Source organism: Synchiropus splendidus, chromosome 8 (assembly GCF_027744825.2).
Source record: "Synchiropus splendidus isolate RoL2022-P1 chromosome 8, RoL_Sspl_1.0, whole genome shotgun sequence".
Classification (NCBI taxonomy): domain Eukaryota; kingdom Metazoa; phylum Chordata; class Actinopteri; order Syngnathiformes; family Callionymidae; genus Synchiropus; species Synchiropus splendidus.
Genome location: NC_071341.1, coordinates 15,697,013 through 16,789,277, shown reverse-complemented (window position 1 = coordinate 16,789,277; position 1,092,265 = coordinate 15,697,013). Strand labels below are relative to the sequence as shown.

At 46.0% G+C, this 1,092,265-nt stretch overlaps 71 protein-coding genes and 24 non-coding genes across 156 annotated transcripts; 45 read left to right on the top strand and 50 right to left on the bottom strand.

Moving 5' to 3' along the window:
- Positions 1–39,222: 39,222 nt before the first annotated feature.
- On the bottom strand, positions 39,223–42,400 carry foxa3 (forkhead box A3). The gene is made up of 2 exons (XM_053873039.1): positions 42,121–42,400; positions 39,223–41,424 (listed from the first exon to the last, which is right to left on the bottom strand). The coding sequence occupies exons 1-2, from the start codon at positions 42,190–42,192 to the stop codon at positions 40,141–40,143; spliced, it is 1,356 nt and encodes a 451-aa protein (XP_053729014.1). The 5' UTR covers positions 42,193–42,400; the 3' UTR covers positions 39,223–40,140.
- A 4,871-nt stretch (positions 42,401–47,271) lies between these two features.
- Positions 47,272–52,810, bottom strand: irf2bp1 (interferon regulatory factor 2 binding protein 1). 2 transcript variants are annotated; one of them, XM_053873669.1, is made up of 4 exons: positions 52,734–52,810; positions 51,538–52,637; positions 50,922–51,249; positions 47,272–49,228 (listed from the first exon to the last, which is right to left on the bottom strand). In XM_053873669.1, the coding sequence occupies exons 2-3, from the start codon at positions 52,539–52,541 to the stop codon at positions 50,952–50,954; spliced, it is 1,302 nt and encodes a 433-aa protein (XP_053729644.1). In that variant the 5' UTR covers positions 52,542–52,637; positions 52,734–52,810; the 3' UTR covers positions 47,272–49,228; positions 50,922–50,951. The 2 variants fall into 2 exon arrangements, with proteins under 2 accessions (XP_053729644.1, XP_053729645.1); XM_053873670.1 differs by having other exon boundaries at positions 52,730–52,801.
- Positions 52,811–52,990: 180 nt separating this feature from the next.
- On the top strand, positions 52,991–54,983 carry polr1g (RNA polymerase I subunit G). 2 transcript variants are annotated; one of them, XM_053873262.1, is made up of 3 exons: positions 52,991–53,519; positions 54,030–54,171; positions 54,269–54,983. In XM_053873262.1, the coding sequence occupies exons 1-3, from the start codon at positions 53,465–53,467 to the stop codon at positions 54,897–54,899; spliced, it is 828 nt and encodes a 275-aa protein (XP_053729237.1). In that variant the 5' UTR covers positions 52,991–53,464; the 3' UTR covers positions 54,900–54,983. The 2 variants fall into 2 exon arrangements, with proteins under 2 accessions (XP_053729237.1, XP_053729236.1); XM_053873261.1 differs by having other exon boundaries at positions 52,995–53,519; positions 54,027–54,171.
- Positions 54,984–72,151: 17,168 nt separating this feature from the next.
- On the bottom strand, positions 72,152–127,218 carry nova2 (NOVA alternative splicing regulator 2). Of its 2 annotated transcripts, XM_053873799.1 has the most exons (5): positions 126,607–127,218; positions 121,551–121,619; positions 108,347–108,490; positions 88,378–88,544; positions 72,152–82,450 (listed from the first exon to the last, which is right to left on the bottom strand). In XM_053873799.1, exons 1-5 carry the CDS (start codon positions 126,761–126,763, stop codon positions 81,428–81,430), a joined length of 1,560 nt encoding a protein of 519 aa, XP_053729774.1. In that variant the 5' UTR covers positions 126,764–127,218; the 3' UTR covers positions 72,152–81,427. The 2 variants fall into 2 exon arrangements, with proteins under 2 accessions (XP_053729774.1, XP_053729775.1); XM_053873800.1 differs by lacking the exon at positions 121,551–121,619.
- A 6,488-nt stretch (positions 127,219–133,706) lies between these two features.
- Positions 133,707–147,990, bottom strand: gpr4 (G protein-coupled receptor 4). Of its 2 annotated transcripts, none has more exons than XM_053873801.1 (4): positions 147,879–147,990; positions 136,276–136,732; positions 135,127–135,391; positions 133,707–135,007 (listed from the first exon to the last, which is right to left on the bottom strand). In XM_053873801.1, the coding sequence occupies exons 2-4, from the start codon at positions 136,402–136,404 to the stop codon at positions 134,289–134,291; spliced, it is 1,113 nt and encodes a 370-aa protein (XP_053729776.1). In that variant the 5' UTR covers positions 136,405–136,732; positions 147,879–147,990; the 3' UTR covers positions 133,707–134,288. The 2 variants fall into 2 exon arrangements, with proteins under 2 accessions (XP_053729776.1, XP_053729777.1); XM_053873802.1 differs by lacking the exon at positions 147,879–147,990 and adding an exon at positions 139,598–139,666.
- A 1,558-nt stretch (positions 147,991–149,548) lies between these two features.
- On the bottom strand, positions 149,549–168,752 carry eml2 (EMAP like 2). 2 transcript variants are annotated; one of them, XM_053873291.1, is made up of 22 exons: positions 168,130–168,752; positions 163,815–164,045; positions 162,912–163,029; positions 162,436–162,537; positions 155,119–155,147; positions 154,844–154,973; positions 154,612–154,761; positions 154,464–154,533; positions 154,050–154,160; positions 153,501–153,596; positions 153,302–153,436; positions 152,850–152,949; positions 152,523–152,677; positions 152,202–152,327; positions 152,009–152,140; positions 151,872–151,939; positions 151,712–151,800; positions 151,547–151,644; positions 151,379–151,466; positions 151,214–151,309; positions 150,348–150,478; positions 149,549–150,278 (listed from the first exon to the last, which is right to left on the bottom strand). In XM_053873291.1, exons 1-22 carry the CDS (start codon positions 168,200–168,202, stop codon positions 150,153–150,155), a joined length of 2,454 nt encoding a protein of 817 aa, XP_053729266.1. In that variant the 5' UTR covers positions 168,203–168,752; the 3' UTR covers positions 149,549–150,152. The 2 variants fall into 2 exon arrangements, with proteins under 2 accessions (XP_053729266.1, XP_053729267.1); XM_053873292.1 differs by lacking the exons at positions 162,436–162,537; positions 162,912–163,029; positions 163,815–164,045; positions 168,130–168,752 and adding an exon at positions 160,883–160,972.
- A 775-nt stretch (positions 168,753–169,527) lies between these two features.
- exosc5 (exosome component 5) lies at positions 169,528–173,130 on the top strand. The gene is made up of 6 exons (XM_053873410.1): positions 169,528–169,670; positions 170,275–170,388; positions 170,700–170,821; positions 170,896–171,036; positions 171,207–171,296; positions 171,364–173,130. The coding sequence occupies exons 1-6, from the start codon at positions 169,580–169,582 to the stop codon at positions 171,457–171,459; spliced, it is 654 nt and encodes a 217-aa protein (XP_053729385.1). The 5' UTR covers positions 169,528–169,579; the 3' UTR covers positions 171,460–173,130.
- On the bottom strand, positions 171,527–186,723 carry tmem91 (transmembrane protein 91). The gene is made up of 4 exons (XM_053873409.1): positions 186,189–186,723; positions 178,408–179,570; positions 175,666–175,812; positions 171,527–174,576 (listed from the first exon to the last, which is right to left on the bottom strand). Exons 2-4 carry the CDS (start codon positions 178,834–178,836, stop codon positions 174,421–174,423), a joined length of 732 nt encoding a protein of 243 aa, XP_053729384.1. The 5' UTR covers positions 178,837–179,570; positions 186,189–186,723; the 3' UTR covers positions 171,527–174,420.
- Positions 186,724–191,940: 5,217 nt separating this feature from the next.
- ppp1r13l (protein phosphatase 1, regulatory subunit 13 like) lies at positions 191,941–210,108 on the bottom strand. The gene is made up of 13 exons (XM_053873271.1): positions 209,932–210,108; positions 200,582–200,621; positions 200,395–200,507; positions 199,237–199,717; positions 198,480–198,578; positions 197,715–197,803; positions 197,009–197,324; positions 196,174–196,622; positions 195,787–195,924; positions 195,511–195,644; positions 195,212–195,378; positions 194,144–194,337; positions 191,941–194,066 (listed from the first exon to the last, which is right to left on the bottom strand). Exons 2-13 carry the CDS (start codon positions 200,601–200,603, stop codon positions 194,031–194,033), a joined length of 2,238 nt encoding a protein of 745 aa, XP_053729246.1. The 5' UTR covers positions 200,604–200,621; positions 209,932–210,108; the 3' UTR covers positions 191,941–194,030.
- Positions 210,109–210,734: 626 nt separating this feature from the next.
- Positions 210,735–212,501, top strand: opa3 (outer mitochondrial membrane lipid metabolism regulator OPA3). Its single transcript, XM_053873250.1, has 2 exons — positions 210,735–210,877; positions 211,834–212,501. The coding sequence occupies exons 1-2, from the start codon at positions 210,736–210,738 to the stop codon at positions 212,160–212,162; spliced, it is 471 nt and encodes a 156-aa protein (XP_053729225.1). The 5' UTR covers position 210,735; the 3' UTR covers positions 212,163–212,501.
- A 743-nt stretch (positions 212,502–213,244) lies between these two features.
- Positions 213,245–221,618, top strand: hnrnpul1 (heterogeneous nuclear ribonucleoprotein U-like 1). The gene is made up of 16 exons (XM_053873416.1): positions 213,245–213,439; positions 213,881–214,167; positions 214,674–214,982; positions 215,056–215,245; positions 215,328–215,401; positions 215,611–215,750; positions 215,829–215,928; positions 216,007–216,119; positions 216,244–216,510; positions 216,699–216,821; positions 216,895–217,023; positions 218,822–218,990; positions 219,630–219,893; positions 219,980–220,125; positions 220,203–220,448; positions 220,814–221,618. The coding sequence occupies exons 1-16, from the start codon at positions 213,342–213,344 to the stop codon at positions 220,925–220,927; spliced, it is 2,769 nt and encodes a 922-aa protein (XP_053729391.1). The 5' UTR covers positions 213,245–213,341; the 3' UTR covers positions 220,928–221,618.
- Positions 221,619–222,416: 798 nt separating this feature from the next.
- rhbdd1 (rhomboid domain containing 1) lies at positions 222,417–224,717 on the top strand. 2 transcript variants are annotated; one of them, XM_053873272.1, is made up of 8 exons: positions 222,417–222,565; positions 222,849–223,003; positions 223,075–223,354; positions 223,437–223,569; positions 223,761–223,849; positions 223,980–224,036; positions 224,117–224,227; positions 224,395–224,717. In XM_053873272.1, exons 2-8 carry the CDS (start codon positions 222,851–222,853, stop codon positions 224,499–224,501), a joined length of 930 nt encoding a protein of 309 aa, XP_053729247.1. In that variant the 5' UTR covers positions 222,417–222,565; positions 222,849–222,850; the 3' UTR covers positions 224,502–224,717. The 2 variants fall into 2 exon arrangements, with proteins under 2 accessions (XP_053729247.1, XP_053729248.1); XM_053873273.1 differs by having other exon boundaries at positions 222,424–222,581.
- A 1,426-nt stretch (positions 224,718–226,143) lies between these two features.
- Positions 226,144–226,229, bottom strand: trnar-ucu (transfer RNA arginine (anticodon UCU)). The gene is given in 2 exon segments: positions 226,144–226,179; positions 226,193–226,229. It is a non-coding gene; the product is annotated as a tRNA-Arg (tRNA).
- Positions 226,230–227,168: 939 nt separating this feature from the next.
- galnt17 (polypeptide N-acetylgalactosaminyltransferase 17) lies at positions 227,169–237,743 on the top strand. Its single transcript, XM_053873594.1, has 11 exons — positions 227,169–227,791; positions 228,409–228,592; positions 228,861–229,027; positions 231,124–231,298; positions 232,408–232,605; positions 235,153–235,270; positions 235,518–235,703; positions 235,885–236,022; positions 236,553–236,648; positions 236,716–236,877; positions 236,957–237,743. Exons 1-11 carry the CDS (start codon positions 227,548–227,550, stop codon positions 237,089–237,091), a joined length of 1,803 nt encoding a protein of 600 aa, XP_053729569.1. The 5' UTR covers positions 227,169–227,547; the 3' UTR covers positions 237,092–237,743.
- trnat-cgu (transfer RNA threonine (anticodon CGU)) lies at positions 230,184–230,257 on the top strand. Its single transcript has one exon. It is a non-coding gene; the product is annotated as a tRNA-Thr (tRNA).
- On the top strand, positions 230,491–230,564 carry trnat-cgu (transfer RNA threonine (anticodon CGU)). Its single transcript has one exon. It is a non-coding gene; the product is annotated as a tRNA-Thr (tRNA).
- On the bottom strand, positions 231,442–231,513 carry trnaw-cca (transfer RNA tryptophan (anticodon CCA)). The gene has a single exon. It is a non-coding gene; the product is annotated as a tRNA-Trp (tRNA).
- Positions 231,756–231,827, bottom strand: trnaw-cca (transfer RNA tryptophan (anticodon CCA)). The gene has a single exon. It is a non-coding gene; the product is annotated as a tRNA-Trp (tRNA).
- Positions 234,541–234,612, bottom strand: trnaw-cca (transfer RNA tryptophan (anticodon CCA)). Its single transcript has one exon. It is a non-coding gene; the product is annotated as a tRNA-Trp (tRNA).
- Positions 237,744–238,288: 545 nt separating the features above from the next.
- trnaw-cca (transfer RNA tryptophan (anticodon CCA)) lies at positions 238,289–238,360 on the bottom strand. The gene has a single exon. It is a non-coding gene; the product is annotated as a tRNA-Trp (tRNA).
- Positions 238,361–239,808: 1,448 nt separating this feature from the next.
- On the bottom strand, positions 239,809–272,206 carry caln1 (calneuron 1). Of its 7 annotated transcripts, none has more exons than XM_053873364.1 (7): positions 271,982–272,206; positions 263,022–263,143; positions 257,590–257,733; positions 253,303–253,415; positions 250,913–250,972; positions 243,997–244,153; positions 239,809–242,397 (listed from the first exon to the last, which is right to left on the bottom strand). In XM_053873364.1, the coding sequence occupies exons 2-7, from the start codon at positions 263,134–263,136 to the stop codon at positions 242,270–242,272; spliced, it is 717 nt and encodes a 238-aa protein (XP_053729339.1). In that variant the 5' UTR covers positions 263,137–263,143; positions 271,982–272,206; the 3' UTR covers positions 239,809–242,269. The 7 variants fall into 7 exon arrangements, with proteins under 7 accessions (XP_053729339.1, XP_053729340.1, XP_053729335.1 ...); XM_053873365.1 differs by lacking the exon at positions 271,982–272,206 and adding an exon at positions 271,648–271,703; XM_053873360.1 differs by lacking the exon at positions 271,982–272,206 and adding an exon at positions 269,729–271,624.
- Positions 272,207–276,675: 4,469 nt separating this feature from the next.
- On the bottom strand, positions 276,676–298,583 carry tyw1 (tRNA-yW synthesizing protein 1 homolog (S. cerevisiae)). Of its 3 annotated transcripts, none has more exons than XM_053872503.1 (16): positions 298,368–298,583; positions 298,055–298,185; positions 297,228–297,338; positions 297,005–297,106; positions 296,579–296,773; positions 296,249–296,506; positions 293,506–293,625; positions 290,669–290,795; positions 289,214–289,266; positions 289,028–289,146; positions 288,843–288,952; positions 287,824–288,001; positions 286,771–286,906; positions 285,443–285,553; positions 280,007–280,174; positions 276,676–277,257 (listed from the first exon to the last, which is right to left on the bottom strand). In XM_053872503.1, the coding sequence occupies exons 1-16, from the start codon at positions 298,513–298,515 to the stop codon at positions 277,051–277,053; spliced, it is 2,274 nt and encodes a 757-aa protein (XP_053728478.1). In that variant the 5' UTR covers positions 298,516–298,583; the 3' UTR covers positions 276,676–277,050. The 3 variants fall into 3 exon arrangements, with proteins under 3 accessions (XP_053728478.1, XP_053728479.1, XP_053728480.1); XM_053872504.1 differs by having other exon boundaries at positions 298,055–298,182; XM_053872505.1 differs by lacking the exon at positions 298,055–298,185.
- A 543-nt stretch (positions 298,584–299,126) lies between these two features.
- On the top strand, positions 299,127–302,656 carry sbds (SBDS ribosome maturation factor). Of its 2 annotated transcripts, none has more exons than XM_053872506.1 (5): positions 299,127–299,695; positions 301,156–301,285; positions 301,383–301,583; positions 301,659–301,823; positions 302,373–302,656. In XM_053872506.1, exons 1-5 carry the CDS (start codon positions 299,310–299,312, stop codon positions 302,496–302,498), a joined length of 1,008 nt encoding a protein of 335 aa, XP_053728481.1. In that variant the 5' UTR covers positions 299,127–299,309; the 3' UTR covers positions 302,499–302,656. The 2 variants fall into 2 exon arrangements, with proteins under 2 accessions (XP_053728481.1, XP_053728482.1); XM_053872507.1 differs by lacking the exon at positions 299,127–299,695 and adding an exon at positions 299,709–300,005.
- A 282-nt stretch (positions 302,657–302,938) lies between these two features.
- On the bottom strand, positions 302,939–303,834 carry LOC128763450 (claudin-9-like). The gene is made up of 2 exons (XM_053872230.1): positions 303,227–303,834; positions 302,939–302,948 (listed from the first exon to the last, which is right to left on the bottom strand). Exons 1-2 carry the CDS (start codon positions 303,793–303,795, stop codon positions 302,939–302,941), a joined length of 579 nt encoding a protein of 192 aa, XP_053728205.1. The 5' UTR covers positions 303,796–303,834.
- Positions 303,835–304,667: 833 nt separating this feature from the next.
- On the bottom strand, positions 304,668–305,303 carry cldnj (claudin j). Its single transcript, XM_053872508.1, has one exon. It carries the CDS (start codon positions 305,301–305,303, stop codon positions 304,668–304,670), a length of 636 nt encoding a protein of 211 aa, XP_053728483.1.
- Positions 305,304–305,882: 579 nt separating this feature from the next.
- On the bottom strand, positions 305,883–309,801 carry LOC128763573 (claudin-4-like). The gene is made up of 2 exons (XM_053872512.1): positions 309,262–309,801; positions 305,883–307,105 (listed from the first exon to the last, which is right to left on the bottom strand). Exons 1-2 carry the CDS (start codon positions 309,742–309,744, stop codon positions 306,443–306,445), a joined length of 1,146 nt encoding a protein of 381 aa, XP_053728487.1. The 5' UTR covers positions 309,745–309,801; the 3' UTR covers positions 305,883–306,442.
- A 2,400-nt stretch (positions 309,802–312,201) lies between these two features.
- On the bottom strand, positions 312,202–315,216 carry LOC128763449 (uncharacterized). The gene is made up of 2 exons (XM_053872229.1): positions 314,551–315,216; positions 312,202–313,132 (listed from the first exon to the last, which is right to left on the bottom strand). Exons 1-2 carry the CDS (start codon positions 315,191–315,193, stop codon positions 312,372–312,374), a joined length of 1,404 nt encoding a protein of 467 aa, XP_053728204.1. The 5' UTR covers positions 315,194–315,216; the 3' UTR covers positions 312,202–312,371.
- Positions 315,217–316,431: 1,215 nt separating this feature from the next.
- LOC128763572 (claudin-4-like) lies at positions 316,432–317,279 on the bottom strand. Its single transcript, XM_053872511.1, has one exon. The coding sequence runs from the start codon at positions 317,240–317,242 to the stop codon at positions 316,619–316,621; it is 624 nt and encodes a 207-aa protein (XP_053728486.1). The 5' UTR covers positions 317,243–317,279; the 3' UTR covers positions 316,432–316,618.
- Positions 317,280–321,699: 4,420 nt separating this feature from the next.
- LOC128763393 (claudin-4-like) lies at positions 321,700–322,359 on the top strand. Its single transcript, XM_053872150.1, has one exon. The coding sequence runs from the start codon at positions 321,700–321,702 to the stop codon at positions 322,357–322,359; it is 660 nt and encodes a 219-aa protein (XP_053728125.1).
- A 2,734-nt stretch (positions 322,360–325,093) lies between these two features.
- Positions 325,094–328,278, top strand: LOC128763390 (claudin-3-like). The gene is made up of 2 exons (XM_053872148.1): positions 325,094–325,575; positions 327,609–328,278. Exons 1-2 carry the CDS (start codon positions 325,103–325,105, stop codon positions 328,276–328,278), a joined length of 1,143 nt encoding a protein of 380 aa, XP_053728123.1. The 5' UTR covers positions 325,094–325,102.
- A 4,297-nt stretch (positions 328,279–332,575) lies between these two features.
- Positions 332,576–336,011, bottom strand: LOC128763392 (uncharacterized). Its single transcript, XM_053872149.1, has 5 exons — positions 335,876–336,011; positions 334,653–334,836; positions 333,931–334,430; positions 333,594–333,735; positions 332,576–333,190 (listed from the first exon to the last, which is right to left on the bottom strand). Exons 1-5 carry the CDS (start codon positions 335,956–335,958, stop codon positions 333,068–333,070), a joined length of 1,032 nt encoding a protein of 343 aa, XP_053728124.1. The 5' UTR covers positions 335,959–336,011; the 3' UTR covers positions 332,576–333,067.
- Positions 336,012–336,852: 841 nt separating this feature from the next.
- On the bottom strand, positions 336,853–350,562 carry LOC128763872 (calpain-5-like). Its single transcript, XM_053873118.1, has 13 exons — positions 350,427–350,562; positions 348,623–348,782; positions 345,506–345,637; positions 339,619–339,827; positions 339,363–339,555; positions 339,108–339,301; positions 338,879–338,956; positions 338,614–338,809; positions 338,425–338,547; positions 338,175–338,371; positions 337,957–338,078; positions 337,360–337,496; positions 336,853–337,295 (listed from the first exon to the last, which is right to left on the bottom strand). Exons 2-13 carry the CDS (start codon positions 348,776–348,778, stop codon positions 337,119–337,121), a joined length of 1,914 nt encoding a protein of 637 aa, XP_053729093.1. The 5' UTR covers positions 348,779–348,782; positions 350,427–350,562; the 3' UTR covers positions 336,853–337,118.
- On the bottom strand, positions 336,875–336,966 carry trnar-ucu (transfer RNA arginine (anticodon UCU)). Its single transcript is given in 2 exon segments — positions 336,875–336,910; positions 336,930–336,966. It is a non-coding gene; the product is annotated as a tRNA-Arg (tRNA).
- ompa (olfactory marker protein a) lies at positions 341,365–343,392 on the top strand. Of its 2 annotated transcripts, none has more exons than XM_053873119.1 (2): positions 341,365–341,494; positions 342,611–343,382. In XM_053873119.1, exons 1-2 carry the CDS (start codon positions 341,426–341,428, stop codon positions 343,040–343,042), a joined length of 501 nt encoding a protein of 166 aa, XP_053729094.1. In that variant the 5' UTR covers positions 341,365–341,425; the 3' UTR covers positions 343,043–343,382. The 2 variants fall into 2 exon arrangements, with proteins under 2 accessions (XP_053729094.1, XP_053729096.1); XM_053873121.1 differs by having other exon boundaries at positions 341,429–341,568; positions 342,611–343,392.
- On the top strand, positions 350,089–354,456 carry LOC128763871 (retinitis pigmentosa 1-like 1 protein). Its single transcript, XM_053873117.1, has 4 exons — positions 350,089–351,215; positions 351,488–351,639; positions 351,696–352,065; positions 352,641–354,456. The coding sequence occupies exons 2-4, from the start codon at positions 351,495–351,497 to the stop codon at positions 354,394–354,396; spliced, it is 2,271 nt and encodes a 756-aa protein (XP_053729092.1). The 5' UTR covers positions 350,089–351,215; positions 351,488–351,494; the 3' UTR covers positions 354,397–354,456.
- Positions 354,457–354,834: 378 nt separating this feature from the next.
- On the top strand, positions 354,835–358,107 carry LOC128763447 (solute carrier family 35 member F2-like). The gene is made up of 8 exons (XM_053872228.1): positions 354,835–354,939; positions 355,992–356,167; positions 356,343–356,470; positions 356,539–356,698; positions 356,823–356,979; positions 357,305–357,357; positions 357,433–357,587; positions 357,838–358,107. Exons 1-8 carry the CDS (start codon positions 354,896–354,898, stop codon positions 358,105–358,107), a joined length of 1,143 nt encoding a protein of 380 aa, XP_053728203.1. The 5' UTR covers positions 354,835–354,895.
- On the bottom strand, positions 355,440–355,526 carry trnar-ucu (transfer RNA arginine (anticodon UCU)). The gene is given in 2 exon segments: positions 355,440–355,475; positions 355,490–355,526. It is a non-coding gene; the product is annotated as a tRNA-Arg (tRNA).
- A 1,052-nt stretch (positions 358,108–359,159) lies between the features above and the next one.
- Positions 359,160–366,308, top strand: LOC128763641 (flotillin-2). The gene is made up of 11 exons (XM_053872657.1): positions 359,160–359,337; positions 360,494–360,575; positions 360,681–360,771; positions 361,315–361,438; positions 361,640–361,758; positions 363,198–363,311; positions 363,374–363,493; positions 364,040–364,254; positions 364,323–364,506; positions 364,709–364,858; positions 365,040–366,308. The coding sequence occupies exons 1-11, from the start codon at positions 359,289–359,291 to the stop codon at positions 365,073–365,075; spliced, it is 1,284 nt and encodes a 427-aa protein (XP_053728632.1). The 5' UTR covers positions 359,160–359,288; the 3' UTR covers positions 365,076–366,308.
- Positions 366,309–366,894: 586 nt separating this feature from the next.
- LOC128764053 (protein FAM222B-like) lies at positions 366,895–375,617 on the top strand. Of its 4 annotated transcripts, XM_053873457.1 has the most exons (5): positions 366,896–367,017; positions 369,664–369,753; positions 369,891–369,945; positions 370,624–370,754; positions 370,870–375,617. In XM_053873457.1, the coding sequence occupies exons 4-5, from the start codon at positions 370,670–370,672 to the stop codon at positions 372,840–372,842; spliced, it is 2,058 nt and encodes a 685-aa protein (XP_053729432.1). In that variant the 5' UTR covers positions 366,896–367,017; positions 369,664–369,753; positions 369,891–369,945; positions 370,624–370,669; the 3' UTR covers positions 372,843–375,617. The 4 variants fall into 4 exon arrangements, with proteins under 4 accessions (XP_053729429.1, XP_053729432.1, XP_053729431.1 ...); XM_053873456.1 differs by having other exon boundaries at positions 369,664–369,945; XM_053873454.1 differs by lacking the exons at positions 369,664–369,753; positions 369,891–369,945 and having other exon boundaries at positions 366,895–367,017; positions 370,870–375,616.
- Positions 375,490–382,115, bottom strand: LOC128764052 (transient receptor potential cation channel subfamily V member 1-like). Its single transcript, XM_053873453.1, has 15 exons — positions 381,975–382,115; positions 380,680–380,825; positions 380,459–380,611; positions 380,264–380,401; positions 379,905–380,203; positions 379,605–379,781; positions 379,248–379,403; positions 379,097–379,189; positions 378,963–379,033; positions 378,536–378,701; positions 377,564–377,630; positions 377,195–377,499; positions 377,020–377,135; positions 376,477–376,580; positions 375,490–376,404 (listed from the first exon to the last, which is right to left on the bottom strand). Exons 1-15 carry the CDS (start codon positions 382,097–382,099, stop codon positions 376,328–376,330), a joined length of 2,193 nt encoding a protein of 730 aa, XP_053729428.1. The 5' UTR covers positions 382,100–382,115; the 3' UTR covers positions 375,490–376,327.
- A 2,154-nt stretch (positions 382,116–384,269) lies between these two features.
- Positions 384,270–426,459, top strand: LOC128764051 (alpha-actinin-4-like). Of its 6 annotated transcripts, none has more exons than XM_053873447.1 (23): positions 384,270–384,638; positions 413,269–413,383; positions 414,052–414,171; positions 414,530–414,616; positions 414,826–414,913; positions 415,502–415,580; positions 416,172–416,253; positions 417,378–417,463; positions 419,426–419,518; positions 419,598–419,723; positions 419,820–419,924; positions 419,990–420,137; positions 420,311–420,458; positions 420,778–420,886; positions 420,961–421,101; positions 421,171–421,353; positions 421,421–421,555; positions 421,638–421,817; positions 422,036–422,182; positions 423,485–423,565; positions 424,423–424,488; positions 424,907–425,065; positions 425,282–426,459. In XM_053873447.1, the coding sequence occupies exons 1-23, from the start codon at positions 384,513–384,515 to the stop codon at positions 425,438–425,440; spliced, it is 2,763 nt and encodes a 920-aa protein (XP_053729422.1). In that variant the 5' UTR covers positions 384,270–384,512; the 3' UTR covers positions 425,441–426,459. The 6 variants fall into 6 exon arrangements, with proteins under 6 accessions (XP_053729422.1, XP_053729421.1, XP_053729426.1 ...); XM_053873446.1 differs by lacking the exon at positions 417,378–417,463 and adding an exon at positions 416,928–417,013; XM_053873451.1 differs by lacking the exon at positions 423,485–423,565.
- Positions 414,243–414,315, top strand: LOC128764394 (small nucleolar RNA SNORA17). The gene has a single exon (XR_008415760.1). It is a non-coding gene; the product is annotated as a small nucleolar RNA SNORA17 (small nucleolar RNA).
- Positions 426,460–428,463: 2,004 nt separating the features above from the next.
- On the top strand, positions 428,464–500,861 carry LOC128763398 (sodium/calcium exchanger 2-like). 2 transcript variants are annotated; one of them, XM_053872162.1, is made up of 17 exons: positions 428,464–428,577; positions 461,465–461,502; positions 478,692–478,854; positions 489,525–489,969; positions 490,210–490,347; positions 490,413–490,640; positions 491,192–491,581; positions 491,764–491,889; positions 491,995–492,190; positions 492,298–492,428; positions 493,530–493,903; positions 493,982–494,085; positions 494,204–494,221; positions 494,613–494,737; positions 495,334–495,433; positions 496,578–496,853; positions 497,162–500,861. In XM_053872162.1, exons 4-17 carry the CDS (start codon positions 489,580–489,582, stop codon positions 497,536–497,538), a joined length of 2,973 nt encoding a protein of 990 aa, XP_053728137.1. In that variant the 5' UTR covers positions 428,464–428,577; positions 461,465–461,502; positions 478,692–478,854; positions 489,525–489,579; the 3' UTR covers positions 497,539–500,861. The 2 variants fall into 2 exon arrangements, with proteins under 2 accessions (XP_053728137.1, XP_053728136.1); XM_053872161.1 differs by having other exon boundaries at positions 428,480–428,577; positions 478,805–478,854.
- A 632-nt stretch (positions 500,862–501,493) lies between these two features.
- srsf7a (serine and arginine rich splicing factor 7a) lies at positions 501,494–507,668 on the top strand. Of its 3 annotated transcripts, none has more exons than XM_053872083.1 (9): positions 501,494–501,685; positions 502,987–503,226; positions 503,296–503,475; positions 503,571–503,675; positions 503,746–503,787; positions 504,087–504,131; positions 504,860–504,964; positions 505,576–505,644; positions 507,086–507,668. In XM_053872083.1, the coding sequence occupies exons 2-9, from the start codon at positions 503,003–503,005 to the stop codon at positions 507,138–507,140; spliced, it is 825 nt and encodes a 274-aa protein (XP_053728058.1). In that variant the 5' UTR covers positions 501,494–501,685; positions 502,987–503,002; the 3' UTR covers positions 507,141–507,668. The 3 variants fall into 3 exon arrangements, with proteins under 3 accessions (XP_053728058.1, XP_053728057.1, XP_053728059.1); XM_053872082.1 differs by having other exon boundaries at positions 502,984–503,226; XM_053872084.1 differs by lacking the exon at positions 505,576–505,644 and having other exon boundaries at positions 502,984–503,226.
- Positions 507,669–508,259: 591 nt separating this feature from the next.
- On the top strand, positions 508,260–515,834 carry LOC128763357 (heterogeneous nuclear ribonucleoprotein L-like). Of its 3 annotated transcripts, none has more exons than XM_053872078.1 (14): positions 508,260–508,424; positions 509,306–509,421; positions 509,501–509,738; positions 509,831–509,916; positions 510,122–510,218; positions 510,797–510,869; positions 513,977–514,009; positions 514,261–514,329; positions 514,416–514,660; positions 514,728–514,849; positions 514,922–515,123; positions 515,188–515,245; positions 515,325–515,435; positions 515,513–515,834. In XM_053872078.1, the coding sequence occupies exons 1-14, from the start codon at positions 508,347–508,349 to the stop codon at positions 515,569–515,571; spliced, it is 1,587 nt and encodes a 528-aa protein (XP_053728053.1). In that variant the 5' UTR covers positions 508,260–508,346; the 3' UTR covers positions 515,572–515,834. The 3 variants fall into 3 exon arrangements, with proteins under 3 accessions (XP_053728053.1, XP_053728052.1, XP_053728055.1); XM_053872077.1 differs by having other exon boundaries at positions 514,258–514,329; positions 515,513–515,833; XM_053872080.1 differs by lacking the exon at positions 513,977–514,009 and having other exon boundaries at positions 514,258–514,329; positions 515,513–515,833.
- A 254-nt stretch (positions 515,835–516,088) lies between these two features.
- Positions 516,089–518,254, top strand: ech1 (enoyl CoA hydratase 1, peroxisomal). Its single transcript, XM_053872081.1, has 10 exons — positions 516,089–516,274; positions 516,543–516,687; positions 517,008–517,096; positions 517,162–517,286; positions 517,368–517,416; positions 517,484–517,548; positions 517,613–517,683; positions 517,740–517,811; positions 517,876–518,026; positions 518,089–518,254. Exons 1-10 carry the CDS (start codon positions 516,238–516,240, stop codon positions 518,191–518,193), a joined length of 909 nt encoding a protein of 302 aa, XP_053728056.1. The 5' UTR covers positions 516,089–516,237; the 3' UTR covers positions 518,194–518,254.
- Positions 518,099–528,885, bottom strand: cep295 (centrosomal protein 295). Of its 3 annotated transcripts, none has more exons than XM_053872073.1 (29): positions 528,580–528,885; positions 527,624–527,824; positions 527,420–527,544; positions 526,996–527,086; positions 526,814–526,933; positions 526,604–526,744; positions 526,364–526,544; positions 526,093–526,281; positions 525,568–525,792; positions 525,404–525,489; positions 525,092–525,328; positions 524,853–524,929; positions 523,402–524,758; positions 523,119–523,320; positions 522,934–523,053; positions 522,664–522,867; positions 522,475–522,605; positions 521,493–521,565; positions 521,078–521,290; positions 520,865–521,007; positions 520,385–520,787; positions 520,192–520,308; positions 519,745–520,100; positions 519,386–519,577; positions 519,258–519,321; positions 518,918–519,160; positions 518,749–518,851; positions 518,433–518,532; positions 518,099–518,368 (listed from the first exon to the last, which is right to left on the bottom strand). In XM_053872073.1, exons 1-29 carry the CDS (start codon positions 528,679–528,681, stop codon positions 518,324–518,326), a joined length of 5,841 nt encoding a protein of 1,946 aa, XP_053728048.1. In that variant the 5' UTR covers positions 528,682–528,885; the 3' UTR covers positions 518,099–518,323. The 3 variants fall into 3 exon arrangements, with proteins under 3 accessions (XP_053728048.1, XP_053728050.1, XP_053728049.1); XM_053872075.1 differs by having other exon boundaries at positions 519,386–519,526; XM_053872074.1 differs by having other exon boundaries at positions 526,093–526,260.
- Positions 528,450–533,701, top strand: med17 (mediator complex subunit 17). Its single transcript, XM_053872076.1, has 13 exons — positions 528,450–529,270; positions 529,593–529,829; positions 529,907–530,070; positions 530,419–530,638; positions 530,704–530,840; positions 531,092–531,173; positions 531,242–531,394; positions 531,471–531,601; positions 531,681–531,865; positions 531,930–532,067; positions 532,134–532,251; positions 532,323–532,482; positions 532,550–533,701. Exons 2-13 carry the CDS (start codon positions 529,595–529,597, stop codon positions 532,756–532,758), a joined length of 1,932 nt encoding a protein of 643 aa, XP_053728051.1. The 5' UTR covers positions 528,450–529,270; positions 529,593–529,594; the 3' UTR covers positions 532,759–533,701.
- On the bottom strand, positions 533,446–540,236 carry LOC128763360 (V-set and transmembrane domain-containing protein 5). Its single transcript, XM_053872085.1, has 4 exons — positions 539,753–540,236; positions 538,248–538,574; positions 535,688–535,831; positions 533,446–533,890 (listed from the first exon to the last, which is right to left on the bottom strand). Exons 1-4 carry the CDS (start codon positions 539,826–539,828, stop codon positions 533,859–533,861), a joined length of 579 nt encoding a protein of 192 aa, XP_053728060.1. The 5' UTR covers positions 539,829–540,236; the 3' UTR covers positions 533,446–533,858.
- A 1,201-nt stretch (positions 540,237–541,437) lies between these two features.
- On the bottom strand, positions 541,438–553,100 carry zgc:85932 (uncharacterized protein LOC405875 homolog). 2 transcript variants are annotated; one of them, XM_053873851.1, is made up of 20 exons: positions 552,859–553,100; positions 550,713–550,782; positions 550,524–550,642; positions 550,112–550,245; positions 548,782–548,953; positions 548,637–548,708; positions 548,255–548,346; positions 547,675–547,749; positions 547,368–547,522; positions 546,586–546,728; positions 546,312–546,520; positions 545,987–546,038; positions 545,838–545,912; positions 544,469–544,529; positions 543,882–543,946; positions 543,465–543,533; positions 543,187–543,265; positions 542,615–542,731; positions 542,457–542,515; positions 541,438–542,094 (listed from the first exon to the last, which is right to left on the bottom strand). In XM_053873851.1, the coding sequence occupies exons 1-20, from the start codon at positions 553,072–553,074 to the stop codon at positions 542,068–542,070; spliced, it is 2,061 nt and encodes a 686-aa protein (XP_053729826.1). In that variant the 5' UTR covers positions 553,075–553,100; the 3' UTR covers positions 541,438–542,067. The 2 variants fall into 2 exon arrangements, with proteins under 2 accessions (XP_053729826.1, XP_053729827.1); XM_053873852.1 differs by having other exon boundaries at positions 552,191–552,992.
- A 1,152-nt stretch (positions 553,101–554,252) lies between these two features.
- On the top strand, positions 554,253–560,345 carry dhx34 (DEAH (Asp-Glu-Ala-His) box polypeptide 34). Its single transcript, XM_053872907.1, has 16 exons — positions 554,253–555,087; positions 555,152–555,463; positions 555,531–555,785; positions 555,854–555,956; positions 556,102–556,319; positions 556,383–556,557; positions 556,623–556,816; positions 556,890–556,991; positions 557,054–557,317; positions 557,390–557,557; positions 557,614–557,719; positions 557,901–558,007; positions 558,443–558,703; positions 558,771–558,950; positions 559,008–559,152; positions 559,214–560,345. Exons 1-16 carry the CDS (start codon positions 554,416–554,418, stop codon positions 559,348–559,350), a joined length of 3,399 nt encoding a protein of 1,132 aa, XP_053728882.1. The 5' UTR covers positions 554,253–554,415; the 3' UTR covers positions 559,351–560,345.
- Positions 560,346–560,839: 494 nt separating this feature from the next.
- On the bottom strand, positions 560,840–568,891 carry spred3 (sprouty related EVH1 domain containing 3). Its single transcript, XM_053873858.1, has 6 exons — positions 568,534–568,891; positions 567,369–567,534; positions 567,139–567,307; positions 567,002–567,063; positions 566,780–566,938; positions 560,840–565,003 (listed from the first exon to the last, which is right to left on the bottom strand). The coding sequence occupies exons 1-6, from the start codon at positions 568,542–568,544 to the stop codon at positions 563,999–564,001; spliced, it is 1,572 nt and encodes a 523-aa protein (XP_053729833.1). The 5' UTR covers positions 568,545–568,891; the 3' UTR covers positions 560,840–563,998.
- Positions 568,892–570,360: 1,469 nt separating this feature from the next.
- Positions 570,361–570,432, top strand: trnap-agg (transfer RNA proline (anticodon AGG)). Its single transcript has one exon. It is a non-coding gene; the product is annotated as a tRNA-Pro (tRNA).
- Positions 570,433–570,556: 124 nt separating this feature from the next.
- On the bottom strand, positions 570,557–573,345 carry psmd8 (proteasome 26S subunit, non-ATPase 8). The gene is made up of 7 exons (XM_053873035.1): positions 573,121–573,345; positions 572,588–572,660; positions 572,405–572,507; positions 572,035–572,200; positions 571,453–571,553; positions 571,270–571,381; positions 570,557–570,952 (listed from the first exon to the last, which is right to left on the bottom strand). Exons 1-7 carry the CDS (start codon positions 573,223–573,225, stop codon positions 570,815–570,817), a joined length of 798 nt encoding a protein of 265 aa, XP_053729010.1. The 5' UTR covers positions 573,226–573,345; the 3' UTR covers positions 570,557–570,814.
- A 215-nt stretch (positions 573,346–573,560) lies between these two features.
- nup88 (nucleoporin 88) lies at positions 573,561–576,277 on the top strand. Its single transcript, XM_053873032.1, has one exon. It carries the CDS (start codon positions 573,777–573,779, stop codon positions 575,922–575,924), a length of 2,148 nt encoding a protein of 715 aa, XP_053729007.1. The 5' UTR covers positions 573,561–573,776; the 3' UTR covers positions 575,925–576,277.
- A 2,020-nt stretch (positions 576,278–578,297) lies between these two features.
- ehd2b (EH-domain containing 2b) lies at positions 578,298–584,343 on the bottom strand. 2 transcript variants are annotated; one of them, XM_053873033.1, is made up of 7 exons: positions 584,061–584,343; positions 583,328–583,607; positions 583,037–583,213; positions 582,064–582,179; positions 580,434–580,846; positions 580,208–580,372; positions 578,298–579,963 (listed from the first exon to the last, which is right to left on the bottom strand). In XM_053873033.1, exons 2-7 carry the CDS (start codon positions 583,546–583,548, stop codon positions 579,415–579,417), a joined length of 1,641 nt encoding a protein of 546 aa, XP_053729008.1. In that variant the 5' UTR covers positions 583,549–583,607; positions 584,061–584,343; the 3' UTR covers positions 578,298–579,414. The 2 variants fall into 2 exon arrangements, with proteins under 2 accessions (XP_053729008.1, XP_053729009.1); XM_053873034.1 differs by having other exon boundaries at positions 582,082–582,179.
- Positions 584,344–585,662: 1,319 nt separating this feature from the next.
- bicra (BRD4 interacting chromatin remodeling complex associated protein) lies at positions 585,663–599,724 on the bottom strand. 3 transcript variants are annotated; one of them, XM_053873307.1, is made up of 15 exons: positions 599,692–599,724; positions 597,164–597,209; positions 596,903–596,948; positions 596,468–596,533; positions 594,239–596,281; positions 593,875–594,063; positions 590,591–591,178; positions 590,316–590,496; positions 590,141–590,238; positions 589,941–590,075; positions 589,782–589,828; positions 589,543–589,691; positions 588,277–588,371; positions 588,098–588,203; positions 585,663–587,994 (listed from the first exon to the last, which is right to left on the bottom strand). In XM_053873307.1, the coding sequence occupies exons 2-15, from the start codon at positions 597,202–597,204 to the stop codon at positions 586,253–586,255; spliced, it is 5,526 nt and encodes a 1,841-aa protein (XP_053729282.1). In that variant the 5' UTR covers positions 597,205–597,209; positions 599,692–599,724; the 3' UTR covers positions 585,663–586,252. The 3 variants fall into 3 exon arrangements, with proteins under 3 accessions (XP_053729282.1, XP_053729284.1, XP_053729283.1); XM_053873309.1 differs by lacking the exon at positions 593,875–594,063; XM_053873308.1 differs by lacking the exon at positions 596,468–596,533 and having other exon boundaries at positions 599,692–599,723.
- A 1,065-nt stretch (positions 599,725–600,789) lies between these two features.
- On the top strand, positions 600,790–606,310 carry napab (N-ethylmaleimide-sensitive factor attachment protein, alpha b). The gene is made up of 11 exons (XM_053872559.1): positions 600,790–601,001; positions 602,110–602,189; positions 602,863–602,979; positions 603,279–603,325; positions 603,394–603,471; positions 603,546–603,601; positions 603,718–603,802; positions 603,882–603,986; positions 604,050–604,118; positions 604,183–604,233; positions 605,510–606,310. Exons 1-11 carry the CDS (start codon positions 600,904–600,906, stop codon positions 605,609–605,611), a joined length of 888 nt encoding a protein of 295 aa, XP_053728534.1. The 5' UTR covers positions 600,790–600,903; the 3' UTR covers positions 605,612–606,310.
- A 2,460-nt stretch (positions 606,311–608,770) lies between these two features.
- Positions 608,771–613,390, top strand: b3gnt2l (UDP-GlcNAc:betaGal beta-1,3-N-acetylglucosaminyltransferase 2, like). The gene is made up of 2 exons (XM_053872558.1): positions 608,771–608,897; positions 610,015–613,390. Exon 2 carries the CDS (start codon positions 610,090–610,092, stop codon positions 611,323–611,325), a length of 1,236 nt encoding a protein of 411 aa, XP_053728533.1. The 5' UTR covers positions 608,771–608,897; positions 610,015–610,089; the 3' UTR covers positions 611,326–613,390.
- Positions 612,331–626,027, bottom strand: rasgrp4 (RAS guanyl releasing protein 4). Of its 2 annotated transcripts, XM_053872556.1 has the most exons (17): positions 625,720–626,027; positions 619,378–619,541; positions 618,463–618,574; positions 618,262–618,324; positions 618,077–618,208; positions 617,871–618,012; positions 616,578–616,751; positions 616,388–616,504; positions 616,036–616,311; positions 615,850–615,930; positions 615,279–615,383; positions 615,078–615,187; positions 614,753–614,897; positions 614,641–614,677; positions 614,294–614,413; positions 614,047–614,222; positions 612,333–613,872 (listed from the first exon to the last, which is right to left on the bottom strand). In XM_053872556.1, the coding sequence occupies exons 1-17, from the start codon at positions 625,734–625,736 to the stop codon at positions 613,783–613,785; spliced, it is 2,061 nt and encodes a 686-aa protein (XP_053728531.1). In that variant the 5' UTR covers positions 625,737–626,027; the 3' UTR covers positions 612,333–613,782. The 2 variants fall into 2 exon arrangements, with proteins under 2 accessions (XP_053728532.1, XP_053728531.1); XM_053872557.1 differs by lacking the exons at positions 619,378–619,541; positions 625,720–626,027 and having other exon boundaries at positions 612,331–613,872; positions 618,077–618,204; positions 618,463–619,371.
- A 3,938-nt stretch (positions 626,028–629,965) lies between these two features.
- On the top strand, positions 629,966–688,785 carry LOC128764251 (ryanodine receptor 1-like). 8 transcript variants are annotated; one of them, XM_053873864.1, is made up of 109 exons: positions 629,966–630,508; positions 633,010–633,083; positions 643,725–643,847; positions 643,955–644,056; positions 644,560–644,580; positions 645,563–645,637; positions 645,704–645,782; positions 645,914–646,026; positions 646,166–646,265; positions 646,383–646,479; positions 646,553–646,627; positions 646,811–646,967; positions 647,040–647,204; positions 647,267–647,388; positions 647,553–647,739; positions 647,805–647,940; positions 648,018–648,113; positions 648,201–648,319; positions 648,481–648,614; positions 648,685–648,926; positions 649,315–649,507; positions 649,584–649,800; positions 649,870–649,974; positions 650,473–650,576; positions 650,640–650,723; positions 650,797–650,956; positions 651,021–651,168; positions 651,242–651,447; positions 651,737–651,911; positions 651,988–652,196; positions 652,265–652,611; positions 652,752–652,884; positions 652,960–653,120; positions 653,187–653,349; positions 653,417–653,503; positions 653,853–654,079; positions 654,148–654,592; positions 654,903–655,427; positions 655,625–655,825; positions 655,948–656,059; positions 656,148–656,291; positions 656,361–656,634; positions 656,885–657,002; positions 657,062–657,194; positions 657,590–657,684; positions 657,759–657,894; positions 657,957–658,140; positions 658,318–658,429; positions 658,498–658,618; positions 658,715–658,884; positions 658,946–659,166; positions 659,313–659,403; positions 659,474–659,614; positions 659,671–659,834; positions 660,630–660,708; positions 660,783–660,872; positions 660,941–661,096; positions 661,192–661,269; positions 661,461–661,536; positions 661,866–661,989; positions 662,056–662,171; positions 662,240–662,307; positions 663,205–663,326; positions 663,486–663,535; positions 664,139–664,199; positions 664,773–664,899; positions 664,977–665,085; positions 665,158–665,239; positions 665,664–665,794; positions 665,862–666,182; positions 666,266–666,506; positions 666,974–667,061; positions 667,165–667,257; positions 668,823–668,993; positions 669,300–669,359; positions 669,429–669,563; positions 670,890–671,002; positions 671,081–671,177; positions 671,242–671,348; positions 671,410–671,461; positions 672,348–672,410; positions 674,374–674,473; positions 674,808–674,887; positions 676,002–676,078; positions 676,146–676,219; positions 676,500–676,517; positions 677,876–677,956; positions 678,292–678,380; positions 678,463–678,591; positions 678,744–678,848; positions 679,910–679,936; positions 681,191–681,220; positions 681,341–681,422; positions 681,600–682,909; positions 683,023–683,114; positions 683,194–683,368; positions 683,471–683,557; positions 683,623–683,877; positions 683,938–684,068; positions 684,145–684,187; positions 684,246–684,379; positions 684,442–684,502; positions 684,572–684,718; positions 685,438–685,572; positions 685,710–685,866; positions 686,049–686,113; positions 686,189–686,289; positions 686,987–687,038; positions 687,109–688,785. In XM_053873864.1, exons 2-109 carry the CDS (start codon positions 633,036–633,038, stop codon positions 687,202–687,204), a joined length of 15,240 nt encoding a protein of 5,079 aa, XP_053729839.1. In that variant the 5' UTR covers positions 629,966–630,508; positions 633,010–633,035; the 3' UTR covers positions 687,205–688,785. The 8 variants fall into 8 exon arrangements, with proteins under 8 accessions (XP_053729839.1, XP_053729838.1, XP_053729835.1 ...); XM_053873863.1 differs by having other exon boundaries at positions 672,348–672,428; XM_053873860.1 differs by having other exon boundaries at positions 663,205–663,535.
- An 895-nt stretch (positions 688,786–689,680) lies between these two features.
- Positions 689,681–694,373, top strand: LOC128763746 (galectin-4-like). 4 transcript variants are annotated; one of them, XM_053872886.1, is made up of 16 exons: positions 689,681–689,826; positions 689,979–690,067; positions 690,722–690,926; positions 690,985–691,098; positions 691,206–691,241; positions 691,316–691,342; positions 691,410–691,445; positions 691,746–691,772; positions 691,864–691,899; positions 692,896–692,922; positions 693,074–693,112; positions 693,183–693,209; positions 693,283–693,312; positions 693,543–693,631; positions 693,703–693,868; positions 693,935–694,373. In XM_053872886.1, exons 1-16 carry the CDS (start codon positions 689,785–689,787, stop codon positions 694,079–694,081), a joined length of 1,137 nt encoding a protein of 378 aa, XP_053728861.1. In that variant the 5' UTR covers positions 689,681–689,784; the 3' UTR covers positions 694,082–694,373. The 4 variants fall into 4 exon arrangements, with proteins under 4 accessions (XP_053728861.1, XP_053728862.1, XP_053728864.1 ...); XM_053872887.1 differs by lacking the exon at positions 692,896–692,922; XM_053872889.1 differs by lacking the exons at positions 691,206–691,241; positions 691,316–691,342; positions 691,410–691,445; positions 692,896–692,922.
- Positions 694,374–695,344: 971 nt separating this feature from the next.
- On the top strand, positions 695,345–696,440 carry LOC128763747 (galectin-4-like). The gene is made up of 6 exons (XM_053872891.1): positions 695,345–695,555; positions 695,626–695,652; positions 695,726–695,755; positions 695,849–695,937; positions 696,009–696,174; positions 696,241–696,440. The coding sequence occupies exons 1-6, from the start codon at positions 695,469–695,471 to the stop codon at positions 696,385–696,387; spliced, it is 546 nt and encodes a 181-aa protein (XP_053728866.1). The 5' UTR covers positions 695,345–695,468; the 3' UTR covers positions 696,388–696,440.
- Positions 696,441–697,347: 907 nt separating this feature from the next.
- Positions 697,348–704,625, bottom strand: LOC128763702 (uncharacterized). The gene is made up of 8 exons (XM_053872798.1): positions 704,439–704,625; positions 701,066–701,533; positions 700,588–700,884; positions 699,050–699,117; positions 698,854–698,916; positions 698,190–698,306; positions 698,073–698,128; positions 697,348–697,611 (listed from the first exon to the last, which is right to left on the bottom strand). The coding sequence occupies exons 1-8, from the start codon at positions 704,506–704,508 to the stop codon at positions 697,533–697,535; spliced, it is 1,218 nt and encodes a 405-aa protein (XP_053728773.1). The 5' UTR covers positions 704,509–704,625; the 3' UTR covers positions 697,348–697,532.
- LOC128763704 (transcription elongation factor SPT4) lies at positions 699,391–706,858 on the top strand. 3 transcript variants are annotated; one of them, XM_053872802.1, is made up of 8 exons: positions 700,242–700,416; positions 700,744–701,506; positions 703,239–703,365; positions 705,406–705,615; positions 705,799–705,905; positions 705,987–706,042; positions 706,171–706,224; positions 706,294–706,858. In XM_053872802.1, exons 4-8 carry the CDS (start codon positions 705,547–705,549, stop codon positions 706,359–706,361), a joined length of 354 nt encoding a protein of 117 aa, XP_053728777.1. In that variant the 5' UTR covers positions 700,242–700,416; positions 700,744–701,506; positions 703,239–703,365; positions 705,406–705,546; the 3' UTR covers positions 706,362–706,858. The 3 variants fall into 3 exon arrangements, with proteins under 3 accessions (XP_053728775.1, XP_053728776.1, XP_053728777.1); XM_053872801.1 differs by lacking the exons at positions 700,242–700,416; positions 700,744–701,506; positions 703,239–703,365; positions 705,406–705,615 and adding exons at positions 699,400–699,526; positions 699,611–699,677; positions 699,768–699,874; XM_053872800.1 differs by lacking the exons at positions 700,242–700,416; positions 700,744–701,506; positions 703,239–703,365; positions 705,406–705,615 and adding exons at positions 699,391–699,677; positions 699,768–699,874.
- A 132-nt stretch (positions 706,859–706,990) lies between these two features.
- LOC128763703 (uncharacterized) lies at positions 706,991–713,919 on the top strand. Its single transcript, XM_053872799.1, has 7 exons — positions 706,991–707,201; positions 710,050–710,517; positions 710,698–710,994; positions 712,444–712,511; positions 712,645–712,707; positions 713,256–713,372; positions 713,434–713,919. The coding sequence occupies exons 1-7, from the start codon at positions 707,132–707,134 to the stop codon at positions 713,512–713,514; spliced, it is 1,164 nt and encodes a 387-aa protein (XP_053728774.1). The 5' UTR covers positions 706,991–707,131; the 3' UTR covers positions 713,515–713,919.
- Positions 713,920–715,039: 1,120 nt separating this feature from the next.
- LOC128764021 (tyrosine-protein kinase receptor UFO) lies at positions 715,040–736,402 on the bottom strand. Its single transcript, XM_053873385.1, has 20 exons — positions 736,064–736,402; positions 730,447–730,657; positions 730,095–730,195; positions 729,849–730,031; positions 728,115–728,195; positions 727,935–728,050; positions 724,463–724,658; positions 720,948–721,087; positions 720,737–720,881; positions 720,314–720,331; positions 719,249–719,378; positions 719,083–719,174; positions 717,941–718,036; positions 717,664–717,741; positions 717,507–717,599; positions 717,312–717,433; positions 716,807–716,916; positions 716,569–716,728; positions 716,272–716,408; positions 715,040–716,201 (listed from the first exon to the last, which is right to left on the bottom strand). The coding sequence occupies exons 1-20, from the start codon at positions 736,140–736,142 to the stop codon at positions 715,748–715,750; spliced, it is 2,742 nt and encodes a 913-aa protein (XP_053729360.1). The 5' UTR covers positions 736,143–736,402; the 3' UTR covers positions 715,040–715,747.
- Positions 736,403–739,420: 3,018 nt separating this feature from the next.
- Positions 739,421–746,991, bottom strand: LOC128763446 (uncharacterized). The gene is made up of 18 exons (XM_053872227.1): positions 746,827–746,991; positions 746,603–746,765; positions 746,395–746,544; positions 746,130–746,290; positions 745,894–746,070; positions 744,971–745,112; positions 744,719–744,906; positions 744,374–744,515; positions 744,137–744,313; positions 742,340–742,635; positions 742,114–742,276; positions 741,906–742,055; positions 741,279–741,439; positions 741,035–741,211; positions 740,626–740,767; positions 740,379–740,563; positions 740,173–740,311; positions 739,421–740,098 (listed from the first exon to the last, which is right to left on the bottom strand). The coding sequence occupies exons 1-18, from the start codon at positions 746,989–746,991 to the stop codon at positions 739,911–739,913; spliced, it is 3,066 nt and encodes a 1,021-aa protein (XP_053728202.1). The 3' UTR covers positions 739,421–739,910.
- Positions 746,992–748,489: 1,498 nt separating this feature from the next.
- Positions 748,490–754,852, bottom strand: si:ch1073-83n3.2 (uncharacterized). 3 transcript variants are annotated; one of them, XM_053872420.1, is made up of 6 exons: positions 753,942–754,852; positions 753,736–753,837; positions 751,992–752,250; positions 751,262–751,295; positions 749,962–750,148; positions 748,490–749,449 (listed from the first exon to the last, which is right to left on the bottom strand). In XM_053872420.1, exons 2-6 carry the CDS (start codon positions 753,791–753,793, stop codon positions 749,094–749,096), a joined length of 894 nt encoding a protein of 297 aa, XP_053728395.1. In that variant the 5' UTR covers positions 753,794–753,837; positions 753,942–754,852; the 3' UTR covers positions 748,490–749,093. The 3 variants fall into 3 exon arrangements, with proteins under 3 accessions (XP_053728395.1, XP_053728394.1, XP_053728396.1); XM_053872419.1 differs by having other exon boundaries at positions 753,736–754,852; XM_053872421.1 differs by lacking the exon at positions 753,736–753,837 and having other exon boundaries at positions 753,942–754,440.
- On the top strand, positions 754,735–758,938 carry LOC128763536 (cytochrome P450 2F5-like). 2 transcript variants are annotated; one of them, XM_053872409.1, is made up of 9 exons: positions 754,736–754,985; positions 755,938–756,100; positions 756,195–756,344; positions 756,479–756,639; positions 756,703–756,879; positions 757,025–757,166; positions 757,222–757,409; positions 757,470–757,611; positions 758,053–758,935. In XM_053872409.1, exons 1-9 carry the CDS (start codon positions 754,815–754,817, stop codon positions 758,235–758,237), a joined length of 1,479 nt encoding a protein of 492 aa, XP_053728384.1. In that variant the 5' UTR covers positions 754,736–754,814; the 3' UTR covers positions 758,238–758,935. The 2 variants fall into 2 exon arrangements, with proteins under 2 accessions (XP_053728383.1, XP_053728384.1); XM_053872408.1 differs by having other exon boundaries at positions 754,735–754,985; positions 757,222–757,611; positions 758,053–758,938.
- LOC128763445 (cytochrome P450 2G1-like) lies at positions 758,659–760,670 on the top strand. The gene is made up of 5 exons (XM_053872226.1): positions 758,659–758,902; positions 760,086–760,211; positions 760,250–760,425; positions 760,486–760,597; positions 760,648–760,670. Exons 1-5 carry the CDS (start codon positions 758,659–758,661, stop codon positions 760,668–760,670), a joined length of 681 nt encoding a protein of 226 aa, XP_053728201.1.
- Positions 760,671–761,137: 467 nt separating this feature from the next.
- On the top strand, positions 761,138–764,462 carry LOC128763537 (cytochrome P450 2F5-like). Its single transcript, XM_053872410.1, has 9 exons — positions 761,138–761,371; positions 761,714–761,876; positions 762,140–762,289; positions 762,676–762,836; positions 763,184–763,360; positions 763,447–763,588; positions 763,644–763,831; positions 763,892–764,003; positions 764,142–764,462. The coding sequence occupies exons 1-9, from the start codon at positions 761,201–761,203 to the stop codon at positions 764,324–764,326; spliced, it is 1,449 nt and encodes a 482-aa protein (XP_053728385.1). The 5' UTR covers positions 761,138–761,200; the 3' UTR covers positions 764,327–764,462.
- On the bottom strand, positions 764,411–772,655 carry cdkl1 (cyclin-dependent kinase-like 1 (CDC2-related kinase)). Of its 5 annotated transcripts, none has more exons than XM_053872412.1 (12): positions 772,452–772,654; positions 770,835–770,998; positions 770,716–770,770; positions 770,292–770,481; positions 769,434–769,555; positions 768,974–769,046; positions 767,770–767,860; positions 766,435–766,635; positions 766,281–766,363; positions 766,160–766,216; positions 765,940–766,092; positions 764,411–765,859 (listed from the first exon to the last, which is right to left on the bottom strand). In XM_053872412.1, exons 4-12 carry the CDS (start codon positions 770,457–770,459, stop codon positions 765,764–765,766), a joined length of 1,044 nt encoding a protein of 347 aa, XP_053728387.1. In that variant the 5' UTR covers positions 770,460–770,481; positions 770,716–770,770; positions 770,835–770,998; positions 772,452–772,654; the 3' UTR covers positions 764,411–765,763. The 5 variants fall into 5 exon arrangements, with proteins under 5 accessions (XP_053728387.1, XP_053728388.1, XP_053728392.1 ...); XM_053872413.1 differs by lacking the exon at positions 772,452–772,654 and adding an exon at positions 771,246–771,462; XM_053872417.1 differs by lacking the exon at positions 770,835–770,998 and having other exon boundaries at positions 772,452–772,655.
- On the top strand, positions 772,382–785,989 carry tgfb1a (transforming growth factor, beta 1a). The gene is made up of 6 exons (XM_053872411.1): positions 772,382–773,514; positions 781,479–781,763; positions 781,836–782,073; positions 782,167–782,317; positions 784,168–784,278; positions 784,839–785,989. The coding sequence occupies exons 1-6, from the start codon at positions 773,184–773,186 to the stop codon at positions 784,884–784,886; spliced, it is 1,164 nt and encodes a 387-aa protein (XP_053728386.1). The 5' UTR covers positions 772,382–773,183; the 3' UTR covers positions 784,887–785,989.
- Positions 785,990–807,791: 21,802 nt separating this feature from the next.
- On the top strand, positions 807,792–813,749 carry ppp5c (protein phosphatase 5, catalytic subunit). Its single transcript, XM_053872771.1, has 13 exons — positions 807,792–807,926; positions 809,404–809,645; positions 809,988–810,135; positions 810,219–810,340; positions 810,448–810,513; positions 810,596–810,694; positions 810,830–810,935; positions 811,000–811,142; positions 811,973–812,060; positions 812,133–812,173; positions 812,238–812,416; positions 812,504–812,585; positions 812,669–813,749. Exons 1-13 carry the CDS (start codon positions 807,824–807,826, stop codon positions 812,729–812,731), a joined length of 1,482 nt encoding a protein of 493 aa, XP_053728746.1. The 5' UTR covers positions 807,792–807,823; the 3' UTR covers positions 812,732–813,749.
- A 283-nt stretch (positions 813,750–814,032) lies between these two features.
- On the bottom strand, positions 814,033–824,272 carry rsf1a (remodeling and spacing factor 1a). The gene is made up of 18 exons (XM_053872770.1): positions 824,102–824,272; positions 821,542–821,633; positions 821,360–821,452; positions 821,081–821,286; positions 820,879–821,006; positions 820,732–820,818; positions 819,230–820,355; positions 818,932–819,100; positions 818,677–818,862; positions 818,511–818,615; positions 818,166–818,245; positions 817,416–817,467; positions 817,239–817,345; positions 817,103–817,161; positions 816,865–817,027; positions 816,597–816,805; positions 816,327–816,527; positions 814,033–816,254 (listed from the first exon to the last, which is right to left on the bottom strand). Exons 1-18 carry the CDS (start codon positions 824,253–824,255, stop codon positions 815,611–815,613), a joined length of 3,861 nt encoding a protein of 1,286 aa, XP_053728745.1. The 5' UTR covers positions 824,256–824,272; the 3' UTR covers positions 814,033–815,610.
- A 1,316-nt stretch (positions 824,273–825,588) lies between these two features.
- On the top strand, positions 825,589–832,322 carry LOC128763798 (pannexin-1-like). 2 transcript variants are annotated; one of them, XM_053872983.1, is made up of 8 exons: positions 825,589–825,732; positions 826,731–826,933; positions 827,958–828,073; positions 829,001–829,173; positions 829,277–829,558; positions 829,630–829,852; positions 830,425–830,614; positions 830,712–832,322. In XM_053872983.1, the coding sequence occupies exons 2-8, from the start codon at positions 826,753–826,755 to the stop codon at positions 830,786–830,788; spliced, it is 1,242 nt and encodes a 413-aa protein (XP_053728958.1). In that variant the 5' UTR covers positions 825,589–825,732; positions 826,731–826,752; the 3' UTR covers positions 830,789–832,322. The 2 variants fall into 2 exon arrangements, with proteins under 2 accessions (XP_053728958.1, XP_053728957.1); XM_053872982.1 differs by having other exon boundaries at positions 830,416–830,614.
- A 417-nt stretch (positions 832,323–832,739) lies between these two features.
- On the top strand, positions 832,740–832,813 carry trnak-uuu (transfer RNA lysine (anticodon UUU)). The gene has a single exon. It is a non-coding gene; the product is annotated as a tRNA-Lys (tRNA).
- Positions 832,814–833,135: 322 nt separating this feature from the next.
- Positions 833,136–833,231, top strand: trnar-ucu (transfer RNA arginine (anticodon UCU)). Its single transcript has 2 exons — positions 833,136–833,172; positions 833,196–833,231. It is a non-coding gene; the product is annotated as a tRNA-Arg (tRNA).
- A 1,056-nt stretch (positions 833,232–834,287) lies between these two features.
- trnak-uuu (transfer RNA lysine (anticodon UUU)) lies at positions 834,288–834,360 on the top strand. Its single transcript has one exon. It is a non-coding gene; the product is annotated as a tRNA-Lys (tRNA).
- A 322-nt stretch (positions 834,361–834,682) lies between these two features.
- Positions 834,683–834,778, top strand: trnar-ucu (transfer RNA arginine (anticodon UCU)). The gene is made up of 2 exons: positions 834,683–834,719; positions 834,743–834,778. It is a non-coding gene; the product is annotated as a tRNA-Arg (tRNA).
- A 1,057-nt stretch (positions 834,779–835,835) lies between these two features.
- Positions 835,836–835,908, top strand: trnak-uuu (transfer RNA lysine (anticodon UUU)). The gene has a single exon. It is a non-coding gene; the product is annotated as a tRNA-Lys (tRNA).
- A 325-nt stretch (positions 835,909–836,233) lies between these two features.
- On the top strand, positions 836,234–836,329 carry trnar-ucu (transfer RNA arginine (anticodon UCU)). Its single transcript has 2 exons — positions 836,234–836,270; positions 836,294–836,329. It is a non-coding gene; the product is annotated as a tRNA-Arg (tRNA).
- Positions 836,330–837,321: 992 nt separating this feature from the next.
- Positions 837,322–879,753, bottom strand: LOC128763564 (rho guanine nucleotide exchange factor TIAM1-like). 5 transcript variants are annotated; one of them, XM_053872484.1, is made up of 28 exons: positions 879,610–879,753; positions 856,657–856,747; positions 855,700–856,585; positions 854,314–854,773; positions 853,731–853,903; positions 853,441–853,665; positions 852,037–852,222; positions 851,051–851,197; positions 850,897–850,971; positions 849,868–850,038; positions 849,671–849,775; positions 849,508–849,589; positions 849,349–849,435; positions 848,271–848,483; positions 848,101–848,186; positions 846,473–846,517; positions 842,093–842,278; positions 840,761–840,829; positions 840,556–840,681; positions 840,149–840,257; positions 839,799–839,978; positions 839,620–839,738; positions 839,439–839,547; positions 839,320–839,375; positions 839,147–839,252; positions 838,984–839,071; positions 838,736–838,908; positions 837,322–838,518 (listed from the first exon to the last, which is right to left on the bottom strand). In XM_053872484.1, exons 3-28 carry the CDS (start codon positions 856,573–856,575, stop codon positions 838,052–838,054), a joined length of 4,719 nt encoding a protein of 1,572 aa, XP_053728459.1. In that variant the 5' UTR covers positions 856,576–856,585; positions 856,657–856,747; positions 879,610–879,753; the 3' UTR covers positions 837,322–838,051. The 5 variants fall into 5 exon arrangements, with proteins under 5 accessions (XP_053728459.1, XP_053728454.1, XP_053728455.1 ...); XM_053872479.1 differs by lacking the exon at positions 846,473–846,517; XM_053872480.1 differs by lacking the exons at positions 846,473–846,517; positions 879,610–879,753 and adding an exon at positions 868,492–868,626.
- A 1,359-nt stretch (positions 879,754–881,112) lies between these two features.
- Positions 881,113–902,459, bottom strand: LOC128763970 (SR-related and CTD-associated factor 4-like). The gene is made up of 18 exons (XM_053873284.1): positions 902,277–902,459; positions 900,375–900,458; positions 899,944–899,988; positions 899,702–899,863; positions 899,513–899,630; positions 899,012–899,139; positions 898,795–898,935; positions 898,639–898,709; positions 898,266–898,356; positions 898,063–898,143; positions 897,851–897,930; positions 896,538–896,728; positions 896,141–896,241; positions 895,959–896,072; positions 894,490–894,646; positions 894,309–894,403; positions 881,932–882,073; positions 881,113–881,671 (listed from the first exon to the last, which is right to left on the bottom strand). Exons 1-18 carry the CDS (start codon positions 902,304–902,306, stop codon positions 881,304–881,306), a joined length of 2,199 nt encoding a protein of 732 aa, XP_053729259.1. The 5' UTR covers positions 902,307–902,459; the 3' UTR covers positions 881,113–881,303.
- A 233-nt stretch (positions 902,460–902,692) lies between these two features.
- Positions 902,693–916,709, bottom strand: urb1 (URB1 ribosome biogenesis homolog). Its single transcript, XM_053873630.1, has 38 exons — positions 916,509–916,709; positions 916,309–916,448; positions 916,091–916,242; positions 915,855–915,984; positions 915,680–915,776; positions 915,536–915,621; positions 915,332–915,457; positions 915,138–915,259; positions 914,800–914,995; positions 914,566–914,703; positions 914,330–914,503; positions 914,122–914,254; positions 913,920–914,045; positions 913,000–913,112; positions 912,804–912,923; positions 912,611–912,727; positions 911,859–911,997; positions 911,629–911,787; positions 911,133–911,566; positions 910,900–911,064; positions 910,005–910,824; positions 909,387–909,591; positions 909,132–909,312; positions 908,306–908,364; positions 908,057–908,238; positions 907,882–907,992; positions 907,743–907,806; positions 907,500–907,668; positions 907,339–907,435; positions 907,112–907,272; positions 906,943–907,054; positions 906,769–906,875; positions 905,562–905,705; positions 905,339–905,448; positions 905,098–905,271; positions 904,716–904,957; positions 904,083–904,628; positions 902,693–903,766 (listed from the first exon to the last, which is right to left on the bottom strand). Exons 1-38 carry the CDS (start codon positions 916,630–916,632, stop codon positions 903,585–903,587), a joined length of 6,657 nt encoding a protein of 2,218 aa, XP_053729605.1. The 5' UTR covers positions 916,633–916,709; the 3' UTR covers positions 902,693–903,584.
- Positions 916,710–917,291: 582 nt separating this feature from the next.
- Positions 917,292–926,784, bottom strand: LOC128763708 (arfaptin-2-like). 2 transcript variants are annotated; one of them, XM_053872806.1, is made up of 9 exons: positions 926,615–926,784; positions 926,372–926,480; positions 925,632–925,740; positions 922,887–922,961; positions 922,679–922,782; positions 921,724–921,945; positions 920,495–920,652; positions 920,254–920,428; positions 917,292–918,172 (listed from the first exon to the last, which is right to left on the bottom strand). In XM_053872806.1, exons 2-9 carry the CDS (start codon positions 926,468–926,470, stop codon positions 918,017–918,019), a joined length of 1,098 nt encoding a protein of 365 aa, XP_053728781.1. In that variant the 5' UTR covers positions 926,471–926,480; positions 926,615–926,784; the 3' UTR covers positions 917,292–918,016. The 2 variants fall into 2 exon arrangements, with proteins under 2 accessions (XP_053728781.1, XP_053728782.1); XM_053872807.1 differs by lacking the exon at positions 922,887–922,961.
- trnad-guc (transfer RNA aspartic acid (anticodon GUC)) lies at positions 919,062–919,133 on the bottom strand. Its single transcript has one exon. It is a non-coding gene; the product is annotated as a tRNA-Asp (tRNA).
- trnad-guc (transfer RNA aspartic acid (anticodon GUC)) lies at positions 919,353–919,424 on the bottom strand. Its single transcript has one exon. It is a non-coding gene; the product is annotated as a tRNA-Asp (tRNA).
- On the bottom strand, positions 921,026–921,097 carry trnad-guc (transfer RNA aspartic acid (anticodon GUC)). The gene has a single exon. It is a non-coding gene; the product is annotated as a tRNA-Asp (tRNA).
- On the bottom strand, positions 922,104–922,175 carry trnad-guc (transfer RNA aspartic acid (anticodon GUC)). Its single transcript has one exon. It is a non-coding gene; the product is annotated as a tRNA-Asp (tRNA).
- On the bottom strand, positions 923,966–924,037 carry trnad-guc (transfer RNA aspartic acid (anticodon GUC)). The gene has a single exon. It is a non-coding gene; the product is annotated as a tRNA-Asp (tRNA).
- Positions 924,231–924,302, bottom strand: trnad-guc (transfer RNA aspartic acid (anticodon GUC)). Its single transcript has one exon. It is a non-coding gene; the product is annotated as a tRNA-Asp (tRNA).
- trnad-guc (transfer RNA aspartic acid (anticodon GUC)) lies at positions 925,131–925,202 on the bottom strand. Its single transcript has one exon. It is a non-coding gene; the product is annotated as a tRNA-Asp (tRNA).
- Positions 926,785–968,634: 41,850 nt separating the features above from the next.
- LOC128763399 (protocadherin-16-like) lies at positions 968,635–1,089,929 on the bottom strand. The gene is made up of 21 exons (XM_053872163.1): positions 1,089,695–1,089,929; positions 1,075,664–1,077,473; positions 991,899–992,087; positions 991,200–991,431; positions 990,770–991,006; positions 989,008–990,030; positions 988,183–988,370; positions 988,024–988,120; positions 987,214–987,371; positions 983,884–984,730; positions 980,151–980,390; positions 979,500–979,625; positions 978,415–978,624; positions 977,471–978,337; positions 975,945–976,058; positions 975,655–975,866; positions 975,268–975,419; positions 974,675–974,805; positions 974,207–974,493; positions 973,989–974,130; positions 968,635–973,722 (listed from the first exon to the last, which is right to left on the bottom strand). Exons 2-21 carry the CDS (start codon positions 1,077,452–1,077,454, stop codon positions 971,141–971,143), a joined length of 9,825 nt encoding a protein of 3,274 aa, XP_053728138.1. The 5' UTR covers positions 1,077,455–1,077,473; positions 1,089,695–1,089,929; the 3' UTR covers positions 968,635–971,140.
- Between the last annotated feature and the right edge of the window lie 2,336 nt (positions 1,089,930–1,092,265).

The window sequence follows — 1,092,265 nt, the reverse complement described above, 5'->3', positions numbered from 1 at the left end:
CCGTTGATTGATCGATGACGCTGAAGGAGATCGTGAACTTCGCGTTCTGTTCCCAGCATCACTGAGATCTTATTAATGATCAACTGTTGGCTGTATGGTTTGGATTTAATTTGGTGTAGGTGTGTTCGTGAGTCACTTTTGAGTCACAAACATCCCGGTGAAGAGCTTTTAAGGGTTGTTATAAAACTACATCACATAATGAAACACTCGGGTTCTGGAGAAAAACAGACCACAACAAAGCCAAATAACAAAGATGGTTAACAGTTTAAAACAAAAAAATTAGTTAAAATCAAAACAACAAATTAACAATGAGAAATATTGCTCTCCATTTATGCTTTTCCACTTGTTCGGTTTCTAAGAAATTTCTCCTGATGAAGAGCAGTTCTGTTTCGAGTCTCTCCTGGAAGACTGAGCTCCTCACTGACAGTCCCTGCAGAGAAACCTGTCTCTGTGATCCTGTTCTCTGGGTCGCAGACCAAGAAGGAAAAACTCGAGCAATCTTGTTATGAAATCCATAGCCATCCCATGATGTCATGTGACCGTGTGAGTTTCAAATATTTCATGTTGAGTGAATGTGATGATAGGGATCGAACCACACGCGACCTCGTCATGTTCTGTTGTCCTATTTGTCATGGCCCAAAGACACAAAACCGCTGTGTCCTCACCATGCGGTTCAAGGCTTCGTCTGTCCAGCGCTCCGGGCCGTGGGTGGCTGGATCCAATCCCAGACTCTCAAGGGGTGAAAGTTCTGAGTCTGTCACAGCGTGTTCAGAGACTCACTCACACACACACACGGAGCACCCAAAAAAGATCAGTGTGGTTTTGACCATGGGAGGAAACCAGAGTGTTAACACAAGCAGTTGGAGAACATACTAACTCAGTGATGTCTCCGACGTTAGGTTTGAAGGGTTATATTGTAAACCCACACGTTTCTATCTCTATTGTTGTGGTGACCTCTCATTGCCATCACCCTTTCCCCAGCTTCTGACCCTAAACCTAACCATCCAAACCTAACCTTAAGCAGGACTGAAACCCAGTTATAATGACCCAGTTATTTTGAAGTTTTAATCCTGAAATTGAGACATGGATTTGTGGGGTTCAGATGAAATGCTCCCCACAAAGGCAGGGTCCTCACAGGGAGGTGTTTTGTTCCCCACAAGTGAGGGTAAACCAGGTGTACACAGACACACAGACACAGCCAGGATGCAGGAGGAAGCGGCTGGAGAGGCTCCTCCTGGTTGAGGGATTTATGACCGGACTAACGTTCCACCTGACGACCTGCAGACATCACCTGTTTGAGTTGGAGATGAGCTGAACATGACAGCTGGTTAGGAAACACTCTGAAGTCCTCTGAAGAGTCTTAATCTCAACTGTTAAAAGACTAGCAGACCTCAGTGACAACAGTTTAGAAAATAAAACACAAACCCTTCACTTATACATTTATACTGTATAAGTCACAGGGAGTTGTGTTGTGTGACATTAAAGACAAAACATGCTCAAATCATTTCATTTGTACCAAAGATGATACCGAGAAGACCATGATAAGGTCATAAATCTAATAACCGGCAGCAAAACACATTTAAGACCAACAAAGGGTGTTATTAAGTGCAAAAACAAAGGACAGAAGCTGAAGTGAAATTGATTTTGACGAGGAGCCAGTTGTTTCTGATCTACCCACAGTGAGCTGGACTCTGTCACCGGGGAGCCAGGGGGACGGGTCGTGTGTGGGAGGTTCCACGGTCACAGCGCTGAGACTTGTGCGGGACTGGTCGTCGGGCGAACGAACAGGCGGTTCAGCTGCAGGTGAAGGCTGATTGATAACCTGGAAAGTGTGCCGGGGGTCAAAGACTGAGGAGGGGAGGGGGGTCGCGCTGATGAGTCACAGCCAAGATGTCAGGGACCAGCAGCTCTGGTGCGTGAGTTTGGGAAGGTTTACAAGAGGATGAATATGTGGAGGCTTCTGTCAAGATAAAAATGATAAGTCATGTTTCAGCATTACGACCTCTGTTAGAACAGAGGCTCCGGCAGGGTCGAGGGGGCAACACTCATCCTAACCGCAGAACCCTGGAGGAGTATCGATGCTTCAGTTGAACTGGAGTAATAAACTCTCCTGGGTCTGTCCCAGTGCCTCCTCTGAAACTGCTCACTTCAGTCACAGACCCGCAAGAACACATAGCAGTAGGGACCAAAGAACTCCAAATCTAAAGAGTTTTTTTTGTGTTCAAAATAATAAAAAAGTAAATAAAGATGTGAAAAAAAGAAAAAAATCCATCCAAAAGGAAGTTAAAAAATGCAGAAGCTCAGCTTACTTTTAAACATCTTATTCACTAAAAATAAATAACATATAAATAAATAATAAATAAAAGATTGACTCTGACTTCACTCTTGCAGTTTTAAACATGTTGGACTTTTTACAGTCTCCACCCCGTCAGACGTTTTATAAAAGTCATCTTCCCCTCACATTTTCTCAAAAAAATTCTGAAAGAATTGGCCGTTCCCCTGAAAATATATTTTATCCAGCTTTTATAACTAGCTTAATTGCAAACTCATATTTCCTCCTTTTGTTTCCTTCAATCTAGGAAAGTTTGTCCCGTTTTCCAGCAGGTCAAAGTCTGAGTGGCCCTCAGAGGTGAGAATCATGGGCTAGAAATGTAAATAAAAATGAAAAATTCTATAACAAAAAGACAATAAATCTTAAAATCGGCTGTTAAATTATTAAATCAAATAAATGAATTTATATTCAACATTGTTGAGAAACAACATAGAATAAAATTGATGTGTCCAGTCCAAAACAAGTGAGTGTGTTGTTGAATAAAAAGGTAATAATAAAATGTATTGTGTATTTTGGTGCATGAAACAAACAAAGGCAGGCCTCCACGCTGAAACATGACTCCTGGCTTGCGTGACCCGTTTGGCCCCAGGCTAGAAGTGACTGGTGGGCCAGTCGTTAACCATTTAAGATCAATTAGCCAACTCTTCCAACAGAAAGCCAGGGCCGAAGTCGTCTGTCGACTTTTCACTCGCTTTGGGCCATCGGCTGCTGTGACAGTTGGGAGGCGGAGTCTGGAGAGGGAGCTGTCACGGTCGAAGACCATTTTCATCCCGACTGGAACTTTTCCACTGAAGCTGCGTCTGTTCTGGGCCTCGACCCAGGAGGGCCGGGGCTGAAGCTGCCACTCCAATCCTGAAGGCAGGCGAGTGACGCTCACCTCAGCAAGAGTCTTGCTGAAGGAATGGAGATGAAAAATAGAGAAGGTCTGCTGAGGGCCCATAACACCATAAAGATAAAGTCTAGACACACTCCGTCTGTAAATTCCTTCTGAGATAACTTTTGTTGTGAATTGCTGCTGTGGATATGAAAGATGATAACAAGCTTTTATGAGTCTCCGGATTCCGAATCAGGTGGTTCTGGGTCTCTGCAGGTTCACGTCAGGATTCCTCTTCACGAAACGTTCTTCTTTAAATGAAGTGTGCCGCAGCTGACGATTCTTCCTGCAGTCCTCCCTCGCATACGGCCGACATGTTTGAGTGGAGAGAGACAGCGAGCTCCCTCTGGCACTCCGGATTCTTCCCTCTGTAGCTGAGTCATACTCCACTCACAAAATAAATGAACAAGTTAAATTTGTCAAACACAAATTAAAACTTGATTTGAAATACTACTTTACATGCATCAAACCTGAAGCCCGAGGGCCTGGAGCCAGCCGTCATCTTGTTCTACATGGTCGACAAGAGCTTGACAAACCACTGAAAACACATAGACTGCCAGATCAATGAAAGAGGGACAGCGGATGAAAATGAACACGCTTTCTTTTGCGCTAAAGACTGAAAAATGACCATAACGCTCGGACTACTGAGTGCACATGATTGACTGCAGTTCCATGCAGAGCATAGCCAGACTAAGCGTCATGTTCTCCTGGTTTACATGCAGTGGAGATAAGTCCAATTACTGAGTAATGTACCTCTGTGTGTGGGGTGGCGCCATGGGCTCTTCAGTCCTTACGGTTTCTATGACCGTAGTGCAGTCCTTCTCAAATTTTATTTATTTCAGGCAAATTGATGCACTTTAAGTCTTTTCTGTTGTGTTTATAAAGCATTGTTTTATTGTAAGTTGCTTTATATTCATTTCTTTTTTCTTTTCTTTAATGTTAACAAGGATACAATGTTATGCAGAGGTGTACTTATAATAATTTTGTAGACAAACGATACTATTTACGGAGGCGGTGGAGAGCTGGGGGGGGGCACGAAACGTTTACTTCTCCTTGAAGGGTGCAACAGAAGGAAGAGCAATGAAAGCTGACAGGTAGCGAGGAGCCGTTTCAGACTGTTATACTGAACTCTGTAGACAGCTGACTGATTAAGCAGTTTAACTTGAGAGGTCCAGAATCAGCGCGTCTTAGTGTCAGCTGTCATCATCGCCTAGCCCGCTCAAACTACTCGGCTACGTGCTAGCTTAGTTGCGCTATTAACCACATTATCCAAGTCGTGTAGCCTGACTTAGAGACATTAAAATTTCTCTCCAGCAGTCGGATTAAGCTGTTATAAACAGCCTAAAAGTCCGATTTTAGTCGGACTGGGTCCAGAAAACGACCAGAACTGGTCGTTTTCTGGACCCAGCCAGTATAAGCTGCACCCACTAAATTGGGAAGAAAATAGATTTTGTGTGCATGTAGGTTTGGTTCTGGTTAAGGTTAGCTATGTGTTTTGTATAGGTTTAGGGTGAGAGGCTGGGGAAAGGGTTGTGGCAATGACCCCACAAAGATAGGAATACAGAGGTGTGTGTGCGCGTGTGTGCAGGTCAGCTCAGGCTGGTAACTGATTACCCAATGTGGTGGAACCAGGTCTGCGTGTTGCTGAAAGGGCTGGAGAGGAGCGGGCTTGTCCCCCGCCGACTCTCCAGCTTCAGGAGTTCAGCCTTTAATCTCTAATAACCTCAAACCTTACACCGACCAAGAGTGCTCAGGATTTCCGCCGCATTGTCGCGCTCAAACCGCGCTTTTGTCTCGCTAAGACACTAGAAAAACAGAGCTGGGCAGCCCGGCTCTCCAAGAATCTTCTCTTTGGACAAACAAGAGTTGTCAGAAGGTTTTGGGTTTCACACTGAAGGATTCGTTCTGAAGTGAAATTTGGGATTTATCCAACATTCATGCTAGTTTATCACTGCGACCCGAAGAGGCAACATAAAATTAGACTTCTCTGGGGCAAACAAAACACTAGGAAAAATAAGCAAAAATCAACAATATTTAAAAATAAACTGTTTACATTTAAATGCTCAAAATAAAATGGGACACCACAAAATAATATAATTATCTAGCATTTATGTAAATAAAAGTTAGTTCCTGAGAAATAAAAGTGGAAATTGCACAACTTTTTTTTTTTTCTCGAGAATCATTGATGATATGAAAAAAATATATACATAGTTTGATTGATGATTCTCGAGGAAAAAAAAATCATACATTGTCCCTTATTTCAAAACAAAAAGTTGTGCCATTTATATATATATATATATATATATATATATATATATGTATATATATATATATATATATATGTCTACATCAGTATTGCTATGGCACTTTTTAGGACGAGGAAGTGAAGCCAAAGTGCTGAGGTCAAAGGTGAGAGTGGCTGCCATGGCAACAAGCCCTTTCAGGTCAGTATCAGGATCTTATCTGCAAACGTGTCTCTGTCAGCGTCCAGATCGATGACCATTCCATTCCTCAAAATGAAGTCAAAAGTAGAAAACAATCTGTTTCTCTGCTGTGTTTTGGTTTGTTTGTGCGTGAGTCGGTGGGTCTTGCAGGTGAGCGGCCCACAGGTACGGGCGTGTTGCATCACTCTGAGTTTTGGGAGCGTTTTATCTGCTGGAGGAATTTCCCACACGCGGGTCAATAACACCCAGTTTCTGCCCATTTTTGTTAATCATTATTCCGCATGAGGAGATGCAGCTGCAGATCTGGAGCTGTAACGTCTGCAGCTGCATGAACCACTTTTCCGTCGCTGGAGCTTTAAATCTTTTATTACAGTTGATAACACACAGCCTTCCAGGTTTACTATGACAGAACACATATAACAATATTTATGCGGTGAAACAAAAGTACACAGAGCTGCAGGAGAACTTTGAGGTGTCTGGTTATATTTATTAAACTCTAGAAACATTTTTGACTGTGCATCCATTTCTGGAGGCTTCACAATTGATTTGTGATCTGAACTTACTGGAACTGATGTAGCCAAAGTGTGGCTTGGGGGCCACTTGTGTCTATTTGCCTGTATTTATGCGGCCCTCGAGAGAAACAGATCATCTAAAAAAAAATCATGAATTCACATTTAAATTTCTTGAATTTCTCATGACCCTTTGTTGGTCTTAAATGTCTTACACCAGATTTTATCTCTATTTTCTTCATATAATATCATACTATAGATTTATATTATAATAATATAATAAAATGTTCATTTCCATTTTCACGCCCCTCAAGGTACAGTATCTTTCAATATTTGTGATTAATATGCATAGTCTTTGAATAAAATAAAATATCCATAATAATAAAATTAAAAAATATATATTGGTCCAACTAATTACACGCTTTACTATTTTCTTGAATATTTTAGCGACAGAATTGAAATTAAATTTTACATTTTTCATTTTGATTCAAGACTTTTTCTTCTGTCCTGCTGTCTTGACTACCACAAGGCCCCTTTCAACAATCACAGTATCTAATGTGGCCTTTTAATTTAATATTCAATTGCCCACCACCAGAACGTTGGATGCAGACGCTGCAACGTTCTTTGTCGGTCACAACATCAAGACAGTAAACATCTCGCATAAAATGACCTGGTGGCCTGGATTTGGTCCCCGAACCTTGGGCTTGACACCTGATAAACACTCAAGTGCCTGCCTCCTTCCTGGTGGTTGATATTGCAATGGTGGCGTTTCGGTCCAGGGAAAAGCAGGGGGCGCTCCTGAGCACCTGTCTGGTGGCATCAGACAAAATAGGTCAGATGATAAAGGTTCTTCTTCTGTCCTGGATGCACCACAGTTGAGGTGGTCGGTGGCAATAGGGTGTTTTGTCAAAGCTCTCGTCCATGTGGAAGGACCGGTCTCACCCTCGAGGTGTGACATCACTGAGCACGGACAGACTGATGTACAATAGCATGTTGTCCATCAACCCCCCAACATCAACCGAATATTATCTAATAATAAAACCCAAACGTTTCAATAGAAACTTGGTGTTTAACAGCAGTTTTCACTTCCAATACTAGCGTGCTACATTCCATTCATTCCTCTGCCTGTTGAATCATCTGCCATCTCTGTAATAACCTTTGCATATATAGATAATATTTGTCATCATGTGACATCATAAGGTTAGAGTTGCTGTCTTCTTCCTGCTGCTGACGTCACCGCTCGACACAAGCGCCATCAAGATGTTGCCTTTAACCACCTTCCTGAAACCCAATCTGTCTCCCCTCTTATCAGTGTGGCCCCCCCACCGCCCCCACCGCACCGGCCCACCTGTAGCGCCGGGCCACATCGCTGCTGTCACTCATTAACCAGGACTTCCTTTTATCAGAGCCCAGACGGCCCCAGGTCAGTGCCCGGCCCACGGTTCTGATGCGGCTCTTTAACTGTATTTCTGATAACCATGAAGATCAGGAAGCACTTTACTTGTGAACAGTCATGTTGTGTTTTCCTGCTCGGGAGCGCGGTGCCGTGAGCCCTCACGGCGCCCAGGTGACATCCGGCTCTGACGCAGGCGACATGACTCACTTGGTTCTGTGGAGTTGGAAACCGATCGATGGTTTTCTCAGAATCCTGTCAGGGAAGTCTCGGAATATTGACCTGCGCCATTATTCCGTACCGTCAAGCTGTCAGTCAAATAGTGGAGGAAAGCTGCCTTCATGTTCAGCATAAACAATGAATGGTGTGTTCCTGTCTGCTGCAGGTGGGATACACTGGTGTTAAAACCATGTTGGAAGAGACACCCGCTCCAGGTGGAGTGACCTTGCTGGCCTCTTCGATCAATAAAAAGTCGTGTGGGTGTCTGAACTGGACCTGGACCTGGAGATGAGTTCTGTTTCGCGTGAGACAGAACATGACTGTGGCATCGCGTCATCGTAAACTATTGCTCCTCAACCCTAAAACCATGCCATGCGAGGAGCACAGTATGGGCTACCTCACCTTATCATAAGTTACAACATTCATGGCATCTTCTATGGAGCCGGATAAATTCTTGTTTGATCTCTGGACCTCGTCTCTGGGTCGTCTTAGGTGGTCTTGACTACAACACTAGTAAAGGATGAAGCAGAAGAAGAGTCTTGTTACACGTAGCCTTCTGAAGCTCATTGACTAGGACTGAAATGTCGGTGTGTCTTCTCGTCTTCTAATGCAGCCCCATGGAACTCTTCCAGAGAGCAGTGGGAGAAGGTTCTTCAAGCTCACCAATTTGTGTGGAGGAGCATGCAGAGCAACTGAAGTCCAGTCAGACCCTGACTTGGTCACCTACGAGAAGGCCCGGAACCACCTCTGAAGGTGTGTCCCAGAGCTGATGTTAGCTGCAGTCTGAAGCTACGAAGCTCTGACCATTGGTTCAAGCTCCACGAACAAGGTGTCTCATACCAACCTGAGTGAGACGTCATCACTTCCTGTCCAACAGGAAGTTCTCCATATGACCCAGGTGGGCCGCCTGCTGGTGGTCCTCCGTGTGGTGGAGTGCAGCGCCCTGTGAACTGATGCCACAGTAGATAGAGACCTCCATGCCGAGAGTGTTTGATGTTGACACACACTTCACGTCAGTTTTGGTGCCACCTGAGAGCTGAACCTTTCCAGGATCCAATGTCCCATATTGGCGTTCTCATTTGTGCTGTGAGTGAGTTTCTCCCGGAGACTCGTGTCACTGAGGCGGAGGACAGAAGGTGAGCTGTCCAATCATTAATGAGGCAGGTATGCCCGTGTTGTTATCAGCCGGCCGAGAGCCGAGCCCTGAGCTGGAGAACAACAAAAATACCTTATCAGCGGAGGTGGGCCGCGAGACCTGCAGGTGAACCAGCGAGCGGGGCTGCAGGAAGAAAGGGGAACAAACACTGATAAAAGCTGAAGCACAACTCGGGCCAAGTGTTGAGACTCTGCACTTTGAAGTTGAAAGATGTTGAGAATTAATGGATATTTATGGGAATAATGGATGAATAAGAATGAGTCCAGGTGACTGACAAGTGTTAGCGGCGCACGCAGTCACAAAAGATCTCAACACAAGAGCGTCTTTGATGTGAGAGGATGGAGGTAGTTCCAGGGTCGCCCAGTGTCGTGAGTGTCGAGTTCCTGTATTTTTGGGTGATGTTTTGGAGCGTACGATGGACAGATGAGAGTGCTATAGCACCCCCAGGCCTGAGCTCTTGGTATCGGTCTGTTGTGGTGAAGAAAGAGCTGAGCCAGGAGACAAGCTGAAGCTCCTCTGATTCCTCCTCTCACCTGTGGTTACCAGTTTTGTAGAGTTTTCTCTGTCGTCCTCTGCATCAAGAGAGGTCTGTCCAGGGTGCCCGCTGCATCTCACCCGGTGCAGCTGGGACAGGCCATTGGGGAACATGGGGCTGAGCAAAGGATGGATGTGAGGGCTATTGTTTTCATCAGTCACCTGCAAACACACACACACACACACACACCTCACAGTTGGCGATTAAACAAGGGTGGAGTTTGGGGCAGGGTCACATTTAGGATTTTAACTGATCCCATCAAACCTATCAACTGTGCTTGTGTGTGTGAGTGCATGTGTTTGCACAGTAGTAAAAACCTGAAAGGACCCTCCACCTCCTCCGCTACATCATTCTCTCTTCATAAGCCGTCCCACCAAACCTCCTGGAACACCCAGGTGTGACCTCACGCACACACACACACGCACACACACACACACACACACACACACACACACACACACACACACACACACACACACACACGCACACACACACTCACACACACTCACACGCACACGCACACACACACACACACACACACACACACACACACACACATTCCCTATTTTTGTGAGGACCTCTCATTGCCATAACCCTTCACCCGGCCTCACAACTGAAACAACCAAAACACATGGCTAACCTTAACCAGGACTCTGAACCCAACTGAAACCCAATTACAATAAACTGCTTTTACTGAGGTTGTAACCCTCCAAACCCTATGAGGACAGGCTGAAATGTCCTCACAAGAAGGTGGCTTGTCAAGATTTGGTACTCACATGTAAGGCATGCCCACCCACACCTTCAGAAAGACATGCACATAAACAGGCAGGGACACACAGCAGTGCAAAGAGCGGCACGACAAACGCACACTAATATGCAGCCATTAACACAAGTGACCAACACTAACAAACACAAATGGGACACACACACGTGCATTGTGTGGGAGGGAGAGAGAGAGAGTGTCTGTGGGTTCCCTGCTCTGATAGATAGAGCTGGTGCTATTAGCTCAGTGCCAGGTGAGTCTGTAGGTAAACACAGCAGACAATAGCTCTGGCCCATCTCCTCCTGCAGCCTGGTTTTGTCAAAGCCAGTCATTGTCCTGCCACGTGTGCGTGTGTGTGTGTGTGTGTGTTGGGGGTGAGACTCCAGCCTTCTTTCTGGAGCGTTGTCTAGAGACAGTTATGTTTCCAGAATCATCGGAAAGCAAACCAGGAGAAGCACAGGTGACGCCACACACCTGGAGTTTGGATTATCATGGACGTGTCACGGTGTGATGAAGTGTCATTCTGTTAGAAAGTAGGGGACTGGTACTCTGTCTGACAGCAAGCAGCAAGCAATCCCTTTCATATGAGTTATTAGCTCAGTAATTTGACTCTGCATCCCTCTTATAGACTAGATTTCACATTCAGTAATCTGGATTAGCAAAACCATTGTCTCATTATTGTGACTAAACCTGAATTTATTTCACTCAGAATTTCGTTCCAATGACTGAGGCTGTCACTTTGAGTGTGAAATAAAGAATACTCTGATCTATCATCTTATCTAGTGCATGGCGTGGCAGCACCAGATCGGGGGTCGACTTTGAGATGAGACGCCTCTGGAGAAGATGAGAGAGAGATGTTTCATGTGTTTGAGGGTCGGGTCTGACTCGTGAGTGATGAGCAGCTCCGTGTCCTGCTGGGCAGTGACGAGAACATCCCAGAGCGGAGAGCATCCAGCACCTCCCTCCTCTTCCTAGCCACCATATTGTGCAAACACACCGTGTCAACAGCTGGGGTGAGAGTGTGTGTGCGCGTCGCGCTGTCTGCCACATGCAGGTCGACCTATCGTACAGAGAGATACACAATCCCAGACAAATCTGAAATTGTGTTTTTGAGATGCTAAGCCATAAAAGTCGACGTCCCTCATTTTAACCCTGTGACTTCTTCACCTCTCATACCCCAGTTCCCCCCCTCCCCTCCACCCCGTTTCTCCTCCTTCCACACCCGTCCCTATTCATCCCAGTGCAAACACTTGTCAGTGGTGCGGGAACAAAGCACAGATGAATAATGGCAGTAAAATGTCAGCGTTTCATCATGACCACCGCCTCCTCCTCTCTCCGCCGGCCTCGGCCGAGCCCGTAGTCAAACATTAACCAGCCGCCATGGCACCTGAGCCGGGAACAATGGACAGAAACTGGGAGGAGGAACCTGAGCTGGAGGTGGGTACGAAGGACGGGTTACGAAAGACGGAAAAGGCCCCGTCATGCAGAAGGAAGAATTATTCCAGCCAGATGTTCCTCAGGACGATCATCAGAACCAGCCCACTTCCTCCATCACTCATTGAAGCACTACCTTACTGATGAGTTATTCAAGTACTAATAATACTACCACTGCGTCCTCAATAATTTTAACTATTAACTATTTAATAGTTAATATTTCTATTTATTATTAACTCATTTAGCAAAATGTACCTAGCACTACTTCGCCAACTTCTACTGCTATTTCTACAACGACTACAGCAATTTCTACAACAAATACTACTACTTCTACTACTAGTATGATTTCCACGACTAAAACTACTCTATTTCCACTACAATTACTGCGACTACTAGAAAGACCTTAATACATTTGGCAGTGAGACGTTGGAACAAATTGAAAATCAAAGTATACATTTGTATTTAGTATTTCATAAGAGAAAATGGTTCCAAGACTCATGCAAGGACACAGTACTATGTACGCATTACCATGTGTTGGTATTGCAACTACAGCCCTCACTACGACTGCAACTAATATTATTAAGAGGGCTGTTGTTTATACCAACAGTGCTGGTGCTGAGACTGCAAGCACTGTGAGTGTAACCAGTGTCTCTGCTACAATTGCACTTCCTATTGAAGTAGACACTTTTTTTTACCATTACTGCAACTGCTAATTATACTCCAAATTTGTATTGCTTCTAATCCCTTATTGTGGGTAGTGCAACTACTTCAACCACAATAGCTAGTGCTCATTCAAACACAAATACTACAAATACCACTAACGTTACCAGTACTATTACACTGAAGAGGTAGATACTGTTGCTTCTCTTTAGTTTGACTACTACTTCCACTGCTGTTGGAACAGCAAATACTACTAAAACAGCGTCTATCACTGCTATTGCTACTGTTGGTTTTTGTTCCTCTTCTAATACTAGTAATACAATTTTTATTGCCAGTGATGTAAAACTAAACAAAAACTTAATCTAAATTAATTGTTTAGTGTTGCTCGGTACTGATAGAAAGTAAACATATGCTGAAGTGAAAAAGTGAAGTTGCTAGATAGAAAATGAGTCAGTACAAAACTATACTTTCTACCGCAAATACTGCTCCTACTAATACAAATAAGATTACAGAAACTAGTACTCCTACTGCAACACTAATCATATAAACAGTTTTTACTATGGCTGCTATTTAGAGTACTGCCAGTACTAGCAGGCTCTACTACGGCTGATGACAATAACAACAATGTTAAAAATGAAATAACAAACTCTTCTTCTTTGAAGGGTTATAGGTGTCAACACATTTTTGAACTCTTTTCATGTCGACTATTCAAGATGGCGGCTGCTGGAAGTCAGGTGTCTGAAATAACCCTGTGGAGCTCAGCGCAGCCGTTACTGGATCTTCAGAGTCTGTGTGCAGGTCTCTGTCCAGGTCTGGGACCAGGTCTGTGTCCAGACCCAGGTATAAATAGCCTGGTGTTCTATCTCTCTGGCGGGCCCCTCGCTCACACTGACACCTTTGTACCTGCGACCTGCCAGATGAGACCAAAATTAAACTGGCACTAATCGCGGCTGAGGAGGAGATGTTTTGCAGCGGGAGAGAGACGAGCAGGGCCGCCTGGAGCGCTCCGAAATCTGAGGTCAGTCCCAGCTGCAGATCTGGACTCTGCTGGATGGAAGCTGTCTCTGAGAAGATGTGAGAGGAACATGTGGAGAGGCGAAGATAGGGAGGTCCAGTTTGGACACGTGGAGTTAGACCAGGAATGTTGGAGATGAAGAGGAGGAGGAAGGCAACAAACAAGGTTCATGATGGAAGAGGACAGAGGAGATGAAAATGACGATGAAATCATCGACTCATACTCAAAATAAAATCAGGACAAACTATTAAACACAACAACAAATGACTGGACCACTTCCAGCGCTCAGACTTCACCATCCGAGGGCTCTTGAGGAAGAAGAAAATTAAAATACAACTTGTTTTAATGACACATCAGGTGATAATTTATTGCTTCCTTTCTTTATTTTTCTCTCTCTCTTTCTTCATAAAGGTTTCATCTTTTAGCTTTATTTTTCTTACTTGCTTCTCCTCTTCCTTTTCTATTTGTTCTTTTTTCTATCCTCCATACTTTCTTTCCTTCATTCTTGCTTTCTTTCTTGTCACATAATTTTTCTTTTTCTTGATCTTTTTTGTTCTCATTGTTTTCCTTTTTTCTTACTCTGTCTAGCTTTCTTTCTTTCTTCACAAACATTTCATGTCATTTTTCTTTTCTTGTATCTTAATTTTTCTCCCATTCTTCTCCTCTTTCTTTCCTTTTTGTCTTATTTTTTCTTCCCCGTCCTTTTTTCCTTCGGTTCAATAGTTTCAGGTTGTTTTTCTTTTCTTTTATCTTTCTTTTCCTTTCACCTTTCTTTCTTTCCTCAGTTTATTTTTCATGAAAGGTCCTTTTTTTGTGCTTTTACTTTTTGTTTTCTTCTTTCTTTCTTTCAATTTTCCCCAATAGTTTTCCCATGAAAGCATCACTTCTTCTTTCCCATTAAATGAGTGCTTATTCTTCTCTTGATCGTTGGTTCGTGCAGACTTCTCTTTACCCATTTGAGGTTCACGTCTTCAGGAGACGGTGGCCCATAACTGTTACTCAGCATAAGGCCGTCTCAGAGAGGGAAACCCGAAGCCCGTTCAGCTTCACACTGACTCCATTTCATCAGACCTGTCGTGGCCTGCAAGGAAAACAAACCTCTCGAATGTTCAAAGTTTCATTTTTAATCGTCCCATCTTGAAAAAAAACACTGGTTTTGGTGCACCAGGTGAAATCTAAGAGCCGAGGAACTAAATTTAGCTGCTGCAGTCGTTTATTTATCCTGATGTGTCATTTTTCTTTCCTGAGAAGAGAATCACTGGGCTCTTTCACTCCCCAAGTTTTTATAGAGAACCACCATGGCAACCAGAAGCCTTCAAAGACCCGTCCGCTTTCTGGGCGTGTAGGACGAGTCCGGGGGGGGTGAGTCGGCTGAGACGGGTGGGGTGATCCTGTTAAGCCAGATGAGGAGGAGGTGGTGGGGGTGGGCTCGGCTGCGTAAATAAGATGTCTATTTCATGGAGCGGATGTTTTGAAGGAAATAGACGGAGGATGTAGCAGCACTGACTGGACTCTCTGACTCGGCTGGAACTGGAGCGGCTCTGTTCTGCTGCTCACCTGTACCTGTGAGGGGAACTTTCTGTGACAGCCTCGCTCTCTCCCCCCCTTCTCCTCACACGCTGGTCCGATAGCAAGAGAGAATGTGTGTAAACTTCACTGCATTCCATTATGTCAGGAACCTTGTTGAGATGTTCCTCAGTCAGAGTGGACATGAGTTTTCTTCAAATGAAGAGAAGCTTTGGTTCAACTGTGAATGACAGCAGCGAGGATCAGTCAAACTGTCTGAGTCAGTGGCTCTGGTCCATCAAGACTTGAAAATATTGACACATGATTTGAATATTATTTTATGCTTATTCAGCTCATTATTTGGAAGAATTTTGGAGGAAACCGGATCATCTCTTGTGATCAAAAACTTGTAATATTGCCTCAAAATCGTTGGTCGTACATTCGTCATCATTAGCTGACACAGCCTCCGGACTCCGCCACAGGACTCCTCATCACTGCGACTCATCTCCGAGGCAGGACGTCCACATACCTTCCTGTCACAGGTCACTGCTACAGGGTGTCTCCCACTGGCCCGGAACATCTCAAGCCAGCCTGGCTGTCAAACTGCGTCCCCCTCAACCCTCCCGCGATCCACGCTGTTCCCACGCTCACGTTCCCTGGTGTTGAGAGTGAATATTGGAGATTCCAAATTCTGGAGGTAAAGGCTTGGGATGCGACCCCAACCCTCCACATGTTGTTGCTCAAAATTGGTTTTGTTATGTTGTGTGCCCCTAGTGTTTCCTATACGTATGACGCAAGTTCCAGGTTAGGAATTATCATTGGGTGGGCAGCACATGGTCTGCGGGCCACAGGCTTGATGCCCCTTTCCTAGACCTAGGTTGCGTCCCACTTCTCACCCTAACACTCATTTTTGACCCCAACACTTGGTTTTGCATGTTCACGTCTAAGTGTTGTGTGTCCCAATACTCCTAAGACCGAGGGCACTCGCCACTTGAAATGATCCGTTCAAACCGAGCTCCCGATCTGACTTGAAACAAAGTGAGAATATGAAGTGTGGATAGATTTCCAGGATACCGAAGTACTTTATTTAAAAACAATGTTAGCTAGGACAACAGGGACATTTTAGTAACAAGGACTACTCTTCCGTTTGTTTACATTAGCGAGCCAAATGGTCTCCCGTGTCCGACAACATGAACAATACAACATGTATGTACAACAGTATGTTTTTATTTCTTCTCAACAAACAACAGTCAGCTAGCATCCAGGCTGACGTGAACATCATCATACCTCCAACAGATCTATCACCGCAACATAGCGCCCATTTCTTCTCCGTTGGTTCACCAAACCAAGTGAGATGATCAGCGCCGATGCAAGAGGTTGCAAAAACGCTGGAGTTGGCATTTCCAAAACGTCTCCAACACTGGATATGCAGGAAACAAAACACAGCGTGGCATTCAAAGACACATAGTCTTTACGCGTGATGTCATGAAGTGTTACCCCAATTCTTAGGGAAGTCAGTTCACTTCACTTCGTCGTTGGAGGGCACTTCATAGTGGAGGCCACTCCAAACCAAGGGCTAGTGTTAGGGGGAGAAATGGGACACAGCCCTAATCTTATCCCGAGCCCATAAACTGATGAACTGATTTTCATGAGCCATGTGAACCCACATGGTCCGAGACACTGTTGGTCCAGATGCATCAGTGGACAGGGATGAATGATGGGACTTGGGGGTCACCCACCTGTCTGAAATTGCCAGCTACATTTGGAATCCTGAGTGATCTGATCTCAGTGTGACACATGGGAAATGAAAGTGGATTAAAAAGAACTGATGATTAATCACAGACTTTCATCTCTTGAACCTCTGGTGCTCCTTCACTAAAGGGGCGCTACACAAGTCCAGCTCAGGTCTGACAACAGTCTTTCGATTGGTAAAGTTGCTAAAAAGTGGCTTTGAATGAGACCAACTCACATGGATCCATCTGTGAGTCCTATTATTCAAGACTTCCCCACGTTGAGCTGTTTTACAGCCCCGAGTTGGTCTCAGCACGTCTGCGGTTTGGGCAAATACCAGCAGCAGCACAATAGTCAGAAACGAAAGGATTTATTAGGTCAATTGAGTGGTGTTTTCTTCTCCGGCGAGAACTGGTCTGACCTTTTTGACTTGAACCGGGTCCTTTGAAAAAGCCTCTCACCTCACTGTTTATCCTGCTATTTATGTCCTCGTGTGGGGAAGCGGTGTGTGTGTTTTCGCAGGATGTGTGCACAGTGTGTGTGTGTTCGCATCTCGCCTTGGCAATATTTGAGCGTGCGAGAGTCCACACTCGTCATCTCACCGACGTTACATCCACATGTCGATGTTCTCCTCCCAAGAAACACGCGCTTTCAGAGCGGCTAGCGTAGCTGCCGTGACTCGATCGTGCAGATGACATCATTTGTGCCATAAAGAATGCGGCCTTTTAGTCTGATGTTCGTGAGTCACACACTGATGAGTGACATCATCACTTACTCTTACTGAGATGTTGGTCCCCACGTGCTCCTTGACCTACCTCCCAGCTTTGTTCAGGAGTAAAGCTGGGTCTCCTCCTTCAGTCTCACCTCCATCTCTGTCTGAAATTTTACCTGTTAATCTGAGTCGACTGGTCCTGGGTCCCTGCTGTCTCTCACCCTGGGTGGCTGGGATCGCCCCCCAGCCCAGCACCCTCACTTCTCAGACTCACATAGACTCACGCCTGCAGGCTGAAAATGAACCGCAGCACGGCCCACAACTCCACCACGCTACCCTGCACTTGACATTGAATAATGTTTCTTTGTCGTCAAATAATGTGGCTGCTTTTGATTCTCAGCGCAAACTTTACATTTGGAATCTAAAAGAAGGTGGAGTGAAACTGCTGGAGCAGAAAACGTGCAGCAAGGGAGCTGTCGGTCCTGAGCAAACATGGCAGCACCAGGACAGGACCGGTTCAACCGGTCACTTCAGTACTCCGCCGGCAATTAAAGGCAGGTTGAAGGGAAAATTCGGAGCAGCTCCAATTGATCCACGATATTTCATCCAGCTCTTTCTCTGCCTCTCGGCGGATGTCGGAGCATAAGCAAATATTGACTCGTCCAATTTCCGTTCCTGGTTTGATAACTCAAGGAGAAAATGAAGATCAAGACTCCTTGCAAGGAGGACGACACACGTGTGAATCCACCTCACATACATGACCGAGACAGAGACGGGGACAGAAGTCTGAAACAAAACATGGATCACCTGACACACCTGCTGCTCCTCTGCCGCGTCGGCTCTTTGTTTGAAGCTGAATGAGAGCGAGAGGAACGTCTGTTTGCTTGAGAAGACAATGAAATATTATTGTCTATTTAGAGAAACAGATGAGGAGGAGAGAACCAGACGAAGACGCTGCATCAGCCATGAAGTGAGTTCAGAGCATTTGTTCGCAGTGAACCGCTTTGTGTGTCATTCATGTTCCATTATAAAGTATAAAGCAGAAACCAGCAAAGGAACAACACATTGCTGTTTACCTTTATTTTGTTGGCTTTAACTCCCACAGATGTTCCTCTTGCTACATCTGTGTTTCATTCCTCCAGGGTGAAGCCCGGCGGCTAAAGAACAAACACGTCATCACGCGAAACAACCAACAAACTGTTTGTTTTACATTGGAAATGCAAATCTTTATGTTGATGTAAGTGTCTTTCTGTTTCACATGGCTGTCTTTCGAATATTTAAACAGTGCGACTGTAAGTCAGGTTTGTGTGATGTGAGAGTTGAATCTACACCCGTTTTCTTTTCCATCGCAACGAAGCAACAGCTGAATGCTAGCTTACGTTGCTATACTTGGACTACTGTGAAGACATCAAAGAAGTTTTTAAGCACAGGTTTAAGACTCAGGTGCTGTTTACACAGAGACAGAAACTGCCACCACTTTACGTCAGATGCGGACCACTTTTACAAATGGGGTTTAGAGAGGTGACAATGTCGGCTTTGTTGCCGTGTAAACCCTCCACTGGAAACGCTGCCACTTCAGTTGTGCATGTCACCCACTCATATGGGTCAATAGGCTCCTACCACCTCTGTAAAGGGGACCACATGCATATGATGCACACATATCTGATGCACTTCCATGTTAGGTGTTGCGTTTCCATTTAGACTCGCTTGGTCTCCTTCATCTTTCCCTCTATTCCACTTCAGGTCAAGTCACCGTGTAGTTAAGTTCCCTCTCGTGTGGTCACCATCAAGTCACTGTCGAGTCGTCATCCCACCATGTCAAATTTAGTCAAGTCTTGTCTCGTCAAGTCATTGCCCAGTCATCGTCTTGTCAAGTCTCCCATCGGGTCACGTAACCATCTAGTCAAATCCTGTCTCGTCTAGTTACCGTCAAGTAGTCATTGCATTTTGTCAAGTTAAGTCAAGTCTTATCACATCATTTCTCGTCTCGTCAAGTCATCGTCATCATCCAGTCATTGTCTCGTCTTGTGAAGTCTCCATATCGTGTCAAGTAATCGTCGAGTTCCGTCAAGTCATCTCCCCATGTCAAATTAAGTCAAATCCTGTCTCGTCAAGTCCTCGCCCAGTCATCGTCTTGTCAAGTCTCCACATCAGGTCAAGTAACCATCTAGTCAAGTCTAGTTACCATCAAGTCGTCATCTCAGTTCGTCAAGATAAATCAAGTCTTGTCTCATCAGGTCTCGTCACGCCAAGTCATCCCGTCATTGTCTTGTCAAGTTAAGTCAAGTCTTTTCTCGCCTTGTCAGGTTTTGTCCTCACCCTCTTGTGGTGGTTTTTGTTTGGGATTAATCTGTCCCAACTATATCCCATCATCATCATATTGAAATCAGATTGAAACATGAAGATATGGCCTCATAACTTGGGTCTCCTCTCATAGTCACGTCAGATAGTGTGACGTTTGGCGTGTGGGAACGTAGTAGTGGGAACCAACTGGTCCTCATGAATGAGTGACATCTATTCATTATATCATTTTCAGTCAGTCGAACCACAACTCCAGCCTCTTCAAGCAAACTTCTGGAACACCATGATGTCATGGTCCAGCTGATGTTCAAGTACGTGGTCCAACAGGATTTGATAAACCAAAGTTCAAAACTTAAAGTGCAAATATCTGACTGGTTTTGACAAATACAAATCTGAAAGCCCTCGAGTCTGAGCATTCAAGAATTAGGGTCACTGTTCTGAACTTTCACAAAGCTTTAGGCTCTCTGGGCGACAAGGATTAGCTCTGAAAATGGCCCTGAAACCAGACTTTGAACGCGTCTGATCCAGACAATACTGTGTTTAAGGAACAAAAGATCATCTCTCTCCAGGAAGTGAAAAATCCAGAATATCTCAGCACTGCTAGTCGTCCACCATCTCACCAACAAAAGAACGTCACGCGACAGAAGTCATTTTTATAGTTCTAATCTGCAATTCAAATTGATCTTTAGGCTCACTTGTTTGACTTGCACACAGTTATTGCAAACAGATGACAGAAAAAACTGCCCTTGAAAGAAGTAAACAAACACAGATGACAAGTCTTTACTTCATCTCCGATGATGCTCGATTTGTTCCCCGTCCTGCTTGTCGGCTTTGCCGTGTCAAACACTGTTGTGGAGCCCCGACCCGCCACTGAGGTCCTCGATAATGTGTGAATATTGACGACTCAGCACGCGTCGGCATGCGCGTCTCTGTGTGTCTTCAGGAGTCTGCGCCGCTGCCACGCGATACTTAAATAAACGAGAGGAGCCCACATTTGTTTAAGCATCTGGAGCTGGAGGAGAGAAACCCGTCCGTCAATGTTGAGTCAGGAAACCACTTTACATTTTCGTCCAACTTCTGCCTCTGTGGTCGACTTCGCCTGATCAGGTGTCAAAACCACTTTACATTTTCGTCCAACTTCTGCCTCTGTGGTCGACTTCGCCTGATCAGGTGTCAAAATCTAGCCTCAGAGTGTCGCCCAGAAGGTGTGTCACTGCAGCACGTGACGTGGAGACACTTGTCACGCTACTCGCTCACATGTAGTCACTGGTTTCCAGCGACAAAAGTGAATTTCAAGTTGCGTTTAAAAAGTAAATCAAGTGGCAAGAGTCGGGACTTCAGTAAGTGGAAAGCCAAATTGGAGGCAGAATTGCTTTTACTGACTTTATCAACTAAGGCTTGGATTCCACTGTCTCCAGGTCCATCAGATCATTAAGAAGAGCTACAGCAGCAGGTCTCATAACAGCTGGCTGCTTATCACCTGATACTGACTGCGACTAAGCTAGCATGTAGCCAAGTAGCTCAACTATGACCGGACTGTGTGATGTGTGGCTGCGTGAGCTTCAGCTACGTAGCAGAAGTAAACAAACGTATTCACTCCTCACTGATGTTTGTGGTGAACATAAACCTGATATCAGCTGTGTTGATCGGTCAATCTGAAATGGCTCCTCGCTACCTGTCAACTTTGCCTGTTCTTCTTCTACGGACAGCTGAACTGGAAGGACTGAACAGTGCCCCACCCCTCGTCACTGAAGGGATTCCAGGCTGCGGCCCAGTTATCAGAATCTTTGGCCAAGAGGCTTTGAAAGTGACAAGCGCCCTCTGACCTCCAGAATCAACGTTTGTTCGACCTTGTTCGACACTGGTTTGACTCCAGAGAGGTTCTTGAATGTATCCATGGGAGTGAGAATGATATCCAACTTGTTGGATTCCTCAGGTTTTGCCACGCATAATGATTATACAAGTAACATCCGGCTTACGACCTGCTCGACTTACGTTCACCCGTACTTACGACCACAGCCAGCGGATGCATTTTTCTTTTTTATGTCTGGCACCGCAGCACGTAGCAGCCTGACATCGCGTGCAACAGTTACGGCAGCGCAGTATCCCAGCATCTCACTCACACAGCGATCTACCACTACAGTAGCACCTATAACCATCGCATCGGCTATTTTGAATGGCATTCGACTTATGTCCAATCTGACTTACGGCCGGTTGGTCGGAACCGATCCCGGTGGTAAGTCAGATTAGAACAGTCAGAAGGGAACAAACACAGTCCTGGCTATCGATCATGCTCATCAGAGCGATCAATGAGATGAGTCATGGTTGTTTATGGTGCCGTCAGAGCTCCCTGGGACACTGGGTGGTTTGAAGAGCCTGTAGATACAAAGATTAGGCTAGATGGACCTTTGTGAGAGAATTATCGTGAGCAGGGATATGAGGAGCGACGTCTCGCTGCTCAGTCTGGACCAAGCTGCAGCTACAGGTGGAGGACTCAGGTGTCAGCAGGAGACGGGTCAGGTGGAGGGAGGGAAGACGATGCTCTGAGTCATGCATCTGTACACACTGTTAGCTCGGCGATCACCCTCACAGTTCCTGGAAGAAAGCACGCTGACGCGACTCCAGGATGTAGCAGGCTTGCCCTGAACATGTGCGTGTGTAGGTGTGTGTGTTACACTCCCATTTAAGCTGTCAGATACATACACAAATAACTGAGAAACTCTACCATCTTGACTAGTTTTGAGGTTTCGCCCAAAGAAAAAGTCTTTCTTCATTTCTTCGACGTCCGAAATTCCACTGTGTTTCACTGAGTGAGTCTGGGACAGTTACCAATTGCGCCACAGTTCCAGGATCAGTTTTGAGCTTTACTAAGGACAGTGCTTCACAGACACCAACATTGTCTCGGGGGCTTTGTCTCCTCAGATGCTGGAACATGGCCAGGAGACGTTGTGTGACAATTCCAAACAAACATTGCATGGTAGACCAGACAGCAACAAGATGTTCTGGTGGTTGAGTGTAACTTCTTGTCCCTCTCTGCCGGGCCGTGGATCCGGTCCAACTCGTCCGTCGTATCAGCATCGTGTTCAGTTCCATTTGTTCAACAGTGACGAACTTTGAGTGAAGTTTGCTTTGTTTTTCAACTACTGTTTTGTTGTTTGTGCTCCCGGCTTGGTGTTTTCATTGTGTGATGATAAATTGTTTGTGTTTGTCTGCAAATGTGTGACCATTTCCAACGTCTTCTTTTTCCACACCCACTAGCTGGCGGGACTCCAGCTCCGAGTTCTGACATGACTTCTGGGGTCACTGAGGGATGAGTGATGGAGAAAGACCTGGAGAAGAGGCACGTTGATGGAGGTGGTCAGAGTTGAGTTACTGGGCAGAAAGACTTGGCTGCAGACAAGCAAGACGAGCAGGACGCCAAAATGACCCAAGAGAAACGACCATCCGTCCCTCATGACCTCCACAATGTTCTTGTTGTCTTCATTCTTAGACACCCACCATTCAACCTGCTCTAACAAAAGCGGCTGACTGAATCAACACTGCAGTAAAAGCACAATTTTGAGACTGGATAAAAAGCTGTCATACGTGCTAAAGAAAGTTGACACGCAGCCGACTTCACAGAGCAAACAACCTTCCAGCCTCCAGGTGGTTCGTGCTCCCATTAGAAAATCAAACAGTCTGAAGGACAGGAGCGATCACAGAGCCTGTCGTGGCTCCTTTAGCTCAGACGGTTCTCAAAGTTATAACTCGAGAATAATTCATGAGAACTGCAGGGTGAAGACTCAAAGGTGAAGTTGTCTGATGGAGAAACATTGACATTCTTAAAGGGTGAATTCAGGAACCTGAAATGGTACTTCCTCTCTGGTTGGCCTTGAAACCTTGAGTTATGTTCTTCATCGATGTAACTGAGCAAAGACGTTCTGTTTATGTTTTAATGTGAGAGAATGGAGACTGTGGGAGGAAGGTGTAAGGTCTCAGAAGTCCCTCAACAAAAATCAAACGAGCGTGGAGGTTCTTCTTGAGCCTTCTTGGAAGGATGAGAATCATCTTCCTGTGGAGGTCCAGCAGTCTGGTGATGACCTGGTGAGAATATCAGAGGACATGTGGAGAGATTCGGAGACAAAGTGATGTCCCAATGGTTTGGTCACGTGAAGAGGAAGACAGTGAAAATGTTGAAGGTGAAGAAGAGGAGGTCATGATGGATGAGGACATGACGAGAATAGTCTATGAGTCACTCACTGGCTTGAACCGCCTCGACCAGACATTCTGTCACGAAGCTGAGGGGAAGCGCGGCATCACAAACCGAACCTTCCGAAACCCGACATTTCCAAATAAAAAAAGAGCTTGAAGAAAGTCAGTGAAAATCTTGAGTTGTGGCTGACGAGATTCTAAATATAAACCTGTCAAAAGGTTGCTTTGTAAACCCCCACGGAGAGGGAGGAGGGAGGAAGGGAGCGGGGGGGGTTGGAATGGAGACTGAGCTGTTTTAATTGTGATGATTTACACACGCTATTCTAAAGGACATCGCACGTTCACATCGCTGGCTCAGACTGAGGTTGCCGTTGTTTCACTCTGGGAGATTTCATTCCTGACCAGAGAGCAACATTTCAACATTTCAGAGCAACATTGTTCACATCCTCTTGCATCAAGACCTGCTGGCAAACTGCTTGTTCCCGAGATGATTCTGTCATTTTCGCCCTTTAAAAACTTTATTTACATTTGCTGACCTTGCTAATTTGACTTCTTCTTCCACTGTGTGTCTCCCTGACCCAGGAAAAACACGGCTAAAACCCAAGCCAGAACTTGATGCTCAATGCCGCTCTTTCACTCGGACCATTGGATCAGCAGCATGAGCTCAGGTGTTCAGTCATACCAGACCAAACTTGGGAAACATTTGTGGCCGAGATTTGGGTGAAGTGGAGAAAGCCTTGTCGGTCAATGGTGTTTCCGAATGTCGGAATTAATATATTCACTTTCACCAGCCAAACATGTTTTTATCCATCATTTCTGTGAACTAACTTACTTAATTTTTTTCATTTTTTTTTTAATTTAGACTCATATTATTATTATTATTATTATTATTATTATTATTATTATTATTATTATTATTATTATTGTGTGTGTTTCTCTGTAAATACTTATTATTCTATTTCCTACTTGAAAATCTCGGTGAGTCACCATCGGCCGGAAACAAATTCCCTATATGTTAAAACATACTTGGCAATACAGCTGATCCTGATTCCTGATTCAAGTTAATAGAAGATTAAAAAAGAAAAATTCTATGGAATGACAGGCAATGAATTAGTGGATAAAAACAGAAATAAATGAGGAGATAAAAGTGGGAAAAGGCTTAATTGATGATTTAAGTGATCAATATTTACAGGAATGTAAATGTAAATAAAAGAATACTGCCTCCTTTGTCATCTTCAACAAGTCTATTTCAGGCTACTAGGTCACTAGGGACCTATCCCACTCATGCATGGAAAGGCATGATGCTAACTTGCTAACAGCTGCTCATGAAGACCAGGGAATCTGGAGGAGTTGGGGCAGAGGTGGGTTGTAAGACTGAATAGAGAAACCCGAGTGTCATGCTCAGGACATGAACTTAAAACGCCACTCCAGATTCCTGGTCGTCCTGGTGCCCATTGTTGTTTACTGGCTTCTTTACAACAAATGTTTGTTGTTTGTGGTGCTGCTGAGATAAATACCAAAAACCCAAATACTCGCGAGAGGAAGAGGGTAGCAGAGATGGTCCGTGTCGAGGGAGAAATTCCCGTCATGAGCTGCAGGACAGGCGCTGCTCTCTCCGACCCATGAAAGGTGCGATTGTCCGGCGGCTTCCCTGAGCCAGGAAAGTTCCCCCCCGGCGGCGGTCGCGGCCCCCTCTATCTGCCAGGAACGCAGAGAGAAACGCAGCACTGGTTATGTTAGATACCGCGACCGGGAGGAGGGGGTGAGGGTGGGGGGGTGTTAAAAACAGCTGCTTTTCTATGTGTGTTATAAATACCTGAGAGAAACACACATTTAGGGGACACAGGACACACACATGTGGGAGGACAGCGGGGCCCTAAACCAGGCCATCGGCTCACAGCGCCTGAATGCAAAGAGGGGCAACTCAAGAGTGTTTATTTTGACAGGGGGGAGCTAGAGTGAGGGAGGGGCCGTCAATGAGATGACGGCAATAGGTGGAGAAGTCTTGAGAGACAAGTCTCGTCTTCTGACCTCAGCCTGAGTCTCTCCGGTCTGATGCACAGACCGACTGCAGGTCTGCCCTGTGGCCTCCACCCAGGTGGACACGTCTGTAAAACCTTCTCGATAAGTTTCTTTCTGAAGACAGATGGATTGGTCTGGTGGAGCCACACATGAGTGGGTCATGAACACACAGACACGTGTTGAACTCAAGGCCTCGGGGCCCATTCAGCTGGTTAATACGGCTCTAAAGATCCAAAAACTCTGCATGTCGAGTGTTCAGTCTTTGCCCTTCGACATGGAAACAAGAGAAGATTATAGATGTTGAGTATTAATCTGGAAAGTTCTGTAGAAGTACTGACGACCCGCACTGTCCCTTGTGAGTCGGAGAGGGTGAGTGATCCGGGAGTCATGGAGCCTGAGGAGAAGAAGAAGTTTGTTTCGACCCCACATCAAACTTACAGCTCTGCTTTTTCCACGTGGTGTCAGAGTTTGAGCGAGGAGAAGAATGCTAGGCCTTATGCTAATGTTAGCCTCCAACAATTAGACTGTTAAATACATTTTATTGACATGTGGCCGTTGGTGTGATGACTTTGACACCTCTCTTCTGAGGAACAGTCATAAATGGAAGAAAAATAGTAAATGATCTCTGAGAAAAAAATAGCAGGAGAGAAGTGCAAAGTCCGGCAGCAACTCTGAAGGAAACGCTCCTGACTTCAGTCTGATCACTTCCGCTCTTTATTTTTCATGAATTCCATCGCAAAGTGCTCGGCTGCAGGTGACGTTTCCTTGGAACGATTCGCTGCACAAAAACATGTGGCAGGAAGTGTCAGTGGGCAAACAGAGAAACGTCCAACAAGTTTTGTGGCTGGAGGCGCCGTCACCTTGTTGGGACTGCTGACTGACTCCTGCCCCCGAGCAGCTCCACTGAACTGACACAAGCACACAACCTCAAGACAAACTTCAAATGTGCGCGCAGGAAGAGCTGCTGGGAACAGACGGAAGGAAGGTTGACCGCATCACTGGCCGATACTGTCAAAGTGACATCCATGTACCGAAAATATTTCACCTGATCCTGGCAGTCAAAATGTAACAGGTGATTTTTAACAAGATCTTTTGGCCAAACTTCCAAACATACCTGACTTACTTCAATATGGTCCTCATGAGGTCGGCGCAAAACCCCAACACGAATTACCATCTTCTTCTAATCCACATTTATTTCATCATTCATGAGCATCTGAATTGTAAATATAGCTCATCAGGTATTTTGTTGCTCTATACTTTCCTTCCTCCTCTGCGTGTCTGGTTTTCTTTCTCCAAAGATAGTCACAACACAATATGAAACAAAATTCTTTGATTGAGTGATGTTCATTTTAAAAGGATTTCAATTCAATATTTATATTTATCTTGATAATCTTTACCTGAGGTGTATATGAAACGAACAAAATAATAATATTAGATAATAAAAAATAGGAGGATAGAATAGCCTTCTCAGACCCTGAGGTCCCCTGGTCAGCATCAAAAACTCATGGAGAAGCCTCTCTTAGTGATGATCACCTTGTCGTGCAGCTTTTTATGCACATGCTGTTTTATCTCACCTCTGGCCACTTTTGATCTTTCATGTCTTCGATTTTTATTGACAGTTTTTCATCTCAGCACTAATAATTTCATACATGTTATAAAGATATGATTTCTTGATGGTGTTTTTTATTCAAAACTCATCTGAACTAACTGACAGTTATTGGATTTGACTGTTAAAAGCACAGTGGTAATTTAAGTGTTTTTGACCGTTTTTTTTTGTGGTGTTTGTGGAGGGAGGTGAAACTGAGCCAGTGATGGTCATTGATCAAGTCATGTCTTAGTAGGACACAGACAAACACAATGTTGCAAACACAACAGCTGTTTTTTTTTTAAAACAAATACTGCTGAGAGTCAACAGCAGTTTGTTTGAACCAAAGTGTGGAGAGTCGTTATTGTTGGGGGCTCCACTTGCTCCACATTCATTATATCTCTGTAAAAAGCAGTTAAGCAATTTTAACATCATGTCAAAGTTGAAATAAGTCCTCTCTCTTTTGACCAGCGAGGTGTCGACGCGAAATTCAGAACTATTTACAACAGCGTCTTTACGATAAAGAGTTGGTAAGGAATAAATGGGTGTGCGAAAGGTCTCGACCTTTGACCTTGAAGATGAATCTGATTGAGAACTTTGAATATCAAATTTGGGAAGCTCTGTAGAAAGAAAAAAAGGGGGAGGGGTCGATTGGGTATGCAAATATGTAAATGCTGTAGCCGGGGGGCGAGAGTGAGTCAGAGTTTGCTTCTCTGTGACTGCGTCATGAGGAGATCTGAGGGGGCGGGCGGGTGCTGCTGGTGGAGGGGAGGGGGGTGTGAAGCTGGAGGCTAGTGACTGTATTCAAATACACGGTGGGGCGACCCCGGGGGGCTAACTGATCCTGCCCCACCAGCACATCAGCTATGTTTGCTCTTCAGTGGGAGAAGTGACTTCGGAGTGTCGGCGACGTCGACAGGCCGGGCGGAATGAAGAGCGGCGTTGAATCACTCCGCCAAAGTGAGAGTGACCTCGGCTCTCATCAAGGAGAATCTGACGTTTGTGTTGTTGAGCGTGACTGTTGGAGTCATGTGAAGAAGACGCGTGTCTTCCTGGTTTAACACTGGAGCACAATTCACCCAGAGTTCTGAGTTCTCATGACTGAAATGCTTCCAAACGGCGTGTGGAAACATTCAAAATGTTAATGTCATTTAGGAAGTCACAATAATAATAATAATGAAAGAATTTCATTCTGATATTTGAGGAAAATTGTTTATCCTCAATGTTTCCCTCATTTTTATTTATTTGTTTATTTATGTCACTGTTTTCATTTGATTTGTTTTTTTGTCATGTCAGACTGCAGTGGGAGTCACATGGTCTCATGTTACAGTTTCTGCAGTGGGCTCACAGTCACACTTGCACAAGTGCACACAGTTACACACGCAAGAACACACACATGCACTCATTCATGTTGGTATTTCTATCTTTGTGGGGACATTCCCCAGCCTCTCCCCCTAAACCTAACCATTCAAAAACACATGGCGAACCTGAACCAGGACTCTGAACCAAACTGAAACCCAGTTGTTACGACCCAGTTATTTTGAAGTCTTCATCCATGAATTTGTTGTTACGACCCAGTTATTTTGAAGTCTTCATCCATGAATTTAGGCTTGGACTTGTGAGGTCCAACCAAATGGTTCCCACAAAGGCATAAGGGCGCCGCAAGGAGGTGGTTTGTCAACAATTGGTCCCCACAAGTGAGGATAAACCAGGTACAGAAACGCTCACGAAGAGCAAAGATGCTCTCATAGAACCGGAGCAGGTGTTTTCCAAAGTCGCTCGGCAGGAACACGTCAGTGAGTGTGTTCTGTTGTGTATCAATGGTTCACAGTTGGGTTTTGGGTCGAACTGGGTCATCAAAACCCGAGGAATCTACCTGAGGAGCAGGTGAGGTGGCGACAAAGTGCTCGTGAGCTGCCCCAGTCAGCTTGTTCAGGTGGCACATGGCTCTCTGAGGGTGGGGGGGCAGGGTCGGGGGGTGGGGAGCAGTAATCTGGCCCAGCTGCATCTGAGCTGCAGCTGCTAATTGGTGCTAACCAGGGGGGCTCTGATGGAGGTGGAGGAAAAACAAATCGATGACAGTAGCAGGTTGGTGAAAGTGAGCGGGAGCTCAGAATTCCTCTGGAGGATGTTGATGAGGGGGCGGTGGAGGTCGTCCTCGGGGGGTGTTGGGGGGTTTTGGGGGGTGTGGACCTCCACTATCAGGGTGATGGAAAGTACAGTCACAGATAGTAAACCAGCATGAGTGGGAGCACCTGTGTGCGAGCTGTGGATAGATGTGGTGGCCACACGCTGATGCTTGTGCTCCATGTCGAACACATACAACTCGTGTCAGAAACCCGTTAGAGGTGAGGCCGAGCGAAGTCAAACAGCCGGTCGAGTCCTGGATTGATGCCCACAAGTCGAAATAATGATTTGTTTTCTAAACAAAGTGCTTCAGAGATGAAACACAGTGGCGGAGATTAACACACAACAAAGGAACGAGTGAAGATAAAAATCTCCACGCTGGGATTTCCATTGCCTCGGGGCCCGAGCTGAGAGGGACCCAACCGGAGATGGACCCCAGTGAGCGGTTGGGAGCCACTTCGCAGTGTTGAGACCAAAGCTCTGGAAACAAGCCTTCATTCCTCAGACACAGGTGCCTCTCTTTCCCACATGAGAGGCCACTGACCACTGCAGAGTTTTGCCCACAGGTGACGCCAACTTCTTCCCTGTTCAGTGGGGGGGAAACTGCTCTACGGTAAAAGGTCTCGTGGATGAAACATCTCACATCTGTCTGCTCCAACATCCTGCCTCCTCCTGCAGTGTGTGTGTTTATGCATCCAGCTGTACACACACACAGTTAATGAACTCTAAGTGCCTGGCTGCAGTTGTCATGGTGGTGCGACCGTCTTCAGTCAAAGGCCACATAACAGACTGATCTGGGCTCAGTCGGGAACTTGGAGGAGGAGGAGGATGGTGAAGAGCATCTCACGTTCTCGTCATCACTTCCACTTCTGTGACTTGGAAAACATTCAGTGTGATTACACACTAACAATTTCAATAATAATGATAATTTATTGAATAATTTGATTTATATGTCATGTACTTACTCAAAGAACACAATAAGTTACTCACTAGCTCACTAAATGAATACGTAATTTATTCCATTTAGACACTGAATTATTTAACCTTATCTAAGAAACTTAATTATGAGAGAAAATATAAAATAATGTCTAAATTATCATTTCAATTTAAAACAGAAATTCACTGATACAAGTTCCACAGTATTGAGTACTGAGGTGAGTCGCCTTCCCAAATTCCCATCCTTCTTTGTCCGTTTTTTTAGGAGTTCCCAGGTGAATTTTGGAAGTGAATTTAGACACAGAGGGTAACGATATGAATATATTTCATGTGACTGGGTGGGTTGGGTTTGGAACCGGGGCCTCGAGTTGGATACCCGTCCAAAAAAGACGGCAATTTCCGAAGGTGTGAGGATGAAACACAGAGTCGACTGTTCTGTGAACAATGACATGTTTCATGCGTCTCATGTAACTGAAAATGAGCCAAGCATACTGACGCATGAGCGTGCACGCTCTCTCACGCACAGACACACACACGCACACCTAACAGGAAACCGGTAATAGGTGGAGTCTCTTACACACCTGTGATGACTGATAAGATAACTGCAGGAGTGGGTGTGCGACCAGCTCGTCTGCCTCGCCGCATAATAGCTCATAACCTTGAGCTTATCGACCAATCACAAGCCACCGGAAACACTCACTTTCTTATTTATCATTTATAGAGGGCGACACTGCAGCATCACAGGGGAGACTCGCTCTCATTTCATTTTTGGTTGGACTCCCAGTGTGTCAAAGTCAGGGGCCTGGGGCCTAGAACTCTCAAGTGCCGGGGCCCCTGAGGACTCCATATGGACGTGGCGGTGTCAAAATTAAATTCAAGATATATTTAAGGTGCATTATCGTGGTTTCAGCAAGAAAGAGAAATGAGAGCCTGTCAGGGAGGGACTTGCATGCAGGACCGGACCGGTCATGGGAGAAGAGATTGGTCATCATCGTGGTGGTTATCTGCTTGGGTTTAGGATCTTAAAAAGGCCCAAAACTGAGACCTCTGTCTGATGTTTTCAGGGGTTGTACTTTTGATCATCTCCAGTCGGGGTCTGAGACTTCAGGGTCGCTCACAGGTTTGGAGGAGACCAGTGTTGAGAGTCTACATAGACCAAAGCCAAGACTGACATCAGGCTGAATCGAGAAGCTCAAGTCTATCTGTTGCATCAAGAATCACGTTTATTTCCGACTGCAAGAGTAGCAGCAGCTGTTCTTTCATGATAAATCAACAACTGAAATGCTCAAATGGAAGAAACTAGAGTTTGTTCTGCACTCAGTTTGGTCTCTGTATTGCCTGGTCTCGACAAGGTCTTGACCTCAACACCAGTTGTCACGATGCTAAGATTGCTAACTTGATATCGACACTAGCATAGCTTTCACTAGCATGAATAGCAGAGGAACCATGGATAAATAATAAATTCACTAAAATAATAAATAGCTGCGTCATTCTTCATCATCAACAGAATAAAACACATTTGACTCACAATACGGTGCTAATGGCTGATAGCTGCAGCGAATGGAGAATAGCAAAAGCACATTCATTGAGCAGCGAGTTTACTGCAGCTAGTGTTAGCCACAGCTGATGCAGTAGCTAAATAGATGTTCAGAGAATAGGTCTCATAGGTCCCAGGTTCCAGTTCAGGCAGCCAGGTAACTGATGAGCGGGAGCTTTGCAAACCTGTCGGGACTCGTGATGATGGCCAGGATGCTGGTGGGCGCCAGTGGTATCGGTGCTATGCCGATACTTTTGGGATGATATATGTTTTTGGCTGCAGGTGTGTGAAGTCGGAGCGAGAAGTTTCTGCCTTGTGGTCAAACCGATGCCACCCAGGAAGCTTCAGAGAAACCCTCAGCTCTGCCTCATCTTGAGAGGCCGGCGTGCGTCCTTGCACTTTGACTCCTCACCAAGCACAGCGCACCTGAACTCTGGAGAGATTCCTTCAGTTTTCTCTTCGCGTCAAACACAAACATGAGATGGTGACGATCGCTGCTGTGTGAGGACGGATTGCGAGGAAGACAGCTGTGACTTGGCAAACATGCTCCCGACCGTGATTACCTGCCGCAAATATTTGCTGCAAATCTGATATTTTGTGTTTACAGCTGATACAACCTGGGATGGTGGCGCATCACAGTGGCACCTTCCCAACACCCTGAGTGGCCCGGCGGTGGCCCAGCGGTGGCCTGGGGACGGACGGCTTCCTGTCAGACGAAGCAGGAAGTCGTCCTGCTCACATGAGCCGAGACTGGACTGCATCTCAGATGGTTCCACCTGATTGAGCTTTTCCAAAGAACGGAGATGTCGGTCAGATTGTATCACTGTCTGAACTGCTGTTTCTCACGGATGACTGGAGGCCATGGACGGGTACTCAGCACACACACTACTGCTTGATTTGAGTTTTCAAGGAAGAGGCGACAACATCATTGATGTTCCTGTGAGCCCCAAGATTCCTACGATAGAACATAACAGAATACACGAAACACGTCCTCGTAGAGGTCCAAAAGCTTCCATAATACCCGAGCTGTGAAAGCTCCAACCCTGTGGCGCAGGAGCTCTATGAGGTCTCTGATGAACCTATGCAGGATCACTGCAATGTTTGTGTTGGAAGACATCACACTGGTAACAAACTGATGGACGGGGAAATATCTTCTCACCCATCATCCATCTCTCCAGTCGAAACATGAAAATAAACCAAGGTCAAATTGAGAAGAATGTTCGGGCATCCTGCTGAGAAGCTGGTTCTCCAAGCCTGGACTTCCCCGGCTCTTCTCTCCGCTTGTGTTTCTTTGTCTCTGATTCACACGTCAGTGGACAGCGGTGGCTGATGGACCCACACGCTGACCCGACACATGCAGCCCACATGTTGGAGAACATTCCTGAGGGTCTCGTCACAACCAGGGAGCTTTTGTGTGTCTTCACACTATCCTGTCACCCTGTCCCGCTTCACAGGTGCTGTTGTTCTGGAGACACCACCACTGAAACATGGAGGCACTTCATCTAGACGATTCCCAGCTTCTCTTTCTGGACATCTCACCACAGCGGATGGTCTAAGTGGACCATCATGGAGCAGATTTGAGGGACAGAGAGCAGCAGATGGAGGGAGACTTGAGGAACGTAGACATGAAACTAGCAAAAACAGCTGAGAACTTCTGGGAAATAGTCAAATGAATCATGGAACCATAAAATCTTCAGCATGGAGCATCTTCTGGCCACACCTTCATGTCCTCTCTCTCCACCTCCAACCTTTGTGGAACCTTCTTGACCAGTGAAGAGGGCAGATGGAACCGAACTCCTGAGAATGTTCTCCTCCTCAGTCCAGTTCAGATGTTTACCTGTGAGCGTCAGAGCGCTTTGACACTTCTTATGAAATCCGTCGGCGCCGCGCGTCATCAAAACACAGACGCCGGAGCTTGTAAAGTTGCAGCGAGATAACTAACTTATCAGTTGAAGATGGAAATGGGTCAACACCTACACTCACTGGGTCGAGTCCCGCGATGGCGGTACACAACGTGGCACTTCCAATTCCCCCACCTAAGACGTCGCACCCAGGCTGCTGGTGAACAGGCCGAGGTGTCGATAAACAGCCACAAGACGACTTTGTCACCGCAGCATTTTTACAAAGGAGGCAGACGTTGTGTCAGACCGGTTTGTTGTGCTGCTCTTTTAAATAAAGTTGACATTGCTGTCAGCTGCTTTGTACTTTTTGCATGCTCCAAAATACTTCATAATGCTTCAACTTCTTTTGTCATAAAAGTGGCAGCAGAGTGAACCTTCGCAACCCAGTATAAAAAAGCTTTCTCGGATTCACATGGCTGCTCCGATCGATAGTGTCCTCTCTGTCACACACTCACACACACACACACACACACTCTCTTTATCTCTGGCTCTTTGCAACACGGGCGACTGAAAGAGCAAAGTCCACTCACTTATCTGGACGCTGCTGACCAGTGGAGCGCACGCTGCCTGGCCGGCCGTCTGTCTAACAAAAGCATTTCCTCTAATAAAAGTTATAATTATCAACCGCACTTCGTGTGGCGCCGGTGATTTGCATTGCAAAACTTCATTAGCATGGGCAGCTAATGAACAGAGAAACACACAGGGTGTGAATACTGGTGCTGGGGGGGGGGAGAAGACCTCGCCAGTCGTACGTGTCACCACCTCTGCTCTTCAAACGGCCGTGGTCTCACCTGACCCCTCACCTGTCGCTGGCTCAATCACCCACGACCTTCTCAATTATGAGATTAGCATCAGCAGTTATGAAAGAATATACATATTTAATGGTGTTCATTTTGAGCCATTTGCGTGCGGCGGCGCTCCAACAGTCCCTCCTCTGTCTGTCATCTCCGCTCATCTATTTACCAGGAAAAAAGGGAGAGTATAGCCTGAGGTTAGAACTGTTAGTGCATCTTTCCTCCGCTGCCTGTCGTCCTCTCCCTCCTGTCTCGCTGCGTCGACTCCCTTTCCTCAGGCAATAACAAGTGTAAACACAAGATCCAGCGAACAGGATCCAGGATGCTGGGCTCCATTTGCACATCTTGAAAACACGCACCACCCTTCTTTTAAAATTCACTCGCTTTTCTCTGGGTTTTAATCTCACCCGGGTTTTAATCTTTATATCTTTATTACTACGGCTTCATATAGTAAAAATAACTGAGCAAACAGCAGACTACAGTACAAATAAATACGGACATGTTTGCCTGAAGAAAATGTTGAACGAGAAGAGATTAAAATAAATAATGTTAAAATGCGGCAATGAAAACAAGGCAAGAAAAGATAAATAAAAAGAGGCCATGATTATTTTAGAGCAGAGGATACAAAGGAAAGTATAAAACAAAGAATACTTTTTTAGCACTTTGTAGCGGTCGTCTTCTACGCATGTAGTTAAATTAAAGTTAAAATTCAATGAAAATGAATTAATAAGTAAGTTTTCACAAGAAGATAGTTGTCAACATGAAATGTCATATATATAAATAATATATATAAAATATATAGTATAGTAATATATATAAAATATTTTTCGTTCTACTCTGCACTCTGGTTTCCTCCCACAGTCCAGCTTGTATGAAGCTTGTATTTGTAACTGAGAGGTGGGCAAAGCGCGGCCCTGGGGCCACATGTGTGAAACTACAAAATAAATAGACGAATATTGAAAAATCATCTTGTAATAAAGTGCTTTTATGTCCTATATTTATATTTCAATTATTCAAGTTGTTCACCACTTAAAAAGATCTTCCAGTATTTATGATTTATATATATATTTATAAATATTTGAATGAAATGTATATACATTTAAATAACATTTAATGACGCAACATATTTTAAGCAAGTAATCACAAGATATCAAAATTGATGTTACATTTAAGACTTCTATTCTTCTGGTGTCTTGAGGGCCCCTCGCAGCAGTCACTTTCGTTAACGTGGACCCCGTAACTGCGTGGCCCTGCTCTGAATGGCCTGGTGACCCGTGCCTCCCTGGCTAGCCAGGTCAGGAAGGCAGGTGTCCAGTGATGCATCACTCTGAGTACGTATCTCAGCGTCCATGTTTCTCCAGCAGGTGTGTTCATCCGAACCCGCCGCCACCTCCAGCGCCGCCTGAGGACGACACCCGGACGAGCCGCCAGACTGCTGCACCGCAGGAGACAAATATCATTAACCCCTGCGCTGCCGCCACCACTTGGACTTCGCAAACTTTTCCAGACCAAAGTTGTCATGCAAAATCACTATGCAAATACAACGCACTTCCGTGTCGAGTTCCGCAGCATCACTGCAAGTCCATCCGACTCAGTCGACCACTCCGATGCTTCTGCTGCACGTCCAGTTCTAGTGGAGGAAAAGCAACTTCAGACCTGGTTCCTTTATTCCTGGTCTGAGCCTAGCTGCTTCAGGATCAACATCCAGAGTTAAAGCAGAACTGCACAACAGCAGAAGTGAAATAGCTGAATTGATAAGCAATAAAAACATTTGAAGTAGTAGTTCCTGAAGACACCATAGATGTACACACATGACCGTAGTCACAGATGTATTTGTTGAAGTAATAATACACATATTTGTTGCTTCACGTGTTGCATTCGCAGCAGTAGTAAAAGAAATGCAAGTAATGTTCAAAGTTGTGTTGCAGCTGAAGGAGAGGAACTAAGCGTGGAGAAAATACAGTAGAAGAAGACAACTACTACTACAACTACTACAACTACTACTGGCAGTACTGATGTAAAATGGAAGTGGTGATTGTACTGTACTACTATCAGGAGAACAGAAAGTAGAAGCAGTGTTGTAGTAAAACTTGTGATAATAGTTGAAGAGGTAGTTTGAGTGGTATTAATAGTAGTTTGTATTGTAGCTGTGAATAAGTGGGAGGAATATACAACACAGGTAGTTTATATATTATATAAACTACCTGTTTATAGTAGTTTATATAAACAGGTAGTTTATATAATTATTATATAATATATATATATATTATATATTATGTATATAATATATAATATATAAACTACGCATGCAGGTAGTTTATATAGTATATATTATATATTATATAAACTAAAAAACAAAAGTAGAACGTCAAGTTGGAGGTACAATGGGGGAAGAATTAATTGGAGTAGATGCAGAATAGATACAATGGTAGTATTAGTCATTGAAATACACATTTATTAAGTTGTAGTTTTAACTGCTGGAGAGAAAGCGGTTGTAGAATAGTACAAGAAGTAGAAGTATGACTCAACAAAGCCACTTAAAGCCACAAGTCAGTACGTTTCAGGTGTTGGTGTAGTACTGCGTTAGAGGTGAAGTAGTGTTGTGGAAGCAGGTGTATTACTTTGTAATACTGGTGGAAAAAGACAGTGCTATATTAAAAACAAGGCAGATGCTGAGAGGCTCCTCAGCAGATGCAGTGGAACTCAGAGTTGGTCTCACAGCGGTCGTCACGGCAACAAGCACATTAGCGTTTCGACTTCAAGAACTGGAAGAGCAGCAGGGGAACGTATTTATTTACTCTTGATCAAACTCACCTGCTGTGTGTGGAGCTCATGATTCATCGTGCCGCGGCGCTCGTCGGCGTGATGGCGTCAGGAAGGAGGTGCCGGCGCTGTCGCTCACATTTCACTCAGCACCGAGCTTTGTGACAACAAGTTCATAAAACCTCATGACCGAGATGTTTGTGTTGTCAGCGGTGTTCCATCTCAGAGCGCCTCAGCGGCATCAGTCAGAGACTCACGGTAGAGCAACCGTTTTGCCTTTTAAAAATGGGTCAACTATGAAGTACTATGACTGTACTGTTGCAGTGGGAGTAGCTGTTGAGGTACACACAGTTGTAGACTAGTAAACTAGTAGTGGTGGGAGCTGTTGTATGAGTGATTGTAGTAGTTGTGTTTGGTCGTATCAAGGTAGTACAAGTACTAGTAACATGTTTCACTTGATAGTTCATGCGAGCAGCTGTCCCCCAGTGGACCTGGAAGTGGAGCGACCATCACCTGGTGTTCTGTGTGTATTTTTAGACCCACATTTATTGATGCGCTGTCGTAAACCAGGCGAGAGCTTCAGAGTCTCTGCAGCAACCAGACACCCAGGGATCATGAATGAGCTGGACACCAGGAGGATGGAAGAGCTGAAGGTCACGTCGCGACATGCCAAGGTTGAGGCATGAGGATGTGAAGACATACAGGCGCTAGTGCAGGACAATGTGGGGACACAGAAACACAGAGATGAAGAAGCAGCGGAGGCAAGAAGACACGTTACAGTGGTCCAGGTGCTGCAGATATTCATCGATGCTTCCTCTTATTGGCTTGTAATCATTAACTTCACCACCAGAGCACTTCTCCTGCTGCCGATATGCCACTGACACGACTACACACAGCAGGAGCACCTCAGGAGAGAGAATGGTGGTGACAGTAGTGAGGAGCAGCAGGGAGAACGTGGAGTAGAAGTCAATGTCCACTGGTTACAGCAGTCGAGGATGAGAGTCATGAGACTCTGACCTCAGAATAAATCATAAATCACAATGAATATATCTTTTTAAAAAGTAGATCTGTTGATCTGTTGTGTTTTTCCTCTTGATCCCGCTCCAAGAGAGCAGTAAACAGATGTGAGTTTTAAATCATACAATGAAATAGTCTCAGAATAAACGGGTCAATTATACTGACATCTATTGTTTAATATTTCACTTGTGGGGATTTTTCATTCTTATTGCCATTTGAAAATTATTAAGTAATATTCTTGATATTTATTGTGGAATTCAAATGTTTTTTTCAGTTGGACGTTTACTATTTTGTATGATCATTTTTAAAAGATAGTTTTTCTTTATTATTTGTTGTCCAATTTTTGCATTGAACTCCAAGTGAATGAGTTTAACAGGATACAAAATTTAGATGACCAATTTATTATAGCTTCTGATGTGTGAAGATTGTTTTGTCAATGCAATGCATCAATTTTTTTTTAAGTTGGGAAATAAGTAAATATTTCAAATGCATCATATATGTAAATATATAAATGTAATTCGAAAAAATATTTTTTATATCATTTTAATAGCAGTCAACCACAATTTCAATAACATTGTGTCTTTTCTGGATTATTTTTAAAATAAAATATAATTTTCTGTTTGAATTGTATTTATTTTTTGAATTACTAATATACTTTACTGTAACATTTAATTTGACCCTTTTTTCCCCTGAGTTCCACCCCATTCCATACGACATGCAAACCAAACACTTGAAGGGAAAAGAAACAACACAGGCACAGTTTTCTCCCCATTTTTGCCTTTTTTAATAAGAAAGAGGAAAAGGAACGAATCACAGTTAAAACCAGCAGAACAACAAAAGAATATATTATATCGACACACTCGGGAACGAAGCCACGTAGCTTAAATAAGACTTTTTTTTTCCTTTCCGAAAGCTAGAAAAATACGCAGGGGGTCATGTGACCTGCTCCTTCACTCGGCGATTGATCTGCGATCAGGCTGAAGAGGGGGCCTTTATTTTGACAGTGATGGAGGTGTGATACAGCGTGACAGGAGAGAGGGAGGGGGTCTTCAGCATTGTTGTAACTCGCACACACTCGCTCGCACACACTCACTCACTCACTCACACACACTATCAGCCCACCAGGAGCTCCAGAGTGCAAAGGTCTGTATGTAAATCCTCCCGTCTCTCCTCCCTCCACTGTCTCAGTAACCCGCCATTTTCTCCCAAAGCGTTGGTCACTTCAGGTCGAAGGTAACAGCAGCTTCCTCCGACGCGCTTCTACCACAGTTTCCTTCCATAGCTGCGAGGACAAAATGGCTTTTTCTTCATATCGACCAAAAACAACAAACGCAGGCTGAGAAACGCTGTAACACGACTGCAGTAACCGGAAACTCCTTCTCTTCCGTTTCACAAAAGAACCTCGTGTTCGGGTCGTAACTGATAAACAGAAGATATATTAAAATTTATTCCTTTCATAAATAGATGCAAATACCCCCCTCCCCCCGCGCGGCCCCTCCGCAGCCGCTATTTTACACTTTGTACATCAGCGGTGGTGCGGACACAGATCCTGACTTCTGCGTCCACTCGCGGTCAGACGGGTCTCACCGCCGTCCCGCCTCAGTCCTCTTAAAGTCACAAGTCCAGCAAAGGTGGCGGCTGAAGCTTCAGAAGACGAAGGGGGTCCGTCAGCACCTCGGCCCACTAGGAGGCGTTGAGCACCGAGCGGCTGTACAGAGTTTGGTAGTAGGCCCCAGAGTCCATGCTGGCCGGACCCGGACTGTCGTAGATCTGCTTGGCCGCCACCGGAGAGCCGCCGGTGTAGCCGTTGTAGGCCATCACCTGGTCCTGGTAGGACTTGAGGTCCATCTTCTGCTCGTTCGACATGAGGTTGGTGATGGAGAAGGGGTGGTTGAAGTTGTAGTGGGGGTCCAGGGACTTAAGGTCGCTCTGGAGGTCGAGGTGCTGCATGGAGCTGGGGAGGAGGTGGGTGCTGCCCCCTAAAGACTGGGAGTGGAGCAGCGGGTTGATGGGGGAGGATGTGGAGGAGAGGGACATGGAGGATGGAGGGAGGGATGGGGTGGAGGAAGAGGAGGGCAGGGACACCGGCGGGCTGTGGAGGTGCGAGGACGACAGTGGCGGGCAGTCCAGCGACACCAGCGAGTTCCGGGAGAGCGGCTGGTCGTCGGAGGACCCGGGGTGGGAGTTGTCAGAGTGGGCCGAGTCGGCGCCCTCCGAGCCGCCGCCCGGACTGCGGTCCTCCATGTGGTCTGCGCTGTGGCCCCCCTTGGCGGCGGCCTCCTTTGCCGCCTTCTTGGCCATCTTGTCCTCAATCTTGAAGCGCTTCTGGCGCCGCAGGTAGCAGCCGTTCTCGAACATGTTGCCCGACTGCGGGTGCAGAGTCCAGTAGGAACCCTTGCCCGGTTTGTCAGGTGAGCGGGCCACCTTCACGAAGCAGTCGTTGAAGGACAGCGAGTGCCGGATGGAGTTCTGCCAGCGCTGCTGGTTCTCGCGGTAGTACGGGAACAGGTCCATGATCCACTGGTAGATCTCGTTGAGGGTCAGCATCTTGCTGTTGCTCTGCTGGATCGCCATGGTGATGAGCGAGATGTAGGAGTAGGGCGGCTTGGCGTGGGTCAGGGAGCGGCGGTAGGGCTTGGGCGGCATCTCCTTCGGTCCTGCTCGGTTCAGGGTGGCAGTGGACGGATACCCAAGCTGGCTCATGGGTTGGCCCATGTTCTGGTAGTGGGACAGCGAGCTCAGAGACCCAGGACCGGCTGGACCCAACTGCGTCAGGGAACTGGAGGTGAGGGAGGAGGTCACCGGGGAGAGGGGCATGTGGGTCGGACCGGAACTCATGGAGGCCAGAGGGGAGCTGCTGAGGCCTGAGGTGGAGTAGGCCATGTTCATGCCCGCAGGAGACGCCGTGGCTGGGTTCAGGTTGATGTAGCCCAAACTCGAGTTCATAGTGCTGGGAGAGGAATACATCTGTAGAGAGGAGCAGAAAGTCAGTCTCAGTCGCGATCCAAAATAACACACACATGGGTTCTGGGTTCGGCTCAGAAGGTGATTTCGGGGGGAAGCGGCTGCTGATCAATGAACAATGAAGTTCTCAGTGCGCGGAGTTTTCACACGCACACGCTAAGCTGCAAGTGCGTAAAAAGCGCGTCACGGAGACTCGCGGCCTTCAGCGCGTGGAAAAAACGGCAAGATATTTAAAAAAAAAACTTGAAATCTCATCTCAATTGGATTGTAATAAAAACGGAGAAAAGGATTCCAAGAATCGACCAGGAGCCGATGAGATTAAAAGCCCGCGTCACTAGTTAACGATTGTCAGACTTGTTAATTTCATCAGCCGCTTCTTTCTCACCTCCGCTGATCCGATTAAAGAAAACTTGAATATTTAACGGCCTCGCACCTTTTCTTCAGACGAACAAACGGGAGAAACAGCCCGGTTTTTAATCTTCTAATAGCAGCCCAAACTTTTAAATTGTGGACTCAGATGGTGCGTTCACGTGTGGACAAATGTTCAAAACTAACGGGGTTTGACATGGAATTTATAGACTTTAACATCTCGGACACTTTTCATTGTATTTTTTAGCGTTAAATGATTTGAATTTGATGACGATGTTCAGCGTTTTAACGGTGTGACTGAACTGTAAAAGCGGAGAAGGAAGCGCTCACCTCGCTGGCCTCGCTGTAGAAAGTATTCCACTCAGGTAGATCGTGGGTTTCCATCTTCACTGAGCTCAACATCCCCAACTAAAGTTCTGCAGGAGAAGTCTGGTCGATCCGCGACGACTTTTCTTCAAAACGGAAGGCGGAGAATAAATATAAAATCCGTGGGCGCAGCTCTCCGGGTGATTCTACAGGGGCCCCCCGTCACTCCTCCATAGTTTCACGACTTTTCTCTGAACAGATGTTTCTCAGGACAGTTGGGAGACCGCGGCGACGTGTGTCTGACAGGAGCAGCAGCGCAAACACGACCCAGGACTGGCCCGGCCCGCGCTTATAAAGAGTAGGGTCCCGCCCCGATCCTGACATTTGAATGTCTGGATCCAGGAAGAGGCCCCGGGCCGATGTGGCCCCCTGGCGTGCTGTATATTGGCCCGGCGGCCACCCGGACAACCCTGCCAGGACCTCGGAGTGTGTTCAACCGACAACCCTGACGTCACTTTCTCATCGGCCCACATGCGTATTAATCCGCATTTATTGCGGGATGGAAGCGACGCGCCCGCGTGGTAGTCGTTAATTGTCTCGGGGGCAGCGAGGCTTTTTTAACACTTCACAGGTGAATTTGGTTGCGGTGATAACCGACCACAGATGGTGGTTGTTGATAATCAAATTATTTGTAATAGTCCCGCTGAACCACAAAAGCGAGCCGCGGCGACGCGCCGGTGCATTATGTCGCAGTTTGAAATATTTGAATATTCATGTGAGAAGATTTGTGTTGCAGTTGTGGCCAAATGTGGGATGAAAACACGCTTGTTGTGTGGCTCAACTAATCTTTAACAGGCGGGACGCGTATCAGAATTCTTCCACGCGTTCTTTCAACTGTTTTCAACAGAAAATCGTCTCAATTTTAAAAATAAAAAATACTAATATTTATTGTCGTTGTTTTGACAAGTTTTGCGCTCCAGAAAGGAAACTACTTTACTGAAACTTAAGCAGCATTTTTGCGTTGTTATAAATAGATTTTTTAAAAATTGTTGTTTGTTAAAAAGTAGAAAACAGACATATTCTGGTTACCATAAAAATAACTCCATCACCAACTACTACAACTGCATCTGACTGCATCTACAAAATTGTTATTCCCATTACTACTACTATTACTACTATTATTATTAGCCCTGCTGTATCTTTCACCTGCTCTACTTTAATAATACTGCGACAGTTACTACCTCCTCTGTCATCTGTGAGAGACTCATATTAGCGGCTCAGATCCCAGACCTGTCCAGCAAGGTGGAACACTCTGGCAGGGGAACATCTTGGCAGTGAGAACTGAAGCGGTGGAGAATATTGAATTACTTTAATCCTCAGAATCATGAAGCGACACCATGAAGACCAGCGAACGTTAGAGCGGCACTTTTAACTCCACTGTGACGTCATCGGGCGTCACAGGTGTAAACATAAATGTTGACTAAGTTGGGAGTAAACAGGTCCGAAATGGAGCCCACAGGTGTCTGACATGAGCGGAGATAAAGAAGGGATCAGTCGTTCAAACTGAAGCACTTGAATTTGACATGATTCTTCTCAGACTAGCTTCCGGCTCGTCTCTGAGACGGTCTGGTGGAAGCATGTCGGGAAGATCCGGTGGATCTGAGGGTCTCAGAAGCTGGAGATAGCTCCGTGGACCTGAAACATAGCCCTTGTGGGAGGAACTCAGGTATCACCAGCTGGATTAGGATGTCGAACCCCTGAAATCGCAGGGGGTGACTGACTTGGACAGTGTTCTGGGTTGGACTCGCCATGGACCTGAGAGTCGCCCACTCAGGTTGGAGGGGTCATGACCTCTGCTAGTTACAGAAGTTTGTCTTGTAGGTGTGGACTTCAGTTGCCATGTATTTCTCACAGTCAAGGTACCACTATTTCTAGCATAGTTACTGTCATCCCAGTACTTCTACAAGTACTATATACACAGCCACTTATTACAACCATTACCACTGTCACTAGTAGCACTGCTACTACACACTACTGCTGCAATTACTACACAGAAGATCTTTGTACTGCAGATCCTACGACTTGTAGTAATTCTGCGGTGAAAACACTTTCTTCTACCCCAGTAAGCACTGCCAATACTCTGGCTACTTCAAGTACAACTTAATCTGCTGCCACTCATACTTTAACTACTTTAGTACTTTTATTTTTGCTTACTGATCTGACAATCCTCCACCCCTAAGCAATAGTACTAAGACCCCTGTAGCTGCACCTCATATGTACGAGTACTACTACAGTATAATAATAATAATAATAATAATAATAATAATAAGGGGGATTCGGCGCAGTTAGAGAGCATGCGTGGGTTCGACTGCTCCCACGCACACGACGTGGTGAGACGGCGTGGAATACACATCAGGCCACGACAGACGGAACAGTGAATGTCAATGGTTCCGCTAATGGCGAGTGAATGGAGATGTAATTGATGCGCAGGCAGGAGGTCGGCGGGATTAGTGGACAGGAAGGAACCAGCGGCACCAACAGCTGCTCCGATCACTCGCTCCGATCCCCGATCATTGCCACGGTGCTGCTGTTGCGTTCACGGCCAAATATGAAATTCCGCTGCACCTCCAGACAGAACTACCTTTTTTATCCAGGCCGCTCGGCGGTTGATCACGTGGTCGGCAGAAAAGTAGACGAGGATCTGTTTGCAAGAGTCGATTAAGTCGCAGATTGACGTGACACCACAGTGTTTGTCGTGATGTAATTAAGGTGAGCAGAACCGGTTCTGACTCTGCAGAGGAGCAGCTTGTAATCTCAACTCCAGGATCCGAAGTGTGACCGTTAATTCCAGAATAAGGATCTTTCTCCAATAAACCCTTCAAACGGAGCGCACCGATCCGCTTTCATTGATCATCAACATTTACCTTTAAACGACACCAATTCGATGCTTCATAACTCACCAAAAACAGTTTTGTTTTAACTGTTTTAAAATGCAGAACTGGACAAAATTTAAATCCAAGCTAAATAATCTGTCTCTCTACAAACTTTATTAGTTGTTAGTTATTTATTATTTATTTGTTGAAAAAAATATTCACGGACCCAAGTGTGATTTTTATTGATCATTCTTTGCATTCTTAAATAATATTTGGAGATTTTTTTCAAGTGAAACTGTTAAAAGAATCCAAAAAACGCTATGATGCGTTCAAAGACGATTTTTCAGCCACAAAATGCTCATCGTAAAATGGAAACTCTGACCCGATTAAACGTGAGAAACAGGTTGATCGCGAAGCAACTGTGACCATAAAACAACAGCATGTGTCACCTTGCTAAAATAAACATGATTATGGGAGCCGAGCCTGTGACGTCACGCTATTACCATTCATTGAATTATGACTTTCTTCCCCCAACTCGCACTCGGTCTCTGCGGGCCGTTGTTTCAATGCCAATAGGCCTCCGCCGTCCATTAACACCTCTATAATTGGTTTAACAAAAGATTTAATGAGGCGGCGCTGTAATGGAGGAAGTGACAGATCGGGCGGCCGCTCATCTTCCTCCTCCTCCTCCTCTTCTTCATCATAGCCGCACATCCTCCTCAGCAGGATCAGGTCTAACTGTAGGACTAACGTGACGATTTATTAAAAAAAAAAAAAAGTTCAGCTGTTCTCGGGCGCGTCAGCATCGCGACACCTGGTGGCCAAACAAGCTGAACTATAGCTGGGTGAATACCGCCCTCTACCGGAGTGAGAAGCAATGGCGAAGTGAAATTATATGGACTTCCTAATGTATTTAACAGTGTTTTTATTATTACATTTAGATAACTGTATGTCATAAAATATAATTCAATTCTCTATTTTAATTCTCCCCCATCTATTAAGGAACACTTAAGGGGGTTGTTTTCAATTTGAATAACTTCCCTCATGACGTTTCACTGGGGTTTATTCAAAGCGTCAGCGTATAAAGAGGTCGACTCAGGTCAGACGGGTTTCCACTTTTTTTATTCCTGCTTTCTATTTTGTACAGGAAGCTGCGATAGGATGACAAAAAGAAGAGACAGAGGAGCGTAAAGATACAAACGTGACGAACACGAGGACGGACAAAAACCTCCTGAGGTTCTCGCACTCACACGCGCTTCGAAAAGGCACTTGACGAGTGATTGCATGACGGATCAGTGCAGGTAGAACCCAAGTCCTCCAGTCAGTGTTCCATGTCTGAGTCGCAGTGAGATGAAGCCGAATTCAGAAAACATTTACAGCCAGAAATCGGCGTTAGGGTCGGAACTTTGGATCAGGCTCGCCAACCGGCCCTTTGAGAATCCACCCAAAAACTCGACCGCCAGTTTCATTTGTGCCGACAACCATGTCCGCAGGAGGGAGCGACGTGACGCACTCAGATTACTTTTTTTTTTTTTTTTTTTCATTCAACAGGACATGAAAGTTGGGTCAGTTGAGGAGTCCAAATTTAAGATCAAATCTTCACCAACTTAACACTGTGGTTACATGAGTATAACACACTGCAAGTTATTATTGTGGAATACAAAGCAACAAGTCTGAGTTGAGCTGAAATCCTGGATCTTTATCTGAATCACTTAAACTCAAGGTTAAAATGTTGAGTTCAGGATTGAGGGAACAAGCATCTAATTCTAGATAAAACTCAGCATGGAAAGTCAGGTTTAAGTCACTCAAAGTTTTGAGATAGAAGGAAGTCCAGATTGCAGTTCCAAAATATTTCAGTCTAAATATTAGGGGGGATGTTACAATGTTGAGGAGCTCTGCCAGAAAACAGCAAAATTAGGTCAGAATTTTCAGAGGCTGTCAGTCAACAGTGGAGTCACCAAACACCAGTTTCAGTTTAAGGATACTGCATCCCAAATATGACACCAACAAACATTGAGTCTTCAGACTTCAGGGATGGAGACATTTTGCTCTTTCAAGTCAGACTTGTGGGACAGCACAGGTGCTTCAGGGGTCATAGGTGGCAACCTCACACACAACCACCGGGGGCATTGTCTTTACGGGAGAAGTACTGAGAGGAAACCCTCAGCAGCACACCCACCCTCCTCCCACTCAGACTCCATGGGGAGCGACCGCAGCGCACGAGCCGAGAACACTGTCCTGTTCGGACCAGGAAAACATTTCCCACAAGTTAATATGGAAAAAAAAAGACAGTTGAAAAATATGGAACAACCAAAGTGCCATCCATTTATTTGGAAAGAAAAAGAACATTTCAAACACTTGCAGAAGAAAGCGCTCAGGAAGTGACAGCGGCCGCAGATTTGGGGCTCCATCACTTGCGATGGTAGTTAAGGCGGGAACTATCACGGCGCTGCAACGTCATGACAAAAACCTTATGACATTATGACCACCTGCCAATCTGCGTGGGAGCTGATAGAGTGGCATTGTAAACCACTGACCACTGCGGAGTGGGAGTGGCCAGCTTTAGCGTTACTTTCTGCGATAGACAGGGGGCCATGGGGTCACTGAAGGTCATCCAGGGGTCGAACAAATGGTACGCGAGTCGTGAGTGACGCTTGTATTCCTGAGCGACTGATCACTTGTTACCATAACAACACTATAAACAGAAAACAGAGTGGGAAAACAAGTTTGCGCGAATAAACAACAGGATGCTCAACGGTGGATTATTCAGGATATTTTTTTTGGGATATTACTCGACATATTTGTCGTCAACGCTTCGCTTTCAGGTGGATTCTCACTTTGTTATGAAACAGAAGACACAGAAGGATACGCGAGCGTCCATCTGCGGCGTATAAACGGCGACTAAAGATTGCACATACACACTATCATATTTCTTTACAGAAGTTACAACAAGGAACATTCTAGTAGAAAATATACTTATAGGCTTATTTTAGATTTGTGTGTCTTTCTACATTCAGGGTGTGGCGCGGGCTGGACCCTGCAGCGCCAGTCGGGTTCAATGCTGCAAGATTCTGACGCCGGCCGCTGGAGGCCACGGCCCCCCACAACACCATTAGAAACTTGTGGAGCTGAGACTTGCAGAGCAAAAATACCATTTGGACTAAAACTGTGGATCATTTCCTTACATGGACAGAAAAACCTATACTCTTACTGATGCAGGTTTACGGCGACACTCTCAATGTGTTTGGATGAAATTTGAGTGCAACTTCACTGGCACTGCGCAGTTCAGAGCGGTCTTCAGATGATGACGCTTTCATGTACGTACTCCAAACTGCTGTCACCAGATGCAAAAATAATTGGACAAGAGCGCCATCTGCTGGTTAATGACGTCGCCAATTTGCCCTCGGACTCTCCCAGCTCACTCTCCTGTCATTCAAAATGAAAAAAACACTCGAGTCTTATCACTGAACAGCTGGACTACAACTTAAAAGGAGATATATGGTGGGTTTGCTGGTTTATTATTCATCTACCAACTCGCTCATTTACAGTATAACTGTGCAAGAGAGCCACCCAGTGGACGACAAAGCCCAGCGCAAATTAGATTCAAATTCAAGTTAAATGTTTTAAGGGAGGTTTTAACCTAACGAGAACTGATTTAACGTATTGCACAACAGCGCCACCTTATGGATAATCGACGAAACAACACCGAACGGTGACGTAAACATCCGAATAAATGTTAAAATCACGGCTCACACATTTTCATCTATGCTAAAACCAGGTCCATATTTTCTGTCCATGTAAACAAAGACCTCTGCTTGGACCTCATAGCTGAGAAATGGTGCGAGATCATCTTCACTGTGCTTTTCTTCCGATTGGTTTAGCGCCTGCAACATTCGTCCTCAGGAAGCGACACAGAAAAACTCTGGCACGTACATTCTACTTCAAATTCTTCCGGTCAGATTGAAGAGTCCACATCAGTCGGCCAATTAAATGGGTTTGCCGTGGTGGTACTGAACCAAGTGCCGCAGTGTGACCTGAACACTTCAACCCCGCCGGCCGTAAGGTCCGGGTGTGACCGCAGGACTTCAGTGGCGGATGTTTCAAGACAACCGAATTAAACAAGGCGAGACTGAAGGATGGTGTCGGGCTGAGAGGTGTTTTAACCTGGTGAGTTTCTGTAAATCTGTCAATCACTGAGTTGCTTCTTTCAGGATCTCAAAGTGGTCCAGTGCAAATATCTGCTCCGGGCGTCTGATAGTCTGAAAAGGGAACAATGATAGGATTACCAGACTGAAGAGCCCAACTGACACAAGACTCAGTGATAAACTCAGCACCATCTGTTTCTCTTCCTCAGCCGCCGACCTCCAGTGATCGAAAAACACTTCCACCCTCAGAAACATTTGGTCCCTTCTTCCGACTCTGTTGAGACCCTTGTGTATTTTGCCCCATTAACCTCCACATAGAACACAGGTTTTGGCCATCAAATGTGTGTGTTTTTAGTTCAAATATTTCTGCAACAGAGGCATTTTTTTTGTGAGAGTTCAATAACTTATTGGACCTCGATTGATATCCAATACATGTTAGAATTCATTTTGCTATCTGGATCCAGGAACCTTTCCAAGTACCTCATTTAGTGTGTGTGTGTGTGTGTAGTGAGTGTGTGTGTGCGTTCTTGTACTTCTATCATTGTGAGAAACTGTATACGTTTTTAATCATAGAGTGAGGACATTTTCGCAAAGTGAGGACATTTTGGCCGGTCCTCACTTTGTCAAGTCTGATTCTGAGGGTTAAAACTGCAAAATACTGAGGTTATTATAATTGGGTTTTAGTTTGGTTAAGAGTAAATGTTAAGTTTAGCCATTTATTTTAGATAGTTAGGTTTAGGGTGAGAGGCTGGGGAAAGCATTATATCAATGTATGTCAATGACAGTCCTCACTAAGATAGGGAGACAAGTGTGTGTGTGTGTGTGTGTGTGTGTGTGTGTGCGTGTGACATGCAAGTTCAACAACATTTCAAATGGTAAAAAAGACATTGAAATATAGATAAAAAATGTAATTAATGTAGGGCAACACTGAGTAAAAAAAAATTGAAATATGAATAAAATATTTGGGCTGTTGTCATAAGGATTTTCAAAATCTTAGGTGTTTTTTTTTGCTGTTTTTAATCAGTCACGGACCTGTGTTACCTTACTGGAAAAAATCCAGCGAGAAACATTATAACTAAATGTCCCCCACACACAAACATTCTGAACCCGTTTAACATTCCCGATTGTAGGCCCCAACCATTTTTCCAGACGATTATCGGGATGAATTCCCTCTGAACACACCCCAGACATGAGCATTGTCTTGCATGCAGCCACTGCGTTCTGGTTTTTCAGTCACTAGAACGTTACTTGTGACCCCGCAAGATTTCAGGCTTGGAGTACAAGCTTCAAGATCTGTGGCCGGAAAGTATCTTGATATGTGGAGTGTCGAGATTGTTGAGGCCCACTCCAGACACTGCAATAATCGCAGATTTTGATGGATTTAAAAAAAAATCTCTAAAGATTATTTAAATTCTTCTGCATAGCATGTCTTTAGTGCTTTTCTAATTCTACATTAAAGCTCCTTCCACAGGTGCAAGTGCCTGCACGTGAAGGACCAATTTCACCAGATTTATGAAGCCATTGACATGAATCACAAATTGTTTCATCCCCATTCCTATGAGAAACATATACAAAATGCTTTCACAGAGAATGGAAATGAGTGTGATGGTTTTGGAGCTTCAAAGGATTTCTATTCTATTTCATAAAACTCCTCAGAAATAAACCTGAAGATCCAGTTTCAAACTCTAAATCTGCTGCCATGTCAAATAAGTGGGTGAGTGAACTGCTTCGAGTGGTATGCGACACCACCACAGTACTAAGCGTGATGATCCAAGCGCTCACAGAGAGGTACCATCATCAGAATTACCTGAAGCTGTCCTGGGTTCCACTCCAGTCATCACGTCTCTCTCTCCTTCTTGACCGTGACGTCTCCACTTCCTGCTCCATTGGCAGCGCTGGTCCCTGCTCCAGCTCCAGGCCCGGGTCCAGGACCTCCTCCTGCGCCCGGGGGAGCGGCAGGTGGCGCTCCTCCCGGCGCGCTGGTACCCAGAATAGTGGAGACTTCTCCCTGCATGAAGGCCCATGGGGGGCTGTTGGGGGAGTTGTCTAGTGGACAGCGCTCGCCGCTGGGACAGTAGACTTCCCCATCGCCCCGCTTGCTCTGAATGTAGACTCTGGTGCACGGGAAGCAGAACCTGGAGAGGCGAATGAGAGAATATCATTCACTCGTTCAGTTAGACAGGAAAATTGAAGTGATTTTTCCTTATTCAAAGTATACTAATTGGTCTTAATGCTTTCATACAGGCAGTATTTTCTACTATCTTCCGAGCTCCACTTCCTCTTTTTATCAAACATTGACTTTGATTTGACATCTGTGACTCACAAAAAAGTAATGAACAATAAATGACATCGTAGACAATCAACAACTGCTCTACCTGATAAACACAACACAATTCTCAGCCTAATTGTGTTGCAACACAAACCTGTGTCCTGGCACTGATGGGCACTGAACAAAGTGTGTGTCCTCCAACCTCTCATGGCACAGCGTGCAAGAGAGTGTGTTCCCTGCAGAGAGGGCGTTACTGGCAGATGATGACCCCAGCTCAGAGGCACCGCTGTGGGGCAAAGCTGCAGCGGCTGTGGCTGCCTCTGCAGAGCTGCTGGACCCCAGTGGCTCCCCTCCTGACCGGGCGGCGAGGGGTCGTGGTTGCCTGGCGGGAGACGAGGCCGGCTTGGGGCTCGTCTGGCTCACGCCGCCGGCCATGGCAGAGGATGATGGCAAGCCTGTGGATTTGCTGGAGCTACTGCCTGCCACAGTGTGAGTCTGGCTCTGCGTTTTGGGCTGGGAAGAACTCAGCTCCCGTTCCAGCTCTGGAGTGATGAAGGGGGCGATCCCCATCCCGATGCCCAGCTGCCTGCGGCTCATCTCGGCCAGCACCGGAGCAGGGAAGATCATGGGGCTGCTCATGGGGGCGGTCCTGGCTGTCAGCCCTGCTGGCATCCCCGCAAGCAGCCCAGGTGGAATTCCTGCGATGCTCTGAGTCACCAGGCTTGGAGGGATGGCAGCTCCGTGGACGGGTCTACTCCTGCCGCTGGGACTCTGCCGGTTCACCTCCGGGGTCGGCTGGCCGTCACGATGCAGCCCGTTGGGCGGCACACGAACCGTAGCCCCGGCGCCTTCGCCTCTTCCTGCTCTCTCGAAGCGCTCGCTGTGCGCTCTGCCTCCGTCCGAAGCTGCAGGGTCGAGCCGGGAGTGCTTGTTTGGGGACGGACCCGGGGACCGGACGTTCCCGTCCTGCATCCCGTGGGTTCGCTTCAACTGCCGCGCACTCCCGATGAGAAACTCGATCTGGTTGGCCCCTTCGTAGTTCACGCAGCCGCGACACACCACTTCGCTGAAGTCCCACACCACGGTCCAGGGCATCTTCGGTAGGTCGCACAGGTAGCACCACTGGCGCCTGGAGGAGGCAGACGAGGGGGACGACATGGCCGGCCAGCTAGCACACGTTAGCCGCGCTTCAATCTGGCAGGTGCACGCCCTCTTTTTACACACGACTCGCTTCTTCAACCAACTTTAAACGACCTAAAAACAATATAAGGCATCTTATAGACATAACACAATCCAACCTTTGGCGTATTTTAACGTGTTTTGATGATAATTCTGGTTCTGTTTACCCACTTCGGCCTGTTTTCCCTGCTGTCAAACGCTTTCCCAACGGACGCTGGAACGTCACGCTCTCCTTCTTCTTGTTCTGTTTACTGGCGCGACTCAAGCGTGTTGAGACAAACACCGCCATCTGCTGGTCGCGCTCAGGAGCGGTCGAAAGAACAGCATGAGCTATATAAAGCCGATTGCAACCGACCGAATCTGAATCTGAATATTAAAAGACCGAATCTGAATCTGAATATTAAAAGAGGACAGCACGACCGAATGGATAAAGAAGTGGAGTTGCCTACGCTAGTGAAAAGAATTGCTATATTCACATAAGGAGAATGTAAGTTGAGAAATAAATTAAGATTAAAAAGTATTTTGGGATTTCTTAAACTTTTTAATTATAAGCGCGAGCGATTAACAGAGACCTTGCTTCTGTGAATTATTTTTAAATATTAAACAGTGGTTTACAACATTTTGTTTTCGACGTGTTTTTCTTATCATTCAGTTATTAAAAAGTATATTAATTAGAAAACAAACCTAAAACTAATATATGCGCGCTAAAACGCAATGCATTTTGGGGTTGTAGTTCTTAAATTTATGTAAAACTACAATACATCGTATAGCGGAAGTGACGTCTTTGGATCAGGGTTCAGAGTGGGAGGGCACACGCGTGTCTGGGAGAGACATGTGTTCAGAGTTATAATTCCTAATGTTTAGATACATCGCGACGCCTTCACTTACCTAAACATTTAGAAATGCCTGGAGACGTATCGTCGTCCTGCGAGGACGAAGTGGAGCCGAATCAAAACGGTGAGTTCAGCCACTATCGACAGAAACTGTGAAAGCAGTTGCACACTAAGAAATAGTGCTAGTTGCTAAAGATAAGGAAACTGTTGCGTTTTTATTCACATCTAACCTGCAAACGAATGTACTGTTCATGTGTTAGCTCCTCAAAATTCACCTCTTTTACATGTTCGTATAAACTGATTATATCATATGTATTTACTTAATGGTTACTTCTTTTATCGCTGTTTTTTATATGTTTGTGCCAATTTGTGCCATAAAAATGTGGCTATTCCTCTTAGCAATCCATATGCTCACTGTTGTCTTCATTTCTTAATAACGTTCTTGTGCGAAAATAGAACCAGAGCATGATAACATGCACTATTAGTTGATTTATCGTTGTCATTATTGTGTATATGACAAGTCCCCAACTGCTCGGCAACTGTTCACGATCTCAGTGCTCTGAGTGTTTTAAGAGAAAGTCGGTGACTGAGTTTGTGTGGTCTAACTCATGGAAATCTCTCCACTCCACAGCAGAGAGGAGCAGTAAGTACGAGTGTCCCGCAGACTTTGTGTCGCTGAGCTACAAATCTTGCGGCAGCATGCTGACTGAACATCTGAAGAAGCGCAAGAGCGAGCTGTGGCTCGTCAAAGCTCCTGTCAACTTCGACCCAGAATGGTTGGTTCAAGATTCTGATGGAGCTTGTGATCTTCATTCTGGAGCTGCTGGACTCTCAGCAATCCTCGGCTGTGATTAATGCCTTTCTTGTTTTTAGTGTGAAGGACATGAAGTTGAGCCTCTCGGGTCTGCAGAGCGTGAAGGTCCCTGGAAAGGCCAGCAGCCAGCAGATCTTCAACATCCTGGCCTCACCTCAGTGCTCGCCTGACATGCACCTCCTCACCAGCAGCACATCGTCAGACCAGATGCTCGTTGCACCGCCGTTCTCAGGTCTGTTGGACATCAGCGAGAGCTACGGATGCAGCGAGGCCAACGGGCCTCCTCTGGCTCTCCCTGCTGCTCCTGCCCCCACCATCCCGCCCGGACTCAAACTGAGGTTCCACCCCTTCGGCAGCAAGACCCCCACGCAGGTTAAGACTGAAGTTGATGGACTTTTAGGAGCTGATGACAAAGAAGGGCGGAAGAAGAAGAAGAAGAAGAAAAAGAAGCAAATTAAGACAGAGCCAGTGGAGGAGCAGGTCATCGTGAAGCAGGAACCTGTAGACGAAGTCCAGAGTGAGTCAACGACAGAGGTTCTCTCTGGGGAGAAGAAAAAGAAGAAGAAAAAGAGAGACAGGCAGGAGGAAGTGGAAGTGAAGCAGGAGAGTGAAGCCATGCCAACAGACTGCTTTATGGACCCGGGAGAGCCTCACGTGAAGAAGAAAAAGAAGAAAAACAAATCAGACTAGTTTATGCTGATAACAGTCTATTCAGGCCACATCAGCATTGCCATCTTGTTTTTAACCCGTCGATTAACATGTTGCAAAAAAGTACCACTGTTGTGTTTGTGTTGTACTTTAATCTGAGGATTCCTATGAAGGTGTGACTAGCTGAGGCGACACATGAACACAACTAAGATCGAGTGAAGTTAACTAGACATAAAACTGAAGTTTATTTAAAATCCCTGATATCATGGGTCACTATTTTCTAATCGGTGTTAAAATTATTGAGCAGAATTCTACTGTTATCGTGAGATTCTTTGGCCAATAGGTGTGTTTTTGGAATTTCAGTGCAACACATTATAGGCTTTGTTGTCATGCGAGTGACTATTGACGACTTGCGCTGCAATGTCTTTTGTGTGTAAAATGTGATTATATTTTCGCGCTCTATTATGACAGACAAGCCGTCTGGTCCTCTCAGAGTTCTGGCTCAACATAAAGACTTGACATGTGGCAGGGAGAGCCATTGCCACCGGCTACAGAGCTTGATGCTCCTTGTGTGCTCCAGAACAAGAGCAAGGATCAGCGCCACCACTTTTATGATGTTGGGTCGGCTCCCCCAGAGCTGCTGCAGCATCTTCCTCCGTAATGTCACAGAGAACGGCTCCCAGATGTTGTGCAACATCTGTCGGTGGGCTTCATCGAGGGAGGTTACGTCATCTGGGAAAGTTTGTGAGCGAGATTTGCTTGAGTTTGAGTCAACACTGGTTTTAATTTGAGTGGTTTATTTATGTTGGCCGAATTCAAACCGGAGGAGCATTATAATCCAGAGAGAGTGTAGCGGTGGAGCTGTGAGGTCATCGTGACATATTGTTGCAGCAACATCTGCTTCACTAAGAAAGAAACACTGATGCTTGGAGGGAGTCCCAGCGACTCAGGGTGACGGACTGGTCACCAGTCCATCACTGGGCTTATCAACACAACCACACTGAAATACAATGCTTGTGCACTGTGGGAAGAAATTGGAGTGCCCGGAGGAGATGAAGCAGGACATCGTTGGAGTGTTGTAGAGTACAAATCTTTACCAGCAGGTGGCTCTAAACTCCACGTTGTCTCTGCTCCGAGCGGACCCCATGACTGCGCGTCGTTCTAGATCATAAGATAATTTGTTGTTCACATTGAAGACCACTCACGGATTTGTAGATTTTGACTAGCTTTCAGTCCATTTCAGGCGAAAGACATGTGGGTCCGTGTCCCTCCTCCCTCTACTGTCTCCTCGCTGCTCTGCACTGGAGTGTGGTCCTGATTCCTAATGAGCACCTCTGGCTCCCTCACAAGTCTGCGACTTCTGCAGATTTGAGAACACAGGCAGCATGGATCTGGACTTCCACCCAGAGCTGGGGTTCTGTTTGTCCACACTGAGGTGTTGAATGTCAGTAGGCTGCAGGTAAAAGCTGCTCTACCGACCTATTTGACATGAAACCCTCAGATCTGTTGGACAGAGAAGTCGCAGTCGTCTCAGTTCAAACAGGGAAACAGCAGACATTTAGAGAAACCGTAACGGCAGGCATCACTGTGCAACTGTGGGTTCAGACATTACAGATGTGAAGAATATGCTGAGCAACTTTGCTGCTGGCACGCACACAAAGGTCATGTAAGTTTTTGTGTTGTCCTTTGACAAATCCTCCTCCGTGAGGAAGTTTTCTCCTCCTGTCAGAACCCTGCATCCAAATCATCCGACACTGTAAACAAAAGGTCCAATACCATAAAGTTCCTCCAGACTTGAGCATCCAAATCACTTCCTTAAATCTCTTTTTTCAAAAAAACAAAACAGAGTCTGACACAAGGGAGACGCCAGGGCATCATTTCCAGGTCCGGGTCCAAGACTTGTCTCTGTGGCTTGTGGAAAGTTGGCAGTAGTGAAACAATCGTGATGAATCTGCTCAGACAAAAGTGACTTATTGGGCTCTGATTATGCCCGGAGAACAGGAATGTGAGCTCTGTTTTCATCCTCTTGAACATCTGAAGTCACTCAAATGCTTGTCCTGTCCCAAGACCCACACTGCACAACAACGTGTTACAGCAGCTGAGAGAAAGACCAGACTTACCGATGAAACAACCTATCTTCCTACCTACCTACCAACCTACATGCCTTCCTACCCACCTACCTACCTTTCTACCTACCTACCTATCTACCAACCTGCCTACCCACCTACTAACCTACCTACATTTCTACCTACCTACCCACCTACTAACCTACCTACCTTCCTACCAACCTACCGTCCTACCTACCTACCCACCTACCTGCCTTTGTACCTACCTACCAACCTAATCCACCAAAAATTCAAGGTCACACTGATTTGACCAACCTACCTACCCACCTGCTAACCTACCTACCTTCCTACCAACCTACCGTCCTACCTACCTGCCTTTGTACCTACCTACCAACCTAATCCACCAAAAATTCAAGGTCACACTGATTTGACCAACCTACCTACCCACCTACTAACCTACCTTCCTTCCTACATACCCACCTACTAACCTACCTACATACCAACCTACCCACCTTCTAACCTACCTTCTTTCCTACCTACCTACCTACATACCCACCTACTCACTTACCTACCTACATACCAACCTACCCACCTTCTTACCTACCCACCTACTAACCTACCTTCCTTCCGTCCTACTTCCCTAGCTACCTACCTACCTACCTACTGTACTAACCTACCTACATACCAACCAAACTACCGACCAACCTACGTACCTCCCCACGTACCAACTGACCTACCTACTGTACATACTGACCGAACGACTGACCAACTGAGCTCCCTATCTTGTTAATTAAATATGTTGTCAGGTGTGGTCTTGAACTTCTGGTTTGTTATATGAGGTCTTGTACTTGTGACATCCAAGGTCTCCACAGTAAACCGAGTGGCTCCGCTGGATATTAATTCAGTCTGAAATGCTTCCCAGACAAACAGCAATCCCAAACTGAGGTGCTCTGATCCCAAAACTATGTTCTCATCCATCCACAGACTGACCAAACAGGACATGAGGTGGGACACTAATCCACCACCAAGTCAAGGTCACACTGATTTGAAAATGGCAAAGCGATCTCACCCAGAACAGAAGAGAGGACACAATCGTCTGATTCTCCACTTCCCATCACCATTTTTATTGAAAATGAGGGCCAGAGGAGAATATCTTGTTGAGTCTCAAGGACAAACACAAGCGTCTAAATGGGCCTCGCGATGGATTCAACATGAGACCTGGTCAGGCGTACCGTATCCTAGCAACCCTCCTGGCTGCGCTTCACTCTCCTTGAATGCACCACGGCTGCACAGCGGAGAGACGGAGAGGGTCAGGGGTCGCAGCTGAGGCTGGGCAGGCATGCAGGTTTATGTTTGCGACTCTCAGAGTGACATTTGATAGACACGAATGTCCACGCACTCTGAATACAAGTGACTTGTAACGACTCCCTGGAGCAAAACCTTTAAGGTCAGGAAACTCAACTCTGTACAGCAGAAAACAAATATTACTCTTGACTTCAGTATCCAATCTTTTGGAGCTCACAACCGATTGATGATCCACCTGTCAGTCTCACCCTCTACTTCCCTCACTCATGAGAAAGACCCCATGATACCTGAAAATATCATTAACATGGAGGAGTTGTTGAGACATCAGTCACATACTTAAGCTATTACACAAAAATCCAAGAGACTATCTGTCAACAACTGGTCAAAGTTAAAAAAAAGTAAAATGATATCAGTCGTGTCACTTTGTAATTGTGTAATGGTTCATGTGCATTTGTGTCAATCATTTAAGGACTACCAGGAGCAGTTTCTTAAGCTTGGCATGTTACATTTAATAACAACATGGCTGCATTTCTGAACTTGCCAAACATGTATTTCTGCCATTCCGTTCAATAGTGAATGAAGGATGCAGTGCGAGTGCCGTTGTTTGTTCGAGCTCTGCGTTGCTGAGGAGGAGGAGGATGAATAATAAATGCCAGTTGAAGTTGGGATCCAACGTGTCCAGACTACTGAGCAACGTGGCGGTTTTCCGGCAGACCAGCTAATGCTAATGGTAAGACATGAGGAGGGGGGTGTTAAGGGGCGCATTGGTGGGTATTGGGGGAGGTGTCGGGGTGTCGTTGGGGTAATGAATCGGACGACCAATTCTCACCTCCTCTCCCTCTACAGTGGGTTTCGCTTCCTCTGCTTTATTTTTCAACCAGCGCGCTTCGCTCCAGCCAGCCTGCGGCAACGGGCCCGTTGCTATGGAAACATGGACCTGCCGAAGAACAGGGAGATGGAGGGAGAGAGAAACCTACAGGGAGGAGGGGTGCTAGCCATCTATGCCTGTCTGTCGGTCTGTCTGTCGGTCTCGGATGTATTTCATCCATCCATCACCCCTCCATCCGTTCAACCCTCTAAAAGTATCTCTCATCCATCTGTTGAACCATCCTTTCATCCATTCGTCTTGTAATCCATCATCCCATTCATCCAACCCTGACTCAACCACCCCCGTGTGTGTGTGTGTGTGTGTGTGTGTGTCCATCTCACTAACAAGGTCCTCTGCTGATTGTTAATTGTGATGTGGTTCAATAACTGAATACATAAAGTGGCTGGCTGGCCTGAGCTGTTTTATTCCTAGTAGACTTTTGCGACGTGTATGTGTGTGGGCATGTTTTACTGTACTTGTCTTGATAAGCCACCTTCTTGTGAGGACATTTTGGCCTGTCCTCACGAGGTTTAGAGGGTTAAAATGTCAGTGACAGTAGTTCACTATAACTGTGTTTCAGTTTGGTTCAGAGTCCCGGTTAAGGTTAGCCATGTGTTTTGGATGGTTTAGTTAAGGATGAGAGGGAGGGGAAAGCATTATGTCAATGACAGGTCCTCGCAAAAATTGCAGAACAAACATGCGCGTGTGCGTGCCACTGCAGTGTGAGGTGGTAAGACTGCGGCAGACGTCGCACAGACTGCACCAGCAACTTGATTGCATACTAATGTTTTGGTATGATGCGTCTCCCTCCTCCTTTCCAATCAGCCCTCCCCCCCCTCCCTCCCTCCCTCTCCATCCTCTGATTCCCTCTACCCTCCTCACCCCTCCGCACCCGCTCTCTCATCTATTTTCGTGTGTCTCCTTTCCTCCGTGCCTCCCTCCCACTCTCCTGTTCACTTTGTGTGACAGCGATATGGCACAAAGCCGCCACTGGCATCGCCACCCACCACCTCTGCAGCGACAAACAGAACCACGTGGGAGAAAAAGGAATCATGTTTGTGTGACACGTTCGACTGGGACGCAGAAGTCTTGTCGACTAGAAATAATGGGTGTCACTTTCTGTGAAATTCCTGAGGTGAAATAAAAGAATTAATTCATTTTCTTCAGCTCTAATAGAGAGTCTATCTCAGCGACAGACACCTGGAAAACCATTCAATCACGCACTCTACTGAGGTTTATGTTCTCTCTCTCTCTCTCTCTGTATATATATATATATATATATATATATATATATATATATATATATATATAGATAGATAGATAGATAGATGGATAGATATTGAGATACGAGTTGAACCTCCGGGTCGTAGTCATGACCTGGCAGTGACAAAGAGAAATCAGATCCAGGACCTGGGTCAGTGTTGACAAGCATCACAGTTGACGCTGTGATGTACATCAAATGGAGTTCAGAAAGTGAGTTTAACCCGGGGGTCACGTGTTCAATTGCTAGTGAGGTAAATCTATCTCTCTCCTTCTTAAGGTCCTTATTTCTTTCTGGTGGTTTTGCTTGTTTTAGCTTTCATCCATCTCCCCTGTAATGCCTCTGATGCTGCTGCTGTGTGCTGATGCCACAAACCTGGACAGCTGTGGAAGGGTCTCAAAACAACTAGCTGGACTTCCTGATGGTAAAGATTCAAGAGAACTCCCTGCAGTTACGTCCAGACAGTAAGAAGCATCAGTGTCTGTTCCAGCTCCACGGCTCAGTCCTCGTTGCTGTGATGTCTCTTCCTAACCTTTTGAAACGACTGTGCATCCAATAATGTACAACCGTTTCAACAACTCAAGGTGAATTAATCTGGAGGCGGTCACATGTTGCAAACTTGCTGAGGTGTCTCAGTTAATGTTAACGTTTTCTGCTGGTGGATTTGGGTTGGTGGTCTTGGGCTGTGGTTGAGGGACTGACTGATTTCAAATCCACAGGGAGCAAGTGATGGATGGGCCGTATCTGTAGGTGAATAATCTCCGAGATGAGGTTGCAGGCGGCGCCTCTCTGTACAACAAAACATCAAATTGGACCTTTAAATTCACGTCTCGATGGTCTGAAAGTTTATTTCTTTATTGCTAAACTTGTCTCTACCTTTTTTCGGTTTGAAATCTGGGATATTTTGGTGCGTAATCATGGTCGACTCTGACAGAGGAAGGCTGAGCGTTGTGCGAGACAGTGTGATAGGCTGCATGCAGAATCTGTTGCTAGGCTCACTGTGAACAGACCAGTCAAGTCTGACATATGTTTTCAAAGCAGCCCTCTTAGCAGCTTGCTGCTGTTGCCATGGAAACTCCAGTGCCATTTCCCCCATTGTTTGGAAGCGCTCGATATCCCTAAAGCTTCTCGGTCTAAGTCTTGGTTTATTAAAGCTGGAGGATCGACAAACAGAGCGGTTTTGTGTGTTTGCAGCCCATTAGTGCGGGTGCGAGTGAGGATGCACACAAAAAGTGAAATGGAAAATCACATTTGAGACTATAAATATAAAAATAAAATGTTGGTTTTACAAATGTAGGTTAAATAAAACGTATAATAACCAGGAACAAGTGACTTCATATTTTGGCAAGCTTCAATAACCTTCAGAAATGTATCCTTATTTAATAAAATTCAAATAGTAGCAATTCTATATTAGCATTGATTTTAAAATAGTGAATTTCATTCATTATTTTGTATAAATTAGATTTTTTAAATGCATTTATCTCTAATACATTGATGTACACATTTGCTCAGACTATTCCATTTTTTTGTAACAAAATGAATGAGTTTATAGGAGGAAAACGGAAAAATAATGTAAAAAACATATCCAAATATGACAACTTCAGTTTTGTTGTCATTCAGTTTTAACCAGTTAAGTGACATCCACTTTCTTTGTGGCACTCCATAAGGACATACACAGATTTGTCTGATTTTAAAGGCAGATACATTTGGAGACCATCTTCAAAGCAGCGGAATGACACACAGGTAACATCCGACTTACAACCGGGATCGGTTCCGACCAACTGGTCGTAAGTTGGATTGGACATAAATCCAATGCCATTCAAAATGCCAGACACGAGGGTGATAGGTAGTGCTGTATAGGATACACAATATCAATCTGTTGCTTTTTTAAGTTTAACTTTTTCTTTTGCATACTATTGAATACCATACCAAGCTGTTTACAGCTATAATTGTCGCATGTGTTGCTACGTGCTGCGGTGCCAGGCATTGAATAAAAAACAAAAAAGCATCTTCTGGCCGTGGTCGTAAGTATGTGTGGACGTACGTCAAGCAGGTCGTAAGTGGGATGTTACTTGTGCTTTGCCAATATTGAGCCTGAGGGAAAAGAGAATAGGTCCCAAGATAGAGCCTTGGGGAACACCACAGCTAAGTGGGATGGTTCCCAAGCACAAACCATACGGACAAGGGCCAAATGGAGTACTACCACCGGAAACTGTAGGGGGCAGTGTTGCTGTTACCACCCGATACGTAGCTTTAATGAGACACGAAGAAGACATAACAATTGTGGAAATTCTCTGTTCTCCAGCGGCCTGACAGCCGCACTGATCGCCGCCTCCTGCCTTGGTTTCCCCCTTTTGTGTAAGAGGTAGATGATCAAATACCTCTTCTCGTCACCATGTTGGTTTCAGAGTTTGTTGTTGTCAAAAACTTTTGACCCTGGGCTGCACCCCCTGGTGGATATGTTGGTGAAAAGCAATAGCAATGTAAAGAATAACTTGAAAAGGACGGGTCCATTTTCATACCTAAATAAGCATAAATGAACCTCAACTGTAATAGAATGCGTCTACCCCTGATTTGTATTCTGAATATGTCACTGTGGTACATGTATTCCGTTAGTTCCCAACACTAGTCGTCTTATGGAGCTTGTCTCCAATGAACTGTGACATTTACCTGAGAGAAACCATCAGAGGGACCGCTGAAACGTCGCGTCCATATTTGGTGGTGACCTGTGTGTCGGTTGTGATTAAAAATTCATCAGGAATGTCTCACAGCCAGCAGCTGTTCCACAGTCTGATCGACCAGCTGAGCTCCTGATGTTTGGACACGCGACAAGACGAGAAAAGCTTTCCAAAGCTCTCCAAACTAAGATGTTGATACCAGTAAACATGAAAAAGTGAATTTCCACAACAATCGTTGTTGTATGCTACTTTCTAAGAACCATGTAGATATTTAAATGGCCATGTTCAGAGCATCATTTTTATCCTTCTTTCTTATCAACGCAGTAATCCAAAAGCAAGTGGATCCCTTATGTAACATGGGAAATGGGTCAGCACGAAATCACTTCTTTAAAAAAAATCTCAAAATACACTCTGGTTTTCAGAGGAATAAAATGAAATTCTGCGCATCATGTGGATGTAGAATGTCGAAATCGTGTTTTCACACTCTATTTTTACTCCTCCTTCATGTATCTGTGAACCCTGGTGACTAAACCGTGTGTTTGGAGAATTTCTGTCGCTGGATAAGCTGATTTATGTAAAGGGGGATTAACCGACACTGAGCATGTTGCATAAACTGTCTCTTTGTATTCCAACCTGGGTCTAGAAGCTCCCTCAGGACTCTCCAGAATACATCTGTTTGACCCCAGACTGCAAAAACCAAATGTCTGCTTCGACTTGGCACCATTTCCACCTCTAGCTGTGATTGTTGCTCTGAGAGGCAGCGGAAGATGGTGGGCTGCATTTGATGGAATAGATTTGAAAGTCAGCGTGTCACGGTGGCGGGGTTGGCTCAGTGAGTGCAGAAAAACCTACTGCCCCTCAAAGTTATTCTAGATCAGTGATGCTTAACCATAGGGCCCATGGTTGGGCTGTGAGGGCATCCTAGAGTGCTGCTAAAAGTTTTTTTGTTTTACACTTTTGGGCCATGAGGACTGTGAGACAGAACTGTGAGGCTCAGTTTTAATACATTAGCCACGTATGGTGGCAGTAGTGTATCACTGAATTGACTTGACATCTGTGATAGTTAACAACTATGCAGAAGTTCTTGAAAAGAAAAAATGATAAAGAAAGTGATGGGACTAAATATTTTATGGCGATACTTTCATTTACACTTTACTTATATCCTCTGCGGAGTTTAAATAATATATATATTTCTGTTTATTTTATGATATTTAGACATGGTTTTACTATATTTATTTCATTCAGAATTTCATTTAAGTTTTTTTTTCAATTTTCTCAACAGTTTGCATCAAGGGTTTTATTGAAACTTGATGAACATGAATTGCACCTAGTTCTGCTGCTGGTTGGACTTTTCGATGACAAATAAATATCTTTCCGATGATCACATGATTTCATGCCATTTCATGACGTGGTTTGGTTTGTTTACGTGTAAGTACAGGGGTTGGACAAAATAACGGAAGCACCTTTAAAGCTATTATTAGCTTTAAGGTGCTTCCATTATTTTGTCCAACCCCTGTAGATTAAATATGATTATTGATCACACATGAAACCAAGAGTAATGAATCAGTTCTATTACTTAAATGGGCCCTGGGCCCATTTGTTCGGGGAAAGGTGGGGCCCCAAGATCAAAAAGGTTACGATTATGGACTGAATTGTTTTTGTTTGTGTAAGACAGAACAGAAAATGACGATTTTGCTTCTGAAGCAGGCCAGAGTGTGTTGGGCGGGGCATCTGACTGAGGCCTTGATACAGCTGGAGAGAGATACATTTTGCGAATCAGAACATCATAAATTAGAAGAAAATTTTGAAAACATCTGAAACCAGTCTGCACGAGTCATGACGAAATCTAGTTTGGTCACAGTGTTGCGGTGACTCTGCATGCATGATGTTACTCACTATACATTTACTGAAGGTGTTAATAATTAATTTAAGTGTAATTGATAATGTGGGAAATCAGAGGGCAAAATGTTCTTCTGACTGAAGCTTTGTCTACTTCCTGTGGAGCGTTGTGTCACGGTGGGTCAGCGTGTGGCGCTGTTGTTGTGATGTGCAGGATGTGAAAGCAAAATGACTTGACATGTCCAAAACGCCTGTGGACGGTAGCGTGCTGTTACTCACCCTTCGCTTCCTCTGTTCACTGCAGGTACAGGTTGCATGACAAAGACTGGACCCAGCCTGACTTAACATTTCCAATTTGGGTCACAGTCCGACGACCTCACTGTGTGTGTGTTCGGCCCGGTCAGACTCTCACACAATGCCGAAGCACTTCACTTAGCTCAAACACGCTCGCTCGCTCGCCTGCTATTTGTTTTCTTCCCAATTATTCTAAAAGTACAAAAATCAATACGCAAGTGTTGTGCTGTGGAGAGTAGCGGCCGCAGGCGCTCCTGCAGTCTCTCTGGCTCGCTGCCATTCCTCAGCCAGAGTCTAATACTTCCCGAAAGGGTTTGTCTGTGGTTTGCGTATCTCTGGGAGACAGGTGCAGGAACCAGCCTGCAGAGCCAAACCTGCTACCCAGTGGCTACACGTGTTTGTGCGCTTGCTGTGTGTCAGACATCCTATAGCCCCTGGTTCTTCATCAGATGTTGCCATTGAGGGTTTTACAAGTTAAGTAGCTTAGTTCGGTTGTGCTGAAATGGTCTGTTAATGGCCCGTAATTACTCCCAAGATATGATAACAGAGATAACAGACCAACTAGTTAGGCAGCAGAATTCATTTGTAATCCTAATCCAGATTAAGACTCCACAGGGCTCCACAATAGGTGTTGGGGAAGTTGAAAACAACTGCAGTATCAACATGACTTGTTTTATTTATTTACTTATTTTACAAATCGCTGCAGAACACACTGAAAAAAACAAAACTTGAATATTGAGCGTTGAAAGCTGCTGCTGGAGCCTACTGGGCGCCGACTTGTCGACATTGGATGTGTAGAGGTTGACAAACGTGCCAACTCTTCTGATTATAGTGTCTTAAATAGTCATTAAAAAGAGAAAACATGATGTGTAAATTGTTGTAAACACTAGTGCTGTAGTCAAGAGTGTGTTGAGACCAGAGCATGCAGAGACCAAGACAGTACTAGTTTGTTCCAACGATGTTTCAGTTCTTTATTTTGGAAAAAAAAGAACAGAAAAATACAAATAAATAAATACCTGTCTCTATACGACTAACAGACTTATGATTTGTATTCTGAATTTAGTTTGGCCTCGGGCCTTGGTCTCGCCCACCTCAATGCTGTGGTCTCGACGTGTTCGTGACTACAACACTAGTCAAGAACACTAGTCAAGAACTACAACACAAGACTTAGTGTTCAATGTGGTTTTGAAAATGCGTATTGAGAGACACGCTTGGCAGGTGTCTTACTCGAGTTGTTGGGGTGTCCCTGTATTTTCAATGTTTTGAGTCCTGATGGTTCAGGAGACAACCAATTGATCTGCATGTGGTGTTAAATCACACATGAATGGAACAGAGAGCAATGACTAAGGGTGAAAGAAAATATTGATGCAGTCAAATATCACGATTGTGCAATATGATTTTGTTGATTTTTTAAATCAACTATATCAATATTTAATCCTTAGATACCTGGATATGCTTTTGTGACATGTTTAATACTAACCTTTTCTTTTTTGTACGCTGTCGTTATTTTGTTGATCACAGGAGCGATTCATTCCTTTGTAGGAGCGTGAAATTCAGCTGAAAGTCTGACAACAATAAACTCATTTTCTGGCACATCATATTGTATACTTCATTATCTGATTTTCCCCCTTAAAATGATGGTTCTTATTACAATATTTTGCTGAACTACAGCATCGCAATATATTGCAGTGTTTGGTATCGCCACTCCTGTATCAGGATAAGCAAGACACCTGCGATACACAGCCTTAGTGATGACATCACTTCTCAACAACGTCGATGAGTCATGTCATCTGCGACTACTTTAAATGATAGTTGGCTAGTTGTTGCAGCCCTTATTGAAACCCAAGTGTAGTTGGACGTATATTCAGAAGTAATACGGTAAGTGAGATTCACTTACTTTGGTACAGTGTTTGCAGTTCCCTTCCGTCGCATTTTAATGATAAGCAAATTTCTCCAGATGAGATAAAGATTGCACTGAGGTCTTGAAGAACCCGAACATGCAAATGGTCTTCTACACAGACGAGATTATTGTACTGACCTTTCGGCTCCCCCACCGTGATTACGACCACTTATAACAAGCACTTATGGCAGTTAACAGAATGCTGTCAAGTGACCTATTTCAGTTGAAGTGAAGAGACATGCCCCGAGGGACTAAGAGTGGGCTTGTGAAGGTGAAGGAAATCCACAATGCAGACGTCTTTCGTTGTATTTGGGGTTAAAAGTGGGAGCTCAGCGTCCCCTCGAGAGAAGCCACTTGAGGAGGCCTGGTTTGTGGGGTTGGCTTGTCATTCACGTCCCTGGTGAGATGTTCCGTTCCGGCGCACCCAGGACTTTTTATCGACAAGATTGATCTTTACAATGAATCGTTGCGACGGCCTTATGTGTTTATAGGTCTTCAATGCTGCTGTTATAAATCTAAATAAGCACTTTCAACCTGGGGGACTGAAGAGTCGGTCAACTCGACAACGCTCCGACATCAATCCTCCGAGCCTGGCCACTTGAAGCCCGTCGGGAAACGTTGAAGCCACGCACAAGTGATTTTTCAGGTCCAGTGACTTTACTGCACCTTATACTCCACGTTTGTTGCATCCCTGCAAGCACTGGGCGGCCCATAATTCTTCATTCATTCTTCTGCTAGACCTCCCATAGACAACAGGGAATTCCTCGGATCGCCACCTTTGGGTATTCTATTCCTGGCCTGTAAATAATGAACTAACCAGGCAAGCATGGAGGGAAATCAATATGCAGCCTCTGAGAGAAGGTCCTTCATTAGCGCTGACAGAGATGGATCATCTGCACCAGCCAGGGTTCCCAAACATGGACCTTGATTTTTCCTTATGAGGTGGCTTTTGAAATACATACAGGCCAAACATTTTGATAGCTCGAGGGCCAATTTGACGTTCGCGTATCTTGTTTTAAGACAAGGCTCCTTAGTCGGTGTCAAGCCTCCAGGTGCTCTGCTACTTCATCATGGTTGTCAGAAGTGTTCCCGAGGCTCAGACTTGAGAGACGCAGCCAGGCTTTTCACATAAAACCAGGCATGTGACAGAACATAGAGGCTAACAGCAGAAATGATTTGTTGAAAGGATATTTGGTCAAGAACAATTAATGAGCAACACTAAGGGCAACGTAAACATACTGTATTGGACAGTAAGCATATTTGGAGTCCTCAATGTCTTGAGGGCCAGACAGACGCATAACCTCAGACAAGTCTATAAAGAGACACGTCCTGTCTGGCCTAAGAAAGAAGTACGCTGAAAAGGTAAAATCTCAATGCCCTGACTCGTGGTCCTCAGCGGTGTGGAGTGGCGAAGGCTCTAGATCAGGCAGTTGGAATAAGTATTCTTCACAAGGTGCCAGTCACAGTCCACATTGGCAGTAGTTTGTTAAGGCCATATTGGGGTGATCTCATGTCACCCCTAGCCTGGGAACCCCAGTAACTCCTCGGTGTTTGTCCATTGTTCTAGCTAACTGATTTTCTGTGGTGTCTATCTGGCAACACTGATCATGAGTTTTTCAACTGGTTTTATGCGACAACAAATTCATTCTTGATATCAAACCCACCAGTGCCAAATTCACAACTAACAGTACTAATATTCTCTTTTCAAGCGTAGTTGTATTAGTAACGCATTAGTGCAGGAGGGATTTATTTCTCACATTTCCAGGTTGATATGACTTTTTAAAGCATCCCCTCCCTATATCAGGTAACAGTGATATAATCGAACACCTGAAATTATAGTAGAGTTTTTCTTATTAAACAGACAAGCTGTTAATTTTTCCACAAGCGAGGATTCTTGGCCTGTACGATGAGTGAGCCAAAACTACGTTTGTACTGTTTGTCGTGTGTTTTCTTCTGACATCATTTGTGTTTATGTCTGCCGAGCTATGACTTGGGACCGAGTTCTGACATTATTCTCTTTTTCTTCTTAAGACTGTCTGCATTGCTGCACCATTTAACTTCAGTATACTCTAAATATTGGGATCCTCAGTTAGTCATGTGACACATCAGCGAGCAGGTCCCCTCAGCCACGTCAACTTTGAATACCGTCGTTCCAAATCTAACCAACTCCCACTCAACATTGAAGCATCATAACCATTAAAGGCAGCTCCATGGTCAATGTAACTTACCTGTGTCCTCGCACACGCCCCACTCAAAAAGCACATTTTGCAGTGACCGTAAACATTTTAATTCAGAATACAATCTGGAAAAGCCAGAAAGTTAGAAATTGTCCAAATAAAAACACACAGAGACAAGTTTTTATTAAAAACATTTCTTAGAGGCAGAAAAATAATCTCACTGGTTGAACTGACAGTAAAAGCTACAGAAAAGTGACGTGAACGTTGGTGTGAGGCAGCATTTTGGCTAGGTTAGCATGGCAGACATGTAAACACAACTTAAAAGCTGGTTCTGGAGAGGCCAAAGAAACATTTTTAGAAAAAACGTCTTCTGTTTGAGGCAGCACCGTGAAGTGTCTTAGAATTTCGTGAATCAGCTGTTTATCAAAAGGCACTTTTCGCTGGAGAGTAAATGCTAGACTCCGGTGTTTCAACGCTTGCGCGTTTAAGGTTGTTTAGTTCATATATGTTTGATTGTCCCAGTCTTGTTGTTTTGCCAGTTTCAGAAGACTTGAGGCTGTGTAGAGGAGAATCAAAGTAGTCGAGACACACGGATGCCACATGAACAACGACTTCATTTTATGAATTGGATATAATTTCTCAGAGTTGTGCAGTGCACTTGCCACAAAGGAAACTTGCATAGCTTTGCTCACACACCCCTGAGGCTTGCTGTCGACCTGATTGTAGCGATGTTTTGACACGCCTTGTTAAGTTGTTCTCCCAATATTTTCCTTGTCGGGCATGCTTGATTTTTTTGTTTCAGAAAACAGTGGCCAACTCCTGGATCCACATTTGCGTTTCAGTGATCAACGGTTGTCATCAAAAGCTTTTTCTTAAGATACTGAACCAGTAGTTTTTTCAAGGCTACTGAGCCATACAAGTATACAGTGTTTGCCACAATTTTAAACCGATTTTGGCTTTATTTGAGGCCGTCTGTTTCAGTTTCTTAACCTGTTTTTACCAATTTAACCGATCAACTTTACTACCGGGCCACATTACTTCCTGTGATATAACGTGAGGTGCAGTCAAGCCGAAAGATGAAAAGTCATCTTACATGAAACTTGCATTTTTTGTTTTAAATATTAAATATTAATATAAATATTATAAAATGGGGAGAAAGCATCATTACATCATGACATTATATAGTTACATATTTTATTATGTATACATATTAAATATGTTTTAAAGTGGTGAATATCTTTTTAAAATGTACTTTGTATTCATCTTGACTTTGAGGGACAAAAATACTGTTAAAATGAGAAATGCTCATTAAAGCATTCTAAGAATGGAAGCTAGTAAACTTCAAAAATAGTTTCAATGACAATACAATTTTTAGTTGTAGTTTTGCTCTGACCTCACGAGTGTCACAAAAATACAGACAAAGGGCTGTAAGTGGCCCCTCGGCCACACTTTGCCCACCTCTGTTCTTGACACTTTCTTTTCATAACTGGGGTTTTATTTTGTGACCAAAGTGAGAGAGAACTACAGAATCCAGTTGCAGAGGCTTTGTTCTGAATTCATATAATTGAATCTCTTTAGCACCACTGCGCTTCAGCTCCACAATAACAGCCTCCAGCATTCTTATTTCCTCGGTCAGGTTTTGTCATGTACAACTCAAGCTCCACCAGCCATAGACAAGCAACCATATATCCCCATGTTTTCCGTGCCTAACACGCGAACCAACTTCTGGATTTGCTGGTGTATAGCTAGCTACGATAATGCAGAACTCAAGATTTTGTAAATTAGCCTGTGATTCTTCAGTCTGGTGATGGAATATTGCTAAATATTTAGGTATTACAGAATACATGGAGAAGAAGTATCTTCTCTGTCTCAGTCATGTTGGGAACAGCTGGTTGACTGATACTTCGACCTACATTTATAGATCAGATTTTATTGTAGTAACGTGGGCTTACTATAATCCCACAGGTGTTGTAAACAAAGGCTTGTAAAAAATATGCGCACAGTTTGGCTGACACCTACAATATAGATCTCAGGTTAAGGAAGCGATAAGCTAATGTACCTGTAACTTAGTTAATGGAAAGATAATGTTGTGTGTACTCTTCAATAACAACAAGCCGGTGCAAATGTTTTAAGTCACAGTCACCAGGAATCAGAGGTTCTTTGGCTCAGCAATAGAGGTTTGAATTAACCAATGAAATTATTTTTTCTGCTGCGTCACACATACAAAATGTACCTTTGCATAAACATCCATATAGATAACATCACAGTTTAAAGTACAAGAGTGTCCTTCCGTTGATAAATAACTGTAAACAGGTCGTTTCATTAAAAAAAAAAGTAGAGTACATTCAGCTGCCATTAAGATTTCAGTCGACCTCATCCAGAGCGTGTCGTATTGCACCCAAACTCAAAAGAGAAAAGAAAAGACCCCACCATGCTGTGACCTTCTTGCTGGAAGCTGGAGGAACTTCTTTAGTTGGCAGATGGAGAGAGGTGTGTGGAAGGAGAGTGACAAGAGGTTGGTCGGACCATGCTGTGAATGGTGACTTCATTTCCCAGGAGGCTTTGCAACAACAGCTAGCATTAAGCCACTCAGCTGATGGCATGAAGAGACGATTTGGCCAGCGGTCACAGGAGTTGATTGCCTGGTTTGTGGAGTCATGGTAGATGCAGGGGTGCGGGTGTTTGTTGATCAAATGGCTCTGGTGCACAGAAGGATTGTGGGTGAATGGATATGTCAGAGTTGAACTCACCCCCCGTATCGAGTGTGATTGTTGGGAAAGTGGGTCTACAGTACTCCTGATTTGATCGTGGACCATCAGACCTCAAACTTACCTCCTCTACATCCCAGAATTCTAACTCCTAAGTAGAAGTGTGAGGACTTACTCCCCAAGACTAAAGATGGGTACTTTGCTTCAATGGTTTATTTTACCCATAACCATGTACAAATAAACAAAACTTTACAGCTTTGTATGGTCACACATGTAGCATTCATTGGTCCATAAGCACTCCTCACGTCGACATGAAAACACGGATAAAAAAGACACCGACATTGAATTCGAGCATCGGCATCTCAACGTTGCACTGACGTCACAAATGTACCATCCATTCTAACAAGTTTCATTGCAAATCAAAAATAGTCACATGCAATGATTGAAAGAAATTACATTACCTCATGTCACAGAGAAAGTAAGCGAAAAGTTCCATCACTTTTAGAAATAAGTACTCTTTTTTCTTTTTTTTCTTTGTCCTGGACATTCTTTCAACAGCGTTGTTGGTCTCGTTTGGGTTGTAAACATTAGTACCTAGCTTTATTCACCTGGCTGGCTCTGTAGCGTCTCGAGAGAATTGGTCAATCAATAGTGTCAATAAAGTGATCGAGATGAATTGGTCGTAAGCCAATCGACCGGACAAGGATTTGTCTCTTCAATTCCAGGAAGGATATGATCGTCTTTGGGCTCAGTTTTTCGGGGGGCGACAGGACACCAGACTGGAGAACAGACCTAACAATTCTAAATAAGACACCCTGAGAATCAAAACTATGCTCCTCTCATCTTTCATTTCTTCTTCCTATCCTCCCTCCATCCTCTACCTTTGTCTTCTATTGAAACAACCAGGTGGGCGTGGCCTTGGCAGCTGAGGAAGATGATTGGTTGGTAGGTTGTTGTGGCGGAAGCTGGTTGCCATGCAACTGGCTCCTCTGTGGTTGGCATGGAGACAGGTTAAGGTGGATTTTGACCTGGTAGTATGCAGCACGTACAGTAGTATGAACAGTAAAATGTCATATGCAGCTCTGGGGACTAATACGCTGGGTTCAAACACGAGGATTCAAACGTGGAGCCTGTGTCCCGTCTGAGAGGAAGTTTTGTTTAAAATGTTGGGCTCGCACACTAGTCATCTACATGCTTGCAACCGGAATAACAGGTTATATGACTCAAAAGATGCATTAACTACAAGGAATTCAATCTGGATTATCGCTTGTTTTTTTCCATCATCCGCAAAGATTTTATTAATGCTACACCAGATTTCTGCTCTAGTTTCTTCCCGTAACTCGGACCTACTCTTACATGACAATTGAATCCTTTTAAAACAGCCGACAAGGAATGTGAGTTTTGCATCTTCATGGAATTATAATGAGCTACAGCCGTACCAGTTTCATATTATTATTCCTAAATATATTTCAGTATTGGTCCCCAGATCTGCCGGCATGTAATTGTAGATTGTGACAGTAAAATGTTATCGATGGAGAACATCACATGGGGCTGACGTGGTGTGCAGCAGAAGATGGCGCAGGGGAGGCGGTAGTGGTGGACAGTGATTGGTTGACTTGACTGGTCAGGTGACTGGAGGGGTTATGGACAAGTTGAGTTGAGTCAGCTCACATGATGGAGGTTTGCAGCTATAACGTCAGGGGGTTCCATCTGAGAAGCATGGAAGCCCGACAGGTTTTAGCTTTTGGTGGACACTGGACAGAACACCCACCCCCCCGACCCTCTCTTTCTCTCGCTCTCTCTCTCGCACACACACACAGAACATACAAATCCTCACACACGTTTAATTTACTCACACACACACGTGCGCTCGCCCACCCCCAGACTTGTTGATGTGTTACTGTGATGATGCAGAGTGTGGTGGAAGGTGAAGAATAAGACAACAGAAGACAGGTGATGCTAAAATGAACATTTATAATGACTGCTGTTGCTGTTGCAAAATAAGAATCCTTAAAAAAGACCTCATATATATATTAGCACTAGATTGCCCACTTCACTGGTAATCCACAAGTCAAGAAACACAACTCACTAGTTTTTTTTTATCTTTACAAACACAATGCTACAGTTACATTAAATATTCAATACTCTTGAGATCAGTTAATGAATGTTGTTAAAAGCAACCACTAAAATACTAAAAAAGAAAATCAAAACAATAATATTAATTCACCTTTTTTCCAGTCGTTCCCTTTTTTTCCGCGTTATTTTCTAATAGTATCATCATCATAATAGTCTGAGAAATAAATAGATCATGTGGTGTTCCTAAGGGAAATGGGGCGGGCAGCATAAACGAAAAGTGGATGAAAATTTGTCTTTTTTTTCTTTTCTTTTTTCATCATTCAATACATTTTCAAGGTGTCTGATGTTGAGGGGTGTATGGAGACAGGTGACAGGATGCGCTAAAACTCCACGTAAACTAGGACTGTATTGCACAAAAGTTAGCAGCTCAGCTTCCTCCTTCAGTCGGGGTCGAGCCAGTTTCAATGATATGTTTCTAACATGGCTTGATGATGAAAGCTACGAGCGCCACTACAACTGTTAGGAAATACAATCAATGTACAAAAGAACACACACGAGAATGGCTCGAGGAATTTGATCTAAAGCTGGAAGCTAAACAGCGAGTACAGCAGGTAAATCAACACCAACGACAGCACAGGTTAATACAGTAGATCTAGCCGAGCACACAGGCAAGCGCCAACTATCAAAGGGTGAGATGATGCCTCCACTATTTTTTTTTTTTTTTTATGCTGCCGGCCCCATTCTGCTCAACACTCATGCTTGATACAGCTCGGCAAAATTAGAAAAAAAGATATCGGACAAGAATATTTACAATGAGTGAAAAAAACAAAAATAAACCGTGAGGAAACATTTTTTTCTTTTTTGTTTGTCTGCAATTCACTTTTTTAATATTTTATTCTTAAATCCCTTTCATAAGTTTTTTTTTCTTTCTTTTTTAATATTTCAGAGAATTGTCCCCCCAAAGATGAGCAACAAACAAACAAACAAAAAGAAAAATCCAATCATATCAGCGAGCATTGCACAGTCTCAGAGGTTTTTTTTTTTTTTTTTGAGGGGATGGAATGGAGAGTTATCGTCCAAACAGTTGGATGAACACAGACGAAGTGGGAGGAGGAGGAAGGTCAATAAAGTTCATGAGGGGAGGTGAAAGTTCAAAAAAGTTCAAGAGGACAGAGGATGGCTGCGCAGCTGACGGTGCGTCAACACTCTCCACACCGCGGTGTGGGCGTGCGTGGTTTGGATGTTAAACGACAAAAAAAGAACCAAAATCATCATTAGAAAATGGAGTTTTTGAATCTTTCCCATCAAGATAAATCAAATGGCGTAAGAGAAAGAGAGGCGGGGTAGATAGAGACATAATAAAGACAAGGAGAGAGACGGGGGATGTGCGGAGAGTGAAAGGTGCCCCCAACACTATGGCACACGATCAATGACGTTCCACAGGCTGAAGAGATGACAGAATTAGAAAAAGCAGCTGGCATGAGCGGTGGGGCTTTTTTTTGTTTTTTTGTTTAAAGGCGGGACAGTAGGTAGGTAGCCAACCTGCAGAAGGTTAATCCTGGTCGGGGTGGTGAGGAGGAGGAGGAGGAGGAAGAGGAGGTGGTGGTAGAGGGCAAGGTGCTGTTCATTGGAGGCATCATGACATCATGTTATGAGGGCGGAGCATGCTGGCTTCATGGGTGCTTCCAGGATGAATGTCCGACACACAAACGCAAAGAAAGGCTTGGAATGGTTGTTTTTGTTGTTGTTGTTCTTGTTTGTTTCCCCCTCTGTCCTATTTTGGCACTCGAGAGAAGAGGTTTTTCGGAGGTGTATATGTGTTTAGGCGAGGAGCAGGAGTGGGCAGTGGAAAGTGCAAAAAAGAGGTCATGGAAGTGTGTGTGTGTGTGGAGGCGGGGAGCGGTAAACAGGCTACACACACAAATGGCATTTAGTTTAAACTCTAGGTTAGACAGAGAGTACAGTACAAATAATAAAAAAAAAAAACAGGAGGAAGAGGGAGCGGAGGAACAGTGATATGACAGATGCAGTAGGCTTGCTGGTGCTTCGATGGGGCCCCGAGTTCAGGGGAGTGTGAAACAAGGATATCCCGTTGGACTTCTTAGACAGATATAAGTCAGGGATGTGGGGTGGAAGGGAGGACAGGAAATAGCAAAACACCCACTGTTGCTCCATCCACACTACAACGTAAACAAGACTCAGTCTAGAATAAATGGAGGGGAGTATTTTCAGCTCGGCAGAGATCGTAAACCCACCATTGCCAGGTGAGCACTCATTCGTGAATTAATACTACACAGATGTTTTCTCTGAAAGGATAAAAATAAATCAGAATTGAGTTTGGTCTTACACGTGTCTAACAGTAGCCGCCAAGTGTGGATGTAGCAAAGAGAAGCAAATCAATATCAAATCATGTTTGCGTCATGAAAATATCGTCATACGGAAGCCGGCTATGTCGCGACACCACGCTACGGAGAGACACAGAGGAAGAGGCATGCACATTGAGATTCACTGCCGTGAAGAAACACCTACATTATTAATATTTACAGTGGTCTCACACACGGACCCCCGCCCCAGCGCGGCCTGTCCTGCAGCTGGATTTGAGCTGGAGAACCAACTCTCTGGAAAATGTATCGGTATATTGATGGTCAAGTCCGAATGCTCAACCACTGTGAATGAATTGACTATGTGCAGCCTTTCAAGAGACTGTCTGGCCACTTCTGGAAGTCCCACTAGCCCCAGCTGAGAGCAATCGAAGAGTGTCTGCAGACACAATCAGGACAAGCCGGGCTGAGGATGCGGGGGGACAGGGGCGGTGCTAGAAGGAGACAGATATTCTACCAAGAGCTGAACACAGCACCAGGGTTAGTAATGTTAGAAAACAAGCCTCCAGAGGGGGAATCCAATGAGCAGAGGTTGTGATATGATGCATGTGAGTACATTCATGGACAATCTCCGTATTTGTTTTTGAAGCCTTTTTTTTCCTTTTTTTTTCGCTAGTAGCAAAATAGTTTTGTTCAAGAAGTTTGTTCAAATCCCACAGAGGGCTTATAACTCGTGGTTAGTTCAAAATAAGAAACAATGTGCGATAAACAATATAAAAATGCTCGACCTCCGATAGCATGCGAAGATTTGTCTTTTTGAAAATGAACGACACATATATTTGTTTTTTTTTGTCCGTGATTCACTTTATCATGCAATAGATACGTGCAAAAAAAGATAACATCTAGTTCCACAAAATACATTTTATCGTTACTATAAAAGGCTGTATTTATGAACGCTATCTAGTCACATTTTTGTTGCATTATAATGCTAATGCTATCGCTATGTTAAATCAGTCTAGCGCCCTGGAGTGGTAGTGCATTCTGGGAGGCGTAGTTCCAGAGCTAACACTAACATGGCGGTTCCTTCCGACAGGAACATGAACAGACGGTTACACTGAGGTGCTGTAACTGCTCTCGTAAAGTCTCGACGGGACCATTTAAATCATAAATATGGTTCATTTGGCACTTTTCACATTTTTTTTTTGAAATATAAAAGTAGGTATGCTCTCGGCTATTGTTGACTCAACACATTTACAGCATGAAAGACCTATTTTGGCACAAACTTGTTCAGGTTACAACCGAGCGAGTATTAAACTGCCGCTGGCCTCTTCAGCTAAAGGACAGATTCGATATGTTTTTACTTATTTTAATACATCAGTTGTAATTTATTAGCAGCATTTCCTCACATTAAAAACAAATTAAATCCTCCGCCAAACCTTATTTCTACGACTACAATCTAAGAGCGTCTACGGCCAACAGGATCAAGGGCAAAACCACGTGCCACTAAGTGTATTGCTTCCAATACTTTGTCACATTTATAGAACACAACAGATGAGATCAGCCTCCGAGTAGAAGAAAATGCCAGAAGTTTAAAATGATGAGATGAAAATCAAACCTGCGTTTCGACCGAACTGACAGCTGAAAGAGTCTGCTCGCTGCGACCACGACAAAGCTGCGGTTTACAATTTGGCTGCACCACACCAAAGTGTGTCGGCGCCAGTGACATCTAGTGGTTGGGTGTTTCTTTGACTGTTTGGAGCCTCAGATTTCCCAGAGCAGCGATCAAACTACAAGATTTAGCACTTCTGCTGCCATGGTTTTCTCCAAAAACTGTCTTCAGCAAACGTTTTAACTGATCAGACTTGGACAAAGTTAGTAGTGACTCGGTCAAACAATTCATCATCAGTAACTATTGAAAACTTTAGATTTATTTTTTCATCTAAAACAACTTGATTGAATTCATTTTTAATGTGTGACTTGTGACCTGAAAGTGTCACAACGCTGGCCAAAGCCACCATAAACGCAGTACTGCCGTGTTCTTCAGCGAAGCATGCTCCATGTGAAATCAAGAAAATGGACAGAGATCCAGTCAAAACCCAGCTCAGTGACAAAGCCTGCCCTCTAGATATGCAGATATTCTCCTTTGAAAATGACATAAACTCACTTCAAGTCAAGAGCGTTTGTTCACTACGCCCTGCCGGCCTCAACTACGACTTCCTCGGTCCTGGAGGACACAAAACCTTCAGGGGTGACCCATCAGGACTTCCCTGAGCCAGCCAAGAGAAACCGGCCGGTGCAAGCAGCAGACATGCATTGATCGTAACACCAGACATAGTCACCCATGGAGCGATGTGGTTGGAGGAGAGGCGGTGTCGGGATGGGAGTGCACTGGCGGACTGAGGACGGGTGGGAGGGGAGGTTGAGGAGAGTGTGGATGGTGTTAGATGGGAGTAAAGAAGCCTCCTTACCAAGCTCTGGAGATAAACCCTCACTGGCGCTCCAACAGAGAGTGACACATAGTATAGCACACTGGAGGACTTTGGGGTCGGATTGGTTTCAAAAGAGCACTGGAGGAGTTGTGCTCCCCGCACCAGGCTGCTTAGAGCTACAAATCAAATGCACCCCTCCTCATTTTAGGCATTTTGTTTAACATTCTGTCATGACATGTTCGTGTTGTCGACAAAACCGCAGTTGCAATTTGGAATTTGGTCCAGACAAATTCACTGAGGACTGGACACCTGACGCTCCCCAACATCCCGCCCTCCAATATCTAGACATCAGGAATCCCTGTTGACGTGACATGATTGATCTAGTCTCTTTCTCTTTCCATATTTAGATATGCATCTCCGGTCAAGTTCTTCATATGCATTCTACATATATTTCATATATGTTTGAAGTTTTGAGTCCCTGCCATACAAAACCCCCTCCAATCACAATCGATGGCCCCCGACCTCTCAGGCCAGGAGAGCAACTCCCTCCCTTCACAGTGCATTAAGACAAAATAAAGTTCAGTGTACTCCGATTATATATATAAAAAAAAAATCATAATAGCACGACACAAAGAAATTACAATAAAAGGAACATTTTCAGCAGCCTTGTCGATCTACAGTGGGCAGTGAACCTGCAGCTAATGGGTTTCGGACACCACCTCCCTGGACCGGTATTCATATATATATATATATCACCTGCGCTTTCGCAGTCGGACGGTTCGATATGGGTCTTGAAGAGGTCAGTCATTATGATATGCTAACTATCAAGAGGCGACCCTCCTCCTGCGGCTTCCGGTTTCTCAGTAGTATTTAGCTTGTGGCTAATTCAAAGCTGCATCCGAGCGCTTGAACGCATCCAATTGCAGTCTAATTTTTCCTACAGCAAAGTGTGTTCATGGGGCTCCCCGTACACTGCACAAGCTTTTTAACAACACTGTAGTTATAGCTAACACAAATGCCCAACCCTAGTCAAAGTTTTTCTTGGATTTGAAGTGGCCAATACCAAAGTGTCCGACGCCTCCCACTGGATTGAAAGCTCTGTCTTTGGGATAAGCTCTCTTTTGGTTACATCGGTGCTGTTAAGATAGCAAAATACTTTCCTAATTTCAAAAAGAAATTGCATATCAAATCTGTCCACCTAGCCAGTGCTCTCACCCTAACATGCTGGTTTTGAGGTCACAGTCATCATACCCCCAAAAAAGCCATCTCAGTACCATAGTAGCAACAATGCGAATGTGTTCATACTTATTGGCTTATTCCCATGAAAAAACTCTCCCTGACCTCCTCTAGTGAATGAAACCTGTGCTTTCATGACAACAAGGTTTCAATGTGACCCACAGGACTGAAAGTCGTGCAGTGTACGGTTGACATGAACACGCTTGCTCTAACGCTGATTCCAACCTAAAGTACTTTAAATTTGATATGAGAATATTAGTTTAGATGGATGATGTGTGTAGCTGTTTTCGAACTGGACTTAAATAAGACATATATTACATTATGTGACATATACTATTCAACTTCAATTCATTTAAATTAAATCAGAAAATAGTCATTTACATTCATGTCAACCTGAAATTACAAAAAAAAAAGAAAACAGAAACAAATAGACAAAGATTTTCAAGGTTGACCTCATTAATAAATAATGATTCCTGTTGTCGCGATCATGAGTGGAAATATCACGACAGAGCATTTACTGCAACTTTTAGTCATTCTAGTTCACGCTTAGTGAGGTTACGGCTCGGCTATCGAACGCAAAAACTAGAGACACTTTAAGGGCAGAGCCCCGGTGGCGCTGCTAGTGGTCGATGTGTAGTGTGTGAGTGAGGAAATGCCCTCAGATGCACGTAAAACATCCTTTTTGCTTTCTCATATCTGCTGCAGAAAGCGGATGTGATGTCATAGGCAGATGAAGGGCAATTCCTCCCTCAGTTTGCAGCCCATCATAAGACCCGTGTAAAAGGTGGTTGGGCAGAAAGAGTGGGGCGATTTTAGGGCAGATGCATAATACAGATTTAAAAAACCTTATTCAAGGGTGTGGGCGCAGGGGAAGGGAGGGGCTAGAGTTGTTTTCATATCCCAAATTTTGAGGATGGGCAAGTGGTGGGTTCTACCCTGCAAATGGCGCCACCAACCCCTGACCCTCCCCTCCCTTTCCCGAATTTCCTGTAGCCTATCAGGCCATCGGCCAGTCAATGCCGCATTCAGCTTTGTCCACACGACACGAGAAACAAACAGACATCTTAATTTACCAAACAAAACAACAAAATCGAGCAAAACAAAACAAAGAATAAAAAATTCTGAAAGATTGAGACATTAAGTAATAAAACCTTATTTACATTTTACACGTTTTTCTTGGTTTTTCAGCGTGATAACTCCTCTTCCTCCTCTTCACCTCAGCACAAATTTGCTTCGCGTCAAAAACATTTTTTTAATACTGAAAACACGCAGAAGAAAAATGCTGCTGACGATTCTCCAGAACATTCTTGCTCTCCTCTCCATTCTCCATTTGTGAATTTTACACTCCTCCCCCAAGCTCCCACACATATTTTTCCCTCTTTTCCTCCTCTTTTTTTCATCCGCTGTCAGCCTTAGCCCACCTTCTGTGGGTTGGTGGCACGAACGCCCTGCTCGTACGTGATTCGCTGGCTGATCAGGTACTGTGCTGCCTGCGTTGCAGCCTGTGAGCCTGTGATGGTAACCTTCCTGTTCCGAGTTCCAGGGATGAACTCGCCTTTCTTGGAGATCTGGATCCGGGCACCAGTCAGCTCCTGGTACTCCACTAGCGTCTTGCCTCCCTTTCCTAGGATGGCTCCCACAAGGTTCTCCGGCACGGCAATCTCCACCACTTCCTTGGCTCCTTCCGCAAGCTTCTCAGTGGCCAGCAGTGAGGATGCCACCAGCGGTGAGGCTGTACTCAAGTAGCCATTGCTGGCTCCTGTAGCTGCTGCAAGGGATCCCAGGGAGAAGCCTCCGAGCCCGGCCGCGGGATGAGCTGCACTTGTGGAAGCATCACTGGCGTAGGAAGCCAATAGGTTGGCAGCAGCAGCTGCTGCAGGGTTAGCATTAGCTGCTACTGCTGCTAATACTCCTGAGGCAGCAGCAGGGTTTAGGCCAAGGCCAAGGGAATTGGTGTTGTAACCATAGCTGGCCAGTGTGTTGAGGGCAGAAGTGATGGCAAGAAGGTCATTGCCAGACAAGCTGGACATCGTAGTGGGGAAGGCGCCCACTCCGGCGAGACCAGCCTGGCCTAGGAGGGAAGAAGCTGTGGCGGCTGCAGCGGCTGCGGCAGCTGGCATGACCTCGGTCGAGTTGGCGTAGGGCGAGCCGGTAGGGTTAGAGTTGGCCACAGGGCCTGTGATATTTGAGTAGGAGATGTTGAGGCAGGAAGAGCTCTGTGGATCCTCCTGGATCTTTTGGACGATGATCTCCACAGCTTTGCGGTTCTGCTCCGGTTCCCCACTGATGGTGACGACCCGTTCTTGCAGGTTAATGCCTTCTGGCTTTTGGGAGAGCTGGACCCAGGCTCCGGATTGCTCCATTACGGCCTTCACTGTCGCGCCAGCTTTGCCGATGATAAGTCCAGCTGTGCTGTTTGGGACGATCAGCTTAGCCTGTAACAGAGACAAGGGCCGGTTAGAGAATGGTGTTCCCATTGGTTCCCATCAAAGTTCAGCTCATAGGGGATGCTCCATTCTCTCTACAGCAGAGTTGCTTTTTTGAAATGATTTATTTGTTGGGGGTTCTCATTTTCCTCAACTTGAACGCACTGAACTGAACTACCTTTTTTGGTTCATAATAGTGAGACTGGAGAAGACTGCTGATGAGTTGGTTAGAGGAATGTGAGAAGAAGGTTAAGAGGTACACAGAGTGGGAGGAATGGAGCCAGAGAGAATTTCTAAAGAGTCAACTCTCAGGAGTCCGTGTTGCCTTGGCAACACAGCTCCATTCTTTAGTTTTGATGGGAAGAGGGAGCGAGGTAAAGACACAGCATACGTTAGCCTAATGCCAAAAAATCAATCACAGATGCACAGCTCAGTTTAATACAAAAACCATCAATAAAAAAAATAAATGTATATTTCCGTGATGCATTGGGAGACTCATGCCATGATTCTCTTGTCCATCACGTCTCTTCTGCTCTGGACAAAGTGTGTGGTGTGACTTTTCCAGTGGGTAAGTGTCACGACTTTTTCTGACGTCAATGGCGAATGACGATTTAAGCCTGACTGGATGTTATTCCAAAATATTTTCACTCCATTTATCATTTGAATTGAAAAAAAAAAAACGGTTCAGTTTTGTAGCAATATCTTGTCTATTCATTCTGAAAGATATAGAAGCGGTCGCTCCCAAAGAAGCTCAGCCAAAACCGTTGATTAGAATTCTCACCTCTACCACTCAGTAAGACCTGAGAAAAGTCGTGAAAACCTTTCGCTATCAAAATAAACACGCTGCCTTTAAACACTTTGATGTGATGTGGCAATGTGATTATGAAAACGAAGGAGATATGGGAATGATGAATCTTCTAGTGGAGGCGGAAACGAGAAGCGTCCTCGAAAAGATGATGAAAAGGAGGATGAGTCAACCAACAGGATAAAGATTGTGAATAAATGGAAGCGGACAGAACGATCAATTCGATGTATAAAAGAAGGCCAGGGCTGCTCTCGCTGGCGTCCCACTCCCTGCCTGCTCCTCCCTGCAGTTAGAAGCAAAACAACCATACAGCAGCAGCTCCAGTCTGGAGGGTCGTTGTCACGCCGCAGTCCAGTGCTACTGAAATGGTGAATAGTTGAGTGCGATCTCTGAATGAAGTGGGAGGACGGCGAAGGTTCGAGGGCGGTAGTTGTCAACACTTCTTTGTATTATGGAAAAATATTTGTTTTTTCATTGCTCATTTCTTGCCGTTTCTTTTTTTGCACTTCTCTTTTTTTTTCTACATTTCTCTGTGATAATTTTTTTTTAAATATATCAAATTTGTTATGGTCTTTTTTTAAACATTTTAAAATAAATTTTCCATCATTATTTAATGAAAAAAACCTCCCAACCATAATTTCACCATCATAATTTTTTACACATTCAGTCAATGTAGTTTGGATGTCTTTACCATTTAATTACGATGAAAGTAAATGAGTATTGTTTGGATTTTGCAGCCAAACACCAGGGAGGGTGATTGAGACCCTCCCGATACTTCTCTGTTTGGGTGTGGTTTCCTGAAATGGTGTCATTGTTTGTCCGAAACGACCACGCGCGCCAGGCTTAAACACTTCATACTCCCATTTGATGTTGTTTTGGGAGTTTTAGTTGCAGCCGAAGCATTTTCAAGACGGTTGTTTGCAGCAGCCGGAGACGGCGAGTGGCGGGGGGTAAACTCTGGGACGAGGCATGAAAGTATAAAAGTGTGACAGGCAGCGAGTGAGGCAGGAAGGAGAAAAGATTTTTCCCATGAGCTCTTTCATCCTCAGCACACACACACACACGCTGGCTCACAGACATAAGGATTGTTGGTGCAGAAGTGGGAGGATAAACAGCGGCGTCTGATCGCTCCCGCTGCTAATGATCACATCTACCATCTTTGTATCCCAGAGATTCTCCGCTAATGAGCGTCTTCCTTCATCTCTTCTCTCGTCTTCCACCGGCCCTGCCGTCTGCCGTTCACGCCTCTTGCTGTTTTTCCGCACTTTTATCAGATTCTTATCTCATAAAAGATCTATAACTTGGCTTTTGCAGTGGCTTCTTTTTCCACATGACATTTTGAGCTGTTCTCTAATGTATACATGGAGCTGGAACTGCTGTGCTATTGTTTAGTTTTACTGCGTCTACAACTAGCGCCTGGCTCTTGCTGCTACTGTGGGTGGAGCATGTATGCACAACCATCGCGGGAAGTGGATTCTTGGCTATGAAAAATGGCGCCACAAGTAGGATGGTCTTCATAAAGCCGGTGTGTTTATCACAGACACCCAGGAATAGTTGAGCCCCTTGACAACTATCGCGGCCACGCCCCCTCCAAAATTAACGTTAAAGTTGTAAAGACCAGGGTGTGAAGGAGACAGCAGCGGCTTCAACCTCAGTCTGCCAAATCGCAGTTCACCCACAATCCTCTGCTGCCGGAGGAGCTTTTATTTTGCAGTTGATTAGACAGCACTCAGGGCTTCTCCTCTACCCTCTCTTTCATGTTAGCTTTTTATAAGCTTTCCTCCTCTTTTTTTGTTTGGAGAAACTTTTAAACAAGAAGCTGGGAGGAGGAGGAGGAGGAGGATGGTGATCTGGCCTCCGTCCAGCGACTGACTAAAATATCCTGTGGCTGCCAGGCGAAGGTGAAAGGTCAGAGCCGATCTCCTGCTCATGAATACAATCACGTAAAGTGTATGAAGCCGGTTCCGACCTGCAGAGAAGCTGCTGGCGAGGCAGGAAAGCACAGGTCAATGTCAACAAGAAGTGTTAGGACTCGGAGAACATTGGGACGGGATTTTAATTCAAACAGTATACTGACACTAAACAGTGGGTTGTTTTTGAGTTTCAACTTCAATCCAAAGTTGAAGTACCAGTGTAATCCATATATTTACATAATTTATCTTTAAAAATGTGACCCTCTGCCTACAGACAGAAGAGATTTTTACATTTTTATTTCTGGAGTGAAACTTTGGTTAAATGAGAAATATGGAAATAAGCTCAGACAACTATTAAGGAACAAGAACAGTTGAGCGAGACGCCGGAGAATTTTGCCATTTTACTTGGATTGTTTTAGGACTCTTGGACTCATGTTGTTTGAGTGTTGTTTCATTCACTACTGTTTCCTTGCCTGTGCAAAGCAACATGACAATGCCTCTGTACTCTAGTGCAAGTCCACAACTGTTACACTCATAATTGTCAAAAAAAGCTGTGATTTTTTTTTTTTGTCGTCCTGGCAATAGTTCTCTGGAGTCTCTTCGGGTCAAGAAGTGCGGGTCAAGAAGTGCGTGTCAACGTGCCGATATTGAAACCGACATGAAGATCCGTTAGATTAACTGTGTAGACCCAACGCATGTGAATGATGTCCACACACACACAATACAGGCAGCAGTCGACTGAGTTTGAACTTTGAAGTCTTAAGCAGGCGACTTAATCTGCCTGGTTCTGATCCGAAGGCTTAGTCACCTCTCTCGACCCATCCCTCATCGGTTTCTCTGTTCTTCTTCGGCTCGTGCTCTTCCTGAATCTCCCTCCACAAGTTATAAATATCGGCAGGATTTTCTAATGTCAAAGTGTGTCCCAATGTGTGAACCATGGCCCCAGACATATATATATATATATATATATATATATATATATATATATATATATATATATATATATATATATATATATATATATATATATTAGGGGTGGGATTTGAAACATTATGCCATATTTGATTAAACATTACAACAGAAATACATTTTTTTAAACGGAAATGAAAAAGACGTGATGAAGGGAAAGTCGCTTTAAAATGTGAGCAGAAATATTTTGTCTGTGGCGTCATGGGTGAAAACTAAATCAGCTTCACTTTGACCTCATGAGGGCTGGATAAAGGATGCACAAGGACGATCCACTGATGACAAACACGTGTCGAATGCACGGTCACAGGTACGCAGCCCCTCTAGAGGAGCTGAAGGAAAAGAGTTGGCCTGTTCGCCTGGAATATAGGAGCCAACATCTTAAACGTGCTCCAGTCTTTTCCTGCCATTTACTCTGAACTTCCTGTGTGGGACAACAATAACAGGAAGAAGGAAACAGGTGTTCCAACCAAAGTTGAAAGGTCACTGGAAACAGCCACAGCAGGCGTCCAGAAGAGGATTTAAAAAAGTGGGCTCCAGCTTCAAGTGTGTGTCTGTGTGTGTGTGAGCCAGCGCAGCAGAACAATATCAAAGTCCAGGGAGCAACGTGTCGAAAATAACCTTCAGAATAAAACCACAACAAAACCGCAGGCGGCTCCCACAGCGCCGACTCAGCACTTCACTTCCGAACGGCATAATGTAACTAAAAGACTGGCAGGAGCGGCTTTTACTGTCGGGATGAAACCATATCGATGCTCTGCTCAGACACAAACGGCGAGTGAGGAGTCTCTCGGGGGCTGGCGTGGACCGGCGTGTTTACGTGCTATTGAAAATAAACTTGTTGTTGCTGGAGTGTTATGTGTTTCTATTACTGGAAATTCTGTAAAACTGGAGACACATTTTATTCATACCACGAGCCGGACAAACACCTGATTCGGCTCTGGCTTTTCTGGTCTTGATCCAGAACGTTCCTCCAAACACCTGACCGTGCAGGAGGAATCCAGACAAGCTGTTTCAGCCCCCCTCACTGGTCTTGATGCAGAGGACCTGTGGATCCACTCTGAGCCTCTGCTGGATGATCAAGCGTCTACTGTATCTCCAACAAGAGTCCTGACAAGGTGTCTGCATTTTGAGTGCTGTCCCTTCCCTCACTAAAGCCACCTGACACCACTTTTAAAGGCAGAAATGTTGGTCAAAATGAGAGGTACTCCCTGGGTCTTTCTACACTATGACACATTAGCAGTTATCGCTGCATAAAAACCTACTACAAAAATGAGGAACCTGGACATGAGTCAAGGTTTATTGCAGGACATGTTGACAAGAAAACTCCAGTCAACTTTGACTCTGCTGCGGGAACAGAAGAACTGTCCCCCACAGGGTCCACGACTCGGCCCTCAAGCTGCCCACAAACCCGGTCGGCCGGAAACCTCCATAACACCATGACCTGATGATGTCACATGAATATTTAATGGGGCTATTTAAGAAGGTGCCTTGGCGCAACCGTGACCAAACAATATAATCCTTCTGTAAATTCACGCCAGTCGTGTCAGACCTTGTTATGTAGCGTGAGAATTTTTTCAGCTCGTAAATCACCTCGTCTTTCAGCGTGTCGCATCGTACGACAGTTTTTTTTTCTCTCCCTCCTCCGAGCAGCTGAACCTCCGCAGCTGTCGACATTCCTGCGCGTTCAGCTGCACCGTGGCAGAGTTTTGTTTTATACTGGTGATGGAAGAGCGGCTCACGGTTCCACAGGGCGCTTTGTGTTTGAACGTTTTTTTCACATTGCCAAGTGAAGCAAGCGCAGGATGAAACAGTGGTCACATCTTCTACCATTCCTGGGGACTTATGTTAGTCCCCGTATCACTGAGAGACGTGTGCATGTGTGTAGCTGCCTGGCACTGGATAGATAGCAGCATTTCCAGACCGGGCCAATCGATAGTCAGCTGAAGAAGAGGGGGGCGGGGGAGGGTAAGTGGGGCGATCTCTGTAACTGATTGGAACCACGATCAACCGAGACACTAATGGTCCTCAATTACACAGAAGCCATTTAGTCCCACATTAGTCTCTCCAGATAAATCCAAGTTGAACGTAAAGTTCTGCTGACTCAGCGACAATCTCTTAACTTGCTCTGCTTGTACCTCACCACACCAGCCTCAAACTAGAAAGGAACATTACATGAGACGGCGAGTTGGAAGCCAGTGCTCGCTGGTTCTGAAGCGCGGGTGGTGTCGTGGGTCGCTCATCCGACTGACCTGTTTGACGCGGTCTGGGTTGACGGTGGTCTGCGGCTGCAGGATGCTCACTGGCTCTGTCTTCTGGCTGCTCTGTGGCATCTCCCTCACCTTCTCAGCGATGAAGTCGTGGACGCCGTTCAAAGCTTCCACCGTGCCCTGGACCAGACACACACGCTCTGTCGTTCCTGCACACACAGAGAAGCAAAGATTTAGCATCACACGCACATCCTGAAACATCCTGTGTCCATGCAGTCATGCTCATGCTGACACCTGATATTAAGCCATCAGTATTTGCTTTTGGAAGTGCTTGACTTCAATAAAGTTTCTCTGCCGCTGCAGAACTTTCTCCTCTCTTCATTTGAAAACTTTTCTTTGCTCTCTGACAGAAGACTCGCCTCCACAGAGTCAGTTTCACATGAAGTTTGCTACCATTGTTTCTGCCTGTTTGAAGCAGCAGGTTTCTCTGACCCAGATCTTGTTGCTCTCATCATTCACCTGCTGCTCAACACGAGCGGGTGTGAAGTAAGAAACACTAACAGCATCCGCAGGGAAATTACGCTCATGCTAGCAAATGTTAAAATGTTGAAACTTTACTGACGGGTTTTTGCTGATGGCAGAAGAAGAATGTTTTATGCATCGTTGTGACAGCTTTAGTTGGAAGACAGCATCAGCAAGTAAAACCGGCAGGGACGTCTTGAATTCTCCTCAGGAATAAATCATATTTTGTAGAGATGTTTCAACGTCCAGGGTTCTGGTTTGAGTGCGACAGAGCTTTGGTCATCCACCTCTGAAGAAGTGTCATGAACTGCTGGGGCTCCAAAACCATCACTTGAAAAATGCCAAAAGCAGCCAATGCATCAAAGTTTCAGCGCCCTGAATCAGATTTTTATTACCACTCTTAACACTGCGGGATTTTCCAGACCCAGTGCCGGACTCTCTCTCCCTCCTCTTCTGGTTGCCTGACTCTCTCCACTCTGCTACATGTCTCCCTCCCTGAAGTCTCATATTTAGCGGATCTGCTCTTATCTCACTCTGACAGATCCTCTGCCGTCACTTCTGCTTTCTTCCCTCCAATTTCTGTTCTTTTGGACTGACCCGCTCGGCTTTGGTGCTGCGTGATGAAGGAAGTGAGCTGGTGACTTTGTGTGGTCCAGACTCTTCACTTTGAGATTGGACATTACTAGCATTTGTTTATTGGCCACTCTCTTTTTAAACTCGACCTCAAAGAACTGTCCTCATTTCAAGGAATATAGGGTTAAAATAAATATAAAATAAAGGGCTACAGAACAGTGACATTGTGCAGTTTGACCCAGGTCAATTGGATCCCTCTCACTCCAATGGAATTAGGATTTATTCCTATTTTTGTATGGTAGAGACAAAACAATGCCACCACAATGACAGACGTGATAACAAGCTCCATAATCACCCTGACCACTGGGATGTTAGCATGATAGCTTATGCTATGTCTATGTGTGTGTGAGAGAGAGAGAGAGAGAAAGCTAGTGAAGAGAAAACTGGGCCTCCTCTCTCTCTCGACAGCTGGTGCCCTCTGGGTAATCTGGACTCCTCCAATCAGAGAAGAGGATTAACAGGCCATTGTCCTGGCAAGAGTGTGTGAGAGTGTGTGTGTGTGTGTGTGTCTGTGTGTGTATCATCACCCAAGCAAGTGTGCAGACATTATGATCACTGTGAAGTTTCTGTCTGGTGAAGTTTCCATGTTGACAAGCAGCAAACACTGTGACTGTGTAAAAAGTGTAAAAGGCTATTTCTATAAGTTGTCAATCGTTGAAGCGTCCTGAAACTAGCTCAAGAAATATGTCCCATAAAGCCGGAGCACTGTGACCCTGTCGCCCCGGACATTTTGTTGCTTTGCTCTCGCCCTTATTGTAGCGCAACCGCTTGTCTCACATAGTCACGCCTTGACTCTTGACCACAGGAAGAACATAAGGACAGGTTTTCCGAGGGGCCAAAACATAGTGAAACAGTAACAACGGGGAGCCTGAATCGATACACAAGGATGCAGCACAGTCATGTAAATCCTTCAATGACAGACCCATTCAGTGGGAAGACCCAGTACTGGACCCAACTTCTTCTACACTTTGATCCTCCCCAATCTGCTTCACCTGCTAAAGTGATACTTCAGGTTCGTGTTCCACTTGAACATGAACATCGGAATTATAAAGCACGAAATCTGGAGAGGAAACGATGAGGCCAGATGAGCGCTGTCCCGGGTGGCTCCACCTGGTTTTCTAATCCATTCCTGGAACAAGAACTTTCACTCTGGCCAGGAGCAGAGCGAGCGCCTTCTTCTCCTCCTCATCAGCATCAGTGAATGGAACCTGTTGTTTTCATTAGACTAACAAGGGTGACTCACTCCTTCCTCCCTGGGGAGCTGAGATCCACGTAGCCCCGGACTGTGATCGTCAGTTGACTCACTGCTTTTGTGTGAAAGTCCGATAGATGAGTTCAGCCAAGGCAGCTGCAGTGCAGCCTGTAATTAACCGAACCAGCTGGTGCTTACATTTGCAATTAACTGACCATCAACAGAAACATCTTCAAAATCACTGCATGATTCTGTTACCTTGGTTTCAGAGGCGGGGCTTTCTAAGAGGAAAAAGTCAGTTTACTAAGGTAAACACTGTTCATGAAAGTACCTGTTGGAGCAGTTTTTGAAATGAATTACAAAATTTGATAGCGATACTTTCATTTACACTTATATCTTCTTTATTTTTTATTTTTAAAATATATATATATCATTCTTATTTCACAATTGTTTTAGTATATTTATTTTACTCAAAATTTTATTCATGACGTACAGTTTTGCAAGTGTATTTTTTTTTCTTTTTTTCTTTAGTAAATTGGATGAATATAACAATAAATCTTTGTGCTGATCACATGGTTTCACATCAAGAAGATTAAATATGGTTATTGATCACAAATGAACTCAAGAGTAATGAATCTGTTGTATTATTTGAGTGGGCCCATTTGCTGTGGAAATGTTGGGCCCCGAGACGAAAGGTTAAGAACCCCCCTGCCATAGAGTCTGTCTCTCAGAGTCAAAGAGAAACTTTGAATTGAACAAAGTCAACCCTGGGGTTTCGGAGGACCAGGGACGTTTCATCAGCAGCAGCTTATAAACAATGACCCGTCACTGACCGCCGTGATGATGTGATTACCGCACCGCTTCACTGAGTAGCGACAGCTAAGAGCCGGGTGCTGTGAGTCACGGCTGCGGCCTCCACATCAGTGGGAGGACAGAGCTGGATGCTTCATGCCGGCGGGTGCTGGAGCACCGACTTTTACTGGGTGTGATAAATGCCAGTCATGATGAAGATTGCAAACACACGGCGGTAAAACACAAGAGCATCTGCTTCAGTACCTCTCATCTACTTGCGATGGGATGGAAAATAATGTGTTTCTCCGATGCCAGGAAAGCTTCTTGAACAGTTTTAGGGCGACAATCTGGTGGAGGAGGAGAAGAGGCTCCATGGTTGTTCACCCAAACTGAGAGTTGTTCAGGGGGCTCTTTATTTGTTCATTGTGCGTAACAAGCATTCATCTATGATCAGAAGACGATATGGTCAAGAGAACATATGGAAATACTGAAAACTGAGATCAACCAGGATGAAGGCAAACTCTGCCGGCGGAGAAAACCAGACATCTAATCTCATTAGACTGGATAATCTGTGGTTAACTAGCTACCTTTGATTAGATGAGCTGGATTAGCCGGCAGTTATCTGAGTAATGCAACACCTCGTTGGAGTGTGTTTGTGTCCTGGGTGGTTTTTGGGTCTCCCAAATCTCTGCACTCCAGTTCCCGCTGTTCTTGAATCCACAGCCTCGTAAATTTTTTTCCCTGAATGTTCCCCATAAAGTGGCGGATTAATGTGGTTCTCATCTCAGTAAGGTATCAGAGCAACAAGTCGTCTTGTAATCTTGGCTGTCGCCGTCTCAGTCGAGTGACTCAGCAACGTTTACTGAGGAACCAGTTTAGCAGATCCAAAGATCATCTTAACAACCAGCAGGTTTTCACGGTCAGAAATATTCTACTGCGTTCAGAATCGTTTCCTTGGAATACAGACTATATATATGTCAGACAAACGAATGCCTAGTAAAAACCTGACTCACGGCTGTTTCCGATCAAACAATATCACTTCACGGTTAAATTGATTAGAGTTGACTGACCACACAGCTTTAGGTTTTTAATGACTATTCAGCACTATAATTAATCTATTAAACCTCCGAGTAAACTTTTAAGGAATTTATGATCTGGTTGAATTTTATTTTGACTTTATTTTCTTATGTTCCCAATTCAAAACTTGTTTGCTTAAGTTTTAAAGCCTCAATTTAGAGGTCAGTTTTGACACTAAATGAACCCACGTGTTTCTGACATCAGACTCCTCTGAATGGATCTCTTTTCCATTGCAATTTCGTATTTAATTCTTAATTTAAATAAAGTCTTCAATGGCTTTGTAGTGTGACATGTCATTACATGAGTGACCCCTAACTATCATGTGACTCACACAGACTCAGGGCGTACGTTTTGGGGGGAAAATTTGTCCCGTAGATTTTACAGGCTGAGAGAGGAAGGGCTGAGCGCAGTGGCTTTAAAGAGTGAACGGATGATGGAGTGGATGAGAGGAATTTTATGGATGGATGTTACATAACTGTACAAAAGTTTAGGCCAAGCACATGTAAACAGTGGAGGAAGGCGTCACTCTTCCCCTCTTAAAAACGATTCTGTTGTTGCCACGGCAACAGAAAGGCTTGGCCTCTGAAAGCTGTTGGAACAACTCATGACATCACCTACAACAGCCCAGCGGCACGAAAACATTCAGGAGCGTGCAAGTGTGAGCCGCGGAGCGGGTCCATGCGCTGATGTAATCAGGAGCAGTAGGGAAAGTTGTTCTCCGGCCCAGTCTGATCCGAGCCAGAACACCAGAGATAGCAGGAAGCAAACAGCGCTGACATGATTTTAATGAGGTAAAGAAACAGAGGGAGCTGTTGGCCTGCGGAGACCTGCCACCGTCGCAAGCTAGCTGGGATGCACCCTGGCGACACTCACACGGAGAAATCACCGGCAATTAGGAAAAAACTTATTAAAGCCTGCAGTGAATATTTGGCCGGTGCTGAGGGCGAAGCTTTACTGCCCCACACTCGCTTTTACTGACTTATACAGAAACTGCTGAGTCAGCAAAATGCCTTCCCCAGAACCGCTCAGCATATTTTCACATTTTTATAAAAAAAAAAAACTGGCATTTTACAAACCAACAAAAACTGAAACCATCAATTGCAAATAGTAAAAGTTGTCATTAAAGTGCTCATAAATATTTATAACCGCTTTATCACTTCATCACTTTTTCACGCACGACTCCTAACACACTTTCACATAAGATGATTTCTCACATTTAATTTTTTGTTATATTGAATATATTGAAGATGGTTTGAAAGTGTGTGTGAGGACTGGAGCGATGGTGCATGTGACCATGTGATTGTCTTGGACGTGACATGCAGCTGGCGTTTGCCGAGGTGCCCTTGAGCAAGCTTCAGCAGCTCCTGGCAGCATCTGTGAGCCAGCGCGTGCTTGGACGACACCCCAGATGATCGCCAGCTCCAAGAGTAACTTGATCGTTCCCGTCATGCTTTGCTTCTCCAAACACTTTTTATCATCATTTTGAGAGCAGCGGGGAAACTTGTTCAAGTCCCCCCACACACACACACACACACAACCTCCTCACCCCGTTCACTCTTTAGCTGTCTTTAGACCATGTAGGGATGCAACTCTCTCTCTGGCAGAGGAATTAAAGAATAAAAACTGGTGTCTCTCAAGAAAAACAAGAACGAAAAGCAGGAATTCCTTCTCTCTGATGTAACAAGTTTCTCCCTCTCCCTCACTTCCTCTTCCCCTCCTATTTTTCTTCTTCTTCACCTCCACCAACTCTTTTCCTTCGCTTCCTCCTCTTCTTTAACTCCTTTCCTCCACTCTCTCCTTTCTTTCCTCATTCCCTCCTTCTCCTCTCCCGACTCCTCTCCACCTGCCGGTCTTCCCTGCCACCTCCTCCTCTTCATGTGCACCAGACAACGTGCAATGCTCTCCCCACTCTTGCTCCCTGACCTGCCCCCCCGCCTTGAATTCATTGAGAAAATAACTTCCCAGAATTTCATTGCGCCAGAGCTGTCTCTGCCGCCGCTGCACCCCCGCCGCTCCTCCGCGCCCGGACGTCCACGACGCAGGTCACATGACCTCTCATATTGTACAAATTAGAAGTCACACACACGGAAAGAATGCATAACTCACACACTCTCCTAGTTTAGCTGCCTACAAAGTCCTCTAGCTCCATTTGTAACCACACACTCACTAAATATACACACCTAATCACCCGCATACCCGTCTGTCCACACACACACACGGTGATGGCTGTTTTGGTAACTGGAACTCCTGCGAATTCCTGGTCAAACCAATTGAGTTCAACTCCATCTAATACACACACACACACAGAAGATAACATGGTGACCTTCCGAGCAACCCCCCTGCAAATGTGTGTGTCGCCTCGTGTGACATCATATACATTGTTAGACACACATGCACCCACACACACACACACACTGTCTTCGACTTGTTGAGCGTTACGTCCCCTGTCGGTATCCGGTGTCACACAACTGCCTTGATGAAGCGACACCTGTCTTCCTCCTAACACACACACACACACACACACTGTTCTTCTCCCTTCACAAAGTTAACATGATGTATGGGTCGTATGTGTGAAAAATCAGATCATTTCAGTCTGTGTGTGTGTGTGTGTGTGTGTGCGAGCCAGTTGTCATTCTCAAGGTTCCTGCCAAGCAGAGTGTGTGTGCTTTGATTTCCCATGATTTATGTGTCTTTGTCTAGCGCCGCGGCCGGTGGGTGCACGTGTGCGCTTCTCTGCATGTGTGTGTTGTAGACAGTGTCAGCTGGTCTAAGCCCCCCGTCTCCACCCTCAAATCCACCCCAAATCCATCTCTGCCCCCCGTCCTCTCGTATGCCCCTTTTACCCCGTCAGCTGCCCCGACCCTGCTGTCAGCCTCACACACACACACACACACACCTCAGTCAGGAGATGATTCACAGACTAAAACGAGACACAAATCACACTTTAGATGATGAGTTTTCCACAAAACAGCTGGTTGTTATAAATATAGGTCGAACACTGAACTACTAATGGCACAGTGCAGCATCTCACCATCATCATCTCTCTCACCTTCCACTAAACATGAGTCGAGTTTTATTCATTATTTCATTTCCCTGAACTCTCAATTAACAGATAGCATCGCCACCTTGTGCTCAGGAGTGTAACTGGAGGAAACCTCTCCGCCCCACCAGTTGACAACCACCTTGTTAAGTTACGGCCAGAATTTGCAGCAAATCTTTTTAAAAAATCGTTTCAGTATTTCAATTGCAAAGACTAAACCACACACTAACCTAAATAAATAAATGTAGATGCTAAGTAAAAACTGATGGTAAAACAAGTGCATCTTGTTAAAGATGATGTTCTGCGAGAAGTTTCCTTGTTTTGTTCTGGAGCTCCTCACAAGGGCGGAGACTGACAGAGGTTTGGATGGGCGGAGTCTGAGAGGTAAAGGTGGGGAATGTTGTTGTTCATTAATGCAGCCAATTAAAACAGTAACTGCTGATATGTTCCACAGGGTCAGAAATAGTGAGGAGAGAGATGGATCTCGCGGTCAGCCATGTTTGTTTACGTCCGCCCCACATAGTGTTCGGGTGACGGTGCGCTCCACTAGTGAGTTCTGCTTTTTAGTTCTGTCTATTCTACATATCAGACAATTTGGACATTTATGAACGGATTCAGAATCGTTCACGTCTGAAACGTGACCCTTTGTGTTTAATATTTTGGCACCGCACAAGACTTCTCAACAAGGACGGAATATAATGCCGCAGATGCTGCGAAGATGGGTGGGCAAAAGCAGACTAAAGTGATCGGTGGAATTGGCGGGAAAGTCGCTGTGTTTGGACAAAATTGCGGCGCCTCTCCGAACTTACGGAATCTGGTTGGAATTGTGTGAATAGTTGTGATTACACCATCGCCATCTCCTGGAGGGGCTGTAGAGTAAGCACTTAAAATAGAATCACGTTTTGCTCCTACGCCTCTCAAGAGTTCAACTCCCAGTTTAATTTAGTACTGTTGTACTTCTACGTGTTTGATTCCAGACGCTTCACATGTTGCGGCGGTCAACGTGATCTACAGCTTCATGTTCAAAGATCAAAGGTGCAACTGCTGCTTCACGCTCGCTTCTTAAAAAAAAAAAGTCTTCGCGCAGGAACGGAAGATTCTCGCTTCACGTCTGGTCCTGGTGAATTCGACAGAGCAGCAGAGCGGTCTGTTTAATGGCCGGTGGCACATGGGCCACGGTTGGTCCCCTCCGGACCCTCACACACAGACACACACGCACACAACATTTACTCAACAAAGCTCGTCAGCCATGGAGACCAGCATGCCTGCTCTTTTACATCATCATACACAATCTGGAGTCCATTTGTTACATCTGGGACTGTGTGCGTCCACGTGTGTGTGCGCGCATGTGTGTGTCTCTCACACACTGCGATATATTCAACTGTATCTGACCTCTTGACTCGTTCCTGCCTGTGCCGCTTGTAAACTCTGGAAGTCAAAACTTCAAACAAAGTACAGCAGCAACAATAAAAAAAAGTTTCTTATGTTTCCACACCAGCTCTGATTTTTTTTTCTCAGAAAAAAAGTCCAGTTGTTGGTTGTGAGTAGAGGCTGGAACAGCAGTGATGAACCGGGGTTCGTGACTTGAGTCCAATATTCGATCGGAGCCAAACGGAGCTGAGTGTGTTTATCGGAAACATCTGTTCATCCGAGCGATGAGAAGAATCATAAAAGCGATTTTCCTCACAATTCCATTTTCTCCAAAACGTCAGCGAAAATACAGAATGATGATGTAAAACAAATGAGACTTCTGTTCCCTCTCATTACACCGATGCCACGCTTTCTCATGACAAGTCATTGCAACAAGTTTGTTCCTTCAGAAAAAGGAAAGTTGGTTTTGATATTGTGTAACACAAGTTTGTCATCTGTTGTGTCCAGACCTGACAGTCACCAGAGACGAACTCAGCCACTCAGTGTGTGATGTCAGTGTTGTGTTGAACTGAAGCCTTTAGTTATGTAAAGGTTGAACTTTTGTTGTACAATCTCAGTTGTGTTGTTGTGAGCGGTGACAGTTTGCCCTGGTGCACAACAACTTTAATTTAACAGTTCCTCCAGGATTCTGCTGTCGATTGTTGCTACCAAAAATACCTGATTTTTTGTCACATTTCTTATAAAAATTGTGGCAAAAGTTGTGATCAATTATGTTTCTGGAATAACATGACATTAAATGAGGACCTTTGCATATGAGCTTTTACAAAACTAGTGCCAATTTTTAATCCTAAGCAAAGCAATGAGTATTTCAAGTGCACACTGTCCCACACCCGCCAAAAAACAATAGAAAAAATGTATGCACATGCTAAATAGAAAATGATGATAAAATCTTAAGTCTATCTTTTTCAGGATGGTGTTCTGTGAGTAGTTTCCAGGCTGACAGCGTGTAGCGAGCGCCCGTTGTTCAGCCATGTTTGTTTACATCCGTCCACGTATGGTGTTCGGGTGACGGCGCGCTGCACAAGTGAGTTCTGCTTTTTAGTTCTGTCTATTCTACATTTCAGTCATGAGAATTTGGACATTTATATATAGATTCAGAATCGTTCACGTCCAAATTGTGGCCCTTGGCTGCAATATTTGTGGGCAAATGTGAGCGTTAGGCATCGCACATGACTTTATCTCTTGATAGTTTAACAATGAAAAATGTTTCTGAGGAATTGATCGTGCTTGAGTACTGTTACTGTATCACTTTACAAACATATATTATCATGAAGAGATCGGAACTTTATCTGGCCCCACTGTTAAAAAGAAAGTCCTCTAAAAATTATTTATTGAAGTTAAAAAGTATGTTTCTCGAACATACTTTCATATTAAAATCATATCTTTAATATTTAGCAAACATTTCAAACATTTTCTGAACTTAAAAATGAAAGTATTTCCAGTAGGACTAGGACTTTATGAAGTAATTGCAGACAAAAACATGGCACTCCAACAAACACTGATTAACAAGTTAATAAACTTCCTTTCACAGGGAACATTTTTCAGCCACCAGTTTCAGGTGTGCCACATGATACAACATGATGTCATCAGCGAAACATCCTTGATAGTGGATAAACTTGAAGTTTAAAAACCTTCGTCACTGTAGCACTTCCACTCAGATGCTGGTACCGATTCATCTTCTATTTGATCCTTCTGGTGTCACGTATTGAAATGTGATTAATCACGATAAATTCATTGTAAAACCTCAGACGAGTCCCACGGCTAATTTCATTCTAAACTAAACTTTCAGCAGTAAAACCACCTGATCATCTTCGGCAGCATTCATCAGTGCCACCACAACCATCGGCCAGTGGACAGGTCAACATTTTTGACAGACAATTGAGTTTCCTTGCGAAAACAAACAGCAGTTAAAAGACTCGCAGAAGTTCAGCAGACATGAACTGAGAGTAGCAATTAGCAATCAGCTAAAACACCAATTAGATCTTCCTTTGCTCGGTGTGTGTCTGTGTGTGGGAGCAGGGTTAGAAGCAACAGCCATTAAAAAGACTCTAAAAATATCCAGCAACAATAACAACTGTGAACCTCACTGCGGGGTCAAAGTTCACCGACTCGTGAACCAATCAGCTGCATCCCTCGTGAGAATCCATCACCTCAGGTTGTCAATATTTAATACTCACTCACACACACACACACACGCACACACACACAATTAAAGCGAGCGTACAGCCGGCGTGTCAGAGAGACGATATGACAGCTGACGGCTTTGTAGGGTCTCCAACTGGAAGAAAAAGGGAGGGGGACTTAATCATGAGGGGGCTGAAGGGGGCGCCGGTGGTATTTGGGGGGGCGTACAGGACTGTGTGTGTGTAAAGAGGGGGTACACGGGAGAGGGAGCTTTCACTGTGGGATTAAAAATAATGGAAATGGGGGTGTGGGGGAGGTGGGGCAGCTGTGGAACCAGCTCCTTTGTGCAGGAGGTGTGTGTGTGTGTGAGACAGAAGGGGTTAAGGGGTCTCATGGGGGCTACCTTTGTGCCACAATTTGAGGGGGGGGGCAGTTATACAGATGAAAAAAGGCAATTTCACAACTGTCCCTCTCTCTTGGCTCAGTGAGGCTCTTTTGTGTGCCAGATTCACCTTCTCCTCTTAAAGGGGAAGCAGGCAAGACACAAAGCAGCGGAGGAACTTGCCCCTTTAAGAACACACACACACACACACACACACACACACACACACACACACACACACTTCTATGTGACAGATAAAGAGAGAAAGGAAGGTGTTCTCAGACATTAGTGGATTTAGCCCTTTTAGCTCTGACCTCTTTGTGCTACCAGATAGCCGTCACCATGACAACCATCAACGCCAAGTGTCATTCTCCTGAAGGGCCAATCAGAAGGCAGCAGTGTGTGTGTGTGTGGGTGTATCTGATCAGCTCCAAGTGTCTCTTCAGCTGATCAAAACGTATTTAAACAATTTGAGGAGTGATTATTCCCGTTTGAGCTGACGATGACCACAATTAAGACCACCAGCTGGAGAGAGAGGGAAGGAGGGGCCCAGAGAAGGAAATGTTTTAGTGGTGTTGATGTGGGCATCTGGAGGTTGGTAGCATCCAAAACTGCAGTGAAAAGCCACAAAGATTCTCTGCACTTCACCGACATCAGCACCTCACTTGACTGTTCATCAGATAAACATCTTATTTCAGCAGCATAAGGGGCCCCTAAGCTCAGCTTTACATCCCCCATGTTGCTGAGTTTCTCCCAGCATAAGCAGTTTTCTATTGTTTTTATTAGTCCTCATGATCTTGTTGTTGATTCGGTTGAGTCACACATCACACATCATTCACTTTGTCATTTCATTCTTATCAGTTGAATCTTCAAAGGGGTGGACGTACAGTCTGAAAGACCATGTCTCTGGACCTGCATCAGAGGGAATCAAAGCTGCCACCTTGTATTCCGTGACACTGCACATGAGAAATATCTGAGCACCTTTTGATTCTCAGCTCTTTTCTTGGTGTGACTTCACAAACGTGCACAGGCCGATAGCACAGCTCTGCTTTGTTCCGCACTCTGATTGACTCTCAAACACGTTAGACGTGATTCAGCGTGTCCTGCTGATTTCAGCGACTCTCAAGGTCGGAAGAGGCGCCGCGAGCAGGAAGTGGACGAGCGAGAGAAGAAAGACATCTTTCTGTCTCGCTCGCTTTTCTACACCTGCTCGGAAGGCAGCGGGGGAGGGGGGACCGGGCGAGCTGTCACTTTGATTCCCATCACCACGGCAACCGGGGTGCACGGACCCACAATCCTCAGCTTTGTCTGACGGATAGCAGTGTGTGTGATGGTCTGCGAAGCCGTGAGGTCATGTCGTCGGGCAACTTGGGAAAACAGCAAGTCTCCACGGCAACGGAATCTGCTGTTGAGGTGGAGGAAGAACCAAGTGTGTGTGATAGAGATGTCGCACGACACACGTCTCCTCACTGCGAGCAGGTTCCACATCAGACCTGCCGGACGCGAGCGCCCTCCCTCACCATGCTTGACTTCGACTGAGGCCTGATTTTTGAGGGGTCGTAATAGAACCCCATGACTCGCCTGCTTGCATCAACCTCCCGCCGCCGCAGCAATCTGCAGACTCTTTAATTAAAGTGCCTCATTTCCTCCATGCTGTGAAGCGACAACTAATTCTGCTCAGTCACTTGCCCCTGAGCCCTCACGGGTTGCTGGTATGAATCTCACAGGGGTCCTTGGATTGTTGTTTTTTCCCTGCCAAGACCAAAACGCTCTCTTTCTCATGTAGAGCTTCACACTGACGCACAGTTAGGCATTAGAGAATAGAGCTAGATTTTTGCGCGATAAACATGGAGGAGCACGTGAAGTGCCAGTGCGAGCTCTCCTTCCTGGTTCATTCAGTGAAATGAACTCTCTCTCATTTGAAGTCTTTCAGATGTAGAAACTTGTGCTCTGGCAGATGGGCCCCCCTCCCCGGACTCCCCTGCTCTAGATTGACCCGGGTCACAGACTATTGTCATGCTGACCCCCTCCTCCTCCTTCTATTGTCGCTGACAGTTGGACACCATACAAACCTCTGCACATTCTCACTCCTCCTCTCTCCTTTCTCCTCTTTATTTCACTCTCTCTTTCACTCTCTTCTTGCTCCTCCCCCTCTTTTCTAAACAGTGCTGACTGGTCTTTTCACTCAGATGGACCAATCACTGCATCCAGTTTTAGTCTCAAGTAAACTAGGGGGTCTGTTACAGTTGTATGCCCCACACATGCCCTGGCTTTTTTTTTAAATTGTCACTACTTTGTTGGGTGTATTTGGACAGTTGATATTTGCTTACATTCTTGCTTAGTCATGATCTGTTCAGAATGTAGTCATCAGCGCTGCAACTTACTTTGACTTCGGTGCTGGATTTTGTGAAGGTGTTTTGCTGACTCCTCTTTCAATCTGTTTTTGAAGACTAGTCAAGTAAAAGGTCGGAAAACAGTTTAGGAAGCTGCACTGCTTTTCCCGTGGAAAATGACCACCATATTCCGCCATATTCCGTAGGTCTCAGCGGTGGAACTGGTGTTGATGCTACTGGCCACAATGCTTCTCCACAAACATGATGGCAATAGCTCAGTGATCCCGATATTTGGAGTGAAAGCTTGATTTATTTCCCAGCAGATTTGCGCCCGCTCACTGATTTGCTTCTCTTTCTTCTTCTCTCATCCATCATGGTGTCGCGGCCCGCAGGCTGCGAGTGATGAATGGGTCTACACATCTGTCCGGCTTTAGCTCCACACACACAAGCGTGCACCTTGTTTCCAGGTTTTTATTTTTGGTTATTAAAGCACACGCTCGGCTCATCAGAGCGAGGTGACCGGAGTTGCATTTTTCTTTTGCGTGGAAAGCAAATGTCGGCTGACGGCCATGTCAGGCGACAAACATCCCAGAAACAAACAACGACATCGCAGCAAATGTTGTGCGGCACCCTCAGGTTTCTTTGTTTTTCTGATTGACGTGTCTGTGTGTTTCCACCTGCACATCACAGCATCATGGCGACAAGACTGCAGCGTCATGGCTCCAGCTCAACAGAGGTTCTGGTTTGCAGAAACAAATAAATACAGATAGAAAGGTAGACGGGAAAGAAAGATGAGGAAGAAAGAATGTAAGGAACCAAGTACTAAATGGAAAAAGGAAGGTAGAAAGAAAGCAAGAGGGAAGGTGGGGAGAAAGAATGCAAGAACAAAAGAGAAGAGAGAGAGAACAAAAGACATGTAGGAAGGAAGGGGTTATGGTGAAAGAATAGGAGGGAATGAGGTGAGAAAGGCAGAGAACCATGGAGGCAAAGAAGTGAGAAAAAAGAAGTGAAGGGAAAGAAGTCTGGGTTGCAGTTGGTGTGAACATTATGTGCAGGTTTCTGTACACACACTGTGCACTGCATTTTGCTATTTTTGCGAGGACCTCCCCTTGCCATAACCCTTTCCCCAGCCTCTCACTCTAACCAAGACTCTGAACCAAACTTAAACCCAATTATATTAAACTATTTTTATTGAGCTTCTAACCCTCTGAACCTTGTGAGGATAGGCCCAAATGTCTTTACGAAGCAAAATGTCCTCACAAGAAGGTGGGTTGTCAAGACTTAGTGCTCACAAATATGGCACGCACACACACATGTGCACACACACACAGCAGAGGTCATCAACTGCGATTGTATCCAGTGTGTGTGAAATGGGGCGACAGATGATGCTGTGAAAGTGTTGATGACAGTCGTATATCAGCTCGCGATGGCAGTGGTGACACCGAGCTACCACAGTGTAGTGCCCCAAAAAATGGTGTAGCTCAAGGGAGAAGGTGGTGACTTTTGTTTACAGCTTCTCATGTGCTGCAGTAAACCTCATGTCGCATGACTGTGTTTGAGGAGAAATGTAAAGGACAAAGAGCTTCCGATGAACCTGTGAAGATCATCTGTGTAACATCTGTCAGAGGCAGATGTGGACCTCAGATTGATTCGCCGCGCCTGTCGGTGGCCTGCAGGGGGCATCACATGCGCCGGACGGTCGGGGTCAGCGGTCGAGCTGCACGACACCGAACCTGTCCCGTCATATTCAGGCCGTGAAATCGATTTGTCTGCCAGACGCTGGAGGCCCAGAGAAGGGGCACTGAAGTTCGTCTCAGTTTGGAGTGCGGGAAAACTTCAACTCAAGTATCGGTTTAATTTGTGGAGTACACGGTTTTTCACAGTTTGAGTTTTTCATTGGGCTGAATTCTGTGAGGATGATGTCACTTTCTACGCGACCAGTGATCGACTTGAAACTTCACTGGCGCGGTGTGCTTGGGATGAAGCGGTGAATCGGTGTGCATGAATAACCAACAGCAGCCAGAGTTGAGGGTTCAAATCCCGGCGGAGCGCAAGGAACACAAGAACACACTCAGCCTGGCACTTAACGACCTTCTGCTTCGACCTTTTCCAGCCGGGAACCCGACACATGTCGGCACCTTTTGATCGCACTGATGGAGACGCAAATCCAATACATGGCCAGAAAACAGGAACACACACAGGTCTGTGGCATGTGTGTGTGTTCACTGTGACCTCTTCAACTTGCAGCTGTGGTACTCTAAATAATGTCTGTGGAAGATGAGCTGTGGTGGCGATGGAGGCGACAAAGCTGCAGGAGTGTCTGGGCCAGGGGCACCGACTGGTACCGAGGCTCCGCCCCTATCGTGACATCATTCACTAAACAGTAGAGTGCTCAGTGAGACCGCTGCGAGGGGAGTGAACGACAAAAAGCCGGTCATGGTGTGTGACGTATAGCATTGCACTTTTCCATCTCTGTCTCCTGAATAAGAGGCTTAGAAGGCAGTAATGGTGATAACGTGTGTGTGTGTGTGTGCATGTGAGTCAGGTGGGGGCGTCTGTGAGGCGTCTCAGGATGATGGATCAAGTCGTTGTGTGCGACAGATGTGTGCTAGTTTCAACTGCGTGTGTGTGTGTGTGTGTTTGCACAGACGGGATAATAAATACTCAAAACTGCAATCACGCTGGGATTAGGGAGCAAAGCTCTGAAATGGTGGCTGACGGTGAAAGGAGGAACGTTGGAGTCGGAAAACCTGGCTAAAAAGAAGCCACCTCAGACACCAGTTTTGAAAAGGGAAGCTCAGTTAACTGGCAACGATGCCTCAGTTTTCGAAAGCACAAGATGTTGAGAAGTCCACACTAATGTGATGTGACACTCCAACTTTGTATCGCCAGGTTAAAAAAATCTGAGCATCTTTGGTCATGTGATGCAACAAATATGAACCAAAAACAGAAGATTTACAAGAATGAAAGTCCACATTCTGTTTCTCATGTTGATGTTAATTGTTCGCATCTCAGCCACAACTTTCTTTACCAACTTTTTCTCTAGCTTGATGACTGAATGTATCAGGCAGCATGAGTTTCAGGCTAATAAAAATAAATCACAAATGAAGTTAGTCACATGACCATCATCATCAAATGAAGGCGTGAGGAGGAACTTTCTTCTTTTACGGCTCTTACTTTGTTTATGACTTTGTGTCCGAGCATGGGTCGATATATCAGCAGGGGAGAGGAGGACCGCTCGATTCTAATTATAAAACAGGTGTCATCAATGAATATTTGATGTGGAGCCTGTTTAATCGTTCACCGTTTAAAGTGATGAGTCGACAGCAGCGGACGGCAGATGCTTCCTGAAACTATTGACCTCAAGTGACCCACAACCTCCATATTATTACATGTAAATTGCCAGCATTTTTCAGATGTTTTTATGAGACTTGTATGTCGTATATATATATATATATATATATATATATATATATATATATATATATATATATATAGTTTATATATGATATATATATATTAATATATATTTACATTTTTGCTTTTACTTCTCAGTAACTTATAATTATTTTCCTTCGACAAACCATTTTCCATGAAAACCTTTATCTTTTGCATTTGTAATTTATATAGACGTACAAGTATTTATCAGATATTTATTCATTTTTGGACATACAGTTTTTTTGTTTTTGGAAACCGGAGGCCTCAGAACGAAATTTCGTTGCCATAATATAGTGATTTGTTTTTGTGCAATGACAATAAAGAAAGTCTATTATAGTTGATTAACAGTCTGCCTATTTTCTAAATACTTTTTCCCCCAAATAATCTGTCCCGTAATCCGTATTTAATTGCCTTTTTTTACTTGTGCTTTGTTAATGTTTTCATCTAAAGAAAAGAAATAAATACAAAAAACATAACTTTATGCGAAAAGAAGATTTCACTCTGTATTCATTGCTGCAGTCTCTTCATGCTAAGCTGGTCCACAGCTCCTGTCAAGGCCAAGACACAGTTGTGTGCGTGATTTACTGGCTGCTCCTATTTCCTGCTCAAATATATACCCACAGGACCAATCCTCTCTGAGAGTGGTAGACTCACGTAGCTCACACTTCACACCTCTTAGAGACCGAGCGGTTCATATTCCAGTAAACCTACGACTGACTACTGTTCTGTTGAGCATTGAGTCTAACAAGACGGAATCATCCTGCGACACGCGGAAACAAAGCAGCCGTCCTGGGGCCTTAGACTGTACAAGTGTGTAGTAAATGGACCGCAGCAGTGAAGAGTGTGTCCTCCAAGTGTGTGTGAGCGGTGGCCCCACTCGTCCCCTCGGCGCTGCTTCTTGCTAATTGGCTGTCGGCTTAAGTGCTGCTGCTGCTGCACTATTCTGCAGATAGACGTGGTGAGGGGAGGAGAGCAGGAGGTACTGGGTGGGTGTGCGTCGGTGACAGAGAGGGATTGAAGGACACATAGGTAGAAAAAGTGTGAGAGGGAGGACGGAGCTTTATGGGCGACAGGGCGCAGGGTTTAGGGAGGAAGGGTGAGTGTGGCGCCGCGTCAGTCTTCTCCTCTCACACTGTCAGAGGCAGGAGGGCCTCGCCTGGTCTTCAGGGTCTGAGGATGGTCTCGAAGTACGAGGCAAGTGTTGGTGTGAGAACTGGTCTTTAGAAGGCCTTTACTCGGAGCGCAGAATTAAAGGGTGAACTGATGATGTCACCTCCCAAAGCTCCAGTCTGAACGACCGAGCGGAAGTACGTGACCTCTGTGAGGTTCAAGCGGAGGAGTTTGGGCGAGTGAGGGGTGGGGTGCTAGCAGAGGGGGGACAGTGAGAGAACAGGGGGGGAGGGGACTAATGTCTTCCGAAGAGCAACAGAAGACGAATGAGAGGCTCTGGCCAAGACACAGCAGCAAGTCTCTAGTTCTGTTCATTAGGCATAGACACACTCGCTCTCACACACATACACGTACAGGGGTCTCTGCAGCAGGTGGGCCTTTAGATTTGTCACCCAGGAAGAACTGTGTCTCATTTACATACAGATGCCTCCTTCACTGCAAAGTAAGGCTACACACACATACACACAGACATTTGTTGTAACACGCTGGTGTAGTAACACACTAGAGACACACAGGTCCTTCAGTCCTTTGCTCAACTGCGCTCTGTCTTGTGACTTCTTTCAAACCAGCGTCTGTGTGTGTGTGTGTGTGTGTGTGTGTGCAACCGTTCCTTCTGACTTGCTCTGCAGATTATTCCCGTTTCCCATTCAACCATGATTTAGTATTCACATGTACAGATAGAGCGATGTGTGTGCAGTTACATGTGTGTCTGCAGTAGCGTTTGTGTGTGTCGGTGCATTTGTGTGTCTCTTGCTGCATCTGTTGTCGCTGGCACAGATTTGGAGCGTCTCATGTGTGCGTCAAACAACGGCAGCTTGTTTACGGACCCCCCCTCAATAGGAGCAACACAAACAAACAGCACAAAGACCAAATCCCCTTCTTTAACGTCTCAGGACCGAGCGAGTTGCCATGGCAACCGTTGCTGCCAAGATGATGTCTTGGATTGAATCCAATGAAATAAAAGGGAGATGGACGGAAAAGGCTTTTTCAAATTGAAGTTTCAGATTTATTTGGTAGGTGTTTTGGCTGCGTGGTCCAGCTCTAGTCTACACTTCGTCCGTAATGAGCCGGAGTCGGCAGTGTGACGCACCACTGTCTTTACCACTGTCACTCGACGAAGAGGCTCTTCTCTTCGCTCTAGTCTCTCGGAACGCCTCAGTCAGAGTGAAAGACGATCTAAAATGAAAAAACGCTGCCACAACACTCGACCCAGTGACCGTCTTGGTCTATTATATTATCTAATAATTCAGTTTACGATCAAACGTCATCTTCTTGACAATAACACCAGCTGACTGCTGAAATTTCCAACTTGGAAACTCCATGATTCACTTTGCAGGTCTTGGCTGAACTATGTTTCGGAAATACCCGAGTGTGTCGCCAAGTTCTGCGCCACGATTGGCCCCGACGACGGGATGACCTCACAGAGCCTGTGGGCGCTATGACAACACGTCGCGGGGACTTACTGTAAGAGGAGGTGGAAACAGTCAATCAAGAAAATGAGGACTTGTTAGAGGGACTGTGAGGGAACGTCTCACAGGAAGTTCGAAGGTAATAAAAACCCATTCACAGTTTTGAACATCTGGAAACTGGATCTATAACAGCACACGGAAACAGCAGCTAGAGCGTTGAGTTTCAGATTAGCGGTGTTGGCGTGTGTTCGTCTCCACTTGTTCACTTCAAATGTGTTGCAAGTTAATATGACAACACGTGGTCCAGATCTACATATCTGAAGGGGGAGCTCTTGAGCAAATACAAGTAGCAGTGTAAGTCAGCCAGGGTCATTTCCACCCAACATGTTCCAGCATGGACCCGTAAACAGAGCTGCAAACCACATCTAGCATGGCTTCATTCATCCACACGCAGACGTGGTCTCCTACCAGGATAGAAGTCTTTGGATTTGGACAGTTTGATGGTGGCGCCGGTCTCCTTCTGCAGCTGGACGATGGTCTGACCTCCTTTCCCGATGATGGATCCGGCCGCATAGCTGGGAATCAAAACCTTCAGGAAGTACTCGCCTTCCTCTGCAGCAGGGAACAGGAAGCAGGAAGTTAGACGGGTCCAAGTCCACACACATGTACAGACCAAACTGCTCACTGACACTTTGTACCTCATGCCCACCATTTTTGTTTGTTTCACTCACTCACCTGCTGAGTTTATGTCCCTAACATCAGAACATGTTTAGGTCATGTGACCCGGAAAAACAGAAGTTGATGTCATTCATTTGATCTGAGAGTGAAGTATCTGGGACCAGCGTGGGCAGCACAACCTCATGCACAACTTTTGACAGACACACAAACACAAGTCCTGAATATCTTGTTTGTTTCACACCTGGAGAAGTTGTCACTTTTGGAGTCAAACTCCCATCGATAAACACAAAAGGTTGCTCAAACAAGCAGAAGATGAAGTTCACCTCAGGAACACTGGAAGAGATGACCATCATTCTTTCATGAAATTTATCACCTTAAAATGATCTCTTTACTGAGCAGTGAAACATAGTAACAAGGTGGTCATAATGTTACGGCCTGCACCAACTCGGCTTGACATGACAGTTAAAAGCTGTCCAACTCAGTGACTGACAGCTGATTCTTTCCAAAAAGCCTCAAATCCGCCCGCCGACATGCTGATCGACAATTCATCTCTGAAACTCGATGAAGTCCCGCCGCCGTTATCTCCCCTCCATTCTGCAGGCGTCCACTTGCGCCGAAGCCTCTAAACGCTCTCCAGATTGCCCTGATCTAATTTCACGGTCGGACCCGAGGAATCTGGTCCTCGTCACGGCCAGAGAGCAACGCAGGAATCGGCAGCAGGAGCCGACGACGCATTCAAACCAGGCAATTAATGTGCAAGCGATTTTCAGGCAGCGCAGCGGACACGCAGGCGAGGGCGAGGAAGAAATGCCTCATGATTTCTGGCAGAAGAAAATGTATCCAATAACTTATGTCAAAAAGGAAAAACAAGGTGTTTGAAAGAGGAATTCCACAGCCTCCAGAAGTGGACATGCTGGATGAGTCGTGCACACGTGTGAATGTCATGCATATTTCACTGCACACTGTCTGAGCCCAAGTCTTCCTCCGCAGACGAAACGTCTCTCCACCTCATATTTAATAATCCAGGACAGGAAACCCCAGGAGGCAGATTAAAATAGGATTACTGTTACAGAACAGCGCGAGGCCGACGACCTCGGAGCGCCGCGCATCCCTGACTGCAACCAATTAAGCGACCCACCAATTTGACGGCAAATCTTAATTAGAGTGGAAGAGAGGAGGAAGAAGCGGGAACGCCGCGGCGTGCTGGAGCCCTCTCCGGAATGTGGCGCTCGGTGGGTGAACTGCTTTTAGTTCATCATTCAAGTTGGTCAAATGTGTCTTTTATTTTCATGAATTCAAGGTTAGGGCTTTTGTACCATATGTGAGATTATTCTTTTGGGTTCTGGTTCTGGACCGGTGGACTGACATCCACATTCTTCCTGAGAGCAGGAGAAAAGACGGCTTCACAATGAACTCCTCCCAAATCCATACTTGCTTTTGATTAGTTTTCACCGTCTTCCGGGATTTGATCGAAATCATGACGTCCGTGTGTGTGTGTGTGTGTGTGTGTGTGATGGATACGAACACCTCCCTACAATTAAAAAGAAGGCCAGCCATTGTTGCCATGGTGACCACATCAACATGCTACAACTTTTCGTGTTTCTGCTTCTACTTCAAAGTCTTCTGACGCAAATACCTGCAGATCCGAGTGTTACAGTTTCAACAAGACACTCTCGGCTTCCGAGCGCACACCAGTGTGAAAGCTCCCTGGTCCAGCTGGTGCACCTGTGCTGCCACGCTGAGCAGAGCAGGGTGACAGGGTTGTTGCTTCAGTATCTGTTGTGTTGCATTCTGCGTTACTCCTGTTGTTTCTTTACTGTAGTAAGATGAGTAGTAATTGCAGTCCCATGGTCATTTCTTTGATGATAGTATTTGTCATTATCAGTCAAAAATGTATGCAAGTATACTTAAAGCAGTACTGCTGTCAAGGTTTTGAAGTACTTTCTGCAGCTACAGATCTACATGTTTGCTGTGACTGTGTAAACTTGTTGGTGTGCAAATATTCATGTTGCTTTGCAGTATTGCTGCGAAAGTATTCACATTGTGAAGGTACATTTGCAGTCAGTCTACACTATTTTACACATAACATAGTATGAGCCTTAATAGTATTCTCAACAGTAGTATATGTTATCTGTAGTGCAACATAGTATAAATAAGGAAATGTTACGCTCATGTAGCTTTTGTTTTCATTGTTTTCATGGTACTAACAACGGGTCAATATTGCCAAGTATTGGCATTTGTTTCATTATTTGTAGTAGTCATTGTTATGGAAAGGTAGTATTTTGGTTATAATAGTATCTCACTCCCAGTGTGCCAGGGTTGAGGGGAGCAGAGATCAACTACAACATGAAGTCCTGAAAGCTGTGGTTCTTACACTACTGTAGTACTCAAGTTTTATGAATAGGTTGAGGTTTTTTGAAGAGCTTGTTCAATAGAAGTAGTTTGTGATGTAGCGACTGTTGTATCCTTGTAGTTGTTGTAGTAGTGCACGTAGCATTCTTTGAGTCAAGTACTTTTGTTGTAATATTCTGGTACTTCCAGAGGAGACATTGATGCAGTATCAACAGAAGTAAAACTTGACTCAAGCATTGGTAGCATCTGGAGTTGGGAGAGAAACACCTGCCGCGACTGAAGCAGATCCAGACGACAAACTCTTCCCAAACATGAGTCGACTCTGGGAGCAAGCGATCGCGGCCCACCCAAACTCCCCAAACTCTCTTTCTGTTCCAACCTCAGGAGTGATGTCATGATCTGCTTCTGATTACATGGATGTTTGCTCAATGTTGGACGAGATTATTCTCTGGGAGAGCAGCTTCTCCAGTGGCTTCCTCTCTCATTTTCACTCTTTATGCTTGCTCCTTTATGGATCTCTGATGTGTCCACGTTTACTTGCGACCCAGATTTGAGAGTCAATAATTCCCTGAGCTTCACTGCTTCACCAGAGTGAAATAAAGAATATGCCAGATGGAAAAGAAAGAAAAAGAAGCATTTGTGAAGTGTATCTTTTATAATAATGTTTTTTTTTTTAATTCAGTCAAAGATCCCACTTCTTTTTCACTTCTTCACCTCATAATGTTTTTTCCTAATATAGTGCATAGTTTATTTTATTATCTTGTTAGACTTTAACTGGCTTATTTTTTTACCCTTCATTTAGATTTTTATAATAACTGATTTCCGTGTTTTGTCTCTAACATTTCAATGTTGCTTGAGCCGTTCTCTCCACTGGAGAACGTCTGAAGTCGGAGGCTGTAACCTCCAGTGGGGATGTGAGATGAGACCCGTCAAACCGACCCGAGTGCTCTTGGGTTCGGTCGACCTCAGGCCCCCTCGTCTTTGCACGTGTTGCCTCATCTCCCGCTGTCCTCTCCCTCATCCTTTGTTCTTCCTCCCCTGCCCCATCTCCTCTTCCTCCTTCTTTCCTCTTCCTTCATCACTTCTACCGCAGTGACCCAGTTTCCACGCGGAGCCTTGGACTGACCTGCTTTAGATGAAGGCTACGGCTAATTATAGCCAGCCTCAATTAATAAGGCGGGAGAATGGTAAAAACAGACACACACCTCCTACACAAACATTGTTCCCGCCCCTGTCGCGTCTTGCCCTCTGACCTTGACGACACGATTCATCACATATTTAAGAGGATGAAATGAGCAACGCTTTGCAAACTAGAGTCTGTTGTGCATGCTGGTTGAATATTTCTGCAAACTCTTGCATCGCAGCCATGCGACATGAACCTACAAACCCAAGGAGTCTGTCTGTCTCTGTAACCTGTTCACACAAGGTTTCAGTTATTCCTGCACTGACTGCCCCACTTCTGACACCACTTGTTACCAAGCGTGGAGAACATCTGTCCCCAGTGGAACCTCGAGGCTGTGCTGAGGAACATTTGCTTCTGCGATACACCAAGCTGCCCATATAAATCTGCAGAACTTCGAAGCCTCTTGCAGTACTCTATTGTCATACTTTATTTGAGCTTTACTTCATGGTGTTTTCAATGCTGCGTTGGAGGCAATGTTCTTTAAGTGTGTTGCCACAATTAGCAGTGTGCAGCGCGGTGCTGCGCTGCTTGGTGAGCACACACACACACCTCGTGCCGTAAAAGCGTCTCGGGGGTGTTGATCAGGACCCACGTGGTCACGCTGGTTGAAGATGCGAGCGAGCGAGGGACCCGACCTAAAACTGCACTGGCTGCGTTAGTTCTTTTCCATGTCGGTGCACACGAGGGGCCTGCACGCAGTAATGTGTCACAGTCATCTCCGCATATGCTCCGGCGCCGTTGCATAACAGTCCAACTCTGGAAACAAGTGAGTCTGATAACTGCCATGACTCACTCAGTGAGCTCACTTCTGTCAAATCCATCCCACACTTCCACACAGCTGAAGGACCTTTGCTTCAGAGCCATCGCCTGCAGTCCAAACTCCACTTTTCAATTGGCCTCATTAGCATGTTGAGTCTTTAATGGGACTTTGAAGTGTCAATGACAAGACAGGAATGTTGTAAATGTGTGAGAAAACATCGCACCAGAATCCACCTCGAGTCGACGCTTCATGGCTCAAACTCCAACCTAAACATCTTCTGTTTAGCTGTAGCTTGGGTCCAAAATGACCTGAAGCACTTGAGTTTCACTAACGCACGTCGTCAACGACAGTGTCGATCATGTGACCAACAAGCCGAGGGAAGCGCATTTATCTTTCTGCCACGGTTGCACAATCTAATTATGGGTGATTACACGCCTTGCTCTCTCTGGCGTGTCGTCCCACGTCCCAAAGGCGCAGGTGAGACCGTCGCCGACGGGCAACAAAATGAATCAGCGCTATCACCGTTATCTCCCACCCGACAGCGGCGGCGTGTCAGCATCACAGTCCGACACCAGCTCAAGTCAACTCTCCGCTCCGGGGCAGGCAGCATCATGGGAGAGAATCGGCTCGTGAGCCGACGGCGTTTCAACACATACCTCACACACACGCGACCACAACCTACACTGTCGATACAATGCCACTCATGCTGACACCTGCATATTGTGCTATACATATTTGCACAGACTTGCCTTGTAGTGACTTCCTGAGTGTGTTTTTCTAATGCAGTGCGGCCCTTTGATTGTATTGTATTGTATTTGATTGTATTGTATTGTATTATAATATATATATATATATATATATATATATATATATATATATATATATATATATATATATATATATATATATATATATATAAAACATTTTTTTTTTTTTCTGGAACCTTAAAATAGAACATAATTGAAGATATTTGTATGTAAATTGTATGAGGCACATCCAGAGTCTTTAACTGGAATGTGTTTTAAATGAAATAAGACACAACCGATCCACAGTTTTCCCAATATTTCCTCTTTCTCTCACTGCTTCCTTTCTTTGGGCTTGACAGCGTCTCACAGCAGTCACTGGCCCTGAAGGAAATTGAATTGCACTCCACTGTTCTAATGGAACGCACATTTGTTGCATCTTATTCTTATTTTGAATGGCACTTTTTTATTGTGATGTCATGTGAAAAAAAGAACAACGCAGTGTTGCGATGTGTTCTGTTGCGGTGTGTTGTGTTAAATGGTTTCCTTCTGCACCAGTTTGTGGGATCTGGCTGATGGACAGGAGTCCGCTGACTCAATGCTGGTTGTGTGTGTGTAACTGTTGCAGTCCAATCAGGACCACTGGCAACTCTCTCTCTCTCTCACACACACACTCTTTCACATAGAATCCCAGCAGGAAGTCGATGCATTTCCTTCCAATTCTGAGCGAGTCCAACAAAAGGTCCAGAACACAGCTCTTTGTGTTCTTAAGTTTTGACTTTGTTTTTGCTGAGTTGCTTTCAGTCTCTCTGTGTAGCCCACTGAAGGGGGACAGAGGGGCGGTTCTCTGGGAAAACTCTTTTGGATTCGAGGTCGCCCAAGATAAATAATAAATCATATTCCACCACAACAGATCTGGACATGTAAACACTCCAATCTGTTGCTAAGGAGCCGGCGGACCCGCCGGGCCCAGAATAGGCTCTACATGCTGCAGGATTGGAGGCTCAAATCCCGGGATCTGGTGTCCACGGGCCTGTCGGACCGGAGGATCATCATATATCCCTGGGGATCCACAGCAGCACCGCACCCTGACATGCTCCCGTCAAAAAGCTCAAACTAATTGTGCTATCAAATCACTTATCAACACAAATGTCCCTCATATTTGCAAAGACACACACGGAAATACGGCTGAACTTCTTCGAATTAGTCATCCATTTGTTGTGAGTGAGTCTGCGCTGCGTTATATGTGCACTTACATCGCGTGTTACACCTCTTGGTCAACACTTGGCGCACTAATGCAGTTTTGGTTCAACGCGTATTTTGCCTTAAAATTCCCTATGTTGTGCAAACTCTCCTCTCAGTTGTGTAATGTTTTGTTAGCGGTTTGCCTTGTAGTAAAATTGTTTCATTTAAAAATGTCTTGATACAACTATGTAAACATAAGCACTGGAAGTGTGTTCCGTTATGAGTCAAATTTTGGTGTGTTATGATCTCATGCAGAGGCAGGCAAAGTGTGACCCTGTAACCAGATCTACGTGGTCCTCATGAGGTCAACGCAAAAGAAGAAGAAATTGTACTTTTTTATAATCATTTGTTTCCTTTCAATTTTAAAATTCAATTTCTTATTTTGGCACTTAATGACAAGATTATTTTTCCCTTCAGTGTATTTTCTTCATCTATTTTGAGGGGGAAGAAATACTGCTAAAAAACAGGACATTAAAGGATGGCAATTTTATTGCCCACCTCTGATCAAACATGTCGCACTGCTCAGTAGGAATCCAGGTGGCAGAATACATGTGGGAAAAATGCAACAGGCACCACAGGCTAACACTGCCTAACAACAGCGGTTCAACACAAGTGGAAATGATACTGACTTCCTGATCCATGTATCACAGTATATCACCTCTTCATTTTTGTTGACCATGGTGTCACGTGTGAAGCGCGATTGGCACCGACCATTGTCATGGCGACGCTTCGGTGGAAAGTGTGATTCAAAGTCTGCATGCCGTGTTGAAGTTTTGGGATATTTGAAAGTGTTGGAGAGGGAGAATAGAATTGCAGTTTGCAATGTGTGTTCAACCAAAGTACCAAACTATCTGGAGCCTTCTGTTTACATTATTAGCCTGCTCACTGTGGCTAAGCTAACTTGTACCAAAAGGATTAATTTGCTGTGGTTTTATCTACTTTATACATGTTTTGTTTGGACTAATGAAAAACTTTTTGAAACTTTTCTTAATGTCAAATGCCATTCATTGCTGTATGACATGACTTGTGTGGTGTGGTGACAGTGTGCGGTGTGTGTTGCGCCGTACATTAGATGATGCTAATGTCGTCTTACATTGCTGCATGCTGCTAAAACACTGAACTAGACTGGATCGTCTTACAGTGCACTATTTACTGTAGCAGTGTGCGACCTGCTGTTAATGCCTGCACGAAAGTCGGTCTCAAGCTGCTCATTAAAAGTCCACCTTGTTTGGTTCTAAGCCGTCATGATGGACATTTGATCAAGTGCAACTGCGGAATCCATTGGGCCGAAATGACCAGCTCAAGCAGCAGGTCGAGTGAGCTAGCAGATCCATCATCGGCTGTGTTTCCTCTATGAATTCGGATCACCCGAAGGATCAAATTCTGAAGGGATTTATCAAGCCAACTTGAGCTGGCAACATTTAAGCGAGTTCAAATTGAAGAAAGTAAACAAGGCAGTGAAGAGATTTCCTGCCTCCTCTCATCTTTGTCTCGTCTTTCAGATGATGACAGCTGCTCCGAGCCGCACTGCTGGAGAGCTTTACGTGTTTGTGTGCGAGTGGTACCTCCATACAAAAGACTGGAGGGGGTGTGTAAGACAATGCCCCCCGTTTCCCAACCCCCTTTAATGCTCCCTGCTTAGAGGAGATGAATATTTTCCAAGTCCCTGGAGCTCAGAACCTCCGCCCGCAGCCCCCCTCCTCTCCTCCCCTCAGTTCTGGAGACCTCGTGGGACGAGTGTGTCCCCTCTAAACAGGACACAACTTAGCTAAGGGACCACGTGGCTGTGATTTCGCTTAGACGAGTGATTTGTGGGTTTGGGAACGGAAACAAATGCTGACGTTCCACTGAATGTGACTCTGAATTTGTGCTCCTCCCTATATTTAGCCCATCAACTGGCGTCTAAATCTAGTGCGTAAATATAGAGCAATATTTTACAGCGTCACATTTATCGGTCATAATGTGGCTCTCAGACCTCCAGCTACCCCCATTCAGAACCAAAGTTCCATCAAAGAAATTAACGCTGTCTCTCGTTTCATTTCACTTCCAGCTTTTCTTCTCCCTTTATGTCTTATCCGTTCACATTGGGTCCCAGTACGTAGAGCCCTGTTCGGTAGTGTAGCAAAAAGTGCCGCCACACAGTGTCTCATTTCAAAAAGTGTCGTTAAGTATGGTTTGGCTACCTAGAGCCCCGTTACCCGGTGTCCTGTTGCCTAGTGTCCCATAGTGGCCAATTACACGGTGTCCAGTTACGTTTTGTCCAGTTACAGGGTGTCCCAGCCGATAGGGTCCTGTTACGCAGTGACCCATTATACGGTGTCCTGCTAAACTGTGTCCCATTATGTTGTGTCCCGCGACAGGGTGTCCCATTACGTGGTGCCCCGTAACAGGGTGTCCCATTACGTGGTGCCCCGTAACAAGTTGTCCCATTACGTGGTGTCCCATTACGTGGTGTCCCATTACATGGTGTCCCGTTACAGGGTGTCCCACTACGTGGTGTCCCGTGACAGTGTGTCCCATTACATGGTGTCCAGTTACAGGATGTCCCATTATGTGGCATGCCACGACAGGTTGTCCCATTACGTGGTGTCTCCTAACAGGTTGTCCGAGTTGACCGGGTTCTGTTACAGGGTGTCCCATTACGTGGTGTCCCCTAACAGGGTGTCCCATTACATGGTGTCCTGTTACAAAGTGTCCCATGATGTTGCGTCCCACTACAGGGTGTCCAGTAACAGGGTGTCCCAGTGGACCGAGTTCTGTTACATGGTATTCCATTACGTGGTACCCATTTAACAGTGTACCGCTACAGGGTGTCCCATTACATGGTGTCCCATTAAATGGTGTCCCGTTACAGGGTGTCCCATTAAATGGTGTCTCATTACAGGGTGTCCCACTATGTTGCGTCCCATGACAGGCTGTCCCATTATGTTGTGTCCCGCTACAGGGTGTCCCATTGCGTGGCATGAACGTTACGGGGTGCCCGAGTCGATAAGGTTCTGTTACACGGTGTTACATTATGCTGCGTCAACTCCACATAGCTTTACCCATATTTCCTCATGTTTTATAGGGGTGCTGCACTGGTTGTGATGTGAGACAGTTGTGCGTATCACTGTGAAATAGTTGTGCGGTGCTGTCCAAACCCAGCCGACACCCCCCCGATTAATCTGACTACATTCTGAAGTCATGACGACGGCGGAGGCTTTTTCATTTCACTGCACGAGTCAGCGGTGACGACTCTCGAATGGCACGCCAGGTTTTCACATCATTATCAGTCGATGTACAACAGCAGAATTCGGCTCATGATAAAGAAATAACCTTTTTCTCAAGAGGCGAAGAAACGCATTGTCAGCGTTTGCCGTCATCGGCCCTGCTGCATGGGAATGGGAGCGGACACGCTGGCTAATCTGACAAAGTGCAGCAGGCAGCTTCTTTCTTCTTCTTTTGTGAGAAAACTAGTGCTTATTGTTCCCCAGCAGTTTCAGATCAGGGGGCTTCTTCCAGTCGTCCTCGCTGCATCGGCCCTTTCATCGCTACCTCATCCATATTCATCGCGATTTGCTCTCTCTGCCAATTAGCGTCCAGCTAGCTGCAACCAGTGACTCACTCCACCAATCACACTGCTTCCTTTGTGCGAATGAGCCCTCCTTTTGGTTCCTACACCCCACCCTGTACATAGGCTCCTTTTTTTACTTTGACGCAGTGGCTTACAAAAAAACGGGGAAAGGGGAGGAGGAGGGGGAGAAAGAAGGTCGCAGCGACGGCTCGCAGCGTTCTGACAATGGCGGCTGGTAAAATCGATCGGAAACGGTCGCCGGGCGAACCTTGTCAATCGCGATTGATGGAGAAGGAGAGGCAGCAGTGGGATGGAGGACGAAGCGAGGGGAGATGGAGAGTGAGGGGGGAGGGGGGAGCCGCCGTGATGGTCTGAAGGGGAACATGATTAGTATGGATGAGGAGGAGAGGAAGATGGAGAGCAAGGTTGGGAGGAGAGCAAGAGAGCGGCCAAGAAAATGTCAACAACAATCGGGGAACGCAATGTTCTCAGGGTTCAGGGATGACGACTCGCACCACGATACAGGAGCTTCAACCTCACATTCATCTCAACGCTGTCTTCATAGACGCGCAGAGAGGGGCAAGTCTGGGTGGGAGTGGATCTGACGGAACCCTTCGGGTTCATTGTTTGTTGTCTGATAGAACATGCTGGAGGTCAGTCCTGATTTTAAAGGTCTTTAAAGCATGAAATAGCTGCAGCTAGCTCCAGTTTCTGATACATATCCGAGCAGTTACGCTACACGTCATCTGATGAACGGAACAGAGCTCCTCCCAAAACACTACATGGGTCTGCCTTATGTTTTTCGCCCTAAAAAAAGACATTTTAAAAGAGTAAAATCTCATTTTCTATCTTATAAAACCTCTTGGTTTAAACATCATCCAACTATAGCTACCTGTATACTGAGCCTTTTCAAATGTTTATTGACGTCTGTCTTTCCCTGAACACAGTTCTCCCCAGCACTTCAGGAACATTCTGGGGCCCTACACTGCTGGAGCACCAAAGCAACTTCAGCTGCTTTTGCCAACATGTAGTCGAGTGCGACTCGCAGTTCAAGTGCTCCCTCACCAACTGAAATCCTTGGAGACACCCCCTACGCTGGGGCAAAATCACCCGGAGAACGCTGGTTAATGGTTACCACAGAAAATACTATAATACAGTTGAGCTGGTCCGCACTCACTGATGAGTGACTTGCTACGTTAGAGGCTATTTTTAGCTCAATAACTTGTCTGGGTTTTAGGGACCTCTAGCCTCACTGAAGAGAATGTTGTTTGTGTGTCCGTGTTCTGGGTTAAGTCAGTACTGCGAGCACGTCTCACACCCCTAACAGCGCCATAGAAACCCAACACAAACAAGTCCTCAGCAACATTAAATCTTAAATCACTAAAAGCTCGTTTCAATGGCTCTTGCCTTCCGTGGCTCTGATGCGACGACTCGGGAGGCCCTAGACCCTCCCTCAGACTCACGTTCCGCAGTCCCGTCATTGAAGGGGACAACCAAGCGGCTCCACTCTTCCCTCTCAGATTCAGCCTGGCTAAATGAAAACGCTGCGACATGTTGCCGCGGCGGTGATGTCATTTGGCAAGGAAGTCCCTGCTCATCCTCTGTCCAAAAAGCAGCCGGCCAAAATGTCCATTTGCTAAATGAAGGTATTTTATCAAGCCGGACAGGAAAGGAGAGCGAGTCTAGAGGAGAATGAAGAAGCTGTCTGGCAAACTTTTCTCTGACTGCTGATCAACACGTAGAGATGGCGTCAGGACGGCCTCGCGACGTGGGGTCCAGGAAAGTGGCCAGAATAGTCTTGCCCGATGTGTATACCAGTCTCTGGAACAGGACGCTCAAGCGCTTCAGTGTACGAGTGTAGCGAGTGTAAACGCGAGGGCTGGTGCTGCTGGTGAGCTGTGCTACGGGACAGTCGCGACCCAAAATTTCACTCTGCATTTCAGACAGTACAACTGTTTACTTGTTACCACAGTATAGTCAGACCAGTTACTGTGTGCGTCAACCCTCACCTCGAATGGCATCAAAAAGTCGCCAGTTGAAGCGAATGTAGCGGCAGCACTCTATTGAGCTCAAATGCTAACCTAGTGGAATCGCCACTATTACAAAGAAATAATATTGATTTTGTCCATTTTCATATTTTATTATGACTGTTTCTGACAGGATAACAGTTTGTATCTTTACGCTAGCACAGCTGGCATGCTACGCTATAATGCTAAAGTGGCTTGGAAGCCAACTCTACTGGTCATGAATGTTTTTCTCAAATATTTCTCAGGTTCTTTCATGTGGCCCTCATGAGGTCAGAGCAAGGCTAAAGCTCCAATTTGAATTCTGAATAAAGCCAAAAAATAATGTTGTTTTTTAGAAGTTAATATTCGTCTTCATTTTTTTTCTTTCTGAGTTAGATTCTTTGAATGAGTAATGCTCATTTTAAAAGCATTTTTGTCCCTCAAAATAAATATGGAAGAGATACTGGAGAAAGACATTTCTAAGTGATTAACCATTTCAAAATAACACCTGTTATTCATGTTATACACCGAGAATATATAAATATGCATATAATGTTATTGTATAATTGTACGCTTCTCCATTTAAAATTATTTAAGTCTCAAAAGGTAAGTCTTTACTTGTCCTGAGATTTGATCATGTTAGAAACAGGAAAGAATCACCCAGATGAACACATCACACTGAATCAGCAACATTTTGGATATACATTCACAATATTCCACAACACTGCTAACACCAAGAGAAACATGTTTCAACCCAACGGAGAGCAGCCCCAAAAGCAAATGAACATTTGAACCTCAGCATCAAACATCAGCAGGTTGTTGAAAATAATAAAAAATAAATAAAAGTCCCAAATGCTTGGATGACATGGTGGCATGAGGTCAAAGGTCATCTCTGCAGTTTTTCTCAGCGTGATAGGATTCTGGTCAAAGAAAGCGTGGAAATGGATGTCATGAGTTGGGTCAAGTGTGTGAGCATGCTGTTACTTGATCATGGCATCATGAGGCTGAAGGTGTTAATTTCATTTCTGCTCACTGGCGCAGCAGCGAATTAAATGTGGCCTGAAGTTTTGATTTTGGAGGCGTGACACTGCTGCGTTGAAGGATCATTAGTCAGACAGAAATAGAAAGAGAAGTTAAAAATCAAACTCTTACCATGAGTCTCAGTTTCTTGCTGTGGGAAAACAATGCCTTCAGTTTCATAAAGGGGCTGCAGGAAGGCCACTACAGAGAGAGGAAGCACAGGGGGGGGGCGGTGGCGGGTCAACTCCTCATTCACAGAAACAACCATGAAACTCTACCACTTTAAAAGTCCAGCCGGGCGCAGCTGTGGCTCGCATTCACTTGAGAGAGAAATCACAGTTCTGTTTTCCTGCGTCAACCAGCTCACTCCAGCGAAGGAAAAAAACCTGTGGTGGTGCGTTCACGTGCGGCTGGAGTAAGCCACGCCCAGACACCTGCACTGGCCGTCAGGTATCAGGTCCGTGGGGCTCTGTCTGTGCTCAGAGCTTCTATATACCGGGGGACCAGGAAAGCCAGAGCAAATTCACTCAATATTTTTCATAAATAAACACACTAGAAGAAATGTACAAGAAACTATAACCACAAATAATTTTTGTCTGCGCTCAATATGTCTATCGTATATATATATATATATATATATATATATATATATATGAACTCGATTTTACAGTTAAAATAAATAAGGCTTTGGTATAAAGAGGTTAATCTATAATGCATTATTACTACATTCATATTACATGTATGAGGCTTCATAGATGATGTCATGATAGTTTGTAATCATGTATGACAACTTCTAACAAAGTTTATTAAGTATTATAAGGTGCAAAAATTGATCTTATTTGTAATAATACTCCATGGTGTGGTCAACTTAAAGGTTTGGGTTCAGGGCTCTTCGTAACTAGTTTCAGTCGAATCCACAGCTTATAATATTTAATAAAAGAAATCTTGTCATTTGTTACCCTATATGATTTTGAGCATTCATAACATCTTCTATAAATCCTTATAAATGCATTATAATGGCTTATGAGTGCACGAATAATGCATTATAGACAAGCCTTTAGGCAAGCGCACAGAATAAATGTTTTGAGAGCTCAACAAAAAACCAACACCATTTTAGAATTTGAGCTCAACAACACCTGATCGTGGGAAATCACTTTAATAAGGAAATGTAATTTTTAAAAACTGATTGTGCGAGACCTCTGAACCCGGAAGGCAGAGTGAAACTGTCTCATGAACGCACCACCAGGAGGCTGCCACAGCTGTAGAGGAAACTGGAATTGGCTTCTAGCTGATCCAGAAAAACAGACAGACAGAGAGAGTTTTGATTTGAACTCAAATCATCTGCCTCAAATGAATGCAGCACACTTCAGCAACCTCCAGGCTGAAGAGGAAAAGGACATTTCTGCATCAAACGTGCGCCTCTGCCGACCAAACGTCACATGACTTTGAAAATAAAAAATAAAATATCACTTCAACCTGAAACAGTAAGCTCAATAAGACATGTTTACCTAAAACATCTTCAGTCAAGTGTCGCATCATGTAGGCTCCAGTGTGTAACTCTGCAGCGCCTCTACAGACTGAAAACCAAATAACTTGTTTTCGTTCAGCGGTTTGAGGGTGACGATGTTCATTTATCGTTAATAAAACGTGACCAGCTGAGTCATCCCTCTGTGAAAGCTACGTCCAGAGTTGAAGCGCTCAGCTAGGATATCACAATGCTAACTGCCTTCTTTCCACCTGAGCCAGCTCACAAGGAAAAGGGATGTTGGTGACGTATCACATGTATTCAACTAGCTAGCAAAGCTAGGCCCTGTCTCTCAAACACTAGCTTTGAAGGTGGTCTCATGCCTTTTTGTGTCTGATTCTCAAAGGAAAGACGGTTTTAGAAATTAGCTGCGGAACAATAAAAACAGTAGCAGAAGCAAAGGAGCTACGATATTGGCTGGGTTTTAAGAGGTGCTGAGTCATCGCTACACCTGCTAGGTATCACACCGTGCGAGGATGAAATCACGTTACGAAACAATCGGCAGTGCAAAAGCTCAAAGTCATGTGGCGTGAGGTCGGCAGCGCTTGGCTGAGTTTAAACTGCAGGCTCCCCAGGCTGTGAAAAGATTATATCATTGTAACAAACCACAAAACAAGAGGTTATCTCTGACTGGTCTGCGTCTCCGGGGACGGAGCAAAGTGGGGCGTTTATTTCCATCCCGGTGTCATGTGACCGTCAGTCTGAGCGAAAGTCTGGCAGCTCATCACCATCATCATTCCAAGCTTTTCATTTGTCTAAGTGGACGAGCTGCTGACTGCTAGGGGATGATACTCCTGGGGATGGGGGGGTGGGAGGGGGTCGAAGTTTTAACATCGACCCGCCGTTAACTGCTAACCCGGCGCTAACCTCGTCTCAGAGCGCTCGCTAGCGTTGAGGAGCGGCGCCGAGGGTCCAGGTGTCGGCCCAGAAAGGACGGGATTGGTGTTTCATAAAAGGCTACTTTAACATTTAGATGGGCAACATTGGACTCCGGACCCAGTCATTTTGATTTCACGAAACTCTTTCGGTTTTGAAGCAGTTTTGTTAAAATTTTATATTTTAAAAGTGGCATTAAATACTTAAATTATATGAGTACATTAATATATCAGAGTAATGACATTTATTTTGCACACACTTTATTAGAAGAGTTTCTGAAGATTCAAACCTCATGTTTATCAGCATTTCGGTGTCTTTTAATGCCATTTTCATCAATAAATACTTGAATTTGAAGTTTATTTATTAAACACAAATGCTGTTCTCTTTGAGGCAATACTTTGTTATACCTGTACAGTGGTGGAAAAATCTCAAATATCATCATGAAAAATATGTTTTTTCAGGTTTCAAACGGTGGGGCTGCATTATGACAACAGAATATAATGACAAATATAAATGATATTTGTTTATTGTTGAAAAACTAACAAACTGAATTACTGACAGTTTCAACATGTCAGTTATCGACACTCAATCACACAATCAAAGTAAACAACGAAGAGAGAATGAGTTTGAAACTGAGCATCAAATAAATCAATAAAGTATCTTATCTTATCTTATGCAATATATTATTATAGTTTCACGTCTAAGTTTAGCTGGAAATTATTGTTTTGTGTAGAAATGGTTTTACTAATCTGTGTACTGATGTCATCTAAAGTAAAATATATTAGTAATTTTGATACTTTTACTGTAACACATCAGCACAAGGAAAACACTGATTCAGATGTGTGTTGTTTTACTAATGCACCTTCATCACTCAATTTTGTTCTTTTATTACAGTGTAGTACAGTGTAGTAGTTTTTCCCAAGTGTCGTGAGGTACAGTATATTGCTATTATGTAGAATTCATGTCTCTACTACAGTGTAATGTAGTATTTTTCTAGTATGTTCAAAGTAGCCTGATGTGTAATGATGTTGTTTAGTGTTTCATAGAGCATAGTATTATGGTGTAGTTAATTTAGAGGAGAGCAGTGTGTGTATATAGTAGAGGATAGTTTTGTGTTACTTAATGAAGCATGGGTGTTAAACCCAGTCACATTTTCGACTGAAATTGTATTTCAGTTGGTAACTGATGCTCCTTAACTCCCGTCCATCAGCAGAGAGTTGAAATAAATAAACTGTCCCCTTTACTATTGTGAGTCACAGTTTTTGGTAAATTAGCGTCAGATTTTGTAATATTTTAAGTTGCCACAGGCCATGTGAAATGACTTGGCTGGCCAGATTTGGACCCTGCGCCTCGAGTTTGACACAGCTTCAACACTTGGCCAGTGTCAGTACAGAGTTGTGTAGTCATATGGTTTACTCAGCGTTAATACAGGACACTGCATCTTGCTTGTCAGTCCGGTGCTGTTTAGCATAGTATCCCATAGTACAGTACACTACTGCATGGTGTATTTCAGGATTGCATCATGGAGTGTCCAGTAGTATTTCATTATGATATGGCGTGTTGAGGTGTTTGATACTCTACAGTACTTAAATTAGAGCTTATTGTTTTTAGCTTGAGTGTAGTGTTGTATCATTAAGTGCAGAAATGTGTAGTTTTATACGAGTATCAAAGTACACACAAGAGTAGTTTGCTAGTAGATGTTGTGTGGTGGGGTTGGGAGAATAGTGTTAAGCTGCAACTCACTTTCACTTTTATTTCTGAAGGGGCCTTTCTTGATCAATGAATTTTCTTTTCATATTTTCAGTGTCAGTGTGTTGTGAAGGAACTGTTGGTGAGACACATATTGTTCGTCTGGTTTTCTGTTTGAACAACTATTAAAAAACACTGACAATATTCCCAAAAAACAATACAGTTGGACTGTTTTTAAAAAGCATTTGTTTTTTTACAGTTTGACATTTAAACTGCTGCAGAATCACAGGGTACTGAGTAACATTTCAAAACCAGAGATATTTTTCATATTTAATCCAATAATCTTAATTTCACTTTTGCCTCTACTTTTGTTTGAGATCAAAGAATCTGCTAATTCATAGAGTAAAACATTCTGCCTTCATGTTGAACTGTAGGAAAAGTGGTTCTGGACTCGGCCCGAGTGTTTTGTTGGCCCATCTAAATGAGCGTTTCACGTCGCTACACGGTGGACCTTTTTTTTTTTTTTTTTTTTTCCGATCTGGCCGAGCCGCCTCTGGTGTCAGAGCATGAGTCTGGTTGGGGTGCTGGCTCCGGGGTGATGGGGTGCATGTGGCCGCTGATGGTGATGGCTGCATGATGACAGCATGTAAACAAAACCAAAACAACAAATATGGTGATCGCCATGGTGACAGATCCACCCCGATACATGAAGAAACATGATTTTTGGGAAACATCAGAACACACATTGTGCCATCTTCCAGAACCCCCCCTCCCCTCCAGCCCACCACGTCCCAGCCCCACCCCCCACCCCCCTCTCTCGCTCTTCTCTCCGGCCCTGTTAATTCGCTTGTTTATCCGCTTGTGTAATTGTACACAAAAGCGACGATGGCGCCTGATGTGAGATTATCACAAGGTCATCCAGCTGCTTGACGCTCCGGCCTGATCTGCCTGCCTCTTGTTTACATCCTCGCGGTGTCTCCAGCATATGGCCGCCGGAGCAGGACCACCGCTCCGGACCTGAGTGAACCTGCCGCTTCCCTTCGCTCTCTTTTATCAGGACACAATGAAGCGCGTCAACATGGACGGCGTGGCTCTTACCTCCTGTGTTTGTGCGCTTGGTGCTGCTGGCCTCCGTCGGCGTCTCCAGGGGTCTTTTGCGCGAGTCCGGCGGGTCGGACTCCATGTGCGGCTGCTGATTGTGATGGTGAGGGTTGGAGAAGATCCCGTTTTGCTGTACAGCTCCGCCGGCCATCATTTTCGAGCTCGGATTCTGGTCTTGGCTTTTGCGCGAAAATCCCCCCCTTTTAGCGTAATCTGTTTACGCAGCGTCGCCGTTACGTGCTTCGGTGATTGCGCGTTGAATCGCGACGTGCGCCTGTTTTTGTTTTTCTGAAGAAGATGCTGCGCAGGAGAAGATATGTCGGACTAGGATATGTGTGTCATCGCGCTGTCAAGCTCGCAGGATGGTGGCGCTCCTCAAGATTCAAGACAAAAACCGAAGGACAAAAGGGAAACGTTGATATAAAATGATACAAAAAAAAACCCGAAGGAAAATCCGTGATGGTTGGTATTCGTGGTGTTTATCCGGTCCTGGAGGATGAGACGGAGGGTTCCGAAACACGGAGAGCGGGAGGTGCAGGCGGAGAAAGAGTCGCTTCTGCTGCTGGTTCTCCGGGTGAAGATGCTGCAGTCCTGCGATCAGAGCATCACTTCTCTGTGACTGGCTGCTGCAGGAGCGCAGGGGAGCGGCTGACGTCACAGCGCGCCGAGGTGCCTTCACGGGCTTCCTGAAAGCTCGGGTTTTTCAGTGGAGCGCGTCTTTGTCGACGAGCGAAAGCGACCGGTCAAAATAATAGTTGTCGTAGACAAACAATTAGTAACACCAGGACTTCTATTTAATTCAGGAGTTTGCAAGCGATATGTTGCAATAACGTGTTTGCATTAAACCCAACCGTGAAAGAAAGAAAATCTCCATGAAAGTACAGTGCGGCATTGTAAGTGATCAATGTTTTGTTGCACACAAAAAACAGTCAATGCCCATATGACAACTAGCACACAATTATACCCACACACATACACATTAAAGCTCCACAGCAAACGTACTTTCATCCATCACAACCAGCCTAAAATACTCACACTCATCACACACATTCACACTGGAAGACTTATTGAACACAGCAACTATTTTGCTCAACAAACTAAACAAACACTCACAATTCCATGCAAAAACACTCTACCGACATCTGTCACTCACACACACTAAAATCACGTCCACTACAAAACACGTGCTTAATACACACCAGTTACACGTTTTTAAACACACACTTTTAAACGCAGTGTCATATTAAGTATTCGGACGTCTGTTGCAACAAAGCCACACGGTCTGATACTGATATATACACATCCTCTGGCCCTCACTACAACACACATGCTTCTGCATTGAATTGACTAAGAAATAATATAACTTCTGATTTCAATCTCTAATTACTCCAACGGATATTCTTTGATAGCGACTTTTGTCTGAACTATTTTCTGTCTTTCCAGCGGAGCAACAAGCCCAGATAATAACGTGACCTCGATGTTACAAACGGCCGACGGGCCTTGAACGCATCGCGGGAGAGAAAGCGGTGAAAGAGGGAGAGAGAAAGTCGCGTGTGATTGGTGGAGCTGCTCCTGACTGGTGAAGGAAAACAACGCACTTTGATTTCTCCGTGAGGAGCCACAATGACGCACTGCTCACGTGTGGTTTGGACACACGCGCAAAAACATATATTTTTTAATCCGTTACCATAATGTTCGAGTCACTAATTCTGCTGCAGCAGCCTGAGGTGAGAGCTTAGGCCTCACTGTGACGTCATAACTAGTTCCTGACAAACCTGTCATCGGGTGGGAGACACAGGACTCACCTGTGAGAGCCGACATCCCTGCAGCGTCCAGGATCTGGTGAGGCTTCCTCCGCTGCTGTGAGCCGTCTGACAGAGCGGGACCTTCCTCTCTGTCGCTCTCTCGCTCACACACACACACTCACACACACAGGCCTGAAAGAATCTCACACACACAAACACCTTCACACGCCAGAGTCGCTGGCGCTTCCTCACACCTTCACGTACTGTGTAGCTACACAACCCCAGCAGTCGGAGCTCACACACACATACTCACCTCAGACACACACTCAGTCACTGTGACCCACACACGCACTGCACACTGAAACTTTCACACAAACCTACACACACGCATTATGCTGAAGACACACTCCTGCTCACGTCTATCAGTTTCAACTCAAAATTATCCACAGTAAAGATCAACACATCCAGATCCACAATTGTTACTAAACACACCAAAACACCCAAGTAATGTGGTAAAAAACAAATCAATGAATATGTTTAAAAATGAAAACAGCATTCTGAACAATGCATCCGTACTTTGTTCTATTCTTCAGTGAGTAGTATCAGTGACAGGGCACTGAAATCTTTATGTCGCACCCAGAAGAGTTATTTTGACAAAATAACTCATTTTCTTCTAATACACGACGAACCATAGTGTCTGACTGATATTTGACTGTTAGCATTGCCTGAATTTTCAACACATTTCATTTATTCTTCATTAATAACTGGAGATTTTATTGTTCCAAACCCTCATTATAACATAAATCCAGAGTAAAATAAAGCTGTGTCAGAATGATGAAGTACTTCTTAGCTGTTGCATGTGTTGTTGTTGGCAAGCTGTCCCCAATCTGCCGCTTAATGTTTTGAAAAATATTTCTGGGTTACACACACATATGTCTTACCTTGTGGGGACGTTGTGAGGTTTCTCTTTGCTATAACCCTTTCCCCAGCCTCTTCCCTTAAACCTAACCATCCAAAACACATGGCTAACCTGAACCAGGACTCTGAACCAAACTGAAACAATTATAATGACCGAGTTATTTTGAAGTCTTCATCCTCAAATTGAGGCTTAACCTTGTGGGGGCCGGCCAAATGTCCTCACAAGGATAGTGTTCTATCAGGTTTTGGTCCCCATAATGTAGGGTAAACAAGCGCACACACAGTGCATTTCTCATCTGCATGAGAGCTTGCGGTGGGTCAGGAGAAGACGTGGCTGGTCTCTGAGGCCTCCTGTTCTCGGCCCGCTCACACCAGAGAACCATCAGAGCCATGTTGCCGCTGCAGATGGAAAAAGAGCAGTAGCCAGCTCGCCGTAAAGCGCACGGTGCAGCATTCTTCCGTTTTATTAGGCAGTTGCTGCAGATGTGAGCGAGACTCTTTCTCTGCCCAGGACAGTGACCCCTAAACGGCTTCCACACATGCTGCAGCCAGAACTTTCCCCTCGTAAGGACGTTGGAGCAGGAGCCTTCCATCCTTCCATGAGGGAACAGGTAGAATCCAGATGTTGGGTTTGTCACTCAGCTGTGGACGGCAGTCTTGGATATCAGTGTGGCAACCAAACCATCTCCGGTGTCCAACATCTGCTGGCTGATAACAGACAGGACACACACACCTGTCTCCCTGCAGACGGATAAATCATCACTCCAGCACAGATCTCAGACTGCAGCTGGAAAGATTCAGGACTTCTGCTGCTGGAGTTGAAACAGATGTTGATACTCTGCTGCCATCTGCTGGTTAGAACTGCTCCACACCGGCCGTCACTAGAGGACTGTCACCCACGCATCTATAGAGCAGGCAGAGACCTCGGGCGTGTCCTTGTTGGCGTAGAACTTTGCGTAAGAATGAGCTGCAGAAGGCTTAGATTTGATCTGCAGTGATCTCCGTCTCCGTCTCTTGCACGTCTCATTGTCCTGGAGAGGTTCAGGACCTGGAGGCTGCAGAGCCTCACACCTGTTGCTGGCTGTTCCAGACAGTTGCAGCAGAATGCCACACGGTGATGGAAGAGGGGATGATTGAAGGCACCTCAAACTGATCCAGAGCAGCTGCTGGAGTTCTCAATGAAGAACTGAAACTGAAGTTTCAGAACCAGCTCACCCACTGCGCTGTGATCGCATGGGTCGAACTGAAGCTTGTCTGATGACCTGGGTCTTGGTTACAGTTGCTGGTGTCCAGGGTCGCTGCCGGACTCCTCAGTGTTGAGTGCACAAACTGGAAATGTGTGTGAGGGTCTCAAGAGGCTGGATTTCTACTTGAGACAGGATTGATATTGAGCCTCCTTGTGGGGACATTTTGCTTTGCTACCAGTCCCCAAAGTTAGGCCTCAATTTGAGGGTTTAAATAACTGGGTTTCAGTTCACCCATTTGTTTTGGATGGGTAGGTTTAGGGGGAGAGGGTGGGGAAAGGGTTATGGCAATGAGAGGTCCCCGTGTGTGTGTGTGTGTGCGTGTGTGTGTCTGTCGCTCAGGCTGCTCAGGTACATAGAAGTCGGTAGAAACTAATGTTATAGAAACGGAGAATATATTGCAATAAGGGGTAGTGGCCAGCAGGTGGCGCCACGTTAAAGCTAGTGCGGTAAGTGGTTCTGGCTACGTCATGCAGGTGTGCTGAGGTCCTCTTTGTACTGTCCCCAAATCTGTTTGTGATAAATTAATGGCGAACTGATCGGTTTATACCTTAATGTTGCAAATATATAATGTGTTTGTGATATTATCTTTTTATTATGCTCTTATTGTATTAATTGATTTCTAGTTATGATGTCACACTCGGCTTGCTCTTGAAATGAAAAGCCATTGTTGGATAACTTAGCATGTTTTTCCAATGACATTGTTCAAAATCTTTGAAGTGGAAGACACAACACGATGGTGATGGACGTTGGTGTTGTGTGTGTGTGTCATTCACTGAAAACAATCAACCTATATGACAATGAACTTCCTGTCTAGACAGGAAACAGAAACCAGGAGGGAAGAGGAAGGGAGCTTTCCGATCCCAAACAGGTCTCCGAGCCCCACCGTCATGCTCATACTGTGGCTCACTTAGTTTATTTCCCCGTCGTCCATCACTGGTTCAGACTCCAGCGTCCCTGTTCTGAGACACTGCAGCAGGAGAAGGCTGTTGCTTCTCAGCTGTTAAAATGTTTTGCACGAATCAAGACAAAAACATGGTGTTTGTGTCACCAGGTAATGACCAGGTGTGTAGCTGGTAATAACCGTGTGGCCTCAGCAGCTATATATAGAGATAATATCGGTGGAGCGTGGAGGACAGTGGGGGCGGGGGGCTGTCCTTTCTCATGCTCGGTTAAAACCCCAAGTGGTGAATATTAGATTTCCGTCCCAGCCATGGTGAGGACACATAAATGAGCGGACAACTCTATCTCTCTCACAAACACACACACACAGTGTGTCGCTTTCGTCCTTGGGCAGCTGCCGCGCCTGCAGCGGTGAAGAAGGTGGCGAGTGAAGAAGGTGACTTTGTGCCGCCTGCACTGGAAAAAGTGAAACTTGCTCAGCAATTGTGTGTCAGTGCTTGTTGTCGCTGAACAGAGGCTCTGAGTGTTGGAAGCGGTCTGGAGCTCTGTGGAACTTCAGCTGTCAGTTTCAGTGACCCTTCTTGTGGGACAGTTTTCCGTCTGAATCCCAACAGGTCTCCGGTCGACTGGCACCTGGGACTGACTGCGTGGCGACTTGTTGCCAGGCTGATATTAAAGCCTAAAGCCTTGTTGGGCAGGAAACGTTGCGGCCCGTCCATTGGCTGGTTTGTTCACTAGGACACAAACAAGTCACTGACATGATGAATTTCTGCTCTCCCCACCGACCTCTGGAGCAAACAGTGTGATGCTGGATCCCAGAAAAGACGTTGTGGTCCTTCACTGTCACAACATGTAACTAGATACATTGATGGGAGACAACAGTGACATCATCCGCCGCAGCAGCGGGAGCATGTCATTGGAACAAATCTGAACATGGAGTCATGTGACTTGTTGTTCAGCGACTGAGCCTCTGGATTCACAACAGTGTCGAGTCGAGTCGTAGCTCATCATTCAGAGACAGACGTCGAGTGGTGGCACTGTCTCACGAAACAAATAAATTAATAAAAGTAGACAAGAACGGCAAGAGGAACAAGGAGAGCAAGACAGGAGAGATTGAAGATCTCAGACCTTGGAAGGGTCTTGACTAAGGTGACATCACCGTTTTCAGGAAGTTCCCTGGTGGAATTGAAATGCATCCACTCTGGGAAACATCTGTGTTGACTAATAGCCTCTCAGACTCAGAACCAAATAAGATGGACTCCATGTTCGTGTGGACAGAACCTGACAGTTGAGACTCAAAGTAGAACCTCAGTGCTTCCAAGAGAACCTTACTGAGGTGGCTGTGGGCGTCTGTTTCCTGGACGTCTTTGTTGTGAGACAACTCTCGATGAGATAACATCAAAGGGGCATCCAGTTTAAAATGAAGCTGATACAAATTGCAAGCTTCTGCAAAGTTTCTGCTTATACTTCACTCTGTATGACCTTCAGACGGAGAAGAAGGTGCCATTTTGGACCTCCTGAAGAGTCTCACTCAGAAGATAAAGAGCAGCAGGCTGAAATGTTTTTGATATCCAGAAGAGAATCGGAGATCTGTGTGACTGAAAGCCCCGTCTGGCCATCCAGTGTTAAATGAAGGATTTAAACTTGAACTTTTGGCGACCAGAGCTCAAACAAAACTTGATTTCTGCTCGCTGTTCAGACGGCCCTTGTGCGCGTCATCCTCCATTAGTACGGGCGACGCACCTTTGTGAAGCGAGTGCAGGAGCTGAAGTGAGCTGCGGTGATTTTAAAGAGCAAAAACTGGTGATTCACGACGTCTTCTGTGAGCACCGAAGGCTTTGGCCGGACGTCAACTTCAGTTACAAACTCTTGCTTCAGCCACATTGCATCAACTTCCTTTATTGACCTTGAATGTTTTACTTAGGGCAGGAAGAGGACGTACTCAGTAAGATGGTTTCAGAATTCACTTCAATCCGAGCCCAAAGAAAGGCACAACAGTTTGTGCAGGAAGATGCAGAAATAGCCTGAAGCCGCAGTGATGGTATGTCAGAGCTCCTGGGGGAAGTCCGAGGCTCCCAGATGAGATGTTCGGCAATAAATGAGCCGGAGACAGTATCGAATGTCAGCAGCATCTCCAGAGTTAAGCATGTGGCGGGAAATAAAGTCAGTCTCCTGGAACATTTTGTGGATTTGAAAGTTTGATTCACTGTGACAAGGAAGTCAGGTGAGAGGAGCTCGGGACAAGTGAGACCTTGGGTTCGGTCACCACGGGGGCTTGAACCACGGCTACTGGCGTTTCTCCACTTCTTCTCTAGTCCTGTTCTGCTGTGCCCGTCACCAGGGACGTACACAGATGGACCCCCGGTGGTGCGAGAGAAAAGTGCCCCATCTGGAGCCCACTTTTTCCTTCATTCTGAAGTTCTAATGTTGCTTTCTCATCAGTTCTCCCAAACGTATTGTGGTATCTGACTTGGGATTTAATTTGTTGTGAGAACTACAAGCATCATGACTGTGTTTGCTGCCTGGGCCTGACATTTTGGTTTCCAGAAGGTGTTACAGCTTCAGGACAGTGGACAGAAGAACGGCAGCTTTTTTGTCCTCAGATTTATTTTCAGACAAACAATACGAGAGACAGATACCATCAAAGGTCTGCACAGAAGACTCCATGTTTGTTATGTTGCAGAAGCAGGACGTTACTTTTTTTACATCCATTTTCAACTTGATTTTTAGGGAAATTGATCCACGCGTGCAGCTAAAGTTAGAACCTAAACTTGCAATATGTCATCCATTAAACACATTTCTACGAGGCAAATCAATCGATTTCTCTTCTGCGTGGGGTTTGGTTTTCTGACTTTCAAAAGTGAGGTCACTACCTTCCGCCCAGGATGCTCATCTGGAGACACTCCTCTTTCAAAGCTACCAGCTCTGTTTTGTAGATATTTGCTTTGCTTGCTTCCGTGTAAACACATGGCTGCTTCTTCGCAGATAAGGGCGTTTCCACAGTGACTGAACCTGCGTTAAGTATGTCTGCGTGGGACGGCGATGACAAGGAGCGCCGCTGGCACGCTAATGCTAGCATCGCTGACAAGGCTCGGCTCACGTCTTGCCGCGCCCCTTCGTTGACAAAACAGTACAAAATAGGGTCTGCAACACAGTTGAGGCTGGTCAGCGCTAGTGAAATGTGGTACGCTGCGAACAGGCTCTCCTCTGCGCCACAGTCGCATGGCTTTCGCAGGAAGATCACGCTCCTCACCAGCAGTAGGACGTGGTACGGCCCGAAGCAGAACAGCACGATCAGAATCAGACTCAGGGCAAGTCGCTGGATTTTGGCTTTCTCCTGCTCTTCTGTCGAGACGTTGCAACGCACCGCCGCCAGGATACCCCGGTACGCAACCAACATGGCCGTCCAAGGAGCCAGGAAACCCAGAAACGTCCTGTAGAGGTTCATCCCTGCCACCCAGTCCTGCATGGGGTACTTCTCAAAGCAGAAGGTGTGGTTGAACCTATCTTGGAAGAGCTCGTCGTGGAACAGCGGCGCAGAGTTGGCGATGATCTCGATGATCCATACCACCACGCTAACAAGGATGGCTGAAGGGAGGAAGAGCGCAGAGAGAGGGACACGTGACTCGGAAACTCCATTAATAAACAATAAAACAAAGGCACCGTCCAGGGGACCCTGCTCTCTGGAGTCGTTGTGAGCCACATACCTGTTTTTATCCGCCGAACTTTGGCGAATCGCAGCGGGTAGGCCACAGCCAGGTATCTGTCCAGCGAGATGCAGCAGAGGAAGGCGATGCTGACGTAGATGTTGGTGTAGAAGATGAAGCCGAAGAGTTTGCAGCTCTCCTGACCGTGAATCCAGTTGTCGTGATGCAGGAAGTAGTCGATCCAGAGCGGAAGAGTGGTGATGTAGAGCAGGTCGGCCACTGACAGGTTGATCAGGTAGACGCCCAGCTCGTTCCGTTGCCGTACCTGGAGAGGAAAGCGTTTCGGAGGAGCGTCAGAGATGTTTTAGAGCCCCGCTCTCTCATGACTCATGCATTTAGAAGCCCAATATGGCTGTCCATGTCTTGGTGACCTTTGAATCCAGAATTTTAATAAAAGTCTCAGAGAACAAGATTTAATTCGCCAAAGTAAAAAGCTAATCACGGAGCTTCTGCTGGCGCCAAACTAAACTGAGCCTCTGTGGGAAACTTTTGATGTTTCCTCAGAAATAAATCCTCAGAGATCTTGTTCCTGGACATCACTAAAAGTAAAATTCTTTTTTATCCTCTTCATCTTGACTGCTGTTCTCTTTTTTCACATATCTGCTTGATGGTCCAGACAAAGGAACCAGGCTTCCAGTAGGACCCCGTCCCCCATGAATATTGCAGAGAGAGTATGGACACGTCCAGGGAGATCAGACTAGCAAACCAGTTCAGACGCACTCGTGGGCCTCTTCTTGGCTTCCAACTCCCAAAGTGGAAAGTCCACAGTGACTCGATGAAAGCATAATGCCGCCTGACATTACCCTCATGTAGGAGTCACCTCTTAGGTCATGAGATTAACCACTATGACCAGTGCAACCTTCACATCCTAGCCCTGCATGTTCCAGCTCCAGCTCCCAGGCATATTTCTTACATTTCTGCCTCTGCTGGCTGCTGGTGAACCTTCTACCTGACTGTGCAGAAGCCAGAGGTTCCAAGACAGCACTGTCTTCACCTGCACAGCAGCATTGAGCAGATAACCACTGTCGGTTCGGTTCTGAGGCCATTAAACTGGGCCGTCACTTAGGAGACAGACGTTTGCTGCTTGTGTCTGGGAGATGAGATTTTTGCAGCGAACACTGAGTGAGCGCTTGTGCGTCACCTCCTCACCTGCATGTAAGCCGCCCACAGAGCCATGCAGTTGGTGGGCAGCCCGAGGACGATGACGATGATGTAGAGCGTGGGCTGGAAGAACTCGTCCACTTTACTGTTCACCGCACAGAAGGAGATGTTGCACATTTCGCCTCCTCCTGCGAGCCTCAGCTCCGAGCGTCCGTCTGCAGCTCCTCTACGTTTCTGCGGTTTGACCGACACATGGCCACTCCGGTCGCCATCTGGACCAGCACGCCGTCGACCCACGAGGAGCGGCTACAGAAGCATCTCATGGTTTTGGCTCACAACTCGGCCTGTTTGTCCCAGAGGAGTCGCCGAGCCATGGTTCCGCCTCACAAGTTCCTGTGGTGACCTCAAAGCTATCGACGCTTCATTGGGTCTGAACCGGGCCTCATGGGTGCTGAACGGATGAGCTGCTGTCAGGAGGGAGCCGACTCGTCCAGACGTCCAGACGCTGCAAGACAGAAACCAAAGGAAAGATTATTCACCAGGAGAAACAAGCCTGGAAGGTTTGTGACTTGTCGACACAAGAATCTAAGTCAGAGTGATGACATCACTTCCTGTCAACCCAGAGACTTCTAGTCAGACGTTAAGGCCCAGTCCCAGCAGGAGAACTCTCTCTGAGGTCGAGTCACAGGGACTCGGTCAGATGTGTGAGAATGACTGGGACTCACTCAGTCATCTAGTCTGCACCAAAGCGCCTGGTCTGCTCTGGCTGACTTGCAAGTGCAGCAGGAAATGTCGGTCTGATGACTGAACGCAGCAATATTGACAAGTGTCTAATGAAGAAGAACTGTAGCATCGGAATGAAACCAGAGAAGCTGAGTTTGTTTTCTTGTTCTGAAGTGGATGTCAGAATAGAAGCTTGTTTGGTGGCATTGGATTTCATGTTGCAGGGGGAAGTTCATTTTTTACTTTCAGACATCACAAAATAGCATTTTAACATCCATGCAACACACCAGACAGGACTCTACACTCTCACATATAAACGCACAACACTTGACTCGAGCGCGTCTGCGCGCACGCTTGTCTCTGTGGCTGTTTGCCAACCGATCTTGCTGACAGTTGAAGACTACAATCAGTAGAACACAATGCCTCTTCGCCAAAACCTGTCAACAACTCCGCTACGCTCCAAAAAACTGGGTCAATTCCAGGACACACACACAAACAGACACTTACAAATGAAATACTCTTATACAGGTCAGGCACACAGAAACAGATATGTTTTCGACAGCCAGATGATGAATAAAGAAACACAAAAGCTGTCGCACAGACTAACATAAACACCCATAAAAACACATGAAACAAACAATATATACACACTGGCTTGGCCAAACCCACACCTGAGAAGCAGACGCACATTTAATAAAACAAATATATGATACACAAATATCAACAACCATAACAAGCACTATTGTCAAGGACAAACACACACTTGTATTTCCTATCCTTGTGGGGACATTTCTCATTGCCATAACCCCATTCCCCATCCAAAACACATGGCTGACCTTAACCAGAACCAAACTGAAACCCAGTTATAATGACCCAGTTATTTTGAAGTCTTCATCCTCAAGTTGCGGCTTAACCTTGTGCCAAATATCCCCACGAAGTTATTAGGTCCTCACAACACACAAAGTGTGGCGAGTGCATTTCATCTGCAATGTTCGGCGGAAACTTGTTTTGTTGGTCGGCTTCAACAAACGTGTGGGGCCGGTCTGAGCTGGTTCTGGAGTCTGATGCGAGCAGCTGTCACGACAAACCTCCTGCGGTCGACTCCTGTTTTCTTTTCACTCACCCGAAACCAGAACCACGACTTCTTCAGCTGCGTAAGCAACTTTTTTTTCCCTCATTTCTGATGGACTCGCTGGCGTGAAAGAACATGAAGACATTGCATTGCCTCACGAGAACTCTGTCTGAGAAGACCCACTCCAGACACCACTTCTGAAGGTCCTCAGTCGCTCACTGTGTGGAGGAGAGGAGAGGCCTGCAGGCTGTGGAGACCAACAGGCTGCTGAAGAAGGAACTGAGGTGATGGTGGAGAGCAGGACGTCGCCAAGACAGGACACCCCCCGACCCTCTGTGTCCTGAAGGGTTGGACCCTCAGCCCGAGACACATCACCTCCAGGATCACTACTGATGACACTTCTTTTTGTAAACAGCTTTTTCGACACTGAAACACAAAGTGTTTCAGCCAATATTTCAATTCCTATATTCTTTTTTCCAGCCAAATTTTTTTTCAATACCAATGTTCCTCTTTTGAGTTCTCTTCAAGGTGGCACTGTTTTAGCATGGAGGGCAGGGAGGGGGCAGAATGGATGATCGGGGAGTGGGAAGGGGCGGGGTTTATGCTGTGTCTGCATGTTATTTGTATATGGATGGCTGAAACATTTTTGTATTGAGGTTGAAAACTAGAATGGCATTTAAATTAAAAATAAAAATACGTTTCTATATTTATCTTTTCAGCCAATATTATTTTTTCAATGCCTATATTCTGTTTTTCAGCCATTGTTTTTCAGCTAAAACAGTGCCACCTTGAAGAGAACTCGAAAGACGAACATTGGCACTGAAAAAAATATACATATATTGGCTGAAAAAAAGAATATAGGAATTAAAAGAAAAAACAGAATATTGGCTGAAACATTTTGTACTGAGGTTGAAAACCAGAATGGTATTAAAATTAAAAATATAATATATTTCAATACTTATATCTTTTTTCAATGCCAATGTAAGCTGTCCCTGTTCCCAGCTTTAAGACTCCATAAAAACAAAAGACTATCAACTCCTTAAGACTTGATAACAGGTTGTTTCTCCAAGAAGATTAACTCCAAGACTCTATAGCACTTGAAAATTCAGACTCTAAAACAGACTCCATAACGTCTCTCAAGACTCGAGACTCGATAGCAGCTATGAAAGACTCCACATAAGCTAGACTCAAGATTCTCTGTACGACTCCATAGTATCTCCTAGACTCTTCACGTTACTTAGACTCTTTAGCAGCTGAAGACTATGAAAGCCTGCAACTGGTCTGAGACTCTTAAACAGTCCGAGCCACTGAGACAGCATCTCATTGTGTCATAAAAATGAAAAGAAAAAATGATGACAATCTTTCACTCCTGTTCTGTCTTTCAGTGCTGCGTCACACCAGTGGGTTGCGCTGCAGTGGACCTGGTGTCTGATGAACTTTAACAACACTGTTCGCCACCAAGAGGACGGGTGTGAGAGCGGACGACTCAGGACATGAGTTCACACGAGTCACAGCCGTCCAGACGTGTCATTACTGGAGTCACATCTCTGGTGCGTCTTCATGATCTCTGCTCACCTATGCAGACAGTGATCTTCTCATCGCCCGCGTCGTGTTGAGAGTGGTGACTGGTCGCTTCCCTTCCTCTCAGCTGCAATCAAGAGCCACATCCTGTTGTTCTTCAGCGGAAATGTGACCACACTTGTGTGAGCGGTGGGCACCTGCTGCGCGTGAGAAGATGTTTCAGGAGAGTCTGTGGTGCGAGAACACACGCGCCTGCAGCCCAGCGCACACGTGTGAGCACCTTCCTCGCATCACTCTGCTTCACAAACAGCAGCGAGCAAGTCCCACGACACCATGACTCGCCTGTCCACCGAGTCTTAACAAACATCTGCCGACAGGTATGTGAGACACGACGCACAGCGTCTCACTAAAGCAGTGCAATTTGAAGAACAGGGAGTGAGGTGTCTTGGACTCACTGGTGCTAGCAGCTGCATGAGTCAGCACTTCCTGTTGTGTCTTAAGATGCTCCACGCTAGTGTTGCAGTGAAGCGCAGTGATAGTGACGTTAAACCCGGCCGACAGTCGGAGCAACACGTTTAGTTTCACAAACCCCACTTCCTGTTCTGATGCTTGATCCGGTTACAAGGTGTTTGCCACACCCGATCCAGGCCAAATGGATATCCGGTGTAATTTGTCATAGTTCACCCGTATATTAAATTGATTTTGCCTCTCCGGGTTGGATCTGTCTCAGATCCGCTGAACAGAACTGCGGCGGATGTGGCCCATTGTTCAAATGGCACGTGGCCTGGATCCAGAACCCAGAGATAGATCTTGCTATCAGGGGAGCCACCACTGGGAGGTGTAGGAATTGACCGTGAGCCCAACCAGGGTCAAAAAAATACCTCTTTGTGAGGGAGCCCCCTAGTGGATGTTTGCATCGTCCCGTGGTATAAAGACACGCAACACAGATTGTCACTGCATTACATGACACTTTCATTCAAATCCATGAATGTAGCACCAGGGATTGGAGCCCAGGGCTGCCGACCTGCTTCGTCTCTGTTCCAGATCTTCATGGAGGAACGTCAGATTCTGTTCAGGCTCTTCTGATGCTGTTTTATTGAAATTAATTTCCTGTTAATTAAGTGGTCGCTGACCTGGACAGACCAGAGCAGAGTTCACATCTGGACAGCAGAGAACCGGGGGGTTCCCACCAGAGAGGACACTGTGTTCCGCTCCACGTCACCGCCACATCTGCAGAAACAAACCAGCAACAAAGCCACAGCAGAGGCTTCTAGCACGCAAATCTGGGGTGCAGCGAGCGTGCAGGCGGAGGAGGATGGCCTCTGAATATTCAGGCCCAAACAGGGGTTCTGGCTGACCCACCCCAGCAGCTCACTTCACTCACCACGACCCAAGTCAGAGGAAGACACGAGAATGAAGCCGACCTCCACGACAACAAACACCCGACCAGAGCGCTGACTTGTCGGTGTCAGGGAGTGCAGACGCAGAGTCGGGGTCAGCCCCAACTTTCAAGAGACGAAAATACACAAGTTTCCTCGGGAGGATTCCGGTCCTTGTGTGGAGTGAGACGGAGTCGGTTGGTGATAAAGCGACTGTCTCATCTGCCTCATCTCTTCACTCTCAGTTCAGCGAGCCAATGCTCAGTTTAGCTCCTTCACTAGCAAACTTGGAGACACCAGAGGCTGCTGAGGTGTGAGTTCAGGTGCTGGCAGACTCATGAATATCATGTTGGATCGTTGTCTTAGAGGAGGATGAGGACAAAGAGAAGAAGAGGGGGAGACTGAGGAGGGGGAGAGGAGGTCAAAGAGGAAGTGATTTACAAGGAGAAGGAGGTCCAGGGAGAAGATTTCCCAGAGGAGATGCTGAGGAGCATGAAGGTGAGGAGAGGAGAAGGAGAGGATGAGGAGGAGAACTTGGGATGATTCATCAGAAGCAGACTGTCAATCACAGGCCTTGTTTGTGGTCTGGTTCATGTGAAAATAAACCAGAACATGAGAATAATAAACAGAAGAAGCCATAAATATCTGCTCGGCAGTTGCCTCCAAACTTCCTGGTGCAACGACAGCCGGCGGAGCCCAGCGCTCCTCTCCAGCTCTCACCACCAGCATCCCACTCATGTTTCGAGGAGGGGATCCCATTAAGTCTCGGAGCTGTTGAGGAACATCTCAGCGGAACCGCCTGCGAGCGGATCTTCTCCTCGAAGCTTGGCTCAATATCACAGTGCTGTGCTGTTGAAACCTGCTTGACTCGCCAGGCATCCAACGGAGCAGCCCACCTTCAGCAGGAGCGTGTCTCAGCCTCGGAATGTTGGGCCAGATTTGGGGTCCCTCAGTCTTGGTACACTCATCCACATGAGTATAACATTTCCCTCCACAGGCCCGTGTCTCTGGTGAGCCACTGGAAAGTGAAGTTGTAAGGCGGATGACTGGCTCCACACCGTGATGTCACGGCCTCAGCCGGGAGGAGGAAGTGCTGACGGACGCCTGCAGCTTCAGCTCAGGGTCATATTTATTACAACCATCTTTCAAAGAGATAATCCCGTTACAGGTGAGTCACGGCCGACCTGAGATTAGATTACAGTGCAGATGATCGCAGCCCACTGCCAGACTGTATCATTAGCTCGTCTGCAGCGGCGTAATCACTTTTGGGCATTTCTCCGCTAAAGCGCTCGCCGCTGCCTCCAGAGTCCGGCAGACGCAGTCGATCGAAGCCACACCGGAGAGTCGAGGGGATCAGAAGGAAGGTGTCGACTCGACGCCTCCGATTTCAGAATCTCACAAAGCAGCGAAGCTCCTCCCTCCACTGCCAACACAACATTTCGAATCTGCTAGAGGTCATCAGGTTTTTTCTTCTTCTCTATGAAGAACTCTGATCATTTCTGACGAATCAATGAGGTAAATTTTTATTAGCAACTCCATTCTGAATTTTCCTATGTTCTTGTTTGAAAAAAACAAAATAAAATATTATCTCTACTTCACTTAATTTATTTTATGGGAGCTGTTTCACGCTGCTTTAGTTTTCTTTTTTTCTATGGTTGAGATAATTTTTTTAATTCAGTTTTTATTTTTTCATATATGTATTTTTTCGTTGATTTTTTTAAGTATTTTAATTTATTTAAATTATTGAAATTGAATGTTTTTGGGGGTTTCTTTTTATGCTTTTTTCCTTTCCATCTGTTCCATTATTGTCAATTGTTATGGGAAACCCAATGAAAAACGTTTTAACTGACAATAATCCAATTGATTTCAAAAGGTCAGGATCCTGGCTCTGACTCCGTTCGAGAAACACTAGTCTGTTTAACCTGTAATAGCGGTGACGGCTGTTGCCATGGAAACACAACATCATCATCACCATGTCGTCAGTTCTGCTGAACATGTGACTTCATCCTTATTTTCATGTTTGGCACTGTACACTGAGATGTGTGTGTGTCACAGAGAGAAAGTTTCTGTGTGAGTCGGCGCATGTGTATGATGTCTGTGTGTACATGAGTCTTTGTGGGTCCTGTGTGTTGTGGTCGAGGATGAGTGAGCACGAGTTCAGCATGTGTTTGTGTGTGTTTCGAGGAACTCTGATATCAACGATGGTTAAAACCAAGGTCAGATTATAATCTCAGATTTGCTAAATTTACTCGACCCAGTTCACGACAACATTCCACCGTCCTTCCTTCCTCCGCCGCTCCGATCATTCCGGAATACATGAGGAATTCCAGGTGGCCGAGGCGCGACCTGTGTGTGTCAGCTGGAGGGCGTTTCTCATGAGGCCACTTCCTGTTTCTAAAAGCAACCACAGGAAGTTTCAACTCAATCAAGCGGGTCGGTCATGTGACCACTCTGATGAGGCGTGGAACAAAGAGAAGTTCTGTCGTGTTCGGAGGAGAGCGAGCAGCTCTGATGCCTCGAGTCAACTTTCATGTTGAGTTCACGACTCCTTGTTTTGAGGAGACCATTTCGAACAGACCATTTCTTTCCTCCAGTGTAAAGCTTCCTGACTGATCCTCATCACACCTTCTGCAAGCACTGAAGGTCTTGGTCTGACACAGAAAAGTTCTGAGACAGAAGACTAAAGCCACGGCACCCTGGGTGCGAGGGCTGGGTCCCGCCGCCCGGGAGACTTAGTCAAACACCTTCCTGGTCATGTGAGCTGAGACAGAGAGCGAGGACTTGTTTTAAACACAGCTCTTCATGACGTATTCCATCAAATAACTGACTCTGCAAATGTTCCTGCTCATGACGCTTTGAATCGGCGAGTGAAACGGGAGGAGGCTGAGCTGCAGTGAAGTTGCTGGCCGTTAATTCCAGCTGATGATTTCATGCTCGGCTGCCTGACTCCGAGGTTCGATCCTGAGCCCGTAAGGGAAAATTAACAGCTCTAATAAAAGTGTCCGATGCTCCCGCTGCCCATCTTTTATTGGACTGTTTTCAATTTAACCTCAAGGAACGTCCCGGAGTGTAGCTGAACCCCTCCACTGAGAAGATCTATTGTTCTGCAGACGCTCATTTCAAATGTTTCAGAAACATGAAACACTGGAAGATGACCTTGAGTTCACCTCTTGAGAGGTGTGAAAGTAAAGCTTCAATGTGGAGAAGAGCAGCGTCTAAAATTAGAGAGCAAATGTGCTGAGATGTTGTGGAGGCTCTGATGCTCCTCACAGGTGCGTGAGGCTGGTGAGAGAGACGGAACTGTCTTCAGCACTATCCAGACGTGAAGTCTGATGGGCTCAGCTCGGGAGTCTCAGCCCCGGTAATCCAACACCGCGACAGAGGCTTTTAAGTGCTTCTATCAGATCCTCTCTGCGGCACCAGTGGACTCCTCAAGTCTCTCTGGACCATTTTATCTGCTCATCTGTCCACCAGTCTGGTGGTGACTCCTCCTGTCCTCAGACCTGAAACCGTCTAAACGTCATGGTCCCTCGAGGCCCCGTGAGCTCCAGTCAAACCAGTGAAGAGGTCAGCAGGAGAATCTTCAGGATACGAGGTGAGATGGTCACCTTGCAAAGTGACCCTCGCCCTTCAGCTTCACAGCTCTTCCTTGCTGTGATCATCATCCGAGAATATGACAGCGACTCCAGTTCGGGCCCCAGGCTGTTTACGGCCTTCACTTCACCAGCGGAGGAATCGATAGCAGCGAACATCAATGCATCATCTGCAAATCATGTTTCCGCCGTGGCAGAAAGCAATTTCACTTGATCAATGGGGAGCCAGCGGAGGAGAAGGCGGAGAGGAGGATGAAGGAGAGGAGGACGTGAGTCTGTCACGCTCGACGACAGCATCATTTATCATTTATTTTAGAGGGAGAGCTCCTCCTGGGGTGGCGCTGGAGCTGGAACTAGGACGGATGGATGGAAACCTTCTGCAACAGAACAGACACTTGTCCTGAGGGCCACTCCACAGGTGAGAGGAGAGCTTTGTCTTCTGGCTCAGCTCTTTCTTCCCTCACACTAATCTTGTGCTATGTGACTGAGGAAGAGCTTCATTCTTATTTGCAGGGAAAAGAAACGACGTGAAGTTCAAACCCAGACAGCAAGAGAAACCCCAGCTCGTGCTCTTCAGCGTCAGGGCTGAGTGTTTCTTCCTATAAAGCAACAATGAATCTTCTGCGACAACGTCTTTCGGGTTCAACGTTCAAATCACAGGAAAACCAAGACAAAAGCAGCCAGACAGACTCGCGGAGCTGTCCATCCAGGAGGAGCCGTTCTAGTGAACCAGTTGGGACTTGCTGTCACGGGGGGATGATGTATGACGAGATAACTCTCCACGATCAACACCCGAGAACAAAGCGACGCCATCAATCACGAGAGATGTTCAGCAGCCACATTAAACAGCTGAGTGAGTCCCGCCCTTCTCCAGTGCCGAAGACAACCAAAAAAAGCCAAACACCCATCGACATGGCTGAAAACATCAGCGTCGCAGTTGGACAGCTCCTCGCTTTCATTGGCTCCATTGCAGGTTGCGTTTGCTCCGGGTGGCCTCGGCAGAACGTCACTCCCCCGCTGCATCCTGACACCCACTCGATCCCAAATCTGTCCCGGGGGGGATGCAAGGGCTTTCACATGACGAACTGTCTCGGGTCCAAGTCGCATAAAAAAATCCAAGTTGCGAACACAGACACTTGCTTTTCAACAGCGTAACTGATTGTTTCCCCCAGGCATGTCGCCCCCTGCTGGTCAGAGTGAGTATGGAAATAATGGGCACCCGCTGAGAAGGAAGAGGTGAAGAGGCAGTCAGCGGGGGTAAATCAGAGTTGGGCCAAAGTCCGGCCTGTGTCGGTCCTGCTATCTTATTATGAAGTTATTTCGAGTCTGCAGCGCACTGTCTTACTGAACTCATCAGAGATTGGAGATGATGCGTTCAAGTGCCGTCAGAGTCGAGGGAAAACAGACAAGGAACAGAAACCCTCGACTGAGATGGCTTCCATTTTCAGAGGTGCAAAACCTTCATAAGCTCAAGAATAAATGGAAACTGAAATTAACAAAACATTATCATAAAATTTATGGCAATTGCTTAGATTTTTGGAGCATCTTTTAGTGTTAAAAAAATGAAGACTAATCTGTGAAATAAATGATAAATTAACATTAGCAAAAAAAAAAAGAGAATAAAATCATGCTCCTTACTTTCATTTATTTTTTTTACTGTCCATCAAATTTGACAAAAAGAGTTGTACATATTTATACCTATAAAGAAGCATTTGATTATTCTGTCCATCTTTGTTTATCCTTGACAGCTTCCACCCTGAAGAGACTGGTCAGATGCTCCTTTCTCTTTTCTCCTCGAACTTCGGTTCAACATCTTAGATCCGGTGCATCACTTCAGTTTTCAGTACAATATCTGTGTGTGTTTACCATGGAACCGTCTGTCCAGTCTGAAGGGTGGGCGGCACGAGAGCCCGGGTTTCCTGGTTCAGACTGGGGTTGGGCTCTGGGCTGGTAAATATACACTGATGTTGTTTTCCGGTCTCATGATTTATTTACTGTCAGCATTGTAGGTCCCCAGAGCGAGGGCCCATACACAATCCCCTTCTATATATTCCACCGTCTCTCTCTCTCTGTCTCTCTCTCTCAGGAGCAGCGGCGTCCGTCTGCGTATTGTTCAAAGGCACGTGGAGCTGATGTGACAAGGATGAATCTTATCTGATGAACAATGAGTTGTAACGTTTATTTTAATGGAACATGAGGATCAAGTTCCCAAGTCAAGCCTTGCTGACAGCAGTCCAGAACCAGCTCACTCCTGCCGGACTAGAACCAAGCTGTCCGGCCAGAGGTAGGGGGCGCAGCACAGCTTAATCATGGACCATGCTCAAGAAAGAACCAGCATTCCTGGCTCCCACAAGCCTTTGCTCCAACGATGACTCAACATCCAGCACTAGCTAGCACTCCGTAGACCTTCACTGTGGAGGGGTGTCACTCTCTTCTGTCAAGGTCAGGGACCAAACACCAGAGAAGTGAATGTGAGAGTCGAGTCGATTCAAACTAATATTGCTCCATGGATTCCATTTGTGCAACAGGTTGTTTCACACTAGCGGCTCTCGCATGATGCTAGTGCTAACTCATGCTAACTGTCACCGAGCTGTTTGGAAAGATTTTAGCACCACGGCACCGGCGTCATTCCCGCTGGTGGTGAACATTCCTGCTCAGTCTAGTTCAACCCCGCCACTTTGATGGGAATTGAAATCTGATGAGTCATGAAAACAATTCACTCTTCTGGGGTATGTGTCAGCAGTTCACAAGTGTATGACTGATTTGAGAGGAAGAACGGAAACAATGTCACACGTTTCGGCTGATAGCGCCCCCTGTCTTTCTCGTGAAGAACTGTGTCTATATAATCACAACCGTCCGCATGCAAGCGTCCCAGCGACACAGCAGCCAGTAACCAGACCCAAAGATCTATCATGGTCATGAGTCTGAACCTGACTTGGACCAACCTCCACACTCTCCTGGCGAATGTTCGTGAAACCTCAGCAGAAAAGGTTGCTGTGGGCCGGATGAAACCAGCTCAAGTGCTGAGGTCGGCCCGCGGGCCGTACCCTGGACACAGCTCGATTTAAACGGACCAAAGCGACGGACACAATCATGTCCAAGAGGAAAGAAATGAGACATAATTCCTGACAGTCCAAAGATCAACAACAGAAACTGAGCCACTTCAGATGAAATCGGTGTTGCTCATGGGTTTCACAGACGTCTGTAACCACAGGGAACGTCTGGTCAGTCAACTTGACTCAATGACCTGGTGGTCCAGCTGTGACACCATCCTACAGAACATGTTCCCGGACCCTCTGAGCAGGAAGAGCTGCCTCACGCTTCCTGTCAGCGCAGCAACCTTGAACAATCCAAGAAACTTACTTTGATGCTCCAGAGTTCAGTTGTGGTTTAATCCTCGGAAACAGAGATGCTGAGTGAAGAAGGAAGTCCAGAGAGGAGCAGCGTGTGAGCCGAGCGGCAGCAGGCAGAAGACTGAAAGAGAGGAGGAGGAGAGAGAGGGAGGGAGGGAGGGAGGGGTGAGAGAGAGAGAGTGCAGGAGGAGGAGGGATCGAGTCACGCTCCAGAAGCCTCACTCTTATCACCAACCTGGTTATCTGTGTCACAGAAACGCCCTCAGAAAAACGGATGAAGAGGACCTCAGTCGGAGAGGGGACCAGGACGTCCAGAGATGGAGGTCACAAACGAGAAGAAGTGAGGGAGTTTCCTTTCCTCCTCATGACTAGATCACATGGACCACTCAGGTCAGGAACGGTTGAGGAGCACAACCCTCCCTCTGATCTCCTCCAAGAAAAGTTCTTGTTTGTGTGTCTATGCTGGGTGTTGCACCAAGCGTTGGAGCCACCCTTCACAGCTCCACCTCATCTTTGTTGTCACAGGTGGAGACTCTGATTGAGTCCTGGCCAAGACAAAGAACCAGAGGCGCTGAGAGGCAAACCTTTCCAGGAAACCCTCAACGGACGCGATACAACTTCCATTTATGTTGAGGTTTAACCCATGGGATGCCAGGTGGAAGAGTGAACGCACTGGTGCCCCCTTGTGGCACAGCTCTGTCTGGAAGACTTCTAGAGTAGCTGCTCTCATTGTTCAGAACAGTGAACCAGTGTTTTCCACGAGGGAACTTTGGTCCCAGCAGGATGCCTCATAAATCAACTTGTTGCTCAACAGGTCACGGGCAGCAGCCTGAGCTCCCTGTGGCTACCAAAGAAACGGACTCCCACAGTCTGATCTGATCCTCCACAGTTTTATGATGTTGGGAACTGTTTTATGAGTTTGTTGTGCGTCAAACTTTCGGTCTAGCGAACGCTGAAGTCTCCACAGAGAGAGGCCAGAAGTCATTGCCTCGTCTGGAGTCGCATGTTTATCAGCATAGGAGGCTCTTCCTTCAGCTGCAAGAGTGGAGGACAAATGACCTTCTCATTACCATGAAGCTCCTGCCAGGTGATCACGTGACTCCACTTTCAACTTCCCCTGAAATCATGTGGATTAAGGACAGAGGTCCACCTGAGAGAAACCTTCTTATATTCCAAGTCACCCAGCTAAAGCCCCCCTCTCCTCGTGTCCCCTCTCAAACCCTGGTGGTCCTTGTTTATTGTGGCAAGCTTCAGATGTCACATGTCCCAGGACCTTCACTGGACTTGTTATGGTCATGTAATCTTCATGTTCGGCCGGCGCCGACCAGGCCGGCGTAGCGCAGAAACAGACCTCGGATCAGGACCGTTGTGGACTTCGTCCTTCTCGGCTCGACCTCCGTTGTTGACACACAACACGACCCTCCTCAAGTCGGGGCCGGTGAACCCAAAACACAAATAGTTTTACAGAAAGAAAAGAGTGTCGTCGCTCAGCAAGATTCCTCCAGCTGCAACTCACCTTTCTCATTCCATCCATTCACTCCCCTCAGCAACATAGGGTGGGAGGAGGGCAGGGCACAGTTTTGAGTCATTGACTTGTTAACTTAATGTGTTTTCCGACTATGTGTGTGAGTTATGAGATACTGACAAAGCAACTCTTCATCAGGAATCGTCCATCTTGAGTGGTTTGGAAAAACTTTATTGACAAACCCAACGACGAAGCACATTCACTACATCTCCAGCCACTTCACCAGTTATATTAAGATTCTGATAATTACATTCCATGGTAGTTAAATAGTAAAATAGCACAGCCACTCGGATATATGTGTTCACTGCATATCTAGGTTCTCTCACGGACCTTCTACATGCCTGCTCTCTGGCGCCACCCGGTGCCACCTCAGCGGAATTACAATCGAAAAGCGGCAGGGTTTTCACGTTAAAGGGGAAAAACATTTTCATTTGTTGTTTTACCAGCCGGAAACACCATCGCAGCTTTAGTGAGGAAGCTTACATTCGTATGAGTGACGGCTGAGACAGTGACTGACAGACGGTCAAGTACATTCACTGATATCAGCTTCGTACCTAAGCAATGAAGCGCCTCGCTGACGACTCACGCGTCTGTCTATTGTGACTCTCCAACTTGTTAAACCAGTGTGGATGATCCGACGTGATAAAAGTGTTCTGCTCTAAAAGATTAAAGGGTGGAGTCCAGTCGAGGCACAGCGTAAACTAGCGGGTCAGAACCGAAGCTGCTGAACTGGCGCGGGCAGCCAGACGCCGCCGTTACCTAGACGACCTGCCACTGCAGGATGCTGGTGTCTTTCCCGCCGGTGGAGATGAGCTGCGAGTCGTCATGCAAGAAGGCAACGTTGGTCACGTGACTGCTGTGGCCGCCGTACTCGTGGCTGGCGGCCTGCGAGGAAACAAGAGTGGGTTAGAGACCAGGCAGCGGGAGTGGACACGCGGTGGCGCTGTCACGCACCCTCGGTTGACTGCAGGGGAATGTGAACAAGCGCACTTTGCCGAAGTCATCGGCAGACGCCAGCAGGGAGCCGTCATGTGACCGGCACGAGGCGTTGATGTCGGTGCCGTCGGCACCGTCCGGCCAGATCCCTGCGTAAGAGAGAGAGTGTGCCACACTACAAGTGAGGATGCCAGCAAATAAACATGGAGTGGAGAAAGTGGAGAAAAAAAGTGGAGAATCTGAACCAGAAAAGAAGAAATTACAAGCCAAATACGAGCAAAGAAATAAAAATGAGTAGCTACGAAGTTCGCAACTGAGGCAAGAACTGGAGAATTTATGAGGTAAAAAAGCAGAAAGATTGTTGCATAAAAAAGTGGAGGAATTGACATATCTATATATCGACCTAAACTACTTCACTGTATCACTGAATTGTTCAGTAGTTTTATGCAACAAAAAGCTAAACATGCAGTTACATTAGCAATATATGCAATACTGTAATGCAAACAAATTGAGATCTAAAATGGCTCAAAATTTCAACTACAACTTTTAATACTGAATAAAATTGGTTGGAATCATTAAAATAACAGTCAAATACAAGACAAATAAAGCTAAAGTGAACATTTAACATATAAAAAAAAGCTTGGTGAAAAAATATGAAATATACAATAGGCTCATTCCCATGGTCAGGTGCTGTCCCAGCTACCTAGGGTGGGAGGTGGGGATACCACCCGAGGTACACACACAATTTCAAGTCATGAACAACTCTGACCTATTGTGGATGGAAGGAGGAAACCAGAGTGTAATTGGAATGACTATCGATTGAGAACAAATCAAACTGAACAAAGCCGGTACTAAAAAGAGCTCGAAGGCCCTGCCGTGGTTACCGAAGGTGGTGAAGCCCAGCGTGCAGGTGGAGGTAGCCCACTCCAAGTTCCTCAGCAGGTCCATGTTGGTCACATGTTTGGCGGTCGCCGCCTCCCCTGGAGGGAGAGAGGGAGAGGGATGAGGCGGGTGAAACTCCTCCCACTCCCAGGAGCTACAGCACTCACAGAAGAGAATCTCGTAGTCTCCTGAGTTGGTGACCAGATACTGGCCGTCTGTGGACCAGTCCAAGTGCGTGACGAAGCTCGAGTGTCCCTGCGGACGAGACGGCGGGTCATGTGACCACTCAGCGTGTGAGCTCCGCGACCCTCGTTCATCAGCTGGAAGAAACTCACGCTGCACTTTCCCACGCGGCTGTACTTCCTGCCGCTCTCCGACACCGCGTAGATGTAAACAAAGTTGTCATGTGACGCCACAGCCAGGAAGTTCCCATCTGATGGAGAGGGAGAGAGAAGAGTCACAGCAACGTCAGGAGCCTCCGGCGGACGAGCCGGACCCACCTGGAGAGTACTTGACGTTGGAGATGATCTCATTCCCATCCGTGTGCATGGAAACCAGGTCGTGTGTGTCGGTGTCCAGCACCAGCCACCTGCGGAGCAGTGGGTGGAGTTAAAGCAGCGAGTGAGCAGAAGCAGACTGCAACCTGTGAGCGTCCCTCACCTCGCTGACATGGTGCCCACGGCCAGGACCGAGCCGCTGGGGTGGAAGCCGGCACACCGGCCCTGATCCTGGAGCAGACAGGAAGTGGCATGGTTAGCACAGCAGCGAGAGGAAGAGAGCGGGGTTCATACTCTCACCTCTAGGGTCTTGCTCCAGAGCGGCTGATGAGAAGTGGTGTCCCACAGGTGGACCTGCTTGTCCTGAGCGCAGGTGACAAACTGCTCCATGGTGGGGTGAACATCCAGACCCCAGAGCTCATCTGTGTGACCCTGAGGTAGGGGGGACGGGGGACGTCTATAGGAGCTAGTGAGCAAGCGAGCGAGCGGGTACCTGCACGATGGGGGTCATGGTGTCAGGGAAGGCGGCTCGGATGATGGCGTTCTTGGTGGTTCCAATGAAGAGCTCGCCTGGTTTGCCTTCAGTCAGCGCTCGGATTGGGCCAAACGACTCGCCCACCTGCACACACACACACACATGACCTCTGACCTCTGGGTCCAAACCGAGCTGTTCAACTTCCAAGACGACTGAGTTTGACTCGGAGGACGTCGCTTTGGCAACAAAGACTTGCTGGAGAAGAAACTCCCTCACTCATCTTTGGGTCAGAACCCTGCAGAATCTTGGAATGGAATGAGAGCATTCGTTCCTCCTCACCTCCATCTCGGCCTGCTTCCTGAAGTCATGGTCCCACAGCACCACCTTGCGGTCCTTCCCTCCGCCAGACACCAGAGTCCCGTCCTTCAGCACGCACACGGAGAAGATCCCGCCCTCATGGGCCCCGGACACCACCTGACTGATGCGGTTACTTCCTGGTGAGCAGAGGGGAGGGGTGTGATTCCAGCGACTCAGGAAACAGTCAGCTGTGTCGATCACTGTGTGTCTCAGTGAGGACTTCAGCTTCAAAAGTAAGTCACGACCTGACGTCAGAGTCGCTTCTCACGAGCGTTGTCATCACGGTGGTACCGCGCGAGAGTCGCCTACCTTTGGCCCACACGTAGATGTTCCCGCTCGAGTCTCCAGTGATGGCGTCCCCGTTCTCAGTGAATGACACGCACAACACGTACTTCGGCTTGTCGTGTTTCTGGAGTGAGGAGATGAAAGGGACGGAGGGAGAGTGAAAAAGAGCGAGAGAGAACAATGTGGTGAGTGAATGAATGGGTGAGCGAGCAAAGAGAGAATGAATGAATGTGAGCGAGTTAGTCATAATGGCAAAGGTGTTATTTTCTTCTCTCCAATGACAATCCTGGCGAGAGCTAGCATGCTAATGTCACATCTGAAGTAGTGACTTGAATCTGGTGTGTTTGCTGTGCAAGTGCAGGCGATGAAGTGATTGTCGTGGTGTTGACTGCAAGGTGCGAACACGTAGTACATATTTAAGGTTTGAATCAACGCAAGCAAAGATCATGGTTGATCCGCTGGGGTGTGAGCCTCACCTCGAACAGGCCCTGCCTCTTGGTCAGCGTGTTTCCGTCCATGCTCCAGAAGTTGATATGCGACTTGCCACACGTGACGATCAGGTTAGTGTCGGTGGGGTGAAACACGGCGGCGAAGACCGAGTCATTGGAGCACTGCGGGAACAGAGGGGGAGGATAAAGGTCACGCGGCTGGGATGGAAGCCCTTGGTCCTGCTACCTTCACTTCAGCCAGCTGCTTCTCCTTCTGCCAGTTCCACACCGACAGGATGTGGTCATTGGCATCATCCACGGCGCAGAGGAACGTGCCGCCGTTCTGCAGAGGCAGGAAGTAGAATAAGACTCTGGATAAGAACAGCAAGGAGAAAGTCAGCAGCAGAGAGGAGCTGGTCTGGAGACTCACGCAGGGAGCCTGAAGGGTTCATCTGACCCAAGAGTTTGGTTTATGTGTTGTGCTAAAGCAATTGTTGGCTAGCATTATCTTGCTAACGGCTACAAAAACAACTAAATATCTGATCCAGTCTTGGAAAACCAAGGATAGACATCAGCATTTCACAGCAGGACAGCACATACTCTCTGATAGGTCCAGATAGGACCAATCCAGGGTTTCGCTACATGTAACCTATCGTGGCGAACCGCCAGGTGATTAAACAAAGTGGAAGCATTGAAACAAGCAGAAAACAAGATGAATCACAGAGGTGGACATGACTAGTTTCAAAGTTTTCCAGCGAAAACCCCGGAATCCTCACAAAAGCACGCAGCTGCTCACCGACTTGGAGAAGGCCACGCAGGTGACGGCGCGGTCGAACACTCCCATCCCGATCACGTGCAGAGTGTTGAGGCTCACGGAGTCCCATACCCGAACATGAGGCGCCAACAGCTGGAGAAGCACACGCACAGCTCTGACTCACATTCAACAACTGAAATAAGAACAAAGAATTGACCTTCTCCCTTGACACTTCTTACCCCCCCCTTAAACTGATACTTTAGTTTCACTTCATTCCACAGCAGCTCCATTATTCCGAGATTGTTGGGCAGCAATGAATATTGTTTGTGTGAGACTGGTGTTTCATTTCTCATGAAGGTAATCTCCCTCGCTCACTAGTCTTTCTGAAGTTACATCCAAGTAACTATCCTCTTCTTCTTAGATCGAACAGAAACTACTTCAGCTCCTCAATGTTACCTTCCCGTCTTTAGAGTTGCCAGCCACTTGTCCCGTTGCTATGGTAACCATGTCAGGATGGACACTTAAGCTGGAGAAGACAGAACACAGAGTTCAGATCTCCATCCAGAGTAGCGGGCCGGCTCCAGCGGATGTCCTGCCGCCTCACCACTTGACATCATCGTTGTGGCCCAGGTAGTGCCTCTGCTGCTGCTCGTCCGTGTTGTACAGGACGACCACCGAGGCGTTGAAGTAGACGATCTCCCCGGTGGGCAGCAGGTAGAGGTTAGAGCGACAGTCGCGGCCACGGTAGCCGTACCTGGGGCGAGTCAAGGCACAGCTCCGTCCCAACCTCAGCGGCTGATTTCACAGCAACACCAGCTTCACTCATGCAAGGATACACCCATTGCAGCTTCAGCTTGCGGTCAGGCAGCGCCACCTTCTGGTCGAGACTGTAGCTCTCCCTCTTACTGTCAGGGATGTGCATGGTGACGGGACGACCACGCAGGAACATCCTCACGTAGCCGTCCTCTGCAGGGAGAACAGGTTACATATTATCACAGAGATGTAAGAAAGTCACACAGATGCCAGGGATTTTTGAACTGATGTCCTCTCAGTGGAGAGGAACTCCACACTCTGCCTCCAGTAAATCAGAAAAATGTCTGCGATGTCTTACCTGCATTGAAGGTGCATTCTTTGGATTTGCTGCAACAAAAACGAAAACTTTAATCCAATTGCAGTGTGAAAACCTGAGTGACATTCTACCCAAGTCCATCCTGGCTTGGGTGACACAGGCCTCCAGAATTTTATTTGTGAAGCCAGATGGGAAGTTTGTAAACTCATGATTAGAGCACCAAGGACACGTGACGATGGATGTTTTTTTTCCTAACTGCCGTGTTCGACTTCCTGTTTTGAATTTTCACAGCAGAAACGAAACCTTCTTCTCATTTTGTCAATGTTATTTCTTACATTCTGTAATGCATTTTTCTTTTATTTATTTTTAATTAATTATTGCACATGTTTTGACAAGTTTTTTTGGACTGAAAAGTTACTTATAAAGCAACCATGGCTCAAGCAAATCCTCATTAGAGGACGTGCTCCTACATAAATATTAGCATTAAATAGTCACAAATATTTCTATATCTTTCTCATAGTCTAAAAGCTTTTCTCATGCACTTAAAATTCTTTAGCTTTTTCAGAAAAAAGGTTTGCCTATTATTTAATTCCACTTTCTTGGGTCCCATAAAAAAAAATCCAAGGTTCAGGTTGTTTTATACTCTTTGTAGTGATATGGCAGATGAAAACCCATTTCCCTGCAATGAGGGTTCCTGAACAAACAGCACAAAAAGCAAACAGGAACATCCTCTTGTGTGCGCTCACGGGTGGCGACGCTGACACTACGGCAAACAGGGCGAATAAAAGCGAACAACAGGTGACAGAAACAGACATAGCTCTGGACCCTGAAGGCAACACAGGCTGCTGGTCTAAGAGAGAGAAGAGTCCACACTTGCCCCTGCATTGTCACGCAGACGTCCAACTCCAGAAATGCTCCGACAGTGAGATCACAAGTGTTCAACTGACCGCTCCATGTCGCCACGGCAACATTTGTACACAAAAAAGACGGGATCAAGTGACTTGCAGGACAAAAGGTGTTAAAGTTGTCGCTATGGAAACAAACGCAGAGGAAGTGGGCCAAGAAAAGGAACCAACTCCTTCAGATACAAACCAGTATTCCAAGTACACAAAAAATCTATAAAATTTGGCTTCCATTAGTTACAGTATGTTGGGTGGGTCAAACAGCGGCGCCGTCTTTTGATGCAACAAGGGAAAACGAAGATGCAAACAAGCATAGCTGAGTACGTGAGGAAGAAGAAAGCAGTGATGAAGGAGAGAGGCCGGTGGCCATGTTTATTTGAACTTGATGGTTCAGGAAGCAACAATGACTAGCGCATTTCAGAGGCTGACGGGTTCAACGGTGAGGGTTTAGAGGGGGCGTCAGTCGCCTCCAGAACACTGGACATACAAATATGTACCTGCAGCTTAACATCATGCACAGGCAGAGATTTTGTGCAGGTAACGTCACACCCTGACTTGTCTATCTGATGGGTTTCTAGGCCAGCTTTGACTCTGTTGCTTCTCTGCGCTCTGTGCCAAGTGAGCTGTTGGTTATAGTTTGAAAGCTGTCTATAGTCAGTTTCCTGTCCGTGAACGAACTTCTTGTCTCAAGTACAGCAGGCGACTGACTGTTAGACTGTTCAGAGAACTTGCTTCACCAGTTGATACCAAGGTCAGGATCTTTTGGGAACAAGAACAAGTTCACAATTTCACCACCTCGCAACGTTTCAGCATTTTGTCACTCACATGGAAATTTAGTTTGTTAACATATAGACCACCGACAGGAAGCATCCTGATGACATCATAAAGGCGTGTCTCAGTATCTCACGTCTTGCAACACTGTGTTGAGTTTGCATTCACTGACGCATTTCAGTTCAGCATCATCAACTCACAATTACACGTAACGCCAGCATCTCGACACTGATCCTTGAGACAAGTGAACCGTGGTCTCAGATGCAACAATCCTCATGGTGGCTGTTCAACAGTCGAGGGGTCTGACACCTGATGAAGACAACACCAACTTAAGAGCGCCAGACTCACATGAAAGGACACACGCTGAGGATGTTTTTCAGTGTTTCATGATCTTCGCTCACACGTGGTAGCGCTAATGTAATAACATGCATGCTAATGATGGGCTTGTTTGAAGCTGTCACCCAAATTATTGTTGACACGAGTTAATTCAGAGCGCGTGAGCATTCAGGAAAGTTACAGAAACAAACTCTGTGACAACATTTAACCAAACTCCCACAAGAAATATGGTAATCCTTCAACTTTCTTCCTGACAGAGTCTCTTAAAATGTTACTGTGCATGATATGGACATGATTTCAGGCATCTTGAAATCCTCCAACCTCATCGATAAATCAAGAACTCTACCGTGTGATCTCAACTGTGAATGTCAGCGCTCCTCCAGAAGTCATGTGTCGACTTGTCCTGACATTTGCTTAACTGGGAGTTTACTGGAGAAACTTCAACAGCTGCTTCCTCACGTTAGACAGAAGCACACAGGACTCGAGGAAGATCAGAGGAGTGCTTCTGGGCGGCCCAGCTCCCCCACACAACGCTACGATTGTCTCTCTGCCAGCCTGGCAGAGGAGGAGGGCCTGGACCTCACCAATGAAAACCCTGATCCAAAGACAGTAATTAGTGCAGGGCATGCTAGGAAAGTGCCAGCTGGACCGAGAGGGTCCAGAAACGGCCTGCACTCAGTTGCTGGGTTCCCAAAGCTTGTCGCCCACTTGAGGAGAGAATGAGTGTCGATGATTTTCAGGCTTATAAAGACATGTTGTTGAGCATCTCTCTGCAAAAAAAAGTGCAGCTAAAACAACAACCTCTATAGGAGAGACTCATCTACCACCAGCAGCAGCAGATCGTGGAAGGAGCCTCAGCCAACTCAACACCAGGAACTCATTCTGAGGGAGATCACTTAAACATGGTCAGCGGCACTCAGTTTTGAGACAAAAAGACAAATAAAAGGAGCAACTCGTCTCCACCAGCTTCCACAGTGGTCACACCAGGACCTGCTGGCTTTGATGTTGCAGCATTGTGTGGTTGATGCTTGATCATCTCAGAGCCAGAGGAGTCAAGTTTCAGGTCACAGACAGAGTCACGACACACGAGTCCAGAGTGTTGATTCAACCAAACGTTTTCCCCGCAGTCTTGTGCTTCTCCCTTGTCCGGCCAGCTTCCCAACACTCCAGGTGTGGAAGAGTCAGAGTACTTGGAGTGTCAACCTCAAGGCCTGGGGGCCAAATCTGGTCAATCAATTCATTACCTGGCCCACTAGCGCTTTAATTACCAGTTGTTGTTGAAGAGGAAATTAAATTGTGCACTAAAACCAGACCAGCTCCAACCACAATGCATCTGAGGAGTCGGTGCTTCATGCTGAAATTTGAGTCCAATGATTTAAAGATGGTCAAATTTGAGACTCGACACTTACAACCCCATACGAGTTTTGTTTTCCGCCAGGATCTTCAACTATGTGCAGCATTTAATAGGCACCTACACTTGCACCAATTTAAAACACCTACAACTAAATGGCAATGTCTCTGATGTAGTGTTAAAATGACAAGAAATTTCCCCCCCAAAAATGCCTGAATATCCAACAAGAGATTAAACCTTTCAGCAGCGATATTGTGAAAGCAGATGGAGAATAATGGGTTTTTATTGGACTCACTTGCTCCCGATTAGTTTGAGTGATGGACGGACGGGGTATGAAGTCTCATCAATGGTGATACCCTGCTATGTTAAATTCATCTGACCTAAAGACCGTTATTACTAGATCTGACAGACCAGACTCTTCAGCTTGTCTCTCCACTCGAAAACCTCACTGTTCCCAGCTCTGAACTTCTTAACTTAAACACAGTTATACAAATATATTCTCATTCTTCTTAGGAGCCCAAGTAGTCAAAGTGCTGAGCGTCTGCTGGCATCGGTTTCTATCAGCGCTGCGGACTAATGGATTCTGGGAAACAGGGTTGTGGGTCACAGCCGGAGCTGCGGTCAGGTCAGCGCCCATTTGGTGGTCCATTAGAGGCGGAGTGGTTTAAGACAATGCACTTAGCAACATTTGCCCATTAGATGAACAGTGTGGAAAGCAACCCGCAGACTCCGGCGCCAAGTCACCCGAGCTTTGATGACGTGAAGGTGCAGTCAGTAGTTTTCAAGCTGAAGGAGTCTTGACGGATTGACAATTATTGGTCTAAAAACCTCAATGTCAGATGAGATTTCACATCATTTGTTCTAGCTGAGTGGCATGTGGCTCAGAAGAGCAAAGTCAGGTCTCCCTCAATGGTTCAGTGATCATCAACAAGCATGACTATCAGCTGATGATTTACAAATAAATCTAAGAAAACTTACTTAACTTAATGTTAATGTTGACATATCATACATTACGCTCACAACAGGCTTGTTTACAAGCTTATGTATGTTCTAAAAGATATTTAATTTCAAATCGTAACATCATTATGACTTATATTTAAGGTTTTATCATCTATTAAGAAACCTGTCGATGCCCCAATCGAGGAGAGGCGCAGCCTAAAGGGACTGCATGGAGCTTTTCAAGAGGAAACGTTAAAGAGAATAATAAAAAGGAAGACATGACAGAGTTAATAATATCGCTGCATTGTATGGGATGAGTAAAGTTCATCAACAAAAGGTTGCAGCACAGCTGTTAACACGAGCTAACTAGATAATAATTTATAAAAAATTAATATATATGTAAATGGACACCGATTTAAATAATTAATCTTCACACCTTTCACCATGATGTCAGAAGTGAATTGTGAAATGAGCTGGCTTCTCCTCCCATCAGGCGGTGGCCCAGTCAGTCACCTCCATCCTCCATCCTAACCTGCGCATCCTCCCTGTTCAGAGTGACCACCGCATGTATCAACAACCAACTGTCTTCAACCATGAACATGAGATTCACTGCCGTGGGCTGTTAGCAGGCAATCAAAGACAGTGTCCAAACGTTCATTACAAGGTAAGCAGCTCAGATCGATGCTTGTGTTTGTGCTGAGACAGCGTTATCGGAAATCGTAACGTCAGCCTCAGGGGGTCTTTCTTCAGTGTAGCCCGGCCTGCACCAACAATCCTGCAGAGGCAGTCTTCTGCAGGAGAACCAACACCCTAATAGTTTGAACGTGTGCACTGATGTCCTGTCAAATTTAGAGAGCAGCATCTCTGGAGTCTGTGCAGGAGCAGCACCATCAGCAGCAGACCCTCACCTCAGACCCCTGTCACTCCCAATCAAATTCATTTGTGTTTCATAACTAATGGCCATGTCCTGCAGACAACAAGGGCCATTCATGCCTCCTGAAAAGCTACACTAATTGATTCAACAGTGATTTGGACCTCTCCACTTTGAAAGCTACAGTGAACACACAGTATTGCCTTGATAAATCCGGGGAAAATGCGACAGTCGTATTCAGAACAAACATCCGTGTTGGTCCCTGAGCAGCCCGCAGAAATGGCACGATTGCGTGAGAAGAGCGTCAGAAAACAGCTTCACTTCCTCCGGCGACATTAGTAGCAGAGTTAAACGGACAATTACGTGTTTTACAGGGAAGACACTAGTTAAAAACAGATGTTGAAAGAACTTAAGCCAGAGCAACAACAACATACACAATTGAGCTGTAACTGTAAAAGCAGTAAAACAACAAGTATCATGTCAAAGTCTGCCATTTAGATTTTATCTTCACCCCAAAAAAAAATCTATAAAAAAATCTATAAAGCGAAATCTATTATTTTAACAGCTACGGCGTCGTTGTCAAGGTTCTCTACTCGCATGGTGTATGGTGTAGAAATACGTGACGTTTCTCTTTACCTGGAAGCTCTCTTCATGTTTGCCATGAATCCGTTACCACAGTAGAAGCGGTTTGAGCAGCGACTCCAAACTTCCTGCTCGGTGCAAACTCTTAAGTGCGAGCCTTGCAGCCAATCAGAAGCTAGAAAAGCCAGCCAATCAGAGTGTAGCATCTCACCGCGTCAGCACGCCTGCTCACGTGCTGACCGCGCCCCCTTCAATCAAACCGCACAGTGAAGTCTAATAAAGTGATGTGATAGATGTGCACTCAATAATTAACGAGTACCGTCTTTATAACTACTATCATCCGATCATTTTTTCGCATTGAAATGAGCGCGTAACGAAAATTTTTAACAGAAAATAGTCCTTGAACTTAGCTGGGATACATTTCAAACGTATACTTTTTTTTTCAAATGAACGCATTTTGAGAAAAAGAAAAATAAGCAAGAACAAACTATCACAACCATAAATAATTCAAATTCAGCACAAAGTATAAGAAAATAAGACTGAGACTATTTCACCATGCCAATAACGACGGCAATTAATGGTTTGAAAAATATATTTTCTTTTATTGTATGCAGAAGTGTAACTAGTATAGCGTCAAATTATGATGTGATAAACATTATTAATGATTATTTATCCTTTCTTACACTGTCGACCACTTTATTCGTGTTTAATTAAATCTCATGGGAACTTCAAACTTGGACTCCTGGATTCCTGAAGCACGAATGACCGCCAGGTTTGGACGCAAATAACGGCAAGTGAAATGAGGCGAGAATTCTGAAGTCAGCTTCCTGCACGTTTACTTTTGGACACTAGATGGAGTTCTGAGGTCAAAGATGAGGAGCGTTGTCGGCTTTGTGTTGTGCTGACACAGCTGACACAACAGCCTCACCAAGCTTTACAAACACGTTAAGGACTGAGATCCAAAGCCGATTCGTGGATCTCTGGAGCATGTGATGATGGATGGAGACTCATCAAAAAATAGTTAGGTCGTTTTAAAGATAGAAAAAGAAGAAGAAAAAGTGAGTGGAAACAGCGAAAGTGCAGTTGGTACCAAGCCGGTGGTCTCAAGAATTTTGTGTGCCAGGAGTCACAGATAGTACTACTAAAGTACTGATCAGTAAAAGAGTTCATGGCGGATATGATGAAGCAATGCTGAGGATAGTCCTGGTCTAAGTTTGTGTCTTGAAGTCCAGCCTTGAAGGCTGCACTGTCCATGCTACTAGGCTTGGCTTTTGGTCATTGCCTTGTGGTGTTCTCTCATGCAGTCTGGCTTGGAGCACCACATCCTCCACAGTGACAGGAGATCTGTACGAGTCCCTGATTCCAGACTCATACCCGTAAGTTTCCTCTCACTTCAACGGTTAGGAGACATGGACTTAAATGCCAGACCTTGAAATTTAAAGACTAAAAAGTGTAATCGTGTCATACGCGCATGAGTGATGTTCATCATTCAGAGGATAACATTCATCTGTGAAATATCTTATGAGCTTTTATTGTGTGTTACTTAACAATTGTTTTTAGGTCATCCTATTGTGTCACATGATCACAGATGTGTGCTTCTGCGATACCTCTTGCCGCCAGAAGAGCTGCTGGATGAGGTGGTCCAACTCCGACTCTCGGCTGCGATCTCCCTCCTCACCATGGTCAGACGCTCCGTGGACATGCTCTTCCTGGAGGCAGTGAGCAGAGGACAACACATCCTGAGCAGTGTGCTCTTCATATTGAAGCAGAGAGAGATCCCAGGCCTGGCACCAGGGCTCCAGGATACAGACAGTTGAGGGAGACAGGAGGACCAACAGATGCATGGAAATTAAGAAATGACCACTTATTTTTACACGTCTTTCACGCTACTGAGAACAAAGCTTATTTTGGAAGTATTTGTCACCAAGAAAAAAACAACTAATAAAGCAAGTTTGTTGCAGAGGAATGAGTTCAGAAATTTGCAACTTCCTGGTTTACCAAGTGTTGTATGGACAACACACACGACGGTTGTTCTGTTGGACTCACTCATGTAGCTCTGCATCAATCTAAAGCCTGTGCTTACCTCTTGATGGACTGCAGCACCTCTTTCTTGGGTGAGGACGGCGAGGACAGCATGCGCTTCTGCTGGATGTATCCGTTACCGAGTGGCCTGGAGGGGAGAGCCTGCAGGAGTTGCCGCACTGGAGAGCAGGAAGGGAAAGAGGTTCAGCAACATGTGTCCTGGTCAGTGTGTCTTTTGGTCAGAGCAATTTCACCGTAAAAGCAGATATTAAAAAAAACAATGAGAGGTTATTAAACTTTTGGATCAAAAACATATACATTCCAAAAGGAATAACTGGGATTTTTTTTAAATGGGTTGATTTGTGTTGTCCACTATGAATAAAATATGAAATACTAAAACCATTTTTTTGGATTCGAGGTGAGGATTTGAGGATTTTCAATTTCAGTCTTCGTAATTTCCCTTTTATTTATTGTTGTTTTCAACCGATTTTAAAAATAGAATTATTTTGAAAAATAAACATTTTGTTTTTGAGTTTTAGGTTCAATATAACCTGAGTCTCGAGGTTTAATACCTGCTCCTGGGGTGACATTCCAATGACCCAAAGATACATAGACTAATGACTCCATTTTCATCCCCTGAGGTCGAACCCAGAACTCATCATGGCCACCCCAACATATGAGTCTGGCTAGATGAGACAGGACATTTTTAAGTTGCCTTCACAGTAGAACCTAAGCAGAACTATCTGACTCCAGCTTTTCCTGAGTGATTAGCAGAAACAGACGCAGCTAAGACACTGTAAATGAATTAAACACAGGGATGTTACACAGAGAGAGCCACAGATCTCATGACTGCAGACAGTGATGTAAACATTAGAAGTACAGGGATGGATGATCGTAACCATGGAATCAACCACTGGATCTCTCTGGTTTTGTCATGGACAGAGGACCTCAAACCTTTCCGCACCTTTGGTGGGGTGAGCCGGGGCGGAGGAGGCCAGCGACTTCCTCCCAGCGGCTGGGCCTCGTCCTGGCTGCAGCGCCAGAGTCTGCTCCTCGCAGTAGCCCAGTCTGCGTAAGGCGTCCGCCAGCGCCGCCTTCAGCAGCTGGATCTCATCCTCCTGCAGCTGCAGCCTCTGCTCCAGATGTGAGACACGGTCCTCCATGTCCAGGGTGCTGCCGGCCGACACCGTGTCATCTGAGGGAGGCAAAGAGTTGAAATCATCTCGGACACCATCTTTGATGGGTGGTTTCATCGCCTTACATTCATTAATTGATGATCAATTTTTCAACCTGTCAGTGACCTGTGGACACAGTCATGATCTTATATTGTGCTTAAGTTAACTGTGAAGCTACCAGGAGTACATCAGCCTCTTGAAATCCCAGGCTGTTCTTAGTTGGAAACAGGTCGACAGATTGGTTCTGTGAGGCCATGTTCACGAGTGATAGAAGGATGAACAGATCTTCAGTTATGGAGTTAAGGAGTCCTCCTTGGTGAAGAAAGAGCTGAGCCTGTAGTTACCAGCTTTGGAGTGACCCAAAGGACAAGAATCTCTCTGTCTGGACTCAGAGAGAGAGTATGAGAAGCTCGTCCATCCAGGACAGACTCAGAGTAACACCAATGGGCCAACTGAGGCTCAGAAATCTTGTAAGAAACTTCTGGACACCGAACTGAGAAGGTATGTTCACCATGAAGGAACACACACTAGGAAGTATCAAGAAGCTACAAGGACAGTTGTATTGTAGTTGTCTGAATCCAGTGAAGAAACCATTCAAAAATAGCTGTAGATATGAAGCTTCATCGTCTTCAGATGTTTCTCAATGAACTTTGAGTGCTTCCAGTGACAAGGTCCTGCCACAACTCATCACAGTGTGGGGTTGTTCATGATGCTCTCCATTTTGACCTGCTATCAATGAAAGTTGCAGCTCTGTGACTTCAAATAACTTCAAGAAAATAGCAACACAACATCCAACTGGTGAAACATCTGAAGGTGATCAATACTGCTGCGACAGTATACAGACGAGGAGCAGGCATGGAGGTCGACAGCTCCGACACCTTCACCAGAGAGATGCCCTTCACACACTTCCACAAACCTTCTCTTTGTCTCACTCACAGGCCACAACTGTCCAGCATTCAGCTACACCGGCATGCAACTTCCCTGTCCGTCGCACACATGAGTCGTGTAGCACATGACCCAGAGGTGAAACAAAAGCCGTGGAGTTGATGGAATGATGTATGATGGCAGAGGTCGATGTGGGCCACGGTGGAGGCTGATGTTGCACTGAAATGGAGGTGAAGGTGGATGTAGTCTCTCCTACCTGCCATCGTGCCACAGCGACTCAGAAACCCGCTGGCCCACCGAGCAACAGTCTCCTCACGATGGCGTCCCGGACTCCCGCCCCTCCCAGAGAGCGTCCCGGCACCTGATCCACTCACTCAGGCATAAATCACCCCTCCTCTTATCCTCTGATTGAGCCCTCCCTCCTCCACTGGTCCTCGCTGCTTGGACCACTCCCCGCTTTCTCCTCCTCCTCCTCTTCTGTGAATTACGGCGAGCTAAAGGGGGAGGAGCTTGGCTGAGGGCCACACACAAACTGCAGCGCTGCAGAGCTAAAGCCAAGAATCAATGACACACACACTCATCTGTACTAGCTCTGAGAGGACCTTCCCTGACATCACCCTGACCAACACAGACACACAAAAACAGGCTTGGACTGAACCCAGGTGACCATAGGATAAAAACTAGAGAACAAAATCTCCATCAATTAATTCTATATTTAAGTGAAAAGCCACTCAAGAGCTGCCAAGCAGCACATTTCTACCCACGTTGCTATTATTAAATCAATGATCAGCGTTCTCGCCCGCGCTTTAGCAGCTTAGATGTCAATCTCCTTCACTGAATTCTGTTGTTTTTCTTGATATGTAGTCAAGTGTATGACTAGCAATCACAGCGCTTCCCCGGTTATCCTAACCTATGTCTCTATTTCCATGTTTGGGTTGTAAAGCTAATCTAAACGTCTCAATGTGTTTGGGCTACCTGTGTGATGTGAAGGGTTTTATCATTCTGTCTTTAATTGTTGTCGTCTCAAATAAAGTTGACCTTGACCATAATCTTAAATCATAATGTAACTGGAGCAAAAAAAACCTCAGCTATTTGGAATGTCATTGTGCATGATGAGCTCCATCAAACAGGAGATTGCAGAAGTCAGGGAAATCCTTCAACACCCGTACAGGAGGCGAGAAGAAGAGTGGTGGAGGAATCTTCTCATTGGTCGCAACAGACTTCAAACAGTGAGGGCACATGTAAGCATGTCAACCATCTTAGCCAGAATCCTGAATATTTCCTCCAGAATACCGTCTTGGATGCATTCAGGGTCACACACACACACACACACACACACACACACACACACACACACACACACACACACACACACACACACACACACACACACACACACACACACACACACACACACACACACACACACACACACACACACACACACACACACACACACACACACACACACACACACACACACACACACGATCTTCTGAAGTGGTGTGGTTCTGTTAACAAATAAAAAGGCACAGAATTCTGAATGGCGGAATCAATAAAGAGGGTCGAGTTTCAAGCGTTATCGCTGGAGAGAGAAAGTCAGAGGGAGCACTAGTCTCTGGTTACTCAGAGGCGGCAGATGGGAGAAGAGTTAAACAAGGAAAAGATGGTGGGCCCTATCTTAGCTTTATGTAATCAGATTTTTTAACAAAACCACATCTGCATCTCATCTTCTCCCCTCACAATGTGTCTGGTGGCTGCAGATCTAGTCTTGAGCAAGTGTGGGGCTCGAGCCACTAACCTTTCCATGTATCAACCAACAGCCCTTCATTCGGACCAACTGAATTCTGGAATCTTCTCCCTGTGCGGAGCTCAACAATCCAACTCCACAAGTGACTCTCATATGGTGCCATCTAATGTAAATCAGCACATATATAGACTTCATTACAAAAAAACACCTGACTGCCCTCTACTGGCAAGAACAGAAACACAATAGACAGACCACAATGTACAATACAATGATGAAGAAAAGATGCACGCGGGAAACATACAATTCAACTGACACATCCAAAGTGAGGGCGTCGACAGGGAGAAGAGGCCCACCTCCCCACAGAATCCTCTGGCTGCCTTTTTGGGGAATTACCAGGATGTTCCCAACTAGGAGATCCTATCTCTGTCGAGTGTCTGGGGTCTCACCACAGAAATGACCAGAATACATCATAACGCACAAAAACAACAGAGCCAAAATGACACTTGACCATCGACATTGGGACATTGCAGGCAAAAACTCCAACTGACACGCGACCACAGGACCAGCTGTCGTCCTGGCAACCACAAGTGCTTTACTTATTCTTTTACTCTTGTTTAATCACACACTCCGATCGAAGCGTTGACGGTCTGCAACAACATATACTTTCAGGTCTAATGATTGGACAACTGTTATTCCCTTGTGCTGGTTAACTGCATCCCAAATTCCAGCTGTTCTCCAGGCTTCAGCATCTCTTCCTCGTCCATAGTCAAAACTGGTTAGGCTGCTGGGGTTTTACTCTCCAAGCCTCGCTCTTCCCCCTCTTCCTCATTTACTACAGCAAGTCACCCAACGCTTCCGCAGGCTGTCTTGCTCACCATCACAGAGTCTCACCTATTCCCTTCCTCCATTAATGTCATTGGTAGTTCTCCTCTTCTTTATTTCCAACGTTCCTGGTCCAAACCAGACTCTCTCCTGTCCCACCTGATCTTGTAACATTGTCTCAAAACTGCTTTTTTTGAAACCAACCGCTGGCATTTGGTCAACAACTGTTTGAAATTTCTGTCAGAAAATCATTAAACAGACATGTTCCGACACAGTCATCAAAACAGAACTGAGGACCAGCAGCTGCCAGTAGATTTTGGACACGCTTTCTTTCATTTGACAGAAAATAATGACAATGTAAAGAAAATAAAATAATTCTTACAAAAGCCTAGATATTGTCTTGGATTTTGGTTAAGTAACAACACGATTAATATCTTCTCTTTGAAGAATTTACACGATCTTATTTGTTGGTGCGGCTAACTAGTCAAGCTAGTATGTGGCTCAGTTTCAGCGTATTGTCCGATGTCACAGCTGGATATGACTGAAACTGACATTGTACTTTGAAGTGCATCAACTTTCTAGCGTTCTAAATGGCGTGGTGAGAGTCATGTCAGGATTGTCTGGCGACTTAGACAAGAGCAGCTCACCGTTGTTGCAGTACTGTAGCAGCAGGTTGGTGCTGTCATACAAGCTGCCGCACGAAGAGAACCTCTCCGCCATCCTCCCCTCCTTCTTCGCTCTCTTCTCCCCGTCTCTTTCCTCCTCTGTCGTCTCCTCAGCCGCCCTTCTCTCCTCCGTCTCTTCTTGTCCTCCTTCGGTTCCTCCTCACAAACACACAAACATCCACCTGCCTCCTGCTCCCGCGTCCCCCATCCACTACATGTAGTGTGAAGATCACAATTTCCGCTCGTCGCCTTCAAAGTAAGATAGAAAGGCGGATTGAACGCGGCAGACATGACGGCCGAATGGATTTAAAACACGGGTAATTCGTTAACAACAATGCCCTGCACGCTTCTTCTTTATGTCTCACTGGGAGTTGCCTGAAATCCCTCATCTTCTGCCATGTTCCTGCCTCGCTCTCATTCTTCCACCTTTTATTCCTCTTCTCTCACCTCTCCACGATTCTCACGACAAACCAATAAATCTTCATGCACACTAATGTACTCACACGGGCGCACTGTCTTATTTTATTGTTAAGGAGCAACAATGCATTTCCGGTTAGCGAAGCCGGTGAGAGTAACTTAATGACTGCCTGCCTCGCACTCACTGTTACTATGGTAACAGCCTCTTCGCCGGCGTCTGCCGCTGTTGAGACAAAGATTCTAATTGAAATAAAGTGGATTTTTTTTTTAATCTTATAACGCCTTGATGGTAGACTCACTTTTTTACACGACAAGGGAGGAAAAACCTTTGAATTATAGATGAGAGGACGCTACACCTGAGGCAGCGTTTATAATTCATGAATCATTTGACCGCCAGCCTCACAAAACCAACAGTGATGGTGAGAACAGTTCATTCGGTACTGTGTATCTAGGCTCAATAAATAAATGTATTTTCTCTTTTTCCTTTTACTTAGGTTATAATAATAATAATAATAATAATTATTATTATTATTATTATTATTATTATACAAGAAAAAACATTAACTAATAATTAATAAAAACATGTCTAAATAATGAGAGCGCTCAGAACAAAATAATAACACATTTGAGTAGATTGCGCCATCGTGTGGACAAGACAATATTTGTGGCAGATAAATATTAATACAAAAATACATTTCGCGTCCATTTTAGGACCCACGGCAAGTTGTTAAGTGCAACATTAGTTCAAAACAACGAGGAATCAACTTATATTCTAAACCACTTCAGATGGGGTCAGTTTTTGGACTGACTAATATACTTCAGTTAATTAAAAAATGTGTATTTAAACAGAATCAGCACAATAGTTTAATCCATGAGGGTTGTGAGAAAACTAATTTAAATGTTCTGTGGTGTGTTTTTACGTTTAAAAAAAATAATCTACGTCATCAGTATGCGCCACGATCATGAAAACACATGGCGTCATTCTTCCGCGGCACCTCACTGCTTCGACAACACGATGGAGGATGCTTGTTCAGTTGCTCTGCGGGAGTTTGGATGTGAACAAAATCTTCTTTCTCGTCCCGATGGGTCCGCGTCATTCATACAGGGTAATAAACTTAAAACATAAATGTTTCTGTTGTTCCACCTTTCTTGTTTATGCACTCATGAGAAAAACGCCTGAAGTCGTGTTCGCTACATCGCTGTCATTCTCAGTAAATACTATTCTTTTGTACAGAAGTCACAATGAGGCGATTCAAAAGCAACTAAGAAGAGTTTTGACACTCGTTAGTTTGAATTGGGTAGACGTGCTGCCACACACTATGTATTACATTGGTATTACGATAATTTTGTTGTTAAATCTCATCCCTAAGAGTTAAGTTTTTTTAGTTAAGTTTTTGGTTTCATACAGGAACAGGTATAATTATGAATTCATTATTTCAGAATGCATTTTCGTTGTTTCTTAATGATATTTAATTACTATTGAAAATTGAGCTTTTTTTGTCTTTTGAAAATGTCTAAGGTCAATAAATAATATGTAATGTACACCAGTTATATTGCATTTTCAATAGTGTATTTAAATATCAACAGTATTATTATTAAGGAGATGATATAGTGAAATGCTGTTTGTAATTCCTCTTGCAATACTCTGTTAGTCATTCATTTTCTGAGGTTGTATGTCCAACAACGTGAACTCATGATGATTGTCTGTAGGAGACACCAGCGTGATGGCTGGAGTCTATGGACCGGCAGAAGTTAAAGTCAGCAAGGAGATCTATGACCGGGCCACGATGGAGGTTCTGATCCAGCCCAAAGTGGGTCTGCCCTGTGAGTTCACATCCACGTTACACTCTCGGTTAATAGGTCTGGATCCACATGATATACTTTTTTTATTGAAAGCTTCTTTACGTCCCTGATTGAAGAGACAGCTGGGAAAACTATTTTGTGTAGAAGATGTTAAAGTTGAAAAATAACTATTGCAAGGACCTCTCCAAAAACGTCTATCGGCCAGTAATTCTCAAGACACTTTTATCTGTGCTTAAGCTCAGAAAAAAAATCTGACGTTATTGTTAATATTACGTTCCGTGATATGAAGTGGTGCCACAAGAGGGCAACAGTGACGTGAGTTTTCCCTGCAGCCGTTCGTGAGCGCTCTCAGGAGGAGTGTGTGCGAGAAACCTGCGAGGCCGCCCTGCTGTTGGAGCTGCACCCGCGCTCTTCCATCACTCTGATCCTGCAGGTTCTGCACAACGACGGCTCTGTATCCTTCTGGCTGTCGTCCCTGATGATGTCAGCGCTGTCAGCGCAAGCTCTCCGTCCTTATCTGCTCCTCAGCTTCTGTCCTGCTGCCTGAATGCTGCCTGCATGGCTCTGATGGACGCTGGTCTGCCCATGAGCCACCTCTTCTGTGGGGTGACTTGTGCCATCGCCACCGACGGACACATCATCACCGATCCCACTGCAGCTCAGGAAGCGGTAAATCCGACTTTTTATTCAGTCTGAGTTCAGTGAGGGACTTGCCATTATGATTCATTCCCCTGTCAATCACATAAACACTGGTGAACACGAACACAGTTAGTTGGTAGACCGCTACGGGTCCCCATTTATACATATTTACCTGAATCCCTAAACTTCTGTTTCAACAGGAGAGTCGAGCGTTGATGACGTTTGCCATGGATAGTCGCGACAGCAACGTGATGATGTCATCGACAAAAGGAGCCTTTTCTGTCGAGGAGGTTTGTGCGACCACCGCTGCATTTGTCCTTGTTTGCCACACTCCTCACTGGATTCTGTCCTCCTCAGCTGCAGCGCTGCATCGCCATCAGCCAGAAGGCTTCAGAGAAAATCTTCGCCTTCTACAGAGACTCCGTCAGTCGACGATATTCCAAAACCCTCTGATGTTTTTCTGATTCATTGTTTTGCACATAAATAAACCCCAAAAACACTGCTGAATCCAGACGTGGTAGAAAGTCAAACAAGTGCATTTATTGAGGTTCTCTTCGTCTTTACATTTAATATACAGCAAAGTCCCCTTGTACAAGCAGTGACCTCTAATAACCCTGATGACGCTCAAAGTTTGACTTGAAGGATTTCTGTCAGAAAGGTTTTTAATGGTCAAGAAGATCTAATTTAATGGCACTTTTTGTGAGACTTTTTTGCTTATTCTTGAAAAACAATTGATTAAAAGAAAAATATTCATTATTCAATTAAATATAAGGCTAAGTGGGATATAAATATTCGTTATGAATCTGTGAATTCAAGATCACAATTTCTAAATAATGTTTGAACTGTACTATTTTAAATAATGTTGAAATATTAATTTTAATGGAGAGAAAAATCAGGTTCATTATTTTTATTATTATTATCATGTTACATAGTACTATATTCCATCAAATACCTAAAGATAGCATGACACCAATGCTCAGCAAGGTGTCATATGGACAAAATATATAAATACAAATTTAAAAAATGCATGGATAAGTATGAACATGTTTTTATTTGAGTTAAAACTAATTATTTTATGTGCACAAACAGTAAAATGCATTTTGTTTTTTTACATTTAAGTGCATGGATGACAATATATGAAGACATTATTTCACCACATCACTTTCACAGTCACTCTCCTGAGTGCAGAAGTTATTATCTCCCTCAGCAGTGATGCAAGACAGTGGAGTAAATAGCTCTTTTCGAAATCCTCCGACAGAATTCTTCCAAACAAACTTTGAGCCTGAAACTTCCCTCCAGGCAAAGTAGCTTCTGATAGACACGCGACTGAGAAACGTTGGGTGTCCAGTGATGGGGGGTCAGAGTCTGGACGACGTGACGAGGATTCACACGAACAACTTGTCTATGTTACAACAAAGCAGCTATAAAACTGTACATCTTTCTTGAGAAACAAAACCCTCGGTCGCTGCCTCGCCGATGGCACGTTTAAGGACTCTCAATCAGCTTCTGTATCATGAGCTCTGCACGCATGCGGTCGTGACCCCAACAGCTGACTCATGCATCACGTGGCTCACATCTGTTTTGACTAATTTGAAGCACCATTCTAGTTTTTACGAGACAAAAATAGCAGAATCTAAATTTGTAATCACAATCCAGCAGCAGCTATTTTTGGATTCCGTGAATAGCATTTTGATATTTTGTTGTTGGCACTTGCAGAATCACTGTATTTATAGATCAGACTAGAAAGAATCATGCTCTTTTCGAGGTCACGCTGTTGCGTCTGGTGTGCAGGAGTCTGGTAACGTTTGGCCTCACTGAAGCAGAATGATGCAGCATAGTTCCCATGGAGGTTGTTCTGAACGCTGGCTGCCCCTTTTTCTTATTAAAAAATACAGTTTTCCTGGATTCAGATAAGATGATATCTACAGTGGTGATTCAAAATGATGATCTAAACATGGGTTTTTTTGACAAAGCTTCACTCACCTCTGACCAAAACAGGTGCATGAAACCTCCTTATTTTATCATTATCATTTCACCTTCACAATCGGTCAGTTAAAACTCTTTATAAAATGGTAGCTTAATGTTTACGGAATAAAGATCATTTACAAAAACACTGTATGTAGCGAGTGCAGTTGTTTTTCTTGTTTCTTTAAATACTTGCACGGCCCACACTAAACAGCTCAGATTAGCATTTTCCCTCCGGAAATCAGATTTGCTTTAATTTAATTTAGCTAATATTATGGCAGTTTTTGTGAGCCTTTTTTTTGCTATGGGGGATAAAAACCAAAAAATGAATAATTTTCTGAGCATATTAACAGTAAAATGCATTTTCTTTTAAACAATTAAGTGCATGGGTGACACACTACACCGCTCAGATTAGCGTTTCCCTTCACTAAATCAGATTCCACTTTAATTAAATTGCAATTTATTATATGATTTCCGTTTATTCACGGCTTATTCAACCGAACGGTAGACTGTTTCCTGCCGTGCCCTTCAAGATTAAACCGATTACACCGCTCTTGTATGTCTAGTTTTCTGGGTAATGTGTAAATTTAGCCTCAAATTAATTAAATAAACACGAAATAACAGCAAACCAATCCGTCCCCATTCTGGTAAATAGCCCGTTTCTCTTTTACACACAGTTTCCCCACCGAATGTCAGACACTAACAAAGCAATTGAGAAGGTTCTGTGTAAAACGTAAAGTCAACATCCGATGTAAGGAGCTATTGATGGAAAGTGATTTTTAAAAAATCTCACCTTCAAAATAAAACGCCCACGCATAGAGGAATGACAATTGAAAATATACGTCAATATTTTTCATGTCCTTTTTTTCTTCTGCAAAATTGTTCCACAAGATGGCAAGTTCCCTTTAAATAGCTCCTTCATTGCTCCTTAATTTCTATATTAGGCTCAGAATTTTAATTCCCTGACAGCGAAAGAAGCTAAAGGCTAACATGCTAAGCGGCTCTGACCTTATTCCTGTTCGTTTTTTAGTAATATTATCTAACTTTGGAAGGTGAGTCACAGTAAAGTCGCTGTACATGCAGGTAACACCAAGTGTCGTTAGGGGAGAATACTTCCACAATACTCTGAAATTTGTGTTGTCGCAACAGTGTTAAATCACATTACTTTTTTTTTTATAAACTCAGTTCTCAGGTAACAAAATTATCAAAGAAGGGAAAGCCATATTTACTCTGCTGAGTTTATTTTAAACTCCCTAAACAAGTACAGATTGGATTTTAGGGTTGTACGAAAACTCCTGACTTAAGAGTGACAAGAAACGTAAATGCCATTTCTAGCTACAAAAGCGATGAACTGATGACGCTGTCCGGTAAAACAAATTCACAAACACTGTGAGGATTGCACAGGTGACAGGTGTTGTGGTGACGTCTGGTGTGTGTTCAGTGTCGCTCTTATGGTGGTTTTCCCGACAGGTAGGATATGAGTGCGGCGATGGCACAGATGTAGGTGATGATTCCAAACACGATGGAGAGGACGGAGAGCCACAGAGCCTGGCGGGACGCCGCGTTCGCCCCCTGGAAATCCCCCTGAGCCGACGCCTTGTTTGTCTGGGAAGGACACAGAAGCAGATTAGAGCGAGGAGGGACATTCATCATGGTGTGTCAGCATTCTCGTCCTCCTGCACTCATTCCAATCACACGTAAGCCCAGAGACCATGTTTCATCTCCTCTCCCTCATGCTCCTCCATCCTTGTCTTTGACCCTTGTCTCAGATAGCACTCAACAATATTGGAAATCTATCACCTTGGAGCTTCTTGTTATGACTCTAATTAAACCTTTAATGGGATTTCATGCTTTAGACTGAAGCCTCAGACATTTGTGCTTGACACATCTGTGTGTTTCCTCTACTTCCACTTGTGAAACAACAACTTTACTGAGGAGAGAATCCCAACATGTATAAAAATGATGCGACAGAGAACGTGATGCGACTCTTCAGAACCCCTCAAACAACAGAAATATAAAGATTCACTTGGTGTTTGTTGGAGAATGTGTGCAAATCACTATCATGTATTCTGGAGTTGTCCTGAATTAGAAGGATGTTAGAAAAGGGTACATGACTCTTCAGTAAAGGGTTTTAAAATGCATGTTTTTTGTCTCTATATTTAGGCAGAATTAACAAAAGGATTGATATAAAATAGATGCAGATCTTATTGGCAGCCAGTAAAAAGTCACTCACAAGAAAGTGGCTAAAAGAAAGTGGCTAAAGCCAGAACCCCCTACATTAATAAATTGGCACTCAACTGTCAAAATATTTAAAACGGAGAAAATACTTACCGTTAGAATGCAATTTTATTACAAAAAAAAATGGTGTGACAGCAGCCTGGTGTTCCAGGTGTCAACCAGGTGGAGCTTAGCGGCACAATTAGACAGAAGTGCTAAAGCTGCACACAGACACTCAACAAAACCTGTCTACCAACAGCTTTAGAGCGTTCATCTCGGAAAATGAATTATAATTGCAGAGGTGCTGGTAGATTTAAGAGGTCAAGGACGGTCGATGGAAAACACTGTGGTACCATGTGTACGATATGCTTCACAGGAACAGTGTGGTGGTCTCAAGTACAGAGCTCCAGTGACTGGTTCATCGTCGAGACAAGACTCGACTCCAGCCTGCCGCTTGTGTGTGACTGTGTTGTGTACCTTCTGTGACAGGTAGAAAGCAGCGATGCCGAGGGGCCAGAAGCAGCAGAGCATAGAGAAGAAGGCCAAGCCCAGGTAGTCCTGAGGGATCATCAGAGGGAAGTTGGTGTCGCTGTCCGTGTCGCTGAAGTCTTCGATGGACGAGTCCTACAGGTCCAGGAGCACAAAGCTGAGGTGAGTCATTCAACATGGAGTCACAGTTTTTAGTCAGGAACGTTTACACTTCAGAGTGATGGGAAGAGATCAGAGATAAATCATATTCAATGTTTCCGTTGTTCTAATTCACATTTCAAATGGGTCCAGCGACACTCCTAAAACTGGGTTCTCTGAAGTGCACTTAATTAAAAGCACAATCTGACATTTCTCTCAGCGTTTGTCCTCCTTTCTCTTCCTCTGCATCAGTGAAAGAGAAATTCTCCCGGCTGCTCCGACTGTATATGTGAGTCTAGAAAGGACAGATCAATCTTCGCCTCGAGGTATTTTTCAAAGAGCGAGCGAGCGAGCGGAGAGCGACACCAGAAAAAAAAGGAAAGGCTTCGAAAAAGGCGCACGGTGACGCATGCGGATGATCTTTGAAAAGCTATTTACCCGGAGAGTGTTTCAGGTGCATCTTTTGGCGTCACACCACGACTTCACGCATGAAGGGGAGGGGATGTGAGAGGAAGTCAGATTTCATATGCAGCTGTTTCAAAAAGCTGCGTGAGTCATGAACCGCCGCCGGCCGCCACAGCGATTCACATCCAAACTAACCCCATTCAGTCACTACTTTTTAGAGGCACCAGTGAAAGCTCTCCACTTGTGCTGTAGGACCTGAGCACTAGGCACTCCAACATTGAAGTGGCTCACTAATAATGAGATCAAGTTTGGATTCAGCTGCTGACATCAATATACACAAGTCACCAGCCAAGTCCTGGTCCCATGTACTGGGAAGTTAAGGTCATGAGGTCAGTCACAGACCTCTCAATAGTTGAGTCCAGAGGAACTAAAATGGAAGGAGAGTACTAGTCTTAACAGCTAAAGCAGAGCCAACGCAAGCCAACCACCTGTCAAAAACGCTCAAGTCACTAGTCTCTCCGCTCCTTCCAGTCCCTCCAGGATCTCGCTTTGATATTGTTTTTCTATAGATTGCTTCGGCCAAAAAATCCTGCTTTTGCAGGAGATTTCTTTTTTTATTGCGGTGAAAGAAACATGGTGGGAAATAAGGGCCTTTGTAAATGACCTTGTAAAAAACTAGCGTCAGTTTTTTGCCTACAAAAGCTCCCGGCTGCAATGATTTTGACAAAATATGATTTATTTCCAAAAAGCAGTTAGTAAAGTGCAAAGGTTAAATACACAATAAATAAGTAAATATACACAGTAAATAAAAAAATGCGTGTAGTGAGTGCTCCTTTTGTTACCAAGCTTCTCACAAGGGCGGAGACTGATAGGTAAAGGTGGGGAATGTTTGTGTGTGTTACAGTTGTTCAGCAGCTCATGAATACAGCCAATTAAAACAGTAGCTGCCGATATGTTCCACAGGGTCGGAATGTAGAGTGTCAGAAATAACATGGAGAGAGATGGATCTTGCAGTCAGCCATGTTTGTTTACATCTGCCCCGTATAGTGTTCGGGTGACGCCGCATTGCACTAGTGGGTTCTGCTTTTTAGTTCTGTCTAGAAGGGAGGGAATATGATGCCGCACATGCCGCGTAGAGGGGTGGGCCCTGATTCATAGAATTATTTTTGTTAGGTGAAAGTCAAACAGAAATATTGTCGGAATATGGTGATATTTCTTTGGGCCAAGAAAAAAAAGTTGAGGAGCTCGGACACACAGTGAGCCTCTGTATGTTGTGTTGTATGGAACTTGCGTTGGCACACTGCGGGTAGTTGATATAATTTTGCAGCTAGTAAAACCAACAGGCACTTGATGACATCTTCAGCATGCTGTCTGTGTGCGTTTTGTTTGTGTCTCACCTTGGCCTGTTCTACACAACTGCAACAGTCTCGCAGCGCTGTTACTATTCAGAAGCAGCAACATCTGAGCTTCGTATAAACTGTTAGATGGACGCCCACGCAGACATACTGAGTCTATTTTTAGCTTCTGCGGCAACACACGTGTCTTTATCTTGCTTTTTAATGTGTCCTTGCAACTTCTCCTGACATTCAAAATGTTGTCAACAAAAAAAATGTCTTTTTATGTAGTGAGATCAAGATACTGTAGCTGATAGAATGTGTTCCATGTGTTCTCTGTTGTGAGAAATTGCTCTATAGCAACAAAGAGAAGGAGCCTACTCCTTACAGTCAGTTTAGACCTTTCACACTGAGGTGAGGGGTCACACTGGGCCACCACAGTGACTCAGGCATGTCCAGCGACTGTGAAGGGTTTAAGGGTTTTCTTGGAACATTGGGGGCTAAACCAGTCACCTGAGAGGCGGGGGCACACTGGACACGGGTTTGCAATTCGTAGGATGGTAGGGGAAGGCACCGCCTAAAGCTGGATTCGAGCCTGCAGGTTCCTGCGGTGGGGCTGCAGCACTACCACTGCTCCACCAAGCTGACCTCTCTTTCAGAAGCTAAAAAACAAAGTCCTTTTTCAAACTTTCCACATGATGGAAGACATCATCTGCTCTTAAAAGGAAAGCCTTCTTTATTCTTTTGTCCCAGTGGATGTTACTCTCTTGTTCGAATATCTTTAGAGTGAGGCACAATAATACCTGGGCCGTGGGGAGAAAGGCATACACGAAGCTTTTGTGGAAACACTTACGTCAGAGTCTGGAAGCAGGTCATCTTCATCGTCTATGCTGTAGGAGGCGCTGTGTAGATCCTGCATCTCGGCAAGCAGTTTCCTCTCCAGCGTGGAGCCGGGCCGAATGTCGACGAACGTGGTCTCTAGGTAGTCCTTGCTGAGCAGAGAGTCTGTGTGGCCCCAGATGGGGGCTGAGGGGTAAAAGGACTCAAGTGTGCAGGGTAAGGAACACGGGTCCAGAACTTGCTGCGGCTGCAGCTCCGGCGCGTGATGTCCACAATAGCCTCTCCACGCTAACGGGGGATAAGCGCTGTCCTCTTCACACTTGACCAGTATTCCCTTGAAGTGGCCCCCAGGAGCCTGACCCGTGGTCAGCACTGGTTTATTCGTGCTGTTGTGTGGGGTTTCTCCCAGAAGAGGGTGCTCCAGTTCATCTCGATTTTCCATCCCTGTCTCTTATTGCCAACCGGGCAGCATTCCACCTCATCCACAAGTAAACGTACTCAGCAGCGTGTCCCAGATGATCGTATGGCGGTTTTAGCAATGGCCTCAGTGATAAACCATCCTTAATTCAATTCCTTCATATTCTTTTCTCAAATGCCTGAATCTGCTAAAATCTTCTCCCTGGCGCGGGTCGAAGGATCTTTTTCGGGACGTTTAGGACTCCAGCTCTCACGTGTCGTGCAGTGGAACCCCACGGTCCTTCACATCTCAGATGAATGAGAGCGCCTTCGCTCATGAATATGTTAATGTCAACGGCTTTCTCTCACATGCAAGATGGAATTGTCAACTCCAGTGATGGAGGAGGGAGATTAGCAGCGGATGGAATAATGAAAACAGGGATTTTTGGTGCCCTCAGGATCCGTCGGTGGCAATGAAATATGAAGTTTGTACGAGGATCCTCTGGAATCAACCAGGAGGAATCCAAACCTGATACTAGAAGTCACAGAAGAAGTGTCGGAAGACGCAGGATTGTCTCAGGTGAGAGGAGGCACGGTCAAGTGAGTCACACCTCCAGTCAGACGCAGCATGAATGGATTGAGGACCTGCGTGAAGGCGGTTGATCTGTGAAAGCAACTGCAGCTACAGTTGGTCGAGCTGTTGCTTCCAGAGAAAACCAAAGTCCTTTGCTCCTGATTTGTGATGGCTTTCACTCTGAGCTTGCAGGAAACTGTGGGGACCTGAAAGATGAAGGGGACAGGATTAGATCTGTCTGAGAGAAAATAGGAAGGAAATTGGAGATACAATGTTCTTGAGTTGGAGAAGGGAAACCACAAGTCTTCAGCAGCAGTGAAACAAACACAATCCAGAAAAACGTCTAGCTTCTCGTCAGACTCAGAGAGTCATGTTTTGGTGCAGAGAGCAATAACAAGGACTAAGAAACAAGATACAATCAATAGAGGAGGAGTCACCCACAGTTTCCCTCCAAACTGGAACTAAAGGATCTAAAAATAATTCTTCAAATTCAGCCAAACTTCACTTTGATTCAGGCTGTAATTCCCAAAAGTCCCATCGTGGAGCAGGAACCCAGAGCTTAATGTGAAGTGACTGCCCTCAATCCCAGCGGACCCATGTCACAGCAGATGTTCTCCAAACCAAGTGAGTCTATCCAGCAAAGTGAAAGCATCAGAGGTCAGAGCTCCCAAAATGACAGACGGCCGGCTGAATCGGCCGGAACAGAATTAGCTCACCTATTGTAAACATGTAGAACCAATGTGCAAACATCCAAACGGATGACAGGACTGAGCTAGTGTTTCAGGATCAGTGGATTTGGGAGATTAAATATATGTGCTTGTGCGGCTTTAGGGTGGGTTTAATTGTGTTTATCAAAACTGCTCATGTTTTTGTTTCCTCCACCCGTGAATCGATCCAGTTAATAATGCTTCTGACTTCTGCTATCGGATGTAAATGCCATGGAAAGTGCTGAAGTCGTTGTTTCGCCTCCATGGGATTTTAACATAATCAATCTCATGTTTGCTCCTCCATGAATCTCATTGAAGACTGCAAGTTCACCTTCTTGCTCTTGCATTAAAGTTTAACTGCAAATAGGAGAGAATATTTTTACGATACCAGACGGAGGATTGGACGCCAGCTGAGGGGAATTTACACACCAGCCACATTACACAGGCTAGGTCTTGTTCGCACGAGCTGTTGTTCACCTCAGGGCTTCCATTTTCAGCAGCTACTTCAATACTGGAGTCTCCAATGTGTGAAGACTGCTCCATCTCCTCTGCCTGATGTTTCTGTGCCTTTCTTTCAGTTGCATTTGGCACCGAAGGCAGAAGCACTTCAACCTTCATCGTGCCAGAGGTTCAGAACCAACACCAGGAAGCTATAGTTGGACAACCTGGTAGCCAGGACAGGAGAGTCATCACTGAGGCCTTCAGCTTTGACCAAAACAGAACCCCTACAACTCAATACTGGTGAAACCAAGGAGCGGGAGGTGAACAGAATCTGTGACCTCCCAAAAGAGCTAGGTGTTCACCTCACCTGCTTCACATGCCAGCACCAGGAAAAGAGGGTTTACCATGATCTACCATTCTGTAGTCGCTCATCTACGAAGCTGGTGGAAAGGACCAGGACTGTGGGGTGTGTGTGATGAAGTGTGATGAAAACTCAACACGTCTCTGAGGTTCAGGCTCTTCACCAGATCATGAAAGAACAAGTCCAATGTTCCTTGTGCCAACAGCTGCAAGACCACCACAGCACATGACCTTCACAGTATGAGCTCATTGTTTACCGATAAGCTTCTCCTGGAACATGAAGCTTCATCCATGACGCCTCATTTTATTACAGAGTCTGGGATTTTTTTTTTATAAAAAAGGGAAATACGTCCTTCAGTATTTTACTACATTAGGAAAGCTGTAAAGTTAAAAGAGCTTATATAACCAGGAAGTGACACCGGCCTCCTGATTTGGCAGTGACTCAACAACAGAGACTTGGTTCCATGATCACACCACAGTGAAGATGGTCATAATGATTTGTCAGATACCACCGCATGAAATTAAAACAATGAAGAATGTTCCATCGTTCAAGTGATCCTCTCACGAATGCTAAAATGTGAACTTGCATTGTCAGACGGAGAAGACGTCCAAGAACAGAGGAGCGATTCGCTGCGCCGGCGTGAGACGGTGCGTCACGTGTGCGCTCTCTTCTCCCGCTATATTAAGAACGCCTTCAGACTACATCACATCTCATCAGCAAGGATTCTTTCTGCCTCGCCGAGCTTCTCGGCAGACTTGGTATCAGTTCCCGCCACACGCTTCACTGGCTGCCAGGGAGCCTCGTACCACCCCCCACTCCCCACCCTTACCCACACCCCAGAGCCGCAGCCCCATTAAAGAACCTGGTACCTCTTTTACTCAACATGCTGAGTGAAAGTTCAACAACCTGACATCAGCAGGAGCAGAAACATCCTGACAGCGCTGGTGTTGCCGCTCGTTCTGGCCCGCAGCTTAGTTCCTGCACTCAGCTTTATTGTCCCCCCCACCCACCCTTCACCCGCCACATACCCTTACAAAACAACTTCAGTCAGCGGTATTACCACCCCGCCAGAATCTGCAATAAAGTATCCAGTCGGGTACACAGGGATGTTTGCAAGGACGACGGCGCAAATCACCACTGACACTTTTATAAGGTGTCCTGGTCTGCCGGTGCCCCCTCCCCACTCTGAGCACTGTGCGAGTCATAACGCTGCCAACAGCAGGGGAACTTGAGGTTCTTGGTGGCACCGGTGTGACAATATTATGTTCCTCAAAAGTCCAGGAGTGATGCATTAAGATTCACAGTCAGCTTCATCCTGCTGCCACACTGACTCCCAAATACAGTATGTCAACAACACTTTTCCGAAAAGCTGTTATCTGTTATCTGTTCCTACTCGGCTTTAAATCCAAATTCCCATCACAACTGAAACATTATGTTATATTCCCACCTGAAGTTGAATTCTAGGAACAAACTTGTTTGCGAACAAGAATACAGAATACACATGGAACGCTGAGTTGGGGTCTGTCAGCAGAAATATGGCTCCTTTTCATATTTGTTTTTTGATGTGAGTCTCTTCAATTCGACTCCAAGAAAGTGACAAGTGCTGCTAAGATGCCATGTTGAAATGATGACTCACTTAATGAGTACGGTACTTGAGCTGAGGCTCTCAATTTGGTATGGAGAAATCGACCATATTTAGGTCTATTTTTAGGTCATTTCTAACCTCTAAACCTCAAAAAGAAACACAAACAATTTTTCCAACATCTGGTCTTTTGACATTTGTTTAAATGGAGAAGTCGATTCGCGTAAGAGTCATAAACTGAGGTTTGTATAGCAGAGAATAAACACGTGAACTAAAAATCTCTACGCTCACGTTTAAGGCAACAGCAGGTGAAAGATATTGATCATTGTGGTGCTTCCTCTCTGTCTAAACAGCTGATGGACCTCACAGCTCCATGCGAGCACCAGCGTTTGTTTAAAGCCATTTCTGACGAGAGTTTATCGTGAAAACTCTGAAGCAGCAGAGAGACTGGTAACACCACCGGTGATTAAATATTGAAGAAGACTGTGAAACATAACTGCTGATAATGGACACACACACAAACACAGTTTGTGAGGACCTCTCATTTCCATAACCCTTTCCCCAGCCTCTCCCCCTAAACCTAACCATCCAAAACACATGGCTAACCTTAACCAGGACTCTGAACCAAACTGAAACCCAGTTATAATGACACAGTTATTTTCTTTTATTGTCTTCATCCTCAAACTGAACCATAACCAGCAAAAAAATGTCCCCATAAGAATTGACTCATTACTAGGTACACACACACACAGGAGGCTGAGGTATTTGTGATGTCAAAGAGCAGCGTATGCAGAAATGTTAAAATGGATACTGATAAAAAGAGCAGCTGAGTATGAGACGGCGCAGCTACAACACAGTAGTGCCAAGAGAATGACAGTATTGATTTCCAAGCGCTGCTGCGCCTCCTCGATCGGGAGGAGAGCCGAGCGGCTCGTGGCAACATCATGTTGCCATGGAAACCGTGCAGAGTGTCGCCGCAGGTTGGACTAGGTGGAGGCTAATTTGGCGACCCAGCTCTGCTACGCTGTCGGCCTCATGAGGATGGTTCCGGAGTTTATAACGTGTGTGTGTGTGTGTGCATGTGGTCCTTGCATAGCTACACTTGTGGGGATAAATTCTAGGAAGCACACCTACTTGTAAGGGGACCTTTTGCCGAACAGAGTCCTGGTTAAGGTTGTTGTGTTGGATGTTTAGGTTTAGTGGGAGAGCATGGGGAAAGGGTTATGGCGCTGATATGTCCCCACAAAACATAAAAACAGGACTTTGTGTGTGTGGGTATGTTTTGCCATACATGTGACTACCAAGTCTTGACAAGCCACCTTCTGGTAAGGACCTTTTGGACGGTCCTCACAAGGTTTAAGGGGTTAAAACGCCAGTGTAAATGGTGTATTATAACTGGGTTTCAGTTTGGGTCAGAATCCTGGTTAAGGTCAGACATGTGTTTTGGGTGGTTAGGTTTAGGGGGAGAGGGTTATGGCAATAAGAGGTCCTCATGAAAATAGTAAAACAATTGTGTGTGTGTGTGTGTGTGTGTGTGTGTGTTTGTTATTGTGAAAGTAAGGAGACACGTGTGTGAATTGTGTTTGAATTACGCAGAGACAGAACCCCGCTCTGGGACGTGCTCCACTGAAGCTCGAAACACTGATGTTCCCATCTGTGTCCCGCCGACGTGGGACACTTGCTGAAGCGGCTCGCGCTCCTACAGCTGCTTCAGAGGATTGATGTTGTGCGGTCGAACGGTCCGAGCGCACAGATGTGCTGTCACAACATGAGCCGGGTCAGCTGCTACGATCTGATCAGCCTGAGACCTCTCAGGGGTTTTGGTTCAAGGTGTGTCATTGGTCACAGGAGCCAGTCTGTCACTGGAATGATCAGGAATTAGACTGATTTTTTAAAATATATTTTGGGTATTGGATTGTAAGCGAGCTCAGTGGCTGACCTAGGAAGAGGGACTTGACTCATTTCAAGTTCCTGAGATGACATGGATGTAAAGTTGCTGATGTATTTGTAAATAGCTGTTTGATACTTGAGAAACAAGTGGTGTAGTTTAATAAGGTCATGTTTATTTTGAGAGGGTCTTGAACATCAACATGCATAGCATTGCTTAGCTCGAGTGTCTGCTGGCCAAATCACTCACTGACTGCAGCAAAGCACTGGTTCAGCTTCTCTTCGAGAGTCAATGGTTCGTCACTCTGACCCAGGAGGATATATTAAAGGAGGGTTCAGTTCTGGATGCAGAGTCGCCGGTCGGACAGACTCCTCCCACATGAACAACTAGTCCACTTGACTTCTGCAGCATGGCTCCCCAGTTCATCTTCTCCACATGTTCTCCTAACATCAGGAGGTTACTGCAGTAGCTCTTCATCACAGCTGCGACTCGAGTGTGTCTTTGCTCACAATAGCGGTCAGCAGGGATGTTGAGGAGCAAGACTTTGGTAACACAGACGATTCTCCTCACAGCGGCTCTCTGAGGAGCTCCAATCCACGAGCTGTAAATATCACCCCGGTGAATATGACAGGAGTCCAATTACAGCCGTGTTTACGATCGATCTTCATCCGTGATTCAGGGTCATTATAACAGAGAAACCTTCACCAGAGGAGCTTTATTACGCCATATACTTTCATTTAATGAGAGAGTGTGAAATATAAAATAACTGCAATCACCAACTTTGGTTGTTTACATTGTTCAAGGACGATTATCTTTCACCTGTATAGATAGTGATGGGGTCAAGAGAAGACCACACTCAATTGTTCTGAAACCCAGCGATCAATACATTCTATTCCCTCACAGGGTGGTGTGAGTTGAGCTGCTGTCCTCAGGTGTGAGTGGTTGTCTGTCTATATGTGACCCGTGATGGATCCACTGGACCGAGGTATACAGCTGTCACACGCCTTTTGGCTCCTTCCCGAGTACGATTTATGAAACACTATGAATTCAGTTATTTATTTTTGTTACTTAGGAAGCTTTTTTATTTATAATTGAGTGATTCATATATTTTTCAACAAATGTTTCATACAAATAAAACAACATACACAAAATAATCAATTGCTTATTTAAGTAGAAAAATATTTTCAAAACATTTCCAACATTGAGTCATTTCTTTAATATGTATTTTACCATTGCTCCATTATTAATATCAAATGCACGTTTAAATGTTGCTTTAAACAATAAATCATTTTCCAACAGAACAAAAATACTGAATTTTAAGACATTAATTGTATTTATTATGATTCACCAAAAAGGCAACATTTGAACTTAATAATCAATTGAAATGTTCGTTTATATATTTACATTTATTTAATTGTGTTTTATAGGTAACTGCTCTAATATAAAGAGAATCTATTTTAATACATTTTGGAAAATACATGAAGTCAAAATTATCTAAAATAATGCAATATAGTACAACAGAATCTGTAGAAATTGTAAAAACCCACATGTATTATTCATTTATTTGTTTTTTATAACGGTAAATTTGAATAACTAGCAAAATATATGAATGTGCTGGATATATATGAGAAATATATATGACTCGCATATTTTATGTGTTATTCACATGTTTTATATATTTTTAAAAAATGCGTCCAATGAAAATGAATCCTGGGTAATAAACGTTCATTAATCACCACTTGATTTCATTGAAACATTTCTGTCACGACAGATTTCACAAAGACACGGAAAGCTTGATCCAAATGTAGAGATAGAAACCCAGAAGGTCTTCTGAGGCACTCTTACCTTTCGCTCGCTGAGTGGAGGTTCGGGGGTCCTGCTTCAGTTCCAGCTCTCCTCCAGGACGCACGGGCCAAATCCAGACTCCGTGTGGGAATGTCGATGACTCGGCAGCTCGGCTCCTCGCTAGTCCTCCTCCGCTCCCATCCCGCTCCTCTTCTCCTCCTCCTCACGCGGAGAACGTGACCTCCTCCACGATGAACTTTCCTCTGCGCGTCTCTCCGCAGATGCTGCAGCTCTCCTCCCCGTACTCCTCCTTCCTCTCCGCAGCTTCATCACCGCTGGGTCCTAAAGCCCGCCGCGTGTGCGCCGCCTCTGAAAAGGCGCCTGCGGAGATAAGACGGACATTTTGCCTTTTCTTACCAATTTAAAGCGGATTAGCGGGGTCGAGGCTTGATTTGGGGGCTGGAATTGGGATTGGGGCTAGAAGCAGGTTGAGGTTTAAGGTTAACGCGGTGATCCTGTGTGTGCGCGCGTGTGTTTTCTCCGCCTCTGGATTCACTGCTGCACTAATATCCTGCAAGGTGAGAAGAAAATCCTCCTGATGCTGCAGCAGCAGACGCAAAAACCCGGCCACAGAGAGGGGGGGTGGGGGGGACAAAGAGGAGGGAGGTGGTTGTTTTCCAGCCGTTTAGTGCGCCCCGAGCCCCCCAGCAAGGATGACTTCACTCTCCTCGGTCCTTTTTCATGCCCGCTTCACCCCTTGTGACCCACTTTAGCTGCTCCCATTTAGTCCGGAATAGACTAAAGAAACAACTGCACACACACACACACACGCAGACACGCGGGGAGATAAAGCTCAGGCGGACACCAGCAATCAATGACGATCCAGAGCTTACGCCGAGTATTTTAATAAGAGTCACAGACACACAGCCGCTTTAACCTCTGTGTTCTTTTGTGTTGTTGTTGGAGGATGTTTCTCTGTCAGAGTGAGCAGCAACCTGCTGTTTCAACAGCTGATGACATGGATGAGCGGCCAAGCACGCTCCCGTCTTCCCTCAATTCCAAAGCCAGGATTAAATGAGGAGCGCTTGTTTGACTTTAGAGTTTTAGGACCAGTGCGACCCCTAGCATTGGGGGAGTTTTCAGCCCAACATGTAGTGAAATATCAATATATTATCCTCCGAGAGTCTGTGAAGGATGTGCAATGCCCTCTGCTTTTGTCTTCCCTGGCCTTAAAAACGTAAAACTACACCCCTGATGCTGGGTTTTTCTGTTCAATTCATTCATGGCCTGGTGTTTTTCATAGCAGGCGGAGCTTGAGCGTCAGAGTTTGGAGCACATCTACCTGGTCTAGGCCCCAGAGTCTATGGGAACGTGTCTCTGGGTTAGACTTCACCAGCCCCGAGCACATCTGGAGCTTCAGCCTTTTGCCAGGGACTGATGGTCCAAGCTCATCTTTCCCGTGGCACAATATAGTGATAAAGAAGCTCTGTCTTCAGTCAGAGACCTGGAGTAGAGCCGCTGCTTCATTAGGAAGCGCAGTTGGTTGTTGATCCAGGTCCAGATATGGTAGAGGAACGTGGGGTGGCTCCCTAAACTGTGTCCATATGGCCGGGCAATGGATCGAGGGTGGAAAACGCTGGGATAGTGGTTGCTCTTGAGCGAGGGTCGACACATGCATATGCAGAAGGAGGCAAAGCTGAGAATAATCCTTTAACCTCTGACCTGTCAATCATTACCTGTAAGCCAATTTGGGAATAACTAGGGATTGAGACGACCTGGACTGAGGAGGAGGAGACCCTGTGACTCACCTGCTGAGAGACCAGGCTGCGAGGTTACATCGGTGTGATGACAGTGGTTCCCAGTGGGGGGGAGGGTGAGGGGGGACCACCGGGAGAGGAGGGGGAGCTAAAGCCTGAGGTGGTCACAAGCTCATTAGGGGAAACACAGATAATCCAATACTGACCCGGGCAAACAAACGACTGTGGAGCCCTGGAGCCATCGCGACGTGATAAACAGTTTGGAGGAAGCTGACTAGCAACATTTCGCTAACAACGTATCCCTGCGCACATCACCATGTCCTGATGCTGTGATTTATAGACTAGACTGCCTCTCTCCTTCCCACAATGGCAAAGTTTTTAGTCCCATGGACTTTTCATCTGTAAACTGAACGTTCCATCTGGCTGCTGTCGCTTTTTATTTATTTATTCTTAGTTTAATTTTGTTTTGTTGTTATTTTGGTTTGGGCCTGGTGCTCTTTGTATGTTTGTTGAAGATAAAAATGCTTAAATAAAATATATTTTAAAAAGAAAATTGATTGATCAATTTCAATTAACCATTCAAATTGAAATATGAAAAATCAATAAGCTACAGCAAAAAATAAAGTTACATGTAAATGACATTATTAAAATTATATATATATATTTAAAATTATATATAATATATATATATTGATTGATTGAGAACTTAAAAAATTGGAAATGTTCAGATTCATTACGTTAATGTATAAAAAAATACGAATATATACATATATAGAATATATATAATAGTATATACAGACATTTTGAAAAACAATACATCCATAAAAAATATGACATTACTAATGGAAAAAAATTATTTCCCTGTGAGTTTACCCCCTCAGTCTCTCCCTCTCCATACATTAATTGTAGTTGCTCCGCCGTCCTCAGGTAAGAATCTGGTGGCTTGTTTGTCTCCAGTGATGGAGAGGTCGCCTGCAGGTGAAGTTGCCTCCTACACTATTTAGCAGCGTGTGTGTGTGCGTGTGTCTGTGTTGTCGCTCATGACTCTTTCATTTATTTTCCCACCAACATTCAGGAATTTGAATAATTCATGTTAGGCCACATAAAAGAAATGACACGCAGCTTCGTGTGACACACACCCAGGCTAAGGTGCTGTACCATTCATGAGTGTCTTGCTGTGTGTGTGTTCTCCTGTGAGACTCTCCCAGAGGACTGAACTTCACCCAAGCACTGTCCAATCTTGCACCTACAATCGGGATCACAGAGGGAAGTGAGAACGTAGACAATGATGGTCAGCCTTGTCCTTAAGCTCAGCTCTGTCCACACCAGAGCAGTACTCTTCGCTTTCGGTTTCTCTTCAGGAGCCGAAAATATCTTTCAATTTGTTGTACGTTTCATGTATGTTTGTCAATGATTCCCGACTAGCATGATGCTTGTGTCCAGTCATCAAGTTGCTTTTGTGGTTGTAGAATGTTGGGGCCGAACCCAGAGGCTGAACCTTCCGATCACCATTTGTCTGACCATGAATTAGTGCTGAGACTCGTCACTGATATCGATCGACCTCCGTTTCTGAGCTGAGACACCAGCCACAGTTTCACGTTTCCTCTCGTCTGGACATGCCTTTATTTCTACTCTTATAAAGTGAGATCTCTACTGGATTACATGTTCATTTTACCAAAATGAGAGTTTTCAGTGAGTGACTCTCCTGGAGATGGTTGCAATTTAACATAATTTACTCTCCACTGATGCGACTTTCTTTCCCACTGTTGTCCTTTGTGTCTCACACACACATTTGTATCTCTATCTTTATGGGGACCTCTCATTGCTATCACCCTTTCCCCAGCCTCTCCCCCTAAACCTAACCATCCAAAACACATGGCTTAACCTTAACCAGGACTCTGAACCAAACTGAAACCCAATTATAATGACCCAGTTATTTTGAAGTCTTCATCCTCAAAAAGAGGCTTAGCCTTGAAGGGACCGGCATCAGGGCCCCACAAGGACAGATAAGCAAACACACACACACACACACACACACACACACACAAACACACACACAAACAGAGGTCACGACAAGCAACAATATTATAACACAACCCCATTAGCCTCCACTCGATTTATGTCTTTCTTCAAATGCCCCCCATTTTTATAAATCAAGCACTTTTTAATTTATTAACCACACACACTTGTTCTTGCACACAAGCGCACGCACACACACTTGACTAATGAAATAAATGCCTAAGTGGCAGTTTAAGAAGATTAGATGAGGGAGAAAGAAGGGGAGAGAGGGAGGAAAAACATTGGACAGGAACATGAGATGGTGGTCTCTGGCTTTTTGACATTTGGGTGATTAATGTCAGGCAGTAGAGGAGGGAGGGGAGTGGGGGGGTAATGGATGGAATGGAGAAGATGAAAAGAAGAAAGGAGGTGGATATCATGGGATGATAGTAGGGGAGGAGTTATGTGAGGATGAATGTCGTATCGCAGGAATGGATTGGTCACTTGGTTAGACGTGTTGGTGGATATATCGACAGGAGGATGAATGGGATGGAGGGTGAACACATGAATGGTTGAACTTGGAGGGAAGGATGGGTGAGAGGGTGAAGGGTTGGATGCAGAGAGGGATGGCTGGCTGATGAAGGAGGGCACAGCTGGATGAAACTGTGAGGGATGGGTAGATGATGACTGAAAAAGGACAGAATCTTCCATGTGAAATGAGAAGCCGTGGCCCCGGCTTCCACGTGTGTGTGTCCTCCTGAAACTCACAACATTAATGAGTATTGTATCTGACATTCTGCAAACTGCCTGGGAGGGAGAGGCGGTTGTGTGCCGCTGCTACCAGACGCTGAGGGGAGCGGACAGATCCTGGACTCTGCCGCTGCAGCGAGCCCGGCTGGGCCCGAACCAAGGGCACGCTGAGGGGCGACTAAAACTAAATACCTGCAAACATGTCCCGTCCACTCTGCCGGTTGGTCTCAGTGGATGGATGAATAATGAAGGAGTGCTTGTCCTCCCTTGCTCCTCCACTTAATCAGCCCCTCCCCACTTTAATAAATCATCCTGGCCGTCAGCGTGACAAGCCCATCAGCGCCGGCTAAGTAACGTGGTCGGAACGCTCGTCCCACAACAACCTCAGCTCGCCCTGCTTCTCCTCTGCACGCCCTCCCTCCATCTCCTGCTCCTCCACCAAGTCTCCTGAGGAACCTTTTCACTTAAGCTCTTGCTGAAGATGGAACTCCTGCCAGGTATGACGTCATGGCCAAGAAATCAACCGGAAGACGAACAAAACAAGTTTGTCTTCTGCACAGCTAATTCCTTCTGACATTGGGAGGCTGAGGGAGGACACCCTGGAAAGGTCGCGCCCTCTGATGAAAGCAAATGTCGGTTGATTTGAAGAGTTCAAAGACTGTTCTGTGGCACATTGATCTGGTTAATACAGCGGTGGTTTTGTACTTTGGCGTGTGGCCTTTGTTCTCTGTTATAATGTTATCAGTCCTTTGGTTGCTTCACAGTTGGCTCCACTTCAGACTGCTATTTCTTTTATGTTTACAGTTCTACTTTCCCATGACATCTTCTTGCCTTGTGCCGCGGCCATGGTCTGTATTTATTTGTTTTTACTGAAGCAGCTCCTCATGGGGTCGGTCCGATCAAGTGACAGAATACAACGATCCTCGGAGAGCGGCCAAGATAATGTCTGCAATTTCTGGGCGTGGTGTGGTGGATGCAGCGCGGCGGCAGTGAGGGGAATACGAATGAGAGAGACATAAAAACAAGCAGTGGAAAGGTAACAGTGCAGACGGTGTGGATTTCACTCGCACGTTCCGACGGCCTGGATCAAATGGGCCGCCGAAGATATCGCAAATAAGTTCTGAAAAATAGCTCTGAGTGGTGACCTACTCAGCCTGACCGACGGATCAACACAAAGCTGAGATGTTTGGGGTACAACAGAGCATTTCCCGTCGCTAAGAAGAGAAAAGATTGAGTGAGTGACCAACAACACTGATGGAGAGTTGATGAACGATCTGCTGAATTTGAACTTAAACAGCCCCATCTGCTGGAGAAAAGTGGACACTTCACAGTTTATTACACAACTTCCAAAAAGTGAGCAGTGGAACATAAGACAACACAGGTCACTACATTCAGAGACTCACAGCAATGCTATTTGACCGACTTACAATATTTACACATCAAAAACCTTCTCTGTCTGGTCAGGAAGTTTCAACTTAAATATTCACATCTGTCTGAGCAGGCATGGCGGTGGGCTGCTGACGGAATGGTTTGGTTGGTAACCAAGGGTTAGTGTTTTGAGTTAGATCTGGGTTGGGAGAGTCTAAACACAGGGTTGACAAGCTTGACTGGCTGACACATAATCTAATCTGGAAGGGGTTTCTACTTGGTGGGAAGTAGACAGACTGTCACGCGTCACCAGCTATGTATTGTTCATTGGGTTGTTTACTTGTTTTAGTTTGGTGGGGTTGGACCTACTGTCTTGCCTTGTTTCACCTTGATCTGCCTCACTGTTCCTGTGTTGGTGCATTTTCATTTCTCGGTACGTCTGTCACGTTCCGTCAAGTCTTAGACAAGCCACTGTCTTCTTGTACAGTTAAGTCAAGTCGTCACGTCAAGTCAAGTAGCAGTCTTGTTGAGTCCTGACTCGTCCAGTCAAGTCATTGTCCCGTCCTGCCCTGTCAACTCAAGAAACTGTTTGGTCGAGTCCCGTCTCATCAAGTCTGTCTTCTTTGTCAAGTTAGTCGAGTCTCCAAGTCATGTCAAGTAACAGTCTTGTTGAGCCCTAACTAGTCTAGTCAAGTCATTGTCCCGTCCTGCCATGTCAACTCAAGAAACTGTTTGGTCGAGTCCCGTCTCATCAAGTCTGTCTTCTGGTCAAGTTAGTCGAGTCTCCAAGTCATGTCAAGTAACAGTCTTGTTGAGTCCAAACTAGTCTAGTCAAGTCATTGTCCCGTCCTGCCCTGTCAAGTCAAGAATCTGTTTGGTCGAGTCCCGTCTCATCAAGTCTGTCTTCTTGTCAAGTTAGTCGAGTCTCCAAGTCATGTCAAGTAACAGTCTTGTTGAGTCCTAACTAGTCTAGTCAAGTCATTGTCCCGTCCTGCCCTGTCAAGTCAAGAATCTGTTTGGTCGAGTCCCGTCTCATCAAGTCTGTCTTCTTGTCAAGTTAGTCGAGTCTCCAAGTCATGTCAAGTAACAGTCTTGTTGAGTCCTAACTAGTCTAGTCTGGTCAAGTCCCATCATGTTAAGCAACCCAAGTCTCTTGTCAAGGTCAAGGTCAAGTCTTTTCTATGTCCAGGTCTGTTCCGATTGTGGCCTCGCCCTCCTTTCGTGTCACCCCTCAAGGTTTAGATTAAACACCATGGTTAAACTCTGATCCTGCTCCTGTGAGTGTTACAGTTGGTGAGATAAGTTGTTGGTTGAAGGGCATGAAAGTGGGTAGGTCTGTTGGTGGGTTAGGATTTCCTATTGAATGGTACGTGTTTAGGGCTGAAGGGGTTCTAGATATAGATTTTATTTGTCAGTCGCTTTAGAAGAGGTTTCCAGCTGTGCGTAGGTGGGCTGGTATGTACGATAGACTTGTTGGGTTTGTCGTCGAATAAGGGGGTAGTTGATGGGACGTGGGGAGGTTAATCTGCTATCGTCGATAGTCGTTTGGTACCAAAAGATTTGGCTCGTGAGGTTTACATTCATACTACAGGGACAAAGGTGAGGTTATTATGTGACTCGATGACTTTGTTGTATATCGTAGATGTAGGTTGGTAAAGTAGAATGATTACTGGCCAGTACGGACATAAACGCAACGCAAAGATCTAATTTCATTAAATGTTAATTTTTTTTGGCTAATGTATGTATATATATATATATATATTTTCTGCTGACTCTGCTGCTACAATATCCGGGTGGACTTGTCTTCAGTCAACTATTTTCCAGACTATTTCCAATAAAAGCATCTACCCACACAGTTGGTCACACTCTCTCCACTCCCCAATTTCAACACCAGGGGCGCTAAAAACGCCCACAGGATACTGAGTCAGATTGCTTTCAGGGCAAAGTTAAGTGAAACAAGCAGAGGAAATACTGATGTCCAACGATGAATAATCCATCAAGCACTTTCGGAGACGGTGCCCTGAGTTGCTCAGCTCAGGGTCTTGGGTCGGACCTTGGGGAAGAGCTGCAGATCAGAAACAAGACATGAACATCAGCTTGTACTGGTCGTTGATCTGCATAGATAATATTTCATGGATTTACCCCGAAGTAGTTGTTTGGCACGAATCCCTCCCGGCCACAGAGTGACGCCCACCACCAGTCAGAGCCCTCAGGCTTCTGCAGGATGGTCAGCATGTCTCCATCTTTGAAGCTCAGCTCGTCAGGAGCTTGAGCCGGGTAACTCCAGAGTGCGTAGAGCACGCCGCTGTTCTCCAAGCCCATGGCCTCCTCCATACCTGAAAAGACAGGAGGAAGTGGACACTTGAGCATCACTTCAGCTAGTCACAGTTCAGGCCGAGTACTGCAGGTTGGTGTTGCGTGGCTTTCAGCGAGGTTCTTGTAACAGTCCATGGTCAGTTGATGGATCCAAACACTCCTTTCTTGATGTTTTTGTGGTGACTTTTCTGGCATCATCACAATCTCACTCAGTCAAAATGAAGCACCATCTCACCGCAAACTGCTCAATGGACTTTAGGGGTGCGGGCTGATTTGTTCAGCCACAACCACACTGAGGAAAAACCTGAGCAACATCTAAATCTGCGCTACAGTTGGTTTGGAGATCAATTCTCTTCAAGGTTTTGATAGAACTGACAGGATCCTGTCAAACATAGTGGATATGAGGTTTGAGACACTTGTAGCATGCAGGGAACCGTATCTAGAGGAACCAGACTTTTACATTTTTTTCTCTACTGTAGTTTAAGTATTGTGGTTTGTTTTGGGTGACAGCTTCAATACAGACCATAATTCATGTGAGCTGAAGAATGCTTGTTTCACAGACACGAACTTCCAGTTATGTCACCTGGTGATTGAGTTCACAGTGGAGACAGCCAACCTGAGTTCTTTCAGCACGTAACAAATCTGTCACTGCAGGTCTCAGCGGCTTCAGGAACATTTTGTACCAATGAAAACTTAGGACTGGGGGACAGAAAGTCTTGTGTCGCGCTTCTCACGCACTCACTCACTTCACACATTCACTCACTCACACATTCACTCATACACTCACTCAGCCACTCACTCACTCACTCTGATTCCTCATTGCTGCTATATTAGCAACCTAAAAATATTCTGGTGAGGTTGGATATCAAGGTCATTGCTTTGTGCACGTCTCACCTTGGAGGAACGTCTCGCACTCCTCAAACCCAATGGCGTAAGGATCACACTTCTGGGCGGCGGTGGCCCCGTCGCTCTCTGTCATCGCCATCACAGCGGCGCCGCTTCTCACCAGAAACTCGCACAGCGGACGGTCGTTGCATGAGGCGGCGCAGTGGAGCGGCGTCCTGCAGGCCGAGAACCAGTTTAATAAAATATAAAGACGAGGTGATGAGGTCAGATAAAATGTGTCACTAGTCTCAGTCACGTTCTAATCCTGGTCCTTCCTGCTCAAAAGTCACAATCTGAGACATCATTACCATCCGTGGCTGTCCGGCGCACTGACGTTCGCTCCGGCCCGGACCAGGAAGTCCACCACATTGTAATGGCCGCCACAAATGGCGTTGTGCAGCGCAGTGATGCCTTCATCATTGGGTTGACTCGGGTCTTGCATCTGTGTGCAGGAGATGGTTTCATTATCGCAGTGACATCATCATCCAGCTCCAACATCAGCACGGCTCCTGGGAGTCTCAGCGGGGGGCGACATTCGGGTGAAAGAGCAACAAAAAACTGTGATAAAAGTGTCACTATTTTACCTCCTGCACAGCTCTCTGCACCGTCTCCAGTTCTCCCACCAGAGCTCCGTCCAGCACCAGAACCAACGGGCTGAGTCGAGCTCTGCGACCTGAACTCTTGTGTTCCTTGCTGGAGCGCCGGAGGATGGAGTGGTAGTTCTGGAAGAGGCAACAAGGAGTCAGTTATCTTGGAGCGAGACAGATAGAACCACCCAGCGACATCTTCATCTGAAGGTTCTTATGGTTGAAACTCGATCCATGAGGCCAGGGGTGTCCAAGCCGGTCCTCACGGGTTCGGGGCGGGGCAGGTTTTTGTTGCTTGTGTCACCTTGTTGGTTAACCTGCGCCATCCTGGCCCTGTGGGGGCCGGTCTGAACACCCCTGTATTAGGCCTGGAAGGCATCTTACCCGATCATGTGGCACTGTGGTCGGGGTCCTGGTTGCTGCCACAGGAGGCGGCAGTGCTGGGTCCTCATCTGAAGAGCTACTGGTCTCACTCCCTGGCTCCCCCTTGTGGCGATACTCCTTTCTGTGGAAGAGCTTGTTGATGAGGTTCTTGTACTGGTTGGGTTCGTAGTGCGACGCCGGTTTCAGCGGCAGCGAGTGATCCACCGAGCCGCGTCTCTTCAGGGCTCGAGGAATCTCTGCCCGGATGCGGAGGACCTCTTCGATGTTCGGGATCTCCTCCGCCTGGGCCTCTGGTGCCACGACTGGCTGCAGCCTGGTGGGGCTGAGGGGCCGTGGGGCCACTGGGGCTCCGCCACCCTCCGGGATGCTCCGCTTCTCAGAAATAGCTGGCAAGTGAGCAGTGTAGTCAATCCGCTCCAGCTCTGCGTCAATGTCTCCTGGGTTCAGAGCTGCAACACAGCAATAATCAATTGATCACCATTGTTTTATTATATTTTATTTATTATTATTTATATCTTTTTTTTTTACCATTTAACTTTAACTACAGTAAAAACTATATTATGTTTATGTTTAACTTTCGAGTTTCTTTACCTATCAATGAATGTTTTAGTTATTTGGACGTTTAAACATTCATTATTATTCATTATGTTGATTCATTAGTTTAACTGATAGTTTCCTATCCTTTTAAATGTGGTTTAACTGTTACAGTCCTTACCTACAACTACAATTTTATTACATTTTAAATTTATTTTTTATTAAATTAATTTTTTTTTCTTTCACCTCTATTTTGTGCTCAACTGTACTTAATTTAATTTAATTTAATTTATAGTCTTACCATCGATGTAAACTGCCGGCTGTCGAAGCTCAGCTGGGTGGTGGGGAGGATGGAAGTATTCTCGATGGATGGAGGCAGCCGGTTGATACTTTTGGGGCGACATCGCCCCCCAGTGGGGGTTCTGGAGGCGCATGATGACGGAGAGGGGGATGGGCCGGCGCTGGCGAGTCTGGCTGTTGGCGGGAGGGATGGAGATGCGCGAGATGATGGGCTGTGCGAGGTACGGGGAGTGAGAGGGAGAGGAGACGTCTGGAGGAACTGATATACGAGCGTTGCGGGGGAGAGAGGACCGCGGGAACTGAGGGGAGCGGGGGACCTGCAAGGAGAGGCAGTCGACTTTTCAGAATTCTCGAATTATTGAACATCAATAATTCAGCTGAGCCGCTTCACACAACAGATAAACCTCATTTGAGTGATTGTCACCGCTAACAGTTCGTGGTTCTGCGGCCAGTGGCAAGACTCCCTCTAGGGACTCACGAGTCGTGCCACATAAACCACCAAGAGCTTTGAACAAGTGAAGTTTGGGTTCAGGGATGAGTCTTCATGATGGACGCTCTTTGAAACTTAAGCCACTCCCCTTTCATAACACCAGCACCATGAGTGAATAATGGGTCGGGAATGGTACATGGAGTGTAGGAATTGTGGTTTCCTGTCACCTTGTGGAGGATCATCTCGCAAACATCAGCAATGAAAAGAGTCCACTCACCTTCTTGGGGCTGGGGGCCGGAGGAGGGCCATCCAGGTTGGACTCTTTCCAGTTGCTGTTTGATACTGTAGCTCTCATCCATGTCTTCTCTGAAGTACAAGAAAAAATCATTGTCTAGAAAGTTTATTTGACAGAATATCGAAAAGCTTTACTTCACAGTAAAACCTAAGGCTATGTATTGGCCGGTATCTTGCGATACGATACATATCCCGATACAGGAGTGGTGATACGATACATAGCGATATATTGCAATACTGTAAGTTCGACAATATATTGGAATGACAACCATCATTTTAAGGGAGACATCAGACAATGCAGTCATGTGCATGACAACAAGTATATTTTTGAACTGATTGAAAAACAATTTGAAAAAAAGTCTTTAAAAAAGCAATGTATCATATCAGTTACGCAAGTGTATTTTGTACGAATGACTTATCAATGACAGGTTTCCTTAAAAAAGTCCACAACTTTTACGTCCACAACATATGTTTGTATCTCTATCCTTGTGAGGACCCCTCATTGCCATAACCCTTTCCCCAGCCTCTCCCCCTAAACCTAACCACCCCCATGGCTAACCTTAACCAGGACTCTGAACCCAACTGAAACCCAGTAATGATGACCCAGTTATTTTGTAGTCTTCATCTTCAAATTGAGGTTTAACCTTGTGGGGTGCAGCCAAGTGGTCCCCACAAAGGCATAAGGTCCTTGCAAGGATAGTGTTTTGTCGAGTGAGGATCAACCAGGTACACACACACACAGACTCACTGTCGTAGGTGTGGTGCGGCTTCCTCTCGTATGACATGTCCAGATCTGTCTCATTCCACTTGCTGGGAGGCTTCCTCGGCTGCTGCTGCGCGCCTTCATCTGCGGGTCAGAGGGACCACGTAAACCACGTTTGCTGAGTCATCCCAGTAATGCGATGGTGATTAAATTCTTCCAACTCAGTTGACCGGTTTCAGGCAGCGGGTCTTGTTACCCTGTCAGATCGGTGGTGATGTTTAGTCGGTGAGGACGGGGAGCTGTGGGGTCACCAGAAGAGGGGGCACTCGCGACCTGTGTTACAACTCACTGACTTTTTCTTAGCTGAAAAATGTTATTGCTGCTAACTGTTAGCTTCCCAGCACATGTGGCGAAGTGTCCGGGTCGGAGGCTTTGTGGCACGTCAGACGCCAGATGAACCGGAGAGAGGGAGCACGGTGGCTCGGCTCAGCTCAGACCGGAATGTGACCCAGTAGCTTTGCGCAACAATTATGGTCATACAGTTAATTACACAGCACAAAGACGAGGGATCTGCGTCGATGATCCCGTGTCTGCCGGAGTCTGTCCGGACACGTTCATTTATTCCAGCTCTGGTGCCTCAGCTGGGCTGATGATATTCAGTCAAACAGATGGCCATGCTCCAGAAGGTTTCTCAGACTGAAGAAACTCAGTGGAATGTTTCAGCAAGTTTATAGCTTCCATCAACAGACTGTCATTTCCTATCGGTCTTATCTGTGTAATAAAAGAATTCAGTCGCACTGACCTTGTTGCCTGAAACCGGAGAAGTTCCGGGGAACGGTGCTGGAGTTGAAGGACAGAGGAGACGGACTCCTGTCTCGCCGGGGTGAGCGCCGTCCCATGGTGCTGCTGTCATACGGGCTCAACAAGTTAGGGGCGCCGTGGTAAGACCCCGAGCGAGAGGGCAAATCAAAAGTGGGTGTTGTGGGACTCCGGGTAGGACTCCTGTCCATGTAGCTGAGAGAGCCGCGAGGACTTCGGTTGTACCGGGTCGGGGAGTTCCGACGAGGACTGACCGGCGACTGGTTGGGACTCAGCTGGTGGGGAGAGTGGCTTCCAGACCCGGTTCGGACGATGTTAGGAAGCTTAGGGGACGGACTGCGGGTGGAGTCTGAGGAGTGGGAGCTGGAGCTGGGTGAGAAGGGCACTGAGCTGGTTGGGGTTTTACACAGCTCGGCGGAGCTGGGCGAGTCGGACCGCTGCCTCTCTCTAACAGGGAAGAATTGCTGTGAACAGATGTGGAGTTCAACATCAAATCTCGCTGCACTTTCATCAGGTCAGAGTGTTTCTGACCTGCAACTGGTCAGGTCTTTCATAGACACGACAATTAAATAAACATAAATTAATCAATTAATAAATTACATTTTTAAATACCAACAAAATCCTAGGAATTATTGAGAGTTAATTATTATTTATTAAATTTGTATATTCAATTAAGTGGTGAATTGTTTCATCAAATAAATTGTTGTTTTTATTATTTACTTATAGAAAACAAAATATAAAGAAAGAAACATTACTCTGTTTGACAAGGATTTAAAAAAATGAAATCTGAGAAAAAAATACAATATGATATGCAATAGTTCATAACAATTTTAATTCGTGTTTCAGTAGAAAGTACAAAGTGACAAAGAAAAATATTTTGTCAAAAATTCTTACTGATTAAGGATTTTTTGGTAAAAAAAAAAAGGTGAATAGGTAAAATTACTATTTTAAGGGGAAAAAAACTTGAAATTAAAATAATTTCATCTAAATCTGCATTATTATTCCATATTTATAGTGTAAATTTACTGAAATACTGAACACAGAAATCCACCCTGATCTCATTTGCTGCTGATGATTTAGAGAGCAAATGTCAGCTGATAACAGAGATAAACATCGAAACCGGCACACAGCCTCTCTTTACCTCTGTGTTGTCCGGTGTGCTCGGCGTGGCCTCGATCCGGAGTGAGTCGAACTCTTTGGACACCTCGTCGGCCATTGCCAGCGACGCGTTCAGGTCGTCGTTCAAGGCCTGGACTGAAGAGAGACCAAAGAGTGAGTCGGAGCAGGAAGTGACATCACAGCCATAAACTGTAGATGTTTAAACTCACACATGCTGCTGCCAAAACTCATGGTGGCGATGTTCAGGTGCTGGAAGAGAAAGGAAGCTTAGCTGACTGGATATTCTTGTGTAATAAAAACAACTTTTAAAGCACTAGTTTCACATGTTTAACCATGAAAAAGTCTAAGAAGCTTCAGAAAGAGGCAGCCTTGACACACACTGCTTGAACACTACAGCAGAAAGAGTACAGAAGTAACTTTGACCTTTGAACTTAGCCAGTCGGGATCATCGGTGCTGTCCTGCTGGTGCACTTTGTCTTACACACGGCTATGACTGAGAGAACCACCCGGTGAGTGACGGGCTACGTGGCTCTGCCACCCACTCGATAGTCAGAGTACAACAGTAACTTCAGCAGCAATCCTTTCATAAGGACGGCGTGACATCATCACCACGAGTCTCCACCGCCCTCGGTGATCTGACAGAGAGCCAACGTCTGCGGGTGAATCACTCACGTGTCCGTCATGCTTCAGGCGGTGAAACTCACAGAGGGATCACGCCATCAACCGACTTCAGAGTCTGTCGGTTTGGGACAAACGTCTGCTGACTCAGCGACACGGCAGGCGCCGCAGAAAGGGACACTCCAGATCGTTCAAGTCTAGCTGACTTTCTGAACTCAAGTCCAGTTTGAACTAATATGAATAGAGAAAGCTACTTATCTTTATGTCAGCCTGGATGAGTCATGAGGAGTAAGTGTGAACTCTTCTTCAAAGTTGAACACGTAGAGAACTGTCGAGGGCTGTCAGAGACAATGGTGCCGGGGAAGATGTTTGTTCAGTGCCAAAAGTTCTTAAATCATGCAACATGTGCATCTGAGGGGTTAAAATAAGACCTGTCCAAGGTGGGAAAAGTGGCTGGGGTCACGTGAGGTCATGAGGGAAAGTAAAAGCTTTCTGTGTTTTTATGTGTTTACCCGTCCAGCCGTGCCGTTAAACTGTCAGGGCCAAGAGAACATTCCTCTCTGAAGCTGTAGAACATCAGCCAGCGGGGATAAATAAAAGCCACCCAGCTGACGTGCGCGGGCAGATAAGAGCCGGCGGTCACCCCGACGGCCCGACCGCAGGCCCGGCCACTTGCATTCCTGAGCCCCTCGCGCTGAGAGTCCTTCACTTCCATCAGCTCACACAAATGCTGAGGAGGACTCGCTGCACCCCTAGCTTCCTGACAGGGAATTCAACAATCCTTCTCCCCCCCTTCCTCTTCTCCTCCTTCCTGGAATCGCTTCTTTGTTTTTGTATTAAACTTGTTCTCACAAGACCATGAGGAAGGACCACTCGGGTCCATTGATTCACTTTTGATCGGTTGGAGTTTTTCTTTTTTTTAAAGCGAAATACACCTGAAACTTAGCTGTTTCATTATGACCCCCAGTAGCTGGAGGGACTGTCCATCTTGGAACCCCCTGTGATATATGAGAGTGAGTTGCAGACCATTTAGCTCTTCTTGCTCAAACACCAACAACATTGCTCACACAACTCCAGTTCCAGAGACAGCGTCACGCAACACAACCGGCAGCGAACCGTGGGATCACTCTCGGATGTAATCTATAATTTGGTTGCAGGACAGCAGCAGGGTGTGTCCCGACTCGCGCTGCAGGCCGTCACTCCCTGTTTCATTCTTTCCTCGTCTCTCACTGAACACACCAAACTCTCCAGCTTCACCGTCAACTCACCAAACCAGTTCTACTGTTGTTGCTGAGGAGTTTAATGATTTAGAAATCGAGCCGGCGACTTCTATAAAGCACAATTACCTGCAGAATCTAATCCTCGCTAAGTAGATGATAAAATAAAACGGCTGAAGCTTTCAGTTTCTTCTCCATGGAGGATGACATTCTAAATCAGAACTCTGAAAAGACTGACAAGCTTCAGCCACATCACAGGCCTCTAAATAAACTGGCACAGTTTGGGATCTTGTATCAATCATGATACAAAATGTCAGAACAGAACACAGCAATTCACTATTATTTAAGATCATCTTTAGACCAGATTTAATCAGAACACAATTACTAAACCGCGAATGCTTGGTAGCCGTTCTCCAGTAGGAGCTCACGAATTTCATCTTATTTTATGTCAGGTGTTTCTGTGTTTCTGTCAAATCAAATATAATGTTTTTCATGGTTTTCATTTTGAAAGAGTTCTTGCAAGGTATCTCCACTTCAGTCTCATGAAAGAAAGTCTTTGAACATGGTCTGGCTAATTCGAGCTCCAACAAATCCGCGCTGCAGTAACATAATGACCTCTACCTTCATCCAAATACTCCAGTGGTTTGAGGGTCTGCCATCATGACAGTCAGGGGACACCCTGGAAAGGTCCTGGATCTATCTATAAGCCGGTGCTCTGGGACTCACAGGACACGAGATCTGAACAGGACCTGGTATTTAGTGACGTCACTTTGTTCAGACACTCCAACCAGGCCGGGACGAGGCATGATCTCCTCAAGGAGGATGTATTGTTCAGGCTACCCTTACAATGACCGAGATTTGCTCCCTGTTGAGTCTGAGGTCGTGACCACCTCTATATCAAAGTTCCATTCAGTAATCTCACATTTAGTTCGCTCCAGCAGGGGGAGCTCGCTCTAGCATTGGTATGCAGACTAGCCTCTCTCCCGCTACAGGCTGGCCAGGACGGGAAATGCCTGAAGACAAAGCTTTGCCCTTCTGATGTGTTTTTTCCTTTTATCGTATTCATGACAAACCTTGTTTGTACTGGAGTCCTGGTAAGAAGTTGGACTCTTCCGTCTCTAAGGCACTGGACTTCACAGTGGTACCCCGTCGTCGCCTTCCTCAGACATCCACCCTGTTTTCTACCGACTCAAACAGACGTAACGATGAGCTGCTGCACACCCTTTCAGTTAAACATGGTCACCTTCCACAGTAACAAGTCATTTCAAAGTTTACACAACCAGCCGCCATGATGAAAGCTTTGTTACAGTGTCTCTCCTTCCTTGGAGCACGTAAAAACCTACCCACGCCCTACAAAGACCATCAGTCATATAAAACTGTCAGTCTTAATCCACGCTGCAGTGGGAACCTTGCTTTTCTAAACCACTGGATTGCACCATCTTCGATGGGGGTCAGACTCCATCGATGTCTCCCTTGATAATACTGTATATGATAACAAATATCTTCTTGCTTAAGAGTCGTTGTTGAGGTTAGTGCAACAGTTGCACAACTTCAAGTCCTTAGAACAGGGGTGGCCAACCAGTCAGAGGCCAAGAGCCACATTGTTTTACTGTGTTGCTGACAAGAGCCACATCCTACAAATATGTAAGGCTGTCAGGGCCACCTGAACAGCTGATCATGTGACTTAGCGGCAGTATAGCGGTTAAAGTGGTTGAAGTCCGGCATATGTGTGCATGTAGTTTTAAAATTAAAACATTTTACTGTGATCCTCCTCGAAATATCATGTGGTGTAGATAGAAATGTGTAAGCCATTTATTTTACCAATATATTTTTACAAGGCTCACGGCAGGTGAGCGATGCTGCACACTGGAGCGCCTCATCTTCACTTCACTGAATTAAACGGACTTCACCACGATGAAATACAACAATGAGTAATAGGTGAAACACATGCCATACGTTTCGTTTAGGGAATGACAAAGTGAAACATGGATACTAAGTCATGTAAATAGCGTTGACTGTGGATCTGATGACGCTCAAAGTCTTAGGACTCACATCAGCATTGGACGTGCTCCAAGCCGGTTTATTGTTTAACGCAAGTCAAAGTCTTTGAACAATATTTTGACATTTCTCCGGAATAACTCTTACTTTATCTTCTTATTTCCTGTATAAACAATCATCTCAACAGCAACTTGACCAAAATCGCAGCCAGTTCGGCGGCTCATTTGGTTTGAGGAACCAATCCTGTAGAAGCAGATGAATCTCCATCTCCTGAACATGTGTTGAGTGTGAAGCCAAGACACCTCCAACGGGAATCTAATTGAGATACTCACTGCGGTCTCTGCTCAGAGTATTTTACAGCCTGATTTAAATCATGCGTCAATAAAACGCTGACATGTTAGCAGCTGTCTTCTGAACTGGTTTGGCTTCCGGCGGAATGTGGCAGGATTGACGTACTGAGCAAACATAGGTGGGAGTCAGTGTGTAATAACAAGATCAGAACACCAAACCAAGACTTGACTGATAGCGACTGTCTTCTGTAAATTTGGATTCCTCCCCTGTGTATTTTGGATGACGTGATGTTGCTGCCCTCCTGGCACAGAAGTGTGTGGATGTGTACTGTGAGATTGTTGTCGGTCCTCTGCCTCACTCTTGGCAAGAGTTTGGTTTTGAAGTGAGGGTGGAGTCTGGTGCATTCTCTCATGGCTTGCAGGTGGAAATTAGGCCAACATGAAACTGCATGTTTGCGCACCTTGTTTGGTTCAGATTCAGAAGTTCTGCTCTTTCCCTGAGGGGCTGACCCAGGGCACAGAACAGAACTTCTTATGCTAAGCTTAAATGGCACAACTCCAGGGTGATCATTCGTAAGCAATCCCTCCCGTTGTCAGACAACCCTCTCAACCACCCTGGCTGCCAGAATAGATGGCTCTGATAGCAGGGCTCTGAGAACCATGGAAAACATCAGGTGGCCAGAGTGGATCTCCAAAGAGGTGCTTCAGATGGGTCTGTATCCCGGGGAAAATGTAAATGTTCTTTTTTATTTTTATTGAATTAATATAATTACTCTGTATCAATTCAAAGATATTAATGAACTACAAATGAAAATATACGGTATTATCTTTGCCAAGACTTGTATACGCGCCCCTCCATGCCTTGAAACGTGGTATCTCCCTCCCCACCTGAAGAGACGATGCAGGTCAGAAATGGGTCATTGTTGTTATTAGTGTGATTTGCTTAACTGAGCTTATTAACATAAAACTAAAAGGAAACCGCTGAGAACTTGGGCCCAGAGTTGCCCCAGCAGCGGAGAGAGGAGGAGCAGGTATTGAAGGCAGGATTCAGGGTGTTGACGATGTTAACAGCACGATAACAGCATGATTGGTTGTTAAAAAACACAGTTAATGGCCTTGATATTTAGTTTGATTTTTCCAGCGGTAAAATGCGTCAATCCTAGTTAAACAATCACGCATACAGGAAGGCTCCCGGATGTGAACTGGCAACCTTGAGAGCCCCGGGGATGAACACTAGCCACCGTGCTACAGCAAAGGCGCATGAGCTTCCGGCAGCCCAACCTTCCATACCTTAGTCCTAGTTTACTGTATATCGAGTGTAGGAGACATTTTGGAAATGCCAGTTCCAGTGTTCTTGCAACCACTTGCATTGTGTTGATGAACGAATGGAGAAGAAATGGGCGGAGGCAAAGCCGGCTTAGGGCCAAAAACAAGTGTTGGGGTGAGAATTGGGACGACATCAAAGCTCATAGTCCTTTTTTCTCAGCCAACTCACTTCCTGGTTGGCTACAGTCTGTTCCTGTTCAAATCGGGAGCGATCGCATTCCACATTTACAGAGCTGACTATTGGGACAGATCTGAACACACATGAGACCCCAGATGCACTTTAAAGGACAACCTCATATAAGAGAGGATCATCTGGCATTTACCATTCTAATTCAGGAGGAGGCATCATTACCCATTGCTACCTCTTTCAGGGACTCTTGAGGACCACTTTCTGCATAGCAGAGCAGACTTCAGTCACTCAGGCTGTTGACCAGGTTTAACTTCCTGAACAGCAGCACTAGCTCAGCAGGAATTTACATCTCTTCAGATTCAGGAGGAACTTCAGGACTGGACTACTCTTTGCATAGGCTCATCTAAAGCTCCTGCAGCAGGAGCAGGAAGTGACATCAGCCGTTGTGTGACTTGATTATTAAATATCATCAGAGATGATATGCAATCATTAATAATTTACCTGTAATACTTTCTGATTATGTTATTGTAGTGATTACTACTACGCTGACTCAATGGATTTGTGTGACTCATCAATACAGTCACGTGACCGTGGGCACGGTCCCAGCCAACAGACGAGGGTCCGATATGAGATGTTTCGTTTGATGGACGTTAAGATGCATGTGCTGTACATAATGTGACTCTGGCTGAGTCACCGGTGGTGAAATGTGAAATAGTCTGTTGAACAAATATTTGGCCTTGAACGTGAATGTTGCAACACCGATTCAAGACACAACAGTCACAGAGCTATTTAACCAATTAAGTCAAACTGAAGCGGCGTCTTTGCACGGAGTATAAATACCACGAACTGCCAGACTTGACACAGAAACTCCACCCAGTAGTTTCAATGCACCGCACCTTTTCCTCAGTTAGTCATTGAAATTCCTAACCTTTCTACTGACCTAAATACACAATTGAGAGTGCAAACACACACATGCACATACACACACATACACACACACACTATTCACTGCAGCAACTGTCGCTGCCAAAGAAAACAATCCTGCACAAAGCTCGTCCCAGCCGACCTCACAGGTACATAAACTGCGATTAAACCCACCAGGATCTTCGCAAGTGAACCCAGGAGGTTTTCAGCAGCTGATGCTGAATGTCTCAGCGCTGCATGACATTCTTGTTGTGTGTGTGCAGCGAGGCTCGTCTGACAGCAGGAAGCTTTTCATACAAGTTCAGGCAGAAGCCAGTCCAGCTGGCTTGGGGTCAAAGTTCCTGGTCTTCTGCAGGAATGAGGGGAATTTTATTTGAGCTGATGAAAAATGGATCACCCTGGGTTTATTTATGCTCTTCATCACTCTTCATTTTAACATCAAAAATCTTTTACCAGATCATATGTAGACCTTTTTTTTTTTTAAACTGAGTCTAAAAACTGAGTTTAAAACTGTCCTCTTAACATGTGAGCTGTGGATTTTGTTGTCTTCTTCTTTGGAATTTTCCTGTCACAGGAAGACCTACACCTCAACCAACAGCAGACCTGATCAAAGTGGGGGCCAAATGCGGCCCTTTGACTGTGTTTATGTGGCCCTCCTGGAGTCAGAGTAAAACTAAAAAACTGACATTCTTGTTGTAGACATTTTCGTCTTGTGCATTCTTTTTTGTTCATTATGATGCAACTGAAATATAACCTTTTTATTATTGTACGTCTTTTCCCTTGGCTATTTTAGGACTATTTCTTGTCCCTTAAAATACATCAGAATTAAAAGTAGATTTTGAAATGTATGAGACACATCAAGAATTTTTCAATTAAATGTGGTTTAACATTTTCTGTGTATTTTTAAAGTGTTAATTTCCTCTTCCCCTCCTTTCTTTGGGTTTGAAGGCCCCTGAGGAAATTGAATTGCCCACCTGTGATCTACAGTATCTACATCCATCAAGTCACACCTTCAGCATGAACCTCATTGTCTTCATCTTCATCTCCAACATTCCACAAACCATCTGTCCTCCCTAACTTTGTCACCAAACTTCTCCACATGTCCCTCTGATAGACTCATCAAGATGGCTGCAACTAAACTAAAGCTGACCATCTAGGAGATTAATGCCCCTCATGACGTGGTCTGGCCAACTCTGGGGCCGATATCGGACATGCCAGAGCACCTCTCAGCTTTACCATAGGAATAGAAGGAAGGAAAATCCGGGCCTGATTGCTCGGACTCTGTCAACTCAACCTTGAGACGTTGAAGACCATGAATCAGGTTGAGCAGGACTCAGGAGGTATCAGGCGCAGATTAACTAACTTGAGCTATCCAACCCTAACTTGGATTTTCAGATAAGGCTGTAACAATGTGCGACAAAAGCTGTGACATAGCAAGATTCCTCACTCTGAGGTCTTATCTTTGCTGAAGTTAATGTTCCTGTTTTACCACAAAAAATACCAGGAGGCATTGTGTTTGACAGCAACTCGATTCTAAAGCCACGTTATTTGTGGTCAAATTAATGAAAAACAGAGCACCCTTGACCAGCAAAACAACCTGTCTATGGTTTCCGTTTTTTAATTCCGTTTGTCGCATCTGAGCTCCAAAAATGGCAGTTTATTATGGGCCTGTCTTTAGAGGGATTCTAAATTCCGTGGGATGCAATATATACTTTTCTATTGATCTATAAATGTCATTCAAGAGAAAGCCTGGGTTCAATAGCTCAAAATCCACTGAAGCCTGATGGGAATCCGAAGGCACTCTGCATCAGTGAATGTGAAGTCACACACATTTACGACGTTCCTAGAGGACTGAGGCTTGACTTTTACTGACCAGAATCACTGCTGGTTCACATTGGGTCACAGGTGCCAGGTGACCAGACTTCTCGCGCCACAGAACTTCCATTTATCCCTGAGTTCTTTTGGGAAAGTCCAAAAGCATTCCCGGGATATTTGTCCAATGGAATTTCTGCTGCATCCTGGGTCTGGCCTGAGGGCTTCTCCCAATGCAGCGTGCCCGAAAAACCTCACCAGGGAGGCATCCAGGAAGAAATCTGACAGCATTCCTGAGTCACCTCAGTGCAGACAGGGGTGTTTTTTCCTAATCTGTTGTGGGAACTGCACCTTTTCCTCACGGAGCTCTGGAGATTGAGCTTCACTCTGAGTCGCAAACCGCGGCAGTGAGAGTTGGAGGTCTCAGCTTGAGAAATCCTGTCCAAGAAGGTTCGGAATAGCTTCATTCTGGAATCATCAATGCCATTATGACTTGCTTGGCCAGTTCCTGGTGAAGCTGTAGATGCACAAAATGAATTCCTGTACTCACTGCATCTTCTACCATCTTGGGGGTTTAAAACTCTGCCTGGCCTTCAGAGGGCGCTGTACCTTCCCCAAAGGTGAGTGGGCGTTGCTGGATTTAATAAATCAGAATTTCTGGTCAGTAACTTTTGACTGCTGAACTTCGCTGGTGCGCGTCTCTTGCAACACAGAGTCACATGCGCCATGACGTCATCAGAACTGAAACTTCAATATGCATGAACTCATCTCAGGGTTTGGGGTAGTTTTTGAGTTTGGATTGAGCTCTGTTTGAGTGTGTTCTCGGAGGAAAACAAGGCAACGAGAATTCAACTTCCAAAACTGACGAGGTCGTTTGCAATAAAAAAGACTGACGAGATGCAAACCAAAGAAAGTCTACACTTCTTCTCTTGGGATCTTTTCATTGCAGATATGGTGAATCGCTCTCTCAACCAATCCGAAATGAGTGCCGTTGTTGATCTCTGGTACTGTGAGTCCTGCAAGACGTCCGGTCATGTCCACTCCTGTGGTTGCGGACTGGAATAGTAACATCTGATTTTCATTACGAGTTACCCCTCCATTCTCTCTGCTCACGCTGCACTCAAGTTTTACACCCGCGAATATGTTTAAGTCTCATGTTTACTTGACACTAAAACGCAGCCAAGATCGTAAAAGCGACATCTCACTCCAAGTCACACTTGAAAACAGACGGTCTAGCGTCTTACCTCCTCACGACGGAGCTCGGTCGAACTCGGAACCGGAGGTTTTGGACTCCCTGGGTTAATCTAACGGTTCACCAGAGTGACTTTAATCTCGTCCTGTCTCCTGAAAATGCGCTCATTTATGGGACAGAGGAGTTTTGTGAAAGTCCAGCCCCCTCTCCTCCACCTCCACCCCCTCTGTCTGCCACTCTGTCTGGCAGTCTGTCTGCACCGCTGTAACCCGAGACAGGTGTTCTCACAGCTGCCCGCGTGACACATCTGTCAACATGTACTCATGCTTTTTACTGCGCACCGATGAGTCGCATCAACGCCCGTCACCTCTGACGTGTACATACTGCAGGTATTTGGCAGCGCTGTTATGTCTTGGCACATCAAACAACAGTGTGAAAGTTGTTTTCGGTTGAAGGGTGAGATTGTCTTCATCATTTAGGGAGAAAAATAAGATGATAAGATTTAATTTTAACTCGGTAGTTTTGTTATTAGTATCTGTGATTTGGTTCACGACTTAAAAAAGATTATTAAATGCATAATTTTTTAAACATTGAAACGCGTCTACAAGATTTATTTATGAAAGAAAAATGTTCAAAGGAATAAAATCTGTTCACGTTCACTTGATGAAGTAAATGTGATGTCATTTTTAATCAAACGTTTTCGAGTGGTAAACATGAATGTACTTAATATATACATTTCACACAAAAGATGTTGCAAAAAAATCTGATAATATTGTTCAAAATCAAGATAAAATACGCTTCAACGTCGTCACGTGATCTGTACGTGCTCCGCCCGACGCACAACGCTTCCGCCAAGATGGTTGTCGGTGCGTTTCCGATCGCCAAGCTCCTCTATCTGGGAGTGAGGCAAATGAGCAAGCCCGTCGCTAACAGGATAAAAGCTGGAGCCCGGCGGAGCGAGTTTTTCAAGAATTATATCTGTCTGCCACCAGCGCAGTGTAAGTCGCCGAGTTAACGGATCCCAGTGACCCCTACATCTCCGTGTCGGACAGTAGCACAGAAGCTACAGCGGTGGAGCCTCGACATCCAATAGGATTGCAGAGGTCGAAGGGTTCAGCCAATCAATGTCCGAGATCTGTTTGTTTAGCCAATGCGAGTGCTCCATGGGCGGGTCTTAAATGTCATTGATCGTGTGGTACGGTCTCTGCTAATGTTGCTGCAAATACTGGTTTTGAATGAACCCAAAAGATGTAAATATAGAATCGGCGACTTATTTTGTTTGCCAAAAAGTGCTTTTTTTATTCAATGGCAACAAACGAAACAAACGGTCCAATAAATCATAAAAATGACGTGTTTAAAATATTTCTTAAACAGTTTAAATATGAAAAGTGATATTTCAATATATGATTAGGGACGGGAATAGGAATAAGAAGTGTATTAATTTTCCAATTACATTTGCAACAGTTGTATGAATATGCATTTTATTAATTGAACTATTAATATCATTCTGTTGTACTGTAAACTGTTGCTCCGCTGAGACATTTAGCTGCGAATATAGTTGTCTAATGACAAAAGTAAAATATTCATTCGTCTTTATAGCCGTTAATTGAATGGTTTTAACGGTCCCATTATCAGTTATTGATAAGATGAGATTGTATTTTTTTCCACGTGTTTGGATGAACAAGCGACAAACACCTTTACCTCTTTACACTGCCACCTAGTGTCATGAGCGTTTTTTGTTTAAGCGGGGGTCATTTCAGTATTACAGATCGGTTGCGATGTTTTTGTGAATTTTTTTATTTGTAAAATTTTTAGTTTTAGAGGTTGTAATAAGCAAACGTGTTACACAAGACGTGTTGACATTTTAGTGTGAAATTGTGGTGCTACTTCCTCTGTGCAGCTACAGTTGTTGTTGTTTGTCCTAGTTTGATATGATCTCCCACACTCTTCACAGTCTACCACTGGATCGAGATGAGGACAAAGATGCGCATCATGGGATTTCGGGGTGCCACTATCAAGCCACTGAACGAGGACGCTGCGGCAGAGCTGGGCGCTGAGCTGTTAGGAGAGGCAATCATCTTCCTTGTAGGCGGTGGCTGCATGGTGCTGGAGTACAGCCGACAGGCGGCAAACTCCCGACGTAAAGAGGAAGAGCTGAACGAAACCCTCCACAGCTTACAGACTCAACTGGCCGAGCTTGAACTCACCACAGAGACACTCAGCGCTCAGCTCAGAGAAGTCAATAGACAGCTGGTGTCGTTCCCTGTGCCGGCCAAAAAGTGACCCCTGAATAATCTTGGTACAACAGTCTACCAACCAACCGCTGCTTCCTGTGATGTCACTGGGAAGAAATGGGCAGAGCATCTCATGGGACATGAGAGTTAATGATCAGCTCATGTTTTGGAGCAACTAGCTATGATATTCATAGTTTTCCAGGTTGCTCTTGCATGTGCCATGTAAAAAGGTTTTCAATAAAAGTGATGGTGATTACACTATTAATATATCTGATCACAACTCCAGGATGTGATTTTTTTCCTGATATGCTTGAATGTGGCAGTGGACTTTTTGTGTGAATATCTTCTTGACTTGACTGGTTGACAATAAATACATACTGATCCAGGATTTTTTTATCACTGAGTTTGCATGACAAACTTTTTTCAGCCCTGTTTTTGCTCTCAGAGTTTCTTCCACAAATTCATCTTGTATTTTGAATATATTTCCTGGAATCATGGTACTTTCTTTATGCATATTGAAAGTCATTTATGTTAATTTTGTTGTGGTGTTCATATCTTCTTGTAATGTCTTAGTTTTATACAGTTTGTACTCTTAGTTTGTTACATCAGTCCCATGCTGCACTGTCCTCATGCATGTCCTGCACCACCCTCACTGACTTCTCACAAACCCCTGACTTCCTCATACAGTTCCTCGCTCACTCTCAAGCTACTCTATCATCGACATTCTCCACATCAACATCGACACACAGCAGTGCTCCTTTTGGCCACTGTACTACTGGGTCATTGTGTTGTAGATGGGTTCAAATCGGCCGTGGCAGTTCCCCATCCTAACAGAGGACATAAAAAATACATGTGGAAATGGCTACACCAACATCAGAAACACGCTCCACTAATGTAAAACTACTTTTCATTACCATTCGGATGTTTTTTTATAGCAATTTAGATATTCGGTTATCTGCCCACGCAAATTATAAACATTTTTTAATAATGCAAGCGAATGTGATTTTGCCTTTGAAGTTGGTATACTTACTTGATAAAAGACTGCAACAGAAGGCCTTATATATTCACGTCACTTCCGTAAACGGACCGTACCAAAAACGAACTATATCAACTTAAACGACTGATCGAACAAGCGCCGTTTTATTTGGCGTAAATGTATACTTAAAAAAAGTTTACAAAGGTTTAAATGTTTTAGGGAGGATTTGGGTTAAAATGAGTGTTTTTCGTAATGCACTGTTCCGGGTCAGGCCAAGTGTTGGTCGCTAGGGGGCGGAAGTGTCTCTTCCGAGCTACAACCGTTGACCCGCGCGACTCGCGTAAGAACAGGTAGGCCTCGAGCTCTGTATTTTGTCTGAAAATGGCTAAAACCATGTTATCAAAAGGCACTGAGTGATGCGGAAAGTGTGTAATATGCACAGTTGGTTTGTGTAATGTCCATATGTTTTGCTTGTGAATACTGTAGCGCCTTTGCAGTCGTTGTTTGTGTTTTTGCTAAGTGCTAACATGCTACAAGCGTTAGCCACGAAACGACAACTTTAATCGATTACGTAAGTAAACATGAGTTTTGTTTCGCAACAGACGGCTATTTTATTTAAGCATATTTGAGCACATATGCGAGCTGTCGTTCATGTCGTTTTCAGGGTAGAGGTTGAAGTACGGTGTTGAGTTTACAAGCAAATGTTGGCTAGTTGGTTGGAACCGCGCTGCAGTCATCCATTCATAAGTTGGACGCCGAACTGAGCGTCACTGTTCTGTTTGTTTCCCAAGTTGGACACGAAGACGCGGCAACACCACAAACAACATGAGTGTCGACGTGAAGAAACTGAAAGTCAACGAATTGAAAGAGGAGCTCCAGCGCCGCGGCCTGGAAACCAAAGGCCTGAAGGCGGACCTGGTGGAGAGGCTGCGAGCCGCGCTGGAGGCTGAAGCTGATGCTGACCCCGAGGAACAGGCGGAGCAATGGGACGCTGGCGAGGAGTTGCAGGAGGAGGAGGAAGAGGAGGATGAGTTTGGGCAGGACGATCAAGAAGCAGAAGATGCTGAAGAGCCACAGGGTTAGTTTTGTTTGTTATTCGATCAGTTTGTACCACATCCCAGGATCTCGTGGAGGTCACTAGTTGTTTACATGCCAGTACCTCCACTCTAACACCAGGGACCTGCAAGTGTCATTTTCGATAGATTCCCCTTACACAACATCGTGTTTTTTTCGCGGATGGACATCAGCCATATGTTGCATGTCATGTTTTGATTTCTTCTAAACTGCATAAATAGGTGTTAATTCGATTTACTTGTTCAAACCAAGCACCTATCTGGTCAATATTTATCAGTTTTCCTTTCACTGAAAGTTATAAAGTAAATTGTAATGACTGTGTGAGTTATGCAGAGAGTTGACAATTTTAGAAAATCTTTCATGCTGACTGTTGTACTAAAGACGTTTAGCAAAGTTACCTCTGATTTGATTTAAGTGACCATGGTGCACTTCACTTTATCTCTTATACTCATAATTACAAAACCTATGATAAGATTTCACTGAAAGTTCTTCTTTCATTTAACATAATAGACGATGATGGCGAAAGTGAGGCTCTTCTTGAAGATGAAGATGAAGATGAGGGAAGAGACTCAGGCGGGGACTTTGAGGAAGAGGAGGCTGTGGCTGAACCGGAAGAAAGTCAGCAAACCTCGGACTCCGGTGTTCCTGACTTCACTACGGATGTAGAGATGCCCAAGTTAGAGCAGAAAGAAGAAGAGGAAGAGGACGAACTACAACAACAAGAGCAAGAACAAGTGCCAGAGCGAGAACTAGAGCAAGAGCTAGAGCAAGAAAAAGAAGAACCATTGCCACTTCTGAAAACAGAGGAGGACACACCAGGTTTGTTTTGAATTAGTCTCCCAATTACTGTGTTGTTGATTTGTCAGTCTTGTTTCTTGTGCTCTTGCACCAGAGGTCAAAGTGGAGATCAAAAAGGAAGACCCTGAGCCTGAGCAGAGGGAACATGGAGAGCAGGATTTGCCTCAACAGCAACGTGGAGCAGATCAAGTCAAGGTCGAAGGAGACCGAGGAGGCCACAGTCGCAAACGTCCCCATGAAGAGAACAGAGGCTACAACTACTATGAACACAGAGAAGAGAAGCGGTACGCTAGTTGTTAATGGATTTTCAACTGTCTTTGCCCTTTGTGCCTAATTGTGTCGTGATAATGCATCTCTGGTATTCAGGTCCCGCACACCACAGCCTCCTGCTGAAGACGAGGAAGAAGATATAGATGACACCCTAGTGACTATTGACACATGTGAGTTTTCAGTCAAAACTCTCATTTTGAGGGCCTTGAAGATTTAACCTGTATATGCTGACCTTCTAAGCTTCTTGGAAACGCCTGCATATACAGAGCTATTGACGGTAACCCGTGTTGGCCTGCCTTTTACTCTTTTTAGGTGGAAGTATGCGCTACTTTTTCTGAGTTGAAAACTCGCACTTAAATGTATTGTTTCTTTCCTCAAGACAACTGCGATCTACACTTCAAAGTGTCTCGAAACCGCTACAGTGGCTATCCACTCACCATCGAAGGGTTTGCGTACCTGTGGGCTGGAGCACGGGCTTCTCATGGGGTCACCAAAGGTCGAGTGTGTTACGAGATGAAGGTAATTTCAGCTACTGTTAACTGGCTGCTACTGCAGGCTTCTCGCAGTGTACTAGTAGCTTATGCTCTTGTTCTACAGATCAACGAGGAGATCAACGTGAAGCACTTGCCCACCCACGAGGTGGATCCTCATGTGGTCAGAATTGGATGGTCACTCAACTACTGTAGCACTCAGCTTGGTGAGCACACAGACTCAGGACTGGTACACGTTTTCTTTCAATCAGTTGGAAGCTTGAATGAGACGTGTCCTTCTGTAGGGGAGGAGCCCTTCTCTTATGGATACGGTGGAACTGGGAAGAAGTCAGAAAACAGTAAATTTGCCGACTTTGGGGAGAGATTTGGAGAAAATGACGTCATTGGGTGTTACATTGTAAGTAGACTGTACCAATATTATAACATCTATAGACCACCAATATTGAAATACGCTGGACAACTCACTGGTTTTGTTTGTCACACGGCTGTATTGTTAATTCATTTATCCTGTTCTGTGTAAGGACTTTGACACCGGAGACGAGGTGGAGATGTCCTATTCCAAGAACGGCGTGTCACTGGGTGTAGCTTTCCGTGTGACCAAGGAAGCTCTGGCGGGCCGCGCCCTCTTCCCGCACGTTCTGGTGAAGAACTGTGCTGTCGAGTTCAACTTCGGGCAGAAGCGTGAGCCGTTTTTTGAGCCTCCAGAGGGATACACTTACATCCACAATGTCGCTCTTGAAGACAAGATCAGAGGCACGAAAGGGCCCAGCTCCAAATCTGAGTGCGAGGTACAGAAAGAATGTTGAGATTTGCTCATATATGTGAAGGAGGACGTGAACTTTATAAACTGGTGTTCATTTTTGTTGAAACTGTTGACGTGCGCCACTGAAAAGATTTTGTCCGGAGCTCCCTCATCCATCAGATTCTGACATGAATTCAGAAAGTTGTCAGTTTCATGGGTGTTAATGTGCCGCAGATCTTGATGATGGTTGGTCTGCCCGCCTGTGGAAAGACCACCTGGGCCATCAAACATGCCGAGGCCAACCCTGAAAAGAAATACAACATCCTGGGCACCAACGCCATCATGGACAAGATGAAGGTGGGTTTTGCTCATCAACGGCGGCTGCATCAGGATCAGCTTGATCATTCCTTTGCTTTTGTTCGCGCTGCAGGTGATGGGTCTTCGGCGGCAGAAGAACTATGCTGGACGCTGGGATGTTCTTATCCAGCAGGCCACCCAGTGTCTGAACAGACTCATCGAGATCGCAGCACGCAAGAGGCGCAACTACATCCTGGACCAGGTATCTGTGCCTCACCCTCACTCTGCTCCGTCACTCACCACAGTCGATGTTCGCTGATGTTCACTCTCTCTAATGGACTATTTATTTATCTTTCAGGGGGGCTGTGTGTATTATTTAGTACAAGAAGCATTGGTCTCCCTCTTGTCACTTTTTGTGTATTGTAATTATGAAAAGGAAAGTTGGCTAATGGCTCTCATACGTGACAGAATGTGTTCATCCCTCCGTATATCTGCTACCTCTTGTCATAATTGAGTACTGTATGTGTTGTGAACGATGTACAAGTAAACCATGACTATGTAAAGATGTTGAGAAACAAGTAAGCTCTGGCTGGTGAGTAAGAAAAACACCTTCTGTTGCTAAGTTAAAAGGAAAGCTGATGGCTTTTTTAGAAGCTGTTTTATTTGAGATACATGGAGCTTTTAAGTGTGTTTATTTTTTTGATAAGTTAATTGACCTCCAAGGTAAGTGCTCATTAACCCACAAGTTTTCAGAGCCGGTGTTCAGCTAACGAGCTCAAAGGTAAGTGGGTCAACAGAGGGTCTTACTCGAAGGATCTGTGAGTATTGGCAGGTTGGTTATATTTCTGTGTGTCTGTCTTGAATGGGACTTGATGGAACAAACGGCAGGTGAGTCGAGGTGAGTGTGGGGAACCCAGTACATGCGTTTGTAGCTGCTTCTGATATCGCTATTGCAAATGATAGGTGTTGTCCCTATGATTCCGCCCCGTTGATTCCATGTGGTGACGGCAGTTGATTCACGAACAGCTCTGAGGTAGTTCATAGTTCATTGTGCTGAAATTTCTGAGACACTGTAGCGTCTTTGGCCATGAGTTGTTCAGCTATCAAGCGGCGTGATTCCGTGAGTCAAGAAAAACACTGTGGAATCATGCACAGCCTCCCTCCAATTGCCTCACGTTCACTTGTGTCCGTAGCGCTGGGATGTTTTTTTTACCATGTGGTGAACAGGAACAAGGTTATGCTGCTGTGAAATTGCAACTGGCGTTTACTTTTGAGATTCATGCAGTCGTGAATCAGGAGTAGAAGCGACAAGCCTCCTGTCCGATATTCAGTGGTGGGATACTCACCTTAAAAAAGCCATGTTCGTGTTCACGTGGTTCTAAAAGTTCCCCGGGAGTTTTGATCCAGAGATGCTCCTACCTTTTGATCAGTGTTATTTTCCATGATGGGAAATCTGTTTTCTGAGTCGATCAAACATGTCGCGCATCTGCATTGTTGCCTGCAGTCATTCCATATAGTTTCACTGGAGTCAAGATTCTGACCCGCCTGTTGGTCCTGAGCTAGATCTGGCATCTTCTGTTGCAGTGTAAGAGTTGATTATAAACTGTTGCATAGGTGTAAAAAGTGTGGCTAATAGTAGAGAGTCGAGTTGTCTTACTTTCGGTATTATCCCGAGTGTGCTTGTGACCTCTGTTCAGTCTGAACTTCCACCAACAATAAAAGAAGGGGGAGGCTGTCGGTGCGTCAATCTGGGTCGGATCAAAGCAGCCGTGTTTTGGGTCGACATTCCGTAGTCAACTTTGGGTTTCCCCTTACGTATCAGTCATTAACCTTCAGCAGCAGTCGGTGGGTCGCCGCACAGAGCACGGACGCCAACAGGTAGGTCTGTGAAGTGACGAGAGGCCATTAGCTGCAGAGAACCGCAAAACAGGAGCGCTAGAGTGACATCCGCGACAAACCTCTCTCGCTTGATGATTGCAGGGTTCCAGCCTCCAGTGAAAAGCCATTACAAGTAAACAATAACAAACAAGCTTCTACTTCTTTCTTGTCGCCATTGCTAGACAAATGTATATGGATCAGCAAGGAGACGAAAAATGCGTCCTTTTGAAGGTTTTCAACGCAAGGCTATTGTAATTTTTCCCACGGACGAGGATTTTAAAGAACGAACATTAAAGCAAACCAATGAGCAGGGGAAGGATGTGCCCGATCATGCTGTTTTAGAAATGAAAGGTAGGAACGCTGTGGACATGACTAAACACCAGATCTACTTGATTTTATTTTTCTGTATGTTGTCTTTACAAATCAAACTTGGAAGATGCCCCTCCCCCCTACCTCCCATCATAGCCTTTGGCCAGATATGAGACTTGGAACAGTTTTTTTTTTTTTAAGCAGTCCACATGAATTTTGATTGTTCCTCATTCTGCCCTTTTACCTGGCACATTCCATACTGCTTATTTCAGGCGCACTGCAAACCAAGACTGTTTGTTTAAAAACACAAGTGCTTGGTTTGCAGTGTGCGCTCCTCTTCTCACCAACCTTCTAGTTGTCCAACATGTGTTCCCCCTCCCCTCCTTCACATCTACTGAAGACTCCCACTCTTGTCCGATCCAACAAACGTTTCCTCCAAGTTTCCCTGGAGGTGACCTTTGTTTCTCTGTTCTCTGCCATCTCCTTCCATCAGTCTGCTTTTACTTAGTGCTTTTTTGCACCTCTGTATGACACTAACTACTGTCCTTGTTGTCTCCTGGTGGTGTCGCCTCTGGTCTTCGCCACGTCCCCTCCCTCCTCTCCTTCTGTCTGTCCGTCCGTCTCCCCCTGGATGGACCGCTTCTCTCTCTCTCTCGTGGTCACCTATTCCTCCCCCACAAGCCAACTTTTCTCTGCCCGAGCCTTGCGACTTCCTGGAGGACGTGACGTTCGTGGAGTTGCCGAAGGATGAGGCGGAAAAGTTGCTGAAGCAGTACAACGAGGAGGGCCGCAAAGCCGGGCCGCCACCTGACAAGCGCTTTGACAACAGGCAGGGCGGGTTCCGCGGTCGAGGCGGGGGCGGCAGCTTCCAGCGGTACGACAACCGGGACAATTCCCGAGGCGGCTACCCGGGCCGCAGTGGAGATGGCGGTAACGGATACAGAGGTAGGAAAGTTCTCGGTTGCCGCCCATCGTCTGAGTTGCGAATTGGATTTTTGCTGCAGTTAGTATCAATTCTTCTGTCTTGTCAGCTTACAATCGCGGAGGCTACAACCAAAACCGCTGGGGCAACAATGACCGCTATGGCAACTCTGACTCTCGTGCTGGATACAACCGCAGCCAGCCGCCATCACAGAGCTACAACCGGCCTGCTCCTTACAAAGGAGGCTACAGCCAGGTAGGAGAGTGGCCACCTGCTCCTTCAGACCGTGTTCCAAGCCGTGCCCCTTGACCTCTTGACCGTCTCACCTGCAGGGCTATAGCCAGAGCTACCATCAGCCGTACAACCAGGGCAGCTACAACCAGAACTACTACAGCGGCTACAGCCAGTACCCGGGCTACAGCCAGAGCTACAGCCAGCCGGCAGCCTCGGCACAGTCGTACAGCCACCAGCAGCAGCAGCCGCCGCCGCAACAGCCGCCTCCACCGCAGCCTCAGACGCAGCCTCAAACTCAGACGGCGCAGCAGCAGAGCTACAACCAGCAGTATCAGTATCAACAGGTCAGTGGCCTTCTCGTTTCAAAAATGTAATGGTGGTGTTAAACCGTTAAACGTAAACTGTCAGAGCAGACATGAAAGTTCATTGAGCTTGTGATGGAGCCCTTGTTTCAGTTCGGTAGGTTCTCCTGGGGTTTGGATGGGGAAAAAAATGAACCGCATATTGTTGAGCTTAAATGTTTCTCTACACAGTGGAAAAACCTTGTTGACACTGAAACACACGTTGCGAATCACAGTGTACTGCGATTGTATCACGTTGGTCCCCCGGATCGTGTGTTGGTCTGAGCTTCTCCTACAACAAGGAAATGTCCCGTCATTTTAGCAGATGCGCTTCTGCCAGTCTAACGTGTGTGGCCTGTCTCCCGCAGTACGCTCAGCAGTGGCAGCAGTACTACCAGAACCAGAACCAGTGGAACCAGTATTACAGCCAGTATGGCGGGTACCCCGGACAGGGCAGCCAAGGTTCCTCAGGATCCCAGTAGCCTGACAGCCGCACCACCGCTCCCCTGACCTCCCACTGACCTCTGCAGCAAATCAAATTTGTACATTTCCAGTCGCCCACGTCACGTCTCTGTCAGCCTTCGTCTCTCGGCGTCGAACACAGAACCTGTGTAAATTTTGATGTCCCGATTTTATTGTATTTTTTTTTTTTACAGAAGTCTTAGAGGGGTGAGGTGATAGATGGGTGTGTAAACAAATCATGAATGTTATCTATTATGCATCAGATGTGGACGAGTCCTGCCGTAGTGACTATAGGAGGTTCATGGAGAACGTGTGTCTGAGACCGGGCAGATGGCACCGCAGAACCTGAATAAACCTGCTTGTTTTCAGAATATGAAATGTGCATGCTTTTACTTTGTTTCCCCATTTTTGTTTTACAGTGAGCGCGTTTCAATTGCTCCCGCTAGAATTCCAAGACCAGGGAGGATTTTATAGATGTCAATATTAGTATTTAAACGTCGATTGACCACGGTATTTTACCACTATTGTCGAGTAGTTTTTTTTTCTTTTTCTTTTTCTTTTTTTTTTTTTAAATCCCTGTGTGATTGCTGTTCAGTTGAGTCCAGTAGACGATTCCTGATCTGTCAAACCCATTTTTTTTCTACTTCAAAATTCTAATTATTAACCTGGCTTTCTTGTCTTTATACAATAAATGCAATTGTATACTCTGAACTCACGACGTGACTCTTCTTTCATCGTGCCAGTGCAAGCAGACCATAAACCTCATTGATTTCATCCTGAGGAGCCCCATCCTGCGTGGGCAACCATCCATCTTGTTGTATACACATTTACACATTTTACACGTTTTTTGTCCACATGATGGGGTTAGTGTTTTTTAAGTTAATTTACTGAGATGAGCGGAACGATACCCATTAAAAGTTCTTAAATTTGAGTAATTATTCATATTTTAGGTGACAAACGCTAATGTGGATTGGCACGAAACACTTTTAAATGCAATAAACGTTTAATTTTAGCGCTGTAGTAGCTTTTTTTACGAATTGAACGAAATGCACATGCGTCGATGACGTATTTGTGTCACGTGGTCTACTGCTGCCAGGCGCCCGGGAACGTTGACGTGATGAAAAGCAGAAATATCTATCGCGGAAGTGCGAGTTATAACAAGATTGCGACTCATAATCATTGTCGTCATAACTGAGGGTAGCTGCACGTGTTCATGCGTGTGTTAATCTCGCAATTTCCAATGTCCAAACATCTTGATTTCGATTTGACTTAGTTCTGCACTGCGGCGCTGGTACGTTCAAGATATCTATGAGAAATAACTTCAGTACATTTTCAGTTAAATGTATGACTCCCTCTCGGCTTTCAATAAAGCTAAACTATAGGTACAGCATGTTTATGTTTTGTTTTTCCGGGAAAGGGCCACATGACTTGCTCTAGCCAATCACGGTTGAAAACGTCACGCTTCGCACCCAATCAGATGTGAGCTACGGGATTGCGTCATTCTCCAGGGTTTCTTATAGTTTACGATGACCATGCAAACAGCCTTTTGTCAAAAGACAGTCTTAAAACACTCCCAACTTTATATTAATAGCATTTATTCTAACTTGTTTTGAGAAGTTGGAAAGAAGTGAACGCAACTTATAACTTTTGACTTAGCGGTGAGTTTATTTGCAGGTCAGTTGGTGGAAACGTTTGTCTTCGTGCTATTTTCAGTTTTTATTTCAGTTTCTATTTGCTTCTTATCGACTTTTTAACCTCGTAATTTCTTTCCCTTAAGTAAATGACGCATTTGTTCCTATATGTTTGTTAAAGAGAATGCTTTTGTAATTTCATATTTGTGTGTGTCACAGTCATCATTAATAAGGCAGTGAATTCCAGGTTGAGCACAAACTTCAATCTGGATCAGAGAACTGTCTTCACTGTTGAATCTTGTCATTATAGAAATGGCGAACCGCCCGCAAGGCTCCCGGCTGGGTTTGCTTCTGCTGGCCAGCCTGATCTACCGGGTCGGAGTGGACAACATCCCGCCTGTCTGCCTGGCAGTTTTAGGACTCAACGTCTTCCTTTTCCTTTCGCCTGTCGCCCCGCTGATGCAGGTCTGAGCGCCACAGGAAGCGTCGCAGCTTTTTCCACCCTCTCCTCTCACCGGCGTGTGTTTCCTCACCAGACCTGCGTGAGCGTCCAGCAGGCGTACTGGTACGGCGACTGGAACCGCCTGCTGCTCTCTCCGGTGCACCACGCTGACGACCTGCACCTGTACTTCAACATGGCCTCCTTCATCGTGAAAGGATTTGCGCTGGAGCGGCGTCTGGGCGGACCGTGGTTCCTCTACCTGCTGGCCGTCTTCTCCCTGCTCACCGGGTGTGTTTACCTGCTGCTGGAGGCCGTCCTGACTGAGTTGACTGATGACCCCACCTACAACCTGCAGTGTGCCGTGGGCTTCTCTGGTGAAGACGCGACCGCAGTGATGCCTGGAGTTTGATCTCACAGCGTTTCATTTAGCATGTTGTGCTTCTAACTTGAATCCAGGTGTCCTGTTTGCCCTGAAGGTGGTGAATAACCACTACCACCCCGGCGGCGTGACCCGCCTCATGGGTTTACACGTCCCCAACCGCTACGCCAGCTGGGTGGAGCTGGTGCTGATCCACATCATGACGCCAGGGTGAGAGTATTTCACTGCCTGAGTGAGTGTCACCACAGTGACGGTGTATGTTTTTCAAGCTTGCCTGTCATGTTCCGATTCAGCTGTATCAAACCGCATTTCCCCCTTGGTTCAACTCAAAAGGATGAGAGTGCGGTGTTTGTCCAGCCGGTGGCGGTGTTTCGTCACTGAAACTGTGCTCCTCTCGCCAGAACCTCCTTCGTTGGTCACCTGGCCGGCATCATCGTGGGTCTGCTGTACACCTCCGGACCACTGCTGACCATCATGAAGACCTGTGCCAGTGCGTGTATATCCACTGACCAGTTTAAAAAACATTATGACCACCTGGAGGTCCAGACTCGCCGAATCCCAGTGGTCATAATTGCTCCTGAACTCATGGCTCGACACATACACTGGTAAATGTCTTCCAGATTTGGTGACCTTCGGCGGTTTTCCCTCGGGACCGGGACGACACTTCAGCTCCTCAGGTACCACCGTCACAGAGCGGTTGGATTCTGTCTGAATTCTGTTGATGACTCAGATCCAACTTGTGTGTTTAATCCTGCAGGTCAGGGCGGCTTCCACGGACCCGACCCTGACACCGGCACCCGCACTCACCCTGACAACCTTGAGGAGGAGCAGCTGCAGGCGGCGATCAGGAACAGCCTGATGGATCAAGGTAGAGAGACGATGAGGAGTTATTCTACTAACTAATTGTCCAGGAGTTGGACTGAAGCTCTAGACTTGTGAGGTTTCCTGGTTGCTACAGCTCTACCTATTGGCCAAACAACTGAAGTGCATTCACAAACAGAACTGTGATAGTTTTGGTCCGCTCTGGTTTTTCAGGAGGTCCTGGCCACAGAGAACCTCCTTCTTATGGTTTCCATTTGCCTGAAGAGCGGGCGGTGCCCAAGGAGCCCCGGTGGAGGAGATTCATGAGGTCTGAACGCTGACCCTGGAGAACTGGAACCCAGCTGGGTGGGTGAGGACGGGTGAGGAGGGAGATGTGCCACTGGAAGATCTGGTCCTTCCAACCGAGCGCTCTCCTTCAGCGAGACGTTTGTAGAGAACTGGAGACACTCCTGATCACATGACCTCGGAGTTGGTTTCAGATGTGTCAAATTGTATTTTATTTTTTAAATAAATGTGCTCAGACTTCCTGTCACACACTGATGTGTGTGTGTGTGTGTGTCCGAGTGGGATGGTGCTGGAACCATGGGAGCGATGACACGGAGCCTCCAAACTGGAATAGAGAGTGACACAGTGTGAAAGTGGAGTCGTGACTGGGATCCCCTGAGGCATGATGGGAAGTAGGACAGTCCCATTTGGAGCCAGCGTCCCTCCTGGGTTCACATCAGGGCAGTGTGTGTGTGTGTGTGTGTGAGACGGAGCGTTAGAGCTGTCCGGGTCAGAAACATGGGCCAAGACCAGACACGACCCACAACTACCCATTGGTTTCGCTCCCCTCTGCTCTTCGTCCTCAGTGGTTCGAACTGTGAAACAGGTGGCGCCATCTAGTGCCATTTTATTATTATTATATATTTTTTTTTTTTCATTTGGACCCTCATCACACCCATACTCAAGACCCCGACCCACCAACTCAGAGGTTTGAATGTATGGAGGGCACCAGAGGGGCCCTTGTGTTTGGAGTGCCAAGTTATTGCTGAAAAACCACAGGAAAAAATCTGTGTAAAAATATTCAGCAGCAGAAACTGAACCTCTTTCCAAGTACTACCTGTGGAGAGTTTTTCAGAGAGTATCACTTGAACTAGCCTCACCTGAAGCTCTGTATTTTCGGTGACCTTGAGTGGACCCGGGTCTGCTCTGACAGCACGAAGCAGGTTCTTCTCACTCGCCCAACTTCAGTCGAGGGAGCGTGAAGGTCGATTCTCCATCACAAAGGAACATGGGCGGATTACAGTGACTCATCATGGTGTTTCTGTTCACGACGGAGTTTGGATCCGTCCCAGCGGAGAAGCGATTAACTTCCTGCTCGGAGTGAAGAATAGTTTCAAAGTGGGTTTCAGCCTGCGGCGCGTTTCTGCCGCGCTTTTATCAGCCGAGCGGCAGAGTCGCACTCTGGCGGCGTCGACCAAAAGAAACGCTATTTATAGAATAATCTCGTCAAATCCCACTCATCACCCCCCAACACCTCCCCAGTTATCATCTGCGACTTCCTGTTGCTCAGCTCACTTCTCCTTGTGGGGACCTCCCATTGCCATCACCCTTTCCTCACCTAAACCTGACCCTCCAACACACATGGCTCACCTTCACCAGGACTCTGTTATTGTGAAGTCTCCTAACCTTGCGGGGACCATTTGGCTGGCCATGAAGTCCCCACAAGGAAGGATGAACAGAAACAAAACACACATATTTGTGACTTCCTAACAGTGTCACATGATGCTGAACAATATACTTTCAGACTGCACGACACAACAATGGCCACCTTAGTTGGAGTAGCAGTTGAAGTACTGTTGTACCACAACAGTTTGAAAATCGCACTTTGATCAAGAACATAAGTGTTACATAGAGTTACAGCTGGAACAATTCAGACAGTGAGTAGCCCAGGTATGTTGGATGTGCTGGGCATAATATCGACTCTGGTGGGACTCAAACCCACAACCTTTGAATGACTTGTCCTGCCTAGAAGTCCAACGCGCTGTCCATTGCGCCACAGAGCCACATGGCAGTACTGTGGCTGTACTAGTCTCAAGTGGTCTGAAGTACGAGCTGCAGGACTCAGTAGTTTTCTCAGGATGTTGAAGTACCTTAGGTAGTTGTGGATGTAGTTGTAGCGTAACATTATTATTGTACTGCTTGTGCCAATCAAAGTATTCATATTTGTAGTAACTTCAAAAGTTGTACAAACAGTGGGAGTTGATGTAGTATTACTTGGAAAGAATGGGGTTTTCTGGCATTGTAGTCATGCTTGTAGTGAAGGTGGAGAGGTTGCAATGTTGACGGCTGTATGACTGGTAGTTAGTGGTTGTACTTGTAGACGCCTCAGTAATGAAGTAGCAGTAGTTACTGCAACATGAATCGCAGTTGTTGTAGTAAGGGAAGTAAATGTGAGTACTAGTTACAGTAGTGTTGCTACATTAGCAGCAGATGTAATAATAGTTGCTGCATCAGAACTTGTAGTGTAGTTAGTAGAATGGGGTGCAGTGGTCGTTGTTGTTGAAGTATTTGAGGGAGCTTCTGTATCAGATAGTAGTCAAGTTAGAGGCTGTAGTAGTGTATGTATCTTGCATGTGTGGCAGTGGTGATCATGGTCGGACTCCAGATGCTGCGCTTCTATCCACATCACAGCGCCACCTGCTGGCCCGAGGCACTACTGCTTCACCTTACTTCACATAGGAGGATAGGAGTGTCACAAATGGAAACACGGAAATAATATTGAAGTCAAAGATATTTGTTGTTTCCTTCTTCACTCGCACATTTATTTCCGAACTATGGCAGCCCGGTCGTTCAGACCAAGGAACAAAGTACACCGCAGGAAATCAGTCGAGGAGAGTGAAAGTGAGCCTGTAGCGAGATCTTCTCCGTTTCCCAGTGAGGTCTGGATTCAACAGTTAGTGTGTTCTGAAGACATCCACTGCACGTGAAGGGTTAACCAGCCCTGGCGGAGGGATGATAATCCGGCTCCAACACAGCTGCACTCGCCTGCCTCGATTTCTCCTTGCGCTGCTCTTAGGCGCGTTACGGCTTTTTAAGTAAAGCAGAAGGGCGTGAGGACAGCGGCGGAGTGTCGGAATGCGGAGCGGCCGCCGGGGTCGAGGATGCTGAGTGCGGACTGTGGAGGAGCCGAGGCGCGTCTGCAGCTCTGCTCTCCGTCGCATCTGCACCGGGTCGCGGTTTGAGAATTGGGAGCATCTTCCGAGTCTTTGTGCGCCTCCCCGCGCGCGCTCGGACATGAGACCCGGGGAGGCTGCGGATGCGTGACCGGAACCGTCCGTGAATCTGTGGCACCGAGCCGAGCCCGGGACTTTTTTTTTTTACATGGCTTTCGTGTTCCGAAGATGGAGGCTTCTGCTGGTGCTGAACGTGATGGCGGTGGCGGGGTTCGTCACCTTTTGGGCCAAATGCAACTCACGCAGCGTCCAAGCGGTCGGTCCGCTTCTGGTTCCGCTGGACCGCAGGAGGCCTCCGAGCAACGGGACGGTACCGGGGTCCAACATTAGTCACGAGCTGCTGCTGAAGAGGCTCAGCTCGCTGGAGGACGTGGTGTACCGGCAGCTCAACGGTACCGAACCTGGTTCTCTTCTGTGATCTGAAGTTAGAACCTGCGAGAGTCGCTTTAAAGTTCAACGTCTGAACGCAAATTTATGTATTGAAGCCACTTTACCAGAAAAGTAGACAAATATATTAAAACGTAAAAAACATTATTATTCAAAATATTAGATTTATTTTTTTAAGAACGATTTTTAAAGATGTAAATAATTTGTAGTTTTAATACAGTTAATTTTACATGTATTTATATGCATATATATTTTTTAAGTTTATTTTTTAAAGTTATACTGCTTTGAAACTATATTAATAAGGAAGAATATATATATATATATATATATATATTCAAGCAGATAATTTTGAAAAAAAAATTAAACTTAAATTTTTTTTTCATATTTAGAGAAAATGTGTAAAAATTGTGACATGGTAAGCAAAATATGTATCTTTTTTATAGATCTGTTTTGTCAAAATAAATTTGTTGTCAATAATTTACTATTATTCATAAAATAATTCATAAGTAAATATAAAAATAACCATGTACAATAAGAAAATGTAAAAATAATAGCTGTGTACAATATTTATCAGCCATAGAAATGTGCAATATTACATTTTGTTTTGTGACCGGTGGTCCAGGCCTGTCCAAGTCTCTGGGTCTGATCGAAGGGTTCGGGGGTCGTGGTAAAGGGGGCACGGCTGCCACGCTGTCGCCGGCCGAGGAGAGCAACGCCAAATACTTGCGGGAGAAATACGGCTACAACGCCTTCCTCAGCGACCGGATCTCTCTGGACAGAACCATCCCGGACCACAGACCCAGCAAGTGAGTGCGCACCAGAGCCTGCCAGTCCGACACCCTCATGCTTGACAGCTCGTTTCCCATCATCCCACACTGAGAACCAGGCACCCACACACTGATCTGACCCGACCCCTCCTGGGATCCAACAGCGCTCACCACACCTCTGCACACACACACCCCCACAGTGAGGCTCAGACTGGCAGCACAGATGGAGACGCACGTCATCATCATGCTTTTGCATCAGCTTTATTCACTCGCGACTAAAATGTGAATTGTGTGTGTGTGTACACAGGTGCATAAAGGTCAACTTCCCCCGTGACCTTCCTCAAATATCCCTCATCTTCATCTTCGTCAACGAGGCTCTGTCGGTGATCCTACGCTCGGTGCACTCGGCTGTCAATCACACGCCGGCTCACCTGCTGAAGGAGATCATCCTGGTGGACGACCACAGCGACGACGGTCAGCCTCACCTCCCTCCCCCTCACCATCAACCGTAACATTATGACCACCCCAGCTGCTCTCATGTCTGTCTGCGGGGGATTGTTGTCACCGCTCGAGGGCTCTTTCTCGAACCCTTTCTTGGGCTGAGGGTTGCGGGCTCAAGTCCGGGACAACGTTTTCGCGAGCTCTCTTCCATCCTGTGGTGTTGAAAATGAGCTTTGGCCTTCTTTTGTGGTGTAGCTTCTCACTGATTTGAGTCAGACAATTTTCAAGTCCAGTAGTTTTCATCTATTTCATTCTTGGTTTGAATCCCAGGTCCATGTTCCTTTCAGGTGAGGTTCATGTCCTTCACCATCATCATCAGAAAGTTCCAGCTCGACTTCATACATTCCACATACTGAAGCAACGACATTGCTCTCTCTAGCTTTGAAGGTTGTCTTGGAAAGGGAAAGACCTTGGGTTCAAAGTAGTCCGTGAGCTGCAAGGCTGGTTTCCAGAAATGACACAGTGGCTTCTTTAGCTCTCACTGGGTTTCAGAGTCAGTGGCTTCTCCAGGCTCTGAGAGATGAGGTGTTTCATTTTGGGCCTGGAAGCAGGCAATGTTGCACAGAGTTCTGGTGGAGCGGGGAGAAGTAGGACCATTAGTGAGAGTGGCGGAGAGAGGAAGACTCTGAAGTAAATGAGGTCAGACGAGAAGGAGAGCGCAAGGTGAAGACGTGGAGAGAAGGAGCGGAACAAAAGGAGGGGCTCACTCGCTGGTGGGGGAACATCACCCCTCAGTAACAAGGATATTTTAGAAACTCCAGCAGCGGAGGATCGTGGCAGCGGTTTCTCTTCTCAACCGTTGCTATGGAGATTTTCACGTCTGTCGAGTGATGAGAATACCCTGAGTTCGAGTCCGTCCTCCTCCGCTTGGCTCTTTGGAACCAAGTCATCCGTGTCTATTCTTTCTTCAAGTTTGATCCAACAAGAAAATATCTTGTTAAAATTGTGACTTTAAGTGTCGGCAGACTCACCTGTCTGCACTTTAACTCCCTATGTTTGACCTAAGCCATGACATGTACTCATGGAACATGAAGGGGCTGGGTTCATTTTCCTCCTCTGGGCTCCGGTGGGCGCTGTCGCTTAGACGGTTACAGCATCTGTCACATCGTTTTTTCCTCTCCGGCCACAAGGCGCTGTGGCTCAGATGGTTAGAGCGTCTGTCTCGTAAACAGAAGACCCTGGGTTCGACTCCCAGCAGTGCCTTGCTTTCTTTAGGTTCTCGTGCTCTCTTACTGGCTTCACACAGTGAGGACAGATCTTCATGCGTCCTGGAAGTGTTTCAGGCTCCTGGGTTCAACTCCCAGATTTCTTTGGTCGCTTAGGTTTGAGTCGGAAGAGCTGCAGACCACATGCAGCCATTTTGAACGATGTTTTGCAGATCAGTTGTTTTCGGTTTGACTTTGGAAGTCCTCTGGTGACGTGCCTCACCATAATGCGGCGCTGTGGCTTAGTTGGCTAAAGCGTCTGTCTCGTAAACAGAAGACCCTGGGTTCGACTCCCAGCAGTGCCTCTGATCATTTTGCTGCCCTTGGAAACACGCTAACATGCACATAGCTTCCAGCTAACTTGCTTGATGGCAGTTTTGGCCGATGGCCATGTTTCCATCACCGTGAGGACGACGGCAGAGGTCACACACGATAACAAGCACAGTGAGTTGCAGGCACCAGCCGTCGCCGGATGTGTGAGCGAGAACCGGAGCAACAAAGATGGAGTCATGCCTCAGTTTCGGTGCAATATCAAGATGACAAGAATCTTAACTGAAAGATGCCGGCACAGTTCTTAGTGTCCGAGGAAGTATCTTCCTTTGTTTTGTAAACTTTCTGATGTTATTTTTGTCCAGGACGATGAATAGTTTCGAGGAGGAGTGTAGTGAATAAACGCCTGTAAATTAGTACTTGAGGTAAGAGGTAGTAGCTAAAGTAGCCGAGCACCCAGATGAGTAACCTTAGCGTGATGTCTCATCTGATGAAGCTGTGGATGACGACAGGAGGCTGTGAGGGCTGTGGCGCCACCTGGTGGAGCCTTGCTGCCCTCACCAAGCTCACAGAAATTCTCCTTCTGGTTTCCAGAGCAGCTGAAAGGTCCACTCGAGGAGTATGTCAACAAGCGCTACCCAGGCCTGGTGAAGATCGTTCGGAACCAGAAGAGAGAAGGACTGATCCGGGCCAGAATCGAAGGTTGGAAGGCAGCCACGGCTGAGGTCACGGGCTTTTTCGATGCCCATGTCGAATTCACGCCGTCCTGGTGAGCGAGACTGTGAGGCACTTGCATCACCTTTTCTTCCACTCAAGATGACATAGCTCCTTGATGTGATTTGAACATGCAACCGTCTGATCTCCAGTGAAAAAGTCGACTGAAAGACACAACTCCACACTTGACCACAGAATTGACCCTGACGTGATTTGAACACGCAACCTTCTGATCTGGAGTCAGACGCGCTACCATTGCGCCACAGGGTCCTCTTGTCTAATGTTTAAAAAAAAAACAAAAAAAAAAAAAACAAGCTGGCCAAGGTCAAAAGTTATAGTGGCAATATAAAACCGCAATGGGATTTGAACATAGAACCTTCTGATCCTCAGCAAAGAAAGATTCTAAATCACATAAGTCAAACTAACAGTAATCCTTGATGTGACCTTACAACTTTCTGATCTTCAGTGAAAAATGCTGGCGAAGGACACATCTCCATAATTGACCACTGAACTGACCCTGACGTGAATTGAACACGCAACCTTCTGATCTGGAGTCAGACGCGCTACCATTGCGCCACAGGGTCCGTGGCCACATGGGAGGGTTAAAAGAAATAAACAAATAAAGAGCTACAACAAGACGGTCAAAGAGGGAATTAAGAAGTCATGAAGCTTCATGAAGCACTTAAAACATTTTTTTAAAGTAGCATTGACGGCAACCCAAAGCCACTGTGGGGTTTTGGGGGTGGGATGTAGTAAATGAAAAGGAGAAGGGAGTTTTCATTAATTTTTTGCAAAACATTTAGTCTATTTCTATTCATTAACTATGAGGCACATTCCATCCCCTCAGCATTATTATAACATTGTTACCCCTGAACTTGACATGACTTGAACACACAACCTTCTGATCTGGAGTCAGACAAGACCTTGCGTCAGTGAACTGTGCTGAACGAAGGCAGCGTGAGACAAACTCATTTCACACCTCCGGAACCTCAGAGGGAGGAGATGGAGCCATCACAGGCTTCTGTCATGAAAACCTGGCCTCTGATGTCCGCCCTGTCACACACTCCCCGAACAGAACCACTGATGAACTGAACACTGAGCTCGGTTCTACTGAAGCGTCTGTACGGTGGTCCTGTGTTTGACTCCGCATGTCTGTTGGTCCAGGGCCGAGCCGGTTCTGGCCAGACTCAAGGAGGACCACAAGAGGATCATCCTGCCCTCCATCGACAACATCAAGCACGACACCTTTGAAGTGGAGCGCTACGAGAACTCGGGTCACGGATACAACTGGGAGCTGTGGTGCATGTACATCAACCCCCCCAAGCAGTGGTGGGAGGAGGGGGACATGACTGCCCCCATCAGGTGAGCCCCCCGCAGGCTGCATTTGAGAATGATCCCCACTGTATTTTCCCCCACAAGGCTTGAAGCAATGTGCAGCCAAGAGCCCTGTACCTTGATGTGATGTGAACACAGAGCCTTCTGATGTGGTGTCAGACTGTTGTTTCACAAGATCATGCGATAGAATAAAGAGAAAACAAACAAAGAAATGTTTGGTGCAAGCATCTTCCGACTTTACTAGCCATGTACAAAGCCGAATGAACATAGAAAAGAAAGATTCTACAGCACAAAAGTCGAACCATGATTCGATTCAAACAAGCAACCTTCTGATCATCAGTGAAAAATTCTACTGAAAGACACAACACCACATGTTACCAATGAATTTGCCCTAATGTGATTCAAATGCGCGACCTTCTGATCGGGAGTCAGATGCACAAGGATTGCGCCACAGGGTTCACGTGTCTGCAGTTTTATAACACAACCAAAAAGAATTCACACAAACTGACCAAGGTCAAAAAGTCGGCATGTAATAGCCCAATGAACGTATGATTTGAACGTACAACCATAAGATATTCAGTGATAAACGCTACAGGAGAACATACATCAAAGGCTTAACACTGAACTGACCCTAACGGGATTCGAACACGCAACCTTCCGATCGGGAGTCAGATGCGCTACCATTGCGCCACAGTGACCTAATGTCTATTTATTCTATAAATAAACAAAAGTAATTCACAGCAACTGGCAGAAGTCAAAGTTCTAGTGGCAATATAAAGCACAACGGGATTTGAACATAGAAGATTCTGTCCCTCAGCAAAGAAAGATTCTAAAGCACAAAAGTCTTACAGTGATCCCTGGTGTGATATGAACATGCACCTTTGTGAACTTCAGCGAAAAATTCTAGTTAAGGACACAACTCCACACTTTACCACTGAAATGACCCTGATGTGACTCGAACACACAACCTTCTGATCTGGAGTCAGACCAGCCACCATTGCGCCACAAGGTCTGTGACTGCAGGAAAGTGTTAAAAAAAAAAAACATAAATAAAGAGCCACAAAAACTGCAGAAGGTCAAAGAGGGAATTAAGAGGTCATGAAGCTTCATGAAGCACTGTCCTCCTTTTCAGAGCTGACTAGGTGGTGCACTCAGGTTAAAAATGAAGTATCATTAGAACAATAATCAGCAGAGAGTGCCATCCAGTGGGCGCAGACGATCACAGCACTGCTTCATGAAGCTTCAATTCGTGTCTCACTCTGGCCTCGACCTGAGCGGAACTCACGACTGTCTCACGGCCATTCTTGTTCATGCAGAGAACCTGTGCAGTGCTTGTTCCCGGGATGATAAAAGTGCCCCTTTTACAGCCCATTTTCTAAAATTCTTGAAAAGTTATCTTACTCTCCCTCGTTCATTCCACCCAGATCTATTTTGGTCATTTCATTTGGACTTTCGCAGCCCATTTTCAGCACAAAAGTCTAACCATGATTCGATTCCAACAAGCACCCTTCTGGTCATCAGTGAAAAATGCTACTGAAGGACACAACACCATGTCACCAATGAATTGACCCTGATGTGATTCAAATGCGTGACCTTCTGATCTGGTGTCAGATGGAGTCAGACGCACTAGGATTGCACCTCTCCTGTTTTAAAATACAAGCAAAAATAATTCACAGAAACTGACCAAGGTCAAAAAGTGGGCATGTAAAAGCGCTACCGTTGTTTCCTAGAGTTTCAATAAATAAACAAAAACAATTCACAGCAACTGGCCGAAGTCAATGTTCTAGTGGCAATATAAAAGACCCATGTTATTTGAACATAGAAGATTCTGATCCTCAGCAAAGAAACATTCTATAGCATGAAAGTCTAACAGTGATCCCTGATGTGATATGAAAATGCAAACATCTGTTATTCAGTGAAATATGCTACTGCAGGACGGAACTTGAAGCATTGCCACTGAAATGACCCTGACGTGATTTGAACACTCAACCTTCGGATCTGGAGTCAGACGCGCTACCATTGCGCCACAAAGTCCTATTGTTTAAAGATTTAATAAATATATGAGAATAATTTACAGCAACTGGCCGAAGTCAAATTAATGGCAATAAAAAATCCGGGATAAAAAAAAACCTTATGCTCTTCAGCAAAGAAAGATTCTAACACTAATTCTTGATGTGCTCACGCAGTCTTCAGTCCCACAGAAGGCTACATCAGCACACACACTACTACAACTTAATTGACCCCAACGTGATTCGAACATGCAACCTTCTGATCTGGTGTGGGACGCGCTAACATTGGGCCACAGGGTCTACAGATGGATGAGAGGGTTTAGAAAAATACACAAATAAATCCGCAACAACTGAGTACGGTCAGAAAAGGAATTGCAGTCTAACAGTCCAGTGGGATTTGAACTTACAACCTGCTGTTGTTCCATGAAGCAAGCACAAAATTTTTGTGTTAATAAAGACGAACTTTTGGCGAGCCCGTCCTTCAGAGACCCCTAAAATTTGACAGGAGTTAAACGTGTAACCTTCTTATCAGACATAGAACAAAAGTCACACGTTTTTGTTCCAGAACTCCCGCCATGATCGGCTGCTCCTTCGTGGCCAACAGAGCCTACTTCGGGGAGCTGGGCTTGCTGGACTCTGGCATGGACGTGTACGGAGGCGAGAATATCGAGCTGGGCATCAGGGTTGGTTCTCCTTCCTTTCTCTGCAGTTTTCTTCGGCCACAGCAGGGGGCGCCACTGAAGGCTCCATTAGGAGTTCTCCTCAAGTCACTTTAGATAAACGGATGAGTCAGTGACACCTGTGGGCTGGTACCACCTTCGCTGGTTAGCTCCAGTGGACTCAGCCCAGAGGAGGTCTCTGAGAGCCGCCTGATGGGAGCGCTAGCTCGGCTCATACATACGAAGGTCAAAGCAGTCCATGCACTTCCAGGTGTGGCTGTGTGGGGGCAGTATGGAGGTGCTGCCTTGCTCCAGGGTCGCACACATCGCCCGCATGAAGAAGCCCTACCACAGCAACATCGCCTTCCACATGCGGCGCAACGCCCTGCGGGTGGCCGAGGTCTGGATGGACGAGTACAAGTCCAACGTCTACCTGGCGTGGAACATCCCGATGGAGGTGAGGAGACCGTCGTCATGGCGACAGCTTGCAGCATCACCGGGTTCCACATTAGAAGTTCATGAACGAGCGGATGAAACAAGAGGCTAATGGGGAAGTGTAGCTCATCATCATCATCATCATCACTACCATCATCATCACAGGACCACAAACTTCCTGGAATGACTCCATGTGATTCCAGAACCACAGTATCGATTTCGGAGACGTCTCCCAGCGGGTGGCGCTGAGGAAGAGTCTGCAGTGTAAGAGCTTCCAGTGGTACCTGGACAACGTCTACCCCGAGATGAGGAGATACAACAACACGCTGTACTACGGGGAGGTGAGTCAGCAACTCCTCCATCTATGTATCTATGGGAAGTCCAATCAGTTATGAGTCAGCAAAACAAGAAGACTGTCTTCTTCCTAATGTGAGTCAGCAGAAACTATGGTGATGTCAAATCTTAAGGTGAGTCAGCTGAAAGTTACTATTTTACTCCAATGTCAGTCATCAAAAGTAAGAATGATGACGATGAAGGTGACAGCAATAGGAGTCAGCAATAAAAATAAAAAATAAGTACCAACATGTGTCAGCAAAAAGAACCCAAACTCAACATGAGACCCAGCAAAAGTTCTTCAGTGAGGTGAGTCTGCAGTCCCACAGGAAAGCAGCAGAGCAATGATCCTGTTAGGTAAAAGTGAGTCAGCAACTTGTTGTTTTTCACTAAGTCTCAGTCAAGTCCATAACATCTGGATGGTTGTTCACGACTCCTTCAGTGAGGAGCTCTGTCGTCCCCCTGTGACCTGAGCAGAGATCTGATTGGCTCCACATGATCGCGGTGGGCGTGTTTGACGTGTGGTTTGTGGTTCCAGATCCGTAACTCCAAAGCGAGCCACTTGTGCATGGACCAGGGAGTGAAGGAGAACCACACGGCCACCCTGCACCCGTGTCACGGCTGGGGCCCACAGGTACTGAACACGCTCTCTAACGCCACCTGTGACGCGATAAGTGAAGCATATCTGCGTGTCCATCCAGCTGGGCCGCTTCACCTCGGAGGGTCAGCTGTACCTGGGACCTCTGGGCAGCACCGGGGACGACACTCGCTGCGTGGTGGACGACCAGAGCGGCAGCTTCCCTCAGATGGTCAACTGTGACAAGGTGACTGACGAAAAGCAGAAGAGCTGGACGTTCTCTCAGGTGAGACGCTGCTGCATCTGCTCACTACTGCTGGAAGCCGGTGCTTGACTGGTTCTGTTGGACCTCGTGTGTTCTGCAGGGCCACTCGTTCATCAACCGGGCCTCAGGTCGGTGTCTGGAGGTGATCCCGGCCAACGTTTACTTCGGCTACCTGCTGGTGCTGCAGTCATGTTCGGGTCAGAGGTGGACCATCAAGAACACTATGAGGCACTAGGTCCGGCCCGCCACAGATCCAGGAACTCGATGATGCAACATCCGAATCAGGTCACATGACCTATCAGAGTCTTACCCGCCATGGATGATGTCATCGCGTGCGATTGACGGCTCCAGCGCATCTTCACGTCCATTCTCCTCAACTGTCAGTGACCTCCCGTGACCTCTCATGACCCGGTGTGACATCATCAAAGGGCCGCCATGTTTTGTAAGACTCGTGTCGATGTCCCCCTCGCTGTAGATGCATGATTGTACTGGGATCACAGGGAGGAAGTGTTTCTGTGCTGACCATGATGTCATTTTTTATTCTGCATCAGCTCCATTCTGAGTCTTCCGATTAAAGAAACAGCTGGTTGATGTTCAGCGTCCCACTTTGATGTAAAGAAGAAGAACACTGGGGTGGAAGGGAAGCTCCAGAGAGGCGCTTTTATCCTCCACTCGATGACGCACTCAGATCGCTTCTCTCTGCTGCTGGGGTCTGATCCGCCACTCCACATTAAAATAAAATAAAATAAAATAAAATAACAAAAGCTTACCACAATTCCAACAGTCTGACGGCCGAGGGGAAGACGCTGTTCCTGTGACGGGAGGTTCTGGTCTGGATGGACCGCAGCCTCCAGCCAGAGGGAAGAGGAACAAACAGTCCATGTCCAGGGTGAGAAGGGTCGGCTCTGATCTGACCTTGTCTAATGTTTCAATAAATAAACAAAAATAATTCACAGCAACTGGCGAAAGTCAAAGTTATAGTGGCAATATAAAAGCCCATTGGGATTTGAAAATAGAACCTCCTGATCCTCAGCATTAAAGATCCTACTGCACCAAAGACTAACAGTGATCACGCAATCATCTGATCTTCAGAGTGAAGTCCCACAGAAGGATACAAAACCACACATTATCACTTCATTGACTCCGACATGATTCGAACACGCAACCTTCTGATGTGGAGTGAGACGCGCCACAGGACCCTTCAGTCTGCACTGTAAATATATAACCAAAAATAATTTGTAAGAGCTCGTGGGCGTGTAAAATCTCAATGAGATTTGAACGTTCAACCAAATTTATAGTGGCTATAGAAAGCGCAATGAAATTTGAACATAGAAACTTTAGTAAAGAAAGATTCTAAAGCACAAAAATCAACAGTGATCTTGCAACTTTCTGATATTAGTGAAGGACATTACTGAAAAACGTACTACTGAAGTGACCCTGACGTGATTTCAACACGCAACCTTCTGATCTGGAGTCAGACGCGCTACCGTTGCGCCACAGGGTCTGGGGTTGTATGATGAGTAACGCCTAACTGGTGTAGAACATCCCGATGGAGGCGAGGAGACCGTCGTCATGGGAACAGCTTGCAGCATCATCGAAAACTGAATAATGCAGAATATCCAATGCGGTTAAGTTTTTTTTTGCTATTTCTTAAAAATGTTGTATAAATAGTCCAGATGACTGAATATATTTGACATTCTTTTTTTATATTTTAGACTTGATTGATAGACTGATTTGTAAAGTAAAGACTAGAATATATAAAAAATTAAATATATCTAACATCGTCTATAATTTAAGCAAAAATTTAAAAAACAGCAAAAAACAAAACAGACAACCACATAACCCAGAGACGACTCACCGGCCTCACGTCATTTTAAAGTAAACCAGGTCCTCAGATCCTGTGTGTAAAATAAAGTCATAAATAAAAAAGGGCCAAGAGAGTGAGAATATGATGGGATTTGAACAGGCAACATTGAGGGAAGCGGCTGCCCATGAATCGGACCTGACAAAACTCGAACAGCTGCCTCGAATGCAGTCCAACCGTTTTTTATAAAACCTCGAAGTGGCGCTAAACTTGACCAATGTATTTCAACCTTTCATAAGCCACGTCTCACTTGATTCATTGAAGGAATCCTGAGGCACAGCACCAAAGGAACCTCGGCCGAAGAGCATCGAAAGTCCTGTAGAAAATCCCTTTTAATTGGTGAAAGTTATAGCTACCAACGCAACGATGTTATTATTTGCAGAAAAAAATGCAGAAGATGTAATTGTTTAGAAATATGTCTCAAATATTTACTTATTTTAAATAACAATATCTTTTGGATTATGTTATTATAGTAAGGAGAATTTCCGGATAAATCTTTTGCACTCAGCTTGATAGTTTCGTTAGTTTTTAGTCCACTTTTAAACTTTTTAACCATGAACTAAACTTACTTAAAATCATTACGTGATTAAAGTCGTAATATAATCTCGTAATATTACGGATTTAAAGCGTGGCCCTAATCCTCCGTCGTAGATAGTGTACGAGTGTCAATGAAGTTTTCAAGTGAGACGTCACGTTAGCCGTTAGCTCAGTTAGCCGTTAGCTCAGTTAGCACTGCGGTGCGAGACAGTCTTTAGCGCCGCCGGTCAAGGAGCACTGCATGCACACAGTGTCGTGAAGGTGTGTGGTCAAGTTCATGATTTAATGCCAATGTGTTTAATATCACCCACCTCTATCTCTGAGTAACTTGATTCCTGAAAAATATCATTTACACAAGTACCTTTCTACTACTACCTTTCTGCTCCTCGCGCCACCTCTTCGAGTACAGTACTCTTCTATATGTTTAAGCATCTACAACTAGTCTTCTTCCCTCTATTATGACCATTTCTAATCCAGTGCATTGGAGAGTACTGCGATAGTTCTACTCTGAGCAGTTTAGAGAAGGAGTGCAGACGAATATAAACCACCGTTTATTGCATTGTATGTATGTACACACGTGATTACTGATCCTCTAATAGTTTAAGATGCTGCACATGCAGACGAGGGTGTGCTTGTGTGTCACCACAGAGTATGTACACGTGACCTCTGACCTCACACGACACACACGTGCAGGAATGAAGACTAGAATGACGGATAACAGGAGCAGGATTTTAAAACAGAGAATGGTCACAAAGGTGACAAGTAGTACTTACGATTATTGTTAGTAAAAAATGAAAATAAAGACTAAAAAGAAGTAAACAACCAAACAAGCGCAGTTTATAATAATAAGGAAGATTACTAGAGTTGAAGAAAATTAAATAAACCCATCAATAAATAAAAAAGGACATGGAATATACATGAAGAAAGTAATAATGTTACAAAATAATTTGAATTACACTGGAATCATTCAAAGAAGAGTTGAGAGAAAATAAATTAAATTAATTTAGACACAAAATCAACCTATCGTATACATAAAATAATTATCTTAATAAAGATCGTTGACAGTACTAATAATATAAATAAGTAAAATAAAATGTAAAAATTAAGTTGATCCCAACTGAAGACAATAAGATGCAATGAGCAAAACAAAAGTGAATGAAGCACAACGTAAAAAAAAAATGAAGGAATAAGTATGAAACTACAAGAACTGACAAACACAGAAGAAAAGTGAAAGGCAAATAATACAAATGCAATAATACCAAAAACATAAAATCCTGAGTTGAAGAGAAAACATGTTGATTACAATAGGAAGTGAAAAACAGAGAATCGAATGACATGAATGTGATCGATATTAACAGTGCATGTTCACGACACACAGCAAACTCTAACACAGATGTTGGAGAAGGGACGTGCTGCAGTGACACCTAGAGGTAGAATATAAAAGCAGCAGACGACTATTGATGGGAGGAAACATGACGGATGTAAACATCAGAGGAATAAATACCAAACATTTCTGCTCAAAAGTAAAAACAGTTGAAGACCAACAGGAATTTTCAGGCCAATCAGATCTGGACTATCTGAGGAGCAGGTGACAGGGTGAATTGGTGACAGGGTGAGGAGGTGACATGGCAAAGGAGGCGACAAGATGAGGAGGAGAAAGGATGAAAAGGTGACAGTGTGAGGAGATGACAGGGTGAGGAGGTGACAGAGTCAACGGGTGAGAGTGGTGACAGGATGAGGAGGTGAAAGGATGAAAAGGTGACAGTGTGAAGTGGTGACAGGGTGAGGTGTTCAGTGACGGTGAAAGTCCTGAAGCTGACCAGTTCTATCATCACTGCTGGTGTTGAGAGTGGATCCACTTCTGCATCACCAGAACCTCCAACCAGATCTGGAACCCAATTCATCATGAAAGTGACCACGCTTGAACTATTCAGCCCGGGAAGCCACACAGCTGAGGCGTCAGTCTGAGAACGTATCAGAGCCCATCATGAAGACTGCTCAGGTGTGAGTCAGTTGCTCACCCGGAGGTCCAGTTTGGGTCGATACTAACCACTGCAGAGAAGATCCTCCATTCCGGCAGCAACAAGAAGAGAACATTCTTCTGGTGGCCAGGATGTTATGGCTGAGCTGTTCCGATGGCATGAACCTACGAGCAATATCGTGCTTCACCACGGTGTGTCACTGTTGCCCCTCAACACTGGAGCTGGTGTGTGTGTTCAGAAATGCTTCTGTTTTTCATTATGATTTATCTTGTAAACTCTTTCATAGAGATCAGCAGTAACATTATGACCACCACCTCACATCATCAGGCCTCTCAGCCTCCACTGCTCATCTGCCCATCAGGGGGGTTTGACACGGTCTAGTTCCATCAGGCAAAGCAGCTTCAAAGGAGCCCGGATGAGAAGATGGAGCCACACAGGCGACAACTCCCCACCAGTCATGTGACACACAGTGATGTCACAGCTCCACGGCAAGCACCAAGTTAGTACATCACTTTTTTGTTTTGAAGAAACTGGAGCAGTGTCAGGAGGACTCGCTGAGTTTGATCATGTGGGTGTGTTGGACCACAGCGAGGGGTGAAACCCCATATACACACACACACACTATATACAGACACAGACAGGGACATGCACTGACGATGGTGGTCTCGGACCTCGGCCCGGTCGGGGAGCCAGAACCAGCTCAGGTAACGTCAGTATCATTTAGTGTCTCAACATTTTGTTAGTCGTCGTCTGAGCGTCTCAAAGTTCTCCTTGGGTCGGTCCTCCTGGGGTCCGAGCTCCAGCACAGTTCTTATTGCATCGAGGGACGAGATGTTGATGTCAGCCCTTGGATGTCCCTGTCAGAGTAAAGGGAGTGAGGCAGCGCCGCTGACCTGCCTGCTGGCTTCACGGTTGGTTCGGACTGAACCGGTAAAAACTGTGGACGTTAGTTCTGGTCCAGGTTCTTGAGTAGGGGGAAGGAGGCCACCTACTCGCATGCACATGCAGGCGGCTGCCCCCCCACAGGGGGCTACTCCATGCCGTTCCTCAGCATCTGGTTGGCTGCGATGAGCATCACGCTGATGATGAACGCCATGGCGAAGGCGCAGATGAGACTCTTCCTCACGCATGTCTGACGGTTCTTCTTGGACGGATGAACTGGAAGAGAGAAAGGGTTGTGATCAGTCGGACATTATCACCGACCCTCCTGAAGACCACTGATGAGGAATGCTAGGATTGTCCATCTCACTCTGGAGCTCCTTGGTTTGGTTCAACAGACGGTGGTGGCTTCACTACTCCTGAAGGTCCAGCACCTCAGGAGCTTTACTGATGTTCAACCTGCACACTTCTCCTCGACATATGGAAACTGTGGTCCACTCCCACTCACAGATCAGGTCCTCCTGCTTTGGCCACCTGGCATTCCATGGTTTATACCTCCATAATGGTTCAACGGTTGGTGACTCAGGATGCAGAAGATCATGAGTCAAACCCAAGGTCAACCAATTCCAACAAGTCGCCACAAGAGTTTGAAGTGTCAATCACTGCATATTCAATGGTAAATTTCAGTGCATCATAAACAAGATGGTCTGGACTCTCAGGTGGACAGGCGTTGGGGAGAGACTCATAGTAGTACAACAGCTTCTCAGAAGCTAGTCAGGCTGTTGCTGGATGTGGCGAGATTTTCCAGAGAACTGAGGGGAACCAGCACATACATGAGAAAAAGCAGTGTTCCTCAGGTTTCAGGGGAGCGTCGCAGGAGAAGCCCTTTCAAACCAATAGAGAGGTTTTGGATCCTTAAATAAAGTGCTGAGCAGCAGGTTTTTTTTTAAAAGAAGACTCTTCAGGTGCATTTCCACTTCAGGGAGCGAGAGTGCAAACCCAAAGTGACATTGGCACTCGTGAGACACTTCAGAGGAATAATGAGCCTCCGCTGCCGAGTGCTCGTCCTCCCAGCAGAGCGGCGCCGGCGAGCGGTGGCAGGTAATGAGGGGGAACCGCCAGTGACCCGCCATTGCTCCTGCTATTTTTAGCTCAACGGTTTGCTACTTTGCTACACCTGAGTCTGGAGTGAGGAGAGTTGTCAGCTGACGGAATACTACAGTGATGAAGACGAGGATGAGGATGGCACAGATGGTACAAGAGCACGACAAAAAATATTATCCATGGAAGAAACGTTTCAGTCTGCAACTGGATTTGGAAGATCATTAACACTGATCGATCGGGTCCCAGTCAGGGATCAGTTCAGTTCAGTCCAGCGCCAGCCTCCAGTCTCTCTGGAGACACCGGCCAGATGCTCCTCCGGAAGACTGCAGAGGGAAGCAGATCCCATTTTGACTGCAGCGCAGGGTCAACTTCCACTCACTTCGGATCGAGGAGCCTCTCGGGCAGATGCTGAGGGCTTCACCTGTCCACTCGGGCCCAAACTTTCCTCTCCTTGGTACCTGCTCCTGGTCTCCATGAACACCTCACTAGTCTCTCTCCTGGACTGCAGAGCTTCTCTGAAATGTTTCTGGATTTGAGTCGAGTGCGAGTCAACCGTCCTGAGTTGCCCTCGGTTCTGATCCGCATGAATCTTGGATGGAGAGTTTTTGCAGAGCGAGTGGCTGAATATTTCATGCGTGTCACTTCCGAACAGGTGACCAGTGACGTACGCTGCGAATCAATAAAACAGCGAGTGCGGCAGCCGCACGTCCCGACGGGGACTCAAGACTCGGCGCTTCTCTCTCTAACATCAAGTGCTGCCCGTCTGGGACTCACCACCTTCAAACTCTGTCTGACAGTTGCCGGAGTTCTCCTTCAGGCTCTCCTCCTCGTTGGTGATGATGTTCTCAATGTCCTTCATGGTCAGGTGGTCTCTGAAGGCGCAGAACAGGATGTGTTTGAGCTCCTCCAGCGTGATCCGCTGCATGTCGAACTGCAGGAGAGCAGAAGAGACACATTATTTATAGAGCCAGCCATCACCTCCCCTCCACTCAAACCAAGAGAGCGGGACCAACTCAAGGCCCGGGGGCCGAATCCAGCCCACCAAGAAAAAGCGCTTTTATAACCTGTAGTTAGGTCATTTAAAATTGGGACCCATGAAGAGCACAAAGTTTAAGCCTCCAACAAGTGGATGTGTCTGAGCATCAGGTGTCTCTTGCGTTCATTTTTCTGTCTGTTTACACAGTTAGACAGTTATAAGTTTGGCCCACAGTGACTGAGTTTCACAGCTCTGATTTAAATGTATAAGAAAATAAATAAAGAAAAATGCGTCGTGAGAGAAGCCAGATATTATTTCCGCTAACCAAACATTAGCAGTGTTCAATTTGCCTATGTTTGTGGAGAAGTAGGGGGCGCTATCAGCACCATGGTTTGAGAATCGCCAGTCAGCACTTCTCTTGTGAATTCATTGAGAAGCAGGAAAGCTTCAGTGTGTAGCAACACTGAAAGATGAACTTCCACTGGGGAGAACTTCCTCTGCAGAAAATTACATAAATCAGAGTCCAGCATAAATCGCGGGACCATCGACAGCAAGGCGCCAAGTCGCCGACCAACTGCGCCGCGAATGCTAATCAGCCAGGATAAAAGCTGGGCGAGCTAATTAAAAGTTGCATGAGTCGACATTTCTCTTTTTATGTGTCAGGCTGTTCATCTGGACGGCAGCAGTGGGGGGTTTTGGAGGAACGTGAGCTGTTTCTCTGAGGATGGTGAGCCCCCTGGTGGACGACTGTGTCACCGTGGGTACAGACATGAGGCGTGATTCAACCTGCTTCTGTGAGTCACAGTGCACTCGAACATCCATCTTTTTTCCTTTCAGCTTTTAAGAGCTGTTCAGTCTTCATCCACCTGGATCAGAACTGACAGGTCCACCTGCAGTGTCCTCAGATTTGTTCCCCCCTGAGATCCAAGTGGTTCGATGGCCTCACAGCACGACAAGGCGACCTCCCTGATCCATTTGTCGCTCAGGACTGGCTGAGAGTGCAGAAAAGGAAAAAGCCATCTCCACCTCACGTCGCCCAGACTTGGCAGTGTGTTTCCGAAAACGAAGTGACCTTTAAGAGTGAATTAAGATGTAAAAAAAAAAAGAAGCAGAGTGACGGCTCCCTGGAGTGACTCTGACAGAAGAGATCTTTGGCAGGATGTGTGCTGATGTTGTGACGGCCACTCTTCACCACTGACCTGGCGGCACTCCTGAGCTTCAGGAGGGACGGGGATCAGCACCCCTGGTCTTCTCAGCAGATGGTTTGGGCTACACCAGTGACCAGTGATGATATCTCTGTCTGTGGGCTGCTCTTCGGCACCACCATCCTGAAGGTCCAGGACAAGGGACTGGGATTGAACTGGCAACTTCTCAGTCACAGGCCGACCACTCCACTGAGCAAGGAGAAACTGGGTGTGACTGACTCTCTCTGACTCCCATAACAACACGCTAATGCAGGTCCTGGTCCTCCGAGGTGTCAGAAGTTCTGGTCCTGGCTGTTGGTGAACTAGTCCGCGATGTACAAGACCATAGCCGGACACATTTCCCCTTGACCAGGACTGAAGCACGAAGAGCCAGGTGCCTCAGTCAAGTGCTCATTGCGTGACGTAACCAGGTCTTAACTGAAGTCCTTACTCAATCATTCGAGGATCTGCTTTGTCATCAGCAGAACGTGCGGCTGGTCTGCCTCCAGCGCTACCTCCCTGGACACGCCAGCATCACCGCCACTCGCCCGTCCTCCCCGTCGACCGGTGACCCGCTCGATTTCCACCATCAGTCCGTGAAGTAGATTTGAAGAGCAGAGCCGACGAAATGTCAAATGTCTGTTCCCGTCAGCTCCTCAAACACTCCGGAGGTGCCGGGAGCCGACGTCCCTCCATCTGCTGACTCCAGACTTTCGCGGCGATGCCAAATTATTCAGCAGTGAGAGATAATTCTCCTCAACGCTGCAGAATCCAATTACACGCCTTCGCTAATCTCGCTTCCAGAGCGCCGTGTTTGTTTCCACTGGTGTGTTTGAACTTCCACCGCTGGAGACCAGAGGGGTCATGTGACCGGTCAAACATCACCTGTCCTTCACTGACCTCCACAAGCCCTCACAGGAGCAGAAACATTACGACCACCTGCCTAATTTTGAGGAGCCACAGTTGCTTATTAACAACAAATATGACAGACCTGCCCAATAGAGGGTGCTAATTCAATTTTAAAAAAAGTCTCCAACAGCAACATGAACAGACTAAAACGGTTGTGGCAGCCATCTTGAATCCCACTTGTGACACCACTTGTCACTCAGTCGCGACTTAGAAACCCTGAACAATCCAGAATGGGTGGAAGAAAGGACAAGATCTGTCGACAGGCAGAGAAGTCTGATACGACCGTCCACGTAATTTCAACTTTCACTGAAGCTCAGTTGAGACTAAGCATCTGTCATGGCTTCCACACCCCTCCGCTCTCAAAAGGCTGCAGGAGAAATTGATGTCTCCATTACAGCGCCGCGCTCGCACGTCAAGCACCGCAAGAGTGATGGCGAGAAGAAAAGGCAGCTCACCACAGCCACTACAGGCAGGAAAATAAATGGCAGCTCGGACGGCGGGTAGCGTGCTGAAGGCAACGCCAGCGCCTCGGACGTTGATTCATGGGGACGGGAACTTCATGAATTAGTGACGAAGTCGATGTTTCCTACAGACGCGTTCGAAAAAAAGACAATGTTTGTTTCAGATTGGAGTTTTAGCTTTTTCTCTGCGTCAGGAGCAGAACTGTGCACTTCTCTTTTGTAAGATTTTCCTATATATATATATATATACATATTTGGCATTTGAATTCAAAACCTGAACTTTTTTATAGTAAAAAAATGGCTCTGACTTAAATGTTAATGAACATCTTGATGAACATCTCTTCCCCAAAATAATATTACAGAATATTTATCATCCTTTTTTTAACTTCATTTCCTTTTTTCCCCTTTTATCTTTTTTGTATATCATACACCATTCATTTTATTTCCCCATATTTAAACGGTTCTTGTTCAAACAAACTCTCCTGGTTATTCAATGTCCCTTGCAAAACAATTTCTACTGCTTACTGACTCAGTACAGGCGAGAGTACATCCAGTCTTCAGTCCAGGATGGTGGGAGGAAACCAGAGTTGTCAGAGGAAACCCACACAAACTCCACACAGAAAGCAGCAGGTTTACTCCAAGAACCTCAAACAAAACCGCAAGAGAACCTGCTGAATAAGAGCTACTTCCACGGGGCAACGCGTCTCTGTGAAGTCAGCAGAGTGTTTTTGGACGATAACAAAGAGAAACTTTGTGTTTGTCTCCTGTAATGAGCCGTGGATCTTCTTTTTCATTAAGCCCTGCTCTCCTTTTGCCACTGTTGAAGGAGGAAGTGCCGCTCCGTGTGACAGTGGCGTTCAGCCGCCTCAGCTGCGTGGCATGTCTGCAGGCGGAGCTTTGAAAGGCTGCTCTCCTCTGTGCTGATGAAAGAGCAGCCTGAGAGGAGCTGCAGGACGAACCAGCGTTGACAGGCCTTTCTTTGGTGGTTGGTGTGAAGTCTGTTGCTCACCACCACCACCGCCCCCCGACCTGCCGAGCCAGCACTTTAGACTGAGTGTAATTAAACAGTTCATTTCATGATCAGGCTTTAATTAAAGCTTAATTACACCTGGAACCACTCCTGCTGTAACAAACAAGATTCATGTTTGAGCCAGCTACAGCTTCCCTTGTGAGGACCACACCCAATTGTGAGGACCCAGAAGAGAAGAAGAGAAAAAATAGCTGGGTCATTATAACTGGGTTTCAGTTTGGTCCTGGTTAGAGTTAGTCATGTGTTTTGGATGGTTAGGTTTAAGGGGAGAGGCTGGGGAAAGGGTTACGGCAATGAGAAACCTCGCAATGTCCCCACAAGGATAGAAAAAGGTAATGCGTGAGTCTGAAAGTGTGTACCTGGTTGATCCGATGAATATGTACCTGGTTGATCTGCACTTGTGGGGACCAATTCTTGACAACACACTATACTTGTGGGGACCGTATGACTTTGTGGGGACATTTGGCTGGAGAGTCCTCAATTTGAGGATGAAGACATCAAAATAACTGTTTCAGTTGGGTTGAGAGTTCTGGTTCAGGTTAGGGTTAGGGTAAAAGGGAGAGGCTGGGGAAAGCGTGATGGCAATGAGAGGTCTCCACAAAGATGGTGGGGCAAACCAGTGCGTTAGGGTCTTGTCATCTCCAATCATTTCCCATCAGGCCCAGCTGGCCCTTCAGCCTCGCGCCTCTTCATCATCTAGTCTCAAGTCTGACCTTCATCATCCATCAAGAACCTCACTTGTTCATCTCCAACACTGGTCCAACACAGTCTCTCCCCTCCTTGTGTCCAAACCATCTCACTTTGGTACCAAACTTCTCCACAGAATAGACTCATTTCAGATCTTGTCCTTTCTTCCAAAGACACTGTCAGTAACTTCATCTCTGACTCTTTTGACTCTAACTCTGAGTCACTGAACCTTACAGCAGTGAGACATTGAGCCTTTGATTTCACTCTTGCTGCACCTGTGTTCCACCCAGCCTGCACTCTCTTCTTCACCTCGATCGGTCTGTCACTGTCTCCACTCTCCTCACGTTCACTATACCATCATCAAACATCATTGTCCAGCTCTAAAACACAACATTGTCTTTTCATATTGATATCAATAGTATCGCTGATTTAGAAGGATGTAAAACTCCACCACAACCACCTTCAGACAGTGGCCAGAAGCCAGCCGAGAGGACAAACTTTCATCTCCACTTCTGCAGCAGCTAAAATTCTGCAGGTGAAGAAAAAAGGGAAAAACACGGCGTAGGACGAAGAAGGTGTCAAATTTAAAGACCAGAGCAATTAATATCAAACGAGGCAGGGATAATTTGATGTCTGACACGTTTCCTCCCACGGTGTAAATTACAGAGCTGAGACTCCTGCAGTCAAAGGTGCAGGGCCTGAAAGCTCGCCCAAGACTGCAGTCAAAGCCGTCGCCATGGAAACGTCTCAAACCAACTGGTAAAGTAGTAAACAGTGTTAGTGCCAACAATTGTTGCGAGTAAAAGCAAATGTCAGATTTAAAAGCAGCTTCATTAGAATCTCAGGAGAGAAAAGTGGAGACATTTCTGCTGGTTTCACCAAGCCACGCGCAGAACTCAGCGCACTGAAGCCGTCGGTAAAAAAAACAAGCGCATTTCAAAGGTCACAAAAACCTTCCTTGTCTGAAGTGGGAGAGGTCTGAGGTTCACTTCTCCAGCTGTGCAGCTGGTGTGGAGCAGCAGGGTCTGAAGCAAGTGGACCAGCTGCTGATTTGCATTTCTCATTAAAACAACCAACGTGGAAATGTCGCATCGCTTAGAGTTGATTGAGAGAACTTTGAAGGTGGTAAACAAGTGAAGGCAGCGCAGCTGAGAACGGAGGCCTGCGATGTCTCTGAGGTGATGCTAGCATCAACTCCAACCCTGGAACGGTCAAACTGTTGCACAAGACTTTGACAGGTGGAGAACATGATGGGATTTGAACCCAGAACTTTCAGTCAGTTTGTTCCATTGGGAAGTTGGACCAAACTGACTGGTGTGCAGGTGTGTGAAAGTGTGCGCTATATCTCTCACACAACACACACACACATAGTATGGTTATATTTATGAAGGCTAATTCTTGAAAACACACCTACTTGTGAGGACATTTTTGCTGGTCCCCACAAGGTTAAGCCTGAATATGAGGATGAAGACTTCAAAATAACTGGGACATTATAATTGGGTTTCAGTTGGGTTCAGAGTCCTGGTTAAAGTTAGCCATGTGTTTTGGATGGTTACATTATGGGGGAGAGGCTGGGGAAAGGGTTTTGACAACGAAAAACCTCATAAAGTCCCCAAAAGGACAGCAATACAAACATGTATGTGTGCAAACCTCACGTATTTTCACATCAAAGTTGAAACCTCACAAGAAATTCTGGCCCAGTTTCTAAACAGACTTTGGTTGCGACAGAAAATGGAGACAAGATGGAGACGGATGTTGCCATTCTCTCCGAGGATGGCTGATCACTCTGCTGCTCTGCACGAACACTGAACTGCCTTCAGTTAGAAGCTCATTCTGGCCCGACACTTAGGCTGAACCGTGCTCTTATCAATTACTCTTCTGTCGCCATTCGGAGTCTTCAAGCTGAAATATGGGCTCCAGAAGAACTTTCAGAGTCACATGACCTGGCATCAACCGAGCAGTACGTGCTTAGCCATTTCCTAAAAGCCCTCTGTGACCACTGAACGATCGGAAACAGCGGCACACAAAACCATCTGGACTCTAGAAGGCAGAGTTGACGCCCTGACTAGTTAAATGAATATTTCCATGGAGTCAGGGAGGTGAGCAGAAGCAACGCGTTTATCAGTCGACATCTGCAGGCTAAAGGTCAACGACCTCCAACCATACGGAGCTGCTGATCGAGATCTGTGGACTGTAGGATGCTGATAAAAGATGAATTGCTCTTTGAGATCAGAGTGGAGGACGATTTGTTCCACCCCACACTCATCGCCGATGACAGCGTGTGCACCGCCCTTGTGTTCAAGGTGCCGCCACACAGACTGAGCTACGTGATATAGAGCAAAACAAATCTACTTCAAAACACAGATAATGAGCATCGACGTTCTTGAAGAGGCGCGTGTGTGTGTGTGTGTGTGCGTGTGTATGTGTGTGTGTGTGTCAGTGCCTGAATCATGATCCTGTCACTCCAGCCGGCGAGGATGTGACACTTCAATTTCAGCTCAGCCTGGAACAGAGACACCCGAAAGTGAAGTTCATACACGTGAGAGGAACTGCTTTAGTTCTCGCCCAATTTGTCCGGAACAAACTGGTGAGTTGAGTTGCAGAAAATAAAATATTCATCACACACACACACACAAAAAAACATCATCAGACGGACGAAAACAAAATAAAAGAAACGCTGATCTGGAGAAACTCCTCCTCCTTCATGAAGTATGTGAAATCGTCTGAAGAGCAAGAGTCTTGTATAGCCAGTGGCCTCCACAGACTCTGGCTCCTCTTTCCATTCTACTATTGAGAAACCAGTAAAAGCCATCAAATTTTCAGTGTGGTTAACATGCACATGGACACGTGCCGAAAAATGCATTTGAGAGCGAGGCGAGACCAAGGCCCTAAAAAAGTGGTCTTGAGATCAGTCTGGAGACCAAGACCCATCTTGAGTCCTACAATATTAGTTACTAGTCTAAGACTAGTTTGGTTGAGTTGTTTTACCCTTTTAGCTCAAGTCTCATTCACAACCATGCTGCGATATCACTGAAGGAGAGGGAAACCACCAGGCTGCTCACGCCGGAATGTTGCTCTCATCAACCAGCATAAAACCTGAATAAGAAAAGTCCAGCAGTGAAAGTTTGTAGTTGTAGATATGCAGAAAAGTGAGGAGTTTGGATTTGTAGTTTGCTTTTGCCTGCCATTTTAGCAAAGCTGAACAATTCAGTTGAGTTTTGTTCCATTTCAACTGTTACTAACAGGTCAAAAGCACAAAGTGAAAAAGTAATATTGCACGTGTGGATACACATTGTGCAATATAGTCACTGCTAGAAGAAAAATGACTGATGGAGTGAAACTGCATTTACTCTCCCTCCAGCAGCACAACACCCTTGCACTCCATTAGCCAAGAGGAGGTCAGATTTGTGTGTTGTGGTTCTGAGTATTGCAGTGAACAACCTTGTCGACTGGGTCTCTGCCGAGTTGTGGTCCTTTCAGCCTTGTGTTTGAGAGCCCCTGATCCAGACGGCCTCCCAGAACACCACAAAACTGTAATGTTCCTATTCCCTGAAAATGTAGTCCAAATCTTTTCCAGTTATTTCCTGTTGCTAATTGAGCTAGCAATGCAGGAGGCCACATGTTGGCATCAGAACTTGTTCTACATGATTCTACAGGCGTTCAACAAATGCCATGGAGGAAAATCTCACGTAACAAGGGACGTCTTACACGGCATTAACGGCTGCAGCGGCGCTCTCACATCGATTCATCTGAAGGTGTCAGAGAAACAAATGCCAGAGCTGGTGCGGCCCGAGGCACAATCAAAACTCTGCAGGGGTAAACCGAGATCGGCTGTGAGCTCTGGTCGAAGAGCAACACACTGAGAGCTCTCCTTCTGCTGTACAGCACAAGCCGCTGTCCAGAGGAGGACGGCGGGGTCAATACAATGATTACATCAAGACGAGCCGCCTGCCAAGTCTCGCACTCGGAGCCAAATGTCACCCGCTTCAAGCGTCATCACTCATTTCTCCCTCACTTTCTATTGTCTGTGCATTAATCACTCCGTCTCAGGCGGTTTGTTTCACTCCGTCTCTGACATCTCCCTCCCAGTCCCGACCCGCTCTCATCACCGTCCCTGCCGAGGCCTCGCTGGCACGCCGTCTGTCAGATAATATCATCGGTCACAACAGCCCTGCAAGGAGGTCTTTGTTGTCTCCCGAGTCAGACGAGTCAGCGTTGAAGATATTACAGCTACAGATGGTTAGAGGGGAGACAAGTGCCAGGACGTGACTCTCCTGGAGGACGCAGCACGGGTGGAACTGGGTGCAGTTTAATTTACTCAGAGGTGAGGGAAGAAAGCAAAGAGGTAAACAGCAGACAAGTCTACTCAGGAGAAAACCCCACCTGCTGGTTTTCTGTGGAGAGGAGCAAGCAGCAACTGAGGCTTCACTCTTAAGTTCTAGGCTCCCCACAACATGCAGGCAAACACAAACAAATTCTAAACAAATTCCCCATCTTAAACCCAGAGGAAGCCATTCATCATCAGGCTCCCTGATGTCCTGCTCCTTCAAGACAAATCTCCACTCACCAGGGAGACCTCCACCAGCGACAACTGAGGACTGTCTCACCCAGTTTCTTCACACACGACTGACCCTACAGCAGGGGTGGGTAAACCATGCCTCAAAGGGCTGGGGTGGTGCAGGTTTGTTGGAAGAAAAACCTGAACCCCCTTTGTGGAACAGTTTGCCCACCTCTGCCCTATAGTCATCTCATAAACCACTCACAGTTGTTGTTTGTGACACAGTGGTCAGGAACTGCTGACCTTCACATGTGGGCCAAGGATGAAGGTCTTACCTGCCAGAAGATGGTATCTATCGTGCTCCCCAAGAAGCCTTCTCTCGTTTCGGAGGACAAGAGTTTGGGTCCGAGGATCGTCATGAACTCGTCGAAGTCCACCTGCCCGTCACCTGACAGCGAAGAGTGTTGCGAAGTGATCAGAGCTTTTTAAACATTTTCATGACTCAAGGTCAGTGACAGGTCATATGTGGAAGTGTGTGGTGGATTGTGCGGTTGGACAGTGGGATGTGCAGCTACTGAGAGAGATATAGATGTCACTCATCAACACCTCCTATAACATCCTAAACTCAAGTCAACAGGCAATTATTGCATGTCAAAGTGACATTAGAAAGCATTGTTTATGTTTAAAAGAATCTCTGCAGCCCTCAGGCAGTCTGTCTGATATGGGGCAAAATAGCCAAAAGGAGTCTTGAAATTTAAGCTGGGAACAATTGAGACAAGGATAGGTCTAGGACGAAGATCCTAAGAAGAGATTTGTAGATTTTTGTTCGGTTTAGCGGGAGGGTGCCCTGTGACATGGTGGAGTCTGCAGGAGAATGGTGCAAATCAGCTGGACCACTGGAGGGTGTGGATGTGAGGTTCATTTATTGTCTGTACACCACTGAAGGCTTAGAGCATGGAGAACAAGGAACTTGTCCTAAAAACATTCCGCTTGAGACGAATCCATTTCTGCTGGGAGTCATCGTCCCAATATTCTCATGATTCGTTTCACTTTTCCACTTGTGTTTTTCTGGAAGCTAAAGGCAGCACAGAGAGAACCCACCTGATACTCCTCTAATGTTATTCTGAGAACATGAGCTGCACCAATTCTCGTTGGTGGGTCTTTATTGGATTCCAGTGAGAGGCAGAAGACAGCGGATGACAAACGATGTTGCTGTCCTGAATAGTGATTGCTGATGTGCCCCTGAGCAGCGTACTCACCAGCTAACAGCCGCACCATAAACTCATGAAAGTTAATAAGGTGATGGCAGAAGAGGACACGAGCCCGACGCTAGAGTGCTGTCTCTCTGGTTAGTCCAGACCTGTGAGGTCCAGCGTGGTTGGTCTGGTCAAGTGTGGCCAACATGGTTTCCACACACCCTTGTCTCCTTACATCCTTGTCCCCGTCAAGCCTCATCTCATCCCTTGAGTCTCCTTAGATCCTTATCTCACCAGTGAGCTGAGCCAAAAGGCAAAGCTCTCCATCTACTGATCACATGAGCTTCGAGAGATGGAAAGGATGGAAAGATGGAGAGCTCAGACATGAGCGGCTGAAATGGGTTTTCTGCGACGGGTGGCGGGCGTCTCCCTTGGAGATAGGGTGAGGAGTTCAGTCACTTGGGAGAGACTCGGAGTAGAGCCGCAGCTTCTCCATGTTGAGACAGTTGAGGTGCTTCAAGTATCTCATGAGGATGCCCCATGGATGCATCCCTTTGGTGGTGTTTCAGGCACGGCCAGCAAGGAGGGGTCGACCCAGGACCAGGTGGAGGGATTCTATCTCTTCACTGGCCTGGGAGCGTCTCGGGATCCCCCAGTCAGTGCTGGCAGATGCTTCCCGGGACGTTCCAACTAGAAATGTCTGGACCCTCCTCCGCTTCGATCATGTGCCAAACTCAAGGCCTTGGGCCCAAACATCCTCACCACTCATTTCATGTGGTCTTCCTTCAAAAACTGGCTAAATTCAGTCCTACTTCAAAGTGAACAAAAAACAGACCACCTCCAGTTCAAGTCTGTGCAGTGACCTACACAGAGCACAAGGTCCCATCTCACACAGCTGGTGGAGTGTCGTGCGTCCTCAGATAACTCCACTACATTTAAATATTCATCTCACATCCAACCATCATTTCACATCCCGCTGAACCTGGAAAAGCACGACGTAGCTTAGCAAATTCCTGCTCTTTATCCCGACAACTTTACCGACACGTTCGATCGATGATAGGTCACAGGGTTGCCTTCGTGGCTCCGAGATGTTCGACAGGTCCGTGCAGGAAAAGGCCATGAATTATTAAAGAGATTAAAAAGTGCTGCTTCCTTTAAGCTCAGATCACAGGCGAGCGGAGAATAAATACACGCGGGTGTTTATATCCAGATCATATCAGCAGCCAGAAATAGAGCGAAGCCCGTGTGATCTACCGGGAAGTCGGCTGCTGTAGTGATTTAGAGCAGGACGCACTTGTCCTTGAAGGACACACCAAGCCTGCTGACTTTCTTATAGATTGCTTGGGAAGGCGGGATAAGCAGAGCTGATAACGTCTCAGCATCTTTGAGGCTTCGGCACAGTTGTGAGGAGGAAGGATTGATCTGGGAGAGGCAACTGTGATCTTCACAGGACAAAGAGCCACAGTCGGCTTTGGTCCAACAACCGCTGGCGTCCTCGCTCAGTCTCTCTCTGTTTGGCTCATCTGACTTGGAACCCGCTGCAGCTCTTCCACCATACTAAAGAAAACCACACATTTTTAATTAAACATGACACACAGCTCAGTTCTGCTGAATATTTACTCCCTTGTTCTGGTAATCCATGGAGACAGAAATGACTCCTTACATCCTTGTCTCCTTACATTACTGCCTCTCCCCATCCATGTCTACCCATGTTCAGTGTCTCCCCGTGTCCTTGTCTTCCAAGCATTATCATTTTTGATTGTTACGGCCAAAAATGCCAGATTTTGCTCCAGATTATTTTTAAAAATGCCTAAAAAAACTTCTCAGCTTCAATGATTTCCATAAAATCTGAAAATGGATCCATCTTCTGGTCCATATTTTTCATGATAACTGACCGTCTGTAGTGACCGGGTCAGTCGCAAGGGCGGAGACTGATGGATGTTTGGATGTTGTTCATTAATGCAGCCACAGGGTCGAGATGTGGAGCTCGTGGTCAGCCATGTTTGTTTACATCCGCCCAGTAAAGTGTACAGGTGATGCAGCGCTACACTAGTAAGTTCTGCATTTTAGTTCCGTCTATTCTACATTTCATTCAGCGGAATTTGGACATTTATTAAAGAATTTCGAATCGTGGCAATACTTGTGGGCAAATAAGGAGGGAGGCATATGATGCCGCATATGCCGCTTAGAGGGGTGGGCGAAAGCCGACTGAAGTGATTGGTGGAATTGGCGGGAAAGTCGCAGTGATTGGACAACATTGTAGCGCCTTGCAGAACTCACAGGGATTGGTTGTGTTCACAGTTGCGATCATGACATCTACTTCATCCTTGACTAGTGGCCCTTTAGATTTGTGCTTCTCTCCTAACATCCATTGTCTCTTCACCTTAGTTTCTCTTCATCCTGGTCCCCAAAACTATTCCCTCACCCAAATCTCTCTCTCTCATAACATCATCCCTTTTAATCCATGACACCATTCTTCTCTACAAGCAGCACAATCTCATTGTCCATTTATAATCTCTCACTGCGCCTCTGTCTCACTGTCTCCTACAAAACATCTAACATCCTCATCTCCTTCAACCTTCCATCCTCCTGCTACATCCTCTCACTTCAAAATAGGATCCCTGTTTCCTTGTGTCCTAATCTTCTGACATCCTTCGCTCCTAACATCCAATCTCAACCCTGCGTGTTTGTAAATTCTCTTGCTCCACTTTCCGCGAACCCTGTACACATTCCTCAAAAAGTCCCAAGTGTTGTTGCCTCCTCCATCCCTAAACAAAAAGGGCAGATTATCGTTCTTCTGTTTTCAAAAAACATCAAGTAGAAAACATCAAGAGCTCCTCTGCTCGAGAATGAACATGTCGCTTTGGTGAATTAGAACCATTCACACAAGTTTCATCCCCACATTCTCAACAAATCCTCTTGGCAAAGTCCGATGATCTGTTCTCTCGGGTCACTCGCTGGTGCAAAAGAGACGCATGAATGTTGGAGAAGTGAACACACTGCAGAGAAGCAGTGAACATCACCAACTGTCAGATTCCATGCAACCCTCAGCGTTTCGACTGTCACTCATGAAATAGCTTATTATTGAAGAGCAACATGGGGAATTTGAATATTTCCCTCTGTGTCCTCTAATCCCTGGATTATACAATTACCAGCTGCCAATCGTGGACGGGATGCAAACGAAGAGAGGGATTATGCTTGTGTGAGTCAGGTGACGACCTGGGTGGGTTTACTTCGCAGATATTCTTTCACATTTGACTCATTTCAGCAACCTGTGATTTAAACATCGCCTGTCGGGTCAGGTGAGCTACTAGCTCGATCACTGCCGTTGCAGACCACAGAGCATCTCTGGCTGTTGGAGCGTGATGGTGAGAGGACAGTGAGCTGAAAAATGTGTGTGTGTGTGTGAGAGAGAGAGAGACTCACCGTCCATGTCTAGTCTCTGCATGATGATGGCCAGCTCCACCTCACTGGGCATGTACCCCAAAGACCTCATGGCCATGCCCAGCTCCTGCTTGGAAATGAACCCGTTGCCATCTCGATCCAGAACCTTGAACGCCTCACGGATTTCTGCCAACAAAAACAGTAAATCAACTCAGCAGGTTTTTGCCCCCCCCCCCTTTACTTCATCTCCCTGTCGGCCTTCCAACTCGGCCTTTACGATTGGTCTCGCACCAGCACCTTCAGCTAACAAGATCAGTTCCACCACCCATGAATTCACGCTGGTCCACAGACTGTTTCTGAAATTCTTTAATATTTCGAAAAGGACGACTGCTGAGACCCCAAAACAAAGCACCAGCAGCTGGATTTGATTTCAAAGCCACAAATCAAATCTAAACTCCACAGGTGAGTGGGACGGACTCTTCTGCGATGTTCCATATGTCCAGCGCTGGCGAGGCCAACAAACCGGTTATCTCTAATCTGTCCATCCATCATCCGGTTCTCTGCTGCCGACCTGAACCACCGCCAGATGAAACGGAGCGTGAATTATGAATCGCCGCATCAGGACGTTAAGTGGAGCTGTCAATAGCACGCAGGTATTTAAACAAACACGCATCCGTCCTGGCGATTCCCCGCTCATGAATACATGCATGAGAGGCGCTCACTGCCGGCCGCTCTCGTGTCTGAGCCATGTTGCTACATAGTCACAACACTGCGGGTTATACATATTCAAATGACTCACGTAGCTCGGAGCACAGATACTCAGAGAATAAAAACCGAAACCTGCTGAAGCATGGCGGCCATAGAAAGTTACTCGTTTAGAATGCAAGTGATATTAAAAGTTTTTAATAGTTAATGAAGTCGTCTGAGCGGAGGCTGAACGACAAAGCTGTGTTGCAGCTTTCTAATGGTCTAATTAAGACCTTAGTTACATTAGATTGGAAGATTACTTCTTCAGCTTTGGATCGTTTCTTTTCACAGCAGAAGAGTGCAGTGTGCTGGGGTGGGCGGACATGAGAGGAAGTGGCACATAGGGGTGGTTCAGAGGACGATATGATATGATTTATGATATATATAGTAGAATTATAATTTCCGGACAATAAGACGCTACTTTTTTCTCACCGTCTGGGTTAGGGTTAGGGTTAGGGTTAGCGCGGCTAATATATGGATTTTTACAGGCTGAAATCTGATTAAATCAGAGGCAATGAAATCAATGAAATCATAGGCTTTTTATTCACCCTTAAAGCACTCAAAATGTTTTCACCCTCGTGTCCACAGCTCTGTCAAACAGAGTCAATCTCCTGGAGGTCTGGAATCAAGAAGCAGCCACTGAGACCAGCAGTTGTGTCGGAACTTCGGGCACTGGGCGAAAACAGCGAATAAAAGATGTGAGATGCTGTCTCAAGACAAAGTGCGTTTGGCTCAAAAATCCGACGTGAACACTAGCAAGTCGAGTTTTGGCCACAGACTTGATCCCTGCTGGAGAGCTGCACCTTGTCTCAGGAAACTGTCCACAGGGAGGGAGCTTCTCGCCTCCGGCGACTCGACGCTAGATGCCGGAAACTACCGTAACAGCGCGACTCCACACAAACATGATAGATGCTGGGCCGCAAAATCGTTCCAAAACAGCTTTGCAAACTCCCTGAACACTGAGGTGCGTGCGGGAGCTGCAGGAGACTGGTGCTGTGGAGGAGCACAGTGCAGCGGTCCAGGACTTGAAGATCACCAGACTATTCATTGATCATTTCTGATGTCTGGATCTGTATTTCATTGATTAAAACCTTCTTGATCGTTTTTAGTGGCTAATATTCTGGTGCGCTCTATATTCCCGAAATTATGGTAGATTAGATTAGATTAGAGATGGCCTTTATAAATCCCACAGTGGGGAAATTCAACATGTCAAAGAATGAGGCAACGAAGAGGTCCACAGTGAAGGGCAGACAGTAGAGACAGTAGAGTTTTCCACAGTAAAACCTCTCAGTAGAGCGCCCCCTGTACCTGGGTGCTTGATGTGGCACATTAAATGTATTTATATCACACACATCATCTGTGTGTGAGTGAGTTCTGTGAACCTGCAGAAACACAAGGATTTGGTGGAGAGGTTTCTGGCCTCAACAAACAAACAGTTTCCTGGTCACTGCAGGAAGTTTCTCGGGCGGTGAGTCAGGTTGTGGCACTTAAATGTTACTATCTTTCGTTGTCGTCGCAAACTTCAAGTCTTAGATTGTAAGTCTTACACAAAAAAAATGGACGTCAGTGGCACGCGGGTGAAAGAAGGGAATAATGTAGCTCCCATCTGAGCCAGCTTAAAGCATTTACAGCACTGATTCACAGGCTAGCTGCTGATATGGAAGGATATTATCACACATCATCTGATAGCTCAGCGCCGCGGCAGCGTCTTCTGTTTTCTGCAGCGGATTACGGGAATGTAGATCTGAGTATCAGTTCACATAAAAGGTTGTATCTCCATCAGGAGCCGCTCGGTTTGTGGAACTAATTATCCAGCAGAGGCCATATGGCATTGGTCATCATGTTCACATTTGCAGCGATAAATGGCGGCTATTACGGTGGCGACGGCCGCTGCAGTTTGAAGGTTGGGATCATTAATTTTAGAGATTGTCGTCGTTGTTAATCACAGGACGCCACATAGCAGGAACCAGCGACTGGATGTAAAGGCTCCAGAAGGAGGCTGGCGCGAGGCTCGAACACATGACGCCGTCGCTTGAAGCCCCATTTCCTTTCCCATCAAAGTCAGCCAAGGCCTTGATTGTCGGATGACGTCAGGTCATCGAAAACTTCCCTCACATAGTGATGCTTAGACGAGGTTGTATACTGAGTGACGCACCTACTCTGTCACTGCTGTCGGTGCAGTCAGGACTGCTGTTCTCAAACAGCGCCACCAGGAGGATGATCATGGGACGGAATGAGTGACCCTTCAGTAGGACTAACGGGGGAAAATACCCCTGTGTGAGGGTCCAAGGGCTCAATTCCTGGAGCTGGTGTCTTCAGTCATTCTGCAGGGGTCACGCTCCCCCGGAGATGGAACCAAAGTCTGTGAAAGTTGGTTCCACGAACCTTCACCAAGACTGCACACTCAGACTAAATAAGACATTGAAAAATGGGGGGAGCTCAAGCGCAGTGCAACACGTCTCACCTGAACAGAAACAAACATGGACGCCAGGCGCAGCTGTCTGCTGTACAGTACAGTTCCACTGTCTGAATGTGATGCATGTGCAAGTGTGTTGCGGACGACCTGATAAAAACCACATTAACCAGAGCTGGAACTGCAGCGAGGAACTAATGCCCTGCATAATAACACCGTCGGGCTATCAGGAAATGACCCGCGCAGTGTCCAGCCAATTTTCAAGGTGGCAGCTTAACGCAGTGCCGAGGGACTGGAGACGCTGTACGCGTGTGTGTATGTGTTGACTCTCCGGCTGTTATTGATCAGTCTGATGTCGAGCAGAGGCGCATGATTACCCGCAGGCGGAGAACAAAAGTGTTGATCAAGTCAACCTCGCGGGGAAGAGACTCGCGGAGAGACTCCACTGAGTTGGCTCTGAGAAGTGGTGTTTTTGGGAGAGCCAAGCCAGGTCAGAGGGACCAGCTACTTGGCTTAATAAAAGTCTGCATAGTCAGTGATGATGATGAATGAATCCTAACCTAACCACCCAGAAAGGCAGCATGTAAGAGCTCACTGAGGAGTGCACTGACTCAGTGATGGATCTCCACAGCCAGTCACGCGCCTGCAAGAATTATAAATTGTACCTCAGTTTATGACCTTCACTGGCTCTGGGACTTGCTTGAGAACTGAATTTGTTACCTTTGACAAGCAGGTCATGTGATCATCAACAAAGATCGCTGACCTTTTCAGTTGATAATGGAGCGGATGATTAAAGTTTGGTGGTGTTACCATCCCGATTCATGAATCTGATGTGGAAAGAGAGCTGCAGGGTGAGATCGCTGCCACTATGTGTGTTGTACGAGCAAGTTCCGACGCAGTGCTGCCACCTGCTGAGCTCAATGGCTGGAAAAAAGTTATCGACTGTAACACTAAATTGAATGTACTGAGCGACGATGTTGGGCAAAAAAAAACTGTTGCAATAAAAAGTGACATGGTCTCCAAGTTTTAAGCTAGTTTTTATGGTTAGTTCAAAGTAAAGGAGATCAGAAGTTTAACATATATTATTATTATGTGACACACGCAGAAACCCATACTTTCGTTTGAGGTTTATGCAGCGACAAAGTGAAGTACAAAAATTAAAAGAGCGATGTTCATATCCATACTGGAGGCCCGACATGATGTTGGTGCCCACCAGAAGCCACGCGAGACCCAAGAGTAGTACTGCACCGCAAGCGACTCCTGAATCACTGCGGAGGAACTGTTTGAAACGGGAAATGAACCAGGCAACCCAGGTTGTCACACTCACACAGCAACACAGGAAACATGCCAGACTCACTGAAGCATTGTCATACACATCCATGTGAGTCCATCCCAGACCTCCGACCAGGTTTAACTACACACAGAAATACAGTACCAGAAAAACACCAGAGATGAATGAACGAAACTTGTTCATGCTGCAGTTACAAGAAGTACTGTCGGCTGAACTCGTCTGTCTCTTGAGACTCCATGCAGCAACGCATTGCAGCAACAAAGTGGAGAGCGTTGAGAAGCAATACATAAATTTTGGGGGGAGGAAATCAGAGTGCACACAAGCACTGTGTACCAGGAGTTGCCTCCAGCAGTGTTTGAGCCTCCTCTAACATGGAGGCCACTGTACCACCATGCTGTTAGGTGACAGAGTTCAGCAAAGACATGAGTAAAGGTGAGCTGTCGTCACAGGTGAAGGCGGAACATTGGTGTGGGGGGAAAAACAAATTTGCTGCAGTCGCCTCTGCTGCAGCGTGAAGCAGAACGAACCTGGAGCTGCAGGTCATCAGCATGCAACTCCACCTCTCTGTTTGTCTTGTTGTCCTGAAGTCTCCCAGATTGCTCCCAAAGATCTGAGCTGCGATGAACCAAGCTGAGTCTGCTCACCACCGCGTTCAGTCGCCATCCGGTCGATGATGTCACCATCACAACCACTTTAAAACCGCTGTCACAACCCCGGAGTTTGCTCATGATGGGCAGTCTTCATCATCATCACCATCGTCTTCATCATCATGAGCAACAAACACGATCAATCTTCTCCTGAACTTCAGCATTATTTTCAGAATCAGTTAAATCTTTACAGTCATCATTCCACATCTCCTCCTGCACCTAAACATTACGACCACAATGGCAGCTCCCTCTGGAACCCGTCACCTTCCACATCCATCTTCAGGAGAACATTCCTAAACATTCTGGGGTCGGGCTTTGCAGCAATAAAACATCACTTGAACTGGGTCCTAAAACAAGAAGTGGGGCTCGCACTCACCGTCGAGTTCCTCCACAGAGATGCTGGCCAGAACATCACTGTCACTGTCCGACAGCGAGCGGCTCAGGTAGCTGCCCTTGTAGAGCAGACCCGCCGTGACATGGTGGAACGGCATCTTCTCCCTGTGAGGCGAGGGACAGGAGACTTTCAGTGACCACGCTTGGTACTCTCACAGAACACAGAACCAGGGAGCACACGATCAGTGCTGTCAGAGGAAGGATAGAACATGAGGTTAATGCAGAACACCATCACAAGGTCGGGTCACACTGACAGATGAGTCAAAGTCCGTCCAGGGGTTCTCTGCTGTCTTTGCAGGTGACTCTGTGAAGGAAACAGATGGAGGCAGCAGGTCTCCTCACACTGTTGTGACCCAGGAGAATCCAGAAAATGGACAGAAATTATTTAAATAAATGAAGAGCAGAGGGTTGTCTTGAGTCAGACGTGATTCATATTTAATGAGTCTTAAACAGTAGAAGTTTTCAATTCAACAGCTGAAGAGCCACCTCGAGAGTCTCTCTGAAGGCTTGAGTATTTTCTCAAGAGCATGCTACCTCGAGTTCAGAGATGAAGTTTGCAACTCAACAACATAACTAACCTGAGAAGTCTTCTGTCTGAAATTCCAAAATGGACCACAACAGTTGCCACTGAGTAAATGCAAGAGATCAGTCCACACTTGTTGAAACTAGGGCTGTCAGACGCAGAGTTAACTCGCGATTAATGGCAAATGAATCGCACATGTTGTATCTGTTCTAAATGTAACTGAAAGAAAGATGTGATGTTTACAATGTGCTGCTGTTAGCGTGTCGCCGAGCCGCTTCATGATATTCTGAAGAACGTTCTTGACATCTGTTCTGTTTGCCACTCGGGTGCTGATAACATTTCCTTTCGGATACATTTAGAACATATGCAAACTGTGTGACTCATTGGCCATTCATCATGAGTTAACTCACCTTAGTGCGATTAATTGATATAAAAAATTTGAATCAATTGACAGCAGTATTTGAAACCTCTGAGCCATCTTAACCTGAGGTATGATCCGCTGCCTGTGGTGAGTCCATCGACCTCCAAAAAGCTTCCTGCGTCAGCAGCACGCAAGACCGAGTCGCATCTTTAAACCTGAAAGTGTTGTTGAGACTGAAGAGTAAGCTGAACCACAAGGTTCTAGCCAGTCAGTCTGAAAGACCTGCCTGAGGGGAAATGCTCCCCAGCAAACCGTCCCGGTCAGAGACGGTCAGGAGTGTGGCGGCTTCAGGAACGTGACTCCAGCACCGTCACAGTCTTGGTGTTTAACTCTCCTCACAGCGTTCATCTACATGAGCGACCTGGTTCACCCGTCAGTGAAGCTGAAACAATTTACCGTCCAACCACAGAACCAGAAGCCGTAAACGAGAGCCATAAATGAGGCAGAACTCATTCATTAAATGGAAAGTTTCACTGCGTGCTCAGACTCAGAGAGTTGGAACTGTGAGTGTGTCGGGGCACGCGTGTGTGGGACGTGCAAAATGTGAGAGATTAATTATTCAATGAATTGGTGCCCAAGGGCACAGGATAGACGTAAGAGCACAAAGAGTGGAGAGATTTGGACAACTGCTTCCTGCTCCTTAATTGGATTTTGACTCACAAGCACTCGGAGACGCTTCAGAGGAGACGCGGGAAGAACGACCTGTTTTTGATGTAAAAGACTGTTTTAGGTTGATGGTTTGTGTTGCTGTTCGGAGAGGAGGAAAACGCTATATAATACAAAAAAAAAGAAAAAAACACAAAAGTCACAACCAACTCGACAAAAAACTGTATAATAATCATCTTAAAAAACTCTACAAAACACAAACACCACATCAAAAAAACAATAAATAAATAAAGAATCACTTCCTGCCTCAACTTTAGAAGTTTAAGTATCTTGGGGTCTTGTTCTTGACTGGGAGGTTAAGGGATTTGGAGATTGGTCGGCGAATCGGCACAGCAGGGACGCTATTGCAGTCAGTTGACCACACTGTTGTGTGTAAGAGAGAGCTGAGCCAAAAGGCAGAGATCTTTATTTACCGATCAATCTTCATCCTGACCTTCACCTAAGGTCATGAGCAGCGGGTCATGACCAAAAGAACAAGATCCCTCATCAAATCACAAATAGCTTGTAAACAAAAAACTTAAAAATACACATGAAACAAACCTGGGAAGAAGTTACTCTTAACATCACAGTAAATAGCATTATAAATAATAATTCAACATCACAAAAAGAAAAAAAATCCATGAAAAATAAAACACGGCTCACCTTAACCAGGACTGTGAATAACCCAGATATTTAGAAGCTTTAATCCTTAAATGGAGGCTTTACAAAATGTCCCCACAAGTACAGCTAAACCAGGGACACAAATGAAGCACAAAAAAACAGAAACCAAACTGGAGTGGACAGGAAAAGGCACGGCATCGTATTAAAACTGGACATCAACATCCTGCACAACGATCAAACGCACTTCCTGTGATGTCGCCATCCTCAGTGTATGCACCGCAACACTATTCTCTGAGCAGGATTGGTTCCGACCCGGCGTCAGGTCGGTTCTGACGGGATAATCAGATTAGAGAAGAGGAAGAGGAACGTGAAGGAACTGCTGATGCAGCGGCGCCACAGCAACACTTGCTCTGTCTTCACCTTCTGTTAACAAACACTAAAGACTCACGTTTCCCCAACTCATTGATTTGTGTGACCCGGCTGCTCGGGTCGGTCCAGAACAAAGAGCAGTAATGAAATATATGTAAATCTCCCGCTTGAGCAGTAAATCCGCCCCATCGATCGCGGCTCAAATTCACACTCAGAACACGGTGGACTCCGCCGGCTGCTAACAGTGCATTGTTCTTCAACACAGCTGAGACACGAAGGAGGACGGAGAGCAAGGTGACATATACAAGCATCTCAGCTACAGTCATGTCCGGGACTGAGGCGGGAAGGACAGGCTGTTCAGAAGGTCATGGGTTCAAACGGTCAGAGGGGAAATGAACTGGCGAGGAAGTAATTACCTGCAATGACTCGTGTGTGTCGGCAGAATCAGACTCAGGGGTCAAAAGGGAGGATCAACTGGATGGTAGCAGAGAGACAATTACAAGTCATGACCTGGTCTCGAATCCCAAACTTCCCCTCCAGCTGACATCACTTCCTGTTCCTGCCGCAGGTACTGTGTGTGTGTGTGCAGGAAGGTAAACCTGGTCAGGAGCATGAGCAAGGCATGTCTGTCCACTGCCGAGGGCTTAGCTGGACTCTTCATGGCATCACAGAAAACGCCCCCTGCTGGGCACCAGCACCCCTAGACAATTCTAATTCATAAACCTGCTGAGATCAGTTAAGATCTGAGTTCAACCAAGGAGTTTTCAGTTTCTCATTTTGTTTCCTCGGTTCTCTTGCAGCGTTTATCATCCGACTGAAGGCAGTTCTCTGATCAACAGGCTGATGATAAAAAGTGAAATAGAGAAATGACTTGAGGGATCAGACGGAGGCGTCGCGGTACTTTATCTGATGTAGAGCTTCAGTTTGACTTTAATAGAATTCAGGAAATATACGTGTCGCCAGGAACAGTTCGGCCAACTTTTAACAACCAGTCATTGAGGACCGTGACCATCGAGACCCAAGGTCCTGGGACTGCCCCAGTGTCTCCTCCCAGAGGAGCAGAAGTTCTCCTCCGGGTCTCTCCTGGATGACTGAGCTTCTCTCTCTTAGAGAGCCCAGACAGAGAAACTCTCTGGGTCACTGCAAAGCTGGTGACCACAGGTGCTCACTCCACTTCTACCACAAATCACAGTCCAGCACCTCAGCTCAGCAGAAACACCTGCTTGCTCCTACTGATGACAACATGAATACATAACTGATGACAACATGAATAAGTAACTGATGACAACATGAATGCCTAACTGATGACAACATAGATACCTAACTGATGACAACATGAATAAGTAACTGATGACAACATGAATACCTAACTGATGACAACATGAATAAGTAACTAATGACAACATGAATACCTAACTGATGACAACATAGATACCTAACTGATGACAACATGAATAAGTAACTGATGACAACATGAATACCTAACTGATGACAACATAGATACCCAAGTGATGACAACAGTAAAAAATTGACAACAATGGCAATAAAAATGCAGATGATGACATGAGTAAACAGCCGATGACTACATGAATAAATTCCTGATGAAGACAGGAGTCAACAACTGCAACAACTGATGACTACATGAATAAATTACGGATGATGACACACGTAAACCGCCAACCAATGTCGTCATGAATGAACAACTGATGAAGACATGGATAAAACAACAAATGACGACATGAATAAACAACTGATGACAACATAAATAACCAAGAGATGATGACATGAATACACAACAGGTCTCTCAACCTCTCACATCTCTTTGCTGAACCGCTGTGTTTGACTGCGAGCATGTTTTCACACGTTACCAATGACCATCGCCACCCGCCAACCAGCTCCTAAATAATTGCTAAACACACACACACACTAATTCATGAACAGCGACAAGCTGCTCAGCAAGGACATCAACAAGCCAACACCGAGCGAAGTATGATCACTGAACAACACTGACTAACACTACACACAGCGTACATTAGCCACACACTAAACACACTAGAATAAAAAAGCTCCGACCCTCAGAGGAGGAAACAGACAATCGAACCACTCTTGTCCTCGAAGAGCCGCAGACGAGAGTCGACCCAAGTACTTCTGTGAACAAGTGGCATCCTGAGCAGCATCTTAAAAGAGTTGTGCATTCAATCCCCACCTCGGATACTTGTTTAGCTTTTCACGAGCGCTGTGAGTGAGTCATGAGACTCTGGCTGGACTAGACCCAACTGTTACAAGCCTGAGCTCATGTAGGGGGCCACAAAACACCGTCCTGTGGGCCTCACTTGGCCCCTGAACTACGAGTTTGGGACCTATGTTTCATAATCCTCCAGTGAGGACTGGATGCGTGGGTCACCAGATTAGAGGTTTTACGTACTTTATATACATCTTTATATAATTGGTTGAGAGCAGTGAGCAACTAGTCATTTCATGAAAGTAACTTAATACACTTCATCAAGGGCCACATTCGGCGCCTGAACACACCAGCTCTGAGCTGTTTCAAGCTTAGAATCACATGTTGACGTGAGACTGAGCGGCGAACACGGGGCCAGATGGCGGTTCTTCTCATCAGACCCGGCTGCAGAGCACTGGCCACAGACTGGTACCAGTGAAGCACCAGACTTGCCGTGTCTCATAACACCAAGTCAGATCCTCAGAAAAGAAATGGTGTTTCTTTTTGCCTCGACGTTGTTAGCGGCAGAGCTAAATGAGGCGACGCGGTGACGGCTCTGACGGAGGAAACAATCAGCCGTGAACAGGAAGTGATGAATGTGCTGAGACGACCACGTTCAGGAGCATAACCACCGTTCATCATCATTACTCACCTTCACACGTTCAACAACAACTCTGAGCAAACAAGAACAACAGAAACCTGACATCTGAAAAGCACAACATGTTCGCTGCCTCTCCCAACAGTAATAGCTGCAGTAAAGGCAGCAGTTGGAGCAGAAGTAGTAGTATTGGGAGAATGAAGTTATATGTCTATCTAATAGCAGTTGTTGTGGCCAAATTCGTGATAGTACTGGAGACAATGTCGTCTGTTTTGGTAGTACTAGAAGTCATAATAGCAGTAGTTTAGAGCAAAAGTTGAAGTAATTTTGGTAGAGGTTGTGGTAGGAGTACATTTAATGGGAGTCATGGTGTATCATAGTCGTGGTAGATACTCATGTAAGACAGTAGTTTGTAAGTACTGGTAGTCATGAAAGGTAGTAGCGGTGGTACTGGTAAAAACTGAAAATTTTGAAGGAGTCGTTATTGTAGTAATACCATAGTAATAGATACTTGAAAAATTCGCACATAGAAAACTAGTTGTAGATGAAATAATACATGGCGTAGCCATAAAAGAAACAGTGGCATTATCAGTGGAGGAGAAGAGTAGTGGTAGAAATCACTGTTCTATTTAGCAAAATTGATAGTATTTGTAGCAGTAGTTGAACTGCAATCACATCAGGGAGAAGTGACTATAGCTGCTGACATGTTGACTTCTGAATTTAAGGGGTGATGATGACTCTGCTGGAGAAGTCGGCTTTAGTACGAGTCTCAGATGACAGAGCTCATCATCCCGCGCATCACTGCGACTGAATGGGTGTGAGCTTCTGGCTCAGCTCGTTTCCACAGGCTGCACACTGCTGACGTGGCGTTTCTATCACCATGGTGTTCGACGCTTCGTGCGACTCTTGAGTTCCAGTCTCACCAGTGCACAAGCTTCTTCTACACGAGATCCGATTAGACCCGAACAGGCAGAATCATCAGAAAATTCATCATTTGAGAGGCTCGTTCGCGCCAGTGTCAAGTGATTCTAGAGTAGGAGGAGCTGATCCTCATCGCTGTCATGATGAAGACAACAGAACCACATTGTCGTCAAAAAGCTGCTCAGGTGAGCGAAAACTAGATCTGGAGCTCAACCTCCACAGCAGGACTGGACTGCTCCCACCAGAGATGCTCTCCAGGAACAGACCCACAACTTGAGGAACCAGGAGGTGAGATTCCCTCCCAGATGCAGACTGGTCACGTGACCCGTGTGGTCCCACAGAAGTGGCGGCAAACATCTGCAGCACCTTACCCACACTGGTGGTCCGCTTCCTCCGGACACTGCAGCACCTCCCGCTCCAGCACGTCCACCACCAGGTACGGGTTTCCAGGCAGGTCTCCATTCACCTCAGAGTGTTTCCCCGCTGGACCGTGAGGATCCGGCTCCGGGACCTCCTCCTCCATCCGCCTGGCTTCAGACGCAGCGTCTCCCCCAGACAGCAGCAGCAGCAGCGGCGGCGGCTTCAGCGGGACTCTCTCTCCGTCAGGACCGCTGGGTCCGGCTGCAGCCAGCGTCTGGGCTGGTCCCACAGCAGCAGCATCAGTGCTCACAAAGAGCTGGTTAATATTTGAGCAGAGGGAGCAGCAGGTACCACGGCTGCTCTCACGCTCCCTCACTCTCGTCTGCTCTCCGCTCAGAGCCTGTGTGTGAGTCCAGTGCTCCTCGCTCCTTCATCCTCACCATCATCATCATCACGATTATGAACACTCATCATCATTGTTTACCACATTTTCATCTCCCACTGCTCCACTCTGTTTTTCCCTCCTTTCCATCCGTCCTTTTCCATCACAGACACAGTGCGTTTTTCATTTACTACCTTTTGTTAACTCGTGTTTTCAATAACTATCTTTTTTCCAACTTTTAATCAGGATTATTAAAAAAGAAAAAAATACATTATGACTAGTTCCCATGCTCTTATTATTATCACAGTGAAATCTCATTTATCTTCTGAATCCTGAGCTTCCCTTCAATTAATGTATCTGATTTATTTGAATTGCTTCATTTAATTCCAATTTTTATTGGAATAATTTATGATTACTGTATTAAAAATTCAGACAGAATATAAACAAAATAAAATGAACATCTCAATTCCATTTTAAATTACAATTAGTACTTTAATTTATAGCACTCGGTAACCTTAAGAGTAGAGGTACTGATCGTTGCATTATGGTAGTACTAGCGGTGTAATAGCAGTATAAGGTACAGAGGTGGAAGCAGTAAGAACACATGAAAGGATGATACCTGTAGATGTGGTAGTCCAGAGATTACTAAATGTGTAGAATCAGTAGGAGCAGCAACCACAGTTTTGGTCTATGGACTGGTAGTAAACATTTTTTAGCAGTGGTCACTGAAATAGTAGCACGAGTAGTACTTGTATGAGTAGTGTCTGTAGTTGAAGTAGTTTTTAGTAGTATTTAGTTCAACAAAAAAACTAATATTACGCATTTAGTAGTACTAAATACCACTAAACGCGTACTTAAACAGTAGTACTTTGTACTAATGGTAGAAGTCATTGTGGTCTTAGTTGTAGTAAAAGTAATATATGTAGCTATAAAGGTGCTAGTTTGATAAAAAAAAAAAAAAGTAATTGTAGTCATAAAATTAGACTTTAAAGTAGCAGTGGTTAAAACAAGATTATACTAGTCAGAGACATTAAACCTTAATCATCACAGATGAAGTATTTTTATAGTAACTGTTGCAGTTGGAAGGTAGTCACGAAGTGGTAGTTAAAATAGCAGAAGTCGTATTGTTCAGTTGTATTTAAGGTCGAGGCAGTAGACGTGTTATAAGAAATGATGATAGCACCATTAGTGGTCGCGGTATTCAACTACTTTTTAGAGTTTTAGTAGTACTGATAGTCGCTGGCGAACACTCATCTAGTAGCATGAATAATTCCAACAACATGCAGCAGGTCTGGCAATTGTGAGGCAACGTTGGCAACAGTTGTTGAAGTAGTTTTTCAACGTGGCGGTACAAATACATTGGCAGTAGTGGAAGTGGGAGCTGAACGTAGTAGACTGTAGCATTAGTAGTAGTGCAAGTCTTGACAGTAATGTTCGCATATGTCACAGTACTTCAGAGGCTTTCTAACTCCTCAGCTCGAGAGTTCGGCACTTTGCTCAAAGGTAACACGTCAGTAGGAAAGAAGAGAATCGAACTGAGTACATCACCTAAACTATCCGTCAAACCCGCTGAGGAGTCGAGCCCCGGACGCCATGTCACCTGGCCGAAAGGCTCGCGCGTCCACGCGACATTCTAAAATCGATTTGGGAATTCTAAATTTAGGAAGTGGCACGGCGCGCCCCCTAGTGGGGCATCCGTGTACGACAACGGGCGCGCGAACAGGTGCGATACACTTGACAGATCAGCAGTTTCCGATCGATATCTGAAGAACACGGTCAAATAAAAACAGATTCTGAGGTCGTTTGCCTCCCAGTCAACACTTTGATCGATCCCTGCTCCACAATCGATCACCATCAGAGCCGCACCATTCTCTCAACTCACCTCGGAGGACGTTGTGAAGAGCTGCAGTCCAATTGGCGTATCGATCCTGGGATCCAGACTGGATGAGGAATCGATCGGATCAACTGGAGAGTTTAGCAGAATAGTCTCCAGGAGGGTGAGCTTCCCTCCATGCTGCGCCTTGTCAATCACAGCAGAATTCCGGCCGGAGCGCCACTTCTCCGGACAAACTAGTTCCCCTCCGCTGTCGGAGTGTGAGGAAGAGGAGGCGATGAAGATGCACCGGCCCGGAGCTGGAGCAGATTGATGAGCAGCGGAACCAGGAGAGGAGACGCAGAGAGGAGCAGAGATGTGATTGGTCCGCCGGAGTCCTCTGAAGTCATCCATTCATAATTAACAACTTCACAATCTCACACACACTCGTCACGTGTCTACACACTTTTACAGCGCAACAACCCTGGAGTCACGTGACGTCCGCTTCAGAGAGAAACCTCTGGATCAGTCAATACCAACAACTGGCAGAGCTACTTCATCTCTGTACCACTACACTAGGAGAGGTAGAGCTGGTACTGTTTTAATGACTGGTCACTGTAGTACTAGTATTAGCAGAGCTAGTGGCAGTAGTAGAAGAAGTAGAGGTAGCAGTGATATATCTAGTTAGAGCAGTATTGGTTGTGCCATTCATTCGGTCAGTAGTAGCAGAAGTAACTCCAGCAGTATGGCAGTAACACTAGTAGCAAGAGTATTTACTGTAATGTGAAGCACAGTTAGTTGAAGGCAATAGTGTCCATTATGGTAGTAGTAGAACTGCAGTTTTGCTCTGGTAATTTATAATAGTACCAGCAGCCATTGCAGTACCAGAAGAAGTGTTTCTACCATCAGTGTTACACTACAAATGCGGTGACAGAAGAGGATGCTGTATCAGTAGTTGTAGCAGTTGGAGTAAATGTTCTGGAACTGATGTTTGCTCAGAGCTTCATACTGTAGGTACCTGATCCTCATCATCACCTTCATCCTCAAAACTCTGTTGCAAGAGTGAGTCAGCAACAATTCAGCGAGTCACCGCTGGATTGGAGCCCACACCCTCCTGTCAACTCACCGGTCCAAGACGGCAACCGACGTCTTCCCACGTCTGCAACAATTATTTTTCATATTTTGGAGCGTTCACTTGTTTCTCACCTGAGCTAGATGTTGGATGAGTCAGCAGGTGTGAATCAGAGAGGGGGCGTGACCTCTCATGTTCCAAAACACAAGTTAGGATTCAAATCCTCACAGGCTTGTTGAGAAACAAGCAGGTGGGGATCATGGTGATGATGAAGGTGAGGGCGTGAATGATGATAAAGATGGGAGGTTGATGGTGTAATGATGAAGATGATGGAGAGAATGATGGTGTAATGATGAAGATGATGATGTGATGATGAAGATGATGGCAAGGATGATGATGATGAAGATGTGAGGAAGATGGTGCAATGATGACAATGATGGTGAGGATGATGATGGTGTAATGATGAAGATGATGGTGAGGATGATGGTGAGGATGAAGATGTGATGACGAAGATGATGGTGAGGATGATGATGAAAATGTGAGGAAGATGGTGTAATGATGACAATGACGGTGAGGATGATGATGGTGTAATGATGAAGATGATGATGTGGTGATGAAGATGATGGCAAGGAAGATGATGATGAAGATGTGAGGAAGATGGTGTAATGATGACAATGATGGTGAGGATGATGATGGTGTAATGATGAAGATGATGGTGAGGATGATGATGTGATGATGAAGATGATGGTAAGGATGATGATGAAAATGTGAGGAATATGGTGTAATGATGAAGATGATGATGTGATGATGACAATGATGGTGAGGATGATGATGGTGTAATGATGAAGATGATGGTGAGGACGATGATGATGGTGAGGACAATGAGGATGGCGATGATGAAGCTCTCACAGTTGGATCGATAATCTTCAGAACAATTATATAACAGTCACATGACCCATGAATCAGAGCGGAACGTTCAGTCACCTGACCGAAGTTTCCAATCACCCGTTCCCTCACACACCATGTGGCGATGAACTCGAGCGGGAGACGAGGAAGAGCTGCTCACGTTGTTGTCATTGTTGATGATGATGATGACGGTCAGGTTGTCTGTCCCATCCTCGAGGTTTCCAGTCCACCACAACACACACTCACACTTCTGAGTCACCAATCCACCTCCTTTCAGACTGTGGGAGGAAACCAGAGTGTCCAGGAGAACAACACATGCTCAACCTAAAAACTGACCTTCTCACGAGGAATCTCCAGCGAGTGACGTCACACTTCAAGGAGTCTGAGTCGTTCTCAGGAACCAAGTGACCCCTGACCTTTGCCTTTCCAGAGAGTGAGTCGCAGTACCGGAAAGATCCGAATCATTCCGTCGACTCTCACGTCTATTCGCGGCCTAATGTTTTCACTGCAGCCTCTCTGGATGCTTCCATCAGCAGGCACTAGAGAGAGCAGACCAGAGTGACCCCACTGTTGGAGGGGTCATCTGGGGCGACCTCTGCGGTGATGTCCGTCAAACAGGGATTTCCCCAAATCCCCAGCACATTCCTCTGCAGCAGAAATGAGGACAAAGTGGAAGATTCTGAGTCGATGGATGGTTAGGTTTAGAGGGGTATGGCAGTGAGAGGTCCCCAAAAGTTAGTTAAACCAATGTGTGTGTCTTATCAGCTGCAACATCTGCAGAGGATCATGTGACCCACGAACACGTGCAGAGTCCAGTCACGTACACGGTGTCATGAATGCTGCTGTAGAGCCAGCACACCTGAGGCAGCTGACTGAGGTGGAACTAATCGACGGTCCAACATCGCTGCCATTGAGCAAGTCAGGGCGGAGAGATGGAGGGTTCCTCACACCACGGCGGACAAAACTTTGTCAGGGCCACATTCAATGTCACTTCTACTGTGACAGAGGGAGAAATTCCTAGTTACCTGTTGGATTTACAAGTCAAGAACTCGTAACCACCCTGCGTACACACTCCAAGATGGCGTCCTTGGATGTAAACAGGATGTAGAGGTTTTCTAGCTGTGTCTTTTGGAGTTCAGCAAGGTGTCGAATGGAGGAGTTAGAGAGCTGGTGTTTCACAGAGATCCACAGTAGAAGAAGGAGAAGGACGCAGGTCAGCGTGTGGACGCACCAACTGAAGTTCTCCAGCGGTACACCATGTTCACAGGAGCAGCCTCTGAAGGGTTCGCGTCCCTCGCCGCCTGTTCGTCACATGTTCTGGATCAGCGGCTGTGAAGAAACATCCTTCAAACGAGGCGTGAAGCCGATCACAGCGGGCTCGCTCAGTAAATATAGATGAGCTCATCAAACGTTCCTCTCTCCAGATCGCAGCGACAGAAGGACGACTTCCAGCCTGGCGGTGGACCAGAAATCCAGAGATCCCAGCCAGAGCAGTGACAAGAATGGAGACTGATGCAGGAGATCAGACGAAGGAGGAACGTGATGCTGAGACACAGAGTCCTGCGGCGGGTCGATAGGTGAGCACAGACAGTGACTCAGCGTTTTGTCTTCAGTCATGAGAAGCACAAGGTCGCAGATGGAAACCAGTCAGCAGCTGGAGTCTGGACTCACTCTGATATCACAGCTCAGCCGTCCCGGAGAGACTCAGGGTGGAGCCTCGGCTGCAGAGAGACCCAACACAAGTGTCTCCGAATAAACTCCACTTGAGAGGAGGAGAAACATCCGAGAGTGATTTCACCAGTGAATCTTATGGAGCTGACGCCTTTATTAGACCCTTCATTTCACTGACTTATTTTGACAGCTTCAAGGTCGAGCTACAAGGTCACTAACTTGGGTTCCAGATGAGACCCACCTGTCACGTGACTCACTTTACACACACTGACACACACACAGCATCATTTATTCACCGGATTGATGGAAAATAAACATAAAAGTAAAAGAACAGTACAGTACTTCATCCATCTCTCCAGTATGCTACACGTGCATGACTGCCTGACTGACAAGTACTTCCAGTGGTGATGTTTTGTGTGACGGTTTTCCCCTGTGTTCAAGGGTCTTCAGTGTTGTATTTTCAGCCCAGTGTGTCTGTACGAGTGTGTGAATGCTGGTGGTGTGCACTTTAGTGTGGAAGAGTGTCATGTAATTTTTCTCACCATGTGGGTGTGTGTGTGGACTTGTGGGGACATCATGTGTTGCGGGGACACAAGGTAAAGCCTCAATTTCAAAACAACTGGGTCATCATAGTAGTTTAGATTTAGGTTGAGACCATTATGGAAAAGAAATGTCCCCACAAACCCAGCGGCACAAGTGTGTGTGTGTTTGGGACCGAAGGTAACCCAACACCAGTGTAACGAAGGAAATTGATGGCAAATACAGACAATGGTCTCCCAGTATGAATACAAGAGAAAACAACCATAGTTTTTTTGGGGGGTCTAGATTCACTCTCCACTCTAGCTAGCGAATGTCAGGCCAACTCAAGCTCTGCATTAACATTTGAGGACTCGAATTGTTTGCACACACTGGTCAGTTTTCAGACCAGGTCCAGTTCTGTCGGGTTACTGAACCGGAGTGTGTTTCTCTGCTGCGAGGAGAGTTGCTTCCATCAGAGCACTGCTGTGGCCTCTGAGTGCTGCAGCCAGATTGGAAATGTCAAACTCCCACCTTGTCGCACGAGAGACGAGTGTGTGAGTGTGTGTGAGTGTGTAACAGAACAAAGACAGACTGCTTTAATAAAAGCTCATTTATTTGCTTCCCACTCATCCGTCACTCTCCATGAACTCGTGACACAGTGACAAAATCAAAAAACAGCATTGATGAGAATGAATCTTGGCGGCTGATCTGACTGTGTTTAGAGAGTGGACCGGCGCTGACACCGGACCACCAAACCCTCCGAGGCATTTTGTAATTTCTTGAGCTTCAGGTTTTACTCACAGCTGCTGAAATGATTTCAGAGGGAATTCTAGCTGTGTTGGACGGATGAAAATGGTCAGTGCTGACAACAAGGGCTCAATGCTCTGACTTGCCCTATGGGTAAAAAACTACAGCAAGAATTAAAAAAACAAAAGTAAAAAAAAAAGTCAAGTCCATTTTTGGTGCCAGATCAGCAGCCGGACACGTCTTTGGTTTTGTTGCGTCTCTGGAAGCGGGTGTCGGCCGGGTCGAAGCCTTGCTCGCGGGCTCCGAACAGAGCCCAGGTGGGCGTCTTAGCCATGTAATCCAGCGCTGAGAAACTCTCGTGGTCAGTCTGGACCAGGTCCTGGAACCGGTCGTAGTCGATCCAGGTCCACCACTCACCGTCCACCTTGAACTGGAGACAGAGAGAGAAACGCTCAGAGACACTAACCTTTACTGGTGAGGCGGCAACCGAAGTCCTGTGTACTCACTGCCTTCGCACTCGACTCGCACATGACAATCAAGAGCAGCAGTGTGTTAGTGCTCTGGAGCAGCAGGGGGCGCCGTCAACACAAGCCCCTCTATAATCATGCTAATCTGTCTGACAAGTGAGCTCTGTGTTCCCAGCAGCCCCTCTGGTTAATGAAAAGAGACGGAGCAAAACAGTGACGCAAAGTCACTTCTCACTTGAACTTCTGAGACCTTTGTCTCAGCAGGAACCCCAGTCGTCCCTCTTAAGTGGCCGGGCGTGACCTGAGGTGACCCCTAGTGGGAGCGTGGAGCGTCCCTGAGGCGAGTTAGAAGTCCATGGCAGCAGGTCGTCGCCGGGGGGCGCCTGTGGAGCCGAGGACTCAACCCCACCACTCGCTCGGGTGGAATCCCAAATGCAGCAGAGAGGTTTTTAACATGGCTTGTCTTCTCAGCTGGTGGCATGAAGTTCCCCAAACACATCGGCCGTCACCTCTTTAACCTTCACCCTCAACATTCCTACTCGTTCATCCTCGTGAGGTCAAGTCACTTGCCGTCCCATTACATGAGACCCAAAGACAGTGCCCTCCTCCACTCTCTGGCAGGTTGTCCTCCCTCTGCTCTTCTCCTGGAAAACCAACTCTCTCTCTCTCACCCGCCTCCATCACTGTCTGGTACTCCGCTGCAGATAAGGTGACAGGCTGTCCTCCTTGACCCCTCTGTGACCTCTCAAGCCTCACCTCTGCCCTGCTCCTCTGAGATCATGGAGGACCAGAAGCTCCTCATCAACACCACCGCTGACACCCACTCACGGAAACTTCATCCCCACCCTGAGGAGCTTAACAGCATGGTTGGAATCACAGCTGACTCAGCGACAGATGCAGAAGATCTCGCTGCTATTAAAGCAAACGCAGGACGATAAAGAACTAAGGCAGGAACAAAGACAGACGCTTTATTGAGCAGCATCATATTTGTTTAATCGGCTCAAGCAGTTCTGGTCTCCGAGCGACTAGGACGCAGCGCAGAACAAAAGGAGCTTGTTTTAGACAACAGCCTCGTTGCCGAGGACCACAGAGGGAGATGGGCTCTGGAGGAACCACCGTGAGCACGGAGCCAGAACTCAGCTGGATCAATCATCAGAACAATTTTTAAACTTGGGTATTGTTCAAGTCTAGATGCTGGGCTGGACTTGTACGCCCCTGCTATCTTCACCACCTAGACACATAAGAGCGCCACCTACATTCTCGAATGCATTAGTCGATCCTTCCTCGGGTTAGAGCCGGAGGGAACCTCATCTCCACACCGGACCCTTCAAATCTGTCTCCTCATGTACACATTTCCCTGCTCTTTTGTGCCAACACTCAGATGCCTTAAATCATCTTCACCTCCCTCTCCTCCACTTCCTGCTCGCTCTCACGCAGATCATCTATGGAAGCGCTAATGGCCGCAGCACAGGAAAACACATGCACCTTCTCTCACTCGCTCTCAGACCGTGAAGTCACGCAGAGGAGAAGATGGAGCTGCATTTACTGGAAAACCAGAGGAAAAGAAAACCAACAGCGACAGGTGGATCAAAGCAGCGTCAGCTGGGTACGAGCGCCTCTCTTCTCAGAAGGTGTCTGAGAGGTCACTGTCACTCTGGGCTGGAGAAGATTCTCAGAGCAGGAGACAAGTGTTCATCCTGGGGGGGAGATGCAGGACTCACCTGTTCCTGTACTTCTATCTTTGTGAGAACCTGTATGAGTTTTTAAATCAACAGAGACATTTTGGCCGGTCTTCACACTGTCAAGCCTCATTTTGAGGGTTAAAACAACTGGGTCATTATAACTGGGTTTCAGTTTGGTTCAGTGTCCTTGTTCAGATTAGCCAGTAATCTCTCTCACTGTGTTCAACTTGATGTGAGAGCAGTGTGGATCAAGCGAGACGCTCCGTATTATGCAGCTTGTTTCCGCTGTTTCCTTGTAAAATAAACATGACAACACTCTTTCATGTTTTGTTTTGGCTGCGAAACGGCACATTCTGCTACAGCCGTGGCGGAGGGCCGCCATCATTTAATATCTGAGGTGACGTTCATATCACATCTGAGGTGATAGAAATAAGGTGGTCAAGCCGATGGTGGTAAGTATTTTGTCATTTTCAAAAGGCTTTTACTTTGAAATGGCACATGAAATTGAGTTCTTACATGAGGGTGCATTCTCATTCAGTGTCGTTGGAGGAAATTGGACATTTGAAATGTCATCACATCATACAGCGTGGCATTATTTACTTCTTTTATATGGTGTTTGATGACAAGTTGTACCCTAAATAGCATGTACATTGGAGCAGTGTGTTGTATCTGCATTTTTACTCGGACATGCACGGAATTAATCCATATATTACTGTGTTTTTACAGCATCACAATATCCGTGTTGCCTGTAAACATCACACGCCAAACTGCGGTTCTGAGCGCTGTCATGCTGTCTTGATTCGGCTCCGCCCGCAGAGCAAAAAATTGGAATTTGTAAATACAATTTGAAACCGAAAAAAAAATCATATTACTATTAATTCTCACGCTGTATTGAAAACTTTTTCAGAATGATTTTTTTTTTTTTTAGAATTCAATTAGTTTTTTTGCATTTAAATCTCGACGGCAGTTCTTGTTCACGTTCTAGTTTGGAGCCAGCGACTGGGTGTCTGTTGTGTGTGCAGGGTCCTACCTTGGTGTGAGCGATGAGCAGACAGTTGGAGTGCTCGTGCTCGCAGGCGATCTCGTACTGAGGCAGCATGTCGGCCAGCTGCTGGACGAAGGCGACCACTTCCTGGTGCCACGGCACGTTGGCCATGGTGAGGCTGCTGGCTGAGCTCTCCCCGCAGTACGTCACTCCCTGAACACAACACAAGCACTCACGCTGTAGTGAGGTCGCTATTATAAAGCGTCGAGTGTGACTTCACAATGATTCAACAAGACAGCGGGAAACAATAAAGAAACCAGGCAACATTCGGCTACTGTGGTGAAGAGCCACTGTGTGGCGTGTGACTCGCGCAAACACTGCAGCGCAGCCTGAACCATGATTTTCATGTGATGTAATAGAATGTGTTTTTTAAATATAAAAATGCACCTCTGAGGCGAATCGAACTCTGCTGGACGCTGACAAGATTCTGGCAAATTGCAAAAAAAAAGTGCAGAGAAACATTTGGCAACACAATCCTCCACTTTCAGAGGTGACAGCACCGATTCTCACTGCCGGGTTGGCTGGTGACACAACAGGAGCGGCTCAACATCCGGTTTAGACGGTATGACCAGATGAAATCTGTGGTGTTTCAGAAGCGGAGTGACCAAGGAGGATTACTTTTTACCAATAGCAAGTGGCAGAGAGCCCTCATTCCACCAGACCTAAGCCCAGCCTCACCTCTAGTGGCTTTAACCCTTAGACCTCATACTTCAGTTTTGAAAACTCACAGCAAGTTCTGATGATCTGAGACAGTTGAGGAGGAAAACAGTGTTCAAAGGACTCCGAAGCTGACGAGAGCAAAAGAGCATCGGGGGAGTAATTAAGATTTCAGGAGCGATTAGAGTGGCCATTCATCAGACGTGGGCCGAGACGGCGGCTTTTGAGAATAGCTGCAAGTGTGCACCGCAGGAAGAGCAACTTCAGTGTGGAGGGATGAGGAGAACAATGAGAGGGTCACCACAAACACACTTACAGTTGCATTGTGCACTTTGATTTCTTCGAAACGTGCCTTTGCTGTAGAACTTTACCTTGTTCTTTTGTTAAATCAGCTCAAAAACCTGGATTTTTTTCCCCATTTACACGTCAACGTGTTATTTCTCTCTCTGGGTGGATTCGTCCTCGTTGTGTGTCACTCTCAGCAGTGCTGAATCAATGCGCGGGAACGGACGCTGGGCACACACAATACACCGGGCTCTCAGTCATTCAGCATGACAGAAAGAAGTGTTCTTCCTGTAAACATCGCTCGTAAAAGGTCAAAATGCACGTAAACATTGAGCAAATTGGACAGAGAGAGAACCTGGCGAAACCGATTTCAGAGACTACACACTGGTCAAGTGAAGAAACTGAGAAAGAATTATCAGTGTCGTCTGAGAAAGAAACGTAAGTTCTCACTGTGTAATGTGACTTCAATATCAAGCTGGAACAGTGTCAGTTTACTTGTATATGAAGATTCTAGACAAATATTTGGAACACAATAGATTATTAAGTGAAATATATATTAAATAATTCTGTACAGTTCTTAGTAAAAAGTAAAGTAAAAAGGCTGTAATTTTATTTCGTATATTTTCCAATCATCAATGTGAATTATGCATATTGCTTAATTCCCATCACTGTTTCGAATGTTGTAAACTATTACAGTATTACACTAGGTCCATCCCCTCCAAACACAAAAACCTAGGGGAAACACTGGAGTGCAATGAATAAGGAATGAGCTGGATGCATTTGCAGGTGAAGCAGCAGAGTCAGGTGTGTATCGAAGACCAACTCCAGACACTTGAGGATGTGCAATACATGATCAGTTGAAGCTAAAGATCCAGCTAAGTCATGGGGCCACAGACATTAAGATTTCTTATCTGCCCAAGACGCCACACATGGAGGAAGAGACTGAAATACATGGTAGCTTCTAAGTCACTAAACACAAGTGAAGCTGAATGTGAGGACCACCAGGACCATCCCAGTGTGACCAGGGACAGAAACACATGTAGATGCATAGTTGTACTTTGAGCTGAGTATCAGTGATTCACATTCTAACCTTCAAATGAATGCATTTAAGAGTCTTTTGTCTTGAGACTAGACTCGTGACCAAAGACTCAAGACTTGATTTGGACTCGAGACGGAAGAACCAAGACTTGACATGCAAATGTCACCTCTTACTTATACAGACATTTGCAAATCAGATTCAAAATGAGCAACACTTCAGGCTACACAAAGAATACGCACATGTGAGGACTGAAGTCTGTTGGGGCCGGGAGACCAAAGCAGCGATCAGAAACACATCGGTGGACTGTTGCGCGGACACTCTGAGCTTTTCAATTGAGACGCTATCGAAATGTTCATGTCTTCATGGCAGAAACCTGCACTAAAACAGGTGGCAGATGTTGCTACAGATTTGTGGTGCAGTCTTAACATCACTTTAGAAGATGAGAAACCTTGTAAAGAAAGGCATTCATGAAGCTGAGAAGTCCCATTAGTGCTTCCAAAGCTTGAATGAGGATCCACGAACATGTTTCACCAGTGAATGGAGATCATTTTAATGGATCCACCAGGGAGATAGCAAGGGGGGGGGAGGGCTCTTCGAAGACACAACTCAAGATGATTGTTGTCACCGTGGGAACAGTGCGTGATGGTGATAGAAGAGGAGAATGGGAAGTGTGGATCTTCACAGCCATATCCACCAACAGATATGTTGGATGAATATATCCATCTGGCCTGTTTACGGAGTGAGCGATGATCTTCTCCGTCCCACCTTAATCAATTTCCTGTTAGGAGCTGCAGACGGCGGCAGAAACGCCGCCCAGATGAATCACACCGCTGCTCATGCGGCGACGGGTGACAGTGTTTGGTGCCGCACAGGATGATGGAATCGTTAGCGGGTCAATAAGAGAACTTCAGCAGGAGGTGGTGAATTAAATGCATATACTCCATTCATCACATTCAGCGGCCTTCTCTTCCACACACTCCACTTGTCAAGGTTCACATTTCATAAATAATGGAGCGAGACTGAGCGAGGAGAGAATCTCAAGTCCGACTGGGTGGAGAATTGAACGCAACCTGAGGAGCAGCTCATGTCTCAGACAGGGTTGGGAGTCGTGCCTGCAGGCGGGGCTGAGACTGACACATCATCTGTCCAGAGTTCTCTTCCATTTCTCACTCCCTCATCGAAATATACCTCCACACGTCTACTCAATCTACTTGCTGCTGTAAACCAGGGTCTGATTCGGACTCAAACTAATCCACTTACGAGCCGAGGAGGGAACAGAGGTGTGAGAGAACTGCATTATCCTGAAGACGTGCGAGTCTCAGAGGACGCTCACTCAGGCCACACCTGATCCTTCGTCTGCCTCATCTAATCCTCCCAGCTGGAGGACAGAAGTGGCCCAGGTTAAATATTAACAGGATGTTCAGAGCTCCGTGAAGAGAATCGCTCCAGCTTCAGAAAGTGGTTATTGAGAGGCAATCTTGCGGTGCTGTCTAACAATCAGACATTTTCCCACAACCCTTCTCTCAGACCAACACAGTGGAGCTCACAAACAAGTCAGGGAGTGTTTTTTCACCATGTTGGGTTCACTCTGACTGGACCTGTGCTCAACATTCATGTCACTGTTGTAGCCTGAATATCATCACTGAGTCAAGGTTGGACTACTGTCTTCTGAACAGTAAAAAAATAAAAAATAAAAAATACAAAAGACTTGGTAACTTAGGAATCATAACATGGACTTAAAATAAGGTTTACTACTACTTGTGACTTGTAACTGGTAAACCCACAACAGAGTTATAAAAGTCTGAGTTGTTAATGTGTGTGGAATGGACTAGAAAACTGTCTGAAAAAAAAACAGTAGGAGGGAATTAGACTTCCGAAAAAGAATTGGTTATCTAAGGAAGGTGACATGGAACGTGGAATTGGGACTTGTTAAATTGCCATGTCAAAAATGGACCAAGTACAATGACTTGTACATTTTAAAAGTCCCCAAAAAACTTGGTGTAGGAGGAAATAAGAGAGAGACTTGGCATATTGACAAGTCCCAAATCGACTTCTATCAAGTAAAAAATACCCTTGAAGAACTCTGATCTAAAATGAATGATTTGATTAATTAGGACGTGACATGGATGTGATAAATGACTGGGACTTGTTAAACTACCATGTTAAAAATTACTAAATCAACCACTAACAACACTCAACCAATAACAAATCATGGCCAAGAAGAACTTGGTGAAGTCCTACTTCAACTTGCAGGAGGTCTGGAATGTTCAACTTCCACAGGTAGAATTTAAACAAACACTTCAGATATTTATTAAAAAACAAGTCTCTCGATTTGCACCACAAATCTGAGCGACTCTTCACAGTCACTTCAAGATAACCAGCCGTCCGTCTCCAAGGCACTCGGGAGTAAAAGCTTGGGAGCTGTCGGTCAACTGGCGCTCCCTCATTCTGTCAGCAGGCCGTCTTGGAAGACCAATTACAGAGCTCATGACGGCGCGACCGGGATCTGGCCCGCAGCTCAGCTGCCTGCAGGCTTCATCTGTTCAGTGGAGTCCATGTGGCTCATGGGCAGGAGGACACACGGTGGAGAGACAGAGCAGTGCGGAGTGGAGTGGAGTGGAGAGGAGAAGAGAAGAGAAGAGAAGAGGACGGACTGGTGACACTTCAGATGAGTGAAGACCGGAGGGCAGTATATGGCAGGATGAGAGTCCTCAGTAACCACACAGCAGCCAGGTCATAATGGAGTGGTTGACTGACGTGTGTTAATAACCTGAGCTGAAGCAGAACCAGCATCCAAGCAGCTTCAGTCATTCAGAACCCACAGATTCAAACAGCATCATGGTGGCTCATTAGCATGTTTGTACCCGAGCGAAATGAAACCACTTCGTTCATGACGTCATCTTCATCTCTCTAATTAAAGGTCAGCGCTGAGGTCAAGCACATAAGAATATGACTGGTTTTAATGAGGTCTCCTTCCTCCTGCCTCATAATTTCAAGATAATTACATTCGCAGAGATTCATTTTCCACAGCCACGATTACTGACTTCACCAACACGTCGCTGGAGACTTTCATTTACTCGTTTGCCATCTTGAAGCTGTTGGACCAGCGAGGAAAATGTCCCGCTCCTGAGTCAGAGCCAGGAGCAACTCACGCGGTCCAGGTCCAGGGCTCCTCAGCAGAGTTAACCCTTTATTAATGATCCTGTCGCGGCCAGGAGTTGGACTTGTCAAGCTTCATCTGATGTAAAAAATCCCTCCGAAAGCAGAAAAGCACTTTCGCAGCAGAGGCCAAAAAAAAACACTGCACTTTTACCAATACTTTTAAAGCCTTAAAATCCAAACAAACCCACGTGGACGTTATTGTGAAAGCGAAGTGCTAAAAACCTTTTGGTTCATTTTGTTGAACAGCAGGTGAAATAGGCAGCAGAGGTGGATCTTACCTTGACCTCGATGAAGTCTGGTTGTCCAAGAGCAATGAGCTCTGAATAAGCCAACATCTCCTCCACGTTCCAGGACTTGACCAGGGTCAGTCTGTAGACTGTTCTTTGTCTCTGTGGAGAGACAGCGCAGTCAGGAAGAGCTGACCGAGGATCGGGAAACTAGCAGGACACCCGGAGGGAGCACGTGGGTCAAGTTCACACTCAATACCTCAACACCACTCATAACATTATCTTATAACAGTATTTAATAAGGTAAAGCAGAAATACTGCCATCTAGTGTTGGGAGGCCATCTCACTCGTGTTTGAGACAGCGGAAATCGTTCACGTGTCACGGAGCCGTGAGTGAGAGGACGAACGTCACGCTCTGATTGGAGTTGAACCAGAGGAACGTGATCAGGGAGCCGTCCTCCCAAAAGCACTTCTCTGTGAATAAAGAAGTGAGAATAGTGCAGTGGACAGAGCTGCGGAGCGGAACAGCAGGAGTCTGTTGCTGAGACGGTAAATCAGCAGAGAGGATAATCCTGAGCGTGGAGAATGAAGCGGGGACAGGTAGCAGGAAGAAGAGAGAGCGAGGCGAGAGAGAAGAAGCTGATGAGGTCGTCCTCATTGACTGAGGGGTTTTCAGGAACACCTGCTCCTTTTCTGAGTGGCACACAAGTGCATAATTGGTCTGACGGAGCAGAGAGGCCATTCCAGGTGCCTTCATCCTAAATTCTGACCACAAATCCATCATCCCAGGAGAGCTGGCAGGGAGACGTGCAGAAGAGACTGACCACAGAGGAGGATTAGCACGCTGACAGCAGGTGCATTTCAGGACGGGTAAACAGACCAGAGTTGGGCACAGCTCCACAAACAGCCGCACTCTTTCCTAGTCAGGTCGCTGAGGCCTCAACAGAGAGGTTCTACCAGCCCACCTGAAGGAAGGCGAGCCAGGGTGACTAGAGAGATTCGAGAGTGAAACTAGCAGGATGATCAGAACTACTACAACCACGAAAAACACCCCGACACTGAAAAACCAGCGGAAAGGGTGAATGTTTCCCTGATCGACCTATAAACTAACAGCACTGTGCATCTCTCACCTCTGGACCCCAAAAACCTGAGAGAAGAATCTTCAGAAGATGCCCCTCATTGCTCAAATCACTCAACTCTGAGGCCACATGCTACGAACAGATATGAACAGAGCTACAACAAGACTGCCTCAGCAGCAGCAGCACAACTAGCATAAATAAATATTCCACTCAGGTATGCGACTCTCTTAGGGCAGGAAATAATAGAATATTACATCGTAAAAGAACATCTTTGGGTCCAAACCAGACTTGATGGCTCACCTTCTCTCCCAGGGCTCGCAGACTGTCCAGGAATCGTGGCCAGAAGTCTTTGAAAAGCGGACGGTCGATTTTCTTCAGGCTGTCTTTAGTGCTGGCATCTACACTCACGTACAGCTGAGTGACTGGAACCAAAGTCCTGGGCAGGACAAGAGTTTTAAATAAGATACAGCAGTCTAAGGAACTTTTCACCCTTTGGACTCTCAGGTGGCCTGAGTCATACTCTCCTCCTGCTGTGCAGCCTCGCACCTCTGCACCTCAGGCAATGCTCTGTTTTCTTCTCAGCTGTCAGCACTATGCACAAAATAGCTGGTTTGTGACCCACGAAGAAGTACGTTTCAAGGGGCCGTCATCGGCCGCACGACACGTGTGTCGCGAGAACGATCCTATTCATGACCATCGGTTTGATCATCGTATCTCTCTGACACTATGAGTCATCGTCACCTCAGATATTAACTGATGATGCACATGCGCCACAGCTCTAACAGAATGTGACGTTTCACAGCCAAAAGTAAACACGAAAACAGCGGAAACATGCTGCGTAATATGGAACTCTACTCTGACACCACATTGAAGTGAAAGAAAGTGAAAGAGAGTACTGACAATCAAGGAGATTTTTATCAGTGAAGCGCAGATCCAGACATCAAAAATGATCTATGAATAGTCTAGTAATCTTCAATAACTCTGGAAAAATTAGTGTCGTTATTCCTGGCTGTTCTCCTCATGCAGAACGTTTATCATTTCTGACAAAAAAAAGAATCTCAGCAGCATTAAGAGTTAACTTCAGAATTTTGACCTGTGTGACTGTTCACTGGATGAAACTATGTTGTACTTGTTTGGCAGAAACTGAAGTGAATTTTAACTCCACCAAGTGCACATTTTCTCTTCAACAGGAGAGACATGTCGGAACAGAAAAACAGGAGTCACCTTGTGGAGTTGAACCTGTGGTGAACCTCCACTGCAACAGATTCCAGTCTTTACACTCTCCACAGGAATGTGTCTATCAAGGCTAAAACACCAACGTTGCCTGAGGACGGACAGTGTCCGGGGCGCTACCTGATTTCCTCAGGGAACTGAGCGTTTGTGACCAGGAAGCTGGAGATGCGGTGCGAGTGTAGCAGGCGAAGGAAGGTGTTGATCTCGGGGTACATGATGGGCTCCCCCACGAGCGAGAGGGCGCAGTGCTTGACGGTCAAACCTTCCTCAAAGCGCTCAGGCTTCACTCCGGGGACGCCTGTAGGAGACCGCAAATCAGAGCAACCATGAGTCACAGGTGTTCTGCGCTGCTACATGCACAGCAGACTCCGGGAAGTGTGATCTTATGAGACCATAAATCGCATTCCGACTGTAAGTGATGTAAATGCTTCTCTCGGATACGTCACGCTCCAGCACAGGAGCGAAGCACAACTTTCCCCTGGAGAGCCTCTCGGAGCAGCGCGCACTCATTAAAAGGATATATATCAGTGAAAGTATTCATCATGAAATATTCTATTAAATTTTCATGCAGTTTTCTCACTGAACTTGAGCTTCAAGTGGATTTTTTTTTCACGTCGAGTTTATCAGAAGGGACGCGCTGCTCTTCTTAATTAACAGAAATCGGACACAGATTGAGAATGAGAACGCTCACCCGGCGACCATCCGGATCTGAATGTGCGTTCCAATAATAGAAACAAGAGTGTTTCAGAGGGTTAAACTGCAAAAGCGCTTGGACAGAAGAGCTCTGTGAGTCAAGTCGCTTTCAATTGTTCTTCTTGTCGCAGTGGAAAGAATCACAGAAGGAAATGTTTAATTCACGGCGTCGACTTGAGAGGAGACTCGGAACAAGAACAGTGGGTTTGAAAGAGGAAGGGAGGACACAGATTGTTACTGGCTCACAGAACATCAGTGGGAAAGCTACGAAAACAAATACTCAGATTTACCAACTAACTGCTTCCATCACTCTCAGCAGGAGGCATCAGGTATTGACAACTTATTGGTTATTAGAGGAAGAAAAGAGAGACTGAAACAATAGCATATTCAACCAAGCAGCCAGTTGATTACCGAACGGTCGGGAGGAGATCCACAGCATGACTCACCTCTGAATTGTCGGATCATGTTCTGGTGCTTCTCCAGGCTCTCCTGCAGGATCTTCTCAGCTGGATCCATCTTCCAGCGCCACTCAGTGCCAACCGGGTTGGTGTGATGTCTGGTCAGAACAGAAGAGATGGAGTGTTTACCACATTTAGAACCATCGCCTGGAAGATGGTAATGGAACACGCACCTCCAGCAGAAGACGCACTTGTTCGCGCAGGCCAGGCTTGGGGTCGTCTCCATACAGCGGTGGGATTCAATCCCGTAGAAGGTGTGCTTGTAACACCCTCCCCTGCCTCGCAGCATCGACTGACCCACAAGACAGGGACGTTAAACACCTTCACGATACCTTCAGCTGCACGTCTGAGAGAATTACCTTGGTCCAGCGGCACAGTTTCACTCCAGAGTGACTTCCGATCAGTTTGTAACCTGAACAGACAAAGATCAACATGAAGAGCCAGGGAGAACATTAGCATACCACTATTTGCACTACTGAAGTGTGAGTGAGTCCATCTCTCCACCATCTTCGCATGGCTCTGAGACACTGCAACAGATGGAGGACTGAAGCACATAAGGGAGCTCAGAGAGCCCAGAACAACAAGACTGTGGAACAGTTCTAAAACCGTAGAACAGATGCAAGAGTCCGCAACAGCTCAAGATTCAAATACAAAAAAACACTATCACAGCTACAACTAAGAGTCTATAAGAGTTGCAACATGACAGCTGCACAATGTTACAGCAACTCCAAACCTCTGTTACAACTCAAAGACTAACTACAAATAGCTAAGAATCAAAATATGAAACTCCAAAATGATGCTAAATTTAAGCAACAGCTCTTTACCTCTGGTTTTATCCCAACATGCTCATAATATGGAATAGTAATCTCTCCGTCACAAACGTGCCACTGGACAAGGGCCATAGTTCTTTCACTAGCTACTCCGAATACCTTCACCAATACCAGGTTTGAAGTTGACTAACCTGAACTTTTGTTTCTTTCATGAGCAGTGAGGACGATGTCATCATCATCATCATAAGTTTGACTGGTCTAACCTGACCCTGAACACACCATTGGATTGGTTTAAAACTGAAGGAGATCCCTGACAGCAAACTTCTATCATTAGCTACAAATGAAGCCTACACAGTTCAATATTTTAAACCAGAAGCTGTAAAAATCTCATTCACACATGAGCATCAGCTGTCAGAGAATTTGCTCAGCTGTAAACTTATTTGGTCCTCGTCTTCCTGAACCTCGATAAAACCTTGTGCCATCTCCATCTGAGGCAATGATCCAGTGAGATTCTGAAGCCTTTACAGGACCAGAAGGTTTTTCTTGCAGTTATTTGTCGCAGGATTGCAGAAGTCTGGAGGATGTCACTGCAGCTCTGGGATAAACACCATGTCTCCTGTTTTACAGCAAACACACATTTTACATCCCTGAAAATATCTGGAGTGTGATCGATGGGGAGGAGGACTACCGGCTCCATTAGAGCTCAGTCTACGCTGCACTTCAGACAAAGATGCTCCACTTAAAATAAGATTCTGGCTCCAGATTACAGGAAATAGTGGGCGTGTCGGGGGGCCAGAGCCGAGCCCAGAAGATATCTGACACAAGATTAAAGAGAAAAACAAGATGTTAATTTAGGAGTTTGGGCACAGAGGGGTGGTGATGTGGAGGACACAACTTTTCATCTTCACTCAGAGCCAACAGGGGACAGCACCGATGGCCAGACTGAGGGTCGACCCCGGGGCCACAGAGCTTTACTTGGGAAGCGATGCAGGTCACGTCAGGTGACCACGAATTACAGAACTGTCCTCAGAACGGGCCACTCACCTTGTTTGGTGAGTGACTCTCTCAGGGCCGGCGTGATCATCTCTCTTCTGTCGCCGTCGCTTCTCTTCACCCCGTTGACCTTGGACAGTCTCACCGTGGCGCCGTCTCCTCGCTCCTCACCTTCACGCTGTGAAACATGTGACATCATGATATTGGTGAAACACTTGTACATTTCACAGATTCACAGGTTTGTCTCATTATCAAACGTTCTTTCAGAAGATCCCGGAGGAACCTTGTGAAACTGTCGGCATCTTCTCATTGAGGGGATTTCTTGCTCGGGCTTGTTAGCAGCTCAGTCAATTAGCAGGCATCTCTGGACGCTGGCAAGTGTTTAATGAACAAACTAATTAGTTCCAGCACCGCCTCGCTGGGACAGATTATGAAAAAACAACATCCATTTGTCTCAACAAACAGATCATTGAGTGAGTGTTTGATTCCAGGCGAGATGAGGAAGAGCAGCCCAAGTTTGACCTCAAACGTCATTCAACAGACCACAGTGGAGGTGCTCCTCTTCTTCATCTCAGCATCACAGTCCAACTCTGTTTCTCATCCCCCACGAGTTCAAACCACGTCCTCCCTAACTTTGTCTCCAAATTTCTCCTCCTGTCCCTCCTCCTGACAGACTGATTTATGACCTTGTACTTTCTAGACACACCCAACCTCAGTATCTTTGTCTCTGACTCCAGTTACAACGTCAAACAGCTCTGACTAATACATTTGTTCTGGTCAGTCCCTGAGAGACGTCTCTCCAGAATCTAATTTCTTAGACTTCTCTTAACCAGTCTTGAAAAATGATGATTAACGTGACAAATATTAAAGCTTATGATAGTTAGAAAAAGTCAAAACTATGAGGGGAAAAAAAACATACAAGAAAAGATATCAATGTAGAGAAAATAACCAGAAAATGTAGACAGTTCAAACGGATGAAAAAATAATCAAAATTAAAAAAATAATAATTTTTAATAATTATTGCAGTCAGAATTAATAAGGAAAAAAGTTTGAGTAGCTAAGTAAAGAATAAAGAGTAGTAAAGAACAATTGTATAATAATACTGAATGATCAAATAGAAAGCCAAACGTATCAGAATTATGCGATCAAATTTTTAATAAAATATATTTAAACAAATTATAAATATAAAGGTAAGTATTTATCGAATAAAACAATTTTAACAATAGAAATTGCCAAATTACCTCAAATGAGGTCAAAATGATGAGGAATAAAAGACAATAATGAGATTGAAATGCAATGATGGCAGATTAAACTCATATTAAAGAAGTGCAAATTCTGTGATTAAATATCAGGATAATTTCACAATGAAGGAAATGGAAGCAGTGAGGTTTGAAAATTTAAATCATGAGCTAACAGAATCATTATGTAGCTGCTTGAGAAAATATCACAAATATAGTCAAGGTTAGTGTCTGAATTCTCGGAACTTAACACAATTAGCCGTTTCAGGGAGGGCAGTTGAAACTCACGGGTCGAAGGAGTTGAACCCTTCAAAACGACGGGAAGCATTTTCACATCAAACTTGACTTCCTCCTGTAGCTGACCTCAACCTCGTGGTGGAAGATTAGAAATTCATGAGAGCAGAACTGCAGCTGCTCCACAGAAGCTTGACTCGCATCAGTTCTCCGGCTGGTCTCTCAGGGAGACAGCGCACCATCAGAGCGTGACATGAGGGATTAGAGAACCACTTTGTGCCGGTTCTCACGCTTGACAATGGACTGATTCACCTTAACGTGGCCAGGTGATCTGAGCTCGTAGCCAGAACCTTCTGCTCCGTGACCTTCTATCCCGTCAGAATATCCAGCACACGTCACCTCATCAAAGGAGTGCCCAGCTGCAGCAATACGTTTTATCAAAGAGTGTGAATCTGCCCATCCCCTTCATCACACCTCACAACTCATTCTCTTGCACAACGTCGTATAAAGCCGCTTCCTTCATTTCTCCACTCACTCATCTTTCCTCGTTCGAGTGTCAAGTGGGCGTCCTGGCTCTTACGCAAGCCCCAGCTCTCGCCTGCCTGGGTCTGGTGTCTATCAACCCATCTGCTGCTTCCCTGTCAGCAGCGCCGCTGCTCCGAGTTTAGATGACGCTGCTGCCGTTCTGCTGTCAGGACGTTGAAGTACAGATTTGCTTGAGGAGTCAGAGAAAATGGACCGGCTGCCGAGAGACACTGCAGCAGCAACTAACGCGGCAGCATCCATTCACAACTCTCATCTTAAAGGGTCTTCCTTTGCTCATCTGAACACCAGTGTGGTCATCATTTGGACATTCGGTGACAATTCCTTATATGATCATTTCCCAGCATTCAATTAAACAGTTGATTACCTCCCAAAACCTCATCCTTCTCCATCTACTCCTCAGGTGTGACACGGTTCTTCGTCACTCCTATGCTTGTTGCAATTCAGACCAAAACCGGTCCTTCCAAGTTTTTTTTATTGTCATTTAGATGTAATAATGTTCAAGTTCCTGCTCTAGTAGTGAGTCATATTTTTGGTTTTTTTTTCATCAACATCTACACCTCCCAAAACAAACATCATAATTCCTGTGAGGAATTCTTCAATGATCCCAAACAGTCCATTTTTTTTCCTGTATGTAAGATAAAACCAGCATAGCAATGTCATAAAAACCCCAAAACAAAACAACTTAAAATCTATGGTTGTATCTGATAACGGTGGCAAGATCATTCAAGTTTAAAGTAGCAGGAAAAAAAGAGCCCAGGACCAGTTTGAGGACCCACATCTTCTGGGCCATCATTTACATGACCAGACAGAGCACTGCGCATTAGTGTTCACAGAGCTGCAAGCCCCGTTTTGGGGGGGGACCAGTCTGACCTTGGCTTTTTTCACACTGCTCATGATGCTCCCCAGATCCTCAACGTCGACCACAGAGCCAGATTCTGCTTCGCCTTGAGAGCCCAACTCCTCATCAGTGCTTGACTCCAACAGATCATCCTGAAAGAACAATGAACAGCAGTCAACGAAAAGAGGTCCAGACTCCTCAGAACCCTCCTCTGAGGACAACTGGAGCCTCTCCACTGTGTCCTGGATCTGCTTTGGGGCTTCCACGTAGCGGCCTGGAACACCACACTACTCCAGGAGACATCCTGGCAAAAGCCAACTCAACTGTATTTACTTGGAGGAGCAGAGTCTTGAGTCTCCACATGGAAGCATGCGATCTTCTTTGAGCTGGTATTGTTGTTCACCAATATATCCACGGGTGGTCGGTGAGGCTGTTAAATATATCGCCACCGGAGGACGGTGAATTTCTGCCATTATGCCTCAGTGCTAGGTATCAGTAATAACAGCAACATTGCCTTCTTGGTTTCCATTTCTGTTTGGCCCATATCCGTAAAGTTTATGGAAACACGCAGAAATACAGAGGAAATGAAGGCAGGGCACAGACAGAAGGCTCTGTCTATAAAGTTGAGCATGAATGGGTATAAAAGGCTGAGGACCACAGGTGAGAGGAGAAATGTCAGTGGAGAGCTTTGTCTTCTATCTCAGCTCTTTCATTTTAAAACCCAGGTCAACATTGTTTGTTCCAATTCGTCTTCTGCAACTGAATTCCCTCTAAACAGAGTAGTGTTTTTCGAATCCAACCACTCAGGAAAACAAGTCCGTAAATGTGAAGTTAAGTGCACCATCAAGAGGCGGCGGAGAAACACAGCCCACGTAGGTGGAAGTGGCGCTGCCATGATGACCAGGGCGGTGGAGGGAAGGGAACAGATTGCTTCTAACTTCAGAGAGAAACACACAGCAATGAGGCTTCTAGTCAAAGTGTGACTCGGTGACGGAGCCGTGGCTGCAGCCTCTGTCTGTTCCGGCTGAATGTCACCACGCAAGAGTGTTGCAGACCGGCGGGAAGAAGTCGCAGCGAGAGTTGGCTCTAAGGTGTCCGCTGCTATGACAACCGGTCATCCATGTGTGGCAGTGAGTGTGTACATGTGTGCCTCTAATACATTTGCACTTACGAAATGTGTTTTCTTGATGATGGGTGAGAAGCAAAGTGCGACATTGATGGACCAAAAAAAAAAAAAAAAATGTCAGGACATTTATTATCAGGCTGCACACAGCCAGAGTGGTAAATCGGAACACCTTGTTCTTTCAACCCAGAACCGTCGGTCCTGGAAAACGTTGTGTTAAAGTCCTTGTTCATTTTTGAGCCACTCATCTGGCCCTCAAGGTTCTCAGCACCTTCTCAGCGGGCACAGATGGACCTCGGCTGTGGAGGAGCCACTGAGTGGACAGGGATCAGAAGAGAAATCCAACTGTAGCGGTGAATACACTCCATTTAAAGCTGGCTCCACGAGCTGCATCACAGTTACATGTGTTTCTCACTTGGACAATCACATGAACACAATGTACATTAACAATGAAAGCAAAGCGAGGATGCAAGAGAGAACAAGATATAAAACCTAGTATGAGCTTAAGACTCATACTCATTACTCATGCTCACTCAGACGCACAATAGCAGGATGAACAGCATATTTATAAGTCTCCAACCATTTAAAAAATATTAAAGAGGAGCTGATGAAGGACACTGATCAGATTTATACTTTTATAATTAGTGGTTCTCAAAGTTTTCACTCACAATCGTTTATTTTAGCTACAGGGGTTAGACAAAATAATGGAAACACATTAAATCTAAAAAAAGCTTAAATGTGTTTCCATTATTTTGTCCAACCAATGTATATACTTGGTGTTAAATTCGCCATGGGTAATAACCTCACATGGACAGCAGATGGCACTGGCGGCAGAAAGCACCCATAGCCCACTCGTGTAAGATGTGAAGAAGAGGTTGTTTCACTGAGAAATGACGTAAAACTGTAGGGAAATGATTATATTTGTTACTATTGTGACATCACAGATTTTTTTTTAACAGTGACTTGTTTCAATATGTTTGATGACACAATTTCATAAAAAAGATTGTTTTTCTGAAGGTACGGCTACAGAACTACAAAACAGAATTACAGAACTACAGAGCCAGAGTTAAAGGCCATTTATTCTCAACATTCCATACAAATCCGGACGGAGCCTTCTGCCTGTGCTCTGCGTTAATGTCCTCCATATTTCTGCACGTTAGCACGAAGCTTACCGGTACAGGCCAAACAGAGCAGTACCACCACAAACCATAGGTGGCGGTGTTGCTGTTACTACCCGAAATTTATATGAAACTCGAAGACATAACATTGATGGAAATTCTCCGTCCTCCCGCTGCGATAAATTTAATGGCCTCAGCGACCACCACTTCCAACAACTCCAATTTCCTCTTTAATGTCTGTCATTTGCTTTGCAGTTTGAAGTCGCTGCCACTTTCGATTACAATAAAGGCAGCCTGGGCTGCCTCCCTCCAGCTCCCGGTGGATATATGAAAAACAATACCACCATAAAGAACGCATGGAAGCATGTGATTGATACTGGCAATATTGTTTGAAAAGGATGGATACAATTTCGTGCAAGGGAGCATGAATGGGCCATCTTATTGACATCATCCCCGCTGCTTCACATTTGCTTCCAGAGACAACAGTCGGACAAAGCCAAGAGGTCAAACGACAGAGATATTATCTCAACATACCTCAGAGCACTGGTCCTTGTTCTTCTGTGCGTTCTTGTGACTCTCCTTGGAGTTTCTGCTCTTACAGGCTCCGTTGCTCATCTTCTTCTCTCCCGTGGAGAGCTCCTTTAGGCGAATCAAGAACTTCTCCTTCCAGGCCTGGAAGTCAGCCTGGATGCTCCCGTGACGACTCTTCACGACGTTACAGTCGCCTTCTCCTCTGCTCATAATCCGCACACCACTCAGCATCCACAGCCACTTGTCCACATTCTTACCCACCTGCAGAGGAAGATAGGACTTTGAGATTTGGCTGCACACGATCAGAGGTCAGGTGACTGAAGCGTCGCTCACCGTGTTGTAGTGTCCCACGTAGACGGAGTTTCCCAGGCTAAAGACGGCGTACCGGAGACCCTTCAGGTAGGTCTTCCCGTACCTGAAGTCCGTGGACGCCTCTTCCAGCCATTTGCAGAACCACTCAGCGTTCTCCGTGGGCTCACCGTCAGTGTAGGTGGCCACCAGAAACACACACACAGACCTGCTCGCACACTAACAACAAAATGGCCGACACAAACAAGTACTTTAAGAAAGAGAAAGAACCAGAAGAGGGCGATGTTAAGTGTAGCTTGTAAACTCAAGTGAAAAATTAAACTACTGTTAAGTAACTATAAAACAAGTAAACATACATTACATGTCAGATAGTGCTGTTTCACTATAGACAAATGGTGGGCTGATTTTGAAGGACTGATCAATGCTGTTGCAGCTTGACTTGTGACCCACCTCATCAGCCAGATTGTCCTCTGGATCATAGTCCTTCAAGTCAATCACTTCAGCAGGGATTCCAAGGCTGTTCACCTCGTCGGACAGTTCGTGAGCAAAGCTCTGAGTAGCAACAGAATGACATCATTCAGTCACAAAAGAGGACAATCTAGCCGCCATGCTGGGTCACCTCAACACTCATCGCAGATTACAACAGTGGACACAGGAAAAGACAAAAACCTACTTTTGCAGTTCCTGTTTGGGAGCCGAAGAAGATTTTTACAGCCGACAAGTGAACGTCTGAGTTGGTGTCTGGTCGCAGCTTCTTCTCCACCATTGCCAGTCCGGAGATTTTCTGGAAGATGACACTTTAGTTGAAATCACACCCAATCATTTGATCTGCTCAGCACATCAATGCAGTTATATCTCGAACTCAAGTCAAGGTGAGCGTGGGATTAGATCAGGAGACAGACTGGTCAACAAGGGGAGAGATGATTCATTACGGTCAGTGATGTCTGTGGATGATATAGTAATTTGTGAGAAGAGGAATGAAGGTCAGTTGAGAGGAGAGGAGTGGGTGAAAGATTAGAGCAGATGTCCTTTATTTGTCCTACAGTGGGGAGTTTGAGTATTTGGGGGCAGTCAGTGGTAGGAAGACATGAAGGCAGGTGAAGAAAAGGTAGGCCTACGGGGGACAAATTTTATAGGACATTAGTGGACTCAGAAGTCAGAGTTTGAAGAAGTTGGAAGGGGAGAAGTTAGGAAGGATAGTTTGGACACATAGAGAGGACGGTGTTGGACTGAGAATGTTGGAGATGAGGGTCATAGTGCAGGAGGACATCTCGGTGTAACTTGTGGATGTTCAACATTGGTTAAGGCAGAGAAGGCTGACTTGCTGTAGCGACCCCTGAGGGAAATCACCAACGATGGAGAATGTGAAGAAGAAAATGCAAACACTCAGTTAAAATCCAAACTATTCTCTACACATCAGGACTTCTAGTCGGGCTTGGTGGACTCATCAGAAACATATCATCTAATTACTAAAATAACTACACGAGACGGGACACTCACACTTTGAAAACTCTTCTTGTATAAGAACCAAGACGCGAAAGCCACAGCGGCAGCAGAGTACAGGTAGAGTCTCTGGTGCCACAAGGAGACGAACCAACTGTCATCGTGGCGGGAGCGAGACTCGAAGCCTGCTATAAAGCATATGGCAGCAGTTAAAAGGGTATATAAACTGCCACAATGAAATGCAGTCAAACAATATCAGTCTCCTTAACTTCACCTGCCGTATGTAAACAGAAGCAGGTCACTTGCTAACAAAGCATCTCTGCAAGTCTCAGTACAAAACACCGTCAAATAAATGGGTAAGCAGATTTACCTGAACTCTTAGGAGTAGATTCAGCGCCCACAGAAAGTAAAATAATCAGGAGTAAACTTTGGGCCATTCTCAGAGTTCCGAAAACCTTAATTTTGCTGTCTGCTCTGCGTGCAGCGAGGAACCATGGTTCTGTGCCGCGTGGCTTCATGGGTAGTGTAGTTTACTACACATTCGGAACGAGAACGGAAAAACAACGACTACTGTAGTCTGCCCCGACAATCGAGATTCAATTGATAAATTGTCTTTGTTCGTATGAATTTTATTTATAACGTGTTGAAAGTGCTTTATTACGCACTTTACTTTGAGGATAGACCCGTTTAAAGCGATCAAATCGGCCTCCAATTCATGCGATTGGCGGGTCACATGACATCTGCTTGCAACATTTTGACTTGATTTAGAAAATGATGAATACATTTTTGTACAGTTATAATTAGACTCGAGACTAAATTACTTTGTTCTTCATTCAACGTGGTATAAAATTAAATCAATATTTCTTATTACAATGTGACGATGCTACTTTGGCAAGTTGCAATCCGGACTGCCTGCGTTTAGTCAACAAATGCGCTAATGCTGAGAGAACGAAAAGAAGCGAATCAAATCATTGGAATACATAAACGTAATATATGTGTTTCTTATATTGATTTTATTTTCTACAGGGGCTACTGATCACTCCAACCCAGTAGGTGGCGGTAATGTGGCTTCCAGGTGACTGCGAGAGTCAATCAAATTCTACCTAAGACAAATTAATATCAGTTCAAAGCAGAAAACGGAAGTTTGGCGACCACATCCCATCGCTTCTGCAGTTGGGGCTGGAGTTTTGAGGTGGTGGGGCATGTCACAGGCAGTGACAAGGGCAGCCGCAGTCGGGGACAAATCGGAAGTGCACTGCGCGATTATCCGGTGGCTCACAAAGCAACTTGGCTGTGGCGGACCGAGCTCCCAATGGGGAAAGCAAGAGATCTAACCGAGTGCGACCGTGGCATGATCGTGGGTGCAAGGCGGATTGGTCTCGACGTTAGAAAAACTGCAGATCTGCTGGGATTTTCACACACAACCGTCAGGAGGGTTTACAGAGAATGGGTCGAAAAGGATAAAAAGTCCAGCACTCGCCAGCTCTGTGGACGGAAACGCGCCGTGGATGACCGAGGTCAGGGGAAACTGGCCAAACTGATTGAAGCGAATGGAGACGCGACCGTTTCTCAGATAACCAAGTATTACAACAAGGGAATTCGAACACCCATCTCCGTGCGCACAACTCGTCGGATCATGAAGGAGATGGGCTACGTAAAAGAAATGCCTCCCGGCAGCACCACTGCAAAGTGCAAACGGTGAACATATCGTTGTATATAAACTCACTTGCACTAGTTCTGCTTCTAAGGCGGAACTACATTGCTTTGCATGACGCCACGTCGGCGGACACTGATCGCGGGAGCACAAAACTACGTCACTGAAATGCGAGGCCACTAGCGTCTGTTAGCTGTAGCGTCTTTTATAATTATCACTGTTTAAAATGTCTATATTTACACCAACGAATCAAATTCGGCTCACTAATGTGGCTGTGGTTCGGATGAAGAAAGGAGGGAAGCGGTTTGAAATCGCGTGTTACAAGAACAAAGTTATGAGCTGGAGAGCCGGAGCGTGAGTGAACATGTCATGATCTGATATCGCTGTCGTGTATTGCCGTGTAGCACTTGCTTTCACTGGGGGGGGGGGGGGGCATGACTTTCTTTCTGAAACGTTGCTTCTGTTGTGCCATTTCAAAGTGGCTAATACGAACCAAATGGCACTTAAGTCGTGTATATATATATGGAAAAGCTCACTCAGCGTTGTTGTTTTTAATGCTCGCCAAGTATTCAAGCGTATATTAAAGTTAAATGTACTTTACAGGACAGCAGAGGTCACGGCCGTGATGTCTCGTTTAGAGAGTCAGATCATTGGAGAAAGGGCAAGAACAGAAATGAGAATATCATAGGAACGTGTGGAGAAGTTTGGAGGACAGAAGGTTTGGACCAGCGGAGGGGAGAGACCGGGTTGGACCATGGATGTTTAGGTGAAGGAGAGGAAGACGTGACTAGATGCTGAAGATGGAAAATGCGTCAAGATGAAGAAGACTTGAGGAAATAAGTGGTGGTTGGTGAATCAGTGAAAGGCTCGAAGACTTTATGAAGCAGCATGTTTCTGGCACAATTTCACATGAAACTTCTCACTGAGCTTCAGCTGAGTCATTCTTTAGGACACTGATACATGTGTTTTGATCAATGCATGCTTGTTCGTCTGCAGCTGAGCAGGATGGACTTGTCAGATCCAAACCACGACGAGGATAAAGACTGGTTCTGACACATGACGCTGGGCCCAGATTTAAGCTATAAAAATTAAGATTTACATGATCTGAGTGCAGAAGTTCTGCCTGGTTGAACAATGTGGCCTAGAAAATCAGTTAATAAATTCTGGACTGCGGTACTTACACCCCTGTTGAGAGTTCATGGATTGGAAGTAGGTGAAATGACTTGTGACTAGGAGGATTTATGGTTACACAATCATTATGTTTAAGTTTTGATAATACAGAGAGAATTTAGTGTGGGAAGCAATGGCAAGGGCTGGGAGGCTGAAGTCCAGATGACCTCCTGAGAGCAGCAGTGAGATAGGGGATGAAGTGGACAGGAGCCTGGCCCATGATTCTCAGACTCCCACTCGGTTGTCCTGTTGATGTTATGCTGTGTAGCCCTCTGTACAGATGCTGGAGAGATGATCAGATTTCCCTTTGACTAATAGTTCTGTTGTTCTCCAGGGAGAAGGATCTGGATGAAGTTCTGCAGACCAGCTCTGTTTTTGTGAACGTGTCGAAGGGTCAGGTGGCCAAAAAGGAAGACCTCTCCAAGGCTTTCGGGACGGACGACCAGACAGAAATCTGCAAACAGGCAAGTGCCGGCCACATCAGGTGCGAGAGTGCTGTTGAATGGTCGGTGAAGGTCCAGTCTCAGTTCCGCAGACGCCTAACTTTCTGTGTCTGCTCAGATTTTGGCCAAAGGTGAGCTGCAGGTGTCGGACAAGGAGCGACAGACTCAGATAGAGTCCATGTTCCGGGACATCGCCACCATCGTGTCAGAGAAGTGCGTGAACCCCGACACCAAGCGGCCCTACACGGTCAGCCTCATCGAGAAGGCCATGAAGGACATCCACTACTCTGTCAAGGTCAACAGGAGCACCAAGCAGCAGGTCCGGTCCCTTCCCAGATCCCATCCGTGAGCCCCCTGAACCAGCTGCTGATTCCGTATTTGGCACTGCCCACAGGCTCTGGATGTGATCCGGCAGCTGAAGGAGACCATGGAGATCCAGAGAGCCCACATGAGGCTGAGGCTGGTTCTGCCAGCGAAGGAGTCCAAGAGGCTGAAGGAGAAGCTGAAGCCCATGCTGGAGGTGGTGGAGAGCGAGGACTTCGACGAGGAGCTGGAGATGGTGAGAAGTGATGGACTGTGACTCTTCACTTCTGAATCGTCATTTAGTTTTTATTCAAGTCATTCAAAAGTCATGATGTATTCTCTGAAAATACTATCTTGATTTGTCATTTTCAATTTGACTTTTTAAATTTATTTTCCATATTATTCATTAAAAATGAATCAGCTGTGTGATGAGTGAAAGAGAAAAGTAGTTCATCTTTTCACTATAAAACAAATGCATTTAATTTTTCAAAGCTTTATAAAACAATTGCGAGTATGTTTAACTGACTTTTGTTTTTGAAAATGAAGATTACTTTTTTCTACCTGTTTTTCCTTATGTCTTTGATTCCAAAATATAAACATTTTACTCTTTTAGTGTAGTTAAAATAATATTTTAGTTTTTTATTAGATATGTTAAGGTATGTTTTTCCATGCTAAAACATAATTTCCTGTAAACATTAACCCTGACATCTAGTGGTCATTTGCCTCAAAGGCAGTGCACCCGTCCACAGTGGAAGTTGGGCTGCTGGTACGGTGTTAGATGGTGACGTGCTCTGCTGCTCCTCAGGTGTGTCTGGTGGACCCGGGCTACTACCGGGAGATCGACGAGCTGATTCGCTGTGACACCAAAGGTCGAGGGTCGCTGGAGGTTCTGAGCCTGATGGACGTGGAGGAGGGAGAGGAGAAACTGTAGAGCAGTCCGGAGCTGGCTCGTGAACTGATGTTAGTTGTACATGTTGTGTATACGTTTTATCTGGGGCTGCTGGGGGGAAGGAACCAGGGGCTTTGTTGGTTTGGTTGGACCAGGTTGATTGTGACTCCCTGCGTGAGGAATAAAGTTTTTTTTTCTCACTTGTTTTGTGCTGTGTTGACGAAGCCCCGAAGGACCTCTGTGAGTGTTCACAGCTCAGAAGAAATGTCTCTGAGTCACTAGCTGAAATATATGACACGAAGTGACAAGTGCTTCATCCACTGGTCCCCAAAACCTCACAGATCAATTCCTGAACTCCCATCAAAACAAACTGGACCTTTGTTTGTTCTGATGGGGAAATAATACAAGATTTGAATTATTTAAATATTATGTTATCATACGAGAAAGTGTCTGCTTTAAATATCCTTTCCTTTCCTGCAAGTTCAGAAGTTTCTGTAAAAATTGTTCCAGAGTGAAAGTGCAGATGCAGCTTTTCTGTTCATTAGCATCTAATCATGAGAAGTGTCCTATGTGTAACATGTGGTTTACACATTTTTCTTTTTAAGCTATAATTTGATTTTTTTTGTGTGAAATGTTTTTTAGTTAATTGTATTTATTTTATTTTTTTACGAAAAGGTGTACTTCATTTAATTTAACGGAAAGTATTCAAAAGTGTTTTAAACATGATGAAGTAATAACCAAACCTTAATATTGTGAATATTATCACAGACTTTTTATTAAATATGTCGGTGGGTCTTAGAAAAGTGTGACACCTCATCACGAGGAAGGCGCCCCCGACGACCATGAGCGAGAGAGATATCCAGCCGAGGTACAGAGCCGGGCCCCAGTCCCTGCGTAGCAGCCTGGCGCTCTGCAGCGGCTGACTAGTGTGGTGACAGGTCCAGGCTGTCGGGACCAGCAGCAGGATCCCGGCCAGGACAAACAGAACACCAGAGGAGACTGTGATCCACGGTCTCTGGGGGAACAACACAGCTCCCGCCACGCCCGCCACAGAGGCCCCGATTCCCACGATGATGGCAGCCAGGATCAGAGCTCTCCAGGTGCGGAAACTTCCAGACAGACTCATGAGAGCACGGTAGAAGGAGCAGTGAAGGGAGCCGTCATGAGCCAGATCCCAGTGGTCCCACCGCAGCCAGACCCCGTCCCAGTAGGCCGGCAGCGAGGCCGTGGTGTTGCCCAAAGTTCCACTCACTGTCCACAGAGGCAGACTGATGGTCAGAATGGAGGCGATCCAGCCGATAAAGGCCACTGCCAGAGCGGCCCGCTCCACTGAGATCATGGCTGCGAACGCTAGCAGCTGGGACGGGGAGTTCCAGCTTGTAGCTGCATGTGTGTGTTCTGAAAAACCAGTCCTCTGGCATTCAGGAGCAGGTGAGGACTCGGCCGGGCGGAGAGGGAAGCCCTGTTGCTGTGCTGTGATTTAAAGAGACAGAACCACAGGCGAGGACCAGCAGGTCAGGACTCACAGGTCAGGACCAGCGGGTCAGAAGTCACGGCTCAGAACCAGCAGGTCAGAACCAACAGGTTAGGACCAGCAGGTCAGAACACACGGGTCAGAACCAGCAGGTCAGAAGAGCAGGCGGACCACGATCCACCTGACCTTCTCACAGGGTCAGAACCTTCAGGGCAGAACCTTCAGGTCAGAACCAGCAGATCAGAACTCATAGGACAGACCCAGCAAATCAGGACCAATAGGTCAGAACTCATGGATCAGAAACACAGGTATGAACCATCAGGTCAGGACCCACAGGTAGAACCCGGTCAGATGCTTCACGTCAGGACCCAAAACCATCCCAGAAGAGGTGCCCCCGCCTCTCACCCCAAACTCCATTACACCATGAACGGAATACGTGGTGGAAAATGAGTGAATGATTTCTGACGATGAATGAATTATCATTTATTGCATCGGTTATCAACTCGGTGACAGGGCCGGTGACAGAGGAGAAACTGAACTGATTTCCAGTTTGAACGGTTTGAATCTGAGTCGCCCAAAAATCCTCAAATTAAAAGTGAAGATAAGATGATAAAAGTGTGTTTTCACATGGTCAGAATTCAGAGTTTCCATTGGAATGTCCCAAACGTCCGCAGTCTAGGGGTGGACACAGCCCTGGCACTCGACCTCACCTTGCTCCTGGTGTCTGGAAGGTCTCCTCACACATAGTTCTTGAAGGCGTAGCTGCTGCTGACGGGGGTCCGCGCACGCCTGTACCCACCGGAGGGAGTCCCAGACCTCTGTGAGGGACAGCTCAGGCACAGAATCCCGCCTCCGCAGAAGAGCAGACCGGACGTGATGAAGCCGATGTAGATAGCGGCTCCCAGCTCTCGCTTCAGAACCTCGGGCACTCTTGGGTTGTAGAAGTCCATGATGATGGTGTGGGCGGTCCAGGCCACAGGCACGATAGTGGTGAGGGCTGACAGGCAGAAGATGACCCCAGAGGCCAGCACCACCCGGGTCTTGACTTGCGGGTGACCCAGGCAGTTGGTGCAGCGCGCCCCCAGCAGGAAGACGAGGAAGCCCAGACAACCCAGGACCAGGCTGATGCAGACCAGGCCGCGGGCCGCCTGCAGGTCCGGCGACAGGTCCAGGAGCGCGTCGTAGAGCTTGCACTGCATCTGGCCTGTGTACTCGCTGACGCACGTCATCCACAGACCCTCCCAGAACACCTGCATGACCACCAGGTGTGTCCCGATGAAGGCTGTCACCTTCCACATTGGCAGGGCGCAGATCAGGATGGTGGCGGCGACGCCCACCATGGCCAGACCGAAGCCGAGCTCCTGCAGGGCCATGATGCCAGGCTCAGCACCTGCAACACACATGGGAGGGTCAGCCACTCGCTCAGAGCTTCTTCACTTTCAGGATGTCCCACACCCAGAACCTGCTTCTGGCTCTACTCCGCGTCACACATTAAGCTTCATTGTATCAATTTGAGTGAATATTTGAGCTCACGCAATGGCCTTTGTTTGTGAACAGGTGAGCCAGACTGTCACATGAGACTCAAGCAACAGTGAGTCGACTGACAGGAAAAGTGAGGAATAATAGGAGCCTCGACATCGAGTCCTCGATGAAACGAACGATCAGAAACATCCGAGGCGCTTCAGAAGTTTCCATCTTCACGATGAGGAACCACCACTCTCCAGCAGGGGTCAGTGAAGACTACCTGACTGAAGAGCGACAGACAGATGTGACTGACGCGACAGACTTGAATTGATAAACAGAGACAGGCTCTTTTAAGATAAAGAAAAGACACATGAGTCAGACGAAAGGTTAGACAGACGGAAAGAGTCAGACAGCTTAAGAAATGGGTCACAGAGACAGGCATGGCGGAAGGTTGACACAGATTAGTGATTCTCAACACGAGGCTCAAATTATTATTGTTTTATTAATTTATTTTAACGGTCATTACACTGTTGTAATGTGTTATAAGTTAGAACAGCTTATTTCACGACTTAAACATGTGTCTCCAAAGTCAGGCCGCATTGGAACCATTGAAACAACACTGAAACAAGGGAAGAAGTGTCACATGACTGCATTTTATTTGATCACAAGTGCTCTAAGATTTAAAAAAAAAAAGTACAAATCCTTCATAACTCAGAACTGAAAGACAAAACATGCGACTAAAGTGCTTTTTGATTTCTCTGACGTGAGGAGGAAGCTGTTTTTAGACAGACCGCCTGCCACATTTGTATCGGTGGAACTGGACGAACCGGTCAGCTCAGGTTCACAGATCCCAGCTGAAGCTGCAGTTTCTAGCTTTGTTTACATGCGCAACAAGAAGGAGGACATGTAACCATGAACCAAATCTAAAGTCACAATCAGACTCTGAAGTCGTGTCAACAAACGGACATGTTTCAAACAAATAACCGCGTCACGTTCAGGCAGAAGAGAAGAGGGAAGCCGAGAATGATCAGTTCTATAGAAGGTCCCCTCAGATGTAAGTCTTTGCCGGCGTGGAGGAATACACCGAGTCTTCTCTTGAGGTTCTGTTCAGGAGGAACTTCTCAGACGGACCTTCCTCCTCTTTAGGGGGGCAGCTGCTGCACAGGAGAGCCCCACCCAGGACCAGCAGCCCTCCAGCGCCCCAGCCGATGTAAAGGGAAGCACCTAGCTCGCGTTTCTGGGCATCCACCAACACCGGGTTGTAGAAGTTCCTGATGATGACGGAGGCGGTCCATGACACCGGGATGATGCACAGCAGACCACAGATGATGAGAACCACGCCGGCAGCCACCGCCACCCTGGCTTTAGCCCTTTGGTCAGAGATGAAGTTGGTGCACTGGCCAGCAGCAAAGGCCATGAGGATTCCAGCGAGGCCAGTCACGATAGAGACCACCATCATGGCACGGGCGCCCTGAAGGTCGGTGCTGAGAGCCAGCATGGAGTCGTACACCTTGCACTGCATCTGGCCGGTGCTCTGGACCACGCAGCTCATCCACAGACCCTCCCAGATGACCTGTGAGGTCACGATGTTGCTGCCGATGAAGGCGGTGACCCGCCACATCGGGGTGCCGCATGTGATCAGTACCCCAATCCAGCCGAGGAGGCCCAGCGCGCAGCCCGCCATCTGCATCTTGAGGGAAGACATGGTGCTCTCCGAGGCGTCGTGTGAGAAAGTGGCGAGCCGACGGTGACAAACGGGTGTGAGGCAGAGGAAGAATGAGGCGGAGGAGCCGAGTCATGAACGAGGCACGGCAGCATTCTTTGTGCGCGGAACAATTAAGCTTCAGCGCGTATCATGGACGCTGCCAGGGTTGTGTTTCACTGGCTTTTGTTGATGCCAGGAAAAATCTGATCGAATCAGGACATGGACTGCGGGGCTGCGGGGCTGCAGGGCTGCAGGGCGGGAGGGGGTTTGGCCGGGAGACATGGAGGGACGCAAGACGAAAAAAAAAACGTCATTAGTTAAGATTAATGGTAGCATTTTTGAGACGGCATTCCTGAGCCCTATTCAAGTATTTATGACCGGTGACATTTCTGGTTCATGAAGCTCAAACCAGTTCCTGAGATTGACAAAGATAGTAACTGATGTGGACAGTGGAAAAGTAAACTAAGAAAGGTCAGACTCAAAGGAATAAACTGATCAATTGGTGCGAAGAATTTGACTTCATATTAGCTCAAAATGACAAAGTAGGGAGAGGAAACTTTGTCTTAAATATCAAGGTGGAACATAGAAAATACGATTGGTAAAGGGCCTTGCTTACATACATTGACACCAAGTCACCCATTCATCCATTCACGCACACAATTGCAGGAGAGCTTCTCCTCTGAGTCTCTCCTTGATGACTGAGCATCTCTCTCTCAGAGATTCTCTTGGTCACTGGTGACTTCAGGTGAGAGGAAAAACCCACCAGTCAGTGGAGAGCGTTGCCTCCCGGCTCAGCTCTTTCCTCACCATGACTCTGATCTGTCTGTCCATCTCATGCTGGTGAGGTGGACCCAAGGATAGTAGAACTCCCTGTCCAACCTGGACAGGACATTCCACCCTTCCAATAGAGAACCATGGACTTAGAGAAGCTGATCCTCATCCCTGCTCCATGGAGCCAACGAGCACATTGTGAGACCCTCTAGTCAACAATGACTGCACAGGCAAAAACAAGTCTGACCAAAGGACAGCAATGCAGACCAGAGAAAAACTCTTCATAGAGAAGGTGACCTCCCAACACTGAACTCAAGCACCGATAGTCTATGTCTCAGCACCAACCCTCTAGACACGAATAGCAAGACTTCCTGCCATCACTCTCCTTCAGTTCAACCACCACCTTCAGCTACGTGCCACTGCTGGGGAGCCACAATTTTAAAAGATGACCTGGGCTTGTTTTGTGCTCCGACAGGTTTCGGCTGGCATGTGAGGCCGAGGGTGTGGCCCAGAGGTAGTGCCATCAAGCTGCACTTTCTGGGACAACAGGGGTCAAAAGAGTTCAAAACCTTTTTGATTGGATCCAAGCACCTTTGAAAACTAGGGACGCAGGAAGGGACGACCTTTCTTCATCAGTCTGAGACCCAGAGGGATCCAGGCTGAGGAAGTAAGACCCCGACCTCTGCGCCGAAAGGTCAGGTGAAATAAAAATTGAGCAGAAAGACTGTGGGGTTTAAAGGAGCAGAAAGATTTTCTATAGTTTATTAATGTTTATATTTTCCCAATGTCATTATTGCTGTCTTTAATTCCTGCCTCCAGGCTCCAATGACGCGAGCTCAAATCCCTGAGCTAAGGAGATGTCATTGATCCACTCAGCAGGAATGTGGTCGCAACTGTAAAATCTGCGGGCCATCTGGTCTGACCGGTCGGTTCAGTTACGCCCGATCCTCACCCGGTGCCCCAGTTTGATTCTGAGATTTCACTACGTCAGTCGACTCCACGGCAAATAAAAGGCGGGAAATCCCTTCCACAGAAAATGTTTTATTAAATATGAGCATTTCAAGATTAAAAAAAAGAATAAAGAGAACACAATAAAACACAATGATCGGTCCTTCCTCAGCAGCAGAGGGGGACAGAATCAGCACACTCTCAGTCCTGGCTTCAGTTTGGAGCCCAAACTTTGCCTTCCACCGAGGAACCCTGCTGCTCCGTTAATCTCAGTCTCTCGGTTCCGAGTGGGCTCAGACGTAGGCCCGGCTGGTGGCTGTGGACCGGGCGCCGGAGTACTTGACGGGATACTCGTTGCCTTCCTTGGGTGGGCAGGAGCTGCAGAGAAGAGCGCCCCCGAGGATGAGCAGCGCGGCGGTTCCCCATCCGATGTAGAGCGCGGCACCCAGTTCCCTCCTCTGAGCGTTGATCATGACGGGGTTGTAGAAGTCCCGGATGATGGTGTTGGCCGACCAGCAAACCGGGATCAGGATCAGGACGCCGGCGCAGATGAAAGTAATCCCAGCGGCGATGGCCACCTTGGCTTTGGCGCTCGGCTCCTCCACGAAGTTGGTGCACTTCCCGCCGGCGACCCCGAGGATCACCCCGAAAACGGAGACGATGATGGCGATGACCACGAGGGCGCGGGCGGCCTGCAGGTCCTGCGGCAGGGCCAGCAGGGAGTCGTAGATCTTACACTGCATCTGACCCGTGCTCTGCGTCACACAGTTCATCCACAGTCCTTCCCAGATGACCTGCGCCGTCACGATGTTGGCGCCGATGAAGGCCGTGACCTTCCACATGGGGAGGGCGCAGACGATGATGGTCCCCAGGAAGCCGATGACGCCGAGGGCGAAGCCCAGCATTTGTCGTCCCATTGACACCATGATGATGTGAGCTTGTGAGCAGGCGGCTGGAGAGCGGAGGTGAAGAATGTCTGCGGGTGACTTGGTCTGGTTTTAAAAACGTCTTTGAGGAGGTGGAGTCACGACGTCGCTGACCTGAAACCAGTTGTTACACCGGCCTGGCCAGATTCTTTTCATCATCTGTGAGCGGGGAGTTTCGACGAGATGAGCATCAGCCACCCGACGACTCATGCAAATGGCCTCCGCATTCTCACTTTGAAGCAGGCATCTCTGTGATTGGCCAGCAGACAGGAAGTGACCAGAGTGTGGTTTTCACCTTACGTGAAATCAACTGTTAGGCTCGTACCAACAGGAAGTTGTGGGCGTCTGTAATAATAACAGCATGTTTTCATTTGAACACTGAGCTGGACTTTCTGTGACGTCACCAGCGGCTTCTGAATCATTCAATCCCTTCTTATTGAGCCACTTAAATCCTCATGTTGAATTCAGAAGCACTGGAACTGTTGTTAACTATCAATAACATCATCAAATGATAGTGACGGACTGGACACGTGCGAGTCAAACTGTGAGCTCAGGGTTGAGCAGTTCCAAAGTGAAGCGAGAAAATGTAAATGTAAAAAACAAATATGACAGGTGATTCTCCACATTTGAAATGAAAGTTAAGACTGTAAGACACTCGATAATCAATCATACTAAAGAGCGAAATCAAAAAAAGGAAGTCGTGAGATCAGCTTTCCTTGTTTCAGATATTATCTAAACAATGGCAGCAAGAGTGGCAGCTGTAATGTTGAAACTGCGACGTCATGAGACCAACTGCAAACAAATTGAAACCATGAAGGCTGAGATGCCATCAGAAACCGAACAACTGGCGTTCAACAGTAAAATAACGTTTAAAGACAAACTGAGACTAAACAGTCCATTTGTAAGGGGCACGTGAGATGAGAATCTAAAGATCATATGAGCTGTGACACCTCTCAAAACACATGGCTGAGTGAGGAATCACACGAAAATATTTTTCTCAGACCTGTGACTAATTCAGGAAATATTCTAGGTTTTGTCCCAAGAATTTCCCATTGACAACGAATGGGAGGAGGCCCAGATTCTCCTCCTGTAGTAGCACGGGTTCTCCTCTGAGTCTCTCCCGGATGACTGAGCTTCTCACTATCACAGAGTCACTTATAAGCTGGTGACCTCGGATGAGAGGAGAAACCTATCTGTCAGTGGAAAGCTTTGCTTTTTTTTTGCTGAATCTGCTGGTGCTCCTAAAATACCCTCAGCTACCCTTGCACAAGTATCTATATTCAAATCAATAAAATATCTCAGTAGTTGGAACCGGGTTATTAGTATTGTGTCATCACGAACCAATGATGCAGATGATGGCTATGAACACCAGTGAACAACAGAAGCAGAGAAGAGGAATAATTGTAAATAAATGAACTTCCTGGTCTGGTGCAACAGGAAGTGATGACGCTCAGAGAGTTTCAATAGAATGAGCGTCCACCAGTATTTCTGACGCTGGATATACAGTATTTGCATCTGCTCCAATTTGTTGTGGACCATTTTTGTTTATTTGACACTGAGTTAAGTGAATATGAATGATTTTTTTCTCATTACAAGTCTTCAGGGGCAGAAATGTTCTTGGTCCAACTACTGCAGGTTGAAGTTACACGGGTAAAGTATCTTCCCCACCACCAGATAAACAAGTCCGACCAGCCTGTTTCCCTCTTTACTTTCTTTGATGCCGTCCTTTCTTTTTCTGTCCCCACTTTCCAACATCCTCTGACTGTCAATCGCTTCCTAGACCGACCACCTTCTTCCTCCTCCATACCTCCGTACAAACACCCCTTTCATCGTCCATCATTCCCTCTAGCTACCTTTTTGTTCCTTCCTTCAATCTCTTTTTCTCTTTTATTGTCCCTTGGACTCCTCAGCTCCGTCATTCATTGCTGTTCAGCTGTCATCCCCACTCGTCCTCCATGAGACCCCATCCACATGACACCTGTCTTTTCTTCCCCACATATCACACGTTCATACCTGCCACTTGTCGCCTTCACTGGCAGTCGACCAAAGCCCCCTGTGGATCAGCGTCACAAGGTCCTTCCTGAGAAGAGATCAATGAATCAAATCATTTTTTCAGTTTTCAATTTCTTTTATATTTTAAAAGTCTCTTTCATTTGTTGAAAGTTTTTTACTTGTATTATTCCATTTAACATATTTGTAGTACTGTTAATTGTATATTTTTTGTGTTCATTTATTATTACTGTTTTATTATATTTACTGCTATTATCCCAATTACTGCTCTGTTGTTTATAAACAAATCACACTGCACTGTTTGATCATGTCACTTAAACATATAAAAATACATATGCATGAATGAATAAAATTACCCTTAAATGGTAACACATTTTCATCTCAAACCTTTTCGTTGAAGAAACAAAGACAGTTTGAAGAAAAATTCCAGAAAGAAATCAACAGACATTTTCAGTTTCGGCAGTTTTATTAAACGTCTCAGATATTTACATCATAAACAAACATATTTACAGAAGGTGAGACAATAAATACAATGAGCGTTCCAGGATTCAAACCTTCATCTTCCAAATCGTCACAAAGCACACCAACAGGAGTTCATAGAGAGTGGAGGGGGGTGATCACAGGTACGGGCCACCCGAGTACGCGGTCGGCGCCGCGTACGGTTTGGCCGGTCCATAGGAGCCGCTCGGTGTGTAGGCCTGGCTGGAGGCGGGCGCGTACACCGGCCCATATGTGTTGACGGTCTGCGCCGGGTACGGGTACATGGGCGCCGGCGCATATCCTGGATATCCGTACATGGGTTTCTGAGGCGGGCAGGAAGTGGTCAGCGTGATCCCGCCCACCAGAAGGATGGCGGCGGAAGCCCAGCCGATGTAGATGGACGCTCCAATCTCTCTCCTCTGCGTGTTGACGGTCAGCGGGTTCTGGAAGTCGGTGATGGTGATGGTGGCCGACCAGCACACGGGAATCAGGACCAGGACGGCGGCGAAGATGATCAGGCAGCCGCCCAGGATGACCACTTTAGCCTTGGAGGAGTCCCTCTTCAGGCAGCTGGTGCACTTGGCGCCGATGAAGGTGACCATGAAGCCGATGAAGCCAAAGACCAGCGAGATGATGACCAGAGCGCGGGCGGCCTGCAGGTCCCTGGTCAGTCTCATCAGCGACTCGTTCAGCTTACACTGCATCTGCCCGGTGGACTGCTGGACACAGTTCATCCACAGACCGTCCCAGATGGTCTGGCCCGTCACGATGTTGGCGCCGATGAAGGAGGTCACCCGCCACATGGGGACGCCGCAGCAGACTGAGACGCCGACCAGGCCGATGAAACTGATGACCTGACCGGCCGTTTCTTTGCCGATCCTCCCCATGACGCTGCCGCCTGTGCGAGTGTGGCTCTGGATCTCAGACGGCCCGAGTGTTTGTCAGGAGGAGCTGCAGACCCGTCGGGCCAGTTCTTCAGGTTCCACTGAATTCCTCCTCGAGTCAGAGGCGCGGCCCGAAAACAGTGCCGAGCGCACCTTTGTGTTTTCAAATGACAGAGGGAGAGAGGAGAACTGTGGTGGGCAGACTTGGGTCGACTAACTCATCAATACAATCCTGTGAACCAACAAATTTGTTCCACAGCTAGGTGGCGCTGCAGCAGAGGAGTGTTCCGATGTTTCACTGTGGAACTGAAACCCTCGTCCTTCACCTGAACATTAACAGGAAGTGACGCTTCGCTTCGAAATACAAGTTTCTCTCCCTCCTTCTATCTTTCCCTCCTTCTTTCACTTATTTCGATACCCCACTAATATCTCCTCTTTCTTTAGTTGCTCCATCTCTCCCTGACCTCCTCCACCACTGTAGACCGCCCCCTTTATTTCCTCATCTTTATCTTACTTTGTTTAAAACTCATTCCTCCCTTCTTCGTCTTACCTCTACTCCCTTCCTCCTTTCTTGCGTGACTTACTATCTCTCTTATTTTGAACCCCTACTTCTTGATTCCCTCTTTCCTATTTCACTCTCTCCTCCTTCCTAATTTCCTCCCTTCTTTCATCCATGCTTACTCTTTACCTTCTTCAAAGATCCCTTGCATTCTACTATCTTTCCCACAACCGTTCCTTCTTTACTGTCTTCAATTCATCCCCGTTTCTCTCCTTTGTAACTTTGATCACAAGATCACTTCATTGTTCTCTTTCTTTCTTCTCTGCATGCATCTCTCATTGACTTTCATTCATCACACTTTCTGTTATTCCCCCTTCCTCCCTTCCTTCACCGACTTCTCTCCCTCCTCTAGCTCCTTTCATCTGCTTTTCCTTTAATGTCCCTCACCTGATCCATCTTTCCATCCATTACTCGATCACCATGCGACTAAGAATTTGATTCATTACACGAAAACAAGTATTTATCCATGTTTTTAATAACAAAAGTGCAAACTGAGAAAATATTTAAAATACAATTCATGATCAGTAGTTGTGAGTATTATGAGTTGAAATATAGCATCCATCAGATGAAAGTTTAACAGACACAGGTCCAGTGAGAGACCAAACATCGACGCAGGTTTTCTCAGTGGAGTGTGTAGGGCTCTGAATATTTCCAGAGAGACATGGACCACACTGAGTTACTTTCATGGGCAGCTCACATTTAAGATGGAGGCCCACAAAAGTTTCTCACGCTCCATGACGCATATTTGCTTCAGTTACTTCCTCAAATACACCTAAAACACGTGTTTAAACCGAGGGATAACGTCCAAGAGGTTGGTTTTCTGATTCAGATTTAAATCTCTAAAGGATCATCCGGGCGGCTGGCAAACATCTCACACGTACTCTCTTGAGCTGCTTTCGGACTTCATGGGCTGGAATTTGGGCACGTGGGCGTGGTAGTGGAGCGGCTGTTCTTTGGGGGGGCAGTTCCAGCACAGCAGACCGCCCCCCATGAGCAGGAGGGCGGCGGCCGCCCAGCCAATGTAGAGCGAGGCCCCGAGCTCGTACCGCTGCGCCGCGATCATCAGAGGGTTGTAGAAGTTGCTGATGATGGTGTTGGCGGTCCAGGAGACGGGAATCAGACAGAGCAGGCCCGACACGATGAACAAGACTCCAGCCAGGATGCAGGCTTTGGCCTTGGAGCGCTCATCCTCGATGCAGTTGGTGCACTTCCCTCCCGCGATGGCCAGGACCAGTCCGAAGATCCCCGCCAGGATGGAGATGACGATCATGGCGCGGGCAGCCTGCAGGTCCTGAGGCAGCGCCAGCATGGAGTCGTAGACCTTGCACTGCATCTGGCCCGTGCTCTGGACCACGCAGTTCATCCACATGCCCTGCCAGATGGTCTGCGCCGTGATGATGTTGGCGCCGATGAAGGCCGTCACTTTCCACATGGGCAGGGCGCACACCACGATCACCATGAACCAGCCGATCACCCCCATCGAGATGCCCATCATCTGAATCCCCTGTGAGACCATCTTCGCTGGTCGTGCTCGGCAGGCCAGAGAGTCGCGAGTCAGGAAGTCGGGCGGTTCTTATACCGAGTTGTGTGAGTAGACAACGCAGACAGGCGGGCTGGCGACAGCAGCACTCTGGCCTGCGATTGGCTGAGAAACGTTTACCCCAAAACAAACCCACTAACCTTCAACGCCGCTGACCTCTGTGAAATCTGACCCAAGGAGGGCAAACGCACTTCTTTTACCATCAACACAACATTCTCAAGAGGAACAATTGCAACACAAAGTTCAATAGAGTCCACAACAGTGGCAACTTTCTCAGCTGACGTCGATAAAGTTCACTTGTTTAAAACATCTATACGATCTTTACTGAAAATGGTTGCTAACGTACAGCACTCTTGGATCAACCACACTCAATCCTCGAGTCCGACAGTCACAAAACTCACTGTTCCACCGAAGCAGTCCTCGCAAAAAAGCAAAAGCGACGCACAACAAAATCAGTCATGAACATGTGCATCAGCACTTTCTATAATTCATATTCTGAAGTCTAAAAATCAGAGTTACATTTTGGAAACTGAAGCTGGAGTGATAAATGTAGAAGGGATTTGTTAAGATGCTTAACATCGGTTGTGATAGCTGTTGGGTTTGAAAATTTATAAAACACAACAAAATCATTGAGTGAGAGGAAAATAAATGCGACAAAATACAGTTTTCATCAAACGGGATGCGGTGGCATTCAAAATAAGAGCACCATTGTGACATCATGCAGTCGGGAACTAAGACGTCTGAGAGTACCTTGCTCCTTCATTCATGTTACATTATTAAGATGAAATATAAATGTTGTTATTAGAGAGTGACTTTATGAAATGTGTCTAGACCAACACAACAAGAGAAGGTTCCATCACGCCGCTATTCTAGCCTCGCACGCTGACCTCACTGTGCTCTTATTTTGATGTGACCTCATAGGTTTTAAATTAAAGAGTGATTTTAATATTGAGATTCAAAAGAAATACAACAACAATACAATAAAATTCAGGTCATTTTTTTTTCTTTTCTTATAAATATCATTAGTGAAGTCAAAATTTATTTTAAATTTATTTTTAAAATATATAATAAATAAATATAGAAACAAATCCTAAATCGTATTTTCATTGGATATTTAGGATATAAATCACAAAATAATTTGAGAAGTTTGGCAGCGAGAAACAAATAAAAAAAAACTTTGTTCAAAGTTATTAGTCAAGATATGAATTGGCAAAAAATGTTTTATTTACAATTCCAAACAAAGCAGAAGACAAACAATGAAATGCTAAAAGACACAACTCAACACAAACACTGGAGCTCTTCGTCACAGACTCCTCATCATCGACACAAATGTAACTTGAAAAAAAGGGAGTGTTTCCGTGGACCCGAGTGGTTCAAGTCTCTTGTTTTTGAGCTCTCTTCTCAGACGTAGTCCTTGGGCGCGGTCGATCGGGGAGCAGAGTACTTGGCAGAGTAATTATCCTTGGGGGGGCAGTTAGCGCAGAGCAGGCCACCGCCCAAGAGCAGCAGGGCGGCGGCACCCCAGCCGATGAACAGAGCCGCGCCCAGCTCCCTCTTCTGCGCCCCCATGGTCAAGGGGTTGTAGAAGTCCCTGATGATGGTGTTGGCCGTCCAGCAAACGGGGACGAGGCACAGCACGCCGGCGATGATGAAGAAGACTCCGGATGCCACGCTGATCTTGGCCTTGTTGGCCTCGTCCTCCACGCAGTTGGTGCACTTGCCGCCGGGGATGGCGAGGAGCACGCCGATGGCCCCCAGCAGGATGGAGACGATCATGAGGGCTCGGGCGGCCTGCATGTCCCGGGACAACGCCAGCATGGAGTCGTAGATCTTACACTGCCTCTGGCCCGTGCTCTGGACCACGCAGCTCATCCAGATGCCTTCCCAGGAGGTCTGCGCCGTCACGATGTTCTGACCAACGAAAGCCGTCACCTTCCACTGAGGGATGGCGCAAGCCACAATGGTGCCGACCCAGCCGATGAGGGCCAAGACCATGCCCAGAATCTGCAACCCAGCTGCAACCATCCTGTCGGTTCCTGATGCCAAAAAATGTCCAAGAGGCAGGCGGAGAGGAAATATCGGGAGAGGAGCGGGAGCGGGTCTTTTATAGTCTGAGCCCGGGTGGGGCTCCGCGAGCCACAAACCCCGCTTCTCAGCGTCATGCTCTGACAGCGGCGGGCAAGTACCATCACGTCCATCATAGACAAGCGCAAGAGCTACGGTGACTCACTAGTTTTGCTCCAAAAATACTGACACTTCCCTCAGAAGACCACAGCCAGTCACATTTTCCACCTGAGCTAATGATCATCACAGCACAGTTTGAAAAATCTTTGTCGAGGCGAGAGCCCAATCGAAGGCCCTCACTTCCAGGGGTCTGGATTGCACCCCAAAGACAGGTCAAGGTTCAACCCAATTCAGGCCGACGGACAGTTTTACAGGCCAACTCACCGCGGTTTTAGGAGCATGGGAGGAGACCAGTTGTTTTGTCACTTCTTTCTTGCAACACAGGAGCTAAAAGGCTTTACGATCCCCGCTATATTACAGAACAGGATGGGCGCAGGTCAAACTCTTATGTCATAACATCTGTGACAGGATTGAGGTGAAATATGCAAATGAAATGTCCTGAAAACCGGTTCCAGATTTCTGATTTCTTAGGAACTGATCAGGCCTTTTCCCTTCCTCAGAAGCCAGGCAGCAGGCGTTGGAGCGGCGCGGGATCAGACAAAAGGGTCAAAACTTTGTGTTGTTTTGCGTCAGTTTAGAGACTCTTACTGCTCCCTGTGCAATACAGTGATGTAGTTTTCAGTCTTAGAATTGTTAAGAATCAAATTCAGAACCATGATAGCGCTCAACATCAAGGATTTCCCGATGCTGAGTCGCCCCCTGAACGCACCACAGAGCTTCAGCATCAGAACACATCCTTTCTGATTCACTCCTCAGTTGAGCTGCGGACCACTGCGGACCACTATTTTAATCTCATACACCAATGGTTTGCACTCAAGCGTTACCTGAATTAAATTAAATCTTTTTTTTTTAAATAGCCCCGACTGCAACGGGAGAGAAATAAATTTTAATTAATATAACAAATATTGACAACTCCAGACCCAGAGTGGCCGAATGCTTTTATGTATGCATTATGTACAAATCGAGTCCAGGGTGATTCATTTCATGGAGTTATTTTCTGTGAAGTGATGTTATTAATTTGGAAGCAGGAGTCACCAGGAAAACCTAACTGAATATATCACAACTTTCTTTCTCCATTCTAATCATTAATATTTTATTAAGAATTAAAAAATATGACAAGAACTATTGTAGATTGCTGCAGCAGTATTTAAATCCAGCAAGTCCTCCCAAGTTCTCCAGAAAACCCTTTGTCTGGAGAGACATTGAGGTCAATTGCCAACTTGTTTGTCGCCCAGAGAGGCTGGGACATGAGGTGATATTCATGAAGTCAACAAAGATTTCAAATCAAGGATCCGCTGCTGTCCCTGAGGACTGGCACCTAGGGCATGATAACCTCTGACCTCTGGTGTTTGATCTTTCCATTGCAGAGGTTTCAGGTTCGCGGGGCAGAGGTGAACACACAAACTACATTTGTTCACAAGGGTGCGATCACAGAGACCCACAATCATACTGCTCTGTTCTCTGTTTTTCAAACATTTGAGATCACAAGTCCCAAGCGAGCCATTTATCGGGGGTTTCATGAGAAAATATGTGAAATTTAAAATACATTTCTCAATAAATAAAATGGAAATTTAATGAAGACAGTAGGTAGTAATTACATTTACACCAACGCTTTAGTCCAACAAGCATAAATGAAGGCTCATAAATGAAACCACATGAATCCACTTTGAGTAGAGAGAAGCACTATAACATCTTGTTTATAAAATTTAAATATAGCAACAGGTAAGATGTAGTTCAATGGCACCATGAAACAAATATTTTTAAAAACTGTCAAAAAGCATCTTAGGACTTTTCTTTTAAACTACTTTTTTTTTTTTTTACAAACAAAATGTTTTAAATTAAGTATTAGTGAAATGTTGACTGAAATAATTTTACAATTTAAAAAGAGCTGCTCACATGGAACTCACAGCAGCAATACAGTGTAATTGTTATATCCACATGTAAGAGGAAGGGAAACCGCCTGACCTGGTGGCGGCTGCAGACGATCACCGCGGCTCCTCGCGTCGGGTCCTCCTGATTGATCGATGAGCCTCAGCCGTTTGGATGTTGATAGAAAAGACAGCAGAAGCACCTGCCAGGTGATTTGGGATGATGACTGCTGCAGAAAAAAAAGCGAGGGGACACTGAGAAGGGGCGCAGAGAGAGAGAGGGACTCAGACGCAGGGGACATGAATGGAGTCTGTGTTCGGACTATAATACCTCTATTTTGTCCCGCCACGGATCACGGAAAGTGCCGAGGCGGCATGTGGAGATTGAGTTCCACACGCCAGGAATGTCCACAATTAGGAGCCCGAGGAGAGATGGAGCTCAGGGTGACACCTGAGGGTTCGGACTCACAACCCCAATGACACTGTATTTCACTCTGATCTCATCCATGTTGACGTTCATTCAGGCAACACTGGGAATCAAACCCTAAACCGTCTGTCTGCCGTGTGCCACATTCGGACTGCAACATCCGTCAAACTGAGCTGTATGTTTTCAGTTAGCTTGTCATGTGACCTGGTCAGCTGTTGTACAAGTAACGGGAGACATGTTTTTGAAACGTAGCCATTAGTGCAGTGAAGCTATGGTGCTAAATAGTAATGTTTTCTCACTTCTCTTCGAGAAAATGTCGAACCACAGCGAAGAAATGAGTCTCTTTATTTGGGACGTGATCTAGATTTTTTGACTCGTACAGTGACAGAAGCTGCATGATCAGATTTGTGATGTGGTTGTTCGAAACCGCTGCAGGTGTCGAGGCAACAAGTGTCAGCAGGCCGACGGAGCCAAGCCCACAATCCTGCAAACAGATTTTGTTCTGGAGCTCTCAGAGTGTTGCAGCAACCAGGAGGGCGCGGCCGACTGTTTGTGTTCAGGCCTGTATGAGCCACCGTGACTGCTTGGTATCCGTTGCACTTCTGTATCAATGGGAGTATTTGTATGAATAGTTGTGACAGTAGCAAACAGACATCCAAGTAGTAGTAACAGAGGTAGTGGCATAGCATCAGTGGTAGTAGTAGTATTTGTAAAAGCAGTTGTGATAGCCAGAGTAATAGTAAACTGTAAACATACTGTATTTCTTTTAGTTTGTTTGTGTGTGACGGCTCATAAGAATGTGTGTGTCAACAGAGTGAGACTGCTCAACTGAAGTCACAGTTTCTGTGGGTTCACACGTCAGGTCACATGACCAGGCAGGATGCTGAAATAGAAAAGCCTCAGAGCTGAGTCATCGTCCTGGGCTCCTCTGAGTCACGAGAAACACAAGCATCTGAAGCAAATGTTTGAGCTTCGGCACACCAGCTTCATGACCTCGATCTCACATGTCAGTGAGCACAGCTCACCTCGAAAGGAAACATCATTTATGGACATGAACTCCTCGCGTCTCGCTGGCCACCTCACTCTCCAGAGTGAGCAGAGGGTGACAGTTGACACCTGACGGTGAGGAGAACCGGTCCGACCTGAACGTACTCCCACGACTGTTTGTCGAAGCCACTGCGAGTGGAAACATGTTGACTTCAGGACCAGCGTTGTGACCTCGCTGAGATTTGCGTGTGAGACACTCGAGTGCCAAGTGAAGAGAGTAAACAACAGGAATGTCTCGTGTTTTGTCTACTCATGAAGAAAAACTGACAAGATAAGATAGGGCTTCCTCCGGAGGAACCCTGAGATGTTTACCAGCCAGTTGATGACCTCATCAAACTGCGCCGACAGACAAAACAGCAACTGTTTGGCTAGTTGCGTTAACTGGAGCTTGCTTGTTCGTAACTCACGAAATGTCCATCTTAGGCTATTTCTAAAGATTGTAATGATTGCTGGGATCACCGAGAAGAGGAGCCGTGGTCACTGTGACCAAATTTGAGCAATGTTGATTTTTGTTCTTTATTTTCATGCCTTTTTTACTTGCATATTTAAACAAACATCAGCTGTTCAAGACAACAGCTGCGGTGCTGGCGATGCTACTTTCTTCACTCACAAAAGTGGGCGAAAGAAGACCTGGAGGTCCTGGTTCATCTCTTCCCTGCCTGCACGCTTCAGGACTCTGGGAGGAAACCAGAGTGCCGGAGGAAACCCACACGAGCACTTGATCGCTCACAGAGAAGCCGCCACATCTCAGACAGATCTCTCTTTGTCACTCCTTCGTACTTTAAAACAATGAGGGGCACAAACGTTCCCAACGAAGTTCCGACTGACTCCACCTTCGGGGCTCGGACTTCTATAAAGAAGCATCCACCTGCTGCTGCCTCCAGTCGTCCGCTGGACCCCGAGCCAGAGAGATCCGGTATCAGCTGGAGGACACAGGATCCTCTGTCCCGCTCGGCATGGCCTCAGCAGGTCTGGAGATCCTGGGACTGATCCTGGCCGTGGCCGGGTGGCTGGGCGTGATGGTGACCTGCGGCCTGCCCATGTGGCGGGTGGCCGCCTACATGGGCCAGAACATCGTGGTGTCGCAGGTGATCTGGGAGGGACTGTGGATGAACTGCTCGGTCCAAAGCACCGGGCAGATGCACTGCCGGGTCCACGACTCCATGCTGGGCCTGCCGGTGGACCTGCAGGCGGCTCGAGCTATGGTCATCGTCTCCATGGTGTTGGGCGTGGCGGGCATCGGGCTGGCGGTGGCCGGGGCCAAGTGCACCAACTGCAGCCACGACCCGGACAGTAAGCCTCGGCTGGTGCTGGCCGCCGGGGTGGCCTTCGTGGTGGGGGGGCTGCTGCTGCTGGTGGCCGTGTCCTGGACCGCCCACGCCATCATCCTGGGCTTCTACGACCCCACGCTGGAGGAGACGGGAAAGAGAGAGTTTGGAAACGCTCTGTACTTCGGCTGGGCCTCCTCCTGCCTGCTGGTCCTGGGAGGGGCGCTGCTGTGCTGCTCCTGCCCCACCAAGAGGCCCGCAGCTCAAACCCCTCCACCGGACCGGACCAGATACTCGGCTGTCAAAACCACATCCACCAGCGGACACAATAGGAGAGACTACGTGTGATCATGTGACCTCTGGAGGGACACCATCGCCTCAGATTGGAATTAAAGATGCATCAGACGAAACAAGTGTCGTGGGGTTTATTTCTCTGTTGTAATTGTAAACTTCCTGTTGAGTTGAAAATATGTTTTTGTTCAGGAGCAGTCAATGATTATAGGGGATTAATAAATGGTCAATTAATATCGCTGATAATCCTTTTTTTTTACCTCATAAAATTAATAAAAATAAATAAAATAACTTATTCCTAACCATGACTCAGCAAGTATTGGGTTGGGTTTATTTCCATTATTCTTTTGAGGTTTTATTTTGTTCAGCACAAATTTAATTATCATTTTATCTTAAGCACATATAAATCCTTTTATTAAATTATTTTAGTGTTTACTTTACTTTACTTGTTTACTTTCTCTTGATTCCTCCTGTTCTGAAAATTGCTCACAAAAACTAAATCATTTGCGCAGAACAAAGTTTGAAGCTTGCAAGTGAGTCTGTTTGGAATCAAGCATCTTCTCCCACTGAAATTTCAGCTCCGGGATAAAAAACCCTTGGCGGTTTGGTCTCGTTCCTCCTGGACCATTCCTGGTGTTCCATTTCACACACAATGAGGGTCTTGTTCTTAAAGACCACCTGGGTCCAGGTGAGAGGAACAAAGAGGCCTTTGAGAGCTGCCGCAAGGGGGTCATAATGATTCAGCCATCACCAGCTTTGGTCAGAGTGCCCTCCTTCAGAGCCGGTCGGCTTTCCAGTCCAGATAGACGTCTCTTCACATGACAAAGTTTCTAACTGTCAACTGTCAAGGTTGACTCCAACTGGGATTCTCAGACAGGTGGGGCCCCTTCAATGGTGCACCTGTTCCAAGAACACCCCCCCAACATGGATCCCAGCAGGGATCAGCACCTCATGTGAGATCCTCCTCAACATTTTTACATCATTTTTATAGCGATTAGACAAATAGGAAGAAGTAGATCCCAGAAGAATCTGAGGAGGAAGATGATGCTCCTACTTTAGCACCTGAAGAAGTCTCATGTATGAAGTGAAAGTCACCCAGAGGACCTCCATCTTGTGGATCCTTGGGGGCTCCCGGAGCCCGACATTTGTTTTGTGGTCCAGCAACGTCAGACTCGTAAAATTTAGGTCTCAACTTCTGCAGCAGCGATCTCCGCCACCACCAGGGGGCAGCATTGCTGTGAAATGCGGATTTGGATTCAGAGGGTGGTGATGCGGAACTTGGTATGGAGTTCGATCGAGCTCCGTGAGCCCAGTAAAGAACCATATTCATCAGCGGTTGCTCGTCAGATTCAAATGGCTTCTGCTCTGAACTCTTCTGTCCCTCAAATACTTGGCATTCTGTGTTTTTAATTTTCTTTAACTCTCTTTGGTTGTTTATATTTCTACTTCTGTGTTTGTTGTTGTGCTGGTTCATGCTGCATTTCCAACATTGGTTGCCAAGTTTTCTGCATTTGAAGTTGAGTAGTGGTTAGAATTGAGGGGTTGTGGGGTCGTATGTGGTCCACCAGAGGTCCACCAGTCCCTGCAGCACAACCTCACCACTGCCTCCTTCGTCCACCCTCCACTTTGGAACCTGTGTTGCCGTCTTCACGCACAAACATCAGCAGGAACATCATCAGCAGAACTGTTTCCTCCATGCAGGTGAATTCCAAGGGAACCAAACTCCTCTTCCAGTTATCGGTTTTCACCACTCATTCCCGGGAATATCTTTATTTTGCTGGATTTATTGCCGTGGTGATGACATCACCACTCTCAAAACCTTTCCACAGAAGTAAACACCAGCTCGGCACGACACAGAGGTCAGCGAGGTCAACACCTCCCTCTTCAGTCTGAATCGACTGCCACTGCGGTCAGGTCGCCGGGGCAGCAGCCAGAGCACAGAGGCCTGCCTTTAAACAGAAAACTGAGCTTGTATGCTGGAGCTGCCTCTTCATGTTAAACACCTCACTAGTCTGTCCCAGTACGTCAACTGGAGGAGCAGAGGTTCTGCTCCGAGTCTCTCCTCATTGACTGAGCTTCTGTCTCAGAGAGTCCAGACAGAGAAACTGTCCTGTGGGTCACTCCACATCTGGTCTCCACAGTTGAGGAGAAACCCTGCTCTATAGATTGCTTTTTCATGTGGCTCAGCTCTTTCTTCACCATGACTGAAGATAATGCTCCATCTATCCATCAACAAAACCCTAAGCTCCTAGAGCTCCTCCTCCATCTGCAACTTGGACAGGACAGTCCATGGTCTCAGACTTCTGGACAAGTCTTTTTGGAAGCCTCGAGTCATTTACCTTCAGTCAGCAACACATGGTATATTTCCCCTCCTTATATCAGCCTTTCTTTTGGGGGCATGGGGGGTCAGGGACGGCTGAATGACCCAGAGCTGAACCATGAGACCAGCCAAGGGTTCGAGGCCGACTGTAGCATTACGACTCCGCAGCGTGAGAGTGTGAGGACTCGGGGGAGTTAGATTCTTCTGCAGTCAAACATTGACGCCCAGGTCTTCACCGTGTGAGTTGATGGTTAACCCGGTGGGACCTCCGATATCAGTGTTTGCTCGCAGGTGTGAGAGCTACCGGGCGCTCACTGGCTGAATCATTAATCGCAGTTTGTCGTGGAGCCAAGGCTGCTCAGCCTCAACTTGCCGGATTCAAACCGACCAATAGCCCAACGACTCCGCCTCCGACTGGACACCACTCTTGGACTCCACCAAGACAGCCCGGCACTCGTCTCCTGACCTTCCTGGACCAAGATGCCGTCAGCTGGACTGGAAATCCTGGGCGTGATCCTGGCCGTGTTGGGATGGATCTCAGCCATCGCCTCCTGCGCTCTGCCGATGTGGCGCGTCTCGGCGTTCATCGGCGTCAACATCGTGACGGCGCAGACCACGTGGGAGGGCATCTGGATGAACTGTGTGGTCCAGAGCACCGGGCAGATGCAGTGCAAGATCCACGACTCCATGCTGGCGCTGAGCGGAGACCTGCAGGCGGCCCGAGCGCTGACCGTCATCTCCATCGTGATGGGAATCCTGGGACTCCTGGCGGCCATGATGGGAGCCAAGTGCACCTCTTGTGTGGAGGAGGAGCGGGCAAAAGCTCGGGTGATGGTGGCGGCCGGCGTCACTTTCGTGGTGGCTTCCCTGACGCAGCTGATCCCAGTGTCGTGGTCGGCCCATGCCATCGTCATGGAGTTCTATAATCCCGTCATTCCCGAAGCCCAGAAGAGGGAGATCGGAGCGGCGCTGTACCTCGGCTGGGCCGCTGCTGCCTTCCTGCTGATTGGAGGGGCCATCCTGTGCTCCAGCTGTCCCCGAGAGCCGGAGAAACGGTACGGACCCCCGTCCAAGACCATGTACCCGCCGACCCAATCCATCGCTACCAATGGGTACGACCGCAGGAACTACGTGTGAACCATGCCAGACTGAACTGTCTCACCGTCCTGGTTGTTTGCTCCTCTTTTGCTTTTTCAGCTTTTCCAACTCTTTGTTGTTCCATACTGGTTTCACGCCAGTTATTTAAAAATGTTACGCTACGTTACTTCTCCAGTGACGAAAACCTTTTGTAATAAAATGTCAGTTTTCAACATAGTGGTGAGTTTCTGTGTATTTGCTGAGTCATCGTGTTTGGATCGATGATTTTTTTTTAACTTTGGCAGTTTTTTTTAAGATCAGCAGACAGATTAAGTGTGAAAAATTGGTATGGAGAGAAAGGTGCAAAAAATGGACTACAGAAAAGATGATGAAAAAAAACAACCCATAAAAAAACCCCACAATAAACTTGTTTATATATAAACAAAAAACATAAAGTTGTTTTGTGTGAGGCGCACCCCAGTAAAATTCTGCTGACTGCAGTTAAAAACACAGAACCAACAAGCACCAAACTCTGCATCAAGGAGCAAATGACTTGAGACCGTGAAGAAAGAAAGGGAGGACCCTACAGGCGCTCGAGTGAAACGATAAGATGGGAAAGTTTATTTTTTTAATTAGTTTTATGAAAACGAAAGTAAGCTTTTTGTTGAGCCCCTTTTGTTTAGCTTACAAACCAACTGTTCCTGGATCATCTTTTATTTTGTTTGACTTTATATTTAAATGTTTTTTCCTTCTAATGAATTTTATGTTCTTTATGTTCTTTTTATTTACATTTATTTATTTATTTTTATTCATATATTCGATTTTAAAAAATGAACACAACAAACTTGCATTTCCCCAAACTACAAAAACAACACTGCCACTGCTAGTACTACAACAACTACTACAACAAATAATAATAATAGTAATACTAATAGTAATAATAAAAAACCTTTCACATGAAAGAGAAAGTAAGCGAAGTTCAGGTATTGTATGAAGTGGAAAACAAAAACAGCCTTCAGAAAAGAACAAACTAACTCTCTACAAAACCTAGACAACCATAAACATTGAACTGAAACCCTACAAGAAAAACAGCTTGATCATGAAAGGACCAAATAGAAGTGGCCTGTCAGTGAAGCCCCGGACTGAGGAGCACCAACTCTGGGCCCACCTCACACCAGAACTGAAACAAAACCACGTGACAGTTTCGAGCAGCAGGTGAGCAGGAAGAATCCGAGTCCACATTATCTCCACGACCTCTCGGCTGCTTCCCGTATGTCTCCAGGAGACTGCGCTCTTTGTTGCGCTCTCACACTCCAGGCACCGAACAAAGGAGCACTTCAGCAGCAGACCCTCTGCAGGGGGGGTCGCCTGCGCCGGGTTACAGAGGCACTTCTGAGGAGACCATCGCTGCCTGAAGAATGTCCAGAGCCGGTCACAGACTCATCGATGGACGATAATCATCCACCAGCCACTGACCCCTTCAGTCGCCCCACTTGAGCTCAGCTCTTTCACCTCTGTCAACAATAAGGGGTGTTTGGAGCAAGTATTGAAGAGACGTTTCCCCCTGTTTTCAATTTAATTTCAACCTTTTGTCATGTTTTCTTGCAGCTTTAAGGCTCTGAACGTCTCCATCATTTGGCCAGATGTGAAGTCTGAAGAAGACTTCCTGCTTCAGGATGAGTCAGAGAGAAAGTAACGGGGCCGAGTGCAGAGCTTCACCTCCTGATAAGGAGAGACTCCCGCCCTGACTATCCTCCCGCTCCCAGACCTGAGGGGATCCTTGAGTGAGCAGCGGCTGTAAACTGAGTCCAGCGGTGAGGTCATCACAGGCCAACCCCTCCCACACCTGAGCTGCCGTATAAAGTCCAGTGGCCAGGTTGGACCTCAGATCCATTCCTCTCACTGGTCCAGATCTGTTCACTGGAACCATGTCCGTCGGGCTGGAGCTGATCGGCATCTCCCTGTGCATCCTGGGATGGATCATCGCCATTGTGGCGTGCGCCCTGCCCATGTGGCGGGTGACCGCCTTCGTCGGCAGCAACATCGTGACGGCTCAGATCATCTGGGAGGGTCTGTGGATGAGCTGCGTGGTCCAGAGCACCGGCCAGATGCAGTGTAAGGTCTACGACTCCATGCTGGCGCTGTCCCAGGACCTGCAGGCCGCCCGGGCGCTCACCGTCATCTCCATCCTGCTGGCCATCCTGGCCGTGCTGGTCGCCATCGCCGGGGCCAAGTGCACCAACTGCATTGAGGACGAGGCGTCCAAGGCCAAGGTGATGATCATCTCCGGCGTCTTCTTCATCGTGGCGGGAGTCATGCAGCTCATCCCTGTCTCATGGTCGGCCAACACTATCATCAGGGACTTCTACAACCCGCTGGTGACTGACGCCCAGCGGCGGGAGTTGGGCGCGGCGCTGTACATCGGCTGGGCGGGCGCCGCGCTCCTCATCCTCGGTGGCGGCCTCCTCTGCTGCTCCTGTCCGCCGCGAGAGACACGCTATAACCCGTCACGGGTGGCGTACTCCACATCCCCCCGTGGCCCCGGGGGCCCGGGCCTGGAGAGGAAGGACTACGTCTGAACAACACCCAGGAATGGAACACAAGGAAACTTTCAGTCACGTTTCAAAATAAATGTCAGAGAAACGGCAGCGATGAAAGCGACGGTGGTTTCATCCATCCACCTTTTTCAACAAGGACTAGCCTTATAACTTTTTGGTGCACACTCCAGTGAACCTGAAACACTCCAGAGGAAAAGTCAGTGGGGTGGAACAGAAAGGACATTGAATGCACCGCTGAGAATCAAACAAAGGTGCAGCAGAGGAGAGTGACTTTGAACACATCATGAGTGATGGAGCTCAGAACCGCCGCTGAACTTCAAGATGTTGAAAACTATTTGTTCAATACTGTAAATATATGTTCATGTTTTTGCAAATAAAGTTTAGTCTTGAGCCGAAAATGTGCCTTTCTGTAGCTACTTTGGTTTTGATTTATCAAACATGACTTTACTTAATTTTATTCTGTAAAGTGGAAAACATTGAACGCAATCTAATAGTTTATCAAAAGAGAAAGTGTGTTTAATAATGATTTTGAACGCACCACATCTTTAAAACGTTAAGTTCAGACACATTGAAACGGAGGCTTTGAACGCATCGCTTTACTTGATAGACCAGTGACAGACCATAATCACTTAACACAAAACAGGGGACAATGAATGGACCAAAAAGTAAAGTTCAAGAGGAAACTTCAAAAGGTCTTTGAAAGCATCACTTCAGTTCTAATTGGAGCTCGAAAAGAGCTTGAACTCATCACACAAATTATCAAAAGGGAAAAAGACTTTGAATGCGGCGTGATAAGAATGCCGGAGGAAAAAGAGGGGCTTTGAACGCATCATTTAATGTGACTACAGCTGAACCACTGTATGTGTGGGATTAAAGACGGACTCTGAATTCTTGCTCAAACTACTGGCAGACATCTGATATTGAACGCAACACCTGCATCTTTCATGAAGTCTCTGACCCATGACTTATACAGAACTAACAACGGCCTGAAGCCAACACACACACACACACACCTTGTTTACATCACAATAAAGTCTCCAAGAAAAAAGGCCTCTAAACACATCATGCAAAAAGCTAATTCCATTGAATGCACCACTGTCAATAACAAGCAAAATTGTGGATTCTGAACACTTTATATAAAATTGCTTCTCACATGGAACATTGAATGCATCACTCACACTTGTAAATGAGAATTTTAAAATAGGACTCAGAAGAGAACAAGAGGACTTTGAACGCACCACTTGTGTCCAACCAAATTAGTGTGTCGGACAGACACTGAACACACCATGGGTCTATTTTATTTTGAACTGGTCAACCACATTACAACTACTGTTGTAGTGATGCCATTGAACGCATCACATTGAGGACGTCATCTGCTGATGACGGTGTTGATGTCACATGACCACAAAACTGATCAAGTTGTCATCACACTGAGTCATTGTGGGATTCCATTTGCATTGGTCACTTGACAACGTCCATAAGGTCAAGCGACGGAGGTGGCAGTGAAGGCATTTTAACACAAAGTGTTTCCTGATTCATTTCAAAACTGAAGTTGCTGGGAGACATTTGATGCCGGCAGCTTCATCACCAGGCGGTGTCCACACGCACCTGAAGGATCAGACACCTGAGCTCAGGTGAGAACTCACCGCTTCAGTTCAACAGCTTTTGTGACGTGGACACCATCGTCCGCCATCATCTTCACCTGTCTGTGTTTCCGTGGCAACGGTGGGTTTAGGGTTTCAAAAACAGCTGCAGTCACACCTCCAGTGGCAGCGGCCTGAATGTTTCATGAGGAGGTCGTAGTAAATATGTGACACTCCATCGCCGCAGGATCAGGTGCCGGGAAGCGGTAACTAATGACCCGCCTCTGTCGGGTTGGCAGCACGATTCCGCCACAGTCCGACAACACTGTAAACTACAGACATCTGAGATGAGTGTGACATCATGGAGAGCTCTCTCTAGCAGGCTCATCCAGTTCCCTCTGACAAGTTCATGGACGGGTCACTGACTCATCAATCAACTCAACAGGACGTGAGTCAGAATCACATATCGAGGCAGGAAGAGGTTCTGATTCATCGAGTCCCACACAGTGACTAGCTGAGATTGAAGTTCGACTTCAGGGGCCACCGAGTCCCAGACATCTGGGTGAGTCCCTGGCTGCTGAACAGGAGAGTGACTCAGCGAAACATGGAGTCAAGTGTGAATGTGACTCTTGGATGAAAGTTGCTCCAACTCATGAGATGAATGAGTCCCACCTCAGCACATAAAAACTGGGAGACACAGGTAGTGGCCTGGGAAATCCCTGGATTTCAGTCAGAATGTATTTGGGTTTCAGGTGGATAAAGTGAATCTTCTTCATGGATTTTAGGTCAATTTAAAGTTTGTGAAAACATCTAGAACTTTGAATTTCAGTTCTGGTTCTTTGGCACGTTTCTTCAGTCAAAAGCCTGTTAAACTTTAACCCAGCGGTCTTCAAACTTTCACTTTCCACTGCCACTCGGGAGAATCGACCGTGAAAATTGTTGACACGCACACGAGGAGGCACAAGTCACTCGATGATGAGTCGACCAAACTCATGGGTCAACACACACCCGAGATCACAAACACTGATGACAGTTCGGATCCGGGATGAATCAAGGATCAACGAAGGAACCACGCGACACCACTGTGTTTTGATCTGCTGCTCAAAAGTCGGTCGCCGAGGAAAAGTTCCCAAATTCCAGACTGAAACTGGATCTTATCGCGCCACGCTCTGCTGGCTCTGGCCAAACACTGGTCACGTGACCGATACCGGGGAATGTGGAGGGCAGTGCCTGGCACCTGAGGTCAGGGAGGGAAAGCCCCTCACACTCCTTCCTCCTCCCCCACCGTAGAATAACAGAGTCACTGTTTGGTCAGTGGGAACCAAAACCGAGGTGAGGTTGCAACAGTGTTGGTCTTCAGGTAACAAAACAGAAACAAACAAGTCTAGAAACTGCAACTATTTGGACCACAAACCACACCTGCCCAGATCACTAACATTTAGCATCACTTAGTGGCCCCCTCTTTGTTGTCTAGTTTCCAAACACTCAGCTGCTCAGCCACAACAAACAAAAGACGCCATCCTATTGGAAGTCAATAATAGTCTAAATACTTTTTGAAGCCAGAACTTTGGAATCGTTCTCATACCTCCACTCTGGCTGGAGAATGCTTCAGTCTTACAACAACTGGAGGCACAGTATATTATACCTCAGGAGCAATGGTATTTGATGGCAGCCATGGTCGCCATGGATACGGAGGCACACTGACTCCAGGTCAGACCGGCACTGTTTCACCAGTGGAAGTCTTGCTCACCAGCGAGTTTCTTCTGCCTCCAGCTGATAGTGTTCGGAGGAAAGCAGAGAATCCTCCCTGAATTCCAGAGTCGTGTGCAGCAGATAAGGAGCTGAAGTCTCTGTCAGGAGAGAAGGTTCAGGTCAGGTCAGGAGAGGCTGACACAGGCACCAAAACCCTCCTCTGAAGACGATTCCAGCCAGAATCAGCGATTAACATGAAGCGGATCAGTCAGGTGGAGCTGAGTGAACAACGTTGGAACACAAGTCACAAAAACCGAGTTTTTTTCTCCTCATTTCATCATAGTGCAAAACAAGGAGTTTATAATTTCGCCATGAGCTCAACAGTGCTGTCCAAACACGTCACCCGCTGTCAATCTACAGTTGGATCAATAGAGATATTAAGTTTACAACTCAACAAAAAGCGTCTGTGATTATAGGGTATTCATCTCTCCGAAATTCCGGCTTTGTCTTTTGTCAAATTTAACTCGTAACGTTCAGCGACACGCCAAATTTGAGCAGGTCACGTTCTCCACATTAAGGGAATCCCGCCCTCTAGCGGCAAAATGAAGCATCGCTCTTATTATGTATCGTTCAAATATTAAAGGTGTAGATCAAAACTTTGGATTATTTATCTTAATGATTCCAAAGACAAAGGCGTCACGTTTATTTGTTGTTAAAATCAACATTTATTAGTTATTAGTTTAGATTAATTGAAATGACTTTGTCTCACGCTGCAGTCAAACAGTTCAGCTTTATTTTTCCCATTAATTTGACAGCTGTATTTTGATAATCACGTTTCCATTATTTAGAAAAAATACACTTCATATGCAATCTTCACCTTAATCGCATGATTATGAATCTTCCTAATATATATATATATATATATATATATATATATATATATATATATATATATATATATATATATATATATATATATATATATATATATATATATATATATATATATATATATATATATATATATATATATAGTGGTAATAATTACATTTAAATCTCTCTTCCAAAAAAAAAAAAACTGTTTTCACATTTCAATTGCAACTACTTGGAGAAACATATTTCTCACCCAAGTCATGAAGCAAATATAATGGAATTGTTATCTTAATACTGAAGCTAATGTTACATTCTTCACATACATGTCACAAAACCACTCTGAACTGAACTTCTAAATTTTTGAAAGAACATCCCTTCTTTTCTCAAATTTTTATCTGTTGACTTGATACATCCTTAAGTTAAGTAGTTAATGATCACAATTTCATTGGAAAGGTGAGGTTGTGCTCATCCAGTGCTCCCCAGTTTGGCCTCAGGACGTCTTGGATTGGCACAGTTTGCCGTAGATTTGATCAAGTCTAATCTGATGTGGATGATGTGTGAGGAAGTGTGAGGGGGATTAAATCTGTTGGGACCAGATAGTGAGTTTCCTCGGAGTGATGTCGTCAGAGTTGATACTTGGATCAGTTCACGGACGGTAAGTTTCAGTTTGTGACTTGGTCTGTGTCCATCAGAGGAGCCAACAAGTACGGCGCTGCGTCGCCCTGGTAAACAATGGTCACCGTCTCGCTGCAGTCCGGCGCTCCAGCGCTGCTCCGTCCGTACGCCTGCGAAGACACACAGCAGTGAGTTTTACTGAGCAGTGCTTCTGTGCAGTGATGAAGTGATGTCATGAGAGGAAAGAGACCAACGACTAACCAAGCTAGCCAGCAGCAGCGAGGACATCAGCATGATCTCACTACCATCAATACCATTATCTAACTAATGTTCTCAATATTTTCAGATGGGTTTTCCTCTGGAACCTTGCACAGCATCAGATATTATCAAGACAAAACTGGAATCTTATGTTTCTGAAGAAAAGCTCAGTGTTTAGGCTCGCCGATGTCGCCGCTGGTGAGGAGTCAGCAGCGGGGAGTTCAGCAGGCCACGCAGCTCCACCGTCGTGCTGGGTTCGTTGGACATGTCCCCCACTCCCCGCCCTCTGATCATCCAGCTGGTTCTGGTACTGACCCGCTCCATCAGCTGGTTCAGTGTGGTCTCCAGGCGCAGCAGCTTGGTGACGTGGCGCCGATGTCGCCGCTGCAGCAGCTTCACCTTCCTCTGCAGCTGCAGCACCGCCGACTCCCGCGGCTCCAGACTCAGCTTGTGGTAGCTGCAGGAGAAAGGTCATACTGAGAGGTCATCCACACTGAACACGAAACACGCGTCTCCTGCTAGTTAACTAGGAATATTAGGATCTTAAATTTCACGAGAGTCACAACTACAATTTAACTCTTTAAAATTAAAACAGTGGATGATTTTAACTTCAGGTCACGTGTCAGAAGAACAGGTTCATAGCTGCACTCACCAGTGCTCCTCCAGCAGAGGATTCAGCTCTGGCTCCTCTGGCCGCTTGTCCTCCTCTGGAACCTTCGCCTGCTGATGTTTGGACACGATGGGCAGCGTGGACGAGATGGGTTCTGGGCTCAGAGCGGAGCACAGCACCACGTCTGGTGAGTAGGGGAACAGTAGCGACGCCTCACAGGGAAGGACGCTCGGTATTGTCTCCACGTACGCGAGGACCAGATCGTCCTGAGCCGACAGTTCATCCACGCAGAGGAGCGTCCCGACGGCCGTGCCGTCCCCCGGGGTCAGCTGCGGACTCACACAGTTGGACCCTCCCTGTCTGGACAATCTGGTCTGGTCACAGGAGGCAGATGAGTCCGGGGCAGCTTCGGTTTGATGTGACGTTTCCACAGCGACTTCATAAACAAGCGAGTGATTCTCTGCTCTGTCACACTCCGACACGCCGGGAGACAGGTGGAGACGTTTGGGATTGCTCTCGTCCTCAGCCGAAGCTTTCCGCTTCTGAAAAAAAAGACACACTCATCAGGAGGAGTTCCAACAGAGACTGACATCAGCGTTAGTGAGGAGTGTTGCTTCAAACTAAACACTGTTTCAGTTTGAAATGGAAGAGACATGCGAACACATTTCATCTGGCTTAACAGCCTCACTATCACTGGTGTGGTTACCTAATAAAAATGGTTTAAAGCTACAATAAGTGAATATATTTTGTACTTATAACGTCACCTGGTTCCAGTGGAAGAGCGTGGGCACCGCGTTGCTCTCCAGGTACCGGACCCCCCAGCGAACTTTGAAGCAGGACGGAATGAAATGCTCATGACAGATGTACTGGTGCCGGGACGGGGTCCAGTCTTCCCGACCCATGTTTCTGAGCCACTGCTGGAGCCGGGCCTGGTCCTGGAGCGGGAACCTGGAACACAGATAGGATTCATTTGGGGAGGGGGGGTTGCCTTCATGGACCCCAATGAGATAAGAATGAGGCAGCCCCACCCAGTTTCAGGTGAAATGACAAGAATATTTCACCTGTTTGTTCCAGTCATGAAACACTGAATTGAAAAATAAACTTTTAACTGCAGTGAAAGTTAGCTGGTTAGCCTAGCATGATTGAATTTTGTTAAATAGCAGGTCCCACAGTGTGAATAAGACATGATTTTACACATAAGTACTGATATTTTGACAAACATTAACTTATTAAAAATCAGAGTAAATTGCTTAGTGCCACCTCAATTCCAAGGATATATGAAATCATCATTTTTAGGCCAGTTAGCTAATAGTACGCTGGAAAAATCATGCTAACAAAAATGCGCATGCAACTTTGAATTAGAACTCATTTAAATATTTAAAATCAAGTACTGTTGTTTTATCTAAAGCAAATAAAAGAAAGACTGAGGTTGCTGACTCATCACGCTGTTGCTATACACTACACTTCACCAATAGCCTTCAGCGACAAGACGGCAACTTAAAATCCTTCCTTTTCCATGTTATTATTCCTTAACACAGTAAATTTAAGAGACTGCTCATTTTAAATTAATTCTCGACAAGTTTCATTTGAATTATGTAATAAAGCAAAATACAACGTATAGTGTACAAACTATGAGGTATTGAAGAATATTCATGAACATCTAGATGAGGTCTATTTCACTATTATATTTTATGTTTAAAAAAATGTTTTGACTATCATGATTGATTTTTCTTGATGTCGTCACATCCGTGTTTACCAATACTCAGCTGCTATCATCGCGAATGTGTAAAATAAATTCATACGCATTCAACTGTCAACGTACAAAAGAAAACTTCGACAGATATTCAACTTTTGAAAAAAATTGAATCATCCCGAGTCAAATTTAACACACAAAACTCACAGGGCAGCGAGTAGTGACGTCGCTTTACGCTGAATCACACGCGCACAGAACTTCCATGTCAAATATTGGAGGTTAGAATCTTCTTACTTGTAAAAACTTCTCCTGTCGCTGCTGCTACTGCTGGAGCTGTTCCTGCAGTTCGGGGCCGAACAGAACTTCGGCATGTTCATGCTCGGAAGAGCTGCTGTTTACGTGTGTGACTGGCAACAAGGTGAAACTCGTGTTGACTGAGTGTCGTCACTGGTCGGCGCACAGGTGACGACAGCCGATCAGCTGCTGGCGTGACGTCAAATAAATGTGACAGCTGCGCAGCTAAAGCGGCGCGTTGCTTCCTGAAACGTTACATTTTGTTTACATGTCACCAACATTGTCAATTAGTTCAGATAATATGAGGAGGGAAATAATCTGCCAAAAACTTTTTAAAATGTGTTTTTATTGGAAAAAAAAAAAGATTACAGGATAAAAGTCATAGTTAATGAAGTTTACAACACAAAGTAAAAGAAGAAATCATATAAATGTAAACATACGTAAAACCAAAATATAGATACTGTAAGACAATATGTATTGCATGTGTTTATTAGCGGCCTGTAATCATGAATATGAATAATCAGAAATGACATTAGTCGTGTCAGCTTGTCGCAGGCCCAGCCTTGAAATGTACTGAATAGTAAAGGTCAGTTCATAGGATCAACATGCTCTTAAGTCTTAATACAGCAAACATGAGAAAACTTTCATCTATTTACTTAATTGATCTAAGATTAAGTGCATGTGTCAGATAAAAAAAATGCAAATATTTGTAAACAATTAATTATAAACTTAATACACAGAGGAAGGCGATGAGTAAACATAAGACAGAAGAGCAATGTAAAATGTGAAAATGTGACTTTTAAACTTGTTCAACTTTAATATGAGTCAGTGGTGAGAACGGATGGACTCATTCTGGGAGACTGGTTCTGTTTCAACTCACCTTTCTTGCAGTAGCTGTAATCATTGCAGTATTGTTTCACCCACAATGCTTTGCATGTTGGAGCTTTGGTTACTGAGTTCAACACAGCTTGTTCAGGTTAACATGAGCAGACATAAAAGCGACTCTGGTGGGACTCCAACCCACAACCTTTGAATTGCTGCTACATCACTACACTAGAAGTCCAACACGCTATCCATTGCGCCACAGAGCCTCTGAAGAACTACCCTGGTGTTAAGAGTGATTCTGAACGATCATGGACTGACAAGAAGACAACATCAACAAGCTTCACAAGTCGCACCTGTAACCTAAACATTTGGCTCTCGACTGTACAGTTCAGGATGGACCTGATGAAGACACGTCGCCTTAGATGTTGGTAAGGGTGGTGCTGGTCACAACGGCAACGGTGATGGTTCCTGGGAGGTCGTTGTCTCTGCGGCCTCCTTTGTCCCTCAGGTGCAGCGTCTGCTGGAACTCACCATGTTCATCCGGCAGCGTCACCTGACCTAGGAAGGAGTCCTTCACCACGTTGTGGTTGTAGATCTGCAGACAGGAAGTCCAGGTTACAGACAAGCCTTCAGGTCAGCGTCGACACACACACACAAACCTCGATACTGATCGGCTGTTTGGACTTCTTTCGGTAGAAGAGACCTTTGGTGTCGAAGTGTGGACTGCAGGTCCTCTTGTGGACAGCTGACCGTACTTTGTGGCCCTCACAGCGAATGATAACATATGGATCTGAAGCTACAGAGACAGTAAGAGGCAATGAAACAACTACAACTCACACCCATCAAAAACCAGAAGCTGGGAACAGTGTGTCATAAACACATTCTTGACCTACTTTAGCTATTTAATCAAGGTCCACTATAAGATGAACTGGCACCCAGAAATGTGGTCACCAGGATGGACATCTCGACAAGCCAGATCATGACTAGCCTGAGGATAGTGTGGGTTTCGGTTGCAGGCTAATCTGAGAGTGGGACTTCTGGAAGCCTCAATGGCCACAGGGCCGATACTCAAGAAGCTCAAGCGCCTCCAGCAGTACAATGGCCTCTAGGAGTGTCTGGGTTCTCATGGTAGCTGCAAGCTCGCGCACCTCTGGACATTTGTACCTATCCCTCTGGAGGGACCCAACAAAAGTGTCCTGAACCCTCAGATTAGGAAACTGCTTGACATAATTCTGCCTGAAACAGGTTCAGCGTACCACCGTCAGAGTCGTGTCCTGCGAGTCCGCTAGCTGCCAGTACGTGGACCTGAGTAACCAGAGAGGGGTAGCCACAGATCCCAGACCAGCAGGTTTGAGGGGGCTCGTCCAGAGTCAGCTCCCTGTCAAGGAAGGTACCGATCAGGGACTGACACCGTAGCAGTTCAACACTGTGACGCCCTCTAGTGGTAAAAAGAAGAACAGTTAGCTTCATAAACCTGCAGTCGGAAGGAACGTCGGTGAAGATGCGCAGCAGGAAGTCTCCCTCCAGCCCGGGTTCAAAGGTTGTGGGAATGATGACGTAGCGGCCCTCTTTCAGATCGATCCTCAGAAAGACAGACCGGGAGTTGATGTAGACACTGCCACCGACCTTCTGCTGCTTCACGTGCATTCGATACATGCGGTTCAACTCCACCTACACAGACCAACATGTCACACGCTGAGATACACACCCATGCAAGCACACACCCTGTGTATGTCGAAGCCAATGGGCAGGTTCTGGCCTCTGCCTCCTTTCAGTGAGGCCCTGCGGTCTCTCTGCTGCAGACAGATCAGCGCCTCATCTTCAGGCTTCTTCACGTCGAATACATACTGCGAGACACAAACTTCTTCAGTTGCACAAACACCTTTTTCTCTGACCTTCTGTGCAAGTCGCACCTGTGGGTTCTGCAGAAACGTGTGGTGGTTGTTGGTGCAGCCTCCTGCACGATTGCGCAGCGGGTCGTCATGACGGCACCAGGACCCGTGGATCACGGTCTCCTCCCAGGTCTTGTGCAGACTCAGGTAGGACGTGTTGATGAGGCGACACAGGATCAGGTCGGTGAAGTTGCTGACAAAGTCGTCGAACGTCATCCTAATGGAGGAAGGGGTGAATGCAGGAGCGTCACCCGACCACATGAGGTGCTGTTGCACTGAAACTCACCAGAACTCTCCGTCGTCTCGCACTGTCACCCCGATCCGCTCTCTCTCGCTCTTGCTGACCTTCTGCCACTCCTCAGAGCTGAAGGAAGAAAAACCACCTCAAACTCATCATCACCACTGGAACCAGCACACCCGTCGTAAGCGATGTTGCAGCGTTGCTGCTCTCACATGGTCACAAGCTTCAGGCGGTGACCAGAGAACGCAGATATGTTTTCCTGCAGGTTGCTTACCTGTCACTCCAAGGTCCGTTCCACTCGCGCTGGCCCCAGGGGTTCCTCATCCGGATCATGGTCAATTTGTCGGACCTGAAGTAAGCCAGCAGGCCGTGGCCCAGTCGCACACGCCGCACGTCAGTCACGGCGTATGCGTGACCTTTGACCAGCCCGCTGGCCAGCCTGGCCTCCATCTCAGCAGACGAGGTCGCCTGGAACAAACAAACCCAGGCAAAGGCTAGTCTGAGCAAGCAGTGTAGGTCTGGGCCTCACCTGGATGGAGCAGCTGATCAGACCCCCTCTGTTGTGGACTTTGAGGACTCTCTCAAACAGCTCGGCCCGTTTCTCCTCATCGTCTTTCACGCCGCTCTCCATTAAGCTCATGGGCTCCGACACACCGCCGGTGAAATCCACGAGCGCGTCAGCCGTGTTCCCTCCGTCCAAGGCCTCGTAGCAGCCACACATCCTGCAAAACGGTGGCCATCAGAGGAGTGATGATACTACTCCATGGTCCTGAAGAACCACCTACTTGGCATAGGCCTTCTCCACCAGCGCGCTCCAGAACTCGTTGCTGTCATTGGAGTGGCAATAGATCAGGTCTCCGTTGGCGGTGGGCAGCCGGTCGTCGATCACCACGTCCACCCACTCACCGAAACGCCAGAAGCGAAAGTGGAAGATCCCAGCGTACGACTCTGGTTTGTCACTGTCCCACTCCTGGTCCTTCCAGTCTGGGATCACCTGAGAACGCAGGTCCAGACGGTCATGAGACTTGAGATGGCTGAAGCTAGCAGCTACATTGATCAGAGCCAGCCTCACAGCTTCCTCATGTTCTGAAGGAAGGTTGCAGCTCCAACCATATACTGCCAACAAGCAATTTGCGTCAAGGGTCGTGAACTGGTACAGCTGCGCCACCGCCAGAGACAATGGCAGATTGCAGCACATTGTGCATTCTGCTGAGAAGGTGATGAGTTGCATACTGCCACCTCTTCAGGACCTGTATGTCTCCAGGACCCTGAGACGTGCAATGTGCAAGTCGGATCAGAGCCGACCCTTCTCAACCTGGTTATGGACTGTTTGTCCCTCTTCCCTCTGGTATGAGGCTGCGGTCAATTCAGACCAGAACCTCCCGTCACAGGAACAGCTTCTTCCCTTTGGCCGTCAGACTGCTGAATTTGTGGTCAGCCTTTGTTGTTTGTGAGTTATTTTATTGTATTTTATTTTATTTCATTTTATTATGTTTTTGTTCATGACAGCACTTTATTCCAAAGCACTTTCCTAGTTGGTGGGATCCCCACTGACCATGGCAGTAAAGTTGATTCTGATTCTGAAGATGACTTCTGATCTTTCCAGTCATTTTTCTCACTTTATAGTTCCCTGGAGACACGCCCCTATCCAGAGTATTTTATTTTGGCAAGTGTCTTCCAGATAATAATAGATCATTCTCATTGCAGAGAAATAAACCCCTGCCAAAAGAGCAAGAGGTGAGGGAAGCTGAGGTCCTTCTTCATGAGCAGCACCCTTCTGTGGAGTGGTGTGACGGAGATGGAAACATCAATGTGGGGCGGAGAGAAGAAGCAAAAAGCTTCTCAAAAGGTTCAAATACAGAACAGGTGATGACAAACACATAGTCCACTTTTGAGACTTTCACAAGACAAGTCTCAAAAGAACAGGTCTTGGCATGGGTGGTGAAACATTGCGCAAGAAGCAGCAGGGACCCGAGAGGGACACATCAGAGTACCCCTCCTCTGGGGCCTGAACTAAAGACGTCACATGTTGAAGAAAGCATCGGGATCTCCACGGGGGACCATCACCTACTCACATCCTGACAAGAGGTCCCCGCTGACAACACTCCAGAACGCAGACAGCTCAGCCAGGGATAAAAATACAGACTGATCCGTTGAGTCAAGACGAGTCGAGCCCCGGAGACGCACAGATTTCCTCTCATACGTCATCGGAGCTTCTGTTGCCGGGCAACTCGACACATCACGGCTCCCTCGACAACTGAACTCAAAAGCTCCACATTGTTTTTGCTAGAATTCCTAAATATGTCCGAGTCGGACCGGGCAGTCATGTTCCAATGAGGCCCGGTTGCACCCAGATTTCTTCTAGAAACTTCGATAGAGGTTTGATGGTAGAAAAAAAGATTTTAAATCGACGTAAAAAAATCTATGTGCCCTAACTAGAGCAGCTGGGAGGGTGGCGGTGGAGGCAGGAGAGGGGAGGAGGGGTGACAACAGCGTGGGGTGTTCGTCATGGAAATAGTTAGAGAGACGGAGGCAGGAGAAACACCTCACTCACCTCGCTCTCACATCTGCACCAGGACTAGAACCTGCAACATGGACCAGGCCAGCACTCCTCCCGACACCACCGTGTTGGAGTTTAAAGAGGACGCCGCGCTGACCGAGGTCTGACCCGCTTTCTCTTTTAACCGTTCTGTGCACTTTCTCCTCAGCTGCTTCCTCGAGCAGGATTTTTGGAGGTGAGGGAAAAAAACATTTTTAGGATTGGTGCTTATCCAAAAATGGACCACCACTATTGTGGCTTGGTGTGTATTCTGTGCCGACATAAGACTTGTGAGGACTCGTGAGCGAAGCAAAGTAGACTGCCTGCTTCACTTAAAACATGTCATGATAGTATTATCAGACTTTGTTAAAACAAAAATGACACTAGTGAACAAGTTATTGTGTACCACTCAACAATATCATGGACGCGAAGTCTGATGCTTTCATATAAATATAGGCTGAGTTGAGGTCAGTGGATGTTCATTCCATAAAAAGATACAATAGAAAACAAAACTACAATTTCAAAGTTTTGTTTTCTGGTGTTCCAGTAAGAGCTCGAGTGGGAATCAGAAGTGAAACAATGTTCCAGTACGGATGTTACTCAGAGGACATGAGTGTTTGTTCCTCTGTTAATCAAGGTATTACGGTTCAGCAGAAGATGTCCCTCAGTCACATGCGTATCTCAATTGTTTAACTCAGCAACACAGGTTAAATGCTGGGTCTGGATAAAACATCCATCGGTTAAAGTGCATGGGCCACATGCATCAGTTACTTGTGGTGTTATTTAAAAAATCCCTCATCCTGTCTGTGGATCCAAAATCATAACACTGTGATATTTGTTTTTCTTATGATGTTATGAGGAGCTGCAACAAGCTCGCAAACAAAACTGAACTCACAGAACGCTCCTCAGTTTGGCTCACAGCTCATTTGCCATCAAGAGGTATAGGACAATTGGGGATGTAAATATGTTGAGCACAAATAGCATCGTAATACAACACAAAACACACAACACAGCCTCACTGCAATGAATCACACAAGAACACAGACATAAGTCCGTTTTACTAAGTGCACAACACCGAAAAAGACCCAACTGTGTAAACCCTGGCCACACACAAGCACAATCCATCAGGAGTCAATAAGTCCTCTCGGGCTTCAAACCCAGTGACCCCTGAATCATTGGCGCACAGCTCCCATGGTGTTCAGGATGTTGAACTGAGTTCCTCTGGTTCTTTTCTGCAGATGATGCGTCTGCGAGTGTCGTCTCTGCAGCGGAGCGGTCAGAAGCGTCAAGAGGGCGAGCGCCTGCTGCTCCCTCACGAGGCAGTGTACCGCCTGGACTTTCACAGCCAGGAACTGAGTTTCTCCCGCTGGCACTTCTCCCTCCAGGGTCACGGCAGAGTCACCATCACCGGGATCTCCCAACACTGGACTCCCGACCTCACCCACCTGATGACCCGCCAGCTGCTGGAGCCTGTCGGAACTTTTTGGCGAAACGCCGGCGACCCAGAGGATTCGCAGCTCAAGTGTCTGGAGGCGGACATGCAGGAGTTCGGCGAAAGGATCGCAGAGCTTGCCAAAGTCCGGAGAGTCATGTACTTCCTGTTCGCCTGCAAGGACGGAGCCAAAGCAGCCAACCTTCGCTGCTCGGTGGAGTTCACGCCGGAGAAATGACTTTCACGAACCACTCTCACCCCACAAAGATTGCGCCGCTTGTCTGCACAGGTCACCAAAACGTCACCCCGACACACAAGGCTGTTACCTGTTCTCCCTGGTATCATTCTGTGTAAATATCTACATTTAAATTAAACATTGATGCTCGCAGAGGAGTGTTTGAGCCCCTTCTGTCTGACACCGAGCGCGTCCACGAGGCTTCCTGGTGTTACGGTCAGCCATGTCGCTGAGTTCTGGTGTGGAGTGGTGGGTCTCTAGTTCATTAACAGTGCTTCTACTGTGTCCTGGCAATGAGGGGGGTTTCATCAGCAACCGGTGCGTGTGTCAAACTCGAGGACCAGGGGCCAAAACCGGCCAGCTCAGTCTTGTTATGTGGCTCGCAAAAAATTAAAATCCTCCAATACTACAAACAACAAACAAACAAATGTCTGCCATCAAAGGTTGAATACAACCTTATTTCAGATTCAAACAGATTACAAATTGACAACTTTTTCCACCAATTCAAAGCCGAGTAGAGAACTGGCGTCAAGTTTGTCTGAAGCATACACAATGGCATCATTCATTTCTTATCTCTCGGTTTTGATGGCAGGTTATTTCCAAAATAGCTTCCTGTTTGGACCTTAGACTTAGACTACCTTTATTGTCATTGCAATAAGAAAACACAGCAGTGAGACCTTGGCAACAAAATGTCGTTGCTTGGCTTCCGGTGCCAATAATAGTACTTGTATAATAATTATAACTTACAACAATACAATAAACTAAATAAACACTAATGAGTGCAAAAATAATACTACTAAGTGCAAAATAAGTAAAGTCAAGTGCGAAACAGAAAACAGAATGACCAGTATATAAACTGTAGAAACAAACAAAAACAGAAACATTGTGGCAGCCAGGCTGGTTATTGCACAAATAGGAGGTAGTTACATCCATTTTGTATTTAACAGTCTGATGGTCAGGGGGACATAGCTGTTTCAGAAGCTGGTTGTTCCTTCTACTGCCAGATGGCTTGTGTCTGCATATTTTCACTGACATCCATGACAATGCTCCACATATTGAGGTTTCTTAAAGCACTGCAAAATCCAGTGTTTCCTGAAGGCATCACACCACATCCGACAGACGCTACCCCCTGAGCCAGGACACGCCCCCGACACCAATTCTGTGTTTGTTTGTTTGAATTCATAAAAAAAAAAAAGATTTTGAAGTTGTAATTAAGTTTTGAATGCTAAAAAAATGCTAAAAATGCACAAAAAATTGCCCCAGACCTAGAGCGGGTTCCTCTGTACTGCAGCAATGTGAATTTGACTCCAAGGATCAAGCCTGGTCATGAGTCGAAAAACACGTTCCTTTGAAACCTGTGACTGTGAGAATCCATTCCATTGCCAGAAAGATAAAGAATAAGACGCCCAGTTGATTCTGATAAACCTGTCTAGGTTTAGGGCTGGGTATCGATTCTAATTTCAAGAATCGATTAGATTCCGATTCTCATGACTTAGAATCAATTATCACGATTCAATTCGATTTGATCCGATCCAATCTCGATTCAGGTTAGTATTTAAACCATTTTCTGAGCTGTTGCCATCATCACATGGCAAGTTACGCAACGTATTAATACTAGTATCATATTGACATTCAACAGGTATTGAATGAAGGATTCATAGTAAATGATAATAAAGATCCAGACACAGAACGCCAGATGTGACTGCTCATGGGACTGGTGCATTATTAGAAATAAGACATTAAAAATCAAAAAGGGGTTGGACTTCACCTGGAGAATATGTGTTAAAACGTAAATCAATTAATCCGATCTTTGGACCTACGAATCGATTTTATGGAATTGATGTACGAATCGATTCAGAATCGGAAAATCGATTTTTTAAACACAGCACTATCTAGGTTTGTTCAGAGCTTGTCAGGCCCAGGTCAACCCGGACCACAGTGGGTCCAGCTTGGATGAGTTGCGTGACAAGAAGGAAAATCAATGACCTGACTTTAGACATCGACTGAAAGCTGCATTTGGCGGGCGGTCAGAGCGAGTCCCATCAACGCCTGCGGTCACGACCTCATTTGATCCAGAGGCTGATGCTGCCTACTGCGCACGCTTGCAAACATGTGCAGCTCAGTGGTCGCCACCAATTCAGTTTCCTACGCCGTGAATGTCTTCTCATTTTGAGGTGAGACAGTTGGTCAACCCGAGATCCTCGCTGCAGTGTGGCTCAGAATCAACCTGCAGGAGCTCTGACCACAAGAGGTTGGAACTAAAGCAATGACTTTGTCTCACAGAATGACTGCCAGTTAAGTTGGGAATAGTTTTTACGTCGAGGACATCACATCCAGATGAAAGATAACTTCCACAATGAACGTTTTCACACCTATTTTCTTTAACATTCTATGCAATATATTTTCTATATTTCAAAATAAGAAAATGTTTGCATGCGGTCATCACAGACATGATCAAGCACTCGCCTTCTGCCACAGTGACTCTCTGGATGCCAGACTGGAACAGGCGGCCACAAACCAGCAGTTTCCCAGCCTACCCTGGTGAAGGTCATGGGCACTGATGCCGTCCACAAACAGGTGAGGGTCTCCACTCAGCTCCTGGGGGGCGGGAAGGTTTGATTAGTGAGGCAGAGGGCGACAAGAGAGGGCGCCAGAGAACACCACAGGTTGACCAAGCAGAAAAGGGAAAGTGGAACAAATGCAGGAAGTGCTTTGACAAGCAATTGAATAAAGGCAGGAAGAAACTGAGAAGACTTTCAGGAGCAGAGGCGGAAGTAATAAAAGGAGATGGAGAAAATACTGAGAGGAAGTGAAATTGAAAACACAGAATAGCAGCGAGAGTCAAGAACAAATGATATTTGCTGTGTATAATAAAAATCTGTTCTTTTCAGAGAATGTGGAAAGAATTTTGGAGGTTTTCCCTCTAGAAACCCAAGAGAAGTTGACATACGACTTACAAAGCGGTCTGTAGATGAGCAAACATCCTGGTGATCCAGTAAACATCCTGATATCGAGAGGGTGGCATCATACAAGTACCTGGGTGTTCACCTGAACAACTAACTGAGCAGGCTGTTCCTGCTCAGGAAGCTGAGGTCCTTTGTGGTGCAGGGAAGGCTCCTGAGGACCTTCTATGATCCTGTAGTGGCATCAGCCATTGTCTAGGCAGCATTATGTACAGGGACAGAAAGAGGCTGGACAGACTGGTGAGGTGGGCCAGCTCAGTCCTGGCCTGCTCTCAAGACTCGGTGGAGGTGGTTGGAGACAGAAGGCCTGTGGCCAAGCTGACATCCATGATGGTCCGCGTGTCTCACCCCGTCCAAGACACTCTGTTGTCAATAGCTACAGTGACATACAGCATACCGTGAATTTTCCCACTGTGGGATTAATAAAGGCCATCTACTCTACTCTAATCTAATCTATCGTCGAGTGGTTATACCAGTTTAAAATCAACCAAAAGGTCAATGACCCACAAGGATGTTCTACCACCTTGTGTGATGGTACATCATCCAACATGAAAGGCCTCCACTTGGACAGACCTAGCAGACAGTTAAAGCCAAAGGTTGTGTGTCTGGGACTGGGTCTGGTTCTCTTTGCTGGCGGGGTGCAGTGGGCCTGGCTGCGACCACCGTGATAAAACGTTTAGACCCTGTGATTACACAGACGCTGGAAACAAACCACAGCAGGGAGAGGTGGAGGCCGGGCGGGACGCAGATGACAGAGCTGGTGGAACCAGAATAGCTCTGAGGGAAGTGGGGGAACCATGTATCTTTTAGTAAAACTTCAGACTGAATCTTCCTATTCACTGTTTTGTATTTTAACCTTTTTTAAATATCATTAATACCTTGTTAGATCACCTTGCAGATACATCCTGGTTTCATTATGGTATTTCCTCCCAAATAATAACATCAACACACAAAAAAATAAAAGAGAAGATGATGCTCTCACTTCCTCAATTTCCTCCAGTCTGTCTGTCTACTGAAGTCAGCTTGTTTCAGATTGTCAAGGTCAGGTGACAAGGTGTGGACTTGACTCGACAGAGTTTGTTTCTTAAATGACCGCTAGGAAGGCTTGAGTCAGTCACTCTTAATTTAAATCACATTCTGTAAAGTTCAAGTGGAAAATAGTTGTGAAAAACTAGGGTGTCCCCTATGCATCCTGCCTGAAACTCCCCTAGGCCTTGCTAGTCGAACTTTTAAGTTGCTTGACTTCTCGTCTAGTCAAAGTGCCTGCTGACTCGTCTTTCTTCAGGGTGACACAAGTTTGTCCTGTTTGTACTGTACAGTGTAAAAATAGTTGAAATATTTTCATTCCCCAGTTGAATCTCTGCTTTTCTAGTTGTCGGGGCTCTTTGGAAGTCAACTTGCCGGCTTTATTTGTCCGGGCAGCCATGTTTGTGACGAAGGTGGTGAGCGGGGTGTGGTGTCAGAGCAGCAGGAGAGTTGGAAGAGTCAGAGAAGAAGTCTTCAGAAGTGAGTGAAGCCCATTGGGAGATTAAATACAGAGTTCACGCTCCTCTTAAGAAACACAATGTTTCACTTGTCCTTCTGCTGTTGGACTCCAATGCAGTGACCGAGTCGGTGGAAAACCAAATTCTTGACTCTTAACCTTGAGGCAAATTCCAAAAGTGGCACAGCAGAGCAGAGAAGAGAAGAATATAATTGGAGAGAAACCAGAGAACATTCAGGATCTTAATCAGCCAGTCCAAACAGAGAAGAGTGAAACAAACCTCACAGTTTACTCTCATGGGCTGATCCACAGCATCGATCGAGCGGAGAGCCCATAACTTCCTGTTTAATTATTCATGGGTGGGAAGCATCGCTGACTGATTGTAAAAGGAGGTGAATGTGATGAGTTCAGGCTCTGAACTGTTTCACTGGAAGATAAACATTTCCATATCTGGCAGCAGCGTGGGGCCAGAACTGACGGCAGCATTTAAAGAATCGACTGCTGACTGGTGCTGGACACAAGATTCAGGGAAGCCATGTCAGGAATGGGTCTGCGAGTGTGTCTTAGGTGGGAGGGTAGAAACGACGTCCGCACCTTTTGTGTTGAATATCGACCACATTTTTTGGATCCCGGACTTCATAGGAATTTTTTTTGGATTGTGTTGCTCAATTTGTTTCTGAAGCTCTGTTAGCTTAGCTAGACACACCCCCAAGATAAACTTGCTCTCAGATTTCCTCTAGTGCGAACACACCTATTATTCCAACCACAGAGAAGAAGATGCAGATTATATGGAGGTATCTACATCAGATCCTGTAGAGATGCTCTCTAGGCTCCTACAGGGCAGATCAGGTATCATGTGGTGTCAGAAGCGGGATGATCGAGTGAACACTGAGTTACTTTGACAAGTATGAAAGACTCACAAACCAGTCATTTCTTGTCAGGAGTCATAAATCAAGCAAACTGGGCGCGTCTCAAATGGCTTTGCTTGACCAACTCAGTTACAACACCTTATGTCATGGAGTTGAGCTATTTGTAATGGCACTGAGTGGACTAATAATATTTTTATAGCACAATAATGAATTATCACACCAGGTGTTCAAACAATGAAACATGTGAGTGAGTCCCATTGATCCTCACCTTCGGTCTCTTCCAGGTGACACGGCCGACACGGTTGTTCTGGTAGAAGAGCGACTGGTCAGTGGCAGGGAACAGAGGGTCTTGAAACAGATGTCCACTCTGCTGGCACTGGCGCCGCAGCGCGGAGTAGGACTGACCCTCGTAGGGCACCACCATCCTTCTGTATACAAGAGCAGGACGTCAGGGCTCTGAAGGGCTTTAAACCCTTGCAAACACAAGATTGAGAAACTCCCGAGTCATGTGACAGGATGACGAACAGGAACGAGTGTGATCCCGTTTGTGTGTGGATCAGCAGCCAAGTAAACATGAGATCAAACTGTGTATGTGTGTGTTTATTTTGAGCCTCACTGGCGACTGATACTTTAGCATGACAGCGCTGGGGTCACTGAAGCCAGTTTGGGTCAGAGGATCAGGGGACATTTCAAACCAAAAAGAAGGCTTTTACTCAGATCCTCTATCCTGAAAGCCAATTAAAATAGCATTCATCACTTCATCTTTATCAAGAAATGAGCAGACAACATCTGAGTGAGCACCTGTGACTCAGCAGATAAGAGTCGCTCAACTTATGACCAGGTTTAACTTGCCTCAGGTCATATGGTCCTTGGTAAGATGGGCAAGTTTTTTTTAGATTGTTCTGCTTTCAAAAGTGTGAAATTCACATACATCTTAAATTAGCTTGCCCTGTGCAATAACGATTCATAACAAGTCACTTGTGACTCTGAACAATAGCTGGATAGATACAAGTAAATCACAAAACACAACAGGAAGCAGTTCTTGGACAAGAAGAAGCAAGTAAAAATAAACTGTCTCAATACTCAAATACTTGACTGTGTGTTTCACTGATCGGCGTTCATCTACTGAGCTTGAAGAAGAGCCCGCAACTCTCTTAAAACCACAAAAGTGCTATTCTGAGGGGGTGGGACCCCCAACTGTGGTATTCACTCAAACATGGGTGTGGTGTGGGGTCACGTGGCTACATGTGGTCACCGGTGGGCACGCCACCGCAGACTCGACAGCCGTGCGGCGCAGATGTTCTCCTTCCCCATCTGATAACCAAGCAGACCTCAGCAAACTACATTCTAGGATGATGTTTTTTTTAAACTGACTAAAATAGCAACTTGATGGGGAAAGACAATTGTTGACTTTCAAAGTAAAAATCCTGGTGAACATACAATATCAAAGTATAATACAGAAGGGAATTCAAATCGTGTTCTGAATAACGTATGTATAGTTTGTTACCACCTACTACTACAGCTAGGTTTTAGTAATTAAATATGAAATATTGTTCTTTCATTTTATTAATGAAGCTTTTCTCAGCAGAATAGCAGCAACCACAGTTCCAATTTACACATTTCACATTCTAATTTCCTGTTTTTGTTAGAAACACCTGAACAATCTTCCACTATAAAAGGCGATTATTACAATTTTCACGATGTTATAGTCGTTGTTGCTTTCAATCATTATTCTGTTATACACATTTATAACATTTAAAAGAGAATTTTAAGTTTTGGAACTTCACTTTGAAAGGTCACCGGAAGTGGGGCGGGAAAGCAGGCTAACTTAAAGAAGATGTTCGTCTAGTGAAAAGACGACAAACGTCGCTTAACGCGTCTTCCTTCAGACATAAGTAGCACCAATTCTTCCACAAACGCGACTAATATATGTATTATTACAAGCATGTTCAACTTTCGAATGAAAGAATCTTTCGGTTTCCGCATTAGTTAATGACGTTAGTTCAGATTAATCGTGACAGAAAAGTTCATTTGTGGGCACATTTAGTTCAGTCAAAGGAGATGAAGTTTACCTGCGGGTGTGCTGACGGCAGCTTGCAGGAGGAAAGAGCAGCTAGATGCTCCAGAATCTTCAGCTCTTTCCTTCTGTTTTTGAGGCGGAGCGCGAGGAGCTTATGTGGTGCGTTCATGTGCAGCACGGAAAATAAGCACGCGCAACTTGAACCCTTGAACGTTTCAGAATCTTTGAAACAGTTTATCTCAGGTGACGGTCTGAACTGGCTCATGGAAGTGAAGCTCGTGAAGTGACTTTCGTTATCGTTCTCTGTCAAGGAACGAAGCAAACGTAATTTTTGAATAGGTGATTTTAGTTTCACATGTTTTATCACTTCTTCTGCCAGTGTATTTGCGAAGAAATGTCAAATCCTAAGAGCCACTTATGTTTTTGCTGTTTCCAATGCTGATAAATCTAGTACAGTACGAAAACAACTTGAATTATCTGCTGCTACTACTGTTGTACAAGCTATACCACTGCAACTATACGGCTGTTATAAACTGTAAAACGTCATATGTTTTCCAGTGACGTCACTGAAGATGACAGTCAAGTGTTTATCCAAGCGTGAGAATTTATTTATATTGTTGGTGTCGGTTAAATTGCTCACCACTAGAGGGAGCTTTAGAGTTTAGAAGGCACTATCCAGCCACAGCCCTGCTCTGACCTCACAATGACATTAATCTTTAACATACAACAGGAGAAACATTCGGAGAGTCATGTGAGAAATTGTACTTTACACAGCCAAAGTGCTGATTTCACACAAACTCACCTGTGGCTTCAGCTGCGCAGAGCTTCAACCTGCCGACAGGTATGGTATGAATATGTTGTTCATCTGAGTCTGTCACTCATGCACGCTTAAATTAAGAGAAAAATATTGACGGCATCTATGGAGCATCGTTCAAATTCGACAGTTACAAAGTGGTTCAAATTCTGTCTTAAGTAGAGATTCTAGCGTCAGTCCCGGCTGGTAGGACAGAGGCTGTTGGACACTGAAACCTATGATGAAGGCAGCAGCTCTACATCAAGTCTCTAGAAGATGAGTGACAACATTCTATTTGTCTTGTCCTTTTTTTCTCTCAGGTTCAGGATGTGGACCTTGTTGTTGACAACCCTCCTTGCTGGCTCTGTGGCTCCACAACCAGTAGGTTCTGAACATGGGGGTCCAACTGCCGTGGCCTTTATAAGGGTCAGAGGTCAGCAGGAGCTGAGGTTAACCTGTGGAGGTGGAGAAGGTGAGTGAAGATGCTTCTCAGCTGAGGTTCCACTTGAGAACTATGTCCTCATGCAGGTCTGGTGAAGTCCTGGCTTACCCCTTTTGGAGAGGTCATCTCTCCTGGACAGCTTGGTGACCCGGTCTACATGCGCCCTGATGGGACTCTGACGCTCTCCAGGACCAGCAGCCTCCATTCAGGCCGCTACCACTGTCTCCTGCAGCACCAACGAGGATCCACCATGTTCATCTACGACCTCGAGGTTGACCCCGGAAACCATCAGAACCAGAGCAAAGAAATCTCTGGGAGGTCCAGAAGGCGGGTCCGGTCAGTGATGCCGGAGAACCTGGAGAAAGGACACTTGGCTGCCTCTGTCGCAGCCTCACTCACGATGACGTTTGTCGTGGGCTTCAGTTTCGGAGCTCTGAGTCGCACACCGTTCTCCAGGTGAGTCTCAGAGTGAAAGGCAGTGGAAGACAGATAAAAAATGAACCAGATGTATTGTTTATTCCAGAACAAAAACACAAATATTTATGTGAACTTTAAATAATACACAACAAACATCTCTGGACCTGTGCTGTGCTTGGTTAGCATTATCAATATTTATATGTATTCCATACAAGATTACAGATTACGTTCAATATTTAATCTTGTTTAGGGATGCAAATATGTCAAGTCTTTATTTTCCCACTATGTTTCCCCACGTTATTTGGACAAATCCGGTGTTATCATCAGGTGTTTTATTCAACTCAGACATTCTATTAAGGCTAATAATCACCATAGATATGAAGTAGCATACTCCTTTTATCGCCAATAAATCTGTTTTTTTTTTCATCGTTATATCCCGTGTATTTTCTACGCAACCGTCTTCTATTTACTGAAAAATAGTGTCATCTAGTGGACGCACATGTAACAGCCAGTAGATCTAGTAGCATTTGTACGTCTCCAGTGTGCACCCTGTGGCGAACAGTACTTTATTTCATGTTTCATGTATTCATATTGAACACCTCCTCTTCTGTCAGGTGTTTTGAAGCCATAACCAGAAGGTTCAAGTCACCGCAGCGAGCACGGCGGTCCAGCAGTCTAGACGAAGATTCCGACGTGACCATGGCGACCCTGCCGCCTACGTACGACAACCAGGCCTTTCAGGTGGAGTGTGATGGCACTGTGAAGCATGAGGAGCAGTTTGTTCCCCCAAAACCACAGAGGAGCTTCAGGAGCAAACCAGTGGATCAGGAAGCCACTGTTGAGATGGAGGGATGTGACTTTGGGAGTCAGGAGGAAGGGTGGTGGCGGAAGAGTTGTGAGGAGGAGAGTAAATGTTCAGACACAGATGAGCAGGAGAAGGACTTGGTGGCTGGTGGTGAGGAGATGTGGAGTGATAAGAGTTCAGGAAGAGAGGTGAAACTGAATGAAGATGGAGGAAGAGTGATTGCGGAGGAAAAGTCTCAACAGGAAGGAGAAGATGACTGGAGGACGAGAGTGGAGATTGGAATATGGAGTGATGGGATTCAGTTGGAGGAGAGAGGGATGAGGGTGGGAGGTGAGGAGGACATGTGGGGAGATCAGAGAACAGGGGAAGAGGAGAAGTTGAGAAGAGAGGAGGAGCTGAATGAATACAAAAGGGGAGGGAGTGCAGAGGAAGGGAAGTCTCCGGAGGAGGTGGGAGAAGATTGGAGGACGAGAGTGGAGTTTGGAATTGGGATGTGGAGTGATGCGATTCAGGTGGAGGAGACGGAGATGAAGGTGGGAGGTGAGGAGGACGTGTGGGGAGATCAGAGAACAGGGATAGAGGAGAAGTTGAGAAGAGAGAAGGAGCTGAATGAACATAGATGGGGAGGGAGTGCAGAGGAAGTGAAGTCTCCAGAGGAGGCGGGAGAGGACTGGAGGACGAGAGTGGAGTTTGGGAATGGGATGTGGAGTGATGTGATTCAGGTGGAGGAGACAGAGATGAAGGTGGGAGGTGAGGAGGTCATATGGGGAGATAAGAGAAGAGAGGTAGAGGGGAAGTTGTGTAGAGAGAAGGAGGGAAGAGGCAACAAGGTGGAGCTGGATAGTAGGAGGGTTTGGGAAGACGAGATAAGTGTTAATATGAGAATATGGAGTGATGGAGAGAGAGTGGAGGAGCAAGATGATGTAGAGGAGGTGGAGACTAGTAAGGAGCATAAGGAGGAGGTGAAGGATCAAGAACTGCTGAGGGATCAGGGAGGGGAAGTGACGGTTCAGAAGGCGATGAAGAATCGAGAGGAAGTGGTGAATCAGGTGGAGATGGTGTCTCTAAAGGTGGAGGAACACAGGGAGGACATGAGGGTTCAAGAAGAAATGAAGGAGGTCAAGGATCAAGAGGACGTTAGTGATAAAGAAGAGGAAGTGAAAGTTCAGGAGGACCTGGCGTATCAGGTGAAGGATGAGGAGGGTGAAGAGGTGCAAAGGATAAAGAGTGAGGAAGATGACATCAGTGAGCTCTCGTCCTCCGACTCAGAGGAGGAGACAGGAGGTGAGATACAGGAGGAGACCCAGGAGTCTCCACCTCCCGCTCCATCTCCTCCGCGAGGTCGCAGGAGTCGCGTCATCCGTCTGTATCAGTACGACGAGGAGGGTCAGCTGTTCTCCCACCTGCCGACCTCTGACCCCACACCCAGACTCAAGCAGCGCTCCGCCTCTCTGACGCGCCTCAGTGCCATCATGGCCGCCGCCACTGCTGGACCTATGGACGCTCCTCGGACAGGAAGCGGGACAGCAGCAGAGGAGAAGACGTTCTTTCACATGGAGATATGATGATGTCAGCACTTCCTATGGTTATATATTTTGTACAAATGTTTATAAGATTATAATAAAGTCACTCACCCTTTTCTGTGGCTCCATGCATGATAAAATAAATAAAATAAATCACCTTGGAAGTATCATAATTCAACTCCCATCCAGAGTTTCCATAGCAAGTCCTCCACCCGGCCTGCACTCTCCTCTTCACCTCCCTCCACTGTTGTCATCAAGCCATTTCTCCCAGTGATCATAATCTCATCATCTCATCAGCAGTGAGATGGAGTCTCATCATCATCTTCATCAGCACCTTCTTATCATGCACTATATGATAAGTGGACCTGAGCTCTCAGTGGTAACCAGAGGAACTTTGCCCTGTCAGGCCCTGACAGTTAATCATTCAGCTCCAGCGCAGCGAGAGCAGCGCTACTCTCTGTTCTGAGCCGGGATCATGTCGGACGCACTGGTCAAGGACTCGCCTGGCGACCTCGCAGCTTCAGAGCGGAGCTGTGGACTCATGGAGAAGATCAGGACGTTCAAGCCAAGAGAGGTCTTCACCCGGTGAGTAGAAACATGGTCAGGGTTAGGATCTCAAGTCTGTGGCTCAGCAATCGTGTTTTCACTGATGATGCTTCCCGGACCTGAAGAGTTAAGCCAACACTGATGAGCCGATTCTCAGGGTCAGCATAGACCTAAACACTGGTTTGAACTTTGTTTCATTTCATATTAGATTGAGGGCTGAACAGTAACGGGACCTGACTATGGTGGGACTTGAACACCTTAGCTTTGAACAACTTGGCGTCCAACGAAGTTCAGCTCTGTTGACATTTCAGTCAGAGGCTTCAATGGCACAGAGACTCACACAGAGTCCAGGAGCCGCCCTCTGTATTTGACCACTTGTTGTGAAGTCTGTGAGGAAGGGTTTGCGTCCTGGCTGAAGGATCCAATTTCATTCATGTTCCGTATGCTCACTGGAAAATTCAAGCTAACTCCTTCAGCTGCACACTGACTACATCACCAACTGCATGCCTCACAATGTGGCAAGACATTGGTAAAAACAGTGACTCTGGTGGGACTCGAACCCACAACCTTTGAATGGCTTATTCGTGCCTAGAAGTCCAATGCGCTGTCCATTGCGCCACAGAGCCTGTTGTTACATAGGGATTCTGACTCACATCTGAGATTTAAATTTTCTCATGACAGGGTTCACAATGCATCACAGAAAGGAAGGCAATCTCAAATTGGTAAAAGGCGACTCTGAAAGACAACCTTTTGAAGGTCTTTCCCTACTCAAGCAGTCCATTGAGCCACAACATTCATTTAAGAATAAGTCAAGATTTCACTGACAAACAGTTCTCACATGAACCAACATATCTTCATAATATATCCTTATATTCTTGAAGCTGCAGAACTGAACATCTCTGCTTCAATATCAAAGTTGAAGCAACATGTATTCTGCTCTTCAGTTGAATGATCTCAGGTAGGTTTTCACAAAAACTGTTGGACTTTGGCCACTATAACATCAGAAGCAGATGCTGTAGTTGAAGATCCACCAGGTCGTTTTGCCCTGGAATGTTCAACAGTTAATACTGAACTTTCCTCTCCTGCTTCAGGCAGTTGGTGAAGACGTTGCTGATGGGACAGGGCCTGGCGGCTCTCATCTGTGGGACGGCTGTCACCTCCCAGTACCTGGCCTCCAATTTCCATGTGGAGACGCCGATGCTGCAGAGCTTCTTCAACTACAGTCTGCTGTTCTTGTTCTACACCAGCGCACTGCTGTGCAGAGCAGGTAACACCCCGACGTTCACCCTCGCTGGTTAAAGACCTGACAAAGTCCAATAAGAACCTGCACGAAAGTCTGTTCAGTAGAGGAGCCCCACCTCTCATGTCCACTCTGCTCTGCTGTTTTTGCTCCCCAAATGTCTGTGTACTGAAGTTTTGGGGTGATCCCCTTTAAAACGTAGGGGATGAAAATATTTTCCAGATCCTGAAGAAGCATTGGTGGAAGTACCTGCTGCTGGGTCTGGTTGACGTGGAGGCAAACTACGCCGTGGTGAAGGCCTACCAGTACACCACACTGACCAGCGTGCAGGTCAGTCAAGCTTTCCGTCTCCAGAAAACCCTCCACCGTCTCACTTCAGTGCTGTTTACTGTGTCCAGCTGCTGGACTGCTTCGTGATCCCGGTCCTGATGGTTCTGTCATGGTGGGTGCTGAAGACTCGGTACCAACCAATCCACTATATAGCTGTTGTCGTCTGCCTGCTTGGTGTCGGGGCGATGGTGGGAGCCGACCTGCTGGCGGGGCGAGACCAGGGATCCAGTAAGTTGGTGTCATCTGGAGCTCATGTTCATGGATGGAAGTGAACGGGTTTTAAATCAATGGAAGTGGAGTTAGAGATTTTGGCTGGGGAGTATCATGGAGACCTCACCTGCCTGGGTTTCAGCCTCCAACATCCTGCTGGGTGACGGCCTGGTGCTGCTGTCGGCGACACTCTACGCTGTCTCCAACGTCTGCCAGGAGTACACGGTGAAGAGGAGGAGCCGGGTGGAATTCCTGGGGATGGTGGGGCTGTTCGGACTGATCATCAGCAGCATCCAGATGTGAGTGTGCGTGTACATGGAATATAGGGTGATGTGTGTGTCTGTTAACGCGTGTTTATCTGCGTGTGTGTGAGGTTCTGATTGTGTTCATGTGATAGGTTGGGTGTGTACATCTCTGGGATGATGCTGTCTGCTAGTATGTGTGCAAATGTGTTGTGTACTAGTTAGACACTAACACTACTGAGTGTTGTTTAGTTTGGCTGTGTCTTGCATGAGAGGCGAATTTGTTGTGTGTGAGAGGAGTCGTGTGTTGTGTGCACTCTTGTCTCTGTCAACAAATGTGTAACTGCATACGTCAACTAGTGTCTTTGTGTGCGCATCTCAGGGCAGTTTTGGAGCGAAGAGCTGTTGCCAACATCCACTGGAGCTGGCAAGTGGGTCAGTTACACAAATATAAACACTTGACTGGATGAGGTTTGTATGTGTGTGACGTCGTTGCGTGTCTCCTCCCAGGACTCCTCTTCGCCGGCTTCGCTCTCTGCTTGTTCGCTCTGTACAGCTTCATGCCCATCGTGATCCAGCTCACCAACGCCACCTCTGTCAACCTCTCCCTGCTCACCGCCGACCTCTTCAGCCTCTTCTGTGGACTCTTCCTCTTCCAGTACCAAGTGAGTCAGATGACCGGGTCACATGCCTGGTATGATAAAAAGGATGTTGAAATAACCAGACAGGAAAGGATTTTGAAATAATTGCCACAAGAATTTAAATCAAAAAACACAAGTTTGAGCAACACAATGGCAGTCAGCAGGTTTGATCTCCAGTCAAATTGATCAAGCAGTTTTGGAAAAACTAAATGATCTTTTTAAAAGTTCAAGTTTTATTGTTTCTCATGCGAATAAATGGTAATTTTGTTGTCAGTTCTCGGTGCTCTACCTGGTCTCACTGGTTGTAATCATCATCGGCTTCATCACTTTCAACGCCATGCCCACAACCCCTGCACCAGAACCTCCAAGCGCCCCCACATGCGAGGATGGTCGCTATGGCGACCTGGAGGACGGAAACACCACAGAGCAGGATGTGGTGGTGAGGATCGGCTCTGCAGAGACGCAAAGGAAAATCAGAACATCAAACACATTTGGCGGTGAAAGTGTCAACAGCGTTATTGAGGGACTAAGCACAAAGTTTTAATTTTCTTTTTTTCTTTTAATTTTTTTATGAGTGTATGTGTTTTGGTTAAGTGTTTGCAATAAAATATTTTTAAATTATTGCTACCCTTTCAAGTATATTAACGATTTCAGCAAACACTAGTATTCTAAAAGCTGTTATCCTAATCCTCAGAGTCTGGATGAAGAAGATTTACCATATATTAGATTAACGATGAGTCAGCACATTTATTTAATGACTGTCAGTTACTTGATCTAATGTAAGTATGAGGTAAACACCCACCACTGGTCTCTAGTTCTCAACAACACAGGTTGCAGACACCACTCAGCAAAATCCAACCAAAAAAAGACCACAAAATCAACAAAACTCTGAACTCAGATGAGGAAGAGAAGAGAGCAGTCAGTGTTATTTGCCATCTTGAGGTTATGGTACCAAATTAGAGAAAATATTGACTTGATCATTTTAGAAAATGTGTCCAAAACAGATCTGATCTTGAGGAAGAAACTGATGTCCTGGAACAGTGAGGATTCCATTTCATTCTTTGAAGGAAGTTATTTTTATTCACTTCTTTTTTTACATTGTATATAGTTCAGTAATCTCATTTAATTCTAACTATTGGAGCATATTATTCAGAGATCATTTTCAAAAGAGGCTGAAATAAAGACTTTATTCTTCGTTATGCTCCTTTTCCACCGTTTCGTGGATTCATCATAATTCATATTCAGAGCATCGATCTACCATGACAGGATTAAGATAAATAAAAATGTTACGACTCCATTAACCTTGGGTCATGAGTGAAAGTTTCAAAATACACGTGAAGTGACGTTAGAACAGTGCCAACAAATTATGAAATTATATCACATGAATCCACGCGACTATGACGTTAATATTCTCATAACGACTGTTTAGTAGGGATTGCAGGAAGTCTATATAATATTTCCTAAATAAAATTTCACATTATTATAAAAAATAAATGCGGTCGTATTTATATTTTTACAATAAACTATAATAAACACGCAAACTCTTTTTGCTGTTTTGTTTTCGGCCTGGAATCGAGTTCAGCAGTGTGACGTCACCCGATGACGTCAGGTGGGCGTAGGAATCGTTGCCATCGACGAGTCGGACGTTTACTCGAAACGAGCGCCGCTGGGAAAACAAACCGAAACACTTCGTGGGTGTCGTAGCGTCTCTTCTGTGGACTGAACATGGGGAACTGTCTCACCGTGGGGCCGAACGAGGCGTTGGTCGTGTCTGGTAAAGCCCTCATCCCTACTGCTAACATGCTAACGTTAATCGATGCTAACTTAAGCTGCACATCGCCAACGGAACTTGGCAGAAGACGCACAACGTTGCCATTCTATGTTAAATTCACGCCTCGGCGTCGTTTACAGTGGCCTTTTTATTGCAATTTGTTTGGGTCGTGATAAACTCAGGGCATTTATTGGTCACATGACTGATTACGGGAATGCGGCCACAGAATTGGCTTCAGTTGCCAATCCAAAGTTGCGATTACACAGCTGCAACAGAATGTTTAGCGATGCGTCCAGTTGTTTGTGGACATCCGTGTTAATATCTTGTTAATTCACCGTGTGTCGTTTCCCGGCAGTGATGTTGTGTTTCGGGTGGGCGTGGTTTATCCTCGCTTTCATCCTGACTGCAGGCCTCGCCGCTCTGTCTCCGCACCAATTCAAGTCAACATTGCTCAGATACTTTCAGTCCTCTTCAACGGTTGACCTCACAGTCTGTCAAAATACCTTACTTCTCCTCTGCAATAGGGTTGCAGCTGCAGACACCAACCGATTTTTGTTCCACAGCATTGGTATCAAACAGCGTTCACTTTGCGTCAATATTTTATCTGCCTCATCCTTTTCCTTTGACTCAAGCGCTTCAGGTCGGCAGTGGTCAGTACCTGGGCTGGGGACAGCCCAGGTACTGACCACTGCCTCAGATTACTTCCAATGATCTGGGAAGCAAACATTCCACCGCTGAAAACTATGGTGTTTCTTTTGTTTATACAAGTGATAAGGTCCACTACCGCTCTGCAGAACAGCTGTTTTCAGGGCTGAGTTGTGGGTTAATCATCCCACCGCTTTGGTGATGTGTTGAACCAACTGTCGTAGGACTGGAGTCGTGAACTGAACTGGTCGTTTCTACTACCTGTAAAGCAGCAGAGAATCTTTTTCAAGTGTTGGTGTGTTTTTAAGCATGATTTATGGTTGTCCTGCTGAACATCCTGTGTTTACCTCTGTAAAGCCGTTGTCGACCCAACAGAGAACATGGCTGTTAATTATAGTAATAGAGCAGATTAGAATTACCTGTATGAACAAATTCTCAGCAAGTGAAAATGCTTGCGCTTCTGTTGTCAGTATGGATATGAATGCTCTAGCTTGAACTCAGTTTCTGTCCTCAGGTGGCTGCTGTGGCTCCGATTCAAAGACCTATGTTGTGGGTGGCTGGTCTTGGGCTTGGTGGTGCATTTCTGACACTCAAAGGTGAAAGCTTTAACTCGAATATTTGAAGTATGTAAATCAGGAGCAGCTGTTGTCAACTTGACGTGTTGCTGGGTTCAGATCTTAAGTACTTTTCATGTGTAACAGAATCACTCTGGAGATCATGACTCTGCAGCCCCGGTGTGAGGACGTGGAGACGGCTGAGGGCGTGGCCATCACTGTCACAGGTGTAGCTCAGGTAAAAGTCATGACCTTAGATGACCCACAAGTGAATATTAACAGTAACATGTATTTGGAGTTCAGCCAGTATTCAAGTCCTCCTAACCCTGGGGTACTAAGACTGTTGAATAATCAAAGTTGAGTTCCACATCTTCGTACCTGCTGCTGAACAGGGCAAACACTGTTTTGTCTGACGTCAGTCAGTGAAAGAGTTTTGTCAAAACATGACTTTTAAAATGCTTGGACACGTGAAATTTGAGCCACCACCAACAAACAGTAGACCACATGACAAATTAGGAAACTAATGTATGAAAATATAAAATTCTGCTTCCTTAATCGGACTAGAGTTTCTGTTAAGCGTGTGAGTGATTTGTAAAATTATGAAATCACTTGTTTAAAAAAAAAAGTAAAATAAAAAATGAAACCCTTCAACATGTCTCCCACTAGAGGGCGCTTGTGATTAGAACTTGACTGTTGAAGATCTGAAATTGACAATTGTCCCACCAACATATGTCTCAGGCTCAGTGATGCCTCCACCTGAATCAGACTTGACATCCCACAGGTGAAGGTGATGACAGAGCAGGACCTGCTGGCAGTGGCCTGCGAACAGTTCCTGGGCAAGTCGGTGATGGAGATCAAGGCTGTGGTGCTGCAGACTCTGGAGGGACATCTGCGCTCCATTTTAGGTCCTCTTCTTCTCCTCTGCTTCCTCACTTATGCCAGGTTCATCCACAGTCAGACATGAAGGAACCAAAGCGCAGCATCAGTGTGACTGAGATATCATCTCATATTTATTGTTTTAGATGTGTGGTTGTGTTAGCATGTTTAAATCTCTTTTCCATTTCTCTGTGCATCATCGTCACTTAACTGGAGTCTCTGCCTGACAGGCACTCTGACTGTGGAGCAGATCTACCAGGACAGGGATCAGTTTGCTAAACTGGTGAGGGAGGTGGCAGCTCCAGACGTGGGCAGGATGGGCATCGAGATCCTCAGCTTCACCATCAAGGTGAGCGAAGGCTGGTGTTCATGTTGTGACTATTTCCTGGTCCTTGTTCGTCGTCCTGATGTTGAATTTTAGATGGAGTTGTTTCACATCAACATGGCAGTAAAATGCATTTTCTTTTCTCAACAAAACCCAAAAATGTGGGAAAAAAGTTTGGCCAGCTGAGAGGTTCATAAATGACACCTTAAAATCAGGCTGTCAAACATGTGCACGTCATTCTGTTATGGATAAGTATTCCTTTGGGACAAATCATGGTCACGAAATGGAATTCATGCAGCAAACCACCCAACAAAATAGTGCTCCTTTTCATGTTTAAAACTAAAGTTGTGACACTGCTGTGGTGCAGGAGAAAGTGTGAGGCCTCTTTGGTTTTATCTGTCTCATATTTGCCGAGCAGAAGTCTCAGATTCGCCATGGATGATTAACAATAATTGACGGGGGCAGTCGCAAGTGGGTTGTAATGTTTCCCTGAAAGCCCTCAGTCCTCCTCTGGCCTGGCCATTAGCACTGATGAGGCGGTTGCAGCAGGAGCAGTTTATCTTTTATCAGCAGCCTTGTTCTGCTTTCACTCTCGTTGTTTGAAATTTCATTTCCAGTCATGAGTTAAAGCAGAAGGAGCTCTCTGATAGAAACAAAGTTCAGTTCCCAGATTGCTCTGGAACATTGTTGCTGTGAGTGACAAGCACAAGTTCAGGGGAAACTTCTGAGAAGGAAACTCTTGACCTAGTTCAGTTGAGTTTGAGTCAGAAAAAAACAGATCATTGGTGTTTCATATCACCTCTGTTGTACCAGCTGAAATAACAGTTCAGTGGTGACCATAATTTGAGATGAAAAATACTTATAAACGTAAAAACAGAATCATAAAAATAATTACATTGAATCCATAAACCAGAGATGTTATTATAAGTATTGAAATTCTGTGACCTTGTTAGTGTCAGGCGAGATGATCGAGTGTTTTATTCTGGCCACAAAAGTAAGCAGAACAACAATCCTGAACCCTGACATGCACCTGAAAAGTCGCATCTGCACGACTTTTCCATCACAACCACAAACCGCAGACGAGTGAGGTTTGAAGATGCTGTTTTGCAACTCACAATGTTCCATCATTGAGACTTAAGTTCCACACTAATGTTCAAGCCTCATTGATCCGGTTCATGATTGAATGATGACCCTCTGGTGAACTTCTGGAACACACCCTGGCATAAGTCATGAGGACTCGCCGTGTGTTTCCACCAAATGTGATGTGAAGGAAATATTGAGGCTCAGTTATGCATAACCAACAGTCGCGCTGTTATATCGGAGTAAGGAATCTTTTATACACGTCCTCTGTAGATAAAGAGTTACATTTCTGCCACTCTGATCCTCCTTGTCACTCCCCATTATTTAGCCCAGACTTACTTAGTTACTACTTTAGAGAAATAACATTGTGTACGTTTGTGCAGGACGTGTACGACAAACTGGACTACCTCAGTTCTCTGGGGAAGACCCAGACTGCCGCAGTCCAGAGGGATGCTGACATTGGCGTGGCCGAGGCGGAGAGGGATGCTGGGATACGGGTGAGTCTGTCTGTGGGAAACCAGTCAGTGCTCAACCTCCAATGGGACCTGTCGTCTCTCAGGAGGCCGAGTGCAAGAAGGAGATGATGGACGTCAAGTTCCTGGCTGACACCAAGATGGCCGACTCCAAACGAGAACTGGAGCTGCAGAAAGCCTCTTTCAACCAGGAAGTGAACACCAAGGTGAGGACTAGAGCTGTCAACGGTGATGTCACAACTTGGAAGTCACCCATTGAATGAAGAGAATCACATGGCCTCTTAAAGAAATTCTGTGTGCAGTTTTAGCTGAAGGCCAGTGTAGCGCTTTGTTGGGGCAGGTGGTTGCAGAGGGCGGGGCCTTTGCTCAAAGACTCTCACGCGGGGACCCTGATGGCTCTACTCTGGATCTATTGCAGCTTCTGCTGCCAGGAAGAGCCACTTTTGAAAACCATGTCTGGAACAAATTCCAGTCATTCTTCTCTGCGTTTGACTGGGTCACATGAAGGTTGGAGAGGTTCCCGAGATGGTAGATCTTAATGTTAAAGATGCAGTTCATTGCCGCCCTTGTCAAGTCTGACCCCAGACTTGAAGTTTCTCCTGAGGGAGGGACTCAAAGCTGGCGTTAGGTGAAGCAGCCTTGGTTTTGTCAGCCACCATTCATCGTCTCACAGATTATTCATCAATGATCCGATTAGAACTATAGCGTGTCGGCAGAACAGATTGAAGACAGGTCGGACTTCATGATTTCAGAAAGCCGAAGCTCAGCTGGCCTACGAGCTGCAGGCCGCTAAGGAGCAGCAGAAGATCCGTCTTGAAGAGATCGAGATCCAAGTTGTTCAGAGGAAGAAGGAGATCGTCATCGAGGAGAGGGAGATCGAACGTACCGACAAGGAGCTGATTGCCACGGTCAAGAGGCCCGCCGAGGCTGAAGCCTACAAGATGCAGCAGCTGGCTGAAGGACGCAAGTGAGTTGGAGTTTTCCTGCCGGCCAGAACGACCATTCTAAAACTAACGACTGCTGTTCCACCATCAGGATGCAGACGGTGCTGCTCGCTCAGGCCCAGGCAGAGAAGATCAAGAAGATCGGTGAAGCTGAGGCCACCTCCATCGAGGCCGTGGGGAAGGCTGAGGCTGAGAAGATGAGGCTGAAGGCTGAGGCCTATCAGCAGTATGGGGAGGCGGCCAAGACTGCGCTGGTGCTGGAGGCGCTGCCCAAGGTGACGTAGGCCAATCGCAGCCTGACAATCACTTCAGATGCAGCCCTCTAGTGGCAGGCTGCAGTATTTTACCAGCATCATGGCGTTTCTGCTGCACCTCAACTTCAAACCACTTGAAAAATGATCATGTTGAAGAAGCCAATTTACAAATATAGTTCTTGTTTCATTATAAAAATCTCACTCTTCCTTTGTCCCTTCCCAGATTGCTGGAAAAGTGGCAGCTCCGCTGTCCAAGACCAACGAGATCGTCATCCTGAGTGGCGAGGGCAACCGTGTGACCGGCGAAGTCAACCGTCTCCTGGCTGAACTTCCTGTTAGCGTCAACGCCCTGACTGGAGTGGATCTGTCCAAGGTATGGTGTAAATGGAAATGCAGAAGAGGTCCACACATCTTTCCCGTCTGTGTGCCTGTATGGAAGAGTGGCAGATCCAGCTTGAAATGCTTCTCCAAAGCAATTTGGATGCACACAAACCTGATTTACACTTTTACCTGATGTTACTTCTGACAGAGTGCCATCCTCTCTCCCTCCGCAGATCCCACTGCTGCAGAAGATGACCTCTCAGGCCTGAAGCGTCAACCGTGTGCACTGACTTTCACAAACTTGAAGAATTTAGTTGTTTTATATACAGTCCAAGTGAATATTTGGAAACCTCTGGTGCCTTACTTTATACAGGACCAGAATATCTGCATGCACTGCTGCTCATTCAAGGATTTTTTTTATCAACTTGTTTTTGCTCTTCTGTTGTGCGTTTGCACGTTTCAGCGAAGTATCAGAGGAGGAGAGTTTAAGATCCTCGCAGGCCTCACCTGCTGACATGAGCTCCTCCTCACCCGTTATCTGTGAATTCAGTTTATGACTCTCAGACGCGTCTGCATTCCCTGGACAATCTGAATATTTTAGTCTTTTTAACATGTTTTTTTTGATGGGTCATTTTATTGAGTTGGCCAACATACAGTAACTGGAAGTGATTGTTGTGAGGGCAGGAACGCTAGACGCAGATTTCGATCTTGTGGTCATATAGTGAGCTTGTAATGTAGTTTCCATGATTATTACGGACCCTAAAAATAAGTCTTCTGAACTTGTTTAGAGTTCGAATATGTTTATTCGTGTCAAACAGAGAAGCAGTTTTGTGGATCGCTGGAATTGCAGGTTGTTTAGATGGAAAAAAGGGAAGGAGAAGGCGCTTACTCATTTTTACTGCTAAGCCATGTCTGACAGGTACGTCAACTAACCAAATGTTAACACTTAGAAGAGAAACATTTTTGATTGTTTTTTATTAGAGTAGTTGATTAACTCATCAAATTATTGTCTGCTTTATGTTCTTTGTGGAATTTTCTCTTACTCACCAAATGTTGCTGATTCAGGGTTTTGAGTATAATTTGGTCGACAAAGTTACATTCAAGACGGACGGCACTGTCTGTGTGCTCGTCTGTAATTTCATAATCACACGCAGATAAGACTAATCTGATAATCTGAAGCAGATAAAACTGATATTTTATAACCCGGTTGCAAAGACAGCCAGCCGACTGACACTGAACCTACACACGACTGTTATTCTCGTTGTTCATGTAGTCTTTCGTGCCAATCGTCCATCCTCAGGTGCAGTTTCATTTGCTGATCTTGTGACTTGAGAATACTGTCATCGTTTTTCTTTTGCAAGACATTTGTTGTCCAAGGCAGACAGGTTTGTGATGTTTCATCTCGTCGTCTCAAATGTTGCTGTATGCTCTTGCTGCATGTCAACCATCTGTACTCCCAATGATCTGTTCATTCTTTGTTGTTGTTCAAAATAAATCAAAAAGCATCAGCAAATCTGTGTCTTGATCGTTAACATATCATAAAGTTGAAGCAATGAGTATTTGTGGTAACAGACAGAGATGGAGGTGAAGAGGAGAGCGCACATGAAGGTGAGACTGGAGGAGCATAGGTTAAGGTGGAGCAGGCTGACTACCAGACACAAACCCTGATGGGAAATGGTCAAAGACAAAGAAGGATTCCCTGCCATTGTGACTAACAGCTCCAGCTGGATTTATGAGGGCTAAGAGCAGACTGTATAGCTGCAAGAGAACAAGAACCAGAGAACTCATTTTTGAGCTCATCCAGAGGATGGTGCAGTGAAACGATTGGAAATGAATGACAACATTAGTATTCTTTCAAATGATACACTAGACCAGTGTCTAAAACAACTTTCTTTGCATATAATTTAAAAAGCCCATTACACTAACCAGATATCTTGTTGAGTCACAAAAATGGATCGTGAAACGCCCGGTTTTAATGAATAAAAATGCAAATCATTTTTATTATTATTAATCAGGCGTTCGCTACTAATGCCTAATTGGCTTAGCTACTGGGTCTTTCCGCTGCGCATGCGCTGTTTGCTTCGCTGCGGTAGCTAGCCAGCAGCACGGATAGTCATCACACCGGGATGTGCTCTCCTTTACCAAATATAAACGTATACAAGTGTTAAATCTCCACAAGATGAAGTTTCCCTTCTCATAAAGCGGCGAAGAGTAAGTACCCTGTTTATCGATGCGTTCTTCCTTCGAGTTTGTTGCCTGTAAGAAGCTAAAGTTTGTCTTAACAGCTGGCCTGCTCCGCACAAAGACCCCGTTGGTTTATTGTGGTCCTGGACTGAGGGACCACCGAGGCCCTGCTGACGACTTAATCCTTGTTTTTGTCGGTTTGTCAATATAGATCATGCAATAATCACAGATACCGAAGTAATATGATTGCGCTATAAATACAAATCCTTCATTTCGCAAGGCTAGCAGCTCTTTTCTGTCGCTTGTGTGACCTGTTTGGTGCCGAACAAGTTTATTTACTTGATCGCTATTTAGATAATTCGGGCTGGTGGAACTGAAATACAGGCTTGGGTTGGTCGTGCAGGCCATGGGTCACAAATGTACTCATAAATGATGTTTTAGATTATGACTACGCAGCCTATTTCAGAGTTTATACTGATTCATAATTACGCACACGGGGGCTTTATGAGATACATATATGGCTTGACTGCAGTGGTTGTTTCTGTTGCACAAGAGCAACTCGGCAGCGTTTCAGGGAATCAACCAGCATCTCACGTCCAATTTGATTTATTTGACCAATAGACCTTAAAGCAAGCTGTGTGCTGAGCCACTCTTCCTCTCTGTTTAAAACATCAGTTTTACAATTCATATTATGTTTTATGTTCTTTATTACGCACAGATATGGTTTGAAACATATGTCATGTTTGCAAAATAGATATTTAATGTACATCTGACTTCCTTTAATGAGAGATGAAGTGGTTACACAGCATGTGCCTCTATTAATTCTTGGAGGTTAAATTTAGCATAATGCATCTCTGTAGTTCATGTCAAAATACATAAATCACCTCCACCACCAGCTAATAACTCATTCTAGCTGTCTCCTTGAAGCACAAACATGCTTTCACATTTTTCATGAAAATCCCTTTCATCTGGCCAAGGATGTCAACATGCACTGGAGGAGAAGCTGCTTTCAGTGCGCTTTGGATTAACATGGAGTATAATTTTGAACCAGCTATGCATTTTTAGAGCACTTGCAGGCCACAGGACCTAGAGGGTTGGTTTTGTCGAGTCCGCCATGTATGTATAGATACTTTATTATCCCACGAACAGAAATTCCCAAATATTATTATAATATGTATTTTAAAGGTCTTCATTTTTGTAGAGCGTTCGTGATTCAACCAAGTGATTTTATCTCATATATTGAGCTTTTTTTGTTGTTCATATGGTATATTTTCAATATTTAAGTTATATAGCCATGCAATCCATCCATTTGTTGCTTAAAATGTAAGCAAAACCTAAAAAATGGGGCCTTTAAAAAAGGCCAAGAAGAGATAGATTTAAAAAGTGATGATCATCAAAAAACAGCAGAATATAATCCGAACAATATTTTTCTGAATGGTGCACAAACAAAACTGTAGCTTAAACAATAACTTCATTGATGCCTGGATGTCCAAGAACGGCTGCTTTATAAGTGAGGCTTGCAGGCACCTGAATGTTACACTGTTTACAACAAGCGGTGGAGGAATGAGAGTCGACGTGTGAGTGAGTCAGATGCAGCAGATGTTTCTCGCTCACACTTGGGTGACCACTGCAGTACAGAAATCATCAGGAGTTTTACAGAAATGCGTTTAAAAATACAGTTGTTTGGAGGATGTGTTCAGACTAAAAAGGTGTATAACCCTGTGTTGTGGGCTGTGGAGGCGAAGATCCATTTGGTGATGAGCTTTACAGTATGTGATTGACCGGTGGATTTGGGCTGTTTAGTCATGAGAACCAAGCTGCACAATAGATGTGTTCCAGGCGTCACCTGTTCCACCACATAACAGTAGAGAAGAGGGTTGTGAGGGTTGGATAGTCTGTCCATAGAGCTACAGGAGGGTAGTCAGGTTTATTCAAGTAATGGATAGATGATAGATGGGTGTTGTTTCTTTGGGAGTGAAATACAGTGTCGTCAGTAATTAATATTATTAACTCCATTTGACATGAATCCATTAGAGCTCCTTTATGAATTACATAGTGAAAGATTTTTACCCGCCGGGATCGAGCAGTAATGAAAGTGTGTCTAAGATAAATGAATGATCGATCTTTGCTATTGACATGTGAAACTTTCACAAGAGTCACCTGAATAAATGAAGCGTTCTAGAAAGAACAATGGCCGCTGAACAGCATAGATTTCAAACTAAGATGTATGTGGAGGTGGCAGAGCAAGTTTTGTGTGCTTAAGAGACAAGTAGTCGAGTCAAGCATGGCAATCAGAACATTTTACAATTTAAATGTGAAGAGTAAGAAAAAAGAAAAAATGTATGATGGATGTTTTAAAAAGAAGAAATGCTTTCAAAGACAAATAAATAGCTTTTAACTAGCTGTGAATGAAGTTCTTCCCTGTGAGGTTTTCCTGAATTCTAAATGTCATTCTCCTTGTTATGTTTAATGCCCAGTTTGACCAGCTACTGTGCTGAAATCCCTCCACATGGTTCTGCTTCATCTTCCAATCCAAATTTCCCCATTGTGGGAATATCACTGTGCATGACTGATGAGCTGACACTGTCCGTCAATCAACATTATTATTATGAGCGTCGTAAAACAAGGCTCTCTTTGTGTCTCTTTGTCACATGCTATTTCTTTCTACTCCAGTTTGTGTAGAAAAAGGGAAAAGTGCGGAAAGGGAAAATAGTCCCCGATGACAGATGACAGCTTCGTGGATGGCAGCGGTTTCCTGCTAATGTAATGTCATCATGTCTGTCTATGTACCCCAATCTTTATGTTTCTGTTAAGACGCATTTCTGGTGGAAATGGCCAGAAATACCTCCAGAAAGTATGCAATAATCATGACCCCAGTCTTTTTCTATTATTTGCATAAGCTGATCCAGCATGAGGCAGGAATGCTTGTACAGCGTTTACTGAGCTATAAAGCAGGTAATGCCCTCTCGGCTTGATGTTTGTGAAAGGTACGCTTATGAAGGTGACTGTTCTTCTGCCTCCATTTGCTGTGCGCTTTAACCTGAATGTTTGCTGTAAATCAACCCCGGCCTCGTGGCTCAGCTCACCACTTCCATCTTCAGTGTCAAATATCTGTTTTTGAGTCTGTCATGTCCAAGGACATCCACGATTGTCTTCAGCTGAGTTCATGCTCAGGAGTGAATTTGACCTGTCTCAAACCCTCACCGAAACTCACCGTTTTGTATGCAGATTGTTGTCCGAGTTGATTGGCTGTTCTGTCACTCACCGACTGGTTGGGGCAGCAGGGTTCTCGCCAACCCAGTCGAACACTGATAGGCCCAACTAAGGGTATCTGTTGGTTTTGTTGATTCAAAGTCAAGTGTGACTCGTATAACACCTCAGTCGCTGTTTTTGGCCCCATTTGATTAGTAATGCTAATGCAGCACGACACTCAAGCGTCTTGCTTGGACTTGGACTGCTCCATCTTCGCTTGTTGTTACGGCGTCACATATAGACTTGGGGTACTCCATTGTTCTACGTCGATACAGGCCGAGAAATACCCTCACTTGCATTACTGATAACGATTTGTGTTCTTTGATGGAGCCAGTCTTTCTGAACCAAAACCCTTGATAACCACCTGTGTGTCTGTTCCAGTATGGTGAGACGAGGACGTCCAATGCTGCTTTAGTGGAACTTTGACATGCTGGCCTGTTTGCCGGCATCAAGCGAGCCTCACATCCTCAAACTTCTCTCCCGCTCGCAGATGAACACTGGACTTCAGAAATGTACGTATGCACCCCCCTCCTTCTCTGGCGAGTGGGACAACATCAGTGGAATCCCAGAAGCCAGGTTCTGTGTCGATGCGTTCTGCCAGTTTTACCATTTCTGCTGCTGTTTCAGGGGAAACTACACAGAAGATGAGATCTGCCAATTATCCGACCCCAGCAGAGTTGGATGCCTATGCTAAGAAAGTCGCCAACAGTCCTCTGACCATCCAGATCTTCCCGAACAGCGTCAAAGTACCTCAAAGGAAGCACATCCGCCGCACCGTAAACGGCCTTGACACGTCGTCGTCCAGCCAGAGACACAGCCCCTACCACTCTCAGGTCAGTGCCAGCGGTGGCCTCCTGGCCGTTCTGCGAGCCCCCGCCAAGAGCATCTTCAAAGAGACTGACGGCGGCCGCATCCGCCAACTACACAAGGCGACGATGAATCCTCACGGTGGAGCATACGCTGCTCACAGCACTTTAAACCTCCCTCAGCATGCACCTCACCTGCCAGACCCATCACAGCCCTTGAGCCAGGCAGCCCTCAAGCAAGGCATGATGCACTCGCAGCAGCAGGGCATGGCTCACCCCATGACTCTACATCAGCCACAGTCGTTGCAGAACTCCCAAGCTTTACAGCAGCGGAACATGGCTCATGCACAAGCGCTGCAGCGGCAACAGAGCTTGACCCAGGTCCAACCTGGACAGCAGCAAAGACTAGCTCAGGCCCCGGGCATGCAGAGGCCTGCCCAGGCTCTCCCGCCGCAGGAGAGACCCCCAGCTGTGCCGCCGCAGCAACATCTATCTCATCTACCGACACTGAAGCATCAGACTGCTCCACAAGCTTTACTCTCCCAACAGAGCGTGACTCAGGATCTGTGCCACATGTCTGAGGGAACTCAACTTCAGGGCCTTCAGCACAACCAGGGGCTGGTAAGTTCACAGCTCCTCCCTCAGACTGTGGGCGGTGGCCCACCGAACATGCCGGGTGGCCTCCAACAGGCTCCACCTGGAATGTACGGGCCCCGTAAGCTCCCAGACGCAGATGCCCCACCAAATGTAACTGTATCTACCTCCACCATCCCGCTTTCTATGGCAGCCAGCCTGCACCAGAACCGGCCCAGCGACCTGAGCAGCATCGTGCACCAAATCAATCAGCTGTGCCAGGCCCGGGCAGGCATGGGCGGCACCTCCGTCTGTGAGGGACAAATCGCAAACCCGAGCCCCATCAGCCGAAACCTGCTGATCAACGCCAGCACCCGAGTTTCATCCCACCACATGGGTGTTGGGTCCATGCCCAGCTGCCTCCTCATGGGAAACCCAGACAAAACCCCAGCTCTTGCTGGTCCCAGTGTTGCGCTCCACTCACAGCCCAACACGTCTGCGGCCAACAGTCTACCTGCCTTTCACTCTGATGCCGAGAAGGTGCAGCTGCAGCAGCAGCAGCAGCAGCAGCAGCAGCTACAGCAACATCTGCAGCAACAGAAACAGCAGCAACATATACAGCAACTCCAGCAGCTGCAACACCAACAGCAGCAACAACGCTCGTGGGCTCAACATCAACTGTCCCACATGCAGCAGCCTCCTGAAGGGGCCCACCCTTGCAAGAACCCTAGAATGGATCCTCCAGCAGAGTGCTCCTTCCCCTCTCAAAATCTGACCTATCCTCGCAAAATGCCCAACACGGCGCAGTCGTTCCCCTTGAAACATCCTCCTGAAAAGACACGCCCCACCTCCCCTGTCAACTGCCCCGTGGGAACGATGCCTTACGTCAACGGCCAGTACATGCAGCCGCAATGGAGTGGCCTCCCTGGCCCTGCCGGAAACAATGTATCTGGAGCTCAGGAGATCCCATTGGCCTTCCAGGGGCAGCAGCCCGCTGCGTCTGCAGGCCGTGTCCCTGGCGCCAAATACCGACCTGGAAAGGAGGCACCTGCTGGTCAGTCTAAGTTGATGTCCAATGTGGAATATCTGAGCGGGGACTTTCAGATGCCCGGCTTCCGCGAGCAAAACATGCACGCGATTGAGAAGATGCACCGCTCAGCAGTTGGCCAAGACCCGGCGAACGGCAGCGGTATCCACGCTCATCACCCCGGCTACCGATAAAGCAAAATGTAAACGTAGTTTTTTTTTGTTTGTATCTGGTGATTTGAGTTGGACCCGCCGGACTGTGATGTTTCTCCCTCAGGTCTTAAGCCATGTCCTACCTTTGTTGCAGATGAAGGGTTTTTATTTTTTATGTTGTTCCACTGTTTGATAGACTTCCTCCGCTGATCACTGGCATGGACGCGCTGCTCTAGGTCGATACGCTGTTCGGTCGGTGGACGTCATCGTTGAGCGTTTGTTGCCTTACATTTCCCCATAGGCCAGATTTGACCATGCTACTCGCCGTTACGACCGCAGGATGGGGACTGTTTTATGCAATCGACTAGTTCTCTTTAAGTTTTTGTTGACGACCTGCGCTGAAGCTCGACCGTTAGGATCACCTTTGGTTTTTTTTTTCTCAAGATCTCACATTGACCTTCTGCTGTTTGATCCTACTTGAACTGCCGACATTCACTTTTGATGTTTAGCCGCTACAGAAGGGGATCAGCTGTTAGTCGCCCACTGAGTTGTTTCTCTGCGATGATAGAAGTCAGAGAAGTCTAACGTTGTCTGACCCGCCTTCATGAAATAGCCTTAAATCTGACTCGTGTTTGAACGTGAGAAAGGGCTTCGGTTCTGGCTCTATCTGCGCCATCGGGTTCATGCGTCTAGACAGCGGCGTCGAGAACTGGAGCGCCCTCTAGTCTGACCCGTTGCCTATCAAGATGTTTTTATGACTAAAATAGTATCTAGCGTGACAAGTAGGTCTGTAGTTCAGGACTGTAGCAGTTGTTTTCTATCGGTTGTGAATAAATATCTTGATTATAGCTTAATTTATTATTTGTGGACCACTGCATCCTGAAGCCATAGCTGTTCTCCTGTCAGGTGCCATAGACCCCGCTGGGGCGTCCCGCGCCCGCAGGTCTGCATCCCTGCTTTATTCTTCCGTGACGTCTCTCTGGTTCCGTCCAGGAGACCCGAGACAGAAAGTGGATGCGAGCGTAAGCCTTTCTGGACTCTGATCGTCATACTTGACCGCAGTTTATTATTATTATTATTATTAATATTATTATTTTTATTTCTCTCCTGGCTCTCAAGTTTGACGTGCCTGCCCCTCGAAGCTGCTATTGACTCTAATCTTTACACTAGTATTTGTGTGCGTGTGCGTAGTGATAACGGGCTGTCGTCTGTGGACATCGATGTATTTATACTGTGGGCGTTGCCGAAAACTGCCACAACTCGTGTTGCAGGAACTCAATCTGGGATTGTTTACTGTCTGGATTATGGAGGAAGCAACTAAAGAGTTTGGCCGCAGCCCGACTATGTCAGGTTCTACAGTTTCATATGAAGTGCCTCCTCTGGGCTAAAGTATGGAGAAGTGTGTGTATGTGTGTGTGTGCGGGAGCGCGTGTGTTCAGCTTGGGTACTTGCACACTGAAGTGCACGCTGACAAACGTGCACGGAGTTAATCTGATGGGGGACCAAGCTACTTAGTGTAACTACTGATACTGTGTCATGGACTGAAGTCCGCACGTGTGCCACGACTCCCAGACGCCGTCGGGATGTGCGAACTGTTTGCTGCTGACTCGCCGACCAAAGTGACCGAGCGTCTCCGTCACCACCACCGGCCCACCCGCTCCCCTGCCAGTCTTAAGTCTTGCTGATGAAATTTTGTTGCAGAGACCTCACACAGTTGGGTCCTCTCAAGTCTGCTGTGCTTTTAGACACTTCACTGAGTGGTGCGGCATCATTTGACACCTTTATTTTTTTTTTTTAAGGAGGTGCCATCGGTTTTGAGGGATCACGCTTCACACAAAATCCACAAACACATTTTCATTTCACTTTGTAGTCGTCACGTTCAAATGAATTCAACACAAACGTGGGACTGGATCTTGGAGTGGTACACAGTCTGCAGGCTTGTTACTGCAGCTGTTGTACGTTCAACAGATTATGTTCTCTTGTTTTCACTGTCACCAAGAGTAGCCACCTCACACGTTGACCTCAGCTGTGGTGAAGTAACTGGTCGATTAAACGGAAGATGGATTGAATCAACGACACACTATCGCCCCGCTTTTGCAGCGATCTGTCCGCCATGTCGCAGAGCACTTGCGCATGTATCGGAAAGTTATCGTCAAAGTCGAATCGAATCTCGACCCGATGGACAGACCTTGTTCGCGTCAATCTCATCATGACTGCGCTGTAATCGCGCTTCCGAACCCGTAGCGACTCCTGATCACTTATTTATTTGCATTGACTGACTCACTCTGATATTACACAACCGGGTTGGGGTCACCCTCACGGCCCGACCACAGCGTCTCGTTTCATCAGCTGGTTAAAACTGGCAGGTTGGCGTCGAGCTGACGAATCCCTCTAAATAAAATGAGTACTGAGCTCAAAAATAATCCAGAGCGGCTGGTTCCTGCTTGTAATCCTGGCTGCCGTAACATGAGTTTAGTGACGACTGAAAAAAAGAACACGAACAAAGATCTCTGGATTATTTTTGCTCTGCGATGAAAGGTGAAGCGCCGAGAGGCTTCACATCTGGACTTTCTGAAAATGTAATGTTCCAGTTTTGCTGAATTTTCAGGAATTAAAAACTGTCTTGCACAACATTCCCCCCTTGACCCCCCCCAACCAAAATAAAGTTTGCAAACACATGCTTGGTTTGTGTTCTTTTCTTTTAATGCACAAGTCGACACCAGAAGTATTCAGAAGTTTCCTCTGCATACAGAAATGCTTGTTTCTTTCTCTTTTTTCACTCACTCATTCTTTTGCTTTGTCGTCAAACTCAACAGACTATTCTGCCAATAGTTTGTTGTAAATTATGGCCAAAATCATAAAATCAATATTTCATTGTAAATCAACAGAAAAGGTTTGTAGAATAAATACTTTGACCTTCTAATCCCAGTGAAAGCAATCCTCAATTTTCCCACTTCTTCAGATGAAGCTGGGATTTTCCCAATGTGAGTGCATCTAGACATCGCTTGCTTTGTCATCCTAATCTGGGTAATGTGGATTATTGACAGTTTACTTTCACCACCTGAACTAGGAGAAATGTGAAAAAAATGTTTTGAATAATTCAACATGGTAACGTGTGCCTGTGGATATAATCCATATTTTAACTGAATTTGTTTGCCTCAGATTATCTTCTTAAATATTTGTATAACTTCAGATTAAATCCCCAGATTGTCTCATGAGGAATATTCATTGGGTGGTGGTATTATATTAAACCTTGACACCAGGTTCTTGCATAATCTTGTAATCTCTGTTCGTCCTGACTTCATCACTTCATGTTGTAACAAATCTGGTTTCATTGACCTAATATGGTTAGCAATAATGAACTAGACTGGACGTGGTCGGAATACAGCGGTGTCTGTGGTGGCGCCAAATAATCTGACGTGGTCTGCTACTGAAGTGAGGGTCCTCACCGCTCCCTGCTGAAGAGGCTCCACAGGAGATTTCAGTTCTCAGGCAGCGAGGGACACAAGTGGAACGTGACAAAAGTGTCAGGGGAGTTTGTCGTCCAGTCGGGGGCGCCGTCGAGGACGGAGCTTGGAAATAAGTGAGAAGTCCCAGATTGTCCCTGCCAACACAACAAAGACAGATGGGCTTGTGGGCGTGTGTCTGCGTGTGTGTGTGTTGGTGTGAGTGTCACCTCGTTTCTTGTCTGGAACGTCCTCCATCTGACCTTCACCCGAGAATTCCTCTCCGATCACACTGAGGTCCGACCTCCACTGCTTCCAGTTCACCTCCTCGACCCTGCAACGCAGAGATCAGTCTCAACTGGACCTGGTTCTGGTTCTGGCTCTGTGCTGCTTTTGATCTTAGTGCGCCCATAAGAGTCGAGTTTCTGTGTTTAAGTTGTGAGTTGGTGACCTTATAGTTAGTAGTGTAGCTAAAATGTTGAAGAGTTGTTGAATGAAAACCCATGATATTAACCGTCCCGACACTTCCCAAAAGAAACGCAGTGTTACTGTGTAGTTGTGTAGCTGTATAAAAGTCTATCTATCAGTGTGATTAGTTGTGTCGTTGCATTTAAGTTGTGTTATCCTACTCATAATTGCGTCACTGTTGTGTTGGAAGACCTGCAGTACTTGTAGTAGTGTAAGTTGTAGTAGTGTAACTTAGTGTAAGTTGTGTTACTCCATGATCAAGGGTGTTGTGTGTCTGAGGGGGTCCACGGAGGGGGCCCTCTCACCTCAGGAACCTGGTGGGCTTCTCCTCGAAGCAGATGACATTGGACTCTCTGGGGAAGAATCTGTTGAGCAGCCTCCTCAGCAGCGAGCGCTCCATGTCCAGGATGGTGTAGGCTCTCTGTGGGAGGTCGGAGGTTGAGTGTTGGAACCCTGTCACCGAGCTGCGTGACCTCTGACCTGCAGGTTCCAGATGCTCTCGCTCTCCTGCGAGATGACCTCCACAGTGTGTCCCATCAGAGCGATGAGCATGTTGAGCATGAGGATGTAGGTCAGGCAGATGTAGAGGATGAGCAGCACGTAGAAGACCTCCTTGTACTGCACATGGTCTGTGAACTGCAGGTCGCCCATGCCGATGGTGAACTTGAACATCTCCAGCAGCGTGAACTGGAAGTCGTTGTAGCTGGGCTTCTTGCACTCCAGCGGCTCCATGCGCACCGAGGCCTGCAGGTTCTCCACCTCGTCCTCAATGAGCGCCACGATGGCTGCGTAGAGAGGGCGAACCGTCAGTCTCAGGCTCGCTCCAGGAACCAGAACTTACTGTCTCACCGGCCGAAAATCCGAACAGGAAGACGCAGTAGAAGACCAGGAAGTGGAGGATGTCTCCGAGAATCATCTGGAATCACCAAAGGTACTTCAATATTTCCACTCAAGTCACTGTCACTAAACACTTGAGCGCCAAAGCCCACATGTTTCAAGAGGAAGGTGGTTGTAAGTACTAAGAAAACAACGATACTAACTAGTCTATAAGGCTAAAAAGACGATCATCAACGCTCAAAACAACTCCAAGCTAATTCATTCTCCTGAAAAATGCAACATTTCTGAATAAAAAATAAAGATATGAAAAAAATCACATATAAAAAGCTTTACATACGTAGCAATAAAGAGGTTGAGAAAAATAAATGGGCAACAAACAAAAACAGACAGCAAAATGAAGCAGAAATGAACCGCAGAGAAAATGCTAACAGCCATGAGAAATACAAATAATGAGATCAACAACCACCAGGGAAATAATATCAGCTTTCTTAACTGTCACAAATGGTCGGAAAAAAACATGCAAAAAAGGCTTTGAAAAGAATTGAGAATTAAATCAAAGAACAATACAACAAAGAAAACTATATACAGAAAGAAAGAATAAATAAGAGGCACTCTATTGAAAATGGTACAGAAACAAAATAATAAAACAAAATAAACACAGACATACAAACATATAGAGGGGAAAAAAGTTGATGCTGAAGAGAAAAAAGGGGGAAATCTAGAAAATAATTCAAAGCTCATAAAACTGCAAAAAAAGCTGTCACAAGATAAAAGTGGAAGGAACTGACAATGGAAATAAAAAACATAATATTAATTTGTAATAAGGAAATTATTAAAAATGAGTCAAAATATGAACTTATTTCTGAAAAATACCAAAGTTAGATTTGACACCGAAGTGTGCTGTCAGGACAAAAAACACTGACTGAAGAACACGTGACAAACATGGCTTAAAAAAAGAGAATGAAGCAGCAGGTCGTCTCGTACTCGCTGCATCATGACGTTGTAGATGCCCATCTGTTTGGAGCCTCTGGAGTAGTGCAGCACGTTGATCCAGGCCAGAGCCAGCGAGATGACCAGCAGCCCCACGTACTCGCTCCGCCCACAGAAGTACAGGATGGGAACGACGATGAGGAGCGAGGCTTGGAGGAAGCTGTGAAGCACAGCAGATGTGTTGGCAGTGTTTATCCTTACTTGTGGGGACCATTTGGCTGGACCCCTCACGTCCAACCCTCAATCTGAGGCTGAAGACTTCAAAATAACTGGGTCATTATGACTGGGTTTCAGTTTGGTTCAGAGTCCTGGTGAAGGTTAGCCATGTGTTTTGGATGGTTAGTTTTCGGGGGAGAGGCTGGCGAAAGGGTTATGGCAATGAAAGGTCCTCACAGGAATAGTGAATGTGTGTCGCTCTTACAAGAGAATGTCGCTGAAGCCGTCCGTGTACAGAGCGCTGAACTTGGGAGGAGTCTTCATGAAGACTTTGATCTGTCAGACATCATGTGTTTGTATTGGGTCAGTTCTCAGTGTTGCTGTTCTCTGTGATCTTACGGCTTTGTAGAGGAACCAGACGGCTCCAGCGATGGAGAAGATCTCGCCCACACATCGAGCGTAGTCAGCGTGATCTTGGGGCGCAAATGGCGGCTGAGAGGGACGACATTTAAGTCGGGGTCAGAGGTCAGAGACAGAGGTTGGTGCTCACCTTCCCCTCTTTCCTGTAGAAGGCGGCAGTGGTGAAGATGAGGAGGTAGATGAGGTACCCCACGAAGTTCATCAGGAACAACTTGGAGGCGAATCTGTCCCACTTATCCTTCAGAAGACTTCGTAGAGGTTCCAGCTTCAGAATCTCGGGTCGATTCTGAAACCAAAGACTAAGAGTTTACGCGGCAAGAGGCAGTACGGGAGAGCCAGGGAAAGACAGACTCAAGACCGTGAGGGGGGGAAGACCGAGTTACTGAGGGATCACTGTGGACAGAAGAAGCCTACAAGAGTTGCCGTGGGAAACAGAGAAATGCTGCACCAGGGCTGAGAGGCTGAGCCCAGGGGTTTCTCCTCTCACCGGGATTTCACTGCCAACAACGACGATCTCCAACACCGAGTTTTCCTCGCTGGTGTCGATGGAGCTGATGTCGTAGAGCGACGAGTGGACGGGACCATAGACCCACTCTGTGAACTTCCGGGACAAGGCTCTTGTGTCTTCGTCCTTGAACTCTCGGTGCATCATATGCTGCAGGAGCTGCAGAGGGAGATAAGAAGGCTGTTAGCAACCTGTCGTCCAGCAGAGACTCAAACCAGAGACTCTGCTAGCTCTGAAGAGGAGTGCATGGGTCAGACCCGGGTACGTTTCTAAAAGACTCACGCCGATCTTCCCGAGCTTGGCGGCTAGCTTGAGCGGAGTCAAGCCGCGGTTGTTCTCGATGGCTTCCAGGTGAACGTTCTTCTCGAGTCTGTGATGGTGCATCAGGATCTCGTCGTAGATGGCGATGATCATCTCTGTGTTTTCGGGCGTGTTGTCGCAGATGACCACCAGGGCGTGCAGCACCGTGTTCCCCTGCGAGTCTTTGTCGGCAGCGGCGGCGCAGTTGTGTGGGTTCTCCATGAGGAAGGAGACGACGGCGGGCTGGTTGGTGCAGGCGGCCAGAGACAGAGGCAGCTCCCCTTCAGGGAGAAGCGTTATTCATGTGACCAAGGCCATCCACTCTCCTGAGAAGAGCTTACCATAGTAGAAGCCTGGGAGCCCGTTCTGCTGGAAGAAGCATCCGTCGGCTCTGGCTTGGACGTCGGCGCCCTTCTGGACCAGCAGTTCCACCAGCTCGAAGCTGCGCCTCTCGATGGCGACGTGCAGCGGAGATTGACCTGCTCATGAGATAAGCTGTGTGACTGGGAGGTTCGGGGGGTGGTGGGCTTCCTCACCTCTGTAGAAGGGGTCCGTGTAGGACGCATTAATGAAATGCTCCAGGTCCTTGGTCTCCTCTGCGATGTCCAGGAAGAGCTGGATGGTGTCATTCTTCCCGTCCTTCAGGTTCAGCAGAGCTTTGAGCAGAGCCGTCTTCCCATTCCTCTGATCTGGAATCAGATGGGAGTTCACGGGCGAGGGCTGAGGGTCACGTGACCGGGCTCAGGCGGGGTCGCACCTGTCAACTCCGGGCTGGTCAGCTTCTTGCCCTCGGACTGCAGGAAGTCCAGCAGCCCGTCCAGCTGATCTCGGTCGCCCTGCGACGCCGCCTTGAAGATTCGCTCTCTGGTGAATGTTTCACTGATGCGATTCAGGCTGAGCGGTCTGGAGGTCACATGACCGGGCGCCCATTAGATCGGCGACCTTTGACCCTCAAGTCTAACATGCTACAGTTACGTTCATTAAAAAAAATAATTTCATAAACATCTTTCAAAGAAAATATTTTTTTCCTTTACTGTGAGCTCTTTGACCAAGGCTACTTTAATATTATATTAATTTATGAATAATAATCATTGGCTTTTCATTTTTATTTTGATGCTGGTGAAAATGATGGCTCGAATTTTTGACATGACTTTTCAGTTTAAGATTAATCTGATCTGAAGAAGTTATGTTGGATTGTATGAGAATCAGATTTTTTCGCTCTTTAATCTCTATTTATACATTTCTGTGAATGAGTTGACGATGAAAATTTTGCAATGATTTTTTTTTTTATTTTAGTATGAAATGTGCTTTAAACCTGGAGCGGTACCAGGAATTTTTCTGTCCTTTCAAAACCAAATATGCTCCTAAACTCGAACATCTTTTATTGGTTATTCAATAAAGCCTGAGATTTTGAAAACTAAATATTTTAATTGTTTTCATTTTACACTGCCGATGTTTTCAATTCTAGCATGAGAGAACTCTTGGAGTCAGTCGCCTACAGGTCAAAGAAGGTGAAGACGCTATCTGTGTGCTCGTCTTGACCTGTCCAGGGTGTAGTGTTGCACTCGAGACCTCATAGCCCGAGACCAAAGTGAATACAGAACAAACTGGTTTATTTTAGCTCTTGATTCATTCTGACTACCGACTGCTTGTTTTGCAGTAAAGATTAAGTGAGTCTATATGACTAATAGACTTGTTCTCTCTGTATTCTCAGTTCAGTTTGGTCTTGGGCTTGGTCCCGACTCAGTCTCGGCTTAGGTGGTCTCGACTACAGCACAACCACGATGTCATCTGTCTTGCACCCCAGGTAGCTGGGACAGACTCCTGTTCTCAGCGACCCCTTAGGGGGAACAAGCAGGAGAAAAATGACGACGTAAGTTTACAGGTTTGGAATGAAACGGCTTGGAAGAGCTGTTTTTTTTCAGTCAGATGAAAAGGAATAGGCTGGATTTTTGGTTTTCTGACTCCAGGTGAAACCCCCGGCCTCCACCGTCCGTCACCACAACAAGAGACGTCAAACCAGAGGATCCAGATCGCAGCGTGCCGTGTTACCTAGCCAGGGTGACGTTGGAGTCCATGGGTGCCAGGACGATCTCCTCAGGGTTGCTCCGGAGCAGCCAGTCCAGACTGTTGCCCTCGTCCTCGGCCTGGCTGCCGCTCTCTTCCGTCGGCTCCATCCTGCTCTTGTTTACTCCTCAGAACAAACAGCTGTCTCGTGCTCTCGCTGGAGCTGCGCCGGCGTTGTGCTGCAAAGGTCAGGTGGGAGCGTGTTACCTGAGAGACGCTCCACCCACCTTCCCCAGTGACACTTCCCTTCGCCCTGAAGCACAACTTCCTCTCTGGAAAAATGTCTCTTCTTCTCTCAGAATAATGATCTGGGACTGATGGTGGTTTTAGCTCAGTTTCGATTGAAAATGTCTCATTATTTATGAATTTATTTGAGTCATTATATTTTCATTTTCAAATCTACTTTTTTAAATTCTGTGTCTTTCATTAACCTGAGCAGGTTCATGCAGTGAGAGCACAGTGAGACTGTATGATGTGACTTTGACTTCTGGGTTGGGTCAGTTATGACTCGCATGCTTCATCTGGTGCCAAAACAAAGTCAGCTGAAAAACACGCTCAGGTGCGTGTGTGTCCTGTAAACTGAACATGGCAGCAGTGTGATGTCATCACCAGTGAACAATCAGAAGTGTGGACGGTCGAACACCGACGCACGTCTATGTGAGATCCACGAGCTCTTTCATGTATCTGTATCTCAAGTCACACTTGGATGCTTCTGGGTGAATAAACTAAGCTTATGATAAGGTGATTGACAGCTGGCTGGTGAGACGACTTCAACCAAAATGGTCGTCAAGGAAATGAACTACAACTTCCAGAAGCTTGTGGCGCCAGAGAGGAGAGTGAGGGGAGAGCTGTGTTGTTCTGCTGCTCGTGCTACATGAAACACGTGAGAACACCTTCACTCTCTCCAGACCAGTTCTGCAGGTCTGGCTCTAGGGTTCAGTTCCCCACTCCCACATACCACGGCACTGAGTGAGTGTATCTCTGTGTTCTGTGTCTTCCTGGTTTAGCTTTACTTGTGGGTTTCACTTTGGTTCTGAGTCCTGGTTAATGTTGCTTCAATTTGAGGATTCAAATTTCAAAATAACTGGGTCATTATAACTGTTCTTAAGTTTGCTTTAGAGTCCCCACAAAGATAGAAACACAAAAGAGTATGTCCACATTAGACCCACACTGACATCTAGTGTGAAGAAAACGCATCTGCAGATTCAAATCCTCCTGTAACTTTTTGTCGACTGACAAATAAAATAAATAAATAAACACACAAAATGTTTATTATTGCCTCTTTTAACACTTCGGAAACATGAAGCTCTGGATCTGATGACTCAGAGGTCGTGTCTTCTGGAGGGACCGCAGTGACGTTCGGGGAGGAGAAAGAGAGAGTCACTCCTGAAGTGAGTCTCGACCCATCACTGGAACTTGAGTCAGTTGACAAATACTGTTTTACTGTTGCAGGTAGGTCTCATTGACGCTTCGCAATTTGGCCACTAGAGGGCAGTCTCACGTTTGAAAATGTCATCCTGTCACTTGATCGATGTTTTTTTTTTATTGTCTCCTTTACTGTTTCCTCCATCAGTGACGTGAATATATGGTTTGATCCACATTTTGAAATATTATTTTTGGGATCGACAATAACGTTATTTGTGTTTCATTATTGTTTTTCTTTTCTTGTCTTTTAGTGCGATATGAAAAGGTCTAAATTGGTCCAGTGTTTTTAATTGTTTCCAGCGACACTGGCATTGTTTCTCTTATTCTCTTATTATTCATGACGTGTCGGATCCTTCGAGCAGACAGGTGTGTCACTCACCGGTACGTTCGTGAATGAAAACGGAAATGCGGGCGAGAAAACCTTCAAAATAGAATGAAAATCAATAGAACTGAAGTTGTACTCTGCGGTAATCTTGTATGATTCAATTATGAAATGTACATAAAATGCGTAAAATCCAATAACATATTTGTTTCAGTGGCTGATAGTGTCATGAAATCATTTCACTATCACTTTAAATTAGATAGATATAGTTAGCTATTTTGTTCTTTTTTTTTAATTTAAATTAATTAATCGCAGTTTTATAAATGCAACTTTCACTTTCAATTGATTTGAATTCGTTTTGACAAAAGAGGTGCAAACTACACATTGACCATGATGACATAGAGACTGAAAAAGACCGTCTTCTCGTTGTACGTGTCGCTGCTGGTTTTATTTTGAAGAGCTGACGGGAAGCGGCCAGGTGAGCAGCCGCAGCTTGACGCTCCGGTGCCGCCTGCAGGAGCGGCCGGGTCCTCCCAGCAGCCACACCGCTCACTGGAACGCTTTCTTCTGCTGCAGCAGCGGGCGGGTCTGCCTCCTGTGCACACCGGATATCCAGTCACCACTCACGGCTGAAAGCGGCGAGAGAAGACGGACTCCCTCCTGGGTCGTGTTTCCCTCCCCGTCCCGCCTCTGACTCGGACCTTCGTCGCTGAAATTCTTGCTAGTTTTTCTGTCCCCGACAGTTTGTGTGGCGCACTCGGGCTGCCTTCGCTGACATGGTAGACTATCACGCTGCCAACAACCAGAGCTCGGCCGGCGGGCAGCAGACCTACATGGAGCAGGAGAACGACTGGGACCGGGACCTGCTGCTGGACCCGGCCTGGGAGAAGCAGCAGCGAAAGGTAAGCCAACTAGCAGGCCCGAGCCGGGCGGCTCCGGACTCTCCGCAGCTGCTAATGCTGGACCAGGGGATGCTAGGTTCCGTCCCCGGCCTCCGCGCGCGCTGTCAGGCGGCTGCAGAAACCTCAGCTCCGCCAGTGCGGGCGCGTTAGCGGCTGCAGAGACTCCTGAGCACCGAAACAGTCTCCAAATTTGGAATTTAGTAACGTACTTTTTAGTGTCGGTGGGCGTCGGTGAGCCTGTGGAAGCGGTGACCCGGGTTTCTCTATGTAGGCCAGCGACGCTGCTTTCACATTTGCACTTGATTTGTCCCCAAACGCCTATTTAAATCATCCACATACTGCATTATGTAATAGGCGAATGAGGGAAGAGACTATCTGCGAAGTTTTCTCAAGTTCAGTCTGGAACTTTCCGATTTTCTCCTGGTCTCTGGTCCATTCTGTGAGGAGAAACTTTTCCTCCAAGATCAGAAGATGGACGTGAACCGACCAAAACGTTACATAGGCTAAAATTTAGTAAAGAAAATGCCGGAAAAATTCAGATGTTGCCCATTTCAAATGCAAATATTGAACCTCTAACACTACAACAAGGGTGATACTTAAAATTCTCTTTAACTATGTTGAAAAAAAGTCAGTGTTGTTTAACATTGAAGCTATTATTGGGATACAACTATATAAAATCTTGGATTAAAAGAAAATCCTTTATGAACATAAAGAAGAGTTGTGATAAAGTTACAACCATTCAAGGTACAACTATATTGATGTTTAAAATATACTGTACATAAAAAAGTCCAGATATGTAAAAGGTGAAACCACAACACTACTTTTATTGATAAGCTTAATACATTTTAATTAATTGAGCAAATTGAAATATGGTTTTATAAAATCAATGTGTTGCTTTAAAAAACAATGTAATGAATTGGGAAATATTCTTAAAAAAAATTTACATTTGTAAATCATGATACTTAATGTGACAAACATCATGATACATATTTGAATTGGAATAAACTGTGTAAAACTGATGCAATTGGAATAGAGATGTGATCATGAAATGAAAGGTGTGTTTGTGATGTGGACTTCTTCTGTCGGGAGAATCACACCAGCATAAAAGCTGAGTTTTCTAGGTGGTTTCTTGGAGTGGCCTCCATCACTCATTGAACCTGTCGGTGATCTGAGAGGCTTCAGAGAGACAGGTTCTTTTAAATGCTGTCTGATTTGTGACTGACATTCTGGAAGTGTTGAGAGCCATTGCAGTGAGAGTCTCGTCTTCTCCCAGAGGTTGTTTGTCAAACACAAATTTGGTACTCACTTGCTAACGCTGAAGTTCCAAATGTCATTTTGTTTGGTGGTAATCATCCATGTTTGCTTTTTATTCATACCAAACTGAGGCTGTTGAGGATGTCCTCTCTGGTGCTCACAGTTGATGATATCTCCCTCCTCTTCCCAATGTCTTGTCTGGTCCTGTCTATATGTGTCACTGCGTTCAGCTACCTGACCGCCTGCCCTCAGGGAATCCCTTGACCCAGTTCCTGCTTCGGCGCTGCCCCCTGGCTCGAGGGCAGCTGCTCACTCCTCCCTTTATTTAACTCTGACTGTCCAGTCATAATCCGTCAATGGGCCATTGGTCTGTTTATGACTGCCACTGATCATTCTTCAGTGGTCCACCAGGTCCTTCATGGTCATGTTGCTTATTTATTTATTTATTTATTTTTTTGAGTCTAGGTTGTATTCACATTCAGTCAGTCTTGGACTGAAGAAACCCAGACTTTCCTCCCTATAGAATTCCTCTCCTCTTCTGAGGTCAACTGAGAGACATCATCTCTTGAGCATGACCTGGTTGATCATCACCATGCTCTGGAGCTACCTTCACTGTGGAGTTGGTCGGTGTATCATCAGCAAGACCACTGCGCCACTCTTTGATGGTACTGACCACTGCACCGTGGGAAGACCAGACAATAGCAGTGAATTATTTGTCCAGTTGGACAACTTTCCCTTAGGCCACGGTCATCACTCACGATACCTCAGTGTTGGACAGTCTACAGTCTGGTTTAGTGTCCGCCCATAAAATGGCAAACAAGATGGTGGCTTCTATTTTGAGGTTCACAACTTTGGAAAAGAGCCTTGGCTGCAGTCACCACTGTGGTGTGGCATTTTGTTTGGAATCGTGTGACAAACGTATTGTGGAGCAAACATGACTGTAACGGCCCCAATGGTTGTGTGAAGGCTTTTGTGATGCTTTTGTTTCCTTATTGAGACGTCCCCAAACATTTCAGACATGCAGCGCAATCTGGAAGCACGGTGTTGTTGTGTGTGTTAGGAAGACAACATCATTGTTTGGAGGTGTCACATGAACCCTGTTAAAACACTCCACAAGGATTGTTTGTCTCTGTGTAGGTTTCAACATTTCCGATATTTGCTAGGTAGTCATAATGTCATGTCATGATAAAATTCCCTGTGTAGTGGCTGGTAAAAGTTCCACTGGATTGGCGGGACACTGATTTGTTTTGGCAGTGGGAAAGAAAAATGCTTATTTGTCCTCATCAGTGAAGTTATTGATGACTTTTGTGTTTCTGTGATCATGTTTTCTTTGTGGATGATAAAGTGCTTTCGTCTGCTTTGTTAGAGATTAGTGGTGTTTGTCACCAGCCTCCGAAGCGCTCGGGCTGATGACAAGGTGCTGTTGCGCATCAGTGTGGAATGATTACGAGGGTGTGTATTAAAGTGTGTGTGAGCATCGAGTTCCTGTCCAGATGACTGGAATAGTTTCTAGTGGTGTGACAACATGCCAAGCATTGACTCGTGCATTTTTATTTGGCCACTCAGCGTTTTGGCTGTCGGCATCAGACATTCCCTTCAGTGGATAACATCAAACCCGGCTGATCCAGTCCTGTACTTCTGCTGGTACCGTCATTTACCCGGTCAAAGTTCTGTGCGGCGGTCGTAGTGGATCATTGACAGAGGTCTCCTGGACTTCGGAGCGCTCAAGTGATCAGTGTTTTATTGACCAGACCCGGCTGAGAGTTCTGTGCCGGTTGGTCAAATCTGAAGTGGTTGGGAATGGTCTCCAGAAAGAAAAACATGCTTCCATGAGTCTAGGAATGTTCTCCTCTCCGTTAATGGCAAAAACAGAAGGGTCTCAACCTGCTGACTCTGCATTTCTTCACTCAGAACCAACAGCTAGGCCTCTATGAATGACATTAAACACCCTTTTGTGCCCTCCCGCCCCCACAGTTGGTGGATCCTAATTTGACAAGCGATAATCAGGGACCCAAACTCAACATGTTTTGTTTGAGGACACCCTTTTGTTGCACTCTCTGTGGGTTAATTCGTTCCACTTTGGAAGGAGCTCCTGAACAGTGCATCGACCAACCTTCTTGAATGTGGTGGAGGTCTTCCTACAAGTGTCCAGTTTATTCACAGTCCTCTGGCAGCGTGGTCTCTCTAGTAAGTCCAAGATCCAGTTTCCCCTCAGAAGGTGGATGTGTGTCCTCTATTGAAAACCCTTGAACAGGAAAGGGGACCCCTAAGTGAGGGTGATGTATGTTCCCAGGCAAGTCAGGAAATGTGTGGAGTACCGACAATGATGAGGACCGACTCTGATGGCATGGTCTCGATGTGTGTTCAAGTCTGTCTGACAGAAGACCAAACGTTGAGATGCTCTGTTCCTAAAACGCCTTTAGTTAACACGTTATGTTGCACCATGATTGTTATCTTTATCAATGTTATCCACTGCCACTCTGACTGCCTTTGCCCAGTGATCCGGTCTCTATGAGCCAGAACCAGGATCAAGCCAAGTGCCTCCAGAAGCGCAGTTGTCTCTCTTGTTTAGTGGGAGACCCAAACCCATACCAAGTTTTTCCATCATTATCTCATTGCCAGCACTAGCCAAACATGTGGGCTCAACATCACAAAAGAATCCAGTCTTTGTTCCGGTCGTTTGAGCCAGTAGAGGAAACTCTCCCACGACGTGAATTCATATCTGCCATTTGTTGGGTCGAGCTGATGATGCTCCTCTTAGACTAACAGATGTTCCAGGGCCTGAGTTTATGTGTCTCAACCTGGTCATAGCCCCTTGTTCTCTTCAAACTCAACCAATGCCTTTGTGTGAAACCACATTCATATGCATTTTGTGGAGGGACGTCCTCTGGAGATTTTGTGTTGGATTAACCAAGATGCTCATGTCTTTGAGGGCCGTGTAGAAAGACCACGCGATTTACAAGGTAGGCGAGATGTAATGTAGATGAGCAAGGGTGTGCCACTGGCTGCTGGGAAAAGATGCTGCATCATGGTTCCGGTGGTTCTGAAACTACTCCTTCCCTCTGTAGGGAACCTTCTCCCGCATGACTGATCTTCAAGGGTGTTTTAAGCATTGAGGCTCAAAACAGTCAAGAACAACAGGTCTTGCATCAGAGCTGTAATTTCGATACTTCAGACTCACATTCTTGACTTGTGTTTTTGGCCCAACTGTCGCCCTGTGTTTCGCAGCAGTAGCTGGACCGAGACCAGTCCCGTCAGCTCCAGTTATTTCCCAGCGATGCTCTTCCGAAAGCATGTTATTAAAGTCTTTTCTCACCGCCCAGAGATTCGGCACGAGTCGAAACACGTTAGGATACGTGGTGACGCAAATCCAGTGGTGACAGTTGGGCCGGCGCATACTTCTGCCGTGAGGGAATGTGAGCGTGGAGAAGAGTGATGGCGTCAATCACAGCGTGCTTCGAACCTCGTCCACTGCTCGGAGTAGTGCATTTCTAAAATGCTTTCTCCTGAACCTCCCAACTTTGACACGTGCTGTAAACAAACATGACTTTAGCAAAGCAAGTCAGCCAGGTCGCACATTTGAAGATTTGCTCCAGCTTTGTAACGTGAGGGTGACTCATGGAGCATCAGGGTCTTAAAATTGATTCACTCTGTTACCATTTTCTACTGAGATGCTTTTTTGGTTCTCTGCTCGGGTTTTGTCCTGAAGAAACAGACAAGTTCTCAGCTGTGTAGTGTGTAGATTTGGGCTTCAACCTAAATAAGAAGTGCTTCAGCATCATGTGGCTGTTGAAGCTTGCATTGAAACCAGCTTCTTTTCTCTTTTATGGAGATGTTAAATTATAGTAAAACCAAGGCTTCCTTGTATCTTCATCCAAACTTACAATGTGATACAAAATAACAATGAAAGATAACAAATATGCCAAGGGCACCTCAAGTGTAACACAACTTTAGTTGAAAATAATGTGGTAAACTTCCCAGTCCTGTAAGTGGTTCTGTAATGCTCGCGCAAACAACAAATTATGTGAAGCTTTCGGTCTGAAGAACATAGTTAAGTTTGCGGGGTTTCAGAGAGTTTTGCTTTTTTTTGTTGGACTAGCATTGGTGTTGTTGAGAAAATATATTTTTGGGGTGGAGGGTGCAAAGAAGTGCTGCGGGAAACCCTGGACACTTAATACAAGTAGAAGATGTTGTTGTCTGACAATAAAATATTTGCTGTGCTGATGAATACAGTTCTCGAAGATCTCTCTGAGCAAACAGCTTCGTGCTGCAGCTGCCGTTCTAGTCTGAGTGTTTGCCGGCCGCCTCCTCCTCGCTGCCCAAACTTGCACTGACACTCACATTGACTCTTTGGATGGTGCCAAGGTGGGAAGCTGCGCACAATGTTAGCTTGTTCTTTTGTTCGCCCACTTTCACATGCTTTCTGTGTGACTGGACGGCAGCCGGCTCAGATGGTCGGGGGTTGGTCCAGGACCAAGAGAGGAGCTGATAGGAGACAGATAAGGTTCAACAGTGGTTGTTAAACTCTTGACCGTCAATGCAGATGTTGTTGATAATCTGATGATAGATCTGTTTAATCCCACCTTTTTTGTGTTTTATCTAATCTGGTCTTCTCAGAACTCTGATACCGTCACATTCCTCCAGGTTGTTCAGTAATCCATCTTCACCTTTTAAAGGTGATTCTTTTATGTATTGACTGACACAGCGATCATGATACTCTTTTCATGTGCTGGATTATTCTGAAGTTGTCCTTTGACCCCTGGAAGGACGTTCTGAGCAACACCACGTGAATTAGCCTGTAGGTTCTTTCATTTCATTCACTACCGACAAAGCTCCATAATTCCCTCTTGACATATCTGCTGTATTCTGTATGTTTAACAGCCAAATTGGATTTTAGTTTGAGCATTATGGTGGTCATTATATCAGGATGTGAGCTGGCAACATCGAAAGGATTAGTTGTGGTACATAAAAACTATAAAAATAATTTACAGTTGTCTCTGACTACTCAAAATGTTTTTTGATACGGTGTGTGATAATTTCCGTGTTTTCGGCTTTGTTCGGCTAATTTTATTGACAGACAGATTTAGTTAAATATTGGGCTCTAACTGTTTTCACTTGTGATCCTGACGCCCTTTTTTTTAAGTTATTGAAGAATACCAGACTATTCACTGGTCATTGTTGGCGTCTGGATCTGTACTTCAGTGATAAAAATCCTCCTGATCGTCAGTAATCTCTCTTACTTTGTTCAACGTGTTGTGAAAGTAGCATGGATAAATCAAGACGGTGCGTATTACACAGCTTGTTTCCGCTATTTTATTGTAAAATAAACACAACACTCTTTCATGTTTACTTTTGGCTGTGAAACGCTACATTCTGTTACATGCTGTGGCCCAGGTCTGTCTTCAGTTAATATCTGAGGTGACAATGACTTGTAGTGTAAAGAAGTGGCAGAATCGGACTCAGTCCACCTGAGACAAAATCTGCAGTGTGAAAAGATTTATTACAAGAGTTAGCATCCGTCATTGCTCTAAATGCTCATTGATGTCCACTAACTTGATTGATTGACATAATGTGTTTCACAGAAGAAGTGGGAAGGAATCTGATCTTCACTAAAAAGGGCCATTCGGAGCTGGAGAACTCACATGGCATTGATGATCTGTTTCTGTGATAATAGGGTTGTTTTTGTTCTGTCTTCCATTGTTCTCATCACAGGCAACTTAACTCTCTGAAAACAATGTAAACCTGATGTGAAGGTCTTGTGATTTATTTCCTGTTGTCCTATTCGGCAGCTTTTTTATGACATCATCGAGCACATTGAATGTTTCTCTTCTCACTGACACCATCTTCACCAGCTGATTCCAGGTCAGCTGTGGGTAAACCCCACTTCCCTCTCTTCCCCTCCTCTCTTCAGCTGACCACAATCCACTGGTGGATCAGGACAACGAATCAGTGAGCGCAGCAGACAGCCGGAGAGGAATGTAGCCCCTCTGTGTTTCCCCCTCTGTTCAGGCCACATTCAGGGAGAGGGGGAAACATTCCTTTGGTGGCCCGTTATAGAACAGCAGGCCAATGGGAGGAGGGTATTTACTAAAATAGGGGGGTGGGCTGTTCTTTTTTTGCTCGACAGGAAGAAGACAAGTTCAGGGTTACAGATGTTGCTGTTGAGATGGGAGGAGTAGCTCTTCTCCAGAGGAGGGTCATATTGACCCAAAATGTGGATTTTCAGCCAGTCATGACCTGTTGTCCCCCTCTGTCCACACAATCTGTGGAACATGCTTTTTCTACTTTGCTACTTAGACTGATAGCTACATGGAGTCTTTCGCCACATCGACTCTTGTGATGTTGGTCTCTGGTTTGGCGTCAGTTGCAATACGTTCAAAGACAGTTTTTATCTCATGTTGGCATCATCCTTAGCTTTGTGCTTGATGTGAATCACTTTGTGGATTTTATTGCTGGGCAAATTGTGACATTGGTGCTCAGGGTCCGAGCTGCCCGCTGCCTCATGTGCTGCTCTTTCAAAGAGATTTCTTCACGGTCTGTTTCTCGCGTTCCCTTTGTGTGCAGGGGTAGGCGTTGCATTCAGGGATCATCCTGATGTCAGAAAATCCAGGAATCCAGTTTCTGGCTGACATAACTTCCACTCTCGCTCGCTAATTGTTGTCGTTCACATGCTCGCTCTTAGTGCCATTGTGCCGAGTTATGAGGATTAGTAAATGCTGTTTCCCACTGATGAATCGAAATTGGCAACAAAGGGGGCCAAGAATTTCCTCTCTGGTGGGCTGCCAGCATTCAGTTTGACGTTTCAGACCGCTGTGCTCGATGTTTCTTCAGGTCTATCAGGAACTTGCAGGAAGATTCTTTGATCAGCTGATTATTTTTCTAAGAAGGAGCTACAGGCGTGGCCGGGTGTCGCTATTGAGCTGAAGGCCAACATCGGAGTGCATTGCCTCCGTCAAAGGGATTTGAAGTCATTGTGTGAAGTTGGTTCAGGAATATTGTGAGAAATATTTGGCTGTATGAGCCGACGGATGGAGATGGCCAGGAACTTGTCCCTATTCTTAAAACGATATAGATGCATATTTAACTATCACTAGTTGTAGCTACTGATGTTCATGTTGGCCTCAAATTGTGAAGAAACAGAGTGCACACTTGGCCTGAAGGGCAGGAGGATAAGGGAAGGGTAAGTCAACCATCATGTATGTGAGTAATGCCAGTGGAGTGAATTACTGGCTCACTTCGCCCCAAAATTTGTCTCTAGGGATCCATGTTCAAGGGTCTTTCAATGGCGCAGAATGTAGTGCTGAGGACCTTGCCTAAAGGTTAACACTCAATTTCTCACTGGGATTCAAACCAATAACTCCCAACTTCATAGTCAGGGCTGCTAACCATCCTCTCAGATTACCTCCGTTCTGCTGACCTAACGTCACCTCATGTGCACAGATGTTTCAAGCAGACTTTGTTTGTAGAAAAGCAGGAGCAGAAGAAAGGAAAGAATGTTTAGATGTGTCGTGGATGTGTGTTTAGATGTCTGAAGGGGGGCTGGTGGGTTATGGCCCACGGTGAGGTAGTGGGGGGTTTGACTCCGGTGTAAATGTGAGGTTTTCCTTCCTTCTGCTTTTCCACCAGAGTTGCATAGTTGTGGGTTTTTTGTAGGCTGAAGCTGCTGGGAAACACGCGACACTGACAAACGTAGGCCTCACTCTGTCCTCACCTCCAGCTCACCAACTGGTGGGTCAGAGATTCTGATCGCGGCCCATTAAACATTTTAGTGCATATGTTTTTAAACAAATCAACCCTGGACTCTTGAGCACGATCTTCTGACTGTTGTGGTACATCAGGGGATTCCAACCTGGAGTAGCAACAGCCAACCAAAACTCACTTGGGCTTTTTTTTTTTTTTCCAGCATTTGCCCCTCCAGCTTGACACTTTCCAGCAAAATCTTTGAGTTTAAACTGGAAACTTCTTTGTTAGACATTTTTTTTAATTACAGATCACAGATTTGTCCTCACACATTCATAGACCAGTAAGCTGGTCATGGATGTCTCCTGGCCGGGACCATGGTCCCAGTTACTCCTCTGACTGTCAATGTTTGTCTCCTTGGGTTCTGTTAAATCATTTTCCGTCTTTAATTTGTTAACATGTAAACATGTCTGCCTTCGGTCCCCTCTTCTGCCCTACTTGCCTACCATTGCCCACAAATGCAATGGTCTTATCCACCTGCAATACCACTGCTCCCCTGGAAGTCACATATGTCTCTCTAGATTTGGTACTGTAGCTGTTAAAATCCAGTCGTATATTATCATCTTAATTGTGAAGAAACAGAGTGCACACTTGACAGGGGAGTTCTAGAAATGCTGCTACTACACCTCACATTCTTAATATGGGCTTTTTTTTCCCATTCACCTAAGCACACGCATGCTAATGCCTGCATGAATTCTCAATGATCCGCAAGCCTTTTTCTCCCCACATCTGCTAACTGTGGAAGACACCAGTAAGTTAAAAGTACCTGGAGGGGTTGGGATTTATCAATATTCCGCTGATGTCTGACTGCCCATCTCTGCTCTGTCTCCATGGCTGCAGAGCTACCTTCATTCTCTGTCTCCTGCTCTTCAGCAGGGATCTATATTTTTGGAATCATCTGTGCACCTGAGAGCCAGAGTTCAAATTCAATGAAAAATTGATCAGCGCTGGAAGAGCTACACCGAGCGGCTCTTGTTTTCCCACAGTTGCTGTTTCAAGGTTCATCGACATGTTCACCCTCTGGTCCTGTTCCTGTTGCTTCATTCCTTTGTTTGTCTTTGTATTTGCATGCTAATAGTTTTAGGTAAATGTATAAGGTTGCAGATATTTGAAGATTCAATATGTTTTTCTGGTTTCTCTTCTGTGTGCCGCTCCTCATTCACATTGGCCCAAAATCACCCTTTCTCTCTTTAATCCTCTGCTCCTCCTAATATCCAGCCCCGGCCCACATCTGTTTTCTCCAAAATACCTTCTGTATCTGCAGGCTTGCTGTGGCTCTAAAAATAAAATACGACATTGAGATAAAACACAGATGTTGTGATGCGTCAGGTTTTTTTCTGCCACATTTTTTGTGTTGCTGTTGAGACTGTCCTCAATCTGACAGTCTTCCACATGCAGCTCTGTGGAGCATCTGTCGGTGTAGGATGCCCCCCTCACAGATTATATTCCAGCCCAGATGACCAGATTACATCTTGATCTGACACATATCTGCTGCATTTGTGTGGGAACGAAACTGCAAATGACTTTGTGACTTCTGTGCTGTTCAATGATAATCATGTTACTTTTTATTTAGATTTAATTTTTTTTTTCTCTTTAGTGCATTTGCTGTGAATTTATCTTAGCCTATGTTGACCTAGCTGGCTATTTTTAGAAATGAAGAAATATCCTTTCCATTGCGCCCTTCGTTTTCATGCAAATGGAGAATTTGCCTCTGGACACGACGCTTTTCAAAAAGTTCTTGAAAAAGAAAAACCTGCAATTGCACATTTGCAAATAAGTGGAGCAAAATGGAGGAAAGGCAGGCAGTGGACGTCACAGTATGTGACTGAACTTGGACTTGATTAACTTTATTTGGATCTTTTTGGACTGCAAATGGCCTTATTTATTTGATCTTATTTTGTACTTCGTCACGTTTATAATGCATTCATTTAAAAGGAAAATAAATGGGTTAAAAGCTTGTGTTGGCCACGAACTTGTGAACCATCGAGCTGTCCTTACCAAGATGCTTTGGCAAAATCACATACACTTAAGGTGACCCTCAAAAATGCTGGAATTAAAAGTAACCATGGTGTTTGAAGAAGAGAGTGCAGCTAGTTTGTACCATGTTGAGACGGCTCTAATGTCAGTGCAGCACCTATACAGCATTATTGCAACTGGATGTTCTCTTTCAGTATTACATTTGTTTAGAAAATGCGTCTGAAAGAGAGGAATGAACCCATCATGTCTCACTGAGATAATCTTGATTGTCCGACACTTCCGAGACGAGATACAATGAAAAAAAGCAGATCATGTTCTCGTGGCGGTACACCCGAGATTGATGGATCTTCTGCGTGCTTGGCCGCACCTAGACAGGTTCTCCTCCCTCTGGGCTGGGTGTGAGATGGAGGAATAGATGGAGACAGGCGATGCTCATCGGCTTGTTATTGGCTCCCGCCGATGTCTAAAATGAGCAAAGCGGTGTCTTAGCTTTTGAAACGGTTAACATCAGGTCACATTTGTGTTAGAATGATGATTGTCTGCCATGATGTCTCACTGGAGTCTGAATGCTGCAAGGTGACTGGGTCAGATCGTTGTACCCAAGGCCATGATGGTGGTTCAAGTTTGGATGGTTTTCATATCAGCAATTGGAGCTGGCATCGTTGTAAGTTAGCTTAGCTAGTTAGCTAACCTGCCATTGATGTCTTTCAGGTGAACAGTGGGTGGACTTGAAGTGTTTTGGAGTGAATTAAGAAGACTTTTACAAGAAGAGGAGACAATCTCATAACTGTGTCTGTGAAGGGTGAAGTGTTGATTGTGTGATCATACATTGTGTTTCTCTCTGTGCACCTGGAGAGTGCTGTTGTCAGGAAATTTCATTGTTACAAACTCCTCGAGATGACGCGTTTGATTCTTCAACAGCCGTCTCTGGTTACCCCCGTGACAACCTGATGTATTATTGAACTGCTCGCTAAGTGGGTCACTGGGCGACGGGGTGAAGAATTCCACCGGGACAGACCGCAGCATTTCAGCACGACTGATTTCTCATCCGTTGATGCTTCTTCAACCCAAAGTCAAAATCCTAGATGGTTCTGGATGAGTTTCTGGATGTTGGGGACACAAAGGCTGTAGCCTGCTGTCCTGTCCGATTATTAGTTGTGTGACTTTTTTTGGACTGGTTTTCTTGGTCAGCTTGAAGTGGGACCGCAGCAGTCAGCTTGCGTACCGCAGTATGCTAGTCGAGATCCCTCTTGGACAGATGGAATTGAGGACTCTGGGTCACCTTGCATGATGCTAGTCCTTGGGGGTCACTGATGAATGGATGTTTTTACCTGTCATGCCCATCAATGCCAAAGTAGGTTATACTTTAGGATCCTATGATTTATGTGATCATGGAATGTGGGATGAACTGGACAGTTAAACTGGAATCTATTTTTAATGCCGGTTTGGACACAGCTTGTCTGAAATTATATTTTTGTGCAGAGTAGGTCGTACATCAGGGCAAAACTGCTCAGACACCCTGCTTCTCGGACTCAGCCCCACCGATGACTGAGCGCCGATGATTGGTTCTCAACAGTCCGCCTTAAAAGTCGCCTTAAAAGAGTCCAGCTCGACAGACGGTGAGGGAACACTGATTGTGTCACACTTCACTTTAACAGCTGAAAATGCTGAAAGCATTAAGACCATTAAGCATTTTGACCTAGCTTAAGAGGTCAAAATCCTAGCATAGGGGCACTAGGGAGTTCCCAATACGATCCCAATATGACTAGGACTTCCTCATCCTCCCACCCAGTTGTGTGGGTCTTCTTTACATCCAGTGAGTCTGTGGCCCTATAGTTCTTTTGAAGGCCACATACTGATATTTAGGAGGTGGCGCAACCTCTGACCTGTGTTTTGGTCATGTTGCAGTGTATTAAAAATTCATACATGTACAGCCAACGCTTGTTTGTGAGCCACGGTGCCACCCGGCAGAAGTTTGGAATCTCCATGACATACCACGGGGCACGTGCAAGACACCAGAATTGGCACCACACTAGTGACACCAATAATGGCCCGAGTGATGAGATTGTGGTGAAAAAGTGATCTCTGAAAGGGTCTTCGGCTTGTTTCAGGCCACATAACAGCCTCATTAAATATTTATTGGTTTCTTTCTGGCCTCCAGGTTCATCTGCTCTCATTTAGAATGCGGACAACAGATGATCCCACGCGTTGCTCTTCTTCTTGGTATATTTGTTTCCTCGTCTGTTGGTCCTAGTGTTTCTCCTCAGACTGTAAAAAAGAGCCCAGGCACTAACAGCGGAGGAAAAGCTGGAATGTTATTTTTAGGGCCCGTTTGCACTCCAGTGATTTATTCTGTTTGTGTGTGTGTGTGAATTATCAGTTTAGCTGCAGGGCTTCTGTTAGAGTCGAGGTTTATACGCCACTTGAGGACCAGCCAGGAGTCTGTTCATCTGTTTGTTAGCTCAGCTCCATCAGAGTCTTGAACTGAACCTGTATTGTCTTGGACTTTCTGAAATGGAAGGAGGTGGTCTGTTCGAATTGAGGCTGCTAGTCTCTTGCGGAGGCCGAAGCAGATATCATTTAACCTTCCTTATTGAGGATACTCAAGGACAATCCTATGGGAATGTCATGCAACCATAAAAACAATAAGAGCAATGATTAGCTATGTGATTCAGTACCACTAGCTAGAGCACCTCAACAGTCTGTCCCAGACCTCACCAGTTCAGCTACCCCACCCCTTTGTTTCAGTACGTTTGATCACCTGAGAGTTCATCTTTCAAAACTGATCATCTTTCTGATGGCATGGCGGCTCTCATTTAAGCCGTGGTGGTGCGCTGTGCTCGCTACACTTCCATTTGGTTGTGATTTGGTTGCAATACAAACTGATACCATGGAGGTGTCCTGTAGGAAAGAGAGGGGGGACTGAGCTCCCTCACTTTACAGCAAAAGTTTTAGCTTCTCAAATGCAGCATTGATGCCATTTATTCAGTCTGATAGGACTTGAATAATAGTCTGTGTTGTGGGAACAACATTATATTGACTTTTAGGTTGAGTTTGAGGCACTATTGTGCAGCCCTGTTCTAGGTGTCGCTAGGTGGGTCAAATTATCTACAGTCAAAAGTCCAGGTTTACTGTGTTTGAAGAGAGGATGATTTTTTTAGGTCTTTGCTTTTGGTCGGTCGAGTGACTTCCAACTGTTGTCTTCAAGAGCATCCTGGCAGAATTAAACCATAAATGAAAACTGTGTCTCAGATGAGAAACTGTGAGCCAGTCGGATGAGCTGGATGTTTCAGCAGTGTGTCGGAAAGACTGCTTCACTGTCTTGGTCCTTCGGGGAGTCCTCGGCGCTCAGGGAAGGAAACCTCTGAGCTCTCTGTGGCTCGCTACCCCTTCCCCATTCATTTTTTTTTTTTCAGATATAAAGTCACCACACATGCGGGCGAGCCCTGTGAGGCAACACAGACCCGGCAAACACACACTGCTCTGTCTGTCACAGCTGTTTAACGGACCTGACGTCTGCCAACGAGCCTGCAGTTCTCAAGGAGACTGGAACTTATTATTGCATCTGGATCTGTTTCAGTTCTCACAGTCCAGACCTGCTCAGTGTTTTCCACCCAGTTTTCTTTCGGAATGTTGACACGAGTTACGAGGATCCTGCTTTTTATTGACTTTTGCTACTGCTTTGTTCTGTTTCGATGATAATCTTCACCTTTTCTTTTAGAGTCACTACATTTCCACCGTCTTCTTGAAGTACCTGTTTATTAAACATGGAAGTCAAAGCCTGCATGTAGCAGAGACAGTCCTCGTGCTCTAGCTTCAGTAACACTTCTGCCTTTAATGTTTTCCCCAAAATGTCAGTGAAAATTCTGACACTTTCTGGTTAATGTTGAAGTTAGTGTTTTGCCGTTCTCTGGATGCGCTCATTGACAATAGGATTGAAGTCACCAAAGGCTGAACTTGATCAGAATTTAAGACTAGTTTTTGGACATACATTTTTGCATTTGGGTTAGATAACTAATAATCTCCTATACAATCTGTAAGTCGTGTAGTTAACCTGGTGCAATATGTGTTTTTCCGTCTTAGCCGATGTTTACAGAGAACACATGACAAACTTGATATCAGCTGTGTTGTTCAATATAACAGTCTGAAACAGCTCCTCGCTACCTGCCATCTCTGATTGCTCTTCCTCTATGGAACTGAAAGTACTGAAGAGTTCACGGCGCCACCCCTCGTCACAGTGGTGAACTACTCACAGTTGGACTAGTTGGGCTCGTTGGACTTGAGCTAGAACTATGCTCTACGTGGAACAGCAGTCAGTGACAGATGTTTGTTTCCTCTTCAAGCATCTTTGCTCCCAGATTTTGAACTCTTGGTTTGTTCCTCTCAAGGACTGTCTGACAAACCCTTTTGTAAAAGCTCTTAAGACTCTGATAGTTTCGCCACAACACTAGACAAACCTGCCAGCTAAATATCATGCGATGAGCTGACGACGCTGCCTTGAAACTATATGCTTTTCCATAAACCAAACATCCATGGGTGTGGTGCATTTGCTCATGTTGGCTTAATCTGCAGCCGTGTCTGATGTTGCCTTTTCTGCCAATAGTCAGCTGATGTTTGACTGATAATCATAATGCTATTTGTCAGCGTTTGTTTCTCGCCTCTGTACACAGCCTCACAGCAGTCCTCCTGACTCTCTGCAAAAAGGTTGGTCTCCACTAAAGATCGACTGATATGTAGAGAATAAGAACTGCATTGAAAGTCAGAAATTAAATCATATCATCATCAATCACCTCTGTGAATTGGTTTTCAAAATAACATCTCTGAAATGGTTATTTTGGCAAAATGTGACCTCACGCTCCCCAGAACAATAATTTCATAGTCTTTCCTCCGTTTTTGGAAAGTCTTGTTGCCAACTCTCCAGGTCGCACTACAAGTACAAGTTTTTGAACATTGCTTCACATCACTGGTTACACTGGAGGAGAGGGTCGCACTGTTGGGTCACCACCAAGCTGCAGGCTTTCAGCTTCTGTCTGACAAAGCTCGCTGTGTTGTCCCTCGTCTGACTGCAGAGTTCCCGTCCCTGGTACCTCACGGCCGACTGTGAGCTCAGCCTTCTGGTTTTGACACCAAACTTGCAAGAACTTGTCTGCGTTTCCTGCCGCGCTCCCGGCTGCAGAACGAGTTCTGTTCCTCACTCCGAGCGAGAGAGCGACCCGGCTGCCACAGATTTCCCTGCTTCGTCAAGTTAGCGTTTCTACTGTGGGTGGCCGTGCGAGTGTAACAGGCAGTGTCGTTCACACGTGTGCGTGTCAGGGCCTGAGATGCTCGATCACCTAAAAATAACTCGCCGCATTCAGAGGTTGCCTAGCAACAGCTTCGAAGCAGCATTGTGGTGGACGATGATAATCTGCTGCTGCAGACTCTCAATGACGAGAAACCACCTGATGAGCTGCTTCATGCCGCTGACCACTCGCTGTGTGAGCAAATGTTCAAGCCACTTGAAGAACCTCGTCAAATTATAATCCATCTGAAGACTGGAACCACTGGAGAGTGTTGTGCGGTGGTTGGTTTCTTGAACGCACCAGTGGGTGTGTTCGAGTGCTGTTGTGTAAGAGGAAGATGTTGGCAAGTGTGTGCATGTGTTGTCGTGGGTCGTCCATGTCCCGTGTTGAAAATGAAGGAAGTTGTTCATGGAGCTAAGTTTGAGTTTTAATGTATTTGCTGCTCTGTCATGTTCCTTTTCCGCGTAATGGTCCAATCCAGGCCTCTAATCTATTCATGTGTGTTGGAGAACCATCGGCTAATTCTGGTTCATGTCGCCAGCTTGAACCAGACGTAGTGAAAGTCATGAGTGTCTCCTCGTCCAGATCTGATCCGCGCTAACAGAGGGGGAGTGCAGGATGAAATTAAAGTCATTTTAAAGGGATTACATTGATCTCGGATCTGACCCGTTTACAGCAGCAGCAGCCCTGCACCCCGAGGGGCTCGGAGGGGGGTCTGGGCTGAAGCGCAGACGTGTGTGTGTGTGTGTTGAGGAGTATCTGGGGCAGAGGAGCCATTAAACCTGCTGGAAGCTGCATGCTAGCTTGGGTTTGTTGTGGACACTTTTCCGAACATCAGTGCAAATTTCTGTGATTCTGTGGGCGCACACTCGCTGAACTCACCTCTTTGCCTCAGAAGGCTGAGATTAGAAGCCCTTGTGTGCATGCAGCTGGTCTGAATGTCCTCAAGGCCTACTGCCGATGGTCCTACTACTGGACGCTGACCAGATCTGGCTTGGCTCGGTCCTCTGTCCGCACTTAGCAGGAATTTAGCGAACCCCTGCGACTTTCACGGCACACCGCTAGTCTCTGTGGGTGATTAACGCATGTTTGCATGGCAATTTGCCTGGACAGCCACCTCCCGGGCCGGAGTGCCAGACGATCACTCGGACCGTTGAGTCATGACGTTGTAAAAGGGAAGGGTGAGCTTTGGAATGTGTGACGGAGCTGGACTCTGTGTGTACAGCTCATCAACAGGCGGAAACTGGCAGGAACAAATAACGTGGCGCTGCTGGTACCAGGTCTCGACCTCCTCTGTTCTTTTATGACCCTTAACTCCCTCATCCACCCACGTCTACTAATGACCCACACCAGGAAGTCCTCTTAGAAACTAAATGTCTATTCTAGTCTTGAGGTGTATTGTATATTCAATTATTAAATCCTAAATATAAACTTCAGAGAGTAACAATGAAGTCAGCTGATGACCGCTGTCGAAGATATTTTATGCCGCTGTCGAATCTTGTTGTTGTATTTCTCAATTACACCACTTAATTTTTGTTTTTCAAATCTCTTAAAGTAAAAAAAAATAAACATGAAAGCCAAATTTTCATATATACCTTTCCAGAATGTATATATAAAAATGACATAAATAACTTACTTAAAAAAAGTGAAAAATGTTTTTTGTGAAACAAATGTATATTTCTGCCTTTCCCATTGACCTCAGTGACAGGGCCATCACATGGCCCCACATGGCCCTGGGCTCCTCATGGCCTCCAATTTCTTTTTGCTCGACTGTAAAAGTTGTATAGTTGGTATATAACTATACATGTACTGAACAAGTTTGCATGGATGCATTCAGTTTCTCAATAATAATCGTCTTTGAAAAGTATGGCTGATGAATGTCCTGACATCCCGAAGCTCCAGCTATTTTCACCGTCCTTTCTGGTGTGGTTAAATTGCTCCGCCTCCTTCTGTGATTAAGTGGCGGATATAAGATCTATTTAATTTACTCTCAGACTCTTAATCAGCATGGACTCCTTCTGAAAAAGTTTAATCCCGCTTTGTTTTCCTGCTGCGAGGATTATTGGACCCTCTGAAATCTGCCCAAACTCTGCGATCACGCAAGGACACACTTCAGTGTCGCACGACCAGGAAGTGATCAGGCCTGAACGGTTTGATCTGAACCTGCATGCCAACTCACTGCTGCCTCCAGTGTGTGGCTGGTGTGGAGGAAATGGGGTGGTGGCGGGAAGGTGAGTGTGTCGTGTTTCACATTCCTGCAGTTCACTGGGTGCAAACACACAAACAGATGCATTCAGGTGCTTCAAAGTCACTGTGTAAGTGTGTTTCCTTTTGTCGACTGCATTGTGTGTGTGTTTGTCAGCGGGGGTGCACCTTGCTGCCCTGTTACATCACCGTGTCGCAGTATAGTGCGTTTCCTTATAAGGTAAAAGTGTTGCACGGCTGTTTAAGAAGGGGGAGGAGCAGGAAGAGCCTGTTACCGTGACAATGCTGTCTGCTGCCGGGCGACTGGGCCGGCCTGAAACTCCCGTTAAGCCACATTGACACACACTTGTACACGGTGTGTTGACTTGTGTTTTAATCACAGTTCAGATCCAGACCTTCAGGGAAACGTCTCGAAATTAACTTTCACACTGAATTAATAAGCACTTGCTGCTGTAGTCACAGACATTTGTGTAGAAGTGCTTCAGACTGACAATTGAAGTAGTTAAGTAAGTAAGTGGTGTTTGCTTGTGTTGTTGTGGGAAAGGAGTCTGGCCACGTAAGCTTCAATATCAGGGTGGAAGTGATGAGCAGCTCTTGGCTGCTTAAGCCGTTTGTTTCCATACTGACTTTTTTTAAAAGTTAGATTTCAGCGCATCTCCAATGAATGCATTGAAATTAATACGCCAGGTGATCAGCAGTATCATTGTACGTCTTTGACCAACACGAAATATTATTGCCATTAATTCCAAGACTGTATCATGGTTGCTCCATTTCAGTATTAACAAATATATATTCTCTTTACTGGAAACGTAATTCTATCGTTATTCAGTTTATTTGGTTTTGATTCACTTTATTTGGTTTTAAAATTTTCATGGAGGCCAGGGTTTCCGCCAGGATTATTTTCCATGAGCAACGGACTTCAGTCATTGTGATGTTTTTTTTTCTTGAAAAACACGCTGAACGTTCAAGTCCACCTCCATGACGCGTTATGTGTTATCAGTTTGTTCCGATCGTTTTTACTTTTTGTTGTCTATAAATCACTATTTGGATCAAATTCTAGAAGAATTATCCTTGTAAAGCTGCATAATTAGACAATAAACCGCACATTCTTATATTTAACGATCAGCGATGACTTCTGCTTTTCTCTCCAACAACTTCCTCCTACAGGTTTCACATCTTTATGACTTTATACGGTTTCATGACCATTTGTCACGATCAACCGTGTCATTTCACCATGTAAGGAAGTGATGCAAATGTTTTGAGCCGCATTGTTCCGAAGCTCTTCAACCGTCTGGTTATTATATGTCGTCCAGACTTCCCCTCCTCCGAACTTCCTCTAGTATTCACATATTTAAGCCTTCTTGCTGTAAATGGTCAGATTTCGTCCAGACAGGCTCACACTATTATTTTTTTTAGAGTTTATCTTGCTACCAGCATTGTACTGGTTCCACCCACTCAGTCCTGGATCATCAAGTTGGTGGTCTTGAACCCAGAACTGTATCGGTTTCTACAATCACCGTCTGGGTTATGTGACGTTTTGTTTTGTCCAGATGTAACGACTAGTAAAGCATCACTGTGCTAATGGCTACATCCATGAAAAATAGTTGCAGTTCATGGATTAATTTCAATTCAAATCACACCAGAAATTCAAATATGGAAACATAACAAAATATTTTCATTGCTTGCGGTGACTGTTGCTGTTGTTTATTGTCGATTCCGCCTGATATGAAAGCACTTAGACAGTCTGTCTTTAACGTTTCCCGTGTCAGTGCGCTCAAGAAGACCGCCTGCGTGTTTGACACCTTGTTTGTCTGCTGGCTCCGGTGGAGATGTTCATCTGTAGGTTTTGGCGCTCACTTCTCTCACCTTTGTTTGCAACACCGTCCTTCTGTTAGCTTTCGACATGAGTCGCCGTGGCAACACCTTTGCTCACTTCCTGTCCTCTACACACAGTCGCTGTAAATCTTTACAAGCCCGATCCCCTGACTTTCTCCCTCCCATGCTCACGGGGGTTAATGTTTTACCACCAGTTGGACTCGTCCGCTGCACATTCCAGGAGAATGAACATCCTCCTCCGCCCCCGCCGCTTCCTCTGCCTCTAAAGACAGGAAGTGGATTAGGTTGCTGCTGATTGGCTGGTGAGAGAGAGACAGAGAGAAAGTAGTGATGGTGTGATAGAAGACAGGCTGAATGAAATGCTGACAGTGTCTTTCTGTTCTCCTCGTTCTGTTGGGCCCCTGATAGGATCTTATCTGGTTGATGGAGTGAAGTCTCCTGTTGAACCAAAGCATTTGAGCTAAGGTTCTCGTGGAGCTTGCGTGAACTACATTTACCTTTAAGAGGAACCTAGGTGTGGGCGTATTGGACCATTACGCTGAAAATGTACAATATCAAGAATTTTTTTTTTTTATTAAATCACAGTTTTGACTTATCTCTATTTTAGATGGTTTTTTTTGGAACTTGAGTTTGCAAGTTTCTGCTCAGTGCAACCAAACCACTTGTGTATGTGAAACACTAAGTTGTCTGTGAAACAGACAATTTAGCAGAGATTTTTGCCAGCATGTGCAAATAACCTAAATACCACGAAAGGTAAACAACTCTTGCAACATGGCATTCAATAAACATGTAAAATATCAGTGAAGACATGACTATTTGCTTTCATCAACACATCATTTTAACTGGATTTAAGTTGCACCAAAACACTCAATAGTACTTCTAATACTTGGAAGGGCTACGCTTTAGTCCGCCTGCTCTGCAGTTCTTTTGGCTAACCTTTTAGCTCCTCTGGTTTTCCTGACCTTCAGCAGTGTAACTGTTACCATTGTGGACCTTCTGATCATGCAGTTGGAGCAACTTCATGTCCGCCCTGTTGCAAATGCTTTCTGCAGGTGACTGCTTGAATTTTGTGCTGCAGTCTTTAAGAAGCGGGACGACGTTGGAGACGAGGCAGCAGGGGAGGAGGATACTGTCGAGGAGGCAGGAAGAACATTACTGACATTCCTGACATCCCTGTCGCGTTCATGAAGGAATGAGTGTCATCCTGGACAGATGCCGTCCCTTTGCTCATTCATTTTCGCGCTACCTCGTCTCACGTGTCTCTTGTCGCCTCGTAAGGCACAATTGAAATTACTCCTGGACCAGGTCAGTGGTTCAGGACTCTGGTCCTCTTCTTGTCTTTTAGAACCACGTGTTCAGAAATGAAGTCTAGAATCTGGTGAAGAGGACGTGGACGAGTGGGTGGAGTCCAGAGCAAGTTCACTAAAACACTGAACTCGCCTCTGGCCACTGAGATGAAGTAGAAGGGCATTCTGAGAGTGAGACATCTGCCAAGGGCCGTGTACTATTTCCTGAAACATGAAGAGAAGAATGTGGATCCGACCCAAAGTCAGCTTTCCTCCTGGCAGAAGCTCCAGGCCGGCCATTTGGAGGTTTTATGTAATCTTGCCCAACTTTGCGGCCTTTATCTGGGGAGATACATAAACGCTTTTCGACCCTCAGGATTGTTTCTGTCTTAGTGCCGAGTTCATCAAATAAATTCTGGATTTGATTTGAACTTGAACTCAGAGTTGCAAATCCTCATTGTGGTGACCGTCACACTTCCTCTTATAACCTTCACTTTATTGTTGTGGGCGCTCGCCGCCACTTGTTGAGATTTCGCTGATAGGGTCTGAAACTACAAGTCGTCATGTTGTGTTCATGTCCTCTCGCGGTTTAGGCAGCCACGACCCGACATTGCTTGAGGACATTGAAAAGTCAAACATTAAAACTCTAAAATGTGTTGGCTTTTTCGCTCAAGCACTCGTGAGACGCAGTGTTCTCTCCGCTGGCTGTCACTCATACATTTTAGCTTTCGTGTGTCAACATGAACTTGTGCAACACGCTTCCCCGCGGCCCTCCACTGTTGACACGCTTCAATCATTTACATCAACTGCGTCGCAAAAGGTTTCTGAGTGTAACAGTTAGCAGTTTTAATGGGTTGTTTTTGCAAATAGTCACCACATGTTAGTGTGGATAAATAAACTGGTTAGCAGAGGCATGTGTGAGCACATAATGATGTCAACACACTACGCAACTGAACGGATGTTGCTGCAAGAATGCCTTCAAGGGCAAACTAACTCCGAGTCTTGCGATCAACATGAAGACTGTTTTGTTGCCAATATGTTAGATATGAATGCAATCTTTTTTTTTTAATTAAAATAAGATGATGCTGAAGTGGTTTCCATAAAAAGTAAAAAACATTGCTAGGCTGGAGATAAAGTTAGTTGGAATATGACCTCAAATTTGTCACTACAAAAAGTTGGAACATTGAAGATAAATTCAGCAGTTTAGCCGACTAGGAAGAAGACAAAAAGTCTGAGAGTAGTGAGAGACACCTTTTTAAAGTGTCCCCACAGTGAGAGGCTCAAAAACAGGAAGTGACCAAATAAGCCGCACACTTGACTCCTCCCTCTTTGCAGCATCCTCTCCTTTCCTGTTACCTTTTATAGTTATCAAAGATCAGTCATATCACAGCTCAGTGTGAACGTGCTGCAGGAAGGTTGCATGTCTTGTATCCAACATTTAAATCTGATTAAATGACTCTGTCTATAATTAAACTTTTGAAAGCAGCTCTTGTTTTGTAGATAATTGTTAAATATGAATCAGAATAAATGAAAGTTAAGACAAAAGTGTTGATTTAAAATATTGATTAAAACAATTGACGGTGTGAAAATCAATAATTTTAATTTTAAATAGTGGAAAGAGTAGAAAATATTTAAATAAGGAAAGTCTGTCGACGTATTTATCATTCATAGATTGTTGTCCTTTGAGAAGATATTCAGCATTAAAAAAAGATGAATAAACAGTACAGATTTATATATAGAAATCTAAATACCAAGAGAGAAACTGATGATGCATTCATGTGCACTTTGAATCGTACTGTGTTTTATAAGCTACTATTTCATACTGTTTTCAGAGGATGTTGAAGCGATGAGTCACTTGTGAGTCAAGCAAAAGATGTGCTGAATGAATATACCCTGACACAAATCTGAACTGGTTGAAGTTTTGAGTTTACTCTGGTCGAGGATCAACATCGTGGAGAGTCTTCATCAGGTCAGCACATTAAACCCTCGTCGTCTTGCCAGAGCCCGCGAACGGGTGCACTGTGATGTCTGTTCCTCCAGGGAGACGGAGATCTGACGCTGCAGTCCTGTTGAGCTGTTGACTCATGTAATAACATATTTGAAGGTCATTCACAAGCGCACTTGTCAGCTCCCTGTGGAAGAGTGTGTGTGCTGGATGGTGAAAGATTGTCCCTACAGACCTGTCAGCACATGAAGGAGGCTGCTCCCGTCTCTGTGTCACATGGTAATGATCACCTGTCTGGACTGGAGTGGATAATGAAAACCTCCCGCCTGAGCTAAGTGGACCAGACCTGCACTCTGCAGGGCTTCTCGTCTGGTCCTGTTTCACCAACAGGAAAGTCTCCCCCTGACTCACCTGGGAGGTGGGGGTCGGGGGGAGGTGCTCCTCTGTCCTCCTGTTCCATGGCTGACCCGCTCGCCATGGCCTCAGGTGTCTGGTGTCGGGTTGTTGCTCTGAGTCTCTGGCGGCTCTACAGTAGCAGAAAGGTCTCTACTTACAGCCGCAGGGAAGTTGTGTTTGTCTTTCCTTCTTCGTCTGTTTCCCTCCAAGTCGCCCATGCAGTAATTGTCTAGAAGAGTGATGCGTTTAGGTGATGCTTTGCTTACAACAGTGAAAAATATTTAATAATGTTTTCCTGCGTTACGATGCATTCTTGGCTTGTCCAAGATGATGAATTTTTGGATACATTTTTGGAAGTTGTGGCTATTGTACTGCAGAAATGGACGTCGAATTATTGGAGAAAGCCATTCACAACTGAACAAGTTGATCGTCAGATCGGGAGGCCAAAAGTTTTCATCTGTGTTATGCATGTGGATGCATGTGGGGTTCGTAAGAAAATCATAAGATTGAAACGTGATGACCGGCTTTTGAAACAATTTGTCTTTTCTGAGTGACCCTTTGTATGGTCGTGAATTGCCATCGTGTGTCATTCACATCTCTTTGAGTTCAGTTTTTGCTGCAAGAAAGTTCCTTAAAGATGTTGACTTAGCAGTCCATTGTGTTTTAGTTCACACTGGTGTTTGCACATGCCATTTTCTCTATTTCTACGCTGCTAGCCGTTAGCTGGCTACATGTGCACACAAGATGATATAGATGTGTTTGTCGTAAAGATGGTGACATGAATCAGTGTTTTCTTTATGTAGCAATGCAATTGTTTCAGCACCCATCTAACATGTTGAGTCGATGAGTAACTAGTGTAGCTGCTAGCCATAGGCTCCATACCAACAGGAAGCTTCTATCTGGGAAGTTGTTACACAGACGTGGGCAACGTAAAGATGAAGAATCCCAAACAATCATTCACAATGTGTGATGTATTCTTCCTTATCTGGTGCATTCTGATGCACTCAGGGTTCTATTCAGTGTTGAGTCAGCCAAAGGTTAAGGTCCTGGTTAAACCCGTCGCTACCAAAGACGAAGTAAGGTTTTCCCAAAATAGCTGCTTTGTGGATTTTTTTCACAGTGGCGTTGTAGGTGGGATGGCCCAGCACCTGAATATATCTCTGCATTCTCCACATTCCAGAGATGTTCTCCGTTATCCACAGAACATCATGGAGGCGGATTTACGACCTTCAAGGTTAACAGCCGCCTCAAGGCCCCGAAGCTTTATTTAAACGGAACAATGTGAGGGGCTGTGGGTTTGATTCCCATCTTTGTGCACGATAGAAATAATTAGAAACACGAAGCACGATGACGACGACATGTCGCAGACAAAAGATTAGCATATCTACAAATCACACACACACACTCGAGCGAAGTGGAGATCAAATGCTGATTCACTTCCTTGTCTTCATGATAGCTTCCTCTTCCAGTTTCCTCTTTCTGCTCGTTTTCTGCTAAATTACTGTTTCTCACAAACTGTGCAAGAAAACGCAGAATAACTCATCAGCATGCCACATTCTTTCACTTGCTTCTGTGTTTGTGTCCAGGTGTGCGTGTATGGGTTTGTTTCTGTGTGCTGGCTAGAGGTTCCTTTTGCGTCTGTGTGGGTTGGATTTTTGTGTGCAGGCCTATTTTCCTGCAAGGGTTTCTATGCGCGTGTCTCTGTGTGTGGCTTTGTGAATGTTGTTTGTAATTGTGCGTTGTTTTTTTTTTTTTTTTTTTTTGGGGGTGTGTTCATTTTCATGACTTGCCACTGAGTCTTCATGTTTTTATTGTGCATTTTCACAGCTCATTCATGGTGTGGCTCCTGCTGTTGGGTGTGATGATCTTGGGTACATTAGGACACGTCTTTATTTCTGATATGAGGACATATGTTGGCTGAATTGCAATAAACATGAATTTTAGGTGTTTAAGTCCAACATTGTCGCCCAAGTCATCTGTGTTGGCAAGCAGTGCTGTTACACACATCGAGGCAGTTGAGCAATAATGTTGCGTTCAACCTGGCTCATTCTTTCCAGGTGTTCCATGACACACCCTGTGAGAGAGTGTGAGTGTGTGAGACGGTGTGCGTCACTTACACACTAAGTAGTGGAGTGGCTGCAGCCATAAATGCGTTTAAAAAAAGGTTGTGTGAAGGGTGTGTGAAGAGCTGGCCAGTGTGGACTTGGAAACACTTCAGCTTGTTCGTGGGTGGATGTGTGTGTACTTGGTTCCAATATGAATCAACAGGACAGTCTCCAGTGCATGATGTGAGTGTCACTCTCTAAGCTTCTGGCGTATATGACAGGGATGAGGCCCTGCCACTCTGAGGTGACCCCTGACTCCAAACCTTGGCTTTGGCTTTTGTTTAAGACTGACTTGCGCTCAGGTCTTTGATAATCACCGGCATCTGATGGGATTCCTTCACTTCCTGGAATGTTTGTGAATCAAACTGGAACTTCCTGTCTCTGTACCAGCATTTCCTGCTGCCATGCTGGCATTGTTTGCCCTTCTCCCCCACTTTTGTCTTAATGTCAGTTTGTTTATGTGAGGTCTACTCACCCTCTACTCCCCCTCCGGCGGGTGAAGGGGGGCAGGGTGAGTCTGGGGGCTGAAGGCCGCTATTATCCGCAGCGCTGAATGGCGTCTTTGTGCCGGTGGTCACGGTGGGCCTGCGGGTCGTGGGGGGCGGGTCCACTCATAATGTTTTTTCAGCAGACGTCGGTGAGACTGACGGTGCTCAGACGTCACCAGTGGCTTTATGGAAATGAATATCAAGTCATTCAATTATCTGTCACAAGGTCATATCGAATCCAAAACATCAGCTCAGCAAGCAGTCATGTGCTGTGCAGAGACTCAGAAAATAAATAAAAATAGATAGTCTTTAAGAGACACGATTCTTTAGGATAAGCTAATTGCTAACGATTAGCATCGTAGTGGAATGTATGTTCTGACGTACTTGGGTTGAATCAAAACCTGGACTGGAACTCTCTCGAGTTCAGTTTTATTCTGAGAACAGCGGGGCGGCATGTTTGTAGTAAACGCCGTGTCAACACTGCTTGTGTTTATGATGCTCCAGAGCAGCTCCCTCTTAGCCCCTCTTACCTCCCCCTCCTCCCCACCAGCACACGCCTCTCAGCCTCGTTCTCTCAAATCAAACAGATTCGGAACAGATTTGTGAAGAATGTTGGCGAACCAGAAGCTGCGATTGATGTGTTTCACCATCTGATGTTTAATTTCACGAATCACAGCGGCCCGTTAACTGGGGTCCTGGTGGGTGTTCTGATGAGAGAGACCCAGTCTGCTTCATGTTTGCGGGAGTTCTAGACCTGATGGGATTTAAACTGGCAGCTTCCCACATGACAAGAGTGTTTGTTCTTCAGCCGTCTCTGAAGTGATACCTCGTGGTGGAGTTTTTGAGTCAATTGTGCAAGTGAAAAAAGTGAAGTTACTATGAATCGGCATTAATTCCAACTGAACCTCAAGCTTGTTAAACATTATGACCACTGTCATTTCTCACTATCGTTTTACCTTTAGCTTTCAAATGGAACCCTGAGATGCAGTGTCATAAAACATGCTGTTACTGCAAAGTTGTGACTAGCAGCATCGCGGCATAAAAGCAAGCCAATCTGCTAATGCAGCCTGATGTAGTTTACGCAAGCAGATGGCCGACACCTTCAATAACTTCAATCTGTGCAGCATTGCGGGCGAGGTTTATTCAAAGTAAATTCTCCTTTCCAAAGCAGCGCATACTTGTCCAATTCACTGCATACTAGTAGCTATATCAAAGTAAAATATTGACAAAAAACTCTAGTGCCCGAAGGGTTGGAATGAATTCAGGATCTAGAATTTAATCATTTTTGTATTGACTCATCCCATGACATGACTCTATGGTTCATAACAGAGTGCCACAAACTGAAACTCGCCCCTGCGGAAACCAGGAGGACTTGAGGCAAATGAACATTTTTAGTTGACAAGTCATGAGGTCGGTTTTCAAATTCTGGTGTAACCAACACAATGGAAAAATTGTCCTGTTTCACCAACAGGAAAGTCTCCCTCTGACTCAAAAGAATTGCCATCTGAAGTTTAATCTCTACATTACTGTCAGCCTTGTGGAAGTAGTATAGTGACAACCCTCTAAACTTGAAGCAATGATTTAAAGATGGCTGCCATGTTTAAGTTCAGATGGCAACCATCTGAGCATTCAGTTACCGTGGCATTGATGAAGGTTTTCGAGGGGATTTTAATGAACCCGGTAAGCTGACATTAATTAATCTGAGGTAGCTAGGCAATCTGGAGCTCTGATTGCCTCCCACTGTTCAACTATTTATTCATTTTCGAGAAGGAACTCTGATTTGCTACCTAGGATACATCAGTGTACAGTGAATGTGGTCATCCTGCTGTGACGGCACTTCCTGACAGGGATACACAAATGGAGATTGATGCTTTTTTTGTGAAGATTTCTCCACGTGAATTCTACCAAATGTGACCTTTGACTCCTCCGCATGACGGCATCACGCTGTCGTCTGGACCATTGTGTTCCTGTATCAGCCCAAGCCGCGTTTCTTCCTCCACTTCCTGTCAGATCAGCGCGACCCCTGATCCACTTCCTGGCCATTGAATTTTTGTATTTTTGGGTTTATTGTGTTAAAAACAGCCGACTCAGCGCTTCTCTTCTCCTCTCTGTGCAGACCTTCACTGCCTGGTGCAACTCCCACCTGAGGAAAGCTGGAACGCAGATTGAAAACATCGAGGAAGACTTCAGGGATGGACTCAAACTCATGCTGCTGCTGGAGGTCATCTCAGGTACTCCATTCTGTCAGTCGGGAGCCGGGTATGAGTCCCGGGATGCATTTCACACTGGGAATACCTGAAATGGAATTGTGAACCGAAATGAAAAGATCATACGCCCCACACATGGTCTCCTTTTCATCAAGAACTCTTCGGGTCAGAACCTCCGTAGTCCTCAGGTCCACTTCTCAACTCCTCTCGTGCTTTTGCTGACCAGAATCAGCATCGATTCTTGGGATGTGTGAAATTAGAAATTGAGTAAGGACCTGATGGGAAACTTCCGCTCAGTACCGTCGGGGGATTGTTTAATCATTCAGACTCCAGAACCCCCTTCAGGTTTCTGTTTGGATATTTTGGGTTCATGTTTCTGTAATTAAAGTTGAGCCCGACACAAACGCCCCAGTTCCTCTCAATCACAGGGAAGTAAAGAGTCTCCCCTCCGCTCACACGACCCCTCCTCCCGGGGTGTGGACCTTCACTCACAGTTTCCAACCTCAGTTTGGATCAGACACAGAGGAAGTGGAGGATCCGCCCTCACGGAGATCCATCACACCTGACACTTTTCCTCCAGTTCTCACGTTCAGCTGCAGCACTGAAGGAAAACTTCCTCCTCAGTCTGATGAGGATTCCTGTTCCTCTGCTGCAGCGCCCTCATTTGTTTTTGTGTGTGTGTCTGTACGCAGGAGAGCGGTTACCCAAACCTGAGAGGGGCAAGATGAGGGTGCACAAGATCAACAATGTCAACAAAGCTCTGGACTTCATCGCCAGCAAGGGTGTCAAGCTGGTGTCCATTGGAGCAGAAGGTGAGAAGAAGCATTCAAAATGCTTTTATCAACAAAAGGAGTGTTTCGATCAAGTCAAAAGTAGAGAAGACCTTGCCCCTCGAGGCGTTGCAGCTCAACCCTTAGTGTTGCAGCTGTGTCATGAGGCGGCAGAGAGCGAGCACTGGTCGTCTGCACTGAACCTCAATGACCTCAGGAGGTTTTGGAGTCGCACTGACCAGCGACATGCTTGTGTTTTATTTAACTTGCCAGCTGCTAGTCAGTATCATCATTGGAAGCGTGTGGAGTGGCTTCGTTGATGTTTGCTGATGATATAGTGATTGACTGTTAGTGTGAGGTGGAGGTGGAGGGACTTGACCTGGTCATGTGTTGTGCACAGAAATTGTGGATGGAAATTCCAAGATGACCCTGGGAATGATCTGGACCATCATCCTCCGCTTCGCCATCCAGGACATCTCGGTTGAAGGTACGACTCCTCTCACTCATGGCTGCGGGAAGTTCTGGTTTGTGGTCAATCACCATGACAACATGGAAATGCAAGATGGCCACTGTATGCTGCCAGAAGAACTTACCATTGCTTCAAAGAAAAATACTGTGCCCTGGTTGGGCAGAACGACTGCGTTGAGAACAAATGAAAACTTTTCTCTGACCTGTTGACCTGTGGTCTCTCCACAGAGACCTCTGCCAAGGAGGGTCTCCTGCTGTGGTGCCAGAGGAAGACCGCCCCCTACAAGAATGTGAATGTGCAGAACTTCCACATCAGGTAACATGTCTCTCCCGGGAGGTCAAGTTTGCCCTGGACTAAACACAGATGGTTTGACTGCTCTGTGGAAATGACCTTGTGGGCTGTCCTGGTCCTCAGACTCAACAAAGCTGTTCCCCAGTCGTTTGAATAAGATGGTTTTCCATTTATTCTCTCGGTGGGATGGACAACTGAGATTGATCCCTCCACCTACACAACAAAGTTGGTCATTATGTTACGGTGCAAACCAACAGTCAAACAAGTGCTCCTGGCGTCCACGTTTCTATCCTGCAGTAACAGTTACGCACCTGATGAGGGTGGCAGAGAGCCGGTGCTGGTCTGTCATAATGGCAGCTTCCTCCCGCAATGTCGCCCCCGTCTGGTCGATCTAATGTACTTCACTTGATGGCTGGAGGTGGTTTTTAATTTATGTTGGTCTACAGCTGTGTGGGAAGGATAATTGTGGAGAATATTGTATATATATATATATATATATATATTTTTTTTTTTTTTTTAACCTAAAACTGAAGTGGCTTGGTGGGAAGGAGGGACATAAAAGCCTATTAAGAACAACAAAGTGAACGCTTAACCCATGTGTGTCACCTGCAGCTGGAAAGACGGTCTCGCCTTCAACGCTCTGATCCACAGACATAGACCCGAACTCATTGACTACGACAAGCTCAGAAAGGTATGCACAAGCACATTTGTTTCACTATTTTTGTGCGGACCTCTTGTTGCCATAATGGTTTCCCCAGCCTCTCACCGTTTACCGTAAACCGCCTTAAACACACACCTTGACCAGGACTCTGATCCAAAGTTTAACCTAATCATAATAAACTACTTTTACTGAGGTTTTAACCCTCTAAACCTTGTGAGGACGTGCCTAAATGTCCTTACAAGAACGTGGCTTGTCAAGACTTGCCCATACATGCACAAACACACACGTTTTTCACACCACTTTGTGAGGACCGCTCATTGCCGTGACCCTTACCCCAGCCTCTCACCTTACACTTCCAAAACATCCGAAACAAATTGATCAACTTAATCATGACTCTTATCCAAATTGTAACTAATTATAATGACCCTTTTATTTCAAAGCCCTCAACCTGACATTGTAGTGTAACCTTTTGGAGTCCGGCAAAAGGGCCCCACAAGTTCCCAAGAACCTCACAAAGAGGTGTTTTCCCCAAAATTGGACCTCACTGGGATAGATATGCTTAAACATGCACACTTGTGACACTGAGAGCTGAGCTTCACTGCTGCTGCTGTTGTTGTTCAGGACGATCCAGTGACCAACCTAAACAATGCCTTCGAGGTGGCGGAGAAATATCTGGACATCCCCAAAATGTTGGACGCAGAAGGTAAGAAGGTTCTGCTGAGTCAGCACAGTGTCACCTTGATTTGTCTTCAACTTAGACTCTCGAGCTTACGATCATCACAGCAGTACATCATCTATATTTGCACTCGGCGCACCAGAAACACTTCAGCAGGACTAGTTTGTTTTTATTTTGCTCCTCTGCTACAGCTGCGCTAGAACCACTTTGTTGTCTACACTATCGCTTGTACGATAACTTCAAAAACAGAAATCACTTTGGTGCTCCACATTGCAACAAACATTTAATCTGCGTGTTTCGCTAAGCACTTCAGTAGCATCACTGCCTTAGCTACATTAGCCGTAGTCATGCTAGCACTTTTGTGACTTAGCACTTAAGGTTCTTACATAACCTCTTGAGCTAGCTGAGCTAAATGTAAATATGACTTACATCAGCACTCCATCTTGAACTGGATTACAGGCTCGTTTGTTCTGTCGTTGTGATGTTTGTGTTAACCGGGTTTCCTCCACAGCGACCACTTTCTTCAACTGTTTTTTTTTCCGTCGGCCTGTTTGTCGTCCCTCCACCTGTGATGTTGGGAACGTGATTAATAACTCCCCTCATGTTTGAGTCTCACCTGCGATGATGACTGTCTTTGCACCTGTTTGTGTCTCCCCTGCTGTGATGTCATCACCCGCCCGTAACCGCCTCTCCCCCCTCAGACATTGTCAACACGGCTCGTCCAGACGAGAAAGCCATTATGACTTATGTGTCCAGTTTCTACCATGCATTCTCTGGAGCGCAGAAGGTACCCTGACCTCTGACCCCTCATACTAACCAGCGCAGCTTCCTGTCCAGCATGGCCGCTCTCCGAACCAGACCACCAGATTATACCGCGCTAACACAGGCGAGGTCAAACCTGCAGCAGAGACCAAACGAAATCTCTCAGCTGCGCCTTGATCTCGACTGTGTTCTCCATTCTGGTGGTCCTGCTCTCTTCTGAAGCCCCTCCCACTCCTCTCAGATGGGCACGGTCTGTCTCAGGTCGGCGCTGGAAGTTGTTGACCCCTCCTTCCCCTCTATGGTGCTTTGCCTTTGCTGTGGTGGTCTCCTGCTTCACGCTCTCTCTCTCTCTCTGTTTTCTTCTCTGTCCTGCGGGGGGCGATGTGTAGACATCGTGGGTACGCTGCGGCCGGACGAGAAGGCCATAATGACGTACGTTTCCTGCTTCTATCACGCCTTCTCTGGCGCGCAGAAGGTGAGCAGACGCTTCACAAACACGCTAGCTTCAGCTCTCAACCAACCTTCCAGACCTGTGTTTATTCAATTCAACTCCCGCTTAATTAAAATAATACTTATGAGTTTTTGTTCTGAGGTCATTATTGCCAGGCCAATCTTTTTTTTACCCTTAATGATCAACTGGTTTGTGCCAGATTTTTTCGACTGCTTCCCTGGTGGCCATCGTTTTTTCCTCTTCACAAACGTCACAAGTTTTTTGTGCTATCATTTTATAACATTTTTTTAACCCAATGAATTTGTTCAGATATTTATTAAAAATTCTTTTTTTAAAAATTTATTATGATGATTATTGTTAAATTTGCCTACTGTGGGACTACTGAAGATCATCTAATATTAAGATAAGATTATTATTATTATTTTTTTTTTTTTTTTTAGGCTCTTGGTTCTCCTCAATTTCTGTGCTTAAAAAATCATTTTGACCATGATGACAAATTTAAACGTTATGTTCACATTTTATTTTTCCTATTTCTTAAACATTTATTCCTAACAATATAGTAATGAGTGATTTAAAAAAAAAAAAGAAACTGAAAGAGAGAAGAACGCTAAAGATCAGACGCCCATCTGCTTTGTGTCACCATATCCACAGGTCTGGAACGGGATTTGGACTCTCAACCTCTGCCTGAACTTCAAGCTGTTATTTAACTTTATTTGTTTCATAAAATGTTGCTTAAATCTGCTGAACTTTTATCTCAGTTGATTTCTGTTAACAAGTAAAATGGCGGCTTGGTAGGAAATCTTTTTATTTGTGGACTTAAACTGCGTTTCCCATAATCCCCAACAGTGTTGTCATGTTAAATATGTTTAATTCATTTCTTATTGCTCCTAATTTCAATTTCCTTTTTAAATTTTTGTGCCATTTTTAAGGCGGTAAGAATTAATGTATTGGAATTCATTTTTTTCCTCTGAAATATTTTAAATAAAATATCTAAATATAAATACATGTTCAATGTATTATCCACAACGATCCAATAGTCTTCAATCATGTTCCAAAAATACAATACTGACTTCATCTTTTTGAGGAAATATTTGGGGCTTTTGGGGAAACAGCTGGGGTCTACTTTCACGTTTCAACTCTAAATGACTCCACAACAGTATTGACGCTGAACCATGAGATTGTGTTACTGTAGCTGAAGGTTAGAGATGTTTCATCTGGTCGTGTCTCTCTTGTATTCCAGCGAGTCGCCTCCAGGTCCTGGATCAGTTTACGCGACTTAATCAGTGAAGTTTGAGACGCATGAAGTTTGAAAGCTCACGAGTGATTCTGACACATCAGACTAACCAGCGGCAGCATGAGACGTCATAGCATCCGAGCACTCTGAGCAGTCGTGTGACTTGTTTGTGTGCCAAACCACTGCCTGAGTGTGCCGTGAGCTCGCACCGACACGAGTCGCATAATCGCTCTGTCTGGACCTCCAGTTGAGGACCCCAAAATTGCTCACAACATGCACACACAGATATTAACACGTCAAAAACCCAATAATTATGTGCACAAACACACATGAAAACTGGGCCAAATATAGTCACAGTAAGTCTGTCACTCACACAAACACATAGTAATTATTATAAAAATAATTTGCAAGAACTTGCACAGGAAAACACACATGTAAACATGCAATCACATTCACTCAGACCTACAAGCAACATGTACGTGATAATACGCCAATGTTTCATGCTAGTCACACGCACATCAACACACAAATGCATGTGCAGATGTGGTGTGTGCGCACTTACAGATGCATACTGCAGTGGCTTGTGTGTTCACTTGCACTGAAGTCCAAAGTTTGGGGTGGAGGTCCTGAACTTGAGGCCAGACTGGAGAGCATCAGGGTGAAGATGGTAGCGCAGGGACCAATGAGCCGATGTGTCAACACTTATCCTCGATGTCTCGCTCATCTCTCATCATCTCTCCTGCGTCCATCAGGCTGAAACTGCCGCCAACCGGATTTGTAAAGTCCTGGCTGTGAACCAGGAGAACGAGCACCTGATGGAGGACTACGAGAAACTGGCCAGTGATGTGAGTCCGCTAGCTCTTCTGTTGAGGGGCGTGATGGTCCAAAACAAGCTGAGCGTGTCGCCTTGATTTGTGTATGTAGCTGCTGGAGTGGATCCGCCGCACCATCCCCTGGCTGGAGAACAAAACTCCAGAGAAGACCATGGCTCTGATGCAGGAGAAGCTGGAGGAGTTCAGAGACTACCGCCGCTGCCACAAGCCGCCCAAGGTCTGGAGTTCAACCGTCGGCCTGCTCTGAATAGTGTGTCTTCCATCATGACCTGTGTGTGTGTGTGTGTGTGTGTGTGTGTGTGCGCACGCTCAGGTCCAGGAGAAGTGTCAGCTGGAGATCAACTTCAACACCCTGCAGACCAAACTGAGACTCAGCAACAGACCGGCCTTCATGCCGTCTGAGGGACGGATGGTGTCTGTACGTATACTCTCAAATTCACCTTGCCGTCGCTGGCGTCGTCTAACAACGGTCCACTGTGTTAGGACATCAACGGAGCGTGGTACACTCTGGAGGGTGCCGAGAAAGGCTACGAGGAGTGGCTCCTCAACGAGATCCGTCGCCTGGAGAGACTGGATCACCTGGCTGAGAAGTTCCGCCAAAAAGCCGCCATCCACGAGTCCTGGACAAACGGTGAGACTTGATGTTCTGTATGTGGTCGCATGCTGTGTGTCTTGCATTCTTCATTTAACAACTGGTGGGTAGGAGCTAACGTGTGGCTAAGTAGCGTTGATGTGCTAATGGCTACAGAAACGCTGTGACAGGAGAACTCTGGCAGGTTTTCAAAACCACATGACTTCTTGCAGGTAAAGAGGCCTTGCTGACCGAAGATTTCATGACCGCCTCGCTGTCCGAGATCAAGGCGTTGCTACGGAAACACGAGGCCTTTGAGAGTGACCTGGCTGCTCACCAGGACAGAGTGGAGCAGATCGCTGCCATCGCTCAGGAACTCAAGTAAGAAGCTGCAGCAAAGCGCCACACAATGAATCATTGCATGACTATGAGTCACTTGCACAACTACATGTCATTCCCAGTAAGTCACGGGCACAACTACGAGTCACCTCACATAGTCACAAGTCACTCACACAAGTCAGAGTCACATGCACGACTAGGAGTCACTAGCTGCCAGTGTCACTGATGCAAATCAGGTAACAAGTCATGGAGCCAATCACGAAACCTAATTCTTACTTCTCATATGCTAACCCACTCTAAGTCGTGAGTGACTCACTACGAACACAACACTCAAGTCAATAGAGATCTGTGTGTGTTCCAGTGAGCTGGAATATTTCGACTCTCCCACCGTTAACGCGCGCTGTCAGAAGATCTGTGACCTGTGGGACGTCCTGGGGTCACTCACCCAGAGCCGCAGGGAGTCACTGGAGGTACGAGTGTCACTAAGAGCGAATTGATCCCTGGTGCGTTTGTACGCCGACCGTGTGTGTTTGCCTGATCGCAGAGGACAGAGAGGCTGCTGGAGTCGATAGATCTGCTCTACCTGGAGTACGCCAAGAGGGCGGCGCCCTTCAACAACTGGATGGAGGGAGCGATGGAAGACCTGCAGGACATGTTCATCGTCCACAACATCGAGGAGATCCAGGTGAGGAACGTGACGGGAGGTAGAAGCTGATGAGGTATCCAGAGTCACTCACCTTCTCGCCGTCTCCAGCACCTGATCTCAGCTCACGAGCAGTTCAAGTCCACGCTGGCGGACGCTGACAGGGAACGGGGCGCCATCGAGGGCATCCAGAGCGAGGCCCGGAAAATTGCAGAGAACAACGGCATCCAGCTGACCCAGACCAACCCGTACACCACCATCACGCAGCAGAGCATCGACACCAAGTGGAACAAAGTGAGAAAGTCTCCACCATCTGGGCCCTCGGACCTGAGGCTGAGACCGTGTGTGTTGTGGTGTGCAGGTGCAGGAGCTGGTGCCACAACGTGACAAGGCCCTGCAGGCAGAGCTCAGCAAGCAGATGTCCAACGACCACCTCAGACGGCAGTTTGCCACTGAGGCCAATGTTGTGGGCCCCTGGATCCAAAACAAGATGGGGGTAAGAACCTCTCGGTGGACGCCATGACCAGGCTCTCGTCAAGAGAGGACGTGATGTGGAGCTTGTGTGTGTGTCTGGTCAGGAAATCGGGCGGATATCCATCGAGATGAACGGAACTCTGGAGGACCAGCTGGCCCACCTGAGACAGTACGAGCAGAGCATCATCGACTACAAGCCCAGAATCGAAAAGCTGGAGGTCGACCACCAGCTCATCCAAGAGGCCCTGATATTCGACAACGTCTACACCTCCTTCACCATGGAGGTACACACTCTCATTTTGGCTTCCTCTCTCTTGATTCTCCACGATGTCCCACTCTTCTCTCATCCTCTCACTCTCTTCACCCTTGCATCTCTTGATTCCTTTCCTGCTCTTCATCTTTGCTTCCATCTCAACTGCTCCTCTTCTTTCATCACGGATGTCTTGCTCTCCCCCGTTGATCCACCCCTCATCTTCTTGTCTCTTGCTCTCCCCCTCTCCAGCACATCCGTGTGGGCTGGGAGCAGCTGCTCACCACCATCGCTAGAACCATCAACGAGATCGAGAACCAGATTCTGACCCGCGACGCCAAAGGAATCAGTCAGGAGCAGCTCCACGAGTACCGCACGTCCTTCAACCACTTCGACAAGGTCAGGGCATCAATGGGGTCACATGACCGGGCCGCTTTAATACCTGAGGCCACATGGTGAAAACTGCACATTAGAATTGATTGATTTCTTTTTTAATTTTTATTTTGACCAATTATTTAGGACAGAGACTAGAAATGATTTATCCTTTAAAATGATGAAGTCATCGCAGTGGATGTGCAATCATTACGTCACGTTTATTATTAACATTAATGTCTTAAAATAATCAATGTATTCCTCTTTCTATATTTTAAAAACTTCTTAGTTATTTTTTATTACCATTTCTGCCTTATGATGCGTGAATTTGGATACATTCATTTTTTTTGTCATTCTAAGTTCTTGTTTTTTGACATTGTTACAATGAATATATGTAAATTAGTCCATTTATTTGTATTGTTTTTATACAGCTCCCTCATCTTCAATTATATTTTCTGGCAAATATGACAGCAGCCTCACAGCAATTTAGAGACTGGTTAAAAATCATTGTAGACTTTACTTTTTTTGCAAATAAATTATAAACGTGGAACAGAGTTGGCCAGGAGGAAAAATATAATTTATACCTTTTATATTTATATACATTTTATATTTAAATTATATATAGAGACATATATATATATATATATATATATATATATATATATATATAGATTCATGTTTTTTTTGTTTTGTTTGAGTGTTTCATTGAAACCTGCTCTTTGTTTTTTAATGAATGATTGAGAGGGAGTGATAGCAGGGCAGTACGAGTCTGATGGTGTTTAGTGTTGCCCTCTAGTCACTCATGTCAGATCTGCAACAAGTCACGAGATGCCTACATTTGTTTGGCTGCATCAGGTGTCCACCATGTGTTTATGGTTCTCCTCTGACATCATCCTCCATCACATAATTCATTGAGTCAAACTCGAGGCCTGAGGGCCAAATCCCGGCCACCCAGTCCTCTTCCAGTGCATGTTTTTGACCCAGTACCCCATCAAGTACTGAGATCCTAGTTTACAGTTTATCTGGAACCCTCCAAACATAATGACCATCTAGTGTGGTGTTGATTGTCAAAGAAATACTCTCTCTCAGAAACATTCCAGTGGAAGTTCAAATATCATTATTCATCAGACAAGACCAGTCTATTTTTTGTTTTGGACCCCTCAACGGTCACATGGTCTCAGTGTTCCACCACCCATGACTGAAGTCGTGCACTCACCCATCATCACATGTGTGTTGATGTTGTCCTTGTCTGCCATCTGTGTGTCCCTCCTGCATGCCGGTGACCCCCTCATCCTCACCACGTCTCTCGGGTGTTTTGGCGTCCCTCAGGATCACAGCGGTGCCCTGCAGGCTGAGGAGTTCAAGGCCTGTTTGATCAGTCTGGGCTACGATGTGGAGAACGACAAGCAGGTAGGATCTCTGGGACCCAGCGGAGGGAACGCTCTCTATGTTTGTCTATGTGTGAGAGACCCTGGAGCAGGAGAGCTTGACCTTACAGACTGCTCCACCACCTCCTCCTCCTCCTCTTCTTCGAGTCGACTCTTCTGGTGGCATCACCTCTGTAGCTAGCCCGAACAGTTTCTTGACTTGTGACTCCACCATGCTTCACAAAACTCTTGACAGGCTCTGCGCCGCTCTCCCAGAACATAATCTATTGACTCTGCATCTCTGACTGGACGAGACTTTGAAAATCTTATCTCACTTCTCCTTCTCTGATTCAACACACACTGAGGATCTGGCACTCCTGCTCTGTGGTGCCCACCTCCCCTCTGAGGGGGCAGAGATGGGGGTGTCACTCATTCGTTGGGAGGTAGCTGTCTTGTCTGTCCAACAGGGGTCGCTGTCGCTTCAGCTCCACAAGCTTCCTCTCACTCCAGAACATGTTTTGATTTCAGTGTCGCTACGTCCTGTAACTGTTGTGCTTTTTTTTTTCTTTTGTTTCCTCTCCCTGTCACCCGTCTCACCCCCTGTGTCTTCCCCTTTTCACCTCACTCATCCCATCTGCCCTCTTCTACTGTCCTACCTCTTCTTCTATCTCCCCTCTTTTTCATTTGTCTTCTCTCCCTCCTCTCCTCCTCCTTTTCTGCACACCTTCCTCCATCCTTCCTCATCGGATCTTCTCCCTCGCACTACCCTGCACTTGTCACCCTCTTCGTTATCACCTCATTCTTTCTTTTTATCGTGTGCCCACTGACCTGTTCCGCCCGTCTCATTTCTCCCTCCCCTCCTCCGAATCCTGCACCTTGCTGCTCGCTGTGGCCCCACAGAAGCGTTCGGGACAGATGGTGTCAGATGATTTCCGGGCTCTGCTCATTTCTACAGGAAACAGTCTGGTACTGCTGCTTCATGTCTCAGGGGGTCTGCAGGTCCAGGTGGGAGGGGTAAAGGGGGAAGGGGTCTAGATGGACGTGTAGATCAGTAAGGCACCTTCAGTCATGAAAGGTTTTGGAGTGACTCACAGGACAAAGGTTTCTTTGTTTGGACTCTCTGTTATCCAGGAGAGGTTCAGAGGAGAGCTTCCCAAACCTCCCAGTGAGACCTGCAGACCTCCTGATCATCTCCGTAGCTGCTCAAGATCATCGTGTTTTGTCCAGTTTCGTCTCTGTGTTGGTCTGTTCTCCATGTGTCCATGCTCAGAGCCTCCACTGTACCTTCAGCGATGATGTCGGTGCTGTCGGCTCCTCATCTGTGTGTTCCTGTTTGTGTGTGTGTGTGTGTCCTCGATTAATCTCCTCTGTTCACGGTCGCCAGGGTGATGCTGAGTTTGCTCGCATCATGGGCATCGTGGACCCCAACAACAGCGGCGCCGTCACCTTCCAGGCCTTCATTGACTTCATGTCTCGGGAAACCACCGACACTGACACGGCAGATCAAGTCATCGCCTCCTTCAAGATCCTGGCAGGGGACAAGGTGAGTGGGTGGAGAGGAGGTGCGGGAGCATTTGTCAGTCATGAGCCTCGTATGATGGATGACATCACTCCCTGTTCCTGAAGCAGGAAGTTCAGATTTCTCATTAGGGTATACCTGTTCATCAGAGTCACTGAACTAGTTTGTAACTCTGTCATTTAAAAAAAACAAAAAACAAAACAAATTCTGGATCCTGAATTGTCCCTCTGTCCCCCTCAGAACTTCATCACTGCCGATGAGCTGCGACGGGAACTTCCTCCGGATCAGGCAGAGTACTGCATCGCTCGCATGGCCCCGTACCAGGGGCCCGACGGCATCCCTGGGGCCCTGGACTACATGTCCTTCTCCACGGCTCTGTATGGCGAGAGCGACCTGTAGAGGAGTCCAGAGGAAGCTGGCGAGGCGGAGGAAGGGGGGTGTCTGGAAGGGCGTGGGGGTTCGCGCTGTGTGCCGCTGTCGTTGAATCCTCTTGAAAACAAACAGGCATATCCGGGGCGGCCGCGGCCGCTCGCTCACTTCACCCTCTCTGCCTTTTGGGGTCCAACAACACAGTCGGGGGCTCAAGCTAATCTTCGCCTCTTTTCTTTTTGTTTATAACCGTCTCCTTGTTGCCGGGCGGGTGGGATGATGTCTGTGTATTAGATCCTAGTGAGATATATGCTGCGGGGTCGGGCTGTCAAACCGCATATTTACCCACAATGTCCTTTGTCTAACCTCCGTTTCTCTCCGTTTCCTTACTGTTTGTTTGTGTGGGTGGGCGGGGCTCACGCGGGCGGGCGGGGCTAAGCGCTGTACATACTTATTTTTCAGTGCAACGGAAAGTCCCCAGTCTTTGAAGGGACCTTTGTTAAAAAAGAGAAAATAAGGATATTCAGTTTCACCGGCGGAAAGGTTTGTTTTCTTTTTTTTTTCTTCCTGCTTCGACTAAAGTATTGGGCATAAATATGGACATCATCCTCCAGCTGGTGACGCAGCAGCTTCATTAAAATCGAACGTCAGTTGCCCTCCTCTTCGTGTGTTCAATTCGCTGGTGTCGCCTTATCCTACCACTCTTCCTCTCATCGCTTCTCTGAAAACATTAAAACATTCCATCACGTCAATTTAAAAATAAATAAAAGGTATTAAAAAAAATCTATGCAATCATTTGAGTTTCCATCTTCCCACGAGTGTTTGTGGTCTGAGGCAAGACGAGGAGACCGAATGCTTGTTTCTTTGTTTTGGAGAAAATAGCTCTGGATTTGTGATTTATTTCCCCCTTTTTGTACTCTTTAATATCAAACCTTATCTGCTGTACTGGAAACTGCAAGGCCTTCTGATGATGATGATGATGATGATGATGATGATGAGTGAGTTTCACAAAGCACACATTAAAGTTTCCTTACAAAATCTCCACTATTGCGTGGTGCCTCTTTATTTTTCTGAATGCTTTCTTTCTCTGACCATTCAACTGGAAGTATAGTGGTCTGTCTGTGCCCCAAATGTCCAGCTGGAAAAGGGGGAGAGATGAGATGGGAGAGCAGTGAATAACTGAGGGCTGCTCTGAAGAGGATGAACTGTGGGCGGCTGATAGTCGGGTGAGAAATTGTATTGAACTGTTGTCATGTCATCAACAAGCAACGTTTTTCCAAATGGATTAATTCACGTTTTGTAATTTTGTTGGCACAAATGTTTCATTGATTTTGAAACTTTAAGTTGAAGTGTCATTTAATAATTAAATCAGAAACATCACTAGAACAAGAGACAATATGAATGATCCTGATGAGCAAAGTAGTGAAGGACATCCCTACCTTTTTGCAATGAGTGTAACGTGTATTACCTATCCCGTCATCACCTCGCGCTCATCGTTCTCTCCTTGTTATCTGAAACCCGTACCACACTGTATCGAGACAGAAGTACTTAACGTTTTCACACGGGTCTGTGTTGATGTAATACTGATGTTAGGCTGAGGGGGGCAGCAGTACGCCGCTACTGTGTCGAAGAAGAAGACGTCCCTTCGTTTTTGCTGTAAAACCGCGGTATTTTGTGACTTCACGTTGATGCCAGTAAGTGTGAATTTGATCTCTGAATTAGTAGCATTTGAATTACCCTGATTAGTAAAACATTTTTCCCGGAAATTGACTGTATTTCATTGGCTTAGCAGTTGTGGAACTTGAATTGTAGTGTATTTTACTCATTTCCTACTTAACAGACGTTACGTTTTTAATGTGTTTTTTTTGACACAATGATGCTGTCGAATTCGTTGAAGCTTTGTACACTTGCGCATCTATCTCTCAGCAGAGTAACGTTGTTTACTCTGTTTACTTCGTTGTTTACTCAACGTTTGCGGCACAATTAAGAAATATTAAGGGTGATTCCAGGTGGAGAACACAAACTGTGTGTCTAAGAAAGTAAAGTGAATCAAAGCTGTCTGTGAAATATTGATTTTACAAGTTACAATGATATCTGCTGACGGCGACATCTCCAGCTCCTCCTCAGGTTCTGGGAGCTTCTTTGTCCTCCTGCTCCTCCAGACCGTCACCATGACAACAACATACATCCCAACACTGAGTATGGAGGGTGATCAACCTCTGGCTCTCAGAACTGTGAACAAGCAAGGACCAGCCTCCATAATGACTGTCTGTGATCACCAGACTCGTATCAAAGAGAGGTAGATAAAGAAAACATTTTCTTCCTGGGTGAAGAAGGCTTGAGGCCACGGAGCCTTTTAGGACCGTGTCTGTCTTTAATGTTGTGTGTGTAACATATGGGGTCGCATGTCGGGGGTGGACACTTCATTTATCAACAGCAAAGAGGAGGCGGAGTAAGGGGAGTTGGGGGCGAGGGAGCGGTGTTTCTGAGGTGCTCCTATGCATCCTGATCTGTGTGCAGTAGTGTTCTTGCCTTGTCCTGTGTCACTGTCTGGTACTTCCTTTTAGCAGCTGTAGGGAGCGCTGTAACTCCACTGACACACATCGACACACACATGCTGAGTGATCCTCCATGCTCGGATTAGCAGCTGCTGCTTTCTTTATATTCCTCCTCTCCTCTGTCACCGCGTCCTCTTGCCTTCCACCGCTTTCCCCTCTCCTCTCTCCTCCACTCGTCCGTGAGGAATTATAGAATTAAAGTTCTGAAGCCTTTGTGGTCCAAACTGTTACACTCTGTTCGCTGACCTTTGACCTCTTAAACCATTCGTTTGGTCAACTTTTAATACTGTTTAATGGGTGAGCATAATTGTTTAATAAAGTGATGTGAAGGTCCCCCTCTCTTCTCTCTTCCTCCCATCCCTTCCGATCCTCCTCTTCCTCTCCTCTCTCTCTCCTCAGACATATATATATATATAACCCTGCTGCTCCTCATCTGTGCCCTGAGGACACACTGCGCTCCTCACCCCTCCCTTCTGTGTGTGTGTGTGTGTTTCAGAGAGAGAGGGAGAGGGAGAGGGAGGGAGGTCGCAGCGCAGCTTCCACTCAGTCTCTCTCAGTTTCGTCAGAGATGCGCATCGCTTGGAGCCCGACCTGGATCTAGAACACACGGTAGGAAACAACGTGCCTGTGTGTGTGTGTGTGTGTGTGTGTGTGTGTGTCTGCGACCCATGACTCGTGTGTTCTCCCGCTTGTACCGGAGTGTTGCTGCATGCTTCATGTTGTTCACTGAGCTCCATTGCTGCTGGTTCTGGTCCCTGTGGATGCCTCCAGTCCTGATCTGGGACCAGGTACTGGTCTGGACCTAGAGCTGCGCCTTGAAAGTTCTGTCTGCTGCTCCCAATGACCTGGATGGTGTCCCAGGGGTCCACCCACCCCGGGACGCTGGGACCGCCGCGGTGCCTTTAAGAACAACTCTCACGTTCAGAGATGAAGGTTGTTTTCGCTGTCGTTTGAGAAGTTCAGGCTGAGATGATATTTTTGGCGGCTGGTGTCCCATCAGCAGGAAGAGTGCTGAAATATGAATGGCTGTGCTGACGTAGCAGAAGTGTGTATGAAGCGCACAAGCTCAAATGCTAATGTAGCTGGGGTGCAACATGGAGTGCTAATGCGTCTCTTCTGATAACAGGTTATTGAAATTGCCAAACTGATGAACAAAATATGTTCATTTAGATAGTGTAAACCTCGCTAATGTGTCAAAGTTTTAAACTCACCTGATGTGGGAAGTTGCTAGTGTAAGTAACAATCAGACTTTGGCGAGGCTACTTTGTTTCTGTAGCTGAAGTGTCGCATAGTTGACTATTCTGACGTGCTAACATAGCTGCTACACTTGTGTTTGCCTCTGTCAAAGCCGGGAAAACTAGGAAGCCAAAAGAGCTGAGCTAGAAGGCAAAGCTTGATCGCATGGAATCGTCACTCTTCTCTCTGTTTCTTTGGTTTGATTCCATTCTACTGTGTGAGATTAGCATCAAGCGACATGTAGCCGAAAATCATTTGCACGGCGGAGGTTCGTGGCGTCACTTCCTGTCGCGGCTCTGTGTGATCAGTTTACGTCTGTAGAGACTCATGCTGTTGCTACTGTGAGCGTGACCCGCTCACTCTGTGCACCTGACACCGTCACATCGCTGACTTTAAACAACAATGCTCAGCAATAAAATCCAAGTCATTAGTCATGACACAGGGGCTCATGTTGAACAAGACCCCCCCAAATCTCATGAGTCACTCTTCATCGTTTCGCACCTCCTCCTCTTCGGCGCCATCTGTCGGTCAGACCAACTTCTCTGGTTGTCGCTCCACGGAGCTGCTCAGAGGAAGGGATGCTGTGCAGTTGGACTGCAGATTTGATGAGCGAGTGTTTGCTGCAGAGAAGTGGGGATCCTCCTCCATCATCAGCGGATGCAGCAGGGCTTCCCTCCCTCTCTCCGTCCCTCCTCCCCTTCCCCCCTCTCCTTCACTCTTTCTGGGGCTTCCCTTGTTTTCGCCGCAGCAGCCTTCAGCTCTCCATCCATCTCTTGCCGCTGCAGCAGGACGCCGACGTTCCACTCCACTCATCACTCTTGTGCCGCTCCGACGTGTCCACTCCACCTTTTATATCAGATGATGGATTATTCATCACCTCCCCCGCCCCTCCCCCAGGGCCCCACCCATCTCTCCCACTTCCTCAGCATCTCGGTGTGTCAAAGTTCAGCGATGCAGATTATTTCATCGTAAGTGTTTACACATCTGCTCCGGCAGGATCAATCCAGCGCTCTGTGTTGTGAGTCCCTCACCAGGCTGCTCCTCGTGCGCACACAGATGTGCAACGTTCACACATGATGAACGAGCCTGCAACCATGTTACGTAAAATCTTAATCCCACGATTTGTCTTCATGCCTCTGCTGAAGCCTGACGACCAGGAGAAGCACCTCCGAGTCTGAGGTCGTGGTTCCCAGGAGGGGATGTGTTTCAGTGCGGGGTAAATTTTGTCAACACTCAGGCAGAACATGGTGATGGAGATGTGAAGGCTTTCCATAAACACTTGGATGTTTTCAACTGTTCTACGTCCATCGTATCTCATCACCTTGAGACCTGGTCCTGAGAGCTTCTTTGTTGCATGATCGCGGCCACTAAACCGTCGGCTATTCCGACTTTTTTTTACCTTCCACGTGGCTAAACCCACCAGTCAACAACAGTTCTCCAGAACCTCAGTTCAATTCTCATTAGCTCCTCGCACCTCGGTGCGCTGATTGCTCTCCGGGGACCCCTGCTGGACTGTTTCCACTCATCCAAGACTCGTGACACTTCCCAATTAGACAGATGACGCCTGACACATCGAGCTGTCTGTCATCCTCCATCACCTCCTGGGAGTTTGTCGTGAGTCCCGTCTCTCCACGTCAAGCTGAGAGCAACGTAGAAAACACTGTGTGACACCACAGGATATTGTTCAGAAAACTTAGTCGAGACACGACAGGATTAAAACCCCAAGGAAACTGACTGAACCCCACAAATCTTTACAATTTGGTGGTGATTTGGGGTTCTAGATGCTGATCACCATCGTGCACGTGGATTCTGCTGCAGTGCCCTCCTGCTGAGTGACACCTCCTCTGCCGCCTGATTCGGGAGCGTGTGAACATGAAGCTCTCCTCCGCCGAGCCTGGGAGCCTTTTCGGGCTGCGAGTGAGCCGCAGTGGACGCGTGAGTGTGTTACATAAGTGTGGAGGGTTCCAATCCTCCCGGGCTGGCGACTTCACCCCTCAGCTCTCCTCCTCCTCTTCACCTCAACGTCGTCTGGTGGCAGTGTAGAATGTGGGTTGAATGAGGCCTTAGCTTCTCCAGCATCTCTGCTGAATATGAATGAGGGCGACTGTTTTATTCACACGCCGCTTCTTTTGTGAGCGAGACGGATTCGGAGCTGGCAGGAGAGGCTGCACTCCGCCTCACTTCCTCAGCTTCAGAGCTGCAGATGTGGCGACATGGAGAGCTGCTGAGAGTCTGTTGGTGCCTCCGCGTCAGGGATCAGAGCGGTGGAAGGTGGAGTTACCTCCAGTGGGGCCACTTCAAATCCTCCGACAAATGGTGAATAATTTGATGGTGAATTTATTGCATCACATGACCCTCCATATCAGATGTAAGCGCTCCAGTGACGAGGGATGTATGTGAAGTGAGTGAAGGAAATATATAGTTCACCTTTTTTCTTTTTCAGTATGAATTCCAAAAAGTAATATAGTGGTGGTGAAAAAAAACCCATACAATTGAATGCTTTCAATGATAAGATTAAAACAGAAGAAAGAAATTCATTAGAAAAGAAATATCAATTCAAATGCTGTTTTTATCATCAGTTCACTAAGTCAGATAAAACGTTCTTAATAACCAGTTATAATGATAGAAGAAGAAGTGTTTGTCTGACACTGAAACTCACACAGCACAAATCCTTGGACAGCAACAGTAAATGTTACACTTTGACTCTGAATACTGTACTTTTCCCGCCCACTAGAGTTCTATAAATTCTTATAGTTTTTCCAAGTGCTGTTGTGGCCCGGTGTGTTTGCAGTTCCACTGAACGTTCTTCACGTTTAAGCGGTGATGTGGATTCTCACCCCTGATGCTCAGCTCCATCTTGTTAAGACTATTTTCTAAATAAGAAGCTGTACAGAAGAATTGAGTGGTCCTCTTCACACCATTGACTTATCAGGGATTTGTGCTGCACCTGACCCACTGACCGGCTCATGACTCCTGACCCGGTCAGTGGGTCAGGTGCGACACCAAAATGTCAAGTGAGAGAGGAGGCACACAAAGCCTCTGCGAGGACGCTAACCAGGCTCCGTTACTGGTCCAGAATCGGTTCCTCACTGCCTCCTCCGCCTCATCCTCTCCTCCCCCACTCTGCCCTCCAGTTTGACTGACAGGCAGCAAACACAGCCTCTCATGCGTTTCCTCTCTGAGAGTCATTAGTGATGTCATACGGCGCCATATGACCTCTGGCTTTCTCTGATGTTTAAATATTTGATGTCCGATTGGAACATTAGAAACCCTGACCAGGGTCAACACAGTGTCGACTCACCCCTGCTGCAATGGTTTATTGCGGAGATGAAACTTTTATTTCTCATGCTATTGGGAAGGGAAACAGCTGAGGCCAGTCCAGTCCAGTGGATGGAGGGGTGCACTTGTGGCTCAGAACAGTCTCACACTTCATGGACCACGAGCCAGCATGGTGGGTCCAGAAGAACACTCGCGCCAACGCGTATTTTTGTGCGTTCACTTTGAGCTGCTTTAAGTGTCCAAAATGTGGACACATTGTGCAGCTTCATCCAAACAAAGTCGTGATCCAGATCCAAACTGAGCCGCCACCTGTCCCTCTCTTCGCCGTCCAACCTTCAGCGTGCGTCTCTCGCCCTGTGGCCTCGACAAACGCTCCAGCAGATGAAGCCATCGCCACAAACTCTTGTAGATAGCAACTTCTGGGGACACATTGGAAGGTTGAAGACTTTGGATTGAGTCTGAGCTCTCATGGGATACATGAGGTTTTGATTCCCGGATGAGCAGCTCAGAAGAAGTGAACGTGGATGTGCTCGCGGGATTATGAATCGGATTAGTATAATCCAACTGTTTCTTTAAATCTGCGTCCAGAAATCAACCTCATCTTCTCAGTCCACCAGTGTGCAGAGGAAACACTTCCCTGCCGTTGACGATGCTTTATTCATACGCCGAGTGCAAATGCTTGTCGTCGCCATGGTGAATTATTGAGCGTGTTTCCTGCTGAGTCTGGATGAGGCAGCGAGGAGACACCGTGGTGGCTCGGACGGTCAGCTGAGTCACACAACGAAACAGGTTGTTGGTATCAACTATTCTGGCATGTGGACAATATCCGGATCTAAATCTCCTCTCTGACTCGCCAGCACGCTCCATCTGTGTGTCAGCATGATGGAGGGTTTTGTTGGTCAGCGAGTCTTGTGTCCAGGGTTCGCCTCTTATCTGGCCGCCTGCCTGTTGCAGTGTCCGCCTGCTGGACCTGATAACACTGTTGTCCCTCCTCTTTGTCTGGCCGCTGTCATGACGGCGCGCTCCATCTCTGCTTCTCCATAACCTGAAGGAAGGCAAGACTTCCATTTAGAAGAGATTTTTGTGTCACTGTTGCACCGTCGAGCTTGTGAGGGAGTCGAAGTGGGGAGCAGGTGAACATCCTCCGACTCCTGAGGCGTGTCAACTCTGGCGGGAGACGTTCATTAATCTGTTTTCAAGACGAGCACAATTATCGGGCTGCAATTGTTCTGCTCCCTGAAGGGGCCGGCGGGACCGGCTGAGGCCCGGCAGGCCAGCACGCCGGGGCTGTACATGCAGATCTATTTCACAGTCATTACCAGCAGATCACCGGGTCGCCCTCAGCGGGAAGCACAAGCAAGCGGCAGGCAGAAGCTTCCTCATGAATGTAAAACCGCTGCGAGAATAACAGCAGAATTAAAGCTCAAGGTTTGTTTTGATGTGAATGCTCCCTGGTGAGTTGGGCGGAGGAAGGACCTGCAGTCAGGTGCCCGGGCTGTAGACTCTACCCAGAGGAGTCTCACGTGGAACACAAGTGGAGAGGGAGCAGGAGGTTCTGAGCTGATGGTTCAGCTGGAAAAAGACTTTTGATTTTGTCTGCATCCATCAGCATGAGACCCTTCTGCCAGATTATTTTGTCATGAATAAAAGCTCATCTGCAGTAATGTTTGAAAATGGAGCACAGTTGGTTCGGGTCGGAACAGTCTTCTGTCACGACCAGAGAAACGAACTACAGCAGAAAACACGTGCTGGCTTGAGCGTGAACCACTCAGATGAAATGAGATGTTTGACTGTTCAGTCGCAAAACAGAGCTTGAACATGACACCGCTTCTTCTGACTTCCAATAGAACTGGGTTGAAGTCATAGAAGACAGGCTTGGAAGCGTCCGCGGAACATCTTACTGACATCTCTCGCTGAGACTTTGATAAATGATCGCAGAAGCTAATGAAGTGACGGGGTGTCACCGTGCTATCAGACCACTTCAACAGCACGCAGCCAATTGTGTCGCTTCCATCTGTCTCCCTGTAGACGTCTGTGTCCGGCTCTCTGGCCTGGATGCTGGTTCTTGATGCGGAAACACTCATCTGGGTTTGTCAACAGACTGCAGCACAACATGCCAGCGAGGCCGCACCAGGACGCGCTAAACTTGGATCCTCACGTCTGAGGCGGTGGGTTGTAACTGGGTGTCAGCTTGCAAGAAAACATGGGTCTCCGCCCGGATCTTTTGAAGCTACGGCGGGGCGATCAAGAAGTGATCAGACAGAGAAACAAGGAGGCAGAGGGCGGATTTTTCACATTCATGGAAATGGCAAAATAAAAACTAGTCGACTATTTCTGTAACCTGAAGCCGCCGTCACACATCCCGCCATGTCATATGCGACTTGAGTTCCGCAAGCAACGTATTCCTGTGTCTTTCAGGATCCTCCAGTTAAGAACATTCTGGTAACCACCAGAGTCATGTGCACCTCCTTGGTGTGTTATGTGTAGTGGTGGCACTTTAACAAGTTAATTACGATGAATTATGTACAACAAAAAATATTTTAATTTCATTTAATTGAACAGTTCTCAAGACTACAGGGAACCTTTGTAAGTGCAGGAGTTCCTGGTCCACTGATCACACTGATGCACAAGACGCGTGGCAGCTGGGATGATAACAACAACAACAAACATGGAGGAATCCCTGAACAAAAGCAAACAAAAGCATCTGTTTGCTTTTGTTCAGGGATGTTTTTCACTACACAATGACCAGGGTTTCCACTACTCTGAATGTACTTGAAATTCTTATGAAATTTAAATTCTTATACTAATATTTCCAAGACAATAAAAAAGCTTCAGTTTAAATAAGGTGATATAAAAACTTGTGCTATTGTCAATCTGAGGCAAAGTAAATGTATGTATGGGACCATCATTTGATTCTTGAAATTGAAAAATGTGGCTTCATGTGGCAAATATTGTTATACCATTAAACTGCGATTCATTGAGATTAATTAATCACAAATTCTCTAATGAACTAGATTATTTTTTTAATCGAATCCCACCCCTAGTTATGTGTTATCTGCTTGTTTCCGCTTCATTGAAAATGTATGAGCATGTGATATTTCATCTTTAGAAATCGTGATCGTTTACATGTAGCGGAAACCCTGTCATGTAGCAAGAGATGCTAATGAGGAAGAGAGTTGCACTTTAAACTGAGAGCTGCCACAGAATTGCCTTCTGTGTGGAACCACAACGTGTAGAAGCAGATCAAGAGACACTTGTTTGTTTCCATGGCAGTGTTTAGATGGGAGTTTCAGCCTTTCCCTTGCCCTGTCTGTCGTAACCGCTGAACCAGCTAACAGGCTAGTCAAGTCAAACAGATATGCAATTCTTCATGGAACCACAGAGTCAGAGTACAGATGCTAATGTTGCCAATGGCAGTACTACTTTGTCCGTTATGGTCGGCATAGCGACAGAATTCCCGAAAAGACACACAGACAAACGTCACTATATGTCAGTGCAAAAGACTGTTCAAGTGACTTGATATCAATCAGTGAAAGTGATTTCGGAGAGGATCTGGCTCATTTGTAGATCAATGAGGAGGGGAGAAGGACTTGGAGACCCAGAGGGGTCCAAGGATTACAGTCCATCTCGTGTCAGTACACGTTGACAGGCCTGCCGCAGAGGACCTCCGGCACTGCAGCCGCCATCGACGGGTCACTCCTTCTGGTTGAAACCTTCATTACTTTCCTGCTGCTGTTTGTTGGCGAAGTGTGAGCTGACTGCAAATATCCAGCCTTAGCAAGGTGCCCACGTGTGAAACTCACCGGCTTTGTTATCCTCCTCCATGTGTTAGCTCCAGCGTTAGCAAGATGAAACCTGAACATACACAGGAATGGGAAAAGGCCACCTTCATGTAGTTTTAAATGTGAGGAACTGAGGGAGGAAGAGAGCTTTTCCACAGAAGCACAGAGCGTGTCTTAGTCGGGAGTTGTTCATGTCAAATGAGTTGAAACAAGCGTCTCAACAAGGTGATACGTGACTCACTTTCCTTTCTTTCACGTCATTCATTAGGGGGGTAAACCAGACCGCTTCCTGTGGAACGCAGCTTCGGCCATTTTTGTAGTCCTTCTGACTTCCTTTGTCAGAGTTGTAAACGTGAGCAGTCAATCAGCCTGCAGGTCACTCTTGTGTTTTCTCAGACTGTGAGAACAGTTATTCCCTCCGAAGACTCAGGATGGGCTGCAGTCCTCCTACAATGATCAACAGTTTCACCCCCAAACCCGACTGTGGCCTGCAGCTGCTGCAGGCGACTGAGCAGTTACGCAACCAGCACTCGTGCAGTCAGACAGTCAGTTCGCTACCTAATAGTCTCTCATGAATATTCACTTTGAATTTAGCTGTTAGGTTGGGAGCGTTGCTCTTGGCTCCGGATTGGCCCCTTGCTGCAGAGGCTCGCTCCAGTTGGAAGGAGTCAGAGTCACTGGACACAGAGTATTGAGGAGAGATGGTCTAAATAATACTGTCAAAGTGGCTCAGGGGACGTGAACTTCCTGTTTCTGCAGCTATTTCACAACAACAGAAAATTATGTTTGTTTGTGTTTGGAAAAGTCTTGTGTGTGTTAAACCTGGTCAGCAGCTTGAGAGACTCGGTCAGAAGAGGCTTCGTCTGTCTTGGATGTGAAGCTTGTGAGTCACAGCATGTATTTTGTCTCTCATAACGCTGCCTTTTCTCTTCTCTGCCTCCCCTTCTCCCTTCCTCTCACATCATCTACTGTCTCTGTTGTGAGTGTCACCGCCTGACACCGAATGGCTCTCTTTCAAGCTCGCGCTGAACGGACCGTTTAACAAGCCGGGGTTCGGCTGCGAGGTCGTTCGGAGAAGGTTAAATATCGAGCGTGTCGAATTGGCTCGCGCAGATTTATCACGGCGCCGACACTGGAGCCTGAAATTCAATTAAAAAGGTCTCTGGTCTTTATTATTATTCACGGCGAGAGAATCCACTCGCAGAGAAATGCGCGAGCTTCAGGGCGCTCATCTCTGATGCAAACATAAACTGAATTTAATTGTGTTAACTCTTGAAAACACGCAGAGCTTTGATGCCGAGTAGAAAGAGCAGTTTCGCGAACCCGGCTCGTCCCAGAGCCAAGTGCTGAGGCAGTTCCACGAGAGGAGCTCTTTAATGGCCAGCAGTCGAGTGAAAGTCCCACAACCTGTCTCAGCGTGGAGTCCAAGTGACGACATTACCTTGGCAGTCGGACCACACGTACACCTAAAATAATACTCGACTGAGTTCCTCTGCGTCTTCATAGTGACCCAAGAGTGAATCTGCCCTCCCACTGAGTCACTGCCTTCATTCCTGACGCAACGGGAAGACAAATCAAAGTGTTATTTACGTGACGATTTCTGTCCACTAGAGGGCTTGTGAATCCCACTGAAGGTTATGGGAAGCTTGAATCAGGGTCCAACAAGCAGATATGACTCTTTCGAACCGCTGACCAGGTTTAACTTCCTCAACATTCCGGTCCCTAAAAACATAAAGTCTGTTCTGATTCTAAACTTGAAAAACTTATGAATAAAGACAGGAAGTGATGAGCAAAAATCAAATTAAATCTTTGATGACTGGTATTTTGGAGGTCATCTGTGGAGCCCTGTGTGACACCTCTCAACAGAAAGCTAGAAAATCTTTTGGCACACCCTTCTGCCTCTCAAGTCTGCTTCTCTCCGGGACATCTATAATTCATAACTGGGTTGTTCAAACACGCCACTGTGTAGTCGCGTCGCCCACTTTCGGCCCAGTGTGAACGTGAGTGTGTGACCTCAGCTTTGTCTTGCTCTGACAGAAACACATTTTGGCCTAAATAGAAGCAGGGAGGCTCTCCTGCTTGTCAGGTCTGGATCAGTGACAGGCTACGAAGTGGTATATTAACATGTGGCGGGTGAGTTCTGGTTCTGGTCCTCAGTAGCAAGTGATGTGTTTCTATGTAAACAATGGCTTCGCAACCATGTGACATAGTCAACCTTGAACAAAGAAAGTTTCTCCATGAATGCCCATGAATTTCACTATTGTTTACATTGATCTGTGGATGATAATTTTAAGTTACCGCGGTGACGGATAAACCAGCCTGACTACGAGACAGATGACTGCACTACTGCACAGTCTAAATATGTAATCATGTTAGCGTCACTCGTTCAGCGTGAGCACGTGAATCCTGAGCCGTACGGTTCTGTTTCCCTGCTGCTGAAGGCTCACCCATTCACCACAAGAGCTTCCCGGCGTCCACGCTCTGCTTTCACGCTTCCATTTGTTCCCAGCTGCGGTGAGACATTGGCTGTTTTCACTGGGAGAGTTTCCCTGAAAGCCATTAAAGCGGCGCTCTGTGAAAACAAGAGCTTAGCGGTGAGCGTGTTCGTGTTAATCCTGTCAGCAGCCTCATGTAGTAATAATGCTGCATCCCCACAAGAACCGCCGCGGCTCCTGTTGTCGTCTCATTAAATTAATAATGGCAGCTTTTGTCTCCGCGAGAGTTGGACTCTCCCGTCGCGAGGAGCGCGCAGCGGCTCTGTGGGGCAGGCGAGTCGGGGCGATCTGGTGTCCGAGGTTTTGCAGTTTGGGTCGCTGGCTCAAGTCAGGTTTTTATATGAGAGAAATATGTGGTACATTCATTACCAGGCTCAGATGACAACGGTTGGGTGACTTGAACCCGATTCTGTGCCAACCAGCATCATGGGTCTCATCTTGCAGAGTTGTTGTGAGTAGTGCGGCGCGACCCGAATCAACGTTTATGGCACTTTTCTATCCCAGTCGGAAAATGCTCTTCAGGATGTATCTTTGGTTTATTTGAGGATGTCAGGGGTCGGTTTACTACCGAAGGAAGCGGCCGATGTTTCACCTATGGGGCAACAGTGTTCCTGTGCGTTCACACCAACTGAAGCAACTGATTTAATCTAACATGTTAAGACAATGTAGGGGGCGATGACGTACAACTAGCTTGCGCATTTGTGGCGACAGGCTTCAAAGAGCTGTGAAGGCTCAGCATTGTCTCTGTGATTCTTCTGGTTTCTGCTGCCTCAGTTCATCAGCTAAGCATCTGCACTCCTCCTGATTGGGTCTGGGCCCGGTGTGGAGGATTCATGGTTCCAGAATGGCTCCGGGCCGATGGCCAGACGCAACTTTTTCTGCTGGCGTGGAGGAAGTGACCGACAAGTGGATGAATGACTGAGATTTAGGGAGAGCAGAGTGTCAGCAGTGTGGAGGGGAACCTGGGTCGGAGCCATGACTCACAGCTTATTGTGCTGCGCTCTTCGCTTTGTCTTCATCACTGCACCCCTCCCTCCACCACAGTTCTTCCGTCATCATCTTCATATGTGTCAGACACCAACCTTTTGTCCCTCACCTCCCATCATCATCATCATCATCACCATCATCATGGCCATCCTCCAGCCATCCATCAATCATCCCTCCCGCTGTGTTAACAGCTGCTGTCTGATCTCTTCGGCTTCATTTCTCTTGATTCTTCACGCTGACTGCAGCCGTGTGAGTTTGGGCCCGGAGCATCACTTCATCAACAGCGGGCAGAGGGCAAGAGAGCCGGATGAGTGTAGAGGAAGGATGGATGGTGGAAGGTGAAGCGGTGAGAGCAGAGGAGGAGGAGAGACTAGAGGATGGTGAAGGGGACGGTGGAAAGATAGAGGCCAGCGACTCAATTGATCTCATGCTGAGAGAACATGCTACCTCCCTCTGACTCTCTTGTTACATGTGAGACATCATAATAACAAAAGCCAATTTACACATACATGTTTGTATTGCTATCATTGTGGGAACATTGTGAAGACCTCTCATATCCCCCAGCCTCTCCCTCTAAACCTAACCAACCAAAACACATAACCTTAACCAGGAACCAATTATTTTGAAGTCTTCATCCTCAAATTCAGGCTTAACCCTGAGGCGTGCGGCCAAATGGTCCCCACAAAGGCAGGATAAACAAATACATTCTTCAGCCCCCTTCCGCATCCACACACACAACATGTGCGCACATACAGAAACACACGCACACTGTGCACACTCTAGCATGTAAGCACATTGTCTCGATGCACAACCTCTCAAATATTACACACAAGTACACACCGTTCACAACAGCTTTGTTGTCATTGGCCCAACCTGAGAAAGACACAAAGCTCATGAACACAAACCAATCAAACAGACAGGTAAACACAACACAGTTCATAGTGAGGAGACCTCACTTGATCGCAGACACCCAAACACACACGGGCTTCAGGCAGCGAGATTAAGAACTGCGTTCTGGGCTCAGTAAATGTATGGTGTTTATTCCCGCGCGTGAGGATGTCGGAGGCGTGAGTGTGTCTGCAGCTCGGAAATTAAACCGGACAAATTGATGGGATCAGCGCGTCTGCTCGGCCCACAAATTTGTTTTAGGAGATGAGTGTATTGAAGCTTTTCCTGGCTTCATCGGGGAGCTATTAGAGTGTGTCGGCTCATGCTGACGTGGTCTGTGGGAGTCGCTGGCTTAAGACAAGGTTTGCAGTCAAGAGAAGCTCCACACCGGCTCACACCACATCTGTTGTTGCTGCAGCCTCAGGTGTCTGTTTGGAGGGAAAGAAAAACTGGCTACCACTGAGACATTTTTGTGTCTCGGTGATTGATTTGAGATATTTCAGGTGTTTCTTGTGACAATTCAGTTTGCTTTTTAGTTGTTTTTCTACAGGCTACTTTTGTGTGTCTGGGTTTGCTGTTTACAGCGGGTTTTCTCAGGATGGTGGAGCTCTTTCTGTTGTGTAAGAGCAGTGCAGCACCTGAGGGAAACAAAGACGTACCAGATCAACGGCACGTTTCAGACGTAACTTAAATGAGTCAGTTGGAGGCTGTTCTGATCTTATGAGTCTCTGACTGAAGGTACAACTGCCTCAGTCTCTTCCTCTTCTCCATTCCCTCTTCCACAAGTCCCCCCGAGAAGCAGTTCTGAGATGCTGAGGGCATCAATCTGAAGATCCTGACTGCACCAAGAAATCCTCTCCTTTAGAATTGTGGAGAGAAGGAGGAGTCTAATCCTCCGTAGGAACAAAGGAACTCCTTCCACAGGATACTCAGAGTAACAGGGTCACAAACTGGTTAAACAAGCTCATGTGAACCTTCCAAGACAAGAGGTGAAGATCTGGTCCACTGCAGACTTGACGAACCTACAAACAAGGGTTTCCAGGCTCGTGCTGTGGAACCTTCTTCACCACCCAAGTGTGTGACCTTCACTACGTTTTCCCGTTCCTGCCATGTTGGGGGCGCTGCTGCAGTGCTGTAGGTGGAGATGTGTGAATGTTTGGATGGAGTGCCACAAACACCTGCCACACACACACACACACACACACATACACAAACATTGATTGTGTCGGGGTCCGGTGGGACGCAAGGCGAGGCTCCTATGGAAACAGAAGCTTTCCAGCCTTCATCACGCACGATGTGGACCAATGAACAAGGAGTGAAAGGATGAATTATTCACACACCACTTCACGCTGCAAACAAACCATCTTGTGTTTAGCATTTATGAACAGTGTTACCCCCAGTTCCTCCTATTAGGGGGATGTGGGTCTATATGGGGAGAGGAAATCACATTATCAGTTATTTTATTCTATTCCGCTGTATGTATGTTTTGCCATACTTGTGAGGACCAAGTCTTGACTGGCCACCTTCTTGTGAGGAATTTTTGCTTTGTGGTTTAGAGTCCTGGATAAGGTTAGCCATGTGCTTTGGATGGCTAGGTTTAGGCTGGGGAAAGGGTTATGGCAATGAGAAGCCTCACAATGTCCCCACAAGGATAGATATATGTGTGAGTGTGTGGAGGTGTGTGTTCTGTGACCCGAAAGTTCCTGAACACAGCACCAGCTGAGAGACCAGCTGGAGATGCTCACAAACACACGCGTGTTTTCCTCCGGTGCTGGAATAAAGGTTTAACACGTACAATCTCAGCAGATGGATTCAAGGATGGGGTGGTCGAGGGTTTATAGTCCAGGGCCTTCGTTTTAAAGAGTATGAGAGTCGATCCTCAAGCGGCAGGAGAGAGTGGCATCTACTCCGTGTGACAGTCATTTCAGTGCACTGACAGACCATCTGTCCCTCTCCATCATGGCCACCATGTATAGTAGCAACCGTTACTGTCGGTCATTACTGCGGCGCAGCCCTTCTGTCTTCTGCCACCCAAAATTATCATTAATTTCTTCAATTATTTTATGTATTTGAAGAAATAACATGTTGAAACTCAGAGTGACCCCTATTGAATCAAGACCATATATGGTCTCTTTTTTTCAGAACCATGTCAGTCTGTCTCATATTAGGTAGACTCAGAACAGGCTGTCTTCGGCGACCCCTGCTGGAAAGAAGTACCACCAGTGTGAGTTGTTTTCTTGGAGTCGTAGTTTCCTTGCACAGTTTTCTCATGCGCACTGTGATGATGCCAGATTCTAGTTCTCATGACTTTTTGACCCAGCTGCATAGTTTGCCTAATCGAGGGCCTGCTCAGGAGGGTGTCCATTATTTCTCTGCATGAAAGATGGCAGCGCCAGTCCGGAGCACAATGCTTGGTCCTGAACAAGCCTGCTGCCTATTGTGTTAAATGTCACCTTGGCTGTGACGTGTTTTAAAGGTTAGGGCTGGATTTGAAAGTTGAAGAAGAGCAGCTCTTCTGGAGGTATAAGCTCTGGTGAGGCTTTAAAGAAGTGTCATTACGAGACGTCTGAAGAATCCAGTGGCTCTCGATCTTTGCTTCCTGTTACGTGGTAGGTTTCCCCAGAGCAGCTGTGAGTCACTCACAAGCTGAAACATTTATTGCTCCGATTTGTTCCTGTTACCAGTCGCTGTCTCTCATCTGTCCGTCAAACACAAACCTTAATCATTATTCATGCGCCTTGATCGCCTGCCAGAGCTGCCGTCTTCCCCATACATGCCGCTTCCCCCCCGTCCCCTCCACTGCTGAACTTCAATAATAGATCATAAAAGAAGCCCGCGGTCGTCATCATCTGCTGAACTCTGGGTGGGGTGTCACCTGGAGGGGTGCAGGTGGGGGATGAGTGCCGCGACAGATCCTTCACAGTCATTGCTTCATCTGTTTAACACTCAGGTCAGCCGAGTCTGTCAATCATGTCCTCGCCTCCAACAAATGGCTCCATGTCTGGAATTCATTTAGCAAATATTTCGATCCCCATTTTTCAATCTTTTTCTGTCACGCTGCATCGATTCCTCCTCGCCAGAGCTGCTGAGAGAAAGTTGACAACAGTTGAAGACCTTTGAATCATTTCTCTTCAAGAAGGCGACGATCAAACTGCTATTAAACTTCAACAGTGATTTGTCCCTGGTTCATACCTGACCTAAGAAAGTAGGGCCTCTCACCGGGGCTCCTGACTGAGCCGGTGCCTCGGCAGCCTCATGATAATCTCAGTTCCTCTCAGAAAAACTCTGATGATGATGATGACTCACTACATGCTATTAGCCCAGTGACTACGCACGGAACATTATCATGAAAAAGATGGACTTATTTTATCAGCATTTATTTATTTATTTGTTTACTGTGTGTGTTCTTTGCACTTTAAATACTAAATGAAATACATTATAATACACACATAATTTCTGCAAAGGCTAAAAACTGACACTAGTTCTTTACAAGCTAATTTGTAAAGGTCCTTATTTGCCATCGTGTTGTTCCAGAACTATAAATGATGTTTTAATCTGCTGCAAGCTCTGGCATTTTTGGCCTCAACAAAAACACATTTAAAAAAGTCAGCAAGATCCTGGAGGGACTGTGCTTTTGACAAGGGAGTTATATGTTTATTTATTCCCTTGTCTAGCACAGAAAACTGCATTAAACAGATGCCTGTGACTGTGCATATATGCAGTCATTATCGCATTATGCTGAAGCAGCAGCAGTAAACTGAATGTTAACACAGTCAACAAAAACCACTACTAAATCACTACTTCAATAGCATCTCAGTTCTGTGATGCTGTTTGTCACCCTCTTTCCCCACTTACATCCTCAGTTCTCACTCTGTCAAAGTCACTCGTCTTGGGGTCACTCTGTTGAGTTTGTGAAGTGAACGGTGTGGAAAGGCGTGATGTTCTGAACATCATTACCCAGAGGGCTAGAGTACGCCGTACGGAGGATTTAGAACCAGGTAGCATGTGTTGGTCTGGTGTGAAGAGATGCTGATAAAAGTTGATGAAAACCCGCTGACATGCCTCATCTGCTTATCAAGAACAAAGTGAGACGACACACCTCAGAGAAGAACAAGCCCTAAGTGGTTCACTATAGGTGAAGTGGTCTCTCTCGCTGCACTCGGCTGCTGCTTCCTTCTTTTAATGTTGTGGCAGATTGGTTGTTGCAAATGCGTATTACTGCCCCCCCCACAGGTCAAAAACGGATGTTTAGATAATCCACTCTTAAACAAGAAATAATATTTACTCTGGTCACACCCCAAAGAAACCCAACTACGATATCGACAGATTAAGAACTAACCACAGCACACAGTCTGAACCTGGAGTGTCTTGTTTCGATGGCTATCAGGGCAGAAATCTGCTTCAGGCTATGGTGTTGGAAACTAACAAGGGTTTTCAGTGACTGTGGTTCCATGCAGAGCGTAGCTTGACTAAGACAATAGCTCGATTAAGAGTCCGATTGCGTCATGTTCTCCTGGTTTACATGCAGCGGAGATAAGTCTAATCATGCATCTCTGTTACTAGGGGTGGCGGCATGAGCCGGTGTAGGTACCAAATGTGTTCTACCTGCTGCGGGATGATGACCTCACATCCGGCATATACTATATCAAAAAAAAAAAAAAAACGTTATTGTATAATGCCGGATGTGACGTCATCATCCCACAGCAGGTAGGACACATTTCTTACCTACGCCGCTTCCTGTGACCGTAGAGGAAGAGCAATGGAAGCTGACAGGTAGCGAGGAGCTATATTGAACTCTGTAGACAGCAATGGTGCTGACTAACATTTTCACTTCAGAGGTCTAGGATCAGCACTTCTTAGCAATGGTACAGTAGCATCACTGTCATGGAGCTGTCATCATCGTCAACACCAAACCTTCGGCAGGTGCATGTTTCTGCTAACGGCTGCTAACGTGGTGGTAATGTCGTCTCCTGAAACCAATAAATCACGTCTTCTTATCTTCTTGTGAGAACTGACGATCGAAACAACCTGAGTCAAGGAAGTCGAAGACTAACACATCTGCAGATAATCATCGCCGTCAGTTACAAAAAACAGACATAGGCTCAGACTGAGGAACACACATACTGCACCATGTTACTCACACAACTTCTGAATTGTAAACTAGGTTACTAGACATCAATAGTCCGTGATTAGTCAAAGAGTTTGTTGAGCTGCTGGCTACATGCTAGCTTAGGCGCGCCATAAACCGCATTATCCAGGTCGTGTAGTAAGAGAAATTTCAACTCCCAAGTAGTCGGACTGAGCTGTTTTCATGCATTATAAAGTCCGAACTTGGCTGGACTAATGCAATAATTTGCTTTTCTGGCCCGTCATGTGACCGCAGTCAGAGTTGTGATCTCAGGATACTCAGCGTTGGTTTTGATATTTCTACTGGCCTTGTCATTTCAACTGTCTGTCTTCAAAGCTGTCGGCTCGCTGTCTCGTTTTCAGGCTGGTTTGTGGCGTCATTTAGCAGAGCAGGTGTTCCAGGCTCCACTGGTCAATCGGCATGGGTGATCAGTGTTTAAACTGAAGCAATAAAGAGTGTGGAGGGTGTTTTGCTGGTCCACCGTCGACACCCAGACGCTCCACAGTTCCGTGTTGCCCACTCGCTCTCACTCTGCCTCCCACTGTCTTCACACCCGGTGCCCGCTGTTGGTGTCCCTTCACAGTGAGCTTCAGTTGTAGCAGAGGTGGGCTGTGTGTTCTTCAGTGTGGAGCCATGGCTGAGTCTCAGTTATTTCCTCAGGAAAAAACTGTTACAAGCAATTTCCATTTAGAGTTCATTCAGAAGCAATTATGCTCGCAGATCCCGGCACCACTGCTGACCCAATTAAAGTTCTGTGTGTCGGAGGTTTGTCACCTATTTTAATAAAACAGGCGCTAAAGCCATTCGACGCAGTAAATCAGATTTACGCGGTGGTTAAAATGCAGCACACAGACGTTTGAGCCCTTTTCTTAACTACATATGTGTGAATGAATACATGAAAGCACAACCAGGATTTACTAAGTTAATAGGCTTTTGGTGTTTATTCTTAGTCTTTATTTGTCATCAATGATGGTATCGTGCTTGAGGCAAATATATTAAGTTATTTCAGAAAAAGGGATGCAGTTTTGCATTATTAGAAATGAAAGAAACCGCTATCTTAGCTATATGCTAGCAGCTGCATGCTTCTGAATATTTTATTTTCTATCTGTGAACGTAACCTTAAAGAAAAGTCATCTTGTTTGCACTCCAACACTGAACTTCTCCTCAAATGCTACTTTGGATTCAAGCAGGGAGACAAACCTGGCACCAGTTCTCAAAAAGAAAATGTAGACTGAGGGTCTTCGACTATTGAAACGTTAAAAACGTCTCCTGATCCTCAAAAGTGTTTGCATAAAAGCAATAACTTTCCATGAGGATAAAGGACTATTAACCTCCAGGAGACCACGTATTGTGGCTCCAAGAGTTGAAGCAGTGCTGTCCAACCTACTCCAGAAAGGGCTGCAGTGGGTGCAGGTTTTTGTTCCAACCCATCAAGCATGAACGGTTTAAGTGTCAGCTGAAACTAGCAGTCAATGGATTACACTCTTCAGACACCTGAGTGGTGTAGCGGTGTGTGCTACATGGGACCATCCTGGCCCTTGGAGTTTGACTGTACTGTGTTGAGTAGACGCACCACTCTCTCTCTGCTCGGTTTGTTTCACTCATCCTCCTGTAATCCAGCCCATCGATGGACTTTGATTTTTAAGGACATGTGGCTTCCTCGGTGGAAACCACGCCGTCACCAAATCAATACTAACTTAGCCTCTGCTAATTAAAATACCTGACAATGCTGTTCGACTTCCCATCGTTTCTCAGGCTCCCCGTCCACCTCTGGTATTATAAAATCAATATTAATTCACGGCCAGTTCAATAGTTTTCCTGTGTATTCGCCTCCTCGCTCACATTAAACCCAAATCCTCCTCCGTGTCCTTTTCAGCTTAAGAACTATCTGAACTCTTTGCTTTTACAGATGACAGATTTCTGCCTGTGACACACCTCTCCTTTCACACTTTCACTTGATTCAGAGTGGTGGTCATCTGACGCAAAGCTCCGGAAGTGTTAGGAATCATTCAGTGAGAGTGAAATGCAGCAGGGATTGGCTTCATTCACGTTGGCTGTGTGGTCTCACAACTGAGACAACACACCCTCACTCCCGTGGCATCATATATTGATGTTGGACTTTTGCATCCTGTACTGACAGCCATCATTGTTGGATGTTGAAGCGGTCGCAGTACGAAACACTTCTTTTAGTCCATTAACACACACAGCAGTTTACACAGAAGGCTGTCATTTTCGTCAGTTTAGGACGCAAAAGTCCACTTTACCTTCTTCTTCTTCCCCCTTCGGGGGTAGATCATCTTCCTCCATCTCACCTTGTCCTCTGCTTTCTCTTCTCTCAAACCTCATGTCCTCCTTCACCACCTCCATAAATCTCCTCTTTGTCCTTCCTCTCCACCTTCTGCCTGGCAGTTCCAAACGCACCTGCTTCTTCGCCTATTTCTCACAGCCTCCATTGCTCTGGACAGTTGAGCCTAAGTACTTAAAATCCCCCACCTTCTTTATCTCTACATCCTGTAACTTCACCTGTCCACTTGGCTCCCTCCCCTATTCCGTCTTACTGCAGCTAACCTTCATTCCTCTCCTTTCTAAGGCAGACCTCCACCTCTCCAGCCTATCTTCCTCTTGCTTTCTGCTCTCACCACAGATCACAATGTCATCTGCAAACATCATTGTCCAAGGGGCTTCTTGTCTAATCTCATCTGTCAACCTGTCCATCACCATCACAAACAAGAAGGGGCTCAGAGCTGAGCCTTGGTGCAGTCCCACCTCCACCTTGAACTCCTCTGTTACACCTGCAGCACACTTCACCACCGTCTTACACCTGGCATACTTGTCTTGCACCACTCCACCATACTTCTCTGCCACTCCAGACCTCCTCATACAATACCACAACTCTTCTCTTGGCACTCTGTCGTACGCTTTCTCCAGATCCACAAAGACACAATGGAGCTCCTTCATGTCTAATATATCACGCCATGGGAATGAGGATGCGTTGACTGAGAAGCTTAGAGCCTCATGGTGTGACTATGTCCCCAGTTTAGCTTCCCATGGTTGATGTTTGTCTCCAGACGTCAGCTGGCTTCTCCTGGTGGAGAACTGGCTCTACTCTGAGTCTCCCCTGGATGACTTAACTCTGTTAACTCTGAGTCTCGACATCCTGCGGAGAAAATCTGGGATACAAATGGAATCATGTTGTGCTGAACAAAGTAGAGACTAGTTCACATGCTATGCAGGGAAGGGTGTCTCGCCTGGTGATCAGCCGACATTACTGACGAGGATGGTAACGACAATGAAACACTCACTGTGCGTTAATTAAAAATGTTACGTCATTGGATGTGTGTGGAACAGCGGCGTCCCTCAGGTCATTAAAAGCAGCAGCCCTGCCTGCGTGACTGTCTCAGTGTGCTAACAAAGCCAAGATGATGGTTCTGTTCGGCTGCGCCTCCATTTCACGCCTCTAGAAAACACTTTTGCAAGGACACTAAAAGCTTTTTTTGCACGTTTGCTGACGCCTCAAGATTAGGATGCAGATGATGGAGGAGATATGGGCGAGCAGGAGATGAAGTCGAGGTGTAAAACAATCCAGCAACACTCAGATCCATTAACGTCTGGGATTATTCCCTGAAAGTTAGGAGGTGAGACTCACGTGCTAAGCGTTTTTCGTGCTTGTGGTTTCCATCTGGACCCACAGGTCTTCTGAAGGGTTCCTCAGTCTGTAGAGATCTGTGCTGCTTTTCTTCTTGGTGTCCTGTGTCACTGCAGAACCTCACATTTGAATCTGAACGTACAATCCAGGGTCCTCCCCAGGATTTTCTCTCAGTCTAGGGTGTCTCCTCCAACCAAGCAGGTCACACATCCTTCCTTGTTGGGTCCTTCACCACGACCGAGGATAAGGACCAGTGAGCAAACGTGACATTCTCGACTGACTTAAATGGTGGTGCCGTCAGATCAGCTGACGTGCTGGAGAGAACTGAGGTATCAATGAGATGAACAAAGATACAAAACATTTAAATACCAGAATAAAACAAATCAAATGTTGGACAGTAATAAGGGTGGAAATATGAGCAGAGGTCTGCTCTGAGTGAGCAATTTCTCTTGATACTAGGTGTCCGGTGGCATCAGTGCAATATGTCTCTTGGATCTCTTCCTTGTGTGTACTAATGTGAATAAGGTGGAAAACAAGGGTAGTCAAGTAAACAAAATGGAACAATAATGTCACGACTGAGAGCCGCGAGTGCTGTTAAATCGCTGTCATCACTCTTTAAGTGGTGTTCAGTGTTTCTGTTCTGCATTAGGGCTCGTGCAGATGCTGACAACATGTTGCTGCGTCTCGCGTCCCCCTGGATCTGCGCGTGAGAGAGACAGCAGGGGAAAACAACACCTCTTAATGTATCATGAGCATCCTTACGTCGGGTCCCTGACTGCGGCCTGAGCCCCTTCTCCTTCCGCTCACGTATGATCACAAGTGAAACCTTGGGAGGTGTTTGTTCCCGCTACAGCAGCCGCTGGACTGAGCTGCAGTGAAGACTCACCAGCATGTGTTTCCTCCTAATGAGGGGATCCATCTGTGGTTCAAGTGTGGAGGTCGAGGGCTGATGTGATCGGCGCATCGCCACACATCAGGCGCTGGAAAAACCAATGACCCATTCTCAGCAGCTGGAAGGTCCCTCTACGCATCCGTCTTTCTTTAATTGTGGCCCTCAGCAGTCGTCGTCTCCCATCATTAATGTACCGGCAACAGGAACAGTTTCTGTCCGGGGCTCAGCCCTAATGCAGCGGACGAGGATCCGGCGGGAGCACAATCTTCAATTATCTAACCATTGTATGTCGGTTTAATAAATCTCTCCCCGCATTTGTCCGCTGCTCTGCTTAAATGAGCTCGGCTGCATGAGCGGAGTCGCTCTTGTTAGCAATAATGTGGCAGAGCAGGGAGGTGGGAGCCGCCGAGGCCTGAGGTTTGACCCGCCGCCACATGCAGGGTTTCCTCATCTACTGATGGTCAGGAGAGACTCATTTAATTCGCCTGCCGCCTTTATGTTTACGCCGACCAGGCCTGTCGAACTCAGCTAAATCAGACCTACTGTGAGCCACAAGACATTTTACAGCAGGGTCATACACTGAGGTTTGGTCATGCTTCACTGCAACACTCGCCACCAAATTAGAAAAAAGACTAGTTTCAATTAGTTTCATTACAGCCACTGCTTGTTTAGCACATAACACGGTGGATAAGTGCCTCTTTTTGTCCAGTCTTTGAATTTCCTCATCAACTTTTATTTTAAAGCAGTGTGTGATTTTGAAATATTACATTACATTATTTGTTTTAACTGGGGAAAAAGGCAACAAGAATTTTGCCTTCTCATCATAATAAGGACTCTAAAATGACATGACTAAGCAAAGAGAAATAAAAACACTGAACCATCCTGCATATTTACCTCCACAACCTTTCATGGACCTCTATTATTCGGGTTTTCTGCCAGTTGAGGAGAGCATGTCCAAATGTTTTCAACTAGTCTGGGTAAGAGTGAGCAGCCGGGTGGTCTTCCCACTCTCACTGGCAATGGCTGTCGCTGCATGGTTTAGACCAGTGTTTTTCAACCTTATCAAGCCACGGCACCCTCGGCAAATCCCGAGGCACACCACCAAAGGAACCTGGGCCAAAGCGCAGCTATGCTTAAAGTCTTATAGAAAATCCCTATTCATTTGTGAAAAATCTACTGACACTCAGTTGTTATTTTGTCAGGCTATTTGCAGAAACAAAATGCAGAAAATGTATTTGTTTCAAATGTGTCCAGAAAGGGGCGGGCGATATGGCGAAATATATCATGATTTATTTATTTATTTACTTACTTAAAATAACTGTTTCGATTTTACCACCTTTTTGCATGGTTTTATTGTAGTTTTGAGTTTCCAGACAAATCCTCACCATTCTTTACCTGAACTTGCTTCATAAAAACAATGATTCTTTCTCGCTTCACATTTTGGAGCACATTTATTTTTCTGTGCATTTAGTTTTTGGCCAACTTTTAAACCACAAAATTAACTTTGACAGTCCATGAGTATCAATAAATTTTGAAGTGAGACGTCACATTAGCTGTTAGCTCTTTTAGCTCTGAGGTGCATTCTTTGACATCGCGGGCCCAGCAAGGATCAAATGAGGTGAAACTGGATCATTTTCCCACGGCATACCTGACTCTCTTTCATGGCACGCTAGTGTGTTGAAAGACGCTGGTTTAGAGAGAGACACAGTAAGTCCCCTGCCTGTTTGGATGGTCTTACTGCAGAAGTGATGCTGGTAAAGCGTTACATAGTAACGTGTTACATGTTTTTAAGCTCAGATATAAAAACACCTCAAAATTGCCTTTGCAGTTTTGTGTCGATGAAGAGGGCTGTTGTCGGCTGCTAAATGTAACTTGCAAACTAACTTGTAATCTAACTTAGTAACTTTTGAATTAAAGTAATTACTAAAGTAACTAAGTTACTTTTAAAGAGAGTAAGCAGTAGTCGGTTTACTATTTCAAAGTATCTGTGGCAACACTGCTCCACCTTCTTCCAAATGTTTTTTTGGATCAGATAAACCCTAGAGGACGGTCATTTAAAGTGTGCATGACAAGCCGGCAGCAGCAGTTGAGCTGGAGGCCCTCTGAGGACCTTACTACAGTCCTATACGCTTCCCTCGATGGCTGCCGTGGTGCCACAGTCCTCTGCACCGTCTGTGAAGAAGTTGCATCAGTATAATGCAAGCAGCTGTGATGCTAAACGGACTTGATGTCAGAAATATTAGGAGACGTAAACTGTGGTTTACTTCCTGACGTTGTGCGCTTGACAAGTCACAGATGAAAATACAAACACGTTCCTGTTGGGATTTGATGTCCCAGAAACCAAGTCACCTTCCGTCAATGTATTTTTAGATTTGCAAGTGAGACTTTGAAGCGAGATAATGAATGTAACTGGATTCAGACGTGTGAAGGATCTCAGTGTCAGTGTTGCTGGATAGAGACTGCACCAAGACATCATGTGATCTCACTGGAGGTTAGTTTGAGGCCTGAATAATGTTTTTTTATGGAGTCTGACTGGTCCTATTACTGCAGCCGGAGTAGGGCAGTCAGATTCATGTGCTGGAACCTGCAGCTGGTGACACTTCCCACAGTGAGGCATCATTAACTGTTGAAACCTGAGAATCTGCTCCGAGTTTATTACCCCAGGAGTCCAGTTGTCAGTGGGTGAGTGTGAAAACGTCACATTAATAATGTGAATGAGAATATTCTGTGGGCTGAAAATCTGCTATTTTCTCTTTCCAAACCGCTGTATTTCACCGCAGTCTTCAAGATTCACTGTTTATGAAATGTCGCCATGGGCAAGGCCAACATTTTAACACTCACCTGCCCAGTGGACCCACAGTGCCACCTCCTCATCTCTCAGCCAACACTGTGAAGTCAGAGTAGCTTTTAGCTGGCTAGGTGTCCTGGGGATGCCCTGAAAATGATACACCTTCTCGTGTTTGTCAGCTTGTTTCTGTCACAAAATTGCATCAGGCAACATTGCATCATTTAAACATGGAGCCTGGTGTAGTTCCTACTTCAAACAAGCGGATGACGGACACCTGTAACTTCAATCTGATCAACATTTGTGGGCGTGTTTCTATGGAAGGTTTGAACTTTCCCCCCTGGTTGGGAAGACGGAGGAGGTTCTAGTTTCAGAGTAGAGTATCATCACAGAGAGACTGACTCCGGTTCTAAAGAGGAATATTCTTCCTCGCAGTAGCGCGTCTGTCAGCCATGACAGTTCTCAAGCAGCATACAGTTGAGCCGATGCTTTACTGTGCAGCGAGAATGTGGAAACACTAAAACAGTGCTGACATCATTGTTGCATGAGACAAGAGGAAGAGTACGGCCAGTGGCTCAGATAAACAGCTGTTTTAGATGACGGAATTAGATGAGTGAATTTACTCCCAAACGTGTCGGGTAACATTCATTGCCGTCACATGACGATCTAAGAAACAGAGTTATCGCGTTACTCCGGCGAAGTTCGGACTTTTAAAACGCATGTAAACAGCAAAGTCTGACTGCTGGAGAGAGATTTGAATTTCTCCTGGTCGGACTACGCCACCTGGATAATGCGGTTAATAGCGCAACTAAGCTAGCATGTAGCCAAGTAGCTGGACTATGTACAGACTGTGATGATGTGCGGTTGCGCAAGCTTCGGCCACGCGGCGGAAATAAACTCCCAGATGAATCATGGTCTAATGATGTCTATGAACCTTGTTTACAATCGAGAAGTTGTGTGTAAGCTGATGACATTACCACCACGTTAGCAACCGTCAGGATGGTCGCTAAGTGAGTCAGGGCTCACGCCGGTGATCAAAAGTGAGTCTCCACATCTATCATCTAACACAATCTCAGGAATATTTCAATGAATTAAACTTAAAGTTTAATTCCAAAACCTGGTGACAAAGCGTGTTCACGATGATGACAGCTCCATGATGGTGATGCTGTTGAACCATCGCTGAGACACGCTGATCCTGGACCTCTGAAGTGAAGTTAGCCAGCCAGTGGGCACCATCTCAGTCCACACAGTTCAATATAACAGCCTGAAACGGCTCCTTGCTACCTGTCAGCTTCCATTGCTCTTGCTCTCTCGTCATGGTGTTAAATAAAAATAAGTGTTATAAAAACCATCGATTGTCCTATTATGGTTCCCAAGTGCGCTGTTTTTCACAATTTTATGTTTAGTCAAAACTAAAGTCAAAGGCTTTTTTGATGTTTATGCTGTGGTTTTTTTTTCAAATAAAACTATTTTCATGAATAGAACAAGCTCTGGTATGAAGTTCCTTCAGTTATTAAATATAAATATAAAAAAATCCCCAAATGTGCAGCAAGTAGAGTAGAACTAGTTCAGAAAGTGCAGATTTTCGGGAGGGAACTTGCTAAAACCCTGGATGGGCGTTAGCCAAGTCTTCAAGATGGGCGCTCTGATTTTTTTTGTGATGCCTGTTGCGTGTTTTATGTTTGTGTTCTGTGGGAGATGGAAGTCATAATTGAGTTAGCTGACTCTTAATTCTGGAGTGATGAAGAAGGCGATATAATAAAATCAGTTCAGAGTTTATTGAGCGAAGACCAGGCAGAGACAGTCCAGACCTGCCGCTTGTGTTGTCTCCCACTCGTGGTGACCTCAGCGCCCAGAGCTCCTGACTCCTCTTTAGGACGCCTTCTGCATGGCAAGGCAACACTCCTCCAAGGTTGGAGGCCAAGTCTTTTTGCTTCTCAATGCTGGTCTGTTTTGAATTAGCCTGGGTCTTCTGCGTCAGATAGAGGACTTAAATCTCTGTTTGTTAAGTCTCACGAAGGTGGCATTTGGATCGGGTTGAAACACAGATGGCTTTGGTTTGACCTTTAGCAGGGTGTTGCCTCGTCCAGGGTTACCATCAGTGTCGGGCAGATTAGCGCCCTCTACTGAGTTGGTTAGGAATATGTAACTGTTTTTGGAAACCTCTAATAAGATGTGTGCTGCACTGTTGATCTAAAAAACACACACTTGGGTTTATTCAATGAATATTCAGTCAGTCTGTAAACAAAAACAGTCTGCTGCTGTTGTCTGAAGCTGTACACTGAGGACTGAACCTGCTGGATGACGAGAAAGGTTTCCTGAAGCAAGGGATGAAAGTACCTCCCTGATTCTTCAGCAATGTATCTTAAAATACTGCAGTATTTTGTGTGAAACGTGCAGGCGCAGCAGGTAGCCGACGCGATCGTCTTGTGTCTCGCTGAGCTCATTATTTTGATTAAACACTGTTGGTCACGGTCCTTCAGAGCGCCGCGCTCTCCACATCGATCCCACCTCTCCACTCCTCGCCGGCACTCGACCATCAAAACAAGAAACGCCTTCTGGTCATGCGGGTCACATGACAACCCGACCGGGCTGTGGCTGAAGGTCTCCTCCGTGAAGCTCTGCAGGTTTAATGGCTTGCTGAATGAAAATAAGATGTAATGAGTCCCTGAGTGAGTTTATCTGCTCCTCCACGGAGTTCAATCCAGATCCTCCGCCCTCCTCCATCGCCGGGATTTTAATATCCAGCCTGATGGGACGGCACCGACTGTCTGAATAGAATGGAGCGCAAAGTATTTTTAGTAGAAGCAGAATGAATTATTGAAGCACTAAGCTCTCTCCTATAGAGATAAAGCCAACTAGCCCGCAGCGCCACGGGAAATGTGTTGAAATGAAAGTCAATAAAGCAGGTTATTATTGAATATTGTTGGTACAAGACTCTTTGAATGAAGCGCGGTTCAAATGCTTTGACTCCATTGCCAGTTTTGAGGGGATGACTTGTGCGCTAGCGCTAGCATGCTAACACTGTAGCAGCAGCAGAGCTGGGATTGTAGACCCAAGGCGCTGGCAGCAACCCTGACTTCACAGCTACTTTCCGAAGTCGACCTGCTGTCTTCGTCGTTGCCATGGCGATGACACGTCCCAGCAACTCCATTGGCTCCTCACTGCATGTAAATCAAGGTAACTGACTGAAATCGGGGGCGGTAGCTTAAAGAAGCCGCTGCCTGAGTCCTAGTGTTCCCTGCATGGAAACCTGGTCACGGACCCTCACCTTTACTAACTCATCATCTCGAGCGCTGCTCTTTCTGTCCTCCAGCTTCTTTATTTTGGCCATCACTTGCGTTTGGCCTTGTGTGTTTGGGGCAGTGTAAAAATCACGATGAGTGTGGCCCAGGCCAGAAAATCAATATGAGTGGTGGCCCCTGATGCCGGACCCTGGTCTCTTATTAGCCACGGGGTCTTTTATTCTATTGACTGTTTCCATGCAGGTGTGTGTGTCTCAGAGCAGTGAGTTTTTCACAAGTGAGCTGTAAATATACCTGCGCAGCGTGTGGAAGGGTGTGTCTCCGCTGTTGTGTCCTTTCTAGTTGTGTGTTTCTGCCTGCAACATGATAAGACCAGAGTGACGGAATATGGAGGAGCAGCGAAGAACGCTGCACACACACCATCCAATCTCTGAGGGAACATTCACGACTGTCTCCCACACAACCTCTATCTGTCACCGTAGCTCCATTTAAAGCACAAGGTTGCTGCTTCCTTCCTCTCAGTAGAGATGCCAGACGCACACACACCCTGGTACTCCTATCTTTGTGGGGACATTTCAGAGCCACCCTACACCTAACCGTCCAAAACAAATGGTTAAACTTAACCAGGACTCTTAACCAAACTTAATCCCAATTATAATGACTTGCCAAAAGGTCTCTACGAAGCAAGATGTCCTCACAAGTATAGCTAAACACGCGTTTCCCAGGTAGTCTTCTCTATCGCTGTGTTCACTCTGAACACCACTGGTGTGATGTATAGACACAATTAACACGTTCATCTCCATCATCTGTCGAGTCACACCCACACTTTGAGTCCCCATCCACCCCCCAACTGTTGCCCAGCAACTGTTGCCTGTGTTGCCCTAACTACGTTTACATCCGTCCTCCTGTTCCTGCCCTGAAACACCACTCCTGATATGGTCCCTGAAGTCACAACCCACAGTGGGAATGGGCTCGATGCTCAGAATCTGGTTTCATGTGTGGGCTTTTCTCATTTCCAGGGACAATACCCTGTTGGTTTGCCTTCTACTACCTCATGAAGACGCTGCCCCTGCAGCCTGGCAGAGTGATTGACATGAATTGGAGGGTGTTTGATGCGCTCCCTGTTTAGTGGCCCTGCACTACAACCTCACTGACATGTACTGACTTTCACCTGCTGACCAGTTTGAACTTACATCTGAGTCTTTTATAAACACTGACGCCAGGAAGTCAGCGTGTGTGAAGAAAGCGTACTGCATTTTCTCATTGTTATGTTCATTGTTATGTTCATTGAAACTAAGTTACTGCTCTTCTTCTACCTTACGTTGCGCTGCTGCCCTCTGCTGGGTTCACTGAGGTGGGCTATTGATGTCATGGGATGTCAGGGAAAAAGAGACATGAGAACAGACTATGTTTCAAAGAGGTTAGTAGGAGAAGTGAGCACATGTACCTGGCTTTCCTGCTGGATCAATGTGCCTGTGACAAGAGGGAGTTCTACTGTAAGGACCACACCTCTGTGGGCACCATCAGGCATGTTTTATTTTCTATTCTATCATTGACTATCCGTGCCATTTGACCTTCAGACACTGCCCTCCACTCAAGCTTCACATCCTCCATCACCTCCTCCACATTCCACTGGAGTCTCTCTACACTGAGCTTCTGGAATGAATGGCGCAAGTTCCCATTATTTCCAATGGTAAAAACCTCTTTGGGTTTTGGCTTAAACAGAGGTTTCACTGTAGTCAATGAAGATGGCTGTCTGAACCAGTGTTCTTGAGGAGGTTCAGTCTGTTTTCCTATTTAAAATAAAATGCTGATCTGTTGAGTTCTAGTGAGGGACTTGATGTCCAGGTGATTGACTGAGGGAGGTTCATTAGAATCCTTTTTAGTTTAAAGCATCCCTCACTCTTCTCTGAGAACCTTAAGCGTTCCAGCTTTCAGCCACCAGACAGTACTTTAAGACGAGTGTGTGCTTGGATGCGTTTCCTCCGGATTGGAATTCATCTCATCACCTCTCCGTCGTTACCCAGCAGCCTTTTATCGGTCAGGAGCTCTCCGGTCTTCCAGGCTTGCTGACCTCACACACCCTCTCTCTCCCTTTCTCCTCCGCTCCCTGGCTTTTGTGCTGCCTGATCAATAGTCCGATATTTACAGCCTCATTCTGTGATGCCCGGAGCTCTGGCCTCTATCTCAGCAGGCAGGCCTGGAGACAGGCGGTGAATTAGCCGCAGATGCCTGGACGCGCTGTCACCCCATCGTCCCTCGCTCACAGACTTACCCCACTGGCCGAGCGGTTTTCCAGCTCCTGCTGAAACATACTGGCACTATGATTTCTGGAATAAATTATTAAGCAGTGAAGTATTAAAGGATTAAAGATGCGCCTGGTAAAGCCATTAGCTCCTCAGGATTTCCCATCACTGGCGGGTTATTGTATTACTCGATGAGAACACAACCCCGATTACAGAACTGGTTCCCGCCTTCAAAATCCCTCATAAAAGCGGAAAATTGAATTCAAATTGGAGATTTCATGCTCCTTATTTCAGACTGTAGGGGTCTTGAATGCATCAACATTCATGAACGACGACTTCCATCTAGTGTGGTAACGCTCAGCACGTGCTCCATGGCTGTGAAGAAGACGGGACGTGAAGTAGCCGCTGCGCAGTGGGATGCTGTTGATGTAAGCTTTTCCAAGGAAATGAGATTAGATTTCTTTCACTAGTTGTTGTCACGGTGGGGTGTGGCGGGTGCGCAGGTGAACAGTCCACCTGGAAGTTGGTGGAATGGTGGAACAGGGCTGTTTGCAAACTTGACTAACCCCTGCCCATCTCTGAGTGGTGCTGATCAACTGGGTTTGAGCTGGATGGAGCGACAGAGCTGACTAGTAAGTGTCAATAGCGTTTTTCGAGTCCAAAGTTTGGACATGGCTTTACTAAGTTGGACTTGTTACGACCAGCACCATCTCATCCAGGGGGCGTCAGTTTCGTGATCCTGTTGAATCCACAAGCAACTGAAGCCCGAAACAACCCCCTGTTTTGCTTCGTCACAGCGGAGAATCCTCAGAACCTCCCTCCGGGTCCATGGCGCCGGTTTGATCACAGACATCCTCTCACTTCAGAGTAAAAACCAAACATCATTCCAGTCTTTCTCTATGCAGAGTCATGACTCTACTAGACCTCTAAAGGAGCCAAGAGCCGAGTAGAACTGAGCCGAGAGAGTCTGAAGCGAGCTGGTGGAATAGCCCTGTTTGTCAGTGGTACAGAGGGTCTGCCTCTTGAGACGCTTCCTGGATGTGCTCTGGGAGCAGGGTGTTGCACCCAGGCTACACTGTCGTGTGGTTTGATTCTGCCCATCAGCAGAGGTCAGGTCCAGCTGACAGGGATCCAGATGAGACTCTTATGTGGGCACTGAACCTGCGCCCGTCTGCATGAAAAAATCCAAAAATCTGTTCTTTACAAGCTGCAGTTTAAACTCTTACCTCCAGAGACTGAAGAGTCTGAAAGCAGGATTACATCCATCAAACGAATTTCCTGACTCCATCTCTGTGTCGCACCCCCCTCTCTCTCTCGTCTTTAACTCACATTTGTTCTCCTCCCGCTGGTCTGCTGTGAGGAGGTGCGATTACTTTCCTGCAGCGATTGTTTTGGACTCGTTTCTTGGGTTAGCAGTGTGTCTTGGAAAAGTTCCTCCTCGGTAGGTGTCGGGAACAACCGAGCTCCACTGCGCTTGTGATGCCTCAGCACTTTGTCTGATGAATCTCATCATATCTGGGAGGTCACCTGTAGTAAATGTAAGCGGCACAATACCTCATTGCTGAAACAGTTCCGAGGTCAGAGGCCTCCTGAGCCCTGCTCATAAATCCTCCTGGCATTGGAAAGACCAGAGCTGGGTTTAGATTATGAGCGTGGAAGCACACGCACACCCACACACACTCCCCCCTGCTCCCCTGAGCTCTTTATAAATATTAGATATTGATCTTCATCTTCAATTTCCAGTTTTCTGCAGCGATTATTTCTGCTAAACAGTGAGATGAAATCGTCCCACGTATGGTTGTGGCGGTGAAGCCGATGAATTAGCTGCTGGCTGGGGATGTGGGTGTTTATGTGTCTGTCTCTTTTCTGTGAAACTGCGAGGACAGGTTTGTCCAGTGCCCCTTTTTCATCTGCTCGCCTATCTGACATGTCTCAGCTTCACTGTTTTGACGATTTTTGACCAGCGGAAAAATGTCCACAAACTTACAAACTTCTCGAGTTGTTGTGGGAAAAATAATCAGACAAATTCATGTCCTGCTCAAGAGGATCTCACCTTTCCTTAGCTTGGTTAGTCTCTGCAGGGTGTCCTGGGTTGGAACCAGGTGAGGCCTGGAGTGGCTTCTCCTGGAGGAACAGAGGTTCTACTCTGAGTCTGTCCTGGTGCGCTGAGCTGAGTGCGTCTTCGGGTCTCTCTGAGGCTGGTGACCGCAGGTGAGAGGAGGTATCCACTAGTCAGTGGAGAGCTTTGTCTTCTGGCTCAGCTCTTCACCTCATGACAGGAGGCGCTGCACCGATTTGTCTGTTATCCTCACTCTCTATGAGATACTTGTCTGCCTCTGCATGTATCTCATCTCCAACCAGGACCAGGACAGTCTACCTGTTTCCAACTGAGAACCATGGTCAGAATTAAGAGTGGCTGATCCTCATCCCAGTGTGTCTTTCTGTCTTTCTGTATGTGCTAGAGCTGCACTATCAATACTGCTCACTCTGCCCATCTGTACTACTGCACAGCGAGGTGTCACATGACCCGCCCAGGATGCTATCAAGCCTGATGTTTGACGCAAATTCACATGCTACATGGTCAAGCTAGCGAGAAATGTCAGTAGAAGAGAAACGTACAACAGCGTTCCCCTCTGAGTTCCCTCTGAGTTGCACTTTGTTATTTCACTCTGTAATGGAATGTTTAAAAATTCACCTTCTGGTTTTTAACATTTATTTTTAAATAATTATGCTTTATTCATGTTTAAAGTTTAATTTTACTTTGGTCACACAGTATATTTTAAAGTTATGAAAACACAATCGTCCCTTGCATCATGAAAAAATGTGATAAAAATAAACAAAACAAAACAAAACAATAATGTTTTTTTTTTGTGTGTGTGTGTTTCAGGGCGACTGAAACGTCACAAGCCGATGAGTTTGATTCAGGTGAGTGAACACATTTTTTTTTTTTCCTATCCTTGTGGGGACCTCTCATTGCCATAACCCTTTTCCCAGCCTCTCACCCTAAACCTAACCATCCAAAACACACGGCTAACCTGATCCCCACAAGTGTAGCTAAACCAGGTACACACACACACACCGTCATGGTGCAGTTTTATTCATGAGCAAACGTTTCATCCCGACGCATGATGTTTCTGTCACATTAAATTGACTCACTTGCGTTTCCTGGTGACTACAAGCGAGGGAAAAACACAAGTGCATATCTGAGAGACATGTGACCTTTTAAGAAAATCAACATTCTAATTGAGAGCATCACTCCCGGACTCGCGATGCTCCGCTGCAGGTCTGGATTCCGGCTCACATGTCTGTAAGCTGCAGCTCCGGCTGCTGTCGCAGAGAATAAACCCAGTGATGTTTGAAATATTCTTCAACTCAGCCTGGTGGATTGGTTCTGTGTCCCCTTGCCACCAACAATTGTGTCTGCCTTCCAGAGGCTTCAAACATCGCATCCTGTGAGTCGTCTGGGATTTCATGATAAGCTCGAAAGGAAGCAAGTGGTAGGAAACTGAATGAACATTTTGATTCACCTGAGAAGTGGTGGTGCCTTCAGGGAACACAGTCGTGTGGTGTTTCAAGAAAAATGCTCCAGTTAACATACTGTTTTAAAACCGTAGAAGAAAGAAGTGACGCCTGTCAAAATTCCCACCTCCACCTGTGACATTGAATGCAACGTCCCCCTGAGCTTTGCACAACAACCTGTGAAGTGGGTCTGGTATCGGATCATCAGCGGCCGTGTGTGTGTGTGCTGGGGTGAGTGCGGAACTACTCTTTTGGTTTCATAATATCAAGTTGGAAATTGTTGATCAAAGGCCGAGGATGGTAGACACTTAAAAGTGTCGTGCAGTGCGTGGAGATTTTGTTGTCTCCATAATGAGGAAAAAACCTCACCGTTTAAACAGAGGAAGAGTCACGCCGAGGCTGCTGAGATGCTGATGCCAGCTCTTCTTTCTCTTTCCTTCACTGTGAATATTAAACATCCCACTGCTGCCGTTACACACACACTCATCTGTATGCAAGAGAGAGTGTGTGTGTGAGAGAGAGAGAGCTCCTTACTATTCTCCACCATCATCTCCTCTGGATGTGTGAGAACTTGTGAAAGTTGCTGGAGAGTCTACAACCAAGAATACTGAAGCAGGATTATCAACTCGATGAAAATGCATTTGATCAAACAGGGGTTTCACTTAGACACTTGCTGAAACGTGAGTTTTTCATGAGTGGCAGGTGAAGCCTCAGGCTGTATTTTACCCTCACTGCAGACCCGATTCTATCCTGTTTGGAGTGTAGCACTAAAGAACATGGTGTCCAGCCCGCGACCCCAGTTCTCTGCAGCAGCGTGTTTGTCTAACATCGAGTGTCATCGAGGCAGCTGACAGACGAGGCTGTTGCTTCTCTAATTCATGTCTGCAATTGTTGTCCCTCTGTTTTTGTTACCTTGGCCAACTGAGTCATGAGACATCCTGGAGCTGTCCAGACCTCTCTTCTAGCTCTATAGGAGGTCTCATCCTCCGAGTGTTGCTGACATCAAGTCTAGCATAATAAGACAGTAGAAGTACTGTTTTCATTCAGTGTAAAATTCACAACGTGCTGCAGACAAGTGTGATTCTCAGTCTGGTCAAACACCGGCGCCATCTTGTGATGGAGCCGTAGGTACCGACTCTGTCAACAAGCACGACAGAGTCCCAGAAGCGGTGGAATATAGGTGAATAAGGAGTGACTTGTCAGCCGTTTTGAGGGAGAAGAGTAGGTTCATGTAAACAAAAGACTTTGTTATCCAAAACACATGATTCTGGGAGTGATGACTCAGTTTCACAGTTTCTGATGCTGCAGAGTTAGTTACAGAGAGACATTGGTCCATAACAGTGAATGGTTGAATGAAAATAAAGTTGAACTGGGTGTTAGAGTAGAGTCAAGTACATATATAGTGCAGGTTTTGACACTGCTACTTTCATATGGTCCTGTTTACCCATGGGTGCATTCGGTTTCAGAACCAGTTTGAGGCGAACTTTCAGGTCAAAAGGTTCAAAATGATGGCTCCAGAGTACTGACAACGCCGATGTTGGTTTGGCATCTCCTCTCTCTTGTTCTCCTGAACTTGAACGTGATTCCAGAGGATGCTCTTGAGTCTGACTGATCTGCTTTGAGAACCCATCAACTGTAAAAAGCACGAGCTGTCTTTCACTCAGCCTCTCATGTTCTGGGAATTGCACCATAAACCTCTTTTAAGGCTGAAACTCTGCACATTCGCATTCACCCCGGGCAGCTGTGAGTTACGAGCTAATCGATATTTCTGGTGAGAGTTCCTTCTTTTCCCGCTGTTTCCTTTGACAGTGGCGTCGAATCAATAATATGTGAACCGTGTTTGTCACTGCTGGATCAAGAGAAGGGGCGGGGAGGGTCAGAGCTTCCCGCTCTCCCCTTCTTCCAGCTCTGACTGGCCTACAGAGGCTTTCCGAATCCTGAGCTGCTTCTTTCACCCCTGACTGGTGGTGTTTGTGCAATCCTCTCCTTGCCGTCTGGCTCAGCTCGCTTTTGTCTCAACCCTGCAGAAAAACATGTCAGTCATTTCTTTCATTTTATGTGTGTGTGTGTGTGTGTGTGTGTGTGTGCAGTGGCTTCTGCCTGGATACAGTGGAGCTGTAGGAGTGTGCAGGTGGGAATCGTCCAATATTAATTGGCTTTTGTGGAGGAGACCGACGGGGATTGTGTGTATGGGCGCCTGCGTGTTAGCAGCCATGTGGATCCATGATCCAGTGTGGGTCACTAACATGCAGTAACTTGCTGGTGGAGGTAGCATGACAAGCCACAGTGTAACTGTCTGTGGAGAAAGGTTTGTTGCTGATGCAAACACCTAACATGAGACCGGGTCAAGACCAAGACTTTGTGGGCCTGAGACTGAAAAAAAGGCCAATGCCAACACCAAGACCAGACTGAGCATAGGATAGAGATTCATAATTCATAAGTCATTGAGACACATACATTTATTTCTTACTGCAAAAGAAATGGTCATTTGTTCAAAATACATGATAAAATGAAGTGTGTTCACTGGAACTCACTAGTGTTCAGTGTAGTCCTGGTCTGGGTCTCCACCTCATTGGTCTCCACTCGGTCTTCTGTCCTCAATGTCCAACCTGTCCTCACTCCGGTGGTGGGATATGTTGACCTTAGGAAAGTGGACTTTTGTGTCCTACACTGAAGAAAATGATTTGGTGAAGCAAAGATGTGACTTGCACAGACTGGAGGCCCCGGCAGTCTTTTACATTTTCACCAAGAGATCTTAATCACCACATATGTTGGTCCTTAACTGTCAACAGATCAAAATAAGCAGCTTATTGAGCGTAAACTTGACAGACACGCTGAAGTGGAGCAGCGCTTGCACTCACCTGAGTCGTCCTCCCAGCCAGTGGGTGTCGTTGCTTGTTTTCATGATGCGACAGCAGAGTCTTCTTTGATCAATGCTAGAACGAAAGAGACACTTTTGAAGATCTTCTGAAGTCAATTCTAGTCCCACCTTCTTGTCCTCCTTAACAGCATCTCCATTTTCCTGCTGTCTCCATCTCCATTCATGCTATGTAAATAAAGGACCATGTGAAAATGTGACCAGCCACGATGTTGGGAGACGTTGATTCATGTTAAAATACCATTTGACCTTTGAGCCTGAGTGGCAGCTCTTGGACTCCGTGGAGACGGTGGCTGTTCCCGGAGTCAGTTCAGTCACGCTGCCCTTTAAAGCTGACGTCTCTATTAGTTCTTCAAGTTTTGGACGATCAGAGTGGAAAGGTTTCCAGTCCTGAAGACTGAACCCCGGAATCAAAGAAGCCAAAGAAGCGTTATGGAGGGTGAAGAAGAGGAGGTTTGCTTCTGCGTCTGCAGACTGGTTGAATCTGAATCAGCAGTTCTTAATAGCTCCCGCCTCATCTGGCTTCCACTCTCCCAGTCATCAATCCCGTATCCTCCCCTCCCTCTTTATACCTCATCTATCCTACCGTATTCTCTTCCTCCATGACCCTCCCTCCTCCCCTCATGTTTACCCTCCTCCAGCTGTTCCACTGCTTCTTCTCTCCTCCTCTCTGTTCTTCACTGTCGTGCGAGTCCATCATCTCTTTCTCTCGCTCCCCCGTAGCCGTCTTCTGTTTCCCTCCATCCAAGTCTTTGTGTATGTCTCGCTGCAATGCAGATCTGTCTGCCCACACCCAAATTCTGCTTCCCCTCCGGCCATCCATTCTTCCCCACACATCCTCAGATTCAGTGGAGGAGCGCGCCGTTTATTGTTTTGTCATTGACCCAGATTCAACTTCTACTCCCCAGATTATGACACGTTTGTAACAAATGGATGAAGTCGTACTGTAGTTTCAGAATCGCGGTGAATTCTGGCCGGTTGAGGTTGAGTTGGTGGTACAAATGCTTGACTGCATGAAGACAGAATCGGTCGTATCTGCACAGGTCTGATAGGTCTTTCATCTTCAGTCCCAACGTCAGTAGATTGCGCCATGGGAGTGAGGCTGGGTTGAGTCAAGATGAAGGCAGCCGTCTGAGTCTAAGGTGTTTCAGTAGAGACGAATGCTTTCTCTCCAAACAGGGGAGTTGAACATGCATTCACACATCCAGATTGATTCTTCTGATTTCTGTCCAGCATGAACTTGGAAACTCTTGGATCAGCACCAAGAGCTTCACCAGCTTTAAACATACATACTTACATCTTCAGTTAACCCCTGCTGAGTCAGGGTTGTGGGGAGTGCTGGACTCCTGACACTTAGCGTGTCATAGTGAGCTGTGGGAGGAAACCGGAGTACCCGAAGAAAACCCACGCAGGCACAGGGAGAACATGCAAACTCCACCCAGACAGTTCCAGAGCTGGAGTTGACCCTGATGCACTTGCTAATTTTTTTTTTTTTATTAACACAATTTAATTTATAACTATGTGACATGGTGGTTGTTGTCTGAGCAACGGTGACTAGGGACGGTGGGGTGAAGGGCTCAGAGGACAGTAACCATTTCATTCAAGCAAATTACCACGTTGTTACAGGTTGCAATGCTATTAAACAGCCACTGTTTGTCGCCCAGAGTTCAGCTCGATGTAAACTGTGCTCACGTCCCCCCATTCATCACTGCGATTGCAGCTAGACGCCTTCAGAGCGACACACACCTACTCACACTCTCAAGGACGTGCATGAAAACACTGATATTGAAGTCTGGTTTCCACATCCTCCGTGGGCGTGCGTCTCTTTCTCGCACCGTTTACTCTGATAGCATGTGTCTTGTTCAATTGTAAATGAGGGTGGGAGGCGGTTCGGCTTTGGTGAACCCCTCGTGGCGCACACACACCTCTGCACACATCTTCTGTGGGTTGGTCGCTGAACTTGTTGTTTGTTTTCCACTCTGGTCTGAAACAAACATTTATTTCCTCCTGTAGCGGCGCGTGTGTGGAGCCGAGGCGGCCATGTGTTTGTGTGTGCGCGATGAAAATGGACAGAGTAATGAGAGGAGTATTAGCAGGCAATGAGGGAGAGCAGGCCTTTTGCAATTATAGAGCTGGATGATGAATGGCTGGCGCTGAATAGTACACACACTCACACACACACACGCCAAGTCCTGCAGGACTGAGACCGGCAGGGATGGATGGGGCAGGAGAAGGTCGACCGAGAAAGAGAGAAGGAGACGTGGAAGTCTTGTTTTTCCTGACCACAGATTGTTACACTTCCACCCGTCTCTTATTCGTCCCACGACCCGTGAAGTTGGCAGTGTTAGCGTTGTTAGCTTTAATGACCGGAACGGCGTCGGAGTAACAAGGTTTTAGTGGATGACAATAAAACTGGAAGTTGTTATTGGAGAAACGTTCAGTAGATGTAGTTTCTTTTTGACGTTAATGTTTCATTCAAAATAAAAATAAAAAAAAAAAGATTTTTGAGGTTATTATAATCTTTATTTTTGAATGCAAAAATCACATTTGCTAACATCCAGATCAAGTTGTGTTATGACCTCACAGTTCCATGACAGGAAGCCCGTACTTATTCAGGCCTTCTGCTGAATAGATCTGCTGATCAGGCAGAAGCCTCCTGCTCCGACGCTTACCGTGTTGCTCAAGGGTCATAGGTCAGCTCCAGCGTGGGAGTGTCAGAGAGGAGTTCACCTGATTCACAAATACATGGCAGAGACCCACATTGGCGCTCTAACATTGCTGAAGATATCATAATGTGACATGATTGTTGACAACAAATACACAACACAGGTTTAGTGTAGGTCAGCAGAATGACAAAGCTAATCCAGGTCTTGTCTGGTTTGACCTCATTTTCCTTCCAAGTGAGGCTGTAGCCGAGGCTTTAAAACACACTAAGCAGAACAGGAGTCTGAACACCTGATCCAAGACTCTCCAAACATTTGTTGCACCACAAGTTTGAAAACGACAGAATTTATTTCCCAGATCGCCTCCCTGAGCAGCTTTTGATTCGCTGGCGTGACGTGTTCACTCACCCACACGTTCATTTCCATTAAACACCCAGACAGGCAGCTGCCGTCGTTCCATCTGAGGGATGAAATAATTAAAGAGCCGCTTGAATGAAGCTTTAGGGACGTCTTCAAACCTCCACAGAGAAGATGTGCCTGTCGAATTTCCTCTGTAAACACAGCTCAGCCCTGTCACCAGGGGGTGTGGCTGACGTCTGCAAAGTTGTCAGATGAAGCTACGATATCAGGTGAGATAGAAGCAGGTTGGTGAAATCCACCTCTACTGAAACAACATTTGAGCCGCTCAGATGCATTCTGAACCACAAAAGAGTTTTTAGGAAATAACAGTTTCACACCTCGTGAGCGCGAGCAGCCGTCTGTGGAGGCCACAGTTTGTTTGCAACATCAGGGAAGATATTAGACAACACAGTGCTTCACTCGAGGAGATGTGGGATGTTCTATCAGCCACTCGTCATGCTCTCTGGCTTTGGGCTGTAAAACATCATAATGTGTGTTCGAAAAGGAGGTTTTTGAGGGACAAATGCAGAGACGATCGCTGGCTGACGACCAGTACCACTTGCATGAGAGCGTGCGTCTCAAATCTGTATCTCACTCAAAGACACACATCTTGTACATGCATGCAGAGGCTGTTATGGCCCTGAAACTGAGTTTTGGGGCTCTCAAACCGGTCCTCACAGGGCTGCAGGGGTTGCGAGTTTTTTGTTCCAACCTTTTTACCAGATTGTCAGTTTGGTGCTGCTTGTTTCAGGTGACAACTGATTGGTTAAACTGTGTTTGTGTGGTTGGAACAAAAACCTGCAACCACTGCAGCCCCTTTGTGGATCAGTTTGAGACCCCACAGGTCTCCTTAACTAAAATCAACACTCAGAAAAAAAAGTGCACAAAACCAAACCTACACCAACTTGTAGCTGTATATGTGAGGTTTTCAGAATGGTATGTCACTCAAAGGTTTAAACTCTTTTTGAGGAAATCTGGATAATATGTTTGATCTATTTTCTTATCATCTGTCTGAAGATTTTTTTGCCATTTCCAAACGACATCTCTATTCTAATAATTCTTGCATAAATAAATAAGAAATTCTCCAAATAATAATTCTACAGATGACCACTGGTTTTGGTCTGACCAGACTTCTGAAGAAGTGCACTCAGGCTCAAAAACAAAGGCTTCAATGGCCGAATAGGCATCTGTCGAATTATTATTTTGAGAATTTCTTATTGTGGACCTCATGGTCCTTTGGAAATGGCAAAAAATTAATTCTACACACTAGAAAAAGTCACCAGAAAAAATGAGATTTGAAATAAATGGATGATAAGAAAATCGAGCAAAAATATATTATATTTTCTCAAAAAGACGACTTTAAATCTTTGAATGACATACCATTCTGAAAACCTCACATATATGGCTACAAGTTGGTGTGGGTTTGGTTTTATGCACTTTTTTCTGAGTGTTAAAGGCAAAGAAGCTGAATCTGCAGACCCATGTTGAACAGATCGTAAACTAGCCATTCCAGTTTTGATACATGTAGGTGCAGGTCCGCTTCCCCTCATATTAGTCAGGAGGAATCTAGGATCAATTGTGTCATGTCCCCCACACCCCAGTGTGGATTAAAGCTCCTCCAGAATCCGTCAATGTTGAGTGTTCTGTCGCATCATCCGGGAAGATGAGTGTTTTCCAAACCATGTTTCATTTTCTCCCAAAGATAAAATCTCCCCGCAGCCTCGGGGAAGCTGGGATTTAGCGTCCAGCTGCTTGCCGCCGCGTCCCTCCAGTATCATCACATCGCGCAGAGCCGCTCGCTAATCTCGCCTAAAGCCTTTATCATCATCCATACTGGACCTGTGGTGTCAGGCGGACGTGATGCTGCAAACAAATCGTTCTCAATCTCGCAGCACCACATTTGAATGTTCAGTTTGAGGTCTTCATTTTGTGTCTCTGATCATCTCTGACTGGAGATTTGGATTCAAACCTTGATGTCTGTTTTCGTGGTGTTCAAACATGTTCTGATGTCTAATGGGCCCCTCCCTCAGTTCTTCTCACACACGTCATGTTTTTATGTTTTGTGGGGACCTCTCATTGCTATAACCCTATAACGCCAGCCTGTCCCTCTAAACCTAACCATCCAAAACACATGGCTAACATTAACCAGGACTCTGACCCAAACTGAAACCCAGTAATAATGACACAGTCATTTGAAACCTCAAATTGAGCCTTGGATTTGTGGGGTACAGGAAAAAGGCCACCACAAAGGCATAAGAGCCGCACATAGAGGTGTGTCCCGAAAACACACACACAACATTTGTCTTCCTATCTTAGTGAAGGCCGTCATACATTGATATAACCCGATCCCCAGCACCCCCCCAAACCTAACCACTAACAACAAATGGCTAAACTTCACCTAAACTTTAATCTTTACTCTGAACCAAACTGACACCCAGTTATAATGACCCAGTTATTTTGAAGTTTTAGTCCTCAAAATGAAGCTTAACAAAGTGAGGACCGGCCAAAATGTCCTCACTCTGTTGATTTAAAAGTCATACAAGGTCGAAGTACAAGGATTCTCAGATTAAAGTAAACAAACAGTATCATTTTAAGACGCAGGGATGAAAGATTTAATTTAATTTAATTAAAGTGCCCCAACCACAGATCACCTCCAACACATTAATATCGTGGACCACAGAGGTTACAGTGAGATTATCAATGTCACCAACTCATCCAGAAACTTCTGACAGCTGAAAAAATGGACACAGATGGAAGAGAATTTGATGAAAGTAGAGCCAGTACTATGCTGTTCGAAAATAATCTTGCTTGATATTTTCACCCCAGGTGCGACACTGCTGACCTAGTGTGTTTACATATAGCTGTCACCTGTGTGGCCACAGCATGAACAGTACTCCACGCGGCGAGGAAAGAGCACTGCAGTTCCGTGTGAAACCCATTTCCCATTTTCAGACCAGTCACTGTTGTTCCGTCCCAAGAAAGCAAGGCAAAACACGGTAGGGAGAAGGAAGCCTCTGAAAAGAACATAGGTTAGAGATAGGAAAGCACATCATGAAGCCGAGAGTCGAGAAGGTCAGTCGTTCAAATGAAAATCCAATTCAGAAACCACTTGTACTGCTGAGATACACTACAGAGAAAATTGCGCCCGCAGAAAGTAGCTTCGCAATCACAAAACATGAACACGGACAGTGGAAAACACATTATTCTTGATTGTCTTCAGATCCGATTTGCTCAAGCGTGTCTCAGCCGAGAGACTGAATCACAGCTCACATGTTCGCCGCTGACACGCAACACGACCCGCTGCGATGGCATAACAGTGCAGAAGACCAACGAGAATCGATCGGCACGTTTGTCCTCGTGAGACTCGGCGCTCCCTGGTGAATCAACGCTCCAGCTCCGGGGCCAGAACGTCTCATCTGTCTCCCAAATGTCAGTTATGACATTTGGCTCCAGGGGATTGAAATCTGCGGCGAGGAGGAGGCGGAGTCTCGGCAGCTGCCTTGTTAAGAGGCATTAAAAATGTTGTGTTTGTTTGTTCAGAAATGTGCGGTGAGCGCGACATCATCCATCCGGAGTTGAAAATAATTAGCAGGGTTGAACATCAGCGTCTGCCGGGCCTCATTAAAAACTCATTAGAAAGAGAAGAGACGAGGAAAGGAATCATTGATTGATATTGACCTGCATGGACCAACGCCTGGCCACACGGAGCCACAATATCTTCTTGTTATTAAAGTGAACACGTATGTCAGGCACTGAGCCGGCAGATGTTGAGGTGCGAATAAAGAGGGTTCAGAGAGAACATGACACCGGTCGCCGTGGGCAACCACCTGGGCCAGCAGACCGAACACTGAAGAAAACAGAGTGAAGGCCGACACAAGAAGACGCATCTCTGTCGCTCAGAGTTTCTGATCCTGGTTGATGCCTTCCTGTGTCACTCTGTTCCTGACGTGAGAGTGTTTAAATCAACACACTCTTGCGTGTCACGTGATCATCTTCATTCCACCGCTGGATGGAGAACTCACTGATCCAGGACCTGCCAGCCCAGGTGCCCTGTCAGTCTCCCACATGTCAGCGTGTTCTTTCTAGCAAGTCTTTTTCACACCTGACTGGATGTTCTTCATGAAGCGCTCTGTCAGCCGGGCTCCTCAGAGTCGGACCTCTGAGCTGGTCCGAGCAAAAGCTATTTTCTCTGAACACTGACTTCCCTGTCAATCAATCAGAGATGGAGAGAGTTTCAAGAAGGGAACTCTGATTTCTTTCCCTGAGAGCAGGAAGTGAGGAGATGCAGAAGAGTCCTGCTGCCCCGCGCTGCCTGCTGTGCTCCTCTTGTCTCACCTGCTCCATTATTTTTTAATGTGCGGCTATAAATCCAGGGAGAAGCGGTGATCAGATATTCTCCTTCATCTCCCGTTGAGAGGAGGATCCTCACCAACTCTCCTTTTGATCAGTTGTTGCACCACCAACTAAACGGACATCCAGGAGTTGTATCAATCCCTGAGATCCATAAAGCCTGAGTCATACTTGTAAAATTTTGTAGAGTTAAAACGAGACAGAACTTTTACCCACCGAAGTTATCTCAGTTCTCTGATCAGCTGAAGTCCTGTGCCTCTCTGGAGTTCTGAAGAGGAATCGTTGTTAGTCAGACTGAAGAGTTTTTATTGAGCTTCTTCACTCAGCTCCAATGAAAAACTGTGTGGAAGACTGTGTATTCTGGATTGGGCTGGTGGTGTAGTCAGGACTGCAGACTCCTGGTTTCCTGCGTCGACATGACTCTGGATCATAACTCTGGCTTTCTTAAGGAAGTGCTTTCACATTCCTGCTTGGATTGGATTGTGCCTGAATTGAAAGTTGAATACTTTACCTGTGAAAAGTGAAGATGATGACGAGATCACGAGTGAATGCGTGTAGTGAGTAGATGAACATTTGTAGGTGTGCAGTTCAATCGTGTTCAACCGACTCGTTTGAGGTACAAGAACATTGACCCCCCGGCACAGGGGGGAGAAATCATAGCACATGGGGACCCCATGCTGCTTACTGTATGCACTGGGGAGAACCCTGATAACCTTTACCCTGGCCACTTTCTCTGTCACTGTCCAGTGACAGGCTGCCGGTGCGTCAGGAAAAACCAATGTTGGTGCATCGATTGAAATTTACTTAATATTCTTAACCCTCTTTGGACAAAGCCGCAGTGACTCAGTCATGACGTGGTGGGTCAACGGATACTGAGGCCTATCGAGTGCAGAGGTTCCTGACCTTCTGCTCAGTCAGTAGCCTCCAAACTTCATGAGGATGGCACATGCAGAGCTTCATGGACTGGGCCCTGTTGCAGGCTCATAGTGAGGGTTGTTATTCAGGATCTGGGTTTGGTCTATTACTGTACCTAAAGATTTGGGAGAGGGGCACTTCCTGTTCTGACTCGTGTACCTGTGGTTAAAGATATGGATGGATATGGAAGGATTCTGCTGACCTCACCTGGGCGGACGGCCTTTGGAATGGAGCCTGCGAGTCTTTACGTCCACCATCAGCATCTTACCTTGGAAGTGCACTTCTGGAGGACTGAACTCGTGGCAGCTTTGTCAATGTTGTCTTAAAGCCATCAAGATAGGGGTGTCATTTCAATTTCATGCTTGCAAAGGCAGACCAGCAAGTACCTTGGGCTGGATGGAGTTTGTCCTACGTTCGGTCCATGTGAGGATGCCTGTGAGTGGACTCCAGGGAGGCTGGTGACCACAGAGATGTCCCACTGGTAGAGCTGGAGCGTGGAGCATTAACGGGAGAATAGATGAGAGGTGACACCAGTCCGAATTGTCGGGAAGATGAAGCGCCTGAAGGAGAGGGGGAGGCAGAGGAGTGGGCACTGCAGCTATGTAATTGGGGGAGACACCCGAGTGCCTGATTAGACGAGAGAGCGGTGTAATTGAAGAGCCAAAAAAGCTCAATAAGGAAAGATAGTGAATAACGTAGCAAACACAACACAATTATAACCCGATTGAAGCCGAGCTCAATTAACGGGCAAAGAAAGAGCAGCAACAAAAGGAGAGAAGAAAAAGGAGAGTCTGTAGTTGGGCGCTTATGTAACCAGAAGAATGAGGGAAGCCCTTCTACATGAGAGCCATTCATCCTGGGTGATGGAAGCCGTCGGAGCATGACGCCGCCTGCAGCGCTTCATCACGCTTAACACTAACAATGATTTATTTGAGTCAGGATGGATGGAGGTAGAGGGCAGGTGATCGCCATGTGAGGGGAGTTGGGACTCATAATTTCAGCCACATATATTCATTCTAAATGCCAACTTTCTTTTTCATATTTGCTGCTTCCCAGCCAACACAGTGGTCAGTCCCTCCAGAATCCCAAGCTTTTTATTGGCTGTTGCAGCCAAAAATGACTGATTTTGAGTATTTCAGGTGCAAAGAACACGCACACTAAATAAATAAATAAATAAATAAATGTACATGCTTAATAAAAAAAAATAAATGCTGAATGCTAAAATAACAATTTTAAGATGATGTTCCGTGAGTAGTTTCTGGGTTGGCGTTGTGTAGTGAGCGTGTTTTGTTCAGCAGCTCCTCACATGGGCGGAGACTGACGTTTGGAAGGGTTGGAGTCTGAGAGGTGAAGGTGGGGTATGTTTGTGTCTGTGTTCATTAATACAGCCAACTAAAACAGTAACTGCTGATATGTTCCACTGGGTCAGAAATAGCCTGGAGAGAGATGGAACTCGTGGTCAGCCATGTTTGTTTACGTCCACCCTCTATAGTGTTCGGGTGACGGCGCGCTGCGCTAGTGAGTTCCGCTGTTTAGTTCCGTCGATAATACATTTCAGCTGTTGTTGAGTCACTTTGCTGACATACAGATGATTTAACACCGGTGATCACATGACCCCCTTGGCGGAGGTTATTATCAGCCATTGCCATAGTGGCGCCACGTGTCTGCCGCCACCTTTCCCCGATTTGTAATTTCCTGTCGTAATGAATTGTATAAGACGATGGTAGCTGCACATGGCAGTGATGACCTCATGGACGTGGTTTATTTCTGTTGATTTCCTTCCAGGGACATGTGGCTTCATGCAGATGAGCAAACATGCAGGCCTGCCTGCGGAGGCATAACTAAAAGAATATGTTGATTTTTGTCGAGGATTTACTGAGACATCAAAGCCTTTCCCCAGTCTGGTTTCCAACCGTATAAACGGTTGAATTAAATTGGTAATTGTTTCCACTAATCTACATTTCCGGGCTCTTGGGGGACCACTATCACACACAGACACGACACGCAGCGATAATCTCCCCTGGATCATCCTCTGAGGTTCTCCATGGCCCTGGGTTTGGTTCACGCAGCCGGCTAATGGATCCTGACGTCTCCTTCAGATCAGGTCTTGTTCAGTGGGAGGGCTGTAGCTGGGGGGCAGCTGGGGTCGGAGAGGTGAAGATGCTGCAGACGGCCAGAGGAGGGGGCTGAACGGCTCTTCTCTCTCCTCGCCGATGTCAAGTTGACTTTGTTTGTGGCACCATCACGGGACACTTGTGGAAGTTTGTCATTTAAAACAGTGGTCCTCAACCTTTTTATCACCGCGGACCGGCCTACGCTTGACCATTTGAACGTGGCTCGGGGGGTATGAAGTTGCCACTTTGAACCGTCAGATAAGGCTTCTGCATGTTTGTGTGCTTGGCATGTGGGAATCACCAACCATGATAAATCCACATTTCAAGTACGACTCCAACTATTGTCTGTTAAAACATTCTTCTTCATGGAAGTCGTGGGCTCTTCTCCTGTCTCCTCACTGAGCCTTTTCCTCTTCGCAAAGAAACTTCCCAAAGACGGTTGTTTCTGAGTCATTTTGCAAGCTTGTAGGTTACATTTTGGCTCTCAAGTGACTGAGGCTTAACAAAGAGAATTTTTCAAAATAAAAGTTATTTCAAAATAAAAGATAATTAAAACTCAGATATTACATAAAACGAAAATAATTACTTATTTGTTGTGTGGCCCGTGTACACAGACAAGCTCACCCAAACACTTCACCCGCATACGTCATGTGTGGACCCGAGCCTCATATGGCGACGTGTTCTGTTTTACAAATAGGATCTTTTCCAGGCCTTTTGTTGGTGAACCGTGGACAGGATATTGACTGGGGCGCCTCCATGCGATCTGACCATAGTAATTTTGTCATAAAACTTAATTACAACACCATCTGCGCCGATAGGGTCCAGTTCCACCGAGTCAGCAGATTTGTTGGAGGTGGACAGCCTGAGCTGAGGTAACTGCTCTCTGTTAGTGGGTTATAAAGTGTCTGCGGGCTGAGCAGGAGGCCAGATAGCGGCTCCAAAAATGACTCCAGGGAGTCGTAGCGAGCGCTTGTATGCTTTCTGTTCTCAAATGAACAGAATTAATATGCTAATACACTGTCGACTCTCACGACAGGATGATAAAGTGACGGGGGTGCTACCCACTAGAATGCAGTCATCATCACAACCGCCATCTCAGAGCGCACGTGCGTCCGGTGGGTGATGTCTCCTTCCTCACCTGCGGGTCACCACAGGGTCACTCTGACTGATGCGCCACCGGCAAAGTCGTAAAAGCCGCCGCCCTTGTCAGGAACAAGTCTTCCGGCCGACAAGTGCTCTGCAGGCCGCTCTGTTATTGTGTCAGTGGTGATTCCTCTGCTGGGCTCCGTCCTCGCTCCTCGCCGCTTTCCAAATAAATTAACTCTAAAGCTCTCCCGCCGCCGTCTCACCGCTCCGCCGCCGCAGCACCATATATCTGTCACCCCGTCTCCGGGCAGACCTGCTTCCTCCTCCGCAGAATCATCCAATTTACATGGCGCAGTCACATCGGCGGCCCACTTCTGCGCGCCAACATTTGCATTTAAATTACTGCACGTTTCCAGTGATGTGAATAAACCGATAAATGACGCACCGGAACCAGAAACTGTAAATCATCTGCAACATGATGAGATTATTTTTCGGAAACTTTTGTTTTGAAGCACACAGCAGAGTGAAGTGCACAACCTGACTGAGAGTCTCAGTCTCCACTGAGAGGCCAATGTAAGCATGAAGCTTCGCTGTGCTATTGAAACACAGGTATTATAGTCTTTCACTTCTGCCTGAAGCACAAACTTTCTACCAATTCAATGCTTTCTAGTTTCATTGCAGACATTCAGAATCCGTCTATGCTCAAAATAGCTCGGTGAGCAGTTTTCACTGTCTGTTTACTCTAAACCTTCGAAAGAAAACCCCCCACAAATGTTGCTGAGATGGAGGTTAGCAACCCATCCTCTCTCCCATGGCGTCATATTTTGACTTTGGGAAAGTGGACTTATGCGTCCTATACTCACAAAAAAGGCAGCCTTCAGCATCGCGTTGTGTGAAAAAAAGATGGAGGTTAGGGTTAGCTACCTCTAATAAGGTGTTGCTATTTAAAGTGATGACAAATACAACCCAGTGAGATGAACATCCGGATTGTCCAGCTCCTCCCCAGAATGCTGACGTAAACAGACATGAATAGAGTTGTGTTGAGCTTTTCCAGCCCTCACGGTCCGCTGACTCCTGTGAGATGAGTTACCCTTCCGGAGCTGAGGGTCATCTCATGACGCTCTCCCAATGTACCGCTCGCTGTTGATAAAGGGCTATTGACGTGGAGAAGAAAAGGCTCCATCAACCTGTTAATAGAGGTCGCGACCTTCAGCTCAGGCCCATATATTCATGAAATTCCTTTAGCTCATGTTGCCGCTGCAGCATGCCACCACCTCAGCACTATGTTATCCAGTTAGAGGAGGATGTTATTTTGCATTACGATACTTTCGGCTGTTTATCTGCCGGATGTATCCCAAGGTGTAAATAATCTTGGGTTGACTTTTGGAGGAGAAAGTTCCCAAATTGATGTCACGCTTCACAATTCAGAACAGAACCTGACTTGTTCATGGAGCAATATCAAAGGTATGACGACTGTGGCAGCCAGAAGCTCCACAGGTTAGAGGTCTCTGTCACGATGTACGTTCAGAGACTGGGGAATCAGAGTCAGAAGAGTCAGAGATGAAGATACTGAGGTTGTCATTCAGAAATTAGTCCATCTGGAAGGCCAGATGGTTGGTGGAGCGGAGAGACAGAGTTGGACCAAGGATGTTGGAGATGAGGAAGACCACTGAGGGTCATGATGAACGTTGAAGATGCGGCGACGGGGTGATCACACTAGGTTACTGCGGAAACCCCTGATGGGAACTGAACAAAGACTCGGTATTAAAAATATTAAAATGCTTCTCCGTGGCTCATTTGAGGAGGGTTCAGGGACGACCAGGCCTTCGAGCAGTCTGGGTCTGAATCATGTCTTTCATAATCTTCAGCTGAGAACCACTTTTATAACACTAGTGAAATGAGTTCCATACATCTGCAGGATTAGAAAAAGTTGGTGGCGACAGACCAGAGGTTTTCTTTTGTTAATTATTGATGTTTGGGCTGGAGCAGAGAACATGGAGGATTCACTCTTATTGTCTGCAGAATGAAAATGAATCGGTGATGTTTCCACGCAGATCATCCTTCCTTGAACGTCCTTCCATCGTCTGTCATATTCCGTCGCTGTGTTTTGCTCCTGTCTGAGGCTTTATCTGGCTGCTCTGCTCTGCTGCCATCAGTCGTGATCTTCACCATTTGTTCTTCCACTGCCAGATTTGGTTTCCTGTGGGAGGCTTCACGGCGTGATGTTTCAGAGCCTATGTCTTGGATGGAAAAGGTTTATAAAACACGATCAGGAGTGAAAAGCTTCTTCTTTGTCTCCGCAGCCGGTCGATGACTCTATGAGGATCCAGCGCTGACGCACCTGAGACTAGTGGTGAGTTTCATCTCAAACTTCTTCTGACTCCAATATATAACAATATTTTCTCTACACATTTGTTCAGAAATGATTAGAATTACATTGAAGTGCACTGAATCTTAAAATGTGCCTGGACGTGGGGGCAGCAGCTGAAGTCAGGAGGCCCAGTCGCCCCTCTCTGCAGGAACCTCCTCCTGCTCTTCTGGGTTAACACCACAGTATTCTTAGCCCATCTGGGAGACGTCATCTCTCCAGTGTGTCTTAGGCCTGCCCCGGGGCCTCCCCCACCTCACGACTGAAGCCTTCGCTGCTCATCACCTGACCTGGATCAAGTCACTCTGGAGTTGAGGCTTCAGTAGCGCACAAGACGATCCCTCTAAAAGTCCTGACTCAGATGTCTGAGGAGATAAAAGTGACAAAGTGCTGGGGAAACTTAAGGCTCCAGCAGACACAGATCGCTGAATGGCTGCAAGTGCAGGAGCAAAGCATTGTGGGTAAAGAGGACGGGTCATTAATTCTTACTTGCAGCGAGATTGAACACACGGTGATGAATGGTCGTTGCTAACAGGTCATAATGTCACCTCATTGCAGGTGTGTGTGTGTGTGTTGGACAGATAATTTGTTTAACACACTTGTAATTCTTTTTTTTAAGTGTAGAGATGCAGTCTGTTTATAAGTGGCTGTCCTGCAGAGAAATTAGCGTCCTGTGTGAGTGTGTGTGTCTGTGTGTGTGCATGTTTTGCCACCCTTGTGAGTATCAAGTCTTGACAAGCCACCTTCTTGTGAGGACATTTGCATTGTGAGGACATTTCGGCCTGTCCTCGCAGTAAATGTAATGTCTTATATTTGGGTTTCAGTTTGGTTCAGATCCTGGTTCAGCTTAGCCATGTGTTTTGGATGGTTAGGTTGAAGGTGAGAGGCTGAGGAAAGCATTATAGCAATGAGAGGTCCTCACTAAGATAGTGATACAAGTATGCATGAGTGTGCGTGAGGATGTGCCTGCAGGTGTGTGTGTGTGTATTCATGGCCTTGTTTACACATTTTATCTTTCACTGGGTGATAAGCTCAGAGCTTGTACCCACACACATATTTATTCCTATTTTTGTGAGGACCTCACCTTAACCAGGACCTGAAGCAAACTGAAACCAATAATGAGCCGGTTATTTTGAAGTCTTCATCCTCAAAAAGGTGTGTTTCCAAGAACTGGTCCCCACAAGTGTGGCTATACAGGGAACACACGTGCACACTCACACCTCTGTTTGCCTGTATCGATGATTCCATCGATCAGCGTCACGGTTGTGCGGCAGCCGTGTCCATCACGCTCCACGCTGCAGCTCATTCCCTTCTGTGATCTTCTCTGCTGCTGGCTTCATCTACATCTTTAACTCTTCATTAACAACTCATTATTGTCTAATCGAATCAGTGTTCTCTGTGTATGAACATGAACTTCATGTCTCTGACTGGCCACGGTCAGCAAAACAAGCCTGTCTTCACTCCAACGCACATCAAGATTAAATAAGACCAAACGGTGGGATGTAAGATTTTAAATATGAACATGTCAAAGTCCTTCGATCGCAGTCTTCATCTTCTTTGTTCAGTTGCCACTGATGTCCCAGTTGTCGCCTGCACAGTCTTTCAACCAAATCTTCCTTCTTCCTCACACACGTGTTCCGTCGATCTTCCTCTGACTGTACCTCCTGACCCTGGTGTGAATGGGTGTGAACCGCAGGAGGAAATCAGAGTTCTTGACATCATAAAGAAATAGATCACTTAACCTCCATCTCACCATCATCTAAGACTTGGCTATAAATAGATTTTCTCGAGTTTTCACAGCGTGCCAGTTGCCCTCCGGGGCTTCCGTAGATCACCCCGCTGCTCCCCTGTTTTCTTCATAGAGTGAGAATGACAACATGGCTAGCGCTAACAACAAGACAGACTGAGCTCCCCCAGAAAAAAGGGGGGTGAAATGGTAGCACACAGCTCTGCATCTATCAGCGAGTTCACACAGTGTGGTGTAAACATGGTGTGGTTTTCAGCGTCAGAACCTCAGAGGAGCAGAAGCTCATGCAGCGTTCTGACTCACAACAGCCGTGACCGTTGCTTGTTGGAGATATTCCGAAACAAATGATTATTTGGATGTGGACCTGTGCATAACAACAGTCGCTCAAGCACACATTTAAATGTGGTGAGTAAACCAAACGCTCCTTGTGTCACTGAACGCTGGACTGCGGAAAGAGCACTGGACTAGAGAAGTTTTATCATCAAAGGAATGACTCATCCATAAATGATCAAAGGAAAATGATAAAAAAATAAAGATTAGAGAAATTAGAGAATAAAAAAAAGGATTTGTATAAAATTGTGAATCGGCCTACCATCATCTCTTTGCTCATCTTCTCTATAGAATCTGAAGACGGCTGTTAGCGCTGTGTGATATTTTAGGAATCACAATCCAACATGACGTCTTTGATGTGGAGAAACTCTGGCGGGTATTTTAGGAGAAGACTTTTAGAAGTTGACTACAACTGAAGTTTCTGTTTCCATTTGATGGAGAAACCATTAAACACAGAGATCAATCACATGTCTGCTGTGTCGCATCAGTCCAGCTCTGAGAGGTTTAGGTGCACATGGCCACTGAGAAGTTCATGCTTCCATGTTGACTTCAGACTGGAGAATCGCATCCAACACGTGGTCAGTGTAGATGCTGAATGAGAGGACAACAATGAGCAGACTGATTCAGTCTTAAAGATACATGTTTGTTTGATTAAATCCGCCATTACATTATGACCACAGGGTTCTCCCCAGTGGTTTAGCACTGCACACGGAAAGGTGTCCGCTGTTTTTGATGGTACAAGGGTGGCGATGACTCAGATCCTGTTATCTCCTTTAAATCCTATGACTGTACTGAGTTGATAGTGACAACCATCCGAGCCACCAGTAGATCTGTCCGAACGTTATGTAACAAAAGACAAGTCAGATTTTATATTGGACTGAGCACCTCAGCAGTGATCACCAGGATGCAGTCAGATCTCCTGCTTCTCTGCAACCTTGCACTGACGCACCAGCGGGAGGCGCTAGTGAAGACTGGGGTTTCAGATGTGACAAGTGCAGATTGATCTGTGGGCTGCTGAATCCACGAGGAGCTGAAAGGTCCTGCCACTCTCTTGTTCTCATTTGTCTTGTTGCTTCTGTCATGTAGCCTCCTCTGATAAGACCAAACTAATCAATCAGGGTTCAGAGACGCTGTCTGAAGATTGAGCTCAACGTCGTTGCTTGTACTCGCTGTGATCAAAAGTGCGAAGGCAGCAAACTCTCGTCCGGACGAGAGGCTCTGCTATCGCTTCACTCCCCGGCTTCACAGAAGTCTTTAAATAAGACACTGAACGTTGTTGAGGAGTTGGTATCTGTCCCAGATCAGATTTATCATTGTTTCTCACAGTTTTTTGACATCCACCATCCATCCAGCCAAGCATTTCCATGAGATATAAATGAACACTAATCTTCACGCAACAAGTCAGCTCTCGTCTTCACTGAAATGCTGTGTTTCGTGTCGAAATAGGGCAGAGGTCATCCCTCCTGAGGTACTAGTTTAAATGGAGCTCATCCTGTGTCGTGGTCTCTGAAGGAGAGCAACTGTACACGTGTGGAAGGTTCGTCTTTTGTGCAGAGAAAATGGTGGACCTCCTCCGTGGTCCTCGAGCTGCTGCTGCCACAGAGACCACATGAGGCTGTTTGGCAGATGTTTGGCTTCACAACACAGGTGTTTGTGTTTGTCAAACTTTGATCAAGCCTGGATTCTTTCTTCCTGGCCGCAGAGTTGTTTATCCAAAATCTTGTGGCAGAAATCTGGGACAACGCGACAGAATGAAGCCGCCGTACAGAGGGAGCCGTATCTCTTCTGACAATGAAACAGACTCTTTTGTTCGCCGGCTCTCTCAGAACACACACACCAGCCGCCGGGTTGGATTTTTCCAACAAAGCTGCGGCTCTTCAGCCGAAAGTGGTCTCGAGAGGTGAGAAGTGACGTGTGCTTCCACTTCTGATGAGTCTTTGCCACTTTTCTGAGAGGGGACTTTGTGTGAGATGAATGACTGTCAGTAGTGATGCGTTCATGGTCCGCCCATCTGTGGATGTAGCTGACGGAGGAAAGAACAACCGGGTGTGAAAAGAACACTGACACTCTTGAGCTGCTGCTCATGTTTAGAAAAGACTGAACTTTTCAAGAGAGTTTCATGACTCTCTTAAAACATGACATTACACACTCATCTTTGTTGCATGAATGTGGAAATACAGCTGGGAAAAGCCTCAGGCCTTTAAAGCTGTCACCATATCATTACCAGAATTACATTTTTGCATCAGCCAAGTGTGATTTCAGGACATCTGAGGTGAAACTTCACATCACGTCTCCTCGGTTTTAAAGCTGCAGACACACACAAATGAGGATGCTTTACATGACCACGTCGCTGACCAGCAGCGTTCATATTTATATTAAACTAAGTTTGTGTCTCCAAATTAAGTTGTTAGTGAGAAAGTCTAATTGTTTACACCGGGAAAAGTGAGTCGACAGTTTTGCTGGTCAGTTGAAAGAAACTCCATCAATCCACTCTCTGCTGCTGAGTTGCAGCACTGCAGCTGGAGCCAGTCCCAGCCAGATGGGGCCAGAGGCAATGACACACTGATGGTTCAGAAACACCGTGACTTTCAAAGCATCACCATCAACTCTGCTCTCGACTGGATCATTTCAAACCAGGTTTCAAACCGAGTGTCATTTACTAAATCTAAAGCATCACTGAGGACGGAGCCAACTCTCTTTCATATTCAAACTAGGAGGTTAGATGGGTGGCAAGGAACTATAGATGCCCTCAGGTTTCCATTAGCAGGGACCACAACAACACACACAACCTGTTAGCCCAGCGAGCCAAGCATCCCACACACTGAGTCTCAACTGAAGAGCTGTTAGTCAGCAGCCCGAGGACTTAAACTCTCTTTTCAGAAGGACACAATGCAACGGCGCGGGCCGGACTTCCTGTTTCCCCTCAGCACTTTTCTCTGCACGTGTGTTGGCCAACATTCATTCACTATTTATCCTCCTTCTCGACTTCCAGTCAGCCGCCTGCTGCTCTGGCAGTCACGCTAGCATCAGCGTCTCCCGCCTCAGCTCCATGTTAGGGAGTGTGAGTGGAAACAGATTCACGGGGTTGTGTGGCTGTGCGAGTGTTGCGACGGATGCTCAGGAATAACAGACAGTCTCACAGGGTCAGGAGAGCGGGGTTCAAACCCTCATCATGGTTCTACAGTCAGTCTTCACTTACTAACTTCAGACCTATGGCCGTCTCCATCGTGAACCCAGCGGTGCTGATGCTGACTTCTTCATGTTCTTCTGTCTCCATGGTGACAGGAGAACTGGAGTCAGCGACACTAGTGTTCTACTGAGGTGCCAACCCGTACCAAAGCTCCGCCCAGGATCGTGCAAACGTGACTCTACTGTTTATGTACAGGTGTCCACTCAGTTGTAGTGTGATGTCATCAAGAAGGGACAGTCTGGCTGAATATTTTTTTAAACATTCATTTGATTCAGGAAAAAAGGTAATACACAGATAAATAAATGCATTAATACCATTCACAATTTCAAACAAACAAGTATTTAAAGTACTGAAACAAAATGGCACAGATGACTCAGACTAGCCAGGGTCAAAGGTCAACCCAACTTCTTTCATCTTACTAGACTGAAAATGAAACACGTGTCAATGGTTGTGGATGGGGGTTGAGGTTACAGTGTTGTGAAGGGTTTGTCAGGTGCTCTCTGTGCTCTCTTGTTTGTGATGTTTGTGTCTGCCCTATTTCATTCTTTATCCTCTTTTGTGGCCGTCAAAAGTTGCGAAGGATTTGAATTCAAGTTCAACTTCTGAGAACAGTCCTCCCTTTATGCTCCAGTCACGTCCTCCCTCTGAGTCCTGTTCCTGTCATGCGAGCAGTTTGGGGACCACAGAGAGGTTCCGTGTTGTCGGGTCACTGATCTCTAATACGCCTTCATCCTCTCGCTGCGTCTGCGCTCTGTTGACTGACACTGATTGTCTCTGTGCCCAGAGAAGACAATTGCTCTGAGACCAATATGCTCCCTGATTTTTGGCTCATTTCTTCTTAATGAGAGTGGGGACGTGTTAGTGTGTGAGCACGGCGAGGTGTGTAAGAGGAGCCTCAGGTTTGGTCTGATGATGACAGGAGGAGGCTCGGTGTGTTGCAGAGTCCACAAGAGTGGCATCCAGAAGACCAACGGCACTGAGCACATTAAGGTTTACGGTCTGCTCTGTGGACGGCGGAGCATGTTTAATAAGGAGGACAGACGAGGAGGGATGTCATGCCGCGTTGGGTGAGAGGCAAGGGACACCCTGGACAGGTCACCTGTCCATCACAGACCTGGATGTTTTTTCAGTTGGAGGAAACCAGATGCCGTGGAGCAAATCCATGCAGAAAGGACGAGGTTCACTCAAGCTGCTGTTTTTGCAGGTCCCCACTAGGGAGTTTTTGTTTTCTGCTGTCTCACTCTGCAACTTTGCTTGTTTGTCCCAGACCTTGACACAACCCTGAAACGCTGTGTGTTTGTGTGCGAGTCTCTTGGGACGACCCTTAGAGCATCACTTTGGCAACGACCTGCTGCCGAGCAGCAACCAATCGACTCATGCCCTGTCTATCAGATGCTCTCTGTCTCGCTCTCTCACACACACACACACCTTTGTTTCGCTATTTTTGTGAGGACCCCTCCGTGCTATAACCCTCTCCCCAGCCTCTCCCCCTTAACAACTTAACCATCCAAAAGCTATGGCTAAACTTAACCAGGGCTCTGAGCCAAACTGAAACCCAGTTATAATAAACTACCTTTACTGCCATTTTAACCCTCGAAACCTTGTGAGGACAGGCCAAAAGGTCCTCACAAATCAAAATGTCCTTACATGAAGGTGACTTATTGGTTCTTACAAGTATGGCAAAACATGCCCACACAAACATACACACACACTTGTTCGTATTTCTATCCTTGTGGACCCATTGTGTCTCATTGCCTTTCCCTAGCTTCCAAAACACATGGCCAACTTTAACCAGGACTTCGAACCAACTGAAACCCAGTGATAATGACTCAGTTATTTTGAAGTCTTGATCTTCAGACCTCGTGAGGTCCAGCCAAATATCTCCACAGTTATATGGCCCTCACAAGAATAGTGTTTTGTCAAGAATTGGTCCCCACAAAGTGAGATAAACAAGCCCCCACACGTGCTAACATAGCGCACAGTTGAGAGTGTGTCTGCATCACTGCTGGACTGTCTCTTTGCACCTGAGATAACCCTGACAATCCTACCTTTAAATCGACTCCACCTCGTGGGTCCTGGGGTTTGGAGCTTGTTTACGACCCACTTAGCTCCAAACAGCTGTTTGGCATTTCCAGCTGACGCCCCTCCACTTTCAGAGTTCAAACCCGGCTGACATCATCGCAGCTCGAAGACACGCTAAAGCTCAGCTGACCTCCGTCGCCCGGTGGTGATGCATGATGATTAAAGCCTCTGGGGAAAGTTAGCGGTGACGCAGTGCTCTGAAACTTCGTACATTACCTGAGCTGACTTTTCCAAAACAACCCGTGCAGCAGTGGATTCTGTGTGGACATGCTGGCCAAGTGGTGCGGAAGGAGCTGCACGCACGGCTCTCGCTCTTCATGAGTTGCTGAGTCAGAGTCGTGTTTTCTGTCAAATGATGATTTCAATATATTTTACTATAGAGTTTTGTGTGTGTAATATATGGACAAATCATCTTTCTTCCCACGGTGTGATATTATTATGCATTTGTAATTCACTTTTGAGCTTATTTTTATTCAATTTTAAATACAGTGGTAAAGAATTACTCCACTTTGACAATGGCGATTCTGAGATATCGGGTTCATAGTCAGGTGTATCAGCATCTCCATGAGGAGTGTGCAGGTCTCACTCCGAGAGGAGCAGTTCCTGTATCCAGGGTCTTATTCTGGAAGGTGGGGTGGCTAGAGATTGGCCTGTTGTGGTAAGTAAGCCAAAAGACCGGGTTAAAGAGTGACTGTATAGGGAAGAATCTGTGTCTGGCCTGTGCCCCACCCCTGGGTCAGTGGGAGAAAATTGATGGAAGAATTTTTCTAGTGGAGCTGAGGTCATGACCTCTGCGAAAACAAATGGGATCAGTATCCATCGAGGGCAGGGTTCTCAAGTCTCTGCATTGACCGTGTGTCACACACGATTTCACACACATAACAATAAGGGCCACCATATTAAACTGCTTTATATCGCCGGATTTCAACACGTTGTCCCCCATGATGTGTTGTGCTACGCTCCCTTCATCACCATCAAGGATGTCAGAGGGCATGAAGACCCATGCATGTCTACTGTCATTACCTGAGAACCATGATCCAGGGAAAGTTTTCTGTGACCCCACACTGCCCCTCTGTACTGTGGGTGTACAGCTTGTGCTTAAATGAGAACCAGAAACCACAAACATGTGAGTGAAGAATTGAACCATCACTATGAACTCAACAAGAAAAGGTTCTGGAACAAAGGTAGTCTGGTATTTCCAGACAAAGGCACATGAGGTAAATGCTGGACCATGGATGGACCCTGAGCCAGTGTCACATCATACAATCCTATAAGGCTTAACCGAACTGTCGGCACGGTCCCGAGCTACTCCTTGCCTGAAGAGTTCCTTGGTGTGAAGAAGAGTTGACCCTGTAAGGGAGGCTAGTCTCATGCAGGGGGTAACCCTCAGCGAGAACCGAAAAGATCTGTAGCTCAAAGAGCTGGGCTTTTAGATAACCCCAGTTAATGCTGCTATTTAGACGATCAAGACTTGTGTTCACCTGCTGCATGTGTTAATGTTGTAACTCACTCACATAATCCCCCAGATTAAAAGTAATTTCATGTTAATCTCCTGAATATTAAAGAAAGCCTCACGGTGGATTTTAGGTTCTGAGCTCTTCACCCTCGTCCTGAATGCTGCACTTTTGTCTCAGCTCGGTGGTCAGGTTCATCCGGGCCTCCAGCTGGAGACCAAACCAGCCAGCATATCTCGGGTCGCGACACGTCGGACGTTAATCACACGATAGTGGGACTAAACTCTCCACTTAGCAGGATTTAATATTTATCGCGGTATCATCTGAAGCTGGAGGGTTTAATGCTCCGAAATGGTGGTTTGATCGCGGAAGATTAGCGGCAGCAGATTATGAGAGACAGCACTTACTGCAACACGCCTGGCTGGGCAGCAGAGTGCCGCTGCAGAGCCGGATGGCTGTGGATATCTGCCCTCTATTCCATGATCAGAGTCTGTTTCGCCTGCTGATATTACAGAGCCGAACACCGTGGTCGGTGGACGGAAAGTACGCACGAAAACCGTCCCATCTTCAGTCGAGCTGGTTTGATTTTGTTTTGTTTTGGGGGACGTCTTCCTGCTTCTGGGAAGAGGGGTGGAGAAAAGATCATTACTGGATTAGGGACTGGAAAAACTGCAGCGAATCAGTATCTACTAGCCACTGCTTTCTTAGACAGCTGCATACAATAATGTCTTCTATCGCAGTTGCAGGAGTTGCAGAGGTTTTGTGACATGTTTCTTCTGTCCATCCATCCAGACTTGCCTCCTGCCTCCTGTGGGTGTGCCCCTTTGAGCTACTGCCCCGTGAGCTCTTTATTAATGATGTCAATCCAATACATGTAGGGCGATAATATTGGGGGGTTATTCATAATAATGGGGGGAAATAAAGAACACAGTGGACTTTAGTGACCTCGACCCAGTGTGAATCAAGTGCCCAGCAGTATTTTATCACCTGTTGTCATCCTGCAGCTGCTGTGCACAATAGGACTGAATCAGAATTAAAGATGCCTGTAGTGTTTTTCACTCAATTATTCAATCCCTTTGGACATGGTGCAGAGCTTTGTGTGAACTGGTACAGTTTCTTACCTGGATTTGCTTTCAGAACTGGCTGAAGATGTTCTTCTTCTGCCCCGTCTGATGACTCACGGCCCTCTCTATTGCCCTTCTGTCGATCGATCGCCCCGAAGAGTCTCTCATCTGGTCACCATGGCAACAGAATATCTGATTGTATCTTCGATGCTTCTCAGAGTTCGTACCCTGTTACCTGACTTCTGCCTTCGCGCCCCTGAAACACACAAAACTCAGCGATCAATATCAAATAATAAAAGCTCAGCGATCAATTCCAGCAAATAACCACTGCTGCCTTGCTCCTCTGAGCAGGGGATCAATGAAATGGAAAACCACGAGGAAACTGCTTTCTGAGTCATTCTATTGACGCTGGAGGACCATTGTCCCACGGTGCACCTGACCCAGGTTGACAGTCTCATTAGTAAGCTGATCATTTCCTCTTTTGGAGGCAGAACTACCTCAGCATCAGCCCTCGCTGTGAGCTTATCAGAGGAAGTGAAGGTCATGTAATCATGCCGGTGAATGTCAGAGCCACGGTGGAGTCCATTAGTCCCACTCAGCTGATGCACCGCATGGTTGGTTTCCCTCCGCCATCTGCTGATCGTTCTCACTATCATTTGGAAAATGAGCAATCTGTCAGATCTCAGAGATGATCCTCTGAAGAGGATGGATTTTGTGTTGGTGCCACGATGTGAGGAAACAAGTATCACTTACATCTAAAGGTGTTCCTCTTTCTGTTGGTCTGGCAGGTGAACTAGTCGCTGCCAGAGCCCCCTGCTGAAGCTTCCTCCACGCACCGCCGTCATGCCTCTCTCTGCGTCCCTCACTCCCTTCCTGCTCCTTGCCTTCGTCTTCCTCCTCCCACTGCCACTGTGTCGGTCGGAGTCCCAGCGCAGTGACCCCAGCAGTATCCCAGGACTTCGGGGGGTCTCGCCCTCCATGTTCCCCTCCTCCTTCCAGCCCTCTTTGGCCTACAACAACAACAGTTCCACGGTGGGGACGAAGGACAAGTGCTTGGATGACACTAAGTGCATGCCTGGGATCTTGCTGCGCGTCTGGGAGCCCCTGAATCCGGGACTGGGAGAGAAGGTGGCCCGGGCTGTGGTCTACTTCTTGTCTCTTATGTACATGTTCCTGGGAGTGTCCATCATCGCTGACCGCTTCATGGCTTCAATCGAGGTCATCACGTCGCAGGTGAGAGACAACACTAATGGCTGCATTCCGGAGGTTTATTATTTATATCTGCCTGCTCATGTTTCAGTAAAACACAGGATGTCAGAGAACTATTGTGTGTACATGGGCCACATCCGTTGCAGTCAAGTGGCCATGTTTGGCCGCTGGGCCGCACCTTGTCCTCAGAGTTAGAAGATGTGTTCCAGCAATGAACTGATGACGACACGGCTCCGCTCATAACATGTGTTCTTCTGGTTCCAGGAGAAGGAGGTGACGATCACGATGCCAAACGGAGAAACATCAGTGGCGACGGTTCGAATCTGGAATGAAACTGTTTCAAATCTCACTCTCATGGCTTTGGGCTCCAGCGCTCCTGAGATCCTGCTGTCCGTCATTGAGGTACACACTCACGCACATGCACACACGCAGCTAGAAGTACTCCAGCATCTCTGATGTCCCTGCAGATCTGCGGTCATGGCTTCGAGGCTGGCGAGCTGGGACCTGGCACCATCGTGGGCAGCGCCGCCTTCAACATGTTTGTGATCATCGGCATCTGCGTGTGGACCATCCCCAACGGTCAGAGTCGCAAGATCAAACACCTGCGAGTCTTCTTCATCACCGCCTTCTGGAGCATCTTCGCCTACATCTGGCTCTACCTCATCCTGTCCGTCATGTCTCCAGGAGTCGTGGAGGTAAAGTTTAGAGCAGGGGAGTCAAACTGATCCACAGAAGGGCCGCGGCGAGTGCGGGTTTTCGTTCCAACCCAGCCATCACACACAAAAATGGAGTAGAAGAAGGAAACATTATATGTACGGCACTCTGCCACACTCACTAAGTTCAGTGTTTAATCTGGAGTGTCAAAGGTTCACTGGGGCGGTGAGATGTTTGTGTCGTGAGCAGATGAAAAGGTGATTTTCAGCAGCTGAACCGTGTAAATTGGATCGGCACAGCAACGCGTTCACACGTGCTGCTGCTTATCATCCCAAACAAGCTCCGCTCTTCATCTCGCAGACTAATCAGCCTCTGCGCTGCAGAACATTGACACAGTCGTGAAGTGTCGCTTGGGATACATTTGGCTGTTGTGTGTTTAACTAACTAGTTGGCAGAGAAAAGAAGGAAACTGGAAAATCAGGAGGAAACACATTGCTGCAGAGGTTCACCAGGTCTTCTCAGATGGTCTGACCTCCGCACGCTGAATATTCTTCAGCCGTGTCTAACACAGTGACTCCCTTCTCTCCCTCAGCTGTGGGAAGCTCTGGTCACTCTGCTCTACTTCCCTGTATGCGTCATCCTCGCCTGGATCGCTGACCGCCGTCTGCTCTTCTACAAGTACATGGGCAAGCGGTACCGCGCGGACAAACGCCATGGCATCGTAGTGGAGACAGAAGGAGACCTGACCCCCAACAAGGGGGGCATGGAGATGATCATGGATGGAAAGTTCCCGCCCAGAAGTGGCGCCGTGGTGCCCGCAGAGAACTGCGGAGCTGCCGCTCAGGACGGGGCCACCGGTGCTGCAACCAATAACGTTGGTGCTGCAGCTGGAGGTGGGGGGGTCGGCGGGAATCTGCCCAACTCCAACAGCACGATGGTCAACGTGGAGAGCAGCAAGGAACTGGACGAGAGCCGCAAGGAGGTGAGAGAGAGTCAGACGATCCCCTGTTTAGTGAGTTGTCTTCAACATCTCAGGCTCTCAGTGAAATCTAAAGTAGACCACCGTGTCAATAAGCGGATCTATTCGTCCCCTCTGCCACATCAGAGTTCACATTTTCAGACTCATTTCCAGTGAGTTTTCTGATGTCTTTTCTCATCCTGAAGGTGATCCGTATCCTCAAAGAGCTGAAGCAGAAATACCCCGACAAAGAGCTGGACCAGCTCGTGGAGCTGGCAAACTACTACGCACTGCTGCACCAGCAGAAGAGCCGGGCCTTCTACCGCATCCAGGTCAGACCCTGCCAACTTTACAGAGCAAACGGCAGGGATGCTGCATGGATACTGATACTTTGTCTTCACATTGAGTCCATCCTGAGAGCTCTCTTCTCTCTCCAGGCGACTCGGATGATGATCGGAGCAGGAAACGTCCTGAAGAAACACGCTGCTGACCACGCTCGCCGCACAGCCGTGACCGACGAGGAAGCACCTGAAGACGATGACCTGGAGCTGTGCAGCCGCATCTCCTTCGAGAGCGCTCACAGTCAGTGCATGGAAAACTGCGGTGTCCTGACGCTGGCCGTTGTCTGCCAAGGTAGGTGACCGGTATCGCAGTAGTCCCACCCGACAAGAGGAGAAGGGACCCACTTCCTGTGATCCAGACTCGATGAGGCTTGAAATGATGGGTGCCTTTGTGTCCAGGTGGTTTGGGAGAAAACACCTTCTATGTGGACTACAGGACGGAAGATGGCTCTGCCAATGCAGGGTCCGACTACGACTACAGCGAGGGAACGCTGGTGTTCAAACCCGGGGACACTCGGAAAGAGATCAAGGTCAGTAGGTCTGGCACGTGGTCGCCAAATAGGTCATTGGTGTCTAAATTACCAAATGTTGACCTTTCACACATGACCTTTATGATGACATTTGTAATGACCTCAAAGTGACCTTCATACTGACTGTCACAGTAACCTTCATAGCGAACTTTGTTGTGACCTTCATGGTGACCCCTATAATGATCGTCGTAATGTGCGGGTCATTTTCATCAGAGCTTGGATGCGGCGAAAGAGTTGTTCGCTCTCAATGCAGATGAAGGGTCAGAGGACTTGTTGGCCTGCGATAACAGTGAAGCACAGACGCCTGAAGTTAAGCACAATAACACAACAAAGAGATGGTGAACAGTACAAAGCTCTCTGTCATCTATTTTTAAAAGCGTCTCCAGGACTTCATCGATCACGGCCACTGACATGAGCGGCAGAGAAACCAATTACACTCGAACGCCTCGCTCGTCTGCCCAGGCGCAGCTTTGACTGCAGAATGAGCTCTGGAGATTTAAAAGCAATCTGAGCTCCCGTCAGCGTCCGAGGCGCCTCTGTGATGTTCCAAGTTGAGACTCAAAACCGTGTTCTTACTCCTGACTTCAAACAGGGCTGAAGTGAGCAACCTGGAATGGTGAGCAGTTCCACCTCCTGATCAGTAGGTGGCCCCCTGATGGGGTTGTTATGGGTGAACTGACAAGTAACATGACTCGCATTGGTCACAGGTTTCTGAACCAGTGTGGATGCGAGAGGTCTCGTCGACCTTCTTGTAACCTTGTGAAGCCCCGCCCCTTCCTCCGGCCTGTCTGTCCTCTCAGTTTCAAGCCTCGACTGGCGTCAAACGTCACCCAGAGATTATCATCCGCTCCTCTGCTGCTGCGGAAGGTCAACTGGCCCGAATCAAATTTGGCTGAAATCGAGTCAGGAGACGATGAGGGAGTCCAGATGCTTGCATCTAGTACTGATGGCTTTTCTGTGTCCAGGAGGAGTTTAACAATCCAAAGTACCATTCATCTGAATCAAAGGAAAATATGATCAGGACTGTAAAAAATGTTTTACGGTGGTTGACCTCCAGCTCTGAGTCTGGGAAATACAAACTCTTGGTCTTCTCCTCTGCAGGTCGGCATCATAGACGACGACATCTTCGAGGAGGACGAGCACTTCTTCGTGCGTCTGCTCAACCTGCGTGTTGGCGACGCGGAGGGAATGTTCGAAAGCGACGAGGTGGGCGCCGCCCCTAAAGCTCGGCTGGTGGAGCCCCTGGTGGCCACAGTGACCATCCTGGACGACGATCACGCCGGCATCTTCACCTTCAGCGAGCGCATGGTTCGTGTGAGCGAGAGCGTCGGCACCATGGAGGTGACGGTGGTGCGTAACTCCGGAGCCCGCGGCACCGTCATCCTGCCGTACCACACCGAGTCAGGAACCGCTAAGGCTGGGGAGGATTACGAGGACGCCAGAGGAGAGCTGGAGTTCACCAACGATCAGACCACGTGAGTCGCAGAGAGTCAAGTGACCCGCTGATGGAATGCTTGCCTTGGTATGTGAGGATCTCATCTTCTCGCATGCAGTCAGACTCTGCAGATAAGGATCATCGACGATGAGGAGTACGAGAAGCATGAAAACTTCTTCATCGTGCTGGAGGAGCCTCGCTGGCTGAAGAGAGGAATCTCAGGCAAGTCCCTGGCCTCTGCCCCAGGCGTGTGAGGAACCGACCTTCTCACCACCTGAAATATCATCTCAAGTGAAAATCTGTTTTACTAATATTCTGCTCTTTCTTTTCTCTGCTGTAGCTCTGCTGCTCAACCAAGGTAAGAATCTGTCTCTGAGTTTTATGTCATGTCCAAGACATAACTAGACAAGTGTCTTCAGTCATGAGGAAGCTCTGGTGCAGAAAGAGCTGAGCCAAGAGAGCTTTGAAGTGACCTACAGAACAAGGGTTTCTCTGTCTGCACTCTCTGAGAGGGAGAGGAGTTTAGTCTTTAGGCGAGAACCTCTGATCCTCCAGGTGAGGACAGTTGAGGTGGCTCTCTTCTGGATGGACTAGTGAGGTGGTTAACTGGGAGGAGCCCCTGGGGCAGGACTAACACAGCACAGTACATTCCAATAAGGAATTAAAGAACCATTGTGTCATGTTCATCAGTTAAGTGGTGAACTTCTGTTGATGTTTTTCTACTCTTTAACGTGTTGCTCTACTCTCAGAGGGGACCGAAGGTCAGATGAGTGCTGAGGAGGAGGAAGCACGGCGGATAGCGGAGATGGGGAAGCCCATTCTGGGGGAGCACAGCCGGCTGGAGGTCGTCATTGAGGAGTCGTACGAGTTCAAGGTGCCGCATTCGCTCATCTTCTCGACAGCTGTGTTTTAGATACACTGGTGATTGTTTTGAGCTCACCTGAGTGTGAGTCAGTTTGGACTTTGTCTGTGTGTGTCCTTGTACTTCTGTCTTTGTGAGAACCTGCATGCGTTTTTAATCGACAGAGTGAGAGACGTTTAGGCTGGTCCTCACTTTGTCAAGTCTCATTCTAAGGGTTAAAGCTACAAAATAGCTAGGTTATTATAATTGGGTTTTAGTTGGTTAAGAGTAAAGGTTAAGTTTAGCCATTTGTTTTAGATGGTTAGGGACCCCCCTTGAGGGGCCATTTGGCTGAACCCCACAAATCCAATCCTCAGTTTGAGCATTCAAAATAACTGGGTCATTATAATTGAATTTCAGTTGGGTTCAGGGTCCTGGTCAAGGTTAGCCATGTGTTTTGGATGGTTAAGTTAAGGGGGAGAGGCTGGGGAAAGGGTTATGGCAATGATATAGACTGTGGGGGGGGTGTTTGAGGGTCCTGAGGGAGAGCCAGTTATGAGTCATGGTGGAGGATCCTCCTGCCGACCTCCTCTCCTGCTCTAGTGTGATGAGAGTGTTTTGTCGGGCAGAGCACCGTGGACAAGCTGATCAAGAAGACCAACCTGGCCCTGGTTATCGGCACGCACTCGTGGAGGGAGCAGTTTGTGGAGGCGGTGACCGTCAGTGCAGGTGAGGCATGTCTCCTTCACTTACACGGTGAACTTCAGTGACATTTAAAACGTGGGCAGAACTTGGACGGACTGAATACCCACTAGATTGTGTCGCGTTGGTGCCCACAGCACTGAAATACTGACACACCCAGTCAGTGAGGCGCAGCGCATTGACTCTGCTGTTGCATCTGCTGATGGCGCGACGTCAGACTCCAGTGCAGGCAGTGAGATGGAGACTTCAGAGAGGCACAGAGCTGATATTGATGCAGATCGCCGATGGGTCTTGAACCCGTCACTCGCAGTGTCCAAACATCCTTAATGAAACAGCTTTCACTGTCACCACTTTCACTTAAGGCCCTCTTGAGGGAGACGCTGAGAGATCCTCTGCACCATAACAATCACCGACTTGTCTGTTGATTTAGGGCCGCAAAGGTTTTGAAATGTTTCACTATCAACGCTACATTTACCATGGCTCTTATAGTTTTTGTTGTAGCTATTTGGCCTCATCTTTCTTCACATCACTTTGAACCTCATGAAATGGAGATCAGGATTGGATCCTGGACGATTGCTCAGCTGCATGAAACCTAAATACAGCTCTTTAAAATTGAGTTAAAGTAAAGTTAGTGTCAGTTTGTGACGTCAAACTTTATGAGTTTTAATTTTTACCAGCGGATCTATTAAACTGTAGGCACTATGGCGGTGTATAGGTGTTTCCTCTGTTGTTGTAGTGCCATCTAGTGGACGCCAAAAATGTGTTAATCTCAGTCGGCATCGACTGAAACGTGAAAAATATATAGTACAATTTTATACCGATCTAAACAAATATGATGTTTATAATGTTGCTCTACTGTTTAGAAGCCCTGGCGATGGCTCAAATTTTGGCGTGAACTTTAAGCAAGTCAGCTTTGAACTTCCATGCCAACATCACATATCACTCACGTTTCAACAGTTTGGGGCTAAATCCAACCTGCCAAGTCTTGTACTGTGGGCCAAAGATCTTTAATGACAGTCTAATTCAAAGTGCTCCCAAAAATAGATCACCTTCGATGCATTCCAGCGTTGCATCTCACCAGCAACCGACCACAAGCTGTGCGTGCGGTGAAGCAGAGCTTGGATCAAGAGCGAGTGAAACGCACTTAATGACCTTCTCCCCCTCCTCTCAGGTGACGGCGACGATGACGAGGAGGGGCGTGAAGAGCACCTTCCGTCCTGTTACGACTACTTCATGCACTTCCTCACCGTCTTCTGGAAGGTCCTGTTCGCCTGCGTGCCGCCCACAGAGATCTGGAACGGCTGGGCCTGTTTCTGTGTCTCCATCAGCGTCATCGGCCTCCTCACCACCATCATCGGAGACTTGGCGTCGCACTTCGGATGCACCGTGGGCCTCCGGGACACCGTGACTGCCGTGGTGTTCGTGGCTCTGGGGACTTCCATCCCAGGTGAGGAAACACAGATTTTGACATTTTCAACTTTCACCTTTCGCCTCCTTCCCTGTCTTCAACCGCTCGACGACTTGTCAATATGCCTGGACGAATAAAGTTGCGTGAAATTAGAAAGTCAGTCAAAGCTTGTGCTAAAAACCTATCACTCTATGACCATGAAAGTGGGTCTTGGTGCCCCACAAAAGACCACAGAGCGCGTCCAAGCAGCGTCAGAAGTGGAATGTGGGGAAATGATCGAGTGATTCTCCTGCTCCTCCTCATGGGTCCTTGTTCAAGTTTTCCTCTCCCACTTCTCTCCTCCTCAGACACGTTCGCCAGCAAAGTGGCAGCCATCCAGGACCAGCACGCCGACGCCTCAGTGGGGAACGTCACCGGGAGCAACGCCGTCAACGTCTTCCTGGGCATTGGCGTGGCGTGGTCAGTGGCGGCCGTCTACTGGAAGATCGAGGGGAGGGAATTCCATGTGAACCCAGGGTCGCTGGCCTTCTCCGTGACGCTCTTCACCATCTTTGCTTTCATCTGCATGGCCGTGCTGTTGTTCCGGCGCCGGCCGTCTATCGGCGGCGAGCTGGGCGGCCCACGGGGAGCCCGCATCCTCACCACCCTGTTGTTCCTGGGTCTGTGGTTCCTCTACATCCTGTTCTCCAGCCTGGAGGCCTACTGCCATATCACCGGCTTCTAAAGCAGAGAGCAGCAGTTTACATCTGTTCGGAGGGCTTCCTGCTGCCTGGAGGGTCCGGGCTTCTGACACCGGGACCCAGCACAAACACACACTCACACTCACACACACACACACACACTACATGCATGTTTCTGCCATCCCAAACACACACAAGTTGCAGGTCTGGCAGAAGGCGAGAGGAAGTGTTGAGATCGAGGAGAGTGTGAAGTTTACTGTCTCCAGACATCAGGACGTGGACACACCAGCTGTACCATGTGACCCGAACTGTGGCGTCCTGCAGCTGACTGTGTGTGGTTTCGTCCACCGCTTCTGCGGGTGCATCTTCGTGACAAAAAAGGAGTGGAATGTTTACAACAACATGATGTGTGTTTACGACTTCAACGTGGCGAAGCTCCTCAGCCGAGGGCCAATCTCCACACGCGCTGTACATACCAGATATATCCTGTACATAGAGAGTGCTGTTGGCCGGAGACCTCAGATCCAGAAGGAACCTCGAGGTGGTGGTCGTCTTCCCTCCGACTCAACTGCTGACCGGCGCCACCTCCGTCAGCTACACTGTAAATATACGGATGACATGAGAGCGGACTGTCATTCACGGGTTAAAAAAAAAGTCGACAAGATTCAGGATTTACTTTAAATTGTTCACTTGACATCAAAGGACTGAGGGTATTCATCAGCCTCAAACGTGACGACTCATCATCGTGTGTGTTCTGTGATCCAATCAAACCACTCACCTTGAGTTTATTCAAGTGTCTTTGTCTACATTGTCCTACATTGTCTCATGAAATTCATCGTTTTTTCTCTTAATTTCCACATTGCGACTCCTTTGATTCGTCTCCCTTCAGTTCTGAGTTTCTCAACATCCTACTGAGCAACTCACCCTGACTCTTATTTCACTCTCCATCACATTTGACTTAGTACCTGATAGGTGGACTTACTGTCTTACTGATATTTTATGGTTTTGACTGTGTAGTGGATCGTTTTGACTCTTCTGTTGATGATGTAACCTTGACAAAACGTTTCTGTTTTACTGAGCATCTCTTGGTTGATAGAGAATACCATTCTTTTTTGAACATTTATAAGTAACTCAGTTTTGAATTATACTATTTTACTCATAGTTTAATTATTGTTATGATTATTTTTGTTTTGACTTGTAATGCCAGAGTCTCATGATGTCACTGAACACCTGATAGTATTGACTGATATTGACTGATCACCTCATTTTGACCTCAGTTTTTATGCACTTCATTGTTTTGTTGTATTTTATTGCAGTACTTTTGAGTTCATGTTGATGTCAGAGTCGCAGGAGGAGATGAATGTGGCCATACTTGTTTAATGTGGATGTGGATGGAACAGACTCCTCCATGACTGAAGAAGACACATGCATGGTCAGAACAAGAACCTGTTGTGACTGAAATATTGTGACACCCCAAGACTTTTTCACTAAAGATTCTTCCTGCATTATTACCTTTATTTTGGACGTTCTGTCATCCAAGCTTCAGACGACGGCAGAAGGTTCTCCACTCTAGTTACCAGAGTGATCAATCAGATCAAAAGATTGGAGCTGAGTGTGCAAGTATATATTTAGATCAGGTCAAATCCAGATCGGAGTATAACTTCTGTGACATCCTCGCTTCTCTTCCTCGACACCAGAGCCAGTCCAATAGTTTACCCTTTCTAACCTTTCTAAAAACTGATTTTGTATCTTTTTCTGGTAGCTGACGTAGATTCTTTTGTACTCCTCAACAATGTCTTGCATCTTCTGGAAGCGGTTTAGTGGATTTTTATATATTTCCTACGGCAAGGAAGTTTCTGTTTTTTTGACCTGTTGCCACTGTATCTTCATCTCATCTGCTGTGCTCCAGTTGCTCCCACAGTTTTATTTCATGTCTGGTATTCAGTTTGCACTCAATTTGTCTTATTCCAGTTTTTGTTGATCTCTGGCTGCTCCATCCCCTCTGAGATCAAATGACAGGAGTCACCTGCACTTGAGAAAAATGATATGAACCCCAACCTTCATAAGGAATACCCTGTTAGCCACCAGTAGGACAGGCATCTCTCTTTCGCTCTCATCTCGAGTCAGAAGATCCTGACTTAGATTCCCTTTGTTCGACTTGCAAACTCATGACTTCACTCCTTGCCTCAGAATATTCCGCTGCTGCTCAAACTTTGGAGGTAGCAGCTCAATGTAATGGGCATCTGGGTGACCTCCTCGTATCAGATCTCTGTAACCGCAGTAGTTGTGTGCACCGCCACGTTTGAGTTGAAATGTTGAGAAACGAAGTTTAAAAAAAGTTGATATATTGAAGTATAAAGTCGCTAGAACACCTTGAGTGGTGGACAGAGGCTTTGTTACGTGGTGATGTTATTCATGTATATTTACAGATTAATTTATTTAGATATTTATTCATTTATGTAGAAGATTATGTAGCTATAATGAAGCTGCGCCGCCGCAGTTTCTAAGTGCAATACACTTTAATCACTTTAGTTGTCGCCAGGTCCAGTTTCTGCTCAGTGTTTGTCGAAAAGCCTCCCATGTTCGTCATCATCTGTTTCTGTTAGCGGAGCAGCTTCCCAGTGTAAAGTAGCATGTTTACATGAAGGGTCACCTGCTGAATGGAGGTCAGAGCTGTCCACGATGTCCCAGTGATGCTCCTGCTTCCATGAACTTCTCTACTGACTGTCTTTGCTGTTCTCTATCTAGATGTGCCCCCGCCACCTCCTCCCCTTGTGTTTGTCCGTGTTTCTGTGCAGATGCATGAAGACTCGTGTGAATGTGTGTTAGCAGCATGGTCTACTGTGGTGGACGCCCATAGACACCTTTTTTTTACCCTGTGGTCCAGAGCAAACACCACCTGAAGCTCTGGTTCAGAAACAGAAAGTGTAAGTCGGTGAAAACAAGGTCCCCTGCTTGTTGAGGTCATTGATGTCAAGATAAAAGCCTGTATGGAGGCGTCAACGGTCCCAGGTCATCTTCTGTTGTTGTACTGTTGTGTCTGTGTTCGTGCTTCCCCCCGATTTCTTCTGGCATCTGCCTCCTCTTCAAAAGTCTGTGAACTTGTGATGATGAACTGCCTGACCCTTTGTAGGGAGATACTGACTGCGTTGATACAATAACCTGTGATAGACATATATACATTTATTCAGTGATGTTACAAATGATTAGCTGAAGATAAGCTTTCATTCTTTTTCTAAAGAAATGCTGAGGATAAAAAAAATCTTTGGGAGGGAAGAGCTTATTTCTGAGAACATGGCATGAAGTGTAATAATGTGTTAATGGAACAACATGACGGTGATCTGATTTAAATATAGTTTATTTTCAATGCTGATCGTGTCAGAGTCGTTCTTGCACATGTCCTGGTGGTGGGTTTGAATCCCGCCACCTCATCTATGAATAGAGTTTAACCTCCAATGAGTTTCAGTTTACAGTCAATTACCATTTATTGCTGAATGGAAGTCACAGTATGCACACTGACTGTAATTCTACTTTTTTTCACATGGTATATCTTCAGTATTTATGTTGATCCATCAGATTTTATTTTTGAAAGACAGGAAGTTACCCCTTATCGCCGTTATTGCAACACAGCCACTGGAATATGGAGGGACATCTCTGCCATCGAGTTTTGAATACGGACAAAAAAATGACTTCTGAAACGAGGGTTTGATGCCCTAAAATAATCAATAATTACCAAATTGTATATAATTATATAATAATAACCCTAAAAAAAATTTTTGTTAACTTTTCAATACACTGTGAAAATGAATAACTTAACTCATTTTATTAATATAATTCAAAATTTCAAATGTATGACGATGTTAAAACCTTTTAGTTTCAAAACTTTTTTTTACGAATCTTTTTTAAGTATTTTTTAACTTGACGGCAGAGATACCGGATACCTCCATACCGGAAGCGGTCTATGGCTGCTTCGTGTTTCTCAGTGCGCAGGCGCGGGGATCACGTGTGCAGTCCGCGGCTTGGCTTCGTTACTAACGACCTCGGGGAGAAGGATGTGCTAAACTTGGGTCGAGTTAGCGTGTTTATTCCTCCGACTTGTATTACTACTCGGTGTTAGGGGTTTGTTTGTTCCCGGCGCAGGCTCCTCTCTGCTCGGTGGGACCCCAGGAGTCGACGGTTCTGCGGAAGAAGGTGTGTATGGCTAACGCGTGTGGTCGCCATTGTTGATGTGACCGCGCGGCCTCCGGTTGCACCGAACCCGGTTTGGGACCTCGCCAACATGTTTCTTTCGGGCCGAACCGTATGATGTTTGCCCCATAAGTTATTTATTAACTGTTCGCGACCTGCGTACCCAGGTTGTTTGCAAACAATGGTTATCGGTGATTGGATTCGCTGTGTCATCAGGCGCCATGTTGCTCTCGTGAGAGGCTGCTATTTTCATAGTGTTCATTTAAATCTACTTCACTTCAAGTAATACTTTGTTTTGTTGTCGTACTTTTCCAGTCAGCACTGCTGGTTCGTGTTGTAGGCTTGAGTTCATGTGCTCCCGGAGCTGTAAGCACTGTTGAATCCGCGTTTGGCGCGTTTGTGTCCAGTCTAACCTCAGCCTGAAGTCGATAGGTAAATTGACGAAACAGTGCTCTTAGTTCATACGTAACTCGTATCGATGGCTACTGCAGTACACGAATGCAGTAGCCAATTGGCTATAAAATGACCAATTGAAATGAGTATTCATTTCAATTGGTCATTTTATAGCCATAGTCCTCTATGAAGGACTAAAAATACGTTTTAAACTATCAAAAGCTTATCGATTACCCTGCCTAACCCTGCTGGAATAATTGTACACTCATTCATAATAATGTTCAGTAGTGTAATATCTTTGTTTTCACTGAGTAGCTCGATTAAAATACACGTTTTAAATAACTAACCCTTTTTATTACAAGAGAACCCGCATTATAACAGTATTACAGCACATAACAGCCATCCTCAAACGTATCCACACATTTCGCTGCAGTGTATAAGGTCACTTGGGGGGAATTGGGGAAAATGTTGAGGCCAAATAATTTGAAATGGATCTGAAAAAAATCATGGTGAAACGTAGGTTTTTGCAAATTCACACAGCTGAAATGTGGACTTAGGGAGTTGACTCATTAATACCATAGATTCAATAATCCACACGGTTTTAATAAACTGAACCAAACATGTTTATGGGGTTGTTAACAGGCAATGTATCTTTTTTCTCTTTATTTATAACGGCTGTTAAAAGACAAAAGATGTACTCTGCTTTGTCCACTTTGCAAACACAATAGAAACTCACAGTTGGCGTCAGTGGATGGAGATTGGCTCTGCTCATGAATAACTTGTCTGACGAAAGCCTTAACTCGTCCTGGTACTTTCTGTTGCTGCCTCTGAATGTCATTCATGATGTGCTATGTCTGAGGTTTAAAGAGAAATATCTGTGACCACTGACAACATCCTCTGTTCCACAGCAGATAGACCACACACAGCATGTCATACTACTCCTCCTCTCGAAGTTCGTCCCGTGTCCCGGACTGTAAAGTTTACGTGGGTGACCTGGGTAATGGTGCTGCCAAGGGAGAATTGGAACGAGCCTTTAGTTACTACGGGCCTCTCAGGAGTGTCTGGGTGGCCAGGAACCCACCCGGTTTTGCATTTGTGGAATTTGAAGATTCTAGAGATGCAGAAGATGCTGTGAAAGGGATGGATGGAAAGTGAGTTCATCGTATAATTGGAGTTGTTCTCCATAAAGAACTGTGATTTAAATGGTGTTCATGTTCCAGGCTCCTGTGCGGCTCTCGTGTTCGGGTTGAGATGTCAACAGGCATGTCCAGGAAGGGACGTGGGCGCCCGAGCCGGCGCCAGTTTGACCCCAACGATCGTTGTTACCAGTGTGGTGATCGGGGCCACTATGCTTATGACTGCTACCGCTTCAGCAAGAGAGGCGGCGGACGTCGCAGCAGGTGACTTTCTGGACAGCTGCATTGTCTAAGCCCTGCTGTTGATTCACACAGATGATGAGCATTGTATTTATTTATTTTTTTTTATTTCATTCCAGGTCTCGGTCCCGTTCGCGGTCTCGGTCCCGGTCTCGATCCAGGTCTAGGTCTCGTGGACGCCGCTACCACTCACACTCGCGCTCTCGTTCTCGCAGTCGTAGCAGGTATGCTTGTTATTCTGCAGTGCAGCCAGTCAGGTGCCTGAAGTCACGCTTGCCCTTCCTCATTTTCCAGGAGTCGCCGTCGCTCTCCGTCCTATTCCAGGCGCAGAAGCAGGTCAGTACAGCTCAGAATATTGTTTCTGTCGACACAGCATATATTGATAACGTTTTATTATTATTATCATCTTGCCTCTTGTGTTCTTCTCATATAATCGGATCACTTTAGTGGAGTTAATAAATTCTTGACCATTGTTAAATAGACTTGTCCGTACACTGGTCTACCGTCCTTGACTTGTAGTGTTTTAGGAGTCAAGCTGCTGTTCTACACAAGTCTGTCTCCCTTCGAGACCACTTAGTGGAGCTGGCGTGTTTGCTTCCTTGTTGCTGTCATTAACGTGTTTCCTGTCGCTGCAGGTCTGGCTCTCGCGCTCGCTCCAAGTCCAGGACTCCCATGAGAAGGTAGGCCATTTGAACTTTTTCCGTGGTGTGTAAAGACTTTTGGGCTAAGGTGAAACTTAGACAGTGAGGCTATTTGGGCTTGATCAGTTGTGATGCTAGATACCTAGTTTACCTCAGCATGACTTTATTGCTGCTGCTTTCAATGAGGCTGTAATGTTTGCTGTATGACACAAGTCCTTCTGGCAATATATGTACTTTAAAAAAAAGTTGCTTGTGTTCATTTTTTTGCCGCCTTGCTATAATGAAAAGCTTTTTTTAACCTTCATAAGTTGGTACTGATTGTTGTAAACCGGATTTCTTTTTCAATGCTCTTGAGATTTAATTCATTTTAATAACGGAGGGCTGCACATGTAATGTGTAAATTTCTCTAGAAATGTGAGCATGAAAGTGTGACCTTGTGAGTTCACTGTTGCAGGTTATGATGCATGTTTTTTTGCCTGTTTGTTTGTAAGTATTGTTATGAGACGGAGGAACAGTCTGAATGCTGCTTGTCTTTACACAATGTACCATGGAAATATACTGTCCTTAAGACTGTGTTCCTTATGAAGGAAGTTTGCACACACTTTATTGCTATCACACCCATGCAGAGTGTGGTGTAAGGGAAGAAGCAAATACCATGATGCAACACCAGCTGCTGGTCACCATCATCCAATCTTGTTTTACTTAAGTTGCGTATAGTGGCTCTGTGCTTTTAGGGAAGGCTCTGAATGTCTTCTCAATCCCTTCAGTCGCTCCAGATCTCGATCTCGCTCTCGGTCTGGATCAGCCCCACGAGGACGCTCTGGGTCTCGCTCCCGCTCACGGTCTAAGTCTGCCAACCACAAGAGAACCAGGTACGCCTCCAGCCCAGTCATGTCCTAGTTATTTGTCTAAGCTGTGATGTCATTTAAGGTTTCCTCTTTACACAAGAAGCAAAATGATGTTTAGTTCTCTAGTCAGAATGATGTCAGAGATTAGTAGCCGCTGCTGCTCCAGAGCGTCCAGCTGCCACCACGCGCCTGCAACGCTGAGATGGACCTGACGACCAGTGATCTTCTCCACAAAGACGACAATCTTCTGCTGGCTGTTTTAGATGTTAGAGTGTGGGTGACAGGAAGCTGAGGGGAGACATTTTATGAGCCTTTCCTTTCCGTGCTCTTTTTAATATCTGAAATATTGACATGTGAATGAAAGAAAAAGCACATAAAAGTCTCCGCTCAGTCGCAGGTTCAGCAGGAGCCTCTTCTTCTCACCTATTATGACATAAGTTTGAGCTACAGCTAGAGGGGAATAATTCTTTTGAAGTGTTGCATAAATATCAATGTTCTTTTCTTTAATAACCTGTAAATGATATTTTCAATTGTAATTGGCCACATCTGGAGGATTCTCCACCAAATTCTTGATGTCACAAAAGACTTCAGCATCTTTGCAGCAGTTTTGTTTATTTTTCATATTTTCTTTAAAGCGTGTGGTGGGAGCTGCGCACTGCACTGACACTTCAGCTGATCCCAGGCCCAGGGTCTGCCAGCTGGCGGTGTGTACGTCCTGCGGGAGGGTGACTAAGCGCTGACCTGAGATCAGCCTTCGCCTGGTGTTAGACAGCAAGACTGAGGTCGACCTACCGACCAACAATCTGCCCGCAGTGAATGGGTGATCGTCCAACCGACGCACACGCTCAGATGAGATCAGACCGAGCGCACACACGGTCGGTCGCTCCACTAGAGTCGCCCTGCCGTCCAGCCTTCAGATCTCCCAGAGGGCTGACCACACGGTTCAGAGTGACGCCGCTACCTTTTTAAACCCAAAACCTACCAGCCAGACCCCCTACCTACCAGAGTTCGTCGGCCTCTGACATAGCTTCTGAAAATGAGAGCTGACGAGAGATCAGTCTTCAAGAGCCTCCCAGCACAGTGTCTCTGCGAGTTGTAGTCATCCGTCCTACGCTTCTGTGTACTTGTTGTTTCTACCAGTGCAAGGTAACAAAAACAACCCCCTGACAAGCTAATGTTGATGGTTAAAGAGAGCACAGGCTTGATTTACTCTGCAAATGTGGGTACCTGACAGAGCTAAAGGCTTTAACAAGCATGCTCAGTGTGAGTGTGTGTATGTGTGAGAGTGCGGGAGTGGTGCGTGTCTGCGTGAGCGCATGTGTTTGACAAAGGGTGCTCAATGTGTTTCAGATCTTGGGCCACATGTTGCAGCCTCTCACACCCAGTGTTCAAGTCGAGCTCAGATGCTTATTGCTGGAGTGACTCGATCTGGAAAAATGAATAAAAATACAATTGTGTTTCACTCTGAGGTCCCAGCCAGAGGGTAACGTTGGCTCTTCCAACTGAACATTGAAAAATCAGTTTTTTGGCAGCGAGTGCTCCTCAGGTCTGTGGTTATCTGTAGATGTTAAAGTGGTCCATAATGTCTGAGATTTGGCTGCTCTCGGGCCCAACGTTTGGTCCAGTGAGATGGCATAGCCCATCACAATCGCACCTGGTCCTCTTCTGCCTGCTACAGCAGAGGACGTCAGTGGCTCCGGGTCCAGTTGTGTGGGGCTGTACTCCTGAGTTGTAGGAGGTAACAAAGGCACCTATTTTCTGTTGTTTATTTCAGTCCAGGTTTTAATGTCACAGCAATATAGCCGACCCAGGGTGTGGTTTTTAGATTGACCAATAGATGTAGCAAACCCTTTTCTAAATAGTCTTAATAACTGTATATTGAGTTCAAATTCCTGTAACAAGGATGTCAACATGCAGCTTCTCTCATTTTGCCAGATCGGCTCACTCATGGGTGGTTTGTGTTTTTCAAACACCACATCAGTGACTCTGATGCACAAAATGCAACTTGTGGCTCCCAAGACGACTCACATCTGTTCAGATTCAGCTCAGGTTACTCTCATGTCATTGTGTTGAGTCTTGTGGAGTGTCTTCTGTCTGGACAGTCTTCCCCTGCGGCCAGCTGACTTGATCTTGCTTCTGTTTCAGTCGCTCCCGCTCAGCATCTCCATACCGAAGCCCAAAGGCCGAACCGGAGGACTGAGGCGAAGATCCTCCCCCTTCCCTCCCCACCCCTCCCCCCCATCTTTAAAAGATGGTTCTTCGTCCCTGCAGCACGTCTGCTTTTACAACTGTTCATTTTTTGCCCCTCCCTCCTACCCCCCTCCCCGACAGGCAGCAAACCTGCAAAGGAAAAAGGTGATTTCGTACATTCAGGATTTGGAATTTGGACTGCATATTTAAATCTCTTTATGCTGAAACTTTGAATCAACCACAGATTTTTGCTGTTTCAGTTTACGTCGGCAATAAGTATAAACTTGGCCTGCATGTGCGATAGTTTGCATGTCACCTTCACAGCACCCGTTTTTTGTAGTTTCTGGTTTTTGTGACTAAAACCTTTAGTGTGGATGAAGTGGCTCAGAGCTGCGGATTTCACTCATACGTTGATTTGTTGCTTCGTTTTACTTTGTACAGTTTTTTTGTTTGATTCTTGAAGGGCTGCGTCATAGTTCTCTTCCTGGTTTGTATGAGATCGTGCCAGTTTTATTTTTAAATAAATTTCGTCAACAAACACCTGTATCCAGTTATTTTAATAGTCACACAGTCATTGCCTTGAACCCCATGGGTTGTCTCCTCATTTCCAACATCCTTGGTCCATCTCCTCTCCATGAGTCCAAACCAATTTTTTTTTCTTTCACCAATGACATCGGTTCCTTCATCTCTCACTCCAGAGTCTCTAAACATCATGAAGCATCAGTTATCTACGGTTCCACCCAACCTGCAGACTCTTCTTGGATGATGGACACTCAAATACTTCAACTGTTTTCAGTTGTGTACCTCTCTCATCCTTACTACCTCATACAGTGTCTCTTTCACAGTGGATTGCACCAGGAAGGAGACGGTTGGAAAGCAGCCTGAATAAAAAAAGAAACATTTCGATGTCAATGTAATGTTTTGTATCTAAAATGTTACTATGGAACTAACAATTAGTACACTTTGAAGTAGCATATTTCATGCAATAGTGCTGCAGACGTGAAGCGACCTCGAGGGGGCGATCCCTCATCAAGCTGTCTTCGACTCCTAAAACTATGCTTTTTTCCTATTGGTTGTTATACACCCCTTGAGGTGACGGACAACACGTTTTACCAATCGTAATCCGCGGTGCTGCTGGTGGGGGGGTGGGCCGGACCAGTATTGACTCCTCCATCGCTATCGGCATCCCATCACTCCATCGTTTCTCCCGGACAACATGGCAGCTGCAGCGAGCCGTTACTACAGCGAAGACGGTAGGGCGACCAAGAGGCAGAAAACAGACGGCATGGCGACGGTGAGTTTGTTCAACCGAGTTTCAGTGGCTGGAATACTGACGGTATTTGCGTTACAAACCATCGCGGTCAGAACCCCAGCGGTTCATTTGTTCGGCGGCCATTTGTACAGTTACAGGTTAAACAAACGTGTTCGTTCTTAGTTTGCGTTTACTTACTACGTCGCACACCTGGTTCAGTCTTTACCGCGGGTTTTCTGGGGAGTTTCGCCAGCCTCAAGCTTCTTTTAGCTCAGAAGAGGAACCGAGGAGATTAGCATGTTGCTAACTAACAGAAATGATGAGCTTTTCATCCTTTCGTCACGAACCTCCCGTCACCATCCGTCGTTTTTTGCACCCAATGTTGGTCTTGCACAAACATCACATTTCCCTTGTTCCTAAAAGACGGCTCGTTTGGCAATAGATTCTTTGTTAAAGGTCCCTTACTGAATGAAAAATACTCTTTGTTTATTTTTGAGTCACCTCATGTGGAAAGACTTGTTCTATTTGTAGTTAGCATCAGTGTTTGTTTTGTCATTGTTTCTATGACTATAAAACCCAACAATGCTACATTAAGTTGAACTGCTTTTAGTTTTCCAGTGTCCACATTTCTCTCTGGAGTGTCTGAGTGGTATCACCTCTAACTCTGTTGTACTGCATCACTGGAATACAGACTGGCCACATTAAAGTATATACAGTATATTTTCGTTACATCTCCCCATATTGACTACATTAAAGATAATGTAGTCAACAGTGATACAGCTGGAGATGGGGTTGATTGTGCTTTTAATGCAAAGTTCAGGTGAATGAATCAGTCGACTTTCAAACAAAAATATGTTTCTCTATGTTACTTACTGAATTGAATGATGATGCCCTTGATTCAACCTATATGTCTTTGTCCCCAGGGCTACGAGGATCCACACAAGTATCTTCCTTCTTTGGTGGTGCATGTGCGAGGGCTGGTGGATGGAGTGACTGAGGCAGAGCTGGTGGAGGCCTTGCAAGAATTTGGAACCATCAGGTAAACCCAAAGCTACAGGAGCGTTGCCCTCATTAGTTCTGTGATCCATGTTTATTCAACAGCTTTGTGTTTCCTTCAGCTACGTGGTGTTGATGCCCAAGAAACGGCAGGCACTGGTGGAGTACGAAGACATGAAGGGCTCAGCCACTGCCGTGTCCTACGCTGCAGACAACCAGGTTTACATCACAGGTCACCCAGCTTTCATCAACTACTCCACCAGCCAAAAGATTTCCCGACCCGGTGATTCCGATGACTCGAGGAGCGTCAACAATGTGCTGTTGCTCACCATCATGAACCCCATCTATCCCATCACCACGGTAAACACAGCGTTGAACAGCCACTGTGTTGGTGCTGCTAACACGGATGTCATTGAATTGTGCGACACTGTGGTTGTCTCTGCTCCCCCCAGGATGTTCTCTACACCATCTGCAACAACTGCGGGCCGGTGCACAGAATCGTCATCTTCCGAAAGAACGGAGTCCAGGCCATGGTTGAATATCCTTCCCTGGTCCAACAGTCAATATGGCGTCAGACTATCAGTTATTACTAGCTAAATGTCTACTAGCTGCTTTTTATGGAGGAACCCGTCTTGTGTTTGTCGCCGAACGAACCTCTCTGTCATGTTTCGGTATATTTGACACTGTTTTGTTGATGTTGGTGAAGTTTGCCTTTGTGTTTTTGCCCTTAACTTTTCCTTCACGTTTGATTCGGTGCAAAGTGCCCAGCGTGCTAAGGCGTCACTCAACGGAGCCGATATTTACTCTGGTTGCTGCACTCTGAAGATTGAATATGCAAAGGTACGACTTTACCAATTTGCCCAACAACACTGGATATGCAGGAAACAAAACGCAGCACGGCAGCCAATGACACATTGTCTTTACGTGTGACGTCAAGAAGTGTTGTCCCAATTCTTAGGGACGTCAGTCACTTCACCTCGTCATTTGAGGGCGCTGCATAGTGGTGGGAACTCAAAACAAAGTTCTAGTGTTCAGTGCTAGTGTTAGGGTGAGCAGCATTATGGTGGTAGCACTATGAGATCAGCTCCACCTCAAGGACGTCTCAGAAGAAAAGGTCCCGGATTGTGTTTGTCAATGTGAGGGTTGTGCACGACTTGGCACCTAAATATAACATGCTTGCTTCATGTTGTCTGGATTTAAAAAAGTCCACCAGCCAGATGTTGTTACTGCTTTACACAAATACCTGATTTGAGGGCGTGTTTATAGCGGCGTTTTGGTGTGGATACGAATTGAAAACCCGCAGGTCTTATTGCTCTGTTGTTGATCTCAGAAATGGTTCATGGGAACGAACCTATGATCATAATGGTGTCTGTCAGGAGTGAAGGTCTTCAGTTCATGAGAACTCACTGTTTCCTCAGCCCACTCGCCTGAACGTGTTCAAGAACGACCAGGACACCTGGGACTACACCACACCGGCTCTCGGTGGAGCAGGTAAAACCTCCAGCGGCTCCATTTGTGTTTCAGACACTGGTGTGTTTCACAGGCAGACCTTCTCTCATCATGCCTCTCAAGTAGAGATACTTTGGTGCATGCCTGAGCATGGCGTGTGTTGATGCAAATTGTTCCAGCGCTAAACCTCCTTCCTTTTTGACCCTCCCACATCTCACCATCACTGAGCTGGTCCAGGTGGGAATTACAGATGAACCTAAAATGTCTAGGTTTTGACTCAAATGAAAGTGGCATGATGACTGAAGAGTCTTTGGGGTCTCACCCTGAAACCTTTCCTGGCGTCACGACTGCAACATCATGTACATGGATGATGGGGGTCTGGTCACCTGAGGATCACCGGTGACCTCTTGTCTCCACAAATGTTCCGGGCTCATCGCTCAGCTTTTGGTCCCTTTTTATGGTTTTCATGGCGAGGAAATCTCAGGTTAGAGGTCAGCCGAGTTGCTGGGGCTGCTGTGAGAGACGAGAATGTGTCTGCGCACCCTCCTTTCTGAAGCCTGAAACCTGTAGATACAAAGCAGCTTACACACACACACACACACGTTTACATTCTCCTACTCTGCGCTTCACCGCCCACTTGACGTAAACACTCCAAACCGGTCCCTGCATCCGGCCTTTGCATGCGGCCTACAGTTTGAAATGACAGACTTATTTATTTTTAACTTCCTGTAGAAGGATTTTAGAACGGTTTGTCCTTCACAATTGGAGGCTTCGGGTCAGCGACAACCTCATTTTGCCCTCACTAAAACTTACTTTATTGAATGATTTTAAACCCACCAGGGTCACCAGCTCAGCTATGCAAACGTCGACAAAAAAGAAAACGTTTTTAAAATGTTTCCCTGTAAAGCACTGCTTTGAAACATGCTATAATAATATAAATAAAGCTGGATTGTTATGTTATCATTGAAAGCATAGAGTATATACACTCTAAAAAAAACATGACATGCTCCTGATGTCCCTCCCTTTGGAAGCAGTTTCTGTCCTCCACGAGGCAACGCCTGTCATAGACAGGTTGCCAGCCACTTTGGTGTGTTGGCCCAAGCCTCGCAGATGCCTGGGCTTCATGTCTGCAGGGGAGAGTTTGATCCACATTCAGACACTGCCTCATCGTCTCGCACCACCAAGCAACATTGCTTGGCTTGTCACTAAAACTGGTCCAGATTCTTGCCTCTGATGCTGGTGCATCCTTGGACCCTGCAGGGCTAAAAACCTCTCCACATTCTGGACTCTTTGGAGATTCCACCCAGCCAGCAGCTGGTACAGGCGTCATATCAGGGTTTAGCCTGGATTTTGAAACGGGGCATCTGAAGAATTTCTATCATATTTGGCAACATAACTGGGCGGAAACACCTTTTTCATGGAAACCAGTGTGACGACGCTACGAGTGGTGCGTTTAGGGCGTCCTGCTAAGAAACACTGGGCCTCCATTTTTGTTTAGCAGTTAAGGGCGCCCCCTAGATAAAGGCCTGCTGGGAACGATGTTTCCAGACGTCTCGTCTCTCATGTCAGCAGCGTTAAAGAGGTGTGGCCACCCAGAAGGACCAAAGGTCGGTTGATGGGCCAGAGGTATGACATGATGTCACTTTTCAACAAGCGTTCTCTCGCACTCTCTCATGGAAACCTGTGCCGAGTTGACACATGCCGACACGTCCGCACGGACTCCCGCCACCATCCGCAGCGAGGACACAATCACACTGACCCCCCTCAGACACACGGGAGGAGACCCCCGGCCTCACCGCGGCACAGACTGACAATCCACTCACTTCTCAGCCGAGCCACCCTGGCCAGGTCTCCGGGCCGCTGAGTCACTCTTGGCCCGCCCACTCACCCTAAACACACCGCGCCAAGACCACGTGGAGACTGACACCAGAGGAGACACCAAACCCACCCAACAGAAGACACTGCTGACAACACCATGCAGCACACTCAGCCCAGCCCATGTTGTTTCACTGTGTCTCCCTCCTCATGGACCTCCGCTTCTCTCTCGCTCTCTCCTCATCTCCCCTCTGCATCCCTGACTCTCATTTTTTTTTTTTTTTTTTTACCTTTTCTGATGTTTGAGTCTGCAGAAGCTGTGTAACGCCTTCCATGTGATGCAGGTTTGACTAAGAGGAGCCAGCTCCCCCCACTGTCATGCGCTCTCAGTCCCTCCGCTGGCCTCTAGAAAGACTTTTCCGTAACGGACAAACACGGATGGAGCCGCCAGCCGACCAGCCCCATGAGCCGTGTAGAAAAGCCGGCGCGAGGCGGAGAGCTCTGTCTCTCCAGGAAAAACAGTTGGATGTGTGGGATGAGTTGAAGTGAGTGGTGGAGCTGCTGCAGCAAATGTCTTCCTCCCCTCTTTGTACTCATGCAGTAAGTAACTCCAGCGCCCCCCTCTGGGAACATCACCGCACAGCACCACCACATCCAGAGCGTCCCAAAACAGGGCTACACATACAGGAGGGTGGTGGTAGTGACCTCCAGCTGACCTGTCCCTTCCTCCTCTCAGGCTTTCAGGTGTCTGTGCTCACTCTCGGGGGGACTACAGTTACATTCTTAAGTACCTCATTCCCAGCGCCGGGACACTGCTCTGACCTGTCCACTTGTTCTACTGTTGCTCTTGTTCCCAGCCGGTTTCTCAGCTAGGGCTGCACAACATGTCGCCACACACTGATCTCTGAGCGTCAGTGATGCAGCTGGCTGCTCTTCATCCCAAACCTCCTCCTCCTCCTGTGTGGCACGATAAGAAGCTGCCCAAAAGAGCAGCTTAACTTACGGAACTTTACTGAGCTTTAGATCATTCTGGAAGCACCCACTGAGTAATGGACCACAACCTGCAAAATTAAAAACACAATAAGTGCTTATGTTTTCAGAATGATAGCAAGTGTCTATGTTTCCTGCCTTTGAAAATCTATTTTTTTGCCCACATTGTCCTAACAATGGCAGCCATGGACGCCAGTGCTCAGGAGAGGGACACTTGAAACTGCCACCTGGTGGCCGTGCAGCCCGACATGGTGCAGCCCTACTGTAGCGCTGCTGCTGTCTGACCTGTCCGGCGCCCATGTACCTCTGATTCTGACGCGTGTGACTGTTGTGTACCTGTACAGATGGTGAAGCCGGTGGCAATGGGCACAACTCAGGTGTGTGTGAGCGTCCGCACTCCACGTTTGTGACCCCCCAGAATTACACTGGTGTCGGCCTCTGCCCCCTCATCAGTCACCCCTTTAGCTCCACTCAACACTGATGCAGGCGCCATGTTTGTGGGGGTTGGGACAGAGTTGCACCTCACACCTCAGCAGAAAACCTAACTGACATAGGTCCTGGAGGCTGTCGGTCTGAGGCACTCATCCGCCATGATGTCTCCTCTCTTCCCCCTCTCTTCCCATAGAAGACGGAGCTGCCAACCCCAACAAGCGGCAGAGGCAGCCGGCACTGCTGGGAGACCACCCCGCCGAGTTCAGTGAGTCGCCACCGCCCCCTACTGCTAGGCTGACAAAATTACGCTGCGGGGTGGAAAAAAGAATTTCTTCTCTTCCCGGGGTTCAGGTGGTTACCATGGCTACGATGAAAGTTACGGAACGTCCCCCTACGAGAACCGGCGTATGGGGCCGCCAATGAGGGGCCGCGGCGGGAGAACGGGCTATGGGCCCAGTTACGGACCTCCTCCCCCACCGCCCGGGGAGTACGGCGCCCACTCGGACTCTCCGGTGGTGATGGTCTACGGTCTTGACCCCAAAATGAACGCAGACCGCGTCTTCAACATCTTCTGCCTGTACGGGAACGTAGAGCGGGTCAGTACCAGCGAGTCTCCGTCTGCGGTGAGAGTGGGAGGTTTACACCTGACTTGTTGTTGTTCAGGTGAAGTTCATGAAGAGCAAGCCCGGGGCGGCCATGGTGGAGATGGGCGACTGTTACGCTGTGGACCGCGCCATCACTCACCTCAACAACAACTTCCTGTTCGGTCAGAAGCTCAACGTGTGGTGAGTAAAGTGCCGTGTTGTCTGGGAGTCAGGTCACGAGTGGCTGTGCGAGCATCTGTGTCTCCTCCGCAGCGTGTCCAAGCAGCAGGCCATCGTTCCCGGGCAGAGCTACGAGCTGGACGACGGCTCCAGCAGCTTTAAGGAATTCCGCGGCTCCAGGAACAACCGCTTCACCTCGCCGGAGCAGGCGGCCAAGAACCGCATCCAGCACCCAAGCAACATGCTGCACTTCTTCAACGCTCAGCCAGACGCCACAACAGAGATCTTCTCTCAGGTCAGACGTCCGGGATGTGGCTTGTGGCTCGGAGCGTTTCCGGAATTCCCGTTCTTTGTTTCAGATCTGCGACGAGCTGGGAGTCAAGAGCCCCGCCAACGTCAAACTGTTCACAGGCAAGAGTGAGTGATCTTCTTCTGCCGAGTAACCAGATGCTTAGTAGAAGAGAGAGGACTGACTGTGTCTCAATTCCACCACCAGGCGGCGCTGCGCCCAGTGATCGCAGTGCTTCTGGACTGCTGGAGTGGGAGTCCATCAACGATGCCATGGAAGCTCTGGCCCTCATGAACCACTACCAGATGAAGAACTCAAGTAAGTGAGCGATCCAGCAACATGTGGTGGTGGCGGCGGCGACTCCTCCGGCCTCTAAACCTTCTTCTCTCCTGCAGCCGGGCCGTACCCCTACACCCTCAAACTGTGCTTCTCCACCGTCCAGCACAGCAACTGAGGCCACCGACCCTGCGCTCTGACTCACAGAATAATGAAGAACTCTCCATACTTTAGTCTTATTCAGTCCCATTCTCCTCAGAACTTGAGTTTCACCCGCCAGTTGTGCAGCACATTTTTAGGATTGATCAAAGTTTTTTTTTTTTTATGATTATATTCTATTTGAAATTGTTGCCATTACGTTCCGGCTTCAGCTGGAGACTTTTGTTGTATGAAAATAAACCATTAAACCGTTTTTGTATCTGTGCTAGTCCTAGTTTGCTCTGTAGTTCAGGTGACATGTTTCAGGAAACTAGTTTGCTGCTCTCTAGGGGACGGCTTCACGTGGATGGACTTCTGTTTCAAATTATGAGAAACGTTCTGGTCCCTCTGAGGAAACCATCTGGATGTGTCGAATCCCCACGGTATTTGCAACAATGAACTGTAAAATTCATTTATTCATGCAAGGCATCAAACGATCAGCTGTAGTAACCAGCATAACCTCGAGGTGGCGGGTGCGCGCAGCAGCCCAACTGAAACGTCACAGGAGCAGTAGGCGAAGAAGAAGGACCTTATCTAACCTGCGCTGTCAGGAAGCATTTCTTTTGTTTTTTTAAACTTCTGAGGAAAAGTTGCTGTTGAAAGTTCTCAAGCACTGTTTGCGTTTAACTTCTCCCAGCAGAAGACGATGCTGTCGGCCATTGTCCGGTCAAGCGTCACCAGATGTGAGTGATCTTCGTTGGTTGGATTGAAAGTCAAGTGTCGTTGTCTTAAGACCCCTGTAACGTCGTACTTTGAGACGTTTGGTCGAAAAAACTGCCGTTACTTGTTTTGGTGCTTAGTCTTTGTTCGTGCGCTCGTTAAAATAAAGCTGAAATAAACCTCGTTCTGAAGCGCAGGTTAAATGTGTATGAGCGTCTCTGCTGCACCGTGTATTTTCTACAGTGACGTCATGACTGTTTCCGTGTGTGTAACGCTGAGTTTGCGTGTCAGTGGCAGGTGCGCAGCTCCGCAGAACCATGGCCTCCTCCGCCTCGTCCTTCTCCACTCTGGCCGTCTCCCACCCGGCGGAGTTCATCACGCACGTGGAGCTCAACCGCCCGGACAAACTCAACGCCATGAACCAAGCCTTCTGGAGGTACCGGCGGTCCACCGCGCCCCTCATTCTCCCTGTTCTCCTGCAGTGTTTTCGGGGAAGAAATGCGCTGTGGAGTCAAGGTTTTCTCATTCGCTGCTCTCATTTACACAGTCACAGAAAGTACAGTTGCAAAGAAATGGCTCAACACAAATAAAGATTTTAGAAAGTCAAGCGATCGATACTTAAAGTTAAATAAATAAAAGCAGAAACGATTCGGTGCCAAAGTTCAGATCCTGAGAACGTTAGTCTCCACCCACTCGCTGAACCATGAAGCTTGAATTGTTGTGAGTCCCATTAAGACTAGAGTCTCTCTGGTGCAGCGAGATGGTCGACTGCTTCACCCAGATCTCTGAGGATCCAGACTGCAGGGTGGTCCTGGTCTCCGGAGCTGGACGGGCCTTCACTTCCGGTGAGGCTGCTGCTGGAGTGTCATGTGACCCCGTGCTCTGAGCTCTAACCGCCGCGCTGGTCCAGGTCTGGACCTCATGGACATGGCGTCTGTCATCATGCAGCCCGAGGGCAAGGACGTGGGCCGGAGCTCCTGGCACCTGCGGAAGACCGTCGCCAGGTACCAGGAGACCTTCACGATGCTGGAGAAGGTGAGACTGGGTTCCTCAGTTTCAGTAAATATTTTCTTTGTTCCACATTTAACCACCTGATCGTCTCTCTCTCTGCCTCAGTGTACGAAGCCGGTGATCGTGGCTATCCATGGCGCCTGTGTGGGAGGAGGTACTGCTGCTCCTTGGTCTGTTGGCACTGGTGCGACAGTCTTGGGTCACATGTTGTGGTGTCTCAGGTGTGGACCTGGTCACGGCCTGCGACGTCCGTCTGTGCACGCAGGACGCATGGTTCCAGGTGAAGGTAAGAGCGCCCCCGGCTGGTCGGTCGCCGTGACCGCGCTGACGCGTCTCTCTCTCTCTGACAGGAAGTGGACATCGGGCTGGCGGCGGACGTGGGGACGCTCCAGAGGCTTCCTAAGGTGATCGGCAGCCGCAGGTAAGGCTGCCGCTCTGCTGCAGCGTCGCCCGACTCACAGGCCGTGTTTCCTGCAGCCTGGTGAACGAGCTGGCGCTGACGGCCAGGAAGATGTTCTCGGACGAGGCGCACAGCAGCGGCCTGGTCAGGTGAGTCACTTCAGTTTAAGTTGTTGGCGGCGTCTCGGGCTTGAACTGTCACCTCCTCCTCCAGCCGCGTGTTCCCGGACAAGGACGCCATGATGGCAGCGGCGCTAGAGATGGCGGGGCAGATGGCTGCCCGCAGTCCTGTGGCAGTGCAGGGGACCAAGGTCAACCTGCTCTACTCTCGGGACCACAGCGTGGCCGAGGGACTGGAGTACATGGTGAGACCCCAGCAGCTCTCCTCAGCGTGAGCCGGCCACCTCTGACCCTCTGTGTGCTGCAGGCCACCTGGAACATGAGCATGCTGCAGACCCAGGACCTGATGAAGTCGGCTCAGGCTGCGCTAGAGAAGAAGGACCTGAAGGAGGTGCCCTTCTCCAAACTCTGATCACACTTGAATGACTTTTCTAATAAACGCCTCATGACCACCATGTTCAGTGTGGTGACCCGGCTCCACTCTGCACCTCCATAACTTAAAAACTTTATTGTTAAAAAGTAATAAATTACTGGGCGGCTCATCACGGTGGCGGCGGGAGTCTGGCACGAAGCTTCACCAGGGTTTTCTGTGGAGAGAAGGAAGGAGGTGAGCAGAGAAGGTCAGCAGCCGGAGCAAGCGCACCACTTCACCTTGTGGAACTCCTGAGCCTTCAGGCGGTTCCGGGCGCTCTCCTCCTGCCGGCTGCGGGCGGCTCTCTGGACCTTCACCTCCTCCAGCTGCTCGTACAGCCTGCAGAGGTCAAGAGGTCACAGCACCGTGACTCACCAGAAGACAAGTTTGAATCCTGGACCACACACTCACACCTGAAATCTCAAGCGCAGCCGAGACCCAGCTGTCCAACATCAGGACAGCTGTGAGTGATGAGTTTCCAACATTAGGACACTCATCACACAAACCCTTCCTCAGTGACAGAACCACTCGCTGGACCTTCAAACTCATTCATACCTCTGGGTTCGTCTCTTCATCTCCACCACGCCTCGTCTTCGTTGCGCAGGGTCACAGGTCTTCACCTCCTCAGTGACCACCTGTCGATGGTCACTGCAGACACCTAGTAATGGAGGCTGGTTACTACACAAACTGCACTCTTCACTTCAGTTTGCCTCCTCTGTCAGACCTGTGGAGGTGATAAGTAGCTTCTTCTGTCCCTGGACAGTTGTTTGGTCTCCAGCAGTGATGTGACCTCCTGACCCTGCCCTCTGTGTCGGCGACCTCTCCGTCTTGGCTTGGTCTCTGCGGGCCCGGATGTCTTCGACCCTCCGGGACGACCTCTGGATCAGGGCGCTTCGCTTCTGCTGATAGGTGTCTGGTGGGTCGACGGGGCCCCACTGGAACTGCAGCAGGGTCGCAGCAGGAGGGGCTGGTTGGAAGTGAGCACCAAAGTCAGACATGGAGAAGAGAGAAGCGTCTCTCGCAGAAGAAAACGCTGATGATGATGTGAGTGTGGAAGAGCTCACCTGGCTGCTCCTGGACCTGCTCTTCTCTCACGCCAACAGTGGCTCTGACTCCACCTTCCGACTCCTACAAGACACATCTGCATCAATGCGAGTCATAGAGTCACAGCACCGACTGAGGTGCTACCGACCTGCGAGACACCAGGTGCTGGGTCTTCGTCCTCCAGCTTGCTGGCCATCTCCTCATCCTCAGAAGGGCTTCTGCTGCTGTCCTGCAGTGTGGTGTCTGTCAGACTCGCCAGTGTGATCTCCGACTGCTCCAGGATGCCCTTCTGTCCAGACGGGTCAAAATGACAGAGCTGATCACTGCTCACAAGTGACACCTAGTGGGATTGGATCACATGATGACAGCTCAGCTAACATTCGTGGTAAAGCTTCAAACATGAGCAACAAATCTGACGACCCCCAAACTGCGAATGGCGGAGACCAAGAGGATTCTTGGATCCAGCTTTGTGTTGGAATATGAAGCAGCTGTGTGTCAGTCTCTTACCTGGGTCGCTGGTGCAGCAGCCATGTTCCCCTCTGCTTCCCCTGAAGGAGCGAGAGGCTCCCCGGGTGCGTCCTCGTCGATCCAACGATCCTCGAGATCCGGCTGCACGAGGAAGGCCGTCACCTCACACTCATTTGAACTGGACAGGCTGAGCGAGCTGAGCTCCACCGTCGGCTCCGGCCCAGCTGGCCCCGGGAGCTCAGCTCTGAAGCGCTCCGGTTCAGGTGGATCGCTGTGAGAGGAATCAGCGGCAGCGGGTGAGGCGCAGGAGACCTCCTGCTGCAGGGGGTTAAAGGTCATGGAGGCGTCTGCTGTCTCGTTCTGGGTGACCTCTGGCAAGAGCGCGAAGAAAGAACCTGAAGACAAATGAAAAAGCTCATCTGGAGGACTGAAACTAGCAACCTGACACATCAGGTACCAGGCCGGGACGTTGCTAAAGCAGCTCACCTTCCTGAAGCAGATCCTCAGACGGAGCGGCTGGATTGTGCTCCGGGACCTCATGAGGGACGCTGGGATGTGGAGGAGCAGCAGACACAGCGGAGGCTTCCCCACCACTCCGGTTAACTGAAGACACGAGTCACAGCTCACACATGCTCCACAGACAGGAACACAGTCATGACAGTGAGGTGAGTGGATGTACCTGAAGATCCACTCGGACCTGAGGACTCGTCCAGCTCCCAGACCAGCGGCCTCATCACACTCTCCTCCGTGCTCTCGTGCAACCACGCGGTCAGTGGTTCGGACACCTGCGGAACCGTGTGAGGGGTCGCCAGCTGGGTCACCCGGCCCGCCATGCGAATCACAGTGGAGTCCCATCCCCGGAGGACGCTGCTCCCAGTGACAGGCGGCCCGATCATGGATGACTGAGCGAAGGGCTGGCCGACCAGCTGGTCCAGCCGTGACTCCTGAGGATCCACAGTCAGGGAGGATGACAGGTCCAGCTGGCCAACCAGAGGCCTGAAAGAGTCCTGACCCGGGTCCGCAGAAACAGACGGCTCCTCCGAGGCAGAATGCTGCTCTGGGATCGGGAAGTCTGACAGATCCTGGAACAAGGAGAGGCGAGGTGTTAGCACCACATTAGCCAGGCCAGTATTCAGCTGCGGGAGCCAGAGTCACTGACCGAGCTGCTGACACCAGATTTGGAAGAAGCAGGCTGCTCAGACGAACTGGACTCCCCGCCTTCTGCTTCCCTCGGGGTCAACGCAACAAAAGAATGCTGGGAAACTGAAGGGCCGGGATCCTCCAGCAGGGAGCTGCTGGGGTCTGCACATGAGAGGAAACAAAGCCTTGTCAGTTTTCAGAAACTTGTGTTGCAAAACAGCGTGTGACCGACCGGTGTGTTTCCCAGCAGAGCTGAGGGACATGTCCAGCTCCCGGGTGTATCTGTCGATGATCCTCTGGATGCTGTGGTCACTGAACAAGGACTCCACAGAAGGAAGGGAACTTCTTGCGCCAGGGCTGATGTGAGAGCTGTGACTCAAGGAGGAGACGTCCACCCACTCAGCTCCCCATCTGCTGCCCTCCTGCTCCTGGGACGCTGGTCCACCTGTGACATGAGAACAGACCTAAGACAGAAGGCCGAGGAGGACGTGCAGAAGCTGCTGCAAAATACACCAGAGAGTCCATCGTGTGGAGTTTCAGAGCATGAGAACTTTCATTGTGGTCCTACTGAACTTAAGCACCTTTAACATGGAACACTGACTACATTAAGAAATGTCTTGATGACCTCGAATACAATATTGACTCACTGATCTGAAGGTCAGCGGGAGGATCCTCGGTGACGCCAGGAGAGGAGACGGAGTGAGTCGGTCTCAGGGGAGACTGAGAGAGAACACACATAGAAATACGGGCACCATCAATACCAAACACTGAAGAACTGACTCTTCCCTCCGTGAAGTCACACGCATGCAGAGCTCAGTTCAAGTGTAGAAACCTTCACTCTGTGCTTCTATGTAACACATTTCAGGCTCAAACAAGTTCACATCATCGCTGTACAAGAACATTAAAGGACGGGCACGCACGCACACACGCACGCACGCACACACACAGACACAGACACAGAGAGCTCAGTTCAAGTGTAGAAACCTTCATTGAGTGTGCCAAAGACACATCAGGTTCGTGTAGATTCACATCATTGCTCAAACTGCACACACAGACAAACAAAACACACACATCATTGTCTTCCTATCTTAGTGAGGACAGTCACGGCCAGCCTCTTCCCCAAAACTTAACCATCTAAAACAAATGGCTAAAGTTAACCTTTACTCTTAACCAAACTAAAACCCAATTACAATAACCAAACTATTTTGAAGTTCTAACCCTCAAAATGAGGCTTGACAAAGTGAGGACTGGCCAAAATGTCCTCACTGTGTTGATTAAAAACTCATACAGGTTCTCACAAAGATAGTAGTACAAGAACGTACGCATGCACGCACACAGACAGACACACAAAAGCTTCTCCAGCATCATCAAAGGCAGAGGCAGAACCTGCCACAGCACTCAGATTTGGCTAATTCTCATCACTGATCCACAATCATGGACCTCAGAGGGACACAGTCAGACACATTCAACAACAAGTGAGAAGTTACACTCCAGATTTGGCAGCATCCCACCAGCTAGACTGACTTCTCTCAAGCCAGATTCATGTGTTAGAACCACAGAACTGCCAAAGCAGGGAACTGGTCACAGCACATGTCCACATCTGAAGGAGTTCAAATAGGTGAACTGTACCGTGCTGTGTCGACCTTCAGTCGGCCTGGTGAGCTCTGAGGGTGAGCGGCATGTCCTCCCTGCTGGTCCTGAGAAGTCAGCTCCCCGTCCAGAGTCAGACGAAGGTGTGGACATGCTTCTCTTGGCTGAATCTGGATACAATGACATCTCAGAGCTCCACTTATGTCTGACACTGCGTCGCAGGCCTACCAGAGTCAGACAGTCCTGAAGTGGATCCCAGGCCCATGAGCCGCCTCCCTCTCCACATGAACTCATCAGAGAGTCGCCCAGGAAGCTGCTGGTCTTGACTAGATGCCGAGGTGATCTGAAGAACCCCATCAGAGGACAGCGACGAGCTCCACTCCTCCAGCCAGACAGCAGCCAGTGATGTTGACCTCCCGGCATCCTCCTGACCTGAGGGGACACAGAAGGATTCAAACATGTCCGCTCCTGTACGAGAGAGGGGGGTTGGTCACTGACCTGCGACTTGACTGATGTTGACCGGCGAGTCCACCTCTTGAATCGCACTCAGCTCATGTTGTTCCATCTGATCCAGTCTGACGCGGGTCACCGGAGGTTTGGCTGCACGAGGAGAAGGTCCTGAAGAAGACATGTTGATTATGACCCTCACTCTGATCAATAATGGAGAACACTCAGATACTAACTCTCTTGCTCGGGTCTCATTCTCTCACTGCTGGTGCACAGCTGGACCACTTCTCCCTGCTCGCCCTCCACCTCCTCCTCCAAGTGTGACAGACTGCCGCCTCTGGAATCTTCTATGGCCTTGAGAAGTGAGCCCAGTATTTTCAGACGAGCTTGATGGATGCGCTCTGACGCCAGAACATCATCAGTGACCTCTGGCGCCATCTGAAGGCAAGATTATCAGGGCTGAAGGATTCTGACCTTCTCCACGAGTTATAAAGAAAACCACATCTGTGGTCCTCTCACCTGCTTCACCTCCTCCTGATCTCCACGCCTCAGCTCCATCAACACCTGGGCTTCTTCATCAGGGGTCCATGCCTCACCGAGTGCTTCTGCCTGAGCCTCCTCAAACTCTTGATGCCGTTGCTCTTCTTCAGCCCTTATTCTCTGTTGTGGCCATCTCTCCTCCTGCTGCACGTGAGCCTCTATCTCCTCCAGACTTCTGAGCTCCATCAGCTGGCGGACCTCCTGCAGTTCTCGGCCTTGCCGCTCCATGTCTTGTTGCCTCTCTTGTAAGAGTCTTTGAGCCTCCAGAAGTTTATGCCTCAGTTGTTGTTGTTCTTCCTCTCGCTGCTCCACCACTCTGCGAGTCTCCTGAGCTTCTGGCTCCTGCCTCTTCAGTTGCAGTCGTCTCTGCTGAATCTCCAGCGCCTCCAGTCGTCTCCCCTCCAGCAGTCTGTGGAACTCCTCAAGTTCTCGTCCCTGGCTCTCCATCTCTTGCAACCTCTGGCGCAACAGTTCCAGAGTCTCTTGAAGCCTCTCTCTCAGTCGCTCTTCTTCCTCCCGTTGCTCCATCACTGTATGTGGCTCCTGAAGTTGCTGGCGCCTCACTGCTCGCTGGACCTCACGTAGATGATGAGCCTTTCTTTCCTCCAGCTGCTGTTTAGCCTCCTCCTCCAATCGCCTCTGATCAACGATTCTCTGTGCTTCCTGCTCCAACTGCCTCTGCCTCCTCAGCTCCTGAAGTTCTTGTCCCTGCCTCTCCACCTCTTGTTGCGTCTGCTGCAACAGCCTTTCAGCCTCTTGGAGTTTCCATCCAAGACTCTTCTGTTCTTTCATTCGCTCTGCCATCTGTTGGGCTTCTCTTCTTGAAGCCTGATTGTCATCAGTTGTGTGTTCCAGAAGTTGATGTGGAGGACTGGTTCCAAGGTGATTTGTAGTCAACACCTCCTGAGGAAAATATGTTTTGGAGGGCTGTAGTCGCCCTGAAAGATGCTGCGCAACCTTCTGTCGGACATCTGCAGACCACTGGTTGGAGTCTAGGAGAGGTCTTGTCAGGTTCCTCATGGCGCTATCAAGCATGTCCAGAGGTAAAGCTGGAACTGGCGAATCTCTGGTGGGAACATCTGCAGAGGTTGAAGGTCTGTGCGCTGCAGCAGTGGGAGGAAGACCCAAGTGTGGTAATACAGAATGAGGAAGACTGAGCTGGGCCTCAGCAGCGCCCTCTCTGGTAGGGGCTTGCAGAGATGCTGAAGGTTGGGTCGGCTCTGGAAATTCGGGACATGGAGCAGGAGGCGCAGCAGACAAGCTGTAGCGAATCTGAAGAGCTCGCTGGTAGTCCTGCAGACGCTGCCGAGCCACCTCCACAGATCTCTGGTGTACCCTAGAGTCACAGGTGAATCAAGTCATCGTAACACCTTTTACGTAAAAATTATTTGTCTAAACAAAGGGCATGTGTTCCGTGCTGCAGTGCTGACCTGCTTTGTTCCAGCATCCTCCTCTGGTACTCTCTGACCCTCTTGGAGTGATCGTCCATACCAGCACTGGGTTCAACCTGGAGAGAACAACAACGACGGTCACTGTCCAAATACAGATCACTGAACCACTTCACGCCTCACTGACCACTACATTCCTTCTTCTATAGAAATAATACAGTAACACATTAACTCATTCGAGAGAGACAGGTGATTCCCAATTAGACAAAGGGTTACTGTACCTGCAAACTAGGCAAGAGATCAACCTTGTCTTGCCCCCCCTCCAGCTGCTGGGTCCCTCCCTGGTCCTGGGTGACTGGGACGGGTCTGGCAGCAGCAGTTTCGAGGGTTGCGTCAGCTTTCAGGGCATCTCTCTCCTGCTGAGCATCAGACAGCATCTGCTCCAGCATGAGCTTCTGTTGCTCCAACTCCTGCAGCAAAAGCACCTGCTGCTGCTTCTCCTGCTCCAGCTCCAGCTCCTACGAGGGTTCACGAGTTACCCACCAGACAGAACCCAACCAGACAGTCATCACTCATCGACAGCAAGGACGCACCCTCTTCCTCCTGCTGTCAGAGTCACACACTGACTCAGGGATTTGTTCATCAGCCATAGAAGAAACTTCATCCTCCTCAATCACGGCTAAAGAGACAGAAAACGAATGTCACATTTTGACACTGCTCACTGAGACAGGCCAAGATGGCCTTCAGGAGTCCTCACCTGGTGGATACGTGGGCCGACCCAGGGGAGGTCCTCCTCTCTCCTCATTGCTTATCGAGCCCGTCTCTATACTGGTGTCCTTCTCTGGGATCTGGTCAGCTGGTAACTCGTCCACAGGGATTAAGCTACTCTGGCTGGCACACGGGACCGTCTGGTGGGCCTGGTTCCTGATGCGGTCCAGGAGTTTTCTCAGCGCCTGTCTATGAGCAGGTCTGGAGGGATCCACTGTGGAAACATAAATTTGAGCAGGCTAGTGTTAACAAGTCAGAGATATATTGAATCCTGAAGTTATACGGAGCTATATGGAGTTATACAGGGGTTGGACAAAATAATGGAAACGCCTTAAAGCTAAAAAAAAGCTTTAAGGCGTTTCCATGCTTTTGTCCAACCCCTGTACTGTATAAGTATGGAGCAAAACTAGTTAGAGGTATGAAGGCTTGGTGTGTGCCGTGTCCCTCCTTCTCTGGATATTGAGATGCTCTGCTTCAATCAAAAGCAGCACCAGTGAGAGATCAGGACCTTTACCCTGAGAAGTAGTTTCAGGCTGATCCTTTGGCGCCTCCTGCTCCCAGTTCACCTCATGCAGCATGGGGACGTCATCCTGAGTGACGTCCAGCTCCTGATCCAAGCGGCCAGGGGACGGCGGTGGAAGCGGCTCAGGCAGCAGCTGATGGACCACGTCAGCGTTCCTTCCTTCATTGAGGGGGAGGGTTCCTTTCATGTTCAAATTAATTTATAAGGTTCTTCCTGAACATTTGAAGATTTCAAACAAACCATCTCACTCAGCCGTTCTTACTTCTCTCTGTGTGCAAGTCATTGAAGGCAAACTCCAAATCCATCTGGAAGTCCTCCTTCATCTCATGTCTCTGGTAAAGTGACTGGGTGATGTGAGCAGGCATCAGTGACACCTGCTGTCTCCTCCTCAGCAGGTCTGTCTGCTGCATGTGTTCCAGTTCAACGAGGAGCCGCTGTCTGTCCTGCAGGAGCAGAGCATCAGGAAATCTTGTCTGTTGAGTGTGAGATTGTTAACTCTTACCTGCACATGTTTTTCCTTCTTCAAAGCCTCTTGCCCTCTGTGCCGAGCCATCTCAATCTGCTCCCCTCTCTTCCTCTCCTCCTCCATGTGCAGGTCCTGAAGCCTCCTCATCTCCTGCTCTGCTCCTTGTTGTGCATTTGGCTGCAATCACAAACATTTTTCAGCATTAACCAGCCCTGGACTCAAGAGTGACCTGTCAGTGGCTCTTACCTGGCCGGACTCTTCCTCTCTGTCCACTTTAGCAGTAGACAGGTGACAGTTGGTGTTGGCGTATGCGCGCACGTCATATCTTCTTCTCACTAGTGGCTTCTTAGAAACAACGCTCTGAACCTGAGATGATGACAGTGAAATGTAGTGAGCACAAGGTAAAACATAAAAAAAAACTGACTGACCTGAATTGGAGGAGGAGGAGGAGGGAGGCTGGACACTATGGCAGCTCTTTCCTTTTCAGCCTGCAGAGCTCTGTTCCTGGCACTGATGCACCTTTAAAACAAAAAAAGTTGTGATTCAGATCTCAAAATACATGATCTTCTATCATATTTTGAAACCTGTCCTAACATGTGATGGAAGATTGCCAAAGTATTTTGAGTAAAATCATGGTGATAAATGTGAGATAATGCAATTCTGGCTGATCCAAAATTAAAATCCGACATCCCAGTCGTTCTGTCACTTGAGCAGGTTTTTGTTTTCAATAGTCAGACTTCACTCCACCTCACTAAACACCATCTTCAATCATGCTGCCCCGCAGCTACATGTTGTAACAGTCAGCCGTGACCTCAGCTATGAGCGCCAAAGAGGAATGATGATGGCACCCACCTTCTTTGTTTCTCACTGTCTCTCAGCTTCTGTGTGTGGAGCTCTCGTAGAGCTTCTCTGTAACGCGCCTCTGCTTTGGCCTGATTCTCCTCTTCCCTCTGAGCTATGGCTTGCAAATCAGGCTCCTAATGCAGAGGATTAACAATGAATAGACAACACAGCAAAACGCACAATAAAGAAGACGGAAATGCATTTGAATCTCACATTCTCTTTGGCACTCCTCTGACCCTGGCCCACAAGCTGGAGACTCTCTTGGTACAAGTTCTGCAGAGCGAAGAGTTTCTCTCTCTGCTGTCGCTCCCAGTCCGTCCGAAGTTGTTCCCCCAGCAGGTCAAGCTCACGCTGACGCTTCCGCTCCACATTCTGACGGATCTGCTGGGCTATATAGCGCTGCTGCTCTCGCACCTGAGGGAATAAGGAAACTCAGTATTTGACCCACACTACAAACATCCATAAGGAAAAAGAGAGCTCCAGCAGCCGTAATGGTTCACCTCCTGAAAACTCAGTAAGAAGCCACAAAAAAAAAAAAAGAATTCAGACTATGGAACAGTTTCGTTCCTGGTGCTGTCAGGTTGCTGAACGTCGGACAACAGCTGCAATGCTGTTTATTTGTTTATATTTAGCATATAAATGTACATCATTCTGATAAGTATTTATCTGATATTTATTTCATTTTTGGATATACAGTTTTTGTTTTTGGAAACCAGAGGCCTCAGACCGAAATTTCGTTGCCATAATATAGTGATATGTTTTGTGCAATGACAATAAAGAAAGTCTAAAATGCTCATTGGCGACTTTAAACTATCTGTAGGTGCGACTGGTTGTCTGGTTGAATTTGTAACCGAATGTAAACCTGTTCGAGGAGTCCTCCACCTCTCGTTCGAAATAGCGGGACTTATTTTAGTAAATCACAGAATTTAGCTCAGATTAGTTGCTTTGGTTTGGGAAGAAAGGTTGAATAAAGGCAAGGTGTAATGTCAACAAAGGGAATATCGTTCAGAATGGAACTGTTTGTCACCCGATTTACAGTCGGTCGCAGACCGCGGTGAAACGCAGCACTTGATCAAAAACAGCTGCGTAGTCAACCTACGACGCGTGCATACACGACACAAGTGTATGCTAACCTGCTCGTTTATTAAGACGCGATAGCGGAGACATACCTGCTGTATCCGTAGTTTCCTTCTTCTCTCCCGCTCCTCTCGAATGAGTTGAGCTTCTTCGTTCGGGCTTAGCCGCAGTTTGGACACTTTTCCCTTCATCATCCCGCAAGCCAGCGACGGCCGAGAGCTGAGTAAACTAACCTTGTCTAGTCCTGTTCCGGACTTTTATTAACCTGGTCAGTTTGGCGGTCAACATGGTATTTTAGGATTCTTTTTAAAACCGACGGCCAAATGGAGCTTTTGTTTTCAATTCGCAGTAGCCATGTCGACCAGGAAAGACTGTTAAAACGTCACTTCCTGTGTGTTAAAAAGCCCGCCATGCCCCGCCGGTCCGTCACTGATAACCTTCCCCCTTTTCCATTCATAGAATTCCTAACATTTATTAGGTTTAATATGCAAATATTTTAGAGGAGAAGGGGTGAGATTAGAGCTTTTGCCCATCTTCAGCAAGCACACATGATGGCAACACAAACTTCAAAGTGCAGTATTTAGAAATTTCGCTAGGAAGCAGTGTTTCGCTAGATGTCACACAGTAACAGAAGAAGAAGGCTGCTCTTAGCTGATCTCTAGGGGGCGATAGAGTATTCTTTGTTGAAATCGTAGAATGAATCGTTGACGGACACAAGGGAGAACTAGACTACGATATATCAACCAATTTCACCAACATCTTCGTTTTTGATAAAAGTTATAGGTATGATCCTTGTATTGTCTGTCTCTAAAACATACAACTTCCAGATGTTTTGTTTTTAGTGGCGTGTTTTTCGGTATGTTAACATTGTGCTAACGTTAGCTATGCGTTCAGGAATCCGGTGGCTAGTAAACACTTCATTAACGCCTCTAGTGGTAAAAAGGAGGTGGATCTTTTTTTCCGTTTGCCTGTGTTTTTGCGTTAAACGGAAGTGGCATCTGTTTGGGGACCGATTTCTAAGTGCTGATATGTTTTAGAAATACTCTCTCGTGCTATTCGTTTGCCGATCTGACCTGACCTACTCTGTGGTTTGTCTTCCTTCCAGTCATGTCTGGTGGTCCGGCGGTCACCGTCAGCATCGAGTCCTTCTGTGAGAAGCAGGTTCAGGAGGTGGCCCTGGATGGGACGGAGACCTACGTCCCACCACTGTCCATGTCCCAGAACCTGTCCAAGTTGGCACAGAGAATAGACTTCAGCCAGGGATCCGACTCAGAGGAGGATGGAGTGGAGCGGGAGCCGAGGGAGCGCGAGTGGGGGAAGCAGGAGCCGGAGGAGGAGGAAGGTGAATTCAGATTTTCTGCAGGTGGCAGATGTAGAGATTGTTGGTTTTCAGACATGAGTGTTACCTTGCTGCTGCAGGCACGGTGAAGTTCCAGCCTTCGCTCTGGCCCTGGGACTCGGTGCGGAACAACTTGCGCAGCGCTCTGACGGAGATGTGCGTTCTACACGATGTGCTCAGTGTGGTGAAGGAGAAGAAGTACATGGCCTTGGACCCAGTATCACAGGACCCCAGCGCTGGGAAGGTAAGCTAAGAACGTGACTGGACCATAACTGTGAAGGGTTTTGTCTATCACCTGTCACATTTCAGAGCAAATGTGCTTTTCTTTCCACCAACTGATTTTTTTCTGTAATTTTTCTTGCTCAGCTGAAGATGTCCTCTCTCAAAACTTGCTGATATTAAACTACAGTATTAATGAAGTGCATCAAGTAGAGCAGCAAGAGAAGTCAGATTGTTTTCCCACAACACCTCCTGGTGGCTAGGAGGACTTTTGTGGAAAATATATAATTCCATTGAGACATTACTGTCATGGTGGTTTTAGTGTCCTAGCTGTCTTCACAGTACTAGTCCACTCTGACCCTGCTCCTCTCAGACTCCACAGGTCTTCCAGCTCATCAGTAAGAAGAAGTCACTGGGCACGGCAGGTCAGCTGCTGCTAAAAGGAGCCGAGAGACTTAACAAGTCGGTGGCTGAGAACATGGAGAACCGGAGGCAGCGGGACTTCAACTCAGAGCTGCTGCGGCTGCGCTCGCAGTGGAAGCTGCGCAAAGTGGGGGACAAGATCCTGGGAGATCTGAGCTACCGGAGTGCAGGTGAGTCGGGCGCTGTCGGGGGGACAAAGGTCAGCGACGGCTGGTTTGAACATGTCTCCAAACAGGTTCCCTGTTCCCTCACCATGGCACATTTGAGGTGATCAAGAACACAGACATCGACCTGGACAAGAAGATCCCAGAGGACTACTGCCCTCTGGACGTCCTGATCCCGGGTGACCTGGAGGGCTCTGCGTACATCAAGGTGAGGAGAGACGCAACAGTCTTTTATTCTCTAAAACTTCTATCAGCAAAGGAAACACAAAAAAGGCATTGAGCCCATCTCTGTTCTAGGAACTCTGGCTTCTTCCCACAATAGACACATTTCAAGCAGCTCTCTGTCATGTCATGTCACTGAGTTATATTGTGTTATGTAGAGTCCACTCAACCCTGCTGTTTGCTCTTGTTGGACACACAATTGCCAACTCTTGTGACGTAACCACCGTTGTTGTTCAGGTCTCCATCCAGAAGCAAGCTCCAGATATCGGAGACCTGGGCACAGTGAACCTGTTTCGCAGACCCCCGAAACCAAAATCTGGTGTGTAGCTCCCCGACATCTGGTGAATGTCCCTCTTTGCCACATCTCACCGTCCACCTTCTCTGAAGGGGCGCAACCATGGCACGTGAAGTTGGAGGCGGCTCAGAACGTGCTGCTCTGCAAGGAGATCTTTGCTCAGTTGTCCAGAGAAGCAGTTCAGATCAAGTCCCAGATCCCTCACATCGTGGTGAAGAACCAGATCATCTCACAGCCGTTTCCAGGTTGGAAGACATCAGCGCTCCTGGCTCACTGAAACTCTAGTTTGACTACGTGGGTTTGACTCCCTACCTGGTCCAGGACTGCAGCTGTCCATCTCGCTGTGTCACTCCGCTGGAGAAAAGAAGGTCAGCCGAGCGTCTCCAGAGAAACCCAAACCTGACGACCATCTCTACGTGCTAGAACACAACCTGCATCAGATGATGAGGGAGGTGAGTTGCTCGGTTTCTCACACACCTACAATAAGTCTCTAGCTGTTGTCTTCGGTCCTAACGTTTCCAAATGTCTCAGTTCCACAAGCAGCAGCTGAGCTCGGTGGTGATGCCTCACCCGTCCACCGCCCCCTTCGGACACAAGCGCATGCGTCTGGCCGGCCCGATGGCCTACAGCAAGGCTGAGATCTCAGGCCTGCAGCAGAGCGAGGGGCTGCTGGAAAAGATCATCAAGCAGGCCAAACACATTTTCCTCCGCAGCAGGTGAGAAGACTGGGAGATGTTGTGTCAAAGAGGAGCTGACACAGAGAACACGTCTCTCCACCAGGACGGCCCGGACCATCGACAGTCTGGCCAGTCGCATAGAAGACCCTCAGATCCAGGCCCACTGGTCCAATATCAACGATGTGTACGAGTCCAGCGTCAAAGTCCTCATCACCTCTCAGGGCTACGAGCAGATCTGCAAGTAAGAGGAGGATGGACGTGACGTCCTCAGCTGCAGATCCTTCTCACGTCCTCTCGTTTGCCTCAGGTCCATCCAGCTGCAGCTGAACATCGGAGTGGAGCAGATCAGAGTCGTGCACAGAGACGGACGCACCATCACCCTCTCACACCAGGAGCAAGAGTTGCAGGACTTCCTGCTTTCTCAGGTACCGCCAACGCACATTCTTAACACCAACCACAAGCTCTCACATCCTTCTGTGCCCCCTGGTGGCTGCAGATGTCGCAGCACCAGGTACATGCCGTCCAACAGCTGGCCAAGGTGATGGGCTGGCATGTCCTGAGCTTCAGCAACCACGTGGGCATCGGGCCCATGGAGAGCATCGGGAACGCCTCAGCCATCACCGTCGCCTCGCCCAACGGAGACTACGCCATCTCCAGTGAGTTGAGTGAGAACGCGCGGGTCCCGCCACAGCGCTGACACTCCTCTTTTGCGTTGTGTTGCAGTGCGGAATGGGCCGGAGACAGGCTGCAAAGTCATGGTCCAGTTCCCCCGCAGCCAGACCAAGGAGCTCGCCAAGAGCGACGTTATACAAGACTCCAAGTGGAACCACCTCCGAGGACTGTACAAGGAGGTCCACTGGAGCAAGATGGAGGGTCGGAACTTTGTCTACAAGATGGAGCTGCTGATGGCGGCGCTCACTCCGTGTCCATAGATTGAACTTTCTCAACAGGGCGATGGTGGTTTTAGGACCTTTTCCAGGTTCTGGTCCACCTATGTTACTCTTGTTTGTCCGAGTCACTTTGATATAAAATAAAAGAATCAGACCTTATGCAGATTTTGCCGCAGGATCACACACACTCAACCACCACGTTGTCCCAGCTAGCCAGGGTCACATGATCGGATTTATCTGTCGAGTGGACTGAAGTATGTTCGTAGATTCGTGCTTACTTCATAGAACTTGAGAAAGATAGAGAAACAGCTGAAGCATCTCGTAGATCTGGTTGTGTCAAACCAAGGGCATAAACTGTTACTAGTCTTTCCCCACAAGGGTGCGCTGGAGAGTTAATAAAAGACAAGCATTTTATATATATTTTACACCTGTGAGAGTTGGGAGCTCCAGGACCAACAATAGAACTTGAAACAGTCCAACACTAGTGAAGGCAGTGAATGCAACACTCTGGTTCTGTGTTGTTTATAAACTCACTTTTTTGCTGACTTTATTATTGTTGAAAAGGAAGTCAAATATTTAAATAAAAGCCCGTCATGTGTAATAGCTGCAAACCTCATCAGGGTTCAACTGTGAATGGAGAGGAAGAGCTGCATGTAAAGGGAGGCAGTATAACACTAACCACACTTGAACCCTGACAACAGAGAGCGTTTCGACAGTCATCAGGCTTGGTCTGAGATCAGCATGTGGGTCAGTTTGACCTCATTGTGCCGTTCACAGTGAACCACAGAGGTTGGGAGCTCATGAACCTATTCTTGGAAGTACAACAGTGTGAACAAGTTCTTTGTTTGTTTGACCCTGAAGGCATCATTTCCAGGACCCAGTCTGTTTCTGGGCAAACAGCAAATAACTAGACTCAGAACAGTAAATGTATTTTGAAGACTTTCAAAAACAAAAGAATGAATGTGAAATAAATTCAGAACACAGGTGACACGGTTGAGCAATAAATATGTATTGATGAGCCTGATATTTACAAATGATCCAGTTGCAGTGAGGTGATGAAGAACCAGTACGTATCGCTCCTTTTGTTCTCCACAAAAGGTCGACCAGATTAGTCTCAGGAGTCCGGTCAGGACGTGCCGACGTCAGAGCGGCTGCAGCTCCGTCGCGTCGTTCTCTGCAGAGAAAATTGAACTCGGTGAGCAGGGAAACCCGGTGACGTCACAGTCCACCATAACGTTTCCAGACCTTTGTGCCTCAGACGCACCCTGACACACAATAGATAAGCACACACACACGCCCTGCTGCAACAGAGCATTGTCTAAAATGGAACTCCTTGGGACGTTTTGACAGTGAACAGAAGCTGACAAACACACTTGCCAGTGGGGATAACTTCAACTTATCCAATACACATAGCTTGAATGTAACAAAGTACCTCATTATTTCAGTATATATCTTTAACATCTGAACTTCAGTCTCTATTGCTGTAGACGGTTCACTACACAGCTAGTGATGGAAATTACCTGTACTTTTGTTCCACTTTACTTGTGTTTTTATAGAGACTGGCTTCTCAAATGATAGCGCTTCCTTCAAAGAGCTCCAACTGACTTCTGTCCAGCAGGTTCTGAAGAATGTTTTCTGTGCGTATACTGAGACTGGGTTTTAATAAGCATGTGTGTGGATCTAAGTATTTTGGACCTTCCTGCCAGAGAGACACAGTAGCTCAGGGGCCGCCCACCTTTTTGCAACTGCGAGACACTCCAAGGGCACAGGGCGACTGGAAGTTAAGAAGACATTTCTGAAATAAGCTACTGTTTATAAATCACTTCTCTTTGACTTTTTCACGATAATGGTGCGAATGGTGGCATTCAAAGTTTTACAAATTCAAAAGATGGAGGGAATTTGGAAGGAAAGTCTTGATCAGATTCTTTAATGCCTCACATTTGAAGGGCGAACATTTGAGAAAACCACAACAGTGATGGAGACAATGTGGCGACACAAACGCAACTCATTCTCATATATTATATTTAATCATTGTGGAAAATTCCTGGTCGATTATCGGCCATCAACCTGTTTATCGATTGGACACAGCCTGACATGTTTAAAACAATGCAAGGCTGTTCTGACAGAACTCAGTTCAAGTGGTGTGACTCTATCATGGCAGACACTCCAGCAGATACTGCTCCAAAATGGTCTCCATGGACCAAGAAAGACCCCCTCCATCAACCGCAGCATGTAAAAGCTCATCTGACCTTTGCAAAGACATTCTTAAAGAGTGATCTACGCTTCTGGTCATCTGTTCTGCGGTCAGATGAAATGAAAAGCTCAAGCAGGCAGCAGAGAACCTGAAGCTGGGGGAGAATGATCCAAAGCAAACGGCCAAAAGGTGGCGAAGAAATGGTTCCAAGACAATGATATTAATGTTATGAAGTGGCCAAGTCAGAGCACGGAAACCCTCCAACCTCAAAGATCTGGAAACATTTGCAAAAGAGCAAAAGTCCATCATGACTAATGAAGATTTGTGAAGACTCTGCTCAGCCTTCTCTTGCTTTGTTGTACTCTCAAAGCACAATTTGCAAAAGAGTGATGAAGATTTTGTTTAAACATTTTTTCTGTATGTAAAATCTGTACATTTTTGTTAAAGAGACGACAAGAAACAAGAAGATGGTTATTATATGAAAATCTTTTTTTTGAACAGGCACACAGGCAGCTCCAATGGTCTCTGTGTGCAACCTGGAGCACCACATTGACCCCTGCTCTAGTTACAGTTAGGGTGCTGTACAACGTTTTTGGGAGGAAATGTGAGCGCAAAGAAGACATTCCACACAGAAGGGAACTTGGTTCCTCTCAAACTCTTGCGTTGTCTCACATGGGACAGAACCAGGGTCTGTCCTGTGCAGTACTGATCCCAACTTGATAAACTTTCAACACAAAAAAAAAAAAAAAAAAATCGACGAGGGTTTCATGACCTTACCTGGCATCTTCTTCCTCTTCCTCCACGCTAAAATCTTCCGGTATAATTTTTCAATCAGCCACACAGTCAGCATGAGAAGTCCAGCCACAGCGGCCAGCGCCAACGCCGACACGGCCAAGTACTGGAAGTCCTCATACAGAACCTCTGAGGAGGGACAAGATGGGAAACATTTCACTCACAACATCGTTCTTAGGAGAGAGGAAGGCCTCCAGACTGGTTGTTTTGGGACGCTACCTATGGTCTACTGACAAATGATGAGGTCTCTACTGCTGCACAGTCACACACAGATCATGAAGAAACACCTGCTTGCTTCCATCTGCTACCATTGTTTATAAAAACACCTGTGTTGAGATAAACAACAAACTGCACTCAGAGAAGTCTGAGTAGCGCTGACCAGAGTCAACAATGAAGAGCCACTTCCTCTTCATCAAGGTCGCACTCACGTCAACAGTTCAGAGAGCTTCCCAGAACATGTGCGCGCTCGTCACATTCTATCATGAACACAGCCGCTGGTGCGTTCAGGAACCTTTTTGATCCACCACTGTGATAACAGAACAGTACAGCCATGCAAAACAATGAACCCAGTTTATGATTCACTTGTACCTGATGACCCTGTGACCCACTTTTGATCTCACTGGTCGACTCTGAAATAAGCTGCATATTCCATATTTCAAGTCCCAGAAAACAGAAAGATTACTCTACTAGTGTTGTGTGCAAAAAACATCACCTCACACCAATAGAACTTCTGCTGACCCAGAGTACACTCATGTTTATGATGCGTGAACAGGGTCATTGACACTTGGTGCCCTCTCTGACGCTGCAGATGAAAGTCCTGGTTCAAACCCGACTGTTTTAAAAGCATGCAGTCGACGGTGTTCCAGAACTGATATCAGGGTCGTCTGCAGCACCAGACCCAACAGCTACTGTAGCGTCTGCGCAAACACAGCAGTTTAAACAAACACCCCAGCGTTCAACAGTCCAAAGACATAAATTGCTAAATCCGACTGAACAAATATGGAGATGAAACACAATTAACCACGTTACACAACATAAATAGTTTAGTTTGAGTCAACAGATCGCACAGCACTGCTATTTACTTGTTCACACAGCAAACACTCGCAGTCGAATTACTGGTTCGGCCTCAAATAAAAATGACATTTCAACGACTAACACAGATTAACAATGAAGATTACACTTGGGATCATCTGTCAGGTCCACATCCCGATACACATGTGTGAGCTCTAGCCAAACTGCCGGAGTTAAGTTGTTCCTGTCCCCTTCCTCTCCACCCCCACGTCTAAATGTCTGTCTTTGTTCTGACAGATTAAGACTAATTTCACTTAGGAATCCTCTTAGTTAAACACAAACAATGTGGAGGTCACTGCTGGTTGTGCATCCTGGAACGTCACGATGAAGCTTGTGGGCTTTTAATACTAACTGCTGCTGTGTGTCAGAAGTCGCTTCCCATCTAGGTCACACCGGACATAGACCTGAACCCCAAAGCAACTCCCAATTTACTAGGATGGGCTACGATGGTGGTCAGGCCTCTAAATCTGAAACCGATATTCCACCTTTATCTCTAACAATGGGCAGATTTGGAGGAAACCTACAGATCACCAACCTCCACCGCCCAGTCCAGTCCATGTCTGCCCTTTATCTGCTGCTCCACAGGCACTTTATCCAACACATCAGCCATAACTCATAACCAACCACCGGCAAACACAGGTTTCAACTCTTTTGACACGTGCTGACTGCTGCAGCTGTCCAGATGGTCTCCATGCTCTAGCTCCCATCAGATCAATGAGCCAAAATTCAACATAAACAACACAAATATGACCAGTCAAAACATCATGAATGAAAGTGTAGCAACTCAAGACTCATCTAACTGAACTAACAGCACATTTTTCTTCTTGCCATCCGTGGCAACAACTGGGTCAATTCCAGCCGAGAACATGAGGAGCGGTGAGGAGGTGGAAAACGGTGGAATGGATGTGAGAAGAGACAGACACACGGCCCTCAGGTGTTTGCACCCTCATCAATATAAAGGTGTTCCATTAGCATTATTTTTGTTTTGCGCCAACAGGTTTTGTCTTGGGGAAATTCTGAGCAGGAACTGGTCGAACCAGCTGGGGAGTACCAATTTGGCTGGTTTCTACACTTCGGAAAGAGAATTGAAGTCATTTGTGCAATCCTGCTGGACTCAAGCAGGAAACACCATTTTGTTTGAAGCAACAGATAACAGCCACCTCCACACATTCAATAATCACCATTTATTAATCCATCCATCGGTTCACCAACCTTTCATTTACCAAGCTACGATGAATCAATTCAGCCATCCATCCTTTCAATAGTCCTCCCATTCGTCCATCCATCAATTCACTCGTTCATTCATTCAGCTATTTATCCATATATACCCGTCCAAAGGCTGACTATTCTATACTAGAACTCAACAAGACACTGGTCTAAAATCAGAACAATAACACACACACCTTGCACAACAATCCCCTCCGTTCACTTGTGAACAAGATGACCGAGCACACCTGTCCACAGACCCACTCACCGTTGACTTTGAGCACAAATCCAGTGTCTTTGCTGCTCCCTGAGACATCTGTGACGGTGATGACGTAGAAACCTGTGTCCTGCAGCCTCAGGTCCGACAAGCCCATGGACCCGTTCGAGTAGGCCTTGACCCGGCTGCTGTAGTCATCCGTGATGTTGGTGGCGCCGCCCGGCAGCCACGTGCCGATGCTTCGGCTCACCGCTCCTGACATAAAGGTCCACTGTATGGTGGGGATCCCGTCGCAGGTGATGTCGGCTGAGAAGAAGACATCCTCCTGGACAGACCTGGTCAGGCTCCTCTGTGGGGACTGGATGGTGATGGCTGCGGCTGCGAGCACAGAGGAAGATTCATGAAGATCAAGAGGTCAACAAGAAGATGAACATAAAGAGAATTTATCAAAACAAGGCAAGACGGAGGACCATGTAAACAGGTGGATAAATGCATTTATGAAAACAGAAATCATTGATCGGTTGATAAACAAAATGGCTTGGGATTTACAGAAAGACCTCATGAGGTCTTAAAATGTAAGATTGTAAAAAAGTGACTTTATATCTATATATGCTTGTTTTTTCCATATTAATGTTCGCAAGATATTCACCACTTAAAAAGATCTACTATTTTTAAATGAATAAGGACACGTTGTCAAATACGAGTGGACACTTAGAAAGTTAAAGATAAGCACTTATCAAGAAAGATATAAAGAAATAGTGCAGACAGACAGGAAGTAAGGAAAGATAGATGGAGAGTTATCAAGAGGTTAACATAAACAGGAAGTCAGACAGACTGACCTATAAATAGATTTATAGACAGAGAAAGATATGGATTGTGGACAGACAAATGGTGGACGGATAGTTATGTGGCAAGACTCAAAGGTTATTAGACAAATACAGTCATGTGACAAACATGTAGACAGTCAGATAAACAGAATGACAACTAAACAGACAGGTGGAGAGACAACTAACCAGATCACTCCATCCACTGTTGGTTCACTTGTCACAAGAAAGTTCAATTCAATTAGAGTATCAGATGAAGAGTTTTCTCCAGCTTTAAGAATTCAAGACGGTTCTCCTCGAGGACTGAAACTGGTCCAACCAGCTGAAAAGTACCAATTTCAGATCTCCCAGCTTCTGTTTAGACCCCCGCCCCTCTGAGGTCCAAGTGGGGGATCTGGTTCTGCTGCTGCTGTGTATTTGTCTCATGAAGTCAGGCATTCAAATCCACAACTCTGATGCAACTCACACACACACACACAGGAGTTTCACCGGTCCATCGCTCCAAGTCCCGCACGTCGCCTGTTTATTTAAGCTCTAGATTTTCTCACTGATACCTCAAGTGCATACCGGGTCACTCGGACACATCCGTGTGTGCGTGGCCATCGATTGAGTGATAGGAACCAGCACCTGGATCCCCAACAGGTTGTGTTGTCACAACACACTTCAGAGTAATGCACAAAGAAAGCTAGTGAAGAGCTACAGACTTTGCATGGTCAGAGTGTGGAAGCTTACCGAGGTGACACATGAATAAAAAGATGCTGAGAAAAACAGCAGCATCTTGAACATCCCAGGTCTTAAAATGCAACATGAGAATCCGACATTTGTTGAGCAGCAGAAGAATGTCCTCCAGGTTATTTGACGTTACGAAGAGTTCCAATGAGACTTTGTCCTTTCAGAACAGCCATTCCACCTTGCAAGGATCTCCAGCTGACTTTGGTCCCCAAGTGAAGAATATTCAAGTGTCTTACTCTCGTCTTCCTCCTCGCTCACGTCTGCGCTGGATCGCTCTTCATACCTGTGCCGTCAATGCCAGCCCACACCTATCCGACAGGTTGAGCCGGAGATTACTGAGCAAACACGTCCTCAGACTTCAGTGATCCTTCCCTCCTGCACACACACATGAACGCGGGGGCTGGGGGGGCCAACACACACACACGCACAACTCTCAATTTACACTCAAAAGCCGCTCCCACCCACTCTTAAACCAGCGAGGACCGGGGTGACACACGAGCTGAAAATGAAACCAGGAGTGGTCTGGAGCCAGGTTCTCACACTGTGACACACCTGAAACATGCCCAACAGGAAGTGTGCGTCCACAGGTATGCGTGACGTGACGTGAACACATTGTACACAATACATGAGAACTGACAAACAAGTGGAGAATGTTTTCTTACAGCATAACTTCATACTCGAGTCATTTTCCAAGCCCAACTTGTTTTCAGATCCAAATAAAAAAAAATAAAACAATGAGAATCTTTGTTTTCACATTCTTCAAATGAAATAATTTGAACAACTTAAAACACTTTTCAGAAAAAAACCTTAGATGAGCCATTAATCAAGAGATTTTAAGATGATCTTTTTATGGAAGTCTGGAAGATTCTAGACGTAATCTGTGACTGTGTATGCGCCGTAAAGGCGTCAGAGTACTGGCTAGTCGGATACATCTAAATTGAAAATGAGATCTGCTGTTTGTTGCTTTATAGAGGTCGCCATAAAATACACAGCTAACTTCAGATAAAATTGTCCAAAATATTTGAACATTTGCCTAAACAATTTACCGAATAAATATCATAAATGTGCTTATTTAAAAAAATCCAAAACGACGACCAGCTAAATCAGTCCATTCAAGGCACGTATTTTAATATACATTTCCACCGGTAAAACTTAGGCATTTTAATCCTCTTACCTTAATGAAATTGTCCACATTGTTTACTTTAATTGAATAATAGGAGAGGTTCTTGATAGGCCAGTAGCATGCAGTCCCATGTGTTGCTACGTCACTGGAGCTTTTTTTTTTTTTTTTTACCACTCAACTTTATTGGTCAAATTAAAACAACACAACACCCATGCAATTTCAGTGCCTTTTGGAAACTAATCACAGCACGAACTTCACTGCACAAATAATACCAAAACAACGTAGATATCAACAAAGTTAACAACTTAAAGTTAACTCATTATTTTTTTTAACTAAATGATAAATGATCAGAAGTTGAAAATGCCAGTTTACGACATCATGTACCGCACCAGTGGTCGTACGGTTCCAAAAAAAATTATAATTGTATATAAAAGAAAAAGCTGTTACAAAATAAATACATTAAAAAAAAAACATAAATGCATACAGTATATCCTTGGTGAATTAAGTCAGTAAAAAAGACAAATCACTACCGACCTAATTAAAGAGAACACATAAAATGAAGTTCTTTTTTTTTTAAGTGAAAAAAATCTTTGGCCATTGAGAGGAAACCAGAGAGCCACAAGGAACACAAACAGGTCTTCTCTTGGTAATGAGTGTATTCAACATTCAGATTGAATACAGTACAAGCAAAATAAAAAAAGCTTGAACTTAATTCACTTTATTAAAATGCAGAAATCCATAGGCAAAATTTCCTGATGATGTGCAAATGGCATTAACATGGATCTGAATTATTCAAATAGAAGGTAATGCCCAGCAACTACAGCGCAAAAAAAGTCACATTGACTTGTCTAGAAAAAAGTTCTGAAATGCAACAAACCCACCAACACTTAGAATCTAGGTTCATGTGAGTCAAACAGACCTTGAGTGTTCAATTTCATTCAACTGAATAAAACAACGAAGGGCCAAGAATGGAACTTTGAAGAACACATGACAAGCTTGCTGAAGGTTCCCTGAGACACTGTCTGAGTGAAACCTTGGGCAGCAAATCAAATGATCAAAAAAGGAAGAACTCAGGAAAGGTAGTAAAACTTCGGGATCAATGACAAACATCCAATGGATGAAAAAAAAAAAGATTTTAAACAAACATTGTGATTAACTAGGGAGCTGGAGGACGTGTATCACGGGATGATGATCAGTTGTACAAGGTCTTGTAGAGCCACTGGAAGACAGGAGAGGGCAGAATTGTGTATTTTTGGGAAAAACACAAAATGTTTGATATTAAAGTTTCAGTAAAAATAACGGAGCTATGAACAGGGGAAAAAAATCAGAATTCAGAAATGAGTCTATCAGAGGAACCGGTGGGGAAGAGTGGAGACCAAGTTAGGGAGGCCCCACAAAGAGTAACAGAGATGGACCAACAACGTTGGAGATGAAGAAGAGGAGGACAACCAGTGAGGAAGGAAGACATGAAGAGGAGGAAGATGAAGATAAGTGGAAGACTGGCTGTGATGACCAAGGAGCAAGAAGAAAAAAAGAGTTAGTAGTCCAGACTACTGAGTCCATCTCCTGCACCTAGGATACCTGTTTGTAATCGAGGGTGATGGTTCCTCTTCCTGTTACGTCATGGGCCTGAAATGTATCTGCAAAGAGACGACAAGTTTGAAGGGCCGAGCGGCAAGTTTTCTGAAACTGCAAGTGGGACCAGATCAGGGGTTGAGTTGGGAACACAGCAGACTTACGGATCATGGTCTCCAGTTTGAGCATGAGGTAGAGGAAGCCGGGGTAGCTGATGGTTATATCTGGCTCAGTGTATCTGAGACCCACCAGCGTCATGATGAACCGGTCCGCCTTAACACCTGAACCAGAGACACTTCAGATCAGGATGGCTCATGAATCCAGTGAGAGAAAGTCACAAGTCAGTGCAGCTTCAAATAGAAAAAGTAGGACATCTAGTGGTAAATCTGGAAACTGCAACCGCAAAACGATTCGATTCGACAACGTGGTTAGTACGGATGGAATAAGAACAATGCCAGTCAGGCGGATTTTCCAACAATGATGGTTACAAACTGGGACGTCCTTGAAAGGTCTCAGGTTCTTCAGAGGTCACGTCCAGACAGATCTGACCAGTCACTCAAAGTGACTGACAATTTAGAGTCATCCCTTCAAGGTGGGAAGAAACCAGAGTGCCCAGTGCCGACCTGACCATATTAGCGCAGGGAGAATGTATTTTGAAGCCAGTGAACTGAACTACAACATTGTGTTGATGACAAGATGAAGACCTCGATGAAGTAGTGAAAGGTGACAGTCTGACCTGCTGCTGTCAGCGCCGGGCCCACTTCTTGGTACTCCAGATGCTTGGTCTTGTTCTTGTCCAGGGTCAGGAAGATGTCCTGGCAGGAAGTTAAAAGATCAAACCAAAGTTAATGTTCCTGGTTTGGACCTCAGTGATACAGTAAATGTAAGTTGGTCTGGATGAAAGCACCTGCGAGCTGAGTGGATGTAACATAGGAGAGAACACACGTCTGTAACATTACTTTTTGATTCGTCACTTTGATTTACTTCTCACACTGTCATCTTGCATTTGCTCACCGTCCACTGACGGATCTTCTCCCACAGACTCAGGAAGTCCTGCCAGCTCAGCCGAGCATCTGCTTGGCTCTAGTTCAACATGTAGGTCAAGGAAAATGTCAAGCAATCGTTTGGAAAATCATTTAGAAGGAAGCACAGATAAAGGGAGGGTGGAGAAGAGAATGCAGGCAGGATGGTGCTGCAAGAGTGAAAGAGAAGCTTTCATAGGAATCAGAGATGGAGAAACTGAGGTTGTCATTGGGAGAGTCTATCAGAGGGTCACGTGGAGAAGTTTGGAGACAAAGTTAGGAAGGAGAGAAGAGAAGAACAGGTAAACAACCACTGAAGTTCATTTACAGGTTTGTGGAAGAAATAGACACAAAAAGCTTAAATACACCTTCAATCTGATTTTACTGAAACAGTTCTCTGGAAGGATACGTCCTTCAGAACCACGAAGGTCTTGCAGTGCTCCAGAGACAACTTCTTCTCTGTGCCTGCCAAGACTGAAACCACCAAAGACTGAGTCGTGTACAGGATGTGAATTCATGTGTGTGTTTGTGCGTCTTTGTTTACATAGTTTATTAGTAGTGCCTCTAACACAAGTGTGCACGTGTCCTAGTTCAGGTTAGCCATTTGTTATAGATGGTTAAGTTAAAGGTGAGAGGCTGGGGAAAGGGTTATATCAATGAGAGGTCCTCACAAAAATAGAGAAACAAACGTGCAGGTGTATGTGTGGGGGGCTTGCTTATCCTACTTAGTGGGGACCAATTTTTGAAAAAGCACTGTCCTTTTGGGGACCTTATGGATTTGTGGGGACAAGTTTAAATCTCAATTTGAGGATTAAAACATAATAACAGGGTAAATATAATTGAATTTAAGTTGGGCTTAGTTCCTAGTTAAGGTTAGCCATGTGTTTCAGATGGTCAGGTTTAGGGTGAGAGACTGGGGAAAGGGTTACGGCAATGAAATGTCCCCTCAAAGACAGTGTACGTGCGTGTGTGTTTGTGTAGGACAGGAGTACCGACCTCCTGATTGAAAGGCCTCAGTCAGCAGGCTGTGCAGATGGTGCGGTTTGCAGTAGCCTCTCTGAGTACACACAAAACAGACAACACAATGCTGCAGGTGAGCATCTGCAGGTGGTGACAACAAAAAGGCAGACAATCAGAAGATCTATACAGGCACTGAGCACCAAAGTCAGCTACAATATGAAGCTGCCAGAGCGCACCATATGGATCCCAGGCCAGAGGTGCCTGCCAGCACCTGTCCCAGCAAGTCTGGTGAAGACACACCCCCTGACTGCTTGTCAGAACTGGCACTGGTTGAGCATTGTAAAATAATAAGAAGAATGGAGGAGCACAGATCAAACCAGCACCAGTCACGACAACATGCAGGCTGTCAGTTTGAACTATGCAAACACTCCGCACTGAAAATCACAGCTGAGAAAACAGCTCGACATTTATGGTTTCATTTCAGACAGGGAAGTTCAGATCTTTTATCTGTTTTCAGTTGACTGATGATGGTTCAGTTTGTTAGGAAATCTGACTTCTCACCTACAGCTACCTTATGAAGATAACTTATCAGGTTAAATACCGTACGGACACCAGGTTCCAGTCATATTAAGCACTGTTCTGAGTGATTACAGTGCTTTAGTCCTAGACTCTGGCTCTTCTCCAGTGAAGGCAGCTGGAAGACAATGTCTGCCAGTGAGCCTGTGCCTCCACCTTCTCACTGCCAAACTGCACACTAACACTGTGAGGCGGACTCAGTCATACAAGGTGCCAAAAGTGAAACAACACCATTCAACATTTTTTTAACGATTTTGGGGAAAAGAAACAGAACTCCAAATCAGTCTCTTGTGAGTTTCACGTGAGTGAGTTTGGTTCCTCCTTTAGTCTGAACGTTGGGTTGTTCATCCTCAGCCTCAAGTCAAGTCTGAGCGTCAAGTCAACCTTCTTGTTAAGTACTGTCCCATCAAGTCAAGTCTGAAATCTTGTCAGGTTTTGTCCTTATGGTCTTTGCTTGGGCTTAAACCCTGGATGAACTCTGATCCTCCGACCAAGTCTCCTGCTTTTGGGTCCCAAGTCCCACCAGACCTCATGACTGAAACACTCAAACACACAAATCCCTCAGTGAATTCACTATCCATCTGCATGCTTGTCTTGGCTTACACCACATGTCTAGTCATATCAACAGCAATTTAATTTTTCTGCTTATGGGCCACATAAAATGACAAGGTGGGCCAGGTTTGACCTTGAGTTTGACACATGTTCTGCATCTTCACAGCCATGAAATCCAGAATTGCCTTTTAGGTAACACTCTCCCTCTTCAGTCAGTCCATTTGAAAGTGACACACACGCTTCCGTGGAGGACAGAAGCAGCGCTGGAGGCGCTCACCTTGCTGCAGTGCTTCCAGTACAGGTCTTTCATGCGGTCGAAGGGTGGGAGGGCGGTCTGGTGCGGATAGGTGTACTGGCATAGGAAGAAACAGCAGATGTGAACTGTGCTCATGAAGGCTGGTGGCAAATGCAAATCTGGTGTCTTACCACCACTGTTGTCATCGGGGTGTGAGTGTGCGTGTGCGGTTTCACTGCTTTACTGTAAACAAATGAAACCCACGAAACATTAACAGCAGCAGCAGCCATTGTGGATAGAGCAGGTGTCCACAAAGCAAGAGTCTAAAAAGACTGTCAGGAACAGTGGCTGCTGTGGCAGGAGGTGGAGCTGGAGCTTGTGGGGCTGGAAACAAGTCTTACAGTCACCTCCCTAAAAATGAATCTCCAGGACAGCAGAGATCCTGTGCTGACACTGATGGAGTTCCCAGCTGTCTCAGCAGGCTTCCACAGAGAGTACAGATCCACCTTGACTTACTTGGCTGCGTTGCCTTTCTCTGTCAGAATCCGCAGAAGGAAGGCTCCCTGCTGATTCGGCTCGTAGGTGGACGGGATGATGATGTAGCTGCCCGGTGGCAGGGAGCCACGGAGAACAATTTCACGGCGGTTGGTGTAATTGGGTGTCTGGAGAACTGGCAGCTGAGTCGCTACGTCTTCAGCCTGCAGTGTGGTGTCATTCGGAGGTGCCTGCAGGAGACATGGACATTCAGGAACCATCACTTACGAGAAATGACTCAGTCCAGTCTCTGAACCTTGTAGATGTGAAGGCCGATGCCCAGGTGGATGTCTCTGCGTCGGCTGTGTTTCTGCATCAGAGCCAGGATGAAGGCGCAAGTGCCAGAGGAATCCGTTTGGGTCAAGTTGAATTGATATTGAGGGTTTTGCCACAAAGAAGCTGGAAAATATGCTTGAATTACCAACGGCTCATTTGTTGCCAGGTCATCATCACAGTCCCATTTTTTAGCAGCATGACCCCAAGACCTTCACATGCAGATGTCATCTGGTTTGTCTGCAGCTGGACAACCTTTGTCAGGTCAATGGAAATAAAGAAGCTTTGCATCCCCTCTGAAGGGTGATGATGTCTGGCTGCCACAGTGGAGATGACAGTCCTTTTGAGGACTGTGTTAGTGCCACATGAAGGTACGTTCTTATGAAATCAAACCATCTTTCAGGTGTGAGCTGCCTATACTTCCTGCTGACCTTTGAAGGCAGTGAGGGCAAGTGATACACATGAAGCTCATCCATTTGAAAACTTCTAAATCGAATGCCAGATGATGGCGTAATTCTAGGGTAATTGTAGGTTAACAATAGCTACATTGTGAGTAGAGTGGAAGTGACTTTTGGTAAAGTGGTGAGGACCAAGGCGAAGGGCATCATGTGTGTTTGACACCCTTCCAAACACTTGAAGGTCTGTCTCTAGACTTAGACCTGACACTTTAAGGCAACGTTTTAATGGAACGGTGTCGACTAACAGTGAAGCACCCTCATGGCTAAAGCGACATTTTGAGGGTGAACCAGACGTGAGCACTCTTACCTCCCCTCCCTCCAGCTGTGAATCCTGTCACCCAGGTCCCATGATGCATGGCTGTCGTCCACAAATTATCACAACTGCATTCATCCACGATCTCGTCGGTCATGTGGCACACCTCCACCATTTGAAAGTTTCGACGGAAATCTGCTGACGACATCCTGAAAGAGAGTTTAGCAGACGCCTCAGATTGGAAATCAAAGAGTTTCATGCTGACACCTGCTGGTCAAAAGGCCTTTGAAAGTCCTGAGGACAGTTGAAAGCACTGCCTACTACATTACGTAGAAGCACATTAAATGAGGGTGTAACTCACCAGAATTCCCCATCCTCCTTCCGGATTCTACCAATTCTCTTCTGCTCCTCGGGACTCACCATTGCCCACTCAGAGCTAGAGACAAGAGAATGACCTTGAAATCATCACAACATGAAATAGTCCTGCACAGTCTCTGAAGACGTCACATACTGAGGAAAAATAATTTTATCACAACAGGACAGAGAAATGACCCAAAATATGAACTAGTAGAGAGAGCCCTCCGCCGGATGTGTGTTCTCTGTAGAGGAGCATAAGAACTTCTCAGTGTGTTGTCCACCATCTCTGTGCTAATGATCAGTGTGGGACATTTGAAGGCAGCATCCTCACACCAAAAAGGTTTGAATCCAGTGTAAGGTGAGTTTCCTGAGATACGTTCCTGTGGGCACTATGGTTTCCTCTCACAGTCCCCAAACATACACCAGTTCATTGATGTCACTGTCCAGGTGTGAAGTGTCAGTGGCTGCTTGTGTACATGTGCCCTGTGAGAGACCTGGTCTGGCTGTCCCCACCAATAGGACAGGCTCCAGATTATCACGACCTCACGTCTATGAATTGATTCCAGTTAACATCCTTCACTTACCCTTCAAAGTCACTCCATTGCCCGAACCACTCGGTGTTTCCCCAGGGGTTAAGGATTCGAAGCAGAGTCACAGGACCCATCGACGTCATGACCTGAAATGCCGAGGGGAAGCGCCGGTCATACGACATTTGCTATTGGATATTATCAGAGTGAATAGAGATGGGACTGAGATTCTTGTTTAGCTAAGGAGTGCCTTGCTTTTGTATCTCAGTGGAGAGATTGTGTTTTGTTGCCGAAGCGTAAACTGTATTAACTATCGCTCGGATGACTGAGAATACTTCAGACCCATTTATGAATTTGATCTCCCACCATCAACCACCAACAAAGCTTTGTTGTCGTGGATCTAAACCCGCCTGTGTCAACAGTGTTCTTCTCCGCTCACCTGTTGGACTGCTGTCAGCGCGTAGGCATGTTTGAACAAGATGCCCACGCGGTTTGCCTTCCCAAACTCCCCCTGCAGATAACAGCAACAGAGACAGGTCAATAATAGCAAAATGAGACAACACATCCTTTGGTCTGAACCAGACCTGGAGGTTGGCCATGTTGATGAGGGCACCTCGCTGCAGCTGGTCTTTGAGAAAGGTTGACAGACTTCCTTTAAAATTGGGAACGTTGAAAACCTCCGTCACTCCGCCAGTCATGTCAACCATAGCCTCGTGTGGCAGGCCCATGCTCAGAGCCATGTAGCCGCCCTTCAGCCTGGGGTGCAGAGATTTCAGTGGAAGAAGAGCAGTTTTTTGGCAGACACAAGTCAACAGGCTTCTATGAGTATGTGAACCTTGAGCTGCTCTGGAAATCAAAGAGTGGACAGAGCCTGACCAAGGAGAAGCCTCATGAATTGACCTCACCGTTGGAATGTTGCATGAAGTTTGAAGAAAGTGATGTGTTTGAAAACATGCCATTTCTTAGAATAAACTGGAATGAAATGGAACATAAATTTTTTGCTCATTTGTCGCTGAGATGAATAAAAGCTGTCCATCGCCGTGCGTGCGTGTGTGTGTGTGTGGGAGGGGCATGTTTTGCCATACTTGTGAGTACCAAGTCTTGACAAGCCACCTTCTTGTGAGGATATTTTGCTTTGTGTGGACATTTTGGCCTGTCCTGACAAGGCTTAGAGGGTTAAAACAGCAGTTAAAGTAGTTTATTATAATTGGGTACTGGTTTGTGTTTTGGATGGTTAGGTTTAGAGGAGGAGATTGGGGAAAGGGTTATGGCAATGAAAGGTCGACATAAAGATCGAGATATCAGTGTAGTTTGTGTTTGACGGCTAAATATGTAAAGCTCGTCCCATTTGTGTCAAAAATCAGGAAGGTCCTGAAGAGCAGCAGTTCACCTGCCAGAGATCACGAGTGTATGAGGTTTCTACCCTGAAGCAGATCTCATCTAATGAACAGTGAGGTGAATGTCAAATGCTGTAAATTCTGTTGATACTACATCAATGCTTATTATAGCCTCTAAACTTTGCACATGTGGAGCTTGATTTCTCCACCTCTTTGCACTGAACTGATACATTTGTTTAGTGTCTCCTATGGAGCGCCTCCCGACATAAATCCCAATTTAGCCGCTAGGAATGTTTAGGCACATCCATGAGGTTTGCCAAAAGAATGAAGAGTGTTTCTCCCCCCCTTGAGTCTACATTATCTACACCTGCCTTGGCACCTGGTCCAGCATGACGTGGCGGCCTGTTGCACTAGCTTTTGCAAACATCTTATGTGTATTAGCTGGCTTTTAGTTCTTCCTGTTGTCCACCTGGTTTATCTTCTCTGATCTTCCGCCAGACCAGTGGTAGACTCTAGTCTTGTTGTCCACTCTTCCATTGTGATCTCGTTCTTCAGGAGCTTCCTCATGTGTACTCACTTGGCGTAGGCCTTCTCCAGCAGGCTGCTCCAGAACTCATTCTTGGTCGGAGAATTCAGGTACAGCAGTTTTTTATTCTTAAAGGGCAAGCGGTCATCGATGGTTACCTGTTCCCAGCGTCCGTACAGCCAGAACTGAAGAGACAAGAACGTTACTCAGGCATCGCCAATAAAATTGCCCTCCATATCGAACTCATTGTCAAGACTGTAATCAGCTCTGTCAGAAACGGAATTCCTGTCATGCAGCTAAACAGATGTTTCACAACAAACAGATCCTCACACGCCTGGCTTCCCACTCTAAATATTATCAGGATAAATCTCCAGACGCGATGGTGCCGGAATCAAACATATCTGAGAATAACAGCCTCACGATCGCCTTCAGTCAACATGTTTGACAGGGTGAAGGTGTTTACCGAGAAGATAAACTGGCCGTTGTATCCATTTTGGAAGGTTTGTCCTTGAGGCACAACTTTATTAAACAGACATTTATTGAGCGACAGGGAGGCGATGGCAGACAGGACCCAGCAGTCATCTGAGGAGACACATTTCAGTGTTAAAAGTCAATTTCAACATGTAGCTCTTCTAGTCTCATCTTCACTTACTGACTTCCCCCTGGGCAATATCCAGGTGTGTGGCCCCACCCACGATGAAATGAGGCGATGACACCACTTCCTGCAGAGGGGTTTAAGGTTGGTGAGATTGGTGAACAGAAAGGTGGCTCGCTTAATAACTGGGAGTTATGAAGATCAGCTAAGACCATGGTTCTCATTTGAAAAGATAGAATGTATTCTCCAGATTTCGGATAAAGTTCAAGCTCAGATGGAGCTTCAGGATCTTTTCAAGAGCAGAGGAGTTTCACAGATGATCAGATGATGTTCAGAAGTCTGAACGACAGGACCAGCTCTCCACTGAGCAGTAGATTTCTCCTGCACTGGAGAAGGTTTCTGGACCTCTGTTTTGCAGCTGCAGCAACTTGACCTCATATTCGCCAGGCGGAGGAATGAAGCAAGCATCAGCGTCTCAGAGAAGCACCCCAGCTTTCATCTTGCTTTTTAATCCCACAGGTCCTAAACCTTCCACGATGGATTCACTCATGCTCACAGATGCTGAGCCCTCTTTCTTCATAGGACTGTGGCTCACAGGGCCTTCTTCAGGGCACTTCAACCCTCCTTTCAGGCAAGAATCCAAAACATTCTCCCAGAACAGCAAACAAAGACCTCAGGTTAACAAACATCGGTGAACCTGTCACAGTCCTAAGTACCTGCTGAACTGGATTCAAGAACAAGAGAGGAAGGTGGCTTCAAAAGCTCATAATTATGATAAGCACCTGGAGAGAAGAACCTGAGTCAGACTGGATCCAGACCTGAGCCAAAAACAAGTTGCTCTGATCCAACAACGCAGCAGGTGTGCTGGAGTGGATGTGTTCAGACTTGACAGGAGGCAGAGTCAGGTCCATGTTGGCCTGGCAGCATCTTTTGGTTCTGAGTTTAAGACAGTGTTTGCTACATTTTAGACTCAGAAACACACAGGCCTACACCCACATGTTTTTTGAACATTTATCTTAGCTTTAGATCAAGTAGGGCTCATAAATGCAGTATCTATAAGCCATAAATGTTTCAGATTTCCAAAGATGAAATGAAGCTCCCCCATAACACACACCCACGCACGCACACACATGGAGAAGGAAGTTGTAATCCAAACCCCAGTAAACTAACATTGTGGTTTCTTAGATAAAGTCCTTAGAGATTAGGGAAAACATGTTAACTATTAATACAGTAAATGAATTACATCCTTATTGATGGTTAATAATCAGGTGTTTAGTGGTGTGGACTCTGAGTTACCATCACCAACAGTTTCCTTCTGTTGCTGTAATTGATCAACCACACCGACATGATCCAGAGGACCTCACAGCCAGCATCTTCCTCAGAGTCATTCAGCTGGAGAGGAAACTGTCAGGCATTAAACTCAATCATGGAAGATCCAAAATTGTCGTCCAAGTTGTGGGCTGAAGAATTTCTTAGTTGAGATAACAAAATGACTGGAGACAGGTAAATTTGCCATGAAGCATCTCTGTGTTTACCCATTGACTCTGCTCCATCGCAGGACAGACACCGGTTTCCCTCCCTGAAGAGCAAACATTCACTCACAAGTTCAAGTTTCTACATTGACTTCTGACATCAAACACACGCGCATATTTAAATCTCTTACTGGCTGCATCAGAGGACTTGGCGGGCTAAATTTGGCCCCCAGGCCTTGAGTAGGACACGTGGAGATACTATCTGTGTGCTGGCTCCAGAGGGTGGGATGATGGCAGTCAGTTTTTAGAAAGGACTGTTTGCTCAGCACCGTTCCAGAACACCTCCACAACCAACACGCCAGTCATCCAGTCCACAGCCCTGACTGAAGCCACACCGTCTTCCCAGGGGACATCAGGATGCGGAGTTCACTGTATTACATGAGCAGCGTGTAGGCGTAATTACGCGCCTCATTTTGAGCAGCAGCTTCTCTTCCCGCGCCTGATGCATCTCTACTTCATGTCTCTAGCCAGTGCCTGAGCTGCTCACCCCATCACAACTTTGCCTTCCCCTCAACTCGGTGACGAAACTTACTGGCAGCATCTATTTGTAACACTTCCAAACTCTCATTGATGGATTCTCTTGTTGCTACATGCGCATTAAAGATGGCTTCCTCTCTCAATCTGATCAAGTGTGGCTTTCCTCTCTGCAAATCCAAGTGGTTGTACTCTACCGGCGGGCGCTTCCACTCTACTTGAGGGTCCAGATCCAATTCAGTACGAGGAAAATTGTGGTCCACAAACAGCCTGCCTTGGCTCTCGTCCGGATGCGAGTTTGATCTCGGCAAGAGCTCATTCAGCCAGCGCTGAGACTGTGAGCCAAGCAGCTCGTCGGAGCACACAGAGTCTGCATCGTCGTCCACCGAGGAAACACTCATGGACTTCTCCATGTCTGCAGAACGATAGATGGAAGTGAACGGAGAGCAGCAGCTGTCAACTGGTCTGTCTGCTTTCACTCCTTCAGGTGAGTCATGAAGAAGCCACGCCCCTGCAGAGCGCACCTGAACTTTGGGCTGCTTAACCCTTGCAGAACAATCTGTACACTGCACGCCTCCACACAAATGCAACCCAGTATCACATGATACATCAAAAGGACTCCACACGTCATAAAACCTGTACCCTGAGAGACCCAGAACACGGGTCAAAATGAGTCCTCAAGACATTTGACAGCAGCAGTTGCCTCAGTGAGGGAGAGCTGAGGAGGAGTTTCTCTGCAGTTTGGCTAACAGAATTGCGGAAGTCTGGCGTGTGCAGGTTCGGATGAGGTGCAGGTATCAAAGCAAGGTCAGCTCAGACAGGAACTAGAAGTCAGGAACGGAAGATGGCGATCCACACTAGCATTACAGGAACGAAAGTCTGGACTCACGCAAGAATTGTGCTGCAATACAAACACTCAACCACAGAGGGGAAGCATTTGTCAATTCGGTGCGCTCTTTTTCTCATTAAATTCCTAGACATAAATAATAACCATAAGGAAGAGAAAAACAAACCTAGTAGAAATTACTATTAGTGACGACGCTAATACGAAATAACTGCATCCACACGGACATAATGAAACAAAAATATAAATGAAAGCAAATAAAAATGCGAGATCGTTGTCGACTGCAGTCGACAGATTCAAATGAGCGTCAAATATTTTGCAGAGTCCACACTTTAATTCCCTTTAAATCCAGTGAATCTGCAATAATTCATATATAGCATTCAATTCCAATTTTTTATAAAAGAAATTTGGCAAGGATTTGTGGATGTAAAATTCACAGATTCACAGCGACGAAATTAAGACATTTATTTTTAAGACATTTTTACACAATATTAGAAGGCATATACATTTTAAGCCATTCCAAATATAAAACGTACACAAAATGTATTCAACTTTTCAATGCAAAGTGAATGTTCTATCTGTCCTTAATAATAGTTGTGGAGGACTCACCTCGCAGTCGTATCAAAACTTTCGAACAGGTAACAGCGTTTGTAGATTGAAAAAGCTTTCGAAATTCGACAACAAACATAACACGCGGAACCAATGTTTGCGGACAGCTAAGCAGGACGGACCTAAAGTGTCCATCATTGTTATTCTTCCGGCATAACTGTTAAATCGGCGTTTGAACTCGATCGATTATTAGTGTTAAAACCGTTCTGTAATATTTCAGGGACTGATCCAACGAATGAGTGGTCGGTAGATTTTGTTCCGCTTCACTGATCCCGATGATCTTAAGATCCAGCGTCTGACCATGAGTTCCGACCGCTGGGACTGGGACAGTCCGCAGTGTCGAGCCCAGTTGGATGAAATCTTTTTCCGTCCGCATGACTACATTCAAGCCGGCAGCGCTGAACACCGCGAATTTTGGGCTTTCTTCGACCGTTTTCGGAGATTTAAGGCGAAGAAGGAGATGTGCGGTTCTGGGTCCAGTCATCTGTACGACCGGGAACCAGAGCGCCACAAGAAGAAGGTACTGGATCTCCCGGAGGAGTACGATGCTCGGTACCGTATCAACGTCTCTGTGTGCACCGGGGACATCGACGAGCGTCTGGGCAGATCCGAGCACCGCGGCGGACGTAATTCATACGGTCCGGGTTCCAGGGAAATCTCGGAGTTTCGTCTGGTTCTGTTGCAGTTTTTAGACTTTAACCAGAAGCAGAGCTTTGGCAAACTGGCCAAACTGCGGCGGGAGCAGAAGAACCTGCCCATATGCCAGTACAGAGACAAGATTGTGAAGTTGGTGAGGAAGCACCCAGTGGTGGTGGTGGCTGGGGATACCGGGTGTGGGAAATCAACTCAGGTGCCTCAGTATCTGCTCTCTGCTGGATTCACCAACATTGCTTGCACCCAACCTCGCCGCATCGCATGCATCTCCCTGGCCAAGAGAGTCAGCTACGAGAGTCTGAACCAGTACGGCTCCAAGGTTTGGCTCACAAAATACTTCCTGTGTCGCCCAAACATGTTTCAAACTGCTGGATGGTTTTCAGGTGGGCTACCAGATCCGCTTTGAAACCACCCGGACCACAGCCACCAAGCTGCTGTTCCTCACGGAGGGTCTGCTGCTGCGGCAGATCCAGCAGGATGCCACCCTGGAACAGTACCAGGTTGTGATTGTGGACGAAGTTCATGAGAGGCACCTCCACTGCGACTTCCTGCTGGGTGTCCTGCGCACGCTGCTGCTCACTCGCTCCGACCTGCGACTGGTTCTCATGTCAGCCACCATCAACATCAAGCTCTTCTCCGACTATTTCAGTGGTGCTCCGGTGCTGCAGGTGCCAGGACGACTGTTTCCCATTCAAGTGAGTTCTCTAGGGGAATATTTCCAAGTCATTTGAAGCTAAGTGGATTTTTACTTCTCTGAAACAGGTCATCTACAAGCCTATCCCTCCTGAGGAACAAGCCTCACGCTCAGAGAAGCTGGACCCTCGTCCCTACCTGCGGATCCTGCAGGGCATTGACCAGCGTTACCCTCCTGAGGAACGAGGCGACCTGCTCCTATTCCTCAGTGGTGTAGCGGAGATCTCCACCATCCAGGAGGCGTGTCAGGTCTACGCCACGCACACGCAGCGCTGGATTGTGTTGGCGCTGCACAGCACGCTGTCTCTGGCTCAGCAGGATAAGGTTTGTTGAGGCCTGTTGGTTCGACCAGCATCAGAGGTCTTCAATGTATCGTTGTTGTGCCTGTACAGGTGTTTGACATCGCTCCTCCTGGAGTCAGGAAGTGCATCATCTCCACGAACATCGCAGAGACGTCAGTCACTATCGACGGAGTTCGTTTTGTTGTCGACTCAGGTACGGTGCTACCGCAGCAGCTTTTGTTTGTAATACGAGTCTCAGTCGTGTCATTAACAGTGTATCTGTATACAGATACTGCTGTTCTTTTGACGACTGAACTCAGTAAAACCTCGTCCTGTCTGATCTCTCCTAATGTCCTCAGGGAAAGTGAAGGAAATGAGTTATGACCCCAAAGCAAAGATGCAGCGCCTGCAGGAGTTCTGGATCAGCCGAGCCAGCTCCGAGCAGAGGAAAGGTCGCGCTGGTCGCACCGGTCCCGGGGTTTGTTACCGCCTCTATGCAGAGTCTGACTACGATGCCTTCGCTCCGTATCCCGTCCCGGAAATCCACCGAGTGGCTCTGGACTCCCTGGTTCTTCAGGTACAAACATGACTTAATCTGAAGATTCAAATTATCAGACTCTCACCAAGTTTGTGGGTGCAGATGAAGAGCATGAGTCTTGGGGATCCACTCTCCTTTGTCTTTATCGACCCCCCTCCGGCGGCCAGTATCCAGACAGCCATCACCTACCTGAAGGAGCAGGGTGCCCTGGACCGGCGTGGGGAACTCACCTCCATCGGACGTTTGCTGGCTCAGCTGCCGGTGGATGTTGTCATCGGTGAGGCGGACGGAAAAGCCTTCATCGTGTGATGGATCTTTAGAGGTTTGTTCTCTTTGCCACAGGAAAGATGCTGGTTCTGGGTTCCCTCTTCAGTCTAGTGGAGCCGGTCCTGACGGTCGCAGCAGCTCTCAGCGTCCAGTCTCCGTTCCTGCGCAGCTCCCAGCAGAACCCGGACTGTTCCACAGCCTGCCAGCCGCTGATCAGCAACCAGGGCGACCCGTTTACCCTGCTCAACACCTTCAACGCCTGGGTGGAGGTACGTCGCTTGCTCACTCGCTTGCTCACTCGCTTGCTCACTCGCTCGCTCATGCACGTCCACCTCCTTGCAGGTTAAGGGGGAACGAGGCGGGGGCTCCAGGAAGTGGTGCCGAAGGAGAGGCCTGGAAGAGCAGCGACTCTACGAGATGGTCAACTTACGCCGGCAGTTTAAGGCATGCAGCCACAGACATGCAGTGCACCAACACACCGTCTGACCTGCTCCTATGGTCCTCAGGAGTTGCTGAAGAGTCACAGGCTGCTGGAGTCTGATCTTGATGTGACCTCTGGTGGCGATCGAGAGCAGCGCAGGCAGAGATTCACAGAGAGGAGGAAGCTCCATCAGATGAAGAGGGAACATGAGCAGCAGGCGACCAGCCGACGTAAAGTCCTGAGGATGGAGGACGGACAGGAGGGAGACCTGTCCTCAGGGTCAGACACGGACCAGGCGAGCCGGAGCAGAAGCAAGAAGGAAAAGTCAGAAAAGGATGTGGACATCCAGGTGAGTCGGGGTGAGAGGAGAACTGTCCTGCAGACCAGCCGCTCTGAAAACCCTGTCCCTCCCTTCCAACAGGAAGTGAAGTTCAAGTTGCGTCACAACGTCTCAGAGCTGCAGGACGCTGTGAGCCAGGACCTGACCTCGCGTCAGCAGGCCCTTCTCAAACTGCTGCTGTGCCGAGGGCTCTACCCTCAGCTGGCTCTTCCAGACGATCACAACACCGCCAGGAAGGACTCGGACCAGGTTGGCCCTGTCATGTTTGGACGTGTCAGATCATCACACAATCTTTTATCTGTCAGGTCTTCCACACGAAGAACAAGCAGGGTGTGGTGATCCATCCCACCAGCGTCTTCGCCAACAGCCCTGAGATCCTGCAGGTGCCCGATGAAGACGGCAGAGAGACGGGTACTTGTTGATATGAGTAGAATAGATGAGATTTTACTCCGGCGGTGGTTGTCATAATGTTCTGGCTGATTGCTCGAGTATGTCACAACAGTGTTTTGTTTGTAAAGTGACATTTGCGAACCTGCATGTATCCGCGACAATTCAATACAAGTCTATTGGCTGACTCTGGGCCCGCCCACAGGTCCGGACCGGACCAACAGCAGCAAGCACCAACTCCTGGCCTTCGTCACCCTGCTGGAGACCAACAAGCCTTATCTCTCCAACTGTGTCAGAGTCCCTGCGCTGCAGGTGAGCATGAACCGCATCAGAGCGCCCCCTGCTTGTGTGAAAGGAACTTGTATCATTACTGCACAATACATTAAAGTGTATTTCTTATTCTTTTTTTGTTGTTTTTGTTATCATTATTTATTCTCAGTCAAGAAGAAGAAGCATATCAATTTGAATGTGTTATTAATGTGAAATATTTTCCTAGAAAACAAAAATAAATTTACATAGTTTTAAGTAAAAATGCAATGTGGAGTGAATTGTTTTAAGAAATGAAGGTAATCCAATTCAAAAGCAAGGTCTGGAGATGAAAAACAGGTTTTAAAAAAATGCCATGATTAAATCTGGGAGGAAAGAATAGCTACAAACAAAATAATGTTTGGAATTTTGTGGGGAAGAAGTGAAAGTGCCTGGGATAAACAGTGCGTGGATGCAACCCTTGTCTTGATGCTCCTGCAGGCGCTGCTGCTGGTCTCGAACTCGGTGGACAGTAACGCCGACTGCTCTCGGCTGGTGGTGGACGGGTGGCTGGAGCTGGAGCTGCTGAACCCAGAGGAGGCCCTGCGAGTCCTGTCCACAGCCCTCACTCTGCGGGCAGAGTGGGAGCGCCTCCTGCTGGTGCAGCTGGAGCAGGACGCCTCTGACTCGGGTCCAGCAGTGTCTCGCAAAGCCATGGAGAAGCTGAGCGACGGCCTGGTCCGGTTCTTGCTCTACACCGAGGTACCGATCCAGACCGCGCTCTATGTGGAGGTCAAATGGATCGACTGAGTCAGATCTGTTTTCTTAGATCCGCTACAGCGTGCGGCGCCTCACCGCCCTGCAGACCCAGAGCCTGTATGTCGGTCCTCAGGCAGAGTCTCAGAAATGTGCCGGCCCTGACCAGCTGTTCCCTGGAGTGGAGGCCAAACCTGACCCGATTAAAGGAGGTCTACGTGTCAGCAGCTTCTTCACCTACAACTGCCTGACAGTGAGTGACAATAATCTGTATAATTTGTTGCCCTTGTAAAAACATTTGGCACCTCAGGACTCCCGAGATCTGTACAGCGAGTGTCTGCGCACCTTCTGGACGTGTCCCAACTGTGACCTCTACATGCCCCTCACACCGCTGGAGCGCATGCAGCATGAGACCACTTGCAGGCGGGCGGAGGAAGTGCAGCAGGCGGACGAAGGTTTGACCAAAGCATCGACATCGATCCAGTCAGGAGTTTTGACGGCGAGCTTGTGTTTCAGAAGCGGGCGTCAAGTCGGCCTCCTCCACCTCCCGACTCACCAGAGTGTATCACTGCGATGTCTGCGACGAGGATCTGACGCTCACGCCCACGGAGATCCTCAAACACAAACGCCAGCACATGTTTTCAGCCAAGTGACCCAGCCAGGTGGCAACTTCACAAAGAACTCGAGCCACTTCTTCTGAGAGAGAGATGCTTCAGCTGGTCCTGACACTGGCCTCCTGACACCATGCTGAAGAGACCTGCTACTGAATCTTCATCTCTCCCTCCAGACCCTCCAGTGTTCCTTAGCAAATTCTTATGGTTAGAATATGTAAAATTGCACCACAAATTTGTCATTATATCATGGGATTCTGCGAAGACGCACCAGTGAGAGTCCACTGTGTTCTGATCGTTCAGTGTTGCTCTGCAGACTTGTGGTCTTGTGGAAAGTAGAGTCTGTTTAAAGCCTACCGATGACTGGAAAGTTCTTCTAAGGGTTCTAGCATGGACGCTAATCTCCAGAGGAACATGACTAACATGATGATGTTCGCATGTGTCGGTATTGAGGCCCATATCCTGCCCATCGAGTTATTATATGGCACCTGCCAGGGCTTCACACAGCTGTAGTAGGTTTTTAAAAATCAAAGTTAAAACCAGATCACCAATAAAGCATGTGGAGATCATGACCTACTAAGCTTTGCACTTCAACAGGATAGAACTGATGCAGGTAAGAGGGAACTCAGTGACAGAAAAAACTCTCCAGTGCTGTGAGTCTATGGTGATGGAGGACATCTGTGATTTAAAGCGAACCCTCGGAGTAGCCTTCAATAAGTAGAGGCACGCCACCCACGGACTGTTCAGTTAATCTGGATTCCTTGTGATGAAAATCGGTAAGTGAGCAAGGTTCACCCCGGTTCTATGAAGCATACAATGCCTTCCGACCAAGGTATGCACCAGTTCAGCTCAAATAGGGAAAGATAAACACAAGGTCCTTCTGCTTATAGGAAGGGTAGCACTGCCACCTGCTGCGCGGTGATGGTATTTTCTCAGCGGTAGTGAGGATACACCTGTAACAAAGCCTGTTATATATCAGAAGCACCCTGAAATAGAAGCACTGTCCACTGTGTTTTTCCTTACATGTTTCAATAGCCCAAATTAATCTTTGGTTTTTCATTTTCTTTGGCCTTTTATCTCATTTTATAAAACTGATATTTTTAGTTCCCAGTATTGAAGGGTTGGTGAGGTTTCATGAAACAGTGTCATGATTTCCAGAGGCCACCAGGTGGCGCTGTCTTGGCTTCTAAACCAAGAGCGCCATCTAGTGGCCTCTGTAAACTCATACTGTTTCATCATCCTTGCAATACTGCTTCATGATCACAGGTTCCCAGAACTGCAGTCTTGTGTTATTATATTCACTGGGAAGTTAGTTTTTCTGTCACAGTTTCCACCACTTTCAGACAAGTTTGTCGCTCATGATTCATGTCACCCGCAGCTTACAGGACATTAACTCAGGTCACATGACCGAGCGGTTCCCTTGTCGATAAGAAATCAAGGCGATCGCTCAGGTGAAATGTTGGTACTTCCTGTGGAAGCGTGATCCTGGACAACAAGACGGACACAGGCGTGTAAAATATAGAGTGAGGGTTTAATAATGATACAAACCCACGATATGTAACACTTCAAAGCAGCACATTGGCACAAAGTCAGAAGTAAGACAGCACGGAAGTTAAAAACCTGTCTCCAAAAAAATAAAGAATAAATATCTCCATAAATAAATAAACAGGTTCATATCTCAGGAGTTACTTTCAAACCAATAAATACACACACGGAAACGAAAGGAGAATCCGAATAACCCCGAAAATGAAATACTTAATACAGTTACTCAGAAATGAAACGTTGTTGATTACTCAAATCAAAAGGCACATTAATTAAGATGTGAGAATGTGGGCGACTGGGGGGGGGCTGCGTTGTGGTCACATGACCGCCTCTGCTTCCAACGCATGAGTTCTACAGTTAGCGCCCCCTATCGTATCATCAGCGAAAGTCAGGTCGCGGTTTGGGCCGGTGAGTGTTGAGTGCCGCCTCAGGCTCGATGGATGAACTGTGAAAGTTCTTCTTGGCTGCAACAGGCTTTTATTTTGAAAGCTGGAAACCAAAAGTGGAAATCTGCCCATTTACTGTTGAAAAAAAAAAGAATGGACTCTTGTGAGTGACTAACTGTAAGAACAAATGTGTTGCACATTTTACTTTAAGAAAAGATCTTTGGAAAAGAGGGAAAAGTAAGAAGTAATAAAGAAAGAAAACTACAGTAAAAAAAAGGGAAATCTGTGTTTCTGACTTCCAGTGTGGTTAAAAGAGAAGGAAGAACTGAGAAGAACTGGAGCAAATTAGATAAAACAAAAAAGAATGCTGATGTTTGCTGATGATACAGTATAGTCATCTGTAGAGGGTGAAGAAGAGGAAGTAGAGGTAGCGAACACATTTCAAGTATTTGAGAGCAATGATCTGGACAGATGAAGGAGGTGAAGCAGAGAGTGCAGCAGCATGGAGGCCACAGTGATGTCAGGGCACAGGCTTTACAGAACAGTAGTGGTCACTGCCATGATGTTTAGAGACTCATGAGTCAGGGATGAAGAGGGGAAGGGAGGGAAAGATCAGAAATGAGTCTGTCAGAGAGACATGTGAAGAAGTTTAGAGACAAGGTTAGGGAGGTCAGTTGTTTGGACACGAGAGGAGAGACAGTTTTATAATATAAGTGCTAGAGACGATGGCGAGGAGGACCACCAGGGCCAAAGAAGAAGAGGTCAGAACAAACCACTTTAGACAAAAGTCAACAAGGGACAAGGTGTGGATTTTAAGGAAAATGTAAAGGGGCAGATTCCACCTTTTGGCTCCACTGAAACCTCCCAAGTAATCTTCAACTTTCACAGAGAAGACAGCCGCTCACTCAAACCCGAGGCCAGGGGGCGCTCTACCCATTGGACTGACACAAAAGTACTCTTGTCACACGCACGTTGTGCAGTTGCTTTTGATTCCAGGCCTTGTCCACACTACTGTGTTTTTATAAAGGTCAACAACATTTAACAGAAAAACTCCCCACTGGTTTCAGATTGGAGTGAAGAGAACACTCATTGCTGGCGGAGCAAGGGAGCAAGTGGGTTGTGAGCTACCTGACAGGGAAAAGTCACTGCTGAGTCTGCACAGTATATACAGACATAATCCAAACGGTCCCAGCATCCATTGCACTTGTTAGTAATGGGTAGCTGAGGCATCATGAAACAGTATTGCAGGGTTGATGAAACAGTCTCCAAATTCCCAGAGGCCATTAGATGGCACTCTTGGTTTAGAAATGATGTGAGGTTTCATTGAATAAGCTGTTAAAGTCAAAACTTTTAACAGCAGACAGTGCCACCTGGTGGCCTCAGGAAATCAGGACACTGATTCATGAAACCCATTAGTACTGTGTCGTGAAACCTCATTGACGCATCTCTAACTTCAAATGTAGCTTTACAGAAGGGCTCCTTTCATGCGCACCAATAACTACTCTCCTCACTCAGATTGTAAGATTCTGTGAACTAATGACAACCTGAGATTTTTAATGCATTTGATCCACTAGAGGGCGCACCCATCTTGTTTAAAACCAGTGGGTGAAACTGTCCTTAGGGAAGGCAGAAGCATCTGCACAAAGCTTCTTGTGCTGAAATGCAATGACTATCTTCGCAATGAGTCAACCGCAACTCACCATAGAATTTAGGAAGCTAATATTCGTACGTCGCAATGGACAGTAAGAGAAGAAGAGAAAAAAAAACATGTTGCTCTTCAAAAAAATAAAAAGCCAAAAGCAATTTTTCATTGAACTATGACAAATTAACCAGCGTAAAATTTGGAACTGCCACCAAAACCAGCAACTTGTAATGGGCCTGAAGCATCGTACACCTCTGTACGGAAATGAAATCAGGGAGGAAATCTCAGGTATATCAGGAAGCTAAACAACAGATTTGGATCTAGATGATATGAAAACACAGTAGCGTGGACTCGGGATTGTGGTGTGACGTTCGATCGGACTCTGAGGTCGCCCACATTCTTGAGTTTCAAAAAGCGTTGTGTGTGAACTGGTCTTGGTTGCGGGTGGGGGGTTTGGAGGATTAAATAACATTTTGAAGCGTCATCATTGCAGCTTCCCGTCGATAATTGTCGTGCAGATTCCCGAAACGCTCCGTCTGACTGCAGCGTGAACTTCCTCCCCGGCTGACTTTGGGTCCAGCTCTGAGGTAATGTGCGAGGTAAACTGTGAAACACCAAATCTTGAGAGCTTCTGCAGCATGTAGCGGTGATGGTGTAGTGTGGGGTAGGGGGCGCGTGTTCCATATGTTTTACATTTAATAAAATATACCAAATTAAAACAATCATATATATATATATATATATATATATATATATATATATATATATATATATATATATATATATATATCTTTTGGATTTTTTTTCTGTTGTTTTCTTTCATTAAAAAACGTATATTGGAAACATTGTACACGTCACCTCTGTGGTTCCCTTGGGAGAAGTCCGCTCAGCAAATCCACAACGGAGGCGCCCCACCCCTGACGGAGCCGGTCTGAGCGCCCCCATCAGGTGAGGACTGGCGGTGAAGGCCCCAGGTTGGAAAATCGAGAAAGCGGAATGCAGTGGAAGGCTCTGGGACGTTGGAGGTCCGAAACTGGGTTATCTGAGAGACCATTACCTAAAGCTCCGTCCCCCATGAGACTATTGGTTGAGGAAGCCCCTCCTGCCCCAGAGTCTGGTCTCATCGGACCGCTTTGTGCTTTCCCCCACAGCAGCCGCACCTCTCCCCACACCGCAGGCAGGCGCGCAAAGGCAAGTAGCAGCACATGCAGGGCACGAAGAGCGAGAGTGCCAGGAGGGCCAGCCAGCGGGCGCAGCAGAGGGGGTGCGGGTGGCCCCCCATCGAGTCATCGCAAGAACATGGCTCCCAGAACTCGCCCTCAGAGTCCGACATGCAGTGGTAGAGCAGACTGTCCGCGCACCAAACGCAGGTCCACTGGCGCAGGCAGTGCAGGGCGGGGTCGGGGGCGTCTCTGCAGCGGCCACGCCCGTTCTCCGACGCACTGAACACGGAGCGGCAGTAGACGCAGCGGGACGAGCACGAAGACGAGGCCTGGGGACACGGACTGTCGTCGTCAGGGGAAATGACGGCCGTGTCCCCGCCGCAGCTGGCCCCTCCCCCTCTCTTACGAGTCCGCGATCGAGGCGTGGCCAGCGACGTGTGTATGCAGCAAGGGGACGGAGAGCCTTTGCCCGTCTCCTGGGGTGAACCGGCACCTGAGGACACACCGGACACGGCGTTGGGTATGGACAGGCATGTGGGCGAGGATGAGGAGAGGCGATGGGAGGCCTTGCTGTCCAGGCTCACCGTCACATCACAGCCGGTCGTCCCCACTCCGGCCAAATCCTTCTCAAAGCGGACCACGCAGAACTCCGATTTATCCTGTAGGCTGCCCCCGCCTCCCACAACCACGCCCCCAGTTAGACCCCCAACCATAGTCCTGGTTGATCCGGCTCGGCGGTAGTCCTCGTACCCTCTGGAGCCCCACAGGTCCTTGCAGGGGTCCACACTGCGTAGATCCCCTTCCTCTAACAGAGAGATGGTGGGCGACAGCGGGGAGAGGGGAGATGAGGCTGGGGGTCCGACCGGAGGAGTTGGTGGTGTGGGGGGCGGGGGTGGGGCACCAGTGGGGTTCAACAGGGAAGTCATTGGTGAGAGCTGATGCTGCCCCAGCCTGGTGTGGATCTGTGAGGAAGAATCAAAGAGCAAAATCACTTATAGATCCAATACAGAAAAAGACTTCTGTACAGGCGGATTCCTTGATCTATGGAGCAGAATTATGAATGAAATCTAGGGGTCATGACCTCAAAGTTACATTCAGCTAAATATTACACATAGATATTCACAACTACTCTCGTGACAGAGACATCTCCAGCTGCTCCTCAGCTCCTGGGTGCTCCTCCAGACCATCACCACGACAACAACACACAGCATCACCAGATGGTGATCAACCTCTGGCTCTCTGAACATCACCAGAGTCTTGGATGTAAAACACACCACCACCATCTTCCATAACCACACACCAGAACTCTCCACTGTCCTCCAGAGGGATGTTGGTGATCCCCAGGATCCTGTTGCCTTTTTGGGCAAGTGGTCCTGGTACCGGTACCCGAGTCTGAAACACCCAGACTGGCTCTCTTCAAGGAATCCTCTCTCACAGGAGCTGCTTCTCCTCACCCGTCCATCTTGACCCGTCCATCTTGAGACCACACATGATAATATCAGTGCGAATGCAGACCAGCGCCACCAGCAGCAGGACCTCAGCCACATCTGCTCCTGAGCGAATGAGTCCACTCCCACTGCTGCTTTAATGTCTCAGTGATTCCCGGAACTGGGCGGGTTCACATGGGCGAAACTGTCAGCTACTTCCTTTTAAATCAAACAGAGCCGCTGACGTTGCAGAATTTGCGTCCTTGTCAAAACGCTATGGTTATTAATAACCATTGTACTCTTTCATTCATTCTTCCAAGATTTGGGTGGCATTTATATTACATAGATCAAAACCAATTCAGGTACTACAATAGCCACATAATTCTGCTCGATGGCTGCCTGTTCCTCACGAGGCCGACAATAACAAAAATGGAGGCATAACAAATGAGATCATTGTAGCGCAATTGTGGACGAAATAACATTCAGGTTCATTATAAAGCACCTGAGCTGGAAAGGTGCCCAATCTTCACCCTGGCTTCTTCACTCTTCAGAAACCTTTTCCAAATCTGCACTGGTGCACTTCCATGCGTAACTTTTCATGCATCAACAACAACTCAGAACCGTGTCCTCTCAGTTTTAGTTTGGGGTTAAAGAGCCTCCAAGATGTTTGTAGCCTTGTGTGTAGGCTAACAAAAGAGGCACCCGGGATGTTGTCTTAGATAGGATCAACATCTGTCACTGTTGATTTGACGTTATCAACTTTACACACCAAATCAATCGCAGAGCAACACGACAGCATGATCACACATGTTGAGAAGGCTCACTGAAGCTGAACAGCACGCTCTGACTGTCACATCTATCGGCATATCCGAAAAACTGAAATATTCTGGGCCATCAAATCACATGATCTCATGAGAGTCGCAACTTTTTTAGGCTCACATTGAGTCACCAGGCGACAACATGAGGATGAAGATGATACTATCAACTTTTTCATTGCTTCAGGTGGAGGTTTGCTTTATTTAGTCGACAATGTGATGCAAAAGAACATCAGGAATCCTATCGCTCTGCCATAGTCGGCCGGAGACGGAGCATAGATCTGTAGTGGGTAGGTAGGTAGCGCTTCTCCAGCAAGCTGGACACATGAGCCTCTCCTAGAGCCATAGACCTGAGGGTGTTGGGTGTCTTGGACAGTCTCTATTGGGACACAGGCTTGGAAACGGTCGCAGATTGGAGACAATGCTGATCTGAACCATGGTCAGAAGACTTCAGCATCAGCTCGGCTTGTAGTCAAAGGATGGTTGGATGAGCTACCTGAGCAGGTGTCTGAGTGGTGACCCCGTGGCTGGACCCAAAACTGAACTCCTCCGGCCGCACGAAGCAGGTGGAGGACGACTCACTGGTGACGATGGTGATGGGTTTGGGCAGCATCTCCTTTCTGCTGTTGGACGAGGACTCGCTTCCTGTGTGGGACTGGCAGAAGTGGGTTTGTCATCACTTCGGTCGCCAGTTCACAAAGCTTTCCCAGGTACTCACTGCTTGGCCATCGTCCTCTGTGTCAGCCTCCTCTGGGGTGGACGACGAAGGCGAGTCTGAACCTGGAGGGGGTGAAGAAAGCTTCAGCTGGAGTAAACGCCCCCCACCCCCTCCAAAACAAAAAGCAGCTTGGGTACCTCTGTCCAGCTTATCAATCACTGCTTGCAGTCCCTTCTCGAAGGAGATGGCATCGGCCGGACTCCGGAATGTCAAGCCAAATTTCCGCTCCTCAACTCTCCAGTGATGGAAGATGGGGTTCACCTTGTTGTACACCAGGCCTCTCTGCACCGTACACTCCAGTACCGGCTACACACACACGGAGCAGACTTTCAAAGTGGCCCTCAGGTGGTGGCGCCAAAACACTTACCGCGCGGTCACGCAGCCGCTCTCCGCGGATGACGTACTCTCTCCGCCCTCTCCCGTCGTGGCTCCGCCCCTTGCATATGACCACGTGACTGAGACCGCCACCTCCGAGGGGCACCCACCCGCCGCTGGAGTCGTCACGTGTCATCACCACTGCGCGGACACGCACACTGTGGAGAGAGTGCGCATGCGTGCGAGCACCCTGTTAATCAAAGTGACTGCTGAATCATACGGTTAACACATGTGCGCGCGCTCAAACGGAGTCAGCAGATGAGCGACAGAGAGAAAAGACGAGGCTCAGGCGCCGTTTGGAGCCATTTCCTGCGGTTTGTGCTCTTGAATGAGAGAACGGGCGGATGATGAGAGGAGGGAGGAGCGTTTTGCCTCATAGATGTATCAATGAACGCACCCTGCCGCCATCTCAGGCCCGGTTCTCCTCCGCGATCCGCTCAAACACACGGAACCAGTCCGCGTTTAGCAGCGGTGGTTCTGGCAGACGCGCCTCCCCCCGTCCTCCATCCCTCCTTCACCCCGCCGCACGCGCTCTTTAACGCGCCCATGTAGCCGACATTTTTATGAATGGGACGAAGCGAAGCCGGAGTCGACCTGCGCTTATTCACATTTATTTGGATGCGAAGCGTTTAAAAAAATATAAAGATTAAAAAAAAAGAAGCGAGTGGGTGAGATGATGGAGAGGAAGAGAGGGGTGGGGGAGGGGGGAAGCGAAGGAGGAGAGGAGGGGTGAGAAAGCGAGGGGAGGAAAAAAAAACACATTTCATTCATAAAGTTTGGCTTTAAAAATCATAATGAAACCCCGAGACACGTTGATAAAATCACAACGCCTCCATCCCACCCTCGGCTCGTGCTGCCTTCAATGACGTTCGCCATATTCCTTCTTTTTGCGCGTGGATTTTACACACACTGACAGATTTCGTGACTGTTCCTGTTTGGAGACGTTTGTCAATTGTTGTTGCTGACGATGATAATAATGATGATGATGAACTGCTCATTTAAAGAAAGAGTCCTGATGACGGCTTCACATGGATCCAGCTTGGGTGGATGCTGCTGCGTCCAGACGACGTAATGCTGCTTTATTCCACACAACTGATGCTCACGCTGACAAGCTGGAGGGGCGAGGATGGATGGATGAAATAAATGTAGGGACTTACTCGCCCTCCATGGCTCGGTGTTGCCCGCCGCTTGCAGCAGCGCAGCCCCGGGGTCTCCTCGCACTCTTTGAATCCTCCTTTCAGGAAAGACTTGCGGACTCCCTCACGTCCTCCATCTATCTGCGCCCATTTTGCCTTCTTCTGCGCCTCTCTTCTTCTCTCCCCCACCTTCCCACCTTGATGTCGGTTCGGTGTATCAGGACAGGCTTGAGGTTGCAGCAGCCATTTTCCGCTGGCAGCATCCTCCCTCTGTCCCTCCTCCTCCTCCTCCTCTCTCTCTCTCTTTTCCTCTCCTCTTCCTAAATCACTCCCTCTCTACCTGTTCCACCACTAATCATTGACAGCTTTCACGCTGCTCCACAGTCAACACCACGTGACTCCCTGCCACGGATATTTGATATGTGCCCGTGTTGTCTCCTTAATATCAATTAGCATGTTGATTTTTTTTTTTCATTCAGTAATGACGACACGAGTTGCAGCTGTGCAGGATTAGTACTTCCCTACTTTATGGTTGTTTTCAGAAAGCATCGTGCGATTATTTATTTATGTGTACGCGATAAAGATCATTCACGCTTGTGGTTTTTCATCAGACACGACTGAAAATCCAATTAACCCGCCAACTTAATAAAAGATGCGACAGCGACAACAAACTGGAGTCAGTGTTGTTTGCCAATCTCCTCTTCGTTATTCTTCGTTATTTCCCGTCAGCAGCCTCCTGTAGAGTCTTTGCTTCGTGTCCTCCTCCTCCTCCTCATCTCCAACATTCTTGGTCCATCACTGTCTCTCCACGTGTCCAAACCATCTGTCCTCCCTAACTCTGTCTCCAATGACAACCTCAGTATCTTCATCTCTGACTCTTCTGACTTTGACTCCTGAGTCTCTGAACATCATGGCTGTGACCACTTCACTTGTTGAATTCTACACCAAGCAAGTCCTGTACGTTACGACTCATTTTTACAAATCCAAGTAAAACTCATGTCATGCGATTCCTGTTTGCAGTAACTGAGGCTGGAGGTCACAGAGTCAACTCTCTGATGGGACCTTCAGTCGCCAACAAATGTGCGGGCTGTGTTTCTATTTCTTCCTGACAGGATGATGGTTTATAGGAGTGGATGTACAATAGAGTGATGACAGGCCTCACCAACAACTGAGAGAACAACATTGAGGGCAATTTTTAGTCTTAAACAGAAATCCGAATCTTACCAAGTAGAAGACCAAGTCCATGTCCACATCAGTCATCACCCAGCAGGAAACAAACTCAAAGTAGTTGGAAGAAGGGAATGAAAGAGAGACATTTATAGTAAAATAACACCGCAGGAGAATGTTCTCTTACCTGCTGAGCGTGATGCCGGCGTTAAACTGTTGATGGCGCTGCAGTATTTTGAATCATAAGTGGAAGTCACGCTGAAGCTTGTGGATAGTGGGCAGTCATTCCGAGGACAGTCAAACCACGGTCCATGCGACGGAGAGACTCCTTTTTGCACCATGTTGTATGGATTACAAAATGTTATCGTCTGTATTTCCAAAGCGATGTCGACTAAATATTGCGTCAAAAACATTTGATTGTAACGAGATTACAGCCTTGAAGTTTGTGCAGTCACCAAATAGGTTCGAACTGAAAGTAGCTGCGCAACTCCACGTCATTCGGAGAAGTGACGTCATCGTGACCGGCGGTAGCGTCGTTTCAACACGAAAGCAGATAACTCACCATTCGCAACCAAGGATGCAATCTAAAGTCTGTTTTTTAAATCCAGAACATAAGTAAAAAGCTAGGTCAGCACAATTGACACGTGGTCGTGCTTCCAACGGTAGAAGCCGCTGTTACTTGGCTCGTTGGTCTAGGGGTATGATTCTCGCTTAGGGTGCGAGAGGTCCCGGGTTCAAATCCCGGACGAGCCCGTTTTTTGCAAATAATATTATCAAGTGTTACTATTGGTCTAGGAAAAAGCCATGCAGTTTTGAGAAAACATGTTTAGAAACACAGTTGCATATAAAGAGACACAAACCTGCACAGCAGCTTCCCTTGAGTCCAATTTTTTATTCAATATTTGCCCGCAGAAATGAACACTTGAATTGTGGGAGTGAGAAAGACATCATATATAAATGCAAGTCAAAGGTCAGGTCTATGAATGCAGGGGGTGATGGGTCACTGTGTGGTGATGAAAATCATGGTTCCAAAAAGTTACTTTACTACTCATGTTGTCCTTGGCGTTTCTCAGCTCACAAAGACACAGCCCAAAAATGGATCACACAGTATTGACAGCAGATGTGAGCGAGTGGATCACACGATCATCTCCAGCTGCCGGGCGTACTCGATGACCTGCTGAGCCAGCTCTGTGGAGGGAATGTTGACCTCTTCCGTACGCTGCTGCTGACTGCTGAACGAGTAGTAACCGTCTTGACTCAGACTCCAGCATCTCTGCACCACCAAGAGAGAGAAAATGATTTGCGGTTCTAACGCGCAGAGAAAAACATTTGCCACATTGAACACAAAAAACAAGACAAGTGTTCATCTGACTACATTTAGAACACTGTTGTACTGACCGTGAATTTAGTTCTTGTTTGGTAAACACCACAAATCTTTACAAATTCTCTGAATTTCAAATGTCTTAAAATGAAATGAGACACGCAACTAAGGAAATGGATGAAACAATACAGGAAGACTTCTCAGTAAAGGAGATTCCAAAAGATTCTGTCTTCTTTTCAAGGTTAGATAGGAATACTGCACACACTCACCTTCTTAGCATACTCTGTCATCTTTTTAGGGGAGGAGAAGAAAAGCACTCGCGTGGCTTCATTGAACTGGATCTGCTCGTACGCCTTCTCTATGCAGCCTGCGATCTCATCACTGGAACAATGGCACAGGATCAAATCATGCTTGTCGTGAACTATGAATAATACAGTAGAAACAACACTCACCGTATAGTGTCAAGTAAAATGTCTATAAAAAAGGTGTAGCTCTCGGCTGGGATGTTGCCTTTAGCGAGAAAAACTTTGTTGTAGCTTCCCTCCATCAGGTACTAGAGGAGAGAAAGACACAACGGAAAACAGATCAATGCTCAAGCTCACCAAATTTTAATGATGTACCTCAAGGTACATGAATAAAAAAAACCTTGTCTGGAGCAATGAAATACAGCTGTTGTTGTATCATAGTAGGTCCTGCATTTGATGATAAAAATGAATCCCTGCATTGGCGAGTACCTGGTAAAAATGGTCAAAGAAGGAACTCTGCGTAATTTGGTGAGAATAAGAGAATAATGCGGTCCAGTTGTGACACGAAGTCCGTGCAGACACCCTGACCAGGATGCCACCACACATACCAACTATTGAGAGGCCAGATACCAGTTTTAACCTTATAATTTGACCCGCAGATCAGATCAGGGCAACGCTTGCCTTTTCACCGATTTACTTGCTTTGACAGAGATTATCCGCAGAAGAAAACCAAAACAATTTACTCATGCAAAACTCTCCCACACGACTGATTCTGCAACAATCAATTACCTGCTCTAAGGACACTGGGTGTCGGATGTAGACATTGGTCTGAATGTCTCGTGCGCTCAGTCGTTCCAATTCTGTGTGGAACTCAGACACACGGTTCTGTGACAGCAGGAACAGCAAGTTCAGCCCGAGGATCTGGTGCATGTAGGCTGCCTCGGGCAGCTCATCTCTGTATCATAAAGGGAGAGAACGGTCACTGCATGTTCAGCAGCACAACCACTGGGAGTTTATGATGCAAGCTTCTCCTTTCAATTCCTATAAACACACATCTCATTCAAGAACTTGTAACAGCAGCTTTGAATTACATCTGAGCACCAGAATGTAAAAGTAAAAGCATAATAGGCCACAAAATAAAATAAACTGCAGACATTACTTGTAGTCGAAGTAGTAGCATTTTAGCTGGGCCATGTATCTCTCAAATGATGGGATGTCTTTCTTGAGGATACTCCACAGGGCTCCAATTTCAAGAACATCACCTTGAAAACACAAAGAGGCATTTAACACACGACAGTGCCACCAGACAATTAAACGCTGGATGTTGTTTATTGACACTCACGAGCTAAAATAAGCTGCTGCTTGGTGAGGGATGAACCACTTGTAGGTAAAAAGTTCAGCTCCAGAAGTGAAATCTAAGAACACAGATATCGACGTTACAAAAACAATTTCAGTTCAATGTAGACAAACAATAATGGAAGCTTTAAAACCATTTTTGACGTAAAATTTGATTTATAAGTTCGACGTTTACAATTCTATCGATAGAGATTGTCTTCTTTTGATATCGATCTTCCCATGATACGCACCGTGAAAATATCAAACTCGACTAACGTCTTGTCAATGAATTAGCAAAACAGAGCTAACCGCTAAGCAGCGATTCCCTTACCTTCTCTCATTTAATGACTGCATGGACATAATGTCAGAATTTAATCGTACAACACGTACAACACAAGAAACACAACCGGTTTGCATAGCATCGCTTTTCCCCAAAACACAGATAATACGCCTAACAGCTCTGTTGACTTAGCATCGTTAGCTCCGCTCGGCAGGGGAGTATTGAAAAACAGTCGCACTGTTTGTTTGGAACTATGTTACCTTAAGTTTTCCCAGAAGCTCGCCACATTTGTTCAGGTTCGGGTTCTTTTTGTTCCATTCCGTCTTGAGAGTTTCATAGAGACCAGCGGTTTCCCTCAACGCCATGGTGAGTTTGCAAATAATACGACACCGGACGCACACATACGGTACTGTCGTAAACGCATTCGCTTTGTCGTGAACGGCATCACAACCCCATCGTCTCCTCTTTAACCGTCTTTAACCACAAACCTGTTATTTTATATGGTGGTTAACGTCGGTGGTCTATCGTGTCATATTTTAGCTTTGATCTCGTAATGTTACTATGTATCGTCGTATTACTGTCCAGGTATTTTTACCCAATCATGTGTTGTAGCTTGCAAATGTCATTGATTTTTCTTTTCTCTATTTCACAGTATGTGGTAACTTTAAATGTGGTCTTTGAAATGTTTAGGAAATTCCGTTATTAAGGAAATTCGCTTTTTTGGTCAAATTCTGAAAATGTTGGAATGACGTGATAGTTGCCCCAATACTAGCAGAGAATATTAGAGTTAATTAATATAACAAAAAATGTTATTAGTATAACAGAACAAAAAACGTTTTCTCGCTGATAACGCGCCGTGACGTCACATACCAGAACAAATCGACTGCGCAGGCGCGTGACACAGACGGCGGGCAAGATGGCGGACCAGTGGCTAAACGAGCTACCAAAACACGAGCTTTTCAAAAAACTCGGGCAGAAGTTGGATCCTGCCAGCAAAGGTGATGTGAGAGGAGTCGCTAAGAACCTCACTTTTTGCTTGGGCGGTGACTTTTTCGTTTGGAATGACAGCGAGCGAGTCTTCTACACGACTAACTTACGCCAGTTGAACACCGAGGACAGCAGCAGCGGGAAGTTCCAGACCCTCATGTGCATCGACCCTCCGCGGTTCGAGGTGTGTCAGCTTCTACTGAGTCCGTCCCAGCATCACATCGCTCTGGTGGGCCAACGAGGAGTCTCGGTGCTGGAGCTGCCGCAGCGGTGGGGCAAGAGATCCGAGTTCGAGGGTGGCCGCAGCGAGATCAACTGCAAGACCTCGCCGGTGGCGGAACGCTTCTTCAGCAGCTCGCCGTCTGTGAGTCTGCGGCAGGCGGCCTGGTTCCCCAGCGAGACGGAGGAGTCTCACTTGGTGCTGCTCACATCCGACAACACCATTCGGTTTTACGGCCTGAAGAGTCCGCAGACGCCGGTGAAAGTGCTGCCATTATCGCAGTCGGACGAGGACAGCGGCGTCCGACCTCCCGTCCGCTCCTACGCTGCTTCTCTGGGTGAAGTCGCAGTGGCGTTTGACTTCGGTCCGGCCACCTCCATCCAATCAAAGCGTGCAGTCAAGACCTTCAAAGACCAACTGACCTATCCTCTGTACATCCTCTACGAAAATGGTGAAACCTACCTGTGCTACGCCAGTCTTTTCAATGGTGTGAGGCTCAGCAGACCAGCAGGTCCGCTGCCCATGTATCCGGCGGCCGAGGATAACTACGGCTATGACGCCTGTGCCATCCTCTGCCTGCCGTGTGTCCCCAGCATCCTGGTCATTGCCACGGAAACGGGAACTTTGTATCACTGCGTGGTGCTGGAGTCTGAGGAGGATGAAGACATGGGGGCTGTGCAGACGTGGTCGCAGGGCACAGAGGCCGTACCAGCTCTGTATGTTCTCGAGTGTGTCGAGCTGGAACTGACCCTTAAAGTTGCCGGAAGTGAAGACGAGGACGTTCAGGAGTTTGATTTCACCTGTCCTATCAGGCTGCATAAGGACCCTCTGTGTCAGCACAGGTACCACTGTACCCACGAGGCAGGGGTTCACAGTGTGGGTCTCATCTGGCTGAGCAGGCTGCAGACGTTCCTGCAGTCCAGTGAGGAGGACAAGGACAGTCTCCAGGAGCTGGCAGCAGAGAAACGCTGCATTGTGGAGCACATTCTCTGCACCAGACCGCTGGCGTCCAGCCAGTCAGCGCCGGTCCAGGGTTTTCTCATCATATCTGACTTGTCTCTCGGGGCCACTATGATCTGCATCACCAGCACCTTTGAGTGTATTCTGCTGCCTTTGCTGACATCCATCCGTCCACCGTCTCCTCCCCTGCTCTGTGCTCATCCAGGTCCTGGGTCTGGCAGCTCTCCACTGCGCGGTCTAGCGGGCAGTTCGTTCGAGAAGCACATTCGCAACATCCTGGTGAGAAGCTCCACAAACCCTGTGGTGCTGAAGGCGGGAGATAACAAAGACGCAGCACCGCCCCCTCAAGAGTGCCTGCAGCTCCTCAGCAGAGCCACGCAGGTCTTCCGGGAGGAGTACATCCAGAAGCAGGACATGGCCCGAGAGGAGCTGCAGAAGCGCGTCAAACTGCTGATGTGTCAAAAGAGCAAGCAGCTGGAGGAGATGAACCTCTGCCGGGAGGAGAAGAAGAGTCTGAGCGAGGCAGCTGAGCAACTGGCGGTTAAGTACGAGGATGCCAAGTACCAGCAGGACGTCATCATGAAGAGAGTGAAGTCCGTTCTGGGCTGCCTACAGCGGCGACTGCCCATCTTGTCCAACAGCGAGAAGGACATGAAGAAGGAGCTGCAGAGCGTCAGCGAGCAGCTCAAGCACCTGGACAACTGCATCAAACAGGTCAACATGAAGCTGAACTATCAGAAGTCGCATTTGGACAAGGACGCCCCGGCCAAGAGGAGCAGCGTGACCCTCAACGCCCACCAGAAGAAGGTGGTCCAGGACGTCCTGAGAGAACAGGGGCAGCAGATCGGAGACATGATGAAGCAGCTGAAAGATGTGAAAAACCATTTCAGCTTCTGAGAACTTGAGAATCATATGTTTAATCTACAACCTTTTCTAAACCTTGTGATATGTAAATTCACTAGAATTGAGCTGTTTAACAGCAGCACTTGTTTGGATGGTATCAACTGACTCATGACCGACTCGCCTTTCACTATTTACCGGGCTCGTCTAATCTAAACCTCCATGGCAGGAACAGATCACTTGCATCACAATGAATTCAGAGCTGTCTAAAATCAGTCATCTCACAGGGTTCACAAAGAAAACATGTTCATGTTCACCATACTCAGATGTTTATCAAAAAAGATTTGCTCTTTCTGTTGTCACATTTCATCAGGACAAAATGTCATACCTTTTTTTTTTTTTTTTTTTTTTTTTTTGCTCAAATCTACTGAATAATAAACCTGCTGTTAAACAGTTGACCAACTGACAGATTTTTTTTCAGGAACTGTTCATCATTCTAACATCTCTCCTGTTAAGCAACATATTATTGAAATCCTGAGTCTATTTTTGTACAATTTAATTGGACTTTAAAGTTCTGTACATTGCGTATTATTATTTGCTGGTTCTTTGCGTTTTACTTTCACTGACTATGAGCAGCCAACTTAATCCAACTGTACTGCAACTGCTGGTGTTCGTAAATAGTCTCTAGGTGGCGCTCCAACTCAGTGTATCGCGCTAAATTGCAGCTTTCATTTTTAACCAAAACTTTTTTTCAACGTGGCCGGTTACATTCAGAATGTACAAGCCAGACGAAAGGAACTATCGAGACATGAAACGCTAAAGGAAAGAGTCAGACGTCGAGTCTGATTCAATGTTAGTAGGCGACATTACGTCACAACGACGACTGCTGACGCGTTTTCTCACCGTGGTTCGTCCACTATAACATTCCGGGCAGCAACAGTTCCCACCATACAATGACGTCTTTAAATACTTAACGAATGCGTTCCACGCTATGGACAATTTACATATGGGTATGTTTATTGAGAGGTTCAGTAGTTTCCAATTGAGATTCCTGTAGAGGTCGCCCTCACACCGACCCGATTTAGGAGGAATTCCCCGAGTGCGCATGATGACGCAGATGGAGACCCCGTTTTTTGCTGATCCCGGTGTTGGGGACAACGAGAAAAATGATCAAAAAATGCGTGACTTTCATCGCCTTCCGTCGAGTTTGGGTCCGGTCGTGGGAGGGGAAACTTTCAGGACGTCATAGTAAAAGTAAAGGAATAAAGTGAATAGGAGTTGAATTTTCCATCAAATTCAAAACAAAGGAATTCTCCTAAAGAAAAAAAAATTCTGTTCACTCTAAAAATACTTGCTGATGTTAAGACTTTTTTTTCTGTTGTGAATAAAAATATTAACAGTTATATTTACAGTTAAGTATAAGTCTTTTTATGTCTCAAAAATATTCATTTGAAAATAAAAGCTGACAAAAAGTGTGTTTCTGAGATTATTTGTGTTGCCATCTGTTTGACAGTTTGATCTACACAAAGTGTTTGTGTCACCAAACGCAAAAAGCTCCACATTTGGTCAGGTTAAAGCGTTATTTCCAGCATCAGTTTTATATTTACGTCCTGCTTGTGTGCGCACAGAGGCGTCAGATGTTGTTGAAGAAGGTACAGTGCAGCAGAGGAAAGTTTGCAGACCCGAGCAGATATTAATAACTTTGGGTCGGCCCTCAACATTCCTCACATCTGAGTCACAGTCAAGCCAAGCAGGAGGAGGAAAGATCTCACTCTTTCCCATTTGTGTTTCTTTCCATGGAGGAGTGGAACCGAGTGGAGGCCGCCCCCTCTCAACTCAGAAGACCTCCACACACACACACACAGGATAGTGTTAGCTCCTCAGCCACATAGTTTACTCAGGAGGAATCCAGAGGAGCGAACACGCTGGCAGCAGAGTGTGTGCTCTGTGAGATAATAAGAGTGAGAGAGTGGTTTTGGAAAGTGCTGGTATGGAGACTTGGCTGTGGAGCGTGTGAGTCACTGTGGCTCTGTCACCAGGACACCAACGTCCTGTATAAAGTGGAAGCACACAGTTGAATGGCCTGCTTCATCTGAGGGCGGTGCCCTTTGTTTTTGAAGTTTCCAACTTTGATTTTTTTCAACAGAATAATCTGCACCACGATTTCAGTCTTCAGTAAAATGGATGCCAGGACTCCTCAACTGTCCTTCTGGTTCCTTCAACCTGAGCAAGTCTTGTCTGGAGTCAAGTAAAGTGAGTCCCGACTGTCTCGGGTCACGACATCCTTCCAGACTAAATCAAAACTTAACGTTATCTTGATCCAGAGACTCTGATTTTTGACTCCCTAGTGTTATGACTCGCATGACTCAAGTCATAGGAATGAAGTTAGCATCATCTGATTCCAGTTGAAGAACATCGATCAAACACATTCATGTCCTTTTATTTGGTTAAAGGAGAACAGATGGGGCAGCTTTGTACAGTAGTCAGTAACATGGATCATTCAGTCATCAGCGTGTCATGATATTTCACCCGACTCACTCCTGCACATTTTCAACAAAAAAAAAAAAATAGAGCTAAAGTTTGAAAGTGCGGAAACTTGAGAAGAAAAAAACTGAATGGTGATGGACTCGCTGTTCCTTCCTGACATACACCTTCGCCATGGGCTGCAGGCGACGCCTGACTAACTCATCGATCAACGTGTTCATCCAGATGCTCCCTCTGATTGTCTCTCTCTCTGGTCTGAGACACAGTTGAAGAATGAGGAAGCCACGACTGCTAATAGTAGTGGGGCCGTGATTTGCTTCAAGCAGAGAGAGCAGATTGTTAAGACACGTTTTTGAGGTCTATACCAGGTAAACCCCCTTGGAGGTGTAAGGCATGTCCAGGAGATGAGCTGTAGTTGGACAGGCTCTGATGCTGGGTTTGCCCCTGATCTGACCTCAACAAAGCAGCAGGAGATGGTCCAATAATGGCAACTTTGACCCCTCCCCAGACGCTGCGGGCCCCAGAACTAAATGCTGGAGCCACACCTGCTCATAGTGCATTCAACATTTTCTGGCATCAGGCCAGGAAATCTGCTCCAGTCTGCTTTCAGACCAGATCGGAATATTCTCTTTCTGAGGGAGGCCTTCCAAAACAGAACATAAGATCCTCTTACGCTTTCTAGGTAGCTAATATTGACAAGCAAGATAGGGATTTATCAGGTGAAAGAAGCGGCGTCACAACAACAGCTCTATGTCTGACAGTTGAATCAGCAGTTTGTCAGCTAAGCAAGGCTTTTGAATATAAAAATACTGTCTTCCAGTCATCGCTGAAAATGGATCCAACGGCTCGTTGAAAGTCGCTCACATGCGCGTGAAATGCTGCTTATCGTACAAAGCACGATTCACATACTCCAAAGAAACAAAGCTACCTGACCTGTGAGAGTTTAATATACAATCGTTTGGCTGTGAACAGGTTTTTTACTGCGTCAGTCTCAGAAGGCTGAACTTTGGCTCCGGTGGGAAACAAGCAAATAAGGAGTGTAAGGCGAAGAAGAGCGGCGAGTCTAGGCGTCGGAACCTTTCTGCCGACGTTTGGAGGGCGGGACCAGGCGGGTGGGGAGCTCCGGCGGAAGACCGTGGCCATCCAACTTCACCTCGATGAGGTGGCTGGCCAAGGCGAACTCTTCGTCATCCAGCATCCCGTCGCGGTCCACGTCGGACAGCTTCCAGATGCGACCCAGCACAGAGTTGGGCAGGCGGGAGCTCACCATCCAGTCCCTTGCCTTGGTGCCGCTCAGCTTGCCCTCATTGGGAGCCAGGTTGTAGAAGATTTCGTCATATTTGGGTTTGTCTTTGTTGACCACCCAGTCTTCCTCTTCCTCAATGCCCTCGCCATTCTCCTCGCCAAAGGGGTCACCCTCGATGAAAGGTCCCACTCGGGTTCCGAGGAAAGCTCCTCCCTGAACCCCCGGCTGGTCCGTGGCCTCCAGCTCCTCCTGCCGCAGGAGAGGCATCAGTTTGGCGATGTCTCCGGACAGCAGCTCGTCCAGGGCGGCCATCAGATTCGGCTTGAGGGTTTTGAACTTGGAGAAGTCGTGAACCATCAGTTGTTCCTTGGGATGAGAGGACAATCGGTTTAAGACACCTCAAGGCTTCACCTATCCAACAACAGTCACAACCTTCAGTGGTTGAAAAAAAAACAGGCTTGTTCTAAGCAAATTCTGAGTTGAAGAACTTTCGGTTCCACCTATGTTCTGAACTTCACAGATCAAAAAGGGTGAGTTACAGCTCCTCACATATTTTCTTCTGATCTCTCTTGACTTGATCCAGATGCTAGGACACGCTGGCGCTGCTCACCTGCATCTTAGCGCAGTCTGGAAAGTCTCCAGCAGAGATGTTGTACTGCAGCTGGATCTTGGAGAAGATGACGGGCAGCTGGTAGATCAGATTCTTCTTCTTGTTGTCCTTCCTGAAGACGCTGGGCATCTCCTGCTTCAGGTAGCTGATGATGTGGGCGTGCACCTAAGGACGCACGACACCTCACTCCCTGAACCCACAGCTGCAGACAGACCTGTCCACTTACCCGGACCAGGCGGGCTCTTTTGACCAGATCGTTGAGTTTGCGGAGAGCTGCGTTGCGTGGGAGGTTCTGGATATCGGTGAATAGATCCTCCTCTTCCAGCTCAAACAGCTTGCGGTTGTCGGTGACCATCAGTGGCTCCGACCAGAAGGAGCCGATGTAGACACGTAAGACCTCAGGGGAGCCGAAGACCTTACCCAGGGACCACATGAGGGCTCCATACACCCTCATGAGCTGCTGGGTTCCAACCATGTCGGCTTTGTTGAGCACAACTCGGAGCTTGTCCTCGTTTCCCTTCAGGGCACCGATGGCCTCGGAGAACTCGTCGGAGATCTCCAGCTTGTGGGCGTCGAACAGCAGGATGATGCGATCGACACGCTCGGCGAACCAACGCAGCACCGCGGGGAAGTCGTAGCCTGTTGTGGTGGACAGGCAGAGGGCAACAGTCAGAGTTCTGAAGCCTCAGAGGGGGGCAACAACAAACTCATTGGTTGGTAGCAACAACGGCAAAGGAGGCCACGCAAGGAGGGCAAGATATGAACTGTCGACCTCGATGATTGTCTGAACCCTGCCAGAGCAAGCTCCAGCTGCATCTCAACCATCATCTCAACAGACATCAGCTGCCTGTCATGATCAGCTCTGACAACAGAGACTCTGAGTAGAGCCATCTTCTTTATCCATCTGAACAGAAGCCCGTAGAGGCGCCTCCACTTTCACAAGAGGGAACGCTAACTCTGGATATAAGTGACATCACTGTCCATCTTCAGCTCCTCAGACGAGGGTCAGCTGGTTCCGGTCTGAGGCCATCGATCTTGTTTGTGAGTGCGGGGAGACTCACGTATTTCAGTCATGTTTCCTTCGTGTTAGTCCACCATGCAGTTCACTTCAGTGTAGCTGGTTAGCTGCTCAAGCTGTTTAGATTAGATTGTTAATGATGTCACCTTCATACGTGCCTGAGGATCGAGCACTGAGTGAAGCCACGCCGACTTTCCGTTGCATCTTGTCCTTGTCCAGTCCATTTTATTGCTTTAAAATATTACTTAAGATGGGCACTCATTGGCTGACACACAATGAAGCCCCGCCCCCTGTGATGATGGGTCATACCAACTAGTTTGACCACCGACCCAGCAGACTCATGACCTTAGTGCTTCAGGACGTACAAGCAACACACATGCACATGAACACAGCGACAAACGCTGGCAACATGCACACAATCAGGATCATATATGCTCACACACCCTCCTGAGCAAGAACACAAAGCTGGGATTGTGTAACACACACGAGCAGAACACACACACACCATATCCTAATAGATACACGCATGCATTCACAAATACACACATGAACAGGCCTGCACAGTCATGCATATACACAAGCTCACAGGTGAATTCTACACTTTTGTATGTACGAATATTTGCAGTCTGGATGCTCTGACCACTACGGGGCGCCAGACTTTGGCTGGAGGCCAACGGTTGCCACTGTATGCCAGCTCAGCATCAGTGTCAGCGGGACTTCCTCTCCGGACGGTGGCGCAGCAGAAGTAGGTCCATGAGTTAGCCGGGGTTAGGGTGAGTCTGTGAGCGGATGTTCAGGTGCCTCAGCAGGACCCCGTCCCCTTGCTCCCCCTCCTCACCTTTGCCAGCCCGCTCACCTCGGCTGACTCTCTGCTTGGCCCCCGACAGGATCCCGGGCGTGTCGATGATGCTGATGCTCTCCAGGACCTGGTTGGGTATCTGGGCGCACTGAAACCTGTAACGACGGACGCCGGTCAGTGGGGGGCGCTCAACAGACCCCGATGGCCGAAGGTCACAGAGGTCAGATCCCGGATCCGGGCACTGCCCACTAGCGTCAGGCCATTGTGTCAGCGGCCGCATAGCTGCAGCTTCCTGCGTCGCAATCAGTCGCACAATCCAACAATGTGTCTGGCTAACGACAGCGGAGCACAACAGATACACAACTTCCTGTGGATTATGATCTTAACGAGCTCGCCAGCTCCCAGAGCAGGAAGTTGCACACTAGTACACACACAAGGACTCGCAGCGAAGACTCCCAAACAAGACCCCAGTGGAACATCAGTCTCACTCTAACACGCGTACAGAACAGACAAAGTCACATGCATATTTAAGCACACTAAAGGTTGGACATACACACCTCACTCAAGTGGACACACACGTTGCAGCACAGACACAACCGTGCAACAACGGTACAACACATAAACACAACCCCACACAAACAAACACACACGTCTAAATGACAGAGTGTACAAGCGGCCGGCCCACACACACACACACATATAAACACATATTTACATAGACACACACAGCAGCGCATTGTTCCACTGAACGCTGTGACATCAGTGGAAAAACTGGACCCGGGCAGGCAGGCTGAAGGAAGTTCATTAAGAGTCTTCCAGAAGTTTCCCCTGTTGCCATGACGACCTCTGGACCTCGGCTGTCGTCGCCTGCCGGTCACATGACCCTCCTCATTTTTCCACAAATAAGGGGCGAGCGCTCTGAAACCTGGCACGAGGGCGAGACATTCCTCCTCTTATCTCCCCTCTCGCACTCGGGTCCGGTCCCGGTGCTGGGGGCGCAGAGACAGCTCACCTGTTGAGGAAGGTGTTTCCGAAGGGGTTGAGCTTGCGGAAGGGTTTGTTGGGGTCCACGATGAGGGCGTTCCCGGGGATGACGCCCTCCACCTCGCCATGCATGATGGCGGTGAAGCAGTCGGTGGTGGGTTCTGGTCCCACACGGCTGCCCGGGATGTCCTGCTCCAGCAGATACCTGAGGGTGAGGAGCACAGGCCACGTGGTTACTTCTCAGCTAGTTTAGTTTCTGGAGGTGCTTCAAATAAAACGTCCGATCATGTGACTTGTCATCTTTGTAAGACGGTCTTACTTGATGAAGGTGGTCTTCCCGGTGGAGTACTGTCCCACCACCAGCACCATGGGCTTGTTGTCGAAGTCGGCGTCCTCCAGGCTGGCAGAGTGGAAGTCATGGAAGCCGTAGTACTGCTCCAGAGGGAGCAGCTTCTGGCGGTACAGGGACTTGAGTCCCTCGGTCACGGTGCGGATCACCTCCGGCGCCTTCTTCACGTCCTTCCGCCCCCAGCGTGACATGACGTCCACCGATCCCTGGAGCTTCTTCTAGTGAGGAAAAACCTTCAGATGCTTCCTGCCTGGAACAGAGAAGGGTGGAGGAGAGACAGATGGAGTGAAGGTGCGATAGAAGCTGTGAGATTCCTGAAGGAGGATTCATCCTGTCAGCAGTGGAAAAAGTTCAAACCCAACCCTGCGTCGGTTGCACTGAGAGATTCCTTTCATCTCCCCTGGAACGTCAAGTATGGCTCCATTGTTCGTTGGAGGAAAAGACCTCTTGGAAGGTCGACTGGACTCGGAAAAACAAGCTCCAGAGACTCCAAGTTTTGCCATAAACAAGCGCTCCTTACTCTTCGGTCACAAGACTTCGCTGGTTAAAATGGCGATGCTGTGACTGAGGAGAATCAGACCACCGCCATTACAGTGCTCCATCTGGACTGTTAAACTCTCAAAAAGCTTGTTGGGAAATTCCCTTCTGGATCTTCTAAAGCCACAGATAAACGTATCAGAAGCAGCTGGAAAATCTCACCTACCAGTTCTTCAGCTGCGTGATCCGCACTGGCCGTGCCCTCTGGAAAATACTTGAGCTTGAGGAGACAAAAAAGCTTCTGTGGCTGGAGGTGCAGCGACATGCACGAGAGGAGCGGCAGAGGAGGAGAGATGGCGGGAGGGTTCGGCTCGAACGGGTCTCAGATGAAGTCCGGGGCTCAGTGAGAGGCAGAGCCCAGCGGCAGACTTTCCTTTTCCCTCCCACAGAGTCGCACCTCCTCTCAGAGACGCCTGGCACAGGATCGTGGCAGGGATGAGCTGTGGCCAGAGGGCGAGGAGGAGGAGGAGTTCATGGACTGATAATCATAAACTCCTGCGCTCTGACTCAAACGCTCTCCTCAGGTTCCAAGATTTCCCTCAGACTGCAGGAATGCTGCTTCTGCAACAACAAGTCGTCCCAGAGCCTCTTGGTGAGATGAGGCTCTGGGCAGGGGCATGACTCCGGGGGGCCACTCAGACTTTGTCTTGATAAGGTTTGCTTTTACTTTTACAATTGTTTTTTTGTTACTTTTTAATGGAAAATCTTTTTGTTAGTGGAGCTTCTCTGTTGAGAGTTTGTTTTTGTTTATGTTTGGGATGGGGTGGGGACTGGTTTCATTGTTATGAGAATCTGAAGCTCCGAGTCCACTCCTTGTCCAGTGTATTTTTTTGTCCCATTCTTAACTTCGATTCGTACAAACATACTTTTTGCTTAGGTTTTTTTTTGTGACCATCTTCTTTGTTTCTTCATTTTTAAATAGGTCTTTTGACAGTTAATACTTTTGGTCATTGTAATTTCCTCATCAGATTTTCAGTTAAGTTTTATTTCATACTTTAAAGGGTATTTTTTGTTATTTAGTTCTTTTTACAGCCCAGTTTCGTTTCAGAGACTCGCAACTTTATGTGAATCTCAGTACACAATTTAGAAAGTTTGCTTTTTGTGTTGAGGACTGTTTAGATGCCCTAAATTTCTGGAGATATTCAAACTTTTCATCATTTTGTTCATTTACTAGAGTGTTTCTCTTTTAACAGTTTGTCTTTCTCCCCACAAGTTGATGTTTAATAAACACCTCATTTTTTAAACCAGATTTTTGTGACATTGTGTTATTTTTGGTGTAGGGTTGTTTTAACAAACAAACTTTTTTTTTCCAAAATGAACATTTCAAGTTTTTTTCTCCCCTTAATATCTCCTTTTATGGTGTCAACAGTTTCCTGGGGATTCTGTTGTGGTAGTTGACTTTGCTTCTTAAGAGACAAATCATTCCCCGACCTTCAACCAAAGGGTATTTTAGGGCAATATTTCATGACACAGGTTCGGGAGTGAATTGGATCAAGAACCACTTTTTTTGTTTTTGAGATATTTTGCAGCCAGCTGAAGGTTCAGTGTCTCCTACAAGCCACGGACTGGCACCACCCACAAGCGGACCTGTAGCGTGGGTCGTTGCATGACCTGAGATATGAAGGTAAACTCTGGTAATCCACACTCAAGAACCAAGTGAGAATCTGCCGCTCCGATGTTGAAAAGGCTGACACCTCAGACAGTTCCAAAACTCAACAGTGTTTGTGAGATAGCCACGGTCGTTTATCAGCCATGAATTGAAATGACCATCAGAGGTGACTTCAGCAGCTCATAAAAGAAGCGAGGTTTAATTTACAGTTTTACTAAATGTACATTTCTTTTTTTTCCTTAAAAAGTATCATTATACACAATAAATACAATACAAAATTAATCTGTAATACTATACTTCAAATTCTCTCACGGTCTTTTGTACATTATTATTGATCCTGTTTCCGCAGTTCATCGCTTGTGCTGTTTGAATTGCCCACCAGAAGAAGTCGCTCTGCAGCGCCCCCTGTTGACTGAAATGCATGTATGTGGAGAGGTCACGTCTGCATAACACAAGTCGTCTTTACAAAACAGTCTTCAGCCAAATCGAAGTCACGAGGGAGACGTAAAACTGATGGAACTGGTGACAGGATGGTTTGATTCCCTTCTGCTGACGTTGTGCTATCGGGCCCTCGCAGCCGCTTCACCTGTGGATCATGACTCTGTCGCCACTAAAGACCGACTAAAGAAAAGAAGATGGACGAACAGCCAGGCGGACAATTCAAGGCCAACACATCACAGTCATGTTTTCCAGAGCCCCCACCTCCAAAACAGCCCCTGGAGTCAGTCCAGTCGGGGGCTCAGGGGCTGTTATCTGCTCCGAGTCTGCGGCACCAAACTGCCGTTGTGTCCTCGACCGCTGACCTGAGGGTGCTGGACGAGGGAGGACGAGGCGGACCCGGAGGAGGCAGGGGTGATGGAGGAGCCTCCCGGCCGTTGGCTTTGGTGTTGCCGGCTGTTGCCCCCCCGGACGCTGTGGCCGCGGGTGGTGGGCTCCTGCTGCAGGTTGAGGATGCTATCGATGGCGCACTGCAAGTGCTCGTTCAGGGAGTCATCTGGGGGGCTGCCGCTAGAGAAGCTGGCGTTGTCCATGTCGGGGGAGTCCGACTTACAGCGTTTAGCGGGGAGCAAAGAGTCTCGGGTGAAAGAGGACTCCGGGGACGGGGGTCCTGGCGCGTGCTGGTCCATGCGAAAAGTCCCAGCAGTCCTCTGTCTGTGTTTGCTGCTCACCCGCTTGTACTTGACCACCTCCGGGTCCAGGTCATCGTCCTCCCCCCCTCTCCCCTTCGTCCCGTCCCGGCTCACCATGTGTGAGAGATGGTGTGTGGATTTGACTCCGTGATTGAAGACCTCGTCCACCGAGCCGCCGAGTCGCCCCGCGTCCTGACCTGACACCTCTCTCCCCCTCTTCTCTACCTTCACATTGGCCACCACAGTCCGCTCCGGGGGTGAGGAGGGGGGAGACGGCGTGGGTTGAGGGTAAGACACGGACTCGTCCCCTCCCCCTGGGACACCTGGTCGGACTCGGGGGCTGATGTTTTCCCGGTAGGTTTTCCTCAGGGGAAGGCGGCAGGTGGTGTGTGAGGGCGTGACAGTGGACGCAGGGTTGTGTTTGACCCCCCCTGAGTCACGGTGGTCCAACGTTCCATTCATTTGAGAGGTGTGTGAGGACGAGGTAGAGGAAGATGGGGGACCTCTGTGAGGCAGACTGGACTGTGAGGTTGCTAAGGAGACGGCCGACTGTGTTGTGCAGGGGGTGGACTGAGTTCTGATGACGGAGGCAGCGCCGGGCGTCGGCCCGGACTTGGGTGGTGCCCCCGAAGCGTCCGGCTGAAGACGAGCCTGTGATGCAGGCTGACTGTTCTGTGGGGTTTGAGGCGTGTGGACCGGGTCCAGGGCTGTGTTGTGGACCACCTTGCTGAAGCCGGTCTGGTCCTGTTTGATCTTCAGCTTCAGGCCGATCCGGCGCCGTGCCTCGTAGGTCTTGATTGGCGGTTTGCTGGTTCTCTGAGGAAGAGCGTCATCGTCATCGTCGCTCACGTGTGAGTTTGAGGAGGAGAAAGAGGGGGCCGGCGCTGGAGCTCGACTCAAGGGGGCGCTGGCGGTCACAGGTTCTGCTGCTAACCTGCTGGGCGCTGAAGGAGGAGGGGGCCCGCTGCTGGACCAAGACACTGAAGCTCCGCCTCCCCCCTGCTTTATGACCAGCTTGGTTGGGAATGAGGGTGTGGAAGGAGCAGGAGGAGGTGGAGGCGGGGCAGTGGCGGGAGCAGGGGCTGGAGCAGGAGCCGGAGCAGGGGCCGGAGCAGGGGCCGGAACAGGGGCCGGAACAGGAACAGGAGCAGGAGCAGGAACAGGAGCAGGAGCAGGAGCTGGTGGGGGGTTCGGTGTGAGGCTGGGCCTGGGAGGGGTCAGAGCAGTAGGGGGATCCGCAGGTTCTGCTTTTGGAGCGGAAACCAAGGAGGCTGCGGGTGGCACCGGTGACACAGCTGCAGGCGACTTCTGCTGCGACAGAGCAGTGCTCTCCATCATCCGCACACTCGCCACAAACTCCTCTGTAAACAAACAAACAAAGAGTAAACAAATAAACCCACGGCCACTCTGGAGGTTGAGAAGCTAATATTCAGTGGTTTAACAATGTTCCTCAGATGGAGCTACCTGGTCTCTCCTTGGCCATGACCCGGTCCTGGTTCAGTGCCACCTTCTCCTCCTGGATGAACATCCGGTCGATCATCACCATCTCTGCGGACGGTCCGAGTCGCTGCTGCAGGCGCACAACAAACATCAGTTAACCAAGTCCTCAGCAGAGAGAGAGGCATTCTGAGAGTCACACTGACTTTAGACTCGGAGAAGAGCAGGTAGCGATATTTGTCCAGCATGGCCTGAGTCCTCTTCAGCAGCTGAGACGAGACCTTCTCAAACTCATCGTCCACTGGAGAGAAGGACATAAGAGAATCTGTTAGATCAGCGCCGTCGCCCCTTCACTGCCCTCTCACTACAGAACGTCTGACACATGGAAACCGAAATCTTTATTATTTTAGTTGGACATGTAGTTATCCATACGCAAAATGTTCTGTAATCTTTTCTTGCTTCTTAAAAAATGCAGACATCAAACAAGTGTATGAACAAAGAATACTTTCCAGGCAAAGTTAAAGGAAAAGCAATTGAAAAATAACTTTTAATTCAAGGAAAAATCAGCTGAAATTGAGACAAAAAACAACAACAGATGGCAAAAACACAGACGGCATGTGACAGGAGGGGCCGAGGCATGCGTCAAATGTGACTCCAATATTTCATATATTTGTATATGTAGAGATCTGATCTTTAGGTTGAGTGTAGAGGTGATCCTGAGCAACTTCAGCCACAGCTTCGTTTCCTGTGCTGTTGCGTGACTCTATCAGAGCTCACGCTATAAAAGCCGACACCTCCTCATGTTGCATCAGAGCATGATCTGACCGCAGAGATAAAAACACGCAACAGATGGCCCCTGCGCGCCCCCTCGTGGTCGGGAAAAGTATAGCATTCCGTCAAACTTCAATTTGGCTAATTGGAATTGAATGGCTGAACTGTAGCAGACTTCAAGGAAACAGCATGCAACAATGTTTGAGTGTGTGATAGACGCGAACCGAAGCACAACTCTTGAGACAAAGAAGGTGCTTTAAAAAAAAATAGAACACTTAATCCAAATTACTTAATCCACAATTATGTTGTGTATAAATAAATTACTTAATAATTACAAAACTACTACTGAATAAACAGACTAAGAAAAACACCATACATAATTTAAAAACAAGACTCTATATCTTATCTAAACCTAAACATATATTTGTAAAAAGTGACAAAGTTGAGTTATTTTTTTTAAATCATTTTAAGAAAAACCTTTTCAAACACGCAAGTCTAACTAGTAATAAAATAAATATAAGATCAATTTCGGTTTAATACTATCCCTAATTTAATGCTGACTTCATTGACAGCCTGCAAGAGGACCTCATGAGGCCCCCGACTGCTTCAGGTCAGGTCACCTCTGGCCATCTGTGTAGACCGGAACTCAACGTTTTGGAGCCAACACCGTTTCTTTGTGAGAATGCTCTGAATATGCTTACCTTTGTGGTAGTCTTGAGGAGAGTTGGCGGTTCCCTGGTAGAGGTGGTAAGGCAGAAGTCTTTGCAGTGTGTCCTCAAAAGAGATGAAGGGGGCGCTGTAGTTGGGGTGGAGAACTGAGCCTTGTTGTTTCCTTAGCTGTTCCAGCAACCTGCAGTCGGCATGAACAGAAGATTGCCGATAAACAAGCAGCTTCACTGATCATGACTGCGAAGTCAAAAAGACAGACAGCGCCACCGACCTGGCTTCTTTACTGGGCTCTGTACCAAAAGGCATCTTCATAGTTGTCTGTGGGGAGAGGAACAGAGTCAGAACCGACAAGACTCGTTCACAACAGAAAGATCTTGAACTCTAAAAGTGACACGAGGTTAGCGGTCCAGAAGCTGGAGAACACGTGTACCTGAGTTTGGACCAGGGTGGGGGGAGGGGGAGCAGGCATCTGAGTGAGTCCGGACCCCAAGACCTGAATCTGTACTCCCCCTTTCCCAAGAGTCATCCCTCCGACCGAGCTGATCACTCCTGGTTTTGGCTGAACCTACAGGGTGGTCAACAGAGTGAGTGGCTGAGGAACCAAAGCAGAGGTGGAGGGCTGGGTCTCACCTGTGCAGGCTGGGTAAGGCTGGCAGGAGTGACAGTCTGGTTCACCATGGCACCAGCTGGTCCTGGGGCTCCTGAGAATACCTGTAAGTCACTTGAGGCTGGAGACAGAGAAGATTTCAGGGTTCCTGCTTCAACTATGAAGATGACATGTTGAGGGTCCGAGTTCCTCTCTCACCTGTAGCAGGAGTTTTAACTAACACAGAAGTGGGTTGCAGCGCCGGGGCAATCTGAACGGGGGTTGCGGTGCTGGATGTCGACGTGATCACCACTTTGTCTGGAGTCGCGTCCTGTTGAGAGGTGAACTGAGGCAGCTGCTGCGCCGACTGCTTGACCTGCAGGAGAATGTTCTGCTGCATCTGGGGACACATTAAAGACTCTTTCTTAATGATGACCCGAACTAAAGACCGTGGCAAGGTGAGGAGGAGTCGGTGAAGGGGGCAGGCTGTGTACCTGGTGCAGTTTGTCCAGCAGCTGCTTCTGCTGTGGCGTTGGCTGAGCGATGCCTGACAGCGTCTGAATTTGGGATCCGACAATTTGCAGATGGTGCTGCTGCTCGGGAGTCAGGCCCGGGAGAGCTCCCGGCGTTTTGACCGCAGGAGTGGACGAGGAGCTGACAGGAACTGCCGTGAACTGTTGCGGTGCTGGCTGGGCGGGGGGAGGTTTGGGGGACTGCGAAACAGGGGGCTGTTCCGGCTGAAAGAGGGTTTGCTGGGGCTGGATCTGAACTTGAATGTGAGTCTGTGTTTGCTGGACTTGAGCACCCACTTGGGGCGCCTCTGATATTTGATTATGGACGATGAAGAGAGGTGGGTGAGAAGAGGGCGTACAGGAGCGGGAGGACGACTGGGACTGAGGCTTCGGCTCTGACGGTGGGCGCTGCTGCTGCTGATGTGGGGACTGGATCTGCTGGCTCAGAGTGAGTGGGGACTGAGACGGCTGCGGGCTGTCAGCCACCGGAGTAGAGTGACTGGTTAAGGCTGGCGAGGGGGACATGCGCTGCTGGATGTTTATGGACTGCTGGTGTCCGCTGGAGGGAACCTGGAGGACATTTGGGAAACGTTCAGATCATTTACAACAAATGGCAGGTATGAATTTGGAAGGAAGATTTGGCATGCAGACAGTTCAGAGCAAACAGGATTGTGGTTCTGGATTGATTTGAAATACATGGGAGTTGGGCGACATGTCTGCAACCAACAAACTGTTGCTGACAGTGAAAGGTAAAGTGAGTTGTAGCCACATCCACAAGACTATGTTCCACTTTCAAGAAGGCTTTGTGCAGCCTGTCGAGAGAAGGACTTCTGGAAGCCACTTAGTAGGCACCTCCTCTTGGAAAATCAGGCAAAAAGGTACTCTCAGTGTTGACAAGGCTACAGCAAATTCAATGTTAAGGTTCTGCAGTCAGAACACATCCTGCAATGTTTTTTGAGGTGTGTGGGGGGTAGGTGTTGATCTACCTGGTATGAGGAACTGCAGAATGTACACACTGACCCAGAGACATGGACTGTTCTTAACATAATTCCCTCTGTACAGGACTAACCCCAGGTGTCACTCCAGGATCGCAGTGTCAACATCTACTAAATTACTTATTTCAAACCCTGGAGCTACAAACACCATAAGGTCTGAATGAACCACCGTAGCATTGCTCTCACACACTCAGCAGTAGCAGGAGTAACAAAAACGTTAAACATAGACAGGTGGATGTGGTGTTTGTGTCAGCGTCACATTCCATGGATAGATAATACCACTTATTAATCGCCCAACTCCAGACAGGAGCACAAAAACGTGGATCAGAGAGTGTAAAACTGCACCGAAACAAAAGTGTTAGATTTGTAGCTGTTTGAAGGAAGGCACAGGAAGCAGGATTTACAGAGTAACACAGGAAGAGAGCAGTAACCACTTGGAGAACTTGAAAGAAAAACGGTCTGTGGGCTGTGAAGCAGAGGGCAGTCTGGACACTTCAGGGTTTGGGATCATTGGGATGTCGGGATTGTTCAGGGTTGTAACAGTGATTGGAACGTCACAAAGATGGCGTGGCTCTGAGCGCATGTGTGAGGTCTACTGCAGATGCTCAGCATGAGGGTGAATCTGATTAGTAATTGATGCCCAGAACATGCAGGAGGAGTCGACATGGGGATTAATGCTGATGATAAATACAAGTCACTCATCCATCTCAAAGTCTCATTTCTCAGGAAGCAGCAGACACAACAACAAACAACTAGGTTGTGTCAGCTACAAAGTTCCTGCATTTGTCTATCTTGTAGTTCTGATGGAGCTTGAATCCGAGCTGAGCCAGGATCCTTAATTTTCCTTCCAGCCCTGTGCCCATCCTCCTCTACAACTTGGATGTCTTGGATGGAAGGAAGACTGTTGGAGAATTCCAGGGAGCTGGAACCTCCAGTTAAGGCCATAACAACAGTGACCCTGCCTCAGCAGTTCAACACCTGAGGTTCTTTAGTCTGGCATTCACAACAAACAACTGAGTTGACAAGACCCCAAAAAACAGGCCTTGTATAATGCGGTGCAGCAAGAACCTGCGAACATCAGGCCACAGTCTGCTGCAGAGAAACCAGGTATCTTCATTCTAGGGTTTGGATTAGCTTGATAATCACGTATGGGTAGTACGAATACCTGACTACTGTAATGTTAAGACAATCTTCACCAGCATATTCTCGATCAATTTATGTCTTATGAGAACCTTAACCTTATAATGATACTGTTATCATGCAAATCTCACTTCAAACACAACACACATCACGTTTAAAACACAGGGGGCTCCTGCATGTCCTGGGTGTCATGCAGTAAGTGAGTTAATCCAACTTTAAGAGAAATTAGTGGTGAGGTTGGGAAGCATGCGTTTTCTGTAAAAAAAAATTAAAAAAAAGTTGGATGGAACACTGGATGAGTTGTGTAGTCAGCATTTGTTAGTATTTGATGTCTGATCCCAGATTCTGCTGATTCCATCCTGACGTGAAGCTTGGCATGGACATGCATGAACACACACCAAAGCAAAGAGGGAGAGAGAGAAGCTACAAGCAGATGAGTCTTTTTGGCAACAATGAGAGATGGAAGGAGATGCTGTGTTTACATAGACCAAAAGAAGTTGACCTGGACCGAAAACAAAACAATTCCTGAGACATGTCCTCAGTAATAGACCTCAAATTTGTCTCAGTCAAACCTCAACATCAGCCAAACGTAATGATGAGGAATGGAAAGTTAGTTTACCAGTGTGCAGAAAAGTTTCCCATGAATGCCCCAGTTTATATGCAACCAAACCTGAAATAACCTTCTCAAAGAATAAGCTAGCACATCTCAGTTGAACACCAACAAAAGTTCCACTCACATGAAAGATCAGATGTGATCTAACAGCATGCAGCAACAATTAACATTAGACATTCCAATAAAAAACCAATAATTACCCAGCTTCAAACACCTAAATCTCCCTTGGACTTGTTTAAACAGCATTTATTGTAACATTTTATGCGAATGTTTATAAACTTGTCAGTGCCAAGCCTCCAGCTAACAGAGCAACGTGCTGGTACAGCCCTTCTCTACTGAGAGCACTGAGGTCACAGTATTGTCTTGTGAGCGGTCCAACATCAGGTCATTGCCGTCTGTGTAAATGTAGCAGCCAAAGAGTGTGGAGAACATTGAGACGGGGCAGGACAGAGACTCTAAAACGGTGGAAGCAGCGGCAGCAGCAAGTGGGTTGGGCTTAACGTAAGGGGCATGTCTACCTGCTTTACCACTGCTGTCATGTGGGAGACCCCAGGGGGAGGGCTGTGCTGCTGACTCCCCCAAGAGTCACTTAATTGGCTGTCATTGACAGCAGGGGCAGGAGTATTGATGTTGTTGCTGCTGACGATAACAGACGCTGGAACACCCACAGGGGGCGTGGACTCAGTCTCTGAGTGTTGGTGCTGCTCCTGATCAACGCACGTTAACCATTACAGGAAGAGGAAGGAAAAGAAGGGTTGTTGGATGAAAGGGGGGGGTAAAATATCGAACCAAAGAAGTCAGACCAAAATATCACTCTGTGCAGGTTATAAATGCAAGTCATCTGAGCAAGTGTGGTGAGTGAGGAGACGGGTGAACACTGACCTGCTGGAGGAACATCTGCAGGGACTCTTGACTCAGGATCATGCTTGAGCCCTGGTTGGTGAAAAGCAACCTTCCAGGACTGTTCTGAGCTTGAGAGGGGACCAGCCCCACTGCTGTCACAGAGGATGACGTCGATATAGACACGGACGGAGAAGAAGAGGACACTGTGGTCGCCGTGGAGACAGAGGAGATGGGCGGCATGGCGAGGACAGATGACTGTGATATGTGCTGCTGAGCGGGGTGAGCTGCCTGCTCAGTCGTGCTTCCTAAAACAGCAACAGTCTCTCCAGGCTGGCCCTGGGCCATCGTTGCTGCCCCGACGCTGCTGCTGCTCGGTACTCCACTTGGCTGGGGTTGCAGGGCCGGCTGCAGACTGACAGCAGGGCTCAAACCCTCCACCTGACTCAGCATGGTCAATGAGTTCTGGATTGGCATGCCCTGTATAACAGTCTGTGCGGGTGTGACGGTGTGAGTGGGTGTCTGGCCTTGACTCTGCGACAGCGAGACAGGCATCTGAAAGAGGGTAGGCGTGCCCATCTGACCCGGCTGAAGCTGGATGGGCGCAGACAGGATGTGGGCTGCACCGGGATGACCCTGTGACGTCAACACTTGACTCAAGTTGATATTTTGGTTTGCACTTAAAATCTGGTTAGCAATCAGCTGTCCGCCAGGACCCTGGCTGGTTATGATGTGGCCCCCGGGGTGTTGCGTCAGGATCTGCCCACCAGCCTGTAACTGTGGCAGGAGGAACTGGTGGTTCTGACCTTGTAGAACCGTCTGAGAGGGGATAACGATGCTACCTGATTGGTTTAACAGGTGCACACTCAGGGGCTTCCCAGATGGCTGCGCTGCCTGCTGTTTAAAAAGGGTTTGTTGAAATTGAGGGGCTTGTGTTGTTGCTTGGGTACTCAGGACCACGTTGGAGCCTGGTTTTCCAGTGAGAAAGGTGACATTCTGAGCAGCAGACACAGGGAGTTGCTGCAGTCCAAGAGCCTTCTGCGCGTCGTTCTGGAGAGGTTGGGTTGCTGGCTGGGGCTGCTGTTGCTTGAAGAGTTTTGGCTGTATGGCTCCGCCCTGGGGCGGCTTGGGCTGAATTGGGGTCGGTGTGCGCTGAATGATAACGTTCTGCATGATCTGCCCTTGAGGTTGCGTCTGCGGCCCGATTCCCGCACCTAGAGAGGCGGTTCCGAATCCCACCAGCCCACCAGGAGCAGTCATTGTTCCTCCACTGCTGCTGTTGGTGGTGCTGACGCAAACGGCCGGTCCATTTAGAGCTTGAGATCCCAGGGTAGCTTTGTTGCCTTGGATCAAGAGACCTCCTGGGCCTGCAAGCTGGGTCTGTGACCCAGCACCAGACACCTCTGTCCCAGGTTGATGTAGCTGATAACCACCCATGGCTTTCGCCAAGATGGGCTGACCCGACTGATTTATGGTCATGACTGTGGGTTGACCTACGACTTGAATCTGTCCAATACCTAAATGCCCAGGTTGACTTCCGTTGGGTAGTGTTTGAAGACTGGAAATGGGTTGAAGAGTCACATTTCCCAGACCCACAGGCTGCATGAATGGTTGTACGCTGATAGCCTTGTTCATAACTTGAGGTTGGAGTTGCTGCGCAAGAACTGACCCTAGCATTTCAGCCGTGGCATTAGGTGGAGTAGCCGTGGTAGTTGGTGCCGAGCCAGGGAAAATTGTTGCAGCCCCGCCAACCCCTATTCCAACACCAACGGTAGCCCCACCTGTCGCAGAGAGGCTGGCATCCGGCAGTGTTTGAACCACCTGTGTAAGGCCTGGGATTCCAAAGGAGCCCAGGTCGAGCTCTGCTTCTGCCTCCTGCAAGCTTTGTTCTGTGATGTTGGCCTCGGCCAAACTCTGTTGCAGGATGTCACAAGGCTCGTGATTCGTCCCCAATCCATTGCTCCCACCTTCTCCATCGGGTGACCCTCCCAGGATGTCATCATCCTCAAGGAAGTCCAGGTCAACGCTGACTCTTGGCTCATTGGCCGACAGCTGGACTGTTGGCTGGACCTCAGGAACATGTCCCTTGAAGGAAAACAAAAGCAAAAAATTGACAAGCAGAAGACATCTCTCAGACAAAAGACAAGGCAAAACAACTGCGAGATTCACTAGAAAATCAAAGTGCATAGATGTTAGTTGTGGGGCAGTTGGATGTTCGTGCTGCGGTGAAGGATAGAAACCTGGGGCACAGTTTGAGGGGACTTTACTCACCCCAGCGGCGGAGAAGAATGAGCTGGAGGGATCACTCGTACCATCCAAAAGGTCGTCAGTGTCCAACTACAGACACACCCACCCAGCACAGGAGGGACAGACAGAAACCAAAGGAGAAACCCAACCAGCAGGCAAATGCCAACAGGACAGAAAAAAAGATCAGTCAAACAGAAAAGGGGAGTAGGGCAAGAGAAAGCAGAACATAGGCGAAGGAATAACACAGGGTAGGTAAGCAAATGCTTGGAGTCATAGTACAGCAATGTTAGTAGCTCCACCAGGTAACAGTTAGCTCAAATTAAAGTCAAAGCAAGCAGGAACATTAGTTGGTACAGACTAACATCAAGCAGATAGTCAGAGAGGGATGGACAGGGCAACACTTTGCACAAGATGCTTAAGGTTTTCGGAATTTGAATTATATCTCAGTAAAAAACTCACATGGGTCTCAGATCCATGAAGAAAGTCATTGAGAGCTTCTGGGTCACTGCAAAGGAGAAACACATGTTCAAAGCAGAGCATATCAAGATAAAGGTCTACAGCCACACGATCTGTTCGTACATTTTAAAGGCCTTAGACTGAAAAAAACAACATAGAACAGAATACAGCAGAAGCCTAAACTACCCTTCATGTTGTTTCGCTTAAGGCTGGAGGTGAGAGTTAGGGAAGCACATCACATCCTCAATGTTGAGAAGAACTTACCAAATTACATCTAGAAGGCACCTGCCGTCTTCATCATCCATGACAACTAGTGAAGAGAAGAAGCCATTATTAACAATGAAACACTGAGACCCAAAACTGTCCAGCCAACAGAATCATTACATTCTGCAACCATGTGAAAATCAGCTTTCACTGAGTGAGAGGGACAGTGACAAATGTCCAAGACACCTGACACAACAAAAAAATACTATCAATCATCTGTGTTTTTAACAAAACAGATTGTTTTTCAAAAACATGTGTGTAGTTTCAGGTCATTTCCCAATTGTACGACACCGTGAACTGGAAGTGATCTCACTTGCTGGCTTTTTTGTAGCACAACTCTGTTTCACATACAAAAGTTAGACATCTACCAAAACAAATGTATAATTCAGAACACAATTACAATAACTGCTAAGAAACAATTTTTTTTTCTTTTTAAATTTATTCTCTGAAGTGTTTTTTTTTCTTGAAAAAAATGAAATGCTGGCCAAAAAAATGGTCCAAACTTGTACGTTCAATGTTATTAAGAATAAAATATGGTTAGTATATTTTATTCCTAGTAAGAATAAAATATAATGAAACCATAACAATTACCAGGCTATGTTTTTCCTTTACATTTTCACAAAGGGCAAAACAGTGTTGGGGATGTTTCGTACAAAACTGGCAGAGAAAAAGGGAAAAAGATGACAGAATTCTAGAATGAAATATGTCATAACACTGTCGAAACAAACTTTCGAAAGCATGTCATCACTAATTTACACTCATTATTTCCGCTTCCTTAAATTACTTTTGGAGGAATAGTAAATTAACACAGGTAGAGAAGTTCTGTGTTGACAGTACATTTGTAGTATGTGACTTCACCTTACATAATGCCTAAATCAAACCATTACTAAGAAATCCCTCATGGAAATTTGTCAAGCTTATTCCACAAAAGCTTGGTCACATCACGGGGTGAACAGTTCACAAACAAAATGCAAATCCGAATAACAAATATCATTTTCAGCAGTAGTAAGGCAATGCAAAACACGTCAAATCAGTGCTTTGCACAATTTCATGGCAGGACATGAACAGTGTGAACCTTTCCACCATTGTCCATTAGCATGTCCATTGGTCAAGTTGGACAACAAGTTCTCGTGACAGTGAAACTGTTCAATTAAAAAAAAAAAACTGATCTAAACAAATGCTATGACACTGATGAATATAGAGGATTATGTCATGCAATCACCAAGGTACTGATATTTAAGTGAAGGTAAGTGGTGTCCCTCAGTGATATTATTTATAATGTTGTTTCTCCTTAAATTTATGTTTATTGTCTTGCTGGTCAGGTTATAGTCCAAACTCCTCCTTTGCTCAGAAAGTGATGAAGCGATGGTGAAGGTGAGTGGAGTCGCTTCAGTGATGGAAAAGAAGTGTGGAGTGATAACAGAGTTCACATCAAATGTATTAAATGTTTAAACCAAATCACAATACGTTATGTCACATCGGTGAAAGACCTCACTCGCGCCACTGGCTTCTTCAGTTTAACAGTTTGGGACTCTTAAAAGCGTTACAATTTAACAGTAAACGGTGATGCAGAACAGAGAAACAAATTAGATATAGTGTGATTAGAGAAGAGCTTAAGATGTGTTGTTCGAGGTCTAAAAAATAGCCACCATGGATGCTAACGTCCAACATCCTGGGTCCAGCACGGCAGGAGAAAAAAACACAACAAATCGAAAAACGCGCGGGTTTCTCGCATTCTAGCCAGTTTTAAGTTCGCTCGCCCGACCTCTTCCGACAATCATAAAGAACAATCTGCGTCACCGACGTATAAGAGGTCAAGATTCACTTCTAAGACATCATTCGAGAACGTGAAGTGGAGACATCCGCAGCTGCCGCTCTACAAAGGCGGCGGATCGTAGCCATTACTCGGTCAGAGCCATTGAGATGAATGGAGTCGCTGCAAGCGGCTAGCTGCGTGCTAACTGCTGTTTTCTTGCCATTTACGAACCATATTTCACCATTCGCTGATTAACAGTGCTTTTCAACAGATGCCTGTCTGTCTGAAGTATTCGATCAAATGTTAAAGCGCTCGACATGGACTTGTTTTCTGCGGTTTTCGAATGCATCTGGAGGGAATTTGGCTAGCCTGGCTAGCTAGCCAGCCAGTTATCAACAATATTCAGGCGTACAGCTAGCCTGAGCCTTTGACATTCAAAACAAACCACCGGGATTCGCGATTGTGCACGATTAGTGTAACACGCCGCCTCGTTTTAGCCCCAGAAAGGCGCAGTTTTCTGCTGGAAAGTAGTAACGCAGTTGCGCAGCGAGCTATCAGGCTCTGCTTGCAAGCAAAATATGAGTTAATGTTGGAATACTCTGGGATGAAGGGGGAATGCTTGGGAAGTCGGTGGAAAACGGCTCGTACAGCAGCGATGCATCCAAAGTGCGGCGAGTGTGCAATGTGCAGCACACATGCAGTGTGCAGATATCGCAGCTTCGACGCAGTTATGGTTATTATTGTACAAATTGTTACATTGTAACAAACTCACCCGAGACGCTCGAGGTGCAGCCAGCGCGGGGTCTCCAGGACAGCCTCGCACGGGCTGCTCATCAGGACCCAACTACAGCCAGGAAACGAGAGGGCCTACATAGTGCCTGACCAGAATTGCAAGGGTTAGCGTAATAATGTCACATATGCCATCTATACCGACAAAATAAATGTGTTCCCGCCTCAAATGCTTTTCTTGTAATAAGCAAGATTCATCAATAGACGATACTTCATGAAATCATAAATAATAAATCACAATTTTATGACGAAATATTCTGATTTGCTGCAAAAGGGATTAAATTGGTACCACATACATAGAAATACATTGATTTAAGCAAAAACAATAAAATGCGCACACAAAAAATAACTAGTCTGTTTTTAAGGAGATCAAAACATGTTCTTTTAAGCTCATACAAACTGCTTCAAAGACTTTTAAAGAGATTTATGTTTTTAGAACGTGTGAGTATAACGTGTTGTGGAACTCAGACATCAGCCTCCAATTCATTATATGTCTCTGGCATATCAAATCATTTCACATGACACTCAAAAGACTAACAATTCAATTCCATTCAAATTTAAATTTCACAGAAAAAAGCATTGTTTCAAATTCATGTTGACATTGTGACCCACGACATTCATAGTATTTGCCAGACTGTTGGTACCAACAGTGTGATGTGACGTCGAGAGCTTCACCTGTGAAAGTTTAATGCGCCCTTCAATTAATTATTGTAGCAATATCAACGAATGTCCCCTTCACATGGGAGTCACACAATTGTTTATAATTACCATAAAATAACGATGATATTGCATTTGCGATAAACTCTTTGGAATACTTTGTCAAAAAAGTAAAACGTCGTTATTATAAACCGGACGCGAGTGAGAACGATGATGCCTTCAGGTGACCACGTACTGATTGAGATCGTGACAACGACAGATGATGTCATTTAAAGCAATGGCCGAACTTTATAATTCAAACCAGGCAATTATATTTAGCTTAAAAGACATTATACACCCATGTTGATGAGATTGTCATTTTATATAAAGCAAGTGCACTTTTACGGACAGAACCAATACCAACGCTGTAACATTGTCACATGACAAGGGCGTGGCTTGTATGATGACGTAACAAGACAACCCGCTACTGCTAGCAAGTTCTGTTGACTTGCTGTTATTTCTGTCTTCTTTTGCCTGCCAGGTTAGTAGTGAAGCAAACATGGACTACAGCGGGAAGGAGAAAGAGGCCGTTGCTTTAATGGCGGAAGCCGAGAAGAAAGTAAAGTCGTCACAATCCTTTCTCGGCATGTTGTTTGGGTAAGTTTGTGCTAAGCTAAGGGCCAGGTAAGCGGAAGGGGGTTAGCTGTCTCGGGTATCACCTGATTTGTCGTCGGACATCTGTAAACACGAGTCTTTCCAACCCGAACACGTACATTAAACATAATAATAATTCAAACGGATTTACATTATGTTGGTACTAAGTTAAGATCTGTTGATACCCAGTGCTTGGAACTATTTATTGTCATGAAAATGCGCATTTGTGTCACTATGCGCTACATAAATGCACCAGAACCGTGGCGGTAATATGGTTTGGCTGTTTCTTAGGAACTATTTATACGCAATTTTGTCTGACTAACGGTTCTTGTGATTGTATAATAGGAGTCATTGAGTTCTCTAACAACGCCATCAGGTGGAGAAACACGATTATGTAGTAATTAAACAATGCAATGATTATTGTCGCTTGACAACCTTATGTGTACGTCATAATATGGTGGACCTATTGATTGTGGATAGATTAATTCATAAGTATTCAAGATGTGTATGATTAAAGTTTAGCTGACTCGCGGAGTTGTGTTTTGAGACAGAGAAGCAAGTTGTAATATAAACAAATCAATTTTCAATTACAAAAATGAGTTCTTTGAAAATTCAGCATTCAGACCTGTTCTCACATCAAGATGATGGCAAGTTTATAAAGCAGGTGTTAACAGCACTGTGACAAATATATTGACGCAAAAACAGTTTGCAAATCATCAGGAAAAGAGTTCTCTCTTTTGGTCCCAGTAACACAGACGAGGAAGTTTCCACCTTGTGTTTGTAACTTCCGTCTTTACCTTTGCCGCAAATACTGCTGCCTTGAGTCTCTTAACAACTGCAATGGTGGTGCATCTCTAATTCAGAGTGTTCTTGAAAGGATGATTCTGTCCTTCCTTCCCGCCAATGTTAAATGTACTGTATGTCATTGTGAAGCATCCACAACTCTTGATTTCAGTCCTCGCTAAGCTGCTGTTTTTTAAAATGACTGTTTTTGGTGTAAGCAGCAACCTCAATTTTTTTCAACTGCTCAAGTTGTGTAGCTTTTCCTTTGACATGTCGTTGGCATGTTTGCCTGTCCATTGACTGAAGTGTGTATTTTGTCTTCACTCAGGGGTTCCTCCAAGTTAGAAGAGGCTTGTGAAATCTACGTAAGAGCTGCTAACATGTATAAGATGGCCAAAAATTGGTGTGGTAAGTTCAGCATCTTGGTAGAAGAAAAACATTGCACAAGCGTCGATTTTTATCTTTTCCTGCTTAAGCAAAATGCAAAACCCGGCAATTTGCTTCTGCTGTGTTAAAGAAATTTTAATAATTTAAGTTCTTTTGCATTGTTACGCTTCTGTTTTAACATAACATTATTTTTGAGCTGACAGAGTATCAATTGAACTACTATTTGTTTTGTTAGTAAATACCTAGTTCATGTAATTCCACTGAGGAAAAGTCTTATATTCTGTAAAATATCATGGATAAACATGACAAACAACTGAAATAGAGGAATATTTTACTCAAAACATTAAACATTTATGTTTTTTTGTACGGTGATAAATGACGAACTTTCTGTTTCTGTCTGTTTCTTACTCGAGCTACGTGCCCAGAGTTTTTAGCACCACCTGCTGGATCTGTTAAACTATGCCACACTGCTATATTTAGAAGGCGCGTTATGCATTAGGGCCATTTGTTTGCGACTGGATCAGCTTGATTACGATTGAAGTAATCCAACGCTGCCAAGTCTTGAAAACGACACATCCATGCGAGATACTGCCAGAATTATTTTAACTTAATAAACAAGTGTCTTGTGATGATCACTTCACAAAACTGCTTATTGTAACCCTGCTTTTCCTTTGTTTGTCTTGTGTTGTCGCAGCTGCTGGAAACGCGTTTTCGCAAGCAGCTCTCCTTCACCTGCAGATGCAGAGCAAGCACGACGCAGCCACCAACTTCATTGATGCCGGAAATGCCTTCAAAAAAGCTGATCCACAAGGTCCGTTACTGCAGTGATTGTCCTGGTGTATAGAGGGCGCTGTAGAGGCTCATGTTCTTGAACTGCTTATGAATAATGTGTTTTTCATTCCTTTTAGACTCGATAGAACATTTTTAAATGATAACAGACTAATAATTTGCTCTCATGTCGCCTGTGCGGAAAACGCAGATTTCATGTCGCTAGTTTTAAGGATTGTTTATCGAAATAGTAACATTTCACCTGTTCACCACCAGGGGGCTCACTCTGAACCCTTTATGAAAAAAACCCCCACTACAACTGAACTTGTATTGCTTTCCCAGAGGCCATCAACTGTCTGAACCGGGCCATCGAGATTTACACCGACATGGTGAGAGTTGGTGTTGAGCTGTCCTGCAGCATCTGAGAGTGTGGACTTAACTGTCGTTGTGTTTTCAGGGTCGCTTCACCATCGCGGCCAAGCATCACATCAGCATCGCAGAGACATATGAGACTGAGTTGGTGGACATCGATAAGGTCAGCCAGAGGGTCTCGAAAGTCATGGAGCACTTTCTTGTGATCTAGAGCTTCATTGTCCACTATGATTCCAGGCCATTGCTCATTATGAACAGGCAGCTGACTATTACAAAGGAGAAGAATCCACCAGGTGAAGCTCAGTTTAATATCTTTTAATGGACTCATTTCTGGTTTCTGATCCTGTGGGATTATGTCATTATTTTTACTGGTAAATTTTTAAGTTCATTTGAGAAATTTCTCTTTCAGTTCAGCAAACAAGTGTCTTCTGAAGGTTGCGACCTATGCTGCACAGCTGGAGCAGTACCAGAAAGCGATTGAGATCTACGAGCAGGTGAAGAGAGCAGAGGCAGTTTCATTGGCCTAGCCTGGCTGTGTGTGTGTGTGTGTCTTACACCCAGTGTGTATGTCAGGTTGGGACCCACGCCATGGACAGCACGCTGCTGAAATACAGTGCCAAGGATCACTTCTTCAAGGCGGCGCTGTGTCACTTCTGCGTGGACAGGCTGAACGCCACTGTAAGTGCTGCCCTCCCAGGTGAATAATGAGCCCGCTCTGACTTTCCATTTTTCCTCTCTTAGCTCGCCATCCAGAGATACGAAGAAATGTTCCCAGCCTTTTCAGATTCAAGAGAATGCAAGCTGTTGAAGGTGAGGTGCTGAAGCGCCGGTGAGATGATCAGTCACTGCTTACTAAGAATCCATGTTTCTGCAGAAACTCTCTGACGCACATGAAGAACAGAATGTGGACGCCTACACTGAGGCGGTGAGTCTCTCCGAACTCTCAACATTAAGTCTGTTTTTAAGGGTCCTGATAGGTGGAATAATGAGGACTGTCTGTCAGCCACTTCCTGAGCTATGTTTGTGTGGGAAGTGTTGAATCTGCTCAGTCAGTCCGGTTAGAGGCAAGGTGAGCTGAGCGCCAGCTGAGGCTGGCCTGGATTAAAAGTCTGACTGTTCTCGAGCCTGAAGAGTATATGAACCTGCCAGACTGCTCTCTCTCCAGCCTTTTTGCCAATACTCCATTCACCCTGTAATTCACTGCACATTTCGCTGCAATCTGACAGGAAATGTACGTACGTTTATGTACTTTTCACAGGGGTCTGTGAGAGACTCGCTTCCTCACCACTATCTTCATACTGTGTGACAGCGCCTCAGACACGGGCCGTAATGTTCGCTTTTATATAATTGATTTTTTGTTATAGCTCATAATGCTCATCGCTACAGAAGACCTCTATTGCAAGAAGATATTACAAACTTCATAACAGTCGACTGAGTTTACTGTTGTTTTTGACAACTATGATCATATGATATCTTGTCGACTAAAACCTAGACTAAAACAATTAAGATGACAAAATTGGGACTAAAACTGAATCAAATTCTGCAGTCAAAGTGAGCACTGTTAAATTTCTAATGGGAGAACATGGGGTCGGTCCATGGACCCCTCTCCACTTCGGTCATGGGATGTCTTGTGGCCGGAGTCATGGCTGAAAATTCTAACATGCCACGATGAGTTTGTTTCTCCCACACCAAACGAGGAAACCCAGTAGTATGAAATGTAAAGGAGTCAAATGTAACCTGCACTTGAGGGACGAAGGGATGGGTGGAAGTCTTAGCCAAAAGAAGATAGAAATGAAGGTGATGGGAAATGGAGGGATAATGGAGAAAAAAGGTAAAATCCCAATGAGGATAGAGAGGAGACTAACAAGGAGTGAAGGTGCACTAGCAGGAGGAAGGAGGAAAGACAATGAGGAGGGATGGATTCTACCTCGGGCTTAAAAGAGAGAGGAAGGAAGGAAGGAAGCAAAAGGTCAGCAGATGGAAGATGACAAGGGAGCAGAGCAAGAAAGGAAAGTCTATGAGGAGTAAGAAGGAAAAGAACTGCAGGAAGATGGATGGATGGAAGAAAGGAACAGGAGGAATGGACGGAACTAGGAAGGATACAAGGGAAACACGAGAGGAAGGAAGAGGGTTTGGGAGGAGAAAGAGAAAGACAGTGAAGAAGTGGCGGGCAGACAGACTGATGTGTTTTCCTGCTGCAGGTCAAAGAGTTTGACTCCATCTCCAGACTGGACCAGTGGCTGACCACCATGCTGCTGCGCATCAAGAAGACCATCCAGGAGGAGGAGAGCGACCTGCGCTGACCTCTGACCTCTGCCGCCTCGTCCTCCCACTGGACTTGGTTCCACGCCTCTGTCGCACTCGAACGCCTCACCTTTAGTTTCCCCTCCTTTTTAACAGAATGGCCTTGCAGGAGCGTCTCAGAGTTGAACATACCAGCATGTGCTTTTTTTACCCTCATGATTAAAAATATCTCAGCAATAGCTTCACCCTCATCATTTGAGTCTGGTTGGCGACAAACGAACGGTCAAATGCAAGAGCACTTGCTGAGTCGACTCTAATGGCCTTACACTGTGCAGCTCTCAGGACGCCCAGGTTCCAGATACGTCACTCGGTGACAACAAAGCCAACTCTGCTTTTCTTTAGATCTGAATGTTTTTCACTCAACTAAAGAAGTTTTAAATTTATACAACAAAATATGCACATTTCCTGAAGAAAGGATCTTTTTAACAGTGACAATTGTTTCTTTCAGAATTACGTCAGATTCTATTTAATATATAAATAAAACAACCCCCTTAAACTCATTTGTGCTCAAAACGATCGTTTGTTAAAATCTGTACATATAACATTTGTCAGTTTTATTTTGAATTGACTGTCATCAATTTCACTCAAAATGTTTCAGTTACTGGACATGTTGGTTTGGTTTCAATTAAAAGTTTTGTTTGCCATCATTTCACAAAACAAGCTTTTTTCCCAATTAAAAGTTTGCTTGTTAACCTCAATGGTGTCTGCAAAAATGTTTTCAAATGACAAATGAGTGATCGACAGGCAAATTAATCTGGATTGTTGATCCTAGATTATGGAATTTAGAAACCTCTTTACTCCCTGAACTCTCCACATTCTCTCTACATGTGCTTTGTGGACTTGGAGAAGGCGTATGATCGGGTGCCCAGGTACATGTTGTGGGAGGTGCTTTGGGAATATGGAGTGCCAGTTGAGGCCTGCACAATCTCTCTATTCCCAGAGCGGGAGTTGTGTCCTGATCTGTGAGTGCCGGTGGGGGTTGGTCTCCAGGGTTACACCATGTCTCCAATCCTGTATTTGCTTTACTTGCGCAGGATTTCGAGGCGCAGCTCTGGTGGGGAGGGTTTGCAGCTTGGTCTGAGGGTCCAGTCACTGGTATTTGCAGATGATGTGGTTGACATAGCCTCATCTCGGTGTGACCTCTAGCTCAGCTTTGCATCTGAGTGTCAAGTGGCTGGGATGTGGATCGGCCATGGTTCTCATCCGGAAAAGGGTGGGTTTAAGTATCATGGGGTCTCGTTCTTGAGTGAGGGGATAAAGGAGCTGGAGATTGGTCAGCAGATTGGCAGTGGCAGTTGGGCTACTGCACTGCTGAGTATAAGAGAGAGCTGAGCCAAAAAGCAAATCTCTCTATTTACTGATCAATCTTCATCCCGGCCTTTACCTATGGTCATGAGTTGTGGGTGGGTCAGAAGGAGATCCCCCATACAAGCGGCTGAAATGAGTTTTCTATGATGGGTGGTGAGCGTTTCCCTTAGAGATAGGGTGAGAAGTTCTGTCACTCTGGAGTAGAGCCGCTGCTTCTCCGTGTTGAGAGGAGTCAGTTGAGGTTGTTTGGGCATCTCATGAGGATGCCCCCTGGATGCCTACCTTTGGAGGTGTTTCTGGCATGGCTAACTGGGAGGAGACAGAGGGGTTGACCCAGGACCAGGTGGAGGGATTATATCACTTCACTGGCCTGGGATTGTCTCGGGATCCCCCAGTGGGAGCTGGTGTGGATGTTGCCCGGGAGAAGGGTGTTTGATGCGACCTTGTAAAGCTGCTGTCCCTGCGACCCGACAACGGATAAGCGGATTAGGATGGATGGATGGAGAAACCTTCAGTTCATTATCTAATATCTTTGTTGGGGGGGAAAAAACCCAGCTATCGCTGAAACGACTGAATTGTGTTTTAAATGGTGATGTCCTGAAGATTTTAAGAAGAAATACATTCTTCAATGTTTGATTCCAAAAAAGCAGTATGTGGATAGGAAGCTTTTTTGGCCCTGTGCTTTACCCCTTTTTTAAACTGCGAATTATTGTTGACAAGATGCGTGTTTTGTCGCTCATCCTCAGATGTTTGTTTTGCTCTGAGGCAGTTTCTAGGAGACATAGCGACACTTATCACAGTGAAAGTAAACACTCTAAAATCTCAAATTCAACAGACTGGAGATGTTGCCGTGCCTGAATTTTTACGTGGTGGCAAGTTTGTTGTGCGGCATCGTGGTCAAAGTGGATTAACCACACACATCTACACACACCAACAAGTGACAGAATCTGGAACTCTTTGATAGACTGGTCAAACTGGCCCACCATCACCATCACTGTGTCCTGACCGACACCCTCCAGTCTGTAATGGGAGTCTCTCCAATACCAACCATCTCTCTTTGAACAAAGAAGGAGTGTCCTGTTGGGGCCACGCCCATACTACAATTGGACTAGTGGCGGGCCTCCAAACTGCATCTTCTCTGAGTTTGCGACTCCTGCCCTAAAATGTTTGCAATCTCTGAAGACAGCTTGACCTTGAACTATCTTTTTTTTATTTTCAGTATAATGACATGTATAAGATGAATCTGCCAAGCCGTGGCAGGCCCTTGTTGAAAACAAATCTGTGCTGGTTATTTTGAGCAAGTTAATGGTTGGGAAAATGCAAACAACCCAATAAACATACTGATGTTGAAGATTTCTCAATTTTGACAACAATATCACTATCCAGCAACATAAAACTACATCAACAAACAACATTTTTTTCCCTTCCTCTTCCATTCTTTACAATCTCTCAAACAATCTCAACTTTATTTATATAACTAAATAAACTAACACCAGTATACCAACCAAATAACTGTGACCCCCCACGCTCCCGGAAAAATACATATCACTCCTATTGTATGTGACTTTACGTGGATGCTGAATTATTTCAGAGAGCCTAATGTATCACGTGTTTTATAAAAATCAGGATTTCTGTCGTTTATTTTTTAAACTTGGCGGTTACGTAGCCGGAAATAGTATACAATTAAACTGGAAACGTCCGTAAATTCTAATGAATCTTTGGAGTGCTCCTTATCTCATATCTACGTCTTGGCAGATTGCTATAATAAATATATTGTTGACTTAACTCGATGTACGTCCAGTCTCCAGGTCACGTGACTCCACATGTTTACCGCGCTCACGACATGACGTCACGAATAAACGTCGATCACTCACCTGCTTCACATCCATGCGAGCTGCTCCGAGGTGCCGATGTGCTTTTCTCCCGAGTCAACATGGGTTTCTGCCGTCTGCCATTGTAACTGCGGGTCATAAACCGGTGAGTCGACGAGTCAACTCGGACACGTGGGAGCGCGCGTGAACGCGAAACTGCTTCTTTGAAGACTAGCCGTTATTCAGAACCAGAAACAAGATATGTTGGTCGTGTAATAGCAGCAATGTTTTTAAATTATTTGTTATTTCTCATTTTCGTCGCGTTAAACATCCCCTGATCAAATTGGAGAAGGTGTTTTTAATTTGTGTTTTCTCTTTCGGTCACGCCTCTAATTAAACACTGGAGAATCTCCAGTGGAGATCATGGTGCGTTTAAGTGCACCTTGGAGAATACAGCGCCTCTCAGTCTCACAGTCTGATGTAACGCTGCGTCTCTTATATTTAATCTTTTTTTGCGATTTAAGCTGCAGGAATCAAAAGACCTGGAAACAGATAATTTTGCTGTGCCAAAATGTTTTAATTTATCTGCAGTTGAAAAGGTACAAGAAAACAAGCAGTCACTGAGTTATCTATTTTAATTTTAAGCATGAAAAATCAAACATAAAAAATAAAACTTAACGACAATCTAGCCACTTTGAATATCAGTTCAGTTTGTTAAAAAATCTTTGACCTTTATTCTATATCACATCACCTTTTTGCATTCGTCGCTTCACAAGAATCTCCACTTTTGTCTTTGTGTAAAATGTCAAATCTTGTTACTATTAATTTATATTTTAGTCCTAAATGTTTTTTTTAAACTAAATCAAGAAGTTGATTTTTTAAAATGAAATGTTAGCATTAATATAAACATTAGCTACTAAATGTAAATAAATGAAATTATATTTTTGAATAAACAAGATTATTTTCTTATAATAAATAATAATAGCTTTGAGTTTGATTGCATGTTTTGGGATCTTGTTCTACTTTGTTGATTTTTTTAAATTGATTTTTGTCTGTCTTGTGTATGCATATATTGGCTGTGGGCTCTGTAACTAATCTATTTCTTTTGCTTTGGCTTCATCTGTTAATCCGTGACTGCAGTGGTCAGTAGGCATCAGCCAGAGTAGGTTTTCAAATTAGTTTGACTATTGGCTTGAGCCACATGTGACTGCTGGCGCTGGGATGCAGCACCATGTTGTCGTCATTGAGAACTGCTGATGCTAACCTGTGTGTCCTGCATGCAGGCTTCTACCGGCGCCTCCCTGGTGGACACTTTGGCCCTGCACGTCTCTGGTTCTGCAAAAGGATAAACTGCACAAATGAGACCGTTACGGACCTTCAGTGTCATGGTCCTCTCTGTAGCTCTCGTCCTCTTTCTTGTCTATACCAACTTTCGCTCCGAGAGCAGGCATCTGGACTTGGAGGACCTGAAGCGCTTGAGTAACAGAGCCCAAGAGCAGAATGTGAAGGCCAAGGCTACTGCCGGGCCCGCTGGTTCCCCCAATAGTTCTATTTCTGAACGGCTGAAAAAGATCATCCCTCAGAACCGAGGCTACTGGAACCGACTGCTGTACTCGTCTCTACACCAACTGGACACTGAAAAGCAGTTGTATACACAAGAGCCAGTCTGGTCCCAGTGCAGAGAGACAAGTCACGAGCGCCTGCGGACCAACGTGTACGACCTGGCATTGTACCCGCCCATGTTCCTCGACTTCCTGAAGGGAATGAACTGCCGTTCTCCTCCGCTGCTCATCAACCAGCCGCAGAAGTGTTTTGGGGACTCGGTCAACGAGACCTTTCTGCTTTTCGCCATCAAGTCTATTCCTGGAAACTTCCTGCAGAGACAGGCAGTGCGGGAGACCTGGGGCCAGGAGATCAGCGGGAGACGCAGCATCAGGTTGGTGTTCCTCCTGGGGACGTCCTTGGAGGAAGACCCCGATATCAACCTGCTGCTGCAGTTTGAGGCCCGACACTATCGAGACATCCTGCAGTGGGACTTTCACGAGTCTTTCTTCAACCTGACGCTCAAGCTCAACATGTTCCTGCAGTGGTCGCTCAAGTTCTGCTCGCATGCTTCCTTCGTCTTCAGCGGGGACGACGACGTCTTTGTCAACACGCCTGCGCTGCTGCGGTACCTCCAGTCTCGGAAGCCGCCACTCACCAGTCGCTTGTACACCGGACACATCATCAGGCAGGCGACTCCCGTCCGCGACCCCAAGAGCAAGTACTACATTCCTCAGAGCTTCTACGATGGGCCATATCCCGCGTACGCCGGCGGCGGAGGCTACCTCATCTCGGGTGATCTTCTCAAGCCTCTCTACTCTGTCTCACTGACCGTTCCCTTCATGCCCATCGACGACGTCTACATTGGCGTGTGTGTGAAGGCACTGGACGTGTCTGCAGAGAACCATCTGGGGTTTCAGACATTCGATATCAAAGAGAACGACAGAGAGAACCTCTGCGTTTACGAGAACCTGATCCTGATCCACCGCCGCACCCCGCAGCAGGCCAAGAAGCTGTGGAAGGGGATACACAGTCCGCTGTTGACCTGTTGACCGTCGCCCTTCTCCACCGTAAAACTATTTCTTCCTGTTTATTTCTTCTTTTTCTTAAGTTGGTCAGAAGGGAAATGCATGTATGGTGCTGCTGTTCGAAATACACGTTTTGGGCATTCTTTTGAAGTGTGTTCTCCATGACACGTTGTTGTGTTTCTCACAGAAATTCTCTTTGTCTCGGTACTGTGCGGAGAGAGGTTGTTTGTAGCGCCACTGGCTGTGTTCTGTCAGTTTTTATTTGGGGTTAAATTGTGTTTGTGTGAGAGCCCTCCAAGATATTTGTAGCTAAATCTGTGTGGGGGTAATCATTCACTTATGTCCGTGAACTAACACATTGGATGGCATTACGAGGGACTTATTTGCAATTGTCATTTAGTGACACCAATATGAGTCTGATAATAGACCAGGAGCTTGAGATACGAACGTCACAATGGCTTTCACAAACCGCTGGGACGTGTCGGGTACGGCAACTCATTAGGGACAACTTTCATGCCGTACACTTTATTTACAGTTGAATGGTTCAATGTTAACATGTTTCATTTACGGTTGATGTTTACAGGCGTATATGCGTATATAGTGCAGATTGTGGATGGATATTGGGGGAGGAGGCGTGGCTTACCTGCAGCTGGGTTGGTAGTAAGGAGTGGAGCCACAATTTTTTTTACCTCTAATTTTTGTTCGACTTGGGCCATTTTTGTCGCGGTCATCTGCTTTGTTTTGCACAAATGAAGCTGTATTGTAATATGTGGCATCAAAGAAGGAAATCAAAATGTTACGAGCGGATTGTATACGGATTATCATTCTCGATACGGAGGTGGAAGACGATGGAGATGAGCGTCAAGCACAAGGCTCCGCAAATAAGGACAGGAATTGATGATGATAAAAATGCTATCTTTTAATCACAAGAAGTACATCCCACGCCAATCTGCACCTACTGTCTTACTTCGGGTGCCTGGACGGCATCTGTCAAATTCAGTTCCACGAACCACAGTCATGTCCCTGCCATCTACTTCTGTTTCTTTTGGGATTCATATGGTTAGAAATAACCCAAACCCACCATCAGCCGATGCGCTTCTGTGTTGCGTTTGCTGCTTGTAGCGATGCTGAATATTGGAATGGTTTTAGCGATTCCTTTATTTCCGGGTTTGGAGTACGAGTTTGACAATCGGATCTCTACATATCTGTGCTGCATTGAGGGTGACATTATGATCATCTCCAGGCTTCTTTTCTTGGCTTCTGACAGACAAATATTTTGAAAATCCATATGTATGTGGCCCCGCTAAGCTAACAGAGGTGTTGTGAAGTGACCAGAGAGCTGGAAACCCTGAGGTTCACTCCAGAATAACAAAAACCAACAGACGTTCTCTATCCAAACGATCAACACATTGCTGCATGTCCTTCTTCTTTTTATAGCCCATGCAATAATCTAGTGGCGGAGAACTGAAAATTCTCTGCTACAGAATGGTCAGATATATTATAACTGGTGAAAAAAAATTAGTCACTGAAATTAAATAATGCCGTGTGATGCGATCACGCAGTCAAACAACATGCAGCGCAGCCTGCACAATGATTTTCTCTTCAAATAACGCGAGGCAATAACATTTTTGAGGCGCAGAGGCAGACAAGCTCTGGCAACCCACTCCACCATTCTCTGTGGCTTCTTTGTACAAACCTGGCAACCCAATCCCCCACTTCATCTGTGACATACTGGTGACCGAACAGGAGTGGTTCAACACAAGTGGAAATGATTTAGATTTTCCGACTCATGTACCACATGTTTCCTCTTTATTGGATCTTTGTTGTCCATGGTGTCAAGTATCAAGCGTGGCCTGACCATCCTCATGACTGGAGCCTTCTGCTTACATTAGCCTGTTCAGTGTGGTTTTGCTTGAAAAACTAATATAAATGGAAAAAGTTTCTGCTCTTTTTTTTTTTTTAAAAGAAAAGGCGAAAATGTTTTTTTAGAGAAGTATATCAAAATATTCAATCACCTAAACATTCCTTTGAAAAATGTATAAAAATGTATTCTAGACTATTTATGCAACATTAAAAAAAGTAAATACATTACCACATTTAACATTCAGTATCCGCCATTTTAAATTTTATTCGTCTTGAGCCACAAATGTTTCTTTCGGTGCCTCCCTTGTTCTCTTTCATACATCAGGGAGGCCCTCACACCCCATGTGAGACCCAAGCAGTCGAGTCGTCAGCAAGGGTTTGGAATGAAGATCTTTGTTCACAGTTTATTCAGTTCATGCGACGGATCATCTGCTGCTGATATTTCTGACACATTCTTGGCCCAACAGCAACATGCCACAAACTCATGAATTACGTGAGGACGCAGAGTCAACAGACACACACTGAGACACACACACACATCTGTGACCCGAGGAGGAAGTCTCGGCTTCAGCACCAGTGTTGCCAGAAAAAGAGTCCATGAAGGCTTCTGGCCGGAGCTCAGTCCGGCTCTCGGCTCTTCTCCTTGGGTAGGTGGAGCTCGCACAGCTTCTCGTGAAGGAAGGAAACCGGGACGTCTCGGCGACGCCTCTGTCAAGCGAGAAGTAGTCATGTGACGCCTCAGTGAAACCAACAATTGTTGACACTCTGCATACATCTTCACTTGGCTCTGCATCACTGAAATGTCACCTCTTAAAGCAACTACAAGGCAAACAGATTAAAATACTGACAAAGTTTAGTGACGGTGGATTATCCTGGCCTCACCTGCCTGTCTGGAGACGGCTGCACCGTGGAGATGTGGTTGCTGGTCTTGCTGTCTTTCCTCTCAGGGGTCCAGATGCCCGGGTCAGTTTGGGTGGAGCGGTGCGACACACTGGCGCCGCCTCTGTCGTGGTTGGTGTGGTGACCTTGAGGGAAAACAAAGGTCTCCTCCTCCGAACCTGGACAACAGACACACCTGAGTTTGAGTCCAGCGGTCGGGTGATGTGGGAGGAAGGGTATGGAGATGTACCTTTGCTCTTGGAGTCCGGCAGCGGCGTGCATGGGCAGGATCCCACCGTGTTCTTGTGTTTCTTTGAGCACTCCATCCCCACCAGGTCCCGGCAGTGTCTGTGGCAGTTGATCCCGCAGTCTGAGGAGTCGAGACACAGATGTGAGCTACTGGGACTTTCTCTGACCCATCAGTTGCTCCTGAATAACCACCAGGGGGTGCCAGACCCTGACGCAGACCTTCTGCGTTAAGTCACACATGAATTTTCCAATGGATATCAGTTCATTCCCGAGCACTGAGCCACGTCTGAACCTCAAAGTGACGAGGAGAGGCAGCATTGTCCTCCCACACTGATCCTGGGCTCTCACCTTTGCAGTGGAAGCCTTGTTTGATGACGCCCCACAGCTGCAAGAGAGCACCAACATCCGTCAGCTCCTCCCCTCACTCAACGTTGACCTCAAGTGAACAGCCAACACTCACTCCGCAGGTGTCGCAGAAGGTGGGCTTCTTGTATGTGGTTTCATGGAAGTTGTGAGCGTCTTTGAAGTTGTAGCCCAGCTTGGCGCAAACCGACATTCCCCGCATGAAGTAGGAGGTGATTTCCTCGCGGCTGATCTGGCCGAGCCTGAGGACAGAGAGGTTTCATCTCAGACAAAGTCAATGAAATCAGACTGGTCAAGACAGTTTATTATGGTTTAAAATTGAAAAAGTGTGGCACTTGTGACCTCACCACCTCACTGCATGGAGATACCAACTGGTGGAAAATACTAATGACGGACATTTTCAGTTCAGATCATTTGCACACCTGTCAGTTTCGTGAGTGCAGAAGGAGAAGGGAAAGTTGGCAGCAATCTTCTCAAAGTCCTCCAGCGAGATGTAGCCGTCCTGCTTCTGGTCATAGTTCTTCATGATGGACTGTAGGGGGCGGCAGAGCAACAACAGCGTCTCCAGTTCTGCTTTGACTTGGCAAGGCGGAAGTGAAAGACAGGAAGTCCGAAACACTCACGTCCACCATGTGCTTGACGTGTTTGGAGATGGTGTCGGGGTCCAGGCGTGGCTTGACCCCTGACCCCCATTCTGCCACGACCGGCGGCTTCACTGGCGTCACGGGCTGCACACATGCACACATATAGATGAGAGCAGGAAATATTAAAAACAAGAAGGAAGGGCCCACCGCAGCACATACTCCACCAACGTATGACTTTCATGTGGTTGGAATAGTTTTTGCTTTGCTTTTGTTGTTGTTACACCCACACATATACTTGTACTGCTATCTTTGTGGGGACCTCTCAGTGCCATAACCCTCTCCCCAGCCACCCCCCCTAAATCTAACCTTCCTAAACACAACGCTAACCTTAACCAGGACTCTGAACCAAACTGAAACCCAGTTATTTTGATGTCTTCATCCTCAATTTGAGAGTTAACCTTGTGTCCCCACAAATGTATTAGGTCCTCACAAGGCACACACACACACACACACACACACACACACACACACACACACAGGCAAATTAGGTCAGGGTTGGGGAGCCGACGCGGTTCGTCTCCGTCACAGAGGAACGTGTTGCTCTACTGACCTGGATTTTGAGGTTTTTGGGCTCCTTGGTGTATGACAGCTCGTAGATTTCGTCTTCAGTGTAGTAAAGATCTAGAGAAAGCTGCAGCATTAAAAAGCACATCATTTAATATGTCACATATTTGAGCGCAGGTTGTCAAACTTTTGATTTTGACTTCAGTCAGCGGGGTCAGAACACATCCGGTACCGTGAGCAGGTGCAGCAGGTCTTTGTGGGCCTCGAACGGCGGCGAGCAGCTGTGAACGGCGAGCAGCTCGTTGATGTTGCTGTACAGGTGCTGCAGCTTGCTGAGGTTGATCTTCTCCTCGTCCAGGTAATCTGGCAGGGCCTCGTTCAGGGAGATCAGGTCCTTCAGGTGGACCCCCAGGATGGGCACCTTGAAGCCGGTGCACTCGCTGTAGACGTGGCGATAGTTGCTGTAGTTGCTGCGTGATGAGAGAAGCTCAGTCATCTCGCTCAGAGCCTGACAAGACAAGAGCAACCAGAGTCAGAACTTGTATAGGACATTGATATGATGAACCAGTGGAGGTCAACAGTACCTTGGTGACGTCGGGCGGCAGGAGGTTGGACGTGTCTTTTAGGCGGGAGATGGAGCTGTGACAGAGTCCTCCAGTCACGGCCATCAGAGTGTTGAAGTTCTGAAGAGCCCGAAGTTTCTGAGGAGAACCAGAAATCAGCTCTGTGGCGACATCGTGGACGTTTGGCCCTCCAGGTGGCGCCGGAGTCTACCTGGGCCACGTGGATGAACTTGGTGAAGACCTGCGCCCTCTGCTGGGCCGTGTGTCTGCTCAGGATCATCAGCTGCACCCACTGCGAGACGCCGTTGCACATCATGACGGAGCGCTCCAGGGCGGGGTTGTCCCGCACAGAGCCGCGCACCACGTAGCTGCGGTAGTCCAGGTACTGAGCCATCACAGAGCAGAGGTCATCAGAGGTCAGCCACGGATCACGACAGGGTCACAAAAGGTTATAATTGCAAGAACATTTCTTTAGTTTTGGGTGTTTGATGTGGAAAAATATAGAAATAGAATCATAAAAGAAAAGGTTGTTTAAAAGTTACTACAATATTCTGACAATATGAGTGAGTAAAAGAAATTATTTTATTTTTATTAAGAATGAAAATTTCATCAATAATGATCTGTTTAATACAAAATAATTGTCAGTCAAACGTCAAACACTTTTTAGGAAAGAAAGTAAGTAAAGATGAAGTTAAAGCTTAAGTTAAAATTTGAAGCCAAATAAAATGTAAAAAGCTTGGCCAAGACTGAATAATACTGATGTTCAATGTGGTTAAGTTTAGTTAAATGTTGCATAAGTAGTCATGAACATATTTACATGTTTGTTAAAGAAAGTCAATGTTTAGATGACTGAATATTTTATTTTATTTTTTTGACATTTTTTTCTGTTTCTGACTTTTTGACTTTTTGAAGTGTTTTGAAGTAGATTGAATACAAAAATTAAAAACTGCAGAAAATTAATCCATAAATTTGAAATAAATTATTATTATTACAAATAATAATAACGATTTAAAAATACAGTTATTAATATACATGCAATAATACGAGACAAAATCCATATCATAGGAGACAATTGGAGAGAAAGTGAATCAAAGAATGAAATTGAAAAAATAACTATCAAATGGTAAATATGACGAAAATATTAGTGCATGAGAAAATACAAATTTAAGTGCAATGTTTTTAGCAGTGACCAGAGAAAACAAGTACATATTTATGATGTTTTTTTTTTTTGCAAAATGATGAAGAAAAGTGGTAACTGTCAACAGACGTCTTCATTTATTTCCAGCAGTAATTAGACGGTGACCTTTGACAGGCCTGTGGCCCTGGGTACCTTGGTGCCCTGTCACTTCTTGTTTGTTGTGGGTTCATTCGACAGAGACACACTGGCCCACGTTAGTCAGCTGTCATGTCAACCCTGATATGCGCTGTGGAGCACGGCATTCCGCTCGTCCTGTTTTTCCCTCAACACATTTGTTTTTTAATTCCACCTGAAGACTGAACTCACCGACACGTTGCAGAAGTTCTTGAACTCCAAGTAGCTCAAATGCTTGGCCATATCGTCCGGCTCCATGTGGTCAAAGATGAGAGACACTTTCCTCTTCTTCACGGAGGGCGAGGGGGCCTGAGTGACATCGATTTGGGGGCTTCTGAGGAGCAGCAGATATCAAAACTTCAGAGTGTTTTTTTATAGGCCCTGGCAAAGCGACTCACAAGCAGGAGGTGTCCATGATCTGTGACTGCGTCCCGTGTCCGTCCGAGCGAACCAGCGCCCACATGTCCCCCATGGTCTGCTCCAGCAGAGGGTCTGCTTCAAACACGGCTGGGAACTGGCTGATCCACTGCCTAACACAAAACATGTTTACAAAGCTGAAGCAGCACTTGTGTCCTGGACTCACCTGAGGAGGTGGCATATCTGTGCGCGCCTCAGCCCTCTGCAGTCAGCGGGACAGTCTTTATACGTGGGAGCGAGTCAAGGAAAGGGTCACATGCAGCAAATCTGCTCTGGCAGGAACAAAGCCGGCGCTGTGTTCTGTTCTGATCAGACTAAAGAACGTGAGCGCGTGAGCCGAGCCGGTGTGACCCAACACTGAGGATATAAGGTGAGGAGTTTTTGGGCGAAAGTCCGCGAGGGAACCACCCAGCTGTGCATCATCAGGGTCATGTGGACCGTCTGGGCTCCTCTGGGACTGGACAGCTTCCCCTCCAGATCTGCAACGTCAGGGCAGAAAGGTCAACCAGAGGTCACACTGCTGGCTCACGTTTGTTTCTCAGCTTTGTTCCGTCCAAGCAGATGCAACAGCTGAAGAAGAAGGAGACAAGACTGGCTGATCCCCCTCAGCTGGATTTTCATTTCTGCTGAAATAAGACATGAGGTTTGACAAAGAATCTTAGGTGTGAAAAGAGTCTGAGTTGCGTGTGTGAAAACATGCCAGAGTGTCGCTGATTCTGTGGTCCAGGGATGAAGCTTTTTGCTGATGAAACAGATCAGCAAAAATACTGAAGGATCGACCACATGAAGTAAAAAAAACACACACACACACAGCCTCGGCTAAAACACAAACTTGGTTGTCTAAATGAGAGGTAATAAAAAAGGTAAATGAGGAAATGCGTTAAATGTTTAGAATATGTCTTTAAAAAATATAGATTTTTAAAACTGTATACATAAAATATACTAATGATATGCTAATAAATGAAGTTAAAAAACTTGAGCTGAGTCAGAGGACAAAGCTCTCTGCTGCCTGGACTATCTAAGGAGAGAAGATCAGTGACCTAGGAGAGACTCAGAGGAGATCCTCTGCTCCCTCAGGTGGAGACAGGTGAGCTGACTCTTCTCAGGGTGTGGTGAGGTGTTTCCCAGGGCATGACCTGCCAGTTGATAAAGCTCAGTTCTTCTGTTATGTTGGGCCTCCGACCAAAGACATCCAGGCTAATGGTTCAGTGAAGCACCTCAATGCCCCCTCCGCAGAACAAAAGACGATGGTGAGAGACGTGGGAAACCAAACTGGACCCACCAAAAGAGTTGAGGCAGCGCTGGATGAGCTCATCCAGGCTGGCGCTGGTGGGTGGGCTCGGTCCGTGTAGGGCCCGGCTGATGGATTCCTGACGACCGGGACATGTGTACCTGCGGCGATGGACCAGAATCCTGCTCTTCTGAACGCCGTCACAGTTGGACTTCCTGAGAGACAGATGAGCTTTTCAGTGTGTGAGCGCGTCGGGTCAGAATGGAAGCTGAGAAAAGCAGTGCTTGACCGCGGGTGTACTGAGCTGCACTCTGGTCCAAACCGTTGGTCTCATGAACATGTATTTGTCCAACAACTGGGTGTCAAGTATTGTGATCATTTATTGTAATTATTAATAATAATCAAGGCTTCTTATGATGATTTGTTGTGCAAGCTTTTGTGGAGCTAATGATTTGTGTTTAATAGTATTGTGTCACAATGATTGTATTTTGTGATTATTTTTGTGTTGCATATTAGCATTTCTTCTTGGAAACGTTGCCATTTGTGTAGAAACAACATGAAGTTGTGTCAGTCAGGATTTAGCAGGGGATGATGAAATTAGCAGGAAGCTTCGAGCATTGCTGCGGCGTTCCCGCGAATGACCCGGCGTGTGTGTGTGTGTGTATCTCACATCACCATGCAAACAAACACGACACTTAACTGTCACGCACATTTTGATGCTGCTGGTGGCAACACACACACCACCACATGTTTGTATTTATGTCCTTGTGGGGACATTGTGCAGTTTCTCATTGCCATAACCCTTTACCCAGCCTTCCCCCATAAACCTAACCATCCAAAACACACGGCTAAGTTTAACCAAGACTCTGAAACCCAGTTATAATGACCAATATATTTTGAAGTCTTCATTCTCAAATTGAGGATAAGCCTCGTGGGGTGCAGCCAAATGTCCTCACAAAGTCATACGGTCCTCACAAGGACAGTGTAATGTCAAGAATTGGAGTCCCCCCAACAAGTCCACCCACATGCACACTATCCTTGTAAGGACCTCTCATTGCCATCAACCTTTCCCCAGCCTCTTCCCCTAAACCTAACCGTCCAACACTGAACCAAGCTGAAACTCGGTTATAATGACCCAGTTATTGTGATGTTTTAACCCTCAAATTGAGGCCTAACCTTGTGGGGTCCGGCAACAGAACTCCACAAAGCGATAAGGGCCCGACATGGAGGTGTTTTCCCCAAAACTGGTCCTCACTAGGACAGGTAAGCTTGAGCACACACCCCGATGCTGTTGTTTGATCCTGTTTAAAGCGTGCTAACCGCAGCACCACCAGATGAAGGAAGTTGTTTAAATAAAAGTTACACAATCAGTGAGTGTTGTTAAACATTTTAGTTGTGGAAGTACGTGACAGTTCAAGGTGGTTGACGACACTTCAGTTTCTAAACAGACTGACACAAAACTAACACTCCAAAAAAGTTTGACAAACAAACAACAGGGCCTCACACCTTCCTCGACATAGCTCTCTACACAACAGTGGGCATGGACAACACAACACCATGCAACAAACCACAGCTCCTTACACTCTCAACAACCACGCTACACTTTCTACAGGACAGCTCGATAAATGTATGGTGCCAGAACAACACAACCACGCCCATTATTGTCAAACCCACAACACACACTTCTAACAAAAAAAAACGTATTTGTCAGAACTTTAAACACGCGCGACAACTAAACACCACAACACTCCTGCAGCACTAAATTCATCAACACGACCAAAACAATCCACACTTTCAACATCTCATTCACGTCAATAATTTCAACATAATCTCACTTCTGATACAACAACAAAACTTCAGACTTTCAACACAACCTTCCTGCAGTAAGCAACAGGTTCTCCACACAACACCAGCGTTTATTTTCAGCCACACACACCTTCCACACAACCATATATTGCATCTTCTTCTTAACAATGCGCTTCCTGTATTTCTGTATGAATTGTTGAGGAACTTGACTTTGAACTGACTTTCGTCTCTCGGTTTGTTTTGGTGAATGTTCCAGAAGCTTGACAGACAAACTTTGTTAGCAGGAATTTGATGAGTCAGCATAAGATTGTTGTGTGATCTTGTTCAAATGGTCACATGATGAGATATCGGAGGGCAAGTAGCAGCTCGAGCCCCGGTGATCGCCTGTCGACACAATCTACGGAGACAGGTTTCCACAACATGGTGAGAGCACCGTCAGGTCAAATGTGTCACAAGACCAAAACCTGCTTCCACCATTTTTAATAGTTGACTGAGGTAAGTGTCTTCAGATGCCTGGTCTGCTGCCAGGATTCACCCTTTTAGAATCCATTCCTCCGGAGGTTGGGTCGCGGGGGCACCTCACATGTCTACCCCTGGACATGAGGAGGTTCTACTCTGAGCCTCTCCTGGATGAATGAGCGTCCCTCTCCAAAAGAGTCCGTACAGAAAACTCAGATTCTGAGAAAATGAAAGGCAAACTGGTTCACAAACTGGTTGTAAAAATTCAGCTACCGTATAAACAACTCCAAATTCAGGTGTTTTCGCGCCACCACCAGATGACAGCACAAACTGTAGTATACTGCCTAGATTACTTTTGGCACTGTGTGTACGGGACGCTGAAAGAGGTGAAGGCTAGTATGAAAATAAAAATATTCTTTATTAAATGATACATGTTACAAATATGAATATAAAAAGCATTCTGGACTTTCTCTTAAAAGGCAGTGATATAAAAAGAATTAGACAAGGATGGTGGCAGCGCAGACCTCCACCACAATTTGTTATCTAATATAATCTATTTCTACTAAATATTCCAAGTGCAATGAGCTCATACGGGCAGGAGATGGCAGTAGCTAAAGACGTGAAGATGAGGCAGGCAGTATGGAATGAACGCAAAAGCCTTTAACATGCTGGAAAATATTCATATTTGGTCACCATAGACATAAAACAGACGATTCATTACATTGATTTGATTGTATGTTGTGTTTTATTAACCTGAGTTGGTCAGTTGACAGGTTGTGCCTCTGAGTCTCATTGAAAATCAATGGCGATATGTTTTCCAATAATCCAAATGAACCAACAGAGCATTACCAAAATCAAATCAACCAATGCTGAACATTTCATTGAAATATATTTGTCTGCATTTGAGTTATTCTGTTCACAAACAAACAGAGCAAAAAGTTATCATATGTCACAACAAAGTGAAGAAAACATCAGTGTCTGAAAAAAATATTTACTGATGTGTAAATGTAACAAAAGCTTTTCAAGAACAACAGACAATAAAAGTCAGATAGTTTTTGCCATGAAACTGAAAAGGGGCTGAAAAAATGCTGATCTTGTAAATTGGGGTTGTCAAGTTTGCAAAGAAAGTGATGACGTGGTTTTATCTGTTCACTTGCCTCCGTCGATACGAGGCGTCTTGAAAGGCTGGTGTTGCGAAATCTTTTGAAGAAACGATTGGCTGCCGTTTCGTCATGACTCAGAGTGGGTCCTGCACCACTTGCACTCGCACTTCACCAGCACAGTTTACAAGTGCTGACGTCCGAGTGTGAGCTCGGTGATATTTGAGCGGGACTTCCCCTGGCGCTTCCTGAGAAGTGACAACTCGGGCCCTGACAAGCCTCCATGCAAATCTCACGTCTCTGCTTTCTGCTTTTGTGAAAAAAATCCCTCAGAGTTTCACTTTTGCGCACACTTCCTGTCAGAGCCGGTTAAATGTGCTATTTCAGTTAGCCTCCAACAAATGTTTACACTGCTGACTTCAGGTTTCATATCACGTTTAATCTCTCCAAACAAGTCCTCACAGTAGACTCTGTGTTTGTTGCGTTTCTTTGGTGACGGTGATCTTTACCGCCACCTTCAGGATGGTAACACATTACTGTGCTGTCACTGCGCAGGAATGTTTGATTTTTTTCTGAGGTCAGCATCCAAACTATTGTGATTGTTGGTACACAAATGAGGGCAGCTGTTTGTGTAGCAACATTCTTTGATCGCAGTTCACTCAACATAAAATTCTACACCTACAGGCCGTTTCTCTTGTTAGCGCTCTTCTGTTGTGAGACAGGGCCAACAGAGCAGCTCAAAATCCTTGTCTCTGATTTGTTCACTGAAGTAGCATCATGACTCAGCAGTAATCAGCATCCCGCCTTGTTCATTTCTACATGCAAAGATTTTGAATCTCCGTCAAGCCCTGACGACAGAAGACAATATGAACTCATCCACATCCTTAAGTGTTGTGAGAATGTGGGAAAGGAAGTCTTCAATAACAACGATGGTGTGTTCCAGTCGTCCTCTCGACTGGGAAATTGCCAGCTCTGCCCCCCTGTCGCCCAATGTGTCCACTTCGAGTAGCCCTCCTGTAATATTGTGTTTATTCAACAACTAAATTGTTTTCAATATTCGTGACATCTCACCCCAGCTCTGAGTCAAGTTCAGTGCACTACAGATTTAAAAGTCGAAGGAGATGATGTTGAAAGTTATTCTCAAGCGTGTTGTCAGAGAGCAAGGTCTTGATTAGTATGCAAGAAAAAAATTCCCCAAATTTGTGGAATATGTTTGGTTGATTTCTTTAATATCAAACTTCTATGTCCCGCTTGCATTCGGGGGAGGCCATCTTGGATTGTGAACTTGAGTTGATGAAAATTCATGATGAGGGGAGTGGAGCAGGAAATTTCCCAGTTCTGGCTTGTACGTTTATAAACAACTTCTTGATAAACCTCTTGGTAAACTGTGTTTACAACCACAAAACCCACAGCATGAAGTGAAAACACAAATTTGCAGAATATGTTCACATCTTTTGGCACATTGATTTAATGTCTTCTTCCTGTTTACAGTCAGCGAAGCCATCTTGGATTGACTAAGAAATCCTACATAAGGTGACACACAATAAACATGTAAAATGTGAATGTGCGGCTTTTACTTAGCTGGTTTCCAGTTTAGGTTCCCATCATGAGAATAGAGGCCCAACATGGCGCTAACTTGACTGTAGACAGACCAACTGTAGCGTTCTCATCACAAGGTTTGAATGTCTTAAATTGTATGGAAGAACTGCAAGTCGCAATACAATCTCGTCTTTCTATGTGAAATATAATAATAGTAGCTATCATGCTAACAAGCTAGTGTGCTAGTGAGTAAGTTTGCATCCCACCCAGTCAATGTCAGTCACTTTGCTCTAAAGAGTGAAGACAGTTTTGTTTGTTCATAACAGAGGGAAATAAGTGACTTTGTGTATGATGTGAAGACGGAATTTCTTCAGGTTGGGAGTCGCGAGCTTGTCTTATTCAGCAATAAAGTATAATTTTCTAAATAGTTATTCACTGCCTGTTTGTACAATACTGACACTGAGACGGAAACATTTGTCCAAAATTGTTTGCACTAGTAAAGGCAGTAGCATCTCGGCAGAACCAGCCGTCGTGTGGACAAACCCCCTGGGAGTTATTTCTCAGCAGCCACTCTTCACTCGGCTATTCAGACTATTCAGGAAACAGATTCCCCCTTTTCAATGGAAGCGCCCCTTTACTGAGTTTCCCATCCATGTCAGGACTCCTGGCGGCAGACCCAGATCCCCCCTCCCTGTCCCTGCATCCCCCCTCCCCAAATCTCTCACAGTGGCAGGGGGATATGCAAATTCCTCTCTTTTCTTCCCTTAATTGATTAATTGAAGCTTTTGAAGGCTCAGATTGTGTGCTGCTCTTTTGCTCTCACAAACCGGTGTTCTGGTTCGGCCCGAGTCAGGAGGAAGAAACTCTGCTTAGAGGACCAAACACATTTGCTGTTTTGGTGTTGACCTTAGCTGTCATTCGGCAATATGATATTTAAACCTGGGATGTTCGATTGCTTACATCAAATGTCAACAAACTCGATTATAATCGACATTTTAACACATAAAAAAATAGTCAAGTTGAAGACAAAGAGAATAATTATATTGGTTACAAAATAGAATGAAAAACTGTGAAGATATTATTTTTAATATCTAAAGTAACTCTTAACTCTTATGTCTGTCATACTGTATGATTTGTCGCAGTCCTCCTTAAGTAGTCAAATCGGTCTTTCTACCTTAATTCTTAGGCAGCGCACCATCATTCCAGGTAATCAGACATCAGCTGCGGTCACAACTGCAGCATGAAACAACAGACGCACATACTTTCTCAACAGCCAAGTAGATCTGAGCAGAAAAAGCAGAAGCAGAGTTCTGTGGAAAGGTGAGTCGACACCTTGTCTGTGTTTGATGTCAGAGCAGCTTGTGTGCAGTACACACAGAGAGACACAGACGCGCAGGCGATTTCCTCACTGATATGCGGGTACAAGAAGAAAACTGTGGAAAAACTAAATCTGGCTTCGACCTGTGAGGGTGGGGAAAGTGGATCTCACCTCTTGGTCTTGTTCATGACTGTCCACCACAGCAGGTCCTCCTCCACCGCTGTCCACTCGGGCACCTAAAGGTCTAAAGCTCCATGGCCCCTGCTCCTCGCTCACCCCCTCTCTGCGTCGAGTCCAGTGGAGTCGCAGGTCCAGGAGGCAGCCGAGTGTGGCGGTGCCTGTCCAGCACAGCGAGGTCTCGTCACCCAGCCGAGGGAAATTCAACTTCAACAAGTCAGCATCTTCGATGGAGGAACTGGCTCTGACTGATAGGGGAACTCGCACAGTTTCTGTGTGTTTGTGTGTGTGTGTGTGTGTGTGTGTGTGTGTGTGTATGCGTGTAGGAGGGACGCTGCTGCCCTGATAGAGGAAGGAGGAGGAGATGATCAGAAGATCCAGGAAGCAACTTTTCAATCTGTTACAACACAAGCACAATTTCATAACATGGAGATTTAGATTTTTCTACAGTGTCTTACTAATAAACCTCACCCCCGAGAAAGCTCTCTCATCACCCCCCACACCCTACTGTATGAACAGCTCAGTTAATTCACACGCTCCAAGCTAAACTTCATCGTAAAGAGATCACACTCTTGGTTAAATGTCCAGCCCCACCTTCTGACTCAACTCCTGTTTCGTCACTGCTTCACAACACAGCGTTCTACCTCTGTTCTGAGTCACCGATCCCTCTCGTGCACATCGTGTCCTCACTTGAGAAGAAGACTCCAAGAAAGCAGAGGTGTTCCAGCGTGGTCCTGGCAGATGGACCGGTAAACCTCTACAGGACTTTCACATGACACACGATCTACTCTGAGTCTCTACTGATCTGTTATGTTTAAACAGGCTCAACATGACAGGCTCAGACCAGAGTGTGTGTCACACTGGTTTCTCCATTGTCTCCATCTACTTCATCCATGGCCAATGGCTGCTTCGCGTTACAGTCGCCTTGATAATCTTCAGTTCAGCCTAACCTCTGATTCCAGCTTCCTTCAGTCGCCTTGTATTGGAATGACCCACAAAGCCTGCAAACACTGACCGTCTGCTTCACCATCACCTGGCCTGCATGTCACAGCTTTTTCTCTTGAAATGTAGCCCCTCACCACGGGTCACTGGTTGCTGCAATTCCAGGTGTGAAGGTGAGACTCTGACTTAGGTCCAGACTCCTCGGGCACATTGAGTGGTCGGGAGGCGCCAGTTTGGCCAGCTGCTCCTCCGCCTCCCAGATGGAGAATGTTGTTTGCCAAACAGCAGTCTGAGGGCATTACCATGGTGGTTACCCTCGAACTCCACAACCTCTTGCAATGTTCTTTAGAACTGATAACATGCCAAGAAGGAAAGGAAGACTCCAAGCTTCCGTGTTTTCTATCCTCTCGTGTATTGTTTTGGCCTCACCCTCAGGTTTCAGGTCTCAGATAGGAGGATCAGAGAGGTTCACCTTCCTTTCAGAATGGAGCTCATCACCTGCCGTGGTCTCGTCCCAGTTATCTCATACGTCTTTCGGAGATTCCATTTCTTTTCATTCCTGGTCTCTGACCGATGATTTATTTTCTCATCCTAAATCTGTGAAGGACACCGGCTGTCATCGGTTGTCATGTATTCTGACCTTTCAGCCATTCCTGGTGCCAGGTGAGCGTAGAGTAGGAAGCGAATGGAGTCCGCTCAAGTCAGCTTCCATTTAGGAGAAATGTTTTTGGAGCGTTTTTCTCTTTTTTTTGTTCACTGGTTTTCTGCTTCCACACTTGTGTTGATGGATTCATGTTCGTGAATCCAGGACCATCTTAATGACCTCTATCATCTCCATTACTTTGCTTTCTTCACCTCCTCTGTCATTCCTGTGGTGGCGGTGGCCACACAGGGGGGGCAGTGTTTGCTGTGCTGAATGCAGGCGTGCAGCTGGACCAGCACCTTCAATAGCAACATTGTGTGGACACAGCAAGAGGAAGAGGCAGACAGAACAGGGGACATTAATGTGCCCAAGTGTGCAGAGGTGGTGTCTGCTCTGAAGGAAATGGACTGGTCTGCAGGGAGAGAGTGTGAGAAGATGCGCACAGCCGGACCGCGACGCTGCCTGCATGTAAAGTCGCAGCAAGTGAGTGGGTTTAGCAGCAAAGCTTCCCATCGTTGAGGCCACTTCGAGAAATCAAGTTCACACTTCCTTCAGCAAAGTTCATCACTTTATAGATGTTTGTGTTCAACTCATGTAAGGGAGGTTGTTAAATCTGATAGAGCAGGGGTTCTCAACCGTTTTGATCTTGGGGTCCCCCTTTCCCAGAACAAATGGGCCCGGGCCCCATTCAAGGAATAGAAATGATTCATGACTCTTGATATCATTTGTGATCAACAACCATATTTATTCTACTTACACGTAAACAAACCGAAACATTGTGAAATGACATGAAACCATGTGATCAGCACAAAGATATTTGTCATTAAAAAGTCCAACCAGCAACAGAAGTCAAGTCATATTCATCAAATTGACCAAAGAAATAAAGGGAAAAATTCCTTTGATGCAAACTGTTGAGCAATTTGATTTGGAAAAAATTAGTACAAGAATGAATAAAATAAATATATTAAAACCATGTCTAAATGTCATAAAATGAAAATAATATATTTTATTTAAATTCCAAAGAAGATATAAGTGAACTGTAAATAAAAGTATTGCCATTCAAAACAGGTGCTTTTGTGTACAGTTTTTATTGTTGGGGGGAAGCATCACTTTCTTTATCATTGTTTCTTTTCAAGAACTTGTCCATAGTTGTTAACTACCACAGATTTGCAGCTATCAAGTCAATTCAGCGACGCACAACTGCCACCATACATGACTCATGTATTAAAACTGAGCTTTTTGGCCCAAAGGTGGAAAAAAAAAAACTTTTTGTGGCCCTCTAGGAAGCGCTCGCAGCCCAACCATGGGCCCCGGCCCTATGGTTAAGAATCACTGCGATAGAGGATGGTTGACCTCCTCATCTTCTTTTCCAACATCCTTGTTCCAACACTGCCTCTCCTCTCCTCTTGACCGAACCATCCCCCCTAACTTAGTCTCCCATTGATGACCATCTCTGACTCTTCTCTAGACAGCTGTTCTCCAGCACTGTTTTAATTAAATGTTCATCTGGAAAAAAATGTTTCTGTGTTTCAAATCGCAGCTCCTCCAGGGTTTCCAACTATTTTCATTGGTCCAGCGCCTGATGAGTCCAGTAAGACACAAACATTTTTATTCAGCATCATCTGACTGGTTGCGCAATGGTCACATTTGTTTTTGTCTGAAACTAATTCTAACAATATATGTTGGAGTCATGTGGCACTTCACTACTCCTCCTGCAGCTGCATAGTGTGGGGTGTAGTTTCACAATGTTTTTTTCCTGTCACACTTAGTGAACCCTGGTTGACCTGCAGGTACTAGATTCACTGGGTGGTAGCTGAGCGCCACTCACACAGATATCATAGTGTCACGTCTCCAGTCTTTCTTTCCCCACAGAAGTTGATTCAAATAAGACAGTTTGATGACCACAATTTTGTTTTTAAGCCATTCTTCAGACTCCAACAAAAACTCTTTTTATACAGCAGCTTTATGCATCTCAAGTAAGAGAAATGAACAGTACAGATCCAGCCAAACTCAACATGCTCTTTGGTTTGTTTTTATGCTGCTGTCATTCAAAGTTATTTTTTTTTACATTTGAGCTCATTTAAATAATGACTAATGGGCCGGCCATAATTACTCCTCTTCATGCTAAAAACATTGCTGCTATATTCTTATATGTCGATTAAATTCCATGTCTAATGGAATGCCATTTAATCCATCTATTTTTCATCAGTTTCATTCACCAAAATGATGGAAAATAAATTAATTTATATTAGTATGAAGGGTGCTGAAAGCTCCACCCTGCTGTAGCAGGAATAACAAATAGATACAAATTGTCAACTTTTAATCAAAATCTAATCTAATATTAAGTAGTATTGAGTGACATCCAATCTTAACTATGAATGCATGTAGATTCTTTGATTTCAAACTGACATGAGGATGTTTTGTGAGGAACTGTGTTTTCGTAAACAGGCCCAACAACTTAAAAATAAAAGGTAAGACACGCTGGTTGTACATTTGTACATATTTTTAACAAAAATATTCACATCTTTTCATATTTCTAATGTACTATAATGTTGATTTTTCAGATAATTTAGCAGCATTTTCAAATTGATGACCATTATTTGCGGTAATCCTCGGCGGAAGTTGAACCTTCAAAGGAAAACGAAGCGGAAGAGCTGCACTTTCCCAGTTCTGCTAACCATTATTTATAACGAACATTTTCCAGCGACCAGCGCTCGTCACCAGTGTGTTAGCTTCGACTCAGTGTTCACACTAAATGGTTGTAACAGTTTTCGAGTTATTTCAGACTCATTATTAGTATTCTCTTTTTTTTCGACCTGTTTGTTTGCTAGCTTTAGCAATGTCGCTATAAACACGATATTTTGTGTTTATAGGGTCATGTTAGATGGTTCCCGGGTCCATGTAAATATATGTTAAATGATACCGTTGCTGAGTTGAGTTAGGTTTAAATTTGTGTTTTTGAAAAGTGCTAGTAAAATAGTTGCCTGATAATCCGTAATATCGTGTCGCCATCTGCCGGTGTAGTGAACCATTACAAGCGCGAGGCTAATGATTTTGCAAAAAGGGCTTAGGTGTTCGGACTCATCCTCCCGACATTCCTGATAATTCAGCCTCCTCCTCGTCATCTGTGGCGTCGGTCGCAGCGGCTACAGACGGGACCCAGCGGCAGGGGGAGGATGCCAGATGGACGCTGAAGAGGTGAGGATGTGTTTATTTATATGTGTGTCTCTGACCTGCATCTCTGTTCAGACCAGGAAGGGAGTGTCACGTTGATGCAGGCAGCATTCACCTTTTCCCTCACAGGGATGCAACACACCGAGGAGGCTGCTATACATCCCATTGGTTACCTCCAATGGTGACCAAATATATCAACTGTTCAATTCTACCAAGCCCCTCTTCTGCTGATGGACAATGAGCTCTTGTTGGTGCCTGCAGGGGACCAAGGGAGAAACCAGTAGCGCTCGAGTTTAGGCTGGCAGAAAAGTTGTGGATAGCCAGGACAACTTAATGATGATGGATAGTGCTGGAAAAAAAAACTCTATTGGTGTAGCTGGATTTATTCAAAAAGAATTTAAAGAATCTTAAATAATTTAGCTTTTGAATTTTTGAACATGTTCCCTTCATGAATGTGATTATGATCATCTGTAGTTGGTCTGGATTATTATATATACAGTCTTATAGCTCCAGTTATCCAAAATATTCTTTAATTATTTCTGTTTTGAAAGTAGACTTTCAATTGTAGCTCCAGTGAATTCTAATAACTTTACTCATAGCAATGCAGATTTCTTCCTGCCATTTGTTCATTCACATCTATGAACCTCATTGGTTGTATTCATCTTCTATTTCTTCACTGTCCCATTCCTCTCCACCCATCTTGTTTGCCTCTCTTCATTGCTCTCCATTCCTCTGATGGATCTCACCTGTCTTCTGCTTCACTCTCCCTCCAGCTCCTCGTTCACACACACAGGCCTGGATTCAGAATATTACATTACAAAGCAAGTTTTCACATTTTAATTGGTGACCTTTGCAGACATTCATTTACCTTCATGTGCTGCTCATATAAGGGTTTGGAATCTAAAGTGGAACATACTTGCTGCTGGCACCATCTCAGTGTTGGGCGCATTTCCAACCATCAGTATCCATGTCATCATAGAGCAAGTCCTCCTCTGTGTAGTGGCTGTCAAAAGACTGCTAAATGTCACTCAATGGTCAAAGGTTATTCTATATATAGTTGACAGTTTTCATTTCATTATCTTGAGAACATCATGGTCTCCTTTCATGCAACGGTGGTTTAATCCGAATTCACACACATCAGATCACTTGACATGGATGTGGTGACCTGAACATGGTGTACATGAAGGCGGAGGAGGCTGACTCATTTTCTCATGGGGCAGTTGACCAGTCATTTACTCCCAGAACTCCAGCGGGAAACCAGTGAAAGCGCCGATCTATTCAAAACGATGTAGCTCATATTGAGCCCATACAAGCCCTGAATCTTACACAGTCCTCAACAGGTAATATGTATGCATAATATGTACGTACATGGGAATACACATAGAAAAAATAATGACAAATATGTCTCCTGATTTCCCCCCTTATGCCCCACTCTCAACCAACCACGAAAACAAATGCACATTCATGAGACATTAGACATTTGTTTACCTCAACAATTACGTAGAAGAAGTTGAAGACAGTGGTAATAAAATGCTTATAAGAGAATCAGAGCCAAGAGACCAAGAGAAAAGTAGAATATAATTTAGAGCTACTAATGCATAGAGTCATATATATACTCGTTCTGTTACAAATTTCTTTCTGTAATCCATGAATTCCTTTCAACAGTGTGTTATGCAGGCATGATGCAGCGTCAAATCTCAGAGAACCCTGAGTGTTTTTAAATAAGATGTAACAGGGCTCCAAATCTAGAAGAATTTGGCAATTGATTCCCTCATTGTAAATTTTATTTTTTCCAATTGTATGAACTGCAGGAGGTCAGCCATCCATTGAGAAACTTTTCGAGGTTTTGTATCTTTCTATCTTAAGAATCTTCTGCGTTTGAGAAGTGTGGTTCAGGCAATAATGTTATTATGTGACTTTTGTTCAGTAATTCCAAAAATAGCAACCATGGCACTAGGTTGTGACTCGAGGTCGAGGTTTAGCATCATGAAAAGCACGAGTATTATTATTGTTTTGATGCTGATGTTTCTTATAATACTGCCATGCTAACCAACTTTGGAGATGATTTGACCACATCTCCCTCTGTGCCGTGACTGTGAAGCTCCTCACACACCTGAGTGTGTGCCTGACGGAGGTGCATTGAATGTCTGCACTCGCCTCATCTCTTCACAAAGTCTCCAGCCTCTGATCCTTTTATAGCCTCGGACCGGGAAGGAGGAGGTGGGTGTGAAGGAGTGGCCCACTTCTACAAACATGGTGCCACAGTGGGACACTAGTGTTGTAAAGTCATCCCTCATCCCTCCCCCTTCCTCCCTCACCCACCTCCGGCCTGGATGCAAGGCGAGAGAGGTTCTGGGGAGCTCCTACTCTGGCGTCACTCTCTCTCACCCCATCGTGAGAGTCACCGGACTCATGCTGTCGTCCTGCACGCACTGAGAGAGAGAAGGAGGGAGGGACGAGGCCAAGAGGAGATACAGGAAAATCCAGAGGAGAGAAAGCTAAAGGATAGTTTCTTTTCTTCCAAGGAGCTGCAGACAACCCTCTTGGAAGGATGGCAGAAGGGGCAGAGGGAGAGGAGGAGATTCAGTTCCTGCGAACGGTGAGTCCTACTTTATCTTGTCCCGCTGGAGATTCCAGAACTCAGGTGAAGGACTCTCAGAACAGATGAAGCCTCAGCCTTCTTTTAGTTGGAGATTTTGGAGTGTCATCATTGTCAAACTTTCCATCTGTAAAGCGACAACTCATCCAACACCGCAGTTTGGGCTTTTATTTTTATTCGTGTAATTATTCTGCAGATGCTCCTGGTTTAAGAATAGACGCACATGTGTGATAGACGGACAGCGGCCGGTGCGTCTGTTTGCATCCTCTGCTATTTATATCTGAGGAAAGCAGAGCCTGCAGGGTGAGCAACAAGCTACCCATCGCCTGCAGGGGACAGCTGCCCCCGGGGGCTGCACCGGTGCTTCCGCTAACTGTCAGAAGCAGAGGACCCCAAAAAAGACCCCAAACAGCTGAGGTGGTAATTTCCTGCGTGAAAGAGCAGCTTGCTGAGTGACTGAGTATCCATGAAGTTCTAAAACTATTGCCAGATCTTTGACTCTTCCTGCTGGTGGTTAGATGGTTGGCTGCAGCCACAGCTAACATGAGATCACATTAAGCAACTGAGAATGACAGCCAGTTCGAGCGTGTTCACGTTGACACTTGATGAGAATAAACCGTGTGAATTATTAAAACCTCCCCTACTTCAATGCTTTGATGTGGGACGCTGGCCCAGTGGGGGGTCAGCGGTCACTCCTCTACTTGCTTGTAGCCTAAAAATGTCAGCGCCTGTGTTGTTTTTGAGCTTCAGTGAAAATGTAATGAAGGTTAGAGTAAAGAGTGAGTCAGCATTTCTTGATCACGAGAGAGGCGGGTTGTAACAGTTTCAGGTGTCTTCGAAAGTTGTGATCTTCATTCATGACGCGTGTGTCAGTTTTACCTTTATTGTTTATTGTTTGAGTTGTGTTCTTTGTTTTTGTTGTTGTGGCTCTGAGCACAAGTGACTGTCATTACGATTGACCCTAGAGTATTTTATCTGATATGTGAGGGTTTGAAGCCTGACCCAGCTACTTGAGGTGAGAGGCAGGGCGCACACCTGGTGGGTTGCCTGGCTGTTGCTGGGCGCACATATAGAAACACCCAGTCACACAGTCCCGCTCGCAATGACCTTTTTTATTTTATTTTTTTATTTTTGACTTTGAGAGGAAACTGGAGTGCCTATTGGAAACACCATTTAGCATGGCAAGACCATTCTAACGGTGTTTGAGTTTGTTATTTTAGGGAGAATATTTAGATGTATCAAATGTTTAACACAATTCAATCTCATTTGCTCAGAAGGACTAGCAAAGGCTCCGACTTCATTTGTTCTCATTAGATAAGTGGTGTAAAGAGCAGCCAAAAACAAATGTTTTGCCGGGGTCTTGTTAGCGAGTGGTGGGATGACGTCAGTGCTGAATCACGGCGTTGATATGTTGACTCTAGTTTGAAATGTGATGTGCCACTTCCGCCATTTATTAAATCAGAGTTCATTTTTATATAATAATAAACCAGGTTAGAATACCTAAAAGAAATAATACATAAATAAGAAATACTTTAGCCTGATTGATGAAGTTGATTCAGAGCCTTTGAAAAAGTAAATAAGAAATCTGTTTGAAATGTTGAATAAAATGATTAGCACCTTTTCTCTGGAGATTTTATAAACAGCAGGTCGTGTGCGTGTATGTATGTATGTGTGTGTGTATCGCCAGGTCGAGTGGGTGTGTAGTTGGAGCTGCAGTCAGTAATAGCAGCTTCTTTTTATAGTGTGTCCGTGATGGAGCTCTGAATCTAGCGGGAGAAACTAGAGTCGCTGTCCTACTTGCTGTCATCCTTTTGGGAGACGCACTGTTTGTCGATTAAAGACAAGATTCTCTGTTTGTGTGAATGAAGAAGCTTGTCATGCTGCTTGGCAGGTGCTTTGACTCGGCGGCCATGTTCAGGATTCATTTTCTGTTTTCTCTTTTTGTTTGAGGGTTTTTCCTCTTCACCTTCACAATTTTCCTTCTAAGGGCAGTCTGACTCAGGAGTCAAAGTCAGAAGAGTCAGAGATGAAGATGCTGAGGTTGTCATTGGGAGAAAGATCAGAAATGAGTGTATCAGAGGGATGGAGGAGAAGTTTGGAGACCAAGTTAGGGAGGACAGATGCTTTGTGGAGACTGAGGATGTGGAAGACAACCAGTGAGGGTCATGGATTTGCTATATGGTATAAATGTTTTTTAAAATTAAGGTGGTGGATATCAGGCTCCATAACTGTCATGAAGAGTATGGATAACTTCATGCAATTTCCAGACTCTGCAGGTAAAATTCAGAAAATTCTAGCTGTGACCTGCTCCTTCATGGATCTGAGCCAAGATCCACAGACAAAGGTCCACGTGCGGACCTGGAGTTACCATCCAGGCTGGCCACTCCAGGCTACTGCTTGGAGGAGACTATGATCAATACTGAAATATAATATAAAACAATGAAGACTAGAAGATGACGATCGTCATTCAACTATCAACCACATGAAAGAGGTCACTTCTTCACCATCACTCTTGAACGTCCGAATGGACTTTTTCTAATGGAATTTAAGTCAAGTGTTCCTAAAAATCACATTACTGCTGTACCAAAATAGATAGCGGAATACTTTTTTATGTCAATGAATCTAAAGTGCGCAAAATGCCATCAATATTTTTGTCAGTTTACAACGTGTCAGGTTAACCTCCTCCTCTGTGGCGTCTCCAGCATTCTCTTAATAGTCCCCAGGCTTTGTCCAAACACATACACTGCCATGCACATGCACACAGACTCACACACGTGCACGTTAGTGACAGGTTTTTAAAGGGCAACAGATGAAGGGTCGGGGGTGATGGAGGTGGCTAAATGGTCTTTAGAAGTGCTGAGCCCGGAGGATGAACACAGTCGGGTAAACACAGGCACACACACACCGTGCACCTGTCAGACTGTCTGCTTGGTAACACAATGAACAGGTGGCCAGCGCGGCACGGGACACCCTGATGTAACGGGTGTGCACTGGTGATGCACGGCCATCGACTTGAGCATGACGTCATGGTAATTCAGCTGCCTGATTGATTTGAGACAGCTTACTGTACATGCAGGTGTTTTTATGTCTGCTTGAGACGGTTTACTCCTGGCTTATGTTGAACCCTGATGCTCTCCGGTTCTGTGTTTCCATCTCATATGTAGCAAAAATACACATTAGGGTTTGAAAGTGATTGTTATGGTCCTGTAGCTGCTGGTGTTTTTCTGGTGGATTAGATTCAGATTTTATTTTGGCTCTGCACATTCACATTCACTGACAGTCTAGGACGAGCATGTTTCTACATTCTGCTCTTCATTGCCTCTCTTGTGTCTGCACTTAAACATGACCCTGGTCCTCCTCCATCGAATGACAACATTAACAAAAGAAGTGATGAAAGTCTTTTTACAGTCCAAACAGCGGTAATTCTGCGAGTCATTTTCAGCGGCTGGAGAGTACGAGACCTGCTGAAGATTGTTGATGTTTGGCTGCAGTAGTTAAAAGTTTACCTGCTCACTTGAATGCACCTGAGTGTTAGCATGTTAGCACTAGCACGTATCAACAGAATGGAGCTCATAAAAGGATGCAATATTTGTAGGCATCAATGTGTTAAAACTATTTAAAGCCTCTAGCATTCAGGAAAGGACCTTAAAATGGCACAAATTCAAAAACGTCCTGTTTGGTCAAGCCAGTTTTAATGTGGTCACTTTATTCTACAACATGGTCAGTTGATCTGTCTCGTCTCCATAGCAACGCGTCTCAGCTAATCTCTCTTAAATTCTGTTATCCAACTTAAGAGAAGCGCTGTGATCAGCACTGCAGTTGTCTTGAGCCATTGTGTCGAGCTTGTGTGTTGAAGTCCGATAATATTTTCCTCCAAGCTCCCGTAGACGTTTAATTAAGCAGCAAGCAGGATGCGATTAAACCCGAGTAATGACACGTGGAGAGGTGATATTGTTTCCCCCTGTGCAGAAACTCTTCCTTCGTTTGAAGTGTTTTGATCTTGTTTCCTCGCGCTGGAAAATATTTGTCTCCTTCTGAAGGCTTTAATGGTTTCAGCGACTCTGTAATGAGGGAGGACAAGCTCAGAAATGAGTCTTTCAGAGGGACATGTGGAGAAGTTTGGAGACAGTTAGAGAGCACTGATTTATGGTTTATGGACACATAGAAAGGAGGACAGTGGTGGACCAATAAAATGCATCTGTTTGGTTCTGCATTTGCTTTTTAGCCAACTTTTAAACTATGGAACAAACTTTGATAGTTTAGTAAGTGTAATAACGTTTTGAAGTGAGTTGTCATGTTAGCTGTTAGCTCTGCTGTGCATCGCGGTTCCAATATCATATCGCCCACCTCTATATTCAGACAAATTGGGTGAAACTGGGTCATTTCCCACGGCTCACCTGGCCATCTCGGCAAACTAGTGTGCAGCGGGGGTGAAAAACACTGTCATATATGATTATGTTCAACAGATCTATAGACAGAAAACAATGATGTTTGTTATTTGGACACTTTTTACCTAGTTAGATCCAAAACCAGACGCTGCAATGTTCCTTTTTTTTCCATCTCAGCCTCTAGATTTGCATGCTCTCACAGTCTCTTCTGAGGTTCGGACTCCTCGGCTCTCATGATACTGTATTGTACTTCAATTACAGAAATGTCTCCATGTTTCTTGTAGTGAAAAGTCTTGTGTGTTGCTGCAGTCTGTGATTTGTGTGCTGTTTCTGCACGAGTGGCTATGTACCCACTCTACTTAGTTTTTTCTGCTGATTTTAAACATGTTACCTCAAAAAGGAGAACAGTCTGTGGAAGAATAAAATGTAATCTCAGACACATTCTTTATGTTCAAAGAAGCACCTTTTGTTTACAAGTTTTTTTTGTTTGGTTTTGCTGTGGTTTGTATCACTACATTTATTTACAAGCTTTTGAATTTATCTATCGTTGAGCTGCTTCAGGAGCGATTCTCTAGGCTCTCTCTCCTCATGTAAGACCTCGAGGTATCTGCTGGTCAGCAAAAGCAGGGAATGTGATAGTGACAGGTGCTGCCCCCAAAAATAGTCTGTGAGTGAAGGGGGAAGGCCCAGCACACAGCAGCAGAGGCAACAGAGGGGAGAGGGGGACGAGATGATGGAGTGGAAATCATAAAAATAAACAGGGAGGTGTATAGTAGAAGTGCAGGTTAGGGTGAAAACATGAAACCTGAAGTTGAACTTGAAGAAGCTGCTGCTGAAACATGTTGGAAAACACTGTTGTTTTGCTCAGCAAACATTGGTATTTACAATAGTCATGTGCTCTTTGCTCGTCTGTGGACTCCACTTTTTCTAATTTAAGGCAAATTGTGCAGATTCCTAAAATCTTTTTGCTCTTATTACTGAGCTAAGTGGAGCGTCGGAATGGCGTCCTGTTGGAGTCAACAACAGCATAAGTGTGGAACTGTGGAGCACAATTCCTCGCCGCTCTCTCTGTGATCATGGTGTTAAAAGTTCACATGACAGTCTTGTAGTGCTTCATCAAGCATACCGGTGCTACCTTTGGAATCCATCAATTTTATGTCAATATAAAAGTGACTGTTTGAAAACTTATTTGGAAACGGAGATGAAATGTGCTCGTCTTTCTCCACGTCTTATTTTCTCTCTGCAGTCACTGCAGCCATGTCTGCACGTAAATAAAGATACTCTACGTGACAAACTGCTCTCACGCTTGGTAAATTATATTGGAGGGTAGTATATAGATAGAAAAAATATCCTCCCAGGCCATGCTAAATGGTGTAATCACTGCAGCAAATGGGCTAAATGTAGCACACGATGAATCACTTTTGCGCTCTCGTCTGTGTACACCTTCTTATGTTTCCTGGAGTCCAGAGAGCTCTTAGACAAAGGCTTTCAAACTGAAGCATGACAGTCCGTTATGTTGAAATATGCAGATCATTTGATCATATGACAATGTATTGTCACGTTATGACAAGAGTACATAGTTGCAGACAAGATGGCCGACCTCATTCCTCTACAATGGATCCTCCATGCTGAATCTTCATGCAGCTCTCGACCCGGAAACCCAGAAGCCCAAAGTAGACCAGCTGAACCCCAATAGCACACAATAACAACAATACAATATTTTACAGATTCATTTGACATCTTCATTTGCAACCAGAAGCCAATATTGGATGTTTTTTTTTTTTTAATACGACTTCTTCCTTGTTATGTAAGTAAAAGTTGACATAGAATAAATGCTGCTTTGGACAGATAGTGTCCTCTGCTAATGGAAAATGCAATATTGTAGTGGCAGGTCACTTCTTTGAAATTGCTTTATTTAAGATTTCTGTGGAAATAGGTCCATCGTTGTGGTGCAGCAGTCGGGCTCAGAAGAGGCACCTCTTGGCCAACATCAGCCAGTCACATGTTGTCGCGCTATAATCTGTTCTTGTTCTGCCAGGGAATAAAAGTGCCCACAGGGATTTACGTCTACATTCTCACCTCTGGTATCATACTTCAAAAACAAAGTCCAAAAGGCAAATTTCCCCTCTTTATATTATGGCAAAATAATGTACTGACCATCTCTCACGGCACACTAGTGTGCAGCGGCGTGGAAAAACGCTGTCATATATGATGTTGTTCAACAGCTCTATAGACAGAAAACAATGATGTTTGTTATTTGGACACCTTTTACCTAATTACATCCCAAACCAGACGCTGCAAATTTCCCCTCTTTATATTATGGCAAAATAATGTACAAAATCTGTTCGTATCACGCAGGAAAAGCCCACTACAATATTATATATAGCAAGGCGAAGTATTCAACATTTCAATTCTTCAATGCGTTGAAAAGTGCAACCATTACATAACGTGAATGTGCATGTGTGAAAATAAACCAAACAAAATGTATGTCAATTAAAATGCTGTTACATACGTTACATGTTACGTTAGATATATGTTACATGCTTAACAATGTTGTTGTTTAGGGTATGCCGGATATGCACATACATCCAGATATACACAGGTGTTGGAGAGATGTGTTGCTGTGGATGTGTGTCTGTGTTACTTCATTTCAATACAAATAGGGCTGTCAATAGATTACAATTTTTAATCTGAATTCATCACACAAGAGCTGAGTTAACTCGGTTAATGGCAAATATCGGGTATCGTGGACAAATGCATCTCACGTGGATAAGAATTAAGTGAAAAGAATTTGTTTTGTAGTGCTTCCATCGGGAATCCCCATCAGCCGGAAGCACCGTCACTCTCATCGAACCCCGTTTCAGCACCCACACACTGTAAATGTGCTGCCCCTCACTCTGTAAACGTCGGCAGGAATCGATGGAGGCTTCAGGGTGGCCGACCTCAGCACTTAACTGAGAGTGTTTGTTGTTAACCAATAAAAACTGCATTAAAGTCAACCTGAATTACGAGGTTTTGAAAGGATATAGAGAAAGGCAATGTAAAAATGACTTTCTCCTCCACTGTTGCAGACCGGTGAAGAAATCCTCCCTTGTTATTTTCCGTGGTAATGTCTGGAAAATGTTAACTTGCCGTGTTGTCATTATTGAGTCACAATGATAGTACAGTAATCTAATACATGTGTCTGATATTTTGGAAGAGACAGTGGTAAAGATGATGAGCCCTCACCACGGACCTCTGCCTCAGTCAAAACGCACATCCAATGCTCTGTTTGTTTGTTTTTAAATGCATCCTGCAATCCTTTTCTAATGGCTGAACATTTCTATTTTAGTCTCACAAATTTAAATCAACTTTAGTTTTGTTCATCTGCTTTTTAATTTTGTCTTCTTTTTTATTTAAATGTGTGTTTTACAGATTCATTTGAAGTCTTCATTTGCAATTTAAGCTTTTCTGTTCAGTTATGTTCGTCAAAGGTCAAAAGAGTCTGGAATCAAGGGTGTGGAACAGCCCTCACTTCAAAGTGTTTTAATCTATTTTCCTTTTTGAATATCGTCATATTGTTTTGTGTGGCTTAGAAACAGAATAATTCTCTCACGATGATGCTTCAGACTCAACACCATCAAAAGCTAGTGGCCACCTGTAGCTAATCTGGATGACCAACACATTTTTAATCTTGGGCTGCTCCGGCTATGCAGCGTTACTGAACCATGTCACAAACACATGCATTCATTTTTGACTGTTCCTGAACAAAGTTGCGGGAGACTGGTGGGAGGCTACCTTGGGGCGAAAGACTCCAATAGAAAAATATTAAATCATCTAAACATTAACTTTCAAACCTGTATGTAAATGTATTTTTTTAAATACTAAAAACCGCATTGGCGATTCAGCCAAGTATTTTTAATTTTATTTGGCTTCAGTCAAAAATGTTCTGTTCGTTGCATCCCAACAATTTAGTGTATGTTTTTGCAGAGTGGGAGGAAATCAGAGCCACACAAACAACTGGAGCGCGAAACTGAACACAGAAAGGACCTAGTTCCCTCAACCTGAAATCACACCTAAGGTCTTGCTCTGACTCTCAATTTATTACTTCAAGTTACAGATGAATACATGTATGATGAGGTTGTTCTCTCATTGGCTTCCTGTCTGGGTTGCTGTGCCGTGCTGTCGGGGGGAGCCCTGTCTCGCTTCTGTCTCCACCGTTCCCCACAAAGGTCTCTCCTTTCAACCACCGTGTTTCTGGCTGTAAATCCACGCCACGGTGCCCACATCTATCAGCACACACTTGCGTGGTTGTGTGTCCGCCTGTCAGATCTAATTGTCTCTCCCTCTCTGACCCCGCACATCCACATAGTCAAGATGCTTCACCCGCCAAGTCCAAACATGGCTTGGGGGTAACCCTACCCGCCCCACTAATGCAGGCATCAAATGTGTGTATAGAAGAGATGTGATCCGCACAGGTGCCAGTCCAGTGAGTCAGGTGGGCGATAACCAGCTCCTCAATTTCACCTGCTCCATTAGTTGCAGAGAGATTATCGAATAATCATGGTTTGTTTGTGGAGGACTTACACTGAATTGTGGGGATCAATCCTGAGCTGCTGCTATGAATAAGTCTGTGACCTAAGCTTGATAGCTGCTGAGGTCCGAGAGCTGACTCTCTTTGTGTCACCGTCCCTGTTGCTGTAACTGCAGAGCCTGGTCCTTTGTGTACAGGGTTTGTACAGTATATTCTTCATCTGGGCACTGTGTTTCCCCCCCCAAGTGTCCCGAAACACTCATTGGTTAAACAATGAATAAGCTCCATGTAGGTGTGTGTATTTGCAGTTATCTTCACAGTGACACTGCCCTCCTGCCCTGGATAGATGGGACAGGATCAAGCCCCCTTTTTAGTGAAAAAAAGGGGTAATGATTGACCATATTGTGAAGGTGTGTCTCCTGTGTTGTTAAAATTCATTTGTTAACCCTGTTGCACTGTTGAGACTTTGTTTTGCAACCTTGTATTTAAAACTGACGTCACTGGTTTAGACATTGCATTTCTCCACCTCATGAGACTTGCGTCAGGCTGGAGAAACACCTCTGTCCACACTTGAGTTGTCAAGTGCTAATGCTCGGGGAAGGTGAGAAGGCCATTTTGTTCCATTTTCTGTTGTGTAAAGGAGAGAACACGAGGATCAGCCGTGCACTCTGGTCGAGGGGAGAAAGATGATCGTCCGGTCACAGGAAGAAGGGTGGCCCAGCCATGAAAACACTCCAGGCTTGTGGATACAGGACCCGATAGGATTGTTACGAGGGCACACCGCTCAGCTTCACTTTCCCTGTTGTGGCATGCAAAGCTCTACTTGACAGCTGCATAAAAGTGTAAACTTCATATGCACCCATTATGATGCAGCAAATAAAGTGGAACGGGTCAATCAGAAGGAGCGAGTGACTGTGTGAAGTACCCACATCCAAGAGAGGAGCATTAGTCATGTTAAAGTGATGAATCCACTTGTATAATGAGAGAGAGGCCAGAGCAGCTGAGAATGTCGACTGTCGGCTGTGGGGTCTGACTGGGCAGGGGGGTGTTTATGGCTGTATTTACGTCGGCCGCTGCTGGTTCCAGACAACGATGAGGACCAGAAGCAAATCGCTGGCTGTTTTCAATCTGTGTCAGGAGTTGTTGTGATGACTGTGTGCTATTGATTCGATTAAAAGTTTCTGTGTGGAATCTCTAGCGCTACAGCAAAGAGTGAGAGAGGATGTTTTCTGTGGGAGCTCTGACACTCACTTAAGTGATGTGGCAGGTGGATGATCAAGATAGGCGGAGGTGGACGACTTGTTGTGACCAACCTGAAAAAAAGCCTTCTCAAGGGCACCATCAGTATTGCAGTTGACTGGTACTTCTCGATTTAGCCAGACCGTATTAAACGACTTTGTGAGGCGAACACAGATGATAGCAGGATTCTGGGTGCAAGACAGGCCTGTTGCTATTTTCATGCTGACATTCCTGCACCAATGAAAGCATAATTATAACACAAGCAAGGGTTTGTGCTCGAACTAGGTGCCATTTTCTGATGTCCAAGTGTCTTTACTTGACTTGAAATCATCAGTTTATAATGTCTATTTTCCACTGGACCTACTCCCTAAGTCAACGGTGTCGAACCTGAGAACAGTCAAGGGCCGAACAATATTTTGTCAAATATTCTTTTCTCCTTTTTTAGCTATTATTGTGTTAACAGTTAAAAGATGATAAATGGTCTTTGTGTTTTGGCTGCAGGATGACCAGGTGGTTCTGCAGTGCACCGCCTCCGTCCTGAAGGAGCAGCAGATCAAACTGTGTCTCTCCTGTGAAGGTTTTGGGAACCGACTCTGCTTCCTGGAGACGACGTCCAACGCTCAGGTGAGGAGCTACAGATTGCCAGATGACTGTCTTTGTGATGTAAAGTTTCCTGGAATGGAAGTAGATAAATATAAATGGCTGAGTCCTTCATTTCTGGGCGTTCACAGAAGGTTCCCCCGGATCTGGCGATATGCAACTTCATCCTGGAACAGTCGCTGTCGGTGCGAGCGCTGCAGGAGATGCTGGCCAACACTGTGGAGATGACCGAGGTGAGACACCCAGGCTCACGCGGAGCTCTTAGTTCTGGATGAGGGAAGCTGTATGTTACGACGAAAATGAAAAAAGGAAAGTAAAATAATAAAATTAATTAGGGAATTAAAAATATATGTTTTATCTAACTTGATTAAAAGACTAGAAAAAGAAGCCGCCGGATCATATCTGAAAGATATGAAAGATATGAAAAATGATCATCATCTTCATTCAAAGACATCAAAAGTCAATTCAAGCTACTAAAATGGTTATAAAAATCATGCCCTGAAACAACTCCAGTAAAAGGTTCTGTGATCTTAAAAGGCAGGAAAGAAACTCAGTGGTTAAAGAAGTTTAATATGAAACTAAGAACTTGTTCCATCCTCAAACATCTACATGTTGACAACATCATCCACCCAAACTCTGGAAGCTGTGGTCTGTCAGGTTCTGTCCACTGAAGGTTGGTCTTATTTTTATGTATGTTCTTGACCACTCCTCCCCCTCTATGCTTTCTAACAAGCAGACAGTTGATCTGGACAAATGGGTACGTTTGTTATCAGTTCTTTATCCTGTGGTGTGTTTGAAGTCTTTGTTCCTCGTTGTTTCTGTCCCAACTCTGTCTGTGTTCAAGCCCCAGGTTTCGTCTCATCCCTCAAGCTTAAAATCACATTATCATGGAATTGAACTTGAGCTGCACTTAATGGTTTTCTCTATTAGAACCCATTAACGCAGCAGATTATAGAAGGTCCTCACCCTGGTTGGACTGAGTGGATGAAGGAGGATTTTGAATGCTCACAGTAGGATGAGAATAGCATGGCACGTAGCCCACCCACATCTAGCAGAGTGACGGTGTTGAGGAGAAACTGGAGACTCTCTCGACTTCACACTCTGGAAGTGGTGCACCTGTCCTGGTAGAGACTGCTTAGGTGGATCAGAGATAATAATGTCATCCCAAAGGATTTTTGAAGCTTAACCCTCTAGATGAAGGAATAAATATTTTTTTTGTTTAGCTGAATTCATCCTTGTCTAAGTTGTGTTCATGGACCGTAGGCAAAACCTAGTGCGGAAATGAGAAGTCAAACATGAGTAAAAAGTTGGTCTATATATAATAATATCCGTATACAAAAGGTCAAAAACAGGACATTGTGACCAGAGGTGAACTCACACTTGTACCTCTGCATGAAACCAGCATGAGGTCAGAAAACAGGCTTGCTGAAGAAGAGTGCTGGGGTCACCGGGTAAGATACTTAAACTACTAGAATCCACCAGTCAAGCGGGACATTGATTGGTCTGATCACCTCCAGCCAGCCAGACAAGGAAAATAAAAAACTAGAAAAGTAAAAACTAATAATAGATCTAGAAACAGCAAGAATCATTCAGTGTTTTGTTCAGGACTCAGTTCAATCAGTGTTGTGAGATGAACTTGTGTCTTATTTAAATTGTTTTCGTCAGTCAAACAGCCTTCTGTCACCTATGTCTGACCTCAGTTCAGTATGATGCATGACTGATCTCTTACTCACTTGCAGTCGTCTCAAGGTGGAGGCCATCGCACGCTGCTGTATGGCCACGCCATCCTGCTGAGGCACAGCCACTCGGGCATGGTGAGGCCTCTTTGTCTACAGGCCGATGAGCTTGTGGGTTTTAATCGCCACATCTTCACCTTCTAGTACCTGAGCTGTCTGACGACATCCCGCTCACTCACAGACAAGCTGGCCTTCGACGTGGGTTTACAAGAAGACTCCACCGGTAAGAAAAGGACGTTTTGTCACTCTCGTCCAGCTGTACTCATTGACAACCTGTCCCCTTTTAATGCTTCATTGATGGGACTGCTGTGACCAGGTCATCTAAGAGCTGTTTGCTCTTCTCTCCCTGAGTAGGTGAGGCTTGCTGGTGGACTATTCATCCAGCCTCCAAGCAGCGGTCGGAAGGTGAAAAGGTCAGAGTGGGGGATGACCTCATCCTTGTCAGCGTGTCCTCTGAGAGATACCTGGTGAGAAACATTATTTTCTTCCTCATGGATCTTATTTATTTGCTGCTCAACTTGAACTTGTGATGTCGTGATCTTAATTCACAGTGTGTTCTGGACGGTCCCTGTTGTCATTAACTGACCTGTTCTGGTTCATCTTTAGCACTTGTCTTACGCCAGCGGAGACCTGATGGTGGATGCTTCCTTCATGCAAACCCTCTGGAACATGAATCCCATTAGTTCCGGCTGTGAACTGGCTGAAGGTATGAGAACTAGCATAACAGTAGGAACAAAAATCAAAATTGATTTAAACCTTCTATTTAAAGCTTTGATTGTTGCAATGCATTATGAGATTCCATTTGTCTTTTCTCTTCAATCAGGCTTTCTAACTGGAGGTCACGTTCTCCGTCTGTTTCACGGTCACATGGACGAGTGTCTGGCCATCGCAACGCCCGAGGAAGGAGAGGAGAAGCGCAGGTGTGGATGAGTCTTAGAGCAACTTGATTTCCCTTTTGTTCGATTCCTACATGGATGTGTCTGTCTGTTGCAGGGTGGCTCACTATGAAGGTGGAGCTGTGTGCAGCCAAGCCCGCTCCCTCTGGAGGCTGGAGCCTCTCCGAATCAGGTAGTCCCATGCGCAACACAGGCGAGGATCAGCTGGCTTCTTATAATATCACTTCCACTGGTTTCACATTTTTCATATTATCAATACACCACCCTTTAACTTCTCAGACGTTACTTTAGGTGACACACATGGAGGAAGGTGATGGGTAGTGTTTTGTTGACTTCTTCTTATTTCTGGCTGCAGTTGGAGTGGCAGCCATATGAAATGGGGTCAGTCTTTCCGCATTCGACACATCACCACAGGCCGGTACCTGTGTCTGGATGAGGAGAAAGGTCTGCTGGTGGTCGACCCGGAGAAGGCCAACACCAAACTGTCAGCCTTTTGCTTCCGTGCAACAAAGGTCAGATTTAACTTCAGCAGAGAATGTTAGTCTTCTGTGATGCTGACCTCATTTCTGGGTCTGGCTGAGCAGGATAAGGTGGAGGTGGCTCAGAAGCGTGACGTGGAGGGGATGGGAATACCTGAGATCAAGTATGGGGAGTCCATGTGCTTTGTCCAGCACGTGTCCACTGGACTGTGGCTGACATACGCAGCTCTGGACGCAAAAGCTGCTCGTCTGGGAATGATGAAGAGAAAGGTAGGATTCTGTGGGGAAATCTTTGCTGACAACCACTATAAAAATTTGATCTGTGCCTGCAGGTTATCCTGCACCAGGAGGGTCACATGGATGACGCCCTGACTGTCTCACGCTCTCAGACTGAGGAGTCTCAGGCTGCTCGAATGATCTACAGCACCATGGGCCTGTTCAGACAGTTCAACCAGTGAGTCCACAGCAGAGAAATAAAATATTTATTGCAATCTCGCTTCACATTTTATATGATTCAAAGTGAGCCACATCACTCACTCTCATCAAGCTATAAACTCCTCTCTCGAACAAGTCCAGGTGTGCTGTGGTTTCCCACCTTGATTACCTGTCTTCTCTCAGGGGTCTGGACTCCCTGAGTGGGAAGAGCAAGCAACCTTCAGCCACGCCGCTTCCTCTGGAGGGCGTCATCCTTTCTCTCCAGGATCTCATCTTCTACTTCCGCCCTCCGGAAGAAGAGCTAGAGCATGAGGAGAAGCAGACCAAGCTCCGCTCACTGCGCAACAGACAGAACCTTTTCCAAGAGGAGGTACTTTAACTTGCCGCCTCCACACAACCCAAGCCTCAGTGACTGATGCTGAAGTTGTTGTCCAGGGAATGATCACCATCGTCCTGGAATGCATCGATCGCTTGAATGTGTACAACACCGCCGCTCACTTCTCTGAGTTTGCTGGAGAAGAAGCTGCTGAGTCCTGGAAGGAGATTGTCAATCTTCTTTACGAGCTGCTGGGTAGGAAAAATCACGTCACCCGACCGCCTGAGGTTTGAACTTTAATAATAAACAGCACATCTGTCTCCAATGTGAAGCCTCACTCATTAGAGGAAACAGATCCAACTGCGCCTTGTTCTGTGATAACCTGGACTGGCTGGTCAGCAAGCTGGACCGTCTTGAGGCCTCCTCAGGTACATCACAGCTCCATTTTCTACGCTTCTTTACTGAACTTTTTTTCATGGAATGTTTTTGCAAGTAACGCAACTCTGTTTATCCAGGTATTCTGGAGGTGTTATACTGTGTTCTCATCGAGAGCCCTGAAGTTCTAAACATCATTCAGGAGAACCACATTAAATCCATCATCTCTCTACTGGACAAGCACGGCAGGAACCACAAGGTCTGTCTCAACCTCTGCTCTCCACTTCTTGCTAGTCCTTATAAAAGTATTGCTTGGAATTTCAGTTATTTTGTCGCAACATGTGATCAGCTGTATTGAGTTAACATGTGAAAAAATGTTTTATTGGATTAGTATTTCTGACTGTTAAAACTCTCCTTCAGGTTCTGGACGTCCTTCGCTCTCTCTGTGTGTGTAACGGTGTCGCTGTAAGGTCCAATCAGAACCTCATCACTGAGAACCTTCTCCCTGGACGAGACCTACTGCTGCAGACCAACATTGTCAACTATGTGACAAGGTACTTTCTTTTTTTAACTCTCTAAATGACGTCACCATGGACGTGATTGTCTGCATATTTGTGCCACCAGTTTGAGGCCAAACATCTTCCTTGGAACCTGTGAGGGCTCGACGCAGTACAAGAAGTGGTACTACGAGATGATGGTGGACTACGTGGAGCCTTTCGTGACTGCGCAGGCCTCTCATTTGCGCGTGGGCTGGGCTATGACCGAGGGCTACAGCCCCTACCCGGGTGGAGGAGAGGGCTGGGGAGGCAACGGCGTGGGAGACGACCTCTACTCTTACGGTTACGATGGTCTGCACTTATGGTCCGGTACGCATTCTCCTCTAAAATATTGAAAACGTTGCCCGCACAGTGCCGTAATGGTTAATGCTGCAGCAGCACAGCAAAAAGGTTGCTGGTTTGAATGAGGCAGCTCTGAGTTTGGAGTGATCCTGGCTTCTGTCTTTGTATGTTCTCTGTGTGTTATGAGGGTTTCATCCCACTGTCCAAGTGGTGTAATGTATTGGTGACTCTACATAGTCCCAAGGTGCGAATGTATGTGAGTGGTTGTCTGTGTATAAGTCAGGCTGACCTGTCCCAGGTAGCTGGCTTAGAATCCAGCCTCTGCCTCTGTCTAACTGGGAAAATGAATGAATATTCTGTAAGGTTAGCACCTGTGCTTCTTATTCTAATCATACCAGACCAATCTGTCTGGTAGGTACTTTGGCGCGACAGGTGGCCTCCCCGAACGCTCACACTCTGGCTGCGGACGATGTGGTCAGCTGCTGTCTGGATCTGAGTGTGCCCAGTATCTCCTTCCGCATCAACGGCCACCCGGTTCAGGGCATGTTTGAGAACTTCAATGTGGACGGCCTCTTCTTTCCCGTCATCAGCTTCTCTGCCGGTGTCAAGTATGTCCGGAAAATTGTTCCCCTCATTTCTGTAGCGGGGAAAACTTGCCAGCTAATGCTGATTGTGTGTTGCCAGAGCTCGGTTCCTCCTCGGCGGTCGTCATGGGGACTTCAAATTCATGCCACCACCAGGCTATGCTCCGTGCTACGAGGCCTTGCTGCCCCGCGAAAGGATGCGGATCGAACCCATCAAAGAGTACAAGCACGACTTCAACGGTGTGCGAAACCTGCTGGGGCCCACTCTGTCCCTCACCCACACCTCTTTCACACCCTGCCCTGTAGACACTGTGCAGGTAACACAGCAGACAAAATGTTCAAATTAACATGCTCATGTGAAAGAATCCACTGCATGTTGCGGCTAGATCGTGCTGCCACCACACTTGGAGCGAATCCGGGAGAAGCTGGCGGAGAACATTCACGAGCTCTGGGCGATCACAAGGATCGAGCAGGGATGGACGTATGGCACCGTGAGTTCTCACTTGTTGACTATTTTTAGAAACATTTCTCCTATATCTGACGGTGTGTAGAATGTATTTTGCTTAGATGAGGTGAGGGGAGGAGTCTCCAGGGACCATAATGTTTTCTGATGATGTAGTCATCTTTAGTGAGAGAAAGGAGAAGCAGCTGGCAATTAGGGAACTGAAAGTCATTGGAAGCAAGGCAGGATAGTTGCATGTGTGTGTGAGGGATGTTGGAGGAGTGAAGATGGGTGAGTGGAGGTGGTGAAAACAGGTCAACAAGTATTTTGTTAAATCATCAAAGCAATAGACTGAGATGGAGGTGGTGAAAAACAATGCAGCACTCCTATGACATCAGAGCAATGAGTGAATGGGTTTTACATGTTTTGAGGCTGTGGAACTTAGAAGAGCCAGAGATGTAGCTACAGTAGGTGTGGCTAGGAGAATGTTAAAGATGGCTTAACATGTAGTAAAGTACGACCTTACCTGCTGCGGTGTTTTCCACAGTTCAGAGATGACAACAAAAAACTTCACCCATGCTTGGTGGACTTCCAGAGTCTCCCTGAGCCAGAGAGAAACTACAATCTGCAGATGTCTGGAGAGACTCTCAAGTAAGCCCTGATGTTTGATCGTCTGTGGTTAGAATGGAAATTGCTGATTCTCTCCTCACAAAGGACCCTCCTGGCTTTGGGCTGCCATGTTGGCATGGGGGATGAGAAGGCTGAGGAGAATCTCAAGAAGATCAAGCTGCCAAAGACGTAGGAGTGAATTAAAGTAAATTCTCTACACATGCTGGTGTCTAGAAGTGAAATGGATTTCTGTCTTTTCAAGCTACGTGATGAGTAACGGCTACAAGCCCGCCCCCCTTGACCTCAGCCATGTCAAACTGACACCCAACCAGAACCAGCTGGTGGAGAAGTTGGCGGAGAATGGGCACAATGTTTGGGCAAGGGACCGAGTTCGACAAGGGTGGACATACAGTATTGTGCAGGTAACCTGACTATCAACAAGTTCATATTGGTTCTCGATATGTTTTTAACATGACTTCGTTTCAGGACATCTTGAACAAGCGTAACCCTCGTCTGGTCCCTTACAACCTGCTGGACGAGAGAACCAAGAAAACCAACAGGGACAGTGTCAACAACGCTGTCCGTACTCTCATTGGCTACGGCTACAACATTGAACCTCCAGATCAGGAGAGCAGTAAGTCTACTTGTGCTGTGTCAGTCAACATGATCTTGGTGATGATGAACTGTTGCCTCCTCTCTGTCTACAGCGAGTCACGGTCTAGAGAACGTCCGTGGTGACAAAGTCCGGCTCTTCAGAGCTGAGAAGTCGTACGCTGTGACTCAGGGAAAGTGGTACTTTGAGTTTGAGGCTGTGACCACAGGAGAGATGAGAGTGGGCTGGGCTCGTCCCAACGTCCGCGCCAACACTGAGCTGGGAGCGGACGAACTGGCCTACATTTTCAATGGCAACAAGGTCAGTCGGGTGGTGGGACTGGCGACAATGTGGAAAATTACCCGAAGCTGAGCGGTTGATGCAGAAAGAAGGGACTTCACTTTATGAGGAGAAGCTGACGTGTTATGTAGCAGAGTCTGTGGTGAAGGAGGGCGGCTTATCTTTTGTGAACACGCTACAGGGAAGCTTTATGGATAAATTATCCTCCAAATGAAATAGAAAATTAAGCATGTGGCTCATTTGTCATTCTACACTGAACATGCTACAATATGTTTGCGTGATGCTGACAGTCTTCTGCCTGTTCTGCCAGGCTCAACGATGGCACGTCGGCAACGAGCCCTTCGGTCGGCAGTGGCAGTCCGGCGACGTTGTTGGTTGCATGATCGACCTCACAGAGATGAACATCATGTTCACCCTCAACGGGGAAATGCTGATCAGTGACTCCGGCTCAGAAATGGCGTTCAAAGATATTGAGATTGGAGAAGGTGAGATGATCAGTCACACAATCCTGGAGAGTGAGAGTTAACAACAACCTTGTGGCGTGGATTCCTTCTTGGGCAGGTTTCATCCCGGTGTGCACCCTGGGTCTGTCTCAGGTGGGGAGGATCAACCTGGGCCGCAACGTGAGTAGCCTGCGCTACTTCGCCATATGTGGCCTTCAAGAAGGATTTGAACCGTTCGCTATAAACATGAAGCGAGACATCACTATGTGGTTCAGTAAGAGTTTGCCACAGTTTATACCTGTGCCCACCGATCACAACCACATTGAGGTAAGTGACAGACCAACTAAACTGTCGAGACAACTCGTTTGTATTTCAACCGGTTCACTTCCTCTCAGGTTTCCCGTGTTGATGGGACAGTAGACAGCGCCCCCTGTCTGAAGCTGACCCACAAAACATTTGGCTCTCAGAACGCCAACACAGACATGATGTTCCTGAGGCTCAGCATGCCCATCCAGTTCCATGAAAACTTCAAGATCCAGGCCGGCACCACCCCCCTCACCCGGGCCCTCACTATACCCGAGGACGAGGTGGTGGTCGTGGAGCCTGACTCTGAGTTTGAGGTCCTGAAGAAGTCTGCCAGCCGAAAGGAGCAGGAGGAGGACAAGAAAGAGCCGTCGGTGGCGAAGGAGTTGTCTGTGGAGAACGAGAAGGACACAGTGTCAGAGAAGGGAAAGAAACGAGGGTGAGTTCAAAGATAATGGTTTTTTTTCAATAAACAACTGAAATAGACATTAATTAATAATGCTCAGATTTATATCAACATATTACCATCCAAAAAGAATCATAATGACTGCCATACGTTGAAACGTTGTCTATGTTTAGGTTTTTCTCTAAAGCCAAAAAAGCAGCCATGACACCTCTGGCTCCGCCTCCTCCTCCAACTGTCCCACGTTTAGTTGAAGATGTGGTTCCGGATGACCGAGATGACCCTGAGATCATCCTGAACACCACAACGGTGAGCCGAACCAAAGCTGTCTTGTCCTCTCAGTTGATGGGTTGTTTTTTAAACATCTAAAACTTCGTCCTTCAGTACTACTACTCGGTGAGGATCTTTGCCGGTCAGGAGCCATCCGGTGTCTGGATCGGCTGGGTGACACCGGACTATCACCAATACGACCCAAACTTTGACCTCTCAAAAGTGCGCTGTGTCACGGTGACAGTGGGAGACGACAGAGGAAACATCCACGATAGGTGAGTGTTTACCTTGGTCCTCCCTGAGCATCGACTTCAGAGCTGTCTCTGTGTTTGTCCCTGCAGCATGAAGCACAGCAACTGCTACATGGTTTGGGGTGGTGACTTGGTCAGCAATCAGCAGACCCGCTTCAGCCAGGAGGACATGGTGGTGGGATGTCTGGTGGACCTAGCAACTGGTCTCATGACCTTCACGGCAAATGGGAAGGAGATCAACACCTTCTATCAGGTCTGAGCCAGCATTTAGAGTGTTAAACTACTGTAGTTCTTTGAAGAATTAAAAGTCTTCCTTACAGGTGGAGCCCAACACCAAGCTGTTCCCAGCCGTCTTCGTCCAGCCCTCCAGCCAGAACATGGTACAGCTGGAGCTCGGCAAACTCAAGGTGAGAGTCAGTGACTTCCATTTACTGTGAGACCAGTGGAACGCATGGAGAAATTGGGATGGTTTGGACATGTGGAGAGGAGAGGCAGTGTCGGAATGTTGGAGAGGAAGAAGAGGAGGACAACCTGTTAGGGTCATGATTGAGGAGGACATGAATGTGTGACAAGAGGATGATTAAAAAGTGAAGTGGAGGACTTGCTGTGGCAAGAGAAGCAGGTGAAGATGAAGAAGAATGAAATTGGCGAGAATGCTGTAATGAAATCATGCTCCTCGGAAGACCAAAGACAAGATCCCCTGATTTTCTCCTTGCCCTCTCTCTCTCTTTCTTTCTCTGTCTCTTATCTGATCAGAACATCATGCCCATCTCGGCAGCAATGTTCCGCAGTGAGCGCAAGAACCCTGTCCCACAGTGTCCGCCTCGGCTGGATGTCCAGATGCTGACCCCGGTCATCTGGAGCCGCATGCCCAATCACTTCCTCAACCCGGAGGTTGGCAAAGTGAGCGAGAGACTGGGCTGGATGGTGGAGTGCACAGAGCCACTCATCATGATGGCACTGCACATCCCTGAGGAGAACAGGTCAGTGACCCAGTCTCTTCGTGGTGATATATACAAAGGACAGGTTTACAGGTTCATGCTGTTCTCAGGTGCATCGACATCCTGGAGCTGTCCGAGCGTCAGGACCTGATGAAGTTCCACTTCCACACGTTGATGCTGTACTGCGCCGTCTGTGCTCTGGGCAACAACCGTGTCGCTCACGCGCTCTGCAGCCATGTGGATGAGTCTCAGCTCTTCTACGCAACTGAGAACACCTACCTGCCTGGACCTCTGCGGGGGGGCTACTACGACCTCCTCATCAGCATCCACCTGGAGTCGGCCAAGCGGGCCCGACTCGGAACCAACAGAGAGTTCATCGTACCCATGACGGAGGAAACGCTCAGCATCCATCTCTACCCTGATGTGAAGAAGGCCCACGCCCTTCCTGGCGTCGGCCTCACCACCTGTCTGCGGCCCAAACTCCACTTCTCCTCCATCAACTTTGTGGGCACTGATCCAGATCTATACACCCTCAGTCCTATTTTCCCCCTGCAGGTGAGACTATACTACTGTAACTTCATCAGTGCGGTATTTCACACTTAACTTTCCTCAATATGATGGTGCTCAGCTGGAAAGCTGCCTCTAATTTAAAATGGTCAAATTGACCACTGGCCATCTGTATGTTTTTCTTTTCCCCAACATTGTGTTCTACAATACACAGTCCATTACTCATAACCATACAGTACAGTACTTTCCTGAAATATGCCTCACTCTTTCAATATTGGATTGCTTGACTTGTTATATCATATATCTGGGTATCCAGGACTGAAAGACTTTAATTTCTGTTAAAACTTTTCTCGCGCAGGAACTGAAGACCAGAGCCATTAGCATGCTAACAGAAGCCGTGCTAGACGGTAGCCAGGCCATGCGGGATCCAGTAGGGGGCAGCGTCGAGTTCCACTTCGTTCCGATCCTGAAGCTGATCAGCACCCTGCTCATCATGGGAATCTTCAACGACGAAGACACCAAACACATCCTCAAGATGATCGACCCGAACGTTTTCAGCGGGAAGGAGGAAGAGGAGGCAGAGGAGGCCCCAGAGGGCGAGAACAAAGATGCAAAGGAGGAGGAAGAGGAGGTTGACCTGGAGGACGAAGGTGTCGGTGATGAGGATGAAGAGCAGGGAGATTTAGAAAAGGAGGGCGAGGAGGAGCCTAAAGAGGAGGGAGAGGAGAAGGAGGATCGAGAGGCCAAAGATGGAAAAGTGGATGGTGAGAAGGCAGAGGAGGAGAAGGAGGCAGAGGCAGTGGAAGGGGACGTGAAAGAAGAGGAAGAGGCTCCCGAGGAGGGTCTGCTCCAGATGAAGCTGCCAGAGTCTGTCAAACTGCAGGTCAGTGGATACCTGCTCAGTTAGCGATATCTTCCCTGAGAGGTTGTTAATGACATTCATTTTATTTGCCTTTATTGTTTTTATATCACTGAATAATTGGTCCAGTGGAAGCGTTTTATGAGGAATCACAGCGATGGGATCTCATGAGCCTCTTGAGCCTTTTAGATTGGTTCTGTAACTAATATCTCCTCTTGCAGATGTGCACTCTGCTGCAGTACTTTTGCGACTGTGAGCTGCGTCACAGGGTGGAAGCCATCGTGGCCTACTCCGACACGTTTGTGCATGAAATCCAGAACAACCAGCGTGTCCGCTACAACGAGCTGATGAGAGCCTTCACCATGTCAGCCGCAGAGACTGCACGCAAGACCCGAGAGTTCCGCTCGCCACCGCAGGACCAGGTAAAAGTGTTGACCAAAACATGTGTGTTACTGTGCTTTCACAAGATATTCTGTTGGTCACCAATAGCTGTGGTAGCAACAGAACATAATTGAAGCTCAATAATCGTCTTTGGATTCTTCAGGTTCTTTTACTGACTAATTTCAAGCACAATCCAGAGGACGAGGACTGTCCGGTTCCTGAGGAGGTCCGTGATACTCTGGGCGACTTCCACAACGACCTCCTGCTTCACTGCGGTGAGAATAGCATCACAATTAGCGCCAGCAACCTTGCCCTGGAGCTACCTCACTTTGTTCTCGTGCTGATGGACAAACTTTCTCCCAGGTATTCACATCGAGGAGGAGACGGAGGAGGAGGAGGTGGACACGACACTCAGAGGGAGACTCCTCAGTCTAGTGGACAAGGTCAAGAATTTCCGCAAGAAGGAGGATGAAGAGAAGCCGGAGGCCGAGGAGGAGCCGAAGCCCAGTACGACTTTCTGAACTCGAGCGGTTATCTTTCATGCCTGCAGTGCTGACTTCCTCTGCCTTAACACAGGCACTCTTCAGGAGCTGATCTCGCACACTATGATCCACTGGGCCCAGGAGTCCTTCATCCAGAACCCTGAGCTTGTGCGGCTGATGTTCAGCCTGCTGCACAGGCAGTACGACGGACTTGGGGAGCTGATCCGAGCTCTGCCCAAAGCCTACGCCATCAACGCCGTGTCTTACCAGGACACCATGGACCTGCTGGAGTGTTTGGGTCAGATCAGATCGCTGCTCATCGTCCAGATGGGCCCAGAGGAGGAGCGGCTCATGATTCAGAGCATCGGGTACGTGTCAAACCTGAAGGTCTCACCATGATATACAAATCTACTGTCATACTTTTCAACAAACAATTCCATGTCCTGTTCAGGCTTCTATTGCCTCTGGTGGTCAATGAGTATAGTTTAGAGACATTTGTAATCGGTAACAAAGCTCTCAGGTGCCAGAAGATATTGTGGCATGAAATAAAAACATATCTGATTCAGGCCTGTGGAAATGTTTGATTGAAACTCTTCAATAAGATGTGAATTGTTGCAGAAATATCATGAACAACAAGGTGTTCTACCAACATCCTAACCTAATGCGAGCACTGGGCATGCACGAGACGGTCATGGAGGTCATGGTCAACGTCCTGGGTGGAGGAGGAGACTCAAAGGTAAGCACGTCATTCCACTCGCTGGCTTGGTAACTGACCAAAGCCCTCTCCACCTGCAGGAGATCCGGTTCCCTCAGATGGTTACCAACTGCTGCCGTTTCCTGTGCTACTTCTGCCGTATCAGCCGACAGAACCAACGCTCCATGTTCGACCACCTCAGCTACCTGCTGCAAAACAGCGGCATTGGTCTCGGTCAGTGACGCTGTCATGGTGATCTTTATCCCAACTACTGCAGTTGTCCTGCAGGTGCAGAGATAGAAGCAGCCAGGTGTCACAGATGGAAACGGAGGAGTAATAAACTCACAGCAAAAAAGCTGGTGCAAATACAATCTAACAGTTGTTCAAAAATAGTTAATAGTCCATTCTGCAGGAATTTTTGTAACACATAAATTTGCAGTTGACGTTTTGAAGGTTATTTTAAAAACCATCCCAAACCTTGTGTCTTTGCTAAAATATTGCCTCGTTTTACTGTATTAATGGTTAAGTACAGCTTGAAATCAACTTGAAAACCTACTATATTTGGAAGTGAGAGAAAATGTATTCTTCAAATAAGATTTTTTTTCTACCTGCGCTCTTCGCTCTTGCAGGCATGCGTGGCTCCACTCCTCTGGACGTGGCTGCTGCTTCTTGCATTGACAACAATGAGCTGGCGTTGGCACTGCAAGAACAAGATCTGGAGATGGTGGGAGAAACAGAAGAGAGAGGTTGAAGTCTCTAAAAGCTCTATACTGACCCTGTTTTACTTTCTGATGTCAGGTGGTGACGTACCTGGCGGGCTGCGGGCTGCAGATGTGCCCGATGCTTCTGTCCAAGGGCTACCCTGACATCGGCTGGAACCCCTGTGGAGGAGAGAGATACCTGGACTTCCTCCGTTTCGCTGTCTTCGTCAATGGTTTGCCACTCATACTTATGTGTCTGTAGCTGTTGCTAACGTTGCCCTCTTTCTTAACTCAGGTGAGAGCGTGGAGGAGAACGCCAACGTTGTGGTGCGCTTGCTCATCCGTCGGCCCGAGTGCTTTGGTCCCGCCCTGAGAGGGGAAGGTGGTAATGGTCTGCTGGCTGCCATGGAAGAGGCCATCAAGATCTCAGAGGACCCAGCACGAGATGGACCCACGGTCAAGAAAGATCGGCGCTTTATGTAAGTGGCTGCACCCCAAGTCGCCCCACTTTAAATGTTAAGAGGAGGTTGACCGCTGCAAGCTAGCTGGAAAATCTTCCAAGTTTACTTGGTTTGAGTTTGTACCATGCACTTTCAGCCAGATGTGGTCCGTCAGTGAGAGGGGTTGTCTTCACATGTCTCGTGTGTTGATGGTAGGTTCGGAGGCGAGGAACAACATGAGGAGAACCGGGTGCATCTGGGCAACGCCATCATGTCCTTCTACTCCGCCCTCATTGACCTGCTGGGCCGCTGCGCTCCAGAGATGCATGTGGGTCTAGTTCTTAGAAGAAATACCTTTTATTCTGTTGGGTTATACATTTTTTCTGTGCTGCACAGCTGATCCAAGCGGGCAAGGGTGAAGCTCTGAGGATCCGAGCCATTCTGAGGTCTTTGGTGCCCATTGAGGACCTGGTGGGGGTCATTAGCCTTCCAGTGCAGATTCCTGCCCACGGCAAAGGTGGGTCTTTGTGGAACAACTCTATCTTTAAAATCATTCTACCGAATTTTCATTGCCTTGGTTTTCAATGTTTATAAACATGTTTTCCTCGCGCAGACGGCCAGATCGTAGAACCCAAGATGTCTGCCAGCTTCGTGCCGGATCACAAGGCCTCCATGGTGCTGTTCCTGGACAGAGTGTATGGAATTGATAACCAGGACTTCCTGCTGCACGTGCTTGAAGTGGGATTCCTGCCCGACATGAGAGCGGCTGCCTCTCTGGACACTGTGAGTCCTACATTCCTGGTTATAAAGCCACTCGAAAGCTGATCGGCTTTTCCTGTCTCAGGTGGCGTTCAGCACCACAGAGATGGCCCTGGCTTTGAACCGCTACCTCTGCTCGGCCGTGCTGCCTCTGCTCACCAAGTGCGCACCGCTGTTCGCTGGCACCGACCACCGTGCCATCATGATCGACTCCATGCTTCACACCATCTACCGACTGTCCCGCGGCCGTGCGCTGACCAAGGCCCAGCGAGACGTCATCGAGGAGTGTCTGATGTCCCTCTGCAAGTAAGTTCTTTGAGTAGCTGTTCATCATGCGTAGTTTATGACACGAACTCTCTTTAAAATATGCCACAGGTTTCAATTTTATATCTCTTTTAAAGTTGGTTAAACAATCCAAAGGGAGTAGTTCTATATGAATGTATTGTCGACAGGTGGCTGCGGCCCTCCATGCTGCAGCATCTGCTCCGTCGTCTGGTGTTTGACGTTCCCATCCTCAATGAATACGCCAAGATGCCTCTCAAGGTTTGACTGCCAATGAGTTTCAAACTGTGCTGCAGTTTTTCATCACCTCCATGATGTCATCTGCTCACAGCTGCTGACCAATCACTACGAGCGCTGTTGGAAGTATTACTGCCTCCCGAATGGATGGGCCAACTTTGGGGTGACGTCAGAGGAGGAGCTGCATCTGTCCCGGAAACTCTTCTGGGGAATCTTTGAATCATCCGCCCACAAGGTGAGGAAACAGCGCTCTGAGTGGAAATCCACCAATTCACTGTTTCAAATCTCTAGAAATACGATGCAGAGCTCTTCAAGATCGCAATGCCATGTCTCTGCGCCATCGCCGGAGCCATCCCTCCGGACTACGTTGATGCCAGCTACTCTTCCCACACGGAGAAAAAGGCCTCTGTGGACGCCGAGGGCAACTTTGATCCCAAACCTGTGGAGACCACCAAGTAAGTCATGATGGCAATAAGAAGCATGCGTTGATCACTATTATAACTTTATTGCTTTCACATGTACATATCTCAGTAGCCATCTTGAGGTATGCTAACAGTTGGAAAAATTTAACAAAGAAAACATTATTTGGTATTTAAAGGCTTTTTGGGAGATGATGATGTAATGGTATCATAATGCTTCCCAGATTACATAAATTACAATAGTTATAAAGAGGCAAATAATCCCAGCCACACCATATATTAATGTCAATACTACTTTACTCTCTGTGAGTGCATCCAGTCCACCACTTACTGCATTGTGCTATGTCAACCTTGTCATAAGTTACCAAACATGATTAGAAAACATTCACAACATCCTTTATATAGCCATATAAATGTCTTATGAGAGTCTTATAAATGTGTTAAAGAGTGCTTAAAGTGTTATGAATGTTTAAGGCCAGGCGTATCAAATATAATCCACATATGGAAAAGTTTTTTTTTTTTTTTTGTTCACAAGGACCTTAGGGTTCAAGTTTCATTTGAACTCTCATTTTGCAATGACAAGTTGATTCTCTTCAACGTGATCTGTCACCACAACAAGATCAAATCTTTGAACTGAACAATTTCCTGAAAACAAAGAAGGGCTTCTGTGTTACCTTCGAACGTTTCCAGGGACAGTACGGAGGAAAATCACAATCTGACACAAGTAGTGTTATATAACAACAAAATATGGTATATTTCTGTTCACACATAAATCCTTTTGTTTCTCTTGGGTGTATTCAGTTATTCAAGATGAGTTTTGGTTTTCAACAGCACCATAATCCCTGAGAGACTGGACGTCTTCATCAACAAGTACGCTGAGCACACACATGACAAATGGGCCTTTGAGAAGGTGAGTGCTTCAAGACTATTCCAAGAATATGTTTAAACAGCCGTCGTGTATTTGACGGTCGGGTGCATTTTCAGATCCAAAACAACTGGACTTATGGAGAGGCACTGGATGAAAACGCCAAAACTCACCCGATGCTGCGGCCCTACAAGACATTCTCAGAGAAGGTGATGTCCAGTCCACTGGTGACCAGTCTGAGAGGGTGCAACAAGCCTCACCTTGTGGTGCGTTGCAGGATAAAGAGATCTACCGCTGGCCCATAAAGGAGTCCATCAAAGCCATGCTAGCCTGGGAGTGGACTTTGGAAAAGGCCCGAGACGGAGAGGGAGACATGGAGAAGAAAGCAGCTGCCACCACCACCACCACCCGCAAAATCTCCCAAACCGCTCAGGTATTTTTGTGACTTGATGTCAGGCTTGTTGATTAAGTGACTTAGCATTTATATTTCATAGTATTTATATATGATATTTCTCTTTCTCTCATCAGGCCACCTATGACCCCAGTCACGGCTACAACCCTCAACCCATCGACATCACAGCAATGGCTCTGTCCAGGGAGCTGCAGGTCAGTTCTTCACCAGTAGGAAAGGAAACTGCTTTGAATCAGAATTCCAAAAACGTGACTTCAGAGTCTGGTATTGGAATATGATTGAAGGTCCCTGTCAGAAGCAGCCAAATAATGCTGTCATTAGTGATTCATTGTTGATTTACCAGCAAGCTCCAGTCAGCAGATGAATTGTCTTTCTATCCATGCAGTCAATGGCTGAACAGCTGGCTGAGAACTACCACAACACCTGGGGCCGCAAAAAGAAGTTGGAGCTGCAGTCCAAAGGTCAGAGGGGTTTTGTTTTGGTGCAACTCAATTAATTCCATGTCGTTCACTGGTGTGAATGCTTGAAATCGAACTATGAGAGGAAGAGCAATCAACGCTGACAGGTAGCAAGGGGCCGTTTGAGACTGTTATATTGAACTCTGTAGACAGCGATGGTGCTGAACTTCATCATCAACACGCTTCCTTTGGCAGGGTTTTGGGATTAAACTCGCAAGTTTCTGAAATAAATTAAATATACCCGAGATCATGTTGTTTACGTATTCAAGAATGATAGATATGGATTGTCTAAACTACAGAGTCGTAGTTTTGATCACCTCAACTCTGTGAAGGGGGCGGAACTCATCCACTGCTGGTGCCGTATGACACCCTGACTGCAAAGGAGAAAGCACGAGACAGGGAAAAGGCTCAGGACCTGCTCAAGTTCCTGCAGCTGAACGGCTACGCAGTGACCAGGTCTGCAGGTGATTCATCTCTTGCAGTTATTTTTCTCCCTAACCCAATTTCTCCTTCCCTCCTCAGAGGGCTGAAGGACATGGAGCAGGACATTTCCTCCATTGAGAAGCGTTTTGCTTATGGATTCCTCCAGAAACTACTTAAATGGATGGACATCGCCCAGGAGTTCATCGCTCATCTGGGTACCACATTCACACAATGTCTGTCTTAGGCTTCATCCTGATCCAGTACTTTCTTTTGTTCCGTTCAGAGGCCGTCGTCAGCAGTGGACGAGTAGAGAAGTCGCCGCATGAACAGGAAATTAAATTCTTTGCCAAGGTCAGATTTCTTTTTGTGAATGAATGGGAATATCACTGAGATAACTAGATGAACAAGTAAAGAGAGGATGGTGGATATAATGAGGAAAGGTCGAGAAAAAGAAAAATGAAAGAGTGATGCGAAAGAGTATAGAGGTGGGAGGAGAGAACAAAAGCAATGAGAAGAAGAGAGATAAAGAAACTTGGATGGAGGAGTGAAAAGGAGTCAGACAATGAAAAAACAAAACAGATACCGAGACAGACAGTATATGCTTTATAACCAGTGACTGTCAGACTCTGATGTGCTCCACAGGTTCTAGTCCAGCACGTCACATTAGATGAGGTTGTTTGACCCAGTTAGACTTCTGCTACTTTCTTTCTACTGAAACATTTTGGCCTCAACTCTCTTTTCTGCTTCAGGCACATACATGCAACTTTTTAAAGAATAATTTATTCAATGTTGAAAGGAAAAAACAAGGAAGGAACTTTATTGCAATCAAAACCAGTCTGATGTCAGAACAGTTCAGCTGCAGACTCTGTCCCACCGAGTGGAAGTCAGCTGTAGGGGTCAGGAGGAAGGAATGAGTGCTCACTGGTGCCTTGACAATGATGGCCTGGATGTTGTTGGAGATGAGCGCCACCAGCAGCAGAACCTCTGTAGCGGCATCCATGTCTGCCTCTGTGCAAGCAAACCGTGTCTGCTGTTTTATGGTCTCAATTGCAAAGAATTGCAAACATGACTTGATCCTTAACCAGTATTGAATTTTAACTAAGCAAGTTTGTAGGCCAGTCATCTGAGGTTTGTCTGAATGCTGTCTCTGAAAGGAAGTGGTTCCAGAGCCACAAGACACGGACATCCCTCTGAACTGATTGGAAATGTGGCATTACTTACTTTGCTTTTGGATTTGTTGTTGAACAGATTCTGCTGCCACTGGTCAACCAGTACTTCAAAAACCATTGCCTCTACTTCCTGTCCACTCCTGCCAAAGTCCTGGGCAGCGGTGGACATTCCTCCAACAAGGAGAAGGAGATGATTGCCAGGTCAGTAGCGCCAGATGATCCTTTACCCTTCAGAGTTAGTCTTCCTCCCTCCCTCGTTCTGGTCATATTGTTTATTCCCAAAGCGTTCCTTTTTGTGTCTCCTCAACCTCTTTTCCTCCCTTGTTTCTCCTGGTCCTCCCTTCTGGTTTCCTGCATCAGTATCTTCTGTAAGTTGGCTGCTTTGGTGAGGCACAGAGTTTCTCTCTTCGGTAAGAAATCTGCATGCTGGGCTTGTGATCTGTCCTCTCCTGTATGTTTTCATTTCTCCAGAATCACTTCTTCCGTCATTATTTATGTTAATTATCCTCGACTCTCCATTTTAGGAATGTTGGACATGTGCTGTAACGCCACATACACAGTTCTGTTCTGTTATATGGTCACTGGATTCTCATTTTATTTTGAAAATCCACCTGTTCTGAGATAATATACCATATGACTAACAAAAGAGAAAATAAAGGGCAATGATAGACAGTAAAAATATGTGTATATATTTCAGGGTGCTGTGATGTTTCCATTTCAAATGAAAGTCAAATTCTCAAATACATTTATGCGTGAAACTCAAAGTAACAAATAGAGAAATAGCAGGCTTTCATAATCTCCAGCGGGAGGCCTGTTGACACTAACAAACTCAGAAGTGTATTTACTGCAGCACTGTTGGACATCTGTTGGGAAGTAGGAGGCGCTGTGTTGTGAAGCAGCTCCTTGATTCATACACATAGTTCTTTATTTATTTTCTTTACTTCTTGTTTGGTTATTGGAAAGTCCTGCTTGGTTAAAGTTGTTACAGCAGTCTGATTGGTTGCTGTTTTCAGGAACTGATGCGAGTGCAGTGGTCAACTGTCTGCACATCCTGTCTCGCTCACTGGACGCCAGGTAACCTACCACAGACATATGTCACGTGACATTGGCTGCAGGATCATCCTACTTCTGACCCCATTTTTTTCCTCCCTTCAAATCAAAATTTCCCCGGTTGAATTTCTACCTTGTGTTGCATCCATATTGTAGTAGTACTTGTAGTACTTTGTCTGGAGACCGGTCTCAAGACCACTTTTTATGGTCTCTGTCTCAAATGCTTTATTACTTGTTTTGTCTGATTCTGACTTTTTGTTCAATTTTCTTGTTTACTGGTTTTTAGTTACAGATAATCAGCAGGATACCCAAACATCAGTTAGGTGTCTGAAGGCTGTTGCCTGTCAGACTGGTGCTGCTTGTTTCAGATGACAGCAGATTGGTGCACCAATGTGTGCCTGCACCTATTGCAGTTTATTTGCGAATCAGTTTGAGACTCCATATATAAACTGTCTGGGTCTTGTCTCAGTTACAATGCTCTCCAGTCTGTTTAATGCCTTGGTCTCTGTTGGTGTGGCCTTGACTACAACATTACCATATTGTAGACCATATAGTATGTTTTTGTTTATATGTATATTTTTTATGACCTCACCTCAGAACTGTGATGAAATCTGGACCTGAAATTGTGAAGGCCGGCTTGCGTCAGTTCTTTGAGAGCGCTGCTGATGACATTGAGAAAATGGTGGAGAATCTCAAACTGGGGAAAGTGTCCAGTCGAAACCAGGTAGGAGCAACACAGCTGAATCCAAACCTGACTGCGCTTCTGAGGGTCAGTGTTGTCTCCCCTCATGCTCGTCTAAGGTCAAGGGCGTGTCCCAGAACATCAATTACACCACCGTTGCCCTCCTGCCGGTCCTCACCACCCTGTTCGACCACATCGCTCAGCACCAGTTTGGAGACGACGTCATGAGTGAGTGAAATGGTTCCTCAGATGATCTCAGCAGAGATGACCTGATTTCAAATCCTCTTGTTTCATCACTAGTGGACGACTTGCAGATCTCTTGCTATCGCATCATGTGCAGCATCTACTCTCTGGGCACTGTCAAGACCCCTCACGCTGAAAAGTGAGTCCATTTCATCCTCAGTTGTCAATGCTGTGCTAAAATCAAAATCTGGATTGATTTGGATGGATGAATTGGATTAGATTAGATATTATTAATATGATGATAATATGAAAGATGAATATTAATAGCTGATGTGAGCCAAGACAAAGATCTTTGTGGACAGCACTCTGAAAGGTATTATATTATTAGTGTTTACTAGTTTAGTTGTTATTAGTTGTTTACCTATTACCTCAGAGTAAAAGTTTCTCCCATCTTATTTGTAGTCATTTTTAACATTTTTTTCTCCTGTGTTTTCCTTTCTGTCTTTATGTAGTATTATGTCTTTGGCTTACCCTTGTTTCTACAAGCTTAGAGCTCATGTAATGATGTGGGATGTTGGTCTTATCGCTGAGATCCACTTTGTAAGCTCTTCCTCCCTGTCCAGGCAGCGTCCCGCCCTGGGCGAGTGTCTTGCCCACCTGGCTGCAGCGATGCCAGTCGCCTTCCTGGAACCTTCCCTGAATGAGTACAACACCTTCTCTGTTTACACCACGAAGACCCCCAGAGAGCGATCCAGTATGTCTCAGTGCCTTTCTACAAACCCACCCACCCAGGGATTTAATTGAGTCTTCTCATCCACCAGTTCTGGGCCTTCCTAACCAGGTTGAGGAGCTATGCCCGGACATCCCAGAACTAGAGGTCCTGATGAAGGAGATCCATGACCTGGCAGAGTCTGGTGCACGCTACACGGAGATGCCCCACGTGATCGAGATCACTCTGCCTATGCTGTGTAACTACCTACCCCGCTGGTGGGAAAGAGGTCTGGAGAACTTCCCAGATATGGAAGGTCAGCTCTGCACCTCGGTCACCTCGGAGCAGCTCAACCAGCTGCTGGGCAGCATCATGAAGATTGTGGTCAACAACCTTGGCATCGACGAGGCCTCCTGGATGAAGAGGCTGGCAGGTCAGTGCAAGAGGAGCAGCTGAGTTGAAGAGAAGAGAATATTGCTTTGTGTTTTGACATGACTGTTGCTTGTGGCCATCCAGTGTTTGCGCAGCCCATCGTCAGCAGGGCCAAGCCAGAGATGCTCAAGTCCCACTTCATCCCCACCATGGAGAAGCTGAAGAAGCGCTGCGGGAAGGTAGTGGCTGAGGAGGATCAGCTCCGGATGGAAGGAAAGACTGAAGTGGACAGTGAGAACGGAACCATCCGAGACGAGTTTGCCGTATTGTGTCGAGACCTGTACGCACTCTACCCGTTGCTGATCCGCTACGTGGACAACAACCGGTAACAATGCCGCTGTAACCAACACCCACACTGATTTTTCCACTAAATATGTTCATTGATAATACAATCATGCACACAGTGATATTCATTTTCCTTTTTTAATTAACTGTTATGAAAAAATAGATAAAATAACCTACACAAAGGAGTTAAGACAAAGCAAATGCTATTAAACCCCTACACATAAACCTACATTCAAATATGTAAGTGTGCTCCTAAGATGAATACACATAAAGTCCAATATACTGTATTATAGCCAAGTGAGTCCAATGTATGATGATGTTTAAACAACAAAGTGATACATACCAAAGCCTTGTGCTGACAACACTAGTTGAACATTAGAACATCTCACTTTATCATCTGAACTTCCAAATATGGGCCAGTTAATGCATTGGGCTTTTTACTGATGGACAGTCATACATAAGGGAGGGCATATTTATGGGCTCACCGCGAGGATGCTCTGTTTGCAGGGCCCGGTGGCTGACATGTCCAGACCCAGATGCAGAGGAACTCTTTAGGATGGTGGGCGAGGTCTTCATCTTCTGGTCCAAATCTCATGTAAGCATCTTTACTGTTAGAATATTGAACGTAGAAAGGGAAATAGAAATAACTAGTTTAGTTCAGGTCTCCAGTCCTGACGTTTATTTTTATGTCTCTCCAGAATTTCAAGAGAGAGGAGCAGAACTTTGTGGTAATGAATGAAATCAACAACATGTCCTTCCTCACCGCTGACAGTAAGAGCAAGATGAGCAAGGTGAGAGTGGACCTCATTCACCGTCTCCCACCTCTGTATACAATCACTTTCTGTCCACCCATCTATTAACTGAAGCCGAATGATTAATACGTTACTAACTCATACCTGTACATTAAATATGAAGCACATTGTTTCTCTCCTGCCCATTCAAGTTCGTGGAAGTGACAGGAAGGTAGAACAGGCCCAATCCTGACCAGTGTACAGTGTTGAGGCAGACCTGTCCTAACTGTGTTCTCTCCTCATGTCCTGTGTTGGGGCGGCACCCTGGCCCACTAGGCCGGAGACGGAGAGGTTAGACTGTGTTTGTGCACGAGCGCTGTGCTGACCGCATGGCACCCTGAGTTTGGGGTAGCATTTTCATCAAGCTCCACCTCGGACCACCACACTTGTTTCACTCAGACGTCTGTCTCACACTCACGTGGTGCACACACATACACATCTTCATACAAGAAAAGAATGATTGAACTCTTTTTTTGTGTGTGTCTTTTGTGCTTTTATGTCTTTTGTCTGACATCCTGTTTCCTTCGGTGTCTGTCTGACGTCTTTCTCTCCAATGTTCGACTTTTTGTTCGACTGTCTGCGAAAATGATTGAGTCAAACGTCTTGACTTTGTTCCTAATATGGACAAAAGTAATGTGTTGTTTTGTGAAAATCTAGGCTGGAGAAGTGAAAGGATACTTAACAAAAGCTGTGTGTTCGCCCTGTGATTCCGACCACAGAACAGTCCATCTGTCCCACACACGTTTCTGCTGGTTCTGAATCTTGGTCCAGTTTGACAGTCCATGTTCACACAGCTGCTAACTTTGTGTGTTGGTCATTAATGTGTGTCTGTCTGTGTGTGTGTGTTGGGGATCTGGGGTGGCTTGATGAAAGCTCTGCTGTAGTTGGTAAACGCGTGACCAGTTTCATGGTGCCCAGTTGTCATTGAATCAGCCGAGTGCCATCACCTCCTGATTTATCAGTGGTTTGCCTCTGGACTGTGTCTGAGGTTCACGCCTGTCGTCCCCTGTTGTCTTCGAGTCTTGTCGCTTGGATTTCTCTCCGCTTCTGTGTTCCTACCCTGGAAATGGCTGCCATTTGGGGTCAGGCCCCTTTTACAGGTTGACTCTGCCTTTTGAGGAGGACTATGAATGTAAACAACGCCAAAGAGACTCTTCTACCCGTGGCTGCTCATGAACGTTACTGGGCTCTGTCTCTGTTGGGACCACTGTTGCCCCCTTACCTTCTATGTGGCCAGACAACAGCAATAATGAAACCAGAAGCACCAGGACAGGATTTTTGAGAAGAGCTTCAGGGCTGTCTCTTGTGTTGCTCCGTGTTCTGTCCAGTGGGGAGGCTCCATTTCTGACCACTGTTCTACTAACAGCCAGGCTGCATTTTGACCCACCAGCGCTGTCGGTCTGAACGTAGCTGATGATTCTTCCACGTCAGCATGTTGTGTTGCTACTCAGGATGTCCCCCTGCGGTCATGATGACATGGCTGGATTTGGGCGTGGAACCCGCTGACAATGGTGTGACCTGAGTGAGTAGTGTGAGCCAGAATAAACTGTCCTTCGTCTCTTTAGTCTGGAGGCTCGGAGCAGGAACGTACCAAGAAGAAGCGGCGAGGAGACCGCTACTCCGTGCAGACATCGCTCATCGTGGCAGCTCTGAAGAAGATGCTTCCCATTGGCCTCAACATGTGTTCGCCCGCTGACCAGGAGCTCATCAACCTCGCCAAGATCCGATACTCACTGGTACTGTTTGTTGAATGAATTTGCCAAGCCTTTCTTCTAAAGCGTTGGGCTACAGTGAAATCAGATTGAAGCAACCCACAAAATTGGGTTGTTATGAAAAGCACGACAAACACAACGAAGGTCGAACTGAGCCAAAAGGCAAAGGTTAATCTACACTTTCACTCTCATATATGGCTGAACACTTTGGTAAGTGACTGACTGAACAAGTGGCTGGGGTTGGCTCAATTTTACCCGACCTCCTGACCTGTAAAGAGTCCAAGTTAAAGTTTGCTCCTGTTTGAACCGAGTGTCTTATCTCTTGTGTAGAAAGACACGGATGAAGAAGTGAGAGAGTTCCTGCACAACAACCTGCATCTGCAGGGAAAAGTAAGAAAAGCTTGTAACCCTTGATGCTCCGAAGTCGCTTCATCATCACAATCTTTCCTGTACCTGCAGGAGGAGGACCCTGCCATGCGCTGGCAGATGTCCCTCTACAAGGAGATGTCTGGGAAGGCTGAAGATGCTGAAGACCCCGAGAAAGTGGTGAAAAGGGTCCAGGAGGTGTCGGCCGTTCTTTACCACATTGAAGTGGTGAGTCTGAGAACAACAAAGAAACTCTTTGTATTGTATTTTTGGAAAATCATGGCTGAAATCTGAAAATTTAGCATGGGGTATGCCACTATTAAATGTTGCTTCAGTTATATTCCTTGAATGTTATAAAGTAGGAACATGACATTAGGGGCTTAAGATATGATTAAATTATATATGATTTCATTTTTTAATACATAAAACATTGAAAACATAAATCGTAAAATTTGATTATCTTTTTAAGAGGTAAATGTCTTGGCGACAGAACTAGGAAGTAAACACAATGATCCCTTTTTTTCGGTACAAGAAATACTATCATATCAGAAGTACTCATTGAAATATTTTGAATTTCAAATGAAGTGGTAAAATCCTGAAAGCAGACCTAAAATTCAGGCAAAGCGCCGCGTGTGCACTTGTGTGAAGTGAGAATACTAGCCCAGGAGTGGAAAAATTTCTTTCCTCATATACTGAGGCCCTCCAGCCAAAACAAACACAATGAACAAAGGAATTTTCTGAATGGATTCCCAATATGAAGTTACCATTATGGAACAGTGACAATTGTAGAATTAAGTAAAATCACTTTCATTACAAATTATTATCCACTAGACAAAATAATTTATTTGAATTTTCTGTTGCAGCAATGTACAGCGAATATATAAATATGTCAGAAATTTACTGTCAAGAATGTAAAATGTTTTATATTTATACATGTATTACAGGAGAAAGAAGAAAAACATGTTGAATGTTACATGTTAAAAGTATATATTTGAAGTTCACATTTTATTAGAACTTATAAGAGTTGTGGGTAAAGAAAAGCTGGTGAAGAACATAAGGGAAAGAGCGTTGATTAGATAAAAATAAAAAAATAAGGGCTTGGTTGTAATACTTAACTACTCATGAATCACGAAAAGATCAAAACAAATACATATTAATAAAATTATATTAATAAATATAAACAGCATGTTTAAAATTTGAACCTATACTTGATTATGTCAAGATTTTGATAACATCAGTTTAAAGTCACTTCATAGGAAACAGAAGAGGCAGCTTGTGGTTACACTTGTCAGTTTCCAGCCGTATCTCACTATCACTTACATTTACTTTCTTTGACTCCTTCACACAACTTAAGCACAGGCAGCACTTACATGCTGAACACACATGCTTTTAATTTGGGAGTATACTGTGTCATTTTGTCATTAAGGGTTGTTTGATCCGCATTTTCAGTTCTTTTGCCACTTGTCTGTAATACATTGTTTAGATTAATGCCATGAATGACAAGACTTTAGTGTCAGTACTTATATCTGTGAATGTGATTTGCTCTGACTTCAGACTGAACATCCCTTCAAGTCAAAGAAGATGGTTTGGCACAAGCTTCTGTCCAAGCAGCGCCGCCGAGCCGTGGTGGCCTGTTTCAGGATGACGCCGCTGTACAACATCCCAACGTAAAACCTCATCACTTCGCAGAGTTTTGAAATCTATATCCGCATCAAACCATGTCACTCAGATTGACCATCCCACAGACACAGAGCCACCAACATGTTTCTGGATGCCTACAAGAGGAACTGGCTGGAGACAGAGGGCTACTCCTTTGAGGACAAGATGATTGACGATTTGTCTGTGAGTGTCCGCTCGGTGGTTTTCAGTCACCTCTTGAAGTGAACACGGTCATTGTGTCATCCAGAAAGCCTTGGAGGAAGAGGAGGAAGAAGAAGAGGAGACAGAGACGAAGCCTGACCCCCTTCATCAGCTCATCCTTCACTTCAGTCGCACCGCTCTCACAGAGAAACTGTACGAGATCCGCGGCCTCCTGTGGCGGCCCAGCCTCTCACTGCTTCTGTTGTTGTTGCAGAAAACTTGATCTTGATCATCTCTACATGTCATATGCTGATATCATGGCAAAGGTGAGACATGAACTCTTTCTCAACTGTGACCTCCTGGAAGGTTCCTACTATTTAGAGATGAAGGACCACTGAAAGGTGCAAGCACCTCTTCAATATTGTGGCCCAAACACAGAGCGGATTCAGCTGCATGTGCTGAGCGATCAAAGATGAACAGTTTCTGAACGCACCTAGCTTTCCAATGTGGAATGGTCAAATCACTGACAGTGGGCAGGACAAAGAGTGAGCGCAGCTGGAAAACAAGTTTAGAGAGGAGTGTTTCGAGTTTGAATCTGATTTTAATTGAGTCACATGGGAAGAGACATTTCACATGTTTGACTGCCACTCAAAACTAGGCATGAAACATTAGTTCAGAACAGTTTCATGTCCTGCGACAGCAGCTAAAAGCACCTAGATACTGACGGCCAGAAAAAGTTGAATTATTCCATTTTAGAGTTCTCACTGTGTTTTGAAGTTGTTGTCTTTATTCCATTTACACTGAACGTAGTGTTAAATAACTGCTAGAAACTTATCATCCATTAATCCATTAATTTACAGAAGGTTAGAAAAGCACTTACTCATTGCACATTTTAAACAATTCTACAAAAATGATGTCAAAATAAACACTATATAAATGTTGTCATGAAAGAGTTAATGGATAAACAGGTTTCCATGATACTGTCACAATAGTCTGGTGAGATTCATTTAATGATTGTCGACAAACTGTTGAAAAATTGAAGTAGATTGTTGAAAGGCATTAAAGAATATAGTTACATTTGAACTGAGCTATGATGCCAGAGCCACAGAAATCCAGTTCATGAACTGCACCCAGGAAAAGTGTGTGTTTCTGGGGTCAAAAGAGCAGATTATTGTCATGATTCAATTCTGATGTTGTCTTTTTTTCCGTCAGAGCTGCCACATTGGTGAGGAGGACGAAGGGGGAGAACAGGAGGGGGAGGAGCCATCCTTTGAGGTGCGGCAGACAGAGATGGTATGGGGGGACCAGGGGGAGGGAGACATGGGAGTCCGCGAAGAAGCAGCTCCTGAAAGACCACACCACATCCTCACACTCGGCACCCTCCCCCCACTTCAACACACACACTTCTGTCATCACACCTCTCTTTCTGTCTTTCCCCGTCTTCCACTCACACCACCTGTCCACCTCCCGCTGCGGGGGACTGACCCGTGCATGCCTTTGCTGGCTGCCAGTCCGGTCACATGGTGTTTAAGTGCATGAGCTGAGTGCAGAGACGGAGCAGTGAAAGACAACAAAATGAAACTCAGGCCATCAGCCGCATCTGCATCCCCGCATGGTCGAAACCTTTTGGTGCCGATTACACTCACCTTCTTTTCCATAAGCCTGGTCTAAATGAACATCTGTCTAGGACACTGGTCAGCCATAACATTATGACCACCTCTCTTGAACCCATTCATTGAGAACTGTCCCACTGTTTTGTTTCTTCATTTTTGCAGTGGACAGTATCGACCTTTGTGTGGGACCCTTGTAGACACTCGGCTGCATAACGCCCCCCTATGCGTGTTTGTTTGTGACACATTGTCTCTCCTCCCTTGCTTGCACTTTCCATTGTAACCATCAGTGGTCATAATGTTGCGGCCGCTCGGTGTGCCCTCCAAACACTTTCCCAGGAAATGCAACTCCTGACGGATGACTAAACCCTCATGTGCTCCTGGTGTGTGTCCGATCGCCTCTCTCCTCCTCAACTCTAACCTGCCTGCTGTGCTCACACCTGTAGACTCTTTGATTTTGTTTGTCTTTACTTGAACACATGGACAAGTCTACCTCTCTGTGCTCACCACAGTGACGGCCGAACTCTTTCCCCTGTCACACACACAACCTCATCTCCACACACGCACCCACTATCTCCTTACATCCAGGCTGAAACCTCACATAATCCACGAGGGAGGGGGGTGGACTGTGGGTTTTCTGTGTTGATGTGTGTAGCAACTGTCATGAATGTTATTTTGTGATGCTCAGCCCAGCCAAAGGTATAGATGGGACAGTGAGGCAGGACGTCATGTGCATGCTCTGAGGAGTTTGTGTGAAATGTTTTGCTGCCACCAAAGTCTGCTGGAAGATGTCTGGAATAACGTACAACCGTCACTAACACACACAGTGGAAGAGTGTGTGAGTGTGTGGAATAGTTTTTCATCAGAGCCAGGCAACCAAGTAAAGATGAGGTGCATCTGAGCACGCACACAGACCTTATACAGAACCAGTATCAGGATAGGTGAAGGTGAACCCGACTGACACGCTGTGGAATAAACAATTTGAAGGAAGAAGCCTTGGTTCTCTAGTGAGCGCATTTCATCCACCTCGTGACCCAAAATGTCTCCTCTTGTAGACATTGCAGTATTTTGTTTAACTTTTAGCACTTCAGGCTTTTCATATACAAATATACAAGTATATACAAGTATGTTAGTACTGTATATTTTTTATCATATTTTTAAGCCAAGCAGCAGCTTCTTATTTTTTTTTTAGCAGATAACACACAAATGTGTGATATTTCCTGAAAATAACAGCTACTCCCTTTCTACCTCTTAGGGACCCAAAATGGTTCTCATGGATACATGATGTTCTACATATACTTTAAACTCTTCAGATCTTTTCACCATATTTGTGAAAAGAGTCAATGCAGAATTTTTGAGGAACCAATGGCAAGTCCCTTTTTCAAATAGATATTCCAAATTATGTCCCAACTATCTGGGTCATGATTCAGAAAGCCAGCTGCTGAAACCACTTGCAGAACCGCCTTGGGACTCGAAGTAGAGCGTCTCCGTGAGGCAAGCCGCCAGCTCTGCTTTGTCTCAGAAGCAAAAATAAGTCAAGGAGTATGTGCGCGAGAGTGTGAGTGTGGGGGGCAGTGCAGTGTGTTTGCAGGCTTTCAGTCAAGTCTCTCGTGCTCTCTGGCCTGCAGGAAAAGGAGATGGAGAAACAGCGGCTTCTGTACCAGCAGTCTCGCTTGCACGACCGAGGGGCTGCCGAGATGGTTCTGCAGATGATAAGTGCCTGCAAAGGTCAGTGAGGGCCAGTACAAACAAGAACCTGGCAGCCGTCTTTGACGGCAAACCTCTTCGGAGCAAGTGGCCTCTAAACTGATCATCACAAATTTGGAGCCTGTGTTGTCACACCAGATTTCATTTCATTTCATTTGAAATAACATATCACACGAGAAAACAGCAACCGAGGTTTTCCTGAACACTAAAATAAAATAAAGTCATGCAAGAGCAAGAATACAAGGTTTGGACTAAAACTAATTAAAGGCAAGATGAAGTTAGACAAAATATCTAAGTGCATAATTCTATGACACCATCAAACTCAATGTGAACAGACTGTTCCTTCATGTCTCAGGTGAACCTGGAGCCATGGTTTCTTCTACTCTAAAACTGGGAATCTCCATCCTCAACGGAGGCAACAGTGATGTCCAGCTGGTACGTTCGTGTTCCCATGTCCTGCTGTGATTAGTGCAGGTTAGGGTCGATGCCTCTCTAAACTACAGGTACATTACTTAATGTTGTTAGTTTGAGTCCACTATAATGGACTGCGATTACATTATGCTGACATGCAGACCATTAAAACTAAATAAGTGGCATTTATGTTTACATGTTCATGTCGCTCATGTTTATTTATATGCTGCTTAAACTGCAAAGTAACCTTGCGTTGTATAGTGACATCACTGGAAAGTTGTGGCTGTGGACAAACTTCATTTTTTTTATATATTGCGCCAGGTATTGATGATGGGTTGACGGAAAATTTAAATTGGAGAAAAAAGAGGGACGTTACGTCATTCGTCATTGACGGAAAAACCCGAGCAAATTTTATAAGCCCAAGCAAAAATTTTACTTACACTGTCATGTAACTGCAGTCATTGATCAGCAGAAAGGAAGCAGAGAGTGTGAAATCAGTATCTGGGGCCAGTCAGCTCGAGGTGGTGCATGTGAAAAACTAAAAATGTGAACCTCAAATGTTGTTATAGAATGCAAGCAAATATATACATATGCCATGATGTGAAAATAAATAATAATAACTGCAGATTTTATTTCATATACATTTTATCTTTTTAAAAAAAGTCATTAAAGAACTGTGGAGAAAATGTTATAACAGCTTACAGTTTCTGCCATATTCGTCCACTAAGATGCCTCACGAAAAGGGATGAAGGAAAAGGAAAAAAAGACAAATTAGGTAATATAGCATGGTACTGAGTGTAGAGTTGAACTGGTCATGAAAAGTAAACAAGTACAGTGGTGAAGAAGAGAGTTCAGCCAGGGTGGAGATGGCTGTGATGCAGCCGGGGTGGAAGAGTAGCTTCACAGGACGATAGTGGTCACTGGAGGTCAAAGTTGATGAGGCTAGGTGGTTTGGACACGTGGAGAGGAGTGAGTGAGTGTTGGACCAAGAATCTTAGAAATGAAGATGAGGAAGGAATGAGTCTCCAAACTGACTGGGAACAGTGGAGGGATGGTGATGAAGATATGTCAAGGTGCAGGAGGCTGACCTCAGGTAGGGACTGACCCAATAGCTATTGAGGTGTTTGGCTGTGTGCAGAGGATGCTGGACTACCTGAAGGAGAAAAAGGATGTGGGATTCTTCCTGAGCGTTCAGGCTCTGATGCAGACCTGCAGGTTTGTTTCTCCTCATCTTGGTTCCATGACACGAATGGACAGCCTTGACATGCACTTTTGTTCACAGCGTTCTGGATCTGAATGCTTTTGAGAGACAGAACAAGGCAGAGGGACTTGGAATGGTTTCTGAAGAAGGCACAAGTAAGTGGCACCTGTTGAGGAAGTGAATACGAATAAACAGTAAGAAGATGCATTAGGTATTTAGAAACTCAACATGTCTTAAGTTAGTTCACTAAACTGGACTCGTGGCGAACAGCGATCACAAGCCTGGTCATTTTCCATGGGGCTCTCAAATGTTCATTTGACATGTTGATCATGGTGGCAACAACGTCACTCAGTCTCTTTGTCCTTCTCTCTCCTGCCTCACACTGCCTGTTTCACCCCTTTACCCCCCTCATTCCATCATGTTGCTGGTTTTCAGATAAGAAGCTAGAACGTGGTAAATGATTCCCTCCTCTGCTCAATCTCTCTCTTTCCTTTCCTCCTCCCTGTCCTTTCTGACCTCTGCAGCTCCAATTCACCCCACTAGTTGTTTTATTGCTGTGAATTTCAAAGTGCATTTCATTTCAAACTTGAGGGTCTGGAAAGCGAAAACTCTGCCTTCACTGTTGCTTCTCAAAGAGAGTCTCAGCGGCACAATTTAAAAATGAATTTGAAGGTTTCTCTTTCCTCCTTGAGTTTTATTCTCAGATCTACTGTGACTCATCTGAAAAAGAAGGAAATGCAGGTCAAATTCATCTGTGATAGGACGCTTCTATTTACAGGCTTCATGTTGCCGAATAAAGTTGACACCTGAAACTTTTGGAATTTAATCAAACACACGCACCAGAACAAGTGCTGCCTATACGTGCCATTTTTTGTGTGTGTGTGCACTGTGTAATCAGGTGTGCTCTGGATATTATCATCCTAAATGTGATAAAGATTGAGGAAGAATTTCTTTATTTTAATAAATGTATTTCCTCTTTCTTAACAAGGTATTACGACTAATGGTTTGTTTAAAACTGGTAACTGACAAGAGCGGAAGCCTTTTTTCCCCAGTCAATACTCTTTTTCGACATGAAAATTGTTTTGCCTGCAAATATAAAAACAAGAACGAAGGAAACACTGAAATATTCTCTCAAATTGAAGAGGTTTTTCTTTTACCCTGGTTCTTGAACCGTGTGGTTTTCTTCCCCTGCTGTAGATTTACTTGTTTATTCTGGGGCAACCTCAACTCCTTTCTGTTTTGTCTGTGTCTCAGTGGAGTATCAGTATCTAGGCATGTTGTGAAGAAGCATGCCGTCTTCAGTGATACACTCGTGCTGACTGAAGTACTGTGTTGTCTGCCACCCACACACACACATTCAATCAAGAGGTTCTTTGACAAACATTTGATTCTGCATTTCCAAACATGCGATAAAGTTCATATTTGTTTACTGAGTTTGCAGAGAACAGTAGATCTGTCTTGCATGTGTGTTTTAACCACTAATTTCTGTGTTTCATTGTTGTGCCACCTCAGTGTAAATGTCATATTTATTTTTGTTGTTGTGTTGATTTACCTTTATCTGTGTCCTGTGACTTGTTTTGTGACACCATTGTGTTGTTTGTGTGTGTCAGTGTTTGTTTTTTGGGTCGGCTTTTAAATAACGGCCTCTGATGTGTCCTACTAACATTGTGTATTGAACACAGATGAAACATTTTCATACGTTCATAAGTGGTAAGTGACTGCAGAGTAGCAACATGTAGTTGTTGAAACAGTAGCACTGAAAAGCTGAATCCTGTTTCCTGCCTTGATTTTCTTCAATGTCTCTCCTCCAGATGAGAAAGTGATGGCTGATGACGAGTTTACGTGTGACCTCTTCCGCTTCCTGCAGCTTCTTTGTGAAGGCCACAACAATGGTGAGCCTTCTCCTCTCCTGCTGTCCTGCAGCACCGTCTGGTTAACGTGTGGCGACGCAATGTCATAAATACCAAACTCTGGGTAGAAATCGGTCTCTGAGTGAAGTTCATGGGAAATGAAGTGGGTGCTGAAGGTGAACTGACTCACGAGATTGTGTCTCTTTTTTTTAATTCCATGTCTTTATTTTACAAATTTGAGATTACACAGTCAATTCTAATCTGTTAATCGATAATTAATATAAAAACAACTTCTCTGGAAGAAGCTACGGTGGTCCTCTCTCTCACCCATCGACGCCAGTCTTGTGTTTCACTAAACTCCTCTCTCTCTTTTCCAGACTTCCAGAACTACCTGAGAACTCAGACGGGCAGCACCACCACCATCAACATCATCATCTGCACTGTGGACTACCTGCTGCGACTGCAGGTCTTCACAGCGCTCCACACAAGCCTTCTGTCCACCTCAGAGCCGAAGAATAAAACCAAGACTGACTTTGTTGCTTGTTCAGGAGTCCATCAGTGACTTCTACTGGTACTACTCAGGGAAGGACATCATCGATGAGCCCGGCAAGAGGAATTTCTCCAAAGCTATGACTGTGGCGAAGCAAGTCTTCAACAGCTTGACTGAGTATATCCAGGTGAGTCACACAGTAGATGCTGGTAGGAGAAACTAGCTGCTACTAACTACCATCAAACCAGCCTAAAGAGTTATGTCAGATCAACGTTGCACTGTATTGCCAGGAAAAACAAACTAATCACAGACGCTTCTTTGACATGTTGTGTCCACTAGGGGCCATGTACCGGTAACCAGCAGTCTCTGGCTCACAGCAGGTTGTGGGACGCCGTCGTGGGCTTCCTGCACGTCTTTGCTCACATGATGATGAAACTAGCCCAGGTGAGAAGCTGCCTTTGAAACAGTTTCACCCTAGAACTGTAATTTCAGAAGAACTGAACTGTAAGAAGTTTTGTGTTACTGTTCGCTTTGTGCAGACAGTATTTATATTTTACTTCTTTACTTCAAAAATGCTAATTGTTTATTCCATCTTTTTCATTATTCTTCCAGAGTAAAGTATGTATTCATTTATTATTTATCAAACTTCAAATCTCAACTTTTTTCCCCCATCTTTTTCTTTCTCTCCTGTTTTCTGCCTGTTGCCTTCTTATTTTCATCGGGTGACAAAGAGCAACATCTAGAGGTGAAACTGTTGGTTACACCCATTTCAACAACTAAATTTGCTTGTCAGTGAAGGCCTCCACACCCTCCATACTGGCCACTTAAGTTCAGGCCAACAAAGGTGTCTGTAGCCGTCACTGACTTAAGCTTACCCTCTGACTGAAACGGATCCGGCGCTGTTCAACTTTGCAGCTCTCTTCAGATGCTCTTTTTTGTTCCTCACCAATTTGAGCTCTTCTTACATATGCTTTGTCTGTATTTACGCCAAGATCTGTTCACACGATCACTCCGGGTGATCTTCCTTCCTCTGCAGCCAACCAGACGTGCCCGAGATAATATTCAAGTATCTGTTATCTCTTGTCGCTCTGTTAGTAATTATTATTCTTATTTCCTGATGAAAATAAATCAAGGTAATAGGGCAGAAACAATTTTACTTTTTCTTTTAACTGTTTCTAAATTTTCTGTTTAATCTGCTTTTTCAACTGTAATCTCTCTCTCTTTGCTCCAAACCTGTTGTGTGTGTGTTTGTGCCAGTCAGATCTTGGTTTGCTTTAAATAACCCGATTGGATTTGACTCAAAAGCGTCTGCTGTGGCTTCCGTCTCAGTGCTTCCCCCTGATGTTTGTATTGTGATCCTTCACTCCTGATGTTTGTCCGTATTTGTGAGTGCCAAGTCAAGAGAGGCGGAGTGGATGAGTGCGAGAGAGAGCGGCACAGTAAGGGAGAGTGTGATCGAGATGGACGTGGAACTGACAATGTTGTTGACTTGTTTACCTGGTTAGATGCACCCCGATGCAGGACAACGTGACGTAAGCTTTGTCTCGCCGATTAGACTCACACGCTGGCTGTGCCTCATCATTGTAGTCACAGAGGAAGTTTTCTCATTTAGCTTTGTTTACAAGTTTTAAGTTTTCTTTGTCAAATTGTAGTCCGCCTAGTTTAAGCTACATCTGTTGTTTCCAGTTGGAAGTTCTGAGCTGTGATGTTCTCCAACTGCTCAGGAAGCTGCAATACATTTGAGGATGTTCAGTTTAGGGCTGCAGCGACTGGTTGTGTTTAATCGATTATTAATCGACTCCTAGACCTTCACAGCTCAAACATAACTATGTAATGGGAGAACTATACTATGTTTTTTTTTTTATTATTATTATGATCATATTTATTCCCATTATTTAAAAAATAAATATTAATTTTCTTTTGACAAACATGTGTCAAATATGTATGTAAATATGTTCTTGACTATTTATGCAACATTTAAAAAAAAATGTGAAAACCACATGGAAGATTCAGTATTTGGCCAAGCATTTAAAATTTTATTCGGCTTCAGCCACAAATTTTCAATTTGGTGCATCCCTGGTTTGTAACTACATCCTCAAGTGTATTGTGAGATACCTTCATGTTTTGAATACACATCGACCACTCAAACAACCCAATATTAGAAGCCGCATTTGAGGATAGAGTCACATGATTTGGAGAAGCAAAGTGGCACATTTTTCAACCGAAATTAACCAAAGACACATTTTCTGTTCAAGAGAGTCCCTTAGGCTCATGTCACACATTTGTGCCTCCATCAAAGTCTCAAACTCAGTCTCATGAGCAGTGAATGTGTGATGCATCCACTCTATACAGTATACTGTGATACTCTCAACCACTGAAGACATCATTGTGCTACGGTTCATTTCAGTGGTCCAGTCATGTAGCGCTGCCATAAGTCACTGACTGCAGTTTAAAATGTATTTAAATTAGCCTTAGTCTGTTTTTATTTTGCAATTGTGGGAACATTTTAACGTGTTTTGTTGAATTATTTTATTCTTCATCACATTGGTGATTTAAAGAAAAAAATGTTTTTACTGCATTTTATACATTTTATGGGGCCAGATATTTTGAAAAGAAAAGAAAATGATATTTTTCCCAAGAAAGCAAAACGATCATTTAAATAGTTTTCGTAATACTAGTCAATAACCACAAAGGGGCGGCAACTTCCATTTAGACACGCTGCTATATAGACAGCTAGTACACTTCTGTGATGTCCAATTGTCTTCCATTTGAAAATGCAAACGCAGGATCTGTTTTGGAGCAGAGCCCATGCCGAGGTATATTCTCACCTATCTCTTTAACTATAGCGTCAGAGTCGTACGAGAGAGGTCATCTCTTGAATGATTCGAATTCATCACTGTTGCTGTTGTCGTCGTGTGTCTGCACTGTGTTTTCAGGACTCCAGTCAAATTGGACTGTTGAAGGAGCTGTTGGACCTGCAGAAGGACATGGTGGTGATGCTTCTGTCTCTGCTGGAGGGTATGTGATCTCAGTCTACTCATCTCTGTCTCATCTGTCGTGTTGAGAAGGGCATCACTCCAGGAGATTACATGAAGCTTGAGTGTGAAGACTTTCCTCCTTACAGCCTAGCTGCTCAAGCTCCATGTGAGTGTCATCTCACCAATAGGTTTGTGATCCGATTCCTGTTCCTCACAGGCAACGTGGTGAACGGAACCATCGCCCGACAGATGGTGGACATGTTGGTGGAGTCGTCCAGCAACGTGGAGATGATCCTCAAATTCTTTGACATGTTCCTCAAGCTCAAAGACATCGTGGCCTCTGATGCTTTCCGTGACTACGTGACTGACCCTCGAGGGCTCATCTCCAAGAAAGACTTCTCCAAGGCCATGGATAGCCAGAAGCAGTACTCTCCGTCAGAGATCCAGTTCCTCCTCTCCTGCTCCGAGGCCGATGAGAACGAGATGATCAACTTCGAGGAGTTTGCTGATCGTTTCCAGGAGCCGGCCAAAGACATCGGATTCAACATTGCTGTCTTGTTGACCAACCTGTCGGAGCATGTTCCTCACGACGCTCGCCTGCAGAACTTCTTGGAGCAGGCTGAGAGTGTCCTCAACTACTTCCGGCCCTTCCTAGGTCGCATCGAGATCATGGGGGCCAGCCGCAGGATCGAGCGGATTTACTTTGAAATCAGCGAGGCCAACCGAAACCAGTGGGAGATGCCTCAGGTCCGAGAGTCCAAGCGACAGTTCATATTCGACGTGGTCAATGAGGGCGGCGAGAGCGAGAAGATGGAGCTGTTTGTGAACTTCTGTGAAGACACAATCTTTGAGATGAACATTGCCGCGTCTATCTCCGAGCCAGAAGGAGAAGCTGCGGAAGAAGAGGACGATGAAGAGGAAGAAGAGGGGGCAGGAAATGAGGGCGATTCTGCTGAAGGAGAAGAAGGAAACGGCGAAGGAGAATCTCCAGAATCCACCTCAGCTTTTGCCGACTTCTTAACCAGCGTGGTAAACTTCTTCAACATGTTCACTTTCCGCAACCTTCGCAGACGCTACCGCAAGTTGAGGAAGATGACGGTGAAGGAGATGGTTATCGGCCTGGTGACGTTTGTCTACACCATCCTGATGGGCATCCTGATGTTCATCTACAGCATCTGCAAAGGCTTCTTCACACTTATATGGAAGGCTCTATTCGGCGGAGGCCTTGTGGAGGGCGCCAAGAAGATGACTGTGACTGAGCTCCTTGCTAGCATGCCAGATCCAACACAGGATGAGGTGCATGGCGACCTCCCACCTGAGCCAGGTGCTAGAGAAGTTCAGGACTCAGATGGTGCTGCAGATCTCTTGGATGTCGGAGGAGGTGAGGAGGAACAGGAGGACGGGGAGGAGCGTGAAGGTGGTCGTCTGCCAGGGTTCAATGCTCCGGGGGGACTCGGAGATTTCGGTGAGACGACAGCTGAGGAACCTCCCACTCCAGAAGGAACACCACTGCTGAAGAGGAAACTGGTGAGATGTTCACAGATCATAATTTCAAGTTCACCCTTCATTCATCCGTCATTTGGTGAATGAGGAAGATGAAAAGGTTTGTGTCACGGCTGATCTGTTTTTTTTTCCAACAGTTGGCAGCTGCAGTCGGAGGTCAAGACGAGGAAGAAGGAGGAGAAAAGGTTGAGATAGAAGAAGAACCCTCTCCTGAGCCGGAGAAAGCAGAGTCAGTAACTTATAACCAGAGTGATGATCATGCTGTCCTGTCATCGCTTTGTGACACAAACATCTTTGAATCTTTGCAGCACTGAAAATGGAGAGAAGCCGGATAAAGTTGAGCCTGAGCCTGAAGTGAAGGAGGAGGAGCCACAAGAGGTGGAGGAGAAGACCGTGAAGACAAAGGCTAAGAAGGAGAAAAAGCCAACTGAAGAAGGTTTCGAGTTGTGGAATGAGCTAGAGGTCCAGAGGATCAAGTTCATGGTGAGCAGAAGATGATTTTGAACCAACCGGAGCATGTCGACTCCAAATAATGGAAGATCCAAAAGAAGTCTATCCATCCATCACCTTCCTCTTCCTCTCCAGAACTATCTTTCTCGTAACTTCTACAACCTCCGGTTCTTGGCACTCTTCATCGCCTTTGCCCTCAACTTCATCCTGCTCTTCTACAAGGTCAGGACACCACCCATGCTGTTGCACACGGACTTCAGTGCTCACTTCACCTTTGACCTGTGCAGGTGTCCGATAGCCCCCCCGGAGAGGAGGACTTTGAGGGTTCTGCTCTCTTTGAGGGCTCCGGTCTGTTTGAAGGTTCTGGTGCTGAAGAGGAAGGTTCTGGTTTTGAAGAGGGAGGAGAAGACGAAGATGAAGAAGGCCCCTTGTACTACTTCCTGGAGGAGAGCACCGGCTACATGGAGCCAGCACTGGCGTTCCTCAGCATTGTCCACACCATCATCTCCTTCCTCTGCATCATTGGCTACAACTGCCTGAAGGTTGGTCTCACAGAACCCTCTGACATGGCTCGGCGAGTTGACCCACTTTGTCTTCTGCAGGTTCCTCTAGTCATCTTCAAGCGAGAGAAGGAGCTGGCCAGAAAGCTGGAATTTGACGGCGTCTACGTGACTGAGCAGCCAGAAGACGACGACATCAAGGGTCAGTGGGACCGACTGGTGCTCAACACCCCGTAAGTCATCAGCTACACAAACAGAAATTTCAAGGTTCAAGATTCTGCAGACAAAGATGTGTGTTCCTCCACGCAGCTCATTCCCCAACAACTACTGGGACAAGTTTGTGAAACGAAAGGTGAGTGTCCAGCCGACTCTACCGTTCGCTGGACTCACCAGTCCATGTTTTTCTGCAGGTTCTGGATAAATATGGCGACATCTATGGGCGGGAGAGGATCGCGGAGCTGCTGGGGATGGACCTGGCGTCTCTGGACGTCAGCGCCATGACTCATGAGAAGAAGCCGGAACCCGACACGTCAATGCTCAGCTGGTGCGTTCAGTGAACATAACCTCTGAATCAACCCTCACCACAACGCTTCTTCTCTCCTGCAGGATCACGTCCATAGACATCAAGTACCAGATCTGGAAGTTTGGAGTCGTATTCACCGACAACGTGAGTTCAGGAGGCTTCTGCCCTTGTTTTGGCGATGATCTAGTGGCGCTAACCCGCTCTCTGTCACAGACCTTCCTCTACCTGGTGTGGTACCTGCTCATGTCTCTGCTGGGCCACTACAACAACTTCTTCTTTGCTGCTCACCTCCTGGACATTGCCATGGGAGTGAAGACGCTGCGCACCATCCTGTCCTCCGTGACTCACAACGGCAAACAGGTCTCTTGAGATATGCTGCACCACTTCACAGTGGTGAAGGTTAATCAACAGCCTGGGAGCGCCACATTCCTTCCTCCTCAAACAGGGAGGCTTTGTGTGTGAACATGAGGGTGTCCCTCAGGTCCCGGGGCCAAGACTCTACCTGGATGTGTTTGCTGCCCAGAGATCACGATCCCAAGATCCTAAAATAGGACAGACTGAATCCTTTACTGAGGAGTCTCATGCTGCAAGTGATCTTGTCTCCCCTGTCAGGTTCCTCCTCTCTGTTTCTCAGTAACTCTTGAATAAAAGCAGCGATTAAAACATGGCCGTCCTGATGGTAAAAACCCACTAAAGGCCTGCAGCTGCAGCCACAAGTTGATTGAGAGGGAGCAAGATGAAAAGAGTGTGACGTAAATTGAGTTTAGAGCGTTTGAGTTAGAAAGGGATTTTCCACCAATCTGTGCCTCTCAAAACCATGCATGAAGCAACGCTGGCTCAGTCTCAGTTCATTCAGAACTGTTTCTAGTCCTACCATGGCAGCTAAAACACTGACTCATCAGCTGGCAGAAAAACTGTAGAATGAAAGCAACATTTGTTATTGTAGATATGTAAAATTCATCATCTCAGTTTCGATGGTTTGTGAAACATCCAGTGTTGTTTCCGTTGAAGCTAAAGCCCTCCCTCGTGGCTCATATATGTGCAGTAATCCAAGGAGTGAAATGTTGTTTGTCATGCAGCTGATGATGACGGTGGGGCTCCTGGCTGTGGTGGTCTACCTCTACACCGTGGTGGCCTTCAACTTCTTCCGCAAGTTCTACAACAAGAGCGAGGATGAGGACGAGCCTGACATGAAGTGTGACGACATGATGACGGTGAGGATCAGCACCTTCACTTGACGCTTTCACCATAATCCTCCACTCAATTTCCGCGGGACATGAGCTCATCATGTCACACGTGAGGATCCCACACTGCTTCAGGATTAAACCAGCCTCCTGCGCTCTGCCCGCAGTGTTACCTGTTCCACATGTATGTCGGGGTGCGCGCCGGTGGTGGAATCGGAGACGAGATTGAGGATCCGGCCGGAGACGAGTACGAGCTCTACCGCGTCGTCTTTGACATCACCTTCTTCTTCTTCGTCATCGTCATCCTGCTGGCCATCATCCAGGGTGAGAAGGTTTCTGGAGTGATTTGTAGTAAGAGGGGAAGGAAGGGGGAAGTATTTGGCCTCAACCATGCGGAGAACTTAATGAGATGAAATGGGGCGAAGAAGAGAGTGCAGGCAGGGTGGAGGCAACTGAACATATTTACTTGTCTGTTCCTCAAAATACATTACTTTGGTCCCCTCTAGGTTTGATCATCGACGCCTTCGGAGAGTTGAGAGACCAGCAGGAGCAGGTCCGCGAGGACATGGAGGTGAGTCGGCGAGGCCTGCTGTGGGAGGCTGGACCCTCCTGGCTGGTGTGTAATGTGCCATCTCGCTCTCTCCAGACAAAGTGCTTCATCTGCGGAATAGGCAGCGACTACTTTGACACGACGCCGCACGGGTTCGAGACGCACACGTTAGAGGAACACAACTTGGCGAATTACATGTGAGTCCAGGGGAAGGTTCTTATACCAACCGTCTTATGGCTTCTTTGGTGAAGCAGCCGCGCTGCTGGGACAGATGTGACCACTGCAGCAGGTCCTGTTGTGTGACGTAATGGAGGTTATGCATAACCACTTATGGAGAGGGTGTGAGGTCGCTGACAAGTGGCTGTTTGTCCAGTTGCTGTTTAAACAGGGATGGTGTGTTTGTCGCGGTCGTGTAAACGCTTGGAGCAGAGAGGCAACCCGACCGGACTAGGATCAGAACTGACATGATAGCTTCACCTTTCTAAGTTGTTGAGTCAGGAGAACAGTCTATCCTCGTCACACTTTGACACATAGAGTTATTGTGATTGGTTTTCTTTTGTTTATTCCTGCCTGTTCTCACAGGCCTGCTACTTCTCTACTTCCTTACTAAGCAGGAAGGTGGCGGTTCATGTTCGATATAGTGTTTACAGTGTTATTTCCCTGGTGGTTTAAAACACTACAAAACACTGTATTTCTTTTGAGGATTTTGTCACACTGAAGCATTATTATTGTTATTTAAATGCTCCTGTTGCCTGCCTCTGGTTGACCTCAGGGTGAGTTTTAAAAGCAGGAATATGTATGTGTTTTGTTGTTTACAGTTGTCTCTGTCACGACAGGATCCTTGTTCCCACCGTGTCATTTTCGCTGAGTAATCTCCACTTCTTTCATCTTCAGGTTCTTCCTCATGTACCTCATCAATAAAGACGAGACGGAACACACCGGCCAGGTCTGTGACTCGCCTGTGACTCGCGGCTGTGGTTGCCGGAACATTCCTCACATCTGCTGCTGTGTTTCAGGAGTCCTATGTGTGGAAGATGTACCAGGAGCGCTGCTGGGACTTCTTCCCAGCCGGAGACTGTTTCAGGAAACAGTATGAGGACCAGCTCGGATAAAGTCCAGCCAGCACAGAGCTGCCAGATGAAGGAAAGATGCTTGTTCTTTTCTGCACTTTTCTCAGCTCTGCTCCTCGACTTTCCTCCCAAAAAGCTTTAGACTCATGGCCTTTCCTGTGACCGACTGACCCCTCCTCCTCCTCCCTCTGATCACTCTGTCCCCTCCAGACTGTCAGTGAACGCATCAAATGCTGCTTCATCTGCTTCTGCTGGAAACACACTGGAGAGAAGCTTTTTCTCGCCGTCCTACTTGCGGCACCAGTCTATTTATCCTGACCTTAATTCTTTACCAGTGAGAGCGGCACACAAACAGCGCCGCCGCTGAACCGGCTTGTTGATGCGCACGAGCCATCCCCACTCTAACGCCATTTGTTGCAGAGCTGAACCCCGAAGTGGACAAGTAGTGCCTGGTGTTTATGTTAAAGCATCATCATTTGTTAGCGGCATGCTAACAACGTTTAACGCCTCGGCGCCACTGGGCATGCTCAGTGTGTCCCTGCTCGTCCAGTGTGTTTTCAGCTTTTACCTTTTTTCTCGTGTTTTATCGCTGCCTTAGACTTGACCGACATTTCTCTTATTTTCATGGCAAAACTTGAACAAACGATTGTGAAACTACTATGGATAATCTTTCCTGCTCGCTGCTTGGTATCGCCTTAACGTTGAAGCTGCGCTGCAGCGTTTCGACACGCACAGTGAAACACAAACCCTATCACCCAAGCGACCATCACAGAGTTCTTATCTCAGCCAGGTTTTCCCCTCGTCCATGTTTTGAACGTTTCATGCGGCGGTCCGATCGTGTGGATTCCTCCGAACATATCGCAGAGGGAAACAAAGGCAAACACAGAAACTGAAGTTCGACAATTGGTGAGAACTGTTTACCTCACCGGCGCCCTGACGCTGTAGTGTTGTGGCGTTTGGCGATGCTGTGACTGGTATCGCCCGAGTCCCGGCACTTGTTTGTCGAGACCCCAGGGCAATGGACATCCAGTTTTGCACTCCCAAGTCTTACACCACGTTGACCCGCGGGCTCCTCGGAGCTCACGTCCTCCTCTAGCTTGACTACCCGACGACTGTTTTCTCGCCATCCAGAGACGCCTCGTGCTTTGAGACACATGATGAATGTAGTTGACACACAACTGTCGGAGACCCTGAAGCAGAGATGTATTGAATCACCATAGATGCATATATTTATTTTTATTTAGAGCTTTAATGAGCCGTCCACCAAGCTGTCACACTTGAACGCCACGTCCCGCCGGAGCCTTACGCGGTCCGACCGCTTCTAATGGAGAATTGGTTCGGACTCGGTCTCGGGTCGGAGGCAGGTTTGTTTATTTTGCTGGTGACTTGCGTGTTGTTTTCTGTGAACGGAGCTGAGCAGAGATCATCGCTGTCTGCCTGACCGACGTCCTCTGTTTCAATCCTGAATAAAGAGATTATTTTAAGGACAACTTCTCCCGCCGTCTTCTTTTTCTCAAGTCTCTCACTGAGCTGGCGACACTGAGTCATATATAAATCCCACTGCCTTTGAATGCATCACGCTGCTGAGCCTGTGATGCCGACGTCAGGTGACAGACCTGGTGAGTGCCGACCCTGGGGTCGGAGTAAAAAAAAATCTCTGAAATGGAAATGGAGCAGAGTTTCTGACAACTACCACATAATTTTTTTCAAAAGTAAAAATTAAAAAAATGTCATCAGTTTGACTGTAAATATAAATTAACCCTGGCTTTTTTTATTTCATGCTGTATTTCATGCTGTCAAATTGCATGAAAATAGAAAACATCGTGATCTCATATTTTTTGGGGTCCATAATTATTTTATTTTTCATATTTTAATACAATAAAAAATAAGTATTTTATTATGGAATGGCATTACAGTGTTGGGATATGATTAGACATATTGTCATCTATTAATGCAATGTTTTTATTGGATGGGGGGAAAAATATGGGAAAATAAACTGAATTCAAATTGGAGACATTTATTTATTATTTACTTGTTTCCATTTATTTTTCCACTTTCATTTCCAACTAGTGAATCAGTGTCTGCTCTGCTTGATATTCAGTCAAGTGGCAAACCTTTGGCTGTGAAGTGTTCTGTGAGCCACACCTAGTAGACATGAAGTATTTCCCCTCCAGCTCAATGTTTCTGTTAGGACTCTCCGTATTTGGATTTTTTTTATTTGTCAATGGAATGGTGAGTCATAATCCTGCTGGAGCCTCCAGCCAACGAACCGGTTGCTCTGCCTCACAGGAATGTCATGCACTGAATGGCTGAGTGAGCTGCAGCCGCAGCAGATCTGGACTTGTCAGCATTGTCACCCACAATCTGACCAACAATCACTCAGACCCTCGGAGAGTTTGTTTGTTCAACATTCCTGAAGTGTCTCACATGTCGCAACAGTTCCATGTTCTGATCCACACACGTGAGTAAACACACACACATCCACGCCCACCGACACACAAACACACCCATGCACACACACATACACAACACCACTCCCCCGATGGGTTTGAACTCCGGTTTGGTCTCGAGTATAAAAGCGCTGCTCTGCAGACGTCCAAGCGTCTCTGAGTGACTGCAGCCATGTTTGTGTCTCCACCCGGCTACCAGCCCGTCTACCGTCCGGTGAGTCTCGAGCCACACCGGGTGCTACGCCTCTGGAAGCGGACACTTCATGCTGTGCTGGACTGCTCCTCCGTCATCTCCTGGTCTTCTGCTTCATCAGAGGAACGTTCCTCTGCATGACTGGAAGAAGCTAAACGTCCCTCTCTCCTCAGGCCATCCCTTACCTCGGCTCCATTCATGGAGGCCTGAGAGAGAAGATGACCATCTACATCCAGGGAGCCACACCCGAGGACATCACCAGGTGATCCGTTTGTCCAAATGAAAGATAGAGTCACACTCACTGACAGACTGTGTAGAGTCAGCGTGTGTATGAGTTTGCCCCATGGGAGGAAATCAGAGTGAACATAGGAGGATTCCATCTTGTCGCTTTGTTGCGCATACTGGCAAATTCCTAGTTACGCCCCCCGGTGGCATCACATGATACAGGATTTCCAAGTTGTAAAGAGGGAGAATCCTCCCGAGTATGCAGTCCAAGATGGCTTCCCTGAACATAGACAAGAAGTTTTGACTTGAAAATTATCCTCTCAATGCGGTGTGTCTATCCTGTACCTGGTCGATTCCCTCGTGAGATGTCACTATATTTTTTTCCGACTTCAATACTGAACTCGGCTGTGACGTCATTCCCAGTTCCACATCTGAGGTAACCGGAATGTAGCTTATATTTTCTGCCAGGGCAGGTCAAAGGTCATGCTGTGAAGTGCGCAGTCATCCTCCTCACTAGCTGTGTGTTCATGTGTGATGTCTAGTTTCCAGCCTGGCCTCTCCTGTTTGCCCACATTGTTCCTGATGAGTCGGCTCAATCTGCAGTCCTCCCTCTGTCCAAACACAGCCTGCGGAGCAAACACTTCCGCTGTCTGGATGCCTGCTTCTTCTGATTCCACGCTGGTTTCTGCAGGTTCTTCGTTAACCTGCTGTGCGGAGAGTCTGAGAGCAGCGACGTGGCTCTGCACATCAACCCTCGCTTCGATGGCTGGGACAAGGTGGTCTTCAACAGCCGCACCGACGGGTCCTGGCAGTCCGAGGACAAGATCCGTAAAATGCCCTTCAGCAAGGGGGAAAAGTTTGAGCTGACCATCCACGTGGAGCCCGACGAGTTCCAGGTGAGACCCAGAGGAGCTGACCCCGTGACCCGGACCCTGATTCGGAGCCTCTCTGCAGATCAAGGTGAACGGGAAACACTTCCACGACTTCAAGCACCGTGTTCCCGTGAGCAGCGTGCGAGCCATGCACATCAGCGGAGACGTTTCCGTGGAGACCATCAACGTGCTTGGGGTGAGTGAGGAGCCACGGTCTGTCTGGTGGTGCATCCAAACATGTCAGAGACTCAGAGTAGAGCCACGAACAGGCATCTATTTTTTAAAAAAAGTCTTTCATCATAGGGAGGATTCCCAGGAGGGCCAGCAGGAGGCGCTGGGGTTCGTGTTGGTCCTTTCTTCCTTGATTCAATCCAAACTTTATTTACAAAAGTTTCATTTGACGGTTGTTTTAGGGCGGGTTCCCTGGAGGACTGGGACCGGTATGTTCTGCCTACACCCTGCTTTACCTTTAAACACCATTAACTTTTACACAACTTCCAACCACAGGGTGGATTCCCTGCAGGACCAGCAGGGGGCGCTGGGGTTAGTTTCCCTTGTTTTATTTCTGAGTTTATCACCGAATCCTCTGCTTCTAAACTCTTGTCTCTGCCGAGGAGTGAATGACTACGTTTTCTTTCTTTAGTGTTTAGTTCAAACCAATGATTTCATCAATACATCTTATTCTCCAATCGACGCATGAATATGATTTAAGAAACAAAACCAATTTATGTCTTGACCAATGACGTACAATGAAACCTACTTGTGAAGACCAGTAGGGGGCGCTGTGAGTTGTTCCTCGATTCAAACATTCATTTCATTGTTTCATTTCTCTCACTGTTTTAGGGCTTTTACCCTGGAGGAATGGGCCCGGTATGTTTTTTTTTTATCGTAGCGTCCACATGATTATTCGTGTGTTTGTTTTTTAAACGTCGTAAACTCAAACGAACTGGTTGATCCGCAGGGTGTGTTCCCAGGAGGACCAGCAGGAGGCGCTAGGGTTGGTCCGCCATGTTCTTTCGAGTCAATCAATTTGCTCAATCACTTGACTGACTCTTGCCTTCCCTGATTCATATCTCAGTCAGTTAAATTAATTTTTCCTGTGTTTACCTTCGAACATAATCCATGACGTAATTGATGAATGAATCCTATTATAAACCCATACATGCACCGCTGATTCAAGAAAATCAAGTCCAGTGGTACCTCGGTTCTCGACCACAATCCGTTCCAGACGGCCGTTTGAGAAGAGATTTGTTCGAAATCGGAATCGATTTTTCCCATTACAATGAATGGAAAAAGAAATAATGCGTTCCAAGCTTTAAAATAGTCTTTTGTAGGAGTGAATGTAGAGTGTCTGCTGCAGGTGCGCTGTTCCTCTATGTGTGTGGCCGCTGCATGTGGGAGGGGTTGCCGAGTGAGTGACGTCTCTCCAGAAGTGAAGAGGTGTCCGGTGCGTGTCCAGCTCTGAATGTGCGCTTCTGTGCAGTTTGGCTGTGACAAAGTCATAAACCAAGTCACGCTCTGTCCCAGACTCGCCTCATCCCTGTCCCAGCTCCAGCCCACAACAGGACATCAAACCCTGGAGTGTGAGCTCCAGCCTCGGAGGTGTGGAGAGCGAGCACCTCCCCTGTGACACTCTACCACGGTCCAGTGTGGAGGAAAGGTTTTACACCTCAATATGAAGAAAAAACAGTCAGTAAATGTAGCTAACGGGACACGTCTGCATACAGAGGCTGCGTTATACACAATAACAAAGCACGTCGTGGGTCAGCTGATCGGTCCGCGCACGTTGTGTTTTTTTTCTGGCTTTTTTCGGGGGCGTTCGAGTTCTGGATTTACGTTCGAAATCGGTAGCAAAAAAATCTAGACATTTTTGTCCGAAGTCCGGGACATACGAAAACCGAGGTACCACTCAACTTCCAACTCTTGATTTCTCCTCAAAATGACCTCAATAACAACAGATTTCTCTAAATATTGTCCCATGACTGTGGTGCAGCCCGGTTACCCCGGAGGACTGAGCCCGGTAGGTGGATTTCTGAACCAAACTTTATGGTATTTGTGTATAAAATAACGGTCAACTCCCTGAAAATACTGCTGTGATGTACCTCTGCAGTGTCTGGTTGGTTGTTCACCGACCTTATCGACTTATATACACTGATTTTTTCCCCTCTCAGCCGGGGTATCCAGGTGGTTCTGGACCAGGAGACACGTGGGTACGGGCCATCTCTATCATTTGATGTCTCATCTGTAAATCCAGATTATTAACTCACTTGTTTGTTTCAGGGCGATTATCCGGGCTCCAACCTGCCGGTAAGTTTCCTGCTTTGACTTTGAAGGCGTCACTAAAGTTCCGCTCCAACTTCCTGCGCTTGTTGTCTTCCAGAGCATGTCGGGCCAGCCGATCCACAGCCCGGTGAGTCAGCGCCCTGTAGTGGCAGGGAAGTGCAGTAGTGTGCAGACACTAGATTCTCCATCGGACGTAACTTGTAGTGTCCAAAACTGTAAACTCCTGAAATTTCAAAAATGTTTTAACAATTAAATTAGCCACCAGGGGGCGCACTTGAGAAACCATCTACTCGGAAGATGTTTCTTTCCTTTGGTGTGAGTCACCAGTGTTGACAGCATCTCTCTACCTTCTTCCAGCCAGTTCCGTTCTCCACCCGGATCGCCGGCGGGATGTTCCCAAAGAGAACGCTCATCATCCGTGGAATGGTGCCGCACCATGCTAACCGGTGAGATCACGATCCCTGGCGTATCTAGCTCTGATTTCCTCTCCTCTCTGACATGTCCACTGTCCTCTCAGACTGAGCTTCGACCTGGTGATGAGTCACAGCCGTGACATCGCGTTCCACCTGAACCCGAGATTCCAGGAAGGCGCAGTCGTGAGGAACAGCCGGCTGCACGGCAGCTGGGGGAGGGAGGAGCGCGAGCTCTCCACCAACCCCTTCGCCCCAGGACAGTACTTTGACGTAAGTGATCTCCGTTCCTCACCTTGTCTCGGTGCTGCAGCCTGACCTCTGAATCCCGGTGCTCAGATGTCCATCCGCAGTGGGGACAGGAGGTTCAAGGTCTACGTGAACGGGCAGCACTTGTGCGACTACTTCCACCGCGTCCACTCCCTGGCTGAGGTCGACCAGCTGGACATCAACGGCGACGTGCAGATCTCGTACGTGCACTTCTGAAGAGGCTTCGCGAGGAGAACACGTCCCCAGATACAGAACCAATAAAAGTGGTCATAAACACAAGTCAGCTTTTATTTCTGATACAAAACAGCCTGTCAAACCAAACCCAAGGTTGATCTTCTCTCCTATGTCAGGACTCTTCTGTCCCACCAGGAGACTCACGCTGCATCCTCAGTAGAATACGCTCACAACACGATCAGATAAACTCCCTGAATCCAAAACAGGGAAATGAGAAATTCTGTCACAGAATCTCACAGAAAAACAAAAGCATATTTTATTGTTTTACAGGTGAATAAAAATGCAGACCATTTTTTATTTATAGGACACATCCTCTGAGTCAGAAAGTGGTTTTTAATACAATGTTTCCCCCAGCTGACCTCCAACCTTGGATCAGATATTGTGGAAGGCTGCTGTGAGCAGACGGAACAAACCAATGTTTTCACCCAAACAGACAAAGTGGAAGCTCAAACTCTTGAATAAATGTACACTCTTCTGTACATGACCTGGACTGAGTTTCAACTTTGGTCATTGGCATGATGGAGTCAGACCAGTCAGTCTATGTGACTTGTACATGATGTTCAAGCTGACGGTCCGAGGGCTTCTACCACCCAGCTGCCTTTGGAATAACATGACTGGTCGTCTGCAGAGAGAGTGCTGTGGTAGTGGTTGTTGTAGTATGATTGTTCACTCAGTCACCAACAACAATAGAAGGGTCCTGGCTGTCTTTGTTTCTAAAAGAATATATTTCAAGATTTACCTGCAGATTTGCTGGAAAGGGAGGATTCTCGGCGTAACCGGCAGACAATGCTGGGTTCTGCCCCTTTGGTATGATACAAGTCACAGGTTAGAGAGCGACACATGAGCCTCCATCCGAGAGAACCAAAGTCACACTGCAAAAACCAACCACAGGATGGAAAGGCCATTGCCAAGTCACTGAGTCATGTTGAACTGACCTGGTGGAAGTTTGGCTTTGGAAGCTGAAGGTAGCTGCTCGGGCTGTTTGGATGGATGTAGCACTGATCTTTAAAGGAGGTAAAACACAAGTTCAGACGTCACGTGACAGACATTCTGTCCTATTCTGTTCTCGATGAACTATTCTTCAGTTGGTGAACTCCACGTGACTCCAGAGGACCGGGATGGAGAAAACAGCCTGTATCTAGCAGTGAATCACAAAGGCAACTCAGGTAGGACAAACAAGACATTGAAACAGGAGACTTTTATCTTATATAACTTTGATATTTGCTGCTTGGGATGGTGACAAAATACATCAATCTACTTTTAGGTTGAAAGACTATTGGGTACAAAAGTCAATAAAGAGGGTTGAAACAGTATTTTTAAGCAGGATTGACAACAGCTGGCTCGATCACTGAAGTATCACTTGCAGACCATGAATGTGTGGATCGCCCTGATTTACTACTTTTTTTTCCCCTCTCAGCCGGGGTATCCAGGTGGTTCTGGACCAGGAGACACATGGGTACGAGCCATCTCTATCATTTGATGTCTCATCTATAAATCCAGATTATTAACTCACTTGTTTGTTTCAGGGCGATTATCCGGGCTCCAACCTGCCGGTAAGTTTCCTGCTTTGACTTTGAAGGTGTCACTAAAGTTCCGCTCCAACTTCCTGCGCTTGTTGTCTTCCAGAGCATGTTGGGCCAGCCGATCCACAGCCTGGTGAGCGCACTTAGGAAACCATCTACTCAGAAGATGTTTCTTTCCTTTGGTGTGAGTCACCAGTGTTGACAGCATCTCTCTACCTTCTTCCAGCCAGTTCCGTTCTCCACCCGGATCGCCGGTGGGATGTTCCCGAAGAGAACGCTCATCATCCGTGGAATGGTGCCGCACCATGCTAACCGGTGAGATCACGACCCCTGGCGTATCTAGCTCTGATTTCCTCTCCTCTCTGACATGTCCACTGTCCTCTCAGACTGAGCTTCGACCTGGTGATGAGTCACAGCCGTGACATCGCGTTCCACCTGAACCCGAGATTCCAGGAAGGCGCAGTCGTGAGGAACAGCCGACTGCACGGCAGCTGGGGGAGGGAGGAGCGCGAGCTCTCCACCAACCCCTTCGCCCCGGGACAGTACTTTGACGTAAGTGATCTCCGTTCCTCACCTTGTCTCGGTGCTGCAGCCTGACCTCTGACTCCCGGTGCTCAGATGTCCATCCGCAGTGGGGACAGGAGGTTCAAGGTCTACGTGAACGGGCAGCACTTGTGCGACTACTTCCACCGCGTCCACTCCCTGGCTGAGGTCGACCAGCTGGACATCAACGGCGACGTGCAGATCTCGTACGTGCACTTCTGAAGAGGCTTCGCGAGGAGAACATGTCCCCAGATACAGAACCAATAAAAGTGGTCATAAACACAAGTCAGCTTTTATTTCTGATACAAAACAGCCTGTCAAACCAAACCCAAGGTTGATCTTCTCTCCTATGTCAGGACTCCTCCGTCCCACCAGGGGACTCACGCTGCATCCTCAGTAGAATACGCTCACAATTCTTTAACATCATCTGCCACTGGATTGTCTCCCTTCATGTTGGCTTATGGAGATCAGCCTTCGCAGTTTCCATCCCTGGAGTTTGAAGCCGTAAACCCTCAGTCCAGTTCCCGCTCCACACTCCCAACCTGGGCAAAAGGTCTGGCTATCGACTCGACACCTTCCCCTGCAGGTCGAGTCCCGCAAGTTGGTTCCGGGCCAATATATATTTACGGCCACATTAAAAAGTAAACTTGTCAATCTGATCGGACAGTAGCTATATTTGGTGAGAATGGTACAGGTTCTAGATTAGAGGGCATCTGAAGCACATCTGGATATGGTTATTTGTAGCTCATAGGTAAGTTATTTTGTCATCACCCACTGACTCTGGTTCAGAGAATATTGCAAAAACACAGCAATATTGCTTCCAAACTGCTGAAGTGACACATTAAGGCAGGCAGCTAGATCATCACAGCCAAAACAAGGCAGCTGCAGTCAAGTGGCTTAAGTTATTTACAAAAAATCATTTACTTCCAGGTGCTTCTTCAGCTTGGATGTGGAGTCTTTCTCACTGGTGAGCAGCCTGCATTGGGCTGTCACACTGAATTTCCAAGGCAGAAACACGGTTCTACCTGCGTCTGGGGCCTGAGTCGGTGCGCGCTGTTTCAGCTGCGACCTCGGCGGGGAACGCCACACGCTGTTTTAAGTGCTGTCACGTGACACGCTCAAGTACCACAGAGTAAATATGTTCATTTCAGCAATGTAACTGTTGAGACAGGAAAAAGAAGGTCAAGTTTTGTGTGGTTTATTGACAGTTTGCATGTTCATGTACAGAGAGCCTCTAGTTATAGGTGCCACCGGGCCTCTTACCCATCATCACCAACCCCCCACCCACCGTTTAATCAACCTTCCTCCCCTCATCTGAAACACAGGAGTCACGCTCTGGAGAAACGTCATCCACCGCCGGCTCCACACTATGAGATGATGGCGATGAGGTCCTGGATGCGGGGCGCCATGGACGTGGAACCTGGGCTGGCATCACTCATTCTTCCCCTGTCACAACATGAGCTGTTCAGCGACACTCGTTCTCTATGTCCACACATATCTTACACAGAACTTGATGCACCCATCTCAAACGCGATAAAAGTGCCATCACAAGAGGGATAAAGGGGCGACCAATGAGAGTCATGAGGAACAAAGGCTGGGTCACCTTGCCTATCGCAAACATCAGCTGTTTGTGGTCTACATACGCAGCTTCGACGGAAGCTTCACCGACCCGTCAAAGTTGGAGCGCAGTGGCCGTGTGCACCATACAGCCTCTACCAATAGCTACCACCAGGACCCTATCCATCATCCCACCGGGTGAGACACCACACCCCGAGTACCCGCTGCACACTATTCTATAAACACCAGCGATGAAAACTCACTGCAACTGAGTACAGTAACTCATAATTACAGTAACTCATAACGCGGTACATGTATTCCAGTACAATCCAACACTGCATATGTCATACCTCACAAGTGGCTCCAAGCCTGCGACGTCATTGAGCCAGTCGTCATCAACCAAGACCTGGGTGGGGTGTAGAAGGGTTTAGAAAAGAGTGGATTTAAGGAATCTACTGTGTCATTACCTCAGTCATGTCGAGGGGGTCCAGGTCAGGAAGGCAGAATGCGTGTTGAGGTGGGTGTTCGAATATGCCATTGGTAAGGTCACTGTAGGCAGAGGTGTCGGCCATGTTCAGCAGTCGCTGCATCCAAAACAGGGAAATGAGAAATTCTGGCACAGAATCTCGCAGAAAAACAGAAGCATTTTTTGTTGTTTTACAGGTGAATAAAAATGCAGACCATTTTTTTTTATCCGTCCTCTGAGTCAGAAAGTGTTTTTTAATGCTGATGAATATACAGTATTTTGCCCAGCTGACCTCCAACCTTGGATCAGATATTGTGGAAGGCTGCTTTGAGCAGACGGAACAAACCAATGTTTTCACCCAAACAGACAAAGTGGAAGCTCAAACTCTTGAATAAATGTACACTCTTCTGTACACGACTTGGACTGAGTTTCAACTTTGGTCATTGGCATGATGGAGTCAGACCAGTCAGTCTATGTGACTTGTACATGATGTTCAAGCTGACGGTCCGAGGGCTTCTACCACCCAGCTGCCTTTGGAATAACATGACTGGTCGTCTGCAGAGAGAGTGCTGTGGTAGTGGTTGTTGTAGTATGATTGTTCACTCAGTCACCAACAACAATAGGAGGCTGTCTTTGTTTCTAAAAGAATATATTTCAAGATTTACCTGCAGATTTGCTGGAAAGGGAGGATTCTCGGCGTAACCGGCAGACAATGCTGGGTTCTGCCCCTTTGGTATGATACAAGTCACAGGTTAGAGAGCGACACATGAGCCTCCATCCGAGAGAACCAAAGTCACACTGCAAAAACCAACCACAGGATGGAAAGGCCATTGCCAAGTCACTGAGTCATGTTGAACTGACCTGGTGGAAGTTTGGCTTTGGAAGCTGAAGGTAGCTGCTCGGGCTGTTTGGATGGATGTAGCACTGATCTTTAAAGGAGGTAAAACACAAGTTCAGACGTCACGTGACAGACATTCTGTCCTATTCTGTTCTCGATGAACTATTCTTCAGTTGGTGAACTCCACGTGACTCCAGAGGACCGGGATGGAGAAAACAGCCTGTATCTAGCAGTGAATCACAAAGGCAACTCAGGTAGGACAAACAAGACATTGAAACAGGAGACTTTTATCTTATATAACTTTGATATTTGCTGCTTGGGATGATGACAAAATACATCAATCTACTTTTAGGTTGAAAGACTATTGGGTACAAAAGTCAATAAAGAGGGTGGAAACAGTATTTTTAAGCAGGATTGACAACAGCTGGCTCGATCACTGAAGTATCACTTGCAGACCATGAATGTGTGGACCGCCCTGATTTACAAGTGATTTGATTTCTGCAAGTGATATTGAAGCTACATTTCAATAGTAACTGGCCAGAAGAATCCCATGCTAACCCGGATATCATGTCAATATCATCAAGGTGCTGTGGACCAGACTGAGGCTGTGGACTTCTTTCCAAATGTTGCTCCATTGCTCTTTCATTTGGGGTGAGTTGATCCCAACACTGACATTGGAAACTCATTCAATAACAGTGCCACAGTCTCCCAGGCCAATCCTCACCAGCCACTTATTTTCAGGGACGGGACGGAGGGTGATTTGCTGTGTGGTTGGAGCCAAGGGAGGAGCAGAAAGGTGCCTGTTTCAGGCCTGTGGACCTGCTTTTCTCCAGATCTACAGCGTCTATGTGAGTTTCCAGACACACTTCAAACGTTTCCTGTGGCGTTGGAGGTGAGACATGGCCGTGTTCCCTGGTGGTGTCCTGCTAACACTGGCCACCAGGTCTGACTGAGGACAGTCTGTGGCAAAGTCAAAGCCAAATGCTTCCCACCATGTTACTGACATAAGGTGGACTCCAAATCAAACGTGATGTTGTGAGTGAGTGAGCCAGAAACTCTCCACGTGATGACAAAGATTTTAGAGGCACGTGAGATGTCGAACAAAACACTGTCCTGTTGCATCATAAGGGCAGAAGCACACCTTGCTTGAGCACTTGAAGGAGGCTGAGTTTAAGAGGGCGCTGCTGGACCTTGATGAGTCATTCCAAGTTCCAGAGCTGCTGGTGGTTAAGGAGGTGAGGACTCCATTGGAAGCAGGTCATTTGAAAGGACTGGACAGTGAGGATGGACTTGACTGGATACTTCAGAGGATCGAATGGAGGAAAGGCGTTTAAAACTCTAAAACGGCCTGAGAGGCTGAGATTACACCTGGAATACAACTGGACCGAGGGTATGTTTGCTGAATCCAATCTTTCTTCCTGGATGCAGGTGTTGCCACATGCTAACATCTGATTCAGTTTTCCAATGGAAGCGGATGCAAATGTTTGTTAAAGCTTCAGTGGATTGTGAGGGTGTGGTTGCAATAGGAGTCTAGTCATAAGCAAAAGGAAGGCAGACCAACCTCCGCAGCTGTAGTTAGACCACTGAGGGGCGCTGAAGAGCTCAGAATAGGTTGGAGGAAAGAAGCTGCAGGACGAGTGGCACTGGGTTGTCTGCTGCGCGGCGAGAGCGCTGGAGCCTGGAGCTCTGTTGAAGTATTGACATGTTCCTTCACCAGGGAGGACGTCAGCCACAGCCATCGCACCGTCCTCTTCCATGTTGGAGCCCAGCAGTGGAGAGTGCACGGTGTCACCCGGGCTCACTGGGCTTTGATCTGGTGACACGTCTGGACGACTCTCCCCCAGCAGAAGCAACATGTCTGCAAGAAGACCAGAAAATGAAGGTGATGAATGAGGGCAGTTCCGTGTGAGTCATGTGGATTAAAGATGCCTTCAGTTCAGATAAAGACTGGCATCAGCCCAGTGAAGGAGCTCCACAGTCAGCGCTTCAACATGAGGGAAGCAAGTGTCAGATGAGATGAGAGGACCAGAGATGATTACCATCAGCTTGTGGGTGGCCGGTACCAAGCTCATACTTTCTCCTTGGTCGCCCTCGTAGCTTGGATGGTGCGCTCAAACCCGCCTTCCACTTGTTCTTGTTCTTCACTGTGCGCCTCTCCAGGTTCTTCAGCAGCTCGGGCTGGCCACGTTTGAAGTTGGGGTGGAAAAATGGGTAAGGAACGCCCTCTTCCCTCATGACCCAGCTGGCCCTGCTGAAGCCATAGAGGTTGAGCTGCCGGATGAAGCTGGTGAAGTGCTTGGCTCTGAAGGTGTCCAGGTTTTCAGATGGTTTGCTCTGGCGAGCCAGGATCTGCGTCTCAAAGATCTGCCGATCAATGAAGATGACATCGCCGGAGTCTGACCAGCGCACGGCGTTGGACTTGGGATTGTTGGCCATACGCCAGAGTTTGGCTGGGAAAGTGAAGGCATTGATGGTGGAAGGTAGGGAAACCTGCCCGTCCTGCATGTCTGCAACACAAAGCAAACACAGTGAGAGGCAGTTTCCTGGCTGGTTTGATGCTCAAGAGTATTTAGCAAGCACCTGCTGCAGCGCCACACGGACAGAGACGTACACAGAGAATATACGTCTTTATTTCTATTTCCAAATATGTTCAGACAAAGACCAAACGGCTTCAAACACACAGCACAACACGTGTTCCTTAAGCCACTTTGGGCCCAGAATGTAGTCCTGCTCTGACCCAGTCCTGGTTTGAGGTGTGTGGCCCAGGATAGTCTGAAGAGAGAAGAGCTCAGGTCACTCATTGGTGCATGTCGTAGTCCAGTTGTAAAAACAGGAGTCGTCTCCAAACGCATGGACATCGATACTAAAACTATTAAAACTCCCACTGACCTGGTGCTGTGGTCGACTGGTCATGGACATTACGTGGTCCGAGGAAGGAAGGGTGTGGTGATGAGGTGCAAGACAGCAGGACCATGTGATGGTGGTGCTGGGCTCCTCCGAGGTGACACAGGTTTCTGGATTTGAAGTGATGGAGTTATAGACAGTTTTCCTCTGTCTTTTTCTGGCTTGGGTGCCATGCTTTTGTTCCATCCATCCATCCATCCATCCATCCATCCATCCATCCATCCATCCATCCATCCGACTTTCCTGCTCCCTTCAGTTACCTTTGCTAAATGAATCTTCACTCTGGACTCACTAGCTGTCGCTAGAATGAGCTTCTCGTTTCTGTTTAACCTCCTCAGACCATAAGCTTTTGCTTTTTGCAATTTGAGATTGGAATTATAGAAATAAATAGGATTACTCAGAAGTTGAGCTGCACTGATCCCTTTTATTTTTGGCCGATACCAATTCCTGATTTTATTTTTCCTCCTTAGTTAAGTCGCACACAAAAGTCATTTGTTTTGTAGATTAATTACATGAACCTACTAAATAGCAATACCAGTGAACAGCACTGTAGAAAAAAAAATTAAAGCAAATAAACAATAAAAAAAACACAGTTATTCAAATAAAATATGTTTTATTCCCTGTTCGATGAACGATGATCAGAAACAAAGGTTCCATGTTGTCTGGAGAGCAAACTGTGAAATTAAATTAAATTAAATTAAATTAAATATTTTTGTTGTAATAAATTAATCGTATTGAACTTGTCCCACCACTAATAATAGCATTTTGCATCATGTATGAATATTCATATCAGCTTATAGAAATGAATAAGTGAATAATTCAGAATTGCCTGATAGTTGCCATTCCATCGGCCGATCCTGATGATGTCACAAATGCCCGTATCGGCGCCGATAAATCGTCCAGCCGATCGATCGTGCAGCCCTATTTAGATGGAGTAATAACTGAACTTTGTCTTGTGAGGACAGTTGTGTTTGCAAAGACGAATGATCTTGTTCGTGGACAATAACTATTCTCAATGCTGTGATCAATAATCTAATATAACTTTATATCTGCCAGATTCCCATGTCATATGAAGCTGGAGACTTTATTGTGCACAGTGCGTGTGCACTAGATTCATTCTCAAAATGAGTCTCGTGCCTTTGCTTGTATATGCCTTCCTTCCTTCTGTGGATCAAACCTTTGCATCACCACAAGGTGGCGCTGGCAGTGACCCTAAATGTGATGCACATTTTACAAAACAAAGTACCACGGCAGCGACAGACAAACATGTAACCTGCAGGAGGTTAAGACACTTTATTTGTCCCACAGCACGTGCACCTGAGAAGAAGACACAGCATCCCGGATCAAAAACCATACAGATATGAGAGCGGTGCAACGTGAAGTCAGAGGAGCCGGGAGCGAATCCCAAACCTGGGTAGCCTCAAGGTGATCTCAAGTAAGAGACAGTCTGGCTTTGTGGCTGCAACACTGGACAATAACAAACTCAGATGGAGGCTGTGGTGAGCAGAGCTGCCTCAGTCACCTTGAAGAAGTCATCTGATAAATCACTCTGTCACCGGAGGTACTTCACTGAGTACTTACTTCTAAGAGTGACTCTGAAGAAGTTACTTTCTTAGTTACATTCAACACCCTTCTTGACCCCAACACCAGAAAGACAACCATTTTTAGGTCAAAAAAGTGTTTTGGTTTTGTATAGAAATGTGCCCACGACATGATTCTACAAATATCAGCAAGAGTTTTTGAAGCAAGTCAAATGCAAAGATGATGCTGTTAATATGGATCACAACCACTGGTCCACAGTGTTGTGTTGACAGTGACGATGAAACTCCGATTTAACTGGGGGTCCACATCCCTTCCAGGGGCCTGTGGTGAGCACTGTTGCCACTGTTACACTGGCAAAGTAATCTGAGTACAGGTTACTCTACTCAAAAGTAACTGACTGTACTTTATTCTACGAGTAAATTAAGATCAATGGGAGAAGGACAAAAATAGTAACAGACAGTGGATGACCTTCATCTGGTCACTGGTTTAGAGAGTTCTGATGACTTTTATTCAAAGGCGTCAGTGGAGATGACGCGTTGTCAAAGCAAACGCCAGCAGGAACCAAGAAAAACAAAACACATGATGGTAAATAGTGAGAAAAATTTGAGAAGACATATCAATCTCTGAGATACATTTCTTATTTGATTATTTGCTTGACATATATTTCAGGCGATATATAAACAATAAAGAGATTATTAGCAGAAATATGATAGAATAAATGAGATTAGCTTGACCTATGACCTTGTTTTAATCTTTTTAGGGGGGAATTATACAGGTGACAGGCTGCACTTCGCCCAGGTCTGGTCTCAGAGCAAAGAAATGTACTGTGGTTTGGTTGACATCCGCAGTGTCACCAGCCAAGGCTCCACTCACTGCTCATAGTAGACACCAGTGGACCGTTGTATGAGCCGGAGCTCTGGCGTGTGGTGCAGTTATCAGCTGTAAGACAAAAAAGTGGCTCCTTACCGCAGCTCTTGTTAGGCCGTGCCTCTCTAAACGCAGTGAAACAAGCTACTTGGCTCAGTATCAGTACCATATGCACACAACTCTGTTTTCACAAGCATCTGGTCCAAGACGTTGGTCGCACGAATTTAAGGGCAGAGAGGTTCACTTCATTGATGGGTGGTCTCATACCAGGTCATCAGGCCAAAACACAGCATCCTTTACAATTCAGTTCGTCAACCTTCCGACATCACAATGTCAAACCTGCCTGCCACAACAGCTCAGGGGGCCTTTATTCTATTGCACTGCTATTGCTGGCTGTTCTAGAACTCTGTCTGCCTTTGGAACTCACACAGCTCCTGTTTTCATGATTCTTATGGGGCCCTCGTCTCAAATAGCTGAGCGCGAGAGACACAGACCAGGTGACTTGTGCCTCTTCAATATGAAAGCTGTCATCACAGAAAATGTAAAAGGAATGTTACTTACCTCTGGCTGCTTTAATGGATGAAGCGCTGCAACCCGGTTCATGAAATAAAAATGTAACGCAGTTAATGACAGATTTATTTATTGATGTATTTATTTCGTTTTGTCAGTTTTGGTCCCATGACCAAATAATTTATTCATGAAATAAATTAGATGTATGAAATAAATGTGTTTAATTAATCATACATAATTATTTAAGGTCTGTTTAATTAAATTATTTCATTGTTGGATACTGTATGTCATGAAATAAAATAGAAGCATGATATACATATAGGGGTTTTGTTTTAAATAAATGTTAATTATTGAAATATTCAATAATTATTAAATCATTTATGAAGACTTTATTTAAATGTGTCACATTTGGCCCTGCATGGTGGGACAGGCAGTTTCATAGTAATTCTGTACTTCTGTAAGGACAGAAATTGACCTGGTCTGAAGCCAAAGATTATGCAGGTTTTTACGTATTTTGTAATATATTTTTGTTTTCTTATGGAACGACTTTTTCCAGTCAGGCGCACCCGGGCCACTCCTTTTCTTCAAGACCCCCGCTGAACAGTGCTTCCGGTAATGGATGACAGTTGACGCTTCTGTCTTGATTCATCTTCAAAATCTGTTCTTGCTTCCATATTTCCTCACGATTTTTTAGGATATGGCACTGGAAACCGTTCCTAAAGACCTGCGGCACCTCCGAGCATGTCTTCTTTGTTCTTTAGTGAAGGTAGTTTGAAGATGGACACGAATAAACTGACTAACTGCTTTCAGCATGGCGGTGTTGTGTATGAGTGGCGCTTGTACTGTTCACTTGGGAGGCTCTTTGGTCTCCAACGCTGTTGCTTCACGATTAAAATCACCTTTATTAAAGTAAACGCATCTCGATCGATCTCGTCTTTTTGTCCTGCAGACCATCGACCAGTTTGAATACGATGGCTGTGACAACTGCGAGTCTTTCCTCCAGATGAAGGGGAACAGAGAGATGGTGTATGAATGCACGAGCTCTTCGTTCGACGGGTACGGTCCAGTTTCACCCCGCTATTTTTCCGTGATTTCAACGCGTGAGATGAATCACGTGGTGTGTGTGTATGTCTTCAGAGTGATCGCACAGATGAGTCCGGAGGACAGCTGGGTGGCTAAGTGGCAAAGAATAGGTGAGACCATGTTTGCACTTGGCTCTTAATGTGTGTTTGAGACGAGCGGGGGGTGATTCTATGGGAACTTTAGTCAATCTCAGATGAATCAAATAACTAACTGCATGACATTCTATTGCACTTCTCAGGGAACTTCAAGCCTGGTGTGTACGCGGTGTCGGTCACAGGCAGACTCCCTCCAGGTAACCCAGACAGTTGGAAGCAACAGAACCGGATGTTTTGTGACTTCAACCTCATCTCCTCTGCTTCAGGTGTGGTGAGGGAACTGAAAAGCAGAGGAGTCATCTACAAGTCCAGAGATACAGCCGTTAAGACCTGACCTCATTTTACCAGACCCATTTATCTTTTGCTCTTCAGTGAAATAAATCTTCCGATCTTTTTTGTAAATAAAGTGTTTGATTGAAATAGCTCTCCCTTTGATTTTAGCGTTATGTTTTTTGTTTGCCACTGTTGGTCAGTAGTGGGAGGCAAAACATTTACTCAGTTTTGGAATAAAGCACAAACCCTGTTTATGCAGAATCAATGCGGAGTAACAAAGAAGCTATCTCCATCAAGAGTGATTTTGAAAAGTCCTCTGTGGTCCGAAATAAAAATTAAAACAAATATAGATTAAATATATTTTCTTGTTCTGGCAGTGGCTCAGGGCACAGCTTGTAGTTCATAGTTTGACTGAGTGCTTTGAGCGAGGCAGCCATGTTGCATTCTCTGAAATGACACTTTTGATATTCTATTCTACGATGACGCCATTCTAATGGTGTGTGAGATTTGATTCCCGAAAGAGAAGGGGACCTGAGACGAGGGCCCCATAAGAATCATGAAAACAGGAGCTGTGTGAGTTCCAAAGGCAGACAGAGTTCTAGAACAGCCAGCAATAGCAGTGCAATAGAATAAAGGCCCCCTGAGCTGTTGTGGCAGGCAGGTTTGACATTGTGATGTCGGAAGGTTGACGAACTGAATTGTAAAGGATGCTGTGTTTTGGCCTGATGACCTGGTATGAGACCACCCATCAATGAAGTGAACCTCTCTGCCCTTAAATTCATGCGACCAACGTCTTGGACCAGATGCTTGTGAAAACAGAGTTGTGTGCATATGGTACTGATACTGAGCCAAGTAGCTTGTTTCACTGCGATTAGAGAGGCACGGCCTAACAAGAGCTGCGGTAAGGAGCCACTTTTTTGTCTTACAGCTGATAACTGCACCACACGCCAGAGCTCCGGCTCATACAACGGTCCACTGGTGTCTACTATAAGCAGTGAGTGGAGCCTTGGCTGGTGACACTGCGGATGTCAACCAAACCACAGTACATTTCTTTGCTCCGAGACCAGACCTGGGCGAAGTGCAGCCTGTCACCTGTATAATTCCCCCCTAAAAAGATTAAAACAAGGTCATAGGTCAAGCTAATCTCATTTATTCTATCATATTTCTGCTTTTAATCTCTTTATTGTTTATATATCGCCTGAAATATATGTCAAGCAAATAATCAAATAAGAAATGTATCTCAAAGATTGATATGTCTTCTCAACTTTTTCTCACTATTTACCATCATGTGTTTTGTTTTTCTTGGTTCCTGCTGGCGTTTGCTTTGACAACGCGTCATCTCCACTGACGCCTTTGAATAAAAGTCATCTCTAAACCAGTGACCAGATGAAGGTCATTCACTGTCTGTTACTATTTTTGTCCTTCTCCCATTGATCTTAATTTACTCGTAGAATAAAGTACAGTCAGTTACTTTTGAGTAGAGTAACCTGTACTCAGATTACTTTGCCAGTGTAACAGTGGCAACAGTGCTCACCACAGGCCCCTGGAAGGGATGTGGACCCCCAGTTAAATCGGAGTTTCATCGTCACTGTCAACACAACACTGTGGACCAGTGGTTGTGATCCATATTAACAGCATCATCTTTGCATTTGACTTGCTTCAAAAACTCTCGCTGATATTTGTAGAATCATGTCGTGGGCACATTTCTATACAAACCAAAACACTTTGGCCTAAAAATGTTTGTCATTCTGGTGTTGGGGTCAGGAAGGGTGTTGAATGTAACTAAGAAAGTAACTTCTTCAGAGTCACTCTTAGAAGTAAGTACTCAGTGAAGTACCTCCGGTGACAGAGTGATTTATCAGATGACTTCTTCAAGGTGACTGAGGCAGCTCTGCTCACCACAGCCTCCATCTGAGTTTGTTATTGTCCAGTGTTGCAGCCACAAAGCCAGACTGTCTCTTACTTGAGATCACCTTGAGGCTACCCAGGTTTGGGATTCGCTCCCGGCTCCTCTGACTTCACGTTGCACCGCTCTCATATCTGTATGGTTTTTGATCCGGGATGCTGTGTCTTCTCAGGTGCACGTGCTGTGGGATAAATAAAGTGTCTTAACCTCCTGCAGGTTACATGTTTGTCTGTCGCTGCCGTGGTACTTTGTTTTGTAAAATGTGCATCACATTTAGGGTCACTGCCAGCGCCACCTTGTGGTGATGCAAACGTTTGCTCCACAGAAGGAAGGAAGGCATATACAAGCAAAGGCACGAGACTCATTTTGAGAATGAATCGAGTGCACACGCACTGTGCACAATAAAGTCTCCAGCTTCATATGACATGGGAATCTGGCAGATATAAAGTTATATTAGATTATTGATCACAGCATTGAGAATAGTTATTGTCCACGAACAAGATCATTCGTCTTTGCAAACACAACTGTCCTCACAAGACAAAGTTCAGTTATTACTCCATCTAAATTGGGCTGCACCGATCGATCGGCTGGACGATTTATCGGCGCCGATACGGGCATTTATGACATCATCAGGATCGGCCGATGGAATGGCAACTATCAGGCAATTCTGAATTATTCACTTATTCATTTCTATAAGCTGATATGAATATTCATACATGATGCAAAATGCTATTATTAGTGGTGGGACAAGTTCAATACGATTGATTTATTACAACAAAAATATTTAATTTAATTTAATTTAATTTCACAGTTTGCTCTCCAGACAACATGGAACCTTTGTTTCTGATCATCGTTCATCGAACAGGGAATAAAACATATTTTATTTGAAAAGCTGTGGTTTTTTTATTGTTTATTTGCTTTAATTTTTTTTTTCTACAGTGCTGTTCGCTGGTATTGCTATTTAGTAGGTTCATGTAATTAATCTACAAAACAAATGACTTTTGTGTGCGACTTAACTAAGGAGGAAAAATAAAATCAGGAATTGGTATCGGCCAAAAATAAAAGGGATCGGTGCAGCTCAACTTCTGAGTAATCCTATTTATTTCTATAATGCCTATCTCAAATTGCAAAAAGCAAAAGCTTATGGTCTGAGGAGGTTAAACAGAAACTAGAAGCTCATTCTAGCGACAGCTAGTGAGTCCAGAGTGAAGATTCATTTAGCAAAGGTAACTGAAGGGAGCAGGAAAGTCGGATGGATGGATGGAACAAAAGCATGGCACCCAAGCCAGGAAAAGACAGAGGAAAACTGTCTATAACTCCATCACTTCAAATCCAGAAACCTGTGTCACCTCGGAGGAACCCAGCACCACCATCACATGGTCCTGCTGTCTTGCACCTCATCACCACACCCTTCCTTCCTCGGACCACGTGATGTCCATGACCAGTCGACCACAGCACCAGGTCAGTGGGAGTTTTAATAGTTTTAGTATCGATGTCCATGCGTTTGGAGACGACTCCTGTTTTTACAACTGGACTACGACATGCACCAATGAGTGACCTGAGCTCTTCTCTCTTCAGACTATCCTGGGCCACACACCTCAAACCAGGACTGGGTCAGAGCAGGACTACATTCTGGGCCCAAAGTGGCTTCTGGAACACGTGTTGTGATGTGTGTTTGAAGCCGTTTGGTCTTTGTCTGAACATATTTGGAAATAGAAATAAAGATGTATATTCTCTGTGTACGTCTCTGTCCGTGTGGCGCTGCAGCAGGTGCTTGCTAAATACTCTTGAGCATCAAACCAGCCAGGAAACTGCCTCTCACTGTGTGTGCTTTGTGTTGCAGACATGCAGGACGGGCAGGTTTCCCTACCTTCCACCATCAATGCCTTCACTTTCCCAGCCAAACTCTGGCGTATGGTCAACAATCCCAAGTCCAACGCCGTGCGCTGGTCAGACTCCGGCGATGTCATCTTCATTGATCGGCAGATCTTTGAGACGCAGATCCTGGCTCGCCAGAGCAAACCATCCGAAAACCTGGACACCTTCAGGGCCAAGCACTTCACCAGCTTCATCCGGCAGCTCAATCTCTACGGCTTCAGCAGGGCCAGCTGGGTCATGAGGGAAGAGGGCGTTCCTTACCCATTTTTCCACCCCAACTTCAAACGTGGCCAGCCCGAGCTGCTGAAGAACCTGGAGAGGCGCACGGTGAAGAACAAGAACAAGTGGAAGGCGGGTTTGAGTGCACCATCCAAGCTACGAGGGCGACCAAGGAGAAAGTATGAGCTTGGTACCGTCCACCCACAAGCTGATGGTAATCATCTCTGGTCCTCTCATCTCATCTGACACTTGCTTCCCTCATGTTGAAGCGCTGACTGTGGAGCTCCTTCACTGGGCTGATGCCCGTCTTTATCTGAACTGAAGGCATCTTAATCCACATGACTCACGCGGAACTGCCCTCATTCATCACCTTCATTTTCTGGTCTTCTTGCAGACATGTTGCTTCTGCTGGGGGAGAGTCGTCCAGACGTGTCACCAGATCAAAGCCCAGTGAGCCCGGGTGACACCGTGCACTCTCCACTGCTGGGCTCCAACATGGAAGAGGACGGTGCGATGGCTGTGGCTGACGTCCTCCCTGGTGAAGGAACATATCAATACTTCAACAGAGCTCCAGGCTCCAGCGCTCTCGCCGCGCAGCAGACAACCCAGTGCCACTCGTCCTGCAGCTTCTTTCCTCCAACCTATTCTGAGCTCTTCAGCGCCCCTCAGTGGTCTAACTACAGCTGCAGAGGTTGGTCTGCCTTCCTTTTGCTTATGACTAGACTCCTATTGCAACCACACCCTCACAATCCACTGAAGCTTTAACAAACATTTGCATCCGCTTCCATTGGAAAACTGAATCAGATGTTGGCATGTGGCAACACCTGCATCCAGGAAGAAGGATTGGATTCAGCAAACATACCCTCGGTCCAGTTGTATTCCAGGTGTAATCTCAGCCTCTCAGGCCGTTTTAGAGTTTTAAACGCCTTTCCTCCGTTCGATCCTCTGAAGGATCCAGTCAAGTCCATCCTTACCGTCCAGTCCTTTCAAATGACCTGCTTCCAATGGAGTCCTCACCTCCTTAACCACCAGCAGCTCTGGAACTTGGAATGACTCATCAAGGTCCAGCAGCGCCCTCTTAAACTCAGCCTCCTTCAAGTGCTCAAGCAAGGTGTGCTTCTGCCCTTATGATGCAACAGGACAGTGTTTTGTTCGACATCTCATGTGCCTCTAAAATCTTTGTCATCACGTGGAGGGTTTCTGGCTCACTCACTCACAACATCACGTTTGATTTGGAGTCCACCTTATGTCAGTAACATGGTGGGAAGCATTTGGCTTTGACTTTGCCACAGACTGTCCTCAGTCAGACCTGGTGGCCAGTGTTAGCAGGACACCACCAGGGAACACGGCCATGTCTCACCTCCAACGCCACAGGAAACGTTTGAAGTGTGTCTGGAAACTCACATAGACGCCGTAGATCTGGAGAGAAGCAGGTCCACAGGCCTGAAACAGGCACCTTTCTGCTCCTCCCTTGGCTCCAACCACACAGCAAATCACCCTCCGTCCCGTCCCTGAAAATAAGTGGCTGGTGAGGATCGGCCTGGGAGACTGTGGCACTGTTATTGAATGAGTTTCCAATGTCAGTGTTGGGATCAACTCACCCCAAATGAAAGAGCAATGGAGCAACATTTGGAAAGAAGTCCACAGCCTCAGTCTGGTCCACAGCACCTTGATGATATTGACATGATATCAGGGTTAGCATGGGATTCTTCTGGCCAGTTACTATTGAAATGTAGCTTCAATAGTTGTAAATCAGGGCGATCCACACATTCATGGTCTGCAAGTGATACTTCAGTGATCGAGCCAGCTGTTGTCAATCCTGCTTAAAAATACTGTTTCAACCGTCTTTATTGACTTTTGTACCCAATAGTCTTTCAACCTAAAAGTAGATTGATGTATTTTGTCATCATCCCAAGCAGCAAATATCAAAGTTATATAAGATAAAAGTCTCCTGTTTCAATGTCTTGTTTGTCCTACCTGAGCTGCCTTTGTGATTCACTGCTAGATACAGGCTGTTTTCTCCATCCCGGTCCTCTGGAGTCACGTGGAGTTCACCAACTGAAGAATAGTTCATCGAGAACAGAATAGGACAGAATGTCTGTCACGTGACGTCTGAACTTGTGTTTTACCTCCTTTAAAGATCAGTGCTACATCCATCCAAACAGCCCGAGCAGCTACCTTCAGCTTCCAAAGCCAAACTTCCACCAGGTCAGTTCAACATGACTCAGTGACTTGGCAATGGCCTTTCCATCCTGTGGTTGGTTTTTGCAGTGTGACTTTGGTTCTCTCGGATGGAGGCTCATGTGTCGCTCTCTAACCTGTGACTTGTATCATACCAAAGGGGCAGAACCCAGCATTGTCTGCCGGTTACGCCGAGAATCCTCCCTTTCCAGCAAATCTGCAGGTAAATCTTGAAATATATTCTTTTAGAAACAAAGACAGCCAGGACCCTCCTATTGTTGTTGGTGACTGGGTGAACAATCATACTACAACAACCACTACCACAGCACTCTCTCTGCAGACGACCAGTCATGTTATTCCAAAGGCAGCTGGGTGGTAGAAGCCCTCGGACCGTCAGCTTGAACATCATGTACAAGTCACATAGACTGACTGGTCTGACTCCATCATGCCAATGACCAAAGTTGAAACTCAGTCCAAGTCGTGTACAGAAGAGTGTACATTTATTCAAGAGTTTGAGCTTCCACTTTGTCTGTTTGGGTGAAAACATTGGTTTGTTCCGTCTGCTCACAGCAGCCTTCCACAATATCTGATCCAAGGTTGGAGGTCAGCTGGGGGAAACATTGTATTAAAAACCACTTTCTGACTCAGAGGATGTGTCCTATAAATAAAAAATGGTCTGCATTTTTATTCACCTGTAAAACAACAAAAAACGCTTCTGTTTTTCTGCGAGATTCTGTGACAGAATTTCTCATTTCCCTGTTTTGGATGCAGCGACTGCTGAACATGGCCGACACCTCTGCCTACAGTGACCTTACCAATGGCATATTCGAACACCCACCTCAACACGCATTCTGCCTTCCTGACCTGGACCCCCTCGACATGACTGAGGTAATGACACAGTAGATTCCTAAAATCCACTCTTTTCTAAACCCTTCCACACCCCACCCAGGTCTTTGTTGATGACGACTGGCTCAATGACGTCGCAGGCTTGGAGGCTCTTCACACTCCGCTACTTCCAAGTCTCTTGTGAGGTATGACACATGAGATATTACAGCTATTAATCGAGAGTATCCTGAGCAAGTTTCCTTGTGTCATCTACATTTACTCTGTATTTTTGTTGCTGTAAATTGTAGCGTGTTGCCGAGTTCCAAGTTGTTTTGTATCCATGTGCAGCTCTTATTCAGTCTTCTGTTCAGTGTGAGTCATGAAAACTCACACTGTGAAGTGAATACTGAGGACTTTGCATATTTTGCCACAAGGGGAAGCCCTTCGCCTGCGCCCTTTTTTGGTGTGTCACACTGCTTTCATGTGTTATTCGGAAAAGCCTCATACATTTATCATAAAACGTTATTGTTTTGTGATTTAATGTAGTCACTGTCAGAAAACGAATAAAGCATATTTTTGCCAAACTGTCTTGTTTCTTTCCAGATTAAATTTTTTTTTTTAATTCAATGTATTTTAATACTCATATTTTCAACATTCCACAGTACCCCACGACCTTGAATGCAGGAAGAGTGACTAAAACTGACAACCGTGCTCGGATCTAAATAATGCTTGACCAACGTGGATTTAAAACAAGAGCTTTTTTGTCAATCCAATGTTCACTTTGTCCTCTATTTATTTCTAATGTGTATGTATGTTTCATTAGCTGCTTGAAACTATAACATTATTTACCTTATCAATGTCAATATCAATGCTGAATCAATGTCTCCATCGTCACATCAATGAACCTGAACCTGAATGAACTGCTCCGATAATTCAAGACACAAAATCAATTACATACTTTGAGTTTTTCTGTGATTCAGTCGATCCAAACTTGATTCATCAAGTCCTCGTGACCTTGCCTCAAAATGACATCAATGACAACAGATTTACCACGGATTTCTGAACCTAGATTTCTGGTATTTGTGTATAAAATCACTGTCAAGAGTCTATTTTTCCTGCTCTCAGCAGGGGTATCCGGGTGGTTCTGAGCCAAGAGACACATGGGTACGGGTCATCTTTATCATTTGACGTCTCATCTGTAAATCCGGATTATTAACTCACTTGTTTATCCGGGGGGATATCCGGGCCCCAACCTGCCGGTAGGTTTCCTGCTATGACATCAAGTGCGTCAAAGTTAAAGCTAAAGTTAGCTAAAGTGCCACTCTAACTTCTTCCAGAGTCAGAGTCAGAGTCAGCGCCATCAAGTGTCAGTGAAGTGCAGTAATTCTCCAACAGACATCAACTTGCAATGTCCCAAACTGTTAACTACGGTGCCCTGGAAGGGACATGTTAACACCTCAAGTTTCTACATCCCTCCCCCCCAAATTAGATTAGCCGCCAGGGGGCGCACTTGAGAAGTGGGTGCGAGTCATCTGTGTTGACAGATGGTCTCGGGGTTTGCATCTCTCTACCGTCTTCTCGCCAGTTCCCTTCTCCACCCAGCTCGCCGACGAGGATGTTCCCGAAGAGAACGCTCATCCTCCGACCAGCGTCATGCAGATCTCTTACTAGCACCTCTGCAGAGGCATCGCAAGGACATGACCCCAGATACAGAACCACTAAAAGTGGTCATAAACACAAGGCAACTTTTATTTTTGATACAAAATACAGAGGCATAAAGGCTTATTCAGTCCTGTTCTAGTCATGGGACACCGAAGCGAGCTGAGCCAGAAGTTTTGCAACAGTCGTGTGAGACATGACCGAAACAATCATGAGTTGGTGTCAGAGGGAAGATGATAGGTAGGAACACACCATCAAACCGGACCTGGTCCAGGTCACACGACTCTGCTGCAGACAGGACGACCGAGATGAGGTCCGACCCCGGTTCTGGTTGTACAGAATTTTTTTAAAAAGCCAGATGCATGAACGAAGCAAACAAAGATATAAACATTATCGACAAAAATACATTTGATATAAAAATTAGTGCAAAGTTGTAAAAATACAAAATTCAGCATCAAACAGTCAGACTGGGTCGGGTGGGTCCTGGACTTTCAGCCCAGATTTGTACCTATTAGGAGCTGGAGGAAGACATGTAGCACCCGGTCCAGAACCTGGACAAGCAGAGTTCTGCTGGGAGCTCCTGAGTCAGTTCAGTGGTCAGTCCACTCGGCAGTGATGCTCTGGATTTGTGGTCGTCGCCGTGGCAACGGTGCGATTGTGCAGCGTCCGGTGGCAGCAGAGTTCCAGGCCGGGCCAGAACCGGTCCGCGCTGCGTCTTCCCTGGAATGTCGAGGGTCGTGTGTGTTTGTGCAAAACGGCGCGTCCAAACTTGGTGGACGTCACTGCCAGGGCACCCTCCTGGACGGGTCCCGGTCCTCCAGCAGCGCCGGGGTGGACGCCCTGGTGAGGTTGGGGGTGGAGGCGCAGGAGGGCTGCAGGGGCAGCGTGGCCGTGGATGAGGACACGGGCATGTCCAGACTCTCCAGAGAGTCCGAAAGAGCTCGGGTGGCTTCGTGCTGGGGGCAGAGGACGTAGCGGTTCGGCTGGTGGACCTCCGCCGTGGTCACAGAGTCCAGACCTTTAAGGCACAGAGGAGACGACCTCCCGCTGGGGTCCAGACCCCCCACTGCCCCCAGCTCCACGGAGGACTCGTCCATGTTGACGTAGAGGATCTCGTCGGGGTCCTGAGGGTCCGGCAGCTCGTCCAGAGCTTTCTCCAGCTCGCAGCGCAGGGACTCGAAGGAGGGCCGGTCTTTGGGGCTCAGCAGCCAGCAGGAGAACATGAGCGAGTATCTGAGGAGAGAGACAGAGGGTCAGCCAGCAGCTCCTGCCTCTCCCACTAGGGGGCAGTAAAGGCACTCACATGCTGTCCAGGCAGTCCGGGGGCTGCTTCAGTCGGTTGCCCTGCCTCAGATAGTCGTAAATCTCGCTGTTCTCCACTCCAGGGTACGGGGTCTGACCCCGAGTCGCGATCTCCCACATGGTGACTCCAAACGACCACTGAGGGAGCGGGGGGAGGGGAGGCATGTGTGAAACCATGTTCCAGAGTTTCCTCCAGATGTGACATCAGCTGTTGCTGGACTCAACAGTTCATCTCATCCGTCATGTTTTTAATTCTCTCGCACACTCAGCGCATCCCTCATGTCACTCGCCGACTCACCACGTCACTCTTGGTGGTGTAGACCCGGTCGGCGAGGCTCTCGATGGCGATCCACTTCACAGGCATCTTGGAGATGCGTCCTTGTCGGTAGTAATCTCCGTTGTAGATTTTCTTGGAGAGGCCGAAGTCGGCCACGCAGACGTTCATGTTCTCGTTGAGCCTGGAACACAAGACCTCCGGTCACACTCCGACTTCCGTGCCGCCACTCAAAGGCATGCCAGTGGGAACCAGGACCTACATGCAGTTGCGAGCGGCCAGGTCCCGGTGGATGAAGTTCTTGCTGCTCAGGTACTCCATCCCCCGCGCGATGTCCGTCATGAACTTGACCAACATCTGAGAGGGAAGGTACTGCAGGAGAAGAGACCAGCGTTCACAGACAGCTCCTCAACAGCATCACTGCGGCAACAGCCCTCTGTCCACCAGGGGGCAGCAACAAGCTCACACATTTTGACTCCCACAATGCCAAAGCAATTTGGATCTGACTCCTGACAAAAACAGACTCGACCCACCAAGTAGCGGGACTATGTGTGTGTGTGCATCTTTTGCCATACTTGTGAGCACCAAGTCTTGACAAGCCACCTTGTCATTTTCGGTTTCGAGGGTTAAAACATTGGTAGAAGTAGTTTGGTTCAGAGCCCTGGTTAAGGTTAGCCATGTGTTTTAGATGGTTAAGGTGGAGAGGCAATGAGAGGTCCTCACAAAACTGACGCAACAAATGTGTGTGTGTGTGTGTTATCACTGACCACAGGACAGTCTCCCAGTCTGGAGTAGAGCAGGTAGCTGTGCAGGTCTCCGTGCTTCATGTAGGGCAGGATGACCACGGGGGAGGGGTAGCCCTCGCTCTCCACCGTCTGCAGACACACACCTGAACACACACACACACACAGAGGAGAAGGTCAGAGCTGAAGCTTCAGGTCCAGGTGGTGCCGGAGACTCACCGAGCAGCCGCATCACGTTGGGATGGTCGAACTCCTTCATGCATGCCGCCTCTCGCAGGAAGTCCTCCATCTCTGAGCGCGTGCAGATGGCGACTGGAAGAGAGGAGACGTGATGAGGACCAGGCTGGACCATCGCACTTGGTGACGGTGGACTTACTCTTCATGGTCTTCACGGCCACCTTCAGCACCGACTCCTCCTGTGTCAGCAGACCTTCCATCACTGAGCCAAACTCGCCTGTCCAAACAAGAGCAGCGTTTCAGGAACTTTTAACACACAACGATGAAGTTCAGCCGTCCAGTGGCTCCTGGACTCAGATGCCACTTCCTCAACAGCAGAAAGCTCTACTCCTCTGGATGAGAAACCAAACCTTCGGCTGAACGACTTGGCTCAGAGCAACGGCCCACGTCAACAGAAGGAGCTTCTCTTCACTCACCTTCTCCCAGAGTCTTTCCCAGCGTCAGTTTGTGTCGGTCCACCATCACGTCCTGCAGCTTCTGCTTCAGCTCGTCACTGATTCCCAGGCTGTTCACTGAGGAGCAACAGCGGAACAAAATATGAAAAATGAATCCTCTGCAAGTTGATCAACGCAGTAAAACAGAAGCTTGGACTCCACAGCCACTTGAGCAGACCAACACTCAAGCTTTCACGGGACTGAACCAAGTCATACAACATGAACTCTTCAGTCAGTTTCCCCACATCTGGACCGGACCAGAACACCCGTCTGGCTCCAGATGCGCCATCAATCTCCATGGCGGATGCGCTCAGTCGTCAAGCATGTCCCGGCACATGTTGCCGTGACGACCGTTGGCTAATCTCATAACTCCAGGAGGACGGACTGCAGAGGCTCATGTCTGACACAGACATAAATCCCTCCTGTGGTGTCACTTCCTGGATCCCAGCTGCACGATCCCATGCTCTTGTCACCCCCTCCTCCCCCCACCCGCACCTGCAAGCTAAAACCTGCACTCGGGATCAGGACAATGTCGCAGCGCGGCAGTGACCTGGTTGAGGGTATTGTGAGGGTTGTATCTTTACATCTGCTCAGACAAAACCCGACCCGGTCCCAGATTCTGGGCTCTGGTGCCGTCGGATTTGTACCTTCCATCTGAGGAATGTTTGAATTGGTGGTGAACTTTTGCTTTCCAGCCATTCCAGACTGATTCTGCTGATTTGTTTGGGTCCTGGGAAGCGACCAGAGTGCAGGAGAATTACGACCGGAGGGCGAGGCCGAACTGTGGTTCAACTCTGACAGCACAACATGATGATTTAGAGGTGAACAACAGTGTTGTGTTGAAAGTGTCGGCCGGAGACTGTGATTATATTTACAGAACCATGAGTGGAACACAGACCGGACCAACGTCACAATCCTGGTCCACTAGTTCAGCCTGTCAAACCAAATTGAAGCTTGATCTTCACTCCTATGATTGCGAGTCACGTCTGTGAGTCACACTCCATCACATGGGGTCAGGACTCTTCCGCCTCACCAGAGGACACTGACTGAGTGAAGCCCCCGACAGATGCTTGGTCACAAAACTATCATGAACATTTCTGTGACGAATGTTGGCGAGAACTTACACGTGGCTTCTGTGGTCCTGCGGCTGTACGTGCGGCGCGCGCGATACCTCACCACCAGCTCGCCGCTCTCCATCATGGGCTCGAAAGCCTCGCTGCAGCGGAGACACACGAGGTTGAGATCTATAGCTTCCTGGCGCCGTCACGACATAGCCGACCGAACACTCACCCGAAACGTGTCTCTTTCCGACGCAGCTTTGCCACGTACACGGCCATGAGCGCGATGATGGCGACGGCAGCGGCTAACGCCATGACGACGTACCACCAATGCCAGGAGAAGGCCGGCGGCGAGTTGGGTCCTGCAGGGGGCAGCAGAGCGTCAGAGACAGAATCGTTCCAGATCATGCATTATTTTATTCAATTATTAGTCAAATATTGTTTATATCAATCACAAATATTGAAAGTGGAGAATGCATTAGCAACATGACTGTGGAAAAAGCTTGGAAATATGAGATATAAATGCACGGTTTTACGATCTTTAAGAGCTATTCAGTATCTATTTCTCACAAGAGGGAAGCATGTGGGCCCCCGGGCCACACTTGTCCCACCTCTGATTTGGATCAGCAGTTAAGTAACCTGAGTTCCAAATGCAGCTGTGCTACCATCGGCTGGACACTGAGGCTCATTTTTTATTAAAATAATAATAATAATAATTCAACAATTAATAAATCATAAAAAAGCACAATGAAAAAGCAAAAACATTTAAATTAATAATCATTATTTGTAAAAAGCCGGGTTGAAATTAAGAAATGCTAAATGCATGAAATTGTCTTGTTAAAAGTAAATAACACTTCTATACAGACATGACATAAGAAACCTAGTGACTTTAAAAGCAAAGAAAGTATTTTGTTGTTGTTTAAAAAGCACAACTGAGATGAAAAGAGATCCTTCAAAACAAATCCATGTCAACATAAACATGTGATCATAAAGTTCAAAGAATCAGAACGGGAACTGTTGCATCAGTTTCCTCGAGACTCGGGTTTGAGGCTCAACATCCCTGAGTTCCTGTTTCATAAAAATCCCATATTTCACTTCCCGTTTCAGAAGTCGCTGTTCTCATGTTTGGATCAATCAGAACCAGCGCACAGAGCCACCCTTCAGCGATCCTCTCATGCATATTCATCCCCCGACCCCCCCAACTCTCTCTTCCCTATTCTCTCTTCCTTCCCTCTTTCATTTGAGCCGCACGGAGGAACAACAACTTCCACTCTTGAGGTCACAGACGATCACTCACCTCGGAATTCTTCCATTCCTGTGAAAGAAAGAAGAAAGACGGTGTCAGGAGATTCTGTTCAGCAGAGTAGTGGTCTGTTTTAAACTCTGTTTTTCAATCAAAACAAAACCTGATATAAAGCCAACTAATAATAAACAGTTTTTAAAATCTTAAATGACATTAAATCATCAGCAGGAACTGAAATGAGATCAACATAAAACTGCAATTCCTACTTCGATGACTAACAAACCAGAATTTACGGGAAAGTAACGAAAGTAAGTTAAGAAAGTTATGAAATTGAAATGCTATTTTCATTGCTTTTTTGAGTTGTCTTGGTCGACACCTGAAAATATGGCTGACTATCTCAGACTACAAACCTACTATATCGAAAAAAAATGCAGCGTGATGACATCATCTCATGATCTCAGCTGGGGAGCCACTCACCGGGGCTGACCAGGGTCAGGGTCTGGAGGCCGGTCCAGGGTCCTTGTCCCGCTCCAGTGTAGGCACACACTCGGTAAGTGATGTTGGACAGAGGCAGGGACAGGTTGATGGACAGCTCTGTGTCCAGCCCAGTATCAACAACCAACTGCAGAGGAAGGGAGCGAGACTGTCAGTCAGAGAGCCACTGGACAGCTGAGTGTCTCCGGCTCACCTGCTGAGTCGCCGGCGTGCTGTACTCCACCATGTAGCCCTCCAGCTCTCCGTTCAGCTTCCCAGGCGGCTCCGCCCACGCCATCACAATCTCGGTCCCGTTCAGCACCAGGCTCACGTTAGCGGGCGCGTAGTCCGGCACTGGAAAACAGGAGTATGGGATGTTATGTAAGGAATCGGTCAGAGAAGTGACAGCGAGCGTGCGAGTGATGTTTAGACAGCTTGACACTTCCAGGACCAGCGCTCCGGCTGCTCCAGGACACTTGGGAAATGTGAAGAATCTGACTCTTTATTTGGAGAAAAGAGGCAAGCTGGGTCATGTTACTCGCTGGTGCAGTCAGTGGACCCTTCATCCCAACATTCCCAGTTACCAAAGAATCTGAAGAGAAAACTGCTGCAGAAACACCCAGCGGAGTGTTCTAATGACCCAATGGTGTGTGGGTCATTAGAACTGGGTTTCAGTTTGGTCCTGGTACAGGTGAGCCATGTGTTTTGGATGGTTTGGTTAAGAGGGAGAGTCTGGAGAAAGGGTTATAGCCATGAGAGGTCCCCACAAGGACAGAAATACAACAAGAGCGTGTGTGTCTGTGTGCATACATGTTCATACGTATAAGTACTAAGTCTTGACAAGCCACCTTCTTGTGAGGACATTTCAGCCTGACGGTTAAGACACCAGAGTCCTGGTTAACGTTTGCCATGTGTTTTGGATGGTTAAGTTAACGGTGAGAGGCTGGGGAAAGGGTTATGTCAATGACAGGTCCTCACAAAAATAGCGTAAAATGCCTGTGTCTGTGCATGTGGGTGCGTGCGCACGTGTCCTTGTTTAGTTGTACTTGTGGGGACCAATTCTTGAAAACACACCTTTTTTAGTTTAAGCCTCATATTTGAGGATTAAAACCTCCAAATAACCAAGTCATAATAATCGAATTTATATTAGGCTTAGGCCCCTGTAAAGGTTAGCCATTTGTTTTGGATGGCTAATGTGAGAGGCTGGAGAAGTCAACGAAATGCCCCCACAAAACAATAAAAGAATGACGTGCGTGTGTGTGAGCAGTGTCTAAACAGCAGAGAATTTCAAGAAGTGAGGCGTATTTTCTTTGTTGCCATTTCCGACACTGAAGCTCAATGACTCGATGACACACACACACACTGAGAAACACTGCTCAGGCGATGGATGATGTTATCAGGAAGCGTTTGGCGGATGATTGTTTCCACATGTGGACCTGCAGCGCCGGCCAGCAGCAACAAAAACAACCCCAGAGTCAAGTTCATCCATGTCTCCACCTAACTCCGTCACTGGCCAATCCAGATGCCTGCTCCACCTCGCCGCTGACTTCACTCCTCCTCATCATCATCATCATCACAGTCCAACTCCTAGGCTTTGTGTGGACGCAGAGACAGCGACGCAAAACGCCCCTTTGTTCCTCGCAGTCTTGGCGGCAATAAGAGCTGCGCAGCAATTAACTACAGCAACATCTGGATGCACCAGATCTGCAACCAAAACAACAGCCAAACAGCTTCATCCACCACCATGGCAGCAGCGACGACTTGATGGGGCCCAAATCCTCATGCTGACTTGTGTGTCCACCAACATCTGCATAACACGGTCGCACAAAGCTCCAGTTCAAGATCACCTCGATAAGAGAATCGATGTGGGACATAACGTAAGAGGTTCAAGACGATGAGTCAGAGGGAGGTCGGGTCACTTCCTCCCCCACTGGCGGGCCCCTCCCAGGGACTCTATTCCCCTCATTCTCCTAAGGAAAGTGACCGTCTCTGGGAAAAAAAGCTCAAGTGAGTGTTTTCCTAGATTCCCTTCCCCTGTGCGTCGCTGCCCGCTCCCACCACCAGCCCCCTCTGGAGCCTTTCCCACAGTGACTCGCTGTGTGACAGAAATTCCAGGGTCACAGGGTGGAAAAATCGAAAGATGGAGATGGAGAAGGAGAGAAATGTTTGTTTGGTGAAACAAGAAAACAAGCTGAAGAGGAGCAAGGACATGAGAAGGAGGAGGAGGGGAGCAGCGCCAGGATGACACTTTTAATGAAACGGTTGGGCCGAATCAGAAACAAATGTGTGAAGCAAGAGGTGGCCTCAGACTGAGGAGGAGTGATGGAGATGTTTTCACATACAGCAACAATGTCGGACGCGTCAGGCTCAGAAGACCCTAAAACAGAGGTGGGCAGTTAAATTTCCTAAAGGGCCACATTATAAACCGTGACTGTCGTGAGGGGCCTTCATGCCCCGTGGACGAAATGAACCATAAAAGGTTCAATGGAATGGATATTAAGAAGTGCAAATATGAAAAAGATGAAAAAAATAATTTTATATGCATTTTATTTGAATACGACCCGCAGAGGTGGGCTCTTATGATCAGGCATGGAAACCTGCTGCCGCAGCAAAGAACCACAGCGGTAAACACAATAAAAGAGAAAGACAAAGCAGGAAAATGTTTGAGTTCAGAACCACATGCTGCTGCTTCCTGAGGATCAGACGGCTCGCCACACGCCTGGATTACCGGCGAGTATGACGCTTCATTTTTGGAAACAGAATGATGTGACAAGTAGATTCCTGTTCATGTTTTGTTCTTTTGCGTGTGACATTGGCAAGACTTAAAGACGAAAGTGCTGGCACGCAGCTTCCTCCTTAACCAAAGAACAACATTGTGTAAGGGGTAGTCCTTCATTTGCTAAACGTTTCTGTTCCGAAGTGAAACGAAACAAAGAATGCTAAATAAAGAAGCGAAGCTTTTAGAATCCTGTTTATCTTGAAAAACCGCCTCAGTGCTTTTCCTGAGGTTCCTCCTGCCTTTGGTCATTTCTAAAATATCGCCAGACTGAAGCAGAAAACCTGTCATCATCGCTCACGTCGCTGGTTTGTCTCTCCGCGATGAGACTGCTCGGAAAATCCCACCTCGGCTCAAACTGCTGAGCGCCACAGTTCTTGCAGGAGCCGCCCTCTTCAGCAGAGTTTGAAAGTGGGCTCACACAGACTCCACATTCTCACAAACACGCCGAATGAGCGGCAGAGCCATGAGTAACGGATTCTCAGACATCTGAGCTGACTGTTTATTCAGGAGAAAAGCAGTGGTCAGCGGAGGAAGAGGCTTACAGAACAAAACTGGAGAGTTCAGTCAACTCACATTAAACACAGCAGAACCGCAACATCTAATCTGCACATCTACCGTCACAGAACAGCCTCGAGTCTGCTCTCAAAATCACTCTTAAGTCCCGACATCTGCATCTACAAGCTGCAAAAACATCTGTTTCACAAGTCAGACTCGCAAACAAACCCTCATAAATGTCACAGCATAACAATCACAACCTTCAGTGAAATGAAAACAAGATAAAAATATGGCTGACAGACACCAAGACCAGACTCAGCACAGAAAAAGACCAGGCTACTAGAAAGTAGGTGAGTTGGAGTGGCCACAGTTAACTAAGAGAAGTCAAGTGTGCAGTTAATAATTGACTTTCAGAAGCAGAAACTAGGTGACTTGGATCCCACCACACGTCTTACCTCCTTCAGCCGTGCGGAGCTCCACCCACGCGGACCAATCAGACGGGCCCTGGCTGCTGTGACAGGCGACTCTGACAGCGTACAGACTGTGAGGCTCCAGGTCGCGGATGATGTGGGTCGCCGGAGGAATGTTCACGTTCTGGTTGTGGATCATCTTATCAGGACCCGCGGGGAGGGTCGGGTCCAAATGTTTGGCCTGAAAACATCGGATTAACCTTTATTATACTTATTTTGAAACAGGATGACAACAGATATATAGTTATATATAGCTATTGTTGACGTTTCTCTTTGAGTTACATCCATCCAAATGGTCCTCTTGATAAACACCTCAGCGAAAAAAAAAAAGAAAGAAAAACATAAATAAATGAATGACTAAGTTAACCAAGTACTCATCATTCGAGCTACAGTTCTTTACGATGGTCTTAACTACACTATACAATGTGGTACTGCTAAGGTATCAAACTAGATGTGACAACGAGGCATTTTTTAATATTTTATTTACCATTTATTGAACCAAAATTAGCTTCGACGCACTGCCAATAAAGACAAACGATCCAAATAAGACAAAAAAATACTTGCAATAATTGCCACGTACCATTAGCTCCAGTTAGCCGACATCAAATTACGACGGTTATTTAGAGAAAACTGCGTATTTATTATAGCAGTTATAATGATCTGATAATATTAACAACTGATGATCGAAACTGGTGCATAAGAAGAAGACAGGTTTAGATGAAATACCTCCTCACGTGTTCTACATGATGAGTATTCACGAGTGTCTCGGGCTTTGGGGCAACTTTTACTACCGCAGGAAGTACCTCAACTAATGATAATTTCACAATAAAAGCGCGCGACTAATCAAAATAAAAACAGATCCAATTTAACTAGAGGATGTAATAGTAACTCAAAAATAAATTTCTTTAAGTGCAATGTTGTTAAAAAAATATTACGGAGATTAAAAAATGTCTTAATAATATTTTTGCTTTAAAATATTATTAAAAAAGAAAACTTCATGAGATGGATTGCATCTTACTGAAAGTGACATAAACTAGGATTAAAAGAAAGTGGAAGCCCTGGTTTTCTGGTTAAAAGTGTTAATTGCCAGAACAAGAGCAGTAAAATCTCCACGACTGCTGCGACCCGCAGAGGTGGGCTCTTATGATCAGGCATGGAAACCTGCTGCCGCAGCAAAGAACCACAGCGGTAAACACAATAAAAGAGAAAGACAAAGCAGGAAAATGTTTGAGTCCAGAACCACATGCTGCTGCTTCCTGAGGATCAGACGGCTCGCCACACGCCTGGATTACCGGCGAGTATGACGCTTCATTTTTGGAAACAGGGGAAGTATTCATGAGTGGCTGACTTCTCGCGGTCGTGCGCTTCCTAAGAGAATTACCATGAATGTGGCGTGTGTGTGAGTGGGTGACTCACGCCATCGTTGGTGACTCAGTGAATCAGCGTCTGGAGTGTAAACAAGTGAGTTTAATCTGATTCATGTTGCCTGAGTCACACTTCTCTCTGTGGACGCACACTTCCTGCTGCTGAAACACTCAAGTTAAATCTGAGTTACGGTTCCCCAAAACAGGTTCAAATAAAGACTTGTCTTCTGGGAAATGATCAGAATCAGTCGCGATGAACAGGGAACATGAGAATCGGCCACACGGGTACTCGGCTCACACACACACACCGATGCGGACCTGAGTCATCATCCTGGTGATCCACCGAACTGAACACACCAGTAGGGCTGTCGGGTGAGCGACACGAGAACAGACACTCTATCTTTCAAAACTGTTGGCCGTATCCCGCCACTCATCTGCGTTTCATAACTCATGTTTCAAGTCAGAAAAAAGAACAAGAGCTCTTGCTTTTCTTCTCCCTGCTCATCCTCCTCCGCCCCTCGCTGTGTTATTAGCCAGCCGCTGGATCGGGTTTCACGGGCGAACAGGCCCGTTCGACTAATCTGACTGCCACTAGGCTTCCTGGTGGCCGTTTCTGCTCCAAACCGAGGAACGCTTTCTCCTGCTGGAGCCGAGCGGCACCACCCAGAAACGTCTGGTTCTAATAAAGCGGCCTCTCATACCTCCTGCCACCCCCCCTCCTCCCCGGCACCCTTCACAGGGAAACAAGGCGAGGGGCCAGCACCGAGAGAATGGGGCAAAAGAAATGTGGATTTAACGGTCGATTGTGTGATGAGGGAACATGGGCGAGTCTGGAGGAAAGTCCAGGAATAGACACAGCGACTGTTGTGTGAGTTTGCTACGGATCTTACAGTTCCTGCTCGCCTGTCATGTTTAGTGTGAATGAGGATCACAACAAAGTGTTTCCTGGGGTTCAGGTGAACTTGGCCACCACCACATCAGGGTCATGAGGTCAGTAGGACTCTGACAGATCCAGCACTGCATTTTCTGGCAATCTGATCCTCCTCCTGTGGAGCTGGACTCTGGGGAAGACCAGAGGCGGCCCAGAGCGAAGAGGTTTGGACTGGGCTTTTGTCTTACAGAGTCCGGTGAAGACTGCAACTACAAGCTCCGCCCACCAAAGACACAATTGACTTCCGAGTGCACTATTGATGAAGTCATGAAGATGGAACCTGGCATGTTATTTCACCCTTTGGTGACGACATTTATACATAGCTTTATTTGGATTTTGTGGCTGTGTGGAATTGTTCAAAGTGAGTTTTAATCAAGAGCGGGACTTGATTTAAAATAAAATCAAATTAATTCAAAGTATTCTTATGAATTAATGGCCATATTTGACAACAGATGATCAAATTTCAATTGAATCTGACCACATACGTTCACCATCCAGGGACGTTCACGATGAAAACATTTCTGTTTTCATCATGAACTTTTCTAACTTTCAGTCCATTGGCGCAGTTTCATGCTGCGTCCTTCACCGTGGATGCTTTGGTGATGACATCACATTCTATAACATGTTGCAAAATGAAAACTTTTGAAGTCACAGCAAGTTTCAGTATCATAATATTATAACATATAAGAACGTGAACTGTTTAGAATGACACACTTTCACTCCTGGTGGGACTAGTAACAGTTCCGAAGCCAATGCATCGTGTTGAGAGGCTCAAACGTGAAGCAACGGCGAACCTTCAGATGAAAGTGAAGTCAATGTCAGACTTGTTTTCTAAATCAATGACGCACTAAACTTGTTTTCCAACACCGCTCTCTATTCATCTCCATACTTCCGTGTGTGCATCGCGGCTACAATGTGCATGTAGCATGTTAGCATCACAGGAAAGCTGTTATTTTCAGCTTTCAGAAACAGTTAGAATTGTTTGAATCGCATAAGTCATTCAGCCATGACTGTAGTGAGAAGCTTGTGTTTCTCCTGACACCTGTGCAGGGGACGCTGGTCTGTGTTTGAGGGTCCCACTGCAGAAGGGATGGCCGCTACTCCAGAACAGAATAATCCTTTGAGGACTTACACTACTTCTTCCTCTCAGGAAGACACTCACCTGTACCGAGCAGCGGACCACCGGATAGTCCCCTCCGAACCCGGGAAGCCAGGACACGTGAAGGCTGTCCGTGGTGACCTCCACGGTGTGAATCTCTTGTGGGGCCTCTGGGAGAACTGTAGGGAGAACCAGGATGTTAAGACTCTTGTTTTAATTCACATGTTGATCAGTCTCCAGTACCAGTTATGACTCCAGATCCTGAGGTGGCCACGCCCTTCCGGTTATGAGCCTCACAGGAGAAGGTGCTGGTTCTGTTCAAACCTGGAGGAGAAGACAGCACCAGAGAGTTGTGGACTTGTCAGAGAGAAGCGGGGTTCAGACCGGAGCAGAGCAGCGAGGAGGTAATGCTTTCCAGACCGTAACTGGAGCCGCCACAGTTCGTGATTAGTATTCTACTTTTTGGACCCGAAAAAAGAGAAGGGGAGCATTTTGACAAGGGGGCCCCCTCTCTTCAGTCTGAGTCAGCCCAGAGATTGAAAAAGTTGACTCTCGTCTCAAACATTCCACTCAACGATGCGAATCCATCAAACTATCTACACTGGGACATTTGAAAAAAACAACACCAATACATGTGATACAAAATAAACCCATTTTTTAAGTGTGAAACAAAAAGGTGGATGAAAAAAACAGATGAAAACGTCATGAGTTTGGATGGCAGGAATGAAAAGTCAAGCGGCTGGTTTCAGAGTCGGGCTGACTCCTATGCTGCTGGGGCTCCACCGAGGGGCTCAAAACAGAGTGACGAGTCACACACACATGACTCACAGCGTGCACAGACTTGAAACATTCCACATCACGCTGACACACACACACACACCGACTCACACATATAAACACAATCATGTGCCATTCAAGAGCTATCTCAGTTATCTAACACCCCGACACCCAGCAGCAGCCACAAACTGGACCGCACTGTTCTGCTCTGAGCCGCCGGCTCCATGACTCCTTTGTCTCGAGGTCGGAAGCAGAACAGAGGGACGACATTCACCCGGAGGGGCTGACGCTCAGACTGAAGAGAGCATCTCGAGTGCTGCACTTGCTCTGCGCTTGTCTCACCAGAACCGGAGTCACAGCCGGTCAACAGGAAGCACATGTTGACCAACAGCTGGGAGATGAAGTCCTAACTTCCCTTTTTAAGTCTCAACACTGATGACTCATTTGTCAGTTCAGCATATTCAGGACGTCCACTCAAGTTTGAAAACTGAATGAATTAGTCTTGGTGAAAAAAGAGCTGATCCAAAATCTGGTTCTACATTCCAGGTCACGAGCTGTAACAGTGACCCACAGGCGACCAAAACTTAAGCGGCTCCTTGCTGAAACCACTGCCACCTCCAGCAGTGATGTAGCATTCGGTTGAAGATAGAAAGGAGATAAAAACCAGAACGCTGAGATGCGACCCCTGACACCTGGTCCTCAGACCAGAAGGAGAGTCAGACTGGATGGTTCCATGAGATCCCTCAACTTTTCTCTCCCGCAGTCAAGGCTGGAAACCAGCTCTCAGCTTTCCAGGACCTGTGGTCTGCAGGAGCAGCTGCCCATTCCTGAGCCATGAGTGGAAGTTACCGACAAACAGGTCGGCGGTAGCCAGCCGGTTCCGATGAGTCAAGCCAGACTCGTCCCCTCCCTGACTCAGACTGTGCCCCACTGTCCCAGCTGGACACCCACACTCCCTTTAAATGCTGAAAAAACAGCTTCTAGAGCTCATGCTTCAGTGTTTAGAATCCATTTTTAAAAATACTTTTCGGGTCGTCTCAACATCTGGGGCCTTACTCTAAAATGTTTGTGGAGTTTTTGGTTATGTCTTTAGAGAAGATCTGAGCCTGCGCTCAGCCACTGAGTCCCTGGAGAGAAAGCTGAATAGGGAACTGGGAGGGATGCAGACAAAAGCTTGATATCAAGTGGCACTTCTGGTACCTGAGAGCCGGAGGGTGGAGGGAGACATGGCCATCGGGTCCGTCAGCGTGTTCAGTGGGGCGCCATCTTGCAGCCAGATGACCCTCACAGGTTCTGGAGGTCCGTGGGCCACGCAGAGGAGACTCAAAGAGGTGTTGGCCACCACAGACGTGTGCCGCGGCTCCTCCGAGAAATGAGGTAGACCTGAGCAGGTGCGACAGGTCCGGTCAGCTTCCGTGGGAGTCGGGTTCACATGAGAAAACTCACCTTCCAGCTGGATGTTTCCCTCCTCGGACAGAATCCGACGGCTCTCTGTTTCGACTGCGCACTGATACGAGCCCATGTCCAGCAGCTGGACCTTCTCGATGCTGCAGCGGGAGAAGAAGGAGGAGGTTCATGGAGAAATTGTCACACATTTTAAAATTGATTGAATTAAGCGTGAATATGGGGGTTCATGAGCCCAGGGAGATTATTTTAAATGATGTTGGTTTAATTTGACGCAACATGACTGAGCTCATCACTGTCCCCGAGCCTTTTTGAAGCGGCAGAACCGGTAAAGAGGCGGAGCAACATTCCCGGGCCAGGTGTGCCTGCGTCGCACGATGGGACACACGCCTACCTGAGCATGCTGTGGATGGTCCAGCTGTTGCTGCCCGTTTGGACCTGGAACTGGTTGGTGTCTGCGAACTGAAGCGGAAGTCCGTCCCTCAGCCACACCACGTCCGGCGGCTCCTCCTCCTCGCTGCCCGTCCCCTTCAGGCTGCAGTGCAGGGTGACAGGCTTTCCCAACGAGGAGATGACGGTGATGGGACTGCGCTCAAACTGAAAATCTGTCGACCAGAGAGGGACTTTTTAAAGCCACAGATAAACCTCAACAATGGCGCTCATGCGTCACTGTGGCCTAACACCAGCCGACTGACCAGTGAGGGTCATCTCACCGCACCTGCTCCACGATCCCCCTCCCTGACTGTCTGTCTGGATCCCTCTTGTGTTCATTTCAGCCATTTAGAAGGCACTCCGATGGCTGGTGACCTCACTTGACCTCACACAGAAACTCCAAACATGGCAGCTTTTGGGAACGACAACAACAAACATGCACAAGAAACAAGCAACTAACTAGCTTGCTCTGATAAACTGGGTCCAGTTATCTGCTGATAGAGAGGCCAACCTGAGGAGAACTGCTGATACTAGGACAAAGGCTCCTTGTTCTGCCAGTTCTCGGCTGCCAAAAAACAAGAACCTCAGATGAGCGTTTGCTCCCTCTCTTCTCCTGCACCCCGAAATGATCAAAGTATAATTCTTACTATTCTTGCATTTGAAATATCAGCTCTACACAGGTCACAAGAAAATGAGTCACACAGAGAAGACCAGAGAAGACCATCACTATCTACTTTGTTTTTTAAACAGGCTTTTGAGTTTGCTTTTGTGATCCACCTTAGTTTCAGCCACCTCAACTATTTTGTCCTGAGGAGCACAGGTTCTCATCCGAGTCTCTCCTGGATGACTGAGGTTCTCTCTCTCAGAGAGTACAAACAGAGAACCTCTTATTCAATGAGCCACTCCAAAGCTGGTGACCAGAGTGAGAGGAGAAACCCAGTGGTCAGTGGACAGCCTTCTCATCTGGCTCAGATACTGGCCTCATGACTGAAGGTGCAGCATCAAACCATCTGACCATATCACCCTTCCCTCACTCATGAATAAGACCTCAAGATACAAGACCTCCACCCCCAATATGACCAGGACATTCCACCCTTTCCAACTAAGAACTAGGATGGATGTAGATTCCAGGATTTTTCTGCATCAGTAAAAAAACAAACAAATACTTGACCGTCAGAAAAATGTTCTTGTGAAAGGCCAAAACCCTCTGGTGTCCATGTGGCGAGTGTCTCCTCACAGCAGTGTAATGGATACACAGGTCACCTCTCAGGATGTCTGTGAATCATCTCAAAAATGACTTGTACAAGTCATAAAAATGACAAGAATGAACTTCTGTGACTCACACTGCTTCTTTCTTCCCTTGAAGGCGAACGTGAGAAGATAAAAACACATTTTTCGACCGCTGAATTTTCACTCATCTAATAAAAATGTGAAGCATCCACAGCAGCTGCCAAGGTCGGATGTTTCTCTTCTCTGAGATAGAGCAGATGGAAAACGCTGCTTTTCACAAAAGTAATCATCTCTGGATTTTTTTTAAAGACTCTCCGGAGCTTGTCGTCCCGCTCTGCTAGTCCGTTTCACAGCCAACCTTCCAACCCCTGACCCCGTCGGGTCAAGGGAAACACATGAGCGGTCGTAACTCATCTGCTGTAAATGGACTTCTAATGCCTTTGTCTTACGTTCCTTAAATCTTGGGATGAGCACAAACATTTACACAGCGAGCCAGTGATAAATAATGGGGCCTCACACAGTTTATGCCTCACTGGCTCACTTTGTCTGCCGACTCTGGAAGTCATTCTTTGGTGGACTCAGCCCGTTGGAACTCTCTCTCCCTGCCCAGCGCGTGGTGACCGATCACAAAGCAGTGTAGGTAGATCTTGGCAGGCGGATTCAACAGTCATTAAGTGGAATGCATCAACTCTTGTTTTACACTTGGCGTCGGAGCAGTTACGAATGTCCGGTTAGATTTGGTCACTGAGCCGCTGGTATTTATGGGCTCTTTTGTACTTGCTCAGGTGACTGTACGAAGGCAAATGAATCATCAGTTAGGAGGTGGATTCTTCAGCCTGCTAGCTATTGTGATGGCTTTGGTGTTTATACTTATCTTCATGGCAGTCTCAAGGACAGTCTAGGACTTTTAGGAGACCAAGACGAGAACCTTCACTTTTAAAAAGACTAAACAAAAATGGAACTTTGACAGGTCGAGCTCAAGAACAGCGGCAGCGTCTTCAGATCATGCAGGACTGGACGTGACACTAAAGTAAAAGGTTTTCACCTGTTACATTTCAGGGTCAGACCAACACTGTACCTTCAGGAAGTGAGTCCCAGAGCCAATAACGTTAGACGACAAACATTTCTTGAGGAAGACTAGGAAATGATCTTAGCAGTCGATGCAAAGAGGCTTTTACTGAACCTTAACTAAACCTTGAGCATTCGAGACCAAACAAATACTTCAGGGAACAAGACCAAAGAGAAGAGATTCATGGATGGAGATGGGGAGTTGGGAACAACACTAGACCTAGGGGTCAAGACCATGATCAGAAAAAGGCCATTCAACTGATACAGGACCTTTCAGAATTGAGACCAAGACAAACCCTTGACATGGGGTGAAGCCTGTAACTGTTATAAGTTGGTAATAAGCTGGTGAAGGACCAGACAGAACTGCTCCGTCTCCCAACGTCCTATGAAGCTCTGCAGAAGTGCTGCATCTTGTCTAAGGTATGGGAATTGAACCCTCCACCTGCTGCTGACTTGTCGGGTGAAACCGGCAAAGGTGGCACTTTTGGGTTTCTTCATTTTGAAATGAAAAACTTAAATCACAAACCTTGTTCATGAGTGAACAGCGCGCGAGTAACAAAGGAGCCGACCGAGTTTCTGCTGTGTCTGTGAGCATTCTGGCACCGAAAGTCATTCTTTCCTCCACTGAAGTTTTTCAGAAGCCAGCGTGAGACTGTAGCCCTGCTGGTTACTGCATTAAATGAAAACAGCCGCACCTCATTTTCCTCTCCCCCAGTGCCCCGTGTTTGTTTAATAATATGCTTGTAAACAAAACAACAGTCTGTATGTATGTGTGTGTGGCCGGACTCCAGAGATTCATTTGCACCACTCCTCCCATTGTCGACCCCTACTCCCCCGGGGTCCCACACTTTCTCCTCAATCCCTCCTCACTCGGCGGGTCCTGACTCTTGGTCCACACAAGCATGTTGAATGTCAGCACACATTCCAAAAATACCCAAACACAGTCCACATCTATCCTCGCTCTGCCCCCCGCCTTTATCTCCCTCGACTTGTGAGCCTCGCTCCATTCACTGCTGTCTTTTTGCCCTTTTTCTCATTCACTCGTTCTTCATTCCTTTCTTTGGATTCACCACCGCACATTTTACCGCCTCCCCAACCCAACGCCCCTCTTGCCCCCGCGCCTCATCCATCATGAGTCACAGTTCAGCAGGCACTGACTCACACGTCCAGAACTTTCCCCCTCCTCATGTTGGATCCGGGCCCATCTTCACATCCACCCTGACACACCAGGAAGGATTCTCCTGTGAAGCATCTGCTTGATGCTAACACAAACTTCCAACAAGACCAGACGGAAATATTTAGCTGTTGACCATCAGCAGACAAAACACTTCTGGGAGTCAAGACCTTCAGGAGGCCAAAAATAATCAAGTGGATTCAAACAGCAACCAAGAACTAACCACAGGTTTTGAGTTTTCCACCAAAAAAAGACTTTAAGGAGCGATCATCTTCATATTTTGTCAAACAGATCACACCAAAATCCCCCTGCAAAACATCCATTAATGCAGTGTTAGTCTTAGACTCAACACAGTTAAGATAATGCCAAGACTTTTTTGCGCCTGGATGAAGCAAGAACCATGAAATGTATGTGATGAGACAAACACGAGGCGAATGGAGATCAAGTTCAGATCATTTGAGTTGAAAAGAAGACCAAACCTGGGCTACAAGGGGGTGAAATGCAAGACCTTCATAGGCTAAGACCAAGATATTGAGGGGCCTTACGGGGTGAGACCAAGACGTGTGAGTCGTGATCAATTGTTCCAGGTCTTCGGACTGGTGGTGGAGGAAGATCAAGGAAGGTATCTGCTGCCATACACAGTTCCATCGAGGACATGAAGAAGATAAGGACCGCGGGGAAACCAAGAGATGGAAACTACTAAGCATCGACACAAAGTACTGCTGTAACTTTGAGATTCTGGGTCGCACTCAAAGCTAATCTTCTGAATCCAAGAGGAATATACGTCACAAGTCCTGAAAGTGAAGAGTGACCTGAGCCAGTCTCCCGAGTCCCACCTCCATAAATCACAGTCATGCTTGGTCATCTCTCCGCTACAGGTCAAACCTATAGTTCCACAGAGAGGCTGACGACCAAAACAGATGAGCTGCAGGTGGAGCCGCCAGAGGGACCTGTTTTTACCTAATCTAGTCTGCAGACGCGACGTTACATGGTGATGAGACACTGAAGAGTCAAACAGCAACATGTACAGCCTGTCTGGACGAACTGGAGACCAGGAAGCAGGATACCTGGACTCTCACTTGCTTGTTTGTAGTTATTTTTTTTTTTTGTCTTATCAGTTCTGCTGCCTTTTATGTCTTAATTTTATATATATATATATATATATATATATATATATATATATATATATATATATATATATATATATATATATATATATATATATATATATATATATTTTTTTTTTTTTTTTTTTTTTTTTTTTTATTTGACAGTGACAGTAGCAGACGTAGTTGTGGTAGTCCAAATGTCAGGTGTAAAAGTAGCAAGGACCACGTGAATTAGTTGTAGTTGTAAAAGCAATAGAACCCTCCACTTAAGCTTCTAGTACTTCTCTTGCTGATAATTCCACACTTGCTATTATTAGTACTCTTACAATCGCGACCACCGACAATACATCTCCTCATGCTGTACTCCCATCACTACTAACAGACAACTGATGATTCTATTTCTTCTTTCTTTACTGTAGTAGGGGGGTCACTGTAGTAGGGGCCGGAGTAAGTAGTACAAGCAGATTGATGAGACTAAGTATTGGGATGAAAAGCAGTAGTACTATTGTAACAACAAAAGTACTAGTAGGGTCAGTTAGTGCTTAGAAATTTGGGTGGAATTGTAGTGTTTTACAAATAGAAGCAATAGAAGTAGAGAGGTGCAGCAATACACAAAGCAACATTGTAGGTTTGTTTAGATGCAGGAATTACAGGTAGTAATAGAGTTGTAGTAGACTGCTGGTAGTTGTGGTACTCCTTGGTAAGGCAGCAGCATTAATGGCAGCAGTACTTGTAGGAACCGAGGTAGAGTAAGCGTAGAAGTTAGTAAAACAGTACAGGACATTAAGCCTGACTACAATCTAACACTGCAGACTGGTAGTGGCGCTGTCACCTTTGACCTGTCGTAAAAGGTCTGATCAATAAAAGTACTTCCACAGCAGGTTGTGGCTTCTCTTGCGTGTAACCCAGGTGTTGACACTTAGCTGCGGTTCTTTTCCCTTCGAAAGTGTTGCAATCCGCGAGTCTGACCCAACTCCGATGTTCGGTTCGGTTCTCACCTCTGAGCGGTTCTGATGTCACAGAGTTGCAGACGGAGAAGATGAGGATTAGCAGCGAGGAAAGTCTTGGAAATCTCATGGTTTTTCTCCCGGAGAACGCGCCCGACAGCACCAAAGTTTTGCAGCGACGGAACACCGGGTCCAGTGGTTTCGGCGGTCCGATCAAAACATTGACGACTCCAGTTCCGAGTGATCCAGACGGGAGAAGAATATCCGGACCTTCAGAGTTGAGCGCGCCTCACCGGCTCAGGAGCGGCTCTCATGAGTTCTGTCTTTCTCCTCCTCCGAGCAGGATTCAAATTCCACAACTCTACTGCTCCTCCTCCTCCTCAGAGGATGGAAGGACGGAGCCCCGCTGCAGGCCGATTGTCTTCACACAATCCCTCCATTCCACCTTTCATTGAACCGGACTCCGAGGAGCCCGAGACACTGGAGCTTCCCGCCTTCAGGAAAAAGAGGGAGACAACAACAAACGACGGGAAATAAAACTTTGAATACAGAGCGAGAGGAACACATTTGTTCTAACTGTGCTTTGTTGTTTACAACTGCAGACATGTCACTGCAGTAGTATTAGTTAAACCACCGTAGTGATCCCACTACTGTTAGTTTGTTAAAAAATAAAAATAAAAAAATGAGAGATAACAGGAGTAGTAGAAGAAAAAGTATATAAAATGCAGTAGTACTTGTGGAAGGCGGCGTTATGTCAGTTACTTGGTAATAATATATCAAGTCAATGTAAAGGTAGTGATGTAAGTCTAAAAAGTGCAATTGTTGTAAAGTAAAAGTAGTGTTTACTGTCATTTGCACAGTGAGAGAAACATGTTCCCCTTTCTGATGAAATTCTTACTTTGCCGTCTGCTCATAACAAGTGCCAGAAGACGGTAACAAATACTTAGCAATGGTTGCAATAACAGTTAGGAAATATAGTCATTAACGTATCAGCAGAGGAAATGGCATTTATAGAAATAGCAGTACTGGTCATGGAGAAGTAAATAGCAGTGGAACTAGTTCTAGACATCTGTATTTACAAGTAACTGTAGTTGTTGGCATAAAGTTAGTTTGAAGTATCTAAAGAGTTGGTACTCATGGTCATGTTATGTAGTAGAAGTAGTATAAAGTGAGATGTTTGTAGTGAAAGAAGAAGCTCTAGAAATAGTAGTGACTAAAAGAATGATCATAAGTAGTAGTACTAGAAGTAGCGTGCTGGTGGATGTTGTAGCAGAGTGGAGTAGGAATTACAGCAGTAGAAATGTGACTACTGAGATAAGAAGGAAAAGTACTGCATGTGCACGACATGTCAGAGAGCTGGGAGCAAAAGTAGTAGAATCCTGGTGGTGGTTGTAGTAATGAAAATAGTGTTAGTGGAAGTAGGTATTTAAATTACAATAGTACTGGTAATGAAGAAGTCATGGAGGGAGTTGTAGTACTGTACTAGATGTAGGTGTAGGATAACAGGAACTTTTAGTAGCCTGTTTTAATCGAAGGATATGCAGTAGTACTGCAAGTAGTACTCGAGATACTTCCTTGCGTTATCAGTTGAGTTTATCGGACCTTCAGGAATCCAAAGGTGTTTAAGTCAAAAATACTATAAATATTCCAGGTTTGGATCTGTGGGAGGAAACCTGAGTGAGGAGAACAAACTCAGACTTCATATCACCTGCAGTTCAGTTGTTCAGTCTTTGAACGCAGCACTCCCACCAGAACAAACAGCTGAGAGTCATTGTTGTCCCCGACCATCTCGTGTTGAGTCCAGCCATGAGCTGGATGTTTCATTGGAAGATGAATCACTGAACAATCACGCTGTTTTCCTTTCCCACACAGGAGCGCAGGTTGTGGACCTCTGTCTCTTTAAGAGAGATCCAGCTGACCGTGTTGTGTTCCCAGGCTCTTTAATGGAGACACAGAGCGAGGGCCACTGAGAAAGAGCCCATTATGAGCGCTTGTCTTTTCACTGAGACTCTCCCACTACTGCCAGATAGAGGAGAGAAGGGAGGGGCCGAGGGGGCCGGGTCACCCAGGGGGTCCTCTGCAGAAAGACTTCAGGGGGAGAAAAGGTTTTGATGCTGGCTAGCCTGGAAGGAGTGGATGTTTGGGTTGGAGAGGGGGATGGGCTGTTCAGCCACTCCGAAATCCAGCATTCCTGATTCTTGCAGGGATTTGGAAGTCAGTGGATTAAAGAAAACCCCGGGTGGGGCCAAGTTCCAGGTTCCTGAACAACCTGCTGGAAACTGGCAGGTGGACCAGGTGGCTGGTTCTGAGATGGTTTGGACTCGAGCAGCGAGAGTGATAGGTCTTTGACCGAAGGTTCATCGTGGAGATGGTGTGAGGTTGATCAAGAGCAAGAACATCATCATCTCCACAGATCTCCTAAAAACCTTCTTCACCAGAGATGCTGGAGTGGCAATGAGTGATGGATCTTCATCAGCACTTGAAGTTGCTGGCGTTGAGCAATGAGAAGCACTTGTGCACCGTGACCTTGACCCTGAATCATCACAGAACGTCTTGAAGAACCTGCTCTGCCATCTCACTTGTCCTGAACACACTTCTTTAACTTGTCCTTAACTGTTATCACGATTATTATCTCCATTATGGTCTCCGTCTAAATAGAGCACACATGCCTGAATGACCAAAAACATTCACTTGATGCAAAGAAGTTTGTCAATACAAAATCAACGCCATCTTTATGCAGCTCTAATCGGCCTTTACTGCCCTCTGCTGGTGAAACTCCATGTCGACAACCAAGTCACACGAATTTGTCAATTTGTCATTCAATAGTATATTGATATTAGTCTATATCTATATATATATATATATATATATATATATATATATATATATATATATATATATATATATATATATATATATATATATATATATTTTTTTTTTTTTTTTTTTTTTTTTTAAACTTTACTTTTTTACTGTACTTCTTCTAAGTAAATTTGAAATTTGCTATATTGAAATCTATGAGAACCCAAGCATGAAAGAGAAACAACAAAAACAAAACAATCTCACTTCAGAGGTGCTTAGTTGACTTCTTCGCTGGTTCGATATGGCGTGTTACCGCCCTCCTCAGTCTAAGCGGAGCATTACACGTGAACAGTGGCAAGCGGCGATCAGGAATTCTGGACTTGTTTTTGAAGTTAGTAAACGTGATTTATGTACGTGGCAATATTCCATTGCAGGAGTGACATTTATGAATGACTTACGTCTGGGCAAAGTCCTGATCTTTTGTCGGATCTTACTACAGTAATCTCATTATGAACTTCGGTCCGCGTGTACCACGTGACACTCAACTGCAACACCTGACTTAGTTAGAAAAATATTTTAATTTATTTAAACCAGAGAGGGCTTTGGTGAGTAAGTGAAAGAAAAAAAGAGTGTAATGAAAGCAAAGAGAAGTACTGTATGTCACAAAAATAGCAAATAAAAACCATATAAAAGAAGGAAAATAATAAAAAATATGCGCTATTCACCAATTTAAAGAAAAGACAGTCACACAGTCAAAATACGTCTCATATTAAATTGTAAACACAAAAGAGCTTTGTTTTTAACAGGACTGGAGGTTTTCCCTTCTTTATGTTGATTTAATTTTTATTTATTGATAGATTTTTGTTACTCTGAAGTCCAATTTCACACCCCTTGCTCGAGGAGAGAGCAGAGTTTCCTGGAGGACAGTCTGAAATGTTGATGACTTCACTTGCAGGACTGAGCGAGGAGAGCACTCCTTATGTTGACGTTCCTTATTAAAGAGATAAATGCTCCGACTCTCTGATGAGTCCAGTTTTCCAAAAGAATTTGAGTTCATTTCTAGAGCCGAGGGTCAGTTTGGCGTCCAGACATGAGTTCATTTGGTGCGCAGCTTGGCGCTGAGCTCGTGCTGTGGCGGAACATTTGCGAAGCTGCTGTATTCAGGTACCAGGTCGATGCTGTCCGGGCCGCCCGGGCAGGACACGGTGAAGTGCTGCATTAGTGTCACGATGAAAATGAAAAGCTCCATCCGGGCCAGCGACTCACCCACGCAGGATCTTTTTCCTGTAAGAGAAGATGAAACCCAACTGTTGAAGAAAGACGACACGTGTGTGTCGCCACCTGGTGGAGGCGCTCACCTGCCGCGAAGGGAATGAACGCCGAGCTCTTCTTGAAGCTGCCGTTGGAGAGGAAGTGCTCAGGGTTGAAAGTCTGAGGAGTCTCCCAGTAATTCTCGTCTTTCAGAACCGAGTGGAGCAGAGGGATGATGACGGTGTCCTTGAGGGACAAGAGGTGGTCAGTGAAGAACGTCCATCAACACCGGACTCTCCTTGCATTGGAATACCTTTGGAATCACATATCCTCGGAAGGAGACGTCATGCAGGGTGTAGCGGGGCAGGCTGAGGGGCACGATGTCCAGGAACCGCTGGAATTCGTGGATGACGGCGTCAGTGAAGGGAAGAGACTTCCGGTCCTCCATGTTGGGGGTTCTGTCTCCGATCACTGAGTCAATCTCTTTCTGCACTTTTGCTGGAGACGGAGGACAGTCGGTAACACAATGACATCATCAGATCTCAGGGCGGCCGACTCACCCTGGATGTCCGGGTACTTGAGCATAACACTGAGTCCGTATCTGATGGTGGAGCTGGTGGTCTCAGTTCCAGCCAGAAACAGGTTCATCACCGTGGCCACCAGGTTGTCCTCGTGGAACTCAGTGCTGGGGTTGTCTTTCTCCTGAGGAACAAACAGTTGATGGTGCGTGTGGTTTAGCTATACTTGGTGCATTATGCATTTTTGCCGGTCCCCACAAGATTAAACTTCAAAATAACCAGGTCATTACACTTGGGTTTGAGTGGGACTGTGGGTTTGTGAGGCACATCTGTCACTTGCAGGCTGTTTTGTAAGTGTGTGTGTCTGTTCTTCAGTAACCTGTGCGCGACTCCAACATCGCTGGTCTTGTTTGGACCTGTTTGACAGCAACAGATCAGGGTTAAGTCTGACCTGCTTCATGCGGAGAAGGAAGCAGTCGATGTAGTCTCGGGGGGAGCTGGGGTCCAGCGTCTCTTTGTGCCTCTGGATCTCCTTGTTGACAAACTGTCTGATCTCCAGCATCTTGGCGAACACTTTGTGCTGGTACCCCGGCAGCAGCTCTAACAGCCGGGGGAAGAGGTTGTACGCCTGGAGCGAGAGGCCTGTCAGTCTGCCACCGCGGTGCTGATTCACTGGAGCAGAGAGCACGGCTCACCTGAGCGAGCGGACTGCTCCCGAACTTCACAATTTCGTTGATGGTATTGAGGAGGTTCAGGAATTCTTTGTCGTCGTAATTGAAGCGACGTCCGAACACGAGGCAGCAGATGATGTTGGAGACGGTGCAGCCCAGCAGGAAGGTGGGGTTGAAGACGGCGCCTAGAGAATGAATGAAACAAAGATGTGACCAGTGAGATAAGAGCGCGCTTATCACAGACAGTACACACAACAAGGACACCAGGCGCAGAGACTCTTGTGTTTTCTGAGGACAGAAGTGAGCGCTGGAAAATGTTACTGAAGCTCAAAAAGCCCCGCTGAAGTCTCAACAGGTTTTGTCAGTCAAACAACTTTATTTAAAGAACAGAATCCATCTTCATACCAGACGCAGCCCTGTTGATGTGAAGAAAACAGTCATTTTCTCTGCCTCATCTTCCAAACAAATACAGGGTCTAAAGTGCAGGGTTCAAGTTGTCTTTGTGTTCATTTTTATTGTAATCGTCTGTGGTTTATATTTTTTATTCCTGTCCAGTATGATCATTTAATTTTCATTTTAATTCTGAGAAATATGTAGGCAACATAAGCAGAACACAAAGTGGAATGCGTGACCTCGGGTCATGTTGCTCACCTTTCAGTGAGACGATCCAGTCCCGCAGGTGCTTGCTCTCCTCCTGGGTCCACTCCTCCATCCCCTTCCGGCCCATGCCGAAGTCCCTCAGGGTGGACAGGGTGAAGCGCCGCAGCTGCCTCCAGCGTTCCCCGTTGCTAATCCCCAAACCTGGCGAGAGGAGGGGTTAAGACCTGAGCAGGACATGGGTCACGGGCTGAGGAGCTACCGTAGCCTCGGGTTGCCTTCAGCAGGAAAGGCAGCGGTCCTCTGCCCGTGAAGTCGTCCGTCTGGTCCACCAGCGCCTCCTTCACCGCGTCGTGACCCACCAGAACCACGGCCCGCTGCCAGCCCAGGTACAGCGTCATCACCGGACCGTAGCTCCTGCTCATCTGCAGAAGCGGTACCAGCCGTCAGCCGCAAACCCTGACGCGGACTCGAGCACGCGGTCTCACCTCCATCAGGGTTTTGAAGGGAAACTTCTTGTCCAGCTGAAGCACATTCCCGACGACAGGCAGAGCCCTCGGTCCCGGAGGCAGGCGACTGTCTCTGGCTCGGTCCTTCACGATCCAGATTAGAACCAGGATCAGCCCGGCCAGAACCGCGGTGGTGACGAGCTCCATGCTGCTCAGACTCTGAGCCGCTCCGAGGCGGGGCCCCACCTTTATATAACGCGGGAGTTGACCCCTCACCAGAGCTGGCAGCGCGCCTGCACTCTCACCTGATGCCGCTCCCTCTGGCTCCGGTCCAGCTGAGGCCAAAGGCAGCGGCCCCGCGGGGATCGATGCGTTCAGAAAAGGCGACGTAAAGCTCGGGTTGACTGACATAAGGAAACGCGCTCTCTAGTGTTATCGAACCTGTAGTTATCCAACAGTGACTCGTGATCTCAAGAGAACTTCCTTTTTTGTTACGTCTTTTTATGGAACGTAAACAAACAAAAACAAACTTTAGGTCGCGTCGGTGTATTAAAATATAACAAAACTGAAATATCTGGACCGTTGTTGGCTAGAAAACAAAGGGGAGAAATGGAAAAATAAACCGTGAAAAAAGGAATATTAAAGAGGAACTGGGAATACAGACGTCAGTTTAGAGCCATCGCAACCCCAGTTATTATCTGTAGAGCGCGTACACCGGAGCTATGCAGGCTGGTCAGGTGAACGACTCACACAAAGATAACAGCGTTACGTTGAAAAGAAGCACATTCACCCCCCTTTTTTTGCCTGATCAGCTCAAGCAAATAGCACAAGTAGCTTGAAACACGGTGCCTGAAATGGACTGAAAGGTGACGCTCAGGAGGCCTTGGAAATTTCACTTAAAACATGCAATAAGATAAACCTGGTGAGCCGTTCATACAGTTCGAGTGCAACCAACTGCAGACTTTGCAGTGGACACGCAGGAGACGGAAGACAATTTCTTTTCAAAATAAAAAAAAGAAAGAAATGCACAAAAGCATTATAAAAATAAGAAGCCTGTTGGGCGATACTGTATGGTCCCAAGCTGATATTGGGATCAAACACCTGGACGTTCTTGAGAAACAAAACTTTTTTTAATTAGGAATGTTAAAATAAGTGGAATAGCTCAACAGATCTTCGAGTTTTTTTTTGTTAGTCAATTTATTAAAGCAGACAGGTGCTCGTGAGCAAAATCGCTTGTACTACTGAAGTGCAAAAATAAATTTAAAAAATGAGGAATTTGAAAAGTGAGAATAAGTAGCATAGCTCAAGCAGGTTTTTTTTTTTCTGTGCCTAATGAAAAATGCAAATATTTAGAGCCAGGACGGTGAGTCTAAACATAACCAGAAATGCACAGCACCGTAATGGTTTTAACTTCATAATCGCACCTGAAATTCAACTGCGATCATGAATTCAAACATCAGTGGCCAGCAGGTGGCTGTGGCATGGAGGCGTCCAGGTAGACGTGTCTGCGGTGATGACTAATCGTGTCCCATGATGAACATGGAAGTTCAATTGGAATCAGCGCATATGATGACTGATGCGATCAAAACGAAATAGTGATGGTGAGCAACCAATCTGATAAAACAGCCGCATCTCTCCTCCCTCTCCCACCTCCACAAACCATCTGTCTTCCTTAACTCCCCCTCACATCCCTCTGATAGACTCATTGCAGATCGTGTGCGTCCTCCCACTGACAGACTCAGTATCTTCATCTTCAACTCTCATTTGATTTTCTTCTGTTTCTATCTTCATTTGAATCAGCTCCTGATCAACAGTGATTTGGGAAGCGACCTCAGCGAGGCGTGGCCATCAGCTCGTGCTCAGGAGCCACGTTGGTCATCATGATGTACTCTGGCACCAGGTTGACGCTGTCGGGTCCCCCCGGGCAGGAGAAGGTGAACTTCTGCACCAGCGACACCATGAAGAGGAAGAGCTCCATCCTGGCCAGCGACTCACCCAGGCAGACCCGCCTCCCTGTGAGAGGGAGAGCGGTGAACACAGCCGGCGCACGCCTTACAACTCCAGATGATTCACCAGCAGAGAAGGCCAGGAAGGCTGGGTTTTTCTTGAAGCTGCCGTCAGGGTTCAGGAAGTTATCAGGACTGAAGGACCAGGGAGTCTTCCAGTGCTTCTCCTCTCTCAGCACCGAGTGCAGTAGTGGGATGATGGCTGTATCCTGAGAGGACCACACGCTGCGCATCACAATAAAATAACTAACAATGTCATCACCAATCGTAGAGCTGAGCTGGTAAACGGCAGAAAAATAGAAGTTAACTCAGCTTTAGTGAGGGCCTTCAAAAGTGGCCCCTCAAGTCCACCTCTCTGTCGCAAGTGAATTGAACCCATATTTTGTAATGAAATACCCGATGTCGATCCTACCTTGGGAATGGTGTATCCTCGGAAGGAGATGTCCGTGAGCGAGTGGTGAGGGACGCTGTAGGGAGCAATGTCCAGGCAGCGCTGAACTTCGTGAATGACGGCATCTGAGAAAGGCATCAACTTCCTGTCGGACACGTTGGGAGCTCGGTCTTTCCCGATCACTCCGTCGATCTCCTTCTGCATCCTCTCTGAATAGGAGGCACCACCATGGTCAGCGCAGCGATTCAGGCGTCATGAAGAAGCCAGACTGACCTTGAACCTCGGGGTACTTCATCAGAACTCCCAGGGCGTACCGTATGGTTGAGCTGGTGGTTTCGGTTCCGGCCAGAAACAGAGCCAGCAGCATCCCAATCAAGTTTTGGTGATGGAACTCGCTGGTGTGGTCGTCCTTGTCCTGAATGACGTGAAGATGTCAGAGACCACAGCTGACTCGGGGTGAGTCAAAGAACAAGTTGAAACTGAGTCAAACACCACCATCAGCATGGTCAAACTTCTTACACGTCAAGCACATAGCTTTACTGTGCTGACAGCCTTTATCACAGAGAGACTTGGAGACCATCAACCCCCAAATCTTCATCACTGGCAGGAGAAGCACATTGCGAAGGTTGGAGAGAGTTGATTCTGTCAGTAGGGAAGAGCAATGTTGAGGTGTTTTGAGCTGGGCTGGCTAGGACTGAGCAGCCTGGTGGTCTCTCTCTGTCACTGACAGTCACAGCTGGTTTGGAGTGAAACAACTAGCCTTCTAACTCCACTAAAATTGTTCTCCGGCTTTGAGCATCATAAACATAACTCCCACTGCATTGCGCTCTCTATCTGGATCTGCCTCTGTAAATTCATTGGTGCAGCTATGAGCAGTGCAACTCTTGTCTTCTGCTTTCAGGGAGCGTTGGAATTCTTTTCATGACACCATCCGATCAGGAGTTAATGGTCTGACAAGCCCGCATAACTCTTGAAGTCTGACGCAGGCAGAAGCACAATGCAGCAGTTCTCTTCTTTCTGAGACAATTCAGTTTGAACCACCTACATGTGAACACCATGCGGGAGAGTTAGTCATTCACAATGTGGGCCAAAAATAATCGGATGGCGAGCCAGGTTCGGCCCTCAATTAGTTACCCTTCAACAGAAGTCACTAATCCCTATCTGACTTCTTATCACCGAGCTACGAATGAAGCTACCTGCTCGATCTGGATCAGAAAGGAGTCGATGTAGTCCCTCGGTGAGTTCGGATCCAAAGTCTCAGCGTGCTTCGTGACCTCTGATCGCACAAAGGTTTGAAACTCACTTATGAGAGCAAAAAGATTCCGGAGGCGTCCAGAGATGAAGCCCATCACAGTGGGGAACAAGTTGTAGATCTGAAGTGAGAGAGAAGATCAGAGTCCAGTGACATTCACCGGCGCACAGTCTCGCCCACCTGGCCCAGTGGGCTGCTGCTGATCTCCATGATCTCATTCAAGATGTGAAAGAGTCGCAGGAATTGTTTGTCGCCGTGATCGAAGCGGCGCCCAAAAACAAGGCAACAGATGACGTTGGCCACCGAGCACCCCACAATGGCCTTGGGGTTGAAGACGGAGCCTGGAAGAGGAGAAGAAATATGACCATTCCTCCATCAGTCAGGAGCTGCAGCTCCTCACCTCATGCTGATAAACCTTCTAAAATGGACAGAAGGACAAGCAAACCTTTGAAGGAGTCCATCTTGTTGCACAAATGTCTGGCTTCGTTCTGAATCCACTCCTCCATACCCTTGCGTCCCATCCCGAAGTCTCTCAGGGTGGACAAAGTAAAGCGTCTGAGCTGGCGAGTGCGCTCACCATTGCTGAGGAATACACCTGCAGAAGACAGACGGTGACAGGATCACCAAGGTGACGCGAGGAGACAAAGCCTTACCGTAGCCGTTGGTTAATTTATTCAGAAGCTGCCGGTTTCCTCTTCCTGCGAAGTCCTCTGCCTGTTCCACCAGAGCTTCCTTTACTGCGTCATAGCCCACCAGAACCACGACCCGTTGCAGGCCCATGTGCACCGTGAACACGGGACCGTAGGTCTTACTGAGCTGGAACAATAAGAAACAGACTCACTGAGCAGCTTGGTGGACTCTTGTGTTGTGGTCTCACCTCCAGAAAGGTTTTAAAAGGAGCCTTGCGGTCGAGCTGAAGCAGGTTCCCGAGAAGAGGAAGTCCAGTGGGCCCAGGAGGACGCTTAGACTTATGCCTGATGTTTCCACTAAACCACCAGATCAGAACCAGGATCAGCCCTGCCACGACCACTGAGAAAACCATTGTCCCCGTCTTCTCCTCTGCTCAGAGCAGCTCCTCGGCAAGTTTATATTTGAGAGGAGTTAAACACTCACTAGAGACAAACCCCAAATGATGAAACCCACAGGATGGCACACGCCCAGCACTGAGGAACTGGAAAACAGCAAAATGACTGAGCCTTTACTCGCCCCTCCCACCATGGGTCCTCCACCTTCATCACCCTCTATTCCAGTGATTCGGGCCGGGGCCCATGGTTGGGCCGCGACTGCCTCCTAGAGGGCCAGTTTTTTTGTTTTACACCTTTGGGCCCGTGACGGCGGCGAGACGCTCATTTTTAATACATTACCCACATATGGTGGCAGTTGTGTGTCACTGAATTGTCTTGACAGCTGCAAATCTGTGATAGTTAACAACTATGGAGAAGTTCTTGAAAAGAAAAAAATGATCAAGAAAGTGATGCTTCCCCCAACAGTAAAACATGTTCATGAAAGCACCTGTTGAAGCAGTTTTGAAAAGTAATTGGAACATTTTATGGCGATACTTTGATTAAGCTTAACTTGTAAGCTAAATATTTTTTTTATTATATGATGTTTAATAATGGTTTTATTATATTTATTTTATTCAGAATTGTTTTTCACCTTGTCCAATTTTCTCAACAGTCTGCGTCAAGTGTATTTTTTTCCTTTTTTTAGTAAATTTGATGAATATGACTTGCGTCTGGTTCTGCTGCTGGTTGGACTCGATATCCTTGCAGTGATCACATGGTTTCATGTCAAGGTTTTGCTTTGTTTACGTGCAAGTTGAATAAAGATAGTTGTAGATCACAAATGAAATCAAGAGTAATGAATCAGTTCTATTGACTGGGCCCCAGGCCCATTTGTTCTGGGGAAGGTGGGCCCTGAGATCAAAAAGGTGAAGAACCCCTGCTCTAGTCTTCATGTCCTCTCTCATCATGAACCACATCCTCTTCTCCAACAGATTCTCCCCTCTCCACGAGCTCAAACCATCTAGCCTCCCTAGTTTTATCTGCCCTGCCTGCACTCTCTTCTTCACCTCACTACCTTCACTGTGTTCACCACTGCTCCCTGCATCATGGAGAAGCAATTGTTCATCACTAAAAACTTTGGTTGACGGTAAAAACAATGCAACTACCCCAGTTGAACCTCCTATCTTTGCAGGTCAGAACCACAGCCTAAGTCTTGGGCAGACTTGAAGAGATCCAGCATGACTCTCTGCATCTCAGCAAGAGCTCTTGCATCAGTTTTACTTTGTGATGTTGAGTCGGATTTAAGATTTTCAGGCAGATTAACGCCACTAATCCTCCTCCAGATCCAGATTTCAGGCTCGGGGTCGTTTCATCCGTGGGGGGGGGAAGCTGGGTTCACTGACCATCAGGGAGTGCCTCTTTTCATTTGGAAGGAAGGGACCGGCGGATGCCACCCTTCACTCTCAGTCACATTGTTGGACCGACACTTGTTGTTGTAAAAGAAAAAAAAATCACAGAAAGAGTTGAACACTTTTTTATTTACAAAACTACATCCATTCATCACATTTCGTAGACCAGGGGTCTCACGCCGGTCCTCACAGGGCCGCAGTGGGTCCAGGTTTCTGCTCCAACCAAGCAAGAGCACATAGCTCACATTAAATAACAAGGTGTGAATCAAGTGTGTCTCTTAAGCGGTTGGTACAAAAATGTGGATTCACTGTGCCCGTGGTGGATGGGTTTCAGACCCCTGAATTATGCTCAACTGGACCACGTGTCGGTGTTGTTAGAAGACTGGACAATGGAGTGACACATGGGGAGAAGAGCCAAACAAAGGGTTATTCAAGTGTCACTGTCAGACTGAAGTTTGGGATTCTATGGGTCCAGCACCGTCGGATCCAGAACTTCAACCCCTCCACCCCAGCGACTGAACGACAAAATCATAAAAGTAATAAGTAGTCACTGTTCACTGTACTTACTCAAATCCGAGGTGTGTTCTCTCCTCTGAGTGCCACAGAACACATGACTCCACAGGGAAACAAGCCAACACACAGCCGCCACTTCCTGCTTGGACAATAACGAAAAATCAGGATGGTGGAGTGAGCGATGAGGTTGAGAGGAAAACTGAAGAACCATTTTGGGACTAAAACGCAAACCCTCCACAGTCAAACGCATCAAAGTCAGAATCGCCTTCGAAGTCGAAGCTGCTGAATTGTGGGGAGTCCGTGTCCTGGCTGCAGGCGTGAAAGGAGCCGGCGGAGGACAGGTCCGACAGCCCGCCGTTGGTGTGGGGGATCTCTGGCGCTCTGGTGGCGAGCGGCGAGGACGGCGAGCAGGAGTTGAGGTACCCCAGAGCAGAGGAGGCTGCCGCCCCTCCCATCAGCAGACACACGGCCCTCACCGCCCGAGCGTCGCTGCTGTTGCCGTGCCGGAGGCAGTCGGACACACGGTGAGGGGGTGCCATGGAGACGCTGCGAAGGGGGCCGCGGGGCGAGCCGCCTGGGGGCACACGTGCAGCCGCATTACTTCATCTTTCTCCCACAGCTGAGGTGGATGACCAGTCACAAATGAAGTCCATAATCACATTTAACTGTGAAACCTGATTCACTCTGAGGTAGAAGACATGTTTTATGTTTTTATAAACGTTACCAAACACGAACAGTAACGTCCACGTTAGAAAGATTCAAAATTTGAGGATTGAGCTTTGCAGTTTACTTATGGACTGAGACACACATTTTCACTTCAATAAAGTCATTTATTGCACTCAAGGTGATTCCATCCTAGAAATAGTGCCATATTTCGGCATCTGGGGAGCAAGTGAGCGAAGACACTACTTCAAAGAATCAAGGTGAAAATCTTTGTGATGAATTTAGGAACCTATTTCTCAATGGGTTAAAGAGATTTGAGGTTCAAAGTTGAGAACTACTCTTTTAGTATATATGAGAAATGACTCCATATATTAGGTCACATGGGTTCTGATTGGTCACATGGTCATTCACTCTTGAACCCACCTTGATTCTGGCGTCTGTCTCTCAGAGAACCTCCTCGCTCCGTGACCTGAGGCGGTGGTGGGGTGCCCTCGCTGACCTTGGGTGACCCCGGTTCTTTATCGCTGGAGGAGTCCGGCAGTGGCTCTCGGTCTGTGATGCAGGGCGTGAGGCTGCGCTGCCTCTGCAGGGTCATAGGCGACATGACACCCTGGACCAAAAGAAGAAAATGCATTTCTCAACTGTTGAATCTTCCGGACACTTTGCTGATCACACTGGAGGAGATGATGATTCAGTCATGACGATGAAGTTAAAGACTGGAATCTTTCCAGTGATCTATGATGATGACGATCAGAACATCTCCTGCCTCCATGAACTGTGAAGCTCTGGCTGCACTGTCAGACTTGTCCAGTAACTTCACGATTGCCTCCTCTAGTTGAAGGCTTTCACCTGTGACCTTGAACTCAGTTCTGTGCCCGTCTCAGATGTGCAACAAGAAAAAGACAGCACTCTCCTGGGTCCTAAGTTTGACCATTCAGTCTGAGGAAAACAAGCAGAACCCACACGTGATGAAACAGCGTCAAGAGTTTTCAGCAGGAAGAGACTGACAGGACGTCACACTCAAGAGTTTGTAGTTGTAAGTTGTGCAGACTGCCAGGTTCTTCACATTCACATCAAAGACTCATGCAACAGTTTAACAGGAGAGTAGCTCACAATTCTGAGACACGAAACCAACAGTTCTGTTTCAGTGATCAATATGCCTGATGACCGCCTCTTGCCCTGAGTAGCTGGGACAGACATTCATCTGAGACAATCTTTTTAAACCAAATTACCCACTAACCTAAACACGTTTCAGTACACTACACTCTTTCAAACGCAGTAAACTTTGTTTGTTATCAGTATTTTTAAACGCTGTAATCAAAACGTGCAGAACTTTTTAACGTCTCAACTAAAAAAATAAACCAAACGCCTCCATTGTCACACACAAACTGCTCTTGAATAAAACTGGAGCGTGCATGCTACCTTCATTGCTCTCCTTTTATTACATTTTCACTAATAAACCACAGAAAACTCTGGAAAATGTAGCGGACATATTTGTGAATTGAGGTCTGAAAGTTGTTAATAAGTCTGTTATTGTTAGTGATTTGATCTGCCTGAGCACAGAACTTCCTCAATGCCTTTAATTTGTTTTTGTTTGCCAATATCAAACCCATTTTTAATTTTCTTTATGTTCCATACAATCCATGACCAGTGGTGAAACTGTGGTGATTTCCCTCTACATGTCCTCAGTACGACAGCAGGTGGTTGTAGGTTGCTGACTCACCTCTCTGACTTTCCTGATCAGCTTCAGCCACAGACTGCAAACAAAAACAGGCCGTTAAAATGGGACCAAATCAGTGTGTGTGTGTGTCAGTGGGAAAGAAGTGTGTCGCTGACATGAGCGGCAGGGGGTGAAGGTTCAACTGCAGGAGGTTGTGAGCTGCAGGGGCCACGAGGTGATGCAACAACAAGTGTGTTTTGGTCGTAGGAAACTCACAGAACATTAACAGAATTAAAGCAGTAAATCATAACAAAGGTCACATGGTTTCATCATTAACTCACTTGAATTTATACGGTATCACAGTGAAATATTTACAGCTGTTAATAGCAACAAGGTGAAGAACTGGTCGCTGTTATCTGCCGAAAATAACGTACTGTAGGTGGAGGTCTGCACACGACTTCATCACACAAGTCATAGACATCAGCTCACAGAGCAAGTCGTCTGCAATAGTATTACAGTCATTATTTAAATATGTATCAATAATATTTTTTTGTCATTGTTGTTACTATTATTGTTGTCATATTCACTCATGTATTGAAATACGATTATTTTTAAAACAGTCATGGACACTTATGTTATTATTATTGAATTGAAGTAACTTACTTATTATTGTTTGTTATTCTACTTTATTTTCAATGAGGAAAAAAAAAAACAGTCCAGGTGTTGCCATGTCAAACTAGAAACTCATTTAGACGTGGAGAACTTGAAAGCTCTCCTATCACACAGAACTGACTTGCAGTCGTCGGGGCTGTCGGTCAGCAGCAGCAGGTACTTGTTCTGGGGCAGGATGAGGGCGAAGCAGCAGTCCCTGCGGCCCCCTGCAGGCAGCTTGGGCAGGTCCAGGATCTCCCTCCCCTCTGCGATCGCTTCACAGCTGCTGTGCAGTGCTATGATCAGGTCCGGAGGAGAATCAGCGTCTCTGCAGACCAGCAGGCTTCCCTCCATGGACAGGACCAGGTACCGCTCCTTCCACTGTTTGAACATGAAGCCCCCTGCAGGATCGACGCTGTCATTACAGAGGCGAACGAAAAATAGCACGAGCAAAACGGCCCCGCCATTGTTGGATCACAAACATTTCCATTAAACAAGCATAAATGATCAACCATAAATATTGCAAGACATTTTTTCAGTGGTGCATATCTAGAAAACTAGGGGTAAAACACTGTTATGTAAAGGCACTTAAGACTTACTTTTGAGTGACAAAAACCCAGTTTAATGACAAAAAAAGGAATGAATGTAGCACTGGAAAATACGGGACTGATGAAAAAATGTTTCAAAATTTACCTTGATGTCTGTAATGTAAATATTTCCTCAAAGCAATGTTTAATTTTATATTATAATAACGTTTGACTTGGTCTATAACAGCATTGTGTTTCTTTATAACTGTTTCTCTAACTAATAATTTTTGATATACCTTATTTTATCTTTTTTACCAACAGCACATTGTTTTCATATTTGTTTGTTTTTAAATTCCTTTTTTTTTCCACTGCCATTTTTAATCAATAACTTATTTTACACCCCAAAAATATAGGTTCCATTGCTTTGACTTTTTTTGGGGCATTAATAATTTTCAGTTTTACACATCTCCATTGCAATATTCATAAATTCATCCCAGATGTAATATTTGCTTTTACATTAAAATGATAGGGAATCCTCATGTGATTCCTTCCCGACTAAAGTGACTTCCTTCTTTTATTTCACTGTATATTAATAATTGTATTTTATTAACCATTTTTTCAACCATTTTGTGATGAGTCAACACCTGATTTCTGTGAGATAATTGGTGGACAAAAACAATTACACAACACGGTGACCACTTCCCGTCCTGTGTGCAGATTAGGATTACGTCTCACTGAGTCTGATTGCTAACAATCCCACGACCAGGGTCAAAGTGTGACGGCTGAGAGCGTGTTTGACCATCGGGCCGGGCGCAACTGAGCTGCACACTCTGATCCTGAAAGATGACCCTGTTCTGTGTTTGTTGTTGCCTGTAGCCTCTTCAGTGTAGAATTATGTCCACTGCTGGATTAAACTCAGTTTTCAGGACGGACCGACACACACAACACACACATACACTCATACACAACACAATGGCCCAATTCTCCACTCATAGGATTAAAAGTGAAATTAGGATTTTATTTTGGGGTTAAGGAGCTACAAACAGACTCAGTGAAGTTTAGATCTGGTTGATGGTGATGCGATGGATGTAGAGATGGGACAGCAGAACAGTTGCTGTTCAAAAGCCAGTCAGATGGATGGATGAAGGACTGACAGATATAGGTATGGGTGAGTGAATGGATTATGGATTGAAGGCGGATGGATAAAACTCTGGATGGTGGTGGTTAATAAATGGACGGATGAATGAATGTTAGACCAGAGCACCTAGTCTGGAATGAAAGGGTGATTGGACAGACATGGATGGATGAACAAGTGATCATGAGAAGAATGTACGGATACATCTATAAAAAAAAACAAACCTGGTCCTCGATACGAGATGAATGGATGAATGAAAGGTAGATGATGGTGCAGGGTCATGTATCAAAAAGTTGTGATTGAAGGTTTCTGTGAGACTTTCAAACCTGTGGTCGGATGGAAGGTTGGACAAGTGAACGGATGAATGTCCGGGGATGGATGAACAGGTGAATGCATGAATGGAAGGTCACGGGAGTGGAGGACTTCCTACCATATTTCTTCAGGTATCCTCGATGAACTCCGACGGTGCTCATGTCTGTGTTCATGAACGCAGCAGCTGATGATGATGATGATGATGATGACGATGATGCGAGACGCCGAGCATCTGAGCTGGGAAATTATGAGGCAGACAGACAGAGAGAGAGAGAGAAAGAGAGAGAGAGAGTGTAATCCTCACTAACTGGGCCGCCCCGGCTGCACTCTACTGTCTCTCCCCGGTGACGGTAAATCCAGCGCCGCTGCTCACACTTGGGAGAGACAATGGAAGAGACCTGCGGCCGGTGCTTCCTTCCGCTGCCGCAGATTAACATGCAGAGATTATCATCGGTATTCTTACACATCTGGACACTCTAATCGCTTCAGACTCAAGTCACCTGTCGCGCTGACTCGTGACGGTGACGTAACGGCAGCTAGAAGGTCGCGACCTTGTGGATCAAACAATCATCTGAGCGGAACAGATTAACACCTGAGGAACCCACTAATGACCCCCAGTGTCAGGCATTCACTCACTCTCTGATCCATCAGAACTGACTCCCTCTGCACAAAGAGATTCTCCGGCGCATCCCAGAGCTCCAGGTCCAGCAAGAGGGAGGGAGGCTTGTTTACAGACTGAAGTGAAATAAATGCATTTCAAAATGTAATAATCCACTATATGCAGAGTGGTGACTTTGAACATATTCTATTAGTTAGTAACTGCTCACTCTGCTGCCATTTATAGATTTATAGAGAACATTCACCTTTGTGTCGATGAGAAGATTCAGGCAAAAGGTTGAGCACAAACACACAGTTACACAATCATCGACAGTCGCCTGAAAACACCTCACAGCACTCACACATACTGCGGAGCTCCTCTTCTCTCTGGGCCATGGAACTCTCTGCGGGACTGTTTCTGGGGCTTCTGTTCCTGATCCTGCTGTGGCTCTTCACCCTGAAGACCCGCAGGACTCTCAACCTGCCCCCCGGACCCGCCGGACTCCCTCTGATCGGAAACCTGCTGCAGCTGGACAAGAACGCTCCTTTCAAAAGTTTGGTTCAGGTCAGAGCTTCTTCTCAGAACTTCGTCAACGCATGTCCAGAAGCAAGTTTGCTTCGGTTAAAATTGATTTTCAGATTAAATTCCTTTTGAATTTTTGAATGCAAGGAGGTTTTCTCAAGACATTTAAGTAAAGAATACAAAAGAATGCAACAATAATACAAACATGTAATGTCAAAACTAGATTAAAAAATAGGATTTTTCAAAGGAAACAAAACAACAAATAAGAATGTTAGAAAATAAGGCAAGAAAAGCAAAAATAAATATGAGGCACTTCACAAACCAGCTATATTTTTTTTAGACTAAAAGAATAAATAAATAAATATGTACTTAAATACTATTAAATTATAAATCAAAACTATCAATTCTTTTCTGTTGCGCCCCATTATCATATACCTATAAAATTATTATAATTACACCGCATAACATTGTATCCTTGTTAACATTAAAGAAAAGAAAAAAGAAAGTAATATAGATCAACTTCCAATAAAGAAGAACTTCATCAACATTGTTTTTGTCTGTAACAGAAAAGACTTAGATTGGATCAATTTGCCTGAAATTCAAAAAAAGAAAAAAATCATTCTAGTACGGCAAAAAAGTATTTTCGGAGGTCATATACGCCCCCCTCCAAATAAATACTAATACTACTGCTGATATCAAATACACACTAAAACTAAAACATTGTTGATGGTTTTTTTTCAGAAGGGAAACAAAAAATGCGGGTTTTTTGAGCGTCACAACAAACATAGCTACCCATTAAAATGTTTCTTGAATTCAAATTTGCCTCGCACCAGTGGACATGTAGGTCCCAATTTGGACAATATCTGGATTTCAACAAGCATCGATCTCATCCCGGGTCTGCCCCGTGGCTCCCGCCCTGACAGGACGCCTGACTGCACCTCATCACAGTGGACACCTACAGCCTTCCACTCATTTGCCACTTGTTTCCCACCAGCTGAGTAAAACCTACGGACCGGTGGTGACCGTGTACCTGGGTCCTCAGAGGGTTGTGTTTCTGATGGGCTACGACGCTGTGAAGGAGGCCCTGGTGGACCAGGCGGAGGACTTCACTGGCCGGGCTCCATTTCCTTTCTTGATGAAAGTTACAAAAGGATATGGTAACTGAATCTAACATTGACTTCCTAACCCTCTACAACAATCTTAATGCTCTCACCTCCGTCTGGGATGGATTTTCTGTTTCCTCATGTGAAGGTTTGGGGATCAGCAATGGGGAACGCTGGCGGCAGCTGCGGCGCTTCACCCTTTCGACTCTCCGAGACTTTGGAATGGGACGGAAGGGAATGGAGGCTTGGATCCAGGAGGAGAGCAGACACCTGGTGGCCAGGATTAAAAATACACAAAGTGAGCGACTTCATCCCCAAACTACTGTTGGTTTTTGTTTTTCAATACAACATTATGATCTTCCGTCAGGTGGTCACAATATAATGGCTACCTGGCAAGTATGTAGCTGCAGATTCTGCTTTAATCCCCTGCAGCATCACCCTTTGAACCCACCTACTTCCTGAGCTGCTCTGTGTCCAACGTGATCTGCTGCCTGGTGTTCGGTCAACGCTTCGAGTACGAGGACGAGCACTTCCTGCACCTGCTGAAGATCATCTCAGAGGCCCTGAGGTTCGGGAGCACCCCCAGAGGACAGGTGAGGGTCCCACCCTCCATGTAACTGTCTTGTCCTGTAACCAGGCTCCTCTCTCCTCCACAGTTGTACAACGTCTTCCCTCGGCTGATGGAGATCCTCCCGGGTTATCATCACACCGTCTTCAACCTGATTCAGGAGCTCAGGGGTTTCGTCATGACCAAGATCCAGGAGCACCAGGACTCCCTGGACCCGGCTTCGCCCCGGGACTACATTGATCGCTTCCTCACTAGACTCCACCAGGTGGGTGGGAACTGAGGTTTCTTCCTGTTCCTCTGAGGACCCTCATGAATGACCTGCTGCCAACCTCTGCATGCTTCTGCTTTGATCGTGCTCCATCATCTAGAGATGTTCTTCTGAATAGACTCTGACCTCTGTGATCATACAGGAGAAGCAGGACCCCTCCTCAGAGTTCCACCACGAGAACCTGGTGGGGACGGTCTTCAATCTGTTCCTGGCTGGAACAGAAACCACCAGCTCCACCATCAGATACGCCCTCAACGTCCTCATCAAGTACCCCAAAATACAAGGTGAGTCAGCAGCTGAGTCATGTTTGTCAGGTTGTGACTCTGCATCAACCTGCAGAGGAGATGCAGCAGGAGATCGACTCGGTGGTGGGGCGACAGCGCTCTCCCTTCATGGAAGACAGGAAGTCGCTCCCGTTCACCGACGCCGTCATCCACGAGATCCAGAGGATGATGGACATTGTTCCGTTCGGGCTTCCTCACTACGCCCTCAAAGACATTTCCTTCAGAGGCTTCAACATTCCCAAGGTTCGTTCCTGGCATCATTCATGGAGAACAAACGTGAGCAACCAGCTGGTGTCTCTTCAGGGCACCTTCATTTTTGCACTGTTGCACTCAGTGCTGAAGAGTGAGAAGAGTTGGGAGTCACCGCTTGACTTTAACCCTCAACACTTCCTGGATCAGAACGGAAACTTCAAGAAGAATCCAGCCTTCCTGCCTTTTTCTGCTGGTAAGCCGACTCATCTGAACGAAATAAACATGATACCTGAACAACTCAATTCAATGTTGGAAGTCATAAAATTACCCTTATTCCACTTTTAATATTTTTTTTAATCAGTAGGTAGTTTTGACTCCGAGGTTCTGACCAACCAGTTTTTTAAATACGTTTTCAGTTGATAATTTCATATTCATCATCACTTTTAATACAATTCCCCATGGTTTTACTTTGAGTTCCAGAATTCGCTCTTTTCTTCAGCATCGCTAGCCATGCTACCCTCATATTAAATTGTGTCTCTGAATCAACAACGCTACCTGAGACTTTCATTCTACTTCACTTACGAGTAAAGCTGCACTTGTTTAATGAACTTGTGAAGCCATCAAACTGCCACTGTAGAAACCCACCAACAACGTCAGGTGACAGAAGCCGTGACGCTGATTGGCTCTCTCGCAGGTAAGCGGGCGTGCGTGGGAGAGTCGCTGGCCAGGATGGAGCTCTTCCTCTTCATGGTGTCGCTGCTGCAGAGCTTCACCTTCTCCTGCCCGGGGGGACCCGACAGCGTGGACCTGAACCCCGAGTACAGCAGCTTCGCCAACCTGCCGCGCAGGAACCAGATCATAGCCACGCCCCGTTGTTGATGACGTAACGCCGACGTCAGCGCGTGCAGAAATAATATCAGAATCAGAATTTAATTTATTGCCATGGTCAGTGGGGAGCCCACCAAAAAAGTGAAAGTGTTTTGGAATGAAGTGCTGACAGAAAAAAAGTAGAATAAAATAAACAACAAAGGCTGTTCACGAATTCAACAGTCTGAGAGCCTTTATTTTTTTTTTTTTCAATCACATTTAATATAAAGATATTGGATAATCCAGGAGCATGTAGTTTATTCTTAGAACTAATGATCATTTGAGGAAAACTTTCACCTTTGTGTTGACGAAATAACTTAGGCGAAGGGTTGAACTTAAACACGCGCAGTTACACACCGTACTACCGACAGCGAGACGCTTCTTCCTGAGCTCGCCGTACTCCAGACCTCCCCATCTGTCCCGAATCCGGATCATGGAACTCTCCTCCGGACTGGTTCCGGGGCTTCTGTTCCTGATCCTGCTGTGGCTTTACAAACTAAAGAGCCGCAGGACCCCCGGCGCTCCCTCTGATCGGAAACCTGCTGCCGCTGGACAGGAAGACTCTTTTCAAGACTTTCGTTCGGGTCAGAGCTTCTTCTGGTCGTGCGCTCTGATCATCCGGAACTTTCCTGCCAAGTGTCGGGACATCAATGTTATTAAACCTGGAGTTAAATCTGGTATTACTTTTCTTAAAGAACACCTTTTAGAACACTGTATTATGTAAACGGATTAAACATATACATGTGTCGAATAAAGATAAACAATCTACTAATTTCTTCACAGGTTTTAAATTTGTACTGCTTTGTGTGCGTAAAAACCATCGTCACATAACACTAAACATTCGGCATCGCTTCCGTTATTATCAGCAGCAAACGATGGTCCATAACAAAATGAAAAAAATGCTCCTCGGAGAATAACGGATGACGCGCTCAACAGAGTAGTATCAAATTCAACATTTGAGACTTTCGAACCCTGGCGGCGACCTGAATACTGACAAGACTGACAAGAAGCGCCAAACATCGGAGGCACTCTGCCTCCAACATCACTTTTAACCCCGAAATCCAACTGTCAGAAGACCGTCTGTGGCGTCATGACCACAACAACGCAAGAGCGCATGCTCGTCAGTGCCTCTTCTTCATTGCTTGTGAGTGCGATACAGCGCCGCTTGCAGTACTGGCCTCTGTATTACAACACGTCGTTTTCAACTTGTACATATCATCATTTTACCACAGCTTAGTCCTGGTCCGTGTTCCAAAAAGTGCTGGAGCTTATCCTGGCAGCCATTGGGTGAGAGGTGGGAATACACCCTGGACAGGTCGCCAGTCCATCACAGGGCACACACAGACACACACCATTCACACACACACGGACACCAAGGGACAATTTTAGAGTGTCCGTTAACCTAGTGAGCATGTCTTTGGGCTGTGGGAGGAAACCGGAGAACCCGGAGAAAACCCACACGCACACTGGGAGAATATGCAAACTCTGTGCAGAAAGGTGGTCCGACTCGGGCATCGAACGGCACTTGTCTGAAAGGTAAATTTGAAGGATTTGGCAGGTAAAATAAAATAAAATATTAGTTTAAAAAGAAAAATGAAATGAATGTGAGGGACTTTACAAATTAACATAAAAGGCATCTAATTTTAAAGTGGTGTAAATGAAAAATAATGAAATACATAAATGATAAAACAATTTCACTAACTTTTTCATGTAAATAAATCAATAACAAACACTGATCTACTGTATACTGTAAAAAAAAATCACAACAGAAACCATGACTATTTAGTCATATTTCGATCAATCTAACCCGTCGGCTGAGTCAAACATACAGACCTTCTTCTGACCTCTGTGATCATACAGGAGAAGCAGGACCCCTCCTCAGAGTCTTCAATCTGTTCCTGGCTGGAACAGAAACCACCAGCTCCACCATCAGATACGCCCTCAACGTCCTCATCAAGTACCCCAAAATACAAGGTGAGTTAGCAGCTGAGTCATGTTTGTCAGGTGGTGACTCATCAACCTGCAGGAGTTCGACTCGGTGGTGGGGCGACAGCGCTCTCCCTCCATGGAGGACAGGAAGTCGCTCCCGTTCACCGACGCCGTCATCCATGAGATCCAGAGGATGATGGACATTGTTCCGTTTGGGCTTCCTCACTACGCCCTCAAAGACATTTCCTTCAGAGGCTTCAACATTCCTAAGGTTCATTCCTGGCATCATTCATGGAGAACAAACGTGAGCAACCAGCTGGTGTCTCTTCAGTGCATCTTCATTTTTGCACTGTTGCACTCAGTGCTGAAAAGCGAAAAGATTTGGGAGTCACCTATGGACTTCAACCCTCAACACTTCCTGGACCACAAGGGAAACTTCAAGAGTAATCCAGCGTTACTGCCGTTTTCTGCTGGTAAATCGACTCTTCCTCAGATGATGAAGATGATGACGAATGAAATATACAGGCACACTTCAACCTCTTAAATTTTTCGTTTTTCCAAATAAGATATAATTGGCCAAACATCATTCTCTTTGCTCGCTATAAAATTATTTTATACATTTGTTGACTGTTGTCTGTTACTTTGCTTTTTAAATGATCCAAATACAGCCTATTTTTTGTTTCATTGCTTATGCAGTACATATTTTCGTCAGTATTCTTGCATTCTTTTGAACACAAAAACTACAAATGTTTCACATTTATTTTGAATAAAACTGTTTAGTTGATCCTGGAATGATGACGAGTTGATTCTGTAGACTCCTGGGCTCGACCCTCACATTGTGAAGTTAAGTGTTTCTGAGCGCCCTCTCGTGGTATGGCTCTCTACTGCCAGTTATCATTCGGGTCAAACTTTTTGTCACCTTTGATCGATAAAAAGCTTGAGGCAAAAGGTTGAACACAAAAACACAGTTGCCCAATCACCTGGAAACGTTTCAGAACATTAGTCCCTGGCTCTGCACACTGCAGAGCTCCTCTTCTCTCTGGGCCATGGAACTCTCTGCGGGACTGTTTCTGGGGCTTCTGTTCCTGATCCTGCTGTGGCTCTTCACCCTGAAGACCCGCAGGACTCTCAACCTGCCCCCCGGACCCGCCGGACTCCCTCTGATCGGAAACCTGCTGCAGCTGGACAAGAACGCTCCTTTCAAAAGTTTGGTTCAGGTCATAGCTTCTTCTCTTCGACAGCTGCAGCGAAGCTCCCAGTGACGATTCTCAGTAACTTTTATATTATTTCTTAGGTTGAATCCAGAACAGTTTGTTATTTAAATGAATAAAAATTACAATATTGATGTCATGGAGAATTAATGAACACAATTTAGTAAAACAGGAAATGCCAAAAAAAAATAAAAATAAAAATTATTGTTTATCAATGTTGTGAACTGAAAATAAAAAGGCAAGTTGACATTAAAACAAACCAATATCACATGAACATGAACTGGATACATTCAGCAATGTAAACAACGTCTCCACATATTGATTTGTTTCACAATTCTAACCCACCAGCTGAGTAAAACCTACGGACCAGTGGTGACCGTGTACTTGGGTCCTCGGAGGGTTGTGGTTCTGATGGGCTATGAGGCTGTGAAAGAGGCCCTGGTGGACCAGGCGGAGGACTTCACCGGCCGGGCTCCATTTCCTTTCCTGACGAAAGTGACAAAAGGCTACGGTAACATTCTCCATCTGGGACTGTTTAAGTTTCCTGGAGCCTCTTTTGAGTCTCTTGAAGTTTCATAGGAACGGAAGTTGACTAGAGACTCGAAGACATGAATTAAATACTCAGTTTTGAACCAAGGTAGATACAAACCTTGATGCTCTGCTCCCCGCCATGAGTTGTGAAATGAAAAGGGTGCCTTCTGGCTCAGCTCAGTCGTCCACACCTCCAACTCACCTCTGCCATTATTGATAAATTTTCTGTTTCCGCGTGTGAAGGTTTGGCGATCAGCAATGGGGAACGCTGGCGGCAGCTGCGGCGCTTCACCCTGACGACGCTCAGAGACTTCGGAATGGGACGGAGGGGGATGGAAGCCTGGATCCAGGAGGAGAGCAGACACCTGGTGGCCAGGATCAAAACTACACAATGTGAGCGACTTCTTGATCAAATAACAGGTTCAAGAACAAAGGCAGAAAATCCAGTTTTTATAAACGACAGTCAGTGATGACATTACAACCACTGATCTGGCAGTCTTTGAACTGCACAATCCTGTTGACCGCAGACTGATGACCATTCACCAGGAGGTCTGCTTCGTCCATGTTTACTGTGGAGACTGAAATCCAGATTCACCCTCTCACGTTCTAGCTGATATGTTTATATCAGTGAAATAAAAAGAGTCAGCGCTCGTCCTCCATCGTGACTTTGAAATCAGAAAATGGACATCAATGTTTCAATAACAGCTGTGTGAGACAGTGGTCATAATGTAGTGGCCAAGCTTGCATGTGGCTGCAGATTCTGCTTTAATCCCCTGCAGCATCACTCTTTGAACCCACCTACTTCCTGAGCTGCTCCGTGTCCAATGTGATCTGCTGCCTGGTGTTCGGTCAACGCTTCGAGTACGAGGACGAGCGTTTCCTGCACCTGCTGAAGATCATCTCAGAGGTCCTGAGGTTCGGGAGCACCCCCAGAGGACAGGTGAGGGTCCCACCCTCCATTCAGAGGGCTGTAACGAGGCCCAAGTCTGTCTCGACTCCCCCGGGTATCTCATCCTTCATCACTCTCTGGGCTGGGTCCCACTATTGGGGGCGCTGTTAAACACATTTTGGAAGCCCAATATTCCACACCATCTTGATGCTGTGGTCTACTCTGTCTGCACTGAAGAAGACTCTTCACCAGCCTTCAGACGAAAAGAATGTCGCTGGCACTGTAGACTTGAAGTCATGAGTGGATCTCAGCCTCAGATGTAGAGAATACACAGAACATAAGTAAGACACTGGGACAGTGCGGACCTCCACCAAGCCTGGCTCCTCTCTTCTCCACAGTTGTACAACATCTTTCCTTGGCTAATGGACATCATCCCGGGTCGCCATCACACCGTCTTCAGCCTGATGCAGGAGCTAAATCATTTCATCATGATCAAGATCCAGGAGCATCAGGACTCACTGGACCCGGCCTCACCCCGGGACCTCATTGACTGCTTCCTCACCAGACTCTACCAGGTGCGTGACCTCAAACCATCTAACACCCTGGATTGAGAACCGTTAAGACATTCCTCTGAATAGATCTTAACCCTTTGGTCCTCCAGGAGAAGCAGGATCCCTCCACAGAGTTCCACCACGAGAACCTGGTGGGGACGGTCTTCGATCTGTTCCTGGCTGGAACAGAAACCACCGCCTCCACAATCACGTACGCCCTCAACGTCCTCATCAAGTACCCCAAAATACAAGGTGAGTCAGCAGCTGAGTCATGTTTGTCAGGTGGTGACTTTGCATCAACCTGCAGAGGAGACGCAGCAGGAGATCGACTCGGTGGTGGGGCGACAGCGCTCTCCCTCCATGGAGGACAGGAAGTCGCTCCCGTTCACCGACGCCGTCATCCATGAGATCCAGAGGATGGTGGACCTTACCCCGCTGGGGGTTCCTCACTACACCCTCAAAGACATTTCCTTCAGAGGCTTCAACATTCCCAAGGTTCGTTCCTGACATCATTCATTGAGAACAAACGTGAGCAACCAGCTGGTGTCTCTTCAGGGCACCGTCATTATACCGCTGCTGCACTCAGTGCTGAAGAGTGAGAAGAGTTGGGAGTCACCGCTTGACTTCAACCCTCAACACTTCCTGGACCAGAACGGAAACTTCAAGAGTAATCCAGCCTTCCTGCCGTTTTCTCAGATGATGACTTTAAACTGCACAGACTTCTAATATTTCATTAAAATTGTAAAACTGTCCGTTCTTGAATGTCAGGTGACAGAAGTCGTGACACTCATTGGCTCTCTCGCAGGTAAGCGGGCGTGCGTGGGAGAGTCGCTGGCCAGGATGGAGCTCTTCCTCTTCATGGTGTCGCTGCTGCAGAGCTTCACCTTCTCCTGCCCGGGGGGACCCGACAGCGTGGACCTGAACCCCGAGTACAGCAGCTTCGCCAACCTGCCGCGCAGGAACCAGATCATAGCCACGCCCCGTTGTTGATGACGCCATTCACTCATTCATGAATGTGAATATAAAGGCACTGGGCGATCCTGAAATATTACCGCCCTCTAGTGGTCCAACAAGAAAGTAAAGGGCTAGAATTTGGAAATAAAAGCGAAAAAAATAAACAGAAACAAAAGTGCATTGTTTGCTCCCGAAGGATGAATTATCACATCAGACATGTAGTATCTTAAAGGAGGTTGAAATTTATTGATTTAATTTTTATTTTGGGGGGTGTTGTATCATAACATACAAAATGTGTGTGTGTGTGGGGTGGGTGTCAGGAAGCATCGCCTCGATGTCGAGTCTGTAACATGAGGAGTCTGTGGTCAAGTGATCAGTCAAACTGTTGGTTTCAGTGAGTTATCGATCCATCGCCAGTGTTGCCAAGACACCGAGCAGGATCAGCTGTCAGGGGATTCCAACAAAACCCACTCTCCTAAAGTGACCTCAACATCTGACCCTCTGTAATTGGAACTTTTTTTTTTATTTACGATCATCCAAGTGGTTAAAACAACTACATTTGAAGGTGTTTCGTCGCTCCCCCGGGAGGTCGTTCTTGCAGTGACAAGGAGTACAACATGAATGTAAACAAATAACCAACGCATATTCACAAGAAGAAAAGTGAAAAATTAGAGACATTTAAGCGTTTTTAAGTAATAACTATGATGACAAAATAGTGTTCATAATCATTACAATTCATTTCTGAAAAGACCGAGGATGATGTGGACGCTGGATCAATGAAAAATGTTTTGTTTTGTTTTTCACTGTCATGGCAGGAGAATGAATAGTGCTGCATCCAGAGGGAAACCGTTTCAGACTGATGGTAGTGTCACAATTCAGAAATAACTGAAAATATTAATGCTATGAACATGAATAACATAATAACATAAATGAACCTTTCCACTTTTATCCCATTTCCTCATTTATCTACTATAAATTTAGTTTATTTCCAATTATAGTACTTCCCTCATGCCAACGTGTTTAAAAAAACATTCATGCTAGTATTAGATAACATTAATAATAGATTTTGAATTTAATATTGTTATTCATCAGAATGATTTAAACACTTCAGATGAGATGGTGTGTGAAAACAGAACTATATTAGGAGTTAATTTGCAGCTGAATTCAAGTGACAAGTGTAAATAGCAACACTGTTTAGTATCATTACTCATCTGAGAATATTGTCTCGATTCTTTTTTATTTTTACCTTGCTTGGCAGTGTAGACTCACTGCAGTTGTCGTAAGTCTCTGGTTCTCCGGTGCAGAGTGAAGCTCTCGCAGCAACTTAGCTGCGAGTCTCTGGACCGTCAGTCTCAGCTGCTCTGTGGTGGTGACATGTCCGTCCGAGCCTCTGCACTGTTAGCGTTATATTAGATGTATTTACATCCACTTGCAGAGATGACAGGACTAGTTTTTGGGCCACATGACAGATGGTCAGATGTTGGGCAGGTGATACTTGTGCTTCACCTGCTTCTTCACGTCTGGAGCTGGTGAGATGTTGCTGTGCGGCAGCTGGGGGAGGTACTGAGCCTAGAGGGAAGGGGGTCGGGGGTCAACAAGTGGTTACATGAGTGGCTCTTGTGTCATGGCATGTCTTGGAGAACACTGACCCCCGTGTGTCGGCGTCTGGACCCTCGCTCGTGTCTCCGCCCAGCACGGTCCCCGTCACGGCCCCAGCTACTCCCCGACTCCTCCTGGAAGTACGGCAGCTCCAGCAGCTCCTCGCAGGAGAGTCGCATGGAAGGATCCATCACCAGACAGGACTAGTTGCACACAGAGCGGGGTCAACACTCCAGTGCTCGGTCAGCGGCTCCAGCCCGGGTCACCTACCTTCATCACCTGCAGGGTGTGAGGCGAGGCGCAGTAGAAGCGCTTCTCCAGCGGCTCCTGTCGGGCGAGGAAAACTTACTGGTTCGACTCTGCTGCTGACAAGTGCGTGTGTGTGTCGTACCGTGGCATCTGGCTCCGGAATGCTGACGCCACTGAAGAAGACGTTGGATCGGAAAACCTGCTGGTGACGAGGGATCAGGTCTCCTGAGACGAGAGGAAATTCATCAGGAATTTAATTCATGTAAAATAAATATTAATCTGCTCATTGGCGCCACCTAAGGTTTTCCGAATGAGATACAGCTGGTCAACATCCGACTTCCCGGGCCAGAGGGGGCTTCCGTTCAGCAGCTCCGCGAAGACACAGCCCAGTGCCCAAACGTCCACTGGAGGGCCGTACTGCGTGTCGCCCACCAGAAGCTCGGGGGCTCTGTACCAGCGGGTCGCCACGTAGTCAGTGTAGTCGTCCTCTGGTCCCGCTGAAACCAGAACACAAGGCTGAGGAATAACAGTCCAGGCTGCTGCTCATGGTGGTTGTTTGAACGTCACCTAGTGGGCAAGGGTAAAATATACTGTATACAGTGGTACCTCGGTTCTCGCAATCCGCTCCAGACGGCCTTTCGAGAAGCGAATTGTTCGAAATCTGAATCCGTTTTTCCCATTACAATGAATGGAAAAAGAAATAATGCGTTCCTAACCTTAAAATAGTCTTTTGTAGGAGTGAATGTAGAGTGTCTGCTGCAGGTGCGCTGTTCCTCTATGTGTGTGGCCGCTGCATGTGGGAGGGGTTGCCGAGTGAGTGACGTCTCTCCAGAAGGGAAGAGGTGCCCGGTGCGTGTCCAGCTCTGAATGTGCGCTTCTGTGCAGTTTGGCTGTGACAAAGTCATAAACCAAGTAACGCTTGGGCGTTCGAGTTCTGGATTTTTGTTCGAAATCAGAAGCAGAAAAATCTCTAAAATTTTGTTCAAACTCCTTTGTTCGAATTCCGGGACGTTCGAAAACTGAGGTACCACTGTGAAACACGGGTTTAAATAATAAAATCATTTTTCCCACACTAGACAATATCAAATGCTAAACTGTCAGTGATGCTCATGATCAGTGAAAAACATGAATGAGCAAATCAAAAATTACTTTTTTGTTTATTTAGGTCAAAATGTGGGTAAAATGAGAAAATAATAATAATAATAATAAACATGAGACCGACAAAAAACCATTAGGATTAGAAATAAAATAGAATTGAATGAAGAGTTTTGAAAAAAAAAAAGATAAATAATACCAATATTTAGTGATAAAAAAAAAAAAATGAAAAGACCACTTAAAGCAAACATATTTGGGATTTGGCGGGAAGAAGGAGGCTACATCAGCAACTGGAGGCAGAGCTGAAGTCCCCACCGACCCAGCCATCAGGTCTGAGCGGGATGACACGTCCCGCTGAGTGTCCTCATGTTAATGTATAGTAAGGGGAGACTGGAACACGAGTCGGGTAAACGGAGCCCTCGCGGAGCCACTTACTGTCTGAAAGTGAGGAGGCAGCAGTGGATCTCGGCACTGCATTAATCATGAGAGAAACTTTTGCGACTAAATGCAGGTAAACGCGGCGGCGCATCACCTACTGAGGATGCGGGCGAAGCCGAAGTCGCAGAGCTTGATGACTCCGGTCTTGTTGAGGAGGATGTTCTCGGGCTTCACATCACGGTGGATGCACTGAAACAAAGAGTGAGGAGCGGGATTAGGATTAGGATTAGGCCGCGCGGTGGCGGCAGATTAGAAACATTTAAACTAAGGATGCACCGAACATTCGGTGGGAAAAAAAAGGCAACACTCGGCTTCGGTGGCGAAGAGCCTGAACGACCATTTTCACGTCTAATCGACAACACATATAATAAAACCTGTTTATTGAATACAAAAATACGTCTCTACTGAACCGCTGACGAAATTCTGGCAACCCACGTGCCCAAACTTATTTTCACTTTCCGACCCATGTATCACACCTTTCCTCTATTTGAACATGTCACTGTTGTCCACGTTGTTAAGTATTAAGCGCGGCCAGTTCGCACCGTCGTTAAGGCGACGCTTCTGTGCTGGGAATCATCCAAAGTCTACATTCGATGTTGACGTTTTGGGTTCTTTTAGTGTTGGAGAGTGATAATTTGTGTTGTTTTTTTTAAATATTATTATTTGAAAAGGAAAAAAAAATCCATCATCTAAACATTGACTTTCTTTGACAAATGTATGTAAATATATTCGACTTTCTGCAACATTAAAAAAATAATAATATTAAAAAAATGTATTCGGTATTCAGCCAAGTATTTAATTTTTTTTCATTGAGACTGGGGACCTTGTGCGGTAATCTCAGATTTGACTGCTGAGTTCAAACTACATCACCAGATCAAGGATGAATGTCAAGCGACAGAAACTGAACAAATAACATTCACGTCTCTCAGCTCAAGTTACTTTTGGAACACCATCTTCACTGGAGGGGAAGAGTTCAAGTGAAATAGGGAAAGATTCTACAGGAAATCTCATAATGGGGACAGAGCATTAAAATCTAAAAAAAAAACCCTTAAAATCTGAAGATAAAACTCAGTTACAGTGAGAAGTACAAATGGATTTTGCCTGTATTTCACCGAACTAGTCGCAGCCCTACACCACATACACTGACACGAGTGAATGTGGAGATAACAACAAGCACATGAGGGCGATTGTGACAGCATCTTCAACTGGTTCAGCCTTCACTGCTCCTCAGCAGCCTCCACACAGACAGTCGTGAAAAACCCACCTGCGAAAGCATCTGACCCTCAGCCACTCTGAACTCACATTGTGCTTGTGGCAGAAGTTGACGGCCTGCAGCGTCTGCCACACTATACTCTTCAGCTGAGCTTCAGGAACCCTGCGGCAGACAAAGACACAGCCGTGGTCACGCACTGCTGTCATACCTGCCGAACAAGAGAGGACGCGGTGCTTTCCAGTGACCTGGCGTCACCTCAGTAACCTCTTTGTTTGCAGCAGCAGCTCGAGTTTCTGACCCTGGTCAAAGAAAGAGGCCAGGAGACGCTCTTTGTCGATGATGATTGCTGTTTGATTTGAAATGAGGTCACGACCGTGAACACTTGGGGTGACCTTGTGACCCGGGTGAGCTCAGTACTACTGAAGGAAACACTGTCCTCTGCTCCTGTAAGGACTGGATGTGGGGCAGAGGAAGTCCCACACAAACTCCATGATGGCTTCAGAACACCCGTCCACAGCTCAGCAACAAAGAAAGAGCCTGAGGACTTACCCTCGAGGGTGCTTGTCCAGCTCGTTCAGGACGGTCTGCTCGCAGAACTCGAAGACCAGGTGGAGGCGGCGCTTCCTCCTGAAGACCTCCAGCAGGTTCACCAGGTTCACATGTTTCAGCTGCTGCAGGACGGAAGAGAAGACAAGGTCACAGTCTGAGCCAGCTTAGTCTTTGCTCACTCAAACTCCACGCCGGGCCCTGAACAGGAACCGTGACCTGGAAAATTGGTGTCTCAATTTCTATGAGTCAGAATTGATTGTTACCTATAAAATGTTCCAAGAGACCCACCCAGCGACCATTTGGGCCAAAGTTTTTTTGTTTATTTAAGTTAAAATTTGCTAGCTTAGTAAACACAAGACAGACACAAAAACATCATTATGGTTAGTCATAAAATAGAGTTGAATGAAGAGTTTTGAAAAAAAAAAAGATTAAAATGGGAAAATAATATCAATATTTAGTGATAAATAATGAAATGACAAAAGTTCAAAGAGTCCCACCCAGTGACCATGTGGGCCAGACTTAGAGCGACCTATAGCTTCTCTTCATGTATCATTTGTGTCTCTCCTGCTATTCAAGTTTATAAAATTGCAAACACCAGAACAAAGTTCAATACACACCAGACAGTCTGTCTGTTTTTGAAACACTCAGTGTTTCCACGGGGAAGGACATTCGCAAGGTATTTAACTACTTTTGTCATCACAAAACACAAGCCAAATTCTCCTTTCGGACATAGGCAAATCTCAGCTACAGCAGAGGAGCAACTTTACATCATGATGAGAAAGTCCTTCATGTTTGCATGCGATTGTTAGTGCTGGAGGTCCACCACAAGGTCACACATCTCCACTCCGGCGCTCTCACCTTCAGCATGCGTATCTCACGCAGGGCAATCTTCTTGATGACCGGGTCGTCTTCAGATTCCACAAACTTCTTGATGGCCACAATCTGACCCGTGTCTCTGTTCCTGCACTTGAACACCACGCCGTAGGAACCCTCGCCAATTTTGGCCAGCTTCTCATACTTCTCCATGGGGCAGTCAGCGCTGGTGCACCTGCAGGAGGAAATTAAAAACAAGGTACATACATTGCATCAAGTAGCACAAATGCACAGAACTAACTGTTGTCCAAACATGTGAAGCTATGAATTATACTGCACAAAAACGACAATCAAACTTAACTGGAAGGATTTAATCCTAAAAACGTGTCATTTTGTGGTAAACAACGATACAAATGAACACTAACAGAGGTCTATTAAAGCACAGAACGAACCACATTTGATCACTTACCAGTCAGGTTAATAAAAACACCTCTATATGCACTTGCAGGTGCTTCATCCACGACCTGTGGATGGGTTAAAACAAAGAGACGTCGATAAAAACTTAGGTACAGCCTCTTTTTCACGCACCTTACGCCAGACAAAACTGTGTCGAAAAGGTTTCCTCCTCTTATCTGCCGGTATTCCAGGTGAAACCTCTGCAAGTTTGGTCGGAGTTCATGATGATAGGACGCTGAAATAACCCACGAACACGAGAACCGTGACCTTTCGATCCACGGCGTCTCACTCGCCTCCTGGCAACGACGTCGAGAAGAGATTCACAAAGAGGTTTACGACGTGCAGCCTGCGCGTATATTTACGCAGTTCAAATACAACTTATGTCATGCAAATATGTCATTACGAGTCGTATTCGTCGTTACTTATCGTGTTTTTTTTCATCTACAAAGATGTACGATAAATAAATAAACGTATGTGTTGAAACGCACTAAGACTACGGTCATCAAAAACAAGAAGAACAATGATGGAAAACGTAGAATTTACATTTCAACAAATCGCCACAATAGAATTTCTTTCAAATTCATAATAATTCTGTCATTTATTTGAATAGTAGCGTGGATTCCTTGTGGGGTGCGCCGGGGAATAAGGTCCGTGTTGAAACAAGACAAGTTCCTCTCGTTGTGTATATTTTCATCGTTGGTCGATAAAAGATACTGTAACGTTAAGTCATAATAATCTGTTATCAACGTTAAAATTTAAACGAAACATACGACATAAAACGGTTCGCCTTTGCAACATGTTATTTGGCGTAAGGCTGAGTTGGGTGCAAGGTTTGAACACATTTTCTTTTAACAGAAAAAAGATATTTTATTTCGATATGTGCACAAAACTTAGGAGTACATTTTATATCGTGCATTTAGGTTTTGGTTAGGTTGTCAACGGACTTTGCCAACTTATATCCTCGGTTACAATAGTAATAAAAAAACAACAACCTCAAAATAACTTAATAAAACTTATTGGGGAAAAAACTCATCATAAAGCTCATTTTAAAATAATATATTTACCCAGAGATGTGTTAACAATATATTCAACACTTAAAAATATTTTTATATTTATAATTATCTGGATATTCTTTCAACAAAATGCATAATAAATGACATATCAGCAAGTGGTATATTCAAGCACATAATGTCATCGTATGCAGTGATTAATTTTAACACAGTAACACATATTTTAATGATAATATTATTATTGAAGAGGTCTATTATTGAAAAGCCGTGGTTGCTGTAATTGTTTACAAGAAACAGTAAATTCTTGACAGTTTCAAAATGTCTGTTCTCAAGATCGTCCATATCAAAGTCGAAACTGAAAATGAATAAATAAATAAAGCATCACTTTACTAATTTTTTATTATTTTTTTTTACACAGTAGAACGCATGCAGGGCCCGAACTTTTTAACCCCTGTATTGCATTATTACACCGTATTTCCTATTTTCTCCTGGATATAATAATATTTCAAGTCAAAATAAAGAGCCTTTTTCTAAGGTCCGTCCGTCCGTAAGTGCGCGCCCTGAGCTGAGGTCACCACAGCGATGAGGACTGTCTGTGGCCACGGGGCGGCGTCGCCCCCTCACTCACGCGGCTCCTCCTGCTTTAACTACGAACTTCGCTTCGTTTTTGTTTGGGTCGGTTCGCACGCGGGCAGCTCGGGGATTTTTTTTTAATTCTCTTTTGGTTTCGTGTCGTTACCTAAAAGTCCCGAACAGCAGCGAGACGGTCATATATCACTTCCTGAGTGAGTCAGTGACCCGGCAGACACTCTTGTTCGACTCTTCTTGAGGAGATGACACGCTTGGAAAACACACTTGTCTCCTGTTCCATTCTTAGCGGGCAGAGCTGTTTCCTGATGCGCAAGAGGCGGCGGCAGATGTTTGACTTCCTGGGCGGGGGCGCGCTATGAGACCCAGTTAGTGAGTGAGTGTGAGTGAGTGTGTGTGTGTGTTAGCGAGCCCCACTAGAGCGTTAAATAGACGGGAGCCGCGGAGGAGCCCGTCGGTGGATGGATGCGGGACGATTGCAACACGCGAACCCTCTGATCACGTGCTCTCCTCGCCGGGACTGTCGTGCCCTCTGACCTCCCGATGACGGCGGACATCTCAGCCTAGTTGGACCTTCTTCGGTGTTTTGAGGAAATCATCTGATCGCTGTGATCTGCTCAGACGGATGGAGAGGCGGTGGTGATCAGTCAGCTGAGGAGCCTCGGGAAAACATGTGAGAGGAGAGAAGCCCTGCTCGGTCACATGTTGGCTCGGTTTGACAGTTCTATCTGAACCTTGGCTGCTGAGTCAGAGCTGGCTCACCCCTCTCTCTCTCCACCTGTGAGGAGCATCACAAGTCCTGAGCGTCCGACACAGTCGCCACTGACTGCCCTGCTCTGCCAAGACAAGCCAGTCTCCACTCCTCTCCAGGCCAGTCAGCACCATGAAGCTCGCCCTGCTGGCGGTCCTGGTGCTCTACATGGTGGGCAGAGGGAGCAGCATGTCCACGTGTAAGACGCTGGACTTGGAGATGGTGAAGAAGAAGAGGATCGAAGCCATCCGGAGCCAGATCCTCAGCAAGCTGCGACTTCCCAAGGAGCCGGAGTCGGAGCGCACGGCGGACGAGGAGGAGATCCCCACCGAACTCCTGTCCCTCTACAACAGCACCAAGGACCTGCTGAAGGAGCAGCAGGCTCAAGTCCAGACCGAAGTGTCCACGGAGCAGGAGGAGGAGGAGTACTTCGCCAAAGTTCTTCACAAGTTCAACATGACCGGTGAGTGGCTTCACCACAGGGCTCTGCAACCTGCCTCACCGGGCCCTTCCAACCTCTGGATTCTCCTCTATATCTTTCATTTCACACTGAGAAACTAGTGTGAAATTCTGTCATGTTCTTTGGCTCCAATAGGTTAGACTGCCTTTAATACATACAGTATGTTTCCCATCTTTTCTGTGACAAAATGTATTTCTCGTGACTCCCAAAAGTAGTAGAACTTTCTGACACAAAGACATCAAGTCAGCACTGAAAAAAGATTTTTAAAATAATGAAAAGCACATTTTAGATTAATGTAAAGTATGTTGTTAGCTTCAGATATTTTTTTTATTTTTTGGCAAAAACATGGCCAAATAAATGTAGCAAAACCCCTACTCCACTGCTACCATAACTGTCTCTTAGCTGAATTCTACAATGCTCCTGACCCAAAGCAATTTTATGTCAAAATTCCCAAATGTATTCCTCACAGTTTCCACTCTCCCTGATGGCGACGTCATATCAGAAACTTTTCCTTGTCATATTGCTGGTTTATCCTCAGCAAGACAGTCTGAAATGTTGAAATAGATGCAGCAAAATTCTGGAAGAAAAATCATGTTTATCAATGAGCCTAGTAGAGGAACATGAGGAGACGTTCAGGTTCAGACAGGTGAGACCTCGAGGGTCGTGATGAAGGTGAGACTGAGGAGGATGAAGATAGATGCGGGTGGCAACTCTGAATGGCAACTGAGCAACAAGAAGAAGAGGTCTTGATGTTTGACTTTCTGGGGCCAACAAGGAAGTCCAGAGTTATACACAGTACAGTTCCATGTAACAAAGATTCCCTTCCTCTTTCTCTGTGATTCAGAGGTTTCAGCTTCCATTTCACACAAACACGTGTCACATTTCTTGTTGGAAAACTGCTCACGCTGGTTTTATCGAGACAATTCAGTCAAATTCCCCGTAATCACTCGTGTTGTTTCGAGGGAAATTCCAATTTCAATCAGGAAATGTTGTGATGAATTCGTTCTTTGAGTCCAACAGATGATGACGATCAGAGCTGTGCAAACAAACAGACCTTCACTGTGACACTGAAATACATTCTTTAACTCAGTCAGACAGCAGACGCCAACACACACTCTCTAAACCCCATATTCCTTCATGGTGCTCACCAGCTGAGATGAACTAGCCATTTCTAGTCTCCCTAAAGGTGTGAGTCATGAAGTGGACCATGTTAGAACCATGACCAATAGACCCTGACCTCATGAGCCCCAAAGTCCTGACTCTTTTTAGCGACTCAGATTCTCCACTTTAAAAAGATAAACTCACGTTTGCCTCCTTTTATAGATAGATTCAAGTAGGAGCCACTGATGGCTAGAGTTGATGTCACTGTGATGTCACCAGTTGGTGCCCTAGCTCCGCTAAAGTTTCTTCGTCTGACACTGTCGCCCTCTGGTGGCAGCCTCTGAAACCTCCATGTGTGCGAACGCCATTCCTTTCCTGTGCGGAACGTGATGCTCCACAACTCCATCCACCTTTGTTGCGTTTGCGCCTCTAAAAGTGGGTCTCAGCATGAGTCAACACATTTCTGAGCGACTCTGTAAAGCAGTTTGGCCGGTCGAGGAGAGCGAAAATGAATCCACATCTCCTTCATCTCCTGCTGCAGTTCCAGGCCGTAAAGCCCCCTGAACATGTGCGCCTCCCTCTGATCTCCTCCCAACATCTTCAGGCAACATCAGAAAGTTCAGGGATCACACGCGCAACAAGCTTGCATCTGCCACGATGAGATCAGGACTTTTACTGCTGCTTGATCTGCCGCCAGGTAGTTGGATTGCACTTTGATGAGGAGTTTATTGGCCACGGCCAACATGCCGCGATGAAGAAGAACCAGGAGGAGAACACTAGATGCCACTCAGGGCTCCTCACACTGGCACAGCTTCGTGCTGGTTCCGGTTCCTGAACTCAGTTTTGAACTGGCCAGCAGGTAGTCGGTTCATGGTTGCAACCAAAAGTAGTTCGGGGTGTTGTATTCTCTGTTTACAAAATGAGACGGATGTCGAGGATATAGTGGAAAGTATGTTAAATTGAATGAAACATATGTTTTGTTTGCTCTGGTGTTGGACGTTCTTGCCCTCTGCGTCCCCTCATCGTCTAAAGCTGCATTCGTGGTTGTTGGATGAAAACAAATAGTCCCAGTTAAGTCACAAGCGAAGGTGTTTTCCCATTTCCCACTTTAATTCCTCTTAAACCTTAAAACTCGGGCTGGTTCATAGAGAGCACTGAGGTTCAGAGGTTCACCGCTTCCAGAACCAGAACCGTGTCGGTGTGAAAGGCCTCATTGCGGGGTCGTCCTGATGGGAAGCACTTTTGTCAATTCACTTTTGACACTGAAGATAGAGATGATGACGGAAGCGCAGCTGCTGTAGTGAAGCGACTAAAAAAGATGCTCACCTTCTCACTGGCCCCTCAAGCCTGTCATATCTGGGTCCTCCATCTTCGACTCTCAGCTCGAGCTGCTTCCTCAGCCTGTTATCGGGGTGTTTGCACGCTGATGTTCGTGACGGAGCAGTCAGGCAGGAAGGAAGGCCATGCACGGCCACTGAGATCCGGAGTGACTCAGACCCGGTGCCCGGGGGGAGGAGGGGGAGCGCCGGCTTCCCTAGTCCTCAGTGGAATGCCAGAGACCCCGGTGGAGACGCTCAGCAGGGCTTCCTCTCCAACTTCCACCAGCTCAGGAAGAGTGAAGTGTTTGGGTATCGGCCTGACGGGAAATATTTGGCAATTATTAGAAAAAAAACCAGGGCGTGGGAGACGACCCGGCTTCTGCTGGACTGGGGAGGCCCACATGAGGATCAGTCGGAGCAAACAGGATCCAGCAGGAATGCTCATTAGCAAGCTCAAATAACAACCGGCCCCGAAATGTAAGATCTCATCTGGACAGACGGACGGTCCTTCACTGAGAGGGAGCGTCCGTCTGAGAGCAAAACCACACCTGACTCTCGAGAAACATCGCAAACCACAAAACACTGGGAACAAACTTGTTAGTGAAGCAAGCCGTTTCACACCAAACACATTGTCGACTTCCTGCTGCCTCGACCAATCACAGAAGAGCGTCAGGCCTTGTTCTTGTTGTTTGCAAGTTATGATTGTGTTTAGCAATAATGCTTTGTGTTGTTGTAGTGTGTCACAACATTTAGCGTCAAGTTGCTGGGTGTGTCTGCGATGTGTTTGACAGCAAGTTGTGTTGTTCAGAAAGACATCGGTGCTGTGTATCGGCAGGTATCAGCAGCGATGCGATACGTATCACGATGCAGGAGTGGTGATATGATGCAACACGATATATTGTGATACTGTTTCAACAATTGGGGCGTTTTAAGAATGGAAATCAGATAATGCAGTACCATATGACGTGCATGAGTTTATTGTTATAATGCGTCTCCTTTAATCAACAACATAAAAGATAAAAACAATTATGCCACAAATAGAACAACACATCGAAGTATCTACGTATTAAATATCGATATATGACAATAGCAGACAATCCATTATTGCGATGTTTGAGTGTATCAATATTTTCTTTGGTCTTTTTGTGTATTAGTAGATGCTAGTTGGGAGACGTACTTCACATGTCATTTGTGTTTAATGCAGTGCAATTCAATGGTCCAGTCCAATGGTGTGTTTCACATGACTTGTTGGTGTTGAGAATTCACTTGTGCCTTGGCTGTGGTGCGTCATAATTGTTTTTGTATGGCGGTTTAGCGATCGATTTGTCTTCATTACAGTTGTGTTCAATCGTTTGCTGTGGAGGTCTGATCCTGAGTTGAATGATTATTTTTGTTTTTGTCATTTCTGTTTAGTGACTTGTTTGTTTGTTATTCAGCATAGTTCCGAGTCATGATGTTTGTTTTGTGAGTGGTTATTTTTCTGTGTATTATTTGTGTTGAGTGACTCTTGTCTTTATAATTGTTGGCTGATTTTCAGCACCGTCCTGATCATGAAAGAAAAACCAGAGTGAAAAGGAAGCCGGAAAACATTCTATCCCATATGAAACATTCCGTCCGGAATAAATCATTTGTCTGCATTTTGTTTTCCAGCGGAGCCCGGCTCCTGCGATTCTGTGAGGTGACCGACATTCCTTCCTTCTGAAACCTTCTCGTGGTTCGCTTTTCCTCCGCTCTATCAGGGCCAAAGCCACAGGACGGGGGTCGCGCTCAGGTCTCCGTCGCACAATCATTCACCAGTGGAAACAGTTTTCAAACCAGACAGACATCAGCCGCCGTCTGACGCTCACCACACACAGCGTTGTTGTGGCCTCCCTCTTTTAAAAGTCAGCTGTGTTGAGTAATTTGTTAGTATTTGGCGACACATTTGATGTGTTTTTCTGTTGTTTTTGTGGGATTAGTGATGGCTTCTGTGTCAGCCTTGTGATTAGTTGCGTTCACTGACTCGTCCTGACACTCAAAGATCAGTCAGACTGGAAAGCTACGTGTGGTGAAGCCCTCCAACCACAGCCATGTTGATCTTTCACACAGACACACAGCATCAGGATGGGATTCAAACTGCCAACCCTCCGATTGTCTGGCGACCTGCCTCACCTTCTGAAGCCCCTTTATCTTGTTGTTGCGTCATTGTGTTGAGTGATACATGTTGGGTGTGATATTTTTATTGTTAGTCAAGTCTTTTTGCTTAGTGGTGAACTGTGTTTTTTCTCACTGTATGAGAACTTTGCTTTATTTTTAGATGTTGTGTCTTGATGAGTGTTCGTTCGTCGAGTGTTGTTGCTGTTTTTGTGTAGTGTTGTGCATCAATTATTTTTTTCTCGTATTTATTTTTAGCAATGTTTTTATGTTGTAGAATTTCTGTTTTGCTACAATGCAGTTATGAATCAATTACTATGTTTTGAATACTAATGTCTAATGGTGGATTTGCAGTTGTGTTTCATGATTTGCTGTTGTTTCTGTGTTCCATGACATGATCATTGTTGTGTTATTGTTGACACACTGATCCGTCTAATGCATTAGCGATGGTGTTGGCTGTGTTTGGGAATTGTTCTGTTGTGCTGAATGAGTTGTTGTGCTGCAGTGCGTTGTGAGTCGACAGGGATGTTGGCTTTGTCATTGCTTCACCATTAATCCTGGCGCTAGTTCTGAGTGTGATCTGTTGTGTTTAGTTTTGTGAATTGTGACGTATCCTTTCATCATTTCAGTCATATTTATGAGTTACGTTTTTGTTGTCGTGTCAAGTGACTCCCTGTTGTGTTTACTGTATTATGGCATGAACTAACTGGTGTGTGAGAGCTCTCTAGGTGTCAGTTGTGTAGGGATGAGGGTCAAGGTTGCTGTGAAGTTGGGACAGAAGCTGAGCATCAAGACAGCAAAGTCGTTGGAAGACGGAGCGTTCTTTTAAGAGCAAATAAAGGAAGTAGTATTTGCCAAGGGGCTGCTTCAGGACCGTGGAGGCGAAAGGTCATGTGTAAAGCGCAGTTACGAGGCGCGTTAACGAGACATGGCCGGTCTGCGGGTGGGTGGAGTCCGGAGTGTGAAGGAGGCAGGTATTTAGGCTGTTGCAGGAATCTTGTTCCTCCCTCTGGTAATTACAGATCTGTCTCCCTACCTGTCACAACAGCTGTCCCGGGCTTACCAGGAGATAGGCTGGGGATTCAGTGCTCAAATCCACCCACACCCAAGTGGCTGCAAAGCTCTGGGTGTTATCTCCAAACCTTCATGTGAGAGCCCAGCACGCACTCCAAGCCCTGCGGAAGACAATGCTTCAACACACACACGCTGGCCTTCCCTGAGGATGTGACCTCATTTCCTGTTTTTCAAGTGTTTCTCTTTACCCGGAGCACATTTGACTGGAGTGGCATCGTCCACTCTGGGAGCCCTGCTGCCAGTCTGGGTGCGACCGCTGAGCCGTCTCCATGTTTCAGTTTCACGTGGTTATGGCCGCGTCCAGCGCTATTCCCTTCAGGTGCAGAAGTCGGCCTCAAGCAAAACAAGAGCTCGGTCACAGGTATAATCTGGTAATGATCTGTCCTGCGGTTCAAGGGCCGGACGCCAGGTCAAGTAGCAGAGACACACAAAGAAACAGGAAATATGGTGACAGAATTGGAGCTAACAGGAAGTGATCATGACACATATCTGGCACACTTCACCAAAGAACCGAGTTCACAAGAGTGACGAGCTCAAGCAAAAAAGGAAGCGAGTTGTGGTGTGAAAGACGTTGGTTCCCCACCCTCCTCTGAAAACTGGCAGCACGGCCTTGTGACTGGTCCAGATGCTCAGCCTGCTACTGTCAAATGCAACCACTTGTCTGGCGTTGTTTTTAAAGTCTCTGAAATATTGTGTTGACTTACATGATCCGCATTTAGTGTCGATGAAGTCAGAATCATGACATTGCTGGGGTGGAGGTGCAAGTTGCTTGGGGTTTCAACCACACGCATCTGTTCTGCAGAAATGCTCAAAATGAAGCTGAGGGGGGTCAGTGAAGGTGGCTTCAATGTCTTGTCTGGATGCCTCCTGGACGGCACCATGGGGGGGATAGGGAACATCTGGCTGACAGGTCTGGTCTTGCTGACTAACAGTGAAGGTCAGATGCAGTTCGATTAAACCTAAACCTGGCACCAGAAGCTTCCTGTCCAAAAATGGGTGATAGACTCCATGCACCTCAGTCAGACTGTCAGTCAAGATGGTTCGCGTCTTATTAAGGTCAGCACAAGTAACAGCGCATAATCCTGTAAGCGATACAGGAGTGGCCGGATCCTTGCACGGCCTGGATCATCCCGGCAGCACAAGCATGCCAGACTGTCAGAGAGTAATTCCTGGACCCGAGACGTAGTTGAGCGTTTGGGCCGGAGCCAGACCTCAGTCACGCTCCATTCATATCCATCTCCAGTGGACACTCAAACACCGTCCTCTCCCTCAGAGCCGTGCGCCATACATTCCCCACTTTTGCTGTTTTCCTGGAGTGTCACACACCTCTGTCTGCACCGGAGCTCCGGCACTTCTGAGCGTCTTCACTCTTGCGCCGGCGTTCAGCACATCACTGATAGGAGATTGAGTCACTGAAAGATTTATGGTGCTTAGCTCGGAAGAATCCTGGCTCTGTTTTCCATCAGGCTGTGCAAGGGAATGTTCCAGCTGTCATGAAATATAGGAACGTACATGTGGGCAGCGGGAGACACCCGTGACGGTCAGCCCAGAGTTTGACCGAGGTCAGCCAGAGTGAACCCTTGGATTGGGCTCACCTGCATGAAGCATCCTGAAGATATCCAGATGTTTATGACAAGTTGTTGCCTTCAGTTTAGCTTAGCTTCAGCTTAGTTTTCTGAGTGCATGCAACAGAGAGGAGTCACCCATGCCTCTGAATCTACCTGATGAATATCTGCCAGGTAGAGAGCCGGCTGCATAACTCCCCACAGAGATGGACCAAACCACCCCCGATCTACGGTCATTACTGGACGTCTTGTCTACACGTCAGACATAGCGTTTGACACTTTGGGAATCAGGAGCCATCGGGAACTGAGGACGTTTCTGTGATGAGATATTTTGGATCTAGACATCAGACACCTTTACCGGAGGTTGGGGAGGTCATGACCTGTCAGCTATCTCTGGGATGTTCTTTGGCAGTGCTGTCGACAAATCCACAGCGAACCCCTGGACCTTGTACAGAGATTGCCTTCAGAAAGTCTGAGAACATAGTGAAGGTGTGAAGCAGTTGTTGCCAGGGTATTGCACTGCAGGAATCTCTGCCCCACTTCCTTTGCTGGGCCTCTTCCCAAGTCTTCCCAAGAGATTGTTCCCACCAGATTCCCCACCTATTAATCCAGAGTTGCCTGGCTTTGTGGTGTCTGACTTTTCTTTTTTCGTTTTATTACCTCTTCCAAGTAGGGTTATGTTTTTGTCAGCATGTTTTTGTCAACTGAGAGCTCTGTTCTTGTGTTCTATAGGAAGATGCGTGTCCCTGAATTATCTTTTCATTTCTACTCACAGCCAGAAACAACTCAACAATCAACCAGAATTCCAAGACCATCCCCATGCACTTCGACCTCTCGGAGATCCGGGCGAGTGTCGGGGATCACGGGCTTCTGACTAGCGCCGAGTTACGGATGCTCATCAAGCAACCCACGATTCTTTCCGAGCAGCGAGTGGAGCTGTACGAGGGAGTCGGGTCCTCAGCCCGCTACCTCACGTCCCGCTTCATCACCAACCAGTGGCGGGACAAGTGGCTGTCGTTCGACGTGACGAAAACCCTGAGGACGTGGCTCCAAGGCTCGGGTGAGTTCATCGAGACTGGTCGCTGAAGCACACGCTCCACCCAAGTCTCACACTTGTCTGCTGTCATCACAGAGGACGAGCAGGGATTCCAACTCCGGCTGTTCTGCGAGTGTGACCAGACCACGGCGGACAACACTTTCAGATTCTCCATTTCTGGAATCGCCAATAAGAGAGGCGACACGGGGCCGTTACTGATGAGAACGCAACAACCGCCATACCTATTGACCATGTCCATCCCTCAAAACGTCAGCAGCCCTCAGACGTCGTCGCGCAAGAGACGCGCCACAGACGTGAGGGACACCTGCACCTCGTATGTGCTCCACTCAAACTTCAACTAAGCTACAGAGCAAAAGTTGCATCATCCACTGTGAGATGTCTATAGTTGCGCTTTTGTGTCCCGCAGGCAAACAGAAAGCTGCTGCGTGCGGAGCTTGTACATCGATTTTCGGAAAGATCTGGGCTGGAAGTGGATTCACAAGCCGACAGGTTACCACGCCAACTACTGCATGGGCTCCTGCACCTACATCTGGAATACCGAAAACAAATATTCCCAGGTAAGTCGCCATGTTTCACCTCGCCTGAGCGGCGAGAAGGCGACTGACAGACGATTAAGAGTACGCGAGAGAAATAGCTAGCATTCTTGGGAATCAGTTTCCTCAGGGATCATTTCTCAGGACCGGGAGAGGAATCTGACGTTGTCGCCCGGAGCTCCGGCCATTTGTGCCAACTCTTTGACATGTTACTTTCAGGCTTGTTGACGTGGCGACACCTGTAATTACAGGTGATAGCAGCTTGTGTGGTTTAATATTACACTCGCTCGACATTTAATAGCAGCCTGCCGGTGCCGCTCCTGCCCGGGGTCGACTGCTGCGTCGTGTGAAACGGAATCCTTCGCTTGCTCAGGAGAGAAGTCTGCAACCTTTGCCGCTTAAGCACTTGTTTTTGGACCCGGTCCCGGCAACTGAACTTGATCCAGACCTGCTCCAGGGAGTGAAAATAAAAACCAAACAGCAGCAAAGTTTGAACCTGCTAAAACTGATTTTTGGTCACAAATTGAGCAGAAATCGACTGAGATGGGGACCCCTGACAGGCCCCCCCCGTCTCTTCAATTTACAGACTTTTTCGACTGTGGGAGGAAACCGGAGCACCTAAAGGAAACACAACACATGCAAGTTGATGCAACCTGGAATCTATTATTTTTTTAAATATATTTTAGGTATTTTATTCTCCCATGTTTCCTTCATGTTCAACTATTTCATAGTTGCTTTTTCATGTATACGATGTTTATCAGGCATTTTATTTTCTATTACATCGCATTTGACTGGTTTCAGCGTCGATTCTTCTGCTCATAGGGAGGGTGTTCTCACTGAAAAAGCTTTCTGAAGTTGCTAAAGGCGGTGGGAGTAGATGTTTATTTAGGTGAAGTTTTTATTGGCTACTGCTCCTGAGATGTAATCTCTGTGATAAACTCTGTTGAAGACCACACAGATGAAACCTTTGCGCTCAGATATGGAGTCTGCTAACTCACCAGTGAAACACAGGGCTGCGATGCCGTGAGCATTTTCCCAGCCATGTGGGAAGTGATCCCTGCCATCATCACAGGCCCCTAAAGTTGAAGATGTCACGTGACCATCCCACCCTCACCATTCACACCGGTGCGGACCTCTGACCTTCTCACCAACTGTGCCACCAAACAGCCTCGGGAAGCGTCATCCTCCCCTGGCGGTGGAGCGTCACCGTAAAATGTCCCGTGAAGATGCGGCCGAGAGAGTGACGCGACACTATCAGTTTGTTTTTCAGCCCAGATGAAAAGGACGGCTGTATTCCTGCCCACGGCGGACAAGCCTTTCCAACCGCAAGCCTTGACCTTTTATAGCCACGTGGGTTTGATTTAGTGGAACTCACTGCGCCAGTTGTCGGTTCTTATTACCAACCACACATATCATACTGACCTCGCAGCTCTATATGACATGGATGGACGTGTGCTCTCTGCTGAACTAGCTCTTTACCTGCCGAGGGCCCGTCGACCATCGTGAGCCTCTCAACAGAGATGAGCTGAATGAGAGGTGACTCACTCTTCGCCGACTTCCACGATGGAAAAAATGATGTGTTTAATTCGATCTGGACGAGTGGGCTGTGAGATTTACAAGCCCATTGCGGCATTTAGCTTTCCTCCAAGGCAACTTTACTGCGGAGCCTTAGATTAAATCAGCACTCTGTGGCAAATTCGAGTAATTAAATGAGAGTCCGTGTCTTTGTTTTGGTCCCAGCTTGCAGCGATCGTGCAGCAAATCATCAGCGGATCACTTATCCATGGTTTTCTGAGCAGTTCAGATGCTATTGTTTCTCTCCCACAAGCATCAGCGGAGGTCTGACTTTTTTCTTTCTCTGTAATTGCTCTCAGATTTTGGCCTTGTACAAGCATCACAACCCGGGAGCATCTGCGCAGCCCTGCTGCGTTCCTCAAGCGCTGGAGCCGCTTCCCATCCTCTACTACGTGGGTCGGCAACACAAGGTACCAGCTCTCTCTGTTCGAACCAGACTTTAAACTAATCCCCCAGTCCTTCGTTGGCTTGTCGCGCAGCTGCGCTCTTGTGTGCTCAGACTCCAGCTTGATAATACCAGCAGAACAGATGAGGAACCAAGCGGTGCTGTTTGAACAGTAAGACATTTCAGACACCAATCCAACTGGAATGGATCAGCAGGAAGCACCGAGGCACACGGGTCATCTGCTGCTGCAGTGTTTTCCTCAGACACAATTCACTTCAAAAGTGGCACAGCAATCACACATAGAGGGCGCTCATGCATGATCGACTAATATTTTTTAAACCCCCTTCTCCTTCACTGGCTACTTCCACCATTACGATGGGTGCCATTCAACTACTCTCCAGCTCAGACCTCAAACCGCTCCCTAATTTCACCATTGTGTCCGTCCATCATCCTGGTCTTGAAGAAGTTGGCCAGTGATGGTGACCAGTGCAAGCTGGCTCTTGGTCTGAACCAGATGGTTGATGGGTCATGAAGCGAATGCTGTGTGCCATCAACGTTCAACTTAAGCCTTTGTTTCCGTTCCAGGTGGAGCAGCTGTCCAACATGATCGTGAAGTCCTGCAAGTGCAGCTAAAACCTCCACAACTCAGACTGTTTGAAGGCGCTCCGGCCATCACCTTGCTGGAGGACAACCATGAACTTCTTCGACATCGAAGAGACTTCTACTGTATATAGGACTTTTTACGCAGTAAAATATCTTCCTCTAAATTTATTAATTTATTTGTTGGAACTCCAAAGGACGCTCACACCTGTACATACTGTACTCTGGGAAAGATGTTGCCTGAGGACAATCGATGGACGTAGCTCAAAATGTGGCTCTTCTTGGAAGCATAAAAGGAATTTGACTTTGGTTGCTACAGAGTGAATCAAGTCCAGGCCTGGGAAAAAAAAGCTTTCTTCAGAGACCTGCGAAAACATGGGACCACCACAGGGACTGACGGAGGATTGGACCGGGGCCACATTGTTGTTCCACTTTGTTTATTTTCCTAAAACCACACGATGACTCTCTTTTCTTTACGTAACTGAATGCATTCCGTGCTGTCACGGCTGTGACTAACATCAGCGGCTGAATAAGTGGTGATGGCCTGTTTTCTCTCTCCGGAGAGTGACGGTCGACTTGTTTTCTCTGGTTTTCAGTGGCAGTTCTTGATGCTCGGCGGAATACACACATTTGTTTTAATCACTGTGCTTCTTTAGGGCTCACTTGTTGCCTTCACTCTCTTCTGACGACTTGCAGCTTTCACCAGAGAACTGGTGACATCAGCGTCTGAATGTAAACAAGTGAATAAAAAGTGATGTTGAATGATCTCTGTGGGACAACTGTGACAGGAGGATGGTTTGAGTTGTCTTCACCAAAAAGAACAAATCAGTTTTTAAGAAATGTTTTGTTTATCTTCACTAGAATTTAAAGGTTTGGAGGATTGTTTCAGCTAAATCTAGTTCCAACAACTGTCGATTCAGGGCTTGTGGGACGAGTCGTCTCAACTTCTGACACTCTACAGTCAGAAAGTACTTGAGAGTTGAAGTGTTTGCTAGAGACGCATCTAGATGTCCGATCATCACAGTAGATCCTGGGGAAATGTTCAGACGCCATCTTGAAAGGCAGACACACAGAAACAGCTACGAGTCAGTGGTTAGCGGCCGTTGACGCTCCGTGCAGAGCGGAATCTCTGTGAGTGATGGGCAAATAAATAAACATTTCCATTTACTGGAACTCTATTGTTGCTTTGGTTGTTAATGGAAACACTTGCGGAGTAAAGGTGCCCCCAGTGGTCGGCCTAATGCTCCCCGTTAAACTTCAGAGCTGCTTCCATTACCCTCTCATCTGGGTTCGATCATGTGACTGGGCGAACCCGACAGATTTGGGAACAACAGAGTTTGTTATCTAATAAACCAGGCCGGCAGTGTAGAGAGCAGCTCAGCAAAAGCCCGAACACAACTCCAGTCATCAGAAGAACAAGGTCCAGGAAACAAGGTTGAAGGTCAGGAACACAGGAAGAGAAGGAATGGAACCGGGTTTATAAAGATGCAGCCATTTCAGGTGCCACTAGAGAAGCACCCGTGGGATGAAACCCAACAGTCAGGCGGGTTTCCAAATCCGCCCTTAGAACATCAACAGCAGAATCCAGTAATTATTGCTTGCACCGTCAGAAGTTGATGTGGGACACGGGCAGGTTTTCACACCATGGTGAGCTTCTGGTGTGGCTGCAGTTTGCAGTCCATGGTTGAACCCAAAAAGATGTGGGTTGTCAATCGCAAATGACAAACCTGGGTGTTTCATGCACAAGTGACAAAAATCTCGTCCTGAGTTTCCTGCAGCAGCGGAAAAGGACTCCGGCTGAGGAAGTTCACTGTCAAACTTTCTTTTGTGGAACCCTCAGCTGAGCTCATATTTCTTCCCATGGCAGCAGAAACGATGCCGTTTTGTATTTCAGCCTTCAACTCCAAATGCAGCAGGACAAGCGTTTTATGAGGAACTTCTTTCACACTAGATGAGGTGGTTGGGTGAACACTGGTATCAGGTCGCCCCATGATTGTGCGGGTTTCACCAGAGGCTCCAGTTACTCAGCCAGCAGGTTCACAGCACTCTTAGTTATGAGTGTGATTTTCAAGTCATGAACTCCAGCTCTCAGTCACCCAACATGACCTGGAGCTTCACGGCTCTAAATATAACTTGCTGGTGGGACACGCCACACTGAGCATGTGAATAACACTTTTTATTTGAAACGTCTTTGCGTCCAGCCTCAGTAGAGACGTCCACCAGTGGAAAAGTGAGGCTGGCCAGGTGTGTGTGGTCTATTCCTGGCCGACCACTGGATGCCTGTTTGCTCTGGCCCGGCTGAGGGCTGACTGAGGAAGAACAGCGCCTGAGCTAGCGCTCCTGGATGCACAGCCCCGCTCTTGGCACCGGTGCGTGGACGCGTGCCATACGCACATATTTCTACTATCTCCGGCACCTAGTCCATCTCCACCCCCACCGACAGGCCCCACCCCTCTCCCTCAGTTCTCCAGGGATTACTGGCAGCCCACGAGGCTGGAGTGGGAATGAGGCGAGCAGGTCCAGACCCGTTGGTAAGATGCAGACTTAAGGGCAGTGACTGCATGGAAAATTAAACACACACACACACTGTACACATGAAAACAGTGAACCCACTGACACACGGCAGCAGCTCCGGCGCGACCGAGGCAAATACCTGTCCTAAGCTTTGTCTTAGCTGCGGTGGACATGCGATCTGCACCATCTTGTTCTGCAGCAGCTCGCATTACCCTGGGGAAAACATATTCCTGCGGTGCTCCCCGTTGGAATCTCCTCGACCCAACTCACAAACAAGGCAGCCACGTGAAACACGATCAGCGTACTTGAACCTGCTCCCATCTCACCTCACCTCTTCTTGATCTGCAGCCAAGTGGTGTTCTGCGTCATCTCAGGTGGAATGATGAGCACATTCTATCGCCACGAAAACAAGCTCATTAGCTGCCTTGACAAGACAACACCACTTTGGTTTGGGCGACAAGAATATGAAACTTCTGAGCCGTTCCCAGCGGGAGGCAGCTTCAAGACGCTCATAAATCTTCTGCAGGGTTGTGGAATGGTCCTGGAGGGAAGTCAAAGTCAAGTAGGCTTATCCTTCGAGTCAGTGTTTTTCAGCAGCTGCTTCCTTTGAGCCCTTGGGCTTTTTGATGGTCCTGAAACAAACTGCTGACACCTCCTGCCACAGATCGAAGCCCAGCCCAGAACATGCTGCTTCCTCTGAAAACAAACTGGGGCCGGGGAACGTGTTACACAAGATGTGCACGCTTCACACTGACAATGGAGCAGGTGTTCTTTTATCACTAACACGATCCTCATGGCGAGTTTATACGACCGATCCTTGCTGCACTTCATGTCTTTCAGCGTAATAGTGTCCAGGTGTTTCTCCCTTTCATGTGCAGATCAATTTATGATTCACTTTTATTGAAAGCAGTTCCGTTCGAGGCATAATGACCAATGAAAGTGTGATCAAACGATTTGAAGCTGCTAGCTTGTAAAGCCTGTTCTACATGAAGGCTCATCAGCCCATCACTGCCTCTCTCAGGGTCCTCTCAGGTAATGGCCCAAGTCCGTTTCCCTCCAGTCGTGCCTCTACACACTCTGTGTGTATTGTTTGGACGTATGCAGCTGGAGCTGTTAGTTCAAACCTTCACAGTGCTTCTGCTTGAGATGTCCACATCAAACTCTACATCACCAGAGGAACTCAAGTTTGGGGCGAAGGTCCAATTGGTTTGTGTTCACACACATTCAACCCATGCAAGATGGGAAAGGTGTCTTGCCAAAAGGTGCCACGACAGCGAGACAGAGAGATGAAGCAGGCGTTTGTACCATTCTTGCCCCTGGAGTTCGCCTTCAGGTAAGACAAAGGTTAAACAACAAAGGCTTTTCGTCCACACACATTTTCATTCATGGAACCACATTTGGTTACAGAGGAGATAGATTCTTTGTCGGAATGACCTAATGTTCTGAAAGTGATGATGTAAGCCCCAATCTCTTTAGTCTTTTGTCTCTCCACAAGAAGCACAGAGTAGTTGGGCTGGGTGTGTGGACAGACGTTTCACCATGTAAATCTGGACTGACTCGGTGGAGAATGACTTCAGAACCACGATGAAGGCGAAAGTTCTTGGTAGGGCTCCGTTCTTAAGAAATGCATATCCATATAGTGTCAAGTCGAATAACGTCCAGTCTACCCCTACTTAGATGGGTCTACTAACCCATAAGCTGCCTCACGTCAATTTAAGCGAGAGCATTACAAACAAGTGTGGCATGTGTATTACGGTTTCATGTCGATGCCTGAAGTGGAAAAAGATCGAGCAATAAGAATAGCAGTGAGAACATGTTGCCGAAAAACACCTTTTATGCCACTCAGCAGTGAAGCCTGAAGCACGAACCTAGAGTCATCAGAACTAAAACCCTCTATCTGGTGTGAAGAGGCAAACAAATATGGTGGAAGAAAATATATCTGGAAGAATTGAAACTATCTGATCTGAATCGCTGCATGTGGCTGCTTTCCAAAGGCTATTTTAAGCGATGACTTTAGCGATTACACGTCCGCTGCCCCAACCGGTGTTTAAGAGTGGAGCAGTGAAGAGGCCTGATGCTGTTCCTGTGGACTCAGCTAGAGCTGACGGTGTCCTGCTGCTGCTCAGTTCTGCTGCACAAACACACAGCTGCTCAAAGGCCATTGTTGCTTCAGGTGCCTAAACTGTATAAACACACACGGTTGTCAACGCCGGCCTCCTCATAGTGACTGACTTACATAACTCTTATCTTTTCAGCGCAACAAGGTTGTGATGAGGCACCAGATTCTGGATTAGGACACATTGGTATTGCCGCTTCTATCACTATAATTATCTTTTACTGGTCCCAGAGCCTGTCACAGCAGCTCCCACAACTTTTTACCATCACCCTCTTTCAAGCCGCTGTCATTCAGAGATTCAGGCACTGACAGGCACATTGGTGTAACCAGGCATGACTGGAGAAAACTGTCGTGGCACATTGCATTTTCAACCAAAAATCTGAGCTCAAGAAAAGATTGAATACATTGCTCATAAACAATGTGTTCGTTCTGACAGAGCTCAAACATGGATGAAAGGAAGCCGTCTGGTGTGGGTTTGGAAGTAGTTGTAGATGTCCCAATTGAAAGCCATTCTGTCTTGTTTCCACTGGGTGGGCAGGGTTGGTTGGTCTTGGGTGGTTACCCATATAAAGTGTTTTCACTGCCAAAAGGGCGCATACCCAAACCCAGATCATCTGTAAGTATGATTTGCCAGTGGTCCCAAAGAGGCAGATAAGGGTACTAATATCTGTCATCACGGTCCTCATCCCCCAAAAAGGGTGCTACACCAAAGTGGGACACCAAAGAGGCCAAGGGTAACACCCCATCCTCACTCCCATGGCGTAATGTCAATGCATTGACATGCTAGTTGTGAGTACAGAATGTTTTCCTTCCGGCGTAGCTTTCCAGGCAGGGGGGCTGTGCGAGATGCGTGGCACACGAGGCACAGGAAAATGTTCTCTTCACTGAATTACATCGGATGCCACTGTCGGTATCAACTGGCTGGCCTCCTCACCGTGCTGTTTGAGGGGATGTAACTGGCAATTGACACATTGTTGAGTATGGAGCGAAAGAAGTGCCATCCCATGGTTGACCTAACTCCATCCTCTGCCTTTCTTTTACGTGACGTGCTGCAGAACAAGTGCTTCAATTGAAAACCTAATGTGTCAACACTGCAACACTGAAGACTGCCTTTGGCGTCGGCATTGGATGCAAAGGTCCACTTTCCCAGCATCAACATACCAACCATGGGAGTGAGGATGGGTCAGATACCTGAGACAGTAGTCACCGTCCTGAGACAAAGCTACCCATAACCCCTTGGTGGAAACACGGTATCAACAAAGGGCTTTTTCCATGAGCTTTGCCAGTCAGTGTAACGTACATCAAAGTATCACGGCTCACCTTCCGTGAGCTTTTGCGTCCTAATAAATCTAAGATGTTGCTGTGAGTCATCAGGCCCCATGTTCAGTTTTATAAGGCCGGCTACTCCTGGTAGACCACACTGGAGCCCAAAGAGGCCTCACTGGGCTGGGGCTGGGCCTGGGCGAGGAGCTTGTGGGCGAGCACCTTCTGGCTGTCGGATCAAGCCCTCCGGAAAAAATGATGTAAAACAGTTGAGAACTCCGCATATCCTCAAGGACCGTGGTAACATGAGAGCCAGTCTGGGATGTCATTCTTGCTGTGAGACATCAAGGTTGTTTGTCAGTCCTCTGTCCTTTGAATGACAGACGGAAACAATAGAATCCACCAATGAGTAGAGCTCAATTGCCTGCTGTGGTGGATAACTCAAACACCCTGTCCATGACTTATAACACCGCACTGAACAATACAGGAAAAAGTGGATAAGATTAAAGAGGTGCCCTCCCATTTTTAAGGGGCCAGGTGGGCCACAATGCCTTTGAACAATACAGTTAACTCAAAATGAAAAACAAATTTCAAGTGCTCACTGTTCAATTTACCATTCAAAGGTGGGAGTAATGAATTCGCTCCTCCTAGAGTTTTTGTCCTTCATACAATGACTGACTGGAATGGCCTGATTCCTTTATGATGAAGTTAGGTTGACTGTCTCACAGTGATGTGTTGATGCAGCACAGGGGTGTTTTCGGCACTGCTGATGGGGCTTTCCCTGGTCCACCTGTCTGCTGCCGTCCCTCTCACTTCACACCTGCAGCTTCAGCTCAAGATGGTTATCAGCGCGTGAGTCAGAGGGCCACTTTGCTTCTCTTTGCTGCTCTCTCACATCTCATTGTCAGCTCTTTGAAGACAGAGGATTTGAGTTATTGCTCCAACAAAGCAAGTTGAAGCAATAGGGGAGAGAGGAGATGAAGGCGAGCGGACGAATGAGGGCGAGGCAGGACCACACACCTCCACTGTCTTCGCTCAACAAGCACACAAAGTTGCAGTGAGGCTGAATCGAAATGGAGAGCCCTGGACACGTAGGCATGCAGTAGCTCCTATCACATGTGAAGACGGAGCAGATCAAAGGCGCCGAGGGAACTTGAAACCTCTTCAAAGGGAAAAGTACAAAGAGGACTTGCGGTTAAAAACACACAAAGCAGTGAGTCATTTTGTGGACTTCGGTGAATGAGCAGCGTTTTCTAAAAAAGGAAAGGTACCAATTACATTTCTGGCTCCTTTTTATGGTCCCACCCCTCCATTTCCTCCTTCCTTTCCTCTCTACCCCCCGTCCCGGGACTCAGGGGAACAAATCTGCCCTATAAACGGCTACATCTGTGCCGGGCCAACAGAGGACAGGATCTGAATCAGGGGTCCGGTGGGACGAAAAATTCCAGCAAAATAGAAGTTAGATCTTACAGCCTGGACAGACAAATGTCTCCCTGGAGGAGCTCAAACAAATTTGATCATGTCTTTAACATCTGTCTTTTTGAGCAGCAGATTTTGTAAATAGTGTCAGCTCAACCTTAGGCTGGTGAATTACAAGTGAGCCTGGAACAGTGTGGCAGATTTCTTTACATGAAACACAGTTTGCCAGGTTTCTGTGCACCATGAATTTCAACATGGCTCATGTACAATACCGTCGAGCAGCTAAAGAAACCAAAAACGGAGGTCCAAAAGTGGAAACAGTCTTTTCAAATTTGAAAATGACCTTCAAGGCAAACACTAGAAAGAGAAAATGAAAAAAGCAAAAAAAAAAAAAGTTCTGAGAGTCAAAAAAGAACTGAATGAAGAGCAGTTCAGCAAAGCAACAACGACACAGCGAACAAAACAGACGAGCAAGACATAAGCTCCAGGTACTACGAGGGCCTCGCAAACATGAACCGCCATCTTTTCCTATCTCACCTTTACCCGGCTGTTCTAAAACCAAAAAGATGAAGCTGCTTCAGGCATCCACAGGGAAAGATGTAGCACAGACCTGTACATGGTCTCTAGAGGAAAAAATAAGGAGAAGAAATAAAAAGTCGTAGTTTGGTTGTACAAATGAAGATACAAATTTAGCGTTTCAAATCTTTACACTCAAATGACTGACTTGACCTTGGCATGACCGAGTCCAAAACTACGCCAGACAAACTCTGTGGCAAACTGCATGTGACTGGAGTGAGTAAAAAGACTGCTGACCTGTGCGCTGCTCCTCAGAGTAGAACGCCAGCTTGCAGGCCACTTGCATGGTAGACTAGTCTAGAACAACATCACCGGTAGGTAGGTCCTTCCACGATTGAAGACTTTTTTAATACATGTACAACTGCATGCAACTTTCTTAAATGTCAAAAAACGTCGCTGTTTCGCAAGGGTATAAACAACCTTTAACAAGAGTTGTTGTCCAGAGAGTGAAAAACCTCTTCATGGCAACACATGGAGTCAGACAGAAGGATAAAAGGCTAGCAAGTGTCCACGGGTCCAGGTGGCACCATAAACCTTGTGGTCAACAAGGTTGTAACCCTCACCGGAGTGAGTAAACTGCACTTCAATCACACACGATTACTCATCACTTTCTTGGCCTTCTGACACATGCACCGCTGATGTGACTCATGAGGAACTGACAGCAGAACATAAACGGCAGCGTCAGCACCACATGGTCGTCCTACTGGGGGGCACCAGGGGAGTGGAGGTCTGAGGGCAGTCCTGTTTTAGATTATGGGGCAGTGATCTGTGGCTGGCCGTGTCAGAGGTGCTTGCTGATGGACCGATAGTCAGACAAGAGTTGTGACACTGGGGGATCAGGGGGCCATCACCCCGACCTCCGAAGACTTCCCCAAAGAACAACACATTCCTGCCTCTCAGTCGCTCTGTTTATGAAGCACCGTTCTTTAAAAGAGTGTGTGTGTGGCCATGTTTTGCCATACTTGTGAGTACCGACAAGTCACCTTCTTGTGAGGACATTTTGCTTTGTGAGGACATTTTGCTTTGTGAGGACATTTTGGTCAGTCCAGGTTTAGAACCTCAGTGAAAGTAGTTTATTGTAACTGAGTTTCAGTTTGGTTTATATCCTGGTTAAGGCTAGCTATGTGTTTAGGATGGTTAGGTTTAGGGAGAGAGGCTGGGGAAAGGGTTATAGCAATGAGAGGTCGACACAAAGATGGGTCAACAAACCTGTGTGTGTGTGAGAAGTGATGGGGAAAAAAGTGTGCTTCTGCCTGGAGCCTTGTCCAACAAAAAATGCTTCGCCATGGTAACATGTGGTGCACCTGAGCAGGTTGTCAGTGTCTGTGTGGCAGATGTTTTCAAAAGCAGAGTCAAGGCCGGGCGACTCATCCCAGAGAGCATGAGAGGGGACGGAGGAGAAAGCTGTGAGTCATGACGGCCACGAGCGGTGGGCCGTGCCGGGACAAACCGGGTGTTGGGACGTACCAAAACAAACAATCACAGGTCTAATTAAAGGCGGGGCCCCGGGGTGACGGAGGTCAGAGGAGTCACTCCTCTTTACACCCACTTCCTGTGACACGCTGAGATCAGACGTGAGTTCGTGTGATCCCAGAGTTCTTAAAGACACAACCACGAAGAAGGAAAACTACAAGTTACATATTTTACACTGTAGCTGGCTGTGTTTGCTACTTGCTGCTGCTGACCAGAATGACATGTAATGACATGGAGGCATGATTTTAAACTGAAACCTATTTTTTTCCAAGGTCAAGATGAAGGTCATAGTTATATTTTTCACCACATTTTTTTCTGTCTTGACCGGCAGGTTCTTTCTTTTCCCCCGCTGGATAAAATCCAGTCTTCATTCTAGTTGATCTGACGTGAACCTGAGTCCTTCCATTCTATAAGCTCTCCCTGTGCTTGAGTAGGTGCTCTGATTTCCTCCTACAATCCTGGAAGAGTTGAATTGTCAACTACAAATTATGTGTGTGAGTGGTTGTCTGCATCCTACAATGGAGAGGGAGCTGTCCAGGGTGCCCCCCACACCACTCCTCTAGATGGACAGTAGTTCTTGCTCACCCTTTCTGGTTGTATAGTTTCACTTTCCTTTTTTCTTCTTTCAAGGATCATGTTTTTTAGGGGTGCGAAAGTTAACTGCACGTGTGTCTTTCCTTATCAGGAGCCTTAAAGAACTGCATAAGATACGAGGAATCAGGATGAAAACTGACTCCAACACGACTCTCGCTGAGAACACTAGAGACTAAATGAAACAATCCACGTAGATTAAATCTGAAAGGAAGTTTGAAGCTGTATGGGAAAGAGAAATCATTTCTTGAGCTCACGACAGCTTAGATTACCTCCTTTTTTTCTCTGAGGAATAAGAGTTTTGGGGGGTCATCTTGTATCCTACACATTGGAGGCTGGGGAGGCTTTTATGCAAAGGTTAAAACCTGCTCATGACTGAAGTGATTTCACTGGACCCCAGCTCCCCAGCCAATTGAAATGCTTTGAAGTGAAACAGTTCAGCATTACTGGAGACATCTGTGCAGAGGACGAGCGCCTTCGTACGAGCACGGATGACAGGTCAAAAAAATGAGCATCTGCTCCCAGTCTGATCTTTTGTTCCAGCTGAGTCAGCGAGCTAATCTTACCGACATCTCAGAAATGTTTGGTGGGATTCATCAGGAGCTCATTGGTTGGACTCTCTGGTTACTAATATGAGAACAAACCTGGTTGGGAAACCTCAGAGTGTGCCATGTCTGCTCTGCAGGAGCGCGGAGATCTGGCGCCGACTCCCCTGCCCGGCCACCCAGGTGCTCAGGATGTGATGTAATTCTTCACTGTGAGGGATCGGACTCCCCAGAGATAGAGGACGACACCCAAAGCTCGACAGCGGCAGGACGGTGCAGCAACAGGAAGAGGAAGCTCGCCCCCACGACATCCTGGAGGGCCCGACTCTGGATATTTTCAGGCCCGCTTGGTTTGTGGGTTTGTATCTGGGCAGCTGACATGTCTTTCTGGTGAAATCTGTGTGGCATCTGTGTTCCAGTTTAGTGACCGTTGGTTAATGTGGAAAAGGAATGTTATACTCACAGATTATTTTGTAAACGTGTGACGTGGTCGCTGCTATTTTTGTTACTGCCGTCTCGCCACATCACATCACTCTGCCTCACGTCACTCCACCGAGTCGGCCACTGGTTGTCCTCAGAGAAACAAAAAGATTTTGGAACCAGAATAGCTCACATCATCTCACGCCACTTTGGTTTTGTGAAGAAGCCAGACAAGGCCACACAATGGCTGCAGGTCAACAAGCCACGAGGCCAGGGAATATTCAGTGGTCTTTCAATGGTTTGGAACACGTCTTGTCAGAATGTTTCAGAATTGGAATCAGAAAACTTTATTACTCCTGAGGGAAATTCTGTTCGTAACATGCTCTGTACACAACATATTCTCATATAACTATAAAATGAAATATAAAATAAATAACGATAATATGAAAAATAAAATTAATGCCCATGATGGTTCACGTCTTGGGGTCCCAGACGGCGACAGATTTCTTATTTGAATCTCAGTTAAACACGATTCAGTATGAATTTTTTTAGGCTCAATAAATACTTGAATACCTTCAAGTTAACCTATTAACACTGATATTTTATATTTTATTCAATTAAATCATCGCATATCCCATTAATTATCCAACAATTGAAATATTTTTCAGTATTTCTAGTCCCTAAAAAAAAAAAAAAAAAGAAAACCAAACGTGATGTCATGAGTGACCCCCTCTCTTCCTGGTGTCATACCTGACGTGTGAACAAGATCCAGAGATGCTTGAACTTTTCCATGACATTAGCATAACATCAAACAAATCAGAGACAGCTGGTCAGGAGTCATTGATGAGGCATGGACACAGTCAACACTCGGGCAATTTAAACTCACCCTTGCTCCAGGAGAGTCCCGACACCCTCTGAAGGAGACTCATTTTGGCTGCTTGTGTCCATGAATTTCCTCTTTCAGTCACTACAAAACACCATTGTGGTTCTCTTCCTACAACTCTTCCTACAACAAAACAGATAAATAAATGTTGATCTCAAGCTCCCACATCGAGAAAAGCCCATTTGGAAGGATGCCCTGGGTCCAACCCAGGAACCTTTATCAGGACACATTTCATCTTAACTTGACTTAACTCTGAGGAGTTTTCTGGGGAGAGGGGAGTCTGGACCTTTTTGGTGCCTGAGACCTTAACCTCAGATCTACTGAATAGATGCTCCATTCATGACGAATTTGCCCCTTAAAAACTTCAGACAAGATGATGACAAATAAAGTCACGAATTTAAGTGGCACTCCACTTCCTCTGGGTCAAGGCCGGGGCTGGTCATAATAAAAAAAACCACTCAACTGTTTTCTTCCCTCAATATACTTTTACTCTTTCCTTCCTTTCATCCTGTTTTTCAGGGGACTCTTTCAAAATGAGGTTTCTCTTTCAAGTGCCACAGTCATCTCACGGTCAGAGCGTGTTCACCCAGACATCCTGAGTCACTCGTGAGGCAGGTCCCACACTGTGGGAAAGCTCGACCATATGTGTGACACTTGCTCATTCATCGCACGTAAACAGATGGGGCTAGGTAAAATAAACTAGTTGCCGCTACATGTCAGCGCTACCGTCGACTGGCGCTCCCACGCAGCAGGATGAAAGGACAGCGGCGCTGTGCTGCTGCGCCACCGTGGCTTTGATAGATAATCCTCGGAGTCTGTCTTGTTTTATGAGCTCAACCGCCAAAGGGTGGCCGTCTAGCACATTAGTACAAGTATGGGGTGTGGGTGCTAATGCCCGGCCGGTCCCAGGCCTGGCGCTACCTCAAGAAGAAGTGAGCTAATACACGGTGTCTGAGTCCACAGCCTGAAATCATCAGGTCCAGCTGAAAAATAACAACATGGCAGGGTATTAATAAACTGAACTGAGTGGCGGCTGTTTAATGGTTTAGCAGATTAAGTGTTGTGTGTGCTTCCTAAGTGAATGTCTTAAACTTGAACGATGTTCTGGCATTAGAGCGCAGTCAGACTAGTGCAGCCACAAGGTTGAAAGGTTGCTCTGTTGAACAAGGTGAGCTAAAAGATTGTTTTAATGTCTTGGACATACTGTGGTTCAGAAGAATATTCAGACTGTTCTCTTTGTTGAGTGGAACTTAAAGATCAAAGCTGGAGAGACTCCAGTGTCATATAGCGCAGTGATGTGGGGGAACACAAAGACTTCAGCCACTTTCTGAATCGCAGCCATGTTTGTTTTCGGCATGGACTTGGTTGGATTCTACTCTTCATGTTGTTTCCTCCATCAGGAACGTCATGCACATTGGCAGTCTAGGGGGCAGTCCGACACTCATGAACACACCACCTGCATGGATTCGAGATACGTTGGTTTATTTCAGCCTGATCAGCTCAAGCAGGTTGCGCTTGTAGCTTGATCTACGGTGGCCTCAAGTGGACAAAAAGTCTCACCAAAGAAGGAAAACAGTGATATTTCACTTTAAATATGTAGTAAGGCTGTGTGGCAGATGCTTTAATCGTAGCCTACAACCTATTATAATCATTGTCAGCGGAACAAACTCTACAGCTTTGGTCATGTGATCATCTGAGTCTTCCTGTCTGTCAAAAGCAAGAGATTTCACGTTTTCATGATTTGCTGGTGATCTGGACGACCATCCGGATCCACGAAGGTTTCATGTCGAGAGCAGCAGCACTATCTTCTTCACTCCTGTAGCAGGTGTGAGCGAGTCCCAGAACTTGGCTGCCACCTCTGTCCCAGTGACCTCTGGCTATCAGTGATAATCATCAAACTTAAGGTTGAATTGACATAAACTTATAGGGCAAAAAAACCCAACAAGATATGGGTGCTAATGCTTCACTTGGTGGAGGTCTGCTCGCTCGGTGCTTTTCTAGTTTATGCTGTTTTCGTTTCAAATGAAAGTGTGGCGAACACAGCTGCCACTCTTTACCAAAACTGCAATCTCTCATGGACATCCGGCATGTTTCACCAGATGAGACGACTGGAACAACCATCGTCTTCTCTTAATCTCAAAGCCAGCCAGATAGCATTGTCCATGAGGCTTGTAAATTTGCCAGATCAACACTCAAGAGTTAAGCAAACAGAAAGGGAAAGAATGAGACATAACTCTTGTATCTGCTGAGAAAACTCCTCCGTGTGAGCAACGCTCATCGATGGTGGTCTCTTCATAGCGTCATAACTGGGTGTCTTTCTGTCGTCCATCTCTTAGTCAGATTCTAACAAACGTTTAACCTCAAACCTCCTGTTTCAGAGTGTCTCTTTCACATCCTCTTGTCTGCTGCACTTTATCTGTATTCCTCGCTCTGCACTTCTGCGCCAGGTCTTTGGTTGAATTTCTCATTTCCTGTTTGGGGTGTGTATCAGTCCTCTTGTCCTCCTGCGTGGCACACACCAAACACTCAGAGGACAGACACATGGCATGTTAACAAAAACATCAATGAAGAGAAGGATGACAGTGAGTGGCAAAAGTCATCCATCGACCTGAGGCAGCTCTAGTCTGAGCTCAAAACACTGGTGCCTCGAATCGCAGCGTAAACCAGAACATTTACAGTTCTGCTTTTTATATCTCGCTCTGGAAGATAAATTGAAGCTTCTCAGCATGTTCATTGTCAACGAGACAAGTCTGTGGGTGCAGCTGGTCACAGAGGGAGTCATGCCCCAGCAGGACAGGCCAGAGAGCCACTGCTGCTATTTAGCCTTGACTTGAACATTTAGACTTTTCCACCAATCAAAGTTATTTTTTTTATGTTGTGGCTTTATATTAGTTCAACCCAAACCTGGTCCGACCCTTCCGTCAAACCTTAGACTGTTGTTGCGGTTGACAGAATGAGGCTTCTAGGCACCTGCAAACATTGGGGTTTGTGCCCTTAACCTCTGGACAAAATCATTCCTGCTCACCGGGTTTCAAGCACCAGGACGAAGACTGCCATGATCACCATTGAACCTACACGAGTGCGACAGCAAACATTTAATCTGGCAACTGAAAACCACAGAAGTGAAGTCTGTGATAGCAACCTCACGGTGAATGGGTTCCAAATGGGGGAAACTGAATGCTCAGAGTTTCCGAAGGTTTCCTCATAAAGCGAGGCCAATTATCAGTACGATGTCATGGAAGTGTGAGGGTGAAACACCCCCAACCTCTAACAGGTTGTTTTCCACATTAGCTGAGATGAAGGAGGTTCCCTCCAAAATGGAGCTTGCCAAAATCCCAGCAACAGATTGTGGATTGGTGTTTGATATGACAAAAGACAAAATTGTTTGCAAAAGAAGTCAATTTAAATTTTGCGAATTTAGAATTTTTTTGTTTGAAATGTTTTAAATGTGTTTGGCTGTTTGTAAAATCGCTCCAATAGTTTGTAAATTTGTTTCAAAAGTTTGTGAGTGTGTTTTGCACTTCTCAGCCACCGTACAAATCTCAAACACAGAGGAGGTCTAGCCAAAGTTCACACCTGGCAACCAAACAGGAAAAAAAAAGAACTAGAGAATACAGCATCAGTTGCCCAGTTAACCTGTGTTTGCCAGCCAGTTGCAGGCCCAAGCTTGAACACTCATCTTTGTCGGTCAAGATATTGTCATGCTTTGCTGGTTCTGGTGCATTTTAGATTAGTTTAGAATTCTATTTCTTTTTTTTTTTTATAAAGTCATGGAGCAGTGGTGGAGACCCTGCTGGTGAAGTAGCAACAAGTGACAAACAGGGGAAACGAGGGAGAATTAAACTGTGATAAAATTCCCAGAATTGCTGAATGTGATTGTTATTTTCGTCCTCGCTTCCTGAACCAGTTTGTGTTAATTTGCCGTAATAGCCTATTTAGTTGGCCGATCTGCCTCACTCCCTGAAACACGCCGCGGGTGCCAGGTTTGGAGTTGACGGGCTCGAGCTGTTAAAAACAGCCGTGTCTGCAAAAAGCAAGGAGAGGAATGTGTTCCCGGGGGTGGGGGGTACGGAGCTGTGGTCCTCGTCGCTAATGGAGCTACTCACAGGGTTTGGAGGGAAAGTGTTAAATAATAAGAGTCACATGTGCCTCTTTTCAGTGCCTCAACCCCAGCAGTTCTGCTCCCACACCAGTGCTGAATGGGGCTCTGAGGACAACCCTTTGATCCGGTCCCTACTTCTGCTGGTCCTGACCACAACAATGGCGAACCGAGCGTCTCCCAAACATGTCCGTGCTGAGAGCTGAACATCTTGCACTGTGGGCTTCTTCAGCTTCATCATGCACACACAGCAGGAAATAAGGACTGTCCTACAAGAGAAGCTCGCCCAAGCAATACGGCCACCTGAAGATACCTTCACCCAAAGGTTCCCAGTTTCTCACCCACCTCTAAAGAAGTGTTAGAAAAGTTGGTCAGACTGGGAGGAGTGTTCTGGACAGCATGGTGGATCAGAGTGGCACAAATCTTAATCTCGGCAGCGTCTCTGGATCCATAAGCTATCGGTGTCCCCTGAAACCGTTGCCCCAAACGTGACCCAACCCAACAGCTTGCTGCTCAAGACACCCAGCGATTTGGGCCAAAACGATCTTCTGATGGGTCGTCACCTCAGGTTCTGAGAAATCCTGGAGGACTCAAGCATTTATCTGAAAGTGGGCAGACTGAACTCTGAGGTGAAGATGCTTATTATAGATACGAGAAAAACATCTGAAACATTAAGAAGAACAAGCCATCGTGGGAGTATGTGGAGAGAGTTTCATGTGGTCACGGCGGCTGCGGCTTGCTGCACCTCAATGTCCAGTTTGTTCCTGGCGTTGCTTCGCTTTGGAGAGGACGCTCAGACCGACCGAGAGTTGATGGTGGAACCATCTGATTTCCAACCGTTTAAAGCAACGTGTCTATAAGCGGCTCATCTGGAGCATTGGCACCGTGTGAGGACGTTTCGTCAGATGTTTTCTAAACCTGCCCAGTCAGCGTTTCGTCTTAGACTTCTCTTTTTTTGCAACAATCCAACTGTCCCAGAGTTGTTTGCAAGTGGACTGGTATTTATTTGCTCCTTTCTTCAGTTGCACAACTTCCAAACACGTTCAACATCCAGTCCAAATACAAGTATATACTACAGTATAACTGTAAAACATTGACTCAGACCTATAGTGAAACTCTGATTAACTCTGGTGAAAACAATCATAGTCCTACAGATTGAAATCCCCTCACAACAAATCCATCCTGGTCAAGAACACAGGGACACCACAAGCCAGTTCCCAGCCTCATCAACAGTTCAGAACTCAAGAGTTATTTGAGCTCGGATGATCACATGGCACTGGTAGTGAAAGCTGTGAAGTTGTCGAATAGCTGCAGAAACGGAACTGCTGTGTGTCCAAAAACATCACCCAAAATATCCCATTGTGAAATCTTAACATTCCAATAATGAAGTGGCAGTGTCTGGATCAGTTTATGATGATTCAAACCTCAATATTCTCATCAAAGCATGCAAGTCCGGAATCATTGCTCGGGTCTTTGCCAGGAGACTGTAGGATAAATACCGTGGTGGTCGGCTCACTCACTTGGCTGCTGCACAAAGTAAACGAAGAGAAGAAGAAAGCAAAATGCTTGACAGCACAGACAACTTTGTTTCATTCAACTTTTATTGTAGACCAACTTTCTCAAGGTTTTGTTTCAGGCGCCTCAAACGTGGACTCAAGAGATGAGCATAGTGCCAGAGCCAACAGCATCACACCGACAAAGGTCAGCCTGCGTCTGTGTACTTTCAACAGTCACGAGGGAGTATAGTCACGGTTTTCCATTTCAGGTCAAGTTTTACATGACATTTGGGTTTTTTTGACTGACCTTTTGTTGTTTTTGTTTCTGAGTGTGTGTTTTTTGGATTTTCTCCATCTTACTTCAAGCAACAGCCTTCTTGGAAGAATTGCTGACTTTCTGTTTATTTTTTTGCATATGACCAATGTATGTGTGAGTCATCTAACAACAATTCAATCCAGATTTCAGAAATCGCAGACCTATGTCAAGGTCAATAATTTTAGCGTTTAAAGTCTCACCGACACCAACCTTAACCAGTACATCATTAGAAAGTACTGGAATTTCATTCCGTCTATAAAAAAAGAATTCAATAGAATTTTGCTTCTACATCCTGCCAAAAAACCAATCGAGATTCTGATGAGGTTGAATCGGTGGAAGTAGCTGCAATATCAACCAATAATGAGGGGTTTGTCAACGTTTTTTGAGGAAGAAGAGCAGCAGTTAATGTTAATGTCCCAAGGACTTTGGAACTTTTGATTCCAACCATGTTGTTGTGGAAGCGCTGACTCAGACTATTGTGAGAGTTAAACAGTGCAACTGACTGGGTACAAGTAACATCCGACTTACGACCTGCTGGACTTACGTCCACCTGTACTTACGACCACGGCCAGCAGATGTTTTTTTTTAATTTTATTTTTTTATTCAATGTCTGCCACCGTAGCACGTAGCAGCCCGGCAACATGTTCGACAGTTACGGCAGCACAGTATCCCAGCATCTCACTCTCACACAGCGATCTACCACTACAGTGGCACCTATAACCCTCGCGTCGGCTATTTTGAATGGCATTCGACTTATGTCCAATCTGACTTACGGCCGGTTGGTCGGAACCGATCCCAGTCCTAAGTCAGATGTTACTTGTATTTTACCAGCGAGTATTGAGGCCTCCTCACCCATGTTTTTGATGGCTTCTCTGCTGTTTTGATTTGGTTGCTGTCATCGCTTGTTTGCAGTTGGTTTCAAAACTTTGAGGCAAACTTTCAGGGCAAAATAATTCTTCATAATGCTTCACTGAAACCATTAGAACATCCATCCATTTCTCCTCTGATACTGAAGCTGAACAGCTTTTCTACCTGCACTCCAATGCTGCGCCGACAGGCCCCACCTCCAGTGAGGACTCAGAGGCTTGTGTCCAGTTCTGGCTTTGATACACTCAGAACTAGATTTACACTTATTCAGCCTCGTAATTCAGCAGTACAACCTCTGTGGACGAGAGATGATCATTTCATGCTGCATATTTATGCATCGTTCCAGAGGCTCAGTTGGACCCAAGGTGGCAGAGGTTTTCTGGGACCCGCTCGCACAATACTTCAACCGAGGAAGAAAGATCAACTCTCCCTTGACTAGGTGCGGAACCCTCCGGAAGATTCCCAAATCACAACTGTTCCCTTAAATCTGTTTTTTGAGTTATTTTGCTAACGGCCAGATAGACGGCGACTATTACATCACCTCCTTTGGCGGGATGAAACCACTTCCCAAAACACCGTGGGAGTTGCAATCATAGGTACTCGCAGTCTAACAGAGAGAAGATCTGTTTCACACTCCGTTGTAACTGTGACTAATATCGCAGATGATTGCTTACTAAACACTTCAATCACTCCTACGAGGGAAATGTAAACAGTGGCTGCACAAAATATGATCCACCCTGCCCCGGTTCCGACCCGCCCTGGTTACCAATCCAACAAACACACAAGAAAACAGTTTTAATGTGGAAAGGGGTAAAGTCAGAGCTTTTTTTCAGGCAGGTACGAAACACCTTTCTGTTTTTTCCGCTGACATGAAGTTTCCAGCTGCTCGCTCCAGCAGCCTGTCAGGATCGGCCAGCGGTTCCATCAACAGTGGGGGGCCACCGTGAGCAATCCGTGCGTGTGAGGAGGAGGGGTCAGCATCTGGGGGGGTGATGCTGCTCTAGAGGATAAATGGTCGACTTAATTTATCCTTAATTCTGCTTTAAGCCCCTGCCGGCGAGGAAGACATATGTTTCGAATAAGTGCGACCCCCCACGTGTTCCCGAGGCGCAGCTCTCATTACTGAATTATTTGGAGAGAGTGCGGCAGAGGAGGTGAAACACGCTGGTAGTTCAGCTCCTATAAAATATTGGCAAGGTGCGACGTGATCGGTGGGGAGTTAAAAGAGAGGGCTTAAAACACTGGGGGGAGGGGGGACGTCAAGGGGGGGATGTATGTAACATATACGACTTACTCGGCAACCTCATCATTCACTGGCTCCCGGCGCTGGAATGTCACTCACGTTCCCGCCGACCTTCATCTCTAGTGTCTCTGGTTGCTCGTATATCTCCCCTGCTACTCCATTTATGTTTGTTATGAGTTTCTCAGGACCCCTCCACGGCCCACGCTCTGGCATCCAGTCCCGGTCCGCTCCCTCCCACTCACTGTCTGAGTTTACTGGCTCGCGTGTGGAAGCTACGTCACGGCTGTTCATGACCACTGAAAGCATAACTAGTAAAACAGTGGAGTTAGACATGTTGTGGCTCAGAGAGGGAGGCGAGTCATTTAAATTCTGCTCAGGGAAAGTGACCTAACACTCCAGGGTGTCGGATCCGAAGGGTCATGGTGAGTCACCGGAGTGTTTCGCCTCTTACTCTTTTGTGTGGAAGCTTTGCTGTGAGTCACTGAAGTCTCGGAGGGAAACTCTGAGGAAAAATGTATTTCACAACATATTAACACACTGGTCTGGGTGTCAGTCCAGACAAGTCGACGCAGTGCTTCTCAGTCCACTTCCGACAAAAACACTTTTGATGAAGAGAAAGAAAACAACAACACTGAAGGCAGATTTGTTGAAGAACCGGTGCAGAAATCATGTCATTTTCATTCTTGACTGCCACAACTACTCCTCCACTGCTACCTGTCCGGGAAACTAACTGTCCTCCATCTGAACTGTCAGCAAACCCCTGACTGAGTAAAATCCTCCACACAGCCGCCACTCTTCTCTTCTTCTGGATGATTTACCACAAATTCTTGACCTTTGCTCCCTGCATCGTTGCTCTTCCGCCTGTCCTCTCCTGTGTATGCTCACTTTGAAACACCATATCATCAGCAAACATCATCGCCGTCAGCCCCCCAGCACAGCCAATCGGAAGCAATCTCACTCTCAGTTTGAGGAGCTCACCTCACCGCTGACCTCATACAAGTCCTGCGCCACCCTCGCATGACTTCGCAGATGTTCCAGGTGTTCCTCTTCCTTTGCTGCTCTGGTGATGTCATGGGACACATGTTTTACTTTGAAGCATAAAGCAGGTCTAACAGAGCTCTGAAGGATGTTCCTCGGTGTGAAGTTCCAGTGCATAACTGTGGACTCAGACTCAGTTTTTCCTCAGAGAACTGAGTCTCAGAGTCTGCTTCTAGTTCAGATTGCGTGAGGCTTGGGTCGGGGGTGCGTCAGCTCCAAGTGTGTGAGTAAAGTTGTGTAAATGAGCACCTGTGCCACATTTGTCGCTGCGGCGCTTGCCTCAAGCGACCGCAGCCTCCACATGGCCCAAAACATCCACCACAACATCCGCAAGAGTCCAGACAGCTGGAGGAGGATGAGTAAAGCAGCTCGGGATTCATCTGCTGTTCACAGTGATGATGCCATTCCTGCGAGCATCCATGCAGCAGAACAAGCATCCACCAAAACATTTCATTACTAAGAAAGAACCCTGATATCCATAAAGACAACCCTCTTCAGCAGAAGTGTGATGTGTTGCAGGAGCATGAGGTCCTCTACTGACACCCTCTGGACGCCTGTCAGCTAATGTCCAGAACTTATAAACAAGATCTACAAATCATCTGCTTTAGAAAAATGTCACATATTGTTGTTAATATGGAGCAAAAAGGAAAGCAAAGTTGATGTGTCTGAAACACAGATCTGAAACTCAGACCAGAACAAGACTGCATTCATGACAGTGGGATCTTGTCAAAAACAGCTGCTGCATAGTTGAATAATACTTTTTTCTAAAGTTGCTGTGCTGACGGGCCACAAAGGATACGTTTCATGACAGGGCCACGTGAAACCGGATCAAGGGCTGCAAACGGCCCCCAGGCTGGACTTTGAACACGCCTGTTCATGTTCATGATGGATGCGGATGGAAATCTGTGTTTTTCACTGTTCTACTTTTAAATGTAACCTCTTGTTTTAGATGTTGTGTGAAACTGGAAGGACAAACTGATGTGATGTTACAGCTTGATTAGGATGAGGAAGAGGGGAAATAGTAGGAAACAAGAACAGACTATCCACTCACAAAAAAGCTGCATCAGCAGAAATCAAGTGAAATGCCCCCCAACACACACACACTATGGATTCACCTCAGTTCTGCAGACGGACAACAAATAACATGCTTTTAATCATGACGTTTTCCTACAGGCCACACACAAATACAAACAAATAACCCCACTCTCTCGTCATCACTGCTTTTTGAACGCGTTGAACTTTTATTCATGTTTTACAACTTGGACTATAGTGACACCTGCTGGATGAAATACGATAAAGCTGCGTTCGAGCTGCATTTTCGACACAGATTCACATGACTTGATTATAGTTTTCATCATCCTATATAATCCAGAATATGTACCGTAGAAATTATTATTACTGCAAATGTTGAATCTCATGAACGTAATACACAATTTTCATTCAGTAAATATTCACCGTACATTGAATACAATGATCAAGGTTCCATCAGGTTATTTACAGACTGAGTTATAAAAATGAAATTAAGACAGCAAAGGCGCTCAAAACCAGAAGTTTTGGATTTCAGTCAAGTCAATAGAAAATTATGTATTTCATTGTCACTACAAGACATTTAGCGACCCCTGCTGTTTAAAAGGCAGAATGTCTTGAAGGAAATCCAACTAAAAAAAGTGTATGACGAATGCTACATTATATTGTATTGAAATATAATTTTTGGAATTGCAATTAAAAAAATGCAAAACAGTATAAAAGATTAATTGCAAACGTTCCTGTAAACCGCTAAACTGAACTGCAAAGCAACACAGACACAGGCGGTTTTCTAGTGATTCAGACTAGTTGACAAGACTAGACTCTACTGCTTTATTCTTACGTGTGTATTTGTATTTTAAGAGACCAGTATGGTTCATACCATGCTAATAAAAATGTCGCTTCCGTGTTAAATTGTGTTTTGGCTTTTAAAACGAATTCAAGTTCAAGTTCAAAATGAACAACACTCACCATTCCTTCAAAACTCCTGACGTCTGACAGCAGCTCGTTCTTTGCACATGTTGTGATCCAGGTGTCGCTTTCGCACTTTTATTACGTAGTTTGAGTGAGAAAACTAGTTTGCGTCAATGATGGCGCAAGATTCGAACTACGTCAGTGAGAAGATGGCGGATGGAGGCAGCGAGAATGATGCGGAGCTACTCAAGGAGAAGGCGAATAAGTTCTTTAAAGGTGAGGTGACAGCGCTGGCAAGTGAATGGCTCAAATCAGCGATTCAAAATATATTAGTTTGTTGGGCCTGTTGCCTGCGGGGGTTTATTTGCGTCGACTGCGTTCCACTAAAGAGCCGGTGACAAGCTAAGCTAATGTTAGCCTGCTAACCATTCATTGGATTACTGTGCTGTTGGAGCTAATGCGGCTAAGGCTAACAACTCATTCCGTCACACATGTGTGGCGCTTATCGTTTTCATATCTGCTTCGGGTATTCTAAACGAGATCCTGGGGTCAGTACCTAGATATTTGTCTGCAATATAATTCAACTCCTCGTGACGCTCGTGTTAGACTCGAACTTTGTGTCACCCAGCGAGAGCATGTGAGCGGCAGCATGTGAGTCTCTGCTATTCTGCTTTACGGTTGTTCCATCTGATGTATTGGACAACAAGCGGCCAGAGTGGCGTATATTTATGTCTAAACACACACGCCGACTGTGTGTGTGTAACTTGGTGTTGGTCTTGGGTGTGGAGTGAAGTCGAGTTCCTGGAACCAATCTAACTGTCCAGGTACTCTTTCCTAGAGCTTTAGTTTAGCTTTGTGATCCTCTCAACAATCCACCTTTTCACCAGGAGACATTTGAGACCTCAACTGTGAACAAACTCTACAAGTACTTCTTGTAGTAGTTATACTTGTAAACAGCATTCATTCAGAACAATCGCATACATGGATGTATTATGTATTGGAGGCCAGATGTGTTCTCATCTCAACACACAGGGACTTTGTACTCGTGCCCGGCCAAATAATGTTGTTTAGTATAGCTGAAGAATAAAGTTCCTCCACTATGCTACTGTAGCTCCACCTGGAAGAACCTGGATGCTCCTGATCTGCAGACATTGGGTGTCAGACAGGGTGACAGCTGGAGGTGAGGGTCATATCGTGAAGCCCTTTGTGCTCAGATCTCCTGTACTTTAGTGGACAAAAACAACTAGTTCATTTGTGGTCTACCTAATGATTCATTACTTTACTGAATTCCACCTTCATCTTTGAGTGTTTGGAGCACCGTTATCTTGTTCAGCAGTTCGAATCACTTCTCATTCTCTATTGGCGATGACATAGACTTGATGTTCCTCTTCTAAGAATATCAATGTTGTATTTACAGCACAGGCAAGAAAGAAGCAATGATATGCGTCTAACAAGGAAGTACGCTAATTGTTACGGTTGAATCTGGTGACCTCAGTGTCTGTAATGGCTCTTTCTTCAGCCAAGATCCATGTGTCAGATTGTGTCTGCATGCTGGTCTTATAGCTGTCGGCGCCAAGCAGCACCAAGGCTCTTTGTCGCCTGCAGTTCACCACAGCTGGGAGTCCCAGCTTCTCTGTAAAAGTTCTCATTTTGTCTTTTGCTGTTGAGGTGCGTTGTGGGTTGAGTTTAGCAAACTGCAAATGTGTGTTCATCCTGAAAAGTACTGACGAACGCAACATTCTCCTCTTTTCAGATAAAGACTATGACAATGCAATCAAGTACTACACAGAGGCGTTGGAGCTCAATCCCAACAATGCCATCTACTACAGCAACCGGAGCCTGGCGTACCTGCGCACCGAGTGCTACGGCTACGCTCTGGCTGACGCCACCAAAGCTCTGGATATAGACAAGAACTACATCAAGGGTTATTATCGGAGAGCCACGTCCAACATGGCGCTGGGCAAGTTCAAGGCTGCGCTCAAAGACTATGAGACGGTAGGTGTTTGGCGGAATGAAGTTGGTTGACTACTTGAAATTCATGCTCAGATTTATTGACACCAAAATCATTTTCATCTTAAAAACAAGTACAAGTTTTTGGGGACATACTTGGGGTCAAAAGTTTTTAACCCTGACTTTCCCACTCTCTACATGGGGACCATGTCTCCACCCAGATGTGGTTTAGTGGGATCAATGATTCTCCCGCTGCGGCACGCAGCACTATTTTAGCTGCAACAGCGCTAGCACACATCTTGCAGTAGGTTGTGGTTCATTCATATCGGGCGCCTTGAAACAAGGAGATGCAGTTATTATCCCTGTTGTTCTGTTGTCATCTGACAGGTCGTCCGAGTTCGACCGAACGACAAGGACGCCAGGATGAAGTATCAGGAATGTAACAAGATTGTCAAACAGAAAGCCTTCGAGCGAGCCATCGCCAGCGACGAGCTCAAGAAGTCAGTCGTCGACTCTTTAGACATCGAAAACATGAGTGAGTCGTCGAACTTGAGTGGCCTTCACTTCCTCACACTTGTATCGATTGAGTCTGACTTGTTGTGGATGTTGTTCTTCCAGCTATCGAGGACGACTACTCGGGCCCCAAACTTGAAGATGGGAAAGTCACGGTCAAGTTCATGAAGGAAATGATGGAGTGGTTCAAAGATCAGAAGAAGCTGCACAGGAAGTGCGCTTACCAGGTTTGTTATGGTTTGTGTTTGTTGTGGACGTACATGCAGAGGAGGCTTGAACTGAGGTGTCTTTGTTGAACGTGTTCATTTGAGTGATACCTCTGCTTCCGTTCCAGATTTTGATCCAAGTTAAGGATCTTTTATCCAAACTTCCAAGCCTTGTGGAAATCACAATAAAAGATGTGAGTCTGTCTGTAAACCTGGAATACAACAGTGACATTTGGATGCGTTTAACGTGCCCTGGACCTCTTCTTGTTTCCACAGACAGAAAAAATAACCATTTGTGGCGACACACACGGACAGTTCTACGACCTTCTAAACATCTTTGAGTTGAACGGTCTGCCGTCAGAAGTCAACCCTTATGTATCTTTGCCCTAGCAGTGGGTCACGCAAAGGTCCCAGAAAAATGGAACCATAAATCAGATTCTGTTGAAATGTGATATTGGGAATCAGCTTCTCCTCTGTTGCACTGATGTTAACCTTAACCTCCACATTCAGTTGTTTAACGGGGATTTTGTGGATCGTGGCTCTTTCTCTGTGGAAGTCATCCTGACCCTCTTTGGCTTCAAACTATTGTGGCCCGAAAACTTCCACTTGCTGCGAGGTGAGAGCCACTTCTCATACAAAGTCATGCCTTTTCATCCCTCTACTCAACCTTGATCTCACAGGAAACCACGAGACGGACAACATGAACCAGATGTACGGCTTCGAGGGCGAGGTGAAGGCCAAGTACACGGCCCAGATGTTCCAGCTGTTCAGCGAAGTCTTCCAGTGGCTGCCGCTGGCACAGTGCATCAACAGCAAGATTCTGGTGAGAGGCTGGTCTTTCTGGAGTGTGACTGATGTGAGGGTCACAGGTTCTTTGACTTGGAACTGAGAAGCCTTGTCTGCACTGTGAGAGTCACTTATTTCAGGAGAGAAGGTCATGAGGAGAAGTTTGGAGACCAAGGTAGGGAGGTCAGATGGTTTGTGAAGGAGAGACAGAGTTGGATGGAGGATGTTGCAAATGAGGAGGACCACAGCGAGGTTCATTATCAAGGTGTGACTGGAGGTGGTGGTGATGGGAAATGACCAGAGAAGACATGTCGTTCAGGGAACCAGCAGCTGGTGGTGTGAGTCCAGGTCTGGGAGAAGAATTAGTCCACTGAATGAATGGAGTGAGCGGCGAGTGAGTGTGTGTGAGAACGTGATTTCAAAAGTGTGTCAGTGTGCGAGGGAATGACTGAGTTACTCCAGTGCGTGTGAGAGAAAGATGTTCTCGAGTGTGTGGCTGTGTGAGGGTGGCCATTTCTGGGTTGAAGTCCTTAAACTCTATTGATGCAGATTGTCTAAAGGTTTGTTCAAACCGACGATTTAAGCGACTGATTTACATGTTGAGCGAATGTAGAGGCTGATTCCCTGTGACACACTGTTGTGCTACAGTATGGGCGTCAGGGACCCGACACATTGTGGCGTCAGAACACTTGCCTTGGAAACCAGTGACTGTTCAGGTGTGAGCTGTGTCGGCGGAGTCTCGTTTGTACCGTAATGTGCATGAAACTTGGCCCGTGTTGTCATGTGATTAGTAAGAATTGAGAATGAGGAGATGAAAGAGTGAACTGGGTCAGTCTGAAGCCTCTGAGTTCTGCGGACTTTTTGCAGGTGATGCACGGCGGACTCTTCAGTGAAGATGGAGTCACGCTGGATGACCTGCGGAAGATCGAGAGGAACAGACAGCCGCCTGACTCGGGTCGGTCAGGCGCCGCCACGGTACATCGCTGCTCTGAAGCACTCATCCTCATGTTCTGTTTCTCTCTGACAGGTCCGATGTGTGACCTCCTGTGGTCCGACCCGCAGCCTCAGGTAGGTCCAGCTCGGAGGCGGGCTCTTGAACACCGTCGTTGACCTTCTGTCTCCTTCCTTCCAGAACGGACGCTCCATCAGCAAGCGTGGTGTGAGCTGCCAGTTTGGGCCGGATGTTACCGAGCGTTTCCTGGAGCAGAACAAGCTGGACCTGATCATCCGCAGTCACGAGGTCAAGGCTGAGGGCTACGAGGTCACTCACTCAGGGAAGTGCATCACCGTGTTCTCTGCTCCAAACTACTGGTGAGTCACCCCACCCGTCGCCCACCCCGCCTCTGTACTGCTGAGTCGGCCCGCGCCACTAACTGCTGTTTCACGACCCCCCACCAGTGACCAGATGGGAAACAAAGGCGCTTACATCCACCTCAGGGGATCTGACCTCAAGCCAGAATTTCACCAGTTCACTGCTGTGGTCAGTCGGCTTCATTTGACTTGTGTGTCGTGTGGCGACTTCAGTCGTAATGTTTTTTTAATTTTTTCCCCGCTCTGCCGCAGCCTCATCCGAATGTCAAGCCCATGGCGTACGCCAACACGCTCATGCAGCTGGGGATGATGTAGACGCTCCGTCTGCCTGAACTTCTGACCACGACTTCACTCCCTCTAGTGTTCGGACGTCGACCCAAAGCCCCGCCCCCTCCCCTCCAAGAGTTTGGCTAGTCGTTCCTCCAACGTAGGAAAGCACTTAGACTGTCCCTCACATCTCCACCGGATCAACCCGAGAGTCTGTGGCTCGGTTCTGACGATCAAACTCAGCAGACGGGATCAAGTTTGTGGTTCGTACCAAAGATCAGTATCTCCATAACGATTGTCGGGTTCTCGCCGGGAACCCCAGGACTCTGGAGCGTCGTCCTGTCAGATAAACGCGTTGTGAAGTGGGTCAGAGCAGCCTGTGGATCAGTGTCAGCCCCCGCCCTCCCTCGCCCCACCACAGTGTGATCAGAACCGATCTGGGTCCGGTCCGTTTCAGCAGCAGCATGTGGTTTTTGCACTGTTTCCTGTTGATCTTGTCTCTACATCCTCCAGCAGCTTCACACCGGTAACTTCATCAACACTAGCGCGTGCACACACACACACACACACACACACACGTGGACTCAGCACACTGACGTCCTGAAAAAAATGCAATTTGTCTTGAACGCACAGCTGCATCGTCTGCCAACCCTCGACTTTTTAGATAAAGATACACTGATGTGTATGTAAATATACTGTATCATTTATCATGTTTCTGTGTCATGTTTGAGAAAATATTGAATAAAAAAAATCAGTCCAGTGATTTTTTTTTTTTTTGAAAAGACTTCAAAATCACTCTTCTTGTGCGTCTCGCGGATTATTCAAGGACCTGAAATATGCCTCAGCGTCAGTCCCGTTCATGATGAAACCTTGAGTCGATATGGAAATACATGGCCTTCATCGCTGCTTATGATGCTCTTAAAATAATAGAATATTAGAATGTCTTATTCACACAATCGTACAGAATCATGTGTTGACTGTGTTTATGTACGACATAAAATAATAAGAGACTTATGATGAATGTTGACTTTGAGAGCAATGTTTTAGCAAAGAGGATTTTCTGAGGAAAAATGTATCCAGTAATGTTTTAGAATTAGCTGAAATGTGTGTGTATATAAAGGAAAAAAATGATATCCATTAAAATATGTTATGTTAACTTGTTGGATAAAGTATGACCTGTAAGACTAGTATAAAAAGTAGTAAAAGTAACAGTAAAATAATTTAATCAGAAAAGGACATCTAGTGGTAGAGAAGTGGAGCTGGCTGAAAAATGATTGGCAGCTGGATGATGTAGCTGTGTGAAAAGTATTGCTGCAATTCCTAGACGTTTTCACCTCAAAAAGGCGGGGTGGCGTTTGAAAAAGATGTAGTAGCAACTGCAATCGCACGGGGGCGATGTTACCTGGAGCAATGGGCAGGTACACAAACGCAAGACAAGTTTTTCCTCTTGAACAGTTAAACATTTTACTTGAACTTTTTCCACTAAAAATTAAACTTAAAAAAAGTGTCAAAGAGAAGTCTGGCTCTTCATCATAATCATCATCATCATCATCACAGCAGCATCTCCTTCATGTAGAAAATATAACACTATTTTACAGAAGAACAAAACAGCCAGAAGAGTATGTACAACAGGGGCGTCGCAGTCCAACTGCCGAGTCCAGAACCGGACGAAGGAAACGCTCAGAATCTGCTATGGTCTAAAAATCCTCAAAAGTGATATCAGCAATCCGTCATCGTAATGAAAATGAAATATTAGTTTCTGTTTTCAAGCGGCTCGAGTCCACCTACAGGGGGCGACGACGGCCAGCTGGACCAAACCTTGATGTACCAGAGATGTGGTGTCATTTAATTCCCACGGGCAAAATATCTTGTCTTACTCTGAGTTCAGAGTCGAAGCAGAGGTTTTTCTCCTCTCATCAAGTCTCGGCGTTCTGCATGAGTTTTTGGAAGTTTCTGGATAATTGACATCAATGCTCTTCGAAACAGCCTGAAGCAACAAGGCTGGACCACTGAGATCTTCACAATATTGTCGAGCTGCAGCTAAAGGTCACATGACATGACCTGGCGGGCCAGATTTGGCCCTCGGGCCCCTGGTTTGACACTTGATTTGGGAGACCGTTCCTGGAGACAGCAGAGGAGCCTGTGCTTCCTCCAAAATAAAATGCCACAGGAACATTTCCTGTCTCAAAAAAATAGACCAAAAAAAAATATTCAGTGTCACTTTCTCCAGCGCAGTCGCTGTGTCAATAATATTTGGCATTTGATCGGCACATTTTCACCAAAATCTTTTCCTGTTTGACTCCACATTGAAATCTTTTAGATTAACTCATAATTCTAGAGGATCACATGTTTATTGTGATGTTTTAACACTATTATTTACATGTACGACTCGTCGCTGAGGCCAAGTCACATGACTCCAGGTGAATCTGATGCCCACTGCCTGAGTTTCTGACCTTAAGCAAGTCAAGATTTAATCAGATTAACACTTTATTAATCTGATGAACCCAGATGAGAATGATAATCTGCCGTACAACAGATTAAGTTCATAATCTTTCTTGTCACCAGTCGAAGACGTGAAGTTATTAGTGTTTTTCTTGACCTGGGATTCTGTCTGTTCACTGGCCACGTGGTTCACGGTGGGTTTCTGCTTCAGAGGAGGCTGAAGGAACGGTGCCTCAACTGAACAGTTGCCGGGCCGACCGGGTCCACCGCCCCAACTCTGAGACCAAGGCTGCGTCACGGGAGTTTCAGAAGCCGGGAACCACCAGCGGGTCCGGAATGTTTGGTGCGGTGGTGACGGCCAGTCACACACGGGCTGAGGAGGGGCGTGTGGACCAGAACCGGGGGTGGCGTGTTGAAGAGGGCAGAACTCCACCACCACACGACAGCAACAAAGAAGAAGAAGGGGTAAACACTGGCTGGTGACATCACGACTGCGGGCTGTTCTGGTCCGAGTGTACCGAGTCCGTCCGTCCCGTCCCCTCGCCGCCCTCGTCCTCCTCCTGTGTCGGTCCATTGTGTTTGTCCAGCTCACCACTGTCCTTTGGAGCATCAGAAGTCCTGCAGGACTGAGATCCATGCGATGGAGGCGAGGCATGACCCGCCTCCTTTACCTGAGCTTCATCATTCCCGTCCTTCTCCTCCTCTTCGTCGTCGTCGTCCTCCTCTTCGTCCTCGTCATCATCAGAGTCGATGCGGTTCAGTCTCTTCCGCACCGGACGGTCCTCCGAGGACGTGGACTCGGAGTCGTCAGACTCTGACTCGTCCTCGTCCGTGGAGGGTCGCCGTTTCTTTAGCATCTGCGCGAGTCTCTTCCGCCGCTGCAGCATCAGGATCTCCCTCCTCTTCCCCCGGCCCATCTTCTCCGGGTCCTCCACGTCGGTCCTTGCTCTGCTCCTCTTCTCTTCGTCCTCCAGCTTTCCCAACATTTTCCTCTTGTGCAGCCGTCTGCGCTCTTCGTCCCGCTGCTGCTTCCGGTCCAAGTCCTCGTCCTCCCTTCTCCTCCGTCCTCTGCCTTCATCTTCATCCTCGTCCTGGTAGTCTTCCTCCGAGTCTCTGGACGAAGTCGACGCTGTAGAGAGACCCGACGTGAGGTGACGGCGTCACCATGCAGCTCAGCTCCACACAGACAACCGAGACTGACCGTCACTGTAGTCTGAGGACAGGCGCTCCTTCCGGGGCCGACCACGAGGCCTCGCCTGCTTCACCTTCTTGTTGGAGCCGCAGGAGTTGTCAGAGGAGTCCGAAGTCTCGCGGTAGTTGACCTGCTGGCGGTGTCCGCGCCTCAGACCGCCTCTCTTCTTGTCAGCGTCACTGTCTGACCGGTCACTGTACTGGTCCGAGTCTGGGGGAGGACCAGAACCACGAGGTGAAACAAAGCCAGGTTTGACAGCTGCAGTCTATGGTGTCTCACCGATGTCTTCGTCAGTGTCCTCCTCCTCCTCAGAGGAATGTCGCCGTCGCCCCCGGCGCCGGCCTTTCTGCTGCATCCGTCCGGGTTTGGTTCCGGTCTTGGCTGTCCCCCTGGATCGCTTGGTACCGTCCCAGCTCCCCCCATCGCTTCCTGCATCTTCCTCCTCCTCATCTTCCTCTCCAGCTGAAGCAGCGAAATCCTCCTCCGAGCTGCGGGAGTGATGACCGTGAGTGCTTCTCTCAGCGCCCCCTAGTGCTGGAGGTGCTACCTGTTGCTCAGCATGAACTCGTCTTCGCTCTCCACTGCCGTGCTGTCACTCTCCAGGTCGTTCAGCCGCCGCCTCTTCTTGCTCTGGGTGGAGCGAGCGGGAGACGAGGCCGGCCCTCGCTTCTCACTCGCAGACAGGACGGCGGCGAGCCGTCGTCCTGGCACTGAGCGGGAAGAAGTCATGGACATGGAAGTCAGAGTCGGACCTGTTGGGAGCTGGGATCAAATCAGACGCTCACCACTGCAGTCGTCGTCCTCCACGATGGCCTCGTCGATGGCGTCGTCAAAGTCATCGAACCTGCAGGCAAAAAGACCAACTCCAGTTCATTCTAGGTCGGGTCAGAACCTTCCTTCACTGTGCCTGCGTCTTCTCACCTGTAGCTGATGTTCTTCCTGGTTCTGGTGGAGCGCCGACCCAGATTTTTACTTTTCTTGGGGTCCTTCTTCTTCAGGAACTTCTCCTCCTCCGCCTCCTCCCCGTCCTGAGAACACACAGGTGAGTGTCACGTTGTCCATGGTTGCATCTCGTGCTTCTCAGAGGGTCACACTCACAGGGTTGATGATGTTCTCCACACTGATGCCCACGTACACCAGCCGCTCTCTCCTGCGCACAACGACCAGTCAGTCTTTCCCCATGAGGTTCAGCCTCAATTTGAGGATGAAGACTTCAAAATAACTGGGTTTCAGTTTGGTTCAGAGTTCTGGTTAAGGTTAGCCATGTGTTTTGGATGGTTAAGTTTAGGGTAAGAGGCTGGGCAAGGGGTTATGTCAATGAGAGGTCCCCACAAAGACGTGTAACAAACGTGTGTGTGTGTGTGTGTGTGTGTAGGCATGTTTTGCCACACTTGTGAGTAGTCTTGACAAGCCACCTTCTTGTGAGGACATGTAGCTTTGCGAGGACATTTTGGCTTGTCCTCAGGAGGTTTCAAGGGTTAAAACCTCAGTAAAAGTCGTTCATGATAACTGGGTTTCAGTTTGGTTCAGAGTCCTGGTTAAGGTTAGCCATGTGTTTTGGGTGGTTTAGTTAAGGATCAGAGGCTGGGGAATGGGTTATGGCAGCGGTTCTCACGAAGATAGGAAGACAAGTATGTGTGTGTGCATGTGTGAGACAGGGTGAGAGGCTGGGGAATAGGTTATGGCAAAGAGGGTTCCCCACAAGGACAGAGACAGCGACGTGTGTGTGCACCAATATGCAGTCGCTGAACATGTGGCTGCCATTACTGAAACAGTGAGTTCAGTTTGGTCAGTAAAATGCGTCTCAGGTAACAAGAGTGAGTGTGTGTGTGATGTGAGTCCACGTGCCTCCTCTCTGCTCGCTCCTTCTTCTTCAGAACACTGTCCAGGTTCTGCAGCTGCTCCTCCAGTCTCTCACACAGGAGCTTCTGCCGATGGAAACACCAGAACCAGCGAACGATAAGCACAAAGTCTGGTCATTTGTTGGTCACACTTCTGTAAAGGTTAGTTTGAAACACAACCACCGGAGAGGCTGATCAGGACGAAGTGTTCAAACACAGTACTTTGCTGCAATGTTAAGTCCCTTTGAGAAAGTGGCTTTCGGGAGGCAAATGTGTCTGTTTGCGTCAGCCTTAGCACCATCATTCAGAGCGAAAGAGAGCGAGCTGGGACAGTCTCACTCGTGCTGCTTACATGTTGGCAGGGCGGGCAGAACCACTCTCCGTCTGGAATCAGCATGAGCGGCGGGCGCAGGCACGCCGTGTGGTAGCCATGGTCGCAGGAGTCGCAGAGCAGGATCTGAGGACGAGAGCGTGGTCATGTGGCGTCACCTTTGGAGTCTGCACTGAGAGTCTCTCACCAGCTCCGGGTGGTTCGGGAGGCCACAGTGCGAGCAGGCGTCCTCGCTGGGGATCTCCTCCAGCTTACAGGACTGCTCCGACCCACTCCCACCTTCACTCTGCTCCCCCCGGTCCTCGTCCTCATTGGGCTTCTGTCGCTTGGCTCGGATGTTGGTCCACCGCGGCCGCCGGTTCCTCTTCCGACCCTGAAGACGACCGGAGGAGCCGTAAGAATGGAGGGAGAGGGGAGGTGACAACGTGCGGCAGGTGGTTACCCTGCGCTTCCCACTGGACTCTGCTGGTTCTGGTTTGTTTTGGTTTCTGGATCGTGGCTCCTCCTCCCGCTCCTCCTCTTCTTCTTCTTCCTCGTCTTCTTTCTTGCTTTTCTTCGACTGCTTCTTCTCAGGTTTCTCCTTCTGGTCGTCCGATGCTTTGGGACTCGGCCTGAGACGACAACCAACCAACCGACATTATGACGCACTCACAGTGAGTCAGTCAGGAAACACAACTGCTGTCACCAGGTCACTCAAAGCCCCGCTAACTTAAGTCAGATGAGCCGAACCGAGGTGGTACCTGGATATCCGGGCAGACCTCCTCAGACTCGCCCCCTCCTCTGAGGCGCTTTGCTCCTTCGCCACCTTCTCCTTCCTCTTGTTCCTGCGATGCGGAGGAATCTTGATCTTCAGTCGGATTCCTTCCTTCTGCAGCTCCGACGAGGCCTGCTCCCGGCCCGCCTTGGACCCAGACTCCTTTGCCCGATTCTGGGTCGCCACCCCTCCATTGACCCCCTTGCTTCCCCCCTCCCCCTGCACCTCTGTGGAGGTAAAACTCACAGTGGAGTCCTCTGCTTCCTGCTTTTCTAAAGTGCTTCCAGTCTCTTCATGGTTATGTTCCTCTTTCTGCTCAGGGTCCAGTTTGTCTTTCTCCGCATCTACACCAGGACCTGACCCAGTTTGGACTGAGTTTGGACTGCTCGCCTCCTTGTCCTGCTGTCCCCCATCTTCAGCTTCTCCCGTGGGGATCTTGGACTCTTCAGACACTTGACACTTCCTGACCAGCACGGACTGCCGACTGCCCTCCATCTCCTCATCAGGACCTCTGCAGCTCTGATGCTCCGGCCCGTTCTGCAGCTCTGCTGCAGGGATCCTGGAGAGCTCCGGAGCGCTGCGGATGACCCCCACGTGCCCCACATGACCAATGATGACTCCGTTCTGTGCCTCTTTATGCGACAGCAGAACGGACGCCCGACCGTTCGTGAGCTCCGGTCGGTTCCCCGGCGGCTGCTGTGTCGCTGCCAGTCCACTGGGAGGCGCTGCTGCGACCTGGCTGTCCTGGGTCTGGATCACAGACGGGTTACACACGATTATACTGCTGCTGTTGTTAGTGTTGTTGAGGTGGTTGCTATGGAAACTCTCGGCCAGCTTCAGCTCCCTCTTCTTCAGTGGGATCTTGGCCTGCTGGTTGCTCCTGACGACGGCTCGCTCCGCCTCCTCCCCCTTGCTCACTTCCTGTTTTGGCACCACCGATCCCGGCGGCATCACCACGGAAACTGCGTTTTTCAGAGCGTCGCAGTCTCTGGACTCCGACTTGACGACAGTTATGGTGCTGACGCGGTTATCGACGGACGGCACCTCCAGGTCCTTCCTGTCCTCTGCCGAGTTTTCCTGCTTGATGCTCGCCGCTGCAGAGTCTGGTGAGACTGCAAACACACAAACAAGTCAACAACAAGTCAGGGATTAATATAGTGAAAAACATATGTTTATCTTTACATACTTCAACTCTTTCATGACCAAACAAATTCTGCATTATTGATTTAAAAATAAGTCCAATTTTCGAGCATCACTGAGAACTTTTAAAAATGTTAATTATGTTTTCACGGATAATAAGTTATGGCCTAAATTTGGTTCAAGTTTGGAATAGTTTTCCACGTATTCAGTGTTTAAATCCAACAGAACTTTGTAGACGATACACAATCATTTCATTCATAACATCTTTCCAGAAAACAACCACAGAAAACACTTGAAGAGTTTCAGTCTGTGCTTTTGATATGTTTGTGGAATGTTGAAAACAGGTACCTTGTGTGAGAGCGCCCTCTTCCTTCACAACCTTCTTTTCACCCTCCTCTGTGGTGGGTCCTGCCGTGCTTCCCACACACTTGTCGCCTGAGTGACAACAAATCAGTCAGCAGTCCGTTCATCAGCAGCTCTTTCCTGACAACTTGCCTTCTGCAGCTCTCTCCGTGGGGCTGCCGCTCCCCGACAACGCTTGTTCCTGATCCTGGTTCTGGGTCTGTTCAGGACTCAGCTGTGACTTGAGCAGCTCCAGCGCATCAGCCAGGTCATTTCGAGTCCTGCGGAGACTCACACAAGTGAGATGCTGCTTCGACCGAGAGGGTTATCTGTGGATGTCGAGCCGTACGTCTACCTCACGATGCACTGCCATGTGGACCCGTCGATGTCGTCCTGCTCCTCCGTGTACAGCCGGATGTTCTGCTCTTGGTCCAGCTGCAGCCAGTACATCAGACCCTGGCGGTCGCGGCCGATGGGCTGCAGGCGCATCTTCTCCGGCTCCTCTTCATTGATCGCCATCTTGAACTTGAGGTTGTCGTCAAACTGGCACTCGCACAGATACTGAACACAGAGAGAACAAGCACGTGAACTGGAGCTCCAGAGAACCGCGGGGGTGGCGCTGTAGCTGCCGTACTTTGAGGATGCTGGACTTGCACTCTATGGACATTTCCTGGTAGCCGTTCTGCTCCAGTTCCCAGGCCCAGGTGCTGTTCAGGTCCTGACACATCTGCAGCAGGACACCGACAACCTCAGTGCATCCGCTCCGTCACTTTGAAACGCCACGTGTTTAGGTAACCACTCAGCCAAACATCTTACCTTGGCCAGGTATTTCTCCCAGCGGTCCGGCGTGACAGACTTCCCCAGTTTTCGGAGCAGCTTAACGTGAAGTTCAATCAGGGGTTTGGGAACTGGGGAACACAATGAGTTTCACAAACCTCAGAGCTCTGTCTGCATGATACTGTGCAGAAATAGAACACAGTTGACTGTCAACAATGAATGATGGAAAAAAAATGTGTGGTTTACTGCGTTGTAATATGTTAAAAAGCTGCAAGCATGCTTACAAAACATGTTCATCATCTAAACATGAAACGCTATGAAACTCGCAACATGTTTAATAGAGTCCGTTTACGTGAATCATTTTGATTTAAAAGCGCTCGTGAACAGTAAATACAGAAACAATAATAGTGTGAACCGCATCGGTGAGGTCTGAGTCGTGTACATATTTAACTCAACTTGTCGGATGTTTACACTTTCACTTCGGTCCTCGAACTATGCGGGGGACACGATTAAACTAGCATAAATGTTTACATCAAAATGATGCCACATGGCCGGTGAAATGTGAAATGATAATATGTATATGAAACAATCTCTGTGTCTGGAGAAAAGGGGGTGATTTAAGTGATATTAGCATCATGAGCTAAGAGGCTAGCGGATGCGGTCGCTATTGCGCAAGCGCGAGTGACGTGTGAACTCAAACTTGATATCTTCACTAAATAAAGTATTTTTCAACACGATCAAACGTCATCAATACCCAAACACAGAATCAAAAGACACATAATTCTGAGGAATATGATGAGAACATTCTTAGAACTATTCCTAGAAATAAATCCTGTTATGTGGTTTAATGTTGCTTTAACAAAACACTAAATATCCCACAGCTTCATCCGTGAAGTACACAGTAGTTTACATATGTCTTGGACGAGCTCACATCAGCACATCCATAACTGAAACGATCCCTCAGGCAGCCTTTAACAACTGATCAACGTCTTGAGCATTATTTAGGAGAGTGATAAACAAAAATAATTGAGAGCAATACAGTGCAATGTAAGTTCAGCTAGAGAGAAAACATGGTCTGTTCAGTTCTGTCAGTCAGGACTTGTGTCAGGCCCGAGAGCAGATCCATCAGTCATTGCAGAAAGAGACATTCTTATGCAAAGTTTTAAGAATACAGTCTTCAGTAGTCAGGGTTTACTTTGATTTTTGTGGGATACTGCTGGAGTTGGACTGTAAAGGCCGTAGCTCTAAACTATGCCACTTATGAAACACTGACTACAACATAAAATGGCCCTTCTACTGTACCATGGTGTCATCTCAACAATGTCTCCAACTAACTGAGATGAGATGCACAGTGTCAGATCATGCCATATTTCATTTGAGTCAGTGCAAAACAAGACACTATCTACATGTTTACAGAGCCTGCTTTATTGTGTAGCATTTATTGTTATTTTATGATACAATGTTTTTGTTTTAAAAGCACCTAGTGAGTGACTATACGACGGCAGTAACTTCTATCCATCTATCCATCACAAATGACCCGAGAGGCAGCTGCTCTAGTCGTCTGAAGATGACCAAGCTTTTACTCGCTCAGCTGCTGTAATTGCTGATAAAAGGGAAAGTAGAAATGTTCGTCCTCTTGTCACTCATCTCTGGAAAACATCCTGCCCCATTGCCTTTCGCATGCAGACAAGATCCCAACATTGTAAAGTACTTCCACCTCAGTTGTGTTTCCAAGAAATGAAGAACTCTGTGCAGAAAAATCCCTCAGGATGAAGCTGGATGGAAGAGAGGTCCCTCTGCTGACTATCCAAAGTAGGTTATTTATACATATTAATTGTCGGTTACGGTAATTAATTGTGAACCACAGAAAATGAATTATTTATGACAGGGTTATTACTCAACTACAGATAAATCAGTGCCATAGTAACAGTCATAATAATGTAATTACAATGCATTGTTTGCAATTATTACATAATGCCCCAAACTATTTTTAACTTGGCATAAATACAAATACATTTCCAAATAATCTATTATTTAGGCTTCAAAAAAAGTTGCTCCTGGGAGTCAGTTAATTTTTGGTCTGGTTTCAGACAGGTGGAGCTGGTGTTTGACACCTCTATTGCTGGGAAACACTTCCCACTTCACAGTCTTCCATGTTTACTGCTCAAATCCCTGAACTACAAATGTTGAAAAACATTGATAAATTCCTCAGCTAATTGGAAGTTTTCATTAAAACCTGGTAGACTGGATTGTCGTTTAAATGCATGTCGTTTTCTGCAGTGGCCCCTGGAGTATCCGGAGTTTGGGGACCCCTGTGAGCGGTTCACGTAACTCTTCAGGGCCCCGATGGGTTGTGAGAGGCTCGAATTTAATAACGTGATGTTGTTTTTGCGTCAGCGCTCTGTGCGCGGCACCTCGTCCATTTGGACAGGAGCAAACGTCGTCACGATAAAGGTAAACGTCGGATCTAGGACGGTGGTTGAGGACCAGGATGCCTGACCACACACACACACACCGATGACGGTCATCACCCTCATCCCGCTGGTGATGGTGGTGGTCGCCCCCTGTTCCTCCTCCAGTGTCGCAGCTCCCCACTTACCTGTCGTCTTGTCCCGGAGATACTCCTCCATCTCCGGGAAGGTCATCTCGGGAAGGTCCAGCGCGGCTCCGTACCGCTCCAGGAACGAACAGACCACAGCGAAGCTCGGGCAGAGCGCCGGGCCGGAGCTGCTCACCACCGGCGTAGCAGCCATCTTTCCGAGCGGAGAGGAACAGGAGGGGCGGGGCCGCGGCTGGACCCGAGCGAGAACCAATCAAATGAATGGAAAGAATGACGTCATCCACTAGTCAAGTTGAAGTGTTCGGGAAAAAGCAACATCCGTTTCCGGACGCGCTAATTTTCTGATATTCAGAATGTTTCACACCCAAAAACAACAATGCCACACGAAAAGCAGTGAAAGCGATAGGATCACGAGTGTGGAACTGGATGCAGGATGCATCATCGATAGAATAGAATAGTCTTTTATTGTCACCATGAACAGGAGCTATATATACTGTACATACAATGAGATTGAATTGTAGTAGTGCAGAAAAAAACATCTAAACAATTAACGGTTCTTAAAATAAGTGATCCAAAGATTGTATAAATAAGATAAATAAGTAAAACAGTCCCAAATAAATATGATATTCCCGAATAACAGATAAAATACAAAAATATAAAGGAAAAATATATGTTCTCTCTCAGATGTTGGAGTTCAGAAAACATAGCTTTTGGAGAAAAATGTTTTTTAAATCTTTTAGTCCCGGTGCTGATGCACCTGTAGCGCCTCCCTGAGGGCAATAGTCAAACAGCCAAGGCTGCCTTATCAGAATCAGAATCAGAATAGAATTTATTGCCATGGTCAGTGGGGTCCCACCAACTAGGAAAGTGCTTCAAAATAAAGTGCTGTTAATAAAATAAAATAACAAAGGCTGATCACAAATCTAACAGTCTATATAGGGTACATGACTAAGCGGTGGTTAAATGACGATATGTGTGTTCTTTATTCACCAGCACATGGGAAACTATATTAGATGTCCTTTTGATAAATGAAGAGATGATGAAACAAGTTGGTAGTTGTAGAAAAATTGTCGCTTGACTTGCGAGGCAGTGCTGAATTTAATTAAATTTAATTTAATGGTCATTATCGCTTATCTAAATAACTAATCTAGTTTTGAAGTGGTCGTGAATATTATATTCCAATACAATCACACACACAAAAAAAACAAATCTCGTCATTCCACACATCTCATTATTAGAAATAATGTGATTTTCATCAGAATCAGAATCAGAATCAGAAGTGTCGTCTGTAATGTATATGCTTCAATTATAAAGTAAAACTATTGCAATAAAAAAGGATATTCCAGAATATTAAGGGGTTGTTATTTATTTATTCAAGTTTGTTCAACTTTAACTAACATCAGTCATATAGTTAAGAAAGGGCGTCACTCTGCAGTGGTTGCGGTAGTGTTTCCTGAACGCATCATTGGAGGCGCTGCTCTGAGTTTACGTGCTGCACTTGAATGCATCTGTTTTGAAGCAGAGCGGAAGGAGTCTCCAGCGGACAGGAACTGGGTTCAATCCGAAACTTATGTTCGTCGGTCGTGGCTCCTGTTGGGCCGCTGCTGCTCACCTGAACTCACCTTTCCTCAAACTAATGCCATGGTCTTATAGCGGATTGACTCTCACAGGTACGAAATCATATACCTTTGTTTTGCCAATTTGTGAAATCAACTTTAAGAGCGGGGCGATAGTACGTTCAAGCGCCGTTCTCATTGTGCGTTTACGAAAGTGAGAATGAGCTCAACTAAACTCCTGACTTCAGAATGTGCGCAAACCCTGGGAGCTGGAGCTGCTTTGTTTTGTGAATGAGTCCCAACTTGCCAGGAGCTGATTTAAATATAGACTGTTGCCGGGGACGAGCTGGAGTTCGGCGGAACTCACACCGGGGTTGTTTTGCATCTTCTACACAACAAGTGCAGCTAATAAAACGAGTCCAAAACGCGTCATTTGACTCATAAAATAAAACAGGCGAAATAAAAAAAACAGGCGATTAAAGGACGCTATGGAAATGAATGTTGGAGAATCACTACAACAACAAACAAGTGCGATTCTGCTGATAATATTGACACAAGTTCAGAGAGAGATTTGTTTGAACGCTAACGTGCAACTAGACTAAGGACGTGATTTCACTCGTGGAGAAATGGTGATGTCGAATGTGGTGGTCAATTTAGAAGAGATACTGTGGGACAGCGTGATGTTTTATGTATGTTGTTGATCTTTGTAATTAGAACAGTGTGAGGCGTGCACTGTCCAGTAAAGTTTGTCATTTAAAGGGTTTATTTAGGGTATTGTAACATCCTAAATGGTGTGTCGATTTCACACAGCATTATATAAATGAATAAGAGTGATTTCCTTGGTTTAAGAAGCCAAAATGTCGCCCAACCAAATGAAGGAATCAAGAGCGAACCAGGAATGATTCATCCTGATTGTTGCCTCTTTATGTTTTGACTTGAATCTTCTTGTGGGAAATGAACCTTCAGGTGCTACATTGTACGCAGGAGTGGGAGGAGCCTCAGAAAAAAGGAGAAGTCATTGTCCAGCGTGAAACAGCTCTGGCCTGTTAAATCGGACCATGTAACTGCTTCCACTTTCATCTGAGCTGTGAGTGTGTCCTGGTCTTCTGCAGGTGAACTCTGCTGAGCGGCAACATGGCCATCGCTCACGTGGCTACCGAGTACGTCTTCAGTGATTTCCTGCTGAAGGAGCCGAACCAGAACCGGTACCGGAGCGCCCGCACCGAGCTGGTGGTGGACAAAATGGTGACCTGTGTGGCTGTGGGGCTTCCACTGTTGCTCATCTCTCTGGCGTTCGCTCAGGAAGTGTCCGTGGGTGAGTCTGGAGATACTCATGTACACTTTAGTCACGCACTTCTGGCTTGCAGACCAATGAGTAGACAACATTTTTGGATCAATTTGGAATGCATTTCTTTAAATTTTGCTTAAAATAAGACTTTGGTTTAGTTGGTTTGGGGTGGGCAGCACAATCATTTGTACTAAAGAGGAAGAAGCTGATCATTCACGTCATGTGATAGACGTCATGAAGACACTGACCAGAACTCACAAGGCGTTTGAGTTCACGCAAGCCTTGTGAGGCTTCTGTTGCAGGGCAAACAGGAAGAAGGATCATTTTGAAACAAGTAAAAATCCGGGGGCGACCTCACTCGCTGGTCAGGCTTAAGTCCAGAACATTGTTCAAATGACAGTCCGAACACAGGTTATTTGTGTATTAGAGTCTAGGACTGTAAATGCCACTGCATCTGTTTGATTTATTTTTTTGGCTTATTCTGTATTTTTTTTTGTATAATTCATGATCTCACTGTGTTGGACCAAACCAAGCTGACATGGAAACACCATTCTAGTGTCCTCAGAGAACCAAGGTGACTTGGGCCTTCAGTTTGAATGGTCTTTTGGCTCCATCTAGTGGAGCTCTCCACCCATCGCAAACGCTTTGGCAGCCCCATGCGAAGTGGCTGGATCCTCAGAGTCTGAGGGTGTAACAAGGCAAAGCTGGACCTGTTGATCAAAATTCCTTTCCTCACCTGTACTCATGAGATGTTCGAGTGACCAGGAGACCTGAAAGGAGTTTTCCTTGTCAAGTGTCTGTATCCTATCAAGAGATTGAACCACAGGAACCAGGAGAGTGAACTGTGTGGGAGATGCTGGAGTGAGTGTCGTCTGGTTTCCCTTGTGCATGTGAGCTGAGATGGGTGTCTGAGCTGGGCCTCTTTGGTTCGATCGCTGCCACTGCAGTCCGATCTTAATGACAGAAATGAAATTTGTGGTTTCTTCATTCCAATGTGGAGAGTGGTGGCTGTGCCAGATGTTGTAACCTCTGTCTTGTGTTCATCCCCCAGGAACTCAGATCAGCTGCTTCGCTCCGTCAAACTTCTCCTGGAGGCAGGCAGCGTATGTGGACTCCTACTGTTGGGCCAACGTCCATGCACACACTCTCAATTTGTGGTTGCACAAGGTACACATGCACACACACACCTGTTTGTTTTGCTGCTTTTGTGAGGACCTCTCATTGAGAAAACACACACACACACACACACACACACACACACTCATGCTTTTATTAAACAGAACCTTCTTTTCAAGGCTGCGTCATGGGGGCAGCAGCCCAGCTAAAGATGTCCATGCTTCCCTCGTCCTAGAAAGCTCCTGTGAGAACAATGCGTCAGAAATGTAAAGCTCCGATCGTTGGACAGTCTCAGGGTGTTGTCTGAACCAGGTTTTGGAAGTGTGTTCTGAGGCGCAGGAATGTGCCAGCTGAGTTTATTTTAAGCAGCTGAAGAGCAGTGTGTTTTTACATTCCTGCTGTGTGTGCTGAGGTCGACTGGGGAGGAACCTTCATGGAACATCGGGATCACAACTAGAGATGCACCCATCTGACTTTAATGGTTGGGGACACCAGTGTTTAATGGATTTACCTTCTTCCCCCGGTGTGGGATAACACTGGTCGTGCATTGATTAAAGATCAACAATGACTTCATGTGGAGTGACAAACTTGGTGTTTATTCAAACAAAGTGTGAAATGCCGCCTGTGCAACTGAACCGCTACTGTGAAACCACCCCCCCAACCTCTCACCCTAACCCTAAAATACCTGATACCAGGACCGGAATCGGTGCATCGCTAATCCCAACTAAAGGATCCTAAAACTCTTGTATGGAGCTTTCAGGGACTTGAAAGGTTCTTGTGGACAGTGTCTCTCTAAGATGCTGTTGTCTGTATGAGTCACTGAGTGACACATAGAAGGGACATTTCTGTGCTAAAATATTGGATATTTAGTGTCCTCTGAAACGTCCTGAAATTCTTCTGTCCTCATCTGGTTCCTGTGAGTTTATGTCTGGATCTAAATGGACCAGCTTTCATCTATGTTGGGTTTGTGCGCCTCAGTTCTTCCCGTACATCCTTCTGCTGGTGGCTGTGATGATGTACACTCCGGCTCTCTTCTGGAGGTTCTCAGCGGCGCCGCTGCTGCAGTCAGACCTCAGCTTCATCATGGAGGAACTGGACCGGAGCTACAATCGGGCCGTAAAGCTCTCCAAGAGCATGGCTACCAATGAGAGGTGCGCTCACATGGTCAGGTCCCAACGGAATCCTACCACTGACTAGCGACAGGGAGTTCAGGGAGGTGCACCGCCTCTGACTGTGCTTCGCTGTCGTCTCCAGCACCGACCCGACCGAGGGCTGCTTCAACTACCCGCTGGTGGAGAAGTTCCTGATGACCAAGCGCTGCAGCCGCGTGCTCCTCCTCCGCTACCTGCTGTGTCGGGGACTGACTCTGGTCACGCTGATCAGCGCCTGCGTCTACCTGGGCTACTACCTGCGCCTGGCCACACAGGGCGACGAGTTTCGCTGCAAGCTGCGCGTGGGCCTGCTGGAGTCCGACCCCGGGATCCCAGAGCAGGTCCAGTGTAAGCTGGTGGCTGTGGGAGTCTTCTTTCTGCTCAGGTGTGGGACTCTGCTCCGTAGAACTCAGGATGTCGTCATATTCGTCCCCACTGACGGTCATTTCCCTGCAGTCTGGTCAACCTTGTGGTGTTCATCGCTCTGGTCCCGGTGGTGTTCTACGCCAGCCTGCGCCCGCTGTTGTTCCACGGATACGCCCGCTTCCTGGAGGCCTACCTGTCCCTGCCCACGGTCAGCGTCATGCCCATGCCTGACGGTCACTGGGACGACCTGTCTCTCTACCTGCTCTTCCTGGAGGAGAACGTCAGCGAGCTCAAGTCCTACAAGTATATCAAGGTGAGGTTCTCTGCGCCCTCTGCTGGCTCAGATGAAGTAGCTCTGACACATGCTTCAATGTTCATTTCCTGGTTTAGAATCACAATGGACAATAAAATGATCAACTTATGTTGCAAAATCAGCTCTGATCTGAATGTCAACTCAGAAATGAATGAATGCTGTTCCTGCTGCTTCCATCTTCTATGGCAGTGTTTTTCAACCTTTTCCAAGCTCCGGCACCTTTGCTTCATTGAAAAAAATCCCAGGGATGTTGGAATGTTTTTAAAGCCAATTCAATTTCAAAACAAAGAACCCTCTCCACTCGAGTCGCAGGAACCGACGTCTGACTCACAACTGGTTAGCTTAGTGGCTAATGCTACAAACAGACTCTGTTACACCTCAGCAGGTGCTCCACCTTCACCTTGGTCAGCCTTCCTAATCACACCTTCTGGCCTGCACAAATTTGTCCCCAAAGTTCTCCACATACTCATTTCTGGTCTTGTCCTTTCTCAGAAGGACCACCTCAGTGTTTTCATCTCTTCTGGCTGGCTGCAAATTAATCGACACCTTGTGACCCGCTGTAGTGTCTGCAGGTGCTGGAGCTGCTGAAACGGCGAGGGGAGTGCGCCGGGGAGGGCTTCGATGCCATGGGTCTGCTGCAGACTCTCGGCCAGGTCAAGATGGACACGATAGACGGGAAGAAACCACAGCCAGCCAAAGCCGACGAGTGCGACGGCGGCTCCAAGGGTCTGAACTCTGGAGAGTGTAGGTTGGAGATGAGAGGTGAGAAGTGCAGTGATCCAGCTGGAGCTTGACTCCAGTGACTTGGCTCAACTGATCTGCTGTGACGGTTCTCTAACCGAAGCAACATCTTCCTCAGAACTGGCACCTCTGCTGACCGGGAACAGTGAGTCTGCGAGCAGCGGCGACGCTAACCTCCGGCAGCGAGCCATGTGACCCACATCCCCTCTCCTGGCCGGGGGTCGCTCAGAGAGTTCAGCGCACTCGAATGTGTTTGGACGAAGAGACGAAAGAAAATGTCTCGACCCTCGCAGCGTTTTATTTATTCACCCTGTTTGAGTCAGAAGATGCTTTTTTTAGTCATTTATACAACACAAGCATCTTTTTATTCTTCTCATCTTCAGTTCACATCAAGTATGAGATGCTGTCAAGGGAGTGTCTTTGTCACCCCAGTCACTCCTCACTGTTTCAGTGTGTCCTTCTTTGCCTCTGTACAAAACAAGTCTTCGGGACACTCAACTGTAGATAATCCCTCTGAAAAGATGCTTCTAAAAGAAGCTTCTATTCACGAATGGACCGAGCACTAAGACAAGGGGTTGTTTAAACGTGCGTGATCGATTTTCATAAAGAGCATGTCATCTGAGCTCTGATCCGTTTCATCCATAGATCAGTGTTATTTCCCGATGGGAATGTAATCGCATTTTCTGCTCAGAACCCGGCAAACATCTGTGCTCCCAGTCCCCAGTTTCCCAGAGTGTCCCCAAGTGCCTGACAGCTCGGTTCAGCTCCATCGCTCCAGGTCTGTCAGAATCAGAGAAGCTCATCAAAAAAAAGATGCATAAATAGCTGGGAATTCTTACAAAGGTTCATAAAACACAGAAACACAGTCTTGCCAGTGAGCTGGAATTCCCTCCCCTCCGACGCCTGAACTTCCGGATGAGCTCTGAGGGTTTGTTTGGAGCTGGACTGAGAGGTTCACTTGGTGCTTGGCTCAACCTTGTTTTCATTCAAGAGCTGACAGGGAAGCTGTTATTTCAAAGCAAATGGATCTCAAACTTGACTCATTTCAGCTGCTGACTCTGGAAGGTTGTCGGCGCGTGCATGTGTTAACTTGTTAGTGGCTTGTTGAAAGGAAAAGCTGCCTCTTGCTGAGTGATGTTTGGAGGATCTCAGGGATCTGGATGTCTCACTGCATCAAACAGGTTTATGTAAAGTTTTTTTTCCGCTTGGGTACTTTGATACAGTCACGAGTTCTCAGATCGAGATAATAATCATCCGGGCGCTGCCTCTGACTTCAGCACGTTTTGTTTATGTTGAGATTTGTTAAGATGTATTTCTGTGAAATAATGCAGCGATGGTGCAATGGCTTCTGCGTGGAATGTGTACTTTGTCAAAACTGTTTGATACTGTTGATAAATTTGTGTGTTGGAATAATCGTGATCAGCCTGGATTTCTCCTCATTTCTCCTCAACACCTTCAAGATGCTCAACTGAAAACTAAAATGTTTTAGCTGTGACTAAGCTGAGCTTCTCAATATATTTATCACAACAATGTTTACAATCGTGTACCTGAGACACATGTTGAGAACACGATGCAATACATTCTTGAAACTGACTTTCGTACCGTGAAAGTATTTTTCAAGGACTTGCTGTAGCTTATTTTGAAGGAACCGGAAATGCTGCCAACTTTCATTTTGAAGGATGCGAATATACTCTGGCATCTTTAAATTGTGTTTAGTCTCAGTTTATTTTGCACACAGGTGACTTGTTCTTCACAATTTGAACCTTTAGCTTTTATCGAAATTTGTCCTGGAATTTATTAATTCAGTTGGGTTTCAGGCTCACAAGAGAAGACCTGTGTATGCTTCATGTCCTCATGACATTAAATCAATGTAGCTTCACTCTTGCTTACTTCCTCCTTCCAGTACAAAAGGAAAAAAAATGTTTTTACAAATTTTCAATGTAGTGTATTGTGAAAATGGAAATTTTGGGGAGCAGTCTTGTCATTGATTTATTAATTCTTCTTGTGGTCTCACTTTCACTACAGATTAAAAATATATATTTGATCAACAAGCTATATAGAAAATTTATGGGGTTTTGTAAAATCATCATTCTATTTCACTGATGCCGAGATGTAAAAGGTGAACAGATAGTCATGTGATGTTTCATCCCGGATAGCTCAGTCGGTAGAGCATCAGACTTTTAATCTGAGGGTCCAGGGTTCAAAGTCCCTGTTCGGGCGTTGCTACTTTCTTAGATATTCACTGGGCCTTAAACTCCTGACCCCGCCCAGCTTCCATTCTTCCATCATGGCACCCATGTGAACAAGCCAATATGCATCACAAACATTCACCAGGACCATGTTTTCAACTGACAACTTTGCTTTTCATGGACTCTTTTTTTCCCCCAGCATTTATGTTGACTGTTGAATTTGCTGCTGGGCCTTCAACTTCTTTAAATAATGAAAAAACAACAATTGAAAGAGAAAAACAAATTTCTTATTTTTCCTGTTCGTTGTCACCAAAGGCAGGTCCAGGGTTCTAGAAGAGTGGGGAGGAACCGAGGGCTCTGTGGCGCAATGGATAGCGCGTTGGACTTCTAGTTGAGACATTGTGGAAGCAGCAATTCAAAGGTTGTGGGTTCGAGTCCCACCAGAGTCGCTTTTGTGCTCTGTCCAACCTGCAGCAGGAAGATCCTCTTCAAATCAAGAGTGAATTAGGTCTGGAGCCAGTCCCAGTCTCTCTGGCCACAGAAACACACTTGTTCGTTGGATCGTCCATTCCTGACCGATACACTCTGAATGCCTCATAAAACCACGACCTACTTCGTCCATAAAACCTGCTTTACATTTTCAGACGAAAAAAACGAAGAAATTGATTAAAATGCAAAATTGAAATTTTGGTGAATTTTTGAAAAATTGGTTGAGACAGTGATCACAGTGCTGGACCTGACAAAAGTGCCTCAAAAAAATGACATTTTTTCAAAACTCATAAAATGACTTGTCTGGCATCCTTGGACGTCGTGAACATCAAGGAAAGCGACGAAATTGATTAAAATGCAAAAGTGGAATTTTTCAAAAATTGGTTGACACAGAATAACGACAGCGCTGGACCTGACAAAAATGTCAAAAAATGACATTTTTTCAAAACTCAAAAAATTACCTGATAACGTCATGTCTGGCAGCCTTGGACCACGTGAACATCAAGGAAAGCGACGGAATTGATTAAAATGAAAAAGTAGAATTTTGGTGAATTTTTGAAAATTTGGTTGAGGCAGAGTGACGACAGCACCGGACCTGACAAAAGTGCCCAAAAATTGATGTTTTGTCAAAACTCGTAAAACTCTGTTGAGTTTCAGGCTTACAAGAGAAGACCTGTGTATGTTTCATGTCCTCATGACATTAAATCAATGTAGCTTCACTCTTGCTTACTTCCTGCTTCCAGTACAAAATGACTTTATTAAGAGTCTTTCAACATCTTAGGAAAAAAAAGGTTTTTACAAATTTTCAATGTAGTGTATTGTGAAAATGGAAATTTTGGGGAGCAGTCTTGTCATTGATTTATTAATTCTTCTAGCGGTCTCACTATCAGTACAGATTAAAAATATGTATTTGACCAACAAGCTATATTGAAAATTTATGGGTTTGTTTTTAATCATATTTCACTGATGCCGAGATGTAAAAGGTGAACAGATAGTCATGTGATGTTTCAGCCAGAGCCCGGATAGCTCAGTCGGTAGAGCATCAGACTTTTAATCTGAGGGTCCAGGGTTCAAGTCCCTGTTCGGGCGTTGCTACTTTATTAGTTATTCAGTGGGCCTCAAACTCCTGACCCTGCCCAGCTTCCATTCTTCCATCATGGCACCCATGTGAACAAGCCAATATGCATCACAAACATTCACCAGGACCATGTTTTCAACTGACAACTTTGCTTTTCATGGACTCTTTTTTTCCCCCAGCATTTATGTTGACTGTTGAATTTGCTGCTGGGCCTTCAACTTCTTTAAATATTGAAAAAACAACAATTGAAAGAGAAAAACAAATTTCTTATTTTTCCTGTTCGTTGTCACCAAAGGCAGGTCCAGGGTTCTAGAAGAGTGGGGAGGAACCGAGGGCTCTGTGGCGCAATGGATAGCGCGTTGGACTTCTAGTTGAGACATTGTGGAAGCAGCAATTCAAAGGTTGTGGGTTCGAGTCCCACCAGAGTCGCTTTTGTGCTCTGTCCAACCTTCAGCAGAAAAGTCCTCTTTAAATCAAGAGTGAATTAGGTCTGGAGCCAGTCCCAGTCTCTCTGGCCACAGAAACACACTTGTTCGTTGGATCGTCCATTCCTGACCGATACACTCTGAATGCCTCATAAAACCACGACCTACTTCGTCCATAAAACCTGCTTTGCATTTTCAGACGAAAAAAACGAAGAAATTGATTAAAATGCAAAATTGAAATTTTGGTGAATTTTTGAAAAATTGGTTGAGACAGTGATCACAGTGCTGGACCTGACAAAAGTGCCTCAAAAAAATGACATTTTTTCAAAACTCATAAAATGACTTGTCTGGCATCCTTGGACGTCGTGAACATCAAGGAAAGCGACGAAATTGATTAAAATGCAAAAGTGGAATTTTTTAAAAATTGGTTGAGACAGAATGACGACAGCGCTGGACCTGACAAAAATGTCAAAAAATGACATTTTTTCAAAACTCAAAAAATTACCTGATAACGTCATGTCTGGCAGCCTTGGACCACGTGAACATCAAGGAAAGCGACGGAATTGATTAAAATGCAAAAGTAGAATTTTGGTGAATTTTTGAAAATTTGGTTGAGGCAGAGTGACGACAGCGCCGGACCTGACAAAAGTGCCCAAAAATTGATGTTTTGTCAAAACTCGTAAAACTCTGTTGAGTTTCAGGCTTACAAGAGAAGACCTGTGTATGTTTCATGTCCTCATGACATTAAATCAATGTAGCTTCACTCTTGCTTACTTCCTGCTTCCAGTACAAAATGACTTTATTAAGAGTCTTTCAACATCTTAGGAAAAAAAAGGTTTTTACAAATTTTCAATGTAGTGTATTGTAAAAATGGAAATATTGGGGAGCAGTCTTGTCATTGATTTATTAATTCTTCTAGTGGTCTCACTTTCAGTACAGATTAAAAATATGTATTTGACCAACAAGCTATATTGAAAATTTATGGGTTTGTTTTTAATCATATTTCACTGTTGCCGAGATGTAAAAGGTGAACAGATAGTCATGTGATGTTTTCATCCAGAGCCCGGATAGCTCAGTCGGTAGAGCATCAGACTTTTAATCTGAGGGTCCAGGGTTCAAGTCCCTGTTCGGGCGTTGCTACTTTATTAGTTATTCAGTGGGCCTCAAACTCCTGACCCTGCCCAGCTTCCATTCTTCCATCATGGCACCCATGTGAACAAGCCAATATGCATCACAAACATTCACCAGGACCATGTTTTCAACTGACAACTTTGCTTTTCATGGACTCTTTTTTTCCCCCAGCATTTATGTTGACTGTTGAATTTGCTGCTGGGCCTTCAACTTCTTTAAATAATGAAAAAACAACAACAATTGAAAGAGAAAAACAAATTTCTGATTTTTCCTGTTCGTTGTCAGTAAAGGGAGGTCCAGGGTTCTAGAACAGTGGGGAGGAACCGAGGGCTCTGTGGCGCAATGGATAGCGCGTTGGACTTCTAGTTGAGACATTGTGGAAGCAGCAATTCAAAGGTTGTGGGTTCGAGTCCCACCAGAGTCGCTTTTGTGCTCTGTCCAACCTGCAGCAGAAAAGTCCTCTTTAAATCAAGAGTGAATTAGGTCTGGAGCCAGTCCCAGTCTCTCTGGCCACAGAAACACACTTGATTGTTGGATCGTCCATTCTTGACCGATACACTCCGAATGCCTCATAAAACCGCGACCTACTTCGTCCATAAAACCTGCTTTGCATTTTCAGACGAAGAAACGAAGAAATTCATTAAAATACAAATTTGGAATTTTGGTGAATTTTTGAAAAATTGGTTGCGACCAAGTGATCGGACCTGACAAAAATGTCAAAAATGTCATTTTCTCAAAGCTCAGAAAATTACTTTTCTGGCATCCTTGAGCCACGTGAACGTCAAGGAAAGTGAAGTTGAATTTTGGAAAAATCGGTCGAGACAGAATGACGACAGGGCGTGTACATGTACATGTTTTTTTTTGTTTTTGCTTTCAGATGATGATGTAATCCCAATGTAAGGCCTAATTTATTACAACACTGCATTACCACATTAAATGCATCAACACCATTAGACTCACTGCATGGTCTCATAAAGAGCTTCAATCCTCGTGATGGAGCTTCATGAAACCGCGTCTTCACTGTCAGAGCTCAGTCGGCGGCGCCCTGTTATTTCTAACATGAAAATACTTGTTCTGACACTGTGGAGCTGAGAGCGCCCTCTAGTGGAAAGGTTTCGTGACACTTCAGCGAGCACTCGGTCATTACTACAGTAAATGTGAGGAATGTAATAAGAAGTGAAATAGTGTTGAGGAAAATGTCTTAACTTTCAGCGGCCACAAGATGGCGCTCTTGGTTTTGTGAGGCTTCAGTGAATTTATTGTTCCAAGTCCTGACGTGTCACAGCAGACAGTGCCACCTGGTGGCCTCTGAAAATCAACTGTCTCTTCAACCCACCACTGAAAGAAGCGTTTCGGTGACGTCACACCAGTGAACAACAGTCATGTTGTGAGAGCATTTTTCATGACAATCGTTTATTAAATCATTGAGACACTTTTTACATGAAGTTAATTTTGTAATCCATAAAAAAAAAAAAAAAAAACAGCAGCATTTGTCCATATATTTTCAACGACATGAGAGAAACGGATTTTGTTTTTGTTTTCACACATGAATGCAGCGGACTTCAGTAGAATCACAGGCAAACAGTTAAATTAAACATATTCGTGTTCAATATTTCCGCGAGGATTAAAAAAAATAGAGCTAAACTTCTATACAAAACAAATGTGCAGCAGAAACGGTGGATCGCTGAAGAGGAAAGCGGTTTCACAGTACATAAAAAGCATCAAACAACAAAATTCAAGTAAAACAGGATCATGTTAACTTAAGTCCCTAAAAGCCGTCAACAACAAAATGGCTGTAAAACAAACACGAAAGAAGGTTCCTCCGACAGTGTATATCCACCTGAACTGTACAGTTTCTAAGGACAAATAAGAATAATAATACAGAGCCCTTAACTAAGACACGATCTCTGAGTCACAAAACACAACGTCCTCACGATTCCCTAATTTGGCAAAGGCAGGTTTCGGAGCGCTGCCCGAATGTGCAAACCCATCAAAGCAAATGGTTCCATGATTGTACCGATAGTTCATCGCAACAGTGTTGGGGGCCAAGTTCCTCTCTGGACATGAGCTTCAGCAAACGTATGGAAGGACAGCATCTTGGGCTGCACGCTATACGCTCATGCGTCGTCGATGGATGAAGGCTGTTCTACGTGCTGCAGTCAGGGGAGCAACCTGAGGACTCGCGGCGCACCCAGACCTCGCTTTGATTCTCAGCGTCGTCCTCGAAAGACTGCGTCAAGTCCTCCGTCGTCTCGCAGGAAGCGGGAGACTTCAAGCTCTCCTCTGTCTCCTCCCCTTCCAGGGACAACGCCATGATGGGACGCTCCAGCTCGCCGGGCGTCCTGGGCGTCTCGTCGTCCTCGTCGCTCAGGATGTCCGTCTCCTTCACCTCCTCCCGGTCCTCGTACTCCTCCAGGTCGAACTGCTCTTCCACCCAGCGATCTGTGTCGCCCGAGACCTCAGACGACTGCCTCTGATCTGGTCGCTTGTGGTCGGGGTCTACCTCCGGAGGGGAGACCGAGTCCGGCTCTCCGTCAAAGACGATGTCTGTGTCAATGGTGAATCGGTTGCGTACCAGCTTCCGCCGGCCGAGAGTCCGTGTCGGAGCAGAGGCTGGAAAAAACAAAGCAGAAAATGACCACTACAACTGTGGAGAACTTCAATGCAAAAGTACATCTGAGATCAATAAGCATGGAGCTTCAGTCAGTCAGTCAAGACACTCCTGTATTAACTGGCCTCTCTGTATCTCTTTGGAAATGGGAGCAGTTTGTCCAAAAAAGAAGCTTCAGAATCTGCAGATTCCTTTTGGTTTTTCCGGCTCCAGACGTACCGGCTCTGTTGATAGTGGGACGAGCCCCCTTGAGGGCGCAGAGTCTCTTTCCTCCGAAGGGCACGTACTGCTGGCTCAGGGGGAGACTCTCGGTCTTCAGGAGCTGCCGTCGGTGCTTCTCCCTCAGGATGGAGTGGACCGTCTTCAGGAAGTCCTTCCTGCTCTCCGCCGTGCTGTCGAGGAGACACTATCAGCGGGAGACGGCAGCTTTCCGGACGCTGTCTGCAGTGACGCCCGGAGACACTCACCTACAGCACAGCTGAAACGGCCTCTCGGGTCGACCTTCCGACTCGGACTTGGTGTGGACAATCTCGCACACGGCCGAGCTCTCGCCGTCTGCGGAGGGAACATCAATCAAGGGGTTATTTTGGGAACTGGTGGAGAGCTGAACTGGACAGAGAGCTCACGCACCAGCGTTGGCCAGAGATCGGACTTGAAGCGCGCTGGTCGGGATCATGTGTCGGTATCGGAACGGATCTTTGTCCTCGGAGGAGATGGACATCCGATGGGAGCCGACCTTTGACAAAAGAGAGTGGGGCGTGAGTTTGAGCGAACCTTTAACACGGAAGGAAGGTGGGACTCACTTTCTTTTTCAGTTTGGCGCCATCTTTGCAAACAAACACCACGGCTGTTTTAAACACTGCAACAGACAATCAAAAGTCACTCTTCAGTTCGGACCATCTGGAGTTCATCTTCCTCGTACCGAACGCTGCAATCTGAGGCTCCTTCTTCCATTTTCCCAGGGAAGCCGGAGGATTTAGCCAAGTCACGCTGGTGTGGAGGAGCAGGTCGCCCATGGACAGGTCGGCCACCTGCTCATGATAGACACACATCCGTCAGTCTTCTCTGAGACGGAGCACTTGAGCCCAACTGCTGGGACCTACCTCCTTCTTCTCTCCGCTCTGCTCCGTGATGAGAAGGTCGAACACCACCCCAAACTCCTCGTGGATCTTCTGCATCTCGTTGATATGGCTGGCCACTTTGTTCATCGCCTTCATGGCCACTGTGGACAACACTGGAGGTCAGTCACGTTCCTCCATCAGCTGCGCTGCAGGAGACGCACCGTCCAGGTGGTAGTGCTCCTCGCTCTCCGGGTCGGTCAGAGAGTAGAGCTCCCTCAGCAGCAGGGGATACTTCAGCACTCGCTGGATGGGCTTAATCAGGTAGGACTCCAGCGTGGACGAGTGCTGCTGCTTGGGATTGCGTTCGTCCAGGAAGGCTTTGAAATCGGCATCTGTTTTGGCTGCAGCGTGAAGAAGAGGCTCGAATAACCAAGCAGCGGGGAGAGGTCAAATAGACAATTGCTTCGCCGACAACTACGGAGGAGATTTATGGAACCCTGCCGGGGTGCGGCAGATGGCCCATGTCTAAACACTGCGCCTTTGAGCCAAGCAGCAACCCTAAAAGACTCACCTTTCACAAGGACCTTCGGGACTTTAGTGTGGCTGGCGCAGAACGCACTGTAGATCTTGAAGCGGTCGGCGTAGTAGAGGAAGGAGCCACCCAGAGAGAAGAGGATTTTCTGAAGAGAGAGAGACGGTTTTGGTGGAGAAGCAGTGAGACATTCTGAATCAACATCATGTACGTGAGTGTCTTCTTCCGCATACTACAGAGAGGAAAGAGAATGTGTGCGATTGTTGCGTGGGCAGCGAAGTGAGTGAGATGAGGTGAGGTGCTACTCCAGACGCGCCAGGGCCGTGGCCTCCAGAGCAGTGAGATGTAGGTTGTGCTGTGTGGGCAGTGAGAAGACGATCTGTACTCTGGTTGTTGCCGTGGAGAACTCCGTCACCTCCGTGTCTGAATCTGCAGCCGGTGTTTACCTTAAACTGGTCCACTCGCTCCAGCTTCTCCAGGTCTGGCACCAGTCTGGTCCCATCCTCAAGGGTCTTGAGGAACTCCACCTGGAAGTCCACCATTTCTGGCAAGTTCCCAAAGAGAACGTCCAGCTATGCGACAGGAAAGATCCACGTCATCACTTGATTCATTGATACTGAGACGGCAGCGTGAAGAAGACGTTGAAGATACCTCATCCTGAGTGAGGAAGGTCTCCTTCTGCAGGGGGGTCAGATATCTCCCGATCAGACAGTTCAGGTCCTGAAAGAGGAGCTCCGTTAAAGCTCAGAGTCACAGAGTGAAGTGGAGACTCACAACTTCAGTCTTTTGAAAATTCACTTGGTTTTACATGCCATCCTGGACGTGCCACCCCGTAACACTTGCGTCTTATGGATGTGCCACCTATGTAACGCTTGCATGTTCTGGATGTGCCACCTATGTAACGCTTGCATGTTCTGTATGTGCCACCTATGTAACACTTGCATGTTCTGTATGTGCCACCTATGTAACACTTGCATGTTCTGGATGTGCCACCTATGTAACACTTGCATGTTCCGGATGCGTCACCTATGTAACACTTGCATGTTCCGGATGTGCCACCCCGTAACACTTGCATGTTCTGGATGTGCCACCCCGTAACATTTGCATGTTCTGGATGTGCCACCTAGGTAGCACTCGCATGTTCCGGACGCGTCACCTATGTAACACTTGCATGTTCCGGATGTGCCACCCCGTAACACTTGCATGTTCTGTATATGCCACCTATGGAACACTTGTATGGTCTGCATGTGCCACCTATGTAGCACTTGCATGTTCCGGATGTGCCACCTATGTAGCACTTGCATGTTCCAGATGTGCCACCCCGTAACACATATGACTGCACAGTGGCTACAAATGTAGCTTGGTGTGACTGAGTCTTGAATGGGCAATGGCTTCTCTGGTGCTATATAAATACATGAAAGCCAGTTTGCAGTTGTCTTGCATGATATGAATGTTTTTCGAAAGTGGGAGGAAATTGGAGTTCCAAGAGCGAACACAGGCTGAACGTACAAATAGGAAGGAGTCGAACCTGTGACCTACATAAATGTGGTCATCCCACAAAAAGCTCCTCAGGTAAATAAGGCATGAACGCGTGGCCATCGCGACCGTCCGGCGGCTGGTAACTGGGACAAATGGCCAAGTCTCCAACAGTGGCCTTTAAAGCTGCGGCGATCGATCACGTGCAATTAGATTAGTGGAATAGGCTTTACATGTGCCCCAGTAATGAGCTGTAATATTTTCGATGCCACTGTGGTCGGCCTCCCCTCACGTCTGCCTCTAACCCAGTTTGTTCTGCGGCAGCGCCGTGGCACCGGCCTGTAAAGGATGAGCCAATATCTCCAGGCAAGGGCACAGCTGCGGCCCCTCCACCTCTCCTGGGACGCTCGGATAAATATGGATTGCGGTGGAGAAGATGGACCAAACACAGACTGATGCAGGGAAAGAACAAAACACCATCTGCCCCCAGAAAGAAGAGATACTGACTTTGACGTAGGTGCGCTCCGTCTCCACCAGCTCACAGATGACTTTGCGCAGCTTGTCGGCGTCGGAGAGCTGGCGGAGGGCGGCGGGAGGCGGGTAGGGGGAGTCCGGGCTCGGAGACGAGGAGACACACTCCGAGGGATTCATGTCATGGAGACTGCGGCAGAAGGCGGCGACCTGCTCGGTGCTCTGAAACACAGAAGACCTGGGTTTTAACTTCCTTTCCTCGGGCTGAGTGACTCACGAGATCAGACGATTCTGGAAGAGAAGCCAAATGGTTCAGTCTATTTCCAGTGAGTCAAAACAATCACCTTTCTCGCTCTACGGCGCAGCGCTCTCCTCCTACTGGCAGCTTTTGTACTGATTCATCTCTCATACAATCAAAACCCATATCAGTGCTCTTACAGTAGAAAGGTTGCCGTGGAGACCGGCCCTGATGTGGATCATCACTTCAAGCAGAAGAATAGAGCCCAGTCAGGACCGGCCCACGTCGCAGAATGAAGGGTTCTGGCTTCCATGACACCAAATCACACACAATATAACAACATATTCAGTACGTGTGAAGCGAATCCTTGGTCTGGAAAGTGACTTTTCGTGTTAAAAGTTGTGGCAAGTCTGTTTAGAGGTGATGACCAGTTGGGCTTCAAGGTGCCCCTCAGAACAGGACCTTGACTCTGTCTGGGTGAAACATCAGCCGAGGCCAGACCTGGGCAAAGTGCAGCACGGGGGCCACATGTGGCCCTTTGCCTGTATTTGCGTGGCCCTCATGAGGTCAGACAAAAAAAAAATGATACAATTGACAAGTTGTTTTCTGTCGTTTCCGTTTCAGCCACTAGTGGTTCAACAGACGGACACAACAACACATTCATGACTACATTTTTGTTTCTTCTTTCAGTTTATCAGTTCATGTTTTAGATGAATCTTATCTGAAAATACTATTTTTATAGGTATCATGCCATATTTACACTTCAAATATCCTTGCTTACATTGAATATTTAATAGTTCCGTCCACATTATTGATGATTTTTCTTCCGTCACGTTACGTAGCCATCGGCGCCTTTGTTTTGGCATGGAGGCCCCTCACAACAGTCACAGTTTATAATGTGGCCCTTTAAGAAATTTAACTGCCCACCTCTGTCCGAGACGGACAGCAGTTCTGAGTATGGGGCACAGCTGTCTTGAAGGCGCCAATAGGGTCCAATACAAACCCTATATTTCACATTTTCTTGGGTCGCCTTGGTCTTGTGGAACTTCAGGGGCCCTCTGAATGATTTGGACCCCTTCAGGCACAGGGGTAAGCACTGATTTTTTAGGTTCCCGGTCTGGTGGGTTTTTGTGGTACAACACTACAGGAAGACATATGGCCCTGTGAGGGTTGGAGCTTGACCTGATTTCTGGCATAATGAGGACCTCAGGGAGCCTCCAAGATGTCTCCAGCAGTGACCTATGCAGGTGGAAGCATAGGTGGTTCCCGGAGTTAAAGTCTTGCCTCAGGAGGGTCGGCACAAAGCCTGGGGGCTGGTGAGTAAAGGGCGAGTCCGCCTGGACCGATCGCTCCGGGCCTCAAAGGCCTTACCAGTTTCTCATCTCCTCCTCAATGAGCAGACAAAAGGGGATTCAGAAGCAAATGTGTTTTTGGAAAACACGATTTCCCTTTTTTAAAAACGCCTGAACGAATCAAACACGGATTATGACGCACTCCTGGCGACACTTCACAGCCGTGCCACCGATCGGAGCGTCAAAATAAAAGCTGTCGCGTGACGATTAGGGAGTTTACACATCAGGGAAAGGCAATTTGGCCCGTCACACTTGCACACTCCCCTGGGGGAAACATCCAGAAAGCAAGGGAAGAAGATGCATCAGCACACCCAGGCACGCTGCTGAAGAATAGAATACATTTATAGCCTTGTGTTCAACCACTGAAATAGGCTGCGGCGCTTCTGTTTACACCTTATAAAGTCTTGTTAGTTTCATCCTCAAATTCAAAAGCGTTGAGTCCAGGAGTTCTGAGAATGAGTGGGTTGTATGGCTGACAGTAGATAAATAAAAAACACAAAAGCCAGTAGTTATTGGGCAAAGTTGGGCTGCAGAAAGCCTTCTTTGGGGAGCCGCAGATGACCTTTCCTTATGGTGGAAGAAGCCCATTCCCTTCATTTCTCTGAGCTCATCTGTTCATTTCCGATGATGAAACAGCTGCATGTCGATGAGAACTTGAGTGGCATCATGAGCGGTCGACAGATGTCGAGCTAAGAAGCTACAGAGGTGGAGGGAAAAAGGTCCTTGGTTACTGAGTCTAAAGGCTCTAATAGAGGATGGGGCATGAAATGGCAACAAAACCGAGAGAAAGAACAATGGTATTGAGGGTCGGGTGTCATTTTGGAAAAGCTCTTGTATAAATGTACATGTGAGAATAGAGCCACTTCAATCAGCTTCCAACTGGAATGACCCAAAAATGCTCTTCATCGAAGCACAGTGAGCGTTTCGGGAGCTTCATCGTCGTCGTTCTCCTCCTCCTCGCAGACACACTCTTAGCAGCACAGATGGTTCAGTTCCTCTCAACAATGAACCCGAATCACGAGCAGGACCAGCAAATGGACTCGGAGGTGCTTCGGCGCGAGCCCCGTTTTCCATTTCACATGTTCTGTTCATCAAATGGCATTTTTATACAGCGTCAAGTTCAGGTTCAAAGGTTTGAATTATTCAACGGAAAGATAAAATGCTGCTTCATAAGTTGGAGCTGCACATCTCTTTAACTCTTACATAATTAAAATGACAATATGAAATATATTTTATTCATTTCTTATGGGATATGACTTCACGTACCAAAACAAGAGCAACTGGCTCAAAGTTCATGCAGCAAACGCAATACAGAGAATAGAGAAGATAAAAACAGCACTATTTCATAGCCTTTAAATGACTACCGCCAATTTTCTGATGTAATTCACATAAGTGACATCAATAATTCACTTTATTTGGGACTTTGAGGTTTTTTTTTTTTTTTTTTAACATTCTGTTGCCATTTTCAATTCAAATAATTTCTTAAATGAATTATTTTAATGTTAATATTATATATATTTATATAACTGAAATACACATTTATTATTCAAATTAAGTTTTTAATATTCTTTTTAAATTGCTGCCATCATACTATTATTAGTCATATCTACTATTCATTTCTAATATTTTACTTAAATTATTTTCTGCAAAATGTAAATGTTGGTTTCCACAAACATAATTTGGCACTAAACCAGGAAGAAAAGTTAAAAACATACAAAATTCTAGGCCACAACTAGAGTGTTCCGCTCATCTAAATCCTCGTTCACATAACTGCGAAGTGATGATCAAGAAGCAACATCCAGGCTCGAGTGGTGGTTGGAGTCAGACTTGGGAATCTGCTGCAGCAGGAAGTTCCATCTGTCACCGACTCATTTGTTCCCGCTCATTAAGTCAAAGGAGATCAAGCTCTTGTTCTGCGATAAACGTTCCTGTCATGGCTGCTGCCGTCACCCTACAGGCTCATTTGCACCCGGAGCACCGCGGACGCTCGTGACACAATGTGAGAAGACAAACATGCGAGGGAGGAAGGAGGAGGCGGGGCTTGAGGAGACGGTGGTCACAACAGATTAAAGAGAGACTCGGGAAGACGGTCGCCGACTCCAGAGTGAGGACTGGAGTTTCGCGTTCCGAACACAAGAGCGCAGGGAATAATGGAGGAATATAACCTGGACAAAGAGACAATGACCAAGTCGGAGAGAACAAACGACAGGTTTGATGTTCAGAATCAAAAGTAGACATTTCTCATAGCAACTGCACAGACAAGTCAGTGGTCGAAAATGACTTGTCTCCAACCAGAATATTAACTGCCATCAACAACCAACCTACATAATAAACCAGAAAGTAGGCGGGGCTAATTACAGTTGACAAGATTTTGCATGTTGCTAACACTACCTAACGAGTCGCTTGACGACACTCAAGCTAGCGACAACTGATGCGACAGTTGGCGACAAACAAGGATGACAGAATAAAAAGGCTCAGTTTGTTGAGCGTCTCCAGTTATTCTTATGAAGGCAACAAAAGTCACTTTCAGAATCTACTTTTTAGCCGTGACAGCTACTGACCACTGCACACCCTCAGGAGCTGGTGTTTTGGAGGCAAGAAAGCATCTTGTTGTCAGGCTGGTGGTCATAATGTTAAGCACCGATGACCACGAGGAGAGCTGAGCCAAAAGACTCAATCGATTTCAGGTGTCGCCTGCTGTCTCCAGCATCAGACCCCGTCTGGACAACTCTGCGACGGCAAGGTGACTCACTGCTTCCTGTTCAGCTAAACACTGACCTCCAACACACCCGCGGCAGCACCGAGAGCCCGAAAGTAAAGCCTCACCAGATGGAGCATGTCGTAGATGGAGTCGGCCGAGCGCTTGCTGTGCTTGCTCCACTTGTGAAGAGCCATGGCTGAAGCAGGAGACACTTCAGGAGGCTTCAGTTCGACGCATCTCAGCTGGTTAACAGAAGGTGCAGCGAGATGAAGGATGAAGCCGCTCAGCCTCCTCCTCCTCCTCTCCGCCCACTCGCAGCCTCCCAACTCCTGATTCTCACAGTCTGCCGTACTTCTGTCTGTTCTCCCTCTCTTCCCCGCGAGTGTGAAGGTCTGGCCGACGGCAGCAGGAGCGGATCGGACTCCAGGTCGAGGAGGGAAAGACTGGCTGCAGTAGCAGAAAGTTGAAGGCTGCAGTGGAATATGAACGCAGGAGTCGCAGGGAGCTGCAGGCGTTCATCATCTTCACTTCCTTCATAGATCAGCCATCGTCCAGGATGGCTCTCGCTGCTGCGCCTCGAAAACACTTTTTGGTTTTCATATCCAGACAGATGTAGCTTCACTACTGGTTCATGCTAATCCTCGTTCATGGACACATAGCCACTAAAGATCAATGAATGTGCCGGAATTAAATTGTGGTGAAGAACCTATCAAATTTAATAATTTCAAAGTTTAAATACAGTCAATGCAATATAAAAAAAAATGATTCTTCCAAATTGTTCCAAAATTTAATTTGCAAAATGTGTAATGATTTTTATTTAGATTAAATATTTATAAATATTCCCTGATTATGACCTAAAATTGTAATGGTCATTTGTGAAATCATCTATTAAAAGATTATTATATAATAAGTATATTTTGAGGTTTATGTGAGAAGATTGGCAGGAAAAAAAAGAAAATGTCCTACTTTTCTTTAAATGAAATATGTGAAGTCTGTATAAACAGTAATACTGCATCCGAAGAGCCAAGTCATCACGGCGGTCAGTTTGCTCCCCTTCTTCCAATACCTGCCAGGTTTTCTTCCCTCCTCCTGCCGCTTCCTTGCTTTGCAGTCACATGACAGGGTCGACATCAATCATCAGCCTGACACCTCACAAATGAGACGGCGAAGTAGCGCGGAGATGAATTCTGCTTCATTTCACGTCCAAATGATTCAGATATTTGCAGCGCTGCGGAGCATTTCTGCATCATCTGGAGCTTCTGAGCCCCAGTTTTTCCATGAATGTTGGCCCCGGCATGAACCTCACTTTTTGAGGCATTTAAAACCAAAACAATTCCTTCCAGGGAATGTTCCTCCACCACCAGACAAACGCGACACCTGGAGGCTGATAGAGTGGAGGACTGTGAAGCGACCACAGGTTCAGGACACAAAATGCTTCTCATGCTGGTCTCCAGCAGCGCTGCCAACTTGGGTGCTGAAATCTCACTCTCAGTGGAACCAAATGTTGCGTCTGAGAGGACGATCGCACCGAGCAGCGTGTTCAGGGAGCAATGTCAACGCGCCTATAAGAACAGTGGATGGACTCCAGAAAACATTGACCCGTCTGGAGTCGACAGTTTGATCACAGATAAACCACAATTCTACAACCATCGACTCCAAACCTCTCCAGGAGAAACTGGCATCCTGCCATCTTCAGTGTCTCTCAGGACGACCCTCAGACGGTTGCCAAGTAGAGCAGAAAAAAAGTTTTTACCTTTCGGCACTCGAACTCCGAGTCGTCGTCCAGACTGTCTCCAGAGCTCTCCAGCAACAGGCCCACGCCGTCGTCCAGGATCTCCTCTGCAAGGAAGTCGACTGCACGTCAGCTCACACTGGCGTGCAAGAACATCACTTCTTAAAAGTCAATCTTGTAACTGCGCTGACCTTGACTCTGGGAGAAGATGTCCGTGTAGAGGTCGTCGGCGGCGCCAGAGCGGCGCGGTGGCAGGTAGCAGAGCTGCCGGCGCTCCACCGACGGAAGCGTGTTGACGGTCAGAGCCAGCGACGACTGCGAGAACGCGGCTTTCATGTCTGAGAAGTTGAGACTGCAGGAGTCTTTACCGTTGAGCTGCAGGATCTCGTCTCCTGCGTTCAGACCTGTGGAACGGAAAACAGAACCACCTCGTGTTGAGACCAGGATGAAACATTATGACCAGGGAACTTGATAAAGTGAATTTGTCTTCAGTATTAAGGTCTAAAGGACTGCTTTGCTTTTTTTCTATTTTACATTGAAATAGCATGTCTGTTTTATTAACATCAATTTAATTAACGTAATTCACCAATTTTAGTTGACATTTTTCTAAAACACTTATCTTTGTCACATTTGATTGCATTTACTCCACTGGTTTTATTATTTAACTGATTTTATAAAGTAACAGTATTAGTAGTATTAATGCCAACATTAGCATAGCATAACATTAATGCAATTTTCCTTTAAAAAAAATGAATTTCAATCAAATAAAAACATTGTTTCGATATCATTTTCAGGCTGTCTCCTCCCTAGCAAGTGAGCTTTTTATGGTGTATTCAGTAACAGACAATAACGTTTTCATTTTAAAGTCACGGTGTTGTTCACAATAAAAATTGAGGTCAGGCTACCTTCACGCTCAAATGTATATAAACAACACAAAACACTTTGCAGAGGTTCACTTCCACTTTCTACTGCTGCTCTCCCACATAAACAGTCAGCGCTGCGGCCGAATTCATGTGCTTCAGATGATGCCAGCGGGTCACTATCACACTGGCGGTTCTAACTCGGTGATCAATGATCCTTTCCATCTAAACCTGTGCGCGGGGGGGTAGACGTGAGAACACAAACAGCCGCCCCGTGGAGACGGCGACCTTCTGATCAACACAAATACTGTTCATCTCTGCAAACATGCAGCGAGTGGGTTTGAACCGCGGGTCGTTTCTCTGCCGGCTGATGCGGTGAGTCAGACGATGGAAATGAAGGGTAATGAACCTTTGGCGAAGGCTAATCCGCCCGCCCTCACATCGGTGATGTAGAGCTGCTGCACGCCGTCCTCCTCCACCACAGAGATGGAGAAACCTGGAGGAGGACAAGCGGGACTGGTTACATAAAACACAGGAGGGGGACGCAGCCGGGGGGTCGGGAGCTCACCGTAGCCGATCATGCACGACTCGTCGCGGTCAAACTGGATGACTTTAGTGATTTTGGAGCAGAGTTCGATTTCTTTGTAGAGCTGTAACCACAAATACAACTTGGTCAGCTTCATCTTCAAAAAACTTGATCTGTTGTATATTTTCATGTGTCAGTGTTTTACCAGGTCGCACACGTCCTCCTCTGGCTTGGGGATGTAGAATTGCACTTGGTTCTCGATCAGGAACTTGAGACGGAGATAGTGTTTGGTGGGGTCGAGCTGGTGAGCCTGCGAGACATAAGGCGGGTCAGAACTCATGACAGGCAGGTAAAAATTAAAGCCCTGTCAGCCCAGAAACCGGAGCTCGGGTCGGCACTCACCTTGCAGATGGTTTCCAGGACACACAGAGCGGACTCCCCCGGCTGGATGATGGTCAGGACCGGCTGGTCGTTGGGCAGGCACACCCAGGACGGAGTCAGGTGGTCCGGGACCCACATGTCGCTCTCGGTGCTGGCTCGTGGAAGACTTTTCACCGGACCCTGCTCCCCGCTCTGTGAGACAGAACGGCAGGTCAAAAACTCTGTAGACTCAGTCAAGCACAGAGTCAGGCTTTTTATCAACCTAAACGTTTGACTAAGAAACAGGCGTTTTCTCTATTTGACATCACTGTTGAATTAAAAATAAAAAAAATATATACATAATAAAAATAAAAGTTAAAAAGTAAAATAAATGTCAACCGAATTTGTTTGGTGAGAAAAATGAAAGAAAAGATGTCAATTTATAATTTATTTTTTGTTAATTTGCTTGAATGCTAAAGTGCCATTGTTAGAAATTATTTAACAAAATTATTTCAGTACATTTAAACTAATGAATTATTTTACCTTCACATTCACAGTATTTTCAAAATGTTACCATTTTTGTGTTGCCACTTATTATTGATATAATTTCCTGGTTTTAATGACCATTGTATTAATTACAAATATATATTCTATCACGTCATTAACACTATTTTTATCAGTAAGTTACAATAAACATAAAATTACAGACTGCTATTATTATTATTATTATTCAGGATGCAATTTTACCATGTTTATGAATCAGGCTTTACAGGTGCCAAGAGATTTAATTGCTTCCTAGTTTTTGTCAATTTTTGCTAAATTAATAGTGAAATATTTTTGCAAACAGTCATAATATAAGTCGATTCTGTTCTAATGAACACTTTAGCACATTATTAAAGTGTTACATTAAGAATGTCCAGTTTAGATGGAGAGGAATGGAGCAATATCGAGTTTCCGTCCTGTAGGTGTCACTCTTGAGCAACGATGAATAATGTGGTCCAACTGAAAAATGAAACTCAAACTGCACCACTTCTTCTACACCAGGCTGTTTCATCATCATCAGTTTCCTACCAAGTTCTCCTTGGCAGCCTCCAGGTAGACGCTGTCATCCGAGTTCTTCACCAGTTCATCTCCGTCTGCGAAGACCTGCAGCAGCCAGAGCAGTTACCTCAGATGTTTGGGGTTGCCTAGCAACAGAGCAGCATATAAAGAACCTGCAGCCGACCTGGTTGATGCTGGGGTGGGCTTTGGTCTTCTTCTTGGAGGTGGTGTCCAGACCCCAGAGGGAGGAGAACCGGCTCTTCCGCTTGCTGCAGGAGCGGGACATGGCCTGCGTCCGCCGCCTCACACCGGTCTCTGTGCGGGCGGCCACCTGAGGAGACACACGAGGTTCCACTGAGGATCGAGACAGTCAGGCGGCTCCTCTCTAGAACTGAGGTTCACTTCTGAGTGGTCCACATCCAGGAGTCTTTTCAGGGCCCAATTTATTCACGTTCAACATCACACTCTCCAGCGTTTGTGGAGAAATTCACTTAATTCTGACAACAACCAGATCAGCGAGCTAAGTGGATGCAGAGAGAGAACTACAGCTCAAACATAAATATTTCAGTCAAGTTTGTGGTAGTGACACGTCACAAAGTTCTGGCTCCCTGTTATGCATTCAGGACCCACAGATACGGACTCAGATTTCCCTTCATATTCTGTATAATTGAAATGAATAAGAAGAAATTCAGAATTCACATAGAGTGCATCGTATTTCAGTCATAACTGGGACCAAATTGAGATAAAAGAAATAAAAAATAATATTTATAAATTGATAAAATAACAATAAAACCTTGCTTCAAATATGTGTGAGTGAAATAAACTCAATATGATTAATGAAAAATATATTAAAATCATTTAAATATGAAATATGATGTTCTCAAAATGTACAAAAAATATTTATACACAAAGTAATTTCCATATTCATCTCTCTTGTCTGAAAATAATCTAGTATAATTAGTTATTATAAATAAGGAAAAAAATGAATAAATAATGAACACAAAATAAAACATGTTTCAGCATAAAGATAATTATTGTGGATGAATCTTGTTTGATTAAATGAGAAAATGAACATGGCAAGAGGGTGAAACATTTTTGGGTCCCACTTCAGTCCATCTAGTCACAGTTCCTGATGAAGCTGAGACACGTAGAAGTGGTCCCGGTGCTTACCAGGGCGTGGAAGGACGAGACGGAGAAGATACCCAGGCGGCCCATGGCCAGCTTGGTGGGGCGCGAGGCGAAGGCCAGCAGGCGTTTGGGGTTGGGCAGCTCTCCACCCTGCAGACTGGCCAGGTAGCACCTGAAGCGGAACAGGTCCATGTGAAACTGCTCCAGGTTCTGCTCCCACAAGAAGATCTGCGGACGACAAGATCCAGGAGCAGGTTAGACGGCGCTCCCCGCCTCTCTGCCATCCCGCCGGGTGTTTACTGGGGCAGTGGAGCAGGAAACGGCTGATTATCCACAGTCCGGTTCTGGACCGCGATGCTGGTTCTGCGTGTCTGCCAAGTCGCCCGGAGACGAGCTGGAAACAATACGACACATTCCTCTGGCAGATAGGAGCTGGGAGCGCAGGAGCGGACCCAGATCCATTCACAAGTGCACAATGTGGAACCCGACACTGCCAAACAGAACCGAGCCCAAACTCCAGGCCCAAACAAAGGGCACTTGATCGCCTCTGCTGCAAACAAACCTTTTAAAGAGCTGCTCTTTCTAGCGGATAGATGCCTGGGTGGTATTTAATGTGTCGGGTCACGGCCAGAACTCAAACTGCCATCTGCTTCACCTGAGCCGAGTCACATGTGCCATCTGCATCCCGCGCAAATCTTGTCACTTAATCTGACCGCTCAGTTTCACGCCCTCATATCCAACTGTAAACAACAGCCACATGGTGCACAACTGGAGACACAACCTCATTAGGCGAGCAGTGGTAGCAGCAGCGGTGCTTCTGCTGCTGAATACCTCCAGCAACAACTGATACTGAGGAAGCCGATACAACTTGGCTCGACCTCCAACTACTACACTCACGGGTGAAAGTCCACAGGGTTTGCAGTACAATTAATTCGACTGGGTCAGATGGTTATAAAGACTACTACTTTAACTACTGCATGCACAGTTCCACTGGCACTAGCAGAAGTAACTGCAGCATTACAGTAGGTTCAAAATCCAGTTGGAGCAAAGCATGCTGGGACGCGACTGTCTCACATGAAGTACTACATGCAGTAGTTAAAGTAGTAGTGTATATAACCATCTGACCCAGTCAAAATAGTTTACTACAAACCAAGTGGAGCTGCAGGTTTTTAGCAGGGAAAGCAGTGTTAGTACTTTGACTTTCTGTTGCAATAGATACATTTTAGCATTTGAAATGTACTTGAAAGCAATGAGCCCAATATTGCAGGAGGTGGCGGTAGCATCCAGGAACTCTCTAGCACCACATGAACACAAGGCCTCCACAGTGATGAATGCCTCATAAGAGCTGTGGATCCAGATGTTCATCAGCGACACCATCAATTTGACCCTGCAGTCATGGCCTGGGCCGTTTCCCTCGGAGGCTCTGATGAAGCGGGGACCACTGACCTGGTCCAGGATGGTCTTCCTCTTCTTGGTGTCACTGACGCTCTTCAGCTGCATGTCGCCCATTTTCTTCATCTTCTCGTCCATGTCGATCTTCTGCTCCAGCTTCTTGATCTCGGCCCGGAGGAGCCGCACCGTGTCCTCCCTGTGGTGCTGGCGGGCCACGGCGGTGGCACACGCCGAGTGGATGGCCGTGATCCAGTTCTCCAGCTCCGTCTGGCTGCAGGTCTGCACCGGTTCAGAGGTTAGAACCGCTGGAGCCGAAGCATGAAAGGTGATAGGAAGGGACTCACCTGGAACAAGAAGGCGTCACCGAGGGAGTTGCTGAGACAGAAGACAAAGTCCTTCTTGGGGTGTTCCGGCACGGCCTGCACGATGCTGTTCTCCACCCAGATGGCGTGTTTTGGAACGCTGTTGTTGTCGATCCCCGACCGCTCGTCGGTCTCATAGAAGTACAAGGTGCAACCTGAGGAGCCCAAACACACCAGGAGTCAGAACCGATTGATGAACTAGTTCATTCTGCTCCCTGGTGGTCACTTGAGTGAAGTGCAGCATCACTATTAAATGAGCTGAGCTCATCAGGCGAAATTGAAGTGATTTTTTTTTTTTAATTCAAGATCAACCCCTCCATAGACCTTATTCTGAAAGTGTTCATTCCTATGCAAAACATCGTTTATGCTTAAAAACTTTTGTCTATATCTACTTTAATGTATTGATTTTATGATTAAAACGATAAATATTTTTTTAATATTCTCTAGTAATTTTGTCAGATTCCCAAGATTTTCCCAAAATAATGAAAAAAAATCTTTAGTTTTGTACTGAACATCACGAAAAGCTTTTACGTTTTAGTCCTTTAGAGTGAGGGAGATGGCAAACCTTTCAGTGACACCCAGTAGCTCTTCCACTTGCGTCTGGTGGCCGACTCCACCTTCTTGCTCTTCTTGTGCACGAGGAAGTTCTTGACTGCAAGCCTCCCGGCCTTGCGGACCATCCCCTGGGCGACGCTGAGCAGCTGGTCCGACTGGTAGGCGGAGCTCATGGTGCTCTGCTCGTCGCTCACGGCCGACCCCGCCTCCTCCAAACTCTCCGTCTGACACGAGCTCATCTCCAGCTCCTGGCGGAAGTTCTCATACACGCCCTGTACGGCGGCGGTGGCGGCGGCGCCCCCTCCGGTGCTGCTGCCACTGTCGCTCCCGGCGAACAGGCCGCGGCCCGTCGTGGAGCACATGGAGAAGGAGGCGGACATGGTCTTGTATCGCCGGGACTGGTGGTCCAAGTCTGCTGTGACTCCATCGATGCCGCTGTCCTCATATTCGCTGCCCTCGGCCGTGACGTCCTGTGCCAAAGCAGGAGACAGGTTAGTCGGCATGCTGACCACCATGGGAACACGCAGCTCCTCATATCAGGAGAATTCTGCTCCGCGGTGCAGCTCCCTGTGGCACCACAGGGTCTGCCTGCCCCGGCCCACATGGGCAAAGGCTCCTGGGAGATAAAGGGGGCAACACCAAAGTTGGTATCTCCATGTGGTCACGTGTCCCAATCACGCGCTCCACCGCTCCATTCAGAGGAGCGGACAGTGCCCGCAGTGACAAGGCCACCGTGCACGTTTCACTGTTACACTCCGGCTCAGGCCTCTGCGCTCATTAGCATAACAAAAGCTGTAGGCATTTCAAACAGGCACTGACTTTACCCCCCCCACACTCCTCTCCCTCCCCTCCATCAAAACGCGTCTCAGAAGAAAAACAACAGTCTCATCAGTTAATGCTCCCTGGACGCTTCCTTCACTTAATCTGTTGAAGCAGCAAATTATCTGGGCTCTGGATGCAGGCGAGGTGCAGGAGGGAGAGGAGGCACAGGGGAGTCGGGTGGGGGGGTGGGTGGGTGAGGTCGTCATATTGCTAATGGCACCACCTGCATTAAGATTCTGCACCAGGCTTCAGCTCACGGAGAACCATGACACAGCTCTGGCAGAGCTCAACACTAACAGATTCCATTAAAACCGGAAGGATGACAAAGAGGACTCCCGGGGAGTCTCGGAGCGTCACGCCTCAGGGGCTTCCTCAAAACGCTGCCTGAATTTGTGATTCAGTCTTTTCACTTGGACACACTAGCAGGAGTGACTTCAGAGGCTGTGGAGTCGAGGCGGCGCACGGCTTCATAGCCTCATCAGACTCGGCGTTTCAATGACCAGTGAAACAATAGAACTGGAAATGAGCTGTTCCGAGGTAATTCGTTATTTGGGAAAGATAAAGGAGGACGTACCTGGATGGTCTGAGCCCGCCTGCCCTGCATGCTGGCACACATCGGACCCTGGTGGTTGCCGAGGCCTTCCGAAAGGCAGTGGGAACGTCGGCACGGAAGGGTGTACGCCCCATATGAAGTCGTGTCCTCCTCTGAGGGGGACAGCATTTTATCGTCCTCTCCTTCTCGGATTATCCGATTCGCATCGTGCCACTTGGCGTAGCGCCTCCGGGCGTGACCCTTCTGACTATACAGCTCGTCCAGAGAGTTGGCGCGGTCGGTGGAGTCGGTCGGGCTGCACTGCAAGTCGTTCGCCGGGTCGATGATCTCCTCCGTGCTGGTCAGGTGCTCCTGACTCAGGTCGGACATGGAGAACTCCAGGCTGTCGTCTCTCCACATGTCCGCCGACTTGGACCTCTTCTTCTTAAAGCTTCCAGGCTCTGCTGAGTTATCACGAGTTTTCTGGAGATACGTCACCTCATCGGTGTAAATGTCCACTTCGTCATGCCCCTCCTCTGCCGTGGGACCGGGTAGGGTGATGTGCATGGCGGTCATGTGGGCGGATGGGCTGGCCAGGTCTGTGTGGAAGGACATGGGCCGCAGGTTCATGGCCACGCGGTCCACCCAAATAGGGCTGCCGAAGTCTGGAAGGATGTTGGTCTCGTTGAAGGGTTCGAGTCCATGGTCGGCGAGCGACTGCGGGATGCTGGGGGTGCTGCTGGAGCGCGTGCTCGTCTCAGAGTTCCGGTGCTCTATTTTTCCTGACGGGGAATGTCTGGGGTGCCGGGACTGCTTGTTGGAGATGCGAAGAGACCGCGACATGTGCTTACGTGACAGGTGGCCATGTTGGTTACCGAAGTGGGCATGGTCGCCGATCTGGCTCTCCACATTTCCCATGATTCAGACGCTAAAAAGAGACGGGAAAGGTTGGATTTGGAAGGTTAGCTTTCTTTGTGTACAGCCTGGATGTGTGCAGACCTGCGGGTGTGCGAGGATTCTTCAGACATCTTGTACATCACCAACAATCAGGCCGTTCCCTCCGTCAACTGCTGGTATGATCACAAAAGTCCTAAAAAAGAGAAACAAGTGTAAAGGTCTTTGAAGCAGCAACAGTGACGCAATCCACGGGGTGATTTTCAGAAAGCTTTCGTGCTCGGAATACTTTCATGAACTCGTCTGACAAGTCAGATTTAGACAGCAAATATTCGGAAGAGGGTGCACGCACGGAAAGAAAGAAAGAGCAGTGGAGCAAATCAAACACTTATTTTGGGCTTCTACTTGAGCTTTTAGTGAGGGGAAAGTGGGTTCTGTCTGATAAAGATTAGCATCATTCTGACAGCGCGAGTGATCCTCTCTGCTTGTTTTAGCACGAATATGAGCTCGGATGAAGTGGGGGGTGAACAACAACAGCATTAACAGGCGTGTTCCACACATGAGAATAAAAGTGAACTGAAGTCGCACACGCCAACTAAGATATACCAGAGGGAACAACACAGAACGCTCCGTGTTCCGTCTTGACTCTACAACAGTGAAATATTGATGGACTAGTCCATAAAAAAGTCAAGCCACTGAAGGGGAAGATTTCTTGATAGAAAAATAACTTGCATGGCTTGAAAAACAGGGCGCTCTCCTGGTCAGTGTCGACTGGATTAGATGCCCTTTATTTGCCCCACAGTGGGGACAACAGAGGGCACAACTGACACACAAACCTCAGTTCACCAGAAAGGCTTTTAAATGAATTGGCGACCGAAGTCTTTCCTAAAACATGATTCAACAACAAGGCTAGTTGTAATGCTATTTCAGATGACTGATGAAACTGAGCTTGTGCTTGAGGGGCGAAGAGAACGCCTGCAAAATGTCTTCAATCAATTTAGAATCAAGCCTGATGCAGTCGGAGATGTGAGTGTGCGCACTCAACGTGTCAGAGCGGATCAAGTATTCCACATAAAACTGCACTTAAACCGTCCAGAAGGCTGAACGCAGCTCGAGTGCCACTTCACTGCAGTGAAACTTTCAAGACGTTTTGTGACGTTGTCTGCGCTCGCTTGGTGACGTCGGGACAGCAGCTCAACAGCAACAGTTGCGTCCACTTGTGAGCACTAAAGGGCCCCGGAGCCGAGGGGAAGACATTTGGACGTGAGCTGCCTCCAGGCTGCTAACTCTCTGAAACATGGGAGCTTCACCAGATGGGGCTGGAGATTAAACTGGACTGTCCTCTAATGTGTGCTCGTGTGCTTTCAGGACGGAGCCCATCGGGGGTGGGGTGCAGTGATTTTGTAGTGCGCCCCACAGGCGAGTGGGAGTCCAAGCCTCTGCTGCATCAGGCACTCACGCTCGCAGGAAAAGAGGGGTGGGGGGGCATTACGTAAACCGGCACTGACCCCGTTTTCTACCTCGTGTGGCATCCTTACTGACTTGATTCTGCTCTCCCATCACGCGGCTCTATCTATAGTCTGACAGTTGTTTGGTCCAGAAAGGAGGCAGCTTGAGTCCAACTACACGCTTGACAAGGCGGCAGAGTGGCGCTGATGACATGGCTAGCTTTGTCCCATCCCAAATGACCTCCTACTTCACTTACCTGACACTGAAGAGTGTTTTTTCTCAGCAATGGAAGACGAAACTTGGTGCAGTCCTACACTTGCTAATGTATCAGACAAGTTTCTATTCCCAAAATACACCTGTACTCCAGTCACACAATACTAGAGACGGTCACACACTGTAAGATGCGGGGACACGTATGTACACACAGATGGATGTGCAAACTGAGAGGCGTAGGTGAATCAACACGCACAGGTCGGACGGCTCACAATGTACTGCAGGTACGGCGACACAAACGTACGTATAAAGGCAGACGCTTGGAGGCATATATGCACAAGGGGACGCACAATGGCAGGGCCTAAAGATGCACACACTGAGGCACAAATACACACACAAGCATGGACCGGTGCACAGCGGCACACACTCTCAAGGGCAAGATGCACAATGTATCTCCTTAACAAGTTAAATCTGAGATACCAAAGTCTGGCACGTAATCTTCATCAGACCAGCTAATTCAGTGGGATTAGCCAGATTAAATCTCAGGGTAAACCCCCTACCACTCGACCCCTGCATGATTCCTCAGACTTCTTTTTTACTGCAACACACTTCGGCGCAGTTTTCATGAATTAATAAGCAACTTTCACCTTTGAGGAGATAACAGCAGCGTTTGCCCTCTGGGCTTTTTTAAAAGAGCCCAGAATAGTGGGAGTTATGAAACATTCATGGGTGAATGAAGCCGCAGCTGTAGATCTGCAAGGCTATTTTGGACGTCAGGATGTCCAGATTTACATTAGTTACATTTGGCTATCAGGGTCAGTATATGGAGGGGTCTATAGATGTGCCTCCATTGGTAATGCATCAGTGGGGTTCATACACCTTCTCTAGTCCGACTTAAGGTGAAGCAAATATAATACAAGTGGTTTGCTGAAGGGCTGGGCATTGGCAGGTATGTCGCGATACAATATCCCGATACAAGAGCGGCGATACAACACGATAGCGCAAGTTTAGCAGTATATTGTGAATGAGTCGCTCTGCTAATAAAATAACTCCAGTGTACAAAAACAAAAAGTCTGACAAATGCAGCAGCATATCCAAGTATCTATGTATTGAATATCAATAAAGACAACTGAAAAAAAAAAGATACAATATCAGACAACAAAGTATTGCAATATTTAAGGAAAAATATTGATACAATACCTGTATAGTGGAACCAAGCATCGCTATATTAAAGCCTATCGACACCTTCTTACACCCAGTTCACTACATATTGTTCAATTGAAGACACAAAATCCAAACGAAACTGACAGTTTCATCTGTTGTACTTAGAGATCAGCTCTGGCCACTTTCCAGAGGAAGCACAAGGAAAGTGTCGCAGGGTTGTGGCGAGCATTCTTCTGCTGCTTCTTAGTAACTAAAGACAACTGATGACAGAGCAGCGCTGCAGGTAAATTGTGGCGTGACAAAGAGCAGCCCCTCCTAAACGGGTCATCTCTCATTTCCAGCGCGCAACATAATGAGAGCCGAGCGCAGCACAAATTCAGGCGCATCCGTCTCGGCTCTTTAATGAACCGCAAACCCACAGGAAGTTGTCATCTCTCAGCAACAGACACATGAGGTTTGCAGAGAAAAAGTTGGAAAACCAGAGCCGCCGACAGCTTTCCGGATGTTCTCAGTTGCATTCCAGCACGGTGGGATTCTGTCAACCCCAAGAATGTGCGACAGGTAGATTTACAATCCTTTTGTTATTAAAGAGGCGTTTAGAGCTGCGAGTCTGTTTGGCAAATATTTGGGCCTGTCGTAACACAGGCCGAGACCTCCACCTGCTCCTTAAAACCCCTCAAGATGTCATGTTACCTTTTGAAGAGACGATGAGAAATATTTTCCCCGCAGCCCAAATTTGACGTACGACTTTGAGAAAACGTGTGAAGAATCAGAGCGACTTTACAAACGCAGGTTCACATTCAAGAAATTCATTTGCGCAGTCATGAGTTGAAGAGGATTAACATTTTGGTCTCAATTTTAGCTCCTTGTTTTTTCAACTCTGCAACTCCAATCAACATTTCCATTTTTTTTTTAAACACAGATAGAAAGCATCACAGTTATCAAATTTTTGTTATCCATGTATTATCTTTTCCCAAAAAACTGTTGCAAGCAATTATAATTATATATATATTTTTTCATCTAAGAAAGTGGACCATCCCCTTTGTTTCTGCTAAAACTGCTTTTATGCTGGTGATGCTAAATGTTAGCAACCAACTTTTCCCTCCTTTTTTTAAACAATGGCATAAAGCATCGCAGTAATCTTGTTTTTTTTTTAACTTTCATTATTTTCCTAAAAACAACAAATGCAATGAATTTTATATATATATATATATATATATATATATATATATTTTTTTTTTTTTTTTTTCATGTAAGAAAGTGCACTATCCCTCTTTCTCTGATGCTAAAATATTTGATGGAAGTAATGCCAAATGTTTTTTTCCTCTCTTCTTTTTTAATGATTAATTTAGGTTTTAATGCTACAAAGTCTGTTCACGTTGACAGATATTTTGTGTGTTGACAAATCCGTAAAGTACGCTACAATTCGGCGAACAATTGGCAATGGTAATTTCACAGAAACACAACATGTTGTGTATTTTTTTCACTTGACAAAGTAATACATTTAGGACTAAATCTATTCACTACTATTAGCAGATTTTATCACAGTGAATTTTCCCAAGTTTATCTAAATAAGAAGTGTGAAAAGGTAAAAAAAAAAAAAAGGTGCGCTGGGTATGAATAATTTTATGCCCCAAACAAAGTGCATAGAGAAATAAGAGTTCCGCCTTTCAAATAATCTGTTGTTCACAGCCAAACCTTCGAGACAGTAACTCGATCAGCTGTGAGTTTCCAAACTGAGTCTTAATATTGTGACACTGACACTGTGACAAACACATTCCCATCACCTGATCGGACTGGAAACGGTGAAAGGAAAAAATGTAGCGAACAACTGGTGACAAGCTGCAACACAACAGGCCTGTAATCTGAACACTCGGGTAATAATACAGGTGGATGCTGGGTGGTGGGGTCACCCTGCTGACAGACCCAGGACCACTCGCATGTTTCTGCAGGAGGTTTGGAGGCAACCGATAATTTTGTTCTCCTCTCCGGAGTGTTTACGGATCCGATCTGCCGCGAGGGATTCACAGAACTGAATTGTGTCAACATCCGATGAAGAGCCGCGTTCTGTCATTAAAGAGAGGAGGGGCCCCACGACACAAGACCTGCTGGTAAACAAGAAAGTTGAGAGGCAGAAAGGCAACTTAAGGTCTTTCTTTCAAAACGCATGGGGGGAGGGAACCAGATTTGGATTTACATCAATAACTGGCAGCGGAACGTCTGTGGAGCCCGGTGTCACAACGCAAGTTGACATTAGTTGAGGAGCAAAACATTTTCTGCCTTCTGGCTCAGCTCTTTTTATCCATCTCAAGATCAGACTTCTCCCAACCCATCAACTTCACATGAATGCTTCAGCTCTCCAGAGGCTCCACAGTACGGTGGCTGGGAAAGCTCACAGCAAATGCAAAACGGCGCAACAAATACAAACACGGAAACACAGCAACATTAACACCCAACACATCTTGTCGTTTATGTCGTAATGTTGAGGCTGGTGTCATTGTGTTGTAGCACTTTGATTTTGCAGATGTGTTGTGAGTTAATGCTGCTGTACTACGGACCTGCTTGAACCCTCATTTACATTATTGAGGCGCAGACAAAGCTTCAGTACGTGTCTCCAGACAACAGCCAACTGAGGCGGAGGATTATTTAAAGAGACAGGTGCCGTGTCTGCTCCTGAATAAGACTTCTCACTAATCATTTGCTGCAGTTCGGTGACCAAGACTCAGTTTTGCTTCGGGTATTTTGGGGGGAGAATTTTTTTTTTCATTAAAATGAGGTCCAAATGAGCAGCAGCTGGTTTTGTTTGGCTGAGTGTCCGCGAGCTGTTTTCTCAGGGTCAGGGCGAGAGCAGAGGTCAGCACTTGTCTGCTGCTCCACCAACACGGGTTTCTCTCAGCAACACAGTCAGTTACGGAAAATTCAGAGGGTTTAGTCGAGAGGTTTTTTTTTATTTCAGTGAGAAGATGGAAGTCATATTTGATGTTAGTTGCCCTGTAAGCTATAATCTTAGATGGTAAAACAACCAATAATAGCAATATGATGGCATATAGTTTTCAAGAATATTAAAATAGAAATATATTTTTAAAAAATATACTAAAACATTGTGAATAAAATTCTCTAATATTAAATCATTTTGAAATCTAAAAATGTCAGGATGGTTTCATGCACTTAATTTAATTTGGAAGGGGCGCAGGTCATTTTACTACTGATATTCTCGAAAAAAGGAAGAAAAAAAATCCAGTTTTCATAAAATAAAAAAAGAATGTGTCCGACACAACACTGCCAAACTTACCTTTACCCTTAAAAAAAATAAATAAATAAATGTTGAAATGTGAAAAATGTCGGGTGCTTAATAACTACAATTGATTAAAAATGTATATAAAAATTGTTCACCAGTAAAAAAAAAAAACAAGCAATTATAGCCAAGACTTTCCCATGAGCATCAACTAAATGGAAAAAATATGAACACTAGAATATATAATGCAATGAATAAACAATTTTCAAAAATGAATAAACATTCTAAGTGTAGACATGAATAAAAAGGTAATACAATACATAACTTATAAAATAGGGAAAATAATTTTCAGGAAATAATAAAATAAATAAATTACAATGTGATAAAGACCAGTGCACAGATTTTATGGAGCATCCCATCAGACAGGCAAAACTGTTCCTCCACAGTTGTTAGCACAGGCGCCTCCCTCCAGGTGTCAACTGACCACTTCCTGTTTTCAGCTCTTTAGCTCCTCATTGGCAAACTTTGAAGTTTTTAACAGCTGATAACTGCAGCTCACACACACACGCACACACACCTCAGAGGAGACAAAAGGCGGCGGATGATGGGGGGGAGGGATCGAAGGACAGTCTATGACGGAGCGTTACGGCTGATTTAAGAACGTGTGTGAGTTCATGTTCCAAAACAAGTAGACAGGATCAGAGAAAGGAAATACTTCATTCTTAAGAAAAAAAAAAAAAAAAAAAAAAAAAAAAAAATTTAAAAGCCACTTCAAGACCATGTTCCAAAAATGGCTCATGAAAAGAAATGATGAACTTGGATTTAATGGTGTTTAATGACTATGAGCTGACCTCTCGCACGGTGAGACAAGTACGAATAAAGAATCTCATCACCTTGTGCACACATCATCCTGTCAGACTGGGGTGTTACATTTCACGCAATTAAATTTCCAATTCCCGTCCCCCGGCGTCCCGAGTAGATTTGATTGTAATTGGTTTGTTATGAACAAAAAGGGCGACGGCGGCGTGACAAAATATTGTCGGGGACTTCACAGCTTGACCTTCTCACCGCATGTAACTGTCAGCGGCGGTGAAAAGGTCTCCGGGGCGACGCATGGCATCAGCACGGGTCTGCTTTTACGTGAGACACATTCTGGGCTTCTTTCTTTCACCAGGGCAGCGAGTGTGTTTGGCGCTTTTATGGTCATGGATGTGCCACCAGCACCTGCGGGTCATGCTTAGCCCAAATATGACCCAGCTGTACTGCAACTATTCCAACAAATATGCAGGACATCACATCACCTACGACATGTTGGTGCAACTCACGCTCTCTGCTTCAATAACAACGACAACTAGCATGCACTTTTTTCATTTTCTAATGACTATTTACAACACTATACCCAGACAAGTCGGTGCACAAGTCAACCGACACGCATCATATGCCAGTAACTGTTAAGCTAGTCCTGACTAGTCGAAGATGGTTGTAATTGATCTGGTGTTTACATGAAAGTGCATCCATTTTCCGTTTTCTCGTGACTATGTCATTATGTTCTTCAACCTGTTCGCTAACCGTTGAGCTAGTCGGCGACAGGTCATAGTTGTGAGTTGCAGCACAACACGGTTCCGCTAACTGACATGCTAAGTTAAGCACATACATCAAGAGATGCTACAACCATAGTTGTAAGACACGTCACTACACACAAGACTCACACACAACCATATTGGTCTGTTATGGTGGTTTGTGATGTGACTAGTGCAACTCGGAGGACGCAAGTCAGACGTATGGGCCTCAGCTAATCCATGAGCGAGAAGGACTCCATTAGATCTGTAGCACTCAGCGAGTCCACATGTCAGTTTTTTTGTGATAAAAAATTAATTCCCTATAAATTGCGCTAAAAATACCAAGTCACTCGAGCCTTGTATTTAAAATAACCAGCTCTTTCATTTTGGACCGAAACATCCCTGAGGAGTCACAGCCCGAGGACAACTCGGATCCATTCGCCCTCCGCTCCCCGTCACGAGCCTGAGAGCTGAAAAACGAGGCTGAACATGTCTTAGCTGCATGTCTTCTTCCACTGAGGTGACCATTCACTTCCAGGTCAGTGAGTAGCGACGCCAAGCTTCACTCACATTTCAGGAGGTTCAATAAACTCCCGCCCCGAAAGTACAAACATCTGGATCAAGACCCTTCAGGTTCGTCTTCACACCGAAGTTTCCGAGCACAGAAAGACTACGTCTGTTGTTCACACGCTCCAGGGAGATGTAGCGGTAGCGCCGCACTGAGCATGTGCAGAAGTTCCCCCCCTCGAGCTTTACCTCAACCATAAACACCCGCGGGCTTCTTCTCGCTGTGCAGCGGAGCAGAGACGAGTCGATTCCTGACACACATGACTACACAAAGCTGGCTACAAAAATGTGTCGACTGGCCCGCGGCGCTCCTGATGACGGTTTACAGTGAGAGAAATCTTCCAAAATAGCAGTGAGATGAGTCTTATTGTGACCGTGTGGCAGCTTCACTTGACTGATGAACCGTCCGGTTGGAAACGGAAACAGAAGAATCATCCGCTTTCACTTGAGACATAGAGACATATTCAGTGGCAAGTCAGGAAAGGCATGAGAGCTGCGTTGGCCCACCTTCAAATTCACACATCAAAAGTGGCTCTTGCCTTCCTCTGTGCATTAGCAGAGCAGCTATTTAACACTTGCACTCCATAAGCAAACGTTGATGCCGCCGCTACATTAGCATCAGTCCACAATACACGTGTATATAGAAGGAACACATGAACACACACTAAAGTCACGCTACAACAAAGTCAGCAAAGCACATTAGCATTCAAGCTAGCAAGCGCGTCACATTACTTACGCATGCTACATTAGCACAAGCTAAAAATGACACGGGAATTCCAGTAGTAATAAATAAGGTAATATAAGATAATTTCCCACTTTTTTTTAACTTATCAAATTTGCATTGTGACTAGTTTGCAAGACACTCCAGAAAAATAACAGCCGTTTAACATAATGAATCCAACAATATCCAAACAATATTTATAGCTTAGCAATTTTCTCCAGACGGGGCAACGTATATGTCTGGGGCGTAATATATACACAAAAATGTTAAACAAAACATTTATACGTTTGCTCATGCCGTTATTTGCGTTCGTAGAAACAGCATGTGAAGCGCTAAAATGTTTTGAAAGTGTATGATAAACTAAAAGGAAAAACTACTGCAAACAATGACATTAAATACAACAAAAAAAACTAAAAAAAAAAAAAAACTATATACAACAGTTAAACATACAAAAAAACAAGAATGAACAACGGTATTTAATATCTAGTTACATTCGCCTGTGACTTTGACTCTTTTCCGGTGAAATCAAAGGAAAAGCAACACACCAGTTTCTGAAGCTAAGGTAAATTAGCACACAACTGCTTCAGGAAAACTGTATTAGCATACAGGCCTTTTCACAGCAACAAGTACCACCAATGAGACCTTTACTAAGGTCATAAAAGAAAACTTGTGTTTGCAATTTAGCAACAATAGCAAGCAATATAGCACACCACTTGACTCAGCTCAGCAACTCAGCACTCCAGCTGTCAGCAAACCACATTACTGCGATGTTTAATATGTAGTTTGGGCCTAACAGTTCTAGCATTTTATAGACTCCACAACAATGAATGCAAATGCACGACTCTTTATACAGAGCTTGTTAGCTAGTTTAACATCAGCTTCATTAGCATAGAAGCCCCTTATTTACATTAGCCAGCATGCTAATTTCAAGACGAGCATGGCCAGTGAAAACCTGCAGGATATATAAACAAGCAATGGAGCACGACATGAAACAGGTGGGGGGTTCAAAACAGAGTTGAAACTAAGATAAGGAGGTAACCTCAAGAGGTCAATTAGCATAACATCCCACTGACTAGAAATTCACTGACACAGAACAGCTAATGTGTTAGCCTGAAACTATATCTATAAACTGGCCTTACTTTTTAAGGCGCCACGCGGCATTTAAACAAGCCAAGCCGCACACATGAAGCCTGTTGGAGTTACTGCTTTACACAAGTAGATGGCAGATACCTGTAGTTTTGATCTGAGCAACTTTTGAGTTTGTTTCTATCACAGGTCCACGAGCATCTCACACTGGTGTGTCGCCATGTCTGGACCGTGGTGGAGGTCAAAGTGGCACCGTGCTAGCTTGCGATGCTACTCTGTTACAGTGCAGTGTGAATGAGAAGCTTGCTGGGACTCGCAGCAACAACAATGGCGACACTAAAGGAGGTGTGTGTGTGTGTGTCTAGGGGAAGCTCTCTCTCCGCCATCGTGCTTTATATAGAGCTGAACTTTTGAAATCAGCCAAGCCTCAGTGCGGCACCTGATCCCAGATCAACTCCACAATGTCACCTTTGTTTGTGCGCACACAGACTTTGCCATTAGCCCGAGCTTATGACATAAAACCATGAAAACCGATCAAGTCCTCCGTCTCTGGAGAATTATTCCGGTGTTTCTCTTTCAGGCAGCGAGGGCGGTGACTGGCTGTCCTGTGGGCATCATAACAGAGGTATCGTGGAGATTTATGAGCCCGAGCGTGGCGACCTGACCTCCTGTCCCGCTAAGCCTCCAACAGTCAATACATTTCCATAACTATGACACCAGATGACCATTTCTCCCCACGGCGGGAGTGAGGCAACAAAAACACACAGCTGGGATTTCAAATGAACTTCATATCAAGTCCCCTCTGTATCCCCTCCCCCCCCATGAAGGATGCGCTGCGGGAGCTCTCCTTGACTTTGACCAACTCCGGCATTTGCAATTCATCAAATGATCAGCATCACAAAACCAGCCGCGACACCGCCACCTTTGTCATTACAACGGCAGACACGCGCTGGAGTGTTTGCGTCTCACTGTGAGGCAGAAGAGGGCCATTGTTGTGGGTCGCCGCTCTAGGTGCTACAGGTAGAAACAGGAGGTGGAAACCCCACCCAGGCCAGAAAGACCCCGGGACATGGAAACACTAGCCTTCAAATCAGAGTCTCAGTGGGAGAAGTTTCTGCCTCGCATTCTCTGGAATCTAATGGTGACAAATGACCTGAGGATGTCAGAGGGTTTGGCTTTTAAACAGAGGTTTCAAAAGTCAACCTTTTTACAAAGGAAAAGAATGAACCTTTAAGCTGATTTTTCTTTTTTTATGAAAATAATGAAATAAGTCAGACGGTGCATTCAAAGCAACTGTATACTCAGCTGTACTTCTTTCAAAAAAGGTTTTGAAACTAGAAGCCATTGACTCAAAAGAAAATCTATTTTTTTGTTTTCCTGAGTACTGTAATGCTGCAGTCAATAGCTTCCACTAATTTTCCATCAAACTTCTTATCAGGCTCACACCCAGTGATGCGTTCACTGACCCCTGGAGTTACAGCTCTACAACAAATTAGCTGAAACAATCACAAGAGGACTTAAAAAAATGCAGCATTTAACACCACAAAATCACCATATGTGACCATCATTTAAAAGATCAAAACATCAAAGCAGAGATGTTTATTAATTTGATAATTTCCCTGAAAAAAAACACGCTTGTTCTTCACATTATAAATGTTAAAATACATCTGCATTGTTGCGTACGACTGATTTTTTACCACCAGTGTCTTAAAAACTAAGCATCACATTATTAGAAAAACAGGTTATTTTCTGAAGCAGCAACGCAATAAAAACACCCCACAGATGTTCCCTACATTGACGTTCCCTCCTGCCTCCTTCAGAACCAGCTTGTCTTATCCGGACTGGAAACACTTCCAGGCTGCAGGGGGCTGAACGGACCACTTGGCACCTCGTTCAGGAGTTTCCCTGATGAGCCATTTGTTTCCCAACAAACAACAATAACTTACTGTTTCCACTGAACCGGCGGCGGCTGCTAGGAAATATTCCGATCCAATCCCTTGCATCAGCGGATATAAATCTCCCAAGAACTGATACTCCTGCTGTTGCGCGTCCAGACTGTGACTCCTCTCTGCTGGGATGAGTTGGAGAAGTGAAGGAGGGAGGAGGAGTGACTGTTTGTAAACCCCCCCCCTCCCAGCCAACTCCCCCTCCCGATTTCACACCCCCCCTCCCATCTCCACTGCCACCCCCTAAACTCCTGGCAGCAGGAATGTGCTCCCTCCCTCCTCTGTCTGCGCCGTAATTGCTCCTCCACTCCTCACTCAGGAGCATCATGTTTACACTCACATGTAGCTTCTTTGTCGTGCAGACTGAAGCTCACAGGCAGGTTCTGAACCTGTGGATAGTGAAGAGGAGGAAGAGGAAGAGGAGGGGGGGTGGTAAATGACGAGGCATCGCTAGAAACGTTCTGCCCAAAATGGACCGGGGCGGCTGTTGTCATAGCACCGGTGATGTCGTGGGGCCGCGCCGACGTCAGCAGTGACAGCGGTGCAGGATTCGCTTGTAGGCAATGGAAGACGGGGGAGCGGCGGCAGAGTGGCGGCGTTCACACGACTGAGGTTTAACTGCATCACGTTCATTTAACAAGTCGATCAGAGTCATGGCTCCAGCAGAAGCGACCGGAGAAAGCCACCAAGCAGAAGCCAAATACTTCAATAATGTATAGTCATGGAAGGTGGGTCACCTAGCCAATCAGCTGCCAGGATGCTGGTCAGCTGATCTCATTGTGTCATCCATCAGCCAAGAGATGGCCAAATCATTGTCGAGTCATTTGTAGCGGGCATTTTATGAAGCAGAAAACTATGTTTAAATTCAAAGGAGTTACACAATGCTATAGAAAACCTGTGACATAAACTTCAAAAACCTTTGAAACGCCTTTGTTCCATCATTGAACTTGCAGAATGAGAGGCAACATTGTTTTTCATACTGAATGTCAGTAGAATTTTTTGGGCTAAAACCCTCGCAGACACACGAAGCAGCAGAGGATCATTGCTCTTCTGTCAGAGTCCAGCAGAGAAGGCCAGAATTACTTATGAGAGATTAGAGGAGTGACTCTTAATGTCTAGACACTGAGATGAGTAATAGCGAAATAAAGCTTCCTCTGCACTGTGGTCAGCCCGGCTCGCCGCCGCTTCATGTCCAGCCAAGGTTGCGACCCCGATATTAAACCTCTGAGGCGACACGGTAAACACAAGCATGAATCGCGGCACGGCACATGTAATAACTGGAGTTCACGTCCGACCCTGCAGCTCTGTTTGGCTAATCTGGCCAGCTGCACAGAAGACGTCACGCCAGCTCTTCCTCTCTGCGATCGGGGAACGGTCCAACGACAACAAGGTGGCGAAACGGTCAGCACTTCTTATGACCTGGGATTCAAATGGATTCAACTTAACGTTGCCCTGAAGATATTTATTTCAATAAAGTAAGATAAATAGACTGACTGGGTGGAGTCTGTCCCAGCTAGTCTGGGCGAGAGGCAGGAGGTCCCATGGACTGGTCTCCATTCTGAGACAGGTCAACCACCCACTCACACAGAGAGGCAATTCAACTTCTTTAGAGAGTGGGAGGAAACCTGAGTCCAAAGAAGGAAGGGGAGAACAAAGAATCCCAATTCAAACCTGCAACAACTAGTTAACTATAATCGACTGGAATAACGGATTAGTCGCAAACAGAATATTCAAACTAGGGACGTTATGAATATCGATAATCTCAAATATCGCGATAGTTGACCGCACAATATGGTAGCGATAATTTTGCTGAAATATCACATTACTTGATTGTGTGATATTGTCTTGATATTGTCAACTTTATCGATATTTAATATGCAAGTACTTGTACACGCCGCTGCATTTGTGACTTGTGTTTTATTTCTGTTCATATTTTGTTGATTAAGGCAGCTGCTCATTGCTCCGTTGGACTGACTTCATAACAAGAAACTGATTTTTATGAACAGAATATTGTACTTTATTATCTGAATTCCCACCTTAAAATGACAGCTCATTGGCAAATATTACAATGCAATAGAGAACTTACAGTATCGCATCGTATCACCACTCCTAACAGGATACGCATTGTATCGCAAGACGCCTGCCGTGATTCAAACCACATTTCGCGCAATTAAAATGTTATGTTTCAAAACAGGACTTAACACTGTACAAGTATCTACTATTTACAACATGACATGATTCACAACACGAGTCGCGTGTTCGTCACATGGCGACAAGTCGATTAATCATTCGTGAGAACAACCAGTGTTTACGACAAGTGATACATTTTGTGCGAAGAAAAAGTTTTGTTTACATCGTAGCCACTAGCCTCTCTGTTAAAGCACATTTCCTCCCAGAGTTGAAGTGATTTAAAACTCAGGAGGGAAGTATTTTAAAAAAAATCCTCTGATACAAGTTGCGTACAACTAGAGACAACACAACATGTAGAAGCTGACATGCTGAGTTATGTGTTCAGTACCAGTTTCAAGCAAGAAATTCTCATCGTGCTCACTGTACCTTATTCGCCAAGTCAACTGCTACGCCACGTGCTAGATAGCGCAGATGCTAATTAGCGTGGCGGAGGATGACCGAGTGTGACGTCACATGTCGCCATGTGCGACTCGCCTGCCGTGCAACCCGTGCAGAAAGACGTCTGAACGCACACACACGTGCTTCTTGTCAGCGCTTCCTGTGGAACACAGCTTTATCTCCGGACTGAAAACAGAGTGGCGCAGTGACGCAGGCCGGTCATCCATCAGCGAGATGTGGCTGAACCACCCTGCAGGCTGTGGAGATGGAGACAGGACTCACTCTGCTTCCTCATCACTGGCAGCAGGCCATCACGCCCACCACTGTCTGCTCTCCCCAGCTGATTCAGCCCCACACGGACGTGGCGCTGCAGAGGCAGGTGAGAGGCACACGCCACTCCTGACGCCTGGTGTGGTCACCCTGTCGCCACCGGAGCCGCCACTCATCTCCAGACCCGGAGAGATGGAGATGGAGGGAGAGAGCACACTTGAGAAGCAGCTGCTCTTCCTATTGATGGCTTCTAATGACATAATTGCAGCCACACAAGCTCAGACTGGAGCATGGAAGAATGTTTGGGAGCAAAACGACATCAGCCCCTTTTAAACTCCTTTCCACGGTGTGTCGCCCCCCCCCACCACTCGCCAACTAGCTGGGACCGGCTCCAGCCGCCGTGACCCCATCACAGGGAAAACGAATGAATGTTTTTGCTTCAGTAAAGAGTGACTGGGACTTTCCTGGTTACAGTCACATGACTAGTTCGTAGCCTTAGATGGCAGGTACTTTTGTATGGGTTGTGTATTATAGGGAGCATGAATTAGTTTCAGTTTATTTAGAGTCAAGTATGAAGCAAACTGATCTCACTGTTTTCTCACTCTTTACACCTCAGGATGTGAATTTCATGTATAAATATCCTGCCATTCATTTACATAAACATAGATTTTATTAAATTATTAGCATCAAAAGAGGTTACAAAATACGGAAATAGGAAAGAAAATAAATGTGGAAATACACCAATAAACAGAAATAAAAATGAAAATGAGCTGAAATAGAATTAGATGCTAATCTGGGTTCAATTTCTTTTCACTCTAACATGATATTGATGTGTAAATGTTTGTCATTTATTTACATATTGAATGTTGACACAAGTATTAAGGGAAAAGAAAGGTTTTCATTGAAATGTATTCGTAAACAAATCTTTATTTTGCTGCGTGTCGCCAGAAATCATAGACAAATGAATACGTGATTGAAGTGGCATGACAAAAGTCAAGAATTCTAACAGCACTTGAACGCATCATGGTTCACTACCTGACCGGGGTCTACCAAGGTTGCTCAAAACCTGACCCCGATATGAGCGAGTGCAGGAGCTGACCTGAGCGTGTGAACTGGCAGTTGGAATCCAGCGCTCGCCTTGCTCATTCTGTCAGGCAGATACTAGCGCCACACTAGTGCGAGCCACTCAGCTCAGCGCAAACATTGATGACATCACAAGACGTGTATATGCTCAGTTTTCGCAGCAGTTTCGCCTATTACGACCAGACGAAAGCGCAGCCTGGGGCCCAGATACGGCCCGATGCCTCTGTTTATCCAACACAGTCAACAACTTGCAGTGGAACTTCAAAGCTAAAAACATAGCATCATTCCACACCTATACAACTTCCGTGTCTGATCTTTTTCTCACTATAAAGCAGGGTTCCCGCTACATGTAAACAAGTGTGGTGCAGCGCCACAGCTTAAATAAGAGCCCACACACCTTCAGAAAAATTCTCTCAAGATGAACAGTCACGGTGACCAAACGTATTGAGGTGGAAACATGAAAACAAGGAGAGGACACAGCGCATCATGGAGGTGGACAGCAACATCAGAGTGCTATTCACAGAAAAATCCAGAAAGAAACAATGACTGAAGCCTGTTACCGGCGGAACTGAAGTCGCGCATGACAGCTGGACAAACAAGAGATGGACCGCTGCTGATGGGAGAGAGATTTACTTCATGATTTAAAAATGTTTTTATTGTCACCAATTCAGCAAATCTGTCACCTCTGATTCCTCCGCCACAGTTTCAAACACGTCAACATTTGATCATCCATTTCTACAAACAACCTCCCATCATATTAATGCCACTTTTCAACGCCTTCATGATTTCACCCAAAAAAAAACCCCAGAATATCAAACATTATTTTGGTATATAATATTTTGTACAAAACAAAGCCAACAGGACGGATGTGAAGTTTCCCGTCCACGTGTCAGGAGAGAGGAACTTTTCCAGCAGATGTTTGCGGTTCACCCAAAATGAAGATTCACCCAGCGCTGTCTCTCACACAAATCCACACCCAACACGACCCGCTATCTGAGAAGACGTCAGAAGCAGCGGGCGACTGCAGAACATCCATCACCAGAAGCGATTATTTTCTTCACGACCTTAATCCACAACAACATGGGAAACTCTGCTCAGGAAACAGATGATCCATTGTACACTTGAAGAAATGGTACAGTGATATCCGCGGAGGAGAGCGCTGCGGCTACAAGAGACATGAAAGCGCGGGAGTCGGCGCGGGGAGGGATCATTAGCCGAGGCTCCAGAGGTCTCCAGCAGAGAGTTGCTTCTCAAGTGTCGACTTCAAAGCCACGGATCAGAGACGCGGATCACGCAGAGGGAGAGTCTGGGATTGATTGGTCGGGACTCGACCTACACAGAGGAGAGGCCGTCGCAGTATTAGTTATTGAAGGAGATACTGAGAGAATATTAAAGAGCAGATCACCAGCTGCTCGCGGAGCTTCTCTTCACGGGCCGGGTCAAACGCAGTAGCAGCTGCTTCTCTGGAGCCTCCTACAGGAGTCTGTTGCTAGCATGAAGCTAAAGCACCAGCATACTTCCTGTTTCTGCAGTTTTGTAAGCTCACTTTTTACATCACGGCATATGGCAGGATGTGGCCCGATGGCAACTTGGATCCAGTTCCAAAGACCTCAGTTAGGAACCCGATTATGCAGAAATGTTTCTAGATGTTAAGAGTTTCACTCATTCCCAGGAAGTAGATAGGCGGAGTCTAACCTAGTGACTTGGGGCGGATCCCCTAGAAAGCTCTGCAGTCTGTCACCGGGTTTATTGGACAGTCGGACTGAGGGAGGAAACCAGAGTGCCTCCACATATGCTAGTGAGGACACCAAAGGCGAAGGGCGCCGCACCTTTGAGGCACCAGAGGGAAGATACAACCAAGGCTTCCTGCAAAAGTCAGGGACCAGAGCTCCCACCCTTGAACCTCCAAGATTTTAGCCAGCGAGGTCCTAAACAGCTCCAGACAAAACCAAACGATTAGAGGCCTCGAATCCATTTCTCTGATCTTACTTCAGGTGTAACAAAAGGTCCATGTCACGACATGTTGTGAAGGGTTGTCGCCCCCCGCCTTCCTGGCTCCCACTTAAAACTTCCATTTTCACCATTTATGGAGGAATTTTCCCACCAATCTTTTGTCTACAAATAACTCAATACCTTCGGCAGAATTTTTCTCCAGGAGTTGCACAACAGTCCTCATTTTCAGAGAATAAAGTGCCCATGCCTGACTGGACTGGGTCTGCAGCCAAGTGGGAAGGAAGCAGCTTACGCTCCTCCAAATCTGAGCGATGTGTTCGCTAACATCAGGTCAGATCATGACAGCGGACGGGGGTGTATTTAAGCCTGTAATAAGAGGCGGCTTACGTCATTATTTATGCAGAATTTAAGGCTGGTTCAGACTAGCAAATGCGTCGTGTGTGAGGAGAGGAACCGTCAGGGATTTTCACCATTCCGGGTCGCAGCTGCGCGACGTGCGATCGCTGCCAGAGGAGGAGGAGGCTTGTCCTCTGAGTTTATCTGGGATCATATTTTTGGCAACCCACGGCGACGCTCCCGCAGATTAGGCCGACTATCGGCAAAAGATTCATCGTCTCTGACATCAGCGGGTCGGATGTTGGAGTTTGGGGAGACGTCCAGCTGAGCGCGACAAATGAGGAGGCGGAATCGGAAGAGACAAATATTTAACGGACAAAATGTTTGGGTTTCATTCTCGACCACGTCGCGGTATTGAGTTCAGATCAGCTAATTTCCAATCTAATAGTCAAGTTTAGCTAAAACCTTCAAAGGTCACATGACCTTCAGAATACTCAGCAAACCTACATTTGACAAAAGGCATCTTGGTTCTACATCGTTTTGGAATTATATAAAACCATAAATATATAAACCGCATCGTCTATGGGGGTTCAAATAAACAAAAACAACTTTAAACATATATTAAAATATATATTTAAAAACATATGGCCAATTAATTATTATACATTTGCTAATCAAATAAGACAATGAATACAAATACACAAAATGTGTAAAATTGTAAATTCAAGAAATTACAAATACATGAATAAAATATATATATATGGTCTGTAGAAAAATGTATACTGTGGTGAATATTTTTTTATTCAGAAAAAATAAAATAAAATCTTAAAAACAGCTAGAATTAAATTCTTTTAATAGAAGAAACGCACAAACACCATATAACACCACAACACTACATACATTTTATAAATATCAATTATGAAAAAAAAAATACATTAAATTAGTAGATTGTGCGAACATGTTTCATTCGGGGGGAAATGTTATGATAAAATTGCTAAAATAAAAAAAAATAAAAAAAGATTTTGAGATGCAAAATGGAGGGAGAAAAGGGGTGGCGTGGGATCTCCTAAACATTTACACAAACATTTTTGAAACGGAGACAAAAAAACAATGCTGAAACAGAGTAGTGTCACACTGTAATTTGACCCACAGAGGTCAAACAAAGGCCAACCGCAGCCACAGGGCTGACAGCACAGTGTCGTCCTACAACAACACTGTGTTCCGGGTCGTACTCCGAGAAGACGCCACCTACTGAGGAGCAGCATGTCGACTCTGGGTTCAACAAAATGCCTGCTTGTGGAGAACAATGGGCGTCTTCTGAAGGGGTTCGATGGTGACAGTCCAACGCACTGATGGAGACGGACGAGCAGTCAAAGCTGGAGTCCATTGTGACGTGAGGACAGGAGACATGCCGGGCGTCGCTCCCCACACTGAGCTTCCTCCTGCTCTTTACCGAGCTTCCTGTCTGTCCAGGAGCAGGATAACACGCCATGTACGCTACTGTGAGCTCAGGTTCTGAAACCTTCTGAATCATCACAAAGAGCAGCGCTCAAACTTTATGGTCCTAATATTGACACACCTCCTGCTGAACACACACACACAAACACCGGCCCGGGGGCCCACAGGTGACCGTGGTCCTGACATGTCAAGTCAAACTCCACACTAGAGGTGCAGGGGCAAGAAGGACTTGAATTCTAGGAGCAAAAAGATGGTCCGAGACGTAAGGCGGATGCAATAAAAGAATGAAAGACAAAAGGTCAAAACAGAACCGAGGTTCCACAGAAGGCTGTTTAAAGTACATGATGTTCTGACTGGAAGCTGTCAACACACTGGACGTGGCAATATTTACCGTTTCTAACAGGAAGTCAGGTGGACGTTGAGCCACTTCTGCTCCCAACAGTCCACTCTTCCTAAAAGACGTTTACGTGGCAACAACAGTGCGTATCGGACCAACGTCATGTGACACAACCTCGCGTGTTTACATGAATGATGGCGGCGTGGGACGAGCATGAATAGATCTCACACAGCGAATCAAGCTCCTTGAATGTTGGTGGAGCACTTGGACACACTTGTCAGGACAAAGGCGGGAATTGTGCTGGCAACTTTAGAATTAGCATTAGAGTGTGGAATTCTTTGTTGTGTGGTCGTCGACTAAACACTTCAGGGGGAAAGAGACTAGTCTGGACTCGAGTCCCAGCCAGAGGGCTTCAGCGGGGGAAGGAGGAGGGGGACACCCGGGTGGGCTCCCGTTACCCGCCTACGACCTACCTACTTCCAGAGGTTCAGATGAGCGACCTCTGACCCTCAGACATCTTTCAAACCTCCGGCTCTGACAGCGAGAGTGAAGCTGTCACAGACATTAGGATGTTTAAGGTTCCAGCCTGAAGACAGTTTGCACTTTTACAGGCCACAGTAAAACATTCATGAGACTTTCACTCGCCGAGCTGCAAGACCAAGTCGCTGATCTGACGTCCTGTCCAGATTCATTAGGACTCAGCACGTCCCACAACAGGTTAGTGCAGGCCCGAAATATGAAGCAGAACACGTCACACAAGTCTGACCCTTCACCAGAAATTTTCTTCTTCTTTTTGTTTTTTTTTTTTAATCAAAATATGCTTGCGCATGAAAATTAACATGTTCACAACATGAATTCGGGTGGACGGACGGGTGGACGGACAGATGGATGGACGGATGGATGGACGGTGAGATGGATGGAAGGATGGATAATAGGTGGGTGCATGGTGGACAGATGGACAATAGGTGGATGAACGGACAATGAGTGGATGGATGGATGGAGGGTTGATTGATGGGTTGACTGGTGGATGGATGGGTGGATAATGGATTGATGGATGGAAGGTTGGATGGATGATGGCCAGAATGAAGGATGGACGATAGGTGGATGGACAGACGATAGGTGGATGGATGGATGGATTATGGCCAGAATAAAGGATGGAAGGATGGATGATAGGTGGATGGATGGATGGATGATGGCCAGATGGAAGGATGGACGGACGGACAATAGGTGGCTGGATGGAAGGAAGGATGCAGGGAGGGATAAGCTTTCTCTCCATTTCTCCATTCGACCAAAGATTCATCTCATAAATGTCACTGAAAGTGACGACTTATTCATTTCAACATGGATTTGGTGACCAGCTTGATCAGCAGCCGTAACGTGTCACTGCCGTCTTGAATACAGTCTGAGAGTCAGGTTCTCCTCACCACTTCCTTTTTTTCCTTCCAATAACAACAGACCCATCATAGTTACGCAACAGCAGGGACTTCTAACCATAAGATATTGCTCATCCCAGGAGGGAGCGGTTATGAATTAGGGAAATGGATCTGCGCTCGCCATTTTTCCCTCAACTCCAACAGTGACTCAGCAGTATTTCTACAAGTTGGGAAACGCAATTTCAAAGTCCTGTTTCGGACTAAATGTACATGTAATGGAAAAGGTTGGACATATAGGAGCACAATTACGGTCAAGACCCCGGGGAACGACAGGGTGGTTAGCTCACCATTTAGCATCATGTGGCCGTTTTTTCTTACTAGCTTGGTTGTGATCAATATTTGTGATGTTGTGTTATTAAAATCATTCCAACTTTGAACTGCATTTGATGACATTCATCTGGTCAGATCAGCAGCTAGGTTTTCAAGTTGCTGACTCATCCCCCTGATAATAAACAATGTAACCTTTTCACAGCTAGCAATGTTGTGTTTAGCATCACTACTGACAAAGACGTTTTATTAGTGGAACACTAACAAGCTAGCCACGTCGCACGTCCAAAAAACGGTGCCGTCAGAATATTAAATGTCTGTCTCATGACAAGCAGGATGTAGCAACGCTAGGTTTTAGCATCAGCCGTTTAACTTCGCTGTCGCTAGCCAAGTCATCCAAGTTGCGATATGTTTAATTGGTGCCGAACTGACTGACTGACTGTAGAACTCTGCTTTGGTGTTGTAAAATGTCTGAAGAAGGAACATAGTTGCTTAGCTGGTGCCACAGTAGCGTGCGTTGCTAAAGCGAAAAGGTTGCGAGTTCAAATGAAGGTGCTTTCTATTTAACATGGAAGTCAGAACTCGGAGCTGTGAATGACGTTGGTGCCGAGCTCGGTGTCTTCCAGATACCGAAGGCTAGCGATAGCATTGTTAGCTGATACAGCATGAACATTTACAATTACACTAGAGAAACATTTCAACTGATTCAAAAACTAGCTGGAAGTCGAACATACCCAATATAACAAGAGCTCTACTCACTGCTGAGCAGCCATCTTGGATTGTGAACCTCCACTTAGAGGGGCAAATGGAACGCACTACAAGGCTTGATGCAACATGCTTCCTCTAGGGACTCTGGTTTCCTCCCACAGTTCAAAAACATACACAGGTTAATTGACAGTAAATTGGCCAGTAGGGTCGTGGGTCAGTGGACACCAGTGCAGCTGATCGTCCCTGACTGGCCCCCGGGCCTCACCTTCGACACTCAGAATGATGGAGGTCACCCATGAAAAACGACTTTCCCGGCGACCTAACAAGCTGCTGACGGAGACCGAAACCGCGGAGGTGACTCCTCTGCTCCAGTCATCTGACCGAGAGCGTCCACCGCTAAAGGACAAACGCGATTACAACGGACGGAAGATCCACCTGACGGACGCGGGGCGACAGTGAAGGACGCGCAGCGAAGTTCACCGCGGCTCGGCCACCCGGGCTCCCGCGGCGGCGGAGGGTCGCAGGTGTGTTGGAGGCGAAGCACAATGTGCTGCGCATTGCTGTTGCTGCAGCGTCATCCTCGCCGTCTGCTCCACATTTCTGGCTACAACCGCCGCCGCCGCCGCCGCAGGAACTTGTCCGCCTCGCACACTCGCGTCTCGGATTCGCAGACGGACCGTGGAGCGCGGGTCTCGGTTTCCTCACCTGCGACGGTCCGCTTCTGTATCCCGCCGGACCGAGTCGTTCATGTTGATCCACGCCGGTGTGGAAGCTCCGTGAGTCCGCGCTGCTCCACGGTCTGTTTCCACAGACCATGCGTGGATTCCCCGCCGCTCAGATGGGCGGAACCGCCGGCGACTGACTGGACCGTCGTGACGTCAATTAATCGTCTCCGCAGCCAATCGCAGCGCTCCGCCGTTAAATCGCGTTTTAATTGTGTTGCGTCGTCGTTTGTTTTTCTTATTGGAGTTATTTGGTCAGGCACTTCCGGTTCAATAATGCTATGGATTTTTTTCAGAGGAAAAATCTCATTTATGATATGAGCCAACGAATCTGTGACAGAACTGATCTTGTGAGGACATTTTGAATTTGAATCTTTATTGTTTACATTTGTTTTGGATGGTTAAGTTTAGACAACGGGAGGTCCTCACAAAGATAGAGATACAAACGTATGTGATTATTCCCTTAATATTCCTTGCTTCCCAAAATATTTTCATTGAAAATCCTAAAGGTAATCTTTAAAGTAATATGTTTGTTAAAATGCATTTACACAAAAAAATACATTTTAAACAATTAGCAGTTTCAGCATCTTTTGTCCCTCAAAATAAATAAAAGTATTGAAGTAAATGACCCTTTTAAAATCATATTTATATGTATCACCCAAAGTTCTGTTGCCGAGCTGTTCAACACTTAAGATCTACTGCAATGATGATGATTTACATTTTGAATGTTTAAATAAACTGAATAAATATCGACTTGAATTACATATAATTACACATTTCCCCTTTTTTGAAAATAATAAGTTACAAAAGATTTATATTTTTTTGGCTTGACAGCTCCTTGTCACAGGAGATCCAAACTTTAAATTTGGAACTCAGTCAGAGATATATCAAGTCTTGTTTTCATCACTTTTATTTTTCTAATTTAACCCACAGTGATTCCCATTCTATTCAGGTCCAAACTTTCCTCTCGACTGCTGGGAATATCGAGGTCTTCCCAGCTCATGTGAGACACCATTTCTGGTTCTCTACCTAACTATTCCAGAGCCATCCTGACAGTGGCATCTCATCTCTACTCCAAGTCCCTCCCAGATGACTGCACTTAAACCATAAGTCTGAACCCCACACAGAGCAAAGTAATGTAGCCGCTGATATCTTTGAGTCACTACAAAGCTGGTGACCACAGTTGAGAGGAGGGCAGGGCCCAAGCGAGGAACGCAACACCTGAGGAAGTAGCTAATCTTCAGCTGGGACTGGACGCTGCATCCAAGAGAAAGAAGCTCTTGAATTGAGCTGATCTCCATCCGCGCTGTGACCTGCAGCAGTGAGAACTGATGGTCACCAGCACCACTTCATCATGGGGTTCATAAGAATTCTGAGGCGACCATTTTGGTCCGTTCATTCTCCAGAAAAATCACCAAAACCTTTTTAATTTAAAAATAAGTTCCTTGGATCCAAAGCAGAAAAGAACAAAAACTAGATTGTCATTTTTTTTAATCACTAAACATGATCTTCTTACAAATCATAGTCTGCCTGAAGCTCTTCGTCGTGGCGGAACATCAAGAACAAAAGTCCCAAAAACAAACGTGCTAGTTGTCGTCTATGTACAAAAACGCAGCCAGTTAAAACATCTGAAGAGTCGGTGGCGAGCCGAATATACAAAGGTGAAGTCCATCAGCTCTACCAGGTTCCCCTCTGGAATGGTGGAGGCGGTCCGAACCCGGGCCTCAAGTTTCGGAAAGGCATCCCGGGCCGCAGGTTGATGCCGTCGGACCGCATGGGTCGAGGGAAGGGCGGTCCTGCGGGCGGGAAGTTCATGGGCATTCTGAAGCGGTTGGCCATGAACATGTTGGGCGGCATCATGTGAGGCGGCATGTTGGGAGGGGGGAGGAACGGGGGCATCCCGGGAGGGGGCTGCATGGGGGGAGGCAAACCCGGTCTGGGAAGACCAGCGGGCGTCACCCCGGGTCCTGGAGGGGAACCCAGCTCTGGGTTCAGATTGGGTGGCTTTTCCATCTTCACTTCCTCCGGAGGGTTCGCATTACCTGCTGCAGAGCGAGAGAGAGAGAGAGAGAGACCATCTTTAGTAACACAGTTCGACAGGTTTAACCCGGGTCTGCTAAGCACTCTGGTTTCCTCCTGCACTCCAGGATTCAGGATAGTTGAATAGCAAATCGTCACTAGCAGAGCCACTCCTGTGCTTCCTTGTAAATTTGCAGAACTGGCTTCCATGTGGAAGGAAGTAACTGGTGAGCTGGAGGGTATTTTGGAATGATTCTTCACAAACTGGACAGGAGAATTGTCTCACCTCCAGGTAGGTTCGCCGGCGCCAGCTCCGCAGGGATGAACGAAGGCGGCACAACAGGTGGCATGGATGTGGGCGACATCATGATGGGACTGGAGAACCCAGGACTCCCCAAAGGGGGCGTGGCCTGCTGAACTGGAGGCACCTGAAACACAACAAATCAATGCACCGCATGAGACATGAATGGGTTCAATTGCCAACCTGACTGGGTCCTTGAGCAAGACAGGAAACCACAGTTGCTCCTGGTGCCACTTCGATGCCATCAACAGATTTTACCACGAGAAAAACAACAATCTGACACATTTTTTTTATTCAGAATCATGGAACTGTACAAGGATATTTCGACTTAAACCACAGTAGAAGCTTTTGAAATTATTTTTATCAAGTCATTTCTGACAACCAACTCACTGAACCTGCTCACAATACTCTTTGAATAATTCAAATCTGATCATTTGGGAATTTATTTAAATCCCTGTCACACCTGGAGGCCATTTTTTTTCAAGCTGATTTCAATCGATTCTTTAACAGTCAGAATATTATTAAACCGTTTTCACCAGCTGTTTTAATGAACAGTTTTGTCCACTTAAATCACATATTCCAGTTGCTTTTTGCTATTTATTAAACATCTCAGGATGTCGTTCACTAGGTTTTCTGGATTGTTAGCATCACTGCAGAAAAGAAAAGAAAAACAAAAAACATTCAAATTCTGTAGTATGAGCATTAAAGTAAAATATTTAAATAATATTTGACACATTTTTTTCAGAGTAGTAAAAATATATTTATAGTTTTAATCGTGGAGAAAAGCCAAATGATTTAACCGGGTGTTCTTCAAATATTTTTTCCTTTCTTCACTGACTACCTTGCCGTCCCATCCAGACCTTTGTTTTTTCCTGCTAATGTGTGACTGTATTCAGGACTTTTCCCTCCCTCTGAGAGGCCAGAGGTTCCTGGTTGTGGTAAACATGAAGAGGTGTGACTGGAGAAGGAGCAAGGTGTCGGACTTGCTGTGACAATCCCGGATGGGAAATGCCCAACTAAGATGAGGACAGTGGAGCTTTGTTTCCTTCCTGTCGCTCCTCACACGGCTGTAATTCTCCTTGCACTCTAGTCAACGCTTGTCCCAGCACAAACACAAGAGGCTCATCCGTTCACACATGTTGAACCTGCTGACCTTCCATAGCTGGGTCAACTCCAGGTACGGATGATCTACTCTACATCATCAGTTGGCCTTTTATCTTTTTCAGAATCTCTCGGACATGAAAGACCAGATGAAACGGTTAACACCAGTCCAACAGGAGTGAAAGAGAGATCGATTCAAATGAACACTTCACTTGATGCATCCACACTTTATACCATTACGCTCTGAATGAGACGTGCAGGAATCTTGTTACGGCTTGTGTGTTGTCGCGTGTGTTTTTCAGGCGTCAGTTGGAGCAGTGCTTTTCCACACCCTAAAATCTGTCCCTCTTTGATGAACTGTGGACTCGTATATCAGAACTCCTTGTAGCTCAGCTCTTTCTTTATTCACCGCCACGTCACAAGTCCGGACTTGTCTGTGCTGAGCTTCATCCTTTACAGTCAAGTGTGGAACCAAGGACACCGTGTGATGTGCCACTGCTTGTTTATGAACTAAAGTGAGGACGATAAAATGATGTGATCGGACACGACCTCAACTGAACACACAGAAGCATCACGTGAAAGTAGAGGGAGGTTTTATGGGAACAGATAAGGACAAATAGCTGAGTCGAAACGTCCCAGCAGAGGTTTTGGATGAAGCATCAGGGAGGAAGATGACGACGGAAGAGAGATGCTGAAACGTGAGAGATCAGTTGTGGCAGAGTCTCCAGCAGGCCACAGCTCCGTGAGAGGAAAACAGACACCAGGAATAAAGACTTATTATTGCGCGCTTCAGTTAAGGCATGTATTTAATGAGAATATAAAGAAAGAGCTTGTAAACTAGTGAGTGAACTGAAGCATTTTCTGATCTACAAACAACACAGAAAAACAAACACCAGAGTGCAGTGGTCAGTACCTGTCCACAGCCAGTGAGGACTGCACATCGGTATTGTTCCTTGCAAGAAGAAAAGGCTCTTTCAAATGGTTTAAGGATGAGTTTTAAATGTACTTGAAACAGATCGAGTTTGAAATATGTGTCAGTCAAAATTTCGAGAGATACAATTTCACTCTCGTAACAGTGTTCCGGTACAGTGATGGTGCAATACCTGTTCTCATCAGTGTAGGGCGAAAGAGGACACCAAACAAAAAAGATGTCTGTACAGAGTGTGGCGGGAGGTTCTTTACTAGATTAGCTAGCAACAGAACCACAAGCCCAAAAAGCTCAAGCGTTTTCATCCTTCATACTGGGGGCGGAATTTATTCACCACTGTACAAACCGTCACCAAAACTCACTGAAGAAAGCAAGCGTTTTTACTGTGGTGATGATCGCAACGCAACTAGCTTAGCATCATGGCGTCAGGGTTACGCTGCGGCGGGAGAGTGGCGAGGACGATTCTGGATGGTTGGTACTGGCATTACGACAAAGCTTACTGTAATATTGCAGCCTTGCAACGGCTTGACAAAAAAACTCAAAAGAGTTTGGACTTAAGCTTTTAAGATTTTGGTTTCAAGTTACTTGCCAAACTTTAGAGTCACATTTAATTTTAGTTATTTTTTTATGTGTGTGTGTGATTAAAATGTTGAAGTGACAACGGTTTACGTCATGAGGGATGCTAGCGATTAGCAACTAACTCACTAACAACTTCCCTCCCTAGTGCATCGACGTCTTGGGAAGTTCTATATTAAACGCTGGGAGTCATAATCTGTGCTGCACAACAGCCTCAAGAAACTTCAACACAGATCTTCGTGAGCCTTGCTAGCGCATTATTAAATGAGAATTTTCAGCTATTTAAAGCAACATCAGATGACGTGTTGAAAGGTCCGATTTGGCCCCAAGAAATGAATCCATCGTTCTCTCGAGTAACATGCTTACAGACCTCAACGTGTTGACTAGAAGAGTTGAAGTGTATGTTGCTGTGAACAGGTGTGGCATTCATTGAAGCCAATTTCACAGGTGTGTTCATCATCTTTCAACTCAGCAGGCAGATGGCGTCGCACCACAGACCTTGCTGAAGGGCTCGCACCCGTAACCTCTGCCCGTGCTGTAATAGCTGCTGCACACAGCTACTCATATTCATAAATATTGGGGCCAAGACCTACAGGCTTACTCTGCTCCTACGACTTGAACACTCAATTTGGAGACACGCCAGAGCAAACATCCATGTTAGACTTCCAGGAGCCGGTTTTTACTACAATATTTACTCTGTAAACCTGCGCGGGAGGGGAGGGGTCAACCGTCCACTTCACAGCGGTAAATCTTCCTCTGAAGAACAGATTCAATAAAATATTAGCCGGTGGATCAATCTTGCTTCGGCACCCCAGCGATAGCCAAACAGGTCAGGTTCTGACCTGAAGGGGCAAGTGTGCTGCGTGCATGAGGAAGAAAATGGATGTGGAAAAACTGGACCAGTAGGAAAGTGAGCTACACTGCTGGGGGCTGAGTTGGTGAGACATATACATATATATATATATATATATATATATATATATAATGTCGAAGATAATAAAGCGTCGTCCTTTGGTTCTTTTCCCCCTATTTGGCTGAGCTAATGTGGAAACGGAACATTAGCGTGTCTCCTCACCAGCATGCTATGACTGGAGTACAACTACGTATACACTAGCCAGAGGCACCTGCTGACATCGACGGGATTAGAACAGGGATGAACACCGTTTAAACCTTGTCGACTAACACACAGTCCGGTTGAACAAGTCGCAGGGCCCGAGTCACACTTGAATAATGGCAGTTTAAACGTACGGTAAATACACACGCAACACGTGGGAAGTCACTTCAGAGCAATATGGCGTTTACATTCAGTTAAAACCAGGCTGCCTTAATCTCGTGCTATTTCAATTAGTGCCGTCATTGTATGTGCGCAAATTGCTTTTTCGGTTCCTGTTAGCTCAGAATGATTTCTTCCCAGCTCCAGTGGACAAGACATGACACTGTATATGTTTCACTTATAACAAGAAAAGAGCTTGAATTTTACTGCCTTGATGAGTTTTCATGCAGCGCCAACAGTCATATCGAATTATGAATATTAGTCAACGCAATAAATGAGACTCTTGGTATCTCAAAACCCTTGAGGTATATATGCTCCGTATATAGGGCATGTTCAAAGCAAACAAGTTCCGACGTTGAGGGACTCCACTAGACTGCTGAGGGTTTATCGTGGCACCAGCAGCAGGTTCTTCCAGTGGGTGTCACAGCAGTTGAACACATTTTCATTCGTCAGCATAGAGACATGAGAACGACTACTGGTGTTCCACAAACCATTCCAGACTCGCTTGGCATCGGGGCAGAAATGGCAGGACGCAACATTTCTGAGCCAAAGCTCATCCTATACTGTCACCCGGTGCGCCACAGAAGTGACACCTCAGGAGCCACTGCTGAGCTGCAGACGTGCAGCGTCCGCTGCTGCTGCTGCCAGGTCAAACTGAAGAACACCGGACCAGAATACCGAGTCATTTCCAGCTTGTTGGCGTTCATATCTGAATATGGAATTTCTCACTCATCAATTCAGAAAATGCAGTGAAAGGATGTGGCTATATTAATGATAACATAGCATACTGGCATATAAACTAGACACTCTTCAACACCATAAAGTTTGAATTAAGGCAAAGCCACTGCCATAACCTTATTTATACTTCTGTAGAGTTAGAAACTGGTTCAGGCAGAAAGTCTGGGTCTCAAACACAAGGCCCGCGGGCCAGGAGAGGCCTGCAGGACAATGTTTTGAGGTTTGACTTCAAAGTTTAGCATTAGCGTGACCCACAAATATTTTGTAAGAACATTTTTTTTGAGTGGTTCGGTGTGCTGTGGGCGTCATTTATTCTCACTATCACACACAGGCTCAGGTTTGCTGCCTACAGCAGCATTTAATGCCAAGTTAGCACTAGCTCTGCAGAGAACTGAACCCCCACCATCCTGAACAGGGATGCTTTTTTTTTTAAGTCCACAACACTTGAATCCTTCCATTTTTCAGGGATCACTCAATGTGGACAGACTCATGTGTTGAATTTGATGTAAAAAAAAAAAAAAAAAAAAAACCTCAAGAAAAAGCGTGAAGAGTTGTTGCAAATTATTAGCATTGAGCTTTTTCAATTGCTGGTACATAGGTTCTGACCACTGCTGACAGGCAACAATGCCATTTTGATCTCGACTGTGAGCCCTTCTAAACCCAACTCACTGTCTCACGACTAATGCCATTCAGCTGGCATCCGACTGGTCATAATGGTCCAGCTGAGCTCGAGTGTTAATGTTCATATTTTAAAGCTGAGCTCTGCTGCTGCACTTCAGGCACTAGAGTCTGATTTTGGACAACAACAAGATGACATACCCCTCACTGATGCTGGATTCACTCTGCCCATGAAAAAGACGTTCAGATCTCTCATCCCCCCTCAATTCACAAAGGAAGCCCCCCACTCTGATCATCTCCTCTTTGAAGTGTTTGGCCAGTCAATAATATTCCCTTTGTTCAGACAGGTGAGGGGTGGGGGGGCATGATGGAGGGAACCACGCCTGAGCTGTTTCATATATTATCATTAATCCCTCAAGACTTCACTTGAGCGACTCTCGACTAAATAATACTCACCTTTGTTGGGCCCACGTCCACAGAGCGCCAGAACCAGGAAAAGATCTTTCAAGTCCACGGCCAGTGAAAGCTTTCCTCAGTTCATATGTCTTTTCGAAAAATAACCTCAATTTCAATGACATTCACAGGAAATATGGAAACGGGTCAGAGAACATGAGTACGTTTGGACGGTGTGAAGAAAACCATCCAGATTCATCGACAGCTTATTTGGCTTCTGGGTTTTTAACAGTCAAAAACATAATGTTACTACATAACTACTTTAGACACCCTAAATAATATACAATAAATAAAAAAAAACTATAATAAAATTGATGTGAAACATACAGTCCCAGAACCAAAGCTCCAGTGAGAGGATGTAGTTTGTTGCCTCAGGGCAGCACTGAGCAGTAGAGGCGCTAACAAGTCAAAATGGGGTCAATGTTGATGTTGCTCTCTCAGGTTGGTGAATCAGGTCAGTGTGTCAATCGATGGGTTTGAACCAAAAGCGAGAGAATACATCAAAGATTTGGGTAAAACGAGTGTTCAGAGCAACACAACATCCACATAGAAGCGACAACACACACATCATTGAAGACGATTTGGAATATGTTCAGTCACATCTTCAAAGATCAAAGGACACTTTTACACCAGGCATTCAAACGTGCGCTAGAATCATTTGGAGACATGAAATTATCTCTCAAGCATCATCACCATCCTCAGCTGTCAAGACACCAAGTCTCATTTCTATTAAGAGCGGAAGATTCCGGGACACATTAGAACCAGGCTGCCTTAACTTTCACATTAACTTGCAAAGCAAAAATGTTTTACATGTGATGTAAAAATTGTTTGTTCTCCAGACTTGTTTTTCTGGTTTAAAGACAAAGGACTGATCAGACTTGTCTGTAAAATGGGTTATGATTGGTCAAATAAAAGTCTAAAAACTGGCTCGAGATATTGGTTCAGGTTTGACTAAAAATACATTACTAGCCGTTCAGAACGGCAGCACTGAACACTGAACAAAAACATGCCCTACCTGCCAGGTTTGAGGTCCAACAGTGTTGGATGTCAGTTCAGTTGGAGGTCAAAAGATGTATCTCCAATATAAGAGGTACGCTTCTTCAAACCAGTCAAGCTACCATGGCAGAGAAGGTGCCAAACCTCGGGCCCAGTTGTGAATGAATGAGAGTAGACTCGTCCAAGAACAGACCTGAGCTGTTGATACACAGGGACTGGAAAAAATAGCGTTTGAACACCGCATGACATCGACAACTGATGGTTTGTTTTTTTGTTCAGTTCTGAACAGTCCGTTTTTGACTCTGATACCAAAAATACTAAGAATTTAGTGTGATTTGTATTAGTGGATCTGCATTACAGCCACACCCATTGGAACACAAAAAAAATATTTTCAACCAATATTTCATTTCATATAGGAGATTGTGCCCGAAAACGTTTTAAAGATACTCTGGAGGTGAGTGAGACGACAGCTGGACTATTCTTCTACAAGGGCGAACGCATGAATGCCAGGAGCAAGAGGTCAATGACTGCCTGGACCAGCTCGCAGGAAGCTTCAGCAAATCATGTTATGAGTAGTAACTGTATATAAAGACAAAGTACTGAGCCAAAACAGAGATGCTACTACAGTAAACAGCCAAGAACCAAGAAGTGAATGAGTAGGGAATGTTCTCTGCTACATCATGAGATGTGAGACGTGTGTTTGACATCTCAAAAGTTCCTCAGATGCATTACACTGATTCAACACTTGTACATTATACAGAAAGCTTTTAGCAGATGTGAAGATGTTTTTTTGAATCAGACTTGTAAAAGCTGAAAATGTATTTGGGCACGTTGTATACAGAACAATGAGATGTAGGTCTGTCAAACAGCTGATCAAAGATGAGGTGCAAATGTGTCACGTAAAGCAGGGTAACACAAACAGGAGGTGCCACCTTGAAGCTCTGCAGACAGCTGAGACACACCGGCACCAGTGCTGCAGGTTTCACTCGGATCATCTGACGGTGTTTGGGTCTAGTCAGTTCTGAGTGTGTCGGTTATAGACGGAGTGGAACTCTTACCTTGTGAGGAAGCTTCTCACGCAGGCCGTCAGATCATGACATCATGAAAAAAATCCATCTTGAAATGGAGCTCGTGGTCCACCTCTCAGGACTTTGATCAATCTCTGAGTCCACTGAGGAACTACTGGTGTCTGGAGAGCTGATAGTAGGTGGTTAACGTAGTCATAAGCCCATTTGGCTCAAGAGAGACCTCTGCCAGTCTCTCAACCACTGTCTGTGCTAATGGAGACCAAGTCACTGGCAAGTGTGAAGAATTTGACCGTGACTTGGGTCGCAAAAAAAAAAATAAAAAAATTTAGTCAGTTTTTGTTTGCCTCTCTGAAATATGTCCAAGACGGGCTTCTCCCCCTTTTTTGATCCCGATGAGAGCACTGAAACACCAGTCATTGTTCAAATCCATACCCTTGAAATATTCCTTATTGAACTTGACAGGATGTGATTGTGTCCTGAACACAGTGTCTCATGAAGTGAAGAACCATTTCCTGAGGTCAGGTTGAACCACAGCTGGAGACGGAGGTGGACAGGACTTCATGTTATCAGCCCTAACTTCCTCATGAGTGCACTACAACTGAAAAGTTGCACGGCTGGGACAGATACAAGTTCATTTCAAGGTTTGTTTATGTTTTTTGGTGTTAACCTCAGGTTTACTAACCGTTTTAAAAACAGATTTTGTTTTGTTTTAAAGAGTTGTTTTGTGTATATTTGTGTAAATAACCTCAAAATTGAGGGAAGGCACGACGAATCATGCAGATATGTGCTGAGGGTTTCATTTTGACCTAAGCTCAAACATGCCAAACCTCAGCATTATATAATACTGCATGATGACAGATGAACTAAGCATATTCATACTGTAGCCTGTGCTCACCGTCACATCTTAAATGTGGAATCATATGTAGAACATTTTTCATGACATATATTCGCGTCCCTATTTAAATATCAATTATTTTGCACTGAGCTGAAGTAGAAACTTTAAACAGGCCTTGAAGATCAAAGTTCTGTGTCAAACCAAACAAAGTGCAGATGAAGCAAACTCATGTCTTCTCCAAAGCTCTGCATTACAATAGATCATAAGGCATCAGGTCGCACTGGGCAAACCAAGTAGCTGCTCAGTAAATCAAGGGTCGGCCTGGGCGTCCCTGGTTTTTTAGCAATAAGATGGCAGCCCATATAGAGACCGACAAGTGGCGCCATGATGTTAAAGAGCTTGATCAGAGGTGTTTCTTGGCTCTGACACAGTCCGTGGACAAGACGACGGTTGTCTTAAGCACTTGCTCCGAGCAGTAATAGCAGGCGCACTGCAACAGTTCATATTGGGTCTGCAACCATTTCAAACACATTTGGATAAACCCCATTTTAAAGACGTCAATAAGAGTGGGATTACATTTGTTAACTGTTGGATTTGCATGGATTTCCAAGCCTTACGTGCACGCTGATAGCCATGGCGGTAATGCAGTGTCAGCGTGAAATGTTTTTATTTTCGCTCCGAAATGCACAACCAATGAACGGAAGCCGTGGCAGACCTCACCTGTGACATCATTCCTCTTTCCGTGACAGAATCGTGACTCGCCACCATTCTAAAAGCACAGGTTTGTAAGGTGAACTGTGCATCTGCTCTCTTGTAGCAACTGTGACTGCCTAGTTACAGTTTTGAACAGCATTTCATTTTAGCTACTTTAGCTAGCGGAACGAAAATAAGTAGCATAAACACTAAATCTATTACACTAGAAGGTAAGAGTTGAATTAAATAAACTTTTTTTCCAATTCTAGAGAACAAAGCCGTTGAAATGTGAGGGTTCATCATGCTGCTCGTGTGCTGTCAGTTTTGACGCAAGTTCCAAGGACAGCATTTTGGGTCACCCAGTGAATCCTCAACAGCAAGCATCACAGTAACTTTACACTTCTGAAGTGCAAATTAACATTTGTCATTGCAGGTTTATAATTAGGTTCACATAGCAATAACCAGCTATGGGGAGGAGAATGAATGATAAACCAAAAACACATTTAAAAATGTAGCCATCAGCGCAGCTGTATCATTACTGGAACACTTGAAGGGCAAAACAGCACCAATGACCCAACTGATTTTGTTCACCTGATATTGGATCCTGTGACCCTCCCGTGTGAGTGCATGTGTCAACGCTTTTGCATAAACCAAACAGGGCATGACCAGCTTTAGCAGCATCACAACCAGACTTCAAACCCTCCATTTCTGCGTCCAGGTGTCATGACATCACACACTATGACAAGCGCCTCACACAGATGGAACAGCACTCCACAGTATAGCGACTCCCTTCCATCTGTGCAGGTTTATGGCCGCTGCAGCTTCCTTACCAGCTGGCAGTCCTCAAATCCCGGCCGTTGCGCTCATCCTTCTCCAGTCGTGAAGTTCCCGATCATGTGATTTCATCATTTTATCAAATGTTTACCTCCACAAATTCTATCAGTTCTATCGTAATGTCATCTTTTAAGCAGCCAAACACACACATGCACACACAAAATGTAATCTAGTAATAGCACAAGAATCACTGTATCTTAACTGTAAGAATATATAGCTTATCCTCATGTATGTGGAAAAGCAAGCATGCAGATATTTCTGTTCTACAATCTTAAAAAAAAAAAAGATTCAGTTCAGAGTACATTCTGTAAAACTTGGACTTACCAGACAACACAAGAAAAACAAAGCAGGTTTGGGAATAAAACAAAAGTTTCTGATTCATGGGGTGTAAAGAGATTCCTGGCAGTGGACCGGGTGTTTGTTGGAGGTCCAGAGGAGCTTTTAAACAAGGGAAGGTGTCAAAACAAGACGGCATCAATTTCCCACATGGGAACGCTTTAGGCACCAGGAGATCTGTTTCAAGCCAACTTGGCAGTCACGTGTCAAGCAGAAAATACCCGAAACTTGATAGAGCCGTGCATCATGGATCCCACAGTAGGAATATGGAGGTGGGAAGGTCATCAAACTACCGACCAGGTGTCCTTTTCCACATTCCTAAACAGACTACACATTTGACTTAGCAGTTGTGAGACTTCTAATCCAGACTTCCTTATCTCAAGTTAAAATATTGCCAATGACTATGTCTAACTACATTAATGTTTTTGGAGCTACTTTATCGACCAAAATGACTCTGTGACATTTTCTACTCATGCATTATTTAAAGACACCAACCAGAGACCAACATTTATGTCTTAACCCAGAAACAGGAGTCGAAAAAGTATGAGCAACACTGCTAATAACTATTCCTCTGTATGGTATTGTGTAAGTAGCAGAAACACATTAACTACTTGTTCAGCTGCCCTCATCAGAAATTGCTTTGGTTTTGTCCATGCACAACGCTACATAGATTCACGCACCAATAATGAGGCTGCAATAGACAAAGGTAGTAATAGAAAAGGAAGCAACGGAAACAAGAGCGTTTATATTTTGTAAAGAAAACGTGAGCAGGAATACAACTATTTGACATAAAACAGTTAATGGTATTTTTGGAAATCCCATTTTATTTGGCAAGAGATTCAGCACAGTACAAAGTTGTGTCGTCAATAGGCACATAAGAAAGAGGAGACGAATGGAGCGCTGATGATGACCTAGCTGAATAGAAGGGGAGCTCATCTGAATGGCTCTAATGTAAACGGGTCCACCACTTTGGAATACTATTAGTCAATTGAACAATTACAAATCCACAAGTTTAGTGACTCTCTTCTAAAAATAGAAAAAAACCTGCCACTAACTGGAACTTTCAGCGATAAGTGAAACATGCAACCATGTCAATAGGAAAAGACATTGAGACCCGCTGAGACGCCGCTTAAACTAGGGCAGAAAAATACATTGACATATAATGTATTGCCATTGTCTGTATGAAGAGTATGAAGATTCAAGATGTTAACATTGCTGAATCAACTATTTCAATTCTTATGCCTGTCCTGCATGGAAAGTGTTGTGCTTGCTCTTCCAATGTCCAGCTGAGATCAACCAACCTGCTTGCTGGTGATTGACAGCTGAAGCCAGGCAGTGTCAAACATCCATATTATTACATCCTTTTGAATCATGGTTTTATTATTTTCTTTATTATTTAAAAAGTCATATCGAATCAGATGGCCATTGAGATAACTGGCATAAATATCAAGATAAGAAATTTCATTCATCTCATTCAGCCCTAGCTTAAAACATCTATGACACTATTTTACAAGGTTGTATTTTCACCACTACATAGCCGACAATATTGTGAGATAGATTTTTGTTATGCGAGTAATAAAATCATCTCGAGGGTCTGTAATAGCATGTCACACTTAAGACATTGTGTTGTGTGTTGTCTTTATTCAAGAGCAAATGACCACTTATCTTTTGTCCTCGTTTATGAATTAAAAAGCATCCGAAGACAAAGATTCCTTGAACTGCATTTAGCGATTGATTTATTTAGCGCCGTACAACCAACTTCGGGGAAAAAAAACAAAACAAAAAAAAATGTAAAAAATTTTTTTTTTCTTGTATGAGAATTAAAGCCCACGTTTCAGATCAGCTCCTCTACTCAAGTGAAAACTTTATTTTCCCTGACAGCCAAAATGTGTGGATGTGAACAATGAAGCAAAGGAGGAGAGAGAGTAGTGTGAGAAGACTGCAGTGTTTTACCTGGACTGGAGCAGTGATGGGGCCATCTGCTGGTAACGTCTCCAACAGTCCGTTCACAGACACCGGCTTATTTACTTCCACGAGGTGTTTCCACTCTGAGCAGACCAGACACACAACAATGAGACCTCCCCGACTCATGGCATGCCAAAGCAGATTGTCCTGTAAGGCTTCCACTATTTACCTGGGCTCAGAGTATCTGGGTCAAACATCCCTCCTTCACGGTAGCTCTCCAACTCATCGACCTTGACTTTACTCCAGGGAATGTAGGTCACTCCTCGCTCCACGTCCCACAACTTTTTGTGTGCCTGTTTTATGCCTTTGTTCAAAGCCCAGGCAATCTAAAGAAACAATGCATGCACTTACTGATACATTATAAACAAAAGCTGATATTAATGTCTTTAAATGAACTTGACTAAATGAACTGACAAGAAGTGAAAAATCAGAACCAGCTATCACCATTTAAATGTATTTAATTTAACTAGTTTAACTTCCTATGGACATATAAACTTCTCAAACATTCTGTTGCAGATAGCGTCCAGGGATTTGGCCATTCCAAAGAATAAATACTGGGCTAATATTTTCGGTTGAAGGAGAGTGGGGGACAGATGTGTAGGGGCCACGTGTGAGCATGAAAACTCAAATTTCATTGCATGATAGGTTTCCAAATACTACATCTAATTGTCCCCAACCCAAGTCCTCTCAAACTTGTACTGACAGCCATCAGCAGGGCATAAAAGATTGCGAGCAGGCAGGAGTGTATTGAGCGATCAAAAGATTGTCAGCTAGCGCAAGGACAACACAAAATGTTACCAGACTAGGCCAGCACATTCAGGCCAAGGCACCTGATCTCAATTCAGAAACAATTCAAACATTGGGCAGGGTTTTCCCTCCATGTAAATGATCGTGGTGCAGCGTCAGGACTTAAATGAGGGCAACCATGTCTTCAGCACAATGGTGTCTTTTAAAAAAAAAAAATCAAATCTCCCATGACAAAATGTATGCAACCAAAGTGGAAACATTGAAACAAACATCATGGAGGTGGACATGATTATGGTGGTTGTGTGCATGTTTTAACGGGAAAAATCCAGAAAGACAGCATAACTAAATGGCAGAAACACGTTCGCTGCTGAAGTATTAAGTCGCACAGCCCACCACACATCTGAAGATACAGACCATGTATGGATGCAGGCAGAGCAGATGCGACCACTGAACGTTCCTTGTTTAACACCTATATATTTAAGCAAACGCACACTAAACTTTAGTTACACAAAACCACGAAAATGTCTTTTACACTTAACAGCCTACTGGGATGAATCATCCTTCAACACGGCCCTCAACAAACATATTCAGATCTTCAGCAGCTTTGTGTAAATAAGTACTTCAGTAGCTTGTCAGCAGAATTAAAACTTGCACAAGACAAGTGTGCGGCTTGATCCATCTCCATATCACATGCCTCCCACCACATATATACTGAACATGCACATGACAGAGACCACAAGGAGAGTATTGTGTGTGTTTTGCACAGCTGAATGGAGTTCTGTGAAAAGGAAGGATTCATTGTGGCCAACAACAACGCAGAACTGAGCGTAAACAAGCCAACACATAGCAAGCTGCCCACAAAAGAGCGTAAAACAATTAGACCGCATTTACCTTGACAGGCTTCTGATTCACTTTGTACGAGCCCCTGCTGAGTTTGTTCAAGGCGGTGTAGGCATCGGTTCGGTGCACCATGACAATGTAGGCGCAGCCCCTAGGAGGAATCATCTACCCACGCACACAGTGAGGTTATACATAGAACAATAGTAACACAAACAAGTGCAGATAAAACTTACATTGATGGACTCAATCTGGCCAAACTCCTCCAGGAGGGATGTGACGTCCGTTTGTTGAGTCTTCTTGTCCAGCTGTCCAACCCACAGAGTTGTGCTGCAAACTGACCACCAGACAATAAACATACACAATGCATGCTTCACTAAAAAGGTCCAAATACATTTGGATAATGAAACAGTGGGTACAATAATAAACAACTCGCATCTGCACTTTTGAAGCATAGCGTCCAGTTTCCACATATAATGAACAGAACATTAACTTAATATAATTGTCCAACTGCTCCTCTTCCACCAAGATGAACAAGAACCCGCAGGTTTTTTCCAAAGTCCTTTTCAAAGGAGACTCAACCGCCTTCACTTCTTGAGAATGTGGCTTTCCCCCCTGTATTTTGAAACATACCGCTGAGAGTCTGGCTCTTGATACTAGGGAGACCCTTCTGTCTGCGCTCTCTTTCCAGCTCCCTTTCGGCCCGGTCCTGGGAACGAGAACGCCTGTGCTCTCTGGTGCGATCTCTGGAGCGAGAGCGAGACCGCCTGTGTCTCGACCGTCTGGAACGGGACGAGGACCTGGACCTTCTTCGTCGTGGGGATCTACAAGCCAAATAATAGATCAGGTTGAGCATAACTGTCATGCGGCCAAAATGCAACAGACTAGCAGCATTTCAATACACATAAATGTTGACAAACCATGCAACCTTTGTGAACATGTTTAAAAAAAACACGTTTAAAGATGGATTTATAGTATTCTTTAACAAAAAGAAATAAGTTTGTTTAGAAATTATATGCAAAGAGTCCATGTTTACCTCACACAGTGGAGTGCAAAAAAATTTCTATAGCTTCCAGAGCATTGACATTTTCACCATATTCAATCACACCAATTATTGTCAATACAGATTAAATGCTTTAAAATGCATTAACGGTTTATATCAGCAATATCAGTAAATATCCAGATTTCAAGAGACCTGACCAGAGAGCTAACAAGAAGTTACAAGTCCGTCACCAGAGAATGACGTTAATGCCACCAACATTGAGACAGACTTGCAACAGTGAATGGCAAATATTTCACACACAACTAAAAAGCTCATGTGTAAATCAGCGTACTTGTCTTGTCCCAACAATGATGCCACCCATCAAAAGCAGAAAAAGTTAACAACATACCAAATATTAATATTAAAGTTATGGGAGCAAACAACAAAACACTGAATGTTGATTATTAAAAACACATGACCTTGTCTTTACAATTAAACAGTATGCTAAAAGATAAAGCCAATCTGCCTGAACATTTTGTTCAACCTTCATAAATATGTCAAATCACAAGCAGATTTACCAAAACATTTCAGCAGGTAACAACAACATGAAACCTTATCAATCAAGCAGAGAAAGAGACCTCTAGCTTATTGATCCTCCATACAAGCTAGCACCATCCTTGATCTTTAACCCACCAAGAAGGCCAATCTCGCACAAACTAACCATGAAGAGTGACACACAAACATCTCCATACACGAGGCATCTGAACAACAGTCTACAGAAGAGTAATTAAAAATATCAGAAACTGGATGTACAATTCAGCCCTCAGTAGTACCGTGCAGTTTGCTGCTGAAACAGATTATTAAAAAACTGTGTAGCGAATATAAACCATCTTTCATGACTGCCAAGAAACAAAGTATGTATAAAAGATTCTGGAGAAATCATCTGCTGGGCTCAGCATCTTACCTGGACCCAGATCTGGATCTCCTGCCGTGTCCTCGATGCCTGTTGTCTCTCCTCGAGGACGAGTCCTCCCTGGAGTTCTCCTGAATGACAAGAGGAAGACACATATTAGGCTCCAGTTGCCACAATGAATGTTTTAAAAATGTAATGTGTTTTAATTTCGTCTTAATTCCTGCAACGAATGAAACAAAGTCGTTTAAGGTTTGAAAACATACCTGCAGCTGTGGAGGAACGTCATTTGGATGGTGGATGTCTGGTATCCTCTGATAGTTGCCATGATTCATCATTCCACCATGCTGAGAACAAAATAGCCTCATTAATAACAGCATTAAACAATTTGCATGCACAAGCCCAATTAGCAATTTTCCCCCCAGAACAGATAAAGAACGTGGATTTGTAAGCGGCTAAATTTGACTACCTCAATGCCGGCCGTCTGTCCCATCAGATGTGGATGAACATTGTGCATGTTGGCCATCGGATGAAACAAATGAGAATTTTCTGGCATCCCTCTGTAATAAACAAATAAGAGGACATACGGTATAAAAATACCACACATTTCACTCATGCATGAGCTATAGCCATGGCAAGCACCCAACAACTGGTTCAGCTGTGCAGTGCCTGTATTGTCCTATTAGGTCACAATTTGATTTAAAATATATATAAAAAAAAAAAGTAGTGAAAATAATTACAGAGTAAGCCAATCATATAAATGACAGCTGAAATAAAGAGAACATGAATGACAACTTGGACTCACTAGGTAGTGGGTATGTGACAGAGCTTCAGTTACTCACTGTGGGTGAAGGGTGATCTCCTTTTTAGGGTCGTCGGGTTCATCGTCATACTCAAATCGGTCCAGAAGTTTCTGAGGGGGTACATGTCATGTTATTATCTCAGTCACATGTTTACATCATGGAGGATAAGGACAGACTCCAATGTTTCCACCTCACCTCAGCTAAGGGGTTTCTTCTCTCTGCATCTGCGCTGTGCTGGGTGAACTGGGGCATCTGTGGAACAGCTTGGGGGATGTTGGACATGTTTGGTACAACAGATCTGTCGGCCTGCTGGATGTTCTGCAGCATTCGTTGAAGCTGTAGCACAGAGACAGAATTAGTTTAATGCAGCAATGTTTTGTTGTCCAGCTTCCTAAATTAATCTCTGACTCACCTCTTGGCCATGAGGGGACTGGAACAGCTGAGCCACTGCAGCTAAAGCGTCAGAACTGGGAAGGTTGGACAGATTGGGAACAGCGGGAGCCGGTGCAACAGCAGGTTCTGGCTGCGGCTCACAGGGAACTGTTCAGAGTAAAAGAGGGTTTATTATTCAGGGTCACATTAAAATGTGGCAAACAGATGCAAAGATCAACATCAAGAACTCAAGTGATAAAAAAAATGTTACTACAAGGTTGACTTTGAGAAAGCCAACATGGATGTGCTGCAAAACAGAGAGAAGGATGTCACACGCTGTTTTGAAAAAATAGGTGTCACGCCCTTTTGCTCACAAACCAGTCGAGCAAGAGGAAACATGAGTTTCTTATCTCATTCAGGGGCATAAAGTAGTTGAAAAAGCAAGTATCAATACAACACAAAGCAGAGTTGTGTTGAAAACTATTGGTTTTCCGAGCCACATTAAACAACCCTCAGTCAAAGAAGTATTATTCAAACTCGCCTTCTGGTACAGGTGAAGGCATCAAAGTTCCGTTGGCCAGGTCCATCAGAGGCTGAAGAATGGCCATGTCAAACACCCCGTTCTTCTGCCACAGGTTCAAGACACGGATGATCTTGCTCTGATTTGAGGAACACAACCAAACATTAACCATCCTCTTAGTATCCAAGAAAGCAGCCAAACCCTCCGTACCTTGTCGTCCTCAGGACAGAGGAACAAATTTTGGAAGGTGTCCGGAAAGTTCTTCAAAAACCTGGGTCCAAAAACGTCCTTTTCCACACCAAACTGGTGACGAGACTGTCGGACGATGGAGTCGACTACGTACAAGCCGGGGACCTTTAATTCTGGTTTGCACTAATGAATCAACCAAAAACAGTTCCTCAAAGACTCTTCTCACAAAATCAACTTTTCCTGATAAAGACTGTGGTCCGTACCTTCTTGATGAACTTCTCAACTATCTGGACGACATGTTTGTAGAGCTAGAAGGAGGGAATACATGCCATCATCACCAGCAAAGCCATCATTCTAACACAGTTGTCACAAACACTTACTTTGGCAAGTTAGACTGTTGAAACTTTAAAAACTTTAATTTTTACTACATTTGCAGTGTTTTAATACAGTTAAAAATCACATAACCACATAAAGAGCTACTGAAACACCATGAGTTAAAATTTGATTTTTACAAATCACTAAACAAAAACCTTATTACTTAATGCTTGTAATGATGGCTGGATAAAACTACAAAATTTCTCCATTTCAATTCTGCAGTACATGTCAAGTAGTCTAAAGCCATGAACAATCACAGGAGCATTACATGGGGAACAGAACATTTACAGACTCTTCAATGTGATAAAGAATTAGTCACCTTGATGGCTTTGATAGCAGATTTGGTAACAGACATCATCTTTGCTCGAGATATTGGGGGCTTCATCTCGATCATGGAGAAGAGCTGGTAGTAAAGAGGGGGAAAACACATCAAATCTATAAGTACTTTTGCCAAAACTTTAATGATCAAAGACAATATAAATTTCAGACACCACTTCAACCACCTAAATGTACATCAGAATTGAATTGCTTATTCACTCAAGCGTCTTATACAGCCAGCTGTACCCAGCTGTGCATTTCAGGACAGCTCATATAATCATGTCAACAAGACAAACCACTGTCAATATAAAAACATCATTGCCTTGCGAGCATTCCCAATATCATAGGGCACAATAAAGGCAATCTAATCTAAAACATAAAGGAGGTTTACATTGGAATGGCCCCTCAACCGTGAGTATTGTTAAAAGCCAAGTACACCGTCTTCAAACATTAAACCAATAAAAGCGGAGTATAGCTGAAGCGTAGCTGTGTTTGTGAAGAAAAATGTAGGCTAGTTAGTTTGCAAAATCTCTTTGTTTCAATGTGTTTGTGCAGTTGCTTTGTCTGTTCAATTAATGTAATAATATAACAAGGCAGTGTAATCTAATCACATGGCATCAGAGGTTGTAACTCTAAGCCAGCCTCCATCTTCTTAACCAATCAGGCTGCGTCTTCTGTGCCACGCCCATCCTCTTCATGAAGAGACTTTCAGTCACCACTTCAAAAGGCTGAAAATGTTATTTTTTTGTTGGATTGCTTTTGCTCCTATGACTCTAAACCTAACACACTGGTCGAATTACTGTGAAATTAGCATCAAATCATCGAACAATGCACAGCTCAATAGTCAATTGGACTCGAATATACACACAAATCAAGGAATAACGAAAATAAAATCAGTTTTTTTTTAAATAGTTACTCGAATAGACCATCTAACAATTGACCCATCAACTTATTTGACAGGAAAATGATGTTCAGGATGCTTATTTTGCAATTAGATTAGATCCGACCCTTCTCACCCTGGTCACGGACTGTTTGTTCCTCTTCCCTCTGGCAGGAGGCTATGGTCCATCCAGACCAGAACCTCCCGTCACAGGAACAGCTTCTTCCCCTCAGCCATCAGACTGTTAAATTTGTGATCAGCGTTTCTTTTTTTTTGTTTTATTTTATTAACAGCACTTTATTTCGAAGCACTTTTCTAGTTGGTGGGACCCCCACTGACCATGACAATAATTTCTATTTTGATTCTGAGACAAGAATAATTAAAGTGACTGTAAGTGCAGTAGTCGCGTCTCTCCAGAATAAAATTTGAACTAAACCTTCGAGACACAACCTTCTGAACCGTACGACTAAGCATCAAATAACAGATTTATTAAAAGCTGGCATGAGAGAGCTGACTCAAAAATGTTTACATTATACAGGCGCTTGAATACTAACACTAATAAATGTATTTTATACAATGGTTGGTGGAGATCTTTCAGAGGTGGCAACAAAAATAAAGATAATAATAGATACGTTAACACATAGAGCCAACATTAGCTTATTCAAGTGGTTAGGCATGATTGAACTAAAGCCATGTATTGGCTAAAGCATGTTACTGACATAATGTCAGTCATTACAAAACGAAAGTGACAGAGTTGGAATAGGTTCGTGTAAAGAGATAGATAAGTGATGTACAGTAGCAAAGCACCACAACCTCAGGCCTCCCAGCACAAACGCAAACTAGCTCACGTCGACGGGAATTCCATCGAGTAAAGTAGACATTTAAACGAATATAATTCCAGGGCAACATTGTCTGCCCAAAATAAAACATTATTTGAGACAACTGCGGCGTTATATTCGAGTATTCTTGGCAACACAATCTACCAGACTTAGCTTAGCACTCGGAACCAGGCACAAACTTTACCTCCATGTTGAACGCGTTCACTGCATCCATTCTTCGTTTGGAAAAACTGTATATAACACGCACAAACTCTGCTACGTCACCACTCCCACCACGGTATGTTTATATTTTTAGGAAAAGACAGGCGACATTTTCAGAAACGGAGCCGTCGTCCAAACCAGCGAGCTAAGCTAACTCAGGCCGACCCGTGACTGTGACAGTTAAATCAATAAGGCGGCTCACGATCGCCACCTAATGGACTGGAGTGAAAGGATCGAGCTGTGAAGTGACAGGATTTATTTACAGCATTTAAAATAAATAACACGATGCATGAATGGGAAACAAAATCGCTGCGATCTCAGGTTGTATCCCTATTGAGCGTATTAAGTATTGTAGACACGAAGGTCAGTCAATCCTGATACATCAGTTTTAAAATATTTAAATTAAAAATGAATATTAATTCAACATACAATTACTACCTGAGACTATCTGTTTCAAATTAGATTAGATATCCTAACTTGTGCAAGGTAAATAAATATTCGTGTTGATCGAGCCTTGACCTTGAAAAGCAACCTTGTCCACTATTTCCATTTGTGGCACAGCCCACTTTAAATTTCCTCCCTCTTCAGCACGGCTTGTTCGATACATCCAAAGCAGAGTTGAGAACCTCCTTTTTCAGAGCACTTATTGACAGAATGGTTATTCAGAACTCGACTGGTAATTTCTCCTATGAATGGGAGTACTATTATGGATACGTGGATCCGGTGATGGTGGACGAAAGCAAGCTGCAGTACTATAAATGTAAGACTTTTTATTACTTTAGTGTGGCGTATAACTTTCACACACTGTCTCAGATTCAGTGGTCATCGTATTCTGGGTTGTTCTGGCTGCATTTGTGGGATTCCTCTTCATCAGTTTGAATCTGATGTCAGTGAGTGGAAACATCCAACGGTGAGTCTCACTTTCAGAGTTATTTTAAAATCACATTGCAACATCTATTGCAGTCTATTGCAGTTGAGGAAAGTATATTTCTTTCTAACATTATTGGTACTTTTGTGTGAAATCCACCTTTTAATATTTTATTAAGTGCTAAATTAAATAATGAATAATTTGCATTTACTACATACTTTCATTATTATACATGTTTTAAACCTTGTGTTTGCAGGTGTTACAGACCACAAACCAAAAGAACAAGAAGAATGAGAGCACTGACAGCTTGAGCCAGACGAAAAGAACTGAAAGCTTATATATAAAAAAATACTTCATGTACTCAAAACAGTTTTATATTGTGTAAAAACAGATATACAGATTCATCATGTCCCTGGTTGTCGTTCAGCTCTTGGCGGTGAGAATCTTCTTGCAGATGGATTTGAGGGAGTTTTCAGCCGCTGACTTCTTGACTTTCGGACACTTGATGCATGTGACCAACTTGATGTGGGACAAGAAGAGCTCTGCTGACTCAGCGCCGCTCCAAACCTCATGGATGTATAGAGCCAACAGTGAAACGGCAGCGTCTGCACAGGAGAAGTGAAAATGAAACAGAAAAACAAACCAAAACATGAAACCTTCTGATGCCTGCTCTTCAATACGCTGCTCAGGCTCAATTTATTAAGCTCATTAAATGTCATTAAATCTGTTTGGACTTGGTGAGATAATTATCTCAAGAAAATTGTGTCTAAAAGACCTTTTTTGGAATGAAGGTGACACGTCGTAAGAATCAAGAGAGTGTGTGCAATGTGTGGTACAGATTGTGACCACGTATATACGCAGGCCATTCAGATGTGTCGCAGCGATAACAGCAAAACACCTCTGACGTTACAAGAGACTTACCACACTCGGCCTGGTCCCGGGTGATGGCCGGCAGGCACGCGGAGACGATGGCCCGGTGGATCCTGGGAAGTTGATCTCGACTCTCCAGCAGGTGCGTCATCATTTTGGTGAACAACTGGCAGGTTTCTCTTTTCGCCGAGCAGCTGGAGTAACACCCAAACTCGAAGGCCTGGTGGTGCAGCCGGAGCAGATCCGCCTTCAGAGCCGAGTCCTGCATCAACCGGTCGGCGATAGCCTTGTGTTTAATCACAAATTTCTGCGCCCAGTTCAGGAAGGTTCTCGCTCGTTTCTCATCGTACGGCGCTTCCACGAGACACCTGAGGGACCACTTGGTCAGCAGGTGAGCCGTGTCCACAGACGTCTGATCGATTTCCACTCTTGGGGGGGATGAAAGTTCGGTGAGCGCCGGCTCCCAGTGCTGGAAGACACTACTGAGGGCAAATCTACACTCCATTAACTGAAGCTCCTCTTGTTTCTCCATCTCACTGTCCTCTTCTTCTTTCTTGTGAGAAGATCCTTTCCCTCGCACCTTCTTCTTCTCCATCCCTGCTCTCACAACAAACACAAACTTCAATTTGACAGCTAAAGCAGGATGATAAATGAAGCAAGCGAATGCTGGCCTGCACAGCTCACCTAGAAACTCCGTCAGCTTGTGTTTGTCAAACAAGGCTTGTGTCTGGGCAAGTAGAGGGCTGTTGTGGGTCAGGGAGGCCCAGCAGTGGAGTAGGGTCAGCACCTCGGGGCAGGAGAGAGTGCGAGGTCGCAGGGTCAGCCAGTTGGACTGCTTGTTTACACTGAACGCCGTCTCTCTGTGTTTCAGAACGGAGGAGAGAGTCTGCAGGAAGGAGCTGAGCAGAGCGGCCTTCAGTCCCGACCTGTCCAAACACAATCGTCCTTGACTGGAGTGAACATTAACCATCCTCTTTATCTTCCCTGACATCTGTGACAACATCAGCTACTCTGATTCTGATACCATCCAAAGAGCTTCCTGACACACTCAAACGTGCTCCACTACCTGAGGTGCCGACTCAGAGCTAAAAGCAGACACAGGACTTCGTTGATGACCGGCAGCCGCAGACATTTGACCTTCTCGTCCGCGTCCACCTGCGTCTCCTTCTTCCCCAGGACGGTGAACCACAGGACGTGGGTCAGATCCACGATGGACCCCAGCAGCTGCTGGCCCGGACTCCTGAGAGAGAGAGAGAAGAGACGGTTTTTCTAAATAAATAAAAAAAAGCCGAAATTGTGATTTTTACCTTTTGGCGAGCAGCTGCATGATCCAGGCGAGGAGGCCGCCACTCTTGATGAGGTCATACGCCGCTTTGTTGACGCGAGCCAGCTGACACAACACCCGAAAGATCTGAGACTGATAATAAGAGAGGCAAAAAACGACTTATAACTCAGTCAAATTTGCCGTCCAGCTGGCTCATTATCTGATTTATTCAAGGCTGCGAGTGTTTAGATTCAGTGGTGTCACACCTGGGACGGCTCGTCACACAGCGGGCTGCTGCTGAACGCCAACAGGCTCTGGAAGATTCCCTGCCGGTTGCATAAATCGTAGCACTGACCGTCCTTGACTCCCTCCTCCAGCACGCTCAGGATCCACTCGCGTTCCACCTTGTGCTGCAACACAAATAGGCCCAAAATAAGCAATGCTTTCAGTGGTCCAGCTGAATAATAATGTGAGGAGAATCTTCACTTATTTTCCAGAACTGTCAATAAAAGAACCTTTACTGTACCAACAACAATTCAACTTCACAAAATCACCAGGAAACATCTGTTCTCAGCTCCCCAAACATCATTTGCATAAAAGGAGCCTAAAATATGGAAAAATTCATGACAATTCAAATTTGAATGACACACTGTTGACAATTTGTATGGGCTCCAGGAAATGAGCTCGCTGAGGGATGAATGACAGCTTCAGGTTCAAGCTGTCAGCAAGACTGGCTCTGATAACATCTGCGGAGACAACCGTCTGGGAGACGGCTGACAGTTGAACCTCATGACAAGCACGTAGACTCTAATGAGGTTCAGCCCAGCGACGGAGCGCCCCTCTCTGGAACACATAAAAACTGTATGGATCCACACTTCCTCTATGTGTGCTTGACACTTCCTGCTTCTGTTGAAACAAGGTCAATTTACTCCAAATCAAAATAAAAAATAGCCAGGAACTGATCCTTCTTGTGACAGATTCAGCACCAGGGGAGGCAACTCTAATGCAAGGATTTGGAATGAAATATGTGAGGCTTCAGCTTTAAAAGTCAAAATAGACCCAAAGCACTCAGCTCACTTTGTAGCATCACCACAGTAGATTGACAACTGCTAGGGGTCGCCACAGTGTTCTGGCCTTTACCATCGTCTCGACTCACACCTCACATTCTTACTCGATTAGGGATGCAATGTACTTTAAAAATGGAACTATACAATGCAAACCTGATGCTTGACATAACGTTTTGGTTGGACAAAAGATATAAACTGTTCTGCAGGTGTGGTGGGTGGCCCGTTTAAAATACTTAGGACGGGGTTTCGATTTTTGTTTTGAAGGTGATAAGGAAATGCGTTGAGAGTGTGTGTTTAGAAAAAATGAAATCCCTTAAAGAGGCAGGACAACCTGCAAACCTGACTACCACCTCTGGTTCAACTCTCCCTCTAGTGTGATTGATAAAGACCAACTTGTCCTCTCTACCTCCAGGTCGAAGCCGAAGAAGAGCTTGAAGAACTCGGGAACTCTCCTGAAGTCCAGGCCCTGATAGGACAGCAGCAGCCGGTTCAGCACCACATACATGTGGTCCTCTGGGAAGAGCAGACGGAGATCATGAAGAGGTCAGGAGCTAACTGGTCAGCAGACCTGGCGTCACACCTGGTCTGAGCATCTGCTGAGCCACTTTGCTGATGTACGTCGTCACAACGAAGGAGAGACTTTGATTCTGCTGCCAAACTCCGTTCTTCACCGCCTCCATGAAGTACAGCAACTGTGTAGAAGATTGAGTCAGAGGGGATCCCTCACTGCGCAATCCTTTGGGTCTCACCTGAGCCTTCTCTCTGAAGCGAGCCCCCTCCAGGTGCTGGTAGAAGCAGGTCAGCACGTGATAGGCCGCTGCCCTCACCTTGTGGTCGTAGCTGCTCAGAGCCATGACGGTCACACTGAGGGCGTGGGTGGACACAAACTTCCGGCAGTCGATCACCGACTCTGCCGGGGAGAAGACGGACAAAGGTGAGACTCGACGGGTACGTGGGTGAGGACAGGCGAACGCACCTGGACTCAGTATGTTGCTGAAGAGCGGTAAGAGGAAGCAGGGGTCGTAAATACTGCTGAGATCATCAGTTCTTCTGTAAATTGTCTCTTTGTCATCCTGTTAGACAGTGAAAAGTTTGCCTCCCACATTACTCAAAACACACAACAGCTCATGTTCCCACCTGTGGGAGGATCCTGCGCTGCTGTGGGAAGTGTGCGATTGTTTTCAGCATCTTGTCAGTGTTGAGAAGAGCCAGCAGGTCGTCGGCGCTCGTCTGCTTCCACAGAGAAGCTCCCAGACTCTTCCTAGTTTTGTGGTGCTCCAACGCTGCCGGGCCCCACAAGATGGACCTGCAGTTCAAATCCACAGAGAGAACATTTAGAATAGCCTGTGTGTAAAACTGACAGGACGGCAGGAGACTCACTGAAACTTCAGGAGACTGACGTCGTTCTTTTCATATTCCCGCAGGATTTGCAATATTGTCTGATCTGAAAAAAATTAACAATCAATCAAATGATCTTGAACACAAATGTGCTACGTAAAAAAAAAAAAAACAGCATTACCAGTGATGCTCAGAGTTGCTCCATACGCTCCCAGGAGTACAACAAAGTGGTTGACATTACAGACTGACGGACACTTCTTCACCAGCCAAAGCAGAAGTGACACCAACATTTCTGGAAATAACACATTTTAATAAGCATATGCAAGAGATTAAAAATCCAGTTTATCTTCTCACACCTTTGGCTGGACCCAGGCTGGACTCTTCCTCCAACATGGCCGACAGGAACAAAGAATGGCTGCTGATCATCATGTGCAGGGTAGATGGAGGGAACAAGTCTTTCAGGACTTCTGCGTCGCCATAGACGACCGCGAGAAGATTTCTAAGCGTCTCCAGGAAGTGAGCATCCCGGAAGCGATATCTGAACCAGAAGAAGAACCTTTGTCAGTGGCTTTCTTTTAAAAGTAAGATTAGATTTAAAAACGTACTTGAGTCCATTCTTCACAAAGCTGTTCCATTCAGCCGCAGCAATGTCACCAGCTGATGTCTGTGCAGTAAAGATAGTTCAGTCCCACTGCAACTACTTCAAAATGCAATAATAACCAGTGTAGACCAGGGGTTGGGGGTCTATAGCTCACAAGCCAGATGATGACTCAGCTGGCTCTTCGCAGGGCACCAATTCACTGACATTACAGATGGTAGCTTCCCTTACTTCAGACCAGTTTAGCCATCGAGTTCGGCATATTTACGTGAATCTGAGTAGCATGCAAGGTGCCTTCGCACTCAACAATAGGCCGAGTTATTGTGACTTGATGCTCAGCAACCCAGTCAACCAGTCAGTCATTTCACAATAACGTGGATTTCTACTGGCAACTGAGCTTCATGCTGCTAAGATTGTCACATCAGACCAATGAAATCAGAGGAGTTTTACTGACATTTAAGTACTAAAATGCGCCATTTCCAGGTTCATCTTCTTCCCGCTTCTCCTCTGATCCCGAAGCGCTGAGCTGCTCAGCTGACCGGGAGGAGGCGGCGCCATGTTGTAGTGATCAACCACTGTGATTGGTTGACTGGACTCTTTAGGTTCAAGTCACCGGAATTGAGTTTATTTTAGAGACAGTGGAAATCCTGCTACTCTGTGTAACACTGTTGAACTTGAAGCTGAACAGTTGTCAGAGAAGTTGCATGCGGCTTGACATGATGATTCCTCGCTTCCATTGCTGGACATCGAGTTGTGAAAGTGCACTCAATGCATCATATAACACGCTCCGTATTATTAAAAAAGCTAACAGTAATAAAACCAAAGACACCAACCAAGTGTTTCTGGAGTCTTCCCAGCACATTGTGTTCGTCTGTCACTGCAGCGACACTCTGATCCTTCGTGTGACTGTAAGAGGCGGTGAGACACTTGACGGCGGCAGCTGCCACCCGTTTTCTCCATGACTCTTTCTCTTGATCAGGCAGCATCTCAGTGACCACATCTTCAAGCTTCCATCTGTTCGGAGACACATGAAATCACCTTAGCCAGAGACGACTCACCCACTCGCAGGCACAGAGGTAAATGCTGACCTTTCGAATGAGTCCACCTTCTGCAGCGCCTCGGGAAGCTTCTGGACCAGGTCTGCAAAGTCTGTGATGTTTGCTGAGAGCTTGATAAGACTTGAAAGTGTTTCGACAACCTGTGATCCCGACTCTTCCTTCAGGTCGTGCAGTACGATCTGGGTCATCTGAGGAAGCAGGACTCGCTTCAGGGCCTTCAACACTTCTGCTTGCACTTGCAAAAAAAAGAGTGATTGAATTTAAAGTTCTGTTTGGTGAGGAGTCTGGCAGGAATGCAGCAACTGTGGTGACCCCAGTCACAGTGCTCAGTAGCTGAGGACCAGGTCAGGAATTGTAGCCTAACTATAGTTGAACAGGGGCTGCGACCAAGCTACAACAAGTCGTGTGATCCTGTGCAACAAATTCAGTCAGGATTCACTGCTTATGCCATGACAAAGGAGCGACAATTGAGAGGCTACGTTGGAAAAGCTAACCAGGGAAACTCTTATGAGCAGATTTTAAAAGGTATAAATCAATTTAGTGCATCTGAATAGTGAGTTCCCCCATATTACAAAAGGCCTGTCCAGTTCCCCCAGAACTTGCTAGTCAGATGCCAATAAGGGAGTGAAGAGATTAAATTATGCAAACCTTCTATGGGTCTGGCTGGATCGTCCACTGCTGCCACCTGCAGGTAAGCACTGAGCACTGGAAGGAAAGAATCCATCTGTTCTCTGAGCTTCTCCAAGTTTGAAGTATCCAAACACCAGGATTCAAAGACCAGACGGTGAGTGGAACAGTTCTGCAGCAGCACGGAGGTGATGGTCACAGCGCCTCTGAGTGGACGCTGGAGGCAGTACAGCAGCACGTCAGGGTGGACGAGTCTGGCGCTGCCTGGCTCACTGGTCAGAGTCTGCAGCAGGAAGTCCTCCAGCGAAGGACTGGAGCAGGTCAGCAGCAGCGTCCCAAGACCGTGGAGGTGAGCCTGGGATAGGAATAGGTCGTCGTCTCGGGACGTCTCAGTCTGAGTGAGGATCTGTAAGGCAGCCTGGCCGTAGACACTCAACTGCCCTGCTTCACTGTCAACACACACCAGACTCTGCTGGGGGAGCAGCAGAAGCCTGGAGACCACGTCTCTCAGCTTTGAGGGGTCCATGTAGCGGTGCAGGGCCAGCAAGGCCTGGAACGGTCTGGAGGGCTTCCTCAATGCCTGAGGGCTTTTCACAGTCAGTTCCTGCAGCACAGCGTTCTCCACCGCCCCCAGGTACGGGGAGAGGAGGTCCAGGTGGTCAGTCAGACTTGGGGCACAGGTCTTGAGCAGAGCTGTGATGCTGTCACTCAGCTGGGCGCAGAGACGCTTTGCTCTGACTGGGTTCAGAGAACTGGAGGGAAGAGAAGCCAGCTCCAGAGCCAGATACCACTGCTGGAGGCACGGGTGTTTGAGGACAGAGCTCAGAGCTGCGACCAGAACCTGGTGAGGCGACAAACAGGAGAACTTACTTGAAAGTAAACATCAAGAAAAATAACTGAGGCGTCCCTTCCTCACCTGTTCCTTGTCGGCGTCACCTGTTGATGTTTCCACGAACAGCTCAGATGTTTCCTGGTCAGCCTCAGCCTGCGTCGTCTCTTCGAACCCCTGCAGCTTGACAACCAGCTCTTGAAGGAGTTCCACCAACGTCTTCAGAACCATCGCTCCGGTGTCTTTAGAGAACTGTCGATGAAACCTCTCCTGTCACTGAGTTCTGCCGGTGATGTGCGTGGTTTTCCAGTGACACTCACCGAGCTGAAGTTCTCCACCGTCGACCTGATATAGAGGGTCACCTGCTTCATCGCAAGAGGAAAGTCAGCCAGCGCCAGAGACGTCACAGCGTCCTCCAAGTTCTTCTTGAAGCTCTCCTCCAGCAGGCAGCTCAGTCCCTCACTGTAAGCCGCTCTCATGAGAGCGCCGAACGAAGCACCGCTCTGACTTGTCGAGTCGGTGCCACAGGAAAGGTCATTTGATGGCGCACCAATCAGATCCTCCAGAGTCTGCGCAGGAAGCCACTTGATGTAGTACTGATGGAGCTGCAGGACAGAGGGATGAGGAGAAGAGGAGCCAGCCGGCGACAGAAGCTCTTTGTCGTACTGCAGCAGACACAGGCAGAGAGGCAGGGGGTCTCTCTGCGAGTGCAGCACGTCCGACAGTACCGCCGACACGTACTCCAACACAGCTCCTGTGAGAAAAACTAGACTTCAAAACCAGCACTTTTTAGAATCAGCTGAGCAGTTCCTGCACCTTTGTCTGGGGCCAGAGTGTTTCGGGCCTCCAGGGCAGCAGGAACGGCAACACTGAAGGGAAAAGTCTGAAGAATCAGATCTTCACTCAATGCCGGTCCAAACTCTTCAGTCTCCCCCTCGGTTCCCTCCATGATGACGTCCAGCATGTCCAGCACGTCTAGAGTCACGAAAATATGAGCTTATAATCATGCAATGCAAAACAACAACCTGTCACTAGGGGGCGCTCACCGTCAATGTGAGAGACGGGAATGCTGGCCGCCTCTCCGTCCTGAGTGCCAAGGTTGGCCTGCAGATATGCAGCGTCCTGAACCAGACTGGCGACCTTGTCGGTGTATGTGTGCAAGTTACACGCCAGCTTCACCAGAACCTGGAAGTTGGAGCACAAAGATGCAAATAACAATTTCAGTTCGTGTTTATATACATCAACACAGACTGATCATTTTAACCGAACGTAAGCACAGAACCAAACAGACGCATTAAATAGCATGAATAATGACCACAATGAGGTGAAACTGTACATTGACACTGGTTGAAAACGTGAAATACAGTCAAGTGGCCAGGATTATGAATCACTCAATTGAAAAACAAGGTTTTGTGTGATGTTTTGTGTCTTTGAGAGATTGTTTCTAATTCCGTTTAAAGATGGTTAAAGCATTGCTGTTTCACTGTTTTGGCACTTGTCTGCAGTGCTGGTAGTTCCTCTTTTTCACTGAACTCAAATTCAATAAATAAATTATATATTATCAGAAATTACAAGCCATTTAAATGTTTCAGTTTGCAAACCAAATTTCAGGTACAGTTAAAATCATAATTCAAAGTATGACTGAATATATAATAATAGAATCAAGGAGTATTAAAAAACTAGCTGTATTAGAAAAAAACATGCTTGAAATACTGAGAGGAAGAGGTCAAAGCACAACCAAGTAACTCAACAACATTTTAGCAGAAGTCTGTTAAAATAGAATGAAAAATGTACTCACTCTCTCCAAGAACTTGATCACCTCTTCTTGCTGGTTTGGATCAACCCGACTCAACTGGTCCAGCCAGAGCTCCAGCTCAGTCCAGGTGTACTCGAACACGCCACGGTCCTTCAACACCTGGAGGCAGCAAGAGGAATGTTTCAGGATGAGCCTGGTCAGCAGTCAGAAAGTCACATGAGAAAGTGCTGCTCACTTTGGCCACCAGCATCCGTGTGGAGGACCTGAGGTGGCGACGGGTGCTGCTCACAAACATCTTCAGGAGCAGATAGAGAACCGACTTCTCTCCTGACGTGGGGTCGGTGTCTGCAGACTCCTGTTGGAAACAAAGAGTTAAAAAAAAAAAGTATCCCGCTTTAAAACCTTGGATAAATCATCTTAGGAAACGAGACCTGCAGACGAAACCAGGAGAACTTGCTTGCAGGAAGCTCCAGAGCCAGCTGGAGCATGTGGAACTGCAGAACAGGGGGAACTTCTTCCACTGAGCCCTTTTCTGCCATCACACCTGGAGAAGACACAAGCGCCATTGAAAAACTCACTTTCAATTTAACATCTGTAGTTTAACAACTTATTGGGTGATATAACTGTTTGTTTGTAAACAGAATAAACATAGAACTTCCATAACTTATCATAAAAGAGCTCGTTGTTTTGGTGGTGTTCTGTGGGTTCTCTGATTTTTCAGATTTTCATTAGATGGACGCTACATCCGGTCACCTGACCAGCTGGTTAAACCAGAACACGGGACATTTGGATTGTTACAATCGAATCAGTGTTATAAATCGACTTCAAGGCGAATGTAGTGACAGACTGTGGTTATAACAACGTAATAAATTTTCAAATCCATTCTACTCTCACGCGTCTTGTCGAAACTCGTTCGCGCTACTGGCATCTGCTGTCCGTAGGTGCTCAACACACTCGGAATATTTAACATGAAACAAATTAATAAATGCATTCGGGGAAACCATGTTGGGTAAAAAATGTTTTAACCCTACTGTGTCATAGCTAATCTGTGTTCTTCAACTTCACTTTCAGTCGATATTTGTAGGAACGCAGTTCAGTGTCCAGCTCCACAGTTTCAAGGGCTGCTTCATTAAACCAGCATTAAGATAGTAAAGACAACAAAAAACAATTTTGATTTTTCTTAAAAATCACACCTGAAACTTAAACTGGGTCAATATTTTGAAAAATAACTGCAGCAGAACTTCTTGGTGGAGTTTGTCCGCAAAATGAAAGTTGGGTTTTAAACCTTTTAAGACGACGAGAATGTGAGTAAATCTGTGGGATCAAGATTGTAGCCTGAGTCAGAACGTACCTTTCAAGAGTTTGCTGAAGTCGAACTTGCTCTGGGCGATCAGGTGTGGAACCACTCGGTGGTACAGACACAGAACCTGGAGCATCAGAGTCTTGAGAAGGATGATTTCTGCCGAGTCAGCGGCCACTTCAATCACAGAAGAGGAAACCTTATATAACAACTCCTGCTTCAAATAAATGACGGGTAATGTAACCGTCGTCACCTGCCACCGCCGACGTCGTTGAGTCATGCTCCTTGTCGCTCTTCTGACTTTTAGTCTTCTTCCCGCCATCTGCGTTCTCCTGTTTGCTCAGCGACTGCCACAGTGCAACAATGATGGTCGTGTCCGGCAAGACCTGCAGGATATATATATAAAACAGACGGTGGTCAGCAGGGAGGAGGGACCAGGGGACCAGGCAACTAGGTCTCACCTTGCTGAGCATCTCCCTGTACTGCTGCGCCAGCTCCATCACTGCGTCCCGAGAGTACAAGGCGGAGTCAGCACTCTCGGACTTGCTCACCAGATACTCCACGTTCTTGTCTGCTCTTTTCAAGATGAAGTTTAACGTGGACAGAGTGGTGAGCTGCACCCCCGTGTTGTTGAGCTGTCAGGGAGACGCCACATTGTAACAATGATTCAAGATGGAAGGAAGTGTGTTTGACTCACGTTGAGTCCCTGGGTGAAGAAGGTTTTGTCACACACGGGAGGGAAGGAGAGCACCATGATCATGGAGAGCAGGCGAGACGGAGGAGCCACCTCACCGCTGTGGAAGACAGTGGAGACCTCTGGCTGAGCCTCATAGATCTGGAACCAAAGGTAGGAGAAGTCATCCTTAGATCATCACCAGCTTTCATCACTCATATTCTGGCCTGGTCTGATTGTCCATCTGCGTCAGTTTACCTTCTTCAGGAGCTTCAGATTGTCCTGCCAGGCTGTTTTGGGGCGCGGGCTGTACGAGTACTGAGTCTCCTTAAAGTATCGGGACAGAAGATCCGGACAGGACTTCAGCGTCTTCACCACCAGTTCAGCCACCAGGTCGTCCTCTGTCGCCTGTTTCAGCCCGACCAAGAACTGCAGCAGCACGATGTTCCCGGGTCTGAAGGTCAAGAAGAAGATGTCATGAGTCGAACCACAGTCCAACATGTTAAGTTGAAGGTGAAGGTGAAGGCAAAAAACTTCAAAAGTGACAGGCAGCATTTGTGTTCCAACACAAGTGATTAATTTCGAAGAACCACTACCTGCCGGCGGTGCCAAGACTGGCATCATAGAAGCTCAGCCCATGTTTCCGAGAGCAGCACAGGTCCAGAAGGAAACTGTGAGTCAGCTCTCTCACCACCGAAACACCAGCACTCTCCGAGTCCTATGCCAACCAACAGGAAATAAAATCAGCAAGGCCAAAAACGGAGCAATGAATCAACGTTGTGTAGCTCACATTGTCATCACCGGTAACTGCGTCAACAATCCCATTCCACTTGTATAAAGACGCAATGTTTGCCAGCACGGCGGGAGTGAAAAAGCGAACCTTCTGTGTTTTGGTGACAGCTTTGTTGAGCACCACCTGTGGCAACATGACAACCTCAGTGACGACTGAACACAAACAGGCTTTTTTTTTTTAAATTTAAAGAATCAAACTTACTCTGCTCTTCAGAGTTGACAGTATCAGATTCACTGAGGTCATCCTGTCCTCCCTCAGCCCTGTACTCAGGATCTCCGGCAGGAATTCTGTCAGGAAATATAATCACTCAGACAAGAAAAATACAACACGCAGGGCATGCGTTACCTTTGAAGGTCAATATCTGTCCGATGGTGGCACTGTCTCCAGACACCAGGAAGGACAGCACAAACTGGATGAAGGACATCCGGACCTCCGCTCTCACCTGGAAATGTTACACCAGTAAACACCTCATAACGTCATAAAATAGTTTGAAGTTTTGAAAATTACAGAAGGTTCTTACATTCTTTTCTTTTTTATTTGCAAGTCCAGCCAAAGCTCGGTCAATGTGGATGTTGCTCAAGACTTCTCTGGCGGCATCTGGACCCTGAGACACCATGGCGGTGAGAAAACTGAGGCACTTGCGGACAAACCTGCGAAGAGCAACACGTTACTCATCTCCAAATACAAGATATTTGGATGCAGAGTTTGAGGCGAGTTATTAAATAGGTACAAAGTAATGACAGTGTGTTCATCTACCTGTGGTTGTGAGAATGAAAAGACCCCTGGAGAAGCTTCATGTAACCAGACAGGGTCTTCTTGACGATGGCGCTGCCCACCATGCTGAAGTGAGACAAGTCACTGGCGGTGCGCAGAAGAATCATCTCCAGGCTCTCGAACACAAGCATCATCTGAAGACATGAAGACGGGGTCAGACGCCAATTCTCAAAGCGTCATTCTTCGTCTATAAACCTTACTTCACGCTCCAGCTTCTTCTCGGGGTCCAGTAGTTTGAATATTTCCGCACACTCCATGGAGATTTTGATGTATCCCTCAACGACATCGTACAAGTCCGGTGACGGAAGCTTCTTTGCGGTGGATATAAACGTTGACAATCCTGCACAGGGTTTTCACGTGTCACTTATTGACGCATGTTCACATGGAGAGACGCACTCACCCTTCATGGCAGTAGTGGGGTCCTTCAACATGGTTTTAAAAACTGTCCCGTTGAACTCAACATTAGGCTTTTTCACCGGTGTGTTCGACTCCTCCGAGTCTTCACTCGGTCGCTTTTTACCCATTTTAACGGAGTACGATCAGTAAATACTATCAAACTAACTTAACTGTGACACACGTTGTGGTGTAAACATGCTGCCGCCGTTCACCAACTGGGAGTCCGGGTAGAAACATTAAGCCGGAACTTAGTTCCGCGTCAACATCTAGTGACTCGTCTGTTAAATGTCTACCGGTATTTATTTATTAACTTACGCCTTTAAGATAAATATTTTTATTTTAATTGACTGCGCTCTTGTCATTGCCAAAAAATACATAAAAATACAAAATAATGCTGACAATCAGGATCAAATAATTCCACTGAATCTCTGTGACGATCGCCGCCAAAATGAAAACATATTTATGCATCATTTTGTGTTTATATTATACAAATTTTCAACTATTTTTACTTGTTATATCGCTACCCACCTCCAACAATTTCTAAGAACTTGTGTTGATTTTCCAGTTTCATAATATATATATATATATATATATATATATATATATATATATATATATATATATATATATATATATATATATATATATATATATATATATATATATATATATATATATATATATATATATATATATATATATATATATATATATATATATATATATAATACAGTATTTACTTAATGAACCAAAGAAAAAAATAGTCCACACCAATGAGAGACAACTGCTTTTATTTGACTACAAGTGTCCTGGAAAACACATCCGGGAAGGCGGGTATCGGGCTTATCAGGCTGTATAGTTGTGTATCGTACATCATTGATGGGGACGTGAATAATTTAGCTTCACGACATGATCGCTCCTATTTGTCCGTGACACATTTGTGTCGTGGTAGAAGGAGGCATCCAGCAGACTGAACAAGATGTGGATGAACGGTAACAGAAAAAAAAAAATGAGATGGAAACACAATTGCGTTATGATTAAGGCTCACCACGGGAAGTGGCGCAGGAACAGCTGATAAATGTTATCGTACCTGTAAACTTTAGGGGGGGGACGGTGTGGGATGCACTTGAACTTTGTACATGTGGAAATCAACTAACCGAATGTGCTCACATATACAGAGAAATAATCACTCTTCCACCTGAAGTGGGCAGGTCTTCGACAGATAGAACCAATGAGAAACAACTCATGCAGTTTTATCTCACTAATTTCCTTGCAAGGTTGACTTCCTCCTGAGTGATGCAAAATGTGATGCTTCATAATTTACATTAAAAACAACCACTAAATAATACATGTGCAAAACTGCAGCTGGGTAATATCACAAAACTACACTGTACAAGCATGAGGTTTAATACATGTGGATGATTGTGCTCCCAAAGAAAGCGTGATGTTTAGGTACCGTGACGTAAAAAAAAGGTGACGACTCTAGTCTACCCCTGCTCTCTACCAGGATTCCTACTGCTCCTCCAGCCAGGAGGGTTTGTCCGACCCCGGGGGCTTTAGCTTCACGTTGAACTGTATCAGAGTTTGTTCCAACTGCTGCTGGTTTCCGGCAAAATAAGCAGAGATGGCGTTGTGGAAGAGGAGCAGCTGCTTGTGCATCACCTTCACCTGCGGGAGAGAAACCATGGAGAGGTCAGGCTCTACAAACTGATGAGACGTTTGGCTCACATCCTGCACACAGTGTTCATGAGGTCTGGCTTGAGTTTTTCACATTATAACTTATATTTTATGATTATTGTTATTGTTTTCTTTCAACTTACTTCTTATTACTTCACCGTGTCTCCTGTTCTCAGTAGCATTTACTGTTTGTTGTTCAAGGATGCTGCTTTTTTGTGCACAAAACTCTTTGAACCTCAAAACAAAAAAATGACTATTGTTTATCAGAAGTAACTTTTTTGCATCAGACATCAGTTTTAGGTTTATTTTAGATTTTTATATTAAATAGAATGTGACATTGTGAGTTGTTGTAATATTTTTTAACTTCAGTCACTTCTTTTCCTTCTTTATTATTTTCAACCAACAACATTCTAACCCTAATCCTAAGAAGTTAAAGGCTTTGGATATGTCGTCGAACAGGTGATAGGATATCTGCTTTGCCCAGCACCATCAACCCACATGCATCTCTACGGACCACATGGTCACAGTCTTCCCCACCATCAGAACCGTCTCACTCTTGGCGACAGGTAGGTCTTACCTGCCACTGGTGAGCTCAAAATGCAAAGCAGAGCAGCGATTCATCAGAGAAGGAAAGTGGAGAAATGTGGTTAATCTTTGGCCTGCTATGAGCCATGTGCTCACACATGAGGACCAGGATCATGTTACTCCATTTACGACCTCAAGGTAACTTGCTTGTGCTGAGAGCAAAAGTTGTGCTTCTCACTAAAATTCAGTTTTCCTTATCTTCAGATAAAGAGAGAATCAAAGCAAAATAAACTCTGGAAACTATCTTGTTTCTAATCTTTCTTCACGCATGAACATTCATAAAAAGATATTGCAACTCCCCGTCGGGGAATCGAACCCCGGTCTTCCGCGTGACAGGCGGAGATACTGTCCACTATACTAACGAGGAGACAAAGACAGAGAAAGAGAGTGCTGAAGAGAAACATGCTGAGGAAGCAGGAAGTATTACACAGTGGGGGATGGTGAGGTAGAGGCAGCCTCTCTCACACATTCCTCCACTGATCCGCTTCACTCAGGCAGCTCTTAGTTCTGGCTTCATTCTGGACAACAAAACCATGCTAGTCGATGACCGGTTGTTGAACATCTCAACCTGTAAAAGGGTAACCACCTCCCCGTCGGGGAATCGAACCCCGGTCTTCCGCGTGACAGGCGGAGATACTGTCCACTATACTAACGAGGAGTGATGCCTCACTGGTAAAGCAGCGCGGATGACATGGGCTCCATTCCCTTGCAGACGAGCCTTAGGGTGGTTTCACACTGCACACTGTGTCTTGAGACAAAGTGCTTTCGACTCAAAAGGTGAACACAAGCGAGTCGGGTTTTGGTTGTGGACTTGTGTGCAGCTGCAGGAAAATGGTGCTGGGGAACAGGAGCGCAGCGCAGCAGTCCAGGACTTGCGATGTGTGCGGATGTTTGATGACTCACGTGTTTTCGCCTTTATTAGCCTGATAAACATCTGCTTTTATTGACAGACAGATTTGCTCGAATGAATAACATCTTGACCATCCTCAGTAATCACTCTCACTGTGTTCAACGGGTGAAAGCAGCGTGGATCAATCGAGACGCTCTGTATTACACAGCTTGTTTCCGCTATTTCCTTGTAAAATAAACATGACAACACTCTTTCATGTTTAGTTTTGGCTGTGAAACGCCACATTCTGTTACAGACGTTGTGGAGGTCCGTCATCAGATCATATCTGAGGTGACAACGACTCGCAGTTCTAAGAAGTGACTGAGAAATAAGGTGGTGATGGCGATAAATAGGTTGTCGGGTGGCACAAGACGACTTCCTTGAGACGTGCTTCATCGTGGGTAACAGACCCCGTTATTTTGCACAGAGACAAGAGACAAGAAAAAAAAAGACATCGTCTGACGCACAAAGGTGTGAGGCTGCACAGCAACGGGCGAATCGGACTCAGGCCACCCGAGACAGAACCAGCAGTGTGAAACCGCCCTTATGTATTCTGTTTTTAGAAAGTGGGCTTCAATTCAGCAAAGGAAAATCCAACCTTGTTCTCCTCCAAAAATTTGAGCTTGATGGTGACGTCACTGCGCAGGCGCTCGTATTTGTCTCTGTGGATCTGGTACTCCTGCTGGGCCGTCTCAATGCGGGCCACGGCGGCAGCGTCTCTTGGTCCCAAACTCAGCTCCTCCAGGTCAGAGCGGTAGGCGTCGAACTCCAGCCTGCAGGTTAGGAGCCCCGTGTTAACACCTATCAGTCAGGCCGGCAGCCCCTAAACAAAACCTTGCCTGGCGTTTTCGTAGTGCCTGATGGTCATCAAAGTGTCCTCCATCGTCTTGTTGACTAGAGTGTCCACGCTGGACACAAAGAAGTTGATGGCCCCCAACAGGGACTCTCCGTTCTTGCACAGCAGCTTTTGGGTTTCAGCGTTGTAGCCGAACTCGTCCTGCAGAGAAAATGAACCATAACAAAACACTTGACTAAGAAATCATTTCCTTCCATTTTTCCTTCTTGGCTGGACTGTGTTTGCTTTCTGGACAATTTCACCTAGAATACGAAAGAGAATTGTTCCAGGAGAAAACACAAAGCAATACATAGATGTTTCATGCAAAACGCACCAATAGCAGTTCTAAAACACTATCTCTCGTGTGTCTGGTTATCACATTTAATATTAGAAAGTTTCAATTCATAATTACTATGATAATCTCAGGTATTGACCGTTCTTTTGCACTGAGCTCAAGTAAAACATTGTTTTAAAATCTTCAGATACAACCACAAGACAGTTTTGGAAGCAACAAAACGTAAAAATAAATGAGCAACTCCCCGTCGGGGAATCGAACCCCGGTCTTCCGCGTGACAGGCGGAGATACTGTCCACTATACTAACGAGGAGATGGTAGTACTAGCAGGGAGAAGAAGAGATGGGGGGATTTGGACACTCCAGCAGAAAAAAAGAAGGCGAGTTTTAACCCTTTTAAGTCCCCAACGTTCGCATATGTGGAGATTACATTTTTGCCTTTCAGCACTTTTGTTTTCAAAATGCTGCTCTATCAGCATTTAGACACACAACATACAGACATACAACAACAGCCATTTCACTGAGCGCATACAACCAACAGAGCCGCAACAACACCTCCTGAAGGAAAACAGAGCAGTATAGAAAATTCTTTTGAGCATGAATCCAGTGTACATGCAATATGTATAACAGTCTCCAGCTTCACATGGGAATCTGACACTGCAACATTATTCTTATTCTTAATGTTTATAATGACTGTCCACAAACAAGGACATTCTTTTTTTGAAAAACAACTTTCCTAACAGGACAAAGTTCAGTCCAACCAGGTCATTATGATCCCAAATTCCAAAAACCAAACTCAACAACAGCGCAGGACTGAAGAGGTTAAGCTTAACACGAGCGACTACCTTTTTTCTTTCACTACAACTAAAATTTAAGGCAGTTTATTTGTTTTCGTTTCATTGTTTGGAAGGTTTTGCAGATTTGCCGTGAGCAGCTTTACCTGCAGCTCCGGTGATTTCTGACTGAGGTCAGTGAAGGTGTCACCGAGCGCCTGCTGTGTCTGCACCATGTTCTGGAAGTGGGTGGTCAGCGCCGTGGCCAGTCTCAAGATGAGTTCATATTTGCTCTTGGTGTCGCGTAGCAGGTCGATCTGAGCCTCTAGCTCCAGGTCGATGGTCCGAGATCCCCGGCCGAACCGCTCGGAGAACATCTGCTTGGTGCACTGTAGAAAAGCAAGACAAGGATTATTGTTTAGGCGTTTTCTGCTTCTACATGTGACACATGCAAAAGAGTGTGTGTGAGAGAGCTCATCCGAGAAAACTGGTTACACCAGTCAAGCAAAACATTTGCACAAACTGACACAGAAAAAAGAATGAGCTACTCCCCGTCGGGGAATCGAACCCCGGTCTTCCGCGTGACAGGCGGAGATACTGTCCACTATACTAACGAGGAGATGACAGAGATTAGAAAGGATGAACCTGTGTGTTCGGCACCAAGATCAGAATGGGATTAGAGACTATTTCAGAAAATTATTTAGCAAAGGAAAATCCAACCTTGTTCTCCTCCAAAAATTTTGGCTTGCTAGAAGACATCAGTTTAAATCCCACGAGGTGTGACGAGTTACAAAAAACAAAGGTACTGTTTGCTAAACTAAACAACTTTTACTCCTTCACTGTTGGATGAGTCACATTTCTCTCACTAGAAAACAGAATTCTCTGTTCAGTTATCGACCACTTGGCATGTGATATATTTCCAGCCACTTGTCAGCGCTGTTTCGCTTCTTCTACTAAGGAGGTCGCAGAGGCACTCAAGATTTAAATCACAATTCATGAGGCTTTATTCCACACACTAAAAATATGAATGATGTTTTGTGTCACACATTTTGTACTAAATATGTCGATGATTTAACTAAATTCACTGTCAACATTAGTGTGTATGGAGAAGGTGTGTCTGACCTTGTAAGTATTGATGCCCCACTTTTTGACAGTGTCCAACTTCTCCACTGCAACACCGCGGGAAGCATCTTCAGGTGGACTGTGGGCGCTGTGGTGTGAGGGTCCTAGGAAGAGATGGCGAATTAAACACCTTGGAGCCGGGGACGACATCAGTCCAGACGGATGAGACAGAGGAGTCGGGATGATGCTGATGAGACATGACCGGTACCTGAGTGCTGGGCAAGACGGCCGGCTGCCGACTGACTTTTGGGCAAGTTAACGCCTCTGGATTTCATACGGATGTCTGAAATGGACATGACGGTGACACAGATGAAGGATGACAAGTGGCAGGAGGGGGCAATGTTAGAAAACAGGAAGTGAATGTTAAGTTCCACGGTGGGGGATGCATGTAATGCATGCAGGTTTCTCATGCAGATGAAATAAAAGATGAAAACGTCAAGTCATGAAAAAGTCAAGGTAAAGAAGTTTGCCGTTTCCCTCCTCATCTCCGATTAATGCATCATCAGTTCAAAATTCTCCCAAAACATTTCTGGCCGCTGAAACTGTGAGTTGAATTCATTCAAGCAGAGTAGCATTCGCCAGCTTGTGAACGCCCTATCAGAGCAAAAGAGAGCAAAATGTACAGTTGGAAAAAGGCTTTGAATCAGAGAGCCACCTGGTCCGACTGCAGGGGCTCGTCTTCTGTCCAGATAATCAGGGTTGTAGTGAACAGCTGGCCCTACAGGGTATAGCAACTTAGCATGAAACCAGGAGTCGCAGGATGGAGGCTTTTGACCTGGCATTAAGAAGAACTGTCAACGCATCTGCATCCCAGCACGTTCCGGGTCATTCACATGTTTCATCAAAGGTCTGACTGACAGGACGGTTCAGTGTGTCAGGAGAAACTGAGCGAGCGATGAAAGGGACAAGCTTTGCCACTTAACCCAGTGACCCGCTGCCTGATCACTGCTCACGTCTGCTGAAATATTCATACAGATTATGTGTTCGCCGTCTTTGACGGCACACAACAAACCCTCCGCGCTTCTCCGTAACCAGCAACTCTCACTTGCCTTGCTATCATTCCACCAGTTTTGCGTCAGAATTTCTTGTGATTCTCCTGATTTCATCCTACTCCAGCATTGCCATCAACTGTTGAAAGTTTCTGGGGTTAAAATTCTGAAATAGTTTGCAGTTACATTTCTGAAATTTTGTGGGAAATCACCTATTTCATTGTGTGGGAATGTAACACACATCATGAATACGCATCGCATTTTACAAAATAAAAGACCTGGAAAAAGTGTGTTATCACTCCCCGTCGGGGAATCGAACCCCGGTCTTCCGCGTGACAGGCGGAGATACTGTCCACTATACTAACGAGGAGATGTCCAGGCACTGAGAAGTAGGTGGAAAATCCACTGCAGCCCTAGCATGAGACGCTCTATATCAAAAAAATCTTGATGAAAACTGGAGACAACTTAGTCACAGTTTAAAGCGGGTATAGTGTATTCAGTGCATTACAATTGCCACTTCGAGCAATGACATAAAAACAGACCTGCAAAAAGGAGACAGCCAACTCCCCGTCGGGGAATCAAACCCCGGTCTTCCGCGTGACAGGCGGAGATACTGTCCACTATACTAACGAGGAGATGTCCACTCGCTTACAACTATGCAAAAAATGTGAATGAGTCTCTGATGGGCACTATTCTCTACACTCGGCCTCAAAATCATTCATACCCCATGAAAAAAGCATTCGATTTTACATTCTTCATTTAGGAAAGCTTGTATCCTGGTAATTCCTGTGTATCTTGTGTCTTCTTGTTGCATGGCACGAACCCACCTGAATGACTAAACTATACCTCCATAAGTCAGTATATGGCCAAAAGTTGATTTTCACCCATGTTCAGAATTATTCATATTGCTTGGAAAATCAGAAAAAAACCATGTCATGTTTTTGTTTTCTGTAGAAGCTACAATGGAATACACTCTTTTGTGTTGACCAGTTGTAAAGCAATGATCAAAATGGTGTCTTTCCAGAAGAGTATATATACAGAGGGAAAATGTTCTGGTCGTTCTCATTTTCTGATCATTATGGCCAAGAAGAAGGAGCTTCGAGTGAACGTCTTGTTCACTCCCACAGGAAAAGGTTACCAGGTCATATCAAAGCAGGATAATGTTCCTGTGTCGACAGTCCAGAGCATCATGAACAAGCACAAGAAGTTCGACACTGTTAAAAAACCTCAGTGGGCGTGGCAGGAAGCATACGGTGTCTGTCAAGAGGTCAAGATCAACCCCCAGACTTGACCAAGCAGGGACAAAGGTTTCACCATCGACCTTACACGTTATACTTTGCTATTCTATACTCATCTGGAAAGACACTGTATTTAACATTGCTTAACAATCGGTCAACAAAAAAGTGAGGGTATAGTTCACACATTACCCATCTTGAGGAACTAGTTTAAAAGGTGGTGAGCAACTCCCCGTCGGGGAATCGAACCCCGGTCTTCCGCGTGACAGGCGGAGATACTGTCCACTATACTAACGAGGAGATGTCCACTGGGTGCAGGGTTGACGAAGAAATCGTTTTCAATCCCAGCAGGGACTTAAGAACTATTTCTGCCACACCAAAACAAACAGCCACAGGATGCTTCCACAAAGGGAACATCAGATCCGACCTTATCCCCATAACGTTCTTTCACCTTTCTAAAACTTCATGAACTCCAACTTTTCTTTTGTCAAACAAGGAGATACATTTTCTTTTTGGCATCTGCATCCACTTGTAAGAGGCAGCGTCCCATCTCTCAGACACCAAACTCCATATTCTCTATTTACAATGTGGAGATGAACCATTGAAATTCTGTTTGATTGTGTAATTGCATTAAAAAATATGAAACAGGCAGCTTCGTTGATGAGCAAACTGCGTGAGATGTGGAAACATAAAAAGCTTCGCTCAAGGCATCGGAGTTTGGAGAGCTACCTTTGATGCTACTGGTGGGGATGATGCCCCCTGCTGGTCCTCCATAACCTCCAGAGACAATACTGGTTTCATTCAGGTTCGGTCCAGAAACCATCACTTGCTGCAAATCCTGGTTATTAAAAAAGAAAAGAACATTTATGAACATGAATAGGGTACTTTCTGGTCATAAAATATCTGCTCAAAATTCACACACAAATCCACACAAATACAAAATGAATACAAACTGTTCAAAATTAACAGACAACTTTGTATCAGTCATATGATGCCAGCATGAACTGCTATGAGAGTACAGCAAGCAATTTTTTGAGGGAGTTCTCTACATCGACAATGATGTTATCTGATGATATAGTCATTTGTAGGAAGATCTGCAATAAGAGTAAGGAGGACGCTTGTTTCTTAGGATATAAAACTTCATTATTAAGATCATTAACATTAGTTCTCCAGGTTTTTCCCCCACACAAGTACTTCAAGTTTGAATTCAGGGATTCAATAAGCAGTTGCATCGATGAAGAGACAACAATACATAATAACACAATGCATCTTTCCAAAGTTAAACTAAATAGCTGTTGTGAGAGGACAACTTGGAACCAGTGTTTGCACTGACTGCATCCTCCCTGGCTCACACTTACATCTCACACCTTCACCATATGTATATAATGAATACAGGTGCGCCCAGCTCATCCACACCTTTTGGGCCACCAACCCAAACGAGACTCGGAAGGAGAGTCAGAGTCTCGTACCTGCTCCAGACTGTCATCCTCAGTCAGAGTCCCTGTGTCTCCGTTGCTGTTAATGGGAATCTCCATCGTTGCAGCTTTGCTCATGATGCTGTCTGCCATCGTATAAACGCTGCACACAATAAAAAACACCGACTTATATGACAAATAAGTGTCATTGCAAACCGAATCAAGCCGACAGAAGGGACAAATGTGCAGAAATGTCTTTTGCTAACGTGGCAGGCTAGTGCTTGACAGCTAGCTCACCACTGTCACGCTGCATTCGAGGCTTGTCGCTCAGACGAAGAAGGAAAGCTGCAGTAACAGTCGTTGTCGAACGCTACGCATCTAAAAACAGCAAGAATAAACGATAAATCCCATGGTTCCGAGGCGTCATCTGTCTGCTTCCATTGCAGAAAATCCCTGCATCCAGCCAGCCAGAGGCTTTAACATCCCTTCAGAATAAATCAGACGGGGAAAGCTCCACTTATTAAACATTGAATTACAAACATTCAGTCAACGCACTTCTATCCTGAAACATCAAAACGTTATTGTGTATATAGAAAACGTCGGGAAAGTATTGAAATAATAAACTACACGGAAAAATAAACGTATGCGGCTTTATTTTGAAGCGAAAACGTGTCTTACGTCACTCCTTGTTCCACGTCGTGCTTTGCTGACGGCGTCTGTCTTTGCAGCAGTTCCGCTTCCTTCCTCTAGATGTCAACAAAACACCATCTATCGTCCAACTTGACTCGTCTTTAAGTGGATTAAAGAAGCGTGTATTGCAGTGAATTACACGCTCCGAATTAAAAGAAGGATGATTTCATCTCGTCTGTCACGTTGATTGGAGAAGTCGCGTAAAGAAACAGTGTCAATAGAATGTGTGTGTTACGAGGGCCTGAGCCTGCGCGTCCAATCATTTGCCTCATTGGTTTTAATCACGGATGGAAGAGAAGAGCACATGGTCTCCGAATGTGGAACCAGGTCAGCGGGTTCACGCTGAGGATGGTGGCAGACTTCACCTTGACCTACAGTGAGTGACAAGCTAAAGTGTTCACTGCTTTAGTGGTCTTTGATTGCACCGTTTTTGACTACTTGAATCGTGTTTTTTACTGTTTTTTTAAATGAAATTTTACAGGTAAGTACAGGTATTACATTTTGAAAATTATACTATATATAACTCGTGCCAAAAATACATAGACAATAACAAAAAAAAAGAAAATAACAATGGGGATATTACTATAACTTATATTTGCTATAAGGTTGGATTTCTTTGCTGAAAAATGTTCCATTTTGTTCATCTTTTTTGTGTGCAACCCAGTATTCAGTCTGAATAGAGAGGCCAAATACTCCATCTGGCATATTTCTTCAACAATGTCAGTCCAACTTCAGGTCCATCAGCCATCAACCAGTTCCTTGTAATCGCTTTTTTAAGCTGCAAGCACCAATATTTTAAATAAGTCAGAGTCAGAATCAGAATCAGAATGAGAATTTAATGTATTGCCATGGTCAGTGTGGAGCCCACCAACGAGGAAAGTGTTTTGGAATAAAGTGCTGACAGAAAAAATAAAATAGGAGGGATAAGTGTCAACGCAAATATTTCAGTTGTCTGAATATGTGCCAGATGTATTACCAAGAAGCTGTATATGTGTTCTCATATACATGTTTTCTCGGGATGTAAATCTCACATCTGTGTGTTGAGTCACACCAACATGACAAAGTGTATCCACGAGATGTTGCCTTCGACCCAATAACATTGTAAATAAAAGTGTCTCCCCTGGCTGATTTTCACTGGTGCCCCGCTGCTGTCGGGGTCACAGTTCATTGTTGTCCCCCACCAGTCGGGTTCCCCTTCCCCGTTCAGTCATGCCCCTCACCGAAATGTTCTCACCTGTCACAGCAGTTAAAAGGAGCACTTCAAAGGCTTGGAGAAATGTTCCAACATCTCTATCTCAGGTTACTGGGGGCGAAAAAGAAAAATCTGTCTGTGTCATTGATTTTGAAAGTTCAACCTGAACACAACTGACCTTGAGGTTTGAGTAATCCTGTCTCAGAACACCTTGTGATGGGATGAATTGGAAAATGAATGGCGGTGTTTTATTAAAAAAAGGTACTGGCTGGGAAAACAGCGTCCAGATGGGTCCGGCCAAGAAGTATGACCGCACAGATGGAGCTCCACAGGTTCCCTCAGGTGGACGGAAGACTGGATGGATGGTTCGCTCCTTCCTTCTCATCGCTCTCCTCACAGACAGGCGTCTCCTGTTGGCTTGCAGCATTATAGAACCTGATAAATGAAGACAGAGATGTGAAGCTCTAGAAGGCCCAATGGATCAACATCCGGTGGTCCAAACTAAATGGATCTGTACCGGACAAGAACTTGTCTTGGTGGAGCCGATTTCATGGATTATTTTGGGCGGTGAAATGGTCACCAGTGGCAATGTTTGTGTTCAAGTCTGGAGTTTTTCAAGATGCTGAAGGAGGTGGCACACGGCTGGAACACTCATGGTGGAAGAATATGTCTCCAAGAAACGCTCACGGTGAGCAGTTGACTTTTTAATTCTGATTATGCAGGGCTGAGACCCATCAGGTGCATGGGAATATCCGCTCTGTGAGAGATTTAAGAATAAATAATGCAACAGGTTGCCAGCTGAGAGGTTACTCCAGAACACAAGGACCCTTCAGGAAACTCTCTCTCCTGCCAACTTCATCATTTAAAACTTTGGGGACACGCTGACGCTCTAAATTCAGGTTAGAGAAAAAAAAAATGGTTTGAGTCGAGCAGATAAATAATAAAAAGACATTTTCTTATTTTATTAGTTGAAAGCCAGCGTGGATGGTTTGAAGAAAAAAAAAGTGTTAACTACCAAAAAAAAAATTGGCTCATTCCATGCATAAAATTTCACACCAGAATCAGGAACACATTTATTCCAAAGTGTTTACAATTCCAGCATCGGCGCGTTTCTGAGGCTAAAATGTGTCAAAACAATTTTTCAATGTGAAATTGTTGCATGTCCTGCCAGCACAGCTTCACCGAGGGTCAAACGCAACACTTGCTGTCACACAAGTGCTGAGCTAAAACACCCTCGGGCCTCAGCTGTCGTAAACTTTATTACCGTCTCTAATGACTCTTACATTCCTCATGTTTTTCTTTTTTTTTATCCGCTGATGGGGAGCGATAAACACTTGAAGCAATCAGACAGTGACTTCCAAACTTTAATTGGCCTCCACATAATCCTCCCATTCCTCTTACATGTCCAACGTAGATAAGCAGCCCATCAAATCACCACTTCCTTTCAGCAATTATTCTGCAGATGGGATCCCGATAGTTCCCTGCCATCATCATCATCACACAGGTGTGTGTGAAGCGAGCTATTTTCAGCGTCTGATTAGTTTATTTAGCCGCCGTCTCTCCAGGGCAGCGCCTTGTTGGCTTCCACCTTTATGAATGAATCGTGGCAGAACAAAGAGTTGGACATTTATTTTTGTGTTTTTTCAAACATGCTGCAAAAAAGGAAAAAAATAGGTAAAATATTCAAACTTAGAGAGCAATGTTGTCACAGAACAGGGGTCCTCTCCACACATGTCCTACAAACTTACAGTGCTAACTGTATTAGAAAGGAGAACATTAACGCTTTACACAAACATCCCAAATAAGAATAAGACAGTTAGAGTCAGAATCCGAATCAACTTTATTACCAAGGTCAGCGGGGATCCCATCCCACCAGCTAGGCAAGTGCTTTGGAATAAAATGGTGTCACGAACAATAACATAAAATAAAAATAAAATAAACAGAATCACATAGCAACGTTCTTAACTATTCGTTTTTACACCTCAACCCTGCTCCCATAATCCTTTGCTCCAGAGGCAACCTGGATCACTACAATGTACTGAATTTCCGCATGAAACATCTGGTTATAAGATGGTGGACTTTTTTGATGATGAGTTGAGATATAGCTGTATCTCAACATGCTTGGAACAAAGAGCAATAATAAACACTTGAATGAAGCAGGGGCAGCGATGTAAAATATCATATTTTACCAGTTATTTAACAAATTTTAAGATTCCCTGTCTGTTGCAGACACAAAAAAATAGGTTATGCTTGAGATAAGATTTTTGTGAAAAGTCAAAAAACAGAAATAAGAAATCCATGCTTTAGAGAACATAAATTATTGAAGACTTATAAATCTTTCTTTTATCTTGTTAAGAACCACGTAATTTGCAGTGTAAATAAAGACGCTAAGCAAGTCTGGTTTTATTCGGTGAGGAGAGGATATTGCACCTGATGTGGATGTCGTCTCGCAGCCTGCTGGGAGGCACAGTAGGCATCAACTGGCCAATATGAATGAGTGAGAAGAGTCAGAGATGAAGATACGGAGGATGTCTCAGTATCAGTAGTGGATCAGAAATGAGTCTGTCAGAGACTCAGTTAGGGAGCAGTCTGTGGAGAGGAGAGACAGAGCTGGACCAATGAGATGCAGATGGAGAACCTGCTTTGGCGACCCATTGTGTTTCTGTTCTCTTTGTGGGTCAGGAGGTGATTCATACACATAATGGACTGCTATTCGACCGGATGCATTCTGCGCCACGATTATTAGGGTTATACAACTTCGGATGTTTGGTTCCGTATTTCAGATAACCCCCGACAGTTAAGTCAATATACTCGTCCTGTGAAAGTTAAACAGCCTGTCTGTCGCAGCTTTGTCATCTGTACTGAACCCCATTAATGACATGAGCACACAGTTTAATCCAGACGCACACTGACTTCAGGGATCCACTTCTGTTATTCAGCTTGTGACAAATTTTCTTCTACTTGGGGTTTTGGGGGCTGCAGTTCTTCCATGCTACTCAGGGTGAAAGGTGGAGGACCCTAAACAGGTCGCTGTATTGTCATAGCGCATATTCAACTCTGTGTGTTTTTGGACTGCGGGAGGAAATCGGAGTGCTCATGCAACTGTGCATAGAAAGGACAAAAGTTCACTCCAAAGAAATTATATAACAATGCATTGTATTTTCCGCATGTCAAACAACCCTCTAAGAGACATGGTGTGTTTCATCGACATTGTCTATGGAATCATAGTACCCCGTACTTCATCGCATTGAGAGTGGGGAGGGTAGTAAGGGTATTCAAAGAGTTTTTGGTGATGGGTAGATGAAGCTTCATGAAACAGTGCCTTGATTTTCAGAGGCCACCAGATGGCACTGTTGGCTGTAAAATGTTTGGACTTGAACTAATTCAATAAAACCTCACCTCATTTCTAAACCAAGAACGCCATCTAGTGGCCACTGAAGATGAGGACACTGTTTCATCGACCATGCAATACAGTTTCATGATACCTCATCTACCCATCACAAGTATTAATAGTATGATCGAGAGTGATTTGGTTGCCTCACGCTGGAAGACAACCATCTGTTCCGCAAGCAGTGGGTGTGTTTTGGTCATTTAGTTTGTTGAGGATTTTTTCCAATAAAAGAAACCACCATCAACACGTCCACTTCCATGTTGTGTTTTCCGGTTGATGTGACGTTTCCTGACGGAGGATGAGCGTCTCGATCGGCACTCAGGTAGAGCATTGGTGTAGGCAGCGTGTCGAGGTTCTGTTGACATTTTTTTATTTTTTTGACTTTTTTTAATCTCCATGAGTGATCGATAACAAATTTCATCAGATTAAGAAAACCTAAACAGACAGTTCTCGTGGCAACAGCAGTGTCACAAGATCACAACAGGAAACCCATTACCCCTGAACAAACTCCAGCAAACAGCATTAACGTCGACAAGACAGACAGAAGACATAAGTACACGACAAAGTCGCTGGTGCTGGCGGAGGCTGCGCACAGCTGCTCACAATTGGGGCAATGAACGTCACAGAGAAAAGACAGAAGAGACTTTTGCACACTGAAGTCTCACCCATCCGTCTTGGGTAATCACAGATGACTCGTTTGATCTGAGCTTTGTCTGCTGCAGTGCTATTCTGCAGAACCAAAGTCTCGGGAGTAAATCACAAACACATTCTATCATGGTGATGACCTCATGAATGAAAGAGTTTGTTTATTCACAGAAACGCTTTCGTGCAATGCCCTTGAGCGAGACTCCTCCCTGAGGGCTGCTCTCCCTCAGTCATCGCCTTCGGCCGTGTCCCGGACACAGTCAGAAAGTACGACTTTCAGAAGCAAATGAGTTTCCAAAAGTAGTGCAGCGGGAGGAAGGGAATTAAACGGCATCCTTCAGGTGAAGTTAAAGAAGGCAGAAGTGATGTTAAAATGTCTTGAAGCAAAAATATTGAGCATCTTTTCATGGCAGCTTTGGCTTCGGAATCCTCCCGCACCGGGGATCGATCGTGCGCTTGTCATCGATCACTGGCAGGAAAAACAAAAATTCAATCCATCTCGCGCCGCAAAACAAACATAACGGCTCAGCAGCGACTTGACTTCCAGATAAGGCGCCGTATAATTGAAAAAGTGTGTTTTGACTTTCCATTTGAGGAAAGTCTCTGCCACAACATCCTCTGCCTCTTGCACCTTTGACCTCTACATTATTCATGCTCACTAAACGGCCCGCGCCAGCTGATGCCTGAATTTTTAAAAGTTGTTTTGATTTTTTCAAGATGAGGCACAAGGAAATTCTGAACAGTTATTTGCCATCTTTGAGCTTGAACTCTTGGCCCTCAGTCGTTTTGACAGATCTGACTGCTGTTTGTTTCACCAGTTGTGCGTCTCTGTATGTCTCTATATTTTGTAAGATGTGTGCTGTTTTGTGTAGTGGGCGTAATAGTTGGTTTAAAAATATCTGAAATTGAATATGTTTTTTTGTATTTGGGTACATACATTAATGTGCTTGTATATTATACACTTCTGGTGTCAGTATCGTTGTGTAGCTGTACCTGCTTTATGTATTTGTTTTTGTCTCTGGATGCATTTCTTTGTGTGTCGTGTATTTCTTTGGTCTGTGTTTGTGTTTTTGTGCGATTTGTTTACATTTCTGTTGTGTAATTTGTCTTAACTTCGCACTTCTTCTCTTTTTAATGAGTAGTTCTCTTTATTTTTGTCGGCACATTTGTGTGCCTTCTGTTTGTTTTAAATAAGAGACAGTGTTCAGTTTTTCTGGTTTGCATTCTGTTTTTGTCCGTCGCAGTCTTTTTCAATGATTTGCTTTTTATGCATCATAGCGCCGGTCTGTTTTTGCTGCTGCTCTTCATTTCGTGTGATCAACGAGTCTGTGGATGACCATGAGTGCTAGTAAGCAGTTTTGGTTCATGGTATGTTGCCGCGGTAACGGACACAAAGGTTCGTTGATCCTACTTCATGAAACCGCTTCATGCTTCCGGTAAAACCAGATCAGGCTTTTCCCAGCTGAGACCAACGGTAGTCTGGGAACTTCGGACATGTGCAAGAAAACAACACAATGTGAATGAAAGATGTGAGGAGTTCAAGATTCAAGTTCAGAACATTGTTTCATCAGTGAGTCTCCATGCCGTATCCCATTTTCAAAACTGGTTTGAAAGTGATCGTCATGCATTTTTAAGGCAGGCGCACTACTAACCTTTCTACAGTACGAAGCCTTCTTATTCAGTATTTAGTGGGTGTGGCTCATATTCCGCTGTGCTCTATAGCCATTTTACAGTATATTGTGCGTTAGTTTTTTGTTCACAAATTTTTCCATTACATTTTGTGCGAGTCATTGTGAATTTGAATATAATAATTTCAAGGTGCTACCTTGGTCTTTGGTCATATTTTTGTGTGCAAAGCCTTTGTTTTTTTGCGTTTGGTTTGCTTTGTTTTCACAAGTGCTGTTTTGTGTTAGTTCTGATGGCAGATCCCATGATGTCGGTGTGGTAGACACCGCAAAGGCATTCCAGTGACTCGGCAAGAAAAGTGAGGTCGCAGCGCAGAGTTAACAGTGCTTATTTTCAAACATCAAATTCTCACGTAGGGCACTATAAAGTTTGCGTTGTCTATAAATTTAGAACAAGGCCAAATTAAAATTTTAAAGGTCTCACATCTGAGGCCGCGCTGCACGTCACAAAAGTGTGTGTGTGCGAGCGGAGCGTGAGACCCTAACCACAGCGCCCTCCCCCCCCCTTTGTCATTTTTACACAGCAGTTCATCTTGTTTTTTAATGATCATTAAGCACGCTTCCAGATGTTGGGAGGGAAACCCATCCTGGCCGCGCAGTTCAGCAGCGAGTGTGTCGATTGAAGCGAGGAATCCAGAAAACAAGGCAGAGTGGCGCTGTTTGCGTCCATGGGAATTCCAAACACTGCTCCAGATTTGCGTTGAGGAGCATATGGAAGTACTTTTCTATTGTGTCTCTAATGCACCATTTCAAATGCTATCAAGCTCCATCCCAGCCGCCGGTTTAATCAATGCTCTTGCGGAGAAAAGAGCAATTCATCATGATAATGGCCCCTCGAATGCTGTTATCATTAGTGGGGAAACGTCAGAGATGATAAGGCTTGATCGAGAATAATTGGGCATTTCGCATTCATAAGAGGGAACGGTTAACTTTTGAGGAATATTGCGCAACACCTCACTCTTCAAACATGGACACGACTCGCTTTTGAGTGCTTTTTCCGGGAACATCATCTGTACTTTGGAACCCATCAGGTGAAAACAGAAAACAGCACGGCACAGTTTGAGCCGGCAGTTTCATAAAAAAAAAGCTTTTTGTGGGAGAAAAACAACACAAACTCCAGGCTGCACGCACATACAGTCTTTCTTCAACTCGACAATAGCAGCTCAAAATCATTTTGACGGAGCTTATATTTGGCTCAGAGCCCGCGGTAAAGGGCAAAACGCCTGAGTGGGCAGTCAAGTTCGCTTTAACTTAAGGACATATCAAGTCGTCTGACCTGCAAAATAATTGACACAGTAGAGTTCAGAATCATGGCAAAGGCTTCAAAGAAGATATGGGACAAAAATGGAGGAGGTAAAAGACAAGCTTTGATAAAGAGGCCAGGCAAAGCAATGGGCGAAAGCTCAAACCAGCAGCCTCTTTGGTTTTCTAACTTATACGGTGGCAGTTTTCAAACACCCTGAAATTATGACACACTGTTATCGTGAAAAATATTTTTTGTGTTTCAAAATGAGTGGCTCCATCATGCAGGCACAAACGAACACAAATGATTTATTTCAAACCAAACTAAATTGTTGACCTTTTCAATGTGTCCCTTGTGTGTTTTGGACAAATGTGTGTTCAAAACTGAACAAAAAACAAACCATCACATCATCTAATTAATATGTAGTAGCTCCTTTTTCCCTAAAAATACTTCTATTAAGAATGATCTACTTCCTACAGACATCTAAGATCAAAAACAGAGAAAGCTCACCCACAAACATGCCTGCAGACCACCCTGATCTAATGAGTTATGTTGGTTGTCATAGCAGCAACAATTCTATTGTTGCGTCAGATGGCGGCAAAGAATCCGGCTGGCACCCCTTCGCCACCCGTGATCAAAGAATTACGCTGAGTCACCAGTACAACCCACAAGAATCTGTATGAAGTCAGGTATCTCAACACATTTTAGATTTCTGAGTGGTGTCTTAGGAGCACAAAGTTCCTTGACTCTACCAGTAATTGTGCCCACATTCGGGCAAATGTGCCGAGCTTGCGCAGTCAGTGTGAGTGCAAGAGCACTGTGCTTCAGCTTGGAAGAGGTGTCCTTAAGGGAATGTTTGGTGACGCATGGGAACATGACATAGCGATCGCGTATATAGCAATAAAACCCGACACAATGGCCTCAACAGCAACTGACCCTTGTTTGGGTACACAACGCTTGTAAACCATCACAAGGTTTCAATCCTTTTTATACTTCTAACCTTATTCTGGACAAACTTATGTGCTGGTCAAAAGGTTTACATGCAGTGATCGCCTGCTATCTAGTAGTAGCGCTACCCAAAGCGAAAAAACACCCCTATGAAAAAAGAACTCTTGTGATCTGTCCAGCAGAAACACTGAGGTCAATCGAGTGCTGCAACTGCCGGACAATAAAAAAACAAAGAGAGAACCCAAGGGTTCCTGCCAGTTAATCCATTTAAACCTTTTGTAATTGGTGTCAGCAGGAGCCATGTTGTGTTGCCCTCCTGTTTGGCGGCGTCGTGGTTTCTGCTCGGTATTTCAGTTGCATCGTTCCATGTTGTGCATCATCACAAACACTTCTCTGGTGTGTCACTGTTTACCTTCACGCAACAGCAGTCAGCTTTGAACGTGTTAACACTAGAGATAACATGAAGTCGCTTTGCTTGTGAAGGTCACACGCTGTGATAATTCAACCAAATCGACTCAGTAGCTTTAAGATAGTCAAGGGAACCGTTGAGTTTACACGACACAATGAGCCACGCGAAATGATAGCGCAAAGGAAATAGGCTTCATAATATTTCCAAGCGGATCCTCTTTTCTGTCCTAAATCCGAGGGGCTGCAAACAAACTATGAAGGAGCGGTAAACACGGCGAGGGACTGCTGGCGTTTCCACTGACGTGTCAAAGGGCCTGGTGATGGTGAGCTCCCGAACACCACCTTCAGCCGGCTGCGGTCGGCACAGGCACGGAAGCACTGTTGTTTGGTTTGGGGATTGTTTACTCACTTTGTCATGCGAGTGCAGCTCTGCAATTTTGTTGTCTCACGCATTCGGTCTCATTCTTCGTCCTCAAACTGTCAATTATGTCGGACAGAGAGCTGAACTCAGAGTTAAACACCAAGGCCAAGGAATTTGATGAATGAAATACGGCGATGCTCCACTGATTCATATCTATAACAGTAGAGACACTGTGTGTTAGTTTAAGTTTAGCAAACCAACCTCCCACGCTTGCAGAGTCGCAACCTGCTGACATCAGTGTTGCGTGACATTAGCGCTCAGCATTTGCAACGTATTGAGTTGCACAATTCTGCCTATATACAGTGAGTTGTTTGTAAATATATATTTTCTGTGACATTTCTTGTTTCTGGTAAAGTGTGATTGTTCCTGGCTTACTATTTGTTGTGTATTTGTGTGAGTCAATTGTTTGTAGTTTCCCTGTGTGTGTGTATTTTGTATTGATTTGTGTGTGGTTTCAAGTGGAATTTTGTGTATTTTATGGGTGTGTGTGTTAAGTGTATGAATGGTCCATAGCTACACTTGTGCAGAGCTTTTGCTGTTTTTGCTATTTGCAGTTTTAAGCCTCAATTTGAGGATTAAAACTTAAAATCAACCAAGTCGTTTGAGTTCAAATTTGCTAAATAAAATTAGTTTTGGACCATTAGGTTTAGGGTGGGAGGCTGGGAAAAGGGTAATGGCAGGGGTTGGCATCCTGCGGCTCTTTCATCCTTATGTTGCGGCTCTGCGTGGCTTGGGAAAGTAAGGGGCATTTCACACTGAGCACTCTGTCTCGAGACAAAGAGCGTTTGGCTCTTAAGTCCGACATGTGAACACAAGCGAGTCGGGTTTTGGCCGCGGACTTGAGAGCCTCACGGGATGAGGTGCAGCTCTCTGCGCGACTCTGTGCTAGAGCTACAGCTCGACTCCACACAGACATAATAAATGCTTGGCAGCAAAGGTGTGCAACTGCAGGAGACTGGTGCTGGGGAACTGGACCTTATATATATATATATATATTGATCCTATGCCTTTGTGGGGACCACTTGTCATAGTGACTGGATCATTATTATGAGGTTCAAGTTTGGATTGGAGTCCTGGTTAATGTTAGCCATTTTGTTTTGGATTGTTAGGTTTAGGGTGAGAGGCTGGGGAAAGGGTTATGTCAACGAGAGGTCCTCACCAAGATAGAGATACACGTGTGTGTTCCATGTGTGTTTTTTGTGTGTGTGTTTGTAACTGTCTTGTCTTTTGGGGGCATATTCTGGGGTATGTTTGGGACATCCCTGCTATTCTATATTCTGTGCATCTGTGACTATTTTGTGAGTCTGTTTCTGATGTCCTCTGTATTTAGATGTGTTTTTCCAGCTTTCATTTGTCACTCTTGGCTTTCAGTCTCTTGCCTTTCGTTTTGTAAATTTATGTAGTCACACAGCATAGCTATCGTCACAGACCTTTTTAACCGAACTTCATTTTTGCAGCCCAAGTTCAACTTGGCTACGGCCACTTGAGGTGGAGTTGGGGTGAGTTTAGCTGAGCTAAAATGATCTAAGTGTTCAAGACCTGTCAAGTTTCTGCTCAGGAAACATCTTTAAGATGCATCCTGATGTGCACTAACATGACCAACCGAGTGACACCAGCCATGTGGGCTACCTTGCCTGCTCATGAGCGAGGCTGGAGCAGAAGCTGTTCTCTAAAAATGCGTTGGAGGTCACAAAACATGGTGCAGAAGATCTGGATTTACACACGGCCCACGCGTCTGAGATTCATTATTTAAGAGAAGGAAGTTAGTGGAGCCGGACAACCAGTCAAGGCTCCTCCTCACTCTGAGGTGAAGGGCTCGAATTTTTAACAAAACATGACTGCGGGTCACGACAGAACTTCAATATATCAGAACTATCTCAATTTTAACAAGATACAATTTGAGTTTTCTGAACTTTTGTTGACTTTGCAGGATTGGAGATCTGCCAACTTGAGTGTTTTGTCCTCCTAATTACAACATTCCTGCCAGGCAAAGATGGAAATTGACGCTTTTTTTTCAAAGGGGCTCCTGCAGATTTTAGCACTTTGTTATATTAATAAGAAAAAATTAAACCCTCGGATGAGTTATTTAACCTTTTCCCAAAAAACAATGTGAGCATTATGTCATAATTAAATTGAAGTCTTCATTGGTTCTTCTCCGCGGCTGAAAGCGTTTCACTATCTCGCGGGCCAATAACGCGGAGATGGTTCTGCCCCAAAACATAAATGAGCCTGAATAGTCATGACAGCTTCACGTGTTTCATCAGACATTAATGTATTCTCTCTGTTCGCACAAGACAAGCTGAGAGACCATATGGTGAGAAAGTTATGAAAAAAAGGATAGTTGGAAAACTTGATTTCAGAGTGAAGTTTCTGTTGCTTCACTCCGGACCCACCCCCTTGGTTGTGTTCTTCTCTGTCTGGCATCGATATGAGGGTGAGACTTCCCACTTCTCGAAACAAACTAGCGCCACTTGTTTGGCGCAGTACATGTGGCTCAACCGAAGCCTGATGGAAGCTTTCTGGGGTGTTTATGGGTGTGTCCTAGTTGTGCTTGGAACCGGGACATCCCCAGTGACGACACCTGATGTGGCATTTCCAAGTCAGAAAGTGGAAGAATCCTCACCACATGCAATCCAAGATGGCTTCCCGGACACAAACAGGCAACTAAAACAGGATGTAGAAGTTCTGAATCAGTGACAGCAGATAAATGATGGCCTTTACAACCAAATTATTGCATTAGTCCGACTAAGTTTGGACTTTTAAAATGCATCTAAACAGCTTCGTCCGACTACTGGAGAGAAAGTGGAGTTTCTCTTCGCTGGACTTCACGACCTGTGGTCAATAGCGTGTCTTGTTACTTGCAACAACGATGATCTGCAGATGTGTAGATTTGTCTTCAACTTTCTTCACTTAGGTTGTTTTGATCGTTACCTCTCACAAGAAGATAGAGGAAGTGGCACGTTGGATTTGGAAGACGACATTGCCACCACGTTAGCAACCGTTAGCATGGTTCTGGTTGTCAGCCATCATTCTTGTGAGACAAAGACTTGAATATTTAACTTTATTCAGAAACTTGAAACGCTAATGTGTTGACGCTAATGACAGCTCCATGACGGGACGGCGGTCAACCGCTGCTCTGAAGCGCTGATTCTGACTCCTTTGTTAAACTAGTTGCACGGAGAACAACGTAACCTGGCGCCTCGCTACCTGTCAGCTTTGCCGTTCTATTGACAGCAAAGCCAGAAGGACTGAGAGGCTCCCGGCGCCACCCCTTGTCACGGAGGTGCATTGCCCATTTCAACTTATTCTTCACTGCATGTAAACTGCATATTTATCAACAAGTTGCTTATAACCGGACAAGGGTCGCAGCATGTAGTCATGTCAGCATTTTCTTGCGAGGGGTAAGGATTAGGAGAGAGGGGGCCTGGAGAGGCAGAGCTAGGGCAGCCTGAGATGGAGGAGGATCACTCATCGTTTTTTGACAGTGGCTGCCTTTATGCAGTTTAGTATGCAGGAACCACTGTCTTTAATGCTTTTCCCATTTGGACTCAGGCATACCTCAGACGCCTAAAATGTCAGCCTCATCTTGACGTTCAATAACCAGCAGCATTTAGGATGCGCCTCACATCAAACCAGGCGAGTGCAAATTCCTTAAGTAGCTTTTATGGCAAAAAAAAAAGGGCAGCAGTGAGACACGGCGAAGGGGTCACGTCGGGGAGAGGAGTATCGTAAGGAAATGCATTCTGCAGCATAAATAAATGCCGAGCGGCAGCAGCTGTACAGAATGATTGGTCGGTAACAGTGAGTGCTAATAAAAGACAAAAGTTCACTTTGAAAGCTGGAGGTAAGAGCAAATAAAGTGGAGTCCAAGGTTCTGGTCCTATGATCTTCTGCCACGACAGTAAAACGCGTCTGCGTATGTGAAGCCGTAATTGGTTTCAGCTGCCCTAATGCGAGAACTTGCACCTTTTCAACCTTGAGATTCTTCGATTGTAAAACGGGTATTTCGCCGATATCTGGAACTGATTCCACTACAACTGTGTGAATTATATTTGCCATGTGGGCCGGTTCCGTGGAAGAGAGAAACATCTCCAGAGTGCACGCTGGTGATCCAGCATTTCATTGGAGCGGAGGTCATCGGCCTCGGAAGAAGTGTTGACCTCGCAAATGGAGGACAGATTAAAAGAAAGCTCCTGGCCACCGGCCATGCTCAAGACCCAGTGCCCACTCAGGGAAGATCACACTTTGAAGTTTTAAACTACACTTGAAAACTGCTCATCCAAGCGTGTACTGCTAGGGCTTTTAACAACATTTAGTAAGTTCTTATCTCGATGCTACTACACTCAGTGGCTGAAGTAATGGACCTCATGTTGGTCCAGTTCTTTTCTAACTGAAATTCACTGGACCATGAGTCAAAGGATGGACCATTTACAGCAGAGTTGAAGTTGCTTCTCCAGTGTGTTGCTCCTGCTACGAAGAGAAGTCTCCTCACGACCCTCTATTACACCTTTTTTTCTGGCGATAACAGTAATAACCGCTCACTTTAGGTCGAGAGCTTGTTTTATTTTTGAAGGCAACCTTTTGTTTTTACGTTGCTACTGTGCCCAACTTCTTTGAGAGATGGCTGTGGCAAGAATGGTTGATGAACGTATCTTGTGCAGGGGGCGATAGATCTCAGACGTGCCTAACATGTGGTCTGTGGGGACCGTCATTCACTAGAATCATTTAGAATGCTGCTGTAATGCAGATGAATCCTGTGAAAAATGAGCCATGCGGCCAGAGCTCTGCGTCTTCTGTACTAAAAGGTTTGTGAATGGAGAATGGGCCATCAGAGTATGGTGTATTGTGCTGTGTCCACAAGGTGGTCTGTGTTGGTTACTTTCGCATCTAAGGCTTTTACTCTGCGAAAGGAAAACAACCTGAGCCAGCATACATTACACTGCAGTAGGGTTTCCCAAAGGGGCACCAATAAATATGACACGCCCACAGGCACCACTGTTTGGACAGGAGCCCTTATTGCCGAGCTTTTACCGAAAACATGCCAGAAGTAGACTGAAACCATGATGCGAAACCATGGAAGGATGGAGTGCACCAGTCAAACGTGTCCTCTTACCAACTGTTACTGACAAAGATACACGGACTGCTAGGCGAAAACACAGCCTTAATGTCTTGACTAGGATAGAAAGAATGGGGTGGAGTGCAGATGATGGCCCTCCATCATGAGGGGCTGTTGAGAGTGACTCAAAATGTGGTGTTGGTGAGGTCTTGTAATGTGATTGGTGGAGGCACAATGAGTAGTAACAACCAAAAAAGGCTTTGTTTACGGTAAAAAACCCGAGCAGATCAGTGTGTTTTTGCAAACAACCAGAAAGCCAACTGACCTCAGCAGGAACCAGCGGAGCTCATTCACTGCACTGCTTCTAGAAATGTACATGTTCCTGCAGTGTAATTGTGTTTTCGCGGCTACACAAGTCGAGGGTGAAAGGTTCTGACACCGAGCAGAAGCTTGACAAGTACCCGAATGTTCAATTCCAGCTCAGACTAGTTCATCATCCTCTCATGAATATGTTGACCTCGTATGGATCGCAAGCCGTGCAGTTGGATTTTCCGATAACGTCTTTCCTGGCTGCTTCGTGATTGTTTGCTTGCGAGCGACAGATAAACTGGCCGTCTGTCTGGAGTCCTGGTGTGATGGGAGGACACCAGCAGCACGGACTGAGGGGATCGAAGGCAAAGCTTGTATTTATCGCTGTGATGGCAGGATCAGTGAGAACAGTTTTGCACGTCCATACCTTCAGTCTCCATGGTGAATCACGAAGATAGGAACAGTTAAAAATCACCTCAGCCTTTGTGCGATCGAAACCTGTCAAGTCTGAGAGTGTCAGCCCCCATTACTTCCACAGCTCTTCTGACACGCTGGATGAAATTCACAGTGGATAATAGGCACATGGTAGCCACACAGACTGAAACCTTCTCCCACTCACCGACCCGAATAAGGAGCGTGTCTTTAACCTCTGCTTGATAAAGGCTGTGGTGAGAATCCCACGCAAACGCTAGGGAACGGCACGAAGGCTGCACAGATTGTGTCCCAGTGGAAATGGACTCATGCACCCTCACTGCCCGACGCCAGCGGTGCTCTGTCATTCTGCTAATGGGTTGAGGTTCATCTGTCGGCGGTTTAGCTGTGACACAGTCTTGTGACAGCAACACTTCCCGGATTCTCGCCAACGTGAGACACTTGGTTTTGCAGCCACATTGTATAGTCCTTTATTACTAATCACATTTTTGAGTGAGGTAGTATCTCAAGCCGGTTTCAGACTTCTGTTTTGGTTTGACTCATTTATGACACATTTTTCATTTAGTTTATGACTCAAAATATTTTGATGTATGCAGACGTGTCCCGTTAGCTACATTTACTGACTGTTCTTTCTTCATATTGAGGTGTAAAACCTTTCCTGTCTCCGCACTGGACCGTGGTAGAGTGTCACAGGGGAGGTGCTCGCTCTCCACACCTCCTTGGCTGGAACGCTCACTCCAGGGTTTGATGTCCTGTTGTGGGCTGGAGCTGGGACAGGGATGAGGCGAGTCTGGGACAGAGCGTTACTTGGTTTATGACTTTGTCACAGCCAAACTGCACAGAAGCGCACATTCAGAGCTGGACACGCACCGGGCACCTCTTCACTTCTGGAGAGACGTCACTCACTCGGCAACCCCTCCCACATGCAGCGGCCACACACATAGAGGAACAGCGCACCTGCAGCAGACACTCTACATTCACTCCGTCAAAAGCCTATTTTAAGGCTTGGAACGCATTCTTTCTTTTTCCATTTACTGTAATGGGAAAAACTGATTCAGATTTCGAACAAATGGCTTCTCGAACGGCCGTCTGGAACGGATTGTGGTCGAGAACCGAGGTACCACTGGACTTGAAATTGTGTCCACCTTTAAGGCTGTCGGAAAACTTTCTGCCACTGTAAATAACCCAACAGAATTCCAATGTTTTGATGTTGCTGCTTTTATATGCTTCTTATTTTCCCTTTCACACCTTATATACTCCATTTCTGGACGAATATTTTTACTAATCCGGTGCCACAGTAAAATTCGGGAGACAGGATATTCAGTGGACCGGAATATTACACTCCTCTGCCTGATCAACAGAAGGTGTTCTGGAATTCCAAGACTAAATTTATTTTCATGTCAGAAAGTAAAACTAATGACTCAGCACTTTCTATGCCTATGAACCGGTCTCATGTCTGCGTTTACACTTCCAAATTTAATGGTTTCCTACCAGCAATAGTAAAATAATAATAAAAAAGGGTTGGCAACAACGAGCTGTAAAGTTTACAGGATGCTGAGCATGTTAATCCACGAATCCCAGCAGAACTGGCCCACGGCTCACGATGAGAGAAAATCTCCATAACATCAACATTTTGCGAGTCAAGTGCAGTGTAATGCACATAATGGTCCACGCGTGGCAGACAGTGTTTAGAAGAGGCCAGAAAATGAAAGCAGATGCGAGCGTACGCTGAAATACTTTCCACTTGAAGTCTGCCGCTCTTGTTCGGAGCTTACTCAGTAGCTGGGCCGCATCCAGGAGCCCGACTGGAGATCAAACCGCTTGGCTGCCACTCTCGCCACTGATGTTAGTCGGAGTGTTGATTTACGACGGGAGTCCTCCTACTGGACTGGAGGAACTCGAGGGGAGAGCAGAGTTTGACTCAAACTTCGGAGTGCTTGTAAATAAGTCTACCTTCGGGAGAGGAGGGAATCGGGCTCGCTGTCATGAGGCTCATACAAAGTAGGCCGAGCTGCACCACCGTTCCTGCTGCGGAGGACACTCAGTCTTGGACCTGTAAATAAGAGTTTGTGGTTCTGCAATGATATTTACATTAGCATAATATCCGTGGGTGGAAGTGGCCCTCTGACAGCTGCTGTGAAATAACATTAACAGAGATATAAAAAACATTCCGTTTACGATTGACTAAGATTGAAAAAAGAAAATCCATTGTTCCTGGTCAGGGCTTTATAGGATGTTTGTTTCTTGCAAAAGGAAGTTTGAAAACATTTAGCTTTTCTTTCATCATTTGCGTTTGACAATTATTTAAACGCTGCATTCCAGTTGCCACGTAAGTTGGAGGCAAAACCGTTGAGTTCAGTGATATTAAATTCCACAGATTGAAGTCGGGAAGCTATTCTCATGCATATCTACCTTTGCAGTTTATCTAAGAACATACTTCCTATTTACAACTAGAAAACTGCATATTGCGCTCACTGACTCAAAGCTTCTCCTTCCTGTTTACGTCCGTGGAAGCCATCTTGGATTGAATCCTGGTAGTGACGAGTCTTGTAACCAGGGTTTTAACCGGACATTTCCAAATTATGAGGCCAACTGGAACGCACCCTATATTCTGTGGGACAGATTTATTGAACAAAGTAGGTGCTGCAACACAAGCAAGACTGTTTACTCGCACAAAAAAAAAAGTACAATCCACAAAAAGTGGATGCATTGTTTTTGTCCATTTGAACAAAATGTTTCCACGACTTGGTTGTTGTATAGTTTGGATCCACATGGAACTGAGGGACGCTCACAGGGAGTCGCCTTGGCAGCCGGAAATTACAGCTGTCAAAGAGCTTAGTGGTCTGTCCATCAGCAAAATGGATCAACAAAAGTTTTCAGCAAACAATAAATAAATGATCAAGTTCCAAATTGCCCTCTGTATAATAGAGTCCTTCGAGGCATTTGACATGCAACCGCTACTGACTATCTTCCAAGACGACTGTGTGTGTTGTGTGTGCGAGTTCAGGAACAATACTGCCCCCCGCTGTCAAATCAAGTCCATTTGAATTTGGCAGTTATATCAATGACATTTAAAATACATTAAAATTAGCAGGTGCCTGCAGTGTTTATGCGATGTGATTGAAGTGAGAAAGAAGAGCGTCCCTTTTTCATCCTCGTGACTACTTCATTGCTACGTTGACACGAAACAGAGGCCTAGCGCGAGACTGTCTGTCTCTGTTGTGTGGGCGATGAAGCACTTGAACCGTCTCTGTGTACATGACCATGACAGTCACGGACTCTGCCTCTACTTTAGTAATTACACAGCAGCATCTGCAGTAACACGTTAAAAGGTTGAGCACAGCGGTCACAATGATAACGACATGCTGCCACGGAGGATCGCATCACTGAGGCGTGTGCACTTTACTTCTTATTAACAACCTTTTTTTTTGGTTAAATATCCGTTGGTTTTGTTTCATCTACTGCTGATGCAGTTCTGCAATCATTGTTTTTCAGGACTAAGCGTTCAACAATCCTTTTTTTTTTCCCAGATGTGCGGTCCTCGGCAAAACACAATTTAAAATAGTGACCAACACATCTGCTTGTAATTGTACACAATGGATGTTCACACCACTTGTCACACAACTCACACCCGAGTTGTCGTCGGTCCAGCCACCAAAGTCACCGTCTCCCCAACTTGGCGCAATCTATGCTGCGATTTGTTAAAGACTGTTTCTGAGTCTTTAACTTTCAAGTTTGCCTGAAATTTGACACTTGTCGCCCTAAACAACACCCCCGCCCCCATATTGTAGCGCAACAGTTCACACATTTACATTGACTTTACATGTAAGTCAGTCACGTTTGTTGCTTAAATGACATTTGGTTTGCTCAGCTGTAATTTGGTCTTTTATTTTGGAAGATACTTCCTGTTTTCTCATACATTTTCTGACTGTCTCTTGAACAGGTCACTGGATTCTACAGTCTGCTGAAATGGTACCAGCCAGTTTAACCTGGACTGCATGGAGCATCCCGCCATGAGAGCATTTTCACTTGTGCATGCATTTATTCAGACCTCTCCTTTCTGTTTGGACAGTCTATGGTTTTGTGCCAAGACCTGTGAATATCTTTTACAATGTTCAAGAATGTTTTAACCAGTGGCCAGAGATTCTCGCCACACTTTTCCTACAGCGACTGAGCATCATGCAGACCAGCACACAGGCGCTGGAGTTCACCAGCCGACAGCACGGCCATGTATTGCTACGACTAAAACAGTAATAGCTTCGATTAGACACCACACCAACCTGAACCTTTGATCATCAGTTGCACAGGTATAGACCTCTTTGATGTGTGACTCAGACCCTCTGTCAGCAGGTCAACACGCCCTCCACTGCCGCTCCCTTCTTGGCTCTCACAGCAGTTTTTCCAAGTGAAAAACAAGTTTTGTTTTACTGCAGGACACTCACAGACACAACAGGCTGCACTTAACAAAAATGGCCGGCCACAAAATAACTATTTGCAGGGAGGTTTAGTCTGGAGTGGCACGGAGATGGGAGCAGAGAAATAACACCGTCAATACATCTGCAGATGATGCCATTCATCAGGGTTTATATTTTCCACATCACGTTTGGTTCCCTTTGTTAATAATAGCTCCTTTACGACAAGTAATTACATCCTATTTTACGATACCCGAGCAAGGCCAAGTGGAGTAGCCGTAGTAGCGCTGCTAAATCCATGTTGCCCTGTCATGTCTAAATTTGCTCCAACAACAAAGCTAAAGTTAATGGAAAAAAATGCTGCGGGAACACAAAGCCGCGCACAATTTCAACAATTTAACGCATTGTGTTTCATGCACTTCGCGCAAATTGCATGTTAGGAGTCTCCCTTTGATTCAATTGAGAAGCCGTCGCTGTGAATGAAAAAAAGACAAACTGCAAAGAGAACCAGGAGTGGGGAGATTTACGGCTTCTTTTCTCTGAAGTGTCTGAAGTGAATGGGATCAGAAAAGGAATCAAGTGAAGGACTGTTTAGGCATCTGGGTGTCTGAGTTACAGGCTGGACCGTGTAGTTTTACCCTCCTGGGTGAGCATTGAAGTCACAGCTGATCATTCAGCTGTATAAACCATCCAGGGCTCTGGATAGTTAATGTCAAAATAGAATAGATGTCGAAGTCACGGTAAGCTCCGGAGACAGGGAGGCAGCTCAGGTATCTGCTGTAGACTGATGAGAGTCGAGGACAGCGTAATCTTAAGACCTGATCAGGAAGCGTTACATCACCATGCTCTTCTGGAGTTGCCATCCCTTCAGTGGAGGTGGATGAGGAGAAAAACACCTCCGAAATATCTCCATTTGGTGAAGGCATAATCTCTCTTAATTCAGGGGAGGGAGCGGCGAGCGGCGCGCTGCTGTGAGAAGGTCTGGAACACGTGTTTTTCTGTTCAACATCTGGAATTTGTCCTGCTGTGTTCGGCGTGAAAGTCGAGAGACGGACGATGAAAAGCGGAGCTCACAGCAGGACGTGTCTGATTGGTCATCTCTTTATTCAATGCACGTGATTTCACTACAGACGAAGCGCTTTTTGAGCACATATTTTTCAGCTTGTATTTAAAGCACCATAGAAAAGTATGGGCTGAATATTTTTCAAATTATACCGATATTCCATTAGTCAAGTTGACACGGATGAATTATTTGCAGTATTTTTCCTCCAGATCAAAAGTTCCAAACTCATTTTGTGTCTTGGAACAATGTTCGAGCTCCGTTGGTCAACAGGTGGTTTTCAAGTGAGAATTCGCATGAAAACAAATGACGCAGGAGGAAGAGGTCTTGACAAGAGATGGAAAGTGGACATGAATTGTGTGCTGCAGGGAGAATGTCTTTTGTGTTATGAATCACCGTCTGCGGTGACGATGGACAATTTATGTGTTGAAACAAACTGCAGAAATATTGACATGAGTCTTCTATAATTAAAAGCCTGACTGATATTGCATTCTGCTTTGACTCTTGATACAGGAGTGTTTTCTAAGATACATTTTATTATGGCAACAAAATCTTGTTTTCCCAACCTGCCTTTGAATGTTTATCCTAAAAATCAGTGTCTTTGGTAAGTTGGCAAAGTTGGTCAGGTGAAACTACAAGTCTCCACGTCATGTCAAGTCTTGTCAAGTCAAGCCACCACGTCAGGTCAAGTCAGCGTCTCGCCAAGACTTCTCTCACCACATCTCGCCTTGTCATCTGCTGTAGACATTTATGAAACAACCCCTGGTGCAGTTCTGTGTGAAACATGCAGTTTGTTTTTAAAGCGATGGACTGAAAACCACTGATGGATTACTCTAAAATAGGGAGAGATTTGAAGCGAGTTTGAGCCAGACTCGGGTGGTTAGTCACAACACCTTCTATCTCCTAAGGCCTCACAAATGGACTTTCTCCAATGTAGACGCCGAAGTGAGCCTTCCACGATGGATGTTGACACGCGGGTGTTTGACGTTCAAAAGGAATATTGGGGTTAGGATTCAATCTGAGTGAAGCTCCTGATCATGAGGTTGTTCATATACTGTACCAAGTGACATGAACCGCTTCTCTAAGAGTGAAACCTCAAGGAGTGCCAGCCCATAGCTTGAATCTCACCCCTGGCTTTTTTTTTTTGGTAGTGAAGAGCAGCCTTCAGTGGCAGGAAATAGTGCGAGGGGCAAATGGTTCATCCATTTTAAAGTCTATTTAACTTCAGTATCGGACACAGACGTGCACTTGACGATCGCCAATAAGTGTGCAAATGTGTTGGTTGAAGATGGAGAAACCAGCTAAGAGGAGTAAGGCGACCACTGAGGCGAGGAGAGCAGTGAGTCAGGATGATGAGCCAGATGCTGTAGGTCAAGGTGGAGGAGTCTGACTCGCTGTGGCAACTGCTGATGGGAAACCCAGCATTATAAATACCTCAGTATCCAACTGATGTGGTAGGTGTACGTGTTGGAGGTCAAGATTCCGTAAAGCTATTATCTCACCACGGTTTATTGAGAGGTGACTCATAGAGCAGTAAACCAAGGAGGCTCAAACCCATATCAAACCTACTTCAGTTCTTAAGATAATCTGCTATTCTGCCTCAAACACCTGATCATATTGGTCCATAATTCAAGTCTACTATTGTTGAATACGTTTTTATAGCGCCTACTACTAGGTTACTTTAGTTCCATCATGGATTCCTGGCTGTCACTCCCTGAGTGAAGAATCCTAAACTGTCTTCAGTAGCAGCATCCAAAGGACTAAGAAAAAGGGCTTGATAGCAGAAACTGCTGACTTGAGTTTGGTGAAGAAATGGAAGGAGACGTGAGGGAAAAGTGGAGCTGACAGGTAGATAAATGGCTCAGGTGCAGGACGGTTGGTTGAGGAAGAAAGTGTTCAGGTAAGGCCAAGCGCTGTCAGAGCTTTGGACTGCGGAGGTGGAATAAGAAGAATTGGGTCTGAATCACAGGCAAATAAACAGGGTCACGTGCATCAGGAGCAAAAACATGGAGCTGTTCACACTCTGTCAACTTTTGTCCCCCACATATGAAAATCAAGTTAGCGTGGTTGTGAATTATTCATTCATTCCACTGTTTACATGGCTGAGGAAATGAAACTCTCACGCTCGACGCTAACCTGAGTCGACTTCGCGAGCCGATAACCGCCGCCGTGACGCCGATTATACGTGATTGCGCTTTTGATATGGTGTCTGGATATGTTGGCGCAGGAGAGGCCCCCGAGAGGACGTCAGCCAGTCTCTTTTCCCAGCATACTAAGTTTTTATGTGAGAATTAAAAGGGGAAAGTTGGATGGAAATTTCAGAGATAAAATATTCATGCGGGATGTTATTTTAGGTGGAAGTGATGATGATGATGATGATGATGATGGCAGCAATTCAGTGCTGCGAATGGGTTCATTATTTCACAAAGATTACCGAGGCCGTATGTGGAAGTGTGTACAGCAGGTAGTACAGGCGTGGGACATGAAGAGGTGTGACACGGGAGGACTGAAAAATAGCACTTGCTCTCGCATGTTACCTACTGTCATGTTACTTAGTATTTCATTGTAATTGGAGTTGTAAGTACGTAACTGGAATACCACTCCATCCCAAGTCTTAACCAACCTTTTTTTAAGGTGTTGGACAGTCAAGTGGAACGCTGCCTGTGGCGGGAAACATTCGATAGTGGCAATGTCCACTTGACAGCTGGCTTAGGATTGAGAACATAACAGTCTTGGTTCCCCTGTCCAAAAACATCTTGCATATAGACCAGAGGGCCAGGGGCACCGGGGCCCATTCAAGTACTAGAACTGATTCATTCCTCTTGATTTCATTTGCGATCAACAAACATATTTAATCTACTTACTCTACACGTAAACAAAGCAAAATCTTGACATGGAACCATGCGATCATCGCAAAGATATTTATTTGTCATCAAAAGTCCATCCAGCAGCAAAACCAGGAAAAAAAGGAAAAAATACCCTTCAGGCAAACTGTTGAGAAAATTGAAAAAACTGAGTAAAATTCAGAATATAATAAATATAATAAAACCATGTCTAAATGTCATAAAATAAATAACTAAAATGAAAACAATATATTTTATTTAAACGCCAAAGAAGATATAAGTGAGGGGTAAATAAAAGTATTGCCATTTCAAAACAGGTCAACAGGTGCTTTCATAAACAGTTTTTACTGTTGAGGGGCGGCATCACTTTCTTTATCATTTTTTCTTTTCAAGAACTTCTCCATAGTTGTTAAGTGTCACAGATTTGCAGCTGTCAAGTCAATTCAGTGACACACTATTGCCACCGTATGTGGCTTATGTATTAAAACTGAGCGTTTCATGGCCCTTGGGGCCCAAAGGTGTAAAACAAAAAAACTTTTAGTGGCCCTTTAGGAGGCCCTTGCAGCCTAACCTACCCATATGGTTAAGAATCACTGATATAGACTACACATTGTTTTTGTCTCCTTGCATTCATTTGCTGCTGACCTCCGTCTTCCAGTCTGAATGAAGCCTGCACTCTCACCTACCAACAAAACCCCATTCATCCATTTGAATTCTGGACAAGAATCCCCTCTCATGACTGAACACCAAGTGGTCACACTGCTTCCATCATTGCAGCACTGGCTGTGTGTTGACCTAAGAATCGACTGAAAGATTAGGACATTCAAAGCTTGTGTTGGACAGGACTGTTGCCCCCTACAAGCCAGCAAGGACCCATTTTTAATTTTTTCATTTATCATGGTCTGTCACCGCGCAGCACATCGGCGAGTACAGCGAGGACCTGGCTACCATACCAACCTGTGACTACCCTCACTAGCGTGAAAGTTGACAGCCCTGTAGAAACCATGATACACTGAGCATAGCGAGTTATCACTGCTGTTGGTTTCAGGTGCTGTCAGGAGAGGGTATTTGACAAGTACGAGTACAGCAAAATAGGCCGGTACAGGTGCGAATACCGATGCTGGTATTGGAACATACCCAGTAATATGTTCAGGTGAAGTCATTCTATTCTGCATGCTTCAGTGTATGACCAGGGCTCAGAACGGTGCTGTTTAAATTAGGTTTATATTACACTTATTATATTCATTTAACTACTCAAACGTTCTCAGCCCATCACTTTAGCTACTGGCAATAATCTTTGTTTACCTGTGAACATGGTACTTCGGACTCACGCCGGGTCATTGAGGTGACTTTCATCTCTCCCTGGGTGGGCGGCGCACTCCATCCTTTCATTTCCTTGAAGCTGTGACTCATCTTAACGTTTTGCTCGTGTTATTGGACAAGACACCAATCACCGGCTGCGAGGGGACAAAGCGTCTTTGTGGGAACGATCCCATTCATCGTTGCTCTTGAAGGGATGTAAGTGGAAAGAGATCGGAAACACTTGGCTGTGATACGCCGCCATATGTTCCCCATCTATCGAAGGCACCATAATGAATCCTCAAAGCGGCAGAAAATGAGTGTGTTCGCTATAAACATCATCGGAGATCATCATAAATTATGTTGATGCTTTGCATTTGGTGTTACTGTTTCACCCCGCCCCCGCCTTTTTCTCACAGTGAGGTTTCATATGTAAATGAAAGAAAGCGCATTGACTGGTGAGGTTATGTATGTCAGGTTCCTAAACTCCACGCTGGCAGCCCCGCGCCGCTCTGCTGAGGCCGCGTTCGACTTTCATTTGGCTGGAGGAAAACAAAAACTGTGTGGCGTCGGCACCGAGGAGAGACACGGCTTTAAAAAGCGCAGCCTGGAAGGCGGTGGGTCTGAAGAAATCTCCTCATCCGCCTGTAGCTTTTTAATCCAAATTGCCTTCAGGTCTCTTTTAAGCCTTGCTGTATTTTTTATGTCAGAAGGTTAATGAGCATCAGGGTTCGGATCTTTTGTCTATAACCGAGCGGCCAACTGGAAAACACCAGCCAGCTCTCTTTGCCAGAACAGTCAGACATTTAAACCTGCTCAATAAACCCACAAGAGCTTATAAGCTCATTGTCAGACTCAACATTCTTGTTGTCCGGATTCAGCGGACGCAGAACCTGATTGAAAAGATATTCCGGCAAAATATCTTTTTAATTAAATCAGCCTTTAAAGCACAGGAAATGGGACTGCGTAGACTCTTTTCTTCCAATTATTGTCTGTAAAATTGAAAGTTATTGTGCACACATCAAGAACACACACAGAAAAATGAATTTCGTACCATGAACTAGGAGTAGCGGCACCTGATGTTCAACTCATGAGGTGCAGAGCTTCTCGCCTCCTGAAGGCCGAAGGTTAGAGGTGAGGTTTAAATGTGTCCAGGGGATTCCTGGGAAATCCAGGAGGTTCATCCTGCCACCATCCCAGATGTAAGTTTGGCTTTCGGTAGCACAGAATCTATTTACTGAAGTCTTGACCGGCAGTCAGCATCCACGTGGCACGCTATGATAATGCTAGGTCACACTTGTCTGCCTGCTTGTGAAGCACACCATTTCATCACGTCCCACCATCTGTACTTGTCAATCACGGTATGCTATTTGTCCTTCACTCTGGGGGAATTACTCTACTTGGTATACATCAGGCGTTTGTCCTTTGGAGTGGGAGGTATCTTATTCTCCATGGTTGTTGTGGCTTGAAGGATGTTCATGGTGTACAAGTGACATCCAACTTACGATCGGGATCGGTTCCGACCAACCGGTCGTAAGTCAGATTGGACGTAAGTCGAATGCCATTCAAAACAGCCGACAGGAGGGTTATAGGTGCTACTGTAGTGGTAGATGGCTGTGTGAGAGTGAGATGTTAGGATACAGCACTGCCACAACTGTTGTACGTGTTGCCGGGCTGCTACGTGCTGCGGTGCCAGACATTGAATAACAAAAAAATTAGCATCTGCTGTCCGTGGTTGTAAGTACAGCTGGACGTAAGTCGAGCAGGTCGTAATTCGGATGTGACTTGTATATGGAAAGACAATCCACCAATCCATTGTCTTTGACTATCGAGTTGGGGACAGAAGTCAAAGTAAGCAACAGGGCTGCCACCGTTTATCAGGAGAAACCAGTGTCCGGTTGTGAGGAGGCCCTGGGCCCTGACCGATGCCACCAGAAGAGTTATTGTCTGCCAGGAACACCTCAGTAGCCCTGAAGCAGTTCTCTGCAGAGAGGGAAGTCTGGACCTCTTTACAATCACCGTTCTGCTTCTGATGTTGTTGTGCGTAGTGCTGCTATGGACCTAAAGGGAACTTTTTAATTCTATTTTCATATTACAAAAACTATAGTTACTAACTAAACACGCACTGTAAAAAGATACCTGAAATTTTTATTTTGCACCCCAAGGGCCACTTTCCTTGTTGGTCACATCACCTCCCACCTTGAATACTGCGATACTCCTGTGTGTGGTCTACCGCACTAATGCCACAAAATCAATCAGCTGCCCTCCACATCGACCACGAAACACATGGGTCCGGTGGTCGAACAGCTTCACTCCAACACCGTCTACTGTTTAGATCAGTGATAGTGAGAGACCCCACTGCTGTAGCTAATTTGACAACACATCGGTTAACAAGAAGGCAGGAAATTAAGGAAAGTTTTCTCTGTGACGACTGTTGTAGCTCTTTGCGCCTCATGCAGATATCTCCACCATCCTCTCTATCAGCACATGTTAGAGTGGTTTCCTCTACCATCCATCCAGTTCATAATCATTCAATCTGAGATTGAGCAACACTGATAAATCATTGATAAATGTCCTCCAGTTTCAAGTGTCATTTAGGTGAGGAAATGAGTTGCAGATATCAGCCGAGGGCTTATGCTGAGGGCGCCAGAGGGCAACAAAATTAGAGATTTTATTTTCCCCTGACATTGAATAACGGATAATAGATGGCTTATAGGATTCGGAAATATATTGGACTTGGGCCGTCAATGTCAAGCCCCTTGAGTCAACTCATATGAGAAGTATGCAAAGTTACAAACATCGCACAATGTGGATGAAAGTTCCCTTTCCTGTCGAATAGCTTGTTAACTTGTTCTTTTGTTAGAACAGCTCAAAAACCTCCACATTTATTTCCTTTTTGTTTGTGTTGTCGCTCTCAGCACAGCCTCAAGTCATTGACCACAAAACACACCAAGACCTGTTGTCAAACCGCTTCACTCTCAAGGTCCTAGCACACCGACAGCGTCGCAAATAACACGAAATTATGAAAAATTTCGCAAGTCACAGCAAATAATATGGCCCTATTATTTGCAGGGATCCCGGAATTGTCTCACGGAATTTACGCTAGATTTGACTTAGTGAGAATGGTAACATGTTTTGTGTAAAAGAGGGACGTGTGTTTGGGGAAAACCTTGAAGAGGGAAGCTACTTTTGAAGGCATAGAGATGCACTGACGGCTGCACAGGCCTCTGCCTGACGGTGAGAGAGCAGCATCTGCTGCTCATATGGAGTGGCTGGACGCTTGCATTTATTAGATCGATGTGTTCAAGCAACACTTTGGAAATAATATTTGTCTGAAAAAAATAAATACGGTAATTTCGCTCAACGAAATAACTTTGGGGATGTGCAAGCTTGCGTTGAAAAACAGCAGGTTTGAAAATAAATAAAAATAACATGAAAAATCACACAAAAATACGCGTCTATTTCTTAAATTCGTGCTAGTCAGAGACCCCACCGCGGTCCACCACTTGATCGACCTGACACTAAGTAACATTGAGACTGCGGCGCACAGCCAGACACAAGGAAGCAGGAAATTACGGAAAGTTTTCTTTTGATGACCTCTTCTGCTCTTTGCACCTCATGTCCGTCACAGCTATCTCGGTCATCTTCACCGGTCATAAGAGCAACTGTCGTCCATTTTATTTTATTACTGCTTCAATACGTCATTGGATAAAGACTGATTAATCACGGTGTACTAGTCCTCCTGTTCCGACGTTTTACAGAGGTGGGGAAATGAAATGTCAATATCAGTCCACATAGAAGCAACCACAATTGCAGAGAGGGGAGAATTATGCAGAGAAGGTCAGAGGGCAAGATCTTAAGGGTTTATAATTTTACACCAATAGAATTAGACGATTTATATGTGAGGGAAATGCTTAAATCAATATTGGACCTGGGCCTCGTGAGTCAGCTCAGATAAGAAGTATCACGCTGGGATTGGCTGCCTATAAGTCAGTCTCAAGTCCGGAGGGCTCATATGCAAATGGGACGATGCTTTTAGACGCGCCCTAAAAATGACAGGTGATCATCACGGAGAGGATAACAATGACTCACAGCGCCAGGCGAGCTCAGCCTCCTCAGTCGGGCGGTGAAAATTGAAGTTGTGGAAAGAGGAAGATCATTTAGTTGGACAGAAATCAGTTGAGGGAACGGCGGTTTTCCGGAGCCGATGAGAAATTTCCCATCACGGCTTTGCTGATGGGAAACACTTTGTCATCTGTGCTGCGGCAACACGCTGCCGCTGTGAGTCATTATGGTCCTCGGCCGCAAAGATCTACATTTTCATTCATGCAATAATGTTTTGGCCGGGTGCGCTGACAAGGACGGAGCGTCTTCGGCCCAGTCTGGCAAAAAGACAACTGATGTCATTATAAACAAGGTTGGGTTGTCGGAGCTACACCACCACTGTTTTATCACTCACAGTTTTACACCAGCCGTTGTGTCGCACACAAATAATGGTCAAAAACTGAATGCCTTAGTGACAAAGTCATACCATCAGAAAAGTGTTTGTGTGCGTGAGTGAGTGAGTGTAGTTACTCATTTGAAAAATATGTCGTGATCTGACCAAGCTTGCAAAAACATTATCACCAAGAGCTGCAGTTCTCTCTCAAGGATTCAGTGAGGAAAACACAGTATCTAAATGGAACTTGGAAAAAAAACTTGAAAACAGAAGCTGAAGTCTATTAGTCACATAGATGCACAGGCTGAAGAAACAAAACCAGTTATTTTGTCAAAAGCATTACAGAAATGAAGTACTTTTATTGGAATAAACTAGTAGTTTGCCCTGTAATCATTTTGGTCTCTGTTTCCTCGGGTCATGACATGGTCTTGACTAGTTACCCGACACCCGAATACTCTCCACTAAAACACAGCTGATGAATTCAACTACAGCAGTGCACCAGCGGCAAGTTTACTTTGTTAGCATGTTTTCATGTATTCAGTTAATTTTGCTGAATAAAATTTGGCATTTCCTTTTTCCTTTTTTTTTTTTTTAAAGCCCAATATTGTTATAATTGTTTGTAATTATATTGTTGGTTGCATAACAGCTAACAACAACATTCTCGGATAGGGCTTATTGTCTTTACTTTATTTGATTGTGCTACAATATTTTGTTGACTTATATTTATTTATTTGTCTAATATTTGTACTATATGTATATAATTTCTTAGATATTGCAGTTGTAGGGCAGCTTTTGTTTTTATATGCTACTGTTGCTGTGGTTCATCTTTAATAGTAGTAGAGAAGAGTTTGTTTACAATGTCTGTCATGTCTTCGCTGTTTCTGTCAAACTTCCCCTCTGTGGTACCAATAAAATACCTAAATCTAATCTAATCTCCATGAACCAGCCTTGGCCTTTCAGTAACACCGCTGCTATACAGCGGCGGAAAAACATGTTCAGGCACTCATCGGTCAACAATTCTATATATCATGATATATCTGTTGTTTAGAAATGGATGGCTGCATTATACAGTCACAACTAGAGATGATATACATCACTAGTTTATTGTTCACAAGAAGAACTAACAAAACTAAATTCTTGACAGTTTGAAAATGTCAGTTTTCAACATGTGTATCAGCATCCAAGTTAACAGAGAATGAACCGTCACATTATCTAAATAATATTTGGTACTTCTGGCATTAGCAGACAGTGGAATGTGTGGGGAATCCATCTTTTTTTCCCACAGCTGTATATTTAAGTTCTTCATTTCATTTCAAGCAGTACTGGAGTTGAGTGGAGGTGCAGGCATGAAAGAAAAATCCCACCTTTCCTTCGCCTACTTAATAGTAAATATTGGAAACTTTAAGTGAAATAAAGCAATGAACTAGAGTGGTTGTCTTGTAACTCAGCCAACTGCAGCGACAGTTAGCGTTTATCAGCTCAACGCACAAGACTCAATAATGCTGCACACACACAGTCTGCAAAAAACCTAACCCCACAACTCAAGATCACTGTAGAACTATATTGATAGGCCAATATAATAGAAAACAAAGTTACTCCTGAAAGCTCTGTCACCCTCTTTGTCCCTGTTTACCTTCCCACAGGGAGACATTTGGGGGTGGAGGGTCACTTGTGAGCCAAGCTTTCCAAGGGTCTTCACTGTGTCCAGTCCACTAAATTGTCGCTGAAGAAAATCTGTTTACCTTTCCAACCTTAGGAAAGTACAGTCAGTGCAAAGTTATAGTTTACAGCGTCAGCATTGTTTTCAACCAAAACACCTGCAAACGATCCATAACTCTCCAGAAATACAGTGTGTTGCATTTTTAAGTTTAAAGCAACGGATTCCCAACTGTATCAATATGCATATTATTGGATTCATCTCATCTGACTTTTCTGCAAACGCTGCTGAGAATAACTAATCGAATCGGGGATCGAAGGTTTTAAGGGGTGAAGGCACAAATTGATCCAGATGCAGTGAGTAAATAAAGATTTAAGTTTGAAAATGTCAGTGGTCGTAATGGAGTCTGGTTGCGCTGGTTGCTATGTGACGCACCGGTTCTGCTCGCAGTGGTTTTGCAGGAAAAACACTTTGGTCTGATCCGCCCTGCTTCCCTCCACTGCTGTGGTTCTGACTCTGGCGGGGCAGGACAGGAGGCCGGCCCGGCCAAATGAAAAACAGACCCCCTTCGCCCCAGTATTGCCTATTTCTCCCTGTGGCTTTTTCTGTTCAAAGAAGAAAAAAAAAAGAATTCTCTCCAAAAATAGATTCGGGGTTCGCGTGCCAATGTTTTTTTTTTTTTTTTTTTTTCCACTCCTGCTAGTCACGCAAGGAGCACGGCCGGACCTCGGAGCGAAGGATCCAGGAGAAAAACGCTACTTGTCAGAGACAGGATCATCATAGGAAGGAAAAATATAGGCTTGGTGGAGCGTTGGGGATTGTTGTGAGCTTCGGTCTCTGACTGACTTCAGAGCAAGCTACGGGTATAAATGTTGGATCAGAGAAGAAACCAGAGAAAAAGCAGCGGTGATGTAAAAGTTAAGCTTCATAAAACCAAAGTTTTATTGGCCTGCAGATGGTGTGCTCTGTCCGACTTCGATATACGATATGGATATACTTCGAGGACAAAAGCATCACTAACTCACATTTGGGGAAGGGTTCGGCCATGGGGTGGCGCACTTCAGGTGCAATTTTATTGATACATTTGATGCCACTTGGTAGATTATGTGTCATGATTCTGCTTTTATTTTGTTCCCTTGACTCCCGTTTTGTTTTCTCCCTCCTTCCTGTTTGTGTGGCACACCGTTTAAGAACACCTGCACTCCAGCAACATGTGCCAGATCGACTCCTTCTGTCCCCACTGGTAATACGCTCCCTTCATTTCTCTCAACCCGTCATACAGTTATCCGTGGTTTAAATTATCTTCTATTCAGTTATTTCAAAACCCTGGTGCTCTGAGTTTTTGTATTTTGACTCCCTCGTGTGGCTTCTCGGTTTTCTCTCTGTTTCTGTTACTCCCTACTCGAGCGTTCATCATTGTGTGTGTCCTCTTGGTACAAACTCTTCTTGCATTCTTTCTCCCGGTTCGGTGACGCTCTTTGTTTGGACTCATTCCGTTGTGGACTCTTCCCAGTGTTGGTGACGCTCTGGATTTATTTTCTGTTTCCTTCTCCTGGTTCTTTTTTCCCCAGTTCTTTTTATATTTTCTTGTTAAATAATTGTATTGACTCGCTCCAGCCTCCTGTGACTTTCATCACTGCACTTGGGTCCCTCCCTGCGTCTAGAACCGTAACATTATGGTGCCGCACTTTCAGCACCATCAGTCAATCAGTCTTATAGTCAAACACGATACAGTGATCGCGACTCCAACTGTTAATATTGACAAGTTGGGGGTGAGAACTAACACAATATATTGACATGGCGAAAGTGGACTTTTGGGTCCCACAAGCGATCCATGTTGACGCAATTTTCAATTGAAGTACATGTTCCATATCTTGACACGCAGCCCACGGCGTCATGGCGTCTGGGAAGAAGGGACATGTGAAAGTCGGAGGTTGGAGTCAGGTAAGCCATGCTTCAAGTCATGCTCTACATGTGTCAGTTGCTATTTCTAGCCCCTCAAACGGCTGTGCGTATCCCACGTTCCCCATGGCACCATCAGTAAGGAGGAGTGCCACTTAAGGGGTTATAGACTGACAACTGTCATCCAATGTGAGTCAGACCAAGAGACCTTTCGAAACCTCTCTGCCTCGAACGCTGCACAGGAAGCATAGTCCATTAAAGAGCCCATGACTCAACGTGCAACACTGAAGGCTGCCTTCAGCGTCACTATAGGACACAAAAGTCCACTTACCCAACGTCACTATATTAGTCCATGGGAGTGAGGATGGGTTCTGAGAACATGTTGCCAGAGCTAGACAAGAAAGGTTGTTTGAGGGGAAGCAAGTGACGCCACAGGCGAAGGACTGGATGGACTTGAGAAAAAAGTAGTTAGTATTTGTTGTGAAAACAATAGTCATCCCACAATGCAGAATTCATCATGATGAAATGTACTAAAGATTTTTCTCATCAAGAGGCAAACACTCTTAGAACTTAAATCAAAAGAGAAATGTGAGGGAATGTTTCTGTGTCGTCTCCTGGGCCACAAAAAACCCAACCAGTTATTTCTCTGTAGTGCATGATATCTGCTCACTGTTTCAGTGGTTGAGATGGTGTTTGACTTCAGATCCACTTTAAAGTCCCAGCGAGCTGCTCCTTTGCTCCTTGATACCAGATAGACTGGCCTCATGGGTGCATGGGCTCCACTTGTGATGCCATCAGACAGGTGGTTAAATCCCAAAGCAAGCCGGTCACACAGGGATCAGCGACTCTCACCCCGCAGAGAACAGAGGACTTGAATAGAGAGAGGAGCTAAAAGTGAACGGAAGAGACAGGGAAGAAAATGTGATCCAGAATAAGAGAAATGCAGTGGGTGTGTGGAACCTGCGATTTATCGCCCGCTGAAGTCTGACAGAGATGTGATGACACGCAACACACTAATAAATCTAACAGAAGCAAAAGGTTTTGTGAGGTAACCTTATGGTCTTTCAATGATTCGTAGAATGAAACGACCGAGGTGTGATGCTCTGTCAATCCAGATTCATATTCAAACACCTTACCCCCCCAAGAAAATGGAAAATTCACCGTCCATGCTGATATGGACAATTTTACTGCCTGAAAACGTCAAAGTCTTCCTGTTTGATTCGAGTCCTTCCTACAACTACGAAGGTCATTCAGATTAATGAGTCAATCAGAGTCACTTCCCGTCTGGCGTGTCATGTGGTTTCAGCGGGTTTGTGACCAACCTCACCAACAAATACGGATCATTTGAGCAAACTGATTCCCTTCCTACCACACCACATACTCTCATAAGTATTGGGCCAAGAATATCAGCGATACCTGACAAAAGGAGAAGAGGAAGACAACCAATGATGTCCATAAAGCACCAACAGGAGGAGGCTAGGTGCGGTTGGAAAGCCCAAACCCATTAAGCGACTAAGCTAACTGGCCTCTAGAGTTGTATTGAAGGGCTGCAGTTTGTTGACAATTACGACCTGCACAGTGTGACGTAGCGTTGCAAGACTACACCCACCGAGACCAAACGTTATGGAGAGTTTCAAGGCAAGACCAAGAACACTAAGACTGAGACAAGTATGAGTAAAAATACATTTGCGACAGAGATGAAACCGAGACACTAAAAAAAGCGGTTTTGAGAAGAAGACCAATCTCGACTACTATATCACGAACGTGGCGTCATCACTGGCATATTTTCAGGGTGAGATTCAGTCACAAAGTTCATCTTTCGGTGGATACCAATATCTATGTATGTGTCAAACTGCATCTTGTGAACGTAGCAACCATGACGCTCACTGCCGTTTAAGTGCGGCAGTTTGGCACCTGTATATGGCTTAAGCTCTCATGTAGGAAACAGCTCAGTTTATAATGTGAATAAAGAGTGTATTGGTCAAAAATGTGTACAAATATGTAACGGAAAAAATAATGGAAATCGATTGAAGGATGAATGTCGGTGACACAAGCTGACTCAGAGCTTTGAGAGACAGACTCTTCAACTGATTTCAGTTACACTTGTCTGCAGAATCGAATGTCAGTTTTCGTTTAACTCGGCCATTTGGCTGTATCTACTGTGACATTGCCTCCAAAGTGCCCTTCAATGAGGCATCTCATCCGTTCTCAGAAGCGTTTCAACTCATCGAAAACACACCATATTCACACTCACTGGCTTCCACATCTGGAATTCATCTTCATATCTGTCACATCATATACGTTGTCATTAAACTGAGATCAGCGCCTCGACCGAGAGCGTAGCTGCGTTTAAAAGGCCGACTCGCTGCTTCATTATGGAAAGTGCTTTGGAACGTAAGACAGCGAGAAGTCGCCGTCACAAGTGCTTCTGCAGAGGCCATGCTAAAGCCATTACGTGCTCCAGTCCTTACAGTCATTCCGCCTCCAAGGCTGCGCAGCTGAAGACATCCATGTGAGGGTCAACTTCATGACAGGTAAGCACGCCAAAAGGAACCCCTGACAACATGTGACACCATCTGTCCCGGCCCCACCGCTCATGCAGACGCTCCAGCCGCAGAAGTTCTGAAATGCCAAAATTCCCTCCTCTGCTTTAATTTACAGCCGCATAAAGACTGGAGTGATTCTGCTAATGGACTGACCCTCAGTAAACCTGTCTGGCTGAGAACTGAGATGAAACAAGTGTAAAAAAACTAGTGAGATGAGCCTCGGCCATAGCAGACCCAGAACATGGCACTTTATATGAAGTGAAAGTGGAACTAACACCGCACCACTTCAGCAGTAGATGTTGACAATATTGTTGAGAGCGTTTTAACTCTAAAGGCTGTGCATCTCAACAAATGAGGCAACGCTTGTCAGGCGACTTGAACAACCAAAACAACTTCCCATTATATCTTCTTTCTCTTTTGGCTTCTCCCTTCAGGGGTGGCCACAGCAGATCGTCTTCCTCCATCTCACCCTGTCCTCTGCTTCCTCTTCTCTCAAACCTACAAACCTCAAGTCCTCCTTCACCACCTCCATCAATCTCCTCTTTGGCCTTCCTCTCCACCTTCTGCCTGGCAGTTCCAACCTCAACATCTTCCTACCAGTGTACTGGCTCTCTCTCCTCTGTACATGTCCAAACCATCTCCATCTAGCCTCTCTGACTTGGTCTCCTAAACACCTGACATGTGCTGTCCCTCTGATCTACTGCTTCCTGATCCTATCATCATCCTACTCCTCCTGGAGAGAACCTCATCATCTTCATCTCTGATACCTCCAGCTCTGCCTCCTGTCTTTTCCTCAGTGCCACTGTTTCCAAACCATACAACATTGCTGGCCTCACCACCCTTTTGTACACGTTCTCTTTCAACCTTGCAGACACCCTTTTGTCACACATCACACCCGACACTTTTCTCCAAAGATTCCATCCTGCCTGCACCTGCTTCTTCACCTCTTTCTCACACTCTCCATCACCCTGGACAGTTGAGCCTCACTACTTCAAGTCCCCCATCTTCTTTATCTCTACATCCTGTAACTTCACCTGTCCACTTGGCTCCCTCTCATTCACACACATGTATTCCGTCTTACTGCAGCTAACCTTCATCCCTCTCCTTTCTAAGGCAAACCTCCACCTCTCTAGCTCATCTTCCACTTGCTCCCTGCTCTCACCACAGATCACAATGTCATCTGCAAACATCATCGTCCAAGGGACTTCTTGTCTAACCTTCCAACTTCCCATAATATAATCGGCTAATAATATAAACAGAAGACTCTAGATAGTTTGGTTGAACACTCAAATTCTATTCTCGCTCTCCAGCTCTTTAAAAGAACCAAAAACTGCAACACTGCATGCAGACTTTTGATGACACTTTGCACTGAAGCGTTACTATGACAACGGTCGTAACTGGATGCGCTTACTACTTGACACCATGCACAACAAATGGTCAAATAAAGAGAGGTCGTGTGATACATGGGTCGGTGTCCAGCCCACCAGGCAGCAAGCTGCGGAGTCATCTCTGTGTCAGTGGAGGATGGTGTTGCCAGATTTTTCCTTGCGCTTTGAGAATGGTCACCGAATGTTCAGTGCAACATTAACTTCACCTGTAATCACCTGCTTCAGTGGCACAGATCAGTGTGAACATTGCTAAAGTCATTGACCCACTTGTAATGTCTTCACCTCTTTTAGTGAAGGAATCTGTCCCTCCATGGAACAACCATAAAACCAGCCAAAAGTTTCTGCTACCCTTAAACACCTCGACTCTCGGTGCAAAAGCAAAGTCACCTCATCGACGGCCGAGCGCGGCAGCAGCGATAGCTCCTCAGATTTATGTTGATATTAGCCGCACAAAACAAACAACAGCAGCAGCTCCTGAATGACGGATCCTCTTATAAAGCACAGAGTCTGCCCAGCAAAGAAAAATAAAACAAGCCAGACGTGGAAGCAACATGTCCTTTCTTCTCTTCGGGACGCAATGTGAGCCGTCCTGGACGGTAATTACTTTATTTTATTGCGTTACCAGGCATGAGAAAGCACTGGAGTTGGCAACAAAAGAGCACAACAACGCATGAAATTAGATGATTAGCATACGCTTTGATGGCTGTTTGGGATTGAGCAATACCAGTCTTTTTACAAAACCTCCCAAGGAAATGGACCTGGATGGGATGAATCATTGTGCGAGTGTTGTTGTGGAATACAAATGTGGCTTCTTACAAACAGTGTCTCAGCTCTCAAATATATACTTTTATGGATGCATTTATACTTCAATCACTTTGAGACTCTTTGGTCTGTGAAGTTGAGAGAGACGCTTCGCTGACTTTTCCTGGAGCTTTTCTTTCTTTTCCCCGCTGCCACTTATATTTCCGTGCGCCACCAGGTGTGGGTCCGAAATATGGAGTTTTATTCAACACGTCAGTGCCTCCCCTGTCCCCTCGATGAAGTGACTTTTCTGAAGTCTTTTTTCATCACTGTAGAACTTGAATTGCAGTCATTGCTCTGACTTATCTTTTCATCATTTATTTCAATCATGTCGACTGTTTTGTAGTAGCAGTGCTTCAAAAGACATTTCTTACTCTTTTTTCTCCCAAAACTTAAAAAAAAAAGATATTAAACCAATTTTCTAAGGTCACATTTATTTCATAAAGTTGTCTTTTTCATTTTTAATTTCATATATTTTCTTTTCAGATCTTTCTGCAGCACTAGTTTTATTTCTTTATTTCTTTTCTTCTAGCTAAAAGAAAAAAAAATCTTGTGAAGCGGATTTTCCTGCTGTGATCTTCATCTTTTTTTCTCTCTGCAGTAGTAAAAGTACAACATCTTCTTTCACTCATTATAGAGCTTAAAAGGTAGATAAATAATTTAATGACTATATATGGCATTTGTTTTATAATGTTATTGAGAGGTACCACCTCCATACTGTAGCAGGACAATAAGCAACACTAGAGGGCGCTTATTTATATTACTGCATCATTATTTAGATTAGATTAGAGTTCGTACTGTATATTAGATCAAGGAGAAATTTTTTAGCACCTTGTCTCGACCGTTATGGAGTAGCTTTTTATTCATTTTTTTATATATATATTACTGAGAAGAATATGTTTTTGTTATTTTTTTTTAGGCACCAGCATCTGAGAAATATATAATTGGAGAGTTTTGCCGTGACGGATTTACTCAGTGTGAAATTTAAATAAGCCACTTTAAGTAGGTGAAATGTGATTCGAATGGAGGCACTTTTAAAACGATTAAAACTCAGATTCTTGGATTGTAACAAGACTCCTCCCTTACTTTTCTGACACGGCCATATAAATGCAAATGTGTCGGTCACATAGGAGCAAATGCCAGTCATTTTGTGTAAAAGCTGGTGATTCGACCTCTTGTGTGCAACCCATCCTCTCTCCTCAATGACAGAGCCGTGGAGTCCGGAGGGAGAAAAACCCTCATCAGAGCGAAGATTGCATGTTAAACGCCTGCTGTGTATAGAATTTGTGTTGACAGGAAAATGACAGATTCAACTTCTGGTTTTGCCGGAGCCTCTCATTGAAACTTTGAGTGATGACCCGGTGTTTGCCCTCAGACTCACTTTATCCGAGCGCTGTTGTGGTGTGTACAGCGACCGCAGATATAAAGGTGCTGCGCTTCGGGAACAACATTCATCTTGTCCCCCGAAATCTCCATGACACGCAGGTATCAGGGGCTTTCATCATTGTTTCATCCCCACTTTCTCTTCAGGATGAGAAACGCCGCAGCAACAAGATCCTGATACCATCTCCAGCTTATGAAGCTTTGTCACAGAGCGAAATATTTCTATGGAATTATTCTTGTAACTACATACTCAATTACTTCAACTCATGACAGGAGTATCTGTGCTTCTCTCCTCTGCAGCAGTGTAGTTTTTACGTTTTAGTCTTAGCTCCCAAATACTAGTTTTAGTCACATTTTAGTCATGTCTACTTGTAGTACTTTTTGTATAGTATCAGTTGATGAAAACTCTCAACATTTTTGCTAGTTTTAGTCAAGGAGAAATAACTACTCATGAGAACCAACAGAGGGGATACTGTATTAATGTCGGTCAACTATATTACCTGAACATCTTTCAAATACACACCGTTGCACTGGAGTATTAGTATCGCATCATGTGTTTGGACGCATTCTTTTGCCCAAATTTAATGTTCAAAATAAGATGGCCTCAACAATACAAGACAATACGAAGAAGCCATCGGGTGCTGCTGGGGGTCTGTAGTTTGTAGCCGTATTTGTCAGGCTTCCTCCACTGCAAACGGCTTTTGCTTCAAAATACTGATGGGTCCTGCAAAACTGATGCACCGACGCACGTGCCGAGCGCACAGAGCAAGCACCCCTTGAAGACAATCACGGGACCGATGAGTCGACTAGGCAAAAACGCGCCAAACTCTGCTTATAAGGAAGCGCATCTGTCAACAGGATGCAAGTGCTGAAACAATCTGATCTCACGGTTCCTTGTCAATGTCTTTGTGGATTATGGAGCAGCTCCAGGGGAAACGCCAACCGTGTTTGACCATTTTGATCTCCGATCGGAGAATAAGTTATTTCTTTCAGTCTTCCCGTTTTACCCAGTTTGTCTCAGATTTTCGACTTGTCTTGTTCCACTCTAATTCAAATCAATTTCAAGGTGACTCTTAGTTTCCTATTCACATTATTTTTGTGAGAAACGCAACAGACTTCATTTAGAAAATTTTAAAACATTGGAAACACCTTTTTTACAATAAATTGTGAAAACAAAAAGTCAACATGCATCTTCATTCACCTTCTTTTCACCTAGATTTCCACATTATGATACATGTTCACATTATTTAAATATATGTAATAATACTATATGAACGCAAAGCCTTAAATGACAATGTCAATTCAGTCCGTCAAGTAGGTTGCCTGAAAGGAATTTTAATGTCCGAAAGGTGTCAGTATTCAGTGACACAGTATCAACACAGTGTGTCATTGTGTTGAAACGCCACACACCAGCGCTTCTGTTTTTGACCACCAACTGGCACCGTCACCCCAGTCCATGAGTCATGAAGTGCCACAGGTGGGCGTGAACTAACACGGGTGCTTCGCCTGACCGATACCGCCTCAGATCAACACGATTTAAAATGAGTTAGTTCTGCATGTCACGTAGTCACGACCTTTTTAAACTAAACTTGTGTCGTGTATTTGGCGTATTATTTATCATCGATCAGCATGAAGTCAGTTTCACTCAGTGGTGCGGAGGGTCAACATGAGAGGCTCCACTCTGAAGGGTCACTCACACTCACACTGATCACAGCAGACACTCTCACTGTGCGTGACTGGATCTGAATATATTGTAGATATATTTAAATATGAATATAATTTTTTCTCCATTGTGATGAATCCACTGACATCACACATGTAACTGAGTGGTTTTTGCTTTCATCTAACCAGTATTTAACACAAAATCGCATGATATTGTGTCGTTTCACTTGTCACATTAAATGCGTCAGCAATATCGCTGCTGCAAACCGGCTGAGGCAAAGAGGAAAGAAGGCTAGAAAATATCTTTGAGCTCACGTGTTATCGTCAACAGGGACCGTTTGTCATCTTCACGTTATCATCATGAACAAGTGAGAGTCATGGGCTAAACATGAATCCTTTGGTTCACTACAATCCAAACTCACATGGATAATGTCATCACGAGGGGCTACAGAACAAAGAAGAAACAGCACAGAGACCAGGAGTTGTTGACATACTTTAATCAGGCACTTGGCTGCTTGAAGATGAAACAAAACCCAGAGGAGCATCTCCTCTCTCTCTCTCTTTCTCTGGCTCCTTCATATGTACAGTTGAGACAAAAGTAAGTGGCAAGAAGAGCAAACAAACAAACAAAGCTCCTTCATTCTAGTCAAATTAGTTCACGTCCATTTGACCACCGTCAGATTCAGTCCACTTTTCTTCATAATAAATAAGAAAGAGATTAGCTTGTTATCTGAAACTAACATTCCAAAGAAAAAAAACCAAAACATATGGCACTAGGACGCTTTACTCACGTGGTCAGGAGAAACATTTTAGGTCCAGACTGAGTGTAAACAAGTGTCAGTTACAAGTGTCCGTACAAAAGTGGTAGCTTTAGCACGTATCTTCTTGGAAATCTGCTAGCGGAGCGAGCACGGCGACTTTTTAACGCTGCAGCAGCGCCAGTTCTCTTCGGCTGCTTCCACACTCCATTATTACCAACCTTCAAATGAGTCTGTGTGAAGGTAAAAACACCAGAATCCAGTTGAGAACAAGAAACGTGGCACACACTTCACAACTATTTTCTTGTGAGTATTGCGGAGATTGAAGTTTCTGGCTAACGTGCGTGTGTACACCTATTTGTCAGTGTGACTGCGGAACATTAACATGTACATCAGAGTATGAAGTGCTTCTGCGTCAGCCAAATGAGAAGTACTTTTTTACTTTTGAGTTAAAGAATGGAAATGAGAATGGACACAAGGAGAGAAAAACCATCGTAGTGCTCCTGATAGCATCCCAAAACTGTCCTGTACAGTCTACTGCCAACACCGACTATGATCAACAAACGGCTACCATGTAGCGCCTCACTCTGGAGTGAAGAAATGCAAAGTAATAATAGTGATTTAGAGTCCCAGTTGCGCCATGTCTTCATTATAGAAACATAGGCAGTTGTGAAAACTAAGAGACCAAAGTGAAGGTGTAGGACACATTCCTGCTGTCTGCCGTTTTGTTTTTTTGTAAATTTACCTGAAAATAAATGTGAGGTATGTGGATCAGTACCAGCTATGTAAATCAGCGACCCCTACTGGTTCTTCTTGAAGCACAGAGCCAACCTTTCCTAAGATATCGGCTTATATTGTCGCGCCCATTTCATCTCCCATTTATTGACGTTGGGAAAGTGGACCTTTGCGTCCTGTGGTGACGGCAAAGGCAGCCTTCCGTGTTGCATGTTGACTTACAGGCTTTTCAGCGGAGTAAAAAACCTTTTCCCTCTTGTGTAGCGTTACAGGTGGCGGGGTGCATTGGTATATATAGCCCCATAAATAAAAGTTATGAAGTCACCATGACTGAAACGTACGGCCTTTTGGGGGCTTTGAATAGCACTTTCATGTAGTCATGTAAATGAAAGGAGCATCATCCCATAGCTATCCTAAGCCCAATCTCTGTCTTTTTCTTACATGATGTACTGCATATGGCATCAGGATATAAGGAGTTAGTGTAGGACACAAAAGTCCACTTTCCCTATGTCACTATATTACGCCATGGGAGTGAGGATGTACTGACTCAGTCGCCATCTTTTCCGAGACCGATTGACCACACATTGATGACTTGGGGAACATTCTCACGTGTCTTGACTCAAGAAGTTCGGCACCTATGGGAAACTTAAAATTAAACGTGCGGCAACACAGTAACTTCTACTTGGAGATTTTCAGCAGCATCGGAATACACAAGCAGCTTTGCAAAGATGGTGACTGACTGAGATGTTGACAGGAAACACTGACGCCGCTGGCCACACAGCTCAGGGGCCCCGAGAAGTCAGGGACCACGGGCAGGAGCACCTGTGTCTCGGAACGGCTCTGACGGTGCATTAAAAGGTGGAATAATTTCAACATTGCCAAGAGGAATTTTTCATTTTCAAACTTTCAAATGTCCTTCCCAGGCACAACCCCTCAGCAGCAAGCTAGCGGAACAAACCTTCATCCCTGTATTCCTTCCTTCATTTGTGCTAGTTGATCATGCTTTGGCTACTATACATGGACTTAGTCAGAGAGCAACCAAAGCCGACGACAGTTTTATTCTGTGGTGTTTTAGTCTTCAGATATGGATGCCAAGCAACAGTCCACAGACATCCAATGCACCCAATCTTTGTGCAAGACTGTCCACTGTTGTCCGTCATTAATACTACCTCAAAAACCTCAGGCGACTTCATCTGCCCAAGGCCGCGAATGCTTCACTGACCGTTTAGGAATGAATTAACTTACAGTACGGATGAGTGTACAGTACAATCTACAAATATACAAAATATAGAAATATATTCTGAGGTTTAAGTAACATCGTTGAATGCCAGAAAAACAAAAATGTATAAAAATATAAACGATGCTATGGTACAAAATATTGACATCATGTATGAGGCCCCATTAGCATGTGCAAAATAACACTGATCAACAGGAGTTTTCTTTAGAAGTCACTGAATGCAACAGCTCGACGGAGATAGCTCGATTTGATACTATATTCTTATTCTGCGGTGACTCGGCATTAGATCCTCAGTTCCGCTTCCTCGCTGTGTTCCAGGTTGTGTTCCGTTGCACTGATCACGGATGCTGACGGTCCTTGCGAGACGCTGAAGGGGGTGACCGCGGGGGAGCGAGCGGCAAGCGGCGAAAGTGATGGGGAGAAGCTTGGAGACATGGTGGCTGAGGAGATGGAGCCCTCTGCGCTCAGGGGCGACCTCCGAAACGTGGAGAGGTTTGGGTAGGTTCTCCCAACAGGAGGTTTTGGAGGTACAGTCTTGGCCCCTGGATGGGCCACTGAGGTGATGAGAGGAGGCGGGTCTATTCTCGGTTCTTTCGCTTTATGAAATGACCTGCGAGGGTGAGGAGGGGTGGTCTCGTCCTTCAGGCGAGCTATTTCAGTAAACACACTGGCCAGTGGCTGGAACTGAGGGCACCAGTTCAGCAGGTAGTCCCAGTTGTAGCTCCCCCTCAGCTCCTCGTCGCTGGCCACGATGGCGGTCAAGGAGCCGCCAACTGTTGGTTTACCATCCTGTGGGAAAGCATAGTCTTTCGGGTGGGTGATGCTGAGTCCACGTCCCACGCTGGCGTACCCACCACCCTCATCCCTGTAGACTGGCACCTGGCCAGCTAATAAGGAGCCATTCAGGCTGCCTAATTTCTTCCCTTTGAACCAATCCATGGAGGGCTCACATGACACATCCGACAGCTGATCAGCATCCTGCTGGATCCCGGAGTCAGGACCGCGAGCAGAGATCCGCTCCTGCATGGAGGAGGATATACTTGACACGCGAGGGTATTCGTTGATCATCCTTATCTCGTCGTCCTCTGCCGCCTCCGCCTCTGCTGAGCCGCGCCCGCTGGAATGGGAAGGATCCAGAGATCCCCCTCGAGTGTAGGGACCTCCACTGCTGCTGTTGCTGCTCTGGTCCACCACATAACCAGGAAGAGCCTGGTGATAAATGATTTCATTGGCTGCTATTTTTGTTTCCTCCAGCTTGTGCAACATGGTGCTGGTTGCTGTACACCGTCCGTGCAGTTGTCCTTCTTTCTTATGGCGTCTGAACTTGACACAGAACAGCGCCACGGCGATTATAGTCAGTATGACGATTGTCCCGAGTGACACGGCGATGACGCTCACCAGCAGCATGTTCATGTCTGCAGTCAGACCAAACGTCGTGTGGGTCACGTCAACAATGACTTTGGCTACTGCAGCGCGGGACTTCTCCAGCGGACTGTGGGCGTTCACATACAAAGTCATCAGCCGCAGCTCTCTTTTAGATCGGCCAACATGTCGGCTGTAGCTGTCCATCTTTAGGAAAATGGCACCGGTGGATTCATTGACCTCAAAATAAGGCGAAAAGTCAGCCAGAGAGTAAAGGACCACACCGTCGAGACCACCGTCTTCATCTTGAGCTTGCACTTTCCCGATGATCTCGCCTTCCTTTGCTCCCTCAGGCACTTGGACAGAGAACTCAGGGGAGGTGAAAACCGGATCGTACTCGTCCTCCCCTGTTACATAAACGTGCACCGTAACGGTTGCAGAGTAGTTGCCGGTATCCATGGCGACAGCTGTGAAATGGAAGGAGTCCACTTTTTCAAAGTCAAAGGTGGCACGAGTCCGCACCTCCCCTGAAGTTTGGTTGATGATGAAGGCCTCTCTTGTGTCTTTTGAGCTGTCCAACATGAAGTAATGCAGCTGCCCTTTGTCGTTGTCCATAGCATGCAACATGGTCACTAAGGCATTGTGGGGCTGGTTTTCCCTGATGCTAGCAGTAACTTGTTTAAGAGGAAAGTAGGGCTGATTGTCGTTTACGTCCTTCACTTCGATGGTGACTGGAGCTAGAGCAAAGTGGCCCCAGCTGTCTGTCGCCTGAACCACAATCATGTGAGACAGCCGTGTCTCACTGCTCAGAGGTCGCTTCAGCCTCAACGCGCCGGTCCACTGATCCACCTGGAATAGACCGGTGTCATCCCCTGAGCTGATGGAGTACTGCACCTCACTGTTGGGGGCCGAGTCTGGATCAGAGGCAGACAGATGCAGGATTTCTGTCCCAGTGCTGGCGCTCTCACTCAGCACCACGCTGTAATCCGCCCTGCTGAATGCTGGCGGGTTGTCGTTAGCATCCGTAACGCTAATGAGGATCGGCACACTGGAGCTACGTTGCGGGATCCCGCGATCTGATACCACTACGGTCAGGTTATAACTCGATACGGCTTCAAAATCCAGCTCCTCCGCAAGGATCAGGCTGCCGACTGTCTGGAAGCCTTTCCCTTCCACGAAGCGCACGCTGCTCTCAATCTGGAAGGCATTACCAGAGTTGCCGCTGGCAATGGCGAAATCAAAACCACAGTTGTCCCTGGAAAGGTCAGCGTCCACAGCCTCCAAGGTCAGAACAGTAGATCCCAGAAGTCCATCTTCAGACACAGTGGCTCTGTACTCGGACTGGTGGAAAGTGGGGGTGTTGTCGTTGACATCGGACACCTGAACGTGGACGGTCGCGAAGGAAGACAGGGAAGGAGAGCCGTGGTCCTGAGCCCGGATTACCACCAGGATGGAGGGGTTCTCAAAATCAAACTCTGTTTTCTGGCTGACAAACAGAGTTCCTGCAAGAAAATGAGAAGAAATATTTCTAACTTCCATCAATCCATTGTCTTCCACTTATTCCATATTGTGGGGTGGAGCCTATTCCAGCCACATGGGATGGCAGCAGGAGAGACCCTGAATCGGTACCCAATGCACAATACACTCACATGTTGTGTGGGAGGAAACCAGGGTGCCCAAAGTGAACCGATACAAGCACGACCGTGCTGCCTCATGCTAACTTCGTGAACACAACCCGAACGGTTCCAGTAGGGAGGTAGTGGCCTACCATTGCTGGGGTCGATGTAGAAGACCCCTCTGGATGAGGACATGACTTTGTACGAGATCTTCCCATTGTCTCCCGAGTCACGATCGGTGGCTGTGACGGTGAAGATGGCGCTTCCCGCTGGTAGGTGTTCGGATATCGTCACCTGATAGAGAGAACAGACACCCGCCATCACCATGTGGAAGAATGAATCTCATCACATCCCTTGGAGACATCAGTACCTGGTACAAGTCCTGGGTGAAGGCGGGCGTGTTGTCATTGACATCGTCCACCAGCACCGTCAAGTTCGCTTCACTCTGATGTTTGGAATCCGACGCGCGTATGGTGAGCGTGTACCACGTCCTCTCCTCGAAGTCCAGCGGGCGGGTCAGTGACACGCCTCCTCCATAGCAGTGAATCCCAAACATTCCCTGGCTGTCTCGGTCCAGGTGAAGCGTGTAGGACAGAGCTGGACCGGAGTCGACATCATTTCCTGTGACTTGGGTGATGACTGTGCCGATAAGAGTGTCTGTGGAAGGAAATCAAAAGTGGATCAAGCAGGGAAGATGTGGAAGTTGCTTCTGAGATTTTTGCTTTTATGAGTCGAAAATCCTGCACTGCAGTGGCCCGATCGTACTGGCAGGATATGAGCAGAGATTTTGGCATGATGCAATGGCAACTATAAAAACCTCACTTCCACTCCAACCCACCTTCGGGCACGCGGATCTCGCGTGGGAGAGGAATCATGGGACTGTTGTCGTTGAGGTCGATGATGATGACGGTGAGCGTGGCAGAGCCGGCCAGTCGAGGGGTTCCACGGTCCGTTGCCGTTACTACTAGCCTGGTGGAACAAAGTTTGAAAGAGTCATTAGAAAACAAATAAGGAATAATAAGTTATTTTACATCTTTAATACACCATTTTTCCCTCAAACCCTGAGCGGAGAGTCTTTTCTACAGTTGAAAAAAGTAAACTTATATATATATATATATATATATATATATATATATATATATATATAAAACCTTCTACATTTACCTCCAACAGTAAAAGTTATTTTCTTTATATATCCCAAGTTTCATATCTAACATAACTTTTTCGACCTTATGTGTCCTTGTTTTTATTGTGAGAGTTCCATTGAATAATTGTTTAAACTTGCTGCATACTACTTTGCTTACAAAGTTTGCTTTAAGGTGCAGCTAAAGTTTAACATACAACTCAAGAACACCCACATAACAAAATGTGTGTAAATGCTCTTTCCAGTAACAGTGAGTTCCATTGTTCAAACCAACAACAAAGACTCACTTTGTCTGAGTCCAGATCTCTCTGTCCATTATGGCCGCCGTGGTGACGCTGCCGGTCAGCGGGTCAATTTTAAACAAGCCGCTCATGGACGACGATCTGATGGAGTAGGTCACCTGACCGTTCTGCCCCTGGTCCAGGTCCTCTGCAGCGACCTGAAGCGAGGGAATCAAAGTGAAGTGCAGGAATAAGGAATCATTATCGCAGTATTGTGTTTGGAAGTGTGGAGCTTTTGTGGAAAACATTCGACTCTCTGGAACCAACCGAACAGTTCTACCCCTTCAGCGCTGAAACTATCCAGTTTTCCAACACTTGAGTGATTTCTCAATCCACAACTTCACACTTTGCGCCAGCCAACCAAAATAAACCAGCAGAGTCGGACTACTGTACCTGAATGATGGGAAAATCGTGCCCCTGCGCCTCTCGGATGTAAGCCACGTAGTTCTGGAGCTGGAATCGTGGCAGGTTGTCATTGATGTCCTGCAGGATCAAGTTCACTGCCATGTAGGAGCTGGAGGATGCCGTTTCTGCTTTGACCACTAGGCGGAGTTTGGGGTTTTCCTCAAAGTCTATCCCGTCTGACTTTTGGACCCAGATTTCGCCTGGTGTTGACGGAATAACCAGTGAGTCACAGAGAAACCCGAGCTGAAGTTATTTGTGAGAGTCACGTCTGGCCTTACCAGTGATGGTGTTTATGCCAAACGACTGCATCCAGTTTCCACTGAAAATGCTGTAGCTGATGCCGTGACGAGAGCCATCAGGGTACTGGGCCTGCGTCTGTGTGACAACAGTGCCTGCAAATACAACATTTTCATGCGCTTAAAAAACACCACACTGGGCAAGATAGTCATCGCACTTCTGCTACACCGGCAGACTAAAGTCTCACTGTTGTTTTTTGCCTGACTTATGACAGGTATCGGGTGTCAAACACAGTTGAGGTCGTGGCCAACTGACATGGATATTTGCTAAACTATCCACAGCTGGCATTTCTCCAACAAGGAATGTGAATGTGTCACTCTTTAATTCTAAGCAGCTAAATGTAGCAGAAGTATCTCTGAGTTCGTCTTCCATCACAAAACACTGCATCACATTCCAAGTTGATTTTTGCAAAGTGCATGGCAGAGCATGTCATAAGACCTGAGTAGTCCTAAGCAGCGCTGTCTGATTCATAACCTAAAAAACTAGAATTTCCCCCAACAAACTGATAATCAAAATACCAGCATGGGGGGGCGAGATGTTCCTTGAGTGCTGGAGAAATTCCTGCTTAGCTCCCATGGTTATAGGTGACTGGATCAACATGGATATTGGATGCTAATATCAATCTATTTTGCGGGCCACATAAAACCTGCTTCGCCAGATTCGGTCACCGGGCCTTGAGTTGGGCACCTGCTATTGAAAACTACTATGAAAATGTACATCAGGCAGAAGGGTCATACATAACTAGTTTGACCTGCATCTCCGAATATCACCGTTCTACACAGTTTTCTTTACCAGTCCAGATTCAAGTCAAGGGTCTAATTTGGGTCTGACAACAAGGACCAGACCAACTGTTGCTCCCTCATGGCACAAGTCTCTTCGATGAGTAGACAAGCATTTCCTTTTGGCTTGGCTCTTCATGTAGGAGCCCTAACACAAGGGTCTTCCACAAAGACTCTGTGTCTCAGATGGGGGCGCTCTCGTCTGATCTGCTGCCTCCACCTTTCCCTGTCAGTAGCAGGAGCTTCCCACCCAAAGTCATGGCTGCCCTAGGATACGTCCTGATCACTGGAACATCCCATCAGCTTACTAGTTTCGTACAATGACTGCGTAAGACGTTCTCCTGAACTGTGATTTTGGACTGGTAAAATAGATTTTCTTGTCGTTCTTGGAAGTGATCTCGACCCTGGTGATGCTCTTGTGCTGCGCTGTGTGAGTAGTTTTCCGCACAAGATGATATTAATCTAAAGATCATGTCTTTTATTTACTTCTGAGTATGTTTCAGTTCCTGAGGTACACAATACGTGAGGTCTCCTTTGAGCAGCAGTGCATCACAGGAACCAAATAAAAGCAGAACTATTTGTTTAATTGAAATGAATTGCATTGCGTGAATTGAAGCGTGTTTAAAGCCCTGCCCAGAGCGGGGGGTTCATTTGTGTTTACGGCCTGCTACAGCCAAGCTGCCGTGGGAGACTGGCAAAACAAGGGATGAATAACAAATCCAGCTAACCTGTCGCAGCGTTCTCCTGCAGGCTGACGTCTCTGGCCGCGCGAGAGAAGCGGATGCCCCTGTAGCTCTGCTCCCGGATGTAAATGATCACCACGCCCAGCGAGGACTGCGCTGGGTTGCCTTGGTCCATGGCTTGGACGATCAGCGTCCGCTGGCTCTGCGTCAGACTCTGCAGCTTCTCTGTGGCCTGGATGTCTCCTGTCAGCGAATTGATGGCGAAACCCTTCACAGGGTTGGCAAAGCGATAAAAGACTGAACCATTGGCTCCAAAGTCCTTGTCCTCTGCCCTCATGGTGGCCAACACCCTGCGGCTGGAGACGCCACCGGCAGAGATGTTGACTATCAACGGGTCATGAACGAAGAAGGGCGGGTTGTCGTTCACGTCCTGGATGTAGACGGTGACTTGGACGGTGGAGTTGCGAGGGTTCGATGGGGACGAGTCCGTGGCGCAGACATTGAAGGTGTAAGAGGCGGTTCTTTCTCTGTCCAGCGGCGCCGCTGTGATGATGCGCCCGGTGTTCTGATCGATGATGAACATGCTTCTGGAGCCCTCATCTAGGAAGTAAACAACCTGGCTGTTGGATCCCTGATCCAGGTCAACGGCTTTCACATCCAGAACCAAGGAACCGATGGGAACGTCTTCGGATATGTCTGCCGTGTAGCTGCTCGCTTCAAACTGGGGACTGTGGTCGTTGATGTCCAGGACTGTGACCTCCACTGTAGCGGTGCCACTGAGGGGTGGCTCCCCCTGATCCTGGGCAACAACAGTTAAAGAATACGAAGCTTTCTTTTCCCGATCCAGAGCTCTTGAGGTGGACAAGACACCCGAGGGTCTGTCTAAGCTGAAATCGCCGGATGGATCACCAGCTGGAGGAGAAATGAGGACAGGTCAAGATCACAAACACACCAACAGCAGGAGGTCCGAAGTACAAAACAGTTCCCACCGATAATTCGGTAATTTATCTTCCCACTGTCTCCGGTGTCTTGATCCGTCGCTCGGAGAGTGAAAAGCAGCACGGAGTCCAAATTTTCCGGCACCTCAATGGTGTAGAAGAGACGGCCAAACACGGGAGGGTTGTCGTTCTGGTCCAGCACTCTGATCCGCACCGTTGTCTTGGAGTAATTTGGAGGAAGACCCCCGTCTTTAGCATACACTGAAAAGACAAAAAGGTGGAGAGCTGACAGAACCGACATATGGCTGGCATTTCTGTGTTTTGCACAGAAGAAGTTCCAGGAAACACTTGCCTTGATGCCGACAGCATGTAGCATGTAAAAATCTTCGGTTACAGAGTTGATAGAAACTTTAGACGCCTAACTAACTGAGTGAGACCAGACCTCCTGATGGTGAGGTTGTAGCTTAGAAGACAGAAGTGTTTGATGGAGCTAGTGAGAGGTTGAATGTCAACGTGGATCATTATCAAAGGCACAGTCCCACAGACCTGTGTCCAAAATCTGATGTCACTGGGGCAGGTCAGCCACTGATACGTACAGCTAGCTAGAACTGTAACAAGCTTTGTGCATGAAAAGCTACGTTGATCTCTAGCATGCCATTGATGTATTAGCTATTTCTGGACGACTCAAATTCATTTGAACAGCTAACAAAGTAGCCTGAGCAGACAGGTGGCGGCTAATTCCACGACGCTAACTTGGACGACCTAGCAGAAAAACTACCGTCACAGCAGCGGCATCCCGTGAACCGAGGGATAAACGTGTCTCGCCAGTCTTCTTCCCCATCTGGCCGTCAGTGTGGATGTTGGTTTTCGGAAGGCACGGCTGCAGATACGCTGCTCATTTCTAAAATGTCTGCAGGCTGGTTTTGATTCCACTGCAGCTTAAAGAGCTCAGACAATTCAGGATTTGATTTTGTGGGACATCTTCACGCGGCTTCCACAGTGATTTCACAATAAAGGCGATTAATCTGACCCCCAAAATTGCGCGAGACCGGCTTTTCACTAACTTCACAAAAAGGAGCTTAATACTTGGTAGTGGTATTATGTTGTTTTGTTGGTGTAAAATGGCGCAGCTCTACCTGTCACTGTGTAGAACTCCTGAAGCTCCCGGTCCAGTGACTGTGTGGTTGTTATGACCCCCGTCACAGGACTGATAGTGAAGCCCTCCACCGAGATGCCACCATATGTCACCTGACCATTGGTACCTGCATGGAAGGAAACACAAAATAAAAAAAATGTTTCATCTCTCCACAGGATTCTTGGTCTGCCCCAGGGCCTCCACCCTGCTGCGTCACGAAGGAGGCATCCACACGACAAGGGACATGCATGGATGCTTCCTCCAAGTCAACAAAAAACTTCTGATGGGAGAACTTCCCAGAACCTTCAAGGCTCGTGTTTTTAATGACTGTCCTGTCAGGTCGTCTCTCCAACACCGCAGCGAGGTGCGAGCGGAAAAGCTGCTTTACATTTTCTCAGTCAAAAGATTGAGCTGTCTGTTTTAAAGCAGATTATTTGTATGTTTGTCTTTCCCGAGTGGTTGGCTGCGCTTAATTCTCAGTGTCTGGCTGCCACATTGTTGAAGTAAAATACACCCAGGCAAATTCACCTGTCATTGATGGCCGTGCGCTGAGAGTAATGGTTCTCAGCTTGTGACTCATCTGACAGGCTGAATAAGAAATGTCAGTTAAGGTGATGAGGAGAGTTTTTACAAGGAAGACAGTGTGTTTCACCTAGATCCAGGTCAGAGGCAGACACTCGCAGCACTGTGGCCCCAGCAGGACGGTTCTCAGCGATCTGAGCCTGGTAGTGGTTCTCCTCAAACCAAGGCACCTCGTCATTAACGTCGATCACGTGGACGCGCAGCAGCTGGCTGGTGGAGCGGCGGGGCGTTCCGTGATCCTCTGCCACGACCGTGAGGTTAAAGATGTCCTGCTCCTCACGGTCCAGAGGTTTGAAAATAGACAGAGAGCCTGCGGAGAGATGAAGCGAAATGTGAGCCGAGATTTCCTGTGGGTGTCGAGGGAGGGGTGGATTTTATTACGCACCATAGAGTCAGAGCACGCCATCAATAAAAAAAGCCACTTTCCCTGGATGTGTGGAGTCATGTGATTAAAAAAAAGTTGCCGTGTGAGGGCCAAATCAGAGTTAATCTCCAAAGCTTCGCCTACCTGAACGCTACCAACACCAGCGCCGCTGAAACACCCCGACGGGCTGACCACAGTTTATGAGATTTTCCATTGAAGAATGCCACAGCCATGGAGAAAGAAGCTGTAAACACAGGCTCTAGACACGCAACAGCCAGGCCTGCCGTGCCCCGTCGAAATTAGGGGAACTCGTGCCTTTTCATTATCCTTCGCTACGAGGGCAGAGCTCGCATTGATTCAATTTCAAGCTTCCAAAGCAGCGAGAGACAGGACCCAAAGCTGTTCTGGACCCCTCTGTGTTTGTATTTTGCTGAGGACTGAGATAACTTGCCCCAGAGCTTCCAATCTGGTGGGAGTTACTGACTGGAATATCATTTCTAACCACCTCTGACTCGCCTGCGATGCTGCCGTGTCCAAACTCACTGATAACACATGGCAAGGGGAGAACGCACACGGCGAGAACGCCGGACAGATTTCCACCCAGATCCCAGGTTTTGAGAATATTTTGCCTTAATATTAGCATTTTGATGACCGGGAAATACGTTGAGAGCTGATTGATATTTCCAGTCAGTTTAGCAAAATTCAGTCGAAACATAAGTGGCTTTCATGACTTCCTGTTTACTCATATCAAGACTGAAAAACTGTCAACATATATTTCCACCCAGCATCCAGAACGACTGTTCTTTTATTTCTCTTCCTACAGATTTAGAATTTAATGCTTCCTGTTGACGTCAAGGCTACTTCCTGTTCGCCTAAACCAAAGTGAATATGTGAATGTGTTTTTATTTTATCTATCCATCCACTAATCTGGGTCACGGGGGCAGCAGCTTCAACAGGAAGCGCCAGACTTCCACCTCCAGGGCAACGTCTGCCAGCTCTGAATGGGGGATCCCGAAACGCTTCCAGGCCAGTGAAGAGATATAATCCCTGCACCTGGTCCAGGGTCAATCCCTCGGTCTCCTCCCAGCTGGCTGCTCCTGAAACACCTCCAAAGGGAGGCATCCAGGGAGCATCCTCATGAGATGCCTAAACCACCTCAACTGACTCCTCTCAATGTGGAGAAGCATCAGCTCTACTCTGAGTCTCTCTCAAGTGACAGAACTCCTCACTCTATCTCTAAGGAAGATGCCTGCCACATGTCAAAAGAAACTCATGTCAAGATGCTGGTATCCAGGGTTTCCTTCTTTCTGTCATGACCCACAGCTCATGACCTTGAGTGACGGTTGGGCTGAAGATTGGGCAGTAAATGGAGAGCTTTCCCTTTTGGCTCAGCTCTTTTTTACACACAACATCATCAACCAATCTCCAACCCCCTTATCCCCTCACACAAGAGCAAAACGCCCGAGACACTTCAACTTCTCCACTTGAGGGAAGGACTCAACCCAACCTGGAGAGAGCAATCCATCTTTTTCCGGGTAAAAATATGTTATGTCTTTTATTACGACACACTTTTTCTTCACATGTGTATTGACAGCATGTCAGCCTGCCTATATTTTTCCATGAAATCACTCCGTCTAAACAACACCATAACTGCTATCCAGTGTTCGCAGTTGACAGGATGATGCTGTCGTGCAGCGGGTCACACCACTGAACCCATCATTGTCATGAAGAAGAGAAATGTTTTCACTGAAATCTGCTGTATTGAATCAAGACCGTGACAGGATTATTGTAATTATAGACAGATCCTGACTCACAATCATCATTAAGACAGAGTCTCTTTGAGGTCAGCTGAGGTTTCCAGGCGCAAACATTTATCTCACAAGTTGTTATCTTCACTCGCCACAAGCGTCAAGTTCATCCCGACCGCTCTCATCTCGGCTGGTGAAATTACCAACTTCCCTCTGACAGTGAGCAATGAGGCTGTCTGATTGTGCGACACAGATTCCAACAAAAGTGTGTTTTTCTCGGGGTGTTTCTGGACATGGAGCGAGGTGCTGTGTGGTTTCATGTGAACGTTTCGGGACGTGAAGTCGTGCGTGTTTATGAAGATTTGAGCTCCGACTGTGCTGCAGGTTTCCGTCCACTGACCCCCAAACAGAAGCAGAGCAGGTGCTGCGGGGATTAACTCTGACACCACAGATAACTAGTGTGCATGAAAACACTTCAAGATGAGGAGGCCTGACAGACCTCCACTCCTCAAGTCCCCGGCTGATCTGAGGGGCATCGCTGAAGGTGGAGTAAAGAAGCGGACACGTGTCTCGCACGCCACGACTGGGCCCCGAGGACCAAATAGCTGGAGGTCAGCGCCGACTCAGTGACACAGTCCCACACAAACACTTACATGCCTACGCACACGTGCGCACACATAAACACGCCGCGTAACCGATCCCACTCTAATGGTTCCCAGAAGCTCAAGCAGGAGGTTCTTTGGTCTTTCCTGGGAATAGATCCACAATAACAGATGATCGCTTGTGTGCGCCTTTCATATTCGGCAGGCCTCGCCGCCTGTCTGGCCTCCAACTGGGAGAAATAAGTCGTGAAAGGTAAAGTAAGCGCATATTAAGGACAGTATAAGACAAGTGGGGGATGGTCAGGTGATCACGGTGGGAGGTTCAAAGACTTTACAAAGTGCTTCTAAAGAATGGAACAAGGGGAGGTTTAAAAGTTTCACAGTAGACTGAGGCGATGAGAGGAATGGTGCAGCAGATGATTTTTAGATGAAAGATTGAGAGAACAGTCAGAAGCAGAGGAGGTGGAAATGAAAGGTCGTCTTTAAAACTTCACTTTAGCCCAAAATATGCTGATAAATCCATCATTCTAAGAGGATGTTCAATTCATTGTACAACATTGTCAACTTTTCCCCAGTCTTAGGGGTCACTAAGAAATTCGACTTTAAATGGGGGAGAAGTCAAACCTGGTCAATATTCAGAGCGATTCCAGCCACGTTGTTTCCCAGAGGACTCTGATCTTCAGCATCAGTGACGCTGCTCAAACAACTTTGAGTCTCTCTACACAAGGTAACTAGCATCAGAGTCTGTAACACTTAAAAACAAACATCCCATTTGTCCAACGGCTGCTGGAGTCAAACGCAGTGAAGTCTTTTTTTGAAAATGCATGACAAATGTTTTTGTGGGAACAGAATCACTGTGTACTTGAGCCCCAGAAGGGTCCTGTGATTTGTTCAATGAAGACATTCCAAAAGTCAGACTCACATCCCTTCTGGCACCTCAGACCGATGGACTCAGATAAATGTGATTCAGCAATTTTGCGAGTCCTCTGTGCCAGGACTTGGTCGGCCTCCACTCTTACTCACTTGCTAAATCACTGAATACCAAACAGGGTTTATGGGACACCAACTGTAGACATCAGTGGAACTTACCCGTGTCAGGGTTGAGACTGAACGTTCCTCCTGTGTTTCCTGACTGGATGCTGTAAGTCACCCTCCCGTTCTCGCCTTGATCTGCATCTCTGGCCATGACGTAGAGCGCCACGAAGCCCACGGGCTGGTCCTCCATCACGCTGACGGCTGTCGGCGAGCTAAATACGGGTGAGTTGTCGTTCTCGTCGGTCACATAGATCCTTGCCGTGACAGAACCCCAGCGTCTCTGGCTAACATCTGCGGCCGAGTCTGTTGCCTTGACGACAAGGATTAAGCTGGATGTGACTTCATGGTCCAGCTCCTTCTCTAGGGATAAGACTCCAGTGGTGGGGTCGAGGGAGAGTTGACCAGGGGTGTTTGGCCACTGGTGTAGAATAGAGTAGGTGGGCTCACTGTTGGGTCCACTGCCGTCCTTGTCTGTGGCCTGGAAGGTGTAAACTGAGGAGCCGGGCTGCATGCTTTCAGAGATGACGACTGTGACCGGGTCCTCGGGAAACTCAGGAGCATGATCATTGCTGTCCTGAACATCAATGTCAAGGTGAACCAGGGTGCTGCTGGGAGGCGTCCGAGAAAAGTCGTCCACCTCGATCTTCAAGACGTAGTGCATCTCCTTCTCATAGTCCAGAGGTTGAGCCAAGTACACGTCTCCCGTGAGACGATCCACGACGAAGGTGCCATCTCTGTCTGTCCCTCCCACCACGGTGTAGGTCACTTCCCCTTCCTGGGTAGGCTGCTGGCCGCTGAGACGCACAGAACCAATGAGGGACCCAGGCAGCGTGTCCTCAATGGAGTTGAATGATACAGACAGAGAACTGGTCTTTGATGTAGGTCTGTTGATGCTGAGAACCTGTGATAGAGCAGCAGGATATAGACTTAGACTTAGACTTAGACTTTCTTTATTGTCATTGCACAAAAACGGATCACATGTATTATGGCAATGAAATTTCGGCCTGAGGCTTCCGGTTTCCAAAAACAAAAACTATATGTCCAAAATAAATGAATATCAGATAAATTCTAACAAAAAAAATACAAATAATAAATAAATAAATAATAATAAAGTATGTGTATATATATATATATATATATATATATATATATATATATATATATATATATATATATATATATATATATATAACAGTAAACTGGTGGTTCTGCATCAGATGCTACGGATATGGAGTTAAGGTGCGAAATACTTTATGTACTGACCCACATCTATAGAGTCGTCTCGTCTTTTCCCAAACCACTGGCGACAACCTTAGAATCCTTGGAAGAATTTATTTGGCCTTATCAAAGTACACACTCATGTGTAGCCAGGTATCTGCCCATCAGAATTACAAGTGTTAAACAACTCCATCACTTTGCCCCTTCTACAAGCTCCACGGATCCCCGAGCCAGGAGAAATGAAGTCCAGCATGGGAGTCCAAGAGACCTTTCCCAACTGGGTACGCTTAGAAAAGTTGTCATGAGGCCACCAGACTACTTCTGTGAAAAGGAACGGCATGAATCTGAAAGTGCTCCTGTTCTCTGCCAATGAAACAAATCCGCTCTCCACTGCCAGCATCCGTGCTCGACATTCAACTGTATTTTCATAAACGCTTGTCTGAAGCCTTACAACCTCTCTCATATTGTGATCGATCCCATCCCATAGTCCGATCGGATCCAAACATGCAACAAACCGGCATTAATAATTTCTTTGTTCTCAATTTAGATGAATAAAAAAAATCTCCGAAAGCTTTACTCCTCTCTTAAGCATCAGAACACGCTCCCAGATTTTTGTCTTGCAGCACCATCTTTCATCGAGGGAGCATAAACTAAAGTCAACAAATCCAGAATGATATACGCAATCTGAAAATTTCATGGATTAAAGTGGGAACAGATTTGGCTTTCTACTGTATGTGTTCACTGGGAATAAAAGGAACTGTTACAGGGTTTTTTTTATGGAGCCGAATAACACGGCTGCTAACATTAATCACTCTTAATCTGATACGGCCTTCGCTGCCAGGAAAAATAATGGATGATAAAAGCACAACAAGGAACGGAGGAAACGGTGGATGATTTGAAGTCAGCACTGGGACACATTTGTGTTCATGCCGGGTGTCGGCTTACACTTCTTTATGAGCAGTTTAGGCTGTAATGTGGCATTAGAAAATATAAACAGTGAGGCAGCCGTGTGCTTCATAATGCAGAGAGTACAACAAATACAGAGAGAAATATCAGTCATAACTCTGTAATGCTGCATCCCAAGGAAAATAATGATGCCATTGCTAATGCTGAGAAAGATTCACAGCGACTGTGGCCTATTTTATCGATGAACATTTACTAAGCCCTTTGTCTTTCCAAGCTTTGCACTTTATCTAGCATTTAAACTACTCCCTATTGTACTTGGCATCAATCCCGTTGCTACCTCACTCCACCGCTGCTACATGTGACACTCACTTCAGAGTGAACAGGGATGATGACAACTACAATGGTGGAAATAGTTTCGCCAGTACTCATAATCTTGCATTGAATATTTATCTCATTTTATGTATAGCTAACACAGCTACACGGTCAATGATCCAAAAGTTAGTTTTAAAAGTTTTACACATTTTGAATGGATGTTTCCTGAACAAATAATATATTTCAGTGCTTGTGTTTTTTGTTACTTATTTGGTGATAACTAGAAAACAAAGATTCGTAATTTATGGCCATGTACATCCAAGCTTCAGATATGGTACAGAGTTGCAGATTTATTGTACTTTTTTTCTGACAACGTTAACCAAAGACAATATATAAAGAGCAGCTTCCTTTTTGTTTTGATTTGATTTGCTAGTTTCCTGCTTGAAGTAGCTGTGTATGACAGAAAGAAACGACGCATGGAACAGATGACGTTTCTTCATGCTTCATTTAGACAATTTAAATGGGCGGGAGCTTTATAAAGCACCTGTAAAAGGGGTGCAAACACAGCTAAAATAGAAGATGTGTTCAACATGACCTGATCACAAAAGCCTGAATTTCACATTTGTTACATGCGTTTGCAGCGCTGAAGCCAGGGACTACTGGAGCTGAGCTTTAACCTCCATCAATCAGCAGCTGGACCTCGTCACACACCAGCTGGATGTGTTTGATTCTGGCCCACTTTTTCCATTTTAGATCGAAATTTTCCTTTTGAAATGTCATCGGGGGAAGAAAAAAAGGGAGTGGACGGGAGGGGAACTTGTCAAGAGTGAGGCTGACATGTCTGCAGCTTGTCTAAGGGGCCCCGGGACACGGAGCCACTCAGCCTGCAGCCTGAGTCGGCGAGCCGCGAGGGTGTTTGGGCTGGCGGGGGTCCAGCAGTAGACTGACCTGAATCGTGATGGAGCAGGAGGCGCTGCGAGGGGGAAGTCCTCTATCAGTGGCCGTCACTGCCAAGGTGTACTCGGCCCGCTCCGAGTGGCTGAGAGGAGATGATGAATACAGCTCGCCGGTGTTTGGGTCCAGAGAGAAGCGCTCGGCCCTGAGACCTGAAAAAGCGTTCCGACGTGTTTCATGTAACAAAGTCCTTGATGGCCAACACAACAAAGAACAGATGTCGGCGGAAGATAAACAGGCCGACTCTCGACACTCCATCACGGCTCATACCGACTGAATCACGCACATTTTTACAAAAACACTCCATATTCTTCACTATCAAAAACGTTTCTTTGTTATGGTTCGGCATGAAGCCTTCAGTGCTCAAAGATAAAACATGGAGATGCTGCACCTCCATGAAAATACCACATGCCAGAGGCTGCTAAAGTTGCCCTAGCTGTTTTACTAAATAAACCTTTTTCTTTCTCGAATGAATTCTTAAAACAGAGAAACGCAATCCTACTTCTATGCACAAACTCTTTATTTCTGCCTTCATAAATCTTGACATGACTATTTAAAAAAATGCAGCATCTACGCTACGCTACTAGGTCAACGGCTAAACTTCTCCTCGGATGTCACTAGTTGTTTCCTTTCAGACTAGCTGACAGTGGAGTGCTAGTGTTAATGCAACATTTCTCCTTCAGATCTACTTCAATGGAAAAGAGGATAAAAAGTTTTAATGAAGAAAAAAGCCTGAGAAATAAAGAGGATGGTCATAATGTTTAGTGGCTCTATTTTGTTTCCAAGTGCCTTGATTTATTTTACCTGACAAAGCGTAGAACACGGTTCCGTTCTCTCCATCGTCCATGTCCTTCGCCTGCAGTGTGCCCAGTAGAACACCAGGGGGCTGTCCTTCTGAAACCTGTGAATGGAACACAGTGTTGCAACAACAAAACGACTTCTGTACTGCTTCAGTGGCGTCACCTGTAGGATGAGAGTCTTCCCAGCGTGGCTGTGGGTGAACACAGGGTCGTTGTCGTTCTCGTCCAGGACGCTGATGAAGGTCGTTCCTGTGGAGCTGCGAGCAGGTGACCCTCCATCCTGCACCACCACCAGCAGCTGGTAACTGGACTGCTGCTCTCGGTCCAGAGTCCTCCTGGTGCTGATCTCGCCTGAAACCACACGTGAAGATGACTGAGACGCTGAGGAGAGCCAAGCCCAGAGGGCTCCCCCAGGACTACAGCTGTAACTCAGTGATAATTCTGGACCTATATAAATTTTGGGATCTGGAGTGCAAGGCTAAACTCCACGGCGCCCTCTGGACTGCGTTTTGAGGAGGACGTAATACAGCTGCGCATGAGTGTTTGCTTGATCATAAAAGTTCTCCTGATAGCGGGCAACAGGAGACTTGCTGTTGAGAAAGCAGTCCCCGTCCATGAAGTCACCAGCTGCGACCAGCAGGATCCGATCAGCCGCACTGGAGCATCAGACGCTCGCAGCATGCGGCCGCACATAAAACACGTTTTAGAGATCTGGCAGACTCTGATTCAAACAGTCAATGACTCAGCCAGACTCCGGTCGCAAATCACAGCCAGCGTCGCCGCCCACATGTCGAAATCTCTGTCGGCCAATTAGGGCACAGCGAGGAGCCTCAATAACATGATCGCCATGGCGATGGTCGAGTTCCAGTGAGGAGCTTCTCTGATCACATGTGGAACTTGTGTTTATCAGCTGCTTCAGTTCTCCTTTCATGAGTTGTGTTTTCGGTAATGTGTGTCACGGTGGGCAGCGCCTGTCGTCTTGACTCACCTGTGTGGGAGTTGATCTGGAAGTTGCGATCGGGGTGTAGCAGCCGGTACCCGAGGCGTCCGTTTGGCCCGCTGTCTCTGTCCGTGGCGGTCACGTGACCGAAGCCGGTCCCGGCCGGCAGGTTTTCTCTCACCGCCAGGAAGAGCCTCTCCTGCGTGAACCTGGGGGAGTTGTCGTTCTCGTCGGTCACCGACACGCGCACGGTGGCACTGCCCGTCTTCTTCATCTGACCCTGCCCGGTGCTCGCCATCACCGTCAGCAGATACATGTCTTTGGCTTCCCTGTCCAGGGCGCTCTTCACGAACAACCAGCCGCTGTCGGGCGCGATCCCGAATCCGGCGGCGTCTCCGTCCGGTCGCAGGTGGTAGGTCAGCGGACCGAAGTACCCGCCCGTCTCTCTGTTAAGAGCTCTGACTTGGAGGAATCGAGTGTTTATCGGCGTGCCCTCTTTGAGTTCCACACGGTACGTGAGGGTATCAAACACTGGCCCTTGATCGTTCTCAGCCTGAACATGAACCACCAGCATGAAGGTGGCGCTCAGCTGAGGAACTCCGCCATCTTTGGCCGTTACTTGCAGATCATAGCGAGGGACCGCTTCGTAGTTAAGGCTCCCGACAAGTCGCAACTCTCCAGTGCTGCGCTCCAGACTGAACGTCCTCTGATTCCCACTCGGAGAAGACAAGTCGAAGCTTAGCTGCCCGTTTGCCCCAGAGTCTCTGTCCTCAGCGAGGACCCGATAGACCACAGTTCCCATCTCGGTGTGCTCAGGCAGCAGCAGAGACTCGGCCGAGGACGGGATGAAGACAGGCGGGTTATCGTTGACGTCCACCACCTCCACGTGCACACGCGTCTGCCCAAAGGCCGGAGGGTTCCCACTGCGGACCTGCACCTCCAAATCAAAGATGGACTGCACTTCGTGATCCAGTGAGAGGCTGGTCCTGAGGGCGCCCGTGTCCGGGTCCACGGTAAAGTATCCAGCCGGGTCTCCTGAGCTGACAGTGTAGGCGAAATCCTTGGAGTTTCCTAGAAAACAAGAGGAGAAGTTGTGATGCATGCGGCGGCGCTAAGAGCACTCCAGTAAATAAATATACAGAAGTTGCCATTTTTCAAAATTCATGGCTGCTTGTGTTCCAAACAAATTTGCTGAGTGGGCTTGTTCAAGGGTGCTTATTTGTACAGAGCCTAGATTTGGGGTTTATTGATGGATGTTTGGAAATTGCTGCAACGTGTATCGTATACTTGAGTGATATTTATTTGACGACTGAAATGCGAAATAACAAACAGGGCAAATTGGAAGACAAATAAGACTCACTGGATGAACAACTGTGAAACTAGTCAGACAGTTTTCACTGAAAAATCTGAATTCAGAAAGAAGATTTGACATGTTTACGAAATGCGCCGCGGTTTAACACAGCGTTCTGCCGACACCAATCAAAACACTCTTTTTGACCAGCCACTAAACTCACATTTAATTCCGTCAGTCACAGATTTTTGAGAACAACTTTTGACGGTTGGAATTTACTCATTTGCTTTCTCGAAATTGTGATCTATGATAGTAATAACTAAAATTTGATACTCACACCTATGGACAATTCAACTACATACTTTGACTGTGGGAGGAAACTGGAGCTTCCTCCACAGGGAACCAAGCAATGTTATCAAACATGCTAACACAACTATCTGGGAACAAAAAAAGCTAGCTTTGGAATGTGAACTTCAAAGCTAGTAAAATGCTAGGAGGCCACATGGAAGCACGTCTTACCGGACTTGCTGTTAGCCTGGACAACACCGACCACTGTCCCCTGCAGGACGTCCTCCATGACAGTGAAGTAGTACTGTGGCTGCTCGAACACCGGCGGCGCCACCAGACCCGCCACCACGCTGATGTCAACTTTGGCGTTAACCAGGGCTGCGAGTCCTCCGCCATCTTGGGCCGAGATCACCATGGAGATGACCGAGTTAGCTTTTCCGTAGACAGGACGTGAGAGGGAGATCACACCTGAAGCAACAGAGGAAAACTTTCGTTTGTTGAGGGCTAGTTGAGGCTAAATGTTGTCGCTAGTAGCAATGAAAATGAAGACAATGAAATCTCTCAACTTACTAGCAGTTTCGGAAGTTAAACATTTTGGTATATAATCCTGAACATGCGTGAACTGCTAACCAGTATGTTAACAATGGAGAATCCGTCCCACCTGTGTCTTTGTTGAGTGTGAAGAAAGGCGATGCCGCTCCCGAAACGGTCTTGTAGGTGATTTTGCTGTTCTCCCCGGCATCAGGGTCCACAGCCGTCACCCGCACCACCGAGGTCCCGGGGGCGCTCTGGGTACTCAGGCTGACGGCGTAGCTCACCGGGTAGAAAGTCGGTCGGTTATCGTTGATGTCGACCAGATCGACCTTGACGTAGGTCGTGGAGCTCAGTCCGCCCTGCCCCGGGTGAGAAACAGCATTTTTCGGCTTGACTTTCAATCACAGGCCGAAGAAACACAAGAGTTTGAGCCACATTAATGGTGCAAGTAAAAAGGGGCTGTTAAAAATTCATTGTAGTGCGAGGCCTCTACAACTGCAGATTGATAGTTTCCCGGGGGAACAAGCTGCATGTCACGACCCGTGGAGAGCCAGCGGACTCTTGGCGGCCCGGCGATCTGCTTCAGAGGTGGTGAGCACAGTGCAGGCTTTTCATTTGGACCAGGTGGCCTAAATAACGCAGGCAGGAGTCCAAGTTGTTAAAATATTACCACTTGACAGTCGAGGCGTTTCTCCGTTTGATTGCTTAAACATGTCCGCAGTCACCTCTTTTATTTTAACCTTTTGTTTTCAAGTCTTATTGGAGACTAACACTCAAACCCTTAGACACGTCTAACCTCTGTTAGACTTGCACAACACCAACTCACCCCGTCGACGGCAGTGACGGTCAAGTCGTAACTGTTCGGCCCTTGGTCACGGTCCAGCGCCGCGCTGGTGCAGATCTGACCCGACTCTCTGCTGATGGTGAACGGGGTAACAAGGCCGTTGTTGCCGCCAGAGTTCAGAGAGTAGGTGATGGACCCGAAAGACCCGCCGTCCTCGTCTGTAGCGGTCACCTGCAGAGAACACAGGGGAAAGCTCTTAAGTTTGTTGCTAAGCAGTTCACATGCAGAAAGTCACAAAGTGTGTCTGAGAAACGTCGCTGATCTGGAAGAAAGGACAGATTTATCTTTTATTTTGAAGGTTCTTCAAAATCCTGTCTGGTGAAACATAAACGCCAGCGCTAAAGTTCTGAGTTAAGTTAAAGTTTCCGCTGTCCTCTTTGAGATATACAGCTCTGGTTTACTTTCACCTGGCCTTCCTTTAAACATCGATATATTATTCCGTCGGAGCGTTCAGCCTCTCTGCAGAAGTAAAACAGCAGGGATTACGGTTTGACTTGCCATCAGGAGCAAGGGGTGGGGGTTAGTCCCGGTGGGCCAGTCATTCCGGGGGCCCAGATTAATGCTTTGTCGGAAAGATTTCAGGCACCTCGGCTCTGAACCCACCACAGACCAAATCTAGCCGCCATTAAGAGGGTACAGGAGCGATCCCCAAATTAAAGCAAGAGCACCAAACCAGGTGCCTTCTGGAAGTATCGCTCTTTGTTGTTTATTTGAGCCAAAACGGGGCCCCGGGCAGAAGGGATAAATGAGGGTGGCGGGAAAGAGGATGAATTCTGCAGGCGCCGGGATCCGTGCCAGCCGGGGAAATTAGCTCTTTACTCAAGAGTGGTGCCGACCTGCAGGACAGTGACAGGGGTGGCATATTAATATTGCACGGGCCGCTCGGGTACTGGGCTCGGATGAGGCGTCCGGTTTTGATGTTGCTGCGAGCGGAACTGCAGTTGGATCGCTGGACAGAAAAGTTAAACAATGAACCGACCGCTAAAATGCCAGTCTGCTCTTGCTTCAACGTTCGCCAGCATCGGGCTGTCGCTCGGGAGACAATGGTCACTGTTGGTTTAAAGTACATCTCAGAGATGGATAGCAAAAGTTACTCATCCCCAATCTTCAACCCAAAACTTTAAAATCTGAACTATAAGATTACGTGATTAAGTGAGTTTACGCTGAGATTCTTGCACCGCTCGGCAAGAGGTTCCAACAAAGGGACTCATACAACTCAAACCTTAATCCTGAACCGTGACCAGCCCAGCCGTGCAATGCTGATACTGCTCATAACAGATGAAAGTCCTGAAGCTCTAGCATCAAGACTGGGAGTGGGGTCGGGGCCCCCCAGTTGCCAGTTAGCTGTAAGGTTTGGGTGAGAGTCAGAGCTGTCGAAAGAGCACGGTAAATATGTTTATTTGAGTAACTCTTGACTGGAAGTTTCACGCTCATACTGTACTCGCCAGGTGCTTCGTGGCAATGTGACCGCTCTGGTATCCAAGGGAGTCGGGCATGTGTCCAGGGAACCAGAGGGTCATTCAAAACAAAGACTTGTTTAACCATAACAAGCCAAGCCTACACCAGTTTCAAGCCACACCCCTGCCTCACTGCTACGTGACTGATAAAACCTTTATAGATAGTTTAAACATCTGTTGGACGAATATTGGAACAATGGTGTCTGAAGTAGGGTCCACACTATTCCGCACCCTCAGACTTAACCCTTCAGACGCCAGATTTCTTTCAATGAAATATTCCACTTTGATTTCAACAGGCTGTAGCTTGAACATGGTGAGAGATAATGCCATACCATTATTGAGAAGAATCCTCAGTCTTGGGTTGCACAGGTGTTGCTACTCAACATTGCAGTGACAAAACTACCCAACCCATTTAGAGGCTTTGGTGTATTCTATGTTACAGTTTGATTTTGTTTTTAAATAAAATGTAGAGACCGCTGGATGAAAAATGGGACGCCAAACTCATTTAGCCTCCGGACTACAGACTACAAAAGCAACATCACTGTTGCCATCTGTTCCATTTTGACTTTCTGCAGCCGATTAGAATCCAGCAACCCGACAAGCTGGGAACACGGAAAGGAAAAGGGATGGATACATGCTAACTGTAGCATTTCTGTTCCAATCCATCCAATATACATCACCCACATTGCTCCGGGGGAACTAGGACAGAAAGCCTTTGTTAAAACATGAAGTAGAGAAAGTAAAATAGCGGACTGGAAAGGTTGTGCAACGGTTCTCACGCAAGACACTATTTTCCGACTTCTGTTACGGGAAGATTTCACTAATGAGGACCATTTCTGTCCGTTCGTTCCGTCGCTCAAACGCGTGATAGCAGTGAGGTCGTCCTGACAGCGTGCGAGGCAAGCGGATCGATCACATCGCGCCTCGGGTGCACGTCGTATAATTAGGCAGTCGCTCACCACAGGTGTAGCTTCTCATTAAAGCCCATCAGTCTGTCAGAGGGAGAGAGGTGTGTTCGGGAAGAAACTGGAGGCAAAGTTTGGAACTCAAAGTGTTTGTCCATCAAGCACTAAGTGGACACTGTTTGGGGTTTCTATTTTTAATAAAGGCTGGTGAGGTCATTCGCGACGGCAGGCGGGATTTTCCGAAGCGGAGTGCGACACCAGCTAGTTATCGCAACATTTGGAAGTCTCTGACGGAACGTATATAACGGCGATTGACTGAATCTAAATGAATGTCACAATCAGAACCAGATTTTTGTTTGGCACCGGAATACAGAGGCAACAACGCTACAACCTCGCCAGTTCATTAGAACTTGTTCCACCTTCTCATGAACGGATGACTTCAGGAAAACGCTAATTACCAGAAAAAGAAAAGGAAAGCCGAAGCTTGAGTGGCGTTCTGATGATCCAGAGAAAGGAGAAACAGCCATCAGGAGCGCCGCCAAGAACAACACGGCATCAGCAGGAGCGAGAGGATGGAGCTCCTTCATTGGAGGCGACAGAGGTTTTTAGGCCGAAGACATTGCGGCTCCAGCTCCTGCCCGCCGCGCAGATGAAGACAAAGCTGGTTCCTAAATCTCCCGCCTAAGTCTGAGCAGAGGGCGCGAGGTGTGTAGGAGTGAGGGAAGCTGGCAGAGACGCCGACCAGAGACGGAATAATAAACCACATGAGGGAAAGGCGGGGAGGCAGGGGGGGAACAGGAGACTCCATCTTCCAGCGAGCGGAGGCTGCAGCACAGTGCTTTATCATTCTGCAGGAGAGACGGTCATGTTGGATGACCTCCCAGCTTGTTTTCTCCACCGCTGTATGATGAGTGGCAGCTGGATGAAGATTACCACTCAAATCATGCCAGACTTTACAGTTGCTATAAATGATTCTCTGTACGCTGAGAAATCAACTCCACAAGCCTTTTGATGTGATCTGGGCAGAGGTCACTTTCACACTTTTTTAACTGTGAAAGTGACCAACTTGAAGAATGGCAGGAACAATACATCTGGTTTTGGTGCTTTCTAATGCTAAGAGGTTAAAGAAATATACTAGAATCAAGTACTATGTCCTTAGAAGTATTCAAAATGTGCAAACTGCTGGGGTTAAACTGTTTGAGAATTGTGTCGCCTTTCTTTTCAAAGGAAGTAAGTCAAGCCAATCGCATTGCAGGGAAACTGAGTGGGTTTCTGTTTGAGAGTGAGTTAATACTTGAATGGCGAAGCCTTTACCAACACAATGACATCACCTAACATTGGATTTACAGGTGAGAAGGTGGAGGAAAAACACCGAATGTGTTTTCTTGTCCTAAACCGAAAACATACTTGCTTATATTTGTATGCGTGAGAATAGTTTTCGTGGACATCTTCTTTTCTGGACTCCATAAATGGAACGCGTTGAACTCGGCTGTGACGATTTTTCCAGCTCGGACTTCCAAACTTCCGAGGTAACTGGAATGCAGCACGAGTGCCAGAATCCCTGACCTCCACCTTCACCCATGTTGATGGTCCTGCACCTCCATGTCTTCATTCATCATTGTTGATTCTCTTCCTTTTCTTCGTCTCCAACATCCTTGTTCCACAGCTCTCCACATGTCCAAACCATCAGCCTCCCTAACTCCAAACATCTCCATCCCCCTGTGATATACTCTTGTCCTTTCTAGACACACCTCTTCATCTCCGACTCCTCACCCTCTAACCACACCAGTCGTTCTCAACAGGGAGCAGAGCCCAAAACTAGGTCGCTGCCTGTTTTCCTGAGGAAATACAAAGCAAAACCGTGGACACAGCTTCTCCTTTAGGTGTGATGCTGGCTCCCAAAACCACTGCTGCAAGGTTCATGATGACAAGGAGTGGAAACAGTACATGACGAATCCTCATGCATAGACACTGCACGGCTGTCCTACTTTACAGACCTAAACATTGGCGATTCACTGAAGGGAATCTGTGTCTCCCTCCGGAGCAACAACCCATGTACGCTATACGACAAAACTCAAACAGCATACGCTTCTTTAATCATGAAACCATCTTAAATATTTAGACAGTGGTGACACTCTCTCCAGGTTCTCGCGCCGTTTGGAAAGCTTCAAGCGGAGCAAACCCAAATGAGAGCTACCGACTGACAGAAGACTTCGACTTGCCAAATAGTTTCAGAGGCGAACACAGTGAAGCACGATCCAGACTCCACACAGTGATTCTGAAGAGCAGGTATTCGATATCAGATGAGCTGAGTGGAAGACGTCTAAGGTAAGAACCACAGAATCACATTAGCTAATCGGACCACGTCACTATTAGATTACGTTTACAGGATAAATGCTGCACATCATTGTCATGAGGCTGCGGAGTAGATAACAATTTTCCAGTGCACCAATGACAGGCCAGAGGAATCTCAGCTGATTCAGCTTACACTTGAGCCAATCCATTTTCAGGGAACGGACGAGATAATGTAGTTTTTGGCTGCAACTGCCTCAAAAACAAAGGTTACAAGTTAAAAAGGTCAACTGGTAACACATTGCTATGAACAATTCCGGCAGCTTTCCATTGCGAATCTTAATCTAGCAACAGTGTCTTGGCACTTCGTAACCGCAATTTCAAAGTCTTTGTCTTGTCTCGGAATCCACCCAATACAGGCTGGCTTTTAGCTCGGAAGGCGTTGGGCCGTCTGCAAAACGTGAAAAAATGGACGCAGATTCTCGACCGTAGCTTGGCCGCCAGATTACGAAGGTATATGGCGGCCAAGTCGAGAATCCGGCGTCCACTTTTTCATGTTTTGCAGACACCCCCAACGCCCTCCGAGCAAAAAGCCTGAATACGGATGTTATCAGTCCACCAAACTGCCGTTTTTCACTAGTACACATCGCCCTTTTTTTTGGGTCAGTTGGTCAGTCTTTACTGTAGTTGGTACAGGCTGTGACCACTCCATTCTATGAGTGGATGGTCCGAGTGTGGAATCAACTGTCATGTCTCTGTCTCCAAAATACCTTAATACTGGATGTCTTCTCTATTCACTTTGGACTCCTTCATGGACTTGACTGCCTCACCCCTTCGAAGTATCTGTCTCGGTATGCTCAGTACCTCAGGTGGCAATCTACGAGTTATTTAACGTCAGCTCAAGTGTAACATTGTATCATTTAAACCCTGTGAACAAGCTAAGGCGTCATGGAAAGTGATGTTTTTCTTTGGCCAGGTCAGCATCCAAGCTGGGGAGACCCTCTATGACAGCCCTTCCTAACATCGATCTTTAGCTTGAATCAGTTGCTTGAAAGGAGGTTGAGATCATCTGGTCATGCAACCGAAGCCTGGTCATTGCTTCTCTGTTTAAAGTTGAACACCTGCAGTTTCCTTGTTTCAAACTTCTATACTCCAAACATGAAAGAGCCGGTGGATAACAGCGACAGGATAACAATAAGGGTGAAGCCTCCTTTGGGACCCCCATGTAAGGGCACCGAGTGCTTTCATATAGCAAGTGTTTTTGAGAATCGCGTGTTTTTCCGGCTGGTGTCGGTCTCTAGAGGGTAAACAGCGAACGCTTTCATGTCGTGTTGCGTAACGCTGCAGCTAAACTCCGCGGTCATCCATCACTTATCTTAATATTTGGAAGACATTTAATTTCCATTTTAAACTGCCTCTATTGAGCCCGTCTCCAAGGGAAATCTGCACTTACGCTCATGTCTGTTGAGAATAATCAAATGTGAAGGAGGTGAGAGAATACCAATCTGTGCTGTGACAGAAACACTCCAGAGTAGAAGGCCAACTTTATTTTTGCCATTAAAAGTTCAAAAGTGAGCGTAATCTTAGATCATCGGCAGCAGCCAGCAGTATTCTCTCTACACTCCGGGTCTGTGAGTGAGGCATGATGGGAGATGCCTTATCAGCGGGGGAAGGCTTTGGCCCACTCTTTGGTAAAACAAGCTGGAGGAATCCAAAGATAACTCAGCTGCTTTGCGGTTCTCCTGATTCCTGGGTCCAGAGGAGACTCTGTGACGGACAGTTCGATCATGAGAATGTGTTTTTACATGCCTTCACCTGTTTATCTACAATACACTGAAATGGAATCATGAGCCGGGGGGGGGTTTGGATCGGCGGCCCGAGACAAAGTCAGCCGGCGTTCGCTTCTTTTCCTTAGCTTCGACACATCTCTGACACATGTCAGTGCATCTGCCTTCGCTTTTTGTGGCACGACGGTCATTATTTTGGACGACTGTCGACACCACAAGTTCTTGCGGTGGACAGGTTCCGCCTGGAACTGAGAGGAACTTCTTGACTGACAAGTTCTTGAAGGCGGAGGAGCTGATGGATGTGGAAGACACTTTGAGCGATGGAACAAATCTTTGGGCTCAAAACTTGAGGGTTTTTTTTCTGTCATAGACACACTCCCTCTTGTGGCTACTGAACGTAGTAAAATATTAAATGCAAGAAATCACTCAAAGGGCACAAGAAGATAGACTTCTTAAAAAACGCATCGCTAAGCCGCCGGTCTCTGGCTGGTGCTTTCGATAATCTGAAGTGATACATGAAGCAACAGATCTTTCCATATTGGTGAAATGCCAGCGATATCGGCTCATAAGCTTTCGCGGAATGCCCCAAGTCCTGGCACGAGGGGAGGTTGTGTGAGCGGTTACCATCTAAATTAAACAACTGGCGCGAAGAAAAAAAACACCCGGGAAGAAAATGATTATCGCGCCAGAGTCGGTAATAGATGGAATCAAGCGCTCGCTGAGGCAGGAGCGAGGTGAAATGAAGGTGACGCAGTTTTTAATCAGACTCCAGTCAAACAAATCTTTTCAGAACCAGTCATTCGGGACTCTGCCAATGCTAATAGACCGCAAATGAAGGGGTGAGGTTGGAACGTTTGCCAACTTGGAAATGATCAGGTATATAAATAGAGGTCTGCATACGCAAGGACACTTGTGAGGGGTGAGTCACGGCAAACAGTCCTGGATTACTGCCTGCAGCGAAGACCGATCCCTTTCAAACTCCCCATGAAACGTAAGGTAGCTCCACTTTTCAAAGTCGTGCAAAGTGAACAGAAGCAGAACACTGTGTTGTCGGACCTCTCATCCAGCCTTGGAGAGCAGCAACAAACACATATTTGATAATGGAAGACTCTGGCAACATCCTTCAAGTGTGCCCTTGAAGGCCTTGAAGCGGAAGAAGAAGCACTAATTGTTCCACTTATTGAACACTCCCAATGAAGCACCATGGTGATTCACACAGTCAGGCCTTTAGACAGTTCTTGGATAGTGACAGCATTCAGTGATTGTACGCAGCACATTTTTGCAGCTAACATTATGATGCATATGTTTATTAATTATCACTGACCCCTTACCGAAGCCAGTCCAGGGGGCACCTTATACAGAGGGTAGCACCTGGGTGTCAGAGAGGCTTGGCATTTGAGTGTTTTGGGAGATGTGCAACTGCTGAGAAGAGCGGAGAAGATAGTCTCCTGGCTCACAGGAATGAAGGAGAAACAGGATCAATAAATAACTTACAGTATGTAAATTGCATGTGGTGGATAAAAAAAAAAAAATTGCCTCTTCAGACACATGCAACCTGTTCACTCTGACTCACTCTCAAATTGACATCAATGATCCACTGACAGACTTCAGCTATTATGATGTTTCTTTCATGAGTTTTACGTTAAAAACACACTGAAAACCACCATGATCATATGCGACCCGATTTTCGTGGCCCCTTTGACGTCATACTAAAAGTGTAGTCATTTTTCTGCTTTTTTTTTTCTTCTAGTTAATACTTCAGCAGTAAATATAGTAGGTTCCTGTTTAAAGACTATGATTTTCCTCCTTTCATTGGCCATTTTGTGTGTTTTCAAAAATATATTGGAGGATTATTGGAAATATATTTTGAAATAATTGCCTTTTCATCTTGAACGTCTGGTCCACAGTTATTTGATTTACATTGAAATTAAATGCATATAAAATGTATGAAATATTTAAATAAAGATTTCTTGATATCCAGCATGTTGCTCCTCCTCCAGCCTCTGGCCAGCATGGCTACCTTTAACTTGAGGTATTACCATTGTATTTCCCAGGTGTTAGCGCTTACACCTGGGTGCTAATCTCAGGCTGACACACTCTTGTACATCTCCACATCGTGGTGTTCCGTAACGGTCGGCTGTATATTCCTGGGTCCAGCCACGAAGCTTGTAAAACGAGGTACCAAGCGAAGAACGTCTCTTTTGTTGAAAACTGCAGGTTGACATACTGTAGCTTGTAAATACAATTTATTAACAAATGATCTGGATACAAAACAGAGATGAACTTTGGCTCGCTATCAAAACCAGCTCCATAATAAACTGAAGTTTCTCTCCGAGGTCGATCCTATATTCACATGGAAGTAACGGGACTTTCAGAGCACAAGGGCATCAAAAGGCGGCTCTTGACTGACTGAGCCGGAGATTGTCTTCACAAAAACCCATAGGGAAAACCAACGTGGGCTTCTGGAGTGAGCAGATCTGCAGAGATCTGGACTGAGCTCCAGCGTGAGCCGTCACAGCTGGTGTGAAGGCGTCTATTGTGCTGGCAGCGGTTCAGAGGAGCGGAGCGGGGCGCAGACCTCCTCAACAACTCTTTCTCTAACAAGTCGTGCAGACCAAAGGGTTGGAGACGTCGCCCCACCAAGGCTCCCGCCTGAAAACCACAGTAGAAGCAAGGAGCCCGCATTATCGGAATAAATGCATTCAAGCAGGCTTCACTCTCCGCCGAGACAAAACAGTGTTTTGAGGCCTCTGTGAGGCTCAAATGCACACTAATATTGCACAAATGGTAACACACAGGCTTGGTGCCAAATCTCTGATGCGAGATGGTAATTCAGCTGCTTGGTATTCACCAGCTTTTATTTAATATATGACCAGTGTGAGAAGAGGAATCCTCCGGAGATGTGAGAGCAGCGGCTCCAAGAAAGAAAACGCTGATGAGTTTCATTCTATTTAGAAAGGTAAGGAGGAGTGTGCGCATTTATTTATGGTATCACACAGTAGCATTTTCCCTTTCACTCTCAATGGAGACCTTCCCTCACTGAATTCAAATGGGAAAAGTATATTCAACCTGGTTGGAAGGCCTCCAGCAGTACGCTGTTATCAGCTGGGTCAAAAACTTCTACTGTCCAAGGCAACTGGAACAGTACTGGAACTTTTGAAAAGTATGACATCATAGCTCCGCCCTCCGTCACTAACAACAACAACAACAACAACAACAATAATAATAATACTCTGATGCTGACCAAAAAAGAATAAGAAAAATTCAATTAAGTATTAAGAAGTGTTTTAAAAACTAAAGTTAGAACCTCATCTAAAACACGAGATAACCAAACTAAAAATGAATAAATAAATAAAATAATATAAATATAATATAAAATGTAAAATAAAAGGATCTTATAAATACAAAACATGTAGGCCAAGATAATAAAATAAATTTAATAAACGCAGTCTTAGACAAGTAAACGCTTACATTTTAAACAAAAAAGATGTTTTTAGAAAAAAATCTAAAGGTTGATAATAAAAAAATAAATAAATAAATAAAAAACAAATACACCAGCAGACGATAATGCTAGTTATTAAAAAGCACAAAAAAACCCACTGTACAAATTATTCATGGAATTATTCACATTATACATATCAATCAATACGATACATATCTGACTGAACATTTGAGGTGGACCTGTCTGCATCAGAAAGTTCACCACCTCCACCAGCTGCCTTCACTGGAGCAGCTATAGCTCTGCTCTGAGTCTCTCACAGACGATCCATCAGCCTAACTTCACTCAACTCCTACAAGGGATTGACCTAAATCCATCATCCACAGCGAGTCATACCAGCCCAGTCGTCCAGACGACTCCTGCCTGCATGTCGTCATCTACTCAAAACTAACCACAACTTGTTGAAAATGATGATGTCATAGCCCCACCCCCTGACTTCACACCAACAACTCAGGCCGACCCTCGTGGGAGGCCTCGCACCGCCATCTTGACCTGCTTTCTCGGAGCGCTTGTCCACAGACTGCAGCTCCAGAAAGAACAACATGATCATTGTTATCAATAATGGGCAGTTCGACGTGCGTAGTGGACTTGAGCTCTTGTTCTGGGCGAGTCATTAACCCCCCCAGAGTCCCCAGCACATTTCCACTGGCACCAGAACAGTCGGCCACGATGGGAAAGTGCCGGCGTGAAATTGAATGTTTTTGGCCGAAGGTCTGTGATGAGGATTGTTATTGACGTGGACAGTTATACGGCGGCCCGCCGGGTTCCCCGACGCAGCAGACAGACTTTCATAACCGTCTGGCTTAAGAAAGTAACCGAGAAATCTGGAGCCCATTGTGAAGTCTGGAGTCATCTAGGGACGGAGCTTCGTCCGCATCGCAGTGTGTTTGTTTGTGCTTCAGTTTTGGAGCACTGCGTTGAAGCGCTTCCAATATCTGATGTGAATTCTTGACGGCGCTTGAGTCCTGGTGGTGTTAGAATCAAACGCTCCAGCCAGCTTTTTTTTTTTTTTTTTTTTTCAGTCAACAGTTTGCTTCCAACCAGCAAAACTATTATTAACCAGAGAGCGGGAACATCTGCCAACAGAGCTGCGCTCCTCTGTACTTAGAGTTCAGCTCAGCATTCCAAATGTCTGTGGAAAGATTCTCGGGGCATTTCGAGCTTTCATTCTGAGACTCCGGCTTTCAGCGCTCTTATTTATGTTCCATATACATTATAACGCCGAAGCCAGATTCCATCGACGGAACACAACGGCGTTAGCAATTGGATTTGCCTCCGAGGACGACAATATCTGCAGTAGCTGGAGGACAAAAGGTCTCCGGAGTCAGGAGTGGTGCCATCGCAGCAGCACGGCTTCAATCCTGCTCATCGATTCACGGGGCAGCAGAGGACTCCGAGAGGGGGAAGACTTGTTTCGAAGACGACTGTTCATAATTTAGTTGTTTGGCAATGAGTCACAAAGTTTCACACAAAAGCTGCAGCACTGGAGATCAACACTGACAGCAGAACAACTCCAGGGATGTTTCTAGCTTAGTGTATCAGCTGGCTTGAAGCTTGTGAACAACCATGGTTCACCTTGCTCCGTTCTTGCATTGACACAAACCTGAGGTGGACTAGCTTGCTTGGTAAACACACATAATGAAGAGCTTTAAACCAACAGCTTATGGAAGCTTGTGCCTGTTTTTTTTTTTTTTTTCCATGTCTGCACCGGCCAAACTGAAGCACCGCCAACGTGGTGTTTGGAAGCTTCACACTGGATGCAACTCAAGCCTGTGACTGACAGCAGAGCTGTAAAGAGGGTTGGAAAAAACACAAAAAAAGAACTAGTCAGAACTAATGTTATGACGTTCACCATGACTTAACTCCCATAAAAAAAAAAATTTAAAAAAAGAACGGACCAGTCATGAGTTGAACATAAAAATAGTAAAAACATAACTTAATAAACAACCACAATGATAAAAAAAAATATATATATATATCATAAGTACCTAAGAGTCTAAAAAATGAATACCTCATCATTAACAAGATTCCTTAACTATAAGAAAAAAAAAACTTGATAATGGCAAGACATACCATTATACAACATATTTCACACCAAAAGATGCAGCCAATGATGAATTAATAAACAAAAAAATAATTAAAAAAATAATCAAAGACAAAAATAAATGAGTCAAATATAAAAGGCACAATAAAAACTGATCTTCACAAAATAAATAAATGCAATGAAAAGCTGCACATCAGAAACCAACCAACATACAAAACTTTTCGAGGGGAAAATAGAGCTTGTTTCAGTCAAAAAAAAAAAAAAATATGGTACATAACGTAGGGTAACATACAAAAAAAAGTAAAAAAAAAAAAAAAAAAAAATGCAAAAAAACATTCCCACCGAAGCCAAGTTTCAATGTGATTAAAAAAAAAGAAGACATATTCCCAAAATATATTAATAAAAAATACAAAATACAAAAAAAAAATAGAAAGGAAGGTGGAATTTTCTCTCACAGAGGTCTATGATGCCAGCAGGATGGTTGAAGAGCGCCACCTGAACGAGCGAGGCTGGGAAACCCCACACCCTTGAAGGTCTCAGCACTTCTCAAGATAAAAGAAGCTTCTCACTCCATCCCCAGCAGGTATCGATTTCTAGACCAGCGACAGTTTGGTGGACTTGGGCTGGCAGTTGGTTGAAGTAAGCGATGTTAGGTCTTTTCTTGTGGCGGGGGAACAGAGGGGAGGTGATATGGAAGACGGCGGCGGGGCGACACTCGTGCTGGAGCAAAGACACTCGAGAGGATCGAGTTTCCGGCTCTTTCCTTTCACACGTCACTCAGCGCACATTCACGCTGTGGGACCGAACGTGAGTCAAAACATCATGACAGCGTCGCCGCGCTTGAAGAGGGCGCAAGGTCGAGGTGTTGATGTAGGGAGGATGTGTCTCTCTGAGACCAACAGGGGGCAGCATTCAACATTCAACCCCATTCTCAAACTATGAGGAAAAGCATGGCTTGTTTGCTTCGGAAACACATTTACAACCACATTTCCCTGCCAACTTTCCAGGACTGATGTTCACATCAATCAAAACTACAAGGCCCCGATTCAGAAAAAAATGATGTAGAATGAAGAGTGAAAGATGTCCACAGAGACTTGGAGCCTCAGCTTTCATTGAACAAGTTAAGCAACCAGAACTCAGTCAGATGGTCAGTGTCAACTAAAACTAGTTTTACTGGGGAGGAAAGACAGACGTAAGAAGGAACTGTGTCATCCACCAGAGACTCAGTCTAGATCAGATAATTCACTGAATTTAAGATGTTTTTTGTGTCATTTTAAAACAAAAAAAAAACAAAGACACAGTCCTTTCTAACCAAAATTTCCCATAAAATTCATAATTCAGAATTTTATTAAATCATTTATTCATGTATTTATTTTTATTTTTTTCTTCAAATATTTGATATTTAAAAAAATTTAACCAATTTTAAATATATATTGCCCTTGCTTTTACCCCATTTTTTTCTATTTGTACACATAAAACAAATTAATAAAAAAAATGTATATTTTTCAATATTACATTTTTAATGACATTTTATCAATACCAAAATTTCTAAAATGCCATTTTCCTCATGTATAAAACAACCCCCCAAACTCAGATTGGTACATCTAATATTTTTTTCATACTCAAATGATTGATCTTCATCTGGTTTATTTGCGTCTCCTTCCTTTATTTTCCCGAACAGAGAGCAGCGTGTGTAAGAAAACGACCGCAGGTCTATTTATCCCGACTGACCTTGGCAAAACAAACAGACCGACGCGTTGAGCCCACCACTCAGGCCAGAGCCCCGTCTTCAAAGTGTCCGGGGTTAATGCCACTTTCCTCCAGTTTGCTTTCACTTCCAGTCGGAGTTTCGCTTCTATTTATTATTCCTGGCCAAGTAGAACCTTCCTGCCGGATCATCTCCGCGGCAGGATGGCAGGACGTTAAGAGTCCAGCTGCTCGCGCGTCTTAAATGTTCAGCCGTGCATCTCGGCCCTCGACAGGACGTTTTAGAGCACCGCCACAAATCAAGGTTCCACCGCAGGGATCAGAGCGCGGATCAAATTCACAACATGCTTTATAAAAACACGCTACGGTTGTCTTCGCATTCCTGCGTCCTGACCCTTGACCCGCCTCCAGATACACCGTGGTCAACTCCATTTTTTTCCTGCGTAATTGTGTTCTTGATTGTCCCACACTGATCACGCGGCTCTAAAAATAGTCCCGCCAGCGCTGGCTAATGCACTTTCCACTGCTCCTTTTCCTGCTCAATATCGCTGCTCTCGGCTCGTTTTGCCTGGTCTGAAACCCAATTCTCCTTAAATGGTTTGATGGCTAATCACCTCCAGATGTGCAGCCCAGATGAAAGACAGACACTTCAGGTCGGGAGGGAAGACTAATGAAAGTTTGGGCCGACTCACCGCCGGCGCTGTCACACTTCACGTCGCAGAGGACAAAGAGCGGTTGTGTGCCTTCGCATCTTGTCACACTTCGCAGCAAACCAGAATTATCATCAAATACGATAAAAAAAAATCGAAATTTTTAAAAATCTGATTCAACTCACAGGTGCAGGATTGTAGCTCTTCCTCTCTTTGAGGCGCGAAACAAGTCGAGTCACACGACAACTAGTAGAAAAAGACCAGGATTTAACTATAAAATATGTGTTTCAGAGGTTCAGCAGGATGAGCATCCTAAAAATCACTGCCAGCAAGAAACACTGTAAAGAGAGTCCCGGTGAAGGCAGCTGGGAGGAGGCCCCGGGTCAGACGGTGAGAACATGAGGTTTTGGGGAGGGGGACGGCTCGGCTTCTGAGCTCCAACTGCTGCCCCCGCGATCCCAAACTTGGAGGAAAAGAAATGGATAGACTTTGTGTAGTTTCTTGCTTGTGTGGGTTTCCTATTGGCACTCTGATTTCCTCCCACAATAACAAGTTTTGATGGCTTTTACTGCAGTATGTCTTTTCATTGCATTGGGAACAAAAACATATTCAATCCTTGGTTGAACGCAATTTCGGATTCTTGCACCAACAGCCGGACATCAAAGACGTGAATAACCGAGATGCTAAATGGCTAATGCTAGCCTGAAAAAGAGCAACCTGCCTGAACGAATTTCAACAGATAAGTAAAGAAACAACTTTCTTTCATTAAACAAAAACGTTGTATACTATTGACTTGATTCGTATCTTCGCTGCAGCAACGTTCAAATCTCCTCACTTTTAGTTTAGGAAGTGTTTTCTCGCAGCATTAAATGAATTCTTGGACCAATCTTCAAAGGCGGGACCCGCTGATGGTAAATGCAAATATGGACCTGAGGATTAAAGCGGCGGCCGAGAAGCGGCGTGCAGCAGCTCTCTCGGTCGGTGGTCGGAGCAGAACCTCTCATGTAACCTCCAGCAAAGATCAGCAGCGGTCTGAGGCCTCTGGGTACTGACCCGGTTCTGGAGTGAGAGGAGAGCTGATGTCCAGAGGCTTCACCAGAGATGAACTGGAGCTGCACGGCCAGATTTGAAGAATCGTCGAAAAAAGTTAGCGGGACTGCAGGTCTGTGATGTAAGGATGGGGGGGGCGGAGCTTCGCAGCGTTGGAAGTAATGGGAACCAGGCGCAGAGTGTGTGTGTGTGTGTGTGTGTGTGTGTGTGATGTGGTGGAGGACTCCAGCTGCTGCAGTGGGTGGGAGGAAGCCCACTGAGCACAAACACGCTGCAGATGCTGGCCTGAGAGATCCAACAGATTGTCTGATGAGGAGAGCCCGAGCTGCACTCAAGTTCTGGGCCCATGACTGGACCAAAATAGCACATGATCAGTAAACAGGACACAAGTAAGATCATGAACATTTTCATCATCTTTTGAAAACTCTTTAATCTTCGACTCGCGTGCAGCTAGCAAGGGTGTTAGCTAGCTAACTGGCTCAGGCGCCTCCCGAGTGAGGAGGCCCCAGGGCAAACCCAGAACACACTTCACAGGTTCTGTCGCTCAGGTGACCCAACAACAACTTGGTATCCACCTGAATAAGTAAGAAGGTTTCCGTATGGAGCGAGGTCTGGGCTACTGTATGTTGGCAGCTGCCCCCTCGACTCAACCCCAGATGAGCAGATGGCAACTGAATGATGGTGCTATTGAAAAACAAAATTCTAAAATCTAATATACATAAAGAAAAACTGACATTCTGTGAAAAAATAATAGATAATTTTGGCGTTTATTGTGGATTGCCATCAGAGCTTTGTGTTAATAGTGTTTTTTTAACATGAAAACCAATGATCTAATTATGGCATTGTTTATTAAACCTATGCATATCTTGCACTTGGATTTTTTACATTTAAAATACTGCAACTATGTTGAGAAACATGAAAAAACAAAGGAGATAAAAAGACCTCCATCATCTGTTCTCTCAGCTATGGTGGCCTCAGGAGGACATAAACCGGATTTTAAATATTTCACGTTTCAGATATGAAAATGAAAGCGAATTTTGTTCAATTTTTATAAAATGTTGAAACATAATGTGAAATCAAAGAGATGTAAAATTAAACAAACACACTATTGTACGAACAAAATAAAAGTTAGAATAACAATGTTGAAGATATTGACTCAAAGTTTTGTTTGAGCTAAACCCGGTCAAACATCTGAGCGACTCGTATCAGCTCTTGAGGGATTTGTTGATTGTGTTTGACTCACAACAGTGGAGTAGCACCAGATCCTTGAGTCGCGTCAGGAGTCACAGAAGTCATCTGGCTGGTTCTGAATGATGTCCTCCGCTCTCCTGCTGAGAGCTTAAGGGCCAATCTTTGTGCTCAGCTTCAATATTTCTCCAAGTTTACTGTTTCTGAACTTGATTTTTCAAACAAAAGAGGAGAAAACAGATTTGCAGTTCGGTCCCACAGGACCAGCTGGCGTCAGCGAGTCAGCAGAGGGAGCCAAAATCTGTGCAGCGTCAAAGTTCCAGAAGCCACAATGCCTCACAAGCGCTCAACATCAAACCCCCGCTCTCCAACAAACCATTGTCATCGCCTCCAATACATGGAAAAAGCTGCAACAGTATCTCGGCGGGTTGGTTTTCGAGTACATCGATCAGTGTGACGGAAAATGTTTGTTGACAGTCTCAGATTTGTTATTTCTGGAGACACCAATAAAAACAGACAGTTTGAACAATAGAGACGGAGGTTTGTGTCACGGCGAGTTTTTCTTTGGTTCCCGTCATCTTGTTTAAAATCGAGAGCGTCAAGTGTCGCATGTGGCTTCTCCAGCACCATCGAGGCCTCCTCTGAACTCTCAGGTCCCGCTCTCCGAGAACATTCCAGCTCCGAGGATTCCGATGTTCATCTCGGCAGCCCTATAATTTCTGCAGCTATTTGTTTTTAGACACAAATAAATCACTAAAACAGTCCATGTTTGCAGAACCAGCACGATCCCCCGGCCAACTATGTGTTTAAGTGCCTGAATCTCGGCGGCTCCCGCTGTCTCCGCTTCCACAGAGCCACTTGAGGTCTCTTGACGGGACACCCGGATCTCCGATGTGAACTGTAAATAAATCAGCGCGGAATCGACTCTCTATTTACACTCCCTCCAACTGCAGGAGACGATGGGCTCGGGGGTGAAGTGGTTTCGCATCGTGGCGCACATTTCTCTCACTCCAGGCCGTCGCTGCTCCACTTAGCGATGACAGACTTGTTGATGCGGCCTGAGGACAATTTCATTTCAGAGATAATGTCTTGTCTAGCGACGGTTCACGTGGGGATTAGCGCGACGATTAAACTGCCAACAAATGAGCCGCCTTGTGATTTAACCTCAAATTGAAAGCGATTGTTTTGATTGAGAAACAAAAAAAATGTTATTCCAGTTCAGGTTCTGCTGTGTGGCCGCGCCACATTCACACGCCTCATTTCTATTGCAACACTCATTTGAGAAAATGCTGTTTTAATGGGAGTTTCATTAAAGTTTTCTTTTCTATACTTCCTCGCCATCTGAAACTTAAGTCAACTTATATATTAATATGAATACCAACGGGCTTTTATGAGTGGGATTTTAATAGTTCTGTGTGGGTTGTTATGATGCCACGAGCAATAAAGGATTTTATGGGACGTTAAAGCCCTGTATAACGTGTCGCTACGACTAAAAATCTTATCTGACGGAGTGTTAGTGAATCTAGACGCCTGGTGTCGAAGAGTGTGGTGCACAACTGAGGGCAAAAGCTTCATAATAACACTGACTTGGCTGTTGTCAAAGTGCAATGACAGACATTATTGGGTGGTAATGATGCCAAAACTGTGGCAATGGATTGTGCGTTATTGAAGCCAAAAGTCTACTTAACATCATTGCACGGGGTGTAACAATTATAGGAAGTGCAAGAGAAGTCTAGTGACTTTGCTCTAAGGGGGTGTGGCCTGTGCCATTGGTTGTCCAAGTCTCCACTAAAGAGTGCCATTGGTTTGCTTGTCATTTGCCCACAGCGGTCGGTATAGAGAATCGGCCTACGTAGATTCAAGACTGGATTTTGGTCATATAGTTCTGCATGAATTTAGCTAGGTTGTGAAGGTGTCCTCATTTGTATGGTCACATACCCAACAGCGTTCACAGCTACCCAAAGATAGACTGTAAACAAATCACTAAAATTGCTTAAGTATCATGAAAGCATAGTGACTTTCGTGTCCTATGTCGACACCGAAGTTCGCCTTCAGTGTTATATGTAGACACATTGGGCTTTTAATAGCGGCACCTGTTCCGCTGTGCGTCGCATAAAAGAAGGACGAAGGTTGGGGTTAGGGGGAACCACAGGATGGTGCCTCTTTTGCTCTGTACACTGTAATGTGTCACTTGGTATATAAAGCGCACCAAACTTCTAGCAGGCATTGACTGATCGAAGGCAAAAGTCCAGTGGTCCATGCTACAGGTTGTCTAAGTCCCAACCCCACCTGCTTGGAATGCAAGAATGTTACACAGGAAAGGAAGTTGTTAAGTCCATAGAGACACCTATGATGTATCAACATGCAACGAAGAAAGCTGACGTCGGCGCCAACAAAAGACACAAAAGTCACTTGAAGAAAGTCGCTCAGAATTGGTTGACCTGATAGGTACGGTCGGTAAACTGGGTAATGCAAATTGAAAAGACGCTATGCTTTTATACAAGCATCGAAGTTGATCAGTTGACTTGATGGAGAACTGTATTTAATTATGTACCATAAAATGAGCTCCTTGGTGGAGGCGTGCACTCTCTCTGTGCCTTTCTAGTTGAACCCTGAAGACAGAGTAACCGAAAGTCAACATTATTTGGGAGTCGTTTGACACCAACATTGACTCAACTGCCATCGCACTCAGAAGTCTTTCAAACCTCACTACTTGGGACGATGCCGAGACCAAAACAGAGCCCCTCCACCGTCAAACTGCGACTCACTTGCTGTCAAAATCACAAAAATACGATGAGACTACAAACCTCTCTGCGTGTTACACTGAGATGTTGTGCCGCATACTCGGCTGGCATTTGACTTGCCACTGACAACTAACAAAAGAGTGCATCACTGAGCTAAGACTTCTAAGCTAAACGCAAGGTGTGATGCATTCAGGGGCAAAATAGGAGTATGAATATTATAGCATGAATGCGTAACACCCATTCTGAGTGACTCCAGACAGCCTGGGAGTCAGGTGATCCGCCAGACTCCTTCCTATTCTTCCAGTGGTGAGTGCGGAGGGGTGATTCAGGGCAGCGGGGTCACTGAGGACCTACTGCAACCACACTCATAAACACAGCCTGTCAGTGACTGATAAACACGGCTAACAAATGGCGACTACCCAGGCAGAGCGAGCGCTTGGTTCCTATTAAACAGCAGGTATTGAAGTCCAGTCATCGTCGGTTTAGACTCGCCGCTGAGACGGTTCGGCGAGTGTCTGTTTAGACCTGCTTCTCCTGTTACAGCCGGCCGTGGCTCACACATGCAGCCCAACCTTCCAAACAGTTCTTGGACATCAACAAACAACAGCTGTTGTTCACATCCCGACTCTGCAGCGTGGTCACGTGCAGACTGCCGTTTCATCTTCAAACTGGAAAATCTGATAATGACTTTTTCCACATCCACAGCCCGAACCTGTTGTTGTTGTCGTTTCTTCAAGATGGCCGCCGCGCTGCACGCGTGAGTGATCGCTGCCCAGACCAAAGCCGTAGGTTTCATGGTTTCATTTCCTCGCTCAGCTATTTATTTAGTTCCCGGCAAAATATTTAGGTGATAGTGTAATTATATTTTATCTTGTATACATGTCCGGCCCGCTCCTTCATGTGATTCATTTCAAACAGTCCTCCTCCTGAGTATACATAAGGTAGTCAGTGAGCACTGGGGTTGTTTTTCGGATCTAAGGAGACTTCCACCGGTAAACACCGCCGAGTCGCACTCACGCAAGCTCACACAAGACGAGAAAAAAAAATTGTTTGGCCGTTGCTGCAGTCAAACCGCGGCTCAGGACTTCCCCCTGGCCGACCCGGTACCGTCCCGCCACACATCTTCCAGCAGCCCAAATCTGCCCCGTGAGTGATTACAGGAGGCTCTTCAGCGGCGCAGGGAGACTCGCAGAGGTTGTTATGGTTGTGTGTCTGCAGCTTCGGTATTAATTACCCGCCCAGCTGCGCCGAGCGTCGACCCATATGGATTTGATGTTAAGGCGCTCGCTGATGATATTAAACAAGCCTTCCACTTCCTGAGGTGTCAGCGAATCAAAGGCTCACCGTCGCCGCGCCGAGTCGAAAATGTCAAATGAATAGGTGGAGAAGTGAAAAGTTCAAATCGCAAGCCGAACCTTTTAAGTGACAGACTTGTATGCAGCGCCGCAGCCAAGACCACAAACCGGAATCATAAATATAGCAGAGGAAGTAGCTTCTTTGGAGCCAACTAAGCTAATCCTCATTCTGTGGGCATCAGTTGTTGATAGCTATATTTAGCTTCTGTCGGTTTTAGATGTTTTTGTTCATGTATCGATGACGCTAGCTCCACTAAACTACATGTTGTCTTTCCACCGGTTTGGTTTTTGTTGCTAACTGTTGTTGTGACTGTTGCTAATGTCACAAAAGGAAGTATTCTCTTACCATTGTAGCGATTTGTTGTGAAAGCTGTTGTAGTTGTATTGTCGTCATCGCTCTGGTGCTAATCGTATCTCTGAAAGGTCCTTGACTTATGACACTGGTGTGAAAAGGCCTCGAGATTTACGATGTTTTGGTTGTAAATCTCGCGAACCAACTTGTTCCCGAACATGTCTGCATGGTGCAGAGCCAAGAATTCCAGCCATTATTTCTCTAAATGCTCCTCATGTTTTCACAATGCTTACCATATATAAACTACTTATTCATACGTGTATTAGCAACAGATTATCTTTCACTCAGCTGAACTGCAACCTAACAACTGATTGATTAACTAAGCAAGTGGTAATCTCATTAATATTTAATAAAAATAAAACGTTTTCCCTAATCTGAAGTGTAACCGATAGTTAGTCCGAAGTATGGCGTGATGTAGCAACAAAACCCTGTCGAGGGCCTGGTGTAATGGTAGTTTTGCTGTAGTTGTCCTGTTGTTGTAGAATCTTTAGCTACTAAAACTTGTTATTCGCATCTCTGCAATTGAAAATTGTCACGCAGTATTTTTGCAGTTGTTACGGGCACCGGTCCTCTGTGTAATGCTAGTTGGTACAGTACTGGCCTCCAAAACACAGACTTCCACTTCAGTTTGAAGTGAAATGTATTGATTTGACTTCAGTTTTCTGTCTGGGAGACTTGGAAACCTGGGAAGAGAAGATGTGCAATTTGGACTGTTGCTCAGGATCCGTGCGTCTCACACTGTCCGACCAATTTCAGACTCAGCATGTTCACTTTAATGACATCACCAAATCACCGCAGACAGCTGGTCGAGGCACCTCGAGCAATCACAACCACAACACACCTCCTTTAACAGACGAAAACCGCCTCGTATTTATAGAAGAGCGAGCCACTTTGCCGCGGCCGTCTCTATCTTTGCAGATATCTTGTGAGAGTTCTCTGGACGTGCATTCATTTGTGTAAGAAAATATACTTCCAGCGCTGGGCTGGCCTTTCAGCCGCACTTTTATTAGCTGCTGCTGGACGCTCGCGAGTCAAATTGCTCCCAGGAGTGGAGATGGCCGAGCCGACTCAACCAAACCGCAGCATGATGGACCCACCAGACTAATAGTGGGGTCCAAACGGAGTGCTTGGTAAACAATCCTGTGCCCATGGAGACCAGCGGCGGACTGTCGAACAAACAGGCTGGAGGAGCAGGTAAACACCATTGCCATCAGAAGATCACACCAACCGAATAGCGCAGAATGAAGTGGAGAAAAGCGCCATCTTCATTCGCCTCCGTTTTCACGGTGTTCACACGTCCACATTTACACTTCTGATGCTGATCTCACCTCAGTAACATTCACTTCTCACTCATTGTTAATATTCAAAACCTGCAAGTCTGAGCTGAGAGACAGAAAATATATTCCTTTTAAGTACCTTCTCCCTCCCAAATGTATTCATCTCACTGTCACCTGCTTCTGGATAACTTAAGATGGAGATTTCGCAATGACCGTCCGGGTTTAAATGAGACAGAGAAAGTGGGACCATCATCTTCATAACACTTCCCTTCACAAGCTTCTCTACAGTAGCGCTGTAGTTTCTCAACAGTGTTCCCACTGACGTCTGCCTCTGAGGTCGTAGATGTTACCGATCACATACAGTAGGTCAAGCTGCTCTTGAGACTTCATACTACCCCACGTCCTCTATAAACAGAGGAAAGTTCACAGGTCAGCTGAGAAGCAAGCTCTCACGCCAAGGTCTCTCACAGTTGGACAAGCTCCTCAACCTAGCGCCGAGAGAGACCTGATGCCACCTGGCAAAAAGTCATTTCAGCTTGCAAAATATTTCCCCAAAAGATTGTCGGAATACAGGTCGATGATCAAATTCAGTGCTAACCGAAAACCCCCTGTGAATGCACACAGACTCACAAGAGTCCCAACTAGTGAAGTTCACTAGTTTCACCAGTGCAGCCTCACCTCACGGCTCAAATGCTATATGGACTTGTCGGAGCCATGACTTCTCAACAGTTGGTGCCAAACTGAAGGTAGAAAACGGGAGCTTTCTAAGAAAATATGACACGCATTTCATAAATTCTAGTGGGAGTGAGACAAAGCGAGAGCAGTGTTGCAACACTGGCTTCGGTTCGAGTTCTTTGAAGGTTTACTGCGCCACGAAATGAGTTGGAAAACATATTTATTTTAGTTGCAAGGCTAGTTTTGAAGGGTGCTGTTTTACGTTTAGTGAGAGTGGGGAGACCACTTGGCTGCTCAGTCCTACTACACCAGCTAATACATCACTGTTGGCAGAAAATTGGCTGAAAAAGTGAGTATTAAAAGACCAGGAAGGAAAACTAAAAGTTTGGATTCATCATCTCAGTTCGATTCCTCTCATGTCCTTGCCCAGTAATAATTTAAACAATCCAAAACTCATAGTGATGATGAAAATTAATGCCAAATGTTGAACGTGTAACTTGAAAAAAGGGACAAAGGAACTTACACTTAGCACTTTTTTGAACAATTTCAGAGCCACAAAATTAAAATAAAACCAGGCGACTTCCTTTAGTTGTTATAACTAAAGTTCATGATGAAAATTAATGCCAAATGTTGAACGTGTAACTTGAAAAAAGGGACAAATGAACTTACACTTAGCACTTTTTTGAACAATTTCAGAGCCCCAAAATTAAAATAAAACCAGGCGACTTCCTTTAGTTGTTATAACTGAAGTTCATGATGAAAATTAATGCCAGATATTGAACGTGTAACTTGAAAAAAGGGACAAATGAACATACACTTAGCACTTTTTTGAACAATTTCAGAGCCCCAAAATTAAAATAAAACCAGGCGACTTCCTTTAGTTGTTATAACTAAAGTTCATGATGAAAATTAATGCCAAATGTTGAACGTGTAACTTGAAAAAAGGGACAAATGAACTTACACTTAGCACTTTTTTGAACAATTTCAGAGCCCCAAAATTAAAATAAAACCAGGCGACTTCCTTTAGTTGTTATAACTGAAGTTCATGTATGAACTAGGATCTTTATTAACATAGTTAATGCATTTAAAGTATCTAGATTGAGGTTTCAAGAACATGCAAAAGCTGATAATGTCCTTTAAAAAATGAGCTTCCATCTGTTCAATGTTTCAGCAGTGAGGTGAGGGAGAAGTTGGTCAATTGTTCTGTTTGAAAAAGTGGTTTTCATCTGTTATCGTCACCACATTAGATCTTTATTTGGCGAACAGCGTTGCTCTGTTCCTTCCACACAAGGCTCCATTCACTCTCCACCAGCTCCATGATTTACACACAAAGGGCAACAAAGCCTCATCTAATCCAATCAACACAGACTAACATGTGAGGTCCTGAGGTCAAAGGTCAGCCAAATGCCCCCTTTAACCTTTCGGCCGGGACATTTCGTTTCCCTCTTTCATCTGGGCAGCGAAGAAGCGACGGCCGCAGAGGTCAGAGGAACGTCTGAGCGTCATCAATACTGGGCGGCTAATAGAGACGACAGAGACTCCTGGGTGGCTCCCAAGCTCTGGCAGCCCACCGGCGTAATGACAGGCCGCTCGGAGGCTCTGTGAGAGGGAGGCCAGCCTCGGCGAAATCATCATCAAATAAGCCACAAGCAATAAACCAGTTATTAAAACCAACGAGCAGAGACAACCTGAGGTCACATGGTTAAAAGCTGCAATTTGCTCGACGGCGACTTGAAAATGACTCGATGCTTTGCAAAGCGTTACCACGGAGACCTGGTGAGGCTTGTCAACAAATTTAGAATCTCAGTGGGAGCAGACGGTTCTGATCACTCGCAGGCTTCACTGGGGCCCCAAAAACTGCAAGAAGATTCCACGATTACTCATATGATCTGTGGCTCCCGTTTCCTCCCAGAGGTAAACTGAAAATGATGAACTCTCCAAAGGTATGAGTATGAGCGTGATGGACCGGGGGTCTGTCCAGGGAGTAAGTAGGGATCGACCCCAGCGCCACAAAACCATCTCGGTGGTAAGTGGAAAGAATCATTTTAGAGTTTCACAATGGAGTGACAGTTTGGAATTGTCTCCTCTCCAATGTGTGTTTTATATATATATAAAAAAAATATTAATAAAATATCACATATTTTAATATTCAAGTTATTTATTACGAATTTCAAAACATTAATAAATGACTACAAATAAATGATGCATTAATGACCAAACTCCAAACGCAATATTTACTTTCCATTTAATTAAAAAATGATTTCTGACATCCAAAAATATATTATGTCCATTCAATATTTTACTGGGCGACTTCAAATTTATGTTTTAATGTATATATTTTGATGAAACAGTTGCTGTTATTTTTTTTCTTGACCATATTCATTGTTTTTTTGTGCTTCTGACAGTAAATTGACATACAATAATGGAAACCAAGTGACTTCAAAGAAGTTGTGTCATTTCTGTATAATATTAAACTTTTAATATTAAACAAGTTCAGGTCTAGTGCCGAACAAAATGCACATTAATTGAGCACTCTGGTTCTGGAACTATTAACAGTGAATAAGAGGCTAATTTTAGTATATAGCGTCTGTGTGGCTCCCCATGAAGCAACAGCTTTTCTCAGTCAAACACAGGCTGCACCTGCTTCTTCCATCAGATTCCCTTCCATCTGCATACATTTTGGGATGTTTTCATATGACTCTGTTGACAAAAGCAGGAGCTAGGTTTAAGCGCACTTTAATTCAGGGCCGCATTTAATAGGTGGACCGTCCAGATTTGGCCCCCGGGCCTGGCGTTTGCCATTAATCCTTCTATATTTAAACTTTAATTTTAATCTTAAACCCATTAATAAGAACTAATGTACGTGATCGTGCCGGTCCAAGATGTCGCTGCCTGCTCCCTTCAGTTCACGTGAACTCGTCCCAGTCACGTCGGAAATCAACTTTTCCAGAGTTGAGATTCTTCTGATTTCTTTAACAAACATAAAAATAGCTCTCGCAACTGTGCTGCTGAAAACGCCGCACATCCGTCGACATCGAAACCGTGAACCCGGCTGACCGAACTGACCTCCGTCGCCTAGCAACATCATTGCAGTGGAAAGAGTGGCCATCCATCATCTGCTCGACCGGCTTTATTTTCAGAAAGTTCAAGGCCAAGTTTTGAGGCTCTTCCAGCGAAAACACACGTCAGGCTGTTTGTGCTTTTCTGAAATCAGCGGCAGCATCCAAGTTCAGACTCTGGGGAATCTCCTTTCATCAGACCTGCTGCACCTTCAGCGCGACGCCAGCGCAGTTGTCTGCTGATGTCAGGCGCCTCTCATCCTCGCTGGGACTCTGCTGACGCGCTCAGATTCAGTCGCAGTCTTCCACAAGACATTTTTAATGACCGGAGAGGCAGGAAACTTCAGCTCCGCGTCACAACATCATTAGAAATGTCTACACTCTCATCTGGCTTCCCATTGATTCCATCTCTTGCTGCACAAATATGACCCACTTATTTCCACTCGCACAGACTAAACACCAATGTAGTTTTATTACACTCACATTTACTCCTGTAATTGAATGTGTTTCCATCTTTCATTTCAGACTTTAGTTGAACAGAGTGGTTGTATTTGTCACAGTTTTCCTTTTATGTATTTGGATTTAATTTACAAAACATTAATTCTAAATATTTTCTATGATTTAATGCCATAATGTACTAATTTGAAGCATTCAAAATGACACAACGAGAATATAATTTAGAAAGTTATAAAAATGAACTGATCCATGTAAATGTATATTTGAATAAATCAAATAACTAGCACTATTTTGGATTATTTTATCAAAAAATCTGCTACTGTACATACTAATATTTTTATATGTTTCAATATTTTTTTATATTTTTTTATTTTTAAAAAGTTATTTTGATATTAAAGCATTTTTGTGAAGAAGGTCATATTTTGATAGATTTTCTCTTAACAATGTACATATTTTTTATATTTTGTATATAATTTGATAAAAAAATGTTGGAAACAATGAGCAAAATATATACAATTTTCTAAAACAAACTATTGTGAATTTTAATTCACACTATATCAAGCAAATTATTTTTTACATTTGAATTATTATAATTATTATTGATTATTCTGATAGTTATTTTCATAAATGAGAAAATTTAGTATGTTGTGACTTGGATAAAATATAGAAATTTGTTAAATATTTTTGTCTTCAATAAAAAGATTCCTAGTTTCTTTCTGAACCATCTTTGTCTCAGGATTGAGAAGCCTGTTCTGCTCTGCTGGGACGTGGTGCTTCCATATATCATGACTCTCTGTGGTCATGTGACTTGTGCCGTCAGCTCTTTTGTGGACTTAACCAAACAACACATTGTCATGCAGATCCGCCTGCAGGAGCCGGTCATCGATAGCTGGCCCTTAGACAGGAGTGGACCTCGGTGTCTGACCTCCACCTAGTGCTCGGATTTGGGACCTCGGCCACAATGGAGAGAGCCCAGTTTGATTCATGGCGGTAGATTTATGGGACGGAGAGGAATGTGTCCTGGAGGGTAAGGACCTGGGAGACACAGCGGCGGTCAAAGGTCACCTTGTCTCTGTTGTCTCGCAGGAGGTCAGACTCTGGAGCACAACAGCTGTTCTTCAGTAAATACAATCAGATATATCTGCGAGTGGAAGAGGCGTGAAATAAAACACACCATCGGTTCATGTAGATGATCGAGGGACCAGTTGTAAGGTGGACAGAAGAACGTGAGACGAACACGAACACTCTCAGTGACGCAGAGAGGACTCATTTTCATAATTTCTGAAATTATAGTCTTGGTCCTGTCATCGTCCAGAGGCAACCATATGCTTCCCTCTCACATCATCCACTTGTTCCCCACATCAGTGACTCACACACGCTCCTCCGGTTTGATAGTGATGAGCGACGCATTCGGAGGAAGTCAGTCCAGCGCTGTGCCTCTGTGACGCGAGCTTGATTTAGCTTTTCATTCGGATGCGTCTCCGGCGCCAGTCTGAAGGTGCCATCACACCGAGCACAATAAAAGGACTGACATACACTTGAAGTCGATGCACAGGTGCGACTGAAATACAGGAACGTGGCGTTCATGGGTGTCGAGCGACGACCTCACAGCGAAAACCAGTCACATCCCAGATTTAAGTTGACGTATGTGGAGAGGGAAAGTTCCTGAGCAAAACGCAGAATTGAAATGGAAGAGAAGCGGATCGTAACGGTTGCTAGCATTCATCTGCTGATGGACCCAGAGACGGTGGCGTCCACATGAGTTTGCGAGGTGAAGGGCTAAAACTCCGCCTCTCTCAGGGTTTCTGCTACATAAACAACTATGGCGCAGTGTCCTTCAGAACAACACTTTTTTTAAAGATGAATTCTCATGTGATCAATTGTATTAAAACAAAGTGGAAACATCAGAGGAGGAGATGACACATCAATGCTATGGTGGTTTCCTGAGTGTTTTTAACAGACAAATCATGACAAAATGACAGCAACAGGTCCGTTGCTTACGGGAACTGAAGTCTGGCGTCCAGCTGGACTGTACGAAGCAACAATTTCAAAAAATCTGGGTGAAAACTCTGTCTGTGACTGTTGTCCAGTGAGAGCCGCCCCCAGAGCACAAGTATCGCTAAGCTACATTTGACGTGAACAGACTTCCGAGACATTGTGAGAAGCTCAGTCATGGCAAACACCTAGCAGAGCCACCTCCTTCCTACCGACTGCTCCCTGGAGAGGTGGAGTTCCCAGGTCGAACCCAGGATACACCGGAAATATTGAGAGAGAGCAGTCTGGAGCTTTTTGCTTCCACTGCTGCCCCCACGACACCACCTCAGATAAGAGGGAAAATAAGGACATATGAAGATTCTCAGGTGATTTTTTTGTGAAAAACGGATGGCAAAAAATCGGAATGAGCCAGTTAAGCATTGGCAAAGATGTTTTGGGTGGATGCTCTGGTTCATTAACTCTCCTCCAAACTGCCAAGAAATCCAAGCCCTGACACCATCCTAAATTCACAGTCCAATATTCGTCACACAATGTAGCATGTTTGATCCTTCGAATTACTTATTTCTTTGGAAACCGTGTCTGCTGATACACCTCGCACCGTCGCCTCGCCGCAGAAGCTTTTCTCAGATCAAGCACAGACGTGTTTGTCTGATCAGGTCGTCCGCCTGGTTGTTAAAAGCAGCAGGTTATCAATTAGACAACTAACTTTCTGCAGCCTGAGCATTCACCAAAGATTTCAGGAAACAGATTTCTGACTCTCTGAAACTGGACAGCTGCCAGAGTGAAGACTGCGGGGCCACACGGGGCGAGCAGAGCGACGCCTGCCAGACAAAGAGCTGAGAGCAAACGGACACAAACATCCCAGGAAAACAAACCGATCGCCCTTAAACCGAGGGATTCTAACCATGTTCCTGAGTTAACTAGAAGAGAGTTCAGTGTAACTTTGTAAAGTGGGAGGTCAGAGACGTGAAAGCATGACGAGAAAAGACAAGGTCAGGAGCCGATCAGAGGGAGAGCACGTGTGGACACGTGTGGAGGAGAGGAGAGACTGCTGGATGAAAATGCTGGTGATGGAGATGCCAGGAAAAAGGAGAAGACCTTTCAGCTTCTCAGCCGAATTGTCTCCAACAAACATTCCTTTGTAAGATTTTATCAAATCTGGAAGAGAAGTTGGGAAACTCTGATCCTTAATTCAAGCATCTCACGTCGGAACGGAATTATAACTTCAACTCTGTTGTGGTTTCAGAAGTGCTGATGTCGGCAGAAAAAAAAAAAGACGCCCAAATTAGAGACTAGCATGGATGGTCCAGATAAAAGCCAAGTCTGAGGTCGTGTTCTGACAGCCTATAGAGGAAACCCCCGAGGACTGCGTAGCAAGAGCGGCTGACGCAGGGAGAGAGGCTGTGCGTCTTTAGCTTATCGCTGAAGGAAGGGCTCTTCCTCAGAACGCGCCGATGCTCTCAGTCCTTCTTGCCATCTGCTGATACATTTGAAGCTGGTGTTCTGGCTGCATTCCACCGAGGCCTTCCGCAACACCATGTGCTGCCGGAGCTGATCGCAGTGTTTCACAAGTGTGACATAAGTGGAGCTGCCACCAACTCCGCTCAATAGATTTGCAACCTCCGCCCGTGGCAGACCTCCAGAGCAGCACGACGGCTTTGGAAATCTAACACCACCTGCCTATAGATACTGGACGCTCAAGGCAGGGAAGCCATTTTGTCATAACAATCTAGGGCGGTTGGGGGCGCAACATTTATCAAGCTAATGTAGCGGCTAAAAACTAGACAGGCTCTTGACAAGAAAGAAACCAGCAAAAGAACTCTGTCCAACTTCACTCAGCAAGAATGACGCAGTTCAGAGAGACGGCCACGGTTGATCCTCCGTCTGGAGACTGGTCCAAAAACATCCCGCGGAGAACTAACAAACAGCAGACGCCTTGCGCACATCTTTTGTTTTGCTCTTGTCTGTCAACAGCTGTTTGCACTGCAGTGTTGAAAACATGTTGGGAAATAACCTTCTCACAAATGTGATAATTGCTTAATGGCCAATGAACGGGAGAAAAACAAAATTATTCTATACTCATTCTGGAGCCACGTCTGTTGCAGATGCAGTTTGGGTGGTGCCATGAGGGTTTCTCAGATGTTGCATATCTGAGGAACTGTTAGAAAGAAGCAGCAAGTGATATGATGGTTCAGCTTTGCAGCGTGTGCCCCTCTGCTGACTGCCATGTTCCACAGCTCTCCCATCCTTGTTTGGTCTCAGAGCTTCTTCCTTCTGACCTCCTCCATGCGCTCGATGACAGTAATATTCAGCCATTTTCTTCCACTTATCTGAGGGCAGCAGCAGCTGAGGAGGCTTAAAACATCTCCTTCCCCAGAACTCGACTCTTCTGAGGGAATACCAAGGTGTTCCAAGGTCAGGTGTAAAACATGGCTTCTCCAGAGAGAAGACCTCCATGCTCAAACCACATCAGCCGCAGCCCACGGCTGGAAGAGATCCTCGCTCTCCGGAAGAGTCCAGGAACACAGCAAACACAACTCATCTAGGGCCGTTCTGAAAAGTGGTGAAGCCAGACAGAAGTGCAGTGTCAGCAGACTGATGTCCACAGACAAATCTCCATTAGTATTGCTCTGTTTTTGGCAACCACGCACTCTACGTCAGGGCAACTCATAAATTCGGAATAAAATAAATATAATAAAACCATATCTAAATATCATAAAATGATTTTTTTTTTTTTAATTTAAACTCCAAAGAAGATAAAAGTGAAGTGTAAATGAAAGAATCGCTATTTCAAAACTGCTTCTACAGGTGCTTTCATGAACAGTTTTTACTGTTGAGGGGGCGGCATCACTTTCTTTATCATTGTTTCTTTTCAAGAACTTCTCCATAGTTGTTAAGTATCACAGATTTGCAGCTGTCAAGTCAATTCAGTGACACACTACCCAACCATGGGGGGCAATAATAATCGTTCAGGAGCGTTCAGGAAAATATGTTAAATGGGACAAGGAACAAACGATATACGTTTTGGAGTAATCGGTTTGGACCCAGGAGTTTTTAAACCATTCTTTATCAGTGGAGGTTTGCGCTCTCTGAGTGCTTTTCTTTCTTTTTACATCCATAACTTGTGTTAATTGCAAAGACAGCAAAGCTAATTCTCAGCATTGTAATGCAGCATAGCCAAATCAAGACAACCTTTTATATCGGCCACTGAAGCTACAATTCTCCTGGAAACCACCCTGTGATCTGGAATTCATCATGAACAGTTCTGTTCACTGTTCCCTTGAACTCCCTTGGTCAACATTTTCACTGAAACATTATCAACCTGGCGAGTACAGAGGAAAAACATCCGCTGGCTGAGTGCGTCGCACGACAATTAGCTGTAGTTTACCTTGAACGCGGAACCGATTCACTTAACGCTGAATGAGTCGAGGAAGTGAATGAAACGCAGGTGACAAGCCCCTCTGTGATCTGCTCTCTTTAACTTTTATTTTTCTAGCTAATATCCAACTGTAAAATCCAGCTGCCATTCAAACTTTTCCTCGGCGAGCGAGGGAATAAAGTGCATAGAGGTGCATTGTAAGACCAAGCCAAGGGTGAATTTACAACCCTTTCACATCGGGAGGAAAGTCGGGGGGCGGGGAGGAGGGAAAATCTGGAAGGAAAAGTCCTGGAGAGAGAAAGCCTCTAATCCTCCGGGCCTCTGTTCCCAGTTTCCTCCGAGGCTGGAACCTTCCAGCGCTACTTCAGCAACAGCCGTACAATGTTTTTCTTCCCTTTTCACCGATTACCTCAGCGTCAACTACAAACAGAAAGAGTCTCCAGCAGCAGCGGCGGCGACGAGCGCTTCCGTACTGTCATCCAAACAACAGGGAGAGAGCAAAGATGCTAATTCCAGTGTTGGAAATTCAGCACGGTGAATCCCCTAATCCCCACGACCACATACTAAGCTTGCAAACATTTCAATAAACGCCTGAATGTGGGCTAATGAAGGATTAGCCGGGGCCGTCGTAAAGAAACCCCTAAGGCCGTTTTGGAAGCATTTCGGCGTTAATGGTGGCGAAGGAAAAGGCCACAAAGAAAACATATTGTAATCCAAAAAGCCAGAGCGAACCGGGCGGGGACTGTGCGCCGAGTCATGGGACCTCGCTGAGCGACTCGGCTTCAGTGCTACAACTTAAGCTCATTTGATGGGTTAAAGATTCGGAGTCACATGACAGATTATTTGCCGGGAAACGGTTTCAGCGCGGAGCAGTAAGTAGATCAAGCACTCTTTCAAGGGATTACCTTTCATTTCCAGGGCTCAGATGGAGGAACCTGCCCGAGTGTGGAGTGGATGAAGTGAAAGTTGGATTGACGAGTCATTAGCAACGGGAAAAATGAATAGGCAAATACATGAGTGATTTATGAAAGTACAGCGCCGTCTAATCTATTAGTCCCAGGGAGCTCTTACTGGAAAACCTTTTATCGTCTGGGCTAATGACTTGACACTTAAATGTTTAACCCGTCTGGTTCTGTCATGAAGCCAGGAGAATGAGAGAGAAGCTGTTGGCCAGAGTCTTGAAGCTGAGGTGCGAGAAGGGGACTGGTTTGATAAGGATTTGTTGTGGTCCAGGGGACAACTTTACAACCCCCTTCTTGACATCCAAATGCGTTGTCCATGAATCCCCTCCCCTTTTTTTCAAACCTGCCTCGACCCAGGTGCCATGTGCTGTATCCCCCCGGCATTTATTTTCTTCTTCTCCAGGCTTCTCTTCCTATTTATGGAACACCCCGCCCAGGAACAAGCCGCCAGACTATCGTATTCGTATACAAGCTTCCCAAGTGTGAGTCCCATCCCTAGTCAAGCCCCGCCTCCTGTCTTGTGGTTCAGAACGTAGTTGTTTTGGATGTGGACTGTGTTTGAGTTTAGTTTTGTCCTGTGAACTGCGTTTTTGATCCTTTTAGGTTATTATTTTTTTAAGACTGTGAACTCTCCATCGCCACACGGACACAGATTTGAGGCAGACACCAGTGGCTCAGACTCAGTTTTGCCTTCACATGAAATTGTAATTGCAAAAAGGTTTCCGTTTTTCAGCAGTGATCCTTGAAGCATCAAATTTGTGCATTTTTATTCCAAAAAAGATATTTGAAAATGCAATTTTTGGGGGGTAATTTTGTCTAAAATAAGACTGAGGGCTGTGCATGTATAGAAGGAAAAGCCGCTGTGGAAAGAGAAATCAAACTGTTCCACAAAACGTAACAAAAACCCAGAGCCACTGTGGCCCTTTGAGGACCAGTTTGAGATCCCCGATATAAACTGTCCAGTGAAGAAGCTATTTGAAGGTAAGAGTTTTGACGTGTTATGAGATGAGTAAAAGTTAGTTAGAGCAAGAGAACAGAAGGGAATTGTTAATGTTTCTTTTTGTCATTGTACATTGATTTAAGCATTATTTGAAAGAAGCTCAGTAAGACAGGTCGAGGTTCTTTCGTAAAGAGAGAAACATTATAACCGCAGGGACATTTTCTGAAACCTACAGGGGCACCAGAGGGCAGGAGCCTGTCCCAGGTACAGTACTGTGGGTGAGAAGTGAACAGGATGATCGAAGGGCTCACAGTGAAAAACAACCATTCTCACACGCACAGACACACACATACATGTTTTGTGAGGACATTTCATTACAATAACCCTTTCCCCAGCCTCTCACCCATAACCTAACCATCCAAAACGCATGGCTAACCTTAACCAGGACCAAACTGAAACCCAATTATACTGACCCAGTTATTTTGAAGTTTTAATCCTCAAATCGAGGCTTAACCTCGTGAGGACCAGCAAAGTCCCACAGAAAAAGGTGTTTCTCCGAGCATTGGAGAAAGACACGCACACACACACCGATGGACACCTTTGAGTTCTCATTCAACCTCTGTATGCTTTTGGACGGCGGGAGGAAACCGGAGTGCACCCATGCAGGCAAGAGGAGAACATACCAACTGTACACAAAAAGGACTGAGGTTGCTCTGAGCAGGGACTGAAACTGCAACCTTCTTGCAGTGCCAAGATTTTCTGGAAGTTTCTGAACACTGCAGAGACACATTGAAAATTCACTTATGTAGAAAGTCGGTATGAGAATCAGGCGATATCTGTACTAGCTGATTCATTAGCTACTGTTTACAAAGACGGAAATATGATCCTGTATTTTGGTCTGCAATGAACTGAATTCTACATCAAAAAGGAAACAAAAATCTGGAACTTCTTTTGGAACACAACAGGATGGAGGACGCGCGCTCGAGCTCATGAGCTTCTGATGCTACAGTGCGTTGATGAGAACTAAAACTGCATGATCACGTCTGAAAAATTCCACTCCTTTCTGTATGATCCACCGATTCATGTCTCCGCTTGACTCCCTTAACGCTCATCACAGGCTGAGGAACAACCTGAAAAGCCCCCGACGCTGGCTGAGGCAAGAAATAACTAACAAGGCGCCATATCTGCGTCTATTTACACCTCCCGCACGCAGAGCGGCCACAAAGCCGACATGCTGGTAGGCTTTAACTCTGGGGCCCATTAAGCCGTTTTGCGGGTGAAACGGTTATTTCTCATTTGCCAAATATTCACTTTGGGGATGAAAGTCTTTATTTCCGCGGTGATTTTCTCGCGCCGCTCGCTGTGTGGTCCTGTTTAAGATGGACAACGCTGCTGGAAAGACTTCACACAGGCAAAGTTTTCAGTCATGTTGTTACGAATTGACTTAAGACCTTTTGGCTGACCGGAGTGTTCCTACCTTCGGTGGCAGTCTCCCCTCCTCTCTGTCTCCCGAAGGATTATTGGTCACCAATCCAATTAATCTACAGCATAATAAATGAAATTTCTGCAGGACCTGGGACTCAATAGTCACCATCAATAATGCCACCGTCAAGTAGCCAGCGGAAATAACACATCTGTGGTCCACGTTTCCAGTGGGTTGTTTCTTTTCTTGAGACAATTCATCTTTTCACGACCTTCTCAAAAACCTGAATTCATTCACACTACTGTGTTTTTCCTGGTCGGCAAATGTTCCGGGGGAAGAGTCCGGGTTGAAGCTGAGCTGGAGGTTCATAACACACAAACCCAAATACCGCATTTGTTTGTACAATCGGGTCCAAATCGTACTTGTGTTTCCTATCTCATCTTCCAGTGGTGGGAAACATGGTGCAAAGTAAATCAGAGTCAGGCCATAATCTCCAGTCAAATCTCTATTGTCAAGAAAACTCTTTCAGTTTACATCAATGTGGTCGTTTCTCTTCACCAAGAATTGCTGCCAATCTAAACTCGAGTTCGCTGACAGATGCAGTGGAAGCAGTATAGACTCTCTTCTCTGGGCAATAATACAGTCATCTTGCACGGCAAAACGGATCGCGGCAAGGAAGTCTAGACTTCCCCCTTGGGACCCTCCGCCTCTTGGGGGAATATACAGAAACTTCCAGGCCAGTCGAGAGTGACACCACTGTGACCCGGGCCTCGTCCTAAATGGACGTGCTGTAACCAAGTGCTGTAAAGAGACGCGCTCTCTTCTGAGTCTCTCCCGGATGAATCATACGGCAACATTGTAGTCGTGTTAAAGTCATACCATCCAACTGGACACCGAGTCGAGGCAGAGCCCAGAACATGCAGAGACCAAGACCAAGTTGAAGAGCCTGAGACCGAGTTGAGACCAAGACTAATGAGAGGGGCAACAACAAGAACAAGACCCAACTGAATACAGGATAGAGTAGTATAAGTCTATTTGAAATTCGAGAAACAACAATCATTTTGTTGAACAAAATGTTTTTGTTGGATCAAACTCACAGTTTGTTTAGTGTTCATTCTTCCCACTTCTTTGGTCTCGGCCTTGGCTTGGTCTCAGTCCCTCTTGGACACCTGGTCCAAGTCTTGGACCAGGTGTCTGTATGCTCAGGTCTCGGTCTCGACTCGGGTTTGGCGGTCTCCGCTACAATACTGCGAGTGTCAGCTCCACTTGGAGCCACTCGATTCACACACCAGTCGCTCAAGGACACGTCAACTCTACTCAGTGAAGAATCCTTTCACCTCATATCAAAGTTCTGAAACACTGTTCATAAAACAGATTTGAGTCAGCGTCCCTGGCGAGGAGCGGAGAGGATCCTTCCCCAGGCAGGACCTGTTTTTAATGAGGTGTTCAATATCACGATGTCACATGGCGGCTGTGAAAACATCTTTCATGAAAGCTAATGAGAACAGGAATGAGTGGACGTTCCGAGCGCGTGGGCTTGACTGATGGGAAACATGTAAACAAGATGCGCAATTATTGCCACGGTGCCGAGGAAAGGTGGCGGCAGACATGACAGCCCGGATGGAAGTGGCCGAACAACGAAGATTCAACATCTGTGAGGCGCTTGAGATCCTCAAGTCACACCGTGCAAGCGGGGGACAGCACAGGAACTTCGAGGAGAATCTCAGATAAACATTGATTTTAGAGGAATGTTATTATGATGGGACCAAAAATGACGACACTTTGAATACACACATCAAATACTGGAGATTACAGACATTAAATGATGAAGCTCCTTCATGTGTGAGACTGTGGCAGGGTGGAAGGGATCTAGGTTCTTGTTCACACGTGAGAGTAAGATGGAGAGATGAGGCTTTACTTTTGAAACTTGTGAGTCCTTTTATCCCCAATTACTGGCTTATTTTCTTTCATCCAAACATCTTTCTCTCTGCGTTGTTTGTCGACACACTGCTTCATGATCTCTGACTCTCAGACCTATTTTAGATTCAAGACTGTTTTCAACTCTGAAACTCAGATGAAAACTTGATGAATTTGCTGATCCCCATGGACTTTATAAACAACATCAGTCACAACGCGCAGCAAACTCCTGTCCTAAAATCTGGAGTCCCATTCGCAGCATGGCCACGACATATGGATGATGCCACGGATAAGAAAAAAACAAGTGTGATTCTGTGAACCGTTGAGAGGCAAATGGCAGCAGGAGGATCCCCGTCTTTGCTGCCATATGTTTCCCTGAAAGTCCCCCCTTGACAACACCGCCCGGGTGGGATTAGGATCCTTCCTATCACACGAGCCGACTGGAGGCAGACCAAAGAGAGTTCACGCAAATCAAATCAAAGGGGAAATTAAAGACTATTCCTGTTTTTTCACCGACTTACTCCTAAGTCAGATAAGGTGGACGGACGATGGAAACAAGATGTCCAGTGTTCCACATATTGCTCTCGCTATTGCTCCTATGTCTGGATTCACTGGCTCAAACATCAGAGTTTTGAAACCTCTGCAAACTATTTCTCAGTTGCTGATCGGCTGGGGGAACATCAAAGGGTTAGCAAACGAGGCTAACCGTGCGAGCTAAACACCCCTGCTGATTGGTTTTGGAGGAAATAAAAGTGGTGGTTTCTGCGAAACAAATGCCAATAATCTGATATGAATTGAGGTACTGTCCACCAACACCAAGTGAGAAAGGCATTTCTGTACTCCATCACAGTGTATGTAAATTTAAAGTAAGATACGTTCACTCAATGGAAGAATAGGTTCCTTTAGTGCTAATTTTGGCTATTCACACAGACCAAGTCGCATTTTTTGTCTCCATCCGATACTAGCATCGGCGAGTATCACTTCAGTAACACTTCAGTCAGAGTCATTTTCAGAGTATTAATAATACCGCGAGAGAAGCTCCATCCATGGACAACTTTATATTTGCTCCCATACAGTTGGTACTCTCTTAAGATACGACTATTCCGTCACAAACAAGAACTTGGTATTAGGGCTGTAACGGTTAGGTGATATAGTCGACAATAGTCGACTGCTAAGATTGTTCGTCTACAAGTCATGATGTCTTTGTTGTGCTATGTGACCGTCGCAACCTAAAAAAAATCAAAAGTATGGGACCACTACACAAATATGCATCAAAGAACACATAACTTTCACTCCATATTTTGGTCAAAATTCAAATACAAAGTTTCAAAAAGCTCTTTTTCGATCTCTCAGATTGAGCTGAGATGAAAAAGTTGTATTCGCTAGGATTGACATAAACTACTGCTACTTCAGAGTAATGTAAATACTTTAAAAAATGTATATTCCATTTACAAGACATGTTGCCACGTTCGTCCACCCGTACACATCGTATGCCGACTAATCGTTACGGTATCAAAACAACCGTTACCTGCAACCCTAGTCATTACATTGTTACTAGCTGTTCTGTTATGATTTGCCACAAATAGTTTCCATGTCAGGAGCAGGCGCAGTAGATCGGCAGTTTTCTGATTTTTTTTTTTTTTTTTGAAGATGCAAGATCCTGAGTCTTTACCCTGACTGCACCTCATCTCCGAGTCTCTTCCAAGTCCGCGGCAGTTCTTCTAGTGCTAAAGCACAGTCACAGCCGCCGCTTCCTTCATCCCTCTGCAACTTCTAAAAGTCTGGATGAAGTCAGAAGAGCAGCGAAGGGTTTCATCTTGTTAATTAACGCCACGCCATCGCCGCTAATGTGCGGCGTGAACTTTGAAGACAAAGCAGCCGCGGCTTCATTAACTCTGAATTGAAAGATCAGAGAGTAAAACACACTTAACAGAAACGATCTGCGAGTGCGAGCTTGTGGCAGCTTTTATTTTGAAGCTCCAGATGCCTCCAAAGCTGGAAGATTAGCGGGGAGAAACCTGACACCGCGGCGGGAAGGAGTCGAGCGGAGGGAAGGAGAAAACACAGCAGATGCTAAACCAACATATTGTGACGCTTCACACCTGGTCTGAACAGAAGCCAGACGCACTGAAAACGCACCAAATGTTGGCCATCGTTCCGTCTTCCTCACGACAAGTTCCGGTTGTCCTCCACTCCAGGTCCAACTGTGTATCTTCTCTTCCACTCAAGTCAACTTCTCTATTCATAGGTATGAATTACCCGAATGATTTTCCCAGATTTATTTTCTTTCTGCACATTCAGTTTCTTCTTCTCTGCCCCTAATGGTGAGTCATCGCCGTGCCACCCACGACTGTCGCCCCCTTGGAAACATTAATTGCCCTTAACTGTGTTCAAATAAGCAGCGCTGTGGTGAGGTCCGATCGGACTCACAAGGCTCCGTCTGTCTCAGGACACAGTCCGAGCCTGTCTGCCACACTTCTACAGGGACGTGATGAGTGGAGGAGCCGCTGGCAGCGTTTAGCTGCTGTCAGCTGGGATTGAAGCGCGAGGCTGATGCCGAGCGTGTTTGTGTGTGTGTGAGGGAAAATAACAAGGGTAATAGGTGCCAGGGCAGCAGAGCGCCGCACACACCCAACATCCTCGGCACAATTACCAGACAATTACACTCAATAACAATGTTTATTCAATTATATTTGTTTTGTTTTGTTTTCCTGAGTCAGATTTCTCACTCTTTCCAAAGTCACCCTTCTCTGGTGCTGTTTTCTTATTTTAGTCCAGTTTTAGTAGTTTCTTTCTGTCATATGTTTGTTAGTTATGCAACTTTTATTGTCAATACTTGTTATCTTCATGATGAAAAAGTATGCATTTTTTACATTACTTTCACATGGAAAACTTTAATTTTGCTTTTCGTGACTGACAATTTTTGTTTTGTGAAGGCCAGCTTTACACAGTACAATATTCTTAATAAACTTACTCTATACTTATTTATCTGAGGTCAACTGCTGGGTCAGTTTATGTGGTTGAATTTGGAATAACTGGACTCCTGAGTCCATTTATTTTTATTTATTTGTTATTTATTTGTAGCTTGTTGCTTGCTTGTATGCTTTTTTATCCATCGTCTTATTGTAAAGATCAAGTCTTGGGTCAACCTTTCCTCAGATAGATCGGCATGTCCGTGGTTGCGCCCCCTAATCTCAACACTCGGAGAACCTCATCATCCGGAAACACAAGTGGACCTACTGATGGTGGTCTGAGGTGAGGAACCGATTTGGTGAAGATGCTGGCAGACAGGAGTGAGATTCACTACTCAGGGTTAAAGCTACCTAAAAAGTGCCCCTTGTTTCTCCGTCGGCTCAGTTCTTGACTACATTCCGTTCCACGTCTCTGATTTTTGATCGTAAATATTGACATATGTGATCACCTTTTTCAAAGCTTATGATCAGGTCCAACTGACTCAGACACACAATAATTTTTTGAGAGGCGTTCGCCAACCCCAGTCTACGAAGGGCCAAACCCGGATCAGCATCAAGTGTGAATTTGAAACAGTTTTGTGTGGCGTTTTGTGTGTCGAAAGCTGCAACATCTGGCCAGCCTCCAGCGTCTCCTTCATTAATCCATTCGTTCAGTTGCCGTGGTTACCGTGTTTTGTGTTAATGACAAATCTCTTTTTTCACTAACTCTCTTGAGAAAGAGGGGGATGACGTCCATTGAAATTGTGGACAAGCGAGCGTGTGGTTGACTGAGTCACAAAGGTGTGGTGGAAGACGAAGCGGCTCGCAGGTGAGTGAGGACAGAACATGACAGACGCCACTTACGCCAATCTGCCCTTCTGACTGTAAGAAACCACTCAGAGTTGGATAACACTGGAAACCACTGGGCTTCTACACAGTCAAACACTTTGTTTAGGAGGTTCATTTCGATAAAAAAAAAATAATTTGGTGTGGATGGAAATTAAGTTATAATCTCGGACTAGAACCAAATAAAAATTTAGGTTCGACTCATTCATTGGAAAGAGACACCAACACAATGTGTGTGAGCAGAGGCATCACAGAAATGAAGGGTGACTTCCAGCACAAAGTTATCTGTGACCCCAGGAACCGAGGTCGCCAGTGGAGGAGTCAGAAATCACTGCGAAGACTGGGTAATAAATGGCATCAGGCTCGGTCCTACCAGGCGGAATCAATAGTCCAAGTGTTTGGGAGCACGGAGATAACCGCAGGGTGCAGATAAGGATTTTAATTTCCCAGTGAAGTGGAGTGACTGCGGCTCCCCGAGCACCTCAGGAGCTTTTTGCCGTTTATAAAATGCTAAGTTTAAATTGGTCACTCCATCAATCACGACTTGAGCTCTCTTGGATGAGAGACACTGACCACTGCGGACTGGGAAAACCCGAAACCCTAAAAATGTTCTTTTGAGAAGGATCCTTGGTTTTCCAGGTTTGGAGGTGAATTTCAAAGACAAACAAAGCGTCTGGTCGTCGAGCGACCAGGTACATGCTGTTATTCTTAACGTCTTAGTTGGCAGTGAAGGGCCGGTCGGCTCCGAGCGATCCCGCTGAGATAATAGAACAGCGCCTTTGATTTGGACCTAATTCCAGGTAATAGCTTCCAGAGGGAGCCGCTCAGGCCGAGCAGCGAGGAATGCAAAGTAATCTGGTCTCATTGGTTCTGCTGAAGCCCTCTGAAGACGCGGCGAGGTCCTCACCCTCGCAATACCATCGCCACGTTCACAGCTCTCATCGAGGAGGCTTCAAAGGAGAAAGGGCCAAGCCTCAATGAGGGACTCCTGGTTTAACTCTGCTGAGCCCACTGTTCAATTCCCGCTGTTATCCTTCACAGTAGTCCGCAGCTAGACTCTTCACAGTCACAGCCCAGCTCAGTTTCCAAGGGTGGGAGTCGGAGTACACTCTCTAAAATAAGCTGTTGGTCCCCCAAATGACCTCAGTGGAGAGTCAAACTTATTTTTATCGCATCCCAGTTTTGCTGCTTGTAACTGAGAACAAGGCTTACAAATGGTAGGAAGCTTGCGGCAGAGTTGAGTGATGTGGGGGGCGTTTGGAAAAGGGCAGTACGGCCCTCCTTATTTTGACTGCTGCCTCCGCAACCAACCTCGAAGCAGCAGAAGAAAAACAGATGCCTGGATTCGCTGTCCACGACCCTGAGTTCGAGTCAGGTGGGTTGCAGATCAGCGTCTCGTGAGGTTTCCCTACAGCTTACTGCAGACATCGGCAAACCTGCCTGTAACTGCGAAACCATGAAACTGTCCACGCTAAAATGTTACAATATCATTTTTTCTGAAGTCACATTTTTCATTCTTACTCAACTATTATATTACTATTTAATATTACGACTCAATATTACTATTTAAATAAAATATATATATTCTACAGACATTTTAATGGGTCTTTTTTTGTTTATTTTTCAGAACTGAATTTCTTCTTTTTTAGCAAAACATTTTATTAATTTCTAACTTTCCGCTTATATTTTAAGATTTTTCAGAAAAAAAAACATTTATACCTTTTTTTTTAACATTTCTTATCCCATAATCCATTGATTTGTAACACAAAAGCTTTATTCTCACATGGAAAACCTTGTTTTTCTATGTTTCATCACTCTTGATAGCATATTTTCCACATATTTTTTGTGTCACAATTTTCAACTAATATATAATTATTTTTAACCACATGACTAACAAAACAGTCTGAATTAAATGGGTAAAAAAAAAACATTGATGATCCTTTTTAAGGCTGGCATCCCACTTAAAGAGATCTTTGTGGAACAGATACAAGCTTTGTATGTTCAGCTCTCCCTTCAAGGATAAGAAGCTTCATCCTCTCAGAGAGACTCAGAGTACAACTGACTCTGAAACACCTCCTTGGAGAATCCAAATCAGCTCCGGCTAAGACCCTCGATCCTCTAGCAGATATTCCCCTCTGAAGTTTTTCTGGCTGGTCTCTGCTGCCCCCACGACCCAACCCAAAAGAAAAAAGATTAATAATCTCTGTAGTGACAGAAAGAACAAAACCGCTGAGCCGTGTCTCAAAATTAAGCTCTTTTTCAGTCGAGTGTCTGGCATCTTCTGTCCAGATAATCATCCATCAGAGACTCAAAGAGGAGCAGCCTCTGGATAAATCGTTTGGCGGATCATCAGGGAAGTGCGCTCCGTAAGTCAGACACATTTTAGGAAGGGGCAGGATTGGATTTCTAAAATATGAAGCGCATTTAATGAATCAAGCTTGAAGCAAATGCATTATAAAACCATTAAAGTGATCTGGACTGGTGCAGTGAAGCGTGTGTTCGGCCACAGGATGACTTCAACGTCGCAGACGCGCGACGCCTGACGGGCCTCGCTCAGGCGCCCATCCACCGCTTGGACGACAAACAAATAAATGCAGTTGTTGCCAGTGAGGAGCAGACGGCGACACCAGTTGCCAGCCTCCTTCTGAAGCCAGCACATTAAGAACGCCCGAGCGACTTTGCAAAATCCTGTTAAGGACACAGTTGATAGTCAGTCGACAGACAATGGCTCCGCTCTGCTCTCGGGCCACTTTCATTAATTAACTAATGCTGCGCTCAAAAACTAATCCAATCACACAGAACTCTTTTCTCACGGTTCCAAGTCCCTGGATGACTTTAATAGACCTGCTGCCGCGAGCGACGCGACAATGGAGGCGGACTAGCGGCGCAGCGTGAAGGATGGAGTTTGGGGAAAAGTGTAGAATGTACAAACATAAAGAGGCTATTTTGAAGTCTGACAAAGAAGCGTGAGTTTGACGAATCAAGTTAGGTTTCAAAGTCCAAAGTGAAGTCTAGTTCCTGTATGAAAAGCCTAGAAGTGGGATGCCACAGCCCGATCCTCTAAACCAGTGGTCCCCGACCTTTTTATCACTGTGGACCGGTCAACACTTGACAACTGGAACGTGCCTGGGGGGGTGTGAAGTTGCCACTTTGACCCGTCACATAAGGCCTCTGCATGTTTGTGTGCCCTCCAAGACTCACAAACTCTCCTCCGCTCTCTGACTCTGGTTGCTATGGTAACGTTTAAACATGCCTTTAAATTTTCGGAGACACACACCACAATACAGAATATAAAGTGCATCAAAATTTATATATTTTCAGCAATATTTTCACCATTTTGTTAAATCAATGGGAGCCATGAGCTTGTTTCTCTGCAACTGGACAGTCCCTTCTGGGAGTGATGGTAGACGGCTGCCATAAATCCATATTTCAAGTACGACTCCTGGTATTGTTTGTAAAAAAACGTTCTTCTTCTTGGAAGTCATAGGACCTTCTCCTGTCTCTTCACTGAACCTTTTTTCCTTTGCAAAGAAACAACTGTTTCCTACTCATTTTGCGAGCTTGTGTGTTCTCAGATCTCAGCAGAGAGATTCCAGTCATTTTTCAAAACAAAAGATCCTTGAGACTCAGATCATACACAAAATGGAAATAACTATTTCTTGTGCGGCCCGATACCAATTGATCCACAGACCGGTACCAGTCCCCGGGCCAGGGGTTGGGTACCACCACTCTAACCCACACATCATACCAGCACTCACTCCCGCGCTCGTCTCCACCCGGCCTGCACTCTCTTCTTCACCATCTCATTCACTTACATCTCCTCCTCACTCCACGACTCGTGAATGAGCCGTTATGTCATTCATGTTTTCGCCTCTCGATCTCGCCCTCCTGAAGTCAGCCTGTGGGAGTGTGTCGCTATTCAGAAGTTTGACTGTGTTTTAACATCACAGAATTTGGAACGACGACATGCGACTAGAGAGATGTGAGGCAAAGGAACACCACGCCAGCGCAGCAACTGCTAGGAAGGCTTGGGTCAGCACCATGGAAAACAGTGGAGGGTTCTCGAGGTTCCCTGCCTTAGGATAAGGCTTGATTATGACCCCAGTATGGTTGTTAAATGACTCATGTTTTGAGTCTTTTAATGACAGGCCTCAACATATAAGAGGCTTGTGAAAGGGTTTAACAGTAGCAGTGACAATGACGTCCACTAGAGGGAAGTCTGGTGAAAAGAACTATGAACAGATTTAGACCCTTAGGTCACTTCTACAAACAGAGAATCCCAGTCGCCTCCCTAGAGAGGTTTTGGACATACTCCTCTGGGAAGAGGCCCAGGACACCTGTCAGTTGTCCCGCAGAAGAGACGGCAAAGGTGCGTGTGTGCTCAGACTGCTGCCTCCAACAACTTGATCTGACAAACCTGCTCATGTGTTTGACAAGTTAAAATAATAACTTATTAATGAGTTTAAAATAACGGATTTATGTTCGGCTTCCAGCATTTTCTTCATTTTCAAAGTCATGGTTTAGCTTCTCCACTTGAAAGATAACATCACTAAAGTTCCATTTGTAACTAAAGCCGCGGTCTAAGAATCCCAGGTAGAAGGGTTAGCCCTCATGCACTTTCGTACCTGACCCCTCTTTGAAAAAGCACGGAACAGAACAGTGTGTTCCTGGCACCACAGGACCAAGAGCTGCCTTGACCCCAACCGGAGACTCGCTCCTGTACCGTGACAATGCTCAGGTGAGAGAACTCGCCGTTTCCCAGTAGAAATAAAAAGCTTCATATTTTTGAAAAGCTTGTGTTATTGTTGCTGAACTCTCTCTCCCCCTCGGGCTTCTGGAAGAATCATTTAGACCTCCAAACATTCCTGGAGGTCACTCTACCCTTCGGCTATCCTGGTCGGCATAGCGACAAAAGCCTCACTAAAGAGCGGAAGACCACACCGCAGGCTGGCAGCGGGAGCCAAACGGAGTTGAAAAATCACAACCTATATTTAAAGGCATTCGCGGAGTCCATTACTACTCTCCTGCCAATGTTTTTTTTTTTTTTTTTCAAGCCGCGATCAAAGGTCAGACATCCGAGAAGTAACAGCTCTGGGGTGCGGCACAAGAAAAGTTGAATCAGATTAAGTCGCAAGTTTGATCTTTCGCAGCATCAAAAACCAAAATGAATTCCTTGTTTTTAATTCACCGGCTGAGACAAATGGTCTCCATGGTTATTGGCTCTTAGACTCCCTTGACGGCCTTTTAGCGCTTTCTCCTTTGAGGCCTTCACTTTTTCACTTCACTGTTATGTGCCAACAGAGCGTACCCCGGCTTGACATTTCCCCCGAGACAAAGAGCCACAGGACTGATGGAGAAAACAGACCGCGGTGGACCCAGATGAAAAGCAAAAATGGCGAACAGAAGGGGGCAGCTGAGGTGGAAGAGTTGAGAGGAGCCCAACGCATTGTTGTGTTTCCTACTCCCCGCACGCAGAAACTAGCTAGTATCCTGGACAACCTGCTTCCCTGCAGAGAGGCTGGGCCTACTGTTGGCCGTCCAGTGAACTCAGACCCCTGATCTGGAGCTGAATAATGAAACCAGAGAACTGTCCGACTCCCGCTCCAAAAGCACTTTTCAAATCTCTGCTCCTGGACTTAAAAGCGTCTCCCTCCCACACAGGAGTCCATTTTCACTCTGAACTGGACATTCACCAAAAGTTTCTAACCTAAAAAGAATCATTTCTGACATCATAAAAGTAAAGAACGCAACTCTAATCCAAATTCTTGGTATTAAACCTTGTTCACTCAAGATATTGTTTTAAACTTGCAAATAAAGTCATAAAAACCCAGATGAAAGTTTGCTTTAGAAAGGCCTTAGTGATGGATCTGAAACAGAGACAGTTACAGTAAGTTGCTTTATGTATGTCATTTCCATGATGATAGACAATCTATATATTAGCTGCCGTTCACTGCTTTGATTCCGACCTTTGGACTCCGACTGTTGGGGACAAGACATGCAAGTCAAAGAGTCAAATTTAATTTAATTTACCAGTAATTCAACAGCTTTTAAATTTATTTTTCAAAATTGCAGCTCTGAGTGATAAAGCATCAAGTGGACAAGATAACTTATTCACTGAATCCCACAAACGTATGCGAGTCCTTATGAATCAAGTTAAAGAGGAAATGCTTCCAACTTGTATATCGGGGTCAAAAAAATCTAAACGTGACACTAAGTGGTGTACAGGAAGTGAGCCACAATAACTGCAAGCCTCCCGTACAAGACCCTGAGTCCTACATATCCAAGTGAGTCCCTCTGCAGTTAGTAGTTTATAATCACTGCAGTCCGGAGTCACACACCTCTATGACCATGTGGATAAACAGGAGCTGTTTCCCCATGGCAAAGTCCCACACATCTAAGCGAGTCCTGATGAATTATTGCTACGTACCCGAGTCCCACAAAACACCACTCCTGCTTCACTTTGTTCTCATGACGAACTAAAAAAAATGTCTCAAAACAGGAAGTAGTCGATGGCAGTGAGTGCCCATTCCTGCTACGGAGTTGAACATCTGCAGTACAGGACCTGCCACAGAGGGAGGAGCTCATGAGACAGAGGTCAAACGTGTGTTCGCCGTTGGAAAACCTGTGCGTGATAAGAAAGTATTTCTGTTGAGCAGATGAGGTTTAGAGTAGCACGAAGCTGCGGACGTCCAGTTAAACACGTCGGGAGGGACAGCGATTCCATACGTCTCTGAGCGACAGCTAAAGGTAGCAGCCAGGAACCGGCTGACTTCACCGCGCAGCAATGTTATCTTTTGATAGACCACGAGGAGGACCACGGAGATTTCTGATTGTCTTATCTCCACATCATTTGTTTAAATTGAAATCCCCTCAGATGAGAGCGGCGCTGACAGAGACATTTGCTTGCAATCAGACGAACAACTGCGGGATTAAAGGAAGAATCCGTCTGATGGAGTCAACAAAGGCTGACGTGACGCTGGCGGCTCCTATTTTCACAACTGTCAGCTTCAGATTAGAGCAGCTGACAGACGAGACGCGGCCGTTGATTGAATCCTCGCTGGAGCTGGAAAAGCTTTGCTTCTGCCCGGTCAGGAATACTCCCACCTGGGCAACCCCCCACCCCCCGCCCCGAGCGCTTTTCCTCAGTAGCCAAATTCAACTTATTCTAAAACATGCCAGGAAAAAAAATACTACTACATTTACAAAAAAATATGGAAATGTGTGTCTTCAACAAGAACTCATTCAGCTCCAGAATTCTTTGCTTTCACTCGCGATCATTTCAAGGTTTCAGCGTGGAATGTGGAATATCTGTCAAATACCATTAATTTCCAAAACTAATGCTTCAGTTTTCATCCAACAGAATTCTACGCCTATTGTTCTAACCGCATTCCGAGACAGAAACTCCAGTGATGAGCTCGATCAAGCATGAAAATGAGCAGTGGCGGTTAAAGTGGAACAAATTGGTAATATAATTGCGGAAAACATTTATGTTAGGTGATGCTAACTCATGTTGACTCCCCGAGGTAGCCAGCAGATCACCTTCCCAAATAAACAAGTGTAGAGAAGAGTAACCGTATATGTCAAGCTATTTAAAGGCCACATAACGTGAAGCAAGATATAAATGTTTCTTCATGACTTTTGCAGAAAAAGTTGAACTTTAAGTTGATGACAGATTGGATTATCTTAGATTCACAACACAATTTTTGGGTGAAAGCTGAGAGCTTGAGTCTCTCCAACGTGTCTTGGGTCTGCCCCAGGTCCACCTCCCATAGAGACAGAGTCCATCACTGGTGACACTCCACAGACCTCCATTCGGCTGGATCCAGTGTGGCCGTTGTGGAACAGTTAGGACAACCCTGTCTGCTATCTTCTCTGGATGGGGAGGAGCAGAAGTTCTACTCCACCCAGTTACACATGAATGCCTGAGCTCCTCACTCAATTTCTGGACCACCAAACAAAGGTGACAAACCACAGTCTGTGACCTCGAATCCACGTTGTCAAAGTCCAATACTAACACCTGACAAAGATCACTTCTGTGGGCCTGAATTTGTCCAAATATAATTTGAGGTTCTCGTACATGAAGCCTATACTACTGGCACAACCCCCCCCCCAAAAAAAGTTCAGTGCTGTCTGTAAACAATGTGTGAGGTAGATGGTTTTAAAATAGGGGGTGGAAAGTTTCAGCTCTTGTTCCTTCAATAATGTCAAAGATATTCACGCTAGAGGAAAAGTATTGCGTGGCAAGAACCCACGGCTCCACGGACGATTTGTTATTGTTGATCAATCTATCGGACAGTCACAATTATCGACCCGTTCAGGTTGGAACGCTTGCCGGTGGCATTGTGGTTTTAACTGGTGTGTTTTTTCGCCGCGAGCATTAACAGATTGAACAAACAGAGCCAAGAGACACAATGGGGCGGGCTATGTGCGGCCAAGAAAGAACCCTTCCTCTCTGGCTACTGGCACTCTGGGGCAATCTTGGAAAAATATTGTTCTGCAGTCTAGCCAAACTTTAACAGACTGCTGGACTAACTCGTCCTGACATCTGCTCGGGACACGGAAAAACACAAATGTATGGACCCGAGTGTTACAAGACAAGGCAAGAAACCGGGTCCAGTCGCTGGGGATCGCTCTGGAACACGAGGGTGAGGGGGCTGCCGGCCGTCCCTCCTCTGCTCCGTCCCAGAGGAGTCCGTCGCGACTCCCGTTTCACAAACAACTGAAGAACAGGATGCGGGACGTGGAGGAGCTGGGGAGGGGTAACTCACTGCAATTATTGATACCAACAAATCACTCACCACAAACTTCTGCTTTAATACACGCTACAAAAATCACCTGTTGGGGGCTTAATAATGACGAACTGGCAGAACGTCTACCTCACTTCCTGTTGAGCACAAACACTGATCATCACCAACAGAGACAGCTTAAATGTGCTCAGAGACAAGTTCTCTCCGGCGCAATAATGAAACGCTCAACGTCTAATATGGCGGTCTCCGAGGGCTCAGTAGATACAAGGGGGTTATGTGATACCCAACCGGAGCGCAGCCACAACACACATACTTGCAGAGAAAGATGAGAAGCAGCTGCTTTTCCAACAGCTACTTGTCGGGCCCCTTCAGTCTGCAGAAAAAAACAATATTGAGTCAACGAGAAAACAAAACTGAGGTTAATTCACTTCAGTGTGGTGAGTCCACAGGCAGGGAAGTGAACAAACGGCACTTAGGTGTTCTAAAATTACATGGAGAGGAAGAGCACGGCGTGGGCTTCTCCAGGCCGCCGGCCAAAAACATGCATTCATCGGTGACATTTAGTCGCTCGTAGGTGTGAAGATATGTTTCTGCATGTGTGTGCCCAGACATGGGTGAAGAGGGTGACTAGCAACTGACGCCCACGACAGGAACCGGGACAAAGACGACTCTGGCTCCGGCATCATTGTGAGAAATGTGTAGAAATGAGTCGAAAGACAAGGAGCCTAAAACACATCTTTCAAGTGAAATTTGTTTCGGCCATGATCCCGGTCCTGAAAACACTAAGTAGCATTGACTTCTGTCCTGAATACAAGTCCAAACAACCCAGTAAAAAGAGGACTCTGAGGGATCTGATTCAAGTCATCGGTTCAATTCTGGATCGTGATGAGCTCATGTTGCAATTTCCAGCGAGGACAATGACCCAGCAACAATCCTCCGACAACTTTTGAACTGCAGCTGTGTAGATTTTGAAGAAAAATATTCACTGAGTCGCACAGAAGCAAAAATCATGGAGCAGAATTGATTGACAGTTGCGGATGGTGGGCTGCAAAGCTGGCTTCCTGATTTCCTACTGAATTTTTTAGAATATAAAACAAGTTTCTGGCTCCTTTTTGGTTAAAAGTTGCAATACAGGAAACTGGACCTCCTGACTCATGACTTAACAGGATGTGACTTTCACTCACGGACCTGCCAGGGGGCGAATTTGCAGAACGTAGGATGTTATGGTAGGGTAGCGCTTCCCTTGCTTCCGATTGGCTAGAGTGCCTCTCCTCCCCTAACCATAACCCGAACCAGTTTCAAACTGAGTTACATGCCATGGATCTGAGGTGACGAATGAAATAGCCAGAGGTGAGTCATAGCCAATCAGAGGACAAGAGGAAGGCGGTACCTTCCCCAACCAACCTACGATTCGCAAACTCACTACCAGTGATGCACGTTAGACATCAGACTTAAGATCAGGCTCCGCTCCTTTTGAAGAACAACCCAGAGCATGTCTTCCAGAGTGAGGGCATGCTCCCCCTGCAGAAACTGAACACTGCAAATTCACTACTAAACCAGAGAGGCAGTAATGAGCTCCAGTACCTGACTGTACACCTGAAAATATAAGCTAGTCGTGTGAGAGTACTGTATCAGTACAAAGGCTTTGGTGAGGCTTTATAGAAATGAACTTTCCAACTTCTCTGAAAAAGGCTGACTCACCGCTGACACCTGATCATCGAAAAGAACCGTAATCTTACGAAACTCTTGCCACGTCTGACTCACTCTTACAATGCTTTGCAGTGTCACGTCGTGAAGTTTCATTTGATGTTTCCCCTCACATCATCAAAGAACACATGACCCCCTAATTTCATTTACGAAGAGAGAAAGCCTTTGTTTTGAGCAGCTGTTGCGCGAGCCTTGCTGATTTCCCTGGCTGTTGCCTTGGCCTCTCCGATCCCCCGGTGATCCCCTCTCCGTGTGTGACTTCATTTCATCTCCAGCCACAATTGAATGCGACGAGGGGCTCGTCCGCTTTTTTGTCTGCCTCATTTCGACCGGCTTTGCGGAGACACCTCTCATTTCCTTGGCTCGCCGACGTGAAGGCCGACATCCTGCGCCACATAATCTGAGTGCACACGTGCTGCATCTTGCTCAGCTGTTTAGAAGAAAGTCGATATTACCTTCTATCCCGGGTCTTACTCCCCAAACTTGACAGGATATGATTTATTTGCAGGAGAGTGCTTAAGGCTCTCCGTCCTTCTGTGACCTCCTGCTTTGCTATCATCCGTCCAGACAATCTGGACGTATGGAACCAGTTAGCTGCCTCTGTTATATGATGACTTTATACAAACGGAAATGTGCTCCTGACAGAATACACATGGAGACTCTAATCTGGCAACAACCGCAGTTGCTACGAGCAAAACGCTGAGACACACAACCTCCGACTTAGAATGTTTGTGTTGCTGCTTCTGCTCATTTTCCACTCGGACGAGAGCCGGACACTAATCTGCAGCTCACGGATGAATTCAAAAAGCGCTATCTCCAAGACAGCGAGCGGCTTTGAAGGGTCAAACATTCTGGCTACTTATCTGGGTGAAAATGATGAACAACAATCGAGTGATAAGCCGACCTGTGTTTAATGTGTGTGTGACAGCTTCACTGCTACACAACTAAACACGGTAGAGATAATGAGATGAGTCCCAGCTCCATGCTGCGATGCTTCGTCTCAACAGCAACTGTCCATGGATGTGTTGCTACACAAACATAGCCAAAGCGCAGCAGGCTAACAGATTTATCCTTCAAACATCAGGTTTCACAGTGACCAAACTTCGAGGAAAAAACTAATTAGATTTTCCTCTATGGAAGCTTCGACTGTTGCCGTGCATTATGGGGTCTCAGGGGGGACTCACTGGAAGGCCAATGATCAGAGGCAATGTTATATCATTTTCAATTGTATAACAATGATCATAAGTTTCAAATGTTTTAAATAAGCATGCACTTTTATTGTCCTCTACAATAAATGTATCATAAAACATCCCTTAGACATCACATGACAGTCTGGGCGCTTACCAAAAAAAGGACGCGCCCAGAAGGCAACATGATGATAATTTCGCACATCGACAACTTCAGATGAAACAAGAAAAAAGGTTTCCTCAAAACACAGTTCATGAAGGGCTTGGTCATCTCTTGTTTTTTAATAAGATAGGTCATAAATATAAGTCATAAACAACCTAAAATATGTACTATTATGATCTGAACCTTTTTAGTTCCTTTATAAAAGAAGTACATATGAAGAGAGCTGTAATAAGAACCACAAATTTTACGTAGCAGTACAATATTATGTGCATGAAAATAGCTTATTGTTATGTCCAGTTAAACTTTCAGTTACATTTTGCACAGAGGAATGAATCGCTCCCTAAATCGATAATATAACTCCAGTGTACAAAAAGAAAAAGGTGGTATGAAACACATCACTAATGCAGCAGCACATCTATGCATTAAATATTGATATAAACAACTTAAAATATGAAGACAATATTGTATCATCAAGTATTGTGATATTTCAGCAAAAATATCAATAGAATGTTGCGGAATCAAATATCGCGATATGTGAGCGGATCAATATTTTCTTACCCCCCTATTTAAAACCCTGCTACTTACGTCACCAAATCAGGTTCGTTTTCACTTTCTGCCTCTGTTTTCCTGCTCCAGTTTTCTCTACAAAATCAATGTGAAGCACCTTCTCAGCCAAGTGGAGTGATGTCATGTTCAATTAGGACCTTACAGAGACGTTCAGCTGATATCTTGTCATGTTTAACAGCAGCCAAACATGAAGTGATCCAAACCTCATCACAGTGGATGGACGGTTGCTAAGAGCTCTCACTTCACTGTTAAACCCTGGTGGAATGAGATGAGACGTCCTGTGGCACCATGACACTCAGTTCACATTAGCAGGACAATTTAAAAACAAACATGTCGAAGCCACACTCCCAACCTTCTCGCTATTTCATCAGTACATGGACCCGTCTTCGCCGTCGCCAGATACGCTCCTTCTATTGGCAGCTGCTAATAAATTGGTCTTTAGATTGGACTGGAATTGTTGAGAGTGAGATTGCTACCAGATGAGGAGGTCTCGGAGTGCACGCTGGCTTTAAATGAAATGAAAACTATTTTCTTCTACAGCGCCTGCGACAGGAACTTTCTTGGCATGAATGCTCCATTAATAAGAATTATGAGGGAAATAATACAGAAAATGTTTTCAAGAATTTCCACCCAAATTGCCTGCAGCAACCAAACTTTGTGGAATTGGATTCTGACACAATTGAATCAGGGGAGAAGGGATTTATTATGGGCCCGCGGTTTGTGTTGGGCCTGTTTTGTTGAGTGATAGACTATGACATGGAAAACAAATCGCACAGGCGGTTCGCAGCAGGACCAGAATGAGTTGCGTCCTCATGAATAAAACACGAGTGAAATAACGTTCCGTCGTCTGGGGTTCAATTTTAAGATTGTCTCTGGTCATCGCAAAGGTGAAGAAGGGAACTTCCTCGACGGCCTTCGATATGGTGCAAGGTAAGAGACGAGAGCAGACATCCATGTCCTGTATTTGTTCTCAAGTGAAGCATCATTACAGCCAATGCATTTGACGTACATTTTCCACAGTTCTTCTGCTCCTCAACTGTCTTGGATCGGTAGAGGTAGCTTTAAGGGCTACTGACACGGTTCTAGAAGAAACACCCTCACTGTTTGTTCTTTCATGAAGGCTGAAAAGCAAGGCGACGTTACACTTACGTTCCTTGCTTTGATGCTGTCATGGTCAAAAAAATCATTGCCATTGAAGAGTGCATCCTCAACAGTCCTTCTTCACGTATGACTGATGTGGTAGCCCTGTAGTTGCAAGTCTCACTTGAGCACATGTCAACAACAGAAAACATGTTGGGCAGAACCTTGACACCCTCTACATCACCTGAGGAAGTTTTGCACCTTACCTATCTTTCTCATCCTCATCATCACACCTCTTCATTCAGCACATCCATGAACATCATCGGTCATCGTCCTCGCCTTCATCTGCAACATCCTTGGTCCATCACTGTCTCTCCTCTCCAACTGTTCAAATCATCTGGCCTCCCTAAGTTTGACTCCAAACCTGCACATGTCCCTCTGAAAACCTCATTTCTGATCTTGTCCCAATAACAACCCCAGCATCTTCATCTTTGACACTTCAAACTCTGACTCCTGGTTCTCGAAACCCACATGGAAGTGACCACTATTCTCCTGTAAAGCTTCCCATTGTCATCTTCATCTCCCTCGAGTGTCATGGCCAAAGCCGTAAGAGACTCTTACCAAGCCACAGGACTTGGGGCAACTTGATCTGGAGAGAGCATCTGGCCGCACACAGTACTTCCTGCTTGGATTAGATTAGATTAGATGGCCTTTATTCGTCCCACAGTGGGGAAATTCTACACGTCACAGCAGTCAATGACAACAAAGACACTGACACACCCCAAAGACATTAAAGATACACAACAAACAACAAAGACGTCCACAAAGCATCAGCATAGAAGAGGTCATTTTGGTACTTCAAAATAAAACGCCATGTTAGAGTGATTTTGTGACACTTGTATAATTATGGGGATGAATGACGCACAGTTGTAGCGTGCAGCTTGGTAATGAAGAACACTTCGGCGACTGGTCAGGGAATCACATTAGCTACGGTCTTTAATATTTTGATGAAAAATGTGCTTTCAGTTCTCCTAATCTTCCAATATGTGAGCTCCTCAACAGTAATGAAAACACCGTGTCTGAGCATCCTCCAGATGATTGAGCTGTCTACATAACTTCCCCTGGTTCCCAGATGACTCAGCACACTTCCTGATAAATCAGACTCAGGCGATACAAGGACTCCGGAGTGTAAATACGATGGAAAAATGAGGAAGACGATGAAGCATCGTGACAGGGAGCGTGGACGTGAAAGACACTCGGCAACTCTTCCGTGGCTCCCGCTGGAACCTGCAGGATGATAGGAGCCCAGTGGAAATTCCATCTCACTTCTTCTGACCTCCCGGCAGGTCCGTGTCTTTTCCGTGGGCCCCCACCTCACACTGATTGAAGTGATCTACACTGCGGCATGCAGTCATATTGCCCGAGCGGATCAAAAGTCATGCTTCTGTCTCAGTAGCCGCTCGCTCCCACACTGAGTCGTCTTCGCCGCTAAAATAACAAAACCATCCAAGTTGTCACACGGAGATAAAAACCTGCTGGTCGCTGCGCACTCGCGGGGCCACCGCACCGTCCTGAGAGAGGAGTTTCAAAGAGATGGGGCCCCCCAAAGACCAGACAAAGCGAGCGAGTCGCCCTGGCGCTGGAGACTTGGCAGCCGGCGGGATCTGCGGTGCGGCCCCTCCTTTTCACTGAGCCAGGATCAGCTCGGGAGTGTGGCGCCTCTGAGGTTAGCGGGCTCCCTCACCGAGACACCAGCTCCATCAGGAGACTATTTTTGTTCCATTGCCTCTTTTATTCTTCCCCCCTGATCCAGACCTCTGCTTTTTTCCCCAAGCCGCCACTTTCTATCTCCTCACCGCTGTCTTCTTCCTCCATGGTGTTGAGAAGTATTTCAGTCTGCGTGCATGACAGAGGGAAATAAAGAAAAACCCCAACACGCTCTGGCCTCTGGTGTGGCTCCAAATCTTCACTTGCTTACTTTGGAGCGAGTCTTGCAAAGATGGCAAAAAACTATCACTGGTTTGGCAGCACCTGTGAGAGCACAGATTCAAGTTCTATTCTGGCAAACGCCATCGACCAAAAGTATTTATTCACTACTACTAAGGAGGAAAACAACTCTCAAGTTTCCTCAGCTTGTCTTTATAAAATCAACGTTATCAATCAATACAAATGAACTTCCTGTGATTGACAGTTGTTTTGCTGTCCACGTGCTCAAGTCGACGACAGGCGAAATCAGCCGTCCAGGGTGTCACCAGTCTGTCACCCTATGGAGCTGGGACAGGCTTGATAGGTGGGAGATGAATAAAAATCGAGTCAAATTGCTGAGGAAAGCCGGCCACATACATGGCAAACATGATATGGACAGGTTTTGTCAGTTTGAACTGGTCACAGATTCATATCCCACATTTTGTACGTGACATTCTTTAAACTGCATAAACAAAATCTTATGACAGATGAACTGGAACACTATACAAACAGTTATTCATCATTCAGTGAATTCTCATTCTTGAAAATAAAGTTCAGCTATAAGCTAAACACTCAGTCTTGTGCTGTCTTCATTTGACTCTTGGTTTCGCGCGGTATCTCAGTTTTCATTTTACATTCTTTGGTTGACACGATTGAAGTGCCAGCGAGGCCGTAGGAAATTTAATCTCTGGCCGAAAATGGCCCCGTGGCCTGTCTTTGGACCCATCTGAACAACTGAATTTTTTTCCCTTACTGCTCACAAAAAGCTTGGTCCCCCATCATCGAGTCGGAGTGACTTCAAAAGATGTTTGTGGTACCGAATAGAGGCCCATTTATGCACGAAAACATACCCGTACTTTTCTAACATTGTCACTGATCACATGCTTCCACGCATTCTTTATGTTGACATTACTGTCCTCCAATATATCCACCAGGGAGAGCTGCCCAGAGGGAAAAGGCTGGTGACGACAAACTCCAAAACAAACATGCCGACTGTGGAAGAAGTATTGATAATGTATCTCTTGCACAAAAGAGGAAAACGGAGGCAGCGGTCGGTGAGGCTGTTAAATATGTCGCAAATTTCCACCATTGTTATGTCTTCTTCGTGTCTCATTTGAGCTACATATCGGGTAGTAACAGCAACACTGCCCCCTAAGGTTTTCCGGTGGTACTGCTCCGTTTGGCCTGTATTTGTAAGCTTTGTGGAAACATACAGAAATACGGATGAAATGAACATAGAGCAAGGACAGAAGTCTCCGCCCGTACAGAACGTTAGATGGACAGCAATGTAGATGGACAGCAATGCTGTACAGCGCAGCGACAAGCCAGAACCAGACATTTCATCTGTGACAATACTGTGGACTTTTGTTCGGAATGGAATAGTAGTATAGTCACTATGTACTGCTACTCTTTGCGCTGATGCTAAATCTTTGCGAAGAAATGTCACAAACTTGTAGAATGAAATGCAATGGAGTCGAAGGCACGCTGAAGCACAGTCGACTGGATAAGACACCCTGTCAGAACACATTAGTTTTCCTTCTTTTACTTGAACATCAGACTGCGAAACTGAACAGGTGATCTAGAACAGAGGTGGGCAATTAAATGTCCCAAGGGGCCGGGTTATATATTGTGACCGTTGAGAAGGGCCGTCAAACACAAAGAGAGGAGGACAAGAGAAAATTGAAAATAAAAATCATGTGTGATTATGAATTTACACTGTAAAAATGCATAGAAACTGTTGGTTTGTTGTGTTTTATTTAATTTAAGCCACATTCCATTTAAAGATTGTCAATGTGGCTCATACATTTCAAAATTTACTTTCAATTCTGATGTATTTTAAGGGACAAGAAATACTCCTAAAATAGCCAACGGAAAAGATTTAGAAAAATAATTAAACAAGAAAGTTATGTTTCAGTTACATCATAATAAACAAAAAACAATCCATAAGACAAAATGTCAGAGACAACAACAATGTCAGTTTTATAGTTTTGCTCTGACTCCAGGAGGGCCACATAAATACAGTCAAAGGGCCGCATTTGGCCCCCGGGCCGCACTTTGCCCAGGTCTGATCTAGAAGGTTGTGTTTTCACATCAAAAAAGAGGTGAAGACAAGATTGATGGACATGACGAAGCAGCACTTCTTCACATCTCAATACCAATAAGGGTTCTCATCCTTCTGTTCAAAAATAAACATGACAGATATCCTCACTTTTCATTCCGGAACAGCGATAAACCTTTTGATGTGACAGATCTGGCCGTTTGATTTCAGACTGATCATTAATGCTCAAGATCGATCTTCACTATCCACACTGCTGCCAAAGATTTCACTGAATGGTATCACAAAACTTCTGGCAGACGGCACCGCTCACTGCAGCGGGGGATCCGTAGAGATGTGTGTCGTGGCTAACTTGACATATCACAGCAATTAGAGTCTGTTTAAACAGAAGACACATCTGTCCATATTTCATTAGGAGACGTGGATTTTAATTGTGATGCAGACAGGGATTCCTCGCGTATCTTTAAAACACTCTGTCATCTTTGTTCCAATGAGCTGGACGTCTTTTTGGATCAAGAGGAGTCAAGGCACGTAGAGTATAGCGGCTGGCCGGGGGTGCGGAGGGGCTGCCACCCTCTTTCAGGGGGGATTTTAACATCATAAAGCCGCTGTCTGACATCAACAGCCACTGACAGACCCATGTTTGTGCATGGAGGAGTCCAACACAACACATTGTGGAAACTCCTACGGCATTTTCAACAGCCTGGCAACAGTGAGCGAGAAACAAGGGGTCTAGACGGGTCTTTGGACGGGTCTGTGAGAGAAACATGGCAACCAGGCCACTGATGTAAGGAGTTGTGAGCGCTGTGCGTGCAAGGATGCTCCAAGCTAGTTATCAGGAAGTGATGCAATGTTGTGTGAGAAGGTGTTTGACGGCTGAACACATGCTAGCTTGTTTCAGGTCACCAGTTAGTCGGAAATTATCATGACAAAATCTGTTAAATACGAAAAAGTACACACTGAGTGATGAGCACTCTGGGATAACTGTGAAAAAGCACACCATCTATCACATTACTGTATGCGTCATGAGAGTTCAGCATGTACAGTAGATTACAAGTGGTGGTCAACCCAGCAGCAAGTCAGTAACCTCAGTGACTTTTAAATGGAGCCATTAGAATGCTGATGCTAACTCGCTACACCCAGAGTCACGCCTCCCTGGTGATGTCGGCCAACGTAGGATTTCCAAGTCAGAGAGTAGGAGATGTCCACCCCAAGTATCCAAGATGGCTTCCCCGAATGTTAACAGGAAGTAGAAGTTATAAATCAATGAAATACGCCCAAAGAAAATCTGGTGAATTTGTGTGTCCGCTTCATCCAGTGGGGTTTCTAGTCGCAAGCTTTCCGACTTCAGTGACTGGAGCGCACTAAACTTCTCACTTCCCAGGTGAGTGGAACGCAGCATCGGTTGTAGCGACAGTCCTGTTGTCCTGGAAACATGGCTACCTCTTTTTTGGTAAACAATTCAGAACAAAAACAAGAAAGGGCATGTTCCCCTAAGACAAGTGTCAGTCACGGTAACGTTACGAGTTTATCGTTTGCTGCATTGCCCATTTATACGTCCTTTAGCAGGCACACAGCTAACATCTCTTCACACTTCGGCGGGTAATTTAACTCCAAAATAATCTATAAGAACAGTGTCTGCGACGTTACTGAAGCTGTGAGCCCGAGCCACAGCACTGACGTATTGTCATTTACAGTACAGTGACTCTCATGTTGCTGACGTCGGAGTTCATTTGTCCGAGAGCTTCCGTCAGCTATACATCGTGTCACGACCAGGTAACTGAGACTCAGCTGAGACTCCTTTACCATGATAATTGTGACTTTTTTACAGGAAGTATTTCCATATTGTGGGAGAAATAGCCAAAACTCTTGTTTTTGGAAACACTTCGGACATCGCCGTTGAAGTTCTGGGAGTTTCTTTTTGAATTCCGAGCTGCAGAGCAAACATCCCGTCCTCACTGCCGTTGGTATATAACAAAGAGCTTCCGCGCAAATTATCTCATCGCAGCCGAATTCATTTGAATAATTAAGTCTGTAGAATAGCATGCATATCGGGTCGATCCATCAATCAAGTTTGGCGCTTTAGAGCAACCGTCGCCCCCCTCTGTTTGCTTTTGTGTACCTACCCAGCTCAAGCAAAGAAAACAAAGGTCTGGAGTCATTAAGCGGCGTTTGGCAAGTCCGGACAGCAGAACAAAGTGGGTTTGGGTTCTGTGTAAGTGAGCAATTTTCTTGTTGCCACAGTGTTCATTTCCACTGGCAGCCCACATCTGAAGATTCCCAGGATTACGCCGGGATTGGAAACGGTTGCAGGGTCCGGCCAGAACGCGGCGATGCCAGCGTATCTCCGCCGCGCTTTTCCTGGCCGGAGCTTGCTGACGTCACGGCGTTAATCCCGCTCACCAAACCACCCAGACCTCGGGGAGACCACACCAGCTCCAGCACGCTCCAGCAGCCAGTTCTGCTGGGATCAGTTTAATGAGCCCCATTACACACACACACACACGCCGGTTTCCATTCAGCTTTTTTCCGTATTAAAACCCGACCATTCAATACTTTTGACTTCAGTCGATGAAAACATGAATGTTTTTCTTGCAATCATCTGGTGTTGGATTTAAAGACACACCAGCCGCCAAAAACAAGAGCGCAACCACTCGTAATTCACATCCACACCAAGATTCAGACTCGGGGTACAGAGCATGTGAATCGTGAGCGTAGAGTACCAAATCATTATGACCACCAAACTAATACAGGTGAGTTTTAGCTGTTGCTTGCCCCAACAAACGCAGTGTTTGAGGTACCCCCTGGGAAAGCACTTTACAACAAGGCCTTTACAGTGTAAACTAAAATCGAACTCTATTTTACCCCAACATGTCACGGCATCGTCATTCATCCTGCCCACACCATAAGCACTTTCTAAATATGACTGTCACAAAGCTACAAACCACTCACTCGTTCCCCAAATAAACCTGGCAGAAGAAGTTACCAGCACACTACAGCGTGAACTCTCATCGACAAGTGTACCTTCTCTGTAGTTTGCAAGAAGATACAGAGACACAGAACGATGGACTGGAGAGGCTACTCCATTGTTTACAATGTAACTATCACATTATGACCCGTATGGCCTCCGCACACAGTCGTCTATTTGTCTGCACAACGTGAACATCTCTCTTCAGAGGTGATGGAGCTCTGTCATCAGAGACTAGGAGCAGAGCAGTGACTCACCTATACAGAGAGAGGGAGTGGATTGCAGTTTTCTATCATGGTTTATTCATCTCTGCTTGTTTGTTATAAAAACAACTAACCTGTGGTTTTACAGGGATCCAAGTGGGGCTGGCAGGGGTAGCTGTATTTATGGTCCCCTCATTCTCGCACTTGGCTTCCACCAGCAGCTGTAATTGGACAACATCTGCAGAATAACTACAGTTGTTTATGCCCGCCCCCCCCTCCGCCAGCCGCTCGGTCCGGAGTCCAAGTGACGTCAACGCCTCCTCATTTCCTCCCGTAAGCTCGCGTCTGCTAGCACTTGTCGTGTGATATAATCTCATTAGAGGACTCCAAATGAATCACACGCGAGCTCACACACGGAGGCTCCAACGCCGCATGATTAGGGCAGCAGAGTCACGGATTGCTTTCAGGCCCCAGCGCTGCCGCACCCCCGGGTATGAATCTGCCTTGCCCAGGCCAAGACACACAAGACTCCTGGCCGCTTCTGCCGGGGCCGGCGCTGGCCAAGGCTTCGTCCCCGTCCACCTTCCCGCTTTCGGAAACAGACTCGCTGGCAGGCGAACCGCAGCGTAATTGTTCTCTCTTGTTCCTTCACAATTTAGACTGCATATCAAATTTAAATGCACCTCATGAAGATGACTTGAATCTACGAGTGAAGGTTGAAAAATGATGAATTTCACATGTTTTATGAACGTTATTAAGGAGCTTTGGCAACTGCAGATGAAGAAACACAAGGAAACATGAAGAGTGTTTCATTTTTCACCCACCTTAATTCACGACATCATTTCAAACACTTTTATTTGGAACACGGTCGGAGTCATTCAAGAGTTCATCTGAAGAAACCTGGTGATATACATTAGTATTAATATAGTTTTATGGAGTAAATAAATGTGGCTCAGGCGCCCAGTGGAACTTAATCATCAGTTGAAGGCATCTTTATGACTTATTTCCTTGAGTTTCCTGGTGCATGTGATGGATTGGTGACCCGTCCAGGACGCCCCATCCACTCACCCCAGGTATGGCAACCACATGAAGGAATAAATGAAAACTATTCAGAGGTTATTTAGTGCCTGGAAAGTACCAGGAAGCCAACACTTTTCAAAGTTTTGTGCTCAGCTGGTTGGCTCAGTCGAGGGAAGGGAACAGGACAGTGTGAAGGACAAAACTCTGAGCATCATGGCCCTCAGCAGTGGGAGATATACGTTCATTCAGAGACTCACCACTTTAGAGCTCCATTTTTGCCAATAGCTTTGAGACTTTTTGAGACCTCATAACAGAATGTAGTCTTCAATGGACATCTCCTAGTACGCAGAGCGATATGGCAAAAGTAGATATGAGGGAATCACACTTTCATCTCAACATTTAGATATGTCTCTGAAGCGACCGACACTTGCTTTATTTTCAGCAAAACTGTTATTATACTTGGGGTTTGGTGCATCCTCATGTTTGGTTCACCCCAACTTGCGGGAACAGCTAACTATGCTAATGCAGGGACACACAAGAAAAAAAAGCCTGCTTAAGATAATATCAGGTGTCACATCGGAAAGATAAGACGTTTTTCCACCACGTCTTCTTGTTTTCATGTGCACGAGGCACACAGTAAATCAAACGCCTTCGGAGGGAGATTTTTATTTCTATTTTTTGCATTGCCTGGACTACACTCAGTGGGGAAAAATATCAATTTAACTGGCTAAATTAATCTGTTTTTCAGATTAAAACTGCATTCCAGTTCTCTATAAAATGGCATGAAAGTAAAATTATTCTCATTGAATTCCTATTCTTTCATTGAAACAAATAAAGGCATCCAATGGGATTTATCATACTGCAGTTCACATTGAATCAGTGGCAGTGAAAGTAAAAGGGAGGGAAAATGTTTAGGTTAGTTCAGTGCTGTTGTACCTCAAATCTGAACACAGAGTGAGTGCTCCACCGCAAGTGTGCGACACTGCTGGCTGGATAATGTATTTAACATAGTTCACAAACTTAACTTAGCAGCTTTGGCAGGCTGGAGGTGAGGAAACACTGGGATCTGAATCATAAAAACAATAAAACCCATTATTTTACTGCCTGGATTTATGAATTCGACAACAGCCTGCGTTACGCTCACCGGACCAGAACCAGGTCCTGGAACCGAAACCTGTGTGCTGAAGTGGATGTTTGACGAGGAAATGTCATTTTAATCGTGCTGGATATCATTTTTGTTTTTAATTCCTCCTGTTTTTTCTATCCGAGACCTGACATCATGCTTTGTTGAAACCTGAGTCTGAGTTTGTTTCCACGTTCCTGGACGGAATTGACGGCATTGTTTCTCGCTGAGCAAATATTTTCTGACAACATGGAGAAAAGCATCGCAACACCGTGGGTGGTGCGAGAACTTGTTTACTCTCTTTTCCTCCGGTGTGAAAAGATGGCGAAGAAACTTTTGTGTTATCAAGTCACGTCAGCATTCTTTGGAGACACTGACCCGCTATTGAAATCATCAAGTTGCAGTGCTGAAATTGAAGTTCTCAACTCTCATTAGTTTTCTTCAAATAGTTACACAATTTACCATAGTTTTCTCCAGGTTTTTCTGACTCACTTTCTTTTGGGAAAACTTGAAAAACGTTAACTACCACGCACGGCTACTACTGAAGGGTACGAGAAGTATGGACGTAGCATTAGCAAAGACCCAGCTAACAAATGCAATAATTCACAGCAGTGACACCAACCTGGTGACTTTCCGAAACTTCTTTTATATTGAAAACCGGCTAGTGGCAAATACTGTTGCTGTCCCAGATTGTAGAATTGCTGCTGCCTTCAGCAAGCCCTTGTCGCAAAGCACCCATAGTCGTCACTGGGTACACAAAGTCCAGGTGACAGTTGAATCTGGGCCGAATTCGGCAACAAGTCCACGAATCCCTATAGGAATCAGACGTGCTAATTTCCTCCGCACCAGATCAGGGCTTGAACCCGTCAGATGGATATCCAGCACACAGTAGGTTGTTATCTGGACTCTGACGGCCATATTTGGCCCAGATCAAAGCAGGATGTGGCCTGGATCTGTACCATATGGGAGCCGTATAGTAACTTAATTTTGCTAGTCAGGCCCACAGCTATTTTGGATCCGACAAACAGATCTGTACCGGATGTGGCCCATTGTTCAAATGGCATGTCATCTGGATCCGGAACAGATCCCAGAGTCCATGCGTCCCACCCGGGCCAGATACACTTTGTTATCAGGAGGAACACATAACAATAGCTAAAATCCTCCGTTCTCCAGTCGCGATAAATTCAACGGCCTCACCGACCACCGCCTCCTACAACGCTGCCTTTGTTTCCTCCTAAACTTCCGACTCTGCCACCCAGGTACAACTTCAGACGGAAAGACAGTTAGGCAGGGAGCGACAGAGGCTGAGCTAATGGCTACAGTTTAAACAGAGTCGCGCATCCAAATCATCACTATTTTCAACCAAATTTTAGAAGAAATTCAGATCATGAAGAGATACTTTAAACAACATCTGGTGCCAATACAGTGGTTGACCAAAACAACACAAGTACCTTCTGCATTTAAGAGACACTAGCTTCTCATAGCCCAGTGGTTCTCAACTGATGTGTTACGATCCATAAGTGAGTTGTGTAAAAAGCAATGCTTTCATTTTAAAAGTTTTTTTAAAGGAGCAGAGAGTACTCTAATCACACTTTCATGGTGTAAACCACGTCAAGAAACCATTTTGCACACACACGGACAAATCTATAAACCAAACTTAACATTTCAATAAATAACTTCTGGGCTCATTTTAGAGATCAGATCAGACTAGAGATCAGGATAGCTGCTTTTACAGGTCACAGAAACAGTTTATCGCAAAACTGAATTGAGTCACAGCCAACAATTGAAGTTCTCTGTACTCTTATCGAGTGTTTTCTGGAGAGTCAGATTCGGAAAACAAGTCGAATCTTAAAACCCAGAGGCCTTCTCTGCATGTTATCGCAGGGGAGAGCGACAGGAGGACTTCCTGTGTGGAGACAAAAAGCAGGGACAAAGAAGTCAGGGCTGAGATTCGGTTTGGGAGCGAGAGCTGGCCTCGTGAACTCTCCCCCGTGTGGGTCCTTCATGACAGATGCAGAGGCCCAGCCACTGACAACAAGAGGATGTGGGGGGGGGAGCAAGTGATGAATAAACATACACAGCTCACTGCGCACCTCCGGATTCCCCCGTCCATGTAGATTCATCTGATAGCTCCGCTTGTGTTTATGCAGCAGGATAAATGTTCCTCATGCTCCTCCATCAGCTAAGATCCTGATGGTTCTGTCTCCAAACAAACATGCATGTTAAGCCAACCTTGAGAGTGTGTTGATAATGTGGCGTGATAGCTAGGGGAGCGAGGACAGAACGCACTGTGACTGTGGGAAAACTCTTCGGCACGGAGCGGCACGTCGGAGGCTTCACCTCTCCACAACACTCGCTGCAATTACCAGAATTCTTGGTGGCTGATGAGCCCGTGAAAAGTTCTCGTTTGGGCTCGCCAAATATCGCCATGGTAACGGCCACTTCAAGCCTCATCTGCATGCCACTTTAGCACGCACGCCGCATGAGGTAAATCGCCTCCTTTTCTCTCTCAGCATCTGCTTCCTTTCTCACTGCTTCCCATTTCATTCAATCATTTTTCCATCTTCTTCAGTTCGCTGATGACCGTGACCCGCCTCGGTCCTTTGAACATCATCGAAACTTTTCATCCTTCGCCTGTTTTGGAGAAACACCACGTCATTAGAGACTTCCCCGGCTCTATTTGGCTCTCGGCGCCGGCCTGTGATGTGGTCCTCTGCTCTTTAGTGGGGCTCTGACCACTGGGCCTGCCAAACACTCCAGTGACCCGGTGGATGGCGAAATTACTCACCACAACCTTGAGGGGCGGAGTGAGTTCAAGAGGCTACGCTGAGACATTCAACATATAAATAAACACAGCCACAAACTCTTAATAGTGTAAAAGCACTTCTGGAAACAAGTTTTAAAATCATAAATATCACTTACTTGCTTTTTATTTATTTATTAGAAATGCATGAACATCAAAACCCCAAACCTGAAATGCTGAGTTTTATGGACTCACGCTAATGCTAGGTGATTATAAAGTTTTGTAAATTTGTTTTTTTAAAGAATCACTTGCAGCAGAACCTGTGTTCACGGAATACTTACATTTTAGATTTACAAGTAACATCTGACTTACGACCGTAAGATCATAAGTGGAATGCCATTCAAAATGGCTGACGCGAGGGTTATAGTTACTAGTGTAGTGGTAGATCACTGTGTGAGATGCTGGGATATTGTGCTGCCGTAACTGTTGTACGCCATGCTAGGCTGCTACGTGCTGCGGTGCCAGACATTGAATAAAAAAATCAGCATCTGCTGGCCGCGGACGTAAGTACAGGTGGACATAAGTCGAGCAGGTCGTAAGTTGGATGTTACTTGTATTCAGTTTTTCTTAGAGAACAATATCACAAACATGTTCAAAGTTTACTACAAACAGAATGTTCAAATACATGCTGTTGTGAGAAGCTTATGCAAAACATGCCTGGGATGTTATTGATACTTAACTGGGTGTTATTGAGGGTGATACTGAGGTATATGAACTCACAGTTCCACATTTAATTTTTTCAAGAGGAAGAGGAAAGGCTAACCTTGATCTGGATAGCACTCTTACGCTAATGCTACCCTGGATATTTATCGATAGTTATCTATTAGATACAAGTTATCTTTTTAATCACAGAAAAAAAACAAGAAAAAAATCAGAAGATGTTTCTGAGCGACAGGTTCTTCAATAAGATGCTAACTGAAGCTAGGTTTGTGTTCGCAGTTGTGAGGAGCTTACACAACACATCCCTGAGCTGTAATGAACACATTAGTATGTGACATTGAGGGTTTATGACACCTAATATTCTCTGCTGTTTTGTTTGGTATTTTCCACCAAGTCTCCCTTGATGCGTCACTGATCGGGGACCACCAAGGATGTGGAATGATGGAAGCTGTTCTAGGAGCTGATGCTCAAGAAATTATTATCCCTATTAGCAGTTCCATGTCAATAAAAGAACAAGGCGTCGCTAAGAAAGTAGCCTCGCACATTCCATGTTTCATTCTTTACGTGCAAACCTGCCAAGTTCCACTCACGCCCCCAACACTCCCGCTGCTCCTGAGCAATAACATTCAGCACAGCTCAATGTATATGTGGTGAATAAGGAGCGGAAGCTGCGGGGCAGTGGGATGACTTCACACTTAAACAGCCTGTTTACAAGTCATTTACCGACCTGTGGGAGGGGAGCGCTCTGAAGAGAGTCGTGGTGGAAAGACCTCCATTCAGAAGCCATCATTTTTGAGAGGGAGAGAGAGCCAGAGTTGATGCCGACATCTAGCAGAGAAGGAGCTCCTGGAAGCTGGGAGTGTTTGCGGTAATGTTGCATTCATTTATGGTGGAATGACTGGCAGCATAAGGTGAGCGACAGGAAGAGTCTAGTGTCGTGATAGTTTAGTGTCACAGTTGGCACCCGGCACGAACATGGGTTGACCAGGAGAGAAATGCAGCATCAATTGCCTCTGCTCTGTGGTGGCATGACCCTCCTCAGCTCCAGGCTCCTCACCATGACCCTGAGCCTCAACCTTCATGAGTCACCCTCGCCAGGTCGCCCCCTGCTGGTAGGAAGTGTACTCAGATGTTACGCCTCCATCCTGCAGCAAACATCTCCCCTCGTAAACAGCATATCGGCTATATATCTGCTAAATATCGGCTCCTCCATCTCATTTACATGTTGGAACATCTCCACCCGGAGCAACATCCATGTTCAGTCAAAACTAAGGTGAGTTAGTTTAGAAGTTTCAAAGCAAACAGTTGCAACCTTGTCCGTTTTCTATGGCAGTTTTCTATGTATCAGTCACCGTGGCTCTTATGGCCTCGAAGACATCAGTTTCTGCAGCTGAGCAACAAGGCGATGTACAACAAACCCTTGCTGGCCACGTTTAGATAAACAATGAGGCATCGAGTTGCACTGTGTCGTTAACGAAAGGGAAAAAGTTGGGCCGAGTCGCGGTGGCGCACACAGACGTCTGTGTGAAGCTTTTATCTTGGGCACAAGGAGGCTCTGAAGGTTCTGACTCCGGCTGTTAGAGAGCTGGCTCTGCTTTTCGCTGCCAAGCAGAGGACCAGAGTCCACAGATTGATGTGCATCATTTAAAGTTTGTCAACTTCCTCGACACTCCGGCTCACGATCTGGTCGCCGATTAGATCATTTTGACGGGAAGAAAAAGCGTGCCTGCACCAACACCAGCGCCCGGCTTTCTGTCCGGCTGCTTTGATACCACATCACGCGTCTGGAGGTCTGGGCTCCGACATTCCACCGCTGGCTAATTACAACCGAGCCCCAGCGCTCCTCGCCGCTCCGGCAATCCAAACAAAGACTTATCCTTCAAATACACAAGTCGAATGCGGCGACTCGCTCAACGTAAACGCTGCAACACCAGATCAAATTAGGCGTACTGATAGGAAGCCAGTCCGCGCGGTCAACAAAACTTCTCCCCAGAAACAAAAGAGGGACAGCAACATGCAGAGAAAAGTGCCGAGTCAGCAAGCGTGAGACCACCGGGGAGCATCCAGACTGGGATCGTATCTGGGTGCCTCCCTGTCTGAAGAAGACGTGATCCTACAAATTTAAACATCTGTCCACAAACCTCAGTCTCCGTGCGGCGTGTCGTTGACCCTTTTTTCCCACCGCGCCGAGCCAAACCCCAGTCAGAGCTTTTCACTATGCTAATAGGATAATGGCTAATGGGACGCACCGCCAACGTTAGCAAACACAGGAAGCAGGATGTGAAGAAAAGTAGGGAGAACTAACCAGAAGGAGACAATCACAGTGGGACTGATCAATAAGTTGCTATGACAAAATATATGAATCTATGGCTTTATTATTGTTATGATTATCATTTTTGTGGAAGAAAAAGTACATGAGGAAATCAACCTGAAAAGCCACCAATGGAGATAAAGTGCTATCATTGTAAAGTATAATGACATAAGTGAACAAGATTTCTTCTAATGTTTCTGTAAAAAATGATCGTATTGTTATTATATTATATTAATTATATTATATTATATTATATTCTAAACCATAAAAGCATGTAAAATTGAACATTTGAACATTTTTATTGTTGTCATTTACTTATTTATTTTAATAAAACAATATTTAAGTATTTTGAATTTTTTTTAACTTTTTTTTCTTCTAGCTTCTTTTTCAGAAAAACGATAGCAACGGTATTTTTCTTTCCGAGAGTAGACTTTTCAAGATGTTGATGCGACATCTGAGTTTCCGATTTTTAGTACAGTTAGGAAAATATGATGCAATATTTGTGTTCCGGCCAAAATCTCAAAACATGGGTCAAAACATTTCTGAGTTGAGACAGTTGAAGGGACTTGTATCTGACCTCACATCCTTCCAGGACCACACTTTCCAAGTGTCACCTTTCCAATGACAAGGAAACAGAACTCTAGAACAAGTTAGCCATCATTCGTGTCAACAACACCAACAGCAGGTTTTGTTATACCCACTAAACCTGACCAGCACCATGGCCAGTGAGTGACTCTATGAAACATCAACAGCGACTTCATTGATCGAGTCGTGGCCGAGTGCCTCGATGGTTCCAGACACAATCATTCATCCCGCCTCCCCCCTCCTCCGACTAGCTGGGCCGATCCTTCTGTCCGTGTTCCTGCCGCACACGTGCGAGGAGCTTGGCATCGGCGGCGGCGGCGGCCACCAGGAACCTTCGTCTGGTATCCTTCCTCCTCCAAAAGTCTGCTAAATCACCCGCTCAATCTCCGTCTGTCCGTCAGGAGCCGGGAGGCTGGACAGCAGACGCCAAGCGACAAGTTGCCAGGTAACCCAGCCTCACTCACCAGGAAACCAGATCTGGTAGCAACAAATCTGCTTTGGGGGGGGCGATGATGGAGTTGGTTACGAGAATGCCAACATGTTGTACACTTCCCTCATGACAAAAACCAACTGGCCTGAAAAGAACAGACGAAAATATCTTAACCGCTGTGCAATTTGTCTCCATATTCAGGAGTCGACTGTGAAGAAGAATGCGTTTCTCTTCCCTGCCAGCGACCTCAGTCTGGCTTTGCTCACTGACGGACGCTCGGAATAAACGCAGAGCACAAAGCAGAGTCATGTATTTACTGTTTACTGTTATTATCCGTTTCAATCGTGATCATAGAGAGATTAAGAATAAAAAATGTTTCATGAAAAAAAATCAAATAGACACTTCCAAAATCAAATAATTTGGATTATATTATTATAGTAATTTTTATGAATATATCACATATTTTATATGATAGTAAGAAGTTAATAATTAAAAATAAAATAATTGTAATTGAGTGTGAATGAAAATTAAAAAACTAATCTGTGCAGAAATGGAAATTATTTTGTCATAGGGTTGATTAATATCAGATTACATAATTACAGAAGAAAAAGTTTCAAGAAAATATTTTTTAGTTTTTCAGAACCACAAAACACATGATATATTTATCACCACCAATGTAAAAATAGTAAAAAACAAACTATATTCTGACTAATATTAATCATGATGATCAATATGAAAGTATGATCTATGTAAGTAACATATTTAAAACAAAATACAATTAGGAAGGTAAGAAGAAATAAAAGCACAAATTGGAAGAGCCAGAAAATGAGATTAACATAAATAAAATAATCATAAAATGAGGGGAAAAAATGGTTGAGATCATTTCAAAACTTAAGGGCAAAAGAAAGAATCATGTGAAAGTGATCTTCCAATAGGTCTTGCTGGACGGCGACTTGCTCCACCCCTCGCCCCAAATAGCTGGGACAACAAAAAGAGGATTTCAATCAAAATAAATGATCTGATCTAAGCAACACAACTTTAATTAGATGACAAAACCTTAGAGAAACTCCCTTCGTAACTTCCAGCGACTGTTTCTAATCTGTAGATCTTGAGCTCCTCCACACCTGCGCTCTGACTTCACCATGACGCTCACTTCCACTCCAGTCTTGAGTTGCATCACTAATGAAATAATCCTGGTCCTGGTGTGAACGGGACCGACGCAGCGGTGCGGTGACGCTCCTCAGGGAGGGTGGTTACCTGTTCAGGGGGTCACATCACGGCCCAGGAGGCCGAGCGAGGGAAGTGCAGCCGGATTAGCGGAGCGGACGCATCAGTGTGGGAACAGGACGTCTGGAGAGATAAGACGTCCGGACGACTCGCAGAAAGAATCACAAACACAGACGAGAGCGCCCCGAGCTCCAGACGGTCACAGAGGACCAACAGCTGCTGAGCCTGGACGCAGCTGCTCGGAGGACGACGGTTCAATTCTCTTCTACGGTGTCACATCCTCAAGCACAGCTAATGCAGGAGGGAGTCCACCAAAGCGACTCGGGTCTAGAGGGGGGTGACACCATAGACAGGTCACAGGAAACTCAGGAGAGGGGGGGAGTCTGAATCTCACTTGGACCTCATGTCCGCCGGACGCATCCGGCAGGTCTGCACTCTGCTTCATTAATTCTCCCAACTCCCTGGCGCCGTGTCATGTTCTCCTCACCTGCAGCAGACACTCGGGTCATCACCCAAGACGGCTTTGTAAGCTCATGGAATCTCCTTGGCCAGATGTGTGAAGGAAACACCCGCAGTGGACTCATCTCTTTCATTTAAGGTTTCATTCAACAGTCACCTTGCAACGTTCTGACTCGGAAGATCCAGATCCATCTCTACATCCACCGGTGACACAACTCCTCCGTTCCCATCCGAGGTTGATCCCAGAAGTCCTCCACCTTACTCTATGGTCACTTTACTTCACCTTCACTGAAGCTCATTGGTTGTCCCCTCTTCCTCATTCAACACCATCCCTCCTTAACTTCCCAACCAAACTTCTGAGTCCCTCTCTCCATCATCCATCACAAAGCCTCCTCTCACACTGTAGGACTCCACCGAGTCTGTTCGTGACTCACAGAGTCTCACATCTCTAAGTGACACGATCATCTGAAATCCTGCCGCAACTCTCTCAACATGACTTCCCCTTCTCTCCATCTTCACTCTTGTTTTGTTAATAGTGAATCTGCACTTCTTCCCACGCAGCCTGTAAATCACTGGAAACTTCATCACCGGATGAAATGAAACTTCAAGACTTCGTCTCCATCACTGCAGCAGCTAAATAAATATTCTGGATCAAGTCTGAACATCGGTTTAATCAAATTCAGCCGTTAAGAAACATGACTTTGTCACATTAGCATCCAAGATTAATAACAATGAAAGAAATAAGTCTATATTTGGGCAGCACTCTGGTGTGGAGGTTCTGTTTAAATCTAGGTTAAGATAACTCTGGGTTTGTGAGGCGTTCTCCCTCCGCTTCTGTCGCTTTCCTCCCAAAAACATGGAGAGGTGAACTCTAAATTGTGAGTGTCCAAAGCTGCTGATCTGTCCAGGGTGTCCACTGCTTCTTGACCAAAGCAGCTGGGTCACTGCCTTGTCAGCCCATCAGGAGATCAAGCAAATACAAACAAGCACCAAATAACCACTATTTGTCACAGAAAAAAGCGGTAAGAAACAAATTATTTGGTAAAACTGTACTTCACACACTCATGTATAATGTATTATTTGTCCATTCATAAGACATCATAATGTATTTTTAAGGCTTTATAGCATAAGTTGTGAACGTTCAGAACAACGTATAGTAACTTAGGTTTCTAAAGTTTTAAAGAGGGACTTGTCTAAATCCAAAGACTCTAAATCTAAAGACTAAACCGCCAACACTACCCTTTATAATACTAAAGAAATACTGTTTTTATACGTGATTATGAACTTTCATAACATGATCTAAAATGCCTCATAAATCACTATGGATGTAGTGAAGGTCAAAATGTTCGAGTGCATCATTTGAGTGACGAAAATGTGAAAAACAAAGAAATTGAACTTTAAAAAAAATTAAACGTGATGTAAGTGGATGGAAATTTACTTCTAATTTAGGTTTGAAACATTTTTCTTTGCTTAAAAACAAAGCCAAACAATTCTACACATAAGGTTGACCTGCACTTTTTGCAGCACGTTCCTTACTACAGGTTCAAAATCCTAACATGCGGCAGGGAGCCTGGCTATGCAGCGTTGTGAATGGAAGAGGAGCTGCAGTAAACTGTCCAAAAAGTTTCGCTGCCTCTTCTGGGGTTGACTAAAAGTGACTCCCGCCGCCCACAGCCAAACAGCAACACCCATATCTCCATCTCACTGAAGCTAATTTTGAAGGAAGTATTACATTTGCGAACACATTAGGCAGCACATCTAGTTTCCTGCAAATTTAACATTCCGTATAAACGGTTCCACCACAGCAGTTGCCGCTGAGGGGCAGGGAAACACGGGAGAGCAGGAGCAGAGTCGGCTGGCCTCGGGGAGATCGACCAGCCCGCTATTAAAACAGACAAGTGAGTGTTTCCTTTGTCAAAAACACTCCAGAGTAATGATCTGGCGGGAGAAGGACAGTGTGGGTATAAATGTTCCACCAAAAGCCGGCAATTTCGCTAAAATCCAGGGCTGGTTTCAACAAAACTGGGATATCATTTGGATTATCTTGGAGGGGATTTGGGACGTCTAAGCCAGCGAAGTCCATCTGCAGGGAGAAGTGTGAGAAATGGCGCTGTGGTTTGAATAGACTGGCAGTGACTCCATCACAGCGCAAAGTTTTGCCAAGACTGGAGAGGAGGCCAGGTGGCAGCCGCGCGCTGAGCAAGCCTTTTCATGTATCATTGTTTACTCTTCCTCAACTTCCTATCTGTTGCCAGGACATCACTTCTGTCTCCTGGACGTCCCCTTTCCCCAGACGCCACAGTGTAAGCCAACGTGTCAATCAGGGAACTCCAAGGAAAAGAAGCCTGGCCTGACTCACTCAGACTCAACTACGAGTCTCCAACAGATCACAGAGCTTCTCAGTCTCACTTGGAAGAACCATCATGGAAATCTATCCGAGGACCTTCTCAATTACTTCCTATTGGAAATGGGGTAAAACAATGAAAGGTGCAGAATTTTCTTCCACTTTTCCATCATCAGGAAACGAGTGAAGCCAGAAGGCTAAGACTTCCCTCTCCCTGGACGGCTCTTCTGAGTGAAACCAAGGTCTTTCCCAAGTCACCTAAGAGACATGAGCATCCCAGCACGTCCACCACACGTGTAATCCCCGCTGGAGGGCACCGCACTAGAAAGTCACCCAGGAAGCGTCCAACAACAATGTTGACCACTTTTGAAGGCCTTGTCAAGACTCACTTGTGATTCCAAATATCACATATCTAATAAAAATATAGGCGCAATGACAGCAACAATTATGAATAAAACAAAAAATTAGGGACAAAAGATTGAAAAATAAAAATTTGTGAGTCAAAGAAGGCAATGTCAAGAGAAAAAACATCCAAACTGGAGTTGCCCAGACAGCTTTGAAATTTCCGAGACACTGCACAGACTCCCGGGCCTCATAGATGTACTGGTCGGACGTTCAACGGCACGATAAGAAGAACTGATTTCACGGATGGCAACTTCAATATTAGGAAAAGCGCAGTCTGGCCGCCTGGAGAGAAACTTGCGGAACTAAATTCTTGGGTTAAGCAGAAAACAGCAAATGTCTTCTGAGTATAGGAGCGTCCTCGGCACTTTGGATTAAGAATATTAGCCCGGTGTTGCTCGGCAGGCCTCCAGAGAACAATGTAATGAAATCTGCTTTATTCCAGTCTTTGTTGCAGGCGCTGCAGTCTGTTCAGGACGAGCTTGAAAGGAAACTGCTCCCAGTCGTTCATGCGTTTCCTTCTGCAGGGCAATTACCAATGTTTTCCCCCCACAGGACCAATGCTTTTATGTCGTCAGGGATGGGGAGTGTTTCAGAGTGGCTTTTTTCAGAGGGGCCCGATCGTGGGTGCGGATGACAGCGTGCGTGAATATGGCAAAAACGTGGTCAACTGGAGCCCCCTCGCCATCACGTCAGCTGAGATCACAGAGTGAGCGAGTCAGAGAGAGCGGGACAGAGTGAGAAGGTCGAAGAGAGCCGGGATGGAGTGAGAGGGTGGGAGTAAGCGGATCGGAGTGAGAAGGTGGGAGTGAGGGGGTCGGAGTGAGAAGGTGGGAGTGACGGGGTCGGAGTGAGAAGGTGGAAGCGAGGGGGTCGGAGTGAGCAGGTGGGAGTGAGGGGGTCGGAGTGAGCGGGACGGAGTGAGAAGGTCGAAGTGAGCAGGTCGGAGTGAGCGGGACGGAGTGAGAGGGTGGGAGTGAGAGGGAGGGAGTAAGCAGATCGGAGTGAGCAGGTCGGAGTGAGCGGGACGGAGTGAGAGGGTGGGAGTGAGGGGGTCGGAGTGAGCGGGATGGAGTGAGAAGGTCAGAGTGTGGGTCGGAGTGAGCCGGACGGAGTGAGAAGGTCGAAGTGAGCGGGACGGAGTGAGAGGGTGGGAGTAAGCGGATCAGAGTGAGAAGGTGGGAGTAAGCGGATCGGAGCAAGAAGGTCGAAGTGAGCAGGTCGGAGTGAGTGGGACGGAGTGAGAGGGTGGGAGTGAGAAGGTGGGAGTAAGCGGATCGGAGTGAGAAGGTGGGAGTAAGCGGGTCGGAGTGAGAAGATGGGAGTAAGTGGGTCGGAGTGAGAAGGTGGGAGTAAGCGGGTCGGAGTGAGAAGATGGGAGTAAGCGGGTCGGAGTGAGAAGGTGGGAGTAAGCGGGTCGGAGTGAGAAGATGGGAGTAAGCGGGTCGGAGTGAGAAGGTGGGAGTAAGCGGGTCAGAGGAAGAAGGTCGAAGTGAGCAGGTCGGAGTGAGCGGGGCAGAGTGAGAGGGTGGGAGTGAGAAGGTGGGAGTAAGCGGATCGGAGCGAGAAGGTGGGAGTAAGCGGGTCGGAGTGAGAACGTGGGAGTAAGCGGGTCGGAGTGAGGGGGTCAGAGAAAACAGGTCGGAGTGAGCGGGACGGAGTGAGAGGGTGGGAGTGAGAAGGTGGGAGTAAGCAGGTCGTAGTGAGAAGGTGGGAGTAAGCGGGTCGTAGTGAGAAGGTGGGAGTAAGCAGGTCGGAGTGAGAAGGTGGGAGTAAGCGGGTCGGAGTGAGGGGGTCAGAGAAAACAGGTTGGCGTGAGCAGGTCAGAGTGCGGGGGTCGGAGTGAGCGGGTCAGAATGAGCTGGTCGGGGACAGCAGGCGTTGCGGCAGCTAAGGGCCTGATGAATGTGCAAGTTCGAATTTCAGCGTCCAGACAGGAATCTCTCAAGATCACTCCAAGCAATCAGCAGGCGTCTCATGTTGCCTCCATGACAAACGGCTCACTCTGTCACCCCCCCCCCCCAAAAAAATGGGGACGCCGTTCAAAATGGTTTCTGAACGGTCTCACACCAGGCTGATGAGGAATGAAGTGAAATCAGATAAGAGCGTGGCGAGGTGCGGACTGACCGACGGACACGGAAGCCCACCCCTTCTGGTGTCACTCACCCCAGGGCTTGTCAGGCCTCATTTCCTCTTCAGCTGCCTGGGTACCCCCCCTCGCTCTTCAGTGGAGCCGGCACAACCTCAGACAGAGGGACCACTCTGAGTCAGCCAAACCAAAGCCGCACTGATATGAAGGGAAAATGATTCCCAAATGCATGAGGCGCCTGACACATGGAGCGCTTCATTAAAGCAGAAGACAATTCACTTTTAAAGAAGCAAGAAGAAGACCATCGTTCTGGCTAGGATTCATGTTCAAATACAAAAGAGGCCTGATTCATTCGAGATCAAACAAGATGACTATACTGACCTGAACACCTTCGTCCTGGGTCATTTCCCTTCAGGGGTCCCTCTGAAAGTCCTCCACCCGAACCAATCTAGATCCTCCTCTCAAGTCACACATCCTCTTCCTTCACAACATCCCCTGCTCTCATTAGCTCTTAACACTGTCTCACTTCCACATGTCTGAACCATCTATCTTCCCCCAAATTCACTAACAAACTCAGCTTCCACAAGCTTCTCTGTCTCTCATGCTGCAGCTCTCTTACCATGACCCAGATAGCAAAATGTATCTGGCCAGGACGTCGGACAGAAGGACACTGGATCCGGGTCTAATCTGTTTGTCGGATCCAAAATGGATGAGGGACTGGATACAGATCTGGGCCACTTTTAGTCCTGATCCACGCAAATATGAGATGTAGAAATATTTCCATATATAGCACTAGATATCCGTCTGGTGGCAGCACATCTGATTCCTATAGGGATTCATGGACTTGATCCGGCTGCCATCCGTGGGTGACTCCTTCCCATCATGGCTGCACTAGCTTCTTCATCTCCAGAGTTTCCGTTTCCGTTTGTTTCGGGATTTTTCAGGAGAAAACAAGTTGAAAACCATCATGATCATATGCACCTTCATGATGTGTCGTGTGTTCTCCGTTTGTTACCATGTTCCCACTTCCTTTAAATACGTTTGATCAAAGAGTTCATTTTTCTGAAGGAGTGGCAGCAGTGCGCCACGCTGGATTATATGTAGCAGGAACCCTGATCTCTGACCCCAAATTCTTTCACTGATGTAGTCTGACTCAGACCCTGATCAACAATTCGAGTCACAGAGACACATTTTGTCATGTTTGGTTCAATGAGTCCAACTCACTTGCTTTTAAGGTTGGCACGATCACAAATGAAAGCCCACTCACAGTGTTAAAGGCCCGTGGAGGACAACTTGACGGCACATTCTGTCCATGAAGGTCATTCGCTCTTCATTATTTTCTCCCATTCTCATTCTCTCCTGCTTTATTCCCGATTGGAGTCGCAGGAGGGCTGGAACGTGTCCCACGAACGTGTCGCTGAAAGGCAGGTGGGATCATCCTAGGGCAGCAACGGCTAGTCGACGCAGTCCACTGTTATCCACTGAGGACAATCATGGGTTGAGTCATTTTAAAAACTCTCACGAGGTCAAATGTAGGGAAATGAAGTGGAAACATCAAAATAATCTGATAACACATAACACATCATGGAGGTGGACGTGAGCGTGGCAGTATTCAGCATGTTTTTCACAGAAAATCCCCCCCAAAAAAACATCATAATCCATTGTTGCGGAACTCAAGTCGGAGTTGGAGAAAGTTCTGATTTAAAACTAGCAGTTTCATTGTCACCAATTCAGTAAATGTCCAAACTTTTACCTCTGATTCATTGTGCATTGCAGCATTATTTGCTGCAGGTTTTTTTTTTTGTTTGTTTTTTTTATAATAGAAAGGGGTGCGAATCCAGGATCATATTGTGACCCATAACGCCAATACAATGGAAACATCAAAGACTTCAGTGAGATGCGACATTTGCCAAACTTTTCCTTCACATTTTGAGCAATAGTCATTTTTCAATGACTGTTTACAACACTACAATCATACATACCAACGTTTTCGTTCATCCACAGGTCATATGCCAACTAGTCACTAAGAAAATCGATGACTAGTTGACTTGGATATCAAAATAGGTGCAGGCCTGAATTACGTAAACCTACAGCTAGTTGAGGAGCAGAACAAGGACTCACTGGTTAACCTACTTTACTACTTATTTTACACAAATACTACTTATTTTACACAAAATGAAACTTTTTCAGAGAGTAGAAATTCACTGTCAGTGCTGCGAGGACTCACTTGAACATGTGGGATTCCATAAATCTGACTTTCTTTCATATGAGGGGCATGAATAGAATCGTGGATACAAATCTAAACATGTTCCACCAAACATGACTTTAAGGCTAATACTGACTAGTGATTTCTTCACTCTCACCTCTCTCTGCGCGAGAGACCAGGACTGTTCATAAAAAATCAGTAATTCATCACTATTTTTTAAATCAGAAAATCACTGTTATTGTGTCAAAAGTGACGTCCAATATTCTTCCCTGGTCAATTATGGATTTGTCATGGTGGTTGAACCGGCCTTGAGCGGACCGCGGCTCAGTACCTTTCAGCACAGCTTCAGTGTTGATTCATTTTATTTTTTTCATTTTTTCAGAAGCTTTTATGTAGTAAAATGCAATGGCTTCTCTCCGACGCAGGAAACGCTGCGATTCAAAACCAGCTGCTTCTTTTCCAAACTGATTTAAATTAATCCTGAGATGAAACATTGCATCTCATTCTTTTACAGCATCAGATATATTCAGAACTTCTGGAAGAGGACATGGAATAAAAATGAATAATGGGTAAGAGAATCAGTCATGGAGCGTGAAAGGAGCTTCAGAAAGCTGGTGGTTTGAAGGGGAGTTCATGTTTGATTACCCGTCTTCAGATGACCTATTTTCCTACTGTTGTACTTCATCAACTCAGGCATGTTGTTTTAAAGTCGCCTACTCATTTACAATACAACTTATCAAAAAATCATCTATCGCTCAACTGATGTGGGGAGGAGGGAATCACTGGGAGACCAAAGCGGAACAATCATGAGCTGCTCTCCCGCTGACCCGTGCAGAAGACAAAACAATCCCCTCTAGTATTTAGATATACCATTCTTTTGCTGACTCCGTCAAACACACACCACAGGAACTCGGCAAACTCAAAATCTGGAAGATCTGACACAAGATCTGGTGAGCATCGCTTCTGTTATTAGCTTGTCGGCAAAGCTAAAGCAGTCAGTGTTTTGTTCAGGTTTTAAGACATATTTTATATTTATGAGAATACTTGAAGAACAATGGTAAGAATGGAATGATGGGAGGCAAAGAGGAGAATGCAGCCATGATGAGTGGTTCACAGACTTAGAGGAGTCTGAGATGAGGATAGTGAGGTGGTCTGGGTGAGTAGAAAGGATTGAAGATCTGAGAAGAGTGTGTCAGGAGGTGAAGAGGTTTGGAGACTAGGATGGTCTGGGTGCTGGGAGAAAAGAGACAGAGTTGGATCAAGAAAGTTGGAGTTGTTGTTGGAGCTGAGAGTTGAAGAAAGTTGGTTGACCACCAACCAAAGAGGTGAGACTAGGGATGATGGTGAAGGGGAGGACTCAATGTGGCAACCCAGCTGGACTAGAGAAGATTGGAAGATATGTGGAAAGGAACACCACCACCAGAACAACCTTGGGTGAAGACTGGACCAGAGGAGCCATCATGTTCAGAGGGCCAACACAAGCTAACTCATGCTAACTCAGCGGCCACAGGCACAATAGTAATGTTTGGTTTGTCATGTCGGGTTTTTAACGTGGAGCCTCTATGGTCATTTCATCTGCTTTTCAAGACTCCCGTCCTCCATCTTTCTTCACCAAACTCGGTAATCCACTCGTCTCATGAATCCTCTTCATCTCCTCACTGGTCGTCCTCCTCTTCATCGTCGACCCACTCCACATGCCCAAAGCATTGGGCCTCCCAAACCTACAAACTTCTCCACGTTCTTATGATATGGGGGTTCTCCCCAGGTCTTTAGCTGCCTAGGGGACCCCTTTGCTGGGGTCCTGGAGTAGAGGGAGTTTTGACAACATGAAGGGGGGTGTGACTCCATCACCGCCAGTCAAGCAGAACACCTCCTTCTCAGTAGGAGGACCAAGAAAGATGTACATTGCGTTCCGCACCCATATGGCGGGGAGGAATCCTGTGGAGAACCCTGGATCTACTGCATTTATTTCTTCGTGTTCCCTCCCAAAGACAACCTCAGTATCTTTTATGGATGAAGAGATGAAGCTTTGCTGTCTCTGACTCAAACAGAAGTCCACAGTGTTTTACGAGCTGTGACTAAAACGCCTCAAATGTGTCGAGACAAATGATAAAACGAAAAATGACAGACGTGTTTGTCCAAACCAAGCATCACTTTGAAAGAGAGGGGCTTCATTGATGGAGTGAAAAGCAGCCCTCAGACGCCTCGCTGAGCAGTTTGGATTCTCGCTGGCACCCCAAGTAAGAGCAGCCTGTTCTCACATGGTCGGCCAAGCAGAGTCCAGCTGGTCCAAGAGGGGCCAGGGAGGAGGCTTTCTTTTTGTCCAACCTGGACCCCACAAAACCTTTGATACCGGAGAGTCTGTCAGGGCGGAAGCCGGGAGACAAGCTCCTGACAAAGTGGGAAAAACCGACTCATCAAACCTCTTTTAATTTGTCTGCTCTCTTCTGCTGCGTGTGATTAATCGCCAGTGGACCTCACACAAAATCTCTCCCTGCTTCTATTTCTGCATTCAGGCCAAGAGTTGCGGTGAACCCCTCCTCCTCCCCCTCCTCCTCCCATCAAGGCCAAACGCTGGGCCAAGATCCCGTTAGCTGGGTCTTCCGTCTCTCCAGCCTCGATTCATGGCCGACTAAAGCGCCCACTCGTGAAGAAAAGACGTTGCATGAATCTGGGTAAAAAGAGAGAAAAGCTTGAGCCCAACTTGAGACAACGCTAAAGGAGAAGCCCCGCAGTCACTGGAGTGCTGTAATTTGTCTGAACTTTCATTCATCTTGTCGCCTACAGCCATTTTTTCTCACGCTCAACTAGCCTCATTAAGGTGCCTTTTGAGGGTGAAGTGACATCTTTGGATTAAGCTCTGAATTTGTCTCCGCCGGTGAATATGTCCCGCCCCTCACCCCTCCAGAAGAGGGACTCCGCGGTTCCCCTGGAAACTCTTTGAGAGGTGAAAAGGAGGACAGCCAAAATTGGGGTCATCTTGGCCGAGTGCAGGTAAGTCCCCGCTAATGCGGCCCAGTATCACAAATATTCCACACGCGGACCGATGAATTCCTCTTCAGCTCATCAAGTACATTCTTGTTTGCCCCCCGAGACCGAGTTCAGATTCCTGGATGAGGTCAGCGTGAAAGTGCGTGTTTATAAAATCAATCACATTAGAACCTGTTAACTAAATACATCTGCAACTGAAGATTTAGACCCATAAAAGGGCCACGATAGGTGCAGGGAGGGCTTTCAGCGACTCGCACCACTGACAGGAAAATAATGCGAGACTCTTGCAGGAATATATTTTATCATAGCTCCATGCTTTACTGCTGTTATCAAAGTAACACTGATACCAGCTGCGGAGATGTTTTAGGGAGAATTCATGGTGCTGAAAAAAATGAAGGTAAAGTTCTAAAAAATTATATAACAAGAAAAAAAAACTTCTAAACAAATTATAAATGAATTATTGAAATAAGTATGACCATAAATTGAAATATAATGAAAACAATAATTTAAATATTTTCCATATATTCTGCAGTCAGTATAAACTATTATAATTTTATGCATCCAAAATGTACATATAAAAAAGAATTAGATATATGCATTAAAAATAAGAAAAAACAATAAAGCTGAAATGATATATTTTTTATTTAAATAGAAATATTTGGAATATATTTACTTACATAAGATATATGAAAATATCATTGTAGCTTGGAAAAATATTGAAAAAGAAACCGTGAAAAATAGGAAAATAATAGGGGAACAATTAACAATAATAATTAAAATAATAATAACAATAATAATAATAATAATAATAATTAAGGAAATATATAATAATGAAATAATAATAATAATAACGTTTTATTACATGAATTTATTGGAATTTAGATATGTTTTTGTAAAGTAATTAATATTTATTAATATGGAGCACAATATTAATTAAAATTTGTGTATTTAATTACAAAATTACTGCAATATAAAAAATACACTTCATTAAAAATAAACAAATAATAATGAAAACAAACAAGTCAACAGATAAAGAATGTATATTTAAATTATATTATATAAATTATATATATATAAATATATCTAAATTTATACAAAAAATATAGGACTGATTTAGAAAGTAATAGGGATGTAAATAATGCTTTTGAAGAACCATATATCTATGAATGTGTTTTTTAAATGTGAACAGAAAAATAATTCATTAATTCATATTTAAATAATGTGATGAATCGATAAAATATCAGTTACGCTTGAGTGTTTACATTTAAATTTTGAAGTGATTGAATGAAGTGGATTGAGGTCCTGTCCAACTCTGTCTTGAGCAGGACACAGTTCAAACAAAGATGAACGCTCGCAGCTCACAGTCTCACCCTCAGTTCAACCAGAATCCCGATCAATTTTCCTCCCCGTGAAAACACTCAGCAACCTTTAAATAACTTCATATTTCAGCCCTCGAGCCCGAGTTCAGATTCCAGCGTGAGCTCAGTGAGAAAGAGTGTATTTATATAATCAATCATCCTTAACTAAACACAGAACCGTCCTACCTCCAGAACGCAGGTCCCCGGAGCCGTGCTCTCCATGATGGACACGTTGTAGAAGTTCTTCTGGAAAACCGGCTCGTTGTCGTTTATATCCTGCAGCGCGATGTTGACCACCGCCGTGGAGGACAGGGGGGGCTTGCCGCCATCCGTGGCTAGCACTGTGATAGCAGGATTGGGGTTCTTTTCGTAATCCAGCTGGGACAACGTGGTGATAATCCCTGTGATGGCGTCAATCCCGAACCAGTTGGAGAAAGCCCCTTTGTTGTGCAGGATGCTGTAGGTGATGTCCCCGTTGGGTCCCTGGTCTTTGTCACGAGCGGTGACTTGAAGCACGAAGCTCCCGGGGAACACCACCTCAGGGATGACCTGCCTGTACACCGGCTGGTCGAAGAGAGGAGGGTTGTCGTTAACGTCAGTCACCTGGATGGTGAAGGAAGACTCGGCTCTGAGAGGAGGAGTGCCCGAGTCTGTGGCCATCACCCTCAGTTCGTACGTGTCCCTCTCCTCGCGGTCCAGGATTCTGTCCACACAGATCAGGTAGATTATGTTGTCTTTGGTGGTCAGTCCGAATTTCCCATCTCCTCCCTCGAGCGACACGTTGACGTTGGCATACTCGCCGTAATCCGGGTCGGTGACCGAGATCCTGGCCACGTACTGCCCCGGCTGTGCTCCCTCTGAGATCCTAGGAGAGCCATCCTCACTGAGGAAGATGATGGTCATGGTCGGCTGGTTGTCGTTGTAGTCTCTGACGTGGATCGTGACGAAAGCGTTGGTCACTTCGGGATGCGTGGCGTTGTCTTGCGCTTGAACCACCAACTCGTGGACTCTCCTCATCTCAAAGTCCAGCGGTTTGTTAAGCGTGATCACGCCGGAGCGCGGGTCGATGACGAAGTAGCGGTCCGGGTCGCTCTGCCTGCGGTTGATCTCATATAGCACGACGCCGTTGTCGCCCTCGTCCCTGTCCGTCGCAAACACCTGCAAGATGCTGCTCCCAGGTTGGAGGTTCTCCGTGATGATGGCGTGGTAGCGGCTCTGATTAAACACCGGAGCATTGTCGTTGATGTCCTGCACACTTACGTCCAAGGTCATCTGATCCGTCCTCTTTGGAGAACCGCCATCAAAGGCCTCCAAAGACAACGTATAAGTGGATCTCTTTTCTCGGTCTAGAATTGAGTTGACCACCAAGTCCAGGTAGAGCACTTCGTTACTGCCCCGCCTGGTCTCCAAGGTGAAGGCCTGGCCGATGTTCCCGTCCTTGATGAGGTAGCCTTGCGTCGTGAGAAGGCCTTTGTCGGCGTCGACCGCCGGGTCAAGAGGAAACCTGGTCCCAATGGCCGTCTGCTCCGGAATCTTAAAAGCAGCCCGCTTCTTTGGAAAACTGGGCGAGTGGTCGTTGATGTCGTTCACCTTGATGGTGACCTCCACGGTCACGCCCGTCATGGTGACCGCGAAGAAGTTGTACCGATCCCTCAGTTCTCTGTCCAGAACTTTGGCCGTTTTAATGATCCCAGTGCTCTCGTCGATGTCCAGGTCCGTTCCCACGCCGGTGCCCTCGTGATCCGAGATGAAGTACAGGGACGCGGTGACGCCCGGGGGAAGTCCGGCGCTTATGTCCCCGACGATGGTGCCGGCTGGCTGCTCCTCGTCCAGCTGCAGATCCAGCGTGGCCAGCACCGCGGGTGAGCACATGGTCACCAGCTCCAAGGCCACGTACAGCATCAGCATAATCCGACGGTTCCACCCAGCCTCGCGGTGCAGAGGATCCATCACAGCTCTCCCAAAACCTGACTTCATTTTGACCCTTTTGTTAAACCTGCACACAGAGAAGAGAAAAGGCTGAGTCACGTCAGAGTCTGACAACAGCACAACATTATTTCACCGCAGACAAACTTGGCTGCAGGAAAACAACTCAGCTCCTGACCACAAAGAGTCCGTACATGAAGTTTTCCTCCACTGCTTAACCTAATAAGTCAACACCAAAGTCCACTCGCATTCCACAAACCCCACCTTCGCGAGAGAAACATTAAAACCGCAGGAGAACCAGCTCTGGCGGCGAGTCGCAGCTTTAATTAAAAAGGTTGGAGTCTTTTTTCTCGCACAGCCACCTGCAGCGTTCGCCACAGCGCCGCTCTTTCACAGCGCCGAGCTGGAGACGCAGTCTTGTTGGTTTTCTGCTTCACATGCGTTTGAACACATGATGTGACATGACTCAATCAAATAAAGACAACTGTTTATTGTAACTTACAACAATATGTAGGGAGGAATCTCAACCCTTTGGGCGCAAAAGTTGCAAAATTGTGACAGACAGCATTGTGGCACTTGACAAGCCAATCTATAGAGATGGCGCCTGATGTAGCTACGACACCTGCAACATCAACCTGAGCAACATTTGAACCAGTGAATCTCGACATCTACAAAAGATGAATACTAAAAAATCAAAAATATATTGATTGACTGATGAATATGTTGTATATCTTTTCTGCATTCTTTATGTGGAGATTTCTCGGACTCTTCTCTCTGTTTGGTACTGTATTATTGTAAAGTGTATATTTGAGGTTGGTTGTTGGTAGCTGGCAGGTAAACTGCAAATTTCATTTTTTTCGTTCCCTTAAAACATTTTGAATGGAATTGTATTTAAATTATTCACGTCACTGACACATCACAGTCATGTTTTGAGAATGAATTATTGTAATGCATTTTTTATTTGCTTCATTTTGCACATTACTTTTAGAACTTTTTTCTTTTTGATGTATTATCATCAAACCTGAATTTATTTTTGTTATTCATAACTCATTTGTGTCTCTTACTCAGACTTTCATAACACTCATTTTTCAAGAAAATGTAAAACAAATTCATATTTTTGTCCAGTGATATTTTGAAGCTTTTGAAAGTAATTATAGAGAGATTTTTTTTAATCCCCGCTGTCACCATAAATCAACTACAATATGTATTTTATACTAGTAAATAGCCCCTGCATGAAGACCACCTGAAGACCAACAGAACTGAGAGTGCTTCACACCTCGTCATCAGGAGGTCAGGAGTGGAGGAAATTGGAGTTCAAAAGATGCTTCAGGTAATTACACCCCAAGGACCTGCTTCTTTGGAGTTTTCCAGTCCTCATTCATCATGAGCCTCACTCGTGGTCTTCCACTCCAACATCGCGGTATCTTCTCTCGTGCCCAAACCACCTGTCTTCTCCAACGTTGTATCCAAACTTCTTCATCTCTGACTCTTCTCACTCTGACTCCAGAATCAAAAGCTCTACATTTAACTCTTGCCACTACTCTGACCATCCACTCAGGTGTTGCCCCCCCTCCTGCACTCTCTTCTTCTCCTCCTTTCACCTCAGCACATGCAACAAATAAACTCATTGAGCAATAATATGTCGACTGGGGCTCTTAAAATTTAGAAACAGTGGTCAGTGGGTTTTCATATTTACTGGAAAGCTGTTTTGAGAAGTGACTGGTCCCTGGTTAAACTCTTGAGCAATAGAATAGACTATTATAGAGACAATTTCCGCTGCTTTAGACAGTTCTTGCTCTCTCCGGATCGACGCGATCTTCGACGTTGCATCTGTTCAGCGCAGAATTGAACCCGTTTGATTCGCTCATCAATGCGTTTTAAATCGCAATCGCTCGCTGGCCATTCTGGGAATCATCCACGAGCCTGATGGATTACAAGCGAATCACTCAGCTTCTGCATCAATCGCCGTGAAGCTAATGCCACCGCCGCCGCCGCCATGAAGGCGAGATGAGAAACGATCAGCACTGGTTCCACTTCCACCATCACTGCCCCGTTCAAATCCGTTTTGCTTTAACCGCGAGGACAAACGAGGAAAACATCGATCGCTGGAATGAAAACATTTTCATTCGCATGATACCTTGAAGCTCTCGACAGTACTTGAACTTGTCAGCCCTGGTTATTGATTTACTTCTCTACAGAACAGTGGAGGCAATTTTAGAATTTCTTCCTGAAAGCACAAAGGATAGCTTTACAAGGCCCGGAGCTTTGGTCCAAATGCCACGACTGTAAAAACGCTGGAGGACCTCAGCAGCCAAATGGATGTAGCAGATGCGACAAGGACGGCTTACCGCTAAAGGGTTAAGACGCGCTTCTAAAAAAATTAAAATTTAAAAAATACTCCTGAGAGATCATCGATGAGGATCGATGAAGAGTCTTAGAAAGTTGACAGAATTGTGCTACAAGAGCTACTGGCACTGGCAGAGTGAGAAGACAAAAGAGCTGAGGACAGTTTAGTTTTAACATGTGAACACAACGTGAAAGACGCTGCACATTTGTGAGAGAGGAGGACTTGGTGTTGTTAGTGACTTGTTTTAAATGACTTGAAGTTGCCTCACTGACTGAGTTTGTTTCGTGTTCAGGTGAAAAGACTCATTCTTTGCATCTGTTGGAGTTGAAGTGATGGACGGATTTCCAGGGTGTCCATCAGGATTCATTTGAAATGAAGACAGACAATAAAATCACTTTTTTTTTTTTTTTTTTACTTTAGTTTGCTTTAGTGTTTCTTTCTGGATTTTTCAGTTAGAAAGGCACCAAACCGCCATAATCATATCCACTTCCATGATGAGTTTTCCGCTGTTATTCTGGCGTCTCTCATTGAAGCCGTGGCAGTGCGCCACAATGGTTTATATGTAGTGGAAACCCTGGGCTCCAACAACTATGGTGATGGGTGGATGAGGTTTCGTGACACAGTTCTGAAGTGTTGATGAAGTTTCATGATACAGTGTCCTGATTTTCAGTGGCCACCAGATGGCACTGTCTGCTGTAACATGTTTGGATTTGAACAATGAATTCAATGAAACCTCACATCTCTAGTGGGACGCAGTTTCATCAACTGTTTCATGATACCCGATTCATCGCTCCATCAGTACGAGTCGTGACAGGAAGGATGTTAACAGGTACAAGCAGCTATAGCTAGCTTCCTTTGAAGGGCGTTCATCTGGGAGGAGACCACGGGGCAGACCCACTGAAGCGCCTTCAACCGTCAGTTGATCTGAGAATAGCATGACAATTCGAAGAGCTGGAGGGGTTGAGGAGTAAGAGGCAAGACCATCTTTCTTTCCATCACCAAGGACCTTTGGCCAATTTCCTCACTCAAAATGTGTTTTCTTCAAATTTTCATTTATCCTTCCAGTTGATATTTTGTGGAGCATTGTTTTTTTTCTTTTCCACAGGTTGACATTTTAAGGAAACTGTTTTTGAAACTGCAATTTGTTCCAACCATCTTCTGAATTTTCCTGTTTCGTTTTCGATTTTTTTAATCATTGAAGTCGACTTCCACTGATGAATTTTGTGTTCATTTCTGAGATATTTCCTGTGAAGGGACACAGTGTGATGTCCGACAGTTGTGTCCTCCATAAATCAAAAGCAAGGCTGGTGACTTGGAGGCGATTAAGATGCGGATGATGATGATGACTGATCGATAGATAAAACACTTGCTCTATTGAGGAGAAAAAAAAAAAGACTTAAAAAAAGTTTTTCATCAAAAGTAAGGATGTGACTGGAGCTGTTAATAAACCCACTAAGCATTTTATTGACTGAGGGAGGAAATCAGAGCACCTAATGAAACCAGTTAGAGCAGGCTGAGATGAAGATCACTGCACATAAACCTGGCTCTCAGACGTCGGCTTCACACAGTCGCACTTATTACCAGATGTATCGCTCCATGTATCATTCCGCCGCTCGACCACAGACCTGGAGCTAAACTTAGTGTTGCCCCAACGTCACCTCTTTGTCCGCAGGAATTACAGCACCGACCCACTTTCCTTTCAATCCTCAGCACTAATTGAAGCAAACAAATCCGAGGTTTCTGGGATTTACATGCAGAATGAACCTTTTGTTCGGAGCCGGAGCGGAGGATTGCGGGCACCTCGGCGGCCCGGGCGGCCTCGCCGCCTCTCCACTGCGGTCCAGATCATGTTTGGCAGCGCTCGGCAGGTATTCACGCGCTCCACTTCTCTGTGAAGTGCTGTTTGTTTTAGGCGCCGCTATCGAGCGCGGCAGACCTTTGGTTGGCAGAGCCCGAAATATCGACTACATCTGAATAAACTTTGACTCCCGAATGAGCCAACGTTACACACGCTCGCCGCTGCCAAACCTCATGTGAAGTGAGAATATGAAATATAATGTCGAGCGAATTAGCCACAAATCAAATTGACAAAGCTGTGAATGTAGTTCCCCGATGAAACGTAATCCATATTGAATTATTGAAAGGAATCTCCTGGCGCTTTACCACCGACAAATGTAGCCCATCGCAGACGAGTGAAGGTCAGGAATCTTGTCCTCAATACATCCACAGTTTGGAAGGTTGTACTGTTTCATGTTTGCCAATAAAATGTTTCTGCTCGCCGAATTCTTTCACCAAAGCACCCCACAAACTTTCACTAATTCACTTAACCAGCCGAATCAGCAACTACGTCTTGCTGACTCAGCAATAGCTCTTTACACAGTCACTAAAAATCCACAATTAGCCTCATTAAAATAACTGCAGATGATGTTACCGAAGCAGTTATGTCACACAAAATGGCTCTTTTTTAGACGTCCAAATAAAGTTCCAGCGCCCAAATTGGCTTCTATTTCCGTCACCAAGTAAAGACGAGCTTCTAATTCCATGTTGTTTTTCCAGTGAACTGACACTGGTGAGGTTTCGGGAACATGTCAGGCAGACGTGAAGGGAGCCGCAGAGGGGGTGGCGGACGGCGCAGGCACCAGAGAGAGTGTTTGACTCTGATGTGACAAAGAGGGCTGACTGAGGAAAATACCAAAACACTTATCTCACTCCAGCTTGTGAGGCGAATTCTAATCCAGCTATTAAAGCTGAATCAGAAGTGCAGCAAGACAACACAAATGAAAGTTGTCTTTTACTTCCAAAAATCTATTACATGTCTAAAAGAACACAGAAAAAGTCAGATCCAGTCCACTAATAGTCAAGTCGAGGGGGCAGCATTCAATGTGAAGACTTCCCCCTGAAGCCTGTCCAGGGTCTGTCACCTGTCAAGTTTATCTAGTGTTTTGTGTTTAAAGTTTCTGAAACAAATTATTCATCAAAATGTTTTCTCTTTTTTGCTTTGGCTTTCAAATTGGAAACCAAAACGACACCGTTGGACCCCCAAAAGACCCTCTTGTTCCCACACAGAGAGCAGCACTGGGTGTTTTTTTAGGATTTAGCGGAGAGAAAACACGCACACACCTCCAGTCTTTGAAGACGACACCATCTGATATTACATGGCCGCATCATTGAAAACACATGTGCGTCAGATTACTGGGAGCGGGAGGAGGGGCAGGCGACCTACAACCAAAGCCTCATGGGAACCTGCCCGAGAGGACTGTTGACCAAAGAGTACGGGTCACATCTCTCCGCACTACTGTCCTTAACATCCTCCCAAAAATGACAATTAATGCTCCAAAAAGCTGCGGCTGTGAAAGTGTGGAGCGGCTGCACGGAACAAACACCTTTGATCTTCGGCCAGGAAAAAAGCAGCTGCCTTCTCTCCATCAGTCATCCACTCGTCAGGTCCAAGACACGCGTCAGTCTGGAGAGAGTGACGGGAGATCAGTCGTTGTGTGTTTCCTATCAGACGCTGCAGGGAGACGCTGATTAAAAAAGTTGCTCGCTTCTACTGGAGAGGAGAAAAACTTCAGCGAGGTTTTGGAAAAAATATGGAGCGACCCACATCATCTCAGCGTGATCGTTTCTGCACATTTTTGGTTCTAGTTCTCTCCACGCTGGAGTGTGTCGCCCATATTCAGGATGAGGATCAGCTGAGATCATGGTTCCCAAGTGGAAGAAGGTCTTGTTCACGAGTGAAAGAAGAAGAGACTCCTCCTTCTCAGTCAGCTCTGTGAGGAGCATACCCACATGGGAGGAGACCCCGGTGCAAGCTGAGGACTAAGCCATGATGTCATCTCTGTCTCCACAGCAGACTGCGACTATAGAACCATTGTGACCCAAAACGTGCAAACTACAGGACGATTTTATCAAAGGACACATCAAAGGACACGTACCTTTCCCGCCACATTTAGAGCAGTTATAATTGAAATAGTTTTGTTTACAAAACGCTTTCTTTTTTCAATTACTATTTTATACACAACATGTTGGAGTGCTCGTCCACCCGTACAGATCATATCCCGACTTGTTGACAAGTCCTTCCGGTAGTAGGTGACTAGTCGACGATGAAAACTGTTGTTAGTTGCAGCACTAGCGCCAACCAAGGTGAGTGGAGAGATCAAGTCTCTCAGCTCACTCTGTATTCCTTTAGGAGGTTCCATGACTGAGAGAAGTCTGGGTCTCTTCACTTGCACTGCTGCCTCCTCAATCCCACCCATGATGCCAAGTTTAGTGACGGACCAAATGAAAACAGAACAATGTAGTATTGGATCACACGGCAGCAGCCAACCTTCAAAACCAGCACGGCTGCTGATCAAACCCAGCACTGTAGCCACGCTCGTCCGTGTCTAACCAACCAATTCATTTCCGCCAAGAACAGACTCACCGACAAGGTGGATGGCTAATTATCCGCCTGGCTGACTGACATTACGCTTCAAACCGCAGTTTCACCTCTCCACAATAAACACAGTCTTCGCAGCTCGTCCAAGGCCCGTTCTCTGCTCATGACAGTTTTAACTTCCTTTCAGTTTATCCAAGCAGCGAATCACCTGCCGGCTGCTGCAACATCTGGATCAGTGGCAGCGATGAGTCAAAGCTGCTCCAACATTGCGGCGAGTTCTGCTTCAAGAGTCAGCTTTGGTGCCAACATGGAGATTAGCAAAGTTGTCAAGCCCAGATTGGCGAGAAGATTTCTCTTTTGGAAGTTGAAATGGAACCAGAATGAAGCAAGCACAGCGACTCGATAGTTCGACTGCCCCACTCTCCACCATCCGTCAAAGAAGAAGGAGGATGTGGTGACTTAAGTAAAAACGCTGTGGCTGAAAACGATGCATTTATGAGCAAAATAAAGGATGAAAAAAGGGACTCAGCAATTATGTTTCATCAACTCTTATCGATCCATTCTCTTAAGCGAAGGATGCCACAGCAGCCTCAGCTGGCTCGGCTGCGCTACTACTTTGAGTCTCTCCTGCATGACAGAGCTCAAGTCTTTAAAGGTATGTTATGCGCATGCCACTTGGTGACATTTGTCGTGCTACTTGAACCCAAGTAGTGGTCAAGTTTCCACTGCCACTGAAGCAACTTCCTCCCGCCCCTGTGGTTGCTGGGGGCGGGTCTACAGCTAGTGGACCAGCAGATCGGTGAGGAAGAATCGGTGTTGTGAATGCTAGCAACCGCTACGACCAGGTTTTCTCTCACTGCTTCTTGTTGATACAGTTCTACTCCCCACAAATGTGACCACGATATCTGGGCTCCCACTGGCTTTCACACCGCGACTTATTTTTCAGCTCAGATCTTTCAATTTCAGCATTTGACTGAGGCGAGCTGGCGCTGCGAACCTGTCGCCCCAAACTTGCCAAACAGCCCGCTCCCATATTGCAACCCAACAGATTAACTTGAGACATCAGTGGCTTCAGACACAACCTTCTGTACCTTCTGTCATGTTCTTTCAGTTATTACTCCACGCGTGTGACCACAGATGAGAGTCAGACTCACGAGTAAGTAGATAGTCCTTTAGCTCAGCTCTTTCTTCACCAGGACAGACCTCATTCTCCGGCAGCCTTCACTTTGACGTTACATTTTTGCTTTCTGATGACAATATGAATCCTAACTGTTGGGGGGATGCAACTCAAACTCCACTTTTAGCTTTTAGCTTGGAGGGCGTCTGGGCGTCTGCAAAACATGAAAAAATGGACGCCAGATTCTCGACCATAGCTTGGCCGGCAGATTACGCTGGTTAATGGTGGCATCTGCCAAGCTACAGTCGAGAATCGGGTGTCCATTTTTTCATGTTTTGCAGGCTTCCAGACCCCTCCAAGCTAAAAGTCTGGCCGTTGTAGAGCGCTCATAAAAAACGGCCAAAACAAACCCTCAACTAGATTACGCTATTATTCTGGGTCACGCTTGACAATGCAGTTGTACCGTGAAAGACGGAAAAGACAAGGCAATGACATCATACGCAAAACATTTGCCCATCTATCCACACTGGGACCTGGATTCAAAAAGTTCCAGATCATGTGACTTTAAGCCTGTATTTCAGAGGGTGAGGCCTCGCAACAGAGATCACATGATAAAGCTGGGTCTCACTCTATTCTATCCAGCTAATCCACCCTCGGTACAGTCGGACGGCGCGCTCCATTATTCCTTGAAAACTCTGTTGAAGCCTTTTATGATCTCATCCTGATAATAACGGACGGCGGAGTTGTTGTTGTTAGAAGGCAGACAAGCAGAGAGATGTGGGCGTCAAACCGTGAGCCATCGCTGCGGATCAACAGTCTTGCTCGTGAGTACGAGTGAAAGCTGTGGCACAATTGACTGGACAGTTTCTCCACACAGTGGAGAGATGAGCCCCCTCCCCAACCCCCTTTCCCTGAGCGACAACCCGCTCCGAAGCGAGAAGACTTGGCAGCCAACAAGACGTCAGATGTGATCTTAATAATCACTAATTATTATGCTCCTTCCACGTGTGGGCGTCGAGCACAAAACAAGCTGTTTGTTTAGTCAATGAAGAGCAACTTCACTGTGGAAAATTCACTAAAGAGACGTAGTTTGGTTTCAGAACCTCCTGGAGGGTCCCATTTGGCCCGGCGTTTTAGCGACAGCATCGAGTCAGAGACGACAAACAAACGCTGGCACCGCCGCCTCACGCTGGTTCACACTCCACTTGTGTTACTGATGACGAGGCCTCGGATGGCTCGCCGTAAAAACCGCAGGCACTCGCAGCCAGACACTTTGGAGGACCGAAAGACACATTCTGGGTGGCGTCTTCTAGCGGTGGTCCCTGGAGAAAATGTGTTTCTCATTCCTGTTTTCTTTTACGAGCGCAGCTTCGTCAACAGCTTGTGCGATCGAGCTCGCACGCTGCACCGCAGGTCTATGACATAAGCCTTGGATTATTACTGAAGCGCTGTCGGTCTCATTCTGCCTTCACCCGTCAGTGTTTACTCATGTTTGTTTGCCGGCCATGAAATGATGACGAATGGCTGTAATTGTCAGGGAGACTGATGGAGGCTGTCCTGAAACAAACCCCTTATTGATATTGATAAATAGATGAATGCCTGCTGAATGTAAGACATGAGTCATCGCCACTCTCGCTCCAGAAATCTGTTCGTCGATGGCGCTTAATAACATGCTAGCTCAAACTGTGGAGTCATCAGTAACAAAAGCGCTTCTGTGACGCGAACCGTGAACACACTTTTTTGCTTTTGTTGTAGGGCGTCAGGTGGTCAACAGGAGGCACCAATCACAAGCGTGACAACAGTTACGTTCTCAGAGTGAACTTTCACACCCGGTTTCGGAACGCAATTTTGAACCGGAAAAACTTTGGAACTTGAACAAACATAAGTTGCTTCATGCTTGCAAACCGCTGCATCATCTATGGGTGTGTCCTATTCTCTGTAAACCAACTTAGAAGTAAGTCGAGGAAGTGCTCAGTTTGTTCACTCTGTCAGACAACAGGGTCGCAAAGACGAGAGTCAGCAAAATACATCAGTCCATACGCACTTGCCACAGACCAGTGAAGTAACAAACGTTTCCAGAATATCGGATTGAGTCATTATTTTGCCGATGTGAGTGACACTACTTAGCTCCTCCCACTTAAGTTCCATTTAAACCTGAATGCAGACGGGCTGGTTCGAAAGAAAGCACAGAGGATTGGAGAATCTCGGACAGCACCAGTTCCACAACTGTGTCGGTGTGAAAGGCCCATTTATATTCACCGCAATAAAATAACTAGCATGCGCATCTTAGCCACAGAAGCAGCTAGTAACAGCATCTAAATAGATGTTTAAGTGTATGTTTATTCAGAAAAGTAACATTCATTCAGCACTGTATATGTTTGGTCGTTGTGTGGTCGGTAGTCAGAATCCTGTCCCGTCGGATCTCGCTAATGTACATCCGTCCTCTCTTAAGTAGCTTGGCAAATAAAAAGCACTCCGTGACACAAAAAAACTCATCCATATGTCATCGTACTTCACAAACTATGAACGGCCTTATTTGGCCTTCCATGATCCCAACCGTTGTTCTAGAATTGAAAGACAAAACAACTGTACAAAAGCGATAAGCAAGAGCAAAAGACTCGCTGAATTGCGAGGAAGTTTGCAGACTGTCGACGTGGAACTGACTGTGTATTTCACTGAAAATACCAAACCATTCATTGCTACTGAAGCTAACATTCAGAGAGTTGAGTGCAACTGTTGGACCTTGAGTGCACTTCTCTCCAGCCTCTCACTTTGTGTGTTCAACACTCAAGAGGGCTTCATGACACCAGCTACCCCGGTTGATACGGAAGAAATCAGGATTTGCCTAGTAGACTTTGTTACGTAGCAGAAGTCGCACAGTGGTTGTAACCTCTGGACGACGACAGAGAACCATCACTTAACCGTGGTGGCATCGGTTCTGAGCTAACACGGGTTGAAGCTTTAATCGCTATGAGACGAGCTTAGCTTCTATAGCTCCCCTGGTGGTCATCACCTATAAAGTGTAGGAAAAGCATTGTACCAGAGGGACCATGCCATTCACTCATGAGCCATCACAAGTTTTCATCTCATAACACCTCACAGTGACACCTAGTGGCAGGAACTGAGCACTACAGACAACACCAAACAAAGGCAGCTACACCAGCAGCAAGTGGCCATAATGTTTTGGCTGATTGAAGTATGTTGACCTTCAGATGTGGTCGAGACCAAGATCCCATCGATGGGTATCGTACGATCTACAACCCCTGTGTTTACAGGGGCCACTTGAAATAAAACCCTCCGTCCATAAACAGGAACAGAAGAGAGAGAAGATCAGTCTGGGCTTCCTTCGCTGGCCTCCTAAATATCCGAAAAAGCCATCAGAACCTACGGCTCAAGTGGAGCCCTGCAGAGATTTAATTGATTTATTAATTGGCGGGGGTGAGCGCCTCTTTGCACGGTCGCTGGCCCCGGGAGCCTCGCCACTGGGGTGCGAGCGGAGCGACGCGCACAGAGGTGAACAATGCAATAACTCACTGGGAGCGACCAATTTAAGAGGAATGTCTCGGAGGGGGCCGACAGAAGTGTGACATGACAAGGCAGTAAAAATTCCCCTCTTCACAAGACGAAGTATTTACTGCCAGGATTTCATGGTGTTTTCGCAGGTGGAGCAAATAAGAGATGGCCGCCTCTCTCACCAGTTACCTGCTCCATTTCGATTCGGGCGGTAACTCACCTCAACAGCCGTATCATTATGACCATGTGCCGATGAGCCGAGGCACCTTTGGAAGCTTGGGTGTTGCGTCAAACATGCCAGCAGAACTTAATGAATTCCAGCTTTAAGGAACCGTCACGTTCAGAGCCAATTCCCAGGTGGTCCAGGCAGGTAGGTTACGAGGGTCTCTTGTCATTGGTCGATCAGCTAAACAGCCCATAAACCAGCTAGTAATATCAGAGGTTTCTCTCAGAGGGGTGCTAACATCGTGCTTAGACGTGCTTCCACAGGAGGTTCCAGTCTGCGAGGGTCAGAACCCAACAAATGTGGCCATCACAGGTTGAAGACCTACCGATGATGAGAGGCCAGTCTTTGACTGACATGCTGTTCCGACTTCTTTCAATGAGGTGAGAGCAAGTATTTAAGGCCACAGCAGACTTTGATCTGCAGCCAGGAGAGACTAAAAGGCTGCTACTACTGTATGTGGGAGCGCTGGTTCAGTGGTGGTGGTGTCAGACTGCAGACTCTGTTTTTGAGCTCTGCCATTTGGAGCAATAGACGGGCCAATTTAACGGTGCTTTCTGTGTTCCTCTGACAGCTTTTGATAGCCACTGACCACTGCCGATCAGCAACACACTGGCGGTGCAGCAGGTGGTCATAATGGATCAGGTTTAACCCGCTCGCGCGTCACAATAGCATCCCAAAACGAGGTCAACTTGAGGAGACGCGATACTCACGCTCATCTGCTCCTGGTCTGCGTGAAGAAGCTCTCAGCAAACTGGACTCATAATTCCTTCTGGAGCAAAAGTGACGAATCCATCGCGAGAAAAAAAAAGGAAAAACTTCTTGGAAGGTTCGCCTCTGTTAGATCCAGTCGGGGTCCGAGTCCCGCAAAGACGAAGGCAAACTTCAGGGTTCCGAGAAGTTCTGAAGCGTACGAGGAGTAACGGGCAACACGCTGACTGAAGGCAAACAGTGTGTGGCCGAGCGGCTCTCTGCTCAAATCTGATTTATTCAACATGTGACGGAGACCCACCTCCTTCCCTCCTCTCCTCCTCCTCCAGAACCACGCTGCTGACGGAACTGCTTCGCCTTCACCGCGGGGACTCTGCTGCCACCATGCGGACGTAGTTGCCACTGCAACATGAGCGCTGCTGGAAAGAAGCGAATAAAACATCTTTATTCTGACGCAGTTAATCCTCGCAACACTCGCACTGTGCGTGCAGCAGAAGAAAGAACACACCTACCTCTTATTTCAGGCGCCGTTTCCATCATTTTACCACGTGAAAAACTTAGCAGTAGCAGACTCCACTACTTCACATCGAATGCGTGATTTAAACCATCATTTAAATTAACTATCAGCAGTAGGTACAGATCCATTTGAAGAGATTGTGCCACAACAGACAGTCGTTACAAAGCGCGTGACCTCAACACTGACCACAACACACTCTCATGCAAGCGTGCAATCGGAGCCGGGGCTCGTCACTGGGTTGAAAGTTGCTTGAAAGACACAATGAGTCGCGATAAATGGCTCAAATATATTAGGAAAAGGTCCGGTCTTATTCATGATCGCATCACAATGTATCAAAGGAGATCAGTTCCATCAGATATTGATAAAACCGTTCATTAGGTTTCATTGATGTGACAATGATAAAAATCGAGTTTTGAATATATATATATATATATATATATATATATATATATATATATATATATATATATATATATATATATATATATATATATATATATATATATATATATATATAGTTCAAAATGAGTCAACAATGACAAAATTTGGGGGAAAAAATATATTCAGCAACAAAAATAGGCCTGGCAGAAAAAAAAAACACTGAGTGATTAAAACTGTGAAAGACAAAAAGGGTTTGGGCGTCATTGGATGTCACATTTTAATGGCAGTTTCATGGCATAGTTCTGCACACGTTTCATCAAACACCGATGGCACCATCCCCGACATACCGCGTGGAAATCAGCTTTTGCCCTACAGATAAGAGCGAAATATGAATCACAATACAAACAGTTACTGACAGTTTAGTCGGTAAAATGTGAGTGACTGAATCAGAGTCACCAGAACAAACTTCCATGAGAGGTAAACAAACACATTTTGAAAAAGGACAAAAGAAACAGGGTTTAGAGTTATAAAGGAACAGAGATGTTCGAGGAAAAGGCATTCACCGTGGAATAATTCATGGGTGGACCTCACAGCCACTCTTATGACAGTTTGATTCAATTTCTCGCACAAACAATAGTAGTTCCTTGAGCTTTATTTTCCTGTATCAAAACAAGAGCAACGCGAGGGGATGATGCCACAATAATCTATTTTTAATGAATAAAATGAATTGACTGTCTGTAGTTTAATAAACCCTGAAGATGAGAATTATATTTGATGAAAAAGAAAGAAATGAGTCTGTTTCATTATTAATTTCATACAACTATATACTCAAACTACAGCTATATAAAATAAATAATAAGCGAAAACAGTAAACGTCAAAATGGACATGCTAATTCATCTTCTATCTTCTCTGGTCCTATGTGCCACAGCAGGTGCCTAGTCACCCCCTCATTCACCCATAAACCTCAATGGTTGCTCTCCTCTTCTTCTGTCTCCAACATCCTTGGACCAACATTGTCTCTACTCTCCATGTGTCCAAACCATCTATAACTTCAACCTTTTACTCTCACTTCCAATCTTGCTCCAATTCTGCCACCCTGCCTGCACTCTCCTCCTCGCCTCCCTTCATCACCGCCCATCATTGACTCCACGCACTCCAACTGATGTCTCCTCCATCTCCTCTAGGAGAGACTCAGGTGAAGCCAGGAGACACACTCAGGTACCAGGGAGGGATTTGCAATGCATCAACCTCCGCACAAAAACGACCCATCACACACTGCTGTGTCAAGTCAGAGACCTCCAGAGGGTGTTTTTCATCCCCCAGAAAGGAGGCATTGCTGCGTACAAACTTCCCATCCGGTGACAGAGAGGGACTCAAACTGACTCCCCGGAAAACGCTGCCCCGTTTTTCCTTTCACTTTATTTTCATGGTCAATTATTCAGAGTGGTTAAAATGTTCACGTCACTTCTCATTCCAGGCTCATACATAAGAAACCAGAGGGATCTTTCAGAGTCCCTTTGATAGTTCGAGAGCAATTGCCTGCGATTCATTATCCTCTTAGCTCCTCATCACCCCAGGTTATTGCTGTTTAGCTGGAAATGTACTGTAAGAGATTACAGAGGTTTTGTAGTAAATTACATCCACCGCTGAAATCATCTCTGTTTCTGTTGCAGC

What these genes read in the sequence shown, in the direction of transcription:
- foxa3 (XM_053873039.1), bottom strand. Translation starts at nt 42,192, where the DNA reads ATGTTGAGCTCAGTGAAGATGGAAACCCACGATCTACCTGAGTGGAAT. An exon ending in TCTACAGCGAGGCCAGCGAG is followed by an intron (nt 41,425 to 42,120) that starts GTGAGCGCTTCC and finishes TCCTCTCTACAG; the next exon opens with ATGTATTCCTCTCCCAGCAC.
- irf2bp1 (XM_053873669.1), bottom strand. Translation starts at nt 52,541, where the DNA reads ATGTCGTCCCCCTCGTCTGCCTCCTCCAGGCGCCAGTGGTGCTACCTG. An exon ending in CCATCAGTGCCAGGACACAG is followed by an intron (nt 51,250 to 51,537) that starts GTTTGTGTTGCA and finishes TCGCCTCTCCAG; the next exon opens with GTTCTGCTTCCCGTGCACCA.
- polr1g (XM_053873261.1), top strand. Translation starts at nt 53,465, where the DNA reads ATGCCTGGAGACGTATCGTCGTCCTGCGAGGACGAAGTGGAGCCGAAT. An exon ending in AGTGGAGCCGAATCAAAACG is followed by an intron (nt 53,520 to 54,026) that starts GTGAGTTCAGCC and finishes TCCACTCCACAG; the next exon opens with CAGAGAGGAGCAGTAAGTAC. An exon ending in GTCAACTTCGACCCAGAATG is followed by an intron (nt 54,172 to 54,268) that starts GTTGGTTCAAGA and finishes TCTTGTTTTTAG; the next exon opens with TGTGAAGGACATGAAGTTGA.
- nova2 (XM_053873799.1), bottom strand. Translation starts at nt 126,763, where the DNA reads ATGATGGCCGGCGGAGCTGTACAGCAAAACGGGATCTTCTCCAACCCT. An exon ending in CAAGCGCACAAACACAGGAG is followed by an intron (nt 121,620 to 126,606) that starts GTAAGAGCCACG and finishes CTCTCTCTGTAG; the next exon opens with TGGCCTTCCTGCAGCCCCTT. An exon ending in ACCCAGACCGCGTCAAACAG is followed by an intron (nt 82,451 to 88,377) that starts GTCAGTCGGATG and finishes TCTCTGTTACAG; the next exon opens with GCTAAGCTGATCGTCCCAAA.
- gpr4 (XM_053873801.1), bottom strand. Translation starts at nt 136,404, where the DNA reads ATGTGCAACATCTCCTTCTGTGCGGTGAACAGTAAAGTGGACGAGTTC. An exon ending in TGTGGGCGGCTTACATGCAG is followed by an intron (nt 135,392 to 136,275) that starts GTGAGGAGGTGA and finishes TTTCCTCTCCAG; the next exon opens with GTACGGCAACGGAACGAGCT. An exon ending in AGTTCGGCGGATAAAAACAG is followed by an intron (nt 135,008 to 135,126) that starts GTATGTGGCTCA and finishes TCCTCCCTTCAG; the next exon opens with CCATCCTTGTTAGCGTGGTG.
- eml2 (XM_053873291.1), bottom strand. Translation starts at nt 168,202, where the DNA reads ATGGCGGAGAGGTTCTCTTCGTGCGGCAGCTTGTATGACAGCACCAAC. An exon ending in CCCGGCTCACCCCACCAAAG is followed by an intron (nt 163,030 to 163,814) that starts GTGCGGAAAGGT and finishes CCTGCTCTCCAG; the next exon opens with TGCGGCAACTCCTGCAGGCT. An exon ending in AGAGGCAGGGCCTGTTCGAG is followed by an intron (nt 152,950 to 153,301) that starts GTGAGGCTCACA and finishes TCCTCACTCCAG; the next exon opens with AAACACGACAAGCCGAAGTA.
- exosc5 (XM_053873410.1), top strand. Translation starts at nt 169,580, where the DNA reads ATGGAGGATGCTTGTTCAGTTGCTCTGCGGGAGTTTGGATGTGAACAA. An exon ending in CCACTGCAGCTCAGGAAGCG is followed by an intron (nt 171,037 to 171,206) that starts GTAAATCCGACT and finishes CTGTTTCAACAG; the next exon opens with GAGAGTCGAGCGTTGATGAC. An exon ending in GAGCCTTTTCTGTCGAGGAG is followed by an intron (nt 171,297 to 171,363) that starts GTTTGTGCGACC and finishes TGTCCTCCTCAG; the next exon opens with CTGCAGCGCTGCATCGCCAT.
- tmem91 (XM_053873409.1), bottom strand. Translation starts at nt 178,836, where the DNA reads ATGGAAAATCGAGATGAACTGGAGCACCCTCTTCTGGGAGAAACCCCA. An exon ending in ACCTGCTTCCAGACTCTGAC is followed by an intron (nt 175,813 to 178,407) that starts GTAAGTGTTTCC and finishes CTGGACCTGTAG; the next exon opens with GACTCGTCCATCGAAGACTT. An exon ending in CTTTCTACCTGTCACAGAAG is followed by an intron (nt 174,577 to 175,665) that starts GTACACAACACA and finishes TGTCCTTCCCAG; the next exon opens with ACAAACAAGGCGTCGGCTCA.
- ppp1r13l (XM_053873271.1), bottom strand. Translation starts at nt 200,603, where the DNA reads ATGAGTTTTGGCAGCAGCATGT. An exon ending in GAGTTTTGGCAGCAGCATGT is followed by an intron (nt 200,508 to 200,581) that starts GTGAGTTTAAAC and finishes GTCTCTCTTCAG; the next exon opens with TCCAGGCCTTGAACGACGAC. An exon ending in CGGCCCCCAGCCCCAAGAAG is followed by an intron (nt 197,325 to 197,714) that starts GTGAGTGGACTC and finishes CTCTCCTTGCAG; the next exon opens with GTCCCCCGCTCCCCTCAGTT.
- opa3 (XM_053873250.1), top strand. Translation starts at nt 210,736, where the DNA reads ATGGTTGTCGGTGCGTTTCCGATCGCCAAGCTCCTCTATCTGGGAGTG. An exon ending in CTGTCTGCCACCAGCGCAGT is followed by an intron (nt 210,878 to 211,833) that starts GTAAGTCGCCGA and finishes CACTCTTCACAG; the next exon opens with TCTACCACTGGATCGAGATG.
- hnrnpul1 (XM_053873416.1), top strand. Translation starts at nt 213,342, where the DNA reads ATGCACTGTTCCGGGTCAGGCCAAGTGTTGGTCGCTAGGGGGCGGAAG. An exon ending in ACGTCATTGGGTGTTACATT is followed by an intron (nt 216,120 to 216,243) that starts GTAAGTAGACTG and finishes GTTCTGTGTAAG; the next exon opens with GACTTTGACACCGGAGACGA. An exon ending in CCATCATGGACAAGATGAAG is followed by an intron (nt 216,822 to 216,894) that starts GTGGGTTTTGCT and finishes TTCGCGCTGCAG; the next exon opens with GTGATGGGTCTTCGGCGGCA.
- rhbdd1 (XM_053873272.1), top strand. Translation starts at nt 222,851, where the DNA reads ATGGCGAACCGCCCGCAAGGCTCCCGGCTGGGTTTGCTTCTGCTGGCC. An exon ending in CTGTCGCCCCGCTGATGCAG is followed by an intron (nt 223,004 to 223,074) that starts GTCTGAGCGCCA and finishes TTTCCTCACCAG; the next exon opens with ACCTGCGTGAGCGTCCAGCA. An exon ending in GTGTGCCGTGGGCTTCTCTG is followed by an intron (nt 223,355 to 223,436) that starts GTGAAGACGCGA and finishes ACTTGAATCCAG; the next exon opens with GTGTCCTGTTTGCCCTGAAG.
- galnt17 (XM_053873594.1), top strand. Translation starts at nt 227,548, where the DNA reads ATGGCTTTCGTGTTCCGAAGATGGAGGCTTCTGCTGGTGCTGAACGTG. An exon ending in GTCGAATTCACGCCGTCCTG is followed by an intron (nt 231,299 to 232,407) that starts GTGAGCGAGACT and finishes CTGTTGGTCCAG; the next exon opens with GGCCGAGCCGGTTCTGGCCA. An exon ending in GTCACGGCTGGGGCCCACAG is followed by an intron (nt 236,649 to 236,715) that starts GTACTGAACACG and finishes GTGTCCATCCAG; the next exon opens with CTGGGCCGCTTCACCTCGGA.
- caln1 (XM_053873360.1), bottom strand. Translation starts at nt 269,880, where the DNA reads ATGGAGGAGGAGGTCCCGGAGCCGGATCCTCACGGTCCAGCGGGGAAA. An exon ending in GAAGCGGACCACCAGTGTGG is followed by an intron (nt 263,144 to 269,728) that starts GTAAGGTGCTGC and finishes CTCGCCTCACAG; the next exon opens with GGAGAAGATGCCGTTCCACC. An exon ending in GTGACAGGATCATGATTCAG is followed by an intron (nt 244,154 to 250,912) that starts GCACTGACACAC and finishes GCTCTCCTGCAG; the next exon opens with TTCGACATGCAGCGGATCAC.
- tyw1 (XM_053872503.1), bottom strand. Translation starts at nt 298,515, where the DNA reads ATGAAGCCACGCGGCACAGAACCATGGTTCCTCGCTGCACGCAGAGCA. An exon ending in GCAGTGTGAAAAAAGCCAAG is followed by an intron (nt 290,796 to 293,505) that starts GTCAGACTGGTC and finishes CATGTTTCACAG; the next exon opens with CGTGAAGGTGAGGAGCGAGG. An exon ending in TGCGAGCCCTGGGAGAGAAG is followed by an intron (nt 285,554 to 286,770) that starts GTGAGCCATCAA and finishes GTCTCTCCACAG; the next exon opens with AGACAAAGAACAGTCTACAG.
- sbds (XM_053872506.1), top strand. Translation starts at nt 299,310, where the DNA reads ATGGGGAAAGCAAGAGATCTAACCGAGTGCGACCGTGGCATGATCGTG. An exon ending in ACCACTGCAAAGTGCAAACG is followed by an intron (nt 299,696 to 301,155) that starts GTGAACATATCG and finishes GTTGTTCTCCAG; the next exon opens with GGAGAAGGATCTGGATGAAG. An exon ending in AGACAGAAATCTGCAAACAG is followed by an intron (nt 301,286 to 301,382) that starts GCAAGTGCCGGC and finishes GTGTCTGCTCAG; the next exon opens with ATTTTGGCCAAAGGTGAGCT.
- LOC128763450 (XM_053872230.1), bottom strand. Translation starts at nt 303,795, where the DNA reads ATGATCTCAGTGGAGCGGGCCGCTCTGGCAGTGGCCTTTATCGGCTGG.
- cldnj (XM_053872508.1), bottom strand. Translation starts at nt 305,303, where the DNA reads ATGGCCCTGCAGGAGCTCGGCTTCGGTCTGGCCATGGTGGGCGTCGCC.
- LOC128763573 (XM_053872512.1), bottom strand. Translation starts at nt 309,744, where the DNA reads ATGGTGTCAATGGGACGACAAATGCTGGGCTTCGCCCTCGGCGTCATC. An exon ending in CTCAGAGGAGGGAACTGGGT is followed by an intron (nt 307,106 to 309,261) that starts GCCGCGCTCTAC and finishes GACGCCTCGGAG; the next exon opens with AGCACCATGTCTTCCCTCAA.
- LOC128763449 (XM_053872229.1), bottom strand. Translation starts at nt 315,193, where the DNA reads ATGGTCTCACAGGGGATTCAGATGATGGGCATCTCGATGGGGGTGATC. An exon ending in CAGCTCAAGAGAGTACGTGT is followed by an intron (nt 313,133 to 314,550) that starts GAGATGTTTGCC and finishes ACACTCGCACAG; the next exon opens with GCGGCAGCGTCATGGGGAGG.
- LOC128763572 (XM_053872511.1), bottom strand. Translation starts at nt 317,242, where the DNA reads ATGGTTGCAGCTGGGTTGCAGATTCTGGGCATGGTCTTGGCCCTCATC.
- LOC128763393 (XM_053872150.1), top strand. Translation starts at nt 321,700, where the DNA reads ATGGCCTCAGCAGGTCTGGAGATCCTGGGACTGATCCTGGCCGTGGCC.
- LOC128763390 (XM_053872148.1), top strand. Translation starts at nt 325,103, where the DNA reads ATGCCGTCAGCTGGACTGGAAATCCTGGGCGTGATCCTGGCCGTGTTG. An exon ending in ATTCCCGAAGCCCAGAAGAG is followed by an intron (nt 325,576 to 327,608) that starts GGAGATCGGAGC and finishes TCTCACTGGTCC; the next exon opens with AGATCTGTTCACTGGAACCA.
- LOC128763392 (XM_053872149.1), bottom strand. Translation starts at nt 335,958, where the DNA reads ATGAACATGCCGAAGTTCTGTTCGGCCCCGAACTGCAGGAACAGCTCC. An exon ending in GACAGGAGAAGTTTTTACAA is followed by an intron (nt 334,837 to 335,875) that starts GTAAGAAGATTC and finishes TCTGTGTTCCAG; the next exon opens with GTTCCCGCTCCAGGACCAGG. An exon ending in CCTCTGCTGGAGGAGCACTG is followed by an intron (nt 333,736 to 333,930) that starts GTGAGTGCAGCT and finishes TTTCTCCTGCAG; the next exon opens with CTACCACAAGCTGAGTCTGG.
- ompa (XM_053873119.1), top strand. Translation starts at nt 341,426, where the DNA reads ATGGACCAGGCCAGCACTCCTCCCGACACCACCGTGTTGGAGTTTAAA. An exon ending in AGGACGCCGCGCTGACCGAG is followed by an intron (nt 341,495 to 342,610) that starts GTCTGACCCGCT and finishes TCTTTTCTGCAG; the next exon opens with ATGATGCGTCTGCGAGTGTC.
- LOC128763872 (XM_053873118.1), bottom strand. Translation starts at nt 348,778, where the DNA reads ATGGTGGTGCCCTACGAGGGTCAGTCCTACTCCGCGCTGCGGCGCCAG. An exon ending in TGATCAGCTGCTCCATCCAG is followed by an intron (nt 339,302 to 339,362) that starts GTGAGGCCCAGA and finishes TGTTTGTTCCAG; the next exon opens with GCGACCTCGTCTGCTGAGAT. An exon ending in AGGACACGACTCTGACGGTG is followed by an intron (nt 337,497 to 337,956) that starts GTACGCTGAACC and finishes CTGTCTCTGTAG; the next exon opens with CTTCAGATCCATATGTTATC.
- LOC128763871 (XM_053873117.1), top strand. Translation starts at nt 351,495, where the DNA reads ATGTGGACCTTGTTGTTGACAACCCTCCTTGCTGGCTCTGTGGCTCCA. An exon ending in AACCTGTGGAGGTGGAGAAG is followed by an intron (nt 351,640 to 351,695) that starts GTGAGTGAAGAT and finishes GTCCTCATGCAG; the next exon opens with GTCTGGTGAAGTCCTGGCTT. An exon ending in AGTCGCACACCGTTCTCCAG is followed by an intron (nt 352,066 to 352,640) that starts GTGAGTCTCAGA and finishes CTCTTCTGTCAG; the next exon opens with GTGTTTTGAAGCCATAACCA.
- LOC128763447 (XM_053872228.1), top strand. Translation starts at nt 354,896, where the DNA reads ATGGAGAAGATCAGGACGTTCAAGCCAAGAGAGGTCTTCACCCG. An exon ending in CCACACTGACCAGCGTGCAG is followed by an intron (nt 356,471 to 356,538) that starts GTCAGTCAAGCT and finishes TACTGTGTCCAG; the next exon opens with CTGCTGGACTGCTTCGTGAT. An exon ending in CCACTGGAGCTGGCAAGTGG is followed by an intron (nt 357,358 to 357,432) that starts GTCAGTTACACA and finishes GTCTCCTCCCAG; the next exon opens with GACTCCTCTTCGCCGGCTTC.
- LOC128763641 (XM_053872657.1), top strand. Translation starts at nt 359,289, where the DNA reads ATGGGGAACTGTCTCACCGTGGGGCCGAACGAGGCGTTGGTCGTGTCT. An exon ending in TCCTCAGCTTCACCATCAAG is followed by an intron (nt 361,759 to 363,197) that starts GTGAGCGAAGGC and finishes ACGTTTGTGCAG; the next exon opens with GACGTGTACGACAAACTGGA. An exon ending in CAGCTGGCTGAAGGACGCAA is followed by an intron (nt 364,255 to 364,322) that starts GTGAGTTGGAGT and finishes TTCCACCATCAG; the next exon opens with GATGCAGACGGTGCTGCTCG.
- LOC128764053 (XM_053873457.1), top strand. Translation starts at nt 370,670, where the DNA reads ATGCTGGCCTGTTTGCCGGCATCAAGCGAGCCTCACATCCTCAAACTT. An exon ending in GAACACTGGACTTCAGAAAT is followed by an intron (nt 370,755 to 370,869) that starts GTACGTATGCAC and finishes CTGCTGTTTCAG; the next exon opens with GGGAAACTACACAGAAGATG.
- LOC128764052 (XM_053873453.1), bottom strand. Translation starts at nt 382,099, where the DNA reads ATGGAGCCGACGGAAGAGAGCGGCAGCCAGGCCGAGGACGAGGGCAAC. An exon ending in CCAAGCTCGGGAAGATCGGC is followed by an intron (nt 379,782 to 379,904) that starts GTGAGTCTTTTA and finishes CTCCCTCTGCAG; the next exon opens with CTCCTGCAGCATATGATGCA. An exon ending in GGCTTCAGCGACATTCTCTT is followed by an intron (nt 378,702 to 378,962) that starts GTAAGAGCGACA and finishes TGTGCTTCACAG; the next exon opens with CTTCCTCCAAGCCTCGCTCC.
- LOC128764051 (XM_053873447.1), top strand. Translation starts at nt 384,513, where the DNA reads ATGGTAGACTATCACGCTGCCAACAACCAGAGCTCGGCCGGCGGGCAG. An exon ending in GCTGCTGGAGGTCATCTCAG is followed by an intron (nt 413,384 to 414,051) that starts GTACTCCATTCT and finishes GTCTGTACGCAG; the next exon opens with GAGAGCGGTTACCCAAACCT. An exon ending in ACACCTCCTTCACCATGGAG is followed by an intron (nt 421,818 to 422,035) that starts GTACACACTCTC and finishes CCCCCTCTCCAG; the next exon opens with CACATCCGTGTGGGCTGGGA.
- LOC128763398 (XM_053872162.1), top strand. Translation starts at nt 489,580, where the DNA reads ATGCCTCTCTCTGCGTCCCTCACTCCCTTCCTGCTCCTTGCCTTCGTC. An exon ending in TCGAGGTCATCACGTCGCAG is followed by an intron (nt 489,970 to 490,209) that starts GTGAGAGACAAC and finishes TTCTGGTTCCAG; the next exon opens with GAGAAGGAGGTGACGATCAC. An exon ending in TGTCTCCAGGAGTCGTGGAG is followed by an intron (nt 490,641 to 491,191) that starts GTAAAGTTTAGA and finishes TCTCTCCCTCAG; the next exon opens with CTGTGGGAAGCTCTGGTCAC.
- srsf7a (XM_053872083.1), top strand. Translation starts at nt 503,003, where the DNA reads ATGTCATACTACTCCTCCTCTCGAAGTTCGTCCCGTGTCCCGGACTGT. An exon ending in CGTTCTCGCAGTCGTAGCAG is followed by an intron (nt 503,676 to 503,745) that starts GTATGCTTGTTA and finishes CTCATTTTCCAG; the next exon opens with GAGTCGCCGTCGCTCTCCGT. An exon ending in GCCAACCACAAGAGAACCAG is followed by an intron (nt 504,965 to 505,575) that starts GTACGCCTCCAG and finishes TTTTCTTTAAAG; the next exon opens with CGTGTGGTGGGAGCTGCGCA.
- LOC128763357 (XM_053872077.1), top strand. Translation starts at nt 508,347, where the DNA reads ATGGCAGCTGCAGCGAGCCGTTACTACAGCGAAGACGGTAGGGCGACC. An exon ending in AAACAGACGGCATGGCGACG is followed by an intron (nt 508,425 to 509,305) that starts GTGAGTTTGTTC and finishes CTTTGTCCCCAG; the next exon opens with GGCTACGAGGATCCACACAA. An exon ending in GGTCAGAAGCTCAACGTGTG is followed by an intron (nt 514,850 to 514,921) that starts GTGAGTAAAGTG and finishes TCTCCTCCGCAG; the next exon opens with CGTGTCCAAGCAGCAGGCCA.
- ech1 (XM_053872081.1), top strand. Translation starts at nt 516,238, where the DNA reads ATGCTGTCGGCCATTGTCCGGTCAAGCGTCACCAGAT. An exon ending in TGGACGGGCCTTCACTTCCG is followed by an intron (nt 517,097 to 517,161) that starts GTGAGGCTGCTG and finishes GCGCTGGTCCAG; the next exon opens with GTCTGGACCTCATGGACATG. An exon ending in TGGCGCCTGTGTGGGAGGAG is followed by an intron (nt 517,417 to 517,483) that starts GTACTGCTGCTC and finishes GTGGTGTCTCAG; the next exon opens with GTGTGGACCTGGTCACGGCC.
- cep295 (XM_053872073.1), bottom strand. Translation starts at nt 528,681, where the DNA reads ATGATGAAGGGAAAAGTGTCCAAACTGCGGCTAAGCCCGAACGAAGAA. An exon ending in GGAAACTACGGATACAGCAG is followed by an intron (nt 527,825 to 528,579) that starts GTATGTCTCCGC and finishes TTATTCCCTCAG; the next exon opens with GTGCGAGAGCAGCAGCGCTA. An exon ending in CAGCACCTGGTGTCTCGCAG is followed by an intron (nt 519,322 to 519,385) that starts GTCGGTAGCACC and finishes TGTGTCTTGTAG; the next exon opens with GAGTCGGAAGGTGGAGTCAG.
- med17 (XM_053872076.1), top strand. Translation starts at nt 529,595, where the DNA reads ATGTCTGGTGGTCCGGCGGTCACCGTCAGCATCGAGTCCTTCTGTGAG. An exon ending in AGGACCCCAGCGCTGGGAAG is followed by an intron (nt 530,071 to 530,418) that starts GTAAGCTAAGAA and finishes TGCTCCTCTCAG; the next exon opens with ACTCCACAGGTCTTCCAGCT. An exon ending in GGCTACGAGCAGATCTGCAA is followed by an intron (nt 532,068 to 532,133) that starts GTAAGAGGAGGA and finishes CGTTTGCCTCAG; the next exon opens with GTCCATCCAGCTGCAGCTGA.
- LOC128763360 (XM_053872085.1), bottom strand. Translation starts at nt 539,828, where the DNA reads ATGTTGCATTTTAAGACCTGGGATGTTCAAGATGCTGCTGTTTTTCTC. An exon ending in TTTATTCATGTGTCACCTCG is followed by an intron (nt 538,575 to 539,752) that starts GTAAGCTTCCAC and finishes CTGTGCTCGCAG; the next exon opens with CCGCAGCCATCACCATCCAG. An exon ending in GAAGAGGAAGAAGATGCCAG is followed by an intron (nt 533,891 to 535,687) that starts GTAAGGTCATGA and finishes TTTTCTCTGCAG; the next exon opens with AGAACGACGCGACGGAGCTG.
- zgc:85932 (XM_053873851.1), bottom strand. Translation starts at nt 553,074, where the DNA reads ATGGAGAAGTCCATGAGTGTTTCCTCGGTGGACGACGATGCAGACTCT. An exon ending in TAGAGTGGAAGCGCCCGCCG is followed by an intron (nt 550,783 to 552,858) that starts GTAGAGTACAAC and finishes ACCCCTCTGCAG; the next exon opens with GAAGTGGTGTCATCGCCTCA. An exon ending in GAGAAAGGCAACGCAGCCAA is followed by an intron (nt 546,039 to 546,311) that starts GTAAGTCAAGGT and finishes ATTTGTTTACAG; the next exon opens with TAAAGCAGTGAAACCGCACA.
- dhx34 (XM_053872907.1), top strand. Translation starts at nt 554,416, where the DNA reads ATGAGTTCCGACCGCTGGGACTGGGACAGTCCGCAGTGTCGAGCCCAG. An exon ending in CTCTGGCTCAGCAGGATAAG is followed by an intron (nt 555,786 to 555,853) that starts GTTTGTTGAGGC and finishes GTGCCTGTACAG; the next exon opens with GTGTTTGACATCGCTCCTCC. An exon ending in GGTTCTTGCTCTACACCGAG is followed by an intron (nt 558,704 to 558,770) that starts GTACCGATCCAG and finishes CTGTTTTCTTAG; the next exon opens with ATCCGCTACAGCGTGCGGCG.
- spred3 (XM_053873858.1), bottom strand. An exon ending in GATTGATAAGCTGGACAGAG is followed by an intron (nt 567,064 to 567,138) that starts GTACCCAAGCTG and finishes CACCCCCTCCAG; the next exon opens with GTTCAGACTCGCCTTCGTCG. An exon ending in CCACTCAGACACCTGCTCAG is followed by an intron (nt 565,004 to 566,779) that starts GTAGCTCATCCA and finishes TCTTCCTCACAG; the next exon opens with ATCCACACCAGGCTGGGGCA.
- psmd8 (XM_053873035.1), bottom strand. Translation starts at nt 573,225, where the DNA reads ATGGCGTTGAGGGAAACCGCTGGTCTCTATGAAACTCTCAAGACGGAA. An exon ending in AGCTTCTGGGAAAACTTAAG is followed by an intron (nt 572,661 to 573,120) that starts GTAACATAGTTC and finishes CTGTGTTCTTAG; the next exon opens with ATTTCACTTCTGGAGCTGAA. An exon ending in ATTTTACTTGACACTATACG is followed by an intron (nt 571,382 to 571,452) that starts GTGAGTGTTGTT and finishes CCATTGTTCCAG; the next exon opens with TGATGAGATCGCAGGCTGCA.
- nup88 (XM_053873032.1), top strand. Translation starts at nt 573,777, where the DNA reads ATGGCGGACCAGTGGCTAAACGAGCTACCAAAACACGAGCTTTTCAAA.
- ehd2b (XM_053873033.1), bottom strand. Translation starts at nt 583,548, where the DNA reads ATGTCACGCTGGGGGCGGAAGGACGTGAAGAAGGCGCCGGAGGTGATC. An exon ending in GGGAAGACCACCTTCATCAA is followed by an intron (nt 583,214 to 583,327) that starts GTAAGACCGTCT and finishes CCTCACCCTCAG; the next exon opens with GTATCTGCTGGAGCAGGACA. An exon ending in AGGTGAGCGGGCTGGCAAAG is followed by an intron (nt 580,847 to 582,063) that starts GTGAGGAGGGGG and finishes CCACCACAACAG; the next exon opens with GCTACGACTTCCCCGCGGTG.
- bicra (XM_053873307.1), bottom strand. Translation starts at nt 597,204, where the DNA reads ATGGATGATGAAGACGGCAGGTGCCTTCTAGATGTAATTTG. An exon ending in TGCCTTCTAGATGTAATTTG is followed by an intron (nt 596,949 to 597,163) that starts GTAAGTTCTTCT and finishes TCTCCTTTGCAG; the next exon opens with TGACCCAGAAGCTCTCAATG. An exon ending in TGCTGGACAAACTGCACCAG is followed by an intron (nt 590,497 to 590,590) that starts GTACACAGCCTG and finishes ATGTGTCCCCAG; the next exon opens with ATGCAGCAGAACATTCTCCT.
- napab (XM_053872559.1), top strand. Translation starts at nt 600,904, where the DNA reads ATGGACTACAGCGGGAAGGAGAAAGAGGCCGTTGCTTTAATGGCGGAA. An exon ending in CAAAAAAGCTGATCCACAAG is followed by an intron (nt 602,980 to 603,278) that starts GTCCGTTACTGC and finishes TTGCTTTCCCAG; the next exon opens with AGGCCATCAACTGTCTGAAC. An exon ending in TGGACGCCTACACTGAGGCG is followed by an intron (nt 604,234 to 605,509) that starts GTGAGTCTCTCC and finishes TTCCTGCTGCAG; the next exon opens with GTCAAAGAGTTTGACTCCAT.
- b3gnt2l (XM_053872558.1), top strand. Translation starts at nt 610,090, where the DNA reads ATGAGACCGTTACGGACCTTCAGTGTCATGGTCCTCTCTGTAGCTCTC.
- rasgrp4 (XM_053872556.1), bottom strand. An exon ending in GCCCAAAAACTCCTCACCTT is followed by an intron (nt 618,325 to 618,462) that starts ATATCCTCAGTG and finishes ACTCGCTCCCAC; the next exon opens with GTATAAAGACTGTCCCGCTG. An exon ending in ACCTGCTGCACCTGCTCACG is followed by an intron (nt 615,931 to 616,035) that starts GTACCGGATGTG and finishes TTAATGCTGCAG; the next exon opens with CTTTCTCTAGATCTTTACTA.
- LOC128764251 (XM_053873860.1), top strand. Translation starts at nt 633,036, where the DNA reads ATGGCAGAAGGGGCAGAGGGAGAGGAGGAGATTCAGTTCCTGCGAACG. An exon ending in GTAAGAGCAAGATGAGCAAG is followed by an intron (nt 667,258 to 668,822) that starts GTGAGAGTGGAC and finishes TCGTCTCTTTAG; the next exon opens with TCTGGAGGCTCGGAGCAGGA. An exon ending in TGACTCACAACGGCAAACAG is followed by an intron (nt 684,719 to 685,437) that starts GTCTCTTGAGAT and finishes TTTGTCATGCAG; the next exon opens with CTGATGATGACGGTGGGGCT.
- LOC128763746 (XM_053872886.1), top strand. Translation starts at nt 689,785, where the DNA reads ATGTTTGTGTCTCCACCCGGCTACCAGCCCGTCTACCGTCCG. An exon ending in ACCCTGGAGGAATGGGCCCG is followed by an intron (nt 691,773 to 691,863) that starts GTATGTTTTTTT and finishes GTTGATCCGCAG; the next exon opens with GGTGTGTTCCCAGGAGGACC. An exon ending in ATCCGGGCTCCAACCTGCCG is followed by an intron (nt 693,210 to 693,282) that starts GTAAGTTTCCTG and finishes GTTGTCTTCCAG; the next exon opens with AGCATGTCGGGCCAGCCGAT.
- LOC128763747 (XM_053872891.1), top strand. Translation starts at nt 695,469, where the DNA reads ATGAATGTGTGGATCGCCCTGATTTACTACTTTTTTTTCCCCTCTCAG. An exon ending in CTGGACCAGGAGACACATGG is followed by an intron (nt 695,556 to 695,625) that starts GTACGAGCCATC and finishes TGTTTGTTTCAG; the next exon opens with GGCGATTATCCGGGCTCCAA. An exon ending in GCCAGCCGATCCACAGCCTG is followed by an intron (nt 695,756 to 695,848) that starts GTGAGCGCACTT and finishes ACCTTCTTCCAG; the next exon opens with CCAGTTCCGTTCTCCACCCG.
- LOC128763704 (XM_053872800.1), top strand. Translation starts at nt 699,650, where the DNA reads ATGTTGCTCCATTGCTCTTTCATTTGGG. An exon ending in CCATTGCTCTTTCATTTGGG is followed by an intron (nt 699,678 to 699,767) that starts GTGAGTTGATCC and finishes ACTTATTTTCAG; the next exon opens with GGACGGGACGGAGGGTGATT. An exon ending in ACGAGCTCTTCGTTCGACGG is followed by an intron (nt 705,906 to 705,986) that starts GTACGGTCCAGT and finishes GTATGTCTTCAG; the next exon opens with AGTGATCGCACAGATGAGTC.
- LOC128763702 (XM_053872798.1), bottom strand. Translation starts at nt 704,508, where the DNA reads ATGGTACTGATACTGAGCCAAGTAGCTTGTTTCACTGCGTTTAGAGAG. An exon ending in CAAAGCCAAACTTCCACCAG is followed by an intron (nt 698,917 to 699,049) that starts GTCAGTTCAACA and finishes ATCATACCAAAG; the next exon opens with GGGCAGAACCCAGCATTGTC. An exon ending in CCTTTCCAGCAAATCTGCAG is followed by an intron (nt 698,307 to 698,853) that starts GTAAATCTTGAA and finishes TTTTGGATGCAG; the next exon opens with CGACTGCTGAACATGGCCGA.
- LOC128763703 (XM_053872799.1), top strand. Translation starts at nt 707,132, where the DNA reads ATGGTACTGATACTGAGCCAAGTAGCTTGTTTCACTGCGATTAGAGAG. An exon ending in CAAAGCCAAACTTCCACCAG is followed by an intron (nt 712,512 to 712,644) that starts GTCAGTTCAACA and finishes ATCATACCAAAG; the next exon opens with GGGCAGAACCCAGCATTGTC. An exon ending in CCTTTCCAGCAAATCTGCAG is followed by an intron (nt 712,708 to 713,255) that starts GTAAATCTTGAA and finishes TTTTGGATGCAG; the next exon opens with CGACTGCTGAACATGGCCGA.
- LOC128764021 (XM_053873385.1), bottom strand. Translation starts at nt 736,142, where the DNA reads ATGAGATTTCCAAGACTTTCCTCGCTGCTAATCCTCATCTTCTCCGTC. An exon ending in CAGGACCACAGAAGCCACGT is followed by an intron (nt 718,037 to 719,082) that starts GTAAGTTCTCGC and finishes GTTGCTCCTCAG; the next exon opens with TGAACAGCCTGGGAATCAGT. An exon ending in CTGGCCGCTCGCAACTGCAT is followed by an intron (nt 716,729 to 716,806) that starts GTAGGTCCTGGT and finishes CTTGTGTTCCAG; the next exon opens with GCTCAACGAGAACATGAACG.
- LOC128763446 (XM_053872227.1), bottom strand. Translation starts at nt 746,991, where the DNA reads ATGGTTTTCTCAGTGGTCGTGGCAGGGCTGATCCTGGTTCTGATCTGG. An exon ending in TTCTGATCCAGATCGAGCAG is followed by an intron (nt 745,113 to 745,893) that starts GTAGCTTCATTC and finishes CACGTCATTCAG; the next exon opens with GACAAGGACGACCACACCAG. An exon ending in GAAGTACCCCGAGGTTCAAG is followed by an intron (nt 744,907 to 744,970) that starts GTCAGTCTGGCT and finishes CCTCCTATTCAG; the next exon opens with AGAGGATGCAGAAGGAGATC.
- si:ch1073-83n3.2 (XM_053872419.1), bottom strand. Translation starts at nt 753,793, where the DNA reads ATGACCCTGCACCATCATCTACCTTTCATTCATCCATTCATCTCGTAT. An exon ending in CATCTCGTATCGAGGACCAG is followed by an intron (nt 752,251 to 753,735) that starts GTTTGTTTTTTT and finishes TCGATCCTGCAG; the next exon opens with GGGGCTTCATGTTCAAACAG. An exon ending in AGACAGACGCCAGAATCAAG is followed by an intron (nt 749,450 to 749,961) that starts GTGGGTTCAAGA and finishes GTGTGCCCCCAG; the next exon opens with GCGGCTCGCCCCGCGGCCCC.
- LOC128763536 (XM_053872408.1), top strand. Translation starts at nt 754,815, where the DNA reads ATGGAACTCTCTGCGGGACTGTTTCTGGGGCTTCTGTTCCTGATCCTG. An exon ending in CAGGATTAAAAATACACAAA is followed by an intron (nt 756,345 to 756,478) that starts GTGAGCGACTTC and finishes AATCCCCTGCAG; the next exon opens with CATCACCCTTTGAACCCACC. An exon ending in CAAGTACCCCAAAATACAAG is followed by an intron (nt 757,167 to 757,221) that starts GTGAGTCAGCAG and finishes ATCAACCTGCAG; the next exon opens with AGGAGATGCAGCAGGAGATC.
- LOC128763445 (XM_053872226.1), top strand. Translation starts at nt 758,659, where the DNA reads ATGGAACTCTCCTCCGGACTGGTTCCGGGGCTTCTGTTCCTGATCCTG. An exon ending in GAGGCTTCAACATTCCTAAG is followed by an intron (nt 760,426 to 760,485) that starts GTTCATTCCTGG and finishes GTGTCTCTTCAG; the next exon opens with TGCATCTTCATTTTTGCACT. An exon ending in CCACAAGGGAAACTTCAAGA is followed by an intron (nt 760,598 to 760,647) that starts GTAATCCAGCGT and finishes ACTCTTCCTCAG; the next exon opens with ATGATGAAGATGATGACGAA.
- LOC128763537 (XM_053872410.1), top strand. Translation starts at nt 761,201, where the DNA reads ATGGAACTCTCTGCGGGACTGTTTCTGGGGCTTCTGTTCCTGATCCTG. An exon ending in GGAGCACCCCCAGAGGACAG is followed by an intron (nt 762,837 to 763,183) that starts GTGAGGGTCCCA and finishes TCTTCTCCACAG; the next exon opens with TTGTACAACATCTTTCCTTG. An exon ending in GAGGCTTCAACATTCCCAAG is followed by an intron (nt 763,832 to 763,891) that starts GTTCGTTCCTGA and finishes GTGTCTCTTCAG; the next exon opens with GGCACCGTCATTATACCGCT.
- cdkl1 (XM_053872417.1), bottom strand. Translation starts at nt 770,459, where the DNA reads ATGGAGAAGTATGAGAAGCTGGCCAAAATTGGCGAGGGTTCCTACGGC. An exon ending in GTGAGATACGCATGCTGAAG is followed by an intron (nt 769,556 to 770,291) that starts GTGAGAGCGCCG and finishes TCCGTCCTGCAG; the next exon opens with CAGCTGAAACATGTGAACCT. An exon ending in CGGCTTCGCCCGCATCCTCA is followed by an intron (nt 766,636 to 767,769) that starts GTAGGTGATGCG and finishes TTCTGGTTTCAG; the next exon opens with CGGGACCAGAGGACGACTAC.
- tgfb1a (XM_053872411.1), top strand. Translation starts at nt 773,184, where the DNA reads ATGAAGCTCGCCCTGCTGGCGGTCCTGGTGCTCTACATGGTGGGCAGA. An exon ending in CCGAAAACAAATATTCCCAG is followed by an intron (nt 782,318 to 784,167) that starts GTAAGTCGCCAT and finishes AATTGCTCTCAG; the next exon opens with ATTTTGGCCTTGTACAAGCA. An exon ending in ACGTGGGTCGGCAACACAAG is followed by an intron (nt 784,279 to 784,838) that starts GTACCAGCTCTC and finishes TTTCCGTTCCAG; the next exon opens with GTGGAGCAGCTGTCCAACAT.
- ppp5c (XM_053872771.1), top strand. Translation starts at nt 807,824, where the DNA reads ATGATGGCGCAAGATTCGAACTACGTCAGTGAGAAGATGGCGGATGGA. An exon ending in GGCGAATAAGTTCTTTAAAG is followed by an intron (nt 807,927 to 809,403) that starts GTGAGGTGACAG and finishes TCCTCTTTTCAG; the next exon opens with ATAAAGACTATGACAATGCA. An exon ending in TTCTCTGCTCCAAACTACTG is followed by an intron (nt 812,417 to 812,503) that starts GTGAGTCACCCC and finishes ACCCCCCACCAG; the next exon opens with TGACCAGATGGGAAACAAAG.
- rsf1a (XM_053872770.1), bottom strand. Translation starts at nt 824,255, where the DNA reads ATGGCTGCTACGCCGGTGGTGAGCAGCTCCGGCCCGGCGCTCTGCCCG. An exon ending in AGAGGGCGCTCTCACACAAG is followed by an intron (nt 820,356 to 820,731) that starts GTACCTGTTTTC and finishes GTGTGTTTGCAG; the next exon opens with TCTCACCAGACTCTGCAGCG. An exon ending in AGTCCAGTGGGAAGCGCAGG is followed by an intron (nt 818,863 to 818,931) that starts GTAACCACCTGC and finishes GGTCGTCTTCAG; the next exon opens with GGTCGGAAGAGGAACCGGCG.
- LOC128763798 (XM_053872982.1), top strand. Translation starts at nt 826,753, where the DNA reads ATGGCCATCGCTCACGTGGCTACCGAGTACGTCTTCAGTGATTTCCTG. An exon ending in CGCTCAGGAAGTGTCCGTGG is followed by an intron (nt 826,934 to 827,957) that starts GTGAGTCTGGAG and finishes TTCATCCCCCAG; the next exon opens with GAACTCAGATCAGCTGCTTC. An exon ending in TCAATTTGTGGTTGCACAAG is followed by an intron (nt 828,074 to 829,000) that starts GTACACATGCAC and finishes TGTGCGCCTCAG; the next exon opens with TTCTTCCCGTACATCCTTCT.
- LOC128763564 (XM_053872484.1), bottom strand. Translation starts at nt 856,575, where the DNA reads ATGGGAAATGTGGAGAGCCAGATCGGCGACCATGCCCACTTCGGTAAC. An exon ending in GGCGGGCTCAGACCATCCAG is followed by an intron (nt 854,774 to 855,699) that starts GTACGTCCTCCT and finishes GCTTTGGCACAG; the next exon opens with GACGTCACGGCCGAGGGCAG. An exon ending in AGGAGGACGTGTGCGACCTG is followed by an intron (nt 849,590 to 849,670) that starts GTAAAACACTGA and finishes TTGTGGTTACAG; the next exon opens with CTCTACAAAGAAATCGAACT.
- LOC128763970 (XM_053873284.1), bottom strand. Translation starts at nt 902,306, where the DNA reads ATGGATGCAGTGAACGCGTTCAACATGGAG. An exon ending in AGTCCCCTCATGGCCAAGAG is followed by an intron (nt 898,936 to 899,011) that starts GTGAGTCAGAGA and finishes TCTGTGCTACAG; the next exon opens with CTTCAACGAATGCTGCAGAA. An exon ending in CAAGAGCCAGACTCTCAGCG is followed by an intron (nt 896,242 to 896,537) that starts GTATGTTTCAAA and finishes TCTGGTGGTCAG; the next exon opens with TTTGCAGCACAACTCTGTGG.
- urb1 (XM_053873630.1), bottom strand. Translation starts at nt 916,632, where the DNA reads ATGGGTAAAAAGCGACCGAGTGAAGACTCGGAGGAGTCGAACACACCG. An exon ending in AGAAGAAGCTGGAGCGTGAA is followed by an intron (nt 916,243 to 916,308) that starts GTAAGGTTTATA and finishes TCATGTCTTCAG; the next exon opens with ATGATGCTTGTGTTCGAGAG. An exon ending in ACAGGGAGATGCTCAGCAAG is followed by an intron (nt 914,255 to 914,329) that starts GTGAGACCTAGT and finishes TATATCCTGCAG; the next exon opens with GTCTTGCCGGACACGACCAT.
- LOC128763708 (XM_053872806.1), bottom strand. Translation starts at nt 926,470, where the DNA reads ATGGCAGACAGCATCATGAGCAAAGCTGCAACGATGGAGATTCCCATT. An exon ending in CCGTCTTGCCCAGCACTCAG is followed by an intron (nt 922,783 to 922,886) that starts GTACCGGTCATG and finishes ATCTCTTCCTAG; the next exon opens with GACCCTCACACCACAGCGCC. An exon ending in AGAAATCACCGGAGCTGCAG is followed by an intron (nt 920,653 to 921,723) that starts GTAAAGCTGCTC and finishes TTTTCTCTGCAG; the next exon opens with GACGAGTTCGGCTACAACGC.
- LOC128763399 (XM_053872163.1), bottom strand. Translation starts at nt 1,077,454, where the DNA reads ATGAAGTCAGGTTTTGGGAGAGCTGTGATGGATCCTCTGCACCGCGAG. An exon ending in CACACTCAACAAAGACACAG is followed by an intron (nt 991,007 to 991,199) that starts GTGGGACGGATT and finishes CTGTTGCTTCAG; the next exon opens with GTGTGATCTCCCTCTCACGT. An exon ending in CCTGCTCCATCACGATTCAG is followed by an intron (nt 984,731 to 987,213) that starts GTCAGTCTACTG and finishes GCTCTATCACAG; the next exon opens with GTTCTCAGCATCAACAGACC.